The sequence below is a fragment of the Calliopsis andreniformis genome, chromosome 5 (genome assembly GCF_051401765.1).
Source record: "Calliopsis andreniformis isolate RMS-2024a chromosome 5, iyCalAndr_principal, whole genome shotgun sequence".
In the NCBI taxonomy this organism is placed as follows: Eukaryota; Metazoa; Arthropoda; class Insecta; order Hymenoptera; family Andrenidae; genus Calliopsis; species Calliopsis andreniformis.
This window is the reverse complement of record NC_135066.1, coordinates 7277553-8406158: the sequence shown is the minus strand read 5'-3', so window position 1 is coordinate 8406158 and position 1128606 is coordinate 7277553. Positions and strand designations below refer to the sequence as shown.

The 1128606-nt window shown below is 39.8% G+C and overlaps 40 protein-coding genes and 7 long non-coding RNA genes across 83 annotated transcripts; 24 read left to right on the top strand and 23 right to left on the bottom strand.

Annotated features, from left to right (window-relative positions):
- Nucleotides 1-4827: 4827 nt before the first annotated feature.
- Wech (tripartite motif containing 71 protein wech) lies at nucleotides 4828-12035 on the bottom strand. Its single transcript, XM_076378381.1, has 7 exons — nucleotides 12007-12035; nucleotides 8666-8841; nucleotides 8244-8528; nucleotides 6849-7172; nucleotides 6470-6760; nucleotides 5829-6398; nucleotides 4828-5409 (listed from the first exon to the last, which is right to left on the bottom strand). The coding sequence occupies exons 2-7, from the start codon at nucleotides 8768-8770 to the stop codon at nucleotides 4828-4830; spliced, it is 2157 nt and encodes a 718-aa protein (XP_076234496.1). The 5' UTR covers nucleotides 8771-8841; nucleotides 12007-12035.
- A 4232-nt stretch (nucleotides 12036-16267) lies between these two features.
- Wdr79 (Telomerase Cajal body protein 1 homolog) lies at nucleotides 16268-18251 on the top strand. Of its 2 annotated transcripts, none has more exons than XM_076378003.1 (5): nucleotides 16268-16513; nucleotides 16576-17171; nucleotides 17270-17502; nucleotides 17573-17806; nucleotides 17891-18251. In XM_076378003.1, exons 1-5 carry the CDS (start codon nucleotides 16511-16513, stop codon nucleotides 18106-18108), a joined length of 1284 nt encoding a protein of 427 aa, XP_076234118.1. In that variant the 5' UTR covers nucleotides 16268-16510; the 3' UTR covers nucleotides 18109-18251. The 2 variants fall into 2 exon arrangements, with proteins under 2 accessions (XP_076234118.1, XP_076234119.1); XM_076378004.1 differs by lacking the exon at nucleotides 16268-16513 and having other exon boundaries at nucleotides 16576-16901; nucleotides 17003-17171.
- A 1405-nt stretch (nucleotides 18252-19656) lies between these two features.
- LOC143179108 (uncharacterized) lies at nucleotides 19657-30381 on the top strand. The gene is made up of 13 exons (XM_076378148.1): nucleotides 19657-19754; nucleotides 19991-20194; nucleotides 20275-20569; nucleotides 20636-21565; nucleotides 21647-21849; nucleotides 22340-22483; nucleotides 22565-22730; nucleotides 22809-23016; nucleotides 23105-23328; nucleotides 23415-23807; nucleotides 23876-26278; nucleotides 26983-28695; nucleotides 29005-30381. The coding sequence occupies exons 1-13, from the start codon at nucleotides 19657-19659 to the stop codon at nucleotides 29719-29721; spliced, it is 7698 nt and encodes a 2565-aa protein (XP_076234263.1). The 3' UTR covers nucleotides 29722-30381.
- Nucleotides 30382-47523: 17142 nt separating this feature from the next.
- Nucleotides 47524-104128, bottom strand: LOC143178863 (lachesin). Of its 2 annotated transcripts, none has more exons than XM_076377772.1 (10): nucleotides 103948-104128; nucleotides 79285-79376; nucleotides 70069-70175; nucleotides 66058-66243; nucleotides 59294-59377; nucleotides 56429-56552; nucleotides 52354-52491; nucleotides 52124-52243; nucleotides 50269-50436; nucleotides 47524-48230 (listed from the first exon to the last, which is right to left on the bottom strand). In XM_076377772.1, the coding sequence occupies exons 2-10, from the start codon at nucleotides 79352-79354 to the stop codon at nucleotides 47935-47937; spliced, it is 1293 nt and encodes a 430-aa protein (XP_076233887.1). In that variant the 5' UTR covers nucleotides 79355-79376; nucleotides 103948-104128; the 3' UTR covers nucleotides 47524-47934. The 2 variants fall into 2 exon arrangements, with proteins under 2 accessions (XP_076233887.1, XP_076233890.1); XM_076377775.1 differs by having other exon boundaries at nucleotides 103955-104128.
- Nucleotides 104129-142611: 38483 nt separating this feature from the next.
- Nucleotides 142612-148092, bottom strand: LOC143178802 (uncharacterized). Of its 3 annotated transcripts, none has more exons than XM_076377653.1 (12): nucleotides 147805-148092; nucleotides 146619-146851; nucleotides 146369-146542; nucleotides 146103-146291; nucleotides 145711-146039; nucleotides 145388-145629; nucleotides 145129-145309; nucleotides 144806-145043; nucleotides 144584-144724; nucleotides 144385-144504; nucleotides 144134-144235; nucleotides 142612-144014 (listed from the first exon to the last, which is right to left on the bottom strand). In XM_076377653.1, the coding sequence occupies exons 2-12, from the start codon at nucleotides 146838-146840 to the stop codon at nucleotides 143781-143783; spliced, it is 2172 nt and encodes a 723-aa protein (XP_076233768.1). In that variant the 5' UTR covers nucleotides 146841-146851; nucleotides 147805-148092; the 3' UTR covers nucleotides 142612-143780. The 3 variants fall into 3 exon arrangements, with proteins under 3 accessions (XP_076233768.1, XP_076233766.1, XP_076233767.1); XM_076377651.1 differs by having other exon boundaries at nucleotides 144134-144289; nucleotides 147805-148088; XM_076377652.1 differs by lacking the exon at nucleotides 147805-148092 and adding an exon at nucleotides 147141-147252 and having other exon boundaries at nucleotides 144134-144289.
- Nucleotides 148093-149451: 1359 nt separating this feature from the next.
- On the bottom strand, nucleotides 149452-151435 carry Polz2 (DNA polymerase zeta subunit 2). The gene is made up of 4 exons (XM_076378547.1): nucleotides 151363-151435; nucleotides 150634-150804; nucleotides 150247-150544; nucleotides 149452-150182 (listed from the first exon to the last, which is right to left on the bottom strand). The coding sequence occupies exons 2-4, from the start codon at nucleotides 150650-150652 to the stop codon at nucleotides 149870-149872; spliced, it is 630 nt and encodes a 209-aa protein (XP_076234662.1). The 5' UTR covers nucleotides 150653-150804; nucleotides 151363-151435; the 3' UTR covers nucleotides 149452-149869.
- Nucleotides 151181-219032, top strand: LOC143179358 (ubiquitin carboxyl-terminal hydrolase 48). The gene is made up of 18 exons (XM_076378548.1): nucleotides 151181-151285; nucleotides 151828-151967; nucleotides 152038-152241; nucleotides 152331-152657; nucleotides 152838-153074; nucleotides 153150-153400; nucleotides 153488-154029; nucleotides 154107-154208; nucleotides 154283-154686; nucleotides 154772-155135; nucleotides 155205-155389; nucleotides 173473-173580; nucleotides 176704-176810; nucleotides 190003-190133; nucleotides 191286-191405; nucleotides 194932-195057; nucleotides 213551-213635; nucleotides 218899-219032. The coding sequence occupies exons 1-18, from the start codon at nucleotides 151280-151282 to the stop codon at nucleotides 218919-218921; spliced, it is 3462 nt and encodes a 1153-aa protein (XP_076234663.1). The 5' UTR covers nucleotides 151181-151279; the 3' UTR covers nucleotides 218922-219032.
- Nucleotides 219033-317939: 98907 nt separating this feature from the next.
- On the top strand, nucleotides 317940-483631 carry LOC143179356 (uncharacterized). Its single transcript, XM_076378546.1, has 7 exons — nucleotides 317940-318275; nucleotides 325591-325864; nucleotides 363272-363279; nucleotides 369615-369683; nucleotides 369767-369818; nucleotides 393798-393973; nucleotides 481320-483631. The coding sequence occupies exons 1-7, from the start codon at nucleotides 317940-317942 to the stop codon at nucleotides 482466-482468; spliced, it is 2064 nt and encodes a 687-aa protein (XP_076234661.1). The 3' UTR covers nucleotides 482469-483631.
- An 11489-nt stretch (nucleotides 483632-495120) lies between these two features.
- Cct4 (chaperonin containing TCP1 subunit 4) lies at nucleotides 495121-498605 on the top strand. The gene is made up of 9 exons (XM_076377866.1): nucleotides 495121-495431; nucleotides 495974-496026; nucleotides 496228-496317; nucleotides 496435-496686; nucleotides 496853-496948; nucleotides 497022-497183; nucleotides 497258-497602; nucleotides 497886-498137; nucleotides 498210-498605. The coding sequence occupies exons 1-9, from the start codon at nucleotides 495323-495325 to the stop codon at nucleotides 498453-498455; spliced, it is 1605 nt and encodes a 534-aa protein (XP_076233981.1). The 5' UTR covers nucleotides 495121-495322; the 3' UTR covers nucleotides 498456-498605.
- Nucleotides 498606-498997: 392 nt separating this feature from the next.
- LOC143178925 (folliculin-interacting protein 2) lies at nucleotides 498998-505425 on the bottom strand. Of its 2 annotated transcripts, XR_013001871.1 has the most exons (13): nucleotides 505167-505425; nucleotides 503492-503690; nucleotides 503203-503292; nucleotides 503035-503114; nucleotides 502885-502955; nucleotides 502670-502783; nucleotides 502365-502596; nucleotides 501947-502273; nucleotides 501786-501870; nucleotides 500254-501563; nucleotides 499938-500171; nucleotides 499709-499854; nucleotides 499473-499613 (listed from the first exon to the last, which is right to left on the bottom strand). XR_013001871.1 is itself a non-coding variant. In XM_076377865.1 (12 exons), the coding sequence occupies exons 1-12, from the start codon at nucleotides 505262-505264 to the stop codon at nucleotides 499401-499403; spliced, it is 3282 nt and encodes a 1093-aa protein (XP_076233980.1). In that variant the 5' UTR covers nucleotides 505265-505425; the 3' UTR covers nucleotides 498998-499400. The 2 variants fall into 2 exon arrangements, 1 of the variants encoding a protein (XP_076233980.1); XM_076377865.1 differs by having other exon boundaries at nucleotides 498998-499613; nucleotides 499709-500171.
- LOC143178927 (uncharacterized) lies at nucleotides 505069-506134 on the top strand. Of its 2 annotated transcripts, none has more exons than XR_013001872.1 (2): nucleotides 505069-505205; nucleotides 505364-506134. It is a non-coding gene; the product is annotated as an uncharacterized LOC143178927 (long non-coding RNA). The 2 variants fall into 2 exon arrangements; XR_013001873.1 differs by having other exon boundaries at nucleotides 505186-505260.
- An 80-nt stretch (nucleotides 506135-506214) lies between these two features.
- LOC143179603 (dnaJ homolog subfamily B member 13) lies at nucleotides 506215-510777 on the bottom strand. The gene is given in 7 exon segments (XM_076378917.1): nucleotides 506215-506509; nucleotides 507543-507737; nucleotides 507740-507818; nucleotides 508913-509090; nucleotides 509567-509711; nucleotides 510033-510254; nucleotides 510663-510777. Coding segments are annotated over 7 exon segments (1215 nt in total). The 5' UTR covers nucleotides 510764-510777.
- LOC143178916 (uncharacterized) lies at nucleotides 508589-532589 on the top strand. Of its 3 annotated transcripts, XM_076377852.1 has the most exons (12): nucleotides 508589-509868; nucleotides 510069-510853; nucleotides 510939-511191; nucleotides 511711-512218; nucleotides 512502-512599; nucleotides 522118-522656; nucleotides 523458-523593; nucleotides 523710-523888; nucleotides 523979-524122; nucleotides 524383-524604; nucleotides 531598-531795; nucleotides 531943-532589. In XM_076377852.1, exons 3-12 carry the CDS (start codon nucleotides 511152-511154, stop codon nucleotides 532258-532260), a joined length of 2382 nt encoding a protein of 793 aa, XP_076233967.1. In that variant the 5' UTR covers nucleotides 508589-509868; nucleotides 510069-510853; nucleotides 510939-511151; the 3' UTR covers nucleotides 532261-532589. The 3 variants fall into 3 exon arrangements, with proteins under 3 accessions (XP_076233967.1, XP_076233968.1, XP_076233969.1); XM_076377853.1 differs by having other exon boundaries at nucleotides 510069-511191; nucleotides 524386-524604; XM_076377854.1 differs by lacking the exons at nucleotides 508589-509868; nucleotides 510069-510853; nucleotides 510939-511191; nucleotides 511711-512218; nucleotides 512502-512599 and adding an exon at nucleotides 518205-520103.
- A 4897-nt stretch (nucleotides 532590-537486) lies between these two features.
- Nucleotides 537487-542492, top strand: Byn (T-domain transcriptional activator brachyenteron). Its single transcript, XM_076378215.1, has 6 exons — nucleotides 537487-537794; nucleotides 539713-539808; nucleotides 540405-540648; nucleotides 541003-541156; nucleotides 541249-541440; nucleotides 541672-542492. The coding sequence occupies exons 1-6, from the start codon at nucleotides 537487-537489 to the stop codon at nucleotides 542490-542492; spliced, it is 1815 nt and encodes a 604-aa protein (XP_076234330.1).
- Nucleotides 542493-543031: 539 nt separating this feature from the next.
- Nucleotides 543032-545665, bottom strand: Park (E3 ubiquitin-protein ligase parkin). The gene is made up of 8 exons (XM_076378532.1): nucleotides 545297-545665; nucleotides 544891-545092; nucleotides 544396-544759; nucleotides 544123-544324; nucleotides 543900-544058; nucleotides 543687-543812; nucleotides 543527-543611; nucleotides 543032-543460 (listed from the first exon to the last, which is right to left on the bottom strand). Exons 1-8 carry the CDS (start codon nucleotides 545552-545554, stop codon nucleotides 543351-543353), a joined length of 1506 nt encoding a protein of 501 aa, XP_076234647.1. The 5' UTR covers nucleotides 545555-545665; the 3' UTR covers nucleotides 543032-543350.
- Nucleotides 545666-545770: 105 nt separating this feature from the next.
- Nucleotides 545771-548967, bottom strand: LOC143179602 (uncharacterized). The gene is made up of 3 exons (XM_076378916.1): nucleotides 548774-548967; nucleotides 546170-548699; nucleotides 545771-546097 (listed from the first exon to the last, which is right to left on the bottom strand). The coding sequence occupies exons 1-2, from the start codon at nucleotides 548940-548942 to the stop codon at nucleotides 546241-546243; spliced, it is 2628 nt and encodes an 875-aa protein (XP_076235031.1). The 5' UTR covers nucleotides 548943-548967; the 3' UTR covers nucleotides 545771-546097; nucleotides 546170-546240.
- Nucleotides 548968-551047: 2080 nt separating this feature from the next.
- LOC143179601 (uncharacterized) lies at nucleotides 551048-551979 on the bottom strand. The gene is given in 2 exon segments (XM_076378915.1): nucleotides 551048-551271; nucleotides 551376-551979. Coding segments are annotated over 2 exon segments (828 nt in total).
- A 1955-nt stretch (nucleotides 551980-553934) lies between these two features.
- Swip-1 (EF-hand domain-containing protein D2 homolog Swip-1) lies at nucleotides 553935-571527 on the top strand. The gene is made up of 4 exons (XM_076378444.1): nucleotides 553935-554349; nucleotides 567741-567888; nucleotides 569371-569505; nucleotides 570109-571527. The coding sequence occupies exons 1-4, from the start codon at nucleotides 554180-554182 to the stop codon at nucleotides 570241-570243; spliced, it is 588 nt and encodes a 195-aa protein (XP_076234559.1). The 5' UTR covers nucleotides 553935-554179; the 3' UTR covers nucleotides 570244-571527.
- Nucleotides 571528-572273: 746 nt separating this feature from the next.
- On the top strand, nucleotides 572274-575994 carry LOC143178945 (acylamino-acid-releasing enzyme). 2 transcript variants are annotated; one of them, XM_076377892.1, is made up of 14 exons: nucleotides 572274-572405; nucleotides 572507-572724; nucleotides 572806-572969; nucleotides 573062-573210; nucleotides 573288-573552; nucleotides 573657-573805; nucleotides 573869-574037; nucleotides 574118-574372; nucleotides 574454-574591; nucleotides 574673-574893; nucleotides 574981-575060; nucleotides 575125-575172; nucleotides 575335-575556; nucleotides 575675-575994. In XM_076377892.1, exons 1-14 carry the CDS (start codon nucleotides 572391-572393, stop codon nucleotides 575805-575807), a joined length of 2226 nt encoding a protein of 741 aa, XP_076234007.1. In that variant the 5' UTR covers nucleotides 572274-572390; the 3' UTR covers nucleotides 575808-575994. The 2 variants fall into 2 exon arrangements, with proteins under 2 accessions (XP_076234007.1, XP_076234008.1); XM_076377893.1 differs by lacking the exon at nucleotides 575125-575172 and having other exon boundaries at nucleotides 575675-575991.
- Nucleotides 575995-576291: 297 nt separating this feature from the next.
- LOC143179288 (uncharacterized) lies at nucleotides 576292-578329 on the bottom strand. Its single transcript, XM_076378443.1, has 4 exons — nucleotides 578065-578329; nucleotides 577737-577987; nucleotides 577181-577439; nucleotides 576292-577109 (listed from the first exon to the last, which is right to left on the bottom strand). The coding sequence occupies exons 1-4, from the start codon at nucleotides 578165-578167 to the stop codon at nucleotides 576658-576660; spliced, it is 1065 nt and encodes a 354-aa protein (XP_076234558.1). The 5' UTR covers nucleotides 578168-578329; the 3' UTR covers nucleotides 576292-576657.
- Nucleotides 578330-578382: 53 nt separating this feature from the next.
- LOC143178881 (cilia- and flagella-associated protein 65) lies at nucleotides 578383-584173 on the top strand. Its single transcript, XM_076377798.1, has 18 exons — nucleotides 578383-578645; nucleotides 578717-578939; nucleotides 579095-579360; nucleotides 579547-579817; nucleotides 579931-580119; nucleotides 580181-580385; nucleotides 580517-580762; nucleotides 580857-581088; nucleotides 581174-581530; nucleotides 581617-581705; nucleotides 581778-582048; nucleotides 582139-582354; nucleotides 582415-582603; nucleotides 582722-582975; nucleotides 583055-583307; nucleotides 583397-583626; nucleotides 583705-583873; nucleotides 583952-584173. The coding sequence occupies exons 1-18, from the start codon at nucleotides 578529-578531 to the stop codon at nucleotides 584171-584173; spliced, it is 3999 nt and encodes a 1332-aa protein (XP_076233913.1). The 5' UTR covers nucleotides 578383-578528.
- Nucleotides 583728-585975, bottom strand: LOC143178882 (tRNA (guanine-N(7)-)-methyltransferase). 2 transcript variants are annotated; one of them, XM_076377800.1, is made up of 7 exons: nucleotides 585696-585975; nucleotides 585254-585353; nucleotides 585040-585179; nucleotides 584787-584971; nucleotides 584590-584703; nucleotides 584399-584500; nucleotides 583728-584324 (listed from the first exon to the last, which is right to left on the bottom strand). In XM_076377800.1, the coding sequence occupies exons 2-7, from the start codon at nucleotides 585337-585339 to the stop codon at nucleotides 584196-584198; spliced, it is 756 nt and encodes a 251-aa protein (XP_076233915.1). In that variant the 5' UTR covers nucleotides 585340-585353; nucleotides 585696-585975; the 3' UTR covers nucleotides 583728-584195. The 2 variants fall into 2 exon arrangements, with proteins under 2 accessions (XP_076233915.1, XP_076233914.1); XM_076377799.1 differs by lacking the exon at nucleotides 585696-585975 and having other exon boundaries at nucleotides 585254-585480.
- A 1642-nt stretch (nucleotides 585976-587617) lies between these two features.
- On the top strand, nucleotides 587618-627373 carry Arms (Ankyrin repeat-rich membrane spanning). Of its 7 annotated transcripts, none has more exons than XM_076377458.1 (22): nucleotides 587618-587727; nucleotides 589369-589436; nucleotides 616079-616210; nucleotides 616902-617000; nucleotides 617067-617165; nucleotides 617580-617777; nucleotides 618117-618215; nucleotides 618286-618582; nucleotides 618662-619037; nucleotides 619156-619320; nucleotides 619404-619611; nucleotides 619689-620111; nucleotides 620475-620697; nucleotides 620781-620960; nucleotides 621034-621493; nucleotides 621563-621728; nucleotides 621840-622305; nucleotides 622386-622559; nucleotides 622704-622851; nucleotides 622925-623034; nucleotides 623270-623384; nucleotides 624732-627373. In XM_076377458.1, exons 3-22 carry the CDS (start codon nucleotides 616100-616102, stop codon nucleotides 625490-625492), a joined length of 4878 nt encoding a protein of 1625 aa, XP_076233573.1. In that variant the 5' UTR covers nucleotides 587618-587727; nucleotides 589369-589436; nucleotides 616079-616099; the 3' UTR covers nucleotides 625493-627373. The 7 variants fall into 7 exon arrangements, 6 of the variants coding, with proteins under 6 accessions (XP_076233573.1, XP_076233572.1, XP_076233570.1 ...); XM_076377457.1 differs by lacking the exon at nucleotides 587618-587727 and adding an exon at nucleotides 588827-589013; XR_013001839.1 differs by lacking the exons at nucleotides 587618-587727; nucleotides 589369-589436 and adding exons at nucleotides 612214-612543; nucleotides 623110-623148 and having other exon boundaries at nucleotides 624732-624755.
- A 1347-nt stretch (nucleotides 627374-628720) lies between these two features.
- Nucleotides 628721-633431, bottom strand: Yrt (erythrocyte membrane protein band 4.1-like yurt). Its single transcript, XM_076377748.1, has 7 exons — nucleotides 633244-633431; nucleotides 632704-632851; nucleotides 631879-632055; nucleotides 631083-631781; nucleotides 630564-630997; nucleotides 629759-630187; nucleotides 628721-629550 (listed from the first exon to the last, which is right to left on the bottom strand). Exons 1-7 carry the CDS (start codon nucleotides 633406-633408, stop codon nucleotides 629422-629424), a joined length of 2181 nt encoding a protein of 726 aa, XP_076233863.1. The 5' UTR covers nucleotides 633409-633431; the 3' UTR covers nucleotides 628721-629421.
- Nucleotides 633432-634522: 1091 nt separating this feature from the next.
- On the bottom strand, nucleotides 634523-641211 carry LOC143179400 (uncharacterized). The gene is made up of 16 exons (XM_076378615.1): nucleotides 641138-641211; nucleotides 640918-641040; nucleotides 640053-640438; nucleotides 639793-639985; nucleotides 639406-639595; nucleotides 639087-639333; nucleotides 638897-639011; nucleotides 638523-638836; nucleotides 638157-638367; nucleotides 637920-638084; nucleotides 637494-637852; nucleotides 637052-637206; nucleotides 636696-636974; nucleotides 636217-636464; nucleotides 636004-636133; nucleotides 634523-635757 (listed from the first exon to the last, which is right to left on the bottom strand). The coding sequence occupies exons 2-16, from the start codon at nucleotides 640942-640944 to the stop codon at nucleotides 635645-635647; spliced, it is 3132 nt and encodes a 1043-aa protein (XP_076234730.1). The 5' UTR covers nucleotides 640945-641040; nucleotides 641138-641211; the 3' UTR covers nucleotides 634523-635644.
- Nucleotides 641212-644207: 2996 nt separating this feature from the next.
- LOC143179353 (protein MMS22-like) lies at nucleotides 644208-649162 on the top strand. Its single transcript, XM_076378540.1, has 20 exons — nucleotides 644208-644422; nucleotides 644521-644655; nucleotides 644725-644878; nucleotides 644942-645127; nucleotides 645213-645326; nucleotides 645404-645601; nucleotides 645678-645925; nucleotides 645990-646087; nucleotides 646163-646338; nucleotides 646421-646579; nucleotides 646658-646898; nucleotides 646970-647198; nucleotides 647264-647360; nucleotides 647433-647627; nucleotides 647705-647878; nucleotides 647947-648300; nucleotides 648376-648578; nucleotides 648647-648835; nucleotides 648907-648960; nucleotides 649030-649162. Coding segments are annotated over exons 1-20 (3420 nt in total). The 3' UTR covers nucleotides 649031-649162.
- Hmg-2 (High mobility group protein 2) lies at nucleotides 648829-651231 on the bottom strand. Of its 3 annotated transcripts, none has more exons than XM_076378543.1 (7): nucleotides 650917-651231; nucleotides 650645-650758; nucleotides 650395-650575; nucleotides 650047-650323; nucleotides 649891-649972; nucleotides 649577-649792; nucleotides 648829-649488 (listed from the first exon to the last, which is right to left on the bottom strand). In XM_076378543.1, exons 2-7 carry the CDS (start codon nucleotides 650733-650735, stop codon nucleotides 649352-649354), a joined length of 984 nt encoding a protein of 327 aa, XP_076234658.1. In that variant the 5' UTR covers nucleotides 650736-650758; nucleotides 650917-651231; the 3' UTR covers nucleotides 648829-649351. The 3 variants fall into 3 exon arrangements, with proteins under 3 accessions (XP_076234658.1, XP_076234656.1, XP_076234659.1); XM_076378541.1 differs by having other exon boundaries at nucleotides 650645-650839; nucleotides 650917-651230; XM_076378544.1 differs by having other exon boundaries at nucleotides 650693-650839; nucleotides 650917-651230.
- Nucleotides 651232-651363: 132 nt separating this feature from the next.
- On the top strand, nucleotides 651364-662025 carry LOC143179466 (serine/threonine-protein kinase ATR). The gene is made up of 40 exons (XM_076378716.1): nucleotides 651364-651504; nucleotides 651596-651798; nucleotides 651865-652035; nucleotides 652092-652249; nucleotides 652319-652468; nucleotides 652555-652753; nucleotides 652826-652965; nucleotides 653040-653608; nucleotides 653676-653840; nucleotides 653911-654396; nucleotides 654463-654640; nucleotides 654717-654962; nucleotides 655053-655169; nucleotides 655243-655365; nucleotides 655449-655696; nucleotides 655772-655993; nucleotides 656062-656233; nucleotides 656299-656425; nucleotides 656486-656610; nucleotides 656704-656864; nucleotides 656951-657111; nucleotides 657258-657451; nucleotides 657538-657622; nucleotides 657698-657843; nucleotides 657907-658023; nucleotides 658093-658232; nucleotides 658299-658523; nucleotides 658599-658859; nucleotides 658930-659155; nucleotides 659218-659402; nucleotides 659458-659657; nucleotides 659731-659903; nucleotides 659962-660105; nucleotides 660171-660328; nucleotides 660496-660727; nucleotides 660790-660928; nucleotides 661003-661117; nucleotides 661188-661341; nucleotides 661541-661777; nucleotides 661843-662025. Exons 1-40 carry the CDS (start codon nucleotides 651461-651463, stop codon nucleotides 662023-662025), a joined length of 7479 nt encoding a protein of 2492 aa, XP_076234831.1. The 5' UTR covers nucleotides 651364-651460.
- A 62-nt stretch (nucleotides 662026-662087) lies between these two features.
- Nucleotides 662088-664600, bottom strand: LOC143179599 (odorant receptor 13a-like). The gene is made up of 9 exons (XM_076378914.1): nucleotides 663717-664600; nucleotides 663485-663637; nucleotides 663220-663406; nucleotides 663001-663153; nucleotides 662825-662925; nucleotides 662661-662760; nucleotides 662490-662594; nucleotides 662262-662417; nucleotides 662088-662147 (listed from the first exon to the last, which is right to left on the bottom strand). Exons 1-9 carry the CDS (start codon nucleotides 663890-663892, stop codon nucleotides 662088-662090), a joined length of 1191 nt encoding a protein of 396 aa, XP_076235029.1. The 5' UTR covers nucleotides 663893-664600.
- A 143-nt stretch (nucleotides 664601-664743) lies between these two features.
- Bap55 (Brahma associated protein 55kD) lies at nucleotides 664744-667028 on the bottom strand. 2 transcript variants are annotated; one of them, XM_076378722.1, is made up of 6 exons: nucleotides 666682-667028; nucleotides 666148-666494; nucleotides 665738-666067; nucleotides 665409-665660; nucleotides 665139-665336; nucleotides 664744-665063 (listed from the first exon to the last, which is right to left on the bottom strand). In XM_076378722.1, exons 2-6 carry the CDS (start codon nucleotides 666472-666474, stop codon nucleotides 664848-664850), a joined length of 1323 nt encoding a protein of 440 aa, XP_076234837.1. In that variant the 5' UTR covers nucleotides 666475-666494; nucleotides 666682-667028; the 3' UTR covers nucleotides 664744-664847. The 2 variants fall into 2 exon arrangements, with proteins under 2 accessions (XP_076234837.1, XP_076234838.1); XM_076378723.1 differs by having other exon boundaries at nucleotides 666789-667028.
- A 739-nt stretch (nucleotides 667029-667767) lies between these two features.
- Nucleotides 667768-687431, top strand: Fra (neogenin protein frazzled). Its single transcript, XM_076378724.1, is given in 29 exon segments — nucleotides 667768-668108; nucleotides 668110-668199; nucleotides 668202-668271; nucleotides 676708-676873; nucleotides 676949-677088; nucleotides 677205-677372; nucleotides 677443-677565; nucleotides 677653-677815; nucleotides 677885-678012; nucleotides 678086-678245; nucleotides 678332-678447; nucleotides 678659-679067; nucleotides 679145-679292; nucleotides 679375-679503; nucleotides 679591-679797; nucleotides 679872-680163; nucleotides 680259-680417; nucleotides 680502-680710; nucleotides 680795-680947; nucleotides 681032-681194; nucleotides 681289-681483; nucleotides 681602-681640; nucleotides 681828-681960; nucleotides 682027-682259; nucleotides 682544-682648; nucleotides 682819-683030; nucleotides 683303-683516; nucleotides 683590-683726; nucleotides 683898-687431. Coding segments are annotated over 29 exon segments (4608 nt in total). The 5' UTR covers nucleotides 667768-668060; the 3' UTR covers nucleotides 683997-687431.
- Nucleotides 687432-687918: 487 nt separating this feature from the next.
- On the top strand, nucleotides 687919-727359 carry LOC143179467 (uncharacterized). Of its 7 annotated transcripts, none has more exons than XM_076378719.1 (16): nucleotides 687919-688167; nucleotides 715603-715778; nucleotides 716482-716753; nucleotides 716871-717144; nucleotides 717301-717720; nucleotides 718014-718620; nucleotides 718695-718870; nucleotides 718944-719815; nucleotides 720050-720232; nucleotides 720312-720465; nucleotides 720536-720726; nucleotides 720795-720968; nucleotides 721039-721201; nucleotides 721275-721461; nucleotides 721635-721735; nucleotides 722579-727359. In XM_076378719.1, the coding sequence occupies exons 2-16, from the start codon at nucleotides 715763-715765 to the stop codon at nucleotides 722626-722628; spliced, it is 3840 nt and encodes a 1279-aa protein (XP_076234834.1). In that variant the 5' UTR covers nucleotides 687919-688167; nucleotides 715603-715762; the 3' UTR covers nucleotides 722629-727359. The 7 variants fall into 7 exon arrangements, 5 of the variants coding, with proteins under 5 accessions (XP_076234834.1, XP_076234836.1, XP_076234835.1 ...); XR_013001968.1 differs by lacking the exons at nucleotides 687919-688167; nucleotides 715603-715778 and adding exons at nucleotides 702820-702936; nucleotides 721897-721926 and having other exon boundaries at nucleotides 721275-721412; nucleotides 722579-722592; XM_076378720.1 differs by lacking the exons at nucleotides 687919-688167; nucleotides 715603-715778 and adding exons at nucleotides 702820-702936; nucleotides 721897-721926.
- Nucleotides 727360-727791: 432 nt separating this feature from the next.
- LOC143179172 (uncharacterized) lies at nucleotides 727792-763603 on the top strand. The gene is made up of 3 exons (XR_013001906.1): nucleotides 727792-727862; nucleotides 728147-728279; nucleotides 763584-763603. It is a non-coding gene; the product is annotated as an uncharacterized LOC143179172 (long non-coding RNA).
- Nucleotides 731364-800597, bottom strand: Pio (zona pellucida domain-containing protein piopio). The gene is made up of 9 exons (XM_076378267.1): nucleotides 800124-800597; nucleotides 796446-796483; nucleotides 788529-788589; nucleotides 765588-765802; nucleotides 734640-734807; nucleotides 733660-733865; nucleotides 732562-732724; nucleotides 732066-732251; nucleotides 731364-731570 (listed from the first exon to the last, which is right to left on the bottom strand). Exons 2-9 carry the CDS (start codon nucleotides 796479-796481, stop codon nucleotides 731367-731369), a joined length of 1239 nt encoding a protein of 412 aa, XP_076234382.1. The 5' UTR covers nucleotides 796482-796483; nucleotides 800124-800597; the 3' UTR covers nucleotides 731364-731366.
- Nucleotides 800598-802812: 2215 nt separating this feature from the next.
- On the top strand, nucleotides 802813-805461 carry Mtpap (mitochondrial poly(A) polymerase). Its single transcript, XM_076377710.1, has 7 exons — nucleotides 802813-802942; nucleotides 803349-803536; nucleotides 803633-803875; nucleotides 803953-804168; nucleotides 804251-804462; nucleotides 804531-804751; nucleotides 804825-805461. Exons 1-7 carry the CDS (start codon nucleotides 802813-802815, stop codon nucleotides 805325-805327), a joined length of 1713 nt encoding a protein of 570 aa, XP_076233825.1. The 3' UTR covers nucleotides 805328-805461.
- Nucleotides 805462-808157: 2696 nt separating this feature from the next.
- Nucleotides 808158-814991, bottom strand: LOC143178834 (RING finger protein 207). 7 transcript variants are annotated; one of them, XM_076377708.1, is made up of 8 exons: nucleotides 814859-814991; nucleotides 814446-814679; nucleotides 813462-813610; nucleotides 812592-813376; nucleotides 811889-812233; nucleotides 811386-811671; nucleotides 810721-811125; nucleotides 808158-808877 (listed from the first exon to the last, which is right to left on the bottom strand). In XM_076377708.1, the coding sequence occupies exons 2-8, from the start codon at nucleotides 814652-814654 to the stop codon at nucleotides 808300-808302; spliced, it is 2757 nt and encodes a 918-aa protein (XP_076233823.1). In that variant the 5' UTR covers nucleotides 814655-814679; nucleotides 814859-814991; the 3' UTR covers nucleotides 808158-808299. The 7 variants fall into 7 exon arrangements, with proteins under 7 accessions (XP_076233823.1, XP_076233822.1, XP_076233817.1 ...); XM_076377707.1 differs by lacking the exon at nucleotides 814859-814991 and having other exon boundaries at nucleotides 808158-808524; nucleotides 808606-808877; nucleotides 814446-814816; XM_076377702.1 differs by lacking the exon at nucleotides 814859-814991 and having other exon boundaries at nucleotides 814446-814812.
- A 1025-nt stretch (nucleotides 814992-816016) lies between these two features.
- Nucleotides 816017-816530, bottom strand: LOC143179395 (uncharacterized). The gene is made up of 2 exons (XR_013001961.1): nucleotides 816196-816530; nucleotides 816017-816084 (listed from the first exon to the last, which is right to left on the bottom strand). It is a non-coding gene; the product is annotated as an uncharacterized LOC143179395 (long non-coding RNA).
- Nucleotides 816531-819349: 2819 nt separating this feature from the next.
- Snrpg (small nuclear ribonucleoprotein G) lies at nucleotides 819350-820380 on the top strand. The gene is made up of 4 exons (XM_076378056.1): nucleotides 819350-819531; nucleotides 819643-819665; nucleotides 819937-820061; nucleotides 820140-820380. Exons 1-4 carry the CDS (start codon nucleotides 819500-819502, stop codon nucleotides 820188-820190), a joined length of 231 nt encoding a protein of 76 aa, XP_076234171.1. The 5' UTR covers nucleotides 819350-819499; the 3' UTR covers nucleotides 820191-820380.
- A 1661-nt stretch (nucleotides 820381-822041) lies between these two features.
- LOC143179102 (uncharacterized) lies at nucleotides 822042-824971 on the bottom strand. Of its 3 annotated transcripts, none has more exons than XM_076378139.1 (3): nucleotides 824857-824971; nucleotides 824304-824432; nucleotides 822042-824243 (listed from the first exon to the last, which is right to left on the bottom strand). In XM_076378139.1, exons 1-3 carry the CDS (start codon nucleotides 824875-824877, stop codon nucleotides 822267-822269), a joined length of 2127 nt encoding a protein of 708 aa, XP_076234254.1. In that variant the 5' UTR covers nucleotides 824878-824971; the 3' UTR covers nucleotides 822042-822266. The 3 variants fall into 3 exon arrangements, with proteins under 3 accessions (XP_076234254.1, XP_076234256.1, XP_076234255.1); XM_076378141.1 differs by lacking the exon at nucleotides 824857-824971 and adding an exon at nucleotides 824757-824810; XM_076378140.1 differs by lacking the exon at nucleotides 824857-824971 and adding an exon at nucleotides 824498-824574.
- Nucleotides 824972-826214: 1243 nt separating this feature from the next.
- Nucleotides 826215-888844, bottom strand: Meltrin (disintegrin and metalloproteinase domain-containing protein meltrin). The gene is made up of 13 exons (XM_076377636.1): nucleotides 888573-888844; nucleotides 852931-853022; nucleotides 841617-841772; nucleotides 838650-838839; nucleotides 837726-837790; nucleotides 836886-837050; nucleotides 836637-836806; nucleotides 836352-836543; nucleotides 835034-835630; nucleotides 834457-834658; nucleotides 833841-834045; nucleotides 833607-833736; nucleotides 826215-831444 (listed from the first exon to the last, which is right to left on the bottom strand). Exons 1-13 carry the CDS (start codon nucleotides 888697-888699, stop codon nucleotides 828810-828812), a joined length of 4926 nt encoding a protein of 1641 aa, XP_076233751.1. The 5' UTR covers nucleotides 888700-888844; the 3' UTR covers nucleotides 826215-828809.
- Nucleotides 888845-889448: 604 nt separating this feature from the next.
- Nucleotides 889449-892173, top strand: LOC143179301 (cilia- and flagella-associated protein 206). The gene is made up of 13 exons (XM_076378460.1): nucleotides 889449-889541; nucleotides 889620-889785; nucleotides 889848-890028; nucleotides 890116-890285; nucleotides 890355-890568; nucleotides 890639-890768; nucleotides 890847-890951; nucleotides 891020-891122; nucleotides 891217-891284; nucleotides 891375-891523; nucleotides 891582-891680; nucleotides 891747-891882; nucleotides 891942-892173. Exons 1-13 carry the CDS (start codon nucleotides 889449-889451, stop codon nucleotides 892167-892169), a joined length of 1842 nt encoding a protein of 613 aa, XP_076234575.1. The 3' UTR covers nucleotides 892170-892173.
- Nucleotides 892174-892294: 121 nt separating this feature from the next.
- Nucleotides 892295-896647, bottom strand: Non2 (upstream activation factor subunit spp27 homolog Non2). Its single transcript, XM_076378461.1, has 5 exons — nucleotides 896574-896647; nucleotides 894881-894971; nucleotides 894338-894630; nucleotides 893991-894229; nucleotides 892295-893894 (listed from the first exon to the last, which is right to left on the bottom strand). Exons 1-5 carry the CDS (start codon nucleotides 896614-896616, stop codon nucleotides 893778-893780), a joined length of 783 nt encoding a protein of 260 aa, XP_076234576.1. The 5' UTR covers nucleotides 896617-896647; the 3' UTR covers nucleotides 892295-893777.
- Nucleotides 896648-899613: 2966 nt separating this feature from the next.
- Nucleotides 899614-932885, top strand: LOC143179233 (uncharacterized). Its single transcript, XR_013001920.1, has 3 exons — nucleotides 899614-899767; nucleotides 899840-899947; nucleotides 932536-932885. It is a non-coding gene; the product is annotated as an uncharacterized LOC143179233 (long non-coding RNA).
- Nucleotides 932886-942609: 9724 nt separating this feature from the next.
- Nucleotides 942610-944068, top strand: LOC143179234 (uncharacterized). The gene is made up of 2 exons (XR_013001921.1): nucleotides 942610-942721; nucleotides 943350-944068. It is a non-coding gene; the product is annotated as an uncharacterized LOC143179234 (long non-coding RNA).
- A 33856-nt stretch (nucleotides 944069-977924) lies between these two features.
- Nucleotides 977925-978815, bottom strand: LOC143179393 (uncharacterized). Its single transcript, XR_013001960.1, has 2 exons — nucleotides 978645-978815; nucleotides 977925-978583 (listed from the first exon to the last, which is right to left on the bottom strand). It is a non-coding gene; the product is annotated as an uncharacterized LOC143179393 (long non-coding RNA).
- A 113367-nt stretch (nucleotides 978816-1092182) lies between these two features.
- Nucleotides 1092183-1122136, top strand: Eip93f (Ecdysone-induced protein 93F). Of its 4 annotated transcripts, none has more exons than XM_076379180.1 (9): nucleotides 1092183-1092414; nucleotides 1109564-1110453; nucleotides 1110881-1111183; nucleotides 1111605-1111844; nucleotides 1112023-1112102; nucleotides 1115684-1116110; nucleotides 1118402-1118642; nucleotides 1119422-1120322; nucleotides 1120620-1122136. In XM_076379180.1, exons 1-9 carry the CDS (start codon nucleotides 1092321-1092323, stop codon nucleotides 1121926-1121928), a joined length of 4485 nt encoding a protein of 1494 aa, XP_076235295.1. In that variant the 5' UTR covers nucleotides 1092183-1092320; the 3' UTR covers nucleotides 1121929-1122136. The 4 variants fall into 4 exon arrangements, with proteins under 4 accessions (XP_076235295.1, XP_076235296.1, XP_076235294.1 ...); XM_076379181.1 differs by having other exon boundaries at nucleotides 1115636-1115912; XM_076379179.1 differs by having other exon boundaries at nucleotides 1115636-1116110.
- On the top strand, nucleotides 1096794-1097536 carry LOC143179180 (uncharacterized). The gene is made up of 2 exons (XR_013001907.1): nucleotides 1096794-1096926; nucleotides 1097018-1097536. It is a non-coding gene; the product is annotated as an uncharacterized LOC143179180 (long non-coding RNA).
- Nucleotides 1122137-1128606: the final 6470 nt, after the last annotated feature.

The window sequence follows — 1128606 nt, the reverse complement described above, 5'->3', positions numbered from 1 at the left end:
CAACCATTTTATAATACACATCTGCTCGGTTAAATTTGAGTCAATTCAGGTACGCATATTCGAATTCTCACAAGAGGGGTAACGCTTCTAAGCGAGCACCACTATATTTATTTTATATAATATAGTTTGATTCATTACAGCCCAAAGAGTATCGCGTTTGGAATCATTTTCATCAGGAAAGTACAAAGAAGTGGCTGGAAACTTGTAAAACCTAGTGGACTTTGAAATTCGCCCACAACTCCAAATATTATTTTGCTATTCACTTTACTTTCCTTGTTGAACTTTTATTACATAGGTATTTTATTATATAATTGTTGATGCTCCCAAAGAAAATGGTGATTAGAATAGTTCGTTCATATTTAACAGAGCAGGTCTGTAGATACGAGGACAATGATGATTACAATCTTGCTAACAATATTATTTGCTATAATAAAATATAATAATAAAATCCGTTGTGCAAATAATAAGAACAGTAATAATTCTAGCCGATTTTTACATAGTTACTTACATCAAGACGCAATCACGGAAATTCAAAGTGTGTTTTTAGAGTTTGATATGTTAAAATATTACTACAACATTGGCTTACAAATGGTAAAAGATAGTACACTTTAAATAGTATTGTGTTTGTCTACTCTTAGTAACTTTGTTGTCCTTTTTTGGTTTTGCTTAAGTATGTCCTCTTAAATTTCCCTGCATACTTCTATATTATCCTCCTTTTAAATACATATATCCATAAATAAATTTTAATTACAATGGTCATGAGTACATACATATAGTATAACGTCAGATTACACTTTAATCTCCTTGCATACTTAAACGGAGAGAATATTATTGACTTATACAAACAGTTAAATAATTTTATGACACGGTACTATTGTACACCGTTATCTTTCCCTTAGCAGTGTTTGCCCACAATTCAAAATTTCATTTTTCTATGTACTAGATGTCAATAAAAACGTGGAATATTTTCGTAGAGTTCACTATTAAACATTAGAATAATGAGAGAAGTTCGTGTATACATATTGTTCACCACAAAATTTGTAAAGTTTCTCAATTATGTCAAGCGACTGAATATTCGATATTCTGACATCAACCACAAACCCTTGTGACAAAGTTCTTTACTTTGATAACGTCTCATATAAAAGGAAAGAAATTTTGTATGTTGCAAAACATATACAAGAAATTTACACATACTATGTACAGTAAACCTGTCGACGGCTGAGCACACATGCTCAGGTGCTTCTGCCACCCTGAGTCCGTTATTATAGATAAGACAATACCGATTGTGTTTTGTATACAGCAACATTCAAACTGGACTATGCAAATACTATTTAAGTATATTAATTTGATCTTTCGTTGCATCATGTTCGAGATGTTCGAGGTACTCGACAGAGTTGACAAATGGTGGGAGACTACACGGCATCAGGGGTGCTACTGGATAACAGGCCTAATATAAAAACAGTGTGTACCCTCCAAATAGTTCTTGGATTCTAGACAGTGATCAATTTTGAACATGGACAGGTTTCTTAGGCCAATTCCTTCAATGATAATTTATTTTAATTTTCTGAATATTCAGATAACGAAATAATAAAGATGGCGATGATCTTCATCGCGATGTAGAAAGCGACACTATATGGAGAGGACACTGTAACTCTTCGGAGTCAAAATTCTTAAGTAAAGTAATACAAGCAATGATAAAATACTGTTAACGCTAAAAACAAATTGTTATGACATTTTAAATGTATATTTAATCACTAAATTGGTTTTATCACGCATAAAAAATATAAATAGTATTCTTTCAATAGAATACTGAATGTAGTATACAAGGTAATTTCATTCCTTTAAGAAAGTAATTATATTTTTACGTAATTTTTACTTGTACTGCACTGCTGATTATATTTTTGCTTCAGCTGTACATTTAAATGAAGTATTGCACGGGGAAGTGTGATTTCGAATAGTATTAGACTGAATATACTACTGTTATTGGCCAGACTGAACAGTATTAAAAAATACTAAATGTAAGAAGATTTCAGTGTTTATGGAACTCGAGAATCGACCAATTTCTACAATATTCTGGAAATGTTGAAGCTGCCTATTGCCCGATTCCACTGCAATTCGCCGATCATACGACGTTCACGGAGTTTTTGGATTATTTGAACACGTTACAAGGTAACCTGGGTGACGAAGATCGTGTCGTAACTAAATCAATATTAACCGAGGAGATGTATCGCAAATATCAAGAATTTCCATCAATTGTCACTGCGGCAATCGACCATTTGCTACAACGATGACGTAACTCAAAACTCACGATTGTTAGGGAAATGAGATAATATCGTCATTTATGCAAACACCATTCTTTCTGTACTAATAACTAAAACAAACGAGGTAAATTTTTTAGTTATATTTTTGCAGCAAGTAAGCAATATGACAAGAAGGTGTCTGCACGAGATTGAGTGACTAAACTTTTGCGCTTGATGCATTTAAATAGTAAAATAACCGGTAAATAGATAATGATAAAGAATCAGATGACCAAACATTTGATGGAACAAGCAAGTCTCTAACATGCTGGATCGAGTAAGTAAATACGAAACTAATAATGTTAAAAGTAACGATAAGACTGATAGAAGACGCGAGAACATCGAAGATGGAGAAAATAGTAAAAGTAGAAAGTTTACAGAAACATCATCCTCGTCAAACAGCGAGGATAGTTCTTCGACTTCGTTTACCTTGTTTCCGAACTCTAAGAATAAAAATAATTTAAAATTAAGAAAAGTCTAAATTGCGAAAATCGGATTTCAGAGTTCGAATGAAGAAATAGTTTTAACAGAAGAGGTGCCATCGCTTTTAATCGAAACATCAACGAAAACAAACTTGTTCTCGAGTCAAACGCTTCTTTATCCAATAATAGAGACATCTTACTATAGAATTTTATTACTACTACTATTACTACTACTACTATCATTAGTACTACTACTAAACTAATCTCCAGCCTCAATAGAAACTGATGATTTTCCAACATTCCAAGCATATCCTACTTACTATGCCAAGCAACAACGATGGTCTTCTTTACCACACACTGTTTCGTAGCACACCACGTTTAGACGAACCATTGAGAGCGAACACGATTATTCAATTCGATAAAATCGATTTGGACGCTACGATAAATGTCAAATTCTTTGTCAAAATGAGCAACGATAAGAAGATGACTTACAAATCGTTCGTTAGTTTCAAAGGTGTTGTTAATAATACTACAATCACTACGAAATCGAATAAATCGATTCTAACAAAATGTAATAGACCTTCGTTATCGGTAGACGATGACGTAATGGTAGTAACATTAACCAGTAAGAATGTCGAACATTTCAACTTATGAAAAAACACCGTAACAGCAAAAAATGTAGATTCGATAATGAATCTACTGTAAAGAGATCGTGAGCAAGGATAAGAACTTAAAATTAAGTAAATGTTGAAGAAGCAAATCTACCGATTGCAGCAAATGTGGTAAAAGAAGAAAACTACTGTCGATAACAACTAAGATGATGAACGAAGAAATTAAAAACTGTAGATTAGCCAGATTAAAACGTCGGGAAGAGTTAAGTGGAATGACTGTCGAGGATTGGAATATTGAACAACTTACTGCACACGTGTATTTGTAACACAAATGATAGCAAACAATTCAAAACGCTCTCTTGCGATATGTTGAAGTTACGATTAGATGCTAAGTACATCTGCCTAGGAGAATATTGATGGTAACAATAGTTTATTAATACTAGTCTGGCGGTAGCAAATAGTATTGCCAACTTTGGTAATTCGATCAATAAAAATTCTAACGAAACCGAGGTGTATGGTGAGAATGATGAGAATTAGAAATTACAGGATAGTTTGTTCTTTGAAGCTGTAATACTCTCTTATCGACGACATCGAAGTCAATTGCAACAGAACCTGCAGCAAAAGAAATGCTAAAAGATAAGTTGTACAAATTTTGTTCTATATCAATGGATTCATTAACAGTCTGGCCAAATGACTAAATGAAATAAATTAGCAAACACCAAGCGGAACGAGAAAATTACTGAAAAAAATCATAATATTCGATTTTCGAGAGAAAATCTGGTGACTATTATCAATTCGTTGGATTCTTGAGTTTTTGTAATTAACGATAAGTCGATGAATTTAATTTCCCGCGTGCTTGAACTGTACATAATGAGAATTGGTCGTGCAACTAATTTTACTCATTATATATTAATTTGAATGTAGTTAACTTTTTCATTTGTAATTCTTCCCTGATAGAATAATTAAGATACATAGAATCTGTATGTCAATAATTATTAAAAACTTTTTAAGTTATGTAAAATAAATAAAATGTAATTTAGTAATACTTTAGCATAGAAGAAATCTCCGAAGAAATATTTCTATAATTTAATCACAAGATCACTTAAAGAAACAAATTCAATCTTATTATAATGCTATCCTTTGTTTCTTTTTGCCATTCGATAAATTTACAAATAATCAATAATTATATGAATAATGTGAAAATAACAGTCTCATCTGATAGGAACACTCATAAAGATATGACTTCAAAATAAAAAGTTCATTTTGTACTTATTGCTTGGCACTCAAAGTGAGAAAACACCAAGTTTCGAAAGGAACTTACACAGATTTGTATGTTATGTACAATCAGTAGGAAAATATTGCCTCTAACGTTTGATCTATTGACCTAAGCGTCATACGCTTATTTCTAAAATCGGGAAAACAGTAACGTTATGCTTTCATCATTGTCGAATATGTAACGCGTATAAAATCTTATTTTTACAATCTAAGTAACTCCGTCTAGATAAGAAGAACTCGATTATTACCAAAATCTACAACAGCGATTCTACCATCGGGACACAAAGCAATGCCCGATGGTCTGTCCATTTCACCCTCACCTTTCCCATACGTACCGAATCTCCATTTTAATATGCCGGCTGAATCAAACACTTGTATTCTATGATTTCTAGAATCAGCTATAATAATATTGCCTTCATCGTCTATTACTAAGCCTTGCGGTCTCAAAAATTGTTTCGAACTACCCGTATATTCACATTCGAAGATACTAGCGTGTATAAAATCGGCGTCAATAATTACCACCCTATGGTTATTAAAATCCGTTGTGACAACGTTACCTTCCGGATTAAATGCCACTCCACGCGGTGAATCGAAATGCTTCCACATGTTCGGAGCTGATTCGTAGCCGTACTTTCGCAGAAACACTCCTTCAGGGCTAAATAACTGAACACGATGATTTCTTGTATCAGATACAACTATTTGGCACTCAGAATTCACCGCCACATCCCATGGATAATTGAATTGTCCACAGTGGCATCCCTTTTCACCAAAACTTAGAAGAAATAAGCCTTCCATGGTTAAAACCTGGAAAAATCAAAATAACATATAGACCATGTATCAATATTTTAATCTGTCATATCACTAAATGAGTTGGCGAGTTAAAAGAACTGTTAAAAGCTCAAAATTAGCCACTTTCAAATCATTTAAAGACTACAGTCAGACTTAAAAGTGAGTATACATCTTATACAAATAAAGTTCGTACATTACTTGCATGTATAGCATCTTATCTGAAATTTAGGTAGTATTATGAATAGATGTACAAGATAGATGAAGACATATAAAATTAGTAGAATAAATTCTGTGCTTTCAAGGTGTATACTTCACTTTTGACTCTCACTGTATATGTACAATGCATAGAACTACACCTTGAGATGTAATATCTCAAAATGTGGTTTCTGGACATGCACTATTCTTCAACTCACCAATTCAATTAATATTCTTACTTGTATACGATGGTTGTCCTTGTCAGCTACAACTATACGACGACGGGCATCGACCGCTACACCAGCAGGGCGATCGAATTGTCCTGGTGCAGTACCATGAGTACCAAACCTTCTGACGAAAGAACCATCTTGTCGATATATTTGAATGCGGTTGTTGGACCTATCTGCCACTATTATGTGACCCTCTCTGTCGCATGCTATGCCCCAAGGACGACAGAGATTGTTTTGCGAGTCACTATCGTTTCCAATGATCTTCAACGAATGCGTCGATAAATCAGATTTATGATTTATCCTAACTGTAACTGGAAAACTATTCGAAGGAACTGGTCTTCCACGTGGTATTGAAACTACAGATGCTGTAGTTGTTTGTTTGAGAAACGACTGTGGCGATGGTTCGAGGTTCCCTCGACCTTTAACAGCTCGTCGATCGCCTATTGGACCTGGATTATTCAGTACAACTGCTCCAAGGTTTGCTATAGCGTTAAGTATTGTCCCTTCCAAACTATTGAAAGAAATCCAGTTTTCTTCTTGCGAGGGAAGAGACTGTCGACATTGGCGAATTTGAAAAACCTGTGAGTAAAGAGAGTATATTACAAATCTTAAGAATTATTAAATATTAGTAGTCAATTTCTCATAAATACCTCAGCTGAAGCCATGTCCTTAGTAAGCAACAAATTTAATGGACTATTGGCAAGGATTTTGGACTCCATTGCTTCGCTAAGTTTATCAGCGGCTCGTGATAATCGGGCTAGGCCACTTCTAAGTCCTTCATCTCTAGCTTTTAAAGCCGCCAGCTTCAGTAGTCTAGCTTTTTCGATTTTATTTAACAATTCCTTTTCTCTCGTTTCCAAAGCAGACGTTATTCTTCTGACACATAGTATCACATCTGCGGTTGCTTGCCTTGCTTTTTGTTCCAGAATTTCTGCTGCTATCTAGAGAGGCAAATGATCACAATTTAAACATTGTAGGAAGATATTATAATATTGAGAAGGTATGTATTAGTATATACAAATACTGTACTTGTACAGCATCTAGTTCTTCTCTGAGAGCACTAATTCCAAGTTTTGCTTCTTGTAAAACTTGACTTGCTTGCATTCCGGCACCCTCAACAGCTTCAATTAAATTTACCGTTATGTGGCCGTGATGATGATGAATGCCACAGTCACTACAAAGGGGTTTACTGCACGTTTGACAGTACAATTTTTGAGCGTCACGATGTACATCGCAGAATAGAGGCAATCCTGTAGAACTCAGGTTCGGAACGTTGATTATCGGAGGACTTGGTATATCTGGAAGTGTCTGCATTGGATTATGTTTATCCTCATAACTCAGCTCCATAGAATTCTGCATAGAAAGTAATCATTTATTTTAGTCACAAGCAGTATTATTAAAAAAGGTCGGTTTCATATACGTATCTATGACTGAAAAGCAAAAGAACATAAGTCACGTTTTCAAAAAATTGGAATTTGCCTTAATTAAAAACTATGAGATGGAATTTATACTTTTGATATAATCAGATTAGATTAAAAAAACTGAGTCCTTAAAAATCGAGAATATAAGATGGATGTCTATCAGCATTAAGATTCAAAATTTTGACTTGCCAATACATGACCTAAACACATGACCTGAGTCGTTTTGTTTTACAACTACAAGTATAAGATTGAAAATAACGCTTATACAACAATTGCTTTTTACGAAACTTATAATTAACCCTAGCCGAATAATGCCAATCTTGAAGAACATCATCATTGTTCAAGGATGCTCGGACAAAATTTGATCAAATTACATTTCAGGATTGAAAGACATTGAGAAAATGAATTTGATACTAAAAGTTGTGATTCTAAATAGATAATAAATGTCAGAATGAACTGGGGTAAATAAAAGTCGCAAGAAAAGCAAAGCCAGACAAAGAGGTCTTACGCAGAAGAATGCCCTTGACTTCGCGAAACTTGGAAATAAAATCAATAAAAAAGAAGTAGAACGAAAACCAGACATTGTCAGGATACAATTATGATTTGTCTAGAAAAGGGGGAGGGGGGGTTATATTATGATATACAAAAAGGAACTGAAGCACAGAATAAACTATTTCTGGTGGAGAGGGTAAGATCCTCGAGAACTGGTGATTTGCTTATCGAATTATGTCGTCAATGCGATGCTGATGATATCTGTAATCTAATGGAAAAAATCCTTTGGTGGGGGGGCACATATTGGGGCGGAACTGAGAGATATCGATCCATTGGCCACCACTATCTCCACTATACTCGCCGGCTACTGATCTACCCAAAACGCGTCAATGTAAAATAAAAATTTGTTTTACTTGTTTTCGAATACTCTACATATACTAGAAAAAACAACTAGTAAAGACCTACACAATCAATCTAAGGAGAGAAGATTAATCAAAGTAAATGTGCTTACCATATGTCGATTCGAAGAACATGATTCGCAAATTGTATCAGCGCAATCTTTACATGTGGTACTATTCCTACTCTGTGAAAATTGAATATTATAGGAAGCCAGATCATTGAAACTATCGCCATTTACAACTTGAAGCAGGTTATTAATTAAGGAGTCGACGTTAAGGTCATCCGGAGATTGACCATAACATTGAGAATTTGTGCTGCTTCCTGAGGAGGCAGTACTTGGTGAACTTGCGTTGGAACAACCAGACTTAATGTATTGCCATGGGTATTTATTTGTCATCTGTAAAAAATATAAAAATATATAGTAATATATAGTAATTAATATATAGTAATAAGATATTAAGTGTTGGAAATTCTTAAGAAGCTTGAAAATTAAGAAACGAATTAAAAATTTTAGTATTACTATCAAATTCATACCTTACACAGTAGATCTGCATTCATATCATGTTCCTGCTCTCGATTATCTTCAATGAATTTGGAGAAGAACTTCGTCGCATAGTTATAATTTTTACCATGATTCATCGTGAAATTATTGTATAATTCAGTGTCTTACGAGAATCTGGTATTAAGAGATCTAGTCGTGATAATTTCACCTAGAATAAAAGTTAAAAATTAATATGCAGTAACGTTAATAAAGGTAAATAATAGATAAATTATAATTATACATCATTTTGAACGTGGTGCATATATAGTGCAGAAAGTTAGACAGAAATTTAAATCGAACCGGTTTTAAAGAGTTGGAGAAACAGTATTTTGAATCATATGGATGACCCTTTTTCCAGTTTACTTTTAAACACCCCTACACAGTTAATTCAAGGTCATCTCACGAGTCCCGTGTAGGGAAGAACCGTGATACTCTCTTTAGTTTAGGGATCGAGAAATAGGGTCCCACTTCCATTGGTAGAACCTCGCAGAAATCAATAACAGCAGGAAATTCTACGTATCTCTTACACGTGTAATAATATTTTCAGTTAAATATAATTCTCATACGAAGCAAGCAAGCCTAGTTTTTACGATTCATATTGGATTTCTCTTTCCCTCTTTTGTATTCAATCTTTCTTGCTCTACAGGAACATCTGCTACAAATATGTATCTGTAATTTGTGTATTTAGAAAATTTAATCAAATTTATTTCTTAAAATGATGCTAGCTGTACTAGACGAACAGCTCATAGCAAACAGAGTTAATAGCCTATAACTATTATTATTTTGATATCTGCAATCGATCCTTTAAACGTGTCCTACATTTTTATTAGCATCATACATATTACAGAAAACAAAAAACGTAACAGGAAAATGGCTATAACTGCACGTACACTTTTCTTTATCTCTTAAGTACTACTTTTATGAAACAAGCGCGTGAAAAAAAAGTAATAACTTTATAGGGTGTAACTATCCAAATCGTTTACAACAAAAATCTATTAAATTACTAATAAAAGAATTCGATATTATTGAAATATCTCTATTCTATAACGACAAAATTAAAAATATCTTAAAGAACTAGTTTATAAACCCATATGATGCAATAAAATGTATGTTACGGCTAATTTTTCAAATATAGCCTGAATTAACATTGATTTGAAATGGAAACGCTACATTTTAGCCTGCAAACTTTTCCTGTTTCCTTTTTCCAGCAGCTGGTCTACAGCAGTTAGAGGGTGCTATCCTTGAAATCGCCATGGCGACCAAGGTTAGACCTGCTATTCTTTCCAAGGGTCAAAAAGAAAGGGAAAGTGAAGGATTTTCTATGGACCTGAGAAACGTGCAACAGAAATTTGGAGAGCTTAAAGCGGAAGGTAAGTAGAAATAGTGGATGATAAAACTAAGTAATAATGTATTCTGACATTTTTAAAAATAAAACTAGAAGGAAGTAATAAAAATAAATACTTCGTATAAAATAGAACAATTAAGACTGATTATTATAACTTTATACCTACAATATAATGATGAAAAATCGTACTTAAGAAACGTGTCTAAAAGTTTTTAAACAAATTTATTTTTCGCTATAAAAATAAAATTTCTATTTCCATTTTAAGTAAAATCATGAAAATACAAATTCTCTTGTTTCAAAGAAACTTGTTTCATAATTTTGTTAATGCACGGTATATTTTATACAGTATTATTATAAATATTCATGCCGAAATATGCAAATGCGTGTTCAGTACATTTCGGAACACTAGAGATGAAACGTTTTTGTTTCTCTCCAAACTCCATGACAGGACTCATTCCTGACAAGCTGCATACGCATTAATAATGTATAATAGAAATATTTTGTATGTGTAAATTTATATTAAATATTGCTATTAAAATTCTATTAAATCAAGATTCCTGTAAATATTTCTTAAAAATTAAACTATTACAGTGAAAACGAACAGGCTTACTGATTTCGTTTTCACTATCGTTGGCACCGCACTCTCTCTATCACAGATACTTTCTCTTTCGTTCGAATTTCAATGTCGTCCGAGAAGAACACCTTACAGCATAAACACGAAAACAAACGTACACAAGTGACCTATGACAAGTGGAATTTGAAATTCTGATTCCTAATCTATCGTTAGTAGTATAATCATTGTTATACATTAAATACAAAAAAAAAAATATTGATTCATATTTCCATATTAACTTACAGTTTCATACGAAAATGAATTTTTACTTACTGCTCCAGAATATTAGAAACAAAATCAAAATTTGAGTACTGAATAATTTTCACTATTTACGTCTTACGAAAAAAGGAAAGTAAATAGGATCGGATAATGCCATATAATACAAATATATTTTCCATACCTTCACCCCTATTAAACTCTACGCAAAATACTAAACATTCATTATGTTTCACTTAATTTCAGCAACAAGTATCACTAAATACGTCTTTCAAAACTGTTTTATACAGTTTTGAAATAATAGAGCAGCACAAGAGACCCCGATATGTACGTATATAGGTACAATATCAAAACACAAATATACTTCTAAGTAATCACAAGAATTAATACGTAAACTCACAGCAATTGGCGCATTAGATTATCGATATTCGACACGTGTTTGTTGAACGAAATATCACGAGACACGTTGAGCCTCCAATACACGCTGAACTCCTGAATTCGACTACTCGACTAAATCCCGTTGAAACTCGAAGCAACACCCCTCCGTTCTCCCCTCTCTTTCAGTAAGCTAGCAAGCTTCCCTCGACCAATCGAGAGAATGCATTTTTACCCCTCATTCGAATCGGTTATTCACACCCCCGCACTACCCTCTTCCATTAGAAGCGGCAACAATTTCTTCCTTCCTTACCATTCCTATTTACTACCGTTATGTTTACTTCTTACTATCTTTTTTCTTCTACGATTATTACTAATACAACTGTGACAATGAATTATTTCAGTATAGCTATTGCACGATAACTCTCATGCTTGATATTAAAATTAAAATAGCAGTACCAGATGATAGAAAAACATACGCTATCCACAGAAATACTTAAATATGTTTATTTATGAGCCTCATGAATTCTTTAAAATATTCAAATTAATATTGGAGTACAATAAAATCGGTAGTTTAAATCTATAAATGGAAATAAGTAGATAAATAATAATGAAGTCGGTAGATTATAGTTATATCACACTTAATTTTGATAAACTTTTGACCAAACATAAATAGGCATAAATAACAAATTTGGAATTGTTAAAACATTTATCACTGGCACAACTACTATTACAATCACTGTTACTATCAGTATTACTATTATACTTAACAACTTTCTACATACATTTATATGTAAATATGCTCCAATGTGTCTCGATCGTCTACTTTGTTCTACGAAACGAACCGTAAATCCATGATACTTTTCCAAAAGAGTCTAATTGCAGCACAGAATACGCACGCATCGGTGTAACTACGTAGTCAGTCATCCGATACAACAATTTCTGTGTAAGAAGCAAAAGAGCGCGTGCGCCGCGAAATCATGAATGGAGCCACCGCTCAATGCGAGTCCAGCTACACGATCACAGTCATATTCTACTTTTATTTATATCCCTCCAACGACGACCTTCAGCCAAAGTGGGGCTAATCTAGCAAATCAGGTTCTATTCTGCAAAGGAACAGGTGCAATCTCGGCATTACAAGCTAAAGGTAATCACTCACTGAAGACAAATAAAAATATAATCAATGAACAAAAGTGAGTTATTTACATCTGTATACCAAATTTTGTTTTTCCAAGCGTAAAAGCTTGTAAGCAATCGAAAGCTTCAAGTTTTCCTCTTCAAATGAGACAGACATATTTCTGTCAATTCTCTAAGAGACTCCAAAATGTACGTTTCATTGCATTTTTGTTTAAAACGATAACTGTTTTTTGGAATTATTATCTTAGTGAGTTAATGTTATTACTAGAAATAGTAATCTAACTCAAGAGTTAACGCAACATAAGTTTATGAATGAATGGCTTGGGCGTAAGGATCACGTGGCAAAGCGCTTCAGCGCTTTAACGATCGAGAACATCCCTCCCTTCTCGACCATTATCACACCCTCTCCTTTTTCTTCTGATATGATAAAGTCAAGGCAGCATACTGAATCATGGTTTAGTAAATATGTCTGTACGTGACTAACATGATTCAACTAAATTTGTATTGCAAAAAGATTTACTAGCATTGAATAGCAGGTATTTTTTAAAAGCACTTAGATATGTAAAATATTTAATAAATGTCAAATTTTCTATATTTAAAACGTTCTTGTAATCTTCACTGTAGGTTTTATATGCATAATACAATAAGGTTTTATGCTAGGTGTTCTTGAATGAGCGAACTTCTATGGACAGAAATGAAATGTAGTGAGGGCTATGTATAGGTATGTATATGCAAGTACGTACATATACATACTTTCTACTCCCACGCTTTATGTGCGGGCGTCGCGACGGAGGCGTCATAGCATTTTGCTCTTGCGATGACCTTGGCAGCACCCACGTGCCAAAAGAGACCACCGAGCGGGGGTGTTCGTTCATCGATGTTCCAACCACTCTTGATTTTCCTTGCTGCTCGTATTTCGTACACGTTACACAGGAAGAGCATGCGTACTTCAAGCAAAAATCCATTACGGTGATACACGAACAGTTGTACAATTTTCATTTATGCAAATGTATTAGGGTCTTGTATCAACCTGTATATTTACTAAAATATGAATTACGTAATTTTTAACAAACACAGACGAGCCACTGTACACAAGCATTTTATTCATGAAGAAAAGAAAAGGAAATGATAGATTCTTATTGTGTTTTATTGTTTAGTGCTCTTATTATCAATCTTTATAGTGAAAAAGTATTGAATACTCAATACCCAGTATTTAATACCCAGTACTTATACTCGATATCCAATTTCCAATGCCTGATACATATTTCATCACGGTTAACTCACTAGTTACCTGCTCTAAGCTTCATGACACGAAGAAAAAGGGCTTACATACTACATGATGTGTAGGTTACTAATATAGACGAAATCCTGACAATAGTGACTAATTTCTCAGAGGATAAAATGTAGTGAATAATCTTTCACAGTTTGACATGAGAAAATCCTCAACGCTCAAGATCTCGAGACTCAAAACAATATGTTTTATACAATTCGATCTAAAGCAGAGATGCTCAAATATTACTGAGGTAAACGCAAACCCTGAGAGGTATGTTTCATGCTCACTGACTTTTACTGTTGTGAGTTGGACTATAGTATAATTAAATCCCACTACCTGAACCTGCGAATGTACTAGAATTCACGAACTATTTGCCTACAGCATGGAAATTAAATTTTCTAGAAATCGTCTGTTCGCATACTGTTTTTGATATTTACGGAAAAGTCAAATGATAAATTAAGGTGATAAAAAGTTTTCAATCAGTGTTCGTTATGTAATCGTACAAAAAGAGCAAAAATTTTTGTAATTGGAATATATTCACTTGTGTAACATGCACAGGGCTCTGAGGCGAATAGAGGTTACAGGTTAGAGGCTTCAGGAAGATCACAGCTTCCTCCCGAACTTAGGATGGTGGGGGTTCGTATGTTAAGCATGTTGCGTGGCATCAATTGGCCTTGAACGTGCTCCTAGGCGCCTACGCTCGCCTTCGAGGTGCCTCAACATCTCTATTCTAAACCACAGATATTTAACATAGCGATTTTGAAGCCAGAATGCTTTTTTTTGGCACCCCGTGCTCGTGAATACTAGTATAACCTGCTAAGAACCTGAAGAACTAGATGGCAAATAGATGGATTAAGGCATAAGAAACACAGCTCAATTTGCCTGCGTTACCCTTATGGAAAAACAATTAAATTTATACATATGTACACTGATACGCTCGTAACTTGTAATCCCATACGAATCTTCCTACAGTTCCTACGTGACCCGATACTTGGCATCTGATGATTTACTATTGTTTGTCTGTGGGCTGTCTCAGAATGATCTCAAACTATCTCGTGATGCTCAGGTGTCTCCACGAGGTGCAACATCAGTGAAACATTGGACAACAGACTTCCTCGACCAAAATCAATAGGACAGGCGCATGTCGTCCTGGACCTGCAGGGTCCGTGCGATTTAAATTCGTGAGCATTTCTCTGTGAACGACTATAGAGCTACACAGGACTGACATCAGAAGCAAAAAGGTTATAGATACAGAAGCAGACCTATCTAAAAAACAGGAACTGGCACATAAATTAAGATAGTAACGAGAAATAGGATAAAATTGAAGGTCAAATTATTCGAACCATGTGAAATACCCAGATGACATATACTCCACAATGCTTAAACAGAATGCCAGAGAAATCGGTAGCTCTTCAATAGAGTTCTTTCAGAAGAAGAGAAAATTCGAGATTCATATGTGTACTCTGAGAAGACTGGTAAGACAAAAGGAAATTACTGACTGAAGGATGTTAGGAAACCTGGCATACCGACATTAAAAAAATAACCATTTATTGTTAGACAATTTAGGGGATCATCATGTTAGGAATAATTAAGAATTTGGGTATCAATTGGTATGGAGAAATGTACGGTGCTTGCAACAATATCATACATATACTTTATGGATTGACCCTCAGATGGTGGATGGTTTACGACGCGATTATACAGGACAGTATGCCTGGGTCTGTTTGGACTCAGGTATCGCCAGCCGAGGGTTAATCTGCTGATTGGCAGGTATAAAGGATTCACCTCTCTTAAATATTTATTAGCTCTCGTACAACGCCCATTTTCTTAACAGCGAATACTGAAAAATGATTCATTTGTTGTTCATGGAATCTTCTCCACTTTGGATATTTTTCTTAAGTTCTGGTATAGTTTATTGCAACAGATTCTTTCTATAATTGCTGAGCTTACAACCGCAATTCTTGTTCAATCCTCCGAACAACCGTTTGTTCGTGTAACCATCTCAAACTGTACATCATACTTTTCCTATGGCGTTTTGCCATCGTATCGCATTGGTTTCACCGTGTATCCTAAATTCAAACATGCTCATTTTGCTCCTCCACAACGTTTTTTTTCCTACTATCTTGTAATTGATTCTTTACTACCCAATGAAAGGCGCAACTTCTAGGACGCCAAAGTTTAATCGTTAAACTTGTACCTTCACAACATTAACCGATAAAACAAAGTTGTGAAGCTTGTGTCAGATAAATTTATTGATTTGTAATGTGTAACAATTTAAAATTGAAAAACAAGCGTTTCTTGCTATATGTGCTGTGTAGAATATATTATACTCAATACGTACTATACTTCGAGCAATTTGCGTGTATGTTATTTTGATAAATCATAAGAAATTTTTGAATAATTATATTTTAACTTTATTTTTTGAATGATAATACTTTATTTTTGAAATACTTAAATCAGTAGTAAATCAACTTTTAGATTTATTTTTACTGCATATGTTTAATATACATATCACTGTATAATTAATAATAAAGATAATTATATAATTATGTTTTTTTTAATTTATTAGTAATCCTTCATTATTACAATTTGTGTATTTTTTCTGTTTTATGTAATATACAATGTAGATACGTAAGTACGTAAACTCTCTTTGTTATTCTAACCTATAATTCAGAGTAAACAAGTATTAGATGCTATGAAATAACAGATTTACTGTAATTTATTTAAGGAAGTAATAAATGAGTTTCAGATAGGTACTTGTGTAATTAAGATTAAAATAAATAATACGTATAATCATTGTTTGAAGTCATTTATCAGATGTTTGTAGTGTTTCAAACTTACACAATTATTGGAAAGGCTCCAGCACTCCTGCTTCAAACATGGTACGATTTAAAATAAGAAATAGACAGTATTTGTTTATAATTTCAATAATATTTTGTTACAGTTAACATCTACATGTGAAAAATCATCAGTATTGCAAGAAGAGAATGGAGTAGAATCACAGAATTCATGTATAAGTGAAAGTCCAATTACAGACTTAAATAAACAGAATAAAGATGAAGCAGAAGAAATAGAAAATACTGATGCTAGTACAATAAAGGATAACAAAGATATAAAAGATGCAGAAACATCATACTCATACAACTGTATTCAATATAACTGGATTAATGCACCAAAACTTGTGTGTGAAGCAAGTAGAGAATATCAGCCAACTGAAATGTGTGAAAATTTTACAAAGGGTTGCCAGTGGTCTCCAGATGGAACATGCTTGTTAGTTCCTTCTGAAGATTTTAGAATAAGAGTTTATGAACTTCCGAGGGAATTATACTCTGAGAAAATTTCTCAATTAGAATCCACGAATTTCCCAGCAGCATTGACCATAAAAGAAGGAGGACTTATATATGATACTTGTTGGTATCCTTTCATGAATTCCTGGGATCCTGCAACTTGCTGTTTTTTGAGTACAAGTAGAGAAAGTCCTATACATTTATGGGATGCTTTTAATGGTGAATTACGGGCAACGTATAGAGCTTATAATCAGTTAGTATCGTAAATATTTGTCTCAAAAGCATTTTTACATTAAGGCAATGCCAACTTTTGAATATCATATTTCATACTCTTTTTTTTTACTGTATTAGAGTTGATGAAGTAGAGGCATCAATTAGTGCCCATTTCATTAATTCAGGTACGGAAATATGGGCAGGTTTTAAAAACGCTTTAAGAGTTTTTAATGTAGAGCGACCAGGTCGTCAAATCAATACAATTCAGCTCAAGAAAGATTTTCCAAATGCCTCAGGATTAATTTCTTGTATTAGAGAAAATCCAATTATGCCAGGATTAGTTGCTTTTGGGACCTATTCTAAGCTTATTGGTAAATACAGCATATATAATTAAGCGACATTGTATTAATTCATGTTTTTAATTTGTGATTGTGTTTTGAGGCTTGTATAGGGATGGACCACTATGTACTTTTAAAACAGGAAATGGTGTAACTCAAATTGAGTTTAGTGCTTGTGGGACAAAAATGTTCTCAGCTGTTAGACGTAGTAATGAATTTTTATGCTGGGACCTTCGTAATCCAGGTGTTGTACTATATTCTCTTCAAGGACGTCAGTCTGACACAAATCAAAGAATACAATTTGATATTGCTCCTGATGGGAAACAAATAGTATCAGGTATTTTAATAAACAATTACATTTTATAATTACATTATAAGATTTTATAAACTGGTTCAAATGATATATATTTTATGTTATTAGGTGGTACAGATGGCAACATTGTAGTTTGGGAGTTACATCAAGGTACAGAGTATAGAGACCTTAATGTAATGCATAAAATACAATTATCTCGTGATTGTATAAATGGAATAAGTTTACATAAAAGTTTACCAATAATTGCTACTAGTACAGGGCAGAGACTGTGCGATAATACAATGCAATACAGAGACAATAATGTTAGATTGTGGCATGTTGCTTGATCATAATAGTGTGGTAGATATAGATTTGTAATATAATTATACTAATTTGAAATGTTAAATTAAGGATTTTGTATATTTTTTATTATAAAATGATGTGTGACATAATTCTTAATAAAAATTTGAATTGTCAGTTTCTGAAAATTAAAAAATTTTAATGTAAATCTTATAAATTGCCTTGTTCCCCCCCTTATATAAAAAGTACATAAATACGAATTAAAATTAATATTAGGATTAAAAAAATAATATGCCAACAAAACATGCATTATCTTAAAGAACAAATCCACGAGGAGCACAAATGACCAGAAGTATAACTACTTTTTTTGGCATCCACAGTTCAGAACCATATCTGGATGCTACTGAAGACTCTATAAGACTGTTTCTAAAGATTTGAACAGAGGTAAAATAACGAATATAAATGTAATCAAGTTAAAGTCCAGTCGGTAGAGTACAGAAATAAACATGTTGAGACATGTGTGAGGTCCAAGTTTGATGGAAATAATCATTGATAATGATAGCCACCAAAGTAGGCAAATATTTATTTAGAAATAATACATATTTTTTATATGCATCTGTAGTGATTTAACATATGTATTTTTAAATTAATTATACACATAGTTTTGAAAAATTTTTTATTAATGTAAACACATCGTAAATAAAAAACTGCGCCATTTAATGCATAACATACGTTTAACTATTCGAATAAAACAAATTATACCCTAAACAAAGTTACAAAATATATCTAGGATAGTTTCTATTAAATTTTTTGTCTAATTTACTTTGTATTTTACTTTAGCTGTACTTTATTCGTTAGTTTCACAGCTTTGAAAAAATATGATGATTTTACCACATTATTATACACATATATATACATATGCAACAATGCTTATTCATACATACATACATACGTATTTATATATAATACAATATCATTGATAATATATTTCTCTAATTTAAATACAGATAAAATTAATAAATATGCCTACATTTAGAGTTAATATTATTCATTTAAAATAGTATACATCGAAAACAAGATTTCAAACGGTGGGGTAGGTATGCACATACACACTTTGTAAACTCGCCGGAAACGTAGAACGTTAAACTGTTGTGTGCTTATATTTCCAATTGTCTCTTTGTTTTCAAAAACAAACATATTTTTTCCTGTACAGTGAATTTTAGGGAAAATAAAAAAGCAGAAGAAATCAAAACAGAGAGAATAAGATTAGAGTAAACAAAGACACGAAGAAGCATCAGAAGTGGAGAGTGCTTGCTGAAGATGCGCTGTGTGTTACTTGATACGTACTAATGCTTCAAAGTTATCATTTCAATCTATTTGATTGTTTGTAAAGTATCATGTTTAAAGACATTTAATGTCTGTATTAAATCCCAAATGGATGAAGAAATCTACATTAACTTAATCGTTGAAAAGTAGAAAGTACACAGGCAACACTACCATAATTTTAAGATTTTTTTCCTTCAAATTTCTGAACCACGTTGGGGAGCGATGATTGTTTTATTGTTTTAATTTTTTGAGAGATACAGTATCACAGAATGGCTTCTAATATGCAGTCTTTCCCACGAATATTAAAAATGTTACGAGAAACTAGCAATATCAAGGACAGACGCGAATCTTTAACCTATATTCGCAGGTAATATTGCTGACTTTTTGTTCCGAAGTCTCTGTGTACTTTAATTAAGCTCATGCAAGGAAAGCATACAGTACTTCGTTAAATCTGAAATACATTTATTTGTAATGGTTACAAATTCAAATTATAATGCTTTTTTTTAAGTTCCTTAAGATAATGCATCTGTTAATTATCCTATTCAATATTTAAATGGTATATATACTTCAAAACGTAATTACAACACTAGTATTTTATTTTAGCAATAGTAAAAAGTTGGAATCAACAAAAGCCATTAAAGAGGAACAGTATAAAGAGTTATGTAAATTAATTGTCGATGCTTTTGCAAATGGAAATAGTGACATACAAAATGAAGCATATGAGACATTAAATGTTATTATACGAGACTTCAAAGATCATTCTTTAAATTTATTTGAAGCTATGTCACAAATAAGTCAAAAAAATAGGTTTGTTCATAAAATTCTAATCTTAAATAAATAATTGTTGATAGAACCTCAGTTATATAAAACTGTAATTATTATTACAGATTAAAAATTTTGAAATTGTTAGAAGTAGTTGAGGACAATGCTATATCAGCAGTTGCTTACGATGTACATGCTGTGAACTTTTTTAATAATTGTATGTGTACAATACAACCAAATGCAATGCCATGGACAGCACCAACTGCATGTGTTGATAATCTTCAAGTATTGATAGAAGCTGAAAGTAGACCATTATCGGATGACCAAAGATTAGAAGAAGAAACAATTAATTTTTGCATAACTTTGTTAAGAAGATTATATAAAGTGGCTGCGATAACATCAGATACTAAAGTTCAAAGGGTATATAGATAATATTTACAAAATTAAGAAACTAAAAGTAAAATACTAAATGTTTCATTTTTGTAGTTTGACGGACTGTTATTGGACAAAGTAATGGTATTAGCTTATATGGGTCATAAGCGACAACGAGGCCCTGCTTTAAAATTGCTGCAGCAAGCACTTGCTACAAATATAATATCACATGTTCGTACCAAATTAGTAGATGCATGGGCTCGATATAAAGCAGCGTTACAATCCGCGTATTGTAAACGTATGTTACTTTTGGTATCTGCCTGTGAGACAGATTGGGCCACACAATGGAACATTAGTATTCAGTTTCTTGGTGTGGATCTCCATCGCGGGGCCGGTTTAATAAATAACTTACTAAGTGTTGAAGAGAAAGCATTTAAGTCTACAGATACAATTATACGCAGACAAGCATTTCTTTCATGGAAATTATTAGTGGATAATTTTGCTTTGGATCCACAAGAACTTGCTACCGCGAGACGAATAAAATTGTTATGTATTCCATTAAATGCGAAAAACAGTAAAAATGAACTAATTGCATTAACAAAATTAGAAGTTTGGTGGCATGTGATTATTAAGTTATATAAGGACATTTCCAAATTTGTAAATCCTGTGATTACACAGTTCTTAAATTTTTGTTTTGGACCTCTTGGAGATACACCATTGTTATCTTCAAAATGTGACATAATGGCTTCACCAGGAAAAAGATTTTTCAAAACAAAAGTAGTTGCTGTAGATGCTTTATGCCAACTCCTTGTTACAAAGCAAGAGAATCATGTTTTCTCTCCAATATTGGAAGAAAGACTTCCACATTCTATATCCGATTCTGTGTTTCAAGAATGTTATAAGAGTATAATTCATAGTGTAGGGGAAGCTTTGCTTGTACTTAGTCAGCTTACAGATGCAGAAATGAAAAAGAGGTATCAGCTTGGCAAAATATTATGGACAAGTTTAGTTAATTACATACAAGAATCAAAGATGAAAGAAAAGGTTAGTTAATATTTCATAATGACATTCAGTATGATATGTACTTGCTTTTATAGTACTTGACAAAACTATATTACTTTACAGGAACTCATGTATAAAAATATGATACTAGTTATAACAGAACTGACAGATTATGCAGTAGATAAGCTAATGATTAGAGATCTAATTCTGGATACAGTTTTATTCGAAATTGCTGATCTCAGTAAAAATTTCAACTTCCAAGATGATACACTATCAGCATTAATGTTAAAACTCCTACAAATTCCAATACTAAATGAAGCTCAAAGGTAGATATTACTTTATATTATATTTGCATGGCCAACTAAATAGTTACTGTAGTAGTTTGTTTTTTAAACATACAGAGTATGCAAAGGTAAGTGTTGTTTCAACTTTTAAATAGCATCTACATTAGTGATATATTAAAAAAATTAATAAAGGAAATGTTTACCCTTCGGTATTACCGTTTTGATGAGACAATGGATAATAAAATAGTTGAATTTGTAACCCGTGTGACTGTAAACGCGTATATTATTTCACTTCAACGTGCAACGTATCACAAATCTTCATGAAAGTATGTATCAGTCCTTAGACGCGACATTTGCTTCATGCGGGTCCATTAAAAGAAATTAGCCGGGAGAAATTCCCAAAGGAAATTTCTTGTTTCATTTAATAATTTCGATCGGATTGCATGTAGTGCGGCATTAATTTCTACGTATTTGTTATTCTTATGGGAAATGCATGCAAAAAGTATAAAAACCTTTTTGAACTCTTTTTAAGGAATCATTATGATGCAATAAAGTACTTGTTGTGGCAGTGTATTAAATCTCCAAAAGAAAATCAATATTATCTACATGCATTCAAATATTTGAAGAAAGTGTATGAAAGATTATGTACATTATCAAATGTTGAAAATAAGAATGAGTAAGTAAGATGCAGTGAAGAATACTACAAAAATACTTACAGTTGATCTTATTATGTATGTTGTCTATTATTACTTTTTAGCACTGTTATTTTTGAATTATGGCGTATTTTAGCAGAAGTACTCACAAAATATATGGATGACCAACAAGAAATTAACGAAGGAAACTCTATAGAACACAATTTAAAAACTGTTGAATCCATCGTAGTATTTCCATTTATGTACATAAGTTTAGAGAATGAAAAACAGGTGATTCTTTTTATCCTGCTCAATTTTACAAAGAGTATCAAAAAAATCCTGTATGTTGTATATATGATATCTATTTAGGTACAAGAATTATTGAAGGCTTGGAAGTGTCTATACAAACAGTTTGAAATGCGAGCAGATCTGATAGCTACTGTAAAATCTAATGAGATTTTATTAAATATTGCAAATGCTATGGAATTATCTTTAGTGAAAAATGAAAAATCGTGCCATCTTATCATAAACTGTTTAGATACTTTACTGAATACTGTCAACTATAAATTTTTACTGGGTATGGCAACATATTAAATTTGTAATAAAATAAGTAATTATAGACAAATTATATTTAATTTTTCATTACTTCTATTCTATGATTCCAGCACATACAGAAATTTCACCTATAATGCATCTTATTCTAAAACTTACAACTTGTTCTTTGTCCAGTAAAAATAGCAAAGAATGTGAATCCGCTCTCAAAGCTCTTTCTGCAGTGCTTATTACAATTTATGGGCACAATCCTCAGAAAGTAGTATCATATTTGCAAGCTTCTAAGTCAGTAGTTGAACTCATAATCAAATCAGACATAGAATCTCTACATAAAGAAGTAAGTATTTTACATATATTTTTTCATATTGAAATTTATGTTATTAATTATGGGGTATCTTATAATGTGTACTGTTATACTGACAGGTAGCAAATACGTGGGACACTGTAATCAGTATACTTAAAGGACTGAATAAACTTCTAGATTATGATCTTCTTTTATCATATAAAACAGCCATTCTTCACGCTTTAAATCATCCAAATCTTGATATCCAACTTCAAACAGTGTCCTTTTTCGAAATTCGAAATGTTTTAAGTGGTGATGCTAAAGTAATATTGGAAGAAGTAGAGAAAGAAGCAAATAAAAATAAAGCATCAATTGAATCCGACATTATAGAAAAAGATGACCTTACTGAAACGTTGCCAAATCAAGTCAATATGGTTGGTAGCTTTTTAAACAGAGAATCTAATAATTTGAAGAGTACGTTGACGGAGACTGAAAAACGGGATAAGAAAATAATACCTAATACTGATTCACAGGTAAATATCCGTATTATACTTTGGGAAGCACATTACTTACCACATTAATATCTAATATTTAATTTCAGGACTATGTTCTTATCAAAACTGATTTGAAATTCGATGTCGATCGTTTGACCGAACATCAAAAAGAGTCTCTGAAGCGTAGAAGGGAAGATATTCCAGCATTATATAATGACTTGTCCCAATCTTCTTCACAGGATACGCAAAATTTGCAGGAATGGTTTGACAAGAGAAATGTAGGTACTGATGCAGAAAAAACTCCTAAAAAAGACAATTTTTCACTGAAAAAGATTCTGAACTACGATGCAAATAAAGAGAATAAACTTGAAGAAGAAAAATTAGAAGTTACCACTAAACCAAATGTTCAGAATGATATAAAATCAACAGAAAATGTAAAACATAATTTACCCTTGGATTCTACGCCAACTGCAAAAACTACTATAAGCAATAATGAAAATTCTCCTGTTGAAAATACGGATGTAATAGCGGAGAAAACTTGTGACAATTTAGAAGTAAGACCTTCATTAGACAGTGCAGCAAACGAGTTGAGCATTCACTGTGAAGAAGAATTTCCAGACAGTAAAAATAATGATCAGAGATTATCCCCGTCTATCTTAGACCATGGCAAACGACGCAGTCGCCCTGTTATAAGATCTAGTACTTCACCGAAATCGGAAGAAATCGTTAGTAGTCAACCGGGGCAATCAAACTCCGTTCAACCTTTGCAAAGAACGTTAAGACCAAAACTAGTTCAAACGCAACTTAAAATGGTTAATAAGAAAGCTCCAGCTAACATGGTAAATGTATCACTTGAAGAGGACAAGAGAGGTATTAAACGCAAGTCAGTATCAGACAGTGAAAGTGAAGGAATCAATCAACGCCGACGAAGGAAAAGTAATTTATTGGAAAGTGTTAGTGATAGTGACAGTTGTAAATCTACAGAAAGTGACAGTACAGTGAAGTATATAGAAGAAATGATAGAGGTTGCAAACCTAAGTCAACGTACTAAAAATGAAATATCTCGATTACGTATAAACATGGTATTTGATAGTCCTTTAGCCAATAGTCGTCGATCCAAGGGTTTCGAAGATAAAGAAGTTAGGAAGCATTCACCTGAAACCAAAGGCACGAAACTGAGAGTTGGAGATCAAAAGACTGGAGATCCTGGTAGAAGAACTCCAAAAAACAATGACAAAGAACCGAATAATGTTCAGCTTACAAATAAAAAAGGGAGGCAAACAAAGACAAAAGTAAAAATAGAAAAGAACAACAAATTGAATAAAACTGAAGACACAAAAAAAGTTTCGCAGAATAAAAGAAATGAATTGGAAGAAAAAAAGAAATCAGAAGACGAGAAAAAAAGAGAAAGCGCACATGCAGAATCAAAAATTGTTGCTTCAACAAGTACAGCAGCATTTAACGATCATGTATCAAATAATGGAATACATAGCACGGATGTTGATTTAAATGAGGATATCACACATGATCAAAATAATAAATCAGTTAACGAAAAATTGCAGAGTCAGTGTGATGTAGGTGACATAGTAGAGAATTCACAAGAGTTGTCCATATTAGAGAAAAGGTGTAATGAAAAGAAGTGTTTTATTAAAATTAATAAAATCAGTGATGTTTCTAATATAATAAAACTTCAAGAAACTGTAAGTGAAGATGACGAAGTAGCAAAAATTGTTTCTAATAACTGTAATAATGATGATGATGAAGTTCCTAAAGATAATGTTAATGGACTTGAAGAAAATACTGAAATTAGTGCTGATAAGCCAAAGAATACAACTCCTGTTAATGAAAACAATGCATTTGATAATGACAAAGATATTTTATTTGAAGAAGAAAAAGTGAATGAAGGACTATCAGCAAAATCTGCCTCTGGATTTTCATCGCCAAAAAGTAATATCAGGCGTCAGTTAAAATTTAAACCGTATTCGCCACAAGGCCGCGCGGCTCATATGCTAGGATTAGTAACAAAGCAGGCAAGAATAGAAAGTGAATGTCCTATTATAAATATAGACGACGATTCTGTAATTAAAAAACCAAAAACCAAAGATTCAGAAAGTGAGACACTTATTGGTAAAAAAGAACGGTGTTACACACTTAAAGAAGTTGATAAGGTAGCAGCATCGTGCAGTAGTCGGCAAGAAAAGATTTTCAACAATATGAGATCATCGGACTATTGCTCATCGCCTCCGATCAAATTATTTTCTAACTTGAAAAATGATGGTGAGAAGATCTTTACAAAAATAGACAAGTCAATGGATTGCACACCCATTGAAACTGACAATGAAGCAGAGAAACCGACTGAAGAAACTTTACTTGAAATGGATGAATTGCCAATGTTGGAGTGGTCAAATGCAAATCCACCTTCGTTAACTGCGTCTCCCAGTGCCAGTATTCTTAAACGAAGTCGTCAAGTTGTTGTGGAACCCGACCCAGAATCTATGACTCCTAATAAGGTACTGTGTTCTTTTAAATATGTAATATAAAATAATTTATAAGATTCTTATAGACCAGTTCTGTCCGAACTTTCTCTTCTAAAAGTGTCACAGTTCAACTGATATGTATCATAATGAATAAGCCTTGGGCCTTTAAGGCCCAAACGTCCAACCACTCTACCCACTTCCCACTTTTACTGACTATTCATGAAGTTATTGCTCCTGTTATTGTCCAAAATTTTGTTACTGTCTCATCAGCCTGCTCTTAATGGAGTTTGGACAGTGCTGTTATAGGCAGTGCAATTGTAGCTATAGTGAACAAATCAGAGGTTCTACCTTAGCTATTGCTCATCTCTAACATATCTGTACAATTATCTGTACATTCTAAGGCATTATTACTATTAAAGGGGCATATGTCCCATTTTAAGTTGAATATATACTGTCTGTCAAAAGTAGGGGACTGCCTGACTATTCTGTTATCTAATATTGACTAATCTTTTTAGCCTTTATCTACATTTAATGTGGTGGCTGTTTCTCTGTAATATCTCTCTTGTTATGTATTAAATTACCAGCAAGTAATATGTTTACTACTCTTTTACTAACTGTATGGGTGTGGTCCCATAGTTTTGGCTAGCAGTGTACTTATTTTTATCCTCATTTTTTACTTTTCTAACTGAAATACGTTCGAATGTGATAAAGTAGACGTTACTTTAATTTTATTACAGAGGAAACGCGTGAGTTTCGCGGATCCTCCAGTTTCAAAGGAAATGGGATATGAAATTAGGAGTTGTGAGTCGCCGCAGAGAGTTACTAAATTTATTCCGCGGGGATTCTTGGGGCGCAAAGATTCACCATTAAGGTTGAAACAAGTTAGGCAGAAATTAATACATATGGACATGGATAAAATGGAGACAGACGAAACAAGTACAGTAGATAATTCCGAAATCGATTTACAGTGCGAAAGAGAAAACGAAATGTTAACAAAAATAGCTGAAGAGCTAGAGTACTCCGAAAGTATTGCAATAGATACTGACACTCAAGCAACTGGCGTTTTTATAGAGAACGAATCAGTAAATGATACTTCTGAACAAATTAGCGGCTGTAATAAAATTGACGTTGATAACTTGAGTGGGGAATTTGAAATTACTCGAGATTCCGTTCTTGTTAAAAATACAGACTTAAGATGCGTAAATACAGTTGAATACAATAAAAACAACAGTACTGTCTCAGAAACATCTAAAAGCTCTAATATTAGCTTAGAAAATACTGAGTTTGAGAACATGGAGACACAGGACGATATATTTAACGGAATAGATGCAAAAGGCGTTAATAATATTGAAGAGAATAAAAACAACAACAATATAACTGAAGTACAAAAAATTTCTATTCAAGATAATTTACTAGATTCTTCCAAACTCAGTATTATAAATGATTCTATTAGAAATCAATCGTTTGAGAAATTCTCTGAAAATCTGGAGGATACCGTGGACACAGAGAATGTAACTGGCTTAAATTCTACAGCAAGTTCCGACGAAATTTTCTGCGGAAGATTAATACGAACCAGTACACAAGCAGCAGAAAATGTGGCAGAACAGGACACTTTACCAGTTACTGATTCAGTATTTGAAAGCTTACCCTTGAGTCAAGATAGTCAAAACACTAGTAACTTTAATGCAGAAATACCAGATCCAGAATTACTAAATTCCACAGAACCCATATATCCAGCGTTGGTATCATGCTCAGAGCCTATTAAAGTTATTATCGGACAATTAACTAATCCGCTTTGGGTGCAACACTTATCTACATATTTTTTGGATAGAAACCTTCAAACTGTCGGCGATCTTGCACAATTGTCTGAACGCGAGATAAACAGAATCCCTGTAAAAGGACATTCAAAAACTGAATTCATAAAAAGTGTCCTAAAATGGTTTGAAAAAACTCATAACTCAACGGAAACAAATAACACATTAAACGCATCTACAGTACCTGGATCTACAACAGAATTTGACGATCAAGCCATGCATGAATCCCCCGAAACAATTCAAAATACACCACCAAATCAAAGAATTCCCATCATTCAAATTACTGACATTGCTTTTGCAACTGATAAGAATACAGCTGAGACAACTCAAGACACAAATATGTCTACTTCGGATGAACCTCTGGACGTATACGAATTAAATACTTGCCCAGCATCACAAGAAATAACATGCGATAATGCTCCAACGATAAATAAGGATGCTGTAACGACAAAAACTGTTGGTACCTGCACTAGTAGCGATACCATTTACTCGGCAACAGGAACGACAAGCAAAGCTACCAAGTCTGTTGCGGCACAAATGGCTTTGGAAGATCTTTTGGATGAAATAGATGTTAATTTAGTATTGGAAAGTGCAGTTAGAAGATGTACTCCGGAGAAAATTCTTTTGCAGTATAAGGTAAGTGTTTTACATTTTGTACGAAACTTTTGTTTAAATGTTTTACGTTTATTCTATCATATCGTAATTGAACCCTTTCCTCGAGAGTCTAAAAGTATACAACAGCTCATCTGTATTTGGCTAACGTTCAGTTTGTATCTTATTGAGAATAGTAAATCGGATGTAATTTCGTTTGAAATAATTATGGTTGCTGAATTTAAAAAAAGAATACATTTGCTTAAACTCTTACTCGAAATACAAAGATGAATTACACTTCGTCGTGTCGTATTAAATTCATAAATGCTCAAAAAATACTACTGTATTTTTTAGAACAAAATGAGACACGTATCACAAGTAGAATTGGAAAGAGAAACCATCAGATTACTTGGCGCTGAAAACAGGAAGAATGGCAATGAAGTAACACTAAAGGCTGCTTGCCGTGCATACGGAGTTAACAAAGTGTTACTCCGACTTCCCGACATTTTTAGTTCAGACAAGCAATTCTTTGTTAAAGTATTAAATGCTTATCGGAAAAAGATAAAAGCAAACGATTGTTTAAACATCCTTGACTTAACCGAAGTGAAGGATGCTGTTGTTGATAAATGTTCGTCGTCAGACCTCGCCGAAATGTTATCGAAAAAATTGAAAGAGGAGGAACAAGAAGGAATAAAAGAACCAATGACTGAATTATCAAGCCTGGACGCCATGCTGAAAAGAATGCCGATGGATGTAATTATTAGTCATACAGTGGCGAATGATGAGCTTATTCCGTCACGCGTTGTTTTAGATATAGCTTTACAAAATAATAGTTCCGCTGACGTAGCCCAGGCATTAGAATCTCAATCGTCCCTTGTTACGAAAAGTGTTTTCGACAAACTTTGGTCTTCCCAATTTGCAACGGAGCATATTGAAGAGCACGTGAAATCTAAAGAAGATTTGTTGAAGATTTTTAAAGCGGTTAGTTCGAAATTGGATTCGCAAGAGCTTTTGCAAGCATTTTATGAGTCTATGAATGTCAAAGTTGCGGTAAAAGGAGAAACAGATTGAAATTGACATATTTGTTGATTGATTTTCGATTCGTATGTACGACTGATATTTATTATTGATACTAATATTAAGCAGAGTGCCGATAGTGATATCTTGTCTCGACATTGCTGTGCTTTGTAAGTTCTTATCGTTCATGAACAAAATTGTACGAAAATCATTTCAGTAATATTACGTTGTAATCTATGATTTGCTTCTAAATTTGTAGTAGAACGCTACGTATATTTAATAAAAGAAAGACAAGTTCTTCTCTTCTGTAACTTAACATTTTAAAAATCTGAATCAATATTGTATTAAATACTGTGAATACTTAATCTGAATCAGTTACATGTATACTTTTATATATATACTTGTTATTAAAGAACAATTCATTTAAACACATTTAGCGTAGTAACAGCTTTATTGAAATAATAAACTCAAAGTCTGCAGTTTCTTTTTTACTTCGTTTCTAGGTTTTGTAGAACATTACTTTGGAACGTTATGTTAGCAATACACATATATTTTTCACATAACAGACATGTATTAACGGGCATATTCATTTTATTGACATTATTTAATATTACAAATAAAGAAGACTAAATAATTTAGTATACGCATATGTACATTTAACGACTAACAAATCCCCTTTTAACCTTTAAGAATAATGTAATGGTTCTTAAACCATATTAAAGTAAAATAAAGTACTTAAATTATCCATAAATTTGACTTTCGTAGAAGTATTTTTTAAATATGTGAAGCTGTAAATATACATAGCTTTGAACGTTGTTTCCTGGCACCGCTCCTGAGTCCTCAAACAAATTATGACTCGAGTGTCTGCTGATTTCGGCTAAATGGGGCGGTTCTTAAACTATCAGATTTCCCAAATCGGTATTAGAGGAAACGATCTCGTAGTCCATTGGAAGTCCCAGCAAAAATCGAACACCATCCATACGAGGTGGGCATTGATAATTCCGGCTAACGTTCGTGTGGCTGTACACGCATCACACACGTGAGCCGAAAACGCAGAGCGATTAACGCGCATATAACGTGGGCAAACGGCGGATTACGAATGGAGCAGTCTAGATCTGTCATTCAGTTTAATCGTTTCCTATGCACTCCGTCGTACCCATTGTCGACCGAGCTCTATAATAATTTAATGGCAGATATAATAAGTTACTTGCTGTCTGGCCGACTGCCAGGCTTGCCCTATTCATTCCTCTATGAAAGCCGAAAAGCAGTCGCTCCCGTCGAACAGATGGAGCGTTAACTTATGGACCGTACTCCTTGTGGTAGCATCGCGTTGTTCTCTGCCACGTCGCGTAATCCCACTGAATTTAAACGTCCCCTGATCCTAATTAGTCAGCCTTCAATTGAATCGATTGGTTGAAGAATAATTAAGCCCAAAAACCAAATTTTAAGATATTTGCTCGTAACATCTTGCACATATACTTCAAAAGTGACAAAACTCGAAAAACGTGATCCATCTGTGTAAATAGTTTTTAGAAATATTTATTTGTTTAAAAAATATTTTTGAAATATTTCGTTTCAGGACAGTTTCATATGAAACGCGGATGAACTATGAACACAATTATTGCATTCACAATGTAAAGGTTCAAAATTCCAAATATCTGCATTTTGTTTTTTGGCTTATAGAAAAACTTGATTAACATTTTACAAAAATATGTCATTTTTCAAATCGTATAGATTGATTAACATTTTTATAGATCACTAAAACGTGATGGACATTATCATATTTCTGTCTAAAAAGAAAGTAAAAATGACTTTTTTGAGTACTGAGTTCTGGTCTTTCTCATTCAAAATGCAATAGCAGGGTTTAAAATATTCGAATGTGGCTCGACATTATTAATCCTATAACATTTAATCGATAGTGCACGTACCTGCAATAGATATCATTGTTTGTGTTTTTAATCATTTTATTTACTACATTGAATTTCTTCAGCTGATTTGCTGAATATATTTATCTTTTCAAATGGTTAGATTTGTATTTCTTCCCCGAAAATTAGTTTTGGGAAAGCGAGTTTTAAGTTACGACGCCTATATAACTTCCACTTTAGATGTTATTCTAAAGACCTTCTCCTTCTGGGGAGGAATTACGTGTACAAAGAGTCAGTAAAAGTAATCTATAGGTACAGAATAGTTCTAATTGTATAATAGAAACAATCAGATTAAATATCTGACAATCAGTACTAATGTCAAAAATTCGAAAATTCTTGGCAAGAGTAAAATATTTTAATTACAGCAATTTAAATTCAATAATTTTGGTATTTTGCTCCAGTTGGAGAAGCCGCACAGCTGTTCTCCGAATTAGCATACTAAACTTTATCACCGACAGCTCGACAAAGACGTGCCAAGATGGCTGAACTAATTTCGAAGATAGAATAAAGTTTGGAAGCGTGCGCACTCATTCCTAACCATTCTCAAAAATGATAATATTAACTAATACCCACTTTCTTATTAGTTATTGTAAAATTCTCTAAAATGCTCTAGATGAACAAATATATGATTGTACCAAGTGTAATCTTTTTTTTCAGTACAAAAAAAAAATGCTAAAGATAAGTCTAAAGCATTTCAAGATTAATCGGTATATTCTTGAACTGTAAACGCGATTTATTGGGCTTTTTTCTGGAATTATCGTTGTGGGTATAACGAGGCGAGAAGAAAAATGAGATCATTTCTCGAAACGTCACCGTGCATCCCTTTATATGTGTATTCTTGGTGTCAGTGGCGCGTCGAATTGCGCCGCTTGTATACCGTCGCAATTGCGCGCAAGCTTCGGTATATAATTGGGATGAATATTGAGAAGTTGGCAGTGAAGTTGTAAGTAAACTTGGATGCCTCGAGGCGAGCCCGTTCCACTTGAGAGCAGAGACGTGTTGCGGACAGATCTCCTCTGCTTCCTCGCCTAACTCCACTCCTTATTCACCTAACGCCATTGCGTTCTGCAAAACTATATGAATATTCCGGGTTATACAGACTCGAAAGAGTATCTATAATGCTAACTTTGATTACATCTTAAAAATGGAAGTATATAGGGTGTCCCAGGTGTTTTCAGTTAAATGGTGGCAGCATATTCTACAAATGAAAATAAGAAAAAAAGATGTCGCATAAACATAGGTTAAACCATGCCTTATTAATAAATTACAAATAAATACGAAATAACAACGAACTGATTGGAAATAGTTACCTACGTTAATTCCATTTATGTGTCGCCCGTTTTTAAAAATACAGCATTGATCTCTATGGAAAATTGAACGTATTTCGTTGCGAATTTCTTCTTCGTTTCCTTTCGTTTGATAGATAAACTATCTGTTGATAGACAAAAGAGAGTAGAAGAATGAAACAGAAGAAATGAAATAAAAATTGGGAGTGATTACCTGTTTGGAAGCAAGGCACTGAGTATTGAATGGTTGCAGGTACAGACGATCATAAAAGTAAGTAACCAGAGAAAAGTTGAGAGCGATCTTGTTGCTTGAAAGCAGAGACATGTTGCGGATAGCTATTACTCCGCTCTGTTCGCCTTAACCACGTTATTCGCCTATCGGAGTTCCCATGCAAAACTATGCGAATATTCTCGATCATCCGATGGATCTAATGGAATTTGTACTTCGAGCGCGGGGGAACGAGATGTTCTAGAACGGCAGAGTGCAGACAAATAAAGTTAACGATTTTCTGTCATACTTTCTTTTTATTTCCATTATTTTATTATCATGGTTCAGTACATTGATAAACCTCATCGTTAGTACATCGACGTTTACCTGGATGCTGGTAAATGGTAGACGCCGTTTCCACTTGTATGTACATAGCGGATTTCCAGCAGGCATACACCAGTACTAGTGTGTCACTTGATCCTCTGATGAAACTAGCTGTAATGTTTGCGAAACGTTGAAAAAAATCTATCAGAAGGACACGGCTTATATCCAAAAACCGCAACAGTGAAAACTGTACGTCGTCCGGATCGTGAAAGCTTCAAATCTCTGACCATACATTTTCAGAATTTAGATTGATTTAAAAGGAAATAAAAATCAGGCGAAGAAAAGAGAGAAAAAGTTAGCACGTGGCAAATAGATTCAAATGGAGGACCTGCGACATCGCAATTGGATACTTAACCGACTTAGTCACGAGTCCTTTTTGTTGCTAGACCTTATATGATCAAGGTACTACGTGCCTTCCCTTGTAAGGAGCGAAGGGACTATTCCGAGAGCTATAAACTGTTCAAAATAATTCTTCAATTACTTACAGCTACCAAAGATGTCAAAACTAAAGATTCACTCATTGTCAATTGTAGAATGTTATTCACAATTTTTATTCTATAACAATTGTTTTCAAATGTTGATAAAGAACTTACTTTTTTAAGTAAGAATAGTTTTATTCTTCCATGCCTATTAGCAAAGTACACATCTATAGGTTTTTTACTATGTACTGTTTATACAAAAGACACTTAATTTTGAATATATGTATATCAGAAAGATGAGACCACGTTTAATTTCTCAACAGCGTTTGATCATCATGTTTCTCTTCCCTTTCTAGTTCCCTATCGATTTTCTCTGACATTATTTCGGGATTAAAGGAAAAAGGTGGGGAAGTAGTGCGTTTCAGTAAAAATTTTAATCCACGGACGTCGGAGATGTTTAAATAAAGAAACTTCCTTTGCTTTTATGTAAAACTCGTGTCTAAAGTAGAAGAAGTTTCAGGATATAAAGAAGTATACAGAGCTAAAGGTAGGTGGTGAAGTGTATGCTTACATAATATTTATGGGTCCAAAGTTTGTATTCAGTTACTTCTATCCTCCTCTCTTATAGCTTTCGATTTTCCAATGTTTCGTCAAAACTGTTGCCGAATTCCACCCCCTCGTAATACAATAGAAATTCCGTATCTTCGATTCCTCTTTTTAAAATACGTTTCACTCAATTTCTTAAACAAATTCGTCTCAAAAAACTCGAATCTCTTAGGTAAATAAACTGTTGATGATTCACATTCATCGAATGATTATACAAAGCACAGTCCCTTCTCTTCCCCAAATACGTACAAATATTCTTTTAATCCAATTTTCCCTCTAAATTTCTTATACACATATTCGATTATTACGGGGAGCACGTCAATAGAAAGCGGTTGACGTTAGATGTCCCAGATAATCGTGGTGTTCTGGTTACAGAAACTGTTGCTGCTACAGCATCCCCGTCGTAACAGTAGTGTGCAGATGTCATCGATGCACTTCGTGTTCCAAGCAAATGGAATTAATGTCACAGGTAGCGAGAGGCTCCCATTCGATCTAACCATTTGCATTTGCCAATTATAATTCTACATACTACTCGACGACCGAGGTCGTAAGAAGTAACCATTCCACTTGAAATCACAAGGAAAGCAATCTCGGTTTTAATTACCTTGAATCTCTGCTTCGCAACGTGTTCCCATGTATAATTCGTGAGTAATATCGAGAAAGAAGGGGGCAATGTGGGCGCATAAATATTAAAAAAAAGAAAAAGACAGGAGTTTCGCCTGCCTCTTAACGCGCGCATTCGTGCGTTTGCATCGAGTGCTCTAATTCAGTCTAACCGTGCAAAGGCCTGCAGCATAGCCAAAGTTCTTGGTCTCCCCGCGCCCCCTCCCCTCTTCCCCCTTCCTGCTTCTATCTCTTTTCGCTATTGACCTCTGTCTGGTTTCCTCTTCCCGCCGTTTCTATCTATTCCTCTTCTTCCGTTGGTCCGAGTTCACCTCTCCTGCGTCCTCTCCGCATTCAACGCTTTGTCCTTGGAACCTAAACCCATCCCGCAGGTTGCCCACGCCCACGGATATTGTGACATTCAGAAAAGCGTGTTTGACCAGCGCGCCAGCCGAATCCTTTCGACGCGCCACACGAAGCGGCGAATGCGGGGTTCTGTGATTAAAGAAAATTACGAGGCTGCTGATAATTACAGGAGAGCCTGACGGACAGGCAGAGCGATAGGAACAGGGTCACAGGACATCGCTGAGCAAAGGACCATTCGAGGGAAGAGGCGGCCAGCGAGCACTGTCCACGGAATAACCACAAAATTCCCCTACCCCCTGGCCAGCCATGGCAACATTCAGCACGTACTCCACTGTCACATCGTGGAGAAAGCTGAGCTTAGAGAACCCTGTTCGGAAAACTTCCGGCGACGTGATGCCTTGGATGACACTGTATTGCGTTGCCTAAGAACATTGGCCGAACAGGTCATCTGGCTGAGCTAAGGGGACATTTAGTAACTTGAATTCTTGAGGTCACGCTCTGTCAGAGGGCAGAGAATACTGAGTTACTGCAGGTACGGCAAATGGACATCGTGAAATTTTATTTTTTGAATCACAGTTCATTTATACGCATGTCCGAAATGTACGTGGGCAGTAAACGGAGGGTAGTTGACAAACAGCGAAAGATCAAAAATATTTTAGAGCCAAAAATACGCAAAATATTTGAAGTGAAATACACGTACGAGTTCCTTTTTTTTTTTATGAAGGTTGAAGTAAAATAAATTCACGAATAGACGAAGGTATTAATGAAACGAAAGAGCAAAGTTTATGGAAGATGAGAATATAATTATATACTTTTACTTTTATATCTTAGAAAGGAACGTTTGGTTGTTTATAAACCACAGAAATGTTGTTCAAGATATTTGGTCGGCGATAGAAAGGGAAAGAAAAATATGGGGAAGCTATCCAGAGAAATGAACTAGCGTTTCCAATTAAGTATTAAAAACTGTGCAGCCGTTCCAAGTTATAATCTCACACTTTTTGTATAAGCTATTTTCCGATATTTTCTATCGAAACTACATTGTTGTTTTTTAATTATAAAATAGTAAAAATGCGACGGTACCGGTCAACTGTCATTTCATGCAAAAATACTTCAAAGAAATATTTGAGAGTGCCAAGTAGCAAAATTAATTTTATAACCAAGTATTGTTGATACAAGAAATTAAAAAAGTTAATAAAAAAGTGGTAAAAATTTGTACACATTACATATATTATGCATTGCACAAGCGAACAATATACGAAAAATTGATAAATAATAAATTTACAAATGAATAATCTTCTCCGAGATCTTACGCACAATTTATGAAAATTAATTGACTTAATTAGAAGTGCAGACATTAAATTCACGAGAGATACAATGGATTTATGGAATAACTGGTAGAACGAACGCACATACGCACGTGAAATTTTTCCATGGCGTCTCATTATCGTTTCGTTCTTTAATGACTGTCTAGTTAATCTGCATTTTTCAAGTTTGCGCTGCTCAGAGAGCCGGCTATTATGGAATTATCCCAGCCAGGGCACGTATCACGAAATTATCCTGGTAAATCGAGCAGTGACAGTAATTATGTCACCGTCAGACTGCGTCTATTTCAATTATCCGATTACATTTCCAAATTTTCGTCGAATTTAGTCGCACTGCTTAAACTGCTTACAGACGTGTATAGTAACGAAATTTTCTTTCGCATTTCCAATTAAGTTTTCAATTAAGTACTTACTTGAAGAAACCACTATTCGATATTAAGAAGTGTTGAGTCATTCAAAAACATGGAATCCAACATTTTTACTCTTGCAATTACTTGTAAGAATAAATGAATAATCTATATCCGAATGGTGCATGATTAGGTACGTAACGTAGCGACAAGAACGATGCGCACATCGAGAAAAGGTGGTCGTTGGTGATTCACTTGCACAATCCTCAATGGAGATATTCTCTAGTAAGCAGGAACTTTGAGCGTGCCCCCTTAAACCGGGAAATCGGACTACTTTGTCCATAATTTAGTTAAGAGCGTCATGCGTGTGACGTGCACCGTATAGAATAGATCGGAACAACCGAAGCGCGAATAGAACTGGCGTACAGCCAACCCCCTGGTCCAGGATTCGTGTAAGTGACTTATTATCTGCCGTTTATATGTGCGCTCTCTATTAGAATAGGGTATATAGGCTGGTTCTGGAGAGGCCCATGGTTAATTCTTCTTCGTAATAGCGCCTATCATTAAAGGTTGCGTGTAATTACGCTCATTCGTGACTGTATACGAGTCACTGTGCACCATTCTTCACCTACCCTGTCCTCTGTGGTGGCTGGTCTACGAGTATGTCCGTGTGGAGCTCCAATATTATCTCGAACTGTATATTTTGTAGGAAAAATAGAAGTTTTCACGTGGGTAGAAGATTGATTATTAATGACTTAGGATTTTGGAAAGTTAATTGCTTTTGTGTCTAAACGATAATCTAATTACACTCGAGACTGAACCAATAGCGATAATACAACTGTAAGGTTTTTGGTCCGTATAGTAATTCGGTTTAGTTCACAGCAGATGCACTGTTAATTTGTTAAAACGTTATGTTAATATAATGTGTTTTTAGGTATAGCTTATACGATAATGCAACGAAGATAGAAATTGTTAGATTATAGTTTTTTTAATGGCTATAGACCTATATTATAACTTCTCTATCCTACTTGTTTATGAAATAACAAATGAAATCTCTATTGCCCAAAATAGGTAATACTTGATACGAGTATGGTGCTATGTAAAATTTCGTATAAAATACGCCTCACTTTTTTTTAAAAATCTTCTCACTAGTCCAGTAATCGATTACCAATCGAATCTTGCAATCATTTTACACGATACAGATCTGAATATCGAATTAGGCACGTGCCCTCTTGCATACCTTCTCGACATGTTCGTATCATCCTATTATCGTACCAACTTCAATAAATGGCCTTTACTGTACAATAAATATGTTTTTGAAATGAAATCGAGCAGAGCTTCAATCAAAGGAGACTGCAGGATGAAAGATCCTCCGTGGAATCAGAAGAAATTCCACAATATTCAAGGGAAGTTCCGAGGAAAACATAGTGACACAATTGCCAGTAACATTGAGAAGGCGCAACGCGGAGGCAATGGTACCGAGGGTCGCGTTTAATGAAAGAAGCGCGTTAATTAACAGTCGCTCCCGATCGCGATATAGACGGCTGACTATAAAGATAACAGCGTACGTCAGTGCAAGAGATGGTTCTCCCGTGGGTAAATGGGTGGTAGGTACGCAAGCTTGTTGTTCGAGTAGTCGCGGCACCATATCCGACGACAAAGTCCTGCGACACCATCGGGCCTGGGATGTCGGTTGTTGTTGTTATCTCGGGCTGTTTCCTGGTAATTGTCTTCCCTCTTAGTGGTACGAGCCGTGGCGGCTTGTTATCTAGTGAATAATTCAATAAACTGCCGCGGAGTTTGTAAAGCGAAAATTTCACGGTTTAAGAATGAAAAACAATGCGAGGAGTTCCATGGCCATGAACAAACTCGGATCACTCTGAGCTCACCTTTTGACGCCGCTCTATCTTACCTGCTTTTTATCTCGACTTTATTTCGTCCTCACGATTTCTTAACTACCTCTGTTCCTGACTTTCGCGTCTAGAACTTTATCCTTGCACAGCGAGGATAAGCTCCCACGTACTTTAGCGTAGAGATCTGATTACTGGCGAAGCAACCACATTCTAATCGCGATTTAAGGTAATTCCAATTATGGAAGACCGCTGAGGAACTAGAAAATGATAAAATATCACGTTCTTCAGCCACGAAAATTCTGATTTTAATAAAACTGCGCGAATGTGGAGTATTATGGAGCGTACAAGGTACAATTTTTTTTTCCTACAGAAATTTCCTCTGGATGTATGAAATCTGAGCCAGGAGCTCCCGCGCTTGTTTCTTTTTCAAGATATAACTTTTTAACAGTACGAGACATAGATAACTGTAAATACAGAAGTTGTTTTTTGCGGCATATCACACGGCCAAGACGAAATTAATAGAACATACTGACAGGAGAATACTGCGTTACACCTGGGGCTACAGCTGGTTCTCCTCGAACCTGAGATGTCTTTAGTATCTGCGACACACCAAGGGGAAAGTAATTTTTAAATAATTTGCGCCGCTGTCACTCCGAATGTGAATTATTAAGGGTAGTTTCACAGAGTATCGCTGCCAAAAGTATCGACCGGTCACCGTTCTACCGTTATAAAATCGAGCGTATCGTGAAAATAATTAATGGCTGAACTTTTACAATTTCGTGGCCGCGAAAGACGAAAATAGAAAGGTAGGAGAAGGAAAAATAACTCTCTATTTTTGCAGATGTACTCATTAATCTTTCTGAATTTTCCTTCATTTCCTGTTGTATCATGTCTGAACCGTCACACATATGTAAATTGTGGAAAAATTCACGAGTGGAGAAACACAGATTTGTACATCAACAGATATTCGATCGAGTGGTGAAAATTCGTCATTTTACCACCAATTACCAACGACCAAATAACGAATATTCATTAAATTCGCCACATGTATCAACAAATGCTGGCTTTTATGGATAGTGGTGCAAAAAATGACGATCGGATATGTAATAAAATACACTTGCCTGCAGGTGATTCAACTATAAACTGGAGAATTGAATATATATTTGGAGTGAAAATATTGCGAGGTCGTAAAATTAATCGAATGGTAAAATGCACATTTGAGCATTAGACATGTGAAGTGACAGGAATATTGGAAGACGAGGGCTTCAGCTTTATGTAGGTCCACGACTTGTTATTATCTATTTATAAATAGATAATGTATTAAGCGATACTCCACTCAATGCCTTAATTTACCATGCTATATTTCTAGCCAAACTATACTTTCTCGTGTTTTGAAATTCTTTTGTGTATTGTTTAGTATTATATCTGTCTTTTATATTCATTAATTTTAATTGTTGCAATGTTGCTCGTGTAAAGATGTCCGTAAGTGTCAGTAAAAAGATATCTATAAAAGCATGGTTATATTTAGGTACCACCTGCGTATTTAAGTTTCTTCTAGTGCCATGAATTTTTTCTTCTCAATCCATAAGCCTCAGGGCCATTCGTACCTGGACCGTTTATCGCAATCTGACACCTTTTGCTATGACAACGTGTACATAGAATATATCTACATGTAAGCAGGTTTCTATGTACAACGAGCTGCAGGACCACCATAATGCTGTGTAGTATGCCAACACGAGAGATAACGCAGTATTACACATACTGAAGCGCCTAGTTGAGATGTACATAGGAGAATTCTGACATCCATGAGAAATTAGGACACTTGTTAACAAAGGAATTAGCGTTATTGGTTGTATTTTTCGAATTAGAAAGGTATAAATGAAACCTCGAAAATAGGGTACAGCTTCGAACAGTGTTCGTAACTGAACATTTTGTATATTATTCACGACTGCTTTTGTTATTCATATATCTTTTGCATTTTGAATACATTAAAAAGGAGGAACGTGCTGCTACGTGTATGTAACATCGTAAACTAAAAAAGGTTCATAATAAGGCTGCGTAATAAAACCTGAAGGGCATCGGCATACTCCATAAAGTTATTACGAAATTCTCCAGTTTATTATTTCACAAAGACATCTATTACTTCCAGTTAAAGCTTGCATCTTGTGCGAGGTACCGTGAAAACAAGCGTATCGTAAACCTCGACTGTGTCAATTTCAAAGCAACCATCGTGACGAATTCATCTCATCACTCGATGCCATGTTTTATCGCTGCTCTTGTGTACTTGCAGTACACAGTGAGTCGAGACAAAATCCATGGTACACTTGCTTCAGTTTCACGTATCGAGTTTATTTCGAAGCTTGGGAGGGAGAAGTACATTTGATAGAAATAAAGTTAAGAAGCGTATAAAGATTGAATGTAACAGAATTAAGGGAAGGCTCTGGTCTAGAAGGCTACAAAAGAGGTAATTTTTAGAATCTTTTCTTGTGACAAACGAAACAGGATGACAATCCGTAGTTTCTGGCGTTTCGTTGTCTATCTTTTAAGCATGTAAAAAATTGTATATTTTTTATTTTATAGTATAGTAGAGTAAATTTATAAAAACTTAAAATATCACAGGTTCACTGTCTGCAAAAAAGTATGTTCCTTAATTCAAAGAAAAATTTATTTAAATTGATCGATTAGTTCTTGGGATATTTCTCCCACCAGTTTGAAAAATGATGTTTGAAGAAAAGTGTGTTTCAAATTGGGCCGCTAATAGTGGGTAACTACCACTTAAAGGTCTAAAATGAAATTTTCTTTGAACTACGTATTCTTGAAATATCAAAGAAGCGAACAATTAAAAAAACAACAAAGAATCGAATTTTCAAAAGTTCTAAACAGGAACCTTCACTTAGTGAAAAACCTTTGATATGGAATGGAAAACAAGTAGGCACATTAAAAATTCCACCAATTAATTCCCGCTACATAATGTTCATAATTTCATCCCTCCATGAAATAAAAGTAAATTATCTCTATTTACCATAGTTGAAAAGAAGCTAAACCCTCTGCGTCTACTAAATTGCTCCAAATGTCTAGTACCATTCTGCTCCACTGCTTCGTCTCTCGCAGAGGTAGGAAAATCGCGCAACGTTTTATTTAACCGTGGAAGCGGTTTTCTTCCATCGGGTATCTATACCAAAATTACCCCGACGTAGACGAACAACAAAGTAATCTTCGCTGCTCAGCACTCTGTAGCAGCGACGGAAGAACGTAAAAACCCACTCGGGAAAGCTTTGCCTGGGAGTCCGCGTTTATTATTTCGCGAAAGGCGCGATAATATTCCGCGCAGAATTTCCAGCCGCGCCGTGGAGCGGAAAGTGTCGGCCTGGCGGTATAAACCGGTCCCATCGACTCGGCTCGCGATTGTAAAATGCGTACTGTCGTTGCGAGACGCTCGGAAGCATCCTCACGGCGACATGTATTGCAAGTAATGTCGTGTAAATACGGAATGATATTAAAACTGGCGCGAATTCTTGTAGAAGAGTACGCGCGCATCGAGGGGGGTTCTTTCAGCGGGACTCACGCATATCCCGATGAGAAAGCAAAACAAATATTTGCTACGTACTGGCCAATCTCTCTTATTTGCATGCGACGAGACCTGTGCTCCGGAGATATATTGGTTTGCCTACTGAGGCATTCGATCGTCCGTCAGCCAGTGTAAATCTCATTCATAATAATGACGGGTTGCGCTCGATTTTTCCATTTTCTGCCATCCCCTCGTCTTTCGACGCTTTTTCTCGTACGCCTAGCCTCTTCGTATCTTATCGTTTCGCATCTTGCAGATATATTTGAACAGTAAAGTGTGATTTTTATAAAGCTGCGTGTACGTACAGGCTGAGAGGAGCGTATACCTGATGTCTTGTTGAAGAGCCATCAGGAAGTGGTTGTTTCTAGATGGAGAACAATGTTTCTGTCTACCACTTTCTGCGTGCTTAATTAATAGAGATTAATAGGCAATTAATAGGCAAGTGAAGATCGTGTGGCAGGTGATCTAATGGTTGCATATCATAGAGTGTACGCCGGTGATTGTGCTTGAGGTTAAAAAGGGGATGGAGAGGGGTGAAGATGCAATTTGCTCTGTCGTTCGTGACAAGCAATCGAGCGACGTTTGTCAGGACAGTGAACAAATGCAGGCTAGTTGAAGTGAATTTGAAGATTGATCGAGTCACACCAGTGAAACTTAATTAGCCACGTATCACCGCGTCTATCGCGGAAAAAAGTGAAAAGTCGTCAATCAACAGGTATTTTCACTTCTACTATTCACGAGCAGCTCTTTTTTTATTGTCTCGATTTATGTCTGTCAAACACACGTAAATTTCAGACGAGCTTCTATGAAAACCGGACAGTTTAAACTTGTTCGAAATCTTTATAAAATAGTTCCAAATATTTCATCTACATTTACTATAAATTTGAATAAAAATTATGTTTCGTCGTGAAACCAGGAACGGCGATCATATGATCTATTATAATTGTGCATCCTATACTTTCCAATTTTACAAGTATAATTCCATTTACTATGTTTATTCCTTAATATCTTGTAGAAATAACAGTATTTTATGACATTAAACAGCAGAACAATTTAAAACATACAATTCATAGTCAGTCCTTATTTCTAAAGTCGTAAATGGTAATCAGCTGCAAGACGCTCACAAGCAGCGCGGTACGCGCCAGTCTATTTTTTCGCGTCCACTTAGTGACATGAAAGAAGTTTCCTCCATCACAAGCATTTGAAAAAGCCAAAAATTGAATCACCCCCTTTAACGAAGAAAGAAGCATAACATTTTCAAAGAATACGAGAATCTTTCTGGTAGTCCTAACGTTAAAGAAACTCTGGTCCAACTATGACGCGTGTAAAAGTAAGAGTAAGCGTGTATTGACTACAAGTGGACTAGACAAATGTGGCAAAGTTGTTGTGTCACGTTCGTCTAATTTCATTTTAACAGTACCTACACATTGCCCATTTGCTACAACAGTGACATAACTAAAATATCATGATTTTCCAGGAAACGAGACAATACCATCATTTAGAGCAAGAGTCATTCTTCTTACACTAACAATTCAAAAACACTGAAATTTCAAATTGCAGTAAATGAACGATGTACTAGATTTGGACTAGCCAAACGTGGGAGAGTTGACGTGCTCACGTAATCGTCACCACTGCACGCTCGTAATGCAAGGAACGTGATTTTCAAATCACGCCCACGAAGCAGTTTAATATAATATATATTACTGTTTTGGTAAACACACTCTTTTCACTCGTGTTGCTTTCGAAGCAAATGCGCGGTATGACACATTCATGGAAACTGATAGCAAGACCGAAAGATAGTGAGATAATGTAATTGCTGACCAAGGACCGTGTCAAATGGACATAGCGGACATACTATACATGACAAGCTGATACTCGTAGCAGCGAAACAAGCAAGAGCAGTAGAACGTAGACTCCAGGAAAATAGGAACATATAACAGTAGAGAGGAAGGTAGGAAGAAACGTTGAAATAATATCGTGAAAAACAAAGTAATAATAAGTATTAAAAGGAAGAGGGACGTTCTGCAAGGAAGATGGACGTTTCTCATTTTGTTTTCTTTTTTCACCTTAGCAGTTCTAACGTAAGCACGCAGAAGATACGTAAAATGGCGCTATCGGCTCGGCATATCTTATTAGAAACAAATATTCATGTCACATACCCGGCGCCGGCTGGTGCCAAGTGTTTGACTGTTACCCTACGGTGCACGTGCATGAGAGACCTGGGCATATCCTTCGTCCGTATTTCAAAGAAGCTTAAAATAATATTGAACGAATTTTTCTTTCCATTTCTCGCCTGGCGCACCATCTCCGCTGCTCTGCGTCCCATGCGTAATCCGCAACCGCGTTGTTCTTTCTCGCGAGACACGCTGACGCCCGTTAACGAACGTTCATTCGATTCTTGAACTTTAAATATTAAACTGTGGACATTTCCCTCCGTTTGTTTCTACATTTCGCTGAAGCTGTTGTTTTAGCTGCGACGCTTCTTTTTCTTCCTCTCCCCAATCGACCTAAATATTGTCTCTCTGGAAAAATCGCGTCCACAACCCTGACCTATTCTTACTTAACAAGTGACAATTTTCCGGCTCTCCCAATACCTTTATCCGAGCTGACACTTTTCAAACTTTCGAAATCGGAAACTGTCTTCAAAATTTTCGAAAAATCTTCGGGGTCACCTCGTGGTCCCCTCGTTAGCGAAACTTTGCATCGTCGAATTTCTCCCCTATCCTAAGTTCCTCAAGAGCTATGAAATGCCTTAAACTTCGCCTGCCCCCTTGTAATATACCGTAATAAAGTAAAAAGAAAGTTCGGCAATATTAAATTTCAATCTGAACTGAAATAAGAGTAACAGTGTCTTGATGTTTCTGTTCGTTTGCTTCTAGAACTGAAATTAATTGGTCGATGCCCGCAGCTTCGCAGGAACGCAAAATTCTTGTCCACGGTCAATAGTGTCCCATGATGAGGTTTTCACGATCGGAGGAATACGATCTGGTCTGATGAAGTCTGGTGGGCAGTGGCTGACGATGATTCCCAGCGAACCGTGAAATCTTCTTCACGAGGCACAGTACGGCCAGATTCGATGGGCCATATTTCACACAGCCATTACGCCACCGCGAGGGTAATAATACCGCACAATTACCGTGGATCTCAAGTTCTCGAAAGAAAGGGAATAAAATCAGCATAAAGCGGTCCACCAAATGGCGCCGGCAGACCTTTAATGAAAGTACCAGTGGCGGCGGGTAAGAAGGCAAAGCATAGGGAATAGCAGTCAGAAGACGGGGGAAGAAAGAGAGAGGGGCCTGGCCCTTAAATTAATTCGCGATGAATTACGTCCGTGCCAGCTGTTCGGGCAGTTGTGTTTATTTATGAAGGAACTAAGATCTTCCTCGCGTAGTCCTTAAAGTCAGATTCGCCCATATAATTCCTTGCGATGACCAAATTCTTCTTCTTTTTCGCCTCACCCTGTCTGCATTGACAGCCGAACTGGTCATTCTGAACATGTTACAACGAAACATTTGTGGAGCCATAAGGTTTTGGAAATATCGCATAATTTGAGTACCTATACAGGGTGTATCAGAAAGTTGAGGATAAATTTTAGAGGCTTGCTTTACTCGCTAAAACAAATAAAAAAGTCTTAGTAAATATGGGTTCAAATATGATTAGTTTCGAAGTTTTGAGACATTTTCAACAGTAAAGTATTACTTACCCTTCTGTGCACTAGTCTATAACAAATGTTGGATATGACCTTTTGTTGTTACTGTTGCTGCATGACATCGAGCTATGTAATATCAATACATGTTAATATATATATTATTGTAGATAGCTACACTGTAGCTTCGTATGCTGTTAAAAGCTCGCAGTACAAAATATTTAATAACTTCGAAACTAATGATATTTGAACCCATGTGTACTAAGACTTTCTTACTTGTTTTGATGAGTACTACATGCCCCTAAAGTTTGTCCCCAACTTTCTGAGACACTCTGTACATCTTATAAAATATGATCTTATTGTATGAAATTTGTAAAATAAACTCGGATGCACGCTTGTGTTTTCTTGGTAACAAAACTTTATTGAGTATAAAGTACACTCTACAACGCGAGAAGTGTACATAAAAATGTGAACGCATTTTGTGTCTCGATCAGAAACTAAAACTTGGTGTCCTTGTGACTTTGTTATTCGGGTTTTTGTTCTTGTGATCTGTATGGGAGGGATCCTAGTTCTTCTGTTTAAAAGTGGTGAGAGAAAACTGTAGGAATTAATGAGTCTATTCCTTTTGGAACAGATAGATTACTATTGTATGTATATTTTGTTTTTGTTTTCCTACCCTTTGCTCGCACCTCGTACCCTTTTTATCTTCGTTGATCTTCCTCGAGTTACAATACGTAACCTTTCCTATTGCAGTTTAAAGACGTGTCCAAATCAATGCAAGCACTGTCCTGATCACGTTATTCTTCTCGCCATGTTTGTAAATATAGCTGTGAAAAATTCGCGAACATTTCTCGAAAATTGATGAAAATAAAAATCAAAGATAATAGAGAAACTCTACAAATATTAATGACTGTTCCTCATAAAGGTAGTTACACGAATGAGTCGCATATTAGAAAGCAGAAACTGTTTTCTATTTTATATAATAAGTTTTTAATGATTAAGAATACTTGAAACTTTCAAGAAAAGAAAGAACCGCGAAAATATGTGAAAAAGAATAAAAATCGCCAATTCTACTTTACGAAGTGCACTGTATGCAGTCCAATTTCATAACAATTGGACTTGATTTCTTCAAGAGTTTATTCGTAACATCACAACATATTGAACAAAAAATTCGAATGATACTCTGTATTGTAGGCTAACATATTGTTTTATTTTTATACAGTCGATAGCTGATGAGTAATCCTCAAAGTCCTTTTTATGCGAGTAGCATAGTGGTTTATATTCGGTGAAAGTCCTTTAATCTCTAAATTGATACTTCTATACTCCATTGTTTCACGAACCTTTAGTTACTCAACATTTGTACAATTATCTACAAGCACTTCTCAGTTACATTCAAGAAAAAAATTGCAGCTTACAAGTCTCCATTTTCTTTCGCAGACATTTAAACGTCGCCATTTAAAATATCTGATCTTGAACGTTACACATCGTATGCATACCATCCACGCCCACCCCCCAGCAAATATCGTTTATCGTTTCGCTATAATCCGTCATCTGTTCCCGATTCATCCTTCGTTTTCATCATTAAAACTACAATGTATGAATAAGCCACTCAGGGAAGACGATACTCCGTCGGCGCCGAAATAACTCAGAAACAAAGCGCACCGTCTCTTGGTTCCGTCTTATATCTTTACGATCTCGATTTAACAGATTCGTCAAACCTTTCAGTCCGTTTGCTCATTGACATCTCTGACGAACGACGACTAGCATAAAAACGACGATAAAGAGATCAGAGGTTGCCTGATGTACCCCACTAGAATTGATAACGATTGTTGGCCTCTTTTTGCCGATTCTTAGGGTCGGCGATGGCGTGGCGACAGCAGGGTATCCCATATGCCCTTTGATCGTATTGTCCACGGAGAGCGGTTTGTTCTCTATCTTCTCCATCTCTGCAGAACCATAAATGATTTCATCTTCCTCGTCGTAGAACGATGGCCGGGATGCTGTTTGCGTCTTTGCTGGACCTGAAATCTCTGAAACAAGTAAGAAAAGCATACCATTGGGATTCGATTATAATAATAAATAATCAATGGTGAAGTTGTCGATGAACCGCTCCCTCGCTGGCTTAAACGTGCTCGGAATATCTGTGCCTGTGAAGCAAAACGACCTATGTCATATTTTCAAGAAACTCGAGGTAAGGCCTCAATCGAGATCTAGAATATAGAATTTATATTTTCAGGAAAAAGAAAAAGCATTAAAAGAACCTTTTTCGTTTAACAGTAAAGTTGAAAAGGTAAGTTCATGAGACAGTACTGAAGGTGAAAACGCTAAACGCCAGTATCTCAAAAACAGAAGCAAGCGACTTAGGTCATTTTGCTTTAGAATTATTTATCGAGTTATGGAGCAAAATATGTTTTGCTATAGATCTATAGACTTAGATTGGAAAATTTCTCGACTAATTGGATTCTCGCCGAGTTCAATGATTTTTTCAGACCACGAGTGGTATGTGTGGGATGTTCAGTGCGTGGTTATCACTGGGTACACCCTTCTACTTATACGTAGAGAAAAAAGTTGCTCGAAGTGTCATCTCTGACAACATATTTCTGTTTCATTGTTACACAAATATTTCTGCCATTGCCTTTCGACGAGTTTACCTAATCAACGTTCAGATAATAAAGGTTCCACTGTGAATTTTATTTTGTCAGAACCCATCTTGCAATCGATTTATTTTCTAGAGCCAGTCTTCGCCAGTACCTTCGCGATAAATAAGAACATCAAGAGACCGGATAAAAATTATAAATAAATATATAAATCTCGGTATCATGAAACAGCATCGATTCCCAAGACGCAAGCAGGCCTCAGCTTGTCTGCAGCGCTCACGACGATTTACGAAGGACACAGCGGTGCAAGATTCTTCAAGCTGAGTGCTTCGAGTTTCGCTGTGTTTCCCCTGAGTACTCTGACCTGATTGAAAGATCCCCTGGATCGTATGCGAAAAGATAAGGATTGACCAAAAGAAGACAGACGCTCTGATGTCGGAGGCAAATCCTTGGAGGCTTCCGTGGCAAAGTGAGGATACTTGTAAACGCGAACCTGTTTCCCGTGAGTAGCAGCGGCCTCCTTGTTTCTATCACCGAACGATCAGTCTTCCGAAGGACTGGCTGCGTTATCAAGATGTAACGTAGGAACTATATCTGCATACAGTTTCCGCAGAGGCTCGCCAACTTCCTGCTTTCTTAGCGGTACGGAGGTATTACTCATGAAATAACAGCGAGCGGATATGAACTTGAACTGGATGAGCTGTACTACTTGCTCAGAGTCTCGCGCATGCTCCATTCTTAAGTTTTCAATTAATCGGTAATTAGTTATCCGTCTCGAGGAAGAACGAAAGTCTAGATTAGGAAAAGGATTTATCTTCCACTTTAAGTGATATTGAAGAAATGTTTCCAGCTAAGTAAATGATAGTGTTAAAGTTATTGAACGTATGAATCTAACTTTTGTTTAATATATCATATACAATCCCAGAGCTGTGATGTTGAAGTTTTGGAGGAATTTCTGATTACTACAGTCGGAATCGCAGTTGGAAAGAAATATGCTGACTCTGACTTCGTGTTAATAAATTTTATGAAAATAAAACATGTATTCAAAATAAGTGAACAATTTTTATACGCTTGCATAACTAAGAGCTATAACTTATTTTACAAAGGCGAATGGTTTAAAATGTTTCCTTGCTTTATTTGCCTTTACTGTCAGCGTAGCTTTGATTTTTTTATAGTGTATGTATACATATTGTATACCTATGTATAGAAAACTACTATGCACCAAATATGAATAATTAAATTGTATACGTGCATACAATAGAGATAAAAAAACTGCAACAGTCACTAAAAATATTCTTTGTTGAATATGAAAGTAATTATAAATGCGATATCTACATATATCAAAAGTGTTATACAAGTTAAAATAAAAGAAGGGGATTAGATTAGTGACAAATAACACTGATGCAAATAGCATTCTGGAAAAGAATTGTTCCTTAGATGTAAATAAAGTATACGAAATATAAAAACTTACCATATAGTCGGATGCTGCTCTCAACATCACCAAGGGAATTTTTAGCCACACATTTATAGGTGCCCACATCATGTTTCTGCAAATTACGAATGGTCAAAACCATTCGTACTTCAAACTGCGATTTTACAGTCGCCTGCACGTCTCGCTGTTGACTTGATATTATCATCGCTGTGTCAAACAAAAATGAGATTGCATATATTTTATATAGAATGTTCGATGAGAGGTGTCAGAAATTTTAAAGGGTGATTCTGCGTACTAAAATAAGACGAAAATGAGGGATAACAATATTGTGTTTGAGGTCTCGTTTCTGAGTTATTATTGATAAAAGTACGCGTGAAATATGTCTGACGAGATTGTATTGACCTATTCTACTAGCTGCGTCTGACCTAGGTAGGAGGTAACTCCGCCGCCACTAGAATAAATCCATGATCAGACGCATTTCACGCGCACTTTAAGTGCATCTTTAACGATGAATAATTCTGAAATGAAACCTCGAACACAATTTTGTTATACTCGATCTTTTATCTATTTTAACATATACAATCACTGTCTGAAGTTCCAATAATTACAATGAAGATCCAATTTCATTCTAACCAAAATTGATCGGACAGTATTTTGACGCTCTAACAAATACATGCGATTCTAGTACTACATGTATGTACAGTAACTGAACCTATAATTAGTCTGACACGTTCCTGCCAAGCCTGCAATTGCTCGAATCACAATGCCTTTGAGTTAATTATACATAAATACGTCGTCCGTAAAAGGAGCTAATGAACAAATACTTTCATGGCGTAAATACCTTAATATTATATCTAGAGGATTAAAAGACACATCAACTTACAAATAAAATACACGGGGTCACAGAAAGATGTGTACATGAAAGTATGTAAAAATTCACTTCTTAAACGCAGCCAGAATTTTCTTATTACACTCCGAAATGGTCGTGCTCATATGCATACAGGATAGAGAAAAAGCGGCAGGATTTTCTGTGCTGGCTGAAAATTACATACGAATGCATTGGGACGAAGTGCTCCAGAGAAGTTACGCCGAAATGAAAGCATGTCTACTCGTACAGGCTACAAAATACTTGGGAAATATATTTGCGAACGGCCTGGAGTAATTCACTCGCGCATGTCTCCGCAACTTTTTGTGAACTTCCGCTAGGAAATATTAAAGAAAGAGAGGTTTGCATTCTTTTTTAGCGTAACCTTGAAAAAGGACACGAGGCAGAGGCTGAAATATGCGAAGTTCTTCTCAACCAAACCAGCTAACATTTCTAAAAAATTATTAAGCGAACGTGTTGCGACACTATTTATTCAATAGTATTTAAACTTGGATCACGAATTCGATTATAAAACTTTCTAAGCATGTCTGCAACTTGGACATCAAGAAATATTGACAGTAATTTAATAACTTAATTTTGAGTCCAGGATATATTTAACAACTTCGTTAACACGATCACTTGCTTCTATACTCATGCTGAACCTGTAACATTAATTTTCCTAAGTTCGCGCAGATATAATTGAATTTTATCGCATCAAGTTTTAATCCTCGGCTGCAATAATCTGTAATCTAAAACTATCTTCTGCATATTTTTTACCAAAATATCGATCATCTGTTAATATTTAATCTGTTAATTAGAGATACTTAATCTACTATCTAATTGATTATAACAGTCGAACGCAGGAACCTTCATCTTTAAAGTAGATATGAAAAAAGGAAAGTACCTTTAAGGAAGTTACACGTGTCAAATAGAAAGCATAGAGGAGAAAAAGGTGTACGTGCTGCGATTCTATAAACTTATCACAAATCTTATCACGCTAGAGGGTTAAGTGTCCCAGTAAGATCTCACCGTCATCCTTAACCCAATAATTAATCGACTTGGGCGAGGCTTCGACAAAGCATTCCAGAACCACGTCTGTACCCAGAGGAGCACCGACCAGTTGATTAGGTACATGAATTACCGGTGAGACTGCGAAGCAAAATCCCAGATAGGGATTGTAATCGGGCAACATATGTTCCCCTTCGTTCGTACCAAAGGGAATCGATAAATCGTTTGTTAACGTAATCACTGTTACTTACAATGAACATTGATAAAAATACGTTTACTGACTGCTGGTGGCACGCCGTTGCTCGCGATGCAGTGATAAACTCCCATCTCGTTCCTCGAAATCTTCGTCAGCTTCAGCTCCTCGCCTTGGAACTCCGACACTGAAGACACTGCACACGATAATCAGAATTACGAATTTCGCTGACCGCACGAAACTTGATTTAATTAGTGGAGAACAGTGGCACAGTGCTCAGTGTTCATTTTCAGGAAACCAAACGTATCGAATATGAGTCGAATTTACTGAGAATATCTACAGTCGCTATTGTTTTTGGAAGATTACATTGGGTGTCCCAGAACTGCTGGTACAAGCGAAAATAATTTTTTTTAAGAAGAATCACATCCTTTTCACTTGAATAGGTAGTCTCGGGACACCATGTACATTAGCTATTTAGAATCTGTATTTAGATGCAATTTTTGTGCACCTTTGTTTAGGATTGTAAAAGGAAGTGTGCTAGTCAAGTGCAGTAGATTCAATTTGGGCTACAGATTAAGAGTTTGGAATAACACGTAGGCAGCTTATATACATCTAGGGGAATTTCCTGTCATGTTCTGAGTAAGAACTTGTCCACGGCAGAGCTCGAGCTGAGTAGAGGATAGGTCAAGTGCCATGTAATGCCACGTTTCCACGTGCGAGAAGCTTACTTTTACTGATTTTTCTTTGAGAAAATCGAGGAGAATTATTTCGTACTAATGACAGCTCTAGAGGAACTCAAAACTAGTCTTTCTTGTTATGCTTTCATTGTTCAGGCCAAATTTTCCATACTTATGCATGTTGGGAATGGACATTGGCATAAAAAATTGTAGTAGATAAATTAAAGGTTTAAACGTAATTGTACTTGTTCGTTTTCTCTGGAAGAATATTGCAAGTGAGTGCATAATCTATTTTCACATGATATTCTTAGTGCGCCTCGCTTTAAACTTGCAAAAATATCGATTTCCTTGAAGTTCTGAACTGCGAAAGGACCGCTTGTGGAACTCATAATTTGCGATTTAATTACGTAAGAGAGCAGAATAGCGCGATTGTTCGTTTTCTGCTGCAAAAACCCAGTCCTTGCAATGTTAGCAACCGTATGATGCATTACCAGAAATTTCGGGTCGCAATATTATTACCATACAGCGGAACCTCGAAGTTCGAACACAATTCGTAGCAGGATACGGTTCGACTTTCAAGTTGTTCTACTTTCGAGTGAAATTTCCCCATTTGAAATAATTTAAATTGAATTAATCCGTTTCAGGTCCCCAAAATTAATACAATGCGAAACATCTTAAGTGCTTATCTCAAAAGATCATATTGTTAAGTACTTAACTGTGTTCGAGTTTTAAAACAGGATTTCTCTCGAATTTTTTGTTCATGATTCGAAAATGTTTCTAATATTATCTAATTAGTAGCGTGTTGCTAAGAAAATAAGGCTATTTAATTAAAAATCGAGAAACCAATGCAAATTATTTCTGCATTCATTTCGCTTAAAAATATTATTTAGCGTTTGGAACAACGTGCAGACAGATCCTATAGAAAACTGCAGGTCGAAAACGAACTTTCGTAAATTAACCACGTTACTTGCTAACCGTTGCAACAGAAATCGCTAATTAATGAGTCTGTAAATCATAAATCATCGTGTTTCATTTAAATTCTTACCGACGACGTATTACGTCGCTCAATCGAAAATAGCAGAAGTAATTACAACATTATGACATCCAGGATTCATCAAGGAACCAAATAATGTCGCTTCAGGAAATTGGAATTTATATCATTCGTCAATGAAGAATCAATTACAGTTGCGCAGAAAAAGCTATAATTAATGTTTGAAACTTTTGTAAACTCTAAAGATTATCGGAAAAATTAATTTCAGTGGTGTAACGTTGGGATTACGACTTAAAGAGGAAGTTTCTTTCTTTCCTCGCGAAAAAAGAACGATTTCTTTAAGAACTTTTATAATTGAAACTATATAATAAATTATTGTCATTATCTTTGTGTGTTTGCAGTTTATACGTGTGTTCAAGTAGTTATAATACCTTTTTAAATAAAATTCTATTACACGTTCCTCCTATATTTTTCCTCAACTACTATGTCCCTTTGTTCGGTAGCTGGCACGTTTTTAAAAAAGTATTCGATCGATTGACTTGAAATTTTTAATGTGTCTATGTCGGGAACGTATCCTTGTATCGCTTGACAGAGGAGAAATGTGATACGTTATATATTCTCTTGTGTAATACAAAAAAATTGGGTTATTTTTTAGAGTAGAATCGACAATTTAGGTTTAACACTTGACATTTTATTTTCTTTCTTTTAAGAAAAAAAAGACTTTATAAAACTAAAAAGGATTTTTACTTTCTTTTTAAAATATGGAAATTCTGTAGATTGAATTCAATTAACTGGATATGACTCCCAAAATGAAATAAATACCTATATCAATTGCTGTGCTTGAAATAAGAACTATAATAATTACCTCTTTAACTATATGTGTACCATAACACCATTACATCACAGTAACAATATACGAGTATGTACATACTCTGATTATTTCATTGTTTAAGTCTTAATCAATGTTCTGCTGTACTATTATTATTATTAAACTCAATATGCTTAACTCTAAATAACAGAAATTTCGAATATCCAAAGTTAATTGAGGTTCTATTGTGTCCAATTTCCCAAGAAACAGAATTACACTGCACAAGCATTTCTTTCTCCCACCACCTTCAGAATAGACCTAACAATAAGCAAGCAAAATAAATTAGTAAAATAGAATTAATCCTACCATTGTCGTTCCATGCACAACAATAGAAAGGACCAATTCGCTATCTCACTGGACTTGCAGCTGTCACGGAAGGATTCCCAACTTTTCCCGCGGTACCCAGTAATTATCGGCATTGTAGGTCGACAATAAGCTATCCCTTCGCGTCGCAACTGCGATCGCTACACTTAACACGTGTTACAGGGGTTACAGTTGCGTACACGTTGCCGTCAGCGGTGTAGCTAGAATTTGCCCGCTATTAGCAACGCCGTGCCGAAGCGAATACCAAATACGTCGTTTAGTCTGGAACAGCGAGGTCAGACTAACGGCGATGGCGACTACGGCACAGTCGACGATCCGTTTCTATCAGATATTCCGTGATTTTGTGAATGCCCCTCTGCCGATCACTTTCATCGGCAAGCCCGCCGTTCAACAGTGTCCTTTTATAGACACGCACCAGCGGAGGTTATTACGCGACACTCTGAAAACGTAGAGCTCTGTGAATGGCCTGTGATATTGTTAACACCGACTCCCATCGCTATTCACGGAACTCTGTCACATGCACGGTGGATCTTAATCCTAAATAACACTGATTTTACTTTATGCTTGCGTAGTCGTAACTCGGGAACTCGAGTGTGAAGGGAGTAGCTGGAATCTTTGACTTATGGAGGTTTCGTCTATCGAACTTTTCGAACAAGGCTGTTTCAGTAAATGAAAATTCGATATAATATGGAAGCTTTGAATAGGGGCTGATATTTTTCTAACTGTGAGGTTGGAAAGAAAAGTGTTAAATTAGTGTTTGTTATTGTATCGCGCATCATAAACGAGCAAAGATAGAACAATTTCAAGTAAAAAGAATTAAGGATAAATAAATTGAGGATAAATTACACAGACAATTACTTTTCATGTCACTGTTAAACTAAAAGTATTGAATTTTGTAAGGTGGTTCAATTTCAGTGGTCACTACTGTACTTGTGGAGAACTTCGTTCTTTTATGCCTGTGGATGTTGAGAAATTTTCGAAAGTGTTACAGCCTGGCATAAAATCAAGCAAAGAAATGAAGTGTATCGTGAAGAAATGAAAGAACATGACCCGTAGAAGTGGGGGTCAATCGATTTCTCGCACGTTCGCAAAGTGTTTTAATTCCTCGAAAGTTATGCTTTGCGCGAGTCTGCCAATTGGAAACGCGAAAAGGAGGGTCAGCAAAATAAGGAAATTAAAGTAGGAATTGAATGGGACTGCGTTCGAAGAAAACATGATTATTGCTCGTTGTACATTATATCGGAATAATAGAAGCGTCTACGCTAAATCTTACCATGAGGCTTCTGGTTCGAGGCGCTTCCTGCAAATGGCTTCCGAATTATAATGTCCTTCCCGTCTTCCCTGCGCCATGATACGCGCGGCGGGGGCACACCTCTTGCACGGCACGTTAACTTCACCTGTACGTGTTATGAAACCAGAATTATAAAGAGAATCGACTTTGTTACTAACGTGGCAGTAATGCTTGGCTTTCGCGTATAAATGTGTGTTGGAAAAATTAGAGCCGCTGTGTATCTTCTCGAAGACGTTCTCCAATAAAACTGTTTCATCCGCTCTTGACTATGTAGGAATAGAAACTTGTACTAATATAAAAGCAGTAGGTGATCATTTTGTAAAGTAGCTCCCTTCACCGAATTCAGTGATGTTGGAATATATTCCCAAGGTTAACGTTCTGAGTAATTTTTTTCAATGTTTACCAACAATAAGATGGCAAGAGAATATCTACAAACAGTCTGAGCACGTCTCGATATAAAGCAACAATGCATTAACAACAAGGTTTCCTATTTAGATTGAAATCCAGTGACTGCCTAAACAATATGGTTTGCTTCTATCACTCGGGGCGTTGCTGGAAATTTCAATAGCTATTGTTGCAGCACGTTAAGCTTCTTCGAGGCTATTAGTTCTATTCCACATGGGAATTCAGTCGCTTCCTCAGAGAGCTGCTTAAAGCTCTTCCGAAGCGTGCTGGAAATTCCCGTTAGAGGTTGGACCGTTTCTTAGAGCTTGTTCCTCACGTTGAAATTCGTACATGCGTAAGGGCTGCGACTATCAAACTGCATAGGAGCATCAGCTATTACTGCATTGACGATAGAATCGCATCCTAAAGGGCGAAGTTTCAAAGCTAATGATTTCTCTAACCGTAGATCAATTACCTGCAAGTCATTCTCTACACCTAACGAGGAACATCACTTTAGTGTCATCTTCTAATTTTGACGAAAATTTATATACGATTACTGCAACGAAAAATAGTAGACACGTATCTTCTTTTCGACTGCTGATATTTATGTGTAGAGGGTGAAAACCATCCCCAAAGTTGGGATGGAAAATATGTTTTTCTAAATACTTATTACTATACTATTATTAATACTATTATGCTATGTGAAGGGAAATGAACGAATGAAATCGCAAGAATGACGATGTACGAATAAAAGAGCCAAAATCGAAATAATCGAAATCCCTCTGTAATTTAATTCTGTCGTACGATTCAACGACATAAAGTTTCCTTTATTGGTTTAAAGAATATCGAGTCTCCTTGATTAAATTTCGATCAGTTCACCATTAAACGATAGTAAATTTTCAATCTGTTTCACGGATGTTTCATGTTGGTCTGTCCTAGAAAAAAAAAAAAAAAAAACAAAAACGTTGAAACGAAACAGTATTCGCTTAAAAACTGCCGAAAATCTCTGTATTTATCAAAAGTAATGGAGAATTTGAGTAAGAATTTAGTTTGTTTGCACAATTAGTTATTTGACTAGGTAGAACAGCACTCGATATTTTAACTGATACTTTGTCGATGTAGAGAATATTGAAAGGCACAAGCAGATTTTCTCGACAGACTCTTCCAGTCGATCGTTGCCTCGATTTCATCGTAGTCTTTACCAACGAGCTTATCAATTTTAAATTAAGGCTCCAAGTCGATATTTTAAATGTGGGATGATATAGAAAACGAATTTAAAAGTTCTAGTCCCTATCGCATTGAAATTCAAATAAAGTAGGAAATGTTTTTCGCGGCAAAAGAAAAATCTTCACGTGTAACAAGATTTTTATAAACATGAGAGCAACTGTTTCTACGTAACAGAAGATTTAGCATTTGGATCAAAATCGTCAATATCTGTCCTTGATCGTATATAGTTAAAAGACTAAATCTTAACTGCAATTACGTTATTTATGATTCTACCGTTATTTTTATTTTGTCGTGTTCAACTATCTACCCTTTTAATTTTCTGACACCTGTTGCGGAATACCTGCCATACATAGTATATCACATCTTTCCTAATATTGAATGTATTCTTCTGATTAATTACACATTGAACACTAAAAAGGTACTTTAAACGAATACTTTTCCTGGTTTACCTTCACAAAAATGTAAAAATTGAACTTAAAAAATTTCAAAGCATTAAGACAATCAAATTTAATAAATACTGTATTTATATTAAGTTGTAAATAGATTCAATTCTGTAGTAAATGCTTCTGTCACAATGTGGATAAAAATAAATAGAACTTCCTTTTTATCACATTGCAAATGCATCGCTTGACAGTATACAGTAGTACAAGTGGCTACATTTTTGTAAATTTTTAATTACATTCGCACAAGATTTACTAAGAGAAGTAATTTTAATTCTGGAATTTAAGAGGAACTAAATTTCTCTACAATATGAGAGTGAGTCTCGTTTGTGACGAAGTGATTTCATATCATGGTTGAAAGATACCGCAAAGTTCCGAGAGAAAAGAATACATAGAGTAGTTTTAGCGGCGTTTCGTCGTCCATTTTCAGTAAAAAGGTAATATCCTTTGCAGAGGTTACAGAGCATCGGCTTTGAGAAGAAAGGCAGCAGAAGGAAAATATTTACGTGTTATGGCAGTCATGTGTTTCGTAAATATTGCGATACACTCCTGCAACAGGTTATTGAAACGCTTCAGCGATGTTCGTCGGATTTTGCTTTACACAGCGTGGAATTAGAATCCATGTGGTTTCTAATATAAAATGAATCAAGGTCTGTATTTTCGTCTCTCATTTGTGATGAACATTATATTATGTATCATGAGAGAAATCGTATAATATTTGAATGAGAAGGTATTTAATAACGTCAATTTTAGTTTTGCCTCATATTACCTCTAGAAATGAATAAGTTAAAGGTACCTGTCCTCCTTCGGTCACCATTACGTCACTTGAGGTTTCTTCAGGAATAAAATCTGGCGCTACGACCACCGACAGCATGCCCGTCTGAAAACAAATTCATGAAAAATAGTTTATATCATTGTTAGTTAATTATCTCAGTTCAATTTAAGTTATGTACTTGTGAAGACTAGTTAATCACGAAGGGTAACGAATAAGAAACCCAAATAAGGGGGTGGACCTCCAACTAACATTAAATCATCTCATGAGTATCGTTGTTTCCCATTTTACATTTTGTCTTAAAGAAGAAGCAATTTTTGGACAAATATAAAAGTTATTTATCACAAAGTGTTATTAATTTTCTATGTATCGTTGTATATATCAATGGTTAAACATAACTGCAAACAGTAATTTTCAAAGAAGCAAAATAGTCTTTAGCGATGTTACCTGCGGCATGACCTAACACATTGACACTGAATATCGGTTCAGAGCTGTCCAGTTAGGATAAGATTAATCGATTTTACCAGTTTGCATGATCGAGCGCACAGTCATGCAAATATTTTACTCTTCACCAGGAAACCATCTCGCAATGTCGGTCACTAATTTCAATAAAACTTTACAGAATGGACTCACAAGTTGGGTAAAGATAGAATATTCTTCTTATTTCCCCCACAATACCAATCAACGTTTCAACTTCTGTATTCAAATTTTCCCAAATTTTCTTCCGAACAAAGAAACGCATGAAATGACGATTGCGTGCCACTGTTATCATCCCAGATAGTATCCATATGGCAAAAGTCGACCCACGCGAGATATATTTTCTAAGTACGCACTGGAACCAGCCGGAATTTAATGTTAATGATACGCTTAACGGCTGCACAATGCATCAAGTAAATTTCCTTTCTTACCGAATCTCTAAATTATATCCGTGCACATTACTCTATTCGCGCGAGCGCGAGAAGGACTGAATAACGTAAGAGCCCCTAAATCCTGGCTGTATTTCGCGTCCGCCGCTCCCTTAACCCCCTCCCCTCCCCCATTCCGCCCTTCTCCCGCTGGCGGAGAAGCTGGGGCAACATATCATGGGGTTGTAAGCGACGCGGGAAGGGAACAGACTGGAGGGGTGGGGAGGGGGTCGCCACCAGTGCCATTGCCAATGAACGCCGCGGCTTTTCGTTAATTAACGACACGCCACAACGCGATATAATAAGTAATGGTCGGCGCAGTTATTGCTGGCGTTGCTGTCGAAGGTTGCTCCCCAACAATTCACCTGGCTGCATTTTTTCGCCACGGCCCGAGCAATCGTCGTTAGGCAACAACGCGAACGGCGCTAACACTCGAGGCGTTACGATACGTTAGCCTTTTTTTCACCTCTCCCCCAGACGAATAGTTGAATCGCCGCGAAACGGCTCGTTCGTTATGCATTTGCAGCACGATTTCGCTTCCAGCTACCAGGGAGATTTGAGTGATTGACTTTCATCGGCTGGGCGAAATGCTCCTCTTGAAAGGGAATTTTTCCTTGGAAACTGGAAAAGTGTCTTCTGCACCCTTTTCATCCGATAGATCGCGCGTACCTAGTGAGCAAGCGCAGCTGCTGCTTTGGTGGATCGTGAGGAAATCACTGCAGAATATTTTACAGGAGGTGATAGCGTCCTTCGTGTCTTCCTTTGGACTGTCAGAAGTAGGAAGAAAGATTACTTTATTTCTCTAGAGCCTTTAACTCTCTGGGTGTTCTAGGTAGCGTGAAAGCTGAGGTCTGTGTTATATTTGATTCTAAGAAGATTGCATTAACACTTTGACTGCCACGTTGGTCATATATGACCGGCCACGGTTTCTCCTGTGACGCCACGGTGGTCATTGGTGACCGAAGTACTTAATCGTAACAAAGACTTGTTTTAATTTGTCGTTATCAATCGTAACCAAGGCGTCACAATGGTCACCTGTGACCACCAATATAAATACTCCCATGGCGTTTTGAGCGAAACATGTAATTTCGGCGTGGCAGTCAAAGTGTTAAAAGTCCATCAAGTGATGGCTTGCTAAATGTACTTCAAAGTAACTTAAAAATTGTCTTTCTTTGGAAACAGAAATTAGATCATGCAATTACCTTTTCTTAAAATACCCCGAAAAGATGGAAAATGAATTTGACCAGAAGAGCAGATACTATTTTCATTACTAAGATTCCTTTTTGGAGTCGCTCAACCGCCATTATATTCCTTACGTCGAAAAATAGGAGGGTGTCGTTCTAGGGTTAAATCCATTTCGTTTTTTGTGTGACTTAATACATTCTGGCTCTGGCCTCCAGATATGACTTTGAGATTATTCGAAAATGGCTAATTCGAAACTTATACTGTTCTTCAACTCACAGATTCAATTATAGTAAGCCATTGTAGATATCTTTTATCAAGGAAAGGACTACACTCAGAAGGTAGTGCTATAATTCCCTCGAACAAAAGTGAAAACTTTCACGAGGGAGTAGAGAGGAGAAAGTTTAGTTTCTTAAGACTCTTCAAACCTTTTCCAAAGCATGGAACGTCAGTAGTCGGAAAGACTTGGCCTTACCTTATAATACCTTTCCACTCCGCTTCCGGTTTAAAGGGGGCAACCAACAGTCGGCAGAACACGGAGGCACTTGCGCTCGGCTCCTGCAGACGAGGTGTGCACGTAATTACGAGGATGTAACCTACGCCATGACGAAACTTCAATCGTTATAACCGAGTTGTCTCGCAAGTCACCGAGCTGTTTAAAACAGTCTCAACGAATCTATAGCTGAGGCAAGCGGATACCTTCTCTTCCTCTCGCCAGCTCCTGTCGCGTCTTCCTCTTGTCCCGCGCGTGACAGTTCGGCGACAGGCAAACATGTGCCCGCGTACGTAAAGTTAAACGTGTCACGGGAATGAATTATGAAATTCCGTCTCGTGTCATAAATTAATTGCCTACTCGCTAGTGACTTCGTTGGAGATGCTGATAAATATTCACGTTGATCGGAACATGCCTAATCGATCAACGTTTTTCCTGGTTGCAACGTTGCAAATGTTGTAAATTTACAAACAGCATTAGTTAATTTCCTTTAATTACCAAATTTATCACTAAAAAGTAAATAAAAAGCGAGAAAATTGCATTATTAGTTGGCCTCTGCTGTAACAGAAGGTTTAGCGATGATTAAACGAATAGTTAAAGAACGGTGCAAGTACATATGAAAGATATACATCGAAGTAGTGCGTGGAGGATGCAGGAATTCTTTACTCGAGGATATGTTTCATTTCGAAGCGCATTTTGTTTGCAGCGGGTGTTCGGAACGTGACGACCGCGCTCAAAAGAGAACCGCACCACGTTGAAGTCGTACGGAAACGAGCAAGGAAATACGGTTAACCGAAACGAAACTGCTCATAGAATTCCCCTGCGCTGGTAGGGTGTAGCGTTGGGTTTCGCCTCGTGAGGAAGGGAACGACGAATTCGAGGGTGAACGTATCCCGATGGAACGAAAGGAACAGAAGGAGCCAAATTCCAATGGCGGTGTTTCTCACCGACTAAGACATTTTCGGGACTGTTTCTCGCATTCATTACTTAGAGGCCTTGCCGTGGGAGGGTCGAGGGGGGGATGGGTTCGGTAACTTAACAATCGTCGTAACGCCTTCTGCACTTAAGATTACTGTTTCTTCGACGAGCAGACGGAGAGAAGAATTCCTAGACACGGGAGCCTGTGAGCCTGGATTCAATCTGAAACGTCGGAAAATTAGATCTCAAAGGAGAGACTCGACTCTATCTCGTACCATATCACACTTTATCGAGAGAAGAGATGGGCTGAGAGTATAAGAAAAGGATTGGATGCTCTGCGCAGAGTGTCCGTTGGTGCAGGCGTGCCTCGACGCCGAGAGGAATGGCTAGTTACTTGAAAGTCGAAGAAATGAAAGGTGACGTTTGTGCGTTAGAGAAAATAGCTCATTAAAGCTGCTAGTACCAGTGCTCCGGCGAATGTTCAATTTTTCTTGCCCACCTTGCCCCCCTTCTATTTCACGAGATCTATCCTTTCAGAAGAACTCTGCGTTTTTGGAGGACTGCCTTCGTCTTCGCTGACAAATTGATTTGATATAGTGGACCGTACAGAGAAATCAACTGATGAAGTGTCTCGCTCGTTGGTTTTATTTGAAGTAAGATTGCATTATAGTTGTCCCTTTTTCAGCGGCGAAATTTTATTCCATTGCGAATTCCGTGTTCACGAGTGCGTTGAAATTTTTAGCTTGGAAAGGAAATGGGTCGTCCCGCTGCTCGTCAATTTTATGCAAGGTTATTTGCTTTCCACGCTTCTGTGAAAGAAAAAAGGGGGAGCAGAAAAGAATAAAAAAATTTATGCTCGCATTTGCATTAGAACATCTCGAGTTGCGTGTCATACAGTTATGTCGATGGAGTGAGGCTTCTTGAAAAACAAATATGGAGAAGGTTACTTTTCGTAATGTAAAAAGTTCGATTAATTTTCCTTTACAGTCGTCATGTAAATTTAATATTTTAAATGGATTTTACCAATGACAGTTTGATGGTATTAAAGTCTTATATATTTCTTGCTCAGTTAGTCGATTACACATTTAAGCAGAAAATTATTTCAATTGGTATTTACTTTCAAAGCAGATTCAATCTCTTCGCCTCGACTTCAGCACTCTAAAATTGGTTCACACTTGTCAGTAATCTGCTTTAATTAATTCTGGTTACATTATAGTGCTTACATTGTAAACTAAATAAGTGGAAAACTAGCTGAAAGTTACGCTTTATTTTCAAGGTGTTCATAAATGAGAACTGGCATTCTTGAAATGGCGAAGACGCCTAGTTAAGTTTACAGGAATGTGCTTCTGCAGTTTCAGAGAAATACCTCCGATACTTTGTAAAGATTGTTACATTTAAGTTAACGATTATAGTGAAGCGGCGAGGAGAGAAGTGAATAAAGAAGAGAATTATTAGGCTGGCAGAGCGATGCATGTTTATAGTCAAGTGGAAACAAAGGAGAAATGAAGTATCATAACGAGCAATATTTCTTTAAAATGTCACGAAATGCCTTTGCCGAAGCGTCAAAAGCTCATGCTTGCAGAAAATATTGCAATCAAACACCATATTTTAACTTCGTATCATTTAAAAACCAGAATCAGAAGATGGTCAATCCACCCTATTAATTCCGCTAGCAGAGACAAATATTTTTGATTCTGCATCGCTGCTTCATTCCAATCATAGTCTAAGATACTTAACTATAAGGTACCTAATACTCATTAATAAATCACTCTGTTTCCTGGCATTTCTACCAACAAACACTGCTAATTTCTTCAAGCAAGTAGCAGTCACTTTAAATATCGCACGACTAAATAATTCAAGACCAAGGATTTAAGAAGTGCCCCAAAAATCAGAAAGTCAATATTGTTCCAAGAATATTCACGCGTCAGTCTCCTTAATATTTCTTTGCTTTTCATGTAAATTTCGTGGAAATTTAACCAGTCGTAGCAAAGGAATTTGATATCGCGCGAAAGATCGCATCAATAGAAGATAGGTGGATAGATAGAGGGAGAGAGGAAGAGACAGAGAAGGTGTCGCCTAATTGGAATTGATGGGACCCGCAAACGACGTGCATCCCAGAACTTTATCGATCTAAATAGTGTTGGCGGTACCGTTTCCAATTAGTTATTTCACCGAGTTTCTCGGCTTACCGCGATTCGTCCTACCGGTTAAACTGCGCGCGGAAAGCTCTGATTCCGACCGCTTAGTTACTGAAAACGCTCGAAACAGCAGCCAGCTGAACGTGTCCGATAGCCAACTGTGCCTAAGTAAATTCCTCCTTCTTTATGCCTGGGCTTTGATACCTCCAAAGGACGAACCGCTGTTTATTCCACGCGAAGTAAATTATCTATCTTAACGCAAACATTAAGGTAAAGAGAATCAAGCACTGTCTCCGTGTATTTTTCGAAGGAACACCTATTAATGGTTTAAACTCTTACACTGTCATTTCAATCTTCGGACGATCTTTTAGAGGTATCAGTTTTAGACGAAAAGAGGTCTTTCATTTTTTGGGGTATTTCATGTGTATTATGCATGTTAGTGTAGGTACAGCCTCTATTAGTCTTTAATGCACTTCCATTTTACAATATGAATAGTTAATAAATAAATAGTCGTGGGATTCAGATATGTAAAGTGCACGGAACTTCACATTGGAAACAAATATTTCAAACTTCAGCCTTGTGGAAAATGCTTATAACGAGTTTTTTATTAAACATATCTTAATACAGTTCGCCCTTATTAATTCGAACGCCTCAGATCTGTACATTCGAAATACCCCTAAGCTATTCATACAGTAAAAAGTGATATGGAAAAATTGCTTACTGTTTTAAACACAGTTACCAGTGGAACCAGAATGCAACTTTTATTTATTCATTTGGAGTGATTTCCGTGGGTAAATAGTCCATAGTGGAATACTACATTTTTTATGCCGATACTTCACTCGCGTATGATTCGCAGTCGACTACATAACTCCGTTTCAGTTGGGGATAAAAATTCAAAGTTAAAAAATTTATTCGAAAATGTAGTAATGAAAAAATCGTTAAAGATTATACATGTATGATTTAGTAGCGTACAGTTTCATGGCATATAACTGTATGCCTCTGGGCTACATTCAATGAAAGTCAGGACTGAACAAATTAGTATTCATTTCGCTTTTAAAATAATTTGAATCGTATAGAATATTTAACACGTTCCAAGCTTACAAAAATGAGCCAAACGTAAATAATATTTCCGAACTCGTATCGTACACTTACTTGGCTCTTCATAGGATCCGTGTTAATCTGACACATGTAGAGGCCTTCATCCTCTTGCTGCACGCCCTTTATGTGGAGATTCCACATGGTGTGATCGCTATGTGTAACCGAGATTCTCTTGTTGTGAGTAATTACGTGATCGTGGATCGCTTGAATTGCCTTGGTGTCTGCTTTCACCCAGCCAACCTTGAAAGAAACGTATACAAAAGCCATTTTCATTGTAACGCTACAAGTATTACAATTAATTACACGTTCTTATTGTACCATTATTCTAAACAGATTAATTAAAGCAACAATTGAACAGGAATTCAATAAGAATTAATGAACCATCGAAGGGTGAATTATTTAGACTTTTGAGAAAACGATCAGAAGGTATAGACGTGTTCATAGATTTCAGCGTTGGGAACATTGCAATTTCCCTATAGACAGGTCGAATACGGAATACAAACAAGCTAGATAGCTGGGCCACAAGTAAGGGGAGAGAGATATGTATAGGCAGGCGTGTACGCGTCTTCTATCTCCTTGGCCAAACTTCGGCTGATATTTGCATTTTCCTTGGAATATTCCAAATCTCGCGAAGTCGCAGAAACACGCTGCTGAGCCTCGAGAAACACTTGTACTAATAGAAAAGGGGTTACCGAGTGTGCTTGAGAGCTGCCGTAATGGTGTTCGAGATTGTTTTCGGGAAGTGACTTTAGTATTCAGAAAGATGTAATTGAAATTTATTCGCGCGTATCTGATTGGTTGCACCCGAGTTCTTAGCGAGTAGAAATCATTTGTTTCACCTTAACATACACTATATCGAGACAAACGATAGAAGCATTGATGTTTTGTCGTTTTGCGGTCAAAGCAATGAACTTCGTGACTTGGAACTTGGGATCGGTTTAGAAGTTATCGAAAACGAATTTCTAGGAATTTCAATTTCTCAGTTAAAGTAGAAGAATAGTCCTTAAAAAATTAGTGTACTATCGAATTTGTAACAAGACAACACTGTATTAGAGTAGTGGTAATAACCTCTTCCTTTTTCCTGAGAAGCTTCTCTATATTTATCACGTTTATAATTACTTTCTTAATTAACAAATTATATTTTTTAGTTAATATTGCAATTTCATTTGCCACTATTGTAGATATATAGGATACTATAATTGCTTGTGGACATCAAAGAAGGATTGCCAATCTACCGTCATAAAACCAGCATGAAAGAACTGATAACAAGAATCACTAAATTGCGAAATAATATAGACAATCCGACTTCATTTGTCCTCGTTATGCTAACGTTTTTAAACTTGAAATTAAAAATTAACGACAGTCTCTCGTTATCGCCTCAATTTTCCGTAATATTGTTAGACGTTCATAACTAAATTATTTATCTCTTTGTAGCTGTGCCAAAGCGATCTTAACAAGAGGAGGCCACTTTATTACAATACAACTCCTCCTCGTTTCAGAAGACTCGGTTTTGAATTTTCATCGCTATTTCTCTCTCCCTTTCGCTTTCTTTTCTCGGGCTCGCTGAAATTGAAACACGTGTTACGGCGCTGTTACGGCGAACCGTTAAATTTTCCTTAAGTATAATGGAAATAATGGGATGAAAGCCATTTCCATTTCATCCGAACAAACACGAATTCATTCGCGTGGCCGTTCTGTCCATGTTTGAGAGAAACGATATTAAATGTTGGAAGTATTAAGACTGCGGTTAGGATAACGAATGTGATAACGCTGCTTTTTAATTCTTGTCAATGGCTGTTATTTAAATAAATATTATAAGGATTTCATTATGATAACTTTCATGTTTCATAACGTATTATATTGTTGCTTATATAATAAATTTTCGACCCTGAAATGGAGTTAATTTCATCCGTTACTTGATCTTATTAAAATTTCTTATAAAGTTGTTACATTAAACAAGAACTCCTTTTTCTTGAGAGAATAATTTTATGTGGAAAAGAAAAGAAATCGAAATATTTTCTTGTGAACAATATCTTTTTATATCTTTTGTAAATTTCTTACACAAATGTCTATTTTCTTACTGAGACTTTTCGTAATTTCAGCTATACAGAAGTTGAGAAGTTTCGCGATTTTTTGCTGAACTTGTGATCTTTTGAATTATATTTTAGCTAAAAGAAATGATAACCTACTTCTAAAATTAATTTAATTGGAGAGTTGAAAAACAGTATCTATAAGTCTGAACTTAGCCAGTTTCAAATAATCTTAAAGCTATATCTACACTCCAGATGTACTATATTACATGGAACTACACATTGGAATTAAATATCTCAAAATGTGATTTTTGGTCTTGTACTGTTCTTCAATCCTTTGATTAAATGATGAAATTAATTTGGTTTATGCATCTTCTGTTCAAATTCGTGTTTATTCTCTGGAATATAACAAAAGTCTAACTGATGTAGAAGTCAGATCAAAGCTTTGCTTCGTATCAAAGCAGATATACTTGTCTAAGAAACAACTAGTTATGTTACAATTAACGAGCGTCACGATTGTGTCTATAATGCAATTCGAGTGTTACTGAAGCAAAATGTTAGTGTGCGCCGTAACCTGGATAAAAGTGTAATTAAATTCACATCGTGATCTCGGGCTTCTCTAGGAGCAGCTTAGAATCTCTAAAATTATTATTCGTTGCGTTGTTGCCCCACACCCCGTTGCCTCTTCCACCCTTCTATGGTGTACACAGAAACATGTAATGAAATTGTCTTCATGAGCGCATACATGAAATCTAATATGACAAGGAAAACAGTTCTGTTTTTGTGTTCAAACACGGGGGCGACGCTGGAGAGAGGATATCGAATCAAGAAAAGTGCTTGTGAATTTAGTGGGATAGATCATTCGAGAAGTTGCTTTCGTCGAGGAAGCAGTTTTCTTCAGTTGGAAAAGAGATACCTAAATTTCACCCTACGCCATTGTTCAACTTCGACAACTTTCTTCTCGCTGAGAATTCATCTTTGGAAGAGCACTTGCAAATTAGGTGCTACCATTTCATTTTTGTTCAAAAAAAGCGTTCCATATTTATTATTAGAAAAAAAAGAAAAATTGGATATGCACATATTTCATATAATTGTTTTTTTCTCTATGTAGCCATATGCCTACATATCAATCAAAATCAAAACCTTATTTTAGTTCTAATGTTCTATTATAATATTTTCATGAAGTAGATACGTGACTTGCAAAATGCTCAAAATAGAAATTTTCCTTTGTAGTCGTTATATAATTTGGGAAAGAAAGGGTTAACCGAATTTATAGGATAACAAGATCTAGAGATGTATTTAAGATAAAAAATTGTATTTTAACAGGAAAGACTTAGTCAACATTCGTTTACTCTTCTTTCAACGACTTCTTCATCTCCAATTTAAAACGTGACTGTGTATAATCCCCAGTTGTAACACTCGTACCGTGTCCTCTTCCATTGTGAATCTTAACACGTTCTTCAAGCTGTTGCATTCTATTTGCTGTCCGACACAATTGTCAGAGAAAAATAAGATATTGAAGGAGAACAGCATCCTAGCTAATTTAAATATAATCCCACCACTCATAAGCAACTAAATTTCCTAGATTTTCATGTTCGTAGCGCTACCTAACTTAAATTCTATTTTTTATTTTCACGTTTCATAGAAAAATTAAATTCCTTAAGACATTGCCTTTTTTAATTTATCACAATTTCAAACGAAACATAACTCAACCTTTAATCACATCATAATATATGAAGTTTGGAAATTTCTGGACATCATCACAGAAATTACGCTCTGTAAAACGTATTCCCTCGACATCTGAGGTGCAGTTATCCAACAACCCTGCACTCTTAGCTAAATTTATGGTCACTTAGAAAACCCTTCTGTGACATTCCTCGTACACGACAGATTTTAACGACATTAGAATTTGAACTGAAAATTAAATAAAATTAGACTTAATGTTCTAAAACCAGAACATAATTCATATCCCATGTCTTTGTCACGAAAAATATGATACGTATAAGAATGGTGAATTTTCGTGGATGAAACTTACCCTGTAACCCCCCAAATGTTTGACCAGACACGTAAAAGTTGCGTCCCTTCCACGCGGCACCGTTAGGTTCGTGATAGGACCAGCAAATTCAGGTCGGAAAGCGCCGCCTGAAACAGATACGATACACATGAAAAACTTTCAACTGATTTGCATATCTTGCTGGCAGCAATTTCGCAACATGACGTTCATTTACTAAGCCAGATGCACTTGATAAAGAATGGCCAGACAAGAGAACAAGAAGCGAGAAAAGTTTTGTTTGCCCAACGAGGATGTTGCAGTTTAAGGAGGGATGGGGCGAAAAAAATCGGCTGCGCGGTGCGATTAATTAAAACGGTTAAAAAGAGAAAACCTAAGTGGACGCACATTTTTATTCTTTTCCCTCTTGTAATGGGATCGCTGCTCCATTACACGCGATACAGGCGAAGCGAATGCAGAATATATAATGCGCCACGATTGATACGTCTGTGAATTGTATTGAAAACGGAATGGCATTCGATAGGGCGTATTCCGTTTCATGTTCGATACTTGACGTCACATTATATTGATACTTATTACGTTGTTTATTATTCTTCAACGTGATTCGAAAGCCTCGATAGCTTGGAATATTTTTTTTGCACGTGAACGACTATGTTGCTTGCAGTTCCCTGCACCCTATGCACTTTTATTTATGCGAATCCATCATCCTTCTCTTCTATAGAATCCGTTGAATAATTTTTGTTACCGTGACATCGATGTTTGCGTTGCTATTCAGTTTGAAATATGTGTGCAAGTTCTTTTTTGATGTTCAACAATGAGAAGCGGACAAAAAGAAAAGTCTTTTTTAATGGGACTGTGGGATCGTATGTTTCGCCAGTAGAAGTGGAACGTTTAGTAGAAATATTGGAAATTGAAATAATGTTTCTGAGTATTACTTTTTTTGTTTAATTGTTTTAGTAATGTACGAGGTTTTTAGATAGATCAAATTGTATAATTGCATGGAGGTTACTAACTTCGTTTAGCGAAGTAATATGGAATTATGATATTATAATAAATAAATTTCAAAAGCAACTTTAATTGTGTTGTATTAATTGCAGTAAGATAATAAAGATACTGCTACTATAAAGGATACCTCAACTGAAGGAGGCAACCACACTATTTACTATGTTTTTAACACATTCAATAAGGCACTACAAATAGAAGGGTGTTCCTTAGGCTGAAATCGATTTTTATATAAAATGTATCCCTTTATGTCACCTTTAATTATCGTTATCATAACGTGTACGTCACGTCACCCTTATTGAATGTGTTAATGACAGGGCAATGTATGAACTTACTGTTTCTGTTAGAATGAAAAATTGGGGATTGTGATACTCTTTTAATTGTTTTGCAATAGTAGCACAAGCACTGATTATACGATTCATCATGTGAAAAAAGTCTGATGGGGTTAGATTCTATGAACATCCTGGCCAAGCTGTCAGCCCATTACTTCCAATGCAACGAATTTGGAATTTTCTGCTTTGTACCTGAACAACTATCCTCGAATAAAGAGCTGAACATGGTGATACCACGTAGATAAAAAAATATTTAATAATACATCCTTCATCAATTCATTTAAATTATTCAATAAAAGTGTTGCATATTTCTCAGCATTCAATGTTTCGTTAATGAAATAAGATTCATATATATGTATATTCAAAGTTTCACACTGAACATTCAGTGTCCAGAATCTAACATTATTTTACAATTTTATTACACTTGTTCTATTCAAACTCACTTGGAGGTCACGATTCAAGCATGTTTAAATGTACTTTTTCGAAAGAATAAGTTCATTTGTAAATGGTTAAAAAAATACAAAGGTGACAAAAGATTAAAAAAGGAATTGTGAAATCACAACAGCCACTTGAAGCTTAGAGTTTTTAAGTTATAGCAACACGGATAGAACCTATATTCTAAACTTTTTAATACTTCAGGAACAAAGTAACAAGCATCTCTTGTACATGGCTAAGAAGTTACGAGTACAGAGTTAATTTGTTTATCCCTATTTACGTGAAACTTAGGCAAGTTAATTATAAAACAAGTCTTGTGCAGGAAATATTGATTGTGATATTACTTAAAACGAACCATTTATGATTTTAATTTTAAGAATTTAAGTATTTACTTTAAAAAATTTAAGTATTTACTTAAGTATTTACTTCAATTTTTTGGGGAGATACAGGCAGGTAGGTATGCAATATTTACTAGCATAGACTTTTAACACTAGAATTACCGAGGCCAATGTATGACTATTTTTATCGAAGTGCCAAAATTACAGTTCTCAAACAACAACTGTAGTATTGTTTTCGAAGAATAACTGTTTTCTGTAATCCTATTATATGTATATTCTCTATTACTACATATATATTATTCGCCATTTATATACTTCATGAGAAAGATATTCTGACATAAAGCTGAATAACGTATATTCATGAAACATTCCTTGCCTGTATTGTCATCTAGACTTATCTCCCAAAGCGTCGACAGAAGTGAAAAGGTCACTCTCCATGGAACAGAGCAAGAAATGTTTCAACTATCATACAACTACCACTTTTCCCTCAATTACGAGGTGTACGAATAAAAACGCGGCAAGAATGAAGCACTGGTACATTCAAAACCGATCCATAAAAGCAAAGACTTATCTCCAATTAGAAGCAATCCTCAGACAAGTCCACTTTCAAAGGTATTAAATCAAAATAATTAGTTTAACGTGGTCTCTGAGGAGACTTTTAAACCTCTTTTCCGCGTGATTTCAGTAGCACGAAGGGAAAGCGAATGACAAGCAGAACGAAGCTCAAAAGAACCGAACTAACGATGCAATAATGAAATAAGAGGCAACACTTTTTACCTCGAACGGGTAGCGTTTACCAAGTAATTGTGAGGGAACGAGTGGGGGAGGGGTTCGTGGAAGAGAAGATAAGCCTGGAGTCAAGCCGTGGAATCTTAGAGTAGACAAGCTTGACCTATTTGTCTCATAACAACGGTAATAGGATCGGAAAGTATTATAAGTAGAAGTGACAATCGCCGTGGGACAAGCCGTCTGCTGGGAGTGGCCGAGAGCAAAGTAAATTGATGGCGCCAGCATTACACGGAAACAAAAGCGGAATAAACGTCTACTGGCCGCCAACTTAAGGAAAAATAAGGCTCCCCATTCAGTCTGAAGAACGAACACTCGTTTTGTAATTTAAAGCTGTATTAATTGTAGCCTTGACGCGATCCTCCAGCGTCCATTCCCAGTCTTTATTCCCGCGAACTTCGGCCGTGCAAAGAAAATAGAATGGTCTCGCGTACTTCAGAGTTCGTGTAACGTCGTTTGCATGCGTTACCCCGCGGATAGACGATGGAAAAAGTGGATGCTCTGTAACGTTTAATTCTGCATTCTCGTGACTCGGGTGGAGGGATCAAGTGAAATTTTTCTGCGCGAAAGGAATTATGGTGATATGGGAAGATACTAAAGAACGATGCTTCTCTGATATCGTAAACATTGCGTTTTTCTTCATATTTTCTATTGCTCCAGAGGTAAGAGAATTCCTGCGTGAAAGTAAAACGTCTTTACAATCGAATACTGAGTAACAAGTTGTATTTACAGTTAAAAAGTAAAGTTGCTGGTTTTATCGTCCCTATAAACCGTTCATATACACCAGATTTATCAATATATCGTGGCAACAGACAACAGTCTTCCACCTCTAGAACTTTTCACGAGCAGCAAGTTATTATCGAACTTCCGAGGGAAGCTTATTACCTATATTAAATATCGTAAAATTCTTAACTTCCACGGAATGTTCGCGTCAGCGTCGAATTAGTATCTTGAACGTAACGGGCGCTTCGTGTTTTGTAATAAGGAGTTTTATCCATCACGATGTGGAAAGCTTCCTGGTATTATTTACCAGGGCTTTATTGCTCATGTGTTTCTTACTGATAGACCCAAACTACGACCAAACTTTTCTGTTCAGCGAAAATGCACTGGGACCACCCTTTTTCTTTCTGCGCAGCTGTCACTCACTGAGACACAAATTTGCATTGAAGTTTCTCTGTATTCCGCAATTTACACTAGTTGTTTAGGATCGAGTTGGTAAATTGTAGATTGAACCTTCAACTACGGACATCCAGTTTTAAGATACGATGACTTTCATTAAAATCTATTGATATGAAATGATTTTATAATTAATATGATGTTAATTAGAAAGTGGAAACGAGGTGTGACATGTATTTCCAACTTTCATCACAAAGTCTTTAATATTTAAATGAGAGTATACGATGTATAAAAATATGTATAGGGTGAGTCACTCAACTGTATCACCTGAATTTTTTGTAATCTATTTATTGTATGAAGTGTTTCAAATGAAAGTTATTCGTTTTTGTGTATTTGTGTATTTTCTTGGTACCACTTAACAACTTTTATTAACAGTAGGATTAACAGTAATTGAACGTTATTCTGATTATTTATATTTATAGCCCAAATGTCGCCATGTAACAAATAAATCTTGCAGGTTCTTCAATTTTGTATAAACGACAAACTTAATTAAGTCGTAATTTCGTTGTGCTATTTGTTGCTGTAAATTTCCATACAATCTGTTTCAAATTCTCTGCCATGTCTAATTTCGCTACGTGCAAATTCCAGTGCACGAGAGTACCACGCGTCTTCTGTTACAGAATCCAGATGTCTGAATTATTCTTCGACAGTTTCACGCACTGTATTTCCACACAATTTGCAAGTGTAGGCAAAGCTGCGTTTAAGGTTCCCTCAAAGATGCATACTGTTTCTAAAGTCACGCAATTACATCGAATAGTTCGTGACGCCGAACTCGTTTGAAACAAGCATCGGCGCTTTATTGTGAGTGCATAGCTACCGTTTCGCGATCGTGGTTATTTCGAGTTGCACCATGGGGAGGTGCCTGTCGCTGTAATAAGAGCAGATACCATCTAACAAGAAAAAGGAAGAAGAATAACACACTGAGAACGCAATGAAGTAAAGAAGAACATATTTCTTTGGTGGCGGAAGACTGTTCTTTTCTATCCAGTATAAATCAACACTAGTTAATGATCAACTGAAATTGTTGAAGCGTTATAAGGTAGAAATAAGAACTGTTGTCTTTGAGTAACAGTGTTATTAAATTACTTAACATGTTTAAATTCGCAGATAATTAATGAAATTTGAATTATATTTTTGCAGTAATGATTCTGGTAAATGTTTGGTAAAATGGATGAAGAGAACACGCAGTGCGAATGTAGGATATTATTTCCACGATACATAGATTAATAATGGACAACGGTATGAGCTGATGCATTCAAACATAAAATTTTGTTCAGTCATATCTGATCGAAGTAGTTTCAAGGAATTTTCAAATACATACATTAGTATAATCTCTGTTGTTAAGTTCAAACAAAAGACACTAAAATGCTAAGCACGTAAATTATTTCTGAATCACCATCAGAATTGTATTTTCACACGGATTTTACTTCCTTTCTCGAATCGTATAATAGAAGTTAAATCATATGTATAAATCATATGTGTAGTTAGACTACAAAACCTGATATGTCACTGTTTTTCCAAAATCGAGATCTGTACTATTCCATGTATATAATAAAACTTTCACATGCAAGAAAAATCAAGGTGGCAATTCATGACGCGTGAGTTCACTTATTGGTTTACTCAACCTTAAAATCGCTATAATGAAAAATTAGAAAATCATGTCATATCAGGTTCTGCCATTTGACTGCAGATATATTCGAAAAAGAATATTTAACTTCTTCTTAATTTAAACAGAACTTTTTTTTATAATATCTCCTTTATTAGTTACTTTTTGTTTTTAAACTAGTTTTATCGGTCTATTACTGCACACGCTTGTTCGCTCACTCAGCCATTCACTCGTTTACTCATACGAAAAATCGTTTTCCATTTAGCTCTCCATTGGAGCTATTTGTTCTTTAGTGTTAAATATAACTGAATGTAAATTTTTGTTTGGTTTCATCATGTAGACTCACTTATTTTAAATAAGTGTATACAAGTTAATTTACCATAGATATATGTATATTACCTTTAAAGCATTATTATTGCAAAACGAAGATTGATCGAACACTATGTCATAAGTTACGTTGTGCTCTAACTTGGATCCCCTACCATGTCTTAAAATATCAAAGGCTACATTTGTTACACTCTGAATATCCAAAGCTGAAGAACCTCCAAGTAGAGTCTCACTTTATCAGTGAAATGCACAAAACAACTGCAAAGAAACATTTAACAGAAATAGTAAGTTGGTCGAATCAAAGAAGGAGCGTGAAAAGGGAATGAGATGGGTAAGTGTGAAAGGTTTGAGCGTTTTCGCTATATCGACTACTGAACGCTAATGGCCAACAAAGAAAGGAATAAATAAGGTCGCGAAGAAACATGCGAGGAGTTGAAAGGAGGCTTCTGGCCAATTGAAAAGTTCTGCTTATGGACTACTTAACGAACGACGAAGCAAATGAGGGGGCCCATTCATCGCTATGGGATTGAAGAATAAATTAAGTTCAATCAATTGGAACTGTTATAGACAGTCTCAAGTGTCGTTCAAAGTTTCGTTTTGACAGCTGCAAAGAAATCATGTTTGAGGGGCGAAAAAAAATAGGAAAGTCGCCCACGCGATTCGACAATGACCCTTTGATCGCGATCAGTAATACCCTCAACCTTTTTCCTACTTCGACGAAGAGAAACCCGATAATTAACTGCGAATCCACATTTCATTCGTGAATGGTCCCTTCGGAGCGTTCCTGAATGAAATTATGTGGATTTATGTCTCAATTAACTTCTAATGCTTTTTCTTATATGCTCGAGATTTGTACATGTCACTTTCATCGTTCATAGGTTCCAATATTGTTGCTGTTGTTAGTAAAAGATCTCATCACTTCGATAATATCAACTTTTTAGTGTATGAAATTTTGTATTTCGTTTTTACAGTTAATAATACTTGCAATTTCATTTACAAATAAATATAGTGCTTCTGTAATGTTTCATGATTTTATGAAATGAAAATGAAAAATGAAAGAATGCGTTTGAAGCTTCCTTTCAGAGTTATTGTCAAAGATATTTCTTAGCTGTCTGTCTGTGCTTCAAATGTGTCTGACTATTACTTATTCTACTTCCAGTACATGTTGAGTTTACATGAAGCACTATCAGTAGAATAAGTCAATGTCTACAGTATCCAATAAGAAATATTTTACGCGTATTTTTAATAATTGTAATTTTCCTATTCTTTATTTTTGTCTTACATTAGCATGTAAAATTACACCTAAAAACTTCTAACTTCTATACAGGGTATAAACAATGTACGTGGTATATTTTAAAAGATAGTAGGGAAGCTTTAATGCAGCACAAAATGTTCTGACACAATGTCGAATCTACCTACACTTTGCAATAATGCCTTAAAGTTAATGTACCTTTATGCTAAACTAATAACCAGAAGATTTTGTAATTTTACGGGTGCGTTTAAGAGTAAAAATAGAGTAAATAAGTTTTAATACATTTTGTTGTATCTCATACGGTTTAACTTTTATAAAGCTTAAAAAATTCGAGGTGTTCGTGGGAAATGGGTCTCGGATTTTTAAAGCTTTATAAAAGTTAAATCGTAGGAGATACAAGAAAATGGTATTAAGAGCTTTTTCCTCTATTTTTATTCTGCAATGTGTGTGTGCAATTAGAGAATCCTCTGATTGTTACTTTCGTATAGTAGCATGTTAATGTTGTGAGCATGTTGTGTTTCATTCGAACTTTCACACTGAAACATCACCTGTATAGCATTCGCTGTTATCATAAGAAGATGCTCCAAATGAAATTGTATAAATGTAATGGAAAAGATTTTTTAAAGAGGAGATGTAAACAAAATATTTTCAATGAAAAAGCTCCATATGAAAGTGTACATACAACCTCGTATGGGCAAATAATGATCAATGTGTTATTTGATTTTATTAATCAGCTATTTCCAATATTAAGGAGATCAAAGTTTGATTTTATTTTTTACAATGCCAATATTTGCTGAAAATGGAATCTCCAAAATAATGAAAACCGATATTTGCGAGTTCATTTCCATCTGTTCATAAAACAGCCGCGTGTAAAAGTTCGTGAACTGAGCCCAGAATTATTTCTCCTCTCGATGTTCCACCCCTACACTTGCCCTGCTGTGCACCTCCCGATATTTTACATTTATGCGACCGAATGCCCTTAGCATGCACGCAAATATTCAACTCTCGCTTTGAGACCGAACTGTCGCGCTTGTGTCTTGTTTCATTTACGCTTTGAATTTCTATCTCGTTACAATGGGAAGGCCTGAAAATCGGAATTTTAGAAACTCGGAAAACTGACCAGAAAATGAATAAAAATAATGGACAGGACATCTCAGGAAATGCACTATACTTACAGGGAGGTATATCTAAACTTCTTTGTGATTTCTGTGAAGATATTGGAACAATATTACAGAGATCAGTTTACTGCATACTGTGTTAAAAGTCTGTAATTAACTTCTAAGAATTGGACGTTTATTTTTGATTCTTATGCGCTTCTTTGTAAACGGTTCGCGGTATAAAACAATTTATAAAGAAAAATTACGCCTTTAAAGGAGAAAGTCTGTCTGACGGCTATATCAAAGAATAAAGAAATTGATCCACCGAAAAGGATTATATTCTGAAACTGTGGAAAAATATTTTGTTAAAATGGAGAAATTATTTACATCGAAACTGTGGTATTCGTTTTAAGAAAACTGAAAAATAGTCACGTCTGATGACAAGTAGTTCCTATTTTTCTTATGTGCACGCTTCGTGTGTACTCACCTTTTTCATTAGCAGTATGACTTAAATTACTTATTTACATGTTTAAGGAATTGGAAAGATAACGAATGAGGCGCATAAGTTTCTCAGTAGAGAAAGGTACAGTAGCTGTAAAATGCTCTCGAACTAATTTTGGATAGCCGTCACGAGTTGGAATGGAATCCCATTTAATTTAATCCTCGGGAAATAATTTCACGTCAGTTCCGCAATATTTTGTCATTACGTCTGACTTTTCTGGAATTAATTATCTGCATTACAGAATCTTTGCGATTGAAGTCATTTACATTTGATATAGATATTTGTAGAGGATACATGATGAAATATTTTTACGTGGTGGAATGAAAGAAAGCGTTTCAGAAGAAAACGTAAAGCTCTTTATCATATTTTTAGTAAATAACAACTTACCGAAGATGTCGTTTGGATAGATTAGGAGAGCTATTAACACCATTAGAAGCGCCTTTTGCCGATCCACCATTTTGTAACAACCACCGATCCACCTGTAACAATAGAAATAAATTCAATTAAGGGTGCGAAGAATAAAAGAAAACTAAAAAATATCTTGCATTTCTATATTTTCGCTATGCATGTAATTAATCAAATTAGCGATGTATTAGAACTGGACAGATGCTATAGAATATATTAAGTGGTATTATCAGGAAACAGTTTTCACGATTTTAAACATTCTTAGATGTTCGTAATAATTTAAACCTTCTATTTGCTTCCATCAAGAAGATTAATATTTTATTTAGGATACTAAATAAAAGGTGTGTCCGTGTATGTTGAATAAATAATTGGGTAAGCTTTTCTTTGGCACGCACAATATTATTGAATTGTCTGTAATCTATTAACATTCGAAGCGAATCGATGTGTCCCAAAGTAAAATTCAGTCAAATAATTAAATAACTGATAAATTTTCTACCACGATATCGAGAGTTTACTGTAATTAACACGATGTTGACTGATATATTACCATGAAAATGAAACGATGAACCAGATTCTGATTAATGAGAAATATTGGCAGAGAATCTGTGACCTAATCTGCTCGAATTTAATTTTGTTTCGTTTCAAAGATAGTCCGACTAGAAATAAAAATCTTCATGGAAATCGTAATATAGTTCGATTCAACCGGATGGATCCAGGAAGCGGACAGAAAGTTTAAACTGAATCAAAGAAGCAGCCTGTTGGAAGAGATTATCTCGGAGGTATATAGCAACGGGTTATTATTTTCCACTACTTTCTTAACGTTAAACTTTTATTTCAAGATATTCGTCTTTTATGAATTTTTAGCATAGAAAGAAATTTTCGAAACGAAACTTTTGTCTCTGTTAATTTCTATACCAACTTCTATGTTTCGCGTGTGTAAAGGGTTATCATTTTCTATCGTTAGCAATATGCTTTTAATATGGATCAGTTCTTTGGTTATAAATAATAGAAAAAGTTTGTTTAGAGCGAATTAAGATTTAAGATTGCGTACATTATTGACACGAATCTTCTACTTCTTATTATACGAGTGTTTTAGTTATAGTTTGCTTAATATTAATTATTCCTCTGTTTTCTATTTTAAGAATATTTCCGTTTCAACAGCTCAACCGTACTTTATACAACCATCGTGCTTATTATCTTAAATGAAGAGACCTATTTAACTAAATTAAGCTAAATCATGGAATTAAACCATTGGCCATGAACCTCGAAACATGAATCCCAAGCTTCCCTTAAAATTACATACCCCGAGAATAAGAGAAACATACGTTTGGGACCTTGGACAGAACTCAAAGAAAAAAATAGAAGTCTGAAATACGCTGGCTTAAAAACTCGTCACATGAAATTCTGAGTGAAAAAGCAGATGAAAACACGATCTGATAAATTTAACGTGAAACTTAAGTTATAGAATAACAAAAAAGAAGATCCCAACTCTATTCTCATTTGCCTTATTTTATTAAAATTTGCCCCAACCCTAAAATGATCTTAGTAGGTATTTGACTCAATAATTACGCAAAGAAACAAATGTTTGCGTTACCTATTTTCCTAAACTAAGAGATGGTGTAGGTACTACTTGAAGTTTCTCGAAGTCACATAAACAGCTTTTCTATTTATTCAGACACATCATGAGTTGATCTATAAAACAAAATCTTTTTTACTTCTGTAGGTCCACTGCCTCGAAAATTTCATGCGATCTAAGAATATATTCAATTTTATTGCTTTGGATTTACAGTCAAGATGCCAGAGATTCCACCATACAACAAAAATGTTTCAATGGCTACTATGGAATACGGTACGGAAGCTTTTAATATTTACACAAAATAAAAAAGTATACAATTTCTGATACGCTCAAAAAATACACAACGGAATGCCAAAAATCACAATCGTCATTTTGTTGAGATCGTCATAGAAAAATCCTACAAATTTCCTTTTTCGTAACCTCTTAAGCCGCGAACTACCCTTAAGGAAGATTTAATATCAATCGTTTTCATTCACTGTACACTGTTTCGCTAGTGAGCTAAGTATCGAAATAATTTAAACCGAGTCTTGATATTTTGATTGTTGCATAACTGTGCTTCGTCTGCACTGGGCCACACTGTGTACTCAAGACTGTCGAAATATTTATCGAAGCTCGGTCGGTTCTTAATTCTCCGCAACTTTCCGTATCTCTTTAAAGCGGAAACGCAGTCGCGCGCAAGAAGCTAATCTACATTTGAAATTTCATTTCTGTCAAATGAGCTTACTCCGCTGCTGACCTCCCCTTAAACACATTCCAGCGGTCTATTAATTTGAGAAAATTTCCGAATAAAGTTCGCTCGTTCGTCAAACCGACCGCGCAAACAGTCGGAAGTCTGGGAAGAAAATTTCATTCCTCGGGCGACTGGGATCCGTAAATTTTCTTGTTTTGCTGTCGTTGCATAACACAACGGACGAAACCGGATGATTTACGAATACAAATTTGAATTCAAAACGTCATTAAAGGAACATTGGTATTCCATTTGGTCGGTGACGATTTTTTTTTTCCAGGGGTAGCAAAAGCAACAATCGATGCACGCGATTGGTATGCAATGATAACTTTGTGTTATTTTGTATGAATATTCAATCTAATTGAAATTCGTTAATGGTCGCTTGTAAAAGATAAATATCCAGATATCTGGGATTAACACTTATATAATTCTCGATGGTTCTTTTAATATCTCGAATTAGTAAGATTTGTTTTTAATGTTTAAGAAATATTTTCATGCAACTCCAGAAACTACCCTTAACTTTGTACAAAGTTAGTATAGATGCAGTTTAAATGTCTTTCAATTTTTATTGTAATATTTATGGAAAGCAGAATTATTGCGCACATGTTTGAAAATATGCAGAAATTGTTTACCCTGTGAATGAAATCATATGCAGCTGCTCCTTCCAGATCTTCGTATTCTATACGCGATGTACGTAGCAATATTTTAAAGTATGGTAGGGGAGTTCGAGTGGAACACAGTATGTCCAATCTACTTTCGCTTTACAGTAATAATGCCTTAAAGTTTACATGCTAAACTAACTGTCAGAGAATTCTGTAATTTTACAGATACATTATAAAGCTATGAAAATCTGAGATTCATATTAATGAACATATCGAATTTTTGACATTTTATAAAAATCAAACCATAAGAGACAGAACAAAATGTATTAAGAACTTTTTGCTCTATTTTTATCTTTCAATGAATGTGTAAAATTACAAAATCCTTTGACTGTTAGTTTAGCGTACAGATACGTTAACTTTAAAGCACTATTGCTGCAAAATGGAGGCAGATCGGACATTATGTCATAGGACATTTTATGTGTCGTTTGATCTTCCTTACCAGCTTTTAAAATATTGTTGTGTACATTGCGTATACCCTATATATTCGTCATCGTTAGAAGATTTTGCGACGTGCTGTCAATATTTTTTACTATAGCAACATAACTCTGATGTCAACACATAATACCGCTTCTGACTTCTGAATGGTGTTATGACACGCGAAAGTAAATGAAATGGTCAAGAGGAAGGAGGAGAAAAGCTTTCTGTCAATTCCCTTTGAACGACGTTAATTAGTATCAGGTGGCCTTTGCGTTACTTAAAAATTGATGCTATGGAGAAGTTCCAATTAAAGAATTAGACTGGACATTATCTACTGTTTTGACGTCTTTTTTTAAATACAGAATATTGTAATAGAAGCAGGATATCTAATAGTCAGTTCCTTAGCTGCCGAATGTATATAATTTGTATAGAAAATTTTATTTCACCTGTTATTCACCTTTAAAGATCATTTGTCATTATTTAATGGTGTTTAGTCATGTCTAACATTCCTAATTGCTATGTATATAACAAAAGCTAATTTTCAATCCCTCGACGCTGTACAAAATAAATTAAAAAATTCAAAGCTACCAAATGTATAGTAAATATTATTGATCCAAAAGTTAAAATGAATTAAAAGTTAGTTTTTAGTCAAATATATATGTGTTTACCTATAGGTATATTTATAATATTTAAGAATAAAGTGGAACTCTATCCTTCGTATAAACTTTCACTTTTGTGGAAAGTCGTATTTTGTTTCTCTGGAGTGCACTTCGTGAGTTGCTTAAATATTCAACACCGTAGTACGCTTAATGGTAATCCGATTACTTGACAAAAAGTTTAGTGACCCATGTGTAATGAGATTAATAGCAATCTAACCATACTTCCGCCAAGCAAACAAGTTGACTACGCTCGAAATTGACCTGTGAAACAAAAAGAGGTTAATTAATTACTTTTAACACGATTCCGTGCAATAGCGGAAGTTCACCCTACAGCTTCACAGTTTATGTAGCGGTGATGCTACTCATTCACATTTTCTTTTTAGTACACTTGAAAAATGTTTAGAACATTACACGAAAATAAATCAAATTTAGAAAAAGAGACTTTGCAACGTATGTCCTATTTTCAGCTATTAATATTTTCAAACGTTAAATATATCTACTCTACATTTCAAGATTTAATTAAAGTAAAATGACAGACGTTAAGACTTCATAATGCATTACATTTTACTCATTAATGATCCTTCGCTAACCTATCGATAATCGTTACTGGCAAACCCAAATTATCTTCAGCTTGAATAAGAAATAAATCTACGAAGCTTATATTTCAATCTGACATACTTTTTATCAAATTAGATTTATCGTGAAACTATAATGAATCGATGAATTGTTATTATTATTTTTTACCCCACTTCTTAAGTTGAACCTTCAACTTTTACAGCGTCCATCGATCGACTTATTTCTCTATATTAAAGAGTAGCAATTATTATCGAAACAGAGTGGCACTCGAATGTGTAACAATTTGAACTGGTGTGTAACTTCCACGGGCCATCTCATTCTGAAGCACAGGTATTACAGTACAACAACTTCGAAAATGGAGGTTCGTTAAAACGGACACAGTTGGCCTTGCACGGGTCACCGAAGACGACGTCGGATTCCTTCTCTCATTAAAAGGGAAAACTTTCGTGCTAAAGTTCTGAGTATCAATGTGCGCGACTCCTTATACCGAGGTCCGTCTACCTTCCTCCCTTCTTCGACGTCCCTCTGCTTCTTCCCCTTCTTCCCCTGTCTTTTTTTCTTCCGTTTACTACGTTAAGCGGCGCAGTGAAAGCACTTGCAAACAAATTAGGATTACTGAATCCTCCGCCGCTCGTCATTCTCGACGTCTGAATTGTTGCGTTGAATACGACGGAGGTTTAAAAAAGGGGAAAAAAAAGACAGCAGTGGAATTAGCCATTATGCGCGAACGAAGGGAGAAAAAGGGGACGCTTCCAGCGAACAATCCAGGCAAGTTTGAAAATGTTTTAAGGGAAATTCAGGCGGTTCGTTGGTCCGTGCTACCTGCGGGAAAATTAATGCTTGTTGTTTTGCCGAATAAATTTCCGCCTGACGCGTATTTGTTTCGGCAAATTTTGATTTCGACTGGCCCCCGTTTCGTACGTTTCAAATGACACTGGCCAACCAGCTCTAGCCAGAGTAAATTTCGTCACGTGACAGCCTTCTCTTTAACTAGCTTAATTAGAATTGGCGTTGTTAAAAGCTTCGCTAAATTGCTTTACTTGTACGCCATTTTTTTTTTCTCTGTTGACTCGAGAAAAAGTTCTTTAACCGAACTAATTAAAATTGTGAGAAATGTATTAAACGATAACAGTGCCTGAAAGTGTCATTGGAACGATGTCCAAGTATATACAGATATATTATTCGTTCATTATCTATTCGACGAGACACAAACTTAAATTTAAGTTTCAGATTTCAAAACAGCTGTAGGCTTCTGTGGAAATATGAAATCAGGTATCTTTCACATCTGAATTTTTGTTATCCCAACAAAATGTCTCTCGAGAACTTTGTGTTTTTTTTTTTGTTACGAATATACTTAACTCTAGACCTAGAACCACATTCTTCTAAAATAAATCATGAGGTTCATACGAATCTAAATTAACTAAGTTCACTATGTAGTTCTTTAAATAGAATTCTAGTATACATTTGAAATTTAAAAAGGTGGTTTTTTTTCCAGTAGTATGCAATATTAATTATTCTTTTCTACACAAAGAGGTGCTCTTTAGGTGTCCCCATGGAAAGGTCATAAATTAACTTTTAAAGAAGCACGCGAGTTTTAATGTGAAAACTATTGTGCACCATAAATTCTATAGCTTAAAATTCACTTTACTACTGTTCCGCAGTATCTCATTCATAAATTCTACACTTGTGCAGAGTACATAACAAAAGAACTATCGTATCATTTTTCCGTACATACATGCATATGCTACCTGTATCATATGTATCATCAGTCGCCAAAGTATACACATACCTACACTCTTTTAGTCAAGATGCAAATTTATTTATTTCATTCATGCGTTGTTTACGAAAAATCCATGCATGCGTTACCAGGAAATTGGAAACACAAGTATGCAATAGCGACCATTAAAGTGTTCGAAAATAAAAAGTTTATCACACGTAGTAAATTCTGTGGTGTTTTTTTTTTAGATCACCACGCGGTCAAGATTTTACGCAAAGACACAGAAGGGATGGAAATTCAATGTACATACAGATATATTGTACGTATATATGGTGCCTGAGGCTGTTTCTGCTTCCCTTTGCTATTGTCAGCGCGTCTCTCCTATGTTGGTCCGTTTCGACTCGGCAACGATAAGTCCACGATAAAAAGAATAACGACTATCACCCGCGATATTACGAAAGGATAGTATCTCAGCCGTAGATGTTCATAGCGCTGATAAAAGCAGATCCCTGGGAGCCACCTGTGTTTTCTCGTTGGCGAAACAGCGGCGGCTTCGTGTGCGAACGCTCCTCGACGCTTCCTATTTTCGCTCTATAATCGAAAGTGTTTCAGAAAACGATATCCCAGGGAACTGTTTTTAACCAGCCGGACATCTACGTTCCACCATTAAATCAGGCGGCATGGTGAAAAAAAAAAAGAAAAAGGGGGAAGAGGAAAAAGAAGAGTCCACGTTCGCTTTTTTGGAAGTGGTACACGACGTTCGTCAGGAAATAAGTCGTCGAAGAGAAAGTCGTCGCGGGTCCCGCAGCCGTTGTCTTTGACGGTTCTGACTAATGACCGTTCCTGAGCACCCATCCACGGGATGACGTCTATTCCGCGGCTAACGATCGATTGATTAATGTAACGTGAAATTAGAGAAACTCGCGGTAGCTGGTGCCAGCTTATAAAGAACGATATTCAGATTATGGGGACATTAACATCAGGGGCATATACTACGATGGCTCCACAGCTGACGTAGAATTATTGCTCGCTATAAAATTAATTCTGCATACTTCTGATTGCAGCAGTTAATCAAATTGGAGATGGGATTTTCATTTCTGGATCTTCCTATGGTAAAGAAACCTTCACTATAGGGGTTGTAAGTTTAGCACTTGCAAAAGTCTTTGTGAAAAGATATGCAGAGCTTACAATATTTCCTGAATTATGAGACGTTTACTCACGAATTTATGTTGCACAAATTTTCCTCAGAAAAAGTTGCAAGTGTTTCCTCTACATCTTTCTTTTCTCTAAAATTCAGCTAGTAAAGTGCAATTCAAGTGTTTTGACATGCATTTTTAGCTTATCCACTGACTAGGATATTCGACATTATAATCTTCCAGGTATTAGGACATTTACTTTAGCAAATAAACTTGACTATAGGATCGAGCAATTACGAATTTTGTTTATTGAAGCTTGATTCCTACGTATCATCCGCGGAGCGTCACGATTGACCCACTCACAGCATCGTACTGCACACCTGCTAAGCCAGTCATAAACAATAGCCGCTCTGCTCAAAGGTGGAGTCGAGCACCGTTCTCCTTACCTGAATGTAGACCCCTCGGGACTCAGGCACCTCTACACGACAAGTACCACGGCACGCCAGAGACTAATTGTCAAATTGTGAGGGCAAATTTCTCCTTAATCGCTTTTCCCGAAGTGACCTTGACATTCTGACATTCTAACATTCATGGACACTAATTACGTAAAAGTACTTATGCATATACAGGGTGCAACAAATATAGTCTTTGATACCTTAAAGCGTGGTAGGAGATCTAAACTGGAGCATAAAATGTCTTATTGCATTGTGTTTCATCTGCCTTCGTTCTTCAATAATAATTGAATAATAATAGTTTTTTAATAACACTCCTTTTTTAATCTTACTAAACTCAAATAAAAAAAATAATTCCTCAGTTAATGTAGAAAAATTCTTTCTCTACAGCGTATTTGAATCTGAAGGCACAGTAAGAGGAACATGCAGAGAGATATGGACAAATACAGTAGCTACTCCTTTGAACTCTATCGAGCTACGTTATCCCACATATTGATATATATTTCATGCTCCTTCCCTCTATCATTTGATATCATAACTAGCTCAAGATGTGATAAAAGTTACTTTATTTGTACAAAAAATCATTTTTAACTGCTTCGTTTGATTCCAAAGCTGTATTATACTCTTCACTGAAACATTTTAATGAAGAGATTCCCATAGAGTTATAGCAATGGTGCCCAATTACTATTCACGAACGGGTAACAATACTATTGAATTCCTTTTGAGTAGTTCTATCCAGATATATGTAGCAACTATAACGTATTCTTCGGCCCAAAATGCTTTTAGAGACTAAACATTTTCCCTTTGCAAGTAAATATAGCAAAACGAATGGAGAAGTTATAGTCGGGTCCTGTTGGAGGACACAAAGAACAGAGAATCGGGAAAACAAACGCGGTGGGGATCGCATTCTCATAATGGAGCCTCTGAAGGAAGTCATGTTCGATTCTGAAAAGTTTCCCCAGACTTTCCCCGTCTGGTGCTCTTTGATTCGCCCCTTTGTTTATGCCGTTTGGTCGAGAACTCGGCAGTGAGTCGCTCTCGACACCTTGCGCCCTATGTGTTTTTGCGATTTCCTCCTCTCGGAGTTTTAGAAAACTTGCGGCCGCGTATTGGTGTCTCGTTGCAGCCCCGTGTAGAATTTAGAATTTAGATGCCGCCCTTGCTGGGGGAGAGGATGAGAGATGCGTTCGATGCTGGCTCCGTGAGTGGCAAGAATAATGAGGAAAGTACTTTTGTTTTGTTTTCGTTTTTTCTTCGCTTTTCACGGAAATTATTTGGGAAGCGGGATGATTTGGGTGCTGTTTTTGCGAGCACTGGACTTTTGCTGGGACTTGATTTACACGATTTGATCAAGTGAAATGCCCATGATGGAGCTTTAATATAGAACTGACTTTTAATTATTTATTAACAGTACATATGAATTTCATATATTACATGAGAAATCGAGGTTTTCAGTCGAACTTATACAAAACTGAGTTTGCATTATTTCTCTATTGCACATAGAGAAGAACGAATTCATATTATTTTACATTCTCTATTCTTTTATTTTGAAAATCTGTTAAATGCATATGAGCAAAAATAATCATATTTTGTTAGAGAATATTCTCCGCTATGACAATGAAACAATAGAATGCGAAGAAAATAGGGTGCAACAGGGTTGCTTCTATATTTCCGCAGGTACATCGATCTTCACTTTCGTTTTCGGTGCTAGACAAAGTGCTTTTCAACTACTGTGTTATGACCGCAGTTTGTACAGAGATTACTCCACGCCACATTGATCATGTGTTTCAATTGCACATACACTGTCTCGTTGTTATGGACCCTCGTGATACCAAATAAGAGTTATCGATTTAATATAAAATAATATTTTTCCAAACTGCAGTCATATCACAGTTTGTATTTGACAACCATTTTTCCTGAATGTAAAAACGAGAGTGAAGTCCGATGTATCATACAGGGTGCTTCAAAAATGAGAGATTTTAGTGCCACATTTTACTTTCTCCAAGAATGAATAAAGAAAATATGAGACAGAATTTCAGAAACACAATCTTCAAAAGAATAAAAGAGAAATAATTATCTAGAGTAAATCACATTTGGTTTCACTCAAAATATCTTTACTACTAAATCCTCTTAGCCTAAAACATTTTATTTAATGATCTAAATTTAAATATATTTAAGCACCAGGGAAAGTTATTAATTAACTTCGTTAATTTCGCTTCAGTAGTAGTTGAGGAAAATAAAGTATGCACCGTGCGACATTTGTTCAGAACATTCGACCAGCTGATGCAGGCAGCAATGACTGTTTTCTACGTACATATCCTGAACGAGTATGTATTTTAAGTGACGCAAAATAGCGTATAATTAAAAAACTTAACGTCACAGGACACGTGTGATCATGAACATTTCTCATTGTTCTGTCGTTGGCAACTTATATTCTGAAAATGCCACTCACTTTTATTATACACTTTAAAGATTTGAATTTGAATGTGTGATTATTCCCCTGTCAGATAATAATTCCTATCAAGACTCGCACGAAGCTGTCACGAAAGACGCGTGCAGGACGAAGTTCATCTCACTCGAACAATTACCTGGCGCGAGTGCTTGTACAGATTGCACACGTGGAATCTCCAGGTCCGCGGTTTATTTAAAATTTCAAGCCCTTGAGAACGTGGTCTGTGCAACTCTGGCAATTCCGTCGGTGCTCCCCATGGTGGAGTCTACGGGAAACACACGTGACAAACTCGAAAATACACGTACGAGGATTGTATGGAAGAACGTTTGATCATCAGCGACATGGGAGCGAGAGAAAAATTGTGAAAACATTGTGCTACAAACCGCAAAGGGCCCTAAAGTAATACGTATTTATCTTGGGAACGAAGGAAACGCGATCCCAGCAGTTCTTTTTCTCTAGCTCACTGAAACACGCAATTTCCTTCTCCGTTTCTTAAGCTATCCTTTGATTTATCTTCTATCCATTTATTACAATGTGTTCGTTACAGAGTGCATGCTGAATTTTTACTTTTCACGACATTAAGTTTTTACTGTTAACCGAAATTAACCTGATCGAATTACAGAAAGAATATATTCAGGTAAAAATTCAGGCTCTTTTGGGTTAGAGAACTCAAAACACAGTTATGAATTCAGAAGAAGAGCGAAGAAAAAAATCACTAGGATAGCGCCAGCGTAGCAATTTTGAAAAGTAATGTTTTACATACAGCCCAGCTTGAAAGAATTAGGATATTTGTTGGATTACAATAAATATTTGGAAATAGTTATAAAACTATTAATGAATTTCTCTAAATGTTACATATTCTGTTTTATATCATATTAGAGTATATGTATGTATATTAATAGATAAAATGTACCTAATTAGGGACTTAGATTAGACAGACTTATTCTACTGACGGCGCGTACGAGGTCAGGCGCAGCGGTGCTAGTAGAATACATTGGTAGATTATGTTGAGTCAGACATAGTAGATTTTAGCTGTTTTTCATTTCTAATAAATCGAAAACAGAACTGCAAATGCAATTTTACTGTTCTTCATTTTAGCCTTCTAGAATCGCTCTGTTAAATTTCTGACACCTGTTACTGCACACGCACAGTATATTTTCTGTATGATTCTATTATGTACACTCGAAATTTCTAAAAAGAAATAATTTCATATCGATTCTTTATATTGCAAAATTCATTGGAAATAGATGTTCTAACACTTTCCAACGAGAGTGTATGTACCTACGCAGAGCAAAGATAATGCACTCCTTCGCTTCACAATTGTTCCAAATCACTTGCGCGTTCCATACGAAACAAAAACGCTGCACCTAGTACTCTAACACAATTTACCTCTGAGAACCAGAGTCGATAACAATGTTCAGTGAATAAAATATGGGCGCAGAAAATACTTGAAGATTCCAGTATTCCAAGTGAAAAGGGTATTCCTGTCTGTCATCGCAACATGGGAGCTGGTGCGATAAGTGTTTATCCCCGACAGTACTAGCCGAAATTCCAGAAATCCCGCATTTACATGCAAGGTAAGCGCAAGTACGCTAAGAGTTTGCTGACTTTTCGAAATTGTAGACGGTGTCTGCGCGTCGGCGTAAAATAAATCAGGGTACAGAGGCTGAGAGATGTACCAAGCGATATATATCCCAGGTACGTCAGGTATATTCCCCGCCTTAAGTTCTCGTTGGCCTTCGTAGAGGAACGACGCCGACGCCGGCGTCGGGGCAACGTCTATAGATCTGGCTCACGTCGAAGTCAGAGCACAGACTCTCGCCTCCTGTTCATAAATCTTCTTGGGATTCCTTACCTACAGCAACGATGCGCCTGTCCAACCTACAGTGTCTAGCTTTTTGATATAATAAGTGGGGAACCCAACCAATCTTAATTAATTTCACGACAGGATTTGTTTCGCCGATATACTCTTGATCAATTCTTACTGTCTACCAATAAATTAGATGGCTGTTTTTTCAGGCTTGCCTTCTGTCAGTTTCAATTTCTGGCTTAATTCTGGATACCATGTGACAACCAATTTAAGATACAAGTAGAAATATTGGTAACATTGACGATGAAATGGTGGAAAGAAGATTCGGTGCTTTACGTTGGAGGACAATATTCTCAAAACGCAAAATATGAGGCAGTGCTGAAACTTTGGAGATTGATTTCTCCTCCTCAAAAAGATTTCTCATTAAATAAGAAATTATACTATGTGTAATCCATTATTAGTTAACTGAATTTCCTTATAATATAGTGTACGCAGACTTCTGTGACTGACTATAATTATTTAGACGATATCATGGGAGAGTAAGTTGTAAGCCTATAGTAATGGAACATTGTCAAATACTTTTCCAAGGCATTGATCCTAATTTCTTCCTAAAGATTTCTATTCAAATGAACATGGCTTTAATAGATAATTTTTGATAAAAAGGAACGCTCGGATAACCTACATTAAGATAATCACTTGTGAACTCCTTAATTAGGTCATTTACCTCCGGTTTCCAGTTTTACCATAGCAGGAATATCTGATGTCAGCAAATCACAATTTCGATCTTTCTTAACCTTTCTTGCTATTCCTCTCTCCCACGTCAGCCTGTATATTTGGCCTCTAATGTCGAAGTTGGTCCAAGTCGGGATACGTCCACATTTCCCAGTAAATATTTGAAGAAGAATTCCTCTCCAACATCCTGGTTGCTTGTGTATTCTCGTGTATACCTTCGCCTACTCTCCCACCTTTTAGGCAGCCCTGCGCGGTGGAGGTGCGAAGGTTAAACTGCTGTTCACTCTGTCGCGTGTGCACACACACAAAGAGGCTGAAGATTTTCCCGAAATTATTTTGAGAGCCTTCTGTCGAGCAGTCCGGCAAAGGAGATTTGACAGTTGCCAGAATCCTTACATAACGATATTTTTGCGCTCGATTGCTCAGTCAGGGCTTTTTGTAACACGCCTCGAATTTTTCTGCTGACAGTCACGTCGCAGCGCCGCTCTGTTTTCGGTGCTCGTAAAAATGGAAAAAGGGGTTTCAAGGCCGTGGACTGATCCTTCGTCAGGAAATTTTATTCCAAATTCAACGGTAAGTTCAAGCAAACTGGGGAAAATAAATTCTTCCGAGGCGAAGGCGATACTGTGAGGATTCTGACTGCGAGGATTCGACTTTGATCATATGGAGTTATTAGTTTGCGAACACTGTGCACGTAAAGCATATGGAATAGAAGAATTTGGAACAAACGAGAGTTACAGTGTCATTAAAATCACCGACATAGACTTCAATAACAGAATTCACCAAGAGTAACACAAATCTATTTATGTAATACTATGTTAAGAAATGCTCTCTTAAAAAATAACAAAAAAGAACTTGAGTTAAAGTGGTTCTTAAGTACAGTACTATCGTCTGCTATTGCTGTCGTTGGTTAATACTGCAGTTGGCCATTTCAATGGAACCCCTTAAACAGGACATAGCCTGATGTCAGTGGGTTTCTTGTATACATATACATAGATAATACATGTAGATAAGTACGTAAAGGCGATATGAAAGCCAATTTTGAGCGCTCTTGCAAAGGATCATGAATTTTTGTCGAAGTTTTAACGCAAGGGTATATCGATTCTTGGAGGATCGAGTACCATTCTTTGAAGATCGTATGCTCCAGCGAATCAGGCGAAAAGACGCGAGAATATGGGTTTTGTGGCGATGCTACGAATAATGCCCCGTCAGTAGATTCGCAAAGTAGAGGTAACGAGGACTGAATGAAGGTTGAACCACTTACGTTCACATTTATGGTCGTTTCGTGAGATACATTGGCAAGCTATCATTGATCTTTTTTACGACGTCTTTCGTCGACGTCGCTTCGGCTGCTTTTTCCACAGGACAAACGACAAGTTCTGTCAAATCTCGTTGTCAAATCTCTGACTACCTCTATACTTTCTCCAATGACTACTTGGATACCTAGTTTCAATTCTTTTGGGTGCATGTCGAGTTCAGTGTCTTTACATTAAAAATCGATTTCCGTAAACTTTCGATATAATAAATCGTAAACTCAATGCCCCATATTTCACGAGCAATATCATTGTTTATCTACTTGACTATGTTTTCGTTATTTTCACATTTGTTCTTTCCCTCATTTTTCCACAACTGGCTCAAAATTTTCATTTTCCTCCATTGACATCGTATTGCACGTCGTGATTCTAAATTACGTGTTAATGAATTTTCCCTAGGCAGCATGATTACGATTCACAAACCAGTCGAGAGTTTCCACACGCGTGCGATTAGGACAGCGTGGTAAATAAATCTCTAGAAAAATCGAAGCGTATTCGATTAAACGATGCCTCTTTATCAAACATTTTTTCAGCGAGGAAAAAAAAAAGACTAGGGTAAAAAGAAAGACAAGGAAGGCTCCACAAAACAGCAAAAAGTACCATAGCTCCGGAAAACATGGTCTCATTCCCCGATAAATGAACATCGAGAGATACCGATTCGCTATCTGCAATCGTTATTCATTTCCTCGTGAAACGAGCCCGCGGGTCCGCATTAACGTTTTTATTTCCATGATAAACAGGAATTACAATTCCCCGCTGGGAAGTCTCTCGACCCCCCTCTCTTTCTCACTCACTCTCTCTCTATCTCTCCCCCTATTTCTCTGTCCCTTTCCTGGTGATAAACACCGAGCCAGGATTCCTCGATGCTCTACGCATTCCTGACCTTTAATGCAGCAGAAAAATGTTTCCAGGGTCCGAAGCTATTGAACCACACGCCTTTACCTTCGTATCTCATGGAAACATACCTATGTGACATAGGTATGACACCTCTCGACACAGGTGTGATGAATAAATCTCCAAGTTTTTCTCCGAGAATTACAATGACGCCGATTATTCAGTTTCTGTTGCTCATCGTCAGTACTGCGTAAATTCGGTGTAATAACAACGCCAGTAAAACATCGATTAAAGCTTAAACAATGATCTAATAATATTCTGCCAAATATAATGAGTCCAGCTATTAAAAGGGTTCTTCAGATATGAATCTCGTGGTACTTCAGGTAATTGAGATTTTACTATGCAGGGTGCCCTGTAATTTGTGAGATCCATTTCAGGAATTAATTGTAGGTACATCCAAAAACGATGAAGAAACCTTTTTCAGAAGAGTCCATACAAAGGTATGGACTGTTTGCCTGTGTTTATATAATATTACGAATTTTATGTTATCTGATTACAAAGTTAGAAACAAATTTGTTATAAATTAATGTTTTGTTATGTAGTATAAACACAGCTTAATGCTCAATTATTACTCAAAATACAATGTACGATAATACAAAATATTGGATGAAATACGCAACATTATACGAAATGTTCTTATCTACTGAATGATCTGACCTGACTCGTAGATTAATATGAAAATTTGCAGAATTCAAGCAGAAGTCAAATATTACTTGTAAACGGAGTAAATCATTTCGCCTAAAATTGGGTTTGCACTACGTAGTAAAATATTATTGGGCAAGGCGTTTCAAAAGGAGGAGGGCAAACTTTGGTATCGTGTTCTACTGTTCCTAAGGATGAAAAAAGGTTATACAAACGTAGGTTCAGTAGCACTTCCTTCTCGAGATATAAACCCTTTTTGTATGCGAGACAATAGCTTAGAAATGCTTGTGATTTACTTTAAAAAAGACTGCTGAAAATGATATCCTTGTGTAATGATATACGCTTGGTATCGACGTTTTCGAAACGTTTTTGAACGAAAATTCTAGTCTAGGTATTTTGAATTCCGTCACATGCAAGTTCTCGAAAAGGAAAAATTTCGGAGTTTATGTTTACATGACCTTTTTTTATCCTCAGGAAAAGTATAATACGATACCAAAGCTTGGTTACTTATTTCTGAAACACCCTACATAATAAAATTGTTTTTGATTTTGTTATACACATATATAATATGTATTTATAATTTGTTACTTTGGGATGAATATAACAATACACAGAATTGTGTTTGGAGCTTCAATTTATAGTTATTAATTTTTGAGCAAATACCTAAAACATGTGTGAAATGTGTCTGACTTGGAAGGGCTTATTTTACTGATTTCGTTCTGTTCAACCTGGCCTAGTACACGTCGGCAGTAGAATAAGTCCCAAGTCAGACACATTTCACGCGAATTTTAAGGGTTTTCTTAAGTATTAATAATTCTGAAACGAAGTCCCAAACCTACTTTTGTTATTCTTGATTTTCGTCCTATTTCAACAAGTAGAATCCCTTCTTCAAATTTCTGACCCTGATCGTCGAACCCCCTGTCAAATTTTACTTCAACAGTTAAAACTAAACGTTCAGGTTCCTTGTTATTATAACACGTAAGTACTTTGTCAGTTTCATACTGAATTATTATGATTAGAATTTCATTGGCTGAACCCAGAAAAATATATACCTATTACATTGTATATAAGCATCGCTACGAAACGCTGTTCGGATAAGAGAACATCCAGATAATAAAACGTTTGGATAATAGTGTCTGTAAGAAATGTGTCTATAAGAAAATTATCAAATTTATTACTTTTATTTTCCTGTATGAAGCTATGTCGTGTAGTGTACACGACATACCCAGCTGAACAATCATGGTATAGCAAACGCAATTTCGAAAATAAATAAGAAAAAGTCGATAAAAGCTGATCCTCCCATTGACTATGTTTTCACCTTGTTTGTCCTCTCGATATCGTCTACGCGCGACGTTTGTGCTTTCTTCTCGCGTGTCCGCGAACAGTGGTTAAATGGGCGTCGAGTTAAATCGTGGGACTGGAATTGGCAAAATAGCGGGCCGGCACAAGTAACGAGTTCAAAGGAATTGAGTTTTCTGCCGCTGAATACGGCTGCATTCGACGCCCCTTCGGGGAATACACGGTGGACTGTTTCAGAAATTCCTTTGAAACGCGCGCGTAGACGTCTTTTTGCTCGAGATCTCGAAAAGGACGCTCTTTCCCCCACCTCTGTTCCCGAACTGTGGGCACTAGCTAATTTTCAAAGGCGTACAATTATCTGTTTCTCTACGTACCAGCGGGATAATGCATCAGATTTCGTCGTTCCTGAGTATTCGCGAAACTGAAAAGGAACTTTTGAAATACTGGGATTTTTACTGTGCGTCGGGCATTTTAATCGGGAATTCAACCCTGCGCTCGCTGAGAAATACTCTTCAGTTATTAGAAATATTATGAAGCTAGGGTGGATAATAAGAAAAATTGGGAACTTTTTTTGTCATCCAGAGCGAACAGTATTTTTGTAATGTAATCAAGAATCATGTTAGTTCTACAGTCGCAATCAATCTTTATTCACTGTTGGGATTAACTTTGTTTTAATCTCGAATCCTTTTTTTCGTAAGAATTACATTTTTATTTGATTCTTGTTTTCGCTGTGTTTTCCAAAACTGTTCCATACCGTAACAACAATTCTACAATAAATCCACCATTCTGAGTGGTATACGCTAGTATAACGGGCGGTAAAACAAGGGGTCCAAAATTTTTAAGGGCTTTGTACTCACCGAGGGGAGTAAAAAATGTCTAATCAATATAAATCCTACAAGCAATCCTTTCGCTGTAAAATTGACTTCTATTATTTACAGATATTCGATATCGTAAATGAGTATTTCCAGCATCATTTTGAATGTAAACAGTGTAGTAATGATAACTAAATGCGTGGCGAGAGAAGCAGTCTCTGGCAGGGTAGCTATGAAACAGATAGGTATATAAATTACGACAGTGAATGTTTACTCTAAATAATAATATGTATACGGTTGAACATACTGTAACGGATCAAGTAATCGAGAATCAGAATCCCAAGTTACCATGTGGACTGTAATAGAAGGTACAGACTAATCAGCGAACGTTTCATTATTTCTAACAATCAACAGCTGGTCTATTAAAAGTACGCGAGCTGAGAGCTATCAAGGATAGATTATTAGATACTAATCACCTAGTATAAAAGGGCTACATGACTGCCCCTTGCAATTGAATCCTTTTCTAGTTACCATTAAATCGATTAAAGTAACCAACTTCTCTCCGATAGGTCCACGTTTATGTAACAAGATATTATTTCCATAGCATTAAAACTCGGAAACATTATTCCAGCTTCCCTCGAACTCCTAACATTTATGCAAACGAGCTTCAGGATCGGCGAAGAAAAAGAAGGAAACCGCGTGAAGCTGTAACACGGGGTGAGCAACACGTAGAGACATACGGATTATCGATACTCGCTCCTCGAGCGGAAAAACCGTAAACCGCAACGCAATCTAACTTGGTCCGAAACAGCAGGCCGCGCCAGTCCTGCACGTAGTCTGTAAAAAAAAGAAATTAACTGCTCATTACCGGTGAACCGAAAATAAAGACAAGGAAAGTTTTTGCGAATCGCGGATGAAGGTGAATTTCAAGAAGCTCCAACATGAGGAAGACAAAATTTCTGAAATCGGTTTCACTCAGAAAATGCACCCTTGTACAGTATTATCTTGTCACAAACTGTTCGCTTTTCAGTATACGCTACCGTATATTAGTATTTGGACATGTTACTAATCCTAGTTATTAGTACTTCCACGTTATTAATCGAAATAATGAAAAACATAAACTCGCCAATATAAACAAAAATATTAATATTACTTGGACACCATCGCATCAAGGAATAATCGGATATGAAAAAGCAGACTCTAATTTCAAGAAAGCAGCAACAGTTCCATTAAATTCTATGGACCCTATATCTTACCAAGAGCTTATAAAACATGAAAAAAGCTATATCAAGGAAGAATGGAAGTGAACGTGGATCACATCGAACAAGAGAAAAATCCACAATATAGTTAAAGATTTTTCTTAAGAAATCCCAAATACAGAACTTAATAGGAAAAAGAAAGCAGTAATGCCTCGGCTAAGAACAGACTACTTCAAAATTATACACGAATATGTATTAAAGAAAACGGAATCACCCTTCTGTAATAGCTGCCAAAAGTCCAAAAGATCCATTACCTCCTATTTACAAAATATTTTTAGTAGATACTGCTTTTCTCCATAGTTCAGCAAAATAGAAGTTTGAATATAGCAGAATGTTCGTATAATAGAACATGTTACTGTACTTTAAAAGAAACATCTACGAACACAGAGTCAGTTTCCTTTTCTTAACCCACTCACTCTCAAAGTCCACATTCTTCAATTTAAACACGAGTCTCCTCAGGCTAATGAACATGTCTCGCATCGTTTCATCTTAAAAAGGGAATGTCACATTAAGATGAAGAACGCAAACGGTAACGATACAGAGGAGAGGACCAGCTGAACGAAAAATTTGATAAGGGAGCAGCGCCTCGACGCGCGCTCAGCAGTTCTTGGTCGGCCATTGAAAAAGCTGAGACTCAGAAGAACTGGATCACGACTTGATGTATGTTCCGTTGCTTCGAAAAAAGGCACAGACTGCATCTGAAATTCGCGAGAACGATACCGTCCCAGGCGAGAAGGAAACGGCCTTCAGATTTATATGACAAATTTGTGCAACTGGCGAACAGCACTTGCCTTGAGGGTTCCCGAAAGACGTAGATGCGTGGAAACTACTTTCCGCAACTCCTGATTGTTGCCTGTTGTGCGTTTGCTAGCACGAGTAGTGATATACTTGTTTTAACAATTAACAGAAGTGGTGGTTAACACATTGACTGACGTAGGGTAACGTAAACAGTTGTTGACTCCCAGACAATGATTAACTCCCTCCCTCCTAAAAAAGCAGTAAATATAATACCCATTACGTTTACTACTTTTTTAGGACCTTTTTTAGGAATGTAATGGGTATTATATTTACTGCCTTTTTTAGGATAAGGGTCAATCATTGTACTGGAGTCAACAATTGTACACATTACCTTACCATAAATAAAAAATTATAGCTGCAGACACTAAAAGGAAACATGACTCAAACACAACTTTTTTTTTTTAACCGAATTGATGAGTTGAAAGACAGTGCAATTTCAAAATGAGCCATTTTGAAATAATTTCAAAGCTATCATATCTGTAAAATGCATAGAATTGCAAGTTAAAATCAAAACCTTGAAATGTGATTATGGATCTAGGAGTAGCTGTTATGTAGGTAATAATTGCTTGTTATGAATTAAAATACTCTACCTGTGGCAGAACATTAATAGAATACAAAATATAAAATAGTACTGCCAAATTGAATTGATTAAGGGAATCCATAGCAAGAAACAGAAAGGCTTTTTGGATATAAATTCAGGAATAAATTATCCTCTGTACATCACTTCAATGAATTGATTAAATTAATTAAATCTAAAGTGTGTAGGTGTATGGTTTCAAGTTGCAAGCTAATTTAATGAGTTTCCCTCTAATTATCAGGTAGCGCATAGACTTGTCGAGTTTACGAGAAATGGCAAATTTTGTTGCGCTATTTTTTGTTGTACTATTCTACGAGAATGCACGTGCAATGGTCGACATTTGGAGTACGTCGTCAGTCAGACACTAAAAATTTTCAGATGTATTGTCAAAATGTGAAGTCTATATAGAAAACAATGTGTCAAAAATGTAACTTTTCAGGAGAAAAGAAAATTATACTTCCTTCAGATTCTTAAACTTTTCCAATTTTTCAATTTTGCTCCTCATATTATTTTCTGCAAATGCTCCTCCTGACATATGACGATCATTTATACAGCTCTATTCATCACAGGAATAAGATCAAGATCAGGTAGAGGCAAAATCAAAAGTTGTTTAAATTTGTGTTATTGTAAATTTACAATTAAATGAAAATTTAACATGTCTGGCTCGTTACAGTAAAAATAGAATTCGATTAACTGGTTGAATAATACCAACCGTAGAACAGTGAAGCTTTATTGAACGACTTGTGATGCAGTAATCGAACCGTGAAAGAAAAGCATTTCGGAAGACAGGCATTGAAAGTGAATCATATATTACGTGAAGATCCATAAGCCATCATTATTTAGAGCCAACTAACAGACGCATCCTCCTGTGAATTATATTTCAGAACCGTCGAAGCATAAATATTATCCATAGCGGACTGTAAAATTTTACCGTTTTGTGTGGGTATATGTCATATTTCCCTGCTCACGATCCGTGAAATGCGCAGGAGTAAAAAGAAGAGAAGGAAATTCCTCGTGCTATTTCCACGATTAAAAGATTCATACTAACTGGCCAATTATCGTAAATTAAGAAAATGATCGAGAAACTACTCGAGATATGCAGTTCACTATGCTGAATTTTAATTTCGTCATGATTTCGTTCTCAATATTATATTCCCTTGTCCTTTTAAGTTGGACACTAATATTACTTTCAAGTCGGCGATAAGCGTCTTCGTAGGATTAAGGATAGAATATATCAATTTCTCGCACTCTTTCTTTATCTTAGCAGAAAATCAGTCATTATGTCATCTATTTATCAGTTCTGGAACTCCTTAATAAGAAAGATGACCTCAAAAAATACTTGAATTTTTAGAAAGCATAAATAAGTTCACAACTCACGAGGAAAAGGCCTTAAATGTAACATCTGTATTTTAACGAGTATTTGTCAGTTTGTAAAGCACTTCAAAACAGATATGCTGCTTTTTGATGTATGAACCAATAATTTATGAAATATTACCTACCAATTAAACTTTTCCCATATGTTTTACTTTATTCAGAGACTCGTCAGAGGTTTTAAGTTTCAAAATATTTGTGTTTAGTTAAAACTTGATCAGTAAATACACAGTACTCTGAAACGACTTAGCAAGCTTACAATTAGTAGTTTGCAAGCTATTTCATTTTGAAAGATCAACAATAGAACACAAGATCTAAGAGGATTAATGATGATAATATATTCACGCTGATTGAGAATAATTAAGCGTCTACAACTAGAAATGCTCTTAGGGTATTAAGTAAGTATATTACACGAATCAATTACCTTGCATTTAAACAAACCTGAAGGGATACTAGACCGATGATTAAATAGGTCTTCTGGGTTCTATTTGAGTTGATAACAAAAACTCTAACGAGCGGAGTAACTGATTTCATCGAATTATGATTAAACCACTAGAAAACGAGCTTCCTTTTGTGATAAATACTCAATGAGACAATATGTTTGATTCAAAAATATTTTAATACAAGCCTGCGTCTCAAGCCTATTGTATGCACATCCATGCCCTTCAATATTCATAGAGAAAACCTACTGACTAAAATGAGGTCAGAAATCAATGTAGCAAATCGCAACAAAACAAGGTTCCTTATACATCATTGATTGAACATTGTGTATCTGTAATATAATGCGACATAGATACGTGGTACAAGCAAAACTGAAACGAAGTTACTGTTGGTGCTACCACCGAACCTCCGTGTAATACAAGCACGCTTGGCCGCGTGCTTTTCTCTGCACACAACGCGTCTCAATTAAAAAAGATAACGAAGACATCAGAACAGAAGTACCAATCCAATTATTCCTGCAGCGTTTCGCCATTTATTTCGACGCCTAAGGACAGCACGCGCACGTTACTTTCCTCGCGTTTCGATGCACGCTTCGGAAAAACCGGTCAACAATTTTCCCTCCCCTTTTTCCAACAGCGACGAGGGGGACGTCATTCTTCGCCGAAACGAGAGGAGGACCACTCGAGTCTGGCCGGGAAATTTGGAGAATGCGAGAACTCAGTTTTCGAAACGCCACGGATCCGCTTCGTTACATGCCGAGTTGAATATTGCGTCGTATCACTGGATTTTAATTAAATTAATTTCACACCAACGCGGTCACGATTTCATTAACACTAACGCGGTTTATCTTAATGGATTAATGGGGAAATTTGTAAATTGAGAGGCACAAGTGGCGCGTTTCGTAAAACTAACAGAAGCAGTCGTTTAAAATCATTTCAAAGAAAGGTCTGCTGTAATGAACCGTTAGGAAAAAATCGTAGAGGTCGCGAGGGAAACTAATTTCGTCGGAGTGCGTGAAAATTACGGTGATGTAAGAATCCTGAAAACGAAGCTGTAATTAGTAACTTGTATTGTTAGTTATACTCAGATTCAATGGTCGTACCGACATTGGTTCATTTAGGTTTGCTATGCAAATTATTTCTTTTTTAAAGAAGCTTTTTTGAAATTGAATCGTGCGTTTATTTGATCATAAATTTTACTTTTGAACTTCTACAAAACGCTTACGATCACGTGGAATGATGGATATATGCTTCTCAGTTACATATAGAAGTTGAACAGAAAGAATGAAGCCAAGAAATGTGAAAAATGATTTTCCTGTAATTTTCTACAGACCTATAAATAGACATAAAAAAAAGTAAAAGATTGTACTCACACACTGAATTTTTTATTTCTTTAAAAGTATAAAAACAGACTTCAGATATGTTTATAGTTTTTTGAGTGCCACGTTAAATTTACTAAAAATTCTATTACATCGACAGTAATTCTAGCTTTAAAAAAATTATTTTAATTTCTAGTTCATTTCCATGTTCATTCTATAATGCTTCTCTTGCTCTACCACCTGTCATTATAATTTTTTATTAGTCTCATTCATGCTCGTGTAACTTACTGTTATTCATGCCATAATGGCAGTCATAATATCAAAAAATGACTTCTCTAGCTAGTTTTTCTATGCAAAACCATCTCACCTGCGTTACGTTTTAGGGACATTACTCTGGTGCGCGAGTTTGCCAATTGAAAGCAAAGGAGATACCAGTACTCCACCAGAACCTTGTTATCTACGTATCACTGTAGTCGATGACGTATCGGACTTAAACCACCCCGACGAAGAATCGTTTCTCATAAAAGTCCGCATTCAGACTGTGACAAACGCGATTGCACCCATCGAACAAAGAAGACTCAACGTGGAAACGACAGACGAACGAAAGCAATCGCGAAACGTCTGTTAAGATTCCAACAATGTGGAACGCAATTTCCACACCGGCCGTACATCAATACGCATTAATGTACCCGCGAGAAAGGTTCGAAGTTTTCGCACTGCTGGTCAGTCTTCCATTAACACGAGCGCAATCGAGTTATCAGCGGCGGGAGGAAGAAATTCCGCGCGAAACTTGCACGAAGTTACATACATTCTCCATCGGCTTCGGAATACAGCGATTCACAGAAACTCGAGGGGATCTCGAATCGGCGTTAATGAGACTTCTTTTCAACACGAAACTCGCGAAGCCACCGAATCGTCCCCGCGCTTCGCGAGACCGAATAGCAACGTTTCCTGCGGCGAAGTAGTGCAGGTATTTTGGGGGGGGAAAAAAGAATGTTCTCAAACCTGCGACCTTGTCCCCAAAGTGGTTTCTCATATCTCAGGGGCTGGCAGCGAGCCTTGGAGGGTGTCCCGTGGTACAGAAATCCCCGTTGACATATCCCAGCAGGGGACTTCCGGTCCCAGTGCTCGCGTCGTGTGGACGCACGTGATCCTCGGCGAAGGATCGAGCGTACGCGTACGCGCACGGTTTGAGGGATGCCGGTAAACTGATCGGGATCCTGACGGTCCTCCTTTCTCGAGGAGGTCTCTTCCACCAGGATGAGGCGCGCAAGCTCGCCCGAGTGCAGGAGCGACGGAGAGCACGCAACAGGCAGAGGGGGAGGACCGCCGAAGCTGCGGAGAATAGGACCAGCGGAGAGTGTAAGCACAGAGGCAAATGACTGAGAAGGCAAACGGAGGGAAATTTGCAGAAAAATACGCGGAAGAAAGGGAGGCCTTGGGTAAGTGTGGATCGGGATGAAGGGGATAATGAGGTAAATGACGAAGGCCTGGATTTCTTGGGAAATGTGTAGAGAAGGATGATGTTGAGGGTATGGGGGATAGTACAATAGGGTTGAAAATAAAATAGAGAGGAATTAAAACAAATGGAACTGGACAATGTCGATGGGTAAGGTGAAAGTTTTTAAGTACATATTAACGCTGTGACGATCGCTAGGTTTCGAAAATCACTTAAAGTGATGTAAATGTGACGACAAGTGGCAATCATAGTGTTGATATTAAAATAAAAATAATAAAAGAAATATTAAATACTCTAATATTACAATATTTAAATATTTTAATTCTTAAATATTCAAAGTTCTTTTATTTGTTATAATTTTTGTGTTTACAAACAAGGTCCTCAGTGGATGGAGGAGGAAATAGGAGGTAGTACAAAATGAGAGTAAATGGAATAAACGATTTAAAAAAATGTACAGTAGAATAGCCACTGGAATAATAAGAAAATAGGTACAGTACTACCTATATATAAATGTACTAGGAAGTAACGGGAATAATCAACGTAAAAGTACAATACTTAAAGCAGAATGTGAAAATAAATTTCAATAATAGTAAAGGTAATACAGGAAGACACGAAAACTTGAAAACAACAAGTACATACAAAAAGAATAGTAACGCAAAGAATGCTTTGTGACATTTAAAGTAATTGACAGAAAATGTGCTAAAGCAAGAAGGAATACTGTAACGAACAATATAGAAAATATATAAAACATGAACGCAAGCGGTGATTTGAGAAAGTAGGAGTCAGTTTCTAGTAAAAAGTAACGTAGATCGTGATTTAAAGTGAACAATTTCTATGATATACAGACGTTCCTGGTAGTATAAGTGAGTATTGTTGTTTCATAAGAAATTTACAAAGCACAGATGAGTGACGCGAAACAGTGAGACATTGCGAAATGAAATAAAGTGAAGAATAATAGATGAAAGGAAAGAGAAAATAGGACGTCCTAAAACTACAAGTAGTAATTTTATAACCAACGATAAAAACTATTTTACTAATTATGCATATATTAAATAGCGAAATACCTAATTGAACACACGAAAAGGTCAGGCACGTATTTTCAGACAAATTCTTGAAACTACTTAAATTAAAAAAAATTAAGATGGGAATAAAGTCTGCTATTTACTTCCTGATCTGACGATAAATTTATTTCTCATATTCCCAGCATTCTGGATTCACAAACCGTGGTACGTTGAAAAATATACTAAGAGTGACTTATTTCAAAAACAAGAAGCTCAGGAGAGAGGATGAAGGTACGCCGTTAGATAGTCACGAAAAATAAATACGGAAGAGAAATCAAGGAAGAAAAAAAGTGCATGAAATCAAAGAGACAGAAAAAAAAAGAGGAGTGGATGAAAAGCAACGAGGAATAAAGGTGAAGAGAAAACAGAAGATAAGAGTTTGAACGAGGAGCCAGGCTTGATCCAATCGTAAAGACGCCGGTACGCCATGACTGTGGTCCTTCAAAGGATAAAAGGCTTCAGTAATTTACACCTACACGTGAGAACGTAGGAGACAATTCGCGTTTTCAGACCGAACGACATCGATTGCGGGCGGAAGTCTTTGACCCTTCGACTTCATTTGAAGTGCATTACCGTTATTAGATTTATCAAATCTTAATATGCGAAGATGTTGGGTTAAGGCTTAATTGAAGGACTTTGGAAGTCGGTGCTTCCACGTCGATCAGCAGGAGACGTCTCGACGAAAATTGTACCCGAGTTCTCGAACAGCTCGGCGAGTTTGTATTGCGGAATTGCATCGGAGGAATTGAGTATCGTGTAAACGAAATTTCATAATAAACCCAAGACAGATCAGAGTATTTGATTCACGCGGCTGAGGAACCACACTTTGCACAAAGTGAATGTTAACGAATCATCTTGATAATTCGCTATTTGTTGATTTTAGAGACATTTTTGGAATACTATGTTAATACATATCCTTCATGCTAGCTCATGAAAATTTCAAAGCGTAAAGTATAGGTTCAAAAATTCATGACTGATTTAGCTCTTCTAGAAGTAAATATGAACTATTCATCAAATGAGAAATACGAGACAGAAATTATTCATATTTCACTGCATTAAGGCTATAATATAGCATGTCAAGTGTCAGCTAATTGTACGTCTATTCGAAGGACGTCTGTGCCTGATAAGGAATTAATGGCAATTGAATAGTTTCTTCTTTGCTAACCAACCAACTTAAATATCGTGTGCCAACCACTGGTTTTAACAGAATGCACCATTATTTTCAGAAATGTTCATTTTTACCAGCTTCGGTATTTTCTCATTGAAATAAATTAGTTTTATTTAGGGAAGCTTGCAAAATTTTTAACGTGCAAAGAAATATAGGCAGAATGCTATAGCAATAAATCAAATACTATAGAATAAATTATTTAAATGCACATTTTGAAATTTTAAAGGTAATTGATCATTTTGTATAGAAACATAAGCCTCATGTTATTTTCTGGTCCATTTAATACCTTACAGCTGAATGAATTTACTATTATTATTTATACGAACCTTTCAGTCAGTAAGCATGAAAAGGATGCTTTACTCTATTAATCTGCTTATAAACAAACGTAAAAACAGCATTAAATATATTTTTAATGCTATAAGAACTTAATTTATTTTGATTACTTCATCTATTAATTCATAAACTATTTCTTCTTACAATTAGTCTTAAATTAAGTATAGTGAATTGAAATTATAGTCACTGTGGCGATGTTACTTCGATGTATGGAAAGTTGTCAATTAAGTGGTGATATATACAACTGAGCTTCCTCTTGTTTCGTTCATTAGTACGGAGCAGTTGATGGAAGTAATTAATTCAATTATCGATTTACTTTTTAATGCTTTCATTTCATATACTTCCACAATAAAAACACATACCTTATTCCTACCGCATAGTTTACTTTTGAATTGTATCAATTCAATTGTGGACCAAAAATTGTATATACTGTGTATTTATAGTTACCTATAAATGCCAAAAATTAATTTCACGTACTTCTGAATTAATAAATATATCCTGTATTTAAACCACAAAATGCTGTTTCTGCACTTAAATTTTACTGTGCATTTATTTTATGAGGAATTCAAATTGCACACAATATAACTTCTCGAGGACAGATGGGTTTTGAAAAACTTTGAAGTATACATAAAAAGTGATGAATATTTGTAAATTGGCAAATCTCGAAAGTTCTATATATGTATAATTTTATTCATCAATGGTTAAAGATATTTTTTGTGAGAGAAAATTTTTCGTAATTTCGAATAGGTCGAAAAGAAACATTCCACAGAAGTATTAACCAAGTGACGTAAAAGTTAGCAATTTTTGATGGATAGTGTCAAGCAACAAGCTGCATGTCATTAAGCAAGTTAGGCGCAGCTGAAATCTAATTAACATGTTTCGATGCTGCCAGCGAATTCGCATTTCGCGACTATCACAAGGGGTGTAGTAATTTCAATCTGTCACGTTTTCCGTATTCGCTTACGAATCGGATAACACAATTAAAAGTTAAGTCACCGAAATTTTCGTTGAATTATTCTCACGATATTCCCTGTGTGAATGTATTAAGTTTTATGTTACAAATTATTTTCCGTGGCGGTAGAATTTCTCTAACTTCCCTCAGAGATTACATTTTCTATTCGAAACAGATAGAATACAAAAAATGATACGAAAACATTGTATACAGTAAAATCTCCATTATCCCAATATCCTGATATCGGAACATTTTATTATTCGAATGTTCTGTTTTCCTAACAATCTTATTTTTTTTCTATTACAAATGAGCAATATTTACATAGGAATATTGTTCTATATTTCTCGTATTAAGTTTATACAGTATACATATGCATATACATATACATATACATTTACATAAACATACAAATACATTTGATACATATACATACATGTTTTTCTGTGATAAATACGATAACAGTGATAGATACTGTGCTTACTATGTATGTATGCAAAACTTCACACGAGGTAAAATAAAAAATAAAAGTAATAATACAGTTGTGCTTTCTCATGTGAAGTATTCCAAGCTTTTGAAGAATTGGTAAGGTGGTTGCGGTACTTTCCAAACACAGGACAAGTACTTTATTATGAGAACTCAAAATATCTTATTTTAGTGTTGAGAGATTTCATGGTGTATGGAAAAAATTTTGTGGCAGTAATATTTCTTTATAATGAGCTAAAAATTTGATAAAATAAAATATACTGTAACTTCAACTCTGTTTGAGATATGGTGCCCAATCTCCCGTTCCTCTTGACCAAATTTTTGGAAATTTTAATAACGTCAATGTCCCATGTGCAAAGTCACTGTACCAAATTTCATGAAACTCCGATAATCCAGTCTCGAGATATGAAGCAAATAAATGCCAACCTACATACATGTACATAATGCACTTGTGCATTACAAAACACATGACAACAGTGACACAACTCAAAAAAGTATGTTTTTGAGGGCAAGCAGAAAGCTATTAAAAAAGAAAAAAGAAAATTTGACCGATAGCAATACTTTTCCTCTGTTATATTTTAACAGTCAGGAAAATAGAAAATGCTTTGTTGCGTAAAAAGAATGTAACTCTATAGAATTACGTATGTTGAAAAACTTATATGATTTAATGTCGAAAAAGGTATGAAATTGTAAAGGTCCTTGATTTCTATTTGAATAAATGAAGCTTAATATCATAAAAGTAATTATTCTATTATCTGACAATTCCCTTATTCGAACTCTTTTGTTCAGAGAGAAGGCTCCGCTGTATATTTAATTTCCTAACAATACTATACTACCTGAGCATAGGGGACAGAGTTCTTAACTTGATATTTAAATGAACTATATCTAGCAAAACTAAAAACCTGTACCGACGACCATGAATCAACGATAAAATTGAATCTACTAATAGCAATTGCTGTCACGCTGAAACGCAGCTTACCACCGAATTCCATTCACGCGTATTTTTCTATCCAATTTACCCCGTTAATTTCTACCCACTTTGGAAACAAGCTCCCGACTCTAGAATAAAAACAGCAAAGGAAGCCGCACGCAAAGTAGCAGCGAAGAGGACAAAGAAGAGGAGGCAGGTAACCGCGAGCGAACAGTTCGTGCAATTCACACTAGCCACGTAACGAAACTCCATTTGCTCTTCATTTTCCAGGAATCACGTGGCGATATAGAGAACGCCCGAACACGGGCGGACTCCAGCAATTACTGCTACCAGGAGAATGTCTATGCGGATCGTCGCGAGCGTGTTAAACGACACCGACCTTCCCATAAAGTTTCTTTGATGTTGCCACCCACGTATTAGCTGTACATGCGCGTTTAGGGTGCACAAGAACGCGGCCGACTCGAAATTCGTAATACCAGTGGAACTTCTGCGGCGTTTATCGGGTAAAGTCCAGTTTTGGGGGAAGTAGTTTCGCTGATTTTTGTCGGTGAACCCTGGCGAAAGTTTGAGAGCGTTTGAAATTGATGACAACGAATTGCTTCACTCGGGAACGCAACTGTCCCATACGCGATGTATCTACGAATTTCTGGGAACTTCGTATTATTCACTATGCAGCAAATTTTATATTTGATATTATTTATATTTTATATTTTTCTTGTAAATGTATTGCTTTCGAGATATTTAAATATGAAGTTTTCAAATGAACACCCTGTATAGGAGACACCTTGTAGGAGACAAATTATTCCATAGCAAAGCATTTAATATCTTCGCTTAAAAATTACTACATAATACAAATCTTCAAGACAATTTATTTTTCATATGTATAAGAGAATACAACACGTCACTGAAAATGTTACTATTTTTATTAAGTAAAAATAAAAGTAAAAATAGTTGAATAAGTGTGCAGTTTAGATAAAAATAAACCCCAAAATGAATAAGACTCTTTTTTCTACTTTGATCGAACCATTTCTATTGCATTAATACAAATTACTCACAATTATAACAACTACGAAGAAAATGGGAATGGTAATGAGAATACTGTGCCGTGACAATCGTGTCGTAAAAAAATGTCGCCAGGCTTTTTCAAATTTAAAGGCCCCCTTAAAATTTTTTAGTAACTGCTGCAATTATCGCGCGCGATGAAACGTCCGGCACGGACACTCACGACGAATTAAGCGGAACGGCAAATTTTCTTTGATGTCGCACGCACAAACCGCGCTAGAACTCTTTAGCGATAATTACACAGCATTAGAAGCGATTATACGTATACTAATGACGATCGCCATCGTTCATAGTGGCCCAAATAATTCTAAACTGAGGATTAAATTTTATTCATTTCCTTACCTTCTTATTAAATTTTACTTCATTTTTAGCTGCCTTATACATACAGGGTGTAACATGTATACGTTTCAATATTTTAAGAGGTGGTAGGGTATCCCAATTGGATCACAAAATGTCCTATAACATGATATCCGATCTGCTTTCGTTTTACAATAATAATGCCTTAAAGTTAGCTCTATGTTCTAGAACGAAGAGTAGCTTGTGCATGGCGGCGAGACAAACACATTAAAAGAGTTCATTGACCTAGAGAATTCTGTAGCTTGAGAAGGTTGTGTTTGTTACGGAAGGCTCATGACACATGTTAAGTCCATCATAGAGACAAGTCCTTTAATGGGACTCTTATTGTAAACGATCCCTGCTGTGTCGATCACTAGGTCAATCTTGAACAGCTGACTGTCGGTAGTCTTTTCGGTTACACAACATCTATGTGTGTTAGCTACATTCGTTTTTTTCTGTAAGCATTTTTGATCTTTAAAGTATTATAAAAATTAAACTCTATCTAATGTACGTCTACATATACATATGTATCATTATATTGTGTTACAGTTGTTTCTGAGGAGTTTAAATTAATTTTAGATGAACAGAATATAGAAATATTCTGTTTCTACAAATACGACAGATTAGAACTCTTAATTAGATGTATCACATCAATATTTATAACAAGAATGAGAAATTGTTTTAGTAGGACTATGAATGATTGATGAGAAAGTTCAGGCTCATTTACAAAGGGCATAGTAGAAACTTCAGAAGAACTGGATCACAGGGAAACGCAATTAAATTGTAAGGACAAGAACATAGCATTGTGTAGATATTGATAAGGATTCAAAGAATCAAAGTTTTGAAAAATATTAAATAATTAAAATAATTTTAAAGGGTGAGCTAAAATTCAACAGACAATATTCTTGCTAGTAGACACATTCATAAACACAGCTAAAAAAAGAGAATTAAAAAGAGATTTGTTGCACCTTTCACTTGCAATGCACGTACTTTCGTTTATACTAAAATTTGTACTTCGCCTCTTACATACATTTTGTATATTTTTACTTCCTAGTGCAGTCTAATTTTTTACATATTTATAATTCCATATCTCTTTTCAATTCTTTTTTAACACAGAAATAAATTCCCAAAGATACGATATGTTTTCAACGTGTCAAGGTGGTCTAACTCCTTAAGTCTCAATCGATGTTCCACTACTCTTTTATTGTCATTGCGTCAAGTATCAGTACCTCTGCATAATAAAAACTGAACAATTGAGGTTCGGTTGACGATGATTCTGCTGCATTAATTCTTGAAAACATGCGTAAGATAGCCTGAGGCGACGAATCGCTACGTCTGACATATTATTAGTCTACACTACTAACGCTCATTGTCAGTAGTACAAGTCCTCCATAACTTCTGTCGGCATGTCAGTAGTATAAACTTCCCATTGCTGTTGCAGCGTGCGCCAGTAGTATAATATAACTTCAAAGCAAAGAATAGCAAGCAAATTTTGATTTCCTCATTCTTAATTTCTCCTAATGAGCCTCGCAATCGTACTTTACGTCCTCGCGCACGTATTTACACAAACGAAATCGTGGGCAGTGTTCAGTCGCGAAAATCTGGCGGAAACAAGACGGCAGAAGTAAGGTAAAACATTTGAAGGAACTGCGATCTCGTTCTCCAGGATTAGAAGCGTTCCGTGGCGCTGTGGGGCGAGCGACAATTAAAACGAAATTCGTGTTCGCCTTTCCGCCGATTACTAATACTAATCGTGAAGAAATTCAATTTAAATAAGCTCCTACGCCGGTTTACAAAGCGACTTGATACAGCCGACGAGAGGGAGATCTTTAAGCGGGAAATACTAATTGGACGCAGTTTCTAGTCGGCACTTTTGCCGACCATTAGGAATTTACGTGGCAATTCTGAGAGGAGTTGAGGTCGTTAACAATTTTTCTAATTAACTTTAAAAATTCTAGGGAATTGTTCCGCCGGTTCTACTAGCAGAGACTTTCCGCGGTTATTGGGGGTCAACTCTTAGACGACGTCGCATTCTGTTTTTAACAAATAGTGGCGACAGATAAACCAATTCAGTTGGTATATAAATATTCAAGATAAAAGTAGAAATTACTTTTCGTTGCAATAATTGCAATAATATATAATATATTATAGATAGTAGAGTGTAAGCATTAATATTGTATTTATTGCTTAAAAACCAAGTTAAAACCAAATAAAATAAATAACAGTATGTAACAATAAGAGAGACCTGCCTCATCGTTTTTCTAATAGTATAAACTCATAGTACACAGAGCAACACGTGGAGTGCTACTCGTGTTAAGAAGCCTGTACTTACAGCACATTTGCTTATAATCTGTTAAAAGCAGATTGATTCTGAATACACATTGATCTAACACTCAATAATTACAACTTACATTGTCAGTTAAACGAATGAAATCACCAATCGAACGAAGTAAATTCGCCACAGAAATGTACAGGAAAAAAATACTGAACGTAGGAGTAAAACCATCGCATAGCTGACCTCGTAAATCTATTGCAGCACCTTAACCCCTTAACGTCCAAGCTCTAGTTTACTCAAGCACTTATGACGTTACGAAAAAAAGCCGATCCTTATTCCTTAAGAGATTAATGTACGCGTCCACCTGAGAATATAACTACTGCAAGTTGCTCCCGAGAGTGAAATTTACCAATGTACACAGTATTGAGAGTCTTCACAGGGAACAAATATTATGCAGAACTCTAATTTGAGAGTTCTCCCGAGAGCAGCTATTACAGAAAACTCTCGAGCGTCCAGCTACTCCGCGTACTCCACGTCCTCTAACATAAGCAGGGAAAGTGTTAATCCCAAGCGTGAAGACGCGGCCCAGGGCGCGAGAGGGGGCCAGAATGACGGAAATCTCGGTCGTTCTTTTCACCCAACATCAATGAAGTTTGTATCTGGCGCACATGGCGCGTGTGTATCCAGGTTGAGTTAGTGACGGGCGGGCTGTCGCCAGTATGTGCCAGCTGTTTCACTACTAGCCTCCCGCCGGGTCCGCCCTTCCACAGCCAACCACCCACAATCTCTCCCTCCGATCTCAGCTTTAACAATCTTGTATGACGCGGAACGAGGGACCTTTGCTCGTGTGCCGCAGCTGTGACGCGGTTCGGCATATCATCGAAATATTATTTCGCCGAATTTTAAGTTTGAACCTACCTCCTCGAATTCCGAGGTCCTCGTGTCCTCGTCTCTCCGCCCTTTTAACCCCCTCGGTCTCGTCTGGAAGTTTCCAACGAGACCATTGATAAGTAATCCTTGATTTTGCACGTGAGATGGAACCATCCTCCAGCGAAATTTAAAGTCTCAAATTTGAGAAGAAAAATGTGTAAAAGATTGTTTCGATGCACATCTAAGAGCATCTTCGAAAGACTATGGTAAGCCTTTTATATTTTACTGCGAAAAATCGCACGATAAATTGAATATACATAGGTACTGTCTTGTCGACAGGCTGGAACTGAGTGTTAAAAAGTTTTCACAGAGAATTAAGAGCCTACTTCTGATTTGAACAGACGTATCGTAATTCGTGAAAAAATGTCTGAGGATATTTTATCACGTGCACGAAATTCAGTTACTGGCACGTCACGAACATCAAACGAATTATTGTCATGGAAGTGATACTGTTTATGCAGTGGGGCAGACTCCGAGCTAGATGAAATAAGGGGTAACGAAAATAAAATCTGTCACGTTAGTGGGTCACATAAAAGAGCTGTTGGGAAGTGCTAAATATCCTGCGAGAAACTTTTATCCCCTTTATCTTTTGAATAATGCTCAATATTAAAGTATCAATATTTTAATTGTCGGAAACTGAAAGGGTTGACAAATTGAATATTCAAGTTTTCTTCATCATAGTCACTTTCATATCTCTACTGTTTTTGATCAGATAAAACAGTATGAAAGAACAGTAAAAACATACTAATTATAGTTTTATAGATGATACAAATCGATCGATAATGCAATGTAAATACAAAATAAGCTGTCCAGAGGGTGAATTTTCAAGATGATATTGGTAAAAGGTTCACGATTACAATACAGGGGAGGTCGCTGTTGTCCGAAGAAACGCATAATTACGATTTCTCACATTACATAGCTGGCTGCAATATAAAACTTTCCTTTCATGGAGGTAGGGGTGTTTTTCCTTTAAAGTTCGCTCCTATTACGGGGCGTACGCGCCACGACGACGAACAAAGTTTCCCTTTCTACGTTTACTATAAACTAGAAGAGGAAATTACACAGCACGTGGTGCGCAAGTGAAAAACATACACTTTATTGTTCCACCGTGAAGAAAGTCAAATAAAATTAATTTACTTGAGGTAAACATTAATTGCAACTGCACCTTAATTTTCACAAGCTTGCTGGCAATTCAATCGGACAATTCGGGGGAGAAAATTCCTATAGAATTATTTAGCAACATATTCCTGGCTATATCATGGCAACTGTGTTGTTAAATAGCGTGTATGTCTTTGTAGATAGTTCGTTAGGAATTTACGATTCATTAGGAATTACGAACAATGTGAACCTCATTTACATTATTGAACGTAAGTATGTGTATACAGAATCCTGAAACAGGGGAAAGACTATTTTAAATAGCTTAAGAATATTCAGTCGAAGGTATTTTTCTCGCGTTGCTCGGGCAATTCGAAGAATTCGTTTTATGACCGATGCAGTATATCGTGCAAGATAGTCACCTTGTCGTTCTGGAGTTGTGACATCGTCGTTACAGAGCTTATGACAATTTTCACTACATTCACTTAAGCGGGGGGCAAATGACCATAATAAGCTTCTTCCGATTCCACGAAGCTCGGACTCTGCGGTTTGCATAAGAGCTTCTGCCTCTGTCACGGTGAGTTAAAGGACATCCACGAACCCAAAGGATTTGAGGTAACGTGTAAGAAGGGCTGTCCTGTTTAATTAACAAACCATTGTCGTCTCGACGACTCTGAATGGCAACTGGAAAACCCCAACGGACAATGGGTACCAATCGAATGAATGTTAATACACCGTCTTCTTCGTGGAAGAATCGAACTCTCGACTTAGAGGATTCACTATTGACATATCTTCTCGCTCCGCCGACTAGAGTTCAGTTTCCTGCGGTTGCCTTCGGGAATTAATTTCTTAAATATGTCGCAGCGTTCTGTTATTTCGAGACGAAGGAGCATTGTTCCTTAGTTCCTGTTTGATTACTAAATTAAGATATTTAAATCTCAAGCCGTGTCTGGTGCTTTACAGATTAATGCGGCAGAGTATACTAGCGATGTTTATGTTTATGCACGTGACGTCGCTTCTGCGGGGATCTAAATCTGTGTATCAGACAAGTTCGGTGGAACTGCTGGCGGTGTTACGATCTCAATCTCACCGAGATCTTGGCGTTTTATGGGGTTGCAGTTGTGTCCGCGTCTATACGGACGGATATTGAACCTAGCCGTACATGAGGGAGAGCAAGAAGAAACCGGAGCAATTACGCTATTTATCGCTCCGCCGTGGCTGTCACTCAATGATCCATTTAGCTTTTACTCTCCTATAGGGACTTTAGTCACTGATTCGTGAAGTTTCATCTCCTTCCACAGTCTTTTCAGCAAAATTATCCTCTTATTTTTAATAATGTTTAATATAGGTTTAAATACGAATGATAAAGTAACAAGTGTAATTATAGATTACGTAGACAGTAGTTATACTGATTTTTATTTTTACTGGAACCTTTTACTAATACACGTAGTCACTCTTTTACGTTATTTATGTTAATTATATTGCTATATATATGTATGTATACCTGTGTCAATAAACATAAAAGTCATGTGCATCATATCGTATACCAATTTCAAAAGTTAAATAGAAGTAATTTGCTGAAATATTTAACATTTTAGGGGAAGGGTTATTTTTATATTATATTATATTATATTATAATTACAATATAGTAAATTCACATTAATTTCAATATGTGCAGTTCTCCAATTATCATTCAACACTCACTTTCAATCACCCAGAATACCACACAGCTATATTAAATAGTTCAGATGCCGTTCGAATAAAATACTAACCGTTCTGCAGCACAAACAGTTACATGAATATATGTTCTGTTAATTTCATAATAATCCTGAATGAAAATTATGCTTGTAAGTGGCAGGAAAAATTAAAACGGATTCGAATAACAAATATAACGATTTCAAAAGTCAAATGCGATTTCTCGTACGATATGTCTTTTTTTATTACTATCCTCGAGTCTTTACAATTTGTCCCAATGTGAACATTTGGTAAATTGATTTATTGATGATGTGACTGTAGCATGTAGACATTTATCCCATTGGAGAAACGTTGTTAATAATTGCATAGATATAATTGTGTTATTTGCGTTTTATGGAAGTTGTGTATAGTTTACAGATAATTAGTGCAGAAGATCAATCGAGTGTTTTCTTTGTAATCTGACTTTTGGTGGCCATACCCCAGAGTTGAATTCCATATGTCCAAATAGGCTTTTGTACGATATGTAGCTTAACAAGACGACAGCATTATTCAAAGAAAAATTCAAGGATTCCACGAAAGCAAAATCGCGTCCTAATTTCAGCAGATTCATACGGTCTCGTTTGTAAATAAAAGAAGCAAGCATCGAGGACATTGTTCACCTAGGTTGTTCGTTACTGTCCGAAAGAAAGACAGAAGAGCAAAGAATACTTTTCTTGGTTCATTCAAACCATGTCAAGCGCTTCCCCACATTTAGATCGCCCTGATCTTTACGAAAAAGATGTAAACAATGGTGCGACAATTCGGCTGAAGCGACAGGAAACAATAGTTGTGTTGCTACGCTCGGGTATTGCACCTTAAGGCGACAGGTCGACATAATTGTCCGTCTTAGTGATCGTTTAACGTTTAGTAAGCTCCTGAATATGTAGATTTGATTTTGATAAAAAGTGAAGCGTGTGGAGTGTGAGAAGTGGTTGACTCTATCTACTGAAATCTGTGGTAGGCTGGTTGATGGCCATGGTAATTTTGTGTTAATGTAATAATAGCTGAATAGTTATCAAAACAGGCGCATTATAATAGCAGTTTTCAAAGAAAAATCATGCAATTATATTGATCTATTTTATTTTACTTTATTTTTTAATCGCTCGTTCAGATCCTTAAACCAGTATAACAAACCAACAAATATATATCATAAAAATATCTCTCTAATGATTCCATGTTTCATAAAACTGTAACCAAAGAAGCGTACAACTTAATTTCATTTTCTACTGCGCTAATATATAATTATTCCAAAATCGATGTCATTCTAAAACTTTAAGAAGACAATAATAAGTTATACTAAAATGGTAGACAGAAGAAATCGACTTGATATCTTACCTCTAAACTACATTGGATCGATTTCAGCGAAGACGCAAGGGGTATAAAAATAGCAAAAGTAATATCATAATTGCAGGGAATCCGTCCCGCGAGATCGAGCGTTCATCGACGCTCACGCAGTAGTTGTCCTTTACGCTGAACCGTAGATTACGGCAGACAATTACCGCGCGACTATCAACGAGTAATTATTCCGACGTTAGCAGAAATTTCCGCGTGCATTCGTCCCGAGGCCTCGCGGCGCGGGCAGAGAAAGGAAACGGATAGAGTTAGCGGAGGATCGAGGGAGACGAAAGCACACGTACAGATGGGTACGAGAATTTTTGTAGAACGGATACTAGGTTCCATTAGAGCGGATACTTTTAATACTGCCATTGAAATTTGTTTGCCAATGACAATGCGGACTGTGCAGCTGTGGAGGAAGCATAGGCAGGATCGCGGTGAAGAGGCAGGAGGATGTGTAGGTGAGGCTTCGTCCGCGGTTGAAAACGCTTGCTGCGCGGGAGAAACGAAAAGAGAGAAGCAGGTCGAATGAGCGACTGCGAGGAAGTAAGAAGAAGCGAGAGAGAGTGACGGGAGGAGGGTAGGCTGAGGGGGTGAGAGATGCGCCACGGCACAATGGGGGAAAATTAATCGCTGAAATCTGGGTACAATGTAAAAGAGTCGCGAGGTTGGGGGTTGACTGGGGGTTTATGAAAAAAGCTACGACTCTCCGGTGAAGCCATAAGTCAGCGATTTCCTCTGGTACATTGAGTCGGCGGCCGCGCGGACGAGCAGAGCGAGCAGCCAGCGACGAACTATCTTGCGAGTTCTTATGTGGCCCACCGCTGCCGCCGAGGTATAAGACGTACGCGTCGCGTATGTCATTTCGAACGACCTGTTATCTTCGAGCCTTTCACAGGACACCAGTTGGACCTACGAAAAATTTTCGGCGAGCCTTTGGGAATGCCTTATCTGGCCGGTCGAGGGGAACAGCCGATTTCCTTTGTTCACCCACCGCTGCCGAGTCTTCCGAAATTCGAGGCTCTGCGGGGAATGTGTGAGAGATTAGAGAAATTCTTTTTTTATTTCTGTAATACAATGGGCGATCGTGTTATTATGAACACTTCGAAATTGTCGTTTATTTCAAGTTCGAGGAAGCTTGAGTTTACTCGAGTAAACAAATTTGTACATATATAAAGCTTCTATAATTTGGAAAATCAATATCGTTGGCAATAAATCAAGAGACACTGTGTGTTCCCACGATGCGCAAGGTAAAAGCCTGGTCGGTCGGGAAAATTGTTAAATATTCACTTGACTGTGATAAACCTTGGACCAGCTTAAAAAGTCCTCCTGGATTCATTACTTCTACTTTGCCGCGCTTCACAGAAACGAAAGTTCGTTGTTATTGGGCGTCGTGTGAAGCACCTGGGGAGTTTGTAAGTTTCGCCATGTTAAGTAAGTGCATCGAACAATAAAAGTTCTTTGTCCTTTGTTTTATTTGTTTTTCCTATCTCGCGCGACATCTCCTGTCTCTGCTGCTCTTATACCGCTTTCGAGTGAAATTTGTCGATGACTCTTGATGTCGTAGAATTTCACCTATTCGAATCTGTGGAAGCGTCAAAAAGTTTAAGTACCTACTTATACAGTCATTTGAGTCATCGTAATTGAGTCTTTGCAAAAGTAATTGATATTAACTCTGTTATTTTATACAATCTTTGTGATATGATTGCTTTAAATGCTATGTTAGTTGGGTCATTTGATTGATTTTCCAGTCCATCGTTATACTTTCTTCGAATCCTGAGCATCAAGAATTTCTACGCTGAAGAAGTTATAAAAGGTATTATCGAAGTTCATTAAAATCCTAATCTGAGTCGATGTAATTTTTAATCGACTCTCAAATGCAATTAGATTTACCTCGACGATATATACATACATACCCATACACCTCTAAAATCCGATAATTAAGAATACACCGTCCCCAAAACGAAAGTATCATCCGGCTTATGCCTTTCTTCCATCCTCCAATCTAGACCTTGTTATCTATGATTAACTCTCACTCTACTGCCCTCGATTCTGTCAGACGTTTTTGATGTTTGATTAAATAATTCCTCAAACTGTGTGTTACAAATAAGACGCAATAGTAAAAAGTTTTCCTAGAAGATTTTCTCGAATAGACTGAATACGATCATAAAATTAAGCATTATGTAAATTTGCATCGAAATATTTCATAGCACAAACCATAGGTGCTAATATTTTTGCCAAACACGAATGTTTGTCAATTGCTGCTATAAATGTGCCCCATCTGTTTATGGAAAGGATTTCCCCAGCATATTACACATATCTGACAAATTCTGCGGAATATAAATCTGAAAGGATTAAAGTTCAAAATAATAATGCGAAAAACGCTCACGTGTTCCGTACGATTGTTGCACATTTCGTGCACGATATGGTTCGTAGTTCGTACCTTTTCCCAGCCGAAGTTTTGTATTCTTTACTCCCGAATTGCACATTTACCGAGACACAACGTGTAAACCGCACCCCAGGGTCCGATGGAAACCGCAAGATCTCGGCGGCAACACCCTTTTATTAATTACGGTAAAAAACTATTCTATACTCTGCTGTCTTGTTCTTTAAAATCTACCGAACAAAATAATCCCAGAGAGGAAGTTCATTGCTTTCTAGATATTTCTCCCGATTACAGTCTTAAAAACTCAGAGCTTACAGGTGACTCGAGTAATACAAATAATTCTGTATTATTATTTGGTACTGTTATTTGAGCATTGCCATGTTTTACTTTTAAATTCTTTTGAATTCAAACCACATGGGTTCGAGTTACTTTTGAATTCAAACTATTCGAATTCAAATTTCTTTTGAATTCAAACCAGTTGAATTCAAGTTGCTTTTGAATTCAAACTACTCGAATTCAAATTACTTTTGAACTTAAACCGCTTAAATTCAAATTACTTTTGAATTCGAACCACTCAAATTCAAATTACTTTTGAATTCAAACCACTGGAATTCAAATTATTTTTGAATTCAAACCACTCAAATTCAAATTACTTTTGAATTCAAATTACTTTTGAATTCAAGTTACTTTTGAATTCAAATCACTCAAATTCAAGTTACTTTTGAATCCAAACCAGTTGAACTCAAGTTACTTTTGAATTTAAACCACTTGAATTCAAGTGACTTGTGTACACATAAACTTGACATCAAGCTACTTGAATTTAAGTGCACGAGGCTTCGTTTCTAGATTCAGATTCGTAGAAGCTACCACACGCTGATCCAAGAAGCCTCGCCGAATCACGCGCCGTGGGAAGCCGCCTTAACTTGACTAATTTGAACGTGGCTTTGGAGTGCGAACACATTACTGTCACGTCGCATGAACTCGTGTTACATAGCAAATCCATAGCGTAAGCCGAAATTTTTCCCTAGTTTTAGACCTTGTTTGCTACAACATGAAACAAATATTCTATCACATGCAACAAATTTCCTATAGTATGTAACATGATTTTACCTGACGTGACAGTTATTTATTTGCACCCTAAAATCTTGTATACGTAAGTCCAAATAGTACTAACCAAGTTAGGAGATGTTGAAGTGATATCCTAGCCTTGATGTTGTGAAAAGTTGGGCTGCGGTTTAGCTGTAGAGGATCATTCTAATTGGAAAACCGCTGTTTACTTATACACGAAATCCAGCTCGAGTATCGGGCGAAGTTACCGTTTATCGAATGCCGTTCGAAGTTGAATAAACCAAGACCTGTTGGAGCGTTAAGTCATCTAGCCATTTCAAACTAAACACACCGGAATCTACCAATAGATTGAACGGCTATAATTCGTCTGAAGTTGAGCGGGACAACGTTTAAACTGTGAATTAGAGCGATCGAAATTGACATCTGGAAATCGCAGTTATAACTGTAATGGTTTTCCTTGTTACATAACTTGCGTCGTTATGCTGTTCACGCGTGTTTGCGTGTGAATCATTTCCTAATTCTCTCCTACCACTCCGAAAACAAATTAATCGATTTGACAAGAAATGAATGCATCAATGCAAGCTGATAAGTTTCGGATATTTTTGTTCTTTACAGAACCTTATCGCTTCCTGTTCATTTTATTGGAATAAAAAATGAGTTTATAATAATGAAATAATAATAAAAGTTTCCTACAGGATCGTATTCCTTTTTTTTGCTTCTATTAGAATAATAGGAATTTAGTTGAGTGACGTTATAAGTGAGGGAAATTTAGTAGTAGGATATAAATTACTTCCTATACTATGTTAAGAAATGGGCAATCGTATTTGTTTTTCAGCTCTCCTGAAACGTAACAAAAAAGACTTGGGTCACATCGGCTGTTAGGTACAGATCTGTTAGTCGATAATGAAATAAATGTTCATGATAAATAAATCACTCTGAGACATCGATGGCAAATAAATTCATAGTACGATTATTTTGATTCAAGGGAAACAAAAATAAATGTAAAATAGAAAGGCATACTTCATTTACAGTATTGCGAATTTCGTTAAGAGGATAACTTTAATTGTTGAACTTTCGAATGGAAACGACGAATCTCGTCCACATCTGTACAATTAATTTATCAAATTATTTGACTGAAATAAAATAATTTTCATTTTATGGTAAATAAATTTAATAAAGGCTGCGACAAAGTTAAATGGTCTGAGTAGGGATATACGTTTGCTTGAAAATAAATCGTAAAGCAAGGAGTTAATTATGTGACAGGATTATATGGAGCGAGTAAACTAGTTATTCTACTAAAACCATTCATGAATGGCGAGTTGACTGAAAATAGAGTCGATTTACCATTTTGTTCGCGTGAAGTAACGTGAACAGTCAATCGATCGATATAGAATGCACGTGACAATTATTAAAACAGGGTCAACGTCACTTAACGTCGGCGTCATTTATCGCCGTTTAACAGAATTAATGATCACACCTGTACGCGAACAGTGTGATGAGTTCATTAATACGACTGAATTTCACGATGGACGAGGCTGTTTAACACGATACCAAAAAGACTCTTGAAATGTTTTCTAGTGGCAGGTTCACAGGTTCCCTTTTGCCTTTCACATGACCTTTATACCAAAGAGTTACTGGCTGCATCTAAATAATTGCAATCATTAATTAACCTCAATTGAACCTTTTTGTTCTTTCTTTCTTTCACTGATTTAAATTCAATCTTATTCTAAATTGTATGCAAAACAACACTAGAAAAGAAAATAAGCAGACATTTCTATCATTTTACTAACGCAGAAATGCATATAAAAACCAATTTTAATCGGTCTCCCAGTTCCTCACATAATCCTCGCTAAATGGTGTTCTTTTTATCAGAAATTTTTGTCGGATCGATATAAAATGAAACTCAGCAGTTATTCTCGGATTAACGTTAAATCTTGGAGTCATCCTCAGAATTATAATTACCCAATCATGGCGCGTCGTACCCGAACGTAGGATTACTCCGTTTTTCTCCGAGCCTAATTTCGTATTCACTGGATGCAATGCACCGTGTTGCACTTGATATACATTCGCATTCGACCACTACACTGTTTTTACACGGGCCACGATATACATTGATGTTCTCGGTAGTGCAACACGCTGGTTTTTACTGGCGCCGCTAATGTCACTTCATATATCAATCCGCAAAAACATGAAAGCTCGTGCCGTGAGCCATGCTGGTCAAGAAGGTCGGCAAAACAACCGTTTCGAAAGCGAAACCGCTATTTCGTCACAGCGCTATCACTGATCCATTGTAAATGCACAGCCACGATAAACAATCTTGCGTGTTTGTTTCTAATAAATTCTGTTATTGTTAACCCCTTCTCTATGTTAACCCCTATGTTGCCATATGGCTACACATCAATCGAAACCAGTCTTATTTTTAAGCTTTTCACTGCCACTACTAGGAAATAACAACGAATGAAGTGAGTTGAATGTTTTGAAAATATTATGTTTCTATGAAACACACATTTAACATTTAAAGTACTCAAATAGTAGATATTTCTTTGTACTCCTGACATTACGCATTCATCGATTGAGCAGCAGTCGTAAGAATGATCTTGTCCTATGAAAAATGGAAAGTCGGTCGAAGCTGTCAACTGTCACAAATAAACTCTTTTTTCCCTGCCCCAGGACGGAAATAGTAAAAGTAAGCCGGTAGAAAAGAAGATTTTCCCCTTGGGTGGTCTATAATGAGAAAAGTAATTCCAATTTAAATAATATCCCAAAGTACCGGGAAAATAATATCCCACGATCGTGGTGGAACGCGCGGAAAGAAGTAATTCTAGAAGATAGCTCGATCAAACGATCTTCCACTTAAACATCGAAGAGGATCGATAAAAAGTAGTCACAATAGTCTTTTAACCCGAAGAACGGTCAATTATGAAGAAGATTCACGCAGAATTTCGTATTTGTGCATTTGTGATACACATTACAGGTGTTTCTTAAGCCTATCGTACATCACTTTTAATAGAAAATACTATTCAGGACTGTGTAAAAAGATCGAACTGTCTAGCGTAAAATTTCATGTTCTCAGTAGCCGATTTCTAAAGAATTTCCCTAACGAGGAATAGTTTCTTAGTTTCGCGCTGCCTTTCACATGGAACTTTGGAATCATAACTCAGTCAGTTACACATGCAACAGAAAAGTGCAAACAATGCACGGAAATGCGTTTCTTCTTCCGTAGCTGCAAGATATTTCCACCAGCGAAACTTGAATGAAATCTCACCCCTCGTCGTTATCTTGTTATCGCATAACATTATTCCGTTCGATTTAATATCCGGCGTGCTTCGTTATAGAGAACCAATGACGCATTATCAACTCGTAAACTTATAGAATAAACAGCTTCGTTTCTATCGTGGAATCGCCTTAGGGTCTTTCATGGTATGCTTAAAAAATTTACCTATTTGAAGTCCTATCTCTGATTAGCTTCTAACCTAAAATGGTCATTGACATCCTTGTGATCTTGTAGTCGTATATCAATTGACTTTTCAATGTTTACAGGATCAACTAGAGTAATTAAAGAGTTACTGAGCAACCAATTCTTTAATGCTTGCATTTTACGCAATCAACTATAATTGAAATGGTCATGTCATTCAGTAAAAAGTAAATGAGTAGACTACTTTCAGTTGAACAATTAGAGGACGTTTCAACTCTACTGAAACTGTGTTTACACGAGTGACTTTGAACGACTTAAAATCAATCAACCCCGTCGATCTATCAAAAGTTGCTTAATGTAAACGTGACTTGAGAAAATACAACTGATTTTGCATACTATACCAAAGAAGTATGAATCTGAATATTGAATCGTTTGAATAACGTCTTGCAACGATTATTTCTTGAAAATGAGTAAGAACGGATGAATAACAAAATAACACTTAGAGAAAGGGTTTCAATGTGTATATTTGATTAATGTCACGCGATTTCGCTAAATATTTGAAAAGATCCTCCACGAAAACTAGAGTTTGATGGAATGTCTAGGTCCAAGGGGTAAAACTAAAGAATAAGGTTGAATAAGAGGGAAAATGTTCGCCGCAGTTCCATTGAAAGGGGAGAGAATAAGACTCACTTGGGTAGGAAGGGCGTCAGAAGCACCTGGGAAAGGAAATTAAATAGATAACATTTGCCATCGTAAGGAGGCGGACCTAATCGCGCGCGGTCGCGTGAGACAATTTCATCCGCTTTTAACGGTCGACAATATATTTGAAGTTTACTCGTTGACGCCAGCCAAGGCCCTGAAGCCAGGGTTGGAAAGGCACAACGTAGATCCTGTCTGATATCTTGTCCCTCCTTTTGCGTGTTTGTACAGCTACCAAGACGCATGTGTTATATGCTCTATCGTCATACCTACAAACGTGCATCTGCGCTAGTATTCTGGGAACTTGTAGTTCTCTGTCAAAATTATTCTCATTTTTAGAAATTCTTTTCTGTGGGGCTTGAGGATCATTCGTTAAGAAACGTTGTTAACTTCTTTTGCTTTCAGAAGATGCTCTATGGGTATGTATGTATACATATAATATATTTCTATTATTCTTGATTGAGTATTACCTTAAAGCTTATTGCAAGCTTTTATATAAAAAGTTTATGAAAATAATTAATAAAATTAGTAAATGATAACATCCACAATTCTAACCAAACTCTCCTTAGATACAATGTGTCTTCTGTTCTTCACAATGTTGACACTTTACGTATTATATTTTTGTTTTATAATCAGAGGAAAGTAAAAAAAATATTATTAAATACATAAAAATTTTGTGAATTAATTAATCAAATAAAATGCAAAGCTGATTAAATAGAAGGGGCAATTGATTAAATAAAAGGAATAAAGACTGTCATTTGGCGAAATCCAGAGAACAGGTGGTCCTGACGAATAAATGAAGCACAGAATTGGCTTAAAAAAGTTAACCAGAGGAGATTGCGTTATGGGATTGAGATTACTGACCATTTCCCGAGAAAGTTCCGTGTGAAAAATGACCATATCACCGACTGAATTAAATTAACGGGAGCACGTTAAATTTCCACATAAATCGAACGGAGCTTTGGAAATCGAAGTTTAGAAGACAATAACGGTTAAGATTGAGCTTTGATGTTATTGCATATAAGAAAGCTTTAACGTGGAAATATAACTAATCCTCAAATTTATATTTCGTATGACATTATTTCGTTTCAAAAATAAAACGAAGATTTGTTTTGACAATTCATGTTTACAAGAACCCATTTCTTTCTGCATAAATGTCGCCAATTGTTTCTGACTTGTTTACAGTTGCCAAATTAATGATTGCAACTGGGCGCGATTATCCACCTTGTCTGAACATGATACTTTGATTAATTGTCCACAGGTTCTTTTTCATATTGAATCTGTTGAAAATAAAACAGGCTGAGTAATACATGCACAGGAGCAGAATGTTCCATATTAACGTCGTTAAAAGATATCATTCATTTCCCAGCCGTAAAAAGATTGGTTTAAATAAACTTTATTCCATTAGTCTTCAGTATACGTCACCTACAGGAACCATTCTTTTTATTGTGGAACAAATGAAATTTAGCAGTACACGCCTAATACGTACGTAAAGTTCGTCTGATTTAAAGATTTGTTCTACTGGGGGCGCACTTGACAGGCACAGGGAAACGCAACAGCAGTAGAATAAGTCAACAGAATATCAAGCCAAACACGTTTCACGAGCACTTGAGCGTGCCTTTAATAATTAACAACTTAAAAACAAAACCCTTTTAGCTTCTTCTAACATACACAATTACCCCTAGAATTTTTTAACACCTGTTTTCGAATACATTATAGAGGGTGTCCCAAACAAAGTGTTACAAGGTGTTATTTCCAAAACCGCTGCAGATATCGATTTCAATTTTTTCTTAATTTAAATGATTCAGAGACGCTAACTCTTTAGGGATGATTTTCTATGGGGTGAACAAGGTTACCCCACTATTTTTTTTCAGTAGAGCAAGAAAATATTCATCATACTCTACTCTCTAAATGTGTTTAATGCAGTAATTACTAAATTATTATGAAAATGTGATCACTGGCTTGACTCTGCAGCGATTAAAACGAACCAACAAATCGATTTAACAGATTACAATGAAATGCCATTCTTTTCCGAGATTCAGACCGTTGGTGCTAATATTTTGACGTGTCAGTATTTGTTTTATTTGAAATACGATGAAATAAGTTCACTTTACTGTTATATAGCGCATTACTTCGGCTTCAACTTTAATTACTGATTTCGTTCCGCTGTCTACACCGCCTTTCTTCTCCGTTTCGCTGGTAACAGTTCTCTGGCTGAGCGAAGAACCGTGACAGTTAAGACGAAGAAACGCATTTTGAAAAAGCACGTACTGATCGTAAAGCTTATACGAGGATTGCGGGCACTAGCTCGTATACAACGCTGCGTTACCCTGACGAGACGCTGCGCTGAGCTGTTGTCAAATTTTGGTTGAATCTTCATAAATCAGCTATTACAAAATGTATTGGAGGATCATTGTAATTTATCATCTTTACAGAAACCATATACGATAAGGGACTCTTTTATAATGAATATTTAAGAATACAGGCACTGTACAGATTTTTAATTTTATACAGGATCTTCTGTAGCTTCGAGGAACCGCTTTGATGGTAAATTCTGCATAGAAAAATAATAAAAAAGAGTTCGTGTAAACATTCTTTAAAAAGATAGAAGTAACTATTTGCAAACAAAACTCAATATCTGATGTAGAATCTTGTATTCTAATTTTTTAAATACTTCCTCTTAATATCTCACATATGAGTCATTAGAGCACATTTATGATAGTTCTTTTTTAGGTAATACTGGTAGTACTGGTATGACAAAGTGTCCAGTATTCTAAAAATTATAAAGAGAAGTCTTCAATCCGAAACTTTCAAATAATAATTTTATCTTCTCAAGAAAACATTTTCGATCAACCTGGTGCTGCTTTGCAACCTCGAAAATGACATTTTACAAGGAGCTAACAGAGACAGACGTCACGTCTCAAGGTTGCCAACACGGAATACATCTTATTTCTCCTTCGGGATGCCCCAGTAGAGTTCCTCGAGGTGGATGAGGGTGCGATGTGGGTCCGTGTACCTACATCGTGCGTACGCCAGCCCCGTAAAAGAGACCGTCTACATCGGCACGCACACGCGGAGGATCTCTGCGTCCGTGCAATACGTTCGCAGGTGTTAGTGCCCCATCATGACAGTCGTGAGGGCGGTGGCTTATCTCTACGAGCTCCCTTCGCGAAAGCTAAAGTGGAGTGAGCCGTATCCTCCTTCCCTTTCTCTTTCTCCCGCCACCAGTCGACCAAGCGATGACGTTTCTGCTGTCTCTGTTCGCACAGCTACCGCTCCATGCCTTACCTACGAATTATCGCGATCCATGGGAGCCCTGTGTCCTCGTCCGATGATTCACTGCAACTTGATAACCAGCGTCCAGCGATTTCGGGGCTAGGCCTAACGGTGGGGGCTACAATTCCTCCAAAGGGAGTTGAAACGACTGCGACTTATCTGGAAATATTAACACGCTCATTCCCCGTATCTCTGGTCTGTGAATTCACTCGCGCATCAGAGGGACAATGGAATTTTTAGACGACTTGTCGCTACGAGCTCCGGACGTTCATCTCGAAAAGTGTTGCGAGAAATGTTCTCTAAAACTGATACAAATTTCTATCATTCTTCGGGGTCTACTAATGGATTTTGAAAGATAGAGAGGATGCTGCACTCTCCTTTATTTTTTAAATTCGAATGCTGTAAAAATGTTTGTGTTTTTGACTAAGATTGACATTATCTGATTGTAGACCCTTTTGCAGAATTATTTAAAGGAAAAAGAGAGACTTAGCCATGTTTCCCTGTTGAAAGAGGTAAAGGACAACGAGCCTGGTGATTCAGATAAAATTCATTTCCTAAAAATTGCGTATGAGAGTAGTATGAGATGACATTTTGTGAGATGAGTGAATTTTTCAAATTTGAATATTCGTGTTGGGTCAGCTGACAAAAATTAAACGTGACGTTTCCTCTACAGACTTCATTCGCGACGGATCAAAACTATGGTAAAATCGCTTTGTGTATGTTAGCCCCCTAGTATTCAAGTTTTTCAGATATCCAAATATTTGAATACTATTTCAATATTTGAAGCATTCAAATACGGTTCGTCAGGAGGATCTCACCCAAGAAGAAACACTTCTAAAGCCAGGAAAGTCAAGACTGGGCTTCGAGAAGCGCCCTTGTGATTTCCGTTGAGGAATGAAGGGCGACTTGGCCCTGGTGGTGGTTGCTAGGGGTAGAATGCCGTTACCTTAATAAGTTTACGCTTGGAAGAGGTATGGGGTCCTCGAACCCCCGATGACAGTCACTCTCTCATTCTTATTAAGTATCTAAATACTACTCGAATATCCTGCATAATAATCAGATACTTCTCAAACGCTTCTAGTATTCGAATAATATACTATGATAACATTTTGCAATGCTCAACCCCATACTGAAACCTAAATGTGCGCTTGCTCTTTTCAGCTATACATCTACGTTTCCTAATACGATAAAATGAGAAAAATGTTCTTAAAAATATCATTCCATATGTGAAGTTTCATTGTATGCTTTCTGTGCCTCTTAATTAATTTCTTTATATAATTCATCCTCTTCTTATTCTAAATACTAAATACTAAATACCAATATACTAATTATAAGATACACCTTACAAATATACCTAAGTAAATTCAATGAAGTTTGAATATTACTTTCTAGAGACTGAATAGCTACTGACAATAATTATGCAGCACTTATAAGTACATTTTCGAACTTTGTACATAGTCACTGTAAGCCTCGACGCTGAATGGTACTTCTGAGATACTTCAAGTAACTGCTTCAAGTATTTCACAAGTACACGAAGCGAAGCATTCGTTTTCATAAGTATTACTTGATTACAACGAAATGGACACTCATTAATAAATATCGAACTCTGGCGAAACCTAAAATTTTTTACTCCAACTAAAACATTTTGTTCGCAGAAATTTTCATCTTATTCTTGATTAATGATTAGTTATTATTAATTCTCAAATATGAGAGTGTACGAAACACTACCCACATTTTCTCTCATCCACAGAAACCTTGGTATGAGAGATCATCATGAAAAACAAGAAACGTTACCACCGACTGGCAGGGAAACTGAGAGAAACGAAACGATAAATTCGCATCCCTAGGTCCGATAAAGAAGCGCAGCTTATCGTATTAGCACAGCCTAGAGATAACTGCAGTATTTTTTTTCTTTTAAGACAGATACCCGCTGAAGGGGATAGGTGTGGCCCGAGCTCTCGAAATAGGACGTTCGTATTACCTGCGTTATCAAACGGTGGTGATTGATGAAGCCCCGGCTTTTATAATAATTACTCGATTATCCTCATATTAGGCCGTAATTGTTTACCGCAATTTGGGGACTAAATATAAAGAGAAGGGTATAATCGGCTCGTATTTCGAGGCAGGGAGTCCGTCCCCTCTTTTCTGTTCCATCGCTTGATTAATAGCGGTAAGTGATTGCCCTTTACCACCGGAAGAGTTCACAAGTGAACGAAAATTAGCAACTTTTAAAGTACAATAGAAAACTATATTAAGTTTGCCTTATAATTAACAAATTGTACTATAAGAACCAGAACTTCTCATAGATACTATGAAAATGAGACTTAATTGGATGGAAATTGCTCACTTAATTAGTTATAAGTAAAACCATCTTTTCTCGTGTTTATTTCTGTAGTATTCTACAAGAGAACTTTATACTCTGCAGTTTAATCTAACAAAAAATGACTTTCCAATGTAGACAGTATTGAGGGGAAGAAAATCTTGATTGAAATTTTATCACGTATTTTTTATGAAACACGAGTCTATAGATGGTCCCCTGTGAAGCTGACAAAGTTTGAAAAATTGTTTTCGAAGTTTACCCTGCCTCTTATTTTGGCTTCCTTCTTTGATAGAAATTCTGACAGCACCCCTCTATAGTGTCGTAAAAGGGGAAATCCTTGTAATTTATTTCAAGGCTATGAAGTTTCTAATATTTATTTAAATAAGAAAGCTATATTGAAAGCAATGCTTATCAATTTAGGGTGAAAATCAATTTAATTTTAATTCGGCGAGACACAAGTCTTGGTAAAATACTATTTCTGATTTCTTTGCGTTCCACAATACATTTACTACTACAGAGCTTTTAAAACAAATCCATTCAATCTAACCATAACAGGGGTGGATGATGCATAAGCCCATGGTGGTGTAATATCCTACTTACGCTCCTCGTTCATCATTTTATTTTTAACTATCAAATTCTCGTATCTGTAACGTCATCGATACATGACTTACGATATAAAATCAAACAGTAAAAATTTGTGGAAATTGATTCATAAAAGTGTTCATTCTATTTATCGCTACTAATTGCACCTATTCGCCTGTTTTGTCTACAGGTTCCTGGAGACTAACTTAAGATGGTCTCTAGTTGTTACCTGTGTAATATAGAGCTAAGGGGAGTACAATGGGTTTGTCAAAAATATAACAAAAAATCAGTAGAGAACAACAATATTGTTCCCCTTCTCAACATTTATACATCCTCCATGGATACATTCTTAAGAGACTAGACTTGTATCTAATTTTTGTTTCAAATTTAAGTACGTATATATGTATATATAATTCACTGCAAAATATACAGGATTCATTAAAATCCTCTTTCGGGGATACTCGTTTCACTTTCCTATTTTTTTATCTGCAGTCTTATAAGGTTTTCTGTTTTGCAATTTCTAGTGAATTTCCATTTCGAGTTTCTCTTCATAGGGAGAGGAAGTGAATATGACAGTTCCCGTCATTCCTATCTTTCTTTGCTTCCCTGTTTTGCTCTTATGGAACAGACATTAGAAATTCAAAAGAAACTGTAAATGTTGACACTGAAGTCTGTGCTTTATTGAACACTCTATCATCAGACATATCATTGTGAATATTATGAAATAAAGAAATCATTTAATACTGTGATCTAATATTGCAAGAAAAAACAAATACTAAAAGATATTTCTATCGTATTAGGTACTCTATTTTGTCCTACTTTCCTCTACACACATGTGTTACGTTTAATTAAAGAATTTACGCTATAATTGAAAAGCTCATAACAAAAACAGCTCTTGCCCAATTTTACGATTCTTCTAATGAAAACATATTCTATATTTTGTTAAAAAAGACATTGTTCGATTGAATAAGAATTAAATATGCTACAGTATTTTTACTACTCTCCCATAAAATGACAAAAATTAATAAAGCTCATTTTTATTATGAACTCTTTAATTTCTTTAACAAGTAATTCTGAGTTCATCTCACTTCTCAAATTGACTCGTTCGACGGTGTAGAATACTGTAGAAGTTAAGTGGTTATATGCAATTTCCAAGTGTCCATAAGTGTCCATTGTGCTGAGGACCAGAACATTACGAGATGTAAAAGTACAAGAAAAACTGCAAGCGAGAATAGCACAAGAACGAGAACCTGTCATAAATCGCCTCGGTCGACGTGCAAGTGGCAATAAAGACAACGTATGCTATCGATTCGTTTCCTTCGAGTACTATGAGCGATTCGCGAGAAGTATTCGCGTCAAAATGAAGTAGCGAAATTGGTTGACAAACATACGAAGAAAGAAAAATATTTCGTATTAGAAAAGCGTCAAATCGATAAGTAAATTGTGCGACATCGGGGAAAGGGCGATTAGAAAAGTAATGAATGAAGAAATCAGAAATGAGAGAATGAAACATCAATTGAATACTGTTTCTTGTTTCTTATTAGTATTGTGGAGACGTTTGCATATTTTGCACAGTGAAATGCTTTTAAGATACCTGTTTCAAGCAATAGTGAATACCTATTGAGTATTCGTAAGAATTTCAGTAACATAATATGCAGTGTTCATTGAGTAATGAACGTTGTTATCAATGTGGATAACTCTGCTTTGCAAACAGCGGTTTTAGTTATTCAAGGTAAAGCATGAGACTTAACGCTGCTGGACTATATTTAGTATCATAAACCACATTAACGACGTCAGAGATTATGGAAGAACGAATTCATGGACAGAGATTACTCTTGCTATGTGTGGAAATGATTTGAATTACTGTTGCCTCATTGATTAATAGATACGCGTTATGCAGTAACCTTAACGAACATTTTGAAGTAACGAAGTCAAGGGACGAAATTACAGTATTGAAATAGTGTCATTAAACACTAAACATTGTCAAATGCGCTGAAATGAGCATCCTTGTTTTATTGAAATCTCTAATTGCTATTGTGAATTGCAATTCACCGAATTCGCCTGAAACATCAACATTCGATTTCGGAACATATTCGTACCTTATATTATAGAAACTGCATTTACATCGTCACTTATTTTAAAGCACCTCAAATCTCCAATCGGTCACGCTATTTTTAAATTAATCGAATTTTATAATTCGTCATCGATCTGGCGAATTTATAGTCTTTACATCCTCGTCTGTAACAACCAGTACTATATCCCAGCATGAATTAATCCTACAATGTAGAATCTCTTATTTTGAAATAAAATATTTGCTCCCCCTTCAAATGGGCTAAAAAATAAGGGAAAACAATAAAAAACTATTTCTCATTCTTTTCATATTTTCCTACCAAAAATATACTATGGTTCATATACACATCATTACGGATGTTATATGTTTTTATAAAAATATTAACATTTCGGAAATGCACAAATGAGCTTGCAGTTCCCTCATTTAAACTTGCAATAGAAAACTAGAAGCTTCTAACAGATATCGTCATACGACGAGGTCACAGAATTTATACTATCTCATTTTTAATATTTGTCATATAAAATATCAGTGAATTAGTAACAAACACTAATAAACTGAAAACCTGTGAATTTTCTATTTACTATTATTAATCATTCTTGATAATGGATATCGCAATAATTCCTCCACATTATGTTATAACTCTGACACCATACCAGTTAAGGGCTAAAATACACGAACCAGCCATATACGCCGTGTAGGGAAAGAGGAAAGATGCAATTTCTGTCCCCGAAGGTGAAACAATAAAACGATGTACCACGTCTGTATGTATTTCGATTACGTACGTGTGACGAACGACGTGGAGAGAGCAGAGCAAAGAGGGTGAGATTGAGGGGTCCCAGTAAAGATATTAGGTGGCAGGTTCGGGTAAGCACGGAAACCCCATCAGCTCGAAGCTCGTAAATTTTCCCGGAAGCTGCCGAAACTCTGCTCTGGGTAGGCCTACATAAGAATATACTGCAGCCTGGTTGCAGCTTCAATCCGCAACTATCACTCCTTCTCTCCATCCCAGTTCCACTTCCGCTCGCGTGACATATCTCCCTAAGAATAGGGGTTCCTGTGTTCTCTTGGATCCACCGCGCCTCCTGGCCCCTCCGCTTGATCCACATTGACTGACGAGTCTTGATCGGAAGTCCCGTCGTGTCGTCGATCTGACTCGAGGAGTAGAGAACAAGAAATTCCACCGCGAGTAACAGATGATATTCGAGGGGGGATAATACTGAATTGGATCGAACTACAAATTCTGAAGTGAATGCTGCTGAATTGAATGTTGGGTTTCTTTTTTATCCAGAAAAGACATAAAAAGCAACTAAAGAAATCGAAGTTTTCCAAACACGCGTCTAAAAAATAATCTGCAAAAATATGTATTATTAATTTTCTGATATAGTTTATTGAAATATGAATCCAATAGCTCTATATTAAACAAAAGAAAAGGTGATTCTCTTCAACTTCATTAAAGATTAAATGAAAACTGAATTTTTCGCGTTCAAGGTCACGTGAAGGTCATAGTATTCTAAGTCATTGGATTGGTTTTGACCTGGGACCTATGCATAAGAGGAAAAACCTGAACTACAATTATTTTCTCTGTAAAAGTATTAGACGTATACAATTCGATTATTTAGCGAATAACAATAATAAACAAGTTGGTAGTTAATACAACTAAAAATAGAGACAAGAAGAATATTTTACCCTTAATGAATAATGTTGATTCAATGCAAGTGCAGACCTATTCGGACCATATGAAATCAGTAATGAAAAAAATTAATTACATTCGTTTAATTGTAACTTTTCAGTGGAATTCCATTTTCCTGCAATGCGACTTCTCATTCACCAAAACTTCATTATTAAATAAAATCATTCCTCAAAAACGAGAGTAATTTAATCAAGTTCTCGGAAAATAACTCTTCCGGAACGCAGAAAATTAATGCCAAGTAATTCCATCCGAATTCAGAAATTTAAATACATAGAAAAATTGCAATATACAGCCATCATAATATCTATAACAAATCTTAAATACTGTTAAATGAAGAATAATTATTTCCGCAACTTAGATATTATCAAAATCATGTTTACATTTTTGCAACCACTAGACTTTATTCGACATACAATAAATGACAATTCTCTGAATATAAGTGATAGACAGTATTAACATTACATAAAATTCATTTAAACTTTTATTTGTGAGTAATAGCTTTTATCGAGGATCCTCAAATTGTGTTATTAAAATTAAAAAAGTAGATAATGGAAATCAGCCATACAGAAGGATTTGAATAAAACATGACCCCAGTCTTTAGCGAAACTAACTGAGAGAGACTCTAATTAATAAAAGGTATATCTAGGTATATAAATAATTGATTTACTGAAAAGTGAAGCTAATAGGGCCACTCTACGTCAATTGGTTATCACGCGAGAGATCGTCTGGATACGTGAAAATTATTTCTCTACTAAGCTTGATTTTAATGGACTACTCGGATCGGAAGTTTCCTTACAGCCCCCGGCTACGTTCAATAAGTCTCTCCTGTTCGTAATTTTCAATCGAAGTATCCTTATATAGCGTATTTCATGAAGCACACTGTGATTGAGGACACAACAATATTTCAGCCAAAAATAGAATATCTAAAATTATATTCTATATTAATCCTTGGTCATCGATTTTATCGTGAAAACTCGAATAATTTAAGCATTCAGAACAAAATTTTTAGTGACCTTAATTACAGTTCCTTTAAACTTTAAATTGTGCTGAATTTTGCAGTACCTACCTTTGTATACTTTTAGAATTCATTTTGATAAAGTTAGAAAATTATTTAAAAGATAAAAAGGAAAAGGGAATTACTAATGCAATATTTTAGTCCATCAGTAAAGAAACAAAATTCAATGAATTTAACTGTATCTGTTATGATGTATTTTATGTACACTAATGACGTTTTCCCCCGTTTAAATAATTAAATTAAATTATCTTAAAAAACAAAGTCTATACGCTATCAAAGGATCACAAAAAGAACGATAAATGTATAAAATAATAAGAAAACGAAAAGTAAAACCTGAAGAAATGAGGGAGCAGGCATATAATAGACTGTATTAACTTTCCCCTTAAGTGCTATTATAAAATTTAGCTCCCTTGCTAGAGTCGCCTCAAGGATCAGCGAATCGGCCCGCTTGCGTATTCAATGTCATTAATGCCTTTCTTCCACCCCCAACCCCGAGGCAACCGAAGGATCTTGAGGATCAAGTCCCAGCTTGTCCTCCCTGAAATTATTTTACACGGAGAAAGGACAAAGGTGTTCGCGCGGGTCGTCGAGGCGGGAGGCGCATCCAAAGTCGATATCGAGTTCTCCTTCTGTCTTCTTTGCTGAATAACATGCATTAACCTTTCGCCAGATTAGAGAGGAGCCGGGAAGAGTTCGAGCAGACTGTGTCGTCCGGCCAGCTGCACCGTTCGAGAAAGATAAAAAACGAGTGGAAGAGAACCGAACTGGTAGACGTCGAACAAAGACGCCAAGGAGGGCGAGAGGAATCGAAGCGCAGACGGACAGTATGGATTAGCATATTATTTACGCGCGACATCCGGCCAGGTTCGAAAACAGTTGGCTAAACTTTAAATCTCCTTCCCAGCAATACTTTGCGCCAGTCTCACCTCATTAAAGCCCTATGTTTGAGAGTCGCGAACCCACCCTCTTCCTAACCCACCCCCCAGGCACGATCTCTCAGCTCGTCTCTCGACAGCGGGCACGTAGCTAAGGAAAACCCTCAGCCGATGGGGAAAGAAAGTCACATTCATCCCGAGTCTAATTTACCGTGTGGAAATCGCGGTGAATGTCATTAGCGCGCGAGGATTCTATGTATACCGAAGAACCTTTATGCTACGTGCCTGCCAGGTGGAAGGTGGAAAGGACGAAGGAGACGTTGGCTCTGAGCCCAGGGACACCTGGAATTAACGTGCTCCGTGTCCCTCTTAACGAGGTAAATAGGATTATATTAAAGGATGTGCCGATCTATTGTTGCGACTCCTCCGCGTGTGCTGCAATTTATTAATTACTTGGATCAATTATTATCCATCGAATCTCTTCTATGAGTATTTCTGTCCTCTATAATATGTTCTGTAACTAATCTATTTTATTCTCTTCTTTTATATTCTATTCTTATCTCCTATATTTCTTAACATTATTTCTTAACTTCTATATTTCCTTACTTCTTTAACAAGAATAACTAGAACATGAAAGATGCTAACCAATAACAATTCAAAAACGTGTAGGTATTAGGGGTATGCAAAAGTTTTAGTCTTTCTATTTAGAGCAAGGAAAATACATAGCAACAGCAATAACTAATGATGCGTAATATTGCAAAAGAACGATTAGAAGAATGATAATTCTATGAAGGCTGTATCGATTAGAAACGACCTCTAATTATTTCAAAAGATACTTTATCGTGTTTCAGAGCACCCCTGGCAAACGACTGGCCATCTGGAGGAGACACTGGTTCAACTTTCTTTCAATTGGAATCCGTGATTCTGCTCGGAGATAAAAAGGATAAATTACTTTTCTAGCGAGTGAAAAAATTCAATTAAAAATGGGGAAACTGCGGACGACAGATGGATTCAAAGGACTAAGTACACATCTGCAGCAACCGTCGACGTCGACGTCGAAAGTTAAGCGTCGTCATCGATGCTGGGACCTAGGGCTTTCGCAGAGATTTGCAAGAAATTCCTATAAATTTACTGTCTGAACGACCTCATGGAATCGGCCCTTTCAGGACGACAAAAATTCCTGTCATTTAGTTATCGAGACGTTTGACTTTCACCTTGAAGCAGAAAAAGATTCGACCAAATTTCATACTCATTCTTATGATACAGAATCGTACGATATTCAATGAGACGTGTGCAATTTCAAGGGTGAGATCGGCTAAAGCGATCACATATTCTATTCCCATTTAGAAACGGAGTTTAGCACTCGGATACTGGTCCTATCACTCTGATTCATTATTGGGAAACTTACGAAGGACCATTAATAATATACCACAGACATGGTAACACGCTTTCGCACTAGCTACTACTATAAAGAATGTTCCCTTCCTTGTTGTATTAGTGGCAACGCGCAAAACCTATGGGAGCTTTGTTTCGGAGTAAATAGAACTGAACACTTTTCCCGAAACTTTCCACGCTAATAGCAATTAAATAAAGAAGCGACTTGGAAGGCTTCCTTTGACCGAATTGTCGAGGGAAAATCTTTCTCGTGAGACGTCTTGGGTACTCAGAATGCGCTACTAGTATTCGCCGAATCCCAAATTTCTGTATTCAATTGATCACTTTATCTAGTAAACCACTAGCAATGAAAGGGGAACTAAAAACATTAATTGCAATAATAATGCAATAAAATGGTATTCTTTGAACGAATGAGAAATATAATTCAATCACTGCGCAAATATACGTATCCATCTCTCAGTCCACTTTACGTAACAAAACTAATTGAAAAAAAATGGCAATCGTCATAAAATTGTTTAATATGCAGTTACTTGTATTACAGTCGTTTCATCGATGCAGAAAGTGAAGAGACAGGAATTAAAATAGAACAAAGACATGAGTGAAGTATAGAACATCTAAAGATCATAATTACAATGAAGCACATTATCATACAAATAAAGTTAACAGAGAATTCGAATGAACATGAAAGGATGCTCAATTCAATCAAGCTCGTATTTTACTGTTAAGAGATCAACGTGAAATGTAATTAATGTTAATATGCGAAACCCTGACATGTTACTCACAGAACACACCAAAAATCTATGGTAATTTAAATGCCGAAATCGCGAATCGATTTCCATATTTTGTCCATCGCGCATGTCGACAAATGCGGTTTTCGTATATCCTTTAACAATAATCGTAGACATCTACTTCGAGCATTCATTGGACGAAATATTTGTAATTTCTCCTTGCCAATTAGTGATCTACACCAACTTTAATCATTCAATTCTACGTTCCCATGAACAAAAATGTTTCACAAAAATGATTACTTTACACGTATTTATACCAAGTGACTTTTCTTACTATTTTTAGGCGAAAAGCTTTCTTCCAATTTACAAAAGTAGAAAATCTCCAAAAGTGGAGTATAAATTTGGCGTGAATCGCGAGCAAATGTCAAAGAAATCCCGATGCCATCAGCTTCAACCACCATGAGATGCGTATCGAGCTGGGAACGATGAAAATTCCGACAACATCCGACGAACTTGTACTACCGGCAAGCTTTCGATCCTATAAGTACGTCTTCGCTGTGAGTAAATCAGAATGGGATCAAAGGATCGTAGGATTTCAACGTATAGATAGACCAACCAGTGCTCATTCTTTCCTTGTCGCGTTTCTACGCTCGCATGCCTCTATATTTTCGCCAACCATGTATTACTACAAGCAACGAATCTCTTTGAATTCACTCATTCTCGACATGATACAAACTCGAAAAACGCGATACTCGAAACTAATGCGTTACATTTGCATGCTCCGTACGTTGTCAGCGCGAAATAAATTGAGGAAAAAAAGAACAAGAGGTTTCAAGGAAGGAATGGAATCGCGAAAATATGAAACTAACTCTTGCCCCAACTGTGTTGCATTTTGATGAAAGAATACAAATTGGCAGGGGAAATAAAGTGAGACAAGGGGAAAAAAGACTAACATGATTTCGTTATTTTATTTCACATTTAAAAGCCTCACATTTTGTTTTTAAAAGAGTTTATTCTGCTGTGAGATTGACATTGCATAATCAAGTTAAACTATTTCTCGATAACGAGTCATCAGACGTGTGCAGATATTCAGTATTTAGCTTTAGTTCTGCAATTCTCTCTTACTAAAAATTGTAGAGTTTGTATCAATTGTACAAATTTGTCGTATCATTTTAAATCGTGATTTATTCATTAATACGGGCATTTTATAACGTTATTATTAAGTTATATAGACCAATGATATATTTTAATAAAAGAGCCTGCTTGAAGTTAGGTTGTTAACTTATTTAACTATCAAGGTAGAAACAACAAGTAAGGAAAAATATTGTTATCTGATTAGATGCAAAGGCAAAATTCTTGATAAGGCTACAGCTCAGGCACGCCCGTGCGCAACAGTTCATTTTATATTGATTCGTTACAGATTCAATTTTTGTCAAGACACAAAGGATATTACGTAAAGAATACTTGATTTTTCTAAGAAAAAGTCCTCTAAAACTATAATGAAACACCCTAGAGATTAATTTTAAGCGCAACGCGTAATGTGTAATAATAGATGCATTTGTATGCAGTGCGTGTGCACTTGAAAGAAGGAAAGAATTTGAAAGGAAAGATTGAAGCCTAGCAAACAGAGGAACCACGTATATACACATACCTGAACCATGGAAACTATCATTGTGACTGAAATGAAAATTCTGCGGTAAAATGAAACAGCCGAAAAATAGGAAAGAACACTAATATTAAAAATGAGAGATCATTTTTTAGACTTTAGACGAAATCTGTATCACTAGAATGCGTCAAATAATTAGCAAAACATAGTTTTGTCGCTATTACGTCTATCATAGATATTTGATGGAACATTGAAGATACACTGAAATCGTGGTTTACTTACAACACAATTCAATTAGACTGTCAATTAATTAATGTGAGAAGCGTCATGTATTCGTGCGCTTGAGTTCAAGGCGAATAAGAGGAGGATTTCTGAGCGCCTTACACGAATAAATAATTCTGTTTAGATACTTTTCAAGCTACTCTTCCTTTACTATCGACTACTATTTATAATTAAGAATAATTACTCAAGCTACTATCACGCAAAAGTGTCAGGAAGATTTCCCTACTAATTATTGCATCTATAATCTGTTTACAGCAATGTATCTAATAAAAAGGAAAAACTTCTTCGGAACAAAAATGTTATATATATAAATATCTAAATATAAGCATAGAAGAAATTAGAATTCAAATTAAGATGGAAATAAAATTCTTCGAATTCCAAGAACTCTAGTAGTTATGCTTTAACTGCCGAAGAAAGTTAGATGATCTAAACTTTAAACTTTAAACTTTAAACTTGGAAAGATTGGAATGTTTTACTCGGAAAGTAAAATCTGGAGGGAGCGAAAAATTCATAAAATTAATTCCGTAGGTTATTCGAAGAATTATGATTATTTAACGAGGAACTATTAAATTCTTTTATCCTTATGAAGATTCGAATATGCTCCATGGTGCCGATGTGTTCGTGGGCTTTCAAAGCCAAACGGAATAAAAGAGACATTAAGATCCAACCCAAGCTGAAGGGTTCAAATATTATTCACACTCAATTTAACTTATTGAGAACCAAGAAAAGCTGCTGGATGGCTCAGGCTACAATAGCGTAACAATTAATCGCTGAATGGATTATCTCACTGTTCCCCGTAATTTCCTATCATTTATCAAAGCCATCCCTCCGTAGCTCCGCGACGAATTTTACAAAGCACGTGTGATATTAGAATTTTTAACAGTTTTACGGACAAAATAGAAACTATTCATTTGAAGCTAATACACTGAATTATTAATCACCGATTTTAATGAAACTTTAAAGAGCTGTAAAATAATCGAAAATAATACTTTGCACATATTTGTTATCGATACATTAAGGAGGTGAAAATTGATGTTGTAGAAGCATTAATAGAAGAACAATGAAATGAAACAGCGACATATAAGAACATTATAATATTTATTTGTACACATGCTCATATTATTTATAGTGCTTTACATAACTAATAATACATTGAATTTAAGATTTTAATGCAATGACATTTTATGTTCACGAAATGTATTACTTTCTATGTGATGTTACTGAAAACAAATTGTTTGTAAAATAATGCAGCATATTATTGATTCATAAGTTCTAAACAAAAAAGTGACGTTATCTACTAACATTGTCAATAAATAATTACATATGTTCTTTTCCTAACTATCACAAACACGAAGAAAATAGTACAAAATTTTAGAAGCGAAATTTACAATTTTTTCTTTAGAGTTCCTACTAGTGATATTTGTAATATTCTTCACTTTTAACGACTAAAAAATTTTCTACTACGTAATACGAGCTCTTATATAATTTGATAAAATTATAAAACTGAACTCGCAAAAATGGACTCGATTCTCAGAATTGAGGAATGGAAATATAAATAGGATTTAATAATGATTTAAATTACAATTAAAATATGCTATTGACTGTCGGTATCGATAATCTTACAAGCTCTTCAACAGTGTTACTACTCTGAATACTTCACTGATACTTTACTTGAAAGAAATGTTCTCCGAGTAAACTTGCAAAATACATAAAATCATTAATTTCAAAAAAGTGTAAAATATGGCGTTATAAATATATCCTAAGTAAACAGATTTAAAACACTCATTATGTAAAAAAAGCTGACCTCTATTTTAACATGCCTATTAAAGGATAAATTTGATAAAAAAAGGAAACTAAAATTAAAGGAAACCCGATTCAACATAGAAATCGAACAATTTTTCCTAACTAAAGCAAAAAAATATTCAGAATAATAACACTGATAATAAGTGGAAATTGCCTAGTCACAACTTAAGTTTCTTGCCCTTTTTATCGTTTATAATTAAACTCAATCGCATGCTTTATCTAGTTCAAAGATAATATAGCAATTTTATAAAAATTATAAGAACATATGTAAATACAAAACTACCGTATAATGTAATTAAGTTGGGCTCGTGTCAGTTTAAAATGACACATACATACTGTATAAAGCGAAATTCAATCATCCATATTCTCATTGTTACACACTTGCTAATATCGATTTCACATTAGCACGAAGAGTTTATCAAGAGGCAATTTTCTGTTCTATACGCCATAGAACATAATAATGATACAAAAGCTCACGTGTTCTGCACTAAACTTAACCAACTTCGACCTTCTCCACCAACCGATGTTGGAAATCGAATCTGCACTAGTCGAACAGCATTTTTCTCTTCATCTATCTCTTTGTACTCTGAGGTAGCTGGTACAACTATCGTTTCTCCGTCTTCAGTTTCATTATAATTATATACTTCTTCAACTTGTTCCGAATCCTCTACTTTACATTCCATTCCTTCATTCTCTGCGAAGTTCATCTGAAAATTGTGAAATTATATTTTAACGTGATATACACATATGCGCGAATATATGCAAGCACGCGTAGCTGCATATTGTTAGAAAAAAGAAACAATAACACAGAATAATTGATAGGTACCTCTCCTTCAACGAGATGACTCACTTCTTCATCTGCAACATTCTCCTCTGTTGGAATATTTAATACATCTTCTTCATTATACATCTGATCATCATTTTGTTGCTGTATAATAACGTGATCTTTTAATTCAGTTACATATAATTCAGTTTCTTCTAACTAAAAAATAATAAAAATATTTTAAAACTCATTTCTATCAATGTATTCTAACGTTATGTAAAACACTATAATATATCGACTGTATATTTAATTACCTGATCATTTTCTGGTTCATCCATTAGAAGCTCTGCATCAGTTTCAGGAATTGTTATCACTTGATCATCTTCTGTAGTAAGCCGTGGTTGGTTTACTACTATAGTATCATTTAGATGACCCTAAAAGTCATGAACGTCGGCATTAATATCACTCCTAAAATCTATGGTTTACTATCTTTAAACTGATCCATCGGTTTACCTGAATTTGCATATGAGTATACAATAAAGGCTTTCTCATGAAGCCCATACCACATACTAAACATTCATATGGTTTCTTGTCACTGTGTATAAATCGGTGTGCATTTCTATTATCTCTGCTATTAAATGCTTTGCCACACACCTAAAAGCCAACGTTAGCATTTAAAATCAAAAGAAACTACTATGTCTACCTAAAGTAACGATTCGTAATAGTTATACATACTTCACACAAGTAAGGTTTCTCTCCTGTATGTATGCGCATGTGTTTCTTGAAGTGTTCAGGATAAACAAATGTCGCGGTGCATATTTCGCACTTATACGGCCTTTCACCAGTATGCGCTGCTTTTATATGATAATCCAACAATCTTCGTCGTTTAAATCCCTTTCCACAGTCGTCACATTTATATCGTTTGTCATTATAATGCGTTGCACGTTTATGAGATTGCAAGTTTGATCTTTGGCTATTACAAATAAATTACGAAAATAATTACGAAAATGTAATCATTTTTACGTTGCTCAAGTGAGTAATTGCAGTAATAAACACACCTGAATGTGGCTCCACAAAATTCACATTGATATGGTTTTTCTCCTGTATGCGTTCTTTCATGATCTCTTATTTCAGCCTTCCGCGCAAATGCTTTGCCACACATTCTACATATGTATGGTTTATATCCTGTATGTACTATATTATGAACTTCTAAATTGTGTGGCGAACCAAATGCTTTTCCTGCAAAATGAACACACATTAACAATGTAGAACGTTTATACACACAAAAACAATAAAACCATAATAAAGAAATCGTACCACATTGATGACAAATATATTCCTTCACACCATTATGAGTTCTTTCATGCTGATTAAGGTTCTGTTGACTCAAGAACGTCTTGTTACATTGCGAACACTCATATGGTCGAGGTCTTACTTCGTGTGTTTTTACATGTGCTTTATATGTGTATTTAGAAGCAAAATCCTTGCCACAATTTTCACACACATATGGTCGTACACCAGTATGTGTATTGATATGCTCTTCCAATAAATTTCTCGAGCTACAAAAATAATATAAATTATATATTAATAATACTATTACTTTACATAAACGTTATTTAAAAAATATATTTTTTATATACCTGTATCTTTTACCACAAGTTTCACATGGCCACGATTTTACTTGTGGATAATGTATTCGTTTATGAATTCTAAATAACCGCAAATTGCTAAATATTCTATTACATATTTCACACTGAAAGTCACCCTCTTCCTTAGCGACATGGTCATCGAGATGAAGAGAAAGTTCATTTCTTTTTCTAAAATCATCTCCACATATATCGCAAATGTATAAACGAGTTTCGTGTACACTTTTCATGTGTGCGATAATAGATTTTGCATCACCTTGAGCTTTATCCTCTTCATTTGTACATAACAAACAGGTATATATAGAACCATCTCTAGTTACCACCTAAGGAAGAATAAATAATTTTAAAAAATTGTTAAATAAAATTAAATAAATAGTGACAATCACCTGTTCCTGAGAAGTCTGAATCTTTGTTGCAATTTTTGAACGTTTTATTCTCTTTCTTTCTTCAGTATTACTTGTTTCTGCTACTGGTTCCACTTTCAGAATAATTTCCTCTGGCTCACAAGGAAGTTCTTCTTCCTCCTCTTCTAATCTTTCTTCTTCTCCTTCTAATTCTTGAGTTTCTTGATCATCCTTGATCATCAATTTCATAATATTACAATAATTTAAGCATATTAGCTTAGTTAAACTGTTAATTAAACTTCTATTACCTTTTCTATGTACTTTACTTCCATATCAGTACCTTGACTTTCAGTATTTTCTATGTAATCATGATCATTGTATTCTTCTTCATTTTGCATATCAGATAATTTTTTTATAGTCTTCTTATAATTATTGAAGATTTCTAATTTTACCTCCGTAAGTCGATTTTCAAGTTCATCAATCTGCAAAATTTATTGATTTTTTAAATTAAATACTATTGCTTATCTGATATAGATATTAAAACAATATTTTACTTACCTCATTAAATAACTTATAGCACTTTTTACATATAACAAGAGAATGTACATTTTCTTCATTTAAATCTGTTTCTAAGACAGCACATATGGTATCTAAAAGTGGTTTTTCTGATACTGTGATAGAATTTTCATTAAAAATACGTATACTGTTTCTAGTTGACACACCCACTTTACTGTTACATATTAAACAATGGGTACTGTCTTTCTCTGAATCCGCAGTCATCTTTTACGTAACTGTAACAGTAAAATAAATATCTAAAGAAAACATAGCTTTTCATTTAAACATCTTAACTATCAAACTTTTAATTAGTTGTAACTAAGAAGTTATGCTTTTTCAGTTGTATCACATTACAAACTAATACATGTTTATTAATACATGAAAACTAAAGCAAGTAGAAAATAAAATGTCAATTTCCTTTACATCTAATGTTACGCGATACTGAGAGTTATAAAAGAGAACCATCAAAATAAAGGAGTAATGTTGACAGACAAATGGAAAGATGGCATACATTGTACAAATTACATTTTACTGTTATCCTATAGAAATGGAACAATTAAAGTACTTTGCATTTCTCAGGATAATTTTTCATCCTCATAAATTTCTTTTTCATTGCACAACGCTATCTAGCAGTAACTACGATAGCTTATTCATGATTCGAATGTATATACACCCAATGATGTTATTTAGCATTGATCGCTAAATCTGTATGGTAGTTGTAGAAAATGTTTTTCAATCTCTCTCATCCTTTAGGGGTATCTGAAAGATTTGTGGGCAAACTGTTGGATTGGTTTTTCAACCGTTCATGTATTTTTGGAGTTCTAACGAACAATGCCGAGATCTGTTATAATTAAGTTCTGGTAATAGTCTCTTCTTATGTAATAGCGCACAGTACGCGCAGAAAAGAAGAAAATATTCTACATCGTAAATCATCCCACTGAGTTTGAGACGAATTGACGATTCACTCGACAAACAAGGAAACAATAAATAATATGGAGGACGTCCGAGGGAAGCATTCCTCGCGGTTCGCGATGAAGCATTCCGGTTTTTGCTTCGGTCCAACAAGTAACCGCTAAAATCCAATAACCCTAACGATGAGGTGGCACGAGGAACGGTAAACAAAATATTTGCCTGCGTTCCTCGCCGAAATGGAGCGTTATAATAAACGTAAAAAGTTGCCAGCACTGACTTGAAATTTTCGTTTCTCTGTTCCAACGATTGGCAGCGAGCGAAACGGCAGGCGAGTCTTGACACCAACGCCATTTAGGCCCTCATGACAAGTAGGAATGTTGGCCGCGATGAAAGCACCACGAAAAACGCCCGTCAGAAAACTGTTGCCACTTTTTAGAAGACCAACAGATATTTGATGCCGCCTGCTACTTTGATAGAGGCTAACGATTGCGTATACACGCGTTGGATGCCCTCTATCGGATCTCTTTTTACGTAGCCATATTTTGCAAAACTTTTAATCTCTTTCCACGAAATTTTCCTCATAGAATACTACTTAGAAATGACTTATGTCTAATACTACATGAATCTGTGTAAATTACAATTAAATATAGGAATTTTTTCTTTATTAAAAATAAATTTTAACTACGAGAAGAGTAGATACTACTTCATTCCATTTGTAAGTTATAATTAAGATTTTGTACACGTGGTTAAGAAATACAGGTTTATTTGCTGGTATTTTCTCTATTAAAGAATATGTACGTATATACGTATAAACATAGAGTTATTACAAATACGTGACATAAGTCAGTAATCCACAATATCGATATCGACTAGCTGCGAGATATCTGCGATTTCTATGTCCGCTTCTTCACTTCCGGTTAAAAATTATATATGTATCACAATTGAACTGTTCACAGGCCAAGGTAATTAACTCCATTTTTTGAATTTTTTAACATTTTCATGTTAGAGCATTATTTAATTTCAATATTAATACTTTTGTTTTGTGGAGTAATCGATTTGGCCACGGAGTTACTTGCCCTGCAAGAAATGTAGTTAAGTAGGCCTTCGAGTAGGCGTCGCTAGTGTCAAAGGGACGCATAGGGAATTAAATAATCATTTTTGTGGATAGATTTACACATCCAGCTTCTTCAACGATAGGACGAAATACATGTTATAATAACTAAAAAATGTTATAACAGGTTACATTCAAATAACTTAATTACAAAAAATCAGTATTATAGTAAAATTAACTTAATGCCTAACAACTTCAGATTTACGCGCGAAAATATATATATATTGCATACGCTACAGACGATAAAAGGCCACGATTAGATGATTTAGGCAGCAACGTTTATTTGTATGTATGTACCGTAGCAAATAAACTAATATTATGCTGACATTCTATTTCAAATTATCTTATACTTTAATTGTATAGCTGCCAAGTCGTAGCCATAAACGTCCTTCAACACTAGCGACACCTGCCTGAAGTCTCAGTTAACTACATGTATGGCAAATGGCAATGTGAGTACAAGTTTATTCGAAATTCTCTACATTCCCTATATCTAGTTCTAAGAAATTCAACCCAGGTCTCTGTACATAAATAAATTCAGTTTGATTATTTGAGCGGAAATTTCAAAAACGTGAAGTATTGTCTATATAAAATAGTTTGCGAATAGTTAATTTCTTTCAATTACAAGATTTAGTTTCTGTAAACGATTGTAGATTTTGTTCTAATCATCATATAATGACAAGAACTTACATTGAAAATGCAGGATGTTTTCCTCATGTAAAAGTAAGTTGAAAATGTAAAATGAAATATTTTTAGTTAAGACTATGGTAGAAAAGCGATGTTGAGTATTTATTAAATACATGTGTGCACATATGTACATAAACTATTTTTGTTTCTGCTTGTAAATTAATTATATCATATGAATAACATTATATAGTATACAATACGATACAGAGTAATCTGTAATGAGAGTAAATAAGTAAAAACTTCGACAAGGAAATAAGTAAACTGTCACATAATTAAGAAGTATAAAATCGCGTGTGTGCCACAGTCGTATTTAATTGCTTATTGACTTATTTATTTTTCCAGGTAATTCATAGATACTTGTTCTGAATTATTACTACATAACAGTAACACTGATAGATTAATGCGTAATACTCAAAATGTGTAACATAATAAGAACTTATATAATGAATTGTAGGGAATCTGTAACAATTACTTTATTGTATAACATTATGCAAAGTTAACTACTGTAAGTTTAAAGAACATACATGATGTATGATTTCTTTCATAATTATAATTGATCTGTAGTTTTGCTTTTTTCATTTTCAAGCACATACATCTGTAAATTTAGGCAATCAGTTTTGATAGTTTTTAGAGGAAGTAAATTTTTATCAGTCATTTCAATGGCATCTTCGTCAATGATCCATGGGAAATCTTCACATCGAGGATTTTCACTCAAAGCAACATGTGCAGTTTCATAAGTTTGAATTTCAATAGAAAACGTTGAATCCTCTGGCAATGATTTTAAATATGCATCACATGTAGATAATTTCAGGCAAATTGTTCTAAGGGCTTCCTCTGTTTTCAGATAATAAGGATCTTTCCTAGAATAAATAGAAAATTAATATATTTCATTTTACATTTAAAAACTTATTGAACAATACATACTCTGTGTTATGTGCTTGCAATTTAACGAGGTCGAAAACAAATTTCTCAATTGGATGTTTGTGTTTATTATAGAAAACCAGATTAATTGTTTTCACACAAGTCTCATCTTCTTTTACTAGTTCTCTAATTGCATTCAAAACATTCTTTATATATTCATTCAGCTCTGGATGTTCAGAAACATATACTGTTGTGCTATATATTTTCTTTTTTACAAAGATTTCTTTAGGATACAAATTTCTAAAGTACAGTATATGGTTGAATGCCACTTCTAAAAACTCTAACAGTATGTTACTACCAACTGCAAAGAAACAGTATAATTTCTGTAGTAATTTAACTTATTATTACATAGTACATTAACTTATTACTTCTCCTCTCAATGGTATTTACCTATTTTATCTTGGGACATTTTCTAATACATCTTTAATCATTCATTATAGTTTTGATGAAAAAGTTTGTATATTCTAATATATATATAAGTTATTCAATACATGTACTTATTTCATACTTCAACTTGTGTATTTAATAACTACAGACATATTCAAAACATCAAACTTTTTCCTGTAATAGAAAAATTGATACTTTAATTAACTATATACAATAGTTATGTTGATCTTCAAATAATGTCAATTTTATTTTTTATTTCTATTAGCATTTTTTGGATAAAATGCATATGTTAAATTTTACTTGTTAATCAACTATTATTTCATTTTTCTAAATAACAAAGGGAGTCATTTTATTAAATAAATGCTTTTGCTAAACGTTTACGTATCGTATAATATAGCGATTGATTTGAAGCGCGCCTCGGTGGAAAACGATTGCATATGGCGGTCAGTGTACAATAAATGGTTGGAGTGTTTTGATGATACTTTTTTACCACTTCGCAAAAAGTAACGATAAATATTAGTAATAAGTGAACTTATGAACGTGATCAATTTCTTTTACAACCAGAAAATGTTGTAGAAGAGACGTAGAGTGTTATAAAGATTATAGCGGCACCCTTTATAACCTCGAAAATTAAGGACTGGCAACTTTCATGCAGGTACACAATCTTTTATTTTTCACAGAAACGGGATTTCTTCGTGTGTATGATACTTGTTACTAATTGAGTGCACCAACCACTTTGTTCTTGTATTGCTATCTTCAATTACGTAGATTTTGTGAAATCGATTCCATCAAGTTCTATTTTTTTGTTCCATTTTTACTGTGTGAACGAGCTGCGATTTTATTATGGCGCGAAATGAAATCCTCGATCTGTCTAAGATATGTGTTTTGGTTTGACATCGTTACTTTGTAGGTTTTCAAACGAAATTTGTTAGATTATCTTAAGAATTATTTCGTCTGTTTTGTTGACTTATATTTTTTATACAATTGTGGTTATTCGAATATTTCAACTTGTTTCAACTAAAGTATTTGAATTTCATAAGAGAAATGTGCATTTATTTTTGCATATTTAAGCAGGACTAAAAATGTATGAATTAAAAAAGACGTAAATAAATTATAGTATTTGTAAATTATGTACATAGTAAGCAAATTGTGTTATATTGTATTCATTTTCTTAGAATATTTATTAATATGTTCCAGACAAAGATGGCACCAATGAAGAAGACTGATTTAGATAAATTAGCATGGTCTTGGATAGAAGGTGTTTTACCAGAACAAATTGAAAGAATTCATTTGGAAACTGCTTATAGGATAGGTTTGAAAACTTGTAAAAATTGCAAGTAAGTATGTGTGCATTTAACTCTTATTTCACCTTTCTGTAACATTTTAGACTAAATGTTTTCTTTATAGACGCAATTGCACAAATAATCCACAATGCCTGACAGGATTGGGAGAAGAGAAGTATTTGAAGTCTCAACCTGTGGAAGTAATGTCTTTAGAAAGTTCTTTATCTGAATTACGTGACCCTACTCAATATGTGGGCTTGAAGAATCTTGGTGCAACTTGTTACGTTAATAGTTTAATTCAAGTGTGGTTTCATAATGAAGATATGAGGTATGTATTTATAATTGTTGGTTAAGTTTAATTTGTCATTATCTCAGATTTGAGAAATATATTATGGAACAAAATTTTATATTTTCTAGGAGGATAATATACAAATGGAACATCACAGATGATCTAGAAGAAAGGGAAGCTCTGCATCAAGCTAAGAAGGCAGGAGTACTCTACCATCCTGTGACGGCAGTTGGGCAGTTGCAATACATATTCGCAATGATGCAGTTTGGAAACCGAAGTCTTCTTGATCCAATGAATCTTGCTATTGCATTGTCTTTGGATACTAGAACACAACAGGACGCGCAGGAATTCTCCAAGCTACTTCTGTGCCATATCGAAGGGAAACTGCAACAAACCTCAGAACTGAAGCAGATGCTGCAGAGGCTGACTCAAGGGAAATACAGCTATATCAATTGGTGGGTTTTCTGAAGTGGAAAGCAAATGAGAATTGTCCTAAACGATGATGATGCTGATGATCTTGACGATGAGAACATGGTAGGACACGTTGCTCGCTGCGGTGACTGGTGCGATCAACTGATCTGACACAGAGAGAAATTATTTCTTCCTAAATAATGCGCATTTTTTGTTTGACGCAGTTGCTCGAAGTGCGGCACCGAATATCCGACCTCGACGACATTCTACGAGTTGGATCTGCAGCTTGCACCCACTTTGAGGGAGGCGATAGAGAAATATTTGTCTGTGGAGCAATTGACTGGACCAAATCAATATCATTGCGTTACCTGCAACGATAAGAAGGATGCACGACGATTTATACGCTTAGAGTCCCTTCCAGAAACGTTAAATATTCAATTAATGCGTTTTGTATTTCATAGGTACATATATTTCTCTATCATAACGTTCCTCAGTATTCCATATTCTGTGTTAATAATTTTACATTATTTCACCAGAGATTCTGGACAGAAAAGAAAACTGAATTCTTTTATACAATTTCCGGAAGATCTCGATATGTCAGAATATGTAAGATGTCCACCACAAACTCATGTGTACAGTCTAGTTGCTGTTTTGAGTCATAAAGGTCCATCTGCGCATTCGGGCCATTACATTGCCAATATATGTAATTCAAATGGAGAATGGTATCAATTTAGCGACGATAAAGTTGAGAAGATGCAGAACAAACGAATAGAAGATGGTGTTACTGGTGAGCATGAATTTTTATAATATATACTGAAAAAATAATATTTATTTAAATGTTGATGTTCGATTAAATATAGTTTCTATTTTGCAGAAAATTCGAAAGTGGTTAAACGTGGACGTGTACCAAAAGGTTTTCTTTCTTCCAATACCGCGTATATGCTGGTTTATAAAAAAGTTGTCTCTGAGTTACGAGTGAATAATGGGAAGAAAAGTAGACTGAAGAAAGAAGCAGAAACAAATAGTCATAATGATCTAATACACACAGAGAAATTGATCTGTAAAGATAAATCCGATTTACCGGATGATGGAAAACGGAAGAATGGACCGGATTCTACAGTTCCCGACTTGTGCAGTTCTGAAAAAATGTTGAAATTGGACACAGAAAATAAAATGGATTCGGAATCTGAAGCATCATCTGTTCAAAATGATGTTACAAATGAAATAACAATTTCTGATGTTGATTCTACTTCCGACGAACGAAACGGTAGATTGTACGAGTCTGACGATAAAGAAAATTATCACGAAGAAGAAACAAAAAAATTATTAACGAAGGGTGCAAAAGTAGACTACAAACTATTAAATGGTGCTGCTCATCGAGCTATGAGCTGTGGGGAACGAGATTTCTACGAAGAGGTAAGGGCACTTCACTTTTTTCTTCTCCTTGTTTAATCTTCAAGTTTATGTGTTTACGTTATTCTATTATTTTACAGATGGAGTTTGAACATTGGGAAGTTAGTCCTACGTTGCGTGATTTGGTGAGACAAGAAAATGTCAAGCATGAATTAAGTTTGTTAGCTATCCAACAGGAAAAAGTAAGCATTAATAAATTTATGTCAAGCAGACAAATGTTGATTAGAAAGCACTCTGAATTAATAATAATTTTTAGCAAAAGGAGATAGAAGATCAAAATTTGAAGAGACAACTCGTTATAGAAGTATACAGTATTATTTCAAGCACAGTTTTTTGGGAGGATTATCAATGGATCCCGACTGATTGGCTATCGAAGTGGTTGAATGGACATTCATCTACGGATGGATTATCGCCAATCGACAATTCTGTCTTGATGTGTTTACACGGTCGACTCGATCCTTTGAAAGTGAATCGTGCAAAGTGCTTACCAGTAGCTGCTGCAAGTTTAATTTACGAGAAGTATCGTGGTGGACCGCGTTTAGATCAAAGTTCTCTGTGTGAAACTTGTGTGAGGCGGCGATACAAGTTGCTTCGGTTCAAGATGTCGTTGGAGCGTGACCATAAGGAGGTCAGCGAACTTGTACGCACTTTCAAAGAACCGTAAGTTGTTAACACTAATAACAAGTTATAAATAATAGTTTCTAATCAAATACACCAGCTGAGTTAAAGGTTTTTACATGTGCAGAAATGAAACGAGTTATATCGTTGGTGCTGACTCGTTGAAGTCGTGGCGAAGGCTCGCAATGGAGAAATTTATGGACGATATGGAGCAAGAAACAGAAGTTCAGGACGGCCAGACTCCGAACCGTTCTCATAACGATGTCAAGAACTCTAATAAAGAGAACGAGAGATCGAAGGAAACAGAAGAAGGCGAGGAAAGTGAAATTATAATATACTTTAATGAAGACTTACTTTGCGAACATAATTCACTAAAAACACCAGACTCAACGAGAAAAGTGGTACCTCATGAAGTTTGGATGATTCTTCGGAAGTATTTTCCTGAGTCTAAGGAATATTCAATTGGTTCTGCGTCGTGTTCCATTTGTGAGGTACGCTTCTTAATAAAATTAATACCTAATTTAACAGCTCTACATGTTGCCATTACTTTGTTTACATAGGAAAAGATGGAGAATGCACAAAAGGCGAAGAAGGACGATAAGATAAAAGCGAAGCAACAGAAGGACGAGCTCAACGACTTGTATCACGGGAGGAACAAGAACGAGATAATGAAATGTGAAGATCCGGAGAAGCTCTTCTACATTGTGGAGAAAGGTTTCTTGGACAGTTGGCGCTCCTTCATTCGGTGAGTCTTTTTTCCTTTATTCATAGAGCTCTTTGTTATGATTTTTTAATTCACTTTACTAGCAAACTATTTGCTTACTAGAAATTCACAGAGTAGTATGTATATAACATTCATAGTACATCTAGTAATATAGTAAATGTTAATGACTAGTTCAATATTCATTACTATATTTCATAAGAAATTCGCTGTGATATCGGTTACAACATTAATTTTTATGTTTCCTATATTGCTAATTACATTCTATGGATAAATAGAAATGTTTGCATTTTTAACTATATAATACGTTGAACAATAGTCTCATATTCTTCTTTTCCATAAAACTTCTTCAACACTTACTTTGCTGGATACTACACATTTAGCCGCATAAATTATTTATATATATATTATATTAAAAAATCCCATATCATCGATATCAGTATTTCAAAAGTAATTCCATAGTGAAAAATAGATCAAAAGGTAAAGCTAAACGTTTCTTCTCCAAACGTTAGTAGCAAAAGAGCTCACGATTATACTTTAAGCGCACCAACAACAGATGGTGCCAGCGTTAAGGTTTAGTGTATCTCTGGTTTGACGATGAGGCCCGTCGGCGTCATGCGTGGTTGTTGCCCTGCTCAAACACATCGCGACCAAACGACTAGAAAACACGATAAATCATTCGAGTCGTAGAGGAAGTATCCTTGATCTCCGTTCGACCGAGCAATTAGGCGACCGAAGATGCGAGAGTGTTGAGCTCGGGGAAGATTCTCGCTCGTCTTCAGGGAAAACGATCGCGCGGAGGGGGAAGGGTAAAATTGCGCGACGGTCGATGAGCGTCGAACAAGGCGAAATGGTATTAAGACGACGGGGCTGCTTTCCTCGAGGCTGATGTATCATTTGCTGGCGGTCGTTAGGCGGTTTCAATTAGTTTTCCTGGCCCTAGATCCACACGAGGATGGGGGAGCCCACCGCAGCCCTTAATCGCGCGGTCCAGTTTTTTCTCATAATTAGGAAAAGCTCGTTAATGCGCCCCTGTCCTCTCTGCTCTCTCTCTTTTTCGTGTTTGTCTCCTTTCGTCATTCTGTTCCTTACTTTGTGCCCTTTCTGTACGATGGACACACGATTGACCTGTGCAAAGGTCTTGTGTAGTGTTTTTCTACTGTTTATGTATATTTTTTTGGTCAGAAATTTATTCTGGTCGTTTGAAAAGGGTAAATTGAAAGGTTCAGAGAATGCAAGTATTAAATTTATAACTGAGGTTGACAGTTATTTTTGTATTTTGTCCTTGAAACATACTTTCTTTATCTTCTTCGTTTTTCTTTATTTTGTGATTGGATAAAGTGAGACAAGATGTCATGCGAAAGAATAGCTGAAAAAAAAGTGAAATGAGAAACAACACTATTTATAGGATGACCTAAGAGTTATAACGTCAATACGTTTCATATTAAAAAATTGAAAAACTTGTTTCTATCATGTCGTTAAAGAAGGAATTCTTTGCGAAATTAACGATTATGCAATTTACTGTGACGATTCCTTGGAAAGCACGGGAATTGTTGTAAGAGGTACCGCAATGCAACATTTTCATTGGCATTGACATTTTTCGCGTTCCAATGTCCCCTATGGATGCCGCGGTTGATAATTCCAAGCGGAAGTCCAAGGTCTATAAATTGTCACGGATGAAAAGCGTACTAGAGCCCGATAATTACTGTCGTTAAACAGAAAGGGGTCTGAAAAATTAATCGTCGGAAGTTACGAGCGCGAAGACAATGGCATCGGCCTGGAAAAATATTTTCCACCTTTTTTCTCTTCTATGACGAAGGGTGAAGTCCTTACAATGAGACAGGGACAACATTTTAGACAAAATGTTTCGGGAGAATACGTTTTGTCTTTATCATGGATTTTTGTCGAATTTTTAGAATTATATTTTTGAATATTTTCTTTTCTAAGAGTTTTAACTTTATTATATTAATAAAAAGAGACATATGTCAATATACATACAATAAAAGAAACATTTTGTTTTGAAGTTGCGTGTGTAGTTCAGGAAAGTTTAGGTTTCTGTACTTATCTATAACAATTTTAGGGAGTACTTAAGGTTACTTAAGGAATATTCAAAAACTTCATAATTATAATAGAATTACAAGTTGATGGTAACTACAAAGTGTTGTTTTCTACCATTATCACAAGAAAAATGATAATAGTATTTCTGTTTTAAATATGTTTAAACATTCTTGCAAAATACTTCCACAAAAAACATTTTCAAAATGACTAATTCACTCATTTCTGAAACAATTGAACATTTTCATTGTAACGCTGTATTTATTAGAAATTTTTCATGACATGCAGAGTGATTCCAATTTTAACTGGATACAGTTGTTCATTAGTTGTTAATTAGGAGATTTAACCACTTCATAATATTTCCTAGTAATTCTCAAAAATATTCATTGATATAATTCCTTCTCATATAAGGAACGATAACATCGTCCGCAATTATAACTAAAATTGAAACGAAGCAGTCCAAGTATAACTCACGATAACGTGAACACTCATCACTCTGAAACTCTCAAGAATTTCAAGCTCATCTTACTCTCGAAGTACAATTTAACATTTTCAAGTAAGCCGTATGATCACCATCAATCGTCAATACAAATTACTTTCGCGAAGGCTTCTTATCGTATCGGTAAACTTTCTTCGGACATTTACTTCTCGAAGAACTAACATCATTAACGAACGACCTCCTCGATCAGTAGGATCCATTTACATTTAATTACCCTCGGTTTGCCCACGCGTGACGACCATTCACGAGGTTACTGCAGCTTGCGTTCGCGAATACTTAACGAAATAGTGGGAGTGGGAAATGGCCACTTATTGCGAGTTTTCGCGGCCCTTCGCCGGCGTTCGTAACCGAAATCATGCGCGACATGACACGCGTCGTAATCCGCGCAAAGGGTTGATCCCAGTTTAGCCGGCTGTCCGTAAACCGCGCGACTTAAGCCCCTGGCAAATTTGAATCCGTCAATCTCGAGCGAGTCCTAGGCGGAAGCATATAATCAGCCCCGCGTTCTACCCTCGTAACGCCTCCCCTCCGTCCAAGCTTTAAGAGCTTTTTTCTACCTGGCTCGGGGAAGATTTAACGCTCCCGTTTCATGGCCGGCTTAATTTCGTTATGAAATGAACACGCGACACTTCGGGATGACTGGTTTTTGTTTTTCGAACGACTTCTTCGCGGGGCTCGGTCTACGATCTTTAGAAGAATTGATATGCTGATGGATGGTGCGAATTTTAGATTATGTACACTTACAGACAGGGCGTCAGATCATTTTTCTGAACTGAAGATTAAACGTTGACGTGACGTCACATGTGGGCAAGATGCGTAAGCTATGGTAGTAGGATGTGTACTGTCTATGCAGTTTCAAAAGAGCGATGTACCAATGTTTTAAAAATGTAAAACTATCGTTAGCTATTATTACTAATGTTAAAATATTGACACGGTCTCGAAGTTCCAATAGGGAGACAGTAATATTTTTTCTCTGAAATGAAAAAGGTAACCACTGAACTATGTTTCCTTTGAATACACCGATCGTATCAGGTTTAAATTAGTCTTTTAATAATTATTTCTGTAAATTTATGTTTCGTTTAATATATCCCTTCATAACGTTTCGATTTGTTTTTAGATTCTGTATTATACGATGATAAGAGCAAAATATTAATATCGAAGTTTCTGCAGTAAAGTTAAAATATTAAATTCGCTAGTCTATGTGTGTTTGATGCACCAGAACGTCATCCATAGAAAAACGTATTAAATATAATTCTAGTATATTTAAGTATAAACTTGTGTGACTCATATAACGTCGAAACAAATGAGCCTTGCATATGAAACTAAAAAGACTAATTACCACGCGCAGAATATTTCGTTTTCTGACGCAAATGGGTTAATATCGCGTTTATGGCTCTCTGCGCGAAGGAAGCGCTTTTATCGGCAATTAACGAGGATCTGTTAATCGAGAGTCGAGAGCTCTCTCTTTCCCCAAGCAGGAAAACAAATGATTCCGTGGATTGCAATCTGTTCGAGCTGCCTTCTGGGCAAAGTCCTCCGCCAATCCGTCAACGTCACCTGAACGGATCCGCGAAAGGATTAGGCATTTGCATAGACAATCGCTCAGCTTCTATCGCGGCAACGTCTTTCGATGTGTTTTTATTAGCCTCTCAACGTTGCAAACAGTTTTCCCAGCCATTAACTTTCTCCATGTTGCCTCGTTTGAGATCTTTTTAATCTACAAAATTTCGTGAACCGTGAGTTTAGGTGACTGCTTCTTAGACTGGACTTATCTTGATAATTGAATGGATAGAGTGATTTGGTGAACGAAGGATTTTGGTTTCCATTATTATTTTACAAACTTAAACAGTATATAGTAATATACTTAGTTATTAGAATTCTTTTTTAAATTTTTGAACAAGAGATCTGATACGGTATGTGACCTCGATCTTTGGGTAACTTTGAATTCTTCCAAGTACCAAGTTAAAGGCTGGCCAACCTTAAAGTTAAGAGTCGGGGGTGTGAGTTGGCAAACCGCTTCTCGTATATTAGGGTTAAGAAGATGGATCCTGCCTGTGGCCTAGATATCTCGATTGATAAAGCAAGTGTTTGGCTAACGCACGGTTGATATTTGAATTCTAGCCAAAAGCATTTATTGGTCCAATATTTTTTTCATTTGCGAATGTTTCAATGAGTTTCTCACAAATTTTGTATTTCTTTTTCATTAATTCGATCTATAGGTATTACGAGTCACATCTGTAGTCCAAAATACAAGCCAGAAGTGTGATATAAGTTTGTTCCAAATATTGAAACACATTGTTACATTCGCGATCTCGTCAGAAAAGCAAAAATAGTCCAATCTTTGAATAGTTAGTAGCTAATGATTTAATCATTCTTATTCTCCAGTCTTCTCTTGAAATCTATTCTCTCTTCTGTGTGAGATGTATCTCTCAACCCCACGTAAAGTTACGAAAACAATTATTCCTTCACGCAAGATGAACACAACGACAGTTTTCATTTCACCAAGAACTCGAGTAAAACCCTGACCAATTAACGCTACTCAGCGTTGCGCAGAGGTAAAAGAGAATCAAAAAGGTCAGGAGTTTCCCCAGTAAGCGGAGTCGACAGGGACCGAGGACGGTGAGAGAATAATTAGTCATTTATGAGACCGTAAGTGGGGCCGCAAATCGGTCCCTCTCGAAGGGACAACGTCGTGGGGACCTTTGCGGGACGCCTAACGTTATCTCGAAATTATTAATCATATCGTAACGCGTCGTGGTCGCGGAGAAAGCGTGCTGGATGAGCGAGAAAGGGAGAAAGAGCGACGAGTCGGTAGGCTCCATGGACTTATCTGACACCTTAATCAATTCCAAGTTATTAATTACGAGCCCTGGCCTCCGTTCCGCCGTTCTGGTCCTCCATCAAGCTCGCAGGCACGCTTCAGAAAGCCACCAGCAGCATTGTCTGTGGCTTACAATGCAGTGTCAACACGATCGGAGTCACATTTTCGGCGGTCGGATCATTAATAATTATTTAGACGAAGGCCTGACCTTCTGAGAAGCCCTATGCGATTCTTTCGCGACTTTTCTGAACTCCTCGAGCTTTCCCCATTTCTATTTTTCGTCATGTTTTTGAGAGAAATGGAAAATAAGCGATGATACACAAAGATTTTCAACATAGAAGCAGAGTGAAATTATCTGCTTTTTATTTTTTCGTGTATAGGATGTTTTAGTGGAACTAATGTAAAATTACGTTCTCAGTTTGGAAAGAGCTTAAATATGAAACGAGAAGCATCATCACATGTAGGATGATATAATACTAATTTCTGACATTGTTACAAGTGATTGGTAGAAATGTGAAATAGTATGTTGAGACTGCTGTAACAATTTGCATACTTTCTATGGTTCTAAATAAGAGATAGAATCGTATATTCAAACAACTTCACTAATTTAGTCGTGAAGCAACATCGTAAAAGAAAACTACAAAAACTTTTTCATATACTTAATTCTATACTGAAATATATTTATTGGATAGTATAAAAATTACCTAACTAATTGTAGGAAACAACCAAAAGTGTCACAAACGAGAAACAGAAAGCAGAAAAGTGTCGAGCGTTCCATAGGATACAAAGAAAGGGGTTGGTTCGATTCTCTGCTGACTGCAGAGGCCTCCTGCAATGAATCAACTTATTTAAGGGTAGTTGGATTTCGCGAGTCGATGCACGGCGACTAGGAGCACCCCTTCGACCCCTCTGCTCCATCCCCCTTCTCCTACGACGCAGCACGCCTCGTGGAATGATTTATAGTTTTCCTTCCGTGGCCACCCATCCACCTACTCACTCTCATCTCGCCCCTACCCTCGCGCGAAAGGCACCCCTCTGCCAAATGTACGCAAAATAGTCGGAATTTGCTCGACAGCACCCCGGGTGGACTTAAATCCCGGTACAAAGATGGAGAAGACTGCTCGAATATGAAGTGGCTGTCTCGATTAAGACGTTTTAGAACAGAGAGGTGACGATTAGATATTGAATAATGCTGAAGGAGGGAAAAATAGGGTGACGAAGCCTGAATGATCGATGGAACGGTGCACGATGCACTGTTGCTCGATTAGCTTTTCATTAATGGGCGTGGAGTCTCTTCGAAGTGTTGGAACACGGTTCTCGGAATTAGGTGTAGATGCTTTTAACGTTAGAGAATTTAATTGATTGCTTTTATTGCTGTATTTGAGCACAGATCTCTTCTTTTATACTGTTAATATTGCTTATGTTTATCTAATAATTTTTTGAAGATTGTTTCCCTGAAAAGTTGTCGCCTTATCTCTATGTGAAATAAATTTAATAGACTGTTTTCTCTGCTGAAATATCGACATTTCAACTTCCTTACGTCGTTCCATAAGTCATTTCGTTCGATATTAGTCTAGAGTTTAGGGTGTAGTTCTTCCAACGACTCTCACGGTAATTGACATCCTCAACTTTACGAAGCTCCTCTAAACGACTAGGAATACACATTTCGCAGCCGTTCCCTGCTTCGATCAATCTAATTGAAACACTTGATCTCGGTACTTTACAGCATTTCAGTCCTCTTTCTTTTGCCGATGATTCACTCGGTTTGAAGGTGTCTGTTGGGTGATTCTTCATCAAGAAGTGTTTCATCTAATTTTGTCATTAAACATATTTCTCCTGTCTCTAGTGTTTAGTAGAACTGTAAAAAGTTTAGTTGATTCAAGAATGTCTTCTAGTGGTTTCTTTGAGGTTTATGTAATTCGATAACACTTTTAACAATATTTCTTAAATTATGGTTTGTAAAATATTTTCACAAAGAAAAATACGAGAACATCCGAAGGTATATCTATCTTAACTTTTACGAAATTCTCCGTACATATAAAAGAAAATTGGTAGCTGAACTGGAAACTGGAACAACTGTTACAAAAATGAAAAAAGGAGAAGGTAATTTACAATTTTCAACTTACTAGAGCACAAAACCAACAGTACCATCTGCAAACACATCTTGCACAACACCCCACCGACTAGACCAAGAAAGCAAAATCTGTAAAGCAAACACAGAAAAGCAAATATCAAAGGAATGAAACAGGAAGCAGAATAACAACGCCTCGGAATCAAAAAGAATCACGCAGGACGACATCCAGGAAAGGGGACCAGAAAGAGACATCCTCCGCAGGATCCAAATCGTTTCCTCTCCTCCAAGAGATTTTGTCTCTCTCACCATTAAACGCTGCCACAAGCAAACGTCTGAAAAGCTAATGAACACAGGACCAGACCGTCGCTCACTCCCGAGGCCCACGGTTTCCCTTCTTCCACCGTTTCCCTGAAACTTCCGAAAGAGCCAGGAATGTATAAAAGAGGAACGAAAAGAAGAGGACGCTAAGCGAACAGGATGAAGGACGAGGAGGCGAGGGGAGCTGGGGCTAGGTGGAGGCGTTCAGCTCGCTTTGCCCGAGCACTGATGATAGTTTTTGCCCGGCAAGATTTTTTGCCGCCACCCCCGCGGCCACCCCCGGGGTGGATGATATATGGCCGCCCCCGAGACACTGGCCACCCCCGACGGGAGAGGCAGCAAGGAGGAAAGGAGACGGGACGAGGGAGATCCGTCCTGATTCCGGAAGAATTCCTTATGTACGTGCGCGGCGTGCATTTGTGTTTCGAACGGCGACGATCGTTAACGCGAGCTCCGCGATCTTGTGGGGCGAGTGAGCTCGTTCGATCGTTTCTCTGATTAATCTCTGAGAAATTCGATTAGGCGTGATGCACTGCGTAGCGTAAACATAGGGTGAGTTATCTAACTCGCTATGGAAATTAATTGTAAACTGTTCGTTACAGGAAGAAACGTTTCGAACAGAAGCTGTATGGTATTAGTGAGGGTGTACAATGCAGTAATGAGGGTTGGGATGTTTATTCAGAATCCTTCTGAATACAAAGCGTGCGAAAAATCGAGGTTCTACTGTACGTATATCTGAAAAGCAAGGGGAAACACTGCACAGTATCCCTTCGTCATGAGGTGGTTGCTGCATTCAGATGTTGCAATTCTTTGAAGAAGATTAGCTTTGTTATTTAACTCATCTTATTCTTCAATTCTCATTACTCTACTTTCTATTTTCTCCAGACTTATTAAGCGATATTAGTTTCTTACTTTTTTCTATCTTACCTCAATTGGTACACAATTTTTTCTTAAATATCTTGCCAAACAGCCCTCAATGTCTAAAGAGGAACACAGAAGAAGCGAGTATAAAAATTCTGAAAATAAGAGAAAAAAATATTGTTCAGGGAAGGTTACGAGAGGAAAGGAAGAGGGAAATATCGATTCTCGAAACGAGACTGCGGCAACAGAGGCCGACAGAACCGGCGAATCGTTGCACCGGCTGTGCCGCGTTTTTGCTCGATTTCTCAAAACCGATCGACCGTTCCCGATCAGGGAGCAACACGCGTAGCTTGCACGCCAGGCGTGACCATCGGCTACCGCGATACACCACGAAAAACGTAGCCGCCCGCCATGCTCAGTCGCTCACCTCTATTTACATTGGCACCGTTGCGGGGAACGATCGATCGATCCCTCTTCGAGACGTGCCTTTCATCTACGACAATGAAAACCTGAGATTTTAGCCCTAACACGCATCGCATGCAATCAATCACGATTTTTACTTGGAGGAATTATTTACCTATTTATTTATTTAAAGGAAGACAAGTGCCCTCTGCATAACGTAACAAAAAGCTATAGTATGCATAAAAGGTGAAGGATGAACATTGATCGTCACTGAGATTAAATACAGTTACATACGCGGAGATTTCAACGAAATTAAATGTGGATGTCTCAGAATATTCTTAACACTGAAGTAAATAATATGACCACAGACTATGTAACACAGAACTGTTATACGTATTTGTTTAATCACATAAAGTGAAGATTTAGACGAAGAATCAAGAGTTAGCTCCGGTTAGTACAGTACTTCTCTATATCATCGAAATTGATGAAATTACACCACGTTCACTACGGGGTACGCAATTCATACAGGAATTCTAGAGATAATCTCCTTGATGTTCGAATCCATTAAAAAACAAATTGTGTGCCTCTGAAATGTGCCACATCCAATACAAAGATTCTTCGAACACATCGAATGGGATCGAAGACGAAGCTGTATTCGGTTTAATTTCGATTCGAGCTCCTTTCCGCTTTCAGGATCCCGCTGTCCAGGGTGCCTGCATACCGTGATCGTCGGGGCATCGTCCACGGATTTCGTTTTTACGCGATGGCAAAAGCCTCCGCGGCTGATCTTCTTGTTTGCTCAGGAGGACTCCTTCGGTTGCTAGATAGCGTTCTCTGTGGGTAGCCGATGGGCAAGGGAGAGAAAGAGAGAGAGCGAAGGGGAGAGGATCGGGGACTAAATTTACGCCGACCAGAGAGTAGCGTAGTTGACCGACGGACCGCGGCAGGATGTCGATTATCGACGGTTTTTGCCGCGATTCCTCCCCCTTTTTCGAGGCGAACGCATAATTAGCTTTCGTTATTCTAGCGCGCACCGTCGGCTTCCGCCCGCTGACAACGATTCAGGAACGATTCAGCGTAACCTCGCCTTCATCTTTCCTTCCCTCGTCCATCGACCGCGCTCGTTTCACGTCAGGAAATTGTGAAATCCTGCACGTTTCCCTCGCACTTGTGCGGTTTGCACTCTTCTTTTTGCCCTCGTTCGATGCGCGCCTCTGCTCCTCCGTCGATATCGTGGAATTTGAATTCTTACAAATAGGAAACCGCTGGGGAACTGATTCTTTAGGGAATCGCGACATTGGAGCTTTAAGTGTACGAAGCTGGGATTTGAAGGATGGAAATTGGGTTTTTTTGGAGATGCCAGGAATGGAAGTTCGAATGATGAAGGTTTAGGAAATTTAGCTTTGAACTAATGGTCTCCACGTGATATTTTATTATTAGCTTTATTTAAATATGAAAGCTTTTATAATGAGTGTTGGAAATATGTGTTGTATCTCGTTTCTACATTACAATTAACATCATATTAATTTAAAAAATATTTAATATGAATAGTCTGTGCACCTAGTCTGTGAAGATGCAATGTCTGTGCACCTTAAAATTGGGCGTTTGTAGTTGAGGGTTAGGTGAAAGAGCGTGAAGCTTTGAAAAATTCACAATAAATTTTCGAATTCGGGAGTGTGTAAATTTGAAAGTCTCTATTCTCTATAATAAGATATTTTGAAATTGAGTTTTGCAAATAAGAAATTTCTGAGGAACCGGTTATTCAGACTATCAGGACGTTGTCTTGAAAAGTTATTTTTAAATCCTTGTTTGGTCACTTCTGCAAATAAAAAATGCTAGGCAAAATGTGTCAAGGGTTCAAAGCTCAAAAATCAGTGACTTCAGAATACAAAATCCAACGAAGGCTACTCAGACCAGTGACTAAAACATCGACAAATCGCCATAAATCTTCGATTTGTCAAATTAGTAGAAACTAATTGCGTCTCAAATACTAATCGAGGCGTGCACAATAGATGACCAATGATCCATGACGAAACCGTATGAGAAGAACAAGCAATACACGCTTAATTATAACTCAGCGTTACGCGAACCAGCCTCAGAATGATTTAATGCCACGTGCATACCAGCGAAGTTCGCGGGCACGTTCATTGTTCGAAAAAGCGATCCTTGCCTCTGCCTACCGTCAGGTATTTACAAAGTTCGCTTGTAACAAGGCTTCGTTAACGGTATACGGGAAGCAATAATCGCTCCAGTTGCAGTCAACCCGCATTCCACTCGAGTTATTGACGAGGAGAGGATCCCCGTGGCTGAAGAGCCGCGAATGCCAGCCGTTTGAAAGAATGCCCGAGATTTTCGACACTGTTCGAGGTCAGAACGATTAGGTAAGGAAAAGCAGCGGGGAGAGAAATCTTGATGTTGGCGCGTCGATCGAGTCATGCTCGATCCTGATCAATTAATCGCGCGAGTGGTAAAAAAATTCAAATAGAGCGAACACAGCCTTTCGCCGAGACCTCGAGCTAGAAGCGGTTCGAGGCAACGCTCCGACCTTCGTTAACTAAGCTCACCTTGACGCGATTGATGAAATCAACAGAGCTGAAAAGTAGGACTTTGATCGGCAGTTCCATCGGGAAATGTAACAGAGTCAGGTGTGGAAGGACTTCTAACTTTCGGTTTGTTGTTCCTTTCGTAACTGTTTTGTAGTCAATTTTTCAAGGTTAGAGGTTCATCATCCTCGTCGTGTAAGCATTAATCATTCGAATATTCTGAAGGTTAACGTCTCTTCATTTACCAAGAAACAAGATTTGTAAAGCACTGTAAAACATGAAAACAATACATTACGAATATTCTGCTATAAACATTATTCTACATACAATTTTTTGGTGCTGTTATATCTGATGCACTGTTCTTTTCTGTTTATGCATCATAAACAATACACAAATGCACTGCATAGTAAACGACTTCTATCAAGCCAATTATCAAGTACCTTTAGCATTCACGCGGACGCGAACGACATAAATCAGTCACTAAAAAACGTAAACGCATCCGCGTAAAAAATCCACGAATATACTAAGTATGGACAGCGACCGCGTTAAATCTACTGGGTCTTGGAAGCCTAAAAAGGCACCTCAAAAGCACCAGGAGCGCAGGTAATTGGAGGTGTCAGGGGAACCAGAAGCGTCCTGGCGCGATCCTCTGTCCCGTGGAACGAGCAGTCTCGCAGCATCGAAGAGATCCGGTAGCGTTTAGTCAAATACCATCGGGAGGAGCGGTAAATCAGGGAAAACCTGGGGACAGTCGTGTTCCCTTCTTCCCTTCCGGAAGACAAATGTCACCAGGGAGTATACAGGGTGACGGTGGTCGAGAGGGGGGAGAGACGGTTGGCTTGGCCTCTCTTGCGCGTAGATGCACAGTCTCGCGGCGGTAAATCAAGCCCGTTGATATTAAAAGGCCGCTTATACGCGAAAACACAAGATTTATTTCTGCTGAAAAGGAGAACCGACAAGAAATCGCCCAATCAATAGACAGGATGGGGGACGAGGTGAAACGGAGGACTCGCGACCAAAAGGGTCTGATTTGAAATTAACGAATTGGAAGGGAAAAAGGAGGACGAGGAGCCTCTGGCTGCTTATTCCCTCGAGGATATCGTTGACACATCGCTTTAGCGTGCTGCTAAAGAGCTTCCTGCTCGACGGGAGTCTGCCACCGTCTTTTTTGTTGACAGCACTGAAATTGAGAACCTCGAGCGTATTTTTAATGTTAGTATAGCCTTCAGGTATTTCTTCTGTCTAATTGCCTTTTTATTTCGTATAGAAATTTTATCACGTTGAGGAGGATAGGAGTCGGTATTAATATGTGTGGTTTTTACTCCTCGGTGTTACGTTACAAATCCATTTCTTTGATTTATATTAGATGCTAAATAGTAATAAACGTCACTCAGAAGATATTTAGAAAGGTGGTCCTTCGGTTAACGGAACAGTAAAGTTTTTTTCTCTGAATTATGTGAAAGTATCTGTGAAGGACTTGTAAAGGATTTGAGAAAGGTTTTTCAGAGGTCCTGTGACCCATATTTATATGGGCCAGACACGTCTTTTGGACATTTTTAGGACTTTACTGAATATCGTATATGGGACTGACTCTTATATTATATTACTTTATAATACTTATATTAAAATATGGTTCCACACTTTTGGCCTAACTCTAATTAGACTAATTCTCCAAGTATAAAGCAAAAACAGTCCCACACTGCTCCATAAAAAAACGATTCTAGTACTCCTGAAAGATTGCATCAGCCATCGATTACTTCCTAACCATGCACAAACAAACTTCCCCGTAAATGCAATGGAGCCTCTTCTCCCAGTCGATTCGTGGCAGGAGAAAAAAAGGACAGCTTCCCGCCGAAACCACCGGTGCTCGGTACGCAAGCCTGCCACGGTAATAACACGATAATAATTTAAAACATAACAATCGAGCCACCGGTGGCGCGGCACGGCGAACAGGAAAGATCGTTGTACGTGGTGCAGTGGATGCATCCTCTTCGGCTGTGCATCGAAGCGTTGCGATCATTACGATGAAAGAGGGCTTCTGGTGTGTACGTGTCCGTGGTAAAAGGTCCACGCCGTTGTGTGTCCAGTCGACGAAAAAGGAATCCCAAAAGCCTGTCCACAGATCGGGAGGGGAGAGGGTGTAGGGGGGGATGAAAGGAGGAGGGAGGTTGAAAGACGAGGAAGGAGGAGGAGGCGAGAAGAAGCAGAAGGCAAGACGAGGAGGGAGAAAAACAATGTTGCGCCCGGGTATCCGCGGGACATTCAGAAAATAAGAAGAGAGAACAGTCGGGGATGATGAGAAACAGACCGTCTCACTCTTGCCCCTGTCTCGATGGGTCCCGAGCAGTCGCATCAACGAGAGCGAATTTAAAGGCGATCACAGATCTCCGCTACCTTCGCAAATGGAGGTGTAAGGATAAACTGTAAATCATCCGGCTCGTTATCCGAGCCGACATACTCGATTCTATTATTTTCTTGCGGCGCTTTTAGCGTGCCGCGGTTCGGGCCACGGTATCGTATAAGCCTTGGCCATTGCGTTGGAGATGACGATGCCTCGTCGATGGCCTTTGGTATCTGTCGTTTTATGATGGGACTATTGACTTCCTGGGCTTTGATAGTTCTGTGATGGGAGTTATGGAATTTTCAATATCAGGACATTCTAATTCTCTAATTGTGTTTCTGACATTTTGCGCTGCAGGTATCGATTAGTTCAGAAACATTATTTCAAGTTTCTTTAGAATGTTTTACAGAAAATAGAAAGCAAAACGTGAAACCATAAATTGTACAACTAGATATTTCTTGTTATACGTAGTTTTTGTCTTATTTTAAATCATAAAATCACTCTGACATTCAACGTCATCATTTTCGAAAGCGGAGCGCGATATCAACAAATTTTATTCTATATTTGTAGTTTATTTTTGTCATTTAAAACCATCACAATTGAGCTTATGTTGTTAGTTCCAGTGCAGTCTATGTGAAACAATAGCTATTTTAAAAGTATCTAAATGTTACATGATTTGTTTTACAAAATTTTGAACCTTACATAAAACGATTAATTATAAATGAGCCTTCGTAAATCAAAGGGTTTGACTTTGTAACAGAAAATATCGGTTCAGTGTAGCATCCGTTAAGACCGATTCACGCGTTTTTCTTGGAACAGCTATCTTTTCATTAGCAACGTCAGAAGTGACACGCGTCGAAGAAGAATCGCCTTGAAGGGGACCAACAATGCCATTCCTTCCCCGACATCGCTTTGAATGTGGGCGATGGTTCGATATTAGCTCGAGCAAACCGCTTTCGACGAGAACGACACGATTATTCGACCGAAACAGGGGTGAATCCTCTCCGTTTCACTCACCAACACCCCGATAACCTTTCCTCTGTTCTTTCCCTCCTTTTCTTTCCTTTGGTCCCTGGCTTTTCCTTTTCTTTCGTCCCAGCAATTGTCCACGTGCCAGATTCTGTTTTCTTCAGTCATATTTTTCTCTTTTGCTTGAAGTCAATTCAATTACTTCTTTCTTACGTTTGCAATGGATCATTTAACTGAAACTTCAATCGGGTTCAATGGTATGGAAGTGAAGGTTTCGACTTGAGAGACAAAGAACCTGTTGGACGATCGACAGAAATGGAAACTAAAAATCTAGAAATTATTAAATTATTTTAATGCTAGAAAGCACTAAAACAAGTAGCTATTTATCAAAAATAAGATGAATGCTTCTGTATCGTTCGAAGGCTTCGAAAATCAAATATCAGAAAAACTTAGCCATGCATGCCGGACGGTAGAATGAAAAAAAAAAAAAGACAGAGTGAAGCAACGCGAAAAGCGTTCGAAAATCGTGAGGACGTTGCCGTGGAAGAGCAAATATCAGCGAGGAGGATTTAAAAAATGTCTCCCCCGTCGCGTACCCTCGAGCCTCTGGTTCTCCAGAAGCGAGTACGCGTATTAATTATAAGGCTTGTTCAAACAGTCGAACGTGGGGAGAGGCACAGGACATACGAGGAAATTGGTCACCCTTATTACAGTCGAACCAGGGACATTCTCTATTGTCCGTGCTCTCCGCGCGTCCCTCTGTTTCCCTTCACCCCTTCGTCGTCTATCCTCCCCGACGGTTTTCTGCTTTTTTTTTTTAACTCCTCGTTCGAGGCTTTGCTTAACTTCTGTCGCGGAATTTTTCTGGCCTCAGGCGATTATTGCTCCCAGGAGATCGCAGGAGGAAAACAGGAGTCCAGAACTCCTGCCCACGCGGCTGGTTCTACCCAATGGAGGAGGGAGGATTATTCGCGAGGTCAGAGGAAATCCTTTGGAAGCGCTTCGATGATTTGATCTTTTTTCCTGTTTCGGTGGTAATTGGTATTCATCTGACGACTCGTGTAAAGATCTTCCGATTGTAAAGTGAAATTTTCCTAGAAATCGTATAATTAACAATTTAAGATGAACGTTTAAGAAAACTCGTTTAAAATTTTGGAATTTACGAAATCCTTTCTCACAATGGGCTCTAAAAGTTTCGAAATTCTGTCGTTCAAAGCTTCTTTTGGATTAGATAGTCTTATGTCCCAGAAGAATTCCAGAAATCCCCCCATGTTGAACATCCAGGAAAAAGCTCCTAAGCTCTTCAGGTTGCTGAAGACTGAAGAAAATTGTTCAGAAGTTCGAGACCTTTGTCAATGATTGTCTCCAATTAGATTGCACCTTAGAGAGCAGCATGATCGTTCGATATGGTTCACATACCAGCTGATACAAGCCTCAGATATCGTCTCAGATATCCTTGTAATCATTGCGGTTTATATGATCACTGTGGTCGAGATATCATTATTCGGTACCGGTGCGTAATATCCTGCTCTATGCACGAACGAGCCTGTGGAGACAACACGATCGACGTTGAGTACTTTAATCAACAGAGAGATACCACCGAGTCGCGCGCCTCTTCCTGAAGAAAACAACACTGAGGACGACGTTCTTTGCGCTCTCGGCGCGCAACGACACAGAACTATCTCAATTTCATGCCGTCCATCGTATTAACCCTTCCGTTGTGGCCACAGTAAATCGCTTTTCCTTTGACGATGATACCTTATTTTTCCCCGGGCAAATAACCACGCCAATTTCGATCGATGTATCGCGACGAGCCTCAAGACAGGTAGCTGCGTATGCAGCTGTACAAATTGTCACTGTTGATTGCAAATTGTGCAGTTAAGGAAGGAACGAGTACGAGTTTCGAATGGATACTCTGATACAACTGCAGTGTAGTTGAGCTTTAACAGGATTTGTGAGCGATGTGTAGTTAACCTTCTTACAATTTAATCCAGTGGCGATTCTGGTAAAGCAGGTGCATTGAAATTGGATCAATTATTTTTTTCAACTGTTCAAATTGTTTCCTTTAATGGGTTTTGTATAAGGATATTCACATTGTTTATTACTGGATAATAATTATCGAAGAAAGGCGTTACAATTTACAATAGATAAAAAACTAATCATACTACTGGTTTGCTTTATGTTGATTTTTATTATTCATAGATATATACATATAACAAATAATTATATGTTTTTTAACATAATCTAAATCAACTTTTTTATTACTTTTTCTCTGAAGTAATCTTGAAGTTTGCACCTTATATTCAGGCGACACGAAACACTATACCATTGAATTTCCAAAATTCTCTGTTTCACACAATTTATATAGTACTTATATATAGAACGATTAGAATAGACAGAGTGATAACTATGAGTCTACTAATAGTTTTTAATACCATTTAAGAAATACACCCTATATAACAGAAGCATAATTCCTTCGTCTTTGAACTTTATACATTACCAACGACTGAAATTTGTCATTTCCTTCCGTTTCACAAATCCGCCCCTTTTTCGTCGCCATGAAAAATTGCTACTGGTCTAATTGTCGCGTCGGTTGTTTCGCGAGGGAATGGAAAAGGCTCCGTTTGGCAAATCCAGGGCAGATTCTCCGTTGAAGCTCCTCTGGCTGGAGCCGATCGCGTACCTGGCTCGTTTCGCGGGAGATATCTGTCTTTAAGAGCATTATCTGGATGGCGGACGGGTAGGGAGACGGCAAAAACCGTCCGCCCCCTCGGTGGTATGTGAAAAATGATGCACAACCCCAATCCCCCCGACACATCTCCGCCACTCCACCCCCAACGGAATGTCCCGAAGGAAAGCGTTCCTCCTCCTCGTCTTTCTGGCCCACGACCCGAAACAGACGTGTCACGGGCGAGGTTGCATTATTCGAAACGATTAACTGGCTGACAGTGTTGGTAAAAAATAATCCTGGATATATATTTTTAATGCCTGGGGATTTATCACGAGAGCCGACGTCGGCTCGAGACGCGCCAGTTCAAAGGGGGAGCGATCGCGGGAGAAAGTAATTCGGATTTTTCGAGAAAGCGTTTTTAACTTTTCGAACAGAAATGGTGTCATTGGTTGCGCGAACGCACTGAGGACATTGAGATGGTAATAGATAAGAATTTATCTCATATAATTGGAAGTACAAATTTTTTCTAACAGTTCTCTAATGATTGTTTCAGGTACGTTGAAATATTCTCGAAAGCACCACCTCCTGGGATAAGAAATTCTGTGCTCCTCTGTGAACCGCACAAAGGGTTCCTTTATCCACCCACGATCAACAATGACTTGTAAGTAGTCTTTCTATTGTTTCGTCACGCAAAATTGGTCTTGTTTCATGCTTATATTTACCATACATCTGCATGAGTCGAGTTGCTGCGTGAATTGGTATTAGAACGAAAAGGTTGGAAAAAGAAAGTCGAATTAAAAGTCCCCTAAAGAGAAACAGCATAGTCATTATAGAAAATTGCTTTAATAGAGAATACTCGAAACAGATTGAAAGCTTTCTAGGATAATGACCACGTACTAAGCAAAAGAGTTGCAAAACGTTATAATAAAATTCGTTCAGATTATACTTTTGCAAGGTGATGCAGTTCAGAGTGTTAAAGAATACAAATTTTGTATGTAACTGAATTAAAAGAAGTAAATTAAAAAAAGTAGCCATCTATTTTTATCCTCTAGAAAAATTTGTTTGGTACTGTTTTTTATCATAACTAGAGAAAATTATTCTGAGGATTAAATTCAATTTTATAATTATTTTTTAAGACTTATTTGAAAATTAGTTCTAGTTTATCAGTACGTAAGTAGATTCTTGCACGAGGAAAATAAATACTGTTCTTGGTCTCCATATTAAAATAAAAAGAATATGATCTCAAAGAGTTAGAGGAAAATCACGTCAGTGAGGATAACGCGATAGGACTCCTGCTTCTTCTGAGATCACACTGTATTATAAAGCGAAAGTATATGACCTTCTGGCACTGGTTTCCTTCTTTCCCCGTCCTTTGAACTCGCGTGACGTGATGGATACGCGAAAATGTCACCGACACGGCCCCGGGCCAACAAGGCATCCACCCTCTGACCATTATGCTAAACCATTGTCCACTATCTGCCTAAGATAGTCGACGTCTCGACTCCTTTAACCCTCGACTGCGCCGAGGCTGTTAAAAAATCATTTTCAAGGTCGATCATCGACCCTTCTCTTCTTCTGACGTTTTTTATGGTTTTCATTTGATAGTAAGTGAATTTTTTGGAAGTTGTGATTTGAAGAATGTGTATTCACTTTGATAGATAAATTTGATTAAATTTTATTTTATTATAAAACGTAATGAAATGAGTATTCTTTACATATATAATGAGATGAAAATTGAAAAGAAGGAAAATTATATTTGATGAAATTAGTATTATAATTTGTCATTTGAAATTTATTCAAATGATAATTAGGTGTGACACAAAATAATATAACATGTTTTTACATGAAACATTTCTTACCTAATTCTGAAAGAATGAGGCAAGTATTGTATTAAGTTTCTTTTAAAAGTTCTAATAGTCGGTAATGTTTCAGAATAGTTTCTTACACTGCATGATAATTACTTAAAACAGATTGATATATACAATGTTACATGCTACGTCTGCTATTATTTCTAGTCATTGATTCCATCTTCTCTGTGTACTCTACAATTTATTAAACTTATACCACAATACCTCCAACCTGAATCAATATTTAACATTTCGTACGTTCGTTTATTCTATCATTGCATTCTCTTTATTAGCACAATACTTCTTAATCATAAGACCAAAAAGTGTAGTATGCACATGGATGATTTAACGATCGCTCGAGCGTTACGGCGACTGTCATCTCATCGATAGGCAATTATAATCGATAGCGTGTACGATATCGTCGTGTCGCTGCTGTTTTTTTGCCCCCCTCGACGAGCGTTTCTTCAATTCCCTCCCTTTTTCTCCTGCTCTCCTCGATGCATCCACTATTATTCGGGCGTTAGGCAAATACACGCGGAGAGAGAACGACAAGCGCCCCCCCCGTACGTCACCGATGCTTTTTGCCTCGTGAAAATTCAAATGAGACCGAGCGGCATATTGCGCTGAATCGAAATTAATGTCGCGCAACTAATTATCGGCGGAGAGTCATCATCGTGTCGTTCGTATCAACAGCCCGGTTGCCTCCATAAATTTCTGCTTACGTCGCCGTCGCCCGTATTCCCTTGGCTAATTTTTATTATCCGACCCGCGATAATTTCCAATTAAATCGTTTAACGAGCCCCAGTTCCACTTTTTTCTCCGGCATGACGGCGGTCCCCTTCTCGCCACGCGATTTCTTTTTGAACGACCGCAAAATTTTTAAAGCGTCCGCTTCCTTGCGAAAGCGCGCGACTCGTTCACTTGTTTGTCACTTGAAGAATTTTCGAGTTTCGGGATTGTCAATGCTATATTCATTTTCTTTGTGTGGTATTTGAAATTATTGTTGCGAAAACTAAGGCTAGTCATTGATTATTTCATTGATTGTTTTTATTGTTGTTATTATTATTATTACTCAATTTGGATGACATGTAGGGTGTAGGCAATGTACTCTACTATGTACTCTACTATGGAGAAATATAGTAGTATCTACTGAAAATATTTTACTGCTATTTGCACTAGAACAAAATGCGAAATGTTCAAAATTATCCAGTGATACAAAAAACTTAATTTCACATTTTTCTGTAGTTACCCCCTTTCCTCATAGTTGGGCAGTATATGTTCTTCGAGAATTAAGAGTTTTCCGAAGCAAAATTCTATGACGAGTATTTGTACGATAAGAAGTATTGAAAATTGATTCATTTGAGCGGAATTTTGCCGTTTTCCAAAGTGTTATCGATCCATAGATGGTGGAAGAGATTCCAGAGCTTCAGGAACCACGCCAGGATCGGGTGAACAATTGCAGGGCAAAAAGCTGGAGCCGGTGCGCGGCAAGAAATTTCTAATTTGCGGTATAATTAAGGGAGACGGGGCAAAAACCATCACGGATTCTACGCCGTTGTCGGAAAATCGCGAATTCCACCTTGCGGATACGCCCCTGGCACGAACGCGACTCGCTCGACTCTGTTACAAGTCTCACCGTGGCAAATATTTAAGTAAATAATCGATCGAAAACATCGGTTCTTTCAATCTTTTCTGATTGACGTGATTCGATCAAAGAAGACAATGTATCGACGCGTTTTGCTTCAATCGCGGTTGAAACATAGCGAAATTTCTGCAGTAAAAGAACTCCATTTTTCCCTTTCTGAATGGTTATGAATTTATAATTAAATAGTAAATAAAATTAAATAAAACTATTTTATTGAAGTCTAGTGCTTCAGAATATCGCGGCAGGGACGCAAAATTATTTGTGACTGTGGTTTCTTCAAATTTTGTTGCAGGTATACTATAGTGACTGCCGAGGAATGGGCGAAATTGATGCAATTTTACGATGTTGATTATCCAATTACTATTAAGAGGCATGACGCCGACTTTCTTACCGAACCAAGTGAGTACAACCACACTTCAATATTTTTATTTATCTTACACATTTTTATTTATTTTATAAACTTAGAGAAGATATAGACACTGAATTTATCTGGAAATTTTTAAATAATTTTCTTCGGTTCAGTCCTAATTGTAGATTAATTTTGAAGTCAATTTTTAAACAAAATATAGATTTTCTGAGAGTTGAAGGATTATGTGGACCATAAAAATTTTGCAAGTATCTGTACTCGTAAAATGCACAGTTCGAATCTGTAAACGAGTGAACACACGTATTACGTGCAGCCCTGTCGCGAGTTTTCGTCGCTCGTAAATCCAGAATATGGAGAAAAAAAGTGACGTTACAACGAGTCCAAGGGACATGAATCGAAACGATTATTACGCGCGACGATAGGGCGTATCAATTTCCTGGTAGACCGCAGGCCGAAGACCGATCGCGTGCAATTAACGGCTTTCTCTTTATTCCATCCTGGGACCGTTCGATCTTATCGGCAATTAATTTTCGTACGATTGCAGGGGGATCATTATGTAAACGATCGTCCCTAGGCGGATCGTTACCAGTGCTCTTTCCCTCGCTGCTCCTCTATTCTCCTGTTTTTTCTCCCGCGTGGACGTGCACGGTCTAATTATCGGTACACAATCTCGCGCGCGCCACGATTTCTCTCTTTCGGAATCGACTGGATCTCTCGTTGCGTCTAGAATTTATTCATGGCTTAATCGAGTCCGTGGAAGTTGATCTCCCTCGTTGCCATTGGTACACAACTTCCTTTTTTTATTCGAATAATGTAGCAGATATTCATGTTGCGATAAATCTCTCTTTAAACGTTAATTTAATATCTCTGTTCGTTTAGAGTTGATTTGTGATTTAACTCTTTCATAATATTTTGTTAAAACGGAAGATGTTCGAATATTACAGAATTCTTGCAGAACTCAAATTCTTGCAGTTTCAAAATTTCAAATTTCTAAGTCTTTAGCTTGTCTATTTTCTAAATTTAAGATTGTATAAATTTGTAAATATTTGGATCTTCAAAGTCTTCAAGGAAGTAAGGTACTCACAGAAATTTTAATTATTAATATCTGCTAAATTACAGGAGTCAGGATGATCACTCTTACTATACCAAAAATTCCAGCTTTCTTTTTTAAATAATATAGCAAGCTACGCCTTGGTAGGGGCAAGAACTTAATAACATATATCAATTAAGTCGCGAAAATCGTGAATATCCTTCTTACCGTCGCAGAGATTCGAGTTCCCTTCTTAAGACATACGCCACATCGCGTTGAAATTGCCATAGTTCTTTGCTCTGGCTCCAGCTTTAACAGAGTTCCTCAATACACCATTGATTAATAGCTTAATCAAGACATGGAGATTGCAGATTTAATTTCACATTCGACGTCTACGATCGGTAACAGAAAGCGTTTGAAGACATTTTACACGAGGAACTATGCGAGAGGATACACATCCCTTCCTCCGTTTCTCTTTCTACCCTCCAGAACCCAAGGAATAATGCCAGAAGACATTAGCCGTCGATTTACATAAATCCCCCTCCTTCGGTTGTTTCATGGCCTCCCTGGTTGGCTTCCCCGACAGGACCCCAAAGTGTCTCATTATAATTAAGAAGTATCCTGAAAATTAACCGACAGAAAAAGCACCACTGCGGCCAGACGAGTAGGTGGTGCCGGTCCAAATAGGGTTCTAAAAGTTTCTCACCCTTGGTCCTCGCGATTGGCCTTGGTTCATCGTTCCTCGCAGTAAGGGGACTGCCTTTTCATTGCGAAGAATCTTAGTAGGTACTCCAAGATCTCCATTGAAACTGTTTTAAATGAAGCTGATGTTAAGGAAAATTCATTTAAGAATGTTTTTACAATACGTCGGCAATTTCTATTTTTTAAGAGAAAACCGGATTTAGCTGAAACGCAACGTTTTCAAAACTAATTTCTTGAAACAGTCCAAATTAATGTCCAAAATAATCTAACGTCGCTAATAACTCAGAAATTGATGTGATTTAAAGCATAAGAAGATAAATTAACTTATTACTTTTGTATCAAATGTTTCAATATTTGTGATTACAATATCCCTCGTGTGCTGTCTTTCTATTATAGCCAATGTTATTTGTCACGTGCGACCTTCGAAAGGCCAGCATCGTCAGTCTAGTTGATTACAGAAAGACATCCAACTAAAAGTAAAAGATCCAAAGACACCTTCAGCCACCGCAACCAGCTACGGTACAATTCAATTGGCCGCGTCGACAAATACGAACGCGACTTCCTCCGAGTCCGATGGATCAGATTTACGCGTTCAGTGGATCGGCCACGCGCAAGGCCACTTTGTCGAACGAGTGATCCTTGTCGTCGAGCTGGCAGGCAAATTGGCTACCGAACGGTAGCACCAGGGGGATCCCAGCCGGTGGAATCGATGTTCCACGTCCTTCGTTGCGCCCAAGGAACCCCGCGTGTCTCGCGTCGAAGAGAGCCGGAGCCCTCTAAACATCCCATTGTCTTGTCTGTCTCTCGGCCCGCAGACGCCGCGGCTTTTTTTTCGCCGCGACATTTGTCAAGGCCTGCCTCGGTCCGTGGATCGTCCTCTCCTCTTCGACGCCATTTGAATTGCAAAGTCGAATTCGAATAGCCGACATCTCGGCTCTCCGGGATACCCAGCAGCCGCGGATCGCCCAGATGGAGATGTCGTTTAGGGTTAAAACCGTGATATCTCCTCCGCGGACCAGCCTCGCGGTCTCGTGCCGTTTGATCTACATCCTCTGATTGATTCCTTTCATTGCTTCTCTTGTCTTTGTCGATCGGATGATGGTAGCTTGGTTTGGCGCGATTGTTAACGGGATCGTGGACCTTCTTATTCCCTTTTAGTTAGGTTCGTAAGAAGTTATGGGGACCTGCAAATAAACAATTTCAGAAGAATTAATTTTTTTGGTATTGTCAATTTTTATAACATACGACATTCTGTATAGTTTGAAAGCGTTTAGTTTACTCCAGAGCACTAGAGGTGTATAAGTTTTTAGTTCGATAGCATAACTAGGGTCATTCGAATAAGAATAATAAATGGAATATGTATACAAAAAAGGAGAATATAGGGAAAAGGAAAATAGAAAGTACGTTCCAAGAAGACTGGAAAGGTTAGGTTTTCGGGTGTACGCCGTGTCCATTTGGAATTATTTTCCCAACGTTAAGTCAGTATCAGTGTGTGTCTCTTGACCCTCCTGATGAAGCTAATTGCAATATTAGCGAAACGTTGGGAAAATAATTCCAAATGGACACGGCGTACACCCGAAAACCTAACAGTGACAACTGAAAGACTGGAAAGATAGTAACTGCTTATGGAGTAGGAATTCATTTAAAAAAATAGATATCAAATTGAATTTTGAAAAGAAGCTTGCGCTCGTCTAGAATTAATAGTGTACAAAATGATCAAAAAATTGTTTCTTTGCAAATCCTCTGTGAGCAAGTGGCGAAGCAATCTGAAGCGACAGTTATCGATAACGTTATCGTCTGCTGGAACCTCGTACGAAGGAAGAGTGAACGGCTCGTTAGTCGTCGATCGTCTTTTGGCTGTCGACCATTAGCCGGGTGCAGTCGCACGAGAAACATTTCCTTCGCTGGTTTTCCAGCAAAGCGCGGTCGTCATCGCGCTGGTGGGCCAGGAAAGCCCAGAGGGTGGTATTCAATCGCGTCACCTCCGGTTCTGTCAACCGGGGGCCGACGAAGGAGCCAGCAGTCAGGGTTGTCGAGTGATTGATACGAGGTTGGACGGTGCCTAATGTGCCTTCGCGGACGACAGAGAAAGAAATGAGGAAGGACGTGGCCGAGGGAGGGAGACGGGAACACCCTTCGAGGCTCGAAGAGTGGAACGATCGTCCAGCGGAGGCTCGTTAGTCAGGGCCGTATCAGTCACCGAAAGCAACCCCCGATTTTTTGTTAAGCAGGATCAAGTGGCTCGTCCCTTGGTTCACTTTTGTCTGGGCAGACGCGCGCGACGGTGGTGCGCGCCCTTGAAATGAGCTAAATTGTCTGTTTGTTCTGGATTCGTTCTCCTGACCACAGGGAGGATCCTTTTCGTTATCGTACGAAGCTTCGGCGAGGGATCCTTTGGGCGTGAGGGTAGAATTTCTCTGTTACCTGTGTCTTAACCCTTTCGATTCTGTGAATGTATACGCATGTGTTTCGCTATAACATGTCAGGGTAAAATTCTAATGAGTTAAATTACGTTTAATCTTTAACTGGTATGATTATCTGTAGGCATTTTACAGAGATACGAATGTTAATTTTTACTTCTCAAACGAAACTGTAGTAACATGTCTTGAATATTTTTTATTAATTGAATCGTAAGGAAATTTTCGAAATGTTGTCAGATAGATATACAATTTGAGGTTGCTCTCGAGAGCAGCAATCGTAAGAAACTCATCTTGAATGGACGCTCAGTTGTCCATGGATAATATTCCCTCTAGATTTAGCGGAGGAAGTCAATTAGGGGAAACAACGACGACCCAAGTTTTTACTCGCGCCACTCAAATTCGATTTCAGAATAGCCTTTCCGTTTTTCGATTAGACCTACGTCCCACGGCGGACGCGCAGCGCGGCGCTTCGATTCCTCGAACGACAGTCGTAAATATCGCTTAGGCGCCAGACGGTGCCACAAATCAGCCTAGCTAGAGCCACCGGTTTGTATCGCAAAACCTAGAGAAACGGCGAGCAGAGAGGACGATGTGTTTCGCTGCTAGAAAGGGGAGACGTTTTCTGGCTGGGGCATGGACGGTCGTGGAACAGAGACAGAACATTCTCGAATTAATATTCGGACGGCGATTTAGATTTAGAACACGAATTTACTGATTAGTTTCCTCCTGTGGCCCGTGCGGTCGGCTACGCTGCAACGAACCGTCCTTCCATAAATGCTTGGCCCGCAGAGAGGGGTTCCTGCCCGCCTTTCGGCTCGAGATTTAGTTTCTCGGGGGTGGTTGAACTTGCCCGTGGGTCAAACGCTTCAGGAGGGACATTTGTTAGCTTTCCCCTGCTGCGACAAGTGCGCCGGACACGTCTTAATATATGCATTCACCGACCAATGAACACGACTTTACGACTTGTTCTCTAAACGCTCCGCTGGATGCTCTTGAAAATGATGTTCGGCCTAACGGGTACCAAGAACAAACTTCGTGTAGAGCTTTATGTAAAGGCTACTTTTGTATGGTGCAGTAGCGGATCGGTATAGAAAATTAATATTTATACCTGAATCATGCAACCTATTAACGTTCAATGAATTGTGCTGTTTATAAATATGGAGGATAGGATAATGAATGAATCTTAATGAATTTCACAAATTTAGCAGGAGAGCAGGTCGAACAGTTTTGTAATATTTTGTTTTGCTAATATTCAGTTTTAAGTAACCTCAAAGATGCAATAGTCATTGAAAGATGTTTACAAACAAACTCACGGAATTTTTTTTTGGAAAACTATGTAATAGATCTGATTGAAATTTTGTGTAGACTTTATTATGGATATAAACTAGCAAAAAATTTATGCTGGCAGAAAGAAATATTTTTTTTATGTGTTGGAATTGAGATCGTGTCGACATGCAATGTAGCGCTTTTTTTATTTGTCCGAGACAAAAAATTCAAAATGATTTATCTTCTTTACGAGTATACGTATTTATTGAATTGTATTCAACGAGCGCTGGATAAGGAATGCTTGTCATTCGACAAACACATGACGGTGTGGATGAATGATTGATAGTGTATGTTCGGTATTTGCTGAGCTCTAATTTTCTCTCTTTTGCCATGTAAGTCTATCGTTAGTTCTTGTATTTAGTACCTATGTTTGCATAAATATTTGACGTTTTTAATAACTAAATTCTTTACACTGAATTCTGACACATAGACACGTGTGTATTGGCACATGTTTGTCATTCAGCAAGTTTGACACCTCGTTTGCAGAGAGATGGATATCTGTCACTTTGCGAATGCTGTATATGTTGGGGCACCTTAGGTGAAGTGCTTTTGAAATAGCTACTATAAATGTGTTAATGATAAGAATAATTGATTCTTAATTGTGTTATGAATCTATAAAGAAGTTATATGAAACAGCATCATATACGCACAATTAGAAGAATTCATTGGTCCATGACTTGGAAACAGTGCGACCGTAAATTCAAGTGGAAGCGGACTAGGAAAGTCGAGAGAGCAGGTCAAGTTTCGAGGGGTCGAATTAGCGACATCCCGCCGATTTCTGGCCTCCTCTCGCCTTCCTCTCCTTCGTCTTGGTCCTTCTCTTATCCTGCCAGGATATCCCCACTTGTCTCCACGCCACGGGGGTTCTTTTCCAAGCAGGATTAAATGGAGCGCCTAGATGACCGATGCTCGTCCTCCTCTCATCCTGGTTCGCGGGACAGGATCTGGAGGGGTAGCTGGAAAACAAGATAAAACGAGGATAAAGCTCCCCCCTTTACTACTGACAACGCTGGGTAGGGTGTCCTGCGACACTGACAGCAACGAGCCTTCGTTAATCCAGAAGTCTAATCGTCCAGATCGCTGGACTCCAGTCTTTACGGTTTGTCTTTTTCAGTCCTCTCGTGGCAAAACTGACATGGAGGTTGACGTTACATTTTAAAGTTCATTTGTGGAAGGAGGAAGTTTGCTTAGATTAGTGTTTGCATTATTTGTATAAAGAAAGTGTTATTCACAAAATATTTGATATTAATTTAGGCGTAGGTGTAGAACTCGAGTTGATAATAATTCTTAGTGATATTAAAGGTATGAATACATTGTGAAATGAATGAAGCAATTCATTGAAATAGTATCACCTTTAAATACAGCCTCTCATTGCGGTAATTTAACTACATTTTCGGGAACTTTGTCATAAATAGTCACTAAAAGAAAAGTCTAGACTTTTTCAGAGAACATAAATGTATGTTTCAGCTTCATTTTCGAACTTCCCTAAAGCGTAAAAATACTTACAGTGATGAAGTTATTCGTAATTGCCCAGAACCTTTCACATATTTTCAAATGTCCCAAAGTGATGTAACCTTTAATTCAAAATTCAGTATTATATTTCATGTACCTATATATGAATCTACAATGTTTCCTCGTCGACAGGGTTAACAGATCGTCTTCTTGAACGCAGAGCTTCGAAAACCACAGGCTTCGTTTAATTAAGTCGCCGATCGAAGATCCATTAGTGGGGTCCTTTCGATTTTCTCGAAACGCGCACGAGTCCCGCGTGCGGATCCGGAAAGCCGTGTGTAATGCCCGCTTTTAAGCCCCGATTACGCGGCATCCAGCTTCTCCAGCTCTCCTCGCGCGTAAGAGGATTATATTTTGACTTTGTTGTGGCGCTCGAAGACGTTCGTTAGCGAAATCATTGTTACGCCGCGACGATCTTCTCTTTCTTCGTTAGCGAACCGTTCTAAAACGCGAAACCGCGCTCCTTGGACTCGCTAAATTCCTTGTCTGTTTACGCGCGTATGTCTCAACCAGACTGCAGTCCTCGATTTCTGGTTATGAATTCTGGTGTGCACCCGTTTTTGCGCGATCCAGACTTGGCTTTGCAAACGCTTTAAGTTTGGCGTAGACATTGCTTATTCGATTTACAGTAAAACTTCGTTTTTATGAACCTGTCAAGGGACAAGCTGGTTCGTGTAATCACATGGTTCATGTACCTAATGGAGTACACTTAATATTACGCATTATGATTTTTCGTTCAGTTGATAGGATTTCATGCAAGTGGATTCTACTAACCATTTATTGACTCATGAATACGTAATAGTGTTTGAAACTTGAAAGATTTGGAATTGAATTTACGAACAGAATTACTGAGTAATGCTTATTGCATTAATTATAATCTATTTCTTTTGTAACAAAGATACTTTCTTTGAAATTTATGAGAAACATCAGATCAGTTTATTGTAGTAATAATAATATCTAATTATAAACAATAGCAGTAAGATTGTCATTATGCAAATGATATAATAATAGAATACTTAATACCAGAATGCTTCATTATGCAATAACACAGTAATAGAAGCTGTATTGTATTTAAAGATAGATAGATTTGCTTTTGCACAGATCTGATCAAATTTTCTGCTGTCGATCCAAGTGCGAAAGATCTGGGGACACATTCGAGGGCAGTTGAGTGTTCATCATTGAGGGGTTGGGAAGCATCAATCTTTCATTCACGGGATGAATTCGAAGTTATGAATGAAAGTTGCCTGGACCTTTTAATACAATGTCATCTCACTTCCCGCTTAACGCGGCTTCGATTTTGATCGAAGACCCACGAGATTTCATGGAGAGGGTGAACTTTTCTTCTCTGGATCGTCAAAAAACTTTTTAACTTCTTAACACTTGAGTGTAACTTTTTCCCTGTTGACACGTTTTGGGTCATATGGCTTATTGGTCACTATTGTACTACTATACAGGGTGGTCCACCTAAATATCTCCTTCAATTGTGAGGGTACACAAAATATTTTGTATACTATTTGAATGGTTTGAAGGCACCATTATATTGCCTTCAAAAAAGTACTTTTCGTTTCCTAGAATGCATCCATCCAATAAAAATTCTAAAATAGATAAAATCTCTATGTAATTTAAGTCCTAACAGATCTAGTGTTTCTTCCATACAGTATTCTTTCATGCAAATTGTGCGAATTTTCCGCAGAAGTGATTCATAAAAAGAAATTAATACCACCTGTTTACGAAACGATTTTCCTAAATGACCTTTCACCGTGATTCGATTTTCTCGATTTGCGTCACGAATTGATGTTCTCAAAGCTCGTCGATCATCCGATTTCACGGGCCAGTATGAGTTTTCTCTGAATATGTCCCGCCCGTTCATGCTTTTTTTTTCCCTCTTTTACTCCAATTTTTATCCCTCGCACCGCGTGTCCCATCTCACTATTAAGCTGATTCCCCTCTGGTTTCTATTTCACGGTGGCTCTTCCTGCGGGACGTCCGACTTCCCGCGTGCTCTCTTGATTTATCGACCATAATTAGTCGAGGATTCTATGAAAATCGCTGATGCGTTTCTTCCTTCCTTCATGTTTACGTTGCCTTGAATTCGCCACAATTTGTTACGTCGTCTCCCACTGAAATTTTGGCGGAATTTGTTTGTCGATTTCGTTTTCCTCTGTGGCAAAAACGTTCAAAGCATGTTAATACGGATTCTAGGTTTCTTAAACTACAAATTTCATTATTGAATGTATCGTGATTCTTTTCAGTGTATGATAGACAGATATTCTAAGATTTATGTACCTAATGTAACACAATTAGAAAGCAGAAGTTAAATCTTGTATTTTGAAAAGGTTTTCCATCGAGTCTTCGATAGTCTTTAGTTTCTCAAATTGTTAATGTATCGGGTGTCAGGTGTATATCCTTCTCGCATCTGCGATCTCTCCTGCTTTTCTTTCCCCTACAAAGTTTCTCGATTAATTTCGGGGACAGTATGCAATCGCCATGTAATTGGCTTCGTAGATCGATCACAGTGTGATGATCACCTAGATTACTAGTCGAATCTAATCTTTTCTGACATTTTGGTGTAATTGATCTTAGTGATCGATCGGAGCTTAATGCTGTGATTAATTCATTGTTAATCACAGCTAAGACATCTTCCAATTCATTTGATAATTATATTATTTCAGATGATGTTAACTTACAAATGAAATTACTTACAGTATTGTTTTCAGTGAGATAAAGGTACCAATAATCGACCATGTCCCAGTACCTGAACATCAATATTAGTTTTATTTCATTTTAAACTTAAATTCCAATGTACTTAATAAGAAAAGCAAAAGTAACAAGAAATAGTATCATAAAGTAGTTATTCAACTACTGGGATACAATTCAAGTCTCAAGACATGCATTTTTAAGTCGTCCACTTACTAGGACATTTAACAACTTAAGTGTCCAGGTATTGGGACATTTACCTTACCTTAGAAATCTTAATTAATTTATTTTGTACCTACAAAAAATAATATTTGTATCTCTCTTAATCAGATTATCATTATTATCAACTTCACGTCATATGAACTGCATCATTTGTTATCACTAATATTACCAGCAATGGTACATATCGAAAGTTTCCGATTCCACGGGACGGAAACGAGATTATTTTTGTAAGTAGATTCGCAGGAAAGCCATCGCGTCCTCAGTATTGTGGACGCTGAATCGCGTCGCGAACTCTTGGAAAAGTTCGATTCGGTGCCCCACAAGGGATTTCGGCACGGGCCGTTTCTATGTACGCGATAAAATCCGAAGGAATCCGCTGCTCTCGCCCCTGTCCCGAGGAGGAAACTTCGATCCTCTCCAAGTTTTTGCCCCCTTTCGACGCCCGTTTATGGTTTGACTGCCCTCCGATGGCACTTTAGGGAAATACAGTAGGAAAACCACGCCGTTGTTCGGCTCCATTGGCAACTGGTACAGCCTATTGTGTATTATTAGCCAATAAAACCCTGCTAGATGTTTGTTCGCGATACGCTCCTCTGATTCCTTCCTAGACATCTCTTTTCTACACTTTCAACCTTCTTCCACGTTTCCTTGCTTGTTCTTCGCGAGTTCGAAGGATAACAATTAATAGGTCAGTAGTGATGCTTAGAACAATACTGTAGTACCTAATAATATTATATTGTGCTAAGTTTATTTTAACAAGTCTCAATTAACCCTTTCCAATCAGATTTGTTTAAAAACCTATTATTGAGCTTATACATTAATTTGAAAACAAACCAAATTGGGATATATACGTCTTGCGTCTCTATTTTGTTTCAAAGTACGTCATTATTTATGAAAAACCTGAAACATAGACTCACTTTTGTTTATATAACCTTACATGAAACACAAATTCTTCGTCACTATCATTCAGATATTTATACAGTCTCGTTGTGTAGGTAATAGGTACAACTTCCAAGTCACATTGCGTTGCACAGGGGTTAAAGAAACATGATCGATCGCGGACCGAAAGGGAGATGTACACTGGCGTAGTAACGGGGTTAAAAGACTGTGAAAAGGGGTATCAGGGTAGCCGCTGATTCTCAGTCATCCCCAGGCATCCGTGATTAGCTTAGGTTCCTCGTATTTCCGATTAAACTCGATAGCAAACGATCCTATCGTGCGTCCCCGTGCAGCTCTGTAATTGGAGGTTCAAGGGTGGACATTTGAATTCATTCGGAGTAGTTCGCTCGACCTACCCTGGTCCGTGCCTTCAGGAAACGGCTAATACGTTTGTGGTAAACTAAAATCTAATCGTTTTGTTTCTTGCTGCGTGCGATCGATTGTCTTCTTCGTGGATCCTGCGCGACGAATTCACGCGGAGATCCAACGTTTGTAATTTCATTCGGATCTAACCGTGGGACTTCTGGAAAGGTGGAATCACGATCGTAAATTTCAGGCGAAGTTCCTCGATTCGTTAGCAGTTCGTATTCTTCCTGCGTAATTTAGGAGCACGTTCGTTGAAACGGTGATTGAGGGGGTCTCTGTCTAGAATTTGCGTTCGATTAGGGTCGAATTAGCATCCGTATTCTTTTCCCCTTTGCAAGTAGTACATAATGTGAGAATCCGTGAGTTAAGAATTTCTATTCCTCAGTTGTTAATATTTTCAATTGTCGTAGTCTTTATTAGACTGAACTGTGTTTAATTGATGTTCTATTTGCTTTTTGAGTCTGTCAACTTCTACAGAACGTTTGAGAGGATGTTTCCATATTTTTGCATAGTACATATATTACCTTTTGTAGCTTATAACGTGTAACTAAAAACCTATGCGTTTTCGAGCATACAGGTACACATTTCAACTTTTAATTGTCCTTGTCTCTAGCACCTATACTCCAAGAGTCCCACATTTTTCTTATTTGTTACACAAGAGGCGACAACACGTTCCCAGTGTTGCCTCAGTGTAGACACCGGTTTAGACAACAAAGCAACCCTTGTGTCTCGTGAATGGTATCACCCTCTTCGCCTAAGGAATCGCTCCTCTCTCGACCCCACCTCAAACTATGCTCGAGTCGAGCTGAAACAGGTTATTCACCGTCAGGTAATCGCTCGAGAGGCTCTTCTTACGGGATATCCAGCGTGAAGCAGGCGCGATACCGCGACGCTACACGTCCGGTAATTAGCGGTGCCAGGGGTTTGGACGTGGGGTGGTGGACATTCGAATTCATTCGAGGTCAGGGCGTTCCTTCGGGGGTCGGCCTGGCAGCCCCTTTAGCGGAAAACTGTCTGAACATGACGTAACGCTCCTGAAAGCCGGTCGGATAGAAGCGGTTCAGGGCCTGGTTTTTGCGCTGTCCGGCCAGCAACAATGGCCGCTTCTTACGGCCGCTCTGGTCACCGTATATTATTAATTACTGTATTAATCTCACCGGCCGTAAGCAATCTATTATACATGGGATAAGAGCCAGCGGAGCTAGTAGCCACTGGCTTCCACGTCGTCGTCAAAATGCCCGCCTACGTTCCCCTTCTTCCTCCACTTCCACCCCGCTTGTGACTTTGTAACTTGGACGCTCGATGTAATCTGACCCCTGCGGGTGTTAACGAAGGGTGGCGCCGGGAGAAAGGGTGTTAAAGGAATCTTGAAATTGGCCACGAGCTGCTGGGTGTTTGATGCACTTTAGTGGCATTGGGCTTGAGGGTGATTGGAAATATTGACTCTTTTTTTAGTGTGAGGGGTTAGTGGGTGGTGGGGGTGATGAAGGAGGTGTTGAATGGATATTGAAGGGAATGGGTATTATAGTTATATCGTATTCTCGGGAGAAGATTGTCACAAAGTCGAGAATATATTTTAGGAAAAAGACAAACAAATATTATTCGCAAAATTACTTGGTTTCGACATTAGGAAACGTGTGTTGGATAAAGTGGACTTAAAAGTCTGTTTTGTGAAATTCAAAATAATGGCGAATTATCTAGATACCTAAAAGATGGTATTTCAACTAGAAGAAATTTCATGCTGTTTAATGAAAAGTTTCGATTACTTCAGAAGTGTCGTGGTATTTCTCCTATTGTAGCAGACTTATTGGAATTCTTGGTATTTAAGGCATTGTCTTTGACTTGTTTGAATATATGTTAAGTGAATACATCTGCAAAATGAAATGCAATTATTCTACTTGGCCTTAACAAATTGCTCGTTCAAGAGGTTGAAATGAAACTCATCATATTCGAAATGCATTATAATGTAAAGCGAACTAAATGCACATTTCATTTTCATTGCTGTTCCAGGTATCTGTGCAGCGTGCATGTTAGCGAGAGTAGAACAAGAACGTTTGGAGAGTTTAAAGTACGACAGGGCGACAATTTACGTAAAATGCGTGGAGGACAACGACGACGGGAAGGCAGACACTGACGTGGAGGTGAGCGAGAATGAGCATAAAAATTCGTATACTTTTGGGTCCCTAGCGAAATAACGCGTTCCCTGAATGAATTATTCGCTGAGGAATCAGCGACATGGGACTTTTATTAATGGGTGAACGTGCCGAGTCACCAGAGTGTCCTGGAACTGGTCGACCGGTTCAGATTGATGTCGAACGATAAGGAGATTGGCTCGGTCTCGTTCGTTTCACGATAATAATCGTCATTACGTTTCCACGGGCCGACCCTTCAGCCCACCTGCTCCCTCACTCAGTCCCCGAATATTAGCCCCTTTGCTTTTGTTCGGTTCTTTGACTTCGAGTAGCATTAACCCTTATAAACACTGAAGCCATTGGGACAGCGTAACATTACGCTAAAATAATTTGATGCGCGTTAACTCTTTGTACCCTTATGTCAGGCTGGAGGCGACTTTGTAAGGTGTATTAACTCTCGAACTTGGACTCACGCCTAAGAGCTGAGAGCGACGTGAGTGGTCGACGCCATTTATGACCCATCATTTATGAACCGTGTTAAGATTTTCGTAATATTTATTTTAGAATTAACTTTTTTATCAAAATTGTATCTTATTTTATTACTGACGAATTGTTGAATGACAGAATACTTGAAAAAATGAAGGTAAAATTAAAAAAAATGAATGATAATTGTTTTCTATTGACTGTCTAGAGTGATAAGGTACAGAATGGATAAGTGATATGATATAGAATGGATAACGAGAGATTAGATAGGAAAATAGAAAAATAACGTGTACTCATGGATATGTACCTCAGTGAAAGAGAGATTAAAAGTAAATAATGAAAGAAAGATAAAAACTCGGTATTGGTTGTTCGATGGTAAACATGATTACGTAAAGCAATCTTCCGGAATTTTTTACATCCCTTCATAGCCCTACGTACTAATGAAACCATGTTTCATGATTTAATAATACACTTGTCATTTTACATTGAATTGTAACTGCGCTAAAACTGTCTAAAAGTCGATAAATGTTAATGTTTCCTTATTACCAATGCTGCTAAAAGAGCATTGTCAGTTTCAAGTATTGGTCCTTGGTGACCATCACTTTAATACTACACTAATTTTATAGACATTTTGCTATTTAATTTAAGTACTACCTTTATTTTTTTGTTGTCTTACAGGTGGCCGCAAAGAGACCTAAAATAAATAACACAAGACCATCGAGGACTCGGAGGAACTTGAAAGGATCCCACGAGTTCAAGGTTTCTTCAGAGATTACGCTGAAGGAACTGAAACTAATGGTGAGTGCAATGCTGTCGTATTTTATTCTTCCACAGATTTCAGATAGAAGCTTACTATTTATGCCACTATACACTTCTAATTATAAATAACGCAATTGTTATTAAAACACAAAATCACTTGAATTAGTACAAACATCTCACAAATGATAATATTTTTAATTCATATTAAAACATTAGTGTTAATATTTCTGTAGAGGTAGCTATTTTGCTAGAAATATAAAACAGTTATCGATACCTTCATATAGATATCAAAAAGGTATCGATATGTACTTCGTCGATGTTTTCGTTTTCGATACTACTCCATACCAAGTTCATCCATACAGACTGGTACCAATACTATCGATTCTTTTATTACACTCAACACAGTATCATTGTACCCACCGTGCAAACAGTTCACAGTGCTCAGGCATTAAATCGCAACAGGCTTAAACCGTACGCGCCTCAATCGATCAGTTGCTGACAATGACAGTGATTGCGCGGTAATTGAAAGAGATTACGGCAGAGGTCCGAGAAAGGAGCCGTGTTTTACGAGACCGAGCCGTTTTCGGGCGGAGAACGACGGCCCCGCTGAAAGTCAGACACTCCGCGGGCAGGTTCTCGTGTTCGGTGGACGAAAGTAGTAAAGCCGTAGTTATGGCTGGTTAGCATACGGCCGAGCCCCGGCAGTGTGCTTAAACTATTAAGCGTATTTATATTGCGAGGCTGTGCCCATCTCTTTCTCCATCTCCTTCGGGGCCACCGGCAAAAAGCCGAAAGAGCATAAACCTCGCGCTAATAACAGGCCTCTGAGCTTCACTCCGCTTCCACTCTGGTTCGTTCGACTCTGCCCCGTTCCACACCCCGATGGCTATTCAATTCTCTCTCCTTCTTTCTCTCTGTAAGCGAGTTTTCGTGTAATTTAGTCATGTAGAGGCTCGAATCGGCCCGAGGATCTCGAACACCTCCAGATGCAGATTACGGTGATGATCTTCGAACGTGGCAGGGTGAATTTCTTCTTTGGAGGAACAAAGCTATTTCATTCATAGGGTACTGCCTCCGGAGGGTTTTACTTCGGTTTTATTTTCACCCTGTGGGCACGGAGTCTGATATGCTCTGTGGAATATGGCTTTGTTATTGCTCACATTTAAGTGTAAAAGACTTTATAATGAACGTTGGGAATATACACCGCTGGACGAAAGTGTGGGACCAGCTGACTTCTTATTACTTTCTATTATGTTATCTAATGTGGATTACTCCTTTTAGCTTCTATCTACATTTAATATGGTGGCTTGTTTATTGTTATATCTTTCCTGTTATGTATCAAATTTCTAACAAGTAATTTGTACTCTTTTACTAACTGTACGGCTGTGGTCCCATACTTTTGGCCGACAATGTACGTCATACCTTGTTTCTAAATTCCAAGTAAGGTCATATTCAGTTTAGAAATATTCAATATCAGTAGGTTCTAGTCGAAGTCAACATTTTTTCATGTAATAAATAGTTTTAAAAAAATTCAGATGATACAGTTGCGTGACTCACTATATAGACTATGTTTTCAATGACTCTAGTTTTTTGTACGCAGAATGTCGTATAATATTTCCTTAAAAATTCTTCAGATATTTCATATAACTTTTCCATTTTTCCCACAAACGTGACTCAATTTCCATACAGAAAAATTCTTCTATTAAAACTTCCTTGCATCTGCAGAATGAGTCAGTGTACGCACAGAATAACTCGAAACCAGAGCGAGTTAATCGGATATAACGACAGGCAACAAGAAAAATAACCAGCTTCGAGCATCTTTCTTCTCATCAACAACTTCACGGATTTGTCTCTCCCGATTTCCGGCAAAAAAATCGCAGAAACCGAAGTTGGCTCGGGTTTTACCGCAATAATTGCCCTCCAGCAGTAGTAAAACTCTTAAATTCGAGGCGGCGCTGTTGCTGTCGGTTCGTTTTCTAACATTGACACGAACCGCTGATCGATGGGTTATTAGTCGAGGCACGAAGCTTCAGCAGGCGATTAGACGACGATTCTGCTTGGAAAGCGCAGCAGGGTGATTGTTGTTCGCGTTTGACAAAAATGAGTGCTGGTTGCTTTTTACCAGATCGCAAAAAGTAGTCGAATTTCATGGTCGAATGCAGATAAGTCGCGAGTAAGCAAGCAAATCGAGACAATAGAGTCGACGCGCTTCCACTAGGGATCCTTTTACGTAACTGTTACGACTCGGATCGCCGCCTGTAAGTATTACTTTCTATCAGATTCCTTGTCACAAGTCGCGAATGTGTCCACCACAGGGAAAGGGAATGCTTCTAGCTTACTGTAGAAATAATCATTGCACTGGTCAGACCAAGAGTTCCGTTCGAGAATGGTCCTTTTCTCGTATACCTTTCAACCACACAAAATTATACTTCCGTACGTAATTCAAACTTAGTTTTCTCGAAAACGAGACACGACATCAAAAAAGTTTATTCTATAATTTCGGCATAATTTTTCATATAGAATCACCCCCTTTCCGCTTGTGCTACCAGTTCTACGACAGTCTGTATGTATAGTGCAATTCCACAAAATATTACTTTTTATTGTTCTGTCAAATAAAATTTGCCGAAGTCGTTCTGGAATATATCTTAAAATTTTCGCGAACAGGCGAATCACAGAGTCACTGTCAGAGTTGTCAGGGGGTGGGAAAAAGACATGATAAAGAGAAAAAGTGTTCTGCCAAGAGTTGAACCCAGTGGTTCACGGTACAAACAGGGTATTTCGTGTGTACACCTCCTTTCACCTTTCTACCTTGACTTGGCTCTTTTTCCCGCTGGTTACTCGCTCGTAAAACAGAAAACCCGCGCGTTTACACCATGGAAGCTGGTCCCCTGTACCAAGGAACTGGACGAAGGGCATCGCGAAACCGTTCTCGCGGCGGCTTCCACAAATTAAGCAATTACCTGGACGCATGCTCCTCGATTCCGACTTCGAGATGCGGCTCTGTTCATCTCTGTTCCTCCTTTACACCTCTGCCCTTCTCTTTCTTTCTTACGCCCATGCAATGGACTTCAGAGTTCAATGCCTGGAGAAGGAAGAACGCGGAGTTCCGGAATTTCATTTGTCCCAAAGAATTTGTTGTACACTGTACACAAATTTAGAGGCTTGGCCATGTGATTTGTTATGAGTTCCCTGGGAGGACAGGTAAGAAACTGTAAAAGGGAGGACGTAAGGAATATACGAACTGAGAGAATGAGAGCTTCGTCTTACAGGGAAAGCACTCGTTTTTTCAGTAGCAGATTCTTAAAAGCAATTATAGTAATTCTTAGTTTTATCCACTAATTACCTATACTTTCAATGAAACGAGTTTGTGTGAAGTAGAAGAACGAAATTATGTTCACTGCATCTGACGGTGGAGATGAATGTGTCAAGGTCTAAGAATTGTTGATTATTTAGGGATAACATAAGACAGGGAATATATGTTACGCATAGCTATGAAGTTTATTTTTCTTAGGGAAATTATTCTGGTCGCATTAGTACTGAACTATCTTTTTTTCTTCTTTTCCAGACCATGCAAATTTGTGGAGCGGGGCCATATGATCAACACCTTATGCTAGGCGAACATGAACTCACCGATCACAGTCAAAGTCTCGCATCGCTTGGTATATTTCCTGGAGCACTTCTCACCTTAAAGGTAGGATTAAATTTCTTACTAACCTTGTTTGCACTTGTAATTAATTTTTTATTGTGACCCGTGTTTGAATTTGAAAACCATCAGCAAAATTCAGCTTAAAGTTTGCGGGAATGAATAACTGCAAAAACAGTCGCATATTACTATTATGTGGGTGTTTCTTCATGAGATTAGTTCATTCTTCTCCAATTAACATTTCGATAACAGACTAAATGTTTTCTTTTGAAAAAGTGATTATTTCAATGATTGCTTCATTTGTATTTATCTATCACAAATTTCCTAACTGAGGTCCTCTCAAATTCTAGAGAATTTTATCTGAGCTTCCTTAACCTAATACACCTATGTATATACATGTATAAAATTGAAACTGTTATCAGTAAATATGCTCAGGTTAAATCACGAAATGAATGCAAACAAGTCCTTAAAACTTCGTCACCGCCCTTCAAGAAACTCATGAACAAACTCATGACAATTCCTTAACAATGAAAAAGCAACTTTCCCTTACTTTGTCTTGAAGCATTGTACAAGGAACCCAGTGCTTTGAGTCGCGCGAACGGCCGAAATTACTCGGCTTCGTCACTTTTTGGTATCGGTTTCCTTTATCCGTGAAATTTTGACGCAATTAGCGGCAGTCGTTTCGGTAACGATCAGAATGCCCTCGCTAATAAGGCACGCCGTTATCCTTTCGTCTCTCTCCTTCTCTCTGTTATGCCTGGCATCGCATTCCACACGTGGAAGTATTCGAGCAGGACTTTCAGGATTGTCCTAAAGGTTTAGGAGGGCTGGCCCAATGGACGTGTCCCTCTCTCGCGAGACGAGCAAATGGATAAACCATCTTTTGAATTCAGTTTTCAATTTCACCTGAAATTTAAGCTTTCCCCTTAGTTTTATTTAGTTCAATTTTTCTTTCGTAGCATTCGAACGAAGTTAGTACAACATGAAACAATAGTTACCTCGTTTTACTTTTTTCCCTGGCAAAAGCATCGCTAATTCGCCAAGGATTTCTGTGAGTGCTTAGTCAGGCTATTAGTTGGAAATCAATTATCACTATTGAAACGGATCGCTACACCCGTGATTATCCGAAAAATCAGGCGAAGTTACGATCGAGGTAATTTCCAATATGCTTCTGCGAATGGAATCGAGAGAGGGAGGAAGCGGAACGTGCTCGACAAGTCCGACAAATAGCTAGTGACTACGTAAATGTGTAGAACCTAGACATAACTGGAGGCTGAGTCAGCCACGTTCGCCATGGGCAGACCGCGGATCAATTACAACTTTTTCAACATGGAACAGATCTTTTCTCTCGCGAATTGCTAGATTAGCGCATTAATGGTAGATTTTGGAACACTCTTACAATTAGTTCGATCCAGGGATTCTAGATGAAGCACCATGAGACACTTTGAGTGTTTCGCTAATTTGATAGGTGGTGCTACTCGCAACTGTGTGCCATTGATGATTCTGTATCAGATAGTAAAATATTAAATTATAAGTAAATGAATATTTGTACATATGTGTAAGTATGTACATAATAAATATACAAATATTTCACACACGATTTCGCACACGATTAGATACTTCCAATAATTTTGTGATATTATTTAATCCCTAGAGATTAGATACTTGAAAACCCGACAGCAGTCATTTAGGTCTTTAGAAAGATCATAGAACAAGAAGTCAACATGTTCCACATTACAGAGAAAATTTCAATTCTTCAGTCGGATTTTAAGATTAATTCTAGCAGTCGGTTAAAAAAACAGTCAGGTACTAAAAATACAGGAATTATTCTCAATCGTCTCCAGTCCAATCTTAATTGTTGTCAGAACGATACGTTTGTTGCGCGAGGGCAGTGGACAGTGACAAACAGATGCAATTTAGATTTAAGATCTAGCCACCGCTTCTCTTAAGCCGTAGACAATGGATAAGTAACGTAGGCAATGGTCCAAGATAACGGGCCACACCGCCGATTTTGTCTTGGGATTAGCGCAGAACGCCGCCTCTTGAGATTAGGAGCGTTAATTGGCCTCTTACTAGAGGAAGATTAGCTTTCCTCGTCCGAGATACAGCCTCGAAAAGTCTTCTTCGCCCACTGAATTAGCTGACAGCAATCCTTTCGACGCCATTCATGAGTCTTCTAATTTGAAAGATTCTCAGATACAATTACTGTATTGAACCTGTTATTTCTACATTATATGATCGTTGACCGTCGATTGGTCGCGATAATTGTGTGTGACCGCTTCCTAAGAATCTTTAGAGAGACTACTATGACAAACTCTCAAGTGAGTACCCTTAACGACCAAGACAATAGGTTAACTTCCAGTATCAATCTGATACTATGGATTCCATCACAAAAATGCAATCTTGGCGAGAGAAAGAGGAAACCATATGCGATCATCATTCCCGATTCAGAATGGCAGTTCGCGCGGACCATGAGGATCGAAGATTCAGCCAAAAATTCAGTGGACGTGCCCGGTTTTTGCCGGGTCAAGAGTTGTCGTTGGCGTCGTCGCCGCCGCCAGCCGAAAGAAAAATTCAGCCCGTCTGTCGTTCGGGACGCGATACCGCCGGAATAATTCCGGCATTCCTGCGCATTCCTTCGTTCACAGTCCACTGAGTTTATGAAAGCAACTCGCTGACGTCGAGCTCTCTGCCGTTCGACGTGAATTGGAACCGTTACACTTGAATCCTCGTTAAATCGTCGAAGGACTGTTAATAGTCCGAATCTTTTTGTTCTTCAGTCGGTTTTACTGATCGTAATTACATTGATTTTAATTGTCTCAATTGTAACTGTCACTTTTGGTTTTCGTCCCTTGATGGAGTCTTACAGGATGTAGTTATGTATTTCGTTTGATGAAGAAGATTTTTGGGCAAAATGTGAATCACTTGGAAAATTGTAGGGGTTCACGATTTATTATATTTTTTGTTTGTTTGTTTAATTTAATCTTTTGTTTGTATACGTAAATAGATAAAGGGATGAATAAATGTGACCTAGTAGTGGCTATTGAAATTGTACCATTACTGTATCATTATTAGCCTATTATTGGCTTACTGTAAATGGAGTGCAGGGAAGTGAAACTCAGAATCGAATAAGTGGAGGCTTACTATACTATTTTTAAAAGGGGAACAAAAACCTCTATCTACATGTTGATATGACTCTCTGCTACTAGTTTCTAATCGATACACAGAACATCTGACATGACAAGTACCTCGCGCAGAATTACATCGGACAATAGGTATTTCACCGAACGCGAAACAGTACTACAATAAAAACGACGCGTCGTTCACTATTCATTGCTCCACTTTAGAAGACGATTTCACACAAGATCGATCAAAGAACCGTGACGACGAATCTCGGCTAAGAATCCAAAAACCGTCATTCTATCGGTCTTGCGCACGTTCTGAGCATTTCGTAGCTGGATTTTTCTCCGTGGATGGCTTTCATGGCGCCAAACGAAAAACACCCGATAGCCAAGGGTCTAAATTTAAACCGTGAAATAAATAATACGTGTAGTTCTTTCCGCGCTGAAACGCTCGCGAGGCGCAAGTCGATGTAAACGGTCGACTGGGTTTGCGGTCTCTCCTCAAGGAAACCACCTTCTTTTCTTCATTGTTCATCGTGCAGCGAGATTTTCGACGGTGTCCCTCGCCGTTCGGATAGAACGTACGTCGCTCTGGTATGTTGCACAGCGAAGCAAATTTCACGGCAGGAATACCGGACTCGTTTTTGCTAACTTGTACAGTTCGACCTCCCTGTTGGCCATTCTAATCCCGCCCTGGACACTGATCGTATTGCTACCATTGTATGGCAGAAAATTTTGGTACAGATCGCGCTGGCGACTGTCCTATTCCTGTCTTTACTGAGCACCCAATCTGAGTCGGTGGTCTTTGAACGACAGTGACTGATAAACTGATAAGGTAAATATCTTAATACGTAGGCGCTTAACCCTTTGCAAAAACGCAAGAACTCTAACCTTGTCGCTGGACTATTTCCTCAGATTATGTTGTACAAATCTCAGACAGTTTTGTGACGCAAAAAGTAAACGAATTATCTGACGAAAGATAAGTGCAATTATTCGAGTTCAAGCATTGCCTATTGGTCCCCACAGTCACTCTAACGATAGTAAATCCTTGTATGGTACGACTAGCTGCTTTTAATGGTCGTTGTCCACTATCATAGTCATAACGCTACGAAAAAATTTGTAACTGAGGGATATAATTGTTCGTAGTTAAACGAAGATAACCGTGGACCCAAGAAGCGTCTCCGCGCCGAGGAATCGTTTCGTGAAATCTTCCATCGTAAAACGCGCTCTCGTTCCTGTGGTACGCAACTACTCAGACATAATAGTATAAAATTTAGTTAGCTACAGATTACTGTCCCTAACTACAAACAAACTGCAACAATTAATCCGTTCACCATTCAGGAGAAGAAACCTGGTGAATGGCCGTGAAAGGGATGACGAAACCATGACCCTTTTCTTGTATACGCTAAAGGGCTGAACTGTGGAAATCTGATGCTTAGAATGCTAAGGATGCTATGGTTGGAAGAAACTTTGAAAATAAGGAGAACTTGAAATTCTGAGGATGGAAATTGTTTAAGATTAGAAAGATGATCTGTTTACCTAACTACGTCATGGTCGTGAGTCGTCACTCAAGGTGTGCCGCTTGCGAAATACGTATGCAGTAACTATTTCTTGAGGACTCCTGCTGCAAGAACTTCTGATTTGAAACTCTGACGCATGGATTCGATGAACCCCTTCTTCAGCACTTTTATGCTTTAATTCCCACTTTTGCACCCCGTGCACGGCGACGAATTAAAGCAATGGGGCAAGAGTAGCAGAGAGCGGACAACAAAATTGCTTACAAAGTCGGCACGCCCGTTTCCCCCCTCCGCTCATTTTTCCCCATTTTTTTGCGAATCCGTCGCCCGTGTGCGATCTCTTCATGGCTGATCGACTGGGAGTCTTTAGAGTTGGTCGGTCGAGTCTCGAACGGGCGGCAGCCGCGTTTGATGTCGTGTGACGAATGTCCGCGTTGGACGCGCTCCTCTCTCTCCTTCTCTCTCCCTCTCCTCTAGCCTATCTTCCCTCCTTCGATCCCCGTTTCCTCTCTTCACGGGCATTTCTGTCTCCTTTACGCGTCTTTTCTCCGTGCCTTGACTCTCGCGGGATTCCTCTATTCTGTTCGAAAGAGATCCTTTTTCTCCCTTCCTTCTTTGCCTCCATCTAGGTCGCCTAATTCCCTCGCCTTCTTCCTCGCACTCCCGTTGGTCTTTGGCCCCTCGCCGACCCTTTTCTTCTCTTTTCTTATTCCTCCGATCAGACGATCGCTCGCGAATTTCATCGTTATTCCTGGTCCTCGCTCCTTTCGCGGTCCCTTGGATCGGCCCGAATAGAATTTCTCTTGGACCTCTGGGAATGTATCTATTAAGTGTGTAGATTAATTCCGTGTCTCTTTGAAGGAAATTCAAGGTGGCTCTTATTGAATCTTTGTCAGCTTCCGAAACTTGGCGAACTGAAAATGTTAGTATTCACTTTTGGGAAGGTATGGGGAATGTTGGTAGTTATAATTTGATATCTTTTTCGATCTGAGTATGTCGTTACTTAACCCTTGAAAGACCACGTGTCGAACTGTTTCGTAAAAGACCGAAGTAGAGCTTGCTAGGCCCACCTATATCTTCAATCCAAAGGTGACGTTCACAGAGACGTATTTTAAGAGTGTATTAATAATTTTAAATAATAGAAATATGAATGCAATTCTTACACTGATTTTATTAGATTCTTTATAAATAATTTTTTAAATATTTTGAAGATAAGGAAAGTTAATTTTCTAAATGGTGTGTTTGAACCCTCTCGGTCTTTCTAGGGTTAATGCTTCTATTTCGAATCTGTTTGATGCTGTGCAACGCCGCAGGCCAGAAGAATGAAATTCTCGATCGAAAGACGCCGCGGAACTATGTGGAATTCCGCAAACGAAATTCCTGCATGTCTCGAGACCCTTCGAAGAGTCCTTTGCGGCCCCGTAGACGGTGCAGAAAAGGACGATCATGAATGGCCACTCAATTAATCGAAAGTTCCCATGTCGCGATGAATATTAACCAATTTGTACAGCATTAGAAACCAACTGTCTTAACTGGCCGAGAAGTGTGCTGATTTTTTCATACATACTCTTCTCTTAAATATCCCTTATTTGTTATTAAAGTGATATAAAAAATGGAAAAAATAAACATTCAAAGAGCCATCTTAAAACTACAGGCGGACAATGAAATGCGAATTAATCGACTATTCGCCGATCCAGCACGCTGAAATAGATTAATCTCCAATCTCGTGTCTAAACGAAAGACCCTCAAGCTGTCCATGCAAAGTACATACCTCGATGGATTCGCGATTTTTACGATCCGCAATGCTGATATTGCCTATCCGTCGTGTACACATCGAAGCCTCTTAAGCGGTTGTAAAGAATCTCTCTCGTTCGCTCTCTTTCTCTTCCTCTGGTTCGGTAGGCTCGATTATTTTCAGCTCGAAGCGAACTCGATGATGATGACGATGCCTTTTAAGCCTGCATCGGCTTAATTGATTTATTTCTGAGAGGGTCCGTGAGCGAAGGAACCGGGGTCGGTGATTGGCCGACAGAGAGGGGCCGTGTCAGACAGGACGATCGGCCTCGAAGGACCTCTTTCTCCTCGGGAACCCTTTCTTCGATCTTATCCACGAAAGGCTCGACAATTAAGGATAATAATTACGGTGTTCCGGCTACCGATCTCCGGCTACCGGTCTTCCAACCCAGTGGGAGAAAAAAGGACGAGCCCGCGGCTCTGACTACAATGTCGATATGTAGCGGTTAACGAAAGTGGGCAATTAATAGAGGCTCGATATTTCAACAGCCCGTGTAATTATTACGACTTCACCACCGCAGTTCGCAGCGTTAGCGGCGAACAATTAATGGGGGATTAATTTTCAGCGGTATTTTAATTATTGGGGTGTCGGTGGTGTATGGGGATATCGGGGTTACTTACCGTCAGAAGCTGGGGCTGGTGTCGTTCGCAGTTTTTGTACACGCGTCAGGCAGTTGTTCTAGGGACTGCCGCGAGTGTTTCGAGTCCTTGCGCCTTTGATTTTGCGCGCCGTCCCCGTCAGAGCTAATTTCAGTAAAGGAAAAAGGTATAAATTAATTGGATAGTAATTATGTAATTATTAGCAGGTGAATTAATGGATCGATTATTATGGAGGGATGCTTCGGATCTTTGTTCTTCGTTCTTTGTTCGATTCGGCAATGTGAAAGTGTTTGAGATTTCGGGTGTAATTGTGAGTCGTGGTGGAAGGTGTTGGTCACAGAGAGTATTTGGTATTAATATTTCCTTTGATGAAAAGCTGAAGCGATTTTTTTATAAGATTGTCTCTTTTAGACCTGATGCACACGAGTGATACTTTAACGTGTGATCTTGTTCCAATCATATGTCTGTCTTCGATGTTTGTAACTGGAAAAATAAAGAAAAACATGGTCTTCTGTAAATATTCTGAAGTTTGTACCTATTTGAGTTTCTTACTAGAATAATATCATTAACAAAAATTAATACAAGTGTGACTCACGTCAAAATTTTTCGAAGTCTGTATTTCGTTTTCCTTTTCTACTTACCATAATCCAAGACAACATTGAGGCCTATTCTACTTAAAGCGAAACTACTAGTCGAATTTCTTTACATTAGTCAAAGATGAATGCTTTTCACCAAAGAAGACAATTATTTTCTCGTTCGATCCCTTCGACACGGTGCGCTAAGATCGAACTGGAGGAATCAAATCGCCGTTTAATTGACGCTCTGGCCGAGGAAGGCTTCGATTTCACGCGTGATTCGGTTGTTTCCAAAGCGTCTAGGGGCGTCCAGGAAGCGTAGCGCCACGATGTATATGGCGTTCAAACAAAAATGCAGCTTCCTCCGTAACTTATTCACCGTTTAAGGGAAACTCGATATGCCGCGGAGGAAAAAAGACAGAGGGGGCGGGGGCCCATAAATCATGGCATTTTCAGATTTCCTTTTATCAGCGGCGCTCTGGCGGTGACCACCGTTGACCCGCGCCCATAAATATTCCCATTAATATTAACTTAGGCTAGGCTAGAAGGCGAAAATCGAGTGACCGAAACGAGTCGGCAAAAAATCGGGGCCATCGGGGGTGGAACAGCAGGAACGGAAGAAAAAAATCTCGTATGCTGGGGACGAATCTCATATTGGGCGCAGCTGGGAATTGGCTCGCGATCGAAAAATTCATGGTGAACCAAATTTCGGGGGGGCCTGCCACCCCTTCTCGCCTCTTCTTGTTCCAGGGAGGAAATATTAGTCTCATTTTTCTGTTATTACTAAATCGCGAACGTTTGTGCATTTATGGGGAATTTAAATGTATGGAGAACATATCGAATAACAGTTCCAATATTCTGCAGACTTTCATTAATATTATAGACTATGGGAATGTAATTTTGAAAATAGACTTGAAATTAGTACTTTATAATAGGACAACTTAGTTGAAGTTCGTTCATTCTTTTACTAATTCCTTTCAGTCGTAAGAACTATCTTCAAACACTCAAACATTTCTCCGAGGTTCATTAGTATCAATAGAAAAGTTTGTTTTTTTCTTTTCCCGTGTCACATAGCCAATGCATGGCGCAGTGTACCAATTATGCGAGGCGCATCTGCAGTTCGGTCGCTCGTTGCGCTCACGAAACGCGAAGATGTATATTTATGGCCGTGTACACGTGTTCCCACATACACTCCGATCTATATTTGGCCGCGCAGCTAACCCTGAATTCCTCGCTCGTTTCTCGTACGCGGTGCGGTATGCCAGCAGCCTCTACAGGTTGCTCCCGCGAACAAGTGGTCTCTCGGTTGCGTGCCGATAATACCAGACACGTGGATCTCGTTAATCTCTTATGAAGATTCCACTGAAGATTTTACGGTGCGACCAGGGGCCCCTTTTTTCGCTGGCCTGCCCAGGCGCGCCAGCGCCGCAGCTCTAATCAGCTGACTCGCGGATAAGGTAGTCGGTTGATCGATAGCTTTTTTCGATAAAAAGAGTCAAGTTTCGCGCATTTCTCGCACGGGACTGACGGTGAAATGACGGACCAGTGGCTCGAGGACTTGCGCTGTGGCACGCGATCTGTTTTTGTTGTGCAGGGGGAGTTCTCTGTTATGGGGGTGTAACCTTGAATTTAGGAGGAAAATCGTTCCCATATGTTGAGTGGATAAACTTCTCTGTGTTTTTAATACAAAATTACACATATTTTTATTTTCCAGATATTGGCGATTAAAGTTTTTGACTTCAGTAACGTCTTACAAAAATCTTCCCTCTATATCTTTCTTTCCTCTAAGTTAATTACCCGTTACTCTCTAAACCAGTTAACATTCTTTCATTTTCCATCTTTCTGAACAAAATTCCTCGCCTGGATCATTACTAGATACTTATAATAGATATTAATAACTACCTATTTAATCTTTCAAGATTCACCTACAACATTCTGAATCTCACAACCACTTACAAATCAGGAAGCCAGTCGAATCAACCAGTGTGCAACTTATCAAAACCATCCCGCAAGTATTTCCTCTACTTTCGTGAACACGTATCCGTGTGGTCAGGGATCGAGAGATCTCTCATCAGAGGGCCAAGCCACCCCCTGGTTATCGCGAAAGCTCGCGAGTGCGAGGCCATAAATCTGTGGGAAGGATTCACGCCTATCGCCGCAGCTCTCGTCCACGCTTGCGTGTACACGCGGCCGTCCTGGCCGAGGAAAGTGTCCAGTCTGCGCGCGAGGGTGACATCAGGGCCACCGCCACCCCCTTCCAAATCCTGGCTGGGCCGAGCGCTGGAAGATTTGTCCCCTAATGTAGTCAGCGAGCCTCGGGGACGGCTCGACGATGGGGTTCGCAAGTAGGCGTCTAGAAAGTGAGTAATGCTCACGACAAACGCAGCCCCCGGGGGGCTGAAGAGGGGTTGGACCCTGTAGAAGATCCTGCCAGATAGGGTGCTAAGCGACACGCTAAGACCGCTGACTATCTGCGTGTCTCCTCGAGGGTTACTCTTCACCCTGATACCTATCCCTGTCCTCCTTCTTTTCTCTCGTGTCTTCTATTGTATTTTCCGCTTTTGGGGATAGCTTCCTGTCTTTCTGAAATTATTTGCCATCGATATTTTGTGTTTAATTGTCTTTAAGCTTCTTAAAGTACCTGCTGGTTTTTCCATGGAAATCGTTAACTTTGTCGAGTTATTTTTCTTTGTTTCTTTTGTGGTTTATTTGCTTTTGTGGATTTGTGTTTTTTAAATGAGCTTGTGTTTATTGATTAACGCCTGATCCTTTTAATTGTTGTTATGGAGGTTCTTCGGGAATTGTCTTCGCTATGCGACCCTTCTTCTTAGGGGGTCGAACTGCTCGCGATTTTTCACAGCCCGCAATTTGCCAGGATGTGTCCCTTACCCTCTATTCGGGGGTGCAAAGGGCGTTGAATGGTCGCGAGTTGTCAGTTTATCGTCTTTCACCACGGAGTTTAACGTTTAGAGAATAGTTCCGCGTACTTGTTTATACTCTTTCTGTTAGAAAGTTCAGCAACAATAATGGTGCGTGGTCTAATTACTGAAATGAGGTTACATGTTAGTTCATCTACTTCAGAAGAATAAACTATCAAACTTAGAATAAGGGAAGTTCTATGATGTAAGCCTGTTTACTCTCAAACAAACACAGCAGTGTATAATTATTTCGAAATCTATCAGTCCCTAAATATTTTATTTAATAATATTCAAGTCTTCCCAAGTCTGCTATTTCTGATTTCACTGATTCAATTAAATCAGAGTAGTTAATGATATCTTTACAAATTTGTTCCCTACCTCACATAGATCACAGTTCCCATACTCGATTCGAGGAATGTGTCTTCGATAACGAACGACGTCAAACAGTCCGATTAAAGTGAAAATCCATTGAGAATCGCGAACGTAGAACAGACGCGTCGTGGCAGCGTGGTAATTAACGAATCGCTTGGTCTCTCGAAAGAGCGAACAGGCCCGATTACTTGGTCGTCGTCAAAGAATGTGACGGCAGAGACGATGACGAGGAGGAGGACGATGTGCCGCCGCATGAAGGCGGTCTTTGTGCTTTGCCGGAAGCATGGTTCGGCTCTTGATAGGCGACGTGTCTAAAGTGATTCTCGACATGCTTGCCCCTCGCTTTCCTTCTGCTTTAGGCATCATTTACGAGTCATTCCACATCGAATTGCGTGAAATGAGTCTCCATAAACATCGACCTGAGTTGGGCCATTTTTATCCGCTAATAAGTTCATCAGAAAATACCGTATTTTTTTAATAAAAACACAAATTAATATTAATAATTAATATTAATAATTCTGTTTGGTAGAATTATGAATTCTACTTGGTAGAATTAATATTTGTAATTCTATTTGGGTCTTTGTTCTGATTTTGAGCATGGTACCTTGTTCTATAACAAACGATATCTCCAAACGTACTCAGATATTTCCGAATATCACCCAGAAACCCCATCGTGAATGGGTTAGAGCGTCGCGTCGAAGACTGGATTAGGGTGTCGTAATGAACAGAAAAAAGAAGCGAGGGGGTCGAAAAAAGGCGAAAGGGTAACGTCGGAGGTAGAGATTAGACGAAGGAGAAAGGGTTTTTAGACGATCACAAATACCACGAGAAGGTGTTGTGTGTGGGAGTGACTGATGAGTTTTCCGCTCGATTGGAACCTAGCATTCGTTCATTTTTCCGTCTTTTTGCTACGCCCGTCGATGGTAACGTCACGAATACCGTTCAGTGACCAAGTTTGACCTCAATCTTGGATGAATCTGATGCGTTGCTACAAGAAGAATGAAGGCAAACGAGAGAAAAATGAAAAGTCGACGCAAAGAATTTAAATAACGATGAAATCTAGAATCACTGAGTTAGCTTACAGTCATTATTGTTCTTAGTATGACAGTATTTTCTCGCTATAGACTCATGGCTCACTAACATCAAGAACATAGCAAGGAAACATACAATTTCGTCTTATCAACGATGTAACTAAGAAAACTACTTCTGAGAATAGAAAATTATATACTGCACAATATTTATTGTAATATTATTATACGACATATTTATATGATTATCATTAAATTTATAAACGCGTACATTAACATATCTCAAGATATCCAAACGAGTAAAATTTTTGTAAATTCAAAAAACAGGTAGCACAGCATGTAACGCGAACTGAAGACAATTTAATTGCTCTTAATTACCAAAGGACTGGTCATCCTACAGAAGTAACGATCCGTAAAATTGACAGGAAGTGTTTTAAGAGAAACAAACGGTTCACTTCCTCCCCCAAACGATTTTTGCACGCTGCAAAAGTAAAAGTTGAGACAGCGTTCGTCGGCCCGGTACAAAGTGGCTGTTGTGCCTTTTCTTTTCGGCCGATTCTCGACCGGATGAGAGGACCACTGTACAGTTGCTTCACACCCGGTAGACAGAGAGGAGTACAAGAATATCCGTCACGGTGTGGCTGGGACGGAGAAACGATGGCCCATCTTGGAAATAATTTGAATAATTAAGGGCCCGACTTTTTCATCGGGGGATGCTAAACAGCTGTTGTCTACGCTCCTCTTCTCGAGGTTTCCGCGAAGCAAGAGACAATGCAGGGTCTCCTTAATTTTCTTAAGAGATCTCCGTGGGTATCTCGTCGTCCTCTTCCCCCTTCCCCCCTTTCCTGACGATTAGAATGACAATGCAAATTTGTTTTTTATCGGGAGCGCGAAATTACTGGAGTACAGCTGAATGGGGCTTAAGGTGGCTATTCTTTTGAGGCAATTTAGAATTTTTAATGAAACATCTTTTTCTATAAATTTCTTCGCATAAGGATTGTATACAGTCATTGAGATTAATGTGTAAACGAAAATTGTTTGAACTCTTCCTTTACAGTGTTTACATCAGTTCGATTTCGATGAACAAAACTTAAATTTCTGTATTGTGTGCGTCAGAGAGTGAACTCTTTGTGGCACAATGGTGGTTCCAAACTGAAATCACATTTTCGTAGCTTGTTACCCTATGCTGCTGCATACATTGAAGAAACTGATTTTGAACTGTATTTTTACATTTCCATATCCTGGGCCAGAAAGGGTTAAGGAGTAAATATGACTTGCTCTTAAACATTTAAATTTTCAAATTTTCAAATTTTCAAATATTCAAATTTTCAAATATTCAAATATTCAAATATTCAAATTTTTTATTTCTAAATCTTCGAAATCTTTTTATGAATCTCTTCCTATTTCGGGTTTCCAATCCCTGAAGGTTTGCACTTGAGCTCCCACTGTTCGATCAATGTGGTGATTCCGCCTTTCTAGGATGAGATTCAAGTAGAATAAGTCAATACTTCAGGCGACGTTTTGATCAGTTACACAGTTACAGTATTGTGCGAATTAATATGAACACATATTATTGTACTGCGAAGATACCTTGTTATTCAGAAGATCAGTTCTAATTAAAACTACAATACGTTATGTTTACTTTATAGCTAGAAACAAGTTCCTTGATGTCAATGAGTTTTCGCACACCTTTTGGCACAGAACGAATTCATCTCTGCCACAAATGAAAATCTCAAGTAATCATTATGTTCACATTCATTTGCATAATGCTGTATATAAATGAGCTTAAGTAAACAGTTGTGCGTTGAACTCAATAGATTACACTGTTCCAAAGAGAAGAAGAAAGAACCTGATAAGCATTGGATTCCTGGAATTTAGCATGAAGCGAGTACTAATATCCAAAGACACGTCGCCTCTGGTATTCTGTGGAGGGCACGTACGACTTCTATTAACGATAGTGCGCCCCTTTCCCCTCTCCTTTTGGCAAAACACACGGTGGGGCTGACTCGAGGCAGCCCCGAGTAATAATTCGTCCAGCGAATTAGCGCCATAAGTTTGCCGCCGCGACAGTCGCGGGGACAATATTAATCTACTTTGAATTTATACACTGTGCGGTCTTCCACCACGTAACTTCCTTCGTATTAAGTCTTCTCGCAGCTTTTCGCTTTCTTTTGCCTTTGAAGTTCGACTGTCTGATCTAGAATGAGAATTTGAGTTACTCTTTTATCTCGTTCGCCGAATTTTCTTCTATTTTTGTATTTCAAAGCTGATTCTAGCGACACGTTCCTGAAGAAGGGTGTAGTATCTGTGTGATACAAATTAATAACCAAGTTGCTATTTTTTAATACTGTATGAAGTTGTTTAATTCTTCCGTGGCTCAATAATTTTTTGAGTATCTGTTATTCTTATGTTTCTTTCGTTGACTAGGATTCTAACATCATTCTAGGCGCGATAACAGAAAACAAATAAGTAGAATATATATGTCTCATTAACCACAGTAGGTTTAAAGTCAATTTGTCTATTTACTTCTACAAATATTTTTATTCACATGTTGGTTAATTTGTATTTATTAAAAAAAATAATGAAAAGTTCCCTCAGGAGCTTCGTTATGTCATACTTTCCTTGTCCCTTCGTTTTTTCTTTTATTAAGCGTTGATAGTCGGGTAATGACGCGATTGCAGGGGATTAATTTAATTTTCGAACGAGTGTCGGATAGCGCGCGAAGGGAGCAGCGAGTTTATTTACTCTGCGGCGCGTATTAAGACGCGGTCACAAGGGAGGGGTGAGATTCACCCCTTTGGTGTAGACAGATAAATAACTGGAGACAGCCTGGGAATAACTTAAGACACGCATTCGTGATGAGCCCGAGGAAAGCACGAGGAATTGTTGCGTGGGGAAAGTAGAGCACAAGATTCTCCCTAAGTCTGCTGTTGATCTTGACAGCTCAAGTGGTTTCGGGGATACCGATGTTTAGAAATATTTGTTGATATATCAATTTCGATATTTCTCGAAATAGAAAAAGGAAAAATAAAAATACAAAAAGAGGAGGAGGGCTATGAAGGACTATGGAGGATAAGGGAAATTAAAAATAAATACATTTGTTGCTAGAAATATTAAATATACTTATCTACTATTGGTGAAGTTGCAGGTACACATTTTCTCTTGAATAGTATAAGATCCAATAATTTGTAGTCATCAAATTTCGTCTGAAGCTTATTTATGTATCTCTTACAAGTTATTCTTCTGTAATGACTGACTAAAAGAAAAATTTCTCTCGTAATGGAGATTTGAAATGAAATTTCTACTTAAATAAGCGAAGTTTAATACCCAAAAAAAGTGATTGTTCCATTATCCCAAAATTCTATTATCTTAGCCCTTTTGTCTTCCTATCAGTTCATATATATAATATTACTGTATATCGTGATCCCTACCATCACATTAAACCCATTCGTCCTATAAAAATCAACAAAACTATACTCAATCTCCACTGAACCGACCCGCCCAAGGGTTAGTCGTTCGCGAAGTTCCTCGCGACCAAGATCACCAGCGATAGTGGCATCAGGAACACACTGTGCACAGCAAGTTCCCCGAACATTGTTTCTTTCATCTCGAAAACATTATTCTCAGGCCTAACAACAGACCCCTCCTGGCCCGCGGAACGAGTGCAGTGGAATGGGGGTACGAGGGGGTCAGGCAAAGAGTCTACGCGCGGCCAGTTTCGAAACGCTCGGCAATATAGTGAGTTCGTTACGAGGCTCGCCCCGACGTGCTATGGCTCATAATTGTAGAGCTGGCTTTCGTGCCAAGCACCTTCGGGCGCGTCGCTTCTCTCGACTGACACCAATTGTCCGCAGGAAAATTCGACTGTGTTACGATATTCGATCCGTGTCTACTAATCTCGCTGGTACCGAAGCTTTGCAAGCTTTTGTATTCATATTGGGGGCAGTTTCTGCGAACGACTCGGTGCAACTCGCGCTGAGAGGGTGAAGGGAGAAGTCGGAGGAAGAAGGTGAGTCGCGGGGCAACGGACAAAATATTTCCGAGCGGAGGATGAAAATTATTAGCTCGAGAATGTCTTAATCCCCGACAGCGAAGCAAAGACTCGCGGTGCTCGGCTTTAACGTAAATTTTTTTCCCGCCGCAGCGGCAGCCTCTGCTCGAAACGCGAGGATGCAGCCGCTGGTAAGTGGTGCAACTCGAGCTGTGCCGCCGGTGCATAATGCATACGAGGCGTCTTGAATGCCGCGTTTAAGGGAGGCCACGGTTTTTGCCTGCGAACCTCGTCTTCTTTTCCAACACCTTATCGCTGCTGCGGGTTCGATTGGATGCTGTGGCTTCTTGGAAATATTGCGTGTCGATTTTCGCCAAGATTCTTTTTATTAATATTTCATTATTCAGTTGAGAAATTTGAAACTGATGATTAGTTTCATAAATTAGGTAGAGTAAACTTGGGTTAATTCTTCATTCAATTGTTTCTGAAAGAGAAACCATGTATCCACTTTACAGATATTTTACGATTTTTTCGTGAATGAAGTATTTCTTTCAAATTTAGGTAGGTACTTGGCTTCTTAGGAAAATATATTGTGATTTATGGAGCTTTGGATTTTTACTAATTTTCTGTAGTAAAACTCAGAATTGTAAAAATGAAGACCTTTCTCTAAAAATGAAAATAGATTTAGTATTTTTATAATGTAACTGAGTCGTGACTTATCCACTAAGTTTTTCGTTCTAGTTTATACTGTCCTCGTTAGCCTCCTTTGATTCTGGTCATTGACTGTTCGGTGTCACGGTGAATCTGTGGGATTCCATCGCTCGAAAATAAATCATATCGCAGAAGATGGCAGGGCCAGCAGGAAACAGCGACCAGATGTGCCACTGTACAAGACATGTGTGTCCAGGCCATCGGATGACACTTACTATATTTAGTTCTGTGGGAAAAAGGGGTTCTAGAAGCATAATTACACACCTACGCGAAACGCAATCGTTACTTCCATTTTATTATTTCTGTTCAGTCTATTAGGAGTAGGCGTGCAAAAGTTTTAGAGTTTTTCTCAGCTTTCATTGCCTCCAAACCGATGTCTTTCTTAATAAGGAAGTCCGAAATTTGCTAGAAAAATGGCAGAATGTTATATATAATATAAGAGAAAATATTTTGAACATAGTTTTATATTTACTTATATTATATATAAATGAAAAAAAAATTAAAAGAAAGTTTAAATGCTTGCATACCCCTAATAATTGCGATCTGTCTTAGACAGCTTCCTTTTCTTTTATTTAATGCTTTTAATGTGGATTAATTAGGGTGAGATGATTTTGTTCAAGAGAAAAGTTTATAATATATAGCTTTGGGTATATGAAACGAACTATTTTCATCGAGATTTTTTTTAATAATTTATAGACAGATGGTGAAGATATATCTAGAGTTCTTCGACGTATAGATCGAATCTTTAGGATTTCGATACCGGCGCTAAGTTTTTACGTCTGTTGAACAGCACACCATCCTAAACCCTCCTTTTTACGATCATCGAAGTTGTGTCTACGGTTTTTACAGAGTCGCTCCTCCATCCACAAGGTCAAGGATCATTAAAGTAGGAACAAACCAAATCGGTGTAACTGTGCTGAAACTTCTAATAAGTTCTTATATGTATAATTTCTTCCATATTTAGTATGTTATGTTAAATATCTTCTTTTCATCAGTCCTCTTAATATTATTACTAATGCAGGAGGTACAACAGATTCAGGAAAACTAATTAAGATTGTCTAGAGTATACCTAAATATTCTACATGTATCCAGAAATAACTAAAGTTTATTTTAATTATATACACATCACTTTTATCTTCTATTACTTCTTCTACTAATGTTACATAATATTTTGTTTGATGTACGATATTTAAACAAAAGCAATTTATAACGAGTATTTGTAACATTTTATTTCCTCTAAAAGGGTTGAAAGCTTCATTGAAGAATTTCTAGAAACCATAGTATTTGCCTTTGTTTCATAAACGTTAAGTAAATCAGCTTTTTTGACAATCTCCTATCTCAGTTATCGAAGTTTCCTCGCTTCCCTCCCCCCACAAGAAAATAAATTAATCGTTCACTGAAAAAGTGACTTGAAGACGTAAAAGGGTTAGTCAGCCTTTGTAAAGCAAATAATTACGTTCCCTCGTCGCTGGCGTTTCAGGATACTGGAGAACAGTTCCCTGGATGAAACGAGCGGATCGAGGGATCCACGTGGCTCGAGTTCCATGTGGAGCATTCCGAGATCCCATGTGTCGTGATCCACGAAGACGCGTGGGAAGACGCCTCGTACGGACGTCGGCAGCTGTTCACATGTGTCCTTTATGTACATCACTAAATGTCCATCGTTCTCTCCCCCTCCTTCGAAAGTGCTTTTAATGGGGAATAAATCGTGAGATTTTGTGCATGGCTCGACTACCTAAATAATCATTGAATTTTACTAATTTCGAATCCGTAGGCTTTAATTGAAGTTCTCGTACTTTGTGATCACACGTTTTCTCATGTTTGCGATTTTTCTTATTGGAAGAATATGTACTATCCTGCTTTTGGAAACTGTTGGACAGTGTTTTGAACGAATGTTATCTTTCTGATTCCAGATCGACACACCAGTAGACAACGAGGCGGACGTAGCGGCAGACGGAAGCAACCCCGAGGCCGCCTCCCCAGAAAAGGGTTTCAAGGGTGAGTGAAAGATCCTGTCAAATTATACCGTGCAGACCTTAACTATTTTCACTTATTACCATGCGACGCATCGTTTGATAGAATATTAGAGCTTCTTACTCACTTTGCCCGCTTTAAACTCCCCTATTCCCTACCCGCATAATTTCGAATGTTTCTGTAAATCCACTCCCAATTTACAATTCATCATTCGACCTTTCCCTTTTCAAGTGACCTTCATGCTTTTGGTTGAGAAGAAAATTCATTTTCTGTTTGCTCAAATTAATTTTCAGTGAGACCCATTTAACGACAGAAAAATCAAGAAAGATAAAATAGCTAAAAATTTAGATCTTTTTTATAATAGTTTACTTATTTATAATTCTTACTCAAGTCACTTAAAACAAGCGGTTTACTCTCAATCACCTAGAATATTTAGCCAGAAAAAGGCATCTACTCCTTTATATAAAAATTTATACAAAACTAACGGAATCGTTGACTAGTTCTCGCGAATGGAAAATCGTGAAGAGTGTCTGGCAGAGTAAAGGGCTCGAATTAAGTCGGCCGCGTTCAGACACTCGCCGCGATCTCGACGAAACCAATCCACTTAACTCCCAACCCCCTACGAGCTCACCCCCTTAGGTTCGAGGAGGAAAGTCGACGAGGTTTTGTTCTCGAACAAAAATCTGACAAATATGCCGCGATTTGCCGAAGAATGGAGGCGAAGTGCAGCCACCCTCTGGCTTCCCCTTTCTCTAAGAATCCTTGTCCCTCTTCCTCGACCGACCATCCCTTCCTCGGTCTTCGCCGTGAGGAGGAGGGTGGCGTGCAAAGGGTGACTCTTAAATTACTTAGACCGAACAAAACGTAACAAATGACGGTGAATCGGGCCACTTATGCGATATTGGCCCATCACCGGCACCCACGTATATTGATACGTCGCATTAGGGCTGCCAGACATCCCTGTTGTACGTCTTCCTTCGTCCCTGTGGTCTCTGCCCATCGCTTCCCTTATGTTTCCGTATTTTGGTGCTCTGTTGCTTTCGGAACTCGCTCGACTTTGCTTCTGTTTGCTGGAATACTGTTTAGGATTCTTCCTTAAAATGTAGCAAGCTGTACATTTTATCCATTTGCTACGCCAAAGTTGTTGATATTAATCGTATTTTCTTTCAATATAATTGGAGTTGCAAGCTACGCCCCAAACTTATTTTTCGATCTTTGTCTACGTTTTCTGAAAGATTGAAGACTACATTGGTATAATGAGAATAGTAGTTTCTTGAAAGTTGTTTCAATTCTGAAAATTGAAGATACAGGCAATCGACTTTAACACAAGAAAACAGTTTCACTTATTTCCTTTCAATTCTTCTTAGCTTCTTTATGCGATACATTGTTTATACTCAAATTTTCACTGCGCCATTTTGAAAACACTTGAAATATTCAGTTTCGAAAACTTCAATTCTTTTCTTCCCGAACGAAAGTGTTTACGATGAACAGTTCGAGCGTTTCTCACAGGGTGGAAAATTCTCATCCCTTTTCTGAGCAACACTCTCTTTCCCGACTTGGCTTCCAGTTATTAATGGTTCCCGCGAACTCAGTTCATTAAGGAGCTCACGAAACTCCGTGGCGCATTCATGAGAACGCCAGCCCCTTTTGGGGATGGACGTGTCAGAAACGGCGGTCTTGTTCGAAATTAGCAACGTATATTATTTAAGCGAAGCCAGACCACAATTTTATTAGTCCTTGCAATACAGCCATTCCTTCAATTTGCGTTCTGTACAGAAAAATCTAAACAATGATTTTCATTGGCAATTTTCATTGCGTAAAAGGCTAAAAAAATCAAAGTTAAATGAAAGATGAAGACGTAAAATATGTTGTCACCTAATATGTCATTATTAGAAAGCAAAGTAATAATTATCAGTAATTATTGAAGTGCTGTTGATCATCCTTAAAGTTCAACAATTTACCAGTTTTAATGTGTCGAATCGATTTTCTGTTCCATAGAATTGCTCGATCAATCAAACAAATAATAACTACTCTCTGATAGGTAGTATTCGCGAATTTCGATGCGAGCCCTTCGAAGTAACTCGATATCAATTTTCTTCCCCCTGCGTTCGGCCCTTTTTGCCAGCTGCTAGAATTACACGCGCTATTATCGCAAAAAGCTCGGAACAGATAAGAAGCGCAGGATCCGCGCGCGAGCAGCCCGCCGCTCGCGGAAAGTAAGAGATGAAGACATTATCGTGATCGTTGCCAGCGCGTTTAAGAGTTGCAAGAACGCAAAGAAGACTCAAGGAGAAACAGAGAAGGAGAGAGAAAGGGAGAATGCACCTGTCCACTGATGCACTAACGAGGGACGTGACCCAAGTGCATGCAATCAATGTGATTCTCCTTTTCGAAGATTTATTTTTCAAAATTGACATCTCGGTAAAATATGTACGTATATAATAATTTGATTTTATGATGCTGTTCCTAGAGTTCGTAAGGCATTTGTTTAAACTGACATTCAGTGATTATTAAATGCGATATTTGTATTCCTGTTGAATATCTATGTTTGAAATTTTTCTTTAGCTAATTCAGAAATTAAATAGAATTAATACATATTCTATTTTTTAATCGACAGAGACTTAAAATAACTGTAAGTAAAAAATTAGTAAAATAATTTGGGAGAATTTTACGTCATACTTGCTGCATAAGAATAAATATTGTGGATATTACAGAACCTTTGGACGTTTTATGCACTTCATTGATCGAAATGCAAAATATGAAAACTAATATTGTCTATTTTCTAATGCATTATCTAACACGAATGAAACATCACAGCAACATGAGATAAGCAGGCAAAAGAGTACTAAAATTACTACAAAAAAAGAACAGATATCTGTAGAATTCGTCAAATTTAGAAACTGTTGATCCACCCTGTTTAATAATGAATGGTATTTCAAATTGAATGGTATTACAAAATATTTATATACTTTGAGAGCACACAGTGCACAGTACTCCATACTTCGAAAATGCAGTAGGTAGATAAAGCGATTTCAGAGTTCTTCCTCGGTTGTCTCTCGCGGCAGTTTAGCCAAAGGAGATAATGCAATAATAAGTATAAGTTAGGTAGAAAAGGGGGGCCCATGGTCGAGAAACGAGTGCTCCTCGCAGCCTTCGGTGCCGGTTGATTATTATGTCGTTCCGAATGGGCCCCTAGCATTTTCACGAGCGCCCTGAATGCCTTCGTTGCGTTTCCTCACAGAGTCGTTCCTCTTTGGTGTACGAGTGAACAAGAACTTGAGGTTTTTTAAAGTCCAGGTATCGATTCTCAGCCTCGGGAGAAGGTCAGAATAACAGAGAATATCTATTTAATCCAGTTACATCGAATGGCAAAATTGTTCATCACAAATAATGAATTGTTACAAGAAAATACATACAATCTTACTGTCGATATGGTGGACTTCAGTATCAGTTAAATAAACAGTGGATTAAAATTGAGAAAATATGTCAAGTGGTGTGTAGAATAATGGCACTTTTGTGTCCAAATAATTTCTTTTGTAATATCTTTTACCCTTTCTTGTTTTAACTGGTCTTCCAATATCATATTTGATCCAATAGCGAGAAAAAAATAAGTGAGAAATGTAGGGGTGCTTCATACATATATGTCACTAGTCACGAAACTAGTCACGTTAAACAGTCAAAATAGTTTTTTTTTTATTTTGTCAATTCATTCTTCGTAATACACGATAACAAGGCGAAGGTTGCTCACAGAACGTAAAAGTGAAGAAACGAAGAAGGGCAGATCGAGAATGATAGCAAAATTGATGAGGACGTCTTAGCTTGAGGGCTCTGCCCCCTTCCCGATCTCCTTTCGCGCTTTTGTCCCCCGCTTTCGTTTCAGCTGACTATGACAAATAATTGCCAAAGCTTAACATAAGCCAGAGCTGGTATACTTAGCTAATAGCAAAAAAGAGAAGGAAAATAGAAGGGAACTTTTGCGCGAGTCTAATGCCTTTGCGTTCTGCGTGCTATGCAATCGGAAGGAGCCTCTACTTCCGGAATCCCGCTGGCATCATCTTGGAACCATTATATAGTATTTTCTGGTGAAAAGTTTCGAACCTACTCTTATTCTGCAGTTGTATGCAATCTGATTTGTATTCGAATCGCCACTACAGAACTCAACCTCTTCAATCTTATATTCTCGCGTATTAACACATAATTTGATACAAGGAAGGAAGATAGTACAAAAGACCAACTATCGTAATTGATTAATTAGTTCACCATTTATCTACTTCTTTGCAGATCCCGATTCCCAAGCTCCTCTATCGCTCACATTTATCGTCAACCTAGTTCTAACTTTCCAAGTTCTTTCCAGCCTCATCTCCATCCTCGTCCACCTGAAGAAAATAATTGAAAGCAACGAGGAGTTCACGGTCTTGCAAAATCCAGCATGCATGAAACACTTTGTACAAGAGCCTAACGATCCACAGAGCAAAACAGAGAAAAGTTAGTCAGTTCGATTAGAAAATCCTCCGAACAGAGCCTGGAGGGATCGTTCCTCCGTGTTCTTTTTTCTCGTTCGAGAATCGCGCGCAAAACCTCCGATCGAACTTTTTTCCCTCGCTGGTAACACTTCGCCGAGCGTCGCTCGAGAAAGGATTCCACGGTCGAAGACAAAAGAACGCGGTTCGGGGAAAGAAAGAATGGAGTCCTGGTCGTTTCCTGCTCGCTGGAAAAACATTTCGGAAAAGTCAGTCGACCGCGAAGCGCCGCGCTCGCGCGCCTTCCATTCGATTCCGTCGCTGCATGTGTGTCGCTCGTGAAAGGATAGACAGACCCTTCGAACGAAACAATGGAGGAAATGAACTTCGAACGAGCGGATCGTTTTTGGTGGAAAGTCTCTTTTTCATGGTTTTGATATCGTTGAAGGGTGCGTGAAAGCGTGTGTCGTTAACTGTAATCAGTTTCGAGGAATTTCGAAAAATCAGCTCTGACAACATCCTAATGCAAAATTCCTCAGCCTCCTGAGTCTCTTCAGAAAAATGTTTCACTTTCTTCCGCCACTCTGGTAGATCTATTCGATCACAGTAGTGATCGAAATCGTTCCATCCATGCATGTAGAAAACTTTCACTCACTTTGTTTCATCCCTTTCGTTCCTTCGATGTTCGATTGCTTCAGCTTTATTTCTCCAGCGTAATTGTTTTTGTTGCACATCAAGACATCGAGTCACCTAATTGGGCTACTGTTTCTCAGTGTTCGTTCTGTTCTATGTACATTTATTGCTAATGATATTTTTCATTGTTTTAGGAACGGAATTAGTGCCGAGCTGATCTGTGTCACCTGGAACCAGAGGATAGCCAATTGCATTTTGGCGGGACGTTGAATAACGATAGTCGATTTAACATAAAATATTTTTGTACACGAGTTATGATATCCTATTATATAGATATATAGATATATATATATAATGTATAAATAATCTGTATATAGAGCGATACCTATATGTATACAGATACTTTAATGAATCACCATGTTACTTAGCATACGTTGTCAGAGAGGATACAATCAAGAAGAGAGTGCATTATTCTTTTTATTATGGATATTATTATTATTATTTTACGCACAGATTGAAGGAAAAAGGAGCGATAGGCTGAGCATGAGAAAGTTCCCCAAAGATAATTGGATATTTCCTTCGAATATTGCCCATGTTATCATTCTCACTATTGTATATATCATTAATATTCAATTCTCATGATTTAAAAGTTCAACTTTCAAAGTTAGATTTCGCTCGATGGGAGTCAGAGAGGTATTCAAAGCGATGGTTGCATGAATAAATTAAGAATTTAAATTAATTCTTTTGCTCGTACTGATGGCAAATGGCAAAAGACAAAAAATAAGTGGCCGATTCTCTCTTTGTTTTTCTCTTTATTATATAAATTAAAATCAGATTTTCATAAAACTAGCATAATTTATGAGAATATGCTAGAATTTACTCGCCACAAGAGAAGTAGGCTATTTTATGTATCTGTGGTTCATTTAATGTGAAATTGAAAATATCTTCAACAGTTCAGAGTGTGAATTGTTGAAGTTTAAAATCCCCTGTAACATTTTATAAATTGTGTTCAACTAGAATTTGACGTGTAATTAATGGGATGTAAAAACTAAGCAAAATATATAATTAAGAATTTGTTTGATTAGAATGCGAAAGGAATTGCATAATTTACAACCATCGCTTCGTTCAAACTCTCAAGCGTGGAGAGAGTTGAAACGGATGTCGTGCGTTTTACAAGGTGCTGACAAGACCGTTATTATACCATTTACCAGATTTTAGCCACGTTTATACTATAATACTACACGTACATATAGAGAAACTGGTGCAGGAGAGTGTAAGAATGTTTAAAGTTCGCGATGCTTTTGCACACTTTGTATCGGTAATTAATATTGTATGACTGCCTCTAGCGTCTACTTTATTTTCTGGTTCGAGATAAATGTATCAAGAACCGACTGTCGCTGTTATCGCGTAGAGAGAGGTTACAGGTTTGCGCTCAAAGGAGCTGAGAATCATAGATATATAATTTATTGTTTGTCGTAGAAACTGAAAATAAAGGGCACAATAGCACCCACCGTACACACTGAGTATATTCATTGACAAATTTTACCCATTTGCAGCGAGTTAATCTTCAGAATTTATTCTTAGATTTTTAAGGCACAGTGCATAAGGGTGTTCGACTGTTGGTGAAGGAAAATATAAGGGATGACCTATTGACATGGAGAGCAGCTACTATAAGAGCCACTGTCCAGGTCGAGTATCATATTTTCGCCACAAATGTAAGGCGAGTGTCCCATTATGTCAGTGACTATAACCGTTTTCTTTAAACGCTTATTTTGACGATAAATTTTCATCAATTTCTGTTTATTGTGACGTCTACAATCATCATCTAAATTTTCCCTTATCTGTAGGGTGTACTAGCTTTTTTAATATTGAGAAAGGCAATTGCAAATACTTCAGAATGAGTAGACAAGGTATTTTTAATTAATAAGCATACGTGTTTTTTAATTGTTTTTGTAGTTCTTTAAATTTAGTAGGTTTCTTCGTTCAATTTTTTATTTTAAGTGTACAGTTATTTCTAGTGCAGAAGATAGTTACTGTATTGGTGATGGAGGATGGGGATAAGGAAATCGATGGTACTTTCGTGGATTAACAGAAATTATTGGGAATGTTTATTAAGGCGGAAGGTGTTTAACAAATAGCCGCGAAGAAGCGTGTTGCGTTTCGTCAAGATTAGCACCTCGCATGCGGGACCCTCGTAATACGAATTAGGGAAAAAAGCTTGATTGCTGCGACATTTGTAAGGATTACTGGGAAAATAACAAAAAAAGGGAGCTTAAGCGCGGAAAAGCTGGTCCAACCCTAATAAGTCGTGACGATTTCTTTGGACTTACACTGAGATTTCCGCTGTCTCATAACTAACAAATTTTTCTTAATATTCATTAACCATTTATAAATTTTCAGAAAACTACTTAGGTAGTCAGGCGATCTTTCGAAATTTTATCAGATTTTTTAAATGAAAATTCAATTTATAAAATAAAAATAATCTGTTTGATCAAATGACTCTTTTCTAATATCTATTTTCTGTTTATAGTATTTAATTTTTGACAGGAAAATTCAACAGTATATTGTACCATTAATTTGATAGTTTATTTTTTTCTAACTATAGTTTGTTTTTAAAATTGTTAGTTCTACAGCTAATACCTATTTTCTCATTTATAAATGTTTAGGATTATTTAAATTGTATCCATGTAGAGTTACTAATCTTATAATTCAATTCTAAGAAGTACCAAAATAATTAAATACTAACGTCATGCGTCAGCCTGATTTCAGAGTTTATAACTCACTTTCCAAAATTAATAATTGCTAACGCAGCTCAGGATAGACCCAACAGGATTTACAAACAAGTTTAATTGCGCGGTGGCAAGTTTAATGTAGTTAGGCCCATTCGAACTGCTGGCAAGATTGTTTTACAAAGTAAATGAGGCTATGATGACTCGTGACTTTGGGACCACCTAGAAATTCAGCCGAAGTCCTTCCGACCTTGCCTTTAAACTCCTTGACAACTAATTAACGTGCAATCATTCACACACGCGTGAAACTATGTCTGATTTCATACATTTCATCCTGTTAATTTACTAGAAAATTTTAAGTAGACTCCAGACTCTAAAAATACTTCAGGTTGCAACAATTTGTTCCTCGAACCTCTTTAGATTACTAATCTATGTCACCGCTAGATAAAGTGACTTCGATCCAAACCAGAGAAGCTTCCACACGAGTTTCACTTTCAGGAAAGAAAACAGAAGCTGCCAGCGAAGGAAGAAACTCCAGAGAAAAAAGGGAGTAAGAGCAGAGGAAATGGTCAGAAAGGGGCTGTTTGAAAGCGTTAGTTTCTATCGACCTGGGATGGCGTTTTCACAATTTCAGAATCCAAGGTTACTTTCGATGAATCAGAAACAGAAGCCACTGATAAATCTGATCGATCTCAGACTTCTTGCAAGGATCTTCTATGAGATTCTCGCAACATCGCCCCCTGATAGATCTTCTTGCACGGTTCTTGTCAGGACAAAACTATCCCCGCGGTGGTAGACAATGGGGAGAGACTGGCGAGTCAAACGCAAAGCTGAGATGACAAATGAAAGGAGATCTCTCGTCACGGGGGAGGCGGTTGGAGACTGTTTCATTTGTAGCATGAATTTCTCTCTCTCTGTCTCCTGTTTCGTAACTCCTGCAAGGAAGTCTTTGTTGGCCACCCTCTTTTCTATTAAAAGGGTTCCCGCCGTGATGCGACTATTTTGAATTGTTCGACTTGGTTACGCTGAGTTTATTGAAGATTATCCTCGCGGAAAGCGTGAACGTGTTTACTAGATTCATTGATTCATTGGACAACAGTTATTTAAAAGAGGAAATAAAAAACATAAGGGTGAGTCAGTAAGTTCGTGAAATGATCGGCTTAGGAAGAGGCAAATAAAATAGAATTTATAATTATCCGATGATTTACAAACACTTTTCAGAATGACAAGTGTACTCTTGTAGCATGTCTATTAAATAGTTAGAATAATTAAAAAATTAAAGAATAATAAGCCCTGTGTTTCAAAATGATGCTCCTCTTAGCCGCCAAAAAAAAGTACCTAGCGCAAAACCCTATTTAAATATACTTCTGTAGCAATGCAGAACTGTGATTCATTTTTCATCTAATGAACCCAATATTTCTACCGATAAAAGTCCAAGAGAAAGCCAATTTCTTCCACCTCTGAATGAAATATACACCTCTGAATTCAGTATCGCATGTTCGCGCGAGAAATTAGAATTCCACAAGAGAGGGCCGTGAGCGAAGGCCGAAGAGAGGCCAGGCGTTGAAAAAACGGGAATAATAGTCGAGAGGAATTGGCGCAAAGCTGCGTAAAAAGAAAACGGTGGCGCGGCAAACATATAACAATCGAGTTTTCTCGAGCCTGGGCGAACATTCCAAAGTAGTTGGCCGTAAACGGCGCTGACTCGGTCCGGGGCAGGAACATGTTAATTAGCGATAATTAAAGCGCGCTCGTCGACCGCTATCCACTGCGGATCGGACGCTTCTGCGTTTCCTCCTCGGCGTGGTTTACCTGTTACCTGGAATCCCCTTCGTTCCTCTCGTCGACACGCTCCCGCAGGACATGCAGGCATAATTAATTTACTCGCCCTACGACTCCTTCGTCGAGCATTTTACGTTGATACAATAATTATGCGCTAAGCAGGTTACATACTATTGAGTCATTTGATGTACTTTGGTCGGCTTGTCACAAATTCGGACTGACACTTTTTAGATGATTCTGGGGCACTTGTCCATATTTCTGTGCCTTTGGATTGAAGTCAGTTTTAAAGAAAGAATTTTTGTTGAAAATTTAATGCTACATGCTAATGAATAGACTTGCATACAGAACGATTTTTCGTAACGAAAATATTAGAAACACTTTCAATATTGATTAAAGAATAGAAAGAAGTTTAGGTACTAAACACTGGTGCGTGTAAGAATTCTGAGCCCAAATTACTGTACGATTATTGTGTCCATTCTGTTACACGTGAAAATAAAAGGGGTGCACAGTATTCACCCCCACACAGTAATTAATGCCTCAGGTGTCTTCAGTCGATATTTCGACTTTTCGTATGTAATACAATTTCTCTAGATGGTCCACAGAAAAATTGTCAGGTCCTAAGAGGGTTACGCTTTGATTAATTCCAGCTTGTTATGATAAGGCCTAACTAGCCACGATCAGTAGTCGCGTGACCAAACACGCGCCGAAAAAGGAGAGCAAAATGTGAAGCCTGTAGACGAGTGGTGGTTGTTAATCGCAACGGATAACAATTCCAGGGACGATGTAACAATAAGAAATCATATGAGCGCCGTGCGTCCTATAACAGAGCCCCAGCGGCTGCCATATTTCTTCCATTCCACGAATCCCGGGGACGTTGATAACCGATCGATTAATTCGAACGCGGGGTCCCACGTCCATCGCCTCGGATCCCCTGCGCCCCTGTCTTTTTTCCACGAGCGTTCGGGGCCTCCTCCTTAAGTCAGATCGCAGCAAGATGGCCGCGGGCCCCGGTAAATAAGCGACTGTCATCTGACGCCCGCAAAAACCGGATACACCGCGGCAGACTGGTCTCCCCGTTCCTTCCTCTTCTCCTTCTCGCGTTCTCCTCTCTCACCCCTTGCTTTTATTCCCTTTCGTTTCGTTCATTCCCTCCCCTTGGCCCCCTCTACTCTCAGCCTCCCTCCCCTCCCCTGCACCGAGCTCCCTTCCACCCCTTCCACCTCCCACCCCCTTTCCACCTCTGTGTTCTTCTCCTATCTACTCTTCATTTTGTCTCCCTTCGACTCTCTTTTTCTTTTCTTCTTGTTATTCTTCTTCATCTTCTTCTTCTTCTTGTTTCCACGCCGCTACCACTGCTTCTTCTCCCGCTCCCGCGTGTTCCGTCGCGATGCATCCGAGGATTAATTACAAAAAATCCGCGGCGACGCGAATTGGAAACGTCGTTCCACGAAGCGCAGACGTGGAGGGGCGAGCCAGGGCATCGAGGCTTGAACTTTTTGGACTCCGACGTGGTGGATGGCCCCAATAAGCGATCGATTCGTCGGGGGACAGGTAGGGTTGGCGACAGATGTCCTGCCGAGGAACTTTCTCTCCAGGCGTTCTCGGTTCAAACCGAGATCGAAGTCAGTGATCGGTGGGCTGTTGGAGATCGCGTATCTGTCGGTTCAGAGATGGGAATTTCGGAGGGGCTTTGACGTCTCTGAGTTCGTTTCATTGATACGTTCAATTGTTATTTATTTCGCCTTTCGACTTTTCATGAATTTAGTTGGGTCGAGTGAACAGCGCGGGAAGTAGAGTTGGTCTGTCTGATTAAAGGAAGATGATTTCACTTGTTTGACCCCTCAGCGGTGATCTCTATTGTTTGGATTCTTATTTCTCTGGAAATAGAATTTATCTAAATAATTATTCTTCAGAATTTGTAAAAGATGTATGTACAGTATGGCTTTTTAGTTTTGTAGGTAAGTTTCATCTCCGTTGGCGAAGTGCTTCTGTTATTGGAGAGTCAATTAATAGGTATATGTCAACGTGGAATTTTAAGTTGTTTCTAGGGTCTTGAAGATTGTTTACCTAAGGAAATTGTGTTATTAAATCAAGGTTAAGAATTTTAACTTCCTTTCTCCCCCTTATCTTAATTTAATTTATTTGAGTACTAAATATATTTCTATACTACTGTATACTAAATATACAATAGTTCCTATTAAATTCAATTATATACATAACATACGATTGTTTAAGAATTGAAGAATAATCAAACTGACGACAAAATGACGTCAAGAAGCATTAGCTAAAAGAAGGGAATTCCTCAAGGACCTCGTCTCGAAGGAAGCAGAACGCCACGATCCTTTATTTTTCGGCAATTTCGAGACAAATGGTCGGATGTCTCGACAGGCCATTATAATGACATTAGCAAAGTTTCTGCGGGGTGCTTAAGAAAGGGAAATACCGCTCGATTTCGTTCCCACTCGGTGAACTTTTTCTCGCCGTTTCCTGTTTGAAGGTTTACACATTATTAAAAATATCTTTTTAATCGTGTGGAGATAAGTAGGTACTACTGCCTGATTAGCTCCTGCACCGAAACTAAATGCATTAAAAGATTCGTTAATCTTTCAGAGTGTTTTGCACGAGACAGGGTCATGACCAAAAGTATATGTATCTTCTTAGTAACTGTTACAAGGAATTGAACCCATACAGTTGAAAATCCATAAAGTAGAAGATTGAAAAGCTTCATGGTATTATACATATTGTATTTTACAAATTGTTAAAATTTGTTGGAGATGCATATTGTATGATTGTCTCTTATAGCTACACTTTATGTAACCCACATATAGCCCGTAGAAATAGTCAAATGATAAACCATATTAATCTATACACTGTTTATAGACTGTCTTCAAAATTACATTCTAGAAAAAGTAAAATACACACGTCCATTTTACAGACGCCAAAGGGTGAACCCCAAACTACAAGTTAATACTAAAACTTTGATCGCAATATACCAGGATAACAACTTACTTCAAAAACAAAGACAACAGCAAAAATAAACAATAAAATAACTAAATTACTAGTAAAGCAATAGAAGAAGAGACACAAACCATTAAGTAGTGTATCTAAAAAGGATAAAGATTACAGACTTCTGTGCAAACAAAGCTTCTCCAGGTTTCAAGAACTCAATGACACCAAGAGTAAAATAATGAAAACCGACAAAAATTTGTAATTTTCTTCGCTAAGTACCGAATCGCTGTCGCGGAGCACTGTTCCCCGCTTAAATGGACCGATGGTATTCACGAGCAGCGATGATGACGCGTCAATAAACTCTCAATCGCGGGTCGAGCGTCCGACCGTAGGCGGAGGGTGGAAAGACGGTAGCGTAGATAAGGGGAGGGTCGGAGGGGGGAGAGCAGGCGCGTATCCCCGGTTTTTCGTGGCGGTCGGCCGGGTCTTGACAGTGGAATTGGGAGGAATTAAAAACGAAGTGAAATAAAGCAAAAGGCAGAGCGCGACGAGGAGACGCGCTTTGCCGGGTGCTTTGTGATGTTCCCAGAGGCCGCTCCCTCCCACTTATTTCACCCTTCTCCTCTCTCCTCTCTCCTTCGACGACCCGATCCTCCCTCTCTGTCTCCCTCAGCGGCCGTTTTCGAGGCTGGTCCAGCGACTCGGGTCCCGCGGACGTTCGTGCAGCGAGGAACTAATTTGAGTCGAGTGTGCCAGCGGTCCCTCGTCGGGGCAAAAACTAATCATCCCCCGTGCGCGTACCTCTTAACGTCGATTACCATTTCTAATCCCGCCTATCGTGAATTAATACGCCGATCTCGCGAGAGAACTTCGCCTCGTACGAGGCGTAGACGTTGCTTACCGATTCGCAGTTTCAGACGGTCCGTATCAATATGTAGGGGAGCGGACGCTCCTCGCTTCTAATCCATCGTCTGTCGACGTGTCCAACGGGGAGAGACGCCGCTGGCACGCGGCGAAAAACCTTCGTTCCCCTTGCTCACGGCCGACGACGATTTTCGAGCGCGGTTATCGAACCACCGACGGGCCATCGATGACTTACTTTTTGGGGAGAGGCTTTTATTTGAATCGGTTATTAAAAGGGTGCACCACCTTGGAGGTCTAGAGAAACGTATAAATTTTAATGTTTTGTGCCTATGGTTGTTGAGTAAAATGAAGAGGATTTTTTAGGTCACGATGGAGAACATTTTAGCTTTACTTCTGTAGATTTGTTGTAAATTATTTAGAGCATAGTGAATGCAGGAGGGAGTCTATGGTTGTTGAGTAAAATGAAGAGGATTTTTTAGGTCACGATGGAGAACATTTTAGCTTTACTTCTGTAGATTTGTTGTAAATTATTTAGAGCATAGTGAATGCAGGAGGGAGTCTATGAGAAGGTATGAAGCAGTGAGGAAACTTTATTTTCTTTAGTTACTCATTTTTTCAATGACCTGTCATTTTGACTAGACTGCTAGGAATACTTTTATCTATATAGTAACCCTCAGCCGCGTTCACATACGACCAGAACATTACGTAATTGTAAAAACACTGTGGTGAATTTTTTTCTGTTGTCTATCTTATATCCTGCTTTCACTTTTAATTTTTGTCCCGTGTTTTCAATTTTAATGCAAGAAGTAAACTAACTTTAACATTTCAGCATGTGAATCTAATGATCTTTCATGAACAAATTTACGACTCACCCTACACACCAATTGATGTAGCTCTTCTGTTGAAACGTTCCTTAGGTATCCATTAAGTTCCAACATTATCCATTTCATCATCAACCTTTCTGTTTTATAGATTTTCATATTGCACATTTACCTCCAGTATCGTGTCAATTCATACGATTATAAGGATAATTTAAAACGTGCATGGCAAAAATTTAATTCATCCTATGCCAAAATGTGCACAATATTTCTACTTACTATATTTCTACTTACAAATAATTTTTAACCATCATATTTTATACGTATCTCTTCAACAAAATAACCTTTAATCACATTAATTCGTACAATACAGTAAGTTCTTATTTTCCACGACCTCCACAGTAAGCCCAGTACCCTAATTATCAAGTCAACGTCACTAGACGAAGAGGACCCCCATCCCTTTCATAGTTCTGGAGGTCTGCAGCCCCTAGAGTTTAATTAATTGATCGTCGGCCGCGTTGTGCACTGTTTCAACGAATAATTCGACAAGCAAAACGGTGAGATGCGTTCGCAACGGTGCTCTGATCGAGAAATTGTGTCGGTGGTGGTAGAGGGGGTGGCTGGACGGAGGGCCAGTATTAACGATAATTAGACAATTAATTCCTCGTCCCGGACGAGCAGAGGAGATCGTTCGAGGGACACACAGCCGACTATAAATTCACCAATTATCACTCTAACGCGTAATTGGGCCGATCTTCCGCCTGGAACTTTGTGGGAAAGCACTCGACCGCGACATTGGCGCCAATTTGCTGATTGCATTAACAGGCTAATTGGTCTCGCGTGGACGATTATCGTCTGACGATCGACCGTGTCGACTGATCCTTGGATCCTACTCGAAACTATATTTCCCATATTCTCGTCCATGCCTGTGCCTAACGGTCGTTTAAACGTATTCACTGAAGGGTCCTGCGAGATTTCAAGCCTCGGGATATCTAGGACCACCTTCGCTGGAACGCCAGGCTTTTTTCAGGACTTTCCAGGAAGCCCTTTGCTCCCGCCGAAACGTTCGTCCCCGAAATACCGTGGATCTTTAAAGATCCCCGAGTCCTTCTGTGACGACTCACCGATCGATGCATTCCTTCGTTGATCCTGGCGATCCACGGATTCCTCGATTTCGTCCTACAGAAATCAGGAGAGCTTCTGCGGCCCAAGTGCAAATTCAATTAGCGCTGAAGCGACTTTCGCTTTCGATTGTTGGGTTCATTTCATGCGACACTCTTCTTTTGATTGACGTGCTGAAATCGATCGTTTATTTCAGGCTCAGGGTGTTTTAGCTGGTTTCATACAATGCACGAGCTTTTTACAAGGGCTTCTTTATGAATGAATATTAAAAAATTCTGTGAATATATTCTATTACAGTGTATGAAATTGTTGATTATAGATAGTTTTATATTTTCCTTTTTTTAGTGGAGAAGCATGTCTGCTTGATTGAAATCGTTGATTTCATGGTAAATTTATTAAAAATTCTATTGTATCGGCAGAAATTTCAACTTCTAATAAAATTTTAGTAAATACTACTCAAGAAATAATAGAGTATTGGGAAACATGTTTAGTTTATGAAAATAATTGATTGGAAGATCAGAAAATTTGGGTTCTAACCCTTGTATTACAATGAGATCATCTTGAAAAGTAATTAGTCCTTGGAATCCAACCATGTTAACGAAGATCAAGCATTAATTTGTGTGTTTCGTTGGCCCCTGGATTAGTCGAATCTTTTAAAAAGGGAATCGAAAATCAGGTGGTTAGGGAAGCAAAGGAAATTACCCTTTATCTGAGGGTTAAGCTAGTATTTAAATCTTCATGGAAGATCACTTTTAAATTGTGTTAAGCAGAAAATGTATATTAGAGCTAAAACTAAAAGCAAATAGCCCAGAAAGAGTTTCTCCCGAATTCCACACCTCAGTACAAACGAATAAAAATCATTTAAAAAAATAATAGAATGACCTCACTCGCAGAAAATTACGATGAAACTTGAATCACACAAGAACTCAGCTTGATCGTCGTCCCAGAAGAAACTGTGCTTCAAAACGTAAAAATAAAATGAGTCTCAGCCTCTAGCGCGATTCACCATTCGACGAAGGAACAATTTTCGAGTCCATCAACAGCGCCACGTAACTCGGAAGCCTCAATCTCAAAAGAGCCAGTTGAAAAAAGCAAAGAGGGACAGAGATATCGTCGGATCGGTTAGTGAAAAAATGCCCGGCGCACGGACCTCGAAAAAGAGAAGGCGATGGGACGGAGGTCGAAAAAAACAGACAGAGAAGAGACGAAATCGTTTCGTAGCGGCGAACAGTAGCAGTATCCTTTCAACCCGAAGGAACCACCCCTCTTTTTTCCGTCGCGAAGCGGCTTCTTAAATTCATCCTTGCCCCGGCCCACAGTTGTAAAAGCTCGCGCGGGTGCTTTACGAGTGTGAATAGACGGCCGTCCAATTATGCGGCTTAATTTAAATGGGATAATTGCGTCCAGGGAGCCAGCCGGCCTGCTGTCCAGCATTATGCCTCGCGTGGATCTTTCTGCATGTATACAGGGTGTTGCCTAATGCGCGGCCAAACCACCAGACACCGTTGTTTCGACTGTAAAAATAACGAAATAATTTTACATAAGCTTCTTTCAGACTTACCCTGGGTCCCATGGTTCAAATTATGGATTGAACATACTCTTATGGAGATTTCGTAAGACCAGCCATTGTAGGGGTCGGATACAGCCTTCACACGCTGGCACAAACCCTCGCTACTGACCTCCAACATGCTTTAAATGTTTCTAACACTCAGGTGTGAGGACTAAGAAAATAGGTGGTTATTCTAAATTTAATTTGTCATTAGACAAAAAGAGCTAAGAATTAGCTAGGATTAGGGATTTCATTTCGTGGAGATTCTTTGCTGTGTTTACTATATTCGCGTTTGTATCTTTGTCTATGTGCTGGGAACCACCCTGTATATGCAGAAGGCAGAGGGAGAGGGAGACAAGGGGGTGACGTGCGTGTGCGTGGGGTGTGTTTTACACGAGGATCAGCAAATGTACGTGTAATTGGATCTCTCTGAGGAAATATTCATTCGGTTTAAGAGCGGCTCGAGCGCACTTCGCGCTCACCCTCGGTCGCGTATTTATTTTAACGCGTTTCTTTGTCGTGCCTCGCCTGGCATCCTGCACTCTTTCTCTCTCGCTTGGTTTTATTGGTATTCAAACGACGGGACCGAATGAATGATTTGCCAGGCGAGCAGAAGCGAATGTACCGGCTCGTTTCGTTCATCTTTTTGACTGGTCCCATTGAGAAGCGTTGAGAGATAGCGACGGTTGCCGCCTACGGTGTTGGAGCAGTTAGCAAATATTCCTGTGGTTGGAAGGCAAAACAGAACTCGCATATTTTCGTTTGTGAGATGTTTGGATTCAGAGGGTTGAATCTTGATCATATTTTATGACTTGCATCGTATTGGATTTACCTTTTTTAAAGAGAAGCCTCTCTCATTTAATGTCAGAAATGCAAATTCTATTTTGTAGCCTAGAGTTAGAACCAACATTTAGATTTCTTGGCAGATTTGACAGAGGAAACGTGGAGATGTAATCAAGTTCAGTTCAGTTCCACTTATTTTCCATTAATGAATTTCACTTTGCCATGTTTCTATTAAAATCTCTAGGGGAATATGAACGATTCCAGAGTGAATGGAAGGTTTTCAGGTGGCGTCGGAATAGGTGTCAGTAACACCTAACGGTATTGGCCGACGCACGAGCCACGGATTTAGAGTTGGCCATCAGCTTCTTGTTTTCACCTCTCTCCTCGAAGCGTAGGAGGCTCCTCTCCGCTCTTCTTTTTTGTCTGTTCTCGCCGACGAAACCCCAGTCAAGGATGTTGCGAATTAAATTTTCACGCTGGAGCTAGACGATCCTACTCGAAGCTTCTTCCAGCAAACTACAAACTTCAAATTACAGTATGAATTGAATGGTAGAGCACAGAGACGAGAGAATCTTAGCCGTCAGAAATTGGTTGCACTTTGACGTCGACATTTTGAGAAGGCTGTCCTTTTTATTTAACGCTACGAAAAGACAAAAAATAATTAAACGATTTTATAAAAAGGTTGAAGAGGAGTACCTGCCAATTTTAATCTTAGACAGGTACAGGGATGTTCTTGACTTTAGCAAAATTTCCTATCTGAATTGATAGGAAACTGTTTGCTTGAATACGTTTTCACGTTTTACTCAGGTAACCTTAGAATAGATACCTAACATTCATTTAGTGAATTTTGAAAAAACTTCTGTCGTCTAGTCATTAGAACAACCACAAATATATAATAATAACTAATTGTGTCACTCATTTCTGTCACTTTACTTGAGAGACAAAGTTGTACGTCAAAGTAGAGGCAATATTAAGGTGGGTATACACTACATTTTACCTAACAAAGTTATATAACTTTTTAGAACACAGAAAAGAAACATATGTATAACATCTCTCTTTCCTGTTTTCTACAAAATTATATAACCTTGTTCTATAACATGCAGCGTAGACCCGCCTTTAGAATTTCCAAAAATTAACATATGTCTACCCATCTAACACAGTTACCGACATTCTCGAAAAGAAGTCACAGTAAGAGATGTCACTCTTCGAGGGTTGGCAGCGGGACATTTCTCGCTCGATATCTTTCAATGAAAGTTCGCGGGAACGATAATTCCATCGGGCGACGTTAATTCCGCGTGCAACGTCGAAGGGGGAAATTAAGCACAGTCATATTCGCAATTAGAACGCGGCCTAAGTTCGCTCGTTTGCGGATTGTGCCGTGTAATCTCGCGTGGTCCTTCTTGCTGTTCTTCCTCCCTTCGCGCAGGGGATTCCCCTTTTCCCATGACTCGCGATTTTTCACGTCCTCTCGAGGCGATCGTTAAGCGAACGTTATCACCGTTATCGTGCGGGTTTCCCTGCGTTTCTCGAATAATTCGAGGGTGTACCAGAAGCGACCGCGTCTTTGGCCATTCATCTTGAAGCAAAGACTCGCAGTTTTCTATATTTAACCCTTACCACGTGAAGATTTACTAAAGTGGTTTTGCTATAAATGAATTTAGCAATGAAATGTGGCTCTGAAGGTGCTATAAACCTAATCACTTGTTGACTTCTACTATTACAGACTTGATAAAATGTACGAGGTGAAGGAGGTCAATATTTACTGCGTTATTAGCTGTTTTTCACGAAAGGCATTCATAGTGACAGTCTGATTTACACAGTTAGGTATAAGATTAAGAATGGCGAGAAGAATTCTCATTGTGACTATTAAGACAAAAGGGATATTAGAAAATAAAATTGATAAAGGTAGTTTATATAGCTTTATCTGTAGGTTTAGCCAGTTTAGGTTATATTTACGATCTATCTGATTCTATCTACTGCCACGAATCTTTCATGTAAGAAACAGGTGAAATAATTTCATCATTAATCGAGAGGAAAATCTATAGAATCTATCAACAACTTCGATATTCGTTGCTAAGTAGATATCATGAAGAAACGTCGAAACGGTACTCCTCGACCGTGAGTCCATTGACTCCTACAGTCCTTCCGGCCTCCAGGAAAGCCGTCGACTTTGAACTCTGCGCGCCAAGAAAATTCCATTTCCCTGTATGGCGAACCACTCGTCGAATCGCCCTGCTGTAATTAGCACCAGTGTATATGGGAATAGGAAAAGGAGCAGAGCACTTGGAGATTGCCGACTCGATAGTCTCTAGGCGTAGAAGCGGTTCCATTCGCCTGCAAGCCTCATCCCTATACTAGCCTTAATTAATTAACGTTACGTTCTACCGTGAATCCACGTTAGATCACTTTCGTGTTAAACAAAGGCCTAGGTTACGGTAGTTACAGAAACCATCAAATGCGCTGAGCTTAAAAGGAAATTGTAATTGGAGCTGTTCGAGGAATTGGGGATGGTGCGTCAGCCTGAGAATCGAACGATGTATCGAAAATCTTGTGAATACAATATTGGATAGGAGAACAGGTATATGTGAGTGAGATATATTAGGTTCACTGGAAAATTTTGTACAATTTTGATTCTTTCATTTAGAGTAGTTTGAGTAGTCTGTGTAGTTGTAGGTATCTTCTACTGCTGTTAGTGAATATAAGAGAAGTTAACATTTGTGAAACACTTGATCTTGTTTCTATCAAACTCTGCTATAGTAGCTTCCCTAATTATCCTAAATAACGCTTTGAAATCAAGCGCTACTGAAGTGGCTTCCTTCAAAACGTTTTTATATTATGGGGAACCTCCTTATTTATAACAAATTAAGCTGATTTATCTACTTTTCAATTTTTGGTTCCAAGAATGAAGGATAATTGATAATATCAAATAGAATAAGCCATGAATCGACTACTTGTGACTGTTCAAGCTCTTGCTCCTGAAATCTCAAGACAGCCTACCAACACCGAAATCGCGTCCTCCATCATCATCTGCCAATTCTCACAAAACCCAAGGAATTTCTAAAATCGCAACAGATGTCAAGGTATATGATCGTCCACGGCGAGTTCTTTCCTCTTAATCGATCGTTTTCGATCGAGTAATTCGACGAGAGACGCGCAGAGGACTTCCAACGATCCAAAGCCGTTTCGGAGCCTAAAATGCGACCGAGTTTTTTCACCCCCTGCTCTTCTTTAGAATACCTCTCCCTGTCTGGGATTACTTAAGCGGTGGCTGGATGCGATTCCGCGCCGTATCCTTTCAGAATTTTAGCTCCAATTCCAGTTGCCGCAAAAGGACGAGGAATGCGCGAGGGCGAAGTCAATGTCTACCTGGAGACAGCCGTCCAGGAACGCCGCGCGGCATCCTAATTTCATTTCGAACCGTTTTCAGTTCATTTCGCTCACGGTGAGCAGAGCGCGCGAGTCCTCGTTAACTGTCTCTTACGCGAGCTTCGCTAATTTCCCCTTCGAATTCGTCTCACGGTGCATCGTAAACCGCCTTCAACCTTCGTCATGTACCCAGCAATTAGCACTGGGGTATATTCTGAGAGGATATTTCAACGCTTTGATGCCTGCAGTTATGTACTCGTAGTTTCTGTCTCTTAAATAGAATAGACGAGGTATCAACAAGGACTTATCATCTCGAGAACACGTGGTTGAAGTTGATTTCCTTGAGAAATCGAGACTTATTCTAGTATTTGAACCCTTATATATTGACACATCGTTTTCAGGTGCTAAAAGGGACGGGGAAGATGTTAGTTTCTGATTAAAATATACTATTATTGGGTATAATGTTAATACGATAATTAATTGCTATATTTGGACGAGACATAATGTATCACACATATTTAATAGAAAAGATTTTCACAGTCACGTAAAGAAAACAAGGATTCACTTCATAGAGATATATCCTATTCTCGTAATGCGAGTTGATAATGAGTATTACCCAGTACCTCGCCAAATACAGTTTCCCAACTGTCAATTAGCCATCAAAATTCAAAACAATCACCCAAGAGATGCATCAAGCAGTAAAAACCGTCTACTGGAGCAATCCGCTCCGAAGCGCTTTCGAAAATGAGCGTCTCCTCCCTGGACAACCTCGAGCCGCCTACAACCCCCTTTTAAAACATTCAAGCTCCTTTGGATGCGATGAAACCCTCCAGGCGGCAGAAGGGTCAGAAAAAAAAGGACGAACTGGCTCCTGAAGCTGGAGAAGATTCAGTAGCACCCCGACGCTGAGGAGGCGAAGGTGGGGTGAAGGGGGCGAAGGGAGGCGGTGATGGCGGCGTGAGAGGGCTGGAGGGACGTGGAAGTCAACCCTCGGGCGGGGTTGCTCCTCGGGGCAGAGGACTAGCTGGCCTTTGGAGTCCCAGAGCGGTTCCTCTCTGGCTCCTTTTCCTGCCTTTCCTCTCTCGTCCACCTTCGAGCTCCTTCCTTCGCTCGGTTTCCTCCTCCTGGAGGGGGTTTGGATTTTTTCAGACTTGCGCCTGCGATGGGTGGAAACCAGCCAGCTCCGTTCTCGACCAATCGAGACGGAGCTGTCGGTTACGCCTCTGAGTGCGCCGACCGAGGCTGCCTTCCTCATCGACCTCAGCGCGGCTGGTCCTCTCTCGTTTCGTCTCTCTCGCTCCTTCAACCCCCTCGATCTGCCTTTCCCACCGATCGATCCTCTTCGTCGCTCTCAGCCGACTGAGAGCCTTCCCTCGTTCCTCTTCGCCCTCGACTCTCGCCTCGGTTCTTCCTAACGATACTGCAAACTTCGCTCCTCTCTTCGCGTGGACCTTTTTCGATGACGCCTTTCTTGATCTTTCCATGGGTTTGGTGCCGATGAGCGGTTACCCTTTCGTTGTGACGCTGGACCTTTGTTCGGTTCTGGAGATGCAGCATACATGCATTGGGTCGTTAACCATTATTCTACCAAGGGGTCCCTCAGCAATATGGCACGGAGTTCTAGGAATATAGAACAAGTACTTGTATATTTATGTAAAAAATTTGCAAGATTTGGAAATTTGAAAGTTTGAAACTTGTGAATATTGAAAAGTTCAAAGTTGGAAAATTTTTAGATTTGAAATATGTGGAAATTTGAAGTTTCGAATACCTATTTTAAATCGTTCGTGTCGGAGGACTATTGAAATTTTTAATTAACCTCACCTTAGCACGCTAAGAGTTAATCTAATTGATATATTCTCAAATTATTTAGAGTAAGTAGTTTCATTCCCAGCTACTACTGTCATTTATGCTACTTCATAAGATAAAAATTAGATATCAGTATACGAATTGACTTTTGAAACGTGTGTCTATACTAAGTTCATTATTATAGATCTAATAAACAGTCATATATGCATATGGCAAACTATGAGATTCTAGCTAGAGAATATTCTAACAGTAAGCAATAGTAATAAATTATTTTCATTGTATCATTATAATCAGTAATAAAATATCTACTACCTAAATCTACAAAGTACTTAAATATTTATGTAATTTTAAATTAAATCTGGCATGTTGTGGAGTATCGTTGTACAAGGAATTTTTATACATTTTTTAGAGTTGTCAGTGAAGCTACTACCTTTTACTGCATATATCGTATTCAGTATCGTCGTCTTTTGCAATGCAAGTGGATTTTTGTTTCTGCTTTGAATTTTTTTGCTCCATCTGTGATCGATAACGCTTTATTTTTGTATTTTTATTATTTCCCCACAAATTCGTCCCTCGCATACCTAGGATTCTTTCGTTCGTGGTTCACTCAGTTTTTCTTCCTCCCTCACTCCAGTCTCATCCCTCCCTGTTCCTCGACAGACCTCCAGCCAGATTGTTGCACAGGGGGTGGGACCGTGTTACAATGGCTGCACGTTGGATCGAGCTGCTCCAGTTTCTTTGGTGGCCGCTTTTGATTATTCTATCGACGGGTGTTTGCGGTTTTTGAGCGTGAAACCTGTTGAGATTCGCAAAAATTGGAACACTGGCTCGCGTGTTTTGTTAATCAAGAGCTGGGGATTGGTCTCGTGCCCCTTTCGCGTGCTTTTTCGCGTTCGTGAAATCAAGATCAGTCGTTTAACTTGATTTATACGTTTACCGCCGATATTTAACACAAAAAACTTATACTCTCTATTAACAATAATTCTGAATATTTAATTTCACTTTTCCTAATTCCAAAGCACCAAACCATTCACAGACCTAAACCGAGAAATTATAATCTTTGAATATTATAAAAGTATGTTATTTAAGAAAGAATTACAATATATATTTTCATAAATACTCGTGAGTATATTTAGTAACTATTTTCTAAACGAGTGTCTACTCCAGTTTATTCAAAATAAGTACTATACACCTACAAAAAAGGCAGCAAGCAATCATACCATGCATCGTCTTTCCATATTTTTCTAATCGCAAAAAGTCCCAGGCAAATATCCCTCACACTGAAAGGATTTGGCAAAGCAGTTTTATCTGGCCTCCCACTATTTCATTCGAAGATCCAGATCTCGCCCCGACCCACGCAGCAGAATCGCACCCCGGGTGCACCGAGCTGCAGCTGCACAGGTGTGGCCGGTGGCATCGACTGTTCCTCCACCCTTCGGGGAGAGGGGGAAGGTTTCATGATGGCAGTGAGGTGCGCATGGCCGCGTTTCGTCCGTCGTAGACCTGCAGGAGAACGTTTCCTCGAAAGGACCAACCCCTTCTTCGAGGGGGTGCGGCCGCCATTTCAGCTCGGAGCGGAAAGTCTAAGCGGGTTGCAACCCCCTTGTCGCGTGTTCTCGTCCTCCTCGCGGCACGGAAGCCGCGGAAACGAGTTTTAATTAATCACGAGCCCTCGCGCCATCTGCGAGGGATCCTCTAGCGCGCGACACCGCGAGACCGTCGCAAAAACCGATGCTCCAACGAGCACCGAATCTATGGCCCCGCTTTTTCTTCCACCAGTTTTCCTCTCGAGATCGCGCCGCGTCAGACACCCTGTCTCAGCCACGCGATCTGTCGCGTCCTTAGCTCGCAGCGAGGAAGACGAATCGCACGGCGCGAGATTGTCCCACAGTGCGTTAAGTGAAGGAAATTTAACGGCAGAAATTTCATTTCGAATTTCTGTGACTTATTTATGGCTACAGATTTCAACAGATTAAAGTAATTTGGGTGGTTAGGTAACTGAACTGGCAAATCGAGCCACTCAGAATTTTCTTTTAAGAAACGAGCGTTTTAGATGGATGTATATTACGTGTCTTCCATTTTTGTTTCAATTTTGCACGAATTTAGAAAGTATCTTTTAATTTGGAAGAGATGTAAATCAAATTAAAGACTTGGGTTATCCTCGTATTTGATTCACTCGAATCTCACTCTTCTGTGAAACACTGAAGCTTTAAAACAGAGAAAAGTGGGAAATTAATAATCGAAATCATCTCAGTCATCTCGTAAACAAGATTATCTAACGTGCAGCAAGATAGCACTTCTATAGCTTCAATTTCTCCTCTCCGAGTTTCCCGACCAAGTACTTACGCGTTAACGATAATGGCCATAAACAAAATTCATTCCCACGACGTGCTTTAAAATGGCGAGCACGTCGATGTACGCCGACAAAAAGTGCCTCCATTTTCCTCGGAACAGAGGGAACAAGAGAAGAGGTTCCTCAGAGGAGGATCGAATCGCTGGACCTCCGTGGATACCTAACAGGGTGATGCAATGCGAGGTGTGCGCATGTTCCCGCCGAGGGTGCACGCCCTCTCGTGCAATTTCATTTTCTAAATGAGCAACCCAACCCTTTGGGAGGGATGGGGTGTGTACCTGCTCTCGGCATCGCTTGCAATCGAAACTGCATATCCATTTAATTAATTATGCATGAGCCTTGCTCCGACGGGGCTGCAGAGTAGCATTATCAGTGATCTGTAGCTTTGGAGGGTGGAAAAAGCTTTGAGGTGCGTGTGGTTTGATGTTGAGGTGGAACGACTCTAGAGCAATTTGGAAGCCCACGTCTATTTGTCTATGTTATAGATTTGTAGAGAATTTCAGATATGTTTTGCGTGTTCATAATTAAGTACCGAGGACATGAATGTGGAATCTCTAATCATAAGAATATTTCTTCATTATTAATTTCGAGGTAGTGACCGAAGTAATGACGCGATAATGTTAGTAAGGTTATGTCAGCTTTCTCAGAATAAAGTTAGAGAAGAAGTTAATACTCAAATTATTAACATTTCGATGCAATAATTCTCTAAGATGAAGTCTTTTGAGACACTAGAAACGCATTCTTCATATTATCCCAGAAATCTTAAAACAGCCCACAATGGTGAATATAGCATCTTGATATAGGGTTTCAGAAGAACGCAGAAAGAACCAGCAACGAACGTTTGAATATCAGCTAGAAGAGTCGAGCAAAGCCTAACCCTGACCTAAGTCAATCTTCGATCATCTATTTCCTTTTCAACATGGCGAGCCCTTTCGAAGGATCAGTTCGAAGGCTCCGCCGATCTTTAGGTTCCCGTGCAGCTCTCCTCGTCGCTTTCCTCTCTCCTCAGATTCGTTTCTCATTAATCTCCGTCTCCACCCTTTTGCTCTGTTTCAAGATTTCTTGCTACTTGCCCGGCCGCCTCCTTCGCCCCCCTTTCCTTGCCCTCGATTCCTGGCAACATGGCCGACCCAAGATCGACCAACGAGCAGCATCCGGACGATTCGCCCCGGGATTTTTCAAATTTCGCCCGGTTCGTCTGGTCGATTGGTCGGTGAAAACCGGCACGGAAGATGGCCGCGACTCTAGACCAGCTCGCTCCACCAATGCGCAGAGGATTATGGGGAGAATCTGAAACCTTCAAGGTTTTGAGACACCTCGTCGCTCTCGGGAATTCGTCTTCGATTAATTGAAACAGCGGCGTGGGGAATCTTTAAGGGCACAATTAATCGTCCTCCATAGGTGTTCGTTGCTGAATAGAGATGACCGTGGGCAATTAGAGATCTTGCTCCTCTGATTGTTTAAGCACTCTTAAATTCCGTTCTTCTCTCATAAATTCTTCCTGATTGACTCGAAGGAAGACAATTTAGTAGCATTCTGCCCGTTTAAGTCCAGGAAATTAGAACTATTTCCTATTATATTATTGTATTTACCTCTACCAATTTATCTATCTACGTATTTAACCTAATGTAATCAATTTACTCCTGCATGTTCCTCAAGATACCAACAAAACTCGCTCCGAAGCTGTTGAAAGTATCAGTAGAAACGCGAAGCAGCCCCAATAGAGCGTCATCGGCGTAGTATTCGCGATGCATCATAAAGGGTCACCGACGTGGCCCGAAGAGAACAGGTGTCGAAAAAATGGCCCGATGACTGGGCGAGGAGCTAGGCAGCAGGGTCTGTCGGTCTGTCGGTCGTCCTCGTGGCACAGCCAGCGACAGAAAACAAAAAACCTCCCCCTCCTTTCTTCGAGGATGGCCTTGAACTTCGAGTGAGTCTCTCGTTGGCCGAAAAACCGTGTCGTAGTTTTTCCTCCGGCTAGCAACGACGCCGCCGGCAGCTCCACGAGCACGAATCACTGGGCGAAACGGCTCTTCTTACAGGCTACTTGTTAGGTAGCACAGAAGGTGGGACAAACTCCCCTTTGAACCTAACCAGCCACCCCTGTCGCGCCTTCTTCCACTTGGTCCCGCGGCTTGGCGATAAGATTTGTGGTTATAGCTTGTTTTTGGACCGCGCCGCGGGGGTCGACGTCAGCCATGCTTCGCCTAGGTCCTTTCCACGGGGTCGAAAGAAACCAGGAAGCGGTTAATAGGAACTGGATGGAGTCTTCGGGGTCGATGTACCCGACAGTGGTAGGTGCTGGAGAAAAGGGGAAACTGGGTGAGTTGGTGCTGGAAACTAGCGCTCTGTCGCTTTCGGTGAATTCGTTCGAGTTCAGTTTGTCAGGGCTTGATTGCTTTTAGAGGAACATAGCCGTTCGGTGGGAGATTCTAGGTTTCAAATAAGTAATGACCTATGTCTGTGTTTTATGGTTAGCGTAATTACGTCTGTTAATCACACCTACTATATTGCAGTTTAATATACCTTTTATGTTTATCGTAAAATTGATTTACTGAAGCAGAAATTGCACAGTTTGCACGCCACCTTGGGCATCACGCGACAACCCTTTTAGTTTCATGTTCGTTACAAAGTTTTTAACTCGAGTTAGTAGTTTGATTGTTTATGTTTAGGAAGATTTGCTTAAGACTTCTTTTAAAGGTATCGTAAAGACTTGTACAGACTGGGATACAATCGTTGGAAACTGTGTATACTGATTGTTTTCTTACCCATTATGTTACGTTTACATTAGGCAACTTTTGGTGGGACAACCGAGTTGATCAACCTAAAGTCGATGAAAATTGTCGTTTCATCTTGGTTAAAATTGAGTTTACCTGTAATATTACCTGATTGAGCTGTATCGGCCTTAATAAGCAGCGTAATAAGGGATGAAACAGTATTCCTTCAACACTCTGTTCGTGTTGCACTGTTTTATTGGTGCTGCTCCCAAATTCTTTTGTACAGAACTGACCTACAGGGTAATCGCAACGTTAGCTGTAGGATACTTAAGAAAGTGGAGCATCTTGGGTCCAGTGACCCTGTAACCGTGACCATCAACCCCCTTTCTGCTTTGCCTCCACCCCTGGCGATAAGATTTGTGGTTATAGCTTCTCTCTGCACCACGCCACAGGGGTCGATGACGTTGTCGACTTCCTGCTGAATGTCTTTTTATAAACGAGCGACATAGAGGGATGCTTGAGGTTCAAGTTCGAGGTTGGGAGTCTGAATAAAATACTTTATTAATCTCCAAGAAAAGCTTCCCTACTAATATTAGAATTTATAAAAGTTATAGAAATGATTAAAAGTTCAAATCCAGGCATTGGAAGAAATGACACCTTAGTAATTAGTAGAGCAGTCTTTCTCTGTAAAGCAGAGGAATTGGTTACTGGAGAAGCTGAAGAGTGTTTCAGAGCTGTGAATAATTGACGAATGACAAGTGGGGAGCAAACGAGAGATTGGTTTGGAAGATATTTCTGTGCACGCGTTCAACGACCCCTCTTCATCGTTGGGGTGACTTTTTATCCTGGAGACTGTTTTTTTCCCTTCTCACGAAGAAATTCCCCAGGAATTCGTGGACTGTTCCAGGGGCGGCTTTTTGCATGGTGTCTCGCGATGCTCCGTGACCTTTTCCAACCTATTCCTTGACGCGTGTCCCAGTGTGAAATGAAATTGTACAAGGTCAAGATGTAGCCTTGCGTTCTCCATTCTGAAGACGATGTCTTCTATCTGTGGAACTATCTTAGCTTCCTGGTGCAAGACCACAGTATTTCCAACAACTCGTATCAGGCGTTTCGTTAATCTGCGTGTGATGATGGTTCGATAAAACTTATGAGGGGGTGGTTACATATTATACTTTGCGGGTATATTTTGACATTTTTACGACAGGGCAGGTTTTAGCGATATTAGACATGTCTATTCCTGGGAGTGGTTTGAAGTCGTAGATTGAAATCGTGACACGAAACTGTACGTGTTAAAAGGTTATTTAACGTTCAGAGTCCCTTCTGAGGTATAAGATAAATGAATGTGCATGTGCATTTTCTACTTTTTCGCACATTTAAATTTCCCATTATACACAAACATTCGTAGTTTAATGATTACATAACAGTACAATTACTGAGTAAACATTTTCCATTTACACAAAGATTTATCTCTTTGAATTTAAAATAAATCTACGTTTAGATCTAATGTATACTTTTGTTATGAAATGAAGTCGAAACTAAATTTAGTCTGCTGCAATTATTAGTTTTTATTTTCAGTATTTGCTACTTAATTTTTTAACTACGTTTCATATTAGTCGTATAATTCACAAAACTGGCTATCAGTGACCAAATTACACAGATATTAACAATATACATTTATTTCCTATTGTTGAAATTAACACGTGTGGCATCTACCTTCACTCTCATTTTCTCTCTATTACATTTATGCATTTGCCTTTTTTCACCCTTCAAAAAACAAAGCAATGGCCGAGTTACATTTACCCTTTTCTCATATCATAAACCATCGCCGTCCAAAAACAGGTGCATCATAACATTTAAAGGCCAGAAGGATATCTTTACAAAGAATTAAATCCATGTCATTCAACCATGCATTTATGGCTATTATTATTCAATTCAATTTGTATTTATACAGAGTATTCGACAACAGGTATCAGAAATTTTAAGAGAAATTCTACATGTCAAAATAGGACAAAAACAAAAATGACGAAATTCCATTTACAGCTTCGTTTCAAAGCTATCAAATATTGCAAAAACATCTAAAATTCACGAAAAAGGTGTCTGGCTTGGGAATCATTCTACTGCCGACGTGCGTTAGTCAGGTCAGACACAACGAAATTATTAGAATAAGTCTCAAGTTAAACATATTTTACAAATATCTTCAGCACTTCATTAAGAATTAATAACTCAAAAACAAAGCCTGAACGCACTTTCACCTGTCTTCATCTTCCTCTCACGTATTTTATCACGTAGAACCACGCTTTAAAATTTCTGACACCTGTCATCAAACACCCTGCACAGAAACTGCAAAAACATTTACTTTACAAAACTGCAAGAGTCCACAATAACAAAGCTCCCAGGATTGAAACACAAAGCTTCAGGTATTAGAAACCAAAACTAAATTTTGTACACTTTAAAACGAAAAATCTGATGTTCAAAAATTTTGTAGATCTCAAAATAAGTATTTCATACTTTTAAATGAAACATCAATTTAAAATCTGATATTGCTCGTGTCGAAGAATTACTGTCAGCGTCCTTAATCCCACATTGTCAAGGATCAACACAGAAAAAATAGCATTCGTAAAAACTAAAATGCATACAATAAGAACCAATCCCCCAATCATATCGACTGCCCCAGTACTTCTAATATCATTTAACCCAACAATTCTCCCGAATCCCAAGGTGCAAGCGCGATGCACTCCCGATCGGGTCAGACAAAGAAGCAAACCGCGGAATAGAGAAGGGGACAACGCTAGAGAGAGAGAACCCGCCCGTCTCCCCACCCTGTCCGTCGAATCCCCCGCGGTGGCTCGTTACCCCCACCTTAGGGCCAGCAGCACGAGCGAGTCGCGGCGAATCTCGCGGGGTAGAGCCGACCTGAGCCGACGCGTTCCGAGCACGGCCGAACGGTTGTTCGAATCGCGACTCCCGCGTCAGTGCTGAAACCGCGTCCGCGGTCCACGGTTCACGATTTCCGGGCACCGTCGGTTCTGTTTTTTCTCCGCCCGTCAGCGCCAAGAGGCAGGCAAAAAACGTCGGCGAGCAGACAGCGGGACGGTCTGCGTGCTCGGCACGAGGCGGCCGTCGGGCGAGCGCCGCGCGAGAACCGACGTCGAGTCGAGCGATCCGAGGGGCCAGCAGCGACAGCAAACCGAAGAGAAAAAGCCAGTTTTCCGAGCGCCGCGTTTTCCCGCCACTCGTGGTCGCCGGTAAGATGGCCGCGGTCGCGACACCATCAGGCCCCGTGGACACGCCGCACGCCCCGACGTTCGAGCGCCAGTGCGAGTGAATCGACCTGTGAATCCGAGAATCTTCGGGCCTCGGGAAGAGGTGACCCCGACCTGGTCCCGGGGAGCATGAAACGCGTCGACGCCGCGCGCGGAGGCGGCGGTCGGCAGGGCCACGAAACGGAGCAGAGTCCCCTCGGTCCCCAGTGGAACGCGGTCATGGAACGCCGCACGACCGAGCGGCGGCAAGCGTTCGTGGGATAGTAGGATGACAGCGAGGAACGTCCAGCGATCGACTGTCACGGCGACAGCTACCGCGGGCAGATGAACCTTCGCGTCCCCTTGGCGCAACGCTCGAACCTCTGCGCTGTTACCGAGAACAGGGACCATAGGGACCTGTAGGCGACAGAGACACGGGAAGTGCGGGATAAATCTAGTCAGAGTCAGACGCCGAGGTGTCGATCTCAGGTACGCCTCGTTGAACCTGTCTAGCTACACCTGTCCTCGCATCGCGCGGCAAACGTCGGCCTCGAGGCCCGGCCAGCGGGACAACACAGAAGGACGAGGCACGAAAACACGGCAGTGTGTTCACCCTTGACGCGTGGTCGGTAACGGACACGTTTTGTTTACATCGTGCTCTAGCCTCGGTGGCTCCCAGTGGCGCGCGCACCACCAGCCGCTCCAATCGTGGTCCAGTCGCGTCTAATCTCCTAGGCTCGCGTGTGACAGGAAGGGATGCGTGGATACGGGCCAGACGTGGCGATCGGGACACGGTGAATCTCGGTGAGTGTGCTGGTCACGGTTTTTCGCGAGGGACAGTCGCGTTTCTGGGGGATTCCCGCGCGTCGGGGTAATTAGTTCAATTAAGAATCGTCGTATATCGGTGAAAATCGGCGAAAATCGGCGGAAATCGGCGGAAATCGGCAAGTGGTGCGCGACTGTGTGTATCGCGCGTACAGTGACGTATTTGTTGGCTGTGGCACCGCGGGAACCTCCGCGTGTTCGCGCGTCGAACTCGTTCGAGAGGAGAGTGGGCCGAAAATAGCGGCACAGATTAGCGAGTGACTGGTTGACGGGTGTTTCAGTGGGAAATGTATCCGTGGTACCGGGACAGCGTGGCGGCGGCGGCGGCGGCAGGACTCGGGGGCCCCGTCGGAGTCGTTGGTTCCGGATTCTGCTCCAGCGGGCCGGGGCAGGCTGCCACCACGATCAAGACTGAGACCGGATATTCGGATTGCATGCTGGCCCTCGATTACGTGCAGAGTAAGGTGAGTCGACGACCGATCGTTTCGCTAGTTACTCTCTTGCGCCGCGTTCACGTTGGCCAACTTTTCCTCGGGCAACCGAGCTGTTCAACCTGAAGTTGATCAAGTTGCCCGTGTACACCCAGTTTCAACCAGGTTGAAACGACTATTCTGATCCACCTTTGGGGGGAGGTCTGTACCTGGGAGCCAACGTGACTTGAGTACTTTTTTGTTATTTTTTGGGAGGGCGACAAATAAATGGGATTATTTGGTTTTTAGTAGAGTAGTTAAAGTGGATTGTACTGGTAAATTTTTCTTCACTTGTGAGGGAGCTTAATTATATTCCTGTTATTTTAGTGAAGCGAAGAGAATGGAGTTAGATCCTGAAGAAACTTAATTTTGAAAAGAATGGACTTGGGTTCGTCTGGCTCTTGGGTACAGAATTGTGAATTAGGTACTGGTGTGGAGAATAAAAGTTTGGTGTGTGGTATTTGAGCCTTATGCTAAGGTATGGTCGATTAGAGTTTAAGGAGGTACAGATTTTGAAGAGTTGGAAATCGGGAGATTGAAGCAAATGTATAAAAATTGTTTGGGAATTTGAATAGAGGGGAATCTGGGGGTTTGAAAATGCTAGGACTCGAAATCGATCGTGTTGGGGAAGTATTAGGTTCTGGGGTCTCTCTGAGTGATTCTATTTTGGTAGTCTGCGGGTTAAGATTACTATATTCCCCCCTATGACGGATAGCTGAGGTTTAAAGAGACGTTTTTGTAGTTCTAGTTATTTAATTAGTCTATTTCACATTTTTATTTATAGACATTTCTTATGTACTACACTCAGAGCAAGAATTTTATAGTCTTGTAAAACGTTTTCTCGTTATTTTCCTTGAATAATAAAGAGCCTACTATTCTCGAATTTTTTAAACGAGATAAAGCAACGTAACCTAGTTGACAAAACTAGAAACATAAAGAGGATCCTGAGAAAATACTACTCTAATGTGAAAAACTCCTATATTATCATATTTTTGTTCCTGAGATTTGTTAATAGTTACAATAAAATCTGAAATAACAGGAAACTGTCGAGGTTTCAAGATATATAGCAAATTTATATCGTTAGTTTTATATTAGATTAGAGTTTTACACCCAATAAGGTGCACAACACTTCACTTGCTTGAAGCCTTATAGCCTGATTTATAGCTAATATGTATATGTTTCCGCAAATTAAACAAAACTTTATCTGAATCGAACAAAAATAACAGAAATTATAGAGAAATCACAAGCACACAGAAGAACACAAAGTTCTGGAAGGGAAAGAAACAGGTGTTTATAACGAATATTTTACAACCCGTTTATTTTCAAGTGCTTTTATAGAATAATAAATTATTATTGAGAAAATAATATAGACTTTCTCAAAAAAGACCGCTAAAATTGATTAATATATGCGTCCATAGCATTTAAAAGCTTAGTCATGATAACATTTAATGATACGCTCCTTAGGCAAGGAGGGTAGAGCTTATTTATTAGGAATAAGGTACACCGCCTTGATTTTACGTATGTTATAAAGGTCAACGTCCTGAATAATTTTCAGCTTCAATTGTAAGGCAAAATGACAGCGGTTATATATTTCTATTTTCGAGATATTGAGGTTCGAAATTACGAATCTTAATACGAAGTACCTTTAATACCGAGTAATCGAGCAGCACCTTACTGCAATTTCATTCTCTAAGGGCAGAGTTCCTTTATTTTTATTTGCATGTGTCAGAAACATAAATTCTACTTTATAGACATTATTTAAGTCATAAATACAATTTTTTCAAAATGTGACTTAGGTATGTCATCACTTTATAGCTACAGATGGAATCTATATATTTAATTGTCCTGAGATATATGCAAAAGAATTATCACAGTGTGAACCACGATCTAGTGTGATCGTAAATTAAACTGGAGCTTTTTTCATATGAATGCGTTTTCGATTTAGTATGCTACTAATTATTAGCCATACTGAAAGTTTTAGTACATTATTATCATAATGTATATTAAATTGGGGCCATTTCGGTCATAATATTAAAAAATGCAATTACACGCTTGTTATAGCACCCTAATATAATAATATATTGTGACAGAATATTGTCATAAAACAATTGTGAAACAATTATTAAGAACAAGTAGATTTAAAGACACTGAATTAATGTTTACACTTAATCTAGTACACTGTTGATGTTGAGTTCACTTGTTTCTGATGCATTCGACATTTTTTTGTACCGTGGAGTGATTCTAAAGGAGAGTATGTAAACATCCTTTTGGCTTCCTTAGGCGTCGGTAGTTGCGGCAGAATCAAAGTTGCGTGTTTTCTTGCTACTTCTTGTAATTTTTGTTCTATTAAGAAAGTTGAATAGAGGAAAGGAGTAATTTTTGTGTTATTCGTTGTGCCAATTGTAATCACATGTATCGCAATTATTTATCGTTTAGAGTTTCCTATATTTAATTTCTTTTTACAATAGTTGCAAGAAAAGAATAAATAAATGATTAACTTTTTTAGGAATTAATAGTAGTAATAAAGTTGAGATTTTATTCTGGAATTAATGTTGAATGTTAGAAGTATTTGATGTAGTGGAGATAATTATATATTAATAAATTCAGAATTGTTATATTTATATTAGATGTTATGTAGAGTGGAGATTCTGTTTGAAACATTTTCTAGAACAAACTGTTTACGAACAATTATTGAAGGGTTATTGACTTATTGTGAGACAAGAATAGCTTTTTCGTTTTATCAAAAAGTTCATGATTCAATTTGCATAATTTTCTAACTAGATTTCAAAGAAATAGTGCCAATTTAAAGTATGGATCTCCTACAGCCACTATTAGAGCCGTCTCCTTTTGTATCGAATATTTATTCTAAATAAAAGGGTTGTGAACTTTTTAATTGAGAGAAGATTCAATTTTAGAACTTTCAATCTATAGTTAACATTCATTTAAATGAAAATCATCTAAAAAATACTTAAAACCGCTGAAAGAGATTCGAATTTAAAGCTGTTGAAAAATGAGTTATCCAGTGTCGAAGAACTAAAAATTTTCGAAGCAATCGATTCAATGTTACGAGTGGGTTTCGTAGCTTGTGAATGAGATACTTTTCTTTTTGTGGCTTTCTCGTTCATGGGGTAGCTCGTGCGTTTGGTTTTTATCGACGATGTTCTTTTGTAGCAGGGATTTTAGCAGATCGATTGAGAACTCTTCTTCAAGCTTGTAAACATTCAGTTTTAAATAAAATAATGACATTCTGCTATTGAAATGTCATTAATCTTATCAATGGCAAATGTAATAGGATATTTTTAACTATTGAGTTGGTCTTTCGATTAAAGTATCAATATTTAAACCCATGAATAGAATGCACGATCTGAATATTATTTTCTACCATTAGTGAGATACTTTCTCAGTTAAAAAGTATCGTGTCTGTTTACGTATCCACGTGTCATCGTTTTTTATTCGTCCTTTGTCCAAAATGGCCCCGATTATCCTTGGCCTCTTTGTCTGCCTCAAAGGAACAAATTTCGCTGAGTTTCGGGATTTTTCCTGGAACGTGACACACGTCTCCCTTGTACACAAACAGACGTCGACATTTCGATTCGCTCGAGCGAATTTATCGAGAGCCAACTCCGTGAATCCTGCGTACAAGAATCTACCGTTTCATTTTTCTCGTTACTCGTCAACGCAACGCTGTTTCTTGGTAGAAACGATCCTCATACCAATAGGATTACATAATCGCAGAGAAATGGAAGGGCAAGTTTCGTGGTATATTTTTATGATAAAAAGGACGTGGAAAATAATTGAAGTGGAATATTTCCCTTCAGCTATCTTTTGTCGTTAACTTTTCAGTTTTCGTAGTCATCGATTTTTTATTTTACTTACTTTGCTTGTGATGATCCTCTTTATAAGACAAACTAGTCACATACTTGTAGTGATTTTCGAGATACTAGCATGTAAAATCTTGTATTGCACGTTATCTCGTTTTTAAGGAAAAAATTCCTTTAATTCAGCCTTCTTTCGTTGAAATTACAGATTCAGTTTTGTACACTTTGAATAAGGTATGAATTTAAGTTGTTCGAAAATGCAACTTACATAGTTGTATTGGTTTGCCTTATAATCACACGTGTAAAGGAATCAAAGGATGGGTCTTTACTTTTATAGAATTGTTCATTTTCTTTTAGTCTATCATTTCTCATTTGGAAGATGACTTCATTAAATGAGGAAAGTAAGTGTCTACAGTAATGTGTACATTATGTATTATAGATTTATAATTGGTGCTACTCAGGACTTAATGCTTAGGTCTTGATGATAAATACAGGTTATTGGGTACAACTGTTAAGGGGATGGCTAGATTTAATCCGAGCATATCTCATGATGGTTACGCGAAATAACTTATATTGCCAACATGTCATTATGAGTCGTAATAAATGTTTAATGTAGTATCAAGGAACCAGAAATATTAATACTAATAGTAACTTCTTTTCATTTTTCTTCACATTCTAAATTTTCTACATTTTCTACATTTTTGTCCAAAGTAATAGATTTCTTATATTTATCTTAAAATTATAGACTATTTACACATTTCTCGAAATTATAGATACCTCATTCTAAAAGACAAAAGAAGAAAAAGAAAATAAAAACCACAATTGGCTAAAACAAAGCGTGAAAAGTGTTCCACGTTTAAGAACAGTGTTATGCTTTACTGTTTGTCAAAACATATCTTGAAAAACAGTATCGTCAGAAGTAAATTGATAGGATTTAGATCGACAGGAATATTTTATCTGATCATTGAATGAAAAGACAGCTTCGTTTGTTAAATTATTTTATTTTTTAATGTTTTATGTAGCGTTCACCGATTTTTATATTCCACCTGTTGAGTAACATATTTTGTAGTAATAGATAATAATCGATAACATTTTATCGAAATATCCTATCATATCGACTGACCAATTGAACGAAGAAAAGATACTGGAGATACTCAATGACATATTTTGAAATAGTTAATATTTAATCACTAGTAACGGAAGTATGTTTTTAAGTGAAAAACTATTCACGTTCTTCGTGACAAGTTAACGATTTGAAGGTATCGCTTTTTTGTCACAAAAATATGGACGTCGTGGTAGTAAAAGTAGAAAACAGTAAAATGGCAACGGGATGTTGAACAATTAATGACAGGGATGCTTTCCGGAATAGAATTCCAGTTAGTTATTGGGAATGGGACTGTTGCAAACGTCTGGCTAACGTAAATTAAATGCAATTAGAAAATCGATGTCCATCCTCTAAATTGGAGTGCCCTGCGAAGTCGCTCGTAAATCATTGAAATTACATTGGCAGTAAAGAATTGCAGTTCAGAGCTAATTGGAGATCTGCATCTCTAGAAAAACCATCGAGTGTTCCCAGTTCTTCGTCCCTGTTTTTTCTTTCTTTTGCAAAATTCTTCGAGTTGAAATTTTATAGGCGTTGACATTCGGTAAAGTGAGTCACACAACGACATTTTCAGATATTTAAGACTATTTCATAATTAGTGCAAGTACCTATTTGCAAGAAAGTAAAATAGGAATTGTTTATCTATAATCAATCGTCCTTATAGTTTCTGTTAGCTTTTCTACTGAATTTCTATTTTTATTTCTATTTAATGGGGTTATGTCTGAATTTCATAAATCTTAGCGTTGTATATCAAACTGTTAACTTTGTCGAGAATTTTTAACAGTTCATCAAGCATTCGTAAAATTGTACAGTGTATAAACTTTTTCAAAGGATTTGTCTTAGAATTTTATGAGGAGCTTTCTCTATTTTATTAAAGTTCAGAGTTCATGACATCCAAAAGGCTTCTTGAATCGATTAACGATAATTTCTCTTCATAAAATGCAATGCACTTCGATTACTGATCCACTTTTTGCTATTGCTAAATTATTATAATCCAGATAATAATGATAATATTATACATTTTCAAAGAGGGAAGTTTGCGTCCAGATCTGATGCTTCGATAGTTAATCATAGGTCATTAATCTCGACGAATACAGTTTGGCTTGCTATTTGCAATTCCGTGAGAATGAATTATTACATCGTTTTTGTAATCAACTACCACGTGATAGAATAAACGCAATACGAAACTCGCCTTGATAAACTAGAATTTTTCTTCCAAATCACTTATGCAATGTTTTGCATTATATTTTGAATGTTTGACGAAGGAAAATCGAGAGAACTTCTGCATTACTTGTCGTCACTTTCATAATTTCTTAAACATTAAAATATACAAATTCGACATAGACATATTCTTAATTAGATTGAAAATTGAGTGTTTTCTACGGTCAAATATAAGAAATATTTCATTTAGAGAAAATTTAAGAAACAAAAATAATAGGTACCTATAGTTTTCTAATTAATTTAAAACTTACACAACTTTTCACTAGTATTTTTCGACTGCCCAACAAATTGCTACCCAAGTTTTGTTTCCTTAATAGAAACTCCAAGTTAAAAACAATTCAATTATAAAGAATAGTGACAAATACAATTATAAAATGTATCTAATTCTATTAATTATCCAACAAACTTTCTTGCCAATTTCTCTCCTCTTCTCTTTCTTCGAAATTACGCAAACACGAGCGAACACAATCGATTATCACCAAACTGGTTGCGTAAACCCAAAATCATGCAAAGAAAGGATTTCTTTTGCAAAAACCGTCTCGAAGCAGTTCATCGGTTATCCAGACCAACTTCCTCCTGTTGCCTCCTACGATTTAACGTGTTTACGAAATCTGCAGATGAAGGCTTTGTGCTAGAGTATAACATTTCTTTCCATACAGAATAACATTTTATACAGAAGCAGTATTATTATTCGTTATTTAGATTCTCTATAAATTACATTATATTTATTAATAGCATATGAACAGAAAAAGGAGTAAGGGAAGTAAATATTTTACAAATAAATGGAACATTTCTTCTTCTAAAAAATTCAAATTCTATTTATGGATCATGAAGTGTTTCATACATTTAAATTACATGAAATATGGTATGCATAACTGGAACATTTGTTATTAAAATACTGCAACTATTAGAAACACGTAAATTGATCGAAACCATTTTAAAAGTCTTCATTTGCAGCAAGCTCATCATTTTCACTTCTAAGAACTACCCTCATATTTTCCCACTTATCTTTCACAAGATGCACTGAAATTGCCAATAAAATCACCTGACCTCAAAAACGTGTCTATCATACTCCATAAACTCGTTGCTGGTAACAAGTCGAGGGACTATAATGAGTAATGACTGTAAACGATCTTTCCCTTACGAACGATACAGCGTAATTGATTACCCGTAGCTCGTATGTCACGATCAGTTCGTATAATCAAGCCTCAATCGTTTTTATAGAAAATTTCGTTCCGAGAAATGGAATTTCATTGCATCGAGAGGAAGCCTCATCGTTCGCGCTCCTCTGACCGCCATCTCTCGCTCGATCTTACCTGAAACGTTAGGCATGTTCTCGAATACGCGTTGTCAATTCGCTATCAGGCAACTTTGTAATTAATCGTTTCTCGCCGAGGATCGGCGGAGAGGATTTTTTTTTTCCCCTCCCATGGACTATGGACGATGAAAAACGGTCGAACCAGCGTGGCGTGGTTCGATCGACAAGAAAGTAATCCAGCGTGTCAACCTGTGAAAACGATTTCCAGGTAAAAAGTCGCGAACGCTTCGTGAAGCTAGCTGCATACGAGATCTCCGCGGCTCTGTTGAACGGTTTTTGAAACGCGGCGAACCTAGAAAGCGGGGCTGCTATTTTTTCGCGATTTTTTGCCGGATTGGAATGTAACGGTGCGCCTCGGCGATCGAGAATCGTGAAAATCGATTGGCAGCGGCTCGACTACGGCTCCTTGCCGCGATTTTTTCTACTCTTAATGACGAGTCTAGGAATAAAAGGACAGCGCGTTAATTATACCATGTCGAAAAGCAGGTCTTTCTTTTCTTTCTATTTTTCTTCCTTCATATTTTGATCTCCTGCGCATGAAATTAATTTGCTTGGTTGTGCCTGGAGGAAAATTATTTGCATGCTCTGGCGAACGATTTGAGTGGGTGGAATGTTGATAGACTGTTCGATTTGCTGTTACGGGTGTGAAGTGTGTTGCTTGAACGAATTATAGTGATTAATGAGCTTGTTTCATTTATATATTTAAATACTGAAGACATTTCACTCGCGATTTAGTGAAATAATAATATATGTAAGCTGAGGAAACTGGAGAAGAGGTTGAGGTAGCAACTGAGAATGAGGCAAATGAAAAGCAAATACACCGCGGTAGTTTTCGCAAGTAATTAACGTTCTTAACACGTAATTTTTTATATAATATTCTAACTGAAAGAAATTTTATTTAATTACTGAATGCCATAGCACCTACTTAGTACAGTGATACTTACACGCTTAAATCCCAATAGGTATTTTACCTCAATTAAAATGACCCAACTTCATTACTAGTGTAATTCGAATCTGTTGAAACCTGTATGAGCTTCAGCTTTTTCCTGAAACAAAATCCCGACCTGTTCACACTCCATTAGAATTTACGCGTGCTCTACTGTGTCTCAGTGTTACGTTTCAAATGTGCAGATTACATTCGTCCCATCATTTCACAATTAACTAAACACACCCCAGAAAATATTCAAATTCTTCTATCTCCAAAAATGAATGTCCCGCGCATAAAGCTGCAGTTCTACACTTTGAACTTAATTGTATGCCAATAATCGTGCTCGGTTGGGTCATTAATCACGCACTGCTCTATACTGAAAACTTAAATTCGCACCAGTTAAAGAAGCTCGAAGCGATTCTTATCGGTTGCTTGAAACGATAATAGGTCGAGGCGTTTACGACGGTGTAACGCGATCGTTAACCGTTAACGACGATAATTAAACGCATAACATCGACAACTTTGTGCATAATAGACGGTGATTAAGATCTAGTATCAATTATAACTCCCAGCCATTAGCGTTCGCTCACGATCCAACCGCTCAGATAGACAATTTATAATTCTTTCGTGGCATCTTTTCCGATTCCCTTCTTTCCTCTCTTCCTTTTGGACTTTCGCGACGCGGTGTGATCGAACAACGTTTCAATTAACTCCGCTGCCCCGCAGAAAAAGGAGCGGCAGGTTGTTGCAGTAAACTCTGTTTTCTTATCGGATGCACAAAGCCTCCGGGAGGCGATGCAGTCGTAAAAGAGGGTTTTTTTTTTCTCACGATGGGCGAAAAAAAAGAAATTTAACGGCGCCTGCGCGTTGCCACGTTCAATGAGAAGCACGGTTTTTTGTGAGAGAGTTGTTTTTGACGGAGTATTTTTTCGTCTCGGGTTTGTTAGAAGTTAGGGTTAGAGGGTAGCTGCGAGAGAACGGAGGAATTCGATTTTAATTTCAAGTTTTGGGCAATAATAGGAGAAGTTTGACGAATTTGGGCTACTCAAGTATTTTTTACTGTAGGTTGGTAAGAAAATATGTTTAATACTTAAGAGATAGCGACAAGTTTGTTACTTGTTGTGTCTTTTAGATAATGTAACTGATTTTTTCCAAAATATTTCGCCAACCTGCAGGCTATTAATACTCATGTGTTATTGCAAAAAGTGTAAATTAAATGATTTCTTCACGGATTTCTGTGAAAAAAAATAACAATATTGTTCGTTTCGAAACTTGAGTTAGTAAAGCTGTCACGCCAACACTAATGTTTACTAATTATTAGATCGAAGATCTTTAGATTATGTAAATGAAGGCTAAAAAATATGGAAAATTTTGAAAAGAAAGTACACACTATAGTATTTGAAATCTGAAAGATATTGGTGCTTAGTCTTTAAAAAATTTTAATTTGCACAGACATTCGCAATTTATTGCCATAATATTTGATGTAAAATGATTTACAAACATGCAGCAACGATGAAAATTGCGAAATAGCATAAATCTGGGTTAAACCGTGTACTGTTCAGGCCTAGGATTACAAAACACGTTGCGTCTCTTGCGCATCCTGCAACTTGCTTCGGCAAACGAACTTTCTTTTCCTTTTCAATAACCGCGTAGTTTAGACCCTCGTTTCTCGTCCGACTCAATGCAATAATTCAACCAATTTGCTGTAACTCATGGTAGATATTTCTAGTCATAATTTTTGCGACTCCAAAAATTTTTCAATTTTTGACACCTCTTCACTTTTGTTATTCTCGTTTCTTTTACAAGACACTGGCGATAGATCTCTCGAGTCATATCATACATATCTAAGTGTATTTATAATAAGTGGATAATTGTACTATTTTCATTTTCTTTGGTTTTAACCTATTTGCTTATTCTAATCACAGTTTGGCGATACAATCTCAAGATACAGGTATATTGTTTAAAAAAAAGTAAGTCAAGAGTAGGAAAAAACATGTTTTGATTTTCTGTTCTGTTTAATAGTTACATATTTAGTAAAGCAAAGTCTGTAATAATTCGTGAATAGCATTTACTAACGTGTCACAGTCCACAAGTTACTAATCTCAACTCTCGCGTACAAAATTCTAAAAAGAATTTTCTTCATAAAAAATTCGACCTTTATCCCAGCCTCCATTGATATCTACACATTTTGTCGCGATTTTCTCCCCAAGAGAACAGCTAATACACCATTCGCCACGAGTCGTGGCAAGACAAGAAACATTGGCGCAAGAAGAGGGTGTAAAAAATGAATAGACTTTGTAGTTCACGGTGCATGGGCTCGCTGCGCGGCGGGTAATTGAATAAAATCGAGCAGAGATAAATTCGTATATTAGACGTTACAACGTGGAATCGTCTACTGCTACGGTTGTTAGCAGTTCCTCTTTTAATTATGTATATTATATAGCCGGTGGCTGGGTTTATGCTCGTTTCCCTCCGCGATCGAGATGAATTTCGCGTGAACGATTACTGGGAAAACGCGATGACAGCAGATTACGGGAATAATTGCTGTGTATAATATGCGCGCGCGCGTTCGTACACCGGGTCATAAGGCCGTGACTAATTACTCTGCTTATGAGCCACTGCCGACGTGATCTTGGGTCAACGCGAGACTCCCATAGTTTTATGCTAATCGTAGGTATCGTTAACAGTCATCCTAGAAACGCAAATTTATGATTTTTCTAATGGTGTTTCCTTTATCAGTTTAACTTTGTCCCACGATAGTTTTATTGTTTGATGTTAAATAGAAGTTCCTTTACGAAGTGTTTTTATATCATGGGGGGATGCTAATTCAAGGGTTGAATGTAGTACACATTCATACAGGAAAATATAAGGGTGATGGATTTAGGACTGAAGGAACGCTTCTATTAACCTCGCAGTAGATACAGCCAGTGGTCAGACTGCGAGTATTCCTCACATTTTATTATTCGCGCAAAGTATAAGACTTTTCTGTGTCATGTTAACTAGTATGGATTCAGTCAATGATTTAGTCTTTAGTTACATTTAGTATGGTGCCTCTTTTATTATTCAAAGTTATTGTATCTTTGAAACCAGGATTCGAATTCTATTCGCAACTTCTCGGTTTACTGGGAAAAGAGAAGAGTTCCATAAAGACCGAACGAAAGAGAACTTCATCGTCTCCTCTCTTGAGCTCACTGACAAAAAGCCTCTGAAAGTGCAACCAATTTCCCCTTCGTCCTGTCCCACCACTTTTCCGCTCGGCGACCGTAAGCGTGATCGTTCCGTGGCGGCACGAAGCGGAAAGCTCGACATTAGTCGCCGTTTTTACACGACCTTTCGTCCCCCGTTGCGTTCTCGGCTTTATTACGCTCTGATCTTGGGAAAGCTCGTTCCGTCTTCGACCCTCCTTGCCCCTCGTTGCTAATTTTGCGACAGCGAACTTGCAAAATCCCATGTCTATAGGTCTTCTTTCCCTAAACATCTTCAAGTTCTTCGGCGTAACATCTGTTAACCCTCGGTAGGCGAATGGTTTTCAATGGACGTGGGATACAAATGCAGAATCAATTTGAGCTGTAATAGAATTTTTACTCCAAACTAGTTTTGGGAGGGACTTATATAGAACGTATTTTAAATATTATATACTTTACTTCTTTTTAGGTTTCACATATTAAACTTGGTATATGAAATATTATGTTTTGTATGATCCTTAGAAATAAATTTATTGTAGTTTTGACATCTTGTACTGTTTTTAGAGTCAAAGTGGTTCTGCGTTCTAAATGCTTCGCTAGGCAGAATTATTTCATTTTGGATAGCTCCTGCTATTGTGGTTCAGATTTCAAAAGCCTACGTCACATCATTTGACAATGTCTAGAATATTTCAATACAAAATTTCCATGTTTTATCAAAACATATAACAGCATCAACTCAAAAGGGCGAAGAAAATCGGAGTTAGGATTAAACTATTTAACTCTAGTTCATAAGGGTCGAACGGTGTTAACGACCCTCAGGCAGAAAATTCCACAAAACTGCGGTCGCGGTTATCCGCAGAGCAAAGGAAATTAAGGGATCGAGGCGAGTTCATTAATTCTCATAAATCTGAATGAAATTAACTGGCCGTGTTGATTTTTCCGCTTGGGAAAGCCCTCGTTCTGTTGCTTAGATGGGGTGGTAATGGGGAGAACGTTCCTCGTTTAACTAATTGCAAGAAAAACATTGCTTTACAGCGTAGTTGCTAGCACACGGAAGAGGATTGCGTTTCCTGCACGAAAATTTGCCACGCCTGCATGCATGCCTTGGGATTCGTGACGCGCGAATCGCTTTCCGTGCTATTTTTCCGAAGAATCATTTTTCATGCCTTCATTCTCGCATCTGCTTGTAAATCGGTACGAATTTTGGTTTTATTGCTTTGATTGTGAGAAAATTTCCTTCTGATGGATCGCTGACTGTTCACAAAAATAGAGCAATTTTTAATTATAGTTGTTTGAGTCTTGCGGTATACTATTTCGATTCAAATGAGAAAGGTACAAGGTTTCTTCGTCAATTAAATAGAGTTACTGATAAGCTGTCTATACAATAGTAAATTAGATTACTTAGGTACCCTCTAGTTTTACCAAAATTTTCTTCTGAATCCTCCAAAAATAGAAATTTAAATAGATTAATAATCTTATGAAACTACTTGTATTAGTAAATATCTACTAATTTGTCTTCCTGTAATGCAAAAAAGTTTCATAATTCACTTCTTAGAACCTACATAACGAGGTAAAAACTCGATCAGACGTCAAAATAAACATTCTAAATGGAATATCATTAGTCATATGCTACTATTCATTTAGGATGCGAACATACTATTATCACGTTACGTGAACTCACGTTACATACTGCATATAACATATCTGCTGCGTGAGCCGAGGCTTTTCCCTTGTTTTACACCTATTTTGCTCTCACACGAAACAAATTTGCTACAATATGTAACGTGAGTTCACGTGACGTGACAATAATGTGTTCGCACCCTTTATTGCATGTACTCTAAAATAGAGTACAGCGCCCTTAAACGAAAACTAATTGTAAAAGAACTCAAAAGTCAAATTTACGACCTCGCTATATCGTTGCCTGTCCTATACACGTAACAGAAAACGTGTTATGGTAAATGTCCCAGTAGTTGACCATGTCCTGATGTCTAAACACTAACGTTCATTTTATTCAATTTTAAGCTTAAATTCTAATGTACTAAGTATACCTAATTAATCATAAGAACTAGTCTCATAGAATAATATCCTCACTTTATTGGACCTCGTAATCAAAGTATCGGGACATACAGATTCAGTTTGGTTCCTTACTGGGACATTTGACATCTTAAGCGTTTAGGTATTGGGACATTTACCTTAATCGTCGGAAAATTGTTCCGCGACGGCGAAAAGGGAGACGCGTGGAGTAATAGGAACGAGACACAAGTCGTAGGCGTTAAAACACGAATCGAACGCGGAGGCTGTTCGATTTTCAAGTTGAAGGCGGCCATTGGTGACCGGGAGACCGTAAAAGGCCGCTGCTGGGCCCGGTTTTCCAAATTTGGCAGCCACGGGGCCCTTTTTGCGCGGGCTCTTTCGCAAAAATGGCCGTGGAGCCAGCGTACGTGACACACGCTCCTCCCTTGTGCACGGTGAAGTTCAAGGCGCGGGATTTTTATCCCTCTTACCGCGTTCGCGTGATTTTTCTGGCCTCGAGGGACACACATATCGACACTGCCCGTCGATCGCCTCTGCCTTTGCCTTCCTTGCTCCGTTCCCTTTCGTTTTCTTCTTTGTGTCAACGCGAGTCGAAGTTTCTCGACGATGCCATGAGTCGAATGATAATTCGCGCGTGGGGTGTTTCTGATGGTGGTCAGGAAATATGGAAATATTTAAGGGATTTTGATGGTGGAAAGTTTTGGAGCTTTTGGGGAGATTCTTTGCGATGTACAGTGTTCTTTTGTAGATGGGTATTGTTATTGTATAAGTTAGATATTTTTTCTCTTCTTTAGGTATGTGTAACTACAGTAGATTCGTGACGAAATTTATCCAGTACATTTGATATACGATGAATAAAATACATGTGAAAATTAGGAGTATCTGGTAGAAAGGCACTTTGTGCTAGGTAGTTACTCATAGTTACTCACATCCTTTTTACTTTTCTGGTGTGTTTTAGTGTTTAATATTTCCTAAATGTTTTGTTAAGTATGTCATTTGATTCAATTTTCTTGAGTTTGGTATAGATATTGTCAGCATTAAATATTTTATCTACCAGTTCGTTGAAGTGATGTTGCAATATATTCTTGTGTGATTTATCATACTTATTAACAGTAATCTGTATCGTGTTTCATATGTGGATATTTATGGGGGATATTATGCCTTCTGCATGCCTTATACCATTACAAGACACCTTTTATCCACTATTAGAAGTTGCAAGTCTGAAAAACACGATTCTAGCTTCATATTTCCTTCTACCTTACCATAGAACACTGGACCATACTCTCTGCCGAGCGAATCCCTCGGAACGTCTCGCAATACAATAACCTTGTTTACCATTTCGTGTAATTTACGACTTCCAACTTTCTTCACCCTAGCAAGACATCAAATGCTAAGAATCCTAAATAACAGACATCCTAGTCATTCAAGATCCGCTGCATTGCGTTTCTACACCCCTCTCTTTATTCACGAATCAACGAAGACAGACAATTAATAACGCAAAAGCTTCACTTTCCACAAAGAAGCTTTCAATCCCCGTCGAAAGAACAAGCTAGAAGCCACCCAGCGATCAGAATGCAAAGCTATCGAAGTCTCCCGACCACGAAGAGCGATGGAGATGAAGCCGAATCGCGAGGAGGGGGAGAGGAGGACTGGGGGTTGGAAGAGGGTGGTTCGATGGAAAAGGGAAGCTGGGAGGGAGGTAAAGAGGGAAGGTGAGGTCGGAGCGTGCGCCGTGTTTGTCGGAGGACGTTTCTCCTCGCTCTCCTTCGCTCCCTCTCCTCTCTCCCTCCCCGTGTGCTCGTCGAGCGTCGCGGGTTCACCAGGTAGCTCGTCCTCCGATTGGTGGGCGTGAACGCAGGTGCGCGTGGGTGGGGGAGGCGTGGTGAACCGTTCCCATTGGTCGTCAGACCTAACTCGGACCTAGCCCGTACCGGAAGTGGGGCCGCGACACGGCGGCGAGCGACGAGGGAGGGGGTGGAGCAGCCGCGGCTCCTCCGCTCGGGCCTCGAGCAAAAACGATATCGCATCTCGCGCGCAACGCGACAAAAACCTGCCAGGTGGCATTTCGCCTTACCTTGAGGGTTAGTGCCTCCTCCTGCACGCGAGTACGCCACGGCGAAACGCGACGGATGCCCTGCGCCACGGACCGAATAGTCGCTCCAGGGTGGAGGAACCTTTTTTCTGGAATCCGGGGCTTAGCCAGAGAGAAGTGGGTGGCGATGGGTCGATTCGGGGGGATCAGGATGTCGGGCGATGGGTCTGGGGTTGGGATGCTTTGGGTGCTGGGAGAGGTGCTGGTTTGAGCATTAATAAGACACGTTGCTATTCAATTATTTGGGTGAAATTCTTCTTTTAGATACTTCGGTAATTATTTACAATTTGCGGTAATTAGTCGTTGCAGAATGGAGGATTCTTCTTTTTTTGGGACTTGGGACTTAGACTGGCGAGAAGTGGGTGGCGATGCGTCGATTCAGGGGGATCAGAATATTAGGTCCTGGGTTTAGATTTGAATACGTTGGGTGCTGGGAGAGGCGCAGGATTGAGCGTTTCAATGCAATTCTTCTTTTAAGGCGAATTTATTCTATTATATCTACTCTGAATATTTCCTAATTGTATTAATTTCAATCCCCGCTCCAGCGACTGATTACAGACGGCCTTTTACCATTTGCTGTCTGTATTTCACTGATTGACTGTATTCCAATTAAGAACGAAATTCCTGCACGTTGTTAGATACGGACCATTATCATTTCCACGAACAACAGTAAGTCGTGAACGAAGGCTCGCCGAGGAAATGCAAATAAAATTTCTAATTTCTCATATATGGTTCAATTCCTGGAAACCGTTTTCTATTTTAAGAATTGTTATCGAATTCACATTCCCGTTAACACTCTTTCTACCAATTAACCCTTTGAGTTGTTCATCTTCCGGAACGATATCTGATTCTTCGTCGAACGAGAAACGTTTAAAAAAAGATATATAATTAAGTGTTCTTTGGAGATTAGGAACTAGGAATTTCATTCAATTTAGAGATAAAAAGAATCAGGGTTTCACATTGCATTTCAATTTCTTAGAGCATCAATTTAAGATTATACGTTTCTCGGTCACATGCAGGTATAATAGAGCTAGTTTTGTGAAAATATAGAAGTATTTGTGATTTTGAAAGTTAGCTTTCAAAGTACTGTGTGTTGAAATTCTTTAAGAATATACCTATTTGTAGTTGTAAGGTAAAATAGCATAAATAGTGTTTATATTTTAGAGATACTGATATTTAACACGAGATACTTTTCCAAAAATAATCAAGTACACCAGCCTCGATATCAAAGAATCTTCTCTATCAGCATTTCTCTGGTACCCTCTCTTTTCTACTTCCAAATCTATCACAACCTAGTACTAATCCTCCCTTGCGTCTACAATTTCGCCTCGTTAGACTCCAACGAAGCACCAACAGAAGCTATATACTCCACAACTGACAAGGTCCATTCGTTATATTCACCACGTTTTCGCTGAATTTCCCAGGCGTGGCAATAAATTTCGCGCGAGAAACAGTTCGAGAAACCTTGTTGTTCCCCTTATCCGCCGTCTCGTGCAAACTTTTAATTGGACCGAAGGCGAAAGAACTGTTGGTCGTAGGCGAGGAAGGACTCGCGATGGCCGCGAGTTCTGACCTCCGCGGTCGTTATTGCGAAAAAGAAACGCTCGGTGGGTGAGATGAGGGAAGGCGATATTCTGCGTGCATTCCACCGTCGACGCCCGTGGTCTAGGATTGATGGACGGAAACGCGGGAAGAATGGCAGCGAGGCGGTTGTCGTCGTTCTCGGTGTTTTCTGGGGTCGTTGACAGTGGGACAAATGCGTGTATCACAGGGCTGTACAAGGGAATTTCAAACATTTCAGGATTTATCATGATTTGTCGCGATTTACTGTCCCCTGTCGTCTAAGAGGAAGTAGAGTTTGATGACGTAGATGAACCTTTTGAGATCTGAGCTTTTCACATGCGATGGTTAGTATTCTCATATTCTTATACGCTAGTAGAATTATGTTATTACTAGTGTTGTACGTGTAATATTTATCTGAGGAGTAAATTCCAAAATGTGATTGAAACCGTGAAAAAATGTAATGGGATGTGGTTGGATAAATGAGATGACCACTTTACAGTTCTCTTTTTGTTGTGAATCCTCAAGAGATTTTAATCTTTACATGCAAATATCTCGAGACAAAATGATCAGAATGACATGATTAATATAGTTGTTGAATTCGTTTGTCTATGCTCTAAAACGATATCGGAAAAAAGTATAGTATTTCTTTAAAAAAAAATATTGATGATCTTGAATTCTCGTAAAAGAAATGATCTTGAACATCTTTTTCCCATCACTGTATACATCTCTACAAATAGTACAATTTTGTCTTAAGAATTTGTTAATACAAGGATAAATAATGGAAAGATTTAAGCAAAGTTCCTTGTAGAGGTTGTAGTTTATTTTGCGACTACACTAATAGAATAAACTAGGTGTACAGAACCTCCTTATGCTAGCGATATGCTTTAGAGTCCTGTATAATGTTTCGAAATATCCATTTGGTGAAATTATCAAATACTTCATAGTTACAGTGTAGAGTCTTGTCTGGCACTTGGGATAAATTAATACCTGAAAATATGATATTTAACATTTTAACTAGTCTGGAATAAAAATAGCAGAAGGTTCACCGTGATGTAGCGAAATTGCATGCAACATGCACTGCAAACACGCAATCAAGTTATATACAACAAAAAGATTGTATGAACGACTTACGTTTACATTTATACTTCATTAGAAAATCTAATGCAGTGATGAACTTGATACCTACTTAAAATTGAAGGAAAACTGGCTCAACCATAGAAACGACAGATACATAAAAAAACTTCGATACTTCTTACATTGTGCATTTAAAGCAGACAAAATCTTTTCGTCTTGTTTGCTTAAGTTAACATAGATATTGTCAGTGATAAAAATGCAAGCAAAAAGCATGAGTTGCTTAGGCCAAATGATCACACAAAACATTAAGTATATTTTAATATAGCAAATAACTTCAAGTTTAGTGATATATTCATGTTATTGTCGAAGTTACTAGTTTACAAATTATGAAATGTATTCACATATCGAAAAGTTAGATCAGTTAGGTTCTTTTAATAAATATGTTTACTGCTTACTAGTATATTGCAATTTTTCGTTGAAATACTTAAAGGATTTCACATATTAAAGTGAAATGTGTCTGACTCGAGACTTATTCTACTGACTTCGCCTTGTCTGGCCTGACTAATGCACGCCAGCAGTAGAATATTGTCTCGAGTCAGACATTTTTCACACAAATTTTAGACATTTTCGCAACAATTAGTAACTCTGAAACACACTTCCGTCATTCTTGATTTTTGTCCTAGTAGTAGAATCACCTCTTAAAATTGCTGACACCTGTTTTCGAAACGTTCTATATTGCTCATACCCTCATACAACTATCAGACAATTTAACATGAATACTGCGGTATTTCTTCCTACTTATGAAATAGAAAACAATTCATAACTTGCAACAGAAGAATCCAGCAATATTTTCCAATCCACTTAGTACGTATCGCTTAAAAACTCCTTTAGATTCTCGTAATTATTTCCACGAAAGCTGTACGACGAATACCATCTACCCAAAGACGTTTTAGAAATCCTGGACTCGAATCAATTACCCACGAAATAGTAAAAGAAACAGTGACTCCGATAAGGCAAGCCCCGACAGAAGAAATAGGAGAAGAAAAGGAAAAGAAAGAAGGAAGCTAGAGATTTCACAGATTGCAACGTGAAAAATGTGCGTCTTAATTGGCGGTAGCCGACCGTCGGGACGCTCATTATCAAAGCATCGCTCGATACGTGGATGAATTTAATAATTGCGACCTTGGGCAACGGTGCACAATGGCACCCTCTAGCGCGGTACCCTCTCACGACCGCGAATGAAGACTGCTGTCGACACCGTGTTGTGTGCAGTCGAGAGGTATAAGTTACAGCGCGCGATACATCGTGGGACCTCGTAGGCCCTCTTACACAAAGGAGGGTAGAGCGAAGGAAGGGCATGAATAAACATCAGAGAGGCCACATGTTTGCACAGCGATCCTCTCTCTGTCGCCCCTATCGCATGATGTAATTGCGGACTGCCAGGAACAGCACGGTGCTTTTCGCAATTAAAGGGATATGGAAGACTCATCGAGTGCAGAACTATGCATCTTGCGGGGACGACTGGAATTTTTCCTTTTGATGATTTTCAGATAGATAGAGATCGATGTATTTATACAGTTTGATTGGCTGAATTTGGTGCATTCGAGATGCAGCAGGTGCGTAGAGTTGAGAGACAAGGTGGCAGGCCCTTTTGGTAATGTTGCGAAGTTAAGTGGAGTACTTATAATACTGTCTTTTTACCTTTTTGTTGCTAAAATATTTCTCTGTTAATATGTTGAATGTAATTGTTTGTAGTGTATTGTATAATATGTAAAATCATATAACATATCGAAAATTAAATACACTTTATAATATTTGAAGGCTAAAACAAATCTCTAATTGGGTTCCACTTCTCGAATTGCATTATAACAATAAAAATTTGTATAAAAATTAGTAGTCTAGTGGTAATACTACTATTATGCACCCTGTATGTACTACATTATAAATTTTTGGCGAAGTATAGTTCGCTTGACTTTGCTCAAGGTGTCAACTACTGAGACAAAAGAGGAAACTGTTTAAAACTTGTAGAAGGAATTTAAAAAAAGAAATTGGAATAATCAAATATCAGCTATAGGAAATTAAAGCTTAAACATCATACGTGAAGTTGATTCAGAATCTAAAGAAGATAAACAGGCAAGCTGTAGCATACTTACACCTGAACTTTTAACATGAAACGAATACACAGAAAACATGAAGAAAATTGAAGAAAAGAGAAACATATAGATACATGGAAGTAACATAAGTGCACTAAGTCCAACAAGTAGAACTAAGAAAAATTGTTCAAAGAACAAGCATATAATAAGTCAAACACTGCAAAAGCAGCCTTCTCCAAACAAATAACAAAGAAACAAAATTCCACAACTCAACAAATCCCGACCACACAGCAGAACACCTTCACAATCCACTTGATCAACTCATAGCTCCGCCGACGAAGCTCCATTCGACACGAAGTATCGGGATGTACTCCGAAACGCGAAACAAGACCGAGCTCCAGCCACAGTTAATTATCGCCGCGAATGTAACAACGCAGAAATTTATCGCGTGGCCAGCGTAAAGATTTTGACACGGTCTATTTACAGCGTGGAAGAGCCGTCCGACGGTCGTTGGTCAATTCGGGGACGATACGGGCTCGCGTTCGGTCCAGGTATTAATTAATTAGATAATTAATCGTGTAATGGGTTTAATTGGGCCCCCTGTTAAGTGTCAGCGTGCTCCCTCGGGCGTAATCTTCCCCGTGGCATCTGCTTTATCTACGTGCATGCAGAGGAACACGACGCGCGACCATCTCCGTTGTCCAGCCAAAGCCAGCGTACCTGCTGCTGCCTTCTGCCCGCGGCCAGAGCCCGCCGAGAAGTTGTTAAGATTTCAGATAAGGCCACCGAGATTTCGCAGATCCGATATCCTGTTGATAAGCGAGCATGCGCCGCATGTAAACGGAGATACCAAGCTCGTCTTCTTTCCTGCTCCCTCGTTTTCTCCCGTTGTACCCTCCCGATTTTTTCTGTCTCTCGTTTCTCCCGTTTCGAGGGATATTTCGCTGCGTGGGACAGGACGGGGAGGCTGGAGTCGATCCCAGGGCGTCAAAGTTGAGGGATTGTCGATGAAACGGTGGGACAGAGGATGGTGTAGTGGCTCTTTCGATTTGAACTTGTAAATTGAAAGATGCGAGGTGCTTGGAAGACACCTGTGGCTACAAGAGAATGATATAAGTCACTTTTGACAAGCTGAGTTTAGGATTTTGAGGGGGGATGTCGCCTTTATGTGAATATTATGCAAATTTTAGGCTGTTGTTCTATGGTTATTGAGTGAACTGTTATTGAGTAGAATCTATAGGAATTTTTTTAGGCTATAGCTTTGTACAGTTTTTGTTACTTATCGTTACAAAATGGAGGATTAAACGAAATAGCAAATGAAGAATTTTTAACTTCTTAAAACTCACAAGGTGTTTACCCTCTTCAGTGAAGCAAAATCGAAGTTATATTTCTCACAAAAGCAGAGTGAATTAAAGGAACTCTCTTCTTAGAAAATAAAATTGCTTACGGTGTAAATCCATATTACAGAATTAGGATTCAAAGCTTTAGTTAGTCACTAAATTACGCACAAATGAACCTGCGACTCACTTTATGTGACTTATGATCGTTCAGCCTTAAAAACGCAAACATAAAAAGCTCCTTTCTAGGATCAGTCTTGCACGCTCCAATTAAACCTGTTCATACAAATTAAACCAACATAAGTGACATATCCAAAAACTCAGGTTTACGATATAAATGAGGTTTACGAGATAGAATTTACGATTTTGATATCGGTCGTAAAGCTCGCAGCCAGAAACCTTTTCCATGAAACTATTCACGGGCGCTACACTCTCCTACAGAGTGCAAACACCTCAGAGCGAAAAATCTAATCGAGATACGTCTAAAATATGAGAAATATCGCTGCGTCCATGATTATCCACAAACACGGAAACCGAGAAAGAATGGCGGCGTTAAGGCCAGCGCGACGACGGGTCATACCGCGAGTTCGCCGTAAATCTCGCGAACGATTTGAATAATTGCCAAGCGGAGTGTCGCAAAAAAATGCTGCGTCGGCCAGTTATTAGGCGGGGTGCAGCTGGTCGTTGGTTTTACGCTCGAATACTTGCCGTCCGGTAAAGTGGCTCGACGACGCCAGGTTTTCTGGCGTTATTTAATTTGCCCCGACAATGTTGAAGCCCGCTCGAACCGGCACACGTTTCGCGTCGTGTAATTAACGGGTTGATCGATGGCTGATTAGCGCGAGAAACGTGTTCCTCTAATCGTTGAAAGGAAACGCTTACTGGACTCGACGCTCGTGAAGGAAAAGTTTCGGTAGCGGCTATTGAGTTAATGTATTAATTTAATCGTAAATTGTATCAGGTGCTTGATACTCAATTCAGTTAAATCGGTAGGAGGAAAGTTGTACTGTACCTTGCTCGAGCGACAGGGAATTATGGCTGCTTAGGTAAATCGAAAGCAATGGGAAGTTGGTAGGAATTTATGAGGGGAATGTGTTGGAAGTTGTGGCTGGCGGAAGGATTGGTCTTCATATTTTACCTTCTGCAGGAGAGGAAGCACTGTTAGTGGATATAGTACCAGGTACTTGAAGAATGTTAAGTTTAATCTTCTGATAGGATGCTTTCATGTGAACAGCAATGTTGACATGAATTTTGATATTTTGTGTGTAATTTCTTTTTAATAGTTACGGTTTTATGTCAAAGTTATTATGTCAAAGTATTATATATTGTTATAAATTATGAGAAGACTGTCGTTTCACTTGCGTTTATTACAGTTGCGTTTAATTGGTTATTCTAGCAACGAACCTTGACAACTGTACAGTAGTCGTAGAAATAGTTCCAGATATCTGTTCTATAATCTTTCTATTCGTGAAGTGTAAAAATTCAGGTTGTACGGTTGCAAATTAAATCAGGGTGATTCATAGAGGAAACATTAATCTTGCCAAGGTTATATGCAAAATTTTGTAGTATAGATCGTTAGTAAAATATTGCAAGTTGTTATGAACGTCACAAGTGAAACATATCAACTTTTCATACTCAGTTTTAGTATTGAAAAGTGAATTAGATAAGTTCCTCGTGTTACTATATTCTTTTAAATAGCGTTTCAAGCTTCGTTTTCGAATTAATTATGGAGAAGATACCTAAAATATGTCTGAAACGTGTCTGACTCGTGACTTATTCTACTGTCTTCACTGTGTCTGACCTACAACTTGACTATTGTACTTTGGCAGTAGAAGAAGTACAAGTCAGACACGCTTTATGCGAAGTTTAGACATTTCCACAACAGTTAATAATTCTAAATTAAAGCTCCAAACACAGTTTCGTCATTCCTGATATTTGTTCTATTTTGGCACGATAAATCACCCCTTAAAATTTCTGACACATGTCGAACTCCCTATGTACAATGATTAATCATTCGTTCTAATTTTACGGTTCATTCCAACAATAAATTCACAGAGTAGGTATTGACAGTTTCTAATCACATCATTAAAAATAAATCCAAAAAAAGTGCTATAGCAAGTCCAAGAAATATTAAAAACAGTAGCGACCTTATAACCAGTAAATACTATACTCTACAGTTCATTTTATGAGACTTAAGAGAAATGTAAACCATTAAAAAAATCCTCCTTGTGTGTCAACAATGAATTATAACACGTATATTCACACATAAACCAATACAAACTATTACTATTGGCAAAGGGGAAGGGGATTGTTGTCGAAGAAGAGAATCAGCGAACGTCAGAAGCACGTGGCATTCGACAAGCCACTCGAGGCTCGGCTGAAAAGAGCCTCACACGAGATTCGATTGTGCCGCGTCGATCTGGATCCCTCTGACTCCGCGGGAGGAGACGTCAGAAAAGTGGGGGAACGGTAAGGTGAGAGGGAGAGGGGGGTTGGGGAAACGAAGGAGAAAGGGAGAGAGATAAATGGGCGCGTGTACCATCGAAGCTTCGCTCGAGAACGTCAAAACAGTTCTGCGTTCTGCCGCGACGTGGCGCTAGCAGCCGCGCGATTACGAAATTCAATTCGAATCCTTATTCTTTTTTCCCGCGATTCTTCATCTCTTATCGTTCCAATCTTTCAAAGATTCTGACAATTCTTCAACTACCGAATTATGCAGCAGAGCAAAATTTCAGAAATGTTAAAAATAACATAGATTCGTTAATAAAAGAAATTGAAATAAGTATTCGATCATTGAAGAATAAGAGGCGTGTTAAATTGTTTGTGATTTCGATTTTTTTCTCTTTGAAAGTGAAGAATATGGTTGTTGAACTCAAATTTTTTGGAATTATAACAAATCACTTTATTTTACAACCAAAATGAAAACTACTTTTTGTGTTAAAACGAAAGGAACTGGGTAGAACTTCTTAAACGCACATGTAATTTATTTTCTGTGTGCAAACGTAGAAAAATAGTAAAAGAATTTAAGATGATGGAGTTCGGAACGATTTTATGAAAATTTGTCTTACAATTAGAAAAAGTCAATCAATCTTAAGTTCTTCTAAAATAGCAAAGTTAGTTTATCTTGATATAGCATTTAACTGCTATAAACTCGTCACTCTTTCTCCATCTCTGCTTTCTTCTTTAAGATTATTTTCAGTTTTATTCATTCTCACTTGCGGCGATACGAATAGAAATTATTAACTTCAGAAGCGTGTCTCTTATGTTCTATAAGCCTTTACTAATAACGAGTCGCGAAACTATACCGAGCAGAAGCTATAATTCATTCTTGGACAACATTTAAGAAGGAAGGTCAACACGATCGGTATAAAATTTAGGTTCCTCTGAAATTTCTTATTATAAAGCGTACTAAATACTTACAATTAGTTTTCAATACCTAGTTTATGCTTTCCCGATATTTATTTATGATACAACTTTTTCCATATTTATTATTTCCTCTAATGTTAATGTACTATGTTTTCTCCCATCACGCCACGATCGCTCGATCTTCTACAGCAGTAAATTAAGAAACACCTGTTGCTCTAGTTTAACTTCGTCCAGAGAATAACCGTTCTACGCAGTCGTTTTATATTCACAGAAAACGAGTAGCGCCTTCGCCACAAGAAATGTCATAAATTTGTTAAATTTTCCTGCTTTTCAATCTCCGTAAATTCTTCACAGGGATTATGCCTTATTTATTGCCCATTGCGTCACTGCTTTCTCGAAGAATGAAATACTGAACCGATGCATGGAACAGTTAGGCAGCTCACATTACCATTACACGGAATTTTGTAAGTTCATTAAGTTTTACTGCTCTTGATCTCTTTAAACCCTCATTACTCGACAATAATTTCCGTTGAGGATAAATGAATGGGGCAAGAAAATGTAGATACTTTACAGTTACCGATACAATAAAACCTTTAATTCGTGTAATGTAAACTTATTGATAGGCCGTTTATTCTCTTGATCAATAATATAAATTCAATGGAAGCAAGTCCATGTGCATATAAATAAACAAGTAACCAAGTGGTCGAGAAGGAAGAACCGCGATCCCTGGTCGGGGGTGTATACATTTGAAGGATGCAGTTCAGGTCAGCGAGTGGTGGTGCAGTTTGTTAGCGCAGCATCCGAGAAGTTACGACTCCATTAAAGTGGGGCTCGGCTGATTTTTTCCACATCATTTCGGGTCGCATAAAACGAGCTATTTAAAATACAAGGGCGTAGGAGTCGACCGATCAGTCGATTTTGGAGAACCAACCACTCTCAACTATTACATGTTCGTTGTTTCACTTTCGATTAATTGTTCCTAAGTTGCACAGGCTTCTTAAAACATTTCTACATTGCTCATAAATTACATAGAAGAGATCCATGATTACAGGCATCAGAAATTACAATTATAAATACTTGCAATTACTGATTAATGTCAGCAATGGTAGGGTTCATAAAAAGTAGTTATTATTAAGTTGGTAATTGATTAATAGAATTATCAGTTGTTATGCTATGCAAAAAGATTTAAATCGTTTTAATCGCGAAAGAATACCATGTATAATTTACAATTCTTTTTTTATTGCTGTTATTGCTAAACTGATTAGGAATAGAGGTTTGAATAGCAACTGAGTCCTTGATGGTAATGTCTATATAGTTTTAGGTGCTGCCTGGCGCTAGAAAAACTCCCTCTATTCATGAATACTGAAAGTTGAATTATATTATAGTAGTAGTTAAATTCGAATACCTGAAGATCTAAAAATTTAAAAATTTGAAAATTCGAAAATTTGAAAATTTAAAAATTTAAAAATTTGAAAATTTAAAAATTTGAAAATTTGAAAATTTGAAAATTTAAAAATTTGAAAATTTGAAAATTTGAGAATTTGAAAATTTGAAAATTTAAACATTTGAAACTTTTGAAAATTTAAAATCACTTATGTTTGAGAAGGATCTAACATTGGGCTCGTTCCACAGTAACCCACCATTAAATGCTAACGGTCAATCGCGGGGGGATTCGTTCATCTTCCATCCCCGTGTCTTCTTTCTTTCCTAGCGAATGATTTGTGCTTCCCGGCAAGCTTCATATAATGATAGATACGCCGGCAGCTCGCTGGGAAAAAGAAGAAACGTCGGGCCCGTTAGAAAAAGAGGAATTACTGTCAGCACCGTACATGGAAGGAACAACGTCATTGCTCCGTGTGAATAAGGTTTTTACGAAGATGACGACTCTATTCGCCTTTTAAGCGTCGACTCCTCAGACCGATTACGCTGCGAGGCCGTTCTATTCCCTGCCGCGATTTCCAGCTCGCCGCTGGAAAATTCATCGGAACCTTGTACACGAGATTTTCGCTGAGTTTTCTCCGTACCTGACTCGTAAACGATCAATTAGAGGAAGTTAATCGCCGCGCATCGAACAAACTGTACGCAGCAGCGAGATTCTTTCTCCCGAGGTGATTTTCTTTCTATGGAATCGAATTCATTCGGTAGATTTGCGCGCTGACGTTCGTATTTAATGTCTTTTATTTACCGCTAAACGGAAAACGTAGCTAGTTTCTCGGTAATGTCAGCAAAGTTGTAGTCATCTGGGTGGTCAATTACAACATGGTTGGTGAAAATAAACGAGCTTTGCTATTGAGCTGTAGAAAGTCCATCAAATTTAGGTTCTTGTTTCTTTGAAGATGTAGGTTTCATGAGATTCATTCGAGGTTTCTAGCCTGCTGTTGCTTTTCACTGGAGCTTCAAAGATAGGAAGATCGAATTGCTTAAACTTCTTAATTTCGAGTATTGAGATTACACATGTTAACAGTGATATTTTTCAATATAGATTTACTCACTGTGCTCTATTTTATGATTTCACATTACTTATTGTATATTGACTCACTATAAGCTCGCCATTATCCCTACTATTTCTTAGAATTATTGTGTTTTTTTCTCTAAACTCATGCTCTACAACCTGAACACGTGTTATGATTAATAACTTCATAAAAATTTGTCTGACTCTTCGCAATTTTATTGTGACGAGTCACGACCTTAGAACAACAGGATATTAGATCTCATATCTAGAATGGTATTTAGGTGCCTTTTGTACATAAACTTCCATTTTTGCAGTTATTTTCTTGGAATGCATCTATATATATAAATCCATAACGGAAAGGTTTAGAAAAATGGAAGCCCCTCTTGCACCCAATTATAATTGAGATACACAGTAAATAAATCGCAGAACGTAGGAATATCATTCCATAGTTAGCCGACGGAGATTATTCTACGTAGGTGGATTTTAAATTAGACAATAAAGAATAATATTATTCATAGTTGTGCTGCACTTCAATAAGGACGGCCAGCCATTCAAAGCGCTAATCTATATTCCTAGTATCGGCTTCGTCGAAAATAAACAAAATCGATCACAGAAGATGCTCCTCGCATTAAATGAATTGCCTGGTGGATGACTGAAACAAGTCTCTTCTTTAAATTTCGTAAAAACCAATGTTCACATGAATATAAAATATTAATCTTACAAAGCATCAACGTAACATCGTAGAACATATATTTCATGAATTTAAATATTACGTATTAAACACTTCGCCATTAATTTCTGTAATCGTAAGTTTCTAGTCAGTTCAAGTTAATGATAGAGTAAAAATAAACCAAAAACACAATAAGTTTACAAAGAATTGGAAAGTAATTTATCTTCTAGGAAAATATGGGATAACGTGACGATGTATGTATACCCAGCTTAATATTAAGCTACTATTATAAATGATAATATTACCTAACATTATTGCAATATCCACGTCACTCTTCTAAGTAGATATTACAGAACAATCCAAAAATTAGAAAAAGATTCAAGTACTTCAATAATGTAAACAATCAATCTCTTATAACCTCGAAACAAAACTGTAACAAAATTCTTTCACCTTGTAGCAAACGTTGAAATGTAAAGAGTCTTAAATCATTGTAGCAACGTTTGTTCTCTTAACTCTATTTTCAAGTAAAAACCCTTGAATCGAAAGTAATTTGCAGAGTCGAGATCTCGATAATACACCTCCTTCCGTTTTCCATCACTTCTAGCCACTTTGCTGCTACCTTTAGCGACCTTATTGCTACCTTATCCTGAAAATTCCCCTCAGTCCACGATGCATTGCATTTTCCAGCTTTGACATGGAAACCAGTTCGCCTTCTGTCTTCCTTCCCCAGTGTGTCTCCCTTATTCGCGCGTCCGTTCGATTCGGAGAACTCCACGGCACGTCCGCCGGAAACGTCCGTGGAATTTCATCCGTTCTGGGCCACTGCACGCCTCGTCAGAAGACTCGAGGACGAGTTAGTAACTTTTACTTAAATCACGGTCCTTCCACGAACGAATAAATCATCAATTTTACCGTAAACCCTTGTTTTCGTTTGATTACTTAGAGATTCGTATCTTTACTGTTGCTTGGTACATGCAACTTATTGCCTGTTGTTCTAGATGTGGTTAGTAGACTGAAGACATTTTCTATTTCCACAAACAGAGAAAAACAGAGTAGAAAAACAGAGCCTAGTTGAAGATTTATTTTACGTGCTATACGTATCTGAAGCTCATAGTTTTAGTAGAATCTTACATGAGAATAATTCTACTTAAGAATGATTTCAGTGAAACGTATAGTGAAAGTTTTATGGCGATCTAGTATAAAATAAAAGAGTTATTTCAAATAGAAAAAAGGTTTGTTCAGGAAATGTAAGTTGATTGTAATTACAAAAGTTATTTTGATTTATGGAATTCTCCAAAACACTAAACACTGAAAAAGCTGTTAATTGCAATGAACGCAATAGGTGGAAAACATAGGTGAAAAACTAAGAACATATTGTCCTAACAATTATTCCAGCCCCAGGGGCATTCGACTGCGAAACTGCATTAACGATCAGCATGTTAATACCCCTCACCTTCATTTATCCCATATTAAGAGCCTCGATCCAATCCACTCCAAAGAGCCAACAATCCTGCATCGGCTCGTAAACAAACCAACAATCCCCAAAACGGAAAGGATCATCGCGTTCCTCCTCCGAGACACACGAGTCGGCGAAGGAACCCAATCGAAGAGGAGAAGGAAGGGTGACGGTGTATGAAAGCGAGTTAACGTTGACGGGCGAGCGTAGTAACGCAGAAACGAGCAGCCAGGAAGAGCGGGCTGGTCCAAGGAGCCGTGAGGAGCCGAGAGGAACAGCGAGGGGAGAGGAGGCTCGGTCGTATTTGCAGGACATCCGCGCCACTGGGTATCGAGACAGTTATGACTCTCCCCCTTCTCGAACTCGTCAGTTGTTTTGCGGCGGTCTGGTTGCTTTTGTTCTAGCCCCCGTCTCGTTGCTTTTGTTCATCTCTCGTCTCGGTGGCTGTTGCGGTGCCAGCGCCCTGGTCTTTTGCTCCTGTTTCCACCGCAGGAATCAGCGAGCTAGCCCCGTCTCTCTCGTCCTCGGAGGATCCTACCGCTCCTCCTTTACCCGCTCGTCCGCTGCAGCGGTAGCAGGCAGCTCGCTCGCGGATCGTCCCTGCTTCTTCTCATATACTCCGTCCAGTAGTCGCGTTCTTCTGCTCTCTTTTTCGCGGGTCCGCCTGGTCTTTTTGCCGGCTCCGCAGCCCGGGAGGATGAGGCCAGGACGAGGGGTGAGGATGAAAGAGAGGTGCAGCCTCTCTCCTCTCCTGGCTTGAAAGGAGCCGACGTTACGTACGGTAGCCAGCCAGACTGTACCCAATTATTCCGGCGTGCTATACTAATGCCATGGACCCCCTCGACTAACCACCCCCTTCTTCTTCTTCTTCTCTTCCTCCGCCTTCGCCGTCGTCGATCGTCCTTCTCGTCTTCGTCTTCTTTATGCCTGTCCTTCTTGGTACTCCTGCGTTTCTCTTCCCTTCGCTCTCTTTCTGTCCCCATAATGCGATAGGCAGAGCCGAGGCTCTCGATGCTACCGACCGACGCCGATGGATCTCTGGAATGACGAGGGATTCTTGATCTCTGCCGGGCTACCGCAGCCATTGATTTTTCAGAACGATCGCGGGATAGGACCACTTGCTGCGTTTTTTGGGATTGCTTTTCCAATAGGATTTTGACCAGCTTCCGCGGGTTTCGGTGTTGGTTCTCGTTGTTGAGGTTTCTGGGAGCAAATCGTATGTTTCTGAAGAATTGCCCAATGTTTCGTGAACATTCCATAGTCCTTCATCTGGTCGTATGACACGGATTATACAATACTGATGTGTTTTAGGTTTCCTGTTATGGGGGTAGTGCTTCCACTTGAGTTTGATTGCAGTTTCTGAGTTTGTGATGAACCTAGTAATAGTGAATAGGTAGCTACTGATATGAAAGTATAGTAGTAGTCCCTGTTTAACAAAGTTCATTTTCCTGTCTTTCCTCTAAATAACTTGATTTCACGAAGAATAAAAGGTCTCAGTGAATCGAAAGCTACTGTTATAGGAAATTCAATATTTGTTACCAGGTCTGTGGTGTCCGCTAACGTTATCTGCGAATGACATACTGCAATAAAAATTAAACAACTTTAAAATAAAAATGCTCAAAAGTACTTGATCTTATTCCGGAAGAAATTTGTCAGCTGTCTTCCACAACAAAAGAGCAGCAGAAACGAATCAGCAGTCGTCATGAACAATGCTCCAGTTGTTGAGAGATAATATGCATTCTCCTGTTTTAATTACCAATTGCACGCTCAATTACGAAGACAAATTGCAATCGGGTTTTTTCCGCGTACAGATAGCTGGAAAATAATCATAACACCATGGACTGAAGTGCGATATGTGGACGTGAATCATCGGATCAAAGGTTAGGCAATTATCGTTGAATCGGTAGTCGAATGTATCGTGGGCTATTTTTGAACGAATTGATCTTACTTCAGCTTTCGCTGTAATTAACTTGTGCAAAAAAAGATTTCCTGTATGGCCCGAAAAAATTGGTTCCTGAAAGGGTTCAAAACAATGTGCAAATACACTTTTCCTACATCGTAGCAATAAAAGGAAACTTAATTATTATAATTTCAAGTATTCATTACCATTTAAATAAAATCACATATTTTCTTTGATACCATCATTTCTGCAAGCAGAACATTGATTTTCAATATTAAATAAAAATATTCAAGAGATGCACATGATATCTAGATACATAAAGCTTTTTCACATCGTCATATCCGACAACGTGTTGATACGTTGCAAAAACAAACAAGAAAAATCCAACGTTAGAAAAATAAAAAAGGCAGAGACTCCCCTAAACTGCAGAAACATCAGGAAAGAGAATGATTGGCGTTTTCCAAGCTCCCCGTTTCGAAAGGGAGCCAGAAGAGCTGCCTAATCGCAAGAGGAAAGATCGTACATTAACCTCGTTCCCGAAACGCGTTTTCTCATTCGTTTGGGTCCTCGTGTGAGCGAGTCCCACCCTTTGCCGTCACAGGAGGACGGTATTAAAGATTGTATTAATCAGACGCTGTCAGTGTGATTCCTGGCCGCGAACGAGGGTAGCTCGACAGGAGCGGAAGGACAAACGAAGCTGCAGAAGAGGGCAGATAAAACGAGAGAGATTCCCGAAGGAGACGAGACGCGACACGACTTCTGGCTGCGGTTTTTGGGGTGGATCTGCCAATGACGTCGAGAAATGACGCAAAAAATAGCTACCAGACTATCCGGCACCACGGAGGCTATACACGTGGACATGTCTCCTTTCACGTTCCTCCGTCGCGATATTGACGATCGAGAGAACTTTGAACGCGATTATCTTGCCTTTACGCGAGTTAAAGGAGTTGTCAGCTTTCGAATTCTCAGTCTTTGTCTTGAAATTTGACTAGACTTATCTTTACTCGAGTTGAACAAATTTGTAAGTTTCTTAGACAGCTTTGAATCTTGAAGTTCTTATGCATTTACGAAACTCTAGATTGGAGACTTGACAATTCGTAAAGAGAAAAACACCTATAAGTTATTATTTTATAAGGTTGCCTGATAGTTGTGTTCCTTTAAATAAATAAGGGCGAATACAACACTAGTGACACTGAGAATTCTCAGGATTCGAGTGATCTAAAATCTACTTATTGTTAGAATTAGAAGCCTTTCTATTCGAGAAAATGAAGGCAGGGAGCTTCTCTATTCTCAAAGATCTAACCACTAACAATAAGAAGTCAGTACCAATTCCTGAAAGAAGGAAACTGAACGAAGCCTTTCGAGGAAGGACTGTTGCCACTGTTTAGGTCAGAAATGATCAACGATCAGCTATTAATCAAACGGCGTGGATTAGACGGCAGGGAAGCTCTCCGGGCGGATCGGTCGAAATTGAAATCTCAGGTGGCCAATTAAAAGCAAAAAGCGGAGGAAACCGGCGGTTATTAACTCCGGCGAGGTTCCCCGTCCTCGGGAAGTCCATCAGGCGGCCTAGGGCTGCCGGCCGCGATCGTTTTATTGTATATGCCTCGTGTCGAACTCGATTATAATAGTGGCGTGGCCCCTAAATGGCCCCGTGTTGAACAGCCCTCAAGTATTTCCAATATCCTGCAGGGAGATTCATCTTGCTCGGCCTCTTTCTCTCCAGCCTCTCGCTCTCCTCTTCCTCCTTCTCCTCCTTTCCCTTTTTCTTCTTCTTCTTCTTGCCCCGACTCGCGGTCGCCTCTTTCCAGGGTTCATTCATGCCTCCTGGTGGCGAGGACCTCATTACCCGCGGTGAATGGATTCCTCTCTCGTCCTCGCCCGTTGGATTTCTCCTCGCTGCTCGATCGTTCGCGCGCGCCGACGTCTGCTCGCTTGATCTTTTAAAAAGCTGCCGTCTCACGGAAGCCCGACCGTGTTCGTTCCGAGGGAATAGAGTTTTGGGCAGAGGCTGACTCCTTTGGGGAGATCGCTCGCTCTGGATTTCCGTTCTGCAGTCTCCGAACTGATATCGGATTGGCGTCGCGACCAGTGCCTGGCCATGAAAACTTTAAATTTGTCCAGCTTCCAACTGGGGTAGTTGTCCATATTTCTGTGCTCGTACCTAATTCTGTCTCTTCAGATTAAAATCGTTTATGAAAACAGAACTTCTGGAATTATTCTTTTTATTTAAGTTTACTTGCAAGATTAACAAAAATTTGCGCGTTCAATGAAAATTCTTTTTCTTTAGAAATGATTTCAATTCGAATGCACAGAAATAAGTAGCACAGTGGTGTAGCAGTTTCTTGTCAAAGCAGTAAGTTACGCTTCAAGCATTACCAATAAGCTAATGCAATTAATAAGCTTATGCAATTTAAAAAATTTCTGCAGGATATGTTTATTTAAATATTAATTACACTGTTTTAAATACATTTGCTTAAAGAGCATATTGTTTTTATTTTATATCAGCAAGGTGATCAAGTTTGTTGCAAAAATCCATAATCTAATAAACTTTTACATCTCGTGTAGGATGCAACATTGTCGCATAATTAATGTTAAACTAGCTTATGTTCGTCTAATTAACAGCATATAAGACTTATTTATTAAACTTGTAAAGTCTAAATCCTTGTAACTTTGATTACGATTTATATTCAACATTCAATAGTCAATGGTCAATTATTTTCTTTGATATGTTTAGCGTCAATTTGAATTTTAAAACTGTTTAATAAGGTCAGTAAGTTTTTTTTTCTATTAAAGAAGTGTATTTAGGAATAGCAACCACGACTGAAACTTTGCAGTACCATTTTAATGAACATTGACAGTGAGTCTAAATTACATAGCAGCAATGAATCATCGTAACAAATGTGCATTGAAGACTGTAACAAAAAGAGACAGGCAAATTTAAATTTAAACAAACTTGAAAATGTCTTACTTTTAAACTTAAATTCTATTTTAAAGTATACGATAACTTAATTACTTGACATTCCCTATTAAATGTTCAGAAAACTAATTCACTGTCTGAAAATTGAGGAAGATACTAAGATACGATAACTGATACTTACCCTAATAACGAAGTATGTCGCAGGAAAAAATCCAAAAATTGCCTTGTGTCGTAATAGTCTACTAAAGAAATCTTTGAATCGATTTACTAGAATCACCTGAAGTTCGAATTAATTCAAAGCCGAGGCTACTATCACGTGGCTGTAGTAATGCGGGCTGATGAGTTCGTTTTTCTCGGTTTGGCCAATGCGCGCGCCCGCCGAGAGGCGCAGCAATTTCGTCGGTCGATATTTTTCTTCTCGCGCGAAAGGTTAATCGAGCAGCGAGCTTTATCTGGCCCGATCTGCACACCTGGAGGACCGAGGCTAATGTCTGCCTCTCTGCTACTTTCGGGAGCCAATCATCACGTTCGCCACAGGCGCGTGCACCAATCTCCCTCTGCTCCCCTTTCTCCTCCTCTCTTTTCCTCCCTTTCTCCGTTTCCTTTATCGTTTTCTTCTCGTTGCGTCCTGACAGACCGCAACACCCTGTTACTTTTCGCGCCCGTCGTTGTCCCGTTCGATGAAACAGATTTCAAGGAGAAATTCTTTTGACACGCTTATCTCTTGTGGATCCTCCTTTACGATTCATTTGGAGACCAATTTTGAGAAAAAATAAATAAACGTTCGGTTGAAAATTGATTCGCGACGGCGTATGACAAAATTCGGAGTAAATTGGGGAATTCTCGTGTTCTCTGGGAATGTTTGATATTCGTAGAAGATTCCCTTTTTTGTTGGATTTTCTCGGTCAATTCAGTTGAAAGAACGACGTATGTAATTTGAGCATTGATTGTTGACTCAGTCGTGGTAGACCCAGTGCAATTTTAACTGTGCTTCTGATTAAGTAAGAAAATATACTCCAATAATAAGAGACTACACATACTTAAGTATAAACTTATGGGAAATTGAAATATGCGATAAGTATCACGTTGAACCAAGAGTGACGCAAAGAATTGCATCAAGAGTGTCATAACTTAAAAACGCAATTGAAGTAGTTTAATAAACACACCTCTATTTATCTTAAAAAGTGTAGTAACTCAACTTCGAAATTGAGAGTCTATTCAAAGAATTCCCTAAATATGTACTACAAATTATTTCAAATAACGTGGTCATCAGGTTCTGTAACAAGTACCTTCCTCAGATGAACTATACGAATAAGCCATCAGAAAACTGTCATTTGCCTCCTTTTTGGTTCTAGGTGCCAAACGCCCAGATCATTCTCTAAACTCTCAAATAGTTTTCCATATTTCCTAAAAAACATGCTACTTGAATTTCACCACCACGGAGTACACGTGCAATACATTGCTCAGTTGGTGACTAAATGATAAACAATCTTTCATACTCTTACTAACACAAAACGTAGCCTGTAAATTCCAAATAACGAAACTGGAAACACTTGAGCATCTTTCCATCGATATTACTCTAGTCGATCAACTTTCCCCGAAATTCTTTCTACGATCGATTTCGATCAATGGTCACCCTCCGCGCTCCGCGATTGCTCCTCGCGGCTCATTTTCCGCTCGGATGATCCGTGACGCGTCGAAAGCGCGTTTCGTAAGAGCCGTGGCAAGGATAATCGGCGAAATTGCACGCGGAAGAGGACGGTGGACGCGAACCTCGACAGGGCCTTCAAACTGACCTTCCTCTAATTCACGGGCCGTGCGAACACGAGCGATTAATTTCGAACGCCGCTGGACGTTGAGAGCGTGCAAAGATCACGAATAAAAAGCGAGAAATTATTCGGGACGCTGGCTAACCGCAGAGACACCAGCCTTCCACGAAGCGTGAATGCACAATTTTCGATAATTACTCCCAGTCATCGGGCCACTTGGAGAACGACTGGTAATTTCTGCCACGTACAGGGGCAGGAGGAACTTTAACAACTGCTAATGGGATACGAATACTTGTGCGAAGGATAATCCATAGTTTGTAACGGGATTCGAGGAATACTGAATTGGTAAAGGAGAGTTACTGAGAGGCTTTGCTTTGCAAATTGGAGAGGATTGTTAAGAGTTGAGGGAAATTGTGTCATAAGGGAGATAGGAAAAGGGGAGAATGGAAATTGTTCTGGAAAACGTTTGTCTGAAACAGGTATAGCAGTTTTTCATTAAGAACTCTGTCGCTCTTGGAATCATTCTATGACTTTTTTTTACACGTTGGGATCAAAGATCTCGAAATGTAGTCTTTGAGCTTGTACTATTCTTCATTTCGATTAAAAACGTCATGAGATTGTTGTTATAGTCACTGCATCTCTGTATACTTTTGCTCATCACCGATGATAACGAAACGTGTTCCTCTGGCAATGTTTGGGCTCGTTTTGGCGTGGCCCTTCGAACGGGATCTTTATTATAATTTTCACCAGTTTAACCAGTCGTTGCTCGTCCACCGCCGCGTTCTCGTTGCCCCCTTTTTTGCAGCTCGCATGAAATGCGTTTTACTGCTGAAGCGTGGTGCAAAAAGACGAGAGGCATGAGTGGAGCCGAGTCGCTGGATGATGGAGGTGATGAAGAAGTAAACGAAGGAGAAACGGAGAAGGTGGCCGAGTAAGACATAAATGGCCTTCGTTCTTCCGCCGTTTCAGATAGGGTACACTTTTCACTCACGATATGCTCGGGCTGCGTCCACTTTGCGATGGAACGGGCGCCAGTTTATTGGGAAGCAATGGCGATTATGTTTGTTGACGTAACGACAATGCAGAGTGTACCGAAATTGGGATGCTGGGTTGGTAGTAGGGATGGAATATAAACCTTGATACGTACAAATTCGAGGGAATTTTTATATCCAACTTTCGATTCACTGGTTTCGAGTATCTATTACTCACTGTCAGAACGTCAGAAGATATCATTTACAGGGTGAGCAGTTTAACTCGAAACCCTTTAATGAATGTTAGCAGCATTCACAATGCTAAAACTCGTACATGGTTCATGTAATCACTTTTTTCTAATTATTCATTACTAAAATCATATACAAGCTTGGGATTTCATATTCTAAATCTCAATAATAGCCTCTATATATGTGTGATACTCGTAATTTGTGTATGTCAATTAAGGAGGTAACCATGTTATCAGTGACTGAGTTAAAAATATACTGAAAAAAAGAATCTGCAACATCAATCTTACTAAAATAGTCACGACTATATGCTACCAAGAAAAATTAGATTTTGCAAAGACTGTGTTATGGGAATTATAAAATATTACCATGAGCCATAGACGCTAACAACCTAGACAATTCTAAATGCCAATTAAAAAGAGAAAAATAGGTAGAGGCTTTTTGTACTAAATTTATGATAGTAATCTACTTAGCTGTACAACTTCAGAAAATAGTTCGAGTCTTTGAAGTGACCCTCGAGAGTTCGAACTCCTCTTTCTTGGCATCCAGCTTATAGGAGAGTTCGTGTAAACGCGTTTTTTCGGCTTCCAGTAGGTTTAGTTCGGGGACAGATGTAGAAATCGATATCTAGAGATATACTGCAGCGGCAGTTTCCTCCAAGGCCTAAGGTCGTCGGTCAGAGATCAAGGATGATAAGGAGGCAGGTTCGATAAGGACCTTTAACGCGCACGGGGAGAAATACGAGTGTTTCTAGGCGAAAAAACTTCTTTTCCGAGTTTCTTGTAATCTCTGATGAACAAATTTCGTGGAAGATAATCGGTTCTGTCCACTAAATCCAGCGACTCGCATATATTCATACACTAGTTCGTTAAAAATGAAAACTATTATGGTGTTCTGCAGTTTGTTCAGTTCCAGTGCAGCGAATAAAATTTATTTAAGAGTTACTTTGAATCCTCGCTATGTAAAGTCGTGAGTTACTTCGTTCTACCGCAAAGTCTCAAGTTCTCAAGTCCATTTTCTCAAGAATCAATAACACTATAAATTATAAATAGATTATAAGTAAAACAGATTTAATTTTCGCGAGTCAAAGAGGCGTAAACAGACATAAGCAGTAGTGGTACAGTTTACATAATAATCGTCGAATCGTTCCGAGAGCACGAAATAAAAAAGAGAGAAGTAAAACGCAGATTACTTCAGTTATTCTTCCGGCCAGACGATCGAACGATAAAAACTAGTGATGTTTGCTCCAAATATACTATTTATTTATCTTTTTTTCTCTGGGAGACGCGTTACGCAAACGAATCGCGGATGCTGAAGACCTTGTGAGTTCATCTTGAACGCGACACTTGGACCATTCTGTTTTTGCTATTTCACAGACGAACTTAATATTATAAAAAGCCACAATTTATTTAACAAAATTTATTGTACAATTTAAGAGTATAAATATCTTGAAATCAAGATGCATTATTTCGTTGGTTGCATACTAAGGAACATTACAGATGAATTTTGGCGCGTTGAATGCCACGCTAAATTCACTAAAACTTCTATCACTTTGGCAGTGACTGCAATTTGAAAAAAATTGTTTCCATAAAATTGATAGCACCACATCTCATCCATACTACGAAAGTGCCACAATGTTGTCTCAGTGCGATCCTGTATTGTCCCCGAGCTCCTTACTCGTAACGAGTCGCACGTTCACAGCGAGTAAAGTCTGCATTTCTTTTTCTTCGTCGGTTCCGTTCTCGACAAGGTGGCCGCGCGGAAAACCTTCCCAAACGAGATTATTCGCATACCTCGGAAATGACGGTTCCAGTGGTACTCGGCAGCGCCTCGAGGAATTATCGAACGGTATTCGAGTTCCTACGGCGTTTAGAAATGAATCACAGAAACCGTGAAAGAGGCGAGTATGTCTCAATCGAAAGACGGCGAGGCGGAGGAGAGCGGAAAGAAGCCGACTCGTCGTATTATCAATGTAGATTTTTGTAAAATTCCATTCGCCTCGGTGCCGAATGAAAAAGTGATCGTAACATGTGAAGTTACACGTAGATCATTTGCATCCGTGTCTCCGAGTGCACCCGTCGCTCGTTCGCGGAGTGATTATGCATGCTCCGCGTGTCGTGGATTTAGTTCAGCTTGATCCACGGAAAAGAGCGAGACGGCGACGCCTGGATATGGAGGTCGTGGTTAATTGCGTCATGCGTGCGATAGAGTTGCATCGATTAATCGACGATTTCGAGCGTTTATCGGCGCTGTCGCGGCTCAAGGATCCGATTCCCAGGCAACACGTAGCAATAATTGCACACGCGCGATTTCGAGATCGCCGTGTTTGCTGACCTAGTGTTTCCCGTTAATTAGAGCGATGCATAATGAATTTATGATAAATCGTCGATCGCCTAGGATTGCTTATCGAGCAGGTCGCTCGAGAGGCTGTAGAAAATGCAACAGGTGAACGTGAGCATCCTCCTAGGAAAACAGCGTAAGTCCATGCTTGATAGAAATGTATATTTTTTGAGAATTCGTGGATGATTCATTGAGTGGATTATTTTATGTTGAATTCATACTAAAAGAGAGAAAATATTTCTCAGGACCTTTTGGGTTAGGAAATTATAGCTAAGAACAATGTTATTTAAAACGTTTTTCTTAAGTACTATTAGAAATAGCTTTATTAAAGTTTATTTTGATATTTTTGCATATGCACTTGAAGAATTAATGCAAATTTAAGGATACGAGTCTTTAATATTTCAGTCCACTAATAGAGAAGCAAAAGTCAGTACATAACAAGATGGATACGTATGATATATCTGAGCATTACCTACTGAAACATATTATTTGTACGAATGGAACCCCCTTTTAATTTACTTGACAAGTAGTGTAACTAATTGAAGTGATTGAAATATCAGCATACTTGTATCATGCGAGAGTCATTTTTGGAGTAATTAATTAAGGGTAAAATGCTTCAAAGGCAGGTAGCAATCAGTTAACCGCTACGCAGGTACACATGATCATTCATGTATTTAATAAATAATAATTTAACTACCTAGGAACAATCTGTTGCATCATGACCTAATATTGTACTTAGCATATTAAGTCACTAGAATACAACTGAACTCAAGATACGCAATTTTTGTTCCTCCCCTTACTAGGACACTTGACATCTTAAGCGTCCGCGTATTGAGACATTCACCTTAGAGGTTCATTAAAATTAGTTTCAATCTCCCTCTGTTCTCCCTTCTAAGCACTAAACCCGAATGCAGGACCACTATTCCCCACAGAAGCTTTCGATCCCTCCTGGCCCATGCACACATACACCACTCGTGGAATTGTAATAAGAAGTCTTCACGAGCATTCACCATCGGATTGCTCCTCGGCCGATAATCGACCGCTCAACACCGCTTCGCAGCCTTTTTCGCGGTGGCAACGCGAGCCAGCCGCGCGCAATCGCTCGCGGTGCGGATACGTCGGCTCGGTGTCGTAATTCGACTTTCGACGGCTAATCGGCGAAGGTCTCCCCGTCGGTGAAACGCGGCGGGCATCGCGTGCACGCTCTGGGCGGGTACCGAACCTCAAGGCGACCGCTCCAAACCGCTCCGGGGTCCAAGGACTCGGCCGCCGCAGAGCAAAATCTTGAATCGCCGCGCTGGGGATAATCGGATATTGAGAGCAACATTGTGCGGCCCGATAATTCACCTAAACGACCGCATCCGTGACTGGAACGCACGACTTCTCCCGCTAACTGGAGCGAGATTTTTGCTGGTTCCTGTTTTTCAGCCGCATCGGCATGGACCCGAGCGCACTCTGCGGCCGTGCACGAGCGTGCTGATTCCCTCTCGAGGAGACCACCCGCTTTTTGATTGCTCATTACTAGACTGAGGAGTTTTATGGGGAATTTCAGTATGCAAAAAAGCGCAGTATTCGTGTAAGGGTGGACACTGCGGAGCTGGTGAGCTTGCACGCGAGACACATTTTGAGATAGTAAGTTTTCGTGTGTAGGGGAGACGTCGAGACTGAGCAATCCTTCTTTTTCTGTTTAATAGAGGAGAAAAGAATCGATATATACGATTCTGTTGAGTCTGTAATCGGCCTTCAATTGGAATGAGAAAATTGTAGATCGTGTGCGCTTATACTTAAGAGAACACAAAGTAGAAGACAAGCTGCGAATATGAGTTATTACCTTTTTTTATCTAGACTATTTTAGAATAGCTGCAGAAACACTAACGAATACCTAAATTGATTTGATATGTATTAATGGGTAGAGACTCGATGCATTGCCTCATACATCGATTTTCATTCGTTATCTCCAGGAGCATAAGATATATGTAATTGGAAATTCAGTGTCGTGTGAAATGATTTAAATTCATTCCTTGCTTATTAATATGCAATCGCCAGATGTACGCTGCATTTGCATGCATGATTGCATTGATTCTCGCTTTAAAAGCTGAATCACTCTTTAGAAGTCTAAAATATGAAGGGATTAAAAATTCAATGGCGACGGATGTGATTTAATCAATTTCTTGAGTATTATTGAACATACATGTAGAATTTCGTATATTTAGTTTTAGGAACCTTTAAAACGTACAAATTACAAATACTGTGTTCTGTGAAACGATTTATTATAGTTGATTTCTGTCGTCTACATACACAGCCACTTGCTGCATGCACAGCTACCACAGTTACAACTGTATTCTATTTATTGTGGAGATAGATCTCTCTCGGGACCTTCGATAAAAGAAACTTCAGTACTTGAGAACATAGTGAGAATACAAAATTCCTCGATGTAATGTTAATATGTTTTGAACATATTACACATTGCTACTTGCATTTTTCACGAAACCAAAATGAGCAACGAAGATTAATGAACTAAAAGCTTGTGAATATGAAGCCAGGAATTAATACAAATCAGTCTATGCTAATAACCACAAGATACTGTTGATGCGACGTTAAAATGCATTTAAAAAAAGTAAAAGATCTGCAAATTTGAATACTAAATGTCAATAATTAAGAAAGCGATCGAACAATTAGAAAAAATAGTATTTGTCACTATTTTCTGTTACATTAATTTAGGTTACAAAATTAAACTAATTTTCAAATTGGTAGATATTACAATTACCGACGTAAAGATTGAAGTATTTGAAAATCTTTATACATATTAGGAAATTTCAATATTTAGGAATTAAGGAATGTGAAAATTTGGAGTATTCGAACAACTACTTAAATATTTCAAATATTTGAAAATTTAAATATTTAAATTTCAAATATTCAATGATATTTGAAAATTTAAATATTCAAATATGTATTTCAAGTCCAAAAAATGATGTTGTAGTAATCATAGTGGATTACGTTATACTATACTTAAGCTACCATACCAACCGAGCATCCTCTTAGAAAACCAGAAATTTAATAAGGCGAATGTCGTTCACGTGAATCGCCGTGTTTCAAGAATCCTAAAAATAGGACACCCAAGAAGATGCATTTTTCGGAAATCACCAGGTTGAAATTACTGGCGAATCACGCGATAGCATAAATGATGAAACACGGAATGATGATTTTCAGAAAGCGTCTAAAAATATCCCCAATTGTAATTTTACGATGAGAAGGGTAGAAACAGATCGGTATCGTGAATTCATAATTGTGGAATTGGTGGTGTTATGGGGAAAGCTCGGTATAAATAAGGAGCGCGTATACCTCTCCAGTAATAACTGATAACGATAATTGAATATTGATAGCGGTGAGTGGTAAGGTCTACGTTTTTTCCATCGATTAGCAATTTGCCGTGAAGTTCCGCCGTTAGAGTAAACATCGTGCCGTTATTAATATTATTATTGCAACTATGTGATCACCGAGGGGAACGCTATTACCAGCTATCGTCATTATCACCATTATCGGAAGATTATTCTGCCAGCGCCCGGCAGCCTGTTATTTGCGTGCGGGGATGGAAACGTTCGAACGCAGGAAGCTTGCGATTTTACGCCTGGAATTATTGAATTATTAGAGTCTTGTTAATAACCTCGTCGGCTTGTAAGTTGCTCACGAAACTGTCTATATCCGCGATTAAACGCAAGGGTTTACGTGGAATGGAGCATCGACTATCGGTCTTCTCTGTGAAGACTGTAGGAAGTCCCTTTCTCGAATGTGAACTCATCGGGGTTGTACAGTTCAGTGCACTCTGTTGTCGAAAGACAAGAATGGGACTCGAGAAATGGGGGCATTAATTGATTTGTACGCTGTTTCATTGAACACACTTATTATTAGCTTGATAAGGTGGAGTTCCTCCTAACATGGTTATGTGATTTTTTTTTAATAAAAAGTAGAAATTTGTAAGAGGGTTCTGCAAGATACGTACATTATACTTCAATGAGATAGTTTCCTTCTTTCTGCTATATTTTTAAGTTAAATTGAAATCAAAATTTGAATCTATAATAGATTTTCCTTCGTTTGACTCTGGTTTCGTTTTGAAAATTCCAGCAATAACAAAACGCTTTCCTTTTCCTTGCAAGAACTCGATTGTCAGTTCACCATATCTTCGATAGAGTTTTCCCACGATGAATGTATCAATAATTCAACAGGGGCATCGCATTAAATAATAATTCTCGTTGGCTTCATTATCAGGGGACTCCGGTTACTTTTTTGCCACAGCTTCGGCCCGCCATTATTTGTCCACTCGCATCGATAATATTTCCGATCCGAATCTATTAATGCAATATTCGAGAGAGTTGTATTCCGTCGCGACACGCATTCCAAGGTAGAAAAAAAGAAGACGTCTCAAGGAATTCTAGGAACGAATCATTGTTTATTAATGTTATTGGTTGTATTATCTTCCACTAATGTCAAGTATAATAAATAAGAAATGGAAATGCAACACTATTGTAGATTTCCAAGAGCTTCGGAAACCTTGAAATTTGAGAAATATTCGAAGTGGATTTAAGAGAGCTACCTGTCAATAAAGGAGCCCCTTTAATTGGTAATGTCTGATAAACTACTGTTTATATGCCCTGAAAAGGGATATTGGATTATCCTGCTTGATGAGTTCCATAAACTGACAAAGCCTCGTTATAAAGCGACCGTTACACTCTGAAAACTGTCCTCACAAGTAGACTTAATTACTGTATCAAGCTCCACATTAAACAGCATAAAGTAAATAGCATAACACTAAACGTTCTGTCTGGTACAGACGATTGAAGCGAATGAAATTAAACATTTCTAAATATTCATATTTTAATAACCTACACGAATGTGCTAAAAAATAAAACAGAATTCTTTTTTACAGTAGAAATATATAACAGATGATTATATTTTAGTATATTTCATTAAATTATTAAAATTTTGAAGCTTCGTTTATACGTAGCTAAATATATTATTCAAAACTGCCTTATCAGTTATTTAAACAATCCATACATACGAAATATGTAGTTCATGAGATATTCTAGGAAATGACTTTGAAGTTTGAAGGCTACTTTCACCCTCTAGATATGGATGTTCGCCAATAAAAAATATACGTGCTAAATATTTTTGGCTACTCTACGAATCTCCAAAGTTCCATGAAAATCAGCGTTCAACGCTTAAGCGATGACCTTTGCGAGGAAACCCGCCGATTTCCAAATCGACTGAAACGCGAGCATCAAAAATGAGGTTTCCAAAGATCCCATGACAAAACGTCTCGGAGGAACTCGCCAACCGTCACCCCCGACCCCTGTTATTAATAATTCAAGGGAAGAGGGGAACGAGGTGGAGCAGTTGGCAAAAAGGCTCGCATTAAATAATAGTTGGCTTGGTCTCTGCTCCGAGCACACGTCGCCGTCTCTATCTCATTGGTTCGCTTTGATCCATGGCCGGCTTCATTTATCAGGCCTCGAATAAATTTCGTGCTCGCGCGCACGCGCCCTGCCGTCGAGGCGACGGAGCCACTGTGGATCTAGGTGTCCTCAGCTCCCGAAACCCGTGCACGCTCGCCTCGGTAATTATATTCTGCAAAACTGCGAAACCCTTGGTGCGCAAGGGTGGCGAGCCGCCCAGCAGACGCCACCCCCTGTCGCGGCCGGAAGTGACGCACATCTATCTTGTCCCTGCGTTTCTGCCCTGCACTTCCGTCCCGCGACGAAGCCTGGAGGAAGGGAGCCTCCCGCAAGGGAGGGTGGCGATCTTTTCCTTCGAGAAAAGACGAACGATTCGAGTCCCAGTGTTAACCCCTTATTCGTGGATTGATGTTCTCGGTGTCATTGATCGAGGAAGATTAACCCTTAGTTTGTATCGTGGCGTCACGGTATATGGGAACTGAAATTGTTGTGCTTCATTGTAAAAAATAGTCATAAATGATTTGTAAAACTGAATTATCCGAAAGGGTGTGAAGTTTCTTGGGGTACTGTAGTGTTATGAACCTTTTTGCACGATGAAATTGGTGAAACCTTGAAAATGAAGGTATTGTCTTTTTAAAATTTTGAAATCTGGGTGAAAACTTCTCATTGCAAATCCCAGTGTCTATGCTCGGTTATGTTTGAATTCACCGCTAATTATTTAGGGATTTGGTCGAAGATCGAAGGAGTCAATGGTGCGCGTGCTGGAACGAAATAGGGCTGGTCCTTTTATTTGCTTCCACTCTTTCCCAGCGGACGATTCAATTAGGCCGTCGATAAAATCGTGTCCAGTTTGCAGGAAAAAGGAAGACAACGAGCGCCTCGGTAATTGGGCAAAACGCACGTACGCCGAATTTCGGCAGCTAATGGAGATTTATTATGGCTATACGGTTGCCCTCGGTGGCGCAGCTGCGCCCGAAAAAGACTTTCACGCTGGCCGCGTTTCATTTTTGCTGCTGTTGCTGCTGCAACACATTGTTACGCCTCGCGCGGAATTTACAACAATAGGACAGGTGGACGGATTATGGTACCCCTGGCCCGAGTGGAACTCTCATTTTGCTTCTGTTGGTCGCGCTCTACTTTACGCCTTCGTCGAATCTGCCTCATCTCGCGTTCTATCCGAAGCTTTAGTTCGGTAGGTCTTCTTCAGCCATTTCTTTTCGGGCGTCTTACTTTTGTTTTAGTTTGTTCCTTTTTTTATTTACCTTAGTTCCTTATTTACTTCAAATCAAATACATCCTAGGTATCGATTATTTTTTCACTTTTATTTTTATTTACCAAATTCTTATGACTTTGTAATAGTTTTTCCTCGGAAAATAATTTTTATTACTGTGCTTATCTCCTCGGCAAACCGAACTAAAAGTTCACTTAATCGATCGCTTAATCTGTGACTCCGAAAGGTCGACTATTCTGTAATTATTTATTCAAATTTCTTTTCCTGAAAGGCAAAATTTCTCTTCAACCATGATCTAATCAAGGGATGAGACAGAAAGACTAAACGTTGAGAGGAGGAAGTAAAAAAATGAGCAGCGAGCGTGGTCAGTTGTAAAGTGGAAGAAGACAGGGGTCAGTTAGGGACGAGGTGGTTTCGTGTGCACGCGATAGTTATTTAAATAATTGACAATGTTTACGAAGCGGACGGGTGGCACGGTAAAAGGGTGAATCGAATTAAACGGAGACGTATGGTGAATAATTAATCAGAAGACGGTTACTTAAACTCTGACGGAGACAGGCTTCCTCGTTATCAGTTTGTTATCGTCTAGCGGAATCCTTTCCTAACGACTGATCTTTTTATTTTGGTCGAAACTTATCGCTTATCGTCGCTTGTATTCATCATCGAGACGAAAAAAATGGTGCAATCCCCCCAAAAAAATATTATCGTTACTATAAAAACGATGTGTTGTCGGCTGACTTGCACGATTTGGATCTCAATGGAGCCAAGTATCACATCGATTTTAGTTTCTTTTCTTTTATTTTTTCGCGATGAGTACAAATTTACATGAATAATTTACGTGATTAATCCATTGCCATTCGCAGAGGAGATATCTCGTAAACTGGATTCTACCGATTCTTCGAACGAGATATCTCGTGACTCGATGTGATATGTTTGACGCTTTAGACGCGATATATTTGTATCTCGTGACTCCGTTTATCAATATTCATAACTCAATGTCGTTCGGACGCTTTGAGAATTTAGATATCCCATGTCTATACCAAATCTATAATTGTAGTTTTCACGTAGCATTTCGTGGTATAGCGAATGAAAAATTGGAATACTATTGTACAATGTTATTAAGTAGTTTCTAAGCAACTGGATATCACATTTGAAACGTATTCCTTTTACAAAATTAGGTATAAATTAGAATATCTTCTAATGACAGACTGACCTAATGACTTCTAATGACAAAGATCTGTCCTAAAATTTTCTCTGTCCTCTCACTTTTATTCCCCCTACTTCCACTCTCCAACAAACTCTTCCCCCTTTTCGTACTCCCTTCCACGTATCCCTAAAATTTTCTACGTTCTCCTGCATCTACTCTTCATTTCTCCGAAATTACCTTCATCTCTATCCAACTGAAAGAACAACAGAGAAAAGGCCGAAAGATACACTTGGTGAACTCAAGGGAGGAAAGAGGGCAATCCTCGTTCCCCTTTCCCCTCTGTATAATGGTTTAGGAGTCGTTCCGCACATTAGCTTCTGCGCGCGAAGAGAAAGAGGGAGAGGGAGAGGGAGGGTCTTCTTTCCTGCAGCTTCTTCTTGTTCCTTTCCTCGTTGTCGTTGTTCTCCATCCTCCACGTGTTCGGCTGCTCTATCTCGCGTCTCTCCCTAGCTGCCCTTTGAAAAATGACCCGCGTCCTCCCCGAGAAATAAGAGTGTCATCATCATTAGCTCGCCGAGTTACACGACGGGACTGTGCGCGTCCAAGACTCACCCGGGAGTTATTAGGTCCTCGCCCAAAACTCTGCCTCTTCGGGGACTCTGCAGCATACTTCTTGTACATCACTCTCTGGAGGATGCTTTCGAGGCATGGGATGATGATTCGAAGTTGAAGGAGGCTCGTAGCAGCCTGATTCAAGTTATAGGATATTTCGAGTTATCAAGGTGTTTGGACATGTTGATACAGTGCGTTAAGTGAAGGTTTTTATTTCAAATGAATATTAATGGCTTGAAATAATTCAATCCTTTGCGGCGAGTACCTTACACTTAACGGCGTGAATACTACGTTATGTTTGTGGTTGCGAGGCAAAACGACCTGTCGCATTTTCGAAAAATTTGAATTAAGGCCTTAATTGACATCTAGAATATAGAATTTATATTTCGGAAAGAAGAAAGGGCATTAAAAGAATTTTTTTACTTCACACCTCAGTATCTTGAGAACAAAAACATGTGATTAAGGTCGTTTTGTCTTAAGGTGGGTCTACGCTACGTGTTATATAACAAAAGTTGTCCATCACGTACAAATGACGTGGCACTGAATTGCTAATGAGCTAAATGTAAAATACTGAAAGTACTAATATTAGTACGCAAAAGGAGAAATTGGATTTGATACAAAATAATCGTTTTATTTTTTTTCCAAATTTTCTCTGAAGTCTTCCAAAACTCTGAATTTCCTTTTCGAAGTTCAAAACCATCCAAAGCTTCCAAAATGTACAGCGACAGCACTGATCGAATTACGATTACATCGGCCGAGAATCATCGATTTCTTCTCGTCAGTTCTTTAATCGTTCAGATTCCACTTGAAGAATCCAGCGTCGAAAGAATCCGTTCCGCGGTTCCGCGTGCCATGCTCTACAGCCTCTGCGCAATTATCACGAATCACTCGCCCTTTATTCGCGATCTCGCGTTTGTCTCTCTTCTCCACGTATCTCCAAATTCCGCGACACGCCACTAGCGTCATCGAACCGATCGTTACTCAAGAATAACTTTCAATAGAACAACGTAGTGCAAGCTACTGCAACCTTTATCCTAAAACCCTTTTTTCACCAAGAAATCGCTCAGTTCTCCAAAACATGGCCAAAGGTAGTCAAGAACGAAGGAGAAATTTAGCGACGATTAATCAATAAACACGCATCTCCCAGAAATAAACTCTGTAAACTTTGAACGAACCTCAATCGGCGTCCCTCTCAGATTCCACGAGCGAAAGAGCGAGAGAAGAAAAGCTGCTAAAGAGGGAGGGACACGTCGGAAGGAGAAATGCTTAGGAATACCAGAGAAAAGGGAGGCGATGACAGGAGGAGGCAGGGATCGAAAGGAAGAAGAGAGGAGGACACCGTGTGTCGGCATTTCTACGACTAGTCGTGAGGTTTGACGAGAGATTGATGCCCGGGACCCGGTCTCAAGGCGAATCCGCGCGTGCTAGTCGATCGAGGAATCCCGAGCCAGCGAGGAGAGCATATTTTCTGGGGCCCCTTCGCGGCCCTACTCCCCCTTCTCTCGTCATCGTCCCTCGATGGCCGCGAAACACCGACCGGAGGAGGAAGACGAAGAAGAAAGGGCAGACCGCTCGCCTCGCTCGGCGCTGGCCTCTCTTAACCGTGGCAAAAAGGTAGAAGGCGAGGCATCGCGGGGACAAAAGGCACCGCCGCGGAATTTTGAGCGTCGGCACAGCTTCTTCGGTCCCCCGACATCCTCCCCAAGGCCCCCACCCCCATCCTCCTCGAGCCCTAACGGGGACTGGCTCACTCCCGCGAACTCCCCCCTTCCACTCCTCCTCCTCCTCCTCCTCCTCCTCCTCCTCCTCCTCCTTCTCGTCCACCCTCGGACGCGTAAAAACAGAAAATATTTTCCTCGGCGGGACCGCGGGTGGACGGCACCGTTTGACCGGACACGCTTTCCGTTCGCTGTCTCTCCTCGAGGATGACAGGTTTTGTCCGCGGGATCGGACCCTCGCGGGGGTTAATCGCGTTCCTCGGACCCATCGGCCGCGTTCTTTGAATTTTTTCGACGGGTTTTCGGGTGTCTCCTCGGTCACTCCTGGCATGTTCCGCTTGGTGATTGTGCGGCTGCGTGGGTCGGGATGCGATGGGAGATTCGGGGAGGGTGATGGTTTCGTCATGGTTCGTTTATTCTGTGTTGCGTCTTGGAGCGTAAGCAATTGCGCAGAATTGTCTTCGTACTGGATCACCGGTTGAAATTAGATGGGGGCTTAGATAATGTAAAGCTACGTCTACGCTGGACGCACATGTACGTGGAAAAGTGGTCGTAGAGGTCTTGGTAAAGTTTCTTGAGTAGACTTAAGAGTAGACTTTTGTAGGATCTGCTGTAAACCTTTGTTAAAGTAAGAAAGGTAACTTGACTGTAGTAAGAGCGACTTGGTAAATCTGTAAAGTCTGTACTTACTGATTTTGTTAAACTCAGGCCTGTTAGAGTACTTCTGTAAATTTTATTTTTATTCGTGATCCTTGAAAACTTGATGAATTGAAAATTTGGTGATTTGATAATTGTAAAAGTGGTATTCCTTAACTTACTAGAAAGTCTCTGACTGACTCCACTTTAATATTATGGTTAAAATTGACTAAACCCTACAAGAATTGAGAGCAAAGTAGTAGATATAAAACACATTTAGAATTTAGTTATATTGTCAAACAAATCGTAACAGAATCTTCTTCTCTAACACCCTCACATATTGATTTCCCTATCACTTAAATTTACACTGTAGTGTCTTCAAACTTTCCGAATTTTTACTTTGTTTTTTTTTTCCTAAAGGGTTCACATCTGTTCCCAAATGAATAGAATTACATTATGATATGTATCAGAAATCTTTAAGTCACAATCCACGTCCCTCGAAAGCATTTTCTTCGCCAAAAGACATTAGTTAATAATAATAAAGGGTACATCTAAGGGATGTATCGTATCAGCTGTTCGAGGTTCGAAAGGAAAAGCCGCAGTCGTTTATGCCGCGGGGGATGCCATTAATCCAAGGATTCCCCCCTAAATCTTGGCCTGCATACTACGAGGGACACTGAACGCGTTTCCATCGGAGAGGCTTCCTGGAAAATGTTCCCGCAGGAGACGTGGGTGGGAGCGGACAGAAAGGAGACGCTCCTTCCGGAAACCGGAACTCGGCGCGACTTAAAGACGCGTGCATGTTGAAGGAATCGCGCGATGAATGCCTTGATATTTCTACTTTTCCTTTCTCATGGGGAACGATCTTCCATGCATGACACTAATCTTTTTGACAAAGTTTCACACAGTGATAGGATCTGAGGTAGTGATTGGCACGAGGATAGAAGTCTACCCCGGATGACATGAATACTGTCAGCACGTTGATTTGCCGCCAAACGTTGTGCGTTGTGTACGTTGAAGTGAGTGGATCGCTTCAACACGTGTAAAGTAACGTCGTTCCTTTGTTGCAACGGTGACGTAACTCCGAAGTCATGTTTTTTTTGGAAGTGAGTTTGGAGATTTAAATTATATAGGGACATAATAATATTATCATTTTGTGAGAATATCATATTGAAACGACTAGTAGATTATACACTAGACACTCGATTAGTCAGACCTACTTTAATCGGTCACATCTTCACTCAGATAAAATGGAATTGACTAGCAGGAAAATGATTAACACACGCTGTGGTCTTTCTTTTTTGTCCAGCTAAGTGCAGCTTTAACTAATAAATATAAATCGTATTATTTTTAAAGTGTGACGTGACTTTGTGTTAAGGAACGAACTTAAATTAAAGAATTAGTGAAAGATCACAGAAATCAGTTAAATGGGAGTCTACTGTAATAAGCTGTTCAACTAGAGCAAAAATACTTAAGTAAGAAATTTTCAAATCTCATTTACTTGCATTAAATATCATTATGTCGACACTCTTTATCTCTTTCTTACACAGGAACCATTTAATAATAGAGAGAGAGAGAGAGAGAGAGAGTGTCGATGCGATCAGAATCGTTTGAGTTAGTCAAACATAAATTTATTGTAACTTTTAAACTATATAAATCATAATATGCATCAATTATAAGTAACTAAAAATGAACTTAAAACAGTTTTGAAACGTTATCTCCAAGATTTATCTAATATTCGTCGTCTATTCCCGTGTTTCCCACCAAAAGACAACGATTAACTGGTGTTTCGTGTTGTCCTTCGTGCGAGTAGATAGTCAGAGGTGTCGCCTTCGCGGAAAATCGTGCACACGCGAATAGCACCTGCTTGATTATTATTGACGCCGTTCTACGTCCTCGTGGACGACTCTTTTATTGCTATCCTCCAGATGGGTCGCGCATATCGACATTATATAGTCGCCACGAGGCTGCTCGATCACGTAATGATTATTCACGGGTCAGCGAATGATCCACGGGCAAAAAACCTTAGACGATTCGCTCGATGCTCTAATTGCGACCTGTTTCTTTCCGGAATGCCTATTTCGATATTGCCGATAGCGTGCCTTGAGTAGCGATGGCGACGAGAATCGCGTGAATGATTGTGCAAGTATTATAGAGAGAACAGATGAGTTCTTCAGAAATATTGAACGAAGAATGGAACTTTTCTTTTGATATTTTAAATACAGTATTTTCTATGTCTCTATAAATTTGCGACTCGACATGAGTAATGACTTTCTAGAGAATAAGAAATATTTTTCTGAGATCGATCATTTCTGTTTGGGTAGAGGTAACTGTGTAGGGAATTCAGAGACTAACCTAACCCAGACCTACACTTCAAAAGTTTAATTTATCAGAAATTCCAAGTAACAACGCGCTCAAACAAAACTCCTCCACTCTAAATAATCTGAAACTGCAGCGACGATAATCGCGAGATTATAAGAAAATACTGCACTACATACATTTGCCCCACTATTCCACTAACTACACGTAGGCAGTAATAAAATCAGTGAAACGTCGCTGAACCATCCCGCGGAACGTCGAAGCAATCTGACGATTTTTGCACGTTGCAAACGGAGGTTACAAGTTGCCAATCAATCACGATTCGACATTGAACTGGCGGTCGTAACCCCGGAGGCGAGTTTCCTCCCTTCCACCCCGCCACGGTACATCGCCCCACCTCTTTGAAGCCGAGTTAATGACGACGTGCGCCGACAACTACATAGTAGCAAAATTGCACTTAATGCACCGTCGTGCCTGTCTTTAACGATCCATTACGCGGATTCAGCTAGAAAAGAACGCCGCGGAAAAAAGGGCTGGGTAATGAGTGAGCAGCTGATCGATCTCGAAATACGCTCGAGACGACGTTTGGATTCTGCCGTGTTAATTACCCCCCACCCACTCGCTCTCTGACGGGAAGAGAGAAAAAGGAAGAGTCGTGATACACGTCTTGCGATAAGCGTATGCTTGATCACAGATTCGGATATTGCTTTCAGGTATTTGCGGACGAGAGAGGTGTCTAGAACGAATCGGTCCATGGAGATTCTGGGAATCGTGTTTGGTGCACTAGAGGGGGATGAAATCGCTTTTTTTCGGTGAAAATATTGGGACGAGAAGAACGCAAGTTTTTGTTTAAATTGAAGCGTTTTTCTAGTTTCTATAAATAGGGGTTGTATTTTTAGGCAAATTGATTGAATAGTAATTTCAGTGGACAAATATGATTTCACTACTAATAAATCAATTTTATTTGTTACTACTATATCTTTTAATATTATTGAAGACTGTTAAATAGTCATTCTTTTGACTAGATAAACAGACAGAAATTCGTAAAAAGCTTTTATTCTTTTTTCATCCGAAACAGAAGTGATTTTTTGTCGCATATTTTCGCAGCCACTGATAGCCAATTACAGGGACAGAGATTGGTTAACACTTGTTACTGCAATCTCTGTGTTTAGACGACAGAGAAAACAGGACAGACGATTAAATTCGGGGTCAACGCATGTCTGTGGAACAAAGGTTGTAAGATCGACCGTATAGAATTGTATACAAATGTGTGATGTAACTATTGTCCAAGGTGTATACTCACCTGCGGCGAATAAAATGTGCTCGAGCCTCGTAAAAGGAGTTCTAAGCGGGGTTCAAATTACCATCACTCACTCGAGAGGCCTTGTATAATAATTTTGCTTAATCAATTCGTCAGAACATTCGCGCAACAACTTTCGCTTTGTCTTTGCTGTGAATCACTAAATTCGTAGTACATTTTTTTGTAGCCTAGTTACTTTGATTACAATTTGAAATTATTCACTGTGAAAGAGTTTTATTTTAAATTAACTATATTTAATACTTCAACTAAAATTTGCTGATACTGAGACAGTATATTGATTTGAATATTCTTAAATTTTTGCAATCACATTTGCAACGTTTTTTACCACTTTCATTATAGAGCATTTTGTAAATATCTATTTTTAGTCGAAAACTTATCGTGTGGTGGTGTTGGTACGCTAGAATTTACCACCGCGCGATGCGAAAGAGTTCAATTTACCCCCGAGTTTCGTAGCAGTTGGCCACCCTTATCCTCGGTGGATAAAACAGGGAGGAAAGCAGTCACATTATCAACCCCTAAAACAGGGGTTGAATGAGCCTCGGAAACCATTCGGGTAACTTATCTCGATAATGCAGACGATTATCGTGAACAGAAAGTGATTATCATGCTCCTCCATTTTTCTAGTTGCAATTTAGATGTCGCGAATGGTTTTGCAGTCTCCTCAGAATCATAAAAATACCTTGCATCATACATGCACATTTGGAATTAATATAATTCATTAAGATTCAATACTAGTTTTAATTAGCATTGTCGTCGATGAAAATACCATTTTTCTGATGAACGTAATTTTTGAGTGATAGAAGGTAATTTTAAAGCAAACAGGTCTTTTAATTTTAATAATACTCTTTTTGGTATGCATACACAGCAAACGTAAAATGTTCGAGAATTCTCTTACATTTTCTTGGGAAGACGTAAAGGATTAGATTAAAAAATTATTCATACTAATTTCACAAATTTCGTCCTGTTATTTTTATATCAACAGATTAAGATTTCTCTATTAACTATCTTTTTTAAAGTTACTATATTATTTCTGATTAAACTTAGAACTGTTAATTAAGTACTTTTAGACAGAATTGAAAATAGTATAAGCAATAATAATAGTTTATGATTTTATCTTGCTTATCTAGCAACCAAAAAAAGAAGACTATATTCATTACACCTAAAAGTATAACCACGAAGAAGTTAGAAATCCAAAGACTGACTAATGAAAATTTAGATAAAAATAAAGTGTTTGCCTGATTTCTCTGATTTAATAATTATTCTTGCAATTTTCTTTTTTGTCTTATTCAAGTTGTAATCAGTTACACACATGACAGTGACAGGTTACTCATTTTTTATTTAAACTGAAAACCATTCCATCATCCAGTTAAATACAAAATGTTTACTTTCACCGTGCAATTAAAAACGAAATCAGGCCAAAGAATCTTGGGGAACAACGTTCATAGCTGGAAAAATGAGAATTTGCTGTTGAATGGATACAGTGGCTCGGGTAGTCGGGTGCAACGCGCTTTTGGCTTAACACCGAGCGCATCTGCGTTTACGCAACAGGTGATTGTCGTCCCATGAATAAAACTATCAATAAAACTTCCGCTAACGAGACATTAACGCTTTCCACTGCTCTTTCTCCTCGGACTTTTGTTTCTGCAATCCTCTCCTTTGAAACGCTCTAGAGGCCTTTTTTTCAGTATTTTTCTTTATCAAAGGTAACCCGTTTTCTCTCAGCAGTAAGAGGAGGAACTTAGATTGCACTCGAGTACGGTTATATACTTGACGACGTTTCATTGATATGAGTCGACTGCTACGTTTCTTAAAGAATCCAGTTGTATTTCTCATGGAACTGGTTTTAATAAATTAGATACTTCGTTCATTTCATGGATCTCTCTTCACCTTAGTAACTTTAATAACAAATTGTTACTCGTTTGCAATTTTTTCGTTCTTTTTCCAATTTGACTTCAAATTATACTCCCTTTTTACTAATTTCGAGTTACTTTGATTCGTCGCTGTAAACTTCTAGCTTGTTAACGAGCTTATAGTAATTCATTTTAAATTTATCAGAGATGTGGATTATAAATAAAACGTATTTGTTTCTGTTAACTTCTAGATATAGTAAATATAGTAACGAGCTTACAACAGGAAAATACGTTTAGATACTTTCTTATATTTTTTCCTTCGAGTAGCTCTCATCATCTTGCGTTTTGTTTTCAAGAAGAAATAGGGGAAGAAAGTTCGATCTCGTTCGTGGCCGTTGTTTTCATTTCGTTTCGAAATTTTCGCAAGCCCCTGTGCCACGAGGAGGGAGACAGCAGGACGAAAACTGGGGTTCGAGAGGGTGGAAAAAATACAGATCGTCAGCCGCGAACAGGGACGGTCTATTTTTTCTGAAAACATCGCCACCACCTTGTCTCGCCATCGTCGTCCGCCAGAAGAATGGAAAAGCAATATTTTGACGTTTCGCTCCGCGACAGTCCCACTCCCCACGCTGCTCTATTTGATGCAATTTCTATCTTGTTCTTTTTTCATTTTGGCGATATACCCTGCTCGAAGTAACGTGGACAAGATTGTCGATTTACTAAGAATTTTTCTTATTAATGGATCAATTATTGGAAATCTGATCTTGGATAACATGCTAGTGAATGAAGGTTGTAAAACTTAGTTATAATCATTCTAAAGAGAATTCCTCTGTGTTTCCTCAGAAATGACAGAGTTCAGAAAATTCTGAGAATGTTTTAATCAGTACACTGTGGATCTCTATGCAGTCATGAGAATTTTAAAAGCGTAAACAGTTACAGAGTGCATATTGTAAAAATATAAGAAGCGAAGTACAAATATAAATTATCATAGAAAGTAAATAAAAAGTCAAAATCAATTGTTCTTGCTTTGCACATCAATAATGAAGGAAGGTAAATAGATATAAATAAGTAAATAATAGTGGTCTCACAGACCGACAATAGTAGTTATTAATGGTCAACACTAGAACTACCGTGGTTAATCTATGTCTATATTTAATGATGTGGTACAATTACAAATGTCTGAAAAGGTGTGTAATTTACAGAAATTACATTTACTCATATGTTCTTTTGGCATTCTTCAGCTTTAACTCTGAAAAAAGTAAAGTTTGTAAAAGATAAAATGTCTATAAGGAATAATTATATATCCAGGGTTTGAAAACAGTTATTATATCGGTTCCGATTCTCGAAACAGTTATAAACAATCGAAATGTTAATTGTTATGATGGTGAAAAGATTCTGGTCGATGTCAGTTCCAGTTCCGATTCTACAATCTATTGGTAAAAATTGAGGCCTTAATTGACATCTAGAATACAAAATTTATACTTTCAGAAAGAAAAAAGATCACTAAAACAATAGTTTCACTTAAAAATAAAGGATCGACGAAGCACAAGTCCATAAGACAGTATTGAAGTTAAAAACTTTAAACGCCAATATCTCTATAACAAAAATATGTGACTTAAGTCGTTTTGCCTTATACCCACAAAATTGATATCAGCCAGGACCTTTTCCCAATCATAACAGTTAAAACATAATTTCAGTTTTCCATAACTTTCAGTCAGAGCCTTTATATAACTGTTACTAACAGTTATTTTTTGGAACCTCTTCGATCTCTGATCACACCTGTCATTTTGACAGGTTTAGTAGCTTAATGTTAAAAAAACACCCTCACACAGACCACTCTAATGACAGATTCCACAGTAAAGTGGAGGAGCCTTTCCTGAATCCGTCATCCCTTAACGCCTCGCGAGACCTGCCGTTCCATCCCCTTTAACAATGTTTTCGAGCCGGTCTGCTTTAAGACTTGGGCCTTTATTTAGGCTGGTGGCACGGGGGTGGCGAAGTACAGTTGCGTCTGCACGCCTCCGCGATTCTCTCCCGGGCTGTTTCGCCCCGTCACCCTCCCCTGTGCCGCTCTTTAGCTAGGGTTCACCGGTTCGCCCTCCCGCGCACCTTGGAGGGTGTCGGTGGACGAGGAGCGGGGCCAGGTTATCGATTAAAAAATGTCTGCCCTTCAAGACGGCCTAGGTCACGACCTGTCCGTCACACACACGGGCAAACACAGTCGAATAGCGGCTCATCGTCGCTGCGTTTGATTTTAGAGGGTAGTTTCTCTGTGTTCTAGACGACAATTTCTCATTGCGAGGGCTCAGTGAACACGCTGGCGACGTTCACGTTTTCGAAGAAAGGGGAAACAGAGGCCTGTGAACGATGAAAATTACTTGTGATCTACGCGTGACCCTCGAATGGAAGGGATGAGTTCAACTTGGACGAATCGAATGAGCGAAATTAAAAGTTTATATGTTAACTTGGACGTATGCTTGCGTGTCGTTTTTTAGAGAGGCCTCTGAATGATATCTTATGCTGTACAAGTTAGTAACGAGATTGTAATTGTAGTATGTGAGTCGTGGATTTGTTTATTATTCAGTGTCACTTGCGTTTTCGAAGAAGAGAGAGAACAAGGGTTTCTAAATGGAGATAATCATTTTTAATCCACGCGCAACCCTTGTGTAGAAAGGGCTGGTTGGACTCGGTGTAATCGAACGCGTGAAATTAAAAGATTACATATTAACTTGGAAGCCTCCATGCGTGCTGTTTTTTAGCGTGGTCTTTGAATGATAGCTGGAGCTGTACAAATTAGTAACTAGATTGTAACTGTGGTACTATAGTCGCAACTTTTTTCATTATTCAATGAATTCATTATTTAGCTGGAAATGTGAGGGAACGTTAGTTAACATAGGGTAGATTAGAGGAGGGAAATGTGGGATGATAGAAAAGTTGAAATTTTTTTCTGTTAGAACAAACTTCGGTTCTAGTATATTTATTGTGTTCAACCTATTGCTCTGTTACTCTTTTTAACCTAATCGTGTTACTTTCTTTTGCAAAAACTGAACCTTTTAACTTTATTGAAACAAAAGAAATTTTATTGTTTTTTCTTCTTCTTTTTTTTTAAGGATTATTACCTGTATATTATAATTTGGTTTTACCTATAATCTTTCCTCGAATATTAAACTGTGGTTCGTGGATATGAATAGCTTACAATTCGTGGAGAAGTAATAGAAAAATATTCAAGATTCATTCAAATAACTAAATAAAGCCTAACTTCTCAAATTATTTTCCAGTTCTGAGTTCAAATTCAGTCTTCATAAAGGCAAGTAAAAATGGCAGGAATTTTTAGGCATTGTATTTAATCAAAATCATTGCCATCCTCTATACATACTTTTTCACAGCTTCTTACATTTGTCAGTGGAAATTTATATCCGTTAGCGAAAACAGAAAAATATATCGCCACTTGAAAAGTCTTTATAAGCCAAGGAAGACCTATGGTATTAATACAAGAATTGAATAGCATTGTAAAGGCTCTTAAATCCTCTAAGATGCAGGCTACCTACTCTACATATTTTAAAAATGTTCATAGTCTACCGAAAGCGTAGTAGTTCACTCGTACAATGAAAAGAATAATCTATCAAAGCTTGCATATTATATCTACTCACCATTCATTCCTCTTAAGCTCAGAATATTAAAAACAAAAAAACTATGGAAGTTCTCCTATTATAATTCTCCTAAACGACATAAATAAGTTAACCCACAACTGGTGCAGTATTTATATTACTGCAGTAATGCAGTCATTATAACTCCATTAAGAAGAACAATCTAGAACAGTGTACAAAAGTTTCGTAACTTCTCCAATTCTTGATTTCAACAAGTCACATTGCGTATAAGTAATTAAGTCAATTGAAATACTGTGATTTAATCATACCAACTAAAAAGGGTCCAATCCCTTTCTCAAACTCAACGGTCAACAATTTCAGGTTTCACTGAACCCAAAACCTCCCTCGAGTGAACCTCTCTTCTCCTCTTTCCATCATTTAAGGGTTCAAAAAGAGCGGCATGGATGGCCTTTTAGACGATGTGACGCGTGATTATTTGCGACCACCTACGCGTCAACCTTCTCTCACCACCTCCATCAGTCCCTGCGATCATGAGACACCGACGAAAGCCTGACAAGAATTGCAACGAGATTGGTGCGTAAGTGCGTGGGCGGTTTGCGACAGGTCAGGAGCGAGGGGGTGAACGAAGGTGGATCGAAAATAGGGGCTGGGAGAAGGATGAGGGAGGGTGGGCGATAGGGGGCGATGGAGGGGCGCCTGGAGAGGGATGGTAAGATCGGATGAGACGGACGAAGACGGAAGATAATCGATAGACACGGCTAGACGCCGCCCCAGACAACCTTTTACCTTAGCTTAAGGACACCCCGACCCTTAAACAATTCACTCTGGCCGATGGAGACGCATTTTCGATCCACGATGAAATCCAGGACACTGGCGGGACTCTGGAGTCTTACTTCTCGATTACGTGATCGAACTTCTCTGCAGAAGATTTTCTTACGACTGTTAATACAATTCAAGCGTAACTGTAGCGTAGGTTAAAGGGATACACTGACTTGGAGACATGGACAGGCAGGTGAAATTGAAGCTTTTGATTTATGGATGTAATCGAGCGAATATGTTACTGAATGAAGGCTCCTGGATGAAAGTATCGGGATTTGTTTAGATCCTGTGAAGCAACACTTTCACTTTATTCTAGTATGGATCTTATTGCATAAAGTTACATAATGGTAAAATGATGTAATTTCAGCGTTGTGTTTTGTAGGACCTTGCCAGCTGACACCTAGATCTCTGAAATTATTCTATCGATTATCCGCAAATTTGAAAATTTCGTTTCTTATAAATACGTCTATTTAAAATTTAGCCTGCAATTTTCTAATAATTTGGGAAAATAAGGAAACGGTTGTTTTCTTCGCTGGAAAAAGTTAACTTTAATCGCCCGTAACATTCCAACGAATCAGAATGTAAATAAATTTCACACTATATTATAGGCAATTTTAAAAGGAATAATTTTTTTAAATTTAAAGTTAATTGGATGAATACTTTCGAGCTGCTGAGAGAGTCCTATTAGGTCAGAAAAACATCCTTTCAAGAAAAATGCGTTGCCTCGCTTTTGTGTTAGAGAAGCTTTATTTCGATAATAGCAAGGTTCGCGCAATTATGTTAATCTAGCGTGTATAATTAACGCGTCACAATGCGGGGAACATGTTTATTGCAGAAAATAGTTGTATAAACATTCTTATGGTTATTGCTCGTAACGAAAGTAGGCATGATAGAGAGTAGTTTTAAAACGATTTCATTGTGCTCTTTTATTTTCATTTTTTAGGAGCTACACTTATCTAATCAAAAAATAAGTTTTTATTTGAATGCTCTGGATATAATCAGGCGAGTGAAATAAAGCTCGATAATGTCTACTGCAAAAAAGAGAGCAAGTACTTTCAATTTTACTAAAAACAATTGCATAGTTAAAGGACTAATTTCGTTATCCCTGATTATTGACTTGTACTACTTCGGAACGAAAAGCAAACCATTAGCAGAGAAGTGAAACAATGGTGATTCTACATGAATAATCAAGAATGACATCTTTTTATATCATTCTTAATTTTCGAGAAAATTGACTTTGCATTTGAGCCAACGATGAGAGCAACAAAGTACAGTTTTTGGTACTTGTAGAGTAATCGAGGAAAAGGAAGTGTTTCTAGCTTACAGTAGAAGAAGTAAACGGTCAGACCATGAGTGCTCCCCTTACGCCGTGTACCCTTCAAGCGTCCAAAACAGTATTTTCGTACACTTCTATTTAATTCTAATTCAGACTTAATTTTCTCGAAAGCAAAACACAATATCGAAAATCTCTATTCTCGACTCATTTTTTCAGGCAAAACCAGTACTTTTCCTCTTGAGTATCCAATTCTGAGACACCAGTGTTAAATGTACTTCACATAAGAACCTAACAAACTCACTCCTCACCACAATGAAGTAATTAGTTCTTTATTTTGGAGAAACGCACCAAAGCAAAGATCCTCAAGGGAAGCGTTCATTAAACGAGAAAGTCGGGTCGCGAAACCCAATCCACTCTCGTGTATCTCGTCTCAAAACACGAGATACTCATTGATCGTGTTCGAGCGCACGGTTTACAACCCCTTCTTCCTTTCTGCTGAAAAGTTAATTCTGTAAATTGAAACCGACGCTCGTTCGACTCGGGAAGTTTTATTTAAAAATTTCGCTCTCGGGGAAATGTGGACTCATATTTTCTGTTTTTCTCGACTTCTTATTATAGTCTATTTATGAGTATTCTCGATGACACGTGTACAGCAACAGATTCATCGTTTTGCATAATCGATGACGATGGTTTTTCCTCGGGGGAAAAGAAAAAACAAATTGATGAATAAACAAGCGTATTACTTTCGATATAAATAATTTATGATCCTGGCGATCTTTTTACGCTACGAACGTCGCCCAAACACGTGGCGGATAAAGTTGCTATTTCAGTGATGCAAACTCGAAACTTTGAAGCGCATCGAACGAAATTACGAAAAATTCCGTTTCGAGGAGAGTCGCGTTTACGTACACTATAACTAACACGCAGATTCGTTTACAAATATTTAGAACGTTAATTAATTGTGAAAATTACTGAGGTGTGTTCTTTCCTTTGATGTTATTTCCAGGTTTGAATGATAATAGTAGTGGTAATCACAATAATATTTTTATTGCATTAACTCAAAAGTTCATACACTTAAAACATGATAGTGCTGGAAAATAGAGAGAGAAAACAATAAAATACAAAAACAGGTTTTAAATTTCAGTCGTAATAGTTTTTTTTCTTTTCACGCGAACTTGTTAAGAGAAGTTGTTCTCTATCAGACAAGTTGAAAACCACAACCCCGTAGCAGCTTACGCGCGAGTTAGGGTTGTTAAAAGCTGCTCGTTAATTTGTTAAAGAACTTTTTTAAATTGCGTAGACTGTAATCTAATAGAGCAATCTGTATTTGATCAACTAAAGGTAGACCGACATATAATCTTGGAGTTTTGATTACATCTTAATTACCTTCGCTTTTTGCTAGCTCGACGATTAGTTTTTACGTCCTTTCTCCCCCTTTTTTTGCTCAAGTTCATGATGAATAGTTTCTAAAGACCTATAGAAGGATTGTAATAAATTAATGTTTTGCAATCCTAGAAAGTAATTGATACCACATATTTCTATAAAGTGTCCATCCAACACTAAACAAGTGGATTCTTGTTTTGTAATTTATAATTTCAGCTTTTGGAATAGAGAGAATATTGATTAATTTTTATTATTTTTATTGTTATAAGTATTCAATTTTAGTTAATCCCCTTTCAGAATAATGAGGATAATAAAGTAAAGTGGTAGTCGATTGTACTCATCGAAAAAATAATTTAGGAAACGTTTGAGACTCATTTTTTCATGTCGTTATAACCCGAACCGCCACTTATTTGCAATTCAAGATGGCTGGAATGCTCACATCAGCCCCTATGGCTGCCAGTAGAGAGATTCGTGCGGGGCGATAAAAAAAAGGGGAAACGGTGGAGAAATAATAAAAGGTGGCCCTCTCTCGACGTCGACCAATCGCGACGCGGCTCGATCATATCTCTGTTCGACTTAATATACATTATTTGAAGCGTTACTCGTGTGTGCAACATATACGCGCCACTGTGATGCATTGGATGCATGGTGTTTACGTTTAAACTACATATTCAGTGATTATGTGTTGAAAATTACTGGAAAGTTATAAATACAGAATAATAGTCGATTTAATCTTGTCTAAAGTCTCTGTAAAACTTATTATTGATTATAAGAATACCATATTCTCGAATTCGAAATTATATTGATTTAACAGTGCAGTGTGGTGGCAATTCTTATCTATGATGTGTTTCAAAAAATGAAAATTCTCGATAATAGGTCTTCACCTTTACTAAAAATTACTTTTCGAATTCAAACGCCTGAGAAGTTCAAGCATTTCTATCATGACCCAAATGTACAAGAAATATACTTCATTCTTAATACAAACAAGCACGCATATTATTAAAATATCATCATTCAAAAAATCGAAAAGCTGCCTGTGGTCACAGAAAATTCTGACCTCTACTATGATTAAAACAATTATTTCCTGAGAAATTTCAAGGAACTCTTGAACAATGAAGACATCTTCAACCTTTAAATTCCAGGTAGTTAAGAGTACCTTCCATATTTGAAATTCTATCTGCAACTACAGCAAGAACCCTTTTCCCAAATTCCATGGGGCGAAAGGAGAAAAAATTAGGATGACCACCGCTGGAGCCCGTAGGCCAATGCTCCAGTACTTTGTCTGCACGCAAAGGGCGAAAGAGATATGTGGGAGCTGGAGATGATAGCACACACTCTTGTTGCGGTGTGCATAACGTTTCGGGAGTGGTATTGGGGTGGACCAGGGTGGAAAAACCTACCCCAACGGGGTTGGAAAGTGCGCTCGCGGCGGGTGAGCAAAAGAGAAAAATAAGAAGAGCCGGAGCCACGAAGGAGGCGACGTCGTCGACGACGACGACGGGATATCTAGGTCGAGACTCGTCGTCGCCGACGTCCTGGCGCCAGGCATCCTTTTCTTTGGCTTTTTTTCGGCACCGAACTGCCGAGAAAAACGTCGAAAGAGGGAAAAGTACTGCCGTGCTTCGTTGTTTCGCGGTTGTCTACCTTTTCCCCTCACCGTGCGTGGAGGGGGATGGAAACATGATAAGTCAAATTGTCCTTTGGGTAGTGATCGCGACTCGAGCCTGGGACACTTGGTTGGAACGGTTTCAAAGGAGCTTTCTACGTAGCTTGAACTAGAATTGAGTAGAATTTTTATTTTTTCTTTGAAAATTTCGATATAAAGCCCTCTGCGAGTAAATTGCGGAGACATATTCTGGGGAAGATCAGAACAATTCGACGCATTTCTTAGATTTCCATTTCTGTAGTTTCTCTGATTTAATACCAAAAATTGAAATATACAGTTGTTATAAAATGTGAGGTAAGATAAATATTTAGTAAGGTAGAATGTTTACTTTCTAAAAATGTTTATTGTCTTAACACAAACACGGAACAGACAGATGATATGTTAAAGTGACTATTGGATCTTTCACTTTATTTACACAAAATAGTAGAACACTTCCCTTGTCATTATGAATTTATTACACATAATTAAACCTGTGACCCACTATTCACGCGTATATATACCAGTTTATAATTATCCTTTTTGTAAAAAGACACCTCGCACTTAAAAGAGAAAGTAACCTAGTTCAGTAAATAAAAAATACAGTATTAAAACGTCGAGCCACTTCGCCTCGAAGGATCGTCTTGAAGGAGCTTCGTTTCGCGCCTCGTAGACTCGACTACTTACGTTCAATGGAAAGTCTCCCAGACGGTTCGCGGAGGTGCGCGGATTTAATTTTCCAGTTCGGGGTGGGGAGACGCGCGAGTCTTCGGTGTAAAACCGTAGAAACGCCGCCGCTGGCCTTTACGCGAAAGTTAGAAGTTAGTTACACGGGGTGGCCACCCCTCATCTGCATATCCGCACCCTACCACCCCCGTCAACCGGCCCACCCCTGCCGGCCCGTCGTCTCTCGGTGCTTTCCAACCCCTCCAGCCTCCCCCTAACCAACGTGCCACCGCCACAAGCTGCTCAACAAGTGGTTCTTCAGTTTAGCACCCGACTTAGCGCTTCTTTAATTTTTACCTCGCACTCAGACGCCAAACCCCCGCCAAACTCTCCTGCAGAGCTGTTCTCGGATTTTGCGTCTTATCAGGAAGCTCCCTCTCGTTCGGGAATTCGTGTGGGCTTTTTGCCAGCAGTGACAGCGATTATCTACACGTAGAACTGGATTCTGACAGGGCTGGTTGGCCTCGAAAAACTCAGTTTTACTTTAATTTTAATTAATAGTCGGTTCCTAGATCCTTAAGTATCCTCGTGTGAAGTGTTTGGATGAGTGTATCATATTTTCTTCTCATCCAGTTCTTACTTATGCACTTTATTTTCCTATCACCACGTCGTTGACAAGACTTTATTAGGCTACTAGTACATGTACCTACAAATTGTATTATTATCGAGTCAGTATATTGTTGTGGCACAATGTATAGTCACATACAAAGCACGACTTGCTAATGCTCGCAATTAAAGTGAGAGGACCATTGTATTCCTTTATTCAAAATTGTGGAATTTATCACTGTCAATATCCGACGAGTCACAAATGACAGTAGACATCACTATGTGAAAGAGTTAAAATATTGATAAGTTGAGCAGTTCTTACATTAATTATTTATAATACCTGCTAATAGGTACTTTAAGGTTTAATTCATTCCAGTTTATCTAACGCTATATTCTGTATAATCCAATGAATTAAAAAGTAAATCGTCAACAATTATACTAATATACTAATCAGAAAACATGAATAAGTTACACTGCAACCAACAAGCTGAGAGAGTCTGCTATCCAACAACCTCGTTTATTGTCAACGATCCAACTCTCTCCACAATAACATTACACTACAGAATTATGCGACACCAAACCAAATATATCTAGCAAAGAATTTTATTTCAAAAAGGGCGTTGCGCTAATTCTAAAGAACCTCCAGATGCACCAGGAACTCTGACTTCTCGCACGGTAAAAGCAGCAGTTCCTCCAGGGCGCAGAAGATCCTCTACGAAGAAGGAAAGGAGTTCTCGAGTTCTCGATAGGGGTAATCGTAAACCAAGGAACTCCTCTTCCGGCCCGCCCCGAAAAACCAAAACACAAATAATCACGATGCCAAATGGGAGAAGTAGAAACGGGCCTGGATGAAAGGACACGCAGGCTCCCATCGGGCTACTTAAGGGAGGCAGCCAGTGGAAGGAAAGGGGTGGAATAGTCGTGTAGTGTGAAGCTATCTGCATGTGAATGCTGGAATGGTAATTGGGGATGCACCGTTAGAGGATATTAGAGGTAACAGGCGACTCGAATCCCCCGATTCCCGTTGGGCTCGCATGCGAGCACGTGAAACAGCATCTCCGGAACGCCGAAGGAGTCACGTTCCTCCTGGCCACTAGCTGTCCCCGCTCCTGTGTGAGTGTACGTGTGTACACGATGAAGCCGAGGCAACCTCAAAAGCCGATACCACTCGAGAGGAACTATGGCATTACCTGCTCATGTGACCCATCTGTTATTCGCTAGACTCGCTCACCCCGCGCCCAGTGCCACATGCTCGATAGAATAGGTCGCGGGTTAGCGTACGGTACATCTATTATAGTACGACCGCCTGATCTGAATGCACCGACAGGATTGATAGCGAAACAAGAGGCGGCGAGACAAGGTGGATCGACGATGCTGATGGGAAAGGAGCTTGTGGGATGGAACGGGGGATGTTTCCGGGAATTGTTTCTTATCTAGAGGATGAGGATGGGTAGGAGGGACGGTAGCTTCTTTCGTAGGGAATTGGGAGATGGTTGTTGCAATCATATTTTCTGTTTTCGTATCTTCGCTTGCGCAACGCGAGCTCTCGGCTCTTCTCGCCACGCTACTCTGTTTCCTTTGGAGAGAATCGATCGGTGGTTCGATTTCTGATGGATGCGATGTTGAAATTACTTATTCCACTTTGCTTCCCTCGGGGCCTTTCTTGCCTAAAATTTCGAGCTTCTTGCTTGCCACACAGCGTCACTTATATCCTTGGTAAACGTAAACTATGTGAGTTTATTTTAGAAATATATGTGCAATGGAACTTGTAACGATAAAGTACTATATTACTTTTATTGACCTATCGAAATCTTCAAAAATGTATCCTCCTCTATGAACTAGTCATTAAACTTTGGACCTAGAGCGAAGAAATGCTACACAGTTTGTTTACATTTAATTCAGATCTACTCAAAATTTAATACAGGCATCAGAAACGTGTTCTCGTCTAACCCATTAGTGAACTGTAAATTTATAGCGAAGAAACGCTGTATAATTTCTTCAAACCTAGTTCAGATCTCTATCCACGCCTTATGGACGTATTTCATGCTATAATCTTGACAGAGAGTCATAAAACTACAGTAAGGAAAAGCTATACACTTTTCTTAGTCTGCTGATTGGTTGTCGAAGAGTCTAGAGATTTCGTAGTTCCGGCGGAAACGCATCCGTTCCACACTTGTCTCGCAACGACGCCATTTGTCACTTAAATCGCACTCGAGGAGAAACGATGATTTCCGCCCTGGCAGGCACATTATTTCTACATTCGACGCGATCACGGTCCAGTCCCCATTATTGAATATCATCGTATGAACTGCGTCTCGTTACCACCTACGATAAAATATCTACTCTGTCGGCAAACAAACAATCATTCCCACCGTGAGAGGCCGAATGCAATGGTTCGATCACTGTCGTGAAAACTGGAACGAACTGCCCCGGAAGTCGTTTCGTTCTTCCCTTCGCGAAGTTCCTCCGGCTGAACGAAAGGGGTTCCTTGTAACCGGCCGTAGTAACCGCCTTCTGATTTCGAGGGTGGGTTATCCAAGGGTCAGAAACCTCCTTTGGGTCTTCTATAGGCTTGAATTTAATTTCTAAACAAGTTTATGAAGGTTCATCCTTGAAAGGAAAAAGTAATATGTGGATATTAGAATACTAATGATTGGTATATATGTTCTAAGTGGTAAAAAAATAATAACTGGTAATTTGATTACTTGTGAGAGGAAAAGTATCAAGACTTATTTGTCTTAATCGTCAAAGCAGAAGCGGAAGAGAAAGAACATCAAAGGGTTCAGTGGACCATTTAGATTCCATGTCGATGGAAGAGTCAGATAACAGACTCACACAATCTCAGCTCCCCGTTAGGGTTAATTTATGCACGAAATGCGCGAGTCTGTCGAAGCGGTGGCCATGTTGGTTTCGACGTGTCCGTCATGGTATTCCTCCTCGCGTCACGCGAGTCTCTTTCTCGATCTTCCACCTCCGAGCCCCACTTTCGTTGCCCCCGAGCACACGTGTGAGGCCAACACACACACACACACACACACACACACGAATACGACGTATGCCTTCCCGTTAGGCAAGGCGCATGCTGCACTGCGCACAACCTACCCCCATCCCATCCACCCCCGGTGTTCTGCACCCCCTACAGCCCCTTCGACTGTTCGTGCAGCCCGCCATGCAACCCCCCAGGAGGCGACTCTTATTATTTCCATTTTTCCAATTCGGTCTGGGGGGCGGGGAACAAGCGTGCAACACTCTCCCCTCCGTCCCCAAGCCCCGAACCCAGTTTCCTACCACCCACCACGGTTCTCCCACCGTTCCATCTTTACCCCTCTACGTAGGTGGTTGGCCAAAAGAAAAATATCTATATTTATCTGTTTCTTCGCGGAATACGTCTCCCTCCACCCCCGCCACCTTCTTGCCTCGCTTCTTTTTCCTCGTTTCCTTTCCACCACCACCACCTTAGAGAGTTTCTCGGTATCCCACCCCTTTCTCGGTTCTCTCGCCACCTTTCCGTCTCGCCAACGGTTCTCTGTCCCTCTTGCGCGCCTTCTTCCTTGCTTTCGGTCTTCTCCTTACCTCCACCCAACCACCCCCATCCGTGCGGGGTTGTGGCGGGAGAGACAGATACGTCGGCGGTGGGAGAGAGACGGGGGCGAAGGCGGGAACGGGACAGACGCGGCGGTTGAAAAGAGAGAGGAGGAAAAGGAAGTGGAAGACGGAGGGCACCACGACGACGACGACGACGTCGACGACGCCGGCGGCGGCGGCCGCGGCGAAGCGTGCGCGCCTTTCCTTGGCCGTCGGTGGGACAAGGAACGACAGAAGAATAGAAAAGGAGAGCCGAGAGTGGTAGAAAACGGAGCAACGGAGAAAGATCGACTGAGAGAGAAGGAACGGCGAGTTTCCGCTTCCTTATGCTCCGCCGCGGACTGCATCAACCAGTCGCGCGGTCGCGCTCACATAAGAACCTGGGATTCGAGAGGCGACCCCCTTCTCGGATCGCGACGCGGTTTCCGTCGACGGAAGGAACCCGGGAGAACGTGAACGTGTTCGTGGTGACGCAGCCTCGCGCGGTGCCGAAACTCTCGGAACACGTAATCACGTTAATTGACTCGGCGACGCTCGAAACGTGACTAAGAGGCCGCTTACCCCCACCACCGCGCGACCGTCGACGCGAGAAGGGCCGAGCGTTGACGGAATCCCGCGAGCGGCCGCCAGGCCCGTCGGATCGGGCTTCGTCGCGTTCGCTCGGCCACGATCGGCCTCAGTTGGGCCCACGCTCGGCCAATCGCGTCCCTCGACTCCCCACCGCGCCGCTGCGGCATGAAGGGGGGAGGCCGTAGGGCCTCCTGAACGAGCCTTCGACGGGCCACCGGAAGAGGAAGACATGCTCACGGTTCGAATGGAAGCCTGAAGGGATGTTCCTCGATGTACCCAGCAGGGGAGGATGTTCCTCTGTCCGTTTCTTCGCCCCCTTCTTTCTCTTCTTCTTCTTCTTCTCACCGCGCTTCCTCTTCTTCTACCTGGCGACGGACGCGTCCGACCAGGCGGAGGAGGATCTCCGTGGGAGGCGTTGAGGGTGAAATCGCAATAACGGGGTGGCTCGATGTCGCGCGCCGATGAGGAGGCCGACAGAGAGGAAGGCAGGGAGAAAGAGAGAGCGTGCGAGAGCGAAAGAGGGAGAGAGTGAGAATAACCAGAAGGGCCGAAACGATCAACCAAAGTTCCTATTTTTCACGTGTTTTACGCGCAACTCGTTTAATAACGGTAGGACCTAAGGGAGAGGAGAGATTTCGCCAGGCCCCGTGAGGGCAGCGAGCGCTAGCTGACGAGGGAGCGCGGCACGCATGCCGGAAACCTCGTGTCAGCGCTGCCGAGGACACTCTCCCGCGTTAATTAACCAGCCAATTAGAAAGGCCGCGACCACGCGTAATGAGCTGCGCGCGCAAAAGTTCCTAAACGCCACGATGCAATGTTTTTTCCTGCGGATGCCTCGTCTCGCCGGCCTGACCACAGGCGACCATTGATAATACTGATAAGATAAGTAGAGTAATAATAAGAGTAGAACCTGGTCGGTTGGAGAAGCTACGGAAGAATCGGGATCGAGCTATCAGCGAATGGAGCGTACATGTCACCATCGTATTGTTGCGATCGTACCATCTCTCGTCGAAGTAAACGTTCGAGGATGATCGAGTGGAATGGGCAACACACTGTGTCTTGCAAGCATTCAGCGTCCTCCAGGCAATAAACGTAACGAATTTAGGGGACGTCTGGGCTGGCCAGAGTTTGGAAGACAGAGTGCACCGAACGCAATCGTTGATCGCGATCCCCTTTCGAAGCGTGTTCCTAATTCGCGATTGTAGACGTTCAAGCTGTCACGTGGCCACTCCATTCAAGCAATCGTTGGACCGCGACGGTGGTGTCGCCGGTGTTTTAAGCCTCCCGGTGCCGAATCTCACGCGTAACGAGTAATAATAGCGGATATAAGTGAAGAGGAATAAAATATATATACATAAGAAATCTATATATATACACACATCTATATTATATATACACACTTGGAAAGCGCATTTAATTCTATATTGCTATACATCGATGCAAGGAGCGCGTGTACAGATATTTTAATAAGCTCTCGCGACGAGAGACACTTGGTTCGATTGCCAGCGACTCTCGTGGCTGATCTGTTTGATCTACTATTTGCAACCGACGCCGAGGGGCAAGATGTCCACGATGAGCGTCGTGTCGAATTCGTCGGTGGAGGTCGACTCGGACTCCTCGAACGACGTGTCGAGCAAGGACGATGGAGCCGTCGAGCAGAAGTTCATCCTCAGGAACGAGCTGTACAACAGCCTGCTCGCGAGCGCCCTCGGCAAGACGGTGCTCAACAGGCACCTGAACTTCAAGGAGCAGGGGATTAATTTTAATCTGGCCAATCTGAAGGACAACCTGAACGCGCTCGGCGCCCTCAAGGAGCTGAAGGATCTCAAGGGATTGACCGTCAGCAGCGTGCCAGCGTTCCCGAGGAACCTGGCACTTCATAGGGAGGACCACGACGAGGTCAGCCTCTACTTCGATTTTTACCCTTCGAAGCAGATGAGTTTTAATCTGGGGAATACCATTCGACCGAGAAAATTAGTTAATAATATTGTTAGTTATTCATGTGCATGATACCACAAGATGATTGAAAATGACCTACAGTGATCCGCGAATTTCTTCACAGAGGATTATTCAATTCAGATGTTTCGATTTCAAAGGTAGTTTACTTCTTGTCATTTTCAACTGGTGAGTCTTTATTACAATCAATTGACGTACCGTCGATTTGATATATCTTGAAATAAATTATACCTTAATAATTAAATGGCATAGTGTCTCATAATATCTCTCGCAGATGCTTTCAAAATTAACTGTTTACGAAAACTACTGTCTCTTTCCCAAGAATTACGTTTAATCTCTGTAGAATTATAAGAATTATAGATAATTCTCTAGAATTATCACCTTGCGAGACTGTGGTATATTTACCATCTTTTTACCCATAAAAGTTATAGCATTTCGATGCTTCATACATAATTAATTATTTTCGAAATTCTTTCCACCTCTGCTGGAAAATCACGGACAGACTAGTCTTGAAAATCAGAATGAAATGCTCAAATAGATGACGAATATTTGTTCTTTAGTATAGATAATAAATAATTAGTTAAATGATATACCTCAAACTCTGTGTTCCAATCGATGGAATCAAGCTAAAACTCATTGCTTCCGCCTTCATCCTTCGTTCCTTCTGGTTACGGGGAAGAAAATTTCTTACAAGTTGCTAACCATTTATGTAAAATAACTTTGACAGAGTAGAAATAGTTCTTGGATTTGTGTCTATAGAGAACGTATAAGTGTCTCTATAGAGAAATGTCGATCAAATTAGCGATGCAATTGGAATGCTGGAAACTTGGAACTGGAGGCTTCGGGGACTCGAGAATAATTCGAAATTTGAAACGTGAAACTCCGCAAATTGAAAGACGATTACTTGGCAAGTCGGTATACTAACAGCTATCGAAATTACGGTTCTAGATATAGATGATACCTAAGTTGGTGGCTTTCTGAACTGCCAAGAAAGACGGAGATACCGAGAATAGAGAAGGTTTCGCGGCAAACAGTCGCCTCCCCAAAGTCGTCTCAAAACCGGAGCATCAAGATCAATAATCCCCAAAAGATTCCGTGTCTTCGCTGACCTACCCTATCCCAGCCGTTCCGAGCAACCTCCGAAAGAGGAAGGAGCACGAATTCGCGAATTTCCACTCCCGCCAGGAAGATTCAAAACACTCTCGAGCAAACAAGCTAATTTCCATAGTCGTGAAAAAAAAAAAAAAGAAATATACGTACAGTCTGAGAAAGAAAAGGTGCAGCATTACGAGGCGGAAGAATAGTAAATTATGGAGGAATAAAATCTCGAAGCTAAATGTATTCTAAGGGATACAGTTTGCTAGGAAATAAGTAGAAGTTACGTCTAACGAAATAAGCATTACGAGGGATGCTATGTTCGTTATGCTCGTCGGTTAAAAAGTTAGCAGGTACTTAAGGGTGATGAGTTCTCGGGTAATAGGAGTAAGGGGACGGAGGCAATGCCGCGAACGGATTTCGTACGAGGGAGAAGAAAATCCTGTTTACTTGACAATTACTTTTTGTTTGCTCCGGAGAATCGAGTCCTCAACTTTCTGAACTACTTCACTCTTTTCTTATTCGTCTTCTTTCCTGTTCGCTGTCCTCGTGTTCTTTTTCGTTGGTATCCATGTATTCTGATGTCCAAAAATGTCATTAAGATCACCCCATATAACCAACTTTCTCTTTATTTGAAATTAATCATTTAAATGCTGACTATTATATGTTCGATTTCGATGCAAGTAGAAAAATAAATATAATTGTTTAGAAACCTATAGATTTATTTAGTCCAAGTGCATTAGTACAGTGCAATATGTAATACATCACTGATCAGAGATTCCAAATTTTTCGTCGGTAAGGGCTTCCATTCGATTTGATTTTCAATTTTTATAGTTTTTCTGGGGACTATTTGTACATACCAGTAGAAATAGAAATAAATAAAATCGTATGTATAGGACCACAATTAGGTATCCCTCGTCTTAGGACGTATGAACATTCAACACCAAACAAAACTTGTTCTTTTCCTTTCTGTTCTCGTAGTCCACAAAACTAGAGTAGAATCAAGGGAACTGCGTTTAAAGTCTTCAGAAAAGCGGTGCAGATTTTCGAACAAGTAGGATTCCTGTCGCGGTTTAATTCATTAATTTCGCACAACGACGCCGCGCGCCGTCCCGTGGCTCGACTTCCTGTTGCTTCCTTTTGGGTCCAGCCAAGTTATCACCACGAGGCAACTTTTCTTGGCACGTTCGCGGCATTGGCACAGCATAGTTGATTCCGCGACAACTCTTGACCCACATCGGTGACGCACTTTTCCCCAGTTTTCTCTCCTCTCCTCGCTGTGTCGAACGACGCCGAAACGTCTGACTGAAGCAGTCCCCTAATTACGTCCTCGTTCCTCGAGGACCCTTCGTTAATTTTCGTCTCCCTTTTCCCCTCTCCTTCATAGCGATTTCAATGAAGCACGTTCGGTATTATCGAACAAATTCTTCCTCGCGATTGGGCCAGCGTTGTCTTTAGCATTGGAGTTAGTACAAATGGAAATAGGAAGATTTGATCAGGAAGGAGGGGCTGTCGCGGTTGGTGTATCAGATTATGCGCCACTTTGCCTTTTTGCGTTGAAAATGAAGGAGCGGACAGTGGTTACATAGATATGAAAGTTGAAATTAGTACAGAGATTAATGGAGAAAGACTACGGTTGCAGAATTATTTTCTTGAATTTATAGAGAAGTAGATTTGAGTTATTGTGGCGTTAGTTTAGTTCGCTAATTTATTAACTAGTTAAAGTAACTTAGGTTGTTACTTGGAGAGGCTTTCATATTAACCTAACAAATTAACTCCCCGTGATTATTAAAATTCATATCTCGTGTTTCCTGTTAATTTAACAAATGATTCCGTCCTTTGAACCAGTTTTGTATAACATTTCAAGTAACATCTTACATCGTATACAAAATGAACCAATTAAAGTGGATTTTCAATCATTTTTAAAATTGTACAGCACAATGGCTTATATTGAATGCAAAATGTTAAAGGTCTCTGCAGTTAACCGAATCGATTGGATGGAGCTTCCGTTGAATCGCGTAAGCAAGAGAGGGAAAGAGCAAAAAAGAAATCGGCGACACACGGAACCCAGGCCGCTGGAGAACGTGTAATTAAGTGCGAGGCAATAATGAAACGCATCATCCCTCCCCTTTGCTCGAAGAAATAACAGCCCTCCGGGGTGCCCGAGGGATGGTCCTTTGAGGAACCAGCAATCTGGCCTGCGATTTCTAACGAGCTTTCTCACGATACGTGCTACGCAATCAATTAACTCGTTTGCTTGGAGAAACTCGAGACTTCGTTTTACTTTTGCTGTCCTCCGACGAAAATCAGCCGATTTTAAGGCTGCCGATTATAGTCGAAACGAGATCCTTCGGATTCTGCGACTTTCAATTCTGTATTGTTTTCATTAGCGTGTTCCCTGTTGCAGCTGAATTTTAGGTTCCTGAGAGAACTCTCTTGCATTTATTCTATTTCTGGCTCCATGTTTTATTCGAAACAATCGTTTTTTCACAAAATTTTGTCTAATTCCATTTTTCAGAAATTAAAGAGAGTAATAATGATTAAGAAATAGTCCACTTGGCACCGAAAATATGATTCTCCAAATTCTGAAAGAAGTGTCCGCGAAATTTTGATGGCAAATAATTTTCCTGAAAATCACCTCCTTCCTCGAGATTCTTAAGCAATTACATGACCCAACGCTTAGACTGCGCCAGAATCTTGACACAAATCACTATCAATAAACGTCCGATTATGTCAAACTGACGTCTGCTGGATTATTCAATAGATTTTAAACTGGCGACTAACGAGACGATTCATCGCGGTTGCCACTCTCCAGGGATAGAAAGTGGAAAATCACGTTGCAAATACTATCTTGATTCGATTCTATTTTCGCAAGACTAAAGGCAGCCGTTGCCTGCGTTCACAACGTATCGATTCGCCATCGGCTGACATTTCTTTTCTTTCTCCGCGGCTATGAATTTCTTACGACACCATCCTCCCCTGTGGACAATCGATACCGCTTGAAATCGCAATTACACTCACGCGAATCCGCAAAGCCGATTTATTTCCGCCAATATCTTCAAATTTACTCGAATTTCACGCAAACGATAAATCTCTGAATAAACGATCATGAGATCGCTAAACACTTCGAACACTTCTCCTATTGTCAGGAACTTCTCGTTGAAGATCAGTCGAATTCCGCTAAATTTTTCGTCGTTTTCAAACCTCGATCGTCCGTAGACAGAGTTCAATTTCCCCTCTTCGAACATTGTTCGTCAAGTAAAGCCGTTTGCGAAGACGTGTCTCGTGGAAACGAGGAACATTGTAATTTTCCAAATTACATGGGAAGCTGGTGGTAATTTCCCGGTCGCGTTCCTCCATAAAATTGGAGGCTGAGCGCCGAGAATGTGTCTCGAATCGACGCTCAGCGCAACAACGCGAAGAAGATTAACGCGGCTGCGGAGAGATTAAGAGTTAAGGACGGTTCGGTCGAGTCGTCTCGATTTTATGGAGGAAGGCAGCTAACGCGCGGGATAATTTGCAGAAGTTGCTACGCGGGAATAAAATGCTCGGGCGAGATGGAACGCTTAGAATTACATACGTCTCGTCGCACAGTGCGTTGAGTAAACGAAGATTGGGGAGAAGTATCAAATTTTCAGTTTTTATGATTCATTTTTATATATATTTCAACCAGTTAAAGCTATTTGAGTGGCTGGAGAATTGAACGAGTAAATCTTGTTACTCTAAATTTTGTGTTAAAAGTGGTTAAACGTTCTACTAGTTATTATCTTTGGAAGAATCTTCTAGCTTGACAAATATTTAAATAAAATTGGAAATTTGTGTGTTTTTCGATTTGGTTTGCGTGAAATTCACGTAATGCATCACCATGAAAATGTTAAATTTTGTCATTTATTTATTAACACTTTTCAAATTTAATACTGTCAAACAATCTTTCAAAATCCATTAGTATTAATAGAAGAATTTTTGTATATTTTTGTGGAGATACGCTCGTGTGCATTCGTCGAAGCCTTGAGTCTGAAATCCATTCTCAGCTTCTCCTTATCGATGGTAATATTTTAAGAATCAGCTTCCTGCAGAAAGATATTATATAGAGTGTACGCCCAGAGTATATTACTCTAGAGATTGATTGAATTGCACACTTTGGATCTAGGATCATTTCATGAATATATTAATCTCACGATTGAGTTGTTTTGAATCATCACCGCTCTTAAACTTTGAGACTCAGCAATTTAGCAAAGAATTTGAATCACGTTCAACAAAACTGTTCTCTATATTAAACAGCAAAAACATTGTTTAGACATTTACTCCTACCATCAGGTTTACAAGACCTTTATATTCATTTAATAGTCACGTAATAACCGTTGTAACTTCACCAGCTGTTCGAATTTTGAAATACATATCACTATCACAAAACTACTATGCAGGACTAGAAAGAAGTTGAAAGCAATTGGAGTCTAATTGGTCAGAGTGGAATAGGTCACGCCTCGCCTCACACGCATTTTCAGATCGAGCATATTATTGGTTGAAACAGCCACGCATATTAACTCGATCGAGAAACCCCTTTTGGCCCTCTGCCGTGTGACATTTCTTTCCAACTCTACGAGGCACACACATCAATCTATAAGTAAACTATAAAAAGTTCAATTTTTTGATGCTGTCAGGACAGTTCCCTTTTAATCCTGGTCAAGTCGTTCCATGTATTCAAATTGCGTTCCTCGAAGATAAGTTTCTACGAGAAGTTCGCAGCGACATGCTTAAATGTCCCCAGGGAATGATCTACAATCCGAAATAAGAGGATCGACCTAGAGATTGCTCTTGACGATTAACTCACGGTGCAGCTGTAATCAACACAGCCTACTAAGAGATACTTCGGTGCCACTTTGTTGCAAGCGTGGACGTGACTCAACCCGTTCAGATGTTCAGGCGCCACGCTCGCTGATTTATCGATCAATTTATTAATAGGTCAGCCCTTCTCGCGTTCGATCATGAATATCGGATGAAGCAGTTCGAACAGGCGGCCGAGACGGGTCATAATTACGATGATTAATGCCTCGGGATTGGGATTAATCGCTGGGGGAGGCATATTTTCGAAATTGTTCGTCCCGCGGAAAAATCGAAAAGCCGATTTGCGGGGCAGGAACGTGTAATTTGCCTGACCGTTCTCGAGCATCTTTGTTGCTGGCGGTTGCCGAGATTTAAAGGCGCTGGTAATATATTATTTGGGAGCGTGTCTTCTTTTGAGGCGTGCGACTTTGAGGAAGAAAATGGAGTTATGATTGGAATGAATAGTTAATTCTTAATCGGTGTGGTGGGGGCTAAAGCATTTATACTGCAGTAGGACCTCGATTAATCGACTTGAAAGCTAATTCGAAACTACAGTGTTCCTTTGACGCTTAAGTATCCAAGTTTTACTTCACTGCCACTCGATCTGTGTAAGTCGATGAGTTCAATGCTCATTGCAATATTATCAGGAAGATGGAGAGTGATGGTTCGTAGTAAGTGATGCCAGTCAATAGCTAAGTGAAAGTTCATTTGCCTATAATTTCTAGCTATCTAATCGACAATTTGAATGAAAGAAACAACCTCATATCGATAAACTGATGTTTTGTTCTGTAGAAATGTAATCATTTAAAAATTGTCTGCGAATATTTGATAGCTTGCCTTTTCGACTGACGATTTCGTGTATCCTGTTCCTTAATTCGATTTACATAATTTGTTTGACACGTCTATTTTCACTTAATCGTTTCTCTCCAGCAAATTGAGTGCAATGTTTCTATCGAAGTCTCATTTATTATCAAATGTTACCCAATTTGTCAAGTCTGTTAATTTCTATTTAAATAAGTGAACTTTAATACCAGAAAAGTGTTCTAGCACGTATCTAAAAATTCCCTTCTTGAAGCCCCTCTATCTGCTACTTTAGATAGGGAAGATTCTATTTAGTTTCTCTATGCTACGAACACTAAACGCCAACTAAGATAAGCACTCAACTACATAGTAATTACATTCAATTTCGTAAATTTAGATGTATGCACATATTTCAACTGTTTTGGAACAAAGTAGGTTCATCAAGAATCGTCAGCTTTAATATCCTGGACCCATATAATTTGATATAATAATGATGTAATTAGTATCTAACTAACCTTACTATTATTTTCTGTTACAGAAAGCTTCGTTCGCGTGGTCAGAGGGTGGCGAGGAAGGTGGCGGAGGAGGAGGCGGTGGTGGTGGCGGCGGAGGAGGTGGGGGTGGCGGCACTGGAGGCACTGGAACCGGAAACACAGGGCCAACGGCCGCTGGGGGTGGCGGCCTGGCCCATTGGGTCAGCGTGATGGCGGAGCACATACACAATCCGCATTCCGCGACCGGCGTCGGTGGTGTTCACCATCAGCAACAGTCACCCCCTCAACCCCCCTATCCCTGGAACAATGGTCTCTCCAGTGATGTGAGTACTCTCTTTCCTTCGTAATTTGTAATATCCAAAGACGAACTGTTCAAAATAAAATGCATTTAGATCAGAATCTACGTAAAATGAACTTCTATATGAATGACAAAGGAAGCTTAATGTTTTTTAAAAGGGAGGATGTACGTGAATCTTCATAGCGAGCATCAAAGATGAGAAACTTACTGTATATAGTATTATATTCAGTATTATGTACAGTAGGTTTTATGTACTATTTTCTATACAGTATTCTATACTATTTTCTATACAGGCTCCTATAAATATTGATGAAAGATTTCAAATTTTTAGAAAATAGAACAGTTCCATTTCGGTGCAGCCTATTTTGCGAAATTTCTAAATAGAAGAAATGAGAAACTTATACCGTAAATTTAGAAACTGCTGCGCTGTAGCTTAGAGAATAGAAGACAGAAAACGGAAATAGATGAAAACCTTTAGAGTAACATTTTCCTCTATACATAGAAAATCTTACTCAAAATAGTGATTATTCTACATAGCTTTACGTATGGAAGGCTCCACAAATGCAATGAACGAAAATATCCCAGCACTTTATCTGCCACGTTATAGAGACCACCAATTCTATTAAGAGCACATAGAAAGACATGCACAATTATTCTATTTCTAAATAAGAATCTTTCACATTATCATTTCTCTTCAATTTACAGCTCCATCACTCATTTATAACCTCCGATAAAAATCTTCGTTAACATCGTTCAGAACATTACGAACGAAACCTAAAGTTAGTTATCATGATGTAAATAAGATTATCAGCCATGCAAGGGGTGCATTGTAATCAAAGTGTCACCGTCAATCATATTCTTATCAATCAAATAACTCCTAACCATGCTCGCACTTTCATCGCGTAAATAGCTTCCAGTCCCAAAGCGAATACAATTGTCAGACTGTTGACAACCACCACCTCAAAATCGTACGAAGCCCAAAATATCATCATAAAAAATCACACAGGGTGAACGGTTATCTAACGGACGAAACCCAAGAAGTGGTTAAAAAAAAGGCGCATGGAGTTACAAAACAACGGTCGTAGCCTTAGGAAATCCCCCGGAAGACGACGCCGTTAGACGACGCGAAGCGCGGAACGTCGAGGACACTGAAACGCGCGAAAAAAACGCTCTCTGTTCTTTTTTTTTTTTACGGGGAACGGGTTATACCCCTGTTTTGATTTTGTTTTCTGCACCCCTCTCTCTGTCTTCGGACGGAGCATCCTGCATAATTTCGGGCAGGCAGGAGGAGAGAGAAAAAAAGGACACAGGAAGAGACAAAGAGGCCGATGGGAGCCTGTGAGGGCTAAAAAAATTAGGAGACACGTGGAGGTGCGCTTGGAAAGGGTTGAAGATCGCTTTGCATACTCCTCGCTCCGCCCCGAGGTGAAAAAAAACAAACAGACGCAGGAAGCGCGAAAGAAAAAATTTTGGTAGGAACTACAACTGCGTGACGGGGTGGGGGTTGATTTGAATACGCGGATCTAGAGAGCTGCGACGCGTCGAGGGTGAAATTCCTTTTTAATGGTGCGGCTCGAGGCTTCCTTTGGAATAGCATCGAGTCCTGTTTCCTCGGGATCGTGAGGATTTTTTTCTGGATATAGTTCTTAGGATCGAATTCGACTGGGCGTTTGACTCGCACAATGAGGTTTAAGAATTCTTCACTGTTAGTACTTTTTGGGGATTTTAATATTTTTGTAAGCTCATTTTATTCACAATTTTTACTCGGACGTAAATGTTTCATGAACAAATGAATCTACAAGGAAACAGATCCAAATTTAACCACGAAAGCTATTAAAATGGTACTATTTTTTAATATGTCTCTTAAACCAATGAAATCATGGTTTCCTTATTAAAAAATACAAAGCATTACCATGTGAATTACTCTCGTATCCCTAAAAATAACCTAATTGTGCACCCCTAACTATGAGGGCTGCTTTCTCCTCTTTGACATATGTAATAACACTTAAAAAAGACATATATCTAATATTTTTATGAGAACTACTCATTACCAAAATTTCATTCAAATCAGTGACTACCACTTCAGAATATTCCCTTGTTAGGTTACTTGTCTGCATAATAAAGACGTTATATCGTAACAGTCCTGGAAGACCTCGACGTCCCAAAAACGCACCGTGAATCTACTGAGCCGAAAACAAGCCTCGCCCCGTGCAACAATCGCGCAATCAGAAACTACCCCCGGGCTTCCGGTTCGCGAAACAAAGGCGACCAGTGAAGAACAGTCTCGTCCCCGTGACGCGAAGCAAGGTGCTACGAATCGCGTCTCCGAATTCGAATGACCGGTCAGGGTGGCTGTGGGGTGAGTCAGGGGGTACCTAGCGAAACCTGCGGGACGCGGAAGACGCTTCCTTCACGGTCCCTGCGCCTAGGATCAGCTGGTTTTTTTTGTCTAGCCTGGGTGCCCGCAGAACGACATGGGACTCGTGGAGAGGCCTCCTCAGGAAAAAACAAGGAGCCCTGACAATGAAGGGACGATTTAAATAATCCGCGGCATGCAAATGCCCGAGAGATTCTCACGGGACAGGCCAGGGGTGGGGGTTGATCGGCCCCGGGAGAGAAAGGAAGAAGGCCGCGAAGACAATCGAGCAATCTGCATACGACTCATACGGGTAGCGGCATTCAACCCCTCACGAGTGTTACGGGGATGATCGACGGCGTCCTGGAAGAGTTTAATTGACGGTTAAGGCCTCTGCTGTGTTTGTACTGTTAGATGCAGAAGGGCCTCGGCTGAGCTTAGTGCCAAAGTTTCGGGAAGAGTCTCTAAACGTTATGAAATTAAATATTTCTTATAGGTATATTATTTGAACCTCTAATGAAGCTAGCTGTAATGCTTGCGAAACGTTGGGGAAATAATTCTGCAAGGACATGGCCTACACTTGAAAGCCTCAAATCTCTGAATATTACTAGTTTCACTAAACTTTCTTCTTCTGTTAAGAAAGAATGATATAAATAATTCTGTCTGACGATAAAACACTCTTTCGATGAGACACTCTAATTTATACACTCAAACATATGTCTTTCTCACCCATAATGTTCACTAAGGCTTATTTGCTACAGAGAAGCCAAAAGCTCCTTTAGTATTTCAACGCAACTACTCACAAAAAAGCGACTTTTCTTCTTCCTGATAGTCTATTAAAAAAAGCACACACTCGCAGTAAAAACAGTGTGGCCAAGAGACCGATCGGACAAGTCCCTGCTCCTGAAAGTGGTTCAAGGACACGGAGAGCCCCGAGCGTATCCCAAGCAAGGGGGTTGAAAAGGAAGAACCGGCTCGGTGCCCCTGTAAACACGTTTTCGGATGTTGTAATCTGTCGCCGGTTTCGCCCAGCGGGTGGTCAACCCTTTTTCCATGCTTTTTTACGCCTGCCCGACCTTAATCCCTTAAAACGCTTAGAGCAGCTCTTTAGGGTAATTTCCAGTGGTAGGGAGGGGAGATCGAGGGGTGACCCGATGCAGCCTGAAGGTGAAGATGCAAAACACCTTGGAAAACACCGGCCCGAAGCGACTAACTGGAACTCGGTGCCGCGTGAGAGTCCTGCAAGGAACTACCCCACGGAAGATTATGCAAAGGAAGATTTTTCCACCCCTTTGGCACCGCTACCCTCTGCCCCTCTGCCACGACGCCGCGTCGGGACGAAAATTAAAATAATGGCCCGTTCGCGTACCCTGCTGCCAATTTTCTCTCTCTTTTTCCCCCCTCTGTCTCTCTTCCTGTTTTCTCCTCGCTCCTTCAACCCCCTCCGCGCGCGTTCCTCTCTCCCCGCTGCTCGCCTTGGACTGTTTTTTCCCGGCATTTTTTTTTCCTCGGACCCGGGGATGCAAATCGTGCAACGGCATTTTTGTCTCTGCACGACGTGAGACAAAAAAAAAAGGAGCACGTTGCACGGTGGGACAGGGTTTCGCTCATTGTCTCGTTCCTGAGGACACGTTCGTTACGGGGGTAAGCGAGAAGGGCGGTCGATCACTCTGCAACCCCTTCTATCTCTCTCGCTTCTCTGATCTGAATCGGCTAATGAATTTTCGCGTAACGTATCGCGAAAGCTGTAACGGGTTACGCTGAATCTTTTTTTTTCTGAGACTTTTTTTTTATTCTTGTACGTTGCGTTTTAGGGAGGCTGACGGCTGTCTCATTGTCAGTTCTATATTTTCCCCTCCTTTTTTTCTTATCAAGGTTAGTCGACTTTCGGTGACCATATTTCATGAGGGGATTTTTATTATTAGGTACACAGTTTTTTTTTGGACAGGATGAATACTTTTGAATGCAGTCGCGAGATTTGAATGATTCGCTTAATTTGCCGGAGATCGTTTGATTAAAAGGGTGGGAAAGGTGTAGGGCAGTTTCTGTTCGGGTTCCTTTTTGTTAGAGAAGGAATCTTTGTAGTGGTTTAAATGCTATGGGTTGTTGTTAATTTTTTTTGCTGGTGCTTTAGCTTTTAAAGGATACGTGAATTTGTCGCTTACATAATTGTCCCTTCCACTGAATCGACGTTCTTTACCGATGAAATACTATAATTTTTTAAATAGAGAAACCTAAGAGATTTTCGTATACAGACTTCCTAGTTCTCAAGCTTCTTATTGCTTTTTCTGACCTTAAAAATACCCCAAAAAAATTGAAAATTGTTTATTTTTGACAATTTTCCCGCGATCGTACGATATCTTAACATTCTTTCCAACAAAAGCAAACATATACCGAATGGTGACTGAAATCCAAAATAGTATAAAATAAATGACAAACTGGGTAGTGGATAGAAGTCTGTCAAAAGGTAGGGTGTGAACCGATTCGCCAGAGTGGAAACACATTCTGCAAGCGTTCTGCATGTCTAAGCGAACCAGCAATGGCGAGGAGAGAGAAAGGAGGGAGAGAAGAAACTAAAAGGGAAATCACCGCGAAATCGTTCCGACTGGACGACTACAACGTCGACGGAAGGATCAGAGGACGAAAACGCGGGAAAAAGGGCCATAACTCTGTCCCGGGCCCAAATGTTGTGACACAGTCACCAGAAAGGGGTTTGTTGGCTGCAAGTTGCTCATTGTCTCTTCTGTCCCCGATCGCTGGAACTCTGAGCGCTATCTGCGGGGGGTTGTTTCCCAGCAGGGGTCGTAATGGAAATATTGAAAAGTGTGAAATTCTTAGGTACGAAAAATAATCGTTAATCAAGTACCGTGTTTGCTCGATGAACGAATTTAGATAATTCGGTGAGAAGAATAGTGCTATCCCTTAACTGCAGGCCAGACGAGGAAGTTAAATTTACGTAGAGATGAAATTACAAGTTTTTAATGTCACCATAATACAATTTTTTTAACAGTAGCGACTTTATATCAGAAAAAGTATAGGAAAAAATAAAGCAGAAAGGAAGCGAGACAAATTTCACCAAACGAGTCAGAGATACTAGAAACAGCGATGAGCCTATGACGAATAAATGCACCTCCAGCTGCCAAGACTAAGCAGGAATCTTCCGAGCCATCAACATCAAAGTCAATTTGAACGGAAGAGTCCCTAGTCTCTCCCCCAAAATAGGATTTGTTTTTTCACCATGAACAGCAACCCGTTAACATCTGACAACCGTTAGCCCCGAGAAGACGTGACCAAGAATTTCAGTGGAAGGAGCACCGTTAGGTGGAGGAGAACACGAAGAGGAAAAAAATGTTGGCACCCATGAAAGACGCGGCTCGAACGTTTCCTCTGAAGATTACGCGACCTCTCTTTCGGTCCCAACCAGAAGGAAGAGAAAAAAATGCTGTCGGTGCGAAGGGGTGCTGAGAGGGGTGCGTATGCAGATCGTCGTGAAAGTGGAGTACAAAGGGCCCATAGTCTCACGCTATTGTGGCCCAGGTAAGATAAAGGTGCGCCTCGGGGCGCCCTCGGTCCACCACCCCGAGCTCCTCCTGATGTCTCTTTAATTTTTATTAATGACGACGAATTTGAATTTCTGCATCGGTGATATGGGAACTCGGCGTTGAACCGCGTGCGTGACTCGGACGAATTTTCGTGGCCTCTGGCATCCGTCCTTTTCTCCATCGATCATAATTATCCCGTTTAAGGGACGGGCGACAGTGTCGCGAGGAAGCTTCGGTGGTGAAGGTGTCTTCTGTGGTGCGTCGAAGGGTGCTTTTCGATACGCTGATGATTGGACGATTAAATGATTATGCGTGTGAATATTGTTTGAATTGTTGTTAGATTACAGGACTACGGGAGAAAGTCGTGAAAAATTATATGTATTTTTTGGTTTTACATAAGGGCACGTTTAAAACTAGAAATGTAATACAAAACAGTATTTTTATTCGGTTTTAGTACTAAATGTGCATTCTTTTTGCCTTCTAAAACATTTTAAAACACTGCTTATAATTATATTAGTTATTATATTGGGTTTTTTTCTTACAAATTCTGGCGAATTTCTTGTATACTAATTTTTTCTTTTAATAACTTATTCGTTTCCTTCAAATGATTTCTCAGTTCTACTTGGACTTGTCATGATGTTTCCTTGTAAATCATTTTCAAAAGATTTACAGTTTCACGCTTAATAGGTTTTCATCCCATTTTAACTATTTTCTACTAAAATCCCTTTTTTTTAATTACTAGATCACATAAACACTTGGAAAGTACTTTATTTTTGCATTATATTTTTCTTGTGCAATTTTTTCTCGTGATTTATTGTAACAGAAGTACACGTTAATTAACACAACGTCAGGGTAGATATCTGCTTGTTCTACCATTCGGAAAAGAGTATCATTAAGTAATGTAGTAATTGAGTAATTAAAAGAATGTGGTGTTTTGTCCTGAATTGGAGTCAAGTCATTTTACGTCGTCTCACTTAGAACGAGGAAACATTAATTGATGATCTACTTGTTCAATCGCTTGGAAATTTGATCATAAACCACACTATAAAGCAATTTTTCTTTCAAGCAGGGGAAAGTAATTTTTTTAAGAGTTTTCTTTAACGAGAAAGCGTTATACAATATAACACAACCGTTATTAATAATATTTATTCATTTCAAATAGATGAAAAGTGTATCACACTTAACACAATCATCGTGGTATCAAGTACACAATTCCTAAATAAAATGTAGGTACCTAATTCTATCTTAAAAAGAAGTAGAATAAAATATTTATACAGAATTCAGTTTTGTAGTACTATAAACAAAGCAATACAATAATTATCTTGTATATCACCTATGTAACCTATCCACATTAGCACTGATGGCAAGACTAAAATGAGTAGACGTACACAAACATTCGTTACTTGAGTATAGCACTGTCTATAGTGTCAACTATTCCTTTAGTTCTATAAAAAGACCCTCGAACTTCTATAACTTTGTCAACTTTTCAACTTCCAGCCAAGAATATCCCTAAGCTATTTTTAAAGTCACATGCTTTAATAAACTGCAGGAGCATAGAATTCCATATCTGTGATTATACGTGTCATTAATCATAAAAGTAACTTAATTGTAAGTCATTTTTTGTGATTTTATAACTTTTTTCACTGCTTCAGAATAATTTTACTACATAGTAAAAGGTGTAATTTTGGTACATCGAACCATTTGAACTGCTTTCAAAATTAAAAATGAAAATAAAAAATGTTTTATAATACAAAATATTTAAGTTTACATGAAACCAGTAATTACAAATAAACGTATGAATATTACGTATGAATTATAATTAAATTACACATTTTAGTTAATATGTTAAGCTTCTCTCTGAATTATTCATAGCAAAATTTTCAATATCCAATATCTCAAAAAATTTAGAATGTTTAGAAAGAATTGACGACTTGAATTAATTTACAAATTCATTACACATGCACATATTCACAGCACCTACACTCGTTTAACGAAAATAAAATTTTCTCATAAGCTTACCATCACAGCTACGACCATAATTAAACAATTCAATTTTCAACTGTTTCTCAAAAATTCTGCTAAATCGAATTGCTTATTTTATAATTCCTCGAATAGCGCAGCACAAAATAAGCAGTAAACTCGGGCCATTTTCCTACTCGTGAGCTCATTTCGTATTCGACAAATCTTCCTCCTAACTTAAACAATGAAAAATCAAAGCGGTTTTCGTTGTTGAATAATTTCCGCGCGTACAAATCTAGTTTCCCGCCGCGCCGCGTCGAAACGCTCCACTACTGAGCATCCGTGACTAAGAAACGAGAAGAGATTCTAATTAATGCATTCCGTGTTGTCAGCTCGTTAAAGTGGCGCGTAGAAACCTCGGTGAGTGTCGTGGAGAAACAGTAGATTCAGTGTTTTAGACGGCCACGTGTTTTTTAATGACGAGTAGCAGACGCTGGTGGCGTTTCGTCGGCTTGATCGAGAAGGGGCCAGTGTCTCCCGCATTTTTTCCTCGCGAACAAGGCCCCTCAGAACTGGGGAGAGACGCTGTTAAAAAAGAAATCCGCCGCTGGACAAAATCACCGGTTTAAAATAATTTCGACGTGAGAAAAATCAGGTTGCAGTGTACAGTCTTGCTATAGAATCACTGATAACGAAGAGGACATGTATCTGAGGCCAGCCTATGTATTGGTAGTTCTAAATTATCAGAAGTTCCTTTGTTATTAAACTAAGGATATTTATGCGAATTCCTATTTCTATAAGTACGTCTAAAGAAACAGAAACTAAATAGAGATTTTATTCATCCTTCAGAAATAATATTTTATAACACATTTTACACACTTCTACAAATTATGTATATTCTACACTTCCTTGCACAAATTTCCCATAAATACATGAATTTATGGGAGTAGCCTACTCATAATATTGTGTAAAAGAGATTCAAGCAATCCGAGATTTTACAGAAACTTAGAGGTGTCCACGAGCGAGAAACTGTCATGACCCGAATTAAATTAGAAAAAGGGTAGTACAGATAATGACAGCGATTACGCGAGGAGAATCGTCGGGAAATTGGAGGGCAAGCGGTTCGAGGTCGCGTGATTAAACTTTGGACCACTTGCTCGCGGGTCACAATCGCGCGAGACTTCCGGAAGTTCCAGCCTTTCACCGAAGTTCGAGGAAAGTCCCAAAAGTTGTAGCAAAGGATTTCCAACGTGTTTCTTCCCTTTTTCGCGGAGTCGATGGACCGTACGCATGTACCGTGAATTTTTCGATCGCTGGAATTTCTCCGGCGAGCAAGAGAGAGGGCAGGAAATTGTAAATATTGGAATCGATGGTGGAACGATGGAAGAGGAAACCGTGAGGGAGGAAAATTGGAAAGGAGTGCGTTCCAGCAGCGAAACTGGGTTCCTGAGAATGGATTTAGAACTTTCCATGGCGGCGAAAATCCTTCCTTCGTTGAAGTTTGATTTTTGCTGGTTCGGTAAGGGTGAGGCGGTTTATCGTAGTTTGGAGAAGTTTGACGGATAAATTTTGAGGAACGTGGTGGCAAAAATTGATGAAACATTTGGGGAAGAAAATTGGTGAAGAAATCGGTAAGAAATAGTAGAGGATAGACGCTATCCCTTCGCTTCTGGAATATTAGAAATAGTTTATAAATGTCTCTTGCGAGGCTTAACTGAAGGAAGTTTCTCAGATCAATTTACACACTAACGACTTGAATTTACTTTCTCGAAGCTGAGGGCCAGGTAAAACGACCATTATATCGAGCATGTATGGAAACAACCATCGAATAACGAGATACCTGTATCTATTATATCCGATATTTTAGAAATATATAGTTTCTAAAATATTTTTGTTTACTTCAATTAAAAGTTATTACAGCAGTAACTCTCTACAAACGTACAAAAAGTTGGAGAATGTAAGAAATTAATTTCTAATATCAATTTACGTCCTAGCGACTTGTATTTATCTTTTCAAAGGCACAGATCAGATAAAATGAAAGAATAGTTCTATGAAAACACATATGTTATTAATAAATTCCGAATCTGGATATTTATGAAATATAGAATCAGAATTCTTAATCTCCAGAAAAGTACAAAATTCATAGACCTTATATATTTGGAATGGAAAATAGATCCTTAATTTGATTATTCCTCTAATTGTGTTTACGAAAATAAGAATTTGCATCAACCACAAGTTAATTATCGAGCTTCAATCGATATAATATTATATCTTCTATTCTTGCCATAATTTGCGAAGAGCACGCAGTCTCTCAAACACAATTTTATTTAAAAAAATTCTAAATCTCTTATATCACAGCTTTAAATAACACTTATCCAATGAACTGTGTTAGTCGAAGTTGCCTGTATCTTAATCCTTTCAAAACGAGAATAAAAGTTTATTGATCCCCTAATTGCATATACCTGTTTGTGCATTCAGAGGATTCAAGAGGTTAAACGAATTTTCAAATTATTTGATTGAAAAGTTCAAATAAAATATTTAACGAGTCTCTTAAAAAACTCAATGATACTTCAATGTGCTTTCTTTTCAATTCTTTGTACGTATGTATTCGTTCTACCAATGTCGTCGATGTGAGTGAAAGAAGAAGAGCAGGAAAGAAGAGCATTGAAATCAATATTTAACTTCGCGAAAAAAGAAAGCGAAGGGTACTTCAATTGCATTCACTCCCTAGGCAGCATCCAAAATATCGAAACTCCAGGTGAAACACTCAATTTTGCAAGGAAACTTCAGCTTGGAGAGTTTCTGTGACGTCGGTGGTTCTCAACGTTCAGGCGTCTGTCCGCTTCCTGTTAAATTCACATTGTTCGTTCGCGATTGAACCAACGAAAAGAAATCTTAGAATTCGATTATCAAATAAGGGAGGTCTCCTCCTATTAGAAGTCCAAAATATTCAATCTCCATTTCATTATTTACACATTAATTCGTACATTCTCTATAATTTTTCATTTCAATCGTCATAATACTATATTAAGTTTCATAAAGCTAAAGTGAAGGAGCTATGCAAATAGAAATTTTCTTCTCGCTCTTCTCAGAGGTTTTACGTTCTCGACTTATGACAGTTTTCTCGCGGGAAACGATTCACGTATTTTCCTAGAACGCCTATCCTCGTCTACTAGCTCAGTTCATTACCAACAGATATCAAAGTTTATTTCACGAAATATTACTACTGTCGATATTGCACACTAGACGATATTAGACGCCGTCATCGCGTACGGCAGAGAAAAAGAAGCGAAACAGTATTACCACTGTTAATCGAACCCACCCCATCGAATCGCGCCTACCAACTCGGGGGATAAAAATCTCCCCCAGAATGTAACCCAGAGAAGAGAAAATAATGGACACCGTCTACAGCGCAAATTTCCCCCCCTTTCCCTCGACTCGTTTGTCGTCCTCTGTTCAACGTTTAATAAAAAACAAAGACGACGAGACCGACGGCGAGGCGAGGACGTGGGAGGGAGAGGGTGGAAGAGGCGGAACAGAAGGTGGAAGGCGAAAAAAAGGCCGAAAAAAAGACGCCAGTGGAAATATCGGAATCGATATTTGACCCACGGCAGCGATGGAGAAAGACGGGAAATGGAAGGAAACTCGACCAGGCGCCGGACTGGTCTTTGAAGAGCCCAGCTAGCTACCAATGTTGCCGCCATCTTTCCGATATTTGATGGATCTCGGGAGAGAAAGAGCTTCTTCCATCTGTCGCGCGATATTGAAGGCCGGGGCTATGGGGGACAAGAGGGGGGAGGCACAAGCAGAAAAGGTAAAGGGGCAACAGAGTGTCCCCGGGATATTTACGTAATTAAATATTCGAGGAAATTGTCGAGCGACGTGGAACGTTTCGGGGCTGCCTTCAGGCTCAGTGGATTGAAATTTTAAAAGACAGCTGTAGTATTAGAAGCTTTTCCTCCTCGACCGACTATGATGCAAAGTAGCGCGTAATATCGCCGAGTACCACTCTAGCTTTCTTTTTATCGTCTACTTGTTATACATTTCTTAGCGTGGACGTATCGAAATCCTGTGGAAATGTAGCTTTTTGTTCAAATTATTAGTTATGTAGGTGAATCTTTTAATACTGTTAGACTATATACAATACTAAAAATGAAAGCATTGCTTCTTTAAGTTTTGTTTAAAAAGATACCGAATTAAGCTATACAACTAATGATATTGAGATAAGAATTTTGTTGTTTAGAGAAGCAGATAAATAGTAGAATATCGAAAAAGCAGAAACTTGATACGTAAATGTGGAACGTTGAAAGTTAGATAAGTTTAGATGGAAATTAAAAGAAATTGGAAGTGAGCATTCACTTTGTGAAATAAATTGAAGAAATTAAGGAAACAGGTGAAATGTTAATATTCAATAGTTGGCTATTTAAAAAATAGGACATTCAAATCGGAAAAAAAATACATTTTCACGAAAAACTTAAGCTTTCAAATTGAATAAAACTAAAAATCATAAATTCAAGATTCATAACCTTTACTACACCTGCGTTCTTGTAAAAGATTATAATATATATTTTCAGGTACCCATAACATTATATTAATACGAATACCGTGACATTTTTAACTCTCTGAAATTTTAATCAGTGCCCATACACACTTTACTCTTAATTAACAGAAAAACGTTTAGCAAATTTAGCCGAAGATTTTCGCCAGATAACGTCGATCAGGCTTCTTAATTCAATCACGGCAGTCCTTCCAGTAAAATCGCAATTACGAGGGTATTTCTATATATTCAAATCGAAGAAAAAGCAAATGATGATGGAAGGGCCGAAATTGGCGTTGAAATGTTTTAAACCGATAATTCCATTAGAGCAGTGCCGCCCGGATACATCAAGCCACAATTTAAATATAAAGAAAAACCAAAGGATCCACTCGGTCTTTTGTTGTGCCGCGAATACTCCGAATGACGCAAATCGTGCCATAAAATCGTACATCGACTGTGCCAGATAAAATTACGTTTCCCTGGGTGTCGTCGCGAAATGGAAATTTCTATCGATAGAACCAGTAAAAAGGGACGGCGAGAAGAAAAACGGAGCCAAAAAGACGAGGCACAAGCGAGGAGGACAATTGACGAAGATCGATGCATATCTCAGAAAAGATGGTGAAAAAGGAGGGAACTATAATTCAGCGACACAGTGATCCTAGGAAGGCCATAGTCCTGGTGGTCCTGTGCTGGACTTTGTGAATCGTAGAAGCGAAGAAAAAGAAAGGACTTGAAAAGACTGAAAAACTGGAAAGCTTGAGCGTTGAGTCATTAGTGTAACCGATCTGGGAAATGAGAAGCGTGAAAGGAAACTGGAGTAAAATACGTTAACAAAGTAGCAGGAAAACGAAGATGATAAAAGAGGCGAGCTTCTTAGCGAAAAATAGCGAAGTCCGCTAAAAGGGTGGAGAAGATCGAAACAGGGCGAGATGTTAGCGAGCGTTAGTGGTAGCGCGGCGAGTTCGAGTCGATTTTTCTCGAGCCAAGGGATGTTTTTATAAAATTATTCGAGGCCCGAGGCGGCCTCTTCTATTCTGCTGCTAGTTTGATGAAAACAGGAAAAAGGGAGGGAAAGGGCGGTACTCGCGGAAACGAGGAGAAAAAAGGGAAGGCGAGAGGGAGGAAAAGAAGAAAAAGAAATACTGGCCCACGAGATCGATATTGAACCCCCCTCTCGTTGGAAAAAAAGGAAGAGCCAGAAAGGACGAAGCTACGAAGGGGAAGAAACCGAAAGGGAGGGATGTGGCTCCGAGGAACGACACTGGCTCGTGATAAAAAGCAAGGTTTTCAATATTGTCGCGGAAATATCGGTGCACCGAGCTCAAAACTGTCCTCTGGATGATTTCTGCCGTATTCTCGTCGTTCGATTGAGTCGTGTTTCATTTAGGCGTAGATGATTCTCATTTCAGTGAGGGATTCTTTGACAAATGGAGTTCCAACTGTACGTATAAATTCATGAAAGATTGATCGGTTAATTAGAGATCTTCCTTTTTATAGAAATACGAGTCTTACTCGATATAAACTCACGAGTAGATCTTTATGTAGGTACGTATTTATGAGAAATTTCAATACGTAAAAGAGTACAGAAATCATATATCTAAGAAATATAAATATACAAAACATACATAATAAAATATTTGGAGGGGGAAACAAACCTCTTCTCTTGCTAAAGTTCGCCTCACTATGTTCCAGAAAATAGTAAACAGAGTAACGAGCTTGTAAGAAAACCACAACAATTTCTCAAAGCTTTCACAATGCTAAACAAAAGAAAATAACATTATTGAAGCTCACCTATGTACGTCCTTCCCTCAAATATCTAAACCACTCATATTAGACTTTCTCCAATTTTGTCAACAACTCACCAAAGATCTCTTTAATCATCCACCAACCAGCTCTCTAAACTGTTTCCAAATTCTCCACCTTTCAACTACTTCCTCATAATTCTCAAACATCTAGCAATAGAAAGAAAAGCGATAGGAACGCACCCCAGAATTTTTTGATCAGAAGCAAATCTGAAAGGGTGGAACAACCGAGGATAAAACATTTCACTGAGCTGAAAAGCGACGTGAACGACGGCCGACCGGAGGAATCGCAAATCGGAAAGGAAAATTCGTCGCGCGTCCTCGTTCCCCGGGGTGACCGATGAGCGCGCCCCCCGCCACGCTAGATCGAGAAATATAACTTCTTTCGGGGTAGTGAGGGCGGGGGTGGAGAGAAAAAAAAGACTCCTGGAAATGACGCTCACACGGACGCCGAAAAAAAAGGACGAAGAAATATCAGGATCGATATTCGACCCGGAAAAAGGAGCAGCGCTGCTCGAAGAGAGGGTGGAACGTGTAGGGGTCGGGGTACGGGGGGCGGAAGAGAAAAGTGAGAAAAAGAAAGCGTGTGCACTCCGGAGAACCCGGGGCTGCACTTTGAAGGAACGTACAATGGCGAAGCGTTCTCTTTCCTAATATTTACAGGAACACTCGCGACTTGAGCCCTGGAATCGTCCCTTTTGGATGATAATAAAGCTTTTCCTCGTATCCGTCTCACAACCAACCCCTTACCACTCCGTATTTATTCGTTCACTTTCAACTTCGTTCTGGAAATTAACCCTCGGATGGCAGATCTTGGGCCACGACGTAAAAAGTCGACTTTGGGTCTTTTTGGACCCATAGTAACATACATATACTTTAAGATAGTTTCTTTGTCAAAATTATATAAGGTAGGTGACCCAAATTTTGCCATGTTAATGTTTAAGATTTTGTATAATATTTCTGATTACACATGTAGTGAAGTTATTGAATGCTTTGTGAAGCTTAGAGTTTTATCTGACAACTATAATAAATTATTATCCATAAAAGAGATTTTTAATTATAGTTTAGAGCAGAATAGTAAAAGGCTACGACTAGTGAAATTGTCTTACCCGAGGTACGCAATTTCGCCATATCGTAGCGAGAAGGGTTGCCAACTTGGTCTAAGAGAATTCTTTTTCAGTAGTTGCTGGGCAAACTGATCCGATTGTCTGTCCTAGCACCAAATTTGTATATAAAACTTGTTTTGACAAGTCTTATTACACACAGAGCTTTGCGTAAATTAATAAATTCACATTGTAAAACCAAGTTCATTCTCTCTACAAATCTTACACTAGTGTTACTTTGCGATTTTATTTATGAGTAGTATGGTGAAATTGAGGTCACTTATCTTATTATTATATATCTAAACGATGGTTAGACTGTAACAAGAATGCAAAATACAGAACAAATTATTCTTGATTCGTCATTTGCGCAGTGTATACATAAAATACTCAGATCGCTGATAGAGCTCAGATAGCTGGCCCAGTGTCAGCCCTCTGAAGGTTTATTCGTAAAGCTTCATTGAATTATTATGATCGAGGGATGGGTGATATATGTGTGCCGCCTTTCAAAAACATTCCGATTCCATTCTCAATTACAGGAAGGATAAATTAATAATGAAACGGTGGAGGTTAAAGGGCACACTTTTCCGTCGCTTTTGAACTTGTGCAAAGCCTTTCTTTCAGAGGAGCGAAGTGTTCGCTGGACGCAGAGAACGAAAAAGCAAACAAAGGACAAATAATTTTTAATTAGTGGAGAAAGCCTCTTCCATCCCCTGCAGTACTCTCATTCACCGAGTTCTTACGCGTGTTTTTTATTGAATGTTTTCAGCCTGGTAGGTTTCCGATTTTTAATAAAGGGAATTTTGTTGGTATTTTATTTCTGATTTTGCGTATGAAGGATTGTTTATGAGGCATTGGTGATGATGTTTCTTCGAGACACTTTTCCACGATGCAGGTAGGAAGTTACGTCTGACTAGGTCCCTCCAGGATATCCGAACCCCCCAAATATCGATTCAATGATTCTCGATCGATCACTCGTTTACGAGCCCCCTTTCTGATGTAAATCTCACAGCGACAATTTGCAAACGAGCGCCCTTCCTTTCGAGGCAGATCGATCGGGGGTTGAACTCCTTAATTTCTCTCGGAAGATGACCGATCACGGTCCCTCGAAGACAACCGTGATCAATGGTTATTAATCTTCGTTGATGTCTCACTTCTTGGGCCCTGGTTAAGTGTTCCAAATATTCTGACATCTGTGTCGAACGATTTATCGTCTACTGCAATAGGAGAACGAAAGGGAGGATGCTGAAAGAAACGGAGCAAGGGGATCTGTGAGGCATCCCTGTTGGTTTGCTTCTTGGGAAGTCGTTTTATTTTTAAGTTGATAGATAAATAAATAATTTCCAACTCTTCAAATTTTCAAATATTAAAATCTTTTAACTTGAAAATTGTAAAGTCTTCTTATATGCCTTTTTTCAGTTCTTCTAACTTTCAATTCTTGGAAATCTTTACTTCAACCGTAAGCAACTCTATCTTGACATGATAAGAGTTAAAAGATCCCAAAGCTATGAAAGTGGTATATAAAAAAGTGTCCAGTCCTGACCAACAAATCACTCGTCTCTAATTACATTTAGAACACTTGTCTATTTTTCTGTGCCTATAACTAATTCTTTGCCTTCGTATAAAAATCATGTATATAAATACAGAACTTTTATACATAAACTGAAGAATTATTTCTTCATTAAAGTTTGCTTACGGACATATAAAATTAAACGAGTATTAAACTTTCTTTTTTTTTAAATAATTTCAATCCAAAGGCGCAGAAATAAGTACGAGCACAAAATATGAACAAGTACCCTATATTCTAATATCTCTAGACGTGTCTCCAAAATAACAAGTCCTCTCGGGACTCCAGTTTCTCTTTCCGCTCCTCCAGTCCCGCAGCTCGATCCCAGACCGTGACACCGAAATCGTTTCGCGGGGCAATTTACACTCCAGAAGCATCGTATTTACATGCGGCATAACGAGCCATTATGCCAGAAGGAGAGGAATATTTCAGCGTTCGAGAGGAGTCTTCGAGGAAGGCTAAGGGGGCCACTCGAGACTATCGATAGCCTCCTATCGCGTAGACGTCATCGCGAACATTAGAAGGCCCGAATCGGCATGTCGCGCACTCAGCGGCGCGATCCTCTCGAGGGCTCTCTCCAAGGGCCAGCACTCTGGGAGAATTTCACGAAACAACCGATCCTCTGTACCTCGGCCCCATGCTCCGAGGAATCGGCAGAGGGGAGCACTTTTGCTGCTCGTTTCCTTAGCCCGCGCTGGATTCGATGGCTGTACGAAGTCAGAGCTCGTTTAACCTAAGCTTTGTGGCTTAAGTAGCTCGAGTAGTTTAATTCCGCGCAGTGTACACTTTTGGTTGAGTGGATTTGATAAGGTGGCGAAGGACGCGACAGAGAGGTCAGGTTGAAATTTCTATGGTTCCTGGAGCGGCTGGGGCTCGAAGTAAAGTAGAGCGTTGACTGTCTCGATCATCGACTATCGGAAACTGTAATTACTGACTATTTGAGTAACAGATTTTCGATACCAGAGCGGGTTGTGAATAATTGTAGAATTATTCTGTGCTGAATGTTTATACTTCAAAGGTTTTGTATCGGTGAGGGGAGCAACTTTTGAAATATCACTCAGTCAAATATTCTTCTCTGCTTTACTGACGATTCTAGACACTTGAGAGCATTTTTCAGCACAATCCATTGTCATGAAACGAGAAATATATAAAGACATAAGGACACTAAAAATCATTGAAAAATTCAGGGAGAACCAGAGTAGGAATTTACCATAAAGATTAAACACAACGTAACATGCAAAACTAAATTCCTAAAAACAAATTGATTCATTATACTCGTTATTGTTCTCTGTTTCTGTATTAAATCGTTAAAAATAGTTCTTTTTCTTCGACAAAAGTTAGTAAATGTATTCAGTTTGCATTCCATTTAATAACGTCAGGACTATAGGTTCAGGACTTTGAATTTTTGTTTAATTTTGGACACTTTTCATCCCTCAGGTCTAAGAATATTAGTAGACGTAAGACAAGTTTCTCCGTTTTTACCGCATCCCCCGTCTCAAGGGTGTTTTTGTTGCCTTTCGATCGCCGGCTGCACGTCAGCGCCAAGTGCTTCTTCCTAGCCAGGAAAAGTCCTCTTTCGAGTCCTCCGTTCTTTCGATAACGTAAATTAGGGGAAGCAATAGCCCCAAGAATTGGAATTTTCGAAATAGCTTCAGTGTTCCGCTATACGAAGAAGCAACTTCGAAAATCTTCGATATAACTTGTGCAAGTAATATACTTTATAATAACACGTACAGTAGAAAGTGATCAAATTAAGATAGAAAATCCGAGAAACAATATCATCCGTTAATATCAAGTCGATCGAAAGATATAACCATCGATTATAAGTTGGAATCACTTATCAATTCTTATTAAAGAGATATCTACTATATAGTTTCGATTCCAAGTTAATACTTTCATCAATTATTAGAATGTCTTTTACCTCAATTCTTCTTAATTTACTTATAATTACATAATTTAGTTTACCTGGACTAGGTGCCAAAAGCGAAATATCAATGAACCACCTCTATTTCTACACATCCTTCCCTCCCATCATCAAATTCGAATACAGCCCTTAAGCATTCTCCGTGAAAACAAAGTAAAGATCTAAAAAGCTCCCCTCAACAGCCACCTCAAAACACCTACTAAACTAGCCCCTTTGAAATTCCACCCCCATAAGCGTATCAGCGCTAGAAATAATAAACACAATTATCTCGAGGAAACGAGCGCGCAAGCTGAATGAAGTAATTCCAGTTAGAAAGCCTGTATTTCTCCATCACGTACCGAGGGGGATGAAGACAACGGGGGATGAGATTTCCGTGGACGATTTCCCCGTTTTACGTTTCCAACCCCTACGCCCCGTCCTCTTCCCCCCTTGTGTCGAGTGCATCGGCTCGTCTGGATGCATGGGATCTCGCCGCGAGGTAGAATAAAGGCGGCGACGCAGCGGAGCGAGGGGCTGCTGGCAGATCCACCCCCTTTCGAACAGGTCTCGCGGTGAAACAGCCCCTTAAAATGGTTTTACTGCCGCGCACGGGGCGCAACGACGTCTAGACGGCAGAGCCGTAAAGTTTGACCTACTCACCCCCCGCCAGCGAACGGAGCACGGTTGTCAGACAACCCTCCGCCCACCCTTACCGCGTCTGGATGTCGAGCATCCCTTAACCTGCGCGTCGCGGACCTTGAAAACTGGGCCAAAGGGTTCCAAGGATCCCCCTACCGACGCCTCGAGCCTTTGCCGAGGGAAGGGTCGCGAGCAGACTTCTCTATGGGGTCGCCCGACCCTTAAGGGAACCTTTTGATCGCGGAGGATGAGCGCCGCCGTGGCGAGCTACGCGCTTCTGCGGTTCGATTGGAACTGTTGCCTCGGCTCGCTGAGAATGGGGGTGAATTCAATGGGGATCGGTCGAGGTGATTGACTCTGGATTTTGTGAATGAGAGGGTCGCTTGAATGATTGATTTTTTTTTCTATTCTGCGTGGTGATAGGATTAAGTTAATTTGCTGCTTTTTTTTCCTGGGAATTTCGTTCATTGGTATTCTCTATCCTGTTAGTCGAGGAGTCTAATCGATGGATATTGGTTAAACTTTGCAAATATTTTGTGGTTCATTTATGTATTTAGTTTTATGGAAGATAGTAGGTTTGAGTCAGCAGAACAAAATATTGAGAAGGTGAAGACAATCTTATTACTTTATCGCTGAGTATTTTTTGAATGGCAGGGTCGCTTGAATGATTGGATTAAATTAATTTAATGCTTTATCTGAGAACTTGATTCACTGCAATTGTCTCAGTTTTTATGGAGGAGAGGCCTGAATCATTGGAAGGATAAAAAACGATTCTTTAAAACTCTAATGACTAAGTAAGTCATGGTAAAAAACATAGAGACAGAAAATGTTATTGGCTTTTTTAACTAGATACTCTAGGACGTGAAATTAAGTAAGTGTCCATTTACCAATTTGGATTTTTTATAAACCCTAATCAGATATTGAAAGCTAGTACCTACACATAAGAAAAATTCTTCGATATTTAATTTCCTCTCAAGTTATGGTTAAATAATATTTAGAGCACCGTCGCGTGTAAAATTTGCGTTATTCCTCTCGCCTTTATACTTCGTCGGCGCAGATTTACTCGAGCAGCTTTAAATAACTCGAAAACAGTTCACCAAGGCAAACGTAATGTTTTTCAACGAATATTCTTTCAAAAAAATTGGCTGAAAAAATATTACAATATTTTATCGTATTGATACACCTGAACGTTCTGATGCAACTCAAATCGACTGAAAAATAATACAGCAGTTTGAAGACGAAAATATTCTCTACTTAAAAAATAGCTTTTCAAGTCCGTCTATCTTTCTAAAAAATTGAATAAAAACATACAACGTTAGAGGTAAAGTCGACACAGAAAGAAGTTGAAGACTGCTTCAACCTTTTTAAAACTAATAACTAAAATTGGCGATTTTAGTGAAAAAACGATGACTTTTCTTTAAATGTGTGTCAATCTACTCAAAAATCTGCTGAAAATTCTATGCGTGAAAAGTGATAAAAATTGATTCACGGATTTACTATGAAAACTAAATTGTAATTTCAACAAACGTTTGCTCAACGAATGATTGCACGACTGGACAAACAGCGGGGGAAAATTGATAGAGGATTGGTGCGTAGGCATTGAACGAATTTATAAAATCTATCGGGCAGGGGAACGCGAAACATTTTTTTGTTTCGACCGAAATTACGCTGTTTTGGTTCTATATCAATATATTTGTTGTAGATACATGCAAAGAAAAATATTATTTCTGCTATTACTTCTATTACTGTCTCCTATATTTGTCAAAATGTGAAAGGTTCGTTGAAATGTTTTCGTCGTGAATAAATATTTTTACTTCAATTTATTATGAAGTTTAATTCAAGAAAATAAAGTTAAATACATAATTCTAAAATAGCGTTAACTAATAATTATAATAATCGTAATAATTATAAACAACGATTTCCAATATTTGAACATTTTGGAAGTATTCTATTAGTATCTGCCTACTCTTTCAAAATCTTCGCTAAATGCAATTTCTGAAAGAAAATCGATCAATATAAAGGAAATTAAATTGCAGTAAGATTAAATGAAGTTTCATAAAGGATTCTCTTGGTACTCGATGAATGAACGAGGAGGAGGGGAACTTGTCACCGTTGAATGAATCCTTCGCAGTTCCTTAACCCAGTCAGCATTGACCTTCGTAACTGGGCTAAAGGGTCTCCTTTCCCTACCACACTTTGCGGAGGGTCGTAACATTGAGGGTGGCTCGCCCTTCGAAGAATTCCTTCACAGACTTTCCAGGATATTTCTATCGGATCACAGTTTTAAAAGAAAACTTCGACCAAATTTGATCGCGTCATCTTCGAGGGAAATGTACTTTTTATACTAACTCGTACCATTTTATGAACCAACAGTTTCTGCAATATCGAAAATTAAATTAATGGCTCATCATTTTTTCTGTCCGTAGAAAGCTGCATGCTTAGTTTGAGCTGCTGTGGACAAGTTCTTTGAAAAAACATTCAATAGTGCGCTCGTTTACTATGCTATATTTTATTTGTTAAACTAGTGACATTTTCTTATCTCAGAAAAATATTTCACAGTTCGACAAAAAGTTCTGAGCGTGAAGAAAGTATATTATTCATAAGCGCTGGAATATACTTAATAATTAACGTAATAAAATTCCTTTTATACAATATAAGTTTAAATATGAGTGGCTGCTTCTCGAATTCCAAACGAAAGGTTGAACGGCCATAGATGACGAAGGGGTGGGTAACCCTTCAGGAATTTCATTTCAATGCATCTTCCTCGATTCCTTTTTGGCCGCGTTTCCATCGAAGGCGGTATCACGACTCGCTGCAGAATCGATCTCCCATATTTCTCTTTCCCTTATTTCACCTCCGTTTCAAAAACGAGAACTTCATTTTAGCCTTCGGCTTGCTGGCAACAACGTTTCAAGTAAGCATCGTAACACGAGACTTAATCAAGAATCGATCTAAAAAATGGATATAAAACGAATATTACATGCACTGAAGGTTTCTAAAAAAAAGGAGAAGAAAACAGAAATAACGAACGTATTTTGAGAACGTAGAATTTACTCGGTAGAACGCAGTATAATAGCACGTTTTTTTCCATTCTGCGTTCTAAATTTCACAAAGCTGCGAATTTTCGCAATTAACCGAGACAATTAACATTTTCGAAATATAATCGTGGCTTGATTCCTTCGCAACTCGCTCGCTCTTTATTTTAAATGACTTTAATAAGATACCAAATGGGGCGAGACACTTAGAAAAATGAAACTAGTAATTAGAAAATCACGGCCTAGTCGAAAACAGAACTTTCTCGCCCACGACAAACGACAATTTTAATAACCTCTCTGTAAATTAATTATGAAACGGACCCAGCGGTGCTCTCGACAGCGTTTGCTGTAACGAGCCTCGAGGGAAAGTAGGGCCTAAAAGGGTTGCACAGGGGAACGGGAAGCTCGACAACTTTCGCCCTTGAGATTACACAAGCCGGAAAACTCGGTCAAACGGAAAGACGGACCTAAAGGGAAGTCACGTGGCCCTTTTTCAAAAGCCGAGTTTTTGCCCACGGGTTGTAGGATTTCCGAGAGAGTTTTGAAGTGTCCGCGGACCTTTTAGCGTTAATTGCGAACTCTCCCCTTTTTTCCTCGTAATATTCAGTTTTTTCCTTTTTTTTTCTTTCTGTTTTTTTTTTTTTTTTTTTTTTTTTTTTAATTTCCAGATGTAAACGAAAATACGCCCTTAGCAGCTTTTCCGTGCGCACTCGACGTGCGCGCGGATTTTCATACAGCGCCCTCGAAAAATTTAAACGAGCGCCCGGATTTCCTTTGAACGGCGCTCGTAATTACTACGGTTTACCCCTGCGATTCTGATCATGAATCTAAGATCCTCGAGGGGTGGGCTGGCCAGGGAGGGGAAAAATAGGGCTGGTTCAGCAACCACGAGCCGTTTAATTGCGCGAATTACCGTTTCAGCTCGTTCCCTCGCCGCTCTTGCTTCTTGAGAATTTAGGTTTACAACGCTCCTTGCCACTTATTACACGCGCTCGCGCTGCTTTTCCCCTTTTACCCCCTCCAGCGAGCTCGAATTCTAACACTCCCTGCGTTCAACGCGCGGGATTGTTGTGGACTGTGTCTTGAGTAGGGGGTTAATTGTGAGTTCGATACGTGCACCTCTGCACGAAATTATTAGACCTACGTAGCATTCCTAATTAACTGTCACTTTGCAGTGGAAATTATTCATGTAAAGTCGTTCTTCGAATAAATTTTATTGCAATTTTATACAACAATTCTGTTGTGAATGTATATTTAATGTACTCTGTATGCATGTTAGGGGTGGGCGGGTACCTGACATTTCGGGTTCGGGTCAGGTGGGGTATTTTCTTCAGGTAGAGGTCAGGACCCGAAAGTTGGCGATACTCGGGTACCTGAAGTCAACATCGGAAAATGTTTTTCCAAGCCTCAGCCATTCGACTTCTTTGTCAAAGGAATATATTTACTATTTTATACTATTCGTGAGTAATAGGTACTTAAAGAATACACAGTGGTAAACGTCGAATACTCTTGAGCAACTATGAAGACATAATCATGAGTTCAGGTTGCATCTGGAAAAAATGCAGATCTACATGGTTACTGTAGATGTAACCACCTGATATCACATGCATTTTCGGACCTAGCATATTGTTGTCCAAAGTGGCCATAGCTACTGATTGAATCGACGTATCCCCAACACGTGAAAAAACGCTTCTATGTCAACATATCTCACGCGCAACTTTACTAGTTCTGCACAGTACAACTTTCATCCCCTTCGCATCTCATATTTTCATCGTAACATCACGATACAGCCAAAAGTAGTCCACATTTATATCCCATTTTTTTATTATCTACAGACACAGAACACCCTGCCAAAGTTTAGCCCAGAAGAAACTAGGTCTCTGCATAATAGTGAAACTCTTTGAAAAACTGCAGCACTTCGAAAGCACTTCTCAAAGCGAAACTTCGCGATAGCAACGCACACTGCATCCATAACGTAGAACTTCGAAAGCAGAGAAGTCCCAACGCCGCGTCGGCGTTCGGTTCTTCGCGTCAGCGTCCACGTCCAGCGTCGAAAATCACCGAAAACCGAGGAGGGCTCTGGGTGAACGGGAAGGCGGCTCAAACAAAACGTTCATTTATATCACTTTCAGCCGGGCGAACGCGCCGCGGCTCCTATAAAAATGCCCGAACGGAACAAGAGCGGTGTCTCAAAGGGAAACACATGGTTCCACTCGTCTGTCTCTCGACCCTCTCTCCTCCTTCGCCATTAAATCGTACAAGTAGTCCAGGACGGGCTTGAAACGCGCTCACTTGGCCCTATCTGCCGCACTTTAGCCCGGCTGTCGGCGTGTTGTAACTCTATCTTTCACACGTACGAGCTGGCTGTGTGCGCCCGCTGGAATAAACACACCCACGCAGGTCTCCGCGCCGGGGAAGCCTGTCTATGCTCCGAAGCACGGTCACCACGTGTTGCCGCGACGAGCCACGCCAGCCTGAGAACGATTCATCGGGGGCGCCGAGGGGAGGATGGCACAATGAACGGATTGGGGCGAGCTGTTGCTTGCTGGGGAATCGGCTGATTCGTGGGAGGAAGATGGAGCTAGTTAGGTCGAGTGCAATTTCGAGGCGCGACACTACCTATCGCGCGTGTATCTCGATGAATGCGTGGTGGAAGAAGTACTTTTTTGGGGAGGAGAAGAAAACTTCAGAGAGATCCTGTTTTGTAATCTTTGTAACCTTTGTGAATTGCTTTGTAGGTAATTTAGTTGCACGTGTAATAGGACTGAGAGAGAAGAAATTAGTATAGAATGAAAACGTGGGTAGGTAAAGTGAGAAAAATTAATGATAGAAAGGAATTGGTAATAGGTTCAGTGAAATTATACTGGAAAAGATGCAACTGTACAGGGTATAAAAATAAAAAGAGGAGAAAACCACGGGAAGACTTTGGAAGAAACGTTGAAAAACATACCGACGAAGGAAAATAGAGATTGACCTGTACCGAAGCACTCCGCGAACATGGAAAAATAAAGGGCGAAGAAAGTAGAGAAGCTGGGGTCATAAAGAATGAAAGACAAACAGAAATAGAGGGAAGGAGAGAAGGAGAAGGCGAAGTCTCTATCTGCTGACGGTAGCAGGGTTAAGGGGCCAGAAGGTTGTTTGAGCACTGAGGTTGCACTTGATTCGTGTAACATGTGTTGGATGTTTGGAATTTGATCGACTTCAGACAAGTTTTAACTCGAGAATATACTTAATGTAATACACATTTACATTAGGTTTTTAAATACGTTACTTCTAGTTACTAAGTTACATAAATTTTTAAACACATTACACTGTCCACATTATATTACACGTACACACGTGACACATTCATATATGTATAAACATTGAAGCCTTTGACCCTTGAACGTTGAAGAAATAATTATTTACGAAATTGCCGATGGTTACTATAAAGGATCGATGTCTTTGAATATCATTTAGGAATATACATATACTGCTTGCGACAGCGTCGATAACACCAGTATCATTTAGTATTCATTTTGACAAGTATCGCTATCAGATAACGCTATAAAGTACCTTAGCCTGTAATATGTCTCCAATTTACAAATAAGTATTTGACGATCGAATTACTTAAAAGCCATGAAAAACAATTGGACCGCTCCCAGTATTACTTAACAATACTTTTAGTGGTTAGACGTATCCTGTAACTTTAATTTAAAGCGAAGTGATAAAGAAGAAAACTAAAACTACGCAGAATCTAATGCAACTCTCTCTTCTCTACGGTTGATTACTGTTATTTCATTTTAAACTACTTTTAAGAGTCTTAATAGAACGACGATCCATCTAATACGATAGAAGTCCTGTTCTTTTCCCTTTAAGAGAGGATTCTAAAAATCTCTTACTATAAAATTCCATCTTTCCCAAATTTCTTAAAGAAGAAAAAAAATTGCCTTCGTAAAAATGAAAAAAAATTCACTTAACGTCCTTTTCCAATACTTCAAACATAGAAAAATAGAAAAATACAACACAAAGTCAAATTCTATATAAAAGAATTCCACAGACTCATCAAAAAGTTCCAAAACAGAGGAACAAAAAATTACTTGATTTTATCTTTCTCATTTAATACGTACAAATAAACATCGCTTATGCGTTAAAAATAATTCTCTCTTAAATTAATATCATTACATACGCAGAAATTGAACTCTAAAACTCCGAAACCACCTCTGAATCGCTGTGCAACGGGGAGAAAAAGAAAAGCATGATTATCATCTGCATTAATAAAAAGGCTAGCGAGATTTTCCCATAAAATTGAAATTCGCGGGAGCGAATTCGAACGCGACAGAAAATCCTCGATATTTCATCGCGCAGTCGTCTGGGCCGCCGTAAAAGCAGCGAGCTGTGAAAACCGTGTCCGTTAGCGGGTCTCGAAACTAACGAAAAGGCGAAGGAACGACGGAGGGCGATGAAAGTCGCTCGGCCAGGGAGATGAGGTTGCAGACGCGAGGAAATTAAACGAATATCAGACGGTTCCCTATCGTAACAGCACTTTAGGAGGCTATGGGAGATTGGAAGCTCGAGGCTGCACCGTGCAGACGCGGTTTTATGGTTTTCCCGCGAGCGGGTCGCGGCCATTCCGCGCAGTCTGCCTCTCCTTATCCCAGCCCCAGACAGCCGTAAAGTTTCTTGAGTAATAAAGCACCTGTGTACCCCGAAGCCGTGTCCATATAAAATTCATTACCGCCGCCGGATATTTATAAGCGTTATGTCATCGTCCTGTTTAACGTTGCGAGTGTAAGTGCCTGTGAAGCGCTGCTACCTTTACGCGCTTCCCATTGTCGTCCCTTACTCTCTTCCTTGTTCGAAGAGCGCTCGGAGGGTGACTCGTGGCCGAGGCTCTTGGACGGCTCTTTATTTTCCGCGATAGGCTTTAGAGACATCTCAGATTTCACTGATTATAACTGTAGCTTTTGCGGGGAATGTAAAGTGGCGGCATGAAAAGGAAACAGAGATTAATTAGTAGATAATTAACAATAAATATGCGCAATCGTTTTGTGATAACTGAATGGCACGTTACTCGAGGAATTCAGGTAGTATGGGGTTTATCGTCGGGTTTAGTAAGCACTTACTGCTCAGCAATTCTTTGAAAATATTCTTCCGACTAACTTCTATAAATACATTATTCTTTAATTATATATACAGTTTTGCATATGATCGTTCTTATAATTATGGGAGATAAGAAATTACGGCTTCCTAAACAAATGTTTTTCACTGAAAATAGTTGGTTATTTTGTGAATATTTTTGGAAGGAATAGTTTATTCAGGATTTGAAAAATTCTCTTAAAATATTCTGCACGTATGAAACATAATGAAATAGCAAAGAAATCTCTTTTGACTGGCAGGAGGATATACCTACTCCTTAAGTTATGTATATGCCATAACATTTGAAATATTCATGTGCCCGAACAAGTATTTCCAATGATTTATTTTAATAATCGTTGTTATTGAGAGACTGAATAATAGAAAGCGTAATAGAAAGGATAATGGATATATAATGTGTTAGTGTTATTAAGCGGGATCTAGAATATAACATTTAAGAATGTACGTAAGAAGTTGATGCAATAATTGAAAAGAAGTAGTTGTATCTCATCTAAATTCTGATAGTTCTAATTTAACTGTCTTATTACTTATAAATAATTATCTATGATATTAGGGGTTGAAATGAAACTGTAAAATAGTTTGCGATAGCGCGATATTACAAGTCAGGTTTTGAGTGGTTGTTTGCTATACTTGGACAATATTTATATTTAAAAAAAAAAAAAATGAAAGTGAAGAGGTTGAAAGGGACTCGAGAGTTTTTGTGGTGGCCTCTTAATGAACTGTGAACTGATTTACGCGACCGTAGTCAAGCTACAGCCGTCAGAAGGGTGTAATATGGAATTTAAATTGCTTGTAAAGATTTCTTCTCCCTTCTGCTCATCAACATTGGAGTCAGAGTCCCTTCGAAGCTTTTTGAGTTGTGTAAGTATTCTCGAGTATCCCATTAGTGGATCCCAAAGCTGTTCGTCGCTTGATCATACATACATCAAGAAATTAATTTATCCGTATAGAATTAACTCGGGTCTTGAAATTCAGTGGAATCTTTACGATAGATAAATTATCGCTATTACAAGGCTAACCTTCTTTTCAAGGAAGAGAAAAACAAAAATCACACAAAGAGACGTTTTTTTGAAACAAGTCACGATACTTTTTTCAACGAACTATGAGACTCAGCTAAACATAGCTGAAAAGAATGTAACTCGAGATTCAAGTTATTCTCATTAGTGTCCTTTCCCTCCCTCCGATAGTTCGTTATCACCAAATGGAACTGAGAGTGGTGGAGGTTCCTCGTAATCACTTTTCATTTTCAAACGAACCGTGAAAGTTCTCTCTGAAGGACCAACTTAAATCCCAGAAGTTCAAAATCCTTATTAAGGATTCCTTTGACGCAACTATCCGCGTCTAATCGTACAATTAGGTTTATCGTTCATAAGAAGAAGCGCTAATCGTACAATTAATTAGTAACGAAGGAAAGCTTCCTTTATTCTATACTTTACGTACGAAAAATATATGTAAAGTATGAACAATATCAGTCACATAAAGTAAAAATAAATGTATAAATGTAAATTTTAAAATGTGCAAGACCAAGATGGAAAGACACCCCATACAAAAGGCTCTCCCACTACGATATTGCAAAGAGCAGTAAGATTGAACACGTCACACAACGTATAAGTTAAGCTAATAAGTTTAATGCTCAGTACAGATACTGTGAAAAGATTTACCGTCATCAGCCTCCGACTGCGCCAGTAAAAACAAATCAGATCTTCTAAAAAGGGATCACCAAGCTGTGCCGAAAAAACTTCTCCTAACTGCCTGGCTCCAAATAATTTGCTTCTATCCTGAATTTTAAAAGAATTCACCATACACGATGCACCATTCAGTACCCAGCCCGCCAATATGAACCCAAAAACCAGAAGTCCTCTTTCCTATTACCTATAAATATTAAACTAACAGACAACTCTTTCCAAGAACAATACCTCATGCGCCGTTAGTCACGTAAGGGTTAAAAGTAAACAAGAAGCAGCAGTACATATTCGCTCGCAGGGAGTTTCCATCGCGAAAACAGGCGAAGGGTAGCGAAGAAGTGGAGCAAGCGTCTCGTGGCCAGACGGAACGCTCGTAAAGCTCCCGCTCGGACTCTAATAACCCGGCCTCGAATCAATCCCAACGCGGAAATAAAGATAAAGTCTCGATCGTGGATAAACGTCGGGACGACGTAAAATATTTCCCCTCCGGTCGGCGAAACAGCTAGTGGAGCACCTTGGGCGGGCCGGAGGGAAGGAGATTGGAGGGCAGACGTATAGGTTTATGGGTTTCCGCGAGCAGGCCGCGGCCATTCCGCGCGTCTCGAGCACCATCCCCCTCTCTAGCTCCCCCCCCTGCAGCCCCCGTGTCGCGGCGCGGTTCGGGCTGGCTGTAAAAATTTTACTGCGAATTGTCTGCAGACTCGACCCACCGTCGGCCGACGTTACGACCGGGAAAAATAGGAAACCCCCGGGAAACCGTCGGAAAAACTCGTCTGGGTCAGACCTCCACCCCCTTTGCTTCAAACCCCCCCTCTGCGGTGTCCTCCCACGCGGGCTGTTTAGGTCAGCAATCACTGGATCATCTCGAGATTCGATGATTGCAGGGAAGGTTTTAGGGGTGGTTCATTTTAGGGGAGAAATTGTTCTCTCGGGCTGATTCATTTATGAGCTATATTATGGTGCGTTTAGATGAAGTGAATGTGAATGAGTGAATGTTCGTTCTTCTTCCACTTTCAGGGACATTTAATTATTATGAATTAATATAATGTTAGTTATTATATGATGAAATCGATAAATGAGTGAGAGGGCTCGTGTCGTTCTAATTTTGATGGAGTGGGGAAAGAATGAGCTTGCGTTGAGCTTTGTCAGGATATTAGTTGGTCAGAAAACGCATCTACTGTAACTGCAGCCTGAATGCAATATTAAGCCTTCGTTCGTGCTCAAGAGACTTGCTTTCGGCAGGAGTAGTCATCAATATATAAATCATAGAGGGCTGCGTCAGGATAAGAACCTCGTGAATGCATCAGTGATAAGTTTTCTCGTTAACCAGAATGTGCAAAACAGGAGCCACAATTTAACCCTGAATATAAGATTTAAATTTAATTTTGCCACAGACACGCTCCTAGCAAGTTTGGCCAAAGTAGCTTAAAGCTCTAGTTACGTAAATCCCCCGCCTGAAACTCGCGATTACTTCCCCTCATAATCCGCCCAAGTTCTCGACCAAGGACCATCGTGTTCCCTCGTCCCAGCGGTTCACTGACCACGGATTTTCGGGTAAAAATTCGACCAGCGGTGGTAGGGTCAGAAGTCACGTAAATTCCAAGCGATCGGTTATCGGGCCAACAACGTGCCCCGAACGAGGGAAATCGAGGCGACAAGGGAGAAGAACCGCCAATTCGGGGCCAACTGTTGAATTTTATCACTAGCTGTCTCCCACCCTCTCCGACGCCCTTCGTGTTTCGTCCAGCACGGCGGGGAAGGGAGACAAGTTAACGTGACACAGACCACATGTGGCCCGTTTGCCACCCTGCCCTGCTCTTTCTTTAGGCCTAGCCGACGAAAAAAGCCATGGAAAGCGATACGGCCGTGACACCCTGTGGGAACACATGTGTGTTTTAGATAGATGGAAGCGAAGGCAGCCGCTGGAAGATCTTTAAAACAGAGATAATCCGTTGAATCCTAAGTCCAGTTTTCTTCAGAGATCAGAGTCTTATTAGGTGAATTGGACTTTGAGTTTTGTGGATTGTAGCGAAATTATTTAAGTAGATCAGTTTATATCTAATCTTGCTATTTCTGTTACAAGTGTATTGGGTGTTTGTACAAGTATATTATAGTAAGGAGTACTTTAGGTCTTCAGAGTTGTTATAATCTCTCAGCTGATTCTAACTCGTAGCACTTGTTGGCATGAGGTACCTACCATGAGTCGAGTGTACTTTTCATGCCAGCATTAATGAAAGCTTGCGTTTTTCTTTTCATCGTCAGAATGGTTCCCAATAATCATATTGCACTCTATAAATTCTATGTAATTGGAAATGAGATATTCCATTCGAAAGAAGGAAATGTAGAAAGAGTTACAAAGTTTCTTAATTTATTTATTGCAGTACGTCTTTCATCCTCAAGAAAGCACAAGTTCCTTTGGCAATAACTCATTGAAGATTCTTCGGGTTACACGTTGCATTCACTCCTTCCAGTTTTTTCCTCACTTTCTATTACTTCTCCTGTACCATTCGCTTGATTCATTCTTTTGGCAAGCACGCCGCCGTTCTATCAATCTTCCCCGCATTCACCGAAACTATTTCACCGCGTAACTGTGCCCTTCATAAATTAAAGGGGATGCAAACTCATTCTTCTCTTGGTCTTAGTATACGAGTTATAAAAAAACAACAGAGAATGAAAAATTGATTGATCAGGATTACTAAATTTCTCAATCATTTTGAAAAGGAAAATGAACTGTTGTCTAGATTATTTTTTAACTATTATCACTTGCTTGCAATAGTTTTTCTAATATGTAGCCATTAATAATATTCACTGTCATCAATGAAATGATAATCCTACAACTATCAAGGTTACATGTAATAAGCTTTTTACATGTTATAAGCTTTTAAAAAAGTATCATAATTTTTTGTATTTATTGAGTATTAACTCAGAAGAAATAAAGTTTGTGAAAAATAAAAAGTGTACAAGGAATGATCGACCCTTTCATTTTTATTGCTCTGGTAGTTCTAGTGTCACCTCTTGGCACTCAAGCTTTTTCTCGGTTAAATCTTACAGCAACTTGCACTTCTTCTTTATTGCAGTATTCTCGAGCACCTAAAAGGGCACACTTCGAATACCACGACAAATATTGCCTGCGCCTAGAAGGAATGCTTCGAATGCAAAAGGTTAAAATAAAAATATGAACGGTTTAACCAGGTTCCATCAGGTGTCCAAATACTTGCAAACAATAGCATATAATATAAATTCCATTACTATATAATATAAATTATTTCACATGAAGTTCTCAAAAGAAATCTCCTAGGGTGAAATAAAAATTACCTCAAGCATCCAGCTAACAAAGAAATCGGAGAAAATCCCTCGACTGTCAAAGTCAATCAACATCAATCCAATAATCGATGGCTCACTTTGACGTCTACCAAACATAGAAAGGTGTCCAATGCCGGCACCCTTTCGTTCTCGCAGCCACGTGTGCCAGTAACCCTTAAAGGAGTGAAGTTTTGCCAGCTGCCAGCAATTTATCAGGACCCTTTCGAGGTTAGTGGAACTCGAAGAGCTTGGTCGATCGGTGTTTCGTTCTGTCAAGACTCGAAATCCGACGCCGTCCTTACTCTGTTCAATCTCAGCTCGTTCTGGGAATCGGTAGCCCATCGAGACCCACCAGATCGTCCCTGACTTGTGTCATTAGCGTCTCGACTGGCTTTGCTATAAGTCATTAAGATGACGAACGAGACGATCAGGTTCCTTGGAGGTTGTTAGGGTTTCTCTAAGAACTCGTTTCAACAGTCCACTATTCTAATTCTGCGTTCTTCCCCGAGCCTATGAGGGAATCTTCGTGAGGAAGACTCGTCTTCAGCTTGTGGAGCGTCAATTTACGAAATTTCAACTATTTTACTTGCCATAGTTACTATCTTTTTATATTAGACTAACATAATTGCTTTGATGATTCAGCTGTTTCGATGCATTGGGTTTTTTCTTGTGGCTACCATCGAAAAGAAAAGAAAAATTCTGAACATTGTTATTCAACTTTTTAGTATTTCGATTTCTAAACCTTCTAAAGAATATATTGCTTGGAAAATTAACTAAATGAAAATTTAGAAAAATTAGTGTTCTAACAATTAGTAATAGCATGATGAAGCTGTACATGCATACCTTTAATTTCTACGTCAGTTTAGGAACCGTTTAGTCTATAATTTATTTTTCAACTTGAAATCTCTGACATCGCAGAATTTATAGCACGTAATATGCTGCTAGTTTCGCGACATTACTTTAAAATTATTCCATAAACCAATTCACAAATTTGTTTAGAGAAGATTAACATGACGTTTCGTTGCTATAGACTCAGGACTCCGTGACGCGTTTATAGCGAAGGAAAACGGTGAAACCAACTCGTATGCATGATAGCACCATGATTCCACTGAAGATGTGAGTGACATACACGCAAGTGCAACCCGTTCAGTGGAAATAATTTCAAACTGTAGAGAGTATGATAAGGAATACGTAACGAGGGACTATTATATCCATTTACTCATGTCATGAATACATTTTCATTCTCCTGTCAGAATGAATTACATACAAATAAATCTCAATCACATAAGACAGTGTATATGTAAATTAAGACTCTATTAAAAAATTAATAAGAATCAAAATTAAATTGACTCGTACATTGCACAAGGAATACAAACTAAACAGAGTCAGATATTCGAAGATAAAAAAACGAATAAAAGAAACAACGCACAGTAGTTTTCAAGATCAACTAAGTAACTGTTCAAGCAAATGTAAAAGAGCTCATGAATCATTGCATATTACTTGGTATCTAAGTCGAAGAATTCAGTGAGCTCAAATGCTTATAAAAATAACAAGTACATAACACGTGAGCCATGAAAAATCACCGCGAGAGCAAGTATCACCACTGAAAAAATTATCATCGTCGAAGGCAAAGGAGAACATTGCCCATTAATTCTCCATCAAACTACGATTAATATCAATTTACGCTACGTGTATCCAGTTGCACGACCAAACGTAACGGAAACAAATGCATCGCGACAGCACTAGAGGGTGAATCGAATAGAAATGTCGATCCCTGGCAGATAGTTAAACACAAGAGGCCCTTCAGGGAGCATTAAGAATTAAGTAGTCCTTTTCAAACTTCGGATCGACCCATCAGCCGGCAAGACACAACGTGGATGCACTTTGCTGGAAGAGAAGGAGCCTCAAGCTTTTTTATGGAGCAACCATTTTACTAACAGCGACTTCTTTGAGGACTCCCTGTGGGAGTAAAAGAAGCTTGTTCAGAAGTAAAAAAAAAATATCATATAAAATTCAAAATAAGGATTCGACAGTAAATAGAATGTCGAATTGAATGTTTAAGTATTCGAACTATTCTGATTCAAATATCTGAGGAATATATCTGGGGCAGTATATTTTAACATTTTAGTGTTTAAATACTGAGGGATTGGAATGGCATTGATTTTCGATTAATATTCCTGTTCATGTTCGTTCCAAACGAGAAGTTACTCAGGTACTGTAGTAGTATTTGAATAATGTTTAAGTAATTTGAATATTATTATAAAATGTAAAGTGGTGGTAGAAATGGGTTTTAGAGATGAATCTATGTATCAAGATCAGTGAAATGGGATCGCTCAGGTACAGGTTGCAAATTTTATAGTGTACTTTTATGTACATGATCTGCATTATAAATTTGGTACTTTGTAAGTTAATGATGTCATTGCTAGAATGCAAAGTAGAATTGAAACTATGTAATAATTGTTTATTTCATATAAATCTGTATATTAAGAGCACACAGAAAATTACAAAATTTGTTGCTAATACACTGTACAATATAATATTCATCTCTCCCTTATGTACAGCATCTCCTGCTTGTCATAAGGGACGACTAAAAGGGGTCGAATGCGAGTCTATCGGGCGATCTTTAATCTTTTCTGAGAAAAACCGCATTTCATCTGAGCTGGGCCACTGACCACGGAAGAACTTTGTGGCGAAACTTTTACGAGGGTCGTCCTGAAGTTCTCGCGGCATTAGTAAAGGGGTGACGACGCGACGGGCGAAGGTAACGCTAACCGTGAAAGATTGACAAGAATAGAGTAGAGTCTAGCCTTCTTAAGCTATGTATTTGAGCCATTGGCTTGGATCGATGCGCTTGAAACCATTGTTGATAACCCTGCAAGAGGCGAATCTGAAGAAACTTTGGAAGCTTTGTCTCTGATCGATTAATTTATATATTTCGATGTCTGTAATTTAAAAATGAAAGGCTTGAATATTTGGTCGCCACATAAAAAGAATTTTCGGCCCAAATTTTAAATATTTATCGCTTTGTGAATCATTAAGAAAAGTGACACATTCGTCATTTTATTATAAACACAAGTTAATATTATTTATGGAATGTGATAAATAATTAGGAACTTGTAAGTATTAATTTCGATTATATATTTAAAGTTATATATTTAATTTCTGTACTAAGTAATAACGTCTGGAATCTACTAATTACGTTACAATGAGAAGAAAATTGTGGTCACTAATAACCCCAGAAAATGCATCTAATTAAGAGTTAAGCATCTAATAAAAACTAAAATAATACTTCACAACAATTTCAAGAAGATTTTAAATATTTTCTCAGAGTGAAACTTTCTTTGTTGGCAGCTCTCTATTGCGAGATAGTGACACTGAGCATTTTCATCCAAAAGAATTAAAAACTTAAATAACACAGATTAAAAAGTTCCCTGTTTGATTCAACGACCATACAGGAACGTTGAATCGAGCGTTTGGTAACGAAGGAAAACGTACACACGAAGATAAAGCTGTGCATACGAAATGCATAAATGAAAGGAGTAACATGAAAGAGAGAATGAAGAACAAGTTATCATGTTCTACCTGAGAGGACAGTTTTTAGCGAAATTCAATCTGTGAAATAATTGATAAAGAATTTTCCAAAGTTATCTTTCCCTCTTTGCTCGTAATAGAGCAGTAAGCGATGAAAGATGAGGGAAAGGTGTTCAGAATTTAGAACATGTGAACAATGAAACACAGTTCAATCGACTTAACCTAGAAGATATTTCATCATTTATGTTGTTTGTCGCCTAAGAACGGCAATAATCATTATTTAATATTCATAAAACAATTTCTACGTGTTTAATATACTTTGCAGGAACTTTACGTTCGTTAAAGGAAACTAGCTTTCAAATACAACGGTGTTTCATTCTGCTCCATTAAACAGATTATATGGTGATAAATTCTTCTCAAAACGAAAGGAACAGCAAGTACGTTAATCGGGTGAGACGTGTTATCTGTGTTTGCGTTACGATTAAATTTACATTTTTGAGAATACTAACACGTTTATGAACATGTAATTTGTTTTCTAAACCTAAATATCGTTGTCAAAATTATGACAAACGTAAAATATATAAAACTGTATTCACAATGTAATGATCCCCCATTATAGACGTTATTATATATACCTATATGCTTCCGAGAACAAATTGTGTACCTGTAGTCCACTTCAGCTTTATCAAAAGTAGCAATGCACGCAAGCAGAACACGTTTCGTCTAAATAATTTCAAGGTACAATGAATATCGCAAAGAGTAAATACCGGCACAATACTATATTTGGTAATGTTACGTGTTGGTTTGTTAGAAGATACTTCTACATACGTACGAGAGTAGTAGTAAATACGAAATTACATAATAAACTCTGAACCTTTTTCCCCTTTCTCTGCGTGTCGCTAATAACTCCCAGAAGCAGTTTATGCAGTCATAAGCAATAGAATTAAAGAAAAGGAAAAAATGATACAGGTGACTATACAAAACAAACAGTAAAAGATACTTCTCGTTAAATATATAACAAAAATAAAAGAAACATCCCCAATACAGTCATACTCTCCTCAACGAAATTCCCCTCCTCGCTGAACCTTTTGCCACCTACTCGAAGAGTCTTGCCAAAACATCTCGCCCCAGCTGAAGTGCAGGTCGGCCATTCGCTCCGCGGAAGCCACCTCCAGTCGAATTACCATTCTCCTCAAGAAGAAATCCCTTTAACGAGCCTCGGGCCGAGGGATCGTGCCAAAAGTCTCGGCAGTGTCGCGATCGCGGGCGTTCGGAGGAAAACAGAGAGGTGGTCGAAGAGGGGGCAGCAAATAACGACAGATAAAGAAAGAGGGGGTGACGTCACGAGAGGCGTCCGTTGGGCTAGGTCGCGACGCGTCCTCCCGCCGCCCCCTCGCGCTCCTTTCGACGGAGCGGCCAACCCACCCACTCGCACCCCGTCGTCCCACCCCAGCATCTAGCAGCTCCTCCACCCTCGGCCGTCGTGCCGAAAAAAGCAAGGCTCGCAGAAAGGACGCCCGGCGTCGTGGCGCTCTTTGGCTGATCAATACACGCCGCCTCGTACGCGGACGGACGGTCACGCATGTGCACGATGTGGGGCCCCTCTTTCTCAACCCCTCCACACCCCCTTACCACGCTCCTTCCCACTTTTTCACTCGCGATTTTTCTCCCTTTCTCCACCGGCCACCCACTTTTCCTAGCGCCACGCTCGCCTTTCCCCTTTTCCTTCTTCCTCGTCCCCGTTGCCGCTTCTTCGACTTCTTTTTGCCCTCCCTCCGCCCCCTTGCCCGATCCCCCCGCTGCCCCGAACCTCGCGCCTATCTATACCATGGCTGGACACCAGGTAACGCGCGGATCTTCTTCACAGCGCTTTATTTTAGGGTCGCGTTTCGGCAAGGGCGAGACTTGAAGTGAAGCCAGGGGTGGAGGGTTTGTTGTCGCGGTGGAAGCTTGATTCGGAGACGTCGCGTTGGTACGCGAGCGAGGATTATTTGTTAGCCTCTGGGTTTCATTTTTTAGCCCTCTTTGCTCACGTTTTCATTCTTATACGACGGAAAGAGCGTCGACTGGTACGACGAAAATTAGGTTTCGTCCTACCGTGATGAAGTTTGCGAAATTGAAAATACTCCTTCGCCCCTTCGTTTAACTTTCGACTCGCGGAGCCCGTTTTTCCGCGGCGCCTACGCGTCTTCTGCCCCTTTTCCTTGCCTTAGCCGTCTCTTCGAGCTCACGCGTGCTCGTTCGATCCTCCGCCCCCCTCCGTTTGTATTTTTCCACCCCTGGCTCTTCCCAACCTCGCTTCTCCTTCCCGGAGGCTGGCCGATTTTTTCCTCCCGTTTCCTCCGCTTCGATACGTTTTCTCTTTTCTTTTTTTTTTTTTGCACCTCTTCTCCCTCCCCGGACAGTCGACTCACCCCCCGCACCGCCGCGAGCGAGGCAGCCTAGAGCACCCTCCTCTGTCTCTTCTCTCTTCTTCGTCCCCCTTTCTTCTTCTCCTTCGATCTCCGCCTCTCTCCTTCTTTCTCCACGTCGTCCCCCGTTTCCCTCCCCCGTTCACCCCCGGCCACTCCTCTCCTCCGCCTTGCCATCCTTGTGATTTTTTTCCCCGGGCACCCTCCGACGCCGAGCGTCAGCGTCCTTTTGCTATCGGGACGCTCTCTCGACTATCGGCCCGACCACCTACACCGACGTACGGAATAGAGGGGCGGAAGGGGCGAGACGAAGGGGGTGGCTGGCTGCAGCGCCTGGATGCGAGCTAAAATGTATTTTTTTTTTTTGTTCCTTTCTTTATCTTCCCTTCGAGCTGCTCGTGGTAGGTTGGATTACCAATCCGGGGATCGTGGAGCACGTTTTTCCCGGTTTTTTCCTCCTCCTTTTCGCTTTTTCCAACCCCGCCGCCGCCACCGCCACCCCCTCGCTCACCTGGACGTAAGGGCTGGTCCGGTAGACACCGTCCCGGTCGGGCTTGCGGCTCGATAAAAGTTATCGACTAGCATTTTTAAAGATACCTCGAGTTCGGCGTTCGTCAAGAAGGAAGGTGTATGCCAAGCGTTCGCGGTGTGTAGGGGTGAGGGGGTGGTAAGGGTGTTTTAATGGGGTGGAGGCATTGATTCGTTTCAGATGTTTGTATTTTCGTCGGTGATGTTTCGGGGATACGTGTGCTTGGAATATCGTGATGACAGGTGGTAATTTTCACCCCTGAATTATATTTTTGCATAACATCCTGAGTCCTTTTTTCGTGTTCCTAGGCACAAACAGCTCCAGGTTTCAGATTTCTATGTTTAATTGAGAATTTTTATTCAAATTATTGGCTATGCACATTTTCAAATATTGAAAATTCTGTATATTGTTATATTCATATTTTTAAGTGTTAGATTCTGGAGTTTTATTGAGAATTTCTTATTCCAATTATCTGATTTTCAGATAATCAAAATTATAAATCTTCAAATACGAAAATTTTCACCATTATTTATTTGCTTGAATTTTAGATTGCTATTCCTGAAACAGAAATGCCAACTTCGTCGTGAATAGTTTCACATATGGACCAGAAAAACGTAACTATAACCGAGCACCTCTGTATGTACGTCAAGGTCCGAGAATGTCTTCAGAATTTCAAGGAAAGAATTTTGTATCAGAGTGCATAGATGTAGAATGCATATTTATATTTACATTGTTACGTGGAAGTATGGAAAATATGTTCTAGTCTCTTTTTAAAATATGTACTTCACTGAAATTGCAGGAACAAGTACCAAAGTTAGAACTAAGAATTTTCGTTATATAGAGCACGAAATTTATGTACTTTCGTTTCGTAGAACGCGAAACTTATGTAGCTTCGTTTCTAAGTAAGTATTCTCTACAATTTGTTTGAATACTCCATAAGGAATGCAGGTCCTTGATGGCATAAGTAAAATTGCACATTTTCCAGGCTCTCCTTTGAACTTTTATTTGTATTCAAAAAATTGTAATATATTACTTAATATAAACTCACAGTGATATTAAGAGAGACTTTGATAAGTATCACAGAATTTTTTTCATTTTTTTTTCAACCTGAAGTATTACAGAAAACATTTGATCATAAACAACCTAGTCTATCCACGATATATAAAAATCTATGTTTGCCTATGAAGACCTAAGTTCTAATTTCAATAATAAGGCATGAAGATCACACTTTACATTCTAATATGTCTAGAGATACAAATCCTTTAGTAAAGTATGTATCACGATTAACAATCCTCGCGATAAATATCAGAAATGTCAGAACACAACGTTAATCAATGCTTGACTTCGTGATTGAAGCTCTTCAATAATTACGTAGGAATTCGTGCTTCCTATTATGGAATCCGATTTTGAGCGACAAGCGAGCAATAAAGTTATATTGCCATCTGCTAACAGACTACTTCGACGAGGTGATCTTGTCTCTTCCTGCTTAAACACGATTTCCACCCTCGCGCTAAGTGTTCCACCTTGCTGTCTTCCCCAGTTTCCACGCTCTAAAATAGGAATGAATCTTAGCGTTAACTTCCGCTGCTGTTTGGAATATCGTGTAAAAGTCCCACGTTAATCTATTCCTTCTGGGGTAGACATCTCTAAAAAAGTTTTTTCTCAATGAAATAGGGCGAGAAAAATACGAGAGAATTATTTGGTAGTCGTTAATCTTTACATGCATATTTACCATGTTTTTGTATGGACATTGACTTCTAGATTGGATGAGAATTAATTGTGTATTCTAATAAAAAAAGGGAAAGTGGTAAGATACTATATAAAAGTTAATTTCGAAAGAAAAGAACTCGGGTTGTCCTGGTTCTTAAATGCAGAAATATTATATTCATACAAAAGTGACACATAAAAGTATAAAATACACATAAATGACTTCCAGTGAAAAAATAACCTAGTTAACAAGATTAATAATATTCTTCCAGAAAAACATTCGCTGACAAAACTATAAAATTCTTATGTGCCATGCGATTTTTCGCTTGTCAAATAAAAAACTTTGGTGCACAAGGAAACTCAGTTTCAGTCTGCAGATAGAGTAACATATAGTCACTTCGCTTCCATAAAAACAGTCTGCCATAACCGAAGGGATTTCTTACACGGTCCGAAAGGGCGAGCTTCTACGAGAGGGCACTGACCAGACTCGCCCCAAAAATTCATATCCCTTTTTCGCGTTCTTGAACTTTCTCACAAGGAATCGGATCGTTTCACGAGCCACCTGTAGAGCGATCAAGGAAAGCATTGCCCTTTCGACGCCTTATGGTGTCCCTTTGCTCGGTCTCTAGGTCGGCCCTGCTCCCTCGACTTTATGGGAGCGTAAAATTCGACCCTCCGTGCGCTCCTAACATCGATCCCTTCGCACCGAACTGGGACGATCGCCCAATCGACTCGAACGTCGTCACATGAAAGCCGAGAATTGTTATTAAGTTCAGTTACAAGTTCATTTTAACTGTAAGTCGCTAGTTCAAGGAGCATGAAATTAAATTACATTAACGTTTATTCATTCTTCATGGGATAAAGGAAATATAAATTACTGAAGTTGATATTTGTAATAATAATTAGAATGTTATTTATATCAAAAGCAGCAGGTTAATACAACTGAAATCATAGGAATTACGTATTGTGGACAGTAATATACCTACGTATAATATCGAGAGTGTAATGTACATCGTTTGTACAAATTTGAACAATTTTAAAAGTAGTCGTTTTATTGCGCCTATGTACTTCATTCTGTATTCATTTAATCATATCTTTTTATGTTGCTTCTTTTACTTTTCTACTGCTTTCTTTTCGTGTGTTCTTTCTGATTCTTTGTGCATCAGCTACGTAGTTACAATAAAAATATTTAATTCCCCAAGAATAAGAATAAACACGAAAATTGCACCATCTCTGAAATTGCAATGATCTGCGTAATCTCTCTGAAGAAAACGTAATTTTTCCATGACACATCGCCTAGAAATATAAGAAAATAGATAGAGAAATTCCAGTGATCGCTTTCTTGTAGCGCGAAGGAATCATTCCTCAAGGATACGTCGAAAATAGACCGCCCTCGAGTCTCTCTTTTCACATTCCATGTCCTTCGAAGGGGATACGTGACCACACACAAACTCCTTCGAGTTAGGGTGAGCCGTCAGAGGGTGGCGACGGGGTCGTCAGTGGTTTAGGAGGTCATGAGAAGGGAAACGAGGTCATCCCTTAACGTCCCTAGCGTTCCTGCTGCTCCTACGCGTATCCCAGCCGTTCAGTCGAATCATCCCCGTTCGTTCCACAACGGTATGGGAACACAGCCAAGAGCATGGGGAAGAAAATTTTCTCTGGGTAGCAATTAGTGAGGCACCGAGTGATTTATCAGGGAACAAATTTGAAAGGTCCAGGGAACTCCTTCGTGAGGCGTTTACCATGCTAATTTTTTAGATTTATTCTTAACTGGGTCTTCGTGGTTTAAGGGTGAGAAAATGGGGAGTTCATTCTCTAGTAACTTCTTTTAAAATTTCGGAACTTTGACATTATTGATATTTTTATTCGCAGAAGTGTGTAAGGAATTAGTAAGTGGATTATTAAAAGTGAATTAATTAATAAATAATTAATTAATTAATAAAAGATAAACTGTTTTTATTAATCTTCTACGTCCTCTTTCTTTGTTGCAATATATTCAACTACAAATAGTTAAATATCTAAGCGTTTGAAGATCACCTTGTAAAAGCAGATTCAGATGTATCAAATTTCACCTTAATTTTTTGTATATCTTCCAGAGTCTCGACGTTGTTAGTATTTCAAGTATCACAACTACGCAATTCAACCACCCTCGAAAAGCACGCATTTATACAAGATGTTATCTATACATACACGTTGGATTATTGTTGGGGGTTGGAATGTTTATTTCCATCGAAGGCCAAGTTATACCCAAGGTCATATCACAGACCAGGCCCAACCACCCTCGTCTGTGTTGTGTCTAGACGGTGCTTCTCGCCCGTCGCCACCCCTCTTGCCATTGTCGACCCTCTCTGCCGCCTCCAGTGGCCGCCACTTTGGCTGCTTCTAGCACCTTGTCACCCCTTGGTCTTTTCTCGTCAACCCTCCAAGATGCTCGTCAATTATTGATCTTTTTCACATAACTTTAGTGAAATTAATACCCAAATGGCAATTAATAGCGCTAGTATTTCAAATTAATAATAATTTTCTTCATATTTTGATATACAGGAGACTCTACTTGGGTAACTGAATAATTTTATTTTCGCGCAAATTAAAATCCTTTATTTTTAAACATTTTAAATTTGGCTTCAACCCTTAGAGGAATAATTTTTAACGCGACATTCGTAATGTATATTTTGTAGCAAATTTTCGTGTGTTATATCCCTTCCTACACGACTCTATAACAATTTTTAATACTGATATATTATCAATGAGTATTTATACACTTATAAACACGATCAAGAAGCTCAATGCCTGCGCAATTCTCAAATTCAAATTTTGAAATCCATTTCCGTTATATTTTAAAAATGCATTTTCAGTTGTAGCAGAGGACAAACGAACATGTGCCTAATGCACTATTGAAAGTCAGATATAAAAAGGTTTTAGGAACAGGTACACCGAATTTTCATGTAGACCGTAAAAAAATAATAAAAACAGTGAAACGATGACATTCTGCTGGACGACTCATAACGTTCTCTTTTCGTTGTTTCAGCAATGTAACCCCCACGACAAGGAGAGCGACTATTGGGGCAGCGGACGGGGCGCGAAACAAGGTTACGAGGTGAGCCAGACGCTTGCACATATTTTACGCGAATTGCTGAAATTCCCGGCTAGCCGGTGCTAATTCTACTTAGTGAAGCGCAGCACTTTCTGTTGCAGGCGAAAATGAACGCGGACCACGGCCAACTGCAGAAGGGTGAGTTTTCTGTTCCAGCGTTACGTTTCGCTACTTAAACGGCCGTCGAAAATTCGCGGGCAGCGTCGTCAAATTGCTCAGACTTCTCCCAATTTCTTCCGCCCCCCACTCCGTGCTACGAAACAGACGGTCATTGAATAAACGTCGATCGAGCGGCTTGCAAATATTAGCATTCAATATCCGATGGGGCGACAATATTCGCGAGTATTGAAATAACAGAGACGCGGTAGAAATGGATGGAGTTCTTTATTTTGTGGAATTTTGATTTTATTCCATTTGGATGGGGGGGGGGACGATAAAAATAACCCGATTCTGGAAGGATATTTTGCGCGGGATGATGAAGAAAGATGGGAGATCGAAGTAGAACCATAATATTTATTCCGACTTTAAAGTTCGAAGTCTGTTTCTTTGTACATGTCGTAGGATTTTTAGCTAGATGTAATCAATGTCATTTTTTGTCAAAATAAGAAAAATATGGTATAAGTGCATTAAGTGCGTTTTTCTTTTAATATTTTCTTCCAAAAATACTCATTTGATTATTTCAAAGTTGGACACCATATTCCTTCTAAAATTAAGTAACTACACTGAGCCGTATGATTTCTTAGCTATCTGAATTGAAACAGTTTAAACACACAGACTCCCATTTTTTCCCATCGCTATCAAGCGTTTAACAATGTAATCTGCAGGTAAAAATCGTCATTGTTGAAGGGTTAAACTAGCTCCACGTTTGTGACAGCTTAACCAGAATCAAATGACCCGACCCAATCGCGAAAGTGTTAAGTAGGTCGTCACCGTTCATCAGCCTTTATTCCCTGTTACGAAGAGCAAGGAAGCGTCGAACGTTGAAAGCAGGGACCGCTCGCTGTCCAGTTCGCGCTGTGGACCCAGACGGACGTGAGTTTGCGAGGTGATTTCATCGCGCGAATGGAAGTTTATTATTAGATAATATAACAGCAGAGAGACCTTTAGCTGGCCAGAACCGTGGCAGAGGGAGGCAGGGAGAGGGCCCAGAGCTGACGCACGCTACGTGTAAACAGTTCGTGGGGCCTCGTGTTCGCTGTCCGAAGAAACCGGTTGTGACTTTGCATCCGTGACGTAAGATCGCCGATTAGGATCGAAGAGGGAGGGGGCGGGTTGAGGCCGAGCAAAAAACACGTGTGAACGCGAATTTATCATTCCCTGTCCCCGGCGTGCTCTTTTATTTTTCACCTGTTACCGGACCACCTCGAACGTTCCTTGTTTCCGTGCGCTCTCCTCGCGGATCTTCGTCCCTCTTCTGTGCATTCTTTTCCTTCCGCCTGCAGCGTCCTTTCGCCGACTTTAGTCGACTCGAGATATCGATGCGGGTCAAGTTCGGGAATCCGTGTCTGTGGCTATTTATGGGACTCTTCATGCTACTTTCAATTATTATTATACAGTAGTAGACACCAACTAACGTTCTTTCCACTTGTGTTTAACCTTTGCTCCCTCGCGTAATTACGTATCATTTGATTACTGATCGAAATTCAAATATCATTTAAGTCCTTTATTAGCTACTGCTAGGAAATAGCAACGAATGGGTGGAGTTGTCGATGAATTGCTTCAGAAAATATGTTAAGGATGACGTTTTAAGCAGATCTAGTAAACTATGAAGTTTTCTTTGTATACAGAGAAATTCGAAAATTTAAATTTGAATGTGCATAAAGAGCCAGTTTATTTAAACTGCTCCTCGATTATAAACAAACCGAACAAAAGATAACAGAACTATTTATCGTATAACTGTATAAGCCATTAAATGGGACATTCTGTAACATAGTGTTCGAGAGAAATGCTTTATTCATCTAATAAAACGCCTACACGTGAACGAATAATTATTTTATATTACTGTAGAATTACAAAAGACAATGTTGAATCACAGTAAGGGAGGAATAAAATTCAAGAGGAAACGAGGAAGTAAGTTTAAATTCAACTTGATCGAATTTTAATACTACAATAGAATCCTAGTATAGAAATAAACTGATCGAGATATCGATCCAGAGATATTTTCCATTAATTCTGGCGATAGGAGACGTAAAATGACACTTCAGTACATTGATACCCAAACCGAGATGCGATTTTTCTCTCTGAAACCTCATTTAAGAATTGCTATTAATCTCAACTCAACAAAATTCTTTTTCGACCAAACACTTATTGTGTTTCCTTATCGCGCAATAGTCACACGTCGAAACGTTCGAAGAAAAAGTAAATAAGTGAAGTCCCGCAGTAATCAACGAAAAAGATGTTTACGATGCGTTCGAGGCATCGGGAGTCATCGATCGATCCCTCGTTCCCGAAGCGCAGAGAACGCTGGCAATGACCTAGCCCATTCAGCCGGTCGTTCTCTCCCCGAAGGGATTAAGTAATCCGGTGGCTTCACTCGTAAAAGGTGAGGCACGTTTCCATAAATGTTTTTCACTGCCAATGGCACGCGCGACGTGTCACGTAGATCTCGGCCGACACACACGTGCTTTCCCTCGCGCGTTCTCCAACAGTGTCCCGGTGCACCGATTCATCTGATAAGCGGAAAACGCTGCAGAAAAACTGGCCAGCCGTTTCGTTTTTTCGTTCGTTGAATGATTTTGGTCACGTAGCGATGGACGGGCCGAAAATAATTCTATGATACGAATGTCTGTTTTCGTCGCTGTAAATTAGCTCAACGTGAAGTGATAAAATGAAATGAGTAGAAGCACATTGGTGTGCTTAAACGCTGCGCGGCTGATGTTCGTTGTACCTGATTATGGGTAAAAGAGTGAAGTAAAATTGTTTTTAATTCATAACAATTTCGCTTATTATTAAATATTAAAAAATATGTGAGTAATTTTGTAATTTTCTTCGTTTTAATATACCTTAGGAAAATTGAAAATTAAATGTAACTGTATGTGTAATAAATACATAGAATGTACTAGCACTGGTTAAGTGGAAAATCATATCTAGAAATGTGTCACAAGTCGAACATTTCAAGGACATCAAATATATCCCACGATGCAAAAACACACTCTAACCATTCTAATCTCGAATTTATTACTAAAGAAATTCGAAGTTACTTCTCAGCCTCTCGCGATTAAGGAACTACAAATTGTCGAAGAAAAAGTCGAAAGTCAAAGCCAGGAACACGAATGCAACGCAAAAGGATAAAGTCTAAAAGCAGGAAAAAAGTTTGTTCTTTCGTTTTGCATCGGGGAGTACATAAAAATCGTAGCTGATGAAATAGGCATGAGAGGGACAGAAAGATTAAAGAGAGAATGTTCATCGCGTCAAGCCGAACGAGAAAGACTGCTTAACATATTCATCGTGTTCCCTCTCGAGGCACCGCGTTAACCACCTGTGGCGACACAAAGATCATCGGTGTCGAGGAGATAAACATCTCGAGAAGTGGCTATTCGCGGCGGACAAACGGCAGGAGTGGAGCTGGTGCAGCCACGGATCACGCATAGGTGAAAGTCGTTATCTGTTACATTAACGAGCACCCAGGGCGTCGCGAGCGTCGAGAGAGTCGACGAGGAGCCGCTTGCTGTCGGGGGAATTACCGTGGCGAAGTTGCCTGGGTCATTAGAGTCGGCCATTTGCCGCGATTACGTTTCGAGTAACGGAAGTCGTGACGAAATCTCCGACATTCGGGCTGCTCGAGAACGGAGTGTGACATTCGGTGTTAAGTTTCGCTGATCCTCGATTGTTTATTGAGCTGGAGTATAGAATCAGGGGAGCTGACTAACTGAGTTGCCTAATTCAGACTAGTCAAGTGATACTTGAATTCAGGCCTCTTGAATTTCGAACGTATAACTTCAATTCAAATGTATAACATGTAACACGCATTTGCGTCAGATTGCTTGACACCATTCAAGATGTGCTATTTCGAGTCGAGGAAAGTTTATAGAATTTTAAATTCACTTGTCCTTTGAATACAAGGAACTTGAAATCAAGCAGCTTGACTGATGAGAACAAGTGGAGGAATTTGAAAGGATATTTTAAAGAAATAAATAGAAAGCTCACGTTGGTAAAGGGGTGTTTATTTAAATAATTTGAATTCAAGTTGCTTGTCTAATCTGAACAAGGTCAAAGAAAGAAGTTGGTACTATAATATCAATTATTAGAGACGATAATGAAACCATGAATGATTGATTATCAGAACACTTACAATATTCACACAGCAGAAAAATTACAGTTCTTTAAGTGAGAAATAATTACTCCATTGCGATCTCTGAAGTATTGTCTTATTAGACTGTGTTGCATTAATTGAAACACATAGTTTATCTAACAAATCAATACACTCTTCTATTTTTGATATTTAGGTACATATTATACTAAAATGTGGTACATTTTTCTTATTCCTCGTATACTTATTCAAAATATAAAGCTTATAAATTCACATTACACTGGTATCTGTACATCAATCGCAGTCACAATAATATAGTATTATGTCACGAAAAAAGTTCCACGCTATTAATCCATATCGCATGATAAATGTTATACATCGACTGGGTTAGGGAACTTTCCACTTTAATCTACATTGTGCTTTTTCTTTCCTGCGCGTATCAATTTCCAACCGTTCGCTATTAAACTATTCTGCTGTCACTCACAACTTTCTTCGCGGCGTTAAAATGACCCCAGCAATTCAGTAAATTAGGAACGGCCAGGTTTCGAAAAAAATCTCAAAGTAACGTTAGTCGCGGCAGATCGAGTTAGGTAATGACTCAATTCCTCGCGCGCTCGCCCATTCGTTCGCTCGAACTGCAATTATTATCGTCTCGCGTGTCTCGAATTCGAGTACCAGGAACGCTTCCATTCTGGGCCCGAAAATCAGCCCGCAGCGTTTGCGTAAAGCGTCCCTCGGTTAATCCTTAATGCACGGATCGCATGACGCCGAAATTCCGGTCGAAGTGGGACCCAAAACCACCTATGTTGCTATATACGTTCTCTTTCGCGAGCTCTCATGTGACTCGTGACTGTGGGAAAACAAGTGTCAGTGAATCACTTTGTCGGCTGAATCAAATTAAGTATCTTTGCTGGGAAGTATAATTCGACTTTTCAGGACTTTGAATGTGTGTGCTGTCACACCCTCGGAGCAAATATGATTAAATCAGCTGATTTTGTCACGTTTTCAGTATATATTCTAGTATATAAGTATATATTCTAGGTGTATAATTGATCTTCGATGTAGATTTGAAGTACAGAGTTTCTCGTTAATCGTAACGACTAAAACTGTATAAATTAACTCCAGAAGAAAGCTAAATGCAAAAGACTGTTGAAACGTAACTAGAGAAATCTCACTTGCAAGTGAGATCATACTTTTAAAACTAGCGGTAACTAAAAGTCAGATGAGAAATGTCGTCGATTTACTGCATGTTTCAATAAACAACGTCAGTTACCTACAATTAATTAGCCTACTGCCGATCTGACACCAATTACCTAACAGTAAATAGTATAAGTACGATTGGAGTATAAAATAGAGTGCTTCACCAAAATGAAATGAAAGTATGACGAGTGCTTCGTCAAAGTGCTATTCCAGGGTTTAAATAGACTAGACGTGACGAGAACAGAATGCTACAGTCCATCTACGGATGCCTGTGTCTATAGATAACTAGGTGAATAACTTATCTCTGATGAAGCTGTTACAAAACCCTTATTAACAAGATGCCTAGTGACTAACAGAACATTAGCAGCTAGGTGGGCATTGAAATGTACACCAGCAGGAAATACGGGCCCATCCAATATCAGAATCGGAGCGATTGCGAGAATGATATTTCGAAACCGGTAGTCGACAGTTTCCGCGCGCGTTTCTTCATCAAGCACGCGCTAATGAAGGTAAATATCGAGATTACGCGAAGGGAAAGGAGGCAGGCAGCAAATTGTCGCGTCAGCCGAGGATCACCGTACGCTCTATCGACTTCGATCCCCGACTTGAACCAGCTCCGGTTGACGTAACGAGTGGCAGAGTCTCGCTTTCGTTTCCGTTCGAGGCGCGTTAAAGGACGCATAAACGAGCCGTTTCGCAAGGGACGAGCGTTATGACACGGTACTCTGATTTGCATCCAATTTTTCTCTCCTCGCTTGTCTTTGTCCCTGCTGTCGCTGAGGAAAGCGACTTTTTGCGCGAAACACGCTCGGCGAGAATCGAATGGTTGGCGGCTTGCGAAAACGTCACGATCCGCGACTCTCGATGACGCCAGCCACGTCAATTCGAGATACCTTTGACCAAGCGTGGTTTGTTGAAACGATCGATGACTTCTGTTCCAGCTATCTCTTGAATTTTATTTCGTTTTATTAGTTTAGCGATAATACTGCACGAAATCCTTAGAGATAGCGAAAAATAGAATTCGAGAACTGAAACTTCGACTAGGGTTTTCGTATTAAAGTTAAAGACACTAGGATGCAGTGCCTGTGCATGTAAAACTGTTATCTTCGAAATAAGTTGAAGGTGTCTCGACACGTGATGGGTTTCTTACGAATCCTGACAGCGCTCGAAAGATGCTTTGCAGCTGAATCTTGCTTTAGTAGCGACCGAATAAATTTTGGGCGAGTTTACTGCCAGCTAGCTGAAAGAAGGGCTCGTTTCCGCGCGGTATACGTTTCCGTAAAGCGACGTGTAAATCGACTCGTTCCTCATCGGTTAGCCCGCCACGGTGTTGCGATATAAAATAATAAAATCCAGCAACGACATCGTAAAACTTCGAGTCGAGCGGTAAAATCTCTGGAAAAGCCATCAAACCGACAGAAAAGGGGGAAAAATGGCAGCGGAGAGACCGTAAAAACACCTGAACTATCGATCACCGAAGCTAGACGATCGCCAGACGGTCTGTCTGTCGAAGGGAAAGACTTTACCCCTTCCCTTAACCTTCTTTGACTTTAAAAAAATGCAAACATCTCTTTTTTTGGCCGACACAGTTTTTAGTAGTTTCCCTGTAGCTTCTTTCCATCGATTTTGGGTCGTTTAGGAAGTTCCTTAAACTTTGAAGCATTCGATGGAGATCGAAGGGTTGTACATACGATTTGCTTATTAGAGCAAATTGTAACGTTGACACAATTGATTTTAGGTACTCTTTATACTTATGTGTATTAACCCTTAACTGGTGCAGTACTAACAGGTAATCCTCTCTTAAGTCATTTTAGTCATTTTAGCTTTATCTTGAAATTATTATATCTTTTACTATCACATATTCTTATTTCTTAGTTTTATTAAAAATTTGCTTCCTTGTTCCCTCTTTCTCTTATGTTTTGTTTTATTATACATAAGTCTTTTCTCTAGCTCTCGACTTTCTTTTCACATATTTGTACTAATAGGTTACTACGATTCTATAATAAAAAATAATTAACAGCAATGTATAAAAAAGTTTCACATTGATTTAGCATAAATGCTGTGACCGATATCAAGTTACTTAATGATTAAAATACTTGTTCAGAAACGTAACTAGATAGCCAAACAAGTTCTTTCATTTTTAACCCTCGGACAGCGGACTGTTTTACATTCGTGTGCAACGTCAGCGAACTCAGGGTCACTTTTGACCCAGCGTGCACTATTCGGGGATTAAAGTTCTAAATAGTAAGAATATTTGCGCAGTTTAATTGAACTAGTTTCATTGGTCAATATGTCCACCTTCACGTGGAATCATATTTTCCCAGCAAGGAAATGATTTATAAATTTTCGTAAAATTTAGAATTTTTATTATAGCACAAGGAATCTTATTTTAATTTTAGAAGTGATAAAACTTTCTTATGAATGACATCTCTTTTTATCTAACAACTCAAATTTGTAATGTGTTCGCATAGCAAACTTTCTACATGAATGCATATACACAAATTTATTTTGCATATTAGTGCTCATAAATAATGGAACGCAACTTCGAAGAAAAAACTGCAGTTTCTCATAGTATAAACGATGCTGAATGACTTAATAGAACACTGTCGTTCATCTACGACTGACATAGCAGAGAATGTATTGAAGACATTATGCAGCAAACGAAATGCATTTTCTAACTCGTTTGACCCCATCGTTACGTCATATATTGTATACGCTTGTGGAAATAGCCACGCACTTAGAGAAACGTAGAAATACTTATGTAGTAAAAAGCAGAAATCAAATTACAGGATATCTAAAACAATGTTAACACTTACACAAAAGTATGTTTTTAAAAGACAAACATCCACTTGTTTACCATCATCTCTATGCAAATCCTACATATGGCTGTCAAGATTTGTCTGCAACATGATGTGCATCCGTGGTTGTAAGGCAAACCAGCATACATCACGTATTTTTATTTTCAGAGGGATGGACATTCGAAATTTTGAATCTCTAGTTTTTATTGTAGACTTGCGTTTGCGTATTGTAGACTCTGTACAAAATCTAGCAAACTATTTGCTTGCCAAAAGTTCATACTATAGTCACCTTTAGCGAAGTATTTGCTCGCTAAAAATTCATAGCATCGTTATAAAGTTTAGTCCCTGCAAATTTCAAACTAAAACCTTAATTTTAAGTGAAGTTTACAAAAAATACCAACGACTATGTACTTTACCCCATCTCGTATTTTTTGAACCCTAATTGAGTAGCCCTAATGAACTCATTTTCCGTCCCTATCGCCAAAATCGGTCGTAAGCCTCGAGCTAGGGCAGAGGAGATAATAACAACGAAACCGAATCCGAATCCCTGTCATCGTCGTCTCATCACGAAGCCGACAAAAGGCTTAACCAGAATTGTTAGTTGCGTTTTTCTCTCCCAAGCAGAACATTTTGGTCGATGAGTACGACGCCTCGGGCTACCATTGTCCCGACTCGAAAGGTCCCGAAACGGGACACCGAAATTCAAATCAGATGCACCATCGGCAAGGTCGTTATGTCACCAGGCTACTATTAGCAATTTCAAGGGGATCTACACGCGTCATAGCCGGTCTCAGAAAACGCATAATCTTGTTCCTCTCTCTCGATTTTGAAAGTCGCGAAGCTCAGGGATTTCTGAGGTAGAGAGGAGAGCGAGATGCACAGCTCCTTTTTTTCCTGGAATAGTGTTTTCCTGGTTTAAAATTTTGCGATGACGACGAAATTGTTAGGAGTGGGTCCCAGCAAGCTCTAGGACTACCTATGGTTCCAGTAAACAAGATAATGCCACGAAGACTGAGACTCGATTAGGCAATGAGTACCTGATATGCTAGGATAATGGAGGAGGAAGTGATATTGAAAGATTTAGGAAGGATAATTTGGAATTTTCTAGTTCGCCTTTTTTTCAGTGTCTTATGAGAAATAGTTGTAGGTATTTATTCTACTTTGGAATGTTTTCTGTATTGTACAGTTAATGTTGTACTTAATTGCAACTGTGTTTCATATATTTTTATGTTGTATTCTCTCTAGAAATTCTTTCTTCTCAAAAAAGGAACATATATAAAAAATAGTATAGTTGTTTGATAAAGATAAAAGATAAATTAATTATTTTCAGTAATTTTTTCGTTTATAATACTTATGTACGTAGAACAAACTAAAAACTAAAAGTGAAAAACTTTGTTATCTAGTTGATCCTCCCACTTGGAAACGATCATTTTATATGCACTAACCCAGTATTTGATCTAGGTTGATTTTACGGTAATTTATTCAGGTTCAGCTGCTAAGATTATCAGACGCGCTCAGTACTTCGTGGAATAAGTTAATTTATGTTAATTTATTAACTAGTACTTAAAAACCTCTTTAATTAAGGTAATTCATGCTTGTTATAGAATATTTACTAAATTAGCAGAATTAGTAAGTTTCAATGAATTTTAGAACCAGCCACGATGAATTTAATTAAACTCAGGCTTAAAATATTCAAATATTTCTAACTTTTAAACTCTGTTGTCAGGATATTTAAAGAATATTTAAAGATATGTATATGCTTAAATGAAATCATAGATTACTCAAGTCCTTATAACGTAGTTCGAAATTCATTTTGTTTACCAATCCTGCATAATATTTCCCAATTTCCATTTTCCTATTGAAAGTATCAGCTCTATAAGAATTGTCTCTAAAAAACATAAAAGCTTCAAACATTGTCCAAAAGAGTATCGAAATAACAATTAAAGACGAAGATAAAAATCTAAAAATCCCTCCGAAAGAGGAACGTCCTTCCTGTGCAATCTCGTTGATTAACTAATCTTTACGATTATTCTGGAAGTTATCAAGACTTAATTCAGCTTCTCCACGTATTTCACACTTATCACAAATTCCCCCATTGAATGAAATCTTCGCTTCCACACGTACAAGCTTGCACTCGACCCGATCTCGATTTTATATCATTCTAGTTGAGCACACGCGCTCCGTCGAGCATCGAGTCCCGATAGATCGACCGTTCTTGACATTTTACAGCCGGTCTTTTGCATAAATCACCGTGTAGCAGGTTCACTTCGCCAGTTTTTGAATTCGCCCAGTTCTTTGTAACCAATTCGACCGTCTCGCCTTGAAACAGATTGCAACCTTTCCATGTAATATGTAGTAGTGAAGCATTTCAAAACACTGTGGAACAGATCTTCACGCTCGACTATTGTACTCTGTCGTTTAGAGAAAGAAGGTAGTTACATATTCAAAAATTCATATTACATTCCGTGTGAAATTTTTTATATTCAGAATTCTGAGGTTGCAAGGCAAAACGACTTAAGTCACATGTTTTTTTTTTTTTCGAGATATTGGCGTTTAAATTTTCAGCTTCAGTACTGTCTTATGGACTTGTGTCTTCTTGAACCCTTATTTTTAGGTGAGACATTCTTTTAATGCTCTTTTTTCTTTCTGAAAATATAGATTTTATATTTTAGATGTTAATTAAGAGTTTAATTCGAATTTTTTGAAAATGTGATACAGGTCGTTTCATCTTACAGCCACAGAGTTTATTGCACGGTTTTCTCGTTCCAAACATTTGGGTTCTAGAGATCAGTTGTGCTCTTATCAATGGAATTAACGCGAAAAATGCATCGAGTAAATACGCGCAGAGGCAGGATCCTTGATCCTTCCGACTCGATGACGTCAGGATCGCTCTCGATAACGATCGACTGAATATTCATGAAAGTCGCTGGGACGAGCACAGGCCACGGTGTCGCTGTTACGACAGAGATCCTAATGGCTCTGAAATGAGCATCGTAATGATAATAGCTAAACAGACTTTATCCCCAATTCTATTCCTTTTACAACAAGGAAGAAGCTTCTTCTTGTACAGCTTGTCATTTGCTCTGTTTCTTTCTAACGGTTTGCGGCTACCTTTTTTCCTCTTCTTCGACATTTTACCATTTCCTCTTCTTCTCCGTGACTGTTTATAACCCTTCCTTTTTCTTCTTCTTGGATATGTTATCATTACCACCTTCTCTTTGTGACAATTTGTGGTTGCTCTTTTATTTCTTCTTTGGAAGTATCTGTTGCTGGGCTTTTCATTCTTTTTTATACATTCAATTATTTGGTCTTGTTTCCTTGTAGGTATTGTAACTATCCCTCTTTTCACGTTGTAGCCTTTTCATCTTGAATATTCTATTTGTCCTACTTTGTACGTATTTTGTTATTCTTCTTCTATTTTCGATATTCTGTGGTCATTTTCCTCAATCTTCTTCTTGAATTATCTAGTATTTTAGCTTTCCTCCTGTGATTACAGAGCAGCTATTGTGTTTCCCCTTTTTTGAACATTGATTACTTTTCCTTTAAAATTCTATTGTGGCCACTCGTGTTCTTGTTCTTAAATACTTTAACATTGTCCCCTGTTTCTTTGTTATTTTTTTAGCCATTTTTATTTCCTTACCATTTGCTCCATCCTCCTTTTCTTATTATCTTGTGTTATAATCTTTTCCTTTTTAATGGATACATCTTAAGTACCAACTTTCTTACCTCCTTTCTTAGATCTTATCGATTCTTTTCTCTTCCTGATAAGGTAAAGCCATTCTTGCTCATCTTTCACTTGAACCTGTCCTAATTTTCTCTTTTCTTCGTGATAACTTTTACAACCGTCCTTCGTATCACTTTTGAATATTCTAATATCTAATTTTTATTCTTTTGTGTATTCTGATTCTCATTTTTCTCTTTCTGAGCACCATCCCTTAGCTTTATCTTCACAATAATGCCTACAGCAAATCATTTGTTCAAGTACACAGTCTTTTATATAAATTTAATTTTTAAACGTTGTGAATTATTCATCTTGGCCTCTCATTTTTTCTTGCTTTGTCGTTTTCAAAAATCAACCTGTTGTTTCTTCTTCGCGATGACAGCAAGGACACTGTGATTTTTAAGAAGCGAAATTTTCAAACTCTTACGTGAATTCATTAATGTTCCTACGCGAAAGAGGCGCTAGCTCGTCGGATCCCGGCTCGTTTCGACGCAGCTGGTAAACAATTATAAACATGTGTCTCAATGGAGACAATTGCCGCGCTCCCACGACTATTAGCCGCATTTCCCGCGGGCCTAGGTTCCGTAAAACGGGGCCCCTTTCGCGACACTACTTATTTGAATATTTTTCAGTATTCATCGATCGTTGCTGAAATTGCTACATAGCTGTCTCTAATGTACATTCCCATTTAATTTAGGTTGGAATTTAACACCCCGTTTACGGAGGGCGTCATTTTGACGCATTTCGCATTTAATGAGGAAAATTACGTAAACTGTTTACAATTTTCTTCTGTCACTTATAGTGACTTTTATCCAATCAACGAGACAGATATATATCCAAATTCATTTTGTCCAAAACCTTCTAATTTTGAAATTCTCTGTACAGTATACCTATTTCTATAGATATACGTCAATTTGACGCAATAGTAAAGTGAGCATTGATGCTAGTATTGATGCTAGTTCTATTTTAATTTTTAATCATCTCTTCCTATTGCAAATAAAGATACAGTAGAAGTTCTAATAATGCATCATCTGAGAACTATACTGTACATAGAAATATACTACTAACTAAAAGTATCTAGACGTTTGTTTAACTATGTTTGACAGAATGTAATTTAAATTCTAAAAAGAAGATTCCAGGAAGAAATCACGGGGGATATTTGATTAATAGTAGCATATTTAAGTTTCTGTTGGAAAGTTACGAAATGAATCATTTTTAACTTGTTTCTTTCGAAAAAAATGATGGAACTTTCTTGTGTCTAGATGGTATCAGGTGTCCAGATACTTTCAACCGATAGTATATGTATATCTATACTCTGGTTTTTAAACGTTTCACATGTGGTACCTATAAAGTTAATTACCTGTTCGATGACTGTAATAAGGCGAGTTTGAAGAAAAAATGTTTACGAGATAAAAATACTTTAACTAGCAATAATATCATACAGAATCTATGTAAGTATATATTATATCGCTCGAATAATAACAATAATGAAAAATAAACATAATAACGATGGTATTAATGTATGTCAGCACTCGGAACTGTAACTTTAGGAAAGGAGCTGGCATGGTGCAACGCAAAAGGAGAATGTAATTTCATTGACTCGATTAAATTGATAAGAAACTGGTACAGCTTGATCGTTAAAACATTATAGTCACAGACTGTTGCTTTAACTTGCATCGTTTAAAGAGCAAGGACTCAGTTTTCGTCGGAACACCCGAAACGATCTTGTTGTAATTCTCACTGAAGTTGCGCGACGCATAGAGCATCGCGGGCTGCGTGACATCATGGCACCATTAATGACTCCGACGAGATGAAAACGCGCAAACGACAAAGTTGACGCATACGAGTCTTGTCGAGGACGACTCGAACGAGCTTCCGTGTGTGGTTCACCAGAAACGCGATGTCTCAGCTTCTAATTGAATCGGTGAGTTGAAGAATAATGCAAGTCCAAAAACAAGGTTTTAAGATAAGGTAAGAGACCCTATTACTGTGCCTGAATCTATTACTGTGCTTCACATAGATTTTATGTGGAAAACACAGTAATAGGTTCAGGCACAGTAATAGGGTCTCTTACCCTATTACTCTCTCTTGCCCTTCTCTTGAAGGATCTCTTACCCTTACTCGATCCCAACGTGTAGTTCTACATATTTTACATACATATTTGGACCTTAGACCCAGAGTGTATGAAGTCTACTTGTTTTCTGTGCGACTTAAGGGCTCATTCTTCAACTCGGCCATTCAGTTGTAGCTTCAAGAATTGATTACTAGTCTTTACTTGCTATAAGTTCATGACTGGTTACTAAGAATACTCTTATAGAGAATATGTTATAAGTTTCTGGAAGTGGAAATAAAATAATCATACCAAGAAATGGTACAAATCTACGAGACGCTGACAATAGCAAGCAAATACTGTATTTGGAAAATGAATTCTCACTGTGCTGTTTCTGTTGATGCAAATTGCTGTTTATTATTACTGTGGTTCACATTTTGGGGTTTCCTGTACGAAGTTTGTATGTTATACTATTTAGTTGTGGTATTAATTATAGCATACTATTCAGCTTTAATGATTCGTTGCTTTTGTTTCTTTGCTCTCAATTTCTATATTGTTCTATACTCTATTGTATCGTATTGTTTGTACTGTACTTTATATGTACTACTGTATTATACGTACACTAATTAGTGTTTGTTGTTTATAATCTCGTAGAGGGTTACATAGCGTGAATAAAAGAAAAAAACTTTTGGTGGAAACGATTCCTTATGTATTTAGTATCGATGCAAATATGTTTAAAGTTAGCATGGCATAGCTTAGCTTAGTTTTAGAAACAATTATTTGGCCTTAAAAATTCATTTTTCTTTATGACTTCGAGTCTCGTATTCAGCGAGAGTGTCTGCCTTGGGACAAACGAGAGGGAAGGTGGTCAGAAAGCTTACTTAACTGCCTCTAATTTGCATCGTCTCGAAAGCAACGAGTAAAATGTTAATCATCCACAAATCTCGTTTTGTAAACAGTTGAAAACGACTCTGCATCCTGCATCGTAGCGGTAGAGGGAGAAAAAAGGAGAAATATTGTTCTCCAGACGAGATGGCAAAAAGAAGCTGAAGAAATAATGCGTCTTGTTGATATCCGGTCGGATTACATTCAGTCTAAACTTAGCAAGGTTTTTTCTTTCCAGTTTTCGTGCTTAAATAGTATCTGGGTTTGGTGAGCACATAACATTTTCAAGTTCTCCTTTTCTATCGCTAAGGGAAAAAGTCGACGGAGTTCTAACTTTTTACAGAATTTTGCTGTTTTTTAAAACAATGATAAAAGAAAGACTGAAAGCTTAATTTAAGTTTTTTGATACTTCATTTTCAAACGGAATCAATTGTAATTACACACTTCTCTTGATTATCCAGCTAAAATGAATTAACTTGATATTTTTTAATGTTCTTAAGAAAGTGCTTAAAGTGTTCCCAAGTACAAATAAGCAATTTTTGAGGTCAATTTATAAATTGATAATTAAATTCTGTTTGATCAAATGTGAAATTGAAAGCAAATGAAAGAGCAATTGCAAGAAATAGAGAGGTAGTGACGAATTCATAACAAAAAATCAGCTACATATTATAATATGTATAGTAGCTAGAAACAGAATTAAGTGACCTATAAATCAAGCGTAATTATTCATACGTCAATGCGGATAATTGCAAATTGTGGGTTAACGGATTCACCTTAGAAATTACTATCGAAGTACTACTGTTCAGCACGCATAATTCTGAAAAGATTACATAATACTAGTATGAAAGACACTAAATTTAAAATAAACGTTTAAAAGTTTACTGTTGTACACTATTGTGCATAAGCATTTGAATAGTTTCACATTATTGGAATTACATACATTTTTTTATTCGTACTAACTGATATCAAATATTAATCTCATCAGTATCTATAAACCTTATACAATAATCATCTGAAATAAGGTCTGTAGCCAAAACTATTCTAGGGAATTTTATTTGAAGTGTATTTCGTACATTTCTCACTATATGAAAGCGTCTAAATTCTTATGCACGCTAGTGTAGGAACACTGCATAGTCTCAAAAGACTTCCAATTTGTATCGCTCCTTCATGACTTTAGGATTCTCCTTTTTCGCTTTACGAAACAGTCTCCGCTTTAAAGAAAGTCGAATCGCAGGCTGTAAAAACGGACGGGAAGCATTAGGAGCGTTAAACGAAGGAAGCTGCAATGAATTACGTATCCGATCCGTTTCCTGTCGGTAAAAGAAAAACTATCAGCCTTTTGCTCGTCTCTGAAAAAATAAAATTCAATTACTCATACTCGAGTTACTACTCGACCTGATCAATTTGCAATTTTAAATGACTGCTCGCTATCAATAGCTAGGTATATGGTATATGTTTTTCAGCGTTGACGATTCTTTGCTTGTCTTGTCTTCCATCGATACCCATCAACTTCCGTCGATTTCAGTCAACCTTATTTGATACAACGGGAGATTGCCAGGAGAATCTTTCAGTGTTCGAGATGTAAGAGCAAATAGATCTATTATTGGAGAAAAAGTGTACGAAATAATATTGTTTTGGAATTTTGGGGCATATGAACCCTTTTATGTCCACTGTATTGCTTTCCATACTTTTCGATTTGTGATCATATGTTATGGATTGTACTTTTACTGTCAATTTTATTATTCTTTCTGCACAAGGTGAAGTAAAAACACCTGAGGATGTCCAATGTGAGATAAAAAGATCATATTATATTAATGAACATTTATGTGTGTATTCATAAATTTATCTTGAATAAAAAATTTGCTTTTTTAATTGTTTAAAAATATATAGGTCTTACAGATGGTCTCCACAAAACACTTCAGTATGAATTAGTCAGTTTGTTCCTGTAACATTTCACTGCTAAATTTTAAACTCTGTGGAATTACTTACAATGTAGATAATATGTACTATGCATACCACGAGATATGTATTAAACTCCATAACTGACTTCAACAACGTGCACAGTATATGTACTGAAAATCATTCAAAAAATATAACTTCCTTGTAGAAGTGAAAGTTGTAAAAGTAACTTTTCTATTGAAGTTAAATCTCCTCTATATACAGGTTGTTCGACAAGAAGTGTCAAAAATTTTGAGGGACAAATCTACATATCAAAATAAGATGAAAGTGAAAAATGACAAAATTGCGTTCGAGTCTTTATTTCCTGTCTGACCTGGCTAGTGCAAGTTGGCAGTAGAATAAGTCTCAAGTCAGGCAGTCTCAGACACATTTCACACGAACTTTATGCGTTTTCTTAACAATAATTAATAATTCTGAAACGAAGCCTTAAACGTACTCTTGTTATTCGTGATTTTTATTTTATTTTAGCATGTAGAAACGCTCCTAAAAATTTCTGACACTTGTCGTCAAGCACTCTGTATATATTACTAATATTAATTAGTATAAAGTGATGTCTCTGTTTCACTCTAAAAACTATGGATGTTTCACAACCATCTATTTAGTTAAAATAATGCTAGTAAATCTGTAATCGTATTCAGTGAGGATGATTACATTGAATCTACAATATATAAAACCATGAGTCAAAATATAAATGAAATAAAATGAATTAATTTGCATCATATAACCAGAAGTTTGTATTTCCTTCTGCGTCTGCAATTTTAGCAAGATACGAAGTAATTATTGCAAAAAGAGAAGCTCTTCCTTTTCCCATAGCGTTTAATATTCTTGTTGACTTTCGAAAATGAGTTCTCTGCTAGTACAAACCGATATCCTTTCCTTCGCAAGAAAGTTCCCTCGATGTTCCATCAAAGATATTCAATAAAATAATTCAATACTACGCTTGATTAACATCCTCAACATTCAGCTAAAGTTTAGCGCGATTCTCTCAGAGACCAACGAATAATAACAACGAAACACGGCTGTCGATAAAAGTGACGATTTAAACACGACATTAATCGATCTCGCCTTGTTCAACGTCACTGTGTTAAAACGACGCGAAATTTTTGCAAATCACGTTTCATCGTACTGTCGTTTTCCTTTCTTTCTCTTTCCATCCATCCCAGATCTATTAGCGTCGCGTTAGACATTACTTCCGTCTAATTGGCCGACTCGCGAGTGTGATCGCGACACGTCAACCCTTCACTCGAGGCTCCCCAGTGTTTGAAATTCTGCCCATGAAAATTCACTTAATGTTTTACACGTATATTTAATGTGACAGAAAGCTCGCTATCTTTTACAGAGAAATGTTCACGAATTTATAGCAGAAACTTTGTACTTATGCATAATAATGTTCAAATAAAATGGGCTATTTATAACGAAGGACACGCTTGTGAAATTAATATCCTGGGAGCTTATTTTGCCCTCTCTCAGGAGAGAGAGTGAAGACTGTAAGTAAGTAAGAGTGAGAACTCTTTATGTATTATCTGTGATTTCGCGTTAATTATTACGATAGATACCTGGTAATAATGTAATTTCGTGTGGAAACTGTTTACAAAAAAATATCTTTATAGTATAATATAAGTTCGTACATATTAGGGTAAAATGAAAAAATCCAATTTTTTCCTATCAATACAATTTTTGAAGTATCGCCAAGCCTTGATCTTGTAATATTTGACTTTATATTTTAGTAGGTATATTAAAAATGTTGTATCTTCTAATATTTCATACTCCAGAGGTAAACAATGACCCTTCATATTTTCTTCCAAAAAGGAGGTTGACAGTTAATTTTCCCTTTTGTGTAGGTATCTTGATTTTAAAAGAATTTTTCATCTTTTTCTATGCTTCAGAAAGCAAACCTTTGTATGAGGATTCTAAAAATCTACCCCAGATCTTAATATACATATCCTTCTAACGACTGAATGGTTCAACTAATTCTTCTGTCGTCAAAAAATAATAAAAAGCCTTTACTAATAATAATAGTTACAGAATTTTCAAAACATAAACGTATATGTGGTCCACACTCCAAGGATGAAATTTTTCTAACAAATTCATTAGCGTTTGCTGAATAACGAAGCATTTTAGAGCGCGGAGTTAACTCATGTCCCCCAATCAACCAGTTAACTAATTAATTCCTTCCCTTTCTTTAAACGTCGACCCATGTTCCTCGTGGAGGTATCGTTAATTACAGTTTCGATGGCCCCCCAGCCCCTTCGTAATTATCGCCATCACGATGCCGATTGTCGACGAGATCACTCGGTTGTACTACAGATCGATCGTCGCGATTATTTTCGCGACCACGTAATGTTCTGCTTGCGGCGCAACTAATTGATCTTTCCAGCGCGCTTGAACCCGATCATTATCATTTGCATACGCGATCTCGCGCACAGGGAGTCCCGATCCTCTCTTTCTCGCTTCTCTGATAAGTGCAAGGTGGGTCAAGGAGGGGGGGTGCAGAGTCCCCTTCGGCCAGTAATCGTTGCACGCGATATCTCGCAACCGCGGAAAACTGCAGCCGTCGATTTTCTACGTCGTTTCGCTCAATCGCGAATCCTCAGGCATGATCGATCTCTGGATCGATGTCGATCGTTTATTGAAATTACTGTGCCATCTAAGTCGACTCTGTTATTTTGTAAAATATTGAAGAGTACTTCAAGTTATCTTTAGCTTCAATTGTATATACACTGTAGAGGAAAAGTAGAATATTGTGTTATCTATTGATGAAAGATTTCTGTTAAATTAATTTGAGTTTGTACAGATTTTTCTTAGGTATATTCAAACAGAAAATTCAACTATTATCCACGGAAATATTAAATTTTTATTAAAAAAATAATTACAATGCAGACTTTATTTATCTGTATTTTTTTCTGTGGGCAACTAAAGTGTAGTTGTAAATTAAAAAGGAAAAGCTAGATGAAAGGATTTAGATACATAATTTCGAGTACGCTAAGATCGTCTTAAATTAAATAAGAACTTGCTTGTATGATAGATTCATAGTGAATGAAGTACCTAATGTCATTTAGGATTTTTCCGACTGCAACGTCTTAAAATCTGTGGAATAATAGTTATATCATGAAAAAAAGAGAATGTTTCTTTGTGTGCACTATATTTTCGTGATAGACTCGTCGTTATTCTCTTACTTTAGGAATATTTTCTCACTCAAAGACTCAGAAAAATACTTCTTGTTTCTTTCGAGCTTGTTAGTTTTGAGCTACAAGCTTATAACAAGTGGTATTGAAACATTAAATATTCTCATTAATCTTTATTTTCTGAAGAACCTTCCTGCTATTTCTCTTTCAATATTATTTGTATCTTAATGTACAGAAGAAAATTCTTTACGAGGATGTCCTATTATATATAATAATAAATCAATCGATTACCAAATCAACATAATAATATCTTTCTATCCACTAAGTTATGACAGCATTCTTTTATCTCAGAAACTTGAAACTGTCGCGTCGTCTGCCTTATATTCATTTATTCGATCTGGTTTCTTAGTCAACTAAAGTATTTAATGATGCTGTATCATCAATCTAGACGCAGGTAAACAACAATTACGCATCGATGATTAAAGCTATTATAGTAAATCTAGTGATTTAAACTTGGAACTAATAATGCATTCGGCTTAGTTCTTTAACAAAAAATGTTATCTCTTTAGATGTTAGAAGGTCTAACAAATCATATAGGATAAAATAATCAAATTTGAAGTTAAATCCTTTTTACTTTAATTTATTTTAATTAATAATATTACTGCTTCCTTTAGTGATAGACCTAATGCCCTTATCTGTGTCTTAATGAGTATTTATTGTTATTATTCTTAATGTTCACTCTTCAATGTCATTAAAATATTCATATCTTTTGGAAAAAGTTAATTAAGTACTACAAAAGTTGAATGCTATCAGAGGAACTGCAACGACTAGAACGATTACTCACTAAAAAAAATGTTATGTTGATATTAAATTGGCATTGTGTGAAATTAAAGACAGATACAAAATAGTGCAAAGAATACTTATTTTCTGAAATTATTCTCTCACTTTTATTCGCTAATGCCCCTGCCAAGGCGAACAAGAATATCTTACTGAATGTCTCTCATTCTGTCTAACCTCGTTAACCTCGTTACTTGTCCCGAATTTCGAGTTCATAACGAGTAAACACAATAAACATCTCCATAAACCACATATTTTTTCCATAACCATGTTGTCCTCGTTGCTTTATTAACAATAAATCTACACTAACGATTGCTATTCATTCGGGTGTTAAATAAGCCACTCAGTGGTCAAACCGATGAATCCCATAAAAAAAGCAGTGAAACTTAACGATACAACAATTAACAAAAACTAGAATTGATTATTTTAGCTTCTAAAAGATTCTGAAAACTTCAATCTTCGGAGAGAGTTCCAACAATTTCGTACAACAAGAAAATTCGAAGAGAAAAGGACGAAAAGTCAGGAAGGAAAACAGCAATGAAAAAGAAAACGAGATCCATCGCGTTTCTCGTAGCCTGGTGCACGCACGCACACAGCGAACGGATGCACCTGCAAACCTGTGTCCCTGTGCGTGTGCCGATCTCGATGTCGAGAGAACTCACCTTCTTAACGACAGCTTCTCGTAACACGCAGGACCACTCGTCCTTACAACCTGCCAGAATCCTTGCCCCTTGTGCGCTGTTGCGTCAATCAGATCTGCGTGTCTCTTTCTCTGCGCGTTCGATCCTTCAATTACTCATTCGTTTCGCTCTGTCTCGACTATTTTCTGTTCTTTACGATCGTCGATGCTTATCGGAGAAGTGACGCAGAATACTGCCACGTAGGTTTTACGGTTTGAAATGTTATCTGTCGATCAATTACATTCGCAAATGCTGAGGTGATAAAAAATAATTGAACTCTGATGATACCTGATAGATGAATAGATGAATTATCTAGTCAATTTTAGTTAGGGCTGTTTCTAGTTATTGCTTTAAAACTTTGAAATCACTTTTTGCATACGAGTATGTGAAGCAGAACGCAGGTTCTTTTGTTTCAAATCTTTTAGTGCCAACTCCCTAACCACAGGTATGGTGAAAAGTACCAAGCCAATAATCACCCAGTTTTCATGGACCAAAAAAAAAATTCTGCGCTCACCGCAAGTGGTATTAGTGAACTCAATCTTTTCTACACATTGACAAATCTTTTCAGAGTATACCAACCAGAAAGGCTGCATTTTTCCACAAATTTATCAGCAAAGTTAGAAGTTAGAAAAATTTTAAAGTGGGTACCCATGGATCGGTTCGTGAAAATTTTAGCATGGCGTTCTACTATCGATAGATCAATACCTTGGCATTGAAAGTGTTAAACACACAATTTAAATAACTTCAAAGCATAAGTAACATTAGTACGTATATTTATACTAAAATTTTAAGAGAAGAAACACATTTGAGCCTTTCCAATCTTTTATCTATAACCTAATTTACTTCAGGTTTTGTAAATCATCAATCACGAAACTTGAAATTTGTATTTAAAGTACTTCAAAATTGCATCTAAATTTTCTCCATTTTTAGTTCCAGATTTGATCGAAGTCTGAAACACTAATACTGTGAAATCTGATTGAATCTAACAAGTGTATGAATCATTATTGTTAAAACGTCTTCTTATCATCAATTTACTCAGAACCATTAGCATAGATCGAGACTTCGATATCGATCGCCAAGTAGCCTTGTAAAAAGAGTCTTGTATAAATATATTTTGTAGCATTTTTAAAATCTATAATTTCTGTGTAACGTACACCTAAAAAATGTATGCACCGATTAGGATTTTTTCTTGATAACATTCATTTTCGTGGCATCGTATAATGATTGCTAATTATTATCCTTTCATTCGAGATCACTTATCGCGATAAACGCGAACGGAATTCCTCGAATTTCGCAATCTTCCTTCGTTGTTGGTTACCGTTAGTTGCGTTCGCGTTGATCCATTAAACACTCTACTGAAATCTTTTTTCTCCCTTTTTTATATTACATTTCGATATTTCCTGATTGATTTATTATTTTTTACCACTTGTCACGGCGAACGGTAACAAAATCGTGCTTTTTATTCTCACAATAACAACTTTCTAACTCGATTAGTCGAATGAACAAAATAGTCATCGTAACAAAGACTACTACGATGTTTCCCTGGAAATCTACAATCAGTAGTCTGATTGCTAATCTTTGCATTGGCTCTATTTTCGCAAGGACGAAATTGATTGAAGTTGCGAAAGCATAACTTAACTTTTTGTTCAATTCAACTTATTAAATATGATAAACTTTCTTATTTTCTTGTAAAAGGATTTCGTACTTAAGATTTATACCTATTTTTTTTTATTATACTTTCGACGCGAGTATTAAAATTTGAAGGATCACTAAACATATAGTTACTAGTATATGTGGTTATATGTAGAGCAAAGTGGCATAAATCACATTTTCAAGAAAATTGAATTTATACCTTAATTAATGTCTACAAGACGCAATTTGTATTTTTGGCAAATGAATATTCAACTGAAGGAACCTTTTCTCGCAGAAACCAGAATTAAAGTGCAAGTCTGTAATACAACATTAACGCTCAAAACTTTAAATATCATTTCCTATTTATGTGACTTATAACTATAGATATATCACTTTCTCTGAAGAAACTGAGTAGATATCTCATATTATTAATAATTAAGCACCTACAGAGTATTACATTACACTCATTCTTATTGGATTTCACAAATTTCAGGGGTATTTCCATTTTATAGGAAACTACCCATAATGTGAACTCTTAATACTCAATTTTTAAGTAGTACCTCATATTAAAATTGAATGCAAATGTACACGTACATGTTGTATAATTTCAGCAGTTTATTTGCTAATGAAATATTCAAATTTTAACTAATGTTTCGACAAAAATAGCAAGCTCAATTAATAGTATCTACACCAATAATACTTATTTAACCAGAAAAGAATACTAACAATTCACATACTGTATAATCATGTCACAATAACACCTCGTAAAAAGTGCAATACACGCATCGACATCAATCGTCCTCGACTTCGTTTCGATGAACTATTAATCACAATTTATTAACACTATCGTTACAGTATCTTTATTAATATCTATCATCTCTCAAAAGTCCCCTCATCCTCAAGGCATCAGTTGATCAAGTCTAGAACAAGTTTTCAGCTTGAGACTTTCAACTGTATACATAGTACGATCAATGATTTCAGGGGACGATCAATACCGAGGCGCCGGTGGATCCAGCAGCGGAAGTCCGCCAGCAAGTTTGCTGGTGGTCCCTCAGCCCTTGACCGTGAAGCCCTCTCATCCGTCGCACCTGAATCCCCATCTAGGTGGACCGCACTCTCACCCGCCGAGGAAGTACCAGTGCAAGATGTGTCCGCAGGTAAGTGGCTAATCGATTGATCGAACTTCTCCTTTCTTTAATGGAAAGCTGTTAGAAGAGTCTAGCTGAGAACGTTTAGATCTGTATCTCCTTCTATTCAATAGAAAAATCTGGGGTCAATTATTCTCTTGTTAATGGGACAAATTAGGAGAACTAGAGCTAGGTGCTGTAGGTATGGAACAATGGAACGAGTTAGTGAAAATAGAGTTAGAAAGGTTTGTGAGAGTGATTTAGAACAGCTAGATTTGTATGTTCTTCCATTGATCAGAGAAATCTGGTACTCGGTGGGATGAGTTAGTAAAAATATGTATATCTGCGTATCAGAGACACAAGAAGAACTTATTCTTGTATGAGATGCACGGATATTATTTTCTTAATCCATAAGAATTATCGTACAAGCGACACGAAGGAATAGTTCAAAATCATTTGGGCCGGGAGAGTTTTATCTGAAAGCACTGTCAAGCAGAATTTTTTATAAAGCCAAGACTGAAATAATATCGTAACAATTTTTCTGTCTGAGATTTCGCAATTTCTTCTACTGAGAATCTTCAAATTCCCCAGTTCCAGAATTAAATATTTTTCTCCCGTACCATCCCACTCTTCGAAATTAAAAATCATGCTCCAGTGTCCCTCCCTTCCCCAAAACCCTCGAAACCTCCATTTAGGATTTCAAATCAACTTTCCCTAAAGCTATTTACCCAAACGAATCACCAAAATCGTCTTACGATTATCTTAAGCCTTCTTCGCTGGTAAAAATCGACGCAAAAAAGCATTTAGCCATGCCATGACACAGAAGAGGAGGGGTGAAACAGGGGGGGTAAGGTATACACGCAAATTCATCGAATGAGGATTCAGCGAGGTTAGCCAGGGGTGCAATTACATTGGTCAGAAACGTAACTGGACATTTTTTCAGACTGACGAGCCGATAATGGGCCGTTTTATAGCGTTCTAACCCTTTTACGGGGTCTCGTTGGGCCCCTGGCTGAGGCTTCCGCGCACACTAGTGCCTGATTTTCACCGCAGGTACAGTCGTCAGGCCGCGATTCAACAAAGCCACGAGGGTTATTCGGCTCTCGCCACTGTTGTAAAACACCGGCCATTCAGCTGCCAACCACTTTCCTCGCTCCCGGCTGTAATACGGCATAAAGGAGAATTTAGGAAGGGAGAGGGACACCCTTTGCCTCTGTCTCTCTTTCTCTCCTCCCTTCACGCAATCTCTGCGAGACGAGTGGAATCTGTGGTTTTTTCGGTCAATGCAAACTTGCAAGACTCTGACAATTAGTTTTGCTTCCTGACTCTTTGGGGCATCGTTTCTGTGATCTGTTCCTAGGCTACTTCTATATTCTTCTTTGTTTCCTAGGTCACTTCTATATTCTTCTTTTTAATGAGAATTGTATATATTGATGAAAGAAATTTAATTACTGCTTTATCATTTTTGAACTAAGTTTTCGATTTTTTCATTTTGTTTTAATTACAGAATTTATTAGCTTGTCTCTTGGAGACAATCTTAGATATTTTGTTTAGGGATTAGAAAATTTTATATGGATTTCGAATAGTATGGTTTATTGATTAAATTTCTTTGAAAGATGTTTGATAGTTTTAAATAATATTGTCTATTAGTGCGGAACAAATTTAACTTCTGTATAAGAAACTATTAAATTTTAGTTTAATATCACTGTATTTATGACACACTTTAAAGAAGTCGTAAATAAAATTCTCATGATTTAAAGTTTATAGATACTAGACTAGTAGCCTGTATGCTTCATCACAAATATAAAATAATTGTGTTCCATTCTAGCAAAAAATAATCTTGTGTCATTCCTTTATTAGCATAATAATCTTGTAAAAACTTGTAGCAATGTAGTCATGCTTCTGATTTCTTTCAATAGCCTTTTTAGTCTTCAGAAGGATATGAGAATATTTGTTAATTCTATTCTTCTTCCTTAAGGTTACATTAAAAGTTATCTACATTCATAATAACGAGCAAGTGATAAAAATGGTTATGTGGAAGGTGCTCAAAAGGAATTTACTTTAAGATGTGACTTTTAACTCTCTCTACTTTTAACAATTTTGGTTTATGTTTCATAAAGCTTTCATCTAACGTTTAATAACTCGTGACGTTTTAAGAAAAGTATAGCAGGTCTTGCAAGAAATCATTTTTTATTAACGCTAATGCAGAAAGTCTTGAAAGCAAGAATACCTATTAAAGTAAAACGTTTCCAATACTCATACTCTTAAAAAGAACTCCAAAGTTGAAAAAATTGTTAACTTTTCCCCAAGTATTAGGTCATTAGTTTTCCTTTTGTATTTTATTTCGAACCAGTAGAAATAATCTGTTTCAAAAGGGATTAAAAAATTATCTGAGAAATGGAGAATGATCGTACAAAGTAGGATTATCTTTTTGGGATTATCCTACTAAATTATCCCATAAAAAATGTCATTAGAAATTATTTAATTTCTAAAAGAATTCAAGTGCAAGTACTTTTTAAAAACCAACAAATGAAACCAAAAATGCGTCACTTATAGAATAATCTATGTGTATCAGTGATTCGATACAAGTCGAAATTTTAATTTTCTCAGAAGAAAAATAATTTCCAACGACCTTACTCATCAAACGATAAATCTTACAATCCTTTCAACAATCACATTTCTAATAGTCACTAGCCCAGCCCTACACTTCCCTCACAATTGAAATATTTCCTCCAAGCAATTCCACCAGCAAACAGTAGTTAAAAATCCAATTTTTTCCGCAAATTCCTTCGAATGCATTTCCATGAAAATACGTGCATACCTACATCTCACCCTTTTCCTTGAATCTCTCATTCGGGGAAAAAAAGAATGTCATTTCTCTCAGCTTCCTGTACGCGAGTGCCTCGCACGGTTCTGTATCGATTTTATTTCAATTTCAACTATCCCCCTCCCCTGCTCCTCTTTCTTTCCCCTTGGAAATCGACAGCGTCTCCGGCTGGCGTAGGGGCGCAGGTAGAGGAGGAAAGGGTTGCCTCAAAGAGTGAAGCGAGCGCATCGAGATGCTCGCCCGTCTCACGGCTCGTTTACAACGAGGACTTGCCGTTTACATCTCGTAATCCGCGACAGAATCGGGGATTAGAGTGTCGAAGGGCTAAGGATTAGCGCGCTTTATCGCTTAAACGCTTTTTTGCGAAACGAGCCGCCAACTTGAAAACTTCTTTGCTAAGCACAGAGTCAAAGAACTATTCGTGCACCCACAGTTTCTGTAATAACGTTACAACTTCTGACCATCGAATTAAAACCAGATGCAAGTGTATTTTTCCAACTAAATAAATGTTCTTTGCTAACCAAATTATTGAACCCTTTCGCCCTCGACGTTTCGCGGTTGCAACGTTGTATTTTAACTCAGAAAAAGTAAAGAATAAATATATTTACTTTTGGCCAAGGTAGATTATCAGTGGATTAGTAGTAGATTATCGATAAGTACTCGAGATTATCTGAAATACAATTACAGTAACCAGGGGGTTTACAGAGGAGGATCAACTGCTACAGCCTGCACGCTCCTCAGACTTAACTCTTTTGGTTTTACACATTTCTGGGGACATTTAAGAAAGTTAGTTCATGATAATAATATCTACTATTGATAATTTCGAAACACTCAAAAACTGGAGTATTACGAATACTATTTTTGACTGATTGTAGTTGCATTAGCAAATCACCTTCGATTAGTGAAGGAAGAAATTAGCGTCGCGTCGATGAAAGGAGGCTGGTGAGTGGAGAGCCTTATCAGGCATCAAAAAGCGCGAATAATTGGAAAGGAAAGGAAAGGACGAGACAGGACAAAACAACAGAAGCAAGTTGCTGTACGCGATGATTTCTCTCATTCGGGATCTCGTTTAGAATGTATTTAAAGGTGATCCTTTTTGCCTCGTAAATGAGATCGATTCGATCCCCGTTAGTCCCATTTTTAGAAGTTGCCTAAGAAAGTCGGGAGCGAACTTCTTTCTATTTCTCCTTGACGCGTTCAGCCTGTGGCAGGTAACGGAAGGGTTAAGAGCCGATTTTCGGAAATTGAGCTGTCACCAATGTTTTCTGCCGTGTTTACGACAGGATTTCATGGGTAGGTACTCTTGCAGGATACTTTAACCCTTTCCCAGGGCTGTTTGCGGATTTAAAAAAGTCTTTTAATCCTTTAACTGCCCGGAGGAGCGTAAAAGTCGAGGGTCTTGCTGCTTCTCTTCGCTGTTTTCCCCCTTTTTTTCGTTATGACTGAACGACAGTGGCGACTAGTTGGATTGTCATGTTTATTAACCATTCTTTTCTGCGTTAGTGAATTTTTGTCAACCCCTCAGACATGACATAAATTTATAACATAACGTTACTTCGCTAAAAAAGAATTATAAATAAACAATTTGTAATTTTTATTTTATATCGTGAAACATCTAGCATATAGATTCTCCATCATTTTTAACTCCAACAATTTAATTTTTGAGAATAGTTTACCAGATGTGTCGTTCATGAAGCTGTAACAGTTTTGTTAGATTTTCAAACAGAATTTTAATTTTGCTTTTTTTAAGGATTTTATGCTTTCGACTTGTGACAGTTTTCTCATCGGTTTGTAATATGGTACTTTTTCTAAAGAATTCCGTTTATAATGTAATTGAAGTCCATAAGGTAGAATGTGTATTTTTAGTAGAGGATTCAATTAAATGAAGAGAATACTATATTACAGATTTGAGATTCAGGCCTTCAAACATGAGTGTCTTAAGAATTAATCTATGTCACTTATGACGTTTGCCTTATAATCACAGATTGCTAGGCTGTCACTTGGAATATTTGAATTTTCCAAATCACTTTTACTAGCCCAAAATAGGAACCTCAAATTCGAGAGATAAATCGGAAGGATGGGAAATTATTTTGCAGTAACTACGCAGTTTGTCTTCCTCGGTGATGTTTATGCGATTTGTGCTTTATGGGAGCAGGTGTTTGGAGAGCAGGATAGAAGGGGAGAAAGGGTTATAACGATGGAAAGAAAAACTTGAAGAGCACAGAGATTGTAGGGAAAAAAGTGAGAGAAGGTTAAAGACAGCAGAGATATTAATAGAAAAATTGAATTTAAATATGAAAACGGAAGAAATTGTAAAAGTTAATACACTGAACGTGACAAGATATATTAAAGAGATAAAATAATAATAACAGGCAATCTTGCATACAATCAGCTGCACAAATCTCTGGTATTTTACAAATTATTATGTTTCAGAAAGTAATAACACATATATTAACTTATTTAACCACTGAGATTAGATGAAAAGTAATTAATACCTATTATTAAACCTATCTAGAAAACACTAGTTCAACACAATACAATGCCATTGCCTTTACATACAGATAGCATAAGACCACAGAACTCGAAATCTGCTGCATAAATCTATAACAGTTTAAAAAGTACATTGACTCCAGTCAAATTTTAAATACTAAATCATTTAATGCATCAGTGTAAAACTTTCTCGTAACAGTATATAAAATAATAACTTGCAAACTACAATTGTTATAAAAACCATATCTGTATTCCTGAGCTAGAACATCGTTAAATTAACGATGTATATTTTTATAACTAATTCTACATATAACATCATAAAAATACGAAAGAAAAAGTGGAAAAAAAAAGAAAAAAAGAAATACAGTATCTAAAGCCACAAATACATCAGAAGAAACTACTAAAGGATATGAAACGCGAGAAATCTAGCGAAACGAAATTCAAGGAAGCACCAAAGAAAGCTCATATAGTAGACCACAAGATTAACTGATCGATAACCGAAGCAAAGGTTTTGTTCGTCATCGTCGTATCATGAGAAAACGCGAAGTGGACGGAGGAAATAAGGCGAGCAGAGGAATCCGCGATCGAAGGACATTCGGCGCGTAACACGCTGTAAGACGGATCGTTAAAATTTAATGATATTCAGCGGACGGTTATAGAATAGGACGGATTATCATAGAGTGGAGGCCAGTGAAACGCATCGCGGCTGATCTGACACATACACCTTACCCGCTTCCGTTGAAAAACAGCAATTATTGCCTGTTATTAAGCGCGTGCACGTCGACCTGTTCGTGAGATAGAACGACGATAGAAGGCGCCGATGGATTTTCGCTCAGCATCGTTGCGAGCATTTTGCACGCGCTATTAGTTCGATAGCAGATCGGGGAACGAATCTAGAAACCAACCGGTCCCGATTTCCATCACCTGTCACTGCCTCGAAATCGCTGAACTGAACAGGGGAAAAGCTAAGAAAGTCGTAAAATAGATACTGAAATTGTGGTGAAAAGCCCCTTCGTCGTCGTTGCTTTACGTTTAATCGCGGTTGTTCAATCGGGTGGAGTTGTTGGATTCGCCTTCGTCATGAGAATTTTAGTTACTTATTACGCTGCTGTGATGGAAAATAATTATAACTAATGATAGTCATGCGTCAAAGTCACGTCTTAATTGCTTTCCAGAGAAACAACGTAAATCAGTAAAGACATAAATCGAGATGAAATTTAATTAGATTAAAAGGTAAAGTGTTATTTAATGAAGATGATATGTATAGGCAAAGTACAGTGAATACGCATTGAATATAGGGACCTGACGACATTTCTAGATAGGACTGAACATATTACATGGATACACATATAAATCTAATTTATTTTTCTCTCCGTGTGATTAATGTGAATAAAAAAATTATGTAAAAGAAGAAATGAAGAAATGAAGAAATGAAGAAATGAAGAAATGAAGAAATGAAGAAAAGAAGAAATGAAGAAATGAAGAATGAAGAAAAGAAGAAAAGAAGAAAAGAAGAAATGAAGAAATGAAGAAATGAGGAAATGAGGAAAAGAAGAATGAAGAAATGAAGAAATGAAGAGAAGAAGAAAAGAAGAAAACCTAAATGTGACTAAACACAAGCCACAGTATTGCAACAGATAAACAAAGTAGACAGCGGAGTCATTTCCTTTTAGAAAGTAGGAGTGTTCTTAGAACTTCTAATACCTTGCTTCCTAGAGTCAATTATTAAAAATATATGATTTTCAATTAAAGCTGTGAAAACAATAATTCACTAATCCTTAGTGAGTTAATATAAATTAACTTATTAATTATTGCTAAACGACACTGTTTAATCTGCCACATCCTCTATTAGAACTAATACGTCCACATAGACGGACAGTGTATTTCGAGTAGAGTTCAAATAATAGAAACTCGACGCAAATTTCGGAAATTGAGCGCCGTGCAAAATTTCATTCCAATATATGGAGTTCTACTGACCCCTCCATCATTATAAAGCAACAAACTTCTAATGGAGATATAGTTGAGAGACAATAGCATACTACAATGTAGTTGTAAAGCGAATATGATTCATTTTCCTGAAACTGTACACGGAAATTGATTCAAATTTAAAGTTCGTTTGTAAAATTACTACTCAGAAATGCTTCAAGTAATTACAGAGGTTCAGATTGAATGCTTTTCAACACGCATCGAAGATCAGCTTCTCAGAATTATACCTACATCATTTAAATGACTTTCTATTCAAATATCGGGACACATATAAAAATATCTAGAAATATCAAATATCTAAACCTCTGTCCACTTACTGCCACAGTTGACTGAAGCATATGATTTACTTTAAAGACTCTATATCCCATCACCAATAGCAATCAAAAATTGCTTCACATTCTACAAAAAGAAAATCATCCTCGCGGAGGCACACAGAATCACCCAAGACCAAAAACACCCTCGAGACTATAATCTTGGCAAGATGCGCAACCCTCGAGCCGCTGTCGAGTTCCCAGAGCGATTCACCCTCTCGCTAACGATTCTCCGTTGATTTCTACCGCCTCTCTTTCTCCCTCAATCCATTTTCTTTCCATTCCCCTCCAGTTCCCAATGAAAAATTCGCCGTGTACACGCGTGTACCGTTTCGCGAGATCTATGTAATTTGCGAGATCCTCCCATCTTTCTCTTTCCTCTGCCCTCACCGTCATCCCTCCTTGTTCGGCGGTCGACGGGCAACGGTGATCTGTAATTTTCGTCGATTTAATCCTGGACGAGTCGAGCTCGCCATTTTATTACACTGTAATATTGAAATAAGCGACTGACGAATAAGCAGATCGCCGCGCGGCCCGCTTGGCTACTCCCGTGTGCACGCGCGAGAGTCCGCGCGCCGGCTGATAAGGCCCAGAAAGCCATTAAAGCGTTGCCTTGATCGGCGTTTAATGAAGAAAATCATAATAACGAAGCAGCTGCGGCCTCTTGCTCCCTCCTCTCGCTAATCTCGCCGCCACTTCCTCAATTATCGACGCCGACCATGTCGGGGATCGGTCCGTGACTAGTATCAAATTAAGGGTATCGAAAGGAGAGCCGAGGACGTGACGAAGCGGCTCACGCTGGCGAATTTCCCCGAAAACGAGAACAAACGTGAGCAATGTGTTTGTTTATTTCGAAAATCTGTGTAGCGTATTTCGTTTATTGCATTTACTGGGCGGGAGCACTTCAATCTGTGGCAAATCCGTGGACTGGTTGGCCACATAAGGCCAGGTTTAGAGGACTGAAGATATTGTTATGAGGTGTTGCGTGACACCAAGCATTTCATATGATTTCACTGCTAAATGAACCCTTTGACGCTCACCCCCTGAATTGTTATCTGAAATGTAATGACAGCAAATGCCTATTTCCGAGAAAATACACGGAAAAAAGTGTTAATACAGATCTTGTAAAATTCTTCTAAATAAATTTCAAGAAGGTAGACTTTTATAGAATCTGATATAGATCTTTGTAAAATTAACAAAGGTAGCATGACTGCAGTAAGATCAGCTTTCTTAACATTACAATCGACTCTTACTGATTTTTTTCAAACTCAGGCTTGTTAGAGTACTTTTATAAATTGTACAAAGAGCTTCATTAACATCAGCTTAACATTTTTTTTCATGCACTTGAATTTCTTGATTTAAAACGTTATGTTTTAAAATATTAATTTTGCCCACAGTTTCGTGAGAATTTGCCACTGTGCAGCACGCATCGATTTTTTCCAAAAGTCTCCAAGGCCACTTACGTAAATGTAGAACGGTCGACGTCGATGATCCCTTGACGTTCGATCTTATCGCGAGGGGTTCGGTTTTTGGCTGATGAGTGAGTTTGTCTTGTGAATTTTTGATCGATGTATGTGGTTATTCGAAAATGAATAAATTCGTCGGTGCTTCTGCGTATGTAATTAATTATTACGCGTCGTTAACGTTTTTATGTGGTCGTCTGTAAAGCAAGATATTCGAAAATCGATATCTTTTATAAAAGGAGCGCTAAGACTTCAAGGGCTCCCGTACAGGGTGAGACAATAACTTTAGCCGCCTTGAATATCTCCTGTATCCTTAAAGGAACGAGAGAAGTTTATTTGCAGAAGTTGTATGAAACGAATAGGGCTATAATATTACAATATCTTTCTTCTAAGTGAGATATTTTTAAATAACCTGCTGTAGATACTTTTTTATTCTTAGGGGAATAGAAAACGATTTCTAGGTATAGCAACGTAAAAAAACAGTATACGTATCTATATGACATAAGCCCTGAAATATATGTATTATACATATGGAAAATATGATTCTCCCCTCAACTTGGAGTTGGACGTTCACTACGCCTTAAATATTTTCAATTATTCTACAGATCTGCAAAGATTCATCAAAGTAGCATCTAACACTTAACTGATATCCTTGACTAGACTATATCTTTACATCAAATCCTTCTCATACCAGATACCACGCAATCGCTAATCAGACTTTCAAGCAGAAGCAACTCAAAAAATGAATGAACCATAATTGATTTTTTTCTCAAAGCTAATACCCTGAATCCCTTGCTTCACCATAGCTAACCTTCCTTGTCAATACTTTCGATACTCCAATTTGTACTTCGACGTACGTAGTTTGTTCGTAAATACCATGTCCCCATTCATTAATCACACTTCTCAAACGCCCATGGGCGTTCGCCATATATTTCACATCGGTCGACTGACCTCCAGTACACCAACTATAACTTACCAGCCAACCTCCATCATAGCAAAACATCGAAAAATTCATCTCTTTAATATCTTCCTCTGGTTAACACTAGTTACCTAGCGCACATTAATTATTTGGTTCATTTTGGTTGATTCGTTAAATGAAAAAGGAAAAGTCACGCGCAGCGAGAGGAGAAAAGGAAAACAGGGAGGAAGGCGGCCGCTGCCGCGGATTCCTCTCGATGATGGTTAATAATTAGTGTTACGGGGAATGGCGGTGCATCGGTCGGCGTTCGTTACGTATTATTTTACAACCGGACGATGATTCTTATTGTAATTAAGCGACGGCAGGTCCAACCGGGGGAATCGTAAATTTCGAGTTTATGGAGACGGACGGGAGCGGCGTAGTAATATTAATTGCGCATCGGTCGTAATGGGCTAGCATCCGACGCCATTGTTTCGCGTCTATCTCGAGAAGACCAGATTTAAAGAGGAAATGGATCTGCTTCGAGATCGTGCCATTTTACAATTTTTACCTCTGCGGATCGTTTTAGAGAAATATATGCGATATTGAATAGAAAGCAATTTATAAATTTCGTGCTTATACAGAGTTTTTCGAAAGCATGTTAATATTGGCATGGATAGTTCGATAAGATGTTAATATTTTACACGGATGAAGAAATATTAATTTATGAATTTAATATATTATGCTAGCAGTTCTGTTTCTGTAGAAAAATTGTTTTCGCATGAGCTTACTAAAGATTTACACGAATAAAATGAAATGTAATTTAAATAAATTTCTATAAATCAGATTTAAATTACAAATAGAATAATTCTCAGCTGCTACATGTAACTCCGTTTATTATTCGTTATTTGTTTTAAATTTACAAACATTTGAACATGACTGATCAATCGAGTCTGTTTCATACTATACAACGGCAACAGTTGACCAGATTTTTTTCTACACTTTTACTTTAATGCGCAGATTATAATGTCGAAATTAGAATACCTGGAAGTTGATCAAGATTGCGTTTTAGCTAATTGCTACCTGCAAGTGATTTATTTGCCACTTTATGTTGGAAGAGGGAAATGGCTCAACCACTCTTTAGATAATATTTGACCCAAAAGTAACAGTATCAAGCTGACTAAATTCACTCTAAAAAAGTTATCATATGCGCACAAGTTCTTAGCAATTGTCTACTTTCTTGGCTATTCTTATCGCGGAACAGTTCGTTTATTTCGAAACGAATGGGATTGTCTCGAGATTTTAATTTACGCAATGTTTGATGTCGGAGAGATCGGAAAAGTTGCCAAAGTCTGAAGATAAGTATCGATCATATTGAGTATTCAATGAAGAGAATTGGCGAGGGTAGATAAGAATTATTTGACAGTTGTTCCCATTAATTTCGATTTTAATATCCTGATCATAATTCGCGTCAGGGATAATGAAGCAAGCTTCTCACACAGATATACACCCGTGATCGTATTTCCAAAGGAATTGTTTCTCCTCGACGTTAGAAATTGACTTCGCCAAGTTAGTTTTTCGCCGCTTACGTAAGAAAAGCAGCACACCAAGCTTTCTGGTAGCAGACCTATTATTAGCACACCTCGAAGATTATAATTAAAACTGTCAACATATTAGAAAACGATCAATCGTTGCTAATAGGTGTAATAACATCTACCTGGTAGAGTGCAATAAAGCCTACGTGCAGCTACGAACCCTTCTAACTCCGCAAATGGAGCGTTCACACTTCACGTTAACGCGATAATAGCGATCGACCCTTCGCAATCATTATTTTCCTATCGTTTTACTCCTGGCTATCGCGACACGCGGTGGAAATGCTTTTAACTATTCGCGAAACTTGTGTAAAAATAGGTAAGCGTTTAATACATCGATATTTTAAAAACTGAGGCAATGAAAAATTACTTTACAAGAAGTAATACGCCAGACATATAATACTAATTCAGCTGCACATGTGAAATTCATCTACTACAACTCACCTAAGTAACATTATTAAATAATAATTATCTAGATATTAAAATATCTATTCAAACTTTATACATACATATCCAAGTGTCAGGATCAAACGTAGGTTTTATGCTAAATACAGTTAAATTTCTTGTACAAACACAAACACATATAAGATTTACTAAAATATATTTGAGCACGAATCAAAATAAAGAGCCATGAATCGCAAAAAGGAAATCTACTTTGAATCACTCATAGAACAATCTTAGCGCAACAACTTAGACTGTAGACTCTTAGCCCACCAAGGTAGAGTCACTTCATCAGAATTTCTTCAAATCTAGAACTCTCCAAATATTCAAACGTTTAATTCACAAATGTTCAAAGCCATCTTCCCATGATCTGAATTCGAATTCTTGGAAATCTGTATAAACTCTGACTAATTCCACCTTCCTACGATGGGAGTTAATCAACAGAGCCGTGAAGGAAAAAGTCAGCACATCCCGGAAATGACAGAAATGCCGAAGACTGTGCCCGCGTGGAAGCGTTTCACCTGGGCAATTCGTCGAAGAAGATGGAGAACCGGGTCGATATTATTCCGCGAGTGATTTTCGCGGCGCAGTTAACTAGATCCGCGTTGCGGTTTTCCGATGGTCCCGTGATTCGATCGATCGACGCCGGTCGACGATGATGACGGGCCCGAAGGACGTAAGAATACGAGCAGAAGGAACGGGGACGAAAAGTCGATTGCAAAAGGGAGAGCAAAAAGCGGTCGATGGAAACGGAAAAAGTCAGAGGGACGTAAGGACGGAGCAGCCTCTGTGGAACATGAATCGAAGAGGTCGATGAATGAGGGGAAACGGCGGGAGAAGGTGAAAGAGAGAAATAAGAGGAAGGTGAATGGAGGGAATGATTGAAACCGAAGAACCTAGAATGAGCGAAGGGATCGGAGGATGAAGACAGAAACGGTCTGCATTGTGTATGGGTCACGAGATATCTCGTGCTCGACAAAAGTGTACGTCGGGATCTAATAATACGCACTTGCTGTAACGATACAAACACCTGTGCAGTAACTCTGAAAAGCTGACTGTTAACCAGAAGTTTGGAGATTTATTCATGAATTAAGGAAAGGGGAAACTTTCTTGAAGAGAGTTTGTGTGAAGGTCGCGAGGGAAAAGTGTAATATGTGAATAGATTTTTGTTGATTTTGGTAATTGAAAGAGAAAACTTTAATGTGATATGAATAAAAATGGGAAAGCTAGTAGGCTCAGGGATATTATCAAGATAAGTTTTGAGAGAGATTTAATATTTAACTCTTAACTGGATAATAGAACTCACAAACACAACTTGTAGGCTCAGCGACTAATTAAACTGTTATTATTATTAAATATTTCTAAAATCAGTGTGGCAATGCTGTCCTATAAACATAAAATATAGCACATATCACAAATTTTTATTAGAAAATATTTCGCACCTACGTCAAGCGAAAAGTTTGTAATGGAAAAACACATTGACAATTTGATGGCAATCGTATGCTTGAAGGACGCTTAGAGTAAATCGTAAAGACACGTTACTACTTAGCAATGCATCTGTTTAGAGCGCAAGGTACTTTTTGTGCAGTGTTTACCTATTACAACTCAAACCTTGCAACTGGTTCTGAGCAATGAGCTTATAGAGTGTGGAATCATGTTTCTGAGTTCAATTAACGCACTGACAACTCGTATCTATCTTGCAAGAAGTGTGCCTGAGTGAGGGAAAACAAGGCAGAACTTCCAAGAACTAGCAAAATCTACAGAAGATTAAAGATTCGAAAGGAAAGAATAGAACGAAGAAGCATTCTCTCAGGTAGAAAAACAATTAATTTCTCGCTTAGACAAGTGAACCCTTATACCAAGGTAGGATCATTCCAGACATCAAATACAGATTCCGAAGAATTGGAATTCAAAAAATTGAAAAAAAAGACCTTGAGTATTTGTAAATTAAGAATTGACATATTCAAAAATTTGAAGACTTCAAAATTTGAGAATAAAAAATTCAAAAATTCAAATTCAATTGTGTCGAAGAAAGTGTTGAAATCCTTAAATAACTTCACCTTGATATGTTAACGGGTGATGACAATTACAGCAGTCAAAAAGAGCGAAAATGAAACTACCTATACAAATTGATCGAAATTTGAATTCTGAAAATTTCGAGCCTCCGTGAGCTGAATAAATCTCATACCACTGCACTTTCACTGGCGAAAAAATGTCACAAGATAAGCACCGCCGAAAGGAACAACAGACCGAGGAAATCAGAGTGTCAATCGACAGAAGAAATGCGAATGTGGAGGAAAAAAGCGACGAAACAGAAGGAACGAAGCGCAGAGGAGCAGCGACACCGGCGGGGAACTTCATAAGAGGCAGCCGAGAATCAGGCGGCATCGAAGAACTCGGGAAGATGGTTGAACGGAGAGGAAGCGATCGAAGGAAGAGAGTCGGAATCGTGGAAGGATGGAAAAGGAGGATGAGGCAGGATGCTGTGCTCGTCACGGTACACTAGCCCCCGGCCACGGAGGTGCATAGCTTCATTCACCAGCCAGCCACTTTTTTACCCTTTCTTTTTCCCGCTTCTCTCCTGTTTCTTCGTATTCTTCTTGCCCGTTGCTCCTGATGCCGCTTCAAGTGTGCGCGCTGCTTCTGGAAGGACACAGGAGAGATTACAGTGTTGCAAAGTGACAGGCGAGTCGATTAGAGTCCGCCCCGATGTTAAGACGTCCTTTTGTTAAACCAGACAATCTTTATCGACGTGATAGAACTCCGGTTATGCGAACGAAATCTTATTAGTTAGCGCCTGATTAACTGAACTGCAGCTGAGCATCTATTATCTGAGACACTGTCGAGCGACACTCTTTTTTTTTAATATGAACGACCTGGTTGTATGAATTTGCTCGCCCCCTGGCAGGTTTATATAAACGGAGTCCTATTGTACACCGTTTGGATAATGCGGAATTAGAGATAATGTAGATGTGGCGCGGCGATTTCTCGACGAAGCTCCCTTTGCGAGAATTTAATGCCAGTCGATCCACCCATGGAGAAGGAGAAATCTTCTGAAATGGCATGATCTTTCAAATTATACGTCTCCTCGCTCTACGATCTCCCTTTGCTCGATGTAATTTCATGTTCTCCCTAGTCCGATCCCTAGATTGGAACACTAGTCACGACAAGAACGTGTGTTTATTGCAAGAGTGTGTCTTTTTATCAGAGTTCGGTCAGCCACTCATGGAATGGACTACCTTGTGGCGATTTATTCCAAGTTGAACATTTCGAACAGACATCGATACGAATCGTGATTTTGAAGCTAACCTTTGTGAGGATTTATTAGCTCACAGAAAGGGGTTACATTCTATTTCCTGTTTTGGGAGTATTGTTTTGGGGGATTTTATGGAACTTAAGTGAGTAGTTTAAAATCTATTAACGTTTTGTGATAGTTTGTTCACTTTTCGATAGTTTGAATAATTTAGAATAATAGATATTCGATAGCTATCGAATGATAATGGAACTTGAAAGTCTCTCAAAAATTCATTGACTAAATAATATACACATAGTTTGCAATGCTCTTCCGACTTTTCTCTCATCCTTTAAAGTTCGTCACAATATTAAACTACAATCTGCCCTCCCCGATTCTTTCAGTAATTAAAGAAGATTCCACAGAACCAACACAGCAGAAACTCAAACATACCAATTCAACGAAATCACCAATTGAACCCATTTTTGCTTCAGCAATCAAAACTAACAATTTCACGCCAGTTGCGGTGAAAAAGAAAGGAAGTTAGTATTGCCAATTGATGACGCAGCTACACAAAGGAATTACAGACGCCCCTCGACGTGTGAGGGGTACATCAGCAAAGGGGGACTTCACCTGATCACGCACTACGGTAGCGAGAGGCCCGTCATTTTTTCCACTCGATTCTTTTTTATCCCCCTTCACGTCCTCCCCCTCGAAGAGAAAGAGAGAAGACAGCGGTTACTGGGTCTTCAATAGAAGGAAAGGGAGGGAGCATACTTGGGCCTGGACCGTCTCAAAAACATTGGGTGAGATCTAATTTTAATCGAGTCCCTGGCTCCACGAAAATGGGCTCCGCTAGACAATCCTGTCGGCCCTCTGCTGTTACACAGATTGTTTCCCCATTGCGTGACCGACGATTTCGATGCCCCCCTGATGAGCCTTGGAAAACAGAAATTTTCTTGGAAATGATAGTGTATTAAACGTGGCGTTCGTAGAAAGCTGTCGTCACGAATGTTTAACTTGATCCATTCTCTTTGTGCTGTTACGTAGTGTTTACCCTTGGGTAACCCAAGGTGCAGGAGATATCGAGTTTAATTGTAAAAAGTAATTCACGCGAGAGCTATGATTCACAATTGTTAAATATAATTACACTGTGAGATTAGAACAGATTACTAATGACTTACACCAGCTAGGCATTTCTAAAACGAAAACTAAGTTTAAAATTTTTCATTCTACGTTAGGCTCCCCGAGGCTGAAAACTAGGTCTCTTTTTCGATAGACGTGTCTTATGAATCCTTTATAAAACCCCCTGTCTGAAGCTGGGGAAATGTCAACATGATTGAACACCTTAAAGTGTTCAATATTTTCCTAAATTTCTGCGTGAAATTTCTGCTCATCCACTGGAAGCAGAGAGATGGAGCATCCAATTCAATCGAATCCCTAGAAGCGGAGTTTTATTTTAGAGACATCTCTCTGCCAATTCGCCACGAAAGTTGAAGTCTAGAAACAAGGAAGAGGCGACCGGGAGAATATTGTATACCCAAATTTCTGCGTCACCAGAAATTCCTCTTGCTCTTCAGTATAATAAGAAGGAGGAAGAAAGTAGAGCACATTCGAGGCAATTTCCACCGAATCTGCCACTTCGGTCTACCGCAAAATTCGATCAAACGAGTCCGTGCGGTGGTCTCGGTCGACGAAAAACGAAATCGAACGAAAATGAAAAGCTGCCGTAGGGATGAATGGGTCAGGTGGGGCCCAGCGGGCAGTGCAGCAGCGAGCCTCCCACGCCAAACAAAAGTCCTTAAGCCTTAGACTGAACATGATACCCCATTTACCTCTATGTACTAAATTTCTAAGTCCGATCTGCTGGCCCCTGTACGCCCCTTATGTACATGCTGCCTGGCACAATGGCCAACCCCACCCTTCATCCCCGTCCACGGAGTTATGTAACCGTCCGTCCGTCCGTCCGTCTGTCCGTCCATGCACGTCTTGCCAGAAAAGCTTCTTTCTCTTCTGTGAATGGGCCAGGGATCGAGGTGCACGATAGCTTTCTCGATTCGGTGTGAACGCACTCGCCGCGGCTGGGATCCAGCTACCGAGCGGAAAGGGACGATCTCGAGGTGAGATTACGAGACGAACTGTGATTTTCCATCGCGAGGAAACGATTTTTTAATGGATCGTGCAAACGCGACTACACCTCGCGGTATTTATAGGTATGTACGGTTGCTGGAGGAGATTCTGCGTCGTTCGTTAATTGCTTTTAGCATGTGCGATTGCTTATCGGAGATGGTTTTGAAGATGATGAATTGAGAGAACGTTTTGCAGCATTGTCCCGTTGTAAGCTCGCTGCTTTATTCCCTGTATGTACCTTGAAGTAGATCAGAGTAAATGAATTTTGTTTTATATGTTGTCATGTGTAACTTTAGAAAGACTATCGTTGAGTATTGGCGTATATGTAAATTGGCCTTAGAAACGTGTCCCTGAGTATCAGAGATGGGCAGTTTCAAATTGTTTTGTAATTGAAATATATGTAATGTACTGAATATGTATCTGTATTGTATATCTACATATTACAGATCGATATTGTTGTAGAACCTCGAAGAGTTGCACTTCAAACATCTGTTCCTCTCTGAAAGCTTGTCAGTGAACCGTGAATTAATTTTCACGTTACTAGGTGGACTATGGAAAAGCTAAACTTCTTGAAAAATTGGGAAAGGTATACCGTCAAAGAGATTTGTTAAAGTTAGGTTATTGTTGACATTAGAGTTGGGGTGGCTTTGTTGGGATTAAGGAGTTCAGATGATCTCATTCAAAAGATTAATACTAGACTATAAAACTAGGTCATAAAATGTAAAAGCTTTCCTCTTAATGTGAACTATAATTGAACACTAAAATGTTTAAATATACTTACTTGAAAAAATTAATTGGAAACACTGAAATGAATACGTAAAACAATCCACTCGTACCATGAAATTCCATAAGGTCATAAATCTACTCTTAACCGGACTTCACAATAAAAAAAACACAAAAATAAAATTGCCTGTATTAATAAATAATTAATTAGTTTCATATGTACTACAATTAATATCAATATGAGAACTAAACGTTTCATGTAAATAATTGAATAAATACTTCCGCGATGATCACCGATCGCTTAGATACCCAGTTAAAGTACCAAATTCAAATTCAAATAACAACACACGTTGTCAGTATTATAAAATCACTATTACCAACCATATAACATCAACTTTCTACCATCTCTCCAACAACGCGCACGAACATTTCAGTATTAATAGCCCAGGGATCACACCCTGTTAATATTCTCCAAAAACAGGTAGATACGCACTCACTATTTCCATCCCCAAGGAAGACATTCTTCAACATTCACCAGCGAGCATCCCCTCGCGCAGCTCGACACAGTCAGATCTTCCTTCCTCATCAAAGAGGAAAGTGTACTTACTCCACTTACCAGCTTATATTTCACGCCAAATCTCCCTCACGATATTCCGTTTTAGACACCCGAGTCCATTCCCACGCAGCTAGCCCAATAAATCCCGGGGCAAAACAAAAAGCGACTTCCTGCATTCCCCCTAGAGTCCTATTTTAAGACGTCAAGTGTCATCCCCCACCGTTGGTTCGCGTGTCCTCGCCGGAAGGACGTGGCCCGCTCGACGGCGGCTGAGAACCTCTGCCGTGTTCCCCGGAGTTCAGAGATCTCGAGGCTACCGTGATAATGCGTGACAATTCGAATTTACTTGCAATTACCTATGGCCGGATGATCACGTGACGCCTGGAAAGACGATTAAAGTCTGCCTCCTTTCCTCGGGCCTCTTTTCTCCTTCTCTCCCGGAGCCAGAACCGCGCCTAGTTCTCGAACGGGCTACACGTATCGCCCGGTCGACCGTAACTAGTTGACTCGATTCACCTGTTTTTTCTCCTCTCTCTCTCCCCTCCCTCCCTCCCTCCCTCCCTCCTCTTGCCTCCCCCTGCCCGTACCCTCCTTCTTCGTTCCCCTGTTTCACCTGTTCGCTTCTGCGTTTCGTCGTTTCATCGACCGCGATCTGTGACGAAAGTAGTCGTTGCACTCTCGGACACGCTCTCCCGTTTCTCTATACGCGTCCCCTGTTCTTCCATGGATGATTTTTTTTACGAGAACCTCTCCCCTCCGCTTCCTGGATCACGACAGAGCCGGCAAATCGACTATTTAACGATTTTCGTACGGGTCGACGTAAGGTAAGAGTGGCAATTACCGCACATTAACCGACTGCCGTGTCCCCTTCTTACTTTCACACGTAATTAGATGCAGTATTCTTAAACCGAAATGATTTATGTTTTCGGTTTGAAATGGTTGAAACTTGTTGTTGCATGCGGAAATAAAAGGGAGGCATCGGTAATCAGTCGGGATACAGTGATTGATACTCTTATTCTATGGTGCGGATTCAGTGTTTTAGGATTTGGTTTGTGAAATGTTAAACTGTCGATGATAGGATTTGAATTCTTTGTATTTTTTCTGAATGTATGTAGGGAGTAACACTGTTTTACAACTTCTGAACTCCGCCATAGAAATCAATTTTCGGAGTAGCATTCAGTTTACATGTTACAGTGTCGTAAATGTCTTCAATGGACTGGAAATGGCGACCCTTTAACTAACAAGGGAAGTTTGCGATGTGTGCACCGAGTTTTTTGTTGAATTTTTTGTTTGAAATACAGAGAACAAATAAAACACGTTCACAGAGCAAGAAGGAACGCCTTTACCTCGTTTTCGAGAAAGAAAGAGAATATAGTTCGCATGTGCCAAGTCCAGTGAATAAAGAGGTAGTTAAGAATAGTATCGTCTTTCTTTGCTAGAAATGAACCTACCGACAGTCGAGTTATGAAGTGGGGCATTGTCATGCAACAAGTACCAATCACCGAACCCTGCAATTTCAGGTCAAACCCGCTGGATTCTGTTCAATAGTCGCTCTATAACTTTTCATAAGATGCAGTAATATCTGGAAGCTACGTTCTGATTGGCTCCAGACTAATCAACGTAATTTATAACCGTACGTGGAAATAAAATTTATGTGTAGGATAAGTGTTGCCATATCTCGTCCGTTTGCTGTTACAATAACAATAACTAAATATCATAATTTTTACAGCGAGCTAAAGTAATATTACTGTTAAATGCAAAAACCGTTCTCTCCGTCCTGACACTTCAAAAAGAAGAAATTTTTGAGTTACAAGTGTGTAATCGTTGCAGCTAATGAGAAATAACAACACTATTACATTAGAAAGCGAACTTTCATCTAATAAAGATGATAACATAAGCAAAGCTTAGCATACTGTTGTGTCTTTAACCGTAGTCTAGCATCGAATGTATATATTATCTGAGTCCTAATTTCAGGTCAGCGTTCCATTAATTAGCGAAACAGCGCCGATGTCGATTGGTGTATCACATCCTTCGACATACCCCTGAAAGTTAACAGTAGTCGTACTTTTTTCTTCTTTTTTTCTTAATGTTCACCACCCTACTGAGATCTACCAACCGCTCATCCCCCCTCTTCGCAGTTTTTCTCTTTGCTTTATTCTTGGACACTTATCCTGCACAGATTTTCTCGCGGCTCTGACTTCCGCTCGAAAAAAGCTGAGCCTGTCGCGTGTCGCTTCTGTCTGTTGTCTCGTGCCTTCGTTTTCCTTCCGTGAATGTGTCGTAGAAAAAGGAAAATTTGTGTCGAGGGGTGACGTCCTTGTAAATTGGGGAGTTAAGTTGATTCGAAGGGGAGTGAGTGGAGGTTTGAAGGCATTACGGTTCATTTTGTAAAGCAGATGTTTTCAATAATCGGTAATACTGTATCAATGTATTCGAAAGGAAACGGAAGTTCCATTTTCAACTCTTCGATGTTCATTGTTTCCTTTTCAGTAGTTTATATGCACAAGTTTCGCGTGGTTTACATCATTTCTAGAATATTAATTGCGTAGTTTTCTTGTAATGCAAATACTAAATTTGCAAATTTTAAATTTTAATAATTGGTGACGTTTACTAAAATTTTCACTTAACGATTGTATTAATTTGAAATTCAGAATTTTATTCAAACGAATTATTATAATTATTGTAAGCTTTCTTTATATACATCCTGTCCAGCAATAATGAATAAACGTGAATAGTGTCAGTAAATGTTTTAAAAAATTATTACTTACAGAAAAAAATTAAATTCATCTAGATTCGGTCACAAGTGAATTAAATCCTAATTTGAAAATATTCCATGGGAAGATAATTTTAGATACCTTTATTAATTTAATCTGTTCAAGAAATTGGCTCTTCTTAAGATTAAAAGGTAGATTAGAGTGCCATTAGAGAAACAAGTTACGAAAATATTTCTAAATTTGTAGTCTGTAAAAATCTAGAGTCGCGTGGCAGCTTTCGCAAGGGTCTCGATTGCGGCGTGGATTCGGGGCCTTAATGTACTGGGTGAACAAGTGGCAAAGGGAAGAAAAGAAGGAAGAAACGGCTGCAGGTTCGGTAGCCGCGTAATCGGGGCAAGGGGGGCAAGGAGAGAGGGAAAGGGAGCGAGAGGGAGAAAAAGAATAAATAAGAAGTGGTGCTCGTAGAGGCTGCCGATCGTAAATCTGTGGCTGGGCCTCATCACGGTCTGAATATTCTCTCCCCTCTCGATATTGTCTCTCTCTGGCGCATATGCCCACTATTTTCCCCTTTTTGTCTCGTTTCCCCGGTTGGCAATCTGCTTTATCCGTAATGTATATCTTCTTTATCTCCTTTCACCTTTTTCTTTTTGTCTTTTAATGTTCTTACGTTACTGTTTTCGATTTTATCTTCGTGCTTTTTCCTTCTTACACGTGTGCGTTGTCTTCTCCTTTTTTGAAATGAAAATCGTGCACTCAGAAATTTTGTCCTTATTTCTTTAGAAAATCACTTTCTCCGTTCTTTTTATCAAGGAACATTCTGCACTGAAGACTACTTTTACACTTTTACCCTTTGTATCTTCGTTATTTAATAATGGATAAGTATATGTAATATCTTTCGCCCGCTATAAAAAAGCGATTTTTCTCTTCTTCTTTTTCTTCATTCCAGAATCAATCTTCTTTATCTGTCTTCAACTTCTCTTTCGTGCTTTCCTCCTACACCACCTTAATTACTCATCTTCCGACTTCTCTTATGGTATATACATTAGTGATAATTTATATAAAATGAAAATTATAATTATACTCATAGATTCTATAATTTTTACCTTTTTGACCAATAAAATTGCAACAATCGCAAAACTAGTATTTGTTGAATATAAAAGTAACTATAAACATCATTCCTAAATACACCTACACTGTTAAATACATTAAAATTTCAAGTAAAAGAAGAAAATTAGATGAATAATAAATAGCACAGACAATTATTTCTCATATAACAATTAAACCAAGAGCATTGATATTTGTACGATGGTAGAATTTCAATGACCACTGCTGCATCTTACACACTAACACGACTCTGCGTTGTCAATTTGACAGTCACCCATAAAATGAAATTCTTATTAATCCATTTGTTTGAATGCCTATACAAACCATTCAACCGATTCTGAACATCACTGTAAAACGTTGAAAAATCCGAAAAATCATCTCTTCTTTTGCATACAGCCTCCCTTCGTAATCTCCGCGCCCAGTTCTCCTTTCATCTTCATCCTCCGTCCCTTTCGTCTCTCTTACGCGCTAGGCCCCCCTCTGCTCTCTCTCCCTTCCGCTTCTAGCCGCACGCAGAGGCCTTTATCTGCTTTTTTGTGGCGCGACTAACGAAAACGGGGCCCGCGGGCCCCGGTAGCCGATTCCCTCGGAAATTGAGTAGCTATAAAATTAATTATCCGCCGTGCTTTATCGCCCTACCGTGGTTGGCTTGCACGTCGACGTGTCTCTCCCCTTCGCCCCGTTGGCCAGTCAGAAAAGGCTTAACGTACAGAAGTAGGAAACACCGAACGGCTGATCTCGTAATCTTTTACGGGAATCGATTTCCGATAGCTCCAGACCGGAGGTTCCGAGAGGTTCAACGGACCCTTCGAGCTGAACGATAGCGTATCGTCGCTGTCTCGAAGGCTCCCCTTTTTTCTGTCCATGGATCGGCGAACGGGAAACCGAAAACTGAGATCGATCTCTATCTGGACAGAGATTATGGATCTTCGGTTTCTTGTTTTTTAGGGGAAGACGGGGGGACATCGTATCGATGTAGCGTAGGTGTTTGGTAGATCGTTAAGCGTGGCCTTTTGTGACGCCTCGGAAACCTGCTGTCTTCTATGGGACCTTTAAAGGGATAACTTCTGGTTCGTGAATGTTGCTTTCATCTTTGCAGTTTGTGAATCCTGACTGTTTACAATTATTGTGTACACAAAATGAAAGAATGTGGGGAAATATTGATTTTTTTTAAGCAACTTTATATGAAAATTGGTACCTTGTAGGAAGTTGTATTAAAGTTTAGAAGACGAATTGTTTGGGAGATTTTTGTATATTTTTTACTAAATAGTATAATGAATGCTCGAAAAATTAAATATTCTGCTGTTAAATAATTTTTTCTCTTCTTAAAGGTCACCAATGGCTAATATGTTCTATTAATTTTTGCATATTTTATTTTAATATTTAGAGTTTATTCATACTTAAAAAAGCTTGTGAAACGTATTGTTGAGGAAATAGATGATTAATAGAATTCGTGCCACTTGTAGGGCTCTAAAAAGTGTTTCAAATGAGAATCCATAATATTTAATTAAAGTAAAAACTTCAAACTACAATATATCTTATTTTATGAACATTTCACATAGACCACATTTTTAAAAATTTAGTTCTTATGATAAAACTGAACATTACATCCCATTATTACTGCATGTACTGTTCTTACAAATTTCATTAAATTTTATGCTATTTTTGTTCGTAATTCTAGTAGGCATTATTATTTAAAATTCTATAAATATTACTAACAGCAATATAAAGATGTATTTTTGTAAAGGCGTTTCATCACATGTTTAAAGCATTTTACCCAAATATCTACTGGGTCACAAGTTGTTCCACTTCAGGTTTGAAAAAATAATTACTGTCTGTGAGGTCTTGCTCATAATTAATGAAAATCCGCAAACAGAACTGAACTACAAATGTTTGACACATCAGATAAAGAATCATTTAACGCTACTCTATGCCTCAATCGAGAATTTCTATTAGAAGGAAATAAATTAAGATAATATCGTTCCTTTCTAAACAAGAATACAGCAGCCAATGATACGAGTGTGTCTTATCTTACAATCACGGAAATACTGTGGAACTTATACGACTCACAGAGCGCGAAACGTGGTCGTTTGGATAACAGCGATCATCACTCCGAGTAGATCGCACCTATACATTCGATCAACAAATATTTTGCAATGAAACGGTAGTATATAACTGATAACTCGACCGACGATTGGTCTAAGCTTTCCTACCAGGCGTGAAACAGGTCAAATCGACAGTGCATTTGTATTAAGATGGGATTCCACCGAGATAAACCAAAACAGCATATCGCGCGGATAGACCAGGCTTTCAACGCGAGCATTGCTCGCGAATTTTTCTTTTTTCCTAACTTCCTCGTACGATAACATTGCATACCGCATGCCAAAATATTGCCCCGATAGAATTTTACCAGAATGACATCAATGTAACAATATCGTGCGTTACATGATGCCGAAAAATTGCCCCAGTGGAATCCCATGTTTAGATCGCAAGATATTTTCTAGCCAATTCCACTAACCCCGAATATTCGTTCTACATACATAACACGTTTCTGCATACATTCTATTGTACGAAATGTAGCATCGTTTTCATCGGAATGCCGTCAATTTCGATGAATCTTGACAGTCGCGTTAAAAACTTTTACGATCTTCCTTTTCTCTGGCCAGCTCGCTCTCCCCGCCAATGTAACTGATATTTTGTATTCGAGAGAGACTAATTACAACTAGTTCTCGGTAATAATTAACGTAAACCCGCGGTCGTAAACTTAAATGGGGCCAGACCGGCTCTCCTAATTAATTCCGCAACGTCGTCTCGAGCCGCGGAAAGGAGCTTCATTAAGGACTGGTGAATTTTAGCGCGACGGATTCTTCAAGCTCGCTGGCGGATATAGAATCATGCATAAAAGAATCGTGACGTTTTGCAACAAGATCAGTGAATAACAATCGCTTAACTCAACGATGACTTGATTCTATACAATAGAATATATTTATAGGCCGTTTAATACTTGAATATTACGAAAAATGTAAATGGACTTTTCGATATCGGAATGTTTAAACATTTGAAAAATCGCTCTTCTTGAAGAAATAAAGAAAGTGGTGAAAATAACACTCGATAACATTAATTAGTTATTGAAGTACGTAGTATAAAAAGAATTACAAAAAATTTCTTGCCTTGTAGAGTTCTTTCATCTAGAGTTGGAAATAATCATAACACTATTCAGGGGGTTAACTTTACAAACGTATTAAAATCAGTACGCATTAAGTACGATCCCCGTCGTCACTTATACTTACATCCGACAAAAATCCTCAATATCCTCGAAACCTGACGGACCACTTTTTAAATCCTTTGCACCACTGTTGAGGCGATAATATTCAAGACCGTAATAATACTCTGCAATCGGTCTAACATCTTGATTGATCGAAACTTCGGCCACGAGGTGCCGCAGTAGATGCAGAAAGCAAGGAAGAGGCGCAGAGTCGTGGATCCCAGCACGGCGAACAGGAGAAGAGAAGCCGGAACCAGAGACAATGGGGCGAGAGCACGATGCATGTTCAACATGTAGGAAGACATCGTTGCTCCTTCCAGACGCAGGGACAGGTGGCAGACTGGGCCCCGTGGCCCAGAAAGAGAGGGGATCCGGTTCCCCTTCGATCGGACGAGGAGGGTACCGGCCGCGAGGGCATGGGAACCTGACTTTCGGGGGCAGCATCCCTAGGAAGTGAGCAAGGGGCCCCTCTATCCCCGCGAACACCATCCCCCCCGTCTCCCAATAGCTAAGGGGGAGAGCAGGCGGTGAGACGAGAGAGAGGGGGGGAGGAGGAGGCAGAGAGAGAAAATGAGAAATAGAGGGGCCCCATTCCGATAGAAATGAGGGCCCGACCGTGCACTTAAACACACATCAGTCGGCTTCGAGGCTTCCCCCGTCTTGGAGGATCACGAAGCCAGCTCATCAGGGCCGATACGAGCGTAAATAAGCGGCGGGCCGCGCGTTACGCTTCAACTTTTTCCATTCCGAACCTCGGGGCCTGATATTTCTTCGAGGATGAGTCGCCTAGGCGCGAGTTGCGACGCGCGTCAGGACCTCCGACGCTTCTGTTTCTTTGCCCTGCGGAGATGTATGGTTGTCAGGTTAGGGGAGAGCTTGATGAAGAAATTAATGGGGAAGGGAGGGATGTGCAAGGTAAGAACATTGCACTCGGTGAACGATTTGAAGACATCGGTGCTTCTGGAAGCTTGTCCGAAGCATCTGGGCTAGAACTTGGATTTCGAGTTTTGGGGGAATTGTTCATTTCAGTGATGGCATTTTATATATATATATTTCTTTTGTTCGCATTAGGACTCGTATTAGTAACTTTGAATGACAGAGCTTAAGGGTTAATGCAAATAGGAAAATTCTTTCTAGATCTTGAACACGTAGATTTAGTAATGCTTTGTGACCAAACTTGTGAACCACTTGAATCGTTGTACATGATTGCGTTTAACAGCGATTAAGTTCTCATTTTTGGTAATGTATCCCCGCTTATTCATTTCTCGTTTTTCGTCAGTATGTTAAGTGTCTGACATATACAGGTCTCAGGGAAGTGGAAAATGAATTGCGAAGCTGTCAGTTATTGCAGTAGAGTTTGCGGGAGATCCGTAAGGTTGAAAGGAAAATGAACTCGTTCAACTTGTAACCGAGTAAGAATCTAAATAGATGAGGATGAATCAAGATCAAGCTTTTCTCGCGTTTCTTCTCTCGATACCATCCCAGGCTTTCGCTTCTTTGATCTTAACAGTCTCCCGTGCGCGACTTTAATTAAACTTCCCCCGGAAGATGTTGTTCACGAAGGCATCAACTTGAAATTGAATTCCTCTTTTTCTGCGAGAGAAGTTACAGGGCCCTCGGATTTCCTCTCATTGAAATTTTTCATTTACTCGTCTTTTTCTCTTCTTTACGCTCGTCCTGCTCTTCTGCTCCTCCTGGCGCGTTTGTAATTTTAGTCAAGTATCGCTAGAAACGATTTTCCTGTGCGAGTGAGGGCCAAAAGGAAGCCCCAAGAAGGCTCCCGTTGGCTCTGGCTGCTCCTGTCGACGGGAAATAATTTTAACCACGTCGATCTTTCTTATGTATTCTTGCACTCTCGCCGAGCGGGAGACACAATAGGTTAATGATTCAGGAGCGGCTGACGTTTATTGAAATTGGTAGACGGTCTAAACTTCACGATGAAAATACTACCATTGCTAATACTGCAGACCAGCAATTTTAGAAAATAGAATGGATTCGTTAAAATTAACAAAACTGCTGCGACGTGGCTGATAAAAATAAGGAGTGAACGCCAACACGTCGGACTTCAAATGAATACATGATGAGACGTTGCTTTCCGTAGGCCAACATGGCAACGAAAGCATCTCTCACAGATCTTTCTTTCACGAGTCCAATTATTTAATAAACAGGTAACACAAATCGATGCTATAATGTTTATAAAATATGAGCTTTTGCGCATCCTTTTACCGAGAAAATTATAATATTATACAATTGTAATATATATATAAATAAATCTAAATTTGACCAGTTAAATTAAAAATCTTGATATTTGCACCAAGCCCTCCAATTTTATATAAATGATGAATACTTAATAAATTCACAACATACAAGTAAAGCTTGATAATTTAGACCTGTGATTAAATTATATTCAAATAAACAGAATTCATTCGAAAAGGAACCTTAAACAGAATATTTATCCGATACAGCTCAAATGATACCGAATCGCTCAGATTGTTATTAAAATAATGTTATAATAACTATTTATTAGTGGTTTACGGAATTAATGGAATACTAATTTATCACAAATACCAAATTACCATCCAAAGTCCATTTGTTCATATCAAAACAAGCATTCATTCGAAGCAATTCAAATAATTCTCAACGTAGTTTGAAACCAGTTCAGACTTCTCGGAGTGACCAAGATACCTGGTGCCCCAGTTACAACCCTTCGATAGGTTGAGAAGAGACTTCCCTATAAGAATGATCTCGTGGCCCCGAGATTGATTTAGCGAGCTAATGACGAGCGGAGCCAGCCTCCCACACGAATCGGGAGGGCTCCTCGAGGGGCGCCCGCTCCCAAAGGTATTTTTTTACCTGCTTGCTGTTCCTCCAACGGGGCCCGCCGACATCTGGTCAGATTTTGTTTCACAAAAAAGTCCAGTAGGCCCTTATCAAACACGAGGAGGGCGCGTCTGTGGGAACCGTTTCGGAGGCTTTCCCATTTGGCCCCCGATCGCCTTCGTCGAATCATTTTTCCGGTGATGTAACGTAATATGAGTGATTCCTCGAGCAACACGTCGCGCGCTTGCTTTCATTGTCGATATATATTTGGTCATAGGAGAAGCCTCGAAGGGACTTCGGTTTGAAAAGTGAGTCAATTGTGAGTTTTAGTAAGTGGTCCTTTTATTTTATTATATTATATTTTAGAAGATTGCGTTTTAAGAGCATACCTACATCGTTTTTAACCGAGATAAAAATCATTGGATAATTATAGACGAACCACTCGAAGTTTTTCATGTGTCTTAGTCATGCTTGTCTTGATAATACAATAAAATAAATATTTTAAAGTATAGGGAAGCTTATAAGGAAATTGTATAATCACATGGATTTATACTTCAGGAAACTACCTATAGACTATTGTATTCTATACATCATTTTTAAAAACTCTGGCTAAAAAGGTTTCAGTAGCTATTATTGAACACTAATTATACTTCTTACTTCTCGATTTCTATCACATCGACCACTCAGAACTCACAAAAAAGTACGCAGCGACGAACTGTAAACCGGATCCAAATAACCACCAAATGAATCAATCAATTTATCCTTTTTCGAAATAAAAAAGGAAGGGAAAGGCAGTTCCACAGGAATTCTGGTCGCACGCAAGTGGTTTCCACCCAATTCCTCCTCTTTTTTCGCCTCCATGGCACACGCCACTCCCTTTTGTCTCAGGGTCGCGTGCGTCCCCCGGAAACGGGGAAATTTTAATGCAGAAAAAAGCGGGAAACGCGTGCAGACGAAACAGCAGCGCACGCGCGCAGCCTGCGCTTTTTGCGCTCCGAAATTTACGTGTTTTTTTTTCTGGAAATCGGAAATCCAGGGGACTGCTCCCCTTCCGGGCTCCCCTGTCCCCATGAACCCCCTTTTTTTCACGTGCTCGTCCACCTTTCCCTGGATCGATCCGTGAAAAAAATCACGCAGCTTCCTTCCACGCGCCACATGGTACTTTGTCGTTTCCTTTTTTCCCTCTCCCCTCTTGGCCAGTACGCGCGTCTCCTTATTTTCCACCCCTCGAGCTTCGATTTCGGACCCCTTTGTGCGCGTTCTAGGCCAGCCCTGCCCAGCGTGTCCGGCAACGTTCGAATTTTTTTCCATCGTACTCTCCATCGGTCCAGCCTGCTCGTCCCGCGTTTCAAGAGGGATGGACGAAAGAAAAAACTTTCATTGAAAATTTGCCTAACCGTCTTTCTTCACCCCTGGGCACAATGGGCCATCGTTTCGCGCGGACGAAGAAAGTGGTTGGATGTTTTTTCTGCTGTTTTTGAGACACGCCATTGACGTTCGTTTTTCTTTCCAACGGCTCGCGACCGGTGATCTTGTGGTTGGTTTTGAAGGATATCAATTGAGAGGCTCAAAGGAGCAGTGGGACAAATGACTGATTCTTGGATGGAATTAAAGTTTAACAAGATGATCTTGATTCTTTTTCTAAATCTTATTTTTGAAGGCATTCTCTTGTACCACTTTTTGTTGAAGTCTTCAATTAATCTTAGGAAAATGTACAACTAACACTTCATGAATAACTAAAGAACAAATTCTTACTTAAACCATTACAAAATCCTTAGAAAACTATATCTCTTCTACAACAAATAAACTGGAATCGTTTTACAGAATCTTAAAAAGCAGAACACGACAATTAACATCCCCAAATAGAAGCTTAAATTCACCCACTCACTAGCCTCTCCATGCCCTCGAGAACGCCAGACTCCCTCGCAAAGAATTAAGCCTTCTCCACGAAACGATCACCACCCTCGTTTCACGCAATTTTCCCCCAAAACTCTCGCAAACAATTCACGAGATTCTCGAGATTCTACGTCGCCTGAAAAGTCTCTCATTGAACCTTTTCAGCCCCCTCGTCGACTAAAAAAAAAGGGGTTGCTTCAAATTCGCGAACTTTGTTCTTTCCGTGCCGACCCTGACCTCGAATCACGCGAGGACTTGGGCAGGGAATTTTCGCGCAATCGAGAACGGGAGAGGGAAGAAAGTAAGCGCGATACAGTCGCGCACGAACTTCTCAGAAAATCCGCTTTCCTCAGACACGGCATTTGCCGCGGCTATTATGCATTCTGGCGACACGGCGGTGCTTCGAAGGGAGGTAGGGGGAGGGGCGAGGACAGAAAGCGAGTGGCGTGGATTTTTGACAGGAGGGGTAGCGTCAATGGGAAATTTGCACGGCTAAACGGATTACAGATGTTTTCGTGCCCAGCCACACAATGGGAAGTCGACTCGAGCCGATTCCTTGATTCCAGATGAATCGGGATCCTTCTAGGTCCCTGCCACCTCCAGGGACGCACCAATGATGGCTCTCACCCCTCAGAAAGAATAATTTCAGAACAATTCCGTTTTTCACTTGTTTTTACGTTTTTCTCCATTGAATGATGCTTTTATTTTTGGTTGTGATTTTTGTACTGCACTGTCATAAATTTATTTTCGTTTCATTGCAGAAATAGTAGGATTTTGTTTATTGTGAGGTGTTAGAGGGAGCTCGAGAGTAGGGAAAGACTGATACACGGCACTGTGCGTGTCAACCTTCCTCGCGGAGATCCGCGTCAGGACACATTCAGAACACCTCGCTGGGTTTTGAATAATCCGTGGCCTAATGCCGCGTAAACGTCGACCGTTTTTCCATTTTTCGAGCCACCTTTTTATGATATTTTCCTTTCAACCGTCACTCCAACAGCATCCCTCGCACGTGGCTACGATGAGAATATTCTTTGCAAGGACTTTTCGCTTTCCAAAGCGGCGAATAAAGGTATTTTAATTCTAGCTTGTTTACTGAATACTAATTCTAATGGACTTTGAATTAAAAATTAGATATCTCACATCGAAAAATACTTCTACAGTATTTCATATAAAACTCAAAATTATTCGCTTGATTTAGTAATTTACAGCTATACTAAGACTCCTTAAATCGAAAATTAAAATGGATATCTCATAGTTCTATCCCTTCCTCCATTCATCTCTTTCCATTTTCTACGACAACCAAATTCCAAGAAAAGTTTCATACACGTTCAAAATTTCTCCAACATACCACTTCATCTGTATTCCTTAGGAAAGATTTCAATGGAAGTTCCGGTAGCGACAACTTTTCGCCCGCAGGATAATCTCGTTACAGAAATGCTTCGACACTCGTGCCACCCCCACTCAATACCTTCCTATCGAGCGTTGCACACCGTCGACCAGCTTCTTCGCGAAATCCCTTACGCAAACATCTGCATTTTGTGTCGGGTCGTGTCCTCGGTCTCCGTTTCCAAAGTCGGCCTCTTTAAACAACGACCTACTCTCGCGCGAAATCGAGCAGGAGGGCGGCGAAACAGTTGAACGGGTACACAAGCGAATCCTTCAAATCAACCTGCTGCTGAAGAGCCTCGCCCCTACGCTTCAAAATTTCATCCCCTATTCGAGCGGAAAAAGGAAAGAGAAATTGCGTTGAGAGATTGAATCTGGACATTCCAAGTTCTGAACTAGCTTTAGATCGCTTATTTTTTTCCATTTATTTTTCCTTTTTCTATTTTCGACTTCTGATAAAAGTGAGTTATGAGTCATAATTCGAGCATTTCTTACTACATTTATTTGTACTAGGAATTATGTACATTACAAAAGTAACTTCAATTATTGAGGATCAATGGAAGTTAATTTGCTTTCAGAAATTGTATTAAAATCTTTAGAAATTAATATTACGAATTATATATTACAAAACTAACTAAAAAGTAATGTAAAAAGTTGTTTTTATTAAATTTGCCTTATTAAATGAGTCACGCATGTTTAATAACTTCTAAATAAAGTTTGAAAGCAATTGATAACACGTCAGTAGGCCCTGTAGCTCAAAATACTTTTTGCTAATAATAGTGAAACACGCGTGTGAGTACCATTCAACAAAATAAAGACTGTTTTTTCTGCAAATGAGTTAAAATATAAAATAAAATTATATTAAACAGAGTAATTTTCAACCTATTAACAAGGAAATATTCGTTTAACTAAAAAGTATAACTGCCTCCAAACTTTTTCAGACACTTTTTGTAGTATGTAATTGCAAGAGGTGAAATAACCCTACAAATAGCAACAAAAACATCTCTTAGAAGAGAACAGGAACACAAGATATGAAGCCTGCGGGAAATAAATAAGGTATATTAAAACTAAGAAGCAAGAAGAAAAATATGAACTTCAGAGACGCAATAAAAGAAAGAGAGGAGACGAAGAGCGAGCAAACTGCACAGGAAGGAGCCGACCTGACAGATAATATTAATATAATAATTTAATTCCACATTACTTCAAGACTACCGCTCCAGAGTCCACGCCGAAGAAGCCACGTCCAGAAATTAAAGTTTCAGAACTGAAGGCGATTCCTCTACGCTCGACAAAGTCTGACAATTTCCTGGGTGATTTTCGGTGGCGAAGGACATTGGCCAAACGACCGAGACAAAATTGGAAAGAAGGACCCATAGGAAGCAACTTTTCCACGTGGAAACAGAGGAGAAGGAACGAGGACGAAGAGAACAGGTGAAGGACAGAGACGTCGAAGAGCGCGCTACACTTGTCCCGAAGTTGTGCTCGAGGGGGGCCCTATTTGGGATCGTCTGACCAGTCCCAACACGGTCCCCCGTTTCGAGCCACCCCCGAAAATCGAGGCGAACGAGATCAAACGTGCCGGGGGTCCCGATTTTTTTTCTCTCAGGTCCCCAGCAACCGCCTCCTTCGTGTTTGTTTGCTTGTTTGTTTGCTGACTTCGCACAGATCATTCTTCGCCGAGACTTTTTTGGGCCACCGGGCTCTGACGAAGCTGAGAGGTTCTTCCCCTGCGGTTGTCTTCGTGTTCGAGGAATCTGAAGGAACAACTTCAAAGGGACGATGAAGTTCTGCCATTGATATACATATTTTCAAGGCAGAGGGTTTCGAAACGAATCAGTTTATAATCATAATTTGAAAGCTAACCGCATTGTTGGATTCGACGTTTTTTGATATCGTACTTTATTGACAGAGTGTACAAAAATATTTACCGAGCGTCGTTATTAAATTTCCTCTGCAACAAATGCACCACACACCCTATTTCAACGGGACAACAAACGGAAAAACAAATGGAAATATCGATACCAGGAACAGCGAAATATTAAATCCAAAGGTCACGCGATACACTTGTTTTATTAAAAACATCGTCTATAGATAGGAAGAAAAAATAAGGACAGTAAGATTTTCGAAGAGCTAAATATTCTGTGAGACAATGTAATTATAGTACTTTCAATGAGATGTCTTGATCAATTTGATATATTACGAATAATTCTAAAGTTTTCACTTTATGTGATCATCGAGGATGATTCATTCACAGTGAGTAGTATAAAAACGAACTTAGACTTTTCACTTTAGATGAAATGCAGATGAAAACAACTTTTACACTTTTCACTAGAGACGAATCATCCATGATGACCAGCGAAAGTAAAAAGTTTAAATTCACCTTTGCGTAAAATACCCAAGTACACACGTTTGCAACAAATATTCAACAAAGGCAATATCATAACTGTAACGTTCAGTTTTTAATGAATTCTTACCAATTTGTACAACACATTAAACTAAATACGCCAAGTATCTAAATTTTTAAATATTCAAACTTTTAAATTATCCAATTTTCAAATGATATAGAATTTCAAATTAGACATGAAATATTCAAGTTCCTAAGTTGTCAACATATTCAAATCTCCAAATTATCAAAATATTCAAATCCTCCAGGAAGGTTTAACTACAATTGTTAATACGTCGTAAATTATTCTATTTACGACATATAGATAGCACACGAATATTACCTCGTACAAACATGTAAAAATTAGCTTAATATAACTTCAATGAGTTGTCTACGAAGGAATACAAACACAGAAATAACTAGTTGCACATCTGTCTAGAAATTGTCAGAAATGAAAGAGCCTACTGGCTTTCTTTAAATTTCAATGTCTCATTCAGCCACGTCCATTTTTTATAACAATCATCCATTTCCATAGAGATCTATATAATTTTTCAAAATTATTGTCACCGATATACAATTCTTTCTTCAATGCTTTTCAATGATATTCACTTCCAAATATCGAATATTTCACTGGCTAGACCAGAATTCGAATTTCTTTAAGAGCCAACATCATGTCACCTGCCTTTACAATACAAACGGAAGCATAATCGTGCTGAAATTGCAAAGTGATTTCCAGCAATTCTTATTGTATGATTACCTATTTCTAAATGACTAATAAGATCAGGGATTAGCAATAAGCACTCTTCACCCGGCGGCCTCGTTTCCTTCTCTTTCCCGCCTCCCTTTTTGCCTCAACAAAGAGATCTCACAAAAGGAATTACGGCCGATTGAAAACGATCGACCGAGATTCCTTCACCCCCGAAACCACGATATTCCTTTTGATATTTCCCGGTTCTGTAACACCTTCGGCGCGGTTCCGACTGGCGTGTGCCCCCCTCGTGGAACGGGGGAAAAAAGGGGTTGTTTGCGGGCCGATTTGCGGAGGTCACACCCTCCCCACCACTCCTCTTCTCGCCACGACCCAGGGCATTGTCAGGCCGAATCAATTTGGGTATTGAACTGCAATCGAGGAAAAGGGGTTCCATTGGCCTTGCGTGTGTACAGATCCACCGCCGATAGCATTGTCGACGGTATTGAGCCATCAAAATATTAAGGGGTGACGCGCGCTCTTGCAGGTGCATCGATTTCTCCGCACTCCCCCCCGCCCTGGCTGCCCTCCTATTTTTTTTCCATCCTGCTTTTTTCCTTTTCTTTCGGTGGCTCGGTGCCCTATTGTGACGACGCGCTTCTTCGAGGGGAAGGGAGAAAGGGTTTCGCCATCGATTGATCGCGCCTCGTTATTTTGCCGATCAATTTCGACACCCCTTTGAACTTTGCTCGCATTCTTTGGTAGCTCCTTCTGTATGGTCCCCGTGTTTGCGGGTCTTTTCGACTTCTGACGTTTGTCTCCGGGATTCTGTTGAGGTGGAGAGAGACTCCGGGGTTGAGATGAAGGTGATCTGTGTTGGGGGTGGGTTTTGAGTTTAAGATCTGTGTTTAGGAGGGAAATAGAAATGGCGTGTTAGTGTATATTTTGATTATTACTGATATAATCTGAGGCACAGATTGCCTCGTGTGAAATATAATGAATAAACTGGGGGACTTTTATGGATTTATGGGGAATTTTAATGTGCACAGAGATATGGAATCTCTATAGTTTAAGAAAATGTACTAAATATTTACAGTAGTAGGAAGGTAAAATGCACCTCTAATTAGGTTCTATTCTCCTAATTGTGATTATGAAAATTGGAATTTGCATACTCATCTGCAGCTTAATGATAAACATTTATGAATATTGCGAAAGTGGAAAGGGTGTTAGAGGATTAAAAGACGTAAGAAGAAGGTTAACCAACTGAGGAAATAATTCAACTCATTAAATGAAGTTTTTGGAGATCGAGAATACAGTGAGTGGATTCTTGAAAAGGAAAGATACAAAAGGGAATACAAGTAAGGGTAATAAAGGTATCTGTTTTTCTTATAATTTGTATCACAGGGTCTTTCTTGAGCGTCAACGAGGCGTGCGTCAAGGGCACCTCGTTGCACCCTTCGGTGAAACGCGAAGGGCCGCGTGAAGAAAGCCGAAGAAAAGGGCAAAGTTAGTTGAACCGATCGATAAATACAGGGTACGATCAATGGGGCCGACGATTGGGACCTTCAATCCTTTTCTCTGTTCGAAAGAAGAAAAACACAATTGGGATGTCAAGACCCTGATGTAACTGGTGCACTTGTCGATGATGGATCACTTTCTGATGATTCTCATTATGACAGGTCGCGCCTGTTTTAGTAACGGTATCAATCGCCTAAATTTAAATATTTTATACACTCTGCTACGCGACATTATAGTCGTATGCGTATCGTAAACTTGTGTAATACAAAACTTAGGCATGCAAAATAAAAAGCTGACTATCCTGAAGATAGTTACTAGCTATATTGCATAGTTATTTTATATTTTACAATGCTGGAGATAATTAATACTAGATGCAAAATTCTTTAGGAGTAATAATTCTAAAATTAGGTACAACTGAAACAGCTGTAAGTTTATGTTGACATTAGACGCGATAAATTATAACACCAAGCAAGTAGGAATTAATAGTAGATACTGTTTAACTATCACATCATGCAGATATGTACGAGTAACGATCTTATTTATACTACAGTCAATCTTCCTATAACGCGATTAATTCGTACCGCGTTATATGGAAACCGCGTCATAAGAAACTCAGAATTAGTGTAAATCAGAATAATTTGTACCGTGTTATATGGAAAAGAGGGGAATTCACCATTAATTTCAACCGTAAAAGTGTACATATTATAGAGACACCGGTAGTTTTAAGACTACCGCGCATCGCAATTTTTGCTCCACGTTATATGGAAGCCGCATTACGAGAGTACCGCGTTATAGAAGGTTTACTGCACTGTGAGAAACAGTCATTTACATGATTACCAGTGATATTAACAAGAATGTATGATAGAAGATACTAGAGCAGGAGCAAAATCAACTAGGTTTACTATTAGCTTTAAAAAGAAATATAACCGAGATCTAAAACATGAAATCTCTACTTCTAAATTTAAAACAAATTGGTTATAATCCGGTATACCATCACTGCAATTACATCACAGTAATTAATCCAAAACCTTTGATCTCCCATAAGAACCCACGAAATCCCATCAAGAAGATGACTTGGTCGTTCCTACAGGAAACCTCTCGTCACCCAAATTCCTCCAACCCTGAAAGCGGTGGGGCAGCATGAGTGGTGGAGGTTTCTCGGTCACCTGGCCAACAGTGACGTCACGAGAAAACACCCCGTCACTGGGCCAAGTCAGAGGGTCGACTGGACCGGACCCCCATGGGTTCCCATGACCTCAACTGACCCCAGGCCTAAGGTGCTCGTCAAGAGGGCCCTCCTTCGGGCTGACCTTGGCCAGAGGTCACGCATATGTTCCAAAATCTGCGAGTTCCTGAACGAAGGAAGAAATTTTTCCCAAAAAGTTTCGGACGCCTCCTCTAACCCCCACTTGTCATGGGGGGTAGTCGAGATAATGCTCTCTTCTGTTATTAAGGGGAATCGACTGGGGGTTCCAAGATAGCGTCACGAAAATCGTGCGTTCTCACAGTCAGATTCCTCGTTTGCGAGCTCGTGTCGCAGTGATCGAGCGTTTTGGAGGAAAAAAAAGTGGTCAGTTTTCGGTTAGGTCGAAAAGACCGTTGGTGACATCATGACCTTCCCGATTTCTGGTGGACAGCATAAGGGGTGGTTTTGGAAACGTCTCTTTTTAAATGTATTGCGATAGTCGGGCACGTGCTGTTTTTTTGCCCTCTGTTGAATGGAGAAATACGCGTGAAGGTAATTTTTGGTGTCACCTTTTTCAAAGGGAGTTTGAAATTGATGAGAATAACGTACACTTTACTTTGACGTATGACTATTTAATGTTGTTGTTGTTGTTGTTACGTACTTATCGGTTTCAAAATTCATTTTTATCGCGTATTCAGTCAATAATTAAGTATTTCTAAAACGTTTGTTTTTATTTTTATTGAAAGATCTTATACTGTATCTTTACTGATCTTTACTGATCTTTACTGTACTGTTGCCGTCCAGCTGTACTCCATGACTTTAAAACGGTTTAATTTCTCATATTTAAAAAATTGCCATAAAATGATTTCAGTCCAAGAAAAAGTGGACATGCAATAAGAACTCAGACAATTCGATGAATCGTAAATTACGAATATGCGAGGAAAGCCTCGGGCAATCGGACAAGGGTACTTTGCATCACTTCTCGAAAGGGTAGGACTCGGTTGTTGAAGAAATTTACAGCGGAACCCCGTTCCATCGTCCCTGACAAGTTTGGACGTAGCTGTGTCCAAATATTATTCGTAACGGCATACGACAAATTACCCTCTCGACGAGAATATTTTTTCCTCCCTCTCACAGAGCTGTCGCGTTTCGCCCAGTCATTACGAACCGACCCATCGGACGAGGCAGACGAATTTTTTGCGAAACCTGAAGATTCCTGAAAATCAAGCATATCCGTGCTTCCCTCTTCTGCTTTCGTCCAATGAAGTCAAACTAAACAAAAAAGAAAAGAAAAAAGAAATGAAAGGGAACGCCGAACTACGCCATAGAAAGCTGTCGCCTCGAACTGTACAGCTTACAGCGTTGAAGAAACAGTGGACCTGCTCCATGGAAAAAAAAACGGAGAAAGCTGGTTAGAAAAAAGACTAGATATTGATAAAAAAAATTCACCCCTTAACCGGGGAAATGACCGAGCCGAAAGGGTTGACTGGGCCTCACAGTGAAGAGGGGGTGACTTCGGAAGGAAAGGGTTGCGCTTGGTTTTATGACACGAATTTTTGCTTTACGACACGCGGTGAAGCTTGCCCCTTTTTTCAACCTGGTTTAATCCTTTCTCTGACCGACGAAAAGGGGCATTACTGGGCCTCGTTGGACGCGCGAGCCCACGACACCGAGAGGATTATCCTGTTATAAGCCAGGATTCGACGAGGACCATACTCTCTCTACCATCTTTCCCTTTTCACCCCTTTCTGCCCACAGACAGCGGCGGTAAAATTTTATTGGGACCCCAATGTTGGGGGTTGCGACGATGCCTGCGCAATTATGCCCCCGCGAGATTACGTTTGCTGGATTAGACGAGTTAAGGGTGAACGGGGCACGCGCTGATGGGGATTTCAGTTTTCAGAGGGTGTAAATCTTCTGGGCGCGGAATTGCGGTGAATTGAGTACCAGGCGAGAAGAACTGAACGAATTTACTTCTTACTGTACCTGTAGGCAGTATTAATTCTCTTATAATTTCCTTTCCCTTCTTTATAATGTTTTCTGCTAATTTTGTTGGAATTTGTGAAACATATGTCGAATAATATGATCTTTTAAACTCTCGAAATTGCTAAATGTTTATAGGATCTGTTTGAAAACATATGACTATTATTCTTTAAATATTATCTAACATTCAATATCTATCTTAGTATGACAGAAAATAAGATCCTTAACATTTGATATAATTCATGAATGATCTCATACCATTCTTCAGTTATTTATTGTGACCAAGCAAGTGTTCCATTACTTCTGAGCGGGGGTGCATGTACCTCGCGTACAAGGAGCGAACCCAAAACCCGTCTACGAACGGGATCCTCGTGTTACGATTGTTACGGACGAATAGCTGAAAGTCGAAGGCAATCAAGCTAGAAACGCCCGAGGCACACCCGTCCCCCGATCCCCGATTTGCCGTATTTTTAGATTTCGCCGCGGAACAGAAAAACTGTACGCTACACGTAGTCGTCCGATCTGTGTTGTTGCTCAATACCGGGTGTCACGAATTCGAAAGGAGCCGGCCCCCTGTACGGTTTGACGCGCGTCCCTAATTCGTCCGGGCGTGGGGTCCAACGCGGGGGCCAGATCCCCTCGAAAAAAAGCGGACCGAGCTGCCGCGGGCCCGAGCGCTCATTCGTTGTCCTCGCGAGCGTTTCGTGACGAGGCTGTCGAGCCGTGACCGTGTCTCATGCACGACCCAGAGATTCTTTCCCTTTTTCCTTGAATGAACCCTCCAACCGCCACCTCTTCGCTTCCATCGATTTTTCGGGGTGTCCCTTTTTGTTTTGGATGATGAGGCTCGATTGGGGACCTGATTCGTCTTTCCTTTATTACACCTCGGTGATTTCAGCGTTTTTTCTGCCTCGGTGCTTGTTCTGCTGGCTTCCTCCCTTGGGAGGATTCTATGGATTTTAGGGGAATATTGCGAGAATTAACCTCTTAAGCGGGGAGAGTTGATCTGTTCGCCGCAACGTGACAAATCGAGCGTATGGCGGGTCGTTTTAGGCATTTATCGGATGTAACTTTCTTGTTGAGAGGGGATTTCAAAAATTGACTAAAATGTTGGTAGAATCCCACGCTAAGAAGAAAACAGAAACTGAAGGAGATAATGACGTATAAGGGACTTAATAATGCTTTACACAGACCTACGCCATGTTCGTTTCCAAAAGGAGTACTTATTTACAGGATTGAATTCAACTTCTTAAGTTAGTTATTTTCATTTATACCGAATGCGAACTTATAACAAGTAAATATTATAATTTAGTTGTTGTCAAACAAGTCATTTAACAGTGCGTAAGTATCTTTTTTAATATAAATAAATAAAAATATAAGTATTTAATCTTGGAAAAATAAGCGTGTCAGCATTTTTTTAAAAAGGCAACTGCTTCTGCATAAATTATTTTGAAGTATTGTCGTAAAAACTGAGATTCAGGTTTTTGATTTCACTTTCCAGCATCGATGTCTCCACTATAACTCCTCGGTTTTTGTTGCAAGTCTTTTGCAACAAATTTACAAAGAACCTTGCTACAAACTTTTATAAGTATTGCACTATATGTAGTTTCATGCTTCAAAACACTATCCTACTCCAAATGATATGTCCCATCGACGCCGAAACAGAGCATGTTCTCACTCCGAACAACTTCGAGTCGCGAATGCTCCCACGGATCCCGAGAAAAATTGAGAATTAAGTCCCCTTGGCAGTCGTCAGCGTGACGAACACGCAGCGAAACGCCTGGTTCGCCTCTTCTTTCCGCGGACCATCATTAATCTCCGCGGTTAAGTGGAGACGCTGTGAAAATATTTGCATATCGGGTTGCAGGCGCAAGCGTTTTCAGCCAGTTTGATCGATCGTCACCGAAGGAGGATCGTGTTAAAAAAGGGGAGAGCTCGCGACTGGCTAGGGAATCGAGCGAGGAAAAGATAGGCAAACCTTTTTCCATGTACGGCCGCGCAGTGGATGTGGAAAAATCGTCTTGAGGCCCCCTAGAAGGGGCCCCGAGCGCGGTCATTGTCATTCAAACAGCTTTAAGTGCGGCCGAAGATCGAACGGTTGAAATCGGGCCGGTCTTCCCCCTCTTAAGTCGCTGTGCCCCCTCTACCTCTCCCGATTCGTCTGCTTTGCCCCTCACAGACAAATGTCTGGGCGAGCAAGCTCGGATCTGTGTCGATGACATTGAGGAAAAAAAGAGGAGATGAAAAACCTTGACGAAGGGGATGCTATGCTTGGAGCATATGCAGATCAGGGCACAGATGCTTACAGAAGGTAACGGGCACAGGAAATATTCTGTCAGACACAGAGGTGGAAAAGGGAGATAAGTTTCGCGGTGACCAGTATTGACCAAGGATCTTATATTTTAGAAATTTTATATTTCTGGATGTGGTGAAACACTATATGAATCTGATTTCTCAAAAAATAAACACGAATGATTTACGCAAATTCATCCTTCTTTCACGTTTTCTACTTCACGCAAGTCTGGCATTAGCAAACATCTCAATCTCATAGAAATATTACATAGACAACATCTAAACATTAGGATTATAATAGATCATCATATTTTTTCAAATAAAAATTTTCAAAAATTTCCCCTACGATAGAACCTCCAAATGCAAGTGTACCTCAAGAAATTCTTGCAACCCTTTCACGATTAGTTGCCACAAGATTCTTATTGCACAAGCAAGGTTTCGCTCGCCAAGGTGACACCCGTTTGCAAGAGCTTAACGGATTCGCCTCGGATCTCGGCTAGAATCGACACCGATCGCGCGTCGAAATCCCAGAAAGCCGCGGGACCGTACGGTTTCCTCCGGATATCGGCATTGTCAATTTCTCACGCACGAGCGCCGCGCGCCGCGGCAAAAAGCAATGGCGGCCAGTGGCAGGCTGGTCGCCACCTCGCCGATTTCACCGATCATTATCCTCGAGCACGTACACGCATCTCGTCACGAGGCAGCGCACCGAAGACACGGGCCCGGAGACAATCCGGCGTGGCCATTTTATCGCGGACTTTCGACGACAAAACGACCACGGTCCACGCTTGGCTGGCTACCGGTATTGGAAGTGAGGTTAGGCGATGAAACGGCCTGGGCCGTTTCGTCGATGTCCACGACACGCTTGGTTGCTCCTAATCGTAATAAAACGTGCCAAGGTGCTTGCTCGCGCGGACACCTCGCAACGGAGATTTCTATCTGCCTCGCTTACGCTCCTCTTTTTTCATTCTCTCTCTCCATCCACCCGTTGCCCGCCTCGCCCCACGCTTTCCTCGCTATCGTTCGACGATCGACGAGAAGGATCTTGGCCTGGATCTTTTTTTCGCAACGACGCGCGCTCGTCAGTACAATCGCCGCCGAAAAGGAGGATTCCTGGTGCGAAAACGCGGACATATGGCAGCCGGGCGCGGCGATTCCCTTCCGCTCGGCTCCACGGGAGTGCTCGTTTCCGAAAATCGTTTCTTCGGCCCACGTTTCTCTCGCGATTCGTCACCGGCCTGCTCACACGAACGGCCAGATAATTATCGGAACGCTTGGAAACGTCGTTCGACCTGTGAAAGGTTCTTTCAGCTGCTTTCCGCGCTGCTCGACAACTTTTCCGAATTTTAAGCCGCCTCGAAATTGAATTACCCTGCACTCCCGCGGATTGAAAACGTCCTGGGCCTCTTTCGCTGCGCTGCCGCGCCGTTGGCAGATAATGGAACTGGGATAATAGAGAATCGAATGTTTTCAAAGGGCGAATGAAAAAGACGAAAGGTGTGTTGAATATTGCGAACGAAATTTAATGTTTTATGTTTTTGTGTTCTTGTATTAGTTTGTTATTAGGTGATGTATGTGGAAAATGAATAAGTTTTAACTGAATATTTGAATTAGGAAATTACTAATACTACAAATTTACGCGCAGAAAATAACAAAATCTGCAGAAGAAATACAAATAAATAATTGTATCCTGTTCTATTTTAAAGATTCTGTTTATAAAAATACGAATTTCTCTATTTACTCCAGAAAACTTTGCTTGTCGTAACTCACGCCAATAAAAAACATCCCCAAAAGCTACGCAAAAACATTTCACCGAAATAACACGACCTTTTCCTTCGCATTACAAACGTTCCGCTATATCTGACCCATCCACCTGTTCTAATCTAAAGTCAAAGGTGAACCGCGCCAATAGCATCTGGCGTCGGGGTCGATTAATCTATGGAAATTACGCCAGATGTCATTCATTGAGTTTGGCTATAAACACAGCCGAGGGAAAAAAAGCCTAGGATAACGAAGTCATAGCAGGAAAAAAACTCGAATATCCCGCGATGATCTCAGCCTCCCTCGTGAACCTTCGGCTTGACCCCTGCAAGAGCCACGTAACGAGACGTGGAACCGAAAAGAATGGGGCGGTGGAAAAACAGAGGGGGTGAGAGAGAAGCGACGGGGCGATTACAAAAAAGTCGGTCGACCGCAGAACAGCGAGACACGAGAGGAGAGAAAGACGAATTGAGTGGTCGCAACGCGTACGACGGGAAGGAAAAAGAAGGAACGGGGCGGGGGAAAAGTTGGAAACAGCTCGGATGGCACAGTTTTTCTCGCTGGCGCCAGGCTCGTTCTTTTCTCTTTGTCCAAAAAGTTCGCTCTGTTCTTCTTCGTGCCTTGGTGAAAAAAAAAGATCACGCTCGTGCGAAGGCGAACAATGGACGAGTCTCGTCGAAAACAAGGTGTCAAGTGGATGTTTAAGGAAGAAAGGGATGAATGATCTCTGGAAGGTAACAGAGATCTCGCAGGACCGAATTTGGCTGACGAATTTCGACTGGTGGGCCGTGTTGCGTGGCTCCTGCGTGTAGCCACGGCTCACCATCGCGTGCTCTTTTCAATGGCGGAAAGATTTGGAAAAGCTGGATCGAAGGAAAACGGTGCGTCATTTTGCACCCGGATGCATCTTTAGATGCAGAGAACAACAGAAGGTCAGATCCTCTGACGTTGCGTTTTTCTATTGCGTGAGACACCCGTTTCGAACAGTCGAATAGCCTGTGGACCTCGACGATCTTCGAGTTATATTGCACAATCAGTTAGTGGAGAAAAATATCTTGTTGTCTTTTTCTTTTTCGAAAGATTTATTGTCGTACGAACCGCTAGGTTATTAGCGATTCTGGGATGCTGGTCAAATTATTTAGTGCCTCTTGAAGAATGTAATATATTTTACATATAATTTAAAGTAAGGTAAATAATAAGTTATTTTTTATTTGAGATTTTGAAGTTGACTTTGAAGAGATTTTATTTGAGAATTTAAAGAGAATAGTGTTGACTCATGATCGAAAAGGTCTAGCACAAATTTCCTCAACCTTGACAGGCTCTGTCTCTGTATAAAAAAATGATTAACCAAAGTTTTGTACTTAACATAATATAATTAATTATTAGATAGATTGTCCAATTCTTCTAAGTCAGATCAGCTTCTATGTATCAACGCGTGACCTAAGGTCAAATCTCTACTTTTATGTCACAGAATCTTGTAAGACAAAGTATGCTGTACGTTCTATGAAATCCAATTACTCGCATCACTACTTGCACAAACTCTCTTGCGAATGGAATTGATCTTTTTTCTGGACCTTTGCAGGTCTTCAAGTGCCAATTACGGAGTGCAATAACTAGTGATATTTATAGTTATTAGTTCAATATAATGGTTATAATTATTATTATACTATTAATTAAGATAATGGTTATTTCTACTTCTGTTTATAGTTTATAATTATTAGTTTTTGCTTAATAGTAATTATTTTTTGTTTGCCCATCAGGAAATAAATAAATAATAATAATAATAATAAAAAATATAGAGTATAGATTTTTAATCAAATTCATTATTTTTAAAATAATAGATTTAGTAGTAAACCTTTTATGAATATTATATAGAATATTTATAATATATTCGCTAAAATATAAAATGAAACAGCATAATCTTTTTGCTGATTTCAATCTCCCAGGTGGACCAGTGCCCGCAATATTTCTCCAAAAGTTAGGTTCCTGATACGAGAATTAAAAAAAGAAATGAAATTAACATCTTACCATAGTATCGAATGGAGTTCATTGCTAACTTCGACCAATCCCAACATCATTAAAAATTCGCGAATAAGCCTTCCAAGTCGGCATTTCTCAACACCAGTTGTGGTAGGTCATCAAGCATCTTGCGGAGAGTCAAGAATCGTTTACATTCCACGCATAGAATGGAGCACCAAATCTCAGGATTACGCAACACTGGCCCAACTTTGACGAATTTCTATAAAAATTAACTGACTCTTGTCACCCCAGAGAAAAATAAGAACGAATCGTTTTCAAAAGTCTCTTCGAAAATAAACCACAAGCACGCTAGTCGTTAAACTTCTGATGCATCGAAGATCTTGTAAATGAGCTTCCAAATTGCCTTCTGGTCGAGGAGTAGGAACAGAAGAGGAGTCAAGGGGTAGCTAGTACCTAGATGGATCTTGAGACGGTTTCAAATGAAAAAAACAGCGAGGGGTTAGGGGAACGTCTGTCTCGCACCAAGGAGCGAAACGAGCACGTGAATGCGCATTCGTCACGAATTTAGGTAGGTGACATTGTTTTGCAAAACTGTCAGTCTTCGGTCGGACGAGGCAAAGTTCGCGACGATCGATCCAAGCGAAACAGGTTCCTCGGTGTCCTTAGCGTCGACGAAAGTTTAATTTGTGTTGCAGATAAATTAAGCCGCTAGTTTTTATATGGAGAAGAGATTAGGATTTTTAAAAACAGGGAAATATTTGTCTACGATATAATATGTCACAAAGCACATTATAATTTTAAATTAAGAAATGACTATATAAATTATACACCAGGATTGATTAGCGTATATTTATTGTTTTGAGTCATCAGACGTGAGATATTGTACCTGTCTGAGAGCTTTCTTTTATGACCCATGAAACAAAACAATTTGGCAAAAACTAAAACTTTAGAATTATTAAAAAAGACGTGACTATATAGTGTATCTTATACATATAATTGACTTTTTCTATTGTACTCAGGAGAAAACGAATGGTTTTCTTTGATATTGACATATGTTATCTCTATAGTATAAATAGAAATGGCCAAAAAATATATATTATTGACAAGTCATTATAAAGCCATAACGTTCGTCGATGATTCTAAATCCCTTAGTTCGCGAAACAAGCGAATTTGAATCTCTGTGACTAGTGCTTACGTGATCTTGAAAAATAAGAAAATTTCATCGCTCGGCTATTTCCACGAAGCAAGATGCTCTCCCGACGTGCCTCGTTTGACAAAATAAACCATCAGCAGGCCGTAGGACGAGAAGGGGATGAATGAGGCGACAGAAGAGAGCAAGTCGAGCGAAACAGGAGAGAGCACAAGCAGCCTCGCTTAATTAACCCCCTCCTTCAACCCTCTTCGACCTCTCATATTTAAGCAATATCAATTTTACCGCGAGTGGCCCCCCAAAACCAATATTGACATCGACGTCCCCTTGATTATCACCGCTCCGAATCTCGAAATCGGACCCCAAATTTTCCAAAGAGGATTTAACCGAGCGATGAAACAGAGCGCCGGAGGTCGAGACGACAATTTAGTAAGAAATCCTTGAATTTTAATCTACAACCGCCTTGCTACGAAAAATTAAAACTACAATTTAATATGCGTAGAATCTGGTTAACCTTCATACTCCAGTTATCCTTACCATTTAACTCACTTAAGGGGGTGAGAAATGGTTGCACCCCTCAACATTAAAAAACTCACGATTAAGCGCCATTTACGTGGTCACGTTTTTACTAAAAACTCCCTAACGATTTGTTACCATCATCCACGCGAACTTCCTATGAAAAAAGACCGAGTAAAAAAAAATCAGGATAGAAGTCAGCTCGCTCCCCGAAGCGACGTACGTGCGTGCATCGAAAAAAAAAAAAAGGGAAGAAGCGAGGAAAAAAATATATAAAGAGAAGCAAATTTTCGAGCAACACAGAAGAACCCTGCACCCGGACAAAATAGACGCTACTCCGTCTCGGAGACGAGGGTAAAAGAGACGGAGCAAGCGAGAAAGATCGGCTAGAAGGGAGCAGGAGTAGGCAGAGGGGGTATCGACAGAGAGGGAAGCTAACTGTGACCTAACCGTGTCGCGGGGAGAGAGAGGGATAGATCAGAGCATACGGAGGACGCGATATGCCCGCTTAATTATCCCTCCGTGCCTCTCTCACGTATGCGCCTAGTCGCTGTTGCGCTCTCTATTCCTCACGCCGCTCCGTTCCTCGCTGTCACTCCCTCTCTCGCCTTATAGTAGCAGCAGCGAGAGAAGCTGAGAGTAGTGGGGGATAGGCGCTGCGTGGTGACGCTCGACGAGGAAAGAGCGAGTCGTTGGCAGCGTTAGCGAAAGCGAGAGGCGATCATCGGAGCAGTCGGCTCTCGGTTGGCCGATGGAGGGGGTAGTGCACGCTCCAGCCGCTCCGAGGGCCGCCACGGCGGCGCAAAACATTCAGTCGGCAAAAAGTAGCCAAGGGGTGAGCATCACCCTGAGGTAGACGGGACACGAGGTGCACGCATCCATCGGTGAAGTGTAGGCCAAGTCCAGGAGAAAAGGTAGCCCCTGCTCTCCGGCTATCAATCCGCACCACGAGAACCGACGGTGTGAGAGAGACAAACGAAGCCGTCCTTACGCGCGCACAGTCGAAGGAGAAAACCCCCCCTGTACAGTGGTTTCATTCTTATCCGTCTTATCGTCCCGAGTGGTGCACGCAGAACCGCGTGGTGCCTTCACACCGCGACGGACACGTCCCGATGTGGCGAGAGACGCGGCCAGGGGCTTAGAGTGTGTTGTGACCGTCCAGTGTTCGAGGCCCGCGGATTCGGTTGTGTTATGAGACGTCGGGCCGTGTTCGACTGCGGCGTCCGGCAAGGTCGCAGCTGAGACTTTCGAGAGACGAGAGACGGACGACTGAAGGTCGGCCCAGAGTTTCTAGCCGAGCCCGAGCCGCCACGACGACGGAGACGTGGGTAACGTCACCGCAGAGAGGAACCGGTGTTCAGGTAACCACCCAGCGAGGACACCGGGATGGAAGTGCGCGCGATGGAGTATCGTCCCGTGGTGCCCACGGGGGTGATACCGACCGGCCTGCAGGACTATCACGCGGCCATTCCGGAGCTCAGCCCGCCGAGGAGCCAGAGCTCCTCCACCGGTGGCGCTTCCTCGATCGGAGACTACGCGCCCCGCATGTACACACCGCCCACACCGCCCACCCCGCACGACGACGACAAGGTAAAGGACCATATTTCGTTTCCCTCAAGGTTACTCGTGCTCCCGCGCCACGAGGCCTCGGAGACCGCGATAACTTCGGATCGGTTGGTGGCACAGAGACGTGGGTCCGTGGAAGGTTTTGTGTGCTATTGCTGAAGGGAGGGTTGATCGAATCGTGTCTGATTTGCGTGCTTGAAAGATTGGTCTTAATTGTCGCCGATTATTGACAGGTTTACCCGTAAGTTTCGTTGGGAGGTTTGGAGATGGGCGACATGGGGGGTAGTTGTTGGGGATGCTGGCTCTTCGCGGTGTGATTTTTCTATGTGGTGATATTGACTTATTTTGAATCTGTGATCTCCATGGTATATAAGGGACTATGAGAGTAGAATTATCGTATTTTGAGTAATGTCGAAACAGGTGTTTTGAGAAGTGATCTGTATTGTAACTGTTTTGACAGAGTTATGAGTTTCTTGGGAAATTTAGAGGCCCGTGTTATGAGGGGTAGTTCGAGTTGAGTAGTGATTTCGACTTATTTTGATCTCGTGATATTCGCGGTAAATGAAGGACTATAAGCGTAAAATTATCATATTCTGAAAGTTGTTCTGTTTTTCGCCCGAGGGGAACTTCCTCTCTTTGAAGCTAAATCTGCAGGTAGTATAGATCTCGGATCGGAGTGAACTTGACGAAAACTCGGGAATTAATTATTTGCTGTACGAGTATTTTAAACATTAAGCAAAAGATTATCGTTTCTGCTCCAATTTAGTGATGTAGGATTCTGAGAAAATACCATGTTTGAGTAAGATGAAAATTGTCAGCTAATTATGTGTCCAAACACAGAAAATTAACCTCGAACAAGATATCGCGATGGTAGTTCTAATACAGGAAGCACTGAAAACATCAGCTACTTGAAACAGACCAGCATGTTTGGTTTATTAAGAAGGGCATAAATTTCAAGACACGAAGTACTACGAATTGTCCTTTTTTTTATGACCTTTGGAACAACCACAGATGGTGCAGCACAGTTTTTGCGTAGTGAAGGCCCCCACGAGCATCTCTTTGTCTGGTCACAATTTAAACACGTGTTTCCCAGAACGCCTCGAAGTCCGAAGATGTTCTTAGAAATTCTAACGGATATTGCATCGAACCGAAATGTCCATGCTCAAACATTTACTGTCGCACTGAGCCAATACATTGAAATTCGTCGACGAAAGACTTCTTGGTCTTTCCGCAGCATTCCTATTCGTAGGACCCAATCTCTGTCGCAATGAATTCTAGAGTCGAACTATACTCGATCGACAACTGAGGGATTCGATCGCCAAAATCGCCTTGAAATAGAGCCAAAAGTTTGAGAATGCTGGTGAATGTGTTCCGTATCCTACTTTGAATGATTTTATTCTGGCAAGATAGAATTGGCGCGGAAATGGCACGATCATTACTTCAAACACAAGTTCCTGAAACTTTACTTTCATGTCAATCTAATGTACTTTGTTTATCTAATAATAGACTTTTTATGGATATGGTTCACAAATATCGTTGAAATTTTTGACGCATTGACTGCAGTGCTACGTAGATGTATTAGACTTTGTCAAAATTTTTAGAGCGATTTCAATTCTAGATACAATTATTAGTAATCAGTTATACCATATCCATAGAATTTTCACGGTAAAAATTCTCATTATTTAAAATTAATTCTGTATTTAAAAAAAAAAGTCCACAATTTCGCAAGTAGAACACTATCTCTATATAAAGATGATGTAGCAACTGAACTGTTAATAGAATCTCCACGTTTTCCCATAGTCCGTGGTAATATATTAATTCATTAATTTCACAGTAATTCACGTCTGGATGTTCAGACTTTTCCTTTCCTCTTTTCATGCGCTCGAAAGTCAGAAAGTAGAGGAACTATCCATGCCGCTCAAGATTCACCTTTTTTCATTTTACCATTGAAGCTTAGTCGACAGATCGAGTAATCTATCGAAAGTCCCATCGAAAATTCCATCTAGTCGTCGATTGAAAATTTTATTCGTTGCGCCATCTTCTTGCGAATCTCCTGTCGAATTTCGCTCGCGACGGAGACTCCTCTCGTTACGCCGCAGAAACTTTCCTTCGATAATCGAATTTTCTAAGTTTCGACGTTCTCCTGGAGGTCGAATTCGTAAGTAGTCTGTTCATGTTTGATGGTTTCCCGCAACTACGTGGACTTTGGCGGATTTCTGTGGCTAATCCCATTGCATTATTTAAAATTTGTATTTTTGAGGCCAGATAGCACTGCGAAAGATGAATAGAAATTGATCTTGATAGCTGATGACGCTGGTAGTCATTCTGGACGTATCAGAAATATTTCATCATTTTTTAACGTAATACAATTGTGAAGGTGTTTCAATTTTTTAGATGCCATTATTATGACTATGTAAATAATTTGTAAAGATTAGGTTTAATTATAACTAGACTTTGCGTGATTCTTTTTAAATGAAATTTAATCATTATTTACTTTAATCAATAGTGCAGATGTTATCTTGTTCGATGACCTTTTCCCATCATATTACAAATTCATAAATACTTATACTACTTTTATGAAAAGGATATTTCTAAAATTAAAGAGTTGTAAAACGCTATGAAGATTTCAGATAACCTACGCTACGATTCCTTTAATTGACATGTGCTATAACATTATAATTTTAATATACCCATGACTCTATCACGAAATTAATGCATATTGAAAATTTATTGCTTCGTGAAAATTTCATTCGTTATTATATATTATATTTAATTCCAGATTTATTTTACAAGTTATGCGTATTCTCTACTTCCCTTGTCGCACGAAGAAGCTTTACTCGTCAACTAAATGACTCATAAGATATAATAAATGTGTTCTGTGTAGCAATAATATTATAATGAAGATATAAACTTCATCTCTCGAATTTAATTTAAACCAAATGTTCGCATTTAAGGGTTATTAGTTCTTAACATTTTTTTCCATTTGCAGTATCTACCTACATAAACCATTGCAAATTTTATATTTAGTGCCGCAATTTCCTTTTTAAAATTCGGTTGGATATACTATCAAACGAAGTCAATAAACGCCTAATCCCTTAAAGGACAAATTTACTAAAACTAAAACAAGTTATTTAATTTATTCTTAATTGCACTTTTCTACTATAACTAGACTGCGGATTTTTATGCAGTTTCCTATTTTTATAAACACAGTTAAAAAAATGAAACCTAAATAAAAATTAGCTTCATCTTCCAAATACCATCATTTGCACCCTGTTTCATATTTTCTCTATTTTTGAATATTATATACTTTCTGTAATTCTTTACATATTTAAAATGTCAATTGCACGACAGATCTTCTCATGTCGTGTCGAGAAATTTTGTGCTAATTATTATTTCAATTACAAAAAGCTATTTATATACTATGTAAAAGTATAGATATGCATAGCACGCTAACGAAAGATTCTCCTAAATCACCTCAAATCATTCACAAGCCGATCTCTTTCCCAGACCATTCCGTTCCAAGTAAATCCACATAAAATCCTCTTCAGTCCAACTCCAAACTCAACTTCCACATAGTTGAAGCTAATTAGACCCAGCAACCTTGCGTAAAAATTCTACTGGCGTCCTTTCTCGGTCGACCCAGTTCGTCCACCCTTAACTTTACGTCATAAATTACGATTACTCTCGTGAATCACTTAATTAAACGCTATACCATCGAAAAATCTGAAGAGTCTCCATTTGATCTAAACGACGAGATATCGCGTAGACGGTCGAGTTGAAAAGGAAGAAAATCCTGTCGGTGTTCGATGTCGCGTCGGTCCTCGCCGATCTTCTCACGGATCCCGTGCATAAGGGATCTCGGAGGATTCTAGGATCCACTGACCCCAGTGATCTTAAAGGTGCATTCAAGGTGCGCAATTTTCCAGAAGTGGACGACAATAAGGCGCTGTCACAATAAGGGCTCTCTGGGGGCGCGGTGCAAGGGGGAGGATAGGAAAAAAAAATAATCGGTTGTCCTGGACGCAGGAATAAGCGATACAATTGATCCTCGATCTCTCTTCGTTTCCTTTCTCGTTAAACACTCGTCTCTGTTCTTGCCCCTGCCTCGTTTCGATTTCTGTTCTTGATATTTCACTTGTTTCTTAATTTTTATCAAGTTATGTATCGTTCTTCATTACTTCGCTCATTTTCTTGATTTCATCTCAGGGCCAGTTTTTAGTCACGCTTTCGCAGTGGTTTGACAGCTGTTCTCTGAGGAACACTTCTGCATAAACATGTTAGCAAGTACAACGAAATTTGCGTGCGTACTATAAGCGTAATTATACGATAATAAATACGATATGCTAGGGACAATGGACAGACGGCGTTTACAAGACTTAAGTAATGATTACACTCGGAATATTTTAAGATAAACTTTAAGTTTTCCTCTTAATATACATATGTTCAAAGTAGATTGCTATCATACGACGTTAGCGCGTTTTGCACAATTGGAGTTTGAAGTACTCGGGACAAAAAATAACTTTCCTTTTCGCTGCAAAAGTCCCTCGAATACGCTTCGATTTTAAGATGGAGACGTAAATAGTATTACTGAAACCTGTAGAAAATGTCTACATAAATATATAACTCTTGGAAAATTTTAATTAAAAACTGCTCAGTGTATCTGACATTTTTAAAACCACAATTCTTCAGCTTCCTAGATGCTGCAGCCGCACAGAATTTATGTATTAGTACGTGCACGGGAGAATGCAAAATTTGACCATACTAAAGGAGAATTTTCGCTCATGAGTGCCCTTAAGCTCTCTTCTCATTTCATACGTGCCTATTTTTATGATTTCCCCTCCTGCCTGTTAATCACTGCCCTCTTCATTTAAATTTCTCTTTGCCCCAACCCTTCCTTCTACGTCCATTTATCTTCTCATCGTTTATTTCTCTCAAGCCTACACCTTCTCAGCCTCTGTAACAATCGAAGCATCTAAAAAGTATCGAACGTCAAAGGACGTCCAAGAGTCCCTCTTCTTGCCTCGGCGTCTCATCGGCCAGAATTCCCCTTATTCTTCTTAAATCTTGAATCCTCCCCACGCACGACGGGGCAGAGGCGTGCACATGCGATTGTGAGAATCCAGAGGGGTAGAGGGTAGATTTTCTTCCCGTTGTTGCGAGTAATTCCATTTGTGCGTCACTGAGACTCTGAAACTTGACCTGTTAAAAAGTCCTTCAGCCGACGGTCGGTCTCGTGTTCCCCGCCGTCATGCAGGCTTGGGTCTAGCTGGATTTGTCGAGCACTGTCGCGAAGAAAAGTGTTGAAAACTGATTTCCCTATCGTAGTCGGTGCGTTAAGTCTTTCTCTTGCATCTTATGATAATTTTTTGTCTCGATTGAGACGTTTTTTAACTTTTTAACACATTCAGCGTCGGATTGAAAGGTACATGAAAAGATCGTCTTTTGTATTTACTTCACATTGAACTTGTTAAAAGTATTCTTTTTCCTTTTCTTGTGAGTTGAAATGAGACTATGTAAGGATACTAAAAGTTTGCATTGTATTTTGTTGAACATACTATGGAATGAAAAATATTTGAATTTAAAATACGTACTGAAGGATGGTAAATTTAAAGGCACCGAATTAATTTGCACACCTAATATTTAGCAATGAAACGCAATGTAAAATGTAATAGTAGAAGAAGCTTGATTATAGCCTGAAAGCACCTGATCCGTTATTTCGATGATTACGTGGAGACCTTGGTATTTGCATGCAGTTTCAACCCCTTATTTCTTAACCATCGCAGTTTTACTGTACCTCCACATCAGCCACTAATTATTGTCGATTATTTCCTGTATTTATTATAGTGTCAGCGATGTTGCCGTGATTTCCTGATTTATAAAGTTCGAACACAGTTGTTGAAGAGATTCCGCGATATTTCTTGTAATGCTTGTGTAACACTCAAAACTTGTACAGGTGAATACACTCCATGGACTTCACAGGTGTTACTTTAAGGTTGAACGTCATTTACAAATGCAGGAAGAGCAAAAAGATCGACCGATCAGATTTATTAGGATCGAGATTCGAGATTGCCAGACTGCTGCCATTTAAGCTGTTTAAGCCCAGGAACTCTCCCTTTTTTAATGTACATTACTTAACACGTATCTGATTCGATAACGAAAATTCGTCATTTTACTGCCACTCACTAACAATCAAATGACTAATATTCGAATTGTGTTAAAAAATGCAGACCTTAAGCAACGGTAATACAAAAAATGACAATCGAATATACGTTAAGTACGGAGCACCAGCTGTGTGCCCTATGCACGATAGACCATTTCCTAAATGAAATGTCAGTATCTTTACAAGTAACATTATTAATTGGAAAACAACGCCTTGTGAAACGAAATTCAAAGTTAGTTTCGATTTATGTATATGCCTTGAACTTGGCCTTGTCTCTGCTTCATCAGAAATTTATTCAGTTTTCATATCTTGAAAATTGCAAATTATATACCTTCTGGATTGTACATGCTGTTATCTATAATATACGAAACAAGCATTCCGATTGACTTTTCTTACTATTTATATTAATTCCGTAAATATAAAATTCGTTTCACTCTAAAGGTACATCGTAGTATTTTATATAGCACAACGGTTTACCTTCCAACAGGAGCATCAACTTCTTCCAGCAGTAATGCTAATTTTAATCTCTTCGTATAAAAAATAACAATAAAAAATATATTCTTCGAGGGTCAATTTTAACTTGAATCGTGGCAGAGAACAAGATTTGTTGACTCACTAGATAACTTCCCGTCGGAAGGCTCATTGCAGTCATACTTGAAACCTGCAAAGCGTGCTTATACTGAGTGTGTTACAGTACCCTTGCAGACTTGCATAAAAGTACGCGAAAAGTCAACGAACAATCAGTGTTACAGCACATAGTACCCAATACGATTACATCAACCCTTGCACAGAAGACAGTAATTCCTTTATCTAATTTTTCTGTTCTAATTTGAAGTCACGATAAAACTGCTTGGGAACACGACGCTTTTCTGCATAATGCTACACGATGACCTTTCTCAAAAATGCATTAATGTCTCACACTTTCTTCCCATTCAGAAGAAAAGAATTACGAGCAGACGATTCGAGTTACCAAACACGAGTTATCGAGTTATCACTTATTTGTCTACATAATACTAGAGAACACCTTATCCAATAAATTATATTTTTTACACTTTTCCTCAGATTTTATACTCTACTCTATAGAATCAGGTTAAAAGTCGCTTGAAGTATTTAAAGTCAGGTTACGAAAGTTCATACGCTGTTTAGATTTTACATACTATTAGACAGATACATGTCATAAATATAAACAAATCTAGTATAACTCATTTGTAATTCCTCGACTGCAGTTTTCACTAAAAGGCAGTCCCATATTCTCGAACAAAATCGCTTGAAAAATTTGACACAGTCTCGTATTTGAAAGTTTAAAGCCTGCTAACTTCTTGATCATTCAGAGTCGACAGCAGAATCGAGAATTATCACTCGGAAATTTTGCTTCACCGTTCGAGCTCGTTACGTTATTGCATTCTTTGCATAGGATTACTGGAACTACCGAGGAACACGATGCAATCGCGCAAACGATTTTTGCAGAACGATATGTCGGGGGAGAGATTCAACGACGATTTTTTCTCGTGTTCGCGGGAAAATTTCGCGTCTCTGCCCCTCCTCCACCGATTGAGGAACTTTTTCCATTTGCTCTGCACAGATTGAATAACTTTCGGGCCACTTTTATCTCCTTCCCCCCTCGTTCGTTCGAACGATATTTCGCAGTATCTGTCGGCCGTGACAAACTCTCTGAAATTAATGGTATCTTTTCGCACTTTGCGCCGCATTTTTTCGTTCCCCACCCCTCCTCGGATGAACGCAATAATTGGTAGATGCTCGTACATGAACGTGTACAGCGTATTAAAAATTATAATGCATTTGAGAAAAAGCGACCATGAAAAGCGATCTTTGTGGACTGTATGATTTAAATATTCATTAATACTTTGACTGCCGTGTCACTCATATATCAGTGATTATCGTATTTACACGATTATGAATATATTAAGGAGTTTCGTGGATTTCTAGCAGGGGTTTATTAGATTTTGTTCGTGGGTTATTGTGACCAGGATTTTAGGATCAGCAATGGGGTTTATTTGAAATTAACGAATATAAATACCTGTACGTGCAATTAAAAATATAAAGAATGTAATTAGAGAATACAATGTCTAACGAGTACATCGTGACATGCAAAATGTTAATCACTGTGATTGCGAAACGTCTACAAAGTTACAATATTATTCACTGCAAAGAGCAGTTTCTATGACAGTAAACAACGAGTCAAAAAAGAATAAGAGACTGAACCTTCAAAAGGGGGTCTCCTCTTCGAAGGTTGGCGAAATTTCAAATTTTCGTTCAGAGAATGGACGCCGCAAAACTAATCTTCAGGTGATACTAGCAAAATTTTCATCCACAATCGTTAATTAACACTAGGGACGCGATTCTGGAATCTCTTTGTACCCTTTCACCCCTGGAAGGTTGAAAGAAGGATAAAAAGTGACTTCTTTGAACATCCGGAAGCAAGTAACCGTACGCAAAGAAACGATTTGGGAACAGGTTTAATGCGAAAAGTATCTACAATATTATCATAGCAGGAATCGAGCATTCGTTTCGTAAATTCGTACCGCGGCTCCCAACATAAAAGGAATCGTAAGGGGCGATCAGCTCGTTTGAAAGATAACAGATCCTCGTAAAGATCATTCCTCGAGCGTCTCTTCAGTAACCAGTTAAAGCGTCATTTTCGATAGAAAGAATTTAAAATTATTCTTTATGTATTTTATTATGAATTTTTATCATTCCCCTAAGTTTCCATCTGCAGTCTTAGAAAATTTCTTCCTGATACTTTGCAATTTTCTTGCATGTAATAAGTGGATACGAATTATTTGGGAAGAATTAAAGTAAACTATCCCGTTACCTGAAGGAAAATATTTCTCGTCGGTGCTTAACAAATAGCGTTCTTGGTTTTTAGTACGTGGTTCGTGAATTTTAGCCTGAGTCAGTCAAATAATATTTATTAAGATTATTCGTTCAAAAAATTCGCAGAATTTCGATAAATGAAATCTAAAATCAAATATAAGTATTTGATGTTGATTTATTTTAATCCATAAGTAACTAGTATCCTATTTTGATGACACACTTACTCTAAGTTCTTGTGACACTTGTAAAAAAGTATAGGTACAATGCGTTCTTCCATAAGTAGGATAAAATTTGGGGGATGATTCCAGATGTCAAAGTAAGAAAGAGATAAAAAATGATAAACTTGCATTTGAGTCTTACGTCTAGTTTGTTAATTACAAACATTTAAAAACTGATAAAATACGCCTGAAGCGCGGCAAATCGAGTGACTCCATTGTCAGCGCGAAGCTCGTGCCAGGAGTCTCACTGCAGAAATCAATGATTATTATAGCGACTGCAAGTATCATAGAATCTCACTATAGGTGTGTGAAATGTGGTGATAACTGCTTTCTTTCAGTACTGATAGCTGAGAAACAACATAAATGTCATTTTATTATTCTTGATTTTTGTCTTGTTTTAACGTCTAGAATCATCTCTTAAGTTATACCCCACCTGTAGCCCAACATGCTACATGTATAGACATCTAAACAAACTTAGGAGTAGATGTTCAAGTGTTTCAAGAAGTTGAGTGGCTATAAACTTATAGTAAACTCATTGCGAACTTGTTGTAACTTGTTATAAACTTGTTTGCTACTTGTGAACTTGTTCCAAACTTATTTAGTACTTGTATATTTCTTATAAACGTGTTTAGTACTTACGTACTTTTAAACTTATAAACTCCTTCATTACTAATCAATAGTACAATATCCCTTACTTCGACCAATAACTTCATTACGTTATCAGTTTTCAAATACAGCATTCATAAAAAGATTTTCTTATAAAATTGAAACTCCGCAAGACACTACGGACTTCCCATGCAACTTAATAGAAATTAATTATTTTTTTCAAAACGCTCATTAATCATTTTGAATGAAACGAATTCGCAGAAGTGAGTCTGTTTGATCCCAGAAACATTTAACCCAGTCTTGACACAGGAAACTCAGATGTTCAAAAAAGGTTCGAGCGAAACGTAAAACGGAAGCGTTTTTCAACTATTATTCGCGCGCTTCTTCCCCTTTAAGGCGAGAAGAGCGCGAATCCAGCCACTCGCAATTGAGAAACATCACCCCGTGCTGCAGGGCTGGTGAACAGGGCAAAAGAATTCGGACCGAAACTCAAGGCAGCTCTCCGCTTTCAGCTTTCATTAAGGAATCGTTAGCATCCTCGTTCTCATCAGCATCATCCTCTTCCACTCGCGCACTTCGCCTTTCTCGACCTTCCTCTGCTTCACGCGCCCCTTTTGTCTTCCGTTCCTCCCTTTCCGCCACTTTCGCCGTTCAACGTCGCTTCTCCGCTCACAGTTTCGCGTTTTTCTTCCTCGCTTTTCCTGGAGCGACTTTTCCTACGGGCCACGCCGTTCTTTGCATCCCCGATAGTCTATCTTTTTGCTTGGCCCCCTTTTCTCGCGCAATTTCCTCCTACGCGCCGGAATATCTGCGAGTCTCTTGCGAGCTTAACCCCTAAGCCCGCCTTTCTAACCCTTTCATTCTTTTCTTTCTTCTTTTTTTCTTTTTCCTTTTTTTATACCGCACTCCAGGTGCAACGAATTTTTGAGTTTAATACGTTTAATGCGGAGAGCTATTTCGGTGGAGAAGTTGAGGATTATCGGGGGAAAAGGAAGGAAAATTGTACAGTGTTCCTTCGTTGTAAATTTAGGAATGTATTCACTATGGTTTGATGTTATTTAGAACTAGTGAGTTTTGTCTGATGTGCATTGTTATATCTTTGGCGACGATTGAGGACCACGCTGGAGTTCCTATGCGTGAGTTGACTTTCAAGTTTTGTTCGTCTTTGTATGAATGGAAGAGTGGTGATTATGAGGGCATGGATGTTTATGAATTTATAGATGATTTGCGTGTGTAAGAGAGTATTAAATTTAGATGAAATACAAAAATGAAAGAAATATCTAAAGAAAAGTATCTAGATTCAAACTAGGTCCAAAGGAATCTGCATTTAGGTATCATTCTACTATTCAGGTATGTTCATAAACATATGGATTTGCATAAACATTCACTGTTGAGTGAATATAGAATTCATATAGTGAAAATACGAAATAAACTGTCTGTGTAATCTTCTTCGTTTAGACAAAAAGCGCTTACCTTATTCGGTATGTTGTGCAAAGTGATAAAGAATGTAAATATTAGTCGATACATCGTTAGACGGTACTGTTGATGATTCGTATAAATATGTGAATAGTAATTCCACATCGAATAGACAGTGTAAAAAATATGCTCATAATGCTCGTTAACTTGGCAAATATGTCGTTTACATAGATCACGAAACAATCTTCGCTGATTCTCCACTTTTCCCATGTTACTCATTTTTAATTCTCAGCTATTTTCCGTTCAACGAGCGCTTCAGTTTTATCGAGTTTGTTGCTTGGCCCTCTCGTTTCCCCCGTTTCCACCTTGATGTTTCTCATTTCCACCCAGGAAGAAGAAATCAGGAGAAAATATTCCCGCGGATTTCTTCCCTCTCCTCGCTGGCCTCCTCTCGACAGGTTTCCCTCTTTTCACTGAATTTCCTTCCCCATTGCACCTCCCCTCTCCAACCTCGCATCCTCGTGCTTTTCATCCCTTTTTGCTCTATTCTCCGCGCTCTTCTCTCATCGTTTAGGCACGTGCCATTCAACTATCGTCGTTCGATGCAGTTGTTTCGTTAAATAATTCCCTCTGCCTGTTCTTATCCCCTTGTTTTCGATTGTCCTCGATCAAGTACTTATATTTCTTTAAAGAATGCTAGAAATTTATGAGAAAATTAATTCTCGAAGTTCGAGGATTTCAACGTTAATTTCCCTCCATAGAGAGTTCATTTTTCTTTGACTTTGAAATTCAAGTCAAATATTATAACTGCTCACCCTTATGACGATCACTAGGAATAGAGATGCTCGATTATAATTACGTTTCTCGAGTACCTGCGCGAAACTACTAGCGAGGAAGTAGATGATTCTGTTCTTGGAATTAGACTCAAAAGAAAAAACTTAGGTGTATTTAAACGGGAAAGAATTTGAATATTTATATATTGGAATATTTGAAAATTTGAATATTTAAATATTTAAATGATTAAATGAATTGAAGTTCATTAAACATTATAAATTTGTTAATTAGGACTAACGTGCACTGAGAAACTGAACAGAAGTTATGAGAATATCAAGCATCACTATAACCAGATGTCTATTTTTGTATGATATTTCAAAAGTTTGAAATAGCGAGTCAATTTTCATTAAAACTGTTATATAACAAAGTTTCTTTCAATTTGGTGTTTTTGAAGTTACCACAGTGGTTTCTCATTAAGCGTTTGGTTTTCGAATCAAGAACAGTCGTCAGTATTCTCAGCATTTCTTAAAAATGCGAGATTAAACGAATGAGCAACCAAGCAATGAAAAAATGCCTCCTAACAATGGCGTCCATGCCACAATGGAACATGCTCGCACGTATCCTTTGAGTAAACACTACACTGTAATACAATTGCAATATTTTCTGTTTCGATGCAATTAAAACAGTGATTAAGACTACACTCCATGTCTACCTAAATCTTTCACAAAAAAAAGAGTTTTTCTTCTCTTGAATTCAGAGAATGATTCCAAACCTTAGATCAATGACGTACATTGCCGAAGGTATTTATTGAAACCAAAAAACCTAGATGCTTCGAATTCTCACCTCTCTAAAATCTGTACGTTTACAAAAAAAAGTGCTCACAAATTCCAGCAGAAATTCCAGAAAAATAGTATCCATAGACTTTCTCAATTCCTCGTAGATCTTCATCGATCGCAAGCTAACCTCCGCGAATAGCGAATCAATAACCAGGGCAGTGTGCTCGGAATCTCCCAAATAATCGACCGTATCCCAAATAATCGGCCGAATAATTCCGGAAAATCCATTCTTTCGCGGAAACCGTTGGAAGTATCCTTTCGAGAACACGCAGATGGTCCCTTCTTCTCCCTCTCGGACCCCTCCTTTCTCTGGTCTTTTTTTTCAGGGTGTGCGCGCACGTACACGCGCAACTAGCGGCTACCATTGAAAGAGTGTGTCCTAGACCGGTCGAAAAAAAGGAGGGAAAAAAAGGAAAAAAATCCTCCCCTAGGAGCAGTCCGTATCCGCGTTAACGTAGCCAAGGGATAGCCACCCCAATCGAAATAGCCAGCCCTCTTCCCGCGATCACCCCCTGTCCCCTGCGTTGATGCAAACTCGAGGAGGTGGATCCCTGCTTTGCACACGGGGGTTGTAACGCACCAACCCCCTTCCATCGACCACGGCCTCCTGATTGAACTGGCCCGACGCGACGTGCACCCCGTTTCGTCGCGCACCCTCTCCCCCCATTGGCCGAGCAGCCCTGCTCAGGATAAGGAGGTTCATGGGGCAGTTGGAGTAGCGATCGAAATGTGTAGCTTCGCGGGGAATTGAATGTGGACTAATTAAAGCTTGGCATTTATTCAGATCAAACAGTAGGTAGTGTCTATGAGTGTTATTGATGTGTTATCGTTTACTGTGAAGAGGAATATATTTTTGGGGAAGTGAACTTTTGCATATATTTTCTGCATACTTGGTAGAATGACGAAGTTAACGAAAATTTTCAAGAAAGATTATTAGAGAAAGTAGGTCATTATAGAGTGAAAGCAGAAATGTGGAAATGAAAAATGAAGCAAAAATGATTTCATTTAATTCTGAAGTTATTGCCCATATCCTGACAAAACTTGAATGGAATAGAATGCAGTGATTCAAGAGCTAAACGATGAAATAATAATGATATAGTATCGGCCTCCAAAAAATGAATCATAAATCTAAAATCACTGTTCGTCGATTACGCGAGGAAAGGTACTGAGGAGGCGGGTCAATAAATTTTCACTCGTTAAAGCCTCAATTACGAGCGGCTGTTTTTGCCAAGCTGAGGCTCCTCGAAAAAATGCCACGAGACAACCTCGAAAAACGAACGTCACAAAAACGAATCATCCACGCGAAGCAAGACGATCATTCCCTCTCTTAAACTACGGTTCCTCTTTTCACTCGATCTACTGTTTTCTTAGTTCTCTCTGAAAAAGCACTTTTCCGCGCCAATTAGCTAAGGAGCTTTCGTTCCTTACTTCGCACGATGAATTATTAGAACTTTTTATCGGATTTACGCGATGCTAGAAACTGTGTAATCTGTTCCATAATAGAGTTCCAGTTCTTTGATTTCCTAAATTCTGCGATTTAGAGCTTTCAGATTTTCAGAAGACGCCATTTCGGTTTCTTTACTTTCTTGAATTGAGAGTTCATCAGTGTCCATTTTTTTAGTTTTATGTTAACCGTAAAAAAAACTATTAAACATAAGAACAAATTGCTGTCAATTTAGATAAGCTATTGCATGAGAAATTCTAATGTTTAAAACTTGATAGATAGAAGAAACGTAATAAATAGAGAAAATAGTTGGCAACTAGAACTACAGACAAATAGTGTTTTGCTTTCATTCTGTACACTATACACAGTTTCTTGATCCCATTATTTCCATTAGATACAATTCTGTAGATACTACTAAAATATTACTTTACCAATAATTTCGTTTCATAACTTCACTTTCTTACGTATAATTTCAGCGCAATACTTAAAAAAATATATTCACCGGACTTTATGGTTCATGAAAACGCAAAGATCTTGAATACTACTCCCCTGAAAGTTCTTCTTATTTACTGGGTCTCTGTAATCCCCTTAAACGCTTTCAAACTTTCACAGGCTAAGAAAATCCAATTTGAGGTATCTTAAGATTCGTATCATGAATGTCTGAATACCCCCAAAAATTTCTACAAAAAACAGAGACACACGAATGGATACGCGGATAACAGGAGAGATCAACCTCGTTCCAGTCCACTTTGCGATTCAATCTCGCCTCTCATCTACCAATTGGACTGTCGCGAAAAGGATAACAGGCGGGGGCAAAAAAGAAGGGGAAAAATGGCTCCTTTATATTTCAATCTCAGCCAGGGCAAGCACTCGAGAGAGGCTGCGTTTACGACCGGTAATTGTTGCAGTCGAAGGCATTCCTGCAACGGCAAGAGTCGTTCCGCGGAAACGCCAAGGAAAAATGTCTTTGCTATCTTTTTCTTCGCTCGTTTCCCTCGTCTACCTTCATCCACTCCCCTTTCCCTCCTCTTCGTTAGAGAACTTCGAGACGGTTTATTCTCTCTTAGGCGTTTTAGCTATTGGAAATTAGCTGTAGAGCATAATTTTGGATCACCGAGTCGGAGATTGTAGTCTTTCGGAACTTTCTTCTTATTATTGACTAATTGGTGTGGTATAAACGTGGTAAAAGAACAGAAAATATAATTAATGTAGTAATAACGTTGAGCGAGTTTATGAACCAGTATTGCGTTTCATGGAAGCTCTGTGTTAAGTAGAGAAAAAATGAATATTTTTAAGGAGCTTTTTACAGTCTTTATTTCCACTCATTGTAAGAAATTCAATTGAAAGTAAATAAGTTACTACAATTGAAAATGTTATTAGTAACTATAAATTTGATACAGCACTGTTAATAGCACTTGAAAATAGTAATAATAGTAGATACCTACTAGTGTAGTACGTAATAGTATCTAGTTAGCAATAGAAAATTTGATAATTTTTATGCACCTCAAGATTTTTGTTGCATACAAATAAACCTACCAGCAGCATAAATCGTGTACGCTTGGTTAGTATACATATATGAACTGTATACTTCTCTGTTATCTTTAATTTCTCATTTTTCAACATTTAGATATTAATAATGATATATGTATTCAGAATTAAAAAATTATTAGAGTATATTAAGGACTCCAAGGAGTACTCCCTACAAAACTAGAAGAAATCGTGGAATCCGTATCCCTGTTTCTTAATTACACCACAGGAATCACGCATGAACGTTCCTCTTCTCCTGCGGCAGTTTTATTTTTCACTTCAGCGTAGTGCGCGCTTGAATTACAGCTTACCACATTCTAATATATCAGTCGGCAAATCGCTGAAACCGCCATGTATGCCAACAGAAAGCACGAATTATCGCGAGAGGAAACGAGCGCCTCGAAGAAGAAAGTCCCCACGAACTCTTTTCGCATCTAGTCCCGAGATAAACGCGCGAGCGAACTATCCTTTCGAATGGCGAGCGCGTAATTTCATGGAAACTATTTAGGCCGGTTAAAAGACTGTATAACATCAAGGAAAAATGTCGCTGACGTGGTTGCGTTGATCCTTTCCCTTTCTTGCTCCCTTCACGCTCTTTTATCGTAACCAGCTGCTCTTGATCGAAGCGCCATTTTCTTGGACGATTTTCCAAATTTCATTTTGAGAAGTAAGTCGTTGGTTAAGCTCACCGATTTTGGTACTGGGTCTGTGGGTATTGCGATTTTTCGAGGCTTTGGGTTGTTTGAGTCAATTAACTTCTACATCAATAATTCGTAGGAAATAGAACTCTCTAAAGTTTTCAGTGCGTGAAGATTATCGGAAATCTGAGAATTACGTGGGAACTTTCAGAATTGGGGATTAACAGTTTTGTGTAGAATTGCAATTAAAAAGAATAGTACTAGAACTAGAACTAGAATACTAGAGATCCTTAGTTAATATCTGCGGTTGTATGATAAAATGACCTAACTCACTTTTTTTATGCATCGACATATACAGTGTTCAATTTCAGTACTGTCTTGTGAACTTTTTAAGTGAAATTCATTTAATGTTCTCTCTTTCTTCTGAAAATGTAAAAATATAAATTCTATTTTCTAAATCTCAAATTAAGGCTTTAACTCAAATTTTTTGAAAATATAACGTAAGTCGTTTTATCTGTGACATGGGTTATTTTTAATTTTAGAGTACTAAGAATATCCAGATAATTATGAAGCACAAGTGCTTAGGTAATTATTATAACGAGTAGTTATATTGAAATTTAGCTTTCAATATTCATATTTCAGTGATTGAAGAACAAAATTTTTCTACTTTCCTTTCCTTTTTCTATCACCTCACCTTAATTCACGGAAGGGTTGTAACGCGATCGTGAATTAAAGTCATAAAACGCGGTATGCGAATGGCGACGAACTTTTCGACGAATTGCAAATTGCCAGCGCTAATGTGATTTTCAATTATGAAGCGCGCGCGCGTATAAATGACTAGTTTACGCGCAGGGAGAGCCGCGCGTTTAATGAATGGCGGTTCCGCGGGCTTAAGCCTGATTCACAACAGCCGCACGGGTGGTTGGACTGGCACAGGGGCGGGAAAACGTGCTCCACGTACGACCCGAAGGGGTTGCGTGCAACCTTACCTTTATTTTGCGCAGAATCACGTTAATTGCGCGCGAGGAAAAAGGATTTCTTGCCTCTTTGTTTAGAATCGCGGTTAATTACCAGGAAAAATGATTTTGTTGTTCTGTTTTCTCGAGCACCCTGGCTTCCTTGATCCAGTTATGTTCTACATATTTAAGAAACTTTTCGTGCATTTGAAAATTCTCTTTTCGAATGGTTTGGACTGTTTAATTGGCTTGGGTACTAATTCAATGTAAAATAGTTGATATTGTTAGGCATGTAAATTCGGAAATACTGAATGAAAACGCCAGCAATGCATTTCAGAATATAATATAAATAACAGAGATAATATCTCTAGAAATAAGAACATATAACTGTCCTCACTGAACTTCTTTCATTATAAAGTTGCATTTCAGCTACACAGTACAGTAGTTACTAATGTTATAAATATGTTCAATAATAATCGAGTATGAAATTTTGAAAACAAGCGTTGTAAGAGAAGTTAGGAAAATTATTTTCAGCAATAGTACTTTCGACAATCAGTCCTACTCGAAAATTGATGAATTAAATTTCGTTTCATTAAAATTGATTGGTTGCGTTATTATCAAATATTTAAGAAGCCATGAAATAATACCAATCTTACAATTCCAACCTCCAAAAACTAAAAGAAAAAATTGAATAAAATTGACGGAAGTAACAAACATACCTAGTCACGCAAGATTGCAATTGCATTAAAACCTACTTCATTTTTTAATATCGATTCTTCTTCAATCAACAAATGCTCGAACTCTCAGTTTCATTGATGGAACTCAGTAGTTAAACAACGCCGCCAATTTCCGCTCGATGGGGTCTGAGAGATTCTTATTTAACTCCCAGACGAAAAGAATGTCGAAGGGGCAATCGAACAGAAGTCGTCCGGTGGCGTGAAAAAGAATCCGCCAGGTCGGGTTTCGCTTTTCGTTAGGGTGGTCGAACGGGCGGCCAATTAGAAAGAGGATTGTATAATTGGGGAGATAAAGAATCAGCTGGATACTCGTCTGGGCGCCTCCTTCCAGCTGCCGTGCTCTCTCAACCCTGGGATGGGATCGCTACGAGGACGAAGAGGATCGAATCATCGTCCCACGTCGTCATCATCTTTATTATTATCATTATTGTAATCGTCCATGATTTCGACGATACGGGCTCCTTGAATTCAGCACGACGTTCCGTGACTACTTTCTGCCGACTTTGCAGTCGAGTACATTCATTGTGAGGCATACTTTTTCGACTATCTTCTATGTTTAGGAAACAGGAAAGAAATTACAATTAACTATGTAGATCTGAAAGGTGTTGATATCTACCACGAGGAACATTTTTCCATATAAGAGAATTTTAAGAGGCTATAAGTTCCTTAGAGAACTATCAATACCAATTCCGCCAAAGAAATACAATTTCCAATATCTTTAAAAGAGGAACAAGACTCAGTGTTCATGAAACCAAAATGGGAGCTTCCTAAAATCCCTTTCCCGAGTCATTGCTTCCCTCGAAGAACCTCGTTAGCCAATCTAATTAATTCAGTAACCTTCGATGGTCGAAGCATAAACGCGAATATCGATCGTCGCTCAGCAGAATTCTGCGAGCGTTACACCGTCGCCGTGTTGCTCTTGGCAAAGTTAATCAGTTTTTTTTCTTCTAGTTAATCGTTATCTCTCCCCAATCGCTCGGATCTTCGAAATGGTTTCACTGTTCCCTTTACTTTTTCCTCTCCGTCCCTCCTCTCCCTCGGACTCGATTTCATAATTTCCCCGCGACTCGACGGAGCTCGCCTTCCTAATTAACGTCACAATGTTGCCCCTCTCGCGCGCACGCGATTATAAAACCATCAGCGTTGCGCTTCTTGCCTTTATCAGTGCATCTTTATGCCCGACATCATCATTCATACGAGCAGTTTACATTGTCACCGATGTGCTCCAGTGTTCGCGTAATTTTAATGGAACCCGCGGTAATCGATAACGAGAATGACCGGCGGCCAGTTCCTCTCTTCCTTTCTCTCTCGTACTTTGTAACATTCTCGCTCTCACTCTCTCTCTCTCTCTCTTCCCTTATCCTTCCCTCCCCTGTATGACGGTCGTTATCATTAGCATCATAATCGTCATCGTGCGCCATTAAAGAAAAGAACCAGTTTCCAAGAGCTCCTGGCCTCTCGGCGCAGCGCGAAAGATATTGCGTGCGGATCCATCTGCACCAGTGACTCGACTTTGCCGATCACGATATATTTGCGTAACGATTTCTGTGCTTGTAGGTCGACTTTTCGCGTCGTATCCAGCTGTGGTTAATTCTCTTATGGTACAAGTTCAAACTTTGTAATGGCATTTTTAGTTCGAATGAAAGTTTGGCGATGATAGATTAGACGAAAGACGGTCATTTTAGGAAGAAAAAGTAAGCCGATAATGAGAATTAGAGTTTGTTGATATAGAGCAGTGCTGTTGAGAAATGTGACTTTGAATTTTAGCTAGGTACACGTGCACTGAAATTTATGGTTTAGGATCTTGGAGAGTATGTAGGATGAGAATGATTCTGGTTTATAGTAGAGTCATTAGAGCTATGTTTATATTAGGCAACTCTTGGTCGGGCAACCGAGTTGATCAACCTGGATTCGATCGAAGTTGTCTGTGGAAATCTAATTTCAACCAAGTTGAAATGACAATTTTGGTCGACTTTGGGTTGATCAACTCGGTAACCTGATCAAAGTTGCCTAATGTGAACATAGCTGAATAGTAAAAATTCATGATCCTTTTACTAATACCCTCAAGGTCCTAAAATTCTAAATACTTCTGTATGGAAGTTCGTTTTACCAAAAATGAAGCATGATGTGGACAAATTTTTTTACTATACTATACTATAACCTATACTTTACTATAGTATTCATGTACACAGCATCGATCTTTCCCTTGTACCAATAGATTTGAAACACCCTATGCATCGCATGACATTTTTAAACAGTGATTACCACTGATTAGCATTAAAAGCAAATTAAAGTATTTTATGTACCCTGCAAAATACATAGTAATCCTATACCGAATGATAGGCTAATCTTATAGAAGGTGAATCCTTTAACTCGACCACCATAAATTACCCATAAACTGTAATGTGGAAAGCGTTACGAAGAAAAGACACACGCTATCGAAGAGAACCTGCAGTAAACTAGATAATCAGGTTTTTATTACCTCACCTGATTGGCGAGATACAAAGATCACCTTGAGTTTTTTCAACAGAATGTGTAACATTCACCCTGCAATTCAAAACAGTATCGAAAGATCAAAGCACTTGGTGACTAATTGTTACGGAGCAAAGTTCTAAAATCAATAATTATTTCTTCCATTCTTCGACACAGTTTGAACCAAATCTACCATCGTGAAACTCCAACCAAGCTAATCTACATTCGTACTTCAAAAGCTGAACTTCACTAGCCACTAGCCACTAGTGCCAGAAAAATTAAGATTCCCTTCGTCGAAAAAGGATCGTCGAAATTCATCGCCAACAACCACATGAATGACAATAGGATTCTCCAGGCTAAACGATAGTAAACAGAAGCCTCTCGCTCTGTTGGGGACCAGTGGATTCTAAAGGGCTGCACCAATTCCATCACACGCGAACCAACGCGATACCTCTACGATCGTCCCAGAATGATAAAGCATCCTGACGAAAGGCCCACAAAGCGTCACCGCAGAATCACGGAACGATCTTTATTTACACTGTTCGGTGGCTGTTCTCCCCTTGCAGGCGGCGAGAGACAGACACCCTTTGAGCGTTTCCCGTGCACGTGGGTCCCTAGTGGGTCCCAGATGACGCAGGGATCGAGAAGAACCGAGGGAAAGAGGCATTTTCTTCGAGACAATCGCGCTAGCATAAATCGTATAGAAAATCAAGCAGTCCCTGCGTGCTCGATTATACTCGCGCGAACAATATCTTCGGAGATGAAGATCTGGGGGGATTATCGCGGCAATCATCATAATATTGACTAGGGATCATCTGATCCTTAGATATAATCTACTCTGTGATTGGACTTTAAATGCGTGGAATTTTGTGAAACGAGAATTCTAGGAACAGGTCGATTGGAAAAGAAAAAACGTAGAGCATAAGTAATAGAAAAATGAGAGATATTGTGGTAATGATGTTGAAATTAGTAGTTCAAGAGTTTTTTAACAATAGTGCTTACAAAAAAGTTTCACCTGAATTTAGGAATTTATTCTACTGGATATAATGAGTATTATCATAATAAACATTGTTAACAGGTCGCAGTCTTCACCAAAGATGCAAACTTCAGCACTGCTAATTAGTTTACCAATTAATATTACTACTGTTTGAAATATATTACGTAACTATAATAGGTTATTATCACGTTACTGTTACGTTGATAAGAGGATTGGTAGTCATGTTGATGTACATATGAGGTGTGCCAGAAAATTCTGATTTCTGCAGTGTGTCTTTATTTAAAATTAGACAGAATTTTCCAACAGACCTAATATTTAGTGGTCCATTCGACCATATCTTCTACTGTAGCATTTTAAAAGGTTACAATTTAGTTGCAATCCTTTCATCGTTCAACACAATACATATTTGAGCAACTCTTTTTAGAGACACAGAATGTACTCTATTGTATTTCTTGAAAATATCGTCGCGTTTTCCTTGAGTCTTACTACTGACAAAATACACCCGAGCCATGAACACGTGGCTTTGTAGACTTCAAAAAATGTATTTTATTCTATATGAACTGATTATATGTATCGAAAACTCGTATGTCATATTATATCAAGCTGAAGCTGAAAGAAAATGAAAATAACTTCATACAGGGAAGTATAGACAGTAGGCATTTCAATAATACCTATAATAAAACCTACTCTAGAATTAAAGAAGAAATCGACCTGGGTACCTGTTGGTAAAACTCTAGCTAAAGGAAATATCGAATGAAATTTCTTTTTTTCCTATCACGAATATGCTTTCAAACATCGAAAGCAATTTCGGAGATCGTTTAAATTTTTTAATACAGTCGCAGCTTGCCAGCATGCCCCGCCATTGAGTAATTAATAATTCCAGGAATAAATCGGTCCAGTGACGGTTACGATCTCGCGTAGAATCCGTGTCTTGTGTATCATTACCAGCGACGTTCGAGAAACGTTAACAACTGGTAATGACGAGAGCCACGATGGCTTGAAAACCTGTCAACCGAGACACGAAACCGCTTGCACAATACCGTTCCGGTAAATCGTGCTTCTGGCCGCAAGAATCCGCCTTGCCAGACTCCCTTTATCCGGAATAAATATTTCTGAAAACGGCAGCGTTGTCGTTGCGAAACCACGAATCACGGGGAGGCGAGTTTCGCGTTCAAAGGACGTGATCGATTTGCCCGATCGATTTCGACTTTCCCTTTTTCTCTTGCTTTCACTTGCTAATCGACCAAGAACGTTTGCTTTATCCCCGTGCTTGTGTAACGTTTCGTACAAATGGCGGAGATTTTGAAAAATTAGCTTTTGTTAGAAAATAGGACTCTGATTTTAAACTGTGTATCAACTTGATATTTCTGGTAAGAGATCAAGTGTTAAATAGAAATGAAGTTTATTTGTCTGGATATAGATGTGAGAGCAAACCCTGACACTGTACTAGTGTCGACTATGTATAGTAGATTGTCATTATAGACTTACAGCTCACACTAAAAACAAATTTTAAGTGAGCAGTTCGTTTCTGAGACCAACTCCTGTACAGGCAGCATACTTTTATTTTGTTAGGTCACAAGTGTGAGTGTAAAACTACATGTAAAAGTAAAACAACATTGCTTCGACTAATCTTGAAGTACAATGGATGTAGCAACGAGCTTATATGGAGGGCATGTTAGAGACTGTAGTTAAGATAATTATTATGCGAAGTAGAATTATAGACATATTCAAGAACCAGAGTTAAACCTTCTTGTTATCTTTTTATAAAACGTGTATGACCTAGCACTTGATTCTTAATTGTTATGGTGCATGTGACAGTATTTGTACTAACTTATAATCAGTCTTTAGTATTTGATATTAGAAATATTCATGGACAAATTGCTGAGATTAATAAACTGAGAAGTTATGATTTCTCCCTATACTACTATTACTTATTTTTTATAATCGCAGTGACTCTACCTTTTATGCTACAACACTGACACCATACCAATTGAGACCTAAGACAGTATTTCTGATTAAGAAGTATTATCAACTTGTAACTAACGATTTACTAACATGTAATAACAGAAAGAAAAGAGGTACTATTCTGTAAACCTGTGTAAAAGTTTGCTTCCCAGTATAATTGGTTGCTCCAAATTCGTTTAACTTCAAGTGCGAGAAGAACAGAATCAAATACAGTGAGAATGAACGCTGAGATGGGACAGTTCAAAGCAGGACATCCTTTCACACAAAGAACCATTTCGATCGCCGATAGCATTACAATTTTTTCAATCCCCAATCTTCTGGAGCACCAGAAGGTGTAAAGATGGCCTGTGGCGTGATATTGAGTAACCAGTGGTTAAGATAGCACAAGTACCTCCAATCGATATGACACAACCTGAGCTAAGGACATTAACTCTTTCGTAAAATTTAGATAATCGTGGTGATAAGTCTGTTTGGTATTGGAGTAACGTTAAAGTGTTTATCAAATTCATTGCAATTCATACAGCCTTCTGAATTATTGATTACCCTTCAAATATAAACGCAGATACGATCAAAATACCTCTGAATTGCTAAGGGATCGTACAAACCTGAGGACGAACGCGAGCGAGGCAATCTGAGGCAAAAACAATAAATGCCAAAACATATGCCTTGGCCTGGCTCGTTCACGTTCGTCGTCAAGTCTGTACATACACCTAAACGTGATGAAAGAGGCTGAATATTTTCCTTCGGTGAAAATTCACGAGTTCCACGTCAGATTGGGGAATGACGAATGGGCCAGTGGGCCCCCTCCGTCGACGGTGCCTTTTATAAGTGCCTTTTCGAATTTTTCAAGCATCGTTCAACTCACAAAACTCGTTATCCCCGTAGTTATGTCGATTTTACGTGAGCAGGAAACGCTCAGCAACTTCTCGATTCTCTTTTCATTGTTACCCTGTCCCTTCTGAAGATTTGCCGTCTTTCCATTGCGGAAATATAGTAATTTATTCCTAGAGTGGTAAGAAAGATGATCGATCGATGGAATGTGTTCTTTTAGGATCAGTTTAAAGAATAGGTTTTAGGATAGTCTTTGCTTTCGTTCTAAGGGTTGGAGGGTGGAAACTGAAAAAAAAAAACTTGAGAAGAGTTCCATTGACAAACATTTTTGTTCAGTTTTATGGATGCTCTCTGTTTTAAAGTAAAAGATCACCGAGGAGATTGTTTTAAACTCGTCGTTTAATTAAATTAAAACGCTGCTATGTTGGACTTCGTACTTCTTAATTTGAAAAATTGTTTTACTGAAAGGAACACTTCTATCATTTTCACAATCAGTGTAATATTTTTACATTTAAGGTAGAAGCTTGCAAATTTTCTGTTAGGTCTTGGATGGCGAGTTGCAAATGCGCTCCATGTTTTCGTTAAAGAGTTTTCAATGAATGGATAAAAGAAAATTATTATTTAAGCAAATGACACTTGTAGCGACTCTGAGATGAATTAAAGATTAAAACAATGGATTCTAATTGCAAAAAATATACCGATGGTCTCTTAACATAATTTAATAGGTCCTTTACATTGCAAGGCTAGCAAAATTACAAAGGGGATAAAATTACAAAGGAAATGAAATTACAATCAGGATTAAATTGTTATTATGTTCTTTACTTCTTAAAGATTTTATGCTTTACTTATTATTATCATTATTATTATCCCTATTATTAACATTTATCTCTTAATGTTAAGCTTAAATTAAAGTTTTTTCATTTCCCCTTTTCATTATTAACAACAGCTACTTTAATATTTAAAACATAATTCATACTGTGGATGTGTTTCATTTTTACGATCCAACAGGTTAATAAATAACTTATACAGAACAGCCCATGCAACCTTGAACGATTAATATCCTGAGAGTTATATGATCAATTTTAACCATTCGGATTTCAAATTCCATGAATCAAAATTTTGAAATTCTAACTCTCCTGCGTGATAATTAAAAATCACTCTCATCACAAATTTAAGTTGTTTACTATTTCTATACAAGTAGGATATTTAACAAAATCGATTTACGCAATAAAAACACGTTACAGAATCTCATATACGAATGTATAAAGCAGCAATAAACAATAGCGTTTGATAAACAAATAACGGCATTGTGCACTGTTCCCTATTCTCTTTTATTGTTTCGCTAAATGTAATACGTTTGAACCGCACGAAAATAGCGGGCCAATTACAGGATTCACCCTGACAAAACCTCGGTGCAATCATCGCGCATGGAGCAGTCAGAGGAACACCGGGACGCGTTTCCCCGCTCGAAAATTTCTATCAACAGGTTGTCACGGGGCTGACCGCGATTTCCACGCGCCCGGGGGATCACTTTCACCCCCTCGTCGATGGGAAATTGACGCGCGGCAGATCGCGTTTATTCGTTAAATAACCGTATCGATTGAAGCCACCGCTAGGCGATTGGAAATCGTTTTTGGGAGTCGCGGCGCAGCAGAGGGCCGATAATTTCGTCGAACGTATCTGTCGGATTGAAAAACAAACAGGGAATCTCTATGGTCTATTCATTTACGTCCATATGGAAACGGGGAATCACGATTTTTCGCTGATTTTCTTGTCCGCGTGAGAAAAATTCACACCTACACCAATTGATGAGCTTCGTGGATCTTCGATGCTGCTTTTTCATTCATTTTTGCGTGAATTGGGTTTTTATTGATATTATTGTTTTGTCTGTGCCTTTTACAAAAATATTGGCTTAAAAATTTCTATCGGATTATTTAAGGCGAAACCAGTTTGTTCTTATTCAAAGTTAAATATAAACGCAACAATAGACAAATTAGCACCAACGAATTGTCACAGGTGTAGTTTCTAATTCTTTTAAGAAAACTACTTAGGAAACCTTACATCTCGTTTGAAGGACAACAAAAATTTCGAATATTTGCGTAAAGAGAGAGAATAGCTTGAAACGTTAATTTCAATTGTAATCACACAATATGCTTCCTGTACACCTAATAAAATGTAATTAATTTTCATCGTCACTAGTAATTTATAAATCACCTATAACAGCACAATACATTTTACTTTACGCAACATTATCCCACTATGAAAACAAATAGGTATATAATTAGAAACTTATAAATCATGTCATTTTGTGAATTAATTTCTGTTGCCGCGTACAAAGAAATTTCCCTGCAAAAGATTGTATCATTAACAATTCAGAAGTCTACCTGAAAGAAATTTTTTCCCAACCAATAGTCGCTTCGAAACAGTCTTATTGAATTCGCTTCGACTCGCCACTCAAAGAAATAACTTTCCATTCATTAGTCTACAATGTTGCAAACAGGTCTAAAAAAAACTGCAACAGAAATTAGCATCTTATCGCGAAACATGAGAAAGAGTCCTTCGACTAACGAATTGTTTACATTCAATTCCGCGCTATTCGAATTCAAAACGATAATGGTTATCGCGTCGTCGGTAATTTTCGTTAATTGCCGTGCGTTCGGTTCGAATCGCGGATCAATCGGGGCTGGCCAGGAGGGGGAAAAATCCGATGACGAGGAACCGGGAGGCAGCTTAATCACCCGTCCCGCGGATAATTTTCTTGGGCAGAGGGGCAGCGAGCGCGCGGCGATCGGCGCCGATTAACCCGTAACGCAATCTCATCGAATCAATTTCACCTTTTATTTCTCGCATTAATCTCTTCATAGGTCCGCTGCACGGCCGCCGCGGCTCCTCTCGTTAATCGCAATAAACAATTCCGTGCTTTCGCGGGTCCCTTTATTACTAATTAAACCGGGAGAAATGTCCGAGAGCTGAGAACGAAACGGCGCGCCGACTCGGACGGCCTCGGCGAGGAAAAAGGACGCAGGACGAGGCAAGAAGTTGATTGTTTCGGCCCTCGACGATGTTAATACAGCGATAAATAATTGCTGTATTTTTAGAACGCGTCGCTGATTGCCTGAAACGTTGCGATCCCCGCGTCGCGTCGCTTCGGCCGAATAATTTCGTGGCTTTCGCGTTTACTTCCACCTCTGATGGACGTACTCAGCCCCGCGGTGCTGAAACACCTGGTCGAGATCTTGAAACTGCCGGTCAAACGCTTGATTGATAGACCGTTCGAGGAGAAATGAAATTCGATGGATCGCTCGTTTCGCGGAATGTTCAGTTTCTTCGGATACCGAGATTGTGGCTGTGCGAAATGCATCTGTTACTGGAGGTATAATTTCGGAGATGATTATGGAGATACAAAGTGGAGTGCATTAAGGTTAACCTGTGCAACGTTCACAGAGCGCGTGCTGTTCCCTCTTCTTTCGCTATGGTACGAACGCGGTTCAAACTTGGCTTTGAAATTTATGGTCAGCTACCGAGAACATAAATTTCTACGCAGATATTCTATAGAATAGTATGGTGTGCATACAATAATGGCCAATAAAATTGCAGCAATCGCTAAGAATACTATTTATTAAATGGAATATGAAAATGGTAAGAAAATAGACGATTACGTCTCGTATAACAGTTAAACCAACCGCATTGCAATTGAAATGATGCATAAGTGAATTTCACACAACTGGTGGTCAATTAACTAGTAGTCACAGTAGGTGAATCTCTTTTTTTTGGAGTTTAAAGTCGCATCAACTTCTTAGGTTATTAGCGACTGGGGTGAATCTCTTTAACAATCTCTTTAACGAATGTATTTGTGGCGTTACGATGTAATTTTTGTTACAGTTTAGCAATTTTTGGATTTTTCGATTAATCCTCATACAATATTTTTAGAGGAGCAGAAAACTCCAAGTTTTTTAATAGCGGATTAATAATATTCTCAAAGGATGTTACTTCACTCACAACTAGAATTACCATCCTACCTCGCGGAATATCTACATAACAGAGTTTAAAATATACACAAACGTAACACGAAACACTTAACATAATTTCCATACTTCCATTTCCTGAACGCATTAACTACTTCAACCTGTGCCATGCTGTGAAAATCGAACATTCAGAATAAAATATTCACGGATCTGCTTTAACGCGCCTAGTTAACTTTGCACCTATGCTTCTGAGATAGTCTAACAAAATAAGAAGAATCGAGCCGTGGATCGAGGAGCGGAAATACATTTTCTTTTTTGTTTGACCCTGACGACTACCGAATAGTGTCTCGCGCCAGGCGCGCACCGTCATTAAGGTCGAATATTTAAATTGAATTTACGAGTCCTGGCCCGAGGCTACGCGTGGGCAAACGCGTCGGATCCACGCGAAGGATTCGTGCGAGATCGACGATCCGATCTTTTCGGCGGCCCCGAGGATGAAGGATCGCCGTGGCGTTGAGTCCACTAGTGGATCCCTTGGAATTTGCTTCATATTTCCCTGAGGATATCGTGGCCACGTGATTCTTCGACCGTGCCATAAATTATGGATCCCTGACGTCATGTTCAGAAGCGATTAATCGATGACAAAATTCGCCGCTGCTTCGAGTTATTTTTGGAACGGTGTTATTAAGTTGTTATATGAGCTTACGATTCTCAAGGGAAGGTGCAGTTGCTTGACCAAACTTTCGGCGTTTTTGAGCAATTCGTGCATCCGGTTGTTAAGCGCCAACTGATGATGATTTCTGTTAGTCTTCTGGGAAATTTTACCATGTTGATTCTTAAGTTAATGAAGTACAATTCCTTCCTCAAACTTGAACCGTTTCTGAAGAATTTTACTCGTAACAACTGACTAGGCATATCGTAGATTATGTGTGATATATTTCTTATTTTTGGTTGTATTAAATATTGTTCTTTTTGCATAACTGTTTAAAATAGTAAACTTCTTGAACAATTAGTATCTAGAAACTGAGTTTCTAAAATATCTACTATTCCATTAAATCAATTTTCGAAACCTGATACGAGAGTAACTTCCAGTGAAACAGTTCGATATTTGAATAATTAGTCTATATTTGCGTCATTCAAATGCTAAACTAATTAACTCGTGAAAACAATAAACAGAGGAAAATAGCGATGCAATAAATACTTAATGCCTTTTAAAAATTTAACTTTAAAAGTATATGCACTAATTATTATGCAGCTGTCGTACATAATGACATTAGGTACTTTATGGCGATAAATATAAACATACTCGAGTGATAAATCGAAAAATCTTACATGAAGTTGGATCGATTAATTTGTCTTTTAAAAGATGCATTTCACAAGTAAAGGAAGATTGCGTTTTAAACGCTTATCGGAGCGAACGTCATGGGATAAATTACAACAAAGATATCCTCTCTTTCCTAGAGTCGATCAAACTCTCCGTTACAGTCATCAAGGGCATTTCGCTTGGAGGAATTACAGGCGTGATTTTCTCGGTTCCTCAAGCATCCTGAGAATAAATCGTGGCCAATTAATCAGAGGGTCACGGAGGCAACGGCATTGAAGGGGCCTCGAGGCCGTAGGACTCTTGGGTGTTTCGCAATTAAAAGCGCCGATTTCGCGGTACTGCGCCACTCCTGGATTCATTAGTCTGTTATTCCTGGCGTTCCTAATTTTGACACGATCATCGACTTCGATCTCGCTTTAAAAATCAGTGCGCGGCGGTGTCACTCCCATGACACTTCCACGTAATTTTATTCTTTTTCCTGGTTTCTTTGTACACGATGAAATTATTATTATTATCGAAACCTTCTATCTTAATTCTAACCTTGCTGTTTTATTCGTTCTTCTCATAATTACTTTCCACCTTTCCATTCTTTAACACTCTCTGCCCCTTTTACTTCGTTATTCGTATATTTCCACTTTTCTCGCAAAACTGCCAGTTATTTCATCATTTGTTGCATTCGTAATCGTCCCTACCAGATGACGATTTTCCTCTCCCCGTCAAGTTTCAACGATAATTAGCGGCCTCGTCGATCGCGAATTGCGCAATCCTACCGACGCCAAAAGAGCATCAAAGATCCTTTCGTTCTTCTCCCGCGCATCACGGTCAAATTTTATTGCTTCGCTGCGTCGGTTCTCGGTTGATTCTCAGATTCCAGAAACTGGAATTTAAACAATATTCTCTCCGTCTGGGTGCTTTCGTCAGACGCGACCGTGTCTGAAGATCGTCGTGTTACGAAATTTCGAAACTCGACGCAGCGACGGTCGCGGTAATTAAAGGGGAACGTTAATTTCTTCTCGGCACGGGCAGATCGTACGAGATCATCCTTCCTCGGTCATTATTTTCGAATAACGCACGAAAGATTCGGTTCCCTCGCTAACAGCAACTCTGGATTGTCGATTGGAGGCCTGTTCCAGTTGCTAGACTGTTCTCGTCCCAAAAAGTTTTCTCGTAACGCATTAATCTTCGGTTAATCGAGCTCTGTCTCACGCAACCGAAACATGAACTCTCTCTCTCGACTAGATAACGAAATATGAGGTCTCTTGGTGTAGGCTCAGGGCTCGGTGAGAGGTTTATAGCAGGGGACACATTTCTGAGGTCAACGATAGTAACTCGCTGCTTTGGAGTCAAAAACGCGAGTGACAGTATAGGCAAACAAAACTTTTTCGCTCTAAGTAATTTCAGAGTATTACGAATATAGTAATGTTGAGAAATATTTATGGGATATAAGTTCAACATTAAGTTCACGAAATAATAATAATTATTATCTGTGGTTATAAAGCAAAGCAATATAGACTGTAGTTTCGAAGAATTTGAATTGATGTATAGTCGAAATCTACAAAATGAAGTTAATATTTTAATGGAATGGAAATAAACTTCCTCTTAGAAGAAGACAAGGATATAATAAACTGCAGAAGATTGTAACATCGTCTGTCAGTGAGTGATATTATCACTGAAGCCAAAAATCTTCATAATAGACCACGGCTCAATGACAAATTTACAACGAGAGACATGTTTCTGAGGTCAAGGTACAATTGGTGACAGTTCATTTTAATTTTAGCACGGATGTAGTGACAGTGCATAATCAATAAATCTTATTCATTCAAAATAATTTCAAGCTATGCTAAATATAGTAATGAATTTATAACGAGTGAATATTGTATATTCCTAGAGAAAAATATTTTAAGGAAATTATTTTCGTTATCTGATTTTACATGGACTTATGAACTCATCTTTTCGCTGATCAATCGAAATTTCTGACGAACATATGATTCAATGCGTCGAGTTATCAATGGACTAAAGTTAGAGCGGTCGAATAGGAAAAAGGCACTGTGAGATTTCGAGCAGACGCTCATGGCCGTGGCCCTTTTCCCCTTCTATCTCTCCTATCAATTAAAAGTGTCAATTCGCAACGCGATGGCGCGTAATTTGCATCAGACGAAACGTCGCTCGGAATTATTTACGAGAGGAGCCTTGGGGATCCACTAATCGCTCATCGTCGGCGACGTAATAATTCGTACGGAAAGAAATATGTATTTCGTGCAAAAGGAGCGGCGTCTCGCGCGCAAGCAGCTTCATCAGGAATTTTATTTACACATAAATTTGGTCGTTTTTTCTTGTCTATGTGTTCGTCGTTAAAAATCGCGACTTGATTGCCCGGTTCTTGGATCTCCTTTTTGGAAAAAAAGTAAGATTGCTGAGCACGATAGTCTTTACCTAGACAATGAATGGTGGGATACAAAAATGAAAGAAGGAAAAACAAGCTAAAAGTGAAAGTAAATAATAAAAACTGAAAGAAGTGCTAAAAATGAAGGTATCGGGCCATTCTATTCATAATGTTTCTTATCTTACGTGTTAGTTTAAAAACTGTAGACATTTTTTGGGAAAGGAATTCTTAGGAATGAAAGAAAGAAGATAATTAAAAGGTGAAAGGTAGTTTTAAAGTGTTTATCGTATCAAACTTTTTTCGAGATAAAATCATTTTTAGTACGAAACACTCAAAAAAGTTGATATTATTAATATTAATATTGCGAAATTTTTATTGGTTGATAATGCATTTTTTGTATGCAGTAGAAATGTAATCTTTTTAATTATTATCTCAAATAGACATGTTTAAATATTTACAAGAAACCTACATCTTGTTTTATGCTCAAGTTATTTGTAACATAAATCCCAACTTATTTTTAATTTTTAATGTCTGCTTATGATATAATAGATACTACTTTAGCATCGCGTGTAACTCGTTTTAAGTTACAAACCAAAATTTATAGTCTTTCCGATAGGCAGAATGTTGAATTCAGAAACTTCCCATAAACACAATCTGATTCTTTTAAGAGGGTTTGTCGCTCCTTTCCTTTCCAGTCGATGCCACTACAATGTAACTTGTATATGAAAGAAATTACTCTGAGAAAATTAAATGAAGAAAATACGATGCCACGAGTAAACTGCACTAAATTTAGCATTATCTCGTGGACAGAGCTGGTCGCCCAGCAGACGCAGTAAAATTTTATTAACGAATAAACCCAATTACCGTCGCGAGCTTTTTACAGCGTGCGCCTTCGATAAACCTGTAATTGCGGGCAACGTTAGCTCGCGAACTTTTCGAAAACGCGCGCTCAAAACAAGACCGAGCGCGGTCTTTCGGAGTTGGAGATGCGTCGAGGATGAAATTAGTCTGGCGATAAAGTTGTATCGGTTGGGTAGAGGCGCCGTTAATTAGTTAGTTTACGGTTGCCCTTATCTGTGATCTTATTCGTGGCATTTACGAGCGTGTGAATAGTGCTCTTCCAAGAGCGACGTTCGAAAGGACTCGAGGCAGCTTTGAGGAAATCTCGTGCTATTTGAATCGATTTCTTCTTCGACATTTGAATATTCGACGCTAGAGTATCAATGGACGCAAAATTGAATTATCAAATGCGTTAAATCGTTTGGAATGCACAGTCTGCGCAATCATATATTAGAACTCATTTATTTCTTAACTTTAATTTGATCATCTAATTGTGAGCCATTAAATTCATTTATATTCTTTATCCTACATTGAAATATTAAGCACATACACGTATTATATAGGATGAATCGTAAAGTGGTCACCACAATATTTGAGTTGGTTCTGATAGCTTTAATATAAAGTTTATTGGCGTTAAATAAAGATTTTATTAGTATAAAGGAACGCTCGAACGTATCATTTTCTTGTGTGCTACTTCAATTGGTAATTTATCTATTTTAAATACATATATGAGGAGCAAATTATATGGTAAGTATTAAGTTAAAAAACTCAAGATGGTTTCCGTTTTCTACGAAAAAAAAAAAATAAATTTGGATTCATTTTACAACAATAAATCATACACTTGATACCAATAAACATTCTTTAATTCCGGAAATGCAAGAATTAAAAGTCTCAAGTTGATGGGTTTACTGCGTTATGCCTGCTCTAATATTACTAGGATTACTCACCTATTTATTGCTTACGGTTTTTTACGACTTTCTATGCCTATCAGGCAACTTATTCTTTTTATTATAATAATAAAATATAATTAATACTTTTCGCCAAAGTTCGACAATATTTTCCGTATCCGCCTATAACTATACGAACGCAGTTCACCAACGACTTACATTACACATCGATAGACTCGATCATATCGAATTGAAATATAATGAACAACAGATATTTTCAATTAAAAAACAAGAAACTACCACGTTGAGAGGTCCCATAATCAAAAACAACGAATTACCCAGAGGTCAAAAAGTATCCCTCGAAATTGATTTCCGACGGAAGTTCATGTTCAATTCGGTCCACAATGTATCTTCGAAAATCCATTTACCCAAAAGAGAGAAGCAAATCATAAAATTTCCTCGTTAACGAAAGAAATCAATTTCATCGAACCGTAACGAGGCAAAGGGCCACTTTTCGGCCACTGTTGAAGCATAATCGTTCGGAGTAGCCTTTAATCGACGCGTTCCGCACGGCTCCTCGAGCAGGAGGAGAGTTTCTTGTTCGATTCCTTAATCCCGTCGATTAATCGAACCCCGAAAGAGAGGGGCACCTGACGAGGGAAGGGGCGAGGTGGGGGGAGGACAGCGATCGCGTTACGTGGGCCTGAGTGCGAACTTGACACCGGCAAGGACGCGTTTCGAAAGGAGGAAATAAAAAATATACTGGTCCCAGACCGTTAAAGGACGCGGCGAGTCAGCTGTTGAAGCCGCACGCAACCGACTCGATCGCCAAATAAATCGCGGGTAAAAGGATCGACTCTCGCTAGGCTCGACCTCGAACGGATCTTCATGCGAATCAAGCACATCTTCTCGAGAATCGCGAACCGACTAACGGGATCGCGCATTCAGACATATTTTTTTTTTTTACCTCGAAACTCCTGGCTTCACTTGCTCAAAGTATACAGACGTGTGCGCGTTCGTCTATGGGCGGAGAGAGGGAGATTTTCTCCCCCTTTTGTCGGTTTTGAATAGTCCGACATTCGACGAAGCTGATTTACTGTCTTCACGATTGCGCACAGGTGGCAGTATACATTTATTCATAGGTTTATGATTGGTGTTAGTGGGAATTTCTAATGAAGGCCACTGTAATAAAGGAATCGCGACGAAATGTATGAGAAGTTGCTTTATTTAAAAATAGAATTGCCGTACTGTTCTGAGAGAGATTTTTAGCAAGCGTGGGAGTTTATATGATCTTGTCTTAAGTTTGTGGATTATTATTAATATTTTAACAACAGTTTATGATCATTTCTTGGAACGAATCTCTCATATTCGCGCGATTTGTGAAAGTGAACTATCAATGCGTAAATTGGCCTGAAAAAGATGCTGTTACTTTTTGTAAGCTCGTTTCTTGTATCGTTTCACAAGCTATTAGCGGTTAAATAGTGTATAACAAAATACGATAAATGAAACGAAAGGATTAGAGGAATAGAAACATGTACAGTGTTTTCACAACATAGCCTCATGAATTACTGACAAATTTATAGCGAGAGACACATCCCTAAAATCGACTCATGCTCATAGTACACAGTTTACTTTGATCTTATCAAAAACGTCAGGAACAGTGTAAAACTGCGTTGCTTCAGAGAATTTGGAACTAGAATTATTACTCGATATAATCGCGTGTCTCGTTACGAGGAATAAGATTGTAATGAATATCAACTGTCTTTCCGAGGTCGATTCATATATTAATACCTAATGCATTTCTGTCTCATCAAATACGAAGGTGAATTAAAATGCGAGAATGCTTTCAAGAATTAGCTTATACAGAGGAAATACGTATTTTGCCCAGAATAGTTTACGCGATATAATTTCTTGGAAATAGAGAAAATTCGAGATTATAACGTATAATAACTATCGCTGTAGTAAATGAGATTCAATTATACGATATCTATAACATTAAAGCGGAACTCATATGCTCGTAATATCTACGGAAAAGGTGTTCAAAACTTCAAACACTGATATATCAAAAATAAAACTATACTTAACTTATGTCATTTTGCCTTACAAACACAGATATGTCCTCACTGCATCTCGCATTTATGGATTATTAAAATCTCCTCATGTCTCCACCCATTTCTATTTAAAGACCAGCGACAAGTAAAGAGGATTACGCGACAGGACACCAAAACGACGCACAATGGTCCAATTTGCTGAAAACGTGATAAAAAGTCCCTAAATTCACATTGTACCTACTGTTTATTATTACGAAGATATTTATGTCGAGAATTTTCGTAGTCGCAGAGTATGTATCCTTTTTCTCATAAAAACACTATATCCATCACTTTTCATGAATTTCATTGTATTAGTAACTTCAAACAACATAAATCAAACAGTACTGTAAAATAAAGTTTAAAACGACAGCTTCTCGTTACCTTTATAGGACACATTTTTAGTGTAATAAAATGGTTCAACCTCAAAATCAGATTCTGTGACTCCAAAAACTCCTATAGTGATCATCTTCATAATGACTAACAAGACACTGTGAATATTTCTAAAGATTTCTCGTCGTATTTTCAGTAAATTGGTCCACCGCGTGATGCTCCTTTCGCGTGAATCGCGGCTCGTCGACGTCCCCGCGAAATCTCGATCCCTCGAAGGCCGTGGATCGCTGTTATGATCCTGGGGCGTGGCACGTAGCGATTCGTCGATTCGAGAAAGGAATCCGTCGTTTTACGTAACGATCGGCGACGATCCGCAATCGAGCCCAGAAAACCGTGCACCGCCTCTGCGTCGTTCATCGCGTGTCCAGGATAGTTTCCACAATTCTTTGCGTCCTCTCGGCGCGATATCCCCCCGTCCTCGATCACGCCGAGGACTTCCAAGAAGTTCGAATACGTATCGTCATAATTTCAGAACGGTATCTCGTGACCCGAGTGAATTACTCTTTGCCACAGCGCGGGCGCATGGTCTGTCACCGTGATCCTTGACAGAGTTTTATCGCACGGAAGGATCGTGAGGACCGGGCCGAGGCAAATTACGAGATTCCTCCTCCCCCCCCTCTTCTGGACGAAGCGCCACAGCTAGACGCGATTAAAACAGAATTGGGTCCCGGACCGTCGGCGGCTGGAAACGGAAGAGGGCCCCTAACGGGGACTGGGTTTCGAAAAAGCCATGGCTGGAAACCGGTCCATCAAGAGCAGGAATCGTAGCTCAATTCTGTGCCAGTTTCGCGGAACTGGACAGAAGTCTCGCGCAACTTTGTTTCCAGCCGAGTGGCGATCCGTTTCCCCTGTACATCAATTAAGCGGGACAAATTAGAACGGGCTGAGCCAATATTGAAAGCAGCCGTGAGCATCGGCGTGCAACGCTGACGAGTCGTCAACGCTGTCGCCGTTTCTTCCTCTTTCCCGTCTTTCGCGAACGGAGAGGAACAGCGGAAAGATGAGAAGAAGGTATTTAAGACTGCCGACCAAGAGAACGAACTAGCGTACAAAGAGCGCCGAGAGAGCAGGGAGCAAAAAGGGACGAGGCGGTGAAGGCAAGACGGAGATGAGGGACGAAATAAAAAGATCTGGAAGAATTAAGAGAGGAGAGGAGCAGAGGGAGATCTCTATGCGGTAGCTGAAGCCAGTCAGTCAGGTATGCCTGCAGGCTAGGCCATGATAGACAAGGTCATCTTCTCCCCGCCTTTGCGCGTACGCTCTGGCTACCGCCAGTCCTCGTTTACATTTATTTATTTATAAATATACTGCGGCACTCGGCTAATGCGCCGACAGAGAGAGAGAGGAAGGAGGAAGCGGAGCAGCGCTGAGCAGCGTGGAAGGGGACCTCGGCCAAGAGGCGAACGACGATGGAACCCCTTCACCTGTCGATTCGTTCTTTCATTATTCGGTCGATCGCGGCGCGAATGAGTCCGCGGAAAAGCGACTGCCGACGGTTTACGGCCGCTCCTTCTCGAAACTGCCTCATCTCGTTGCTCGTGGACTTTGTTTTCTCGGTCGCGACGAGCTAATTATCTACCTGATGCGATCCTATCGCGGAGGTCTAGCTGTCTAAGGCTAGGTCGCTGGGCAGCCCGAAGAGTACGGGAGAGATGAACGACGGAGAGATTTACGCATTATGAACCTTCCATGTAGGCTACCTTCATTTAGAGCTACTGTTGGTAGCTTTTTTCTACTACGTATTAGTAATTTCGATATGCCTATCAGAACTTTGCATAATATATTAGTGTTCATAATGCAGTCATAAGATACATGGAACCCTAAACGATGCCTCCAAGGATTATTATTACTCTTTCTTATAGCATGAGGTATAGTGTAGTACCTGTAGTTAATATTGAAGAAAATAAGTACTTCTGTAGACTATAAAGGGCAAGACTCAACAGTTCAATCTACTGTTATTAACACATTCGTAACGGTCATTTTGAGCGATCTCTACTTAAACACTTTGCCAGAAGAAAATGACTACGTATGCTTAAGAATGTCACGGATTCGTAACAGAAAGTAATCAGTGAAGCATTGAATACCCATAGATCGTCTGTGAAAATGGTCGGTAAAGCTGTGACGTAACTGGGAATAACTAGGAACATAGCAGAATGAAATGAAGGCGTCATTTCGATAGCTCCCATTGAAGACAGAGTAACTAACCACGTGTATCATTTTTGTTACAGATCTTCGGTAGCAAGGCGGACCTGCAGCTCCACACGCAGATCCACATGCGCGAGGCGAAACCGTACAAGTGCACCCAGTGCTCGAAGGCGTTCGCGAACTCGTCGTACCTGTCGCAGCACACCAGGATCCACCTGGGCATCAAGCCGTACCGCTGCGAGATTTGCCAGCGGAAGTTCACCCAACTGAGCCACCTACAGCAGCACATCCGCACGCACACTGGCGACAAACCGTACAAGTGCCGGCATCCAGGTTGCACGAAGGCGTTCAGCCAGCTGAGCAACCTACAGAGCCACTCCCGCTGCCACCAGACCGACAAGCCGTACAAGTGTAACTCCTGCTACAAGTGCTTCTCCGACGAGCCGAGCCTGCTCGAGCACATACCGAAACACAAGGAGTCGAAGCACCTTAAGACGCACATCTGCCAATACTGCGGCAAGAGTTACACCCAGGAGACCTACCTGGCGAAGCACATGCAGAAGCACGCGGAGAGGACCGACAAGAGACCGCCGATCATCGGCACGGGCCTCAGGCCGTCCATCCACGCGATGGCGGCACACCACCAGGATCACTACTGGCCGAAAGTCAGCCCCGATTCGGTGATCAGCGACCTGCACGAGCGGCTGCCTCACCATCATACCGACTACCATCAGAACCAGAACCCGGAGATGCTGTTACCTGGGCACGGACACCGCACGGAATCAATCGAGAACGATTCCAGGCAACAGACGCCTCAACCAGGCGCCAATCATCACCCCAACAGCAGCTCGGCGTTCACGCCGATCTCCTCGATCTCGATAAATTCGATCTCCTCTATGCAGCATCCGCTGAACCCGCTGAATCATTTGCACTACCCAGGCAGCCATCACCCGGCCTCTAGGCCGTACCTCTACGAGGCCTTCAACACGACGCAGAAGTCCTCGCCCGCCTCCTCCTCGTCTGGGGTCACGTCGGGGACGACCAGCAATCAGAACGCGACGTCGTTTCCGAATCAGTTGATCAGCCTGCACCAGATAAGGAATTACGCGCACCAACCGAACCTCGGGAACCTCGGCAACCTGGGCAACCTGGGCAACCTTAGTAACTTGAGCAACCTGAGCGCGACGATGGAGAGCCACGCTCTCCTCGGCGGACTCAAGGAGAAACAGTAACTCCGGCTGGTCTTGGAGATTAAGAGCAACCACTGTTCGCTATTTCTCCTCGGTTTTTTCTTTTTCCCCCTTGTCGTGTCCTTGTTCTCGTCCCTTGTCCAGCGACTCTGTTTCCTGGACCTCGAACGTGACAATTCGACAAAGTTCTGTTCTACGTGTGTTCTGTGGGAATGGATCCTTTTAGTCGAATTGATCGATCCTCCGGATCTCTCTCCCTTCAGTTCCCTTCAGCGTCTTAGGCCCATTTTAACTATTCTCAGACCCAAGTGCGCACGGGCGTCCTGATCACGGATGATATTCCAAATTGTTCCTGTTTTTTCTTTTCCTTTTTTTTTTCTGTTTTAAAGTACTGTGCTAGGGATGACTACACTCGCCCTGGGATCATCGATTTTTGTTTTCGTTTTTTCCTTTTCTCTTAAGTTTTAGTTGCAGACACTTAGGTCTTAAGTGGTCAAAACGATTTTCCTACGATGAAGACATTTTTGTTGAGTACGCAGAGCCAAGGGTTATGTCGACAAAGAGACTTTTCTTTTACGTTTTTAACAGATTTCTTTTTATCGTACCTAGCGTGAAAGTGAATCGCTCGTTGGTAGGAACTGCTGCGCGGATTTCTATGTAAAAAGAATAGTAGTTGTGATCGCAGTTTTTGGTAACATTGTGACCGTGAATACGAAGGGAGTTCGAGGCGATTTTTCGACATACGAAGTTCAATTTCGAACAAATTTGTTCACGCTTGGATGCAATGTTTCAGCGTTGTTGCAATTTTAGTTGAGTTCCCTTTTTTCGTAGAGGAGAATTGAACGAAATTCGAAGGAGCTGTAAAGAGACAATGATGAAAAGTTTTCATTGTGACATAAGAATTTAATTCTGATCTAATTTCTTTCAATTCACTCTAGAGACGTATTTTTCTGAAATTGGGACAATCAGAGATGATAAGCGAGTGGTAGAGGACTGAGGTGGGACTTACTCCCGTCTCATTAATTGCTACGCTTTAATTGGATATCCTGATATTGTATTTATAAAACATAAAACTGTTTTATTTCGGATTGTAAACAATGCAATCTAATATTTATCTAGCAACATTTCCTTTTACGATTAAATTACAAATATTTGCATTCAACTCGTAAGATTTATTTTTACAATAAAATTATGTAATTTTTGCTTCAAAACTATTTAAATCATTTTTAAAACATTTAAAAATTCGGAAACATTTAAGGTGTAAAACGTGAAAAATTGTGGACAACTATCAAATTGTAAACGTCTAACTTGTTATTACTATAAGAGTGAAATATTAAATTTTGTAATATATTTTATGGTAGCTATATATAAGTAAAAATTATATTTATCATATTCAACACATATTTAGTTATTTTTTTGTTCTGTAGAACTGTTTGAAGTTGAATCACTTTGAGACGAACTAATTAAGTTATCAATCACATCTTTTACTACGCTTTTGCATCCTATTTATTTAGGCTTTTTTAAACTTACTATTTGGTTGAAAGGATTATATGCTTTCCAGCATTGTGCAATTGTATTTTTTATAAATATTTGAGTAAAAGATTTATTTATTCGAGTCAAGTGATAGAGCGTTTCATCGAATACCATGTTCGAACCTAATTATATATTTATAAGCAATTGGATATCCCACTTGCTAAACTAAAGGTTTTTCACTTATGCGTGACAATTATTTATCTTCTTAAAACATAACATGGTTCGTCAAGCCAAAATTTTATTACTATGTTTCCTCTAATAATTCAAGCCTCGTTTAAAAATACAATTTTGCTCAAGTGAACTTTGTTTATTTCATATAAAAAATTATATCTCTACAAAATGGTATTCTCCGTTTGTATTAAAAATTTTCTATTGTTTGACTTTTAGTGGAAGAATATTTACAAGAGAAATAAAGAGAATTAATTAGCGTAATATAATTCACAAAACTATACAAAAGTTCGAAAAAACAAAAGTTCTATATTTTGTATACGAATTAATTTGCTTATAATCCTCGGTATCAACCACAAAAAAGTCAATGAAATGGGGGATAACACTTGCAAATTCAAGAAGCAAAAAGTAGGTACAATGTAGAAGTATACGTTCATAACACTAAACAAAAGACTCTTGACACAGAAACAAATTTTGCGTCATATTTTTAGATTTAATCAATGAAATGACATTTATCTGTGAATTCATGAAAAGTAGAGAAAACATATGCAAATCTCCATTCTAAAACACGGCAATGTGGCAAAGTGGTAATTTCGCGTATTATAACAGTAAATTCTAATATTAGCTTGCTATTAAAATCTTGTTTACGTATTGTTTAATTCTGATCGAGCTGGACAATCGATCAAGTATAGAAAAAGAAGACAAAGAAAGAAATGAAGGTGGTTGAAAGCGACCGAAACGAAGGCACGCTTATGAAGCAGAAAGATTATCATAAATAGTTTTAGGTGATAATTACTTATTTCTTTCTCCCTTGCACGCAGCGCACACCCCCGCACGTTCACTTGCTCGCCGAGTGGCAAGTGTTTCGTTACATAAGGTACTTGAAATATCTTCAGACAAATTCATAACTTTTTTCTATCTTCCCTTACGCGCTTGCCAATTATTAATTACTTAATATAACAAGAGTATATAACATTTATTTATTGCTTTACCTATATATATTTTCATATATAGAATATTTAACTGCAAAGAGGATCCCCGTAATATCGTTTTACTCTGCTCCTCTTTCGTTCTCTTGGCCGCTTCTTGTCCTTTCCCTTACTTTTCTATCCTCGTCCCTCTTATAATTCTCTATTATCTCGGTTAACTTCACATTAAACACTGAGACTGTTGTCTATCTACTCTGTGTCTCTCTGTCCTTCTCTTATGGCCTCACGTATTAGAATATCCACGCGATTTGCGTTCCCCATTTCTGTGTACGCTTGTAACATCTACTTAAAAGGGCGTGCGATGCTTACTTAGCTTTCCCCTTTTGTTCACCACCCTTTGCTCCTTCGCCCTCATGCATACGCAAGCGTATACACGCACCATGCAAGTTTTCATACTCGTTAATTATCCCGTGGCGAGCGAAACATCCACTCGACCCAGAAAGTTGTGACCCCGCCGCCTTCGACAGGGTAAACTACCCCTTTGGAAAACAGGTATACTTCGCGGTACGATTTTTCTTGGTTTTCCCTGTAACCTCAACTCTTTAACGAACAGGGACGTCGAAGAAAAGAATGATAGAAAGGAAATTAGCAATTATCTCTTCAACATTTTTTAAAATGGTTCAGGACTTACTGTGAGTTCTTTTGAGGCCGCATCTTTGATACGAATCCACTTTACTTTTAAAGTTGGAATAATGTAATAATGGTAAACTATTTACAATTCGTTTCTGAAGAATCCTGTATTGATGTCGGACGGTCAGAGATAATAAACGAAACTACCACTTTACCTTTTCCTTTGTACACGAATTTATAGAATAAAAGTGCACTGATTAATAAGAGGAATGACATGTCACCGATTAAACAATGTAATGTAAAAACAATTTACATTACTGTTGCTCTAATGATGTTACGCTTAGGCACTTGTTCTTTTCACCTAAGGGAATTTGTTGCATTATTTACTAGCTTTTCAAATTTTTAAACGAGAGGAATCACATATGTAAGTTAGTTATTTATTTCGTAAGTGAAGCTATTTATCAGTTGATATACTATTTATTTAAAAAATGTTTTCTTATACCGAAAATATTTATGTATCACTTTTTTGTAATAAATTAATAATAGAATATTTCTAATGAAGACAGAAAAGTTGACTTGAGCAAAGTTTTATTTTTAAATGAAATTTGAATTAATGGAGGGAGTGTAGTTTCTCTACATGCAATCCTTCATTAATATTTCGTGCTAAAAAAAGGAGATTATCACGCAGAGGTGAACAGGTGAATCTTCACAAAGTGGTATTTGTAATTATACACTGAAAACATGTTGCCAGGTTGAACGAGAGAACAAAAGATCGAAAGAACAAAGTATTCTTTTTAACCCGAGCTTTAAAAAGCTGAGCTCATCGAAATATTACAAGTACATATATAGGCCTAGCCCAAAAACGTATAAATAATTACGAGAAAAAGAACGTGTTACCATTGTTACATTAACGTAATTAAACTGATATTGGCAAACGCGAAAGAACAGGTGGCACAAGCAAATAAAAACTTTAACTTCAATGAAATTGAAAAGTTAATGAGTGAAAGCTTAAGAGATCTGGTTAACAACTTCGGTAGTTCGTTTCAAAGTAATCCTACCTCAAACAATCCGCAGAAGACGCAGGAATATAATAAATATGAACGAGGAAAGAAGTTAAAGAAATCTCCTCTTTGTATGACTACTAAATATAAAATATATAAAATATAATAATAGATTCAATATTTCATTTCTATAGTAACGAAAAATATAACGATTACAATTCTTTGTCCACGTGTCATTTTCCTTAACGAATGAAACACAATTTAAAAGAATTTCATGCATTTTCTCTTTTCCTCCATATGCATACAAATCTGCAAACAATTGCCACTCATTAAAATTACTTCTTTTTTTTATTTTCCCTCAGAAAATACAGCGATATGAAAAAGAAGTAATTTTCAGATATAAACGTGTTTGAAGTGTGGCAGTTAATGAGTAACAGCTACATACTACTCGCAATCATCTCTGGTCGTCGCAACTTTGGCGAAGGGACAGAGAGAAAGAGGAAGAAGTACGCGTGCGTCAAGTACTGTAGAAGATAATTTCTTGTTATGGCGCCGTGCGTGTCCCGTTTCGGGGCTCCCCCTTCCCCAAACGATCCACCTAACCGCGAAAACAGTTTCTCTGTTTCTCATACTTCCGCCTCGCATTTCGCCTTTATTTCCATCTACGATCCCTACTATCCCAGGTACCTTTCGATGGACGAAAATTGTCCATCGGAAGTTCCCGAGGACCAAGTGAACGAGGGGAAGCCCGCGGGACGCGACACGTCGGCGCTCCACCTGTGCTCAAGTTGTTTAAAACTATTAGTTTGTTACTAAGAACAAGAGAAAGAGAAAGAGAATGAATGAGAGTGCGTTTGTGTGTGGGCAAGTGAGAGCGAGCGAGAGAGAAAGATATATATATATACATACATATATATATATATATATATATTATAAATAAAAAAGAAACAAGAGAGGGTTAATTAATGATAAACGACCGAAATACCCGATCGAGCGTTGTAAAAAAGCTAAAGATATAGAAAAATGGGGGACAGCGTTTACGAAACGTTGTGACAAACGACGAAAAGATGGGAAGAGAGAGAGACAGAAAGAATGATTTAGGGAATCGTCGTTTTTCGTTGACGCTTGGCGAAATTGAATTCAGGGGTGGGGGGGGGGGAGACGCAGAACGGAAGTCGAGGATTTCGTTTATTTTGGGGATGTGGGTGGTTACGGCGTCAGGTACCCCCGCGCTTTAATTGTGATCTGTTTTTCTCTCTATCCTTTAGTTTCATTGATTATTATTTTATTATTATTATTTTATTAATATTATTATTATTATTAATATTATTATTATAATCACGATTTCGTTTAATAAACTGTCACGTTAAAAGAAACCACTGAAAGGAGGAGAGACGTTGGACAGCTTAGCTCGTTCACTCGTCGAGCTGATTTTGTTTTATCACCAATCCCGAAAGAGGTGCACACTCAGCTCCTGTTCCTTATACTCACACCCGGAAACCCTACGCTTTTTTCCTCTACACGTTCAAGACGAATCGCGTATAAGCTGCTGTACAAATTATTATAGTTTCTCTTGCCTTCCTCTAGGAGACAAAGAGTATTTTTTAATTTAGAGAACAGCGAAGCAAGTCGGGGGGGAAGGAGGATTGATATATTGTGAAAAGAATAGGACGAAGGACCAAATTTTTTTGTTTACTTCGTGGCGAGCACAAAGGATGAGATATCTAGCTTCTAATTGTAAGAAATAAGTTTCGTTGAAAATTGTTTAGGATTAAATTACTGTAGATTATGAATCTGTTAAAATTCAGCTTTAATAGAGTTAATGAGAAGATAGCTAGGAAATAATCTAGCGAATCCTTCAAGGGGTGATCCACGCGTCCTGAATGTTTCTTCCTTTAAAGATCGTAACACTGAAAGAGTTACATATAGTACTTGGAGATCTACATTCTTCAATGGTATAAATCTGTATTTATAAGGCAAAGCGGTACATATAAGTCATAATTTTAAAAAATTCCTCTGTATGTCTTAATTGAAAGCTAAAGGATAAAACTTTTATTTTTAACATAAACGAATGAAATCAAAGAAACTTTCGGTTTAAAAACTTTAAATGTCAGAAAAGCTCGAAAAGAAAAACGTGACTTTTGCTGCTTTGCCTTTAAAACACAGAAATGTGCAACGTAAATGGGAATTGAAACTAAAGAAGAGGCATTCAGATAACGCAGTAGATACATCTTAAATTTTGTTTCAAAAAGTGTTACGAAATGTAAAAATTGGGATTACAATGATCAGTTGTTCTAAGTGTAAACATAACCTTTCCCTCCTTCTTCTCTGCAAACTCTTACTCCTCTTTCCATATTCGCTCGCTACTTCTCCTGTTTATTTTTTAATATTAACATTTGCAAGAATGTGTCCACCATACTTCTAGGAGACAGGAAGAAGCGCGACGAACATAGAGACTTCTTCGCAATCGTTTTTCCGCGAAAAGAAACTCCTTTTAGCCTCATTTAATTTCAAACAACGAAGAAAGAAATACTTTTTCGCGCTCTGACTGCGGATTGTTGGATTTTCACGACTCACGCGAAACACTTTGAATCGTCATTATTTACTGCATGAAATTCATAAGAATTCACAAGAATTCATAAAAGTAGCGTACAGTTTTGCTATCAACGATGTCATTATCACGATTGATATCACTCATGTCCTTTGTGTCTACACTATACGATTACAGTCTTTATTCGCTATAGTCTCGCGACTTGTTGACAGTAAGCAACTGATACTGCATGAAATATAGAAAAGGAAACAGATCTAATCAATATCATTTCATGTATTTTCATTAGATAAAATTTGAAGAAAGAAATTCGACAGTATAATTCTTTACTTCATGACCCTAGTAAAATTAATATATCTTTCTTAGACCCTCTTCCCACATTATACACATTTCTAGGTTCAGTTGCAACAACAATTAGAAATTATGTGTCTTATCAAAGGTGGGACTAAAAGAAACTCAAAGTGTAATTCCAACGAATAGTTAAAATCTAGAAACTGCGGCGAGCTTATAGGGAATAAATACTGTATCATAAGTTTTAACGAGCCACGCAACCGATCGTGGAAATGGGAGGACTCGCTCTTCTCTCTGTTCAAATTCCCCAGCAATCCAAATAGCAGAGTTCATTTGCAACGAGACTGAGACGCATCGCGGAACTGAAGTTACGCGTGTAATGAATTACCTCCCATTTCCAAGCCACTTTTTCTCATTTTGCACCGCTTATTCCAGGAATCACGATGATTGAAATCGTTTTTACACTATCAGTCATTACGCAAGCATCAATTAACGGGGTATAATCGAGAGGGAAAGAATCCGTGTCTGCTCGTGTGTCTGCTGCGGTTTACGAATGTGCTGGAAGCGAAGAAGGAGCGAGAGAGAGACAGAGAGACTGAGGATTTGAGAGAAAGAGAGAGAAAGAGAGAGAAAGAGATAGAGAGAGAGAGAGAGAAATATTCACACACTTAGGCAACGTAAGGAAATTGATATATATACATATATATATTGATTATATTGCGTGGTACGAACAGAACTGTGATATTTTATTGTATAAATTTATGGAAGAAACAAAAAAAAAAAAAGAGAGAGAAGATGAAGAAATATGAAGAACAAATTTCTAAGCGGATAATACTTATACGGAAGCGGGATATTACTGTATTTTACAAAGAAGTGCATCCTTAAGCAAGTTTAAACGCAATTGTACGGGCCTCGTACGCGCATAGCCGAGTATCCCTTCGAGGGTCGAGTCTCTGTTTCGTTCAGGAGGGAAGAACGTGGAGGGGAAGCACATGCACGTAGTCTCGCCGCGAAAGCTTCGAGAACGGAAAGATCGAGAAGCTGTCGAGCTTTCGAAGGTTGCCCTCGCTCCGGTCCATTTTCGACTTCGAAAGGAATACCCGGCCATTTTTCGGGCCAATCGTGGAGCCCTAGTGTCTAATCGTTTCCTGTTTGTAAAGTATATATATATATATATATATATATATAAATACACACATATATATATATATAGAAATAGATATATTAATATAGATATATTATATATGAATTAAATGTTTGATAAGGGAGACAGCGAAAGAGGGAGAGAAAGAAAGGGAGAGAGAGAAAGAGAGAAAGAGAGAGAGATAGAGAGAGAGAGTGTGTGAAAGAGTGAGAGAGAGTGAAAGTGAAAGAGTGAGAGAGAGTGAATAAGAAAGAAAACGAGACGATCTCGTTGCGTATTCAAAGTGATTTTAAGAAGCACACTGAACACATTCACACACGTACACGCAGAATTAACAATTAGAAAAGTAAGTACCGAAGTCTGTAAAGTTTTCAAGGAAGATCACTTTTTCCCCGCTAATGATCGTCCCTCGCCCAGTCTCGCGAATAAACAGCAGAAAGAACGTCGAAGAGAACCGTGTTTCCTATTTAGTCCTTTGCAGATCGACCAGCGGTGGAAGATATTGGTCGTTCAAGGCCGTACAACGCGAGCCACTTCCTCCCCGTCATCTTTCGTCTCTTTGCCTCAAACATCTTTGAGTATCGAGGACAGAAAGCGTGCGAAAACGTGATAGGGCGAAAAGGTGCGCTCGAATGTCCACGTGAAATACGATTATTAAAGGTACAAAGGCCCAAGCGCACCTCCCTATCCATCATGGAGCTGAATAGACTGTGTACACCTATATTAGTACACTTATAGTGTTGAAAAAGGGACGTTGGTGTTGTTTCATATGTGTAAAATAATAAAACAACTGGAATTTTTTTATTTTATTTGCTCTACTGATTCATTTCGGAACACTTTCCAATTATATATGATAGTTACCTTTCTACTAAGATTACGTTATAGTATTACTTCGTCATAGGCTCACGGTTCGTTAACAATGAATTTGTAATACTAGAGTCTCATTTTTTAGGACAACTTGTGTGTCCATTTCTATCTCCTGAAAGATGCGAATAACAGAGATTTTTAAGAACACCACATGTACTGGTAACTTTTTTTCTTTCACCAAAAAAGAGAATACATGAAAGCAAAATTTGTTTAATCTAATTCCAAGACATCGCGAATAGAGTATCCTCTCCTTATACATTCACTTAAAAAAGAAATCGTTCACATCAAAATTGGCATCAGAAAGATGCTTCCTATTCTCTACAGTTTTCTTCCTATTCTCTACGTTACACCTGCGAACTTATAACACGCTTTTTGTCCTCCAATTAATTAGCAAACAAGTCATTATATCTCACAAAAGGGTGGCAGAGAAATTATACACGCATATAGTGAAAAGAGGCGGCCTTGAAGATCAAAATTTTCCTGCCCAAGCACAGTTTGAGCATCACACCCAGAATCTCTGTTTCTGATGTTACCAAAAGCGAACGTCCAATCATCGAGGAGCCTCGGTGCGCAATGCCCTATGATCGCCCACATACAACGAAACGTGACGATCATCGTTCCGTCATGCTCACTACGACCGCGGCAAAGAGCGCGGCAACGCTGATCGTCTCGAGCCGAGTCTAGAGGACAGACCCTCAGACGACTAAAAGTAAAGAGCCGTGCGTTTTTCCTTTCACTTTCCAACGCGAGCACAACGGTACAAAATGAAAAAGAGAGGAAAAGCGCGGAAAAACGAAGTAACGCAGAAAATGGAGACTCGATGTTACAGTCAGACAGTCGAAATTCGTACGAGAGCTGAAGGAATCGCGCACCTCGGTGCGAGCTATCGTCCAATGAGAAAGCTTCTGGCGGATGGCTCACGTTCGAATTTCGCGGCTGAACGCGTGGAGGGGAAGCACAACGATCCTCGCGATTGAAGGGACTTTTAAGAACGAAATGAGAACGTCGTTCGTAACCCTCCAACGCGATGGTTTATGAGAGCAAGAGTTGTATCAAGGAATTCGTGTTGTATTTACAATCGATCTTCAGAGTTTTCTCGCGACCATTCCTTCTCGACAGTGCCGCGTATTCTCGCGCGGACCAGACCTTGTAAAGCAAACCCCGCTCCATCGTCGACACTAACTGTTCGTCCTTTTTAACAAATATAACAGAACTTACGTCTTACTAACCACGAGCGACGATTTGGAAGGCTAACGCAAATGACTCAAGCAGGAAGTTGCGATGGAATTAGAGTAAAACTGAATTGTTGAACTGTTTAAGTATGAGACATTGCTTTGGCGTTCCGAATCTGCGAAGTGTTTTATGAATCCTTGACCATTTTATTTTGGAATGTTTGCAAGAGCACTTTCCACTCGGAAATTGAGGTATCTGATGTAAGGTGTGAATAATAAAAGACATTTGCACTTAAGCTCGAGCGATTCTCGTTTTCCTTTCTTTTGATCGTGTCTAAGGCACAAGTACTACGGATAGCGGAGAATATTCCCGCTAAAGAATTCAATTTTGTAGTTCAATATAGCTCAGTAGATGACGCATTGTTATGGAGGGTGTATCATTGACCTCTATAGGAGAATATACGAAACATTTTATGCAGTCGATATAGTAGAAAAATGTTTTGCGGCAGATACTGTGATTACCAGCGACGAGTACGAGATATACTTCGTTCATATTCTTACCACTCGTGGCGCTCTAATCTTATTTACGACTGAGTCGATAACGTCAGATATGACAGAAAAATAACAAGCTCCCTCCCGAACGTGTCACAGAAAAATATATTGAATGATAGGTCAATTACACTTCTATTATATGGGAGAAACTACATGGGAGTTTCTTCTTTAATTAATAAGAATTAATTTTAACTGTTATGCAAACATATAATAGAAAGCTTTTTTCAAAGTATTGAGGAAGTATACTTCGAAGCTATACTTCGTCAATGCTTATACAAACACATTATAATCATGAAAATATGTTATTACTCAGGAGCAGGATTGCATTTACAATAAAGCATTTTAAGAACAAACCGAGGTCTCATTCTTTATGGGACTATATTGTAAAGCTATTTCTTGCCAAATTGAATCAACAATATTATACACTGGCAATATCATTGATCGTGTGTGAAACTCTATAGAAGTGTTTATTTTAACTGGACAATTTAGTTACTACCTTTTTTTTCTTCACAATTTTAATTTTAATTGATTTATTTTTATACTTTTTAATTCCTCTCCCCGCGACAGGAGACGCTAATAGCCTAGCACTGATATAGATAAATGCAATCCTGCTCACAAGTATAAAATTATATCTGTGGTCTTCATATTTACAAGAAAACCAAAAGTACAACCAGTCAATCATGTAGCTTCGAGCCTTTACATCGTACAACATAGTTGAATGACCAGAGGAATTATAAATGTACTCACGTTAATGTGTACCTACAAGATGAAGATAGCTCGATGAATTACCCAGGAGGCGGCTGTTAAGTCTGAAATGACAGAAAGAAAAATTGTATGTACTTCGTTATACACATTATATAATGAAAATTTACTTCAATACACGAAAATAAAGAATTCATTCGAGAAATTCTCAAAGCAAGGAAGAAACTACGGTCACCCACATACCAGCATTTTCTTGTTTCAAAGTCTCCTCCATCGCAAAATAAGCAAAGAAAACACAAAATCTTAAACACTAAAACCACAGAAATCAAAGCACGATTGAACGACGAAGAATTAAACGTTTGTTCTATGAAAAAATAAATGAAAACTGAGATACGATCTTGACGGCTGAACGAACTAGGAAGAAAAGCGTTAAAAGCACAATCACGCATGCGCAGTAATAACCACGTGACTGTGCGCATGCGTAATAGTAAGTGCAGTTCAAGTATCTATAAATTCTTCGACTGAATATCATTTATTTCCAAAAGAGATACTGTAATAAATATTGTAACACGACAATATTTTATATATTCGCAAAACATACAAAAATCTAACAAATTACCCAATAATAGCAAAGAAAATAATAAAAAGTTTACCTTTGCAATACATTCGCGACGTTCTTCCATTTGACGTGGACTGCGCGCGCAACATCACCTATGCAACAAAAATAAAATATTTCAGAAGTGCAGGATAACTACTTATTTCAGTCTAACTTCATAATTTACGTAATTATACCCGTTTTTATATATGTATTCTCTTATCGTACATGACACGCGTCTATATAATTAATTTCCTCATACGTAATATTCGAGTTCGACTAATAAGCAAGTATATACATATGTACTGTTAGGAATTATAAACATCAAAATCCAAATTTCGTTAAAAATTCTCATACGTGGTATTTGTAATTCTATTAAGTAACAACTTCCATGAATAAACAATTTGAAATCCCTCTAACGTCGTGGAATTGTAATCTACAAAAGAGGTCGCCACAAAACTGCGACTTCAGCACCATTCGTGAGCTGCGCCGCGAAGTTTCTTTGACCATAAATTTTGCTGTGAGTGCCCAACCTTGGTACATTGTATTCAATAGTTTCCAGTCGTTTCCAGTTTCTTGAAAGCGTGTTGATCGTTTGTTCATGCATTGCAAGGAATTAAATTTGCTTTAAATCGTTTAATAAATTAGAAGGAAAAGTGCCGCACGAAAATATTTCGAAATCACAGAGGAACGAAGTTCCTTACAAACTTGCATATAAACTTCAGAACAAACCTGATCTGAAAAACGTGTCCAATCTACCGAGAATGACGGCGATCACAGCAAGCGGAGATGTACGAGGAGCTCATGGACAAGCTTATAAAGACAAAAGCAAACCCACTGATATTCGAAGTAGTAATATCAATGCTGCTAAAGGTAAAGGAATGCTCAGTATCAGAATATGTTGGCGTTAGGATTTCCGTGGAATGATTATTGTGTTGCCAATGAAAATCTTACCTTATATAGTAATGCCCGGCATGCGGCGCAATAACTCGTTAACCCTTCCTCCATAAACGTATTTTCGATACCTTCATACCGTAAACGCGAATCATTTCGTTTCAACACGGTTTTCAGTGGATAAAAGTTTCCAAAAAGATCTGAACTAAATTTACATAATTTCTTCACACATTCTGTATAAATATTAGAGTAGAAGCAAGTATCTGTTACTTACTTTTTTTCGAGAAACGCATACCTGTATGAACTTGACCCATGTTTATGGAGAAAGGAATAATTATATGCATTAAATGATACAAAGTCGCAAACTTTTTCTCATGCAACAGATAGTTTATAAGAAAATGTAGGTGATACAGTTGCGAGACTCACATTGTATAAGTATTTAAAAATAATTTATTAATTACATTGGATAAATTGATTGCTTAATATTTTAAAATATATTTATTATTATATTATTGTTTTAGCTGTCAGTGATGCAATTCGTACCAGCTTGGGTCCTAGAGGAATGGATAAAATGGTAAAACTCTATTATTTTTAGATGTACTTGTAGTTGTATATTTTAAATAGTATACATTGAAAACAGATTACTAATAAATTTCAACTTCAATATGCAAATGATATATGTAGTAGTTTTTACATTATAATTAGTATTGTGTATTATTTTACATGTTTTTATTATAATTAGAATGGATTATAATACTTAATTATATATATTCAGATTCAAGCTGCTAATGGGGAAGTTACCATTACAAATGATGGTGCAACAATTTTGAAAGAAATGAATGTTATACATCCTGCTGCAAAAATGGTATGCTTTATTTTATTATCTCAAATAAAATTTTTCTGGAGTTTATATGAGTAATTTATAAGAGTATTATAATATGAAATAATACTTGAGCAAAAAATTATCTATGAACATTTTCAGTTGGTCGAATTATCAAAGGCTCAAGACGTTGAAGCTGGAGACGGTACTACCAGTGTTGTTGTAATAGCTGGTTCTCTCTTGGAAGCTGCAGAACGTTTGTTGCAAAAAGGAATACATCCTACATTAATTAGTGATGCATTTCAGAAAGCTGCAACTAGAGCTGTTCAGATGCTGGAATATAGGTCAATTCCAGTTGATTTAACAGATAAACAATCATTGATAAGAACTGCGGCAACTTCCCTTAATTCAAAAGTATGTACTTTTTGTATTGAATAATTTAACTCTTTTAGTACCTAAAAGCCCAAATATCAAAAAATATAAGTATACAAAAAAATTGTAAGGTACCAGGAGGGTTAACGGGACCATGTAATTTAATTTAGCGCTTATGTACTACATATATTTTATACTTTCCTCCTAGGTTGTCTTCCAACAGTCGAGTCTGTTAGCTCCTTTGGCTGTAGATGCAGTATTAAAAGTTACTCAAGATGGAAAAGATAGCACTGTCGATCTTAATGTAAGTAAACTTAGTAATTTCACAATAAGTATGTTTATAACTTGACTATATATTAATTTAATTTTGTTTGTAGAATATAAAAGTAATAAAGAAGTTGGGTGGTACTGTTGAGGATACTGAACTCATAGACGGATTAATATTTACACAAAGATCCTGTAATGTTAATGGCCCAAAACGAATTGAGAAAGCAAAAATAGGCTTGATTCAATTCTGTATTTCTCCGCCTAAAACTGATGTAAGTAATTTAAAAAGAAAAATAATTTAAAAGAAATACTAAAGAGTTTTAATTGAATATTTTTATGATTTTAGATGGATCATAATGTTATCGTTTCTGATTACGCTGCTATGGACCGTGTCTTGAAAGAAGAAAGAGCTTATATACTAAATATTGTAAAACAAATCAAGAAGGCTGGTTGTAATGTACTTCTAGTGCAAAAATCCATTCTGCGTGACGCTATTAGTGACTTGGCCATACACTTCTTAGATAAAATTAAAGTTATGGTAATTAAAGATATCGAACGTGAAAATATTCCCTTCGTTTGTAAAACGTTGGGCTGCAGACCAATCGCGTCATTGGATCACTTTGTTGCTGAAAATCTTGTTAATGCAGAATTATGTGAAGAAGTACAAACTGGAAATTCGAAATTCGTTAAGGTCAGTGCAACATGTGCTTATTATATAGTATTCCAGAACTGGTAGATAAACGGAAAAATAGTGATTTTACATGAAAAAAGGTCCTAAATATTTCAAGAAAATTGGCTTTCAATTTGAACTCAGTTCGTGTGCACCGAAATATAAACATTTGCGTCTGCTATATTTTCGATTTGTTTTCATGTAAAATTACTACCTTTGTACCACTAATTCTAAAATAGCCTGTACAATGATATGACTTTCTAAGAAAACTCAATCATTTAGAATAATCTTTCTTGCCTCTTAGATCACTAAAATTCAAAATCCTGGACCGACAGTTACAATTCTTGTACGTGGCAGTAATAAATTAGTTCTAGAAGAAGCAGAACGATCGTTGCATGATGCACTGTGTGTCATTCGTTGTTTAGTAAAACAAAAAGCTTTAATCGCTGGAGGAGGAGCACCTGAAATCGAATTGTCATTAAGGCTGGGTTCTTATGCTCAAACTTTAAGCGGTGTCGATGCTTACTGTATTAAAGCTTTCGCAAATGCATTTGAGGTAAATTGCATTCCTAATTGTTTTTACTTTGCTGTAAAACAGACATTACACTAAATTCTTTAAATGTTCTAGATAATTCCTTCAACACTAGCGGAAAATGCAGGATTAAATCCTATTGCAACTGTAACGGAACTCCGAAATCGGCATGCAAAAGGTAAACATACCGCAGGAATCAATGTACGAAAGGGTGCGATTACTAATATCTTGGAGGAGAACGTAATTCAACCGCTCCTAGTGTCTACAAGCGCTATTACGCTTGCTTCGGAAACTGTTTGTAGTATACTAAAGATTGATGATATCGTGAATACGAATCAGTAATAATAATGAACACGAAATTTACACTTAAACTGCACGCTGCAAACTTTTCTCGAACAGAAGATGCTGATCACAGGTTTGAATTAATATTTAGCTTCTAATATTTTTACGATTTATTAAACTAATAAAATCGAATTATTTAACGTTCCTGAATTTTTTCTTAAGCATATGTCAAAATAAAATCGACCCACTTTTAAATATAATAAAATGACTTCATTTAATGCTTATTTCATACAAAATACGTTTTTTTATTATGTCAATTGATTTATTTATTATAGTCGTTACTGATAGGTTCTATAATTTCATAAAGAATAAAATAATTATGAACAACTAGAAAGAGATACTAAAACACGTGGAAGTATAAAAAATTTGTTTTATTATCCGCTTTTATAGAGTGAGCGCAGCAAAATTCATATATCTTGTGTAAAAAAACAAGTACAGATACTATATGTTAAATTATTCTTACAATTTTGTAACAATGTTAAATCGACGATTTCATGATTATAGTCCATAAAGAGTACGTATTGCATTTTTTTACATTAAAAAAGCCATAGTATTTTCAGTTTAACAAATTCAACTATTATTCGGTCTTTGAAATGAAGATATTTAAATTTTTTAAAAGTCTTAACAAATTCTACATTTTAAATATGTTAACAATGAGTGCAAATAATGTAAATGCAAATTCATAATTTATACATTAAATTTCATGAAGTATGCAATTCCATTTAAAATATAATTTAGTCGAAGAAAATATGTTCTGAAAAGTTGTTTAATTGGTTTTTATCAATCATTTGAAAGACGAATGAAGATGTCTTAGGATATTTGAGCTAACAATAATGTACAGTCATATCTATGACTGAATGATGAAACACCTTTCACAGTTTTTTTGTCAGACAAATTAGTTCCTCTTATCACAAAAGTAACATTCATGATAATAAAAAAGCGTAATCAGGTAAGCGTGAGACCAAATCTCTGTGCTATCTCTGGCGAGTGGGAAGTTGCAACTGCTAAAAGAAGTGGTATATCTGCAGCATCAAGGTCAAGAGCATTCGTCACATTTGCAACCGTGGCATCGCACAATTCCGTTGCCATCAACAGTTCAGCTAATGCCTCACTCTTTAGCCACATCTCTCTCAACTTTGCTTCAAGGATACCTACACACTGTAAAGAAAACTTTTTATTATATTTTATTCTCTGAAACATTCTAAATATTCTTTCTTAACGCTATGCCTATTGAATAAAACTTCATTTCTTACGTGTGATGCTGAATGATATTTTCGCCATAAGTAAGAAAAGCCTTCTAACATGTTGGCAACAAGTCGTGACATCCCTACGGGTAAAGGCGCAGTACGTGAAGGGGTATTATTGGATATAATTCCAACACGCCAAGTATCTAAATCCGCTAAAATACAAATTGATTCAGCAATTGGTTGATCGATAGTTGGAAAACGCACGTTAGCAAGACATTCTTCGCGTATGCAGTACCACCATTCTTTTTCTATTTCAACTTCACTGCTATCTGTATTTTCTACTTGTTTATCGACATTCTTTTTCCTCCTCTTTTTCTTTTTTGGTAAACCCTGTAAGACCAAACCCCACGTATAACCATTTTCAGAGTTATTCAGTCCGTAAAGCTCTTCATTTCTTATTCTGTTCTGCAGAAGCGTTTTCGTAAATCCCATTTCCTGGCATGAATCAGTCTTTTTCATACTTTTTGTCCTACAACAATAAGTAAATTACGTTACATTCAAGTCGATTACGAAGGTTTTTAGTAAATTCTACGGTTTTAGGCAAAATTAACCTTGGCATGGGCAATTCGATAACATTACTAGCTTCTATTAAAGCTTCTAAGCTATTTGATCTAGATAATCCAACGTTTCCATCGCCGACGGTATTGCCACAGGTTCGCAAAACCTCAGTGGCATTAGTTGGAGTTTCCAGTACTTGTTTGCAACTGTCATAATTTTGGGGAGACACGTAGCCTTGGCCATTGCATTTTTGACAGAAGCCTAAGGATCTTGATGCCATAGTTGAAGCCGAATTTGGAGGCGACTGTATACTTTTAGAGGATTCTGGGAAGTTTCTTTGAATAATTTTTCTCAGTACACCTTCTGGCAATTGCGCAGATGTGCTTGGTACACTGGTAAACATATAAGAACACTGACAGTTATACCCAACCCGTGGACGTGACAACGTTTTCACAGATTTCTCTTCGTCACCAAGCATGAAATAAACTTGCGAATCTTTCCTTTCGTCGACCATGCTCTGATAGGCTTCAAAATCTGGCCTTCTGGAATACAATTTCAGCGTATCAACGTAAGCGTCATCATACTGTTCGAGTGTATTCATTTTAGAACTTGCAAACATTTCTTCTATCTCGTCATCTTCTAACTTCTTCTCAAAATTCCGCAGTGATGGAAAATATTGTGTGTCAGATTTAGTCGTAGCGATATCTTGTGATGTAACATCGTCTACTACTATCTTAACTTGACTCGATGTGCAAGTTTCCTTATCGATGAAATCCTTTTCATTTTCATCGTTATCGCGAAGAAATTCTTTCGAAATGAATTGCAAGTCTCTTTTAGATTCTAATGATTTTAACATGAAAGAATCAAGATTCGATTCCATCGTGGTACTGCGCTTTAGAGAACTGATTGATCCTTCAGCTCTTAATCTTTCAGGACTATACTGAGGATATGACTGCTGCATAATGTCGCTACCACTATCTGTATTATATGAACGCTTTGGTAACAAAGTTTGTTTTCGCGTAGACGTGTGTGGTCTACGTTGAGGCATTGAAGTACCTTGATCATTACACGTTATTTTTGTATTGAATAAATGCGGACGTTTTATTTTGGCTTGTTCCAAAAGCCTTGCAGCTTCTTGAATATCTTCTTCAGTAACACAACAATATTCTTGACGTTTCTGCACAACTCCGCTACGAATGAAATATGATAAAAAAGATAAAGTAGAGTTTATCAGGTCAATTTTTTGAGGATCCCCTGCAACGACGGTATGCGCCACCCTGATGGGGTTGCCTAACGCCCCGTATAGGTCGCCTAGTTGAGCCCATAAAGGATTACATGGATACCAAGTACCCAATTTTTCCATCTAGAAATAAGGTCAGTATTGATACATCAATTAATTACATCGGAAATCAATCGAGGGAGCTCGGAAAAGTAATGTACTTTCTGCTAATTTTCTCTTGCTAAGCTACTTGCTAAACTATACATTTATCTTTACATCTTTAAAAAAAGATGTAAACAACGCATGTATACAACGAAAACAAGTTATCACGCAATAGTATTTTAATCACAAAAAGTATATAGTTACCAATTGTCGATCATGAGGAGGCAGTGCAGTATATATCCAACCAAGATGATATGTTAACACAGCAGTTACAACGGTACTTAAGAAACTAAAAGATCAATGATTATCTATTCAGTGTGAGATACTTACAATTACAATAGTACACAGTATTTTTATATACTTACAAATTGGTCGATTTTGTATCTGTATCCTCGAGTAATTTACACATCTGTTGCAAGCTATAATGCAGTGTACTAATTTTATATTCTATTTTCACTGAATTAAGTAAGACATCATGCCATAATAAAGGTGCACGTAAATTTAGTGTTGCATTGGCTTTTGTAAGTAAACGTAGTAAAGAAACGACAAATCGAGAAGAAGATCTGTACAGTCGTTCAGAAAGTTGCATTCCCTTGTTTTGAACACTATGTGTTTCAATGCAAAAATATCGTAAACGATCGAGCATTCCTTCTAGAAGAGCCATATGTTCCAAAAGACATGTTTCTATTCTTCTGTGATCAAAGACAAATAATTTCGTAAATCATTTTCTTAAGACAATTGAAGTCAATGTAATATGAATAAAGTATTCAAATAAGACCAAACCTTTCATGACCCTTAGTTAATCGGACTAACATCGTTAATCCAAGTCTTGTTTTGTGACGCTTGGAATGACCATCTTTATTGTCGCTTCCACTTTCGCCCGAATATTGTATTCCAAAAGCATCATCGGAATCTGATCGTGCAAGTGAAGTAGAGACTGCTCGTAACCACCTTCGACGTAAGCTCGAAAGGCTACCAATACCTGAGGATCCATTGCTCTCCAACGATTGAGAACCTGGATTATCATTATGCTTAAACTTCTTGACACTTTCTGGCAACGAATCATCTTTAAGATGACGTAAACTTACTGCCCGTCGGTGGTGGTATCTCTATGTCCCATCCACTGCCAGTACTGGAGCAAGTGGAATTTTTCCGTGGGCCAGTATTTAAATCTGATAAATTTCCAGAACTTGGTCGAGACACTGAAAAAATTTCGGATATTTTATTTCAGCTAGTCTTCATTTCAATGCATACATGGAAAAATAGTAGTAATTGAAACAGTTAACTTCTAAGTTAAACTTACATAGAGTTCTCATACTGGAATTAGAATCGAGATTTAAGGAACGTCCTAAACCTTCATCAGAAATTCTCTCACTAGAATATTTTAGAATAATTAATTAATATAATGATAAAAAAGCATAAATTACTTTACCATATAGGACCATAAATTTACCTTTGTTTACATGTACTGTGTTCTGTAGCAGGGAAAACTTTTGTACACATAATATATGATGGTGATTTCATTGAATGGATCTAGAAACACAGTATTAAGGTAAGATGAAAATTGAAACTTTTTTTATCGTTTTACTTTCAAGCTACCATGTGTTCTATTAAATTATACCTTAAATGATGATCCTCTGTACGTCATTGCTACGGTTCCAAAAACCATTTCACTCAGAGCACTCACGTCATCCTCAGCTGTCTTTTCTTTCTATAAAATTGTAATGCATTAATTGAATATGTAAATTTAAATCAGTTTTATTAAAATTCAATGTATATTTTAAGTAGTAATTATTTTGCGATTAATAATAGAATAAAAAAAATTGTACAAGATTTTTTAAAAGTATATGCATAATTTTTTTACGCTATCTAACATTAAAGAATAAATAAACATGTTGATGATTTACTACCTCAAAACCATGGCTGGTGGTAAAGTTAATGAAGTCATTACTTGATGAACCACTATTGCTTTTGAGATCACATGTTTTATTTTTACACCATCGCTTTTCCAAAGAGAGTGAATCAAACAGAAGCTTTTTTCCACGCCATTCACACTCTCTGAACAGTAAGATCCGAATTTGATCTGTTCCAAGACATAATGCAGGACTCCTGCAGAAAGTAAACATGAAATACGGAGTGTTCAAAAAGGATATCTAGGACTTTAGGGGCTTATTACTTTTATCAAGAGGAACAAATAATGCTTAATTAATATGGATCTTAAATTTAATTCTGGTACAAAATTTACTACTATTGCTACAAGTTTCAGTTGTGTATGTATATTTTTCTATGGGGATAAAAAGAATCTTTGCAGCATATTAAAAGTAAATAGAAAAATAGTCTAGAAATATATTAGAAAAATATTTTAAGGTCATTGAGGAGTACATGAAAGTGTATGATCCATTGAAATATAATCCATACATGTTAGATACAGAATATATAATGCAATTTATAATATAAGAAATGATTGTAAAATTTATATTAATTTTTTACTTTTTTATGCTACCCATTTTAAATATTATAAACTCCTAAATTCAGATTCTTTTTTAAACATTCTACATAATAATATAAATAAATTCACAAAGTTTAACATTTATTTAATTCATTGTAAATACTTGTACCATTTATTGATTACATTCCTTGAATTTAATACATTAAGAGATTGCTAATAATAGGACGGTATTATTTAATTAAAATGAAAATCCTTGATGTATTTTGCACTAAACATTCGATTTTATTATACATTATAAAATAGGTACATGTGAATGCGCGCAACTTTAATACCGTTATTCATTACGTGTATACACGCAAGAGAAATGGGACGGAATGATGTTCTAATTTCAAACCATGCTTTTCTAATATCATAACAGCATAACATATTTATTTTTCCTTATATAACGTTTTAATTTACAGCAAATGTCAAGTTAAAGTATCAAAACAATCTCAGAACTCTTGCCAAAAGTTCCGATTACATTGTGCGTAAGAGCACAAAGTAGAATCCGTTAGACATTTCAATGAAGGTGAATGAAATTTATTCGCGTAAACCGAACAGTGACAAATTATGATTTTTCAAATCAAAAGACACGCTTATGCCTCTATAAAACGCAAACTCAAGGTACATAGATAAAAGGGGTCTAAAGAAATCTGAATATTTATAAGTAACGGATGTTTGCAAAGTTTCTAAATAAAGGTCAATTTCACGGCTCGATGCGCAAGCCAAGTCACGAGTGTATTGGTAACAAGCTATTACGACTCCCGCCAATGGGTTATAAGAGACAAAACGCGAAATAGGTTAAGGTTTCTCGAAGATACATCCTCCCCGAATCGAGCAATTCAAATGTTCACTCCCTCGAGTTCTCCAACGGAAGGAACCATGCCCTAGGTCAACGGAAGTACAGAACGAGCGTTAGGGTCAAGCACAGGAACGCTAACGATCGATACACCGTATCAATGATAGATATCGGGTCGATGAATAAGATCGGTAAATATAGAGCGATGATGGTGCAGTGGGAAGGGGGCTACGAGTGGGCTAAATAAATAGGGACAAATAAAAGAGTATGCCCGAAAAAAGAAGGGTTCAGTTCTCACCTATCGTCTTCCTGTGTCTGAACATTTGAGGCAACGAAGGTCTGAACGTTGTTCCTGAAGCTCCTCCTCGAAGGGAACAGCTTATCAAGCAAAGGCATTATAAATTAACGAACGTTTAGAATTACCGCATTGCTCGCTAACTTTGTTTCGTTTTCGGTGTATCATGTCACGAGGAACTGCACCATACATGTTCGCAGGTATCAGTCAACTGTAAATAAAGTCACGTGCGGAAGAGTCATATGATTGCGCGAGATTATCGTGTCTCCGTCACTCGGACAACGAACATCCTCCTCCGCTCTTTCGTTTGTCCGCCCGCACAATTTGCCTCGGTTCTCGACGAACGAAGAATCCGTTTTGTGGAAATGGCCAGGATCGCGGAGAAAAGGATCGAAGGAATTGGAAGAAAAGAGATTTCTTTAATCGGCTCGGATTGCCGACTGTTGCCGACTGTGTATCACGTTCCTACTTCGAAAGAAGTTATTGCTTACGCCGCGAGAAAGCAGCACCTACAGTTCGTAGCGTGCATTATGTAATTTCGTTTGAATTCGTGCTCGAAGGGACGAATTCTATGGTGCACGTCTGATACAAGCTCGATATTTTCTTGCGATGCAGATTTATTGGAAGTACAAGGTGCTCGATAATGGGTATTAGAAAAATGGGAGTAGAAACAGATTAGTGATAAATCAGTGTTTTGTTATAGAACATGATTTTATTATAGAGTGAAGCTTATTTGGGTCAACAAAAAAATATTAATAATCGATCGAGAAATTAATTCTGCAAATACTTAAATACTGCGAAAGTGATAAATGGTGATCAACTTCGACAAATTTATTAATCTTTATTTTAGTCATATTAAGCCTTTAATGTATTAAACTTTTAATTTGTAATGCCCTGTACTTACTGATCTGTCATAGATAAAAACAATTAATCAACCATTTACAACTTTACATTAAAGTATCAGAATCCGTATTTTAGAGAAATAAGATGATTAATAAATGCTCATAAATATATGTGAATTGTTTTGTCTTTCTCGACGTATATTTGTAAATCAAGAATTGCATATAAATTCTAATTTTTTCGTTTCTTCATCTTTAGGGTCACGACGTAGTGGAATATCAAAATCTACGTTTTTGCGCATTTTATTTCCCAATATAAACCGATGGACGTATTCCGTGTCTTTGATGTCGCCCAAAGTGTCGAATGCCCTTTTAACATAGTTTTTACTATTCATCGGCATATAAACTGGAAACTCAATATTGAAAGTTACGATGAGACTTCCTTTTTCTTTTGGGTTTTCCGGTAGTGGCAGTCCTTCGTTTGGTACTTCTTTCCGAAAATCTGGCCTGGTGTAGGTAATAATTACAAGAATCTCATTACTTTTAATTAGAAAAAGATTATATTCAACTAAAAATGACAATTGCATGTTTGAAAATTTAGTGGTTATATATTCACGAGAAATGATGAAACGAAAATATTTAAGTACAAAAGTTTAGTTTTGGGTTTATTAGGAATTAAAGTGTAGAATGATAAGAAAAAATAGAGATTTAATTCAAATGGAAAGATTCTTGCATTTCTTTTTCGTTGAAAGTTTCGCGTAAAGCGATTTCATGACCTGAAAACGTAATTTCGCGTAAAGAGTACGAATAAGTGGGTTATATTCTCAATTTTCATAAAAAATACATTTATTTACAAGCGTCTATTATTCTTGCGATTTTCATAGAAAATGGAGCAACCGATAAGAACGCAGGTTGTCGAACGTAAGGCGGAACGAAATATTCTTTATTTCTGTGCAATACGTTACCTGAATCTTTGCTGAACCAAAATCGATAGTTTGAAAGAGAAAGATGCCGATAAATACATAAGAAAAGAAGTAAGTAGAACACTTAATATGCGATACTCCAATAACTCCAAATTTTTAAAGCTACAATTTTTTCTCAATTACACTCATACCACTCATTTGCTGCAACCTCACGAAAGAATAGTGACTTTCCAGAGAACGAGACGATATTATCATTCAGTGTAAGAACAAGCCTCTTCATACTAATAATATAACGACAGAATTTAAAGTTGTACCATTTTTGCAGCAAATGAGTGCTAAACACTAAATTTCCTCTCTCCATAATTTCCCATTTATTTTTCATTTATTAATTATATTCAAAGTAGTTAATACAAATATTAATCTGGGATAGCAATAATAGTAAAATAAAAATGTCTAGGATGCATCTATATTTACAGTAAAGATGTCTAACGCTAATGATTATTGTTGAAAAAAGTGGTGGTATTTAATTGAAAGGTGTGGTACTTCACCCCCTAGGCGAGGAAACGGAAAAGGGAAGGATGTACTTAGGGGTTGTTGGTATGGTTGAGACAACATACGTGATGACAGACGTTATCGGGATTCGAAGGGTTCTGTCGTCGAGGGTGTTGACGGTGACCACTGTTCCGGTCAGTGCCTCTCGCAGAAAGATATCGACCGTCATGTGCAAGTCAGAGCCCTCTCGCCGGAAGGTCTCGTGGGGCCGGTCCTCCGTGATGAAGATTACGTCCGCTACGCTGACGTGCTTTAGACTTGAGTAAAGACATTACGCGCGCCGCCACGATTAACCCATTTCTGTCCGCCAACAAGATGCACAATGCACTTTAAACGCATCCCTACGCGAAATTCAAATCGATAACAGCGGACCCCTTCCGCCGATAGGTTTCAACCAGACAGGAAATAGACCGCGTGGTCTACGTGGAATCTGTTTGCATTACACAATCTATTTGTTCTTTAACTTAACAGCGACTGATCTTCTGTTTCGCCATTGGAATATTTAATTAGACAGATGTACTTAAGGCTCGTTCAGATTAGCTAAAGTCAGGGGAGTAGCTATAGGATAAGTGTACCTAATAGAGGACATTAGGTGCATCCACAAAGTGGCCATATTGCAAAAGTAGAAAGGGGATTCTTTGCTATCACTTTTGCAGTTTGATCACTTTATTACATTTCATTTTTTAAAGATACGGTCAATGTCCAGTATTAGGTGTCGTACAGTATTGGGTACACTTACCTACTGCCCAATTATGGAGAAAGGCAGTAACTACAGAAGAATATGAAATTGAGTTTCTTGCATTTTTGGATAATTTTGAAGATTTTGCGTCTTGTTCTAGTGCAAAATAGCAGTAAAATATTTTTAGTTGCTACTGTTTTTCTCCATAATTGGGCAGTATAGAGGGACAATTATATGCAGTGCACAAGTGCCCAAAACTTTTTTTGAGCAGGGGGTTCACTGGTCCATGCATTCTACATTCATAAACTACCTATTATTATATCTTTTAGATTTTTTCTATTGTATGCCTGCCACTATTTATCGAGTTCTGATTCACATATAAAATCACATTTTAGATACCAAATAACTTTTTATGGACGGCAGTTTGGAGGCTAATATGCTACGTATAAAATGAAATTTTAGATGAAATAATAGTAGATAGACAAAATTCCTTGAATTCAAGTGGCTTGAATGAAGTATTATTTTACTTCGCTTTAATTCAAGTAACTTAATTTATATTAACATAAACTTGATATCAAGCTGTTTGAGTACAAGTGGTTGCTTACACCTAACCTGACTAATCTGAACAAGCCTTTAGTGAGAGGAGAAGGCTGTTTAATGTGCAAGTAATGAAACAGAAATGCTCAATGGTTAATCGTAATTTATTACAATTCTGGCGAATGAATCTTCGTGAAAATTGCAAGTGAAAAAGTTTACCAGGAATCTTTGTCGGTCCTTGATCACCCTCGTTTGGAAAAACAATCCTTGTACCTGTAGGTATACCCGGCTTAATAGGTATCGTTAGGATTTTCTCCTTCGCCACTGTCGTAGATTTATCGTCCCCTACCAGGACCAGCCTCTGTATCTTCATCTTCTTGATTCCTCCAAAGAAGATCTGTCCATACCGAAGACATGAAATGGACACATAAAAAGATGCAAGAAGATTCTAAGATTAGAGTAATGTATTTCAAAAAATACATTTAAAGAAGTACAGAAAGAAGAAGAAAAGAAGGATAGAATTTACGATTATTCGTGTAAACAATTCATTAAGACGTACGCTGTCGAATGTTTTTAAGACGTCCTTTTTATGTCGTAAAACCTTCAGGAACAAAATAGACATAAAATAGACGTGTTGAAGACGTCATGTGCTGTCTAGAACAAAATCTTAATCTGTCCTGAATTTAGAGACTATCGAATACAAGAAATAATAAAGCTAGGACGAGCTTATAACGAGTAAATATTGTAATTACCGTCCAAGAAAATAGGTAAGCGTAAGATTTACCGTATCAGCCATAATATAACGTGCCATTACTAGGTGATTAACATCGGAAAAGAAAAACTATAAATAAGTAGAACGTCGATATGTGATACCTCTAGTAGGGTTAGATATAAGGTTTTTATCAGAGGTTCTTCCTTGCGTTTTAGACCCCGCCCCTCGGGAAATTCCAGGAGAGACGACGGCTGTGTTAGTATATGGAGTAGATCAGCATAAGGGCTCTCACTTCCAAAGAATTCCCTAAGGATGTACCGATAGATCAGATCGTAAATATTCAAAGTTTTTAAGTGGCTGTTAAGCTCGGCCGCGTCAAGCTTCGAGTTTCATAGTTTCAGTTAGCGGATTAACCAGCGGATCAAAGTAATTGAAAATTGTATTAAAACGCAACGAAAAGAGGGTGAGTAGTAACACGGTAACTTTTGGACTTGTTTCATATAAGTTTCACCCTCGACTACTGACACCTAATGTTTGAAAACGGAGTTCGTCAGCTTCCGATTTCATACTGTTACCAAGCATTTATATAATTAATATTATATGCTTGTGGAAGTCGAATGTATGTACCTGTAAGTTCTCATCGGCTCTCCATGATAAATATAGGGTTCGATGAATCCTTCGGTGCTAGGCACGCCATTTTTAAGACCTTCTTCACCAAACTGATCGTATACAGCCCTCCTAAGGGGATCGGAAAGTACATCGTACGCCTCAGCTACTAAGGCGAAAATTGTTCCCAAACATTCATCTTTTGCCCTTTTGGGATTGTATCGTATCGCTAAACGCCGAAATCTGTAAGCGAAAACGTAATGCTTGTGAATACAGCTTTGAAATTCGACTGCGACTATATGTCAAGGAAAGGAATTTGTAAAAAGAATGGGTACTCTGTGGAAAAAGTAAATGGAAATAAACTGTATAGTAAAAATTAAGGCACTTATACTAGCAGGTGATGCCCTAAAGAGAATTTTTTTAGAATCCTTATAAAATGTAATTGAACTCTTGTTTCAAATAACTTGTACATTTTTCACACTGTCAACAGTTTTTATACTATAAAAACTCATTCCACGAGTAAGATGTTTTAGATTTAAACGTACACAGAGATTAGAGAGAATTTTACAGCGATAGGAGATCAGACTAACATTCGATGAAAAGAGGAAACAGCAAAACGGAGCGTCATTGAAGCGAGAGAATCATACTCACGCTGCTTTGATTTCCAAATCGTTGCAATTTTTCTTCAGCGACAGCACACCGTAATAATCAATGCCACGCTTACTGCACGGACAGTCCTCGTTGCACGACATGGCTTCTTACATTCAAAGACGAAATTGTCATCGGAAATGCGTCATATGGAACAGGAAGAGAGCTCGATTTTGATAGGAAGAATTTGAAAGGTAGATTCATAGATTAAACGAGTATCATTTGTCGACCTCTACGTGTGGCCAACGTCACTGAAGAAGGGCTGTCATAAAATAATAGAAGAGGAAAGAAAAAATCGACGCATCGTTTCGCGACGATTTTTCAAGTGTTTTCAACAACCAATGCGCCCCTCTCGACAACCAAATAATGTCTACGATCGTGTGTTAGCGTTTCAAGTAATTATTAAGCATCCCGTGACTTGTATTTATTGTTAGAAACGAAACGACAATTTAATCGACTTCACTGTCGATCGTTCGAGGGAAGAAGATTGCCATGGACACGTCTGGAGTGATTTTAAATCTTGTACAAAAAGGTGAGGTTTAATACAACAATTCTTTTGCTAGTCGCGGTGCATTATTATCGCCATGATTCTTTGTGACACGTGAAAATCCATTGTAAGAGCGAGACTTTAAAGAATGCTAGTGCAAATAATGTCTATTTCATTTTTACCAAACATAAGTGAGTATAAATGTAATGCTATGATGAAAAACTTAAATTATATTATTTATTACACTCATTTGCTATCGTAATTTTTTCACTTCCAATTTTTCATATCTGTCAATTATTAGTTTATTATCACGATTATTATTATTAATATGAATTATTAAAAACAGCCCTTACCAAATTTTACAATTTTTTTAAATAAGAATATGTACACTTTAGTGACTAAAAATGATATTGATAATATAATAAGACCTATTCCATCAAGTATGTGTATTATGATGAATATTTTATTAAAAAGGACATAAATCAATTGAACAAGAATTAAAGACACGTAAATACACGTTCGAAACACAATTTATTCACGATATTGGTAATATATTTTTTTCAGCTACCATCAAAACAGAAATTAACGAGAAGAATTTGAGCAGCTGTGAGCTTAACAATCATGACGATAGTCCACCTCCTAAACAGTCAAAGATGATAAAAAATTCTTTCTCTTGCAATCTCCCCACGAAACCCTGCGAGGATTGCAAAAAGGGGAAGATAGATGAACCAATGTTCAGGGTTTCTCTGATGACGAACGACGAGGATTTGGAATGTGACAAGGAGAACGGATTGAGGAAGAAGATTCGAGTGGAGGCGAAGCAAGTCTGTCGCAATCGAGAGAAGTGCGACGAGGAGGAGAAGATTTTCGTGCTGCAGCAACTTGGTCGATCGCAGATTCGGCCAGAAGAGCTCCCTGCTTTTCTATGCATCGACGGCAGGATCGCCGATTCGAGCGGGGTTAAACGGAAAATTCCGAGGCCAGCGAACGCTTTCATGCTCTTCGCAAACGAATGGCGCAAGAAGCTTGCTGCTGAGAATCCTCGAGAATCGAACAAAGATATTAGCGTCAGGCTAGTTCACTTTTTTTTGTTCAAAATTCATTCTTTACTACATGTACTTTATTATTATGCTATGTAGAACTTTTTACAGAGCTTATTCTATTTGTAATATTCACATATGAGCAATTCATAAGCCAAAGTGATTAACTCCACTTTTAGAATTTTTTTAAATTTTAGTGTCACTTTTCTCTACTTTTTGTTTTATGAGCTTGATCAGTATGGTATCTGAGTAGCTTATGTTACTCAGATTTGATATATTTGATGTTTATTTAAATCTTTGATATTGTTCGTGCAGGCTGGGAATTCTCTGGAAGAATATGACGAAGGATGTGAAGGAAAAGTACTTCGCGCTGGCTCGGGAAGTGGACGCAGAGCACAAGAGGAAGTATCCAGGTACGTCCTATGCCTATAGTTTTACTCTTCAAACCGATATGACCTCATTCCCGCGTTTGTAGTCGTCCGTCGAAGTTTACCGATACGTCTAAACGTTCATGGCATGCATTCGGCGAGTACACGATAACTTGTTACCTTATCGGCACGGAAAAAGAGTCAAATCTCGATGGACATGATTTGGAAATAAATATTTGGATCGAAACTATAACGAGCAAATTTTGCTTCTTTGCAATAGCCTTTTAAACGTTTAAAGGTCTTTACGTCCAGTTAAACGTGTGGAAGGCACATAAAGAGTATACATTCTACATAAGTATGCACAAGTACAAAGTAACGTATGTAGTTGTGTGTATGGAATTGTCAAACAGGTTTCAAAATCTTTAACTAAATACCGAAATTATGTTATTTCGTTGCTAAAAGATATATGTATACTAGACAGTTACTCTGAATTAGTGATATTATGCTCGGTAGATATCTGTTAGTAGGTATTAAAGCTAACAAAGTGGGAATTACTTAAGTGTACGAAAGACTGTTATTCGTGTACGTGCTGAGCTGTTTTATTATCATGAAACGTAACTATTACTCGAAAATTATGATTGTTGTTCGTTTTATCGGTCAATTCTTTGAAGACTCCTTTAAAGTCGCGTTGCATCGATACTTCTCACATTCACAAGAAATTGATATCTTTCTTTACCAACCTCTCTGCTTCAAAGTATTCTAACAAGTACTGCTATACAGTAAGAAGGTTTGAATTTCTACACTTAATTATCTTTTTAACTATTCAAAATATAAAGACGAATTCTTTGATTTTAAGAGGGTAATTTAGAAAAAGAAACTAGGACACTTTTGAAATTAATATTTGCAAAGATTTCCATATCAGTCCTATCTTTTTTAATGCATATTTTAGACCGAAAAAATACAGACTGTACTTCTGATCGATAACTTTTATAATATTTGTATGAACACTGACGAGAAATGTCGATTTTGGTTTATCTATCTCGGTGATAGCAATTTATGACTTTCCTATCAGAAGCCAATGACACTTATTAAAATTTTATATACGTCTTCGCTTAAAGAAATAAGACCTGATATATAGATTTTTCAAAATAGTACTTTCATCTTTTCACCAAATATTTAAACCTTCCTCCAAATTTTTCTCCTCAGAATTAAATTCCTCTTATGAAAACAAGTTCTCGATATTCTGAAGACTTAGAAAGATAACTAAACCAGACATACTGTATATACGATATCAATATGTACCATACACACAACTTATAAATGCCGCCACTTCAGACATAATTAAACATAATTAAGTACAGACACGAAAAACGGGAAATAACCATCAACGTTAAAAAAAAGTCAGTTAATAGCCTGGCAATAATTTTCATCTCCTCAAAGTAAATTTAAGCCTCGGAACCTCTGTGAAGTATTCCCCTCATAATTGGCGTGCGGCAACAGAAGATACATTGAAGAGGTCGAGGATATCATGTGAACAACACTCTCTAATACAAACGAACAAATACGATCCCCATTACCCTCGGATCGCGCGGAGTCATTGAAATAACCCCGCGTACGTTGTCATCCAGCCAGTCAGGAGCGACATGATTGAGCCGATTCAGTGATCAACGGTGAAGTGGAGGGTGTCGTTCGAGCGTTGCAGGATTTTCCTGGCGGTCCGCGGATGCAGTTAGCCCGCGGAGAGGACGTTTAGTCGCGCGAACGCTCGGTAACGCCGGATACGCGAGGAATAATCGCGCTTGTCGGAGGGTGTAGGTAGTAGGTAGGTAGAGCGGCGGTCGTGTATCGGGCAGGTTCCTAGAGTCGCGTCGCAATCAATACCTCCGGTCTCTACTGTTCCCTCCCGCGCCGTTCCCCGTCACTCAGCCGAGAATATTTCTCCGCTTGCCACCCTGTGCCCTGTGCACCTCGACCCGCAAAACTCGTATCGCTCCGCCGTCCCACCCCCACAAATCGGCGAGCTGGTAATCGCGTTTTAACCTCCCCCCTCCTTCTCCGCCGATCCCTCTACCCCCAGCTGTGATCGCTGACGCTCTTCTGTCGGCTAATATTGGAGTCCAGCGTGGAAAACTCTGGCTGGAAAAATTCCGAACATCCCAGAGCACGGGAGGAGTGTTTTGATGTAATTGAACGTTTTCCCAGTTTTTTTTTTTTTTCTTTTTCTTTTTCGAAAGCCGCCTCTCGGTGTTCATTTTCGATATCCCTCGTTTGCGTCAGTTAGAGCACTTGCAGGGAGTTTCTAAAGTTACCGTTTAGTATTGCATCGCGTCACGGTGGTCGATATTAATGATATGCGCACGATTGATCCCCTTTCGATTGTGCTTCCGCATTCCGATACGCTAATGTGGTTTCGCTGACGTGAATTAAGCAAGGGCGGCAACACGGGGACAGCGCATGTTCGGCTGTTGTAACTGTTTTAATTAATGGGGAATAATCCACGGGATGCAGTAGATGGGCTGATACGGCATCAGCGCAAATAGTAATTGCATATTAGACGGATCGATCGTTGGAGCCGATACCCGTTCCGCTCTTAACCCGATCGCGCTCGCTTTCTCATTATCACGTTTCTGCAACGATTGATCGTCGAATGGAATATGTGTTTCGATTCTGGATGGGCTGAGAAATGAGGAGAATTATTTCAATGAGTGTTTCATTTAAATAGGGTCGTAATTAAATAAAGTAGTAGTGTAGGATTTAATTTAAATTAGAAATTTGTTGCCAGTGTAAGTACCGATGATCGTTTAGTTTCAACGATTTGAGTTTTATTGAAGTACATTTGACGAAACGAAGTGGGTAATACTTGTTGATTATAAATGTGTATTTTAATCATATATGAAACAGCAATGGTGAAAGAAGGATTACATACAGGGTGTAAGAAATATGACTTTCGATATTTTAAGGGATAGTAGGAGATCCAAAATGGATCATAAAATTTCCTATGTCGTCCTATGATATAGTGTTCGCATATAGGCATGTTGACTTTAGACATTATTACTGCAAAATAAAGGCAGATCGGATTTCTGATTTAATTTGGATCTTCTACTACCCCTTAAAATATCGAAGGCTATTTTTGTTACACTCTGTATGTAGGAGAGTTCTTCTTGTAAGAACTATACTCAGAAGTAAGAAGTAATATTATATTTATAATATTATCTTTTTATATACTTTTCAGCTTTGAAAAACATCCTTTTTTTGCTTTTTATTGAGTGAGCAGTTGCAACAGATCAATACATTTTTTCAAGCACTCTTCAGGTGTCAATCACATTCCATATCAACATATTGACATGTATTTACGTAGCTTTGATATTTTTTGTTCAAGTCTCTGCAAAAAATATTTGCAGAGATATTTTTCCCATGATTAATTGATACGTTTACATTAGTAAAATGCGCAAATGTTCAATGAAATGTCCTCAACAAATTTTTAAAAATTTCCTATTTGCCATACCAAATAGAGTGGCTATTCGTTATAAGCTCATAGCACAGTTGAAGGTGAAACTACTCGTGAGATTAAAGAGGCATCCTTTATGCACTGACAATTTATTCACTTTTTATGTGAAAGAAAATCATGAAACGCGGAAAGCAATAAATTATACTGTTATGTTTATTCTAAAATACATTTTTGATCAATTTCCTAGTCGCTATTTCTTTATCGCCATCGTTTTATTCACGCATCGATTGGTAACCGCGGGTGGTTCTGTAGCTACAGGAGAAAAATCACTCTAACTTTATGAATCGTTAAAATAACATTCACCGGTAATTCCATGCGTGATAAAGCTTGAAAATTGCTACGTCTGTAAAATAGTGAGTCATAAAACGGACAAACGTGTGCTTAACTCGGACAATTCAATGCAATCTAAAAACAGAAATAACCGTCGACAACTATGTAACGAACACCAGTATCAAATAGAAATACATAAAGTTCTAAATCTCGTCTGTCATTTATCGTTCCCTTGAAAAACCATTGCAAAAACATTGCATTTCCTCCTAAAACGTTCTCTTAATCTAGATCTCCCGTATAAAATCAACAAACAAAAGCTCAAATACAATTTCGTCATTCCTTCTGTTTCATTTTATCCTCAAAAATCACGCTTTAAATATCTCCCACCTGTACCCAACCACCCAGCATGAAAAGATGCGAGTCTGCACGACATACGGGGCCGTTTGCCAGGGGTCAACGTGCATCCCAGCATGGGACGGCCTGTAGCCCAGGTGCGAAATTGAGGGAGAACGAAGGATGGGAGGCACCTCGTAAACGCTCCTCTCATCGTCACCGATAGCCACCTCCAGCTGAAAATTCAAGGGGGACGCAAAGATCCAGGCTAAATTCCCCACTAAACGCTGGTCGCGCAATCGACGCGAGGCGCGAGTAACCGGAGTGGTCAATTAAGATCACCGGGAAGCGTCGATATGGGTCTGCGCGCGAGCATTCGAGCGGATTCGCGTGCATCTGCGCGACTGCATCGTGCGTCCGCGAGCAGAGGGTGCAAGAGGGAGGCTCGTCGGTGACTCGGCGGCGCGGTCGCGCCGAGGGAAGCCGTCAAAATGTCGAGGCTCGTGCATCCAGGTGGCACGTCGAGCCCCGAAGACACGACACAGGGGAGGAGTCCCTCTCTCTCACCCTCTCCCTCCCTCAAACCTCCCGTCTCGCTTCGTCCGTGTAACGATCGCCGGTCATCGATCCGCTATCGCATCAATGCGACGCTCGGTTGCTCGAGAAAACGAGACGCGTCGCTCCTGCCCCGCCGTTTATCGAGCATCAGAATTTCAGATTAAGCAACGCTCCCGACGACTTTACCCTTCCACGTTCACGGGATCCTTCGGGCAAACTTCGCAGGACGTTACGTTGACCCAGGCCTGCGAAGAATTGTTCTTGGAGAAATGTTCGATAGTTGGCAGTCGGGGGAGAGTTGAAATGAAATTGGTGGAAAGAGGAACCTTGGAGTGGTTTGAATTACTCGATATTCATGACGATGGGGTAAGGGGAGCTGAATACCGTTCTAACTTGAAATGGAACAGTGGTCTCAGTCGATTCGGTCCTCTTAAAGGTGTGACGAAAGGTTCTTCCTGTTCCTTGTACCTATACATTGAGCACAGGTCGAGGAACAAACCGGCGACTCCCACACCACGATCCATTTAACGGGATCGTCGAAATTGCGTTCGAGTAGCGAGTAATCGATGAGGGCCGCGCTGGAGGGAACGGGGCAAGAATAACACGGTACATCGATCAGCCTCCGAGGTTGGACGGTCGCTCGAGCATGGAAAGCCTCGGTTCGATTTTAAGAAAGATTCACGGGGATCGAGGAGGAAAGGACGACAGGGGAATCGATAGACGTCGGAGCGACGCGGGGTTTCTTTATTTCGCGCAGAGGGCGACAGACGGAGGCGGCGATCCTCTCTGTCCCTCCTGTATCCCACGCTGCCTCGACGAGGGTGGGGAAGCCTCCCTCTCACGCGTATCAACCCTCCTCCCTCGCAGCACCGACGTCGGATTCGTCGATGACGAAACGCACGTAAATTCGTCGACGTTGCACGGTGCTGCCGCTGGCGAAATCAGTGCGAACGGAGTGCACCGCGAGGAAGGAACGCGGGTCACCCGTGCGCGGCCTGCGGTTCCCGCTTGCGGCACGCGCGCCTCCGCCGGATGCCACACACCGAGAGACTGCCGCGTAAATAGGTCGCTGGACGCGCGCGCGGACAGAGTAAACAGTCTGCGAACAGGCAGAGCGGTTGGATTCAAGGTGCTCCAAGCCTGACCATGTTTCCATTTAGAAGATCACCTGGTGAGCGGTTTAACGAGGGAAAGAGAAACGTTGCTGCATTGTGAATCGAAGAGAACGAACTGGGAGTGAATTTCTCGATTTCGGGGCTGTTGCAGTGAAGGGTCGAGTAAATATCGTAGAGATAGGTCACTGGTGAATAGTTGAATCCAAAAGACTATCTTTGGAGTTCTGTTGAGTCGATCTTTATGAATATTGAGGAAACGAGTATGGATTTGATTCGAATGATTTGTTTGGGTTGAATATTGGACAGACGCGTGAATTGATCACTGGACGCACGGGAGGAGGCGGGAACGGCTCGTTCCTGCTGACTGATTGGATGTGTGACGTCGTGACAACAAATTCGGAGGATTTGTAATTGAGTCGAATTCGAGTTTGTTGGAGTGAGTAACTGAAAGAACTTTATAAGGACAGGCGCGAGACGTGTGAAATGCAAGCGTGAACGGGGACAGTTGTTGGGATTTGTCGAATTGATTTTTCTATTTCAAAGCTGTCAAACTGCAGAATTGAGAAGCAACAGAAGTGAGAAAATGAGTACTGCTCATTCAAGTTCAACCTCGTCGCAGTGAATGACTGAGCAAACATTGTAAAGACTAACGAGTGTACTAAATACCGTTTTTTGCACCGATGATTAAGAACGCCTATCCGCGAGTCTATGAAAATTCAACAGGAATCATAGGTAAACATCGAGCTCGAGCAAATTAAAACGGAAAACAGCGCGAAGAAGCGTTGAATCGCGCCTGGACCGAATTAAAGATAATCGTCAAGCTAAACAGGTGAAAGTGACTCCGTCGACTTGAGCAGAGAAAGTGATCAGCGTGCAGAAATTCGCGAAATCCCGAATGAACGGAGGGGAGAGAATAGTTTTCGAGTTGCGTGGCCGACGAGCCGATTAGATGAGAGAAAACGAGAGCGGGAGGCGTCGAAGGGAGAGAAAAAGCTTCGAGCATCGATCTCATCCCCGGTGCAGCTATGATGCGGCTGGTCGGATGCGTCGAATTGTATCCAACGTGGAATCGACGGCTCATGTGGCCCTGGAGACGCGACCGAGGGAGCTGTAGTTAGTCGGGGTGCGCAGTGGACAGTTCGGACCGTCACTAGCGTCGAGGACGACGATGACGACAAGGTGGACGGGAACAACGTCGTCGAGGACGACGATGACGCCACGCGCGACGCGACTGCGAACATTGGGTCTTCCCGACGGAATGCAGGAGGCCGATCGAACGCCTCCCGATGCACCCACCTCTTGCGTGGTCTATCCACGTAAACTCTTTTCGATGATTCACTCGACGAGACAGTAAATAGAAATAATAAACGAAGGAGAAGGGAAAGGAAGACAGGGGCCAATATCGCGATTCTTCGCGACGATAAGTCGCTACTGAAAGACAATAGAATCGAGCTTAGAGCTGGTTCACCTGTGTTTAGGTGCCTGTGCCTGCGTGATGGTATTCGCGCGCGAACGCGACTGATAAGCAGGAGGGACCGAGTAAAGTTGTTCGCGGCGCGATAAGGACCAACTTTTGTCGCAGAGATGGACTGCTGCAACTACGTCGAGGCTTACGCGGGAGGGGGACACTTTTATCAGCAGCAACACTATTTCTGCTACGATAACGCGAACACTGGCTACACCGGCTACGATCCGCCCCCGATCTCCGGCACGATCGAGCCTGCCGCGCGATACAATGGAGCAATGCCACCTGCTTACCCTACAGGTAGATTTCAGGACAATGAGATGGTAGAATAGATCCTGAAGTAGCTGGAATGAACCATTAGTGGAATCAATTCAATTTTTATAAACGAGTATTAGGAGTGTCGGAAAGTAGCCTGTAGAGCAGGAAAGCTTGTTAGATGTTTTTATTACTCGAAGGTCTAGACTTGATTGCCTAATTTTTTCATGCAATCTGCCACCCTCGTATCCATTTTTCATGACAAGGTGTAGACTTTTAGACTTGCAGGCTAGAAAGTTATCTTACTTTGTGTCAAGTTTCGTTTACATTAGGCGACTTTTGGTTAGATAACGAAATTGATCAACCTGAAATTAATCAAAGTTGCCCGTGTAAATTTAGTTTCAACTAAGTTGAAACGACAATTTTGATGGATTTTAGGTTCATTAACTCGGTTGCCCTACCAGAAGTTGCTTAATGTAAACGTAGTGTTAGCAAAACAGCCCAAGCATTTCTCTCGGATGATCCTTCGACATAGTTCTCCTTCAAAAACCACCTAAACTACTTCGAATATTCGTAGGTATCGAATTGCTGATAACTGAAACGTAGATCAAGATCTAGTGCGCGTGCGTACGTGCACGCTGCAGCGAACTGAACTGGTGTTATGTGACACACCTACGAGAGCTACCATTCTTTTGATTTGATTTTGGCTTTGTTGAATGCTTAAACATTTGTAAATAGTTACTTTAGAATAGATTCACGTAGAATAGAACCTCGATCACTGAGTCTCAATTGTTCTTAGTTTTTTGTTCAGAATTGCGTTTATTCGATGTAATTATGGTAAGAGTACAGCAAAATTGGGACTGAAATTTGAATTATCATTAAATAACAGTCTATCGAAAATAATATAATAAGCCATTCGGAGGGTACTTCATATTTAAATCTCGTGTTAAGCTTGTTAATCAAGGTCCTACTATAATGTCATTGATGGTCCACAAAGACGTTCAAGGTAGGATAGTTCTGCTTTTAATAAATTATTCGTCACTTATCGCTTCGTTCAACAGAATCGCTTGTCTAGAGATTCTAACATTAGAGTGCAGAAATCTTGTGCTTTGATTACAGGATCAATGATCTATTAAAACTTCTTTCAACGTAATTATTAATTAATTCTTACTGCAAGATTTTCCTGCAACTCTACTAACCAAACAACTTATAAGAACATGCAGTATTTACACGCTATAAACTAGCGAGTCGGTATACGCAGAGTTCACAGAGAATAATAAATATCTTTCTGAGGCCAATTTGTACGTTATATAGCAACTCATTTCTATCTTATCAAGTGTGAAAGTGAAGGAAAATAAGAGCGTAATCCTAAAGAACAAAGTGAATAGCTAGGAGTTAATAACAAGAAAATATTGTATTTTAAGCGACTCAAATCCACATATTTATGCATACACAATGGCAGACAAGAAGAAGTTTGAAATTATTCTCTGACCATATGAATATTAGTAGCTTACATAGTATAATTTTTCTATCCTGAGACACTTCCTCGCTATGAATAACATAGATGAAGTAGAACCTCGATTACAAAACTAGTCTCAATTCTCTACCTGTGATTCAGACCAACCCAGATCCACTTCTTTTAAAATTAAATTTTATATGCTCTTTTATAGTCTTTTCTTTATTTTTTTAGAATCATAGGAATTTACGTTATATTATCAATAAAGAAGATTCAATAGTATAAACTTTCTTCTAGAAGGTATATAAAAAAAAGTACACCAGTGAATTTAATTCATATAGAATCACTAACAAAGCACACAATTAAAATTTCACTAATATCGCGCTAAAACTTTCGTAAAAAATGTATCACAAAATTGGTATCACGTACGAAGCTTAGTTTCGAGTCTCAAATATATTTTGCCCACCGCTATAAATCGAAAAGGGACGCGGCGCAAGTCCTGTGATTTTACGCTTCTTATCTAACTATTCACACAGCGAAACGATTGTTCGCCGGCGCGATAAAAGGAGGTTACACGTTCATAAATATTCACCTGGTCCGCAGATTACGTGTACAATCCGAAAGAGGCGAGGTTGCGGAAAGCGATGCGTGAGCAGAGTCGCGAGCTGTCAAGACGGTCGATCCTGCAGAGCGCGATCGCTCGGGCGGGCGTGATCGCGGGCCCAGTCGCGTCCGCTGGTTTCCTGGACCATCAGCATCGTTTCGGCTGCGTGTCCACCGCTGGTTTACCAATCAGTTCACCCGTGGAGTCGGACCGAGTCGCAGAGCCATGGTTCCAGGCGCAGCCACGTACGAAGCCCATTCACTCGCCGCGAATGACCGATTGGTACGGGAACGTAACCGATCCGATCGGGAGGCTCCAAGTGATGGGAACGATGCACCAGCGTGGCCTGGATAAGTGCAAAGACCCGATCAGGAGTCAGGCTGGCGTAGTCACAGCCGCGGATTGCGGTACTAATTTCTCGAACAGCGGATATTCCGTCGATTTTAACGATCTTAATCGGGAAAGGGATTTGAGGAGACAAGAAAACATCGCGGAGTATGCCGAGTTCACTGAGGGTCAGAAATGGCATCCCTATCAGGTGAGATCATTGATTTCTTGCGCTAGGATGATGTCCCATGAGGTGGCTGAGGAGTTTTTCGATGAACGTACAGAGTTTTGGTTGTATAGGGTACTATTTGTGTCCCATGAGAAGTCCCCTGATACGAGTTAGGGGCAATGCATTCCAGAGGACTTCTCATGAGACGAATATTACTTGTTCATATTTCTATGCTCTTTCTTTCTATCTCTGTACCTTCAGATTGAAATTATTTAAACAAAAGATTTTATTAAAAATGTAATACTTTTTCTTTAATCTTACGTGTTAACACCTATATATAATTGGAAAAATAAGTCCTCAGTTTAAAAGTTCTTTTTTTATAAATGATTTTAATCTGAAGGCGCAGGATTAAGTACGAACACAAAAATATGATAAATGCCCTAATAAAAACCAAAAAAAGCGAACTTTTCTATTGGTGATAATGACCTTAGATTGTTAACTAAATGAGCAAATTTCAATCATGTTGGAATATTACCTTAAAAGTAATAGATTTGCCATAACAATTGAAATTTGGCTTTCAGATGATTTCAAATTTCTGCACTTTCTAAAAGATATCAATTTTTATTTTCAATGGAGTGTATTATCAAGCACTTAATCTTAGCCATGATTATGATCGAATAGCGATCAGCACTGATGGTCTGACTGTTTTAAAATTCGAATAGGTCTTAAACAGATTAAAATTTAATAGTTCTCTTCGCGGGATATTCTATTAAAATAATGGATGCTGTATGGTTAATTAAACTGGAGTTGAAGCATACTAACTTTCTTGAGTACCAATTACAGAATGGTGGAAATGCTCACCAACATCCCAGGTCGCCTCATCCCTCCCAGATGGGTGGTATTCTTCATCCGAACGTTCAAAGTCCGAGCTCGCATGGACCTGGACCGTGGGGCCAATTTTGTCACGGCGTATTACCACGTAAGTTACCTATATGTACACATAAGGCCAACAATGCAGGACCAACGTTCTCACGACATATTACCATGCAATTGCCTATGTATTATTCATTAAATCTCGTAATTTTCATTTTGTAGACGCACCAGCTATGCCACGAAACATTGGAGTTCGCGGACCACGACACACCGTTTTGTTACGGGATCGTTTGTCTGGCAGACATTGCGGTTTCCCTGAGGAATCAGCACGGTTAGCGTATGCTCCGAACAAACTCGACGTAGATAACGTCAGAGGATCGTATTCATCTCCCGAACACCAGGTTCGTTTTCGTTTTAAATTGGAAGGAAACATAGTAATAAAACGCGCCATTTATTTAGAAGAATTTATACCCGAACATTTGCTGTTTTAGATGCCAAGATTACTGGAATCGTCAGTCGATTCTATCGTGGACGCTGCACCCTCTTCGAGAGCTCGTCGAGAGGATGAAGGACCCAGGTGGGAGCCGAATGCCATTAACAATGGAATTTCCATGGATAATTTAACAACGACAACGGTAAGATACTTGCGGAGATAAGAGATACTCAATAGTTATATTCACTTTAAATATTGTATTTATCAGTTATCTTACTCAAACACTTATTTACTTTAAGTTCTCATGGAAAAGTAAAATTAAAAAGAATATTAGCACTTGAACAGAATATCAAAATACTATTCATACGCAAAAATAAATATACTCATTTACTTTTCATTAAACGTCAGTCCTACAGATCGTCTTTGGTACCTCTCAATACTCATCCGAAATTCATTGTTCAGCAGCAAGAATCCAGCGTGGTACGCGAAAAGGAACGCGAGCCACGACGACCCATCGAACGGTTCGAGCCAAAGAAGAAGACTGTCAGCAAGCAACCGTTGCCTGGGTTCCATCAGGCGTTCGGCTCGACCGAGATCGGCAGGTTCTCCAGGTCGGAGTTCTTCGTGAACATGGTGGGCGAGAGCGGCGGAACAGTGGACGTCGTCGACGCTGAGAACACTAATGTAAGTACAGATCGTATGTCGGAAGTGAACGGAGCCGTGGCGACGGCTGCGGCGCACGACGCGACTGTGGTCACCACGACCTCGGCGACCGCATCGAGGACCTTCGACGGCGACGAGAACGAAGACGCCGGCTACGACGACTCGAGCAACGAGCTTGTCGCCTCGACGCCCGTCGGCATGTACTGCGGACAGCCGAGCACCCCACGTTGGCACAGTCCTCACGTAGGCGCCATAGGTAGCGAAATTTAAGCGGATCTTTAACCCTTTCGTGGGCTCAAGCGTTTCCCAATCGACGTCTCAGCGGTTTGAGAGCTTCTGCGTGGCGTATCGATAAGGTTTGAGGGGTTGTAATTCGTGAAGTTTTCTTCTTAGGAATGAAGTAGGAGTAAGTTGGGAAATTTGGAGAAATTTCTTGGGAATAGGTGTGATTTGAAATAACACCTTGACGATCGCTGGCTTCGAAAATCACTTAAAATAACGCCAATGTGGTGTCAAGCGGTCGTTATAGTGTTAAAGAAGATTTTATGTATAGTAGGTGTTTCATTTTTTTTCGTAAAAGGGATTGAATCTGTGAATTGAAGAACAGTACATGTTTAGAATTAATTATTTTCAAATAGTTTTGGAGCTATACCTGACCCTAGAGCTAAAGTGTATTAAGTCACATAGAAAACGAGTGTACTTAATTGGATACTCTAGCTCTGGGCTCTAGGTACGTGAAATACACGGAACTACACCTTGGGATCAAATATCTCAAAATGTGGTTTTTGCACTGTTCTAATCGCTTAATTAAAATTTATAATAATACACAAGCAGATTCTCGTCTGTTTGAATTCAGTATATTTCATTTATTACGTGTACAGAGCTTCTGAAAATGTCCAACCTACGATCTAAGTAAATTTTCTTGATATTGGGAAACGCTAGTCTATGAAATAACATTATCTAAACAAACTGTTGCGTCCAAGAAAGTAAAGTGTTGCGATTCTATCGTGGTACAAAAAGGAGTTGCATTAAAGCGGCGAGAAAAATTATTGTGTTCGCTGTTGTACATACACGATCAGACATTCATACACTTTATTAGAAAAATCCAAACGTGCATCGTCAAAACAGGTGGATCGCTGTATATTCTTAAGAATAGGATTTTCTATACAGTTTACGATTTCAGTGATTTTTCGAAAGATGAGGAACGCCTTTTACTTTCGACTCTGTACGTACGATTGAATTTCGATCGAATTTTATAGTGACTTAGGATTTTTTTACACGTTCGTGAACGCTGCGTTCGTTCATCGCGATGATGGCAAGACGAGTGGCCCGCGAAAGGGATTAGCGATTCGTCGCGGACGTAAATCTATAGCGTCCAATTCTTCTTAGGATTTAATTATTTCCTTCGACGTCGAAAGGGCCGATGATCCTTTTGTACACGGAGAAAATGTAATTTAGATGTTCAAGACCAAAGTTTTCAATAATCCCAATTCACTAGGTAGTAGTCACGCGGTCGTGACGAGGTTCTGGATCAAAGAACGATTGTTGTAAATTTCGTTTCTCCAACTCTGTACAAAAATTGCACGACAGGCTTCGATTGATCGAAGATCATAAATGGCGTACGAAACGTCCCGAGAAACCACGTATGTTCGTCGAGATTGTGCCTTCTAGGCGACCGTGGAAATATCAAAAGTCTTCAAAACTCTCGGTCGATTTAAAAAGAAAAAAGGGAAAAGAATCAAAGCAACATGATATTCGCACGTCTCGTACGTCAATAGCTGAACCGAGTGACCCGCACCAAACAATGTGGTTCCACGTAATTTTACTAAGTCCTGAGAGCGATTCCTGGCGCAAATGAAGGAAATACAATTTCTTGAAAAATTAGTTGAAGATGGAGTTTCTTTTGCATAAGGCTTCGTTTTCGATAAATCGAGTTTAAAAATTTGAGGGTTATGAACATTCAAGCTCGATCTTCTCGACAGAGCCTAATGTTAAAAAGTCTCATTATACATTTTCGACTGTGCTTTTCGGTAGAACTTCTCTTCCTTATTTTCTGTAATAATAATAATAATCAAGGTCAGAATATTTCGCAGAATTCGAAATTTCGTCACTTTTTAGTAGATACCATATTTTCTCATCCAATGGAGAAAATTCGTATTTGGATTGGAAAAAATACTCTCAGCGATGAAAGAAGTTGCGGGTTCCTCAGGCGTGGCAAAAATTATAATCAAAATGTGTCGGTGGGCGGATAGAATCGACACCCTTCCATCAAGTTGTTAGATATCGTCGATGATACACAGAGACTGGTGTACCGACGATAGATTATATGAATATATTTAATATATATATTTAAAAAAGTATATATATATATACATATTGTACTTATATAATGGAGGAGCGGAAGCACGCGCGAAGAGGTACATAAGTTATTTAGTAGAATTTTAGGCGACACGTATTGCCGCGCGGAGAAACGTATAAATAAAAGTGAACGTAAGCATCGTGAACGCAAGAAGTCGAAGAGCCGATGAGCAGTACGAACCCTTTCTGTTTTTTGGAAAATGTGTTTGTCCAGGGAAGGTGCATGATACCTGTATCCTTTATATTCGGAACTCGCTCACCTTTCAGGCACGAAAGAGAAATCGACGACTTTTTAAAGAAAATATTACAACTTTGGTACCCTGATGCATACCATAAGACCAGAAGTGAAATCTGCAAGTTTAGATTGTAGAGAGTAAGGCTAGTTAATCAATGTTCATTTTTATATATCCATTTTAACATGTATTTGATATGGGATTTATGGTAACTTTGGGACCTTTTGAGATTGTACACAGAATCATCATGATTTAAACATACTCTACTGGTTTACTGATAATACTGCAATGTTTAGGGGTATGGCTGATTACATTTCGGATTCAGAAGGTATCCTAAGGCTGTGGTTACATTGGATGCGTTTTCTGAGGAACTGATGTTCTGACGAATATGTCTGCACTTGTTTCGCTTATATGATGAATAGTTCGAACATATTCCTCAGAACATCAGTTCGTCAGAAAACGCATCTAATGCAACCGCAGCCTAATTAAATAAAGCTGTCGTCATGATTTCTTCCCATGAAGAAATGATTCTATATTTATGCTTCGGGTAGAATAGCATTTAATTTAGAAAAAGGATCGTATGAGTGACAGTCTTATTCGCTTGATTACAAGTCATATTATTTAACATATTTATAAATAATATTAAGAAAACCTTTTAAAGAGCTTACTAGAATAAAAGAAGAATTATAATATCAATCAAGGAATCAATTTTGAAACTGTTTTGTTTAAAATTAAAATCACTGTGTACGACCTGCCAAAACTTCTGGTAAACCTAATCTAATGAAAGTCAACTTGTTGACCCTTAATTACTGACACCAAATTTTTGAGCATTCAGACTCCAAATAAAACATATTATTATTAAATACGTATAAAGTTGTCATGACCTTAACTCTTAAATAGAAATATAAGACATAGTGTGTACTTCAACTTTTTATTAAAAAATATTTCAAAACTAAGTAAGAGCGCAAATCGTGACAGACGAATATATCACGTAAGATCTGTCACACTCTGCGTCAGTAATTAAGGGTTAAAGAGCGTGCATCAATATTTTGTGTTTTACTATCAATCGAATCTTTGAAAATTTCTGATCGAGTTCTGAATCCCGTGCCAGCGTTCGTGGCTCGCGTTGATCGATCAATCGGTACATCGACTCGACATAATTCGTGCCGGCTACCCTGTACCTATGATGGGACCAAATCAAAAGAGAAACTTTTATTTCACGTTCACCGTCGCGCTTACGTCCACACGTATTGTCGCATATGCAAATACCCTTCCCTCGTTCTCCACGCTCGACTTGTGGGCATCGAGAGTTTGCGTTGAAACGTGGGATGTTCTTCAAACCTTATACATTGACAAAAAGAGTAATGCGATTATCTTTCAAAATCTCTAAATCGAAGACAAGAAAGCCAGTAATTATTGAATTTAATCTCTGCAGGGTTTCTAGTCATTTCAGTAATTCAGTATAAGTCAAGCATTTTTATAATTCTAATCATTTTAGAAGTCTTGAAAGTTTCGAGACACTTAAACCTTTGAAAGTAAAGAATAGATGATAATATTCAGAGCTTGAACATTAATTCAAATCTGTATAGCTCTACTACTTAGTTAAATATTACTAAATGATAAATATTTTGTGAAAATTCAAGACCTTGAAATCTTTTTTATTATTTATATAATTGGTAATTTATATTTGAAGAATTCTTTGAATAAATTCTGTAATTTTACTGTTTAACTATTAAACTTTTATAAATAGGGGTGCATTTATCAAACTGATTTTCAGCTGTAATTAAAAAATCCCGTTTTTTGAGTTGTGTCATTCTTGTAGTACATGTGCGATATGTACGTATATAATTTAAATACATTGAAACTTCAATTAACCAACTTAGTACGAGACTCACAGCTGAAGCACCCTCCTCGTAACTAATTCTATAATTTGCCAGAGTCTATTATTAAGTCACAATTCAAGTTTTAATCGATATTCTATTGTGCTCTTATTGTCATTAGACCGAGCAACAATAATACTGAATAATTGAGAGCCAGCGAATCGAGGTTCTACTATATTCGAAAATCCATTACTATTCATATCCCTTACAACCCTCGAAGAACATCCCAGCGTTTTAATGTGAAGGAACCACTCGTAGTCGAGCAAACAGATTTGAACGGTGCTTCATTAGGAGCACTGTCCAACTCGGTTAAAAAAGAAGTTACAGTTTATAATTAATATTGACCGTAGGAACACTTTCGACGGCCACGTTCGTTCTCGTTCTCCTTTTTCTTTTTCTTCGGAGGAGCGAACGTCCGTGAAACATGGGAATGATGTAAAATGCTGTGATTTGTTTTAACGTTAGACGACGTAGTTATATAGTAGAGAAACGCGGCGGTGACAGACGAGATGTGATAGAAAGCGCGCAAGACATTTTAACGACACGCGTGCGACTGTTCGTTGGAAACGAGCGATCACTTGTCGTTTTAACTTTTGGGCTACTGATTTGGCCCGCCGATTTAAGCTTTGGAGCACAAACCACTAGATAGATGATCGAAACGAAGCAAAACCTATCTCGTTTTAAGAGCAAAGTGGAAACGAATTCGACCTGGTCGAAGACTAACAGTTCTTCCAATGGGCCAGAAGTTAAGACGACTACCAGAGGTACAAATCTAGGAGAGTGCATTAAAAAATCTTTGAGTCAGCTACTGAGTTGAAACCACACTAGTCAAGTCCACTTTTTCTAAAATTTCAGTTTATTGTCCAAGTAATTAGTGATTAGCTTTTCAAACGTTAGAAGATTTATCTGTATTATTTTGCATGATATCTACAACAGGAAAAAACATCTATTCCTAAAAAACATTCTGCTCGAATAAAAGAACATACTATATACTACTCGAATGTTTGGATATTAGGATAAGTGGACAAATATGCGAGACTACTGTATTTCTGATAACGCTTCCCTTCTATCATCCTCTAAAAAGGATAGTCACTAGTCACACTTAAACATTTTAAATCAAAAAGCTAAATGTTTCAGAATACCTCCAAACAATCGTAACGAAGAATACGAAGAATATTTAAATTCTTAAAAAAAGGCTTTTCATTGCATTTTCCAAGATTCGTACCACTGTGCGACCGTGTAGCCGCTAAGAAATCGTTAAAGCTCATCAAAGCGTTCTCTCGATCGTCACTCCAATATCGTCCCCTATCCCCTCCGAGAGGAGCATGAATCCTACGACGGAATTTTAGCGATGCGTTAATCACTTTGAGATTTTAATAATTTTGTTACTTTGTCGATCTGTCTGGTTGGTGAGGCGGACTTGTAATATACATACGAACTGGAACGGAGCGATGTACGATTAAGGGGAATAATCACACGATAACCGGCGTTTCATTATTGGCAACGATATTAAACGTAGATGATAGCGTTAACGATCGAACCACGTGAGGGAAAAAAAGGAAAACGATGCAACGTCGAACGATCACACGAACGAAACCTTTAATCTATATTAACACTCGTAAACGACTTTCTGTCTAATCGTTAGTACACTTACTCACTCTAATCGCTAGGTGACGTGCTAAGCAACCGAGAAACGTGTAGAGAGACGATTGATCGAGAGGATGAAACATAAGTCGAGGAAATTCTTGTACATCTCTTAATTCTGCAAGTGCCAAGATCAGTGTAAAAGTCCTTACAAAGGCTCGTGTTATTGTATTGAATTTCAACGCAAATTGAGAAGAAATTATATTTCGCGAGTGTCTTGACTGTGTCAGTTCCAAAATCTTCTTATAGTAGAGTTCTTATATAGTTTACATATTCAGACTGTTGAACTCAGTCATTAGTAAAAATGTATTTCAACATTAACGAAAAAGATTATATTTATTTTTCATTTATTTGATTATCGAAAAAATGTCATAATTTTAACTTGTCTTTCGATAGTTAAAAAAGAAAATGTCTGCCTGCTTTGATTTTAATTACTTAGCCAACGTGTAAAATTTCATCAAATGCAGCCAGCATTTGCAAAATATTTCTTGTTAAAAGCAAATGGATAGCAAACTAGATTCATTTGGTACCTTTAATTGCGTGTAAATTGACATAACACTGTCGAAAAGTTTGATTAAGAATGGAACTGATAGGGTTGAAAGCAAACAGAATGCAAGTAACGATCGAACATGTTTTCATTTGTATGGCGTGTGTGTCGATCAACACCGTTACCATTTGAGCTTAAATGTTCACTTTGATATTCAAGCTCGTTGCTAGTTTAACTGGCGATGCCCTCTAATGAAATCAAACGAACCAAAACAGAGACAAAGAACCGCGTTCGAGTCCCATTCGCGTGAAACGAGCGTGACAAGAATAAACGGTCATCTATGTGACACTCGAGACGAAAGAAGAAAAAAGGATAAAAATATACTGTATAAAGTCTATGTTGTTTTCTTCAGCTACACCCAAAGACATACCTGTCCGCTCCTGTCATCTTCCCATTTTCGCCGAGGTCCTGCGGAATTCTAGGAGCTTCGACCGCCATTCACAGGATTGCAGAAAACGGTGAAATTTTGTCGCGAATCATTCCCGATGAGTGTTGCTGGTTCACCTCTCAATCGAGATGTGGAGTATCAAGAATGTCAGACAACGTGGTGGTAAGAGATAGTACAATTGGTATTTTTAGAGGTCACTCTGGCTCTGGGGTCCAGATATCTAAAATAGACAGAGCTACATATTGGTATCCTATCCCTCAACTCACCGATTTAATTATACTAATGTCAATTATACCTAAAAATCCGTAGAATTGTACAGCATTTTTGGACTGTTCCCATCGCGCAAGAGATAAAGAATGGTTCTGTCAAAGCAACACAGTGATCCATCCGTCGGGGATGCAAGCTCTGCTGCGTCAAAGGGAACACTGCGAATCCTTCGTGAACGAGCGAAGCGATGGAAATTACATAGTGATCGGAGCCCCTGGTAACGGAAGTCTTAACAATATCGGTAGTATCACGGACGAGGAATTTGCTAATGAAGCTAGGAAGCAGGCTACCCTGAAGATGCAAGAAGATGGCTCACCGAAACATTCTGATAGCTCTGCACGGAACGATGGAAACGATTGATAAGACGTTTCGAAAGAAATCAGATAATGCGAAGAGAGAGACATTGTATACAACCCTTTTTTTTAAAACATTCTATGGAATATCAATCGCGTCATCATATTTCCTAGGAATTAGAAGCTTGTAGCGTTTTAAGCTTTATGAATACGAGAAAAGAATTAAAAGGTTTCAGTTTTTTAAGAATATTCTCTGCAAAGATAATTGAAGATAGAGAAATTATAAAAGTTTTGTTTATTCTATTTCTTTGAGTAGTGTCGTTTATATTACTGCTTGTTCTTACAACATTAAGTTTTTAATGTGTTATATTATTTCTGGAAAAAAGGAATAATGTTTCTTTATTATATGCCTATAACACTGTTCAACACGGGTCTGATTTTGTAAACGTGAATAAACATTTCTTATAGACTTCGACGTGCTGATTACGAATCTGCAACCCGTTTTTTCCCAGAACGTACAGTTTTTGAAAAAATCAATTTTGAAAAAAATGACAAATTTTCAACTTTGGGATTTTTTTCTGCTTTTACCGTAGTAGTTATTTAGTTGCTCTTTGCACGAAATGATTCTGTGGACTCTCCCGAATAAAATAATATAAATAGTTATTAGATTATAAACATCGAAATAGGTTTAAATAACAATTAAAGTGAAAAGGACACCCAAAACGCACCCATTTTTGCTGATATTTTTCACTTTATTTCAAAAAGTAAGGGTCTAGGAGAAAATTTGACTATATCACGCGATAGAGCAAATCTTTCTACTAAGGAAAGCATCAAGCGAATGTCCAAAATTATTTTTTATTTCAATATAGAAATAAAATAGTTTGGCGAAATGCGCGGCGGAGACAGTGGTACTCAATGACGTCAATGCGTATAGGGACCGCTGAACGGCAGGCGGTAGGCGAAGCGTCCTCCGCGCGCGCCGTTGCCATTGAGTACCACTGTCTCCGCCGCGCGTTTCGCCAAACTATTTTATTTCTATATTGAAATAAAAAATAATTTTGGACATTCGCTTGATGCTTTCCTTAGTAGAAAGATTTGCTCTATCGCGTGATATAGTCAAATTTTCTCCTAGACCCTTACTTTTTGAAATAAAGTGAAAAATATCAGCAAAAATGGGTGCGTTTTAGGTGTCCTTTTCACTTTAATTGTTATTTAAACCTATTTCGATGTTTATAATCTAATAACTATTTATATTATTTTATTCGGGAGAGTCCACAGAATCATTTCGTGCAAAGAGCAACTAAATAACTACTATGTTAAAAGCAGAAAAAAATCCCAAAGTTAAAAATTTGTCATTTTTTTCAAAATTGATTTTTTCAAAAACTGTACGTTCTGGGGGAAAACGGTTTGCAGATTCGTAATCAGCACGTCGAAATCTATAAGAAATGTTTATTCACGTTTACAAAATCGAAGAAAAGTCAAAATTTGTCGAACAGTGTAATTTACTCTGAATTCATTGCAAAAATATATTGTTTATAAATCGAAATTAGAATTAGAATATAATTTTATAATAAATAATAACGTTCTAAAAGATGCATAATAAAATAGTTATTGTACAGAAAACTTAGTCTTACTTAAAAATTATTAACCCTTATGTCTACTCAAAAGTAATATCGCTAAGGTTTGTCAGTTATTGTCGCGCACGATCACTACCTAAGCAAATTAATCGCTTCCGTTTCTGCGGAGGAATTCGCCTGTAGGATGCAACTTCTAAATAAAGGAACAAAAAGCCTGCACAGCGGTTGGTGGTTTATCAAAGCGATCGTAATTGTGGATGTTTATACTGGATGGACCAACAGAAGGCGGCATTCTTCAAACGCGATAAAAACGTATCTTTCGTGGACCTCCCAATCCGTCAGGTGAGCTACCTAAACGGCAGGTAGTGATGGACGGGATATCCGTATCATAAACGACTTACACGACAGTGAACGTTGCAGAGGATTTTCAAACTAAAGGTTTCGTTCTTTTCGTTTTTATTGCCTCTGCCACTGTTGGTGCATCTCTGGACGCAGAACCCTCGAGGAACTGTTTGCGACTGTTTCCTCCTTCGATTAGACGGGCCAATAAATTCATAAAAATATTATAAATAGAAATTAAGGAAAACTGCGTCACACAGATGGTTCCATGAAACGTTGAAAGCTGTTCGTTGGACAAGTTTTTGAGCTCCTTGGGATTTTAAGATTTACTATGTTGCTTGTGTCATTGGGGAAGAATCTTTTGCGAGACTTCAACCTGTTAACCAGTGAATTTGTATTGTGACGATAAAGTTTCTTTAATAATTCATTAGGAATTTGATTGCGAACATTAAATCAACCATCACTTTCACACTAGTCCCCTTGAGTCTTTGTACTCTCATTTTAGAGTTGGATTTATTAATCGTAATAAAATTCAGAAAATGAAGATATCTTTTTTTTATTATTTCTTTGACTCCAGAATATAGACCAAAATTATAAAAAGACGACTCAAACGAATACGAGATATAATCCAAGGCAATTTTCAAATTGGAAATTATCTTTTGATTCGTACAATGTTGAAGTTAAAAAGATATTGACTGTCACACAAAAAAGTTAGTATATTTTCTCTTGAGGTCTGTAGTAGACGACAATGTATTGTAATCTACTATTTTATGCCACTTCATTTTAATTGATACGGTAAATCTCTTATTTCTAAAACAATATTTCAAAGCGAGATTGAAACTTTCATTCTAGTTCCCTTAGATCTTCTCGTGATCCTTTTCAGTTCTAACAACTAACTTTAAACACTCTTGTAAGGTCCATTAGTACCGACAGAAAAACTGTTTTTTCTTTTTCTTAAATATTTGTCGTATAGCCACAGCCAGTTCGCTATACACTTCCTCGAACGCGTACAGAAAAGTTTTCCAAACTTTTTCAACTTCATCCTTCTCCCAGTAGGACGATTCCTCTGGAGAATGCGGGGGAGGGCCATTTGGTTATTGAAACTGTTCCAGGACAGCAGAAAATCACAGCTGCAGGGGAAGACCGTTCGATGGGCAGACTGACTGACCGTTTCCAGTCAAATGACAAAAATCAACAGCGAGTTACGTTCGGCTGGTCGATGTATCGCGAGTAGATATTTGAGCAGGACCGTTTCTTTATTTGCCATCGCGCGCGGTTTTGGCCGCGTAAAGTAACCATTCAGCTCTGACTGATATTTGTGCTAGTAATTTCGTAGACGGGAAAAGTTGCGATATATCGGTGCCGTGATGTCGCGCGGATGTAACGGAGTTACACGAATGGCGAAGCCATCATTTGCTCAACGGTTGCCCCCGTGCACCTTGGTTTATTAGCGAACTTTTAGTTTACCAAAACCGGATCTCTCGAAATTGGAACCAAGGGTGAAGTGCTGGGCAGAAATTTCGACAAACGAGAATTTTATTATCAAAAGTGAGTCCTTTGGCTCATGATTTTTCTTGGGTTTTTGAAGAACCAAAAGTAACGACCCCGAGGAAATTAACTTGAATGATAGACTATCCTCTTTTTGTGAGATTTCATATTATTTTCAGTAACTTATTGTAGTATAAATGTTGTTGCTTGTAGAAATAAAAAATACTACATTACATTACCACTCACAATCAAACTGACCAAACAGGAACATTATCCAGTATAAGATCTCATCCAAACACTCGAACAATATTCTAAATAATTACCAGCCACAGTTCAGCCCATTTCTCCAAATTCCTCGCTTCCTTCCTTCAGAACATCCAGGGCACACGCCCAGCAAGACACCACATCCCACGAGAGCCAACGAACCATCAACAACGTTCCATCACTAGGTCCTCGTACAGTCAACATACTACCACCCACCCCAACGACTTTTTCGTCACGTTTCTCAAGTCAGTCCATAGAATCTGCGATCTCGCTATAGTCGCTGCACTCCGATATCATTTAAAAAAAAGAAGAAGAGAAAAGGAAAAGAAGGTTCGCGGCTACTGGCAAACACGAACCAGCGGGACGGTCGAACGAGCAAACAAACGCTGCGACGAAGAAAGAGACGAACGTACGATCGACGCCGCGGAGAGACGATCGAGGTGATCCAAGCGCGCGTACGAGCGAGGAGCTCGCGACTGCCGCGTGGGCGGACTGCAGGGCCTCGTGCTTCCGGAGAGGATCGACCAACCGACGTGGAATCGTGAAATGGTCCCGTGCACGGATTGGCCGAGGAAACGGAGGAAAGGCGGCAACCAATGTTCTCGATCCTCAAAAAGGATCTAACCGCCAGTGAAACGTCAGCGCCGTGGACGGGCTGCTCCCAGCCAATCGAGACGATCGGCCCACATGCTTCTTTGGGCCGCCATGCTGGCCTCCGAAGGCTCCTAATTTAGAGTTCAATTAGCACCCGCGGAACAGGGGAACCGTGCGGAGGCATCGATTGGACGGTTCCCCGAGAGCAGCATCGTGGAACAGAGGAAAGACAGAGACGTCGAACAGAGACGAAGATATGTCAGCAGTCAGTCTTCGGCTCGTCCTCGCCGACTAGTGTGAAATATCGCGCCCAAGTGTTACGAGCACGACCACGCGGGACCGTGGATCTCGGGAAGCAACACCGCCGACGCTCTCTGTCTCCCTTCGGCCCCTTGTCGTTTCCTTTCCCACGTTCGCTCTTTTTCTTCCTATCCTTGAGCTTCGTTAATTCGATCGGGAAATCGATTTCAATTCAGCGACCGAAAACGTGTCTCTCCTGCTCCTTCCGGTTGTTTTTTCTCCTACTTTCCACTGCGCCTACTTTCCCGAAGCATTCAGTGACCTCTTTTCTTCTTCTTGTTTGGTGAACACGTCGAGTGACCAGCGAGGAGTTTTCTCTTCTTTTTGCCCTGTTTCTTCGATCGCGCAGTGACAAGGATAGTGGAGTAACTTGAAGAGATAAGGAGGAACCTCTTCCGAGTACCAACTCGGTTGCAGAGGAATCCAAAGGAATTTGAAGACAGAAACAGGACTCTTCTCTTCTTCTTGTCTTGCTTCTTCGAGAATCGATCAGAAATAGCGGAGTTTCTTGAAGAGATTGAGAGAGTTGAACCTCTCCCGAGTCTCAACTCGGTTTCGAAAATATCTGAAGAGATTTGGGAACCCAAGAACACGACTTTTCTTTTCTTTTCCCGTTTTTCGAATACCATCTGTTAGTTAAAATAGTGGAATAATTTGGAAAGAGGACCGATCCTCTTCCGAGTCCCGACTCGGTTGCAGAGGAATTTGAGGAGTTTTGGAGAACGAGGAACATGCAGCCCGCAACAGCCACCCCAAGTTCCCCAGCACGCTCTTCTTGCTGTGAGAGAGATAGAGAAAGGGAGATTCACGAGGATCGCGATCAGGAACGTAACGGAGCAGTGAGACAAAGTCGAGCGACGCCTGAAACTGATCGCGAAGAACAGAACGATGACCGAACAGTAGTCTGCGGGCAAAGTATTAGCGGCATGACGATTGGAGGAAATCAGGGATTGCCCCTTTCGCTGTCTCTTGAGGATCGGGATCTATGGACCAAGTTTCAATGTCTTACTAATGAAATGATTGTCACGAAGAATGGGAGGTAAGTGAAAACTGGTATTATTATTGTGTATAATAGTTTTACCAGGGACTTTTTATGTAGAATGTAAACCATTGTTAAAGAGAAGCTGGGGAACATGAGTGACAATTTCTTGTATGTAATTAATTCCATGAAATGAGATATCGATACATTAGCAGTCAAATATATGGAATCACTTGATCATTTTTATTGGAATAATATCATTATTCACATACAAACATTAGGAAATACGAAATACAATATTCTCAAAAATCAAAGTTCCAAAGCATGATAGAGACTAAAAAATTTTTTAGCACTTTGTGTCACTTTAAAATTCAAATATTTTTATAAAATGTATATATTATTAACGAACATAATTTTATTAAATTTTTCGAAAGTATCTTTATGGAAAGTGCATGACATACCAGAGACATCATCTGAAGTCGAAGTATGTTTGATAAGTTGTCTATGAAAGGAATATTGACGTATTAGATATCGATGATTTTCTAACATATTTCAATCATTTTATCTTTCAAAATAGAATATTACAAGTTTTGAGTTCGATAAGTTAAAAAGATCCGCTGGTTAAAAGGTCCGAGGCAAGGATGGCTCTCCGTCGCACATAAAAATGTATTAATTAGAGCGTCAGTGCGAACAAGGCAGAAGGTAAAAATAATAGTTCATGTGCGTGTACCATGTGAGGGAAGATGCAGAATGGAAAAAGATTGTTGCAAAACGTTATGAGAGTTTAGATGATTCACGCGGATGAATGCGCGCAACAGAAACAGCCCAGTGTTCTTCCCCAGCTTGATTAGCATCATTCGTTATGTCTGCATCTTTGTTACTAGTAATCTAAATGAATAAAAAGCACTGGCCATTGATAAATGCTTCTTCCATGTTTCCATCTATAGGGACAATAAAACGTCTTATTTTTTAATAAACTTCTTGCCACTATAGATTCTTATTTTACAATTTGTTGATCATATAAACAGACGATTGTGGAAATGTTTGTAATTCTAGGATTAATTCTAAGTTATCACAAACCTGTACACTTTCAAAGTAGTCTTTTCTCTTAACAACAAAGGCTAATTTTTATAGACGTTTTCAAAGTTAGTCAAAAGCTTGAATACATGTAACATACATGTGGAATAGTATTCCTTAATTTTAGAACATTATACTTTTCGCAATAACTACAAAAGTGTTCACAGTTTTATTACAACTAAAACAAAATATGAAGAATATTCTTCCTAATTATAAAACTGTAAGCAGATTTACAAGTACAACATTTTTAAACTTATATTGAAAAAAAAAAATTCAAGGTCCATCTAGCATCTCAAACATTGTTCTGATAGAAACTAAGTAGCCTTTGTTATTAGAAAACAGTCAATTTAATTTTTGAGACCAACTCGTGATAATTGTACTCTCAGTTGTGAGAGTCTTTTATCGTTCTAACAAAAGAAGAGAGAATCTGAATACAGAAAGTGAGAGATCAGATTGACAGAGGGGAAATCGCGGGTAGATCAAAAGATATCCGGTGTATCCTGACCGACTACTTTTACGATTCGTATAGTATTAAAGACGATTACGGTTTGTCGACCGCGCTCTTCCTTTACGGGCAAACGCTCACAGGCACTCAGTTCAACGGGTGAATGTTTTCCTCGAGATCCTGACTATCGTAAAGTTTTATTGCTGTCGGCACGATTCTTCTGCCCGATCGCCGCCATCGGTGTTACTTTCATTAGTGTTTATAAAAATTTTGTTCCTCTTAGCCGCCTGGGGATCTTCACCGTCGACCCATGAAGCGTTCTCTGGTAGCTAGTACCAGCAAAAATTAAACTTCGATAAAGATAAGGGGAGCCCTGAATCACTGGACCAATAAAACTTACATGCTGAACCGTGTATTTAAGGTGTTTGATGTATTTTCGTTGTTTTTACGTTTCAGGCGAATGTTCCCAGTGGTGAAGGTGGTCGCGCGAGGATTGGAACCGAAAGCCATGTACACGCTCTTGCTTGAGTTCGTCCAAGTGGATCCACATAGGTAATTAAAAATACGTCGAATAAGTGTGCGAGTCCATTTGAGAGTGTCTTACGATAGCTGCTCTCCAGAGTACTCTCGAACTGTGTAACTAGCTGACAATATTTCAAAAGTTTTCTGTTCTCGAAAAGTGGTTTAAAAAACTACAGTAGCCTCACGAAAATGTCCATTTGAATTTTACTTATATATGTAGCTCTCTAAAGAACTTTGGTATTGAAACAGAAAGGACGAGCAAGAATTCACTGTATTTAATAAGAAAGAAAGCATTTTTAAGAAAAGAAAATACTAAGTTCCATGAATTAAACATCACAAAGTAGAGTGCATTTTTGACATTTGTACAAGAATTACGCTTTGTTAGATAATGTATAACAACTTAGAAATTTTGTACGATTGACAGCAAGACAAGTTGAGCATTTAATAATCTTAATATTAGACACTCTTTTTCTTCATAAAATAAAATTAAATCTTTGGTTTTTTAAATTCATATTTTGATGAATACAATTACAAAAGGCAACTTTTATTCGCTGTTAACAACGTAGAGCTGGGTATTGAAAATTGAAAATAATTGAAAAACATGCAAATGAAAACTTTGTTTATAGATGGAAATACGTTAACGGAGAATGGGTGCCAGGTGGAAAAGCGGAAGTTGCTCCACCGAATCCAATTTATATTCATCCAGAAAGTCCCAATTTCGGATCCCATTGGATGAAAGAGGCAGTGTCGTTTGCTAAAGTAAAGTTGACGAACAAATCTAACGGGAACGGCCAGATCATGTTGAATTCGTTACACAAATACGAACCTCGAGTTCATCTAGTCCGTGTGGATGCAGTGGAGCAAAGAACGGTACGATGGTATACCAATCTTTTTAACATTTCTGTAGAGTCAGATGGAAAAATCTAATATAACACTTTTTTCAAAATCGAGATACTCTTCTCTGTGTATCTAGATGAAATCTATCAGTTTACAAAAACTGATACCTGTATACTATATATCTAGTTTAAGAAATAAAAACAAAGTGGCAAATCATAACACGTGGGTTTACTTAAATTTAAAATTACTGTACTGAAGAATTAAAAGATCATGACATATCAGGTTTTGCCAGCTGACTACAGATTCCTCTTAAAGTAATTGAAAATTTTACAATTACATTCAGTAATTATTAATTATATTAAAATCAAATGCACGCATTATCTTCAGGTTCTGACGTATCGCTATCCCGAGACACAGTTCATAGCTGTGACCGCCTATCAAAACGAAGAAGTGACGAACTTAAAGATCAAGTACAATCCCTTTGCGAAAGCGTTTCTCGATGCCAAGGAAAGGCCTGCTGATCCTCAGACTTATCCACAATGTGCGTTAGTCGATTAGGCATCATTGAACACGATTAAATGTTTGTAGTATAAATTTAGTAAATAAGAAAATAAGTAAAATTACGAATTACAGACACAGGTACTTGGTTTCTACCACAGCCTACTATGGGATACGAATACAACACAGCTATTGCAGCTACACAAAATCAAGTGTCCGTGACGGTTAATAATCACCTCTCTAATCCTTGCACTGTTTCTACTGCTAGCCATAGGAATACCTGCAGATCGACACCTTACACTTTGAGACACAAGTACATTCAAGATGGTAAGATCTTTTAAGTTTTTTAAGACTGTTTTCTAGAATTTCTTCATATAAATAGAAATTAACGTATTTTAAGCGTTTTCTCAACAATTCTTAGCTCAAAAACGGAGGCTGAAACACAGTTTCGTTTATCTTCATTTTCATCCTATTTTGGCATGTAGAATCACCTCTTAAAATTTCTGACACTTGACGTCGAATACCTTGTATAAATAACGATTACAATTACTATTACAGAGCAACGTGCGGATCCATACAGTCCAGTACAACTGTTGCATTCAACAGCGTATGTGGCAGCATCAGGGTGGTCACCAAGAAGTCCCGAATCTCTTCAAAATTTAAATCCAGCTTGTTTGCCGCCTCCTCAAGAATGGTCCACGTCTCCTTCATCATCTCCAACTTCATCTTCGCACGCAGTATTCAGTAGGAATACTGTTGGGACAGCATCTCCAACCACAGCTACTGGATGCACTTTATATGTCCCATCTAACTTACCTTCCGTTTCTCAAGACCATGGCCATTGTACAGATACCTCTGCTTGGATTCATCCCTCCACTCTTTCAGAGCAGCAACAACAGCAACAACAATCTTACTTGAACTTGAACCTACATTTACATCATCAGATGTCATCCTACACTTCTGTTCCACACACCGGATTACATCATTCTTTGCATCCAAATGGTACAGATACAGTTCCTCCAGTTGACGAGTACGTGCACGAGTACCAAGCGTCTCCTGTTCAATCGACGACACCTGACCGTCATCCACAGCATCATCATTCTCAAATGTTGCATTTACAACCGATTCAACAGGCTGGAACAGTGTCTCCTGTTAGTGTCGAATACGACGCCCCTTCAAAGGAACATCACATACCCGTTAGTTACTCGGATCAAAACGCAGATACATTGAATGATGTTCAATCAGATGAGAACCGAAGATATCTCACCACAGTTATTGATAGACATCATAGACAAGAGGCAGATATCGCGTCCAATGATCAAGCCACTGCTTGGACTCCATTAACACCACCACCTGCTCCACAAACTACAGCAATTTGATCTAAGTATGTGATACTACAGAGATATTACTTAATGATTTCGATCTTGGTTTTCATAGTTAGGTGATTACGTGAGAACAAAAAATCCAAGCATAAAGTATAAGATTATTCACATTGTTCATTTAAGTGCAATACGAATTACATGTAGGGAAATTTGAAATCATTATGATACAATAAATACTGTAAAGAGAGATATAGAGAAAGTATTGATAACATATGCTAAAAGTAGGTGCGATTACATTTATGAAGGTACTATTTATACAGTTTGTAGGTTTCATTTGACAAACTGTTGAAGTAATTATTTTATGCACTTTACAATCGATTAATTGATATCAATTCAATTTCGATTTCTAAGAAATCAATCCGTCCTAAGATTGTGTCTTATAGTTTTTAGAAAATATGTATTGAATAATACGATTACTAAAATAAAACATACTGTACGTAAATATATCGCTTGTTCTTCATAGATAAAGAGATACAACAATATTATAAGACAATTTGCTCATAGAAAACATTATTTATTTCTCCACAGAATTCTATATATATTATGTATTTTTATCTTTTTATACAGATGCATATGAAAACACTCTTCCTTTACATTCTACTAAAATCTATATGTAAATTAAATTTATAACTGTTATACATATAATACTTAATTAATGTTTGGTAAATAAGTCCTCAGAAATTAAAAAAAATTTGAATAAATTGCTTATTCATACAATTTACAGAATAGTAAAATGAGAAAGAAGAGTTGAATTAACTAATACGTTTCAGAGACTATAGTATTTAAAATATTTATATTCATATAAATTAGGAGTATATTATAATGATATCCAAGGTTTTATACATCAGATATAAATTAACCAAACCAGTGATTGCCCATGCAATCTCTTGTCCACTCTGTCTGACATACCCAACACCAATGATAACCACAACCTCCTCTGGTACATACCATGTGCATACATCCTCCTAGAAAAAAATTTATGATTGAAAATATTCCCTGCTGCTACTTACAAAAGTAATATTACTATTTACCATCTCTTTCAGTTGGTGTTCTACATTTTGGACACGGTTTCGTTGATATTTGTATAGTTTTTTTACTAGCTTCATCCCACTTTGCCTAGAAGATATACAGTGCAAATAAAAATCGTTGCCAAAAATAACTTATTCTTGTAATATATGCTATTTCACATACATCTTTAGCTTTTACTGGATCGATTGAATAACCATCAGATTTGTGCACTGTGTTAGAAGATTCTGATGGCTGCAATTCACACTCTCCTACATGAAATCCTTGTAGACACCTTCTGCAGAAGACATACTAAGAACATATAATACATTAATCATGTTTTATACATCTATTAAAGCCTGTTTATTTTTTAAAGTACACTTTGATATATATAGTTACCCCACAACCACCTATACATTGAATTCTCCTACATTCATCGCTGCTACCATCATCTGGAGATGATGGTATAATACCCATGCCACAATCTGGTCTAGGACATAGAAGACCACCGGCACGTAAAACATACTCTTCTGTACTGAACCTTTGATATTGTTCATACTGTACAATGAAGTATATCATTAGTAACTGATAATTTTTAATGTTTACGCTTTTTATAAAATACCTGCTGCGGAGATAGAAGATGAAAATGGTGAACTTCAGGAATAAAAGAATTAGGACATCCTGCTGGACATGGAAGAGTATAATATCCCTTAGTTTCATCGAATTGAAACTGACGTTCCCTTAAACGAACTGAACAATAATCTCGGAAGCAATCGAGACAAGTTACATGACCGGCTTCACACGGGAATACCAATACTGTATCTCTAGAAACAGATAAACCTTTATGCCAAATCATTACCATTTCCATTTATATTATAATAAACTCATTAATTACCTAATATCTGTGCAAGCAAGGCAAGGTATTTTCCTTAAATTTGGTTTTATAAGATAAAGAGGAACTGCTTCATCTTTTTCCCCTAGACTCGGATGTCTTGCACATTTGAAATAAAAGTGAGCATATAAAACTTGAGACTCTGTATCACTGTCAGAGAATGACATTGGTGCTGGGCATAAATCATTTTCACAGTGAACTGTTATTCTTTTAGGTAATAATACATCTGGCCAACATTGAGGATCTCTGTCTACTGTAACCGCACCACTATTACAAGTTGCACATCGCACTCTTAATTTTCCTCTTGTGACTGCTTTGCAAGGTGCAGAACAGAATACAAAGAAATGTGCTCGATTTTCTTGATGCTCTATGAACAGTAATAAAATAATATTAATAACTATCCTCATAATCGGTTACATTTTTAAAAAGTTTACATTTAATAGATATGCACTTTAACCATTTCTGTGTTTATCCTTTAAAAGGCTACGATTATTCTACCTTCCGTAGATGAACTTTCTTGTAGACCTGACTCGTCCAAAGGCAAATCTGTAAGAGTCTCATTCAGGGGCTTGCTACCGCTGTCATTCAACTCAGATAACTCTGAAGACTCATCAATAGTATTTGTATCTCTACTCCTATTCAGTTTTTGAGGCGCAGTTCGAATTGCATGTAAGACACTTTGTTGTCCTAAGTCACATTCCTACGACATTATAAAAGAAACAAAGTAAGAAGTGAAACAAGATGGAAAACTGCATACATCTACAAAAATCAAAAATAATTGTAGAAAGTGTAAAATACATAAAAGAATAGGAAAAATACAGCGAGGTTAGGTACATTAAATGATTTATACTATAAAAACGAAAAACTGTCAACGGTATAGCAGTACGCGATACATGTTACTTACTTCTATTGTTGTCGAATTATGCAGCTCTTTACCAGCAAATATAATTTTTATATCTTCTGGCGATGTTTCCATTCGGGAAGCTATTACCTCTTTCACGTTCTTTATGTCCCATTTTGGATCTAAATCAACAACAAGTGTGTTTCCTGTGTTCGTTTTAATGTATATGCTTAATGAATTTGTTATTCGTCGCTTGCCGAACCAAATTAATTGCAACATTGTCAAGAACACATTTCGTATGAAGTCGAAAAAAAAGCTCATACCGAGTACTTAGTACGTCACTCATTTATTTTGAACTTCCTTTAAGAGGGAGAGAGATGAAGATGAGGAAATACTTTTTGAAAACAGTCAAGTAAGTACTTTTGCTTCGTCGGTTAAAATGGTTATCCAAAACATGTTCGAACGAAAAGTTTCTGCGACATGTTTGAAATGTTGGATAACTAAGAAATTTTAGGAAACTAAGAAACACTAAAGTATATTAAAAGTAAATATATGTACAAAAATTTTTATTATTTTGCATTCAGAGTATAATTAGGTTTTCTTTCTTCTTGACTAAACTCATTAACTTTTTTTAATCAAATTATGATTTCAAAAACTAATTGCAATGTAGTATACGAGTTTGTTAATGTAATGGATCTGTCTTATAAAATAAAAGTGTATAATGGATCTATCTTATTAAATAAAAACATATAATGGATGTCTTATAAAATAAAATAAAATATATAAATAATTCATATATTCTATATGCTACAGGTACGAATTTTACACTTTCTTGATCTGTGATCTGCTTAATTCGCTTAGGAGCTGAAATAAAAATGTCTAATATAAATATATAATCATATCTTCATAAAAATTTGATAAAAGAAAAGTAATTACGTTTTTCTGGAATTTTCAAAGATGCCTATTCCTCCTTAGACATGCTTTTTCTCTCTTCAGTGAGTCATGTTTTACATTGTGCTACCAGAAAATTTAACTGTTCTTGTACTCTGCCTTCTCTTGCTATTATTTTCATTTAAATTAATATTTATAGCACTTTCTAACTCCATGCTGGAATTAATCTGTTTATCATCTTTGATATCAGCTTTAACAGAACCTTTTCTTCTTACGCTTGAAGGAGTTTTATTTTCTTTGGCCTCTAATTCCTGCATACTCAAGTAAGTCTTTCTTAATGATTTCCTTCTAAGCTCAGGTGTGGTCACTGAAGTAATACTTCTGTTTCTTAGAACTCTTATACTCTCATTATTTTCACTTCTGTCATCATTTGAATTTTCATGAGAATTTTTATCATTATCCTCTATAGCATTCTGTCTTCTTAAACTTGGTCTTGGTGTTGCATGTTTTCTGCTTATACGCGGTAATTTGGTAATATTTTTGCGTGTAGAATTTTTTAATTCAGAATCTTGATGAGTGCTATGTACATCTTCAGATTCTTCACAACTATTATCACCAAAATTAAGCTTTTTTTGAACATTAAATGTTACATCCTCACTAGGTTGATCTAAGTTTAAACTGTCTATTCTTTCCAGTGCTGCAGCTAAATCATATTTTAATTGTGTTTCTTCATCTACTGGTATATCATTTAAATTCACATTATCATCAAAGTTAACTTTATGAGATGATTTTCTTTGAGAATCTATTACACCTGGACTCTTTGGTTGCTTCAATATTCTTTTTCTTGGTATTTGATCAGAGTTCACATAAGATATTGAACTGTCTAATTGAATTTCTGGTGTTTTACACATCTGACTTATCTTTATAACAGTAAGGGGACTTTTGATTTTTCTTTCAGATAACTGCACTTTACGTAGTAAGCTTGATCGTCTCTTTTCATGCTTGATAGGAGTGAATTTCCTACCATAAAGAGAGTTTGCCACAGATTTTTGAGCTTTGTATGGTGTACTAGAACTGTTTATGTTTCCTAACATGTGAATTTCTGCCATATCATTACCACTTCTCAATTTTTGTGGCATGTTCTTCTTTTTTTCTATCAAAAAGGTTCTAAGTGAATTTGATTTCTTAGGAACAACTTTATTTTTTACTGAAGTTTTCTTTTTATTAATACCTTTACTAGGTGGTTTTTCTTCTTCTTCTTCTTGCCAGCCTTGTGCATGCAATTTCTCTAATTTTTCAAATCTTGAATTACAATTCTGTACTTCGATGTACATCATGTCCCAAAATCCTTGCAAATCCTTACAAGTAACTAACATTTCTCCTTTGCCTGTTTCACAATCAGAAACTAGACCACGAAATCTTTCAAATTTCTTACTTATCAACAAATTTGTCTGTCCAATAGCTTGATTGATTTGATACTGTGCATCTTCTGCTATTCCAGCTTCATCTTTTATCATTTCCCACTTTCTACAGAGTTCATTCAATTTATCTGTTTCTCTGTTTAACAGGAACTGAAAATATTGGGCTGTACGTACTTCTTCTTCAACAGAAATATTCAAATTTTTCATGACAGTATCCTTTGTAGGAATATCATTAACCGGGGAATAGCCAAGACTAAAACCATGTCTTAATTGCTGTTCTTTCCTTGCATTACTTTTACCACGGCTAGAAACAACATATGGAGAAAAAAAGGCTGGTTCACTGCTAAGTGAATCAGAGTGCTCCATGGAATTTTTGTTACTATTTGGAGAAGGTGATGCTTTTATAGTGCTATTATTGTTTGACATATTATTCAATTCTTTTATCTTACTATTATATTTATGACTGCTTTCATTATTGCTATTGCTATTGTTATTAGATGAATGCAATTTTTCATCATCATCGGATGACAATCTTAATACTATGTCTTCAGTAGAACTTTCTTTAGAATCATTAATATCTTCTTTTTCATCATTTATAGATACATTACATTTTTCATTATTAATATTTTGTGCAGTATTACTTTTTCTATTTGATCTCTTTACCATTGGAGAGAAAGACATAAAATTAATCATTTTACTAGGTGTTATACCATGTGGCACTCGACCAAATAACATTTCTGGCAACCCAGTGGGAGCTTTAAATTTGTAATCATTTGGAACAATGGACTGTTTTTGTATTTTTTGTTGTTTTAGTTCTTTCCTTATACCAGAATTTGAAGTTTTGGCCTTTACTTGTGTTGTACTTTGTGTTGTAGCTTTTGTTGTAGCCTTGTTTATTAATCGTTTCTGTGTAGCTTTTGTAATTCCTTTTGGGAAAGCTTTAGGGATGTTATGTATCTTTGAAATATCTTTATTATGTTTATGTACCAACTCATCTTTATTAAGTGGAGAATAGACATTATGATGTACAACTCCAACCACAAATACTGGTTTCTTTTTCCTGCATTCCACCTCTTTACGTTTGTCTCGTTCTGCTTTCCATTTAAGGAGTCTAGTCATACGGTCCTTGCCTACATTTGAAGTTGACTGGATTTCTGAAATTAGGATATCTAACATTATAAATATTACTGGTGTAATTAAAAAATATATACAAAACTAATATACGAACCCTTGGTTTTAGTGTCCAAGGAACTCAAAATATCTCTATTTTCATTAAAGACAGTAGCTCTCTGGGTTTTACGTGTTTGTTTACACGCCTCACCACGAGCATTTCGGCCCTCTTTTATATCACCAAAACCAAATGGTTTTTCCTTATATTGCCGCCGAAACGTTGCCATTTTACCAAATTACAAAAACAGAGTATTCTTAGACACAGTAGTGTTCAACAGCATTCCTCAACGGACATTTAATTTGAAAATAATACGTGTGATGCAGTTACGCGCAGCGATTAGACGTAAGCCCTTAAAGTTAGCCACAAGTGGTCACGTGATTCGCGTACTTAAATGTTAAGCGGGCTTTGCACGACGAGACTTGCCTCGAGACATGTTTTGCGACAAGTGATGAGACCAGACCACTTCAAATCATTTTGGCTCTCATCGAATCTCCAAAAAAGTAAAAAAATTCAAAATAATTTCAAGTGGACTCAAATCCATCCCTTAAATTGTCGCGAAGCATGCTTCGAGCAAGTTTCATCATGTAGATCCCGCTTTATTTGTGTCGCGAGTCATGTGACCACTTGTGGCTAACTTTAAGTGCTACGCATGAGATGCTTGTTGCCGCCTGTTCGATCATCTACCAATTTTCTCTTGTTTTTCTGTAGAAAAAAGCTAAACGTTTTCTTCTTAGCTGTTCACTATAGTTTTTTGTATTTTCTTGTAAAATTTGTGTTTTTGTGCAGTAGAAGAGGCCCTAAAACAGGAAGATACTGGTAAATGAGTGACAGCAATTTTCTTGCTTTACATATTGAGAATTTCTTAACTACACTCTATTTTGTCGTATCATTTTTGTGTATTTAAGTTAATTATCAACATATAACATAGTATACAATATTGCGCAAATTTAGTAAATTTAGACATTTTAGTTTTGTATTATTTAATGATATTACTAATATTAACGAATTTAGGGCAAATAAAACATGGCGTCGAAAATCAAATAACGTTTTGAAAATTTTTAATATCATTAATTAATGATACACTTTATAGACTATAATTACGTATTTATAAATTGTAACGCGGACTATATTAATTTGATATTTCTCTTTGATTTTAGCAACTTATTTTGTATTTTTATGTTGCATATAAGAATTGTGCGATAGAAGACCTAGGACCTAAGGTAAAATGCATGCATTCCTCGAACAAACTGACGCAGTAGTGGTCATTGCAAAGGTAAGTCTTTTTTACTACTTTCTTAAGTATTATTACGGAATTCACAACATTTTTGTCCATTCGAAAATATAAATCCTTGCGTATTTTAATGTAATAAAATTATATGTTCTTTTTAATGTATTTTCGAATTTCATAAGGTATTTTAATCTAATAGAAATTCTGAATTAGAAGTCATGTTACCGCGCATGCTGTCAATCGCGTGGTTATTATTGCGCATGCTCATAGTGGTTATTACGCTTGGTGACAGTTTTTTCCCGCCTCATTTCAAATTATATTAGTTTTTTTTTAAATATAATTAAAAAAAAATTAAAGGGTAAAAAATAATTGTAGAGAGCAATAAAACATTTAATAATAACAATAAATGAACAATTTTTCAAAGTGATATTGTTGTGAATTAATAAATAAAATCAAATAATAACAATGGTAACAATAATAATAGTAACTGTAGTAACAATAACAATAATAATAACAATAGTACAGATGAAGTATAACGGCTATGCATACACTGAATCTGTATAGTAATGTGTAATGATACATACAAATGTATCTCACAAAACTAAATTATTTTACAGTTAATTAATTAAATTAATTTAGAATCTAGTAATTAGGCTAAGTGAAGTAGTTTAGGTTAACAAGATTACGTTTTTTAAATTAAAATGTATTAGCTTTTAGTTAAATAGAATTTTTATTATAAACAGAGGACAAATAACATTAATAGATAGATTGCAAACCATTTTGGTCAAAATGCTTGCCTTTGAAACACTGTATAGCTTCACTATCAACCAGTGCTATCACAGACGCGTATAACATTTGTAATGCTACTTCAATGAACTGTTCATAAACTGGCCTTACAAACAGAGGTCTCTGAAATCTGTCTTGTACGTTTAGATCGGTAAGGCAGATTTTAAGCTCGAAATATCATAAGAAGGTACACGTATTCTGTATAGAGAATAGATACGTATATTTTTTCCAGATTGAAAAATAAATAGTAAATTTTATCTTCAATTAAATAGATAAATATTATATAACATATGTATATGATAAAAAAAATTTGTACGTTACATGTATGTAAATACTGCTCGAGAATTTCATTCTGGTGCAAGATACTTCTTAACTTTTTCGTAATTGTCCTTTACGAACTTGTCCCAAAGTAAATCAGCCATAGTGATCCGATCAAACATAGGATAAGCCCTATGTTTTTCAATGTTTTTCACGTTCACTTTGATTCTGGGTTGTTCTGATTGCTTCTTATTAGAATATGTACGAACCGTGCTTTGTCTTTCTGAAAAATTCATTATCGCGATTAATACAGCGGTCCTTCATCAATTAACTAAACACAACTCTTTTATTAACTAAACGCTCACTCGTATTAATTGAATTAATTACTTAAAATCAACTCCTCTTCGATGTCTTCCTCGTCATAGAGTCTTGTACGAAGATTCGATAAATCCTTGAAAGGCAAAAGTCCATCCCTACAATCAATTTCTTTAGGACTTTCAATTTCTCTTTGCCGCAATCCAATCACCGGTGATTCCAAACGATACTCGCTCCTCGAATATACCGCTTCTCGAATACGTTCTGGAGATCCATAAGTGTCCTTGAACAGGACACTGTACCCTGGGGCGGAAGTATTTTGTTGGATCAATTCTTCGGAATTGACTTCCTCGTGGACCGACTGTTCTGATTTAGTTTCCCAATCGCTATCAGAAGGTACCAGCGCTTTGAATCTTTTCTTCCTTTTCAGTTTCGCTTCCCGTTTCTGCCTTTTTGTCCCCTGTTTCTTCTTCACGTAGTTCTCTACCGTTTTTGTCTTATTCAGTTGAAGCTTAGCCTGCGTAGATGAAGAAGAGCTTGGGTCCACAGCAGACAGACTTATGCTGCTCAATCTATTAGTGGCTCTTCCATGTTGCACGGGCGTGCTGCAAAGAACGGAAGCACGTTTGCGTATCACAGCGCGGCTGTAGCACGATTCAGTGGACGAGGAAGACATTTTGCGTATTTTTTGTTTTCACAACTTTTTCGAATTTCGTCACGTTCAGCAATCGGTTCCTGCAATTATGGAAAATTATTTTCGCATTGATATTAACTCTGAATATACTCGAACATAAAAGAGATACTTGAATTCGAAATTATTTAGTCTACTTATTTAATAAATGTTTATGAGAATGTAGAGTGTAATGAAGCAAGGAAAAATAGTTTCTCTATTATATTATAAAGTAAAAATTGTGAATTTTCTATAATATACTACTATTAATCTCTTTTTTATAGTATAACAGTGGTTTCGCTGTATTATATTATAATTTTTTCTTCACGCTGAGTGTAACAAAAAAATACAATATACGTGGATATGTATATACCCATTGCAAATTGCTTAATCGATCGATTCATTCATCGACGCCATCCCGGAAGCTCCGATATCATATCGCCGATTCAAAGGGCTTTGTGTTCAATGCTCGTACTTCCTCACAGGTGATATCGATTTCGATGACACCCACGAGCTTCGCGCGTCTACTTCCGTTTTATCTCGAGCACGTGCGAGACCCTCCCTCATACTTTCGAAATGTCACTAATACTTGCTTGTCACTAGTACGTACCTTTTTAAAGTCCTGTGACGATCTATGGTGGGCGAAGGGACGTTGTGACTGTCGATATTAACCGCACTAAATATCGTTATATAGTAGCAGCAACAGATATTAAGCGTCTTTGAAATATGACTTATAAACAAACACTGTAGAGTGGTTCTCGTATGGTAATGTCGAATTATGAAGACTGTGCAGGGATGCTCTAACCCCATTGAATCAGTGAGTTGAGAAACAGTACAAGTCTAAGATCAGCCATTTTCAAATTATCTCAAAACTATATGCATGTAAAATGTATAGAACTATATATTGGAATCAAATATCCTAAAATTTGGACTTGTACTTGTTTAATATGTGATATGAAATTGCCATTATCTAATAAATTCTTACACTAGTAAGATTCACTAAAATATTTCCCCTTCGTTAATTATTAATCATATGACATTGCAATTTCAGTGAGCTTTTCTACAAACGATTAAATACTAATTCAGTTCATGAGTGATAAATTTCATACATTACATACTTTACGAGACATTACGAGTGGTCAGGGTTCCTAACAAAAAACACGAGCTGTATCTGTATTAGGTATCTTTTCTTTATTATACGCGAATGTGATTGATCTCTTTTTACACGTTTCATATTTAGATAAAAGAAATACTATTGGGGAAATACAAATACCCTTTATTTACATGGAAAAGGGTTCGTACCTGTTAAACACGTTCCTGATATCGCAGACAGATAAACGACAATTTCTGTGATTTTTGCGATGATTCATCCTATACGTGCTATGTACGAGGTTATAAAATTAGATTCTAAGAAGATGAATCGTCGATGTATCGAATCGATATCTGCCGATCTTATCGGGAGGAAACGCCGATAGAATTCAATTGAATCGTATACAGTATATATGAAACTGCGTTAATGTGTTAATAAAAACTTTTAATGGCATGCAAAGAATAAATATAATCTATTTTAAATTTATCTACTTTAACGATAATCAGAAATATTTCGTTCTTTGGACTTGCTAAATCATTATTGGCTCACAATTGACATAACAAGCACTGAATACAGTCCAATCTTACCATATGAACTGCCTCATATTATTACAATTATAATATCACATAATATTACCATCCTTATACTAAAATATCATGTCTATACTAGTATACAATTTTGTCTAAGTTTATAAATAGTTTTATAACATTCTTTAAAAACGTTTATGGCTTTCTTTCACTTAAATCATTTTTGAAATACATGTGCGAATGCGAGGGTGTGCGTCCCCCATTTGATATCGCGTGACACGGCACTGGCCTCAAAAGGTATCTATAGTAACCGAACTGCGCGCCACACGATCAGTCTACTTTAGGCCGCCGCGGTGTTGAGGTCGTACCTTGTCCTTCCTGTCCCAACGTTTGACAGTTAACATTATAGCCCTCGAATTGTATATCGGTATCTTTTTTTAACATACCATCTCTACATTGAAATCGTTCAAATCGAGCACTCTCTCTGTCGACTCACGAATTCTAAATTACGTTTGGTGGGATAGCAGAGGTCAAGAAAAAGAAAAGAAAAAAAAAATCGTCGGGATAAACCACACGAAACGATCGCGAAATGCCAGCGGACGCAGAGCTCAGTAATTTGCTTAGCAGGCGACAAAGGATCAACGAGGAGCTCGAAGAGGGTAAAGAGGTGAAAAAGCAGTACAAATTCGTGAACGTTTACACGGAATTTCACGAGCTGTCTCGTCGCGAGATCAAGCAGTACGAGCAAACCTTCAACAGGTGAGGGCCTTTCGGTCTTTTTTTTTCTTTTTCTGCCTCCCTCTTGTCTGCTCCTGCGATTCCACGAGCGGATCAGGGATAGAGATGCCCGTAGAAATGTTGTCGTCCGCTATGAGCGCAATGAATGGTTCTAGACCTGGTTCCTTGGGTCTATTTCTTTACGTTTTGGGGGGTCGGTTACCGTAGGTGAGCCTTTGTGCCCAGGAAGGACGAATATTATTGTTCGATCTCCAGGTTCCTGTGAGATTAGATCCTGGGCTGCTTCTCGAAGCAGGAATTTCGAAATAAAATATTTTATACTTAGTTGATCATTATTAGGACAATACAAATTTTCCATCGTTTATTCGTAAAAATGAATATTCGTATTTTATTATACGTAGGGTTAAATCAGTAGTGAAATCTTTCTACGAAAGATCGATACATTTTTGCACGCCTTCATTTTTATTCAGATGTTTTTCATATAAGATTATTCTGACAGTTGGAAGAAACAATAATCTGGGGAACTTTCTTATTCTCACGTTTATGATGATTTATTGAGTTGATCCAGCAGATATTGCAGTATGCAGACTTTTTCTTTCATGTTTTATGTGTTTTATTTAAACACTAATCTTGATCGTAACATTCTGTACTTAATGGCTAGACTCAATTGCTGATTGGGAGTCGAAAACAATTAATATGCTTCTAGACAGTCTGTCTGTTTAAACTTTCATGGTTTGAATATTCAGATCAATACTTTTTAATCTGTTAGTTGGACTGAGGCTTCGACCGTCTGTTGACGAAAGGCACGAGGAAATCGAGAGTGAATCACAGCTTCTGTCGAGAGTGTCGAGTCTGCCGCGGTTTTCCTGCTTGTTTACGTTCACGCTCGAGTTTACTTAACTCCCCACGGCTGGATCGTATTCCTCTGGTCAGACTGTTTTTCTGTGTACCGGAGAATACGCGAAATTAAATCGCATGACGAATCATGTGGAACATAGTGTACCATTACACCAGTCGTTGCTTCTTGGGAATCTTTTCTTAGTTTCCTACTATAAACCTGGAACTACTTTATTAATAGCTAACTAGAGAAAATTCGAAGTTGTAGAATTGATAGGGTCGTAAACGGAAACAGAATTCTGCATGTTTGGTAAGACGACGGAAACAGAATTTGGTACATGTATATCTGTATATACCTGTGTACCAAATTCTTTGTACATGTATGTGTACATACATATAGAAAGAAACTTTACTGAATCGATCCCTCAGTGGCTAAAAATTCTGTTTTTTTCATCTTGGGTAATTTAAGGCACCAAACTTTACTTCATATAGAGGACATTACGAATGTTCTTTATTATAGATACAAGTTCCATTCCAATTTGTGATTATACATTTGCAAGCAATAAAATCTTTATATATTTGAATTTTCAAATTCAATAATTCAAATATTTGAATTTTCAAATTTCAATAATTCAAATATTTGAATTTTCAAATTTCAGTAATTCGAATATTTCTATTTTCAAGTATTCCAAGTTTAAAATATTAGATTTATTCAACCTTTTAGCTTTATTTATTCAGTCATCTTCAATTACTCAACTTTCAGTTGATCCACCTTTCAATAGTTATATAACTATTTTGTTATTCAAATTTTCAGGCATTCCGCGTTTCAGGTATTCAAATCGTTGAATTTGCAATTATTTAAATTTCCAATTTGACATTTTGAAAAGTTTAAATATCTTATTATTTGCTTTATTACTCGAATTCCAATTCCAGAAATAGGATCGCCTAACTCGTCGCGAATACAGTTCGTCACAGAAGTATACAATTGCTGAACACGAATGAAAGAATTTCATTCTGAAATGAAATTTTCTCCTAAACTCGTAAATAGTTTTTTCCATTCCCTAAAAGATATACTTTTCTGAGTTGTCACTTTCGAAGTACATGTGCAATATGTAAGTACCACACCCCTTCAAAGGATTAATAACAATCATGGCTAAATATTTTTGAAACCAATCGTAATTTCACGTGCAGATATCAAAGCCTTCTGTGATAACCGAGCAGTTAAATATTTCCGAATAAAAGTACACGATTCGTCATCGGAATTAAACTCTGGAGGAAACTGAGCTGAATACGAAACCAAGATTTAGCATTCGTATCTCGTTCAGGACAACTTCTTGCAAGTCCTTTTTGGACAAAAACGCTAGAGGGAGATGGAGAAGGAAAATGGAAAAGTCACGCGACGCTCATCATTACGAAACGGCAGACAGTAGAATTCGTGACGTATATAGTTATTTCGTAGCATCAGGGATAAGACTCGGAGCCAGCCGCGAGCACTGCGGGTGAGGGCAGACGACCTCGAGTCTGTCCTCCGTCTCTCTTGTTCTTCTTCTTGCAGGCGTTTCGGAGTCAACCGGGCAGCAGGTTTGACAAGAAGGCGCACAAGTAGGGTGCGCACGTCCGAGCACTCAAAAGCCGCGAAACAACTACGAAATCTTCACTCTGCCCACGAAGTGAATGCTATTTTCGGTCAAGATGTTGAAGTTGCAGAGGCTCGCGAGATAAGGGGACCCTAGGGTTGGCCAGATTTTATTTCGAATGAATGTTGATGATTTATTCGTTAATAATGATTTTATTCGATCGAAATTTATGTGCTCCTCTCGGGGATAAATTTATTATCTGTTGGTTTTGAAGCCAATGAATAACGGATAATTTTTATTTGAAAATTTGAATATTTGAAATTTCGAAAAGATTTAAATTTTGAAATATTTGAAAATCAAATTAATTGAAAAATTGAAGGATTTGAATATTCAAAATTTTGAATGGTAAAATCTGTAAATATTTAAAATTTTGGAATTTTCAGATTTTGAGAATTTGAAAATTTGAGAATCAGAAATCACTCGCGCATAAACACCTTGGGAGGCAGTTGTAACCGTAACTGATATAGTTCTATAATGTGAAAAACATGTTTTTCTTGCGAACTGGTTTTGAAGTTTCCTTTTACGCTGTTAGACAATTGAGGATCGTGTTTCTGAGCAGCTAAAAAGGTCAAGTGTAGAAGAAGTAACGCTATAATCATCAAACGAAGTTTTCATTGTGTTTGAACTATGACTTACAAGCGATCTTATCTTATTCACCTTATCTTATTCTAGTAATTGTAAGTTCAATTAATTTACTTGAAAGTTCAATTCTTATTCGATTGCTTTTGGCATCGTCTTCCATAATGTTGTGTTATATTATCGGCAGATTAGTCTGTTATTTAGACGTTAGAATGTTTATGAGCAGTTTCTTATGGGAATGGTAATAAATATGAGATTAAATCGCAACGTAAGTGATAGTAAGCTGAGCTGTGCTTGTGTCACCTTCACTCTGCCGCCTGGAATTCCACTTCTAGACAAAGCATACGATTAGAATGGCCGCGTGTAGTGAAACGCATAGTAATGAGTTTGTTTTCATCATGCCTTCTTGTTTTGTAGTCCCGCGTTGTTTAGTTTATTTACTTTTCCCAGATATTTATTGTGATCAAGCTAACATATATTATTATACTTTTAATCAGGGCTGTATACTGTCGTTCCCCTTAACACATGAATGAAACTGTATCATCAGAAGGCAGCACGTGTATATCGATTTCATTTCTTTCCAACAGTATTCATTCAATATAATGTAATGATATCCATATCCATATAGAGTACGTGAAATGCTGAGAAGCAAGGAAAAGTGGGTAACTAAAGTTTCTCTAACGACAAGGACAACTCCTCGGACGGTACTTAGCAACTTATCTTTCCGGCTGAGGTATCATCTATCGTACGCGATACGTATGCATGCGCTCGGTGAAACTTTCGTCCTATGAGATTTATCGACTATCTCGTCGACGATCACATAAATAATTAAACCACGTCTGTTCGTTATCAACGGTCCTCCTTAAATAGGATTATTCTTTGAAACAAAATTAGAAAGCAGATGCTGTGGACTATACTATAATTTGCAAATATCTCTATTGGTCAGCAATTGGGAAATTCATTTAACTCTTACCTACTAACGCTCAGTATTTGGACACTAATATGAACAGGGAGTCTGTACAAAGTGGCTATTAATATGAACACGGAGTTTCATGTAAAAACAAGGCATGATATGTATTACAAATTTTTGCTAGAGAATATTTCACAGTTACGTATGAAGAATAGTTTTTGATGAGAATGTTCAGTGTTCCACTTGTTTGTTACAGTGTAGTTTTTAATTTTCTGATCAGTACTGGTTCTTATGTTTCAGGTACACAGTGATAGGTATGTTGTACTGTCAGAATCAGTGAGAGACCATTGCCCTGATAACCAATTGAACATTTATCACAACCGTGCGAATAGATACGAATCCCCTTTGTTCTGCGGTTTGATATGTAGGTTCGCTGACATTTGATAGTAACCGTATAGTTTGTCACTTGGTTGTGGATGCAGCAACGTAGGTTGTGGTTATCTACTGGCCACTTCCTGTTTTATCCAACCTTACCTCGCTGTACTTTCCCAAATTTTTAGGACTGTACTACAGTAGGACCGAAGTAGTAATTTTACTTTTCAATAAAGTTAAAATATTAACCGTGTACTTCATTAATGAAATATTAACTGTATAAATACATAAGTAATACTTACATTTTAATATTATTAATAAAGTAACAGAACTGGCTGCTTGATAGATGAAGGATGATAAAGAAATCAATAATATGTAAATGAACTTTCTGTTAAAAAGCCTAATAAGCTTCTTCGATTGACCTAATAGATTAGCAAAAAAGTAGAAATGTGGGTGAAGCTGTTAGTATGATGTACTCAAGAAATTCCATTTGGTGTAAAACGAACTGAATCTCTCTTGTACCTTGAACACATTAGAAACTATTATGAAAGTTTATTTACGGCACTCGTTAGAAAAGTTTTCGAATCGTACCCAGCAGGCAAAACATTAATCTGGCCATTAAGAACATATTTTCACAGCATTTAAGAGTACATAATTCGTAGGAAGCTTAATCAGCCTGAAGGAGCCATTAAAATGTCAGATGATTTATCGAAAGCGAAGGTACGATGATTGCATAGAATGTTTGTCCATGGATATATTTTACTACAGTGGATAACTGTAATCAGATCTGGTGGCGCAGAGTTTAGAAACTGTGCCACGAAATTCTCTGTTCGAAACAACCTTTTACTTTTATCGCGCCTAGGCGCCTAGGAACAGTAGCGACATGCGTTTATTCACCTCAGGGCAGTTCGAGCGAAATTAGTTTCAGTCTTCCAGGGTTGCAAGAGGCAGTCCGTTTTAATTCCTTTCACAGCGTTATCTTTTCCTCCTTTCACGACAGTTCGGCAGGGAGAAAATCGCGATCTATTCTGGCGCTACTTACGTATCGCGATAAACGCTTCCTACGTGTGAAACATTATCCACCGCATGATTGTATGTGGCCCATAGTGCCGTTTATTAGTGTGATTAAATAATATAGAACACTAATACAACAATACGTAACAATGGATCGCTTCCGCCTTTAGATTGATGTTATATTCCCTTCTGTGTCAACTGACGAACAGTGTGTTGGTAATACGTCATTTCTCACCTGTAATAGCGTGGCAATTAATTCATGTAATGAGGGCATTTATACATGTCAGTATGAATTTCTTAAAAGGGTCTTCCACGGTGGGACTTGCCTTTTCAGACTTCTGCCTGAAAAATTGCATTTCTTTTGCAAGAGAATTACAAAACACTTTGAAGACTTTGTTCAACGTCCAGTGTCCACAAAACATTTATAGTCTTCGAAGTACACACATGTAGCAGTGATAAAAACTTTGTATGCATAAGATACGACGAGGCATTACTCCCGAATGACATCGTCGAAAACTTGTGGAACACGTCATGTAACATACTCGCTGTGCCCACAACGCAACGTGGACACGGGCCCTTCGTGCATGGGGGACAGCATGAATTTTTATGGGGGAGCTAACCATAAGTGAGCAGTATCCAAATTTCATATGCTGAACATCGTATAGGATCATACCATGGGAATAATATATTATTAAAAATATAATCATTTTTATTTAGTACTTTAAGGTCTTCGCTATAAGCTCGCATGAGCTGATTCTCATGCGTTTATTAGTTCAGGAAGTATAGAATTTTGAAAAAAGTTAGCTCTCCACTTCAAACAGCTATAAAATCCATAATTTAAAAAATTTGGGAAACCCTTTGAAATACGTTTGAACATAATTAAAGACTATAAATATTCAAATTTGAATAAGATTTAAGATGTTACTCCAAATAGTAACAGACCCTTTACCGAAGTACATATCGTGCGACATACCCTGGAAGCAGTTGTACAGCGTGTGGTGCGAATTCGTTTCGTGACTAACTACGCGTCTAGTATGCGTAACATTTTGATTCACTGACACGTGATTCATGAAGTGATTCGTCACACGTTGCTCGCGGCTACATTTGCATTTAATTTGCACAATAAATGTTCAAATGGAACGCATCATTGAATTATACTGGCTGAGCTCAATGGACGACTGCTCTCGATTCGGAAATACAAATAAACATTAATGAAAGAGAGCAACGTTTAGATTGCACTTAATAGATCCGCATATTGTACAATCCAGCGTTCTTGAAAGAAATAGATTCTTCGGAACGCGGCTCCAAGTTTGGCAAAGTTGTCGCATAACGACCAGGAGACCGTTACTTCAAAACCATTCGCAAGAATCACGCGTTCCGAATACATAAGCGCTGTTGGGATTTATTCGATAACGCTCGTCTACGTGTCGTGAAAGATATTTCATATCGGTTCGACTCGCGGTTCTTGCGCTCGAAACAGTGTTCGATGAAATTGTTTTGGCGTATAAGTAATTATGAAGGTAATCTAAAAATTAAAAATACTCTTAAAAAATTAATTTTTTATTGTAACGTAATTACAGTTACCAATATCAATTCTACCATTCTGTACTTATATTATTTCATATCTTTTAACTTCACTTTTGACGAAATAAAAAGAAGTCATCGATGCATAGTAAATCGCGAGAATATGTCTTGTAGACAGCAACATTGTATCAAACACATTGAAAACTCATGTGTACTGAGATAAGTGTGGTGGTCTTTGATTGAAAGACTAGTACATATAGAGTTCATTGAACAGCTTATTATCCCACGCTTCGATGGGATTTCGAGGTGTCTCGCAATTCAGCGAAATTGGAGTGCATCGTTGATGCACAAAGCTGGTGTATTAAAGATCGTGCACAATGAAACCGTTTCGTCGACTTTTTTTCTATTCAGCAGTCACGCCCCGTGGCATTTCTCTCTGCGTCGTAATTTCAACAGCCTCTCTCATGTTCGTTCACATTTTTCTGATCTTTTTAATTGTTTCGCTTGTGGAACGTGTGAATGCAACTTCATTACAATGTTTTCTCGTTATAAATTCGTTGGAGACTTCCTTTAATTTTTGAAATTAAATATGCACAAAAGTAAGACGGAAACTCAAAATAGGAAAATAGGTTATAAATTCACAGATAACTTTTACTTTTAGTCTCGTTCAAAACAGCAACTAAGTAGTAACATTGACACGGAAATGCAAGCCGAAAACTGAAAACCTTCGAAAGTGGATTAGTAGGCAGTCTTTACATTAACAATCCACACGCATTAACCCCTATCCATATTATAAGAGGGAGTCCTTTAAAGTAGAACTAATTACAGTTACGAAACCGCAATCAAGTGTCACTTCGCGATACAACTACGAGTAGAGGTGATTCGGTTTGGACTTTTAGTTGGTTCTATTAGCTAAAATGTGAAATTCTGAGAGACGTGTACAACTTTTTTTGGGCACTTTGTTTTCCCTTCCGCTGGTAAAAAAGTCATGGTTGTTACTTCTTACTCTTTTAATCGACTTCAAATTTTGTATAGTTTTATAAAAATTAATGAAACAAAAAATTGAATGCTGCTACTTGTATCGCATAAGTTAGAATTTTAACTGTACGCTACATTTTTTATATTTAAATTCACAAGGCTTGCAATAGATCGTCGTATAACGTGACGACAAAAATTGCGTCCATGACTCATGGAAAGCAATACCACGGGAGTGTTTATATCACAGGAACAATAATGCGGGAGTGTTTATACCACAGGCGCGATAAACACTCTCATATCATTGCAGTCTGTGAATCTTGGCCGCTATTTTTTATTGTGTTATACGGGGATCTCCTGTATTCGCTATTTTTTAATAAATAAGCTTCGAATGATAGCAATCGACAGTTGTCGGTAATTGAATTTTCTATCTTATGCCTCGTCGAAGATAAGAGCTTTCCAGGAATAAAATTGACGAGGAGTTTGTAACGAGAACAGATTGCGCAACCTGGCGATCACGTTGACCGAGAAGCTGTCGATGGAAGGGAGCACAAAGGGTGCCAAAAATCGAGTACCAATGCTGCTCGCGAGTAATCGACCTGCAGCGGCGATGACGTCTTTCTCCTGAATACAAACGGAGAATCTCCTCTGCATCGATCTTGAAAAGAAGGGGCGGGAAGAACGTATCAGCGAAGTAGCAGCAGTTACCTTGACCCGATTCCCTCTAGCTAGTCTTGGAAAACGACTGGCGAGCGAATCGCATGGAGCAACCCGAGCAATAACGCGAGAATTGATTTCGAGATAACAATAACTGGCTCCCCTGTGGTGGCACAACCTGGCCTGGTTTAGAAGCTCGTGTTCATGTTAAACAGTTACATTATGGGTCACAGCGAGCATAGTAATTACCAATATGCCAATAAATGGAAGAGCTGAATTATATAGTCCACAATTTTGAGACACATAGTTAATATATCAGGAAATAATAACGATTATAGTTGTACAAAATTTTTAATAAATAAATTCTCAAATGTTTGAATGTTCAGGAAAGTGAGCAGAAAAAAACAATTTTTATTATGGATATTTTATAGACTATTGGCTATAGAAGGTTGAAAAAAGGTTTATTAGCGTCTGTATTCAGCTTAACAAGTTTTAATTTAAATAATAACAAAGAATTGATAAAAAGTGGATGTTACATGTAGGGTACTGTTATTGGCAGAAGTAGCAAACAAGTGTTGAGATTAATAATTCATGGCTCTGCATTATAGGATATAATTAATCGAGGGCTTTTTAGACCACAGAATTTCTGTAGAAACAAATTTTCTGTTTAAAATTTATATTCGTGTAAGACTAACTTTCTAGGAGCAACTCTGACTCTCTAACTTTGTAAGCAAACTACAGCATCTACATGCAAACCAAAGCTCACTGTTTCTTGTAAATGCTGAAAGCGCGTGATAGATTGGTTTGCCATTTTTGTTTTCTCCCAACGAAATCGGAACGAATGACGTGCCAGAAGTAGAGGTGGAAAGGTCAAGTGTACGTTAAAGGTCAAATGTATCGATAGAACTGTCGTTCTCAGAATGTAGGTAGTACTCTACATTCAGAATTCTGGTAGAAAGTTAGACTCACTTCTAATACATGAATTTTGTCCAGTTTTTATTTATCGTTAATGTGTGTGGGCTTGTTGAGTATCTTTATAAGTAAATGTTTTTACGAAAATTATTTTGTTTTTAAAGCAAAATCGCATCAAATCAGACACCATCTTAGGAAATCTGATTGAAGTCTTTCAAGTAACGTATTATAATGATTTTCTTTACATAAGAACGATATTATAGATTACAAGGAATAGACGCTTACCTAAAGGAGGTACATTTCTTTCGATTTTAATTACAAATTACAAAAATTCCTAAAAAATGAAGAAAATTAAATATTAAGGCCGAGTAAAGATTATAACGATGGTTTTATTAAATATAAAAACTAATGTTATATGTGACAATTTAATGTACACATATCTTCATTCTTTATAATCTCGTACTTCTTATCAACGATCAAGTTGTAGAGTAAAAAATGCACTTGTCTCAGATTAATTAATATATTGGCAACTCGAATTTATCTTGTTAGAAGTGGAGAAAAAATAAAAATAATGCTTTCAAAAAATACGTCTTAAAAATAATTGCTTAGATACCGTAAAATCGTTGAAATGCCCCTCGGAGTATTCTAGTATTCTGTTGCAATAAGCACTCCCTTGTGATCTCTTTCGCGTGTTCAGAAATACCTCCTGGAGTATGTATCAAATAAATTATTAAAGGTACATACTTAGCAATACTCCTTTGCCTATCCAAATAATTTTTTCAGATGCTCAAAGGTACTACATTAAACATAGAGAAATATTCAAGATAATTAGAAATATTTTTCTAAATATTTCAATTCAGACATCTTTATAGATACGAGTACTTGTTGAAATGTAGGAAAACACTTCTTAGTGTACTCAAAAATACTCACAATCAGAAATATTATCTGGACTACTGCAATTGCTGAAAAAAGATATTTTTACATAAAAGCAAAATGTTACACATATTTCACATCAAAATGTTTACGCTTACAACCTACAAGTATAATATGTTTCACTGATCAGAAAAACACTGTCGTCATTTTTCTCAGCGAAACAAACACGCCAGCAAGATAGCGTATGCTTGCCGATTGACTATTCAAATTAGCTGTGAAATCGCTGATAGATGTCCCCTATCGCGTACTACGTAGAAGAGAGAGACAGAGAAACACATGTACTACTACGTACTGGTCTCTCCCCTGGTCTTATCGATCAGTGCCGCTTGACCGTGCTTATGAACGCGTAACCTCGACCTTCGGATGATTCTTGCTCTCTACCCCAATCAAAGGCACACTTCTCCAGGTTCTTGTCAGGATAAGGACATCGTGCTCATTTACATAATACATGGTATACAAAAAAACTACTGCGTAATATTGTGTCAGTGCTTATCCACAAACTAGCACATAGAAAGGTTTTATGGATGTATAAAGATTGCAATATGTGGAGTAGGGTGAAACGAAACATAGGGGTACTTTTCTGTTAAATATGACTTCTAATACTGAATAAAAGCTTTGTGTAGAGTTACGATTTTAAAGAAACTATAACTCAGAGAAAATGGTCTGCATATATTCTATATAAATCGTCAATAAATCATCCACAGAATGCATATTTATTTTACAGATATTTAGTTTAATTTTATTCAACTGAAAAAACGTTTGTATAGAATAAAATGTGTATAAGGAACAATCGCTTACTGGTCACTTTAATTGCTCTGATAGTACTCTAGAATTCAGCATATGTAACCAAACTCTGAAAATTTCCTCAGAAAACACAAGGTCGACTTATCCCAGTATTATCAGTCACATTATTCAGAGCCATTTTCCCTTCGTATCCAACGCACTGGTAATTAAAAGATAATTACACTCAATTATCGAGGATGTCTCGTCAAAAAGTGAATGCTTCAAAAGCGTAAAGTACAACATGTACTTAGGAAATTGCACGTTATCGTGAACTCGTACATTTAACGAGATATGTATGCAACGATGATTATGTAACAATCAAGGTACGCATGATTATCGTACGCACTTTTTCCACAAGGGAGACTGGTTAATGATAATAATTAGGAAAGCCGGCTCAGCAAGCTTCCGAACTATTCAAGTCTCGAATAGATTGTATCCACTCGACAATCCAATTACGACCCACGTTCGTAAAAAGAGATGTGTTTGCTTAACGAAGCGCATGCAGCTTTATCTGATAAACTCGTTATCGATAGAGTACGTCAGAGCCTTCGAGATCTCGCAGTATCACGGTTGAATAATTTTTGTGTTTTGTTCTCCGAAATTACGGGAACTTTATGATATAGAATAGTATGTATCTCAATTTGAACACGTAGCGTGGAAAATTTAGTTCGAAAGTTAAACAAGAGAAATAAGAATGTGGAGAACTTTGAATTGTTGAATCATAATGTGTTTGTCTCTTGACGACATAAATATGTCGGACATGATAAACGATAAGAATAATACGGATTATCAAATAATGTATTTTTAAGTAACTAGAATAGCACAGTTCGAAGTTGAGCTGCTGTATTATAGTTATGAGAAAAAATAAGAGAAAGTTTAGACTTTAGGGATTACAAAAATAGAAACCTTTTTGTTTCCATTTTTACAGCTCTCTGCTATTTCAGATAAGTCGTAATCAAGAAATTCTGTCCGTCAGCTGATCGCTTCTTAGATTGATCACTTTAAGCGATACTTACATCTTAACTAAAAAGAGATTTTGCAATAATATTTTACCTATGCAATGTCAAAAGTGCGAATACTTAAATTACGAAAAAGAAATTTCATTGCAGTGGATATTTTTATCGTAAAAAAATCGTAAAGTTAGCCTCAGCTTTTAGAACTCCAAAGTCGTGTAACCCTTTAAACGTCGCGAATTACCCGAGTGAACGTTTCTTTGCATTCCTCTCTTCCCTGTTTCTTCTCTTTTCTCTCTTTTTTTTTGAATCTCCCCTCTGGATGAAATGCAAACGAAAACGTTTGCCTTGCTTTTAATCACGTAACTCGTTACTCTAATTAGCGTGCGATGTAATTATATCGAAAGGGGAAACGTGAGAAGGATCGGTGGCAGAACGGTGATTTCGAAAGTGTCGGGAGACTGTCAACGATGCGAGTTGCCGCGGTTCTTCGTAAGCCGGAAGCACGTGAAATCGACTTTCCGTGTAAACGATTCCGATGGTTGACTTGCGAACTTTCCAGGGTGTTGCGACTATAGCTGTCGATTCAGCGAAGCGGATCACTCGGTGAGATCCAGTCTTGCAATTCTCTCAATTCGATTTACCCCATTTTGTCCTATCTCGCGTGTTAGATTGGCGAGAAAACTTGCTTAGATTTTAATGAGATTCCTAAGCGTGTTCAAAAAGAAACTTAAGAAGCAGTGAGAAGAAATTAAAGCTCAACTTTTTTCTACTTGTACGTATATATAAATAAATAGTGAAAGCTATTAACTTTTTACCTGTGTCCATGTAGGTCATAATCTTATGTATTTTGAGGCTAAATAAGATATTTAGATACTCGTGATACGAGGTCTCTACGATAATTAAGATAAAAGCATTTTTAAATGATGCAAAATGATAGGTTTCTCTGAAAAAACCCTCGTGCCTCTAAAAGTTTATGAATCAATACTAGCTAATTACATATTTATCAAGGTTTTCTAAGAAAACCAGCCTTAAGTTGTCCTTATACATTTTAATAAATTGTATTAATAATTCTAATCTAAAATGATTGAAAAATGTACAGGATGATTCATATATGTACGCAAATACTTACTTCAGAGGGTGAATCTACATAATAGAATAAATAAAAAAAATAATGTTTAATGTATATTCATATGGCGCTTTTTTATTTCATTTAACGTGTAGATTTACTCTTTGAAGTGTCAACATACATTTATGAATCGCTCTGTATAAATCTCAATGAAATTAAAACAAGAAAATCCAGCTAAGAAGTTGTGTCATTTGCAGGTTCGACGATGGTCACGATGGTTACCTCGACTTATCCGAGCTGAAACGAATGATGGAAGTGTTGGGGGCACCGCAGACCCACCTGGGCCTGAAGGCAATGATACAGGAAGTGGATGAGGATGGCGATGGACGTATTTCCTTCCGCGAGGTTAGCGATTTCCCGCAATGATTACTGTTCATATTCGCTGGGGAAGGGGGGGTGAAGGGCGGAAGAAAAACACTTGGCAAAGCCACACGATCATCGACCGTGTTCCAGCGCTTCCTCCCCGTGAAACAAAAAGCAGGAAATAGTGTTGTTCGCGTAACCAATCCGTTTTAGCGGAAATCACCTACTCGCTGCTCTTGTCGTCACGTCACCGCAATTTTCCTGAAAACGAATATCCTCGATCCCCTTTTCGTTTCGCTTTCTACGCAGAACTCTGTCTTCGTGATCGAGACGCCCGAGACACGTGCCAGAATGTCCTTCACAAAAATAGTTCGCCCCCATGGAGGGTTTAGCGTAAGATCTCTGTGTTTCTTGACGATTCTCATTGCTTATGCTTCGCGTGCGCCCGCGACGTGTACAGTGGGGGTCAGTCGTGATCTATTTCAGTCGAGTGCGCCGTGAAGTGCGCGTTCAAAATTAATCCTGGAAGAGAAACTCCAAATATAGGTGATACTTATGAAAAGGACGAAATGAGGATAATTAAATTATTGTAGATGTTTAAGAAGTATCAATGGCTTGCGTTTTCGATTCTCTCTCATACAACTGAACCGTGCGAGGCAGCAACTGTTAGAGGCTTCTGATCGACTGGAGGTTTTGTAATATCGCTGAAAAATCGGAGCGTGCGAAAGGCTTGCGTGGCGCCAATAGGGGAACTTTCGCTGGAGACGCAACGCTCGAAGGAAGGATAAATCGCGGATGCGAAGACACGCGCGGTCACCGAAGGAAAGTCCTCGGACCCGATGCAAATGCAAGAACGCTGGCGCATTCCTACGTGTCTTTTCGCAGGCGCGAACAAAGCGTTCGATCTGCATGCACGCCTGTTTCGTAGATCACCGTGATTCATCGCATCGCTGAACCCTCGCTGACCATTGCTTACCTTGCTCTTTAGTCATCGTTCCATTGACAATTATCACTCAAGACAAGGAAATTGTTCTATCGTCGATAAAAGACTGAAATGACAGAATCACTTTGTCGTTGAATACGTAACACGTAGATCGATGAATGTAGTAAATGTCGTCATTTATTTATGGATAAGTTACCCAATTTGTTTAACCCTTCGTTAACAATCATATCTTTATTGTACAGGGTATTCCTTTTATCTTGCACAGTCTAATCTTCTAGTACACTTTTTATAATGAATAAGGGTGCATTCACCAAACTGATTTATAGCTGTAATTAAGAAATTACGTTTCTTAAATTGTCACTTTTGAAGTACATGTACGATATGAGTTCTCATATGGTCTACATAAATTTAATTATGACCAATTATATCGAATGCTCTGCGTTTTATCATGATTTCATTGTCTCCAAGAGGAAGTGAAAAGACGGTCGACACGCTTACAAGGCTCGATGAAAACAGTAGCATAAGACTTTTAGATAGCTTGATGTTATCTGTTCGCTTGCATGGTTTCTGACTTGTTACAGTTCCTACTGATCTATCGCAAGGCGCGTGCCGGTGAATTAGAACAGGATTCTGGGCTGGGCCAGCTAGCTCGTCTCACAGAGGTCGACGTTGACGAGGTGGGAGTCACGGGGGCTAAAAACTTCTTCGAAGCTAAGGTATACACACACATATATTCGTTCATACAAAACAGAATCACTTCTATCGTAGAAAATTTGTTGCTCGTTATTTGTAACTTTTCCTCTTTTTTTTTCTTCTAACACAGAAATGAATACACTATATTCTTGTAATGGTATATATTCAAATGCAAGTATTTCATTCCTTTAACTTCACTACATCAAATAGTTTATCTTATATTACATTCTCTTCCATAATCACTGGCTCTCCATCAACATTAGCGAAATATTCATAGTACAAGCTTAATCACCTTGAAGGTCCTCCCTGGGTCAGCGATGACCTATTGTTCAACAATTATTACGATCAAGTTAATAACAGTAGGGCAACATTTGATAATAATAAATATTGATTGAAGGGGAAATCCTCTACATTCTCCAGACACGATGAACTAGAAAAATTAATTAACATGAAAAATCTTCTGTGGGTCACCGATGGCCCACGCGATTCCAGAGCATCTTAAATTACTGCAAACGAGGGAAACCGTGAATGGACTGTTCGAAAGCATGCGCAAATTCATGATTCGCGAAAGCGTGTCTGCGCTAATTAACCAGCAGTTCCCTGTGCATTAATCGGTTTTTCCGCAGATCGAGCAGCTGCGGAAGGCGAGCAAATTCGAGGACGAGATTCGCATGGAGCAGGAGGAACGAAAGCGGGAAGAGGAGGAAAAAGCAGCGAGGAGAGCGCAATTCAGGCAGAAAGCTGCTCTGTTTGGCAATTGAAAGGGAAACCCACGAATCGAAAGTGCCGAGCCTTCTTCGTTGTACCTCAGTGGAATTACAAACGATTGCCTTCGATTTGATTCGATTCGTTTTATATGCGATTGGTCGATCTGAATGTTTCGTAGATTAAATTTAATCGCGCGTATGCGTAGTCGAAGCGTTGATTTTGGTACAGAGTTTACTCTATCGATTGTTTTTCAATTTTTAAAACGACATAATGAAGTTTTAGCGTGACAAACTTTGTATCTTGCGACTTCGTTAGTTTTGGACCGTGGGGATCCATTATTATACATGTGTAGAGATTGTAATTACTGTCACTAATAGCAGTCATAGTTGTGTTTGTTTTATTATTAAGAATTCCTGAGATTATTTTTAAGCGCGTTTTTTAAAAATGTTTACGAACACTTGTGCTTTAAAATCTATTCGTTGAATCCATTACATTGACAGAAATATTAGTTTGATACGTGGAAGATATTTTAATTAATATAATTATTTGTAATGAATTACCTTTTTACATAGCATGTGTTATACATTTGGAATAACAAAAGAAATGACTGACATGTTCCATGAAGATTTTTTTTTAACTTTGCGTAGACGTTAGATACTAGATTTTGGACATTTGTAATAAATGATAAATGAGTTTAACGAACACGACTGATATTCGTATAAGTAAACATGTTATATGTATGTATGTATATTAATTTATATATTAATTCAAACTTGAGTTTCGTATATTTGCCAATAAGGAAACATTTTGCAACATATTTAAGGTTGAGAAGCTTTGACGAACACTTTTCTTCTTTAGTAAATGTATTACTTTTGAAGATTGAAACCTACTGATATACTGAATGAAAGTTTTTGAAAGTAAATAAAATATTTTAGAGAATACATGTTAATTTAGAAGATATTCGCGTGACTAACATTTTAGACTATATCATACGTTTTTTTTCAAACAATTATTATTATAATGTAACAGTTGAAGGAATAGAAAAAAAGTTATATATTTTTTATTAAGAAAAGATATTGAAAAAGGTTTTAATAGTCATACAACAACCTGTACATGTATATTTCATTTTATATTACTTTTAAAAAAAAAATTTTCGATTGTAGTATGAAGTGATTTAGAATTATTTTTATAACTATTTTCATAGACATGCTTCATGATAAAACTGTTAGGGCCATGTGTCACTGTTGCAAATTGTACATACATGGTACGAGGAGTTATAGATGTAACTTAGATACGCTTGTAAAATGATAGATTGTAAATAAACTTTTTTTTGTTCAGATAGTGGTTTAATTCCGTGAGAAGTCATTATTGGATTACAGATGTTTATGCAAATTTCTATTTTTGTGAACACAGAGAAATAAAACCGAATTAAAATTTTGTTTCGCCCTCGACCTGTAAAATCTACTTAATTTTTGATATTTTATATATCTTTACATGTTATATGGTTTGTGTACTTCTTTGTATACTCGGATTTTCCATACAATATATCTAGGTCCTCTTTTTTTATGAAATTCTTCATCACCCGAATTAAATATTTGAAATATGACGCTCAGTCATTGTTGCCAATCGGAAAATTTGAAATTTAAAACAAAACAATTGTTATTTAACAATAAGAAGATCTCACCCATTAACGAGCCTTTAATGACATAAAAATGTATACTCATGTTCAATAGGAAAACTAAAAATAAATAGCTTTCATTGAACTGAAGTATCAATTAGTATTGGTATCAATGCTTGTCAGTATACATATATGTGTGTGCTCTATAAAGTAGTAATAACATTTATTATTTTAAAAATTTTACATTTTTTGTTCATAAGTGATCAATATTTTAATGAAATTTAGAAAAAGAATATAAAGTTAAACAACACAATTAAATAATAAGCTAATGAAACAATAACCTTATTTCAATCTTTAAATACTTGCTTCTCCATTTAGGGAAGCACTGTGATTAGATATCTGGAGTCATCTTTGTTGACAATGTATTGTTGATATTATATTGTGGATAAACTTAATTAGTTATTTACACGTTTTATCACAGACTGCTTCTTATCAAATTTTGAAATCTTTTTTGTAACATTCTCAGTACATTCTGATAACAGTATCTAAAGAGAAGCGGTACAGTAAACATTCTCAAACAGGATGACTTCAAATCAAGTAAGTAAGAATTTGAAACATAAAATACTATTTTATATTAACAACGTATTTAATATTCTAAAAAAATAATTTTTATATCATAATTGTGTTTGCCTACATAGATTGAAAAAATTGTCAATTTATACAAGATATTAGCAAGAAATCCTTCTTTAAATGGTACAAGGATTCTTCAAGCAAATGATAATGGAATATCTCTTGTAAGCTCTTGGTCACAGAGAAATCTGGAAAGGAGAACGAATCAAAAATTTGCTCAGAATCACATTCTGGATTCAAACCTGAAAGTCTTGTCTGAAAGTTTTCCTATAGACATCACAACAGAGTATGTTATCTTTTTAAATTCTATAAAGAATTATTCGTATTTATGAAGCATATGTTTTACTAGTGTTTTTTTTTATCAAAGACTTTTATCTGCTTCCACTGAAGATGAGGAACGTAGAGCTATATTGAGACAAGCAACAGTCGAGAATACAACAAAACAATTCATTGAAATCTGGGATAAACAGAGACTGGTGAAAAATTATGATTTAGCTGCTTTAGATGTACATGGAGATGTTTATACAGATTGTAATTGACTATATTTCAAAATATATTTACATTCTGATATTTATGTAGTAATTGAAAATGATATATTACAAATTTCTCTTTTCTTTCAACAGCTGAATTTTCTTCCTTTGAATGGTCTCCAGATAAAACCAAAATATTATATATTGCAGAGAAGAAACTTCCTAAGTCAGAACCATTTTACAAACAGAAACCTCTCAATAAAAAAGACAAAGAAAAGAAGGATGAAGAAGAAACATCAGTGGTAAAATATTTTGTATTATATCTAACATAAACAAACTGAGGTATTGTAGATCTAATTCAAATAAATATTTGTATCAGGGTAACGAATACATTTACAAGGCTCATTGGGGAGAACAGTTAGTAGGTAAACATCGTCCCGTTGTCGCGGTCCTTGATACGACAACAGACACGATTTCAGCTCTCACAGGTATATCAGATGAGCTTTCACCCGGTCAAGTATTGTGGGCGAACGATAACCAAGCAATTTTTGGGGTAGCATGGAAACATGAGCCAAGACATTTAGGTCTTATTGCTTGTACTAATAGACTTTCATGGATATTCTTATTGAAAGATGGAGAATACAGTAAGAACTTTTCTGTCATCTATTTGCTTAATTTTATATTTTCTTCTATATCACAATGTTTAATTATCTGAATACATGACACATAAGCGTGTATTTGTTTTTAGAAAAACTTTCCCGCGACGGATGTGCTGTTCGTTGCCCTAGATTTAGTCCTGATGGAAAATCTTTAATTTGGTTGGAAAGGGAAGCTGGTGGTGCACATCACAATGCTCACAGACTTATGCATCTTCAATTTAACTCTGAAAAGTTGGAGGTAATTCTATTTAAAAATATCAATATTTATTTCATTTAAACTTATATAATTTTTATTATACAGCCTGAAATACTTGTGGATATTGTGAACACAAGTATACCCATTAAAAATGCTGAACGGTTCTATGGCTTGTATGGTCGTTTGCCACGTCGATGCTGGAGCAATGACTCACAGTATATCTTTTTGAGTACACCTCAACAAAATAATACTCGTTCTTACATTGTTCATTTAAGTAAGATATTGGGGAAATTACTATTTTTCTTATGAAATTTTTGTTGAGTTTCCTTATACGGATAAATAAATTATTTACAGAAACGAAGTCAATAACTGAAATTCTAAATGATAAAACTAGTCTCACCGTTTTGGATGTAAAAAATGACGTTGTCGCATTTTCCCAAGTGTCTCTTCTGGAACCTTCTGTTCTCATAATGGGTAAACTTACTCCAGAAGTATTTAATACTGGTAACATTACAAGAAATCAAATTTCAACTTCTACGATGATTCCCGGTACTGAAAACCTAATGTATGAGCCTTCCGAATACGATTACGATAACAGCGATGAGATTAGTAAGTAATTGTGAGTTTAGTATTTAAAAAATTACTAATGTCTAGGTTCAGTTAAGTATTTTAACTTCTTAATCGTTGTAGAACATTTTAATTTCATCTATTTTGGACCAAAAAATGGGGGCGAAAAATCGGTACCGCTGTTAGTTGTGCCACACGGTGGACCTCATGTTAATTATGCAAACTTGTTTGTACTCGACTACTTTCTGTTTGTACTTTCAGGTAAACTATTTATTACTTTAATTGTCATTTGTCAAAATAACTGTACGAGTCTTTAAATGTTTACAATGATTTTAATTTAAGGCTTAGCAGTAGTACAAGTGAATTACCGGGGTTCATCGGGAATGGGTTCGAAGAACGTTGAATACCTACAGGGAAAAGTAGGTGACGTTGATGTTAAAGACTGTGTAACTGCCACGACAGAAGTTTTACGGAAATATCCATGGTTGAATCCAGATAAAATAGGACTCATCGGGGGATCACATGGTGGTTTTTTGGTAACTCATCTAAGTGGCCAATATCCCGTAAGTTCAAAATATAAACAAAAAACAAATTCCTTACTGCGATAATACTTTGAACATTCATTAAAATATGGTAAATTTATTTTCTAGGATTTATACAAAGCTGTCGTAGCGAGGAACCCAGTGATCGACATCGCTACTATGTTTACCATATCAGATATTCCAGACTGGTAAAGCATTAATGAATTCTTAACAATTACTCATAGTTTCTGAATTGTCTCAATTATATTGCAGTCGCAATGCTCTGAATAAGGAAGAGAAAATTAAATACCATCACGATGTGTAAGCTTCATTGTAGAACAACGTACACTAAAAAGTTAAAAAAATTACTAACGCGGAAATATTAACTGAAAAAAAAAAATTCATTAAATTAATATTTGTAATTCGATGTGTGATACAGAATATACGACTTGATTATTAACTTCACTGTAAATTTACTTTCAGGTGTGCTGCTGAAGTGAACTATCCTTACGATGAAAGCGCGCCAATATCGGAAGCTGATCAAGTTGAGATGGTAGTGAAAATGTTTAAATGCTCACCAATCATTCACGTTAGTAAAGTTAAAGCTCCAACTTTACTGTGTATTGGATCAAACGATCTGCGCGTACCGCCAAGTCAAGGCAAACTGTGGTATCAACGTCTTAAAGCAAACAACGTGAAAACAAAGTAAGCACGAACTATTAATTAATTAAAAATTAAAAACAACGAACATACACATATTTTTTATTATACTTTATTGGCTTAATTTAAGTTACATACTAAAGAAAATATTGAAATGATATAGGATGCTTCTGTACGAAGATAACCATCCTCTAGCCACAGGACCAGCTGAAATCGATAATATTATTAATGCTTGTTTGTGGTTACATGAACATATGCAGATAGAAAAGAAAGAGAATATGGATGTGCAAGAATAACAATGTGATAAGTATAATAAAGATTTAAAATCATTTTATTATTACAAATTTAATATTTACACAGTATCAAGATGTATATGTTTATAAAGATTTGTACCAAATAAATTTTCAAAATATACACATGTTTGTAGCATTGTATAATACATATGAAGAACTATATAACTTTAAGTTTACTAAGTATATGGAATAATATTGTCTCAGCTTATAATAAATATATATTTCACTATATGTATTATCGTAATACGAATTACCAATATTAAACAATGCTTTAATCTGATCACTTGTACTAAATTATAAATATTACATTTATTAAATACTGTTATGTTTAACCAATATGAAAACTTTTATAAACTATAAACAAAACTTTTTTCCTGAAGTAGATTGTTGTTGGTAATTCGGTAGTCCTTATTAGAAAATAATTATTTTCTGTAAATCAGCCTATACATACAAAAATTGTTTCCATATATATTTTATCGTAAAATTTACAATAGAGTATTTGTATTGAAGTTTACAAACAATGATGAATGAATCATTTCAAGGTATCACAATCTTTTAAAATTAACTGCATAGATCTTTTACAGTAATATAAAGTATAAAAATTTTCAATATTACAAGTAGTAATTGTATAGAATATTATAAAAAGTTGTTGGTATAAGACACTATATAAAAAGAAAAATGATTTATAAATTTTTCAAAAAGTTACCTATGTAAATATACATATATCCTGCTTTTACAGGAAGGCACTCATTCACACCATATGTCTGAAGACTGCACTGTATACAGCAGTATCTAATTAAAACATTAGATAATATGCTGCCGATATCTATTAGTTACATTAAGTAACTTATAATTACGTTCTAATAGGATTACTTTGCTCTGGAAACAATGAGTCATAACTAGGTGGCAGATCCTTGTCAGCAACAGATGAGGAAACTGCAACTTCTAGCATTGGTGCAGAAGGAACTGATGGATTTGCAGTTCCTTCAGCTTCATGCGGTAATGGACCTGGTCTTGTTGAACACACATTTGGATTAGCACAACCCAAGGACCAACATAACTTCTGCGATCTCTTACATATCCATAAACACATGACAAATATAATGAAGCACAAAATTAATGTGGTCACTGCACCAACTGTTACTTTTGTACCCGTCCCACTGCTAGTAATTTCATTGGAACAATTCTCTTCATCTGAACAAACAGTTGGTGCACAGTTATATACTCCATCACAGAATAGCTTGTTCGGTAAACAAGTGTTGAAACCAATCGAGGTGTATTTTGTTGTATCCACATTGCTACAATCTATATATAATATTACATTAGAATTGCAATCTAGCTTTATGCCCATGAAAAATTAAATTCATTAAACTTACTTTTATAGGGAGTATAAACTATAGTAAGAGTTAGAAATTCTCCTTCTTGTAATCTTTCTTTTGAAATAAATATTTCAGTTTCTAATTCTCCTCCAGATCTGAGATCACCTGGGTCATATTCAGCATAAGTCCTCGCTGGTAACATTGCATCAGATGAGTACATACTGTTGTCAGGTTCAGGAACTGGATAATACTTTATTCTAGTACGGTCAAGTGAACCACAGAATTTTTCTGTCCGATGGTTGTCTTTCCTTTTAAACTAATGAATCAATGTTTGAGCAGTTTGTTACAGGAACATTAAAAGTATATTAACCCTAGTGTACTGTTCAAATAATTGCTACGTTGAAACTACTTGGATCAAATTAACCCATATAGTTTCAGAGTACCAAGTATATGAATTTTATATACAAAATAGTACCAAATGAAGTTTCCTTTGTCTAATGTATTCTTCAAATAGTTCAATTTAAGATCAAATTGATCTGAACAGTACACAAGGATTAAAGTAAACCACAAAAAATTGGTAGAAAATTTTTGAATGGAACACGTATCCACTTACTTGCACATAATCTAAACACTGTGTTCCATTTTGTCTAAAAGACATTTGCTGGATGACACCAAACAATCCGTCACCTTTGGGCGCCCTAAAAACGAACTTACATTGAACATTGTCGAGTACTGTCCAACGATCGAACATGTGCTTAGCTCTGACTACTGCTGCTGAATTCGTAATCTCAATTTTGGACTTTTTGCTAAATGGTACTGTGTTGCTAAACCTAAATGGACAAATTCTTTCCGTCTCCAAGGTATCTAAATAAAGAGAGAGGTTATGAATCGACTAGAATTCTTGGAAAAAAAACTAATTCCAATCTATTAAATTGACTTACGTTCTTCGTAATATTTACTAAAGTGTATGCAGGAGCTGTAGTTCACATAATTATTCGCAAGAAATAATAAACAAAGAAAATGTAAGACATCCTGCCGAGCCATTGTAGAGCAGTTAAAGAGCCATAAAGAACACAATTATTGTCACTGTCGATCAGTGGATATCCAATTGATGTTCAAGTCCCTGATTCCTTTCGGTGACTTATTTGGAGAGGAGAAGAAAAGTTCGGAAGACGTGAGATATTTCACGGAATCACTGATACTTGATTCACCGTCTTGGCGGATACGTCATCCGTGTATCAAAACAAAACGAATGCATTTCTGGCATTCGAGGGAAAAGGATACAATCGAAGAAGCGAGAGATTCGAGATCGACGTTCTTTCGATATGCATTTCATTTTAAAACGATGTCAATGCTTGCCTGTCGTGACGAGAACAACTTTTATATTCAAAATTAGGGAAAACAAATGTTCAAAATGAACGAGAACTTTTCGAATAGAGCAAAACTAGTCCATTTAGATTATGGAGAAGTAGAAGTGGGAAAAACGGTGGTGAAAACGATAGAAATATGGAATGAGTCCTGCGTGAGTATCGGTTTCATGTTAAAGTTATTGGACTTTGATTTAAAGAATCATAACTACTAAATTTATTTTAGAAGGAACAGGTTTATCAAGTGCAACGAGATCCAACTACTAATCCTTTGGATCACGTCTTCTATTTACGTTCTTACACTTGGATGCTGGCTCCGAATGAAAAATATTTGTGCGAGATACGTTATCGGCCATTTACTGTGTTTTCCAAAAATGTAGACTACTTTAGTATTATGAATTCTGTTGGAACGTGTTTCATGAGGATTATGACTCTTGGATCTAGTATCGGTACGTACAAAGATGTTCCATAATATGTAGTCAATTTTAGTAATGAGTTCAGCATACAAAAATTTTAAAAAAAATTTATATATGTATCATCATTCATATGTGTTTGCTCTGTATATTTTATTGAGTTTACTTTTATGTTATATTTCTTTGTGTAGGTCCGGAGGTGACTTGTTCTACTACAGACATTGTTATGCATTGTACAAAGAAGAATTCTGAGATTAAAAGAAGAGTTAAACTAAAAAATAATTCTAAAGTACCTGCAATATTTATGTTTGACATAGACGAAAGAAGTACAGTATTTAAGTTAAATATTAAGGAAGGTCTCATTAATCCTCATTCTTATAAATATGTTACAATCACATTTACTCCAATAGAAAATGAAAGCTACACATATCATTTACCCATTTTAATATTAAATCAAGTAAGTTGTTGAATTGAAATAATACACTACTAAAAAAAATTAGGAAGTTACAGTTAAATATTTATAGCTTACATAACATGGGGCAAATTCTGAAATACACTAGTAATCTTAATAATAGATAAAGGCATTTAATTAGATGAATTTTAAATTAAATTGCTCTGTACTAAAAGAATATTTCAAAATTAGGAACCAATCATCTTAAACTTATATGGATATTGTAGTTCTTTTAAAGAAGAAAGTTCTTTTACTTATCCGTGGAAAGAGAAAAATGGTTTCAAAGGTTACATGAGCGACTGCGCAAATACAGCAGGAGATTTACCACCAGTATCTTTATCAAAAAACTATTTTGATTTTGGTCAAGTAGACACAGATATAGAGAACCTCATGCACAGAATTCCACATGCAATATGTCTTACTAATCACAGTAGTACAAATTTATCGATCACTTGGGAACAGGGTAATTCTTCTTAAAATAGCTTTCTGATTACATTTAGAAGGAAGTCCTGCATCTAGAATCTACAGTAATGAATTATATTCAATGTTAAAAACACTGTATTTAAAATATTATAGATGTTGAAGGAATTTTTAATATAACACCTTGTGAGATGCAAGTTCAAGCAAAACAGTCTGTGCTGTTTGAGCTTTTGTTTAATCCAAGTGTGAAAAACAATCTCTTTGGCAGAGAAATCATTGGATCTATTTTTTTTAAACATAAGAAGCAATCATTCTTCCCATTTACTACTTCAATTAGAATGATAGGTGTGAAATTTAAAAGTCAAGTAAGTAGAAAAACTTGGGAATCTGAAATTAAGTGTTATAGGTCATTCATTTCCTGCTGCATCAAATGGATGGATCCCCCAATATGACATGCCTCAAACTGTAATAATGCCAGCATGTGTACCATCATTTCCAGTTTATACAACATTTTTAATTAAGAAATTTGGTCACTTGCCATTAATGTTTCAATTTGTTCCTCCACCAACAAGCCATTTCACTGTGAAGCCAATGCTTGGTGTAATTTATCAGTACGACATTTTTATATTTAGTTTATGTTCTGTTTTGTAAGGTTGATATTAATTTAAGAAGATTTATATTAGTTACTAGCGATTTACATGATAAAGTATACTGTCTATTGTAGTGATATAATTGATTGCAGAAACTATCAGATAATTGCAATTGAAATGACACCAGAATGCAAAAATGAACAGATTTATATAGAAAGATGGACAATATTTTTTAATGGAAATAAGAAGAATGAAAGTTATATAGATTTTAAAGGGTATGCTGAGTATGCAAACATTATGTTTTGTAATAGTAATGGATTAACTTTTGCGCCAGTTTTCCCAGGTTGTCAGCAATTTGAAAAACTGGGAATAAGAAATATTACGCGTCATACGATAAAGTAAATATAAATTCTATTCATATATTCTTATTGATTTAAATATCTCTAGTATTTTCTTTATCTACTATAAGTATTTATGACTATTTATTCGTAGGTATACATTCTATCATATGCCGCCTGAACTTGATTTGGAGTATCCAAGTAGAGAAATTACTTCTAATGACACTTTAATCCAAGAGTGCATTTTTCAACCAGTTGAACCTAACATAAACTATGATTTTGAATTACAATGTGTATTGGTTGTTGTAAAAAATGGAGTTCCCATTGGATCTAAAAGTTGTATAAGTTTACGTGTTCGGGGAAGAAGCCAAACAGGCTCATTAGTGGTAAGAATGAAATTATTCAAAATAAACCAAATTTTATTTTAAGTTTAAATTAAACGCAAAATTATTGAAAAAAATTTTTCTTCAGGCAATTCCGAAAGAACTGAATTTCGGTGAACTTGAATACAACAGCACCAAAACATTAAGCTTTGATCTTTTCAATTTTAGTTCAGTAAATATTTATTACAAACTGATTTGTACTCATAGCAACTGGCCACTTGGGAATATCGAAAAAGATGTTACCGTGCGTCCAACTTCAGAAACTGCTTTTTCAAATTCTCATAATAAAATTATTGTTTCTATTACGCCACATACACCAGGGTATTACCAATTTGCTATACAGTATCTAATAAGAGTTAGTTACAGATCAGATACTTTACTTTCTAAACAAAAACCCATTAAAGTTTGTAACGTACACTGCATGTGCATATTACCTATTTTAAAGGTAAAATACTTTTAATTAAATATACAAAAAGAGAATTAAGATTATTACATTTATAATTACAAGAATTAATTTTTTATGCAACATAGGTACGAAATGCATGTGCTATAGGATGTAAGCAGAAATACTCTTTGAATATTAGCAAACCATTTTTGTGGAGAACGCTACAAATAAATAGGTATGAATATTTTTACAATATACATATAAACAAAGAATAAATTTATTTAATAACTATTTATTTATATATTAGATTAAATACAATATTAGAAAATATACTACCAGGAGAGAAAAAAACACTAACTATAAATTTGTTTCCAATGGTCTTAAATAAAGGAATTCTTTTCATAAAATTAATTATGATGAATTGTTCAACATTACCTGTCTCATGGAGTTTAAAAAGGATCCATCAATGTGGTTGTAAACCTGTTATAAAGAAAAGAGGCTGTTCATTCCAGAAAGAAGTGATAGAATGTGTCCATCAAACTCTTTGCGTTCTGTGTCCAGAAACAGGGCTATTAAAGGTGTTAATTTTTTTAATTTATCAGCACTTAACAACTTTAATGCTGAGCTAGCACATAAAAAACATAACTTTACAATTAAATACTTCTCAGCCAAAAGAAGATATTATAATTAGCATGAAAGTTAGTTATACATTGCTTGGGAAATCAGAGATATCCTGGGACTTGGATGTGGGCTACAATCGACATGTAATTTTAAAAATACTAATTGATTGTTTGCCTGAATTTGAAAAGCAGTATGATTTTTTAAATCCCAGAAGTATAAACTTTGGGCAGATTTACTTTGGAAACAAGGAAGCAGTTTACAAAGTAAGAATAATTTTCATTTGCTTTTTCTGTATACAAATAAAAGAACAAATCAATTTTTAGGCATATTGGATAAATAATATCACAAATAACGATTTGTCATATTCTGTAAACATTAATAATATTTGTAAATTAAATCAAGCCTATCATTGTGAAGTATTTTCCTGTTTAAATCAAAATGGTATCATAGAAGCTCAAACTGCTAAACCTCTAGTCTTAAAGTTCCAACCTAGGATGTTTGGTGCATACAAAGTATTAAAAAGTTTTTATTAAAAATCTTTAATAAATTTAAACTACTTTACATGTTACATTTTCATTGTGATACTTAGATTTATATGAAGCAAAGTAATAAAATATTATCTCTTCCAAGGTTACACTTCCAATAACTTTAGGAGAGAAAACAATGGACTTGGTAGTGAAAGCAGATGCATGTTGCGATTTTAGATCTACGTTAATTGATAAACCACTAGCACCTGCTTGTGCTTGTAAAGCTTCATTATTCCCTGTGTATTACAATTCAGATTGCATCGATATGTGGACCATCCCAACATATAGTTCCATTGTTAGAATGCTTTTCATCTATAATAATTTGAATTATGATGCCCTCGCTTATGAATGGAAATGGTACTTCCTCTCATTTTCAATCGCTTATCGAACATTTTTAAATTCCTGATCAACGAAAATTTATTTCAATCAAATTTAGTCATGATGTGCCAAAAATACTTCATGTTGAAGTATTTCCTCGTAAAGGTATAATGAGCCCAAATGCAGTACAGAGTTTCAGAGTGAAAATCTGCAGCAAAGGGCAACCGTGTACAATCGACGTTAATATATCTTGCGAATTTTTGAATGCCAGTGAAAGACGAGATTACCAAAGAAGTATCATTAAATACAACATTTTAAGCGAAGAATTGGACGGACAGTTCGTTATTACAGAGAAAGGCACTCGTGTGCCAGTGCGTAATGAATTATAATTTTAATAATATTCTGTAATCGTAAAGTAAACTTATTTTGTATCAAACATTAATATTTCATAATTTTATAGAAACCGTGGTTCGAAATATTGGATAAACCAGAATTGTATTGTAAAGTGTTGACTCTACGGTGTTCTATATATCCTGTAGAAGATGAATGTATAAGAGTTAATTTAATAGAAGAACTGAAAACTGCACCATCAAATACAATTCACTTTAACAAAAGTAACAGCTGTAATAATACCATACAAAATGAAAAAGAACGTTCCATAATTACGTTCATTTTAGAAAGTTTATTATGGTAATTAGTTTAATTGATATAGAATAGACAATTTTTATAGTGTTGTAATATATAAATATTAAAATTAATATTCTACAGGGATATTGTTAGTAGCAGACAATTTAAGAAAACTTTAGAAGAAAGTTTAATACCTAGAAAAAATCTGTATTATTCACAATTTATGATGGATCTTTCAGAGAGAAAAAGATTAATACAAAGATCTTACATATCACCGCCATTAGCATATATTGATTCTATATTAGAGGAGGTAAAAATAACAAGTTATATTTGATGCATGAATACTTCGCAAATAGATTATAAAGGCATGACAATTATATCTTTTCAGATGTTGTATACTATTGTACATGAAGAATTCTCCATAGAAATTACACATTTAATTCCTGAACAAGATGCAAGACATATCAATTATATTAAAACATTACCTAAACAAAATCAACCCAATATGAAATTAAATTTCTATAAACAACTTTATGATAGTGATATTGTGAATATTAATGATATGGTGGTAAATCCAAGGATGTCAACCAGAGTATCCTTTTTACAATAACTGAAAAACATAGTTTACAATATCAACTATCTTTATCATATGGATCTGAAATTCGCTTGAACACAGCTAAGAATTTATCTCCTTTATTTCTTGTTACTTTTTGGCCTTCTTCCGTACTTTCATACAATTTCTCCACGACAGGATCTACATCCTGCAAAAAAAATTACATTTTACCCTCTTGAGCAACATAACATCGTTTTATAATGAACAACTGAAGAACTATACCAGTTCCCCTTTTGGAACATCATCAAACAGTGGATGCTCACGAAAATGTTGTACTATCCACTCATGTAGATCTTTTACATCTGTCACTGTGTATACAATAGCCTTTAAATGATATTTAGAATTATTTATTTATATGAAATTTATATTTATATAAAACATTTTTTTGAATAAGATATTAGAAATAATATTACCCCTTCAGCTAATATATAAGCATATTCTGCTAAAAGTGTTTTGTTTATTATTCTCCATTTATGCTTTGACTTTTTGAAATGTGGGTCTGGATATAAGAAGAACATTTTCTTCAGCTAGAAATTGTACATAACGATGAATAATATAAAATTGATATTCTTAATTATAAAAGTATATTAAACGCCCACATTAGTTTTACCTGTCCCTTGTGAAAATAATTTGGTAAATATTTCATTGCATTAGTTCTTAAACATGCAATGTTCTGATACTGTCCAGGATTTTGTGATCGTAATGCAGCTATACGATCCATAACATAATCTGAAACTTTTACTCTGATCTCCATGCCAAGGATTAAATTATTAGGAAACATAGGAGATAGTGTAACTATTAAGTAAAATATTTTGTTATTATTTCTTATAACAATCTAATATTTAAAGGAAAATTGTGTATACCCAATAAACCGCCATAGCCACATCCAATGTCTGCAAATTCTACACATTTTTGTGAAATATTCTCCTTACATTCTTCCTCATTATTTGAAAAATAAAGTGGATATAATGAACTCCAATTCATCAAATCTGGTTTCATTGGACTATAAAAAGAATACGAAAGAGAATGCGATGATGCACGAATCTCGTAATTTTTGTATAAAATACAATTACATACTATTCTATACAATGATCTGCTATGGGATTCGAATGTGCACGTTGTCTATAATATTTTTTTTGCGGCAACGGTAGTGGTTCTGACATGACGGCAAAATTATCTGAAATTAGTCCACGTGGGATACAGTAACTTCAACCTAACCTAACCCAGATCGAATCAAAATAAATTGTAAATATATTTACAAAATTATAACCTATATTGACAAAATAATTTTTTTATTTTACAGTTTTAAACAAATACTTGCACAAGAGTACTATAACATACTAAGAGGAAATGTATTTTGTACTCAACATAGACAACAAATATATTTATATAAAATTTTTAAAGATAGTTAACTTTATATCATTTAAAATTATTAATTTCTTTTTTAATTCTTCGTGACAGAGATTAAGATAGATGTGTAGTTTTAATATAAAGTTAAGATTTTAAATTCATTATCTACCCTTAAAGAAAAATGGAAACTATTATATGTATTTTAAATTATGTGCTCTTTCACTTGTTAGTCTGAAATTACATATTTTTAATATCAAAATATGTTTGTTTAGCAAATAGAATGTTAGAAGAAATTGAGAATAATACTAGGTATCTACTGAAATTTCTAAACTCTGCTTAATTTGCCTTTACGCCAGTTTGTCCTCTAAATATTTTCGGCGAAATTCAGTTCTTAATAATAGGAACTCAGAATAATAGTGGAGGTTCTATAAATTAACAGAAGAACCTTATGTGAACATAAACTCATTCTTACTTCCGTTGGTTATTCCTTGCCACTGAAATTACTCTTTTGGTAGTAGGAGTATAGAATTGCGTGGAGGTTTTATAGATCTAAAGAAGGGTGCTTATAAGAGAGAGAGAGAGAGAGAGAGAGCGCGCGCGAAATACGCATCGACTAAAACCAGATTATGTTATTCTGTTCGATATACTCTGATAATAAGAAGACTACAGAATAACAGTAGAGTCTTAGACAGATAAGATACGAGAGAGAGTCACGCCAATGGTAGGAAAAAAAATTAAGGAAAGCTCAAATGATTTAAGATAATCGCAAATAGGAATGTTTTTTTTAATGTGATATAGAAATTCTATATTGTAACATTAATGTATTACTGTTTGGTTATACTATAAAAGATTGATAACATTTATCTTATCGATTTGCACAAGCTATTGTATGTACATGTAAAGTGACGGAGTGGGATCAAGACAATTTATTTTGGTGTAAGCGTATAGGCTTTTAAATTTTAAACGCAAAGTGGAAACATACAGTGCTTCAAAATGAATGATAAATGTATGTCCAAATATTTGCATATTTAGTGTAGTGTGAAACAAGTATGATAAAAACTCGATGTTGTAATCGCAATATTTGACTATTACGTTCTTATCTTTTTTTATCTTTCATTTTAAGAAAATCTTTTCTGATATTTCATTTTTCTTCATGTGTCTAGCTATGATCATTTACGTTCAAGTGTATTTAAAAATACATTAACAAAGTACTCTATATAATAATATGTGCAATACTAAATACGATATCATTCTGCAACTTTAAAATCAACTTGGACTTCTTAAATCATATGCTACATAGATGGCGGAATTTGAATGAAAATCAAATGACAGTGTATCAAGTCTATAATTTTGTGGAAGAATAGTTTTACAAGTGAAAAATAATTTTATAAAAAACAAAATGTGTCTGTTATAGAAAAAGAATACATTTATTATATTTGAAAAATCTATAGGTATTTGAATTATAGTCACGTGACTGGTACTACGCATGCGTATAATCGCGTGATTGCTATTGCGCATGAACGATCGCGACAGTTTCCTCGCGGTCGTTCAGATGTCGAGATCGTCTGTCGGTTTTGGTTCACTTTTCCGCAGAACAAACGTTTAATTGTTCAATGTTCAACTTAGTCTTGACTTTCTTATCTTCAATGTTTTGGTTTCTTGTGTTTTTTGTATAAAAATTGTGTTTACTGTGCGATGGAGGAAGCTTTGAAGCAAGGGAATATTGGCAGGTGAGTGTGACCGTAGTTACCTAGCTTTAAGAATTTCTCAAGAATTTCGTTTTGCGTCTAGCTAAGAATTACCTTAAACACAATTTCATCTATTGACGAATAGTAGTATGAACGAACACGACATTGTAAGATTTCAGCCGGGGCAGATAGTGACCGTAGTTTTGTTTACTTGAGAATTTCTTGTGATCACTCTACTATTACGTACAATTTTAGTGTATTGAATTAAATTATTATCGTTGAATGTAGTTTTATGTCTTTGGTCAAGAGAAATTATACATATATATGTAAGATCAAGGAAAAAGTATTAAAAATGTAATGCATAATATTTAGATTGCCTAGGCTCAAACAGCGGATCGGAGTACAGAAGGCTAGCCTGTCTTCAACACTTTGTGCCAAAGAGAACTTTATAAGCACTTTAATAAATATAAGATACATGTACGCTGCACATTGGATTGAGTTTCGAAAATTAACGTGAGTATGCAATATTCTATGTTTTAGATAGATATCTAAAATTCCAGAATAGAATTCCAAAAATTCTCAATGTTTTCTTTCTTCAGTTGACCTGTCTGGAAATGATGTAAGAATAGAGTGATTTATCACCAAGAATAAATAATCGGATATGATTATTTATTTTAGATACATATCGGCGAAGGTTTACTTCGCGATGCCAGTTCCAAGAATTAGTGGGGATAATGAGACACTTGACCCAGGGAAATTATGGACAGATAACATAGTATTACTAGAGATAGGTGCTGTTGGAAGTTAGTAAGTTTACGAATGGGATTCTGTGTCATTCTGTCTAATAATAATTAATGACAAGTCTCTAATCTCGTGCGTATTCACACTCATTCGAGTATCAAAACAGGAGGTTATTAGCGTTTACGATGTCAAGAACGGTTGGCAATAAGAAGGAGATTTTTCTATAACCAATTAAATATTCCTCCAATTCTTCAACTTACCAACTTCCAACAGTACATATCTACATGTAGGCGCAACATAAACGATTTTGAGCGCAACGACGCTCTTTTTCTCACTTCCTCTTATTCGGTGATTCCCCTAGGACCTCGATATCTCATATATGTAAAATATTTATATCTCACTCGCATTCAATGGAGAAAAAGCTCAACAAACGAACTCGAGATTTCCTTAGCTGAAAATTGTGGACTATGAAAAGCCCACACATTAATAATTGTGCAACACAAAAACCCAGGAAAACTGTTACTTGAATTAATTATTTTTTATTATAAAATAAATACAATTTTTTTAATGCAGTAGTTCCATATAAAATACTTTTTCGTTTTCTTTATCATAGTATGTACATATTGACGGTCTTAATTTTGTGTTACACCTCAGGCCTCAGTATACATCAATACGTCACTGGATACAGTTCTGAACCTCGGTCAATTTTGCTGTAGTTACATTTGCACCTATTTGGATCGTGCTCGAGCCCATCCCTACCGAGATGCTTTGTGCCTGGACGTTAGCACATAGCGCACGTGCACGAGAGATCAGCTGTTCACCGCCGTGGCGCCAACTGGCGGATGACGCTTTGTGCATCGGCCAAGAGAAAGGAGCGAGTTACATTCTCGTGTTTTATGCGATTTTGTCGCGCGACTCCTTTGTATTTTCCGAGTTTCGCGCGCTCGTCACGATGCGATTCGTGATCAATCGGGATATGGTGCTGTTCATTTCTGTTTGTGTTGTCTGTGTCTTCGAGTAATGGGAAGAGTATCTTCGAAATTATCGCTCCATCCCAGGTGAGGTTAGAATCCACACGACGGATAGCCTTCGCAAATCGTGCATAGTCGTGAATCGCGACGAATGAAATCGAATCGTTTTCGAAAGAACAGTCGCGTTCTTAGATAAAATGTTGTATATAGATAAGGGAGTGAAATATTTTTCTCACATTTCTAGCTACGATTCCTGTAAAGCTCAGACATCGGAAACATATCATTCTTCCTCGATTCATTTGTGTTTGAAAAAATAAGATTTTCGAATTTTTTTTCATTCTCCTCGTTTTATGTATAATAAATCGTTTTAGTAGCAAGAAATTTGTTAAGTTTTTAGTGGAATATTTATATGAGTCTCATATATATTTTTTTTTCGTTGCAGCTAGAATTACGGCTTTGTTATACATGACGACGACGGACTTCCGGAGGAATCGATCTTTTGTTTAACTGGTGAGTCGGATCGACGGATCGAAACGATAGTTTGATAGTTCATAATGTTGACAAACACGGGCATAGTATGATTACGTATTATTATTAGAGTTCCTTGGTGCAGTTGTTATGACACGCAAGACTATTCTTTATTTCACGTTTACGCAGTTACTCCTATAAACTCGAGCATATAACGAAAACTTGAAAAAGAGAAGGATGTGGGAAGGATTGATTAATCAAATTAATAGAAGCACTTAAATTTGTGATTTCGCTATCATAAGAATACAATTTGAGAAATAATCTTTTCATTCTTCAACGCGTTACAAACATATCTATTTAACAAAAGTCAGTTATATTTGTTCAATTTAACAGAGATCACCCAAAGTGAACTTAATAATAGTAAATTCAATATAAATCGCAACACTTTGATTCTAACTAGAACATGTTCTAAGAACTACTTATTCGTCACAATGAGACAAAGAATATGAGTTTCGTTGGAACTGAACCCTCGTCGTACATTTCCGAAAACATCAGCCCTCCCCCCATAACGAATCGTTTCAGACGGACCAATGTTGAGAACCAATATATGTTAAACGTGAGCTGGCTCTACATACTATTTTGCGAGCCAGACAAGAGAAACACGCTTGTTGTAATTAAATATTAGCAAATACACGTGGCAATATGATTGTCGAAAGCGAATCCATCGCGACTCGGCTTCGCAGATAGATCAAATTGGTCGATCCTTCTCGTGTAAACATGAGCGAAAGCAATCCCTTTGAGGTCAGTGGTAGACAAAACTTTCGTTCACGACGACAGTAGTCGATCACCCGTCGCGAGTGCAAGAAGAAGTGTATTGAGTGTCATCGTTACAGTTTCATTATTCTTGTTCACTGTGTCGTTAAGCAACATGAACTCATGGTTGCCAGATCCGAGGATGTGGCTGACGTTCGATTCGGACTCGAATTGGGTAAATAATTGAAATACTACTTCCCATGGGTACGCCGATGCGCTGAATAATTTGCGCACATTATTACGTACCGAGTATCGAGACAGTTGTCTGCTAAGTAACCGATATAGCCGACAATCAGCCGGCGCTGCGCGTTGGTTACAATTAAATAGCGAACGCAATTCAGTCGGGCTTGAACATTCAAGTGGAATTTGATCCCTTCTCGGTTGGTTTCGATGGTTTCTCAACCTGGCGGTACTTACGATTAGTATCACATTTTCTGGGGTTAGAAGGGGTTCTAGAAATAATTGTTTTAAACTATTATGTAAAGATTCTAACTGAAACGCTAATGGGAAATCTTTATTTTGAGTAACTATTATAAGAAATCGAAATTTGTGACTATATCTATTTATATGACAGTTCTCTTATCGATTTTGTGGCTAATAAAAGAGTTCTAAAATGGTTTCAGAATCGATTTTCGTATCGATTCGACAGTACTGGAATCGTAACAAACGAATATACATATGTAGTCAGAAATTTCGTTTCCTTGTAACAAATATTGCAATTCAAGTTTCAACGTAACTATTTAAAAATCGAAATGGATATCATATATGTTTTTAAATCTTGGTATTTTCTGTTTTCTTTAATAATTAGAAAGTGTTTATAATTTCAAAAGTTTTCAGTCTATAGAATGAATCTTTGTTATCTTCCAATTTGATGTCTCACAAATAATTAATTGGTAGTGTTTCAAAGCTTGCACGAAATAGTTACAGTTTCTAGACGTGTAAGATCAAATATTACACTTTAGTGTGGGTCTCAGTAATGTTCCACTGACAAGGATTAATAGGTACTCTGATACGACTTTAAGGGAATAAGTCACGTTGCTTCTATTTAGGGAATGATCTTTCTAATTTTGCGATCGGCCGATTCACAAAACCGCGAGGAATGCGAAATGCAGTCGTGACTTGGCACTGGGAGCCGTAGTACGTACCAGCTTGATTCATCTGCTGTTATCTGAAAAGTCGGGCTGCCCTACTTATTTATATTTATGTATTTGAAACCGCGACCCAATGTACAATATGTACGATTCGAGCTGAGGCGTAACCGACTTCAGAGAAATTGTTTGGTCTCTTCCTCTTTTCTCGTTTCTAAAGAAGATACATTTCTATTCGTGATTCTTAAATATTAATTAGTATAGAAATAAGAATGATTCACGTAACAAATCATATTTTCTTCTTAGAGCAACTATTTAGAAAAAATGTTGGAAAAAGAGGATGAATGATTCAAGGAGTAAGTGCATTTGTTGGACCATGCATCATTCATTTGCAATAGTGACATAACTGAAAACATAACGAATAAGAAACGATTCTTGTATGAAATGAAGTTATTGCCTCATCTCTTAAAAAATTATTACATATATGTATATCTACAATCTAGAGTTAAGATAATATTTATTTTGCTTGTCTGGGCAGAAAGCTTTTGAAAGGCTAATTGCTAAAACAAAAAAACACTGTATCATGCTCCCGAGAATTTTAATACGTATTGAATAAAATAAGTATTCATCTGATGTTTATACAGATTCGTATTTTTGTAACCATAATTAAGGAAATGGAATCTAATTGGTTTTTATATTCTAGGTTTAGGAATTTGCACTATTTTGCATACTTGAATTTAAAAACGTTTTAAATGATGAAGCATATGGAGATTAGGCTAGAATAAAATGTAGACCTATCCTTTTTTTATTATTATTAGTGACTTTCAATAGTAGACAGAGTGTTCAATACTGATCGTGAGTAGTAATAGACATAATATGCGTCCACAGTAATAGCTTTTGCATAGTCATAGTCCAAAATCAAATTGTTCCTCTTATCCCAGCCTCTCCTACAACTAAAAAATCCAGCGTTTCCAGACACACGCGCACATGAACTTTTTTCATCCCCTTCGTGTCTAGAATCTACCCTCTAAAAATGTCCCGCATGTTTGGAAACACCCTGTATGCAAAAAACGTATTTTTATCGTTACGTGAACCGACAATAATGTGTTAAAGAAGGTAACACAGTCGCCCTTCGTCCACAGGCTTGACCCCTTCCACTTTTAGACAAGCGCGCTGTCGTCTCCACTATCTGGTCGAACGATGGAGCGATCCATCCACGTGGATCGCCCACATGCGTCAGGTATCGCAGCCACGGTCAATTGTTTCGTGGCGTCAGTGCGCGAAGGATGTTGGCTCGGTCAGCCTCGACCATTATCACCGGTTCGCTCTTCGAAGCCTAGTTCTCTCGAACAGACCGAGACCCTCGCGTCGCGATCTTTCCGCTCCACTTCGGTCTTTGTCAAGAGCGCAGATCATCCGCAATTTCCCTTGGTTTACTGTGAGGCCTCTCTAATCTGGACCCTGCTCGTCTGCAACTCGCCAATCGATCTCTCGTTTCGGTGCCTTTTGTTTCGTGGATGCTAATAAATCGCGAACCATCGGTGGCTAATTCAGTGCGCGCTTGGACGTCTCCGCGGCTCGTTTCAAGTTTATCGCGGATGTGAGGTGACGATGTTTATTTTGACACGTGGAACTAAGAAGAAGGACCATCGGGAGTGGATCTAATCTTTTGAGTGTGGGAATTGGAATACCTTTCACGTGTTGTGTGTGAAAATTTTACAGTCCTATCGGTTAGACATGTAGTCTGCATAGGGTAAGGGTACCGATGGAAGAGTTCATAATAAAAATGACTCTTGGTAATTTCTGTCTTTTTGTAGGAGAGCAAAGAATAATACTGTAACATCTCTCACTTTCCTTCAATTGATAAATGTTTTTTTAAAGAAAATAGTCCTCGTACTACCTACTGTTGTGGGAGCTCAGAAGTTAGTGAGGCAGTAAACAGAGGCAACAGTCCTCCGTTTGTTTCAGTGTAGTACTAATCGATGTGACCAATTAGGCCAATAAGGAAAACGTGTGCCTGCCATCTTTATGTGTTTTCTGTTGGGCCAATCAGACCTGCTGACAACTTCTGAGCTCCCAACAGTACACATATTGCGTTTTTGTTGGGATGGGTTTCATTATGTTGTGAAATTCTTTTTTGGCTAGCAGAATGTGATTTTATTTAAAAAATTGTAAAATTTGATAAGAGCTGTTTCTGTTCTGAACTCTTTAATTACTGTGTACTGATCAACTACGGTGCTTCCGTTTTATGTTCACGTGTAACAGTATACAGTCCTATTAAATTGGAAATATTTTATAAACTAATATTTTTAGTGTAATAGTGCTGCATTTTATATGTGAAGATAAAAGTTACAGTAATTGGTATTCTTACCCTACGTCGACGCTTATGGGCGTTAAATGTACAGTGACTGCAACGCCTACAGGTGATAGTGGGAATCAGTGATAGAAATCGTGAAATGTGGAAAGTTTAGAGGCAGTGTTGAAAAGAGTTCTCTGTATAGAAGTTGTGGGAGAAAAAAACACGTAGACAAGAAAAGAGCATTTGTGAGGATAGAGTGCTCACTCGCTGTAGTCTCGTAACTGGTTAAGATCGACGATTGTATAGAGATTGTGTAGATAATTCATGCGTGAGCGATTCGTATCTATGAAAAAGGTAGTAGTTTTAGCAAAGAAAATAGAGGCGATGGAGATATTCAAGAGCTTATAGCGAATAAATACTGGACTCGCTCTTCCCGTACGAAATATTTTATTACTTCTGGCTAGCGAATGCGCCCAAAACGCGACATACGTTGGTGTATTTATAGGGAACTGATTCATCGTTTTGAGTTTGCATTTGCGTATAGACACTAGGCATATGCACTAGCCTCGTAATAAAGTCATCGCTAATTCATTTGTGTTTTGCGAAAATATTCTGGCTTATTTTTCTTCTTTTTCCGCTTTCGATAAGACGACAACTCGAACGCGGATAGTATTTACAGTTTCTATTTGCTATAGTTCTAAAACTCGTTACTAGGAAAAAGTTAGTGCAGTGCAAAAGATAGTTCAGAAAACAATTCTTTTTTCAATGATACAGATTTGTCTTGTGAGATAAAACGATTATACAGCTTTCCTCAATCTTGCTTGAGTTTAATTCGTGTATTAAACTTCTTTTAAAGGAAATAGTATTTTCGGTTCAGGAATTGACCATTGAAAAATTTAATAGGGAAAGTAAGTAGACATATGAGCTGCTCATTTGCTAAATTGATTAACTCCACGAAGCAACAAATTTTATATTTATTTTAAATATAAAAAGCATCAGTCAAGTGCTTTGACTGAAATTTAAACAAATTTTAAAAGTGGAGTTAATCACTTTGGCCTCTAAAGTAAAAAATTCTAATTTCTATTATTTTCATTCCACCTTTTTGGAAATAGTCATTCTACTCACTTTTCTAATCGTGTTTTTTTATTATCGATATTATCGATCGTATAATAAACGATAGTAAGAAATGACTATTAAATAATCGATCAGAGTTATAATTCCAAGAACAAGATCGGAGATGGTAAAGATAGTGTCGAGTCTATAGCGAGCAAATACTAAATTCTCTACAAGTCTGTCCCGAGCTCTTATACCGAGTAGCGAGTTTACAAAAAGTGATAAGTGCTTTTATGTCCTTTGTCAAAGTTTTGCTGCGACAGAACAGCTTGTCTCGTTGGATTCACTGGTAATCGAATTGGGAATCGTGAAACGCTGCAGCGAATAATTGCCCTTGAGACCTGGTTGGCGTTATTAGGAGGAGATTAGCGGATTCGCTATCAATACGGAGGATGTAACCAGTCGCCTTGACTCGAGTCACAATTCGTCCGCGGAAAATCGTGCTTTGAGAGTGATGTGAAAGTGTCGTGATAGTCAGAAAGTGCCACGATTTACATTTCCATATGAATATGAATCGAAATAGGAAGAGCTCGGGTCAGTATGTAGATACCTTTATATTTTTATCGTTTCGGATGCTGAATTAAAATCATTCGAATTACGCATCTCGCTGGTAACATTCGGTCAGTTCGTCTTGTGAACATTGATAATATTCTTATAGAAATCGCTAATTGCTGTCCATTTGCATTCAAGCGCGATAACGGTCATCAATTAAACGAAAGACTGTTTACATATTGACAACGTGCCTTTGATAGTCATTATTTATCTTTCCTTTTAATGATATAACTTTGCAATTAGCAGACGTAACAAGGGTTAAATTATATATCTCAGTTGCACAAAAAATGAGATATTACTCTTATTAATATATCAAACAAAGATTAGATATTACTTTTATTAATACATGAAACGAAGATACTTTCCTTTGTTGAAAACGAATTCTTCATAATATTTTACTACTTCTCTAAATTGTGTAATGTCATTTTTCTTATTGTTAGTTCTTATACATACAATTTCCTCCTCATAATTTATATTCTATATTTATTGGAATTTCTTCTCAATATTTTTTCGAAATTTATTTTCTATTATTCGTACTTGTTCTATAATTTCTCGTTTATACAGAGACTTTTAACATTGATTTTCCTCATAACATAGAACAATAAATTGCGTTATTTATTTTGAAATCAGAGTATAGAATTTAACAGAAGCTTAACATTAAGCTAGTATTACTTTAAGTAAATATCTGTATTTATCGGGCACTCGACTAACAAGTGGCATAATCGTTCAATTAATTGAAAACTTACTCGATAGCAGGCGGACGATCGTTGACCAGACATAGCATGTACACTTTCTTTTAGTTTTATGGTAAAATTGTAAATTAATTCCCGAAACCTGTGATTTCACACTCGGTCAGTTAAGCCATTGATTTCCTCTCGAGCATTTCCGTTATTCTGCCTCGTATCGATCGTTTCGATAAATATTCCTGATAAAACTGTCATTGATCCTTATCTCGCTATTAATTTTAAGAGCGGCATTAGCTGGCAACGTTTGAAGAAGGCCGTTGATTCGCGATAAATTTACTTGGTGGGCTGTCCGCGATACACGATCGAAATTTTTATAAAATATAATTTCGTGAACGGTTCGACAGTTAAGCACATGTTCGAACGCGTGAAAAATGTAAATAAAAAAGAATGGAAGATAGAGAAAAACGTGACTCACGGTATTCTCGATCGTGGTAACCGTCATTATCTTTACAACTGGAATTAGCGAGAAATGGCAATTTTTTCGATACACTTTCTGCATTTGAGTCTTTTTTACTAGAACTTTATTTTATATTTATATATTATATATTGTTACATATTGTTCACATAAGTCTCTATTTTCATTGAAAAATTTTCTTCGGAAATATATTTTTGTTACTTCATAATAAATTCTTAAAGGTGCTGTACGTTTTGACTCAATCAAGGTGATCTAATCTCTTAACACGTTCACAGTCTTCTGAGCCACATATGGGTCAGGGTAATCTGAACAATAATTTTTAACAATGGGTATGTTCATCAAATCTCGTCAGATTTAGAAAGAAACGTGTACATAGTTGATGAGAACACATTTCTTCCCCTTCTTCTTATTTAGCTTTTCTATTAATCTTGCAGAATTTATATCGCTTTGCTAAAAATAAGAACGAATCAGCCACCTATTTGGTACACTGTGAATGTGTTAATATATTATTGACTGTACAATTTGAATACGACTTTTGGAACTTGAACGTTAATGACTGGGAACATATTCAGATAGATTTAGAGAGTTATATACCAGTTATTATAAAACTTGGTGTACGTACAAAGTTTCAAAAAGTTTATAGCTAAATTATAAAAAACGAAAACACAAAATTTGGAACAAATTGTTTACTTAGGTACATCACTTTAATAATGATCGGCACTTGTGATGATTCGACGTGACACGAATTATTCAATTTAATGATTATACCGCCGCAAAGTGCTAGCCAAGAATTGCACATACATTACGAAGGATTTAACTGATTGTGCGTGCCTTAGCGTATTTGACGCAAACTAACAATATAGTCGACTTTTATTATCTCTGGATATCAGTTTGACATGATTATTTAACGCGCGCGGCGTTCTGCTTCGAAATTCGCGAGCAACCGCGAAGAAGTACCCACTTGACGAACAGAGTGCGATCGATGTCGAGTATCGATGTAACGTTTGGAGGGTAACGAGGATGTCGCATCTTCGAGTGAAAAGCAAATCGGCGAGCGAGGACGGTTCCAAGCAGATCTCGAAGCACGGGGAGTATCGCAGGATTCAGTTCACGTTGTTGAAGGGCCATTTAGAACACCGTATTCATGAGGTAAACGCGATACGACATTCGTTTGCGAAAAGTAAATACTAACGATTAGAACTTTCTAAGTTTAATGCTCACTTTTTAAGAACTTTAATGCCAGTTTGAAAATATTATCAAAGTGAATACATCAGTAGCACCTTTTTTGAAGTCATCTGGCCAATAATTTACGTGATTACTAACAGTTTAAGTTACTTCGAGTGGCTTAGTTCTTTAGAAGACTTGAAGATTTGAAAGTCAAAAAATTTGAATTTTAAATTGGTATTTGAATATTTGAATATTTGAATATTTGAATATTTAAATGTTTGAATATTTGAATATTTGAATATTTAAATATTTGAACATTTGAACGCTTGAACGTTTCAATGTTCGAACTTTTGAACGTTTGAACGTTTGAACGGTTAAACATTCGTGCCTTAACACTCTACCTCCTCCAAACAAGAGAAGTATCAAGCCAGTTGACTCAAGGCTCCACCAGCAGCGTTACTTAGCATTCACCAGGAAACTGCTCGAAATCGGCTGCACCACCCGTGACCTTCTCCCCAAGTCGAATCCTATTCGGCGGCCAGCTACCAAAAATTTACGACGTCGCGTAGTCTCGGAGGAGGCTTTCCAATGAAAGAACGCGACACGTCGCGTCGCATCCTCGCCGCGATCAAACGCTCCTAGCCGCGTACTATTTTCGTTTGCCTTCGACGCTGCGTGCCAATGCACGCCAAATACTGTTGGGTGCAGGCAGTGATTTATATATCGCCTCCACGTCCCGCGGAGACGCGGAGGCAGTGCTAGTGCCAGAAAGCTCGTCATCGGAGCTTAACATCCTCTCGTCGAAGGGCGCTGGGAAGGGACCGCGTGTGTCGATTTCTTTGCCGCCGAGTCAGTCGGGCAACGATGGTGTCCAGCTTTATAGACGTGCCACGGATCCATGGATCTATTCGCGTAATTTGAGTAACCCATTGCCTGATGGTATTCCCCTTAGGTTGCATGCGCGACAGGTAGCTAGAACGAGAGAATTCGATCGAGGGAAATGGATTAACCTTTTAATCGGGGGTAAAGGGTCGAATCGCGTGGATACGCTATACAGGCTGTCCCAGAACTGGTGGTACAAGCGGAAATTTAGTGATTCTAGATGAAGAAATGAGTCGAAAATATAGAGTAGAATTGGATCGGTGAGTTGAAGAACACTATGAGTTCTTGCCAGAGACAAAGTGAGGATATTAAGATGAATATAACAGATTTGTACTGTTTTTCAACTCATCGATTCAAATTTTTGTATTAAAGTACAGTCTTTTTTGTATGGAAGTGCAGTTTCGAGTGGTCGAAGGATACTAAGATAGAAACATTCCTTTTTCCCTGTTTACTCCCTCAAGTGCCTGCAACTGTAGTTCGGTGGTCTTGCGCTCGGCTTGAAAGTGGAGTTCATGTGTATTATAGTGGGAGCAAAGTGGGAGAAATCTATCTATGTATTTTTCTTTATATAAAATCTACTTTATTCAATCATTTTCACAATAATGTGTCATTGATGAAAGTCTATTTCAGGTTTAGTTATAAAAACCTAGTTTGGAGAGCTGTCGATGTTGATAAGTTCTTTAACTCAATCTTCTTTTTAGCTAGTCGCCTTAAAAACATATATCTGTTCAATTAATTTTCCCATCTTCGTATTTGAAAAGGGCGTAGGTTTGACTTTAAATGTTAAGAGTTTTAGTCTCTGACATAATGGATGATCGACTGAATTTCAAAAACGGTTTTGTTAAGAAATTCTTCAATACTTTTATGGTTAGCACGTTATAAAAGTCAGCTAAAAGTAATTCATATTTCTGGTTGCCAGTTTGAAGAATTTACTATTAGGTTTCAGGTTAAATGGTTATATTTCTTGCATGACAAAAAGAATCTACACATTTGAATTCTCTTTGAAATATATTTTAGTAAATGTCACGCGAATAGACGATTCTTGGCAACTTGGGTGATGCGGTTTGTACTGAATCGTCTAACGAACTCGTTGAAGTATTATGTATCAGACGATAGTTTGATACAGATGCCAAGTCCTAGAATTATAGAGATAATAATTGTTTGTACTTTGAAATTTTTCTTCGAAAATAGTTTAATACATTTCCAGAATACGCATAGTTAGAAAATTAAAAGGGAAGAAGTTTAAACGTATACGATTAATTAACTGATTAATTAATAGACACTGCGAGCACACAAATTAGTTATAAATCAATTAATATATAACTAGAATATACTTAATTAATTAGTACAAATTAAATAATAAAAAAATTCAATCAATTTTACCTGTTAGAAATATCTATCAGTATGTAGTTGTGATACTTTAAGATAAACTTGCATTAAAAATTTAGATACCTACATTCGTTCAAATTCTATTTTACGTAAATATCACTCGATCGATCCTTGCTTCTGATCCGAAATTATCAGACTAAATTAATTGTAACATTACGTCATCGTGGTTGTCATCACTAACGTATAAAGCTACTCATCGTCGCATAGCGACATGATGCCAACAATGCTTTTATGAGATACTTATCGATTGGGAATGTGCAATTAATTGATGAAACAAATTGCTTGGCTATTTATGATTTAGTTAATCAGTGGTCTCTCCTAATTACCTGCACGTGGTATCGTTTAAACAAAGTACCTACTCTACTAGCCATATATACTTGCATGTTTTAATATTACGAATTTCAAGAAAGGATATTATTACTTTGCATACGTTTGACAATATATTTTTTATGTACTTTAGTCAAATTAAGACTTCTAGTTCTATTTATAAAATACTTATAAAAAACTATTAAAGTAAAGTATGTCTACATATAGACATTGGGAAATTCGATAAAAACATTGGAAACTTTCATAAAAATAGACACCAGAGTATTTGTATAAAAATAATATGGACAATATGACACTTCATGTGTTCAGTTATGTGTATTTATATTTACTTAAATATAAAAAACTAAGCATCAATCAAATGCTTTGGTACTCGAATTTTAAAAAATTCAGAAAGTGGAGTTAATCACTTTGGTCTTAATTATGGTCTTAATTCTGCTTAACTCTGTAAATGCTTACAAGTAAACTATGTAACTCACGCCCTTGTTGTTTGCGGTGTATACAATTCTTGTTATCAACGTTATGATTGAAGTTACTACAACTTAGCAAATGTATTTATCTGACTCAATAGACAAAGCTTGATGTTATTAGTCTTATATTAGTTATTCCTTGGCGATATCGTATCTAATATAGTCGCTGTTATCATCCTGTCATTATCAGAAGTTGTGGGCAGCGGGTGATAATTGACACACACATTTGCTTTGCTTTTATTTTTCGAATTATAGTACAGTAAGTGATCGGTCGCGCCAGGTGATGTACTGTGCATCGTCAACGGTTCGCCTTTAGTATAATGTCTCAAACTTTTCCCTCTGAGGTATATGGAAGTTTTTATCTGTATTCCAAATCGTCTTGTCAGTGTATCATTTCCATCTGTAACACTTCTGTTGATGGCAGCGTTCAATGACGCGCAAGAATTTCGTGATAAAATTTCTCGCCTCAAGGTCCACGTGTTTCGTTGCTTCGATTCGTGTGATCGATGCGTGTAAGGCTAGAACGACCCTTTCTGAGGTGAACAATTTCCCAACGTTCATTGAATGGTCGTGAGTCTCACGAGGAACGTTTGCGTTCTCGAAATCGCAGTGTTTCCTCGAAGTAAAATATCAGAAAAATTAAATGGCGTAGCTCGTTACGAGATAGTTTCGTATAACTTCGTATTGATAAGATAAGATCAATCATTCTCCTTTGCGTGTGGAAAAATATTTGAAAAAAGAAAAGATAAGTGATGAAAAATTATTTAGATCGGTGTTTTATTTAATCTAATCGGTGATAGTCTCTGTGGAAGTGTTTTAATTTGTGCAAAAAGTGTGAGTGGAAGCAATAAGTATTATTTAATACATAAACACCTGAGAGTTAAAGAAATTGTTTTGAAACTGTGATAGGAAAAATTGTGTTTAATTAAGGTCTAAATGATTGATGACATGTCAGTGGGTTCTAAACCTCATTTTTCTCAGATATTATTATAGATATTATTTAGGACAGGCAAGGAAGAGAATTTATTATAATGTGGCGCAATAATGATATTTTTGTTGATCGTTTTATAAGTACTAAAACCACAGAATTAAGATTGTACTAGATTATTATAAAAATATTCCTAAAGTTCACGAAATCAGTAAAACTCAGTATTACGATAACAGTAAACACTGTTCCATTAACGTCGAAAAACGCGATATCTGTCGCACAACTTTCACCGAACCAAGATCAATCATCAACGAAACACTGGTCACTGATGACGCTCTTCGAGGAAAACAATGATTCACCGTTCAATCTTCAATATACGTACGTAAGAATACGTCTCACTAAAAGGGGATCATTCGTCTCGCGCCTATCATCCATGTTTGTTGCACTCGTTTCTCCTTCCACGGACAAAGGTTGAAGGAAGTCGACGTTTTCACGATCACAGCAAGCGTTCTACTAGCAGTCGTAACAGTCGAAACCCTGATAAGCTGGACTCGGTTTGGTAAAATTCGGATAAGGTCTATCTAGAAAATACCAACAAACGTGAATGCATATCGACGTATTAATTGTCTCCCAGATAAGCTAGCATCTCCGTGGATGAGCTGCCACACGAAAGAGTGTATGATCGTCACAGTACGGTCAGATACGACTGAGATCATCGAGTGAAACGAATGTAAGACGAATTTCTGAAGTGGAAATTTACGGGGAGAATAGGAATATCAGATAGAATATAAAAAATATGTATATGGTTTGATATCTTCAACAATTATTTGAAATTAAATATAAGGAGTATAACATACTTCCTCAATAGCTAGATGTTGTGTTGCTCTTTTCTTTAATAGACATTTTTTCGAGTGCATGTAAAAGTAGATTTTATTTCAATTTATTTGCTGATTTTCAAAAAATAAAAAAGGTAACTTATTCTATCATAATTGTAGTTTTAAAGTAATAACAAAAAGTAAAGTATCAAGTTGCTAGTAATGAATTCGAATTTTACGTAAAATAATAAGTGTACTATTCAACTATGAAGATCTAAGAGTAATTATGTTTAGACAGCATACTTCACTATTTCTAATATTATTCGTCAGGTTTCTCTATTTACAGTTACTCTGAGACTTCCTAGGTCAGAAAATAAAATAGATATCTCATATTCTTACCCTCTCCTCTAGAAACGAATGCCAGTATCAAAGAACGTAATTGGAAGCCTTGGGGCGAATCCCGTGATAAATGCCGTCGTTATCATTGACGCAAACACGCTCCACTTTCTCTTCGTCCGGCTCTCGGAGGGAATTGAACGCATTGTCCATGGATGATCCGCGAAGACGAAGGAGAGAACGCTCTGGCACGAGAAACGCCGACCAATGAACACTAACTAGCGACAAGTCGCGGTGTTGTGTAATTCGTGACACGTGCAAATCGTCTGGCGACTGTGTGCCCGTGATTTTGCCTCTGAAGAACAGCTGAAACGAATCGCCGACTCAGCAGACCGATTAGAGGGTGGCCTATCAGTTTCGAGAAGAGCAAAGAGGAAAACAGTAGGGACTTGAAGTGGAGGAGAGGATTTCCTGGATTCTACTCAGCGCTGCAACATGAAATCGCTTAAATGGTTCGAGAGGAAGGAAATGAAGGAAAAGAGAGCTTTCCCTCGGGAAGGGTATGTACGCGAGGCCACTACAGCACAGGTTGCACGAAATGGAAGCGAAGCACGTGAAATAAGTAGAGATCGTTACGGTCGAGAACACGTGGCCATCCTTTATTATAGATTCCAGGGTTTATAGTATCTGTTGAACGATTTAAAGGGGAGTGATTGGTGACGATATGTTAGCTATCGGGGAAATGGGAGGAGATCGGGAAGTGGTTTCGACCGAGGGTTAATTATCATTTCTGCTGGCACAGCGACGAATATTGCTGAAATATGAGAGTGTTTCCTGACATCGACCTAGTTTCCATGGAATACGTGAATGAGAGGAGCGTCTTGCTGAGCTCGGATCAACGAAATGTGTCCCTGCCGTCCTTGGTACCGCAGGGGCTGGCGCGAGGATATGGATCCTTCTCTACCTGTCAACAGGTGATACTATCGATCTGGAACAGAAGCAAACAGGTATAGACTAAGCGACGATGTGTCGCGTGATTACTTTCTTTCGAATCAATAAATGAGTAAGATTATATATTGTGAAGTGAGTCAGTTGTATCTCTTCTTCGCGCAATCCTCTTATATATTTGATGCTTTCAATTGATGTGTGCGCGGCTAACGAATTTTGGTAGTTGTTTATAGGAATCGTGTATATGTAGGTATATATGTCGGTGATTATGAAAGTAGTAGAAATATTTTTTTACTAAATGTATCTTTTTTGTGGTTTTTTTACATTTTAGATTTACATTACTTTCATAGTCTGCAGTACATTTGAGGAACTTCTTAGTATTAAGAAATGTCACGCACTACGTTTGCATCATGTGAAGCGGAAAATGCTTAAAAGTTTTGTTAATGTTTTTGTCGAATTTCCTGATGGTTGAGTGTAGTTTGGAAAACATGTTTTTTAAGCTCGGTATATATATTTGATTGAAGAATTTTCAGCGTAATTCTTTTTATCAGAGGTCATCGTTTGAAATTTATATTAAAAACACTCGTGTAATTAATACATCCGTGTTTTAATTCCTGCAGGCTTTGAAACTGTAATTTTGAAACTGCGGTAAAAAATGATATGTATATAGTCTTAATGAATGCAAAGTTATAAGGTTTCTGCACCTTTCTTTTGCTCTCCTCTAAAGTCTGAAAAATGTGATTTAATACACTGACTCTGGGGTTCAGATATAGAGAGGATAGAAGCACAGGTGGTCCAAGATGAATCGAAGCTCCTATTACGATTCTGAGTGTGATCCTAGCCCGAGCGTGCCAAGATCTTGGGACGTGTCTCGAAAGATAAACGATAGTTGCAACAGTTGTTTTTTGAAACATCTGCTTTACTTGCGCTGCGATTCACGCTCGATTATGTGTTTGGAAAACATCCGTTTCCTCGTCAATGAATTTAACACCGCGAATTACACGATAAGCTTGACAAGGTCGTTCGTTTCTCTGTGCAGCGGCTAGAAATCGAACGGCGTTGATCAAATTTAAACACACTGAATCTTGGATGACTCGAAATGTGACGACAATCTTAATGTGACGTGGATTCAATTGTACTTCGTCGATATTTATATCTACTTTGACGTAAAATTAAAGTTAAATTACATTGTTTTTTTTAAATTCCTTTTGAGCATACTTTCAAATTTTGTGTGTACTGTATGAACATTTTCATGCATGGATTGTTCGATAATATTTGAAGTGAAGAGTGTAGTTAATCTGGAAAAGAATTGTAAGAATTGTTTAACAATTCTTCTATTGATCGTTTTTAAATTTTCACGCCATTTTTTTTATTAGATTTGATAAAGTCATTATTTTTGTAGGAAAAGTAGAAAAAGGGAAAATCAGATGATGAAGATAGTGCACTTTGATTGTAGCATAACTTTGGACTTAAATAGTATGTTCAGTAGTAACAGGTGACGTATAGTCAGACACCGTCTGTACATATATTGCGTGGTACTACTTACTGATGAGTTATTTATGGGAGACATGTTTCTGAAGTCACCTCATGTACTGATATTTTAATATGATCTTAACAGAGGTGTAAGTGACAGTAATTGCAAGGAAAATAAGTAAAAAATATATTAAATAAATAAGCTGTTACTATAATATACCGATCGGATGTTTTATATAATTAGAAAATGCATACTTTTAGTTAAAAATTATAGTGACATTTAAATAACCAAAAAGAATATGAAGCTTCTTAAAGCGCAACTATTTTTTTGTTAATCAATCTAATAATACCGCGTAGAAAACTCGTGACTGGTGGTCCTTTATGTTTGAAAAAGGAGAAGTCTTATGTGTTAAGAGAACAGGCATACACAAATGTGTTAAAATCACTGTAATTGTATATGTACTATTTACTTGTGAATCGCTACTGCTACCATACTCAGTCCTAAATATCACTTTGCTTTAGGATGAAAAAGGATTCAATTACATACCCATTTCCATATTTTCATCAAGCGTTTAAGAATTAATGGCCACGCGTAAGTTCTTTAAAGACGCAATAAATTACTCATTTCACTTGATATGAATTACTATTCGTCTCAGACACTGGACGTTGCACTTTCCTCGACTCAGATAAGTTGGCAGAGCGAAGTATCTCGTTATCACTGCGTTAGATAAAATGTGCGCACGTTTTTGCGTCTGTAAGTCCAGTTAATTCAGCGAAGGCTCAATTTTTCTCGCGTGTCAGTTGATCAGGAAGTCGTGAACTGTTGAAAACACAACAGAATTGAACAGGAAACAAAACAGAACAACAGAATTTTTTATAATATGTTAGTGTTTATTAGAATAATCGTGCAGTGTTTAGTTGAATGTGCATAATTATCCTCTTTTCATTCTGTGTTCTAAATGTGCTGTTTCGCTATTACAATTTTTCGTCATGAACTCTAGACACACTATACAACTTTTTCTTCTTTTTTAATAAGCTTTCGGCACAAGTATTTCAGGCTATATTGCACCACTGACATAAACAGTAAGAGGTAACGTGCTCCAAGTAATAAAGCGTAATAGAATCATATTTTCTATAGATTACAGTACCTACTGAAGTTTAAATATTTGGTATAACGCATGAAAAATTCTTTGGGCCACATTTTTCACCATGTTTCGCTTTTGTAATTTATTTATAATTTAATTAAGCAAGCAAAGTTCTCTTGACATATTGAATCACGAAATTCGTAGATCGACCAAGCGACTTCGGTAGCGCGTTATCAGGGATAGACAACGAGATGCTAGAATCAACGAGAGTCGGTTTGCTTCCTCTGCAAAGCCATCCGTTTTTATGGGCCCCAGTAAACGACTCGGTTCTTCGTGCACACAATTGATTAGCCGCTCGAGAGGTTTAATTGGCCCAAGAGCCGCGACTAGCGCAAGGACGCCTCCTAGTCGTCGTCTATTTCCGCCGACGAAAATATTTTCCTAGCTGTGAAACTGCGTCGCGTGTACTCCATAGTCGCACTGCTCCATTCATTTTTTGTCACTTTAATCATTCTTTTAATCATATGCTTCACGATAATTAAGCTCATTCATGACAGGAATCATAGTATTCAGAGTGAATGAGTTTTACTTTCATGCACGCAAGCATATTTTCAATAAAACAGGAATGATCTATCGTGGCTTAGTTTTAGAAACGTGCCAGGCGAAGCTGGAAGTACGTTTACGCGGTATTGCTCGACGAAAGAAAAGGTTCCAATTAATTCGCGCTTATCGCGTGGATGGTAAATTAACGAATGAATTTACGGTTCGATGATGCAGCGCCGTTTCTTGGATGCACAATGTTTAGAGTTTTTAAACGATCGTGGTAGATGGCTGGAATTTATTTAGAAACGCATGACGCTCGAACCACATGACTTCAAACGAACGATTAATTGAGGGCGAAGCTTTTTTCACTGTAACTGGGGTCAAGAAGAAAAGTCGTTTATAAGATGTTTCGAATGCTGGATTGGACCTAGTGATGTTTATAATGGACGACCTTTCTTGATATAATTTAATTGGTACATGTTCATTTATTATTTCAAATTTCTTTTTAGCATTTCGTTTAATTCAATTAATAACTTAGTAGTGCTATGTAAAAATTGACGTTTTTCTTTATGAACATAAACAAATTTTCTTAATGGTCATTTTACGTGCTCCAAGATACATATATTTTTCTTTGAATTATTTATATAGTGGGTCATGAAGTTCATTAAAAGGGTTCTAATTTCCTATAAGAAAATGCAATGAAATCGTTATTTAAGGTGCAAACACATTAAGGTACGAACACACTATTGTCACGTGAAATCACGCCACATATCATAGCAAATCCATACTGTGAGTCGAGGTTTTTCCCTTGTGTCAGACATATTTTGCTATAAACGTGATAATAGTGTGTTCACACCTTAATGTGTTCACACTCCTAGAGTTATTATAAAGGTGACAATACACTCCTATCACATCACATACTGTAACAAATTTGTTTCATATTATAACAAAGTAGGTATAAAATAAGGAAAAAAATTCGGCTCACATTATGGATTTGTTCTAGTATGTAACACAAATTCACGTGGTATGACAGTAACAATGTTCGCACCCTTACTGGAGAACCATTCTTTCTCTAACTCGAAGACAGCAAACTGAAGTTTTCTTCCTCTATTAGGAAACAGTCATACGATCTCAATTTTAATACCCAAACTACAGCACCCAGTCTCTGCCGCCCCTCTCCAAATACCACCCATCCAATCCAGGTTCTTCCGCTTCCGAGGGGATGTCGAAACCTCGTTCGCCACCCTCCCGCGCCCCGCGATCCCCTTTAAATATTTGCCTGATCAGACGGCGTGCGGCAGCCTCGTTGCAACGTGTCAACATTTGTTTATCAATGTTCCCCCGTTGTTGCCGAAAATTTTCTGCGTCGTATCTGCTTCCTCGGCACGCCAGTCAGAGGCGGTTTCCGCGCGGCTCGGGCGGCGGGTTTGATCAACCGTGTGCACGCCGCCGACGATTTCGCCGCGCACGATCCTCCTCAGCTGTGTGTACACGCCTTCGACGATCCGCGACGGGATATATAAATGTCGCAGAATGCGCTCGACGGCGTTCTTAAGCGATCTGCTGGCGTCGCGGATCGCGCGTCTTCGGCCTCGCGTGCGTGGAGAGCCTCGCGTTTCGAGCACGACGACGAGCCTGGAGGATCGAAGGGGGAACACGGGGCGAACCGAGGGAGACGATGACCAGCAGGAACCTGGAAAAGATGCTCAGGCTCACCAGCTTGTCCAGGGTCCGTCTGCTTCACGGTATTCACTGGCTCACCAGGGAAGTATTCGAATCTAGAATTCTGAGTCGAAGACTCTTGCGTTGAGGTTTGGTTGTTGATGCGTCTTCACGTGTGGCGCTTTGAGTTGACTCGATGTACGTTTTGATTTGTAAAAGTACTGTGCTAAGGGAAAGGAGAGTTAGGTGACTGAAGAGCTTAGGTTACCTGGAGTAGATAGTTCACACGTGTTTTGGTATTATTGAGAAATTATGTCAAAGAATTCTTGTAAATGGAATCATAATATGGGTGATGATAGGGTAGAAGACTTAATTGTGTATTGAGTTATTGTAAAATGTTTAGCTTCTTTAGACAATAAAAGAAGAGTATTACAGATATTGAGATAATTTGAGTTGAGAAGGATAAAATGGATGACGTTAAACTTTAACCTTTAAAACCTCAAAATTTCTTAAATTTCTGAAGTCAATCGATAATATAAAAGAGATACTCTTAGAAATGGTATTAACGTTTCATTAGTTATTATCCAAACGGCTTTATAAATTATCAAGAGAGGCATGAACAAATAAAACTACGAGCACGTGTCTGACAATGAGACACAATGGGTAAGACTGTCTATAAGATAAAAGAACGTGTGATAGACGTAATTTCAACGCAAGGAGATCGAAGAAGGTTTATGTGAATGTGCAGGTATGCAAATTATTGTATTTAACTAGGTTCAATTGTTTGCTAGTTCTTGTAGGAATGTTAATCGATACAGTATTTTTAAAAGCAATTTACTGGTGGTAGTCCAGTAGCATTAGTGAAACTGGTTTATCCTAATTTTAAGACATAGTAAGTTTAACAATGAGCTTATAACGAGAGGATACTGTAATGACACGAAGAATTTCTTTCAAGAAAAATCGGTTTCTAATTAAATATTATCATAAGAATACGACATGTTTAACTGAGTCCTCAAATAAAATTGTTTCTGTAACCCGGAAACAGTCCAGACATTGGTTTTACTAAAGATTTATGGGTTATTGCTAAATAACAAAGTCATAGAAATTATAACCAAGATAAACATCACATGCACAGAAAGTTTAATCCATGCCTAGCATTATGATGAAGGATCTCAGATAAATTCTGGAGATTTTATGAAAAATATGGCAAATTGCAAAATGAAAGTAATTGTATTTACAACTTGTTGCGCCTTTCATAAGTTGGCAAGTTAAATAATTTGCATACTTGAAAGAATATTTGTCTACAACGTGTAATTTATGGATTTATTACACTTTACGTTCACATAAAGTTTCATTAAAATCAGAATTTTCGGTTTCGAGTATTTCCCTATTTATGTCGAGTTAGGAAGTTCAAATCGTTGATTTAAGATATTAAATAGTGAATTATATTAAACATATTGTTATATTATGAACTAAAGGTATTTTCTAGATTGTTTCTAAATATTTAAAATTAGCTTACGATTATAAAATTTGATGAATTGTTTTTTAAAGGTATAGGTTTTAACGCTTTGAAGAACTTTGATCATCAAATATGAAAAACGATTTATAACAATAAATCACCTTAGTTTTTACTAAAATAAAAATTAGAACCAGATGTAGGTACCTATAAAGTACTTATCATTGATATTCATGAGTATTTCAACATTTCCTTCCGCTCGTCGATTTAAAATAATATTAATAAAATGGAAGCCATATCGAAGAAACTTCAATAAATATGATTACTTCAGTTAATTGAATTTTTCCATTCAATTTTCTACACCCAGCTGGCCTTTAGAAACGTACATCCTTCTTGAAAAGCATTACATTAAATGGCTGGAGGACTTCGAATAACTAACTATACTGCAATACATTCCGTTGTATGTGTCTCTTCTAAAGCTATTACATCACATAAAGGAAGATTTAAGATACCATTAAGATTCATCGAAGATAACTTCTTCGACACTGTTCAACGTTTTTCTCGGCATATTTTTTAGTATTGCTACTACTGTTAACGATACTTCCACGGATCGATTAAAAAGACATTTTAAATTAGAGGATCATTCTTATTAAATACTCCGGAATTACTATTTGTTTCAATATACTCCCACTTTGCTCTTCTCATATTACGATCATTCAGAATGCACAAAAAATCTGTCATCCAATTTCTCAGCAATCGCAAACATTATTTTTTATATTTCAATATACCCTCACATAACTCTTCTCGCGTTACGATCCTTCAGAATTCCCAAAAACCCTCATCCAAAGAAGATCAAGATCAAAACATTCAAACAAGTGGCTGCTGTCCAGTTCTTCAACTTTTCATTCACGAATGCAGTGTCCTTCACACTTTTGCTAGCAACGCTCGTCCATCGTGCACGATCGTCCACATAATCAGCCAGCATCACTGTTGATCGTTGTCACTGTCGAAGAAAGAATGCCATGCGGAGAGCCAAGGACGACCGTGTCAAGATCACGACGCACCATTTTCGTATTAGCATCGAGGAAGAGGAAAGCGAGAACGAAGGGTCCGAGAACTTATCCAGAGATATTGTTGAAACTGCGTCTGCTTTGACTGAGAGAAGAATCTCCATCAAGATAGCAGCTGATCCTGATAAACCAGATTCAACGAATCCCTCTTCTTCTGTTTCCTTAAGCAAAGAGTCTGTGAAGAATCAAGCATCCAGTTCGAAAGACTCCATCAAAGGACGAGAAAATGAATCCTCAACGGAAGAGCCTTACTTTACAGTCGAGGGATCTGTTGAGCAGGTTAAGGAATACGACTTCAAAATATTACAGAAAACTACTGTTAGTCATGAATTGGAAATGCCAAGAGGCCTTGAAGATCAAAAGGGATTCTGTCCCCAAAATACTGCAGAAATTGATGAGGTTAGAGCACAGAAAATTTCTGGAGATTCCGAAGGACACTTGGAAGCAGAGACGACGCAGAGTAATGAATTAAAAGATGACGCACAAATCTCAACCTCGTCAAGAGCCATTACGCGTGGAGATCAGACGTTTACCGCTGGAAATGAGGAGCTGTCGTCGATGACGAACGCAGGCCAGAATTTGGCTACGTTCCACGAAGGGGACATCGAGACCCTCTACTCCACGATAAAATACCCGCTTGATCCACGCGAAAGCACGAAATCGGTTAAGACGTCCAGCCGCGAGCCAAACGCGCACTTCGTCCCTTCCACAGACGCTCCCACTTTCGATGCGACGAGGCATCAGAAGCTCATCGAAAATCCTATCAAGATTCCAATTTCAGGCGACACAGATGGATCGAAGAGCTCGCAGAGTCTACAAGAAACTGTTCCCCAAGAAGCGCTTCAGCATCAGTTGAGCAACGAACCTGGACCAACTATAAGCGCAGCCACAAGCGCAACCACAGTCCAATCGACCTTAATCGTCTCTCGCAACGTTCAGTTCTCAGCCTCGCCATTGTTCCTTAGACGATACCAGAAAGCCATGTCCACTTTGAAGGAACAGGACTCGCTGGACACTGAACAAGAACCAGCCTCGAGGGACTCGGCTGAGCAGACGTTAATGAAAAGGAGATCGACTTTACCCATGACGAGTCTGGATCAGAGTTCTTTAGAACAGCCCAAGTCTCCTAGTCATGAAGAAGTGGTATCAGGGACGACTGTGAACCCAATTAGACGGTCCAGCATCGCGAGTGCTGCGATATGCTCGAGCCTAGTCCCCAGCCTGCTCACTGCGTACTCAGGTATACCGAATTACTTGCTGCCATCCAGCGAGGAGAGCGCATCCTCAACAGCGACGAATGTTAGCGAGCACGCTGCTAGAGTCAGTGCACGCAAACTGAAGTTCCAGTTTCTGAAGTTACACATACCAGAGCCGCATCCGTCCACCTGGGAGGCCGAGGACGATTTCAGGCATCATCATACCCACCACCAACATCACCATCATCATCATCACGATCACCACCATCATCACGTGTTCCCGCATTTTCACGTACCCACGTTCACGTTCTCGGCGACGGCCGCGGACGGCGAGACTGGAAGGAAATTCAACTTTGGGATACGCAGACACTCGCAGATGGTTAGTCGTGTCGCGTGGCCTGCCTTTCGTCGCTTTCCGTCTCGATTAACGGCGCCGTTGCTGCTGTTGCTGTGGCTGATCTAACCAGCACCGATTGCTGTGGCGATTAAGCGGCTCACGAGGCAAGTGCCACCGAGATCGTTGGTGTTACTAACATTAACGCTTCGCATACTGTTCGTTGGGGTGTTGGCTTTATGAGGTATTCGATTTTGTAGGCTTAAGGGGGTGCGTATTGCGTAGAGCTGGAATGGTTGTGTTCAGGACGACCTCGCCTTATCTCGCTACCGTGGTTCCCACTTTTAGACACAGGTTGATATGTGTAACATAGGGTGATCTTCTCGCTTGGAGACTCTAAGACAGCTCTGCCGCAAAATCATCGCAGTGAGGATACTGTGTTTGCGTACAGGCTCTTGCCAAACATGTAGGACATTTTTAGAGAATGGGTTTCAGATCTTGATGCAAAGACAATGGAGAAAGTTCACGTGCATGGTTTTTTAGTCGTTTGCTATTTTGTGTTGCATAAATCGCTGGCTCGAATCGTATAAAAAGTAAGGTAAACGTGGGACACTTTTGTAGGATAGATTCATACATATAGCGGTGTTATGAATAGATTTCTGTCATAATGAGACAGCGCATGAGGTCCTGAGATTGTTGGTGTTATGTACTAACATTAACGCTTTGCCTACTTTTCACTTTGTAGGTGGAATAGACAGATTTGATATTTTCTGTTCATGTAATTATTGCGCGAAATTCAGGGGACTATCAAGCAAAATTTGCAATTTATTTTTTTGTATCATACTTATATCATTGAAAATTACAGTATGCGGAGTTACGGACTGATTGCTGTGACGATTAAGCGGCTCACGAGGCAAGTGCCCCCGAGATCGTTGGTGTTACTAATATGTATTAACGCTTCGCCCACTTTCCATTCGGGTTCAGGCTTAACAGGTACTCCATGTAGTTAGGTGTATAAACATTTTATTGAAAAAGTATAGGCCTATAGAATTGTTATTTAGAAGTAATATCTTACAAGAGCGCAAAATATCAATACAATGCGATGCAATCCTATTAATGTTCTACTTCAGAGTATGTATTGACATTTTTGTCGATATAAGACTGATATATAGTTGAAACATCAAATTGATTTACACGCAAACTATTCCAATTCTGTCTCTTCTCACTGAATATAATATTATCACATGTCAAACTTCATACGAAATCTTGTTATTTTCAGACTCTAGAGAATGAAACTTTATCAATCTACGTATTTCACCGTGTCAAGTTAACGAGAAATGAAAATTAATCATTATTTAAATACTTCTTAAAATATTTGTTTAATGAACACATATTACTATAACATTCATTTTCTACATGTCTAGAAATATACCAATACGGTTTGATCGTAAAAATCTGAAACACTCTGTGTGGATCATGCCTTTATTAACTCTACTACGTTCCTCCTTCACCTCACCGTTCACAGGAATCAGTTCTTGGAATCACATTGGCAATAAACGTATCAATAAAGATTCCCAAGATCAAAGCATCTAAAATAAATTGTTCCCCATAGATAGACGACGCTTTGAACGTTTAGTTTGATTTGAAAGTTCAATTCCTGCGAATCGAGCAAGACTAACAATGTCACGATCAATAATCGTTAATCGTTGTCCTTGGCAGTGGCTCTTGGTACCTTTGATTGGACAGTCGCCCCGATCTAAGGCAAGATTTATGTTCATTTAATTAACGTTGCTCTCCTCGCTCTAAATAACCTTTTCAGTCGATTATTATTTTGAATTTATTTCACTGCTCTTAAGTTCTTAGAATTGTGCGTACATCTCAAAATATTACATGGTGGTCTCAATAATTGTTGAGCTTATAGAATGTAATTTGCTATAGAATGTAATTTCCACTCATAGAGGATTTAAATATATTTGAAAATTTTGGTTATTTTCTTTGGAATGTTTATAGGAGGTTTGAGTCTAGTCAGTGTTCGAACACACTTATACTTGCATGAACTCATCACTAGCCACAATTGTTTGTTACAATCATAGGGTATAACTGTAAGTGCAACTTACGAAACGAATTCGTGTAATAGGATTTCCTCTGGCTCGAATGAAATCGATCTAACCGCAGGCGTACATAGCGATATCGCAAATTAAACCGATTGGCATCAGGCACACGATGTAAAACACGTGTCAGGGGTAATTCATCAGAGTAGGTAGGCTTGTCAGTAGTTGGCGAACCGAGGTAACTCGTCACAGCTGAAGTTAATTCAATGTGTGTTTGTGTGTGAGTGATTGAACAACATTGTTAACAATTTTCCTACATTACATTCCTAAAAACTGTTTTTTAGAGGGATGTGAAATAAAATGATATGTTCCTCTACTACATTCTACAAATTCAAAATTAAAAATCGATAAATATAATCAAGAAAATGTATGAAATAATAATATAATACAAAATGTCGTTTTACATTTTGTAATTCGTTTTGCAAAATGTGTACTTCTTTAAGAATTATATAAGCGATGGGAAAAATATTTCGAAAATACTGCATCGTATTTTTATTATAATTTATTGTATTGTTCGATGCAGTATTTTGTGTGACTAGTAATCAACAGGGTAAGAATGGTTTTATTTGAAATTTCTATGAATTAATTCAGTTTGATGATGTGCTAACAATGTGATTAACAGATTTTTATTTTGGCTCAACAGGCGGACAAATATTTTGAAAACTTACGCCATATTTACTTGTACATGCTGAATGATTTACTAATTTTGACTCCCATATTTTTTCAAATCTCTGATGTAACATGTTACAGTGTTAATCTATCAATAATTATCAACGAAATAATTGAAACTTTACGAGAGTTCTCGTGAAAGAATTACTAGTGAAAAATTGCTGAAGTATAATTCAAGGTTCCTCGGTTGTCTGTCAGCCTTTCATTCAATGTTTTCGCTTATTCTGATTCATACCGTATCGTTGACCCACATTCTATTGTAGTCCAATCTTCTTTGGCTACCGCGAATCATGACATTGTTTATAGTTATATGACATGCATTATCATTGAATTGACGACAGAAGAATACTTTACGAGTTTGCTTAATTAAAATTATTCAAGTTTCTTTTTGACAACACATCTTCGGTGCACGAAGAACTATATAATATTACTTTAACAATAATATAATAGCATTAGTAATTACTTAAAGAACAATCTTATTTAATTTGAAGTAATTAGCCTAATGAAGATATTCGAAAACCTATAATCTCATCAATTTTTGTTATTGATATGATAACTAAAGATTAAAAAGTTATGTCTGTAGTAATTGAATACTTTATCGATAAATAAAAAAAGCTAGTTTATTATGTCATATATGCTGATGTATTCAATTCTATACAGTAAAATTATCCCCTGTTTCTACAGACTGTCCTCACTAGCTCAGCAATTAATTTGCTTCAGCGCTTTCTGAATTTGAAGCTACTGATACCTCAGAAGGCAACAGTTGCTCGTCGATCTAACACGTATCTTTTTCTTCACAGACCTTGCATCGGACTGACTCAATGGTATCGCTCTGCTACCGAAATCTTGCCAGCTATATCACAGATGATAATCTCGCTGGTCTACAGAACTTCTTCGAGAATAAAAGAGTTCAGGTCGACGATCGAGACGAGGTAATGTCACCAGAATTAATTATTTTAAATGTCTTTGTCTTTAAATGTCGTTGAACATTCAATGACGCTCTAGATGTAACTATGGAGCTCAGATGCTAGAATGTTACAAGTCAAGAACAAAATAAAGGTGTTCGGTTTGCATGTTCGCCAATTTTGGCGAAAAAGTAAGGAATTCTGTTCTAGGAATTGGAATTTTTATATTGAAATAAATGGAGAGACGCTGATCTCTTTACAAAATTAAAAAATATTCAAATCTCCAAATTTTTAAATTTAGGAGTAGATTTGAATATATCAAACTTTTAAGTCTTAGAGAATAAGATATCTGCAGATTTGAACATTTAAAAATTTGAAAATTTAAAAATTTGAAAATTTGAAAATTTGAAATTCAAATTGAAAAATTCAAACTTAAAGGCCTTACCGACATCTCAAAAATGGGTTAGACAAAAACTGGCTTTGGCAGACTTAATTTAAAAGACTCCAGGCAAGTTTGTTCGTTAATTAGAAACTAATCACACAATTTTGATTTATTTTATTCCATTTTAATCAGCACGTTTCATGATAAATACCAAGAATTCACAGTGAATCTTGTCAATTTGTGATCATTGTCGATCACTTTGATGATCTGTTGTATCGACTTGTGTAAAAGTACTCTAAATAGATGATAGTTGATGTTTCATTGTTATTACAATAGAATGGTAGCACAGCCCTCATCCTTGCAGCGACTAAAGGGAAGATACACTTTGTGCGTGAGCTTATCAATCATGGAGCAGACGTCAACGCGGAAGACGGGGTTAGTATCATCGCTTCTTTGAACCGGTGTTTCTACTGTTAATTTTACAAATAATTTCGATTTCAGGATAGCTGGACAGCGCTGCTTTGTGCAGCCAAAGAAGGCTACACTGACGTCTGCCTTGAATTACTCGAACATGGCGCCGAGTTGGAACACAGAGACATGGTACAGTAGTTTTAATAGATTCTTTGGTATATTTAAATTTCTTACTATATTTTTCAGTATAAAAATTAGTAAAATGAAATACAGTTGGATGCTGATAAGTTTTGATCTGAAGGATACAATATTCCCTTCTTACAAGCTCACTGTTATATTCGCTATATCTTGAAAGTATTTAGAGTAAACTTATTATCATTTGTATTTTTCGACCTTTAACTTCTTTAACTTCTCAATGAGCCATGAGCCTATAACTAGAAAACATTGTATAATGTCGAAACCTAAGTGCTTCCAACTGCAGTTTATATTTTATTATTAAACTCAGTTATATCTTCCAATTTCAAGGAAGTTATGTTAATGAAATAACTTAGAATAGGCAGGAAATGTCACAAATAGAAGCTCAGAAGCGTGTTCTATTTTTAGGGAGGGTGGACAGCGCTTATGTGGGCGACGTACAAGGGTAGATCGTCGACGGTGACGATGCTGCTAGCACGTGGTGCTGACGTCAATGCACACGGAAATTTTCATATATCCTCGTTATTGTGGGCAGCTGGCAGGGGTTACCCTGACATTGTTAAAGATCTCATTGCTCATGGTGCTAAAGTCAATGTCGGTGATAAGGTAATTTGCCTTTATCTAAGTTCAAGTGCAACCTATTAAAAGATGTAACCGATGTGAGGATTCATATTTATACATACATATAGAATTAACAACAATGCGATAACGTAAAAAAAAGTAGTAGTTGGAAGAGTTTTAAAGTATTATAAATCGGTAACTTGGCACTAAGAGGACTAATGTTTAAAATTTTTTATTGTATATTTAAACAAATTTTTCAGTTTATTTTTAAAAACGTTCCTACTCATTTGAGGCAAAATACCGTATGAGAAACATATTATGGCATTTTTTTGAAAATTTTTTATTATTATTAACCCTCAGAAAACATAATTCTTCAATTTTCAGTATGGTACTACAGCGTTGGTATGGGCGTCGCGTAAAGGAAATGTAGAAATTGTAGATACTCTTTTAAAAGCTGGTGCTAATGTTGATACTGCTGGGATGGTAAGTTCAACTTAAAGTCAAATAATTACGTAAGCGTAGAGAATTAAGCGATTAAACGAATTTTTTGTAGTATTCATGGACTGCTCTTCTTGTGGCTACCCTCGGCAATCATGTAGACGTGGTGCTACACCTTTTGGAACACAAACCAAATGTAAACGCTTTAGACAAGGATGGTTGCACAGCGCTGGCGATAGCTTGTCGGGAAGGACATCATGAAATAGCAAATGCATTATTAAACGCTGGTGCTTACGTGAATATTCAGGACAGAGCTGGGGATACGAACTTGATACATGCGGTAAAAGGCGGGCACAGAGGAGTAGTTGAATCTCTCTTGAAGAAATATGCGGATGTCGACATTGCTGGAAAGGTGAAAACATTTAGATTATAGTATCATTTTTATACAGGAAGTAGAAGTTAATAAAACGAATGTTATTGGAATATTTTAGGATAAGAAAACCGCGACTTACATAGCAGTAGAAAAGGGCAATATATCGATATTGAAATTGTTACTAAACGCTAACCCAGACTTGGAGATCGCAACGAAAGATGGGGATACACCGTTATTGCGAGCAGTTAGATCTCGGAACGCTGAAATCGTGCAATTATTGCTGGACAAGAAGGCAAAGGTTTCGGCCACGGACAAAAAGGGTGATACAGTACTCCATATAGCTATGCGTGCAAGGTCGAAAGCTATTGTCGAAATATTGTTGAGAAATCCAAAAAATAGCCAATTACTTTATCGACCAAATAGGCAAGGCGAAACCCCATACAATATTGACATTAACCATCCGAAGACCATCCTTGGACAAATATTTGGAGCACGTGAGTTGTTAATTTGTTGTATCTATAGTTTAACGCGGGAAATAAACACACTGGTCGATTTTGTAAAAGTATTTATATTGTAAAATGAAAAATAATATTCATTTTTTTATTCTTTTAGGACGCCTTAATACTAATGAAGATAATGAAAACATGCTCGGTTACGATTTGTATAGTAGTGCATTGGCAGACATACTCAGTGAACCCTCCCTTTCAACACCAATAACAGTTGGTCTTTATGCAAAATGGGGTTCTGGAAAGTCTTTTTTATTAAATAAATTGAGAGGTAATAATTATAAAGCATTTTTGTTCCATAAAACATTACAGAGATCATTCAAAAGAGTTTTGATGCTCACTTCAATGTTCCAGAGGAAATGAAAAACTTTGCACGCCAGTGGATAGATCCTGTATTCCAGTTCTCTTTCTTACTTTTTGTAGTGATATCTCACGTATCTTTATTAGTGGGTATCACCATAGGTCTTGCCCTACAATCATGGATCGTTGGTCTTGTCTGTGGTATATGTCTCATATTTATTTCATATGCGTTTTTGATACTAGTCTGGTATGCTAATAAAAGGTAAGAAGACAAATTTAAAGACATGCATGACTTTCCTTTTTTTTTTTTGTATTTTATAATTTCGAAATTAATTATAGGTACGACTGGTATTGGCCATACAATTTTACAGTAGCTCTAACTACAAAGTTAAATTCGTTGAAACTGCTATTACAAGTGATTTTCTGTCATCCTCCTGGTGGTCGAGTTCACGACGGTGTAACTGTTCAGCCAATAAAATTTTATTTCACTGATCAGACTCGAGTCGGTACAACAGCCGCTGGAGAAAATGCTGTAGTACAAATGGTGGGATCTCTTTATGACTCCATCGAAAATGACTTCGGGTCTTTGTCCACAAGATTGTATAGAGCATTCAGACCAAAACCTGATAAATCAACTACGACTTGGAAGTGGAGACACCTTTGTTGCCTACCGTATATAGTCATATTCGAGTTTTGCTTTTGCAGTTTGCTGGTCGGTATTTCCGTGCTAACTGTCTACCTCATCGATATTTCTAACAGCGAGTGAGTACATAATACGTTCGGGCTGTTCTCATAATCTTTTAACCCTAGAATGGCAAACTGTTTTTTCAGACTGATACACGGCACACTGAGTCTTTCAGATTTAGCATAATTTTCACACATTTTGAACGTATAAAAAATTCTGTAAAAATTCACTAAGATACTTTCAAGTACATAGTTTAACGTTATAAAATTCAAATGTTAAAAAAAATGAAAGAACACTTGCACACTGTAATTATTTTGCAGTACAGTAACAGAAATCAGTATTTTGCTGGGGTCATGAAAACACCTCTGTGCCATTCTAGGGTTAATATTACATATATCTTCCTATTTATATATTTACTTACATTTTTTTATCTATCGTAGACCAACTATAGAGAAGGTTACAGCGCATATTATTATGATAACTGTTGCTTTAATATTAGCTGTCAGCGTAATAGCAAATTTGTATACGTGGAGTCGAACATTGAAGGCGCTAGTTTTCTCCCAAAGGCGACACCTTCAACGCAGTATTTCCAAGTTAGAAACATTAAAGAGTGAAGGCTTTATACAAACGTTAAAAAGCGAAGTCAATTTAATGACGGAAATGGTATGTAAGTTGTTAATAAAATAATATATTGCCATATGTTTATCTAAAACTTTGTATTGACGAAAGTTTTCATATAAAAACAGGTGAAGTGTTTGGATAGTTTCATGGCTCAACAAAGTAGATTAGTGATAATCGTAGATGGTTTGGACAGTTGTGAACAAGATAAAGTGCTACTAGTTTTGGATGCTATACAGGCGCTATTTAGTGATAATGGTTATCCATTCGTTGTTATATTAGCAATTGATCCACATATTATTGCTAAGGTATAAGTTTCGAAAGACATTAACGAAAAGATGTTATTGTCTTCATTATTCCTGAATTTATTAACTTTTCTAGGCAGTAGAAGTCAATAGTAGAAGATTATTTACAGAATCCAATATTGGAGGGCATGATTATTTACGCAACATGGTGCACCTCCCATTTTATTTACAAAATAGTGGTTTACGAAAGGTAAAAATTGCTCAACAGACTGCGCAACATAGTAGAAAAACCACGTGGACTGAGGCTGAAGAGAGTGTTAATTATACCGCTACGAGTACAATGCATCATTCTGTATCGAATCGAAGACTTAGCTCAGAGTCTGCGATAATGAACAGTAACGAAAAGTTGAAGCCACAAAGTAGGAAAGGCAGTAGAAAATTACGACTGAGTGAATCGATTGCCAGTAGCATTGGTAGTAATTTAAATCGCCTGGGTGGAGCACAAGATCTTAATAAGATGCTTCTCACCGATGATTACTTTAGCGATGTGAATCCCCGTAGCATGAGAAGACTAATGAATGTCGTTTACGTTACTGGTAACAAACAAATTCTTAATTCGTAAAATATTTGCCCTGCAATATATTTGACAGTACTGTCTATTTCAGGGAGATTATTAAAAGCATTCCAAATAGATTTCAACTGGTATCACTTAGCCAGTTGGATTAACATCACCGAACAATGGCCATTTAGAACGTCTTGGTTGATCTTACACTACGATATGTACGAGGATAGTTTAGACGATTCCATGTCGTTGAAAAGCCTTTACGATAAGTACGTTTCAGAAATATACTGTGAAATATAGTCAGAAATATAGTCAGAAATATACTGTGTCTTTTGTTTTTGTAATTGGCATTTACTGCATGTTTCTATTTAAATTATTAGGATACGTCCTCAGATACCAGTACTCAAAGAAGTTCAGCCTCTGTTAGAAATGGATAGAGATGAACGTAAGCTGGATATTTTTCTAACTTTCCATCGCTCCAGTTTACTTGTTAGCGACATGAAGATATTTTTACCATTCACGATCAACCTTGATCCATATATTAAGAAAAAGATTAAGGAAGAGCAGCAAAGTATAGAAGAAGAAGTAGGTCTCGGGCCATACAAGCAGTATAGTCCTTGGACTGTACACGATAGTACCCACGACCAATGGAATATAAACAAAAGTGGTTTAGCAAACCGAGGTACGAAATTTGCCAGAGTACCTACTGTACAAGTACATCCACCGATTTCATCAACTCCGTCGTGGTACGTGCAGCCATCGTACGATTGGCAAAATCCATCTTGGACACAAATGCCTCCTATGGAACCCACGGTTAAACCTCTTTCTGCAACTACAAGTTTACCGGTACAGTATATGTGACATATTTAGAAAATTATGTATAATCATGTTCACTATCTAAGATTACGTGTTTCTTTCCTTTTTAGTCCGAGATTTTGGAGACAAAACTTTCGTCTCTAACAGTGAATGGCGTTTGTGATCTTATCGATAAGATCGAAAGTCTAAATTTAAATCTAGCACCTCAGTACAAAAATGTTATTAAAGAAAATAACATTAACGGCAGAGTTCTACTGCATTGTGATCTGCAAGAGTTGAAAAAAGTAAGTTTTTATTGTCTTTAATTTTTTCTTATACGAATGAAGAAACTTGTACTTTTTTCTTGATATGCAGTACGGTATATTACTGAATGATTTCTTGTATCTAGGAAGATAGATACTAAATAGAAACAAATATTTTCTTTTCAGGTTCTTAAAATGGCATTTGGGGACTGGGAGCTTTTCCGCATGGTAATTGTTTCATTAAGAGAATTAGAGTTATCTTCATTTACTACACATGAAGAAGGTCCTCGAAGCGTCAGATTCACTGTAGGTTCAGAACAAATTCAAAGAAAAGGTACGCACAATCATTTCCTGCATAAACTAAAATCATAAATATGGAAATTACGTATCATTTTATTGTATCATAGACAGTAGTTCAATGCGTGGGCCCTCACACGTCGAAAAAGAGAAAGGAACATCAAGAACCGATGGTCCATCTAGACGAGATCAAACTAAGCAATCTATTATGGAAAAACAAGTAAGCTTTTTTAAAACACATTATTAAAACAACGAACACAATTTATGGATTCTAACAATTAAATAATTACTAAAGTTTTATTCTCGTTACGCTCGTACTTGGTTATAGTTCCAGGTAAGCGAAAACATATTTAACGTTTTTCCACAGCAAAAAAAAACATTTAGTCATTATTTTTTAAAATCCTGATTGTTACCAAAAGATCATTAAGAAATTAACAATTGATTCATCTTGGTAGGTGACTTTAGAAGAGCAAATGATATGTGGAGCATTGCAAACTTTGAATGAAGAAGCCTGCGAAGATGTATTAGATGTACCATCTTCTGCAGTGGTACCATCAGACTCACTATCAGGTGAGACTTCTTCTCTTCTACATTCACTGCCTTTGGTGATAGTTCAAGAGCCGCCGCAACGAGATCAAAAGTGTGACGTCGTGCTCGAGTACAGTACAAATCTTTAGTGAATCCAAATTAAGGATGATGTGCCATGTTTATACCCGTACCAAGATGGTACTCACCATGCAAGATGGTTTTGTACACTCGTCAATCGTGATCTGAATACTAGAAAATTTTGTCAATATATGTCTATTATTTAAGTGTTTCCTAATGTAATGTAGTACACTACAAGCAGTATTACCAATGATAGATGTACTTGTTCAAAAGGGAGTCAATAGGAATAGTTTTTATATACGTATTCTAAGATCACATGAAGAAACCAAAGAAATAATCGTCCAAAATGTCATGATTGCGAAAAATATCGCTTCTACGTCAACAATTAACCAATATACAAATGAATTATGCGAGACTGGATCTTTGTAAATAGATGAAAGATATAAAATGAATGTAGCCTGTAAAATAAAGCAAGCGCTATCCGTTTGATAAATAACATTTAACGATAGTAATTTTGATTGTATTGCGTTATTATGGGATGTAATAAAAATGCCATTTCCGTGTAGTAACTTATAGTATACGAATAGCATTGCTTGTGAGAAAATGTAACATTTTATACTCCGAAAATTATGGAACCCTTGTTAACTAAGTTAATCTGTATGAGAAACGAGTTGTTATCAGTGCTAATGAGTTTTGGTATTATTTTATTTACAAGTGCTGTTGATTAGCTCTTAGACTTGAAACCTATTATTTTCCATAATGAACATTTGTGAAACAGACTGTGATAATCATTACTTGTTACGTCGTTGAACGAATATATATTTCCTTCATTCTGGGATGTTTATGCCGATATATCTTGTATACTTAGAAAGATAAGCTTCTACGCGACAGAGAGTTTTTATAATACCAAAGCAAACAGCCACGGTTATATTTCAACTACAATTAATGTATCCTTTGTACATCGTGTACAAATACCACCGTAATTAGATTGTTAGAATTATTATATTATATATATGCGAATGGCAATAAAACTTTATTGGAACCTTAAAGTGAGATTATCTTTCTTACGGACTAGATCTATAAGCTCGCTGAGTGTATGCTTTCATTTTATATCTTTTTTCTAAAAACAAGATCGATACTAATAATCCGCAAGTTGACATAGAAATACCATAATCACAATTTATTAGAAAATTCTTAGCAAGAGTGACGTTACTTAGCTCACGACGCTTTGATCCCTAATTCATTCTTCAACTCATTACAATTGAACAAAACTTAAAGTACACATCGAATAACATCGAGTTCTGTTTTTAGGATCGGTAGCAGCGGCTCCTCAAGATACGGATTACGTGATCCTTCAATCCAATCCTCTGTTACATTGGGTACCCGTCAACGACGAGCCAGAAACCTCGGATGATAGCTCGCTCGAGTCCACGGTACATCTTCAGCGCACCAATTCGCAGCGTAGCATCGCGTCCCAGCTCAGCACAAGATCAGCTTGTTCATTCGGGCGTAGAGACCCACGAAAAGGTGGAGGGAACTCCACCAGCAGTAGACCAGTGTCCCTCTTCGTCTCTCCGCCAGCCTCTCCGAGACCTGCCTTCAGATCAAAATCAACCGATGAGAATTATGTAACGAATAACGTACCTTTAAAGCCTAGTATCTCGACACCACTCAATAAACGACGCTCTACGTCGACGCTGAACGAAGAAGTAGTATTATCAGTTCCGGTTCCAAACTCGAGCTTAGAGAAATTGTCGAAGCTGAAAGATCGCCTGATGGGGACCTTGCCAGCTTCACCAGCTCCAGTTGAAAGCGAGGATGAATCCACGCCGTTGGTGTCTGAGTTGTCCACCCCGACTCATTCGCAATCAGACAGCGTGTTTAGACACGATTGCAGCGAAGAAAATAGTAGCTCGATCTCTTCGAATAAGAGTCTGCCTCGGGATGGGGAGCGATCCCACGAAGTTGATTGTTCTGACACAGTCAGCCTAATGGTGAGGGAGTCGTCCCATGTACGATTTCTGTCGCGACAAAATGCAGAGGAGTGGGACAATCCTGAGACACCTGTCTGACACCTGTTGCGCAATCAGTGGTTGATACCTTAGCGATACGCAGCAGTAGACGGTACGACAGGGTGAAACACCTGAAGATACACGGCTGATTATTTCCATTGCGTTTTAACTGAAAACATAGTGACCAAGAGTAACCGTTGCTCAGTTTAAAAGAGTTAGTTTTTTCACAACTTCAAACGTAACGAATCTATTCAGATGTGTATATTTAGATATTTGACCGTATGTAATTTTAAGAGATATGTACTTAAGGAATCGGTGGTTTGTGATAATACTTCTAAATGTAGCAAGATGAAGTACTGATTCGACAGTGCATTGTAAATAACTGTAGATGATACTTTTTAGGTGATGAAAAATTCAAAGGTGTTCATGCATTAGATATTGAATGAGTTTTTAGTTTGAATAATAGGAAAAGGATATACTATGATTTGATTTGAATGATAGAACAGAGCGTATCGTGATCTACAATTATGTGTAAGGTGCCCGTTTTAGCGTCCGGATTTTTACTCACTTCAGCGCCTATCGCATAAGCCTACTTGTTCTAGGAAATGTGATCTTGGAGTGAGCTTTGAGTTCAATATCTCATAAGGGAAGTACCCCAAGCGATAATTTTCGATTTTAATAAAACTTGACAGATTCGTAAAATAGTAGAAAATCAAGGACATGTATTTCTTCATATCGACTCTCATCCACGTTAAGGAGGTGGAAACCGCGCACCGAGTTGCGGGTGGAAACTATATTTCGCCTAAATTATCACTGAGAGTAGTTCTCTTGTAAGACAAATAAAATTTTTAAAAATTACCTGCCTAAATAATCGTCTAGATGTAGTCTCAGACAGCGGACATTAAAACGGGCACCACTGTATTTGGCCTTGACAGATGTAACGAGCATTCCTTGATACTCTTAACGCATTTAACGTGGCAGACGTATTAATTCCTCGCAGAAGGGGAGAACTGATATCGAAGCAAGAAATGAACTTGTTTTACTGCGTCATAAATATTCGCGTAATGCAAAAATCGATTGGTCAATATGTGAGGAAGGTTCGAAATGTATAATTCCGACACAGTTGAATAAATAGTGAGATATTTTAACGCACCATTTAGTGATTATCACGCATAAGATATGAAGCTGTAATGTAAACAAAGTTTTACTTTTGATTTGTTTCATAAAATGACGTTGATTTCTCAATTCCAAGCTAAATTATCAGATGTCTGTTCGCTTGACGTTTCAAAATATCAAATAATAAGATATGTTTGGATTAGTAAATGTTTGAACTTGAAGATAAAGTTACCAAACTCATACTGCTTCCGTTATTGCACTTGTGGAAAATGTATGTAGCAAATTTTAAAAACTAGATAATTAAAGCTTCCCATTCATTAACTGTTAATTAGTTTACGAAAAGCTATTACAAAATTATTAAAATGCACTTTAGAATATTTTAAATTATTTATGTAGTTACATTTTTATTAGAGATTTTATTTACTCTTATGTTAGGCTCTAATCAGTAATAGTCATGTTTAAGTTTCTATTTTATATAAATAAATTATAAGTTCAAAGTGTCATAAAGAAGATACCATCATTTTGTTTACTTTAGACGTGTCAATGCTTAGTTTGTATAATATATAAAAAAATACAGGTATCATTGCGAGATTTAGAATACAAATTTTTAATAATACCTTTTTATTACAAAGCAAAAATTATACATAGTGTATATAACAGTATATTATGTATATATAACGCATCAGGACGGAATACATTAGGGGTATCGATTAATAATAGCACTGTAAACACAGGTAATAGATATATTAGATTCTCAAACGATAGTATATCGTATGTACTTTGCTTATTGCTATTAAATACAATATATTTAAATATGTAAATGAACGTAAAACATTCTACTTTCATAAATGCATGTATATGGAATACAATAAGTACTTCAACAGCCTTTACGTAATTCGCCAAAAAAGACGAGTTTCATTTTTTATAATTAGGTGTCTTTTACAATTTAGAATGTTTCCTAATTACAATTTTAGATGCCATCGTAATTTATAATTTACATAATACTTGATCAGATCTAAAAAAGGAAAGCATAAAGATTTAACGAGTTTCAAAACTTTTAGAAGTTTACAAAATATTTAAAAAAATTATATTTTGTTTAATTGTATAGATGTCTTTTTACTTTTACTCCAAAAGTAGAAACTACATCTCATTAAATCTTTTGAATTTTTATATTTGTTAGACTATTTTAATTTATTGTATTACGAATTCTTTTTTTAACGAAATACTGATACATCAGTTACAAAACACTGTAACTCTATAAATAATAGAAATTACAATAGAAATAAATCATTTTACTTTTCTAGTTATATGTAAGCAATACAACATAACAATTGATTAAAATTTAATCATATTATTCATTAGGAAAATTGGATTTATGTAACTTGTACCATATGGTAGTCATAGGTACATTGATATAGAGTACAACATTTACTTTCGAAAAAGTTACCATTTTCATTTTTCATAAAAGATGATTAATGAAAAAAATTAATAATCTTTTATGAAGTTATCATATCATACCAATATTAATGTACATATTTTTACAAGCAATGTTCAAGTCAAATGAAGTGTTTGAATACTACATATTTTATTTTATTACCTTTAAAGGCACTATGGCAAGTAGAAATTCTTAAACTATGTCAAAGTTTAAATGCATTCATCATCTTATTAATTGGAGATGCAAACGTTGTTTATAAATTAAATAATGTATGAAATTTGTTCAATTTTATATAAGTATACAATTAGGCATAAGACTGCGAACACACATGTTTTTACTAAACAGTATTTTAAAAATTTATATAGCCTTCATTTAATGTCTTCTCCTTTTTAAAGAGCACCGTACCTTTTCAATGTGTGTATACTGTTCTCATACATATTGTCAGGATGCAAGAGCACTTAATTTTTTGTAACAATCAATAAAATTATCTTAGTCAATAATAAATGCAGAACATATCTACATAATACATATGGCAAAATTTGATACGAAATACGTCAAGATATAAGTAAAAGATAACTGTATAGGAAAAAGCAAACATATAAATATGGAATACTATTTTTGTAATGAAGCAATATTGTTTTTAAGTAATAGTTTTATGGTGTTCAGAAGTACTAATGCAATTTCTAAATGATGTAGTTTATGTATGCTATAAATGTTGTTCCCTTCAAATTGTTGAGTTTGCACGGCAAGAATATAAAGTAAAAAGCTAATAATATTCAATCTGTAATTATATTTATACATTTCGTAATTTAGAATTGAACTGATGTTTACTGCTTTTAAGATTAATTCAACCATTTGAAAACGAGCATTTATCAAATTCAAGTAACACTGATAATAAAAAATATTTGGTATTTGCAAAATATAAAGTTTGATTGGTCCCATTATGAATTCGAATTAAGTTTAACAATACCGCTTATAGCACCGAGCAAACGGAGCGACGAAGGGGCCCCGCACTTATTGGTAGTTACTTCCACATTTTATACAAAAAAAGTAAATGTAATTGTAATAATCGATGTATTCAATTTTTTAACATATTTTTAGAACTATATTCTTGTAGTAAATTTAAATTAAAGATCGAATCAACAGAATTAGGATCTGCTGTAAAATGTAGTTTCTTCAAAAATGTACAAAGGTTTTTAAATTATATAATATAGTATCATCTTTTTGTTCGAACTGAACAAACTAGTTGCTCTGAGCACGGCAATCTCGAGAGACGGCAGTGAATTTTGATCTTGTATTTCTCCTTATATTAAACAATATTGTATTCTTGGAGGCACTTTAAAAACATTGTTAAGTATACAGGCCAAGGAAGACGAGACTTAATATATACCTTGATTAATTCAGTACTTTTCCTGCATTCCATTGAACAAATAATACTTCAGAGTTGCGTTGTAATTACTGTCTTCCTTGTGATAACAGTATGCTTGATAGGAGTTTGATCCGTTGTATTTTGGGATGGATCAGCTACTAACCAAGGACTAATGTCAGAAACTGCCGAATTGTCATCCTATAACAAACAAATAGTACGTCGATTGAAAAAAATTTCAGTGGATTATTGCAGAAATAAAAACTGAATGTACAAAGACTAAAACATATGCATGTATTTACACGCGGTATTTGCACCAATCAAACAAAGCGTCTTTTCACATTACATGAGTATAATACAAGGACTTTATTATGATAAACAGCTTGCAAGCATTAAGAATGTACCACACCTTGTGAGTAAGAGTTGTAGTAGTTGTTTGTATCTCTTCAGTTTTCACAACTCTTGCTCCATTTTTCTCTGTTTCAGGTTCAACTTTCTTTTCAACAACGGGCTGTACTTCTTTGAATGGGTTGAGTAAACCCAAAAATGGATTCGAATCAATAAATGGATTCGTATTTGCTTTCTTCTCATCTTCTGGTTTCGTATCGTCTTCCGCATTTTCAGATGCATTAGTAATTACTTCGTTGCTGCTTTCGCTGGTAAATGGATTGAATGGATTTTGAGATTGATTTGAAATTTTCGGATTCAGTTGTGTGGTCTTTTGTTCGATTTGTCCCCAGCTATCCAAAGAGAAGTGCGTTACAGTCACATTATCGTCCATCGTTGTAGGATTCATCGTTGTAGCACCAGTGACAGAAAGAGTTAGTTTGTCTCCACCCTAAATAGTAGACAATGCAAACAAGCAAACGAATCACAACTAAAGCGTAGAAGCAAAAGACAATGGAAGAACAAGTATTTATCAAAAGTACGTCTGCACGTAACAACATAAATTGTATCTAGTACAGTACAACGTAAATATGGAACAGCGACATGTAAAGATATTTCAGTTTGTCAAATGATAAAGTAATGCAAGTACAGTTATTACTTTACAATTATAACGCGCTATTATTACTGTAATATTTGTGTTTAACATCTACAAAATTCTGATTCGAATATTAATCTATTCTACTGTAATAAATTATTAGAAAATTTTGTTTCAACTTTTTGTATTAGCAGAAATATGTCTAACAGTATCAAAAGTATTGTTTCCTTACCACAGATACGATTGTTGCCGCGTCAGAATGTTGATTATTTTTTGTAACAATTGCAGGTGCATCTGTAGAGGTAATTGAAACTAGGTTCGAATTTTTTCCCTGTTCAAGAGACTTGGCCTTTAATATATTACATTTCAAGGATTCTGGTGGAATCGGTGTGCGAGGAGGCAACGAAGATGTTCCACCAACTTGATTATTTGGCACTAATTGCACTTGATTCGTAATATTCTCAATAGTCAAACTTGTTTTCACCGGATCTGATTCTTTTTCTGTACTAGCTATTGCCGTCTGATTTCTGGGCTCCAAAGGTTGCTGGTCTTTGGCAAGTGACTTTAATAAAGAATCTACCAAAGGCGAAGATGTGCCATGTATACTGGAATCAGACGATTTTGTACTGCATTGACTTGGCTGACGTTGCAAAGGTTGTTCCTCAGCTGAAAGTAAAAATGTTCTTTAGCAAATAGAAGAATAAAATAGAATGCATTTTTGTTAGTAATCGAAATTCATTTTTGAACTTACTTGGAAGTGGCGAAGGTTGTGGTTGTTCTGTTTGCTGGCGTTGACGTTCTCTTAAAACATGACTCTGTCGTCGCGCATACCTCTGACTCGGACGTCGTTCAAATTGCACTGTTCTACGAGCTCTGTTCAACTGAGTCGTTTGAAATTCAGTTTTACCGCTATAACGGAAACGTGAGCCCATACGGAAAAAGTTTTGACGGCCACTTGCACCTTTAACGGGAGCTCGTAGCCTGAAGAAAGCGTGATGTTCTACAGCACATTTCCACAGGTGCTTGCAAGCTTTCTCGTTAACCAATCTAAACACAAATGTATGTTCTTGCTCTCCCCTTCCTTCGTCATCTTCTTCCACAACAACTAATGTCAATTTTTTCTTCTTAAAATCCAGACGTCCGATTTTTGGCCAAAAGAATAAACCTATCTTTTGAGTGCCTTCGAAAACCAAGATTCCTGTTGGCGTTAGTCCTAGGGAGTATTCGCAAGCGTCTTTTCCAAGAACAGTGTGCATATCTACGCCGTACATGTCCAACCATTTGGCCTTACTAAGATACGCCGATTCAGCTTGCGCAGGACTGAGTCCAGAGCATTTGGCATATTCTTCAAGTATTTCTAATTCCATTTGCTCTGTTTGACCTGGCACAAATCGAAACTCTGACACTGTAGCGGCACTATGTATGGCAGGATCATAATCACCAAGTTCAGCTGAAAATACAAAGATATTGCAGATTGATTGAATAACGCGATACAGTCTCAAAAGGAGAAATTTTCCTGATCAATTTGCATGATTTCTGATGCTTACATTGAAGAGCCAAAGCAGCTAATTGAACTGCTACTTGGTGAGGGCAGTGAAGTTTGCCTTCCAAAACATCTTGTTTCAATTGCAAGAAGAACTGATATCTTGTTAATTCTTCACGTAAAGTATTAGGCTCTGATGAATAAAATTTCACCTTCAGTCGTAAAGTATATGGTGGTCCAACTGTAAAAAGAAGCAATTTTCTCTATAATATTTACTAAATACTAATTTTATTTTACATCTAAATTATTAAAGGTGAAATAATTAGACTGTGCCACAATATTCTTTGAATAGAAAAAAAAAAAACAAGAAAAATGTTATATCTAAACACAGACCTGGAAATGCTTAGTTAACAAAGTATGAGATTATTTTTTATATACATTTCTTAATATAGATATAGACCAGTGTTGTCCAGCAAAGAGGTCCTTTCCAGCTATTCTTGTGATGTACTGATACATTGTGCACAATTTTTAAATATTCTAACAACAGATCTACTAGTCTTAGCAAGATAGCAAGATCATTCAAGCATTCTGATATTTCCCTAACATGATAGAATTCATTTTCAAATTTTCAAATTTTCAAATCTTCAAATTTTCAAATATTCAAATCTTTAACTGATAAATTTTCAAAGTTGTTTTATATATTTGTTTTAATTTTCCAAATTCCAATTTTTAGAAATCTGTATTTGAACTCTAACTACCTTGGTATGATAAGTATTATGTATTGCATAAATTTCCTAACAATATAAACAGGAATAGGAAAGCCTAGAAAGTCACATGAGCTCTTACTTAGACAACACTGCTTTAGACTAAATATAAAAGTATATCATACTTTTAACTTGCTTCTTTATAGGCTTTGTTGGATCCAACCAGTGTTGAACATTATTACTATCCGTATATTGCAATCCAAAATAGTCTTTCTCTATTAAATCTAAACTATAAAATACTTGTTCGTATAAGTCACTAGCCAATGCCTTTTTCTGTAACAGAGGAATATTTTGATATACTGAATAAACATACTGAATCATAACATACTTTGTTGTAAACAGCCTTCAAATTCCATAATTCTCCAAACCTGTTGTCACAGATAAAAATATTATGTAAAACCAATCCAAAAACAAGCTGTCAATACCAAATACTGCGAGACTTAAACAATACTTTCCCAACAGCTTTCTGCTGAAAATCATAACACTTGTTTGTTGCAACAATAACATAACTCAGAACTTACGATTTTCAAGGAAATTACATAATATTCTCACTTATTAAAAATTATCCTCCTACAATACCTCAGAAATAGCAAATTTCGGAGTTATGCCATTATTGCGTGAAATGAACAGTAAGTAAAGCAACTTTAGTAAACTTTCTGACTTACTGACAACTCTATAGGTAGGTCAGTCCCATCCAATAAAACGACTCTGCACTGAACAACATTCTTGTTGCTCAGCAACCGCTGATTTTTAATCTGCGACGATGTAGTTTGCCCGCTGACACTACGCGCTCTGCGTCGTGATAGGAACCTTAACATTTTATTTGACATACGTCTAAGCGTTTGGCGGCCGCGAAAACAATCCGGGACCCATATAAAGCTACATTCCTTGTCGCGCGTGTATTTTTCCTCGTGGCACGTAGTCAGCAACTACGCCCACTTTTATGCACGCTCGCAAGTAAACACGAATGTCCAACGAAATAATCACAGGCTCTAAACGCACATGTTGAAAGGTGGATTACGAAAAGTTTCGCCTCATTTTCGTTCGTTGGTTCACATTCGTTGGCCACGATAAATAGCGTGAACTACAGCTGCCCGAGGGAGGTAGATACGGACATTTCGATTACGGTAAAGCCAAGTATATTTTTTCTGTTTTGATTCAGATGGCGCTACTAGCTATCGACGAGATTTATCTACTTATCTAGATTTTTCTCATTTTCTTTTTTACATCTTTGAAACATCGTAATTGACTATTGATGAGGTGTAGAAAAAAGTTTACTGCTTAGACGAATGTAAATGTGACGAGGTATAGAATACGTATGTTCTTGTCACGTAATATATTTTTTGTCGCATATCCGGAAGACTCGCAACTTGATTTATCATTTCTGTATCATTCTTAACGTTATCGATTGAGTCTGAAAGAAGATTACAACACTACGAGTGGCAGGGATTAAAAGTAAATACGGAGGGATTTAGAATATAAATCGATTTAAATGTTATGACTAATTTCAGGAAATGCGTTATTACATAATAATTTTTTATTTTTAGGAATAACAGAGAAATTTGTTGTTGTCATTGGTCCAGCGATCGATAAAGGATAGTGGAATAACTAAATTATTTTAGAATTATATAAACAATAGCACATACAATAGCATACTTGAAATTGATTCTATATATTATATTTTATTCTATTCAGATTTTAAAATATCTAGAATCTAGAAACTAGGTCTAGACGTAACATGAGAAATATCGATTTATTCATATAATAAAATATGTTATTCTAATAATTTATACATGCAATAGAAATGTAAAATAATCCACTCTATACTATATTTTTTTTTTATTTCAAAACTTAAAATGAAAATAATCATGAAAATAATTCTAGTTTGTATGACAAATTTAGTTAATGTTATGTATGCAGGACTTAGGAAATAAAACACACATATAAAAATAAAATGTAACCTCGTTTATTGATTACAAATGGTCACTTGTTACAGATGTATGATGTTGGCAGTTAGCACTTAAATCATAGCGCATTTTCGATGTGATACAGTATTAAATTCTCGGAACTCGCGTTACATATTGTATGATTGATGGTATTGAAAAATATTTATCAGTATATACAGCGTCTATGTCATGTACTCCTCAGAGAAAAATAATGTATTTAAATTTCGTGCGATTCGCAAAAAGCTACGTACAAATTGTAGATTATCTTTTATATTTTATTATTTCCTCTATCGTTTCACGCGCACAATAATGTTTCTCTTTGTTTAAGCAATTACTATTGCGATCAGTATGTACAATAAAAATACATATTTCATGTGCACGATATGATTCGAAATTTTTCTCAATCGCTCGACATAAAAAAAATCATTCATTGAGCTTTTTGGGTGCTCCGTATGCATATTTAACATGTTCTTTACGGCGTCACTATCATTCGTTTAAAATGATTTGACAGAGAACGTGTTAAAGAATCATGATAAATATAAAATGACACGTAACTACCATCAAAAACGCAGAAACTATTCAAATATGCGAAATCAGAATCCTAGTCAAGTAGAGAAAGGATACTAACGGAAACACTGGATACAATTATCGCACCTTGATTACATGAGGGTATTTCCCTGACTTGACAAAAAGGGTTAAATGCTATAAAAACAGGTAAAAAATCTCTAAATGCGGCAGTTGATATTTGATTTATGCGATGCTCATCGCAAGACTTATCAGCGTCAGAACTCCTAGTCATCCTCGCTACTAAATACAGTTGTCTAGTAACTTCGATAAGCTCTGCATGACATTTCGATTGTGTGTAGAAAATAAGCATTCATTTCTTTCTAAACTATAGAAAAAATACTGATCCTGCGTATCGTGTATCCATTGCGTATTTATTTTTGACAGTATCACGTGTCGGGCAGAAAACCCAGACGGCTCTCATAAGCCTGAGTTTAAAAAGATCCAGATACCACTGACAATGAGAAAATATTACTCTTGCACCGACGGCATTTGCGTGCAGTAAGTTGATTTCTCGTATTTGGAACGATCGATGGCTTAACAGTGAAGACTATTGTCAGTAAAATTCTGAATCTGAACTGTGTTGTGAATCACCGCTTCTACCATTTAAATAGACTTCTGATGTTTGTTGAATCGATGGAGACTGTTGCGCTGTTTCCCAATGCTGACCTGTGAGAGTAATAAGATTATTTGATAATGCATTCACCTGACACTTGCGGCTAAAAGAAATTCGAGAGGACATAACTAGACTGCGCATTTTTACGTAAATATAAATTCTCATAAATGAAACGTAAATAAAAATTCATTTCATTGTAAGTTTTTATATATTCAAAGTTTCCATAAATACATGAAAATCTGCAGTCTACTCATAACAAAAATTTGCCCTTGCCTCTGCAATTAATTTCATAAACATACCGTGTGCGGCAAGTATGGTGGCCAAACATCGAGCCACAGCGCGACTTGGAGCACAAGCCAATGCAGGAGTAAGACCGTCTACGTCAACTGCTACTACACTCGCTCCCAATTGCAATAAACGTCGCGTCACCTGCAAATATAAATCTCGATAACTTCGAGGAATAATTTTATATTAGCTTAACTTAATGTACTCGCAAGAACTTATTCGCTTACCTTTACAAGTCCATTTCTTGCTGCTAAATGTAAAGGAGTTCTTTGCTGCTTATTGGCCATATTAACAACAGCAAGACGTTGTTGCTGTACGTGTTGCGGTATACTCTCGCTATTCGTATTACCCGAATCGATCCAATTCAATAACAGTGAAGCGGCAGCAGAATGGCGTCTTTGACAAGCCAAGTGCAGGGCTGTGTTCCTATTACAATCAACTGCACTCACGTCAGCTCCTCGTTCAAGTAATAATTCTGTAATTATAAAATTATTGTCAGCACCAAGAAATATTGAAGGGACAACTGAAGAGTTCGACGCAAAAACTGACCAGCCCCAATTTTTAACAAAAACGACTATTTGTGTTGATTTTTAAGTACTTTAGTATTTAGTTGTTCTTTTGTTAATAATGCGAAATTTTATAAACTGTGGAAGATCGGTTTTTGCACTGAACTCTTCAATGAGATTTATTATTAAATCAAATTTACCAATAATACCACACTGGCCTGTAACTGCGGCACAAAGAAGAGGTGTTCTACCTGAGTAATCTGGAACTTCAAGACCAGCTAATTCTGAACCAACAGAGTTTAAGATCAACCTTGCACATTCAAGGGTACCTGCACTGGCCGCAACATGTAAAGGTAACCTATCACCTGTACTATCTTTCAAAGCAGCAACTTTTTTTCCTCCAAACGTATTTATTAATAATTTTAAGCAATCTACTGATCCCTGATACACGGCGCAATGGACAGGAGAGAATGGATTGCCTATATATAAAAAGAGGAAAAGTAAATCAAACTCGCAGTTAGAACTGTAAATTCATTGATACATGAAAAATATTTACCATCCAAAGAACCGATTACATTTTGTTCCAAGAGATATTCCACACAATTAGAATTACCATTATAACACGCCCAATGAAGAACTGTACAATCTTGATCGTCCTTCAAGGCAGCAGCACCAGGATCAGCTTTAACAAGTGCAGCTAATGCTTTCACTCTGCGGGAAAATTTAGTTCGAATGAAGCAGAGATATAAATATATCCTTTGATTAAGGGGCCATCTTGCTGTGATAACTCGAAAATAACACGATCCTTAGAAATTTTTTTGCAAAAATTATACAACGTATCATTTTGAAACTTAATATATCCACCCTTTTTGCTTTAAAAAATTTAGAAATAATCTTTGAAAACGATACGCTGTATAGTTATTAAAAAAAAATTTTTAAAGATCGCCTTATTTTCGACCCGTCACAACAAAATGGCCCCTTAAATGAAGGGGACCAACCTTCCACACGCAGCGGCTAAATGTAATGGCGTTTTACCATTCGTATCTTGTACCGCAACTCGTGCACCATGCGACAATAACAACTTCACTAGCTGGTGATCGCGTTCGCTAAACACTGCTCGAAATAATGGCGTGTGTTTGTTTACGTCTGGCAAATTACAATCAGCTTTATATTTCAAAAGTAAATTGACGCACTCTGTATTACTGTTTGCCACTGCTAACGTTAAAGCAGTACGCTGTTTTGCGTCGTAGCAATCAACAACGCTTGGGTCTTCTGCGTTCTCCAAAAGAAGCACGAGACAACCAGAATAACCTGTCGCAGCTGCACAATGCAAGGGAGTGCGCCTTGCGATAGTATCCTAAAGATTAACAATCGTCAGTTTACAAGAATTTTCTACAAACGGAAAAAGTCTTCTGAAGTCATACTTGAACTGATACAAAAGCTCCATGTGCTAACAACAGTTGAACACATTGTCGATGACCTTTACAAGAAGCTAGATGTAAAGGCGTTTTACCGGTATCTTCTTCAATGTTAGTATTTGGAAATAGCATGAGCAACAATCTCAATATTTCGCTGTGCCCATAATATGCCTAAAAGTATGCACACATATATAGTATCTATTTCCAATACAAGAATACATTAAAACAATTCTTTAACCGTACTGCAAGATGTAATGGCGTTAACGCTGGTGGTGATAGTTCCTGTTTGCCAGTAGAAGTAGATGGTGTCGTTAAATTTATTTGAGGGCAAGCTTCTAAAAGAGCTTCCAACGCTGACTGATTTCCACCGGCAACTGCATAATGAATAGCAGTGAAACCACGTTTATCGCGTAAACGTGGATCTGCTTTATGCTTTAGTAAATACTTTACGCATCTAAAAAATATTAATAAGTTATTATACTATTTAACATATCATTATTTCTTTTAAATAAGTTGTATAATCGGTCAAAGAATATTTTATTTTACTGTTACATCTGCATCGATAGTTGCATGGTAAATTGAAAGCTTTATATATATTTTAATACTTACTGAGCTCCAACGTCTGCAGGATTGGATGATGCTGCCGCTAAATGCAAGGGAGTTGCACCGTCTACATCTTGCGCATTGGAATCGCTTCCAAATCCAACCAATGTGAAAACGCAGAAATAATGTCCCTGACTAGCGGCATAATGAAGTGCCAATCTATTGTCATTATCGCTTAATCGAAAATTAGCACCACTTGACAAGAGTAAATCTAAGCAATCTACGGATCCTTTGAATGCTGCTAAATGCAACGGCGTCTTGCCACCAAAATCTCTGGAATCTATATGCCGGCTATCGACTTGTAATAGTTTTCTACACACCTGTATGTATTATTTGAAATATTAATATCAAATTGATGGAAATACATAAGCATACTTTACCTCAATATGGCCTGCTAAACAACTTAAATGTAACGCCGTGCGTAATTCAGTATTACGCGCTGCTGGGGATGCACCATATTCTAGCAAAGTTGTTGTTAAACATTCATGACCGAACCTGCAACATATTTTATATCGAAACGAATATTGTAGCAAGTTAATGGACGAAACTAGTATTTCTAGTGCACTTTACCAAGCAGCTATATGTAAAGCAGTATTTCGAATTTCATCCATAGTATCTGGTGATGCTCCGGCATCGAGTAACGTTTTTGAACGAGTAAATCTTCCGTGGATTGCAGTCATATGTAAAGGTGTACGTCCATCCTTCGATTGAACATTTATTTTCGCACCTGCTTGTAAAAGTACTTCTAAACAGTGAACACTGGGTGTACTAACAGCAGCAACGTGTAGCGGAGTTTGTCGTTGGTAATTCACAGCCTCTGTTTAGACAGTCATTCGTTATAAACTTAATGAAATAACATTGATACCGATAAATTTTTAAATCATCTCACCAACGTTTGCATTGTTAGCAATTAATTCTTTAACTGCGTCTGCATGGCCATTTAAACACGCAATATGCAGGGGTGTATTTCCGTACCTGTTTTTCGCTTCTATGTCTGCCCCGGCATTAATTAATATCTGTATACATTCTATACCACCAGAAGCTGCAGCTGCATGCAATGGAGTATACAAATCTCGATCCTTAACATACAAATAACAATGTAAAATTATCCTATAATTATATCTGTGGTTGTAACGAAAGAGACACAAGTCAGATATTTCATTTTATTGTAATTTTTAAGAAAGAAGATCCTTTAATTCAATTTTGTGAAAATGTAACTTGTGTCCTTTGTCTTTATTGCTACAGTACATAAAACTCTTAGGGAAATTGATATTACTTTAACATTCACATCTGCTCCTTGCTCAATAAGTAACTTCACAATATTATCATGCCCCATGTATGCTGCAAAATGTAAAGGTCTACGATTCTTTTTATCATAAGCATTTGTTACACAGCCAATCTTGATCAAGTATTCTGTCATTTCAAGGTGTCCATTATAAGCTGCATGATGTAAACTTGTTCTACCACTCCTGCAAACATTTATTTATTTATGTACATTTAAACAACAGATTATACAAGGATATCTAAGACACAAACCTGTCTGCTACATTAACATTTCTTAAATATGGAACTATTAGTTTTGCACATTGTATTCCATTATTTGCTGCTGCTACATGTAAGGGAGTTAGCCAGTTACGATCTCTAGTATTGACATTTGCTTTATGATCTAATAAAACTTCTACTACATTATGATTCCCTGAGCAACAGGCCCTATGTAATGGAGTTAACCAATTCCTATCTTTAGCATTTACTATAGCTCCATGCAATAGAAGCATTTTCACAATTATTGCATCTCCCTTATATGCAGCTGCATGCAAAAGGGAACGTTGTTCTGAGTCTTGCCAATTTGTATCTTCTTGCTTAGATAATAGCTCTAAAACGTTTTCTATGTCTCTGAAGAATATGGCTCTCAATAGAGGAGACTGTAAAAAGATGTATAAAATTTGATAACCATTTAATGTATGTAATAAATACAAAATATATTATAGAAATAAAGCACATAATAAACAAAAAACATTATAATTGTTGCTAAAACTAATTTTGACTCAAAAATACGATATGATACAATGCAGTTTTAATGAGAATTGATCAATAATGTTAAACTTTTACCCAGTAGTATATATTACAAAGTAAATACATACATATTAATACACATAACTAAATACATTTACTTTTCAAAAAATGAAAACTTATGAGCAACATTAAAAGATACTAAAAACAGGAGGTAACTATTTTAATATAGGTATTAATAACATATAATGCTGCAGAACAACTATATCAGAAAATTGAGAAGAAACCGAACAATTGACACATGAGTCTAACCTCCGGCTTTGCGGTTTCTTTAATGTATTCAGCGATTGTTCAAAGAAATGTATTCATTAAAAGAAATTAAAGAACATACCCCATCGTATAGATACTGCGTGTTCATGATTAACCGCTTTCTCAATTTGTACGAATACAGGAGTATTTATAAAAATACAGTTACAAGACCGTAGAGAACTGACATGGTAGTGTGTGAGTCATACTGCAATACGAATAGTTCAGTATATTACTTTCATTTTCCAACCGACAATTTCTTACGGACGTAATATTAAAACTCAGCTATTGTTTTAGACAAATACCGGCATCATTCAAGTGAAAAGAATTATCAAAGTGTGTATAACGACTCTATCTTTAGGTATAAACAGCCCCAGCTATCTTCTTATGCACTCCATCTTTGTTTCTGTCAAGTTATCAGAAGCTTGTAAACAGATAAATATAACATACAATGCAATCGCGCGAAAGTTCAAGTTCCTTTATTTGAATTACTGTTTGTCATATTATATTTTTTTAGGTCTAATATGCGATTAGATGACAAATAATTGCAATATACATTTGAATCATGATCATAGTTTTAGAGTGCAAATGTAGCGTAACTTTTTGCTTATTTAAGTACAGATTTATTTTAAGCGTGGTCAAAAATGTAGTTCCATATTTTACGTGTACAAGGTGTTCAAAATAGCGTATAAAATTTTTTTGTTTCTGGCTTCGTTACAAACAGATGAAAAAGCTTCCCTCTGGCAATACAATATTGTGATTTCAACGCGTTAATTTTAAGTTCATAATGGATGTCGATTTAATCGACCCATCCGAATGTTTAATCAACAACAGGACGATTTTAAAGAGTCCAGAGGAGGATTCAAAAACCGCTTATCTAAGCGTAGTACCGTCAACTATAAAATTTAGTTTCAATGCTAAGGACCTTAAGATCCAAGAAAAAACAGTAGAGATCACAAATTACTTCTCTAAATCGTGTCCCATTCAACTATCGCCATTAGACACTCAGCATTTCCGGATCGACAACACTCTTCAGGTAATAGATTTCTGTTCAGAACAGAGGCAGATTAAGGTGTACTAACTGAGATCCGAGACGCAATACAAAATTAGGATTATATTATTATAGAGAAAATGGCTCAGTCCAGGAGCAGTACATAAAATAAGTATTCGTTTTATACCAGATGAAATCAGGGATTATAACAGTATCTTAAAGATTCGTTATTTTGAAAGTCGAATCTTGCAAATCAAGATTATTGCAAAAATTAAAAACACTATTGTTTTTCCCACTAATATAAACTTTGGGAACGTTCCACTCTATCAGGTGTAAGTTTCTTTCTCAATTTTCTTACGATTCATTTGTGAAATATGATTCATTGTTCAAGGGTTCACCATAAATTACCTATATATTCTTATGGAGAAAAAAAGATATCTTTCGTCATTTTACCGTCTACAAAGCATCCTTCCGTCGGCATTTTTCCTTCATCAGGTAAATTTATTTTCTATTATTTTAATGATTCTCAACTAACAGTAATATGGTTTATACATTTATTGTAACATATCGCTTGTTCACTTTCTAGGCAATGTAAGACCAGACCGAGAACCTGTAATAGTCAAAATAATTTATGTACCTTTGCAATACATAACAATGAATTTTCAAATTCGTATATTCTTATCCAATCAGTGTAATACTCCACATATTATCAATTTCCACGCCCACACGCGACCAGGACTTTTACGGTGAGACAACCGAAGTAAGGGCAGGAAATATGTACTGTTCATAATAAAACTGAATTCGATTTATGCAGGGACACACTAAAGAACGTTGCATCGCAAATAAAGAATAAAACACATTTACCAAAAGCTAGCGCGTTATCCCCTCAAAAACCAAAATCAATTTCTTTAAAGAAATGTATACCGAAATTCTCTGCAGAAAAATCAGCTATACAACGGACGAGCTTTGAAGAAGCTCCAATAGAACAGTGCAAGTATTTGCCTGTGTATACACTACACGCTGTTAATTGTATCTTGAATTCGAAAATTCGGAAGCCATATAGTGAACACGAATTAAAAGGTTAAAGTTTCAACACAGAATCTCGTAGAAATTATGAAACAGTTACTAATAAACTATTTCACGCAACTAGGTCCCCTAAACGTGTACATGTCACAAACTTTGGTACAGAAAGCTCAAAAATTAAGAGAATTTTTAACGAAGGTAGAGAGATATCGACAACAAAACGAGCAAGCGAAAATTCATCATAGGCCAAAAGTAAATAATGAGATTAGCGATATGAGTGAAATTCAGACAACCGAAATTAAGATACAACGCGAACAAGCATGGAACGATTACGAAGATATGATGACGACGAGTATGGAAGAAATTTTATTTGAGCGACGAGAAGTTAGAAAAATAAGACAAAGAATTTTGAGGACTTCCCAAAAAGTATATGATTTTTTCAATTATTAAGTAATTATACGGTTCTTTCTGAATGTTAATATTCATTTTATTTCCAGTATCCCAATGTAACTTCACCCTTATTTCATAACGGTCAATCGTGTCTAAGCTATTGTAAAATTGTACCTTTCCTTCAAGCAGCTCGTAAAATTATACTAAGAAACCGATTATTAAAAGTACTTGAAAACTTGCGACAACTGACACCTCAATTGGTCGTAGATTTCGAAGAACCACATAAGGAAAATTAATAACAGAAAAATATCGAAAATAATGTATGCGAAAACAACACTGAAAAAAGTGAATCTATATGGAACTTTAAATTGATTTTATTTAACTGTTTTATATAATAAAAAATGTATCTTTTGTATTATTAAAAACAATTAACTGAGTAGAACACGTAGATTCAGAAATACTGAAAACTCAGATTTTATTAGAAATTCTCATACGTGGAATTAGAATGAGAGATATCTATGTAAATACATACACACGTAGTACTTAAGAATTGATTAAAAACAGAGGTTTTCATAGCAAAGCAGAGGATAATATATTATCTTATAGTGATTTTTTAATTATAGTAATGCAAGTTACCGCCATTCAATTGTATTAAAATTTGAATTAAGTTCAAAAGTAGTTCCAGATTTATTTTTGTTCCTTGTAGATGGCAGTTCTGTGATTCCCGCTAAAACTTTGGGAAATGAGAAAAAGAGTTTGCATTCTTCGCATTCTTTGCTGACATTTACTACTGTTCTCGAGATGTAACCCCGTGATTTAATAAATTTTTGTGGATATTTATAGCTTAGAATGCTTAGATTAATTGTCAGATTCAACTTTTAGGTATGGAAAATGCATACTATGGATTTTAGCTGAAATAATTCTCATCATATAATTTTGTATACTAATTCCAAAATAAATACTCTGCACAAATGGATCTATCTTTAATGTTTAACTGTAATGGAAAAGTGAACTGTAATGATTGGGATTTAAACAGAGAAAGTTTATTTTTACGCGGAGAGGTAGAAAATGTTCTTTATCCACAAGATGAAACTCACTTGTCAGATGTGAATGTACAACTTTTTGAATGTAATGTGCCTGCTGCAACAGCAGTACTAGATTTAAAACATTTTACTAAATGCATGGAGTAAGTAAGTTATTCTATGTGATTATGCAAGTTATTTCATTGTTACTCAATGTTATTTTTTATTTTCATTTTAATTTTATTGTTGAATTTTTTTATAGTGTGCAATTAAAAATTCTTAGCAGATATGAGACTTATAATCAAGTTTTAAATTCCAAGACAGATGATATTGATTTTTATTATGTTAGACGTACTATTTGTGAATTTGTTTTATATGTTCGAATGTATTTAAATAGGTAAGACAATCAGTTTTTCTAAATAATTTTTATTGTTTGACATGCTTTTTCCATAATATGAATTTGCAGTATAAAATGGGATCTTCAATGTTTACAAGCTATAAACGAAGACACTGAAGAAGAATTTAATATGTTATTTATGACTATAAAGCGGTTTCTTAACAGATTGCAAAATATTCCAGATGCTACATTTCATTATGCACCTTCTAAATTAGGCAATCAGGTTTGTATGACAACTATATATAAAATATCAGTATTATTTTAATCTAACTTTTCTTTATTACAGTCTAAACAACCAGAATATCATATGTATCATATACACATAGAATTACGATGGCTCTTTATTTCACTGGTATATACACGCAGTATGTTTAGTCAATATTCAATGGAAAATCAATTGGATGAATTTGAAAAAATTCAACAAATGATTATTCATGATCTTATTTACATTTCACTAAAGACATTTGAAACGGTAAAAAAGTATTTTTTTTTTTAATATGTGGTCAAATATTTAAATATATTTATTATATTTTAGATACCTTTTTTATATATTTTAGATGCCTTTGATAAATATACAGCAAAAAACGCCATACAATTGTACATGCATTCGTGAATTATGGCTCATGATTCAAGTATTTATTGATAACTTGTCTGAAAGAATGAAATCAAAGGTATAATGTTATAAATCATTTTTAAATACGTTATCTTATAAAATACTTATATATTTACCTGTAATACATATTTATAGACATTTTGGGATTATGTGAATGACTGTATCAATCAACTATTGAATAGAAATGTATGTAACAGCAAACAAGAATCTTTATACTGTACTTTAGGGCCTTGTAAAAATTCTGAATTATTCTGTCTTTGGATTATTTATAATCTTTCACTTTTATATGGTTACAATAATGATGGGATATATTTAGGATCTAAATGTTCAAGGGTAATTTTTTTATTCTTTTATATCATTTAAATTTATATTCATTAAATAATATAACTACATATTTATGTCTTCAAAGATTAGACCCAATTATGAACAGCTGGAAAAAATTTTGAAGACATATATTTCAAAGGGTGGAAAAGATGGTGAAAGAGATGAAATTGATGAAGAATTACGTATAATGATACCCTTATTAAACACTATAGTTGCAAATTGGTGGCAACCAAGGGTTTCAATAATTTCTCTTCTGTGGGATTGCTTTCATAAAAGATTAGATGAACCTTTTTTATTGCAGACGTCTGGTCCTTGGACTTTATCAGTTGAAAAGTAAGTAAATTATTTATATACATTCATTTCATTTATGTTTATTTATTAAAAAGATTTCTATTAGAAAAACTCCTATGGATATTCTAAAACAAGTGAGGGATAGAATTAATAACACAGAGTGTGTTAAAGAATCTAGTTATGGAATGTTTTTACGTTTGCTTGGTAAGTATAATATTTCAATAAAAATTAATTGTAAAACTAATCAAAAAATGTATTAATTTTAAGCTTATATTGCAGGATCTTTTTTACAAATAAATTATAGTGCTACTGATACAAAACATTGGAACCAAATTAAAGGTCGAATTTATTCAAAATTTTCCCAGAGTAAAGTTCAAGAATTTTCTATAACAGGCTTATATAATTTTATTTCACTATTTTTAACGCTAGCTGTTACTGCAGATACCACAAACGTAGTAAGTTTTATCTATTTCCTAAACCTATACCTTCAAAAATCTTTAATTGTACATTAAGTATATCATTTTCACTTCTTTGCAGTGCTCTGTAATGTTGGATCTTTTACCTTTGACAAAAGAATATAATAGTGATAATAGTAAAAAGTATAGTTTAATATGGAAAGGAAAACTAGCTATTCTTCTCCTATACAATGATCTCAAGCTCAATTTTACAAACATTGCATCCTATTACATTGATACGGTATAGTATAAAGTATAAATCTACCATTTTATATATTCTGCGCTTCATATTTTTATAAAATTTTAATTATATTTACAGGTCAATGCAATAAGTTGTCGTAAAGATGATACATCCCGTTCAATGATGATTAATTTTGTCGATGTTTTTGGTATGATCCTATCATCTAGTGAAATGGAATTAGGAGAATATTTACTACTTGGTGGCTGGATAGACCGATATTTAATAGAATGTCCAAGTAAAATGGTTGGAACATTAATAGGAATATTGGTTCATATTTTTGAAAAATGTGTTTCTCTCAATACTAATTCATCTAATTTGGGTTTGTTACTTTTTGCTCTTGTGTTGTTGGTATTCTCTTTCATTTTTAGTTTATTTATTTATTATACATAGATGGAGTAGGAAAAATGATAGATGCTTTATGGTGTTATGTTGCGTGTAGAGTACGGCAACTTGTTTTTGATCCTGTACTTACTAGCGATCATTACCAAAATGTTGCAACACTTGCTGCTGAATTTACCTTGGAAGCGCTAAGAAATCCAACAATAGCTAACAAGTATAAGCATTCAGCCACGTCTTTGTTTCAACATTTTGCATCATCCGTAACTGTTAAAGATATTAGGTAGTGCATCAAGTTATTTAAGGTATCGCGATTATAAAATATCTAATGTTAAAATTTCATTCTAGAATCACAAGACGTTATTTAGTTTTGATACTTGAACAGGAGCAAGCTGTTCAGTCTTTAAGGAAAGAAATTAAATATTTTGATATAATTCTTATACAAGTTAGTACATATTTAAACTGTGCAATTAAATGTTTTAAACAACAAAAATTTAATATTGTGCATAAATTTTAGGCATGGGTAAAATGTTCTATTATTGGCTACAATATGAATGGGAATGAAATAAAAATTATACAGAATTATATACTGCAATTAAATGAAATACGGCAAATGTTTGTAACACCTCATGACATTCAAGAATTCCGAGATAGTAATGAGCCAATTTTAATGTTCATAATGTATTCCATGAAGAAACGAAATACTTTCATAGTAAATATTTACGAAGTCATAACAATATTACAAAGATTAATAATGCTCGTAAAATGTAAACTATTTGTATTTTCTAGACAGAACAGGAACGAATACAGTATGATGCAAAATGGAGACTATACTTGAATCATTTAGAAAAATGGATTCTTGTGCCAATTACAGAAGAAACTAAAGATTCAGAATTAGCTTTATGGATATACAGATGTATTGGAACGTTAATTCTTTGTACTTCTCCAATGTTATACACTAAAGTGAGTCTAAAACTTCATGCATCCATGACATAATTAATAATAATTATATTAATCTACATTTCTTTCAGAACCAACCAAATAATATGTTCAGAATCTTATTGAATAAAACTATTCTTTCATTGGATCACACATACTTAAAACATTTAGGAAAGAAAACGTTTTCTATGATACTTCTAGGGATAGAAGCTCTGAATGTTAAAAGTGATATATCACTTCAAATATTAATACGAGATCTCTTTGATCAATATATGTCGCTTTTAATAACACCTATTAATAACACTAATAACTTTAAAGTATCTGATTCATTATTAAAGTGTTTTAGAGATGCGAAAGCAGAGTTTTTACGTTTAATATTCGAAATATTGATGACGAACTTTTTCACCATTTCAAGCGATAACATGATGCATAAGCATTCTTATTTAGTATGTAATAGTTTTTTCTTTACCATATTTATCCTATTTACCGTATTCATTGTATTTAAATTTTTCTAAATGCAGGTAATGATATTTTTACAAAATCTGCTGAAAGGTGAAAAAAATTACGCATATTGTGTAACAGAATATATTATTTCAATTTGTACACCTTATGTCATTGGAGGCTACATGAAAGTTCATGATCATCATCCACATAAACAACACGCCATCGATTTTATAAATTGTGTTGTTAAAAATCCATATTACAAAGAAAGCCGTACTTTACAGTTAGTACCATTTTTAATTACTTTCACAAATATTTTTGGGCTATATTTTATACTTTTAACAATTTCAGAGAAAAATTTAACAATGTTGTATCTAGCAGTATCCAAAAATCACTTATAACAAATCAGCACAATACTTTTGAATTTTTACGATTGATTTTGTCGGTGAAGGTCGAAATAATACAATTTTTATCATCACAAATTGAACGTACCTTAATTGACTTAGAAAAAAATCGACGCCCAAACGCGGCATCTTTAAGGTGAGAAAATCGCGAAAACTTTTCGTTTCAGAAATCTCGCAACTATCATGCAAGTTTAATTTACTTTTCAGATATTCCTGGAATCAACTTCAAAGTGCTATAAAAAACGTAAAGAGAAATCAGTAGTAAGTTTAAAAAAATTTATTAATAAATAGTCAGTAATATCATAATGATACTTTGTTATTATTCTACAGAGTGATTATGTATACTTAAATTGTATAAATGAATAGTTGCGTGAAATTACATTTCATAAATTATACTCACCTAAAAAGAAATGTATAAACAGAAAATCATAAATCAGAAAGAAATTTAATGTTACATATGGTACAAATACGTTGCAATTATCAAGCAACTTTAATGAATTGAAACTGGATAACTTCTACTTTAGGGGAAAAAAATTGTATTTTACAAAATATGTAAAAAACAATATGGTTACTTTTTTCTCTATTTTCGATGTGAATGTCTTGAACGATGATGCTTTAGCGAAGTAGTAGTTGTACTACCAGGAGGCGATCGTCATCCAATTAACTCAAGGCGAGATACAGCATTACGCACAGCATTTCGTAAAGATTGCTCAGCATTACCGTTCAATAATGATTCGAGTCTTTCGACGTAACTATCAATATTTTGTAATGTCGCGCCTTCATTTGTGCCTAAAAGTAAAACAAGCAATAATCTTTGTTGTTTATGATTTGCTACAATAATTTAAAAACTGTCTTCTTCGTTAGACACAAATTTAACCTGGCAGAGATATTGTGGCAAAACAACCAGCTAATTGTGAACGAAGGGAATCCAAATGACGTTGTAGAGCTTGATTTGTCGTACGTTGTTGATTCGTTTCTGACTCCAGGCGGTTTACAGCTGCATAGAGACTATCTACATGCCGTTGTAAAACAGCATTTTGGGCCTCATAATCTGATGTAGCTTTTCTTAATTGCCTTAATTCTGCTTCACATGCTATATAAGTACAAATAGATTGTAAATATGAGATGAATGTGAAATAAATAAATATATAAACAATTTTTTTACATATACACAGGAAATATGTTAGTTACCTTTGTTATGATCTAAAAATTCTTCTGTAAAAATTGGTATATCAAAGCCTGTAAAATCATTATCTTTGTCTTGTTGAATGTCCTAATAAAAAAGAATGTATTAGAATGATTATAACAATGAATGAATTGATAAATGACTGGGAAAGAGTGCCATACATTTTGTTCGGAATTTATATCAGTCCCATTTCTTTCTTTCTTTTCATGCTGTTTCTCAGAGGACTGTTTTTCACTAAATAAACGGTATGCTTCTGTTTGTTTATAGTCACTAAATTCACGATTATAACGTTCTTTATCTTGTTCTGCTGCATCTAGATATTGCTGTTTCTGATCAGCAGGTAAAGTACTCCATTCTGAGGCTAAAAGTTTTGTGATTTCAGCAAATGAAAGTGTTGGGTTCTCATTCCTCACTTTTTCTCTTCGATCATTTAAAAACCTATATCAAATTTAATCAACAGGTATTTTATTTGTTTCATCTGTATTTTTCTTAATTGCAGAGGATCATACCTAAAATATCCTGTAAGTGGTTGCTTTGGGGCAGTGGCATCTCTAGGAGCTTTCTTACGTTTCTTTGCTCTATTAGTTGTATTAGTTGTGTTACTTCCAATACCAGTTGTATTATTCTTTTTAACACCATTATCACACATAGAGTCTGGTGCTTTCTCCTCTCCACTTCCTGGTGATTTATCTAGCAAATAAATAATCGTTAATAATTAAATACAATAATACTCTTAAAGACAGATGTGGTTTAAATTACTAATATGTTCTTCTGTCTCTCCATTGAAAGTAGGTTGTTCTGGCCCACCGTTGCTTTCAGGCACATCATTAACTGGTGCACTTTCGTTCATTTTTTACAATGTACGTTTTTATTCTGCGGCGATAGTATAATTATTTCAATTAAAACTCATTTTCTCTGATTTTCTTAAATTCAAAACTATAACTGCATTATTGCCTAAAAGGTTATATAGAGTGCAATATCGTTTTATGAAGGATTGAAAGAAATTGATTACGATAAAACTGAATACTTACTGCGATTAATATATTTTTCGTAAACCTAACGCACATTCATCTGTAATGTACTAAATGTGATAGGTTAAATGACGAATATGTTAACAATAACTCTATTACAATCGAATGGAAACGAAAGGTTACACTAAATCATGATCGCTGTCACACTGTAACGTATATTTTACCAGCAGAAATTAATTATTCGCAATAAAAATAACATATCGAGAAAAACACATAATCATTAAAGTTGGTTGGTATAAACACTAAAGCCGACTTTTCATGAAGAGGATCCGGATGACGCTAATTCAAAAGTTGATGATTTTACCGCTGAATCGAAACACTATAGATTCCTATAGGAGGGAAATACACTTGCGACTTGCGACTAATGAAAAGAGGAGATTACGTTTACGTTTGCTCGTTCGAATCCATTGAATAACTATCTAAATTACATTTGAACAAGGCTCACTATTCAGCGCAATGTTTGATAATTATTGCGCGGTATCGAGCAACGAAGAAGAAATAATTTGATGTATTTTGTACGATGAATGAAAAAACATGAAGTAACATGGAAGTAAATGATAATTCAATTATACTTCAAAATAACAGCGGGTAAATTATTTTAAATGATTAGTTAAAATAAATATAATTCTTAATTGTACTAACATGTACTTTTTTTAAAAATGAAATATAATTGTTTTAGATTAACAGTAGCAGATTCTGTATGGAAATTCATAAATAGCCCTATAATTGCAATTTTTTCTGATTTGAAAAATGGAACTGCTGAACAGATGCTTCGCTCCCTTTTGGAGTCTATACTTAAAGGTTCTGCTACTTTAACTACAGTTTTAGTTCCTCCATTTGGCAATGGAATACAAAATGAAACTTTACAATGTCAATACGCTGGTAAGAAATTTGCGAGATACATATAAATGATAATTAAAGTAAATTAATGTTATATTGTACTTGCAGCCTTTACTACTTGGCTATTTGGTACAATGTTTTACATTATTGGAGATCCTTTAAGCAATGAAATTCTAAAGTCCAGCATAGAGATACAAGCTTGCATGCTTAGAATATTATCTAGGCATCATGTTACGTTATTTGAAAAAATTAGTAGTGAATATATAAACATTCTTCATGGTATGTAATTATAATAATGTCACATTTGTAGAAATGACCTGTATGATACATTTCAGAGATATCAGAATTTCATAAACTGAATGAAAATGGAGAAGAAATTGTATTAGCTAAGTTCACCACTCAAAGAGATATTATAGACAATTTGAATTTACAATCATTTCCTGTCTCAATAAAGTACTCAACTGTACCATCAGTACAGACATCTATTTTAAAAGTAATTAGTTTATATTTCTTATGTTTTAATTTTATATTACTCCAATAATAATTACATTTACTTTTGTAGATTATTATGAAGACAGGAGTTTTAGTTTGGAATAAGGAATTACTGTCATGTACAGTATTAGAAGTTATTATTACATCTGTTCCAATTGTAAAGTTTATGACACTAAATCTATGTGTAAAATTAATGGAATTTTCATTAATGACTACACAGGTATATATAATTACATAGTAAATATTAAATAAACTTTAAGAGAGTGTATTTAGTTTAATAATTATATAACTGATTAACATTTTAAGGAACTTGAGGGTTTAATTCTCTATATAATTGAGATTATTAAAATAATTCCTACATGGTTAAGTTTAAATGAACTAGCAGAAAATCAACTAGATCAATTTTTACAAATACTCACAGAGTTTATTCATTTATCACCTATACTTCCAAACAGTATTGAATTATACTTCCAGATCATTGATTTTACAGTTCATGAGCTAACGAGTAAGTTATTTAAAATATCAATGTTTCTTCTTGTTTTCTTTCAATAAATAAATATTAGAAATTAACATATAGGACACAATATTAATTCTGAGATTATGAGAGTACTCAAAGAGGAAGTATGTAAAAAAATAAGACACTATTTTATCATGGAACCAAGAGTTTGTACTCCTTTGGAAGCAAAGAAGTTTATCTCATACTTTGAATATTGTCCGGTTTGTAAATATTAATACTATATAACAAAATTTACCTGTTTAGATTTAATAATGATAATGTGATATTTTTACAGGATTTTGTTAGCATTTTCATGCACTGTATTCTTACTGACATTAAACGCACTACTGGTACAAATATCTTAGTCAGTGACATCTCTGAATCATGGAATTTACTAAGAAATGAATTAATAACTGCAACACAAATAGGAAAATTAGAAAAATCTATGCACATTTTGAAAGCCTCGCATATTTTGCAATCTTGGATAAACGCGTTACAGCTACAAATAAATCTGTATACAACTGATTTAAATGATATCTCGAAGATACTTTTACAGAATTTAAACTCTGAACAGTGTGAACAACAAAAAATTATTTTTGAAAGCTTTACTTACATCATGGCACATAATGAATGTGATAAAGATTTAATTCAAAAATTATTAATGTTACCATTTACTGAAAATATTGAAGCTCCTGTGGAAATAATGAACGATAATGTGAAACAGGCTGCTAAGTCTCTTGATATCACAACAATGTTAAAATGCCTGGAAATTTTATGTGAATTTGGTAATGGATCACAATGTTTAAAAATATTAAATATTTGTATTACAAATTGTAGTACTGAATTAGCTGTGGCAGCTTTAATGTAAGTATTCAATGCTTGGAAAAAAAAAATATATATATAATAGTTTTATGAGTAAAATGGTTTATAGGAATAGTGTTCTACTCCTAAAGAACGAAGAAGTAGGATTGGAAGATATTTCAAAATATGTTCTTCAACCTGCTTTACATTCAAAGGATGAAAAAATTCATGAAATACTTGTAATTACTTTGGGAAAAATCAGTTGCTATTTATCAAGACATGCAAACTTCATAAAGCAAGTATTCAATAAATAAATCATTCTTGTTTGATGTATATATTATTAAAAGAAATGTTCTTTCTAACAGAGAATCAGACAGTAAAAGATGGATACTACAGTGCAAACGTTGTACTAATCATTCTGAAAGTAATATAAATTCCAATGTCTATTACGTCTCAGATGAACATGATTATCTTTTAAGTTCGTACTTTTGTCTATTATCGTCAGAATTTGGTTTAGTTCGGTTACGCGTTTCTGAAAATATCCTATCGTTTTCAAATCATATAAAATCATTTAATGACAATAAACTAGCAGAGGTATGGTCTTTATATATAGAAGATGAAAATTCTGCAATTCGTTTCAATATTGCTGCTGCAATAAAAGGAATATTAATCAATAAAATAAATATGACGACAAAATTTGTAACATCTATAGAAAATGAGGTGCCCGCTTCTTTAGATGAATTCATTAATTTATTAATTAATACTATAGCAAATACTCTTATGAAAGCTCTAAAAAGTTTTAATCATGCTCTACACGATACCCTACTCGTTACAGCAAGAAATTGTGCAAGGTAAGGTAACTAAAATAATATTTTTGTAATATAAAATATGTGTATAATATTTTTGTTTACTTTTAGTGTTCCACTATACATAATTGAGAGACGAATTTTAAATATATTTCTCATTTCCATATTGTATTCAACATCATCTCCTACAGCAGTTGCATTTGCTACAGCTGCATATCACGAGGTCGCCAAATTCTTAAATGTTACTCCTAAAATGTTATATGTTCGGTACAAACAGGATTTTCTGAAGGTATGCAAATAATTATACTAAAACTTAAGACAATAATAAAATCGTGCTTTTGAAGTAACATGTTTATCAATTTTAGCTCATAATGCAATGTGCAGTCCATAATTTCATAAATCATTCTTATAATATGGCCACTTCGATACACCGTGTAGCAAAGTGTATTGGATATGAAGGATCGCGACAGTTGTTGCGTAAAGATGGTCATTATGCAGTTTGCTTTCTACTTTCTTTTATTGTTGATGTCCCAAATGCTAAAGTTCTTTTATATGATATAGCAGAATTAATTAGTATGGACGAGAAACATATGTTAAAAGAATATTTTCCTGTACGTACATAGTATACTATCTTTTATTACCAAAGTTTATATATTTTTTATTTTATTATTCTTAGTAATGATCAGTGAATCCCTATTTAGTATATTTGCAGTTATGCATTTTTAAATATGCCTCTAGCAATTGCCACGGAGTGTTTAAGATTAGTATCAAGAATTACACAGATAAATATATCACATTTGACAAGGGAATCCTTTATGGTAATATAAATAAGTTTACAAGTATTGCATTATCAGAATTCATTTAAATATTTTCTCTGAATATAATGAACAGGGTATATTTGAAGAACTGATGTTACATTTTCACGAATCTCCTGAAAAAATAATTGGATTGTTAAAAATCATATCCGATTGCGACAGTAGTTCAGAAAAAAATTTTATTACGCAAAAAGGAATTGTAAGTCTACATCTTTCTTACTATTCTTTGAATAAAGTAATATGAGGCTTAAAGAGAATATATTATATTTGTAACGTTCACAGGAGTCTTATTTAAATTTACGTTTACATGGCATATTGGTAAATTTTGATATAAAACTTGGGCCCAAATCGGATGAACATACACAGCAATGTGCACTTGCTTCATTAGTTGCGCTAATGCGATACATGGGTGCCAAATATTTAACACCATTAAGATATAAAATCTTGGCTACATTACGAACTTCTCTTGGATTTAAAAGACCAGGATTCGGACCACTTATATGCGATGCATGGGATGCATTCATTCATAAGTATGCAAAACAAAGATCGAAAGATCGAAATAAGTGAATCAATAAAATACAAATCTTTTTTATTTATTATTTTAGCATAGACGTTAAAGAACTCAGGCCATTATTGCCAACTATATGTGTATCATTAATATCGTTGTTAAAGATGTATTCAGAAAAAATAATTACTATGTTGAAGTTCCTTATTATTGAGTGTAATGAACACAATTCTGATGATATTGCTGAACTATTTTTTATAGACGATATAGAAGTTCCTACTGAAATCTCAAGTATAATTAAAGCACGTATATTACAAGCAAGGTATGTTCAACACTTTTATTCAAACACCAAATATCTTCTTTATAATGAGTTACATGTATATATTTCAGGCCCAAAGGTTTTGAAGCGAACTTGAAGTTGTGGCTTAAACGAATTACTCATGAAACGGATGAAGTCAGAATTAAAGCTTTGATGTATTTGCAAAAATTTCTTGCAGAACATCGTCGTCAATTAAACGAAATGATTTTAAGCGAAACTGACATTCATCCACTGATCGTTGATGTATGTCTGTCTTTTAAAATAATACAAATGCTAACTGTATATAATAATTATTATCAATTTTTTAGCTGTTGGACACATTACTCATTGGATGTCAGGATAAAGATGAGCATATTCGTTTGCTGTATGGAGAATGTTTAGGAGAATTAGGAGCTATTGAACCAAGTCTTCTTCCTCGTAGAATTATTTCCAGAGGTATATGACTTATTTTCTCATTTGGGTTTTTTTATATTAACAATTTCATCGATATTACAGATGACTGTTCATTCATTTCTGATATGAATGAGGAATTTGCCTGTGCTATACTTTTCGAACATGTACGAGCATTTCAAATGCAAAAGAGTAGTCAAAGCATGGATTGTTTTTCTCTTGCTATTCAGGTATGTAGCATAATATTCTATAACACTTCTTTTACAAACCAGTGTAAGTACATCGAACATAAATATATAATTATATATAAAATATAATTCTAGGAAATTTTAAAAGCATATGATATTTCACCTAAAGGTAAAAATAATCATTTATGGAATAAATTGCCTTTGAATGTAAAACAGATTATCTCTCCCTTTTTAACTTCACACTACAAGATAGCGACTACTAGTGATGATAAAAAGCTTCCCCATCCTATTTATGGGTAAATAAATGCTTTATAAATCGTTTTATTACCAAAGTGATTCTTTTTAAATTATGTTTTACAAATTACGTACCTTTATTTTGCAGTTCTGAAGCTGGTTCAACTGTAGAAAATTGGGCTTACAATTGGCTGTGTAGCATGTTCAACAATATTCACGATGAAACACTTAATAGTGTATTACGTGCATCTAAATTAGCATTTAAACGAGATATAAAAATATTGACGTTTTGTTTGCCTCATGTTATATGTAAGTAATGTCTGTCAATGTTCCTTTATCAACATATATTCATTAAACAAATATATCTACCTATTATAAGAATATTCTATATAATATGATAGTAACGCCTGATATTTTTTCGCTGACTGTACTCATATGCATTTTCTAATTATTAGCATACATCATCATAAATGGTACAGAACAAGAACATACAAAAATACAAGAAGAAATATTAACAATAATTGACGTTAGGAAAAAACATACAGTAGACCCTGAACTGTCGCGTCATCGACCTCTTAAACATGGACAGAGTATTAAAAAAAATGATGTTAGAATTTCTGAAGAAACTAGGCGTACACGTTGCGCACAGGTAATGTAAAATAAATAAAAGATCATAAATGAAAAATAAATATTTTTCTTGTCTAATAAATAATTTTGTCTATAACTTTTCAACAGATTATTTTTTCGGTATTAGACCATTTACAACGATGGCTTTGGGAGCAAAGATTGAATCGTGATTACAAGTATCAAGCAGTAAAAAGTAAACAAATTAGTATAATTTATTAATAGCAACACTTTTATTTGTTCTTTTTAATGAATATCATTTTTTATTTAGGATTCTGTGAAAAGTTAAATACATTAGTAATAGCTGAAGGTTGTTATCAGTCGCGAGAATATCATAGAGCTCTAATGTATTTAGAGCAACATATGAATTCCTCTAATAAAGGATTATCAGAAGCACTGGAAGGCGGATTGTTAGCTGTAAGTACACTGAATTCTTATCAATTAAAAATCAACTGATTATCTTTTCTTTTTTTATTTTAGAAAATTTATGCACAATTGGATGAACCAGATGGTATATCTGGCATACTAGCTACTCAAGATCAAACTCCTACTGTTCAACAGTTGGTTTTAGCTCATGAAGTTAATGGTCAGCTTCAGGTATAACAAAATTTCCTCTTAAAAATACCAATTGGTTACTTAAATATTTTTAAATTTCTCATAATATAGGATGCTGCTACTTGTTATGAAAGATTAGCACAGAAAGGAGCTGTCAAACATACATATTTACAAGGCATGATACAATGCTATCTTGGTCTTGACCAACCTTTTACAGCGAAACATATTACAGAAGGAGTTTTAAGCAGCAGGTAACTATACACCGACGTTGTATAATTATTTGTTTTATAGTATTTATATGAAATTTTATATATTAGACCAGAACTGGAACCATTAATAATCGAACATGAGCCTTTTTGGAGATTAGCTCATTTTACTAAACTGGATGACTCTTCGCAAAAAAATATAAAACATACATTACTTGAAGATCTCAAGAAGGGTGTGAAACCTGACTTACTGTCGCTAAAAATGAATCTAGTATCATTATTAGAAGATGCTTCACGACCAGGAGCTTATCAACAATGTTATTCCTACATTATGAAGTAAAATTAACAGTTTAAATTATCTCAAAAACCAAAGAATAGTATTTATTGAATTTGAATTATATTAACGTCTAGGTTACATATATTAAATGAATTCGATAAAGCTGTTTCTACTATGCTGACTGATACAGACCAACTATCAATGATATTTGAGGAATGGGAAGAACGTGGTCAACTTGTCAGAGCTTCTCGTGGAGTTGAATTTGTATTAAGCATGCGTAGAGCTACGTTAGATTTAGCTGTTCAGTTACAAAAAGAAATTAATAATAGGGAAAATTCAATACTCAAGCAAGAAATTGGGAAGATTTGGCTAAAAAGTGCTAAAATTGCAAGAAAGTATGTATTTTTATATTTAACTACTGATTTCTGGGTTTTTAACGCGCGCTCAAGTTAAATTTTTTATCAGGAGAGGATTGCATCAACAAGCATACATGTATATTTTGTCAGCAAGTTGTTCTTGTCCACCACAACAACTTTATATAGAACAAGCTCAGTTATACTGGCAGAAAGGTTGCCAGGAAGATGCTTTTACAACATTAAAACGATGTTTTGCCAATTGTTTTCAACCATCTCCATATTATAAAAGTTTACCATCAGGAGAATGTCTAGAAGAAAGGAAACAATGTGCAAAGGTTTGTTTGTTAAACAGGGTTTGTAACACTGAGAAATAGTACTTATTTTCATTCATTTCCAGGCCAAACTTTTATATGCGAAATATAACGATGAAACTGTTAACGTGGATACTGATGCTAATATCATAAATTATAAAGAAGCTATTGAAGTTTGGCGAGAATGGGAAAAAAGTTTGCTTTCTTGTGCACAATACTATGAGACTGTTATAGATAGAATGAATGACGAAGAAAAGGATAGAAAGGGACGGTAAGTATTTATGTAAATAGCGTATCTAGAATATTTGTTGATATGATCTTTTTAGAGACTTACAAGTTCATACTATGAATTATTATGGAAAGTCACTTCAATACGGTTGCAAATACATTCATCAGTCTATGCCAAGAATGCTAACTATATGGTTGGACTTTGCTTCTCGAGTAACATCTCGATCTAGCTTGTCTGGAAATGAAGAACTTAACAAACTTCGACGAGATGCGTTATTTAAAATGACAAAAATTATGGGTAGGCATTAAACAATTCAAATGAAGTCTTGAAATTGAAGAATTGAAAATATATTTTTGGATTTGTAATGTAGAAGTATATCAAGAAAGGCTACCCATATTCATGTGGCTAACAGCATTCAGTCAACTGGTATCTAGAATTTGTCATCCTTCTACAGAAGTACAGAATACTCTTTGCGGAATACTAGTCAAGCTAATTCAGGCTTATCCTCAACATTGTTTATGGATGATGGCTTCAGTTATTAACGTAAGTAGATAAACTATTAATTCAAACGATTTAATTTAACTAAAAATATTTTCTTCAGTCGTCTTACCCTGCACGACAGAGACGCTGTCAAGAAATTCTCAATAACGCCAGACTTAAGTCAACAGAGATGATAAAACTTATTAAAGATTTTCATAAATTGTGGGAAAAACTAATTGAATTATCTAACAAGGCAATTCCGGATGTAAGTTACAAACTTAAAAATTGTTACAAAAAGATAAAGTGTTACATGTTTTGATTTTGTACCAGGGTATTGCGAACACTACGGTAAATAATTTGTCTCGAAATCTTCCTCGTTTACTTGCAACTAAAGACTTTAGCCCTATTATGATGCCGACAACTAAGTTTAGACAGCTTCATCTACCTGCTAAAGGTGTATCATTAGAAAATCACAATCCATTTTCAACGTATGTATAAAGTTATATCATGTTACTTTAATTTCTATTATTATATTATATTTATAATGAATATAAATATTTTTCTTTTGTGGAGTTAATTGCTTTGGTAAATGAGCGGCTCATATTCAAGTGTCACGATACTTTAAACGAAACATTTTTTTTTTTGCGATATCCAGAAACTGGGTTCACATAGCAGGGATAGAAGAGAACGTAGTCGTAATGCCGTCTCTTCAAAGACCGAGACGTATTGCTTTAAAAGGTTCAGATGGTAAACAGTATCTCTTTATGTGCAAGCCAAAAGATGATTTGCGAAGAGACTTCAGGCTGATGGAATTCAATGATATTGTAAATAAATATCTTCAAAATGATCCAGAATCTCGCCAGCGAAGATTATATATTCGAACATATGTAAGTTTTTAAAAATGTTAAGTCTAACACTAATTCTTAATGTAATATATATTTGATTACAGAGCGTTGTGCCTTTAAACGAAGAATGTGGTTTAATAGAATGGGTACCAAATTTAGTTGGCTTTAGACCTGTTATAATAGGTTTATATAAAGAAAGAGGAACTGCAATTTCAACTAGAGAACTTAGGAGTATGTTATGCAGTAAGTAAAGGTCATATTATGAACTGCAAAATAATAAACAAGCATACATTTTTTACCTTTTTATTGGTCTGCAGCATTGAAAGATCCACTAGAAAAGAAGAGAAAGGTGTTTTTAGAGCAACTCCTACCAAAACATCCTTCTGTTTTTGGAGATTGGTTTCGTCTTACATTCCCTGATCCATATGGATGGTAAGCTCCTGAAAACAGATTAAAAACTTATTATTCAGACATAACATAGATAAAAAAATGTTTATAATAGGTACGAGGCACGCACTGCTTACATTAGAACAACAGCAGTAATGTCCATGGTGGGCTATATCCTCGGTCTTGGAGATCGTCACGGAGAAAATATATTATTTGACTCTAAATGCGGAGATTGTGTGCACGTGGATTTCAATTGTTTATTTAACAGGGTATAGATGAAAAACTATTTTTAGTAGATAGCTCTTATTCATTTCTATATCTAATGAAAGTAACATAATGGAGAAGTATATACATATAAATGGATAGAATATAGAAATACCTATACATTTCTTTCTATACATTTCTGCATACATGATAGAAAGAGACAAAAATATTTATTCATGTTTAAAATGAAATTTTATTTACTAGGGAGAACTGTTTGAGTGGCCAGAACGTGTGCCATTTCGTTTAACGCGTAACATGGTAGACGCGATGGGACCATTAAAAATTGAAGGACCATTTAGACGTGCTTGTGAGATAACGATGAGAGTTCTTCGACAACAATGTAGTACACTGTTAAGTGTGCTTACCCCATTTGTATATGATCCACTTGTAAGCTGGAATAAAAATCAAATCGGTGAGAGTGGCGAGAAAACGAATGAGAAGGTAAGACGTAACACGTATAGTAATATAATAAATTGTTAATATAAATACGACTCTAATTATTGTAGGCTGTAGAACATTTAAAAAATATAGAACAGCGGCTTAAAGGCTTGATTCGATCTCATGGAAAGAAACTGGAAAACATTGCCTTAAATCTGAGCGTTGAGGGACAAACAAATCATCTGATTCTAGAAGCAACAAACGTAGATAATCTGTGTCAAATGTATTTTGGGTGGGGCGCGTATATGTAACAAGTATTATAATTTGTAATATACCTGATGTTTTTAATTAGAAGTTACACAGTTGCGGAATTCTAATCTTCTACAGTGAAGCTTCGAAGCATCATGAAGTATGAAAGTGCAGTACTGAGTGTCTGCAAACGTACGTAAATTGTGAATATTGATAAATTAAGTAACCATTTTATAATGTAACAAATACTAGGTCGAATAAAATTGTATATGTACATATACATATATATTTTTTTTACCGTACTAAAGTTTTCTAAATGCATAACATATATTTTTCCTGCTGTAATACAACTTGGTTTTTGAGAACGTAATATGATCATGCATACTTCATTCTTGATAAGAGCAGGCAATTCGTACCATTGAATAGCATATGTGGCACTACTGATACTAAAACTCTATTACAAAAAGATTCTTTAAAATTTATTACGTATGTCGTAAATAATACAATTTAGTATAGAATTGTTTACCTGAGAAATTAAAACATCTCCAGGAAAGCAAAATAATAGCAATTGAAAAACTGCCATCATTAAGTGAGAAGAAAATTTGACTACTTTTGAATGTTCCATTAATGTCTACGAATAAAAACATGTATATCAAATACTTTACAATAATATAAAAAGTTGTAAGAATATGCTTACTGTAGAAACTTGAAATCCAATGAAACAAATTATGAGGCTGCTGGCCACAGTTTGCAGAAAAAGCATTAAATGAAAATTCTTTTCCATACTGTCACAAAACCTAAATTTTGTTGGAGAAGATCAAAAAGTATGAGAATTTATTTATCTACGTTAAATGTATTTACCAAAGAATTACTCGATGATGTTTAATTATGTGTGCTACTTGATTCTTTACTTTGTGCAACTTGTAACTTACAGTTTTTGCATTACTTTCTGTACTGCTTGTCTGTAAAATATGGAATGTGTAAAAAAATTATTCTTTTTATGCAACTACTCAATAAGTAAAATGAGTAGTACATACATAACAAATGTCTGAATTAAGTTGTTTTAAATTTTCTTTAAGTATTTCATAATGACCACAAGTATGAAGCAAAGCAGTAGCGATCAAGGTATCAATTGCAAGAATCATAAGACCACAGGTAGTAGTGGCTAACATTTGAGATACATATACTATCTATGTATATGCAATAATTAAATTAAAAATTGTAACTATAGCATATTTATAAGGAATAAATACTACCTCATAAAACGGAAAGTCGTAAAACGCTAAAGGATATGATGCAACAAATGGAAAACCCTTCACAGTAAAATTACTGGTTGAATCTTGAATGAATGTAATAAACGCATCAATAATAGGTAAACTAAAGAAGAATAATAATGCGTTAAATATCAAAAATAAATAACCCTTCGTAATCTTTTTAGCAAATCTGAAAAGAAATATGTTTTCAAAATATCCACTTATGTTAAAATTACAACAAATACTTTCAATTTTAATTATTATTTACATTGCATATATATGTAGCTGATTGAAAACATCAATTTTAACTATATTCCAATAATCTGTCAGCATAAACTTAACGAAAAATTCTAAATCTTTTCTATTTAACATCCAGATTAATGACTTCAGTATACCTAGTGAAATTGTAAATAATACTGAACTGCGAAAGATGCGAAAATTGATAATAATTAGTTTTTAATAAATACGACATCACATTTTAATTACTAACATATTCAAACCTTGTTTCTAAAATGATATTTAGATTTCCCCAATTATTATAAATTTGTGCTATTAGTGGTATAACAATAACAATAATAGAACTAATGCATACAATGTATCTCACAATACTTATTGGATAAAGTCCAACTAATTTTAAAACTACTTGATTTATAAATGTATAATTTTCAATATACATTATATTTGTATAATAAACTTTGATACAATAAGTGGTACAATGGAATAGTATATCTTGACTTTATACTTGACCAACTACTGTGAACAGTATCTTCAGGGAATTGCATTAGACAGTTTATAAAATCAATAGTTCAAAGATTATTTCTTTAGTTAATTTAAGTTTCATTGATACCTTAGACTAATTTCACTTTAGTATCAATTATTGATGATATAATGATATGTCAGCTTTATCAACTATTCTGTACTTTGATCTTGTACTAATGCTGTATGAAAAACCGACATTTAGAAAATAATATGTATGAACCATTCACTTTATGAGCACAATAGTTCATTAAATATCGTCCATATAATGAAAGGTTCCGTTCGAAGGTACAGTTATACATTATTTATGTAGTATAATCCCACTAAATTGTAAATTACTAGCTATGTATAATGACAAACAAGAAACGTGTAGTCAACTGTAGTTCACCGTAGTGCAGTGAAGAAGACTAATCTACATACGAAACTTATTTCAAAGACAAATGTACGTGACAAAGGGACAATGATCATCATGTATTAATTTTGAAGACGGTATGTTTACTGTAAGTTTTCATAAAAATTTTAATACAACTTTTTATACACTATTCTTTATAAAATTTTATTGCATTTACGTGGTGCACTGATAATAAATAAAATTTCCACTTTTGACTGCATATTTTACAAGTCATTATTCAATATTACGTATAAGTAAAATATACTTATTCAAATTATAGATCAATATTCCAATCACGCTTATCTTAAATGAATATTAGAAAAAGTAAAATTTTTCATTGTATACATAGCTTTCAATTTGTTTAAATGTAATATAAAACGTAATCTTTCATGACTTTTTACTTAACAAAAAATTACTGAAGAAGTGTTTGTACAATTGTTGATAGTAGTACTTAGATGAAGATAAATGAAAATAACTTAATGATTTAAGGGCATTTCCGTTCTACTTGGCTTTTGCCACTTTCTTCATATTCTTGACTCGAAATCCACATTTGCTGGAAAGTACCAATTGATGCTAAAATAGATCCACCAATCCAAGCCCCAAATCGTCGTTCGGCACATCCATTTACACTAATTAATTTCAACCTCATGCTGGATGGTATTCTCATAGAGAGATCTCTATTTAAACGCTCCGGGAATCCCTAAATGCAATAACAATAATATAAATACTTTGTTTTTCAAATATGTGTTTATCTATACAAATCAGCACAATATACCTGAATAAATGAATTGCCTCCAGTAACGACGACACTTCCATAAAGTGCTGGCCTTACATCAACATCGCACATACCTACACTAGTTTGTACAATGTGGCCTACACCTAACATAGTATTACCAACCATACCACCACGCATTTGTACCATACTGGGATCGAAGAGAGCTTCTGGTATACGAAATCTTTCACTTCCAAAATCCTAATATATCATTCATATTAAGTATCAATTCTGTTTAAAATATAACGTATAGTACATACTAATTTTATGTACCTGGTGATATCCAGTAGGAAACTCATACTGAACTGCAGGAATTGTAGAAACTATTTTTTCATCATATGGAGTTTCCGATACTTGTAACACTGTAGCTTGAAAATCCTGGATAAGTTTCTTTACCATATAGTTATGCCAGGATTTTGTAACTTCTGGAATGCCCTTCTTTTTTACCCATCTTGGCTTTTCATGATCTTTAACAACTTCTTTACTACCAACCATGTAAGAAGGAGATAAGTCAATGTCATTGTCCTGTTATTAGTTGAAGAATAAAGTTATTCAGTTCCTTCAGTCACAATACTATGAAATATATTTAATTATGTTTATACCTGAAGAAATTGTCTACATTGCATGCTTATGTAGTCACCTCCAAGCGGAGACTTAACTATTGCTTGTGTTAATACAAAACCATCTTGAACTGGCACAGCAGAAGTATGTGTTGCTCCACTATCAACAACAATACCAGTTGCTCTTCCATTAGCAAAAGCAGCAAGAACTGCATTTTTTACCAAAAAGTAAGCTGGCACATTATATTTTTCAAACATTAATTCAGTTAATTTTTCTCTTTTACTGCGTACATTCCATGGTGACTCAGAAAACAATACTGGATGATATTCTGCATCTGACTGAATTACTTTCGAATAGGTGTAATCTAGAACCTATTGCCCAAATCACAATGTTTATTTACATTTATGAGATTAAAGAATCAATTTATTTATGGATGTTATATTTATGGTACCTTTTCAAAGTGATCCCAATCTTCGATCATACCATCCTTCATGTAACTCACAACTTCCATATTCTTTCGTGGAACATGGAGTATAGTAGTGTCAATGTAATATTTGGTCCCAGATTGTGTAATATTATTATCTGGTTTTTTATCATCAATGTCCATAGGTTCTGCTTTTGTTGCTGTACAGTTGCCATCTTCTCCTATACCTACAACTGCTGGAATTTCAGCTTTAGGAGTATCTTCTTGAGCGTAGCCGACTCTCAGAGAATGATGCCCTAAGTCAAATACTAAAGCTCCAATTTCATCTCCCCCATAAAGCATGCCTCCTGACATTTTGTTGGTTTGAAAAGTACCTACAATGACAAGAAGATTTCATTGATTGAAAAATCCATTTTTATTACAGATAAATAATAATGTAAAATTCAATTTTTTTAATCAAAAGGAATAAGTGCTGAAATAGTAATCCGCAAGCCGGAAAGACAGGAATTCGTAAGGAATGAAAACTTAGAAGTACATTCCTATATTAACTGTAAAACTCACCGTACTTCTCTACAAAAATAACTCAACGAAGCGGCAAAAATATATATACTTGACGGCTACATGAACGTTTATTTATATATTTTTTTTTAATGCAACAGAAACATAACCTCAACTTAGAAAGACGCTTAGTACCGCCACCATAGAATCAGCAATACTTAGATCACTGAATCACTCGATCAAATCTTATCTTGGAAGGAAATAAATAAATTTGCTGCATATTATGTCATCGTAAAACGCAAATTTTCAAAAGAGAATATTGAACATTAAAAATAGGCATGAAAGATTGTTTCTGGTATCTCTACATTCTACATACTTATATGATCTATTAACTACTTGTACATTCCTCCCAAACTCCCAACGTCTCATGTAACTTTATCATATATAATATCGATATATCGACACCCTTATTATCGACATCCACGTATGAAAATTTTTAAAGAATTTTTAGTGTCTGTGAATCTGTTTTTGTTGCTCGATCGAATGTTTCTAATACGATATATGATAAAAATGATTTACCAAACACATATTCATAATATAATGTTAAAAATATAATGATATAATATAATAATAAGAATATTCAAATATAATTTAAATTCTTTAAAAACGAAATTTATGTTCTTTAAAAACATACGAAATTAAGTTCTAAGAACAATCGTGAGTCTTAAGAAACAGATGTACCTACAACATACGAAATTTAAGTCTTTAAAATAATCATAAGATTAAGAAAACGAACGTTTCTACAATATTCACAATTGAAGACCTAAGAACATCCTAAGGATATTCAAAATGCAAAATGTCAAAGACGTAGGACACTCGGATGTAAACCGAATACGAAATGAACATCCTTTTCTTTCCTAAATTACGCAAAACAAAAGGATTTCGAATTTTTCTTGTTGTTTTCGAAGTTTAATTACTAAAATTGTCAGCAGTCAAAGAATGTTTACGAAATCTTTTTATATTCTGAATTTAAAAAAAAATTTCTAAAGCTTTTTAAGTTATGTCGCTTACCTTGCAGTTATGCGATACGTAAATACTACATACTATAATAAAAAAAGGCAAGACACGAGGAGACGTTCTCTTCGAATACCAAAACACTCGAATGTTAGAATACTCAGTTAATGGGAATTCGAATATGAAAGATTCTACTAACATTTGAACACTTGAACATTTTGCAGAACAGTGGGTGTCGAACTCTAGTTCAAACCACCTGTTAATTCTGCAATCTCACGTCGATGCCGCCACGATCGCAAGATTGTACAAAATGGCGGCGCTCGCCAGACCGTCGGCCGACTCGAGACAATGCGGAGGTGTATAGCCGTCCTTTAGCCATGTTCTATTATCGGTTCCGCGACAGTGTTGTGCGAGAATGAGGTTCACGGATGCGAGACTCGACCTGTCGTTTGATGCGCGACAGTGAGTCAAAAAAGTTTGGCATGTATTCGCTGGACAGGACATTGTATGCTTGTGCAGCGATCGCGTGAAGAAATAACGCTGGGTTTTCGTACGCGTCGGAGTCTGTGACACCCGCTAGCCCAATGGAGCCGCGTACTCTCGCTGTCCCGTTGGCTTTGTTGACATTCGTCGTATTGGGTAAGCTCCTTCGCTTTTTACCACAGAAACGTACTCTCCAACATCGCGTTCCCGTAAAAGGCCATGCTTTTACTATATTTTCCTCTACAATCGTACCTTATCGGGAAACGATTGAAATCACAGGTGCCCCGTGTTAATCTCGAAAGTGAGAACGCAGTGTATGCGCAGGGGCAGTATTGTCACCCACATATATACTGTAAAAACGCCTTCGGCAACAGTTACAGAAGAGAACCGAAAATGAATTTTCGATGTTTAGTCGATGATCGCGGAAAACAGGGAAAAACATCGTTGCGTGTTGGTTTACGGCTGTCACTGTTTGCATCCTGTCTGATCGTGGTAGGCAAATATTTACGAGACCGTTCAGAGATTTTCTGTTTGCTAATCTCTTAACGCCCGATGAGATTACGCCATGGAAAACGTTCTCGGGATTATGCTCGAAGATTTCCACCGTGAGAGACACCGATTGATTTTTTTTTCTCCACGAGAAGCTACGCGCGGGAGTTGTCAAGATTCACTTTGGATCCTGTTTGCGATTAAGAAGTCACGAGTCTTCGTGGAAAACGTAATGCATGTTTGATCCGTCGGATGGAAATCATTCCTCCGTTCGTTGCGCGCAATATACTTTTATAACGTGCAATTATTATGCAAGTAGTTGTTTCATTAAATCGTTTACCACTATACGACTTTGAATTAAATAACGAGCCATTTAACCATAGGGACTCTGCATACCGAATCAGGCGAACGGACGCAACGTGCGAACAAAGAATCGAACGCGAGATTAAATAATTTGTGTACGTAAGAATCGTACAAGGGACTTAAGTAGAACCTCTATTATCCGAACACCCAGTATCCAAACGCCCTACTATGCGAACATTCTCTCATCTGAACGTTCCATTATCTGACAGCATATTTCCTATTTAGAATACTGTATATAAATCTATGCATAGTGTTTATTTCTTTCTGTAAGACGATGCCCATAACAAAATGGTTTGATTCAATAAAAATTATGAGAACTAAGAAACGAAACTACTTAGAGACAGCAATATCGAAACATCTATTATATAGCTCACTTTAATTGCTAAACAAATTTGGTAACTATGTTACTTGCATTAAATAATTTTCTTGTTATTATTCCAATAATATGTAATTTATATTTGAAGCATTCTTTGAATAAATTTTATAACTTAGATGTTTAATTAGTAAACTTTTTTATTACAAACTGATTTATTGCTGTAATTAAAAAATCATGTTTTTCGAGTTGTACCACTTTTGAAGTACACGTGCGATATGAAAGTATATATGAACAAATATCTTATTTCATTTTGTCATAGATGTTGTGTAAAAGACTGAATACTAAACACTTACTGCTCTATTATGCGAAAATTCGATTATACGAACGCTTTTGTCTACCTATTAATTCGGACAACGGAGGTTCTACGGTGGAAGAAGGACGCTGTTGCATATTTCGCGAAGAGTAGAACACGTGTTCCGCTTGTTATAAAAGATTCAAGATCTTTAACAATGTCGAAGACTTAAGTGTCTTAAGTTGAGAATCACTGTCTCGAGCGACTGTTATTGATGCAGAGGTTACGTCGTCACACAAGGGGGTGATTCGGGGTGTATTTCCGATTGCGACGATCTGGACATAGACGCATCCCTTGGTAATACTCTCGCAATAACGAGGTTCCCTCAATGGTTCCCCTGATAAAAGTGACGACGAATCGGGAGAGCTTTATTAGGTGGGTCTAGGGGCTAGGGACACCATTGTTCTAGCCCGCAGAGTACACACACGAATATAAAAAGTCTCCAGCGTTCATATTACAGATTCATTAAAGAGGTTAGACCGGGAGGAGCATTAAACGCTGCGGCAAAAGTATTTCAACAATGCGGCAAGCCTCTCTTCGCGATTTTATCGCAATAGAAAATGCATCTAGCAAGCGTCCAGTAGTCGTCGAGTCAGTCGTTACCAGTATCAACTGTCTGTATTCAAAATTGAATCGATCTTTCTTTCTTTACTTTCCACAAATATACTCCCTCATTATCCTTTCTATTTGCTTTCCATTATTGCCGTATACATTCGGCTAGTTGGATATAAAGATCCATTTCCTGCTCATCGCGGTGGCGAGGCGGTCAAACAATGAAAGGGGTCTTAAAAGGGTGCGTTCCTCAAATAAACCAGTTAGCTTTGTCTGCAGGGATATTACTCCATCGACGTGCAGCAAACTGCAGAACAATTATGGGCTTATAGGCGGTGCATAATGAGTCGAACGTTGACGCGGAGTCCCCGATTTCAATTCATCGATCTTTCAGCTGAGACCTATCGAATTACGTGTAGTTTCTGCTCAGTTCGGTTTCATCGAGTTCTTGTGAAAATGAAAATAGAGATCTGTCACGTATTTCGTTACCGTTTGCGGTCAGCGTGTTGCACGAGCTTGTTTGGCGATGTAGATTCGGCACATCCAAGATCTACGTTAGCACTGGTAGCCCAAATACGGCACGATCGTGGAACACGAGCGCGTCCAAACGCGTTCCATGTAAAGTGGTATTTACAAACGCGTGTATACTGCGACCGATGTCGTAACGACACCTTAATGGTCATCGCCCACGCGGCGAATGCGCGTGCATATTGATGTATAGGGTGATTTACCTGAGACACTCTCTGCATCCCAACGAACAATCTCCGATTAATTTCATTTAGACGCCTTATTCTCTTTTAATGCGGTCAAGTACCCTGAATTTCAAGCAGGGCGCATGTATGAAATCAACGGACCAAAATTTGCGAAGCACTTCTGGTGCGTTCAATAGCCTCGCTTCTCCGAACAGTCATTGTTTGAACGTTCTTCTATTCCACTGTTCTGATATCTGACTGAGAGTGATTTTTAGTAAGAATGTTTTTTCCTATTGCAGATATGTAACGTTTACCATACAATATAGACTTAGTTTTCTTTAGCTAATTGAATTCTGATCGAAACGATTTAATGTAAAACTAATACTGTGCGGTGTGATAATAACATCTTAGCGTAAACTATCCATGAAAAATACCGAATAATTAAAAAACTTGAAAATGGTGAAAGTGTAACAAAATTAACAGAAATACATAATATTGAGAATAACATAGATAGATTCTTCACAAGAAAAGTACAACTGTGGATGCAATCTAGTTGTAAAAATGTCAGATAGATATAAGATTCACAAATATATGAACAAATAGTCAAGTTCCTCGATCCATATTTAAATAAATGAATCCTACTCTCAGAAAACTGATCGATCTCTCATTTAAACTCATGTCTTCCTATCAATCTAGATATGCAGGTTCCACCATACTTTTTTCAAACCGTGAATGAGAAAGAGTCGTTGAAGTTCACATCGTTCTTCCTCGCTGAGGTTTTGTAAATCAGCTTGCATCACTCTTTCCGTGTCTCACAAAAGAATCACGTTCGTTGAAAGTCGTCGCATCATGGCAATAATTCCATTACTGTGTTACAGCCTTACGTGTTATCCTTTCAAGGTAGTGCATCGTTTCCCCGATCCTCTTCTTTCTCGGACGTCTTTCGCGGAACAGTTGTACCTCCTTGAACGGAAGTAACAGTCACGGTACAGGAAAGATAAGAGGAAGGAGGATGGAAGAAACCCGGTTCAGGGAATTCATTTATCGATCGCTGATGTCGAGTATGGATTTACCCGTAGCTTTTCGTACAAACGGCCTCCCTGCGATCCCCAACTGTCGCCTACGATTAATTGATTTCCGCGCACAGGGGAGATCGTAATATCCTTCACCCTCGTCACAGGATTTATCAGTATTTATGGGACACCCCGTAGGCTTGCAGCGGCACGGTGTGTTGTACGTACCTTGCCTTCACGGTCTGTTCGTCACATGTCGAGTACTTTTACCGCGTTTTTCAGCATTCTCCCTCTCCTTCCCTTGCTGGCTTCCACGGGTATGCAAACTCGCCCCGTGAATTAATCTGCGCCTGCAAAAAATCCGGGAGATATATCATCGCGTTGAAATATCAGCGCGAAGGGACGAATACGCTTTTGAATGTTCGCGGGCAAAGGGAAAGGAAAATCGATCAAAAAGTATGTTTCAGGATGTATCCGCTGTAAGCTTGTTGCTAACTTGTATCTCTGACACGTATTTTAGAGTATGTGCTTAGCTAAGTCTTTTAGGATACGTGATCCTGAGAGTATTCTTAAGTTGTTCATCGACTTATAGTTGTTTACCATAATTGCTTTTCGAAATTAGCCAATATTATGTATTTTGGTAGAGTTGATTTTCGAGAGCAATTGTCATAGTTTTAGGTACTCGGTCTCAGGTAGATATGTAGAGTTACACTCTGTAAGATTATAGAGAGTAATATAACCTATAATTGATTGTACATGTTCCTTCCAGGACTACTATTGGTAAACTTGACAATGCATTTGGGTTGAAAGGTAGTTTTTAAGAGATCGAACAATTACATAAATGGTCATTATAAAAAAGTTATAGCAATCGGTAGAGGGTGAAAGTATATTAACACTTTCTAATCATTTTCGCTCGGACATGATCGTCCCGTGGACAGCGAGAAAATACCTCGCGGAACGATTCTCGTGTCGATCGTGTGAACCTTATCTATAAGAAATTATCCGATACATTTAGCTCGTCCGAGATAGCAACTTCAAGACTTGCTAGAGTTTGTACATGATACTTTCGTTCCCCCTCCTTCCCTCTCACTCTTCCGCTCCCGTTATGCTACTAAACAAGATGTATAAACCGATCTCTGACAAACACCCTATATACACGGTGTCGAGTAATTCATTATACAATTGAAGAGAATATGATGCCAGGGATAAAGATAAGGATAAAAATAAGTTTTATTTAAGAGGTTTTATTCTCGAGAAAATTGATAGGTATTTAGAATTTGATGAATTAGGTAATAGTGTTCATTATAAAGTGAATCAACGAATTTTCTCTTGTATTTTTTTCCAGAAATATACTACTACAGGAAAAATTATAGTTTACAAGAAGGAGTGAAAAAGTAATACATTTATTAATATAGAAATGTATTTCTATGTTAACCCACAACTATGGATACCCAATTTTAAGTTACAAAGACTTTGATTGAAACCTGTTGATATTAAATATTTATAAAATGAATATGATGTTAATTGTAATGTCAAAATTACCAGGTTCCATATCAATAGTTTCCACAGACTTAAATATTTTTAGAATATAAATATGTAAATTTAATAATTGTTTGCAAGTTAATTTGTGATTTACAGTAGTATTCGTAGCATAACTGTCTACGTGATTTAGACGTCTTATTGCCATATTAAGGTTACTTTTTGATTCCTCCTCCTACATTTTCGCTGTATTTTTAGATAAGATGTCGGTCCGTTTCGATTGTAGGCCAAATTACTGAACGCTGTGTATATAATAAGGTGCAGTGGTTGTTCTCGCGACAGATTTACCTTGCACGCACGTTGCAATGGTTCTCCTCTTGATCTATTTCGGTATGCTGTGCGGTAGGTTGTCGCCCGCACTCATAAATCAAATAGTCAGACGGCGAACGGTTTATTTTCCTTGAGAATGCAGCGTTGTGGCGCTATCGGGTGCCGAATTTCGCGCGTCCTTTCCCTGTCTCTTCTTTGTTCCTTTTTACTCATCGGCGTTTTTGTTCACGCATCCGCTAGCGATCAAGAGAACGAAATGGCGCTAAAAAGGGGTACGAGCTTCGAAATCCGGATCCAGTTGGCTTTATTAGTGTTTGATTTCAAAGATAGAAAGCAAAAAAGCTTTACAAGGGCTTAAATACATGGTTCGATCATAAGCTAAACCTGTTCTGTAATAAGGGTTTATATCTCTGTAAAATAAATTTTTAAGAAAAAGAAAACAGTCTATAACAAGTTGTTGTGGTAGACTGGATAAAACGACGTTTACATTAGGTAACTTTTGGTCAGCTGACAGAGTTGATTGACCTCAAGCTACTCAATTAAAAGGTTTACACTGAGGACTCGTCGCTCGATATTCTTATCATTCAAGATGACATGATTTATCATTCTTCATCTTTTTAGTTTTCCTTGTCTCCATCTCTTCGGTATTTTTGTAAATGTTCATTTCTTCTTTTTTATAGCTATGTACATCTCTTTGTTATTTTTATACCCCTTTAATATTTCGTCATTTCTTCGCTTCTGCAAAATTTTTCCATTTTTGCACCCTCCAATTTTTTTTTCTCATTTCTTCATATCCTCATTTCTTGACGCTCCAATTTTTTAGTATTTCCTCATTTCTTCACTTCTTAATGTCGACATCTCATTCAAATATTTCTTCATTTTCTCACTTTTTCACTCTTATCATAATTACTAATACCTACTGCAAGTCAGAAAATCTGAATTTGAAATTTATAGTAAAAGAGTTTACACTAGAATATCGTCTTCTCATATTTTTGTTATTTGTAATAACTAATGTGGGTGACCCATAGTCAATACCTCTACATTACCTGCCTTCGAGAAACTACTTATGTATAGTGGTTTAAAATTACGAAGTTATTACTCCTCTAATTTGCTCTCGTCTAGAATTTTAGAACTATGGCATAATACATTCTGACTCTGAAATTCAGATTCTTCCAGCGATCATGTGAACTGACCTGCATAATTGGCGGAAAAGTTCGAACAATCGTTAGAAGTTACGATATTGCGAAGAGAATATTGTGATTCATAAAGAGAGTTATTTAGAGACTACGATACTGCGATTCATGAAGAGAATTATTTCTCTCCATGTCGATCGTTGAAGACGTGTTCCCTCCTTCGCGAAGGTTGCACGGAAAGGTGACAGACCACCGTGAGCGTGAAACTGTAACCCAATAACCGTAGAACAGTGTTTCTCAATTTTCTGGAAGCGTCAATTGAATTAATCGATTCTCTGACGGCCAGTGTGATTATTCATTGCGTGTCTTTTCCTATTTTCTCTTAAAACGCATACCTACATAACTGTATCACCCATTTGATGCAACAGTGACATAACTAAAAACTTATGATTTTTATTGAAACAAGATAATATTACCATTTAATGCAAAAATCATTCCTTCTGTACTAATAAGTCAAAAAGAACAAATTTTTGAGTTACGTCATTGTTGCAACAAAACAAGCGATATTTATATGTAATCGTGTTCTTTAGGAGTTTCGCGTTATAAAATTTATTTCAATTTTGATATTCAACACATTTTTAGAATGTAGGTCTTTCATATTTCACTTTAGATTAAATTTTAATATGCACGCGTCAGGTTTAAGCGTTCTACGATTCTAGTGGATTTCATAGAGTTTTTGTAACGGTCTTGGCTGAGAGTTGAGGGCCAGAGGCGAGGTATTCCTACCGGAAGGTTGTTAGCCCGGGAAAATATTCATAATTGTCTGCATATAATGCGTATCTCTTTCACAAAGAGTCTTAAGAATTTCATGAGAAGAATTTAACGAACTGAATGAAATTCTTCCGATCGAGTTGATTTTATATGATTATAAAATGTTTTGTCGTGAAAATAATAATAGTTATTTTACATCATTTACAATTCTACTACATGTTTGATGAGTCATCGTAAAATCGAGAAGGAAATAATTTCTTATAAAAGAAATAACAAATAAAATTTCTGGAAATTTGTTTATAAAAACTATTAAAAATACCCAGAATGTTTCACAGTTCTCACGTTGTTAATATTATGTGTAAAACATTTGCGTGTTTTCTTCTTCTTTTTCTCTCTTTTTTTTTTAAACTAAAATGTCAGTAATAATGTACAACATCCTAGGTACATAACTTCTGTAATTCATAGCGATATATAAACGGAAATAAAATTCTTTGTTCGCTGTCGATCCTTACGCCAAAAAAATATTTCATGGATAAAAATTATTTGGATCGCATCCCATAAAAGTGTCTCGCTGAAATTCTCTTGTTTCTTTTTCCTTGCGAAGGACTATTCAGAAACGACGTTGAATTGTCTTGCGTCGTGGTTGCGTATATCGTATCGGACGATCGCAAAGCCCCTGGAAAGAAAGAAAAGAAGAAGTAGAAAAGAGAATTTAGGCACCCGGCTCGGGTGTCTTGCCTAAAGGGTGTCTTCATAGGGTTGCCGACCTCTTTACCTTCTCCCTCTATTCACGCTTCCACATTTTTCCGTTACTAGATGTACCACCATTAGTTTGGAATATTTACCATTTTAATGTTAATGCTTAGATGTCTTCACATGTTAATATCTTGTAAGATATAGCGAAAATTTGATATTATGGCTACAATGAACTTTACCCTATGCCAGTTAATTATCTAGAAACTCATTAAGGGATGCATTACTCTAGAATTTTTAGAAACCTGTTTCATAAAGTTGCAATTACTAGTTTGTATTGTTTAATTATGGAAAATAATTTAATGCTTTTTTTTAATGAGAGATTATAAATTGTACTTACTCCTAACAGCTAGCGCAGGTGGATTATATTTTACCATTGAACCACAAGATGTGGTGGTTGAGCAAGGAGGTTCAGCTAGATTGGATTGTGAAGCAAAAAGTGTTCTTGGTGAAGCAACTATCCAGTGGCGAACAGATGATGGCCAACTAATTAATTTTATTGGGGACAGTTACCGGTAAGATCATAGAAATTCAGAATAATGCCTTGCCATTGGAGAATCTTTCCATACCTCTTCTTTTTTGTTTTATAGATCTCGGCTAGCGAATGGGTCATTGTATATAGATAATGTTTATAGCAGAAGTCAAGAATTAACTGGAAGCTATCAGTGCTTAGCTTCCATAGATAATGTTGGAGCTATTGTCTCTCGAGCAGCTACAATTAAACTTGCAAGTTAGTATCTAGAATTAGTATTGAGTTTTTTTTTTAAATGTAATATATTATGATTATTGCATACTACAAGAATATTTAAAGTTAAAATTATTTATATCAAAAACTTTACTTTGAAGGTTTACCAGGATTTGAAAAGGAACCTCAGGATACTATGGTTTATCCAGGACAAATTGCATACTTAAGTTGTACTCTTCGTTCACCATCTAATTCCTTGAGTATACATTGGTTGAAAGATGAACACCCACTGAAACTTGATGATAGTCGAATGACAGTTTTACCATCAGGTATAGTTTTATTTTCTTCACTATAACAGAAATAATTGAAACATGACTGATCCTCTCCTACACTTAATAGGTGCATTGGAAATTGATGATGTCAATATACAAGATATTGGATCATATAGGTGTAATGCTAGCAGTTATGGACAATATAGGCTCAGTAATAAAGCACAATTAGGATTGTTGACAAGTGATATTGGTTAGTACAACCTTTAAGAAAAATAATATCTAATGAACATAATTCTTTTGAAGACATAAACTGTGATTTCTTAATCTTGTATCACAGATCAAGAAAGTACACCACCAGTTTTTATTGCTAAACCATTGCCACAAGTAGTTATTGAAGGATCAACAGTTACATTAGAGTGTGCTGCCAATGGTTATCCAAAGCCAACTATACTTTGGCTAAAAGATGGTGTTGCTATTGATTTAGCATCTCTTGATTCAAGGTATGTGACATGAATATATGTATAGAACAATAAAATTTAAATCATTTAAATATTCGACTTATTTTTTAGGTATCGTAAAGTTGCTGCTTCCAGTCTTGTAATTAGAAATGTTCAAGAAATAGATGATGGATCTTACCAATGTCGTGCAGAAAATGAAGTCGAAACATCAGATGCAGCTGCTGATTTAATTGTGCAAGGTATTTTGCTTTTCGGATCTACATGATTCTTCTTTTATCTATAAAAATTAATATTTTTTTCTTCTGTCTTTAGTGCCACCAAGATTTATAAAAAAGCCAGAGGATAAGGTAGCTAGTGAGAATCAAGATTTAGAATTTGAGTGTGAAATTTATGGAAAACCAGAACCGAAAATTACATGGCTTAAAAACGGAGAACGTATTACGTTAAGTGCATATTGGCAAATCATTAATGGGTAGGTCCATAAGGCATAACTTTTACTAGATCAAAAGAGCGTAACTAATTTTATGAAATACATTTCCTTTATGTAATTACTTTCAGCAGTTACCTTAGAATTAATGGTCTACTAGCTATAGATGCAGGAATTTTCCAGTGTATTGGAACAAATTCTGCTGGAAGTATACAAGCTGCAGCACGCCTAACAATTAATCAGCCTAGTGAGTACTCACTCCGTATTAATGTAATCTATGTAGTTAAATTTTGTGTACATAGTTATCAGTTTCTTTTAATTTCCCTTGGTTTAAAAGCTCGATAAATATTATTTTTTTATGTTTACTTTCGCTAGAAATTTTAATTTTATTTTTCTTTCATTTCTCCATTTGCGTTTCCTCCTTGTTAACTGTGTTGCATGCTAACAAATGTATCCAGGAAAAGTAAATTCCCATAAGACAACTACTCCAAAGACAGTTCCTAAAAAGAAGTTATTATTACATCGTCAGCTATACAATAAAACGTGGCAGCATCCAAGTACACTTTTAGGTCACACATTATCCGCTTTCACACCCAATCCACCACTTTCCATTAGTCCGTCCGATGATCCTGCAGACCTCCCTGGATCTGTTAGATTTCCTAATTCCCTTTACGATCCAAAATCCCATTTTGTAGACGACACAGACAGCCTGGAGTCGATAGAAGGAAGTGTCCCGTCAGCTCCAAGGAATTTAAGTCTCGTCATTGTCACTGCCAGATTCGTAACTTTACGGTGGCAAGAACCAGAAAATACAAACGGAGATATTCTAAATTATTATATTTATTACAAGCAAGAAGGCGCTCAAAGGTGATAAATCATTCCCTGACTATTCGCTTTTCCTTCATTTTTAAGTATACTTCACATATGACAATAAAATCTTCTAGAGAAAGAGTTACAACTACACAACAAAAGCTAGAAGCAATGATACGAGGTTTACAGCCAAGTATGACGTATCAGTTTCGGGTGGTTGCTCTGAATGCAAGAGGTCCTGGAATATCAAGCGAAGTATTGAAAGTTACTACACTTGCAGAGGTCTGTTCAGAATTTAACAGAAATTAATAAACAGTTGATTGAGTAGTTACATAATTAAAATGGTATCAATCTATTGCAATAGGCCAATGTTCCTGGACCTCCATTAAACTTAGAGGGTCATGCTACAAGCAGTGTGAGCATTGCATTATCTTGGGAAAAGCCACATGTTGTTAATGGCAGAATTTCTAAGTACATAATTACATTTGCAGAGGTATATAACTTCAATGAAATACTATTACTGGTTACGCTACAGATCTTTAGGAATATAAATATTTGATATTTGGTACTTTATTTGAAGGGTGACAATGAAGACGTGACGCGTGAAACAACTAGTACCATGCACGAATTGGTAGATCTCGTGCCTTATACAGAATACAGTATTAGAATTCAAGCTGTGAATGAGAACGGCCCTGGCGCATTTAGTAGAGATATTGTAGTGCGGACTTATAGTGCACAACCTACTCAACCACCACACAATGTTACAGTAGAACCAGCTAGTCCTACAGTGCGTATTATACTTAGAAATTAATAATGTTGAAGTTGACAGAATGTCATTATATGTTTTCTTGTCTTTAATAGAGTATTATAATAAGATGGGAGCCGCCATTGGAAGGACAAAATGGAATTATCACCGGTTATAAAATTCGTTATCGTCGACACGATCGGGGTTCACAGCCAGTCACTATAACGACTGAAGGAAACCAACGCTCACGAGTGCTTACAGGACTTGAGAAACACGTAGTCTATCAAGTTCGTATATGTGCCTTAAACGTGAACGGAACTGGACCTTGGACAGAATGGATACCAATAGAGACGTACGAGACCGAATTAGATGAGAAAAGAGTGCCAAATACACCTAGCAATTTAAGAAGTTAGACTTTATGTTATTTTAATCATAGATATTAAAACAAAAGTATTTTGAATATTTCAATAGTACTAAGACCATTTTTCTTATGTATTTTATAGCAAAAATGATGTCCGATAATATACAAGTGTTTTGGAATCCACCCAAAGATCAAAGTATCAAAGTAAAGGGGTATAAACTTGGGTGGGGGAAAGGAGTCCCTGATGTAGAAGTTCGACTACTCGATGGCAAAGAACGTTCGTTTACCATAGATCAATTAGGTGAATGTTCAAATTCTATAATTTATTATAGCATATTGTCGTAATTTTTGAATAAAAGTATTAATATGTAATAATTATTTTCAGAACCAATGACAGAGTATGTCATATCTTTGCGAGCAACAAACGATGCTGGTGATGGCCCGCCGGCCTATGCGAATGTACGAACAACTGAACGTTCTGTGTCTGAAACTTCTGTGCCTTTGATACCGCCAGTTGGACTTAAAGCTGCTGTTCTTTCGGATACCACAGTAGTATTGTATTGGACTGATACAACTTTGCCGAAAACGCAACAAGTAGGTTGCAACATATCATATTTTTATATTTTATGTGCCTCATTATGATTTCATAAATTTTATTAACAAATGATAATTTTGCAGTTTGTAACGGATAATCGTTTCTATGTTGTACGTTACACGCATCACCATAGCAATATTCCTCGTTATAAATATCTTAATGTCACTGATCTCAATTGTATGATACATGATTTGAAACCAAACACACTGTACGAGTTTGCAGTTAAACTTATCAAGGTGTGTATAATACCCTATCCTATTCTAAGTTCATATTAATACCGAAGAGTGTTTGAAAAATGCCATCTTTATTATTGTTTTCAGGGTAAACGAGAATCACCATGGAGTATGGTTGTTTCAAATCAAACTCAAGAAGCTGCACCAAGTTCTGCTCCGAGAGATTTGATTATTCAAAGTATAGAAGACCGTCCAACTTCTGTTTTACTGCGATGGCAACCACCTAAACAACCTAATGGACCAATTACAGGTATTTCATCACTGATTTATTCAAAATGTCAAATACTAGTATATATAAAAATGAATTATGAAAAATTGTTGAAACGAAAATTAATTTGTTTCAGGGTATATTATTTTTTATTCTACTGATAATACAAAGTGGGATCGCGACTGGTTAATCGAAGCTGTTATTGGTGATAAAACCGAGTTCATCGTGAAGAGCCTTAAACCAAATACAACTTACTATTTCAAGATTCAAGCACGCAATTCGAAAGGATACGGCCCCTTTTCGACGACTGTTCCATTCAAAACACCTCAAAGTAAATATTTTTATGTACAAACATGCATGCATGTATTCACTTATTCAACTTTCTATATTGTCTGTACATAATATCGGTACGTTAATTATTGCCTTTAATTTGTTTATTTCTATGCTAGGCAATGGCATGGATGTCTATGATGAATTGCATGGTCGAGGTAAGATATCCTCTTTTAGATTACTGTCGACTATCTTATCATAGTATGGCATGCACTGTAGAGTAGTGAATGACGAATATAAATACGTGGCATATGCAAATATACATGTTACAGTTATTTTATCGTGTTCTATTTCATTTTTTTTAAACTTCAGAAACAGCTATTGCATTGCTATTTTAATTTACAGATGGACGAGGACTTTCGAATATATTGATCTATATTATTGTGGGTTGCTCTATTGTTATTATCACTGGTGTAGCAGTGGTTGTCGTAGTCGTGTGTTGTAAACGCAATCCAGATACGCCTGATCGAAAAAAGGGGTATGTATATATATGCAAATATAAATGAAAATTATTTTACTGTACAATCTAATAAAAATGTTATAGGTACATGAAAGATGTCAATCCAAAAATAAATATCAAACCTCCAGACTTGTGGATTCATCATGATCAGATGGAGCTTAAAGCTCTCGAGAAGTCTTCAATAAACGGAGAAGCATCTACCAGTGGTGTGACAAGTAATACGTTACCAAGATCAAGTAATCAAGATTACAGCGAAGAAAGTGTCCGTGGAAATTCTAGTTCATTGGACAAACGTACATATGTACCAAGTTACATGGGTAAGTTGTAAAAGATAATGCTATCTTTCAAGGTATCATAACATCCTGCAGACACAATTGCACAGTATTTTGTTCACCTAATTTAATCGTCGACAACAAATTTTTTTATGATTATCACTACAAGCAATACTGATACGATTTAATTCTAACATAATTGAATACGCAATTTTGATAATTTTTCTTGCTGCCTTAGTTTAACATCTACCAATATACAAGAACATTTTGTTTTGTTTACTGTTTTCTTGATTTTCCTACTTGGTTTTTGTTCATTCGCTCACTATTAGGTAACTCTGACGAGAAGTGCTCGACCCTGAACAGGCAGCACAGTCGAGGAAGCCACAAACCTAAACTCATTACACTTCCTGTTGACAGTGCATCTTTACATCAACGTAAGTAGAATCGTGTACAAAGTGATGTGGAAAATCTAATTTCTTATACTTGTGACAATATTCATTGTAACAATAACACGTAAACAAGTCAACTTTGTCATATGATATACTCAGTGAATCGTTAAATAAAAATATTTAAGCTGTATGACAAAGTTCTTGATCTATTGCAGCTATAGCGACTGCTACACCGATCGTGAATACGAGCATGTCGCAGCCAACGATTCATACTTCCTGCAGTGACACGCCATCCGTAAGACAGAACTACCCTCGAACAGTGGCACAATATAGCTTAAGTCGAGCGCACATTACATTAGAGCCGACACCAGAATCGAGTCCAGATTCTTGTAACATGTCAAGCTCTTATGAGCCGCTACAAAGCCAAGTAAGATCTTTGCAAAGTTATTGATAAGGAACATTAGGTAAGTGTTCCCCTCCGATTTTTTTATTTCACTTATGTATAGTACTCAAAAAACTAAGTATACGTTTTTTTTATATGTGTGGATATTCGGTTTAAAAGGGTGAAACCCGCCTCAAAGATTTAACATATGTGAAATCGAAGAAAATAAGAGGGTGACACTTACCTAGTATTTTTTGTGGGACTTAATTTAAATAAGCTACAGAATTATATGTGAATATTTCTTTACTTCGAAGCAGTTATCGTATGGCACGAGCGGTCAATCGTATAGTGGAAGTACACCGTACTCTTCGGGCCATTATGGCAATAGTAATCAGTCAACCAATAGCGGTGGTGGAACTGATTGTAGTAGCAGTAGTAAAAGGATGCAAGGTCATCCTCTAAAAAGTTTCAGCGTACCAGCGCCTCCTCCACAATCTGCACCTTCAACACCAGCACAACAAAAGCATGGTGGTTAGTTACACTTATTTTGATTTTCATTTATGTCTATCATAGTATGTTATAATGTGGTTCCTACTCTGTATAGTATCTCAAGTGACTGTAAGACCTACGATGTCTGGTAGTCCTTACAAGAAGCCACAAAGTACCACGCAATTAACGAAGAATCGATTAGCTTCTGTTTCGAATCCGGTGCATACGTCAGAGGAAGTTGAGCGATTAAAGGTAACGAGCGCCTTACTTAAATTGTGTGTTTGGCTGATGTGAAATGCGGAAAAATGTCTTTTAGTCCCGTATTGCAAAAATACTTGAATGTGTAAATAAACATGTCTACTCCTTTTATTGATTGTTTATGGAAAATGAGACATTGAATTAACTTTTTTAATGTTTTTGCAGCCTTCGTACAGCACGGAAGAACTGAACCAAGAGATGGCTAATTTAGAGGGTCTCATGAAAGATCTGAATGCCATAACAGCTTCAGAGTTTGAGTGCTAGAAGAGGTTCCTAAACCTTGTGCCATCTCAATTCAATAGACTGCAATGAAACATTCTCAATGTTAGTACCTGAGAGGGTAGAGGTGTGACGATCACGTTGCACGACGAAACTCTTTGCGAAGATCATATTTCGGTACACGGAAATACGATATAATTTGGCAACGGATAATCGATGGCCGATGAACGGCGTCAGTGTTGAACTTTTTTGAAGAGTTCGTCTGGAAATTTATTATCCCAGTGTTTATGGACTAGAACGCGAGTGTTTCCTAGTCAATTTGCTTTTTTTCTCTGGTACTAACGTTGTTTTTTACGGTAAAACGTAAAGTATACTTGCCAATGTAATTTTGACACTGCCACATTCTTATAGTGAATATGTATTTCGCAAGATCGTAAGTGGTACGATTTGAAAATTGAGCACGAGAATTGAACGTTTGACAGTATATTTTCGTGTAAGATTATATACGGTACATACAAACCAGTCGCGACGAAAGGATATATTGATAAGTTTGAATCTTATCTAGGTCCTTTTCTGACAGTTAGAATATTTTAAATTACCAGCTCAATGAATTTGTAGGGAAGAACGGTTTTAACATTTTTCATTTTTTACACATGCATAACAGTGAGGATAATCATATGGATTATTTTTCACATACTTCGGTGAAAAGTGACGATCTTGCCTAAAGTAAAATAACAATTTATGCTATACCCGATAGCTCACGTGCTCCTTGCCATATTGATTCTGTAATTTATACTCATGAGAGTACATTTTGTATAATATATCGATACTGTCGACTGCCATACTTACGCTTAGAATGGTGAGATCACGTGAGTCTTTAAATCGAACTATTTATAGTTCAGTGTATCAAAAATCTGACAGTAGGAATACCATTCCTATTTTTTTTATTCGTTAGAATTTTTTTTCTAACAGTTCTAATAATAGTGTTTGGTATGGTACAGTACTTTGAGACTAATTAATTTAGTATTAATCAATTAAAGGGCAACGGATAATTATCGGGTTTTAACAAAACGTAACTATTGAGATTGGAATTCTATCTATCAAGAAAGTTGCCTGTGATTCGATAAATTTTATTTAACAGGATTTTCGGGAATATTAAATATAATGGCCTTAAAGTTTTTGTATTAAATTGCTCTATATTCATGTCAGTGGCTTCGGCAGCTTAACACAAGGATTCCGTTTTATCCACGGGAAGATATAATGCGTATACTCTTAAAACAAAACAATGTAGTATTACGATCTCATTGAGAAATATTATTTTAGAATTACGTAATGAAAGCGAACATCGAGTTTGGGTATTACGTATAAGCTGTATGGCGTAGAGGGAAATAGTGATTCGATCTTCGCAGAGAACGATAATAACTTTTCGCGTTTATATATATTTACCGTTTCGATAGTTGATTTATCTTAAATAATAATTACGTTTCAAACGTCCAGTTAGGAATATGTAAGTCGGTCTAATTAATAGAGTAAATTAAATTGAAGAATCGTCTTCGCGAAATATTTTTTAACGGATATTTACAAATCGTTATTTTGTAAGATATACGTTGTTTCGTTCGAGAATGTTTTAAACCAATCATTAACGACAATGACTTGCATTTTATGTACGCGTACATATACTTGCAGGAAGCAGTGGATCGAATTTTTCTATCGTTCAATTATCTAATTGACACATATATATATTTACAGCGAATTTCATATAGAATATTAAGCAAACAGTTTTTTACCATATCCGTCGAGATATATAAGTACGTATATATCCTTCCAATGCTAGGAATTTGCTACCCGAAAATTTTCTACACATTTTTACTGCGATGGAGGTCTCTTTAGTATTAATGAAAAGGAGACTCTGGAATTGCAGGATAATGTAACAAACACGCCGATTAATGATAAAGGCGTTTGTAGTATTCCGTACTATACCATCGTGTTTCAAGCATTTTTATATTTTTCCCTACGTTGAGTACTGTACAAAAAGTTCTGTGAAAGGAAGGGCGACGTATCAACGAGCGTGTTCCCGCTGTTGCAGCAGTCCAATATGGATAAAGTACAAAGCAATATGTGATACTTCTGCTTTAGATAATCGTTTACTGACATCCAGAGTATTGCATATTACTCGAATATTTGCTGCTACACGGGAAGCTCCCACGCATTTCAAGCAACAAAAGATGAACGAGTTTCTTTTGTCGTCGGCTTAGCTCGGTATATGTATAGATACACGAATATAGTATTAAGGCATTCGATACATTCGATCGTACATATGCAAATCGCATTCATTCCCTGATTAAATTTTTACTTAAACAAGTGAATTTAGAGACGAAACGATTGTACGTTTAAAATGGCCCTCACACAATCAATAATATTGTTAATACAATTTCACAATAATTTTGTCAATTCGTATCAATATTATTGACAGTATATCGATTCATTTAATAAAAAAGAAAAAATCAATTGAATGTATACTGTAAATAATATGAATATTTGTTTCTGATATTGAACTTCAATTGCAAATGATCAATATTATTGTCAATGTTCCCACCGTTCCCACCAATATTCAATTCTCATTCTTTTAATAAGAATCGCAACACGATCAATGATATTGTCAATACTTTTTTATATCGATAGTATTATTGATTGTGTGCGGGCCGCTTAACGAAAAGATAATTCTAAGATACTTTCTAATATTTTCTATTCGCATCGAAGTTTAAAGTATTTTATAAACGTTTATGGTATTGACATCGACGGAAATGTGTACGTGCGAGCTATACCGACAAGAAGGAACAGCTTGTACATTGGGTATATATATATATGTAATATATACATAAAATTTGTAACTATTTGCCCTATTCAGGGACTGATTAGCTCTTTGTAATTAAAAACAAAAACAAACGGGCCTACGATGTGGCCTGCGGAAATATTTTACCACAAAAGTATAGTAGGATAGTTATATATATATAGTATATATATTTATCTATATAATTATTTATTGATTTTTATGTATGCTGGGAATATCGAGGATAAATGAATGTTGCGAGATGCTAGAGGCTGGTTGCTTTTAATCACTTCCATCAACATTATCATTGTAGTCATTACTATTCTCATGTCATTTTTCTCATTATCATTGTTCATCTTTCTTCATCTCTTAGATAAACTTGTGGATTTGTTAGAATTTAATATCAAATTTCGACGATAATCAAGATTAAATGCTACAGGCCACTGATGTATATAAACAGAATACCGCCACTTTATAAGATAATTAAGTATTTATATACATATTATATATACAGCTATTATAAAATACAATTATTATATTTGTACGATACGTATATAAGGCAGCCATCTCCAATGAAACATTCATAAACAAGTGTGTGATAATATTTGTAAAACTTGATATTCAATAAACAATCTTATGTTCTTTACAAATTAATGTGCCAGTTAGCGCTATGTTAGGCTCGAGTCTTCAAATCTTTAAACCTTAATTCTTGATCCTAAAAGGTAAATGCTTAATGTTAATGTTATATGAAAATATAACTCAAGGTTTTAAGGTTGAAGCTGCTTTTGCCCACAGTTTCGCTTGTGTGTATGTCGTGGATTGACTGAAACTCTGTTTAATGTTTTAAAAATAGCACAGATATAGTAAAAGCGTTTTTAAAGTCTTCACCAATGTGGAATTTCATTCAAACACTTAACCACAGACTAATATGAGGGCTCATTTAGGTCAATCTATAATATTTCGGAATATATTACATATTTTATTTTGTTGCCCTGTGGTATTAAGGTACATTGATTTTCAGAGTTGCAGATAAATCATCATACAGTTGATCGCGAGAAAAGCAATGGGGGATCGGCTGTGACGGTTGTGACGTGGAATGTCTAGAATTTTAGAATCTTCAAATCCTGCAAGTTTCAACATGTTCCAGAATGGCGCCAAAATGTTTGCGAGAAGATTCGAATCGTTGCCATGTACCGTGGAGACATCTGGAAAAGGCAAGTGCTGCCACCTAGACAGTGAGTTTTTTAATACGAGCACGCGAGGACAGATAGCGTCACCGATTAGCCGTGCACGTTTAAAAAAAGCAAAGGACAACAATAACGCGTTCGAGTGCGGTGAAAAATCGGTGAAATGGTGGAGTTGTGTCGCGGGTATATTTAGAACCAGGTGAGCAATTTACTTGTTAATTAACACGACGGCCTCCCGTTCGTTGGACGCCAATCGATGTTGCGTGCAGTGCGTTCAACACAGAACACATCTTTTTTTTCCGCTCCCCCGTTCGTGCTCACCTTAATTCAGTGAGAAAGATTTTATAAAGTCCACTAGGTGTCTCTCCGCTGAATCTCACCGTCGACTTGTTTTGCGCTCGACGATGAAAACGCTACGATCGTTCAAGTTCGTTGACAAACTCTCGACTTCGTTTGCGAAACACATCGCACTCGTCCCTCGCCACAGTACACCTTCGTGGATCATAACCTCTTCGCGATCCACACGTAACACAGCGAACCGTTTCACGTTTGTGGTACACATGATCGTCGCGACAGGTATTCACACATTTGCACACGTGACGATTTTATCTCGTGCGTGTTCCGCGAAGACGAAGGAAAACTGCACGTCTTGAATACTAAAGAATACAGTATTCTCTCGTTATAAAGTCGTTGCTATATTTAGGAAAGCTTGAAATTTATTTCGAGTAAAATAGTTTTTCTTGCGTGTACTGTCACTCAGTTTTGATTAGACTAGGGTGAATAACTATAAGCATAAGTTGCTCTTAGAAACGTGTTCTATGCTGTAAACTCATTATTGAGCAGCGAGCCTATATCGAGAAAACACTGTAGTACCCAAAACTGTAGGGAGATATACAGATACGCAGAATACTAAAATTACTGTGCCGTCGATCACTTGTTTCCCAATCGTACTGACAGAGGGATTCCTGTGCGGTATCGTTATCAATTGTTTTCTTCTTTCAAAGATGATATTGACAATATGACTATTTAAATTCGGCCTCTTGCAATTAGTGATTGTAGGCCTCTTACAATTGGAGTCGAATAAGCAAATATTTGAGTTCTCGATTGATTTGGATGTCTGTATTAAAATTCTTACTATTCCGAATACATAAAACAGTTATAATTTCAATTTATTGTTAGATTCGAAATTCGTGTCTGAGTACTCTTTGTGGGAGTAATAGAATTTTCAATGTGAACAAGGAATTTTAAACCCCAGCTCGAATTACAATAAATATTTGGAGTGCTCGCATATTCAGATAGAGTTCTAATTTAAATTTGGGGTATGTACATTGGGTTCACTGACTTGTTAGCGTTTAATTTTTAATGGAAGAATATCGGTGACGTTATAGATGGTATTTAAAGCAATTTTGAGACAATTTTATTCGTCTCGAGAGTCGATAAATAAGATAACTCATGTTCAGATTAACACGAGGCTCTACAGTTTCCATTAATGTTAATTAACTTCCGCGGGAACTTAACACGTGGTGTCAGAATGCAAGGTACTGTGATTTGTTCGAGAAAGGATATGGCTTATTAGCATATTTCTCTCATTAAATGAAACAGTAAGAATTTTCATACATAACGCTTAAAGTCAAATCATTCAGCGATAAGTGACACTCCACGTGTCGTAATTTCCTCGATATAGGATCGCTGATCAATGAATTTATAGTGCAGAAAACGTTTTCTAGATCAACACTTGTTATCTCTACTGTTTGTCTCTAAACAATTTCCAGATACATTAAATATAGCAACGACTTTATAATGTCTACTTTATAATACACTGAATAATGTATTTATATCATAACACAACCGAAGTAGTTGTCAAATAAGTTTTCAGATGAATGTGCAATATTTTATACCTCATTTTCACTCAGTAGCAATATATTTCAATGGAAATCTCTGTATCATAAAACTGGGTGCCTATAGTTGAGAGTTAAGACGCTAAAAATGATTTTTCTTGCTCAGATGGTAAGTCCTTGTCCACCGGGGAGGCCAAAATTCCACGGTGGCTTAATGCTTCCACCTCCCTCTCCACCTCTCTCCACCATGATCTGGCCTCTATTGATTGCTCTACCGCACTACTGCCCTACTTTTATGACTTTGCTCCACCCTCTTCCTCCTACCCCTCTGTCCCCATCCCTCCCTACCTCTCAACCCCTTCTCATGCGTCGCGTATCGCGGAGTCATAGACACACACGGGAATCGTGGAACTTGTTCCTCTGTTTATCGAAAGCGGCTTTTCGGCTGCACCACTATGCGGAAGCGTGCTGATTTTAGCTGTTCGCGGAATTTCCGACCGCTCTCCGGAATTAAAGCCCATCCCTCGGGGTGGCAGTGGCTAATTCGAAATGTTTGAGAGCTGGAGTCAATGGCGTTGTGATTGTTCGATGGCTGTCGAGGATCAAATGTAGGATGTTGGGTCTTCTGTTTTGTTTTCATTGAAAGGTCATTAAGATGTTTACGCTTTTGGAAATCGTTGGGATTTAGGAAGCTCAGAGTTGTGACTTCATGTTGGTTGGGGAAGAATGTGGTAGAGGGTGGTCTAGGTGGCGCTCTCGTAGCGTAGTTAGAGATTAAATAGAATGATGGAAAATTTGGGGATGCGTTCGGAACAGATGATTTATCTTACGATGAATAAGAATGTGAATGGTTTTTTTGAAGACTCATTGGTAACCGTGAAAATACGTAAGGTGAAGAGAGTTGGTAAACGCTTAATTTTTTCGTTTAAATATATAGTAATAGTAGTAGTGTAGTATATTGTATAATAATTTTCATTTTAGAGTTACTTAATTTTTTTTGCAAAAATTTGCGTTTTTTTTAGAGAAAATCAAATCACTCGTCAAAATTGCCATCTGACAGTGGTGTTGAATGTAGATATTATCGTTTTTTGCATATTTCGAAAAAATAAGGTACCATTAGAAAAGGCAAAAAATAAGTACATAATAGTAGTGATTGGCTGAGATATGCATGTACACGCTATTGCCAAAGGTCTTGTTGCAATTGCTTTTTAACCTCCTGGGTTTTTATGACGTGTCTGACTCGTCCTATTTGTATGATATTGCGAACTGAGCGAAAACCCAGGAGATTAAAGCAAAATAGCGATATCGAGAAAATCTCAATTTTCTCAGCGTACTTATTACAAAATAAGGAAACGCAACTAGTAGGATCACATGTTCCATATTGGTTTTGTGCTCACGCATGTAGAAGGGTACTTTTTCTTTAACTTTTGAGAAGGTGCATATAAATTAACATAATATAAAAGACAAATTGTTAATATATCTACTAAGTAGCTTAAATAGAAATGTAAGATTAAAGATCTTTTTATAAACGCCTAACGCCTAACTGTATGTTGCATAATATTTGCAGAATAAAACAAGTGCCTACTTAAAAATAAAAATTACATTCTAAAATATGCCCAAATTTGTTTCATAAATTCATTAACTTATTTTGCACTTATACTTTTCTTGAATACATCCGTTCAAGCAGGTTCCATTTCTCATAAATATCCGCGGTCTGCTGGTGATCGACCATCAAGTAGTTGACGTTCCACTGTAGTGGTCAGTGTTTTGGTTTGTTAGAAATTCTTTATAAAAACGTTTCCAATCGACGATTCTTGGGTAAGATAAATTTTTCAATAGTTAATCATGTTCCAGTATCTGAATACTAACGCTAATTTCATTTAATTTACTGGGATACGATTCAAGTATCAAAGTATGCATTTTTAGGTTATCCACTTACTGAGACATTTGAAATCATAAGCGTTCAGGTATTGAGACATTTACTTTAAGTCTTATGGAGTTCATCACAGCTCTCTTACCAGAATATGTCGAGAGCAATGTATTTCTAGAAAAAATGGTAAATACAAAAGTTCTTCCGTTTCGCTGCATCCACAATAAAAGATAGAAAATGACGCTCTTTAGGTCAGAGCTTAGAGACTTACCTAGAGACCTTAGAGACTTAAGATAATCCTTTATCAACGACTAAACATCGTTCGATCATCCCTTCTTAAACTCTAAAAATGCGTTGTCGCTGACCCGATGCCGCGCTGGTTAGTTCGCGATAAGCGTGTCGCGCGGAACCGTGCATTCGAAAGTCAGAAATCGCATGGCCTGCCGTAAATTCGTACACGCTCGCCACACGTCCATAAATCGGCCCGTAATATTATGCACCGCTGTGTACGGGTGTGCACGTGCGTGTGCCACGCTCACGCTTACCCATGGTCACATGTGTGTACGGCACTGTTGCGTGCACAGGATCAAGGCTGCACGTGGTGCAGGTTTATTTCTGAAGAGCCTGTAACAGGCCGCCCCATTCCCGAGGAGCAAGGCTTTTTTTCCATCGTCTTGCGTGCAGCCTCGAGATATTTATACGGTTCCCCGTGCTCCACCTTGCTAAGAGTTCCAGCGAGGACCAGGGTTTACACACGGACGTGATTCTAAGCAATTTTTGGGCAACTGCTCGTCCTCGTCTATACACATCAGTCATGGTAAATTCTTCAGTAGTTTACGAGGAGGGAAGATTCTCTCTTCGTTTCGAGAGATGCGGAGTTTCTTTCTCCTGTTCGATAGGAATTGTCGGGACTTTGCACATGAGCGACTTGGAGACAGTTTCACACGTGAGTAAATTCTCGATATTATCTGTCTGTCTACGGCAACAGACTTATTGTGGGAACAGAGCAACGCAAAATTCGAAGAAACGCCTGAACAGAGTAGACTTACGCCCCCATCTCGCACTTCATCATCGGAAGTTCTTTTGGAAGGAGAAATCTAATGTTACTTTTGAACGAAAGATCGAAAACTAAAATTGCTCGACATGTCGAATTAATTAAAAGCCAGATTATTATTATAATATTCAGTATTAATAGAATTTCTGAACTCTGAATCCTGCATTCAACGAATCTGTTAAATTCAGTCGTACCTGTGAATTTTCGGATACAGGCGACAAAATTCTCGCAAACACTCAAACACGCCTTGACAAACTGTAATGTCTCGTGTTACCATTACGATTTGTATCTTTCTTTTCCCCCTTCCACCCCTTTCTAGGTCGAGTGACTGTTAATTAGTCGATTTATCCGGGCTTGTGGCCGGACACTCGACTGTAGGAGGTAAAGCGATTTTTCCCGCTATCAAGGATCCGCGGTTCGACGGAACGATGCAACGACGAGTAATTATTGCCAAGTGGCGTGTCGACGCGAACGGAATTTCTTTTTTTAGCTTATCGATTCGCTGATAGCACTCGACTTGCCAGACGATTCGCACTATTATACGTCGAACCTTTTGCCCTCCTCGCCTGCTTATCCCATGTCGACTTCTCTCGCGTTGCTCGATGAGCTCGAAACGCATACTGTGCAGAGCTGGTAAAGCTGCACCTGAGACACGGGTTGACGTAGTAGTATTTTTTTGTATATAGGAGATATGTCGATTGAGTTAGTAGTTGTGACCACTTTGGGTAGTAATATGCTAGGATCGAAATGCATGTGATATCTGGTGATCCTGTCTAAGTAACCATGTAGATCCGTATTTTTTCTGGTGCCACCTTACCAGCTCTGTATATTAGGTACATATTATAGGTATGTTTGACATTGATTTGGATACTAGTTTCAAGTCTTTCGAATTCAGCGACGTATTCCAAAGTAGTTCCAAAGTAGTTGTCTAGCCGCGAAAAAAACAATATTTTGTCCATTTCTGATTGTTTCTGGTGCTATTATATGCTTCTATTATTTTCGATTGCGTAAGGGAGTGGACAATGTTTGTTCTTTATTGGTTATGTAAGCGGCTCGCGGAGGTTCTTGACTTGTAAAGAGTCATAGGACTGGGTATAATTTGTAATATATATATAGTGTATTAAGAGTCCCATACCGTTCGTCAAAATGCTTTTGTTCTTGAGAAATTTCAATTTAAAGTTTTATTGTGAGACTTATTGAGTTTTATTGTAAGTTTTATTGAGACTGGACTCTCCTTGTTAAATTTTCGAATTCGGAATGAGAATTGATGGTGGGATAGTTGGGTTATTTGTAACTAACAGAAAGCTCTAATTTATGCGTGAAAGTTAGCCTTCGTGAAGGGTAGTTGCAAGTAGTGTGTAAGTGGTTGGTCAGTAGGGAGTGCAAAGTCAGAGTCATAAAGACATTCTTCAGGACAAAGAACTTCCTGCTCGAACTAAGGACGGTATGATATTTTTTAAAACTTTTATATATATTTATAACTAAAAGCCTTCGAGACGTTTTGTGGCCACATGGCCCTCGATTCAGTTCACAAGAACTGAACAATTGCCATTTTAGAACACGGTGACACGTTGATTTGATTCTTCTGCGATAAATCGCGAGATTTGTCTCATGTTTCATCGAAAGTTAACAGTTTTTTCATTGTAGGGTGATAATGATTCTGCAGTGACTGAGGTCAGTGCAACGTCGGCCGCGTGCTCGCAGTGATTAAGGCTGCGTAAGAGGCAGTCACGCGTTGACCCTGTTCAAGTAGTGACGACGGGAATTAGTCAGACAGTATCTGTGCAGTGATAGCAGCGCGAAAGTGTAGGATCCTTGACTTCAAATGTTGATGGTCTTGCATTTGCGAGGTTTCGTCGTTGTTGGCTATCGCTTCTTGAGAGCTCAAAGCAAGGTTTTGCTAAATTTCTTTGTCACTTGCTCGTGTTTCTAAGGTTTCATCTGAGAGCGGTCGCGAGATCGATGTATTGCAGACCTGGGAATTCTTTAGACACATTTGAAAGATCGTTATTTGAATTATATATCATCTTATTTGGTTAGATTCTATTTCAAATAAAATTTATCCAATCCTGATGTAGGTACTGTCATATAGAAATTTACAAATTGATTTATTTTATTTATATTTGGTAGAACAAAAGCCTGCTCAAAATGCTGATTTCTATATCATATTTAAGATTCATCAAACTCTGCGAGAAAGCCACTAATTTGCAGGTTCACCCCTCTGCCAACAAACCTCCCCCCCGAGCACATTATATCGATGTCCTAATCCCCTTTTCGACCCTTTAAAGATTCATAATGCTCTCTTACGAATAATAACACTAACCACATTGTCCACAAATGACCATCCACATCGACCTCACCGCGAACCCAGCCACGTGTCGCTGCTCGTGCATTCCCATTCGCTCAGTACATTCCTCCCCCATTCCACGTCACCTGTACCATTGACCAAGCTCGCAGGCCTCGCGTTTCCTCGAAAGGGCCACGGATTCCCGCGATCGGGAGCCGATCGCGTGTAACGATCGCGATCGAGGCCACGGGCGTCGATGAGAATCGCCGCGGCTGCACGAGAGCGTGTAGTCCTCGCGTCGCATTGCACTTTATCCGGCAAGGTCATCGCCAGCGTGAACGAAACGAGATGACTCACGCGGGATTCGCCGAATGCTTTCGCCAGTGGCCGAATCGCGGCAGGATCGATCGGCGCCTCGCCTCCTCTCGCCAGGAGGAATTGCCGCGAGGGACGGGGGTGGGCCGATTTTCGACTGGTCCCGCACGCGAATCGCTCCTTCCGCGCGAGCAGTCACGCTAGGCGCGCGCGGCCCTTCCCCTAATGCGGCGTCGCACGTGTGCCCTCCGAGAAGGTTCTGTTAACCTTCTTTCGGGGAATCCCACGAGCGTCGCGAGTCGATCGAACCGCTGGCCTGTGCCTCGAGGTGAAGGTCAAGTTCGCCAGTCGGACTCGGCCTATCTTCGTGATTCGCTCATCGGTGCAGCCTTCTGGCTGCCGCTCGAACGACTCCCCTCCGCCTGCCACATTTCCTCGATTAATCCTACGTCCTGGTCTTTTCACTTTTTTTTTGTGATTACCTCGACACCGTGCTTCCTGCCTGCTGATCATTACTGTGGGAATAAAGGGAACGACGGTCACGGGCTTTGTGGAGTCTGCGTCTGGGTGGTGATTTGTTGGAGAGTCTTGTTGACCTTATGTTGAGGATATGAGGTCAGTTGTTTTTCCGTATGAAAAATTCTGTGCTAAGAGCGTTGTGGTTCTGTGGTTGTAAGGATAGACAACGTAAGTCATGTGTTATTGTTTTCGAAATATAGTTGTTAATTTTTGTTTTTGAAATATTGATGACTAGCTAGGTTTAAGTAGGTTATTTTGTGTATCGTTATTTGCTCACTTGATATACATACAATAACAGTATATTATATGAATTCATTTTGTGGTAAATGAGAGAGGTCAAAACTACACCAGTTAAAGGTTACGTAAAACTATTTTAAGATAGATACGATCAAATTGAAGAAAAGGTAGGAAAGTCAGGAAAGGTTAAACTTTTTTACACACAGGGTCATATTTCAGAACCAAATGCGTACAATTTTTTTATATCACACTTCATTTTCAAAAAATTGACTTCACATTTTAGAAAAGTTGGGCATACGTGCAGAAAAGCATAGTTTCAGATCTCATTTGTATTGGTCATCTTACTTAACTCAAAACTGTTTGAATTTAAGTAACTTAATAAGCTATCTACTACAAATTAGAAGTGTTTCCGTCACTTCGTGTGTACATATACCTTTCAGCCTTCTAAAACTATGTTTCATTAAATGTGTACTCGGTCAAAATTCAGATTTACATTTTTTCAAAATTAAACCGTGATCGACACATCTTAGTTTACATATTTGACTTATTTTTCATTTAGAATCACTCCTTTGCTTGCACCAACGATTTTCAAACATTCCAGAGAACACTAACATAAGATACTTAAATTGAATGGGACAGTTGAAGTACAGTACAAATCCAAAAACCACATTCTAAGATACTTGATCCTAATACGGAACTTTGTGCATTTTACGTAATCTAGATTCAAGAGCCAGATTGTACAAGTCCACTTGTTTTCTGTATAACTCTAGGTTACAGATATAGTTTTAGGATTACTCGAAAATGGTTAATTTTGGATTTATACTATCCTCCGATTCACCAATTCAATTGTGATCGTGAATCGGTATAGTTGCGCAGCGTAATCCTGTTTCATTAGCGAAATGGTGGCGCAGATGTAGAGATTGGGAGTAGCAGAAGCTCGAGGATCATTTCAGGCTGATAAATCCCCGTTAAAGGCGATTAAGGGTGGGCGGCACTGGAACGATAAATAAAAACAGTCGTTGTCTGACGATAAAAGCCCGATAGCGGACGTGTAGGAGGCTCCTCGGGGTTCGCGAAGGATAAGAAGTGGCTGCGATGGCCCTCGATTCGACGAGGGTAGCGTGTTCGGGTTCTATAAGAACGAAAATTGCTCCTCCGAGGACTTGGCCCTCATCCCTCTAATGAGCTGTTGGCTTCTTCTACACCTACAATGTCCTAAAATCGAGCATCGACGTTATTGAGCGAAATGGCGACCTAGGTAATAGGTCTTGAGGTGAATCACGATTAGGATCACTGCATGACGGGTTCTTGGTCTTCTGTTCTCGATTCGCATCAAATTGGCAGTATTGGATCGTCATGCAATACTGCAAATCATGATCATAGCTAAATTCTTTCTGACAAGGTCAGTTTTCAAGGAATTCAGGAGTAAAAAATCTTTAAAAAAAAAAACGATTTTTTACTATGAAAAAGTATGAAAAAACTATAAAAAGATCGGTTTTTTTTTAAAAAGATTTTTTACTATGAGAAAAAGAAATTCCCGCTTAAGCTAGTTAATCGAGGTCCTATTCTAGTTCCATTTCTTTTTAGCTCTTCCTTTTTCTAAAGTGACTCCGACTTCCTGAAAATTACTGGCGTGCAGGTTTCATTACGGACTTGAATCACGCGAGGGGAACACGTGCGTTTATAGTCAGACAACGTTAAATCGCGCATCGCCACGCGTTGGCTTCAAGGAATCTCTTTCCCCATCCACGAATTCTGAGTCACTATTGCGAATAAGATCGCTTTACATCATCAGCTTCTGTCACCTGAAAAGATTGACGTTCCATTACAGTCGTACGGTGACGATTCTAATAAAGGTAAAGAAACGAATTCATTCCTCGTTCGAGAAAGCGATTTTCTGTTCGAATTCTGTATTCCGTTAGGGAGTATTTGGCAATTAATTTGCTTAGTCGACAAAGGCGACCTAATTTTCACCTGGTTAATTCGTATGACCTGTCAAGCAGAAGAGTCTGTCTCATCCTGATGGTCCATTTCACACATAAACTAACATGCGACAGTTCAGAGGATTGAATTATACTATTTTCTGTTTATGTGGGTTGCCTGGGGAACCTCAGATCGATTGTTTCTGATTGGTTCCGGGTTTAGTATTGGGATGAGGAACAACGAATAAACTATTATTCGCCAGACAGAAATGAGTTTTTGATCGAATGTGACTTTGGTTGAACAATTTAGAGAAGGGAGTCGCTTGGATTTTAATGAAGTATACGATTGAAGGAAGTATATTTCGGATAATTGTCTTCTATAAACGTTTATTTGCAATAAGTTGAGAAGTGTTCGAATCTAGATTGTGACAAGAATTAAATTAAATATAGGTAATTACTTTTTAACACAGAAACGGTTTACTGGAAATTTATATAAGTTATTTTGTGACGCAAGTCCATAAGACAGTATTGAAATCGAAAACTTTAAGCAACAATATCTCGAAAACAAAACCATGTGACTTAGGTAATTTCGCTTTACAACTACAGACAACCAGTAGCTACTCAAACCTTATTCCCATTATTTCGAAACTACGTCTTCATCTGCGGTTGAAATAACACTCGGCAGCTTCCACAGAGAGAGACCTGCCACCCTTTTAAAATTTGATTGGAATCTGCGCACAACAGTTCCGAATCTCCCCTCGAATAAACATTTATTCGAAACAGTTCCAATAATACCCAACTTCGACCCCAATACGGTAGCAGCTTCGAGATAAATTTGATAGAAAGTGCTGGTCCGTTTCAAACAATCCATTTTTTATCCCCATGCCCCAGAAAAAAAACCTGACGTCAGGTGTAATTCATGTATTCCTTTGCATTTCATTCACTCCGCTACATGACCAGGCATTTTAATACCTTCGTCCCTTTGTCGCCCAACAGGCGCGACTAAAATTGATATCAGGCCGGATAAGAGCGCCGCCTGACATTTAATAAGGCTTTTTATCGCGAAACGCCGCTGGTTCGAGAAGCCAGGAAGGGCGATGGCTGAGGGGTAGAAGCGGCTGGTTCTCGAAAACGAGGTATGAAGGGCGCTCGGTCACGTTCTCGCATCGTAATAAACGTAAACATGCGCGTGCAGCTTTGATCCCTTCGTGGTTCGGCGAAATCGCGGAATCAACGGAACTTCGTGGAACCGATAATTGCATGTCGCGAGGCTCGCTTGTTCACTGGTGAAAACGCGAATAGAATCGCGATGAAATTGTTGCGTCGTTGTATTAGCTCGCCATGCACGTTCATGCTCCTCTGCAGTCCTCATCTGTATTGGGTTCGTGCGCGATGAAAGCCTGTGGAAGATAAAAATTGCGAGCAGAATCCATCCTGTGCGAATGAGAAAGTCAGATGTGTGGGTGTCGGTTCGGGGAGGTTTTAAATATATGTTGGGGAGATAATGATTTAGAGGGTGATTCGATGAGGATTAGTACTTTGAATGTCTCTGGTATCGTGAAAGTAAAGGGTATCGCACATGACCAGTAATATTGATGATTATAGTATCAATACAATTTGTCAGGAATTATTATTATTATTAACGGGGTAAAGCCTTTAGAGTAGAAAGAAAAATACAGATTAATTGTAATCATATGCGTCATAAATAAAAAAATATATAAAGCTATATATACAAGTTAAAATATACAATATTAATGTTAAAAAAATGAATAACAATAGACTGTTCGAATATTGTCGAGTTTTCATTTAATTTTCACATAAATGACAAATCGAATTTTCATGAATTCCTGATGAATATGATACTGAACGTAACATTATTCAGTCTACATAGTAAATTACACAGAAAATTAATTTTCGACATTTAAAACGAACTTCGCTTGAATTATTATAGTTTAGTTTACATAGCAATCGAGGGACTATCAGGAATCCATTAATGTTACTTTAATATTGATACGATAAAAGATGAGGAACATTTTTCTCCCTCTTAATGATTACTTCTATCCTTCTCTTCTATGACTCATTGTGCCCCGTCATCGAGTGTACAGTCACGAAGGTTCCCACCCCTTAAGTAAACGAGACATAGTCGTAGAAGCGCTTTCGTATCAGTTTAACCGGGCAAAAAGTATCATCTTATCCGGGGAACGCTATATGTCATTTTAAGTAGCGTAAAAACTATCAATACAACGAAAAAATGGTAGTAAAGTGTTTATACAATCTTAACACAGTTCTTGATAGAAAATTTTCAGATTTTTATATTAAAAAAAATGGAGAAATAGAAATTCGTAAGCCAAATTTAGAATGTCATAGCTGCATAATATCGCATATGCATATCAAACGTAGCACAACTCAAAAAAATCGAGTTCTGAATTACGACCATAAAGAAGTTTAGTACCTAAATGTGCCATTATTTATTATAAAGATTCTACTAACTGAACTCCGAAGTCCCAGATTCTATTTGAAGAAATCTCAAATTATTTCAAATAATGCAGACTATTCTATTTTCTTGCCAATTTCACAGAATTCTAGTTTCTTGTCACTTTCTCAAAATTCCATTTTCCAAACAATTTTATTAGTTCACTACAGGTATAATTCTTTTTCTAAGCTCACAAATAACCTTTTCCTTGTACTAAAAAATATATCACTTTGAGCTCTGTCACTTTTGAAATACATGTGTGATACGTAAAGTTTCAAACCTATTTTCTATTGGAAACATTGAGAATTAAGTAATTACATACCTGTGTTAGTAAGATGTTATAACTCCACAGATTTAAAGCGTTATCGTCGAAAACTTTGTACGTATGATTGGCTCTTCTTGCGACTGAACCCTTAGAATCTCTTTTCTTTTCACTTCGCCAAGAGCCTTCATGTCGTAGGGGAAAAGGATCCGTTGAACGGCGGGAAAGTACAGAGGCAACGACCTGAAATTTGCATAAACCTCCCATGGTAGACGCGGCGGCGGTTCGTTCTTGAAACACAAGATGCAATGGCCGCGTGGGACGCACGTGTTCCCTGAATTTTTCATGCGACAATTGCTGTCTTTACGAATCACGAAGCAGGAAGCGAAGAAACGGCACGCGTCGCTTCCGTCATATAGTTTCTTGGATTATTAGATATTATAGTTAAAGGTTCGTTCATAGTAAAATATCAGATATTGAGGATAAAATCCTTTGAAGTCTTTTCTTTACATTTAAGGAAAAATTGCTAATAAATGTGTTACTAAAAATACTTTATATACTTTTATATGTATGTTCAAAATTGTTAAAGAATATTGTGAATTTTGCAGTATTTTTTGCTAAAAATTAATCTGTTATGAGCAAGCTACGATTAAGGGGGCCTAGGGGTTGAGAGGGGGAGGGGCATAGCTTTGGGCCTCAACCTTTAAGGGGTCTCAGTTATTCATATACTAAAATGAATTTCAAAAGTCACGTTTAGTTAAAAGAATTTTTTACAGAATTTAGTTTACTTTGGACCGAGGACTACTTTTTTATATAGTCTCCATTGTCTTGTTTTTCAGTCAAGGATTTTTCTTATTCGAAGAAGCCAAGTTCTCTGATTCTCTGTCTGAAGCTCGAAAAGCAAAAGCTAGGTTCGCAAGTGTGAGGGTAGCTTAATGCTTCGACAGAAGCAGAACGTTGGTGCGATATGTGTTTTCTTTCATGTGTGCATGAGAGTTTGCAGCCACTGCGAAATGCAGCAGAACGGCTGAATAATGCAGCAACGACCAGTAAGATGCAGGGGCTCTATGCGATCTTCTATATAAACGTATCGAGGGGACGATTTACGCCGTTAGTGGGGTAGTTCAGTTGAGCGAGTGAATGCAGTTTCCTGTCCTGAAGAACACGTATCTCTAGGAAAGGAAAACGAATTACTGCAACCTGAAACGGCGATTCAGGGTGAGAGCAACTATCGTGTACCTTTGTTGAGTCAAGTAGCGTCTTGGGCAATAAGCTTCAAAGGAAAATACATTCACAATTGTCCTACTGTTTCAATTAGTGGACTTAGTATCAAAGAGACATACTTTATCATTTTTTTCCATTTTTTAGAGACTACTATTAAATTTTTCGAATTTTAATCGCGTAGTAGTGTCGTGGTGTTAGAAAGACTATATCAATTCTAATGTTCAAGATTCCATATTTTTGACATTTTGACTTCGACGAAGCTCACTGTGTACTTGTTCATAACTGCATTTTGATTGTTGTCATGGGAACCAAAATCAGAGTGCAGTTTAATAAACTGTTTTAGAGTAGAGCTTCCTTTATCCGAGTTAATAGCAAGACAAGAGTGTTCGTATAAGAAAATTTTCAGATAATACTGAAACTTCGTTTATTCAAAACTGACATGTTTTCGTAAAGGGTGTTTAGGTGACTATAGATACCTCTGAAAGTGCAGGCGTGTGAATTCTGCGCAGAGAGAGGGCTATCTTGTTCGCATGGCCAAGGAGCGTCGGTGAAAATCGCCGCGGCGTTAAAACACCCGCGTTATTTTTGGTCGAGAGGCCTACAGAGAGATATAACCTGTCAACCGGTCGAGTTTCTTGCCTTCTCTCTTCCTCTTTCACGTTCTTTCATTGATGCTGGCGTCAGAGACTGCCCTGACGTAGACCTGGACCAGGGCCAAAATTGACCAGACCTCGCAGGGAACGCACGAATTAGTGTCGATTCTTCGTTAAATACAGTCCACCTTGCTACTCTGTCGACGAAGCTGAACGGAATCAACAGGGTGTCCATTTCTGTCTTTCAGCCTCAGTCAATTCCTCTGCGCTTTGTGTACGATCCTCCTCTCGTGGACGAGGATTCTTTTGAAATTCGATTCGTCTGTCCAATTAGCCTATGGGAGGCGCCACGAGGGAGGAATCTCGAGTTTTCGGTTTGTCATAACTTTCAATACTTCTCTATTTCTGTTCAACCAGTCATACGTAGCAGCATGTTAGAAGGTTTCGGAGGGGGTGCTTCTACTTGACAGAATGAAACGAAAATTAGAAATGACAAGGTTGCGTTGAGTGCTTCGTTTCGGAGCGATTAATTGTTGGGAAAGCATGTATAATATAATAAGCCGCGTGAAAAGTGTCTGACTTGGGATTTATTCTACTGCATGAGTACCGTAGAATAGGTTAAAAGATAAATTAGTAGAATAAGTCCCAAGTGAGACATAGAAAAATCAGTAGAATAAGTTCGAACTCAGACAGAGTGAGGCCAATAAGATAAGCCCGAACTCAAACACATTTTTCGCGTATTCTTGGTGTTTTCTTAGCAATCAATAACTCTGATACGAGACCTCAAACGCATTTTTATCATTCATGCTTTTTGTCTTACTTTAGTGTTGTAGAATTACCCCTTAAAATTTCTGTCGTCGAACATTCTGCAGACTGAAGAAATATAAAACTGTAGCCCAGCACCCCCCTAATTTATTGTGACCATAGTACTAGTATAGTGTTCTGCTGACAAGATGAGCCTCGAAACCAATAGATGCGTATTGTTGCCAGGGTTCATCTTGTCAGCAGAGCACAGTACTAACTAGACATTACGTACAATCTATTATTATATTTTTGTGCCAACATCACATACAAAACTTTCATTCCGAATAGACTCGTTTTAGATGCCAAAGAATTTTTATGACAACAAAGTAGTTGATGTAATCGATTCTTTAACTGTTTTAAACGGCATACCTGTTGAGCAGAGTCAAACACTGGCCAGTCTTCGACTTAGTGTTTTCACGCGAGAGTTCTAAAGCGTAAGCCCAAAAGGGTGCCCTGAAGCGGATAATCTTCCCTCGAATCAGCAAACATGCCAGCCTTGCATCCGAGTGGAACTTATCTGAGCGAATTACTGTGATCCTCACGAAGCTCGAAATTTTGCGAGGCTCACTGTTGGTTAAACAAGCTTTAATGCAGGCCTGTCAGCGGTGGACATGGAAAGGACGCGGATTGCAACTGTCGACGGAGAGGAATCGAATGCGAACAGTATTGATCCAGCACGAGCCAAAACCTCTTCTCTATAGCTCCTTTCAATTTCAGCGCATTCTTCCTGATCGCCCATCCGCGAATTTGTGTCCCTGGGAGGGCACGTGTTGCTTTCTCTAACTTCTGTCTTTCCTTTTGCGTTCTCCTGCTGTCGTAAAAAAAGGTTACGTGTATCCGTTTTCAATACTGCCCTCCAGCGCCAGTTCACTCGAAAGGATCGAAGTTCTTGTCCATTGTCGACTGTTGTTCCTCGCGGAGCCCTTTGCAGAGGAATTCTTCATTGTCTCCCATCTTTCTCCGATGAGTATTCGATGCTGAATACTGTCGAAATAAAAGAGACAGTATTTCCTCGTTAAAGCCTCGTTGCTACATTTGCTGTAGCTAGGAATTATCTAGGCTAGAAGAGTTTCATTTTCGTCTAGTATCGCTCACAGTTTCTGATAAGATCTCTCTCTTTTTTTTCGTGGACCTTTCGTGTTATAAAATCACCGATGAGTCTATATCGTGGAAATTCTCTACTGTACAGAGGTGGGCGAGGGCGTATCGACTGTTGCATACATTTCCTGGTTCGCAGGATATCGATGAAACCGATGTCCCAATTAAGAGATCTCTGGTATATAAAATTATGATCGTGATAAAACACAGGAAATTGCCGTCAAAGTCAATTGTTGCCGAAGTTTCCGTGTTAATTTGCGTTCCTGGCTGCGGTCTTGTTTGACCACATGATTAATTCTACTTCCATGGCAGTCTCCTGTCGAATGTTGAAGTCTGATACGACGATTCGGTACCATCATGAGAAATTTATGGGATTTGCCTAACTGATTTTGCTCACATAGTTATAAATATGCGAGGAACTTTGCATGCATGTAAAGGGCAAAGGAATCGAGGTATTTCCAGTATATGCTGGAATATTTATAGGATTGCCAGAGAAGCTCGAATGGGATAAAAGTATTATAGGATGGTGCCTGATCTGCCTTGGTCTGACAGTAATAACACCTCATGGTTAATATTACTGAGGATTTTGCAAGGTTACAGATTTAATAGGTTATTCTTATCTAGCTTAAGCTTAACGTTTATAACACTTTTAGAGCTTGAGATGCTGTATGGAGGGATCTTTATGAGGAAGTTTGCTACTAAAGTACGCCACCAGTGACAGAATTAATTTTTAAAACTGTCACAATGAACTCATAAGTCTATGGAAAACCTCTATACATACATTGATCCATCACAAGTTCGCTACTCGATTAATTTTATAAAAAATAACAAATGTCTTTCTGACATTAATATATTCTCTATCGATTCGTATCTGTCTCCTTAGGGACAACAGAAAACTCCAAAAAAGCGTAGGAGAATAATTCCAGGAAGCGAGAAGAATAACAACAGGTTAAGTAACGAAAAAATATTGTGTTAATATATCGACACTTCGCTCCTAGTTCCTTCCACGAGCGCTCGTAATGCACACACTCGAGATCAGAAGAAATCAAAGTCCCTCTAACTGATTCGACCAGTGGAAGTCGTCAGAAACGATGTTAGGGTCAAGGGTCATGCTCGACAGCCTCTCGAGTGAATATTCGCAAGGCTGACATGTGATAAAATTGCTTATCGACGAGTTCGCGAGAAGAGGGGAAAAAAGGCGTCGAAAGATCGATGGACGTAGGTGCTAAATGCGCGGTCGAGATATATATCTGTCGATAGATACGTGGGCAGTGCTCGGACATCGTGGACCGTCGTGAAAATATTTTCATTATAAATAGCGGTCGGCCAGCACGGAAGCCACTCGTGGCTTCGCCGAGCTGAATGCTCGCGGCGACGAGCGCCTGCCCGTCTGGCATGTTTGTCGTTGGAAAATCTTCGCCCTGACGAGATTAGCGACCGACACTTTGCTTGGCCCCCTTGAACTCTTATCGCCACCTTGGATAGACTTTCTTTCGACACGGAGAAGTTGCCATTTGAAAGAGATCCTTGGAACCTCCGCTTTGGGAGTGTTATTGCGTTGTGGATTTCAAGGGAGACGTTTAATCTTCTGGCAGTTTAGTGTCGAAAGGATAATGCAGTGAGAATGTTTGAAACATTTTCATTTTCGTTTTTGTACTTTATTTTCTACTTCTACGATAGCAAATAGAAAGGAATCTCGTTTATTTCTCGTACTTTTTTCGATTTCATCAAACGACAACTGAGTTTGTCCTGCAGGTATATAAATCGTAATCCAATATCTGCCACCGTGAGAACAATACGATGCACGAATGAGTGCATTCAGTAACCAGTAGACTTGTTTTCAAAGGAGAATTTGTTTCTCCCACTTAGAAATTGTACGAGATCTTGTCAGCGAGATTATCGAGATTTATGCGCGGAGAAATGCGGAAGATATAAACATTCCAACATCTACGACGAAGCTTGGTGAAACCCTGCAGCTTTGGTTCAGAGACAAAGTTGCAGTATTATTTATAGCAATGGCCAATAAAATTGCAACACTCGCTAAAAATACTATTTGTTGAATATGAAAGTAATAATTATAAACGTGATATCCAAATATACTTAAATTGTTATACAAATCAAAATTTCAAATAGAAAAGGGTTTCCCCATTTGCACAATACAGAAATGAAAGTATCCCTTCTTCAGAACACGAGATAACTCACGACCTATAGGCAATCTGTTAACAAGGCTCAAACACAGAATTCGTGTAGTATTTCACTCAATTTACTGCCCCACAAAACTCGAAACCAGCTGGAGTTCTGTATCGAAAAACAAGAAGCATTTGTCAGTGGACTCGATTTTCCTCGCGTCTAGAAGAAATAAAAGCCACCAAATATTTTCTTCGAGCCTCTGCATTTATCAACGTCCCTTGCCTCTAACTCGATCGAAATAGTAACAGCGTGTCGCGCGTCGTTCCCATCTTCCTCTTCAAGGTATCACCTCGAAGCGGTCTTCTGGAGACGTTGGCTCTCGAGAGAATCGACGTGCTTGTCGGGGGATGAAGCGTGAAAGCACCTTTGCGAGATGAGCTCGATCTGTCTTCGTCGTTTATTCTCTGCCCTATTTGCTGGTATATGGGTCACGGAGTTCAGCAACCCCCCAGCAACCCCGGGTCGACCGCTGTACGGGTTGACCTGAATAAAATTTACTCGGTACACCGATTCCCCATGACTTCCCGTTCAGCTTCGCTGCTCCACTTTACTTCCTTTCCATTCTCGATTTCCACCGACGCTGTGACATTGCATCTTATGTGCCTGACCCCCGTGCTGACTTCAAGTTCACTGTGTTTCGCGAGTATCAGAAGCGAGTATCAGCGAGTATCAGCGAGTATCAGCGAGTATCGACGACTAGTGGTTCCCAAATATAACGATACTTTCCTAGGTCTACAATAGGACTCAAATATTAGTTTCTTAGGACTCTTCTCCTCCGTTTGGCGAGTACTATCTACCCTAAAGGTTATGAACCCTTGTTTTCACATTGTAGACGTCAATAGAACGGCTCACTGGCGAGCTTGTAACGAGGCACTTATTTTTGGGCCCAACTCATGCGTTGATGGTTCTCTCTTTGTGTTATTAAAGATGTAAAGGAGTATTGATTTGATTTAAATAACTTCCAGGTATGGTCGACGTAGTACCGAGTTTATAGCGGGTACAGGGTAGCGTAATTTTCGATTCCATATACTAGTTCTGCACGATGAACGTCACAAGGGTCTATTTTAGAAGCTGAAGAGTAAAAGAGTATCGAACGTACACGCGTACGGGACGGTAGAAATTACGGGGCGACGGGTGTCAATGATCGTTATAATGTTGTAATAGGCGATCGAATATACAGCTAGAATAATACATCTTGGATCGTGGCCAGCAGTCACACTCCATTGTCTTTTTAGCTGGCGTGCGGTGACACGTGAGATCTCGAGGAGGAAATCCACTGTGCAAATTCGTTTCGCCTTGGGGAACGATGATGCTAATCGCACAGGGAAAACAGTCTTTCTGATGACTAAGAAGGTGACCGAAGTCTTGGTTCTCGTTTTTTAATATTCTGACATGTATGAAATATTTTAATAGTTTATAATAAGATTTACGATATAATAATGATAATTTCTCTTGAAAATATTACGCGAAACAATGTTTAATACTAAGTCAATTGTTATGAATGCAAATAATGGACTCCTAATATAATATCACGAAATCAGAAATGTAGATATTAATGATAATTGTTTCATATTCTCTTCAAAATTAAGAAAGTTGTTGAAACAAGAATCATAACGGGATTAAAAAAGACTTGACGAACATAATAAGGCGAATAATAAATACTCCTCATTTAGTGTTTCAAAATTTCTAATAAAAATATTAAATTTCATTGAGTCTCTCTGACACTGAAATGTTTCTGATTTGACTGATTCTGCTGACTTATTCCACTGCCATCGCTGCGTCACGCCTGACCTATGCATACTGGCAGTAGAGTAAGTCTCCAAGTCAGACAGATTTCACGTGCATTCTGCGTGCATAATTCGAGAAATGAATATTTTAGAAAAGAAGCTATCCTTTTTATACAGTATTATTCACATATATCATAACATCGAACTACACATCCATACGATATTCGCAGCCCATTGCTGAATAACTAACTTGCAAGAAAAGTGAATATCAAGGTCATTAACTTTGTTAACTTCTGATACTGCAGTCCTATTAAGCTCACAGGAAAAGACGAGCAGGTTCGAGCCAGAGATGATCTCATGACACAACATTAAGAAATATCCTTACTCGAATGTTTAACACGTTGAGGGTCGCGGCGATTTTGCTCAGTCCGCTGTTGGTCCCCAGGGACCGACGCCGCGCTCAAAGCGTTAACACGCGGAAGGTGGCCGATGCGTCTGTCCAGGGAGAGTAGGTCGTTTCCATGGCGACAAGAGGGTGCATCGGACTGGCACGTATCGCTAAACTGAACGTACCCCCCTGGCGGCCTCTAACCTCCCCATATATCCCGCCTCCTGCGGAATATCCTGCCGTACTCTGGCCGCCTCCTCGCTGGCTAGGTCATCCCTCCCGCAGGAATTAGGTTACCTCCTGAAATTGGGTTTTCCGGGCGATACCTCGCGCGCGAAAAACTCTCGCCGCCTCGGTCCCGAGCGTGTCCCCCGTCCAGGACCTTCGTCTGGCACCCCCTGGCCTAGAATCCCCCTAGAATTGGTCTAGCTGGTCCTCTGACCCACACGTGATTAATTAACACCCGTCCCGGGTCGAATTAATTCTGTTCCACTGATAATAGCCCCGACCTACTTTCTTCCAAGCTTTTTCGCGCGCTTAGCGTTCGGCCAAGAACGGCGAGGTGTTCTTTTCTCATTTTCCTCTCGGGCGCAATGGCTGCTAGGGATGGGATCAAGTTTAATATGTGCTAACGAATTCGAGTCAGTTTTTATATCCACGTTTCATTGGATCTGAATATTACTTGTTGTCGGAGATAGTAATGTTTTTTATAAATGGGTTTTAGGAATGTATCTACTTATAAGTATTTTGATGGTAGGAGGAGTTATAGTTTTTATAAGTACTCGAGTCGTGGAAATTAGAATTCTATAGTGGTTGTAAATGTCGAGGAAAAGTTCGGTCGAAATTTGAATCTACTTGTGAGATACTTTTGAACTCCAGAACAAGTATTCGCAGGTTTCAGGAATGTACTTATAAGTACTTCAATGCCAGAAACAATTATAGTTTTCACAAGTACGTGAGTTTTGGAAATTAGAATTCTGTAATAAATATAAAAGTCGAGGAAAAGTTGAGTCGAAATTCGAACTTAGGAAGTATTTAATTCCATCCCTAGGGACTGCCAAGCTTCTTCCTGCGTTCCTTTGCGTCCCCTCTGCACGTATATCGATCGCGTTAACGCGTTTTTAGGGCTGCAGAGCCAATGTTTGCGCAGCGCGAGGATATCGGTAAACGAAACGCACCCTAAAGGCGGTTTTAGCCCTTCCGTAGGCGTCAGCCTTGTTTAGGAATAGCCGCTGGTGTTTAGTCATCTGAGTCCAAGTGCGTCATCAAGGAGGAATGGGTTGTTGCGTGTTGATGACAATAGAACGCGTTCCATACCGACTTCGGGATAGTTTTCGGTCGTAAAGCCTCGTTCAGATTAGTCATGTTGCTTGAATGCCAGCCACTTGGCTTCGAGTATCTTGATACCAAGTTTGTGTTTACACAAGTTAAGTTACTTGAATCCAAGTGGTTTGATTTGAAATGTAACTTGAATTCAAGCTGCCACGCAAAATTGATACAAATGGCGTCGGAAGAGGTGGTGTATCTTGGTTATTTGGTTATGTATTTTTCAAACAAGACATACATTTTTGACAACTTCCTTAGCGTTCATATGTTCGTTGATTTCAGACAAAAATTTTCCACTTTACGATGTTTCTCTAGAATATAGACACCTTTGAAACACAAAGTCTTCCTTAGACACTGACACTTCTCTGATCCCAATGGTGTTACAAGAAATCTTCTCGTGAAAGAAAGATTGTTCAGTTGAACACCGTATTGGACGATCATTTCGATGCACCGTCTCTGAATATCATGTGAGTATCAAGTGTCGAATTCACAAAGTGCCCTGAATTATTTATGATCGGTGACTGGTGGCTTCTTGAGCCGTGGAGCTTTTTCAAAGGAGGACACCCTGTATTATTCCAGGGGATACAGAGGTACATGACCTAGTTACGCTTGGGCGTGTTATATGGGTCATAGACACCATTCGCAGCCAGTCATACGTACACACGTCCACACACTGCCATGGCCACGGTTTTGAATTATAGTATAGTTGCCACGGAAACATGGGTTACCGAATATGGAGCAGTAAAAGTTTTACAGCCGACCAAGGCACCGTTGTTTTTGGAATTATCAACCGCGATCGAACGAATTGCTTCTGGAACCGGAAATGCGGTCAGGAGGTAGATATGTAACTAGGAGGAACTGTTCTTCGGAATCTCTACTCTTTCAAAAATACCTCGACAGCCATTCTAAGAGCTAGAAATAGTCGGATGACGACGTAATTTTTTAATCTTTTAGTCTATGGGAACTTTTTATAGGTTTCTGTTATAATTAATCAATTATACTGGTTCGCTGGTCAAAGAGGAGCGTCCTCGAAATCGTTTCCAGCTGTTCAGCAATTCTGGCACGTGTGTGTGCGGTAGAATTTTTTTTCATTCTGATATATTATTCTTTCATTAATTTAAATATGATTAACGATGAACATTCGTTTCAAAATTCTACAAAGGCAACGCCAGTAGATTCAATAAGAGTAACTGAAAAAAGGTATTAAATCTGTAATCTGAAATTTAATAAATTCATTCTCGGAGAGCTTAAATAAAGAATGAGAGAAATGGGCTCTATTTTAATTCTTAGTTCGAATGAAAAATTGTCGTTAGAACGATCAAAGCAGTAAAATGACTCGTGCCATTATTTAACATGTAACGTGCTATATTTATTTTGAATTGATGCTGAATAAAACTGAAGAAGATTCTTCTTGAAATACGAATTTTTAGGAAATTCGTACACTATTCTCGATGTCATTTAATATCCTTTCTAGTACTCAAGTAAAAGTAGACGTACCTACGTCAGTCGTTGTTATTTTTATTATTAAAGTAATAATTGTGGTCATCGATTCACCGATAATTAAAAATAATTTAACAAACATTTATGGACGATTTGATCTATAACAATATTAGAATAAGCTCCAAGAAAAGGGAAATTCATCGTTTATGCTCCGTTTTCAGACTTGCGTGTGCATGATAACTTTCAGCCTCGCTATAATCACGGTTAACAGTAGGTAGTTGCATCAATCATTTTCGCATAAGTCGGCTTTTTTCCCTAGGAATAAATTTCTGGCAACGAAATAGTACAGTCGTGATTCATGCAAGGCCATTGAAACTCTTCGGAAACCTTCTGTTAACGATTAAATAATGTAAGTTGGCGAAGGACGACGTCCTACAAGGACATGTTCGGCCATTTCAAGAAAGGGACATGGGAAAGTGGTCATTTGAACGATGAAATGATTTTCCCTGGGAATACTTAAAAAGTGTATTTCAAATTTTGTTGAGTCTCTGTTGCACGTGGTATCTATTTATCAAAGTTTTTTCTGTGGAAGATAGGTTGCCTTGTGATCTCTGAAACTCGAATTTTAAAATATGTAGAAGATCTTTAACTTTGCCTGTTGGCTTCGTAAAGAACTTAAAGTTTCAGATTACTCTTTCTTTTCTACTTTCTTAGTTGACCAGCACTACCGTAGTATTAATATCGTATTTATTAAGTAGAAGAATTCTTTATGTTTCTATCTTAAGTACATAGTAAGTGGAATTATTAATAATTAAAGCTGAGCAGTTAAAATGATAAGTATTTATGTTTTGTTGCACGTAAGTCGATTACAACACCAAATATTGCCTTTGCCTGAAAGTAGTATTTCAAGTGCAAGGTGTTAACATAATCATTAATCCTTATACTATTCTCGAGTCTATATGACCCGAAATGTAATTTTAATTTTCACTGATCTCTAACAACAAATTGAATTCACATAAAATTATCTCTAACTAAATGTGCTCGAAAAATAAGTCTCACTATGAAACTGAACATAATGGCGTTCGTTCGCCGAAAGCAAAATTTGTTATACTAATATGGGACGATTATTTGAACAAGGGTCAATAAATCCAAACACATTAATTTGTGCTGGATGCCCAAGTAACACTCAGACCCCTGCAAAATACTCGAAATCAGATTGTAAGATTGAAACACGTTCGCGGCTGTCAAAGCATGAATTCAGCCGCTACCCCTGCAGAATCTCACGGTCGAAAGACAGCCAGACCACACGTTCCACTCCCTGCGTCGAAAGTAAGTAGTCGGGGAAGGCTGCTCGGGAACAGGGGCACGGTGACGTCGTCGATCAGAATCGTGATGCAAGCACGGTTCATTCTACACCCGGTACACCGATGAGTCGCGCACGCGTGCACTTGTCCGACATACGGCCACTCTCCTCTCGCCTCTCTCCTCCTCTCTCCAGGACCGTTTTCCTCGGTCTATCCCCGCTTTATCGTTTCCCATTTCCCTCTCGGTCTCAAAATCCTCCCTCCCATACCCTTACCCCCGCTCTCCCTCTCTCTTTCACTGGCAGCTTCATCCCCTTCCCTTTGTCCGTCGTGCTTCGCTGGCTGCCCGAGAGCACCCTTCCTCCCTCTCCTCCTCTCTCTAGGACCGACGGAGGCGCGCGTCTCTCTCTCAGTCTCTCGCGCGAAGCGGTCTCGTGGCGACGTGCCGCGTTGCACTCGATAGATTGCGGCTGGTCCAGGTCTCCTAGTCTCTCACTCTCTCTCTCTCTCTCTCTCTGTCTCTCCCTGCCTTTTCAACCCCCTGGACGTGCTCCCGTCCTCCACCTGCCGCTCAGCCACGTCCTCGAGCTTTCCCACCTGGAAACGCGCGAGCGACACCTGCCCCTGCCGCGGCGACAAGGAGTGACATGGACCGCGGCGGAAAAGAAGCGCGGCGAAACGCTCGGCCGAGATAGCGGATAGGAAGGGACCGCGGGCCGACAGAGAAAGAGTCTACTGCTATTTTCGAGACGCCGTGGAGCCTGGCCAACGCGCTCCGAAGGTTCACGGTGCCGAAGGGGAGAAAAAGAGGCGCGAGCGGGTGGAAGGTCGGCCATGATCCACGGTGGATCCTGAGGTCCACGGGGATCCAGCGGTCTTGCGTGCTGAGATCCGCCCGAGGAGTTCGCGAGTGTTCCGAGAGGCTCAGTCCGTGAGAGCGAAGCGGGAAGTGCAGAGGTCCGAGGGCCGCGAGAGGACTGCTGTGATCTAGCTCTCTGAGTGATCTAGACCCTGCGACCCTGTGGTGACAGTGTTGAACCGTGTTGATTTTCGATTCACTGACATAACGCAGTTTCGCGGCTACCCTCTCAGTGCACTTAGAGCTGTTGTGTCAGAATCTCGGGAGCTGACATACAGTAGTGGACAGACAGTTTAAACTTGCCATTCGTGTGTTTGAGTAATCTTCCTTGTTAGCAAGCTTCTATACTAGATACTTTATCTCGTATTCGTAACACTCTGCTTTTGGATATCTTCTGATTTTATATAATACAGACATTCCGTGGTTCCTTCTCGAGTATGGTGCTGTCTGTTTGGTACATCCTTTTAAACTTTCTTTTGCCCATTGTGCTCGAGATGGGGGATTAGGGTTCGGGCCTGAAGCGAGGATTAAAGTGAGGATAGAGACTGAAGCTGGGAACCCTGGGAAGTGGATGTCGCTTGACGACGGTGACTGATTGACAGTGACGCGTGGTTGAATAGAAAATAGCTTCGGATTTTGAAGGAAGATTGAGGATGACATCGAAGACGTCGTCGTGATTTCAAGTTTCGCTATGTCAGTTCCTGCTCCTTGTCACTTGCTCGTCATGGAAATTCCGTGGAGGTTGGTTGTGGTTTTGCCACCGAAATCGATCGAACTGTGATGCCAGTTCGCCAGTTCCCTTACCGCCGTGGAAGTGGACGATTTATGAATCGAAGTTTGAGTTGAATGAAACGCGCGAGGGGAAGGTTTCATTGCCAGTAACAAGCGATATTTTCGAACATCCGCGTGCTATCGCGGTTACGCAGCTTTCAACGCACGGTTACTGGACGTTGTGGTATTCGTGTCTACTTAAGTTCGTTAGCTTCTGGCCCGGTGTTTTCCAAATGAAGCGCGACGAGGAAGTTTCGAACTCGTTTGCGATTGATTTTGCAGCTTTCGCCCTCGAACGCTGAACTTTGGGAAACGCTGTTCTAACAAAAACCTTTTGCCGTTGTTAGCACCGCAGGGTGTGTTGAAACTAACTGTCACTTCCTTAACTTCATGCCAGAGTACAGGGTGGTTCAAAATAAATGTATAAGTTAGAGATATCGATCTCTAATTTAGCTTTTCATTGAATATTGTTTCTTCTCAGTTTGTATCATTTATTTTAAAGCATCCTATACGTAACACTGTTTGCACGCATCGAAATACAGAGTATCAGAAAGCAAAATCTGACCTATAAGAATCTAGTGACTGTAAGGTACTGTTTTGGACGTTGAAATGGTTTGTTATCCACTGTTTTTTAACACACTAACACATTGACTATTCTGACGGTCACGGGTGACCGATACTTTCGATTTGCAATATTTGCTTAAAATATTTTTAGATAATATTAACCCTAGTAATATTAGATGCAGGATTCCTCGAGTCCACAACTCGCAACATATTAAATTTAAGCTATTTCCTTCGCATAAAAAAGTTCTCAAAAAATTATCTATTGTCTATAAACCTTGACATTCAAACGTCGAAGGAAAATAAACATGTCAGAAATGTGGTTTCGAGGAACCCTACTCAAGCTTCTTTCCAAAGGCTTAGTATTCCCAGGGTTAAGGTAATTTTTGAATTTATGTAAAAGTTGACCTAAAAATCTGTATTATGAAACTGGAAAATACTTTCGTTTTTAGTGATATATTTGCATAAATTGAGAGTCATGTAGAAAAATTGCTTAATGGTGAACATGTTAACGATGGCTCCATATCACGTTCGCAACAAACTCATGACCGTTGTGTTGTATCTGCTTACAGAGTGTACGATGTTGGAAGGTGGACGTGCAGTGGTCTGGCTCCTTGTATCAGCCCCACGAGCTGCACGCCACCCGAAAGATTTACGTACTAACCCAGTTGCACCCGTTTGAACCCACCAGTTGCAGAGTCCTGCACCGTAACCCCATGACGCATTTAACACATGGCCCGCCTGGAGAGTAAGTGTACAATCACGCTCACGATTTTTCCTTTCGCCTTTTCCTTCAGAATTTGCGTTCAGCTCGGCGAGCTGACCGCGTGACTCACGTAAACATGTTAAAAAAGCCATCCAAGAAAGCTTTTAGACCTTTGTCGAAAAGGAAAACGATGGAGGTTCTGGGATGGGTAGCTTCGAGCAAACATGTGTCCAAATGCGTTGAATGGGTTTAGATTTTCAGACGTGAGGCCTTTCGAATGGAAATTTAGAAATCTAAGGACACTGTTAACTGCAAGATTATCGATACTTTGGAATACAGTGCTTTTACAGAATGTGCTAGATAGTAATACCTCGGAGTTACGTACTTTTTGGCTCCAGAATAATTGATGTAAGTCTGTGAACGTAAGTCTGTCATTTCTCTTTCCAAAACCTGACAGAATGAAATAGTGTGAAATAGTTACTTCCTTACAAAAATTCGAATAATATCGCAAATAAAGAGGACATATGTGTGGCTAAACGTAAATCGGGGTATTACTGTACTTTTTTCATGTTTGCTTTTGGTAAGACACAAACTAATTAACAACGAATATCGTCAGTAAGCTTCGAGTCTACAGCGAGGAAACGCTATAGATTTCGACAATAGGCTCTGTCTGTTTGTGGAGTGTCAATTAGCCGAGCTTTTGTGACAGAGTCGTTAGAGTAAGAGTTACATTTGACTGTTGCAGTACCAAGCATAGTGGTGCATAAAGGTAGCAGGTCGCACAGTCGACCTGAGAGTCCCACGGTGGTGGTGCGAGGAGGAATGCCCTCGGTGCCGTCCTCCAGGCAAGGCTTCATCATAGGTAGTCCGAACGCGTCCTATCAGAACAACTCTGATTCGGATATGATAGACGGGAATGCCAATCCCAATGTCGGCTCTTCTCCCTCGCTCCACCGTACCTCACCCTCCTGTCCACCTGACAAATCCGACACGGAGAACAAAAACTTTCGTAATAGGGTACGTATAGTACATATAGTTCATTTACTGATTCGTAGATTCACGCGAATCATGAACCCTTCGGTATATTTAAAGCAAAATGGTTTAAGCAATTCGCTCAGCGTAAAATTCTTTCAGGCGAATACGAAAGTAAAATTACTGGTGAGGAGTCATGCCATGAGAGAGTCGACGTCTCCCCCGAGGGAGCCACACAACGGTTCGTCGTCTCCACACAGTCCACAGTCGGTGGACAGCGAGAAGAAGTTCGCGGGAAATCTGCCCCCAAGCTCTACCAACGTGAAGCTTAACAACAACGAGTCAATGTTCAACAGCAATCTCTGCCCGAATCAGTCCCCGAAGCAAATGCGCAATACGGCCACTTCGCCTACCTGTCGAGCTCCTTCACGAAATGGTAACTTTCTTTTTGTTCGGGGAGTTGAAATAATGATAACACTTTACAAAATAAAAGGAGCTAAGCAAGTAATGTTGAGTACACTATGATCTATGAGTTGTGAATCATTCGAAGGGTCGAGGATTCGCTAAACAAATTTGCTCGTCTTCTTTACAGGTCAATCTAGTCCTTCCCAAGTTCACTCACCAAAGAATAACACTTCACCAACGAATGGTAACAAGTCAGAGTCCCAGCGATCCAAGATGACGAGCTCGAATGTGATCCAAAAATGCAACAACTGCGTGAAAAACAATCAGAACGATCGACCTGGGCTGCTGCAAACGCCCATATCACCGACAAAGTCCGGTCAGGCGTTGCAGCACTCGCCGAAGAGCACAAACTTGGCTCAGAACGCGCAAAACAATCAGCAAAAGTCGGAACAGCGTCGACCGAACACGCTAAACATTTGCAACAATCAGTGCTCGACGCAGTGTGGCAACACCCTGTCTGTAGGCAGACCAGGCTCGCGACATAAGCTTAGACACCAGAATTCCTCCCAGGGTAGCTTCGACAGTGCATCTCCATGCCTTTCGCGAGGTTTGTTCTAATATATTACTATATAAATAGGATGGAGTAGTAAAAGTAATGCTAGATGTGAAAAGATTTCATATTCAATAAGACACTTTTAATTCTCTGAATAGCTTTATTAAATAAAACATTAAATAAAACAGTCTTGTTAGACCATATAGTTTGATTTTCTTAAGTTTTCGAATATTGTCTTCAATGTTGAGTAACTTGTTTACTAATTAGTTGGAATAGTGTTAAGTTTGAAAAGACGTATAGTTGATAAGCATTCAATTTTAAAGAGAACACAATTACTTTCGTTACAGATAGCAGCACAGAGTTGTACACGGACAGTACTGGAATAGACCTGGAGCACTTTATAGCTGAAACTATAAACCGCAATCAGAAGGATCGCACAGTACTTCTAAAGATCGAGAAAGATCTAATTGAATTCGCAAAAGACAAACAGAAGGTCTGTTACAAGTTTCCGAACATGTCTTCGTACAACAGGATGCTGGTGCACCGAGTAGCAGCTTATTTCGGCATGGAGCATAATGTTGATCAATCTGGGTCAAGTGTGATAGTTACTAGAACGAAGAACATGCGAATCCCGAATACACGTTTCAAAGAGCACATTAGAGACGATCTCATATTGTCTGAAGAGCCGCGTAGAAGTATTTTAAAGAGAGATTCAAGCTCTTTCGAGGATAGTTTCAATTTCAAGTCGCCTGATAGATTGTCTGGAGATTATTGCCGTCAAAACAAGAGTTTTGAGGAAAGGGAAGAAGAATATGAGCGTGCTAGACGAAGAATATTTAAGGACAGTAGTGGAGATAGTGCCGAGGTTGCTTCGTGGCCATACTGGTCTTCATCGGAAAGTTCCGATGCCTCTGCAAGATATCGTTTATTGCATCCTTCGGATCATACAATGAGGTGAATAATTTTATTCTGTTGAATGTATCAGATACTTAGTTGTTTAAATCTTAATATTCTTGGGTATGTAACAGGCAAACGAAGCTCCTGAAGGGCGAATCTTTTGATGGAAGAGAATCTTGCCGAAGTGGAGTACTGAGGCCATCCGTTTCTAAGTCCTTTAGCTTCGGTGGCTACACCAGAGGCATGCTCTCTAGGGGAGACAGCGTTACATCTACTCACAGCGCAGGGGCTCGTCTTATGAAACAAGGTTTGTTCAACTCGAATTTATCATCGTGGATTTGTGTTTCATCCATAAATTTGAAGTTACATTCACGTTATAGACTCTGGAGCTAGCATGTGCTCGCGATTGAGTCCGTCAAGCAGCGGCTACAAATCTCAAAGTCAACGCAGCGATGCAACAATATCGCCATCTCCTTCGCCGTCGCCTGTTGCGAACATGACGTGCAGCCACACTCAAGTATCTAGTCAGGATCTCGCATCGCCGGAAACGAATAACCAGACGGTGATGTGGGCGGTTACCAGTATATCTAGCGTGCCAGCCGGAAGCATAATCATCAACCCGCAAACCAATCAACCATACACGAATCCAGATGGATCGATTTACCGTTTCGATCCAGAAAATCCACCAAAATTTTATACTGCTGCTGCTACGTCGCCGCGGGAAAATGAGGGGAATAACGCATCTCCTACTAAACACGTGGAATCATCCGAGCCATTTAAAGTAACGAACAATACGAAGAACGAGGGTAAGAAGAAGTCACAATCCAATAAAAATAATAGCAGCGGCTGTGCAACGACAGTTACTCATATGACGAACACAGCAACATCGCCAAGTTTACCGTTCACGCCGCCGCCTCAGCAGAATTCAGGGTCACCTCAACAACAACAACCGCATCAACAGCAGCAATCACAGCAACAAACTCTAGTCAAATCGTCATCGACGGTGCAAACATGTAACCACAACCAAACAGTTCAACCGTATTCCAGTTACTTACCTACCTCAGAGTCGTACAACCAAGGTGTACCCCTTCCACCCCCCGTGAGTCAGCAGACTGTGATGATGGCTCCTCATCCGAGCCACGGCCAAGCGAATGTACAAAGCAATGGTCAAGGGGACGTTATGTATAATCAGAATTCGGTTTACGCGAATTATGCAGTACCTGTACAACAAGGACCAGTGCCACAGACAACGGTAATAAGTGTCTTTTTTTTGTTTGTGTCTTGTTCAACTATAGACGATTCAAAATTAAATAGTTTCGAGAGGTTTGAGATTCGAGATTTTCGAAATTTTACAAAGTTCTAATTTCTAGTTTCTAGGTTCGAGAAATTAAAAATTAGGTTTTGACTCACCTCTAGTTTTTATTTAAGATGAGAGAATAATACAATTTCGCAAGGTTATCATTACTGACCATAATCTCTGCTTTAGGAAGTAACTGAATTGTCTGGATATTTTATGGGTATGAGTATTTACGATCAGCGTGTGCCTGCTGAGAATCACTCCACACCACCGCACTCTTATCCTCAACCACAACCGTCTACAAACCAAACAGTGCAAAGCGTGCAGGCGATGCCACAGAACTACTGGCAACCTCCATCAAATTCAATGCCAGTGAGAAATGTTTTTTTCATACATTCCATCAACTATTGTTCGATAATCAGTTATTCTCAATGTCGTCGTCTTATTTTAGCCACAACAAACGATGTATTTTGTACCTCCGCCTGGTACAGCACTTTCGGTTAGTCAGGGTCCAGGTGATAGGCAGCAGTTACATCAGCAACAACGGTTCACGACGAATTATTCTTTTAACGCGCAAACTATGACTCCTCCGAGCCAATCGAATTGTAATATCAAACTCCCTCTTTTTACTCAAGTCTGTTTATTTATTATTTAATTGTATTACTTCTATTTTAGCCAATTACGTGGGCAGTTATCCGGTTCCTTACAATTCGATGCCCGCCGTAACACCTACGCCAAGCGATTACACGTATCAGCCACCGGTTCACATGGTTCCCACGTACTACCCCCCAGGTCAAGCGGCGATTCAACCACCTCCTGTCATGTATAGAGTACCAACTCCACCAAACACTCCGACTTCTAATCAGGTATCTGAAGAGAGAATGTTTCTTATAACCGAAAATACTTTGGTATTCTACAACTAACTACTCCACAGATGCCTGGAATGCCATTGATGTATGTCAATTCTGGCAATTATCCACCGCCAACGATGGTGTCGAACGGAACATTTGGTCATCAAGTCGGACACAATGGCACGTCTCCTGCTCCTCCTGGAACGTACATGACTCCCGCGCTGGTTCCCAATCTCGTTTTCAGGCAAAACGTTCCTGTAAGACTCGAAATACCTGCGATTAGTATAAAAGTGGACCGTTAATCGAATATTTAAAACGTACATATAGGTTGTCGCTGGTGTTCGAGCTTCGACTCCAGGCAATTCACAAAGGACTAGCAGGTCGCCGACTCCAGCACACGAACTGTTCGGAAGTGGGAGCGGGGACAGAAGCGCACAACCCCAACCACGGTACCCACTGCCAATGTATCAGGGTGTCCATATTGTGCAAGGTATGTATCGTGACTTCTATTTCGCGCAATAGGAAATTTCTTGTTACATTGCTTTGGAATCATTGTTATGCAGGAGATATGAGATTGATGCATCCCGGAGTGCCAGCTAATCCGCGGCTACAGTACGCACCAGTACCATCACCACCTGTTGTTCAAGGCTGTCCACGACCTTATCGACCACCATCGTACTCGTCAAACACCTCAGGAGCTGGTACGCCCACTTCGTTCGATGGGAGAAATCAGAAAATTCGTAAACAGAGGTGATTTCTTAATCTTTGTTTATGTAATTTTATCTGATGGAACTTCTTCTTCCTATCAAATCTAATAGTGTTCATTAATAGAATATGTAATTGTTAATAAATTTGTGTAAAATTAAAATCTTACATTATTAAAAAATAGATACATTTTAATAGTAATGTAATTTGTTTGCTAGGTCCAAAGTAACACCATTGCCACCGACCGGCGCTCGGCCCAATTTGTATCAGACTCCTTCCATGCCATCGCTCTCCAACGTGCCCAAAGATCTCAGAGAAGGTAAGGATCGATGATTAAACACGTACGAGATTTTAAGTTAGATGTTCGTCTCTCGTTCGGTACATTGCTTGTATATTTCTGTTATAATTATACTTTTGTTCCGCTTACGAAGAACGAAATGTGACACAACTTTTTGACACGTTCTTGTATCCCCTTAAAAGCGAAACCTGTGGAAGACAATATGATATAAGGTACAGATATTCAGTATAAAATACTACAAATGGACACGACGTAACCACAAATTAACATAGGCGCTTCTTCACACGCGTTCATTTCCGCTTTAGTCAATATTTATTCGTTACGTGGAAGTATGCCTGGACCGTGTCTCCTACTTTTGTGTAAATTGTTCGTTACGTATGTGACTTGTTAGACACGATTTACTGTACATTTATTGTTTACTGGTTGTTTTAAAAAGAAGAAAATAGGAAGCACACGTTTCCAAGGCATATTTTAATCTAGCACTGTACGCTTACACACTAACGTGCACAGATGATATAATTCTGCAGACATATTATAATTAGCTACCATGAATGTATTTACCGCACAATAAGTTTCTATTATTTTCTTCTTTTCTTTAAGCGACAATTGACGATCTAAGAGATCGATCACGTGAATTTGTTTTTTATTTGGGTATTAGTTATCGCCCTATACATGTTTGCAAATTCTTCGTGGTGTCCACATCGAACTTGAGCTTTATAGATCAGCCATGGTCGATGTGACTTCGAAATACCCGTTTAACGCAATCTTGATTTGCACAAAACAGCAACTTGATGGCATATTGTATCACGAGGGTCTAGACGAGGAGCTGTCGCTGCTCTCAGAAAATAATCTTTTAACTTGCAGGGACCGTGAAGGTGACAATCACCCGTCGAAATCAACTGGTACAATACTAAACAGCTGGGCCAATTGGAAGAAACAGAACAACACTGGACAGTAAGAAGAGAAAAGAAAATTACTTGACCGGTAGCAAACTGAAAAAGGGAACCGAACGACGAACTCATGATTTACCGCTACACATACACACACACAACAGTGAAATAAATAGGACACACACGCGTACACACAAACACACACACACACCATATACAATATACGCATGATACATATTAATTATTAACAGTACTTTGAAATATCTAAATGAAAAGGGTAAAAAGCAAACCTTCGTTAAAGTATAATCATTCACGTTACGAAACCTAAAAAATGAATGAGAACGCGACAAAAACTATAAAAATAACAAAAATACTTAAAATTTTTTTTTATAAAATTGTGAAGTTCGAGGATGATTAAAATTACAGAATTACGTATCAAATTTGGATGCTATCACGATAATCGGAAAGGGAAGAAAGACAGAGGGGTATATAATATATATATATATATCCGTGTGTGTGTGTATACAAATAAAATAATGAAACGTGTGCGTTTCCAATAGCCACACACAATGATACACCGAACAGAATTACTGAAACAGAATTTTACCTATTACAATTATTATATATATATATTATATATATACAGTATATTATATTATATCTGGAGATATTTTAATCGCGGTTTTACAGATAACTATATGAATGTGAGATTTACTTTTAAGGAAAAGGTACTTTTAAAATGAACACACATATACACACGACACACACGTACAGGATTACCTGAGGTGGCACTCATAGTAATCTGCGAGGCCACCAAGGAAATCCTGCTATAATAATAATAATGAAACTAATGTACGAGTATTATAATGTACACGTTACTGAGTATGTTTACAACTGGGACACTGTTTAATCTGAAATATCATCATTGCTCACTCATTTTTCTGTCTACTGCCACCGAAGAGTTGTTTTGATCTTGAAAAAGAAAAAAATTGCTGCCACTTACGATTTGTGGTCAGAGATGAAATTTTTTGCTACCTCATTTTTATATCGAAAACTTTTGAGAACTTAATGGCCTTTCATCGGGGTTTATAAGCTCCTAAAGAAAGCTTCTGATTCGTTTTGTCTGAGAGCTTTCGGACGTCAATTCAACCGTGATTTATTGTATGTAAGGTATCTAAAAAATTACCTTGCGGGGAGTACAGTGTGATTTATACCTTTCTTTTTCTCTCCGCTATATCTATCTCCCTGATCTCGATAGCCATGATGTTTTCAAATCATCAGATTCTCCTGAACTCCGTGGATCTGTTTTTGTGAATCTGTAAACGTACTCAGTAGCTTGGTCTATATATCTAGTTCGACACTGTAGTTAAATAGCGCGAAACCATCACAGCTTAGCTATCACGAGATAAACCTGCCTCGCATGCGTCTTTTCGACATTATCTGTTTACTTTTCTTTTGTTTCGTCAGCATAGGAACGCGAAAGTGAAGTTTAGCCGAGATAAGGCGTTTATTTTAACATTGAAACGCGACTAAAGAGCTCACAAACGATGCAACTATAATTCGTCTTCCAAGCTTCATGGCACGCTTCAAAATCCTATAGATGTTCAAGCTATTATAAAGAGAAGAAAAATAGATGATACTTTCCATACCCGATTTCCGCGAAGAAGCAATACGCGTGTATCAGTTCGTCAGCGGTGATGGTGACGCGTGATCGTCGTAATTACAAAATAATGTCTCCGTCTGTGAAATAAAAAAAAAAAATAATCTACGGATCAACGTGGACCACTTCTCAGCGTCGTTTTCAGTTGTAAAGTTCTAATCTCGATTCTGAGTCTAGTTTCAAACGAAGCTATCGGGTTTTCATTCATTTTTTTCATTGTTGAGCCAGTTATTTTAGAAACGTTAGATAAAGGGTGCACGTTGCTCCGCGAGAAAGAAACCAAGTGGAATCCATCCAGAAGCTTCGCTTACGGTGAATTGTACTTCAGGACGTAGGTGAAGGTGTGCCTATCTTTTTAACGAGAGTTCGCGAACGAACGAAGTACGATAAACGGAAAGAGAAAGAGCGAGAGAGAGGCACTACTTTCTTCTGAAGAAAGCGTGATGAATTTAATTAGGAAGTTGTTAGACTTAAATCACGATGAAAACGAGAGCGACCTGAACAGAATATATTAGCCAGATCAAAGCTATCCGACGTTTCGACTATAAAGAGATGGGCGCACAATCGTAGTGTTTAACTGTACCTAAAGTCGTCGTAGTGATTAATGAAGATAATTGTACCTATAAAAGAAACAGAACGAAAGAAAAGCAGTTCACGAATCTCTGTAAGAAATAATTAAAAAAGGGAAAAGAGATCAAATGAAACAGGATTATCGACTATTAAGAAAAACTGCCTGTGAATATCGCTTTAAGTTTTATTGTTATTTTATTCTGTGTAATGTTGAAATTTTGTTTCGTTTATGTTTTCAATTTTAAGATAATCAGTTCTCACACTATTTAAAACGTGATTTATTTAAAAATTGAAACTTCTACAAAAAGAGTTCACTCCAAATTCTTAGGAATCAGTTCTATTGTCATAAATTATGAAATAATATGTAGATTAACTAAATTGGGCTATTTAGTTAAATTAACTAAAATTTGATCTGGAGAACGATTAAAAAAAAAAAGAAAGCTTTTAAAATTCGTGATGGGTGTTATTTGCAGGCAGGTTTTTGTTTAAGTCGTGCAAATGAAGCAGCTGAACCAAAGTCATAATTGCCAATTGTACGGTCACGTTTATTTATTTATTCATTTTGCTCGCGTGTACGCTTTTAATCTGACGCTCGATGCAATTGCCTCGTACAGTGCAGGTCCGTTCCATTTACACGTTTCTCTAACACCCTTATTTATTTCAATTGTGAACAAGATCGCGTAAAGGAAAGATAGAATATTTCAAAAGGTGCTCATGGGCAGGTGCATTGAGCGTCATTCAGTCGCCACAAGTGATTTCGTAACTTTGCCTGGGCTATTCTAAAAAAACAAGAGGAGAAAGAGAGACGCGGAGAGAACGATAATGAAGTCGTCCATCTGACGGACGAGCAGCTCGAGGAATTATTAAACTATTGATCGGGGGAGAACGGGTGATAAAAGTCATTGTAAGTTTTGCAAAACCTCACGTTCGTTTCCTACTATTTTTGTATGCAATATAAAAGGAGATTGATGGTAGCGAGAATAAAGAGTTCGTGAGAGCGAGAGAGTGAGAGAGAGAGAGAAAGAGAGAGCGCGCAAGAGAGAGAGAGAGAGAAATAAATGATTTAAAAGATGGGTGAAGAAAGGAATGAGTACGCGTGAAACTTTGGAGTTTTTCGTTGGAAAATTCGCATCTTCCTGATCACCTTCCGTTGGTCGCGCCGCCACGTCGAAAACCTGCTAGCTTTTAAACATAGCCGTATATTCGAAATTGATTTTTGCACTTGATTAGCCAATCCTCGATGCGAAACGCGGTTGAAAATGTCTGTCTACGCGCGAAACGTGAATTTGAATTACCTGTGTGACTCATAGAAAACCAACGCTGCGCAAGAAGTGGTTGGAACGTCCGTTCCAATGCTCGAGTTTCAATACTTTTTGAAAGGAATATCTATTTTGTGGATCAATTTTTATTTTAACAAAAATTTCGAGGACCTCTTCCTGCCACTTTTTGTGTAGAGCTTAACCAATAGCGTATGGTAGATCAGAGATCGGTGACCTATTGTCCTCGTTATCTCGCATTCTTTTCTATTTTCTGTTCAAACACTGTGCGGGACGCAGAAAACAGATATATCGAATTCGTCGCCGATCTCTTTAGACCTTAGCTGGCGTGAACTCGGCATCTCGTTGTCAAAGAGCGAAGTACATTACTATGAAATTGTTTTCCATAAGTGTAAGTTCGAAGCGCGATGCTCAGTGAATATGTGTGAGACTAACATCTCGGTCCAGCGTTAATTGACGGGGACAAGTTCCGAGCAAGTTGCGCCTGTTATTTGCATTCTTTCTCATGCCTGATTATTTCTTTTCCGTTGGACATATCGTATGGTACAAGAACGAACGATGGCTGTGCCTTTATGCTTAACATTGTATAGTTCAGAGATGTTCTTTTCGACTGAGATTTATGTGCAGGATGTCTTAAGCTTGTACCTTGTCCTCTGTTAATTATTTTGGCAAAAATGCCACTGGATCAAGTGAAAATACTTTATATTTATTAAATGAAAAGAAGAGATGTTTACACATATTTACTGTTTTTAGAGCTAAGGACTTCGTTGAAATATTGTTAACTCCTTGAAGTTCAGAGCGACACATATACTGGTTTTCGAACAAAGAATTGTAAAACTTTTTTTATTCAGGGTATTCTATTTCTAGCGGATCATTTTGATTCGGGAAATACAGAAGGAGTTATAGGATATTGAAATGAGGTGCGATCTGTTTTTCAAGGAGTTGCAGGAAGGAAAACGTAGGATCGAAATAACGAGGAAAACTACGACGAATCGAAGAAGGATTCGTTTGCAAATTACATCGCGAAGGTGACCGAGAAGGTGAAAGTGATTAGGAAATCGTATGATGGAAAAAACAAAGAGCTATACTACCAACCCAAAGATGCACAACATCATAGAGAGCTGGACAATTTGATAGAACTCATGTCAGTCTAATTATATTTCTTGTTATATTATATACATATATATATCATATTTTCCAAAAACGAATTATATATAATTCAATAAAAAAAGACACTCTCGTTTGATACTTTGCGAGACCTTTGAATTATTCCAATAATCCAATATGAATGACTATTATTTGCACGTGGATGTAACCAACTAAGTCGAAATTTCAACCTTTTAATTCAAACATAAATCAAGTTAAAATTAATGCATTTTATTTAAAATTGAGGGTAGAATAAATTTCTGTTTTTGTTTGTGTGATACTTTGGTGACGCTTCTAAAAATTCCTTTCAGAAATTATTTTATGAATAATAAAGGTTAAATATTTATATATTTTAATAGTGAAACTAATAAATTCGGTATATCAACCTTGTGGCTCGTATAAATCTGAAGCAACAATTTAACATTTGTACACTTATCTTATCCCGCCAATATTACTGATTGGTAGCCATGTTCACGTATTTGAATTGCGCGCGTCGTCACTACGCATCATTCCGTTGATGGACGTAGTGACAGTCAGACATATAAATCTTCTCTGATATTAAACGTGTTTAATTCTGTTCCTGTCAGTTCTTGACTATTGAAAAGGTACACGCTCTTAATTTAAACATAATGTCTCACATTTCATATAACATTTGCCTGAATTTCTGTCCTTGTAATAATTAATACCTGATAAGAAAATTTGTACTCTGTTCAGTTTAATCGTACGAGTATGTGGTGATCTTTGAAACGTATTGTCACAAGAATTAACAGAATTTATTAATTTGTAACACGTTTTATAGTCTATAGTTCCATTTTCGTGGTTTTTATAGCATAACAGAGGCAATATTATACATATTTCATTTATTTTTATTGTATTTTGTGTTGTATAGGATAGGTGGTTGACAGAAAACTTTCGACATTCTCTGATTTGATACTCTCGACACTCGTACGAGTTTTTTACGATTCTCGAAGCTGTGGTTCACTTCGAATGAAACACATCGGAGTACAGAACTCAACATAGAGGTAAGTCTTTATTGTTTTCTTTAATATTATTGTGGAATTTATTTAATTTTCATGCGGTTTAGAAATATATGTATAACATATTTTCATGTTACATTTTCATGTTCATATTTCTCGATAAAAGTAAATAATTTTATGTACACATAAGTACTAAAAAGTGAAGAATTTGTTTTTGGGATATTGAATAGCCATTCATCGTTATGGTTACAAGTTTTATTGTATTTCTTGTTATTTACAAAAATTCGTTGTGAGTTCATTTGACAAGGGTCCAGAGAAACGTTGCGGGACCTAAGAAGAATCGCGTATCCTTACAAAAAAATCTCTATACAGGCATTTTCGTCCCCAATGTCGCTATGAACCAATGCCACGTGTAGCATAAACGAACGATAACACTCGCTTGTTACTCGTTCGGTTGCTAGTACCAATCCACGACCGAAATTCTCTGGACTGTCGATCGCTCGTAATTAATTATTGCACTTGGTTAGAGATTCGCGAAACATCGCGACGCAGTATTTCAACGAAATTTTACAGGAATTTCTAATACGACATGTAAAGCATTTAACGTACGAATGTTATCGCGATACGATGTTCAATACTCAAGACATAGTACTGGTGAAGGCCAGTCCACAGAGAACGACTGTCGCCAGCGTAGGAATCGTTTCTGTAAACCGAATCGACAAATTGCGCTTTTTCTTTTCTTCAAATTCTCTTACGATAGCTGTTTCAAGGGTTACGAATTATATTTACGTATCCATTCTTTCTTATTGCTTTCTCTCTCTCTTTCTCGCTTCTGTTCTCTCCCTTTAACTGTAAATTTTACAACCTGTACCCACCACCACGTTGAACCCAGTTACGCGACTGCTTCGGCAGTTTCGTTTTCACCTCTTCGTCAATTAAAAACTAGAAAACGCTCCACGCAGAGGCAAAGGCATAAGTACTCTGGTTTTCGCTCTCGACTCTTTCTCACAGAAGACGCTATTCAAATTTAGTTAACAGTCTCTACCTTGGGACACCTATATTTTTTAACTTTACTGTGAAAGAGTCGAAATTTTAGAGAATAGCAAATTAAGTTTCGACGTACTTTATTTTTGGACTGTGTAAGTGCACATAAAACAAGTGAACATCTCAAAGTTACTTGAAGTTTGTTTGAGGTTCAGTTAGTCAGTCAAGGTCATTTAGGATTAGGTTAAGGACAGATAAAGATCAACTGAATATATTAAAATCGTGTCAATACAGTATTAGTTGAGTAGAAGTCATTCAATGTCAAAGCACATTTGAAATTATATCATAATCAGTTAAGGCGATGGTGAAAGTTAATGCATTAAGATAACCTTGGGGTCATTTGAAATTCGTCTTATAAATTTCAATATTTTAATCTTATTTGGTGTGCACTTATCCAAACTTTCTGTTTACTTCTACATGCTATTCACGTTTGCGCGTTGAAAGCCAGAAATACTTGACACGTAGAGTACTGACGTTGGAGCAGCACCTCGATTCAATTAAACTAATTTACATTTAAGCGTTATAATGGATTGCAATCGGATTATACACTTGTTTTCGCCACACTCATGCGAGCCTTCTGTCGCCACAGGCACGAGAGTCTACGATTATTTTCGCGAATATTTATTTTCGTACACTTGAAATAGCAATCTTGATATTTTCCCTTCGTTCCTGTGGCAACAGAGTCTCACCTCACGTAACACGAAGCATATTGCCTCGTTGGAAGCACATAATTACCAATACATCCCACGCAACTCTCGAGTTGCCCATTCAAAGGACTACAATTTGTTCAAACTTATAGAAACTCATCTCTCGTTAGCAGGAGCTGGTATCATTTTTCGTTATAGTCTGATTAACATAATTAAGTAGTCTAAAAGTGGGTGTAATACGTACGTAATGACGCTGTAAGACAAAATATTGTAGAAGCTTCAAATAAAATACAGATAATTTCTTAAAATTTCTGACATCTATCATCGAACATTCTACATCTATATTTGTCATAGGATTTGTAGAAAGAGAAGAAATTTAACCCTCGCAGTACTTGTCTATGCTGAAGTCACTGTTGACTTATTCCGACGAGTCACCAGTGATTTCGGCATAGTTATAGAAGGTTTAATATTAACAAGGACTAGAGGTCCGAATAATGTATCATAATATACATATTATATTTTTGAGCAGAGATGTAAATACATGGTTTGAAGAACAAGTGAAACCACGCTCCATTCGCCAGAGATAGTTACCCGAGCACAATGTGTGTAAGTACCGAAATGTGTAGTAGCTATAAATACGAGAGAAGGTTGGTATAGACGTTAGAAGGAAGTTTCGAGGAAAGGACGGTCGTTACTCAGAACCACCGGGGCGTTTGATTCGCTTAAGAGTCTCCGCGTACTATACTTGACTTCACCTTAAACGCTAGAGTGAGTCGTTCTGCACGAGTGATTAAGTTAAATTACCGGGATGATCGTGTGATGGACAAAGGATGCTCATGTAGCGTGCCTGTTCCTAGTGCGGCTGCTAGGTTAGCTAGGACAGCGTATACCGGACTAGTATACAATATGTATAGAATAATAACAACAATAATAATAATAATATGTATAAAGTACATATATTAAAGTTAACCCTAGGGATTCGTTCGTCGATTCGTTCCATGTTGAGACGAGCTAGGCTACGATTTCTCTAAAGCGTGCAGGTCACGGACACGTGCCTCAGCAGAGTTTCTCAGTGTTAAGATATCGAGGGGGCAGTGTGACGACAGGTTACCAGAAACATGGCAAGATCGTTGTTAAAAATTAAACGCAGGGATCCGTAGAACCGATCTGGCGCGTCGAACACGTGTCTGGGACCTATTAGTTCTGACCTATACTTCCTCGAGAGGAAAAGAAACGATAGTAGCATCGGCAGTTGAGCAAAAGGGTATCCTCGTTGGTTCCGCCTAGATTCTGATAGGCGGAGTCCCTATACTTCGAGAGCTATTCGTTTTATTTTCTTCGTCGTCAGTCGTTCGACTTCTCTATCGCTGCGCTACCACATAATTAGAGTTCCTCGTTTGAATTTCTCGCGCTGAGGGTTTCATCGAGATCTGTGGAGAACTTAGCTGCTGTGACTATACGCGGTGTTCGTGTAGGGCCCGCTGTATATGGAAGAGCCCGTAGTCGAGATGCTCTTGTGCCGTCTCTTCGCAAGCAGTACCAAAATTGCTGCGACCACCGCTAGCATGAGGATCAAGCCCGCGATCGCGATGCCGATGGCGAAGCTTCTTTGCGATATGCAGATGCTGTTGGGGTCGTCGATGGTCTGAAAGGGTGAACATAAACAGTTAGGTTTGGGTTTATTATTAGTGGCAAATAGAATATAGCTTTTTGTATTTTAATCAGTTAAATAGAGAAAGTTATATAAGAGGCTAGTATAACATGAAGATTAAAAAAATTTGATTTGATTTTTTTTAGTTTCTAATGACGTCCTACATTTTACAAATCGTCCTACAAATCCTCACATCTAGACACTGTTCCACTATGTTTATTTAAAATTTTTTAATAGAGCATGTTTCTTTGTTTTTTTTTCAAGAAAAATTGAAATGTCGCTCGCGTAAAGTTCGAAAATAAAAAAGGTCTGTTAAATTTTAGAATTCGAGTTTAGATTTTCAAAAAATAGACGTAGTTCCAGTGCCTCAATTTCTCTCTTTCATCAGAAGCCTCCATGGCTAACTAGCACTACCAGGAACGATCAATCAAAATTGCAACGTCCAACCGTGAAGTCAGTCAATGAATGGCGAATACAAATAGGTTTTACCCTTTCCCTGAAGACATCATCAGTGAAGTCTGACTTAGAGCCAATGTCTGAGGCTTCATTCACATACAGCCCGCTATAGACTTCAATAGTGGCTGGCGTTCCTCCATCCAGGCTCTCAACACCCTTCGCCATGTTGTCGTTCGTAGTGTCCCTGCGTCGCCTCGATACCGAATTACATGCTGGAGGCTACAACAATAGAATATTGATGATCTCTTCTGGAATTCCTCCAAATGTCGTTCCTGCTTCGTTTGGAACGATTGCGTAACAGCTTAATCGTGGGATTCTATCTACAAGCTTATAAGGAATACTTTTATTTCAGCCTGAATCGTTAGTGACAACCCCCTTTATAGCTGAATCAGTATCTTACAATGATAACAAATGACAAATGAATTCATTTTGTCTATTATGCAGACGTTCTCAATTGCCGAGTTCTTCACATTCATATTCTTTAATTAATTATAAAGTCTCAAATATATACGTCTTTCCTAAGACTTACCGTGTTGCTACATCCTCCACCGTGTTTGACGCACAGTCTGACATTGCACTGGTAATAAACGCTGGCCGTGTAGGGAAATTTGTGCGCCTGGAAGTTCACCTTTGCCTCTGTTTTGTCCCCATTATACGTGAATTGTCCCATGATTTCACCATCGACTGGACAACTGAAAGGTTTACGAGTTTCTAATAGATATTCAGTTTCAGAAAATGTTCACTAATGGGTATACTATTTTATGCAAGTAACTTTGTTTACGAGAGTCTCAATGTTTCTGAATTTTAAATACGATCTAAGTATAGGACAAGTTGATCTATAAGATGATGTAGAATTAAAAATCAATTTAACAAAGCCTGATAGGGACTGATAAAAAAATGTTTTGTAGAATACCAATAATAATAGGATTTCAAAACCTTATTACTTGAAAATAACCACAAGAAACGTATTTCCCATCGTTCTTTATTCCTCTCTTTATTCGATCGATCTATTATTTTGAATTGCTCCAGTGCACAGAATACTCAGCTGCAGGAGGGAGAAACTTCAAGACCTATTTCAGAGGTCAAAATAAGACAAGAAACCAGAATAACGAAATTGTGGTCGCGGTTTCATTTACTAGTAATAAGCGTTTAAAAATTCGGTAAAAATCCGCGATCGCAATTTCATAATTCTTGATTTTCGTCTTAGCTTGGCCTCTAGAATCCCCCCTGAAATTTCTCTTACCTGTAGCCGAACAACCTGTATACCAAAGATCCACCTCTCCAATTTTCGTTCTTCAGGCTTACAATCGGTTAAAATATCGCGGTCTACTCGTCGCGGACAGGTCGAGAGGGAAAGTGCGCGTGTAACCTGTCGTCGGATCAGCTGATTTGCTTATGAAAAGAAGTCAGTGAACCGCTTTGTGCTCTGAATACCCTTGAATAATTCATCGTACGCTCTGACGCGAGCAATTCGTTATGTACCGGTCAGAGGATTGTTCTCTCCGAAGCACTTTCCTGTCTATTATTAGACAGATTCGTGGTTTGAATGGAACATGGCGGTCAAGATTAAACGAGCGCGTCGATTTTCACGGGACTAGGAACTCGGAAGTATTCAATGAGAAATTACCCCTCGTCGTTTATGAGCCTTTGCTCTCCCCATCCTAGACCGTCGCGCACCAGGCAATCGGAGATCTTCAGACCAAACATTTCCTGTTTGTCGATGCTAATGACCAAGGTCAGGGGGTCCCCGATCTTCACGTTTTCCGCCACTTGATGCCTCGTTGGATCTCCGCTGAAGATCTTCATCGTGCATCCTGGCATAGGGGCTGTTGCCTGTCGAGAATATTTATTACTCGCCTTAAGACACCTCTAGTCCGTTGAACTCTAGATCATGCGGCTATTTTTGAGAATGGAGAAGCAACATTGTGCATCATCCCTTTTATCCTCCTCTTTAGCCGGATGTAAGACACAGTAGATTCTCTTATAACGTAGTACTCGTAAAACTATGACTCTTTATGGTGTAAGTGCAGTAATAGTGTAAATAATTGCATCGTTGAATTATGAAATATCGCTTTTAATAATATACGGTCGAGGAAGTAAGAAGACGCGAGGAACATGAAAAAGTTGATTGGTAATTAATGTAACTTCATATTAAGTGTCTCTGTGTGCAAAGCTATTTTTACTGATGCCGCCGTCTGCAAACTGAGTCACTTAAGTCCATGCTGTTTTTTATGTTTTTGTGTTTCGAAAAAAATGAAAAAAGGTCTTGAACACCTTTCCGAGTTTTTAGAATATCATCCAATAGCTTTTATTGCTACACGTTAATTATGGTTCTGGATCTTGTCTCTTTCTTAACTTAAAAAAACCTGAAAAACAAATATGGTTTGGGTCGTAAACGACCCAGGTTGCAGATGAAGGGTCAACTGAGCACTAGTCAGCACTAAACCTATTTCTCATATAATAAGAGAGCTTACTTTACTCGTTTAACAATAAGTAGGATACACAGTTGATACATTGCTAAGAAATTACTAAGTGTATGATTTGTGTCGATGCACTGTAGATTTAAAGAGAAAATCAAAATTGAAAATGAAAGAAAAGCATCCTTACCTGCAGCGGCAGTGACTGCAACATGGCCACGTGTGTGTTGTCGTTCGTCACGACTTTGTCTCGCGTCTGGTATCGACATCTCACGTGAAAACCCCTGCCTTGGTTCGTGACCAGCTTCAGGTGTGGCTGCACCACTATTGTATTGAAGTATTCGATTCCACCGTCGTCCTGAAATGGAATTTAGGAATGCCTGCATAAATATTTATCCTTTGAATTCATCTCTATTTAGAAATTGTCGATACTCAATAGAATCGTGACCGACATTATTTGCAAATACATATGGCTATAGATAGTTAAGTTCTACAAGATAAAGTTCTACAGGAGTCCTATTCTATGTAGAACGATGCATAAACAATTTTACTTCTGTTCTAAAAGTCTTCAGGCCCGCTACAGACGAGCGTTCTTTTTTACAACGCAGCGTGTTGGTAGCAATAAGGACAACTCCCCATTTTCGATTGTGGAAACCAAGGAAAGACATACGAACGCGGTAACTTGGCGCCACGTTTGCGTATTTATTGTCGTTAAGCATACAAATGAAAATACGATCATTTCTAGGATACACTATCGAAATGAATTGATAATTCAAAAATGGCTCGTTACGTCCATTAATTCCAAAGCTGCAGGGTTTTTCAGCCACGAAACCAGTTATTATATGAGAGCTTGTGTTAACATAATTACGATAGTGGAATTTCAAGTATTTATAGTAATTCCTCTTTAAGTACCCCATGCTGTAGAGTTCCTCATTACGTCCCTACGAAAGTGGTGCCAACGACGGTACCATCATAAACTCGACAGCACAGCACTTTGTACCGCCACCTAACAACTTGGCAGTTCACCCTGCTCATAGCTCCAAAGCCTCGCAGCTATTCCAAGCCACTCCATCTCGTTCCATCGTATTCTTTCATATTCCGACAAGGTTATAAAGTAAATCAAGTCAGACGGTATGATTCTTATCTGTGCTTCTATTTACCAGAGGCTATCATAATTGTTTCAGTGGTTGTTGGACACTGCCGAGTGATGTGCGTGTAGACACGTTTCGATACCGCTGTCGCAACTTCTCGTCGCATTTGTAGCTGTTTCGGGCTAGATAATCGCAGCTGCGACGCCGATCACGTTCTCTTGGACTTTCAATGTAACTTTCAGTCTTTCGGTGTTTGCAAAGAAAATGTATGTGCACATACTTTTTAACGAGGCTTTGCTAGTTTGTAGAATTTATTAAATTAAATAGCTCATACAACATACCATACCTTGGGGGTATTTGATTAGTACCTATACGAGATAGGTACAGTATTCCCTCGTTATAGGCTTGTTATTCCTTGCTATTACCGCCATACCTTGAAGTTGTTAGAGTAAAAGGGTTTCGTTTGTTATAGACTAAATCTTAATTTTTCCACTTTACAAATTTTTCAATTTCCCCATTTATGAACCTTCAAATTTTCAAATTTTTCCAATATTCTAATTCTCAAATTTTCAAATTCTCTAATATCAAATTTTCTTAGTTTCTAATCTCCAATCTTTCAAAACAAGAAGACACATAAAGCAAGTTTAATTATCAATATCTTTTAAACTATTGTTTGATTATTACCCACATGTCCATAACTATTATAATATGTAACTATTGTTCATATTGTATATCTTGATAAGGGGATATCTCTGTATTCGAACGAATTCTGAAAATTTTCAGAGACACTAAAAGTGAGCGTGCACTCGGAGAGCTCTCTTTGACAGACTGATCCTGTCTGTTCTTGAACCCCACTAGCAAAAACCAGACCGTTTGTTCCTCGCCTTCTCCGTCGACTGGTGTCCCATGTTTTAGGTGGATACGCATTGCCAAGAAAGGAGAACTGTCTTTTCCTTCCATCTGAGACTTTTATTTTCCTTCTCGCCCTTTCTCTCATTATTCTTTCACTTCTGGCGATCCATAAGCAGTGGCGGATTCAAATTTTTACCGCCTTAGACTATTATATTTTTATCACCTCGTAATGAAAGGAAAGGATAGGGAAGAGAAGGATCATGAGCACTTAAAATATTAGATTCTAAAGAGTTTCTGTAAAAATTGACTATTTATTATTTAAAATCTTTTAGGCTTACGCTTTAGTTCTGCAAGTTTGTTGATTAAGTACTTAAAATCAATAAAATCTAAAACTTTATGTTCCATATTTAGTAATGTCAATGCATTTGATCACCCTTGATTTGCATTTGTACATAAAAAATTATGTAATTTTGAGTTGACAGTTTGAGTTGAAAATTTCGTTCAAAATTTTCCCCAAAAACCATCGTTTTAAGCTATTCAGTCTATATTTAGGCTTTCTGCCTCTGTTCTGCCTCAGGTCAGTGAAATTGATTACTAATTTTCCTGGTGATCGGTGGTGGTTAATAGTAGCTCGCTGCGACTAGCTCATTTAAGCGAGTTAGAGCAACTATAGAAGAAATAAAGAGACGAACTCTACTATTTCAAATTATCCCCGTTTTCTAACGCATTACAGCGTCTGGGTATTTAGTTTTCCACGCAATTGAGCTGCATTCGGATCGCTTAAACGAGCGAACCACTAATCCATTACCATTAATGTAAACGATAATCGTCGTTAATGAATGTGATTCGCAATTGAAGCTTCCTGCCGCTTAACAATGAGTGTAATCTGAGGATGATCATCTTTGAAGGACGCAGATAATCTTTCAGGATCTTCAGTTGGTTAGTTGGTTACGTATTTGCACAGCTATCTTCCATGCAGTGGTCATTACGGAGTACCATTTATTTTGATGTTGATTGAAGGAGTGAAGAATTTATGTTGGAAATCACTGTCAACGAGATTCCTTGAGGCTTAACAAGCTGGACAATTGAATTCTACGAGCTCCCATCTCTGGGAATGAAGATATCTATTCTTAATTTAACCGAAGAAACCAAGATTTATGTAGAACTTCACTTTTGAGAAATTAGACCTGAATTGTAAATTAACAAAAGTATTCTAGCAGGTACGGATGTGATTTAGAATTTTCTAAAATCCAGCATCGTCTGTGCTATCTTTAACTATAATTTTTTAAGTAGAAATGCCTCTGGTGCATCGAAGATTGCATATTTAGAAAAAATAAATTAAATCACTTGCTTTGTAATGAACTGCTATTCGAAACATAGCATATTCTGTCACAAAACTTTGCTTCATCATCTCCGCTGTTAGCTTGTCATTATTATCTTCACGTAGCTGAGGGTTAATTACCCTTTTCCCTAGGTTATTAATTCGTAAACAAGGCGCCATAGAAAGGCAAGAGAGACCTCAAGCCGAACTTGATTTTAAAAGAAGGATGATCAACTCCTATTTCGCGAATTTAATTAAGCCTCACGTGCGTGATAGGATCTTTCACGTGTCAGAAATGAGATTTCCGACATTGCTATAGTTAATAAGTCTTGGCTTGCAGGCTGTCCTTTGGGAAAAGGTTCCCGAGGCTTTTGGGATCAGTGCATTCCCAGACTAGTTACTAGCCAAACAGGAAACCCTGTATCTTGAAGCTACATTGTTATCATGGAAGATAAGAAACTTAATAAGTAATTACAATTATCTACAACACACATACTTTGAAAATCACCACGCAAACTCCATCCCATTTTTCCAATTTCAACGTTCCAAAGTAAAATTGAGAACAGATGAGTTTTTATTTGATTTTATCCACGAGAATATAAAATCTGAGGAAGTGTTATTTATTGGTTAATGCGCCATCTAATATCGCCAATACTATTTGCGTAGTAGAGAAATATATTTTATGGCAAAATTGAAAAGCATTCCACTTGAATCATGATACTCTTGAAGCTAATCCTTAACCGGTACGGTGTTGGTACCATAGCATAATATGATGGCGTCACTGCAATTCCATGAAGAAAAATGATTAATAGCAGCATACAGAAGATTCACTACTTTTCAGTTTATTTTTAGCATTTATAGATTATTTATGAATATACATATTTCTTGTTGGACGTAAGAGCCTAGGTTCTTGTAAGTACTGTGATTCCGCCGTACCAGCTAATGCTTGAAACTCATCTGCTCCCAACAAATCATTATGTGTCATAAAAGAAGATGCTCTCAAGTGATTCACGACACGCAAAGAGTCTCTCCTTCTAGAGATCTCTATCGGATCGAAAGGAGAACGTTTGACGAAGGCAGCGCGAATTCTCGCCGTACACCGTGTATATCGAGCAGGCAACGACCTTCGGCGAAGCTCGGCGTCCGACCTCAGCAAGGATACTCGCAATCTGCGGTGCATCGGCCCGAGAGAGCCTCGTCAGATCGCTGACTTTACGTTTCACACCTACCCAGCAACGAGGCTCGCACACTATTCTTCTGGACAGGATGCCAGTGTAGACCAGTGGCCTCTGTTTACACGGCCGACCATGATTTCTCGTCACACATGCACACCGCAACCCCCCTTGGCCCATGTATGGCGTTGTCACACGATCCTGAATTCGATCTGGCTCGTAGGAGGACAAAAAGGGCAGTAAAGTTCCTCATCTGCTTTTTATCTTTTTTTAGTATTGTGTTCCTACTGGATATTGATGTAAACTATCCTATAGAGCATGACGCATTTTTGCGATTTTATGCTCCCCACAGTACAGGGAAAAGCATTTTTCTGCGGTTTCACTCGGCCATTGCTCACGATGCTGTGAGCAAAGAAAACTCTTTGGTCTGATTCGCGGAGTTACGTGTCTTGTCTTCGCTTGGGGGTTGATAAACTCTTGAGGAAGTCTTGGTTCTGAGAGTAGAAATCGAATTTGTTGAAATTGATTAAAGTTTTGTAGTTAACTAGAAAAAGGAAGGATCTTGAGGTGATGTAATATTCACTTGCTATCAACTCATCGCTCGTCCTACTATACGTATAATGTTATAGTTTACAAAACTATTTAAGAAATAAGATAATTCTGTTTAGTAATACGTTACTATTAAATTCTTCATAGTTTTATCTTTTCATTTTTCCATCGTCAAATTGCAGAGTATGCTTATTTAAAAGTTCCATTGGTGATACTGGCCACGTTACTCAACGTGTATATCTGCTTCATATTCCTATAACTAGAAAGATATAATCTTTCTCCACTGTATATCTATTAAGTATATCTAACGAGTGTATCATTAAATAATTAATTAGATTTTATGTTACACGTACCATTTCTTCGAAAATTTCATCTAAAGCTGTTTTAAAAAGTGACGTTATCTTTTGTTCCTTCTTGAATGAAAAAGAATACGTCTAGTAGTTAAAGTATCGAAGTGAAACTCGTTGGGAACCAACCTGTCCAACCTGTCGCGTGACATTTCATCGTGTGATCTCTGATGAAATATTTAAAAACAGAAGTTTAGTGTTGTATGCAATAATAAGTTATGTTAGTATTCCAAGAAGTGCTAAAGGTTGTACTAGCATGTCAGTAGCATGTAAACTGCCAATTTACTTAGCTAATCATGTAGATTTCGACCTGGGCAGTGCTCGGACACACCCCGTATCGTTTCTAAACTTCCCTAGATCGCATCACCTTATCGTTGATGGAGTACACTTCAATCAGCATTACCACAAATTGCGAGGATCATTACCGAAGGTCGATGCCTACGCAATAAACGTGCTCGCAGCACCGTGATTACGACTAGACGATCGTTGCTTGGATGAGGTCGCATGGGTCCTCAATTAATCCGATCTACAACGTTACGTAACAGCCTGTTTGCCATCGATCTTAGTCTTTGGTCGCGCTGGATATGTTGTTGCCAACCCACCACCGCATCGTCCTCTGCGATTTTCCTTCATGGTTACTCCTTGATACTTGATCGCTAATTTCTTCTTGGCCAATTATGGTTTTCGAGATATTATAGTAATTTTATAGCTTGTTTAAATATTTATAAGTTCCTTATTAATACAAACTCGATTACCTACATGAGAGTGAAAATGGTTCTTCTGAGAAAAGGAAAAGGGAAATATTAGAAGATATGTACTATGTTTATTCCTAAGTACTGCTTTTCTCTCTAAACTCAACTCTTCACGTTAGTTCTAAATTAGATGATGATTATATTTCTTTACTTTCGCGATTCATTTGAACTTATTGTTTCAGATTAATCATTTCGTTTGAAAAGTAGTATACACCATAGGGAAGTATTACAAAATTTGATATTATTAGAATGCTATGAAAAACATTTCACAGTACCACACATTATGATTCGTTGAAGAAAATTTTTCAACTACTTCTACCACAGTCGTCACTCGTAATAGGAACGCGACAGTAGGCACCTCAACTTAAACTCATGAAATGTTAAACACCTCTCCACATAAAATTAAAAATAAAATTTCCAACACATCCGGCAGATTCACTTTTACAAAATTTGCATATCTTCTTTTAGAAATGTAGGAAGATCGTAGAAAGTTTTCTCATAAATGGTTCGATCGAAGATCACCCACGGAACATATTAATCTCTCTCATAGACAGATCAAAGAAAGTTTAAAGGTCTTCGCCTCGGACGATTAGCAAACCTTCCACTACTATTTCACGAAAAAGTTTACAGAAATGTCGTCGATTAACCACAAAAGATGTCCGTCTATCGCATCTAACATATTCAAAGTGTCGTGGCCTTTGGTCTTTCCGCGATTCGTCCCTGGACACTTGGCATGTCCTGAAAGAGAGGCTGGAAGCTTTCGAGGTCGTCAATACGAGGATCCCACCTACATGAACGGGTCTGGCGGGGCCGAGGAATCGCAAGTTTACGACCGAGCGTGCATGCTTTTATACGTGGACGCAACTACACGATAAAGAAAGAAGAGAGCTGCAGAGACGACGGATGAAAGGGAAGAAAGGAAGGGAGCAAAAACAGGACGAACCAGCGTGGATCGTGGAAGTAGATGTGGACAGGGACTGACGATGGCGTAGTTCAAACATGTATGACGGACTTGTAACGTACGCTGTACACAAGGGCCGATGCTAATGGCCAGATGATAACTATTTGAGAAGTTGCTGACTCTTGGTCACAGAAAAAGCTGATGGAGCTTATATTGCTGCCACATCATCCACCCCATAGTAGGTGGCTGTGGTCCTGAGGCTCTCATAATCGTAGAAAAACACCCCAGAGCTGTTTGACCACGAATAATAATATTTTATTTTAAAAGTATCTAAATCGTTCAGAACAAATTATTGTATTATCGTTTTTAGGAATTAGAAATATTTGAAGAAAAAATTTAATTATTTAACTAATTAACTAGCAAATTTAATAAGAAATACGTTCAATCTATATTTTCAAATTTGATACCAAAACTTGAGGACAAATTGCATATGAAGACACAAGGTTTGCTGATATACAAACCATCAGAACCTGAGAGTCTATAATTTCGCATTAAACATCCTCCCTTCGGGCACAATCATAAATGGCATTTTTAAACGCAATAGTAATTTTAGATATCTGTTTACCTAAACAGTGTTAGCACATAAATAACATACCAAATAAGGATTCTCAAGGATTCAGCAATTGAATTATATTACAGATTAAATAACCGTAAAACTATCTTTCTCGATAATCATTTAGCAACGCTATAAATCACCGAGAGATAAACCAAGGAAGCAAAAATCTGTCCCGCTTCCAACACACCCACTTTTGCCACCTGGAGCTCGTCCTTGCCGCGAGAACGCGAACTTTGCCTGGAACCGGGAATTTATGATGATGTACCGTTGCCCACCGATCGCACGTCGTTTCCCCTGAAAAGCATTGTTCTCCCGTACGTGGTCTAACGGTTGAAAAAATTGCTGAAAAGTGTACCGGGTGTACCGTTGGCGGTCTACCTCGGCGATGCCTCGCCTAGGCCAGCGACGGGGCAACAGGAACGGCAGGAGTCGAATTCCATCGTGGATGAGGAGTTATCAGACCGCAAGCATCCACGGCATTCCCTTCTTGCATAGTCACGTACATCCCACATCGGATGCCGCGTCGATTTCCTTCGGTGATTCTTTGCCCTGCGCGTATGACGGCTCACTTCGCCAGGGAAGGGCTCTGAACGATCCCGAAGGGCGATCCGCTCGGGAATTCAATCTCTTCGACGGAATCTCGAACGAGCGTTTTTCGCGCGGAACGGCCCGAGGGATCGTTCGACGGATAATTTAGCTCCACCTGGAGTCAAAGTTTAAACGCGAGCTGTCCTGCATTTGCGCGTCGTCGACCACCCAGTGCGAAGGGCTCGCTAAAAACCGAGCTATTCTCGGCGCAGAACCGGTACACGGGCTCCCTTAGAGACACGACGGTATCGACGCACGCGTTTCTGATATTCCCAGGCCACTTCCTGGACTGTTACCCGCTCGCGGGGCACGATGATCGAGTTCATCCTCGACGAGAACCGCAATCGCTGCTGCATTCCTTCGACTTGAAGACTGGTCGAGGTAAGAGTTTGGGGATCCAAGAAATGAAGCGTTGTAATAACACGTTCTCGTCGAGGAATTTAATAAAAGGAACGCTCGCGAAACTTCGCAACGACGAAGTATTATAATTATTATATCTTGGAATCTTCGGACCTGTTTAACGGCCTATGAGAAGTCGCTGATGATGTCAGGGCGAAGGGATACTAGGTTCATTACAGGCATTTACAAGGGAAAAAAATGTTAAGTTGAAGTTATTGAAGGCTCTTGCGGAATTCATAAAAGTAGTTCAACAGGCTTGAGTCTAACAGAAACAGTAAAAGTCGACTTGTAGATTTAACAATGTTGCTCTTAGTGTAATCGAGCTAGCTTCGTTAAGTTTATGAAGGTCTACAAAAGTGTGCCTTACTTATATCTATTTAAGAAACTTTTGCAAGATCTGTGTGATCATTTTTTCCTGTGTATCCACCGAATTGCGAGGCTCTCGATCTTCGGCACCTTAAGGCTACAGTAGCTAGAGGTTTCATGCAAATGCAATTATTATCCGACTCGTCAGCACCGCCCCTTGATTTGTTATTAATGTTCCTACGATTTTCTCACTCAGTGTATTTTCAGTCTTCCCCTTAGGAAATATTTATCGTGTTCCATACCCGTAATTAGGATAATTTTAATAGCGACCTGGTAAGCGTTCTTAGTAAACAAGAGGTCTGGTGAAGCTCGCAAAAATGTACTGTTGCGTGTAGATAACGTTGAGGAAAAGTGAATCGGATTTACATTGCTAGAGGGATTCGATGATAGATGAAAGGTATAAAATTAGGGGCGAATGGATTTTTAAATATTCCGCTGATTCTAGGTCTGCTGCGTTGGACTTATTGCAGATAGTCCCTAGGTAGGATATTAAGGAAGGACTGAGTTCGATATGTAGTTGAGTGATTTGGTTCTGGCTACATTTAGCAATGCATTTCGATGCTTGTATAATATCTGAATGCTGGATTGAATTAAAAAGATTTGTCTGTATAAATACTGGATAATTTTACTAGGATCTCTATATACACAGTGGTGAAAGCAGAAACAATTTACAGTCATTCACAGATTCGATTAGACGTAGGTATCTAGAACATCGCAAGTGAATCTACTTGATTGTAACTTAAATTCCAAATATTGTGTTAATTCATATTTTCTACAGTACATACTATGCATATGTATATGTATAAAATGTATTTTTAATGGTAATCTGTAGTTTATACTTTCATATCTCATTTTCTTTTTTCCTTCCCCTGCATTAACTTCTACCCTTTTATTTTGCTTCTGTTTTTTATTTAGTAAACCTGTTTTATGCCTGTTTTATATCGCCTTTATACCTTTACGTAAGACGTTTCATTATTGTCATTAATCAATTTTAAGGACTACTGTAATGTATTTTTTCTTTTATCTGGTTTTATTCCAGCTTTCATGTTTGACACTCGACCAATTTTTTTCATTCTAATGTAAAAAGTATAATATTTTTTACTTTTTAATTATTATTGGCAATCTTTCGTAAAAATCGTAAATCCCTATATTTAAATTCATCGTTTAATGCATCGTTTTAAAATTGAAATGATCTTGTGAAGTGATATAATTATTAATCCAGAAGGGGTATAGTATATAATTATAGAATTACTGCGATTCCATTATTTCCATGCAATACGATTCATAATATGTAATGTATAGGAAATTAATAATTTTTCAGTTTTTTAATCTTTATACCAATGATATCAATTAATATTCTACTGTACTAACCAAGGGTGTAGTCACTTTTAACCAAGAGGTCTACTACAGATACAACTTCTTCTTTTTAAACTTAGGTATATAAAGATATAGACCTTTCAGGAGAATAAAGTTCTCAAGAAGACAAGCAAAGTTATTCAAAGGCATATCAAATTTCAAATACGAATAATAAAGATAAAACGGAGATAATTTTATACTTTAGAGTGACTCAATGCCATAAAAAATCCCAAATATAAATAAAGTTGGACGCCGATAATTTTAAGTTCTTCGAGAGCCATCCTCCCAACAAGAAACACAAACCGTGCTAGAGATCTCATTTATTATCAACAGTTTAACATTAACATAGACCACTTTGAGCCCTTCTTTACCCTCAGAACCTTCGCTCCGCGCATCACGCAAACGAATCTCCAGAACTCCTCCAATAAATCGCCTTTCAAATTCCCCCAACGTACACGCTTCCCAAGCCTATAAACCGTTCGAGAAAGGGGTAGAATCGCAAGAGCGACACCAGGGAACGCTCACAGGCAAACGGCGGTCGTGTAAACGCGATCCTTGTCAGAGATTTATATTCACCGTCAGCCGGTGATATTAATTCCGCCTCGACCAGGAACCGACGGGAGATCCTATTAGACAGAATTTACGTAACGTCCGCGAGAAGTGGTCGTTTCCGTGGCCGTTTCCTCGTAACGGCTACAGGAAGCTCTCCAGTATCCTTGGAATGCGCGTGGGCGCAGCTGCCACTCGCGGGAGTGGATCAAGGTGCATCGAGATCCTCGCGAAGCGCGGACGCGAGGACGGTGGCCTCGCGAAGGGGGTGCACGATCGCTCCGCGGGGATAGCAGTCCTTTTGGCTCCGTTCGGTTTGCAGCGAGAACGGCGAAGATCGATCGAATTGACCGCGAGACGTATGCAAATGCGGCGAGCGCATCCTCGCGGGATTCGCCCTGGCCGCGGGATACTTTGCGCACTTATTACGATCCATCTAGCGGGTTGGAGCATTTCTCGGGTTCGACGTCCGGTCAGTCGAGGCTGCGACTGCAGCTGCAGCTGCACCAAGGCTCGCGCCACGCGCTACCAACTGTAATCCTTGTAAACACGATCTTCCCTGCTCTCCAGCTGACTCGGGGCCCCCTCGACGCCGCTCGCTCGAACACGCCGTAACATTTCCTGCTCGTTCTGTCCTCCATGCCCGACGGTTCGCGCCGATTTCTGACCGTGTCGCGGAAAAACAGTCACGGCCGAGTAAATTTAACGATAGGCTTCAATTCTTACGTTATGATTTTCAGGCGGGGTCTCTGCGAATAATAAGAATTGCGCGTCCTGCAACTGGACGTTTTCCTGTTGGTGCTCTATTCTTGGTACCGATCGGTTCTGTTCGTGCTGATTTCACGGGCAGACGGTGTGGTAGTTATGCACAATGCGGAGAGTTTAATGCTGGATGAGGTACATTCGGTAGGAGCATTTCTGTCATTTTGTGAGTAGTAATAACTGAATAGAGAGATTCGTTTAGGCTTTTGGGAATTCATAAATCGAATAAGTTTTGGCTTTCTAATTTAATATGGGACAATTGAAAGGCTCCTGGTAAATTGCCATTGTCAGTTTTTGTCTTCTTTCGGGAGAAGAAAAATACTCTAGTATCTTGAATGCTTGTTAATAGATTAAAGTTTTGTTAACAGAATATTTACGATTACGTTTTTGACGTTAGCGTAGGTTCTGCTACAAAAATTCTTGTATTGAAGACTACTGTTGCTTTTTCTGTTTATTCGAAATTTGATTTTTTACTTATAATTTTAGTTTTACCGATTTTAATTTAACCGACCACTTCGATCAACTCGCTTCGATTCATCAAACCATAGTAAAAGTACAGTTACAATTCCTTTCGGAGGATGTGTTGCTATAAATAATTCTGACGCAAGTTGGCGAGAAACGACTACAACCGATGATGTCATGCATGGCACGTCCTTACACATCGGCAAATGATAAAGAAAGAGATGCGTGGCGCGTGGAAAAAATTTGTCTCGTCAATATTTGTTATTCGTTGCGTGTATAGGCCTACTGTCTCGAGAATAGCACAAAAGAGCTTCTTAAACATTGCTAAGGACATCATAGTCGCCAGCCATTGGGAACAGTTCCCACATGACGTACGCTGTTGAAGACCCTTCTCAAAGGAGTGTCTCATTAATAACAATAATAAATAAGGAGGATTCATGTGAATACGAATGGAATTGTTGATTCTAGCTGCTATTTAGATTGGACATTATTGCTACGTAAGGAATATTAATAGAAATATGGGAACCTTTTCTCTTCAGGTTTCTGATCAAACTAAAGATCTTACTAACTCAAGGTTCAACAATCTAATGCCTGCAAAAAATAAATGCCACAAATAAAAAGAATCGACGATCAGATCTGTTGCATAACGGGAATTTCGACTTCGACCATACATTATCCTGAGATTTCTAAAGATTATCGTTTATAAAACAATTTTGTAACGGACTGCACTCCTTTCTTTCGGCTCGATACGAGAGTACTCAATCTCGGGACGATACGATCGACGCGATCATCGTACCCACGAGGGAGAAGCTTCAAGGATCGCAGTTAATTGCTGGATGCAATCGAGACCGGAAATTAAAAGGCACGCGAGAGGTTCGAGTGACATGGAAATTGAAGGAAAATTGAACCTGACGATCTTTGATAGCGGCCAAGATTGAATTTCCTTGTGACTTAATGGCTCCGGTTATGGTAGATTATCGTGGCTCCTCAAAGGCGATTAGAAATTATTGCTTCATTATCATTTAGTATTATACGTCATACCGATCAAGTATTTATAACAGAAACGTAGAAAACGCAATAAAAGATTGTAGAAAATTTTCGAAAGGTTTTTGAAAGAAATTTAAGAAACATTGTGAATATAGATTTTAATTAAAAATATTTTAATTCTGGAATACTACACTAATCCATATAGTAGTATTAATATTTATTCATTTAACTGGTTTGAAATTCAAAATGTGTTAACTCTCTCTGGTTAGCGATCAGAAGTATTGCTATTATTATGTTGTTATTGCGTTACGCAAAGCACGAGTCATCCAATTGTACGTAAAACAAATGGATAGAACAGACTCTAGAAGGCTCATCTATATGACGAAGAGCGTACATTGGACTGTAGTTTTCCGAAGTATGTCAATGAAATTCGAAATGTGTCGCGGATCGCGTAACAATAAGAGACGTAATGCATTGACTACGTGACACCTGTGATGATACATAAAAAGGTGCTAGAAAACGCCTGGAACGATCTATTCAAAGAAAATAAACCGTAGCTTCTTATGTAATCTACCTCTTAACTTCTTTCATTTTGCTTCAAATACCTACATTATTCGAAGAAGCTTAAGAACTAGTCAGTTTGATTGTTGGGTTGTGAGTTACTTTGATTTCTGTTTGAAGTACTTGAAGACCAGTATCATGTACCTAGTATCTGCATATTTGCCCAATTGTTTCCTTGACACAGTAATCATATGAATTCTGATAATCACAAAAGGCTGTCCTCATCCATTGTAAATTTCCATTTTTCTATTTTCATTTAAATTTTCATTTAAAATTCCAAGTATGCTTTGCATGATCGAATTAATGCGAAGTGAATAATTTGAGAGCATGTAGGTGCAAGGATGTATATATCCTTGGCATCGAACTGGCGAGAATTAATTCTAATCAGTAGGTGAAAGTCGAAATCCTGCTCGCTGTTGGAGACAGACGCTCCAAAACTGGTATTTCTGCGTGGGTGTGAACGTCGTTTAAAAAGTATCCATGATTCTGACCTCCCCTGGTGTCCTTGGACATCGCCTTTCCAGAGAAATCGTGTTCCACCCGGTTGGCGACAGAAATGTCTCAGAATCGAAAGCATCTTTTTCATCCCACGAGCTGTACACTCTTCTGCTTTTAGCATCCCAACTCACGATGAACGTAATGTTTGCCGAAGTCATTCGACATATCTCAAACTCGTTCTTGGTTATCTGATCTTTCCTAATTTCATCACTTTTCGCTTTCGTAATCTGTTTACCATTGAACAGGACTCCGGCAAGATTCCAGATTTTTTTATTTTTATACTTTGCTGCACACATGAAATCTTGGAAAAGCAACGAGGAAAAGTATTAATTTGAATACTAATTTTCGGCTGAAAATAAGGATGAACGAATTAAGGAATATTACATGATAATATTCGATTTGAAGACATTGTAAGTTTAAAAGTTGTCCTTCTAGGACAATAAAATAAAATTTTAAAGAATTTGAAAGTTTAACTTGCTTTTATTTATAGAGATACACATATGTATATTCTCATAGAGGAAATTAAAGATACAGAAAATGGTACAAGAAATATTCAGAAAAGATTATAACAAACTTTAAAGACAAAAAATGTTTCTTAGTCATGGTCATGGGTCTAAAAATCGCTTGTTTCTAAGTAAAAAGCTCCTGCTTATAACAGACTTTAGTTATTTCACGCGACTTATCGTTAGCTCTGCAAGAACGCATATATATACATAGGTACATGTATACATTCACTCGTAACTATACGTAATTGTAAGACTATAAAATTGCAGAAGTGCAGCACGATAATTACTGTAACGATGGTCTAAAACATTTGTTTTACCTTCTAATAAAAAGAAAAATAATTTAGCGTAATCTGTTACAGATGAATCCAACAAATTTTTATTGATCTTATCTATTTAAAGAGTACACTTACTCTGTACTGCATTATGTAAGAATTAAAGTCACTCTCATTAATAACAGCCCAGCTTTGATAGCCATTGCTCAAGGTTATCATTACACTCATTGAATTTACATTTCCAGTGCAATGTACCAGGAATATTAATTCTCACACGAATCGAATGAAGTCACTAGGAAGTGTTTATAGGAGCCGTTTCAATGATATATCGAGCTAATGACTTATCTTGTGGGGGAACCGATAAGGGGGCAGTTTGTTCTCGAGTTTTTCATCCAGCGGCGAAACGCTGTGCGGTTAAGGGAGGAAAGTATCCTGGCGCGTATCGAACACGGAAGGTAAATAGAAAATCGAGGCGAGTAGTAAGAAACGGGTTAACGGCGAAAAGGAAGAAAAGGGAGGATGGAGAAGAGAGCCAAGGTTCCGAGTTAATGACGCGAGAACGCGGAGAAGCGGCTCGAACGTTGTCGCTAAGATCTGTTTGCTCTCTTTAATATCTGTGCAATTCTCGTTTCGTTCTTTCCACAACCATCCCCGTTTAATAATCCATTACTCGCTCGTAGGAAAATGCGAGATTGTTCTCTGTTCGCCATAAACAACCCCTAGTTTTCACGAATTCACATAGAAATATAACTAGAATAGCTATCCTCTTTTACTACACTAAAAGAAGTTAGTAGAATCGTATATTGTTACTTAAATTGTGTTCAAAGAGGTCGTTTCTCTTAATTTAAAAAGTAATTCGAAATTTTTCCAGTTATTATATACCTTAAAAGAATCTTATCTCACAAACTGTAGAATCTCAACCAAAATAAAACGTCTACAGAAGATCCTAGTGGCGATTTAATTCCTTTACATCGCCATATATCAATATGACATGATATACAATACACTAAACCGTTCCACTATTTAGATTTCACACTTGGTTCACTTAAACCGCCTTCTACGACCCGTTCCTCATTTTAACAACGTTTTGTAGGCTCCAAGCTCCTTATAACATCTAGGCTATTCTAAACGCGATTGAACACCCGTTCGTGCAAGTGTTAGTGGGGAGGGAACAACCTGTGCATCAATGGCCAATTTCCTATTGGACGTTCCTCGCGGAATAGTCGCGAAAGAGATTGCTGTCCAGTCCTAGGAACCCTTCTCGAATAGAATCGAACATAAATCGTGGGTCAGGATGGCCCGTGAAGGTACGACTTAATCAACCCGTGTCTTTCGCCTGTCCTTTGTTCACGTTTATAGAGAAGCTTGTAATCATAGGACTGTCTCGTAGCGATCCCGCGATTCCGTGATCCTCAGGAGGATTTATGGTCTAGGCAGAATAAGGGCGGCGAACCCGATCCGCTCATTTCTCGAAGATCCTGTTCTCCGATTAAAACGCGATCCGCTAATGCTCCGTTTTACGACAGGATGAGTTTATGGGGTCCAACGGATGCGCCAAGAAGAATGTATCATTATCGTTGTTACTTAGGGCGCCGCGCGCAATTCGGTGTTACGTTACTCGTGATTAATTCTGCTCATCCTGGCTAGAGAGCACGGTTAACAAGAGGAGGTCGTCGTTAAGATCGCCTGAAGTTTCATGTGACCTTCTTTATTTCGTACTTATCAGGCAAAGCAATATGCAGTGGTAGAGAAACAAAAGTTTAAAAGCTAGTCGAAATGAAAAGCACCAAAAAAGGAAATATAGAATTTATATATGTACTGTAAATATACGAATGTAGGTACATGCCGTTTATGATGAGAGCACATTTCAGAATAAATTTACTACCAATATAAAATAAGATATATTGTTCATCATTTTGAAAAAACTGAGTTTATGGTTTAATTAACGTCCTCAAAATATCACTCGTCTCTTGAAATAAATTTACTTAACTTACAAAGTTATTGGAATTTACTTGAGAATCTATTCTTAAGAATTAAGGATAACAGTATATGTGTATTTTAGAGAATATTTCACGCAATTAAATGAACACTAAAAATTGTTTCGTTATTATTAAAAAGAAAGTCCTAATAACAGGGGTTAGAACTTGATTGATCAATATGACGACCTTTCCTTGTTAGCTAAGGGATGAATTGGTCGAGGACCCGGAGGTACTCGATTATCACGATTACTTCCACGCACGTGATCGAGGGACGCTGATGAACGATAAGCCGGGATTCCTTCATGCTTCGGTTCACGATGATACCAAACATGGCAGAGTTCAACGATCCGGGAGAAATCAGTCGATTGCGAGTAATTGCAAGTAGATTTCGCTAGCTATATTAATTATTGCTCCAAGAAGTTTCATCCTTTCACTTAGTGCTCAGACGTCAGTGAAGTTCGAAGAACTTGTTTTTTAACTGATCATCATTCAGTCGCTCATTTGAGATTGACGCATCGATAAAAGAGTTACCGTGGACTGTTGAGAGAGTTTCAGACACGAAAGATTTGACTTTCTGTCCTCTCCTGATTGTTGTGAATATATCCAATAGATACCTAAAGGTGATTTGAAGGAAGACCAGAGTGTGTTGAATAAAGTACTTATTAGAATATCTTTCAAAGTTTGTACCTTCGTACTGGAAACACTTAATGAGTTTTGTTACGTATATAAGCATATAGCAGGTACTGGTTTAGGTCAATTCATCAGCAGCTCAATTCCTCAGAGTTACTTTATAATTACGCTTTGAAATTTCTAACTATCTCGATGAATAGAGAACATCGATTGTCAGAGAAATCGATAGAGTTTGGGGTTAGCCGGATGATCCTGGTGCGACGACCTTTGGGTGTTCGGGGTCGTCGATACCTCGGCGCCAGCATTGTCCAGCGGATCAGGCTGCCGTCTCGTCGGGGCAAGGAGGAAAAGACAGGGGAACAGAGACAGCGAGCCTCTTCAGCAAAAGAGGAGACGATGAGACCGGTCTCAGCCGGGCGAACTTGTGCCGTATCCTTGCGCGAGCGTTCCAAGCGTCCTCAGCCTGAAAAACTGGCCAGCAGATATGGCTGCCCGCCCTCAGAGGTCAACAAGGTTGGAGGATCTGTACCTTGATCCATGCAGACCTCCTCCTCTATCCCTACCCCCGTATTTGACAGCGGTTCTCAGGGTCGCGTGTTGGTCTGGTTTGAAGCTTAAAAAAGTGAAACCTGGGAAACGAGGAAAGAGGAAGCAACATGATAGGGGGCATCTGAACGTTGGAAGCTGTGAGCTGCCTCTCAGCACTATTCTCTTGACCTATTGACTCCACATCTACCGAGGATTACGGTAGCTTGGAAGGTAGAAATACAAGAATCCTCTATCTTGTAAATAGCTGTAGTATTTGATGAATGCTACGAGAGAAATAGTCGACCCTAACGTTTTGATCTGGACCCACGACCCACTGACACTGTTGAGTCCTGGATACTGCAGCCTCGAAGGTCGAGTGTCAAGAAACTTCCGTTGCAAGCAAGCTTCCAGTAGGAATAATCGACTCCTTCGCGGTGAATTGGAATGATCGACTCTTTTTGTTTCACCTTTGTCCCGACCAACGCTGCACACCTACAGTCGCATTGTTATTCCAAAATGCGCCTCGATACCTACCGTGCTAGTGTACACTGTCGCGGTGCCGGTAGTGCGTTAACAAGGAGAGCACCAGTGTAGCTCGAAAGGAACCTGAAATTGCGAACAATAGGCTATTTGACGACGCGCTCTGACCGAGAGTTGTAGCACGACCCGATCCACTGTGTGGGCAACAAGTATGCAGCTTCTTCTTCGACCCTACAAGGTCTGCAGCCTCTGCGTTCACGCCAGAGGTTCTCATCCTGTCCTCCCGTTCCTTCTCTCCGCTCTTTTTGCTATTTTTCTTTATGGCAACGACCCGAGGGAAGAAGGATGAGGGTTCAGTCATAACTACGAAGGTTCCCCCGATTAATCGAATTGTGGACAGCATCAGGAAGTCGTTGGTACATTTTTTCCCCGGTCGATTATACGCCGCAAAGTGAACCGATAAGAGGGGGAGGTAAAATGTAACGGGTGACGTAACGGTGTTTCTATTAGAGGGGTAATACGGCGTGACAGAGAAGCTCTGGTCGGCATTAAAATTCCCCGTGTTCCTTTTTGTCGGAGCAACTAGCTAGTCGGCCATTATGCCACTTAACTGCACGGCGTTGCCAGACGAACGACCTTGGAATGATTGGAGCCTGATTCGCCGGGAATGCCGATTCCACGAGCACTTCCACGCGATTTTGCAGTTCGTTTCTATTCCAAAGACGAACGAAAAGCTTGCTTCAAATCGGTTATCGGAGTTGCGTGTAGCGAGGATCATTTCTGAACTGGAAACTCCGAAGTGTTACGTAAGAGCTGTTAATTTGGCGAAGTGATCGAGCCGATCGAATAGCGGCCAGAAATCGTCTGGAGATGCAATAGTGATCCATGAGTGGGGACGACGGACGAGAAGGTGGACCATCTGCCCGAGAATCGAAGGGAGAAGTCGTGTCTCAGGGGAAACGATAAAGGTGAAAGTCGACCATTAATCGTTACGAAGTCAGCGAGTATGGATAATCACAAGATGACCAGTTTGGACGCCGCACCATACGGTTCTGTCTTTCTCACGATAATGCTGGATTCAGTGATTGCAGGGATTCGCCTAAGGGGACGGGCAATCGTGATCAGCTCTTATTTTTTGGAATTGCCCACTTGAAATGTTCCGTTCCGTTTCAGTTAGAGAGAAAATAGATAATTTTATTACTCAGAGTTAATAAACTCGGTGATGACTCTGAGCCTTTTCGATATTATGTACACATATTTTATAGTTATGACACCCCGGGTCTCATGACTATAAAAGTAGCCTCATGTTCTTAAGTCCTGTATGTTACGACTAAATTTGAATGCAAGCGAAGTTATGTGGCACATAAAACATGTCGAAGTATTGTGATATTTTTTTCGAAGCTATATGAAGTATTCTATTTTTTTAGTTTTCATATTCTTACCATACAGTACATAAATTAAAGTGCTTTGCTGAAATTCAGGAAAATGACAAACGTTTACGTAATTCCATAAACATCTGCAATTTAATTTACTCGTAGTTGCTATTTATACTACATGTTTTGATACTTGTATAATATTAACATGTTATACTATTATATATTATTAATATTTATCATCTTAAATATTCTAAAATAATTATTATATTTAATCCAAATGATACAATGTTTTGAATTTTATTGTTAATTAAATTTAAACAAATTCAACATGAGTTCGATTCTAATCTCGAAATATAAGAATACGGGTACTTTTTCTTTTAAAAGCATCTGGCAATGAGGAAAGGCTCGTAGTAATTAAAATTTTTTTACCTGTGATTATTCATTCAGAAGGAAAACAACTTTTTGTGTGAAAGGTAATTGGTCAATTTACATATTAAAATATTCTCAACTATAATAATGTTTTTAATAAACTATGAATATTATAAACGATTAAAAATGGCAAAGGTAATACTGAGAAGCATAGTAATACATAGACTTCTCTAGTTCTTTATTAAAGAACTAAGCATTTTATTAAAGCAAAATGTCTAAAATAAAACAATCTACGATTTAAAAAATCAACAGGCTTAAGTAGTAATTTATAATTGTATACGCCATTCAGACCTAATAATGTTTAATAATACTTACTAATACCTACTAATACCTACTAATACCTACTAATACCTACGAATACCTACTAATACCTACTAATACCTACTAATACCTACTAATACCTACTTATACCTACCAATACCTACTAATACCTATAAGGGCACAACTTGAAGTTAATTTAACTGCTCTTAAACTGCCTCACAGATATCCTTCCCATGTCGTCAGATAAAAAACAATTAATTTAATTGCGTAGCCATTCGAACATTACGATTCCCATTCACGTCTGTCTATGAGTGGAAGTAACAATGAATGTGCCCTTCATAATATCATAATATTTTTGTTTTCAAAGTGCAATAATACCTCATATTAAGCAATATTAATAATTCACCTAGGTATATGTATAAAAATTTAATTACGATATAATCATAATAAAATCAAATAGATAATACTTATCTAAGTTACTGAAGTTTCAAATGATCCCAAAAATTAAATGTAGATAAGCATAGATAGAATCTTGAATAGTACCCAGTGTCTCAGATCAGTGACGCCTCTCGAGCGATAAATATCGATTGACTAAAGGGCCACGTAAAACGGGAAGTCGCCTGTAATATACAAAGTCGTGGCCGTTCCTGACGCGAATTACTGTTTTCTCAAGACGGTTGGTGGAACGCATCCCCCTTCGGCGATAAATCGAGGGCAAAAACAGTGCTCGTCGTTTAGCAACGAGCAGAAACTCAGCGGGGCGAAGCTCGCGAGCAGTTTGCAGGCCGCGGGGTACAGGATTTTACGATATAATTGGACCTCGAAGAGAACGATGGTTGGTATCTTTGCAACCAGTGGTTACACCTCGCTACTAGGTAGGTATCATCCACCTTGGCTGCGCTATCCAACCTGACAACGGCTACAGTCAGTTGCTAGTACTAGCTACTGAGGGATTTGCCACCTGCTGGCTTCGTACCGAATACAGACATATTATGGGCGAAAAACTAACGAGATTATTTTACGGTGCATATTCTTCGATTTATTCCCCTAAGTGAGAGGAAAAATATTCCTATTTGGAGGAATTCTTTCTTTAAAAATGTACTTTGAAGACTCCAAGAAAGTAGGTAGGATTTAAGTTTTCTTCTTATGGTAATATCGAATAAATAATAGAGTTTTTTAGGTCATGTTAAGCAATTTTCCGACACCAGCTCTACGAGTTTCAAAAATTCCTTTTATTACAATATTTTATCAACTGAATAAATCTACTGGTTATCGTTATGTTAATCACATGGATACTTACAATGGAAAAAAATTGAAATATTCGTAGTATAACATATTATTAGGAAGTAAATTAATGTACAACATATTTAAAATTTTTATAATTACACGTTGTAATATAAACAAATTTTAAATATCCTTCTGGTAACAGATTCTCCAAATAGAAGCACACGCTCTTAATAATTCTGTGGCAGGGTTCTTTTTTTAAAATCGCAATCAATACAGTATCACATCATAATCACGCGCTCAATTATCCCCATCATCAATTATTCATACTTATAGCTTCATTTTAATATGATTAAAATAGAACGCATTATACATGCATTCCAGTTTACCGCAAGTTTGGCGCCACCAGCTCGAACGATTGAACTATACAATCGAAGAATGCTTCTACAAATAGCTGAGAAATCACAGATCCGATCGTTCGCTTCATGCAAATGCAGCACGATGGGACAAAGGATAAAGTAGCGAAATAGCTAGTTACCGCGTCGACAGGAAAATGGAAAAGCGGTATCTTGATTGTTAGGTAATCTTCATGAGGGAACGTCTGGGAAACGTGGTCGCTTTCCAAGTAGGAGAAAACAAAGTTGAGGTCCTGGTTGTGCCCTAAGTGAATCAGTATAATTCAAAGAAAGGATTTTTATTAATTTGCCAATCGAGCGTCGAATATTTTATACACTTTTCCTAGTTGGGATCCTATTTCAGACATTTCACGATCAGCTTATCTCCTCCTTAGAAAGCGCCTAGCAACAAAATTAAGAGTAACATTCCCCTTGCTGCAAGATGTCGAGTAACCAGTTCCAATTTATGTGCACGTCAATTAACCGGATGAAAATCCGCATACGCAAGATCTGTGGCGTTAAGCTGCTGGTGACTCGTTGACAGCGAATTTCCGGTAATTTAAGAAGCTGCACCGTTAATCGTTTCACTGTCCGTATAGTAGATACCGTACATGTAAAGTTAACATGCTTTAAATTATGGAATAGAAAATGCGCGAATAATTTCAAGAAATAAGGAAATAGCGATGAATATAATATCAAATATATACATAAATACTGTTAAGCTGCGTTTGCATTAGGCAACTTTTGGTCTGGTGACCGAATCGATCAAAATTGTCTGTGTGAACACAATTTCAAACAAGATGAAACGGTTACTAAACACAATACTAACAATTACTAACAATAATACTAAACACTATTGTCATCTTCAAAGAACCACATCTTCATTGTTTAAAAATGAAGTCAGAAAGAATACAAGTTTTACTCAACAAAAACTATTTCTTTCCACATCTCCTACCACTCGATTAACCTATCTACCGTTCTAACAGTAAGCACCTTTATCTTCTCGAAGATATTTACTCAATGAAATGCAACAGAAGTTAATCCCGACAACTTGCCACGATTATAATATAACCCCTTAGAGTGGCAGACCGCTAACTGTACGCAGCGTGTCCCGCCATAGGGATGCGTCTCGATGCAGTTTGCAGCTCGACGATCGTTGGCAAGGTCACCGTCAAGGATACCAGCGTGGCAGCAAGGTAATCAGAACTGGATGCCTCTGGGACGCGAACGGCTGGCCGTTTCGCCGTTTAGTTGTAGCGGCAGGAACTATTTTCGACGTTCTAGTTAAGTAACCGACCACACCAATGGAACGACACTGGGAAATTTTTACCAGCGCAGTCGTAGTAATTACGGCTGCACGATGACCTGCGTCCAATAATTTATCGGATGGAAGGGAACATCCTGATAACCAGCTGTGCCCGAGCCGAAGAATGATTAACGCTCGGTCGATTCATCAAGGGGATGCTTCAAAAGCATTTAATTTACTTCTTGTTGAAGGGACACGGAAAAATGTGAAACTGGTTCTGAATAATACTTTGTGGCTCAGTTGACTAGACAGACGGCGTTCTCGAGCGAACGAACTGAATGACCAGAATGGAACCGAATAACCACTAGCTTGGAGTGGTCTTTTATGGAAGACACGGGAGTGGAATGGCAGCGAAATGCGAAAGAGTAATAAAGATCACAGAGTGTTTCAAATAGCTATATAAACATTTTCGCAGTACTCAGTTTGTTAAATGTTTAGTATTTTTAAGTAACTATCTTAACCCTTAACTAATCTGACCGATAACACTCTAGTGGGGCCTTGTAATACTTCAGTAACAAGAGAAAAAAAATATTCACTGTTTATGAAAAATCTTTTCCAAACTTTACTATCAAAAGAAGCATCCTCCAGGGATTTACGTAACATCCTCGAAAGTCGGGCAATAGGTTCTCTGTTTTGGATTCGCAGGGAAAGTTATTAATTTCGAAAGCCTAGCTGACCGACTTAAGCTCCTCTCCAGCCACACGGTACTCTTTGTCAGTCACGATATGTAAGTTGTTGACACTGAAACGTTTCAAGAGGGTTTCGTCGATTGGTCCTCTTATGGATCTTGATTAAAAGTGACAGCAAGAGAAAGTGAAAGGGTGGTAAACTTCAGAGGTTTTTTCTAAGCCTGCAGTTCATCTAATTATTGTTTTGGGTAGCTGCACAATATATCTTTTTATTCGTTGATTATTTGGTTACTAGTTTGTTATGTACATGCTAGTTCATGAATGTGTTCTGTGATGAATTGGCTGAAACTTAGAGTACACTGGTTTCTCGCTTCTTGCGAAGAAAAGAGGGATTTAAGATTTGTGAAAGATTCTCTATTGCCAGGATGCGTAAGCGCGTATCTAAATAGCACAGATGCAGACGCGAATACGTGGAATTGCGCACGACAGAGGAATCGACTGTAGACTTTTACTTTTACGATTTGAGCGTGGGCAATACTCGCTACGCTGCCCACAAGATATCGGCCCACTCGGCAGTCTGCTTAAGGACTTATCGCATTGGTCACCGCGCCGAAAAAGCAAACGACCTTTGCATGCCCATAAGAGATAACGATCTGTTTTCTATCCGCAAGATTTCGTCGATGATGTCACGGAGATCGAATTATGTATGAAAAAACATTCATGGGAACTTTCAAAAAGAGACTGCCTTTCATGTAAATCTTTCGAAAGCGAAATTTCGTTTTCCATTTTACGCGAAACGATCTTTGGTGCTTCGTCCCTGTCCACTGGGTCTTCACAAATTTCTGTCCCCGTATGGAGCTGCTGCACTTCTGTTTAATCTCTGGCAATAACAATTCTCCTAAACTGAAACTCTCACGATACAGCAGCCATTAGCGAGAGAATGATTCGATTCCATTCTCCACCCTCGAAGTTGCAAGTTGTACGTGCTCCGCGCAGAAGCGCAAATAGAGGCGAGTAAATACACTGTGTTATTAATGAATAACGCAGACTGCTCGGTCACTTTGCACGCTTATGCGAACATTTGGTGCCTCTTTTAGCCTGCTACAAATCAGTTTGCGAAACACTTGTGATTATACACATATGTTCCACGAAGATTCTGCTCGCTTTGAGCGATTAGAGTCGACATTAGCGAAACAAATTAGTCTTCGAACTACAGGAGAACTTTGTAGAGTGTTGATATGCACTTCGAGCAGCTTACGAAGAAATGGTCAGCGAGTTGCGACGAGTATCTCCGTTACGTAACGGAGTACTGGACCAATGTGCAAGAGGATCGCTGCTGTAGAATGGTTGCGTAAGAAACGAAAACGTTGCCTGGTCCGGGTTGGCCATATTAGGTCACTGTTTCGTCCAGTGCCATTTTAATGTGCTGTCCCGTTACCTTGCAATCGTTGTGCTGACTATCTTATATGGAACGAGTTTCACGAAATGCTAATATCGCTGTATAGGTACATACATAAAAAGTGAGCAATAGAGATCAGAGAAGTTGAATATTTCCATTGGTTCTGAAACCCTCTTTTTTTTTAAACTACTTTCCGCTGTTTGAAAGTAAAAATGATGATAAATGAAAATTGTAAAACTATAAACCTATAATAGGCGGTATATATATCATCACGTGTTGTAGGTGTCAAAATGGTTTTAATGTTATATATATAGTTCCATAACTTTCAAACGACCTTGTGCTAAAAAAATTTGGGAACACATAAATTAAGATTACGTACACTCTGTGTAGTTGTCGCCTAGAGCAATGTAAATTGGTTTCTTGAATATTGTTACCTATTTTGAAGCCTAACAAAGACACATTTGTCTAAGTACATATTATATTTCCCATGATTCAGATTTCACAGTATCCAAGATATAATAAAAAATAGAAATCAGTATACACGAATTGATGATAACTCTAGTATTAACCATTTGAACCAGTTAGAATAACAGTAAGAAGCACAGCATTTTTCAGTAGCGTCAACATATTTGGATTCCTTGAAAAGTTATCAAGTAGGTAAATTGAATACCATGAATATTTCAAGTACTTCAGATTAGCAAAGTATCCTATGTTTGAATGCCACAAGTTTATTTACTGTGATATGTTCGTAATTTACGATGAATGCTGAAGATACTTCTGCTTAAATACTCCAACCATCTTGGGTGTTTCGAACGTCGTGGGTAACTGTACGAATGGTACTGATACTTCTACCGACTACATCGTATCAGCAGTTCAAAGAGAAGTTGACTCCCGTCGCAATAATTTACAAAAGCACCAACGTGCCGTAAGACCGTTCACTTTACGATCCACGCGAGAGGATCGCCAGCGTCCAGGATGTTAGGACTGCCCACAGTTCACCCAACGCCCACGACTAGCCCGGGGAATCACCCATTCGCGGAGGTCAAAGACTCTCTGCTCACCTTCCTCAACCTTATCTCATCAGGGAGGTCGCGACTTGACTGAGCACTTTTTGGAGATAGGATAAAGTATCCGGTAGTCGAGACGTCCTCGGTCATTGACACCTTTTATGAATTTAACTGAAAATTAAGGTTCGAGATTCAAATTTAGTAGTTTGGAATTTGCAAAAGTTTACAGTCTCTTCGTGTCTTTGAATTTTCTACATTCCAATTTTTGGGAATTTAGATTTGAACTCTATGGATCCCACTTATATTAAATTTTGAAGAAACGACATTTTATATGCATCAGCTTAAATAATAAAAATGTTCTTCATAGTCAGATAACACTATAACACTATAACACTAACGCGACGACCTCCTGCGTACAACGAAAATGTTAAACATCCAGTGAGACCAGATCCTTCATCCCAAGAAATTAACACATTCAACACGGTTGACGTGACATACGCGTAATGACAGCTTCTTATCCTGTGGCGAGTAATGCTTACGTCATGTCATGTGTCCACTTCCACCACACATGGAAGTGGAAGAAGTTTTCCAAGTATCCATATGTCCTTTGGCATAAACGTTTAATACGATCTGAGTATAGTGGCACGTCAAGTCGTTCTTGATTTTATGCGTGTTTCACAGTTTTGAATCGCTTATTCACGGAGCATCAACTACACATCGTGCCTTTTTCTAAATGGCAAACAAAATTTTTTTGCCAAAACATCTTGAAGTATTGCAAGTAGCGTCAATGGGTACATTTTATACGTATAAATAAGCATATATAAATATATATATATATAAATCGATTTCCGCGACAGGGACCCCCGTCATTTGTGGTGCCCTACTGAATATGTCAACCCCATTTCCAGCAACGAAGTGCAACTCAGAGATATCCTATACCTTCGGAGCTTAACCACCAGGTGTTGAGACTTGCTCCTCCTCAGCCAGAGATACGATAGAGCGATTATAATTACGATCTTCGGTGAACGCTTCTATCATCAATATGCCAAGGCGCCTTGCCTTGGGGAACCTTGCAATCATTGTCGGTCAGTCCAAGATACTGGCTCGCTTTAAAAGTGTTCGTTAGGGATCCAGCGTACGTAGGTATTAGAGAACTTGTGGATCGCTGGACCAGAGGAGGTTGGGGGTAACTGCTTCTTCCGCGTTTCTTGTTCGTGGGCGTAGCCGTGTCCAGAGACAATAGGCCTCAATACGACAATTGGAAAGAAATCGAGCACCAGCCCGAATGCTTTATCGGCTCACGAAATGCTCGAATGGTTCTCCGAGGTTTTGCGCACGTTTGTGGTTCGCCGCGATACGAATCGAGGATCTACGGGAAGGGTGGATATAAAATATTCATCGAATGGTGAAAAACCTTTCGCTCCCCGAAGCGATCTAACATTTCACGGAACACTTCGAGCGTACTAATCGGACATATCTAGGAAAGTGATCGCGAGCAAATGGCAAAAGTAGCCTTTCTTGAGCCGTGCTGGTGCTCGAGTTTGAGTTTAATTGAACAGTCGTTTGGAATTGTTGGAGTTAACATGTTCTGAACAGGTATGATGTGAAATTAGAGGCTATCAATGACCAAATGTTAATAGCTTTGTCTAACCATTGGTAGCTAAAAGATAGCTTTTAAATAATCAAGTTAATTTGTCAATGAGTAATCTAGTAATTATTTATTTATGATACCAAAATCATCTTTTTCTTGAAGACCAGAAATAATAGATGAAGACACCAGCAAACAGTGATCACTGTATAAAAAATGATCTCAAAGAGAAATACTGACTTACTAACACGTTAACTAGTGTAGACGAGTCTAATTCATAAATTGGAAATTTTCTTTACTCTAGAGTCACAGTATTTGACTCTAGAAACTCTTCACTGACAGACAACTGTAGACTCTTGACTGTAGAATTACTGTAGAATGACTGCAGAAATAATTCATAACAATCAAAAATATAAATTTTAAATCGAGTCCATAAACACAGATAATAAACATTCATTTGCAAAATAACGCAAATAATAACTTATTCAATCCTAATTGAAACCTTAAGATGCTTAAAAGAAAAATAACAACTTGCTCTCTAATTTAGCAGGCAACATTAAGGTAGGGCTGGGCGAATGGTTCAGATTATTTAATTATCCGAGTAATCCGGCTATTTGAATATTTGAAATGATAACGGAATAATCCGGATACTTAAAAATATCCGGATAATTCGAATAAATGTATACCTCCTCTTAGGCACGCCACTAACATAATCCTCTCCTTCCTATATTTCAAATAACTAAGAAGAATATTTTTCTGAAAACAGGAACAGAGATAAATCGTAAATTTACGTACGATTGTAAGTCTGGAACCCTGCAGCTTACACTATTCGATAAGATTTACACAGTTACATTTTTTGGGAAGAAATTCGTGTACTCGAAATTCAAATTACGAATAATGCATGTCATTATCCCAATACTTCGATACTCAATCATTCAAATAGTCCCAGCCCTACAGCAAAGTCACCTGATAAATAATACCATCGCTTCCTTACAGGAACGAAGGGTGGAATGTCTGGGCTGATTCTGCTATCCGTTTAAAGAAGTAAAAAGTAAGTTACAACTTCTAAGGATTAAATGTGTGAACCAAGGGCCATGGACAGTTCGTACCTTTACACCTCTACCATCCTCAGCAGCAGCGAGTTTGAAAACGCGAGCAAGCAGATGCATCAGCGACCAGTATCTCGTTCTGGTCGGAATCGTGATCCGGCAGTTCATTATCGGCCGGTTGGAAGGAACCAGCGGTCCGTTAAGAACACGAGTACGCGTTCGCATGCATGCTGCATGTATCTGCGGCTGACATAAGGCGTAGCAGCGTTAGTAGCTGGTGCTGCTGCTGCTGCTGTTGGCATACTACGTATCTCTCGTAACGCTACGGTAAGAAGAAGGCCGTAAGTCCGGTCACATAACGGTCCAGTTATGGTATGGCGAGGAAGCGATCTCTCGCCTCGACACACGATTCCCTCGTTACACGAACCTGCCCTCCTACACCGCTATATATATTTCCCTTCCTCCCTTCTGCGCCTGCTCTTCGCCTTCCGAGCCATCCACCTCGGTACCTACGTCGCAGCCTCCCTCTATATTCGTCTTCCTCTCGTTGGCGTGTACTCACGCGTGCATTCACGCCTCCGCCGGTTTTTTCACCTGCCGTGTACGGTACGTGTGTACACGTCCACTCGCGCCGAGCGGTCGTGATCGTCGATCTAGCTTCCTCCTGCCTCTACTCCGCTTCTTTCGCGGCTACTCGGCACGTTGCACCGCGTGATGTTATGACGCGAGCGGTCCATGCGTCTTCGAGCGATCTTCAAGCGGTATCCCGAAGGTATCCGACTTTTTTATGGCCAGGTTTACGTGGTATCGTGAATCTTCAAGCAGACTCGGATCAACAGCTCGAGGCTCGCATCTGTGATTCGCGTGAGGAACTAACGGGGGTTCGAGTGTGAACGAAATGATTTCTCATGGGATACAGTGCCTGAGAACACTTGTTTTATAATTTTATAAAGTGGGATGGGTAGTAGAGGGGGTTTATAGGCAATAGCGTACCAGTATATGTTAATAGGCTGTTTCGGTACAGGTTCGGTGGTACACTCAGTTTTTCTTGAAATTATTCTTTCACTCTGTTTATTCCTCGCCTTTGAAAGAGCAAATATAAGTTCCTATCTGGTAACTAAGGTTCTGGCTCATTCAAAATCGTAAACTAATATCGACGCAACAAGGTAGCTTCATGTAGACATGCTTATCCCAGTAAAATATCAAGATAAAACTGTTACTCTTTGGATATTAGATTTTGTGTTGTTGTCAAGTTCGAATTCAACTTCCAATTATATAAAGATAGTTTACACGTCTCCTAATTAACCCCATTTTTTTATACTTTTTAGAATAGCAAAAGAACATAAATATTTGTCGATATTTTACTGAAAGTACATTGTACCAAGATAGCTAAGTTCTTAGAGCCTCTTCATGCTCACAATCTGTCTTGAATTATCGGCTAGACTGCCTTTTTCTTCACATCCACCTTCTTTACATCCCTTAAGGACAGCGTCACAGTTACATCTCAGCAATTTCCTTATATCATCTAAAACGACTTAAAAAAGGTGAACATAGGAGATACCAATTCCTCCATTAGCACTCACGTCTGAGCGTTTGCTAAGGACTCCAAACAACGGTTGGCTGTCATTAACCTCGCCAGGGACTCATACCGAGGCTTCATCCTGCGAGAAGCTATCGCAATTAGCGCCGCCGACTAGCGTCCAGAAATTGAGCAACGAAGCTGGAAGCTGATAGCTCGGCTAAAACGAGGCGATCTCAGAGCTACACCTATCATAAAACATGGCGATCGAAGCGGCAATTTCGTCTCATCGATCAGGGTAATAAGTTACATTGCGGTCGGTCCGACAGTGATTATCATCGATATACCTTTCTGATCCCGTGATTACGAGTCGTGCTTTGTCACGATTAAAGCGAGGGTAGGAGACTTTTATGTGTTTCTTTTAGCACTTACCAGCTCGGTAGGCATAGTGTTGCACGATCTAAGGGGCAGGTTGTAAGTTATCGGGGTTGGCTGGCTCCTGTACTCCTGCAGGCAGGAGCTGTTCTTCGACAGTCCCCGTGGATACACCAGACCATGGAAGTCAGTGTTGCCTTCCGTCGAGATATGCACGATTATCGACTCGCTTGCACACTCGATCTGCACGGTGCTCGCTATCGCCACGGTCGCTGTAAAATGAACCAAATTTACGTTTAGGTACTTCGAAATACTTCGAATAATTGAATTGTTTAATTACGTTTTGGTAAGGAGGGTTATGCATATATTATGTTTAGTGGAGATAGAAATGATGCCTGAGAGATTTTATTTTGCTTAAGACACACAGTTTATGTTCGATATACATGCGAATCGTGAGAGCCTTCAATCTCTAAATATTATTTATAATTAGTTTCATCCTGATCGTATATTCTTTATCCTGATCTCCATTAAAAATTTCTCATGTAATACAACCACTGTATACGCATTGCATAATGCAATAAATGTTTCGTGGAAGGTGTAAGATTTTCAAAAATTTCTTATTAAATGGCATATACATTTTGTCCCATAATGTGTGGGATCCTATCGCCTATCCTATATGATCCTATTGCCTATTTTTTACGGTGTTTTATTACATTCTTATAAATGTATCGGGGCATCTGAACATTATCAGTTCATAAGAGACCTCAGGTATTACTGGCTCTCAGAATAGAAAATCCGCTGAAATCGTAAGGCTGCAATCCTATGCTTGAGGATCCCTTTCGCGGTAACGGTGATCACAAAGCTCGCGAATGAAGTAATATCGTTAGATTGCCGAGCGATTAAGCGCGGCAAGCTGTTATTCCAGGGTGAACGTACGCGCGCGACTAATTGGTTGCAGGTCACCGGATAATACAGATGAGCCAGCGTGGCTGACTAATCGCGGGATTTTTTGTAAACCATTGGACAAGGAAACGGCACACTTTCCTTCATTTTGCCGGAGATCCTGTGAAAAATCAATTACCAATGCCTTTTTGTACGTACAGTTAGATGTCAGTTAATGCTGATTTAATTCTACAAGCCCTGGCAAAAAGATTTCGAAGTTATTTAAAAATATTGTAGCTTTCAAATGTAAGGTACTACCATACTACATTCATCTAATTTTCCTATAAGTCTTATACTCATATCATAACATTTTACATTTAAAAAACCACAATGTTTTTAAATAACTTCATATTATTGTATTTGGCCAAAAACCTTTTCCAGGGATAGTATTTATCGAAATATAGGAAAAATTCGAAAAAGAATAATAATATTTGTTACTCTGTTATCTATTACAGTATTAAATCTACAAATAATAACAGTGTTTACATGGAAACATTGTATAGCAAAACTGATAACAGTTTTTCTAATCTTATAGTATCTTACAGATTAAAATTCATCTGTTCCCAATGATATATCTATATCTTCTTTCGTCAATTTTTCGCCTCGGTAGTGGCATCATTATAGTCTCATTCTTGAATAAAGGAAGTTCCTAGTTTTTTCTCACTGAAACGTGAATGAACAAAACGCTCGTCATGGTTCCCAGATTCTGTACAGGGGATTACTGAACAGTACTTTTTTATCGTCAGCTATTTTTAATACAAGTTGAAAATTCATAGGTATAGTAGGTGGGATGATTAAACTTTGTGCCACTGACTCGAGACGTGTCTTGCATAGCTAATGATAAATTGTCGTCACGGAATTGGCGAGCGTCGCTCTGTAAGAAATCGATTCTGATCGGACCATGTGTGTCGTTCGATACATCGTGAGAATAAAAGTGCGAACTGTTTGTAATCGATCGGCAGGAGATACCGTTACCCCATTCGCACTTGCGAACGACGACGGGGTCGAACTTCGGCGAGGCATTGTACAGTTATACGCCGCTGTATGTTTTTCAATCCAGCGGATATCCTATCAATCATTACAGCTATGGGAATTTGCATGAGGATATTTTATCTGTGTGACAGATGATTGGAAATAGTAAAAGCGGAAAGAACTTGAGGAATTCTCTCTCTCTCGCAGGGAGAATGTTTTTTAGCGAAATTTTATCGTGTAATGAATTTATCTGTCAATATTAATTACTCTCGTAAAATTTTATTTCAGATGAAGAGAAAAAATGATTGAAATGATATTTAAGCGAGTTATGTATCATAACCTTTTTACTTCAAAGCTTGAATAGGAAATATGTAATTAAAATACTTCATTTCAGTTGGTATGATATTTAGCTATAATATAGAATATTTGATTATTTAGACATTTTAAATAGCAGAATCATGATTTTCAAAATTATTATGTGAAGAGAAGTAAAACACTGGTATTTCCAAAATGAGGTACTTGGATACTTGATACAATATTTTGCTGTGACTAAAAAGGAGAACTTTCAACTGTAACATTCACTTTTTATTAAATCTTTGAAAATATAAAAATTTAGAAACTGAAACATTTGAAAATATGAAAGATCCTATATTTCTCAATTTTTCAAGGATGCAAGAACTTGAATGGCCAATGCCTTTATTGCTATTTAAAAAGACAACTGAAACAACTCCTGAAATGAATAGCGCCGCTATCTTAATCCCATGTAAGTAAAGTTATGATAGTCAGTCATGAGAACTGAATAAATTCCCAACGCAAGTATAAAAGATCGCATCGCGCACAGTGAGGGCTAAATTGAGACAACACTGTCCCAGTTAGTCGGGAAGGAAGAGTCCGCTTGAGAGGTTGCTGAAAGGTTGCACGGCGTCAAAATTTCTCAAAGCAAATTGACGTCGTTAAAGTTAATAGATTTTGATTGCATCGTCGATCCTCAGACAAGGAATCGATTACCTTATTCGGCGTTTAACGACAGCGTTCCGTCTCCGACGCGGCAACTCGATCCTTCTATTGCTGGCGGATTGACTGCATTCAGCGCATACGAGATACGCCGATCGAGGTACAAATATTGGGAACCTGAACGAGCCAGGATTCGACCCGAGGCAAGATCGAGGGGGAAACCGCAGGGAGTTCAAGTTCACGACTCTCTCATCATTGTTTTCGCCTTGCAAGTCGACGATGATGCTGTGAGCCAAAGATGATTATTGTCATTGAGTGTGCTCGGTGGGACGCTGGGCTATGCTTGAAACGGCGACGCCGTTAAGCACGCGCAAATTAATTGCACGCGAGCCAGACGAAACGCGGCGGTTGAGCCTCGAGTAGGAATCAACATTACATTCTTTCGTAATCGAGTTACCGCATTTGAGAGGCTTGCTTGAGGACGAGATCGAGGAGGTTTCTGAAAATTTGCATCTTCTTATATAGTTTTATACATATATGAATTAGGCTCACATACTTTCCGAATGCAAGTTTTTCAGCACTGAGCAATAAGTAATATTAGAGAATCCAGACAAGTCCCAAGTGTTTTAGGCTACATTCTGGTAGGCAAAGTATTATAATTCGAGAAACTAATCGTATAATACAGGAGATTATGAGCAATCAATATGTGAATTATATATTAACGAAATGTTGCATTAAATAAACTTCTCCATTCAAAATAGGAATTTAATATGCACTGCTGTATAGAAATCCAAGAAATCTTAAAATTAAAGAATCTTGTACCCTTGTATGTACGTCACGTATCTCTGTATTACTCGACAAATGCAAATTCCCACGCGTCATTTCGTTCTTAGTACTATTAGAAATTGTAAGACCAGAAACGACGTACTTAGGTATAAAATAACCTATTAAAAGTAAGGTGAGCAGCGCAGAGATCTAGAGTAGAGATGATGTCGTTGAATAGCAGCTTCGCCTCGGCTCATCAGAGAAAAATGAAAGGAGCGCCGAGGATACGAGCGCGTCCTCCTCGAGGAGGTCCTGATTAGAGAGACAAGGGGCGCGGTAATTAAGGAAGTCGTGATTGGCATGGTGGCGGGGACATTTAAGGTTGACGAGCGTTTCCCAGGCGCAATCGAGGCGTCGTTTCTTATCGAATGATACGGACGTTTCTCCGCGGGACGGAGAAAGAGAGAAATAGCCAATTAGCCGCACGCGAATGGCCAGCGAGTCCTCTCGCAACAGGCGGTTGCTTTAGCCGATCGTTTGCTCGGCGGAAGTATCGAAGGGAGACCGAAAAAAGCCCAGCAACACAGGAATCCGTGGGGTCGTCGACCGACGACCATCTTCTTCACGCTTCCACGCGATTCATTTCGGTTTTTCATTCGCTTGCCCGCCTCCGTGGCGGATCCGGGACTAAAAGAAACTGGAGGAAAAACAAGATTCTGCACTCTTGGGGCCTCGTCTTCTCTTGTTCCGGGAATACGCCGTAAACAGTATTTTTACAGAGAATAACTGCTTCGCCATTCGTCTGTAGGTCTGAGGAATGTTATTCGCTGCCAAGATGACATCGCTTAAAGATTGTGGCGAGGACTGTGTACATGAGGCAGACAAAAATTCCATGCCATTTTGGGACTTCGATATTGTGCACTTTTCTTTGGGATTTCTTTTAGTTTACACTTGAACTGTTAGGTATACTCTTCATTAGTATTTTGAATATGTGGAACTATGAATATGTGGTTTCAGTTCGCGAGTTAATATCTTATATTAGATATCATGTAATATCAAGCCTATGTATATTGGAGGCAGTCAGGATGTGCGTCCTGAATTAGTGCGTCACTGTATTTGAAAATATTCATGTTAATAAACAGTCTGTTCATAAATGAGAAATTAATTTGCTCCATAAACCACTTCCGCGAATTTCATAAAAATTACCGACATTACTGTTTTCCTGAAGCAAATACGAAAGGGTCAAAAGCCGATGGCATACACCATTCGTGGAAAGACTCTTCGCGAGGCTCTTCTCCTTCTCACACAGTGAGGTGAGCCTCTAGTTCAAGCAAAGAACCGGAAACTGTGGAGCTCGCGTGTCGTTTGCAAATCGTGCTCGTCAGGAACACGCCTTTGTTTCACCCTGTGATGATCACCGATGACTCACGAATGGAGCGGAGGAAACGGAGGAAGAGTTCTGATACGGCCAAGAAAATAGGAAAAAGAAAGGGAAATCAAACGCAGAACGCTTGGATCAGTGGTTTTACACCTGTCGGTAATTTGAAGTTCGACGATTGGACGTTACGATCACGAAAGCGGACCTTAAGGTCAAGTACCCTCGACTTCCGGTGTGATTTACGCCGCGCCGCACGTGTCTTCGATTTAGCCTAGGAATACCTCTCTCAAGGAAGAGAATTCTTACGTGGTTTCTTTGTAGCGAGAATGAAACCGCTTCGTAATTAAAGTTCAGACTATAATTGCGAATTACGAGGAAGAATTTTTCTCGACAACTGAGTGGAAATTCTTGTTCCTCGAGTCATTGGTAGGTAACCAATAGAAAAGTACATATTGTCAATAACTTCGTTTTTATTATTACGCTCAATTTTTTTACTTAATGCCTTTCTGCCACGTATTACGTCCAAATTGAAGAATTTCTAAAGAAGATCCTGAACTGTTAGAGATACACCCGGTAGTATTAGTAATACTAATACTATCTAATAGTATACTATACTCTAATACTAGTATACTGTACTATACTATAACTAATACTATCACTATTTGTTCAATATGTCAATCCATCACAGAGTACGTTTCCTTCTTCCCTTCTTGGAACAGAAATTTTTATCAATCACACAATCGTGGAGTCTAGGGACTTAAAATGAAGAGTTCTGCTAGCAGAATATCTCTGAGATTTCAAATCCTCATAGATCGCCAATCTCAAAGGTTTTTGATTGTCAATGTATTGAAGGGTATGACGGGCCCAAAGATTGAGACCTGTCGCTATACTACGCGCAGTTATGCAACCACTGCCTGGCCTCCGTGCATCAGATTTTAATGCAGCGATGAACACGAGTGGCATAACGTATCGGCAACGTAACCGATCGTTGGCCATCGACTTCCTGTCACCACGATCAATTCGTTCTGTCGATGAATGGAAGACGACGACTCCATCTGACTAATTGTCGAATCAATTCCTGCAACAGGGAAACGATTTAATCGCTGTCACTGTATTCCCTTTTATAGTCATTAGCAGTCATTAGAACGCAGAAAATCGCTTCTAAAGTTGGAAGCTTAGTCAGTGGTTCTGGATAAAGGCTCAGCTGTTTAGCAATCCCTAATTCAGCAACGTTGAACGACAGACGCAATCGCAGATCGTCTTCCAGTGGAAGCAAGTTAACAGGTCGAAATTCAGTAATTTGCGAATTTGCATAATCGTCGGACCGTCCAATGCGGCCTCCTGGCGTTGTGAAACTCGGGATTTTTGAATATCCACGAGATATTTGGAGAGGAAGCGCCCGGTAGGTGAGCATTTACATATCACACTTCGCTGATCACTGCTGTTTTAGGGGGCGATTGATACTCATTGTGTTTTTTCTGAAAGCCTTGGTACCTATGTAAGAAGACTAAACAGATTTAGTTAGGAACAGTTGAATTTAGGTGTGTTTATAGGTATTAAACTTGCTGCAGACGAGCGTGCTGCCGTGTTGCAGCAACAAGGACGATCCAAATAAAAAAAAATACATTTTTCTACTTAATTCTAGTTAAGGCGATAACTACACTCATGTTGATTAAGATTCTCTCTGATTTTTCTACTTTAGATAAATGCAACGACGGGAATCGTGACAACCATTAAAAGAACGATGCGCTGCGGAAACGTGTAACTGTTTGAATAATAAGAAAGATAAATGTATGAAAATTACACCGTGTTATCATACCTAATTATCTTACCGTTATCGTATCTAAGAAATAACTGAACGTGTAAGAAAAGTTTCAAAATCCTTGGTCTGTAATTATACAGACTATAATTATACAGATCTGCTCCATCTACTAGAAACCATCTTCTTCTTCGCCAAGAAACTCACCGTATCTTACATAGTCAACAAACTAGTATTCCTCACATTATTATATCTGTTAACGATTTTTGTAAATCTATTGATTCTTCCTCCTATACTATGCTTAAACGTTCACTTATTCGTGTAAACTGTCGCGATAACCTAAAGTCAACGACTCCTAGTGGGAATGCCTCCTTAAGCATGGTGTATTACCGAAACCATGAAAAAACTGAGTGGCCAAGAAAGCATTTGCAACCCGTGCACGCATTCCGTTAAGCTTGCAAAACGCGTTTCCGTTGACTTGCTCCCTCTATTGTAACTGTCATAGTGCACGCGACTCGCGTCTGCATCCTGCGCATCGTGGTCCCGCTAACAACCGGAAACAGCGGCAACGTTACTCACCGATTAACAGACGAACCTCACCGATTCAAATGAATTTCAATAGCACCGCGAGCACGAGATGGCTTCCCTTTCTTCGTGGAAGGAAAAACCATTCGCCGACAGGGAACGACGACAGCTTCTCTTGGGACGCTACGACGTTTTTTATCCACTTACGCGCTGCGGGAATAGTAACGACGAATATCTTTATTCCAAACAAAGCAGCATGCATGCGTGTCGTTCCAGACGAAGAACGGTAGACAATGGTTTGATAACTCGCGCTGGCGTCAGTGGAAATTGCAGGTATTCACAATGGAATCGCCATGGGTCGAGAAGGACTTTCATCGTGTACACATGTGAAACTAATCAACCACTCAAGTGATTCGAGCGTTACTAAATTATATGAAATTACAGTCACTTCAAGTTTGGAATCTGAGTGTCTGTAGTGTGCAGTTATTGTTAGAATCGCTAAGTTTATTTTGAGAATAATAGAAGGTCGAGATGTGCACCACATGCGTCATGATGTGTTTACATGCGCGTGAAATCTGCCTGTGCTCGATTACATTTTTCACACTCTGTTGGATATGAAGGAGTTCCATTGTTATTAACTTTTCGTGCTCTTTAATCTGTGACATCCGTAATTCTACGAATTCTGAGAAGCTTCCTTTTTAATTCAGTAGTTCCTGTTACCAATTTCAGTCGATGAAAAGATATGTGTCTATTTAATATTACTTAGGGCTACAATTAACTAGTTCTGAATCTTTTTTTATGAAAAGTACTCGATTTTTTAATAATGCGTTATCTAAGGTTTTTCGTGATTTCTATTGCAGTATACACAATAATTAAGGTTATTAATATTTATAAAAATGTTTATTTATAAAAGATGAAAGAAACTATAAAAAATGACAATGACTGGGTCAATGTCAAATACTAGGCGATTTAACCTACCATAAGCTCCACAGTGGGCAAGGCAGAAAAGCCACAAATTATATTTCCAACATAAGTGGTTAACCACAGTGACAACTGAAAGCAATCGTTCGTGTTACCCTTAATACTCTTAAACATACGCTCTAGCTCATACCTTCGACGAGACAAAAATAGGCTAGAAGTGCATGTCTTGTGCTATAAAGTAGTTGTCAATGAATTCTGCGAGTCTTTAACGAGGAAGTCATATTTCATCATTTGCACTAGTGATCCCGAAGGGCGAACGCAGCCATAAACGTGAGGATAGCAAAGGACGTGTAATATCGATGAGTCCCATAAACGACTACTGAACTTGGTTAACCATAGAAATGCAAACGTTCAAAAGCCCTCGGCCTAAGGCGAACGTGCGACTACTTACTTTAAACACGCTCTTCCGACTAGATCTCGTCGCTTTCCATTAAACCGCGTCCCTTATTTTTCTCCACCGCGGGGGTAATCGAGGCAATTATTCGTAACGCCATCGCGTAATATCCGTCCCGCGGGGCGTCTGGTAACAGCTGGAATGACGACTTCGCGGAATAATCAAGCGCTGTTAATAAATCTCTCGGCCGCTTTTCCGCGTAATTAACCTTGTGAATGCCGCAAGAATGTCGCTGTGTCGCCCCTCTGTCACATCAGTTTTTATGGCGGTAAAAACGCAGTAGCAGTGCCGTTTTAAATTCTGCTGCTGGATGTGAGGAAAGATTCCGCACTAAAAGTGACTTTCGAGACAATTGTCTTTACATATTACGAAGTTAGTTTTAGAAAAAATAACGTATTTTAAGGAGGCCAGTTTCTGCTAAGCTTACAAGGAACATCACTTTAGTGCCATCTTCCGATTTTCATGAAACATGGTACAGTAAATTCTCCTATAATACAGTTCCCATACAACGCGGTAGCTTGAAACTTAATATCTCTATAATATGTACACTTTTACGATTGAAATTAATGGAGAATTCCCCTCTTTTCATGCACGTACATCACAATCATAGTACGTAATCCGAGGAATGGATGTTGCTGCTTCACATGGAAACAGAAATGGATTCAAAAGAATAATAGAAACAGGAAGAACAACATGAAAGAACAAGAAAAAGTTCCTCTCTGTGGCCTCAGTGAAGACATAGCTCTATAATAGATACGATTTGAATGTTAGTAGGTACTAGTGTCTGAATATTAGCGTGAGTCACTGTGTATACTCACATTAAATGTCATAAACAATTAAACAGGATATTGTTTTCTTCCTCTTAATTCACGTTAGCACGAATGTAGCGTACTGGGGGGTCTGATCGATATCGTGGAAGCGCGTGATCGAGGTGACGCGCGGCGCGCAGGATCTACGAGCAGCAGGATAGGTGTTCGGATCGAGATTACGATTCCGCTTGCATAAGTCGGACGTGTCCTGCGTGTGGAACGAGGAGAACCAGTCCCTAAAGATACTGATGCGTTTCAGTCGCCGAGGGACGTTCGTGAACTAACGAGATTTGAAAAATCTACCGTTATCTGGATCATCCAGTATCTGGGTTGTCCATGTGTTGGATTTCTCAGGTAGAACTGTTCGATTTTCTTAACAAAAGATATGCATGAATTTTTTAAGAAACAATCGTTTAATTTAAATACAAAAATTCGAGTGACCGAGATTGTATTTGACGAACTTGCAGTGGTAAATGAGAAGGTGTTGATAACAGCTTGCAGCGTTTTATTGATCATTTCATTGGTTCTCCCTATATCATGATATAGACTTCGCAAATGTGAAAGAAATGTTGAAAATGAAACTCATGCGCAAAGATCAACAAGAATAGTAGGGACAATACTACCTTTATACAAAACTGGTTTGATCAGCAAGTAAAAAGCTATGACATAGAGGTATGTCCAAGTTACTTCATCGATAGGAAAGTTATACATAGAGTAGGTTACAGAAGAACTATGTTTCAAGCAGCAAAAACCACTTCACACAAAGTTTCAGTTTTGTAAGAGCAACCAGTAATTCTAAGTAATAAATAATTCTGACAGTGATAGACCCTGAAGAAGCACAAATTAGTCCAGCACGAATAGCATTCTAGAAACATGGTTCGCGTGATCTTTGCGAAGTTACCGCTAGTTTCCAATTTCTGAAAAATTAAGGATTCGTAGTGCTCTGAAGCGAAGAGCAGCCAGTGGAACTTGAACCTAGGGTGAAATAATGCTAGATTGCTTCAGACTTCCATCCTTGGAGCGAACCGAGTTATTAAAGGGCCCCCAAAGAAAAGACGACGTCGCGGAAGCGATTTCTACGAGAATTCCACAGAAATTGGATAAAACACCGAGTTCACGATCGTCCCTCGCAAGTTCACGGTACAACATTCACGACTCCGACAAAGGGAGACGCGAATTCTCAGAAACAATTCTGCTAGCGTGCCAGTGCAGTGCAATCGAACAGGCCTCGGGGAAAATTGGCAGATCATTGAAGCCTTGCTGCCTTTAAAGACTACACACACGTACTTGAAAATGGTCCCTTCCAGTGTGAAGTGACCCAAGTCCAAAGATTATTAAATCTTCCTTAAGTCATTCTAAGAACGTTACAATACGCTCGAGTAATAACGAAGTGTTAAAAAAAATATTGAAAAGAAATACTAAAGAAGCAGCAAAATTCAGAATACTTTGCTCAATTCTTTGCTTTCCTAGTCTTTTCGATACATAATAACATAAAAAAATATTACAACACACTTATTCATAATTTGGATATCTCTCAAAGCAAAGAATTGAAAATTAAAATTATGTTAGTGAGACGTAACAGCTAAATTAATAACAATTTGAAATCTAAATTTAAACAAGGTTCTAAATATACTTTAAAACTTGTTATTATTAAAATATATAATTCTAAAATATTAAAGTACAAATATTGAATTGGTACATACTAATTATTACAGTTCTACACGAGAATACTTAAGCATTGAAACCATGTGTACTTTGGATCGTACATTGCATAAGATTTGGCAAGTAAAGCGTGCACGTGCCTTCATGATCGCAGGAAGGAACGACCGACTGCACCGAGGTGCGGAATAGTAACGAAGATTACCGTAACTCTACCGTAAGAGGAGCCCTCGGTCATCGCGCTTAGGAGCAGAACCGACGAACCGTTATAAATCGTCATTATTTTTGCCCGAATCGTTTTGCAAAATCGTGACTATTCTCACGAATTTCTTCAGGGTAGAAATAAAAAATTTTACGGAGGACACTGTGCATATTTAAATTCAATTTTAGAACGATGCCAGACGTGTATAATTAACGACGAGCAGCCTCGACAAGCATATGCTAAAGGTGAACCGTTAACATTTGCGGTGATTTTAATGGCACTGCTGTTCTTTTCCCAACTGGACCTGTTTCTTCAGAAAAGCGGCCAGCAAATCTAAGTGTCGTCAGCGCACCGGTTGGACGAATCACAGTGTCATGCGTTTGAAGCGCGAAATACTAACTCCATGACCAGTTGGAGGATTGATTGACCCTGCTTGAAAATCTGAAAATACTAGTTGGACCGAGGGAACCGTTAAGGATGATTGCCTAGAAGAACTTCAATCATTCTTCGATTGGCCAAGACAACGTTTAGCATCTGTTGACGTAACTTCGACCCTTTAGTATCAATAATTAATATTACTGCATTAACTTGATTGGCTATTCGTGGGGAATTTTTGTGCTGGACTTGTCTACGACACTTTTTCCAATTTGAAATAATTCGTTGTATTGCAAGAGTTAATATTTCTGAAAGTCTAATTTGCGAGAGCTCGCAAATTTGGTAGAGTCTATAACATAAGAATTTGAAAGGGTTTTGAAATTTAAGGAGCTCGTAAATTCATTTCAATTTGATATACATAAAGTCTGTTTTAAAGGACTGAAAGTTAATTAGACTACAGAAGATAAAAGCGTAAGATCAAGGTAGAAGCATAAAGGTTCCAGTTCACTTGTTTTAACCACTTTTTCAATGTCGCACACGAGATTCTTTTAGAGGGAATATACAGGTTGTGCAACATGAAGACACTGGACAATGTAGAAATCGTGTGCTTACTTTGGTGGAGTTCCTCTGAATTAACAGACTGTAGAGTCCATTAAAATGCGTAACAAAACTGAAAGCTCCGTCCAATTTGAAATTTAAATGAAGAACTGGCAGACAAACAGTGTACAATTTTCTAGACACGAATGAGTTGGTCCAAGCCTAGTTAACTTACTAAACAAATCTAATACACATTCTATTAAGTGGTGCAGCCTGTGTACCCAATACAGTAATTGTGACAAAAATGTAGTACAAAAACTATACTACCGTAACAAAAATAGTTAACAAAAGATTTTCAGAGTAGTTTGCAAAAGACAATCAGGGAAACAAGATAACCATCCCCTAATTAAGAACGAGCGGCGGTGGTTGCCACAACTGTGCGCAACTGCTCGTCCAACAATGGCCAGTCGACTAGCCAGCAGTTGAAGATGAAAAACGCTCACGACCCACTTTCGACTGGCCAGCAACTTCGCTCTTATCTCAGGACCTTCTGCCACGCACAAAGAAGACACCGATTGCTCGCGTGCTTCTTCGCGCGCGATGCTTATCCGCGATATCGATCGATCGTACGTCCCTGGCCGGGCTCTCGTTGCTTTTCCCGCCAACTAGGAGCGTTTTAAAACCGCCTGTTGCTCTTTCCAGGCCTGGCCGATTCTCGTAGCCTTGCCTCAGCACGCTTCGCTGCGTCCTGCGATTCGAGCCTCATATCCGCCTAGAGAACCCGACTATACTTATTGTTAGTGTTCTTTTCACGTTTATTCATGGTTCTGTAGCGAGAATCAAAGCGTACGCGGTGCATACGAGGTTTGATCAAGGAAAATATTCACGTGGAAATATGTAGATTTATCATGATCCAGTTTATTCTGGTTCCTTGTCTGACGACAACATTTCAACATCATTAAAATAGCTAGGTTACAAAAATAACCAAATTGGCTAGAAATAATTAGTATTATATTTAATAGATCCATTATGTCCTTTCGATCGATTTTAATGTTCGAATTGCTGCCGTCGCAGAACGATTTTACAGAAAACGCAATCGGGAGAGGATGTAACAGAGTTTGCACATTACTCCTTCGCGACCTTTGATCCTCTCTTGCGGTTCTAAATTCAACTCGCATTAGAGAAAGATAGTCCTGTCTTTTACGCGTGGTAATCCTCTACTAATCGTTTCTGATGTTCCATTAAATGGAATATCAAAAAGCTCGATAATTCTCTTCCTCGATAACATGTAATGACTCTATATAACGGGAGCTAGTGTTCAGAACCTGAATCCTCTTGATAAATCTCTACTGCGCATCGAGTCGCTTATCTTCTATTTTTAATATTTCCATGCAACAATTTGCATATGTTTCCTCTCATATTGTCATGCTCATTTCACAGTCTTATCCTCGCGATATTCGCTTCAGTCCTTTTTTTTTTTTCCTTTTATTTCTACGTCGCCTTGGATCCTTTCGCAGAGATAACGGAAGCGACGCAGTAATTGTACGCCTATTTTCCATAATAAAAATGCACTTCTCAAGAAGACGATAGATAATTCGGTGATTCATCGATTATAATAATCTTGACACGCTTCCCCTTGCCGATGGCATCGATTCCTGGCCTTCCTCGATGCAATTTACCGTGGGTACTAGCCATCATTGGAACTTCTCGGTTACTCCTCAGCAGAGAGGATCGTTTCGAATAATTTAAGACGCAATATATGAAATCCTTAAGACATAAAACGCTACTACAAGTCGCAATGACATCATTCAGGAATTATATTTTCAGAGAAATGAGATAATATTTATTTAGTGCAAGAATCGTTCTTTCAATTATAATAACTCAAACAAGGACAATTTTTTAGTTACCTCAGTCAGCGACTAAGCAACATGTTTGCTTTCACCAAGTAACTTTTGACTCAGAACAACAGCCTTTGCATAGAAGACACTTCAACAGAAAACATTACTACAGCTATATTTGATGTATTTGTCAAATGTTTGACAGGCTATTGCTTTACATTAATATACATTCCATAAATTGTGTAAAGGGTTTTACAACACATGGGATACAAAAACAACGAAAAAGATTCATATAAACGTCTACCTTATTTAACTTTATTCTCAAGTTATAGCCATGTCCGACATCCACCATTAAAAGTGGCTCTACACATTCAGAAGCGCCATATATCTAAAGTTTAAAACAGTAGATATCAATTACGATGTAGTTATCAAAAACGCGTGTTCTATGACAAAATAGACCATACAACAATAAAATTGCTAGGTATCTCTATACCAATGTAACTGGACATAGAACGCCTACAGGCATCAGCTGATATGGTGAATAGATAGGGTCATAAAATTTCCGCACGTATCGCGTAAAAAGTATGAATCCTGTCATACTCAAAAAGTGAAAGGTTTAAATACGAGGTAATAATACGAAATAATAGAATATGTAAATACGAGGTAATAAAATATTTCCATAATTAAAACGCTGCGTTTATAGATTTCCTAGCTAGTTTGAGATAGCCTCGCCAGGTCTCGTATTGAATCTTCCACCCTTATGAGAAAAACCAAAAGTCTCAGTTAACAAGCGGTCACGGATAGCTATCTGTGCTTGTTTTGGATCTTCCTTAGAAATCAAAAGCCTCGGATGCTTCGCTAACAAGAAGTTTATACTCTAGGATTTCCCCAGAAACAAAACGTCTCGGCGATCAAGGTTCCAGCTAACAAGGAGCTAAATCTTGTTGGCCAAACGATTCCCGTTTCGAGGCTCTGTTTCCTGAAACAAGATATTCTCGTCCAGCTTCCTTCTAACAAGCGCCGTGGCCTCAAGGAGCATCGTTCGTCATCCGCCTCTTCCTTTTCACCTGGCCTTCCAATTTCCTCCCTACGAGGCTCGATCGTGAACTTCTGTTAACGCTTCTCCGACTAATTAGCCGCCATCACCACTATTTCTGGTCACGATGAATCGTCGACGGACGCTGTCGATTCGATCCAATCATCTTCGCCTTGTAATTCAAGGACTCGTCCGCGCTCGGGTGATTTCCTTGCAAGAAATCCTTTTGTGCACCGGTAGAAGATAATTTATTGATGTATCATCTGCATCACGATCGAATGCGTGCTAATCAAAGCGTTAATTAGACGCGCGTTCTTCTGTGACGAGACTTCGTAAGGAGTTTTAGAGCGAGTTAAACTCCTGTTCGACGTTGATGAGATGAGATCATGATATTTACTATCCTTGGAATCAGTTTCTTAATTAAGGAAAATAAATGACATCTTTTCGAATAGTTTGAATAATAATAAATAATTGTTTGATATGTTCCAAGATATTGGATTATGCTTCAGAATATTTTAACTTTTGTTGGATGTATTAACTTCGAGTTAAAAGTATTTCACCATATGATATAAATTGAGAATAAGCAAGTGAAACGTTTGACTAGTAGCATCGTACCCTTTAAAGTTTGCATATTATTAGGTCTCTAATAAAACTTGAAAACAGGACTTATGTATTGGTCTAAACTGGTTCTCTATTTAACCCTGAATAACCAACCCTACGCAAAAATGACAAATATCCTATTTTAGTAACAATACTCAACTACCCTCAGCCATGATCAACAAACAGAAAGCCAAATCCCCAATTCTTTCCTCAAATCGAACATAAAACAAAATTCTACAATTCTAAATCCATCCCATCAGAATGCATTTTGTTAAAATTACCAAAGAATGCTACCTGTCCCCAGTCAGCCCTCAACTCGTCTCATTGTCTCCACTTTCCTAACAGAACAGTCACGCTGCTGACACCTGCCACAGCACCTTAATTACTTTCAGAACGGTCCCGTGACCAGCAAGAGGATCAGGACAGCGTCGCGAAAAATTGAAGCGCATCCGAGGTAACGGCCCAGCCTGGCGAGGTGGCCAAGCGTGAGTACACACGGTCGGTCGTTGTTCTAACGGCTCTGCACAGCCAAATTGATTCTTACGCAAACGACGTCCGACCGATGGAATGGCACGGATAAATTGTCGTGGATTCTACATGAGAGATACCGTTATCGGTGTTCGGCTACACGGCAGACAAGGGGAACGGTACTCCCTGTGCCCCGGTGTTCCTCTGCTTGCGGTTTTTCTGCTCGCTGAATCCGTTGTCTTCTTGGCTCGCCATTGTCAAGGCCCTTCCATCCTCGCGTGAGATCTGCAGCGGACAGTGGCGATTCTCTGACCAGTGGAGGTTTTAATAGCTTCCGAGTTGGATAATATGACGTGATGAATTTTGTCAAACGGGAATTTTACAAGAAGCACTCTTGTGCATCACTGCGCTGTTTATCTAAGGTACCACGTTTGTCTGAGGACTCGAGAATGAAGTGCAGTAAAACCTTGATTAAGTGAAGTATTCAGTATTTCTCTTATTCAAGGTTGAGCCTATTGAGTGTGATAATTAGACTGGGGATGTTTATGTATTTATGCCAGGTTTCGATATGCAGAATTGTATGAAATTATTCGAATGAATACTCGGAATGCAAGGATGATGTTAGGTGTACCAGACGTCGATAGCCGATACTTATTCTACTAACTTCGCTGTGTCTGACCTGACTAACTCACGCGAGCAGTAGAATAAGTCCGAAGTCAGACATAAACGCAAGTTTGAAATTCTTTATTTTCTTTCTATTTTTATTTGTAGTTCCATCTCTTAAAATATTTAATACCTATTATTGAATACTCTCTATTATACTATGAATTGTTGGCAAGGAAATAGTTTACTAAGTCCAGAGTATTGTTTAGTTCATTACGCAAGAAATACTGCTCCTCGATCACGCTACCTTCACAGATATCGCGTTAAGAGGTTGAAGACGAAGAACACCCTAGCAACAGTGCGCGCCATGCTCAGCATACCATGCAACAAACATGAAGCATCGAAACCTTGAATTCAATTTCAAACAGCAAAAACTGTGGTCGTCTCTGTCCATTAAACAACACAGAGATTCCATGACTCTTCGGTCGCGATTATCCCACCATGGCGTCCACTCTGATGGCGATTTTTCCTCGCAGAAGGTACGCGGAAAGACGACGAAATCGACGTGGTTTCTCGAGAAAAAGTCGCTCGTCCGAGCAAGAAGCCGAAGCGGCAAGAAGGAGCGAACGCAGGAGGATGCAAGCTTCCGTAGAAGGGACGCAATGGATCGTAACGATCGCGTGGATCAGCGTGCCGCGGTGGATCCTTCGAAGCGAGGCCATCGATCACGTGGCCGATCGCATGGAAGATCGCTTCTTAAGTGATTCATTGTCTTCTACCGAGTTACTTGTGACTTATACCGTGGTTTTACACTCGTCAGCGGGGCCCTTTGTTTGCCTTCGACAAATAATGCTTCGCGCGACGTGGAACCGAGGGAGAGGAAGAAGATGGGGAATTCAGGGTGCAGCGTCATCGGTGCACCGTCATAGATCATTGGAAGATTAAAAGGGGAAAGGACAATATTGATCCCGCAGGCTTGGTGGGATAACAGAACTGTTTGACTGGAACAGCCTCGGGACAAATGAATATTAGATTTCTTTCACTTTCTTTCTCGTTTACAGTACAATATGCACAGAAATGAAATGGCAAGTGATGCAATTATTGTGAGGTGGAATTCTCAAATCTGTATGTACTATTTGAGATGATAACAATAGCTCAAATAACACTTTTGTTGCACCTTCTGTTATAACTATTGTAAACTTATAACACGTATAGTATAGCAGTATAGTCACTATGATAAATTATAATTTTCAACGTAGTAAACTTCAGATTAGAACCTTAACTTTTAATTCACATTTATAGAACATGTCAATTACTGAGTACTTTAAAGTATCGGGTACATGTCCATATATCTGTGCCTTTGGATTAAAATCATTTTTAGAAAAGAATTTCTATTAAAAATGTACATAATACTCTTTTTTCATCTTAATGTTAATAAGTAAAGTTAAGTGACAAAAAATAATTCCTCAATTTATGTATAAAAGTTCTCCTTTTATAAATGACTTTAATCCGAAGGCACAGTCAGGTACGACCACAGAAGCATAGACAAGTACCCCACTTATGTGCAATAAAAACTGAAGATAGGTGGCATGCAGAGATATATGATCCTTGGCGTACAAGCAATTCTAACTAGCAAAGTAACGTGTAACAAATAACTTCTGAAATTATAAGAAGAACGCATCAGCACTCGTTAGTATTGGTTCTGCACTCGTTAGAAGACCTATTAGACCTTACGCGGTTTCGGTGCCGTGCACAATATCGTCTGAAATAAATTCACGAGTAACGGAACATCAAGGAAGGAAGCGTCGTTGACCGCTTAATAATCCTGCAATCGTCATTAGCCAGGATCATTTATAACCCCTTCTCGTATCCTATTTATGGGCCAACTAACCGTGGGTCGAGCAGATAATTATGGATTCGTGAAGCGTACAGTTAGGAGCGTACATTATTACAAGCGTTAAGCTGGAAATACGGATATTTCGCGAAGCTAGGGCACGATTATCATCTAAAGGTCACCGAAAATAACGGTTTTCTTAGTACTGCTCCAACTTCGAAACCGAAGGATTCAGGATACTAGCTCGAGGTCTGGGTCAGTTTCTGAAACCTTTCTTTGAACCTTTTCTCTAGATCAAGGACCTCATAGATTTGAGCTCTATGAAGAAATTTATTAGAAGCTTCAAAGGTTTTGTTTGAAGACCTAGGTCAAGTGTATGCATGTAGTCAAGTCATGTCAAGTGTATGTACAAAGTTGTAGCGGGAGTAGGTCAATTCCTTCAAATTGAAAGGACATCAAAAATTCTACTGTGAAAAAAATGTATAAAGTTTCTCAGTTGAAATATCGGAAGTCCTTGTAAGAATTTTGTCTCAAGACCTAGGTCAGGTTCAAGTTGGAAATTTTTCCTCCGGTTAACAAATTTTCCCGAACATTCCCAATCGTTACTTTTTTTAAGCTTCTTCTAACAACGCTTATCTCTACAGCAAAGGAGTATTATACGAGCAATAGGTAGCCAGCCTATTGGCTACCTGACTTAAAATTACTGACTTAATGACACAGAAATGCCTCAACAAAGATGAATAGACAGACTCTTAAACGTACCCTAAGTAATTATTTTACTGTGCGTGCGTGGAACCCCGGAGCTTCAATTGAAAGATAATCTGGCTCGCCATATCAATAATATATGCTTGTACGATCGATGTAAAGTAAATTAGAAGCCACGAGTTTAATTAGCCGACACGTAATGATGGGAACGAGAAATTCATCTTATTTTTTGTATCTTCTGGACGGAATCGCCTTGGAATAGATTATGGAAAGGTTCTTCATCGATCTTCCGTTTGATCAGAATCAAGAGGCTCGTCTCAAATCATCCAGTAAATGAACTAATGAATGAGCTCTAAATGAATGGTATGGGACTTGTCTTCCTGTCAGTCTTACCGTGGTCTTTGTGCATGCACTTGTGCTAAAATTATGATTTTGAATTGAAGTTTGCCTCGAGTTGAGTGTAATGGCCTTGAAGTTTACCTTCAACAGGAGAAAGAAAAGTGAACGTGCGGCCCAGTAAACGGAAATCTTTGTCTGATTATTGTGAGATCGGAGTTTCTCAGATTATATATGCGTGGCGTAGATTCAGAACACCTAAATGTTATACCAAATTAACCACTAGTGTGCATCTGACAGATCTCATACTGTTTCATGAATTTAGATTAATTTGCAATAACGCACCACTTAGCTAGAAAAATAAAGGAATCAGAAGATGAAAGTCATTGTTCAATTATCATAATAAACACATTGTGAGATAAAGTGCTTTCTAATTTAAAGTTAACTTTCAAAGTTAGCTTTCAACGGTGTCTGCAATATTTTTTACTTCAATTAAAACAATAAAAAAAACTATTGTTGACTATATAAACTTGTCTTTCAAAAATTCTTCCCACTTCAAATTCACAAAATTCTTAATTTTTCATCGTTGGTGCATCCTAATTAACTTTGACATTTTCGAAGCAAAATTAATCTGTATCCACCATTTGAAAAATTTCGTCAAAAATAAATAGGTACTTTCTATATTCCCAGGGTGTTAAGATGCACTTCACTGTATCGATACACTATTTGGTCCTAAAAATCATAGAATAACCTAAATAATTCTCATCGCAACTGTGTGATTTCTCACGAAACTGAACTCATTATTTTATAGCAAATATACAATGACGCTCGTAATGAGTCTACTCGTCAAAAAAGCTATAAATGCGTGAAGAGTACAATGCTCGATGAGAGTAACAGTTCATGAACAACGATGGAAGAGAACGAAACTTGTTCGCATGCGAGATCGCTGAATGGTGGAAAAAAGCGCTTTCTTTCGAGGCGCGGTTTCTCCTCGAGAGTAAACCAGGATTAAGATGAACAATCACGCGAACAGCGATCGTTTACCTACGAAATTATCGCGAGATTGACTTTTCCTGACTCATGGGGAATTCAGAGAACGTGAATGATACTGAGGAAAATCGTTTTCATTCTGCCTTGATAGAGTAACAATTTACAAATGAAAGAATTACGTTTTTTTCTAATTTGATCATTCCCGAAGCTCTGTCAACAGTTTTTTAATTACTAAATTAAAATTATTATTATTAAAATTATTAGTATTATTTTATAAATCTACTAATTTAATTTTACACACTCCGTATTTTCTAGTATTGTAATCGCTAAAATAAAGCACAATTGGTACAACAAATGTACAGCGAGTCAAACTTATCAAACTACACGAACATACACAAATAAGAAAATTTGACCGACAGCTTTAAAAAATTCTATACAATTGTCACGAAAAACTTTCGATTACGTCTGGGAAGATTTCTTTTCACTTTTTAATGCCCTTGCCCGTAAAAGTCAAGACATTCGAGAAATTCCCTAATGAGTTGCTTCTGTATCCTCAATGCTCCTTGACGCGGAAACCACTCTCCTTTCAGCGGAGGCTCGCCGCTGTCATCAGGCAGCCATTTCCAGTGACAAATTATTAATCATCACAGGCGTACTTTTCAGGGCGGAACACCGCGTGCACCATCAACGATAAAAAGTAAACGTCGCGAGGCGGGGGCACCCTCGTTCCCTCGACCGCGATAGTAAAAAGTCGTCCGACTCGTTAATCGTCCATTCGCAGCGATGTAATCGCTGAAAATATTACGTAAATCTTTCAGTCTACTCTGTTATTGTCTCGTTTTTTTTTTTATGTCTTGCGGCGATGAAATAAGTGTATTTAGGGCAATGTAGATCACGTTCACTATGTCACTATCTAGTTTATAAGTAAAAAATATGTTATACTTAATGTTCTGTCTTTTAACTTTGTTATCAAACTATTGTATACTAATTGATGCATCCCATAAATAAATAAATAAAAAATGAAAATGAAAAATGATAAAATTGCGTTTCAAGCTTTGCTTTCAACTTATTAATGTGTCAGACTTGACTTAGCCTACTGATATCTGTGACTAAAAATAATAATAAGTTTCAATTTCTTTATGAATAAAATGATTTTTGAAAGCATTGTTTGTGAGATGACTTAATAGGTACTTGCATTTAAGTCGCTTGAATTGAAGCAATTTGGTTAATCCGAAGAAGCCTAAAGCGACAATCGACGGTGAAATTCCGGCGGAACAGGCTGGTAAAAGGTAAAAGGCTGAAAGTGTTTGGCCGCCGGTTACACAGGGACTTTCGATTCGCATCGATGTCGAGAAGGAAATCGTGTGCTCGTCTCTCGTTTATAATCGTTGTCTCGTTTCATCCCGCGCCCGTCCCGTCTCTCCATCCTCAACCGATCCTCTTCCCTCGGTCGATCTCTCTTTCCCTCTGGTCGCCACATGAGAATCTAGGTCGCACGGCTGCGTTCACCTTCCAGCAAAGCAATGTCTTCCAAGGAAGGTCACCGCTCGTCTGGAAAGCCTCTCTTCTCTTGACCATTCTTTTCCCTTTCTTTCGATGACTCTTGCGCGACGCCGCGGACGCATACAGTGGTTTCCTTTAGCGGCAGCTTTGCTTATCTCGATTCTGCCCTGTCATCTTCCTCAGCACGCGATGCACATCAATTGTTGGATACGGGCTAAACCCTCGTTAAGTGATAACTTCTTCACCTTTATTACTTGAGAGGAAAACGTATGGAACATGTTCCTGTTGTTTGCTTAAGAACTATTTAGGTTTTCTGTTCGTAGATGTGACACGAATGGATTCTTAGGTGTTTATGTAGAATTTACAACGTCATGATTTAAGAGTTAGTCAGCAAATCTAATGATACTTAGTAGTTAAAAGTCGTTTGTATAATACCTTGTTTTCTTTCAAAGACACAAACCAAGTATTTCTATTCCATTGATTGCTTCTATTTACCTTTCAACGATTAAACCCCCTCCCAAGTATAATTAAATAATTAAACAGCTCAATACATCGACTATACTGCAGCGAGCCAATTAAACTTATAAGCTGACTATTGTTTCGAGAATCATTGTCATCGCGGTTAGCATTGTGCTTTAGAAAGCGCCCACCACTTTTTTTCTTATCTGATCGTCGCTAGATGAACCCGCCAGGAAGCATTTTCCACGCGACAGGGAAAATCGGCTGGGACCAAGGCGAAATCCCTAGGATTCTCTTGAACGAGAGACTCCTGGTTAATTGACCCCTTGCTAATTAGTTATCGCTGACAATTAGAAAGCGGTGTATATACTCACACGTTGGCAGTTGGTGGGGTATTTGGGCCGCGTGTGTGGTGCTGTGCCTCGCTATTGTGATCTGAAAAAGAAAGAATGGTGTTCGTTAGATCGGTTAGGGGATCACTTGTCCCTAGATAAGGTGGGAACAATCGGGCCGCGTGGGACCGTCACGTGAGGACAAATGGCGCGGGAAGTTTTTGTGCGTTTATTAGCTGGAAATTGTTTTTCATTCGCTGCACTATATTTTCGTATTAAGAATTAAAGAAGATTAAAAATTAAAGAATTAAGAAGAATTAAGAATTAAACTTCACTGTTTAAATCTTAATTTTAATCTTAATTTAAACAGTGAAATAATAGTAGTTTACTGAAGGAAATAAACCTAGCTATCAAGAAGACGCTTCAGGTTTGAATTTCGTCGTACTTTGGATAATCAAAGCCCCAGTATACTGTTCAGATCGCGAACAGAATGTCATTGTCAACGCTTCGCCCAAGACCTTCAGCGCAGCAAAGTTTAAGATCTATCTACAAACGATGGCATCCAATCTGATGAATAATAGGAAACGACGAAGCCAGATGATTAATTTCACTAGTGAAACCCAAGCTCGTCACACAAGGTTGTAAATAAGACCTAAAGACGGCTGCTTCTATATGGTAAGACTGTCGATTGGATAATGGAAAGGACGAGCGAGCATCGTTAGAACATGTTCTAAGCTTGAATTGTTCTTAATTACCCTATCCAGTAAAACACGTCAACTTGCAAGACTGTTCTGAGATTACCAACGAGTGGTTACAAGCGTGTCGCGTAATTGCATCCTTGTTGCTGTTATCAAGGATTAGAGTCGTTTGTTGGACCCTGCAGTTGGGAAACAACGATCGAAAATACGTATGCGTTACGTAAGGAAGAAGAGGATATTCGAAGCACATGAGTTGTTCGAAGTCCATGCGTAAACGATCCATGCAAGCTAAAAGTAGAGCTAACTTCATTCTCACAGTGCATGTGAGCTAATATTATATCACTTTAAGCTAGTATATTACATACTCTCAAGCTAGTATATTGTTCAAGCTAATATACAGGGTGCCAAGTTTGTTCTGGCAGAACTTTGTCTGCATATTTTACAAACAAATTAAGAACCAGGTTCTTAAATGCTCTATTACGAAGTTATGATAAAAATACGAAAAACCAAGACAGCTTTCTTCATGGATTCGCATTATAATTCCATTTCACAATATGCAGTATCAGAAGTCCATTTTCCTGTATTTATTTCAAACTCGACGATTATTCTAGACCTCTGGTACAGAGACTAAATTTCTTCTTCTGCTTCAAGAGGACCTGTTTCTCCACAAAACACAAAGGTTGTCGGTTATGGCGACATAAAAAGAACGAAACAATTGGCGAAGGTGTAAAACGCTGGTAAATACGATCGTTCTCGATCGCGTTGCGGCGAGAGGCAAGGGCACTCGGGACACCTCTTACTCCCTCGACACACTTTTATTTTCCAACTCATGCCGATTTAGGTATCGACAGGAACGAGTGGACTCGCGGCACGACCGGATCGCCGGTTAGGTGAGCGTGTAATTGTCGACGGTGATCTGCTGCAGGGCGTTTCATCGATGAGAACGTTACGCTCGCGCATTTCTTGCGCAGTTCTCGACGCATTGATGTCTCCAGGACAGATGCTCGCAACCCTGAACTGGTTTCATTCTCGAGCTTCAAACCATCGCACGTCATACGCAATCTAATTAAACTTCGTCCTCTAATACGATATTTATACGCAGTCCCCTTGATCCATCCAATTTTATCCGTTTATAATAGTTCAACATCGCAACGCAAATGGCGCGAAATAAAACATAACTTGTTTAGACGAGAGTGAGAATACGAGATATCGAGGTTTTGACTAGAAATTAAATAAGTATTATGAAAACTATAACGTCTACTTACGACAGCTTACTGTCGTTCGTTGCTGTTTATTTATTTCATTAGACAAATATTCCAAGAAGTAAACAACCTAAAACTGCATACCTCGATACTTGAATTACGCCCCAGTAGTTGAAAATACTATTCTATAAAATCTACTATTTTCTGAATTTCTTTTTTATCAAGTACATTAAACCTTCGGTTAAAATTATAAAACATTAACGTTAGTGTTCAAGTACAGGGATAGTTATTCTAAAACTGCGAGGATAGAAATATCTATTTCATATTCCTACCCTCCCTTCCACAGTCTGAATGGAAAGCAAGATTTCACGATACATTTCACACGAATCGAGGGTCGCAGGAATGAAAACGCGCGTATTAGTGAAATTGTCTAGTAAATGACGAGACTGTTAATGCACCTCTGCGCTCGTATGCGCTGATGAAAGTAGTTTAACGAGTCTGCAGCCATTTCGTGGGTAAACGCTGCACATTCGGAAGGGATTTCGAGCGTAAAAGTTTCTGTTTGTATTTCAAGGCGTCCATTAACGTCCCGCGAACGTCCGCTCATAAATTGGTGCGCGTTAAATTGTCCCGCAGACCATATATGGAGGAGGAAACTCGCGTCACGATGCTCTCACGTTACGGAAGGTCGTTCCTCGATGGAATCCATCGGATGATGGAACGGTAGGCTGCCTTATACGGCCAGAATCTTGTCGAGCTGGTCGAGGCTTCTGGTTCGTTTTCAACGACGACTTAGGGAAACGTTTTCACTCGCGTCGTCTACTCTTCGATCCCATTACACGTAATCGCGAGGATGCGCTGCAAAGTAGAGGCCCAGTTTCGCAAAAATTCATGGCCTGCCTGGAGGATCGAGCTGAACGATGGGCGGTCTACGTGTAAGCTAAATTAGACCCACTTTGATCGTCCTGTATTTAACATTCAAGAAGGCAACTTTGAAGAACGAGTGAAGTTGCATCGCTCGTTGGCGCAGAGGAAGTCTCATAGACTTCAGCTCGCAAGAAACTGACGCTCCTCGGTTTCTTTTTTTGGATCCCTCAAAGAGTGAGGACGAAGAAGATTGTCGATGGCAGAGGAAGCAATTTCGGTGTGAGATCGAATGATTCGTCTCGGACATTCTTCAGAAACAGTGTTTTATGTGAGGACGAAGGAAACGCGGAGAGTATCAAAGTCTCGGACTCACGTACTACTCGGTAAAGAACCAATAATTTAGTTAATGCTTGTATTTACATGTTGCCGACTCTTTGTTGTAAATTATAGTCAAGCTTAAACGCAGATTATAGTATGCTCATGCACTGAACGACATAAAAGAACCATCACATTGTAGACGTATTATAACATTCGTGACTTTTATTTCGAAGTAGCATCTTGATTTCTTCGACATCCACGATTTATACAGGATGTTCGACAGTGGATATCAGACATTTTGAGAGATGATCTAATAGGATGTAATCTAAATAGGATGTAAACCAAGAATAGCAAAATTGAGTTTAAGGCTTCGTTTCAGGGGTATTAATTATTGTCTGACTTGGGGCTTTTTCTACTGCCGACGTGCACTAACCAGGTCAGGCGCAGCGAAATCAGTAGAATAAATCTTAATTCAGAAACACTTCACGCGAATTTTAAGCGTTTCCTTAACGATTAACAACTTTGAAATGAGGCCTCAAACGCATTTTTATCACTCTCGATCTTGGTGTTATTTTAGCATGTACAATCATCCCTTAAAATTTCGTTTTTGAACACCACGTATCGTATAATCTCTGTTTTTTCAGTTATGTATGATGCTACGATCTCTATCTGAAAACGACAAGAAATGAGTCTCATTGAGAACGACTGAATGAAGAACATCAATGACCTGTATTCAATCTCAGAGAGAATTGTATTATCGTCGTTACACCGTTTTTATTTCTCTTTTTTTCTATCTTCATAAATAATAATAACTAGCCGTAAATGGGACGATCAGTATTGACATGATTCCCCATTAAAAACGTGTAAAAAAAGGTTTGAGGATATATAAACTGTGCAATGATTGCACAAACGAAAGTGACCCCATATTTTTATGCATCAAGATTTATATTAGGCTAGTGAGCTATCAAGTGGATCAATAGGTAATCGGATCGACATGGTCGCGGATCTAGCGTAGGTTGAGATCTCCTTGAAAACGCCTCCCTCTCGATTTTACTGCCATAACGTGAGTTATATTAGTCACTCGCTTCTAACCGATCAATGTATGCGAATGACGTCATTTTGAAGCTGGAAAATTATTCTTAGTTGACCCCTCAGACTATAATGCAATAATTGTATCACGAGATTACGTATTTAGTATTAGCTGAAGTTGTTGCTGCATTTTCAAGAATTTGCAATTTAGATATTGTTGTTGTATATAATTCTCTGCTATTTACAATAGCAGCACTTAAATAATTGACTTCTTACGACTTTAAGTACTATAATATGTGTATCAATGTGAAATTTCAAAATTTGCTTCAATTTAATCTTATCCTTATTATTAATAACTTTACTATTATTCTCATTATTAATAATATTCCTAAGAAATTCTGAATACGTTCATCCTCAATTTTAAATTGTTTTGAAATCTTGCAGAGAAAATTTATAAATGTTAGAAAAAGAAAGAAAATTTTGTCACAAACGTCTGCTTTGGAAGGCAGAGAAAAGACAACACGAACTTTGTAACATAGTATGCAAAGGAAACAGCCACGTCATCTGATCATCCCAAATGTATATCCATGTTATGAAATCTTATGAAAAATTTCGAAATGATCGTATTAGAGATACTGAATGGATATTGTTGAACATGACGCTGTCATGGTGGAAAAAAACTAGAAAGTTGCCGATATTATGTAGGCGTTGACAGAGATTGCAGCCTGTACGTGAAATTCCGTGCTTTGGAGAGAAACCCACGCTCTTTTCCTTAGCACATCTCTACCACCCAGCGAGACAATCGCACTGTGAATGCACAAATTCGCTTTCGTTCCTCGATTTGTGTAATCTCGGAAACCCTGAACGAACATCACTAATGCTATTCGATGAAATGAAGAAAAAATCTTTTACGCAATGTGTGGTTTCGACTTAGTCATGTCACTCGCCACTTTCTCCCTAAACAAACGCTATTTTCTATTGACTATTCGCACGATAATGTTCTACGCACAGCCGGTTTTGTTACTACCGATTCCAAGAATGAAGAATACGCCTGCGTGTTCAGTAATTCCTCAAATTGAATACAAGTTTTCATTACTTTTTGGAGTATAGGTAATGTTCAAAGTAATGGCATAATTGTTCTAATTATAATTTCTAACTAAAGTTTTAAGCACAAGTAAAAAGAGTTTTTACATTTTCAAAAATTGTAAACGATAGTGAACTATTAACTAGTTAATAATTCACCTCATCCTTTTATTACGAATGATCTTTATTCAATGGTTTCTCTTTTCATTTAAAATGATTTCGGTATGCCAGTAAACTTATTGCATCAAACATTGATTGAAAACGATTCTTAATTATCTTAAGAATTCATTATACTTAAAAAATAGAAATAAATTCAAATAATAGTGAGATTAAAGTTTTCCTCGTGAGGAAATCAGTGAGTATGAATTTTAATTTCCATGACGTAAAGCTTGACTAGTTTTCCTTTACGAACGTGTGAACTACTCGTAAGACAGCATTTAACGGCGCACTTCCGGTATCACGTCCTCTACCGGCTCTACAGTGAAACGTCTGTGAAAACGATCCATTCGAGATCCCGCACCGATATTTAAAAGAACACTCGAGTAAAAGTGGGCGTGGCTGTTCCGAACGGATTGTCTTTCCTTTTCATGTATGCAGGATCAGCGATGCAAAATGTTTGCGAATTCCTCGAAATTTGTTTCCTCGAGGACGATGATCTTTTTACAGGAGAACACGTTTGGCTAGTTTTACTTTTCGAACAAAGAGCAACAGGTAATATTTATTCAATCTCGGGTTTCGTGATGTGACCTTTCTTCGTTATATTTGCAAATACTTCAAAATTTACGTTCCCTCAGAAATATCATCGAAATCATCAGCTTTTTTAAACGGAAGAATTCCGTTCTTCACACCTTCTTCGTATTTTGCAAATATTGGCAGACACCTCAAAATTTCTGTACCTTGGATAACATTGAATAAGTAAGTGACGACAGTCTATATGCACATTGTAAGCATACAATATTTATTTATTCAAAATGTTACTAACTTATTCCATTTATTAAGTAATTTAATATTTACAACATGAAAATAGTAAAATTGTCCTCTTTTCTAAAATGTTACAAATTGGATAGTGTCTGTCATTATTTTAGAAGTTCTTTTTCTCGAACATATTTACTTTTCAAAAGTTATACTCCCTCGCAAATGTTTAGTCACAGTACAAAATTTTTCATAATTTTTACTCCGCCAAAACTATTGATACCTCTTGAGATTTAAATGCTTCTTAGTCTGTTTTAAATTCATGAATAAATACTTATATTCACTTCAAACTTCATTGTCTCTTTAATCAGCTTGAAAAGATATATGATAATTATGCTTGGAAATGAAGTCCAAAATATTTTGAAACTGACTTAAATCCTCGCCAACCCAGCAGTATCAAAAATAGACAGTGATTTAGCTGTTTTGGTTAATTGGGCGTACTTAAGAGAACCTTCTGCAGCCTGACTCGGTGTAAACAGCAAGTTTAACCGTAATTGTAAATTATTAAGCGTTGCACAAACCCGAGATTGCCGGCATCCGAATGAGTTAACGACGCTAATCCGGCAGGCTTTGTCAAGAGGACATCTTCTCGTCTTCTGACACAACATTTACCATAATTACCACGGGAGAACCGAGCAGTTCCCCAAATTATCTCGCGTAACCTTCATTTTAAGGGAACTCGTTCTCACACGACAAGAAAGCTTGTAACGCTCGTTACACACGAAACAAAAACGACGGTGTTCGTTATCGTATTTATACAAAAAAACGTCAATTTTCCATTCTGTCACAAGTGTCTGCCTGAAAATTATTGGAAAGCCGTGAAACGACTTTCTCGGGCGTTCCTCTTAGAATATCAAATATCAGTAGTACTTGTAAGCAAATAACGACGAAAGTTCTTAAAAATAAAGTATCAGTTACTTAGACCCCTCTAGTATTAATAAAATACAAATCTCTGAAATAAAAAGAATTTTCCCTATCTCTATCCAATATTAGACACGTTATCAGCTAAAAAATGCGCGCGTGTAAGAGAGAATTCTCAGTGATTTCAACGAGTGGTTACGAACCATTAATCCAGCGAGGTGAAAAATTGTAGAGCGCTGACAACATTGCAGCGACTCGACACAATTTTCCCGGCAGACGGTTTTGCGGGACGTTGTGCCAACAAAGGGATTACATAATTCCCCGCATTCCTGGGGAACATACTAGCCCCGCCAGCCACGCTTGTCCCTCGCACGACACGACACGGGAGAAAGTATTGTGTGCACGCACACGCGAGTTCGACGGGTGGCTGCGGTCGAAATCGAAATCGAACGAAAATGGAGGTTGCTGTGCGAGTCTGCCCAGCTGTTGGTCTAACAGCCGGACATCCAAGATGAAATCGTTTCAAGGGATTTCACAACGTGGAACTGGTTGCACAATTTCCAACCTCCTAACGATTGATAAGCGGCTTAATTGGACTTTCTAATTTCTTCTGTGTTCTTTGTTAAGTAATTTGAAGAACATTCGATTGATCACGTTGGGTAGATTAGAATTTCAGTTTGTGTTTTGGTCAAGATGCTTTTAGACGTTTTCTTTTTAGAAAAAATTGTCGGTCTTGAATCTTGAGTGCTTAATCTTGAATACCAATATCTATCTGGTTAGGAAACTGATAGGGTAGTATGGTAATATAGGCTATAGATAACTGATAGTCTGGTGTCATAACATAATTTAAAATAGGAGCATGTTTTGTCGCTGCTTCTACGGAAGTACATCTAAGAACTTGTTAATAAAAAGATTGTTTATTTACTTACCAACAGAAACGTCAATGCGACCTCCCGCCAGTCCATGGCTAAAATAAAAGAGAAAGTCTTATTAATAACTGGGTCGAACTCCCATGAGTACGATCGACCGCGCGCAAACGTGTCTCTCGCGTGAAAACACTTGCAACAAACACAAAAATTGTTCAACTACCTTGTCTATTTTTCTATTTACTACATGCACTCGGTATACCATGCGTTCCACATGGCCAGTTAAACGTCTCTCATAACCCTATCCAACCTCAATCTACTCATCATTCCATAGTCCTCTCCTCGCAAACTCCCAACATCCTCAAACATCTAAAACTCTTTCCGCATTCACGCATGGATTCTTCCAGCTTCCGCTGTCGCACTAATCCACGAGACCAGACTTCCGGTAGGCTTTCACAGAAGCACGAACGCTCGCTTGGTCCTCCGCGACATTGCAACGTAGGCGCGTTTAAAGGTTCACAGGGGTTCAAAGGTCGACCCGAAGGGATCAGGTGGACGTTTTCGCGGCGGTTAGTAGAGCCGTGTCGGGTGGCTCGAGAAAGCGACGCGGCGTTTCGCTAACGCGGCCGAACATAACGCAACGTTCACTTTTTCGAGCAAGAGGAGAGGCTGGTGCACGGAACAGGAACGACCTCGAGCACACTGGACCACCGTGCTTGACCGTAGCCCTTCCACGCGGACGGCATTTTCACTGCACCGTGGTTTTCCCTCGTTTCTCGACCGATTACGGCGTCGCGACGACACGAATCGCGGGATTTACGAGGCTGGTCGATCGACATCCCGCAAGGTTCTGCCACCTTCTTTCCACCTTTTCTCGCGACTCCGTAGGAGAAACAGGCTCGTACCGTGAGCTGGTGCACTTGGGAACCCAGGACCGTAGTATTCCTTGCCTTTCACTTTACTTTCGTTCCTCGGAAATGCACTTTGGGCGGAACGTTTGACACAGCTGATAGTATGGTAAAGTCTATCCGATCTAATAGGAAGATAACAGTGTTCAGCTAAAGGAAATTTTGGACAAGATAAAGTCGGGTTGCTTGAGTCAGTTAAGTGTCAATATCTTGAAACTCAACTTTGAATTTTGTCAAAGTTATTTCAATTGTCTTAAAGCACTGTAAAATCGAAGTTGAAAAACGTTTCGCTCATTTCGTACTGTCCTTCACAGCTTAATTCATACTCTTTATATTTAAATACCTATATCTTTTTATAAATTGTTCGTTATATGTAGGTATATTTATGCTACTTGCAGTTTAAAACTCGAATTCGAATTTTGAAGTGCTATTAGTTGCATCAACGGTGCGTAGGAATCGGAAGAGTAGGGCAGCCACGTCATGGCTTGTCACGCGTTGAAGTCACCAGTGACTTCAACTGTCCGCGCGTGAGACGGATATAGTCATCGATATGTGTGCTTGCATCGTTACGAAATCTCGGGCTAAATCGGTGCGTGCAACAATAATCTTACAGAATCGAACTCTATGAAACAATCTACCATAGATTGAATATTTTTTTAACTCTATATCCGCATTCTGGTTACCCAATTATTTCTTCTAAAAATGGTGAATTAGATGAATAATTAAATATACTCTTTTGTACCTATGTTTATAAAATTACTTACCTATGAGCAAAATTTCTACTCACTGAAATATCATATTTCAAAAGGAAATTATAATACATTTGTATTTTCTCATCTATATCTGTTATATTTACAATTTAGTGTCCCATGAAATAAGGAAATTCCTTAAAGGAATTCAGCAATATCAACCTCGCAAATAAAATTTGGAATACAAATTGCCCTTATTGTTTCAAATGCTATCGTGTATCGCGATCAATTTGCCCGAACGCGTGGGCGCGGAGGATCCTTGGCGTCCCGCGTATTTGGTCACATCGCCACCTACGACGAGGATGAACAAGCGTCGCGAGCCTTGTACTCGTTTTCGCGCGGTTTCCATTGCGTAACGCCGTTTCGTTAAACCGTCTATTAAAAGTCCGTATTATCCATTCAGCCGTTGGCTGTTGTTCGCCCCTCTGTTTTTCCGTGCGTGTCTCTCACTGCGTCATTCGAGAAAGGAAACGGTCGCTTCCACTACGTGCTCGCACAGCTGTCACCCGTTCTCGCGTTCTCCTCGCACCCCTCTACCACGCACGCTTTTTCGACCGTGCCTCCACCACCTCCCCCGCTTCTCGCCCCCTCGTGTTCACGTGGAACGGTGTTCGCTCTCGCTGGGTCGAAGACGAAATAGCGAGCGATACGGCGCTTTTCACGAAGTAAACTAGAACGAGGCGAATTGAAACGGACTTGTCTTTTTATTGTGTAGAGTTGTCACAAAGTTTTTAATTGCATTTATTCTTGATAATAGCCTAAGTTTCGCGAAAGTACGTTCATTTCTGTTTAGAATCGATACTTGGGATTCGTAGATATTATTGAAACTTAGGAATCACTTTTAACCCTTGACTGATGTGGGGGAATCGCATCGTTTATTGTATCTCATTTGTAATAACTGTTGTATAAAAGATCTGAAACTGAGAGAACTGAAAAGCTGTGAATTTTCTATTTGCTTACTATTAATCATTTTGTATTAGGAAATGACAGCAATTCTACAACATTATGTTATAATACTAACACCATATCAGTTAAGGGTTAATCCTGAGTACCTAATTTAGAAATGCTAAATTGCTAGAATATTTCCAGAAAACGCATATTTAACATGCAAAGTGATCCAAAATATACATTTCTTGTAGTCGATAAATAAAAGGGTTAAGAAAGAAAGGGTTAATTCAATTAATTAATATCTTAATGATAAACAGGATCTATCTTCTACCTACGAACTTTTATCACACAGAATACTTTCACCATACAGTACAATTTGAATAAAAATCGTCGAACGATTCCAAACTTTCAGTCGACATTGTACAAGATCTCGTTCCTGGGCAGAATAAATTGCACGATTTCATATCACTTTCGACGACCTTGGATCCACAGTACCGCTCGAAACGCAAAAATATACGTAAGCAGCGGCGATGACGTAACAAAAGAATTTTTATGAAATCGTCAGCGTTTATTCGCGATTGTCTATCGACAGAACAGGGAGTTCCTGAGGAACTCTTTCATCGAACTTCCGTGCCCTTGAACGTCCGCCAACGCAGTCGTCGCGGTGTTTCCTCGCAAAAGGCAATTGCGCCATCTTAGTGTCAACGGGATTAGAAACACGGAATTCAATGAGACGTTTAACAGGCCTTCATTTTCATATCGTTAGACCGATATCTTCGATAAAGTCTCTCCGACTGACTCGATAGGGTTGACGAGTCAATTCGAATTGACAACCCAAGTGCATGTATCGCCTTAACCGACATCACAGTAACGACTAATTCTGTGCGTATAAGGCAAAACGATATCACATCAGTTATGCTTCCAATTTTAGTTCACTCCATATTTAAAACCAAATTTATTCAATATGTAAAAATTCTTCCACATCGTGTAATATGGTTCATTCATCACACAGAGTGACTTTGTTAATAGATTAAAGAAACGCTTTCCTTTCAAAACAAGAATCTATTGAAACACAAATCCATAATACAGAATTAATTTCAAACCTCAATCATTCGAAAGCAGAAACATGTGATTTATGTAAGTTTGCCTTGTAACCACAAAATCGTCTCAAACTAACGATCTCAAAAGTATCTCACCTGCCTCGATCGCCAACGATCCGACGAAAATTACCCAAACACGAACGGATCTCCCTTTTCTTCAGCCAGCGATCTCGCCAGCGGAAAAACCTCTGTCGCCGCCTTGACGAAGTAACAAATCGAGCGTAAAGAATAGAAAAGATCGAGGAAACAGTCAGACAGTATCACTTTCAAGAATTTGGAACCACTTTCCAAATAAACACCGATCAGGTTCGTTCCACGAATCACCAGTTCGATCTACCTCGTGGATCCCTCATCACCAGCACTTCCGGTAGCACATGGGACTCGTCAAGTAGCGTCGAACACGCGTCCTCGCCGGGCGTAAAGTCCGCCTCGCGCACCTCCACATCCCCAAACCGCGCGGAGGATCTCTCGACGACGGTTCCCGGCGAACGCGACGCGTTCCACGTCCGGTCTCGCGAGCAGCTTTACGTTGAAACACGCAGATCTCGGTGTTCGATCATCCTGACCTACCAGGACGTCGCTTGAGCGAAACTCGCTCCTCCACGAGGACCAGAGCTTTGATGGTCAGCTTCTAACTGACTGAGAGGAACCTGGCCATCGATACACTGATCGTTTCCTTCGAGTTTTAAGCTTCTCTCGAGCTGTTTACGAGAGATCTTGCTCAGAGGAGAGTAATATACAGGTGTCCTCGAGTTAGGCTAAGGCCTCTTTAGGCTCTAGCTGTCTACAACTGATATTTTCAGTTAATTGTGTTACTTCGATCAGATTCGCGGTACCGAAAATTTCGTTCGTGATGTACGCCAAAATGAATTGATCCGAGGAGTCCTCTGCTTTTCGAATGAATTTCTACGCGGTTCGTTTTTGCCACTGCACCACACACCTGCCGGCAGTTCGTCGCTCCGTGGAGAAGCAGTCGAGCATGGAGAGGGCCGCGGAATATAAATCCGTTGCGATCGACGCGGGGCTCGAGACTGCACTGGCTCCTCGTTCTCTGGTCTCTGCTGCCTCTGTGTTCCCCTCGGCACGTAGGCAAGAGGGAAACGGAGGGACGAGGGAGAGGGAGAGGCAGAGAAAGACGCGGCGACGTGGGCAACGAGTCGCTGGAAGGGAGACGAAGATAGCCTCTCTCTCTGAGGATGAAGGGGTACCTAAAATTCGGACGAATGTGCAAGGTTCCTCTGATCCTTTCCAAGGTCTCGCTTGTAGAGGAGGGAAAGGATTGGTGGGTGGAAAAGGTGCAGGGAACGGGAAGGACGTTGGCGTGATAGAGGAGAAGGATTCGTAATGATCCACGGGATAGTTCGATGATCGACCGGTAGAGAGCGATGCTTGTGGCGTTCAATTCCTTTTATTCGTCGTTAGATCCATGAACGGTAGATAGCGATGGGAATTAGGCAAAGCTGGCTGAAATACCTATATATTTTAAATCGTAAATGCTTTATTCAGTTTATTTTTGTATGAATGTGAAATATGGGAAATTAAACTGTATTTTATTTGCATTATTATTTTCGTAATAAAATATACAATTTGCATTTGATTAATAGTGAGGCTTTATTCTAAATTTTTTTTATTTTTCTTCTTCTCAGGTCATTCATAAGTTAGATGTTTTTATTTTGATAACCAGAAATATGGAACAAAATACTTCTACCTAGCATTTTTTATATCGACTTCAAACCATCGCATCGTCTGATGATCTTTATCCTAGAAATAGGATAAAAATGAAGGAAAACAAGATTAAATAAAATAGAGAACACAACACAAGACATTCAATAATGTCGTAAACATTAAACAATTGATCGGATCAAAATAGAAATCTCACAATTCATACACGCAAATATAATACATCTAGTCAGTGATTCTGAAACTTATTCCTATTATTTTTATCTCCAAAATGATTAATGCAGCCTACAGCTTCTTCAATACCCATAACATGACATTTATATCGTAATGATACAAAACTTCAGGATACGAAACCTGTTGAAAAACTGTAGACTCTTTTAATGTGAAGCAAGATCAACTTTCTCGACGTTTGAACTTTTGTAACAGCTGATTTAGTTCTCAAAATTCAGAGATATCTTTAATTGCGATTCGATGCAACTCAAACCCATCACTAACGGCGGGAGTCTCGTGAAAAAGGGGTAGAAGGAATGAAGCAGGAGAAAGAAAACGCCTGCGGATGTCGAGGAGGAAAGGATAGACTGCCTTTACGTCATCGCCCGGGTTAGACGCTCGTGTATCACACTCTTCTCGGGGGATGTGGATTTCGCGATCCTTCTTACCTTCTTTGAACAAAATAAACTGCTAACGTTATTTACAAACTAAACTGGCAAAATTAATATTGATGTTATATCGCAGATAAGAATAGAAGGGGACGAATGTAGTCAAATCTTTTACATTCACATTTATTCATGTTCGAATTTCAAATTTAGGTTATAATCTTATAGTTTAAAAAGTGAATAGATACTAAGAAGAACTAGTCCCATACTTAATATTAGATATCTGTCGACTTATTTAGTGCGCGTGAAAATTTATGAAGCTTAGCATGTTTAATAAATTTCCTTCAATTACAAGTTTACTAGATAAGTGGCATCTGTTAAGGGAAACATGCACTTATATTCATTTGTACGAAAGATCGATGTTTCCCTCATGGTAAATTATCGATTGCACATTTATGCAGCACGGAGTAGCGCGTGTTGTGCGTAGCAGGGCAGTAGCATATTTAAATATGGCGCTCGCACATCGTACTAGTACGAATATTTGTCCTTTGTTAAGTACCTTTTATTGTAAATTTACAATAAATATAGCGGGGTATAAAACAAGTAACCAACGGAATGAAATATCAAAAAGTGATGTTGGTATGATTTCATAAAATTGTATCAATAGTGGTACAACCTCGATTACTCGTGTTCATTATTTTCTCTTTGTTTTCCCTCTGTTTCATTATTTTCCTATCAAAAAATATTATTTGTAATAACGTATTCATTTATTTTCAACTCTTGTCCTCTGTCACTGTTATGTTTCACATTATTTGCTTATCGTAACATAACTTAACCTATATCTTTTCAAAATGTGCATTGAATTTCATGTAGTATACACATTTGATAAGTGCTAAAATAATATTTTACAGATATGATGTATGAATGTAATTTCTTCTTACAAATAATCAGTCATGATTTTTCATAAGTTATTTGTTAGTTATAGCAAGTGTATTTCATGGTTATTATTCTGCAATATTAAATTATTGTAAATTTTTTTTAATAGTGCCAATAGTTAAAGCAAGTGCTATCGATGGAAGTTTTAATGACGTAATCAAATTTAGAAATGAGCAGGCTAGAAGAACTATTTTGGTACATATGAATTCATATAATTCTTTAGTTGAATGTAAAAAGCATTGTGAAAAGTATGGCGGCATCAAAGATGTTTTTTATTATCCAATAAAAGCAAAGAATGTATGTACATTCTTCTATTTCTGCTTCATAATAATATCTAAATGATTGAATTGAAAATTGAAACACAGATTAATTATCATAATTTATTATTCTTAGGAGTACATGATGTTAATTGAGTTTGAATTAGATTATGCTGTAGAAGAAATAAAACGAACCATTAAACCTAAAAATGGTGAATATATTTCTATACCTTCAACACTACTATGGTACCGTAATCAATTTCATGAAACCGAAAAGCAAAATATAAAAAACCAAATTCCAAAAATTTCTATGATAAAACGTGGATTTTCATATATTCCCATTAGTACTATCCTGGAACGCCTGTATTCAATCAATTCTGTAATGTATTAACATATCAAGTAGAATAATAAATAGTGAGATTCTGTAAACAGTAGTAAAACTTTTTAATTCTACAGGTATCCAAGCAAATGAGAATACTTCATACCATACTAACAATCACAGATTTTGATACAAGACTGAGATTTTACACAGCACATCAATTAGAACTTTGTTTTTCTAAATTACTTCCTACTATTTCTATTACACCATTTGGATCATCAGTAAATGGTTTTGGACAAATAGGATGTGACCTTGATTTACTGTGTACAGTTAATAAAGTAGGTCAAACTCTTGTAAGTATAAATCATAATTAATATTCCAATAATTTGTTTATATTAATTTTTTAAAAATTGAATTTAGTGAATATTTTTTTAGGAGAACATTGATAAATTATTATTTCATGCAAAACCTTTCTCTGCTAATGAAAGACAGGATCAGCAGGAGCTTCTAATGATATTAGGTCTCATAATGCAAAAATTTATTCCTGGCATTCATGATGTAAAAAGAATTCTCCAGGCGCGTGTTCCTATAATTAAGTTTAAGAATGAATTCACGAATATGCAGTGTGACCTTAGTAGTACAAATATGTATGTATTATATACCTTACATTCCTTGGTCGTATATAATCAGTTTTAAAATTGTTAATTATCTGCAGGACAGCATTATATATGTCTGAATTGTTATTTATTTATGGAGAAATAGATGAGCGAGTTAGACCTCTCGTTTGCACTATTCGCAAATGGGCTAAATTTAACAATGTAACACATGATATACCAGGTCCATGGATAACGAATTTCTCTCTCACACTCTTAATAATGTTCTTTTTACAATTGAAAAATATATTGCCTTCTTTAAATAAATTGAAAGAGTATACAAGTAAGTATGAAAATTGTAATGACTATTTGTTGGTTTTTTATTATTGTATTGAAATTACTGTATTTTTTCAAAGGTGAAAAATCTCGGGTGTTTAATATGGAGTTTATCTTGAATATCAAAAAATTACAATCCAAAAGGAAAAATAACGTAACTCTGTCTCTCCTTTTACGTGATTTCTTCGAATATTATTCTATATTCGACTTTCATACTGATGGAATATGTATTCGAGAAGGAAAAGTCAAAGTGAAACCGGACAAGTCTCCTGTTTATATTTTTAATCCATTTGAACCAATGTTAAATGTTAGCAAAAATATTAATTGTTCTCAGTTGACACACATCATAGAACAGTTTCGTGAAGCATTTGTAATAATGAATCAAAATGAAAATCACACTGTTTTAAAACTACTCAGAATAAACTCAGAACATTCACGCTTGCATCGTACAGAACATCATAAGAGTAAAAGTAAAAATAGTAACATAAATGTGCAATCAGAAAACTTAGAATTTAACAAAGAATATTTATCAGAAGTAGACATATTAGATGACTCTCATGAAATGAAGGGAAGCATAAAATAATAAATACGAACAGTTTATGATTGTAGCTCAGCTTTTACAATTAATTTTCTTATGACCCATCAAACTTATAAATGTAAACAAGAGCAAAACAATAAATAAAACAAAATGACATTGAACTATAGAACGAGAGTGTACACACATGTGTTGCTAAACCTTGTATTTGAGCTACGCATTTGTGAGAGACGTGGATGTGTACAGTTTTGTTATGTACAGAATGGAAATTATAAAGCGTTACAGACGAATATCTCCAAAAATGATAATACGCAATAATGTTTTAGATGAAAGTTGTTCAGCACCGAGGGGAATATTATCTGGTGGGACTTCTATTTTTCAAATGGAACCATACTTTTATTTTTTGCTAGTATTGCAAAAAATAAAATTATTTTAATGCGAATTTAAAAATTATCTACAGAAGGTCATTCAAGGTCAAACTTGCAGGGAAATGCCGAAAAGATGATTGAAATAAATCTATTGATAATTTAACGCAACTGCGTTTTATTTGTACTTTCGTAAGTGTTCAAAATAATTGCCTTGTACTTTAATGCACTAATAAAAAAAATAAAAAATAAAAAAATAAAAGTCCCACCACATGATATTCCCCTCGGTGCTGAACAACTTTCATCTAAAACATTTTTGCGTATAATCAATATTTTTGAAGATATTCATCTGAAACGCTTTATAATTTCCACCCTGTATAAATATATAATGCCGAAAGTAATCCACTAAAAAATATTAATAGTATAAAACAATTAAAAGTATGTGCTTTCATCTTTGATACACAGAACATGTTTGTATAATGAAAATTAATTCTGTTTTTGTATAGTATAGAACGATAGTATTAAAAAAATTTTATAATATAAATGTTATTCCTTAATATTCTTTTAAAATTGAGATATCCTAAAAATGTAAAATAAATTAATCGATAAGATTAAAAAAATATGTATAAATGTTAAATTGTAATATAAGTTCGTCCTGTTGTTAAATGTTACTAAGCGAAAAAGCAAGACAGAGGTCATATTACAATGTAATATTTTTACATTTATAATGTACATAATTTACACATATAGATTGTAATAAATTATTACGTAATGTGCGTACTGTTAAAGGAAAAAAGGAAAGAGTAACCTGCACAGATACAAGTAAAAATCCATATGTTGTAACTTGTATATTTTTCTATTATCAGCGTTTCGACAGTTCTCATACATGCTTTGTGTACATTTGCTATAATTATAACGTCCTTATGATTCGTTAGTCCTTTAAACTGAACAGTAACGATCGCGTTTAAACTTTTACGAGGAACCTTCGTTCGTCCTGTCTCTCATCGATTCAAATATCGCGAACGATGGATCCTCGTGCGATTGACACTTACGAGTACAATTTTGCAATTAGGCTATTTTTTCGCTAGAGAGAGATAAAGAGAGAGAATATCGCCGTTTAAATTCGTAATGTATGTACTGATTGATGGCAGTGTTCAAATTCGCTTGATCGATGTCTCCTCTCTTCTCTCCGTCACGTTATCCGTTCGACTCAGTATACACGGTATAAAGTACCTCGAATCGAAGGTATTACTATACGTATAAACTCTACAACGAATCAGTTCGATTTTTCTTCCTCTCGAAATCATACTCCACCTAAACACGCGATTTGAGCAGCAATGGGAATCCTTTAATCTCTGTCTGTTCTCGTTAGAGTAATTAAATCATAATTCTGTGTATACGCATGCACAGTTTATCGACATCAAACGTGTCCCACTAAATTCTAATATGAGCCACTAAGTGCATCAACGACGTCACTCGAAGGGCCTCGTCAACAACGAGAATATTGGGCAACGCGTGTACTCGCTCCTCTTCTTACTTTTATCCCTCCCATTTTGATATATTATTTTTCTATTAGAAGTAATACATCGTTACCTTCAGCGTTTCGAAGTGCAATAAAAAAGCTACGATCGATAAGAAACGGAGAAGCAAGAAACGCTGAAGGCTTGGCCTGACCCTGACATAACTCCGACCAGACGCAAAACGAGTGTATATAATAGAAACGTCGACGAATGGCTTGGCAAGGCAGTTATGAATGTCGAAAATATTGGTCCAGACCGAGGAAAACAAATCCAAAAAATGTTGTTACAGTCTTCGTGAAAGTAACAGTTAAAGGTGCACTTTTCGAAGGTGCCGTACAGCGGCGGCTCGAACGACGATTTCCCCTTGTCTATTCTCAATTCTATTCGCGTTCGTCCGTGATATATGTACACCACACGAAATGCCCTTTTATCGTATCGTATACCACTAATAAAATGCTCAAAATGCTCGAAAAGAATCATTGTCGTAGTACCCTTTCGCGTAATAACAATATTTCTCTACTAATAACAATGCACTAACATGGTCGAAATATATACAATCTTTCGACGATACTTTCCCGAATGTTATACTAGGCGTTTGTGGAGGGTTGCTCGCTTTCCTTTCAGATAGCTAAACGTGACCAAGCTACGCAAAGATCATTCTTAATCCTGAGAATGCTAAAAACACATGTGCGTTTAGGCAATTGATGTAAACTGTGCGTTGTACGCCTATCGGCATTGGCGAATGCGGTTAACAGATATAATTAGAGAATTTCGGCATTCAAAGGTTTAAGGTAATATAATTCGTCGCTGTGTAACAGATTTCTAATAAAATTCTTGGACAAGTCATAACAAAGAATAAACGAGCTATGAAAAACGCTGGTTTAGTCCCGCTAGCTATCTGAGTGGGACACCTAGAACTGTTTACGAATTTTCACCCCTTATATCCTACTCTCACCCTTTTCCATATAAATTACACACTCATAACAAACTATTCAGCAGTCGTGTGTGTAATAGTGGAAGGAAAATGGGGTGAGCCGATTTGCTCGCAAACACTTCTGCGAACAGCCTTTGGGACACCTCTAAACAGAAGCTCCTTGAATCTTCGCCGCAGCCTCTTCTTCGAGAAGGGGAGGCTTTAGTTTGTCTTACTCTTCCGGTGATGACGGTGGTAGTGTGAGTGACGATGGTGCAGGTGAGACCTGTTCTCCTGCACCGCCGCCACCAACGTGCGCACCGTCTCCTCGTGTCCCTCGAAGCTGTCCGCTTTCTTCAGCTGGCCAAGCGACGCAGCGCCCCCCTCGCTGGCAGTGGTGCCGCGTTTGCTCTTGAGCCGCGGGAAAGTCTCCCAGGAACGTTGTTTCTGCACCAGAGACGACGACTTCGATGTAGGCCCGATCAAAACAACCAGTGTTTTCCCGGGTTCCTGCACGGATTGACCTACCGTCCCATCCACGATGCTCGATCGTCTGCTCCCTGACCCGGTGGTGCTCAGGCTATCGCAGCTCGCTCGGCGACGCCGCCTCACCTCCGTCGCTGTTTTGTCGTCCGTGTAGAGGACGTCTTCTGGGTCGCTGGCAGGGTACGCTTTCACGCTCTTACTCGCGGGCAACGGTTGCTCGTCGGGGACCGCGTGCACTTGGGCTTGCACGCGCTTCTTTACCTCCCCTAAACTTGACGCTTCAGAAATTCGCTGATACTCCCCTTCTTCACCTGCTGGAAGTATGTGAATTGATTAGGAAAAGGGAATAGGGCTTAAGCGGTCACATCTACTTAAAAGCCTTTAGAAGAGATGTGAGTTGTGGGATCTATTCCATGAAAATTTGTGAAAACTGAATTAAGGAAGTTTCCCATTAGAGGATATGCAAGGATGTCATCTTAAACACTGGACTGCTTGGAAAGATATCTGAAGAAATAAAGTAATTATAGTTAAAAAAAAACAAGTACTATTTGGATTTTAAAAATTTAGTCAAATATAAGTAGTATTTAGTGTCGTTAGAGAAATAGTTAAAGGTACAGATCAGTTAACTTTTAGGAAGTAATAGTATTTTGACTCTTTTTTCATTACCTCCATTAAAGAAGTGATCTTATTCATCAATTCAATCTTTTAAATATTAATAAGTAAAAGAATAATGATGTAGGGCTTTAGGTAATGAATGCTCTCTGCACTCTGAGTGGTGCAAAAATAAAAAATAGCACGGTATCTAAAAATAAAAGAAGAATAAGAATTCTTAAGAGTTTAACAATTTAACAATGTTAAAAAAATGATTTCGCTACTGAGATTGTCATGATTATAACAAAAAAAAGTTGAAGATTTAAACAATTTGGCAACTTCAAAAACTTCTACTTTTAATTTTTTTTCTAACTATCCGATTCTGTAGTTAACGAGGCTTGTTAGTAGATGTAAACCTTTGAGCGACGAGAGGGAGAAATTACGTTGCCTTAGGTAGCTTTTTGTCAGTCTCTAACTCGGCGTTATTAAATATGTATTGAACTGATTTTCTTGATGATTCATGAGTAATGATTTTTGTTGATGTATTGATTTTATTGAAACTATACGACTTTACATGATTATAACGACAGTACTATATCGTGTATGCAAAAAAATAACGCTCCGAAAGTTACTCTTCAACCTTTAACATTTGAAGGTTGGGTTTCATGCACACCACCTTAATACTTTTTCGATAAGCTCGTGGTCTTCCTTCATTCTCACCTTTGACGTCACAAAATTTAACCGCCGTGAACTGACATTAAACCTGTGCCTTTCACACCCTATAAGCTCGTTACTAATTCTGAGCCATGAACTCAACAAAAATCCACATTAATAACGCTGAGTTAAACACTTCAATCCTGAGAAAGAGCACTACACCAACTTCCAGTTTTGGAAATTATAGTCTACTCAAACTCCCAAAACACCGAAACCTTTTTTAAATTTTAACGCATCAATTGATTACGGATAGAACACTATATCGAAATCGAATCCACTTACAAGAGCACAGTTTCTAATTTACCTCCCCGTGCAAGGTATTTGCCTGATCGTTTCGCGTCACGTGAAGAGGCATCGAATAGATTTAGAGAGAACACAATCGAACGGTGGATTTAATTGAATTGCGGTCGCACGCACACGTCGCTTTAATTGTGATTTTAACGACATCCGATCAGTACGCTTCAGCATTGATGCTGCAGAGAAACAAAGGTGAAGTGAACATACACTTCATTGCGCTAATGAAGAATTATTCAAGTGTCCCGTCCAATTCATTATACAAGAATATTACAATGTTTCGGTGTCACTAGTGTTTGTCAATTGAATTATGCGGCCTCAGGTCAAACACTGCGCTCGTCGATCCTGAATTGGGCGCGATACGAGGTACAACAATTCTCGTGTGTGCGTTCATCAGGGTTTTATTTACATCGATTTATAATGCTATCTACATGAGTGCTCTGGAAGTCGGGACGCATCCCTTCTGTATCGTCAACGGATCCAAAATCCCTCTCGTAACTATCACCCCGCCGCGCCGCTATTTACTTGTACGCGTGATCCTCGCGGATTCGTTCTTACCAGTCGCGTGTGACTGTTGCTGCTGGCCATCCATGCATCTTTCTGGCTGGTCAAGCCCCTCTGCGGAAGTGTCCCCACTGCCACCTTTCAGTGAACGATAAAACGAGCGTACTTTGCTGGTGGACGAGTGGCCAGGTGGTGTTTTGGGCTTTGCGCTGTCTGGAGATTTTCTGGACCGTCTACCTTGACTACGATCACGACTCTCCTCTCTTCCAGGCGATTTCTTCCTGTCATCCTTGGTCCTGGCCTTCTCTATCAATTGACTGAGGACTCCTCTTTTGGAGTCAGAGGATTTAGCTGTGCCATAGACGATGATATTTCCACTAGAGTCCAAAACGGCTTCAACGCTGCTAGAAGGAGTACGACAACGCGTTGGTACTTCCTTCGTTTCTGCGTAGAACATTGCTAGAGTTAAATGTTTTGCGGCAGAAAACACATTTGATAATTTGTATAATTGGGCAAAAGATATCTTGCATGCTAACACAAATGCATTGCCAATTAAATCGATAGGAGACCTGATATATGTGGTCTTTCTTATTGGGGGTGCATTTGTGCTAGAACAGAAAACAGTTTTGATAAATTGTATTCTAGGGGATAGCTAATTTACCGCATCTAAGAACGTACCTGAAATATTTTAGTGTAGTTCTTTCATACAAAATTCATACCTTTCATGTAAAGCGCATTATCAGCACTGGTGGCAGTATTACGCGGATGACGATGATCTTTCGTGGGAGCTTGAGTCTGCGGTTGCTGCGGCAGCTCCTGCATTTGCAAGCGTGCCAAGTGCTCCAGCAACACTTGCAAATGTTGGTTACTAGCTGCATCTGCGGCTGCTATACTCACTTCACCAGCGGCGACTCCGGATGAAAAGGATTTTATAAATGGCTCCAGTTGCTGAGTGAGATTTTGTAACTGCTTCACTTGGTTCCTCAACGATAGAATATCGTTCATCTGAATAAGTCAGAATTATTGATTGAATTTTCGTTGAGAGAACAGCCATTGAGAAAACAATACTAAGTTCAATTTCTGTGAATAGGATAACAAGGGGTGTGACATGCGTTATGGCAGTGGCAAGAAACGTAATGAAATTTTATTGCATTCTGTGTCATCTCACACGCAACTTGTTACTCCGTTCCCATACAGACTGAAAATGAATCTAAGGTAATACCTGAGAATGGAAGATCTCTTGTTCTACGCGAATTCTACACAACTGTTCATCCCACAAAATGTCGAAAACGTTCTTGAGTCGTTCCAGTTCCATCTGATGATGTTCCAGCTGCTGCTCTAATACCCGACAATCTCTGGCCACGTGCTCATATCGTGTCCCTAACGGAGGAGTGTTCGCTCTCCTCAAAAGAGCTACGTCACGATGAAGTTCTTCCAAACGTTCCTTCACTGTGAGCAACTGTTGATTCAATTCCTTCAGCTGACTGTCAAATGTTCGGCAGTGATTGGTAAAGGGTTCAGTCTCGGCTCCACCTTTGGTCGGAATCCTCTGAGCGAGTTTGCTGCTCTGCTCGGAAAAGAATAATCTCACATGATCGGCGATCGTTCCAAACGAACGATCGCGTTTACATGATGTAGAATCAGACTGTCTGATACTGACTGCTACATCCTTACTAAACAAACTAACGGGAAACGAAAGTCGTCTGTCTGCGCTACGTGAACCACTGACTGTCTCTAATCTGGCTACAGACTACCACCACATATACTGATCAAGTACAAGCCACATCATAGAATAAAAACCTGTAAACGAAAGTACTTACACAGAAGTGTGCGCGAGAAATGCAGTGAAAAAGAAACTTGTAATATGAACGTAAACGAATGTAATCGAGAGTGGTGGCCGGTCAGGCCAAACGTGGCTTAGCTACCTGAATCACCGGCGGTTCCTGTTGTGGCATCGTGTGAGTTTGATCATACAAAGACTCCTTGGGATTCTGCATTTGACCCACGTAAGGTTGCAATGCCCTGGCGAACTCGTTCCTGTAATTATTCTTGAGGTGGGTGGTGAGCAAAGGCGGCCTCGATGGGTGTCCCAGCTGGGCGACGCGGCTCAATCGATCCATCATCGGATGGGCCAGTTCCAAAAATTGATACTTCGTCGCACCACTGGTGAAAGCGGTGCACAACATCAAGTGCATGTGTAGCACAGGAAGTGCACGGCTCAGGGAGAATAGCTGTCCACGGACTACCCTCTCCTTAGTCTCAAACTGTCGCTGAAGCTCTGTCAGAACCGCACCGTGGGTCTTCGTGATCGCTTCCTGCATTCCTTGGCAGTAAGAGTTTAGCGCCCTCTTCTCCGATTCCAAACTGTGCCGTAGCTCGTCAAGCTGTGTCTTCAGGGCCAGCACGCCATCCTTGACGCCAGCTTGCAGCTCGCAGATCGAATTCACTGCCCTTTCCATTTTCTTCGATGCCTGCTGCCAGGCACTCTCGATATCCACACAATGAAGTCTCGCGTCCGCTGGTATGTCGCGGTAACAGGTCGCGCAAAACATGCACTTGGCGCTCTGACTGAACATTATGTACTGCTCTCCATGCGTAGGACAACGACGTTGACTATCTTTAGCACATTTACTCATATGCACTACCTCATGCGTAGAGAACATCTTTGCACGGTGAGTGTGCTCTCTGCAGTGAGTACAGAGTGCTTGCCCTGGGTTCGAACAAAGTTTCACAGTGAATACATGTCTTGAGTAAAGATCTTATTCTTGGTTTTATTTTTTAAGCTTAATACGTACCACATGTTGTACAAAAGAACATAGTAGACTTGTCTCTTTTGTCACAATTGGCGCATGGAGGATTCTCAGAGTTTGCCAATTCAACCAGCTGACGTATAAGCTGATCGGGTGGTGGTAGTTGTGCTCCATCTTTCAGTTGTGTGTGTTGCCTATATACAATAATATAATAATTTAGCTTTGTTGAAGTTGAATAGCATTGGAAATATTGAGAATTGAATGAAATGAATGACAGCATTGCGACATAATACATCACAGATTATAAATATAAAGTTCAAGTGAAGTAAAATAGAAAGAGAGAAAAGTACTTCAACAAACCATTATAGTAGGAATGAAAGAAGTTCCACTTTCTACAATAATCTATAAACAAGCTTTGTATTAAACATAATTATATTCTCTGAATACATGCTTTCAGACAAATAGGCAATAGAAATTACAGAAGAACAGACAACATATGCATTGTTTTTTGCAAACTAATGATTTTGGGCAAAATAATATAAAAGAAAGATATAAAATCTTACAGGATATAAGTGAAACATGAGCTTATAATCTACTCTAGGAAGATCATGCAATAATTCTATAATATTCAAACATAATAAGAATGTACCAACTGTACGCCTATACTCTGTATGTATCTCAAAACATCTACAAATAATTATAACTCATAGGAACAAAAGTAATTGCATAAACTGCTGCGTAATAAGAAATAATCATACACAGACAACACATGTAGATGCAAAGGGTATTTCTAAAGCAATAAATATCACAACTTTAAGAATTATTAAATTCACAGTTAGATAGTAATTTGAAGATAATAAACTAAAAATCCTCTGAATGCATTTTAGCAATGCCCTGCGTTGTACCAAAAGCAGAGATAAAAACTGACAGGAAATATGATAGCATGCAAGATATTAGCCAAACCTAACCCAGACCTGGGATCATCACCCACCCTAAGGACGCCATGCAATAACAGTCGTTGTTATCTACCCGCAGGTGGGACAGAAGACCTTTCCGTCAACGTGTGGGCCACGGATGCAGCGGGCACAGAAGGTGTGAAAGCAGGACAGCAAACAGGGCTCGTTGTAAAAGTTATGGCAGACGCCACAGATGAGGGGATTCCTGAGCTCGCCACCGGTTACGCCTGTCGTACCGTCGTTTTCGCCGACGCCGTCGACCGCCGACCCGGAGCTCGCCATCGTCGGCCAAACCAACGGCGACCACCTGGAAAGCAGAAGCCAGAACGCTCTAGAGCAGCCCGCCTCCTGGATACTCCTCGTCATTCCCAGCGGTTGCACGTTTCACCAGCCACGTTCACCGTGTTACCAGAATATCGAACTTCAACTAAACAGATACGGTGGAATTGCTTTCCTTAAAACTAGAATCGCAAAAGAATTGTTTACCCCCAAGACCGTTGGCCCGCCCGCCGCAGAAAACCCTGAAGGGTAGTTTATCGGCTCGTCATTCTAACGTAGTATGGTGGACAACCCCGTTTGCGCCTGACGATCGGCTCTGACGTCACTGGGGTGCCACCAGTCTCACCCCCTCCCGCGCTGGGTGGGTGGTGTGGTGTACGTACACAGAGAGGGAAAAGAGGACGGGCTGCTGCTGCTGCACGCGATTACGTGTGCGAGGCTGCACACAGAGCACCTTACACACAGAGGCACAAGACCGATCTGACGTAAGCGAGGGTGGTTATGGAGGTACGTGCGCTCTGGCAGCGATGGGTATTCGACCCTGTTCCTCGTCATATTATGAACAATTCGGTTTTGTGAATACACTAATATGGAAATGAGATATTAGAACGTTCCATGATTTAGTTTAAAGGGAGATTTGGAAAGTGCATGTATTGCTCTTTTGTGGGGATAATGACACAACAATAGTTTGCTTCTTTTTTAGTTATTATAGGAAGTATTAAAAAGGTATTTTTTGCACCGAGATATATTGTTTCGTTTTCTGGAAAATTGTGATTTCTCAGGTACAATGGTATACAGTTTAGCGTTTGCAGTCCAGGACCATGTGTGGATGCTTATGTGGGCGGATGACTCCCGAGAATTCGATCGAACGAAGGAGAAAGAATGAGTGTGAGTGAGATCGAGTCGAACTCGGGTCGATAGGATGTACAAACAAATCTGTGGCTGCAAGGCAAAATGCAAATACATTCTTCTATCTTCAAAATATTCACGCTTAAAGTTTTGAATCTTAATTTAGTACAGTGGACTTGTATCTTATACCTCACTTTTTAAGGAAAAAGTCCTTTAATTGAATTTGCTTCTGCTAGTATCATAAATTACATCTCACAGATCTCATAAACTCAATCAGGATATAAACTCAAGTTTTCGAATATGTGACTCATAACTACAGAAATATGCTTGGATAACGAAACACTTTTTTAAAGTATTTTATCTGCTTAGAGCTCTATAAACTCGAAATTCGCTCCGAGACCCCATTTTTAAGAATTAGTGAAGATATCGTCGGACGTTGAAGTAGGCAAAATTCCGAACACTAAAGGGGGCATTACCGTACATGTGTAACTGTTACAGCAGATGAGGGAGATACGTACCTAGGTCGGTATTATATACGTTGCAAATCCAAGGGACCTCGAAGAGAGACAAGTTCCTTAAGGCCTCTAAGGACATAAAAATAGACAAATTTGAATTTTAGAATAATCATAGCATATTTATTAATGCTTCAAGTAGATTCTGAAAATACAAAAGCCCTTGAGGTACAAGAGTCCTACCAGTAATTCCACTTGCACCTGTTCCAAGTAACCCAGATCAACCTCGAGGCCATCCCTAGCAGACAGGCGGGGGTGTATTGGTACCACGGGCTAGGATCTATATACGTGAGAGCAGCACCCCGCGTCCTCGCCCCTCGGCACCTCCGTCACCTCGTTTTCCGCACTCCTGCAGGTATATATGTATATTCTCGGCGTATACTTGCATGCACGTTCAACTTGGCGACGTGTATATGTGGCAGCGAACGTTGCTGGTACTGTGACGAACGTTTGCTATACAAAGCTAAAAGCGAAAAAGTAAGAGAAGAAGAGAGAGAGGGATGATAAGTCGCATACATAAAACGTTAAAAAGAAAATAGAAAAAAAATTATGAGGAAAGGGAAGATTATATATATTCCTTTGTGTTCTGGCAGCTCTTTCATCCACTCATCGCGCACGGTATCGACGAGCCGTAATTTGAAATTTGTCGGGGTCCTTCTCCCGCCCTTCGCGACGGCGGGGCTCGCCCTTTTAACCTACAAAGAGAGGAGGCCACGGGTGGTGGCGGCTGCCGGAGCACGCCACAAACCCCTTCTGGGCAATTTTTCGCTTCCATCCGCAGAGCCAGACACGATCGTCGACGTTGATCCCCTCTCTCCCTCAATTGCCCCCACCCTTCGATCACCCTCTGTAAATTCCACGAGACCAGACTTGATTCGATCCTTCCGCTCGAATTCCAGGATTTATTTGTCTACTGCGACACTGGCTGCGATGGAAACGGAGGAGGGCCCTTCTTATCGATCGCTTAACAGATCCTTCTCTCCGCGAGAGATGGACACTACGGGATCGCGTACGCTAGGTTTTTAATCGTAGAGATACACGGCCCTTCTGTGCGCCAGGGAAATACATACTCGGCCAGCAGAGTGGATGGCCGACCCTCGAACGGGTCAGTGAATACTAATCTCACGACCCGCCTCCCTGTTCCCGCTTAACCGCAGTCTGCTTCTCCTGGCTATCCAGGAACCGGTCCAAAAATTCATCCCTGCGAAAGGCATCACGGAAATTACTGTGTCCACATCGTCTTCGATGCCTTCTATATCCTAGCCTACCGCAATCTTGCTGCTTATACTTGTTACATGCGCGGAATCCTGAGATTCTGCGACGGTGATCGTTTGTGGAGGACTATTCCTTAGCTTGGCGAGTACCTACCACTGAAATCATAGAGACATTAAATTTTTTTAGGTGGAGCAGAGGGAGGGAGAATTGATTAATGATGAATGAATTGATAGCCTCAGGATATATACCTACCTAAGAGCTTTCTGCAGTAGCTGCTGTCGAGTATTCCTAAATTGTGTGTCAATTTATGGTTTTACACGGTAGGTGCTCTCCGCGAGCGCTCTCAAGATTGTGTGTATATTAGTTTTGGCTCACGAGAGGAAGTTGGGATAGTTGTACTCTCGGGTGAACTCTGATGATAGTCTCTGGAGAAAGTTTATAAGAAAATGAAATATAGTGTCTATTTCGTCAGTGAACACTCGGTTTTCATGTCAGAATGAATACTCACGATCGATAAATGGATGGATTTTGAAATAAATCAACGTTGTCATAGGATATTATCTTGTGAATGTCTTTTGAGACGTAATTTTTTATTTGTAACTTCAGACGTCTTTTACAGACGACTTTACTGGATATCTGTAAGACATTTTTAAGACGTCTCTATGCCATATGAATAAATATAGCAATAACGATGAAGTAGGTACGTGTTTTCTACATCGGATGGAAAACTATATCTACATCTAATTGTTTACGCGATCGAGTCGGTACAACTTCATCGTGTTTCAATTAATATTCCTATTAATGGTAATGCCTGGTGCCGTGAATGGAACGCGACGGGAACTCCATCCCAGCAAATTCGCAGTGAAGTTATTTCACTCGGCAGGGTCTCCGCGGAATTGAATCCCATTCTTTGAAAAGTTAGTTAACGGTGGGCGTCTGTGGCCGCCCTTTTCTTCTGTCGCGCCTATGTGTTATTCTGTTTCCGAAAGGTTTACCACGCTACATGTACAGCAACGTCGTTTAATGACATGCTTCATATACATGCATTTCGCGCCTCGTTCGAGGACCTCTGCCACGCGAGCTCTTTTGAGTATTATTTAATTACGCGCCACGTCTCTCTCCACTGGCGAATCTTGTTCTGCCACGAAGTCACGGTGAAAAGACGCCGTGGAACGACGCGACGCCACATTTTTTTGCCTCTTCAATAGGTACGCTCTGGGGAGTCAGGAAAATAACATGGAAAGCTAGGAAGCTGGAAAACTTCGCGACCCCAAGCGAAGTTTTCATTGGATGAGGTTTGCCTTTTTTGTTCATCTAGAACTGCTGTAGGTTTAGAAAAATATTTTGGATAATAACATGGGAAAATCTGACTTTTTAATGTTACAGTATCGAATCCATGGACTTTGCTTCACGATACTTTGGCAGGTCTCCTGCATTAGGTTCAAACTGAAGTCACGAATGGAACTTTGATTCCGTCTGTTTTCAGTCATCTTTACTTAACTTTTTCCGCAAACATTAAGAGTACAGTACTTACGTAAATAGATACGCAAACAGATAATTTCTAAGAAATTTAATTTTCATACGGTTCATGAACAATTCGCGAACTCTGATATATTTACATCTTTAAAATAAACTAAGTCGTTGATTACTTTCCTCACCTAAATTCCCAGTGTCATCTCCTTCTCAATGTTGCAAGCTCCCAAGAGCCAAGGGTTGATTACTTTCTCCACCTAAATCGTTTTTGTTAATATTTTCATGAAAAATATGAGCATTTCAATTTGCTTATATTTCAAATATTTCCGTTAAGGTCTAATTTTAATTCCTACCATTAGTAGTGCCGTAATCTTATTTTACACTGAATCGATAAAGCCAGGTATGATAGGAAAATAGTAAGGAAGCTCACGAGCTCCCCAAATATACGACAAAAAAATACATTGCTTGATAAGTCTGTCTTATACTCCGATAACGGTAAAGCTTTCTCAAGTTTGCAAGCATATAATGAAAAATACGTTGAACGATGCATGTGTCGAATATATCGTCAGTGCTTTCAACTTCGAGAGATCGATATTACAAAGCGTTTGGGAAGGAAGCGTCCTCTATGTCAACTAACTTCACTGGAATCTTTTGCGTGTATGTAGTTACGGTTATACCGGTTACACAAAGAAAACGTGTAAAATTTCAAAACCACAAAAATCTGTAACAATTATATTTTACAGTTGTTTTAAGGTCGTATTACAGAGTTTTTGTCTTCGAAGACAAAGAAGTTTTAACAATGAGTAAGGCACACCCTCCAGAACTTAAAAAGTAAGTGTACTTTGAGGTTTTGTTTATTGAGCATGATGTCAAAATAAATGTTTTAATTATTTAATTCATGGATGCTAAAAACCGTTAAAAGTTCTATTTGGTTTGTTTCAGGTATATGGACAAGAGATTGTCATGTAAGTAAAAAATACTTAGTGAAATTTCAAGATGGATTTCATATTTTAGAAAGAATATTTAATTAGTTGTAATGTAAACATAAGTGAATTGCTTTTTATTTGTTTTCCTAATTTTTAGTCCTCTATTTAGTTAAATATAAATTATATTAATACTTTATATTAGTTTTAGTAGTCTGTTATGAAACTATTTTGGGTTGAAGAATATTATGTTAATAAAGAACAGTTTTATAAATTGTTTATACTAACAAGAATGTACCTAAATTTTTTATAGTGAAATTAAATGGCGGTAGACATGTTGTTGGGATTTTACGTGGCTTTGATCCATTTATGAACATGGTTATAGATGAAAGCATTGAAGAATGCAAAGACGGAACTAAAAACAACATTGGGATGGTGGTAAGTTATGTTACATGAAACTTTTGTTTGAATGATACCAACAATAATAAATATACATGTCTTCGTTTAATGTTTTAGGTCATACGTGGGAACAGTGTTATAATGTTAGAAGCTCTAGATAGAATATGAAACAAAGCTGATGGACTGTACAGAAATATAACTTGTATTCTTAAGAAAATAATTAAACAACTTTTTATAAAATACAATAGCTCAATATTTAAATTTATTTAACCTTTGGGCATAAATTTTGTAATCATTTCTAAACTTAGAAATAAATTTTTATTTTGAATAAATGATTGTTCATTTAAATAATCATTTATTACAAAAACTATTTTTATAAACACTGACAAGCAATATACATAACATATTTCATTTAGTATGCATTGTTAATTTAAGTAATTTAAATATAATTTGCTCACACACTCATAGTTTGTAAATACACTTTTTTCATGGTTCAAATATCAATTTTTCAAATTGTTGAAAATTATAAAAACAACTTTTAAAAATGTATAAATAAATATAATTTATTGTTCGAGAATGATTTTTATGAAGAAAATAATATAACACAATATTTTGATCAACTATACAAACACTGAAATAATGTGTTATTGTCGAGTGAAAATAAAATAAATGTAAAATAATTTCGTTCACAATTATTCAAGTTTTCTTTTTGAAGTGATCATAAACATACTTCTAGAAGGAACATTAGAATTTAGAAGGCACGTAATATTCCACTTCTTTTTTCTCATCAAGGAACATTTCTGCATTGTATGAAAAGTACCTATTCTCTATGCTCTGTGACATTTCAAAATTTTTTTGATATTGTACAATAATGTTTTGCTAGTAGTCTTGAGTTCAAAAAAACATTCAGTAACAATACAGTACGAAGTTTCTTTCATATCATGAATCTATATCATACAAAGATACTATCTAAGTACCTAATTTATCCAATAGTAATTGTTACATATCATTTTGATATGAAAGTACAATTCGTGCATTTAACACTGTTTAAAGAGACTGAATATTTCTAGGAATAGGTATTGTGTATATGCAGTGTGTAATATAATGCTTTATATCTAGTAATACATTTTCATTGAAGAAAGTAAAATGAGAACTCAAAATACTCCAAAGATAATTGAATAGCGAAAAATATAGTGTCAATATTGTACATTTATTTTATGTAACGAAATTTTTTATGAACAATTATATGATGGTATATTAGACAAAGTTACATAATATTTCCAACAATATTAACACCTGTTTAATAATGATAAAACATATTACTTAAAATGTCTAGAGTTTCTGCTACATTTATATCTACACAAACGAATACTTTTGATTAAATAATCATTGCGTTAAAAGGTAAAAGGAACACAGTACAACTTATATACACCCATGTATAAAGAATGGCGTTTATCTCTCTTTCCATTCAAAATATGTACTTTTAAGATCAATAAGAAGTTTTCTGGCTCCAAAACTATCTATACACATTGTTTTTAATCTACATTTTTTGGCTGTGCGTTTCGAGATATGTGTGATCGCATTGTCATGTGCACAGTCGAAATAATGATATTCATATCTCAATAAATTTATTGATGTGTTTGAAAATTATGTTCGATATTTAAACGAAAATGGTAAATGTTTATGTTAAATGAAACAAATTATATAATGGAAAGATGGCCATATATCACAGTTTGGAAATTTTTAATAACATACAATTATTCTTAAATTTAATTCTTTATGTAACGTTTAAAAATCTGTTACTTGATTCAAAAATATGATTTTGTATGTAAATCTCGCGAAATACATTTTGTAGCATTTATAATGAGGAGTTTGAATATTTGTATCATGTATTTCAAAAATAAATTTGAATCATTCTTTTCTATTCACATTTTGCTATGAATCAATGGTATATTATAATAATTTATTTAAAATTAAGATTCACGACAGGAAATGTAAGATTGGAAAAATATTAACATATCTATGCAGTATAAATAGTTTAGCATAAAATTTGCTAACAAAAAATTAACATTTAATTAACCGTGATATTTAAATATTTGTTGTTAATATATTTAACTTACATAAGATTTATAACAAATATATTCTCAATCTCAATAGTTGTCTTGATTCAATTTTATTGAGTGGTTAAATTGGAATGCTTTATGCTCAGAAACACAATTCTGTTTTAAAATCCACTACAGCAATTCAATCAAAAATAGGCATACATCCATTCATTTTGTTGATATTATCTTCTTGTTTCAAGTCGCAATTATTTATTTTCATTTTTGTGTTATTCGAAGGTAATTTATTCGTTTCACTCGAACTATCGTTATTCTCTGTAACGTCTTTTATGTCTTTCATTTTCGAACTTTCACTTTCTTTATGTATCAATGATATATGCCTATCTAATTCTTCTATGGAAATTTCTTTATGACATAGACTGCATTCGGTTACTCCGTGACATTTTTCTCTATGATGCTTCAAGTCCTCAAAAGACGCGCAGTCCATATTACAATCTCCACATTTACAAGACTTTTCAGAAGGCTGCTGATCTTGTGTGTCAGATGGAACATTTTCATCCTTATGCTTACTTGCCATGTGTCTTTTCATATCATATCTATTACTAAAAGATTGTGTGCATATTTTACAAGAAAATTGTTTTTCACCTGTGTGCTTAGCAACGTGAATCTTAAAATACCAATCCGTGCTAAAACGTTTAAGACAATAGTCACACTTGAAGTCTTTCCTTTTCAGCTTACGTTTCTTTCTTAGCAGTGTTTTTCGTTTTTTCTGTACCACGGGTTTAGTGTTATTATTTTGCACTACTCCAGAATTTTGTGGAATACTGACCTTTGGCACAGGGACTGGCTGCTGAACAGGTTGTGGATTTGCTATAGTTATTGGTGTTGTTACCGTGTTATCCGCCATGATACAAAACTTTGGTATACCCTGTGTTTGATGCAACAACGATGGTTGTGTTATTAAATTAGTTATAGGCACAACACGTATAGGCGTTAGCAATGGTTTTGGTTGAATAGGTGTTGTCATAAACTGTGACTGTGAGAATAATATATCGTTTATCGTTATTGATTGTGAATTATGTTGCGTTGCAAATGTAAGATATTGATTTTGAGGTAAAGGAACAGCATTAGATGTTGTTATAAGTGGTCTATTCAAAGCATCAGGTAGGGCTACTTGAACTGGAGTAGTTATATTATTTTCATTAGAACATGGTGTTTTACCAATGACTATACTTTGTTGTGGTAACACAATCGGTATATTAGGTAAAATATTCCTAAAAACGTTATTTACATTGGTAATTTGTGAAGTTGGTTGTGGAACTAGCTTAGGTTGAGTTGGTTGAGTAGTAGCAGTCACTGTATTTATAGTGATAGCTGGTTGTTGAATAGGAACTGATTTTGGAATAATAATGAGTTCTTCATTATTTTTTAATGCTTCCATTGCAAGATTGTTCCCCCTAATAGGATCTAGGTAATCATTCTTTTTTGCCTTAAAGGCCTCCATTATTTGAATTTCTCTCTCACGCATTCGTTCCTTTAGTATTTGAGCACTATCCACTTCATTGTGCCTATATTCATTCTTCCTGGTGCAGTTTTTATGATAAATACGAGACCTTGGTGTCTTCAACGTAACACCACAAATGTCGCAAACTGATGATCGATTACATCTATTTAATTTTATCACAGCTCTGCGACAACGATCATGATCAATGCTCAATGCATCACACTTTTCATTTGTGCAATGTTTTGCAACAGGTGCATTTATCTCATCTTCTTCTATGCTAATAGCTAACATAGGTGAAGCTCTATCACGATCTACGTATTGTTGTACAGCCACATCACATACAATGTTTTCACAAGGTTCATAGTGACCACATGGCTTCTTCTCTCTTTTAATAGGCACTAGTGCAATTTCTGATTTACCATCTTTCTTTGAAGGTAACAGATTCTCATCCTCATTATTATCTTCTATCTCCATCTTTAAAAAAACCTCAGTCATTTCTGGCTGCTTTAATTCATTTGGAGTAATACTTGAAATACTTGTCTTGTTTGTTACATTATTATTACTTAGAACAGAAGCTTCAGGTGGTTTCCAAGTAACAGTTTTGATAACAATATTTGGTTGATTAAACAATCGTTTCACTGGATCCGAATTTAACACCTACAAATAAAATAGAAATATAATATATTCTACAGTATTATAATATTACATTAAACTCACATCGGATAAAACACTTGATGCTGTAAAATCGGTGGGACACATAGTAGATGTATTCAAAGGTCTACATACAGGTTTTGGTAAAGGGGCATGAGCCATTTTCACCATACAAAAATAGGAAATTAGAATATCCTGCAAATCACAAGAATGTTTCTCATCATACAATTATTTTATAGTATTATGCAACATAAACATACATCCTACTTGAACGCAATGTTACAAGCAGATTACTGAACAGTATTTTCTTTCTATAACTTCATTGATGAAATATTATTCTACTACCTTCTATGATAGTTGAAATTATTTTTAGGTTATCGGTTCTTTGACAAATCACAACTACGTAAGCAAGTATACAGTATTCAAGTAATTTGGTAAGATTCATCAACGAAATTCTCGCAGATCTTTTGTGATACTGTTACTAGTAAAGATCAATAAACACGTTAACTCAACACTCACGCGTCTTATAAATTCACGATCGTCTTGTATTCAAACTTTTGTCGAGACGCATAGCTTATACACAGCACTTCAATTTTTTTCGACACAGTCTAACTCTTACTTTTATAAGAACGTTACACATGAAATAAGTGTAACAAGTAACATCGGTTGATAATAACAAACTCAAGCGTTCCCAAGACAATGCTGTTTATAATACTACAATACGGAAACGTATCGGTAAATTCATTCTTCGTAGACGTTGCTCAACGAATCTTATTGGAAGGGAACGCCATCAGGGGAAGGTTTCTCCCACTTTTACTACTCTTCGATTTAGTTTTTGACATCTAAATATTATTTTTAACGTAAGTTTTTATTTTCATCGTGCGATAGAAAATTAGTCGTTGTTTAATTTACGTACTCTTATCTCTCTAATGATAAATAATTTATGATAATTTTTGTAATATTACCGTCAAACTCTTTTCTTAAGTTTTGGCGGTGAATTAATTTTTTCGACGCCATATTGACTACACTGTTCACAGCTGATTCACCCAGCCAGTCCAGTTTTTGTGCCTATGATCGTACAATTATCTTAAAAATGAGATAAAAAAATGAAGTAATAAACACAGGTTTTAATTAACGACGTGTATTTCAGTGATACAGAACGTTTCCTTCTAATGATACTTATGTAAAAAATGTAACGTAAAAACTACTCGAATATGGTCTGTTATATTTGAAGGATATTTTGAGTTTCAATAAACGTGGAAATTGTATTATATTAACAAAATATAATAATTGATCAAGATAACTTAAACAAATGCTACGTGATACGTAACTGTAGTTTTTATTTATGACTGATGGCACAAACTAAATTATCATTGTTGAATTTCACATTGATAACTACTTTTGTTTGTAGCCTCTGAGAAGATATATGTGCAATTGCTTCTCCGTATAGCTTGAAAATTAGTTGCAGTATTCGAAAATCCTTGATTTAATTTTTAAATAGCTTGAAGGAAAAAAATGTTTGATTGATGGAATTGGTACTAAGAAGGGATAAGTGTATAAATTAAATCTTTACACAGGTTATATGTACAGAGACAAATATAGTTACATCGCGAGATACAGCGATGACAATTTAATTAGTGTATCAGTTATAAATAAATACCTCAATAAAGCATTCTAATATTTATCCAATACTTCTTTTTAAAAATACATTAAAGCAAGAAATTACTTTGTACTTTTAACTGACTGGATAGGCTTCACTGGTAAATGAATATCTGAATAAGATGTATTTCGTGTGTAGAAAGAGATTTAAATAATTTTTACGTTGTACAGAACGTAGTTAATCATTTTCGATCATGACATAACTCCTTTCGTTTCGTTCTACTCTTTCCACTTTAACGATGTATACTATTTTAGGATTGCAAATTGTTCACCTACCTTTTCTTTTTAATTTCCGCGGTGACTGATTTAAACATCACATGCGTGGAATAAAGAATTTATTTTAACGTCGCTATGGATTGGGAAATGTACAAGTTTGAATGACAACGTTTAAGTAGTCTATATCTTGGCCATTTAACATGTAGAACACGAGGATGTATCTTTGGTATCGAGCGTACAATGCAACGATGTCTTGTTAACACTACAGTAGGCTGCAGGAAGATTTCGATGTAAATTGATCGATCGTGCTTAACGAACAATCACGGTTTAGTGGATCCAGCGATATCCAACACATTTAGAAACGAATCGTACGCCCAGAGACGATATTTCTGTCGATCGATTATGGCCAAGGCTCTCTCGAAAGATATTTCTCCGTTTTATAATAATAAAGCCGTCTGATTGTCTTTACAGCAGAGCTGCATTATGGACGCCACTGCGCGAAGGAAACAGAAACAGAAATTGGAGCGACTACAAACGACACGCGAACGGCGAATAGTTTCCAAAAAGCTTTATTGAACTCAAGTTGTCGGCTTTTAAAAAAGATTTCTAATGCGTCGAGACATCTGTACATAGGAACTGTATAAACTAAAAGCGAACGATCGTATACAACAAGAAGCGTACATTGCGATAGGTCGCTTTATGAAAGTAATAATAAATGCAGGAATACATCATACAACTGTACCGTTCAATAAAACCTTTTCTCCTTACTCTTCAACTGTCTTCTTTTTTTTTTTTTGTTTTTGGTACAGGCGAATTTCATAAGCTTATCAACAAATCGAACGAGACATCGTTAAAAAGCTAAATGCTGATGTCGCGTGTATGGCGGTCAAAGGGTAGTTCGCCAGTAAACTTAGCGAGCACGAAGGTACATTGTACAAAATGTGGGCTTACATCTATGTACGCGTTATAAACATATTTACATCGATCAGTCAAATAAATATCCTTTGTTCTTTTTTAGTCTTTGCGTATCTAACGACGCTAAATTCCGTCATACGCGAAGAATCGTGCGGAAAGTAATAGGGACGACCGAGGTCGCGCGATTTTAAGCAAAATATCCTACCCGTTGTACTCTAGTGTATTTCGTCGCAGAAGAAATCCTGCCCTTTGCTGGTGATCAGGATGTTAAGTCTAGCAAACACTAACGTTTAAACTTCTCGCGACTAATTGTGTTCGAAAACTTTGATCCACGTTAGGGAAGTGTATCGGAGGTACAACTGGTATTTGCGAAGCTTCAACAGTTTAACGCTTAGTCTTTGGAAAGGGAACAATAATCTGTTCCACAAAGTTCGTAATTTCTTTCTTTTTTTCCTTTTTTAAAGATATGATTTTCCTCTCGAGAAACTAATCCGTCTTTGAAAATGTTCCATCTTCCACGCATGATACGATATAAAATGATAGATTTGGTCGCGCCTCTATAATCTGCTATTTTTATCGTATAATGTACGGTACGATGTTCTGTGCTATTTTTTTTCTTTTTTTTTTCGTTACACGTATGGGTATATCACAGAGTTCGATTATAATCTTTTCCACGCGTTTCTCTTGCGGTACCTAGTGCGAGACTTTTGAAAATAAATTGTTGCTCACTTTGTCATTTCTTTGTCGTTTACAAAATCTTCTTAAGATAAATATTATAGTGTACCGCGTGCATTCGAACGTTACCGATAATGAATAATCTCTACAAAAAATATTAGGATTTTTAAGTAACTACTATTTACAGTGGTGTTGTACAGGTCGCTTCAAAACACGCGGTAAGCATCATTTGCGTGTTTTGACGCATCCTGTACGGTGACGCCCGTTTCACGGCGGATACAACCTAATTCTGTATTTCGACGGTAAATACAAGTTATGTTCTCGAAGCTTGCGATCAGCTTCCTTTCTAAGCTGCTCGAGTCAAAAGTTAACTATCATTGTACCATAGCGATGGGCATTAAAACTGCTCTGCTTGTAACGTTCCAAGCAATTCGATCACACAATTCAGTATCACAATTTTAGAAATCACGAAAGTCTTGCAAGTCTGGGAAACTTTGAATATTTAAATCTCCATCGTATCGACTGGTTGTAGACTTTCAAGACTTATAAAATTGTAGCAGTAGTCAAGATTGTAAAATTTTGTGATCTTATAAAATTTGTCTAAATTTTCAAATATATCCATACACATATAGAGCGTCTCATTAAAAAGATGCCTCTTATTTAACACGTTTCGTGCGCAAACTTTGGAGTAGCAAAATAAAATTGTCGGAAAAGTTTTGTCCGCTGTCGAGCAGTAGTACCACTTGACACTCGGTCAATAGTTTTCCAAGGTTATCAGTTCTCCTCGATATATGCATCGACGTAGCACGGAACGTGTTAAAGAACATCTTAAAATCCCCATTTTCTTCAAGTTTTACCCGAAACACTTTTTCAAACAGCAAGCAAAAAATCACGTGAGAACATTCTAAAGGGACACCTTACATGTTCGAAGTAACTCGAACTGCTAAATAGCCCATCGCTACTGCTTCTATATTTCCTTCCGGTTCTTTAAATAAAATAAGATCGTAGAAATGTCATTGGAACGTATCTCATACGTCTCACTCCCTTTGAAACCGAAATTACCGATCAGACTAGAATATTTTGAGAAAAATTCCCAGAGTTCATGATCTATTTCTTCACACCAGTCGTCTCTGACGTTTTCCCAACCGTCTTTTTGTGCACGCTCGGCACTGTCCTCGATGCGTTCACGTTCTTATTCGCTTCGAACTTTTGCTGAAGAGACGCCACATTCGATTTACCCGTAGCTGCTCTTTGCACAGGATTCGTTTTCAGCCCCGAGTCGCCGCTTTTGGTGTCCGCTTTTTGCGCCAGTTTCGGCGGCTGTAAGCTCTTCGAAGTTGGCTCTTTCGTCGATGACGATAAAGACTTGCTCGCGTTGCTAGTCGTCGGAGACTTTTTCTTCTCCGCAAGGGTAGTCGCCTTCGACGCGATACTCAGTGGCTTCAAAGGGGTAGACGGTGTCTTGGGAGAGCTGCCTCTGGCCAACGAGGGCGTTTTCTGGACGTTCTTCGGCTGGAAGCTCAACTTCGGATTGCTCCCCAGAACGTCTGGCGACTTTGTACCAATTTGATTCGAATTCGAACAACTGGACACCAAGTCTGGACTGTTGAACTTCCCCCCGTTATTCTTAGGGCTACAAGGCACAGTTTTCAAAGATAATCTATTAACGTTCGCGCGAGAATCCTGTTTATCCACGGTGCTGTTCGACTGATTATCCCCAGTTGACGCTGTGGCGTCCAGGTTCGAACTCGACCCTTGCTTCGACCCTTTCAGACTCCCGTCAGAATACTGTTTGGACCTCAGCGCGTTGTCTGAAGTTTGTCTGCTGGTAGTTCTAGTACTAGAATCGTTTGCTTCCTTCGTTGTAGAACTTTTCCCGAGGTGTGGCGGTGTTTTCGTTCTCCCTAGCGGCGGTTTCACTGGTTCCTTGCCGTCTACTGTGTCCTCTTCGCTCTTCGGGTTCGTCGAGGCTCGTTGAATCGGTCGAGACTTCAGCGAAGCAAGTGTCTTACAGGACGTAACGTTTTCCGCGGGTTTCATACCCAGTTCCTTCGATATCTCATCGTTTATGTTCGGATTCGTTGAATTCAAAGACCCCAGTTTATTCTTATTCATCGGGTCGACCGTTTTGTCAGGCTCTTGCCGTGGCACGTTCAACACCGACGGGTTCAAATAACCAGAACTGGTCGTCGAGCAGGAGGAATTGAACTTCCCTGACGCGGAGTTCGAGTAAATGCTTCCAGGCGACTTGTAGTGACTCGCGTTCATATAGGCGCCTAGGGAGCTATTCGATCCCAGGTTATCTGTGTTCTTCGAGGCCTCCTCCTTCTCTTTTTTCCGCGATAGCGTCGCAGAGGAATATATAGAATCGAAGTTTCTGTTCGAAATCTCAGACACGATCTCCGACAGCAGACCCATCGACTCTAAACCAGTCGGATTGGTGGGAGCCTCAACTCGTTTTGGCAATTTATATTCGTTCTCCACTTGCTTCTCCAACTCTGGATGCTTCCTACTCTTCTCAGGAACGGCTTCCTCTATAACCGCGTAAATATTGTCGCTTGTGGGTGACTCTTCTGCGATCTTCGTTAAAGGCGACTCAGAGACGAGGTTCATACAATCATCGTAAGCGTTGTCCACAACCTTCTGCGTGCTCTTCACCTGTGGATTCTGGTAACCTGGCAGTCCTGGAATTTTCCCAGCCTCGTTGATTTTCTCTGTCGCTGTGGCAGTGGGAGGTCCAGGGGGAGGAGCTGTGGGCCTCGTGCTGGCAGGAATGCTGGTGGGTCTTTTAACAGGCGTCGTCTGCCTCATCGATCCGAACGTTTGAATCGCTGGTCTCGGAGTGATCTTGCTATCCCTCATAGACTGAGCGCGCAGCACCACGTTCTTCTTCTCTGCATCCGTGACAGGGATCACGGGAATCGCTGGCGTGGGGATCTCGATCTCCTTCTGCGGTATGGGATTCGAGATCTCCAGGTTCCTCAATATCTCCTTATCTATCACCTTGTTAGCCTTATGGTGCTGGTTTCTGGGCAGCGAGTTCGTGTTCTTTTCGTCCCTCTGCGCTACCTGTAGCCCCGTCTTCACAATCCCCGAATTAGGACGAAGCATCGAGGCTATCCTATTCAGAGTGCTACCCTTCTCTGGCTTCTTCTCGGTCTCTGGGACAAGCACGTTCGTCAACGGCGTGCTGTTAGGCCTCGGAGGCTTCTGTAGTTCGGATGGAAGCGGCGGAGCTGGGGCAGGCCTCGTTGGCACATCCATGGAGGGTTTAATTGAAGGTTTGGGTACCAGTTCCACAGAGGTGCAGGTGGTCGCGGCCAACACTGGGCTGCTGATCAAAGGACGCGCTGTGCATCCTGGGTTCAACGGCGGCAGGGTTGGAGCTGTTGCGGACGACTCGGTGAAGCTGGAGGTAGAGTTCAGAAGGGAGTTTCGAGGTGGGTTCTTCGATAGCGTCTTGATGTTTGTCTTTATCGCGACGGTGGGGATCGTGGGCGGAGGAGGCGCTGGTTTGGTCGGTTCTGGGCTCTTCGGCTGGCTCTTAATCGGAGTGATCGTGAAGCCTTTGAACTGGCCGAACAGATTATTGTTGTAACGCTCGTCGGTCTCCGGCTTCGGCAATAAACTCGCGCACGCCGGGTCCTGACTCAGACTAGAGTCGATCGTTTCGATGTTGCGAGGCAACGGACTGGATCGATCGATCGTTTTGATGGACAGTCCATTGTGGGCGCGATCGGTCCTGAAATTTTAAGCACAAGTGTGTAAGCCGGGGGGATCGGGGTGTTAAGCACGCTACGTTGCGACGATCTCAGCGACCGTTGGAGAATCGTGAATGCACACATTGCCGAGCGAGGCTACTGACATGCACTTCGGCTCGATCGTCGCGGTGATCGTGTGGGATGATCGAGTGCAGGCATTCTAGACGTAAAAACCGAACGAACTCACGGCATACAGCATGCAAACGCGCCGAGAAACTTGCTGGGAAATGTTAGTCGAAGATTAAAATGTTAGTGGCAAGCACTCTGGAAGAAGGAAGTTTTTCTTTGATTACATAAGAAAACTGTGCACAGTTTTGTGTAAAATACTACTTTTATTCAAGAAACTTGTACAATTCATTCGTAAATCGTAACGAGCAAGTTTACTACTCTGGATATTAAAAATAATACTCGACGATTATGACTCGGGTTATTGTTCGCTAAAATCGTAATCAAACATTCACCTATCTTCTTTATATTCATCTTCTATTTTCGTTTAATAGAAAAACGATGAAAAGTATTAAATGATCGTTAATACTGACTCATCGACTCGACTGTAAGTGAGACGTTCAGCGTAATCTTGAAATGCAAAAGCCATCCGAGAAGAATATCGCACATGCTCATGCTCGTGACACATCGATTTCTATGTGCATGCTCTACGTTCACGCTTCTCAAACTTGATTCGATATACGTGCCCATCACGAAATCGAATCACGGTCGTTCAATTACCGACTAAATATCGCTTTTGCCTTTGAGCCATTTTTAAAAAATCGTACTGGCAAAAAACCACTATTCCATTTTTCTATCATCCATTCGTTTTTGGTAATACTTTTACACGACATACTATGCATACTTTAAAAGTTAACTAAGTGGTCTATGTGTAACGTATACTAAAATAATATTACGTCGTATATGCGTTTGAGCATGAAATAGTTTATAATATATCGAATAAATAATCTATTAAAATCTACGAGTAACGTACGTAAAATGTTCTATATTATAGTTGTAAAATTATATTCTTTGTTCGAATGTAAAACTATAGGTAATCGTATAAAATCTACACTATGACAGGACTTTTTCTCATGAATCATAAGAACGATACCCGGAGAGTTATTAAGAAATAAAAAATGCATATGTTAAGTACATTAACAACGCGGTGTTCGATTCCCTTCAACGAGAAAAGCCCTGCGATCGAGTATTCGTTATTTGGACTATTAAAACATAAAAATCACAGTGCATACGTTTAGATCGTCTCGACAACGATAAGAATTAAAATGGATTATCCACCACCTTTACTGTCCATCCTATCATAATGCAAAGATCATAGTCCAAATCTAACAATAAGAGGCAAAACAAGGAGGAAAAATGTCTATGACCCTCGCACTAAAAAAGGGGATTTAAGCTAAGAAATAAAAGTACGAAAATAAAAATTGGGCCAACAGTTTTTCTTAACCAAGACAATTTGGAAGAAAGCATAGATCAAATCTTTGGCTTGAGACTTTGGGCCGGAGCCGGCGGAGGTGGTGGCTTTTTATTATAAAATGGTGCCTTCGTGTATGGCTTCCCATCGGGTAGCAACGGTTCACTCGTTTTCGGCGTAATATCCGAGCTACAACCAGGGCTCTCGTTCAAATGCTCGAATCTCACTTCCGTTTTAAGCGTCAGCCCCTTGATATTCTTCGAAGGCTTTTTCTGCATCTGCTGGATGCGCTCCGATATTTTCGACCCTAATTCCGATCTCAAAGAGTTCTTTCTCGGTCTGGATTCTATAGACGGAGAGACTGTGGACCGATCAGACTCGGACTGATCGGATTTCCTATTATCGACGATCTGATTCGCGCTGGCGAGCAGCATCGACTTTCTATACTCGATGCTATTGCTGCAGTTAATCGCGTCTTGGTTAGTGGTCGATATCAAGTCGGTTTTAGTGATCTGAAGCTTCTCTTTCGACGGCAGATTATCACTGATCGTGAATATCTTGCTCGCGTCGCGCGTACCCTCCTGTCGCGGCGAGAAGAATATCACGACCCTCTCGTAAAAGTTCTTGCCGATCGTGTAATTTTGTGACGGCGCGCCGCGACTAGCTCGCGACGTAAAAGCATGCGATTTACGGTTCTCTTTAACACGATCGAAGCTAGATACGTACGTTGACATCATGCCCTTTTTCCAGTGTTGCCCAGGGTTTCTCACGTACCACACGCCGATCGAAGACAAGGCGACCATCGGCACGATGCCCAGGAAGATAATGTAGAGAGCCATTATGAAGTCGTTTCGGGCTGTAACAGGTGCAGAATAACACGGTGAGTTAGATTCACTAGGACATGGGTCGGGACCTGAGACCACTGACAGAATTGGTAAAAATTGGATAAAATCGATTCACCATTTGGATCTTCCGCTGGCCCGCTGTCCTCTGAACCTCCCACGCCAGGCTGAGTGCAATCGGGTGGTCGGAAGCCGCGATTGCAGTGACAGTGGCCGAGGCTGTTGCACACGCCGTTGCCTCCGCAATTGCTGGGACACGCTTTTCCTCCAGACACGGAAGCGCGCAAATCGGCTACTGGCATGCACTTTTGATTCACGCACATCTGAATCGGTGAAATTTACAATTAAATACATTAGAAACAGAAGAGCTTTTCATATTGGGAGAGTTTGGATTTATGTACTGTGCAGAGATGAGAAATCTAGAGCGAGACGGTAGATAGACAGAAATGGCTTTGTTTATATAGTTTTATCTAAGAGTTAATGACGAATCTCTTATCTTGTAAGGAGAAGATTGTACCGTGTTGAAGAAGGAAAAGGAGGAAGAAGGAAAATTTCAAGAGTAATTGTAGACATGGAGTAAAGACGAAACTGAAGAATAATGAAATTAGGGTTCACCTGAAATTTAACAAATCGAATAGAACATTGTCAGGACATAGCATAATATGAAGCCAATCAGACTCAGATTTCATTTGCTGGATTACTTATCTCTGCACTATATTGGTATTTTTAATTACCTTTCCTGGCGCACACTTAGCACCATCTGGCGCAAGGCCTGGGTCTACCTGGTTCAGCCCCAAGTCTACGATTGCCGATCGACAGGGTATTATCTTTCCCCCGTTATTGATAAACGAGTGACTTAAAATCGCCACGGACTCCATTCCGAACTCTAGCCTCTCGTTCAGGTGCTTGCAGTGAAGCATTCCGCAAAGGAGGTTTCTGGAACCCACGAATAATCATGTTCTTTCCTACCCTATTCTTTGCTACAATCCTGTTTAGATTACTAATAACTTTACACTGCGGCTGCTTATGCAAATGCATATGCTTATAAACACAAAGAAATGGAACTTCAGTACAGGAGTACACTGATGTATATTAATTCTTATTAACTTAACACCATAATTTCAATTTATATAATACTGATTATTTTTTGGGTATCTAGTCAGGTGTTGGTAAAAAACGCGTAACTTAGTTCACGCGTGTCTTAACACATTCTGTATCTGGGATCCAGATACGCATTTTGACCATTTCCTCACATTTAAACTCCTCGTCCGCTATTCGATTCTAACAAATTTAATTTCCAAACCATCTTACTCGTCGGTGCACTTGACGTAGCTGGACTCCACCCGATTGTAGCCACAATTTCCATGCTTCGTCCCTCTGTTGTTCATCTCGTAACACTGTGCATCGGAGGACGTACCCGTGGGTCCCCACAGCAGCTTGCACTGATCGTTATGGGTCCTGCAAGAGCCCTGATAGCAGAACGCTTTACCCATGCTGCACGATTCCCCGTCCATCTTGAACACATCCACGGGGCAGTATTCGCTCTGCCCCGTGCAATATTCCGGCAAGTCGCACTCGTGTTCAGCGCTTCTGCACTCCGTGCCAGCGGTTTTCGGCCGACAGGTCTTCAGATCGCAACACTTGCCAGTGGCGCAGCTCGCGTTGCTGTGCAGCATACAGGTGGTCACGTTGCAGCAAGGATTGTCGCAATTCTCTTTCAGCCCGCAGTCGCACTGTTCCCCAGGCTCGACGAACCCGTTGCCGCAAATCGGACTATCGAACAGCTTTTGAGGCTTGTTTCTCAGACAATAATCCATGCCGTGCTCGAACGCCAGAGCCAGATGCTCCAGCGAGCAGGTTGACCAGTGCGTGGGTCCTGATGACCCGCTCGACGATGCCATGATGCATCTGCAATCAGATGCAATCGAGCGTGTTTAGAGCGCGACAGACTATGTTGCTCTAGCAGAATGATGATAGCCGTGATGACGCCTTTCTGCGCGTTAAGAATGATAGGTCTCTTTCATGAAGCGTGGGATCGGACGCGGTATATGGTTCTATAGGTGAGCGTTGGATTATTATTGGATGATATGTGATAATGAAAAGTAATAGTACATAGGGCGTCTGAGAATCAATTGTACAGGCGAAAAATATGTTCGAGCATTCATGGTCATGATTGACCGAAATTTGCACTTAATTTTTTAGGAAACAATAAGGATACCTACATATATAGTTTCTGGTCATAAAATTAGGATCGTGTGTAAAATTTTTCTTGTCTAAGTAGAGCAGTAGGGTTTTAGTAGGCTTTCAAGTAAAAGCCTGTGCTAGTAAATGTACATAAATGATTATATACTTCTTTAACTCATTGTATTTTTCTTTATAAATAAAATGACTATCTTTTTGCTTATGAGTACTACCAGTTCTCAGACACCCAGTGAAACAGGTGAATAATTAACTAAAGGTGTTCCTTTATAGAGAAATTCCACTTCACAGTATTACTGCTATTTCCAGTGTCCGCCATCTCTCTTAAAATGGTCGACGATTGTCGGATTAAGAATTTAAAATACTACAGGGTATCAGAGCGCAGAGGATCGCTGTAGGAAGCAAAAAGAGGAGACAAAGTTTAACCTACTTTTCTTCAGGACACTCGCAGTCAGCGGAATCGTGCTCCATGCCGAAATTGTGACCCATTTCGTGGGCCACGGTGGCCGCCACTAATCCAACGACGTTCGAATGGTCCATAGAGACTCCGCCAGAGAATTCGTACGTGCATATTGGTCCCTTAAGCGCTTTTCCCACCACGCCACCGTCGAAGGTGATTCGCCTGCAAGTTTCAGATTTCTTTCGTTCTGGCTCATCGTTTTCATCGACATTTGAAAACACGCCCAGGCCAATATTTCTCTCGCGTCTGACTTACGTCAACAGCTGGGCGTTATCGTTCGGCATGTCCTGGACCAGTTTCTCCCTTCTGTATCGGAGGAAGTTCGAGAGGGTGGTGTCTCCGTTCGAAGACAGAGTTATTTCATCCGTGTCGGACCAGACCTGCACCCCGACCAGCGCGATGAATATGTTCAGAGGCATGTACAGCTGCAACACGGGATGGATTTCTCGTCGCGTCTCTGCTATAAGCTTTCTCAAGCTATTCGATCGAGGAAAGTATACTAACAGCGTTGATTATGTTGGCGATGTCTTTGCAGTGCTGGTACACCTTGTCCAGGTTCTCGTCGAGGGCCATGTATTCCTTTTTGTCGATCACGAAGACCAGCTCCACGTAGCGCGAGTGCCTGTTCGCGTTGTAGGGACCGCGGATCACCTCAGCCGCCCTTTTGTGCTGCAAGAAAACTCTGTTCTCGATCGCTATTCTGAACTATCATTCTGCAATTTTTCTATCTCACACGCGGACCATTTTGGTTTAGACATTGTGGAAAAAATCGATTAGAGTATTTTAAAGGAGGACGGAAGAAGATTTATTGCTGCTTCTGAAGGTAGAAGGCAAGAAGAGTTCCCTAAGCGATGCTGTGATATTTAAATGAGCTTTTGCAAGATGAATGAACGTGAAATGTCGAAGTTCAAAATATAGAATACTACGGATGTATATGATTAATAGTTGAAGTGACGTTCAAGGTGGAAGAAGTTTTTCAATTCTTCATCTTCTATGACCTACGAATGCATATCAAACTTCAATCTTACATACGTAAAAAATCTTACAGATTCATCAAAATCAGTACAGATTCTTTAATTTAAGAATATAAGTTTTGTATCTCTACTTTAAGCTACAAAGTCACTACAAATTATAAATTTGTCTTTATGAAAGATAATTTACATAATAATCGAAATAAGCAAGCTTCGGTACTATTTTTGCCGTCATTTTAATTTTGTTCACCTATTTAGAATTCCGATGTTAATAAAAAATGGGTGTAGAGAATAGGGAAACAGTCGTAGTATGACGATAGAATTTCAAATACTTATGATCCTATAGAGTAAAAGAGATCAATAGTCGTCGTACCCTCGCGGCTCTGACAGTCCCGCGATGCTCATGGCCGAGAATATGGTGTGGCGTCCCTTCGTAACCTGCATCAGACAAAAAACCACGATCATCGTCGCGGCCGAGTTCTCGGTAAAGTTAGAGACAAAGAGACAAGGGAGCTGGCTGAATCTCGATCCCACATTCGTTAAGACCGTTAAGGAGAGACCAGTCTTTGCGAGACAGGTCCTCTAACCCAAGAAAGGAGTGCGTGTCGTGTAACGTGCAAGGGTAACAGCTTCAGAAATCAACTGTGATTTCCTATTTTGCTAGGAAGGACGACTACCAGGTCTTAGACTAAAAGTGAGCTTAGGTTTATCGGTGAAGTTCACGTAGTGATAACGAATGCTTTCATCTTAGGAAAAATTGAAGATTAGATTCATTTACAATGGATTTTGGTTCTTTAAAAGGTCTTACGAAGTAGTGTAGCAGATGTGATTTATAGATTTTTTTATTTTTAGTAACGTGTATTCTTATTTGCAAAATCAAAACAGATAAAATGATTTTGAAAATTTGAAAAATTTAAAGACTTAAATATTTGAATATTTAAATACTGGGAGATTTGAATATTCAAAGACTTCAAATTTTGAAAACTTGAAAAATTTAAAGATTTAAACATTTGAATATTTAAATATCAGGAGATTTGAATATTGAATAATTTTTACTACCATCAACGTCTCATATAATCCATTACGAAAATCGTAATTATTACCAGACATTTCTATATATGAAATTTGGAAGATTATGAGGAACATAGCGCAAGAGAGAAATAGTTTGTGTTATTCTGAAGCATCCCTAATTTCAGATACCTCCCAGAGATAAACTTAAAATTAATTAACTCGAGTAATCGAGCTTCTATTATATTTGGTAGGTAGTAACCAATGTATTGTTTATCTTAAACGTTACCACAAGTGTGATTAGTGACGAGGTCGCTGTGCTTATAGACGTAGTGGTTCGCGTCTAAAGACTCTCTCTCGGGATGAATGTGATGAAGGTTCTCGCCGTCGTAGACGACGCCTCGCAATCCTTTGCAAGTAGATAAGGCTACCCATGACCCGGGGACGTCTCTGACTGTACCCTGATAGTGACAGAGTTCCTGCAAATTGCAACCAAAAATTACCATTACAAGCAACACAATTAGAATCGATCTGGTGGCTGTTCAATATTTAACTTAATGAGAGAACTCGAACATATATCTACAACAGCTCGCAATATATTAATATAAATGGCACTATCAATCTTCAAATAATCCAAACGTAGTATTCAATTAAATATAATTGAAATAATTTATGTATTTATTTACAAGCGAGATAACCTTTTGGAGTACAAACTAATTTCTAAATATTAGTTGAGGGTAGACAAATAAATTAGTAATTACCGGACGAGAAAATATTAATATTTTTATCTTCACAAATAACACTTAGGGGAGACACAAACAAAAAAGCTTTCGCAATGGTGTCGCGAGCGTAACTCGAGAATGAATTTCCCAGGCTTATCTCGAATTCTCCACCAAGTTCCTCACCGTTCCTCGCGGCCACCCGTCGCAAATATAGTTGGCCCAGATTCTGCTGGGCCAGTCGTTCTTTTCGCCTCCCCTCTGCCCCTTTCTTCGGCGGTGCATCGAGATGCAGCCGTCACCACGAATCGCGAACGCCATGGAACATGATTTATGGTTCGATTATCGCGAACCTCCGAAGACGTTCGATCCCGCGAAAATGGTGCTGGATGGAAGCATCTCTCGGATCGACCTACGCTATTTCGCCACCAGCGAAATTTCATTTGCCCGAGAGCAGGGGAGGGAGCAATTATTCTCATTTCAACCGCGAAACCATCGAGGAGCACGTTAACTAGTTACATTCGCAGAATTTCCCCCGTTTAAACGACCGAAATTAGCTCGTCCGCTCGTCTCGCAACGGCGAGCCCAAATAAACCGCGAGAGAGGAGGCGAGACATAGGCGAGCCCAAGTCAGAGGGAACTGAAGGGAGAAAGAGGGACAGAGATGACAACTGGACGTGCCAATTCATTTATTCAATTGCGTAAAATGTGGAACCGACGACAACGGAGCGCAACGAACTCGGCTGGCGCTGCTCGCTCGACGAAACGCCAGCTGACCGATGTTTTATACGTGCCCGTTGCCCGTGAATAACGCGACCCCTCGCGAATTTATATCAATGGGAGTCGTATGAATCGCGAAAAAACCGTGGACGACGCTCGTTCTTCTTCCTTCGCGAGCTCGCGCCGTTGGGGAATGGCTGTTACTCTTCTCGCGTGATTCACGACGGGTACACGGGCCGCGATACTAATGGAACTCGCAGAAATATGAATTGCTTCGGGCACGAATGAAAAACCGCGTCGAGGAGAGGTTGTCTTGAAACTTGGCCGACGACGAGGCTCTGCTCTTGAGATTTTCGACTCAACTCGGTTTGGCTTGGCTAAATAGTGTTTTCGAGCTGATATGCACTGTGGACTGAAGTGGTGAACGTGGGAGTTTGTGTTTCTAGGGGTCTTTTAGGGAGGTACTCTCATTTATTGAGTAGATACGAGAATTTTTCGATTTTTTCTTCGCGTTCTTTTTCATGGATTTTATGAGGACGCAGGGGTTTGTTAAACGATTGTCAGTAAATATTTAGAATGATGTTTAAGGTAGTATGATGGAAATATACGTGAGACTTTAAACGTGATTTTCTTAAAATATTAATCTTTAAGTCTGTGGAAGGCGTATTCTTGAAATTAATTAAGATATAGAGAAATTTTAGCAATGTACTGTATACATATTTCTCCGAATTTGGTGCTGAAATTAAAGAAAAGTATGAGTTACTTTTCTTTTAATTATCAGAAATTAGTAACAGCTTTTCAGTATACAGTAATGCAGTATTCCTATATATAGGTAAAGAATGAGACTGTTTTAAGTCTCTTTTATTTAAAAGTATAACTAGAGCAAGTATTCTGGCAAAATTTCTATCTTTCATACTACCCTACGACCCGCGTCAAATTGATCCATAATCCTGATTCACGATGAATATTTCAATATATGCACAGGTCAGGCCATGATTGCTCGTTCTGTTCTACTACAGCGACAGGTCTATAGCTTAGAAATATACTTTATACTTTTATTCTGTTCTCCTCATGTATTCAAGAAGCTTGACATTAATAAAAACATATCTATACTATTGTTGGCTAGTTTTTTTTTAAAAACATATCAAAAACATGTGTTTTTAACAGAACCTTATTTTTATATGTGACCATTCTGTGGTAGATTACAAGAAGATTTTGAAGAAATTAAACATTTCAGAAGAAAGCACCTAAAACTTACACTAAACAAAATCCTTCCTTATGGTTGGAAAGAAAAATGTGTAGGAGCTAACCATTCTGTAAGTACTTATGGGAAAGAGAGAATTACTCTATAGAATGACTCCAAGAATGCTAAAAAAGAGAAACATCCAAAAATGCTCCGTACTTCATGTGTTAACCTAGGCTTCTTCTCGAAGTCGACTTTTAGTTCTTAAGTGAGGACGGGCAACAGTAGCCTGAAAATTGGGAGTGGTCGAATAAAGGCAAACACTCGATCGACTATGGCGTGCACGCTATTCATCAACGTTATTCAAGAGTGATCGATACTCTCGAAACATTCATCGCTGCCTATACCCTAGCGTCGTGGAAACATGTTGCCGAACAGTGAGTCACCTATCGATTCGCACCTGTGCACCTGGACTATGTTTTCGTCGAAAAAATCAATTCCTATTTTCGACCCTCTACCGACTCGCATCGCCAACACGGCTCTCTAAACGTCAGAAGGTACAACTCGTGTTGTCGCCACGTTCGACAGAACAATTCACCCTTGATGAACCTACTAGAAAAAAACCTGTACTCACAACTTTCGTCGGGGTGTGCACCTTGTATCCTCCCTGATGTTGATGGCGCTGTTGATAACCGACGGGGATCAGATCGGTGTTCAACCTGAGGTCCAGGATATGCTTCACCCCGTTCAGCTCGAAGCCCACCGTCAACACCTCCGCGTGATCGATATCCTGAAAAGCAAAAGTTGGCGAAGTTAGCGACTATTCGAGCCCTTGCAGGTCAACGCCTTGACGAACCAATTTAACCAAATTAATCTTTGGAAATCTTTGGAAAGCGAATGGTTTTCGATGATCACAGAAGACGAATGCAGAGTCATTTTCGCCCCTAATAGAATTTCCATTGCAAACTAGTTTTAATGAGAAATTTTATATATAAACGACATCTTGTATTATATTTAGGATGAAAGTAACCCTGCATTCGTCGTACGAGAGTTAAACCTTGTCCAGATTAACCCTTTGACTGCGAGCACCGCCTACAGGCGCTCAGCAAGAGTCGCTCTCTTCAAGCGAACAGCGCCTTTAGGCGCCCAATTCGAAATTGTTATTTCTAGCGAACAGCGTCGTAAAGGTTCGTCAAAATTAGTCTTTATTTCACTGTATCCTCTCCTTGGAACTATAATTTCAGACAGAACCGAATTTATTTGACGTTACCAACAATGATGTTACCAACCGAAATTACTAGTGCATATCTGGCAATTATGTTCACGGTAATAGAGCAGGAAAATTCCCCGGAAGTGCGAGCACGCTTTCCTATCGCCCAACTGCGCGTTTCCGACATCATATGCGATAAGACTTTTCTGAATCAGTGTTTGAACGTATTATAATCGTGTTGGGGCTCGACATTATGCACCTGTTGCGCGGCGCACGTTGCAGAGAGGATCGAGATAAAGGAGATGCGGCGATTACGCGGAAATCAATTTCCTCGAACGAACGGGGCAATTAGCCGATTTACGTGGCCAGAAAATACTTTCTCGCCTGCTAACGGTATGGCGATAAAAAGCCATTATTCGTGGCCTATGGAATGCGCGAGCTGGCCGACTTCTTCGCTTTCTAGTATGGGGCAGGGCTGATGGCTCTCGAACCGGCACGAAATTAATCGAACTTGGTCACGGGCGGGAAAATAGAATGAAGATACTGGAACGAAACGGTCGGCTGAATTTTTGTTGTACTGCACTCTGAGTGAAACAAGTTTCTGTGCGGCTAGAGTTGGTTACGCTTCTGTACACCCAGAGTTGGAAATATTGCTTTGAATAATGGTTCGAATAAAAGTTACGACTGAAATGAATTATTCTTGAGTAATGGAATGTTTTTAACAAATTTATTCGACTCTGACTTTCCTTAAAAGTTGAGTAATAATTATTTCTGTAATAATAGGAATTTGTCCTCTGGATCTACACATCACAATGAATTAGAAAAGTGAAAAGATTCTAAAAAAATGATAGATAAGTACCCAGAAAATTTTTCAATTTGCTTTACAGACATTTCTACACAAGCAAGTTCGATGTTCAACCACTCAGCTGAAAAATTAGCCGTTTAAAAATGAAAATTCCCTCAGAGCCAGGCGCAACTCGGCGCTGTTTTCCAGCGAACGTACACGTGCCACCGCCCAAGTGAATTTGCGAATCTCGTTTGCGCCCTCCATCCATCCACCGATCAGCCCCATGTTTAATTCATAGGGGTTGCGTTCTGCCGACCCAGTTCTAGCCCCGAGATGAAGCGTCGCGCATCTGTGTACGTAGGACGTATCCAAGGAGCACGGCGCACAGTCGAGCAGCGGAGGGTCGACAAAAGGACGTCAAGGGCTCTACAATCGCCGTAGAAAAATTTCACCCAGCACTGTTACAACCCCGAGAGGGAACGGTCGATTTCCCGCAATAAACGTCACCAGGCTCGATCGCGTAAGATTAATCGTGATACCTGGTCTCCTGGTCGCGGGGCTCCATCAAACGAGATCCGTGAAAAAGCTTCGCCGCTGCCAGATCGGGTGTTTCAGATATTCCAGGCACGTGGCGAGTATGCAGCCAGGATCGACGATAGATGGATCCGCGGAATTCTCTCGGCGCGGATTCTATCATCGTCGTCCGATAGATAGCAATCCATACCTGGCCTGCTGCCAATCGGGGAAACGTTCCTCGATATTCCGTGACCCGCGCTTATTTCAAGTCGATATCAGGAAACAAATGCGTCGAGAGGTCAGGGTTTTCCCTCGGCCTCGCTAACGAGGCACAGAAGAAGCCTAGTGGCGGTTCAATCAGCTACCTTTTCGCGTGCTTCTGTTTGTTTCCAATTAATCTCCTTTATATTCTCGAGGATCGTCGAATCTTCGAATTTGTATGCATGAAACATCGTGTTTATTTTTTAGCCTTGTAATTGGTTTCAGTATTTTAGTACCGTGTCTTCCTTGGGCTATTACTATGCATTGTAATTTCCATGGTAATTAATCTTCTGTATTATGGCAATAAGTTGAAAAGTTATGTTATGGATTATGTTTCCAAATTAGGAGCAGGTGGTGTTGCATCGGAGTTGTTATTAGCGGAGAAGGGAATATTAGCATAAGACGGTGGTAATTTTATACTTTTCTTAGTTTTCAATTTTTATAGTTTTTGTTTGAGTCAAGCATCGTTCAGCGAATTCTTGATGCAGTGTAATGTAGTACAATGTGAAACGAGGTAGCCATTGAGAGTGCTACTGTACTCACTTTAAACATGAATAAATATACAAAAAATTTGAAGTTCCATAGTCCATTCATTTTTACTTTCAAAATAACCACTCTAGCCAAGAATATTTCCGTCACTAAATACACGATATTCGAACATGGTTGTTGCAAGTCTTCCACCAAAGAGGCAAAATTTCGCAGTTTATTGATCGCAGAGGCCTCTCTGTTTCAGGTTTCACAGATCTCGTCTCGAGTTTCCTCCGAAATTCGGTTAGCAGGATCACCGTAATGCGAGGGCGGAGGAAGAAATCCTCCCCCGTCATAACGAACAGTTAGAACGAGAGAAACTTCTACGAAAGTCGTCTTCACGTCTTACATGTACGTACGTCTCGGCCACGAAACTATCATGGAACCCTGTTTTCGTGAAACGTGGCTCCCAATGAAATCCTTGATTGCGTTCTCGTTTCTCGGTGGGGAAACGAGTCGGTAACACGGAAGGTTTTGCGCGTAGGAGCTCGTTTTCGGTAAGCACTCTCATCGTTTCGCGACGCAACGCCTCCGAAAGCCTCGTTTCAACGGATATTTCACGGCGCCCCTCGACCAACTCGCGGTATTTGGCTCCTGAACTTCGAATGGAAAGAGTTAACTCTGTGCAACGAGACTTAATGGACGAACACGAGCTCTTTGCTGATTTTTATAAGGCAGGAAGTTAAGCTGGAGTCAGTGGATATCGTTAAATTCTATGGAAACAACGGCGGTCGCGAGCGCAAACTGCACCGCCAGCACCTGCCCATTTAAACACGCTAATGACCCGTGAAGCACTGCGATTTTAATTGCGCTGCGGTTTGTTTGTTCGACTGTCGTGCTCGCGGAAAATACATTTGACCGACGTGTTCGTTCATTGATCGCTGGTCGCGAATGTTTATTCGCTTCGCTTGATCAAATACAGACAGTGAGCATATTTGATATTATTTGACTACCCTTATCATATTTTTTCCTTCGAATTTCCTCATGTCGTTTATTTTTAGTATGCGGTGCTGATTGTACGTATTTTTACGAAAATAAGGGAGAAGCTGTTTTCTGAGTAATATAGATGCTTATCGTAAGTATATATATATTGCAAGCGCGATTGATAGAGCTGTTCAAATACATTGAAGATACGAGACAAATTAAACTCAGCTTGGATTATCTTTAATCCTTCGTCGGGCTAATAACATTTCGAAACAGAACCACTCCTTTTCCTTTCCTTTAAAGGCAAGTGTAGAAAAGTCGAGGCATATAACAATAAACTCAAACAGAATTAATAAGTCAAAATGATTTCCCGATTTCAATAATTGTTTACTCAAATGTAATCCAATAAAAAGCAAGAGTACCGATTATGCGTGCAAATCTGTTCTAATATTCTAACATCAGTTTCAATTGAATTATTTGGTATAACATTCGGTCAAGAGTAGATGATAACTATTTAGAAGACCGAACCCGATATTTTTCGCCAGCCGATAAACGCATCGCACGAAGCAGGTTCGCGCAACGCCACCACAATATCGCATATTACGGGCACGATCAAGGGATTTATAGCGTTAATTTCGAAATAAACACCTGTCGACGGACATTCGCAACCACGGCCAATCTGTCTGCGGTTGGCTGGTCGGTTTAACGCGACCCAGAGCAAGCGAGACAGAACAGCAACGCCGGATTAATATTAACGAAAATAACGCAGGACACGCGCGCAGCATGATTTCTAATTGTTATGGCGATAAACCACGCGAAAGACGCGTTAATTATCCGAATCGAGGCGAGAGAGTTTCTTGGAAATTGGCGCGGTTAACGAGCTCGCGGCAGAGAGAGGAGCACAATGTACAGGCGACGCTTAAAAGGGTCTCTTTGTGGGCGCGGCGCGCAGGATGAAAGGCACCTTTTAATCCCGTCTCGTCGACGGCGACTAGGTCGAGGCTAGAGGAGACGCCAAGGAAGTAGGAACTCGGCGGTTTCCGCATTCCAGAGGGTCCGCGACGATACACCGCTCTTAGCTTCTGGAAATGATTAACGCAATCTGCGAGGAAACCTCCATTGTGCACGGTTTCTTCGGCCTCCGTTTCGTGTCCCGCCTTTATCGCTTCGGGTTCTCCAAGCAGCACGCTAATTCCATTCTCGGCCCTGCGCTGCAAGCTCTGATCCGACTTTGATGTTCCGCGAATCCGTTTTCCGCGCGACGACGAAGTATCGTCAAATTCGATGGAAAGCTTCTGTTTTTCTTTTGGGAGAAGCACCCTCGACAAAGGACCCTTTGGAAACCTTGAGTTGAGAACTGTTGGTGGTATACCTGTCGTTATTCGATATAAGAACGGGTTCGTAGGGTTTCCAGGGAACTATGTACTTACTTACTTACTACTTAGCGCTGGAACTATCGAGGTTCGTATACAGGGTGTACATAATGTACGTATTAATGTTTTAAAGAATGGTAGGAGAACTTAAATGGAACACGAAGAGTGCTATGACGTAATGTTCGATTTGCTTCTATTTTGCAATAATAATGCCTTAAAAGTGCAGGTAGAGCGAAAAGATCTTGGTACAATACGTATCGTTATATCTCTTATGCTTTAACTTTTGTAAAGACTTTAAAAATCCGAGATGCATTTCGAAATTTGTACTAGCTGAAATTCTACTAGTTCAATAATTACTTTACTGAAATAATTAAAATATTTCGTAACTTGGAAATTATTTCCAAGACTTTCTACTTATTTTTCTCGGTGAAGCTTAGTAACCTACTAACACCACTTTCACGAAACTCTATCCAATAAGAAATAATCTCCAATTTGGTGTCTTCGATCAGAGTAAAAAGTTAACGCGAAACTACACTATATTTTAGGATATTTAGAGACCCGCAGATGAATGTAGGATGCCCTACTTAACAGATTAAAAACACACTGAATAATTTCTCAATTTTCCAGTTGAAATCATTTTTAAACTTCGCAACTTGGAAACTGTTTCCAGGACTTCCCACTTCTCTTTCTCGGGAAAGCTTAAAAAATTTACAAACGCTAGTCTCACAAAGTTCTACCCAACCAGAAATAAAAAATCTCCAACTGCTTGCCTTTGATAAACGTTAAAAATCATCACTTAAGGCGACATTATATACTGTGCTTCAGGATACTTAAGGACCTGCGAGGAAGCGTAACAGAAAGCCTCGTCCACGAGACAAAAGACTATCTGTGCATAATTTTGCTGCGGTATGTAGGTGAAGCAGCACTTTCTGGTGCAGGGTGATAGAGGCAATTTATTTCAGAGGCAACTTCGGCCGTTTATCGCTATCCGGCCAAACTGGATGTGCTTAACTTGCGTCGATTTTCCCCGAGTCTCATCGTTGCTGTACACTTTCGACGAAAAGCGTTGCATCCAGGATGTGTACGCTGCGATAGAGGAACCACTCCATTTCCCTTTGTGGCCGGAAGCTTGTGAGCTGGATAAAAGGAACTCGCAACAATCTCTTTACCTCAGCTTTGCCTCTTTTACTCGTGTTCTCCTCTCTCTCTCTCCTCGGGCACGTTACACCGCCAACAGGACTCCTATCGTCGAGTGGTTCGAAGCTGGTGCACGATAAACCAGCAAACAGAGTCGAGGGTTTATTGGGAAGCGGCTTTCGCCTTCGCCCCGATTTATCGGCCCGGGATGCGGTTTATTTCGTTGGAGCTCCCTTCGAGTCCGATTACATTTGTTCTAGCCGAAGGAACTTCAGTTTATGCAACTTAAATTGACAAGTAGCTTGATGAACGTGGCTTGAACGATATTTCTGAAAATTTCGAGGATACTTGTCGACTCGAAGAACTGTAGAAAAGCTAGCCCAAGTTGTAGGAAGGTTTAATCTTTAGCTAGTAGAGTCACAGCACTAACTCAACTCTATATTTTGACAGAGAAAATATGGATTGTTTATGGGAATTAATTGACGGAAAATTGTGAATTTTGTGTTATAGTGAAAGGGCAAAAGATAACGAAAAAGAAACCTCTGCTGCAGTTTGCAGTCAATCTCACTTGCAGCACCTTATAAGCGCCGCTGAGATCTTTCCATTATCGCAGCCAGTAATGAATACAAAGTAAAATTTAATTTCTCGGCTTACGGTGGAGTTAGTAAGTGGCTTAGTAAGCGGAGTAAAAGTGGCCTCCTCTAGTGGAGTATTCCTCTTCACGCCGTGCCATATAGCTAACAAACTGTTGAGAGTTAATCTTACGTGGAACATCGTCCTTTCCAAAATACAACTCGCCGGTTTCTCTCGGTGAAACAGATCCAGGGAGAAAACCCAGCTGGTCCACGCGATCGCGAGAAGGATCGGTTGCGAGTTGTGACACACGGTTGGCGGCTCCACGCGGGCAGGAAATTAGATTCGTCGCCGTGGACAGACGCACTGATAGCGTTCATTCTTCCCTATGATAACGAGGAACGAGGTCAATTGCCTTGCCTCGGTGACGCCGCGGGATCAACGGTGTTTAAGGCGCACAGTATTAGGCAACAAAACGATTTTCTCACTCTGAAATCCCTGAATCGTCCCCTCGTTACAGATTTTCACTTTGATTTTATTCGAGCTATAGAAAAAATATGTGCTCTGCTGTCGGGGGTGAAAATCTGTCGAACCGGTAGAAAATATGTGCGTTTATCCACGAGCTGTGGCCTGCGTCAGTTTTCAAACAAAAAGTTTGCCTTATAAAATATTCATGGAAGAACAATTTGACTTGACATGGTAACTACCTACCTACAGCAGGCGTCGAAAAATGTTTTTAAATCGAGTTGTTATTTGTGAAAAGTTAAGCATTTTTAGTATTCTATTTTTATTCATTTTTAAAGAATTTAAGCGAACAGATTTTTATTAGTAATAGAAGACATATAGGAAATCTGCTATGTATAACAAATATGAAGGCTTATAATGGAATGTTCACCAATAATGAAAGCTAATTTTATATTTCATGAATTGTTTTTAGGACCTATGTTGATTAGGCATTTCTATTCTTCTCCGTGTGAACTATAAGCTCTTATCTCGGATTCTTTTTTCGAAAACCCTCTATACATACATATATTTACACTTTTCTGTTTAAAGTATCATTAGATTCAAGAAATATGTACTTATTAATTTACTGAAGAAATAAAACTAAAGAAATTTGAACGATTTAGTATAACAGTCATTCATAACCAAAAATATTTAATAATAGATCTAAATTACTTTTCAGTGATTCTATTTCTACTTCATATTAGGTAGAGAACTTAAAAACGTGGTAAAATTATGCGCTCCTAACTCTTTTATTTCTACTACATGGAGTATAGAGTAGTATACCAAGGTTAATATTCAGATATCAGTAAATGAGGCGGAATATGCGCAAAATATTTTTCAATACTTCACTCATGCGCCAAGTTTCAGCGAAACTGAAGATTATCGCTTTAGCGATGCCCCTTGCAAACCACAAAGATAATGCTTGTCTGAACATTAGTTTCGCCAGAAAACTTCGTAGCGCTTCTTTCCACCTCTAAACCTCTATCGAACTTTTTCTCTCCTATTAAATCTGTAATATTTGCGGAAGCGTTATGCTCTCGAGGTCGAAGCGATTCTAGGATCGCTAAAGCGATATCGCGCGGTGTTACACTGTTCGGTTTCCATCAGCCATTCATTCAATAATTGATTTTCGCATCTTCCTTTTCGAAAGCGTTCCAAAGTGCAGGGAACACCGACTGGAAACAGTTCACTCGATGCCCGCGGTATTTATTTACCTCCCCGTCTATGTTAATGTTTCTGAAAAGCTTGCAAACAGTAACACGCCGTGAACCGCGCGGTTGCAAGCGTTTCTGCCCGCTGAAACATCGGTCAAACTTTGCTCATTGGTTCTCTGGGTCGATGTTTACTCTTATGACTGCTAACTTGCTATCATCGGGATCCATGAGAGCCAACGAAGGCCACATGAAACGGCGAATCGTTGCAGCTGACTGGGAACACGATTTCGTATGGGCTGTGATCGATGAGGTAATGGGCGGATAGGTTCCTTTTATAGACTCGATGATTTCCCAATCTGCTTATAATGGTTTGACTCATTGTTTGGTACGCTTCGACCTCTGGTTTCAGAATTGTTCTTTGGTTACGTGAGGAGAAAATAGATTGACTTCTAGTTACTAAATAATAGGTGATAATGATTCCTTACCCGATTTTTCACTCATTATTCGATTTAGTCGATGCTAATTAGAAGTAAAAAAGAACACTTTAACTCTATCTACAAATAAAAGCAACCTCATGTATAATAACAGATAAAAAGGATTTAAAATTCATCTTTATATATTCTATGAGTATTACTAGCTTCTATAATAGATATTTTACTTTACATGTATTTATAAGATTTAAGATTTATGAGATCATTCTGGAATATCTCAGACGAGATATGAAATAACTTATTAAAAATCCTACAAATTTTCCATATGATCAATACAAGCCCTGTATAAACCAAAACTTAAATATTAAAACAGTTTTATAAGTACGAGATTGATTTAGAACGTTCCGAACTTTAAAATTGGTCTCCTATAAAATGACGAAAATGTGCCTTATCAAGCTCTTCCCCTGGGATCTTCATATAGTTTCCTATACCTCACACAAAACAACATAACTATCGTACTATACAAAGGCCACTGGTATAGAATATTATTTATGGTTCGAACGTTAAAAAGCGATCAATCCATAAAAACTTATTTATACCAAACCGCATAAAAGTCCACCCATGAAAGCTCCCATTTCCCCTGCACTATAAAATTTGTCCACGATCTTACACGGAACCTCCAACAATGTTTTTCACCGTGTGGAATCTGTTAGCACAGTTTTTCCAACATGTTCCTAACTAACCGCATTACATGGCGTTCCGCTGTGCACACAATCGAATTGCAATCACGATCCTCTCCGCAGTATCGGTTCGAGCCGCAGACACGAACGCCTCCGCTCGTTTGTTTTATCTCAAACGGATCCCAGCCTCGAGTGGTTCCAGCAGACGTTCAAAAATAGCCCCCGCAGAAAACGATGCTCCGAAACATCTGTCTTGCCGAGGCACCGAGCGTAAGAGGACATCCACGCCGTAGCTCTCGATGGAAGCGTCACGCGAGACATATTCCCGATGTTATCGATGAAATTTCCGTCGCAACCCCTCGATAGATTGGCCACAGTTAGCGCAGCGATCCTGGATTTCGTATTCGCGGCGCGAGACGACATTTGCATTGAAATTGTTGCACCCGTCGACGAGGCTCGCGTCCCGCATTCTAAGTCCCGTATGCGTGCTTGATTCGCGCGTAGCGACCTTTCCTGGCTAGATACGGCGCGGGTCGCTAAAGGAAAGTAGCTGAAGATCGTAATCGATGACAGGAGATACGTAAGAGTTTAACAGCGGGCGAAATCTCGAACGAAATCGTGTGTAACTGAATTAACAGGTCCATGGTGTTGGAGCGTTTTAAGAATAAAATGATTGTGTGCTAATCTTCCGACCTCTTGACACTGAGATCGGTGCACGTACCGAGCTGTGGTTTGCGAGACTAATCGGAGGAAACTGATTCTCAAATCTTAATTGGTACGGTGTTTATGTTACAGTGTTTCTCGGCTAAGGGATTGTGGATAATTGGGTTCATAGAGAAACACACGTTTCTAGGATTAAGTCAGTTAGTGTCAGTAGTGGTAGCTGGAGTGATACATGCGCGATTTATGAACCATAATTATTTTCAATAGTTTTTACACGCGCAATAAGAATACTTATTTCTATGAATATAATACAAAATTACACAGGTTAAAATGTTAACGTGTGCAAGATGATACAGCAGTGGATCGTCTTTTGATTATTTTATCATTTCCTGTGGGAAAGTGTGTTTACGTAACCAGTGAACTGGTTTGAAGTAGAAAAGCTATTATTGATAAGATATGACTCAGTAAAATTGAGGGTTTAAAAAAAATTCGCTGTTATTCTGAATTTACTGCTATTTGAACAGATTCTACAATACTTGTATTTGTGTAATATCTGAGTCTTGCACATGTCCAATCATTTTTTATAAAAATTTTAATTGTATTACCGAAGTACGTGATTAATAGCCAACTGTTCACAAACTGAAAAATTTACTCACATAATTATACCTATGTACTGTTGTAAGTTAATAAAATTAACCGAAGCCATTTTGATAAATTCTAAGTCCTTAGTTAAGTAGAGCAATATCTCAGGTACAAAACCAATCATACGTTAAACAATTCACTATAGAATGTTATATTACTTTGCTCGTCTACTTCAACATTATCATTTTACTATTTTTTATTTTATGGACTTACATAATCAGTTTGTCATTTGACCGACTCATTGAAGACTCTTACCTAGTAGTCCAATTTGTAGAAGCTAATCTCGACAAATATGAATATACTTTCCATATAGAATACAAGATATCAAAACTAATCGTTGCATCTAGTTAATAAAACTCTTAAAACGCTGAAAACCTTTTAAAAAACCTGAGTTTATGAGGTGTGCTATCTCTTTATCGTGGTGTGCACTTGTACCATATCTCTAATTCCCTTTTTATCGTGTCACGCATAGAATATCCCATTCCCAACATCTAATTCTCATTTTCTCTCTGCTGTGAGTACAGGTGGTTACAATCTGAAAACAGACAAAACGAAAGTCACTTACGCTCTCTTTGGTCGACGAGATTTGTCTCTTGGTCCTGCCATGATAGACGCGCGGTCTGACCACCGTGTGCCTGCCGAAATCCGGTGACGGTCCTGTGAACACACGCAAGCGGAAATCGTTAGTGAAATACTGGCGCGTCCTTTTGTCTCCGCTTTAGCGGCCGTTTTAACGAGCAGACGGCGTTTGAAGGGAAAACAGGGTACTTTCGACCGCTGCCAAACGTCCCGCGGGGAACGCGAGCTTTTGTTCCGAATTTCCGCGCGGAAGTCGCGTTTGTCCAACCGTTTCGCCACTTTGACGCTAATTACATCGAGAAAGATCCGTGCCACTGAACCAATCCTAACTAAAACGTAGGCGAGCGTAGGAGGTAGAAGGCAACCTTCGCCTCGTTTCTATCGCGAAAGAATAATACTATCTTGCCATTTCTTCCCGCGCCAGTAAACACGGGGCGGTATTTATTTTACTTTCATCGCGAATTCCCGTGAACGTCGAGACGGAACATCGCGGCGAGCGCGGAAATAACTTGAACAACTCCACCGAGCAAAGTTTCCCTGTCGGACGGATAGAATTTATCAAGGAATTCAGTTAGCATGGATTTAACCCCTATAATTTGCATCTTCGAGATAGTCCCCATGCCCAGCGGCGAAAGAAACTGAGCTCCAAAATGGGTGGTTCCTTTTCAACCCTTCGATATCGAATAAAGTAATAGTCCCAGTAGCCCACCAGGTCCCAGTACCTCACATTGACTCTAATTTTATTTACCCAACGTTTTAAAACCTTTAGAAACTTCTAAAACTACAAAGCATTTATTACCCAACAATTTTCAAAAACACTTTGCCCCAGTTTTCCTTTATTAGGAGACGCTCTACGTCATCGAATAAAGATTGAAAATTTTCAGTGTCTGGCAATCTTCTCGTGGGATCGTACTGTATTTATTTAAAGACCGCTGAGTCTATATGAAGACGTGTGCTTGTTAAACGAATGCAATTAAAACACGAATAGACCTTTAACTCGATCTCGTCGAACCGATTGATCACGACGAGGTATCGTAGAGGCTGAGGTAATGTAGGTCACCGTAGAATTTCGATTGCTCCTTTAAAGCGAGCGAATCGTCGAGGCGATTTGCCGCGAACGGAATGGTAACACATGTGCGCTGTTTATGGGAATGGGATTGACGTCAAAGAGTGTAGCGGAAAGAAAAAAACACGGATTGCAAAAAGCATGGCCAAATGTACGCACGAAAACCGTGCGTCGATGGGCTCCGAAAAGCGAATTCCATATTTCGTGACGTAAACGATCGTGACCATCCCCCTGCCACTTCCCTTTCTTTTTAGTTTCTCCATCCGCCCGAATTAATTCCGCGTTCGGGAACAGAAGCTGTCTCCCACGAGTGAAATTTTCGCATCAACGAAGAATACCACCGCGATTCTATTATATGTACACACGTAGAGGCGATTCACGTGCATCACGTAGTCTTCAAAAATCTGTCTGACCTCGAAAAATTGGCTTTACTCTGGTGCTGTGCTTACCCTGTTACGCAGATTTTGCATACAAATAACATTCCAAATAAGAGCCCTCAACGATTTAGGACTCCAACAACGTCACAAAAATTTAATAATCGAGAATGGTAAAAATGTTGCTTTTTCCGCAACCAGACAACCATTGTGAGATACTGTGCGCGTCGCTGGCGCGCGAAGCGTCCATCCGAGGACACGGATATTAAATTCCAGTGATATACGGACAAATATCCCATTATTTCGAGTCAACGCAGGTTCCCGCGGTTTGTAATTAAATTCGAATAACGCGAATCCCCGCGCCCAGGTAGTTATCATGTCCTGGCTGCCTTCGTCGCGCGGGGCGGACAAACCAAGTGGATTTTAACAGGCTACCGTAAACTAGCATTAGCCTCGTTACATCTCGCTATGAGCTATGCACCAGTTCGCTCCGATCCCCGCTAAAATATGTTTTACTTTCCCGTACTTTCGGCTCGTAGAAAGCCCGACGATTTCGCGAGCTAGCGCTGCCGCGCCGAAAATGCATTTAATTTCGCGTGCGCGTGCACGCGACTGGATTTAATTAGGTCGACGCCAGGCGAATCCGCACCGTAATTACTTCCCGATTATCTAATGGATTTAAAACTATCCGGTCGACCGTGACACGGTGTTCGATTTGTCGCTAATTTCCTGTCGCTGTGTCGAGAGGAAATCGAAACTAGTTGTAGAGGCGATGTTTGAATTGTATGAACACCAAACGACCGACAATCACAGATGATTCATCCTGGTGTTATTTCTGGTTCACTGGGATTAAAATGGATCTGTGAGTGGGTCTCGTCGAACTGAACTTCTGAACTGATTTTGTTTAATCTTGAATGTGTATGGTAGGTACAATTACAAAGTTAGTTACCTATTACGAGAATTGTAAATATAAGTTTAAATTCTAAGAATTGTTTCCTGAATTTTTTCTACATTTGAATTTATGAAGTTAAATGCAGGTTTTTTAAAAAGAGAATTCAATTTTTTCTACATCGTATTTAAACAAAATTAAGTATATTTATACTTATACTTCATCCCTAACAACCCTCGAGCACATTACCCAAACACTCTAGTTACATAGGTATATCTTCTATCTCTGACAAAATTTGGGTTAATGACAGGCTCAGTAGAAATACGACGAACCTGATACGGAATAGTGTCGCATCATAGTCGTGTTACTCAAATCGATCGATGTATCTATTTCATACAGATGAAATCATATCTTTCTGTATGAAAGAGAGGGTCCATAAAACTACGTCTGCATTAGGCAACCGAGGCAACTCTTAGTCAGGCAACCGAGTTGATCAACCTTAAATCCATCAAAGATTTAACGACACAAGGAACAGATTGCTCTATCCTCGAAAAATACGACCTCAGAATGACTCAAGATCGTGAAAGTAGAATCGACTGTTCCTCCAGCAGCATATTCGAAATCGCTGGTTTTGACGTCGACAATCCGCTCGAATGAGTCAAAACGAAGGTTTGAGAAACGCTGTCGGCGTTAACGACGTTCATGAACGCTGCGAGCAGAGGGAGTGGCGGCGAGGACGAGGGAATTAGCGACGGTCAATTAGGTCGTCGTTAATTCGGCGTACGGCGCGTAGAAGCGAGCACGAGCGTCCAGGCATATGCGAAGGCGGATCTCTGCATTTCGTGTTCCCATGCCTTCTATCCCGATTTCACATGTGTCCCTCGGCCACAGTCGCGCGTTTGCGACCGTGGAAACTCACTCTACCCAGCCTGAGAAGATTTTACTCGGATTTGGCAAACGGCTCGTTCGATGACCCTGCAATGCAATTACGGGCTCCATCTCGCGTCGATTAAGCTTCGGTTGCCTAAATCCTATCGGGAGCTAGAGAGGAAGGGCTTTGATCATCAATGTTGTAATCTCTGATCCGATGCTGTCGATGAAGAGTCTATCAGAATTCTGTAATAATAGGATACGTTTTCCAGTTCGGCGGTTTCAACAATTTCAGCAATTCTTTTTTGTACCTGTTTTAAGAATTTATACGACTAGAATATTGAAACAGAAACATTTTTTAAAATTCAAATAATCAATGATGAACAAACATCAAATTCTGATATATGATACTTTATAATAGTATTTTGAATTTTTACATAGAATTGTTCAGTGTTCATATTCTTCCATGAAAGAAGACAAGAACTCCACTTATGTTTAAATGATCACAAAACTTGTTTCATTCATGTTCCAACCACTGGGGCATTCTGTACTACATAATTAATTTCGATTAGATTTAACAGTAGAGTAGAGTATTACAAAGTATGTTAAGAAAATTATCATACAGATTATTTGAGAAAAAATGTAAGATACTCGATTACTCAAAACTAGTTATTTGTGGATTAACATACCAATACAGAACAGGGTCCATTTCATCAATAGTATTATATTTTCATTGTTTGCGACAAGAGCTGGATCGAATGCAGACGAACGATAGGTCTTGTAAGAACTCTCGAAGGTACCGAGACTGCTCTCGGCGGAGCAAAAGTTTCTAGGGGTCCGAAGAGGAACATTACACCGACTGGGATCCCGGGGCTAGACGCTTTCGGATTAATTGCGACGTGAATGAACGAAGTCGGGCTTGGTGAATGGACCAATCAGGGCTCCATTTCTGCACTGCTTCGCCGATCCCTGTCTGTGCTCGTTAGTCAATTAAACTTCGTAATTATAGTCGATCTCGGAGGCTCGTCGAGGCGCGGAGAGGCACTCACTGCGTGACTCACGACCTACAGCGGATGTTGTGCACTACTCGATAATTTACCTATACGGACAACTCTTCCGCATTGTCGACGCTCTTGTTTGAGCAGTATCGAAATCTAATTTGAAGGTAGTAGCGGAGTGATGGAAGTTGTGCGCACAGGGACACATGTGGCACAGTTCTTGGATAGTAGATCACTGAGGGCCTGAGCGTATGTGTAATGTAAGTTATATTTTTAAGGGAATTGAATTGAATACCTACTTCACATAGAATCCAGTAAAGTAACAGGATTCACTAAGGTTCTCTTAATATAATTTAAAATTAAACCTTACTATCTATTAAGTTTTCATTAAGCTTGTTACTGGTTAATCACATTTTTGTAATTTGTATTCTACCAAACTTACATATTTAGACAATATGTCAAAAATCCCAATTGATGGGTTAAATTCAACTAAAACATTACCCTATATTCGTGGAGACCCAAAAATTGAAACTTGTGTCTATTGATTTCCTTCTGTCACCACAGCACACACACGTGATATCTGATATATACATCGTATGGTATCCAACTAATGAGGCAAATTAAACGCTAATCAACGAATTACGAAGGAAAAACAAGACAGAAAGAAAAAGGGAAGACTAACAACGCGTAGCAATTTCGAGCGCGTTAAAATTCCACTTGCGAACGGACGATCACGTAATTCTAACGGCAGGAAAGAAGTAGACAACTAGACATCGACGAAGGTCGACAGGGAGAACGAGCTTGCTTGTAAATCGATTTCACGCACACGAGGTATGCACGCTCGAATGCAAATTAATCCGGTAAATGCGGTGGAATCGTCCACTGAAAACGCACAGACTCGCAGAGAAAAACCGTGAAACGCGAAGCGAAGCCAAACGATGATTAACGCGTTCGATTAACGTATAGGGTCATTGAATCGTTGATGAAGAGCGATTTAAGACCGGAGACCTTGCATGGGGGAGGATGAGGGACCCTCCTTTTGCATCAGCAGAATACATATTTTCGATCTAGCGAGTATACGAAGGGTTTCTCGCGAGTGAATGCAAGGGAGAAAATCGGGAGAGCAATCATTTGATAACAATGGAGTAAAGTAACGAGTGAAATGGGTGGAATAAATACATCTTTCCCTCAATTTACGTTGTACTCTAATTTTCTTCCATTTCTGTTTAACACTGAGGGAAAGGTACGATAAAATTCTACTTTATACGTATCGATCTGTTTTACTAATTGTCATTCTAAATATTTAATCCCTTTTTCTTGAATAACAGGAAAATCGTATATTTTTATCGATAACGATAAATGCAGTATTGTTAGTTTTCTTGAGAAGTGGCATAACTATAAAGAGTAGATTAATTTTTGAAGTCTGAAATTTTTTGTGATAAATCATTATTGATTACTTAATCATTTAGGAATCAAATGTACTAAGATAATAATTTTTCCAAAAATATAACTACGAATAGTCATAGAACATGTCCCAACTCTAGAAGCAAAATAGTTCACCATCCACAGGAATCACAATTACCAAAGATTCACCAACGAAACTGCATACAATCCAACTTCGTCCTATGTTATCAAATACCATTGGTCGCGTCAACGAACAGTTTCTCTGCATCCATCTGTTCCAGTTCGTTTCCGTCGATGAAATTACAGCCTGAAGGGAACGTGTCCTCGAAAAAGGGTGCTCCCATTCGATTCGCTTATGAAGCTTGCGCCATCACCAATCCTTGCTCTTGGGGACATTAATCGTAGGGTTGACTCACCGCTCTGGAGTCCAGATATTATTCTGACATTACTTGATAATGGCAATTTTTTAATTTATACTGTTCTTCAATTCGCCAATTCAGTTTTTAGGAAAATATTTACAGAAGTACATTAAAATCAAGCGTTATAAGTGAAAAATTTAATGAATTAACTACGAAAGACTGATATTGGATTTCGACTTAAGAGCAGGTCGACTGCCTGGCGTTTAGATTATCCAGTTTGATCGAGCAGGTGAACCGAAGTCCTACTCTCCCGAGGGACTTGCGTCGATGTAGCAACTCAACCGAGTAAATTTCTACTCCCAGAAGGTGGAAGACTCGGACGTCTGCGGCGCATTCAATTAACCAGGGAGTTCAAGTTCGTCAATGCGGCCCGGGTTAATTGCCGTAAATAAGTGTTAAGTGGTGGTTTCGCGTCTTGGATTAACGTCCGTCGAGCTGCCTCTTTTCACTTTGCTTCCTACTCCTCTGCTCTTTTTTTACAGGTGTTCCTCGAGGTAGAATAATGTTAAGGTCACGTAGTTGGGTTTATCTCATCGTAAGGGTTTATCACACGTCACGCGAAGGTCTTTTAGGCTTTATGGATTCGTTTCCCAAACGAGAACTCGTTGTCCAACAGCCTACAGGTCAATCCTGCTTGCATAATGAAATGCATTAGACTTGTAGTGTAGGCGTTGTGCAACCGTCCTATTTTTCCACTAGACTTCTCTAACAAGGGACAACCTAACTCAGACAATCATCTAACTGATAATTTATCTCATGATCCGTACTTTTCCTAAAATACAATTTGTTTTCGAGATATTTCATATTTATAGAGACAAGTCAACTCATTGGTGAAATGATATATTATTTTCGGAATTTAAAGAGTAATTTCTTAAAATTGATTTCTTAAAACCCCTTAAAATTGAGACTGGACACTTATAAAAAAATATGTCTCTTAAATTTTTATGCTTAGCAACATATTCATTTATACGAACTTTGTCTTGTTTTGACAATTTTATCTCAAATAAATTATTTTGGGTGTTTTCCAAGTATCCAATTCCGTGAACTTCATACAGAGTTAATAAGTAGCGTTAACCATGCTTCCGCGAAGATGGCTGCCACGAACGTGTTCAGAGTTCAGGCCAGGCTTCGTTCTAGTCAGAACGCACCGAGACATCGATAATTACTATCAGTAACCTTGTTTGCGCCGGCGATGGTTCGCGTTATCCCAACAGACGATAAAACCGTGCTCGAAGCGAACTTTAATTAGCAACCGAAGCCAACTGGTGGTTACTTTGTGCATCTTCGCTCTCGACTGCTGACATTCCACTTCGCTCCGAGACGAAGGGAGAAGCTCTGACGATTTGAATAATGGAGCCATCTATTATGTGCAACGATTCCCCATTTAGAATTTTGTTTAATCCGCTCGAGAGGAGAGACGGATCCAGAAGCTCATTCTCGACATGCATCCACAGATATTATTATTATTACCCTCTTTTCGATGGAATTCTTCGCGAGCGGAGTTCCGAATAAATCTTTTTGCTTCCTTAGCATCGTTGCACTCTGCTTCCTTTAAATCTCAACGGCGCTACGGGCGGATTCGCGAGCAGGCCGTGAAAGAGGAGAGAATGGATCGAGAACGGGAGAAGGGGATGGAGTGAACTCGATGCAACCGTATTGAGGAGTCGAATACCAGAGGGGTAGAGATTTTGTTTCAACCAGCACGCGCGTTCTTGTTACTCAGGCTCCTACACGGCCTCTTAAATATTTGTTTCTCTTTGATTGCACGCGCTGCCTCGACTACCGATACTCCCCGAGATTACTTTCCGCGCTTTGTTCCGTCGGCTCGGAATAACTCGACATGTTGGAAGACTTTCCAATTTTGTCTGGGCTTAAAAAATGTGTTGCATAAGTCATGGAATGCTGATTACTTCTTTTATTGCACTATGTTTCAAGTGGAAAAAAACAGTTTCTCTTGGCGTTTTTCTATACGAACGATTTTTTATATTCAAATTTCTCAATTTTTAAATTTTCAAATATTTGGAAATTTGAAATCTTTAATTTCTATATTTTCAAATATTCAAATTTTCGAATTTTTAAATTTTCAAATATTCAAATTTTCAAATTTTCAAATATTCAAATATTCAAATTTTCAAATATTCAAATTTTCAAATATTCAAATATTCAAATTTTCAAATATTCAAATTTTCAAATATTCAAATTTTCAAATATTCAAATATTCAAATATTCAAATTTTCAAAATTTCAAATTTTCAAACATTCAAATATTCAAATTTTCAAACTTTCAAATATTCAAATTTTCAAATATTTAAATTTTGATTCTTTAAAATCTTCAAACATTAAAACTGTAAATCTTTAAATTTCTTAATGTTTAGACATTAAATTGTTAATATTAAAATTGGTCAATATACCTAAAAATTCTGTAAAACCTTTAATTATACAAAATTTTATTCCTTAAATCCTTAAATTTTTATTTTTAAATTCTCAAAAACCTTGTTACATGTTCCGATTTTTAGATTTCATTTCTATGAAAAAACCATCGAGTTCCTCATGAATGATTTGCAAGCTTATACTGAAATACAGTTCACAGTGATAAAGTATAGTAGAAATAATAAATTGTATAAATATTTAACACAGAAAATCTCTATAAACAACTAAAAATTGTGGAGTGAACTTTAATCTACTCTGGTAAATGGATTACTTCTTCCTCATATCTTACGTTCTGCTAACATTTACTCTATCAAATTACTATACTATCCCACGAACATTCCATTAGGATCTATAGCTTCCGTGCTAAAGTTGCAAAACGTAAACCACATTTGGCCTTTCGCAGTGAGTGTAATTCTTTAAAACGTCAGAGCTTCCGTGACGGGAATAGAGCCACGAGAGCAAACATTCAGGCAGATTTCCAGAAACGATAGAACTGTGGAACAAGAGCCGACAACGAAAATTCCAGTCGACCCGCAGACATCGAATAGAACAGAGGTTTTCAGCGTCCGAGAATGCCCATAAAGCATCTAGAATCGCGCCGCACGCGAGCCGATCTCTCAACAGATCGTCGAGCTCGCTCCTGCACTGCTCCAACAATATTTCTGATGATCGGTCCGAGGCAGACGCGCGCGAGCCTCCGCGTTTTTCGAATCCAGAAATAATCTCGCCTCTCTTCCCTCACGCAGCATCCTTTCCCCTTTTTCTCCCTTTTCACGTCTTATTTCCGTGCTGGTTTCTGGTTCTCGTTCGCCATTCGAGCGGCGTACGTGTCAACGGAAGTGGATTTCTTAATGAGACGAATGGAATAATAAGGGAAGAAGCTGCGTTGAGACAGGGAATAAAAGGATCCGCCCTCGAATCGGGTCGGGTCGCTGCGGAGAACTGCCGCGTATAAATTCCGCTTCGCTTGGCTTCTGGGAATTATAACAGACACGGATAAATAATGGCTGTGATTAATTATTAACCTACATTGATCATTAATTCCCGTTTTCAAGCTCCCTTCGATATTATTCCAATTTCCAGCACTCGTGTGTTAATCCCCACCTGGGGTTGGAGTACGGATATTTCTACGAAATACGACGAATTTTCAACTCCCCGTGTCATGACTTACAGTCAATCGATGAGTGACATAAAATTCGAGTTTAACCGAATCCGCGTGCCAGGAAAAGCGTGGGCAGTTGGTATTTTCCTTCCCCGTTATCTGCCTCGCTTCAGATAACGTATCGTCTCTACTACCACGTCCGCTCCTTCGTCGACCGAGAGATACATACTTCCGTACCGTGGACAGTGGTTCGTTGAAGTCTCCGAGCTCCATAGCGGTTGCAGACGAAGCAAACGCACAGGTGGTTCAACGATAACGAACAACACCGAGAGGTGATTAATCGAGGCAGTAATCAGGTGTCGTTAAGCTGTCTGAGCGGCGGATAGACGACGACGACAGCGGTAGAGGACCAGCGAAGTTTCGAGGATACGGCCAGCAGCGACCATTAGCGAGATGAGAGTGTAGAAACGCGACGACCGCCCGCGCCCCCGCATCGAATAATGGATTTTCGATAACGAGCACGGTCTGGTTCCCTGGTTTAATTATTTTCCATTTCGACTGGCCGATCGTATCGATCCCGCGCGTCTCGTTTCACCAAGTGAACGACGGTTTTAACCATGCGAGTATACACGTTGTCCTCGTAAAATGTCTGATCGGATCGACGTCGAAATACCGTCATCATCATCTGGAGGATACGACTCCATCGACGGGGAAAAATGAGTCGTCTGACCACGGGGGAGTAGCTCGTTTTCTCTTTATTATTTTTGCACCTCGGGGGCAGAATTGACTAACTTTGTAAAATAAAAAGCAGAGAGAATTGTCGGGGCAATAAATCCGTGACTGTATGATAAAACGATATGAATTACGTTTTTAAAACATATGAGCTGGCTTAATTGAGTTGGATTAAGTGAAGTCTACTAGATAGAATTTCTATTTTTAATGAAAGGGAATTATATTAATGAAGTTTCATTCTTAAAACTAAAGAATACAATAAAGTATAAATTCCACAATACAGAATTAAGGTTCAAAACTCTGAGTATTTGTATCTTGAATACAGAAACACTGTTTTTATCGTTATCGTTAAATTGGGCAGAGACTCTTTTCGTTATGAATCCCCGCATTGCAGTAATAATAACACTGAATTTGAGATTTGTGTCGTTAATAGTGAAATTAGTCTAAGCAAAAAATGCAAAAAGGTTGAATTTACCGCTTATTTTGTAATGTAAACCAATGCAACGCCAAATAAGCGATAAATTCGAACTTTTTTCGACTCTCTGCTTGAATCATTTTCATAATTATCAGCGAATTTGTTGCTCGAATCGAAGACAAGCGTAGTCACAGTCCTCATCGCGAGTTAAAAGTGTATTGGGAACGCGGGATACGAAGAGGTTGTCAAGTTACGGGTCGCTTAGCAGTTTGAACCTCTTCAAGGGCCTCGTTCGTGAAAACGCGAGGCTGTGAGGTCGGCGAAGATGCTAATTAGCAAGAACGAAGGGAAACAAGCCCGAAGGAAAACGCTCCAGGACCCTCGAAGAAGCTCTTATGCGTTCAGGACGCGTAGTAGCGAAAAGAGCGGGGCGATGACACACGCACGCCCGATATAAAACACGCTGGTGGTACGCGCAAGCACGCATATCCACGCACACACCCACACAGCGGATCCCTCCACCGTTTCTCTCCCTCTTCCTCTTTCTCCTCTCGCTCTGCCTATTCCCCTATCCTCTCCATCTTCGTCATTCTTTCGTTCTGCGTCGATGCATCGCATCGGGTGCGTTACACTCCGTGGAAGCTCGAGGTTACCGAATAGGGACCTAACGGCGCCTCTCGGCAATTTTGGGGATCCGAATCGGACCTGGGAGCCGGCTATCGATTTCTACCGAGATTCGACCACCCTACGTCCCTTTTCCGCGGGTCACCGATGGGTCAGCAGTTTCGCCAGCTTCCTGCATTCTACGTCGAGGAAATTCGAACACCTTTGAAACATGGCGGAGATTGGGAAAGAACGTGGGATGGATTGCACGCGAGTGACGATTCGTAACAGGTCGTGTGGAATGATGTTGACCTTTGATGAGATTTTTCATCTTGCATCGATTTCCACGGATCGAATATGGTATAATATGAATAATTGAATTTCTATCGGTATATGTACGCAAATGGGTAAAAAATCTATGGTATAAATCGAAAGCTAGGTCGAGGCAGAGCTCCTGGCGACGCTTTTATTAGGTAAAAGGTTGAAACAAGTGCGATTGAACCTCGATTGGAAAATGCAGCTGCAGTCACGGTTGAGTGCGTGTATCCAACAAAGTATGTATAATCATGCTTTATTATGCAGTCCAAATTGGACAAACACTTTCTAATTAAAATTTGCAAAGAGAAATTTCCCTCCTGTTACTATTTCATTAGCCTTGCACAGATGAGTGCAGAGGAACAAATTTTCCAAATTAACATGTAAAGCTATAGTTATTCTTGATAAAAGATCGAAATTGCACCTGGGAAGCTGGACTCGCTACAAAATTGAATTAGAATTTTGAAGATGTTGAAATGGATCGAGTATCTGTTGCTGGCCACGAATTACGATCAATTACACGCGATGGAAGGTAGGATGCGGGCGCATAGAGCTAAATTGCTGATAGGAGCCTCTTGTTGGTCGACTGGAAACGGATGCGCGGAGGATTGAAGCGAAAACGGGACTCGATGCAATGAAATGGACGCTAATTTTCTTTGATGAGAATAACTGTGATACATTATCACCAATATGGGACAAACATCTCATCAAACGAATATGACAAAGTATACATTCTCATTCTAGAAAGTAAATATTGTCATATTTGTTAATAATAATTTTACAAAATATTACAATTATTTTCTGTACTCTGAAGGAGTCTTCTTAGTCGAACAGTGATTGAGGATTTTTTTTAAACAAACTTCCTAAACATATCAATTTAAGACCTCGTGACTGCATTTAAGAATGGTTGAAAAATATTTGAGAATTCTTTCATACAAAAATAATGATTCTGTTAAAAGTTATAGCAGAACTGCTATAACTTATTTGGAACTTATATAGAAAAAACATTGCTTATTGGCACTTAAATTCAGTATATTATACATATATACTTTACAAGCATTTCTGGTTAAGAAATATCTCGGATGATAATAGCTTGAAAATCGCTGATCCGTATCACGACCACTCCTTGTAAGACGTTCCGCTGTAAATCGACAAGGCACTGAATAAGCGGAGGAAGAGAATCCGCCGACCAATTGAACCGCAGTTTTTCGGAGGGCGATTGTTAAGCGAGAAACTTTTCTTTAACTTCCTACCAGGACAAGTATCCTTAAGTTCTCCAAGAAGAAACAGCGTCGTCTCGCTCTCGAAACTTTGCCGTGTCTACGAGAAGTATCGATCCGCGAGGGATTGCTCTGACTCATGCCCACAATTTCTCCGAGGATCTTGGTGTTCTTTTATGTACAGTTAATTAAATGACTTTCTTCTTTCGTTTTCCGTGCAATGGAGTGCAAATAAAACCAAGGGAGGCATTCATATTTTGTTCGTATTTGAATTTAATTAGCGTTCAAGAGAAACACTTTCATCAGAGAATAAATAAATTGATAGAGTATTTAAATGTCTGCCCCTTGATTTCCTCCAATTTGCTTTTCAAATTAACTCGCATCGTTCCTTCCTAATTTCAGTGTTCCTACTTCCATGGAAACCACGGTAGCAAACAAACCTTCCCTTGCGGACTGTTTCTCTTTTGAATGTTCCTACCCCTCGTACAGAATTTTTCAACACGTGTACTTGCCGCTACGTGATTCGAGAATCCATGGGGATCCTCATCGAACGATATATCGAAGACGCGTGCCCCGTCTCCGATAGATTTCCTTATGCTTCGAATGTTGAATTCTACGGAATTCATTTCCGTAAATGGGTAAGCGATAACACGAAGAGAACTATATAACATACCTGCAGAATATTCTGATCTGATTACCGAGTTATAGGTAATGGTTCTGTAAAGATTTTGCTAGATAAATTTTCATCTGCAGCATTTGGAAATCTTTCACAGATATCGAATTCAACTTTCACTTGAATTCAAATAACTTGGCTAATCTGAACGTGCCTAGACACAATAGAAACTTGAAGGGATGTTTCAAGCCACGTAGAATAACAGGTCCACACTGCTCAAGTTGGTTTAAATCACTTGCATTCAAGCTACTCGAATTTCAGCAACTTGACTAATCTGAACAAGGCTTTACAGATGGTTGGATACCTTTGAAACATACAGCAACAAAAGACGACATAATGTTGCTGCCTCAGTGGAGCTGCACCTTTATACTGTATATGCTCATTACTAATAACAGTAGTAACAAGGTGCAAGACTACAGCGAGCGAAAACTGTTCCATCTTAACGAGTTCCTTCTCGCAGGACAATTTCTCGCGGTCGTAACGCAGTTGCAGAACTGCAACAAAGCTCAGCGTCGGCGTCGCGACGTCCGCGCTCGCCGACGCGATAATCAACGAGGAGTCGTCGCGACGCGTTATTTGCATGTTAATCAACGCGAAAGTGGCGAGTTCGAGCGCTCGCGAGAAATTGTCGCATGGCTAGCCCAGAGGACCTCCGTTTTATTCGCGTCGACTTTAATTAAACCGCGCTTCTTCCAGGCCTTCCTCAATGACAGCGCGTCGCGTAATTACGGCTGCGCGGGAACGCACCTGGCCGCGTCGAGACGCCAGTAAAAATATCTGTCGCGAGATATTTGCATAATAATGAGATAACCATCAGAACGATGTTTACTGAATTTCCAGGCCTGGTGCTGTGAAAACGCTTCGAGAGCGAAATTTCTCCGACTCGCGTGGAATAGCTAGCGATGTTGTTATTTGCTTCTGCATGCTGCAACTTTGTAGGGATAGCGTTTCGTGGTGAAACTTGCGAGAAAGCAGAAGTCGAAGAATCTCATTCCGAGCAGTTGTGTTTCGCACGGATATACTTACAGAAAGTGCAGCAGATAAGAGGTACATATGTAGCATACAAAAATATCAAGTCACGCGACATTTTTCCGTAAATATTCTGAACAACTCTACTTTTATTTGAAATGCACTTCCTTTCGGATACTATTTCTTCTGGATTATTTGCGATAGCTTCGTTCGTATTTTGAGGAAAGTTTTTTTGAAGAAAGGAACATCACGATACATTTTTTTAACAAACTAATGCATGTGTATATTGAACACTTTCTTTTTCAGTAACATGGTTTACAATACAATGGTCGAATAAAATTCCAGGTATGGTATGGCTCTGGCAACTTTAAGCTTCGAAAGAGCATTTCATATGCACCCACCTAATATGGGTATGCAGAGTGATTCAAATTGATACGTCAACAAGCGATAGAGGACAAAAGAAAACTTTTCTTTAAACATTCAACTCGAGATTAATGTTTCATACGAACTTGGTAACGTGCCAAACAAGTCGTGTAACTTCTATTTTTAAAGTACTTATTTAGTCATTTAACGGAGCAAGCCTGTTCCTTGTGTCAGTAGAATACATATTTAGGTGAGAAACAGGCATAAAGAGACTACATGATTTAGTAACAATCTAGCAACACTGATAAACTTAAAAATAAACAAGAATTAAAACTATAATTTCGAAGTCCTTATTAAGTTAGCATTATTAAGAATATAATTATTAAGAAGCCCTACCACACGTGTATCTATCAAACAAAAAAATTCTCCTCATCAATCCCCGCTACCTCTCGCTCTCTTGACCCGAAAATCCGAGTCACCCTCCGTGCAGGTATTTAATTTAAATGCATCGATTAGAATCGAAAAGGCAGTTGGGCCGCATCCAAAAATCCATCTCGTTTCGTCTCCTTGATGTTACTGCTAACGCTCGATCGAATAAGCGATTCGGCACGACAAGGCGCCTAGACACCGTATTGTGCCCTTCACTCCTAGCGTTTCTCCTCTTTCTCAAAAATCGTTCGCTCGACCGCGGCTTATACATAATTTATCGCGCGGTTCATTCTTAAACACGCTTCCTGGCGGCCACGTGGACGGTTTCAGACATTCGGGAGGATGTCGCCGCTGCTCACGTATCTCACGTACCATTGTTGGCGTTTCTCTGTACAGTTCCCAATAGGGGAAGGGTCGATGAAAGGCACGAGGCGCGCGTACGCGATACCTCTGACCAAGGATTACGTTTTCTTTCGTCTGTGGTCTTGTTCTTGCCGGAAGCGACGTCTTGCCCGAGGCAGGACAGTGCTCGTCGGCGCTTTGTGCAGTTGGAAGACGATTGCGCGGTGAAATCGGCTGGAAAATATTTCTGGAAACCGTAACTGGCGGACTGGGCGAGCTTGGCGCGACGCTGGAGCATCGAGCGGGCAAGGGTCAAGCAAAAGAACCCCCGCGAGCACCGTAAGCCGGTCGTCATCGGTCGACCAAGGAACACGAAGCCCTTCGACTTACGACGCCGTTTCCGTGTCCGATAAAGGGATTTACGACGCTGGTTACAACGGTCATTGGACACGACACGACGTGACATGACCCGAGCGTTGTAGATGTACTCGCGTGGGGTACACCCTGTTTTCTGTCGCAATCTAATATAACAATTTCACAAAAATTCTACATCTTCATCAAACAGGAACTAAAAATGAAGAAACTAATGAGATACTACATACTATGGAAGTTCAAAGATCTCAAAGATCCAGGAATATCCCCCTCCTTGGTAAAACGATTCATTGCTATAAGCCAAGACACTAATTGTTCTGCTCCCACGCAATCGTTAAATGGAAAACCACATATATTCACAGTAAAAAGAATTCCCAGTACTACTGGCGCCTATTTCATAAAACTGACCTGCCTCAAAGTGTGAAACTCCACCTGAGAACCATCTTACTTCAAAGCAGACAGACACCGTCTTCGGCCAAAGTAGACTAAAGCCACACGGTTACTCGGGTCTAACATTGACTCTGTAGGAAATTGCGAGGTCTTCGAGCTTACTTTCCCATCTAGTTTCATCGTTTCTCATAATCGCTCAGACATCCACGAGCCACCATTACCGACACGAAACGAAGTCTGCGTGTTAGGGTCATTGTTGTAACGATCGAGGGCGATTTGCTTCACATTCGGCGAGTCTCCGTTCTTTTGCAGGCTGTCCGCGAGCCGCGGCGAAAGAGTCGACTCTCTCGAGGCCGCTCGTAACCGTTTACTCTCGTTTTATTGCAACTGTGTACGTATACCGTTAGAACGAGCTCGCGCGGCCTCGACGTCGCCAGACCTAACCCTCGAGGAGGAACTCCAGCCTCCCGTCGTTCCAACACGTGCCTCCATATTACCGGAACAACAAACCGTGCGCGCCGACCGGCTGGCTGGCTGCGTGCACATCCAGTCGACGATGGAAAGTCGATAAAACGTCGGCGATGCCAACGAACCTGGCACCTGGTGAGTCATCGTCGTCTTGCTCCTAACGAGGCGCCCGCCAAATCGCCTGTTCTGTTAGGCACCCGAGACAGCGACTTTCGATCTCCTCCTGAGGGCGTGGAGTATGGTTCTCATTATGAATTCGACGTGTTCACTGTATCTTGGAATTGGTTAAAGAGCTACACCGAGCTAATGGTTCATGAAGTCGATCTTTTTCTTTGTTTCTTTTTAGAGTGTGCTTTAAAAGCTTTCAGAATGTTTTTTGATTTTATTTTAGTCACGTCGAGTCGTAACAATAGTTGAAATATTCATGTTTTTGGGTTATACGTATGGCTGTTGATACCTAGGTGATATATATGTATACATCCATATCATCATGGCTAATTTTTTTATTTTTTGCAGAGTATTGGTATTTATTGAATCATGGTTTGAGATTTAGCCATGGTTTTACTGTACCTACTTTTATTTTTAATATTTACAGTAAATCATTCAGGATATAGGTAACCGTTATCCTGTCAAAGTGAATTGACAAATATTCTCTGAATTCTAATTCTTGGAATTCTGTATTTAAATCTTGAGTGATCCTACCTTGATATTACAAGAGGTATTATACGTGTCCCATGAGAAGTCTTTTAGAAAGCATTAGAGGCACTACGTTTCAAGGGACTTCTCATGAGACATGAATAATAATTATGACTGAGTTAATTGAGGTTCTACGACGTATTTCGCCGTCGCTCACTGATAAGCGGTTGGAACTTTGTCAACTGAGTATGTTATACTTAAGAATAGACTATATGTACCTATAAAGTACGATGAATTTAGCTAAAGTGTTATAATATATCAGAATATGATAATTTCTATTTTAATGATAACAATACTTCATTTTATACCGAAAGATGAAGACTGTCGAAAATTTTGAAATTTTCTGCTATTTGTAAAATATTTCATAGAAAATTATTGAGTGTCAAATGAATTTCTACAGTGAATTTTGAAACATTAACTGTGTTAGTTTAAAGAAAACAATTTTCAGAAATTCAACTTATAGCTGGATTTTTAATATGAATACTTGAATACGCCTTTTAAGAAACTATACCATAAAACCTTTACAAATATATCTCCACTTGTTAGCTTCATGTGGAAACTTCCAAGAATAACTAAGATATCAATTTTCTTTGAAAGATATCGTTTGTCAAGACCACCTCTTCGATACTGCTCGATCAATGACGAGGAACTTATTGATTAAGAATTTTACCCTTGAAATTTATATACCTACATAATATAAAGTACATCGTATTTGTGTATAATTATGTATACATAGATGTAGCTGGAGTGTATTAGAATAGGTCAGTTCAGTATGAGCTACTTTTATAGTAACACCAACTCACTTATACATATGCATACCAGCAGTGACACTGACACTTTTCTCAATAGAAATATTCCAGATAACTGCAGATATTCCCACATGTAGATATTTTTAACGTTGACAATATGCCAATACGAAATACACTAACACCTACAGATAGTAAAGATGACTCAGGGTTGTGCTAACACTGCAGAACCGACAATGAGTAAACATTTCACGTGAATGAACTTCGAATTTCAATGGAAAAACTAGAAGAGTTTTACTACGAATCTAACAGACAAGCTTGAGCAGTCACAGAAAGGTAATCCCTTTACTTGTCGATAAAACTTTCGAAACTATGAAGTAAAGGGAAAACAATTTCAGTTGGTATTCGGTCGACGCGACGTTTGAGGTATTTATTGGAGCTCTTATACCACGCCCCCAAGAATGATCAGAGTTATTCCTCTCTTTAGATCCCATTTACAGAATTTACAATTTGGCAACTAGCCTAACTCGTAGCTTCAGTGTTCTCGGGACTTCAATGTGTTCTGACAGAGCGTTGAGGGTATTGATCAAAAACTAATCGAAAAAGTGACCCAGAACACTGTATTTTTTCTCTTAAGGATTAACACTCTTCAGAAATATTACACATAATATCCAAATATATATGTATGTATGTATATAACCCTATAATTAGCATTTAAAATATATATATGACAAGTAAAAAGGGTGAATAAATGTTCCTCATTTAATTAGCGTTGAAAAGGGAAACGATACAGGAAGTTACCCTTTCCTCGAGAGTCTAATGGTCGAAATCCCATGAAAAGCGACGAGCAATCGATCGAGGCTAGGAGAAAACGATCCGCGACGGCTTAAAAAAGCTCAACGACCCTCGGTCGTCTTTTTTCCCGTCGAATTCATCGCGGCGTCGTTTAATTCAGAGTAAATAGCTTCGGTCTCTGTCGGCGAGTTACGCTGCTCGAGCCACCCTCGAAAACGGCAGAACTTTCATTTCCGGAGGCATACAAAAACCGATGGAGTTTAATCGGAAGAACGAGAGCAACGAGCAGATCTCTCGATCAACCTTTCGCGAGGTTCCAGGCTACCCATTTCACGGATTTGTTGGACTTTTCAACTGGGAGTTCGTCGCGCAGGGGAGAGTCGAATAAATTTAGACCCAGTCGGAGGAAAGACCACCCCTCTGCTCTTCCGTTTCTCTGCCCTACCGAGCGCCGCGACGACCTTTTCCTATTATTTCAGCCGGTTGGAGCGTGCCATGCTAGATAATCGAGAGTCAGGATCCCAGAAAAACGAGAGAGCTGATGTCGGCCTGCTGACAATGGCGGGGAAACGCAAGAACGCGGAGATAATAACAATTTTATTTGATAATCATAGGCCTGTCATTACTAGACTGTGGATGTTTCTACAAATTCGTGTTTTCGTAACTATATCTTCCAATTCAGATTTAGTTTATCTTCCAAGTAATATGAAGTGCACTTCACTTTCGATATTTCATATATTTTTATATACTATATGAATTCTTATAAATTCTATGATATTTCCTATAAATGCATAAAGATTCGTTGTCTAGTTATTAAAAGTGTACAGTGGTTACAATGAATTCAATTAAATATTTAATCATCACTTTCCTCGTACACCGTTGCAGAAATTGAACGATTCAGAAAGAGAAATGAAACTCAAAGCAGAGAGCAGAAAATTGCGAAGAGTCAAAGAAATAATTTGATCGTTGTTACTGCTGCTCTGATTTGTAGCGCAATATACGCTAACAGGCTCTGTTCAACAATTTCCAGGCATTTGCAATGAATTTCGCGACGTAATCTCCACACTATCCCAACAAAGACCTTTGACCAGTGGGAGTACAAAGCTCGCGATTTTTTCACTTGCGCGAAATTCGAGGGAAATTGAAAACATCCAGAAGAGAAACGCTACCTTCGCTAAACTATACATTTCGATTGGAACAATGCTTGGCACGATTCAGAGAGGAACGAGTGTTCTCGAGCCGTCAGTCGATTTCGTTCTAAATATAATTTGTGTGCGCTTCATCAAGGTATCTCATTATCCAACATCTGTTTCCATCATTAACACCTGGCGGATCACTGGGACAGACTGAAATGAAATTTTTATATCTAATCACTAGTAACTCAAAAATGTGGGAATATGATTGTTGCATCAAATGCACAATTATACAAATACTTGCAAAACACTGATACTTGAGGTGATACTGTCCCTGCGACTAATTGAAGATCTCTTAAGAAAAATAATCCTTGTCAATTTTTGTATTTCTAGGGTAACAAAAAATACTGTGCTTTCTTTAATTCTTTTTCACAGTACCATACACACCTATTGTATTCTTAACACTAGAATGTGTTTCAATTTAAGCAATCGATAATTTAACACCAGCTGTTTTTATTGTAGGGTCTTCAATTAATACAGAACTTGCTAGGTATCACCACACAATCATTGCTGCAAACGGATGAACCGCGTTTTCCCTCTCCACAGCAGATTATACCACTGCGTAAGGATTCGGAAAACCGCGAAACCATTAAAGCAAACGTGCAGAATTAACAAGGCGAAAGTTGAGAACCATTTATTTTCCTGAGCACGGGGACCGATTAAGATCGGCAGATGGGCCACGAATGACCGAGCCTAGAGCTCGAGCCGCAGGTAAATCGAACAATTCCGTCGGCTCGGGGGAGTCCAGGTGTGCTGAGACCCGAGAGCCGCCGCGCGGGGTAGTTTTCTCTGAAAACGCTCTGAAATCCGAGCAACAAAAATCGGCCGAGTTGGAGCGGGTCCAAGGCGGGAAAAAGTGACGCTACAGGAGGCACTGGTGGACAGGCAAGAAACACTTTCTAAAGAAAAGAAACGAATCGACTGACGTTAATTCGTGCACGCGTCTAGCGAAGAAGTCCGCGAGGACATCTGTCTCTGCCTCGAGACTCCGTGTGGGCTTTCTTTAATCGAGGCTGTCGTCCCTTTGACGGGGGAAAGCGTTGATCCCGAATTAACATGAGATTCTATTAACGCTTGAAGGGACTATCTTTAGAAGCGACTGCTAGAAGGAGAAATGAGCACTGGAAGAGCAAGGCAAAAGGAATGGAACGCTAAGAGGGGAAGAATTCATCGTCGCGTAACGAAGAACGGTCGAATTGATCGGGAATAGTGCGTGAAATCCTGCAAACTTGATGAAACACCAAGCGTTCTGTGGATCTTATTTCCTCGCTTAATAGGCGATCCTTCGAATCCATTTTTAGGTGGATAAATCCATGCCCTGGAGAAACGTGGCTGGTCACGTGAACCAAACAACTCCACGAGACAAACAAACGTGAGACGCGAGCGTGACGCATGGAAACGTGATCGCGAGCAATGCATCCACCTCCATTTTCGCTCGCTGGTCCACTTACTATTTTTACGACGGGTATTTACGTCCACAGGTTTGCTTATTGTCTGAGAACGAGATTGAAGCGTGCTGTTGACTCGCGAATTCGGTCAATAACCGATAACAGTCATTACATGATGGATTTAACGACTTTATTTTATCGACTGTTGCAACGTTACCGACTTTGACTTCTCGCGTTTCAGGGAAGCGTGGAGATTAGCACTTCGACGATGGCACATTTTTATTCGCACAAGAACCGTGTTCATAAAAATAAAGATTACGTCATTAGAAAAAGCTTGGGCTTTTTAAGTTACATTATTCATATGTATTCACTATTATTGAAAAATAATTTAGAGAACCTCTACTATATAGGATCGTCTATATACTGTCGATGACGAGGTAGAGAAAAAAAGTCACGTTCAAAATGATCGAGCTGGCGTAGATTCCCAGTACGCGGAAGAAATGCATCGAAGGCAATGAGCAGGCAAGGAGCAAACCAGGGCTTACCGAAGTACGGTCTAGACTAGCCCCCACGTTAAAACTGTGACCCATTGTTAAACCCAGAATAGATCTGGATCTCGCGGTGACGCCAGCAGCCTTCATTCAGGGTTCTCAACTGATCTCCATCAGTCGAGACATCGTATCTCCCCGACTGCGACTCCCAAGTCGACTGGGAAGACAAACATCGATTTCCCTGACCGAGCAAGGTAACTTAATTCGACTCTCCCGAGAACTGTTTCCAGGATAAACGCGAGTGGTGCTTCACTATTCAGAGGGTCAAGATAAATCGTCTCTTTCGTGCGGTAGGGGCAGAAATATCGGCGCTCCCTTCAGAGAACAATCGAACGGCGAGAGATTCATGGCTGGAGCAATAGAGATCGAAAGGAGTCGCAGGGAGAGGAGAGATGAAAAAATCTTTCTATCGATCAGTGCATAGATGCGCCTGTGCAACGAGGACGTGTGCCAGCGACACGGGGAATTTCGGAGCTCCAGCTTTATCTTGCCCCGTGAATCAGAACCTGCCCCCCCAACCTAACAGGAAATTGCGTTGTCACCTGCGAGGTCAGAGATCTCGGTTGGGTCGGGCGTCGAACACCATTATCGTGCCACCGTTGATTTAATTAAGCGATGGCGTTGCCACGATCACATGGAAACGGGTTTCCATGCATCTCAAAATCATTTGACTGCTCATCTTCTCTATCTTCCTAAGGTTGAGCGAGTACTAGCAACTTCGGCTGAGAAACATTTTAGTTGTACAAAAGACAAGCATATCTCAATTTTGAAGAAACTGTCACAAGTAGAAAGCACAGACTTTTTGACAAATGCTAAGAAAATTTGTTTAATACTCATACAACACACATTACTCAATTCATACGTTACTCCAACTCTATATAGATAAAATTAAAAATTATGACAAATCTACGTATTGAAAGATCCACAGAGTGAAATGGAAATTGAAATTTTGATGCGACTAGAAAGTCGTCTGATCGAAGTTGCCAGTTCACGCCTAGGTTTAAAGTGAAAAATTCTTAGAGAAGAAGAGACGTGAGCTCCCGCGAGCACGGTGACTCACGCGGCGCGACGCATTGTACCTTTAGTCACGCGTGACGAAAAGAAATGTGGTCGAGAGAAGCTCAGGAATACATAATTTGGCGTCCTTCCTGGAACTTCCGGAGACGTCGGACGTTCGAGATGACCTGCGCCAATCTAGTCACTTGTTCTACGATGAGTCGTTTGTTCATGGAAGAAACACGAGTTGACCAATCGTCAACTCATGAATAACGCGAGACGTCGCTTTCCAAGATCGAGAAACATGAGTGACTCCTTCGAAAATATTCCTATATGTGATTGACGTGATTCTTTCGAGGCGACAGGACGCCAAGAGGAAGCGATCTGCTGATTCTCGCCGCTTTTACCAAAACAAGTGCATCGAACCAAGCTCGACTTTACGAGCAAGATAAAGTCAGAATAAAGATAGACTCCCGGCGAGTGAAAAGGTTCCCGGAATCTGGTCGATGTTTAGCTCGTAAAGTTTGAACGATGGGTATGAGAACCCTGTAAAATACAAAGATCTCTCTCAGCTCCCGCTCTTCGGCGACCCGCTCCCCTTGAGTCTTTGGCCATGGATCGCTTTCGAAAGTCAAATTCGGCGGATCCTGGAAGTTGTGGAGAAAAGAATACGGGCTTTCAAGACGTTTATTTATACTGGTGAGGATGATGTAAAGAGAGAGACGTTGCTAAGGCGACGATGGTGGAGGGCTAACTCTTAACTACTGATACTCATTTATATTTCGAATTCAGTAATAACAATTGATTAGTCTCAGTGGATGAATAGAATTATTATTAACAATACTTATAGATACTAAAATTACCACTGAAATTACTTATTATTTCAAATTCACATAAGCTGCTACACAATGAAATCAATATTATCCGTATCGACAAATTAACAACACAGTGCAATATTAGAGAAAGCTTAATTGTCTGCAAACTTCTTCGGAACAAAGGAAAGGAATGCTGGGACTGCAGAGTAGAAAGCAATTTCTACTTCTAATTATTACAAGAGCATGACGCTAAATTAAATACAATGAGATCGTCTTCGTCTCCAGCTCGCAAAAAGCGAGTACATCCGAGAAGCACAGCTCCGACGCGAGTGATTAAAAAGATTAGCAGGGAAATCGCGCGAGCTCTTCTCGATGCAAAAACATTCTCGGGTCTCGAATCGTCGGGAACGCGAAAGCGAGAAGCCAGGCGAGAAATTTACATGGGACAGCGAGGAGGAGCGAGCTCGAAAGCGGATTTCGCGATTCCATTTTCGCGAGGAACGTGGGAGAACGAGAGGAAAAATCGGTCGGGGACAAAACAGGACGGTGTCACCGTAATTTTCACGCTCCCGATGGAAAGTTCGACGTTAATGTCGTCGCGCGGCGGATGCAATTTAACGGTAACACGGCGATTTGCATAATTGACCGAGATTGCCCGTGTCCCGAGGCGAGGCCTGGACCGTTTCGACCGCTCGATCGCTCTCGATCCGAGGAGGAAAGTATACTCGCGCCGATGATTCATTGTTCGCGAGTTACTCAAGAAATCCTTCGTCGCGGACGATTCCTGCGTGAACTAACAATAAGCAAACCGGAAGAACGGAGGACACAGTTAAGAGTGGGGGTAAAAGGAAGAGAATCGAAGAGAATCAGAGAGAATTGGAGCCTTGTCTCAACACTTTGTCTGCCAAGTTTAATTCCCTAAAAGGTTTTACATGAACAGTGATTCCAACTTGAAAAAGAATTATTTTGAATTCATTTTTATGTTTATTCTACAGTGCAGCTCTTCTTTTAGTTGCAGTCGCTATAAATTTATCACCAGTATCGTTCATTGTAAAAACTGTCACCCGCATATGGGTGACGTGGCAATCAAAGTGTCAAGTGGTGAGTACGCGGCATTACGTAACGGGACGCAATTATTTAAAACGCTGCGAAACATAACTATCGTCGCGCACGGAGATCGTCTTTGCGATACGGTGAATAACCGAATGTTTGCACTTGTATCAGACTGGTTGCTCGAGATTTGCCACAAAGCTTGCAAAACAGATAGTTATGGATGTAATAGCTGCGGTACGTTTCAAGATACGCGCACCGCGAACTCCTATAAGTTATGTTGGATGTATTCGAGAAGTTTGATGCATTAGTCATGCGTATGACTCGATACATTTGGGATCGTATCATTTATGTCTGACTGTGAGTAAACGTGGTTCTTGTTACAGGCTGTATCCTGTTATTTATGAGTAATAATTAGTAATTCAGAAGCTTTAACGTGATCACCATATCATAAATATATCTCCATACAAGTATTCTACAAAATAAGAAATAATATATAACCAATAGACTCAGCATTTCCAGGTTTATATGAATGCATTTTTTGTTTTTGCGTAGAACATCTCTCAAAAAATATAGGTACCTACCACACATTATTTTGATTACATTTTGAATCAATATTTCAAGCCAAATAAAGAACCACAATTTCACTTGTAAATACAAATCTGAATTATGTGTCTCTTTTTTAAATACTTTTGAGTAACTTATGTATCTTCAGAATTATCTGATTATATTTACATTCCATTATGAATATTAGCAATTCATTGTGTTACACATTCGCGATACTAAAATTACGAGACAATATTCATTATATAACCTCCTTTTTATTTCCATATCTACAAATGATGTCAAGAAAATATTCCACAAGAATGGCAACCTTCTATAGTGTATTTCACCATTGTCACACTCCACAATCCCCAAAATGTATCACGCACCCCACGGACGAACAAAATCAGAAAATCATAATGGCAAGCAGACTCTAGTCAGCATGGGATATATCTAGCATCATCGACGCCTCGGTTGCCCTCCGAGTCACAATCTCCTAACGAGCAACAAGTAACGAGGAGCACGAAGTAACAGGCTGTCGTAGAACTCTATCACGTGTCGACGCTGGGAACATCTGTAACGGTACGTGACGTCGACTCGAATCTATCGTTAATGGGCGGCGATCAAACGGTGGAAGTTTGGAAACCGACGAAACTCGAAACGAGTCGACGAATAGCCACGGGTCATGGAGCCATTGTCTCCTCTCTCACAAATTATCCCCGAAGAGAAATCGGAATGAAGCTTTCTGGGCCTCTTACGTCCCCAAACATTTCATTCGAGAGAGAGCATATGGCCGACGAGGCACGTGTCGTATAATTTCGTTCCAATGGCCGGCGTGTTTGGAAAGCCTCGACGGAAATAACCAACCTCAATGAGAGTCGGAAGTACAATGAACGGCGTGAGGGGGATTTGATGACTGCCGCCTTGCAACGTCGACGCAGCCTCTACCACGCGCACCTATTTATTCGATTCTTAATCGCGACTTGCTTTGTTCGTTCTTGCGCCTCGACGTTCTAACGGGACAGCCAGAGATTGGCCGAGGTTCCCACTGTCGCGACCTACTGTCCAAAATAACGGTGCCACTTTTGGTGAAAAGGAGCGCTTGCGACGGAGTTAGACAGAAGCAATGGCTTTGGGGCGATAATGTACAGACGACTGTCAGACGGAACAGTATGCTGTAGATTGAGTATACATATCGGCATGCAAACGTGATTACATAAATTCTATAGTATTTATGTATATGTATCTAGGTTGCAATGAGCTGCTCATTGTTAATATGGATGATGGAGCTGTACAGAGCTCTGTACCTCTTTGTGGGTTATGCATCCATGAATACGTTTGATCAATATTAATGTTTATTACAGATTTAGTATTATCGAATATTTTTAAGAGGAAATCAATGTCCTATTAACAATGAAATAACGGCTACTGCAAATTGTGAAGGAGGTGTTTGCAGTTGAAAGAGGTAACCTGTGGTAATTACATAGTATGTAGATGTACATACAGTTATTTTAGTACATCTACACGTATTTTTATTTTAGTACATCTACACGTATGAACTAGAAGACTGGTGTGTTAATATGTTAAGCAACATTGTGCAAACACTTGTTTTACTATATAATAAACAATTATTATACAATTCTTTGTATAATACTGCCACGTTTGGTGGCAAAACATCGACTCTCCAGCGACAAGGACAAAAACTGCGAGTAGGACGATCGTAGGAAATCTCAATCATGAGGCGGGAATTTAAAGTAGCGAGGAGGTAGGAAAGCCCCAAGCCGTTAAGGCAGGGCTTAGCGGCGGGTCAAGAGCGTTAAGCTCAATGAGAACGACGATAGAGGCGACGAACAGGCTCGTGCCGCGTGTGGGCAGAATTTTATAAACGACACGTGTGCTTCGGTGCTCGTGGGCGATTCGTACCAGCCGACGCATCGCTCGCGACATCCGCAGATTATTGCGATTCCAGTTGTTCGAGAGTCCCTCCTTCGCGAGGCAATCATTTCACGGTGACTTATTCTCCTCGTTTCACCATTGTGCGGGGAAAAGAAACGAATATACACTCAGCCTAGTCTACTGGCACAACTGAATTGTCACGTAATCAACAAGGCGTATTCAGACACATACAGAACTAACTTCAAATTTCTTCAAACTTATTTTATTGTTTATATTAGTACTGCATTCGTGGTGATAACTAGTATCTATTCCTTCGTTATAAATTCGTTGCTATTCGTTGCTTCCAGCAATGGTCAGTCCTCCATTATTCTGTAGGAGATGGCATCGTCAGCGTTGGAATTCATTTCGAAGACGGTCAGAAAAAAAAAGTTGATTATTCTCTCCCGAAAAACGGAGCCAGTTTCCATCCCTTCCAACCAGCTTCGCTTGGTTTCGCCCTGTGAAAGCGTTTTTCGTTCATAACGCGTACGCGTGTACCGCAATCGTAAAGCTTTCCACTCGACTAGTGTACGAGCTAAAATAAAAATCCCAGCTGTGGCATATGGGCGCCGCGATCCTGCCCCTAAATTACTATCAGTTTACTCTTTCACCCTTTCTCCGTCGTTCCTCCTCTCTCAGCCGTCGCTTTCCTCGCGTGGTCCGCTGGTAGGCCACAAGGCGTCAGAATAACACCGCTACACCCGCGTGAAATTTAAAGCGTGTTACGCGAGGGTGTAAGCGCGTGCACGCTGCAGAACGACCCTACATTCGGTTACGAAATTATCTCCCTTGTTCCCGCTTTTGCTTCGTTCCTTCTCCCTGCTGACAACAGAGACGCTCCAGGCGCGGAAAAACGATGAAATGCCCTGAAATCTACTCTTTTTTGCACCCCTTCGCTAACGCAGCTGTCTAATAGAGAGTACCGTGGGGGACACTTCTGAGCTAGACTATGCACCAAATCCTTTTTTATACGAATGATTTTACGATTTAGCGAATGACGAAGAATAAAGGTGACTGAAACGAAATGGACGACAGAGAAAAAGGGAGAAAAATTAATTATACCACCTTATGCTTCCCTCGAAACCATTCATTATTTTCCCTCGACATTTTCTCCTAACTTCAACCAGAAAAGAGAAACACAGCTTGTTACAGTTGCATGAATCATCCTATAGATATCCACCCAACAGTCCTGAAACTCACGATGCTCCATTGCCAAGCGTCCTCGCTACGTACTCCTCACCGAAACAGGATTTTCGTTTCGCCGATTCTCAATCAGTTCCTCCTGAAACGATCGAACGCGACGAACAAAGAAGCGACCGCCACGCGTGGAAACGTCGACGATCCATCGTCTGCGGTTTTCGCGAAAAGCAAGCAAAGAACTTTTTCCCTAAGGGCACAGGGGTGTCGCACCCTCGTCACCGCCGCCGCGACGGTTTTTTCTTCCCCGACGTGATCGCGACGCGCCGCGGCTCGTTTCAACGGCCAGACAATGAAGAAGAATGTAAAGTGGCGCGACGAGGTTCCATTGCCTTTCTCGCAGCCGCATTGTTGCCCTGACGCTCCGGGGAGCGTTTAATCAAAAGCCGTGCCAACGATCGTCGATCAGTCGTCAAGCGATCAGGCTCATCTATTCGACTCCGTTCGCGGCTCGGGATCAATAACGAACGATATTTTCTACGAACTGACTTCCCGTGTCGTGTCGGTTGCGTCAGCTGAACGACGCAGAATCCTCGGTGTTCTCTACGAGGATAACTAATTAAATATTAATGCCGATGGGAGTTTGTCATTGGTTTCCGTTTTGTTCGCGGTTCTCGTTCGTGGACGCCGCGGCGCGCTGTCGATCGTGGCCTTTCATTTATCTTCTTTCTTCTCGAGCGAAATGTGTAGGTATTTCGTGTACTGTGGATTTAGTATTGCCTCTTTGTAGTCTCGTTGATATACTTGTTATAATTTAGAGTTATTTAAAGTAAAAGGATTGTATTTGCGTCCAGTATCGCGAACAATTTAAAAAAAGAAAGGAACCAAAGTGGAACAATTTGATCTGAAATATACGCGACTTTAATCTTTGAAAGAGAATAATTAAATTTGAATTTGTTAACAATTTCCTGTCGGCTGAATCGTTTAATTGTGCCATTAATTTAAAGCTTTGTTTGAGGTCGACGGTGGATCACAGCAAGATGAATGAAGCTGGATAGAAAGCATTCTATTCATCGAGTAGTGAACCCTTTTTTGTCACAGAAAATGTTAGTAGTCTCCCTGAAGGTCTTTCTCAATGAACGTTGACTCTATAAGATAAGGTCAGCTAATCGTCCACGATTTCGACAGTGGACGCTTTCTCGATTACGCGACGTAGTACACGAACTCGCTCGTTTCGCGGAAGTAGGGGCGAGGCATTAGCAACTTCGATTCGCTTTCGCGAACCTTTCGATTTCGAACACGTGTGCAGTGCAGTGCAGTGCACTACGTGAGTAAATATTTGTGCCCTTTTATATAGGTTTTATCAGTTTCTATGGGCTGTTTTCATTTTTTACAATTAAATTTCAAAAATGTAGTTATCATCACGTAGCAACCTATACTATCTTTTTAAATATGCACGTATACGGACAGGAAATGTACAATTAATGTGCGCAATAATTATTAAATGCTTCAGTTAAGATATTTTGACTGTGTAAAGAAAATAATATAGGACATTAGCATAGGAAATTAAAATATAATATAAATATAACATTTCAAGTAATAATTTAGGATTATCTAATATAGTTGATGCTACATAGAACACTATAAAATACTAAAAGTATCCAAGGAGTAGTTACAGTAAAACCTGCACACATACACCGTCTCTAGAGTCTTATAAAGCATGCAGAGCTTCCAATATATCAACAAGACTTAAAAAATGAAAATTTATTAGACAAGACATTTTAAATAATACACAAGACAGTACAATTGTACCTGTTAACGCTGATTATTACATAATTAATCGTGCATTGAAAGCTATTTATTTCAATACGCGCGAATCCGTGTAAATCGTAGTTCCTAGGATACAAAGAAGCAGGGAACAGGATCCAAAGGAACAGGAAACGCATGACCAGCGTATGAAAACGCTGCGGGATCCGATAATTCCATCTACGATCAGCAGAGAACTCGAGAGAACCATAAATCGGTCGTCTGGAGAGTCTGATAAGCGGAAGTCGCGGTGAATCGACCTTCTCTATTCGACGCGGTTCATAATTACGAACGTCCACTTAATGATCGAGGGGCTTGCCATGATCGAGGCTACTAGAAATCATTTTAAACACAAAAGTATTTCCTCTAGTTGAAATGCTTGTAGATTTAGAATAAAAAAATTCGAAGAAACAAATCTTCAATTCGGAGGAACAAATATTCTGAAGAATAGGAAGAAATCTCTTTCGAAATTCTATTCTACAAAATTCGAAAGTTATCAACTGAAGAATATTAAACTCATTTAATGATACTGAACTCATAACAATTTCCATCCATTTGCTAATAAAATGTTTAAGAACTTGCATTAGTTCTCCCCGAGAACAGTAGGCAATATCTATTTGGAGAAGACTTCATTAAAACAAAGACACAAAGATTTCATCGATACTAACAAACGTTTCTTATAAAAGACCCAGTCGAATACGTTCAATACTATAATCTGTTCTTACTCATCAGTACTGCAACTTAAGCTAAGTCCTGTTTAAAAAGCGCTCGTCCGAATGGCAGACTCTTTGCGAGGCTCGCGATCAAAAGCAAGGTAGAGGTAATGAATCCCTGATTCGCAAACACGCTACAAAGTGGTGGGCAAATCTGGTGTTTCAGACTCGACGAATTCGAGGCTCGGGTTTCTCCAAGTGAAAAGCGGAACGGCAAACTATAGAACGGAAGTCGCGACGTCAGTGAGTCGTCTGCCGCGTGTCTTGCTAATCGACTGCTCGGTGAGTAATCCATCGATTTCAGCGGTTGTTGAACCACTTTGACACAACCAAGACGCCAAGTTTGGAGAATTCCAAGCCAAACGGGAGGATAACAAGGAAACAACTGCAGAATCGTCTCCTGGTTTCGAGAGGAAAATCATGAGCCTGCTTGCTCTGCACGTTTCGAGGGAATACCAAAAGATAACGATCTTTCATCTTTAATGACGTTACAACAGCTCGGGAATCTTTGCACGAAACAATTTTTTAGATATAAAGTAATTCATTTGCGTTCAAGATTCCAGGTCGTTCGACATTATAACTGATGACGCAGTCGTGTCGTTTCGAAAGTCAAACTTGGTAGTCGATAACGTCGTGCATACTTTGTCTCTTTTTATATCGAGTGAAGCAATTAAAAAAGGCTACCTTAATAGGCTGCCTTTACAAACAAATTTGTAACTGTCGCTAAATATAATAAATATATATTTGGTGGTAAGGATATATTGTTATTCTTCCGTATGATACTAATGGGTTAAACTGGCTCAGTGATAGATCCAGGAACAACAAATTATAGGAGCGAACAAACGCAAATATTTCTATAGCAGAAGAAGCGGAAACCGCGATTACATACTCGGGCTTCCTCGTTACACCATTGCCCTCCAGACTGTGAACGAAAGACTATCGTGCGCTTACACACCTCGTCAGCTCCAAGAACCACTCGACCATGTCGACGCCTTCGAAGAGGATGGATTAATCATCGATTACAACCGATCAGTTCGCTTCGAGTGTAGCTGCGACTCGGCTTGTCCCAATGAATCATGCGAACACCACGTCCTAGACGTTCCACGACCCACGAGCTTCCTCTTTCTGCTGACTATAGATCGATTCGATCACTTTGCCTCCATTGGAGGGCGTTTTCCCAACCTGCCTTATTACTCATTTCAACAAACGAGTTGTTCATCTTTGAATGTTTTTCCCTGTAACTAGGTATTATTCGAATAAACTTTACTTCGACTAATGTTCGAATGAAAATAATGGATACATAGCGTGAACACAAGCTTGACATCAGGCTACTTGAATACAAGTTGCTTGAATTCAAATAACTTGACTGATCTGAACAAGGCAAGATTAATAATTATAGACTGAATAGCAATAAAATCAACACACACTCGAATTTATTCTTATATGCACACAACCAGTGCTCTTATGTCCACGTTCGCAAATTAATTCATCCCGTTCACAGACCAGAGTGAAAAACCGAGTAACAGATTTGTCGATGGCGGGGAGAGACACTCGAGTCACCTCGAGTGGTGAATTGGTTTTGTTGCAACTATACCCAACTGGGGTCCATTGTGCACCGAGTACAGGACGAATAACGCTTCGTGTTTTCGCTCTACTCGTCAGCGTGAAGGAAAAACCTGTGATCTCTTCCCCGTGTTGAACCTCGCGCGAGTCTTTCTGGCGAACGCGAGCCACGGGGAACCGCGGAGAGAGGATCCAATAAGCGGCGAAAGAGGCACAAGGATATCAACGCTATCGAATACGCGAAGCGACACGAGACAACAACCGCAGCGAAATTGCAACACGAGTTCTTGCATCGGCGTGGAAAAGGAAAACGTGGAAACGTTGGGAACGATGGTCGTTTCGCGAGGAAAGCTTGATCGAACTCGTCGCGCGCATGAAATCTGTAACGACGAGCGAGCAGACGCGAGCTGTGGAGGTGGGTCCAAGGACTCTTGACGTGGTACCTTCACGGCTCGTCGAGCGTCCCGAGAAGAACGAGAAAATAACGAACAGACGCGCCGCGTCGCCGTGAATAATTAAACCGTTGTTGCGTGTTGCTTTTTCCTCGTGCCAGCTCGAGAAGCTCGCTCTTCTGAAACGCGAAATCGGCTTGCCAGGGAGCCGAGGCGAGCTTTCTTCGATAGTTCCATGGACATGGTAACTGTGTTGCACCGACTGGGGAAGGTTACCTGGATTCTGGGTTAGTCAATCGTTCACGGCCTTGCTCAAGACGTCAAGGGATAGGACACTTTGCATTGTTCGAATGCAGAGAGCTTTGTACTAACCTAGTCGTGGTTTAACGATCCTACTTTTAAATAAACCTGTTTTTGTTCATTTTCTGTGTCCCCATTTCTTTTCGATTTTGTAATCATGTAAATTGATATTATTTATTTGTCATTATGCAAATAAGACTGCAACCCATGTATGAATGAATACGCGATCAACAAATATTTAACCTCTGATTTAATTACCATTAATTCCGTCGTAGAATACATTAAGTAGATAATTTCATAAGTCATGTCACTTAAGAGCCCCTCTTTCAGCTTCAGAAAAATACTTAATTTCTCTCTTAGAAACAGTCTTATCCTTTGAAGTCAAGGATCGACCGAGTGCACCATGCTATTTTGCATGAAAGATCATAAAATATTTACGTAAGGAACCTTCTTTTATCTCGAACAGTCTTTATGATAGTACCAAAAAGATGAAACCTTAGAGAGTAATTTCATTCTTTAAACCTGCGTTGCAGTAGCTATAGGAATATGGGGTTCCTTATTTGGGGATGCTTTATGGCCTGAAAACTTTCGAAACTAAAAGTCTCCAAAAAGAGCTCATCAATATTCTTCGTTAAATGATAATTTCAAATAGTTTCAGTACAATGTTACTGTACTCCTTTATTATTGCACTAGTCCTAAGCAGTATAGTAAACAGTCCTTTATTTGTAATAAAAATTCTCCTAATTCAGCTTCAAAACTTAAAATTTACTATTTTAAGTCACGTCAGTTTTGAAACACACGTTCAATATTCAACAACGTATTAAACAACAAAACTACACTCGAAGAAAACAAGGCTTCCTACTTTTAAACCCATCGCAGAGGGAACGATTTTCGATAAAAATGGCGACCAACAACTTCAACAAGCTTCCCTGCTAGGTATGTAGCCTTCATTCACGGGGAAACTAAAACGCGTATAAAACTTCGACATCTCGTTCCCGCCATTGGTCAAATCCGAAACTTTTGCCAATAACAGAATTTCCCGCCTTTGTTCGAGCGTGGACACCTAGCTTTTCAGACGGGAGGGAAGCATTGAACCGACACGAATGCAATTATATACTGCCCGATCCTACGCGTTCGAATCAAGGGAACTATGTGTCGTGCAATATTATTCTCCAGAAGCAGGCAATCTTTTGTGTACATACAGAATCACCATAATCGATTAAACCGGTATTTCATAAATTATCGATAGGATCAGGCGCATTACCGTATTTACGCGCGTGTACGTCCCGCTCATAAATCTTCATCGATCCATCCGACGATCCTCCTCCCCCACCCCGTCCCGAGCTTGCAACAGAGATAAATTTCTCCTTCGGCCCTTCTGTTTGCTACATACAATTTCCTGAGTTACTTTGCCAACAATAATTATTCATCCATGTATGCAGGTAAACCGAGCACAGATAACAGTTTAGCTTTACGTCGCTTCGAGGGAAGGAGGGAAAGGATCTAACGTTAAACAGGAGTACGCATCAGCGCTCGACTTATAGATTTGCATTGTTTAGCCACTGGAAAGTCGCATCAGTCATTTAATTACACCGCGTATCTTTGTTATTCCACTTTCCCAAGTTTTTTTCAATGACAAAATCCCTCGAAATCGAACTCGAAAGATAAGGGAACTATGAACGTACTTCAATTACTACAGACTTATGTATCACAAATAAATAACGTAATAAGAACGTATTATTACTATGAAAGAAGTTTCAACTCTAGTTTCCAAGGAACGAAACATTGTCAAACAACCGTTTTTTCTCCGAGTTCTTTTGTCTCGAGAAAGAAAAGAGAATCGCTGGATGTAAAGAAGCAACGTGTCCGACACGCGACAGTCGATCGGATCGGTGAATCACGAGTAGCGGGATACTCGACCTATTACCCCCGCGATTTGGATCGTGAATGGGAATTACTCACAGCATGTGGAATCGAGCGCCTCGATAGAGAAAAACGTGGTTGCAACAAAGAGATCCTGAAAGCGCATCGAGCGGTATGCAAACAAACAAAGCGCGACAAGGTGAATTGTCGCTCGAGCGAGACAGGATCCACGCGACCGAACTCGTACGCGCTGTCATCCTTGGTCCTGTCTAGCGAGATGAGGGAACGAGATGCGCTGACTTACCCTGGCTCTCGGTGTGCACGTCAGGCAGGACCGCGGCGATCAGCACCAAAACCAGCACCAGTTTGCACAGCACCGTCACATCACCGACGGCTGATCGCGAACTCGAGCACCGACTGTCACTCGGCATGGTTCTCGGGCAGCGGTGATTCGCAGTGCACAGACTCACACGAACGTCATGACACAGGAGCGTTTTCGTCGCGTTCTGGCGTTTCGTACCCTTTATCCGCTTTCGTGACGCGCACACACACCGTACTAACCACCCTGCCCGACTGCTCCGCCGCTCCTGACTCCAGACTGTCGCGACACCTTTGGGAGAGAGGGGCCAACAGGGGATTTCCCCCACTGCCGCCGCGTATCGAGCCACCGAAGAGGCCGACGTTGACCGAACATTGGCGAACGCCCAGCGCGCCAACAGAAAAGTCGTTTGAACGGCGATTTATGGTGGCGTGTGACTGTTTTGGGTTTGGGGATATTTTTCTTTCGGTGTTTTTCAAGAGAAAGCTGTGCAAATAATTTAGTGATGTAGTTTTAGTTTCTTTCGTGAATTCTGAGTTTATGGAGTATTATTTTTCTACGGGCTTAGGTGATTCCTCGGTGAATAGATTGTTTCGAAATGAAGACACTGTAGAAACAACGTTTGAAGAATTCTCTTCTTCTTGCACTGGTGTTTATGTATTTATTTTCAAGGAAAAAGAAAGTAACATAGTTTCATATAGGAATTTTTCTTTAAAGTCTTTAAACTCTCTTATTTGCGACTCTACAGTTCTCACCGACTAGGTTTCCATAAAATTCTGAAATATCGATCAAACTACAAGTAACCAGTCTCGAATGTGGGATGGTAAAAGGTCTTTCAATGAGTGTACTCGAATTCTAACGATGGAGAATTTACGAAGAGAACTCGTAAAGAAGATAGTTTATACGTGCAGAGAAGCTGAAGTACAAACGACAAAGGACTTTGCTTCCTTTTTGGTAAGTTTCTTGTGAGATTACAATTTTACATGTAACCTGAGTATATCGTTAACACGACATTTTTACATTTTGCTGCAGCTTACTTTGTTTCAATTAAATCCTGCTTATGAAATTAAGACGGATAACGAGGCCAGTATCGAAAAAATTGTTGAGGCAATAGTGAATAAAATATGTGACCAAGATAAGCCTAGTTTAGTAACACTGAAGAATCAACTGTACTACGCGAAACACTATCACGGAAGAGGTGAGAATCCTTTTTAAAAATCTCGAAACGTAATCTTTAACGAGTATATTGTATTCATTTAGATGAGACTGTTAAACGGCACAGGCTACGCTTGCATCAGAAAACTGGACCGATAGTTGCGGAAATTTGTGAGACTGAAAAAATCGCCAATAATCGGGAATGCGAAAAATTATATCAAAAGATGCTACTGATCATTACTGCCTTGAGTGGTCTTGGTAATCCTGGTGTGCCGTCTGTACTTCGGTAATGATTCTCCGATATCGAACCTGGATAGCAAAAGATAATACTCAACTATTCTTCGCAATACTCAAATATTTTTATTTTATTTAGAGAGGTTTCGATGGCCCTCCAAAGTGTTTTCCAACTTGGGGAATTGGAGCAGTATGTGAAGCAGTCCAAACGCGAGAAAGAGGAACAATTGATGGAACTGATGTGCATAGTAGCAGGGATACGATTGTTCAACAGGGATTGTCAACGGGGAGGAGAGGGCATCGATGACTGTGAGTGCTTTATGATCAAATTCAATAGACAATGAAGACATAATCCATCAAGCAACGTCGCCTTTTCAGTGCCAGCTATTTTGCAAGAAGCCACACAGAAAACACGCGATTCTGTGATGGAATATTTGGAACAACTAATGCCGAAGATTTACAAGTTCACTACGGTCCTAGAAAGAGCATTCATCACGAGAGACATAATACCGTTTGGTGTCTTCTCAAAAGAAAACGTAGAGTGGGCCATTGAGATGTTGGCTGCGTCTCGTCAACAAGAGATTTACGTCAGGTTGTTTTAAACTCGGTAGCGATAGTTTACGTCGGTCTTGAGAATTAATCATCGGTTCCTTCCGTCACAGGAAACTGCTGAGCGACGCGGAACAGAGCGAAAAAGAAGTCAAAAGCCTGATGGAACGTCTTCAAGGGCGTCTGTTTAAACTTCATGACACAGTGAGATATAGAACCGCTATTCCTACTGTTCAAGTATACGTAAGTACATGTTTTGCACTTTCCTTGTCAAACAATAATCTTTTATAAACATGAAATTATATTATTGAATTTTTTCAGCCACAATTCATTGACCTAACAGATATATGGATGAGTCTCCAGGACGAAGTGATCATTCTGAGTAGCATAAATAATTTTCTTTGGGAACTACAAAGCCTGAGTAAGGTAATGATTAAATAATTATATAATTTTGCGCTTGACGATAGCAAGATGAACACTGTATGAGTTTGCAGAGTGTAAACGTGTACGATGAAACAAAGTTGAACGATATGTTATCTCAAGATGAAGTTCTCACAGATGCGCAGCGATTAGAACAATCCATGGGAAAATTGATAAGTAATAGATAATGTTTTGAAATAATTAAATTCTGTCCACTGTATTTAGACAATGGAGACGTAACGTATTAACGAAATCGTGCTTTCTTTCCTAGCCAAATGTGGCCAGTGCACCCTCTATTATCCCAACGATACGAAGGATTTCGAGAACTTAAATCTAGAGGTAAGATTATACGTAGCAGGATAAAATCAATGATACAGTACAGCGATTCAGGTTGAACGTGACTTCTTAGGTTAATTAATTCTCTCATAGTTTCTAGGATTTTGCGCGTGGACATTCGTTGAAGGCCGGGGAGCGCTGATCCCGGGAAATCCAAACAATGGAGTTGCAAAGTGGAAAGGGAAGTACTATGTATTCAACTCGAGAATGGCAGCTGAGGATTTTGGGAAAGATCCAGATAGGTAGGGGAAACACATAGGAGCATAAAGAATAAATTCAAATGATACTTACCATTAACAGATTCGTTTATGAGGCTCTTGACTTCATACGCAATCATGTGGAATATGTGTACCTTTTTCAACTATACGAGGACGTTGAAACTCTGAAAACACAAGAAGTGTAAGTATCTGTGTAAATGCAAATACATTTATTTAGTGTCGGATCATTAACACAATCATGGTCAAGGTTGTCGGATGAAGGACCTCAATTGAGGACGTGTCAGGATCAAACTGTTCAAACAGACGTGCACATACTTCCATCTTTTATCGATAAAGAGTATAGTTCAAATATCTGGGAACTGAGAAGCAGAGCGTTGCATTTGGTAATTTGTAATATTGATTAATGATAAAAAGGACTGAGTAAGAAGTATTAATTTTTTAGGCGAGTATAAGTCGTTGTGCAACACGTAGTACACAAACGTATCAATCGAACTTTCGATACGGTGTTTATGTACAAGCCGCTCCACCAAGAGACAAAGAGGTTCAAACAAGGAGAGACAACTATATGAACACAAAGAAACTGTTGACCTATATCTATGGCCTACGAGGGAGGCGTGACGACACTCAACACGTTTTATCCTTCTTGGAAGAGGATCTTGAACACTTATAAAATCTGTAGTCTCATTTATATATATGTATACGAAGCTTTTTGTAAGTGCTAAAGGAACATTGGATAGACGAGGATTTGGAGTCGCTCCCGTTAGACAATAAATGAAGAGCACTCTTTAAAAAAAATGAAAGCAATATCCTTTAATGAAGTTTTTCAAATACATTCACGGAATATCAAGGACATTTCGCATTTCCTTCCGTTCAGAAAAAACAAACTGGCATTCTAATTTGTCATTCCGTGTACACACGTATCGTTTTTCATCTGTACTTTACGTTTTCTCTCATTGTCGTCAAATGCATTTGCAATTTTCTTTCCCTGTTCGTGGCTTTTTATGGATTTTTAGGCCAGCGATCATTAATTTATATTCAAAATACACGAATTTTTCCACACATTGAGGCATTGGACACCCATGCCATTACTAACTTCCGTAGTTCGCACCAATGAACCTATATCTTATTTTCTACACTTCAACAATGCGCAGTGCTGCGCATAATGTGACCATAATATGCATACATCGTACATGAATACATCATCACTTTACCAGAAGTTCTTAAGACTTAGGTCAATTTTTTTTACACCAAAGAACCTATATTACGACAATAATTAGTAATTACATGATAATACAATTAAATTTCGCTTAGTTATAATTTCAGTGTATAATGTAGCTATTATACAGAAGAGGTACAGGATGTTGATCTTTTTTTGTCGTCCGTCCTTTTATTTTTTTACCGCATTCTTTCTAGCCGTACCACATTATCTTCTTTCTCTTTCGTTGACAAGGCTATTTGTCTCTCTCTCTCTCTGTTGCATTCATTAGCCCAAAAATAATTAATGTAAAAAGAAAAAGAATGAAAATATTGTGTGATACATGGGCGGCAGTTCAGGATTAGAAACGGGTAAGTTCAAAATGTAAATACTTTCTCTTAAATTAGCGCATACCATTTTTCAATTGTTACATTTGTTTAAATCAATGTCACGTAATAAAATTAAGAAAAAAAAAAAAAAAATTGTAAAATGATTCTGAGCATATTTTCCAGCTCAAGTTTCACTGCCACAATGGCACACCGTATTTTCATATTTGGCAAAGAGGGACTGTTTACAAAAATCATCAGGCAAACGATAAAACATTAAGTCCGAATACGCTGACTTAAACCCAGCTTACTGACTATTGGCCATTTTAGTGTTTTCCACGATACCGAAGCAATCTAAAGGTCCATGGTGCTAAAATAGCTCTTTTACTTTGTTTCATTTTGATACTGACCAAATCTAATACGGGATTGTTACTTATGATTCATCATTTGCGTACGTAGTTTAGGACCCTCTTTACACAATATTAAGGAGTCACGCTTTTAATAATAATGCCCATAACTTAAGATACGAACATTACGAATATTTAATGAAGTACAAAGAAGTTACCATGGACAACAGACTATGTCGGTATGGCGTAAACATGGCTAAAGTCTTAAGTCGTAAGAAATATGTCGTGTGTTTGTATGTATATGTATTTATGTATGTATCGTGTGAGAAAGATGGAGAGATGCACTTTGCATCTTGGAATATGTTATACAATGTTTATAAACCTGTCAGAGATCTTAGTTCAGGGATGATTTAATCTACAAAGTGATTTTTGAGGTATTTCATCATACCGAAAGTTCTGAAACGTTTTACTCCAATTACTTTCATTAGTTCGTCATCGCAGATTGCGAATTGCTTATTTTTAGGATCCTGTAAAGATAGCAAAACAATAAGTATTGTCTTATAATTTTAAAGATATAACATATGAAACATGCCACGGTTAAGGGATGCAAATGAGGTACTTACATAAAGATTTCTTTCTTTAATAATACTCCAGACTTTCTTTACGACTTCGTGTCGAGCCATCTGTTCAGCGCCAACAACTGCAGCGAGTTCTGGGGACAATGTGATAGCACGAGTATATCCTCCCTTACCCTTGCCTCCACCTTTCTTTCCTCCACCAGCCTGAGCTTTCTTGTTTTTACCCCAATCTTCATCACTGTCGCTGTCACTACCTTTCTTTTTACCTTTCTTTCCAGGCTTACCTATTAAGAAAATAACACAAAAGTGAATTATTTGTAAGAATACAACAAATAATAAAAGCTTATCTAAACTAGGGATATTCAAGCTAATTGGCTTATTATTACTCTTACTTTTTTTAGGAGTAGCTTTTGGTTTCTTTGGACTATATTCTTCATCACTTGCATCATCATCGCTGGCGCTTTCTTCATCATCAGAAGATCCCTTCTTACGTTTGGTTACTGGTTTCTTCGCAGGACTTCTTTTGGCCGGTTTCTTTTCCTCCTCCTCTTCCTCTTCTTCAGATCCCTCCTCCTCTTCTTCTTCTCCATCTTCAGATTCTTCGCTAGCTGTTTTCTTCTTCTTCTTTGCTCCATCTTGCTTCTCTTGTAAACACTCCATAACTAAAGCGTCTACTTCTTTTTTCCTGTAAATAATTTGTCGATTTGTTGGTAAATAATTCACAATGAATATTCTCTATGAAAAACATTTAATTTTATAAGAAATGTTGGAGGAGGAACGAGGTGGCAACTTGTAAGAACAGTTCCACACAGAGATCCTTCATTTTATCTAGGACACGAATAGACTCACTCTTGTATCAGTAAGACTACATGAGTGCCTGATGTATCCAAAAAATTCTTATGTTTTACTTTACAACTTTGTGAATTGATGTTTACCTTTCTGTAAGGTCTATGTCAAGTTTCCCTTCAATCTGTAGCCTCACTTTCTTGGCAGACATTGTAGTGAGGTCGGCATCCTTAAGAATTGCTATACAAACAAAGACATACATGATATATGAAGAAACCCTTTCACATATTATATTTTCTATTTTAAAATGATAATGCAAGCATAATCATTTTATAAACTTGTCTACAATCATTTCTTTCTATTTTAATGTACAAGATATTATAATACTCTATTTTCAATTTACAATTCACTTTTAATCATTTTTTTCCCTTTTAAATTTATAGCAATAGCATCTGTGAAAAAAACTTCTAGAACTATGAAGAATAAATAAAAGAGAATACTGCAGATAAAGGATAAAAATAATTATAAATCAAGAAAAAAATGTATTAGACAAATATTGTCATAAAAACATTTTAAATTATTTTCTTAAACAAACAGACCTCTTCAATTATGCTCACATTCATACAATATTAAAACTGAGGGCCATATATATGTATAACATATACTCTCAGTGCTATTTTACAGAAACAAATAAAAATTATGAAGTGTATAACAAACAGTAATTTCAATAATAATTGGAAGGGTGTATTTTATCATTAAAATAATGAACTATGTTCAATAAACGAGTGCTGAGAATGCAATAAATGGTATGATGGGTTGGTGGGTAGCGTGGTTTCCCGCGTTGGGAGTCTAGTAAATATTGAGCGCAAATGGCCGCTGCTGCTTCGCCCGTGCCGGTTACCGATTATCATCCAACCCACGAACAAAAAAATGTCTGAAAGTAACACTACCACCGAGTATCTATCGAGCAGATTATGTTTCCGAGGCTACCTTCTTTGCATTGGCCGATCGATCACAGAAATGCATCGACACGTAGAACCACGGAAAATTGTTGAAATTTCGTAGCCCATAAAGGTTCGTCTCGTGAGACCTCCCTTATTTCACGTAAAAATCAACAAAAAGAAATGGCAGGAAATACGAGTCGGATAAGAAAAAACGGTCAACGAACTACTCTAAGCATCGTGACGGCGGGAAAAGGCAGTAGGACAGTGAATATTCGTGGCATCATAAAGTACGCCGTAGCTACGAGCGTAACGAACGAACACGAATTCAGAAAATTATCTTCGGTTTGATGATTGGAGTGAAAACAAGGGGAGTAATTTTTGTTGAAATATTTGCAAGAACGAAGCAACTTCGTCATTTTTCATGGCGCAAAAGTCGTGGAAGACGAGAGAAGGAGTCGAGATACGAAGCATGCGATGGCTTCTGGCGCGCGCCACCACAGCCAGACGCGTCATACAGCCTATACCCGTGATATAAGGAAGTAGAAAGCATCGTACCTAATAAACCAACAGGAATCCGAAAATTTCCCAAGGGATCGATTAATTTTACGAAAAAATCATAAACAGATTACTCGGAACAGTATCGCGATACAATGCTTCGATAAGGCTGGCCGTAGGTGGAAATACAGTGTTGTATCACGGTGTAATGGCCGGCGTGGGGCATGCCACTTCGTCGCATACGTGCGCGCTAAAGTCGTCACGTCGCAAGAGCAAAGAGCCTGTTTTCCTACGTATTCCTATTCGCGAACGCGCGTATAATCCACGGCAGGTGCGATTATCAGGCTAGTTTTACGATAATTAGACGCCAGGGTTCAGTAAATCGAAGGATATTGGCACATACCGGTGATCTCCTTACGAAGCTCTTCGTTCGAAATATCGGCCATGGTTGTCCGTCCTTCTGTGCGTACTGCTGCCAACTAACTGAACCTACACCGGCTGCGGACTCCCGTAGCGTCCGTTGGTGTACAGCCCCCTCCAAAATCGAGTCGACATACGTTAGGTTTACGAAACTTCGAATACGGATATCTCGTCAGAGGTACATTAAAAACGAATACTCTATACACCAAATCGTGTTAGTTTTTTACGATCTACAAGTTTCTCATGACGCCCCACCCGTAATTTTGCGATCGAACGACCCTCTTTTAACAATTCGCGAACGCGTTCGTTGAAGCCTTTTGTTTCGGAGTGTACAACAAGCGACCGTTCGTGGCTGCCGGTGGCGTCTATGGTACAGTCATCTCGTATACCTATCGTTGTTTCTTCCAGAAAATATATTTTCGACATACGATTACATCGTTGCAGTACGTTTTCAAGGGTCATTGTATATACCAAATCGGGTCAATATTTTTTTCTCTACAAGTTTCTTATGACGCCCCACGCCCAATATTGCGATTTAACGGATTGAAATCGAATTTTTCGCGATCCTTCGAACGATTTCATTCAAGCGGACTGTACAAAGCGACCACTCCGGGATTCGTACCGTCGGGCACATAGTCGCATCATATGACAATCAGTATACATTCTACAGATATACCAAACAAGAAAAAACCACTGGTTTATTAAGTATTGGTCGCGATTCCAGCTTCTTTATATAAGGCGAATAATGACGAGCATTTTTATCGTTCAGGCTGGCTTTCGCTCCATTTTGTATCTTTCGTATTATCTATATTGTCGACTTCATTATCTTGGTCTATAACAATTCGACCGTTCTGTTTATGAAGCGAGGAATTTCTGGCGTAATGGGTTACGATGACACGAGGCGTCCCACGATTGCCTAAATATGTGTCGAGTTTATGTAACTACATGTTTATCGTATTGAAAAATGGATATGTTCTCATATAATTACATCCAATCAATGCGATATTTTAATAGGCCGCGACTGTCGAAGCGACCACTCGGTTTCTTCCTCGCTTCAGTGGTACAGTAACGCTCGACATCTTTGATAGGATGCCGGTGATAAATGATCTTTGAAAATTCATATCTTTTAAACCGTTGATCGTAGGAGGATACTGTATTCACAAAATCGTGTTAGTTTTTCACGAAGAAAATGTTTCTCAGGAAGCGCCTTGCTCGATTTTATCGTTTGAGGCGTCCAACTAGACTTCACGGCGTTTCTGGCGGAAATGTTTCCTATACTGACTGTACCTAAGCGGGTAGGTTCACTTCAAGACGAATTTCTCGGTAAAACTGTATATAAATTTATTTTGACAAGCTACTTAAAAAATATTAAAAAATTTTTCGAGGCGATTTACGTACTTATTTTCTTTTATTTCAAGCTAGGAGACATATTTACTGATGACACGTCGGAACGTTATACCGCCACGGGTGTTTGAACGCTTTAAGATGGCGGTCTCATTTTTAGCGGATTCATGTTGAGCAATGAGGTATTCATCGACCATTATTTCAATTATTCGATTACAATGAATAATTTATTGCCAATGCACAATATTGTGATAAAGGTGTACAATTATTGTATAAAAGATTATCGAACTTTTGCACGTCGATTAACAATATTGTTAACTTTTCCTAAAAATATCTTGTTTTCCCTCTTAATTTGACGTCACTTCCGATGTACATATTGACATTGTTACATATACGATAGAACATAAACTTTCATAAGGTAATTAGAATTCATTAAATATTTCATTATATATTATAGAAATATCTTTGAACAACTTACCGTACAAAATATTACACATGTAAATTTAACATGTGTATAAGGTAGATTACAGTTGTCTACTTGTCAGGAAAATATTGATATTTTCAAGCCGAAGTTGGGTTTGTCTCGCCATCTAGCGATAGAGCATGTAATTTCATTGGACGACAAAAAGGACAATGTAATACAGAATGGCGGGAAGTTTGAATTCAATTAACGTCATTTCAACCTTAATAGAAACAAACTATTTGTTAACGAGTACTCATTTCATTTCGCATGTTATATAATAGCATTATCACATTATATTAACGCATGTATGTCAACTGTCTTAAAACTGAGAGCAATATTCATCGAATATTTTCGTCTATCATTCTATTAGTCATATACAGTATAGAGCAACTAAAAATAAAGGCCAGTATATGTATAGCGATATAGAAAGTAGAAAGTAGCAAGAGATTATAAACCATGTACAAATATTGTCAGTAAAATAGAAACGAAGATAAATAACTGTCGGTAAAGTAGAGTTCGCAACTTATCTATTCAGAATAACAGACAAGTATTACAGATCACATACGAGTACAGGCATTGGCGAAATATACAGGATAGACTGGACAAGTAATGCCTTTTTCTGTCCTACGCTTTTGGAGCTCTAAAGATCCATTATCATTTTTGTGTCACGCTCAGCGTTAGCAGCTCTGCAAGAAATAAGAGTGCAGCGCCATGAGTGATAAAAATTAAAATTGTAATACCGAGGCAAAATTAAATATTTAAAAATTATATAATTAAATACGGGGTATTTAGTGAGACACCTTGTATATTTGGTGACATAGTAGGAATATTTTCTCATTTACTGGCATTCTTAACGTCAGTGACATAATACAATGTGTTTTCTATATCCACCGCGCGAAAATCGCAGAGGACGCTCGAAAACTAATGCTTTTTTAAGAAGTCGATATTTGAGAACTGAATATCGAAACTCCATAGGCTATCCAATCTATTCTGTATACTCATCTGTGATTGGATGTTAGATCTTCTATGCTTACGTTAGTCAATGCCAATACTTCGTCGATGCTATGTGGATAATGCAGAACTCTACAACACAGTGCTAAATCGTTCCGAAAGAAATCGACAGATACCGCTGTAATGCACGCGGATAGGTTTTCTATGAATTTACGTTTTAGACACGGTGGTGGAACGGACTTATAGTTGCGTTATTATTGCTATTTGGTTGCACCATGACCTCCTTTTACGTGGCGTATATGAGGGCGTACTATCCAAATGTGAAAACATTATCTCGTAAGCTGAATGGCAAGCACTTATTCTCGAGAAGCAGTAAGACGCTAAGTGGGGATCTAACAACACAAATTGATGCGTAAATGGTATGTACACAAACAGTTATTATATTTAATAACCAATCGTATCACTGAAGACAACACACGCCGCCCTTACAGGTTACAAGTTCATTTCACTTAACTTCTCTCACGGCTTTTCGAAGTCCTTCTCCAAGATGTGTACGTAGCTTCGTCTCTGGTCCCGCCTCGCGATACTATATCAAGAAGGTACTGTACTTACCCATTTAATAACTAATCATGAGATACGCATTGGAATCTCGTTTTTCAAAAAAATCCCCGCCATCACTGTCGTTCAAGGCAAATCTTTCGCCGCTGTTCCGCAACACTCGATATGTATGTATGCCTGTTCGAATGTGGTTGCGGTGTGCATAATGAGCGCGAATTTTCAGCTGTGTGAGTGCATGAATTTGACGCGCACACGAAGGTTCGTCATGAATCGACGGCCATCGGAATGATTTCTCGCGCCACGTGTGTAAGAGTCGGCGTGTTTGGTGTGCGTGTCCCTCCACGTGGCAGTGCACGCCGCGCACACACACGTACATTACGATGCGAGAGATGCATGTACATGTATACGCGATATAGAGTGCAAAGACGTGTGCGAGGACGAATATGAACGCTTAAATGTCTCCTCGGCGTATGTCTCCCTCTCTCTGCGAGGGCCTCTGTCTCACTTCGCGTTTATATACGAATGTCTAGCGGCTCGTCACGTGTACGTGTCAAAATCAATATTTGGCGTTACTAGGTTATGATAACACTGCACTGTGTTGACGATGCTCGTGTGTCTTGTGTACACAGTGACGCGGGTGGTTCGCGTATGGAATTTTGATTTCGTCAAATTTTTTGTTGCTGCTGTTACGCTTTGGTCGAAGGACCGATTCAATCCCATCGACAAGGCACACATATCGATGTGCATTTTTTTCGTTCGAAAATTGGAGTTGAATTATCTCCTCTATTTATTTTGCTGCGGAGATTTACTGAAGTAATGGTCATGTGAACTTTATCGTAGGTACATTTTCTAATCGTTTGTCTCCGATCATTTATAAAAAATATTGTTGCCTAAGAATTTGAATACTAAAGATGGATTTCATAATGCATAGGGTGTTCGGCGATAGATATCAGAAATTTTAAGAGATGATTCTGTATTCTAGAATAAGATGATGATAAAGATAAACGAAATTGCATTTCATGCTTCGTTTTGGAATTATTAATTTTTGAGAAAACACCTAAATTATGTATGAAATGTGCCTGCCTCGAAACTTATTTTACTGACTTCACTGTGCTCGTCGACAGTAGAATAAGTCATGAGTCAGACATATTTGAACCATATTTTAAGTGTTCATGTAACAGTTAATAACTCTGAAACGATGTCCCAAACGCAATTTCATCATTCTTGATTGTCATTCTACTTTGACGTGTATTTTGACATAACACAAGATACATGATATTTCTTGTTAGAAAATGTAAGATATTAATTTTATTTCTGTTCACTCGCTGGCTATAATCGTTAGTTATGTCTTCAAGTTTGTGCTCCGACACTCGATAATAAATTAATTAAAGTATGTAGATCCTAATTATTTGGAGATTTAAGGTTTTTACGGCTTGCCAACATAAATTGTCGTTGCGGGTTTGGAGAGTAAGCGGTGTTTAACAGACAGCTAGCTTCATTAAGGGTCAAGTGACACATTGATACTGATGTACATCTGGTAGTAATCCACTACATTTATAAGAGAAAATTGCCCATGTTTCGGATCAACGCTCACCAAGTAAAATTCTTCCATTGTTCTGCGAAAGAATTAAAAACTGAGAGGTGAGAGCTCCAGATTCGGTTAAAATGGTAGCCTGTATTTCTGTTGACGTTATTCGCGTGTTTTATTACTTCTATAAAAACCTATAAGGTTCATACCATCAGAAGATTAAACAAAAACAGCTATCTATCTGCTTCTAGTGTAAGATTACAAATATACAAGCTCCTGTATTGATAATTCAATGGAGACTAACATACATGTTACTAATTCTGTACAATTCTTACAACAATTTATCAAACATCCCCATGAATAGATTGAAGAGCGAAATTGGAAGATAACAGAGAAAAGAAATTTACAGTGACATAAGGCCCTCTACGCAGGACGTCTGGAGTGATTTGCAAAGCCTGCAGGGTGCAGGATAAATTTCTAGTTTCCTTAATAGCGTGTGTTTGATTATGCAGGCCAGCAAGAATTTTGCTCGCAGTTTAATTAGGAACAGACATCACGATCGGATCGATTGTATCGTAACAGCGTGGAAAAGCAAACGAATTCAAGAGGGTTCACGTAAATTGCAGAAAGCGTAGTCCGACAGGCAATGAATTTTAATACACGTAATTATCGTCGTAATTCGATGCAACCCCCGTAACTTTCCAGCCGAATCGGTCTCGTTCTACCCGAGCTACTTGGCATTCCGCGTTTCCGCCGCGCTTTCGTTACCCCAAGAAGCACGGTAGGAATGTTGTGCTTACTTAACTCGTCGAGTAGATCCCGCCCTCCGAAGAACACCGACACAACAGGTGCACTGCGCTTTACATAATGCATAGTGCAGATTTTCAGTGGCTTGAGACGCGGACCCAAACAAGTCTCTGAATTCGAACCATCTTACCACTCGGTTGGGAGGTTTGCCTGGATTTAGGCGCTTCTCGGACAAGCTTCTAAATGACTGTTCCTAATCCTAAATAGCAGCGATTGCCTTTGTGGATTAAGCACAGGTTTAAAGCTAGACGCCCGCTAAATTGCAGATTTGACTGAGCCACTTATTAATTGAAAAGTCCCTAGGACACGTTTTACCAGATGAAATCTCCGAAAAAATGAATAAATAAGTGTCCCAAAGAAACTGCTATTAATGTACGTCTAGTTTTACGCTTATCTACAGTTCCATATGTCAGCTTACATGAGACTTTGAAGTTCCAAGAACGAGTTAGGAAATTGAAGTTAAAAACCAGACATTTGCCCGTGGAATACGGAGATCTCTCGATAGATCTCGCAATCTTGCTTCACAGTGGCTGCAGCTACTCTTCCCATAGAAGTCGTGGTTCGCGGTACCTATCTCAGGTGACAGGCGAAAACAGTGTTTTCCAATGTTCAGCCCGCATCATTTGTCCTCGAATTAAGTACCATTTCAGCGAAACAAAGCCGATGTTTTTCTATCAACGTTGTCGCAGAAGTCGCTACGGTTTGCGTTTAATCCCGTCGGACGAGCGCTTTTAATTACCCGATGCAGCGGCAAAACCAGAAGAAAAACAGATTTATCGTCCTTAATATACTAGTTTTATTCGTTTATCTTTTCATGCTTTCAGCGGGTACACGTCAGTCTGTTTGTCATGTTCGCTGCTTCTTTCTCTCCCCACATCGCCCTCTCTTTCACCCTCTGCTGTCTGTCTTCTGTTCTCACTCCCTTTCCCTCTTCTATCTCTGTCCCTTCCTCGCCCTCCCCTCGCTCTCAGAGAGACAATTCCACTCGGACAATTTTCCACGCATGGTCTGCCACGTTTTTTTTTCGTGGCATCCACACCTATTTTCCGACGAACGATTCGGCGGACGACTGGATTCGGTCGCGTGCGCGGAATATTTCCGGAGACGCGTCACGTTGGTATGCGGCAAAAATTCGACTCGCTCGAACGCCCAGTTAACGATTACAACAAACAAATCGAATTACGTCGATATACAGTGTCTGGAAATGGAGTTTGCGGACTTGTGCTAGAACGATAATTCCAATGTGCGTACTTAGAATACGTGTCTGAATGTTAGTAATAACATGCATGCTCGAGGATCATCCCGAACAGTTAATTCCTTTCAACTGTTTGTACATATAGTGCAGTTAATAGCAGCGTCTGTAAGCTTGCGCTCAATTCTGTCGTCACAGTTTTAAAGGAAAGCAAAGAAACAACATCGTGTTGTAATTGAAATTTGGGGGTATTACGCCATAGAAATTAATAAAGGGAAAGTTGCTGAATTTGGACCGCTTAGGTAATGTATAAACATTCCATCAGTTTTATTCAGTATTAAGATGGAAAAAACATAATGTTTTTAAAGAACAACCTCTGCATAAGGAAGAATCATACTGGTTATTTTCACTTCTGTAGTAGTTCCATTCTCAAATGTTCAAATTTTCAAACCTTTAAGGTCTCTTTATTTCTTTCAATTCCCGAATAGTAGTTCTCGGAGCTGAATCACCCACTTCCTCGCGAAAAACATATCAAACTATAACCAGGTACCTCTGTAGTCTTAAAACAGTGGATTAATGACTTTTGCCATTAACCACGTCGGCCCGATGCGAGTATCGATTGAAAGCTACGACACGCGGAACGAGGCAGCGCAAAAGAAGAGACACGAGAACAGGGGCGCGGGAAGCGAAGGGTGCGGGGCGGAGCGCATAACGCGCAAAATTTATTTTTACGCATCTCGGACCTCGTTACGATTTAATTAAACGAAAAGTGGTCCGCGGCAATGCGTCGCGCGCTTTGACACCGGTCGATTTTATGCGTCGCGAAAAACGACGGGAAAATAGCGTGGCTCTATCCGTAAATCGTGGTCTATTTAATTAGCTCTCGCTGCGCCGCTCGGTAAATATTTTGCTTTATCGTTTCACCCACATGCGCCCATATACTTCGATTACAACGCGGAACGAGCGTAGCAGACAGTGTTTTGACAGTAACGCAGATATGATAGGGAACGAGTATTATACCGCGAAGTGCGCCAAGGGTGATGTGTATGATGTCTTACAAGTGGAACAATTATAGACAAGCGGGGGGAGTGAGAGGAGATAAAATTTAGAGATTTTTTATTTCTTTGCTGTTTCTTAAAGAGTCATGAAATTAGGAACCTATTTAGTATAGTATTCCTTCACTGTGAGCTCCATTTGCTATACAGGGTATTAACAACCCCTGAATCTGACAACTGGTGTCATAAATTTTAAGAGGTAACTTTACATCTTAAAATAAAATAAAAATTGAGAATAACGAAATTGCGATTGGGACATTGTTTCTGAGTTAGTAGATGTCTAATTATTCTACTGACCGATGTGTTGGTCTTGGGACTTATTCTATTGATTTCTCTGGGCCTGACTTGAGCCTTATTGTACAGATTTCTCTATGTCTGACTCGCGGTTTATTCTACTTCTTTTTTGTGTCTGACGTGGAAGATATTCTACTAACTTTCCTGTATCTGGCTCAGAGTTTATTCTGCTGGCTTTTCTGTATCTGACTCCAGACGTATTCTATTGACATGTTTGTGTCTGTCTTGGGACTCATTCTACTGATTTCTCTGTCTCTGACTTGAGACTTTTTCTACTGACTTTACTGTGCCTGATCTCACTAACGCACGTCGACAGTAGAATAAATTTAGTCAGACGCCTCAAACGCAATGTCATTCTTGATTTTTGTGATATTTTAACTTGAAGAATCACTTCTTAAAATTTCTAACACCTGTCGTCGATCACCCTGTTCAACCTACTGAGAGGGAATATTATTCCAAATAGATTTCTTCCTTTTTGACTGTTCGAGAAAGAATTACGAAGCTGTCAACTTTATCTCGACTTGTATTCCCAACTGTTCAGATAGTGAATGAACATGTCAGTGAGCGTAGAGCGTACGATACGGTTGCAAGAATTGTTTGAGTGCAACTTTGATCACATTTAAGATTAACAATGTAGACAGACGTATGTAGCTTGTTTCTCTTAAATCATTTCAATGCACAATGAATATAGCGATAAGTACGTATTAATGGAACATTGTACTTAACTATAGACTTAAATCTTGTCGACAAGTATATACATATAGTAATAAGTATATAATATATAAAAATAATATATAGTAAGAGACATATTACATGTTATTTGATCAAATAGACACATAATGAACATTTTTTCGCTTCAAACAATTTGAAGAATTGTTCATTTGAAGAACATATTCATTTGAAGAAGAATAATTATCTATGAAAAAACGATTCTGAGGTAATCGAAGATATGTTATTTCCTGAAAAATTATGATTTTGATGTGCGTTATTTTTGCAGCAAAACAACGGCATAGTGAATTATAACAGCTAACTTTCGCGCCCTTTCTTTAGCCTGTTACTAGAGATTATCCAATTGAGAAACAATTTTAGAGTACATCGTTGCTTTAATGAATGACTTTAGAATGTTAATTTCCATTCTTTTATTACCTCATATATTTTTTAATCTCTCATCTGCAATGTCTATTAAGTTTTACGTATCCCTTACCTCGGATCTTCCATAATATATTATGTCTTTTAATCTGCAATTAGAATCTCAATTTTAACCTTCGCATCTACGATGTGTGATAATTTGTATGTATCCGTCAGTTCATGTTTTTTATATTTTATCTTCTAATCTGCAATTAAAATCTTATCTTTTATTTTCCATCTATAATAAGTGTTCAGTTACCGTGTAGCGTTCAACGACGGGTGAATACACTCATCTTTCATCTCTGGATAGGGAACACGTGTCGCCAAATAAGCGTAATTTCTAACGAGTGACGAAGTGTTCCCTCGTTATAAGCGCACAGCTCATTTGCACCGAATGACACGTTCCTGAGATCAACTCATATGCTAGTCACTTCTGTCGTGTCAAAGAAACGACCGAGAATACATTGGAAGTGAAATTCCTTTGCTTCAAATTCTAATCAATATAGTACAATAATCTATATTTACTTTCATAATTCTAATATTAACGATCATTCCTCTTCCAGAGGGAGACAATTCTACCACTCGAATTACAGACACTCATTTACTCGAAGTAGAAAAAGGTATAAATTTCATATGCAACACAAAAGCTTATCGCTACGAGTATTAGTTAATCACGCACCTATTTATAGCACAGCCAAAGAAGAACTAAATTCATACTTACGTTTCCCTCGTTTCGCTCAAATAACTGGAAAACGAAGCTGCCTCCTTATTGCCGTAGCTTTTTCAATTCCTGTTCGATCCGAATTCACGAATCGGATACTCTCCCGCGGCAAGGCAAAGCCATGGATAGTGGGGCGACGCGTGGGTGCGCGTGGGTGTGCCGGTGGACGAAGCAGAGCGTGTGGGTGCGTCGATGAGGCTGGTGTAGATGTAGCGCCGTATCTATCGCATCTCCTATCGCAACAGATGCCTGTTGCAACGGCGGCCCGGGCGATGCTGCCACGTTTTCGGCCGCCTGCTCCGTAGCTCGCTCTCGCTTTCTCTCCTCCCCCGACGTCGTCGTCCTCGGGTCCTTTCTCTTCGGGAAACGCTTTTCGCGCTTTTTACCACGTGATCGGACATTGACCCCTCGCCGGCGTAGCCGAGGGGTGGAAAACACGGGGGTCTACGACGAGAAGGGACGAGACCGATGTTTCGCGTTCCTTTTTATTGATTGCGCGTACCGTTACTTCGGATTCCGGGACGTTCCTCTCTCGTCATCGCCCCTGTAACAGTCGATCGAGCCACTTACGCTCGAGCCACCCTTGCCTCGTTTCCTCCAAGACACCTGTCGGAAGCGTATCGGAATAGCTCGGGTCTCGTAGAAAACGCCTAGAACAGGATGCACCCTGTGCCGACAAGCTTCTCTACTGTCTCAGGGAAGGTTATCGCTCGAAACAGTCATGTGCGAGTCGATCAACTTTGGAGTAGAAGAACGTATTTTTTGGAATGCAAGAGCACTGAGCGATCAAGAGCGCGGGGGTTCTGTTTTTGAGAGTCACGATCCCACGATGATATTAATTTGGTTCATATGGACTTTGCAATTTTAATTCTTTGACGTTGGATGAGGTCTCTGTAACATCATACAATTCTAACGAGGAAAGTGTTTTTAGAAGAATTTAAAATTACGTGCATTATGTATGGAAAGTCAGAATTGTTGGATGGTTTAAAATGAGCACTAATTTAGTGAAATAAGCGCGATATATGTATAATTTTTTATACTACTATTTGTTATTTCTTTTTTTTTTTTGTTTTTGTTATTTACAACATTTTGTCTGTAAACGTGGCCCAACTTCGGCACCGATTTAACCACGTAGCGAATACAGAGACTGCACAAATACACTGTATCACCCTTTAAATTTTCTCCCACCTGTTGTCGAATACCTCGTACACAGTTTATCAGAAAACTATCCAACCCCTAATAGAATAAAACAAACTTAATTCACTTGTTATTTGGTTATGCTAAACTATACGGTAAAATCTACAGTTGACCTAATGATATTAAAATATTTTTTAAACATTTATTAAAAATTGATTTAAAGCCATCCTCCCCTGTTAAAATATTCATACATAACATTCATTTAAAAATGAACATGGCCAAGTAATTTTCTGACCAACCATGTTTGCATCGATGTCGTCATCGGATTGAGCAAAAGTTTCAATCTTCAAATGCCCAATGACATTTCGTGTTATTTTCAGCGATCCACGATTTCCACAATCGAAGCCGCATCGAATCGTCGCGGAAGCACGTCGGAATCGCCGAGGCGCGTTGTCTCGCGATCGATCCCGTTCGAGCGGAATAATCACCGCTGCCGGAAATCGCTACCCCTCCCACCCTGTCGTCTCGTTGTCATCGAACGACCCAATTTCGAGCGAAACGTCGCGCCGAATCATTCCGGTACGAGCGTCGCGACGCTCCTTGCGCCCTCGAAGCCGGGTTACACTCGTTCGGAGGCCTTTGAGCGCGAGGAGGGTTGCAGAGGGATAGGGGTGGGTAATTTCGGCGCGCCCAGAACCATGGCTCACGGAGTACAGTACTTTCTCTATTGTACCTACATGTTTCCTCGATATAGACTCAGGACTTACTGACGAGTTTATATGTAGGGAGAAAGAAGTTTCTGTAGCCTGTTCACTCCAATTGGTCTTGTTCGCTTTTGTCTTTTCTGACTCACTTTCCACTTTTCTTCGCAAATAGTTGGAGAATTTAAAGATGAGTCTTGGATGAGCGATAGAGAGTCTCAAGTAGGAATGGGATTAGCGATGAATCTATAGTATTGTCTGGTTATAAGTTCGATAGTATATTCACTAGTTTTGAAGTTATTTAGCGCAAACAGGCTTTGTTTGTTACACATTGTCATTCACATTTTAGAAACACTATAGAGGACTATCAGCACCTATATCTGTGATCATAAGCCGAAACGGTAGACATATAGACACCATATGCACACCATGTGTACATATACTCCACCGTCCAAAAGTATTAAGACACTTACTATAGTCAATGAACTTCCATTTTACAATACAAATTATTAATGGTCATACATTTTTAAGAGGTGATTTTATACGCTAAAATATCACACGATTTTGAGGTGTTAATTGTCTAGCCTTATAACCACAGACATAAGCTAACTACAGAAACGTGTCCTTCACTCTAAACTGATCAGTGAGCTGAGAGCTTACAGCGAAGGAACACTGAATATCGTAACTCAGGAAACGATATCATATCCAAAAAACACTGTATCGAACTCGTCCGGTTTCCTGGAAGTCGTAGTTCCGCCTGGCTCGTCGGGGCGGAGCGGGAGAGAAAAAAGAGCGTAACTCGTCCCTCTCGCGTAATTAAGGACCAAGAGGGTTGGAGAGAGCGCGGCTCGCCGCGGGGGATGAGGCATAGACATCGATCGGGTTCGTCGCGTATAAACGCGCAGCCGGCCGGTACGTCGTGTAACGCACGTTCGAGCGTGAACGTGTACGGGTGAACACGCGCGCACGTGGCCAGTCTTCGCGAGATAACGAGAGCAACGACGAGAGGGACGAGGCCACGCGGCTGACCGATGGGGACGGGGGCAGGCGGCGGGGGCGAAGGAGGACAGCATCGCGAGAGGAGGGTGGCAGGGAACTCGACGGAGGAAGAAGGGGAGAAAGGGTTCGTTCCCGAACCTACCCTAAATCGAAGGAGCAAGGGGACACACCCTGGAAGAAAATGGAAAGCTTATTCGGCGGAGGGTGCCAGCGTTCTCGACCCTTCTCAGGTTCCTCCTCCGCTCTTGTCCTTTGGGTCGCCGGTTACTCTCACCCATATCTTATTTCGTCTCTCCGGCGACGATGAACGCGAGAAGCTGCGAGCGTTGTGTCATCCCTTTACGGAAGAGGAGCCCAAGCGGGGGCCTTCTCGTTCCTCGTTCCCTCATGGGCCTAGGACGAGGCCATCGGTACCGAAGCGACGACCGAGACCACCCTAGGACGTAGCGGGCGCGTGGGCCACAATGGAAGACGCGGAGACGAACGGTCGCGGAGGAAGAGAAAGGGCCTTGGCCTCGGCGAGGATGCGCGCGGCGAGAGGGTGACGGGAGAAAGGCGAAAGGAGAGAAGACGAGAGAACGACCGAGGAGGCGACCGGCGGAAGAGAAGAAAGAGAAAGGCGGAGGAAAGGAGAGCGTGCGCGTGGAGCGCGAAGGTAAGACGGAGACGGCTTGCGAGTCGGAGGACAGAGACGGGGGTGGAGGTCGAGAGAGAAAGCGCGCGCGAGAGAGAGAGAGAGAGAGAGTGTGAGCGGGCAAGGGAGAGGAGAGCAACGGAGGAGGGTGGAAGCGAGAGAAGGAGAACGAACGAGACAGTGAGAGGCGGCAACGCCCATTTTTTGATAAGCTAGTTACTCGCCGGCAGGCTAGCTCTCGCGAAGGGCGAGAGGGTGGCAGAAGGCGGCAAGAGGCGCGGCGGCAGGAGGTTGAGGCCGAGGAGATGGCGTAGGAGGAGGAGGAGGAGGAACGAAGGGTGGGCACGGCGGGTGTCGGGTTCTACGGAGATCAATAACTGCATAAAAATAAAGTGAGGCTCTGGCCCGCTACCTTTAACCCACCGCCCCTTCCGAGTTCTCCACCTTCACCTTTTCCTCCGCCTCCCCGCCCTTCCCCGTTCCGCGCCTAGACGCCCGACGGCTTCGTTCTCCTTCCTTCGCAGCCCCTTCCCAACCCCCGCCCCTCGCCCCCTCCCGCCGTCCCACCCCGGCCCTCCTGCTCCTGCAACCTTCCGATCTTCTACGCAGCAACGTCTTTGCCGTACCTTGCCATCCCCGAACCGTCCACCCACTCACCCCATCTCCCTTTGTCCCATCCGCCTTTACCTCCGACCCCCGCGCTCTACCCTCCGCTTTCCACCCCCCTCGACCTCCTCCTGCTCTGCCGCCTCCCCCCCCTCCTTCTCTACCTCCTCGCCCCGTAGCCATGCGCCTCCGATGAGGATCCGGAGGTTATTGCCTGTATTTTCTTAAGGGATGAATTTTCCGCGAGGACCGTCACGGCTACAGTGGCCATTGCTATCGTCGCCACCGACTGCCTCCATCCTCCTCCCCCCCCCCCCCCCCCCCCCCCCCCTTCTTCTACATCGCCATCCAGCCGTGTTTTCTTTCCCTCTTTCTCCGTGACCCCCTGTGTCCTGCGGATGGACTGGGCGGAGGGTAGCATCGAGTCCATTCGCTTCCGGTATACGCGCTACGCCAAGTTTCCGGGGGTGTTCTCCGGGGAACGTTGGACGGGGGCTGATCAATTTCGCGATGGAGATGCATCGAGGTGGCTGGCCGTTGTTCGTGGACGCGCAGATGCTACGGACACGGGAATGCCTGTACCGCGGGGATGGAAAAAAAAAAAGAGGAAGCGAGGGGAACGAACAGCGGGAGGGAATGCTGTTTGGATGTTCGGCCAAGTTCTCGTCGGGCTTCTTCGGCGTGTAATGCATGCGCGGAGAGTTACATAGGGGAGATCATTTTTTTTTTTTTTTTCGGAGGACGGGGACTTCGTGATGGGGTCTCCCTGTCGTGTCGACTGTTAGCTTTTCATTCTTCCGGGGAACGAGGGAGCCTTTTTGTTACGGGGTTTTCGAATGCTACCAAATTTGAATGTTATTTAGGGTGGCTCGATTGCGAACCAGTATATCATTGAGCTTTATACTTATCTAATCCGTCGTTGGAAATCGGGGTCGTTGATGGTAAAAACGAAATTATGCGTTCGGCGGAATTTCCTTCCAGTTTTTATTTTTATTCTGAAAAGTTTTAAACACTTGACTTGAAGAATGATTGTATAATATTTACGTAATATTTGTGAAAGGGAAATGCTTCCAGCGTACCGTAGAGACAGTCAGTGATCAGACAGAGAGTGTTCCTCTTACCCCGAAACTGCACTTTTGTACGCTTCCACACGTCTGTGATTCAAATTCAATTTTCTCGAAAAACGAAGCACGATATCCGAGAAGTTTATACTACAGAGTGTACTACAATAAGTGGGAAATACTCTAGGGGCTAATTTAACACCCAAAAATAATGAAAAAAGTTCATATAAAAATATGTCCTATTTGACCTTGTTTATAAGATATGACGTGCTTTGTGTTCTATCATTTAGTATCTAATTACCTTCATAGAAGATACTCATGTTACGAGATGAGACGCAATCAGTGCGAGAGGCCGATGAGGATAAATATATTTCCAAAGAATATAGTGGCTCAAGTGTTAGTTGGTACAATGGATGAAACTGATGCGAGATCAGTGAACCGTTGGGATTATTGGAGACGAGGACGAACCTAATGTAAAATCAGGTGCCTATGAGGATAGATGTGCTTGCGCACGAAACTGATCTGCGATCAGTGAGCCGCAGGAGTGTGAGTTTCGTGAACGCACTTGATGCGAAATCCGGGAGTCACTAGGAGATCAGTTACACAGACGAACTCAAAATAAATTGAGGTGCTGTTGAAGAGGTTGGCAAGTTCAAACAGACGAATTTGATGGAAAATCAGGGTGCTGTAAGGAGGTTGGATAATGTACAGACGAACCTAGTGTTACAGGTAGCTATAGGATGCAAACGAATTTGATGTAAAATCAGATAGCTGCTGGATAGCTTAACTTTCGTGGACGAACTCGAATAAATCGAGGAGCCACCAAGTTGGATACAGTTTTAGAACTCACAGACGGATACACTATATTTTTCTAGACCATCAAAGTATTATACTACCCAACTGTAAAGAAGAGCAATATCTACTAAAAATATTTCACTACTATTCTGCACTAAAACAACACGCAAGATGCTTAAAATTATCCAAAGGGTCAAAAAACTCAGCTTCATATTTTCCTGCAGTTACTGTCTTTCCCCATACTTGAACACTGTACCCCCTCAAATACTAAAACTTGAGTTAAGCATAAATACCGTAACTTCACCGTACCACCTAAGAGCTAAAAGAAAACCGTGGTCCGCCACTTACGGTCGATACGGGGCCGCAAAGGGGGAGGGTCGCATGCGTCTACGCGCGAGCCTCGGCTTACGCACCGGCATCCGCTGAAAAACGAGGCCGGAAGAAAAGGTGCCAGCAGCCAGGCCACCCCCGCGAGCTTCCGCCCCAAGTCTCCTCGCGGGGGTGCACGGCCTCCGCCGCGTTCCTCGCGCCTCCCCCTCACCCCTTCTGAAATTAGACTCCGTTCCGAGTCGACGGAGGTGGTTTTTCCCGATCCGAAAGACGCGGAACGGTCGCGTCGTTTAGCCAAGGGCCCGCGCGTTATTGGCATTAAGCCGCGATTGCGTCGTTAGGAGTAACAGAGGGAGTCGGGCGCGAGGACCGTTCGCCGCTTTAATTATCCAACGGCGGTTGGTCGCGCGGCGGGCAATTCCGCCGCGGCCGGAATTACTTGGGATTAGCGAATTTTTCCGGCCTGCTCGCGAGGCAAGATACATTTTTGAGCGGGCGCTAGAACGTCGGCCCTCATTAAAAGTCCCTTAACAAAACTCATTAGCGAAATTCGCTTCGGGGAATGGGTTACGACAACGGCGCCTCGTCCTATCCGTAAGTAAGTTTGTTCGAAAAGCACGACGTCGCGTTGTGTGTACCGGGCTTTTTGTTTTTCGAATTCGCCGGATGGCAAAAAACGCTCGGTCCTCCGATCCCGCGGCCCGAACGACCGCCACTCGTGAATTATATAATACGCGATCAGCGAGTTGCCGGCGCGCTCGTTGGCAACTTTGTTCCCGGGCTCCCTTCGATGTCTCTCCAGCCGTGGCGTGCTCCACAAAGGGACCGTAAGTACTTGTTGCTCTCTCGAAATACACGGAATCGTAATTCCCTCTCTCGTCGCTTTTGTCCCTCTCTTACCGACCGCGTTACGTGGCTCGCAACCGCGATTCGGAGCGTCCCGATATCCACGCTTCAACGATCGATCTCGTTGGAAAATATCTCTACTCTTTGAGAGAATCTTTTTTTTAGGAATGTTCTGTTCATTTATGGAATCCTAATGATCACTTTTCGTACATCTTTTTAAATGGAAATGACATTTTCCAGGAATTTTTAATTACTGATGTTGAGTTTTACACATGCAATGTGATACCTACAGTTTTTTTTATGCGTGTTGTCTCAGTTCTATATAATAATTAATGTTACTTGTTAATGTACGCAAGGCTTATTACAAGTGTTGAAATACTCTGTTACAAAATTGAACAAGGGTTCGAACGAATTCGGGAAACATCAAGGCGTATTGGAAGAGTAGTCACATCGAAAACACTGTAGACAATTTTAACTATCCTTGAGTCTCCTAGAATGAAGAATTAAACCACAAAGTTACGTTTTATTTTCCCTATAATTTAGGAAAAAAAAGTTTCTCTTCAGAGGCTGGTCACACGAGCGTTAACAGACTTCGTATTTAAACTGGGAGAACAAGAGAAGACATAACGACGGACGTTGTAACGATGGTTATATTAACATTCGTATGACCAGGCTCTCAGCAGTAATGAACAAACGACCACGCGAAAAGGGTGTATTTGTATCGAGGGCGGGATTCGATTTCGTCGATGTTGAGGAGAGAATACTGCTTCGCATTGGGGTGGAATTGATTAGCTAGGACAATTGTGTGGCAGGGCATCGCGTGCACTGCGAGGTGAAATTTCGAGTAGATCGATCGATCGCTGGTAGAATGCGAAAAGGAACGAGACCTCCTTCGAGACGTTCTCCCATCTGACAATGAGAGGCAGCCGGATGGCCGAAGGATGCCACTGTCGAGGGGCACGGGGATGGTCGATAGATTTCGGGGCGAATAGTGCGCGCCCAAGGACTCGTAAAAGTAATTTAAATTGGCTACTTTAGAGTGGTGCTTGCGTTCTTAATTAACTTCCGCGGAATTAAGTGGACCTAGCGGGGAAGTTAAGAGAAGGATATTTCAGATCACCAGGGATTGCTCGGTGCACCGTCGGTAATTATACCGAAACTCCCAGGGAAAGGGGGGAGGAAGCGCGAGGACTAGTCTCGAGGCTGCAACTTCGCGTCCTCCGCGTTGTCCGCGACGAATGAAATTAATAAATTTCACTCGGACCTATTATCTTATCCGAGCATGCGACGCAATTAAACGTTCCATGGACGCCACCAATAATGCGTCCTGGACGACCATTGCGTTATCGACCCAACTCTATTCGAAGGATGTTTTTCTGTTTCTACAAAAACAGATAAAATATACGTTCTTTCTTGTTTTGCTCACCCTGTCGAGCAATTCGGGGAAAATGGGAGTCTGTGGATTTTGAGACGTACAACCTACACGACTTCTATAGTGTCGATCAAATATCAAATCCTAATCATTACTAGACTGTCGATTTTTCTATATTTATAGGAAATTTAAGCATTCAGGAAAGAGAAAATAGACATAGTATGTAAAAATATATAAAATATCAAAAGTAAAGTATACTAATATTTGTATATTAGAACAAATTTTTACTTGGTTTTCGTTATTTGAATAGAATTTACGAGAATATGAATTTGTATAAATATTTACAATAGAATTATTACTATAGTTCAGTTCTATATATGATGTTGAGTTTATTATTACATGTGTATCTAATTGCATAGAATGTACGTAAAACGTAAGTAATTTGTTTCGTTAACTTTAACTTGAGTTAAAGAAGATTTTGCTTAAAATTTCGAAAGGTAACTAAATCGAAAATTATGATAAACCGATAGTATTAGCTGCACGAAAGCTGTATAAAGTCCGGCGTTATAATTATAGAGGAAAAAGGGTTTCGAATAACAAATAAAAAAATAATCTGCTAACTAAATGTACACAAAAATCGGTTCTTGTAAAAAACGGGTAGGTACATTTTTTTCTCCGACAGAAGTCCATTTACCGTATAGGTACGAGTTTAGCAGATATAGGTAGTGTAGTTCAACTACTCCACAGTATATAGAGTAATTAGAACACTGTCAAAATTCAGTATATCCGAAGTAAAACTCTCTGCCTTAATTAAATTATAAACAAAATCCTACTCTTTACAAGAATGTCTATCACTCCCCAAGCTCACCTTTACTCTCATACAGTAGTTGCCATTGAAATTGCATTGCTTTCCAAATACAATGCTTCCAGTTTAACACTCACATGAGTAATTGCCTGTGTTATTTATCTTTAATTTCAATTCCCCCTTTTTACTTAAAATTCTAATTTGTATAACAATATAGACATATTTAGGTATCACATTTATAATTATTTTCATATGCAATAAATACCTAGTGTTTCTAGCGAGTGCTGCAACTATCTTGGACACTACTATAGTATTATTATTTTTAATAATTAAATATTCTGATCTCTCACGATATTATGCACCTGGCCACAAAGTGTTCAACAGTTTATAATAACAATAATAACAATAATATCTCTGTCTCAGTGCGAGATGATTGTAATCGACGCAAATAACGAGAAGGGAAACGAGGAGGAAATGCCTGGCAGAGCAACGGGAAGAAAACTCGTGGCGGATTTTTCTACCGAAAAATGTGTGTCGTCGCGGCGCGGGTATAATCGCGGAAGAAATTTTTCAACCCTCTCTCCGGCGGGACAAGTGGTTCTCGAAAGGGCTAAGAAGGAAAGAGGGGTCTCGACGCCCCTACGTCTACGTACGCCGCTCGTACATAAATCACGTAGTAGGGGTAGGTCAGTGCGGGTTATCCTCGAAGGGTTGAAAGTTTCAGGGGAGAAGGAGGCGGCCCGCACCGCTCGAGACACGCAAATTTAGGGTGGGTCGTCTCTCCGTGAGTCGCACACACGTTCCACGTGAATTTCTCTGGCTTGTACGCGTCTCTGAAATACGCTCGAACAGCGTTCAACGAAAATTCGCTGGCTTTCGCGACGTGCCCCTTTCAAGAATTATGCCGTTTCGCTGCATGCGATGCCGTCTGGTTTCGTCGCAGTGATTAGCGAAGCAGATTCGACACCAAAGCTCGAAAACTTCAGTTAGGGGTGTAGTCGAGTCTCGCATCGGGAAGAGGTCGATGACCTGTCGCAACAACTTCGAGCTGGGAAGCTCGTGCCCGATCGAGGAGGGAATAGAACCGCCGAAACGTTCAGGAAACGAGCGTTCTATATTCCTCGGCAATTTTCTAAGGGCTCGGAAATTCTTCGAAACAGTTCGAACGCTCACCGATGAGCGGAAAGAGATACCATCCACGATATCCCCTTCTCATCCCCATCGAGCCTGCTTTTCCCGAGAAAAAAAGGGGGAAACTTCGATTTTCGAGATCCTAATCAATTTTTAACCACCGGCTACACCGTCACGCAGAGCGCTTCTGATTCACGCTGTCGATGAAAATTAGCGCCGCCATGGAGGGTGCATTCGAAATCGAATAACTTCCTTCCTTCCAACGAAAATACACTTCGGGTCGTGATCGCGGCAGGATAACGCTCCCGTAGTCTCGCGAAACGCTGGAACCTAAGAAAACAGAGAGCACAGGCGACGTGGAACGCTTACGGCACGAATATACACCGCGCTGTCTCATTTTTTTTCCTATATCGCGGAAATGATCCGCATAAACGGTCGCAGAGTCGATTTAAAAAAATGCGCAACCCGCCTCCGTCACTTAGAACCTCGAAGAGCCGCCCCGGCCGAGGTCTTGATTGCCGACGAAGAAAAAGAATGTCCCCGTTGCGCGTCGATGCCGCGTAGAAAAAAGGTGTACCGATACAGGTCGTTGAACAACACCCCGCAGAGCCCTAACCCGGAAGTAAAAGCGGCGCACGTACGCATCCGCACGGTTGGATAACAAATCGGCCATGGCTCTAGACAATAAAACTTTTCCACGGAACTTTTCTAGTATGTCATTGACAATCCTCTCCTCCGCGCGGCGACCCGCCGCCGATCTCTTTGTTCCCCGTCGTCCCTCCGTGCAAAACGATCGGCGAGCCCGAACTGATCGAGAGAGATCGCCCCGTGGCGTCGTTCGATCGACGTACACTTTCGGCCACGCAGACTTTTACGGTCGAAGAGGGGCTTAACGCACTCTGCCGACCGAAACAATACGGCCGAGGGCGAAGAAGCGGCTTTTAGGCTCGGGGATCGATAGCGCAAGTAACCGGGGATGTTTAGTGTTCGTTTCGCAGTGATAGAAAGCAGCGATTTGTCACACGCGATATGGGTCCCTTTCTGCAAATTGGTCGGCCGAGGGGAAGGGAAGGGGGACGGAGGTGGCACTGAAATGGGATTTCGGAGAAAATGGTGAAGTCTAGGGGAACGTTCTCTGCGGAAGATTTCGCCGAGTTTTTGGCTAACCGCGTGTTTGCACAAGTATCTTTTTTTTTTGAGTGATTAATAGGGTCGAAGTGAGGTAGTACCTTGAATTATTTCAAATTTCATTATTCTGAGTCTTTCAACAAGGCAAAAAACCTACAACATGAGTTGATTTCGGAAATTAAGAATTACAAAATTACGTTTTAGGGCTTCGTTTCAGAGTAATTAAATTGTTCGAGAAACGTCCGAAATTTTAGTCGAATGTGTCTGAGTTGGAACTTATTCTACTGCCAGCGTACAGTAGTCAGGTTAGACACAGCGAAATCAGTGGAATGAATCCCGTGTCAGACATTTCATGCGTATTTTACGTGGTTTCTCTATAATTAATAACTCGAAAACGAATTCTGTAGCACAGTTCCGCTTACCTTCATTTTTGTTTTATTTCAGCATTTACAATTACCCCTTAAAATTGTTAACACCTGTCGTCGAACCTGTATATCAGGGAAATATTCCTACGCTGTTCATTCCTCTCTTAAGAGTCAAACTAAGAATACAAATACGACTCATCATCACAAACCTGCATATTTCACGCTTCGTAAGCGCGGTGTCGACAAAACGATGAATCGCGACGAATCACGAGATTATAGGGAGCGAGTACTGTCGCCCCCTTTTTTTCAATACGCTCCCCGTACACTCTGGTCATCGAATCGCGTTTTACTTTATTACGCGACGGTAGTAAATGCACATGCATCGACGAGCATTTTTTCCTCCACCCTCGCAGCGAGCCGCGGTTCGCTCGTGAATTTTCGTAACGGCACCTTTTGATATCGTTCATTCAACTTTCCCCGATCTCCTCATAAAAATCCCGCTGCACAGCGGCGTTTGTAGCCGCCGACATAAACTGTTGCGTTAATGGAGACTAGCAGGCTCTCGCGACAACACGGCACCGTCGATAAATACCCCTACGAGAGTTCGGATCCCCGTTGCTTCGATTCCGAACAAAGATTCGGATCGTCGAAGGGGAGCGATCCGGACCGCGGCACTTGGAAATTCCTTAACCTCTCCATTTCCCGCTCGAACGGACCGCAGAGACTGTATCCGTCGTTAATTAAGCGGAATGTAAGACCCGATGCGTGGATGCGCGAGTACGTGTGTGCGAGACAACGGGGGTGAGAGGGATCGTCGGTTTTACGTGGTGACGGGCCTCCGCAGGAACTGCAGTCTAGAATCAAAGACAGAAGCGGAGGCTAGGACCAATTAAGGGGTGGTCACAGGATATTGGTACCCTCGTTTCAATGCTGTGTATGCTAGGGCGCGTAAGTATGTGGACGCTTTCACGTTATTCGAGATTCATGAAATACCTATACTGTTTTATTTATATTAATTGCTATCAGATGTTACTTTCATCGGTATTTGTAAACCTTATATTATCGTGTGAGATGAGGCTTGTAGTCAATACTATATTTTACTTGGTGCGTTTTATATGTTGTAATAACGTGAAAGGGTGGAAATGTTTATACAGGATGGTGTATGTGACAAGAATCAAACTTTACAAGAGAACAGAAAAATTGATTATTTTAGTCTGGCTTTATAGTATAATAAATTAGTATAATCTACATATTTGTTTTCAATATTTTTGCGTTAATTTCTCGTAAGTGGTTATTAATATGGGAACGAATTCATTTTCTTGTAAGACTAATGTGTCTCATTAGAAATTATAATCACGTAAGTTTGACAGCTCGCCTGGTTTTAATTAACCCTCGAATAGCACATTGGGGTCTTCCATGGACCCAGCAAAATACTAATTTCTGTTACTGCAATATAATTCCAAATAAAGTCGTCGCTAAACAGTTAAGAAACTATTAAATGTGACAAAAGTCATTCCTCGTTCCGAACCTCTCGATTTCGAGGTAGACCAAAGACGCCTGCGTTGAAAAATCGTTCGAATCGATGAGAGATTGACGGCTTGTCCCGGCACACCTGAAGTCCTCCCTTGGCGTCGTTATCCTGGGATACGAGCAGCAGGGTCCAGGGTGGGCCGACGAAGAAAAAGCGCGAGGACGAGAAAGTCGGCACGCGAGAAGGAGGGCGAAGGAGGTAGGGTCCTGAAGGGCGAGGAAAGACGAGAGAAGACGGGAGGAAGAGCGAGATCGACAGAGAGAGAGAGAGAGAGAGAGAGAGAGAGAGAGAGAGAGAGAGAGAGCAAGAGAAAGGAGGACTGTGAGCGAGAAGAGGAAGGAAGGAAGAAGGGAGAGAAGAAGGGCGGCGACAGAGAGCGAGGAGACAGAGGGACGTTCTGAAAGGGGGTTGCAATGCGAGTGCAATACTTTTCCGTGAGACGGCACCAGTGTCGTCGGCCCTGAGGGGTGGGTTCGGGCTGGACTGGGGGTGTGCGTGGGGTCAACGACCGCAGTTGGGGTGGCTTCCCCCTACCTGCCACCCCCGCACACCTACTTCCCCCCCTCCTGCGAGCGTTCCTCCGGCCCCTCTCTCTCTCTCTCGCTCCTTCTGCACTCCCCTACGCGCTGTACGCCAGGCCACGTTGCGGTAGGCGGAGGTTGGGGCAGGTTAGGCTTAGCTTAGGGTTCAATATCGGGGAAAACACGGGCTTTTATTTGATCGCTCGCTACGTTCTCTGCCCTCTCCGTGCGTTCGCCGGACAGAGAAAGTCGGCGCGGGCGGCAGGTGAGCGGGAGAGAAAACGCGGCGCAGATGAAGGGAGATGTTTATCGAAAGAAGGAGGAAGAGAGCGAGCGAGCGAGGCAGGCCGACGTGCGTGCATGCGTGCGTGCACGCATTCGTTCCGTACTTCTATGATCCTCTGAATACACCCTGGCCAGGAGGGGCTGGCTTTCACGTCGACCGCGGCGCCGAGAAAAAGCCCGCATAATTCATCGGGAAAATTTCGAATTCGGTCCTATCCGCGAACCGGGCCCCGCGAGCTGTCTTTCGAGCCCTCTCCCTTCCTCGAGCACCCGCGCCGCGGCTTTCACTCCTTCGAGAGGTTCGCTTCCGCGACGTAAATAAACTCGAACGGGAATCGCGCTTATCCCGTTCTTCTTGATCCACGGATTGAAACGCGCTTTCGGAGCGAGAGTTCGAATTCGCGCACGCCAGAGAGAGGGTGATCCCCGCGCTTTTGCTACTTCTTGTTTCATTTTCTTTTTTCTTTCTTTCTTTTTTTTTTTTTCCTCCATTAGAGCTGAGCCTGAGTCGACGTCGAGGGGATCGCCGAAACGACCTCAAGACTCGAACCGCCCCTCTGGCGTTATTTTTTTCATCGCCACGCGGAATCCAGCGCGCCTCAAAGAGACTCAACGAAACTTTCACGGACCGCTGCTCGCCGCGACGTTAATTGCTTCCTTGAAACGGCCCGTGACGTTCTTCTTTCTTTCGAATTGTCGTAATGAAACGTTTAAGGGACCTCGTTCACGCCAACTGCTTGATCGCCGACTTGTCTGTAATGAGCGTCGATCGATCGACTCGAGAATTATTTATTAAATTAGCGAACTCGAGCGGCTGTCGACGGCCGAGACGGGAAGTGTCTTTCAGCGTTCTTTGAGCTACGACGGAGAGACTACTGCGGGTTCTTACTTCTAATTGACAGTTGTGTAACGAATGACCGTGATGTGTGAGAGATATTCACTCGCTGAGATACAGAGGGTACTTTAACGGCTATGGTTTTTGGATTTGCACGAAGAACTATTCGTGAAGCGGTACAAAACTTCTGTTTAGAAATTGGATCCTTGGAATTGTAAGGAATTAAACGATTTTGATAGTCTGAAAATTTGATCACTTATTTGAAAATATGAGAATCCGAATTTACAAATGTAAAAATTAAGAAATCTGTATATTGAAGGATTAGAAAATTTCCATACTGGAAGATTTTGGAATTTGAATACTTGAATTGTTATTAAAAAATTTGAATATTCGAAAATTTGTAAACTTGAATATTTTAAGTGTTTAAAATTTGAATATTCGAAAACTGTAAATTTGAATATTCGAAAAGTTTAAAATTTGAATATTCGAAAATTTGTAAATTGAATATTCAAAAATTTGAAAATTTGAATTTTTAAAAAGTTAAAAAGAAGTTCAAAAATTTGAACACATACGAATTCGATAATTTAAAAATGCTATATGACAACATCTTGAAATAGACATCGTACCTAACCAAGAGATTCTTCCGTTTGGCCTCCTTCACCACCATGAATATCACAGTTTTTACTCAGGACCTCCGTTCGGTCAGAACCTAGCGATCGGAGCGCCTCGACGTCGTCATGACGTCGAAAGAAAAGAGGGACAGAGAGATGCGGCTGCTTGGAAACGGAACGAATTAATCGATGCCGAATGATGGGTTCGTCGGTTGGCCTCTGGGACCGAACGAGAAAGGGGGAAGGACTTAAGGGCGAGCGAGGGAGAAGTGACAGGAAAGATGAGACAGAGAGCCAGCTAACGTGGCAGTGCACGAGAGGTGTCGGGAAAGAGCGATAGTCTGGGTAGACGGATTTCTGGAACAAAGGGGGTGAAAAAGGAGCCGTGGTTAGGGGCGGAAGAACGCTGAGCTGTCAATCAGTTATTAATTAGGAACTACTAAAAAATTACGCACCCCACGGGCGAGAAATAGAACGAGGGATAGAAAGAGGGAGAGCGATGTAAATAGTCGACGATCGAAGTGAATTTGTCTAGGGGCAAAGTTAGGGGAACTCGGTCGACTGTTTTCGAACGATTTCCGCCAAATTCGGGCCAATTAGCGAGCCAGTTCGAGCAGGATTTAGAACAAGGAAGCTTCCTCGATAAGGTCAGGCTAATTTTTACACGGATTACCACTAGTCGACAGTTTTCTCGAGCAACCGGTTACGGTCATTTATTAATCGACCGCGATGAAATTTGAACGTCGTTTCCTGACGACAACGAAGAGTGATTTAATTAAGGACCACGACGCTCGTTTATTAATCGACGTTCGCGTTCATCCCTCTCTTCTCGATCGATCGATGGATTGGGCGCTCGATACTGTCGCCGTTCTCCGTCCCGTTTTTCGACATTTCTATCGTCGCGTTGCCCAGGGGGATGCGTTTCGCCGACACCTCGTGTCGGCTGAATGCAAATCGTATCCATAACCAGCTTACGTAATGCATCCTACAACGGGCAACGAGGTTGCGTAACACCGTTTTATCCAACGTTGTCAATTAATGTGTAACGTTAATAAAAGAACGAACTGTGTACAATTCGTATGCCCATTTTATGCCTGAACGTCTTACGACATATTTTGGACGTCTTAAAAACGTCTGATAGCGTATATCTTAAAGGCTTTTAAAATTTATATCCATTTACCAAGAATTGTAGTTTGGCGTTCATGTAACGAGGTTATAGTTGTCACCGAAAATATATTCGAGGTATTTCGATTCCTAACTCGCGAATTATTCGCAAAGAATTTAGGACGATTTCGAGGCAGGTTGCAAAATAATCACGAGGCATTCCGTTTTCGTGACGCGAGGACGTCTGTGCACACTCGCCCAAAGATTCCAAGTCGCGTTGACGCCGCGACGTCGGCTGCCACAACACAGTTCTAATCCGCTTCCATTTCCGTAATGAAATTCTGTCGCCTCGGACCCTCGGATTTCGCTTTCTTCGTCAAGAGCGCAGAGTTAATGGATACACCACCCTCACGGTTTCGGAAAATCCACTTTTTTGTTCCTGTTTACTTGAAATTCTAACTACTCAGATACGACGCGTGTTGTACCGATTTTTTTCAGATTTTATTATCAAATGCCTAAGTATAGTGTACGCCAAGTTACATACTTAGGAAAAGTGTACTAAATAACTTGTCAATTTTAAAATGCATTTGTACCATTTAGTTATTTAGTGATTTTAGTTAGAAATATGTAGTTCTTTAAACATGTTGAAATAATATTACTGAGGAACAGTACCGATTTGGATGGAAACGAAGAGAATAGATTTGCGAGAGGGCGAGGATGTTTCGCGGTTCTTCATCGACGAGAACGAGCAACGCGAAGAGCGCTGATTGGTCCGGCGAAGTCTTCAAAACGGGATGGCGCGACTATTTCTCGATCGCTTTGAGAGGCAATAAACGTCGGCAATTAAGCGTCATTGCAAAGGAAAGCAACGGGGGTGGAAAACAGGGGCAGGAAAAGTCCAGACGAACGGTTACAAGTATTCCATTGAAGAACCTCGATGCATCCCCTTCTGTTCGTTCGCAGGTATACTAATTATTGGGTTGATGTCGGCCGCGGGAGGGCGAGCAAAAGGAACAGGGAGGATAGGGGTGGTTGGTAGGGTGGAATCGGCGGGGCGAAGTTAAAATTTTAAACGACCAACTCGCGTACCCTGCTTTTTCGAAGACTTTGAAACCACAATCATCACTAATAGATGCGGTTTATCGATTTCACGAGAGGTTTCGATGCCTTGCTTTTTACTGCCGGTCATTTTAAAAAACGGCTCGCTAGCTATCGATGAAAAATCTGTGTTTGGTCTACGAGAGAAAGAATAATCTATCATCTTTTCTATCAAGTTGAAATTCATGCAGGGAAGCAGTTTTATTTTTTGAGCGCGTACATTTTACAAAATTATTCTTTCCATACTTTTAAACGATTATGTGAGACTATAAAATGTCATTGCAATTTGAAGTGATTTTAGGTGAGAGTACAAAAAGAAATAAACAGTTAAAAAAAACTACATACAATAAATAAAAATATAATCATTTTTTAATATTTTATCGTATCTCAGAAATCTTTTTATCATATTCAGATACTCACAGATAAAATGGAAAATCTAGTTATCCCCTATGGAAATAGGAAAGAACCTTCATCCACCATTAGAAATGATAAATAATGAAACCAAATTTTGTCTTTATAATTCGTTTCACCCTATGGTATGGCTGAGCAACTCTTATCGCGGGAGAAAAACAAATCTTCATTCGATTGGTATCGTACTCCTAAAGGCACAAATACATATTTATCATAACGAGAATATCAATAAATTCTAGGTCCCTCCATCCAACCAAAAAGCAGCTATTTCTGATCAAAAGTAAAACCATCCTTAGAATTTCAACCATGCCTTTCCACGACCTCGATTTCCAAGCCAACAAACCACGCGCGAAGCGTTATCAGAAAAACCTGCGTGCGCGATGAAATTGGGGCTAGTCCGAAGAAACGAACGGTCTGTAGCTTTGAACTGACTCGCGTGGCTCGCTCATTCACATTCAACTACTTCTCGAATCAGACCGAAACCGCTGAAGGCTGCTGTAGCGCAACCTGAATTTCCAACAAAAAAACGAAACTGTGACTTGCTTCTAGGGAAACAATATTGCAAGCTAACGGAACATCGCGTCGGACGGCGTCGTGACTAATACAGCACTGTTTCTGTACAAGCTCACGATTTGAAATCAATCACAGTGTTATCTTGATACGACTACACAATTGGAATCGGTTAGACGCTCTGATAATGTGAGAAACTCGTTTCTAAGATCCGTTTGTCCAGTTAGAATTTACAGTAGTGGCCAATAAAGTTGCAATACTCGGTAAAAACACTATTTGTTGAATATGAAAGTAATTACAAGCGTGATAATGAAATGTCAGACACAAAAAAGTCAATAGAATAAGGCTGGAGTGAGAAACAGAAAAGTCAGTAGAATAAATTCTGAGTCAGACACAGAAAAATCAGTAGAATAAGTCCCAGGCCAGACACATTTCACGCGTTCTTTAGGCGCTTTTTCAACAATTAATAACTTGAAAAAGAAAACCTGGAATGCAATTTCGTTTATCCTCATTTTCTCCTTATTTTAGCATATGGAAATACCCCTTAAAATTTAAGACACTTGTCTCGGAACATACCATGTATGAACTCATGACGATCTTCTTGCGATGCTGTAATAAGAACAAAATACAGATTTCTCTAACATGAAAGAACATCTAAGGAAACATAAGTGTATCATCGAGAGCTCGTATCGAGGCATCATTATGAAACGTATCGGATTCTGGAACGCAAGAGGGAAGGAATTGTCCTGCGGTTGAGCGAGACTTAACTAATTAAGATCTCCGAGTGGATCGTTAGGATGCCGCGGCGCTGTACGAATATGCGTGAATGTACAATTTTCGTCGCCCGTTAACGAGGCTCGTTAATTTTTCATCCATCGGAAGGGTTTACAGAGGAACGGAACGAGCGGTGGTCAGAGATTGATCAAGGGTCGGAGAACACGGAGGGTGCGCTAGAACATCCCGGTTCGATTCATGCAGTTTCTCCTGAACACTCACCCCTGCGCGCGAGGTCATCGCACCGAACCACCGACGCAGGCTGCTCGCACTTTTTAGCTTCCCGCTAATTACCTGATCCCTTCTTCGATAGGCTGCCGATGGAGCCCGCTGCCTTAACCGTGTCGAGTGCTTAAAAGCCAAGAGGCTGCGCGCGAAGAGGTTTCCACGAAATTCCGAGAGGCGCGTACTGTGCAGGGACGAGAAGTTCAGCGAAAGGAATTCGAGTCCTGACTCTAGTATAATCTCCTCCCTATGATCCATCTTTTCTTAGATCAGAAAGGGATTCGTAGCTAATTTGTGGGCAGAACAACGCAGACAGAGCCATGAAAAGTCAGCGAAGTATAATATCGTCTTTATACACAATGGCTTTAGGGTTTAGATATTAAAGATGTTACAAATGGCTAATCTTAGACTTGCATTGTTCCTCAACTCCACGTTTCAATTGTATTATAGTGACACTCCTTACCCTCACATGAATACCTATTTGTTAATGATCTTCAATATTTGGTTCAATTCTGAGACTCACCACTGCAAACTCAGGAAACGTCGTTACCCATCAACAGATTGGGAACAAAACTTCCACTAAAGAAACTAATCCTCTTTCTCCTTATTTCTTCGGTTATTAAGTCTCCGCCACACTTTCCTCGGGCTATCTTCTACCTTCCAGGCTCCTCGCTGGTTGATAGCACATAGGAACTGGAAGGAAGGAAATAGTCACGAAATGGGCGGTTGGAGAAAGGGAAAAGTCTAATCGGGGCAGGTTTTCGAGTGTCGACACCTTGGTAGAATCACGGAGGTAGGCGAATAGAGAGCAGTATCAGGACTGGCACTCGAGAAACGGGGTTGGTGGCAATTATTATCGCTGGTTGACAGGTAAGAGGCGTCTTGCACCGCTCGGGGCGGTTAATTGCCGGCAGCGAGAGACGACGGGGCACTCCTACGAAAAGCCGTCGGCTGCATCCAGGCCGAGCTTTGACGAGTCTAATCGCTCGTGTAACGAACTGGACCGTGGAGCATCGTAAATTGCCCGTTTGCTCTTCGGGGCTTGTTTGTACTCCGAACAGAGACGCTCGAACGTTGTTCCCGATATCGTGCCGCGAACAGAGAGGTCCACTTCTCTGCTCGAAATCGCGGAAATAAAATCGCTCTCTCGCTGCGTTCCCGCGACGCCAGTGAAATAAGTGTATGAGGGCTGGCGGAAAAGCAATGAGAGTCGTAGCGTAGAAATTTGTATCCTCAGTTTATCTAGAAATCAACGTTACAATATTGCCTCGTTGGAAGATCGTTACTGGAAACTATTTAGAGCGAAGAGCTTACATGCGTCATTTATTAGACATATCTTAGGTAGGGTCAAAGTGGGTTACTATAAGTGTGACTTGAAGTCAGTGGAAACGTTGCATAAAATAGTGTAAATTGTACTTTCATAAAAGAATGTAGGTACAGCAAAACTGAACGAATTTCACGTCCCATAATTGAATTTTTCTTAAAGAAGCACTAACTTAAAATTAGGTTTCAGGCTCAGTTGAATTTACAATGTGTAAAGGTCCAAGGGTACAGCCGAATAAAATTCTATTACTGCACAATAAAGTTACAACTATCATATAACGCAAACCATTCTCACGCATTTTAACCACCTTATTCGAAAAAAGTCAGTTTCAACATGTCTCTGACAATCATTTAAAATAATGTGACAAACGTGGTCCCAGGATATGAAGTCAGTCCCCTCGAGGCCAGCAACCGAGGCGCTTCGTCTTCGAGACGCTCGCGAGGGATACTCGCGAAAACGAGGCCTAGATGCGAAGCCACGCGGAAATCTTCCCCGCGAGAAATCCCGGGGTTATTCCATTTCCGGTTTCGAGTTCCCCCTACTCGAGGGAGATTTTCCTCCCTCTATTTTCGTCTGCCAACCGTCTCCCCGCCTCTCGTTCTCTCTGTCCCTCCGTCGCTCTCCCGACCTCTGTCACCCCGTCTCTCGGCGAGGTCTCTCGCGAGGGCAGCCTGCTGTGAAATTGAAAAATTTTCGCGCGTTTTGCGGGCCTCCTGTAGACGAGTCACCCGGTGTGCACGCAGACTGGCTGGATTACAGGCTAGGCTTTGAGACCCACCAAACAGACCGGAAAATATGCAGGCTGCATAATTCAGCACGCTCGTACGTACGTGCATGTGCGTAGACGAGATACGCGCACGCACACGCTCGTACCCTCTTCGCTCGCTGGCTCGCGCTCGCGTGCACGCCGTGCAACTCTGCGACCACCGACGTAAGCGCTGTTATCGAATTCTCGTGATATCTCCTTCTGCACGACTTTTCTTCTGGCTCCCTATGCCTCTTTCTCGTTTTCACGTGTGGAATCAATTTTTATTGGGTCATCTAATAAACAATGCTGCTGAAAATAATTAGATAAGAGGTACTTTATTATTGATGTAAACAGAATGTGAAATGAGAAGTATCGTTACTTATAGGATGACCTAATATAAGCGAGTGTCAGAAATCTTGGAAGATATTTTCAAGCGTAGAAAATAGAGGTGTGGAGGGACCCGAAAATTGTCAGGTACCTGATGCTAGGGGCGGGTCGGGTCGAGTCGGGTTGGGATCCCGAAGGTATCTCGTGGCTCGAGGATGTCGAGATTCTTGGGAATATCAAGAACCCGAATCACGTTTCGAGGCGACTCATTTCAAATGAAATATTATATTTGGTGCATTATTTTCACCCTCCTATATATTATAATTTTATAGTGGGTATATAGGATGCGAGAACGCCTCAAACATCGAAAATTCGAGCTACATTTAAAAGAGATCTGCACTGAGATTCGAGTTCTTGAAATTTTCTAAAATCCTAACACTCTCGAGTCCCGAGATATTTTTAAGAATCCAGCCCGATTCCAAGAAAAATTCTCCGCCCGAACCAATCCGATATTTTCACTTCTCGCACATTTCTACTAGAAAGACTTTGCTTGTTAGATGTTTTCTACTCGAAGACGTAACGTCGACTGCCTAATATTCTCCTGGAACCTTATACTCTCGCATTGACACTTCGTGAGAAAGTCTAAACTGTTCAGTTCGTCTCGATTTCTATTAGTAAACCACTTCCGAAGTTCTCAATAATTTGTCTTAGAAAATTCTTCGAGACGCTTTTTCTTCAAAAAATCATTCACGTGCTTCTCATACATTCGATGCGATTTCGCGAAAAATGTGTCAAGTTTTCAACGTTTTCCGTTCGACTGGATAATTCTTGCCAGTTTGTACGCTCGCCTCGTTGCTAGAGTCCTTCCCCACGCTTTTCCAAACGTCGCGAAAGCAAGTTAGTACACTTTCGACGATTTCCGCAATCGCGACGCGGCCGTTGCCAAATCGTGGAACTTCGACCAAGCGGACGTGAAATATCGAGGTCAGCAGGCTCTCGTTCACTTCGTGAACGACGCTACCGCGATCGTAATCGTTCTCTTTCCCCTTGCTGGCTTTGCGAGACCAACTCTTTACATTGAAAGATTGGTCGATGGATATATCGGGATCTGTGTTTCGTCAAATTGAGTAATCGATAATTAATTACTGTATGTTGTCCAAATAATTGGTATCTGCATATTATTATAGGGCAATTTATTTCTATAATAGGTATGTGTATTTTTATATGAGAATGTGTTCTTTAATATTAGTATTTCTGAAAGTATTTAATTTTCACGAAAAGTGCAACATATTTAGAAAATTTGAACGTGTGAATTTAAGACTTTGCACAGGGAGTTTGTGAGTTTTTGATCCTGTTAGATAAAATAAGAAATTACTGGACAATAATTTTCTCAATGGTTTTTCTTTTTTCAGAAATTGAATCGTGTTGTCTAGTTTCACTCTAATTTAAATTACGATTCTATAATAAGCCCTCCTATAACGCAGTTCCCATGTAACGCAGAGTAAAAATTGCGATGGGCGGTAGTCTTAAAAGGTGATGTCTCTATAATATATACTCTTTCACGGTTGAAATTAATAAGGAATTCCCCTCTTTTCCATGTAACACGGTACCAATTACTCTGATTTACACTAATTCTGAGTTTCTCATAATGCGCTTTTCATGTAACGAATTAATCGCGTTATAATAGGATTGCCTGTATAATGAAATGACAATGACCTTAACATAATACGTTACGTTATAACACTAAGGCCACAGCAATTCAAGGTCAAAGTTCAATCGCAAGTACCTACATACTAATTTCTCTTTGCCAATCTATAACATCTGATGCGTTCATCTCAAAGAAACTTTACTGTTTCGAATTCTAAGAACGTTCTGTTTGCATATTTTTCGCTCACTTTATGAAACTGTAGACGCAAGGAAAAGAGATTGGGATAGTCCACGTCGATTCAATACCCCTAACATCGCGTCGTCCATTTTTAAGTGGTCACGCGATGAAAGTTCGTTGCATCGGGCACACTCCCTTTTCGTAATCGCAAATGGCAAACTTTATCGCGACACAGCTGCCAGCAGGCGTCCCCAACTATTCGATCGAGGGGAGAACGGCAAAAATTGCGCATTCGAGAGGGTCAGCCTTGACCTTGACGGTGGTCGTCGTGTCGTCGAATCAAGCGCATCCAGCCTCGACGTCGAAACCGCGGTCGCGTCTCACCGATTCGGTTTTCACGGGACGCGAGATCGATCTGGAGCAACAAGTATCTCGGCTCCTTCAGGCTGAAATCGAGAAAATGTGACCAGGAACTGGCAAACTCTCGCATCGTAAACCCTCTCGCTTCGAGATACTGTTGACAATGGAGATGAAACCTTCCCTTAGGGCTTTTAACCGATTTTTGGATGGCGAATCATCGGAGTTCGTTTTTTCTAATCGCTTTTCTCACGATCTTTTTAACTGTATGAATCAGAATTCATTTTAATTAAAGAAACATGTGTATAGTGTATTTGTATTTGCTCGATACTAAAATATGTAATAATTTAATAATCGACATTATTAAATGCAGAAATGTGCAAAAGGAAGTTAAGAAATTAAAATTCAATACAATTAAAAGTGAAGATTCCAATCTTGAACTTTGTAAAAAATTTATTTATAAAATTAAACTTTCCCTAAAAAAATCCTATATAATAAATTGATTTAGGACTATGATAATTACACATAATTATGATAATTAAATTACAATAATGTTACAAGAAAGAGCAGCTTAAAAAGAATGTCAAATATTTGCCCGTGGCAGATAATTAAAAGGAGTGAGCATTAAAAGAAAGATGGTCGAGACGATGATTGAAGTCGTGAATGGCGGTTCGTCTTGAATTGACCTCGTTAAGAGGCACGCCGAATTTCGGCGGGGACGCGAGGCGCGTGGGCTGGTTGGGAAGGGTCAGGGCCCGCGCCTACTTGTCGGACGATATTTTCAGGCTGGGCAGTAGACGCACAAATGTTTGGTGCTGCTCGTCGTTGGGACGCGGTTACAGGTCACTCACCGAATACGAGTCAACTGCCTGTCACGTCCTCTCCTGGAGGCGGTCGAGCGTCTTTCGATTTTGAATTCACTGCCGCGTCGAAAGGCACTCGGTCATGAAAAGCTCTCTTTCGACGCGCCAGAATACCGATCCTCGAGAACCCCAATGTATCTCCGATCGCTTTTACGTTTGGGACACTCAAGACTGAAACAGCGCATCACAGTATGTACTCTGTTACTATAAGCAACAGAGTTGGTATTAGTTAAGAGCTTAATCCCTTGGCTTATAACCAAGGGTCACACACGTGATACGAATTATGATTGAAATTTTGAAACAGATATTGTCACAATGTCAAACTCACTTGTAGCGTAAATGGAGAAATTGTAAAACCTTTGAATAGGTAGATAATGGTAGTCAATTTCAAATTATTATGAGTAATTTATATACTTCTCTCTTAGTTAAATTCGGTAACTTAAACGACATTTAACCTGTCAAGTCAATTTGTTCACAGATTCGCTTGAAACAAGACTGAAATTTTCAACAACCCTTCACATTGACCTTGCACAACATTGTCCTCAGAAAAAGTTTCAAATGTCCTCTCCCCCCATATCTTTCTTTTCTCTAAAATCGTAGATTACATTGTCTACTACGTAATAGTAGTACTCACCTGTGTTCCAGCGCAAGGTATTTTTTGGCCAGCTGTATCACCGAGCTAGCATCGAGACGAGACCGCAATCGAAAGGGAAAAATCGTCGGCGATTACGTGGCGCAGGATACGCGAGCCGGAGAGGCGAGGAGCGAAAGAAAAATATGGGATCCGACAACGCGTGCAAACCACTCATCGTCGGCTATGCTTAACGATAAAAGTGTACCGCGTCAATGACCTTGCGTACACACATGCGTGCGGGCTAAAAGTGCAGCCGGCGAATAAAGCGCGTTTCCATGGCGTGGAAAGCGTCGAATTTCAACCGGTCGTTCCTCCGTCCGCGTCACGCTCGTCGAATTACGAATTCCACGCCTCCCCTTCCTCTCGCCAACGCCAGACGATAATCGTTTCCCGAGCAGCTCGGTCTCTGCCGATTTCTTTGCTCGCAAAACACGAGAAGCTAAACGATACGAGCTGAACGACGCGCTCCTTCTTTGTTTTCCCCCTCGTCGTCGGTGTTTTCGGCCATTCTTGTTTCGGTTCGAGACAGGCCAGGCTCGGTGGTCTCTCCTGTCGGCCATTAATAAGCCACGAGGCTTCTCCGTTTACAGTGTCCGGGTCAGGTTAATCGGATTTGCGACGAGGCCAGCGACGAACTCCTCGTCGAAAAACGGCATCGTCTTGCTGACCAATCGATCGGCAGCTCGTGAATCGCCCAACGACGGACCGGAATGTCAATTCTGCTAACCCGTTACGTTCATTCTGATAGCAGCGTCGAGGCGTTCGCGACGAAACTTTCGTTGGTTCTCACTTTTATGTTTTTTTTTCTGTTTTCGTTTTGGTACAGAAGTTAAGAGAGTTTTTTACTGTTGAGATTCGAATTTTAGGAAATCGATTTTGGGGTTTTAGGAATATACATGTACTATGGTTAAAAATTCGTAGAATTACAATGTATAAGGGAGTTGAGTTAAACGATATGGTTTGAAGGATGTGCTGAATAGAAACCACTGTAGGTGACAACGTAGAGAAGTTTTGTTTTTTCATTGAAAAAAATTCTGTCAATGAGAATACTATAGTATGTACACAATTTAAGTCCAATTTCCCCCAAGTTGTCAACAATAATGATACAGAGTAGTACTATTACTAGAAACTGTATTTTCTGTTCCATTCTTCTTAGAAATACAAAGATATTATTAAGTATATGTTTAGTTTTTTAGGTAGAATATGCACCTACTGACATTAATTATGAAATATAAATTCTGAGTATGAAATATAAGTAAGTATGCACGCATTTCTGTATTTTGTAATTCATAATCCCCAGCAGTCGTTATAGATAAATTAATCTTTACACTTACATAGTGAGTTACTGCGCGCGAAACTACATATCTTCAAATAAAACAGACTAGGTAATAGAATTGTAAATTCCTTGCTCCTTAAACGAAGATAACAACCATCTTGTACGCATACGTAACTAGCTCCCAGTTGCTCTAAACATGAAACACGTACGCATTAAACTGGATCAATATCCATCGCTGAATAAATAAAGAAACCCGCACTAAAAACTGATACCCATTATTCAACAGAAACTACAATGCTGTAACAAAACTAAAGAACCGCCACGCTACTCGCAACCCGCAGACCCAATAACGTCGCGACTCGAAGAAGAAAAGTAAATATTTCAGCGAACTTACAACCAGTCACATGCTGCATAATCGATCCTTGCCTCGAGCTTCCTTCCAGAAATACTCCGATTCGCATAGAGCTATCAACATCGCCTCGTCTGGTGTCGAGCGGGTTACAGGCGTCGCGATCTCGGCTCGAGAAATGAAATAATTCAGTCTGTACGCGAGAAAAAAAGAAAACTTTCGAGGCTGACTGTACGCGAAATGGGCGCGACAGTAGTTTCGCCAGCGGGCGAACGCAACGAGGTGCTCCGTGCGGAAGGTTAGGGCCGGATGTCGGCCGAGAAACTTTTGACCGAGCACGCAGCAGCTCGGCGAGCAGCGAAAGGCCTAACGGGTGATTTGGGGTAGGTCCTGGTCGAGCCACGCCGACGAACCTCGGTCCCGTCGTGCGGCAAAAAGAGGGGGAGACAGCCGGATCGAAGGGAGCCATGGGATCTGCTTGGAAAGTTTTGTCGACCCACGCCACCTCTTCCCGCGCCGTTGTCCAAGAGTTTGCTATATCGCTATGTAAGCAGTTCGTCTATGCCGCCAATGAATGGGAAAAAAATAGAGTGCGTGAGCGAGGCGGCCGATCCACGAAAAAAAAAAAAAAAAAAAATAGCTGCGTCAGGTTAACTAGGCGAGCACAGCGGAAAACCGACCCACTTTGAGACTTCTCGCGTTTCTTCCCACGCTTGGAACGTCTTCTTTCATCTTGGACTTCCGTGTCTCGCGCACGTGTCTAGACCTGCTTTCTTTCACGACGATGGGCGAAGGGTAAACGGTGCTGACGAAAAATGTGGTCTTGGTGGGAATTGCTTCGTAGACTGCTCTTTGGAGATTCTGTGGTATGTATGTGTACTATCGGTCAAAAGATTGGGATCACTTGTTATAATATAATTGTCATTAAAGTTGGAGTGTATGGCAAAGTATTTTTTATTCAAAGCGAATATTTTCAACAGTTGTTCTAAATATTTTTTATTGGAATCTAGTGTGTTGGAATTGTTTAAGTATTTATCATTAGGTTACTGATATTTAAAAAAATGGAACCTAAAATACATATCATAACGCGTACGTGCATTGCATACTTTGTATATTACTGCAAATTATGCGTATTCTTACTTCCTTACACCATAAATTTCTCATAAATTCATAAATATCCGTCATCTACCTACTACATTAGCAATAATTACATTACACGTCCACGAAAAATATGTAATTATGTAAATATGTAGTTCACAAAGTAGCATACTGTATCTCCTTAATATGAATTATAAAATAAATGCGTCCACGTACTCTCCCTCAACCCTCCCTTTATTAGGGCACGAACGAGCAGCTGGCAGCAGAAAAGCCGACGTCACGCATGTCGCGACATAGTGTACACACACAATCGTCCAAAGTAAACCCGTTTTTTTTTTCGGGCTTCACCCTTTTTCCCGACTGTCCCGTTCGCAGGACAATCTCCGCGAGACAAACTTTGTTCCTTCGCCTGAACCAGCGAAAAACGAACGCTCCAGCGAGCTTCCTCGCCCCTCCACGCCTTGGACCGTCTGTTTTCCGCAAGTTGCGGGACGGAGGGGCGTTCGTTTCGGCGGGGAAACGAGCATCTGGTATTAGGAGCGAAAAAGGGGCCAAACTCGGAGGGAGCCGTGCGTGGGGTGTGCTGAAAAACGAGCCCGACGAATCGACGAGCCTATCGATTTTTATGGTTTGTGTAATTTACGTGAGTCACTCGCGCTCGCCGTCCCATACGCGTCGATGCGCGTTTCATTCGAACGGGAGCGAACAAGGGCCGCCGCTGAATCCCGCTCTAAAAGGATCACGATTCGCGCCGATTTTTTAATTACATCCCCCCGAAACCCATCATACGTGGAAATGTTTCAAAACTCCGCGAGAGCTAATTCCCTAAATGGCGAGAGAGCCGAGGCGGACCGCGAACAATGGGCTCCCTAGCGTTCGGAAAGAAGAGTTCCTTCCTTCGATGCGAATCGATAACGGGGCCGAGTCGCGGTGGTCTACCGCTTCTTTCGCCCCTTCCGCTCGTAAACGGCGAAACGGAGGCGAGGAGAATAGCCGCTCGTCTCCGCGAAACTTCCTTCACTTGGTCAGTGTCCGTCGAAGAATGGGAAATTCTACTTGTGACTTCTGGAGTTAGTATCGCACCTTCAGCGACACACAGCGTATACATACACTGGCTTGCATAAGTATTTGGACACTTCGGTCTTAAGTTGTGAGCGTTCTTCAAGTAAACACTGTACACATATACGTTACTGTTGTGCTATAAGCTCACAAGCTGACATTATTTGAGTGCTTAGAAGATACAAAAAATTCGTTTATAAAATCAATTTAGGAACTGGTAACTTAAGTTTGGTAAGGTCAAGAACCGAGGGCGCTGCAGTCTTTATACAAGCTCACAATTTGATACCAGATAGCAGCTTGTGGAACATAAGACACTTATTTCGAAGATTAGTTTTTGTAGCAATGACTCCAGGTACAGTTTCTTAAAAAAAGGGTCATATGAAGTGAAAGAATAGTTACAAAAAGATATTTCGCTATTAAACCTACACTATACTGTGAAAGAATAATCTCAACGAAACAATAATCTCCCATTGAGCTTGTATCAAGACAACGTTGTACCTCTTAATCTGGAAAAATGACACTCATACCTAACATCAGTTCCTGCACAAGCGACTTAAGTTATAATTCCCGAAATCAAGGATCACGTAAAGTGAAAGAATAATTCCAAGCCAACAAGAGTGTACACCTCGAGCTTCCACCAAAGGCGACACAGTCACGCGAAAGAAGTCTCAATGAACCACTCATCTGCCATCGAGCTTGCATCAAGACTACACTACAACCCCCATCCGCGCGAAACGCCTGTCGAATGACATTATGTCTCAGCAATGATCGATCCGATCGATCGATCGATCGACTAAACGCCCACTCCTCGCGGGCCAGCGAATTCGCTACGATGGGAGGGTGGCGAGTGGACAAGTTTGGAATTTCGTAAGCGGCGGCAGGGTTCGACGAATGCTTATCGCTCGATGACATTCGGTCTTGCATGCTCACACTTGAGCCACCGACAGGACGAACGGGTGTGTCCACGAACACAATGGGCGCACACGTTTGCACCGCGAAATACAGCGTGCGCGGGGAGCGCGCGGGGGCGGCGAAAGGGGGACAGAGAGGCAAGCGAGCACGTAGCCCTGTGTGGCGGTCGTTACACACGGCCGTAATGCACACGGTATCGATCGGTGTTTTTGCGCCGTATGACAACTCGTTATGGAACACTGATCGAAGCGCGAGCACAAAGTACACAATTACGGTATGCTCACGGTGAGCGCGCCGTCCTCTGAAAGGAAGAAAATTGACGAAGAGTTTCGCCTTTTCGCCCCGCTTAATTCTCCTTTCCAGTCGTTTCTTTCCTCTCCCTCCCTTATCGGCGAGGGTCTCGAGCTTTCTTCCTCTCGGAAGGAAACGGGGAGAGGGCCAGTGCTCTGTGTTTCCTCGACGAGCCTCGATCCTCCAACCCCCCTTCGACTTCCGTCCTCTAAGGGTTCGTCGACGAAGGAAATATTAGCCTGACGTTTTCCTGCTGATTTGACTTTAATATCGGCACTGGGACGACATCCGCTCGACGTCGTGGCTTCGGGAGAAAAGAGCGCAATGAAAATATTTTGTTAGATCTGCCGGGAACGATATTAGCGCGCGAGGAACACTGTGGAGAGTGGAAAAGCAAAGACGCGATAACGTGCTGCGCGACGTATGATAGGGCCCGTCTTTGGTGCAGAGGAAAAAACTTGTCGGCCCACTCGAGTGGATTGCGTTACGCTTGAAAGACCGCGAACGAAGCGGATGAGCTGGATAGATATTGGGGGAGAAAATAAGAGGAGAGACAATAGTGTGTTGATTAATAAAATAAGCTGGGTTAAATAATGAAGCACCTTGGGATCAATGGGACGATGGATTGAGTTGTTTACTTGAAGAAAGTAAGGGGCTCCATGAGATACTGCTGGGTCGTGTAATTTGTAACATGGAAATGAAATTATATGTAATGTGAAATGTAAAAATAGATTAATTAGGTGGAGTTTTAATTAGATGGATTTTTCAATATTTATAGACTTTCAAAATTCAGTTTTATTCAGTGAAAACAGACACTATCTTCTTTTTCTAGAGTCATTTAAATATCGTACACTAGATTGGAGGATACCTATTTTTGTTCAAGTTATCAGAATAATTTTTCATTTTTTTCAGTTCTAATCGCTTCCGGTACTGGGTACCAGCTGTCAAGATCCTGTTAGACATGACGGTAGACAATGTTGTGTAACTACACCATATTATAATTTTAAATACAGTAATATCCCTACTTACACTCTTCCGATTCACACTAATTTGCATCGACACACCGTCTTATTAGAATTTTTATGAATAATTAACTTAATCTTCATAATACAAAATTTTTTACTTGTTTATTCATACTCGAGTTCGATTCAAACAAAACATCGCAGTTAACTTTGCATTTACAAGTACATACATATTTCAATCCGAAATTAATAGTTTTATTAATTTTACCCAGTACCATGACTACAGTGTCAAAACATGAATCGAAAACAAGAGATTACGCTTAATGTTTTCCACATAATAACCATTATTGTAAAACAAAAAGCTACTTCCCAATATAACATACAATATACAATATAATCAGATCTACTTGAATTATGCCGAATATATTCACAACTAATCGAGGGACTCATACCAAAAACAATTATTATCTTATTCTTACTCTTACAAGACATTCGGTTCCTTCAATTCTCCAACAGAGAAAGAACGCGGGGTACTCTGCAAAAACTTCCCAAACAGCCTAGCCCCGAGTTTAAAAAAGCCTCTTGCTCCCACGCAACAAAACGGAGAGAATCAGTGGGTGGTTGGGCGCAGCAGGCTCGCTTATCGATTCGGTTTTCTTGTAGCCGGATGACAAGCTAGGGTAACCGGGCACGCTTAATCGCCGCCGCATAGGGGTAGGTTCGCAGGGCAGGTTATGGTGAATCGGAATGCAGGATTAGTCACGAGCAAGCTTGCCTCTGGGTAACGACAGCTGCTACCACCATGCACCGTCGCCGTCATCAACGGCGACTATCGACGCTATTAACCGACGGATACACCACCGGCACCGATGGTTAGTGTCATCTACATTCTACACGGAGATTCTCGCTCAGGTAACGCCGACGGTCCGCGTGAATACGAGGGCTTCCTCTTTCGCGCGAGCTACGCGACGTTGCGGGGTTTCCGACCCTTTCCGATGGATCTTCGAGAACCGAACGTGAATAGCGTTCGACGTTATCGAACACGCTGCCATCCCCTCCACGGAGCTTCCACCCTCGAAATTCTTCCCAGGATTTATCGCGCGTAAAGGGGATTACGCGGAATCGCGTTACGCGCGCGGGCCTATCGCTCCTTCGAATAACGATTCGCCTAGCTTCCATGATTTCTGGGGGCTCGATTTATGGCCTGCCATCGCGTTGCAACGTAGGGACTACAATGACAACCTCTAAGGAGGAGGAGCGCTAAGGAATGAATGTTCTAACAAGGGTTGGTCAGCGGACTCGAATGTGTTAAGGGAGATACTGCTTAGGTAACAAAACTTTTGGGTAATAGAACATTCGGATAGTGAGGGTCAGAATATAAGAGGATTTATTGAATGTTAATCTCGGACTTGGTATTACCCTTCTTCGTAGACAGTGATTGTAGTGGAATGGGGGTAACAAGACCCTGCTCCCTTACCAAACAACTGTACGCTTATTAGGTATACTACAGAGAGGTCTACCCTCGGTAGTCATCACTATCAGATGAAGGAGCACGGGTAAATTAACCCTCATCCAAACAGAATCATTGTGCAGGGTCTGGTCGACATTAATTGACCCTTTGGCTGCAAAGAAGACTTTTAGGCGAGATTCTAAAAAAAATGGAACATGCAGCGTCCATCTTTCAGAGTCACGTTTAGCTTCTTCGAAAGAGGGCCCGATCATCTTGACAAACAGCACCGTTCCCCTTATTTCGATTCAGGAATAGCTGAGAGTACGAGCACGTTCGACAGCTGCACCGCGAGTGAGTAGCCTCTTTACTGTTTTTTCCACGAGCTTCCTCTCCCGTTTTCTTTCGTCCGATGCTCCTCTTCGGTTTCGAGACTGTAATTTAGAGCCGTTTCGACATCGTGTAATGGAAGGCGAAGAGAGGGCCGCAACACCCTCGACTGGCGTACCGCGATCGCCGCTGCGACGAGAGGGGGCACGAAACAAGGGGAGCCATCAAATTAGCACCGACGAGTTATAGTTGCTAAAGAACGAGACAGACCGGCGCGGCAAGCGTTCCTCGTAGGAGGGTTGGTCTGTCGTCGACCCTCTACGAGTCGCAAGAAAAAATATCCTTGTCGAGACACTAGGCTCTGTGCACTTCTAATCGCGCTTTTCGTTGGAAATTCCTTGGAAGCTCTTTTCCAAGAAACTGACTGCTGACTGCGTGCACTTTTCTCCCTTTGGTTACTCAAACGCGAAGGCAGCTGTCGTTTAAAGGTCTTGTTAAATCGTCAGAGGCATTTGTTTAGTTGTCGAGTTGCTTCAAGAAACTAATGTCATAGTATGGGGGTTGACAAGTCATTGATTTCAGGGACACGGCTGCGATAATTGGAAGATGTGTGTAGATAAGTCTGATACCTTCAAACGAATGATATATTTCATTAGTGTATGAGTCTAATATACTTATTAGGCTAGTATACCTGGTATCTGGTACTAATATACCTTACTAGTATATACTGGTATATGGGAACCTTTTCTTTTTTTTATTAGGGGTAGCAGATGCTACCCTCATTGTCCCACCACCGTTCTCGTCATATATCTAGCACCATTAGACTACTTGCTTCGGGTACATGGCTAATATAGTTTTCATGTGTCTGCATTTCGGCGATATACGTTTATATTACCCTGTACAAGCCAATAATGGTGAACTGAAAGGAAAGCTAGAAGAAGAGATTGACAGATCATGGTTAATTAATATCTTCGAGTTTAAGAGGAACCCTCCAAATTCACTGTACGGTGTCATATTTGTATTGTAACTTAAATAACTTACACATGAATCTCATTCGATCATTTCTACACAGGGTAGAAATAATAGCTTAGTTAGAAATAAACGAGATGAAAAATGATAGTAAGAGACGAAGCATTAATTTTAAAAGAACTTGTATGCACTCAATTTTTATTGAGTAAGACAACTGATAGACAATTTTTTTCAAGCATGACAGGCAGGCAGTGACTCAACTAGTCAACGCCAATACTGCTTTACACAGGCACGCTAGAATATTTTGGGTCGTATTAAACCAACACGACCATACTTTTCGGCTATACTAACCATACCTTCAAGTGATATCAATCGTTGAAATATTACTGAGCAAAAATGTCGTAAATACGACTTACTATTGCCAGGCCAAAGCGCCTTGAGCGTCTAGGGTGCTGTGGTTTGACTACGTCTAACCGAGCAATTGAAACCAGAACAGCCGAAGTCTTATTTTTTGCTTGTGTATGCACCCCTGGATTACACGTAATAACCAGTAGTGGCGCTTGGTCCCAGATGTCTAGAGGGAAGCCACTACACTGACCCTCGTTGGGCAAGGGTTAAGGCAGGTCAGTGCGCAGGAGCTCGAAAGACCGGAATCTTGAACCCCGTAGCCTCCTTTCGTGTTCCGAGTTTGATGAAACGGGCCGATGCGACGTCGTCCCAAAGACAGGAGCAGGGAAGGGACAACGGAAGAGGGCGCCAGGTGGATGATCCTCCGAAGACGGTTCGAGAAGAGCTAAGAAAGGGCAGCTCCAGGCCAACCGCTGAGACTGGGACCGGTCCGGACCGGACCGGCCGCTGGAAGACCGAACGGGGTCCCTGGAGGGAAAAGGGGGTCGAGGAGTTGGAAGGGCAGGTTGGCCCAAAAAGTCGAGCAAGAGTCGAGGAACTTCAGAACGGACCAAGGACCGACGGCGGTTTTCTTGCCCCTCCCTAAACCACTCGTTGCCTCGTCCCTCCGTCCTTTTTCTCCCGCGGGTTGGCCCTTTCGTTCTAGCCACTCTACCGTCCTGTCTCTCTCCCTCTGCCGCCGACTTCTCGTCCCTCCTGTCGCATCTCGGTCTGGCCGAACAAGCGCGTGCAGGTGCGACGAAGAGGGCAACGCGCTGGCCCAGCCGCGATACGAGGGGACAGGGGAGGAAGACGGCACTGACCTAAAGCAACATGGTCGGCAAAGCCAGATCCCAAAGCGACAAGGAGAGAAAGAATGCATCGGGTTGAAAAGAGAACACCGCGAACCACAGAGGGGAAAATTAATGGCGACGAGCGGACGATTTTTTCCGGAACGAAGGTTCGATCGAGATTTCGTGGGGACGCGGCCGCGATCGAGCTACTTCGATACGGTTCAGAGGAATTCAGACTGGACCTGCTTCTTTTTTACTGGGAGGAGAAATGAGGGAAATAGTATCGTGTATTGGTTGAAATCGATTCAGTCGGATCGTATTAAGTAAGTATTCTTACGATTAGAATTGGCATTATTAAATTTACGACTGAAAAGATCTATGGTGATGTACAGGACGACCTAAATTATGATTCTGAGATTCTAAAGTATACTGTCTGAATAAAGTATACTACTGAATCACTCTTTTGAGAGTTGGTTTCGCACCACAAATTTTACTGAAAATTAATGATCGTACATACAAGCTCGCTAATAGCTTTTCGAATACATGCACCTCCATAGCCATATTGTCAAATTAGCGTCTTGCACTAACATACTATTTTAGGCACGTGCTCTACTCCATTTCTTAAATTATTTTCAATGACGAAGCATTCCTTACACTGCGCTGTCTTTCACACTTCTAATAAGACTACATTCAAATCTGCTAAAGTTCATACTTTGAAGTCTTTGACTGAAAAACTTATATTCAATGTGGGTCAAAAGTGTTCCAACACCACTATTCTTCTCGCTGTACGAGTGTCCTCTATCTAATTATCAAATTATTGAGTTGAGTTATTAATCAATTCTATTTTCTGAAATGAAATTATTTTTTCTATAGAATATATTACACATTACGTTTGACTTTAATCTAAAATATATTCGCTATGATTATTAACAGTTTCTTATCATTTTTCAGGCAACTTATCAATTTCTTGAAACAACAGGTGAACCCTACCTGCATAGGAAGTCATAACTCAACGAAATACACAGCTACTTGCTCATAGTAATAATGAATGATACCAGGATCGCGTAGAGACACTTTACATAAATCCAAAACCGAGAGACACATTGCGCATTGCCACGATACATGGCATTCCCAATCGTTGCCGAGCGGAAGTCCACAGTTATCATCGGCTCCTCTCTCTCTCCGAAATTATCACGCTCTTCTCTCACGCATCCTTGGTACGCATTGGAATCGCTGCGTCGACGGGGAAACGTGTCAAGGTGACGAAGGCGAAACGAAGGGGTGAAGTTTCTTTCGTAAGGAGAGAGCGGCGATCCCCGCTGGGAACGGAAGGGCCGACGAGGTGGACGCATTGTTCCGGCGCGGCAGATGGCGCCACCTGCGAGAGAGCGCAACACGCAAGGGCCACCAGAAGCGGCGCATCGCCGGTGCAAATAGAATTTCAAGAGTTGCACATTAAACGCTTTATGCCGCTGCCGCGCGCAACCTTTTACGACCTCGCGGCCCGTCTCTATGGTAATACGCCGAGGAGGACCTTTTCAAAGCCGCTGCGAAAGTAACGCTATCCCTCTCTTCCCGCGAAACTTCAGCCCCCCGGATAAATAAAGAACGTTCTCAGATTTTATTTTGCACCTGGCAGGGAGATGGAGACTTAATAAAATCCTTGGGCGTCATGAGCACAGTGTTATCTCAATATATCCAAGTTCGATGGTGGATTCATGTTTCCTTGAAATTATTCTTTCGAAAAAATTGGATACTCGAAATCGAATACCACCCCTGTTTTAAAGTAATACTTTGAATATTTATTCTAGAATATTTTGTAGTTCGAGGAACGTCATACTTAAGTAAGAGGAAACATCTAAATTCGGGTTAAACGTTTCTCCTTGAAATAGAAATTGATAAGACGAAGAAATCTGGAATCAGGCCGGACGCTCTGATGACCCAGTTCGACGGAGGCTGAGGGAAAATGGATGTCCGTGTGTAGTGGAACTGCAAACGTAGCAACGGTCGTCTCGGTGGTCGTCTAAAAGTGCAAGGCTCCTGGTGCGCGTAATTACCGCGCGAGAATGCACGCGGTGCGTCAGGTGGTTGCGGTTGATCCTATCGCGAAACGCGATTAACCCCATCGGCGAGGAGCTCGTGAAATTTCGATTTCACGCTGCGTCCGAGGGGAAGTAAAACTTCGCGACTTTAAATTTTCGCATCTTCTTTACATGCGTGGAGAAAAGAATTGGTTAATCCTTGAATCCTGTTCAGATCAAGTTGATACGAAATTTAACTCTAGTCTATATCATTTTTTATGAATAAGAGTTCAATGTACAGAAAAATCATTGGCTTTCGATAATACCTACATTCTCATGTAGAAGAAAGTGTCAGTTACATAGAGGAAACATCGTTCAAAAGAAAATCAAAACGATTCGATTTAACACGAGATTTTACTATTTCCTTAATGACGTTAGGACGGAACTGCGTTCATCAGCGAAAACGCATTTACCTCTGAAAAGCCTCTTAAGATTTTTCCAATGCAGTTTCATCCTAAGAAACCCCTCATCAATGACCAGTTATAGGTATCTTAAACAAGCATTAAGATATAGGATTAAAGTACATTTTCGAATGTATATTGATCGAAGTTAATTTTATTGTACTTATATATGACAACTATTTGAGTAGCGTAGAAGGGTTAAAAAGAAATATTCATAACTTGGTGGCTTTCCCTGGGCCACACTGATAAATTCGGTTTAATGTTTCTTTTTAAGTATAGAAAATAAAATCTATTGTGTAATCTAAACTAGTCCTACATACGTTAATCCAAGGTAACAATAAAAAATTATTAAATTTTGTTTCAGGTTTATTGTTAGTGTTTAAATTATATGGTTAAACTATATATGTGACTTATATGTATGGCTAAAGTGTGTCTGACGCAGGGACTTATTCTACTGCCATAGCTAACATACACCCACAGTAGAATAAGTCGTCGCACGAAATACATTTTTTCAGATGGCTTTTACCAATTTCTGAACTCTTTGAGGATGATACTGTGCATCGTACGGACTTCCACTTTTTCATGTGCGATTATTAGGCTGCGGATATTTATGCAGATTCCTATTTTGATACACAAAATTAGAGAAATAGAACCTAATTAAAGACTTGTTTCCCCCTTCAAATATTATAAAATGTGCATATTTCTCGATAATTTTTACATTTATCCATATTATAGAGATTCTGTCCCTCCTTTCACATTGAAATTTCCCATAATGCATAAAGATCCGCAGTCTAGACATCATGAAATGCGCATATCATACGGCATACACCGCGCCATAGTTTTATTTCAAACAATTTGTCTCTATGCTCTTTCAATAATCATACAACTACCTTCTACCCTCTAACTTCTCATTAAAGAACCCAAATCTTCGAACAACATAATTTCCACGTCCTCTTTCACAGTGCTTCTGCAACTGGCAACGCTCCGTCCTTGAAAGGTTAACAGACGAAGGCCCGATTCCATCTCCGCGCATTCAATCGAGGACTTCCCAAATCGAGATCGATGAGATTTATCTTGCCCTGGGATCGACGGAAGACGTCGCGTGCAGACGGCCGTAACGACCGTACTCGGTCGCTCGGCGAGGTCCAGGTTTGCGTGGAATCGCGCGGAAATAAAGCAAGAAGAGGCGCGTGGTAGGAAACCCAATATCCCGCGTGCACACCGCGTCGCGTCCGGCCGATCTACATTCAGCCCGTGAAGTACGCGTCCACAGACGCTGGCTAGAAAGAGGAGCGACGAGGGACCGAAAGAAGAACGGGCGAAGAGGAGGAGGCGGAGAGGAGAAGGTGCGGCGCGGCGCGGCGCGGCGCGGCGATTCTCTCTCGCCGCGGCGGCTCGGCGCGTACATACGAACGGCGAACTACTTTTTGCCGATCTTCTCTGCGTACGTACCGGCTGCTCGGGCCATCCTTCGCGCGCAACCTCCTCTTCTTCCTCTCTTTCTCGCCGCGCCTCTTCTTCCTCCTCGAGTCGTTGCACTCCTCTCGGGCCGGCGGGGCCTCTGCACCCGATCCTGCCCGCCGCCCGGCTTTGGTCGCCGCTCTTCTATTTCTCTAGATTTCAAAGCGCTCAAACAGGTTTCAAAATCCCGCCCGCGGAAAAATCTCGCTCCACCCGATCCCTATCCCCCCGCCCCGAATCCCCTTTCCCGTCGTTCCTTCCTCCTCGCTCGCCGCCGTCGTCCGTAGCCCTCGGAGCGTCCCAGCGACCTCGCTGGAGGCCGTAAATCGTCGATTCGCCGCACGCCATCGGTCAAGATTTCGTCGTGCAAGTCAACTCGTCACCGAGACGCATTCAGAACGCTCCATTTCGAGTCCCTGCATTTTACCCACTCAGGAGCGAGACGTGGTCTGATTTGTTCCATGGGTTTCCAGCGATTCCAGATTTAAGTGAATCAATTTTTTGGGATGATGGAGTGCACAGGTATGCCAAGGGTAGGTAAACCTATTTAAGTTTAATACCTGTGTTTGATGTACACATTTCATCGCGACTCTTTGGTTCTTGTTGCCAGTATTACGTTACATCAAATCACGGTAATAACTGTTTACTATAATAATGGATATTTAATCTACGATAACTTGAATCCTAGTTGAAGTTAAGTAACCTATTAGAAACTAATTCAGAACCTGCGTTGACCGTCAATCGGCGTCAAAAAGATATAGTCAATATATATGGCTAGGTTAAGAATTCTTAGTCTTCTAGTCAATTAATTTTTGTATTCCTTTACCTTTTATTCTTACTTCTCGCTATAACTCTTCTGTATCGCTCATTCCTTCCTCATCTCTCCTAACCTTATCTTCTTTTTCTGTTATTTTCCTTTTCCATCTTCTCCAGCTTCCTTATTTTCAATCAACGACTTCTTCCTCTATTTTAATAGCCTTGAACTTCTGATTCCTATATTTTCCTCTTCTCTTTCTTTTACATTTTCCTTTAATCCGTTCATGTACATGTTTTCCTTATGATCCCCCTGTTTTTTTACTTCTACCTTCTCTCTCTCTCTCTGAGTCCTGTAGTCAAAGAGAAAGTATATCGTAAATTATCGTGAAATGAATAACTAATTATGCAGCAGACATCGTGCCGCATTTTCGAGTCTCAACCACGGGACGGCGATCGCTGACAGCGTCAAAAATCCAGGGGAGAGAGTGAACGAGCCCGGGGGAGCGAGGAGAGGAAACAACTCGAATTTAAGCCACATGCATCGCTCTGGCTTCGTATTTAGGTAGATAATCGGCTTACCGAGGCGGTCTGTCGGGCAGCCCACTTTCAGTGTTCCGTCTTCGCGATGCGGTTGCTGGTGCTTCGACCTGCACTTTTCGCGCGAAAATCGCCCGCGCGTTTTGCGCGTCGCGAGAGCATCGGCTATCTCCAACAGCAGAAAATCCTGGAGCAAAAAGGAACGATATGGTATTAGTAAAAGAACCTGCAGCTTCGTTCGTTAATTCTTTGAAAAATTTCAACGCAGTTCTCCACTGTTTTCCTAATTTCAAAATCTTCCTCGACGAGCATCCGACAATCCTTGCCGATTCGAAGGGGTCGTATGCTCGAGCTGCGTTTCCATTCAGTTTCGAAAACTCGCCGTGTCACAGGCGAGGCTTAACCGTCGCCTAATTCGATTTCGAGGCGGGCATTAAATTTAGGTGGTTTCGAAATTCGATTCCGGATCGCGACAAGCCGAGAGAGAACGGGAAAGAACTTTTCGAGCGGGGAACATTCGGAGATGTAACGCGAACGTGAACGCGACAATTAATTTCCTCGATAATGTAGGTTCACGGTGGCCGAACGCAATCGACGCGATTCACTCGCCTCTATTTACCCGTCGTCTATTTGTTAGCGATAGTAGCACCGTTATTAATATACAATTAAGCGGCTTATTCGACGCATGTAACTGCAAATAGGGTTACACGTGGTCTGATCGCGCTCGCCCGACTATGTATTGTGCGATCGCGTTAAAATTTCTACCATCGAGCACGAGGCGGTTAGATGGGGGCTATTAGATATCGAATAAACGCGAAATCATGTACAATGTGTTTGTGAAATTTTCGGTACGTACTTGTCTCGTCTATGAAATTGTTCCAGAAACCATTCGAAACGTGAGCAAAATTTATAGAGCAGTGTTTCGCTACCCCTTTTGAGTTGCGAAAACTCTCTTTTATGCTAGTTAATTACTCTTTCTTTATTATAATTCTACCCCGTAATATTGTAATAATGTAACATAAGAAATTGTAATGTAGGAATGAATGAGTACTGAAAATTTTTCTAATGAAATTTCCTATAAAAACAATAGTAACTAGAAATACCTATGACGACCCCCGAGAATACTTGACGATTCCCTTGGGGTCGCGACCCGCAGATTGGGCACCCGAGGTTTAAAAAGAACGACGTCCTCCAAGTATCCACGAGACGATCGCATTCGAGAGGAGAGCTCGAGCATCAAGAACGATTCGCAGATGCAAATATCGGCGTGCATTTTTATGCGCCACCCCGGCCGATCGCGCACAGTTAAGCTTTTGAGCCTGACGTTGACTTGCAGATCGCGGGCTAGAATCTGAAATGCTCGGGGGATCGCCTTGCGTCGATACTTTTGACGAAAATTGGTCCTTTCGTTAGAAGACGATGGAGAGGAGAGGACTCCAGAACGATACGGTTAATTTGGCGAGGTCGGTCGAGTGTCATCGAGGCGATCGAGCCCGCTGTCGATCTTGGCAGAAGGCAGGGGCAAAGGGCAGACCAGAAGAGAAGAGAATGTTTCGTCGTAGTGACGCAACAGCGACGCGAAACAGTTTCGCGCGGTGATCGACGATCGAGCGATCGCTCCAATTAGCGCGAGGATATTTGCGCTAAAATTACGGGCAGGCCTCGGCCGAGGCGAAACCTACGCCCAACCGATGGGTAATCGATACAAAAGTCCACAAGGGTTGGGCCGCCTTAGTGGCCCCGCGTCCTCGCTCCCTCTCTCTCCCTCTCTTGCTCCGTATTACGAACGTGCACACAAACGCGTCGGTCGCGCTCGAGTGCGACTGCACCGTCCACTGAGAGCCGATTTGCGATCGCGTCGCGGGCAAAAAAAGCCACGAAAAGGGAAAAATCGTCTCTCCCCCCCCAGCTCTTTTTCCGCTCGGTCGGCTATCGTAGAAAATTTAACCCTTTATCGCGTCACGCACCGTTTGCGGCGTATCGGCCGTCATCGGATTCTTCGGCTCTCCTCAAAGAGCCGCACGCCTCGAGGGCGACTTTAAATATCGGCGCGGTGATTTTTTTTTTCACGCGAGACGTGTTTTTCGATGAAAGGGTTGCGCGTCGTGGCGGACGCGCGCGCGATCCTCCGCCTGCTTTCGCTCAATTTTTTCCCCTCCGTTTGAGACGCTAAAAAAAGGGCGGAGATAGGAGCGAGATGGGCGACACTGCGGCACAGGCTCGCCTCGAAATCCGAGAGCGCGGCCGCGGCGGCGCGGCGGCGCGGCGGCGCGGCGGCGGCGGCGTGACGCTCCACCGCGCTCATTAATAATATTTTTACGCATATTACTACGTGCTTCCGGCCAAGAGTCCTCTCTGCCGGTCTGCAATTGGGCGCACGAGCGACAATACGTTCTCGGTGACGTGCGTGCGTGGACTCGTGCTTTCCGGTTATATACCGGGTGCTCCTTTTCGACCACCCGTGCCCCGCTCGTTCCCACGTTGCGCCCCGCGCTCGGGCTACGCGCTCGGGCTACGCGCTCGGGCTACGCGCGCGACCGTGGACGCTCGGTAACGACGCGCTGGAAACAATGACGGTGGCAATGAGAAAATAGCAAATTAACCCGAGCAGCAATCCGAACAATGATATCGAGCCAGACTCGCCGGCAGACAGGAACTCCCCCGGCACTTTTGACCGAAAGATTTTGAAAAGAAGACGAAACCAGTGGGAATCGCTTCGAACGTTCTACGCGAGACAATCAACCGTTTCGAGCCTCCCCGTTCCTAATGAGCAGCTATTTAAGATTTCAGATTTAATAAGTGCCGCGGCGAGAGCGAGGGAGAGGAGACGAAGCCGGAAGGAGGGGGAGAGTCGTCGATCCCAGGGAATGGAAGAGCGGCGAAATAAAGGCGTCCTTTTAATGGGCAATACTAATCAATGAAATACGAAGCCACGGGGAGTTGGAGATATGCGTGCGGAGTGAACCGGGGAAAGAAGCAGAGAGAGAAAGAAGACGGACAAAGAGGGGAAGGGAGAGAGGAGAGGAGAGAGAGAGAGCGAGAGAGAGACGGTTAAACGTGGTCGTGCAAACAAAGGGGGTATGCGATCGCGCTCCTTCTCTCCCTCGCTGCTCTCTCTGTTCCTCCCTGGACGGAACCCTCCCCTCGCAGCCCACCTTCTTCCCTTTCCGCGTGTACACGTACGGTACGCGTTGCACGCGTGTAGCCGCGTCTTCGTCGGTCGGTGGCCGCGCGACGCAGAGGGCAGGATATTTTTCAGGATGGGATATTTAACGCGTTGGCCAGGTCAGTAACCCTCGGGGAGCCGGGGCCCCGCGATTGGCCGGCCTGCTCGGCGTTCTGCCACGAATTCCCGGCCCCTCATTGGCCGAGCCGGGCCCTGGACCTACACCAACACCCTGCGTGCCACGCACGTCCAACGTACTCCGCGCTTCGTACCTACGAGTACGTTTCTCTCCGTACGTTCCTACGTTCGCCCGCGCCTATGCACGCACGCTGCACACGCACTAGACGCACGCAACCAGCCAACCGAGCACGCACGCACGCACGTACGCGCGCGTATGTACTGCCTCCGTCTGCGCGTCTACGCGCGTCTACGCGCGTCCGGCTTCCACGTACTGCGGCTGCTGCTGCTGCTGCTGCTGCTGCAGCACCGTGTTTCTGCGCGAGCGAGCCGCAGCGAGCGCGCCGAGCGCCACGCGATGCGACCCGCTCCGAGCTGACCACTTTTCAACCCTTTTCAACCATTAGTTATGGATACTCCAGAGTTTGGATGCTGGGTCGAACGAGGGGGCTGGGCGGACTCTGATTGAAGCATGTTGTTGTTGAATGTTTATGAAATTGACCCTCCCTTGGTAATTTAAGTCGTTAATGGTAGGGAGAAACGGTACAGGTCACAGAGTCTCTTTCGAATTTATGTTTTTTGGTTTAAATATCTTATTTGAAGAAGTGATGTGAAATAATTTGAGGTATAGTGAATGGTGTAACGAGAAACGAGTCTATAACGAGGCAATATCGCGTAAGTGACACTAATACTGTTAAAATGATACGTAAATATGTACTTCGGATGGAATATGCAGTTCATTCATGCCGAGAAATGGTTAACTTATTTTTTATGTTATTTTAACGATTTTTCTAAATCGTTTATACGAAATTTTATTTCATCTTAATTAGACTTTCTATGTAGTTTCTACTGTAACGCTTAAACAGTTAAGAATCTCCAACTGCTACTAATACAGATCATGGCTAAAGATAATATCTCTGGCAGTAAGGCAAAATGACCTATCTCACATTTTCAACAAATTCGAAGTAAAGCCTTAATTCAGATCTAGCATATAGAATTTGCATTTTCAAAAAGGAAAAAGGTCATTAAAAGAACTCTTTTAATTAAGAATAAGGATTAAAGAAGACATAAGTCGATAGAACACTATTAAACCTGAAAACTATAAACGCTTATATCTCAAAAACAAAAACATGTGACTTAAGTCATTTTGCCTTACAACCACAGATATAGTCTACGCATTGCTGCAGAGTGCTCCAAGTTGACGAGGAGACTACAGATCTCGAGCTTGAAATTCGGATGTTTTATTTTTAAGAAATAGAATAACGACAAAGGAAAACCATCAAGTAAGGTGGTTTCATGCGCAGAATGGGCACACGGCCGTTTCATGACTTTCGAATGTTTCACGCGCTCGTATCTGAAATTACATCGGGCCAGGAATATCGTGTCGTTATGGATCCGTGCGTAATTCACGTGCCGCTGTATTACCGAAATTACAACGGATGATAATATTACGATGCATTTCAATCGCGAAATCCCCCGGCACTTTTGCAAGTGAAATCCCGCCGATATTAAATTCGCATCGGGCCTGCGGCCGTCTGTGTTTGCGCTGCGTCGTGCCCGCATTAAATTGCAAGGAAACCCGTCCGTGGCATCCACCACGGAGCTTTCCCAGCCCCGGCGCGATACGAAATTCAGCAGGGGCCGAGGACCAGGTGTCTCTCGCGCGTTCGCCCGAGAAAAAAACGGCCACCGCTCGCGAACGTTTTTGCGCGGCCGCTATTACGCCATATCGATTCGAAAACGAAACCAGAGAGATACCTGCTGTCCGGGGCTGTACTGTTTCCAACGATGCTTTCATGAATAATTGAGCGCGCCGCGCGGGGACGCGATATAGCTTCGTCGCTGGAACCGGTTAATATTTATTTCATCTTCTTGACTCCCTTTTGCCCGCGCCCGAGTCGCCGCTCAAGTTTAGCCATTGAAATTTGAGGCTCGTGTGCGTGACACGTACCGATCCCCTCCGATATGCACACGATCTGCGTCTTGTTTCTCGATAGAGCCTTGCGTTCATTTTAATAGCCGTGGCAGAACTATATTTAGATAGTATGCTTAAAAATCGGTGCCGTAAATCACTCCAACCGGTAATCGGAGTTACTCTTGAGGAATCGGCTCGACAGGTGTTTATAGCGGCCCAGAATCATTGAATAAGTACTTTAGTAACTTAACCCGCTATTGGCTATTCGGGCATCTGTAGTGCAAATAGTATTTGGATCCATTCGGGCTTCAGATATCCTGTGAGAAGGACTAAATCGTAGTATCGTGATTGATGTAGTAGATGTGTGCAGAATCCTTTTACTATTGCAATTATTATTATTATTACTAACTGGCTTGTTACTATACTCTTTGTTATTATCATTATTATCCTGTACTTTAATATGTAGTTGTAACAGTAGTACAATATTGCGCTGTACTCTTACACTGAGCTAAAATTTCGCATAAAACGCTTTTCAGTGAGGTGATAGTTCCAGAGAAGAGGTCCAGGCGGTCAGGAAAATAATTAGCAGAGTTCACAATGAGGTGAATCGGATTAAAACAGCCATATTTTGTTGTGATGCTTTTGGGGCAAAATAAAATATTCTCCCCTTTTCTTTAGTGGTAGGTACATAAATGTTAATTTCCTGTAATAGCGTAAGACCATTAATATCATTTTTGAAAACATTCAAGAAGCGAAGTTAATCACTTTGGCTCATAAACAGCTCATATGTGGATCAAAATCACCCGACCTTTCTAGACAGACAGAACCATCAGTCCACCTGTCGTTAAACTTTCAAACAATAAACGTCTCTGACCTTTCTTTCCCTCATTCTCATTCCCCGCAGAATTAAAAAATATTCCAGACAGCCTCAACGAAGTCAGATAAAAAAAGAAATGAATTTCTCCCAGCTCAGAGGGTCGCACGACTCCCTGAACGTCTAGGCACACTCGCAGAATGCAGGTTCCGCAGTGACTCGGCGCGTTTATCGCGATCGCGGGGACGACGCATCGGCGGGGCGATAAGGTCGAGGAGCAAACGGTCGTTTAACGAAACCCGTATCGCCGGTTACGGGGTTAAGACAGGCAAAGGTATGGTTAAGGGCCGTTCACGTCGGCGTAACGGGCAGGGAGCGAGTGAGAAGGAAGCGATGCGTCTGCATGCACGCCGCGGCGAGGCATAGGGATAAGCGGCGAGAGGGAAAGAGACGACCGCGTTTGGATGTAGGCTACCAGAGTCACGACCTTCTTCCTCTTCCTCGCACGATCGCTGCCTCTCCGCCCGCCACCTCCACCACCCTCCTCCGTTACCGAGTCGGTGCTCTTCCTTTTCTTATTTTCCTAGTCATTCCCTTTCCTCCGGTTTCCTCGCCGCTTCTCCGGAAGTCGGCGTCCGACGCGCGGACGTGACCGTTTACGGAATATGACTCGGCTGCGCGCAATTGATTGCTCCTGACCGGTTGGATCGTTCCGCGGACAGATATCTCGGCTCGCCGAGTCGCGATCGAGCTCGCGCGCGCGCACGGACGCTGCTAATTATCGCCGACCGACGCACGCTTTACGAGCTAATACGCCGTCTGACAAGTAGAAGCGTCGCGAAGATTTACGACCGCTCGCGAGAGCCCGCCGACGAAATTAATCGTTTCGATCATTTCCAGAAGCGAAGATGGAACGGCACTATCCCCCCCCCCTCGACCTCTTCTAACGTCTTCCCTGTTCGCGCAAACTGCAAGGTGTATAGCCCTGTTTAGCCTTCGGCTTAGTCATAGCAGTGAATCGTAAGTCTCTTGGATCACGATGAGGGAGGTGTGTTAGCGGAGATGTGTAATTCCGGTGCAATGGTTTTTGATAATGTTATTGAAGCGATGAGAGCAATTTTGCTGCTTGTATCGTTATTTGGAATATTTGCATGACAACTAGGGCAATGAGTTAAGACAGCCATTATTAATTGTAAAGTTAGAGAAATTCCTTGGAAACATAGGTTCAAATTGATATAGTTTCGACCTTTCTGGGATTAAAATCATAGTGTCACAGGCTTCCAAGCGAACGTTCACGTTGATCCATCTACTATATTAATGTTCGTTCACGATTTAATATTCCCCATACATTCTCTTCATGAGACATGCCTAAAACGCAATCGGCACGTTACCGCGAAACAAACTTTCTCGTGCGTATCGGCGAGATCTTAATTTCCATGGCTCGCACCTGAATCTCGCACCTAACTCGGTTGTAACCTGATTTCCCCCTACCATCCCCGCGAACCCACTCCCTCTCGAGAGACTCTGGCCCCTGCTTCATAGAGCAAGTCCAAGTGCAGCGATCGTTGTACTGGCGTCTAGCTCGCGCTTGGAAAACGAATCCGTTCTCGGTCAAAGACGCCGCCTCACCCTCGTCGCTCTTTCCAGCGGCTCTTTGCATCACGTGACTCGTCGCCCTTTCGACCCTGATTTCACTCCAAAATCTAAACGTTCGTTTTCGTCAGATTTCAGTTTCAAATATCCTTACTATATTTTCTTATAACGTGTCTTCTCAGGGAGAATAAAATTATATAGGGTGATTAGTACCTACTTTAGGAGTTGAATCTACACACTAAAATGGGTAATAAATATAATACGAACGTATCTTAGTTCTCGAGTTATAATCGAGAACTAATCTCGAGTTATCTAAGTTAGTGTTGAGAACTCAGATGTCAGTGAGACGACACTGGGGCTCTAATTTGACCAATAAGGAAAATGTGTGCGTGGTATCGTTATGTGTTTTTCCAGGAAGCCAATCAGACCTACTGATATCTTCTGCGATTCCGACAATACATAAAACATACTATGGCGGAATTACCTACACAAATGCTTCCCCATTAGGTAGACTTTCTCATACCTACCATTTTTCCGAAAATAGTCATTTAAGTATCCTTTCCTAGAAAGGATAGAAAGGACCCCTAACTTGACCTAGCCATTCGTGCATCCCCGTGTCTAAGATAGGGTCTATTATCGTTGGGCCGCTCTGATTGTGAGTGGATGTTTCCTTCTCTTTTGTCCGTCGTTTTCTCTTACATCAGCCACTGCTTCTTCAGGCCCGATACTCTTTGGTGTTGCCATCTTTTGGATAGACCTTTTGCTGCGCGTGTTGAATACATAATCGATGTCCCGTTAGCGAGAACATAGAAAGGAGGGGCTGCAGCACTAAAGGATTCCAGGCCTGAGGAAGTGGTGGTGGGTGTGGGAAAAAATGGCAGACTGAAGGAAAAGGAAAATTTGTTCCTTGCCTCAGATAGATAGATAGCTTTACTGGTGAGTCCACTAGCAGGCCAAGGACAAAACACATTCCTTTCCTCTCTCTCTTTCTTACTAGGGTAACACACAGACACGTTGATTAGTATCACCTGTCAATTACTCCAGTTTCCAGATTCACACCCTGAATCCCGAATCACCCAAATCACACCCGATGTGCATTTATGGATCGCCCAGTATATCCCCCACGTGTAGCCAAACATTTAGATACCAACAGGCCAGCGAAGAGTCAGGAGCGTGTTGTCTGGCCCTCGAAGCATCAGCTTCGAAATCGTGACGTTTACCTCGAGCTCGTGCGAAATGCAATAACGATCCGCCACGGCAAAGAGGAGCGTCTTTTGTCGCGGAAGCGCCGCAGCGTGTCCTTTTTCGCGCGCTCCTTCTCTCTAGGAAACTCGCTCGCTCGCCTGACCGCACCGTGTCGGTTTAACCTGGCCTTTTGAACGGCGCAACGTGCTCGCCGCCGCTATCTATAGTACCTGTTCACGCTGTTCGTCCAGCTGAGCCTCTCTGGCCGCCCTCTCCTCTCAAGTGGCACTCCGCCCGAAATTCAGTTTATTCGAGTACCGCCGCTTTAAGCCCGTCGACTGTAATTACGCGCGAATTCACCTCAAAGGGTTTTTCCGCTTACTTCGCTCCCGCCCCGAGGAGAATGGACCGACCGCAATTAGGGGATCGAAGTTGACCTATCGATGAAGCTAATTCGCGGCCCGCCCGGAATTTTAACAATCTCTGCGGACGCGCACAAAGGGGCTGCTTTCCTCAGACGTGGAGCCTGACCAAATTTTAGAGGAGGGGCACTGCACGAAGGCTCGGTGTTTGGAATCTTTTATTTGGAAGAAAATTAAATGAGCAGTAACGACGGTCGATCGTGGACAGACAGAGGGAAGATTAGTGTGTACGATGGGGTTCGGCGAAAGCCAAGGGGATGGGTAGAAATGATACGCAAAAGTGACCCCTCCAGGAGAAATTTTTAACCTTCTCATGAAATACACCCCCAAATGTACTAAGTAACGTTAAGAAATATCACAAGGAACTCTTATTTAAAAAATTATTTAAGTACAATTTTTATTTTATATTACTATTTCATTGGTTACTAGGATAGTAATGTATTTCAAATTAAAGTAGTTTATTATTTGTTATTTTGTTTGGAATTTATCCTTTCTTTGATTTTACTATGAAAATAAAAATTCTCTATAGCTGTATGGTACATGGAACTTCTATTGCAAAACCACAGGTCAGCGAGAATTTTCATAATCGATATATTAAGTTACACTCGGTTATGTAAATTATTTGGAAATAATTAATTTGTTAAAATAACATTGTAAAATGTTACTGAATATATCATACTTCAAATAAAATGTTTCTATTTCAGTTGGAATAATTATTTGTCTCCTTTATTTATTAGTTACATTACAAATAAAATTTGTCCAATTCTGCAGCTGCTATTTTAGATAATTTAAAAAAATAATAAATAACAGTTCTTCTCATAGGTACTACTGTATCTTATCATTTGGCGGAATACAACACCTCTCTTTCTGTGACATCTAGAGGGTGGGAATTCGTGCACACCTTCTTCTATAAATTAATAAATAAAAAGAAACCGCGGTGCTTGAACTTTTGAGTGATGCAAGCCATGTACTTTGACTAGTTCTTTGCACATGCTTTATGCGGAAATTCTGCAGCTCTATCCTTTATTACACGCTAATGCTTATAGGTGATCATTACACAGTCCGGTTTGGTCACCTGAACGCTTATAGACTTCAACATTGATTAAAGTATTAATAGGTCAACGCGATAGTAGTATATTATCAGTATAACGAAAAGGAAACAACACTAGTTAGTGAAAAAGGAATTTGCATTGCTTTTGAGTTTGGAATGCATACCACAAAAACCTTGTTTTTTTTCTTAACAATGTGTAAGTACAGTACAAATACAATAAGTACAATAAGCAATTCGTACCGAAAAGGTTAATGCCTTAACACGGCACCTGTGGCAGACCTAGTTTAACGTTACTTAAAACTCTGTTTCAAGATCTGGTTGCCACTGGCGTCATTCTACGTCATTTTAAAATATAAATATAAACCATTTTAATACTATACTGTTGCAGTAATTAGTTATATATTTGTAAACTGTACGTAGTAACTAGCAAAATAAACAAAATGTTAATATCTCAAAAAAGCAGAGTTTTCGAGTCTGTCTATACGTTCAACCCTTTCCCATCCTCAAGAATAAAACACGCCACCAAAAAGAGGCCACCCATTTCGCTGTCACTTTCTATTCCTTTATTACATTTGTTGATTTCATAGCCAAGAAGCAACGACAAAATCCTCCAGCCTTCGCGCACCGTTCCCCGACCTTAATCAAAACGTCGCGTGACCTAAAATCGCTGTCTCGATCTCCTCTGTCAGAGTCTGGTACAGTCTGCACGGGGTGAAGGGGGTTCAGTTCTAGTGTATAGCCACGTACGGCCTGAATTCTTTCTCGTTGACGGGAGCGCGAGTGTGCACATTCTCCCGTCTCGAGAGGTCCTACAGCGGAGCCGGCGATGGCTAGAGAAGAAGGTAGGTTGGTGGCTTGTTATCGCACCTTCCCTTACCCGGAGGGAGGATTAAGCAGCAAGGGAGACGGAGGCAGTGCTTGCAGACGGGTCGAGATGAAGCCCATTACAATACACCGGCACATAACATCGACCCTCTATCACTCCGCCTCTGTGTGCGTCGCTTTCGAAGCTCGACATCGATAATGAGACAATAGCTCGTTTGACCGTGCGCGTATATGCTAATAACGTGTCTCTTGCCCGGCTCCAAGGAGCCTGTCCTGACCGCATACCGGCATCCTCTCCTGGATTGGGATGGAAACGGAGTCCCCCTGATACGTTGGGGTCGGTCATGCTCGTGCCGCTTCCCCTTACGCCAATATCTCCTTCCCCTCGTCGGGCGATCCTCTGCCTTAAATTCATTATTCGCGTGAAGGAAATGGAGAACCATATTTTGCTGGCGAAGTGAGGAAGTGGGGGTGGATAGTGTCCAAGTGTCACTTAAGCTATGTTCAGATTAGTCAAGTAATTTGAATTTAAACGGTTTGAAAGCAAGTGATTTTGAAGGAACTTGACCAATGAGAATGTGTTATTTTACTTGACTTCAAATATCTTTTCAAGCTTTAAGCGAAATTGATATCCTTTCAGCTTTTTCATGTCTTGAAAGATACATTGATGGATGTATACCATGATGTATAATGTTTCATAGAGGAAAAATTTCAAACAAATTGACAAACATGTGGACGTCACGAAAGGTGCCAAAAATGCATATCTTATTTGAAAAATACATAACCAAATAACCAATATGAACCATCTCTTCCGTTTACAAATTTACAAAATCTGTTTACAAATTTGTACCTATTGTATCGTATTCCTGAATATTTAATTATCTACAATTTTGAATATTTGAAAATTTCATAACTCAAAGTTACTCGATTTGTGCAAATAAAAAAGAGTGCCGAGGAGATTACAAGTAACTATAACTGAGAATAATTCAGAATAAGCTATAGTTATAAGAACGTCGAAAAATCACAAGGCATTGAACGTACTCGTATTAATGCTTCAAGGCTTTCGAGGATTATCCACTCAAGGCTCTTAGTTGCTTACGATATTTGGGTGATCTTTACGATTCCGACGCGACAGCGCGTCGTCATCCTGTCTCCCAGTAAAAGTCTAAAAACGTTTATTGCTCGACGAGTTTCGTCCCAAGGAACTCGTTCGAACGACCCTCCAAGTTCCTCGATTTTTTCGTTTTATCGATTCCTCCTTACTTATTGGATACGCGACGTTCGACGCGTATAACATCGTTTCGAGCAGGGGCGATAAGCAGAATCGCTTATAACTTCGCGATAATCGGAGAGAATCCTAATCACGGGTAATCAGCATACTCGGCGTTAGTTAGCGATCGAGGGGACCGTAAAATCAAACGAGCTGGAACGGAACGACATCGATTCGTCCGAGAAAACGGGACGAAGTTCCGAGGTTCCCAGCGGCCCACGAAACGACTCGAATCGCTGCGACTCGTTTAGCGCCGATTTAAACTTCGATTCGAGCTCCCTTGTTAATCATGCGCCGTGACCCCGATTAAGCAAGTTCGTCTGGTTGGACGACGATGGAACGTCGACGGGCCGAAATCTTTGAGCTTCGTTCCCTAACTGATTTCGACCTCCGCCTTTTTTTCAGCCCATGTCAGCCATCGAGGAGGGTCTCTTCTCGTGCGACCGCGACGACGAAAAATCGTTGCTGACGGACTCGAGTGGGTCGGGGGAGCGTCGAGGACGTGAAGGTGCGTTGCACGTTCGCGATGTACGAAAAGAAGTCGGAAGAAAATATGTGGAGTAGGCAGTGGAGATAATAGCGCAGTCGTAAAATCAGACAGGCGTTGCGAACAAGGTCTTTTAATGGTTGAAATGAGGGATTTGATAGAAATATATGGGATATGGACTTGGATTTTATAATAGATATATTTACGCAAGCTTTCAAGTAGAGTGGAACCCCTATTAACTGACTCAATGCTTTAGTGGTATCTGATTTTTCACTAGTTCGAGAAAATTGCTATTTTATTCCTTAAAAACGTATCATTTTCTTTTGGAATCACACCTGAGGAAGTATAAAACCGATTTATTATGTATAAAATAGAAATAAGTTGAAAATTATATTACACATAATAATCTAAATGATTCTGCACGGAATATCTTATCGTGTTTGTCTTCTGCGATTCAAGACTAAGTCATCCAACAATGACATACTTACTAATAAAGGATAGCAGCAATAGAATATTAATAATATTAAATCTCATCCAAGATCGACGTCAAATGTCATTATCCTACAAGAAACATCCACGGGACGTCGAGTCGCGAGCCTTTCGATGGCGCCACGCGAATCGAACATGCTCACAGATGGTTTCTGTTCCACATGCGCTATTCCCTCGCATACGAGACATCCTCGTGCTTCAACCTCGAACCATACCACGCAGAAAACTGCAGAAAATCGGTGTATCAATTAATTCGCGTATTTAGATCCAACAGCTTAGCATAAAAATACACGCTCTTATTAACACTTCCAGTATATAAATAACCGGTTTATCTGACGCGGTTATCTCGGCGAGGGTTACGTTTATCAGTAGGCGCGTTTCAACGTTCCGTTTCTAAACCCATAGATCAGTCTCGCATTCTTTAATTAGCCGTGTTATAAACGATCGGGGGATCTCGATCCTGTTAATCTCCGCGGCGCAACGATACTCGGCATCGAGTCGTAAACGCAACGTTTTCCGAGCTGAAATGGTTCCGTCGAGCGACTCCGCGTATGAATAGGCTGCGAACAGGGTTAACATCAATTTCCCCCTTGTCTCGAGCGGACCGGTGGTACCTGAATCTTCGGAAGCCCTCCTTCCGCGTCGTTTCCACCGATTCCCATGGCTGCTCGATCCGAAAACAATCAACAGCGGAACGGGGACGAAGGAAATCTCGACAAGGGTGAGGACCGAGAGAAGGAGCGAAGAATGGCAGTGTCGAGAGCGAAACGGAGAGAGGAGCGCGGAAACGAGGGCGCGCGAGCACACACACGGTTGGAGGAGAAGAGGGTTGAGGCGAGGCTGGTCTGGTTTTACGACTCGAAACCCGAAGCTCGTTTTCTATCGTTCTGCCGTCTCACTGTCGCGCGAAGCCGTGGCCACGGGCACGCCACTCGACTACAATAACTTGACGCGATTTTTGCGATCGAATGCCGTGCGTGTCGTGAGCCTAAACAAACGAAACGACGAGACCGCGGCCGCGACGAATTCCTCGGATCGATTTCCGCCGCGATCGCTCCTTTTTCTCGCGTTTCTTACACCCATCCGCGTCCTGTTTAATGACTCATTACTAATGAGGGATCAAAGGAAGGAATGTATGAGGACAATTTTGCGCGATGCAGTGTCCTCGAATGACAGACTTTGTGTCCATTTTCAACCGAACCTGAATTTCGTTTCTTGACATTTGAATGTGAGGTGTTTGGCTATTTAAGGCGTCTAGGTGACGAAACAAGGTTGAGAATGGTTTATTTAATGGTAATGAGTCTTTAGTATGGCTTACAATTACATGGTATAATTTACAACGTGATTACTATAACTGAATCGGTAAGTTGAAATGAAAGTCCAAAATTAGCCATTTTTAAATAATGTGAGAAATATATCTAATAAACTCCATTTGTTTTCAGTGTGACAATACGCTTTGGCTCTGGGGTTTCGATATGTAAACTGCATAAAACTACACGTTGGGATCAAATGTTTTAACATGTGATTTTTGGACTGTAATATTCTCCAACTTGGATTTGGACTTGTACTCTTCTGTGCAATAGAAAAGTTTTAAAAGCATCTTATCTTTCATACAAGACAATTATGTTTGTTTTTGCGACGTTGGAATCCTAAATACATAATAAGTTCTATCTATGCATATTTTAATTGTAGTTTAACGTTATGATATTTGTAAAATCTTATCTTTAGCTATTGCTTATTGTTACAAACCCATTTTTTACTATTATTAGATAGATAGGTATTGTTACGGTTCTCGGTTACCACAGCAAACACATGAAATATGACTCTTGTTGGTTGTTTATCATACAAATATGATTTATTGACATTCTGATTATAAAATCGTCCAGTAAAATATATTACTCGTTTAGTCTAATAATTTTTTTCGAATAAATAGTGTTTTTAAGAAACAGACAAAAGAACAATCTCATTATGTTAGTAATTTGTACTATTTGCCTGTTGTAGCCTGCTTCGAAACGGTACACTTGCTTGGCTGTATTACCATAAAACTGATGGAAACACGATATGTATCACTTGTATGATCTATAGAATATTCTCATCGAATACTCCATCTTACTGTCGTGAACTATTATCTACCAATGTTCAAGTATATCGAAACATGTAAAAATCTCTGAAGCGTACATCCTATTTAACTACACGGTTTCTTCAACTTCGTTATCATATCATGTTACCTAAACCTACCTGTTCAATAGTAACATATGCTCATTTTAAATTAGCAGTGAGCTATATATCCTCAATTAAATGTCATAACTTGTCAGCTACTACATACAGCATCATACTATATCATAATAATTTATTGGACCAAGGTCTAAATAATTAATCAGATTTATCATTAACATCCGAGGGTTAGATATTCTAACAACTAAATTACCAAATCTGGTCCTTGCAGGCTAAATGTCGTTCTACATATTTTTAATATGTACCACCTCCATATGTTGTTAACGTTAGTTTGAAATAAAACATTATTGTCAATACCATGACACCATTGGCATAGTTCTCAAATACTGTAACTGAGGAGTTTTTAATACTCACGATACTTTAAAATGTCATCCAAAAGATTTGGTTCGTCAGCGCTAATCTGAAAGTTTGCGAAGGTTCCAATCAGAGCAGGAGAAGTAACAGCGGCGGCGTCCTGAGAAACGACATCCAATATCGTGGAACTCGGCCGTAAAAAAAATTACCGAGGATAAAGGGTCAATTTATCGGGGATCGTGCTCAAAAAGGAGGATCCTTTTTTGACGTAACGATGAAAAAGAACCAATAACGTTCTTAGATGACACGAAGCGCGCACACAGGCGGCAGGGACTGCTCGTTCGCTCGCGCCTACGTACCGCCGCCGCGGCTATTATTAGCTGTTTTATTTATTAGACCGGAAGGAAATGGGTTTAATTTCATGTAAACTAATAAAAATACTTGGCGCGCGAGAAAAAGTTACGGCAAGACCGATATCCACGCAAGCAGAGGCTTCGCGCAACGGAGAGACCAGCCGATTGTAGTCTAATCTTGAAACGGCGCGTTAGACCTTTCATAAAACGGATGCAAATTACCGTTTCTGTGACAAAAACGCTAGCGCCTTAGTTACATGGTGCGCAGACAAAAACCTGCTGGATTTGATAAAAACTTCATCAAACAAATTTTCTGTCTATTTATATGTATAATAGCCGTGTATACGTACATGTATAATACTTTTTAGATCGATTTTTAGACCATTTTTAAGACTTTCAGCAGTCGTTCGTAAAAAACTTGCTAACTGTTTGGGAATGCAGTTTTCACTCGATATAATCACTTGATTGCTACCCGTAATGGGCTCATAAAATATAGGAAATATTTTCTAAGATGAAACAAGAGATTATCTTTTATTTCTAAATACCTACCCTTCTAAGTAGCCTCTTTTTATACTAAAAAACTTCAATTGAAATTTTTCTTCTATTTTTGTGATTCCATAAATATTCAATAAAATTTTGCTCTTCTAACAATAAAAGTATAGGTAGGTGATCGATTTCTCGACTTTTCAGAAAGATTTTATTTTATGAATAACACGAGATAAGCAGAGTATCTCGTTAGCAACTGGGTTATCCTTATCAAACGTAAAAGAGAAACAGAAGCTGAAAATAATTTTCAGAGATAAAGAAAGTAGTAGCAAGTCCGTAACGAGTAAATCGTGAGATGGCATTGAAGACGGAAACTATAAAGAAATTCGTCATTTGTGGCATGAGTCTGCAACGATGCACGGTGGAGCGAGTCGTGCAAGTCGACCCCGACTTGCGTTTACGAGCTATAACCCACCGACCAGTATGCAATTCTTATCGCTCTGAGATTACGTAATACGCGGTCATCGCATGGCTACGCATACTCATCGATAATCACGCGCGTACAGATTCGCTTTCCGGTTAACGACGCAAAGACTAGTCAACATTTGAAGATGTTCCTAGGTTCTAATACTGCTATTAAGGTTGCAGAATTTATTAAGTCTTTAACGACTGATTTTGAAAAATTTACAAATCTTGTACTTAGTAGGTATTCGAATACATAAAACCCTTTCATACTTTCCAAGAATTTCAACTTTCAGAACAGATTCGTCTACTTTCTCTTAAGCAGTTTCGTAAGTGGACCTGTAAACTGTAGGCAGCTAACTAAAACCGATCGTCTCTCTATACCTGTTCTAAGAGACGCATACCCATTGACAAATAAATAGATAACAGTAGAATTATCCAGATGTCACCGACCTCTGCGTGGCTCTAGAACCAGACCAGAAAGGGGTAGTCCTCCGATTAATTCGTAATCAGCAAACCGATCGATCGACTGGCGAAAATCGACGTCCTGCTCGCGGGACTCGTAAACTCCAGTCGCGTTCGGCTGCCCGCTCGTCCCGTTGTCGTCGAGACGTGCACGCACCCACGCCCGACGGCATACGGAATCGATCCTGAGAATCGAACTTCCGCCGGTGAGTTCTCTTCCGGCACGATGCCTATTCGAGGGTAGTCGGCCGCGTCGACGAGACACACTGGCTTTGTAATTCTTGGACGTCGTTTCCACGGCGTTTTCCACGGTTACCTGACCGCGCGGCGATGATTACGCGACGCAGCGACGCAGATTTTCCACGGACGGCGCTGCACGCTTCTTCGAAACGTCCAGTAATTCAGGAAGACGAGCACCCTACATTCGCTGGAAACCACCGATCCACTTCGAGACCCTTCGATCGCACCAGTGCGTCCTAAAAACCTACTCGCGTCTGCAGGGACAATCTTCATCCCTCGATCAACAATCACTCTTCATCGATCGGTCACGGGGGGAGTAATTTTCGAGAGAGCTCGGCGACTGTCCTAGAAGGGACTCGATCCTCTCCATCTCTCGTGCATCGGCGTTCTTGGGAAATCGTTCAGGCGGTCGATTAGCCGGTTGCGCGGCGAAAGTGCGTCGGGATGGGCACGGGGAGGAGATCGGGGAGGAGATCGGGGAGGAGATCGGGGAGGAGATCGGGGAGGAGATCGGGAAGAAAGCGAAAAGCGCGAAGTGTCGGCAGAAGAGCGATTTAGAAGCGCAGCAAGGTGAGGTAGGACCAAGGTGGATTGGAGGCCTGAGGGCGGGTGAAGCGATGCGAGGGAAGAGGAAGACGAAGAGCGGGCTTGGAAGAAATCGGAAGAAGAAGCAGATATCGATAGAGAGGGAGATTCTTCTTCCCGCGGGCTTGGTCCGTGGCTTCCTTCATCCTTCGTGCCCGAGCTTCGGCTGTTTTCATGGCCGTCATTTAGTAGGTTCGTTCACCCCTGGGCGCAGGGCCGCGCGAGAGGAACGGCGAGGCCGGGGAGGGAGAAATCGGCGACGGGGCAGGCGGGAAGAGGGGCTGGCGGTGGAGGAAGGGAGAAACGTGGCGGAAAGGAAGACGAGGCGGGAGAAGGAGGAAAAGCAGGGAACGTGAAAGAGAGAAGAAACGGCGCGGCGGGGAAAAGGGGCCAGACGGCACGTACGACTCGCTCGGCTCGGCTCGGCGTGCGAGCAGCGACTGAGGCGAGGGCGAGGGGACACCGGCTGAGATCTCTGAGCCTCCGTGCGAGTGACCGAGAGAGAACGGACGGGCGAGGAAGGAGGACGGGAGCAGAGCGCGAAGGGTCGAGAAGGTGGATGAGCAGAGAGAGAGAAAGGTGGTGGTGGCGGCGGCGATGGTGGTGGTGACGGCGACGGCGATGACGGTGGTGGAAGCAGGCGAGCACAAGCGAGCGAGGAAGCGAGCGGGCAGCCAGCCAGGGGCAGGCATGCAGGCGAGCAGGCAGCTCGGCTCAGTGGCCAGGGCAGCGCGCGGCAAGGGAGGAGGGCAAAGAAGGGACCAAGGGAAAAAGAGTTCAGGCAGGTCTGGGATCGGACGAGGGTGAATGCGTGACGGTGTGTGTCGTAGGTACTCTTCAGCCCGGGAACGCTGCCTCTCCTGCTTGCTTGCCTGCAGAGGCCTGCCGCGCCTCGCCTCGCGTCGTCTTGCCTTACCTTCCTTGTAAACCTGCCAGCCGGTCGGACAGCCGGCCACCGTCTCCCTTTCCTTGCGTTTGCCACTCTCTGCTTTTGTATCCCTACGAGGGGTCCTCTTCTGAGAGAGACGAATGTCGCGAAAAGGTCCACGCGCGATCGAGCCATCCAGACCTGAATTTAGGCGTCCGCCGGAAGTAGCATCGAAGGAGGCTCCGTGCACCGGGCCCGATCGCGGGACAGATAAGCTACGCAAGTAGGTATCCAGCTCGATGGTGGGAGAGAGCTCTCTCCTTCTCCCCCGGTCTCTCCCGCTCTGTCCCATACGGTCGACCAGTCCGCCGTGAATGGTAGCGCGTGTTCTTTCAACTCGACTCAGTCGTGACATTGAATTCCCTTATGTAGGTAGACGTTACGTAATTCTGGCAACTTTGTGCACCACTTTCCTCGCAGGGCTGCCGATGGGACTATCGATTAAAATCCAGACGTTTTGTTTTCGTTGCCCGGGCGAACTTACCCCTATTCACCTGTCTTGCTGAATTTTTCAGCGCCTCGAATCGGGGCTAACCTCGAACTAGGCTTGGATGTATGTGCATACGGGCGAGTTTAACTGCTCGTTGAAAGTTCGAGGAAAACGAGAATCGTTCCGCCGAGAGAGGGTCGAGAGGGAAAGTGAATTCTCGAGCTGGCATCGAGAGCGACTCTCGATGGTCTCGTTGTTGGGCTTGTTCCAAAAATTGGGGGGGACGATTCGGTTGATTGTGGGACACACGCTGGAGAATGGTATTACCTTGATGTAGGTTTATTGCTGTACTCAGTGTGGCATGAAATTATTTAGGACTAACGATTTTTGCTTAGATATATCTTATCTAGTCTGGTTTACTTAGTTTAGTAGTATAAGGGAAGGACTTCAAATGTTCGGCTTTGATTATACATAATGTGGTCTTACAGGTTGGTAGTGTATAGTTGTACAATCCACGTCTAATATCGAAAACTAATAAAATAATGATTTTATTAAGCTATGTTACAATAAATTACAAATGTTATATGTAGATACTATACGTTTTTTATTTATTTACAGAAATTCGGAGTATCCGGTAAATATGATCAAATGGGATGTTGTGTTATATTATGATCAATATTTATTTTTCATTTAGCAATTCTTCCCAGAAAAAAATTAATGTTTGCACAAAAATAATTAATATTCAGTTCTTTGTTACAAATACTACAAAATATATATTTAAAATATCTTGAAAAATGTTCGTTATCTGGGCTGTCTACGCTAAATACCGTACTTGAGCCGATTTCAGAACCCTGTTTCCCACTACGTATAAACTTCTCAGTGTGCCATGAGTCTGTAGGGGGAAAACACTATAGCTGGGGTCGATGGAATAATTAATGCGACCGGTCGATTGGGTCGAGCATCAGTTGAAGTTGAAATCGAGTCGTTCGATTAGTTTGCGAAGTCACCGCAACGCTTGTACTTCCTTCCCTTAACTCGAATCTTACGATCCGTTACCAGCAACGGCCACCGATCGCATTATGCTAATAGTTGGCCTCTTCGAATCTCCTCAGAGTTAACCTCTACTCTGGTTTCCTCTTTCTCCCCCGGCGCGAGAAAGAGCGAGAGAGGAAACGTGCGCTCTACCAGGCATTAGTCGTCGTTTAACGCGCGTGCTAGCCCGCCTCGGCTGGCTTTGTTCGTTCGCCAGCCAGATTAGAGGGCAGTGTAACTCGGTAATAAACTTAGACAAGGCTCTCCTGTCATTACCGCGATCATTGTTGCGAGGGAAAGCAACCTTGCCCGTATGGTATTGAAATCCTGCTCGTGCTCCCGAAAAAGTACAATGTGATCGTTCTTCTTCGACCCTAATTCACTGATTCAGTGTATCATTTCACTTGATTGTTATACCTACACGCAAATTAGGTAACAAGGTATTCGATAACAGATTTTTATTCTATTTTGAAACGCAGAATCTCCCCTTAAAATTCCTGACACCTGTTGTCGAATACCCTTTATAATACATAACTATCGAACTAAATACTGTAACTATCCAGAAAAGTAGCGCATAGAACGTGTTGTCCAATCAGTTACAATTAAATACATATCGGTTACAGTTTCTCAGGCCAGTATACGACGCGGCGCGTGGAAGAGCGTATTCCACCGAGGCAGAAACTGTGTCTAAGGACACAGCACCATCGCGTTATCGGCGTAGCGTGCATCGGACATAAAACCGAATAGAAGAGCATTCCGCATGGCAGCTGCCACTCAAACGCGCCGCCACCTCATCCCATTTATGGAAAAATACGTCGGGGATGTAGCCAGAAAACTTCCCCCGCCCGAACTGCTTCTCGTAAATGCCAGAAAGGAACGTCTTCGACATTCAATTATCCGGCTCTTCTGTCGAGTGCGCGCGCTAAGTGTTACAAACGCGGCAGCGCGTTTCAATCCCCTTTCGCTAGTAATTCTCCCTCCGCAGCTCGGCGAACTTCACAGAAGTTTTATAACCGCGAATCGAAGTGCAGAGGTACGCGGCTGTACCATTGTCTAATTTCCGAGTTCACTGAATATTTGTACATGAAATTATAATCGGGGGCGCGACTTTGTTTCACAAATTGAAAAGTATCATGCTTCAAGAAAGCGCAGTGAAATTCTGTGTTTTCTGGTAGTCAAGTTATTAGACGTTCATAGCATATCGCTTTGAATGCTGTTATGTTTAATCTTGACCTACTCTCAGTTAGCGTCCCTACTACAATAAAACAAATGTGTTTCGATAAAGTAATTTTCAAATCAGAGTAACTTTATTGCTTCGTTGAATTCAGATGATTAGATACTAGATTTGAATATGATATACTTCATGAAAATGTGATAAAAGAAATCAATTTTTTGATCTCAATAAGTGAGAAAACTCTGTTAAATGAATGTATGAGTTTTAGGGATTGTTGAGAGTAGAAATACTAGAGAGCAAAAATTTCAAAGTATTACGGATTCATTTTCATAGTTAATTTATGCGTCAATTATTTCTATCTGTTTTATCTATAATAACGCTAAACAAAGTAGAAGCAGTTCTACACAGAAGGTAGAAATAATATAGCAACGAATTTGTAGGAATTAAAGGTAATCATTTACACGGGGAACATTTAAATCCAGTAACACATGTGAAGTTAGTTGAGTGTCGAGGTTCAAATTTTTTTAACCCCATTCAATGTTCTCTGATTACAAGCTCGTTTTTACATTCATTATTACAATCGAAATACTTGAATAAAATGAATTCTGCTTCCGCTCATCTTACTCGTAAATTCCATACAATAAAAGCGTGCTATTAGCTCGCGAGTTGATCTCAAACACCTGTAACCTGCTCTAAACTCAGTATTAGTGGGACTCAATACTATAACAAACAAAAATACCTATTCTTCCATTCCATTCAGTTCATTCATCAAACACCACATATCTGCACCAAAGACAAGTATAGTTAGACTAGAAATATAACATAGTAAATTAAGGCATTGAGTTGAAGTGCCGCCTAATATAAATAAATAATAACAAGGAATCCTGCTCCTGTAAGACACTGAAGCTCCCATCTTCCAATATCCCTGCCACTTCACTCGTCTAGCACTCCAAATATGTTCATTTTACCATTTGATTAATTTTACGACCACGCTATATTTCAAGTCCAACTATAACTGCCTGGGAACAGCGCCAAACATTCTTCGTGATACGAAGCCGAGCGTTCACCGAGGAAACACTGTACACGAAGCATCGAAAAACGCGGTTCCCCGCGAGGGAAGACAAAACCACGGAATAGAAGAAGGAAGAGTCCAAGGTGGGGTCAAAAAAGCGAAACGTTCGTTGCAACGACGAAAGAAGGGGGCGGTGGTAGAGGGTGTTAGGCGAAGGGGGATGGAGGAGGAGGTTGAGGAAGACGATAAGGCGGAATCAGGGATTCGTAAAACGACGCAGCCGAGCACTGGAATGGGTCGTAATGCGCGGCGAACACATAACCTTAAAAACAAGCAAGGGGCGAGAGATGGGGGGCGCCAGGGCGTGGGAGGACAGGGGTTGCGCGGAGAGAATGCGGAGGAGGAAACGGGGCAAGTCTCTGCCCGGTTTCTCGGTTCGCTTGCACGGGTTCGCGAGGGCCACCGACGCGGGAGGGTCGAGGGGGGGGGGGGGGGGGGGCGAAAAGGGGCATATATCCCGCGCGGAGGGGCGAGCGAATGTGCGGGGGGTGGATGGGTGGTGTGCTCGGGCCAGGAGAAGGTGGATGTGCCGCGCCGTAAACGAAACGATGCCGTTGACGACATTTGGAACAGATAATGGCGCGAATGTGCCGCGGGGGTGAACGAACCGAGGGTCGCAAGGGGTTCAGTTGGGTCGGCTCGGCGTTGGGTTGGGTTGGGTTGGCTTGCTATCACATCAGCTATCGATCTTATAACGCTGCGTGGCCTCCGTTGTCCCTTCGCTCTCTTTCCCTCTTCTTCGCTGCCTCGTTCCTTTGCCTCATCTCTGTGCGTTAATCCTTCAACTATAACTCCTAGCCCCTCCCTCTCCTTTCTTTTCGCTCTAAAGGCGACTTCGCGTCTCCGAAAACCAGAGACAGACAAATTTCGAGTCACATTCTTGACAATCGTCGCTCAATAGATCTTTAGTGCAAGGGTATCCTCTAACTTTACTTCAGTATCAAATCTAGGGGTACGTCGCCACCTAAGAGTTTCTCACGATCATTGCTTCCAAAAGCACTCACAATAATACGATAAAATGTCTTACGATCTGACATAAACTGATTATTACTGCCTTGCTGATTACAAGACAAAAATTGATTATTGCCAGATACAGAACGTGTATAGTCAGCACACCCACAAGCTCTCAACCATCGGAAAATCGAGTTTATAATCGACTAATTATTTCGAACCCCTTTTCTACTGGCGCATATTCGAGATAAAAATTCCCACGACGGTAATCGACCCTCCCCAAGGCTCTTTTTGCACCCTGACACCCCTTTCTCCCTGGCAGCTCTCAGATGCCAGTGTGTCTCCGCTTCCTGACTCGGTTTCGCTCTTACTTCCGCCCGCGTCCTGCCGCTTTGCGCTCTCGTGCACTCGTTTGCATCGCGTCTCCTGTTCGGTCTTCTTCCGCGCCCTCCTTCTTCCCTCGAACATTTTTCTCCACGATCCACCCTCTACTTATCTGCCGGGCGCACCCCACCGGTGTCTGCCGTAGGAGGCCGCGTGTACGCGTATCACGCGTGCACGAGCGCAGAGACGTTAATTTTCCGGGAAATTATTTCCCTGAGAAAGGCTGGCTCGGCTGGCTGCCGACACGAGGACAGGATGAGTTAACGACCCCGGCAGCTGCTTCTGAATCCGTGATCAGACGTTTTCGGTCTCCCGCCACTCCCGATTCGTCTAGGGCGATCGCCAGTGCGACGAATCGAGGATTTAATTGTTATTAACTGGTGGTTGCGATGCTGAGGATCGGTACTAAATCAGTAACGCTGAGTCCATAGTGATGTCTATGAGCAGGTCGCGAATGGTTCGCGAGTTATGCTCGGTGGCAGTGTGGACGAGCAGGGTGGACGAGCAGGGAGGAATAAACTACAACCCCTGGCAAAGAGTCGTCGATCGAATGCAAGAATACGAAGTTATTTAAAAATATTGTAACAATATTTTGTATTGTTCTTTTAACTCAACCTCTTTTGGTTAAAAATTCAAATTCTATCTTGAAGAATGCAATTTAGATATAAAGTGAAATTTGTTGAAAATGTTCTAGTCGTTGTATCTTACAGCCACAGATATAGGTACCTACGTCTATTGGCGGAGGCAAGTACATAAATAGATACGGGTAAAGAATTTCCGCGCACATCGCATGTCAAGAACTTTTATTTCCGCACTCAAAGAGTTAACCTCAATCAGTTTCCCTGCGAAAATCCATTCCTACGCGATTCTACCAAAGGGTCATCGACCTTATCTGAGTCTGCACCTCTCAGCTCCTAAAAGAAAAGATTCAAAGGATCACGAAGTGGTCTGCGTACATAACAATACACTGAGAGAAGAGAGAATTTACAGGGTATGGTCCATATAGACTTCACAGTAAATATACGTTCCAAATACCAGAAAACATAAAAATTGATCCAGAATCCAATTCTGCGTTATTGTTTCTTCTTTGAAATGTAAACTAGCAAAGAACCCGAAAAGATAGATGCGTGCTTCTCTATATACTAAAAAATGAAGCTGGTAGAGCATTAGCCTTGATCGGACCTGTATCTCCCAGCTTCTAAAAAGTAATGAAAACGTGTCTGCGTACGTAACATCAGCACCAATGTTTTCGATCGACAGGGGCAGGATTAAAAAGCCGGAGCAGAATTGGAACGGGTAACCGTAAGTAATGACCAGAAAAAAGCGTATAACAATGAAGGAGGACAAAAAGTTGAAGCGTACCGATGCGAGTGGCTTAATAGGTAACCGATTATTTCGAATAGCTGATAAACCCAGCTCTGCATGGAGAGCGACGGGGGTGTATCGCAATGGAGCCCGAAAAAAAAGCGTCGACTGGCCGATATCCGATTTCATTGAGCGCGTAAGCTCGAATCGAACAAAAACCGATTGCCTGGGCGGCTGGTTGGGGGTGAGGAAGAAACGCAGAGAGAAATCGAATCGTATACGTGGGATGGCGCGACGCTGGAAGCCGGAAGCCGGTTTCTCCGCGGACAGCTTCGGTTTCGTTTTAAACAGCCGCCGCGCGGGGGAACCCGTCGGAGACGCGCCGATCAGAGCTGTCAGGTTATTGTCTCGCGTTTTAATGGAACATCACCAGGCGCGAAATACCGCGGCGGTGAACTGAATTAAACGTCGGTGCGGTTTGCATTCAGGAGAGATCTCGGCGTCCTCTCTTCTTCGCCGGCGTCGTCGTCGGCGTCGTCGCCGGCGTCGTCGTCGAGGCCGATGCATAATGGAGGTAGGCCATTGGGTAGGTGGTACTTCAATTCCGGCAGAAGAGGAGCTGTTGACGGAGATAGAGAAAAACGGGCGAGGGACAGGGAAGAGAGACAGAGGGAAGAGAGATCCGAAGAATGGGATCCGGGGGAAAGCGAGAAACGGGGACAAGAAAGACGTGGATGGAGGAATGGCGGTGAATAATTGAGGAGCGAACAATTTAGGGACGGTGAGTCTCCCTATTACCGTCAACCCTACCCAGAACCGACGACCTTCTCTCCCCCCGCCCCGCGTTGTCACCGAAAACTACCAGGATTCCCGCGGCGACGAGGTGTCAGGAATAATTAGAACCCGTTACATTGTTAATCGCGTTAAGAGAGCCTTTGCGTAATTAACTCGTCGCCTCTATTCGCTCGCTACTCCAGGAAACGAGAAAGGTCGGACGCTCGTGTGCCTTTCCTAGAGCCTCGGCTGCTAAGTGAACAAAGCGTGCCACGCTTATAGTTACGCCAGATTTCCGTGCGAGATGTTCTATTGTTGAAGCGAGCCGGACTGACGTTCGTCACAGATTCGAGTAAAGTGTTTCGTTGAAGGATCGCCAATGGTTCGGATGTGTCTCTGTTGCAAATAGCCGACGCTCGAATGGTTCACCCTGGACGAATAAAAAGTCAGGCTCGTAAAAAAGGTATATGCAGCTGGAAGACCAGAAAATGCGTCGCAAAGATGAACCACGACGCCTCCCGGGTCGATCTCCTGCGAGACAAGATGCAACGCGAAATGACGTTACGGCTTCCACGTTCTATTGAAAAGGAAGCGCAAATTCCATTTGCCGACTCCATCGCGAATAAAGACGGAGGTGAACCAGGGGGATAGTTGAATATCGGTGCTTCCGGAATATTTACGTCCGCGAAGCGGGGGCGTCTCGACGCGCGGAGGGTCAACTGGTTATTGGAGAGTCGGGTGAAATCGGTAGATACTTAGGTGGTAGTTACGGTAGACGACCATGACCAACGGTAACTTTCAATCAACCAAGAGTTTGGTAATGACAAATTGATTGAGGACAAGTTACTGAGTGTAATGTTGAATGAGAGGGTCCTGATGACCCAGATGTTTAGTTCATCATTTGCTATGATAGGGGTCAGCAAATTATAGCTAGTGAGCTAAATCAGATCTGCCATCTGTTTCTGTTCTGCTCATAAATTGGGGGTAATTTATACACATTTAAAATATTAAAGAAAATAAAGAATTCCATTCATCCCATCATTCGATAACAAGTGTCAAAAATTTTAAGAGATGATTCTATGTCCCAAAATAGGACGAAAATCAAGAATGATGAAACTACGTTTGGGGCTTCGTGTCAAAGTTATTATTTGTTGGAAGAATGCTTGTAGTTCGCATGAAATATGTCTGACTTGGGAGGTATTCTACTGCCGGTGTGCATAAGTTACGTCAGGCACAACGGAGTCAGTAAAATATGTCTCTAATCAGATACATAAAAACGATGAAAACGATACCTCAAATGCAATTTCGTCTATCTTCATTTTTATTGTATTTTAGTATGTAGAATCACCCCTTAAAATTTATGACACCTGTCGCCGACTCTGTCTATTTTAATTTCTGTAAGAAAGGATTTGTAGAAACATTTTGTATCTTGTATCTAGACCATAATACTCTCAATTGTATCTCGTAACACGCAAAACTTAAAAATATCTACCGTTTAGCCCTTTACAAAGAAAGGTTGCTAACCCCCGCATTAAACTCTTAGAACGCTGAAATAAATAGTAGTTTAAAAAGTGGTATACTGCGAGGCGAAGCGTAACCCATCTATATTCGAAGAACATATTATATACCTTTGCAAGCAGTACGCAGAACGTTTCTATAAATTTTTTTTATTAGACATAAATTGTCTTATAGCAGTCTAAGGTATCCCTACGTGTGCTTATTACATTAAACCTGTTTTATACCGAAACGTTTAATTAATCCTTTATCAGACCTACTTCCAATTCAAAACCACTGACCCATCATTGATAGCCATACCGACAGAACCTGTTTAAGTTCGAATGGAATGAATCCGATCGCGACCAAACAGCAAAGCAAAAGAGTCGGTCAAAAGCCGGAAAGATCGACGAAACTCCGAAAGCTGCGGCGCGGCTAACCATCGGGAACGCTCGAATCCCGGCGTGGCCTGTTTACCGCGTGGAGCGCGGCTAACTCGCCGCTGCTCGCCTATAAAAAGATCGCAAAACGCTACAGAGAAAAAGCCAGCGGTCGAGCACGGGAGCGTGTGTGCCTAACGCGAGCAGGCAACGCGGAGGGAGAAGCGCGGAGGCAAAGAGAAAAATGTATAGAGAGAAAAAAAAAAAAGGAACAGGAGAAGGGAGAGGGTACGCGGGGTTCTTTATCAGTGCGCCGCGTAGAGCGGGCGCTCGTGTCGGCGCGAGAGGGATGTTTTTTCGAGAAGCCACTCGAGAGACGCATCTCGATCGTGGAAGCGTGCTGGCCGACCACCGGAAGTTGTCGCGCGCTGCCCATCGCGGCAGAGGAAGAACGTCGGCGAGAGGGGGTCAGGCTGTCAGAGAGATCGAGCGATGGGGAAGGGAGAAAGCGAGCGACCGACCGATGAAGATCCGCGGAGCGGGTGACACACGGTGGAAAAGAGAAACTGAGGGGGGGATGGAGGGGCCGAGTGGCGATCGAGAAAGGGAGAAGCAGCGAGAGCGTAACGGCGGGCAGAAAGAGAGGAGGGAAGAGGGGCACGCTCTTAAATATAGACACGCGTGCATACACGCGTGCAGGCAGGCTTCGCGGAGCGGAGTGGAGCGTCGGGTCCGATGGCGCGCGTCTGTATGGCACCCGAGGTACCATTCGCGTTATCGGGGCGATTGCCTGCCGAAAGCGGGCCTGGATGAAATTTCGCGCGGATTATAAATGCGCGCAGCCTTGCGGCGAGCGGGCGAGCGGGGACGCCTGGGCGTATCGGAGGAAGAGAACAACGGAGATCGAGAGACAGGTGAGCAATGGGGAAAGGAGAGGAGGAGAGAGACGCGTATGAAGCCCTGACCAAGTCGGGTTAGGTTGGGCCTGAAACGTTGGTTGGACGCGACTCTAACCTACCGTAACGCTATAAAAATAACGGCTATCCTCCTTGTCCCGCGCCGTGCGCCAGCCAACTGGCCCTCTCTCTTCTTCCTCCTGGATTATCCTGTTTCCTCGTCGCGCGTACCGGCCGACGATCTTCTATTGGCGGCATTACTCTGTTACGCACGGTGCGGCAGGGACGACGATCATCGAGCAGAGGGCAGAGGGAGGGACAGGCCAGCGGAGAGACGAAGAATGAGGAAACGAGAGGGGCAGAGCGAGAGAGATGAGAGATTGCTAAGGGAAGGCGGAGAGGAGAGGGATAAGAAAGAGGAGCCGTGCTGAGAGAAGGTAACGCGTGTGGCGTGTGCGTATACCGAGAGCATGTGTTACGCGAGAGGCCCGCTTCGGCAAAAATTAATGCCGCAGAAGACCCCGGGGCCCCGTCCCCGCTGCCATCGTTCGATTCTCATCCTTACTTTTCGAATAATTTTCAATCGTCGATAAACACAGTGAGGAATTTATTTCGAACATTTGCACTTGCTTTCTGAATGGGAATTGATGTTGGATAATATTGTATTCTTGGGAGAATATTGTCGCAAGTGAAGGAGCTTTGATTTTCACTCGATTGTGTAGGGTACACTCGGATTTGGGTGTCAACTGAATAGGCTACAGTCTATATAGAGTCACAGATTTTAGGAGACGCGATTTTGGGGACAAATTTCGAACAATTTTCAACTCTGAAGCGTATGAAAAATTATGTACGTACTTACGATCACAATTTAGGAGTGATTAAATGCATGCGCATTATTAAATGCAGAAGACGAAGGTTTAGTTTCTATTGAGTTTAATTATTTCATCAATGAATTTACGCATGTTTATATGTACGTATAAAACATGTATGCGTGTAAGTAGGTGTTTAAGACTCTATGGATCCCTTGTAACGTGTATACTACTTGAAGAGACAGTTTACAACGACTACATGCTTTCAAGCGTGTAAGAAGCGTCCTTCTAGATGAAAACTTGATCACACCTGAGTAAAATATTACATATTTCGTCACTTAGGTCACTCAATAAACCCTCAAAATTTGTCTAAATGGAATTACCAAACACTTTCCCAATACTTTCCTACGATTCAGGGTTTATGCCCAGTTTCTACTCAAGAATGGTCATTCTCAGTCCCCTCGTGCGAGTACAGGACGAAGCTTTCTCGAACCGGTTGGCACCTGTTCCACGATGTCTCAGTCGGCCACGGCCTTTCCTTCATAATGGAGGAGAACAAACCGATCGCGGAGCGCGCGGCGTGCATTGGCGATCGGCAGTTGGGGAGTGCGAGTGAGCCGAGGCGAGGCGAGAGGTAGCGTGGCGACAAGAAAGAGCGGCAAAGAAAACGTCCAGCAAAACGGCCCAGTCGACACTTGCGGTATCCCGTGAAGGTTAATCTTCCGAACTCGAAGAGTCGCTTCGATCGTATCGTGGGACCTCCAGACCCGACCTGATGCAGCTTTGTTTTGTTGCAAACCCAGAACCTGGACTCGGTTAAGAGCTTACAGATCGCAAGGAACTCGTTTTTAAGATCAGTTTACGTACCAGCAACATGAATTTGCCTTTTTCAAGATGAGTGTCAGCAGGCAAAGTGAAGAAACTGTTCCAAGAAAGCACGAGTGTGCCACCGAGATGAAATTGAAAAGAACACTACAAATACAGTACAGATACAACAAAAATACTGATACGAAGAAGCAATATCTAGCACCAATGTGTTTACAAATTACAAACTACTTATAAACTCCATTTTATACACATCTCTGTTCTTCGAATCGCCGTTTGATCGGCAAAGGTTTCGATCAGCTTCCAAGAGATCCACATTCAATCCAAGCATCTACATTTCACGGGATGCTTCGCCAAAAATCACGATCCGCGACTCGATTTCCCTGACCGATGGTCCTGCTCTCTCCCCCACCCTCGTTATTTGTCGAGGCCGATGGCTTTTCCACCCTCGGCATCGAAATGTTCCCCCTGGCCCCTTAAGCAGCGGAAGCTAGCTCCCTCCACCCCGTGTTGATGAAAACGTGCACGTGCTCGGTGGCTGGCAGCCAGGACTGGTAGACCTGCTCGCCACCAGGCCTGCCACAGCAAGGGCACGTACACGCCCCCTATGCGTCGTCTGCATCTGGGGATGGCTGCGGATCTAAAGGGTAGCTATACGCACTGGGAGTTACGTTGGGGTAGGCCTAGAGCTGGCTTGCGTGGGCGTGGGTGGCTCCACCCCGTCCAGGCTCATCCTTCTGGGGGATGAAAAAATAGAGAGAGAGAGAGTGAGAGAGCGCGAGCAAGAGAGGCCAGGGGAAGAGAGCGAGAACGAGTAACCGGGTTAGAAACGGGGAGGGAGAGAGCGAGTGGCGCGAGGAGAGAGAGCGACCGTCGGCGAGGGAGAGAGAAAGGGAAAGAGTTAACCGGAGAAATAACCCTACCCATACTCTCGCCGATCGCGCGTTCGTACGCATATGCGTGTGGTTTGCTTCTTCCCTCTTCCACCCCCCGAGCGGACTAACGCACTTACGTGCACCGGTCCACCCTCGCCCGATCCGCCCCCACCTTTTCTGGAATTTTTCCTTCGCAACCGTGGCAGTCATCAACCCTGGCACAGCGGCGAGCCGCGGTCATCCACCTAGCGTTGCCTCGAAACTCGAGACCCGCAGCCGCCGGCCTCGTTCTTTTTAATGATGGCCTCTGCCAACGGGAGGGTGAAGCGAGGCGATCCTCGTTGGCAATTAACGGCGTAAAGAGCCTGGAAGGCAACCTTCCCGGAACAACCGGAAGCTAATTCAGATCGGGCAGGTGCTGACGAAAAAATTCGTATCGAAATTGGGACTCCAAAGGCAAGTCCCCTTCGCTCGGCAGTTGCTATCCGCGCGGGCCCCTCGAACACCGCTGCGATTCGACGACTCTTCGAGTTTCACGTCGCAGAATCCTGGAGAAGTGCGTTTTCAATTGGGACTTCGACGTGATTCTATTACCCGAGGAATTGGCAAGTGCCGAGAAGCGTGCGCGACTCGAGATCCACCCAGTCGTTCGTCAGTGATTTGAATGCCCGACCGAATTGCAGATTTTTGCACCGTCGGCCAGCAGAGAATGAGAGAGAATTACCCCTGGCACAGTAAAATCGCCTGTGCAGTACAGAGGTGAGAAGTCCAGTGAATGAACACAGAAGCCAAGGGGGTACACTTCGTTGACACCACGTGGTTCTAATTCTCTTTACGTCCGAGTTACATAGCAATAAACATTCTTTCGATTCGAAAAAAGGTGGTTCATGAGAAGGAGATTATACTACGTAGGACCAAACGTAGCCGCATTCCATTTCCTAGACTTGCTCTCATCTCTACATAATACTCGAGTCGACATTCCCTTCGTGCGTTCCGGGTAGAGACTGCTCTCGGTCCCTCGGAGCAACGTTTGCGCGATCGAGGATAATTTGGCACGGCCTCGCGTCTCGGCATTGGCCTTCGTGGCGCCCTTGCATTTCGGTCGGCGTCTTTGGCGCCGCTGACGCTGGCTCGAGAAGCAACGGGAGAAAGAAACGACCAGAGGAGGAGGAGGAGGAGGAAGAAGAAGAAGAAGAGAAGCAGAAGGATGACGACGATGGCGACAGAGGAGAGAAAGATGGAGAGCGAGTAAATTTACCATGGCGTAGGCCGGGCCCTGTGTCGGCCTTGCTGGTACCCTTGGATTTCGGTCGGTGTCCTTGGCACTGATGGCGGCCACTCGGCCTGGTACCACTTCATCCTCCCCGCCCTCTCCCTGTCGCGCATTCTCCTACTCCTCTCATCCTTCTTCCGTCCCTCGTTCTTCGTCTTCGTCCTCTGTTCGCCTCTCTGTCCCTCCCTCGCTCTCCTCTCTGTCCCTCTTCCTCGGTGGCTCTTTTATTTATTTATTCTTTCGGGCCGGCGGCCGCTCTTTGTCCCTCGGCGCGCCGGCTGGTTGGCTGCTCGCGCGGTTGGACGTTGAACGTTGCTCCTTCGAATACTTCTGTACAGGGTATACTGACCTACCACGACTGCCAGCGGAGAGTACCTGGCGGGTAGGTACACACCTCACTTTGGCGGGCCCGCAAACTTCGGGTACAGTCACTGCCAAGCGTTGCGCGGCCGAGAAGCCTGCGGCCTGCTTGGAATCTGATCGGGAACTCGCTGGGAACGCAGACTACGCTTCGAGCGGGGCTCACTGGACGGTGGAAACGAAACGGGAGATGATAAAAAATGGGATGCAGCTCTGATACGATATAAGCTGAATGGATGCTTGTTTATTAACGCTATAACGCACGGTTTTTTCGTAAGTCTATGAAAAGCGGCGGAGACTCTCACAAGTGTGAGTGTTATGGAGCTAAAAGCCGATTTATATGTCTACCATTCAGGAGCGGGTTTTCTTTGGTAAGTAAGTAGGTTGGTAAGCAAGAATATTTAATCAAATTTATTAATATGGATCCGGATAATTCCAGAAGTTTCTTCATTTATTTGATTATATTTTTTCTAAAATATTTGAAGGAAAGAAAGTGGTTTTTAAAGATTTAACTAAGTAGACAATGGACTGTCAAAGGATCAATAATCCTCTGTGAACAAATTTGCGAGGCACTGTAACTTAGCGAAACGAGCAGCCCTACGTACACGTCACTCATTTTCATTTATTGTCAGTGCATATACTTTTTCATTTGCTGTCCTTTTCTCTCATTTGATATCCTTCCCATGCACCATCAACATGGGGAAACAGAAAAATAGACCCTCAACAAAGGGGTGGACCCTAACCGAGACAAAAGAATATGTGTACTACAGTATATGTATACGTATAATAAATCATCCATGTTAGAGGCTGAGTGGCAGAAGCAAATTTTAGACTCATATCGAATCAGCACTGTATAAGACGAATTTTTGGACAGGATGGAGAATACTTTTGCGCAGAGTGTACCCATTCGGCAAGCTCCATGAAGCGTTCCCCGCCTTAAATAGTTTCACGCATCGGTGAAGGTGATAACGAGGGAGAGTTTTCAAGACTAATTTTCGACAGAGGAACAAATCCTTCGAACACAATGCAACGTACCGCAAATATTAACTCCAATTTAAGAACGGCGAAGAATAATGTGGGACAACTCGTGAGTCACACGCGTCGGAATCCTATCAGGATAGCCCTCGTTGGTATCTGGATTATTGACTACAGTAGAAACAACTACTTTACGAGGAGGGAAATGCGAGAGAAGCGAGAGTGCGAACGCTGCAAGAAAGGCAAGGCGGATGGATAGACGAGGCAAAAGGAAGAAGGAAAAAAGGGCCCAGAAAGCAGCGCGGAGCGACGGCTGCAAGAGAAGCAGCAGCAACACCAGCAGGCGGCAGCTGCACTCGCAAAGCCAATAACCTTGTTTCGAATCATCTTACTCACGTAACACGATGGCTCTGGCGAGTAACGCTACAGGACACTTCGCGAGGCCCGTAATCGCTTCGCTTTAACGAGCACTGTTGAAGCGTCATGAGACAGCAAAAAGAGCGGCATTTCGAGACCAACGACTCGAGTTGATTAACGACCAAATCGTTAAGTATTCCAAATTTATCTCGAATTCTCTCATTCAAGAATGCCGAGACCGGCGTCTCGAGGTCAGAGCAGAAGAAACGCGATAGAGCGTCGCATAGCGGGCAACGTTATCCGTCTTCGTATGAGGACTCGGTGGCGATCTCGACCGCGCACGGAGCGGACACGCGATAGAACACGCGTATTCGTTGCGGGATTCGCGTAACGCGATCCCAAAACTGCGCCCGCAAGCCCGTGGTTGGTGTTGACGCGCGAAACACACCGAAGATGACCGCGTGCATGCGTGCGTGTGCTTCGTACACGCGTTGTCGGCCACCAAAGCGTCGGACGCTATTTGTGTTAATTTCAACGCTGGTTTAGACCGGTAGCCACGGTAACGATTACATACTTACCGCGCCTCTACCTATGCAGCCAACGATCTACATTGTGCACGGTGCGTTCGTGTACAGTTGACAATAGAAAAATTCGGAGTCATGGAACTGACAGTGCCATAGACGAGAATAAGTCCTATTGTTGGATCAAAGTGTTGGAACTACAAAATTGCTGGAAAGTGATTGCAATTAAATTAATTTGCTTAAGTAGGTAGGTAGTATTTGATTTGATAAATGTTGTTAAAGTTATAAATCATTTTTTGTTTTGGTTAAGCCTTAACAGGTCAAGATGGAATCACTTAGGGACTCTAATTTGTACCCTCGAGCAAGTGCAATTTTAAACTTTCAAATTTTCAAATTTTTAAATCATCCGATTTTCAAATATTTGAAATTTAAAATACGAAGTTTGAATTTCTCAAATCTTCAAACTGTTGATATACTTTCAAGTTTTCAAATCTTCAAAATCTTCTTATGTATTTATTCCACTTTTGAGTACAATCTCCTTGTAATTTCCTGAGCCCTTTTTTACCACCTTCTATAAAATAGTAAATTGTAAAATACTGGAGTCCTTTTGTGTCCGTTCATCATGATATGATTTTTACCAAGTGCCATAATTTACAATTCCCGATTTCCTCTAGCATAAACCAGATCAATTCGAGGACCACGTGAATAGGTGTGCAAATAACGCAAGGTTCGCGAACCAGTACGTTGTATCCACTAGAGCTGTGTCGAAACCGAGATTTCGTGATGGACGCCGATTCGCCGGGGACATGGGCGCGCCAGGCCTGATATCCTCGCGAGTCCCTCGAAATGTTATTAAGGCGCTGCGGATACGAACGTACGAAGCTCCGGGTGTAACAACCAAAACACACGCGAAAGCTCTCGCGCGTGACGAGACATCGCGGTCGGCTGTCGAACTGTGTTGAATTGAGGAGCGGATTGACCGAGTCCAAGGTAAAACGCGCATCCGCTGGGTGAGCGTGCCCAACCGAGGACCTAGATGCTCCTCTCGCGGAAGAGAAGTCACCAACGCGACGATTTCTGGGCATAGTGCGTTCATGTTCGCTTGGGAACGACGCGCGACACTGTAGCGAGATGTTATCAAGAAAAGGAACAAGCGTAACAACACGTTACTCAAAAGTGCTATCTACATCACCACTGACAAACATTCTTCACCTCTCTCTAAAGCACCCCTCAAACTTAACCTCACCATCTCCCAACAGTACATCCACAATTAAGGAACCCCTCATTCTCATCGCCTCGGAGAGACGCAAAAGCCAGGAATGGCCAAAGAATCTTCCAAGAAAAAATTCCCCGTGTTCGTGGTGGAAAATCATGATTACGGGGAAGGCTATTTTTAAACTTGGGAACCTCGCGTTTCGCCATCCCCCTCGTACGCGCAGGTTGCGCACCAGCGTTTTCACCCGTCCCGTCGTCCGGTGTGCGGTGGGCATGGTCCCTCGCGAATCGCGCAGGGTACGCGATGGAAGCTACAGAAGAAAAACAAACTCGTGGGGACGGCGAGAGAGAAGGAGCGGCAGAGGGCAAAGGGAGGAGGCAAGGGGGAGAGGAAAGAAAGAAAGAAGGAAAGAGAGTTGGACGTGCAGCCGAGTTAGGACACTCGGTTAGGGGAGAGAGAGTAGGAGGAAGCAGAAAGGAAGGGCAGGAGGTGCGGCGGCTCGTCGTGGAAGGATGGAGGAAACGAGACGATGGACGGGGGGCCAGGGGCGAGGGGCCCCGGCGTCGATGGGGGGGCGAGAGGGGAACGGGAGGGGCAACGCAAAACCGCGTGCGGCAGGTTCGGGTTCGGCAAGTCGGCTTTCGTTGGCAATCGCGCTCGTTCGGCGCGCGAAGGTCGGGATCAATGGCCGTAGGACCCTCCTGGCTACGGCGGAGGGGGGCCGAGAGGAGCGGGGAGGGCCCGGCATGCTCGATCCTCGGGGCCCGAGGGCCGCTGGTGGGGGAACCCCGCCACCCGGAGCCACAAGTTGGGTACCAAAAGAGGAGAAATTGAGTTGGCGCACCGGTGCCGGCCCCCTCCCCTCGCCGAGCCGCTCTGCCCCGCTCGGACCCGACCCTCTGCAGCCTTCTTTCTCGCCGTCGAGGGACCGAGACCGAGAATCCGATGGAAATGCCCAACGAGCACCGCGTAGATTCGCGAACGCGATACGCTCGGCTCGTATTGTTCGCGCGCGCCGCGCGCCGCGCGACCCAGGCCAGATGCAGCTTCGAATTCGACGAACGGCCCTCGTGCACGCTCTCCGCGCTTCGACTCCTTGCATACTAAATTCATTTGCCTATTTCTGTACCGTCTGTACACGCTCAACGAGACTACGCACTCGCGCGGATCGTTATTGCCCGTTTAGTTTCTAGCATTGATGTATCTATCCGCGTCGCTATTGATAGAATCGACTACGAGTCTGAACCGCTGTTAGCGACGGAGAACGAATATTAATTAATCGGCAGGGAAATGCCTGATTCTATGCTGCGTATAATTGCTCGCTGAATATCTTACACTCTAATGTAATTACTAGTATATTGCCGGTTTGATCTACTACCTACACAATCTAATAAGGATGTAGGTTTAATTCTATGTATTCGTGTTGGAATGCGAAATACTTTTATATCGTTCATTATGCAAGCGCAAAAGTAACAAGACATTTTCAATCTCTCTCTTTTCGATGATTCAGAACAATTAAAATTAAAAGTAGAAACAAACGTTACTTTTTTTTCAATCAATACTGATTAAAATGAATGGATAAAATATGTAAACATTATTTCTACAAATTATATAGATACTTTCGTAAAAACTCGTGCAGCAAGATCCTGATTAAGTGACTTAACAAGAGACTCAGATTTGCAGCACCCTCTCAATGGCTAATTATCTTAAATACTTAATTTGTAATGTATACTACTATTAAATCGTGATTGAAATCTAAACCCATGTTCCACTGAACTCTATACCCACATCGTTACTATTATTACCCTGAATAACATTAACTTTGAATACAAAAACTATAGTTCATTTGTAAATTTCTTGAAAAATGTTGGCACCGTAAAAAACAAGCCAACATTAATTTCGGCAGTGCTCCTATTACCAAAAAACGATTGTTTTAACGTAGCGAGGAACTCGAGATTATCGGCAGGATTTTTGAGAAGGCCGTCCACGTTTCGATTCGCTTCTGCTTCAGCGTTTGATGGTCGTTTTGCTCGCGCAGCCTGTTCTTCGCTTCGTCCAGATACGGAGGAGCGGCCACCGCCGCGCCGACGGGCCACCGGAAAAGGGGCCACCGTGAGAAATCCGGGGGAAGAGAAACCAGTGGCCGAAGGTCTTCGACCGTCGGCCTCTTCTCGGTTCCGTAGTTCGACGGAAACGTCGTTGATAACGATTACGGTGTTCGCGGCGCTGGTCGAACCGCTGAAAAGGAAAAGGGACGCCTCCCCATCCCCCTCCATCTCCTCCCCGCATCAATTTTCAGATTGAAATCATTTTTGCCGACCAATTGCACCGTCGTTAATTAGAAAAGTATCAACGATGAAATTTATTTTCCGCTCGGTTTACCTTGATATTCAATTTACTCGCGCCTGCCGCCAAACAAATTTATAGAAATCTGCGCCCGCGATCGTATTTTTTCACCGTGTTTGTGTACGTGTATTTATTTAGGGTCTGTCACGAAGCTTCCCGTGCCGTGTGCGCGTGGCAACCGATTCGTTTGTACAAAAATAATTTCCGATATTAACATTTCAACAGCAACGGCTGTCGAATCTCCATTTGCTGACGCGAGCCATTAAAATCCGTCGAATATTCTCTCGCGTGGGAGCCATTTTGAGGATAGCCAGAGACCAGATGGGAGCGCAGGCTGATTTTAGGCAGGTGTGGCGAAACGGCGATTAGATGGGAGGGAATAGAGAGGCCCGAATGCTCGGTCGTCCCAAAATGTCGGGGGCCTCCTTCCAGGGACCCACGGCACACCTCTTTCTACCTGCTTCCACCACTGCCAGGCTACTTTATCCATCCTCGGTGACCGTTCCCTGGGTCCTGCGTCGTCCTGCCACCATTTCTATTTCTACTTCCATTACTGTCATTCTTCTGCTCGTAACCGAGGCATCTATATTTCACGGCTGGTTGCTCGTGCTTCCGTGGTGTTGAGAGCCATCGCCGGTGGCCGCGCGGCGACGAGCGGAACCGAGGCTGCTGTGCAGCGAATTTCATTCGGCTTACCCCGCCGAGTTTTCACTGTTGCGAGTTCAAACAGAAACGCGACAGAATTTCGATCGAACGGCGAATCGTGATGCGTGCGTGATGCGCGTTGTTACACGTAGTACTGATACGTATATCTCCGATTCGATGGGTAGATCGTGTCGTGATTAGAGTTCTATTCGCATCGCCAGTATATTCGCAGTCTCCTCATATTAGAATATCGCGGGTTTCTATGTGCTGCCATCTCTCTTTTTACAATTAGCATTTTAATAGGTATATCGATTCTGTCTATATTTGCCTTTTTATAATCCTCTACGCTCTACGCGCTTATTACTTCTCTTAGGTCACTTTTTAGATCACTTTTTTATTTATCGGGCACTGTAATTCATTTGGTACGTGTAATTTTGTGAACGGAGAATGGCAATTAGCGAATCTTTACATGGAAATATCTTCATTATTTCAGTAGCACATTGTCAGTGATGGTACAATGGACTCCGTTTAAATCTAGTTCGCGTCCTTTGTTTTATAATAAGGTTTCTGTGCATGCTGTTAATTTTATATTAAAAATTAATTTTTATATTGCAGTGTTCATTCTTTTCACTGGGTTTTCACGTTCAGTTTATATTTTAAAATTTTTACTGCGTATAGTTGTGCGTTAAGGGGTATTTTATTACTTCAGTAGATAATAATAGTGACTATTTATTTAAGTAAATATTTAAGAAGTCTTAAAAAGTAGATCCAGCAGCGTATCTTTAACAAATAGTATATCACAAAATACAATACTATACAAAAATTGATGTTTATTACTTGAGAAGCTGAGAAAGGCTTCAGAACTGTCATGTAGCAACTAACAGGTTAGCTATTATTGTAAATAGCAATTAATTAAGTTTGTGTTTAAACGGCGGCTCAAACGTAACCTAACTAACAAAAACCAAACTATAAATAAAAAATAAAAAGCTCGAAACTTCTCAAAAAGCAAAAATTCTACATTTTTTGGAAGCCTCTGCACAATACCACTGATAAGTCGCTTTCTAACATCATTCACAATTAGAACATCTACATTTGCCAAGAGTCTGGACAGAATCAGAAAATGAGCTTTGTTTGAAGGCACAGATTGAAATTCTGCAGCAAGACTAAAATGTTTATCACATCGCAGAATAAATAATTCATGCAACAGTTTAGAAAATCTATCACCCTGAGGACTCACATTCAGCGTCTGAAGACACGTCGGGTTTCTGGGTCGAAGTTAGGCCTGAAAGAAGGCTGCGTGGGTGGTGCACGGCCGCGGGAACGAGAGAAAGCGCACTGTTGCGAATGGAGTGTCGGCGGCTTAGGACCGGAGGCGGCGGAGCGGGGTCCCGACCTACCCCAAATTCCAGTCGGCTCTCGGTTCCCACTCCGACCCTCGTTCCCCACCTGAGATTTCGTGGGGCACCCTTTTCGACAGCGGTCGCAGGCCTACTTCTGCTCCCGCGACAACAGAGAGGTCCGTTTATTCTGCGGAGCACGCATTGTGCTCGGCCCTCGCCTCTCCCTCTTCCTCTGGCTCTTTCGTACGCGAAATCCTACAGTCCCTGTTTGTGCTGTCGGTCGACTCTCTTCCGCTCGTTTTTCGTCGCTCGTACTCGCTGCTCGCTGCGCGCCTTTCTTTCTCTTCCCTTTATCCCCCTCGTGTGCGCGCAGTGCAGTGCACCAGGTAGCTGCTTGCTGCACGCACCGCGACCAACGCACGCTCGTTCTTTGAGCCTCGGAAAAAGTGGTTTCGATTCGATGAGTACGCGCCGAGTTCGACCAGTTTCGCGAGAGGCGGGCAGGCGATAGAAAACCGAGCGGCAGAATGGAGACGCGTACGATGGAGGACACGAAAGAATGCAACGATTTTTCGTTCTGTCAGACACATCGAAGATGCGATTATGTTCGTAGTTGTAATTAGAAGGGCTTAGGGTTAGAGCTGTTACTGTAGAGAACATACAAAAGTAACACGATTCAAAGATGAATGTTTTCAGGAAAGATACAAACTGCTTGTGAAGTTATCAAAGAATTATTTATTAAACGAGCTGTGTTGATAAAAAGAATAGAATTATTTAATGAATATTATTTTACTTAACTAAGTCATCTGAAGAGTAGTTACTCGTTAGTTGCAATAAGTGTTTAAGTACTTTCTACTTGAGAATAGAAAGATCTCTTCTTCTAGAAACCCCTCTTCAACGAAAAGTTTGCCAACGAATATACCTACAAGTCTTAACATGGTGAGGAAACACGTGCTACATTTTCAGAGGGATTTTGCGACAGAAAACGCAGAAAAGATTCGCATTCGAAGAGAGTAGCAGCTGATTATTATATCGCATATATTTTAATACGAGAATTTTAATATCGCATAAAATATCGCATTACCGAGCATGATTACAACGCGACGGACTGCGCGATATTAATAGCGCTTCATTTGTATAACGTTATATTCCTATGGAAAACGAGAAAACCTACCGGTGGATTTTGTAAATAGTCTTTAAATAAATATCATTAAATTTCACGTTTGATCATTTTCGATGGTTAATTACAATCCTGTTTGATCAGGACGCGTCCAACGAAGAGAATTTTTGTCACGCAGCCTTCGCCATTTGTCGTTTAATTTGTCGCACGACAGTCCTCGAAATTCCCACAAAAATAATTCGAAAATTTCTCGTCATCATGCTTCACCGCCTCGTTCGTGTACGAATCCCGTTTTCTGTACGAATTTTTGCGTCGTATCGGCACAGTCGCGTTAGTCGAAAAACCCATGCTGCATTACATGTTGCCAACTACGCGTCGGTAGAAAATCACGAAAAAAGGGGTTGCGAATCGACCGTCCGAGTCGCGTCCATTACGCTTTATTATACGACTGGAGCCCTCTGCGCGATCCTCTTCGTGGTTTTCCGTCGATTGGGACTCCCTTTCCATCCTGTGCGCTCAATCGCTCTGCGTATTAGCCCGACGACAGAAGAGAAATGCAAAGTTACTGAATGAAAGGGAGGGAGAGGGCAAAACCTAAAGAGATGAGAAGAAGGTAAGACTCTGGTAAAGCAGGTGAAAAACATCTGTGACTAATTTTCATCGTTCCCATTCAAAAGGTCAATCAGGAATATTTTCAGAATATTTTTCCATTTCTTGATTGCAATTCCTTTCATAATGACAATTCGATACGACTACTTTTGAGATACTAGTAACGAAAAGACTGCTTTTATATCAATGTATCTCGGTTTTCTGAAAATCATAATTTATGAGCAATATCATTGTTGTAACAAATGAGCGATATATTGTAGGTATATGCAAAAGAATCTAAAGAAAATAGAATATAAATATATAGAATACTAATATTTTAGTATCATGATAATATGACAATAACATTAAACAATATTATAATAATATTATGAGACAGTTTACATTCTAATGGTGATTAGTGGGCTCAATGTGTATCATGCCAATTGTAGACAATCATGCTACAATGGATACATAGATCCAGAGAGTGAAATTCATGTAGATGTCTATGTTCATACCTATAGAAATGACTGTATATAGATTATTGCGAAACTAAGTAAATTTTAACTGTGTTGTTACATTTCACACAATTATACGTCATTATAACTTTTGAAAAGTTTGGAAAAATTCATGACTTTGTTAAGTTAGAGGAAACAAACATCCGCCGCTTATAAGTTCTCAAGAAATAGATACATATGTATTTTTAAAACTATCTCAGACAAAAATCACTCACATTTACGGAACAAGGCTTAACTCATAATACTGTTCCATTTTATTACTCGAATACAGTCTCATTTAGATTCAAGCTTTGGTGCATCATGTTTCCTTGGAATTAGCTAACAATTGAGAATGTGTGAAACTCGTTTTTAAGATCCATTTATTCATTAGCCACGAGAAAATACTAGCGTGTCATTAAATTTGTACAGAGACAACATTGTATCGTGTTATCAGATTCGATTTAATTTAAGAAACGTACAAGATGTTATGTTACGTTATTCACGACATCTACCATGAAATTCCCCAAGATTTCTCGTTTTACTTTCACATCTACAACCACCCTGAGACACCCTAGGTCAGGAAGCATACTGGATACGTTTTATTCCTACCCTCTCCCATCCTGCAGACGTCCTGAACTCTTTGACCATCATAGGGGTGGCCAATCCCATACCTAACATAAATGTTCAAGTATCCGACCCATGTCCCAGCACTTGAACACCAATCTTAAGCTTAAACTCTAATGCAATAAATTAAGTTCTAATGCACAAATTCAATAGAAAACAAAAAATATACTAAACATTACCAAGTAGTAAGTACAGTCAGCAACTAGGACGAAATTCAAATGTCAGAACACGGAATCTCAGGTTGTCCACTCACTGGGACATGTGACCCTTTAAGCGTCCAGGTACTAAGACATTTACCTCACCATATACACAGCAATCGGTGGCAGCTTGCGCGACGTCTTCAACGAGGGCTCATTCAAGGTGTCCACCGAGCGACTCGTTTTCGGGCCACCGTGTATAAACACCGTGAACACGTATGCGTGCACCTCTCTACTTTACGTTTCACTGCGGCACCCCTAACCGTGGCTTATGATCGTCAAAGGGATGCACGCGTGGCCTATGTGCATAATACCGTGCATCGATGTACGCCAAGCCTGTGCGCGTACGCAGCCTGGCTGGTGTGCGTTCACGTGCACGTGCACACGTGAACACGGGCAGGCGTGAGCGCGTGTGCGTGCATACGTGTCGACTGCCTTCGACGTTGCGTCGAGGACGGTGCAACGACCCGCGTCGCGGATCGAAATTGCGAGGTCGAAGCGATGATCGAGCCGGTCCTCCAACACATTGTATACCGCGAGCGACGCGGCCGACGTTCAAATAGTTGCCTCGGCCGGACGTCGACGCCACTCCACTCGACGCCGCTCGAATAAAAATCCACCCGGCGTTCTCCTGCACGTCTCCGCGTTTTAGTTAATCAGCCGCTCGCGATCTTTTGTCGCGGTCGACCGCGTCGTCGGCCGCTTTTTAAGCTACCCAAGTACTTGGCGAGCCAGAGCTCAATTTCGTGTCAGCCGTTTGCCTTCGGTGGAGGTGTGGGCACGGCTGGTGCGTGTTCAAGGCACGCGTTAACCCTTTATATCCTGACAGTTCTTTGCAGCGCCATTTATGTTGAAATGCTGTTAGAAAGCTAATGTGATTAAAACAGTGAAGGTACTTAGAAATCGTACTTTGTACCTAATATTTTACGCTACTTAGTTGTATAATAATTTGTAGAAGTACCTAGGTTTGGGATGAGTCTCTAATACAGTTTTTGCAGCAAAAGGTTATTTGTTACTAATTACAAATAAATGAATAAAAGTGAGCATATTGCATATTCTTTTGGGTTTTTTTTTGGAAATTAGAGTAGATTTGAAACCTTCACAAGGCTTGTGTTTTTCAGAGTTAGGTAAATGTAAAAGTATCGTTAAGGGAAATGGGGCACGAGGAACGCGCGATAAAAATTTAGCGATTTTTTAAAATTGAAGGCTTTGTATCATGGGATTGTATCATGCCAGAACTAATGTTTTGTTTAGCTCTTCTGCTGTATCCTTCCCCTATGCATAGAGACAGCAGGGTCGGGCAAATGTGGGGTAGCGCGAGCAAGTATAATTTCCCTCGCCAATTACCTGTTCTAATCTCATAAATAAGGAACCACCGATGCACAACACTGTTCGTTCCATCTAAAATTCTACCTTAGCAGCTCAGCTTGGGCTATGATTGAAAGGGAATCTGGCCAATTACGTCACGAGAACGATAATCCTTTCTCATTTCGTGACGATCAACGCGCTCTATTTAACCGATTATATCTTTAACCCATTCGTCTCAGATTTAAATGCTTCATAACTGCTATTCAGAGCTCAGGAGATGATCCCTGAAATTCGTGCAAATTTGATTGGTCCCAGAGACCATATCCTGAGCTCCGTACAATCCTCTGAAAGTAGGAATTATTTAGTTTATATGTGCGCAGTGCCACTTGCAGTCGTCACGTTATGGCGTAGCAACAGCATGACGAGTTCAGCTCATCAAATGAGGCGAATGAGTTAAATCAACGTTTAACAGCGAAATGATAAATACACTTATGCACGCAACATAGTAAGAAAATCCTCGTCGCAGAGACTTACTTGTCCTAGCCGCGAATTCGTGCTTTGAGGCAAAGACGGTGGACATAACGCCACGGGACAACTGTCCAGTTCCTTCGTCGAAGAGGAGAGCTTCAGGGACATCCTCGGTCAATTCCAGAGGAACGCCTAGCACCGATGGTCGGTTCCGACCACCTTCTATTCCATAACACTTTAAGCGATCGATAGGATCTCGAATACAATTCGCTCGGTCCGCAACAGCTAATTTTAAGCAGCCTATTTATGCTCCTGTTTATTCATTCATGCCGATACCACGGGCTCACAAGGGCTATAGTTGCTCGTTTCGTGCGGCTTTTCCATTCGTCCTGCGGCCTGACTGCCCCCTTTTTCGAAGCCACTGACAGAGGGTCGGTGTTTGCCAAGCTTGCACGCACTTTGCGTGTGCGCCGTGCATGACACACCGGCCAAGGAAAAGTCGCTATTAGCGGACTTTCCACTGGTTCCTTTACTAGGCAGTCTAAATCTTGGCGATGGTGAAAGAAAACTTTCGTTTCGGCGAGACATTAACGTTCGAATTGTTGAACTTCAATATTTTGTAGGTTTCAATTCAGGTACAAACTCAATTTTCTGAAAATATGACGTTTTCCCTCAGAGCAACAGATATAAAAATGCTAAAATTTCCAAATAGGCAACAGGCTAAGTACCGAAATTTTAGAATAAGCGTCAAGAAGCGTGCTACACAATTCAAGACATAGCTCACGTTAACAATTAACAATTGCAAACACTATCGACTTGATGTATTCTTCCCTGCGAATAACTTGCTCTGATTTCTCTCTTCCTCAAATCTGTCTATGTATACCGAAAATGACTTAAGAAGAGTTCTCCCTTTCTTCTTGTATCCTTCAGCGCCAAATCTATCTTTTCCCAATAGTACCGATCCCCTTTAACGGTACAGAAGATACAGCAGTGTCCTTGTTCGTGGAGAATCCGACGCGAGTGCACGTTTCGAGTGGTGCAAGCTTATCGCGGGATGACATCGTCGAGTAGCCTGTAACCGCTATAATCGAGTCGTAATCGGTGACGGACGAGTCCGATAGCGGAGGAGTCGACGCTCGTCCTTAGCGAGCGAGCAGGCTCGTAAACTGGTGATCGTTGCGCAACAAGGTTACACGCTCGCGGACGCGTTGCCTCGTAACGTCGCCGCAACCTCGAGAAGCACGAGGGACGTGATCGCTGGCTATCAGCGTCGGCACGAGTGAGACACAGAAGGAAAGGGAGGAAGAGAGAGGGAGCGCTAGTATCCGCGAATTCAGTTATAATTGGGGGACTTAAAGTCACCGAATAAACTTACCAGCAGGTTAACGGTTCCTCACCAGTGTCTCCCGCCACTTGCGCGAACACGAGACTTACATTAAGCTTGGAGCCGAGACGACGATAGCGTGTAACAGCGGCGAACAGCATGCGCGGAATCGCTGTGCCGCGAACAGCTTCTAGCTTCGTGTTCCAGCTCCCACGATTTCCTACATACGGTCATGCGCTGGAATAAGGTCCTGCAACATCCCCATCGCTCTGTAGTTGCTCCAGATAAACACCTTATCAAGCCACCGAGGGGGTCCTCATAGCGATCAGCCATAAATTCGCCTGGGAGATGCTGGAGAATTCTTTCTTCGCTGCGCCACGACAGGGATTAAAGGCACGCCGAATAGAGTACCATCACCGAAATAAGGCTTTGGCTGATCCCAAGGATGATATAAAACCTGCTGCCTGGCGACGTAACGAGGTAGTGAGAGAACTTCTCGAATGAGATGGGGATTCTTAGCAATCACTGGTTTCTGGGGCAATGCCAACCCCATACGAAAAGTTTTCTTCCTACCTCGCGACGTCACTGGACAGAAGGTTTCATATCATCCTTGGCAGGTCCCGATACGAGACTTTATTCCGAGACAGGACTGTACATATCTCTGGACCCCAGAATCAGGGTATATTAAGTCCACTTGTTTTCGATTATAAATTCTTAATATTTCTAACCAGAATTGCCGCATAAATTCCCTTCTTGGATATAGTGGGGAAGAAATAAGTAGTGTCCTATTATATTGTGTTGCTAAAATCTTGCTCGAACTTAAGGCCTAGAACTGCACCAATAGGACACCCGTTATTTCTTCCGCCACCTCTCAATTTCCCACACTATATCCTAGGAAAGAATTCGTCCAAAAACCCTGCTTCTAATTGGCACTGCGGTAGCCAATTGGAGACCCAGGGATAAACCAACATTTTTTTATCCGAATTCCTGTTAGTTTGGAGCCCCAGACGTCACAAAACAGGCAAACCCGATTGTTAAATAGTGGACATGACTAAAAATCCTCCTTCCCTCGGTAGAACCATGAGTAGCGAGTCGGATGAATGAACGAACGGGTGACAGTAAATCAAGGCAGAACCGGAAGAGTGTCCTCTCAACTCAGTTACGCGGCGTTTAACGAGGATCGCGTTAACTCGCGGCAACGATAATGACGCGCTGCTCGGCGTGCGTACGCGCCGCGGCAGGAATCCGCGCGAGACGCTCACGATCGCTCGTCGACAGGCACGCCCGCGTACGAAAGCCAAGAGGGGGCGGCTGAGAGCACACGATTATTCTATGGCGCAACTATACGGCCCACTAAAACTTGGCCGTTGCATAATTCCGAAGCAGTGACGCGTACCCACGCTTCGGGGACCTCCCCTTTCTTCCACGTTCTTCCCTCCTTTCAGCATCCCCGCTTTGTCTCTTTTTCTTCCGTTATTCTACCAGCGCTCCCTGGCCTCCTCTGCCCCGCCATCCAAACGCAATCCACCCAGCCGAGGCTGTTTTCTGGCGCTAGTGTTTCCACGTTTAAACGGTCGAAAATACTTTGCACTGTAGCACAGGTGCATTGGTAGTAGGTAATACAGGGTGTCGCAAATTCAATTTATTCATTTTCTTCGCGCTGCTTGACTGTGTTGCACTACTAATTTGAATCGAGCACCAATTATGTTCAGATATGGGCTGCTCCGCGTTGGAAGCGCTAATCTTCCTACTAGAGTCTCCCTTCTCTTCGCGTTCTTCTCTCGCTAGCCTCTAATTTCACTACGCTATGTTTAGTCAGGCGCTCATTAACTGGCAAACTATAAGCACGTTCGCGAAAGAAAGCCCCTGCACTGTTTCCAGAAGTGGGAACGTGTCTTACGATATGTGGCTTCCTAAGCGAATCACTTCGGAAGGAAAGAAGTTCCTTCATAAAGAAGTTGACGATGGTACAGTATCAACATTACTACTTCTCCAATAGACCTCGTATGATACTTCACAGAAATGCTCGAAGAATCGCGGAAGCATCCTTTGCGTCGTGATAACAATCACACCTTTTCGCAAAAAGTCTGGGTAATATCGCAAAACGCATAATTAAATCGCGTCGATAACGCTCCGCGGCGTCAATTAGTTCCTTATAAGTTGATACTCGGCGCTAATTAGTTCGCCGCTAGTTGGAATATTTTACGGTATTCCGCGTGCACCGTAAGTTTGCATAAGGTTTATCGCTCATAACCCATAAACACTTCGCACTCGTTGCCAGCACAGCTGTAATATCGTTAAGCTCGACGTTAACTCGCCCGGCGAGCCGACGCTCGACAATAATTCGTGCCACTCCTGGGAACACCTGTTCGGAGCAGTCCACGCTGGATAGAAGATGGCCTGCGCGCGGATCGGCTGCGGTTCGTAACACCTTCTGACTACTCCATATCCTATTGACGCAACCTAGCGAAATCTTTGCGCCTATGGTGATGACACAACAAAATTTATCCCTTGTTACTACAAATACCGCGCAGCTTTTGCTGTCTAATGTCAAAGTATTCTTTTACTTATAATAATTTAATACTGACTGGAAGTAATTAGTTATTTTATAGATGTAGATATTAATCAGTGGCTGATTCAGAGAGGGAGGGAGGGGCAATAGCTCCCCTCTGATATTAAGGATGGGGTGGGAATACTGTAGTTCTTCTAGATGTTTTATGTGGCTCCTCGGTTTATATTATTATGGTTAAAATTAGTTTATAGGTTGAGTAACTAAATATAGATTAGGTATAACAACAGTTTATATATATTTATTACTTAATAAATATATTTTCTTAAAACGATATTTTTTAAATTCAATTTGAATTTTCTTAATCTAATATATACAATTGTGATATTCAGTCTAAGATTTTAGCTAAATATGCATAATAATTATATCTACTATATATAGAAAATATAAATTAAATACTTATTTGACTGGTATGTTAATATTATAACTAAACTGTGATTTACTTAAACTCATATTTTTATCACCACAAATGGGTAAAGAAACACATTTGACTAGAGATCTGTATTACCCTATAAATATCATAGTACTTTAGTTTGAATCGTTTAAGTATATTACATCGCAGATTACATGCATTCTGCATGTTTCTGTACATTTGGATTTCTCATAAATGCATGCCGAATGATTATCAGTTGAATCATAATGTGATGGAGGTAGTAGAATTGTTGGAATCGTATGATAAAGAATGATTTATAGTAGCATATAACAAATTCGTCACTTTTCAGTTAACGAATTTCTACCTAAGCCTTCCTAACTGAACTTTCAATATTTCTCTTATCAAATATTGAGAGTTCAATTAGTATAAACCCTGTGACCCACTTCACACCAGTTAGGGTTAACTTACTAACTTTACTAATGAACTATGAATAATCGATCAAGTTTGTAGCGTGTACTGTTGTGAGTAATAGTTTGCTAACTTTTGATCTCTATCAAAATCTGAATTCTTACAACTAGCATTGTCTCGGTACATACTCCAATGTATCTTCTCTGTAAGGAATAGGCGACAGTGCCTCTAGTATTTGAAAGTGGTCCCAATTTCCATAAATTGCTCCTTAAAAATATCAAGCATGGCAACCTCACATTCAACCTCTTCTCAATTCACTCACCAATAGCGGCTTGCACACAGTTAATAACATTGTCAATATTTTTTTATATTGACAACGTTATTCACTGTGTTCAGTCTATGTACACTCCTGTCCATAGGTCACGGGACGTATGAAGTGGACAAGTGTGTATGAAATGTCTCGTGACTTATGAACAAGAGAGTACATAGAAGGACTGAAGACTGAATATTAACGAAACTTTGATATTGTGTGACTCAAACGTTCAGATTAACACAAAGTGACAGAATTACTGTCAAACCGAATTAACAGTACTATTATCAACAATATCGATCTTGTACGGACCTCTATAGAAGCGATTCAGAGTCGCAGACGCTTCCACGCGACTTCAGGTTCAAGGTTCCTGCGTTCCCCGAGCGTATTTATTTCGACAAGACCGAGCGCGTTTCCCGTTCTCCTCGACATTCGGTTCGATGCAGCCGAAGAGTAGGTCAGCTACCGTAACGATCTACATGAGAGGAGAGAGAAGGAGAAAGACAAGGAGACAAGGCCTGGCATTGTCTGTCGAATGGCAGAGGCCGCCCAAAACTCATTTCGCGTGACGCGCGTTCCTCCTCGCGGCGGACGCTCGCTCCTCGCCGAGCGAGTTTCGACCCCGCGTCGAATTTTATATCTCTCCTCCCCCCCCCCCCGATCGCGCGGCTAATCCCGTCCGAGGCATCGAGGCGAAATTAACGAGCCGAGGAGTTCGTGCGATAATCGTCGGTGTCCTTAAACCGCGGCACGAAAATATTCTCCTCGATGACTCTCTTCCTCTCTCGGGGCGACGCGAGGCGGCAGCGCGCGATTCTGCCGAGGAAGGAGGAGAGAGGAGCGGGCACGGCTTTCGGCGGTTAGTGGAGTGTCTGAAAGCGAGAAAGAATAGGAGCCGCGCGCGGAAACGGCGAGAAACGGAGACGGCGAACGAGCAAGAGGAACGCGTCGAAAGAGAGAAGGAGCGGGCGAGCGGAGCGAGCGGAGCAAGCGAGCGAGCATTTTCGCTGGCCTTGACGCAGCGACGGAGGGCGATGCACCTCTCCTGGCGAACACACTGCAAAACCGGCAGCGTGTCGCGAGCGGACGCACACACACCGTCCAGTTCACTCTCTCATGGATGACACACGCTCGTCTCCACTTGCGCGCACACACGTGCACCGTACGAGCGCAGTGACGCGCGTCCCTGCTCGCCCGTCGCCGAATCTTGCCATTTTTATGATTTACAACTTGCGGTCCCACCTTTGCCATCCGATGGCCGTTTTTACTGGGTTTCAGAGGAAACAGAAGGTGAGAGAGCTCGTTGAGGATCGTGGCGCCAGGTAGGCTTCGACTGTCACTTGGCTCGTGCAGTTTTGTCTCGATACAAACTCGTGGCTTGGAGTCAGTCAAGAACTTGCAGAACATGACAAGTTTGTTTCGAAGTCAGTTCGCGCAGTAGCGACTTGGGCTTGAAAGAACAGCTACAAGAATGCGTGAGTGTATCGAGTTTGTATCGAGACAAGACTGTTCAGGGTTTTCTTGTTATAAGCTCATGGGTGAGTTGTGAGTTTATAGTGACAGACCCTATTATTAATAACTCAATTTGGTCTCGTGTGTAATGAACAGTACTCACCCGCTGTAAATAATATTAAGATGCAGTGCAGTAATGAGTTAATAATAACGAGGAAATTGTATATCTTAAGGAAGGACGATGGTCAAAGTGAATTCTCAAGGTTGGGCTGAGGGGGACAGTTTGTATCTACTGCAGTTTGCTGTTACGAGCTGTCGAGACGAATGTGACGCTTGTGCTTCGATTTGGAACAGATGCTGTATCAAGGGAATTAGAGAAATATTCATTTATATAACAAGGTATGCTACATTTGGAGAAAATCGATGCATTATTGCATTCATTTATATTTACGAGCTCAATAATAATGTTTGTCATTCACTAAATTTCTTTACTCATACAAATTAATACGGAACACTTGTATCGCGTAATTATTTACTTACTATATTATTTTATGCACGTACTCCACTTTGTTTACTGTATTAAAACAAAGACGCGAAATATGTAATATAAATTTAAGTTTGGTGTGAACGATGTTTCAGCGTAAACATCTGGTACGAAGCTACTGAAATTTAAATGTTGTTGCGAAGTGATTGTATATACTCACATGGAAGATGTTTGCTTCTGTTGTCTGACATGAATTTATAAATTAAAATAATGTAATGTCGTAAATTGTTTGTTTTCCATAATTCAAAATCAAAACAGATTTTGTTTTTAACTGTGTATATTCACATGTGACTAATAATACTAATAACAGTAATAATATTATCTTCTTTCAGCTTATTACACCATTTCACTCGCAACAGTCCATAAAAATGTAATAAAATTTAAATGGACTAATTTAACGGTGGTATGTATAATTCAGTCTTCAATGAGACCTCTGCACTTTCTTTACAGGACCTTCGTTTTGAATACCGGAATGTCATAACCCCGTGAGAAAATTGTCACAAGTAGTAGGTATTAAATTCTTGGGAAAACATGAAAGGAAAATCTCTACTTCGAACTTACTTAACTATAGCATCGGGAACCTAGCTTTACTTTAAATTTATTAAGAAGCCATTATCGCAAAGTTAAGAAATGAGCTAAGCCGATGTATTAAACGATATTCCACGGAATTACCTAACCAAAAATTGTCAACTTTTAACCTTTGAGAATTTTCTTGCAAGAGGATATTTCGATTTCAAAGTAGCCTGAAGACCAGATTGCCCAATAGCGGCGCGTTCACGCGGGAATTGGTTTCAGATTGTAAGAACGGTGATGTCAGCCAGCATGCGATTTCTGGTGGAAGCGTGCTCGCGCGCGCGAAGACGTGCAGGCGTGCAAGCGACGGTGCATCGAAGGAGGCCCTGTCCAACTCACAAACGCTCGACACTGACCTCACCCAACGACCGCCGCTGGTGCACCCCATCTCCTTGCCGCCCAGGCCCCTTCGTCAGCCGTGCCCCCCTCCGTACACTGCCTGCCAAAAGTCACCCAAGAATTCGCCGCTGCTATAGTCCACTCGCGTGTATGTACGTACTTACTCAACGAGTGTAGCATGCCGCAGGTGCGCGCGACCGCTTCGAAAGAAACCTTGTCGGCGAATGGGTAAAGAGTATCTTTGCCTTCTCGCAAGATTTCGACTTCCCAGAAGGATGTACTATGCACTTCCTGTAATGGACTATCTTTTCTATGAGAGATAGCTCGCTGTTATTGAATAACAATGTGGAATAGTAAATGGCGAACAGGTTTAAAATTAAGAGATTCGGTTTAACTCTCTGGGGACCGAATTTGTTGGTGTTGGGAGAAAATATTGTTACTAATTAAAGGATAAATAAGCGTCATATACATTTTGATGATTCTGAATCATTGGATTTATTTGATACTGTTCGAAAATCGATGTTGTGTATACATAATTCTTGTATCACAAATAAATGTATTTATTGACTGTTTTCACGAGTTAAAGTATCAGTGTTGTGTACACGCAACATCGACCGTGAGAGAGGTAATTAAACGATAAGAAAGTATTTTAAAAATTAGGTCAAAACTACATTTTGCGTTTTAACTTTCGTTTGAACTTTATTTTACAATTTTTATGATTTGATTGATCAGGCTCCTCGATTTTTCGTCCCCTTCAAACGTGGATATCCCTTAAAAATTCTCCACGTATACCTACAGCACAGAAACCTGACATGCGTCACGTACCCTAATTACCATATATGCACTTTCAAAATTACTCTTCCCCCGCAACTGCTTGGCTAAGTAAATCATAAATATTCAACCTTCCCTTCCCGATTCTGACTGGGTAATCGTTCACTTAATAACACGCATAAAATCCGATAAATGTATGAAATTTGTCATATAAGATGGAAGGCAGTACAGAGCCAAGGATCGTTAATGAATACTTAGCTTCTGAATGACTGGAATGTTCCGGCTGATTAAGGGAAAAAGGACTATCGGAAGAAATGAGAAACCGCAAAATTCTTTTCCCTAGTCTAGTAGCAGCTTCTCCGCCACGGTGCAACGCGCCGTGAACGAAGTGCACGGACTACCACGCACAACCGTCAACGAACCCAGGCCCGAGCCTTCAAGGTTCCACAAAATAATCCACGACGATTTTCTTTCTTATTTCCGTGCTTATTCGCCTCCCGCGGCACGTTTACCGTGCTCCGTTAATTAGGTTCAACATAACAGCAGCTTCAGCTATCTCGTCCTTACATCACGCTTTATCTCTATATTTTCACGATGACGTAATAAAGACGTTATTAAATTAAATGAAGTGAGCAGAGGAGAGAGACGAGCGGTGAGAAACGAAGAGGAGGCAGCGTAGAACGACCGCGGAAGGGGAAGAAGGAGAGGAGAAAGAAAGGGAGGGGCTGCAGCCTCACGGACTGGATCCATGGGACTGGCTCCGGCGTTTTCGGCCCGCGGGAATGCCAAGCCAAGCTAAAGGGACTGAGGATAGGTCGGGACTTGCTTTATGGACTTCGCCAGCCTCCCCTCCTTCCTTCTTCCCTCTGCACGCCGTTCCCTGCGCCGTTGCCCCCTTTAAGTCCCTTTCTGCGATCGTTGCCCGTCCGTGTACGCGTCTTGTTATTAAGCTCGATGCCCACGGTCGCTCGAGTCAGCTCGGATCGAGCACACACCAGGCCGATTCGAGGCTCTTATTAATCGGCCCGACCTTCCCCCTCCTGCCTCACGGGGCCCATCGATCGATTCGGCGCGCTGGAAAAATCGACGCTCCGATCGCCTCGCGTACCGTTACCTCCGGCGAACCTCTATCGCGTCTCTCGAGCGATCGCGAAAAATTTCGCGGGAAAAATCCGGCAAGGATAGCGGGAGGGGGGTAGGACGTAACCGTCGGCTCGGCAGTCACGAACGAGTGACTCGCGAAACGAAGTCGATGAATAGGAGCGTTGATAATTACCAAGCACGAGCGCTCGCGTCGGGACAAAAGCCGCTTTTGTTCGCCTTGGGGCCAGGATACTTTTGCAAAGCAAATACAACGCCGTAGATTCGCTCGGTCTGCGCAGAGCTATCGAATCCCCTTGTTTCCTATCGATATCGATCGTTTCTGATCCATCTACGGCACCGAGCGAGAACAAGTTAAGAAGCGCGCTAGAAAAAGGGGCTTCGCGGACGCAACGTTGCTCCGTCAGGCGTAAACCACTCTGTCATGGTCGATCCTGTATGAATCGGTAAGTTGAAGACTAGTACGAGTCCAAAATTAACTATTTTCAAATAATCGCGAAACTACGTTTGGACATCGGAGTCGAAGTGTATTCGCCTTTGCACTTCATTCGCGATTCTAAGTCGACATTATGAAGGCAAAATCGTAAAGGTCTGAGTGCAAAGGTTTATGTCTTAAGGGAGAAAAGTGGACTTAATAGGAATATTCTGATTCTGAGCTCCAGTTATGTAAAATCGTGACTTTTAGAGTCATGACAGTAAATGTGGTGACTTTTGTCGTCGTGAAAGCTAAATGTGACAATGAAACTAAATGCTATTAGATTCTTATACAATGTCATAAGAACAAAATTCATGACTTCTATTGTTACAAATTGCAATCAAATATTTGAGAATGTGGTTTTTACACTTGTACTGTCCTACTCATCGATTCATATAGTGATGTGAAATTCGTGGAAGGACGGACGCCTCGAACGTTATCAATATCTGTCACCTAGTTTTGGAGGTTATTAAATGTACACGTAATTCAATTCTGCCGCTCCAACCGCGGGAAGCGAGCAGAACGACAAAGTTTTCTCTTTGTCCAAAGTGCAGCGTGATACGCGGCGGAACAGAGGAGACATTCTTGGAATGGATTCATGGTCGCTGCGGGTGCCAATTTGCTTGACCTTGCGCCGAGTTGGCTGCCAGTTTCGACACGAGAAGGGAAGACCGTGTCGGTTAGGCAACGAACTCTAACGTATGAAATTCAGCTGTTGGTAGAATTAAATAGACGAATGAAAATGGAACTGGTTCATTCATTGAAATTAGTTACAGATTTATGTTGATACATTTCGAGAGGCTGGTTAATCTTTGACACGAGGAGAAAGGGAACCATTTAATTTTTTCAAATATTTTTAATCTTTTTCAATTTAATTTCCAGTATCTCAAGTATTGAAAATTTACAATTCTTAGAAATGTGAACACCTACATAAAAATATGAATAAATATCTCAACATTTAAAAAGTTGGAACTTTTTACATCTTTAAATAGCTTAAACAAGTAAAGAATAACTTCCACCATTAGAATTTCCTATATTGTTAATCACATGTCCCTGAAAGAGTAAAGGACCTAAACCTAGCTCATGGTCACCCTCTTAATTAAAAGATAAACGAAAAGGGAAGACGAGACCCTTGGTCCCACTCGAAGAACCGTCTTCAAAGACACGTGTAGGTAGCCAAAGAGGGGATTAAAGCGAAACCAGAAGATGTCCCAGGGACACAGAGCGGCTCGCGTTCCCCGTGTACATAGGTGCCGGTTTATGGAATGCCAACCGTAACTGGCGCAGTGGGTAGCAAGTAGCAACGATAAATAAATAATCCCTATCGAACTCGTAGCTACGCGATAGGCGTGTGTAACATATTTGCCTGGGAGTATAAACGGTGTCTCGCGCTCGTTTTCGAGACGACCAGCTGAGCAACATTGTTGCAACGTGGTTCGTGCTCGTACGCGTGAATTCTACTGTAACGGATGCGCTTTAATCGCGGCAATTAGGCTCGCGCATATCGCGAGCGGTTCGCCTTCCCATCTGCCATTCATCGTTACAGACATTATTCGTCGTCGCTGAACGGAGTTGTTGCAGGCGGATCTTTCGCGTTTCAATACGCTGAGTAAAGCAGTAAAAATGAGTTAGGTGGTGTACACTTGGATGATTATACCTGATCGAAAGGCGTGCTTCGCGCGTTTCCTGAAGTCGACAAGGGAACGCGAAAAAATGGGAAAAAGGCTAACTCTGGGTCGCCGAGAACATGTTTCGCGCGTAATAGATTTCCAATAACGTTCCGCGTAGCGGAGCGATCGGGACGCGTGTCGAAACAATGCCCGACGTTAGGTAATCACCGGCAACGGCGAATTTCACGGAATATCGATCGCGGTCGATCAATAAGTAATCGGTATTACGAGGCGCGCGTATTCATCGGACGATTCAAGGGAGCGCGATCAACGGCCCGTCGACGCGTTGTTTCGCGCAGGAACGTCGATGTTTAGTTGGCACGTGCTTCACAGAAATAAACTGATTTATCTCTGACGTGTACAACGCGAGAACGACGCGACAGCGGAGAAAAAAAGAGGGGTTGGAGAGTGTCGCGGCGAGATAAAAAAAAATCCACGCGAACTCTGCACGGTAATCGGCTTAGTTTTCGACACTGGATGCGAGCCAGCCGTGTGAACAGAAGGCCATCAAATTGATATTGGCATTGACCCTGTTCAGATCCGCTTACGAATTCGCGGGAGCCGCGATATTACGCAGCCTCGGAAACCATGTTAGCGCGCGCGCAATCTCCCGTAATCATATTTATTGCGCCGTTTCAATTAATTATTTTCACCTCGCGTCCTAATTCGCCGCCTCGCCTCCAAACGAATGGCGCGCGCTCATCAGCGGCGACTAACCGCCAGTGCCAGCAATTTAAACGGCTATTAGCTCGTGTACCCGGCCAAGTGAACCATTACTCCCGCGAAATTCGCTTCATTACTTAAGTATCAGCTAACCAAAAGAAGCCCTGCAAATCTTTCCCGATATTTCTCAAATTATAGACTAGATACAGTCGGTTCGTTTGTTCATGACCATATATATAGCTGCAAGCATGCACTAATGAAAATGTTCGTCGTTATTTAGGTTATACCATATTATAAGTTTGAATAATAAATAATGTACGAAAATAAAACGTGTCTAAGAACCTCTAAAGAAGGATCCTGGTATTTAACTCAACAGTCAACTGAGTAAAGAACTACAACTTGGTGAACCCCCTTAATCTAGCAGTAGACACGTTTTTGGTATGCAGTATCGCATATTTTTTCCTCAGCGATACGTGTAGTGAGAGAATTCGTCGCTATGATTGTTTCGCGTTGAATCGATGGCTAATTTCGAATCCCATTGAAATTTCAATTCGGCTGCAAGAAAAATGACATTCGGAGGGAAACAACAGTGGGAAGGAACGTCAGGCAGAAAACAGAAGAGAGGAGAACAGAGCAGAAATCAGGCCGGCAGCTATTGTTACTTAGTTAATTTCAAGCTTCTACCCGGGAAGAGGTAAAACTGCGTGCGCTTAATGCCCGTGCAGCCCGAGTGCGTGCATTGTCTGAACCGATGCCCACCGAGGTCCGCTTATAAATCCACGATGTACATACCCGCTTAATCCGCGCAGGGCCGGTGTATGGGTGCGCGTGCACCGCTTCCTAAACAATGCGCGTTTCGCGGCAAATACACGGATTTATCGACGATACAGGGATAATGAGCTCGCCCAGATTCCTCTCGTGCGCCAGCGACCCGGCGCCACGTCGAATTCCTGCGAAAACCTCTTAACTTTTGGCATTGTTCGCGGAGATAATGTCTCTCCTCTGACGGTGCCCGTTTATCAGAATTACTGGGAGCGAAGCAAGACCGAGGGATTTACTCGCGTGGCCCGTTTCGAGACGAAAGAAAGCGTTCGTTGAGCTCGCGCTTAGCCGACACTTTCCGTGGAACTGTGATGCAAGAGAGCCAGCGACTGTGACGACCGAATCTCGATCGATCATCCTGGATCATTATTGGCGCGACGATCAAGGAGCTGCTTTCCGCAGCACACCGTTACTTAAACGCCCACGCATAGGACAGATGACCCGTGTATTCTACGTAACACGTGTAATTAAAGGCATCTATTGTTGCGTTAGCTCTTTAATTACCGACACGTCGTTCGTGCGCAATTCTCTTCCTTCTGCGCTTTACTTATCGTTACCTCGACGCGAAGAGGGTCTGCTCGCTATCAGTAATACCTACCTACTGCATGTAATGTTGGTTTTGAGTGTCCACGTTTTCGGGACGTAAGGGGACTATCGTCGACCACATCGATAACCGTGTATTGGGTTCCTGGAAATAGTACATACAGCATTCTGCCATTATAAACCCTTTAGTGTTATTATCATTATTATTTATCAAACGGGTAAAAAATCTAATTTTTATACAACATACGGAGGTGTCACACGTAAAAGATAAAGAAGATTGAAATATAAGATTGTGCTGAACAGAGTGATACTAAGTATTACGGGAGTACCTAATACTAAAGTTTTCGATTGAAATAAGCTGAAAATAAGTTGTCAACGCAAGTAGATTCAGAAAATACTTTAAATCTTCAAATTAAGAAATATACAAATTTTAGGATTTTTATGGGGGTATAAATGACCTTATTTAGTTTTAATTGCAGAGGAACTAACTAGATCAATTTTTTAAACTTCCACGGAAAATGCAAGTGGATCTGAATATTAGCAGGTTACTATAGTTATCAGTTACATTACATCCTTTTAATGACTCCTGATGAATATAAGACTACTCGTCTACCAACAGAAAGCTATGAACAGACACAGTACATACCTACAGTTCGAATCCCCATTTCCTATCACATCGTTGCTCACTAAATTATCATTTGACACGTAAATACTACATTTACGTCACGACAAATCATTGTCATCGTTATCGAGTCATAGCCGCTCTCTAACTCCCGATCAGTAAACACTATTCGCGCACGACTCGAACGTCATGCTCCGACATTTGAAACGACCGAGTCGTCTGACTGAAAACGGGAACAAGTTCCTTCGAACCGAGCGTCCTACGCGAGCGATTCAGCTCAGCCAAGCGAAGATTTCGTCGAGAGGGCCGAGGGAGTGCTCGCAAACGGGACAAAAAGAATCGACGAAGAGAAGAGACAAAAAATACAGCGAAGGTCTCCGATTCACGGCGGAGATCGAGGTCAGAGTTTGTCTACCTACCGAATACTTTGGCTGGCTGTAGGCCCGCCTCCGACCTTCGCCACGGGCTGAGTTAAGGACGGCCTCGATTCGTTTTATTAACATTTCGCTTCGGTAAACACCCAAGCCGAGGGGTCCGACCTACCTCGAGGTTACAGCTGGCCAAGGTAGGAGGCCAAGTGGATTTAACGCTGATGAGAGGACGAAAATACCGAAAACGCCTCTCCCCGACTGCCAATTTGCACGCGGGGCAAAGTTTCAACGAGCTCGCGATTGACGGAACGCGGACGCGACGAAGTTCCGCGCTTCTGAGCGTGCTTTTATCGCCGAGTTACCGGTGTATCCGTGTAACGAGAACCAAAATACGGAGGGATCATAAATGCGAGCGACAAAGTAGGAACTTAATGGCGTGTTTCGCAGTTGGCGTAGCGAGCGCCGTAGACGAGTTCGCGCGGCAGAAACTCCGCGAACGCGACTCGAATCCCCTTAAAATCTTCCCGGGAGCAAGTTTCCACGGCAGTGCCGGGGACGTAACAGTCGCGCCAGAGAGGAACAGTCGTAAAATCGAATGCTACTGCGACGTAGGGGTTTAACGTGTGACTCGTCGTCGCCGGATTACCGGCATCATTAGCGGAACCGTTGCTAGAATACACCAGGCTTTGCGCCTTTGAGGAAACGGCCGGTTTTTCTGGTCGAGTTTATGCAACTCGGCGGACGAACCATTCGCGAACGATGTCAGGAGTATTGACGCAGCTGCACCCACGCTGCCGTCTGCTCCGATATTTGACACTTCGGTTGTGCGTTTCTGCGGCGACGATCGTGGTCTTTTGGGCGATGAAGTTGGGATATCTGGGGAACTAATTGTGGTTGAAAAAGGGGTAGGAAGAAGATTCTTCGAGATGATGATGGATCTTGAGATTTTACTTCGATTTTACTTTCTAAAGCGCTTACTCAAATTATTAGTAAGGATGTAAACCATCGTATACGATGGTACATTTATAGGAATCAATTTATTGCTACCTGCTTTTGAAACATTTAACTTTTACTGATCATTAAGTGTCCGAAAGACAACTTCCATTGGGTCTCAGTGTAATTTTCGAAGTACTGATCCATGTATATTAACTGATGTGGATTACTTCTGTTTCAATATTTGTTTTTATTGATGTTTCTTCAAGATGTAAACAGAAGCAGTGTATTATCTTCTTCGTAGAGCACACTCAGTCATTAGAACTTTTTCTAGCATACAACACAACACACTATAACAAGATCTAGTTGAAACATAAAATCTTGTAATCTCATCAGACTTTTCCCCGACAGATGACGTTTCCCATTATTTAAGATTATTGTTAAAGCCCTCGAAATAAGTACAAATTTAATATATCCATTGATATTCCCTTAAAAGAAACTCATTAGTTATAATGATGCATGCTTCAATTAAATAAACACAATCTTTGTTCAGATGCACATTTTTTATTGGCCTCCAGAAACGGCAAGTAGAACAGTGAAAATGTATATTGCAAAAATGTGTCTTTTACTGCGTAGAATGACTAAAATTCAAGCACAATCTATCACACTAATCTCTCCCCTAACGCTGACGATGATCGCACTGAACACGCTATTCAAGACCAGTTTATTTTGCCAAGACTGTCCTCAGTGACTAACAAAAGTCTCCTAAGTATAAAAATGTCTCAAATGTTATGGCCCTTGGCTAATGAAAGCTATCTGTTGACGCAACGACTGGATCATCGATCTCCGATGCGTTAATAAACTACCGAAGCAGCATTCGCCCAGTTTCCGGTCATCTCGAGTCGGCAGCGCGCGGCACGAAGCGTCGTCCAACTTCACGGATGAAATAAAATTTTGTTGTCTAACAGAACGGTGCGTCATCGGTTGAAGTCGAATCGCCGAGCGGTCATTGCACCGGTCGGTAGCTCTGTCAATGAAGCAGGCCGAGTGCTCGCTCTAATTTCGATCAATTAATAAAAGGCCGAGGCTGCCCCGCTAGGAAGGGCCGGTCTCCGTCTCTCCGTTCGCCCGGAATTAAGCATATTTGCGGGAGACGCGGCGAGCAGGGAGACGGCCCGTCCTCGGGCCAGTCGGTTCCACCCGGAGCGCGACACAGAAATCGGTAGCGCGCGTCCTCGCGAGACGCAGAAACCGGGAACATATTCTCGCGAGACGCTGAATCAGAACGTTGCGCGTAATCCAAACACCGAGTTCAGTTCCTCTTCTCCCACGCGTTTCTACGCAGCTCGAATTTCTTCGATAACGCCCTGGCCAGCGGTGAATTTCATCGGCGGAGGAGGGGTCGCACGAAAGGGAGACGGACAGAGGAAGCGTGAGCAATGGAAGACGCGCGGCCCCGGTTTTCCTGGGGAACTCTGGGGAGGAGAAAAGGAAAAACAGAGCGGCGTGCGCGCGCGAGAAGGTGAAAAAGAAAGGGAGGAAGTCGCGGCGATTCGTATGAAACGCCGATAACTCCCGTTATCGATCGTCGCGCCGGATGCAGGTTTATAAGCCTTTCAGATTACGCGGTCCCCTCGACGGTGCATCGAATGCACCGGCCTTCTCCCCCGTTCCTCCCTCCCCCTCACTACACCCCGTCGCTCGCTGCATCTCTTTCTCTCTGTCTCTCCTTCCACCCGTTACATTCCCTGCCACGAGACCCTTCCGCGCGATTTATCAACCTCGCCCTGCACGCCCCCCTCCCTCCCCCTGCCCCCCCATGCCGCCCCCGCCGTTGCCTCTCCGCACCGGTGCAGTTTTGCAATTTCAACCTCATTTTTGCGCATCGCTATCGCGCCGGGCAAACACGATAAAGCGTACGCGACTTTATCAGGTACCGGCGCTTATCGGCGCGCTTTATTTTTTCAGGCCAGTCAGGCATTTTCGCAAGAATCCACGCGCACTACCTCCGCATCGCGAGGAAAGAAATAACAAAAGCTCTGTCGCAATTCCCTCCTCCCACCGCCCTTTCTTCGTCTCCCCTCGTCGCCACATCGCGCCGATCGCGCCTTCCTCTCCCTTTGTCTCGCTCCCGTCGGCTCGTGCCGTTTTTCGAGCGATTTTCTTCTCTTCTATAACCGACTACGCGATCGTTGGACTCGACCAAGGCCGAGGCGCGGAATAGATCTCTGGCTTCTCAGCCTGGTGTTTTTCCTGTACGTTGCATTCGTTTGACCTATTATTGGTGAGATGGGTCCTAAGGCACCTTGGACGAAATTTTGAAACAAATTACATTTTAATCTCGGTACGTCTAGAAACTTGTGATCAGTGTTTAGTTACTCGTTGAACCTATGTTAGACTTTTAATATTTTTCGTAGCACAGGTCTTGAAGACATCCATTTTATGTTCATTTTATACCTGAACGTCTTGCGACATAATTTGGACGTTTGTAAGACGTCTTATGATGTCTTTGAAATGTACTAAAGACGTACTGATTTGTAACGTCGAACATCTTTTGGACATTTCTAGAACTTTATTGGTGTCTTTAAGACGTTTTTGAGACACCTGTGTGATATATGAACTCTAATATAACTTTGTAACCTGGAAATCATGTAGTTTCCAAATGTGTAAAATTTCTCTTACTACTTGCGAGTTGAATCCAATTTGCGGTTTTGTATCATGATAACATCTTTATACATGTCCCTTCGTTTTATTTGCTTTTTAATACTAGTATTAAACTTACTTGAATTTTTTCTATTTTACTCTTCACTATTTTCACACATTTTTCACGATCATTTTATGTTTTATAGGTGTGTACAGAGTAAACTAGAAGGTCTTTAACCCGCTGAATAAATAACAACAGAATGGGCCGAGCATTCAACATGTTAACGAGCGGCGGTCATTTAATTTGGGCAACACGTATCCCATAAGAAGAGGCAGGCGCACGAGAGCGAAAGTGTCTCGCGAGTAATTTCGGTTACCAAACTTCCTACCAGTGTCAACCTGAAATTTGATGCTCGTTTGCGTCGGGGTTATTTCCGCCTCTCTCGTTAATTCGTGATATTCGCAACTTTCCTCGACTGCGACACGGCTTTTTCGCGACTCTGAATTCTTCTGACGCTTAGGCGAAACGATGTCTCGCCAGATCGTGAGCGTGCCCGCTGTGTGCTCGTTCCGCGCGATAGCGCGACGTTAACTCATTCATAAATAACCGCTTCAATCCTGGGCAAGCGAGCGAGTAGCAGCCGAAGTATCGCAAAAATCTGAGTCTCCTCGGCTTACTTAGAAATCTCCCAGCGGTTCGACGCCTTGGAATTCTCTTCATCCTTGCATATCTCCGCGCCGCCGTCGTTGGGAAAAAGACCTCGAATTTGCCGCGATCGAGAAAATTCTTTTCCGCGTTGCGTTGCAGTTTGATCAGTTACGCGATGAGTCCCGTTAACACGCGTTTACATTCGGCAATTTTTAATTGGACAAGCTGATTGACTACGAGTCACTAAAGTAAGAAGTTTACATTAGGGTTGGGCTCTGTGGAAACTTTTCTACAGCCCAATTTAATGTCGACATTTTCAGGTTTACTCGGATGGTTGGTAATATTCTGTTAATCATTAGACATCTTCTTGATAAATGTCATAGTTAAGTAGATTTTTCATTTTTTGTATTCATATATCTTCTAAGTTAAATTGGATTAATATTTCTAAAATTAACGGAACTATTGCGTGTTAAAATTAACGACGGATTGGAAATGCGGAGTGAATTGAGGTGGGAAATTAACACTTTTTCACTTCGTTTCAATTTGACACATTAGTTACCACTTTCCAAATATTATGTAACTACACTTTCAAATATTATATAAATAATAAGTAAATAATAAAAAATAATGTTAATAAACGTCTTTCACTATACTACTGTGTTTTACGCAAGGGGAGTCCGAGTTAACCATAACTGAAATTATTTTTATTAATTTATTACATAATTTATGTAACGCTAATAAAAATACAAAGGAGAAATATTGATTTAAATATCTTAGAGAGTTTCAAAATGTCTCCCCTACGTATGAAAAATATTTAACTTCATAATGATTAAAGACACTTTTCTGAATTTTTCATTTTGACACTGAGGTCCACCTTGACTCTAATGACTCTATCTAGCTAATCAAGGGCTCTGGTCATCCCGTCCCCACATTTTGTCATGTTGAATCACCCCGTAAAATCTCTGACACCTGTTGTTAAACACCCTACATACACCTCGATCAGCTTAACCATAACGTAAGAGTCTAATACATATCTATAAATAAATAAATACAGTGTCTAACGTAGGCCCTATTTTGGACCCCTGAGCAAGTCTGTGGTCAACCCAGTGAATTCATCGAAAGAAAGAACGCTTTGGTTTCATCGCGACATAAAAGACTCGGCCCGCGACGCGTCTTCTGTCCTCTCGCGTATCGTTGCGTCCCTGCGGATCGTGGCGGCGGTCTCATGAAAACTTGGGCTTTACGTAACAAGATGGACGCGCCGGTTTCCGTGTGCCTTTCACGCGGCAAGGCCACAGAAGCACGCCGAGTCGCCGTGGGATCGTAAGGGCGCGTTTACACGCGTTCGATTCCGCGTGTACGTGCCCCTACGTGGCCGTTATGCGCCCGTGTGCCTCTCTATGCGCTGGATATACACACGATGCAAAATGTTACACGTAGGTAGTTTGCCAGTGTCTCCCAACCTATCGATCCGCGATCTAATTCATTCCCAATTGCACCTTGAATGAAACTGCTTCAATAATTCGTCGATCCTCGTTCACTGTATTATCTTCCATTCGAGCAATATCGGTGATCGAAGATGATTCAAAGGGGGGATAACAGAGGAAACACTTGCAAAGTGATTCAGACTTCCTTGAATCGCCCTGCCAGTGTAATATAGTGCGAACGCAATCGTTATAAAAATCGAGGAAAGGGGGACATTGGGAAACGCTGTCGGTTGCGTCGATCTCCATCGACTTCGCGAGCCGAGACCATGAACCGATCGTGGGAGTCTGCAGCTGAGAGTTAGACATACGCCGAACCAAGCAAATACCCGAGAGTACTATGGTTCCCTCCCATTCATTTTCTCGGCGTCTTCTTCGCCAAGTCTAGCCGATAATCGCATTTTCGAGTCGATTCCTCTTACTTTCGAAGAACCGCGGTGAACTCGCGTCCATCTTCTGGCTAAGGGACCATTTCCTGCGAGGACTCGCGATACAACTCCAGCGAGGAGCGATTCGAAGCATCTGGCCGAGGATGATACCGTTTCGACTTGAACAAGTTACGCGTTCCCATCGCGTCAGGAATCCACGGCCATTCGTTCGAAGGCAATCACATCCTCCTTTATCTGTATCGTTTGATTTGCCATTCTAATCGAGAGCCATTCCGCGGCAAACGGTGATTTCAATGGAAACCGTTAATACAAATGTCGAGCAGCGATGGAGCGTCGAATCGGGACGGTTTCCTCGACCGTTCTCCACCTTGAAAGATCTCCCTCGGTGGCTGAGGTACGATCCTTTGACTTTTGGCGCGGCCGCTGATTCCTTCGCGAGCGAATGAACGCCTCTTACTTTCGTACCGATCGCACGGCACGCCGTTTCCATTCACGTTTCCATTCACCGGCTGACAGAAGTTACGACCGGCCGACTCTTTCAGTGTCGATTACATTATCCGCGTTTAAAAGCGCCGATTACGAATCGCCGCTCCTACTCGCGCGACGCCCCGAGAACGATGTTTTTATCGCTCCTTGACTAACGAATTTCCGTTCCGTGGAATTCTATGAAATGAGCCGTGGAAAATTTACAACGACACCATTCCTTCGACTGGTCTTCGGCTGGCGTTAGAAAATTCGAAAGGATAGGAAATTCCAGGGGTTGATTGGCTACGAGGCCTGGTAATAGAAGTTTCATTTTGTAGGATGCTTGAATGGAGGATGAGACGGTTTCCATCGACAGTAGTTATTGTTATTAGGTATTTATTTTTGGTACCTACGTAGATGAAGAAATATTGTACTTATATAAATATAAATAAAGAAAGCAGACTAAAATATAGCAGAACTGAAGCATGAAAAGTGTCTGTAAAATTGTTTAAAGTTTACATGAATGAAAGTGCATTTAACATGTTCTGCTAAAGCAAAGAATTCAAAACGTCCTTGAATGAGAAAAAGGTGAGACGTTTTATGAGAAAAATTTTATTCATTGACAAACGTATTTATTTGATGATGTGTTAACTGTTTCGATACTATTTGAATTAAATCTGTATAAAATGAGTTCGAACACTTGTGATTCGGCAAATTGTAGGAAGGTGGAGAAAATGAGCGACTATGGTTAAATGAAGATAAATATGCCAAGATTGTTTGTAGCTTACTATTAATAAATGTGAATGAAGTACTTACATAATATAGGTGCTTTGGATTGCTGTACAAAATAAGCATATTAGTATGGGCTTTTTCTAAGTAGTTCTATGGAGTTATGATTTTATCCTAGAATATAGATATCTTGGACTTAACTTAATTTTTTAATGAAACCATTACTTTTATAACGTTACTTATATTAATTTTTTGCAATTCTGGTTTAGAGTTTAATCAACCCGATATCAAAGTTTAAAAAAAAATAATGGACTGTAAAGAATTACCTTGTCTCATAATAAGTATGAAATATTGAAAATATTTAAGTTTCTTCAGTGCCACCATTCCTCTATTAAAAGTATTTATACTTATACAGAATTCTAGAAAAATGAGTTTTCTGCTGCTTTCGATGTCGACATGTTACCTACAAAATACAGAGATTCTTAGGACAGAAGAATGTATAACTACTAGATTTAACGAGAATTCTACTTCAAAATCAGACAGAAGATTGATTTATTAGATCGACTGATTTATTAACAGACTGCGTATATATCTAAAGTGTCAGTTATAGCTGTACCACGCAATAAAATTGCAAAAACTAAGATTAAAAGCTGGTAAAAAATTGTACTTCTTTTAATTGCTTTGGCTTACTCTCTAATCTACCACGGGAAGCGACAGGCAAATCCAAGCAAAAACATTCGAATCCTTGAACACGAAGCAAGTACGAATTTGAAAGACTGTCTGAAAGTAGCATTAAATTCTCCGCAGCGATCGATAGATCCGTCGAAAGGTATCTCGGTTTCGGATTATCTCGACAGAGACCTTTCTCTCTGCAGCGCGAGCACGGCCACGACGAACCGTACCGGTCGAGATTTAGCCTTCGACGAGAATTTTTACGATCGATCGCGAGGAATGTCGGCTCGCCACTCGAAAGGGTCGATCGAGAACGATCGGTGGCCCACGCGTGCCCGAGCCCACATTTCAGCTTGCCCAACTTTGCCTCAGAAATGGCCATTTACCGAGAGATCGAACAACCGTAAAAGTAGATTCCCCGTCGATTGCTCGATGATCGTTGGAAGCGTTTCCCAAACTGCTCGTGCACTCTCTGTCTCACGGCTACGCAATGGGTATTTCTGGAGGCGATCTCGAATTGATCCCAAACTGATCTCCAGGCGATGCTGGACTTTCTTCCCCGCCACAGCCAGCGTGCTCGTCCCGCGCGAGAGGAACGGATACGTTATCGCGGTTTTTCGGTAGCGCGGCACGCATACACGGCCTCTGCGTGCGTGCCATCTGTCGCTCCATGTGCTGTCGCTCGCTGTCGCTCGCTGTCGCTCGCTGTCGCCGCGTCCGCGATGCACGACGAGGACAATCGACCACGATTCGGCCGCTTTTCAGCGCACGGACGATCCTCGGTAGCCCGCTCGCGGCCTTCCCCATTCCCGCGCCGTGGGAATCCGCATGTCCTCGCCTCCTTTCCAGCCAAACAATGCCGCTTGCGAAACCCCCTCGCGGCTCGTATCGTTGCGCCGATTTTTCGATCGACGTTCGAGAGTACAGTCAGCCGCGGTCACGTCGATCTCTCGAGGCGAGAGACTCCGGCCACTCCACGCGCTCGTCGCTGGCAACGATGCATCGGGATCGAGCGCGATCGAACGAGCGGCTGCTGTTTGCGATCGACGCGTACGGGAAAGAAGCGGAGATATCGAGCGAGATTCGCGGCGGCGGCCGACGTTTATTTTTAGCCGGGCATTTTGATCGCCTCGCGATTTTTTCTTCGAGCTGGAAGATAATGGCGTAATCGTGCTGCACGTGACAAGCCGGTCACTGGCCTGCGCCAGCGGTGTTCTCGTTATTTACCGGCCAGAAATCTCCCTCCCTTTCCCCCCTCTCTCGTTCTCCCCAAGTTCCCTAGCTGTCGTCGCAAAAAAAGGTGGGCTTCGTTGTTGAATTATCGTCGTCGCGACTGTGTCGGTAACCGTGCGCCACGTCTGCCGACGCAGTCGACGACGCTGCATTCCGACACGTGTCCCAAACATGTCGTTCGTTGCTGCAACGCGTCGCGGCCCTGTGCCGGATCGTTCGATGCACCCGGTGCCCACGTATCGGTTATCGGTGCATCTTGCACGATGTTCTGCCCGACTTCAAACACAGATCGACGTTACGTACGAGCAGATAATCGAGGGGTCGTTCGAGATATCGGGCCTGCATCGAGGAATTGATAGGCGAATGGATCGAACTGCTGGCTTTGAATATTTTTCTGTAGGATCGAGAACGTTCTTGTATTTAGGATAGCCAGGCGTAGCGATGCGCAGCGTTGCAGAGCGGTTTCGAGAGACACGCACGCAGGGGTCCGCGATTTTCATCGGGGAACTGCTCTCGTTTCACCGTGGGGAGGGAAAGATGACAGGGACGCGAATCGCCGGCTGTCACGCGAATCGCGCAATATTTATCTCGCCGCGAAATGGAAACGCCATCGGGCATTTCGCGCACCCCGTATCAAGGACGAGGGAGCCCTTATGTCGTCCGAGGGAGAGGGACGGCAGAGGTGAAAGAGGAGAAGCGGGATCCTTAACGAGAAGCGTTCCACGAACGTAGATATTTGCGATCTATGATATACCGTAGAAAAACTTCTGTAAACCTAAGTTACTAATCATTTTCTGGGTAGCCCTCCTCTATTGCAACTGGTTTTTAATGCTTGCCCACGGTCTTTGTAACATGCTTTGATTCTTCGTATTGACCTTTTGAAAGGTAATCTAAAATATCACGATCCCATGACCAGAACTTATAATCATACAAATTGTATTATCGATAAAATAGACTTTTCTCTGGTAATCTGGTCAGAAATACAGCGTGGTAAACTAATGCATAGACTGGAAGTGTCGCCTATATGTAAACAGATAATAAGAACAAACCGAGGTCCTGTAAGAAGCTGAAGTCATCTTCCAATACTCCTGTCACTTTACTTGCTTAGGGTCGCAAAAGTATTAATTGTACTATTTGATTAATTTCGCGACCATGTTATATTTCTAGTCCAACTGCACCTCCTTCTATACCAAAAGTTCTGTACACGGAAGTGAGAGATTTCCGCTGGGTTAGGAGATTCCTAAAAATATTTAGACCAAAGTTTAGTAAAAATGCAGCGCGAGATATTAAAACGTCTGAAATCTATCTTTGACGAGAGCGTTTGACCTCCTGACCTAGCGGAGTATCGTTCGATTCGTCCGCGAGGACAGTCGGAAAAATTCGTACCGACCTTACGATCTCGCCGAGATTCGTGCTCGATATTTCAGTAGAAAGACACATCGATTGAGAAGCAACGGGGCACGCGGAAAGCCCGACTCGCTCCGTGTCCGAAATGCGATAACGCATTCGTACGCTAATTAAAGTGTAAGATAAGGGAAAAATGCGACGGAATTGGACGCGTCGCCGAACGATTTTGCATGTTTTTCTACTTATCACGGAGTTTTCCACCGTTCAAAATATTTCCTCCGCGATAAGGGACATGGCGACCGATTGGGAGTTAGTTCATTAAAAAAACGAATATTCTTCGTAGCTAACGAATGCTGGTGCATTGACCGTATCCCTGATTCCTGTTTCCCAATTTTCCATTAATTCCACCATTCCACGCGTGTTTTACGGCGAATTCATCGGCGTCGGGGGTTTCGCGGTCGTCGGTTCGATCGTGTTCACTGCGTGTTCTTTTTTTTCACGAGACGCAGCCGACCGGCTAAAAAACAATGATATCACCGTTTTATCGCGCTCTTACGAAAAGCTGAGCGGCACGATTTTTCTCGACGGGTGTTGCGCGTGCCCCGTGCTCCTCGCAAGGCTCGATCACACGCTCGCCGACTTCCACGAAAAAATAACCGACGTGTCGACTGCACCGATAACGAGGCCCTCGCAAACAAACTCGTTCAAGGCCAGGGTTCGAGAGTGCTTCAAATATTTTTCACGACTCGCGTAACCCTGAGAACCGCGAACAAGTATGATTGACCGAGCTGTAAGCCTGACAGAGCGAGAGAGCGGACAATAAACCAGCCGCGACTACCAGCGCGCGTTCGTTTCACGTTTCGACTCGATTGGAGATGAATTTGCTCTAATGTGTTAAGCGACCATCTCTATTTGCTTTCAGATTTGTAGCGATAATAATAACGATGTTTTAAGGGAACGTAGAATTTTTCAGAAGTTTTATATCTACAGATCATATAAAGATAAACTAAATTTGTATCGATATAATATCAAGATCAACTTAGATACGAGTTGTTTACTTTAATAGTGAAGTAAAGTTGCTTTTCCTGATTTAAGAAAAATGGATTTTCATGGAGAGACTTGCAAATGATTTGACAGAAAGCATATAAATTTGAATGAATCTAAACTTAACAACTTTGGGTCATAAAAAAGTAATTCTTTTTTGGATAGCGTCGCGAATAATATTTTACAATATTTTACGCAGTGAATTATTAGTCTAAAATAAATATGGACTTAAAATTGTTATTATGCTTACTTAATACAGGAAATTTACTCTGGTAAAATCAAGTAATCACGAAGGTGTCGCAAGAGAAAAGTAAATTTCACACGATGTATTCGTTCGGTGAGAAAGTTTCTCGGGATTTGCCAGCACCCACACAAGAATTTTCGCGAGCGCGCAATAGACATTTTCAGATAACGTAATTATTTCGATAAGGCTTATCGTGAACGAACGAGCGGCCCTCCCGCGTCATCCAACACCGCGGCCAGATAAAGCTTGTTTTCAACGAATTAATCTTTTTCCTTCGAGTCGACGATGGTGCGAGAAAAATCCCTATCTCGGTACGACTTTGGAGTTTTTCGATCACCATTTCGCGACCGCACTTCAAACAGGCATTCGCCAACCTCGGATAGAAGTTTTTATCCCGTCAACGATTAACATCCGCTCAATTCAAGAAGTTATTTATATCGTCGAATAAAAAAGTCGCTTTCGACATCTAATGGACAGTTGCTCAATAAACGGACGATGCAATCGCGTCGCAGGTGCGAAGGGAACGCTCTTATCGCGACCATGGAAACTCGTTGCGACGAATCTCACGATCGCTCTTCAACATTTTCACGACAAATTTGCCTCGCGATTCGTCACGACACGAATGTTTGTTCTTTCTTTTTTTCGAGAAAAATAAATAGTTTCCATTAACTGACACGAAGGACACTGTACATACATATAGTAGCAGTAAACACCAGATGACAATAACGTGGCAGCAATTTTTTCCTGAATTTAAGCGCAACGATGTTAGTACCTGCAAGTTCTTGTGAAAATGCTTCCCAAACATGTGGATTTCTTAACTTTATTGTATATGTATATATGAATTCAAGTCTCCCAGTAAATCTAGAAACGCATCCCCTAACATTTCCCTTCATCCTCCCACTAAATTGAAATGGAGGATAAGATCTATTTACCAATAAAAAGATCTTATTATCAATAAAACGAAAGACCTCGTGGTACAGTAGCAAATACCTACAATCTTCACCTTAATACATACGAAGCGCAAATATACAGTTGTCTAAGCGCATATGCACGCATGTGCATACGTGCCCTAACAGTACTTAAAGGATTGAAGTTGTAATATCCGAGAAAATTCCAGATCCGCCTTATTTTCCATACAGTATTGCCCTCGATGTTCGCACAGTCATAAATTCGAGAAAATACTTAGCAAAGGCTGAGTTTCCCGCACGCACAGGGAGGAGCCCCTTCAATTCCTGCTGGCTGTTCCCTCAATCTGCGATCTCCCTGCGTGCACACTTGTTTTCGCAAATTACATCGATTACAATATAATTCCCGTACGAGGGACGTACGCAGAGAGGGGGAGGGGGAGGTTTAACGGAATCGCCGCGGCGAAGTGAGAAACCGCGAGAACGAAACGAAGGAGCGGCGAGCTCGCGCGTACGCGGAAAGTGCGTCGCATACGTAACCTGCGAGCTGGGCAACGCAGTCTCATTTGCCGACAGTTCAAGACTTTCTCATTGCGGGGTGCTTTTATTAGCGGGTTTCCGTCTCCTCTCCCCTGCTCCTGCTCTCCTCCTCGGCACCGTTTCGTTCGTCGTTTCCTCGCGCATCCTTCCGCGAGAGCCTCCCGAGCTCTATCTCGGATCTAAGTTGGCCGCCGATCCGCCGAAGGGTCGAGGGGACACGAGGCGAGCGTAACGCGTTAATTACCGACGAACGTTAGCTGCAATAGCCCCTTTAAGCGAGGCGTAAAGGAATGCGCCCCCGCCGCCATCCCCATTCGTCACGATTTGCGTAATTTATTTCGCCTACGCTCGCCAAAGCAACCCGGAAAAATGCCATCGAAATTAATTTAATTAACGGACGCGTCTCTGGGGAGCCATCTAAGCTCTAGACTAGAGCATCAGCGTGGCTGAGAGAGAGAGGAAACGCCGTGGTTTGAACCGAACGCGAGAGACGCGCGGTGACTGAGCAATTTTCGCGAAGAAACGAGTCATCTCCGAGCGGCGGGGGCCGTTTTTAAAGCGGCATCCGGAACAACGACGTTGCGGCGTTGGCGAAACGCGGCCGCGTTTAATTGAACCTTCAAAAACAATGCACCGGCGAATTTCCGTCCTCCGTTCCCATCCCCGCGATCAAACGCTTCTCCGAGGGACCGTGGAATCCTCAATAATTTCGTCCATCCCGGGCAACCGAGGCGGAGGATTAAGATGGGACGTGGCGGGGGGTTGGTTGTAGCGTTATTAAATCGCTAAAGACGATCTCTGTTGCGGGAGACAAAGGGAGCATCGAGAGGAGCCGCGGGAGGGCAGGGGCAGCGGATGGAAGAGATCAGAAAAAGGGTGGAGACAGAGTTTCGCGAGGAAGCCTCTCCTTCGGTCGCTCTTTATCTTACCGAGTTCCGGGGGCGAGGCTCCTCGTCCCACCGGAGGAGTTTCGCGGGGCGTAATAGGAAAGGGTGCCCAGGGGTTTCTGTCCATCCTTTGTATCGCCGAGCAATCACGACCTACCCCACGAGCACGTACGCCAACCGTGTATGCGCGAATATACGCGAGCGTCCCCCTTATCCTCTCCCCCTTTTCGCTCTCCTGGCCTCCCTTCGCGGACGAACGGGGCTAACGGGAGCGAGCACACCCTCTCCCCTTGCCACGCCACCCCCCACGTCATTTCGCGTTCCGTGGGGTTGCAAATGCATCCGCGATGACTGCCGCGTACTCCCGGAATGACTGATGAACTGCAACGGGCTTCCTTCTGCCTTATAGGCGTGTACAGGACGTTTCAATTACGCGACGGGCGACCCGACTCTCTGTCTTTGTCCTTCTCCTTCTCCCTGCTGCTCTCTGTCTATCCACGCTGCCTCGCCCCGTCCTCGTCCTCGGTTTTCCTTCGTTTGCGGCCTCGAACGACACACCGAGTCGCAACGGGAGGAGGGACGGGGGGGCAAGAGTGGCCGATGACGCGTCTAAAGGGAAGAGCGAAGAGAGAAAGAGGAATTTATTATGTCCTCGGGCCAACTGCCCCCTCGGTACAATATGTTACAAGCACGGGAAATGAAAAAAGAAGGGACGGAGGAGGACGAGCGAGCCCGCTCCCGGGTAATTAGATAAAGCTCGTCGTCTCTAGCTCGCTGCGTCGAATCAAACTGCGAGGACGCGGTTCGTGACGACTATTTTCGTTTCGAGGGCGTCGGATCATCCGTCGCCCCGACGCACGAAAATTTCATTATCTCCGCCGACTTTTCGTAACTAATTAATTACAAGCCCGCCACGCCGCGGACGTTGTTTTATTTCAGAGGATCCTGCCCGCGACCGAGCGTCTCGAGAAATGTTAATTAAAGCGCAAGTATTCGTCGCCTCGAAGTGATCAATTCGTTGTCTACAATATGCTCTCGCCTTTCGGAATCCAAATTATTTTTCATTATCCCGGCGGGCCGAGCCCAACCCGAGATCCTCTAGAATTCCAACCGATTCCTAAGCTGCTCGATACTCAGGTATCGCTGAAAAAATTTCCTCTCACCGTATAACGGTCCCGCGCACCTGCCGCCCCGTTAAACGTGCCCTTGGACGAGGCGCGAGTATTATTGCAGGCTCGCGCATTAATTCGACGACAGAGGAGCAAGTGGTAACGGTCGAGCACTGCGATCCCAGCTAACCGATGCTGCATTATATTCTCGTGGCAGGCCACATCGCTGGGGAAATTTCCTATGCTTGGATCGCTACTATATTCAAACGATACGACCGGCCTCGGGGCGCGAGTAATGAGCGTTTAGAGGAGGAGAGGCTCGCGAGGGAGAGACGAGTCCCGTGAGAAGCAGGAGACTTTTCTTTCGTTCCAGTTTTCCTAAACTTTGGACAACCTTTTCTCTGAGTTAGAGCGTCTTTTGTGTATTTAGCCTGAACCGCGACAGCTGTAGCGACGTGGAGAATGAGACTTTTCTTGGAGGATTTCCCTTCTGCGTAGAGACGTGTCACACGTTATACTGCCTAGGTTTATCCTACAAAGTTTTATTTCAAGTTTTCAGATATAAATATATAGATATTTGTTCATTTATTTAGTTAATCAATGGACACAGCCCATTTCATATAAAAGGAAAAAAGGAGCATGCAATTTTGCTTGTTAACAAAAATTGCATACGATAAATAATTGTTAACCAAAACGTATTTAATGTAGGCGGATGTGCATATTCTGCCGAAACTGAATAAAATAAAATAAAATAAAGTGAAATAAAATAAAATAAAAAATAAAATAAACTGTGTTATTAAACGAAACAAACGAATTACTAATAAATACAACAATAACATTAATATAATCATCATAATATAATTTGTTGGCTTGGTTTACACACACAAGAAGTTATAAAAAATTATAGTCCCTACTTGCATGTACTGTTAGGTAAACTATTGTGAGCTCAATAGTTCCGATTTCTCAATGTATCAAAACTGAAAGAGATTTCTGAAAGATATTCGAAGACAGAACTAGAATTTAGATTTGTAAGTTCCTAATCAAGTACTAATAGAGTCTTACATTTGTTATAGAGTCTTGTGCAAATTTCCTTCACATTCCTAGATAATAGCTACAAGCCATGAATTTCGCTGAGATACAGCAGCAGCAATTTTGTAACAAGACACCCATTAAAATATTTTTCTTCTCACTTTACGGTACTCGCGTTTCTTCTTCGCATTTTCAATGAACGAGACATCTTTCGACTTCATTCATTCGCTCATCTCTCCATTTGATCTTCTTCCACGAAGACAAGACAGCTAAAAACAGAGATTCATCCTGTCCTCCGAGCTGTGGACTCATATCGAGGTAACACTGTAAAAACTCCGTTCTTCGGCTTCATAGCCACTTCGCCCTCAGCTCGTAACACCTTGGACGATCGCCAAAGTGACTCGCCAGTGCAGTTCCAAGCGTAATCGGGATAAAACGGAGATCCATCAAATTCTCGGTGCGACATCGGAAAACGACGCGAAACCAGTTTGGTCGGTTCGAATCAGCGGGTTGGTACGGGAGCTGAACCACCAGAAGGCAGAAGCCGCGGCGAGGGGGCCACTGGGGGGGGGAAGAAAAGAAGGGAGAGAGAGCTTCGGTCCGGCAGAAGGTACTGACCTACCGTCAGCTCGATGCCACCGGTCTAATGCTCCCCTATAATTTGTTACAGCGAGCACGCGTCTCCTTCTTTTCAGGTAATTATTATAAGTCTGCTCCGAAGGAACGCCGGACCATGTCTTCCGTGCAGGAAGCGCGACGTCAGAGCCTATCATTGCTCTAATCGGCAGCCAACTCGACGCAAAAGGAACGAGAAGACTTGAGCGACTAGCTAAGGGGAATGAGTCGGCGCAAGCATCTGTGAGTTGGCATTTTTGTCCTCCCCAGTTTTTCAGAAGGTGTAAATAATTTCTTTGATTTAATTGGTCGAGAGAAACGTCCAATAATATTACGGAGGATATAAATTGCGATGGAAAAACATAGTAGATAGTTATCTCTTTAGCGTTCGAGGTCCAAGATCTAGATCTTTATCGGAGTGAGGTTTTGAGAATTCGACTGAACGTTGGAGAAACGATGAGTGTGGGTGGGATTGAGTTGAAATCAGATCAATGAGCTGTAAAAACAAGCATGGTTAAATATTAAGACACTTTTTTGGGGATTGTTTTAAACTTAAATTTGTAATGCTTGAATTGCTCATTCTGTGAAGAGAGTTTCAAGAATTTGTGGAGATAACGAAGAACGTCAAAGTAGACAGAGACTCTAAAGAGGATTTTACTGTAGTTGGGACCAGTACAATGTATTTAGCTTAAAAATACAGTGCGAAAGATTTTCATAAAAAATATGGAAATGCAAAGTAACTTTAGAATGATTGAAGGGCGGTAGATGATACTTCGTTTAAAGGAAGAAAATGAAATATTATAAAAATATCCTGGTCGAGACAGTAGGATATTTTTATTTTTATAGATTCTAGTAAAATCAAGCTATCAGATTGCAATTTATTAGATCTGATTAACGTACTCTACATAAAGTAGAAACTCTAATTTGATTTACTTTTCAATTTGTATCGTGCTCTTTAGATCCAGTTGAAACGAAATTCTTCATATTGGAACACAAATTAAACTATGAAAATTGGAAGGATCAGAACTTCAGAAACATATAGTGATAGATTATAGCTCGAATCGGCAAGGTATTTTATTATGCATATTTATGTTATTTAGAGTCATGGATGAAAGAAAGTTTATACATAGATTTGAATACTACTAATTTTCATGTTCGATACTTAAATATTTTATTCTTTACTAGCGACACTTATGAATACCTATTTACTGAGATACTTTCTCACTTTATAGATCGATATTTTATAGAGTTTCTCTCTATACAATTTTGATGTGTACTTCTTCTGCTTATTTTACAACTTTCTTTTCTCCATCATACAAGCTTGAACTACTTGTCTCAAAATCACACTATTAATTTATAATTCAGAACCATGAAGATTGAAATCACCTCGAACACGATTCAAAGCCAAAACTCTTGAAAATCTTGAAAGACAACTCAAACTTCTCAAACTCTCTGTAATACTTTACATTAATAGTACTGTACACATAAAAACTCGAAACGATTCGAAACGTTTCAATTACCATCACTACTTACAATATAGAAACATAGACAGACGTTGTTTACACCTTGTACAACATAGAAGAATTAAGAACCGCTTCAAAGTTATCGCCACGTTTAGCAAAATTCCATTAAGCGGAGTCGACTTTGTTTCATGGTCTCCATCGAAGAGGGACGCGTGTATGGTTGTGTACACCGTGCCGTGGAAACGGGTTTGAAATCATTGAGAACGGCAGGTTGGTCCGGTCGTCGGCCGACAAAAAGTAGGAGCTCACGCACGGTTGTCCGTCGGCCGTGATGAGAGGACAGTCGATAGAAAATAAACGGGGAGAGGAGAGGATCAAGGGAGGAGAGAGCGAGATAAGCGATCGATGGATCGGCTACCGATCATACGCGACCGCGTGAAAAATTCAACCGACGCGGGATATGCAGTATCGCATGCGAGGCGCCCATTTTCTGCGAGAAGCCTCTCCAACATTTTTTCCCCTTTATTCGAATTGCAAACTCCCCCTTGAACCATACAAATCTGTCGATCTTTGACTAATTACGGAACCGAGTTCACGTTCCGCCTACTATGTAATCCATCAACAGAATGATAAGTATTCTCCGAGAACGTATATCCAGGGAATCTCAAAAATGAAAATTCAACGATGCGAGGGGGCACAGAATTGCACTTTACGTTTCGAGCGTCGCGATCGGAAAACGCGCTCGAGAGGCTGATTAATTCTCGGAAAAGGGAAAGAAAACAGGGGGGGAAGCTTCGTCCCTGTCGTGAGAACACGACGACGTCCGTTAATGGCGGCATTATAAACCGTTCCTCGCGTGCATCGGTAAAGAGGTTGAACGCAAGGTGGGGAACAGCGGTCGGGGAGGGGAGGCGGGCGCCCGATCAGCGGAGATGCATGCGAAAAAAGGTGAAATTACGTAAACATCTTGCAAACGACGATTACCACACACTGGGATTAGCTCGGCGTTCACCTCTGCTCGAAGCGTCTGAACGAAACCATTGCAGCCTGTGCACCGGCGTACACTCTCATTCTGCCCGCTCGACTCGCGACCTCTCGCGCGATCGAGCTCGTTTCAGTATCGTCGTGTCAATTGCCTGTCGCAATCCACGATCCAATTCGTCCTCGAAATTCCCATTTTCTCTCCCCCCCTTCTACCACCCTCGTACGTGATTCGAGGCGAGACGATATGGCTGGATCGCGAAGACGCGCCGGGCATCGCGGAAATTGGACCAGTCGTCGCAAAAACATCAACGATAGACGGCGAGGTCGGTGCAGTAGTTTGCATGCAATAAATATTAATGCGTTGTGCTCGGCCACGCAAATATTGACGATCAACGAGCGCGTTCGGACGACGATAATTGGTCTAATGAATGCGACGATCGATTCGCGAGCGACTTTACGCTCCCGCCGCGAAATTCTGTTTTCAGGATGCTCGGGAGCAGCTGGTGCATCGAGCTTTTTCTTCTTCCTCGGCAGACGTATCTACCGGCATATCAACGTACTCATTGGCGTTCCAGCAATTGTTTCGAACATTATAGGCTCGTAAAAGCGTGTTACATTGATCGTTCAAGAGTGATCGATTGGTCAGCCGCGAAGGTATTGAAATGAAACTTCAACTTTGCAGGTGTAAGACGTGAATTTCGTATTCTCATTTCTTCTTCTATCTTTATGGTCGGATTAGTTCTAATAATAGCAAAGCTGTTCTTGATTTTATAATAGAAACGATGGACGTAGTAATTCAGCAATAAAGATGTATTATCATTATTAGATATCTGTTATTATTAATCTAGCCTTTCCCTTTTGCAAATAATAGCAAAGCTGCATCTCGGTTTATATTTGAGAGCTCTGTAGTTCGGATGAAGCAGTAAATACGTATTATCATTAACCCATTCGCCTCAGATTTTAATGCTTCATAACTGCTCGAAAAATCGGAATATTTTGTACGTCCACAGCGCGAGCTGCGGCCGTCATTTGAGTTTATGGCCTCGCAACGGTACGATGAGCTCAGCTCGTCAAATGAGGCGAATGGTTTAAGTATTATTAAGTATTTCATAAAGTTAGGTTGATAATAAAAAAATATATCTAATGGAGCATACCGATCAAGTTGACAATAGTTGAGTGTTGCAACTAAAAATCTTTCTTCTCGATGACCAAGTGTCTATGCCAACTGGTCCTATGTACCCTCTGTTTATAATACCTACTTATTATCTCTCCTTATTCAAATTATTTTTCAGGTCAACCCTAATTCTAACAAAGTTACTCTTCGCCTTCACATTAAGAGTGCTCCGCTTCTCCAAACGAAGTAATCGATACTTACTAATATCATTCTTATCGATATGAAATGAAGCCACAGGGAAGAAACTGAGCTCCTTGATCCGCCATTTAGAGTGCCCATTTTGTATCGCCCATTTCTCTTCTCCGTATCTCTATTCCGCCCGCGTCGTTTTTGGTAGGACCAGCGTGGGTCAGGTTCGCTTAGAAGGGGGGATCGAAGCTGGCTCGCAGCGATTGGTCGCCTAAATCCACAGCCATGTTTAGCCGCCCGGGCCCCTCCTGTTTAGAAGGGCCTGACGTCATCTACGTCAGGTATTCGAAGGCCGCGCGTCGCGAAGCGCCGCGGCCGACGCGCCTCGTACATCGATTTTCGCAGCAAAAACGTTGATTAATCCGTACCGATGTCGTCGCACGAAAAAAGCGACCTACGTAACGCGTACTGCGCACTAGCCGCAACAATAGCAACTGCTATCTCTAGCCCGTGGCGTTTGAAGGTAAGCAGAGACTGGCGGACGCTTTGAGAAAATAAATCTGAAGAACTATCAACACTCTCGGCACGTTTTCGACAATTCTATCTTGCGTTCTCGAATCTTTTTTTTGCTTTGTTTCTAGGAAATCTCGAATATTGAGAGAACACCCGTGTCCAGGGTTTCTCAATTCTCTTTGCTTATGGCTCTCTTCTGAATTTTGCTCATCTCTATGGAGGCTGTTGCTTTAGTTTTTCCTATCTCCATTCTTTTTCCTAATCCCCATCGTGATTTTTCTCACGCGACGTGGTACTGAAAACTCGGAATCAGGATCTAAACCGTGAGGCGTCCATTAAGAAATTGTGGTTCTAGACACTCGTTGGCCTGACTTGCGATCTTATATCACCCATGCTGACCGTATTAAAATAATTAAAGAGCTCTTGTAGTTGTACGAGTTTACTAATTCGACTTGGAAAAATTCGACCACGTTTCTAAATAATTTCCCGACGGTTCGAGGGGAAAGTCTCCTCTTCAGACAAGTTTCAAGCGCGGGATCGCAGCCAAACGGCGGTTCGGCAAGATTCGCTGCCTAGAAACCTACTTATCGATTCCAGCTGCCATCTACTCTCGTCGAGCGACCTTCGACATCGCGGAAGTACGCCTAATCGACGAATCATGTTTGCTCGGCGATCCAGCAGAGACAGATATTAAATCCGGCCTGTTCCCCGTCAGGTTGGAGCGCTTTTTTCCTCTCTCCTATCTAATCGCGCCGCGATATCTGCCGCTGGGTGCCATCGATTTAGATTTCGATAAGAATCGATCATCCACCGAGAATGTAAAACTATTGTTCGAAATCGCGCAAAACGGCGGTGACATTGAACGCAGTCGATAGTGGAATTCTCGCGAACGCAAGAACGTATATAGAAATATGATTATCGAAAACACTTACGGTGCGCGTTTGTCGCGTCTAAATTGGTCGAGCGATAGTTATCGATCGGCAGAGAGAACGGGGAGACACGAACTTTGACCGTAATGCAGGCGTAAAGAGCAATTATTCCGAGTGGTGACTCGGCGGGTAAGAAATTGTGCAGCTCACTTTCAAACGTGGCCGGTGGCTTCAAGGTTCTTAAAACCATTGGTAATGCATTCCAATCGGTTGCTCGAAAGATAGAGAGAGGTTCAGAGAGACGGATTTAGCATTAGAATCTACAAGGACAGCGACGCGGATAGTTGGTCGCCGAGCTGAATCCAGAGAAACGACGCGCGTACCACCGAGCCGGGAAAGAGAGAAATACCTAGCGCCGAGACAAATAAGATTTTATAAAAAGATACGGTGTGCCTAGAAATACGTGCGTGTATGTGAACAGGGCAACCGTCTCGTTAGAATTCAACGCTCGCGTTCCCGTAATACGATGAATAATTCCTACAGGCGGAAATTAATTTCCTATTTTTCTTATTCGCTCCCCTTGTCTGCGCGCGAGCGCGCACTCTTTGCCTTTTTCGGTCGGCTGTCCTGGCGTCCTGGCCTGCGTAGCTGTGGCTTTCAGCCTGAGACGGGAGCTTCAAACTAGTCGATCTGTCATCGAGGACAGATTCGAGAGATGATGCAAGATTGGTGATCGCGTCGAAGCAATTCGTATTATAAGTAGGAATAATTACTCTCGGTAATTTTTCGCACGATAAGCCACGTGTATCGTGTGGCATCGTCGAGATAGTTAATTATCCTTTTTTGTCAGTTAGAAGCAGTAACACGGTTGAAATGCAACGATCAAGCTACAGTGCTCCCTCGGTATAAGCTCGTTACTATATTCACTATAGTTTGATATTATTTGGAGCGAAAGAGTTTTACCTGCGTGCACTGTCACTCGCATGAATTGATCTTAGGTGCCACTTGCTATAAAATTATCGATGAGCTGTGAGCCTACGAGGTGTGACAATAAAGTTTAAAACTTTTGTTTTGAAAATTAAACGGATATGAGGCCATCTTCGAGGCCTCTTTGAGCAGATTCTACTCTCGCTGCTTGAAACTGCGTTCCTTTATATACATTACTTACTATGCTGTTAGTATCAACCAAAATAAAATAAGCAAGCAAATGATAAATAAACTAAAAAGTAGATACTTATTTTACATAACGATGACTTTAATTTGAAATTGAATTTTTGATTACAAAACGAATGCCTCACGCCTGTTTAATTTTCTAATTTATCGTCACAGCTCGTGTAATGAAATAATGTTACGGTAAGAACAATCCGCCAATCAACTGAAAATCATTTGTATCTGTTCTTAAACCACCGCGAATTCGAAAGAATGCTCAATCTCAACAGGTGCAAAGACCATTGGTATCCATACCCAGTTAGCGTGCGCACGGTAGCGTGTAACGATCCACGATGACGACGACGGCGACGAGACGTATCGAAACGCTCGCGTTATATTCTCAGCTCATTATTCGCGATGATCGTATTCTAAGCACGTTAGACGAGCTCGAGCCTAATTCGTGCCGCGAAACAGTCGATCGCGATTACGATTCATTATCTGCGACGAGTATTGTCTGCCGGGTACGTAATAACAGACCTTTGTTCTTACTACTTATTGTGAAATTGTAACCAGCCAGCGACGATGCACGCTCGAACAAAAAGGCGCAACGATTGTTGTTCACTCACCCAACGACGCCAGGACTCGCGTCGCGATGCTTTTTTCCTCCTAGTCTTTCTCAGCCGACGTCGACCCGCGTCGTAGATACCTGAAACAAACACAGGGAGAACGGTTTCTCGTTATTATTCTCGCGTATCTCGGTACACGTAGTATCTTCGCGATTTATCCGAAGATAAAATAAGCGAATGAAAAAGAGGGGCCTTGGGGTGGAAGCGTACCTAGCAGAGAATGTCCGCTTGGAGGACGAGACGCGTCGTTGCGGTTTTCGGTCACTTCTATCGGTCGTCCAGACACTGTGATCGATGAGCGCGATCGATCTTGCCGCCTTTTTACGAAACGAAAGGATTATTGGTCGGGGAAAACGTTGCCGAAGTAATCGAGTCAGGGAAATTCGTCGCGAGATCGATTCCAATCGAGTCGATTCTCCCTGACGGTGTCGCGTGATCGTGTGCAACGACAAAAAAATATCGGCCAGTGGGCTAGAAAATGTGACGAACCGCTTTCGATTCGTGGAAAAAGAAACTCGTCCCATCCGAAGCGGTGGAAGCGTTTCCGATTCACCAGCGGGCGCTCTTGAAAAGCCACTGTGCCACGAGGATCAGACGCGATACGAATCCGTGAGGCGCTGGCGTGCTATTAAGGAGTACATCTACTTACGAGCTCGAAAAATATGCGGAACTTGAGAAATTTATGAAGGAGTCGAACGTTAAAAACAGCGGTTTATCAATTACATTTTCTCTCAATTGTTAAAAAATATTAATGACTGCTGGCATGGTGATGTCACTGCTGATAGAAGATAACGTTCTTTCACTATAACAGTGACCTAACTAAAAAGTCAGAATTTCTGTCCTAATTTATTTCTATCGTAAGCTATTTTTTCTATCCTACAATATAGTTCCTAGATGATTCAAGTGAAGTTTTCAATAGTTTCACAAGTTTATCTTACGAATCAATGAATGTCGTCCAAATTCCTAAAATGAAAATTAATTAGCTATAACAATAACTAACTACTTTAAGTTCTAAATATCGCTTGCTTCTTTTCTACCCTCTACTGCTTGCTAAAAATATTACAAACACGAATAAACATCTCGAAGGTGTGTCGCGTAAAGTGTTCTCGGGCTCCATCGATCATGACACGAGAGACGAAAGAGAAAAAAGACGTGGTGATCGAAAGAGAACGAAAAGTAGGTTCGCATGGGTCGTGGATTGGTCGCGTGGATCGAGCATCGATTCCCAGGAGGCGATCGTGATTGGTTTCTGGCGGTGGACAGGGATCGAGCAGCGAGTGGCGCGAGAAGCGCAGTCGGTTTCTAAACCGGTCGTCGTAAAAACCTGGCCTGGCCTTCGGGGCGACCATTTTAGAACGTTCTAACATTCGACGATCGCGAAGGCCTCGTTGGGCCGCCTAATAAGCGGCCGTTAATCTATTATTCATTACGAATGGAGGAGAGATACCTCGAGCGACATGCAAATCGTGCGGGGGACTGGGCGCGAGCGCGTACACGTTAACTGCGACTCGCATCGCGTCGAGCACGCAACGCATCAGGCCTGGCTCCGAGCCGCTTCAGGAAATCGGCATCGACAGCGCCTCAGGCGAGAATTCGACCCTCTCGACGTTCGAACGCGTTTCTTGCCTCGTGAGCCCACGGCCGATTTTTTTCCTCAAGGAACTCGCGATCAAGCTTTATCTGTGTAGAGGATTGAACTTGATAACTACTGATATACGAAAAACCTCTCAACAGATAGTGATCTTTTAATTGCGTATTTCACTAATAATACTAAATACAGAGGATGCTCGACAACAGATGTCAGAAATTTTATGAAGTAATTCTAATATATGCCAAAATAAGAGGAAAATTAAGAATGTCTAAATTACGTTTAGGGCTTCAGTTTCAAGTTATTAGTTCTTGAAAAAAAAAAAAGAAAGAAACACCTAAACTACAAGTGAAATATGTCTAACTTGAGGACTCACTGTAAAGAAACGTGATCTCTCGAGACTCGCTTTTTCCAAATGAGTTCTTTGGTCGAAATTATTCGGTGCAAATTGACGCGTCAGAGGGGCACCACTTTCGTGCCTAATGACTTCGAGGAATGACTCCGCCCATAAGCGCGGCTCGAACCAAAAAAACGGAAATGCTAATTCGCAATTCAGAATTACCTCTACGGTACGCGTTCACCCCGTTTGTATCCCTTGTTCCGGCTGACGGTTATTTTTAGCCGAGAAACCCCTTAACGAGCAAAAAGTGAGTTTATTGCCCATTGATCGTCACACATCGTCTTCCTTTCGGCAGACTATTTTGAAGGATTTGTCGTCGAAAGTAAAGTTGTAAAAAAAATATAACTCTTACGGTGAGATCATGGTTCTATTTTCGTTGCGCAGTTACGTCGTGCTTATATATATTTAGAATTCAAGTAAATTGGAATAGGTATCTAAGAAGGACAATAAAAATAGAAATACTCGTACCAATAGCCCTATCATTTCTTAAATTCGACTTCTCTTTCGAATCTCTTTCAAGTTTCGAAACATAGAATGTAGAAAACTCAAGTTATTTTCTGTACTTTGTAAGTATCTACCTGCATACATAGGATCTGGATTAATCAACATAACACGAGTGTCAAACCTGAAGTATCCTCTTGATAGCTAATTTTATTATCTCCAATAAACTACTATGATCTAGATCATAAATCTCAAATCGCAATTGAAGTTTTACTGTATTAATATTGCCATTACATCAGATTCAGTTTATTCTCACCTTACTTTACATAAAAAAGACTAACCATAAGAATAACTAAAATCCAGTTAATTGAAGTTCTTTCATAGTTACTTATAATAAGTACAGCAAATAATATTACTGGACATCTAAACAAATATCGTGTCATAGGAAAATTATTTATTTTTGAAAAAACGTATTCTAAATATGTACAGCTGTCACGGATGACCCAACCGTCACATGTCAATATAATCATTCTACTGAATTGGAAAAGGCAGTATAACCTATCCACTCGCCCGACTCCCAATTACATAAAGACTACGGAGCAATAATAACCTTTAATGACACGTGCTTTTTGCTATCCCTAGCTCCCCGTTGTATATCATTGAAGTATTTACAATAGGGGAATTCGATCGTTTAATGTTAGCCAAACGGGAAAGAAATTAATTTAAATGATCCGTATGAGCGCTCCCTATCCGGGGTCGAAGCTACAAAACGCGGAGATAATAATGGAGCATGGGTTTATGGGCGAATAGCGGCATTTTAGCCTTAATGGATATCCTAGGCGGCGGATCGTTTGGACTTGCAAGTGATTTGCAACGCTGGAATAATAATACGTACCGAAACCGGTTCTGTTTTCGATTACGTCGCGGCGATATCGGGCGCGAGGATGCGAACGATCGATAAGTACACGGTGGCGGAAGGATGGGATAAGGAGAACCGAGAGCAACAGATTCGACGGGAGTGGAGGAAGATCGGTCGTGAAAAACGATCGACCGACGAGGGAACCTTAGGCCCGAGGTTTTACGCTTCGAGAAACCGGCTGACAATGGGACGATTTTCGTGGAATCGTGGCAAAGGGCGCCGTCAGAAATATTCGATTTAATTGCGACCGGATTGCGAAAAGAGACAAAGATCTGCGATCCACAGGATTGGTCGTGCTTAATTGCCTCGCGACTATATTCTTTGCGCCGTGTCGGTGAGCTCACTTCTCTGCGTCTGAATCGTGAAAACGAGAGCTGTCGCGATCGCCGAGCAAACACTTAATGTCTAGCTGCGAATCCATATTAACATATTCATGATATATGTCGGGACAAGGCTGTTCTATAATTTTCTATAATTTTCCAGAAAAAACATTCCACAATTTCAATACATTAGTGTCCATAAGTATTTGGGCACTACAATTTTATTACACACAGTGTCCGTACGTATTTAGACACAACGTTTAGCAGATTACTCGTATTAGCTCTTTTAGATATCAATAACAGTCATCGATAACATCAAAAACATCCACTTAGACAGGCTTTCATTCAAATAAAGATATGAATGTTTCAATCATGTTCCACCAAGTGTTCAACTACGTATCTATTGTCGGTGGCGTGCACATACACAATTGTAGCTTTAAACTTTCCTTCCTTCACCAGTGTATGTAGTTAATGTGTTTCCATGCGTTTATATTAACAATAATATTTTCGAGTAGAGGAAACTACTATAGAATTGAATAACGACTAAGAGCGAACTTCCAAGCACTGCTTGGTCCCTATCTTGATTCTGTTCTTGACAAGGGAATGATAAATAGAATCCAGGATTGGTTCGATGACACAACGACTTTATCGATGATGCGTTCGAATGCAATATACATACACGGCAGGAAGAATAAAAGGAGTTACACCCCTCGATATTCAAACGATACATTCCGAAGATCCGAGGAATCGTCGCGAGCGGGGGATAATGGTTTCCCTGCCGACCGTACGTCTGGAACATAAAACGATTCCGACGAAAAGAAATTGTCGCCTCGGTGGGCGCAACGGTACGCGCGAATCTCGTGCATCGCTACACGGATCTATAATAAACGGACGTGATCCCCCGGTGATCCGAATCCTTGGGGAGAAATCCTCGAGGAGGACGTCATTGCAGCGAACCCGTTAAAATTTCATGACCAGCTCTCGCGCCCGAAGTCGTAAAAAAAAAATTGAATCCATCGATCCCGAGCAGCCATTGCCTTGCCTCTTACGTCGTCGCTTTCTGCTACAACTCACGTTCGACGCCAGATCGAAATGGGTCCACGCCTCCTCGTTTCGATGCTTTGACGAGTCGTTGACGAAACTGAGAATTAGGTACTTAACACGTCGCCAATTGGATGCATAGAATTCTATGATATGATAATTTTCAGCTATGAATATCAGTAGACTTTATGTGTAGGTAGATACTAAGTATATGTGTCTACTTATATGATAGAATCACTGTCATTCCATTATACAGAAATGATAATTAAACTGGATAAGGTGCAATATCTGTGATCAGTGCTATCGCGAGAATCGTGTTGATAGAAGCGGTGAAAAAGGATAATATACTTGCGATCTATGTGCCAAGTAGTGTTAATTGATTTCATTATAATTAAGTCATATGTTTTCTAACTGTTTTCTAAGATTTTATTACGGAAACTTTAGATTTAGCCAGAGATTTATGCCCCACATTTTAAGACGAATTGAATATTTTTCAGTTTTTTGGTTTTTTGTTTGCAGAAAAATTTGGCAAGATTCACTCTAATTACTTTTCACACCTACTATGTATATGAGCAACTACACCAAGTTTCAAACCAATATACATCAATCAAGACATATAGACAAGGACCTGTTTCCTCTCTAAGCTAAAATTTAACATTGTAAGTAACCTCCTCCTCTCTTCATGACCCACCAGGTTTCACCACGATTAGCCAACAGTGCCATTTACAAGTAGAGCCGTGTTAACTATAAACAGTGTAAACGTACATATATCTGAAAATGATCAGTTGAAGATTTTGGATAGCTCGAGTCGCAGATATTGACTGTTGGAATCCTAAACGTCGATATCCTCCAACAGGTCGACTCGAAGTACACAATCGAAGTAGAGCCAGAAATTCCAGCAAGCTCGAGGCGGTCACATTGGTACCAGCGAAAGAGGTAACCAAGCTCCCGACAGGAAGTCGACGAGGCGCAGCAAGCGATCCGAGACAAAGAGCAGAGGGCCACCAGTACACACGCAGAGCACCGAGAGAGTAGTTGCACGAACACCGGCCCGTGTACCAGCACAACCACTACCATCCACTCGTCGTCCAGGTAGGAACGAGCCAGTCAGTCGCAGTATTTGGGACAAGGTCAGAAGGTTCTGCGCTCCCCGGCTTCGAGACACTGAGAGCCGCTCTGCGCGCAGAGCCTGCACACTGCACTTTCACTTCGCCTTTACTGCCGCGTGCATTCGCAAATTGTAACTTTGCGGACGATACTCGGTCCAAGACGTGTCGCTCGCTCCCCCTTGCTTTCCGAGGATTACGTTTTCTTCCTTCAGATTCCGCGTCGAAATATTTTCAAACGAGACGAAGCTCCGTTCCGCGATAAACGTTTAAATGACGAGTCGCTGTATGACACAACGGAGGAAGCACAAAAGGTTCGTCCGCGATTTGTAAACGGGGCCGTTCGCGGTTATTTGTAAACGGCGGATAACGTAAGCACTGGCACGCATTCGCATGTAAATTGCACGCGATCCACCGCAAAGGCCGGGCAACGACACTTGGACGAGATACGCCGGGCGCGTGTTCGACGCGATTTTTTTAATCCCGAAAATTTCCTGCTGCCCGCCCGCCGCGAGCGACGAAACTGCCCAACCGCGACCGAACGATCCGGATATGTTCTGTCAAAATACCAACCGACAAACTGGTCGCTTTCGATTTCGCGCGGCAAAAACGAAAAGCTGGTGGCGTTGCGCGAAATTCGTTGACAGGCAATTTGATTACACCGACGCCGTGAGGGAAAGGCGAGACTGTGGGGATTCAACGCGAAAATCTTGCACCGTTGTTGCTAGATATTTATCGAAATAGCGCGATAGCGAGGATTCGTAATTAAAATGTGTCACCGTGTATGAGCGTAACTATATTTTTTCCAGGTGTACTTATTTACTTATAAATTGTTTCGGTGAATGAGGAAGTTCGAGTAACAAAAATTGTATTTTTAGCTTTTGTGCTTTGACATTAGAACTGTTTGTATTCGTGTATCGGTGCGGTGAAAATAACCGATTGTTAAAATATTCAAAGTAGCTTCGAGTAAACGCAACTTGTTTAACCTACGAATGGTGTGGCATTACAACATAATACGATTGTGTCACAACGATTTTACTATACAACATTATTATTTGTAGTACAGTAGTATACAGAAAATTCATCATTTTATAATTTAGTACAGAATATTCTATACTCTAAACCTATATTCATATACTTAATATTTTTCTCTCATCTAGACACTCTGTATAATCGTACCAATTATTATGACTGCTATGACATTTTTAATATAATTCGCATTAATTATCCATACATTCATCTTATTTGTAATTAACTGCAGTAAAAGTTAATATCTATGGACGACAATAGAAAACTTCACTCTACCTGCACTCAGCCATTTCCTATCTCCCAATACAATTCCTTTATCCTCGAGACAACACCGTCTCCTTATTGTGTCACCTTCGCAATACCTCGCATGCCGAGCGAAGGAGCATTTGCAACCCGTGTAGATTAAAAATGGGAGGATCACGGTGTCGTCGCAGCGAAACGCGAAAAGGTAATTCACTGTAATTTGGAGCGAGGACGAAGTACGGCGGGCGAAAAAGGGAGAAGTAGTTCGGGGAAACGGAAGAGAGAGACGAAAGGCGAAAGAAACGGAAGCAAAGTGAGAGACAGACAGAGAACGGTTGCTGTCCAGCAGCAACGGCTGACACAATGGGCATTGAAAACAGAAAATAAGCGGTATTGTTCGGTGCTTTTCAGAATCGATATTTGCGACTGCGGCACATCGACGCGTGTCGCTCGCGAGTGCACGGGCCGCGCGAGCGCGCGCGCGCGCGACCGTGGCTCACAGTGATTTAAAGCGAAGATTAAAAATAAAGGAGACACGCGTCGAATTTCCGTCGATGCCCGTCGATTCCCCGTCGACCCAGCCGAGCTGAGCCGAGGCGAGCCTTTGTCGCCCGCACCACCTCGCGCCTCCTCCTCGGCCACGCTGTTGCTGTTGTTACTCTGCGGCTCCGAAAGTAGCGAGCCACTGTTTTCCAATACCCCGCGCCGCGTGAACCAAGAACAATCGCGCCTGGTCGATCGTTTCGTCGTATCGCGCGCGACGCGAGAGCCACTAACTGATGGCTTCCTTCGCTCATCCCGTCGGTTGGATGCCTACTTAACGTCGACCTCGTTCTTCGATTCGGCCATGCCTACTCCGAATTGTTTCTCCGTACGCTAATCTACCCTCGTCCGATGTCCACTCGCGTTTTATCGATTGACCAGAGTTGCGACCAGAGCAGCCCAAGTGGAACACTCATATTTAGCTTTTAATGAGTCTTTGCTAGTTTGTGTGAGTATCATTTTCTTCAAGAATTTGAGGACTTGGAACTTTTCCAATTTTCTAATACACAGACTTTCGAATTTCCAAGTCTTCGAATATCGAAGCTTTTAAATATCTAAGTTTTCGAATATTCAAATTTTCAGATTGAAAAATTTACAAATATTAACACTTTCAAATATCTGCGTTTGTAAATATTGAAATCGTGTAAAATAACTTATTGAAATTTTGAATAATGCAATTTTTAAATATTCAAATTTCAAAACAATCAAACTTTGAAATGCCTATTTAAACATTCAACATCAAAATTTTCTAATTTTCAAATATTTAAATATTTGAATTGTTAATCCCTTCCAAGTTACTGGCCACATACCCTCGAAAAGACGTATCAACATATTCACCTAATTGGCTCCTGAAACTTGGCAAAGATCCATACCCAAAAAGTGAGCGCTACATGCTGGAAGCTCTCCCCGTAACTAGTGAACAGTCAAAGTGCGGATATGAACAAAACGCGATATGTAGGAGTAGGCAGCAATCCCGCCCACGCAATAACGTTAGCCAGGAGCCTTGATGCCGCGCACAACGCGAGGGAATTTTGAATTTTATCCGACCCGTAATCGGCGGATCAAGGCGATGTTAGGATCGCAATAAACAGCGCGCACGTTCACTCGGCCGAGCATATTTATATCAGTGCGGCACGATCGGCGCACGGTTCGCACAATTTCCGATTCGCCGTAGCTCGTTGCCACGGCCTGCTGGAAAAACGTGACCGTAATTTGCAGTCGATCGTTCGCCCCGCTTCGTGAATCGCGATCGTCGATTGGCCCGGCGGATTTCGCGTGGCCTGCAACGGGCCATCGGAAGCGATGACGCGCGCATCATTAATTAACGTTCCGGTACGCGCATAGATACGCGCAACGTCGCTTTTTCTAGCTGCAAGGGTTTTTCCCTGTCCCCTGTTTCCTGTACGACGGAAAATTACGCGGTTCACGACATCCCTAACTCGAATCTTTTTCCAAGAAGAGTCGTAACCTGCCTTGGTCAACCCATTGGACCGAGTCGACGGTTGCCTCGGACCGATGGTTCTCGTCCAGTGACGATCAATTTAGAAAAGTCTGTTTCGCGCGTCTCGCCGCGTTGCGACGGATTTCAAAGATTCCGCGGCGAGGGGGAGAGAAAGAGGGACGAACGATAGAGGGAGAGCGAGAAGGAGAGAGGGAGACGGTCGGTCGGAGTTACCACAGCGATCCAGCGGCTTGATCGATCGGCACGATCGTCGTCCTTGAAGTGGTCGACGTCTCTCTCGGCGTACGCAGAGCCGGAGGAACGAACGAAAGGAAGAAACGACGGAAAGAAAGAGGGAACGAGCGAAGCAGAGAAGCGGAGAACGGTGCGAGATGGAAGAGGCCCCTCTGCTCGGGCACCGGCAACCTACGACAACCCGAGTTAGAAGTTTCTTTGTCGCGTTAGCATGGCGGCGGCATTCGGCAGTGCATATGCCGTGGTCTAAGCAAGATGGCCGTCTCTCCTGTCGAAAGGAGGGGACGAGAGGAACCGGGGACGGGAGGCAGATGGGGAAAGGGGGACGAATTCAGGCTGTTGGAGGCCGCCCGGTTCCAACTCGCATTAGAGAACACTCGAAGATTATTACTCGTGCGGAGTTGGCCGCGTGATCCTCAGGTATCCGCATAATAAATCGTGCGACCGACGTCCCATTGCGATTTCTAATGCGTCGATTCACCACGATTCCCTCAATTTCGCCTTTCGCCCCTAGACGCGAAACTGAACTAACGAAATGGAGGATGTACGCTGGGGTCTCGGTAGAGGCAACGTTGATGAGTTACTCGTGAACCTTGTTCGTTTCATGTCTTTAAGAGGGTGTGTCTGGGGATGGTTCTTCGGTTGGGAAAGAAGTGTTGATCCTAGTCTCACTGGCTCATCATTTGCTTCATTGATGCATGAACCTCGACATTTGTCTGCATCTTCAGACCCCTTTATATAGGACCCCAGAAAAACTTGCATTTCCTTTCATTTTTGGAATTCCATTTAGAGAAATCCCTGATGCTCTCTAGTTAACAGGAAACGGGACCTTTTTCTACGCTTCGATCGTCTCATCTTCCGCCGTTATAAATCTTCGCGGCGAAGGATCGCCTTTGAACGCATCGAACGGCGATTTCCTCGGATCCGCTTAGGGAAAGCTGTCGATCTGCGGCGGATCGAAGGCCGCTTAATCGAAACTCAGAACAGGAACACCAGCAGCGATTTCCGCGACTTTCTTCAACGACGACCTCGAAAAGGTGTCTGGATCGATGGATTACCCGGTAGATTCCGCGGCATCGTCTGAAATCGCCCTAAGGCTGCTGAAATCGTGCCGGGATCATCTCGCGCGACCTCGCGGCTCGTTTTTGCGAGCAATTTGCGTCGTCTCGTTTGCCTGTCCGTCGCCGTCATGTAGCCCGTTTTTAAGCGCGTCTGGGAACGCAAGCGCGGTAAAATTTCACGGCAAAACAAGTTACGTAAGGTGTCCGCGAGCATTAAGACGCGTCGTAAAAATGAGTTCCTGAAATTACTTATTGCGCGAGTAGGACTCCGCCGTTCGATTGAAAACGGCGAGGCGCGTGTAATCGATTCACTCGAATAGGTACCTGCGAAACGACTACGCGGAAAAATCATCGCTAGAGGGGGACAACGTGCCGTTGATTTGCACTTAATTCTAGATCTGGAGGCGATTCTGAAACGACTCGTTCGCGCGAGGAATCGACAGCGCTCCCGGGGAAGCGAGCGCAGAGAATCGGATGAATGCGGAGACGTTCGAGAACGGTCGCGGAATCCCGAGCCGCCTGGCGAGCCACGAAACGAAACGACAATGGCTGGTCGGTTCAAAGATCGGTGCATCCGTTTAAATTGTTCGTCGAATCGGAGACTAGGTCGAATGACCGCGCGAGTCACGGTGTCACGAAGCGCCTCGAGAAATTGGACGCGCCGCGCCGCGCCGCGCCGCGCCGCGGCCTGTGAAGGGCATTTCGTAACGCGATTGCCGGCAAGATTGGCGCGGGTATAAAAGATCAGAGGACGACGTGGAAAATCTCAGCCGTTCCAAAGGTTATTTTCTGCGGCTTCGCGAGCGATACCTACTTTCGCGTTCTAGAAAGGAGAAAAAAGGGGTGGCGTAACGAGCTGTTTATGATCGTCAATGACGATAATTATCATCGAAGCTCGCCGATGTAGTTTTACTATTAACGCCGATTCTAATCAGCGCACGGCATTCGATCCTCGAATGTCCCAGCTCTTCGGATAATAGCATTCAAGCCTACCGTTATAAATTATACCCTTTCCGACAGACATCCATCACCTCGAATGCACACTTTTTTTTAATTACGCAACGGTGCATCGCGCATTGGAAATCGAATCGCCACCGATACGCGGTGCATTAACGTAATTATTTATAGTGGTACGCGGTGAAGCGCGTTGAGACGTCCTAAGAAGATCGCGGGAGCGTTCACGCGATGAACTCGACTGTTGCAGACCACCTAGTAGCGTTCTACAAGGCTTGCACGCATTAGAAAACCAAATTCGCGAAGTCTCCCCTTTTTAACGATACACTGACTTGTAATTCGACTAAAAATATAGCGAGCTCGTAGAATTAATTAAACGGTAAAATGAACACGTTTGAGGCACTGACCAAGTGAAGGACAGGAATATCGAAAGAAGGGAGCTTCACAATTTCTTGTTATTATTTGTTTGTATTAGGCGACACTTTTACTCGATGCCTCAATTTACTACGCTATACTGCTAGCCAAACTATGCACACGCGTGCATAGGGTTAGAAGGGGAGAGAGAGAGAGAGAGAGAGAGAGAGAGAGAGAGAGAAAGAGAGGGAGAGAGAAAGAGGCGCAGAGCGGCCAATAATGCGTCGTCTCGGTGTGATCGAAGGTGCACAGGCTAGAGCGTGCACACGTCAGGAGCGGTTTGTGCCACTGACTGGCCAGTCCGTTTCTAGGACAGCCAGTTTTTCACGCGATTTTCGCGCGATACAACGCGCTTCGTGCCTAACCTATACCGAAGCCTGGCCTGGCCTAACCTTCTTTCTTGCTCGCGATGAAATTGCGATCGATGCACGCGATAATGCGCCGCGCCGCGCCGCGGCGGCCTACCAGCCGGTTAGCCAGGCCTGTTACGGCCACGGCGACGAATGCAAACGATTTTTCTCGTTCATCAAGCGCGTTCCGTCGGTCCGCCTGCCTCCCCTTCGAATCCTGATAGCGTTTACGTAATTCAAGGCTTTTCGACGCAATGACGAGCCGAGGAAAAAATGTCGAACTGATACATCCGCCTCTGGCTCTTTCATCGAAATGGGAAACGCTTGCTGCCGAGTTCCCATTGATCGATGATTTGTTGGATACTGAGAATAACTGTGAATCGACTCGTAGATCTCGCTTCGGGTAGAATGGGTAGAGGTCTGTTGTTTCGGTGAATGCAACAAATGTGCAGGGGACCGATGGGGATTGTTGCATCCCTTGGTGGTCTCGTAGAAGAGGAAAGTGAGTACAAGTGGAAACAGGCATCTATCTATCAGTGGAAAGGCTTGGCGGTCACGCAGCCTCTTGGTCAGCTGTCCCACGCTGCGTGTATATTCCTGATGGGATGCGAAGTGAAATGGCTGCTGTTTCCGATAAGTCTGGATCGCTCTTGCTTTTCTACGCGATTTCAAGGTGATAAAAGTTGCATTATCGAGTATCGAGTACATGTACGGTTTGCGGCGTATTTTCACACTATCTCGCTGGACTTGTTTCAATGATAACTTAACGGTTCATTAATTTTGAGTCTACACTGTGGGAATGAATTGAATGGAATTCATTTCTTCTATACACTTCTTTCATTTACTGCTTACAATTAGTTACTATTTACTGTTACAGTTACTTAGTGTAATAAATATACCTACAATGACTCATAAATTTGTTCACAGATTATTAAATTCATATCCCGATTAAAATCCCGAAAGTATTTTACTCTTAGTATGAAACTTAAAGAAACTGTACAAGCGTTAAACATGTCAATTAGAAATAAAGCAAAGAAAATAGAAACTATAGCACAGTAGTTTTCACAATTAATTAATATTTTGAATACATCTGACGATTTCATGAGTTACTTAGACAATATATGAATCATTTGTGTATCTCACTTAATATCTAAATCTAATCATGAAGATATCTCCATACTACTTACACTCGCCTATCAGATGCGTAAGAAGCTTGCATTTCTAGTGTCTCTATATCTCAACAAATTCTCAAAACCAGACTATCTCCACACATACAGAATCAAGACACAAAACTCCACAAGATCTCTCAACATGGTATTAAAGTAAACCTAAGACCTGAAATATCTTCAATTTCCTTCCGCTACCAGCATCTTCCCAAAACGTTTCAAGCTCCAGCACCCCAACAAGAGATCTGAAGTTCCACTCGACCCAACATTAGGGCATCAAAACCAGAAGAAGTTCGAAAGAAGATTTCGGGATGCGTTTCGGCGAGTAACGCGGCCTGGACCGAGTTCGGATCGCAGTCGATCGCGAGTATGGAAGCGGTTAGAGGTATATGCGCGCGTGCAACTGCACGTATACGTGTAGGAGCCCAAGCGTGGCCGCGTGCTCTCGCTCGTCGATACTCGCGATCGTGCGGAGTGGTGTAAGTGCGTGTGGACGGGCAGCAGGAGCACGGGTATGTGGCACAAGGCCGACATTAGCATCTCTACCGGTATACCCCCTACCATTTCGCGTCGTCGTCACGGCACAACTCTATCCGCAGAAACCTGTATTCCGGTTATCTTGCTTTTGCGGGAGCGGAGAGAGAGACCGCGTCGCGGTTCGCCATCGTGAGAAGGCAAAGGACCTCCTACTATCGCCGAACGCCGGGCAGAGGAAACCGCTTCGAATGGATACGATCCTTCGACCGGGGAATTTTTCGACGGACCCTTTTCGCGCGATAACGCCGCTATCTCCGCGGTTATCTTCCGCGACGCGACTGCACACAGGAGATCGTGCTATTCTTTGTTTCTCGCGCATTTCGCGATTCCTTCGTGCTCCCGCGTTATTATCCTCGGAAACGCCTAGCATTTCGTCGTATTCCCTGAAACACCTCGCCGAATCGCTTTCGACGCGGAGATCCTTTTGTTTCGAAATGGTCGATAAAACTCGACGCGGCTTCCCACGGAGGATCTTAAAATTTTGAAGGAACGAGAGGCGTCTGTTTCACGGGGGGACAGGGACGCTCGAAACGGCAGAGAGGATGAAAACGGCGTAACATAGAAGCGATAGATTCGAGACGGGATGAGCAGCTTTCGGAGAAATTTAGCTCGCGGATTTCCAGGTCGTCGTCGCGAATCGACGATCCGCCGATCGAAACGAGGCTCGATTCTCGGCCAGAAGAAATCCACGCGAGACCGATAAGTAATGGGGCATCGAGTGACACCTTAACCTGGATGACCGGTATGTACGTGCTGAAAACTTGCACGAGCGAGCGACTCGCTCGCTGGATTAGCCGGTGGATGCGAATTGGCGAGATTCTAGCGCGCGTCTCAGCCTCGATGAAACAGTGGCGACCGGATGTCTAACGAGCGGAGGTTCCTTGCTCGCTCCTTTGATCTCATCTTCTCGACGGCCGTCTCAAACGCGCCGATGCATTTCCTGTTGTCTCGACATTAAGATATCGCACCCCCGCGATAAAACTGTCGCAAGTCTATCAATTTTTTTTTTACTTTTATTTCGTTGCACAGAGAAGCTTGCAATAACCATTAGTTTGAATTTTAACCTTTAGCTGTATATACTCAGTACTTGCAGGTACTAACTCAATTTGTTACATTTGATGTAGGTATGACATTTCCATAGGTAGGTGACTTACAGAACGTAATCAAAGTTGTGAAGTTCTAAAGTTGTGAAGTTTCTGTATAGGCGCAAGATACCTATGAAGTATTTGACATAATAAAATCGGAGTAATTTCATTATCACATTTTCTCATAGGTAACATTGACACCATGCCAGCTAAAGGTTAAACGGTGAGATTTTTTAATAAATTTCAACCAACATTTGTCATCGATTATTTATTATTCTCATGAATTCCCAATCGAAAATTTCGATACACGTGACAAAATATTGGTCATCTGATAACAGTCTGAACTCCAAGATACAAAGCTAAGAAAATTTCAACGGTGAGTGTAGAAGAGGGTGAGCTTATCGAGAGATCAAGAATGCTTGATAAGGTCGCGAAATGCGGGACAGAAGCGTTTTAAGGAATCGCACGCGTCACTGCAAAACGAACATAATATCGGGCTGCGTTATCGTCGAATGCACTTTGGGCTCGCAATTCGGTGCCCCACTCGACGGTACAAAGAGTTCATTTACCCCGTTTAGACGTGTGAGCGAGGCCAGCTGCTATCGGTCGATTCATGCGCGACATTCGACGGTAACCGACAGAGACGTCGTGAAACCGACAGAGAAAGAGAGGTAGAGGGAAAGCCGGGGAGCGACGAGATAAAGCTGAATTTAAGGCGCGATCGGGGACCCTCTCGAGAGCAAACAGAACTGCGACGTCTAGACGATCGTCGCAGATATACAGGGTGTTAATAAATATTGGGGACGCTTTCGCGTGATCGGTTCTATTTCGAATCCTTTCGACACCAACTTCCTCATAATATTTAAAACACGGCCTTTAGCTTTTGCGAAATTTCTTGGGGAAATTTGGAATTTTCGGGAACGAAACTGTTTGCTGGACGTGTCTATTAAGCTAACCTGCTGACTAGGACTGGTAAATAAGTGAACAATCGCAATATCATCACTGTCATTGGTATCATAATTTATAGAATGAAATACTGCCTAAGTAATATTGCACTTGACTAGAAAGTTTAATCACGTGAAAAAATGCTTTAAGTGTAAATCTGTTTTCTATTTTACTTATACTCCTGTAGGATTCGAAGATTTCACCACGTTGGTCCTAAAAAAGTATCTTCGACATTTATTTCCATCCCGTATGCTGGTGCAACTCGTTTCGATAACTGTGTGAAAAATCAGACGATTCTATCTGCTATTTTAATGCATTGCTAGCGTATCGAGGCGTAGCAAGAATACAGTATGCACTCTCCAATCGAATTACGTGAACCAGTCGATTCGAGTTTCCATGTAATCTTCAAGTTACAACGCGCATATTTCTTCGCTCTCGAGCACACCTTCCCTGCCCATCAATTTAATTAAAACACAAACCGTATTTCAAAACAAGACTCGAAAACACACTGCAGAGAGTGGAGTCTTATCTCGATTTCGCCACCGACCACACCGATGTTCGATTTTCATCGACTGCTGTGAATTTAGTAATGCTTCCAGTACCGACTAGTGGATGAAGCAAGTGTTTTTTCCTCTTGAGTTGAAGTTTTATCAAACAGCTATATCTCGATCTAGACAGGTCGTATATATTTGTAGACCGAAGAGTTATTTTCGGAACGGTCGAAACAAGGTGCCAACGGAAGCGCCGATTTCCGCGGGAAAGGTATCTTCGAACGCATCAACATGTACATGCTGCTTTGCCAGGTGGTAACGACGCCGCGTCAACGATTCGATCCGCTCATCCAGTTTCCCTGAGAAGCTCGAATCGAACGCATCCACACGGGGGCCTGGACTTTTCCCAGCAAGCTTCGCTAAACAAGTAAACAAATTTATGCAACCGGTTTCACCGTGCCATGGGCGCGACGAATGTAATGAGATCCGACGTAAATGCAAGTTGCAGAGTGACGCAGGTACCGCGAGGACTGGAATGAGTCACGCGAGCGGGAGTCTCGCTCGGCCGAGGATGCAGATCGGCTGGGATCGATCGGCGGAATCGGTTCGCTCGTAGAAGGTGAAAGCGATGCGCGCCGAGGGCCGCCTGGTTCATCGGGATTCGGGAGAGTGTTTGCGATCCGCCACGCACCTGCCTGCTGAACCGTCCGACACGTCGACGCGTGACGTTATCACCGCCGAAATAGCGTATCGATAAGGTCGTCTGCAGCACACGCGGTCGATGACGCGCGCTCGTGTCTCTCCCCGATAGAATTCCATTAATCTGGCTTACGGAGGATCGGCGTGGATGCGTCGCACGGGACACCCCCCCGGGGAGGGGAGGCGCGTCTTTATTCGCGGCTTAATTAATTCGCCCGCGGGCTCGACGGAATATAATGCAATCTTATCGTTGCGCCGCGAACAACCGAGCACCTCTTCGCTGCCAGATAACGAGTATTTTGGCTGGCGGACCGATAAAACCCTATCCCGCTCGATTTCGGGAAAAGCAGCGAGACAAACACGGAATCCGAGTCGGAGCTTCCAGGGAAGCGTTATCGCGCGATCGACATTTTTTCCGCGTTTCGATCGCGAAACGTAGAGCTTCGAGGCTATCTTTACTCCGTAATCTAGCGAGTCTATTACTACGAAAATCACGTAGCGAAATTGAATTCTTAGTAGAGTAATCATGTGTTGTACAATGATCTTCATAACGTGTCGTGTTGGTCCGAATTCAGGACAATGAATCTGTGGTTATAAGACAAAATGGCCTGTGTCGCATTTCAAAAAATTCGAGTTAAAGCCTTAATTAATATCTAAAATATACACTGTATACTTTTAGAAAGAAAACAGGGGAAAACACTAAGACAATATTGAAATTGAAAATTTTAAATGCTAATACCTCGAAAACAAAAATATATGATTTAGGTCGTTTTGCCTTACAACCACAGAAATTGTTTTCGTGGTCGTGCGTTTTGTGTACTAGCGCACGCGATCGTTCTCGCCAAAATGACGGTGGTGTTATCGATAAACGGTCAAAAACAAACGAAATCTACGCATGTCTGCGGTACGTGACTGCAGCCTCGAGACAGATAATGCGAAGAATGCAGAGTGCAATCTACGAGGGAACCAAGGGACGAGCCGAAGATTGGATCTCTGGGTCGGCGCGATACGTTGCGACGATTTACGAAATCGACGTTACGACATCGCGTTGCGCGATAAACTCGAAGAACAATAATTAACGCGTCGCTCGGCTCGATTAACGGTCGAAGCCTTCGATTCGTACTTCTACCCTAGCTCGTCGAAAACTGCCAAACAAGTGGGAGATTTAACACGTATCGGCGTTCACGGCGCAACGTCAATCGCGCTGCGTAAAAGAGTCGCGAAACTAGTCGCGCGAGGAGGAAAAAACGAGCGTTTATAGAAACCGGCGAGCGTGAAATCGAGTGTCGTCGTATAAAAAACTAGGCAACAAGCGTTATCTAATGATCGGAGAGCCGTGGCGTTCGCGCGCTTGTACGTCTGATTAACGCGTTAATCGAGGAGACAAAACAAACTCGCGGTGGCGTTCCCGTGTCGTTAACGACGCGATTACTCGCTCCGATCCAAGATTAGACGCTGGCCGATGAATGAGGTCCGTGGAAGCTGCGCACCACGCGGCCAGAATTTGGAGCGGCCTGTAGCGAAGGAGTGAGGTAGGTTAGTGAATCGACTGGTGTTATCTGGATGCACGGAACGTGCAGGCGGCCAGTACGGAACAACGTGTCCGAGTCAGCGAAACAGAGACAGTTTAAGCAAAGCTGGCGAATCGGCGTCTCGCGGGTAAACGCTTCGAGCGCGCTTTTCACGGCCAGCTCGCAGTTTCGTCGCTGTGCTCGGGGTTCAACGACGCCAGCTCCTCGGCTGCCCTAAACGGCCCAATTTCGTGGGAACACGGGACGCTCACGGCCGAGAAGAAGTCGAGTGGCCGAGCCGCCGAATAAAACCGTGTAGCGAACGCTCGCGTGTGTTAGAAACGTTAAGATCGCGAAAACGGCCACGCGCGTCTAGACGCTGACGATTCCTGAGAGGCTCGGAACCATTCCGAATATTCTCTCCGATTTCAATGCAGGTGTCTTGTTTCAGTTTCGCCGGTTCTTGAGCCGCGTGCCGAAGAAGACTTACGTAACCGTCACACGGCGCATCGGTGCATCCTGTGCGCGAAATCGTCGCGTTATCACACGCAGTGAAAATTATCGGATGTCGAGATAACCCTTTTTACCATTTAGTTCTTATCGTTTATCGGCTGGTACTTAAAGTGCGATACCCATCAAAGTGCAGTTTCTGTTATTGTGCGCGCCGCGGAGATTGTCTCGCGCGTGCCGCAAGCTCGGTCGCAACGAATCGAGGATCGAGATTCCCGCGAGCGATCAGTGGCATCGTACGCGCGTTGTTTTCGCGGCGATGAAACGTTTGGAAGTGAATAACCCGTAACAATTGGTTTGCCGCGCGAGTGGTACCGATGATAAACGTATCTGACGCATAAATCAACCTTTATATTCGAAACAATAAATTCAGTGAATTGGAGCAACGAAAACAAGTCGCGGCGAAATTGTCGGAGGACGACGAGGCGTCGTGTCGGTCTCCGCGGGGATTGGTCCAACTATGATTATTGTTACCGCCATTCAGTGATTTCGGTGGAATTACAGCCGCGAGGTGAACGCAACACGACGGTCCATGGTACGCTCGTCTCGGCGGAAAACGAACGCGCGCGGGCAGATAACGAAGTCGGAACACGAGGGAACGCGGAATTTCACGGGGCGTCCCGCTCCGGGCGACGATCCAGCCAGAAATTCACAGCTGTGCACACAACAAAGAGAGTTGGGTAAGTGTTCTGCCGCGACTTCCTTATTGCATCGAACGCGCCGCGCAACCTTCGCCGGAACAAAGGCAACGAATGAAAAGCGGCCGTTGTCGATGGAGAAAAATAACGTTTCGCTGAGCCCATCACGACTGACATTTCGCGTGGCGACATTAAGCTCCGACGAGTCGGCGTCGCATGCTTCGGGAATTAGAAATAACGAGCGGCAACCGAACGGATCGCTTCGTTAAGAGACTTCGTTGTCGTCCGCCCTTTACGAACTCGTGACCACTTGTTCGTGGCAATCTTAGAGCTAAATGTTGTTTCTTTGAACGGTCCTTTATTCTTAACTATGTTGTTTTTCAATGCGAAAATTGGTCGATTTGATGACTAAGGTATAGTGTTATTTACAGTGGTAGTTTTCTGAAATCTGAAGCATTTATTGCTGGTATATATTTCTGATTCTTTGATGCTATAGATATTAAAGATGTAAGTATTAGCTGCTTTCGTAATGTCATGCTGGTAATAAAGATAATTTTACGTAAGATTTTCAAGACTACTGTAGTAAGAGTAATTAATAAAAATTTAATAAGTAGATACCTAATAATGGTAGTCCCTTTGCACCAAGTTTCAAACAGTATATCTGCCTATTATAATTTCAGAAGATAAAAAAATTGGAAATTAAAATAAAAGTGAAGGCAGGAATTGAATATACCTACTGTGTATCTACGATGGTATACATGAATGGACGAGATTCAGCATAATACCTATTAAAGCTAACTCATGGCACTAATAACCACTACGTCATTGCATACATTATGTCCCTATTTTTAACTTTTCATTTAGAGTCAGCAAATTAAAAGCTGTAGTAAAATGTGGTTGAAACGTTCGTCTAACAAAATGATACATATATATCAACAAACAAATATATAATAAATAGCTATAAAGTAAACCAAGAAACCGATAAATTTTCATTAAAAAGTACTTAACAATTAGGCAAAGAGATCAATTACACCTAAGAAACCAAATCTATTATACGAAGTCGTTGGAATGCTACATCAGTACATAAGAGATAATCTCCGATAGCCATTGAAATTTCCAATAGCCTTCAAACTTCGCGCAGAGGATGATTTACGTGCGACAGATCTTGTACGCGCAAGCAACAAACTGCGGCCCAAATTCGAGGGAGACGTTATCGCGACTGCAGCCAAACATCGATACGGAGCATGATCGAAAGTTGCAGTCGGAGCGGTGCGCGGTATTCGGAGATAGACAGATAAGGAGCGATTTGGCGTCGGTGCAGCGGATATAGCAAGATAAAATTCTACGCGTCGGTACACAGACACGTTCGATTTTACGCGTGAAAATTCGGAGCCGCGCGTGTACTCATGTGCGGTGGCTGTTATTGTCGGCGCGAGTGGCGGTATTGACTCACCTGACTGTCCCGCGTGAGTCAGAGTCCGCAGTCGGACGGTTCCAGATTGTCGTCGGATGCATTACGGCCGACGTCCAGGCGAAATTGCGCGCGCGCGCCCGCGAGCCAGAGTTCAATGCGTTCTCTCCCGTGCAGGCATATTTTTTGTTCGTCCCGATGTTTGCGTATACGAGCCCCGCTGCACGGTCGAACGAGGGCTGATTTCGCGACCGCGTCTCTCGCGTGCACGCGTCCGTTCCCGCGGCGCATTCGTTGGGATAGGTCGTCGATTCCCTAGAACAGAGGGCGCTTTGTTCGAAGAGTGCCTCAAGCGCGTAATCACCGGCCTGCTGGACCGCTCTTCCACGTTCCTGCCATACGCGCGTTACACGTCCCCCTTTTCCGCCTACCCCCGACGAATCGCATCCATTCGCGCCGACAAAACCCATCGGTTCTCCAGCCCACGACCGCGGACCGACCCTGGCGTCAAACGACCCTTTCTCGTTCCGCGTTTCCACGGTTCCACGGACACGGAAACAAAGCAACGAATTTTTATGTAAATTTTCCATCCACGAGTTCGTTACCTACGACCCACTATGCCTGCCGCTTGAATAAGGTAAATGTCCCAATACTTTGCTACTTAAGATACATGTCCCAGTAATGGACAACCTAAAGTAGAAACATAAAACCTAAAACCTGCGGGTCCTGACGCTTGAATTGCATTCCAGTAACTGAATATTCTATTTTATGATACTTTCTTTGATCTATAGGTATTGTGTTTTATTAGATACTTGAAAATTGAAGCTTGAAATCGAATCGAATTAGCTCTACTGTCCAGATATCGGGACATTTGGGTACCGAAAGGTATCCATACGAACGCCATTCGCGTAGCGAAGTTCAGCCGGTGTATTCGGGTCACAACCAATAACCGCGACAGGTATTTGGCCGGCAGGCTCGAATAGCTGACATTAGCGCAGACAGTGGACCCGCAAAATAGCGTAACCGGTCGATCCCACGGTCGCGAATAATCGAGAGGGCCACGATTCGTGAATGAGCCGGTAGCGTGTACAATGCGTGAATACAGAGGCTCGGGGCCATTGAAAGGCAGCGAGGCAAAAGGGAGAAGAAGAGGGTGAAGCTAAAAAGGATAAAAAGAGGAGGAGAAAATGAGGGACGGGGAGCGAGAGAGGGGAAGCGGGAGAGGGAGAGGAAGAGAGAGCGAAAGGGGGCGAACGCGAAACAGGAACGCGAATGCGAACGAGAGCGAGAGCTCTCGGAGCAGCCGTATTTTCGGGTGACCGTGGCCCTGCCCTCGGGACTGGATCGTTTGTGTGCCACTCGGTGCATTCTACCCACACGTCGTCGGCTCTACACGTACGTGCACGATGCACCAGCCCACACCAGCGCGTTTATATTTGGACGGAGGGCGGAGTAGGTTCGGCGCGGTAGGAGCGCCCGCGCGATCCCCTGCCTCTGTGCGCGTGTGTACCGATGCGTGCAGACACCGAAAGAGAGGCCTCGTGCACTCGCCGCTTTTTGCGTGCGCGCACCGCCGGAGGAAGAGAGGGGGTCAGTGGTTTCGTCGGTTTAATTATTCGGCACTGTACGCCAAGTTAACCCAGGTCAGTGTGGTAAAAACGCTACACGTTCGGCGAGTTCGCGGGCACGCCGCGGACTGCGTTGAACGGAGAACCAGCACCGGGACGATGGCCAGACGAGGAAAGAAGCAGCGGGACGTGTGTGCGTGACGAGTACGCGGTGCACGCTCGCACACGTCCGCGTAAGCGCCCTCGTATGCACGTCTGCCACGAATAATCGCGCGCGCGACACATCCGCTGATCCAGCCTGTTCGTCGTCGCTCGTGCAATGTTCTGCAGGTATTCGCTAACGTTTTCCATGTAATCACGATTTATAATATTTCCGAAAAGACAAACAGTACTTAATGCTTTAATTCGTCGCGTGGTCGAGAGGGTCGAGGTGTTGAAGTTGAGTGCATGCTCTAACCAAGAGGCGAAATTTCGTGGAACGAGAAACGGTCTAGCGGGAAGGGTAAACTCCCGAAAGTCGGCAAAGTGCAGTTTCCGGTCGACGGGAGTAAAAGCGGAGGAAGACGAGCGAGAGGGGAAAAGAAAGCCGAGGGCAGAGGCGGGCGGTCGGGCGCGGCTGGGGTGGAAAGAGAAGCGGAGGGGCGAGAGAGGGAGATGCAAGAGCCGTGGCAGAGGTGGGTCGGTAGTTTCGTCAGTTAGCCGGGTTTAAAACAGCTGCCAAATTTCCCTCTCGGCCGAGAGAGTGAGAGTGACCCATCGAGAGTGAGTGTGTTCCACATCGCGTTTCGCAGCGATACAAGCCGGCGCAGCCAGCTGCACATGCACGTACAGCCGCACATACAGCCGCACATACAGCCGCACATGCACCGATGCAGGCGATCGAGCCATTTGTGCGCATCCATGCGCGCGCTCCTACATGCACGTCCACGTACACAGCGGAGCGGCGGCGTTCCTGTGTCCGTGTCCGCTGCACGTGTGCCCGGGTATGCGAGCGTGCAAATGGCGCACACACACTGGGAAGCACGTGGCAAGTTTCGAACACGCTCGCACCGATGCGCGGCGCCTGTCCATGTGCAGGGACCGTGCATGTGCCCGTGCATGTGCCCGTGCATGTGCTCGTGCATGCACGGTGCTTGTCGGTGAATGCAATCCCGAATACGCGCGTACAGCCGACGCTCCGCAGGCGTCTCTGTGTCTGCATGCATATCAGATGCATCGAATGCACGGGGTTTCGAGACCAGACTACCAGAAGACGCGTCTCGTCGGGATCAATGAAATTTTTTCGCCGCGCCGAGTGGCTTTCCTCCGCTCTAGACGGCGAGAAAATCGCTCGAGCAAAACGCGCCGCGACGCCACTCTGGCCTCTAGTGTCGCGCCAGATCGTGGATCGCCCTAGGAGTCCTGAGAGAATAAGTATCGCGGTGGAAAGAATATAACGAGGCACTCGACGCACACTTCACCGAGGTGTAAAGTAGTGCTTTGAGAGCAGGAGCCGCCAAATGTGCTTTTCGCCACTCGTTGCGGGCACAAGCCGACGTGAAACACCTTCATTGGCTATTCGCTTGCCTCTGCTCTCTGCTGCTCTTGCAATCTCGCTGTATCCCCTTCGTTCGTGCGCGATATCGAAAAGCGGGTAAGAGAACGTCCAGGTACGGTGGAACTAGAAACTCCAGGGAACGAATGAATGTCAGAGCTCTGTCGAAAGCTGCCACTGAATATCGGATAGAGGCGGGAGAGGTCTGCCGAAACGCTCGGGCCACTTTCAGTTTCCGGGACTAGAGCAACAAGTAGTAACCGCGTTTAAATCGACGCCGTTGGGTACGTAGTGGATGCACAGAAGGTATTAGTATATATGTAGATGCATGTATAACGTAGCCGAATATATAGGTCGGACGCAGCGCGATGGCGGTGGCGGCAGCTGACGCAGCGGCAGCAGCCGGTTTAAAGCGCAGTCAGTTACCCCCGAAATTTTCCAAGTCGACTAGGGTGGGGGCAGTCCGTTGTCTAGCACGTAGCTACCCCCGAAATACATGGAACGGTAGCATGTACCGCCCGTCTAGCGGAACCGTGAGTATGTACGCCCCACTTATGTACCAGCTACATACCGTCGATCGTGCCAATGTCACAGCAACAGTTTGCTAGCACGCGCGAAAAACGTGCCGCGAAATTTTCGAGGGACTTTTTCTGATCCTGTCGAAATGATGGACTTAGAAGCGGAACAGTACTTAGACGCGTTTCGCCCCCTCGTTAAGCTGCATTTACATCAGACAATTTTTGGTCGAGCAACTGAATTGGTTAATCTGAAGTTAATCACAGTTGTCCGTGTAAATGAAATTTCAGCCAAATTGAAATGACAATTTTCGATCAACTTTAGGTTGATCAACTCGGTTGTCCGATCAAAAATTATCTAATGTAAACGTAGCTTGTTTTAGAGTGTGCTTAATGCACATACAATAGATTACGAGGAAAATTAAACATGGCTTTGAAGCGCGTTAGTGAAAACATGGAACGAAATTATGATTACAGGCTGATTACAGTAAAGGGATAATTCTACCGAAGAGGCAAATGAAAGCAGAGAGCAATATAGAGAATTCCGGGTGTACGTTACTAAAATCAGGAGGGAATAAAATAACTCGTTACTAATCGGTCAAAGCCAAAATCCAGTTTATATTGTATTGAATTTCCGGTAAATTAAGCACGCCGAAGGCCGTTTCTGTGCTCTTCGATGATTTTCGGGAAATTAGCCGTTAATAACGACGAAACGTGGTTAACCGTGTCTTCCCGCGGTCGAGGTCGACGAATAAACGCGTTATTCGATTAAACACTGTTAAAATGCGCCTGGGTCAAGCTGCTCGTAAATGAGCACCGATTAAACGCCACTCGGACAATTTGGTGCATAGTTATCGGTGACGGTTTGTAGGAATGAGCGAAATTATTTCGTGTTCCCGGGTCGTTGACTTTGTACCTGTGCCAAGAGCGGCCCCGGCTCTACCTATTGCAGTAGGACGTAGATATGTAGATGCACGGCACGTACATATGTACGCGTGGCTCGTTCCTCGCGCAACAAGTAGGTATCGCCAAAATATGGCCAGACGAGCGGCGAACGACGAACGAAAGAGGCGAGAGGAGAGAGCACGAGTTCCCCGGGGCTCTTTGTGCCCGTGCCACCGACGAGCGAATTCCAAATTTTCAAGGGCGTGAAAGCGCAACCGCCAGCACTGCTCCGAAACGGCCACGGCCAAAAGAAACGCCACCGGAGTGGAAAATTAACTTAATTCCGGGACGCACGAGCGAGTGTGCGCGCGAACACACCGAGGAAGTTGTCGGCGCATAGAATCCCTGGCGTTTATCCAACTGATGCGATTACGATCTCGGGGTTACAGATTCACGGCCGATGGCCTTAATATTGTTACTACGGCGCATACCCATTATGCCAACTTCATTAGTCGGTCGGGAACTCTTGGAACATGTTTGGCGGAATTCTTTTATGGGTTTTTCGAGAATAAACTTTTGAGAGCATAGACATTTTAACCTGGTTCACGAAACAGATCGTTATAGAAGAGTCGACATATTTTTACGGAAAGTTGTGACTTAATTAACCATGAAACTAAAATTCTCTACTGTTAACAGTTAGTTTACGTAGATCATTCAGAGTCCACACACAGAGTCCATAAAGTAAAATAAATACACAGAAAAACTTCGAGAACTTAACAATTAGAAAATGTAAGATTAGAACATTTGAGAAACTGGAGATTTATGTTTTAATTATTCAAAACTTCGGGAACTTAAAAATTTGAACATTCAAAATTCTTGGTGTTGGAGAAGTAGTGTTTATTGGATTTCTCAAGTAACACTTATCTTGGTATGCTAAGAATTAAAGCTCGGAAGTTTCCCCCAACTAATGGTACCATTCAGGTTAAAATTCATCTACTCCCATTTGTACGTAGCTACATTGTTTCCATTGGTTAGACTATTGTCTCTAAAGGGAAGGAATCTCTGCCCTCGTACTCGCCAAGAAATGTCGACGATCCCTTCGCCTCGCATTCCTGGCAAATCGCAGCTAGGATTCGACGCTTTTCGCGCTTGCCGCCCTCGGTCCCACGATCCTCGAAACGATTTGAATGCAGCCAACGAACGGAGCCGCCGTTGCGAGTACTTCGGCTGCGTGCAGAGGTTGTTTAGAGAACTGCTGGATCGTTTTTAGAAACAGTTGCAGCAAGGACGCATCGATCGGTAACTCGTGGTCGCTCTGCTCGTTAACTGAACCGCGCTCCATTCGATCACGGTCAAGGTTTTCTCTTCGCAACGTCGCCGATGACTTTCTTCGCGATAATTTCTCCGCCACTCCAAAGGTCGAGCATTTCGAAGCACCGGCGACTGTTAGCAAAGAGCGTCTTGGTACTGATAGAGCGGCTGATTGGAGAAAGACGATGATTCGCGCGCAATCGCCGGTTGTCCACGCGAGAATCGCGGCGCGCGAGCATCTTACGTAATACCAATTACAGTGGCTGGCGATACCTACGAGTAAACGTCGGTTCGTTAGCAGCGTTTATGCAAGCGTTGCTTCGTGTCAGTGTACCTTGCACTTACGATCGCCTCGACGAACGAAGACCCTTTTGCCGTCCCAGATAATACCGGTGAACGTGTTCGCCGTCTAGTGGCAGCCGTGACGACGTTTACACTGACGTCACACCGAGGCAATACTACCGTTCGCAAAGAAAGATTCCGAGTCGCCTTTCGAAACGGGCCAGACTCCACGCGTTCGCTCCGTGGTCTCGTTACGATAATACGTATCGTCGGTTAATAAAACGAATTGCGTAATTTGCATAATCGATACAATTATCGCGGAATTAATTGAAGTAATTGCCGACGTGGAAATTTCTGCTCGCGAACAAAGCGAGCGGGCCCGGGGTACCGAGATGCCGCCGACAAACGAATCATCGAGCGCAAAACCGAAACCCGATCCCTTCTAATGGAATTAATCCCGTTGTAATTCGCGAACGACTCGCAGACCCAGGATCTCTTTTTAATCCCCAAACGCGCACCGTGCGCCGCGTCGATCCGCGAGCACGCCGCGAGCACGTTGCCGGGCCGAGGTGCACGCGGCGGACGCAGCCGCGATCGGCTCCGTTCGCGACGCACTGGCGAACGTCGGCGTCGTCTCCGTCGGCGGACAGCTCCCGCGTCGGGAACGTGACGCGTGACGTCGAGCGTGGAGCGCGAACGCGGCGGCGATAAGCGGAGATACGGTCAAGGCCGGCTCGGATACCGGCCTATCCACGCTCGCTCTCTTTCCTGCGCCGCTCGCGCGACGACGGTGCACGCGCCTCCGTCACGCTTCGATCCCGGACCGCGAGGAAAACGACGCGGGACGCTGAGCCGCGCGGGAGGCCGTCCTCGACAGATTCGCCGTCTCGGTGTCCCCTCCACGCCGCCGCCACGAATTCGGCGCGGCCTTCGGCCGAGCGGCCGCGCGATTGGTCCGACTGACCCACTGCCACTGACCTTGGGCCCATCCACGCGCCGACAGACTGCACCGGCGAAAGCCCGCTCTCGCTCCCTCGTCGGCAGTTTCGGAAATGCACCGCAAGGCCCGAACTCGCTCCTTCCAGGAAACGAACGCGAGAACGTGATCTCGCTTCGCTGTCTGCCTCATTAACCGTTCGTCTTGGTTGGTTTATTATTTTTCTTTTTTTTTTCTTTTTTTTTTTGTGGTAACGAGGGAAGGTGGTTGGGTCGTTTCAAGTCGCCTCTGATGGAGTATTTATATATGATTATTGCGAGATTAATTCTTTCAAATGTTTAATGCTTAGCTGGTATGATAGGGTCATCGTAGGTATTTGTATTTGAAGTTGGATTATTGAGTATGAAGAGTCTGTGACTATGAAGAGAATTCACATTAGACAGACATTTCATATTTTTGGAATTCTTAAATCTGGATACTAATGCTGATTAAAAGCTTTTAACTGTTACAGTGTGTTTATTATAAATATTTCAGGAAACTGATGTATGTTTGAAATGTTAATTGAAGTTTACGCAGCGGAGCTTGAATATTCAATAGAAGATGAGATTGGAGGAAATTTTCGTGTAAAATAGGAGAATATAATCGAAACTCAAATTTCAAACTATATGTAGAATTGAAATTTTTGAAATTTGAATTTCGGTGTCTCTCAAACATAAAATTGATTTATGACCGTTTAGCCTTATGGCTGTAGAAATACTTACGAAGAGAATATCTATGAAACATCCGTGATTACAGAGACTAATAAATGTGAAAATAGTGAATTTTCAGTAGGTATTGCCAACCATAAATCATGTTTCCTAATAGAGTAGCAGTAATTTCACCATATTATGTTACAATACCGACACCAGAGCGGCCGAAGGTTAGCAGTGTTGCTCTTAAAACGACCCAGTTAACGTTCGCGGAGCATTTACTAACGGAATACAGCGAAATTTGGAAAAAGGAATCCGCTCCATATAACGCGACACGTTGATAAGATCGTCATTGTCTCGCGCTTGTTCAGCTTCCTCTATTTTCATGTTATTCGCGACCGATAAATAATTCATGCTCCTTTTCGAGGGAATAACGTATACTTCGTAACCTTGTCGCGCTCCTTGATCCCGGCTCGAGTGAGACAACGCAACCGCTGTCTCGACGATCGTTCGAGGGCGCGAAATTCGTTGGCCTGCCGAAGGTTTGCCGAGGGTCAGGCAGAGCATCGAAGAAGGAGAAAGAGCGCCGATTCGGAGCGGATTCTATACGAGTCCTTGACTTTTTTCCTCTTTCGCGGACCGCCCACGAATATCACACTAAAAAAGTTTCGCCCCAGTTTACGTTCTGATCTCAATCGAAACGTGACGACGAACGATCAACCTCTGCCGCGAGAATTCCGAGAGTCGAAGGGCGAACGATGGTCGAAAAGATTCGACGCTGACAATGAGAGCCGGACGTTTCGTATCTAAAATGCTCACGAAGATTCGGTGCGCGTGGCTCCGCCTTCTACTCCTATCCGACCCATTCTAAACAAATGAATCATGCTCCAAAATGGCCGACTGAATTTAGACGTCACGTGGTGCCGACGCGCGCGTATACACACATAAAGGCGCGTATCTGACAGTCGGAGTGGGTCGAACTGTGGCTGCGAAGAGGAACTCACCGCGACGAGGGTACCCAGCGTCGCGGTTCGCTCCAGAAGCGTTAAATCGGACTTACATTTGTGTCGTTCGTACATTCATCGATATTATGATCCTCGTGAAATCTATGGGGATGGTAGGAGTGCATATTTTGTACATAGCACAGAGGTTGCGGAACGACTCGGCTACCCACGTAACAGCACCGCTGCTTAGAAAGTCGTTCGAAATTTTAATGTTAAGTATACGTAGAATTAATTTTGCAGCATTAAAACAGAATGTCGGGACGGTCCAACGTTTCTATTTTTTACACTTGTTTACTGTGAAAGAGCGAATCATGTAAGTATATACAAATTGAGTCGATTATTATGAAACTGGTATAACAACATTTGTTTTGAAATGTATGTTTTCATTTATTGTGATTCGGCTCATATCCATGCGCTTGAATTAACGAAATAGCTGTTTTTACACTTTCTTCTTCTACTACTATTATAAAACCGTCATAAATACGAAGAGAAAAGAGGAGAGAGAGAGGTGACCCCGACCTAAAGGTGCATCAATTTGGCGAGGATTGCATAACGGGGAAGCAAAAGGCGTCGACACTGCTGTCCTATCTAATCTACGACTTTCGACTGCCATCTTGAAACCCGAAGCACGAAGCCGTGCCTCGGGATTATCTAACGAATTTCTAAACCGTCCGTGCGCTTCAAGGTCCACCGTGATCCCCTTCTCCGTCGCTCCTCTCCCACACGCCCCTTTGTCCCGCTCTCCTCGCTGCTGGGTCTTGCGCAAAGTTTGAAACGTGGCGCGCGAAAAGGATAGGCTTGCCCGCGATAAGATAGACCAATAAATAGATAGGGCCAGAGCCGTGTCGATGTTTAGTTATCCTACGGAAGAACCGATACGTTGCGACTTATCGCACGGAAGAGTCGAGGTCGACGCGAATTTTCGTTTACGAAGAAAATGGCAACACTGATCCAAGTCGTCCCTTCGCTCTTAACGTTTTGACCGTCAGGAATGATCCATCACTGGATAGTTGAACTACGATTTTTTTAACCTTTCTTATGTACCACACCTTTTAATCTTTCGACCATTGTTAGGTACTACCTCTAGGAAAAAGTTTCTGACCAGACGTAACAATATGAAGTTATTTAAAAATATTATAGTTTTTTGTATGAGAATATTATGAGAATATTAGATGGGTTTGGTACGGTAGTATTTTCCATTTCCAAAAATTACAGTATTTTTAACTAATTTCCATATTTTCGTGTTTGATCGAAAACTTTTTGCTAGAGATAGTACGTAGTTAAGATTACAATTAGGATAAATATGAACAAATTTATGGATGATAACGTATTGTACAGTTCTGCACCCTTAGCAATTGAAAGTAACAATGTATAATAAATGGCGCTTCCAAGTGAAATGTATCTAATTTGGTCGACAGTCCAAGTTGTTTTTTGTCACTCTCAACTGAATGGAAAAACGACCATGATCATGCAGTTCTTAACATTGCATTTAAAGTAGATTATACTGTTAAATCGTGTTTATTCATGAGCAATTGAGTAGGTCTTAGTTTGGGAAAGAAAGAAAACAGTGAAACGATGTCTAACTCAAGTTAAGTAGAAAATAGTTTTGCAGTACAAAAAAATCGTGCGTTTTCGAGGGGAGATACGAAGATAATGCCGCTGTCATGACTAAGACGAGTCAGGAGGGAAATACTACTGTCTATGAATCGCTGTATTTAACGCGTGCAGGGGAATAGGACAGACAGGTACAGCCGAGGCAGCAGCGATTGGGTTTGCCAAGAAAGGACTAAAGGCCAAATCAAAATTACAATCGCATTCACCGCGAGTACAATCATTAACGAAAACTTCACGGTGAATTTAACTAGAGTTTATCGAGGGTACGGCGGTAAACGATGCTCGTATTCTCGGTGAATGTCTCGATGCGTGTTACACGTGAACAGAAATTCGATTGGCGATACCTTTATTCGCTTGTTTCGCAGCCGAAGGTTGCGACGCATTTATTGCCAGTCGATCTCCAGAAATGTCAGCGAATAGACGCGCCGTTAGGCGCTGCGCCACACCGATTAGCTTTTAAATTTCAAATCGCAGCAGCAACTGCATCAAATTGTCTCCTATTAAAAGTGTCATGGCCACGGTGGCGCGCTGAGCAGCGGGGAAATCAGCCGGGTTACCAAACGTATGCGTGCGTGCGAGCGCGTGCATACACACGCCTACCCGTCTATCGAGCTCTCCACAGACGAAATGTCTCGAATGAAATTTATTTCCCGCTGCAGGAAAATTACGAGCTGAAATTTCGCTCGATGACTCGTCATTGACGTACGCGACGAGGGGTTTCGGGGAAGTTAGTTCGATTGGCGGCCACGTTTTCCCGGAATTCGTCGGAACGTTCTTAAATTGCATTCTAGAAGAGTCGTGTTCCGCGAAGAAAAGTCGGAAAGGAGCGGGGCAAGGAAATCGATAAAACTCGCATGTAAGAATGCATTAAGGCGATGTATGACCGTAAGACAAAGCAATGCGAGCGAAACAGGTTCCGGGGAGCCGAACGTGTACGCGGCCGCTGTACGTATCGTGGCTTTACGAAATGAGCAAGCGTTCGCTCTAAAGATAGAAGTTGATGTCTTCGAGTAACGCAACACGTAGCCTCTAAATCAGAGTGCGGGGACAAAACAAAGGCGGAACTGCGGAAACTTTCGATCTCCCGGAGGAACGTATGAAACCCGATCGATCCAGGAACGAAACTTGTTATACGAATGGACGAATCAGCTTATCGAGATGAACCTTAAACGCTGAACGAACTTCAGCGAACTTTAAACGTGATTAACCGTCTGCTGCGCCGCGTTTGGGACAATTTACGTCCGTGTACTTTTCTAGTTTCACTGTAATCGGATCGAAATTGAAAGATAGCGGCAGTGAACGCATTTGAACGTTGAAATCTATGACTAGAAACAAATGGATGGTAACTAACTGTAAATTGGCCCTTTACATCTGTTACAGAACAACCGATTATATTACTATAGTTTATACAAACGTCTTTCATAGAAAAAAGATAAAAGTATACCGAAACCCTTGCTACGGTTAAACATTCCCTTCACTGTAGGGTGCCAAATGGCTAAAAGGCAGTAAGGGTATTTCATAGACTTTATTCGTGTCATTATACCTATCAAGTAATGACGATTCTCTAATTTTGTACTTACACACACGCGTTCGAATATCCAAACGAAAAAACTCGCTACCTGTCTGATATCGAAAAGGGTGGGTCATGGTCATAGGAAGGAGATTCAGCCATAACCACTCAGACGAGCATTCCTCCGACTAGACAACTTACCAATTCCTAACAGTACTAATTTCGCGTGCTATACCACTGCATCTCTAATCAGAGATACAATATCAGTCCGAGTGCTCGCTGAAGTGTAGGCGACGCGAATTTCGGCGAAAGTTTCGGTCGGTCGCGAGTAGGTAAAAGGTCGAGCGCGTAGCGAAACCGCGCGCAATCAGAGCGACGGGGCACGAGACGACGGCGACGAGGGTAAGAGAAGCGGCAGCAACGACGACAACAACAACGATAGAGAGTCGCGGTGTGCAATGGTGCGGAGTTTCGCGATTCTCTCGATGACTGGTCGTAGGAAAGAGCAGTTGGTTCGTGTGCGAGCAAGTACTCGTAACTCGCGCGCTCGTAGAGGACGGTGGCACACCGGCGTGACCGTGCGTGTGCGGTTCGTCGTCGAGGACAGTGGCAGTGACGGAGGTAATGATAGTGGTCGTGGTTAGTGGTAGTAGCGTCAATGCGACGACGACGACGACGACGACGGCGACGACGACGACGACGATGACGAGAACGAGGATGCTAGTGGTGGTGGTGGTAGTGGTGGTGGCGGTGGTGGTGGTGGTAGTGGTGGTGGTGGTGGTGGTGGCGGTGGCGAGTAAAGGAAGGTCGGCCGTGTGTTGGTAATGTGAACGGTAGAGAGTAGGATGGTAGTGGTAGTGGTAGTAGTAGTGGCGCGAGTCGGTGTCGAGGAAGATGGTGGTGGTGTTGTTGTTGGTGGTGGTGGTGGTGGTGGGACGAAGATGGTGGGGTGGTTGGATGGCGGCGCTCCTAGCGCGCAAGCCGCACCGTCCGACGCGGATGCAGTTACGGGAGCGCAGCGCGACCCAATGCAACTCGACGAACGTCGCATATCCGGAGCCGGATCAAACGTCGAGGCCTGGACGAGTGGTGCGTATGCGTGTGTCGCCTCATCTCCCTCTCGCCTGTGCGCCCGTCGAACGCGCTAAACAACCACGGGGGAGTGACGGGAAAAAGACGGGAAAAAGACGGAAGCAAGAAGGGAAGCAAGAAGGGAAGCCCGGGAAAAGAAAGGAACGATTCGCGAACTAAAGAAAAGCTGGTGTTTTCCTCGGTCCTGTGTACGCACGCATCTTCGCGACCGAGCCGGGAACAAGACAGAGAGGGAAAGGGAGAACGGAAGAAGAGTGTGAAAGCGACGCGCTTAGAGTTGGAAGGAAACGCCGCGAGGAAGCTCTTGCCGGCCGGAGGAAAAATAAGGAATCGTTGTTTCGCCCCGCCGATCGAGACGTGTCGTTCGCCGTTGTTGTCGTTGTCGCTGCTGCTGCTGCTGCTGCTGTTGTTGTGTTGTGTACGCGGGTTGCGGTTCGCGATTGATACTCACGCCCTCGTAAACTCGTTCTCCGCTCCGTTCTCTCGCGTGCAAGGCGGGCGACAAACGAATCATCGTGTCATCAGTGAGCACGGAAAGAAGGATCTCTGAGGGAGGAAGAGGAGAGCGAGCTGGTTGATGTTTGATCGATCCTCGTCGTTTGCCTCGTGGTAGCCGCGATCGTAGGAGAACCTCGTCGATCGCAGCTCGATAGCGATCGTTGGAGGGAAGCTTGTCGGTGGATTCGCTAGTCCAATTTCCCGTGACCCGAGCCGCTGGCGAATCGAATTGCTGGCGGAGGAAACGAAAAACGGAAAAGGGAGGACGGAAAACGGGTGAGAGTTCCGAGTGGAGAGGAGAGGAGTGCAGCGGCGTCCTCGAGGATCGGGAGGATCGAACGGAGGAGAGCAACAGGCTCCTTGCGTGGAAGGAAGACGGTGGAGGGGAGCCGGTACAACTGGAGAGTTCGGTGCAACCGTCGATTCCATTTCGTTAGTTCGCGCTCGCTCGATCTCCTTTTTGGTACGCGTGTCGGTCCGCGTTCTTCGTCGGAGACCTTGCAGGTTCGCGGTCGCCTGTGTTTCGTTCATTCCCTGCCTGGTTTCTGTCTGTACGGTGCGTGAAAGGAAAATCGACGGCAACAGCGACCCGCTGAGGAAAATGTCGAGGAAGATGCTCGTGGAGCGCGGCTACCGGCTCGGCGCGAGCGTGGCGAGCCGCCTCGAACGACTCTGAGAGGAAGGAGCGCATCCGTCGATCGTCGCGAGCCCACGAACGACCCAGTGCAGCCCGTGACTCTTCCTGTCGCGAGAAAGTGAGTACCCGTCTGCTGATTCTCCCCTTTTCTTCGAGGATAATGTCCGAAAACGCCAGGAAACGTCGGGAAACGTAGAAAAACCCCGAGACACGTCCGATTAAATAGCACGCGTACCTACTGTACGCGCGCGATTCGAGTGTGCGAGAGCCTCGCGTCAACGTGTACGCGTACGTGTGAGCGGGCTCATGTTCGCGCGCGCGAGACACACAGCGAAACGGAAGAAAGGAGGGGGCCCCACTGAGAGGGGGGGTGGGCGAACGAGGGAGCGAGAGAGAGAAAGAAAGGGAAGGGGCCGAAGGGAAGGAGGAAAAGAATCAGAGGCAAAGAGAGAGACAGAGAGAGGAGTGCCCTCGCGCGCACGTGTGTGTGCATCGGAAAGAGTGTGTGCACGTGTCATCGTATGCGACTCTAGCTGCGTGCGAGAGAGAACGAAAGATAGACAAGGAGAATGTGTGCGTCTTCGATGTGTGCATGTGTGCGAGAGAGAAAGAGGGACGAGGCGAGCAAGCTGTCGGGAGAGGAGAGACCAAAGAGGAGGGAGATCGACAGGCCACAAGACGGACTAGAGTGCTTCTTAGACACCAAAATGGCCGAAAAGACTGCGCGCTCTCTTCATCGAGACGCCCTGCGTTTCTTCTTTCCTTTCCTCCCTTCTTTCTTCCTATTTCAACCATTAATGACTCGATCGCTCTTCGAATCGCCTTCAGCGTGAGAACTTCCTTCGAAAGTGCTTCGAAAAATCTTGGAACTTCGTAAAACGTGTTATGAACGATCCCCCTCGTCTCGTTGCTAGCTGCCGTGAACCTTCAGGGAGCCTCGATATTTCCTTATCGATGTTCATCTATCCACCTTTCCACGTCGAGTCGGCTTCCTTCTCTCGCGTAACGAGTGACCTCGTTAGGTCCACTCAGTCTTACGTTGCGCTCGTAACGTTCTCCTCCCTCCGGGGTTCTTTGGTTTCGACGCGTCTGGCCGACGCTGGTCGTCAGGCGTCCCGCAGGAACTCCGAAATATCGTGCTACGTACCACGAAAGCAAGAAACGTCTCGTTCCCGTGAAACGACCGCCGGTGACAGCACTTTGTGCTCGGAGCACCACTCGGTCCAAGCGAAATAGAACCTTGCCAGGGTGGCCTAGGGTGGCCAGTGCCTCTTCCTCGTTATTGGCCGAACAGTAGTCCTCGTCTGGCCTCTCGAAAACACAGCCTGGCTCACCCTACGCATCGAGATCGCTCCCCAATTCGGTGGACAAGTAACCGCGATGTTCGGGGTACGGGGGACACTTGTTCAAGTGATTGCGAAAGTGTACGCAACGCGTCACGTGTTCCACGCGCAGGGGAACCTGTCGTTCCGGAACTCTCGGCGACCGGTACGCCTGCATTTTCAACATCCAAGGGCAACCGAAACGTAGAAGTTGTGGGTGGTACTTGCGCTCGAGCGAAAACGACACGGTGGGAGACGAAAGAGGGACGTGATCGATTTATCTTTTCTCGAATCGCGCGACCTGTGTCGATCGACCGAATCTTGTTGGCTCTTGGCTGTCCAGTGCCGCCCTCGTCGGTTCAGTGGATAGAGACGAGCGGACACGGAATTTTCTTAATATCCAGGGTATTTCTGATATTAGAGCCCGCTCATACTAATTCCATCACGCCCGTTTCACGATTACTGAATACTTGAGCGGTGCTTCGAATAAGAATGAATTCGCGAGGATAGTAGGCAAAATAACGCGTCGACTAGACCAACTCATCTAACGTGATTCAACTCGCAATACGAGTCATTCTTAACCTCGAATTCGCGGCGATAAAACCGCGATAAATCGGAGCGCGGCATTCCTCCGGAAATAGCGGACGTATCCGTTTATGTCGGTCGAACGTTTCACGAGTCGTTCAAGGTGGACATTTATTGACGCGATAACTTAGCGAAATTAACACCTGTCACACACGCCGGTGGGAATTCGTCTCGTGCCGTAGCTGGATCGGAAGTAAACAGGAGGTTCAAGTTCAGACGACGTGACGCGAGAAAGTCGAAAGGGGGTAGCTTTATTCCCGATCACGCGAAACGTTCGTTGCCGTGGGACTTCGATCGAGCGAGAATCGGCGAAAGGTTACGAGTGTCGTCGAACGTCATCGCTACATCCGCTTTGTCCTTCACCCTTTGTCTCCTCGGGACGCGGCGCAATCGTCGCTAAACACCGGCGCAAGTTTTCGGAATATTCGGCAGATTTGACGGCTGCTGCGTTTCGAGGACGCGTCCATGCAGTTTTCGAGCGTGTGTCACGAAACGTTGGACCGTAACGCGAAAAATATTTGCGAATCGACTGTACATCGTGAGGAAGCTCGACACACGTGCATCCTGAGTCACGTGTGACGCGCGATGTACAGAGTTATCGAATTTTGTTTCTCGTTCTCTCGCTCTTCCGCGTCCATCCTTCTCTCCCGTGGTTTCGATGTGACGGCTCCTTTATCCGAACACGCGTTTCGGATCGGCGTTTGCCACGGACGAGGAAATGCGCGTGTTTCGTTGATAGGCTATCGTTTTCAATCACCACGAACGACTCGACATGCAAACCATCCACCGACGAGACGCGTTTTTGCAGAAAATTTCGACGATCTCCGTGTCGGCGAGTGTGGATATATCGTGATTTAAATTTATAGCGGTCGGGAACTACGTTCGCTAACAAAAGACTGATTTCGCAAGTCAACTGTTGCAAGCGTTACGTCGAAATAACGGACGAAAGACGCGGCTCGATACGATTTTAATTGTAAAACCGCCCGGTCGATTCGCTATATCGAAAGTGTACGAAGTATCCGAGGAGTCAGGCCGGATTGTGCAAACGATTGTCGCAACTGTATCAAATAATGGCGGATTTACATATATCGAGCTCGCTATGCACGTGACAATTATTCATGTAATCCGTTGTCATCCTAGGCCTTCTATATTCGTATGATAATAACCAATATGAAATTCTCTTCGCGCGTGGACGCCGAACGGTATGGGATTGAGTGGATCGTGTGGAGCATCTTTAAATTCCGAAATGAACATATTTACATCGAAATATCTTCGACTGAATTTCGTCGATCGAATCCCAATCTCTGGATTCTTCAAAATCCGTTTCACTTTCCTCGAAAAGCGTCGTCCATGCGAAAACGGTTATCTGTATGTCTAGGGACATAGGGGTAACGGGGGCGGAACTTGAGGAAAAATCAATATCGAGCGAATACTCTGTTGCAAATAGATACGAGGTTTACGGTTTATGCATCGTCGTACCGTTTGTGCCGCGGTCGTTTGGAAATCCCTCGAGTCACCGGCCGCTAATTTTGAGTCCCGTAGTTGACGGCGAAGTTACGATCACCCGCCTGCCTAGCGTCTTGCTTTAGAAAGCAGAAATTTGCCTTATTTAGTAGGTTAAACTAGAAAATTCGGTTTGACCTCGATTTAGAACGACAAGCATAGCGTGTCAAAGTCCTTAAGTAACGGCGAGAGGTTTCCATCAGGCCTGCAGCCCGACTTCCCCCACACTCGACCGCTCGAAAATACCGAGCATATTCATATAGGATTGGTGTCGACGCGATGTGTAGTCACAGATGCAACGTAACGCTGATTAAGAATTAGCGCTGATATACGTGTCCGTTGTATAGCAAAAGTGAAAATTGAGCATCGCAAGATAACTAGACGATACGTGCTAACGAATGGTCAGCGTGAATCAAGTAAATTAGTTTCATCGAGGCGTTATTCGGTTATAGAAGTAAACGGCCGTAATTTGTCAGAAAAATAATTGTCCCAAGTTGGACGCTTCGCGCCCGAGCCAATAGATAGCTGACACGTGTATCTTTCAACCGAAAATAGTAGGAGACGCGAACAAACGACTGGCTATCGATGTGTCGTTCCAGCCTTTTCGCGAACTGAATACGGATATTAAATGCAACAGAATTTTACAGGCCGCGTAAAATCCAAAGTCAGCGTTTTTACGTAAAATAAACATCGGCATGGCCCGCTCGAAATAACGATAATTAAATTCGAACGAATCGTAATGGAGCTTTTTCATTTTAATGTTCCGCGCGGAAACAAAATGTACGCCTGAAGTGCCCTTTCGAATATTTGCATCCCGCGAAATTCCATGGAACAATACGCGGTCGCGAAAATGCAGGTGAAAAATTAACACAACCAATTTGCCGCGCGCCACAGTTAATTCTGTTACGCTTCGTCACATAAATTCGCCGGAAAACCACCGATACTACCGGCATTTAATTTCAACAATGGAATCGCTATATCCTGTAAAACGTGTAAGTATTACCCGATATGTACGCTCGTAATTTCGAGGGCTCGTTTATAATTTTCGTTCTACGGTGAAACCAACCAGAAAACAAAAAAGGGAACAGAAGGATAGAGAGCGGTGAAAATAACGATAAAAACAGAAAAGAGAGGAACGAAAAGGACGAGCGAAACGTAAATTCGCATAGACGAAAAGGAGAAAACGCTGAGAAAAGCGTGAGCTTCTGCGCTCCAAAAATATTTCAGGAGGAAGAAAGACTCGTGCATGACCGCGCGGCTCGTTTGCACTTTGCGAAAGCTCCGACGGCTCTGAATGTAGGTATAAAAAAAAAAAAAAAGGGGGATAAACGAAGTATGTCCGTTACGTTTAAGCGCAAACCTTTGGTTTCTAAGCCCGGCCGCGCAACAGGTTGCGCCATTGTGACAACTTGAAAACTCCGCTTCCACGAATATTTTCAAAAAATTTGTTCCCTCTCTGACGACCAACCGTCGCACCGTGCCGCGCACAATTGCTCCTCATTGTTTCCCTGGCTCGCGAATTTTAGCACTTGCCGCCCGCACTTGAGACGCTGACGAAAGAATTCCAATTGCGCAAAAGCTTTTCAATTGGTAAGAATGGTCGGAGTAACCCGCGAGCGCGCGCGTGCGCACCTTTCCCCGCTACGACCACACCGTTCAAGGACTTTAATGATTATTACTTGCGCCCGGCCTGCTGACTGCGACCGCAAGCCGAATCTCTTTGTTGCTCGCCTCGGAACCTCGCGTTTCGTCGCTCGACCAAGCCCCTCGACAGAAGTGAAACAAAATTGCGATAGAAAAAAGAAAAAAAACTGGGTCGAAACCGACCCACTTGGCAGCGTCGATCCACGCGTCGCAATCCAAGTGATCCGCGTGCACGAGTGGTACGCCGGAACAATGCAACAAAAGTACGGTGTAGCAGGCGAGCGGGATGCAAATTCGTTCGCGTATAATAAACTGGTACGCATAATCGTGAACTGTCGGAGACGGGTGGAAGGCTGGAAACAAAACAGAGCGAGGGAGGAACGAAGCGAGCGAGGAAGTAACGGGCGACAAGTCGACTTCTAGAACGCTTCAAGGGAGAATTCAGAATATTGTAGCCTCTCAGATATACCATTACTACAGTACTGTGCAGTAGTGTTTCGAGTCTTTCACATTACTCGAAATGCATTAAATACAATTTTTAATTTATGTTGGTATCAAATGTTATTCTCACCAGTATTTGTGAACTTTAAGTTATAATAGAGAATTTTAGAAATTATTAAAAAATATTAGAAGACTAAAGAAGAATCAAATCATAACAATATTCTATCTAATGGATACCTGTAAAGTTGAAGAAGACTTGCCGATTGACCTGGATAACTAAATAGTCAGAGCAATTGCTCGGAAAGCGAAAGCTCTAGATTGGAGTGCAGACAATTCATTCGATCAACTCTTTTTCTCCTCCTACAATTGTGACGCTCTAGAATACTGCAACACAATCTTAAGTGTCCTAACATAAATGGATCTTCCAAGTTCTTAACTGTACAATGGCGCCACATTTTGGAAACTACGGTAGAAAGGAACGCAATGACAGACGTGATCGCAGACCTAGCGATGCTCAGATATCGTGCTGGTACTAGGTCCTGCGTGCACCTTCCCGCGCATCCCTACACACGGGCTCGCGGTCGTGCAAACGACACGGCACAATGCAGCTCGGTGCACCGTTTAACTGCGGTGACATTCAAAATACTTAGCCTGCAGGCACAGCTGACGACGGTAGGATACGCAGAGTGGAGGAGAAGAAGGGTTACCAGGCTGCAACGAGCAGCACACGCCGAGGGGTTCACGCACGTTCGCCTCAATACGCGCTTCTGTTCGTGTATCTCCACGCATGCAGCGCTCGCGCGCATGGGTTAGCAAAATGGCCGGCAGATTTAGACTTACGTAACGACTCCATGTGCCGAACGACGAGGCGGCCCGGCAACTGGGTCCCAGCTACTTTTCTTCCGCGGCGTCGGTCCACGTGGTGGGGAATCCGCTCGAAATCTACGTCGTATCGCGCCTCCGTCCACGCTGTCGTCGTCATCCTCCAGCGTCTGCCTGCGATGATAAATTACGCGTGTATGTGCATCGTGCATCGAGTTTTATAATCGGGAAACGAAAAGTCGCTACGACTGCACGATGAATTTAAATCAAGGAGTCGCCTCGAGGGTCAGCATATTAAGGTTTACGTAACGTCTTTACGTGTCAAAGATGATACCGAGCGTGTTTCTTATCGCCCACCGAAGCAGCGCGACGCACGACAGCCTTTGCTGTGGCTTGTTTCCCCGAATTGCCGAGATGCCTCGACTTCTAAGTGAGAAAAAAGTGTACAGTGACGGGAGATCATTTGCAGTAATGTCGAGCTTGGAAAAGTGGCCGGCAGATTTAAGGTTGCGTAACTTCACGTGTGTAACTTATCCAAGAAAGGTGTCCTCCACTGAAAGTCTTCTTCGAGTTATTTTTATCCAATGTACGCGGGTACTTGCACACCGAATCGGTGTATAAAATGTTAATTAGTTGTGGGGGAGGGGAGTATGAATCATTTCGCGAAATCTTTACGCTAAAAATGTCTGAGAAACAAGAAGATTATGACGAAGTTGATGGGAAGTATCATGGAGCTAGTAGATATGACAGGATGTGTATCTACTGCGTGGAGATAAGTCCAACGAAAGGAATGCGGGTCTGATTGGTCCTGGTACACGTAATCTCCTCTCTATGGCCCATCTTTTCTTCAATCAGATACATCAGCAATTTCTTCTACTTTAATTTTCGAATGCTTGTGCATATGTATAGTATATGTGATTAGGGAGTTTGTCACTAATTCGTAAGTAAAACGACACAGACAGAACTACGCAAAGCCTGCGAAGTACATTTCGCCCAGAAATATAGCGGCCTCAGGCACTGAGTGAAAGTGCTGTCTAACATAAACAGATAATAATAACAAATCGTGGTCCTGCAAGAAGATGAAGCCCTCATCTTCCAGCAATTCTGTCACATCATTTGTCTAGTGCCTCAAACATGTTGATTTTACCATTTGATTAATTTTAGGACTGTACTATATTTCTCGCCGAATTATAGGGAAGACTGGGACTAGTTGACTAAGGAGGTAAGTTGACTAATTCCCTTTAAATAGTGCATTATACGGTAGATGATGTCCTTATTCACTATACTGAAATCAATGAATATCTAGCTCGCTATAAAAGTGTTAGCTCGTCAGAAAGTGGCATGTTGTAATATTGAAAATAAAAAATCTGAAAACATCATTAGTCAACTTATCCTATTAATCAACTAGCCCCGATTTCCTCTACGATCAAATGGGGCGAATAGAAAGAAAACTCTAGCTGACTGTAAATACTATTTACTTATTAGTAAATAAAACTTCTATTAATAAATATCAGTATTTATTAAATAGCATGTATTTACCATCATCTAGAATTTTGTTTCTATTCACCCCATTTAACGGTATATCTCTGCACTAAATATAAAAACAGAGGTCACACTGTCTTCATCTTAAGATTGGTTCTGCATCGACCGTACGCAGTGGGCAGTCAGAGGAACGCAAAAACAAACGTTTCGAGCGTTCAATCGGTATAGTATATAGTGTACGTATATTCGCGAAGGACATCCCGTTGGATTAATTAGTCGCGATGCGAACGAGAGATCGATCACATGCAACGGTGTTCGTCTTTACAGCAACGGGTGATGACTCACTCCGACATAGTATGGCGTCCTTATGCTTGAATCAGACACGGGGACGACACTGATAGCGATCGGAAATCTGTGAAGTTTGAACGTTTTCTGCCAAGCTTTCGACGAGTATATCGAAAAGATCGATTCTGTCGTCGATAACCGTATCACCGTGGCGAATAAACGTGTCCCGACAGTTGTCAGTACCTACCTGTATTCGAATACCCACGTGCGATTTATTCGGTCGTATTTTCACGTGCAGACAAGCGACGACGTGTCAATTCGCGAGTCTAGCCTGCGTGTCCTCTCACGAAAAGTTCGGCTCGAGCGCAGTACTGGCACGCTCTAATCGCGAAAAACGAGATAAATTTCGAAAACAACGGCTCCCCGGAGGAAAAAGCGCGGAGCTCAACTTCGACCCACGTCGCGCGAGTTATGGGCTCCGAGCCGCTCTTTAGAACAGTTAATGGACCAAGACTGTATTAATATTGATAATGGGGAAAATCAGGCCAGTAAGCGGCCGTGGTACTGATCGCGTTCGAGGATACGACGTCTGCATTGAGATAAAGTCGGGCCACGGTGCAGCCACTGGCTTTCAACGTAAACGATCGGCCGACGTTCTCGCGAGACTCGTTCCGTTTCTTTCTGCTATCCGCAGTTCATCGTATCGACTGCTCGTAAATATGAGCCGAAGTACGCGGTCGATCGAATGAGTCGCTAGTATCTGGAGCACCGTAGTGCCACGAAATCTACGACTTCTCTGAATGGCGAAAAAAATTGCACGATAATTTTTTCCTGCTCCCTCCGCCACCGCTCTCGTTTCGCGTTCTTCGTAATACCTCGTATTAAGATCTTATCATCGGTGATGTAAGTGTCGGACTGAAACGCAGCACTGTGAGACTCTCCGCCGACCGTTCCACCAATTCTGCCGCCTTCTGCTCTCCCCGCGTTCTAGTGCTACATTGGATTCCGTTCCTATCGATGGTCATCTCTGAAATTTAATCGGGAGAAGCACTGACGCAACTGACGCGCCTATAAGTTACTTGTAATCAGGTACGCGGAGGTCGCTTTTCCATTACAGATTATACGGAGCATGGTAACCGTTCCGTAAGCTTCGAGTGCAACGGACGTTCGTCAGCCGTAAAGGAGCGTATACTAATTATCGCAGCTGCCATTGACACGCGTTTAATAACAGGACACCGAAATATCCTTAAGTAATCCGCCCACGAGGAGCGAATAGAATTCGATGCAACGATTCCTTTGGCTTGAGAATAATCTGAAGGAGTTAAGCCTCGTTCACATTAGTCAAAGCACTTGCTTACCTCCGAGTAACTCGAAGCTACTTTATCGGTATGAATTTGTGATTTAAGGATTTAAAATTGAAATATGCTCTCAGGTTTACACGTACATAGTGAAAAAGTTTGAAATAGTGACTGGACTACCTACTATGAACGTGGCTTTAGTCCCGTGCTCTATTGGGTTGGATTTCGCAGAATTCGTGCTTTTATTCGCGAGATGTTTCCCGAGAAGCTGTGGAGGTTGGTCGATAGTCGGTATAAAAAGCGTTGCTGCGGTATCTATTACTTTTACTGCGCATCGTATATGCCCAACGCTCGCACTTGCTTCCGCGCGTACTCCGAGCCGCAAATTGGCAATGAACGTTTATGCAAATCAGGCCGCGCACGAAACGGCGCAGCTAAAAACGGGGGAAAAACAGGTCGGGTCGAATTAAAGCGAGAACCCGCCGTGATTTTTTTCCGTGGGAGCTCGAACGCTAGAGTGCCAATATCAATAATCGACGATTCGTTATCGTTCTCGAATGGGGCAGGAGTTATGACGTTATTTGCGGAGGGAGATTTTATACCGTGGACAAGCTCGGTTCGTCCATTCGTCGCGGCACGAAAATTTCATAATCCCCTCCCAGAGACGGCACCTAAATTATTTTTACCCCGTAAAGTTATCTGCTGATAGCTGGTCAGGATCGGCCCACGATTGAATGGAAAAATTGAACGTACGCCGAGAATCGTAAACGGAGACGATTATAGATTGCATTTCTGCAGCGACGAGGCGAGGCTGAGCAGTGCCGCCCTCGTATTTTCCTTCCTACGATTCCACGCACACTTCAGTCGCGGTCGCCACACGAGCTCGACACGTCGCTGCTGGTTTTTATCGATTCTTGGCAGACTTAAGCCTCTCACTTAGGAGTTACCTAAAAATTCTGCGACCGCGACGCGAAAACGAATGAACTTTTTCCTTCTATCAGTTCACCTCGCGTACACAATCTTCCACGGATTCTTTTGATTTCTTCATTTCAAACGTGGATTCGATTGCGTGTGAGCCTCGCGTCCCTCGCCAATCTTTCTCTCATAAATAAATTCATCGTTCATCGTCCGATCCTCGTCATTTCACGTGGGTCAATTTTACAGACGGAACGTAAATAGAAAAAGTCAAGTTTGCCTAGTAAATGTACCAAGCATCAGAAATGAATTTAATCATTTTTCATCGAGCTTCGTTCCACCAGGAATATTCGTCAGAGTTCACGTCGATACCATGACCGTCGTTTTACTCGGCGTCTGCGTTTCGTTCTCTCATCGGGATCGTGCGTATCACGACAAGTTCGCAGTGCATCGCGCTAGCGGCTGCATTTGTGCGTGCACGCGCGCGCGCGCGCGCTCTGGCATTCATCGTCGCGGCTCGAAGCGTGTGCGGGCTGAAGTAGCGCGAAAGATGGTGAAAAATAGTAGGGGAGAAGGAGATCCATGTTTTCGCGTCGGGCAGTAATGCACGCAAGTGCATTTCGTCGGACGAGCCGCGACGAGCTGGGAACGTCCCCATTCTAGTTCGTCTATCTACATCGCTATAAGTTTACGTAACCGCACGAAACCTGTCAGCTGACATTTTGGTGCTAACCAATGGCGACTATTGTCCTTCTCCTTCTGCGCCTCCTCGTTCTCCTCTGTCGTTTAAATGGTCGCCTCAATTTCTAGCATTCCAGGCGACCCGCACGGAGGAGATGTCGGTCGTTCTCTAAACGCGCTCCGCGATACGGACTTGGATGACACACATTCGAGCTTCAGCGATATTTCCGCGAGATATGACCGTGGGGAAAAAATTTTGGTAACGACGAAAGTGTAAGTGGAGAGTGGAACAGAATTGTTAGGTGTAGATGAATTTAAACTAATATGTTGATATAGCAGCTGTCACAGTATTTGTAGATTTTAATTCAACGTTGTATGTTTGGTATGAAAGGTATCCATTGATAACTCGTAGAAATTAGCATGTCAAATGCCGCGTGGGACGTTGATGGCTGACGCTGAACTTTTTGCTCGGACTATTTTAAAAATTTCGTATAAAAAAGGGTGCAACGATGTAACCCTATGGAAGAATATCAATGACGACAAAATTGCATTTAAAGGTTCGTTTCAGAGTTAACTGTTGAGAAAAAACACCTAAAATCGCGGGAAATATGTCTGCCTTGGGACTTATTCTACTGACATTGCTGTGTCTGACCTGTCTACTGACTAGTGCACGTGGCGCGTCAGCAGTAGAAAACATCCTAAATCAGACACGTTTCATGTGAATTTTATTAGACGTTTTTGCAATAATTAATAACTCTGAAACGATGTCTCAAATGTATTTTCATCATTCTTAATTTTCATATTATTTTAGCGTGTAGCGTATTGAAGCACGTTCACCTTGTCTCGCACAATATACAGGCGTTAGGTATTGAAAGAAACTTAGGGATTCACGAAAAAGGTTTCTGGAAAGATCCAATTCATATGAACGAATTAGTTACAGCCAGGATACTACATTTATAGTCGTCCAACAAAGGGCGAATTTTCTACGTTTCTCTCTCTCCTCGACCGTCGCTTTTTCTCTAGGTCTGAACAATGCAATTGTAAGCGATATCACGGCGAAAAACGAGCCGGGACTATCTTTGGTCTTCGGAGGATGTCTGTCGCGTCGTTCCCTCCGTTTATTGATACAGTGTTTATAAAACCGTCGAAGGGAGATACTACGAAGTTATTATATTTCGCCGCAAGTAGACTTTGTCTCCCCGGCAAAATTCAACAATAAACTCTTTATCTTCGAGCTACTTCGCGAAAAACCGTGCGTCAAGTGACTATCGTCGTCTATGAAGAATAAAGAACCTTCCAAACGTTCTCTCCTAAAATATGCTGAATCTCGAATTACCCGAGTCACAAATCAGCTAAATGGTAACTTCTTTCGACAGGGTGGACTAAAAGCGTAGGACAGCGATATTTCGTTCGGCAAACGATCGAGGACCATCGATCGGTGACGTCGACGCGTACTCGCGCGAACGCAACGATCTGCTCAAAAGCGTTCTCGAAAGAGGCACTAGTCGATACGCGGACGGTAAAATTCACCTTCGTCCAGCGGCATGACGTGTACGAACAGCGTGCCGGAGTCAACAAGTTGTTCAGCCGGACCACCCCTTCCCCCAACTAAATCCCACTTCCTATAATTAATAAACGTCATGTATCGTGGCAGTCCCGAGCAATTTAGATCACAGCCGATGCGTCGCATCAAGACCTCTCGTGCGCCCGGTTGATTTTCAAAGCGTATTTCAATTTTTGTTTCTCTCCTTCGTTATACATATTGACTCCCGTCTCGCGCCTTTTATTTACCAGTCAATTACATTCGCCTCGATTTTATTGGCCGTCTTGCATCTGACGTTTCATCGTTCACGCGTGTCGTTGATTTTGTGTCTGGATCGTCGCTCGGTGCGTCGGTCTCGAAACGAGACATCGGGCGCTATTATTATTCTGTTTTCGACGCGTCGCGCCCCCGTAGCGGGGAAGGGAGGGAGGAAGGGAGCGGCGGGGGATGTCCCTCGGAAAATAGTAAATCGCGGCGGGAAAACAGAAAGGCCGCCGAACGTGGCAGGCGTGCGCGTGGAAACCGTGGAAATCGTAGCCAGCCTCGGCGTAGCTTCCGCTCTTATACCCCAACCCTTCCGCGGGGGGTCAACGTCCTTCGACTCGAAGCGACGGAGGAAATATTAATTTCAAGGTTTTTTGTCGTGCTTCCCAGGGCCGTCGCCGAGTATCGGGAAAAGCGAGCTCGGGGGAAGAGTTCGCGGCGAGCTGGGACATTAATTTGCAAAGTCGTAAACAAGACGGCCGGCTGTCGATACTTTTAATAAAATGCTAGTAATTAAATTGCGCGGAGGATCGGTAATGGTCGGATTGGTCCGCGAATCGAGGGGCGCGTAGCCGAGCAGTCGGCTGAAAGGTAATATCGAGCCCGTATTTTAGGTGGACGCCGCGGCGTGGACAACGAGGGCTAAAAAAGGTGGAGGCTGGCGAGAGCAGAGGCGTGCGGAGGAGTCGCGCGGACTCGGCCAGGTGGGGTCGTAGGGGAGAGAAACAAAAAAGGACCGGTGGAAACAAAAAGGAATCCCGCGCGTCTTTGGGCACTACTGTATTAGTTAATCCCCACCAAGCTCGGCTGTCCATTCGCGACAACTCGTCCCTGCCGCCCCACCTTCAACCCTCTGCCTCTCCCCACCATCCCTTTCCTTTTCTCTTTTCCTCTTTCTCTTCCATCTTCCCTGCCCGATCCCCTTTCTCCACCTTCTACTCCTACTTCTCCAGTCTCCTATCTCCTCGTTTCTGAAATTTTTGAATATCCGATCAATAGGTAGCCGCTCGTAGGAAAAAACGCGCCCAGGCTCTGGTGGGGAGGTATCGGTGCCGCTGGAACTTCACCACCCCTATCCTCGCGATTCGTCGCACTCTTCGGGAGGAGACTTATCCGTTTTTTCTACAGAGAACGTCCGGCCGATCGATCCCCTCGATTAATTGTCAACTATACTGGAATATCGTATTGCGTCGAATATCCTGCACGACGAAACCTACACCCACGGACGGATCGACGTTCTTTCCTCGACTCGTTCCATCCTACCTTATCGCTGTCTCGCATCGACAAAGGCGCGGTATAGCGCGGCAGATTGGTCGCGGACTCTTTAAAAATTCGCTAGCCGTGCAGCGCGATGTAAGGCTCCCCGTTATTTCGAGGAAAGGCTCGCTCGAACGGCTCATGAAAATATTATTTTTCACAAACTCCCAGTCTCGAGTGCACGTGCCACCGATCCAACGACGGACGTATCTCGGAATGCACGCGAATGTGGAAACAACCATCTGCCACACTTCCATGCTCTAGCTAGTTATAGCCCCTACGCCAACAAGGGAGCAATAATTCAGCGGCAAGATGGGAGAATTCGTGGCTATAATCTAGGCGAATCCTTACGTCGCTTTCATGTACGTAAGTACGTTTCGAAACGTCGCTGCACGAGAAATCGAGCGTTTTCTGCCACGCTCGCGGAATTAATCGATACGTAACTGACCCTCGTCTTACGCACCACATGAATAAATCAAAGGAAATGTTATAACTATTGAAATATTTAATTTCGATAAAACGAGCTACTTTGAACGCTTGTCATTCCAACTCCAATTCTATAGCCAATCTTCTATCTAGTTTTCTTTTCCACCGAAAATTCCACCTTTTCAAATAACTTGTCTATGTAACAAAGTTGCTTTCGCTAGCATCTATTCTAACCTCAGAATGTATATAAGCATATGGCCGCTAACGAAAACTCGATGGCGAGAATTATCATTCCTAAGCGTGCGTTAATGATTTCTCGAGCGTGTCGAGTATAAAAAAAAAAAAAAAAAATCTCGAGCATTAAAGGTCTCGTCGAGTCGGTTCAGGGGCGGCGGTTAGGCACTTTCAAACTGCCAACGCCGTTTCGTCGCGGAAGCCACGCATTTTCATTTACCAAAAACGCGAAGTATAATAAGGAGGGGTAGATAAAAGTAAGCGTCAAAGCGGTAGAGAAACGAGTGAGCGAGCGAGCGAGCGAGCACTGGAACCCTCTCCCTCTCGAGGAGTCCCCGGAAAACGAACCCACGAAACACGAACGAGTCGCGGTGCAGCGGTGCAGCGGTGCGAGTGCAACGACTGCAGCGGCTGCAACCATGTCGAACGCGCGCCTTTCATACCACCAGCCATCCAGTCATCGTCTTTACGCTGGGGTTCCAGGCCACGGGGGGTAGAGTGGCGGAGGCGTAGCGGCGGCAAGGGGGAGGGGGCATGTTTCGAAGCGTTTTATAATTGAGACCGTGCCAGAACGGAACGAAACGGAACGGGGGAGAGGCGCGCACAGTCTCGTCGGAGGACGGGGGATCGATAGCATTTTTTTTCGGGGTAGGAACCCAGACGTACGTGGCGAAGGTGGTCGAGGAGAAGGGGCTCGAACCGTGTGACACATCCACCACGTAGGGACTGATATACCGAGAGCCGCGACGCGAGCACATACGAGGGAACGGCAGCTGGGCGTAGAGGAGAGGCGAGGCGGCGAGAGAGGAGGAGCGGGTCTGGAGGGTCGCTCCGGCGAGCTTGCTTTTCGACAAAGAGGCGACGACGCTTTTTTATAATTGCGTTTTTAATTTGATGGATTCTTTGACGCATTTCGTCGTACACTCGAGCGTGCGCGGAAGAGCGAGGCGACGCGGAGGGAGAAGGACAGCCGTCGGAAAAGGAGACGAGAAAAGCTGGGGGACCGAAGGAGGAAGGAGAGAGGCGAGAGAGAGAGGCGAGAGAGAGGCGAGAGAAAGGAGAAGGAAAGAAAGAATGTGCGCGTATATGGAAGTGTTGGCACATGTGTACCGGGGGCAGAGGCTGCGAGAACGGAGGAAAGAAAGGGAGGGAAAAGTGGGAAAGAACGAGAAGGCGGGACAGAGATCCGAGAGAGGAGAGGAGAGCAAGACACGACGCCGGAACGACCACGAGAGTTTTTTTTTCTGGCCCAGCACGGAGCCCTCTTTCCCTCTAACCACTCTCTCAATCCGTGCAACGCACACATCTTCGTCTTCGTCGCACCGAGCCCTCCCCGCGTACGCGACGTATGCGTTTTACTTCGTTTTCCTTCTTCCTTCGCTCCGTTATATCCAATTTCAACCTCTCTCCGTTCCCCCCCTCGCCACCTCGCCAGTGATTCTTCCCGCACGCGCCCGCCCCCGCGCCCCTGTACCTTCTCCCTCAGCCGTCGAAGAGTCGCCCAACTAAATTAATTTCAATTGCGTTCACCGGGGGCATTTCCGTCAAGCTAGATTTCCGACGTCCTTCCCGACGATTTTTCGCTCCGTCCCGCTGAACCAGACGCGGCTCCAACTTCTACCACGTCGACGGATCGTTGGCACGCTGATCAAAGGGAAGTAAGATCGAGTAACGCCGCCTCTCAGCTCGCCTCTCAGCTCGCCGTGGAGCTGATAAAAGCCGCGAGACGGAGCCTCATTGTCCTTCCATAGCGCTGGCCGAGTTACGCGGGGCACCGAGGTAGATAGGAAAATCATAATTGATACATCGCGGACAGGACACTAATGCGATCAGAATTTGCAGCAACGCGATACGGATTTAGACGTAAATCCGGTGCGCCGGGCCGTCGGGTGACCTCATTTGCCGATGTTTAAGGATCAGCCGGGCAAACAAAGCGAATCGAGCGGGGCTGATCCGATGACGCATGGAAGTGGCAGAAAATTAGATCGCCTACAGCTCATTAATGATCGTTCGAACGTGTAATAGCTATTCGCGACAGTATAATCTGTTACTCTAGATCCATCGATTAGTCCATTGGTCGATGGTGTTTTTCTTATTTTCTTTTTTTTTATTTGTCGGAGTAGGCGTAACTTCAGCGATCGCCTGGCCGCTAAGGGTTGACTTACCGAAAGACATCAATCCGGCTTTCGCAGTTTTCAAACCGTCACAACTCGACGGCGCGAGCTTTAAGCGCGCGTATTTAATCGAGCAATATGAGCAGCCGCTTGCTTTCGAGTTTTTTTCGAATAGCGGTCGAGAGCGCACGAACGAGGCGAAACGCTTTTTATTGCATTTCGCAGCGTGGAATCCCAGCTGGAAATTGCGTCCAGCGAAACGTTTTGTTTTACAACGTTTTCATCGTCTCTCCTGCTCTATCCCGCCACCTTGCTCTCCGTCCCCCCCATCGGGCCTGGTCACCCTTTATTCGTTAGACAGATTTTTTACGCTCTTTTCACCGGCTCGTTTTCACAGAGAGAGCATCATTACGATCATCGGGGTCAAATCGAGTCTAAAATTGAGATTATCGCATTCACGCGGGTCGAAACTTTCAATCCGTTCGATCCCGTTTCCATCGTTCTACGTGGGGGAAATTAATTCAATCTCGATTGCACTTTTCGGTATTTGTTCGTCGCTTCCCTATCCAGTTTGATACGCTGACGATGAAAATATCAACCCCCTCGTATCGATTTATCGCGGCAATCCGACGCGTGTAGTTGCGCGTGCCTCTGTTTCCGATTCGAATTTTAAATCCCCGCTGGAAGGTGCGTTCTCTCCTCGCAATCTCTTGCACCGCGATCGACGGTCGAAAAGTAAACTGCTAAAGGTCGTGGCTCGAAGGGGTGCGGCGAGGGGATATTTATTACGCCGAGCGTGATGTCGTAAGAGATACGGCCAAATCTTACGGCCGGGCGTTTTATGCGACGAGGAAGATGGCGTCCAAAGCATTAGGGTCTTGTATCCCTTTTACGCTGGAAACCGGTGTGAACTGCAAGAGACTCTGAGAAGGTGTCCAAAGTGTGTTCGCGTGGAATAGAGAGGGAGGAAAGAAGGAAATAAGAAAAAGAAGTAGCTGGAGAGGAGGGACGAGAGGAACGGGAGCCTAAATTTAGTAGACATCCAAAGTATAGTCATGGAAGCGTGTAAAGGGAAGGAAAACGAGAGAGGGAGTGAGAGAGAGTGAATTCGAGGAGAAACGATGAGGCGCGCGGAGAAGGGGGTGGGGTAACTCTGTGCTTTGGTGGTAACGGTTTAGGGTGGCAAAAGGAGGATACCAGAGGGTGGAAGCGGCGGAGAGTGGGCGAAGGGGGTGCAGAACGAACTGTTGCTTCCCCGAGAGCCATGTCGTGCTGCTACTTCTAACGCAGGATTCTCGAGAGCCTTCAAACAGGATTTAAGCGTTCTCACCGGCCACGAGGACTATCGCTTCCAGTATTCCACGCAATTTCCCTCAAAATGTTTCTGGATTCCGTGTCTTGCCTTTGTCGTTTGACGTGGTCTTGTCTTACGTATGAATCCACGGAATTGGCGAGCCAGATTAAATTGTGTCAAGGAATTCGAATAGAAACTGTACAATAGGTGACCAATAATGAATGCAGAAGCGGTTGTTTAGATCGACTTTTCGGAGAACAATGACGTTGGAATAACAAAGCTTTGAGGCAAGGGTTTATGCATGTAGTTCTATAAATTGTTAAGCATGTGATATTCTTATTACTGAAGAGACAGAGTGAGAACGAGTGAAATAGCTACTTTTATTTACTAGATTGATTCAAAAGATTTATCGACTTCGAAACAATTGATTTATTATTAAAACTAGGTTATTTACTTTTCATTATAGGTACTATAATATATTAGCTACGTCTGTATTATATATTTTTCGTCTATTAGGCGACGTAAATTTCTAGTTTAACTCGTAGCTATATTTTACGTTTTACAATGGAAATTTTCTTTGAATTCAGTTAAACAGTAATATATTTCAAATATGTAAATTTTCAATCAGTGAGGTGATGTTTCAGGAATCTCGTGAAATATTTGAAAAAATGACAAAATATTTACACACATACGTAAAACCTTATGATCAGTAGCTACTTAGTAAATTTATCTCCCATTAATCCCCATACAATGACAATATATGAAGGTATAGAATCTCTCCTGGCTGTTAAAAAGGATCATTATCTTCAAATAAATAGAACTGAAATGAAATAAAATAAAAATGAAAGTAGCTCAAATTTCTCAATCTCATGAAGTGATTAGAACACGATCGATGCAACAAGAAATCGATTTATTTTTGCCACGCGTGGCAGCTACCAAGAATAGAAAGAACGAATCTAAAAATAGACGACTTAACCTTAATAGATACATTTAATGATTTCGTGGAAGTTTTTCGTGAAAGAAGAGAACGAAAATTAGTAACAAAGAAATGAAAGAAGACGAACACGTTACATTACACGAGTTTCAGTTGTGTAATATTCCTTCCAACACCGTGACTCTCTTCTCCGTATCCTCTGAAAGCCGACTCGCGTCAGTAGACAGACATCCACCTCTGCACGCGCGACGACATTAACGTGGATTAAAACGCGATCAACGTTTTCAACCGCAGACTCCTGAATCTAACTTCTAGCGAGGACGACCTCGTTTATTACGTGCTAAAGAACATCGAAAAGTGGGACGGTCATGAACTCGCTACGCTTGAAAGAGGCCCTACACTTTGCCCGTTTTCACCGTGCAGCGATCGAGAATATCCCCTGCCAGAATTTTCAAACCTGTCCCGAGCTGAACACGATTTTGGGGGTGCAGTGGACCGTTCATCGCGCACAGATTCGATCAAAAGAGGTCGAGCGAAACGAGGGTTTCGTGGTCAACTGTGTCACCCTCTCTAAACCAACCGTACCGACATCTCTCTCTCTCACACACACACACTCTCTCTCTCTCTCTCTCCCCCTTTCGCGCATTAATCTTTCTGTTCCCGCGGAAAGACAGCCACTTCGCAGAAGCGAATTTCACGCTATAGCGCGTTACAACGGACCAGCAGCAGATACACACAACTACTCCCCAAACAGGGAGGGATAATTGTGAATTTGTTGCAAAACAAATATAGAAGCTAATAGATTAGTCAGGCGGAGGAGTCGAGATATTCCGAGAACTCGACCATGCTAAAGCGCACAAAAGGCAGATTGCAGCAACATAGGAAGAACCACCTCGCTATGTTGGAGGCGTTGATTCAAGAATACCTTCGAAAGTACGAAATAGCGTAGGCAGAGGAGGCTACTGAGCGCAGATATAAAGGGGAAGAAAATGAATTACGTTAAGGGAGAACAAAAGAGGGGTGGTGTCGGTAAGGAACTAAAAAAAAGACGTTTCGTGTACACGCGTGAGAGAGAGATAAAGAGAAGGGGAGAGAGGGGAAGAAATAACGAAGGAAGAAGAGCAGAGAAAGAGTAGGGGCATAGCGGAGAAGGCAAGAAAGACGGAGAAGGAGGCGAGGAAGGACGTAAAACAAAGTAACGACGAAATGCACTTCCCCCTTTACGCCGTGGCTGGCGCTTGCCCAGGGGGAAACGTCGAACGAAACGTTAAAAACTGGGAAGAGGAATGAGAGCGCGGGGGTGCTAGGTGGTGGCTCGTCGGTCGGTAGGGTCGGTGGGCCCCGCGGAGGCGCAAGGAGGCGGAGGGTTGAGGGTAGCTTTGCTGTGGCAGCCGGGCCACCCTGGAAGGGTGCCGGGAGGTTATGACAGCCGAGGTATTGAGCGGATCCTTCGTTAAAAAAACGAGAAGCACCGTGCTGAGGCGCGTGGAACAGAGACGGAGATGGAAGGAGGAAGCGAGAAGGCTGGAGGGTGAGAGGGAGAAAACGAAAGCGAGCGAGGGGCCGAGAGTGAGCAAGAAAGGAAGACGAAAAAGGAGGAAGCGAAAGAGGAGAGTAGTTGGAGCTAGATGGAGAGGAGAGGAGAGAGAGAGAGAGAGAAAGAGAGAGAGGACGAGATAGAGAGAGGGATTGAGAAGGAGAGAGAGTAAACGACTGCCGGCACCGCCGCCACCGCCGCTGTTGCTGCTGCTAGAGGCGGTGGTGGAGGTGGTCCAAGGGGTGAGACCAAGTAACCGAATCCAACGCACCCTTGCCTCGCGCCCATTGCCTCCTCCCAACCGGGGAAAAAAACCGAGTGCACCATCTCTCCTACTTCTCCTCCTCTTGCTCCTGCTCCTCATCCTCCTCCTCGACCGCCCCTGACTGCTCTTCCTGAAGCAGTCCTCCACCCACCCCCTCTGCCGCGCCGCGACGCACTTCTATCTTTTTCGCTCGTGATCGAGTCCCTTTCTCCTTGAAAAAAAATTCCCCGACTTGGAACGACGTTACACGACCCCCTGCCAAAAAACGACGTCAGAAGTCCTCCACCTCGACGGAAGACGACGCGCGGCGGCGCTCTCTTCGATCGTGACGTCTCCCAGCGACGCGTTGCACCGACTGCGCGCGATCGCTAATTAACTTTTTGCAATTCATACGCAAAGCGTGTCCGCTTTGCGTCGACCATTACGTTCTACTTTATCTGCTCGTCGGCTCTGCTGACGCGTAATACAGTCTGATTACGAATGTAATTATTCTACTTATACATACGAGAATCGTGAAAAATCGGGAGGAATAACTCTGCCACGACGCGCTGCCTTCGAACGTTCCCGTATTTATCTCGCGGCTCTTTGCGTCACGATTCGAGTCTATATTAATTGCCGATCGCCTATTTACCCACCCATCGATTAACTATAAAGTTATCCGTCGACTCTTTTACGACTTCCCGCAAACGACTTGGGAGGTATCGCTATGAAACATCTTCAACAGTTCGCAATGGTACGACGATGACCCGAGTTCGGCCGATTCAAGTCGAAGATCGAGCCGGTTAGCAGGAAAATACGTTGAAATCACGATTACGTGGATTCGGAATCGACAGGGCGCGCGAGATAGCGCAAGTGCACCGTGGAGAAGCGGTAAGAAAAACATGGACGGTAAAGGCCGCGTAGATGTACTTAAGGAAGAGAAAAAGAGGGACAGGAGTAGGTGGGGGACAGGGAGGAAGCTGGGACAGGGGAATCGAGACCGTTTGTCCGTGGACGGAAATGCAGGCTGGACACGGAACGGCGGAAAGCGAGGCGAGTGTGTGCGAAGCACTCCCCGGATTCGCGTAATGGGAAAATCGATTAGGAACCGAGCGAATAAGGTGACCGTCCAAGACGTACGGATACGCTGCAAGGAGTTATTAGCTCATCTATGCCGCAGAAAAACCGACACGTGAGGCATAAACAAATTTTCTAATCACATGCTGCAAGAAAATCCTTCAAGTAAAGTATAGAAAAATGAATCATAAAGAATTGGACGCTTATTATACACCTCTCGCTATATAGTTTCAAACTCGAGGCAATTTATTCATGTGTGCCGGTAGCACGATCGAACGTTCGAATTGACCGGGATCGTTGAAATTCGAGACAGAAGAGAAATACTTAATACGATGAAGCTCGAGCATCTTAGAACTCCGACCACTCCAAGGTACTCTACGAGTCTAGTCACTTTTCCCTCGCCCAGCATGCCCGCGAAGGTTCAATGACATCGGTAGAAGCTCCCGCACACGTACGGAGGGAATACCGTGCCGAAAGCGGAACGTGAAAACTTGAAGGCTTCTACTCGATGATTAGAAACAGAGCTTAGGACGAAATGCTGTTAATTGCGGTATCGATCTTAAACTTCCACGCGACACGTAAAGTCTTGGAAAAGCTAGAATAGACGTCGAATCGTCGCGGCAGAAATTCGGATGCGTTTCATCGACACTGTTCGCGTAGGCTTACCTACCGCGAGTATCCAATCGATCTTCCAGCGTCAGCGGTATCGGCTGGTAGCCCACGGCTAGCTTCAATTCACCGAGTGGCGTCCGTGCCACGAATGGAATATCAACAGCACGACTCAAACGCTTTTAACGAACGCCGTCGACGCCGCTGCGATTTTGATCACCGTCACCATCGGTCGCGGCCACGAAATACTATCGATCACGTCCCCCTTGACGAGAGGATGAAGATCGATCTTAATTGCGACACGCTAGCCCACGGGTGTACCTCTGAATCGTCAACTAACAACGACGACGTTATTTCAAGGGGATCGATGCCGAACGAGCGAACAAGATGAAATTACCGCGCTGAAACTGGCAAACATTCTAATGTTTTTGCACGAAAAACACACGAAAGAGAAGCGAGGCAGAAAGAAACGCTCGAGAGGGAAAGTGTGTAACTGCGAACCGGCGCAACCTCGTTCGCGACATTAAGATTTAAACGCGATCCCCGTAGTTGTGTCCTAGAACCACTGTGCACTGTCTCGGGTCAACTTCTCTTTCCGTCAGCGACTGCTGTCTCGCACCCTCGTTGTGGCGTTGTCACGCGTACGGCAAAGTTATGTCAAAGTTTCCTTCCGAGAAAAGCGAAAGAGGGGTCAAGTAAACGGGCAATTGGGGCAGGAAGAGAGAAAGAGAATCGTGGGAATAGAATCAATTAGGGGACGTTTGATTTTTGGCCAGAGGGAGGAAGTCGGGTGCGCTATTAGGGCGAATATCTTAGCGACGGTGGCGATGGAGCGAGAAAGTTTCGCGATGAACGCGAGAGAATCAAGGGGATGGCTAGGTGGGACAGGGGCGTCGGGGGTAGCGCGAGGATAGAAGCAACCGAGAAGGAAGGAGGCGAACGACGGACGAGAGGGGAATAGGGCAAGTAGAAAGGACGAGGGTGTTCGCGGGGGCGGATGAAAGGACGCTTACCAGCTACTACCTATTGATCGCCAATTCTTTTTCTCTTGTTGCATATTAGGCGCACTCTGCCTCCTCTTTCGCTCTCTCTCTCTCTTTCTCTCGACAGTGCGCGCTCTCCCACCCCCTTGCCAACGTAGAGCGCGCGAATCCGCCCCTATAGCTACCCTCCGACCACCCTGCGCGCCTCTTCCTCTTCCTCCTGGCCCCTCAGTCTTCTATCCCACCTGCCCATATCGCGTCACCGCGCGAGAGTGCGAGCCGCCCCTACTACACCTTCCTACCTACACCATCGGCTCCGACGTTCTTCTTACCGGCAATGTTTCATTTCGAGTAGCGTTACCCTTTCTGTTTTCGGGTGGGGCCCTGCATTCTTCCTTCCCTTGCGAATGTTACGATCTTTTCCATCTAATGTCCACGATGACTCTATGTATGTTATTGAAGTAATAGGAATAAGTAGATCAAGGACGACCGACGATCGATCGGTCCCCTCGATCGATGCCAGCACGATCGAGGACACGAGAGTAATGACCACTGACCGAATTGTTTCAGGCGTATCATCAGTTAGAGCCCGCACCAGAGGAGTCCCCGCGAGAGGATCGGTGGGGTGAGCGTCGAAGGCGAAATCGGTTGGTGCGAGAGCAGACCGAGGGAGGAAGCAAAAGGGAAGACTCGTCGGCGGCGACAGACTGCACTTTCGCACTGCTCAGGGCGCAAGCGCGCACGTGTGTTGTGCGTTTCGGTGCCTTAACCCTGTCTCAGCACGAGGGAGTAGTCGTTTCTCCGCGTTCCCATTCCTACTCCGTCAGCATCGCCGCCGTTGCCGCCACCGTTATCGCCACCGTTATCGCCACCGCCACCGCCACCGACACCGCTGCCGCCACCGTCACCGTCGCTGCCGTCAGCTCGCCATCCCTCCGACGCTCGCGAACAAGCGCCGCCACAGCCGACGTGACGACGCCGGCGACGACGACAACGACGAGGACGAGGCCGACGACGACGACCACGACGACGACGACGACAACGACGACAACGACGACGACGAGGACTCCCAACGTCCGAAGGAGGAGGAAGACGAGAACGAAGACGAGGACGACCATCGGGCCCCCACCGCTGGCCCTCGACGACTTTGGCCGTTCCTGGCGCGCGCTACGTCACGCGTGACGTCGTACCCGGCACGCACATTAACGCTGCGGCGTGCACACACGCTATCTGCCCCCTGCGCACCCTCCCCGAGAACGCTCCACGCTCACGGCGCGCGCTGACCGACAGAGAAGCAACACCTGTCGCGGCCGCGGCGAAAGGGGCACGACGAACCGCGCCAAGAGGGGGAGACCGAGAAAGCCGGTCAACCGAGGGAAGAAGTAAGAGAAAGAGAGGGCCAAAGACGGGGAGGAGGAAGAGCCGAACGAGAAGCAGAACGAGGACGACAACGGCGGCGGCGGTGACGACGACGACGACGAGGAGGGAGGACGGCCGGCGGCGTAGAGGGTGGATATCCACGCGGGAACACGAGGCAGGCGCACCCGGCCGGCACGCACACACACATATTCTAAGATGTGATTTCAAAAATGGCGGATTGCCCCTATGCCCGCTGCATACAGGAACGCAGACACATCCGACGGGAGCTGCTGCGATGGACAAAGAATATGGTCTTCGTAGTCGGTGAGTGAAATCGTAACGAAATGCTACAATTTCTAGGTTCCAGTCCCTCAGCTGACTTTGGCTATCCTGATGAACGTGAACTCGATGGAAGCTCCGACGAATGGGGTTTGGGAGTACTGTAATGTTCGATATTCATATGAAAAAGTTATCCACGCGAAAGGGGTGTATCTTATTTGTCGGGACTTGAGACCGTACGGATAGTTTTGCGAGGTACAGTTCCACGTTCCTCGTGGCAAAGCTTCGAACGTGTCGGGGATATACACACAGACGCGAGAGCGTGACTATCTGTGTGTCGATGTCGAGAGAGCGGGAGGCAAACGAGGGAGGGATAGAGAGAGACCGAAATCAGAGAGAGGGGTAGACGGAAAGATAGAGAGAGAAGCAGAGCGGATGGTGAGACCTGTTGCGAACCGAAACGCCGAATCCTGGTTGACTGTGAGTCAGGCGTGACTCCTACTCGTGTCCGTACGTTCAACAGGGTGGTTGCATGCTGTCGAGAAACAGCGATATTTCGCGCGTACGCCTCGCTCTCTGTGCTCGTGAATTTCATGTTTTCTCGCTTCCTTGTGTACCTTTCGGGAGATATGAATATGCATTTCGGGGTTGAATATTTTCCAGCCTCGAATCGTAGAAAGAATTCGCCCCTCCCAGTAGCCTCGCCGTTGTTACGATTCAAAATATTGGAATTATACATCGCGCAGAGGGGATTTTCTAAGTACTGTCCTTATCTAACGCTCAGAGATTTCGAGAGGGTCGCAATCTCACGAGCCGTTCGATCGGATCGCGGGTATTTAATTAGGCCAGCATGAAATTTGATCCAAGGAGGAAAGAATGGCAAAGCCTCGGCTCGCGTAACGGATTTCACCCTTCCGCACCCTTGTACGCCGGCGCCTCTCCCCTCACGCCGCCCCCGCGGTACATACGCGAGTCAGGCGCGCAGAGAATACTGCACAAGCTGCGTGCCTTGACCACAGACAACCGAACGATCCCGGCCGCCGCCCGAAACCTTCTTTTCTTCTCCTTACTGCCTCCCTTCTTCCTCCCCCTGCCGCCGCCCTCCGCCCTCCTCCCTCATCCCGATCCTCATCCCTCTATTGCCGCCGTCGCTTACGCCCCCACCATTGTCCTCCTACTCCCTGTTCCCTCTCCCTCCCGCCCTCCTCCTCCTCCTCCCCGCCCTCGCTCCCTCTGCCTTCGGGCTAGTCCGTCAAGAGAAGAGTTCTCCGCTACTCGTAGAAGGCGCGTTTCCACGCGCGCTGCTGTTGCGTGCAGTCGCCGTTACGCTTCTTCCTCCACTTTCGTAACCTCACCCCTCCTCACCCTCCCCCACCCTCCTGTCCTCCTTCCTCCTTCTTCATCCCCCGTGCAGCCCCGCTCCCCTCTGTCCCTGCCACTCTCTTCTCGTTCGCGTCTCTCCTCATTTCGGAACGCAGCTGCGGCTGGTGGTCGAGAAATTTTCGCGAGCCCTACCCTCCTCTCCCAATCCTTCTCCGCTCCCCGACCCTTCGACCCCTCGCGACCATCCCCCATCACCTTTCGATTTCCTCCCCCGAACCCAGCGTTCCCGTCTTTTTTCCCTCGCGATTGGTTCTCCTACTCCGTCGCGAAGATTCTAAAAAAGAAGGCGGCAGTGGCTCGTCGGTGCAGCGCGCGGGGGAGGCGGCGAGAAGGAGAGAGGAAGCGGAAACGCGAGAGTGCCGGAGTGCGAGCAAGAGCCGCGTGTATGCGCGTTAGAGCCGTGCCGGCGGCGTACTCCTCTCGAGACTTCCATGATCTTCGGAGATCGACCAGTACGCGTTTGGAAAAGGGTGACGGAGGGTAGGCGGGCTTGGAACCGAGCCTCGTCGCGACGGGAGAGTGCCTCTAGTGCGACCGACCACCCTGTCTGCCTGTTTTCGTTCACGAGGGTGGCTATGGAACCAGTATCGGGCACTGTTCAGAGACTCCAGTAGATTCGGTGTGCCAGTGTCTGTTTGGTGTTCGAGCGTGATCGAGACGCGGCGCCCTTCGATCCGCCGACATCCTCGATTTCTACGGCTCCTCGTCGCGCGTTCGATCGCCGTCGCGACCTGTTACGCTGCACGTGTTGCTCGGACCGCGAGGTACACGCGAGATGATCGATGTCGACCGCGACCAGCGACGGGAATTTCCGAAAATTTTCGACCGCGGAACGCTCTCGCGCGCCACGTAATCCGGGCTCGTTGGATTATTTGGCCGCGTAATCCGCGCGATCGTTGCGTGCCCGCCAACCATGGAACTGGACGTAACGAAGCGACACTCGATCCCACCTACGACGATCCAACCGTTTCAATCGATGCCGTTTCGCGAGAGTTTGCCGCGGCGGGAGTAACGATGTCTGCATCCTCTCGAGGACGTCGAACGAAGACGCACAAGGGACGCTGTTAGGAGACGGGAAAACGTAAACACAGTACGTATGCTTCGGCTGAAACTTTCGTTGGCAAGTAAAGATCGAGGCTCTTGCTGATCGCGAGTCTGCGTCCACGTGTGTTGTATGTACGTACGACAGACTGTGTCTAGTTCTCTTGACAGCGTGAAAGGAAAGGAAAAAGATATTTGGAATGAACTTATAAAAATTCGATTGTTCTACAGAGATTAGTGTTGAAGCATTCGAGCGACTCAAATATTGAGGAAAATTCCTCGTTGCGAGTAATCTTAAAGATCACCGTGCCAGAGTTTGTTTACGCATTTTTTCGCTTTCCTCTTCGCCGTACACCCACACCCCTCGAAGAAAACGCTCGCCTCTAAGACGCGAGAGAGGAGAAAAGCCTTGGGCAGGGAGAGAAGAGAGAGACGAGGTGGAGCGTTCGGGTGGGTGCAGTTACTGCTGATCGTTAAAAGGCGCATAAAAAAAGGTCGCGAGATGGGGAGGCGAGAGGAAGCAGCGCGAGAAGTAACAATAAAAATTCGTGGGCATTCGTGTTTCGTCGCCGAGGTAGGAACGAGACGTCCATGGGGTGAGCGGAGCTGGAGGATGGGGGAGGGGTAGAAGGAGAAGCAGAAGGAGAAGAAGTAGCAGGGGCGGAGGGTGGAAGGAAGGCGGTGGGTGGAGGAGGGTCAGGGGTGATCGGGGTGGCGCGAGGGTGCAGTGGCAAGGGGTGCAGGCGGTGAAGGCGGTGCAGGCGCAGCGGGGCGAGGGGGTTGGCGGCGGAGGATGGGTATGGCGGAGCAGGGTGCGTAATGAAACGATATTGAGTAGCCGTGGTAGGGAGGCTGGCGACGAACGGTGGGGGTCGTCTTCAACCCTCTCCGTCGATTGACCTCGCTTCGACGAGGCGAGACGGGGTAAGCCGCGGCAGAAGGGGTGAGACGAAATGAGACGAGGCGAAACGAAGGTGGGGGCGAGAGTGGCACACAGGGGCGGTCGCGGCGAGAAGGGTATTTCAGTGGGGGGCGAAATGCCGAGCGATCCTACGTGGCCTACCGGTTACGGAGGACAAAGTTAAATTGACGAAAATGACGCGACGCCGGCACCTTCTTTTCGTCTTTGCCGACGCGCCTCCGCCAACCGATGCAACGCCTTCCGAAATACTTCAAAGGGACGTTGGCGCCTTGAAAACCACTGCGCGACGAACCGCGAGAAACGTTTGAAGGACACCATTCGTCGAACCGTGGAACACTACCTGTTACGAACCACTCGATCTTCACTGTGAGTTCACATCACATTCTCCGTCATTTTGACCAACGCTATTAATGTTATTTACATACAAATTGGGGAAAACAGAAAGGGTAACTCGTGTTGAATTTTTTAACTTGATGTACAATGCGACGGATTTAGATATTTCGAAAGTGATACAACTGAAAAAACTACCTACATATTTTTTCAGGAAAAGCGACAAACTATCCGTGAGATTAAAAAAAATTGTATCTATACTGAACTAATAAAACTTTTGAACAGATTAAAATTGTCTAACGACAGTTACTCATTCGTAATTTTCATCTGAAATGGTTACTCGTCAGATATTTCTAGGTAATACCTACCTAAATGATTTTGTCCACATTATTTGAAATAACTTGTAGTTACTCATTAGAGAAATTTTTTTAATATATGTAGTCGCGAGTTACGTATTTTAAAGTTCTGTTGGTAAAATTTTCACAAAAAATAGAAGTGTATTCCTTAAACTGCTTCATAGTTGTAACTCGACTATGAAATCCTATCTTTTTAGCTGCGTCACTTTTGAAATGCATACATGCGCGATATGTCACAGACTTTCTCTCAGAATACATAAGGAATACTCAAACTATACTTTAATCATATGTTGGATCTTCTTATGCATGTCGATACGTGAGAATATAAAAATACTGTTAAGAAGTCTGAGAACCAAAGATACAATCATTCATAGAATACTTCTAATTGTAAGAACTCTTTTAACTATCAGCGGCAGGTACTTTCACAAACGTAAATGAAGAGGGAAGGGAATCCTTTTTTCTTTAATTATTCAACGAAAGACGTTAGTTGCAAACGAAAACAGGTACCTATTGCAAAATCCATAGGTATGTGAACACGTGTTTGAAACGTGGTTTCTATATTTCGTGCGATTTTTAAGAAAAAGATACATCAAGTTTAAAATCCTAAACTTTCCAGAAGTTGCGTTTAAAAGAAGAGAGAACACTGTTTCTATTGATTCTCGTTCAAGGTCAAAAACCATATGTGTGGGTACTATATTCTAGTTTATGAAAGACTTTTTCCTCAATTTAGTTCGTGAAAACTTTTTTAGCAGAGGTGGAAAATATACTGCGACTCCACGCGTAGGGTAGTTCCCAGTTTCTGGAAAGTCTTGTTACAGCTCATTGAATATTCGTGTTCTCGAATTATGTATCTCATTGACCAGACCTTTGACCTATGGATAATTAGAAAAAGGATGGGAAAAGGACAAAAGATAGTCGATACTTTTACGAATTTGTGAACTTGAAATATGTCAGAGACTCTTAGAAGAGCTCGTTCGAGACATCAACTGATAAAAAATCCAACAGATACGTGGGAGATATACTATATCTACCTACTATAGATACTCTATTACATAGCAATATACTGATAAAGAAGTATTAAAAAATGTAATAAAAATATCCTTGGAAAAAAAGCAATATCTATTCGTAATTTTTGATGAGAAAAAATATAATCGGAAACCTTTCTACTCATTCGAGCTAGATAAATTTTACGCCATCAACACTTAAAATATTAATGCTATTGTATACTTATTTTTATCAGAATGCCAAAATTAAAGATTTTAGAAAAAATATAAGTTTCAAAAATAATATTCACTTATACATTTCTTTAATTATATCCATTAGCGAAAATGAAACAACCTTTAAAATAAATAATATGTAATATGGCATACTTAATCGTACGATTATTATGACAAAATTATACATCTCCATCCCTCCTTAAATACATACATAGTACAAAGAATTTTTGACTTTATAGAAATTGAGGCATGATACTGATCGAAAAGCACGTATGGCGACAGACGTAAATTTTTCGCCAAAAGTGAGAATGTTTTGTCGGCGTAATAATGTCGAGTGCAGAGGGCAAACTTTAACAGGCACAAATATATCGCGAAATATTTTTCGACCAACCTCGTTCGAACGGACGACAGGAGTAAACAATTTAGAGAATCAACAGCGAGAGTTCCCATCGAGCTGTTTTTTAAAACACGGAAAATGAGTTAATACACAGATGAAAGCGCATAATAATCCATTAAACTGGCTGTCAGATAATTATTAAGCTTGACAGAAATTAATATCAATGAACGATATTAACGGTCGTCCTTCTTGTAAAATATCACCTGCCTTGTCGCAACGAGCAGTCGATGTTAGTTGTAAAATTCATATATCGCGTACAGGTAATTTTGTTCCCCTTTTGTACTTGACAAATTATCTCTGCTAACAGATGCGATTCCTTTTTCGTTCTATCAGCTGTACCCGCGAGCTACTCGTGCCATGTATCATTCAACCGTGCACTTTCAAAGCGCGAATGGTTTTCGTACAATAACGCGACCACAGAGATTCAACGTAAATGTCAAGGCTTTTAATCGTTTTAGTCGTTTAACGGCTAGTTTCGTGCACCTTTTCGTCTACCGTTTACCCCTATTCGCTAGTCAAATCGGTGTCTCATCACCCATACTCTCTTTATATTGTCATACATATGCTGACACTCAAGTGACAATTCAGTTGACTGTAGTAGACAGAGTTTTGTGATATAAATGATATAATACTTACATTTTGTTTAACAGAATCTTCTTTCCGCTGCAGATTTTCTCGAATAGGTTGTTTGGTTGGACCATTTAGCTTGATTTGCTCGATTTCCAGAAGGCTCGATGTTATATGTGTGGTCCTCGAAATGCTAACCATTGGCGAACACATTCCACGTACTTATAATTCACAAAATTTATCACTAATTCAGAACATTAAACAAAACTTTTATTATCAATCGTCTCACTATGTGACCTGAACAATTTTCACACAATTTTGAGTTAGATAACGAACGATTTACCGATCAATGCTTTGATAACACTAGTAACGATCGAGACTTGACCACACGCGTCGCCATTTTCCCGAAAAGTCTTGGCGGGTTTATTGGAGTCACGTGACCGCCTAATATAACGCACTAAACATTTAGTCTACTACGTGAATCATTATGCCTCTTTTAGATTAGTTTTGCAAATTATTCTAAAGTAAAACTTCACGCATAAATCAGTATCTCGAAAAATCTGAATTTCAAAATATCTAATAGATAAGGTTATGCGAAAAATATTATGTACGTCTCCCATAAAGTCACTGACCAATTACGTAATATGTAGACAGTCCTTACAGTTACTTAGCATCTATAGTGGAACAACTCATCGGATATTTAGAATCTGCTTTGATATTCAGTGCTGAGAAAATTTCATGCGACAGTACGCTACAGGTAGCAACGATTTGCAATAATATTTTACTTTTTAGCTTGAATTATAGTTCTTACAAGAAACTACTTAGAATAAAGCATAACCTGTTTCTAGCTTGTATTATAGTTTTTACAGGTGACAATAGAACTATAGTCCATGCATGGTAGAGCATGTAACTTGCCACGTTAATTAGTGGCTAGAATATCATTTTAGTATGAAGTTGTAATTTAACATTCGACCTTCGATTACGTTACTGTTTGTTCTAAAAAACGAGACGACTGTGAAATAAGAGGGTACATTGCCTACAGTTTAGTCCAAAAGTCCAGGTCGAATGCATGCGTACTTAAGTTTCCAATCTTGACGAGTTTCTTGTATGAAACTAACCTCGCATTATCAGAGGACATGCGGTTGTACAAAATGAGAAAATGATCAGTCATCTTGTCTGAGCTGCCTGGTAACCCCTCAATTCGTTTTGACGAGGCAAACGAATTCATAGATTTCCCTTTAAACAGCACGATTCGCGAATGGCCCGTTAGTTCCACTAGAGAAAATAAACTGGGAACATAGAACGGATGACGGATGGCGAATTGTTGCACTTTGATCCGTCCATTTAGATCACCTGTCGAATTTCATCCATTCAAGCTCCGCTCTATCGCGACGCTAAAAGGATGATACTTGTTACTAGTTATTTAGCGTATTCTGGTTCTTTTTTAGTGTACTATTAGTACACGGATCTGCGTACGCGTGCACGTTGAAACCGCAGCATGCGTGATAGTTCCCCTATTTCTATCTCTCTCTCTGGTCTCCTTCGTTCCCAATTCTCGTCTCCGCTCGCATCTTTCTCACTTCGCGTTCATCGACGCCCTCTCTTGAGTTTCAATTTACATCTTTATCGTCCCTTCTTTACTTGCTCGTTTCGTTCTTATGAGCGCTTCTCTTATCTCCCTTATCGGCAGGCCTCGTCTTTTCGTCCTTTTCCCTATTGCTCTTCTATCTTCTCTCTCGTCCTCTTTGCTCGATGGCAGTCACCTGCATGTACTGATTGTCTCAGAATATACAATATACATCTGGAAAAGCTAATTCCATTGAAAGAAATAATTTTAATGTACAGTGTAAAGATGATAAGAACTTGTGGGTCGGCACAGTGGCATTAGGAGTTTTTTTGCTGAATCCGCATGATCCCGTCTGTGTCGTTCTGTATATAAATTAGCAATGATTCCTTAATCTCGTAAGCGTAAACACATGCTCGACTATCAAAATAAAAGAACCCGCTGGCGTAACCGATTTGAGAAAAGGTGGGACAGAGGAAGGAGATTATGCTAGGGTCAATCAGAGTCGCATTCTTTTCATTGGACTTCTCACAGGTGAGAAGTCTCACAGGTGATAAGTCTCAACTCTAAGCAGTACATAAGTAGATACTGGTAGAGACAGATGATGTGTGATGTAGTTCTATCGACAAGTACTTACAAAATATGTCGAATAATATAATGTGTTGAATAAGGCGTTGAACGGTACCAGAGTTTTGAATATTCATGTGTCTACTTATGTAAAATCTTTAATGAACGAAAAAATGTAGAATATGTACACTCGGTTCATAAAAACGTACTACCTAATTTGCAATACACAAAAATTATTACATTTAAAGAAAGTTAAACAAATATGTATGTACATTCTGTTTCATTAGTTGTATTTATAACAATCTGATTTTTCACATTCAAGCATCAGTAGCCTAATGATAATGTGTTATGGAGACATATTTGCTGTAGCAATATTAAGAACTATTCCTCTTGATTTATATTTTTTACATTAAAAAACTGGCTTGCTTCCAACAGTGAAGCAGTTTCTTGAAGAATTTTCATCTTGAAAACGCACTACCTTACAGCTTCTCTTGGATCTCTTACCTTGAGTCGACCTGTACGTTTCAAACTCGTCCTCCCCTCGTTCACAATTCGTATGTACACGTATGTCGCGATTACGACTGCCCTTCTATGCAGCTCGTTTTATTCGTCGTTGCCATTCCATTATCGAGTGGAATTCGATATGTTCGAAAATTGAACTCTCGTTAACGTGCTTCATAAATTCCAAATCGTATCGCGCTGTTCGAACTTCTACATCGACGACAACAATCGTCCGTCGAAGTCACAGCGGAAGAAGGACGTTAAGGTACCGATATCTCGGCGCGACCGTACGATGTCCTTCGCGCTTCCGCTTTCGCGCGTGTTCCGAATCGCGCATTCCGATTCACCAATGCCACATCTTTGTCAACGATTGAATTGAGCGTAGCCCACACACGGTAATCTCGCGATGCAACTCTTCCCGTGGGTAACACTAGACAGCCGTAGAACGATAAATGGGTCAGAAGACGAGCGCGCGGCGTTGGTGTCTGATTACCGCTTGCATCGCTTAGCGAATTAAGGTACGACGAAAGTACGATCTCGATGTGCGTTTCGCCGATAGCGGCCGGGCACCTTTTCCCGTATCCAGAGGTCCGTTTTGCATTCCTCGCTCTTTAACCAGCTCTGCTCGAGTAACTTTGAACGTGAACACGCGCCGTGATTATCGAGTTCCAACGTTGGATAATATCTCGCGTAGCAAGTTTCTCCTATGAAAGTTATTTCGATCATGGAGAGGCATCGGTTCGTGGGAATCGTGTTTGTCCCGATTAAAATGATCGGGGAATATAAAAGAAGATGAAGAGATATATTCTAGAGAAAGAGACAGGTGAGGGGGGATGAGAGAAAAAGAAAATCTCTGACACGTCGTACCGTTTACTGCCGTTTATCTCGTTTACGGTTAGAACTCGATATAAGCAGTCCCGTTAAGCGTTTCGGTGCATCCCGACGCCGGGATTCGTGAAATTTCCAGGCTCCGGCGAACGTAGCGGCCGGGGCTGTAATTTCACATTGTTCCAGTATATTATTTCATTGCACGATATCGCTCCATTAGTTCGACCCGAGCAGTGATTCCCGAGGTCATTATACCAGTGGAGAATCGTCGAGAAAGAGTGAGTGGCACGGAGGAGAGGCGGTAGAGAGGCAGCGGAGAGACAAAGTGAGAGACATTGGCGGGAGGGACGAGAGAGTGAAGTGGTGAGAGCGAGACAAGGAGAGGGAAAGAGCGTGAAAGAGCGAGAAAGAGGGAGGGAGTGACGAGGAGGGTAGGGAAAAAGAGAAAGAAAGAGACGGAGGAACGAAGAAGAATGGTCCGCGAGGTCAGCCCACGTTCGTACATATTCTCACGTAGATCTGTGTACGTACCGACATGCGTGCACACCTTGACGAACATTGTTGAAGAAAACGAAGCGGTCGCTCGATAATACATCGACTGCCTAGCGGCCGGTATCGCCGGGTTGACGGTTCAAGCGAATGGAAAGGGCCGAAGGACAAAGAACGGGAGACCAGAAATTTCGGCAGCTGGTACTTTTGGTCAGCATTGCTCTTATTGTTCGTTTCATTCTTCCGTGCTTTTGTAACAGCCTTTGGCGACTGGTCCCTCTTACCTCTTCCTTGCGATTCGCCCATATTTTTCGTCGCAACGGTACGTCGAAGCTTTCAAAGAAGTCGCGACGCGTGTACTTACTTTCTTCGTCTCCTCTGGATCGTTTCGAAACCCCCCCTGTCATCCAATTACTCCTCAACGTCTGTACGTCAACGATCGAAACGGATATGCACGTGCATGGGAGAGCCGCGAATGCAACGCGTTTTGTCAATATTTCTTCAGGTGTTAATATCTTCGGGAGATTAACAAGTAACCTTCGCAGACTCTATCTTTGGCAGGCATCGTTTCGAGATCTTAATGAGGCACGGCTGGGTTCCATGCCTTGTTGAGAGACAAGTAACGCTCCGAGGATTTCGACATCCATCGCGTTCTCTGTCCTTTGCTCGCCTCGAAAACCACTAGCCGATCTCTCGCCGGTGAATGGGAATCTCGCGATCGTGCAACAAAGCAGTACCGATAATACCCGCGAGTAGGCGACTAGGAATATATATTTTCGAACGATGAACGGAGAAAGACGTCCGAGTCGTTTCAATTATTCTATCGCACGACAGATGGGACTAAATGTATAGCTGTTACAATATCCGCTTGTGTACTCCATTTTCAGTGCGTCCTCTCGGCTTCTTTTTTAAAACCAGAAACGGAGAAAGACATCCACGTTTCAATTAGACGCTCTGTCGCAAGAAACATGAGACTGAACGCAGAGGTGCTTCAATATATGTTTCGATACTCCATTTTGAATAGACTTTTATTTCGATCCCGATGTTCGGCGAGTTAGAAATTTTCGTAACTCGAACACACCGGCCTCGGCCAAAAGCATAGGTTCTGTCTGGCACGAGGTCGTTATCGCAATTATTTCGTTATTATCGTCCCAAAGGCTGAGCGGCGCAGGCGAATCGCAAGCGAGTTTCGGACAAAGGATAGCCTTGTGCGTCGTGAGAGCCAGCTGCGGGGCCCCACCATGCCTGGCTACCCATTTCCTAACCTTCTACTCTCGTCTAAACCGGATTGCCATTGGTCGAAACGGGCCGACGATTAGTGACGGGACCAAGGGAATAGCACCAAGACGCAGACCCGTGGGGGGAATATAGCGCGCGCGGTCGGATCTAAAATTGCGGCTCCGCCATTGGTCGGATGGGCCCCGAGGCCATTCGATTTAGAATTGAAGAATGGTGCCGCTATATCCTCGGCACACGGAGGACGCCCGTGGAAAAAGTAGATTCTCCTTCGTTCTCTCGAATTTTCCTCATTTTGATTCTCGATTTATCAAGAGAACGACCACCGCGGTCGCTTCGGGGACCTCTGGAAATTTTTCTCCGCCGCGATTCCATTTACCATTATCCCCGGAACGGTGTTACACTCCATTCGACTTTGAGCAAACTTTCGTCTCTCGTTAAAAACGAATCCTTCCGCCGTGAATCCTCTACCACTTGACTGGACCTCCTTTCGGAGCAATCTGTTCGATGCCCCGAGAATTCCGCCGAAATCGTAAGTCCTGGAATCGCTGTCCTCGCGGGAGTGTATAATCGCGACCAAGCGTCGAACGAGGTAGGGATAATCGTTTTATACTCTGGAGAAGTTCCTGGTGCTAAGTCTGCGTCATTGGCTTAATCCCGGGCGTGGTCATCTGCCCTACTTTTTCCTCTTCTTAAATGGCACGCCGGTCGAGATTGGTTCGGCACCTCTTCCCTGGAATTCCATCGAAAGGCGCGTCAGCGGTCTAATTACTTCTGGAATCGATCAAGGACTCGAACTTGGCTCGCTGCGAGCGCGAGCGTCGAGTCATAGGCAGATAACCGTTCGATAACAGCGGCACAGCTTTCCCGTCTTCGACTAGCCGCGCTTCTTTGTATCGTGCACGAGCGCGTTTCGCGACCCCGAACGGCTAACGAACTAAACAACTGCGTTCAGAACGCATTAGCGAGTTCATACCCCGTGAACGAGGAGACGAATCAACCTTCGCCGATTCGGAGCAGTTTACGTCATTAGGGAACGTCTTGCAAAAGACATTCGCGTCCCAAGCTGCGTTCCTCTCTCGTCTCGCCTCGTTTCTTATACCGTTGCATCTCGCCGGGATACGTTCATTCATTTGGAAATCCGGATCCCGTGTTTCGCCGCCCACTCGACGAAGAACTCAGTGAAAGGAAAAAGCGCGATTACTACCTTCCCTACCGGATTATTCTCTCGGAGCCCATTGATTACATGCAAGGTCGATGATGCTGCAACCAGCAGACGCGGATAGAGATAGACTCTGGCAGAGTTAATCAGACCTTTCGACGAGGGAGGGGGGCAGAGAGGTTCGCGTTTGCTATCAGAAGTGCGTCGACTGGAACAATTTTTCCTTGTGCTCCCTGATGAGCCACTTGAAACGGAAATTAACGACGTCTAATCGCGTTCGAAAATTTCTTCGTTGGCACTGAATTTCGTCGCACAAAGTCATTTTTGAGCTTCAGTCATTGTGCTCTCTTCTAAATAGATTGCTAAGTACGTGTTCTGCTTCTTTTGTTCATTTACGATACTGGCAGGACCGTGAATGAGTCGGATACCGAGAAACGTGGCTAAGTTTGACGCAGAAAGAATAATTTTCGTGCAAAGATTGCCTTATTCTGGACAGATTCTCATGACTCACTGTGTAGCCTTGAGATCTGCACGTTCTCGCGAGATGATGATTCGTCTAATTATTGTGGCTGTCTTGGTGCGTGCCGGTCTCGCTTACAAAGAAGTTCGAGGTTTCTCGATACACCGATTAGCGTGCTGCGACGATTGCGTTTGCTTGTGCAATTTGTGTTCTTCTTATCGATGCATTATTAAAATCGGCGACCATAGGTTCCGGAGATCTTGACTCGTGAACGAACGTGAGTATGCTGAAAGTACCGATCGCTGATTGGTCGTGGTTTCGGTAAGCATTACCGATCTATGCGATCTATCATCGTTCGCGGACACAGATGACGTGTCGTTGGAGGAAACTAGCCAAGCTGGTTTTTGCAAAATGGCGTAATTATTTCAGGAACGCCTTCGTACAGGAACTCTACATTAGCCAGGTGTACGCGTTTGAAATTCACCAACGCGTACATGCTGGCCAAAGACAGTCTCGAAAAGAAGCAGAATCGCTGGATAATAACGCGTTCGATTGCTATTTAAAGTCTGCCTGTACAAACTCAGCCCTGACCGTAATGCTTGTCATACGTTTTTCTGACAGCCGCGCGTGCAAGCAGATACGTCGCGGCAGCGAGGCTCGGCGCAGATCCAGTTCGCGTTTCCGCAAACTGGCATTATACCTGTATTTGATAAGCTGCATGGAACTAGAGCGTTTAAATAATGGCCGTACGCGGACGACGATGGGCTACCACGATGGGGGCGTCGCTATTCGTTCGAAACGTTCAACAAACAATAATAATTTATTCAGATGTTTTTCATTGTGCGCTCTCTTTTCGCGGCGTAGTCAACGTTAATTCACTACCTTCTCGATCGATGCCAGCCCGACGTTCGTAGCCGACATTTTTTCGTGACGCGCAGAAATAATCGAAGCTTCGTCAGAGTTGCTTTTTCTCTCCTCTTAACCCTCAACTATCGACACGGAGTCTGATAGACTCCACGTGACATATTTTCAGTATTACTCTCATTTAAATATGGAACACTTTGCAATGATATTTGGGAAGATATGTCATATTTCGTTTCTACATTTCCATTAATCTCATACTAATTCTGTAAATATTTAATATTAATAGACTTTAATCAAAGCTTCAGTTTCTTAAAATTGAGTATACGTAGTTGAAAGTTAATCTCCTTTCCTGTGAAACAGTATTTTTTATCGGTACTTTCTATCTCTAAAATTCCCAATTCTTGTTACAAATTTTTCCTTCTCCGAGAACCTCACGTTACGCGAGACAATGTATCACGCTCGTTTCTTGGGAACCATTTGGGACGATTAGAAAAGAAAAAATGATACGCCCGGAGGGAACCAATGGAGTCTTTTTTTCTTATCAAAAACGGTGTTAACCGCGAGCAAGGGGCGGGACCAGAAGGCGGGAATTCCGATCGCGCGCAGAATCGGCCGCATAGATTCACGCGAATTGATTCGGAGCGCGGTTCAATTTACAAATTCTTCGCCATCCATGCCCGCGTCCGCGTTCTCGAGAAGCAACGCTCGCGTTCTCGCGGCTCGGGCCTGGCTGGGCTTTAATCGCGGCGACTGTCCTACGCTGGCCGCTCGACAAAATCAATTCGGCGTGAAACAAAGGCGGCAGCCATGAAAAATCGCCTCCGCGGTCGATCTTGTCGCGCACGCGAGTCCTACGTACACACGCGAGCACGTTTACGTGCACTCGCGGGGAAGCATGTGTTCGGGGCACACGCGACGAACAAATGGCATGACAGTTATGGTGCATTTGCGGGACGCGTGCCACCATACCGGGTGTCTGCTTAGAATCAATTGACGCATTCAAAGTGGGACTCCGCGGGAAAACGTGTTCTCGTCTCGAGTCGGGTGTAGCTGGCGAATGACGCGCGCTGGCTAGGGACAGGAAAGTTTTCTATGCTCGCGGTCGAAGGAATCGAGGCAACTTTTGATCTGAAACTGACACTTGCCGCGTGTTTTTACGTTGTCACGTTTTGTATGCCTCGTCGCTTCGGAATGGGATTGTCGGTCGGTTTTATCGCGACATCGATCGTGAATGGAAAATGAACGCGATTGAATCCACATTGTGACTCGATATTCGTATTCGCGATAAATATGTATCTCCTGGATTAATATGAAACGCAGTGTAAATGGTAGAGAAAAAAAAAAATTGGAGCGAAACGGTTCAATATTCGCGAGGCCATATAAATCTTGACACTGGCGGATCTTTTGTCGATACGCTGTTGGCAATTAGATACGTCACGCGTCGCTATGATAACATTCAGCTATTCGGCCTTTGGATAAGGAAGCGAAAAAATTCTGTTATCGCCGCATCTATCGGCAGCCAGTGTGACAAGCGCAACGAGGTCTGCATCTAGCGATTCGGCTTTTTAGAACGTTCGTGGAACACGATTTCTATGAAAATTTGAAAGTTCGTTACGTCAAGGGGGCAGCCGATGCGATATAGCGATACATAAAGGAAAAAAGGGGAAGAGAGATTACTAAATGTGTTCGTAATGCGCCGGTAATTTAGCGTGCTGCAATTTTCTTCGTTGCGAAATTCTGCCAGATACTAGGACGTGCGTGTTACTGGCGTGTCCTTCAAAAAACCACCACGTCCGGTGGGTTTCTCGAGCATGCGATTTTGGTGATTCCAACATCGCCGTACGTTACAAGGGTTATCGTGGTTAACGGATCTCTGTATGCACGCGAGAAACTTGCTTTTCCATGAACCCAAAATGGTGCGCCAAGAGTACATTTATGCTACCGCAACAAGCCGCATTTGTCTTGCTTCAACGAACAAGGAAGAGGCTTGAAACTTCAAAGAGAGTAACGGAGACCGTTTGAAAATTCGTACCTTTCTCAGCCATTGTAGATCTTTAGATACAAGTATTTGAACCAGAAGCGTGTGATTTCAAATTTTCGTGTACCTACTTATGTTCTATGGTTTCTAATAAATGGACATTACTGTTTCAAGGCAAATGCATTTTTACCTGAGTTATTGTACAACGCAGGAATATCTACAATTTTTATCAAAATAAAAAATCTGGGAAATAATACTATGTATTGGTTAAGATGTTATCGAATAGATATATTATCAGCAGCTACATATAGATTCAATTACGTGCATTTGTAACATTAGGGATTTGAGGAGATAAAAAAGTTGATTTTTGCATAATTTCAAGTGTTTATATTCTCTTCATGTTTCCTATCGATATTCGAAGAAATATTAAAGTTCTGAAGATTTCATTTATTTCTTTTAATACGAAGGATAGCAATAATTATAAAAATTAAAAGAAACTTTGAATTATTTATTTCAAACGACCAGCAAGGACTTGATTAGATATTGTTGAGAGAATCATGAAGTTTGCAATAGTTTCTAAATCCAAAGATATTGCAGATAATAACCGACGTATCTATTTTTTTTTTTAAATATACTAACATGTAATATCTATAAATAAAGGCATTTATAAAACGCTAATACTTTAGTTTGACTCTAAGTTGACTCATTTGATTTGTAAATTACTTACTCAAGTGAGAATGCATTTTTAATTTATAGAAACTACTATAATGTGTTTCTTTCTTTTATCTACCTTGTTTCTTGTATACATGTTAACCCTTACGCTACCATATTCGAACACCGCTACATTCTTGTTCCTTTGCAACATCAACTTCAGTCTACGCGATCTGACGATTAAAACAACATATATAGAATGTACTAACATGCATAGAAACATGTAAACTACACAAAAAGTTAAAGACTAAAATTGACACCTTTCAAGAATCGTCCACAAAATTAAATATAAGGGTTATCCTTTACTCCACTTTTTTTTTTTTTTAAATTAATACAGAAAGTAAAATATTTTCATAATATGTAAATGCGAAGTAATAATCTTTCAAGAACATTTTCATGAGTCATTGTATGTGAATGACTAATAATAGTATGTTTTGAGTTAAAACTCGCTTGCTTCCAGTAGTAGTTGCACCAACTTAAATTGCACTCTAATCGTAAGCCTAAGCTCGCATTGATAAGGCAGTTTTAAATAATATCGAAATATAGTTAGTTGAAAAGTGGTCAAGGGTTTCGCGCTTGCTGCGCTCATCATTGTTTGATGTAGTTGCGGTGGTGTCGCAGGTCTGGAACGGGTAGCGGAGGAGTTGATGGGCCGTAGGAGATGGAAGCAATATCAGGACACCCTGTACAGCGGTACTCGCAGCAGCGACTCATTGACGGCACAGCCACACCACCGGCTATACCCGACGTTTTCGTCGTCTTGCGATCCGGTGTCCGGGAACTTGGAACACATTGGAGCGCGCACGCTTCATCCCGCGTCCTCCTCGTTGCCCACGACGAATACGACGACAACGACAACCGTATCAGCGGCAGTGACGACGACCACAGCGGCAACAACGGCGACGACGGCGGGCCTGGTCAAGCAGGACAGCCTGCAAAGGCATCCCCTGCAAAACCACCTGCAGCCTTCGGTTCAAGATCACCAGCGTCACTATCAGCAGCAACAGCAGCAGCAAGACGAGCCGCGTCGTCTCAGGCCAGACGAGGTAAAGGTCGAGGTCGCCGAGGACGAGTTCACGAACGGTGTCGCTCGAGAGGAGTCGCCGACGAACGCGACGGACGCGTCGACAGCGACAACGGTGACGACGGCGACGACGGCGACAACAGGAACGAGCTTGCCCACTACCAGCAGCAGTACCGCAACCGGCACGATAACGACGAGCATCGCGACGATCGCGAGCCCAACGGCTACCATGACCACAGGAACGACCACGATTCCGAGTACGAGGCGACGACGCAAACGCCGACAGAACGACGGAGATGCCACGGACGACAGAGAGGACGACGAAGAAAACGAGGAAGAGGAGGAGGGCAGAGGGCAGAACGATGCGGAGAAACGGCTCAAGCTCGATCAGGATGCCGACAGGTCCGTCAGCCCTCTCAGGAGGGAGAAGGATCGAGCAACTCGCGATTATCCTATTGCCAACTCCACCGACACGGAAGGGACCAAGGTTCGTATACTTTCTTAACATATTCATCTAGTAGCGTTCAGCGAAAGATAACCGTTGATTAGAAGACAACGTATTCCCGTTATTAAGGCTTCCAGGTATAAGCTGTATCCTTTTGGAAGAAATGTTTCAATCTTGCAAGCATTCTATCTAGTATCATCAAGGGTCGACGGTCCCTGTAGTGAGCTACTATATAAGAGTATGGTTCTGACTCTTAAAATGATCAGGTATCCTGTCTTTGGAGAGGATCACAGCCAGTCTCGAAGTGTAATCGTGAGAGACAAAATTGTACTTACTCGTACTTACAATCCAGTTTTTTAATTGGAGGTTTCTTCCAATAGGACACAGCTACTCGAAAGTCTCAGTAATGAGAACCGCACGATGGCAAGCCATGAAAGCATCAAATCTCCAAGAAAAAATTGTATTGCAGGAAGTTGCGTTGGAGCAGACACCGGTGACACAGGGCTTGCTGAGAGTGAAGAAAGAGGAGGAGTTGCAAGAAGTGCCGAGTTCTGGAGGCGGCCCGACGATATTGACGACACCGGGGTCGGATGCGGATGGGACCAGGTCAGGGCTGCCGTGTCGGGAGGTTGACGCAGCTGCTAGGACTACGGTGGCGTCGTTTGTTATCGGAGGCCGACGCACCAGCCCACCGCCGGAAGACTGGAAGCCGTTGGACAAGTGTTACTTTTGTCTCGATGGCAAGCTATCACACGATGATCAGTCACCCCTTGTAAGTGCACCTTCTTACCAGTACTTTGTGAAAGTTTTTTAACTTTACTTCGCGTATCGCTCCCTCCTCGCGTAATTACCGTGAAGAAGCAACAGCGTGGTTTCGGCGCAGCCCTCGCCAGCGAGGAGCACGACAGCCCTCAATTTTTGATTATCGCGCGCGCAAAGCACTTCTCACCTTCATTCCTCCGTCCCTTGCTTTGATCGCTTTGACGACCCGATAAAAGTTTCATGAAAACATCTTGTGGAAAACGAATTTGATCGAGGTGATTCGATCTGTCCTTCGTAACTCCGAGAACGTTCCCTTTTCCATGATCATTTTTGCCCTCCCACGCCGGTGGTAATCAGTTCCTTTCTGTCTATTTCGTCGACCAATACGAGCCGAACGAACGTATAACGTTCCCTGATGTCGCGTTCTGCAGAGTCCGCAGAGCGACAGCAGCAGCAGCTCGCGATCGGCCGAGTCACCGATGTCGGTCCAGGTGGACCCGATGGCGGCGTCCGTAGTCGCCGCGGCGCTCAGCGGCACCTATCCCACCTTACTGCCTCAATGGGTCCTACCACCAAGGGAGGCGCCTCTCGTTGGGGTGCAGGCTCATCAGGACAGCGCAACACCAGTCGACCAACCGCTCGATCTTTCGGCCAAACCCAAAAATTCTCAGGTACGCGTGCCTTCTGGCGTGGGTAGATAGAGTTTGCTTTAGGAATCATAACAGTCGACGTTTGTCACTTCTCCGTGCTCATGCTTCAATACCTTTCCAAAAGAAATGGAATAAATGTACTTCGCCGATCGACTAGAACAGTACAATCCTAATTCTATCGTTTCCTTTTCTGTCCTAGGACAACAACATATCTCTATTGGAGCAACAGAAAATACCTCTAAGGATGCCGGCAGGTATCGACCCTAAGAGCATGTACAAGTAAGTAACTTCTGTCTTCGATACAATGGAGTGGATTAAATAGAAGTAGCTTCTGTAAACGATGCACCGGCGAAAAGTAATCTAGTGTTTGCTCGATGTCGCTGCATCGGCTAAAATGCGACTCGACGAGACCTGTTAAAATTCGTCTGGTGATAGTTGGCAACCGGACCGAGAAGCGCGTCGATTCGTGTCACTGTTATCGCGCGACTCATTTTACACCTCGTAGCGAGGCGAAGCTACCTCTGATATAGATATTTGCATTCCGCGCGAGCAAAGGAAAGTGTTGATCGCATTCCGCGCCGTGTGTCCCGTCGGATGGGGGAACAGATTCGAGTTAAACGACAATTTAGTGGACAACACGGTGACAGGCCGAGGGTGATTGTACTCTTCACCGTCGGCGTCGCTATCGCTTTAATGATTGAACTTCGCGTGTACGCGCTGGATACTTTTCTATTATGCGAAAGTTATATTATTGAATAGGTCGTGCGGCTCGTTCGGATCTATGATGCACCCGAATGGGCTGGTAATTAAAAAGTTTTCCGTTCGGTGTCTGCTTATTCGCAAATTTTTCCGCGGTTCGTTCCCATTGTTTGCGACTCGTGCTACTCGTTACGAAAATTCCCTCGGAAGTCTGTAATATTTTTCGCTTCTGTCGTTAGCTCGCTGCGAAACGTTCGCGTTGAAGCGCGCGCGTGTTATCCGCGCATTAATCTCTTCAATAGAATTTGCGCGTCGGTGGAATTATCGTGCCCCCACTAACGTTTATCCGTTTGCCGAAAGAGACTGCGGCATTTCATACGAAACGGCCGACTGTGGGTATCGGGTTTAGCATCGCGTCCGTTCCAAAGGGTAATTCGAAAATTACGAGGTGAAACTTTGTGTCCCGAATCGGCCGTGAAAGTTAATCGAAGATGAACGGAAGAGAAATCGGAAGATCCTAATTGAGACTAAAATCCAAGCGTTTTAGACTAGTGGTAGACAGTTTTCGAAAGCCTCTTGTTAGTGGGTTGGACGGTTTGCAGAGCCAGAGGGCATCGTAAATCCTAAGCAAGGCGTAAGGCAATGTACTCGTGTATCGATTCGCGAAAAATAAGTACGATGATCGAGGGAAGCAAAGAGAGGGGAGACGGAGAGAGAGAGAGAGAGAGAGAGAGAAAAGACGAATAACGCGAGGAGTCAAAGTCGCGAAGCGTGTCCGTACGTTGCCCTCGTGTTTTCGCTGTTTTCCCCGTCGAACATTTTGCGCGTCAAATTTTTATCGTCGTCTATTATTAGTCTACCGTAATCTGCACCTCCCTGACACATCGAAGGCACAAAGTACCTCGCGCGTGTCGTACGTATGCCGCGGCGCAAGAAGGATCGAGAGGCGACGAGAAACGCTAGAGAAAAGAAGATGGGACAAGAGTCTCGGATCGCGTCGACGCATGCGCGCCATCGTAATTAACGATAAGATAGCCCGCCGTCGAAACCGCACCAGCGAAGTCGAAATTAGAAGCACGAGCGATCAACCGAACGAGAATCGCGTCTGTAACATTGGAGAACAATTTTCTCATCAAATCGGGGAAATGGAGGTGCAGAGCGCGTTGGGATGATTCAAGATCGCTCGCGAGTCTTTATCTGTCATTCCTTGTTTTTACCACCTTGCTATCAGTTTTATCTTAATCTGTGCTCTAAAGCCACGATATCAGCGCGCTACGGTTCTGCTTATATAGCATGAATGAGTAACAAAACAGTGTCGAATGATTTAGAGATTAAAGTAGTTAATGTACTCGGAATTGTTGATTGAAAGGTATATAAACTGGTTAAACAAAATACTTTACCAACAGGTACTAGATAGGCAAAACAAAGAATAAGAAATCGACCAACGATTAACAGGCAACGTTGCGAGGTGTAGGTGGGGGTAGAATGGTCGAAATGCACTTTTATCAGCTTACACTGCTGCCCGACAAAGAACAGGTCGATGAACTCATCAAGGGGGGCCACGGTTTCCATGAGCCACAAACGAGAAGGGGGAGGAGCTTTGCACGATGAATTCTTACTGTTAATCTTATCGACAAACAATGAGTCAAATTGCAACGGCCTTACAGTTTGACGCGTTTGCGTTACTCGTTTCCATCGGTTAATTCTCGTCTCTAGGAATTCGAATTTTTATTTAAAATGTTGAAGAAATTTCTATGAAATCGCCGAGTAGGCGATGCATACTGCATAATCGCAAGACTCTGCGCAATGCGAATAGATTTTAACCAGGTTTGGCCCGTAAATCAAACTCTGAGAATGCTTTAATTGCGTAACGATTCGCAGTAAGTTCCCCCGTCGTTACCTGTCTAATTTCGTACCTCGAATTCGTTCTAATACACTTGTATACCGAAGATCAAAGTGTTAACGAAACGCTGTTGGATCGATTCGCTTCTCGTGCACAACACGTGCGCGTATCGCGGCGGCCACGTGGCCGTTGCGTACAAACCGTGGTGCAAGTTAACCAATGAACCAACCACCCTATGCACGTGAGCCTGCGGTACGAAAAGTGCTGGTTACCCTAACTTTGTTACGATAACGGTTTTGCGTGGACAATACTGCTCTATGCAGAGATATTGATTAGTTTGCTTCTATAGATCCTGGATACAACCTCTAGCGCAATTTCGTCGGTGCATCGAGCTGTGTATAATACCTTAACCCTTTGATTGTTACTGACTCCTATAGGCATTTCGGGAATCAACAAAGACTGTGCATTGATCGCCTACAGACATCCATGTTCAGTAAACAGAGAAGCGATAGAATTGTAAAAGTTTCACACATTGAGTATACAAAGTACAAACCGCATTCTAATGAGAAAATTGTGAGAAGTTGGAAATACAAAATTCTGGAGAAGCAGAGATTTGTCTTATTGAAATTTGAAAGTGATGGTAAATCTGTGTATTGGAAGACACACTATGTAGTTCAATGAAAATTGAGAAGCTTTTATCTATGACAGTTCTTTCATGAGGATGCGGTATACAAGGGTTCGGCTACATGTTGGAAAAAATTGTAGTGTTTCCAGATACGGGAAAGTCAAGAATAGATTACAGATTACAGAAAATCAAGATTTAACAATACACTATGATAAATTATACATTTTTAAACACTTATAGTTAATGAATGAAGGTTTCAGCACAATTTTCTAATCCCTTATTTTCATCTGATTTCACATCTAGAATCGTTCTTGAAATTTTCCTTCACCTGTAGCCAAACACCTTGACTAGAACTGCTTTACACTATCCATCTAGCCAGTAGCGGGCTAGCCTCCGTGAAACATTCCCCAATGCATTATAGATGGTATCCGTCTGCCGGCAGAGTGTGAATACTAGCAGATGGTCACCATTTAAAATACTCTGGAACGAATTGAACAGAGGCTAACATACCGTCACGTGTACACAGATAGTGTAAGGCAGCCCTTGCTCGAAGTACCACAGTCAAAGGGTTAAAGAGTAAATCGAGAGGTGGAGGGACACCGTGGCAAGTCGTTACTTTTAAAGAATACGAGATTTCTCCAACAGGAAGAAGAGACGAAGAAATAATGCAGTAAACGACATGGAATGTTCTAGTTCGTGTTACCGCGCGAAACCGCGTATGACCGGTCCGGTGGCGGCTGTAGCGGCGGCAGCAGCTGCGGCAGGCGTCGGTGGTGTCCCCGTGGTGGGTGCCGGGGGTGGCCGGAGGGCCTACACCGAGGAGGAACTGCAGGCCGCCCTCAGGGATATCCAGAGCGGCAAGCTCGGCACGCGAAGGGCGGCCGTGATCTACGGAATACCGCGTAGCACCCTACGCAACAAGGTCTACAAGCTTGCGATGGAGCGCGAAAGGGATGCGTCCCTGAGTAGCACCCACTCACACCCTCACGAGCCCGGCGCCCCAGCCACCACCACCACCACCATCACCACCACCACCACCACCACTACTACTACAACTACAACACCACCAAATACGACCCAAAACGCCTCCGCGACCACTCCGCCCCCGCAAGTGGATGAGGTAGGTTTTGGGGACAGAACAAGAGAAAAAGAAAGAGAGCGTGAGAACGGGAAAAAGAGGGAGAGAGGTTGCGAGAAAGACGATATAGAAAACAAGCGTGAGATGATACCGATGTACACCTGTACAGCTGGCGTTACGATAATATCTTGATCGGTCATACGTCGCAGTGTATCCCGTGTAATTTGAGGATACGTTGTGCGTACGTTCTAGAGAGAATTGAGAATTGGCAAACAGTCGAGGGTTGAAAATAGATAAAGAAACGGTGAAGAAAGTATGGGAGGCGTAGCGTCGTGCGAGGAACGCTGGGACAAGCGTAGAGCGTCGTTTCGAAAGCACGCTTCTTCTGACACCGGTGGCACGAGTTTCGTTCTTGATCACCATACTTTTCAAAGTTTTTCACTTAGAATGTCCGATAATCGCCTCAGTGACGGTAGAAGGAATCGTTCGCAAGCTCGGGGTTATTCTCTATCCCATCCCATGCTACTTTGCCCGATCGTTTTTTTATTTCCCGCGTTCTGAACTAGTTTCCGCCTCTTTTCCTTCGTCTTTAGATATCTTCCGTCGGATCGCGTACATTTGATTAAATGCAATCGTAAAGTTCCTTTCAGGTTTGGTACGTGTTCCACCGTCATTATTTATAAATTATCGGACGTTACGAAGAAAGATTACGCTCGATTGAGGAGGTGCCTTTGGACGCGATTTATCTTGAGCACAAGATGACGCATCCAAGGACAACGAGAGACGAAACAGCTCAATGAGTATGACGAGAAGGAAGGGGGGATGACAGAACGATAGTACGAAGAGAGAAAGAGAGAGAGAGAGAGAAAGAGAGAGAGAGAGATGTATCTCCATAATTGATTCGCGATTAAATACCGCCCATTTGTATCTAAGTGTGGTTTTGGTTAGGAAGAACGAATGGAGCTTCCCCAAAACATACCTCTGCCACGGTGATCGTGGTACTCGCGTGGACCGATTGCTCGAAATGTCGAAAAGGTACGGTCCCTTCATTAGCCATCTCCAGAATCGAAAACGACAACGATTAAATAGACGATAAAACCGACCTGAACATATGCGAAGGAATATCGGTTCACGCGATTCCTGGACGGTCGCCGTGATGCTCAGTAGTGTCGAATGTTATTGCATGGGCTGTTTAACTCTTTTGTCTCACTATTTGTAGTTTAACACACGGCCACTTGGTCTTGGCGAGGTTGCAAGACTCGAGGTAAGTTCTCGGGACGATCGGTTCGAGCCGAGAGGAAAGTTCTTCTTGGACGCGATCTTCTGTTTTCGCCGGGCCAACAACCCCCGAGTTCGTTGTCACAAATGCGCTTTTTTGTACCTCGACACTCTGCATCCTCGATGTGATTGTATAGACGATCGTGCTTCAGTATTGGTTGCCGATTTTTCGATGGCAAGGATCTTACGTTCAAACGTTCACCAAAGTATTGCTACTTTGACGTATATGTTCGTGGAATTTTTACGAAGGTTGTTTTCCGGTAAGGCATGCTCGCAGGTGACGTGGCTTCTCGAGCGAGATCATTTTGATAATTTATCCGAAAGCGTGTTCCGAGATACTTTCTGTCAGTCTCGAGTTTCAAGCGATGCATGATCGATGGTACAATTTTGGGAAATTAAGTTTCGGTCAGTAACTCGATCGTTAACTTTCTGTTTAACGATGTTCTGCCTGGCGTTGTTAGGAGATTCGCAGATAGTTTAGTTTTTGGTAGATCTTTTGGTTTGAATGCATGTATCTTGAATGATTTTTGCGAGGTAAGTGTTGGTGTGTAGCGTCGGGCTCTTTTTACTTATTAGGGAGCGAAACACTTTCGAGCTGGTTCTCAATTTTCGATCTTGCCTTTCTCTTTCTTTTCACACGGGAGAATAGAGTAACAATAGAAAAGAGAAAATCCTGCCGCGAGTAACTTCAGTGCGAGACGGTTTTCGTTTTCGTTTTATTTTTATTTTTTGGTACGTAACGCTTATTTGCGAACAGTTCTTTCTGGCAATTCCTGCATGACGCTTGGTCATTCTGCATTTAACGAAGAGAAGTACTTACATGGACAACTCGACACCGTTACAACACAGACACACGCATACAAAAACACAAGTAGAACGCCTCTCGATGAAATCTCAACGGCAAAACGTTGTCGAGAAAAATGTCGAGTTTTACGATGATGATCTCAGCAGAGGACGACTTTCCTCGAGAGGGGACTTTTGCCAATAATACGTACTTAAATTTGTTCCCCTGGTCAGGGTGTGCAGAAAACGCTAGAAAGAAATCTTCTTAACAGGTGGACGACAAGGAACTGTCCGGAGCCGAAGAGGAAAAAGAAGTCGAGAAAGCGCTGCTGAAGCCACTGTTGTCCTTCGAGGATCTCGTCAGGTTTTCCGCCCTCGAAGGCAGCGGTGGAGATTCTCTGAGAACTCTGCTTCAACGGGGACAGGAAACTGGAACCGAGTGGCCAGGACTCGAGAACGCAAATATCGGTCCGTATATACAGAAGATGCTTGCAGCGGCTGCGCCGTTCAAAGGTAAATCTTTTGATTTAAATAGCAAACTACGAGTCATAAGGAAAGGAAACTAGTCACCCATTAATACCAAATCGATTGAATCACTGTTAGAACGATTTGGTCTTGACTTAGAGGAGCATGCAGTAATTCTTGTTTGGTTTGAAGCGAGCTTGTTACCGTGACGATACGATCGAAAACGTCTGCGTTTGTCGGAGCGTAGGATTTGGGTTAGTTCCGATAGATGGTAGATCGTTTCATTCGCTGACTGGGCAACTAGTCTACGCCAAAGGCCGAGACGAAAGTCGAAAAGTGTATTACGAGCTGGTAGGTCTTCGGAAATCGATAGAAGCCAGGCCCCAGTCGACGGGTCGGTGACACTTTTTCCACCTTCTGAACGGAACTTCGCTTAAGCAGCTTAAACAGTTCTCAGAAGCTAATCTGGGATTAAGACAAATGTCCGTAGGTGCAAAGAAGCGACGAAATCGTGTTTTCTGACGAAAAGAGTACCGGTACCATTGCGGCATAGCCTGCATCTTTCGTAACGCACCTTGGAAACTAGCTTTCCAAACAAATCGGTGTATCATACCTTGCCGAAGAAATTGTCACAAGTCAACAATTTTTAGTTTAAAGTCATCTGCGTGGAGTATATTCTGATACGGCAAGATTTCAAGTATTCGTCCGAGATTTTGTACTCCTCTTTGCGTAACAGTTTTATGTTCTTCACTTGCAACAGTTTTCTCGCAAGAGCGCGATGTATCGTTTTATCTTCTGTATGAAACACACGTTTGTTGAATTCACAGGCATGGAGACGCAAGATTATCGCATTCCAGAGGTGATGAGAAGGCTGATGAGCGAGGATAAGAGGCTAAACAAAAGTGTAAACGGGGACCAGTCGCAGCCACACCATCAGCAGCTCCATCACCAGCAGTCCCACTCGATGCATCCGCAGGCGCAGGGCCAGTCGCAGACACAGACGCAACAACAACGGGGTCCGATCACCAACGACGACTTCAATCCGAACATCGAGGAGGAAGCGAGTGACAGCGCCCAGGGCAGAGCGATTCTGAAGATTCCGTCCTACAAGCCCGCGAGCACGCCGGGTTGCTCCAGCAAGAACGGTGAACCAACTTCCGCCGCTTTCGCGCAGGGCTTCGCTGCCGCGGCGGCAGCCGCAGCTACGGCGTCGAGTCCAGGCCTCCTGGAACGAGCCAGCCCAGCGTTCTCCGGTACCAGCAGCCCGACCAACTCGCTGGTAGGAAAGACGGTGGCCGTCAACTTCCGGGACGTCATAGCGAAGAGTATCAGCGTGAAATTTCAAGAGGGTCAGACAGTCGCCACGGCAGGTATGTCCGGTTGCCAAGCAACTGGGATGGTCCAGTCGCAGCAGACCATGGCCACGGACCCGAGTCCGTTCAAGAGGGGCCGATACACGCCGCCTCAGCCGACGACGCAGCAGTCGCAGTCGCAACCGAAGCCGCAGGCCCAGGACGCGAACAAAGCGAAACCAGCCACCGGTGGTAAGGGAACAAGACCGAAACGTGGTAAATACAGGAACTATGACAGGGACAGTCTGGTCGAGGCTGTGCGCGCGGTTCAGCGGGGCGAGATGAGTGTGCATCGCGCAGGCAGCTATTACGGAGTACCACACTCCACCCTCGAGTACAAAGTTAAGGAACGGCACCTCATGAGGCCAAGGAAGAGGTATGTTGCTTTATACTTCATCGAGATACTACAGGGTAACCTGTAGGTTGATGTGGAGGGTTCTCTGATAAGTTTATTGTCAAGGACACGTTTCTGAAGTCAGTTTATACTACTTCGAATGCTATATTAAGAAATTGCTAATCGTATTTGCTTTTCGGTTGTCCTGAAAAATAACAAAGAAAAGTTGAGTCATATTCTGACATGTAGAATCGCCTCATAAAATTTCTAGCACCCCTGTTATTCAACATTCTGCATATCTATCGTTTTCTCTATTGATCTTTCGATGAATTGTTCCAGGGACCAGAAACAGTCGGACGACAAGACGAAGGAGACTGCGGCGACAGCCGCGGCAGTGGCTGCCGTGAACATGCGACCCGGCGCGACGGATAAGAAGCCGACCCTGAAACCACAGAAACCATTCACCCCGCCAAGCGGTATACCAGGCCCCAACGGAATCAAGATGCCGCCGTTCATGGAGGGCATGCCCCACTTGCCATTCGCGCCGTTCAACTTCTGGAACCCAACGCCATTCATGCCTTCGCCGTTCATGGCGGGGGCGCCGAACGTCCCCACGCTCCTGCCGGAGCAGTACTTCGCGACCAGCAGGATGCGTGGGCTGCAGGAACAGCAAAGGAACGCGGCCATGGTGCAGCAGCAACATCAGCAGCGGGACAGGGACGGGATCGGCGCGGCAGCGACGACCACCGAGTCAGCCAGTACATCGAGCTCTCGCAACACGCCGATGACGAAGGCGTCGCGAGAGGTGACCGAGAGCCTGTACGACGGTTCGGGAGCGAACGGCAGTTTCCTGGACAATTTGATCAGGTCGAGCCTCGAGACAGGAATACCAAGGGACCAGAGGGCGATTTCGGAGGCGAGGAGCCAGCAACAGTCCTCCTCGCAGCAACAGCTTCCGGAGACGATGAGGAGCAAAGCGTTGATCGACCAGTTGTGCAGGAACTCGAGGCGGACGCCGGTGCCGCGGCTGACTCAGGACAGCAGCGAGGACGAGAGCTACAGGGGACCATCGGCCGCGGGAAGGCCTGTCCCTGAGAGACCGGAACGCGTGCCCACCGTCGACCTCAGCCCGTCACCGTCGGAGCGGGGCCGCGCGGACGACGGCAGTGACAGGCTCACCTCTCCGCCGACGCCTCTCTCGATCTCGAGAACCGGAAGCAGGGACGAGGACAGTGCGCGCGAGTCGAGAATCGATCGTAGCAGTAGGGAACGCGAGGTGCATAACGGTGGACAGGATGATCGCGATAGAAAGACTCTGACCATTCAGCAGCCGCAACAGCAGCAGCCGCTGAATAACTACCCGGACTTACTCTACGCCGTATCAACTGACAAAAAAAGTGCCTGTGATAGTAAGCTTATAGTAGATCATTCGAGCCAGAAGACTCAGCAGCAGCAGCAACAGCAGCCGCAGCAGCAGCAGCAGCAGCAACAGCAGCAAAAGGAGTTCGCTGCGGTTGGCGGGCTGGTTGTGCAACTACAGCGGGGCTACAACAGTGGGAACAACAGGTCCGGTGAGCAGACCAACAGTCAACAATCGGCAGAGCAACGCGGCCCCGTGATCAGTATGGAAGACTCCGTTGAGCAGTAGAGAAAAGTCGGTATCGTTGGTATCAGTAAAGTATAGAGTAACGAATATACGGCGAACGGTCCGTGTACGATAAGCCCATTGCCGCCCAAGTGCTACACGGCATATCACGCACCGCGTCGCCCTTCCACGCCACAAAAGGAGATTCTCGCTCGACCTCTTTCCCTCGATACACCTTTTCTCTTATTCTCTTCCCCCCCCTTACGCCTTCTCCTTCAAAGTTCGCACGCTCGTCACATTCCCAGCCCCTTTTCCACGTGGACACACAGATGATAATTCGGCGTCTCTCGACGGTCGGCGTTCGCCGAGAATAAAGAGCCGGAAGTACCGAGCACAAGATGTTGCGTCAACTAAGACAGCAAAACGCGACCGTTTCGAGGAGTGGGGCGTCAGAAGCGAGCACCTCCTTTCGTGGGTGTCGAGCAAAAGGGACGATCGAAAAACGCGAAATGTGGCACGAAACGATAGTAGCCCCAGTAGCCTGACCCTGCCCTTTCCATTCCGGAAGCCCCTTGAACGTCGCGAGGCAAGTTCGAAATAGGAAACAAAACGGGGAACGAAGAGACGTGTAATGAGAACGCGTAAGCGCTACCCAACCGACCAACCACCCGTGAACCCACTACTATTCCATCAGTTGAACATATCCGGCAGCCGATTCTCCGTCCAGCTGACGGTAGGTCGCACCGGAAGGAACCCTTTCGGCTATGGCGGTATTTCGATTCGGAAAAACGCAAGAGGAACGGATACAGGACACGATACGACGTCACTGTACAAACACTCGTTCACGTACACGTATACACAGGATAGGTACACCGTAACTTCTATACACAGTCTCACACAATACACACGTACATGGACACCTTTGACACCCTTGGATAGACAGAAGCGCCCCGGCGTACACGTGCACGGGCGGCTTAGGTGATATCCGGACGAAAATACAAAAAAGAAACGGGGAACATGTAAATCGAGCAGCACGTAAATAGTCCGCGTAGAGGAGAAGGAAAAAAAGAAATGTAAGAAAATAGACGTTGGGTAGGAGCGCGCGATGAAATCCAGCGAGAGGGTTGCCCGGCCGACTACGCGCGCGGAAACGTTGGCCGCTACCAGACTTTTTCCAGTCGCTAGAGGACACACAACATGAGAACAAATTGCCGACGCAGCAACGTATTTTTTCCTCTTATCGATGTAAAACTACCTAAATGCAAACTTATTACCTACTACTAACATTACTTAACTCGTAAGGAGCAACATAATTATATAAGGGATGATATATTATATATATACATATATTTTTGGTCATTACGAACGTATGCGAAACGAGAAACGAGCCAAGACTTTTGTTGGCGCGCGTATAGGTGACGTTTTTTCATAATGTGCGACAATATTTCTCTAAATCTCGGTTATTTCGAGGCTGGCGTTCGATAAAAAACGCGTCCTACAACTCCGAAACGGGTCGCACGCTGGAGTAATAAAGGACGGGAGGAAGGAAGGAAGGACGGAAGATGGAAGGTGTTCTGGAAAACGGTAGGGGAGTATGCTCGTCGATGGGAGGACGCGTCTAAATTTGAACAATCAAGTAATGTCTTCAAAAACGTGTACCATCGGTTTCGGAAGTGGAAGGAAAATTTGCCAAAATCCTGGAAAGTTACGAAAATCCTTCGTTTCAATTGCGTCTTCTCGTCGATGAGAGCCACTCGATTCCATATGAATGATAGGGAGGAAGAAACAACAGACATGTAGGCTTACAAGAGTATTTCGAGGGAATGGATTATTGTGTAGGCGCGCGCTTGCTCTCGACTCGGTTGTCTTTTACCGAAGTGCTGAATATTTTCTTACGCGCGGCAACGCCCACATTTTGATACGAACGCAAATTTTCTACTGCGTAGAGAAACAGAGACACCGACAACGGCGGCATTCGTAGTGTTTCTTCGTGAAGAAAACGTACACTCGATCTCCAGGATCCGTTTTAAACCGAATCTTATTATTTCCGCCATGGGTGGATAGTTCGAACGCAAAACAGAGCCGAAACTTACCTTTCTTTCCGACTTTTCTACGACTCACGACCCCCTATATCGATCGTGTACGTTTTCCTCTTGACGATGAACAGACAACAGAGAAAACATAGTGAAATTAGACGAGATCCTGTCGAGTTCAAGACCAGTCGCCATCGTTTTCTGGGAAGTTTAGAAATTTCAATTGAGCAAATACACTACAAAGTCTACTCGTCGTTTTCGTATCAGGGATTTAACGAATTTTTAAAAGCTTTTGTCGATTGTCTCGACAATGACGACGTTAGCGAGTTTTAGGGGGGTTCCCTGATTTTGCAAGGATTTATCATATCGTTGAATAGGAACGAGAGAACCACGAAGAACGCCAGTCCCTCCTATTTTGGCTAATTTTTGTCTCAGGTTATTCGTGAGCGTCGTGCGCGCGACTATCGAGGTATCTTCTCGTATTTTCGATTAGAATTCCGTTCGGCAGGAGATCCTTGACTAGATGAACACGTTGAGAAAAGAAGTGGCGATTTCGTCGTTTCGCTAGTTGTAGTAGCTAGGCAGGCCGTTGGACCAAGACGAAATCGACAAAGGCGGATTCGGAGCAGGATAATTCGTTCGTTAGTCGGACACGCGTAGAGGACGAATCGCGCGGAAGGAAACCTGCGAGGTTCGGCGCGTGGTTCCGTGGGCCACGATTTTCCGTCTTTCTCGAGTGCCGAGAGGAGGATTTACAGTAAAGTTGGTCGTTAAAGGACAAGGACAAAGGAAATGAAAGGATAATCCACGCACTCATCTCATGACTCTCTTTAAGTAAAATAACGACTGAAAGACTAGGCTGTACATAAAGTATAAGGCATGTATGTTCGGTGTTTAAAAAAAATGCAAAAATTCCTTATTAACGCAAAAAAAATTATACCTTACGAAAAAAACGTAAATTGTGTAAGCAAGGCTACTTTCTCGGTGTTTTTTGGAACTAAACTTAAAATTTATCCCTAAACTTAAAGCAAAAAAACCGTGAATTTTAAGAGGTAACTCTAAAGGGAAGAAAAGGGTGTGAGACGCACCCACGCAGAGAAGCGCGTCGGAAAAAAACAAAGCAAGTTATTGAGTGTAAACGTTAAGATCTCCTTAGGGTTAAAGCAAAAAAAAAAAAAAATAATATGATGCTGAACAGCAGAGAACACAAGCGAAAAGCAAGCACTAATCATGATTGTGTGTAAACGTAAATTTAAACCTTCCTTCTACCCAGTGTCCACTATATCACCCCTTTCTAATCACTCACCAACCGACTACCCGCTTCGCGTCAAAGTGTAAATCGTTCGGTGTGATCTTAACTACTCGATACCTCGAAACAAGAATATACCTTTTTCTAAACGTTCAATAGGCACCACACCAAAAAGAAAGGAAGGATATTCCTTTACACTCGTTCCAATCACCGCCCCCCACCCTTCTCCTCCTTCTCCAGCCTTCCTTCACCCTTCGTTCCTGTCCAACTTTACTCGCACCCCTTGTAATCGAGCCCCTAATCACCTTCCTACCCCGTGTGAAATCCAGTTTCACCGATACGCCCGAGATAACAAGAAATGCCCGATATACCCTTCACGAAAGATTTATCGTTAGATGTGAAAAATGAATATTTATCGTGCGGATGATTATAAAACGTGCGTACACTATAATTGTCGTTAATTCAATTACGGTTACGAAGGTATACGTCGCGACGTTCGTATCGCGTTCTCTGACCCAGGAGTCGGTCCCCGTCACCGTCGACCCATCCGGTTCGCGCCAGCCATCCGCAAGGAGGCCTTCACGCAACCCGAGCGACAGCTGCGGCGCGTCCTTGTTGTTAATTCTTCAAAAATGTTACGACCAAACAAAAAACGTGTATCGGCGAGCCTCGTGTGTTCATACGTAGGAGAGTATTGAGATTTCGGGTTGATCAAGGGGCAACAGCGGTGCGTTACTTTGAAAAATATTCTCACCTTCGATTCGTCGGATCCCACGCACAATCACCCCTCTGCCTCGTGGAGTTCTCGCGTAACGCGACGATAATCAAAACGTATTTCGGAGGATCGATCCCTTGAGTATGTTCGTTAGGCTTCGACGGTGACAGCCTCGACTCCTGCACAAACGAAGTGCGTGTGAGCCACGAATCTCATTCCAGCTCCGCCTCGAATGAGACGATCGGGTCGCGACAATTGGGACGATCGGCGCTAACGGCGTAATTAACGAGGCTGCCGTGTAATAATTTCCCAACGACACAGTCGCGTCAACGTGTCTGCCGCAGCGATTTCGAATCACGAGATCGGCATGTTGCGTTCCTGGCTCGAGCGGTTTCGAACTTTTTCTTTTTCCTTCCGTTAATTGCGGGAGACGAGTAGAGGATACGTGGAAACGCGTTTTCTAGAGAGACAATTCTCTATTTTTGCGGCGAATATTTATTGTAAAAGAAAGGAACAAAACAATTGGATAACGTTCTGTGATTCTAAACATTATCGGCGATTGGAGACACTGTTCATTGGCTGTCGTAGCTTGTTCTAGGAAAAATTCGCGAGGTCAAAATTTGTTCTTTTATTCGAAGGCAACGTAGACGTTTCGCACGGAATATTAGGTGGAATGAAGAGGACGCGTAGGCTAGGGCAGATATCGTTGCGAACGCGACTGTAGAAGAAGTATCGATTTTTCTTTTCTTTTTTTTCTCTAGAGGGGGGAGACGGCGGGATCGGAACGTGAAATCGCATTCGTACGAAATTAAAGGATACCTGGTTATATCCACTGTCGTGAAATCGTCTTCGAGGAGCGCGACTTCCACCGCGAGGATATTTGAAAATTCGTTCTCTCGAGAATACGTCGGAGCGAAGCTGCTTCCCATCGGCAGATTTCCGGCCGTCTCCCTCTACGTCGCGGGCGATACGCTAAAAACGATCCGGCGAGAGACGGATTGGTCGAAAAAACGGGGAGGAAAAGAAATCTTTAAGAATTAAAAGAAGATATATTATATTAAAATATCTGTGATGTAAAAAGTAACAAAATTTTGATGTATATTTTTCACAAATTATTGTAACCAGCTAGTGTATATGTATAAGATTACGGATATAAAGAGGAAAACAAGATACTATTGTAATTACGGTGTGTGGAGACAAACTGACAAGTAAGAGAGAGAGCGAATTGAAAGCCAACAAGCGAACAAAGAAACAAAAAAAAAAAAAGTGAAGAAACGAGTATGAGGAGAAGCGAGATCGCGATATTACGTTTATCCACACCGGTGGTCAGATGGGACCAAGATGGCGGGCACGTTCGGAAAGTCGGGCCCAAAGATTCCTGTTTTTTCTATCCCCTTCGAAAACAGAACATTTTCACGCTGGCATGTTGCTGTGTTGTATCAAAACGAGTTAAAGGAAAAGATATGTATTTTTTTAAACGCACCTCCTGCAAAGTCACGCTCGCCAAAATTAAACGTTCATTCTTTGCTATTTTCTCTCTGACTGTTCATCGGTCTCGCGATATCGAGGGACGAAAGTATTTTCAGGTGTGTCGAGTCCCCCCCTCCCTTTCCCCTCCAAAAAACTGGAAGATTTGGCCCGATTGGCCCTGAAACGGCTCAATGTCAGCTACCTCACAGTGTATCGTCACGTTTGATACGGTTGGTGTAGGGGAATGTTCGCGTGTCTCGGTCGCGAGAGGAAATTGGATGGCCGTCCGTCGATGAAACATTTCCGGAAGCGTTTCTATCGTTTTCACGTTGCAACAGAGATGGTCGCTCGCTCGGTTCCCTTATTGAAAGCTAACTGTTTGTGTGTTTCGTTTCGAGCGCGATAAAGTGTCAACCATTGGCGAGGAACTTGGGCGTAAGATAGATTTCTTTTTACTATTCTTTCAACCGATGCTTTCAAGATTTCGTTGATCGTGTACTCGAGCAAATTCAAAATCAATCAGCGTTTTCCAATTTGAGGTTTGACCTAAATGTTAATTATTAAACGGCCAACTGCAATCTTCGAAACGGGAGACACGCGAACTCCAGCGGGGTAGGATCGCGTAGAAATGGTCTAAACAGTTCCAAATTGTGCCTAAGTTTTGACGTTACGTTTTTACGACTCGCAAACAGAAGGAACGACGAATGTAATACCGTAGCAGTAAACAGGAAGTTTAGTTCGAGGGTCGGGAGACGGTGAACAGAGGATAGGGAGAAAACCGAGTTGGGTGACTTTAAAGCTAAATTTCGAAAAGTATATTACCTTCGTGTACACACGTTCCAGGGCCGTCCGGCCGCCATCTTGCGTTCACTTTTACGTTTCGTTTTGTCGAATAAGTGCAATTAGGTACACCGACACTACACACGGACAACAGTACACACCTGTTCACTCGCCACGACACACACTATCGATACGCGAACACTGAATGACAAGCATCCACACTTGTACACACGTACACGTAAACAAACGTCGATGAAAAGTAGAAAAAACGAACTGTTACGCGCTAGGTTACCGTTTTTTAAATTCTATTTTCAATTCACGCATTCTCGAATGTTGGGATTTTCGTGATCAACGAAGAGCTGGCCTGTCGTTCACATAGAAATACAAGTACGGACACACACTCATACGGTCACACAGAACACTGCACAACACTACAAGATACACGAGACACGTGACACGTTCACACACGGGCACACTAAGAGAGGAAGCCGACG

What these genes read in the sequence shown, in the direction of transcription:
- Swip-1 (XM_076378444.1), top strand. Translation starts at nt 554,180, where the DNA reads ATGCCAGCGGACGCAGAGCTCAGTAATTTGCTTAGCAGGCGACAAAGG. An exon ending in TACGAGCAAACCTTCAACAG is followed by an intron (nt 554,350 to 567,740) that starts GTGAGGGCCTTT and finishes TGTCATTTGCAG; the next exon opens with GTTCGACGATGGTCACGATG. An exon ending in AAAACTTCTTCGAAGCTAAG is followed by an intron (nt 569,506 to 570,108) that starts GTATACACACAC and finishes GTTTTTCCGCAG; the next exon opens with ATCGAGCAGCTGCGGAAGGC.
- Bap55 (XM_076378722.1), bottom strand. Translation starts at nt 666,474, where the DNA reads ATGTCAGGAGGCATGCTTTATGGGGGAGATGAAATTGGAGCTTTAGTA. An exon ending in ATTGGGATCACTTTGAAAAG is followed by an intron (nt 666,068 to 666,147) that starts GTACCATAAATA and finishes TTTGGGCAATAG; the next exon opens with GTTCTAGATTACACCTATTC. An exon ending in AATGTAGACAATTTCTTCAG is followed by an intron (nt 665,661 to 665,737) that starts GTATAAACATAA and finishes AACTAATAACAG; the next exon opens with GACAATGACATTGACTTATC.
- LOC143179353 (XM_076378540.1), top strand. Translation starts at nt 644,208, where the DNA reads ATGGATCTATCTTTAATGTTTAACTGTAATGGAAAAGTGAACTGTAAT. An exon ending in CTGAAAGAATGAAATCAAAG is followed by an intron (nt 645,327 to 645,403) that starts GTATAATGTTAT and finishes ACATATTTATAG; the next exon opens with ACATTTTGGGATTATGTGAA. An exon ending in TACTAATTCATCTAATTTGG is followed by an intron (nt 646,899 to 646,969) that starts GTTTGTTACTTT and finishes TATTATACATAG; the next exon opens with ATGGAGTAGGAAAAATGATA.
- LOC143178834 (XM_076377702.1), bottom strand. Translation starts at nt 814,738, where the DNA reads ATGACGAGGAGTATCCAGGAGGCGGGCTGCTCTAGAGCGTTCTGGCTT. An exon ending in AAGAGATCTTCCATTCTCAG is followed by an intron (nt 811,672 to 811,888) that starts GTATTACCTTAG and finishes TGACTTATTCAG; the next exon opens with ATGAACGATATTCTATCGTT. An exon ending in TAATGCGCTTTACATGAAAG is followed by an intron (nt 811,126 to 811,385) that starts GTATGAATTTTG and finishes ATTTAACTCTAG; the next exon opens with CAATGTTCTACGCAGAAACG.
- LOC143179358 (XM_076378548.1), top strand. An exon ending in AAATACAGCTATATCAATTG is followed by an intron (nt 152,658 to 152,837) that starts GTGGGTTTTCTG and finishes TGTTTGACGCAG; the next exon opens with TTGCTCGAAGTGCGGCACCG. An exon ending in ATGCGTTTTGTATTTCATAG is followed by an intron (nt 153,075 to 153,149) that starts GTACATATATTT and finishes TTATTTCACCAG; the next exon opens with AGATTCTGGACAGAAAAGAA.
- Wdr79 (XM_076378003.1), top strand. An exon ending in GACCTATTCTAAGCTTATTG is followed by an intron (nt 17,503 to 17,572) that starts GTAAATACAGCA and finishes TTGTGTTTTGAG; the next exon opens with GCTTGTATAGGGATGGACCA. An exon ending in TGGGAAACAAATAGTATCAG is followed by an intron (nt 17,807 to 17,890) that starts GTATTTTAATAA and finishes TTATGTTATTAG; the next exon opens with GTGGTACAGATGGCAACATT.
- Eip93f (XM_076379179.1), top strand. Translation starts at nt 1,092,321, where the DNA reads ATGGCGGATTGCCCCTATGCCCGCTGCATACAGGAACGCAGACACATC. An exon ending in GACCCTAAGAGCATGTACAA is followed by an intron (nt 1,112,103 to 1,115,635) that starts GTAAGTAACTTC and finishes TTTCTCCAACAG; the next exon opens with GAAGAAGAGACGAAGAAATA. An exon ending in CGCCCCCGCAAGTGGATGAG is followed by an intron (nt 1,116,111 to 1,118,401) that starts GTAGGTTTTGGG and finishes TCTTCTTAACAG; the next exon opens with GTGGACGACAAGGAACTGTC.
- LOC143179356 (XM_076378546.1), top strand. Translation starts at nt 317,940, where the DNA reads ATGTCCACGATGAGCGTCGTGTCGAATTCGTCGGTGGAGGTCGACTCG. An exon ending in ATAGGGAGGACCACGACGAG is followed by an intron (nt 318,276 to 325,590) that starts GTCAGCCTCTAC and finishes TTTCTGTTACAG; the next exon opens with AAAGCTTCGTTCGCGTGGTC. An exon ending in CCACGGCCAACTGCAGAAGG is followed by an intron (nt 369,819 to 393,797) that starts GTGAGTTTTCTG and finishes CAATGATTTCAG; the next exon opens with GGGACGATCAATACCGAGGC.
- LOC143179466 (XM_076378716.1), top strand. Translation starts at nt 651,461, where the DNA reads ATGGAAGTAAATGATAATTCAATTATACTTCAAAATAACAGCGG. An exon ending in TGTTATTCCTACATTATGAA is followed by an intron (nt 658,524 to 658,598) that starts GTAAAATTAACA and finishes ATTAACGTCTAG; the next exon opens with GTTACATATATTAAATGAAT. An exon ending in TTCCCTGATCCATATGGATG is followed by an intron (nt 661,118 to 661,187) that starts GTAAGCTCCTGA and finishes TGTTTATAATAG; the next exon opens with GTACGAGGCACGCACTGCTT.
- LOC143179288 (XM_076378443.1), bottom strand. Translation starts at nt 578,167, where the DNA reads ATGGCTCGGCAGGATGTCTTACATTTTCTTTGTTTATTATTTCTTGCG. An exon ending in TAGTAAATATTACGAAGAAC is followed by an intron (nt 577,988 to 578,064) that starts GTAAGTCAATTT and finishes CTCTTTATTTAG; the next exon opens with ATACCTTGGAGACGGAAAGA. An exon ending in AGTTTATACTCCCTATAAAA is followed by an intron (nt 577,110 to 577,180) that starts GTAAGTTTAATG and finishes TATTATATATAG; the next exon opens with ATTGTAGCAATGTGGATACA.
- Non2 (XM_076378461.1), bottom strand. Translation starts at nt 896,616, where the DNA reads ATGGCCGATATTTCGAACGAAGAGCTTCGTAAGGAGATCACCG. An exon ending in GCTTCGTAAGGAGATCACCG is followed by an intron (nt 894,972 to 896,573) that starts GTATGTGCCAAT and finishes TTGTTTGTATAG; the next exon opens with CAATTCTTAAGGATGCCGAC. An exon ending in GACATAGACCTTACAGAAAG is followed by an intron (nt 894,631 to 894,880) that starts GTAAACATCAAT and finishes AATTATTTACAG; the next exon opens with GAAAAAAGAAGTAGACGCTT.
- LOC143179301 (XM_076378460.1), top strand. Translation starts at nt 889,449, where the DNA reads ATGGAGAATTTACGAAGAGAACTCGTAAAGAAGATAGTTTATACGTGC. An exon ending in AGGACTTTGCTTCCTTTTTG is followed by an intron (nt 889,542 to 889,619) that starts GTAAGTTTCTTG and finishes ATTTTGCTGCAG; the next exon opens with CTTACTTTGTTTCAATTAAA. An exon ending in CAACAAGAGATTTACGTCAG is followed by an intron (nt 890,569 to 890,638) that starts GTTGTTTTAAAC and finishes CTTCCGTCACAG; the next exon opens with GAAACTGCTGAGCGACGCGG.
- LOC143179102 (XM_076378139.1), bottom strand. Translation starts at nt 824,877, where the DNA reads ATGTGTAACGTTCTTATAAAA. An exon ending in TGTGTAACGTTCTTATAAAA is followed by an intron (nt 824,433 to 824,856) that starts GTAAGAGTTAGA and finishes TGTGATTTGCAG; the next exon opens with GATATTCTAATTTCCTATTT. An exon ending in CATCAAGTGTTTTATCCGAT is followed by an intron (nt 824,244 to 824,303) that starts GTGAGTTTAATG and finishes TTTTATTTGTAG; the next exon opens with GTGTTAAATTCGGATCCAGT.
- Yrt (XM_076377748.1), bottom strand. Translation starts at nt 633,408, where the DNA reads ATGTCAAATAAAATGTTAAGGTTCCTATCACGACGCAGAGCGCGTAGT. An exon ending in TATAAAGAAGCAAGTTAAAA is followed by an intron (nt 632,056 to 632,703) that starts GTATGATATACT and finishes TTCTTTTTACAG; the next exon opens with TTGGACCACCATATACTTTA. An exon ending in ACAACCTTCGCCACTTCCAA is followed by an intron (nt 630,998 to 631,082) that starts GTAAGTTCAAAA and finishes TTTTACTTTCAG; the next exon opens with CTGAGGAACAACCTTTGCAA.
- Cct4 (XM_076377866.1), top strand. Translation starts at nt 495,323, where the DNA reads ATGACGGCGATCACAGCAAGCGGAGATGTACGAGGAGCTCATGGACAA. An exon ending in CTAGAGGAATGGATAAAATG is followed by an intron (nt 496,027 to 496,227) that starts GTAAAACTCTAT and finishes ATATATATTCAG; the next exon opens with ATTCAAGCTGCTAATGGGGA. An exon ending in TACATCCTGCTGCAAAAATG is followed by an intron (nt 496,318 to 496,434) that starts GTATGCTTTATT and finishes GAACATTTTCAG; the next exon opens with TTGGTCGAATTATCAAAGGC.
- LOC143178881 (XM_076377798.1), top strand. Translation starts at nt 578,529, where the DNA reads ATGTTCAAAATGAACGAGAACTTTTCGAATAGAGCAAAACTAGTCCAT. An exon ending in AAATATGGAATGAGTCCTGC is followed by an intron (nt 578,646 to 578,716) that starts GTGAGTATCGGT and finishes AATTTATTTTAG; the next exon opens with AAGGAACAGGTTTATCAAGT. An exon ending in CTCGCTTATGAATGGAAATG is followed by an intron (nt 582,976 to 583,054) that starts GTACTTCCTCTC and finishes AATCAAATTTAG; the next exon opens with TCATGATGTGCCAAAAATAC.
- LOC143178916 (XM_076377852.1), top strand. Translation starts at nt 511,152, where the DNA reads ATGGACACGTCTGGAGTGATTTTAAATCTTGTACAAAAAG. An exon ending in TTGTCACGGCGTATTACCAC is followed by an intron (nt 523,594 to 523,709) that starts GTAAGTTACCTA and finishes TTCATTTTGTAG; the next exon opens with ACGCACCAGCTATGCCACGA. An exon ending in GAATGTCAGACAACGTGGTG is followed by an intron (nt 531,796 to 531,942) that starts GTAAGAGATAGT and finishes AAAAATCCGTAG; the next exon opens with AATTGTACAGCATTTTTGGA.
- LOC143179602 (XM_076378916.1), bottom strand. Translation starts at nt 548,942, where the DNA reads ATGGCAACGTTTCGGCGGCAATATAAGGAAAAACCATTTGGTTTTGGT. An exon ending in CTTGGACACTAAAACCAAGG is followed by an intron (nt 548,700 to 548,773) that starts GTTCGTATATTA and finishes TCCTAATTTCAG; the next exon opens with AAATCCAGTCAACTTCAAAT.
- LOC143178925 (XM_076377865.1), bottom strand. Translation starts at nt 505,264, where the DNA reads ATGCCTTTGCTTGATAAGCTGTTCCCTTCGAGGAGGAGCTTCAGGAAC. An exon ending in CCACCAGCCATGGTTTTGAG is followed by an intron (nt 503,293 to 503,491) that starts GTAGTAAATCAT and finishes ACAATTTTATAG; the next exon opens with AAAGAAAAGACAGCTGAGGA. An exon ending in CTCCTCATGATCGACAATTG is followed by an intron (nt 501,564 to 501,785) that starts GTAACTATATAC and finishes CCTTATTTCTAG; the next exon opens with ATGGAAAAATTGGGTACTTG.
- Byn (XM_076378215.1), top strand. Translation starts at nt 537,487, where the DNA reads ATGCAGCCCGCAACAGCCACCCCAAGTTCCCCAGCACGCTCTTCTTGC. An exon ending in GTCCAAGTGGATCCACATAG is followed by an intron (nt 539,809 to 540,404) that starts GTAATTAAAAAT and finishes CTTTGTTTATAG; the next exon opens with ATGGAAATACGTTAACGGAG. An exon ending in TCCTCAGACTTATCCACAAT is followed by an intron (nt 541,157 to 541,248) that starts GTGCGTTAGTCG and finishes TACGAATTACAG; the next exon opens with ACACAGGTACTTGGTTTCTA.
- LOC143178802 (XM_076377651.1), bottom strand. Translation starts at nt 146,840, where the DNA reads ATGACTGCGGATTCAGAGAAAGACAGTACCCATTGTTTAATATGTAAC. An exon ending in AAGTAAAGTACATAGAAAAG is followed by an intron (nt 146,292 to 146,368) that starts GTAATAGAAGTT and finishes TTGATGATCAAG; the next exon opens with GATGATCAAGAAACTCAAGA. An exon ending in ATACTCATATGCAAATTCAG is followed by an intron (nt 144,505 to 144,583) that starts GTAAACCGATGG and finishes CATGACTTTTAG; the next exon opens with GGTCATCTAAATGATACTAT.
- LOC143178882 (XM_076377800.1), bottom strand. Translation starts at nt 585,339, where the DNA reads ATGTCAGAACCACTACCGTTGCCGCAAAAAAAATATTATAGACAACGT. An exon ending in GCAGATCATTGTATAGAATA is followed by an intron (nt 585,180 to 585,253) that starts GTATGTAATTGT and finishes TTCTTTTTATAG; the next exon opens with TCCAATGAAACCAGATTTGA. An exon ending in TGGCTATGGCGGTTTATTGG is followed by an intron (nt 584,972 to 585,039) that starts GTATACACAATT and finishes TTTACTTAATAG; the next exon opens with TTACACTATCTCCTATGTTT.
- LOC143178863 (XM_076377772.1), bottom strand. Translation starts at nt 79,354, where the DNA reads ATGGTGGATCGGCAAAAGGCGCTTCTAATGGTGTTAATAGCTCTCCTA. An exon ending in AACATTTGGGGGGTTACAGG is followed by an intron (nt 66,244 to 70,068) that starts GTAAGTTTCATC and finishes GTTTCTTTCAAG; the next exon opens with GTTGGCTGGGTGAAAGCAGA. An exon ending in GAGCAGCATCCGACTATATG is followed by an intron (nt 48,231 to 50,268) that starts GTAAGTTTTTAT and finishes TACTTGTTTCAG; the next exon opens with AGATTTCAGGTCCAGCAAAG.
- LOC143179599 (XM_076378914.1), bottom strand. Translation starts at nt 663,892, where the DNA reads ATGTATATTGAAAATTATACATTTATAAATCAAGTAGTTTTAAAATTA. An exon ending in TTAATTCAGACATTTGTTAT is followed by an intron (nt 662,926 to 663,000) that starts GTATGTACTACT and finishes CATATTTTACAG; the next exon opens with ACAAGCAGTACAGAAAGTAA. An exon ending in TTGGATTTCAAGTTTCTACA is followed by an intron (nt 662,595 to 662,660) that starts GTAAGCATATTC and finishes TTTTATTCGTAG; the next exon opens with ACATTAATGGAACATTCAAA.
- Arms (XM_076377455.1), top strand. Translation starts at nt 597,441, where the DNA reads ATGTCGCATCTTCGAGTGAAAAGCAAATCGGCGAGCGAGGACGGTTCC. An exon ending in AGTTGGAACACAGAGACATG is followed by an intron (nt 617,166 to 617,579) that starts GTACAGTAGTTT and finishes TTCTATTTTTAG; the next exon opens with GGAGGGTGGACAGCGCTTAT. An exon ending in TCAATTTAATGACGGAAATG is followed by an intron (nt 620,698 to 620,780) that starts GTATGTAAGTTG and finishes ATATAAAAACAG; the next exon opens with GTGAAGTGTTTGGATAGTTT.
- Hmg-2 (XM_076378543.1), bottom strand. Translation starts at nt 650,735, where the DNA reads ATGAACGAAAGTGCACCAGTTAATGATGTGCCTGAAAGCAACGGTGGG. An exon ending in CCACTTACAGGATATTTTAG is followed by an intron (nt 650,324 to 650,394) that starts GTATGATCCTCT and finishes AATTTGATATAG; the next exon opens with GTTTTTAAATGATCGAAGAG. An exon ending in ATTTTTAGATCATAACAAAG is followed by an intron (nt 649,793 to 649,890) that starts GTAACTAACATA and finishes GTACTTATATAG; the next exon opens with CATGTGAAGCAGAATTAAGG.
- Snrpg (XM_076378056.1), top strand. Translation starts at nt 819,500, where the DNA reads ATGAGTAAGGCACACCCTCCAGAACTTAAAAA. An exon ending in CACCCTCCAGAACTTAAAAA is followed by an intron (nt 819,532 to 819,642) that starts GTAAGTGTACTT and finishes GGTTTGTTTCAG; the next exon opens with GTATATGGACAAGAGATTGT. An exon ending in TATGGACAAGAGATTGTCAT is followed by an intron (nt 819,666 to 819,936) that starts GTAAGTAAAAAA and finishes AATTTTTTATAG; the next exon opens with TGAAATTAAATGGCGGTAGA.
- LOC143178945 (XM_076377892.1), top strand. An exon ending in CCTATAGACATCACAACAGA is followed by an intron (nt 572,725 to 572,805) that starts GTATGTTATCTT and finishes TTTTTATCAAAG; the next exon opens with ACTTTTATCTGCTTCCACTG. An exon ending in CGATAACAGCGATGAGATTA is followed by an intron (nt 574,373 to 574,453) that starts GTAAGTAATTGT and finishes TAATCGTTGTAG; the next exon opens with AACATTTTAATTTCATCTAT.
- Meltrin (XM_076377636.1), bottom strand. Translation starts at nt 888,699, where the DNA reads ATGCCGAGTGACAGTCGGTGCTCGAGTTCGCGATCAGCCGTCGGTGAT. An exon ending in TCGCCAACATAATCAACGCT is followed by an intron (nt 836,807 to 836,885) that starts GTTAGTATACTT and finishes CCCGTGTTGCAG; the next exon opens with CTGTACATGCCTCTGAACAT. An exon ending in GATAACGCCCAGCTGTTGAC is followed by an intron (nt 836,544 to 836,636) that starts GTAAGTCAGACG and finishes TGAAACTTGCAG; the next exon opens with GCGAATCACCTTCGACGGTG.
- LOC143179467 (XM_076378717.1), top strand. Translation starts at nt 702,900, where the DNA reads ATGGGAGGCGCCACGAGGGAGGAATCTCGAGTTTTCG. An exon ending in TCGAGCTCCTTCACGAAATG is followed by an intron (nt 717,145 to 717,300) that starts GTAACTTTCTTT and finishes TCTTCTTTACAG; the next exon opens with GTCAATCTAGTCCTTCCCAA. An exon ending in GGGTGTCCATATTGTGCAAG is followed by an intron (nt 721,202 to 721,274) that starts GTATGTATCGTG and finishes ATTGTTATGCAG; the next exon opens with GAGATATGAGATTGATGCAT.
- LOC143179108 (XM_076378148.1), top strand. Translation starts at nt 19,657, where the DNA reads ATGGCTTCTAATATGCAGTCTTTCCCACGAATATTAAAAATGTTACGA. An exon ending in ATACTAAATGAAGCTCAAAG is followed by an intron (nt 21,850 to 22,339) that starts GTAGATATTACT and finishes ACTCTTTTTAAG; the next exon opens with GAATCATTATGATGCAATAA. An exon ending in CAACTATAAATTTTTACTGG is followed by an intron (nt 23,017 to 23,104) that starts GTATGGCAACAT and finishes CTATGATTCCAG; the next exon opens with CACATACAGAAATTTCACCT.
- LOC143179400 (XM_076378615.1), bottom strand. Translation starts at nt 640,944, where the DNA reads ATGAACACGCAGTATCTATACGATGGG. An exon ending in AATGTTAATGTAGCAGACAG is followed by an intron (nt 639,986 to 640,052) that starts GTTTGTGTCTTA and finishes AAATGTTTGCAG; the next exon opens with GAGTGGTAGAACAAGTTTAC. An exon ending in TGCTAACAATGCAAACGTTG is followed by an intron (nt 639,334 to 639,405) that starts GTGAGATGATTT and finishes CTGTCTAAACAG; the next exon opens with AGGCTGTGAATTACCAACGA.
- Park (XM_076378532.1), bottom strand. Translation starts at nt 545,554, where the DNA reads ATGAGCTTTTTTTTCGACTTCATACGAAATGTGTTCTTGACAATGTTG. An exon ending in ATAATTCGACAACAATAGAA is followed by an intron (nt 545,093 to 545,296) that starts GTAAGTAACATG and finishes ATAATGTCGTAG; the next exon opens with GAATGTGACTTAGGACAACA. An exon ending in CTTGCTTGCACAGATATTAG is followed by an intron (nt 544,325 to 544,395) that starts GTAATTAATGAG and finishes ATCTGTTTCTAG; the next exon opens with AGATACAGTATTGGTATTCC.
- Wech (XM_076378381.1), bottom strand. Translation starts at nt 8,770, where the DNA reads ATGAATCATGGTAAAAATTATAACTATGCGACGAAGTTCTTCTCCAAA. An exon ending in ATGCAGATCTACTGTGTAAG is followed by an intron (nt 8,529 to 8,665) that starts GTATGAATTTGA and finishes TATTTTTTACAG; the next exon opens with ATGACAAATAAATACCCATG. An exon ending in AAGAACTAGATGCTGTACAA is followed by an intron (nt 6,761 to 6,848) that starts GTACAGTATTTG and finishes TTGCCTCTCTAG; the next exon opens with ATAGCAGCAGAAATTCTGGA.
- Pio (XM_076378267.1), bottom strand. Translation starts at nt 796,481, where the DNA reads ATGGACTGGCGGGAGGTCGCATTGACGTTTCTGTTG. An exon ending in TCGCATTGACGTTTCTGTTG is followed by an intron (nt 788,590 to 796,445) that starts GTAAGTAAATAA and finishes TTTCTTTTTCAG; the next exon opens with ATCACAATAGCGAGGCACAG. An exon ending in TGCAGTCACTGCCGCTGCAG is followed by an intron (nt 733,866 to 734,639) that starts GTAAGGATGCTT and finishes TATTCTCGACAG; the next exon opens with GCAACAGCCCCTATGCCAGG.
- Mtpap (XM_076377710.1), top strand. Translation starts at nt 802,813, where the DNA reads ATGGCGCTCGCACATCGTACTAGTACGAATATTTGTCCTTTGTTAAGT. An exon ending in GCCTGTATTCAATCAATTCT is followed by an intron (nt 803,876 to 803,952) that starts GTAATGTATTAA and finishes TTAATTCTACAG; the next exon opens with GTATCCAAGCAAATGAGAAT. An exon ending in ATAAAGTAGGTCAAACTCTT is followed by an intron (nt 804,169 to 804,250) that starts GTAAGTATAAAT and finishes ATATTTTTTTAG; the next exon opens with GAGAACATTGATAAATTATT.
- Polz2 (XM_076378547.1), bottom strand. An exon ending in TTGCAAGCACATAACACAGA is followed by an intron (nt 150,183 to 150,246) that starts GTATGTATTGTT and finishes TATTTATTCTAG; the next exon opens with GAAAGATCCTTATTATCTGA.